At 42.2% G+C, this 944,978-nt stretch overlaps 1 protein-coding gene across 1 annotated transcript; it reads left to right on the top strand.

Moving 5' to 3' along the window:
- Positions 1 to 154,909: 154,909 nt before the first annotated feature.
- On the top strand, positions 154,910 to 720,823 carry LOC126272600 (adhesion G protein-coupled receptor A2-like). The gene is made up of 10 exons (XM_049975543.1): positions 154,910 to 154,994; positions 319,410 to 319,496; positions 436,763 to 436,841; positions 614,611 to 614,823; positions 619,998 to 620,293; positions 635,466 to 635,630; positions 637,939 to 638,121; positions 660,916 to 661,026; positions 672,754 to 673,062; positions 710,614 to 720,823. Exons 3-10 carry the CDS (start codon positions 436,763 to 436,765, stop codon positions 710,911 to 710,913), a joined length of 1,656 nt encoding a protein of 551 aa, XP_049831500.1. The 5' UTR covers positions 154,910 to 154,994; positions 319,410 to 319,496; the 3' UTR covers positions 710,914 to 720,823.
- Positions 720,824 to 944,978: the final 224,155 nt, after the last annotated feature.

The raw sequence follows: 944,978 nt of genomic DNA, 5'->3' as shown, positions 1-944,978 counted from the left end.
ACTCAAGAATTTATTAGCAGAGATTTCTCAAATTTATGATATATTTATAAAAGACAGAACTCATTTAACTAAGCAGAAGTATTACTTTCAAAAGACTGTTGTGCGAGTCTCTGCATTGCAGCCTAAATACATATAAAATTAAACAATAATATTCTGTTGCTCACCTTCAAATAAATCACAGTTATAACCCTGTTTATGTCCTTGATAAATCAAATTTGACAAAAACTGATTTCCTTTTCTTTACGTGAAATACAGTTCACCCATCATCTTGTAGACCAAAAGGCACCAGAGACATACACTATGTGATCAAAAGTATCGAGATACCTGGCTCAAAATGGCTTACAAGTCCATAGCACCCTCCATCAGTAATGCTGGAATTCAATGTGGTGTTGGCCCACCCTTAGCCTTGATGACAGCTTCCATTCTCACAGGCGTACATTCAGTCAGTTACTGGAAGGTTTCTTGGGGAACGGTAACCCATTCTTCACAGAGTGCTGCTCTGAGAAGAGGTACTGATGTCAGTCTCTGAGGCCTGGCATGAAGTCAGCATTCCAAAACATCCCAAAGGTGTTCTATAGGATTCTGTGCAGGCTAGTCCATTAAAGAGATGTTATTGCTGCCACAGGCCGTGCATTATGAAAGGGTGCTTGATTGTGTTGAAAGATGCAATCGCCATCTCCGAATTGCTCTTGAACACTGGGAAGCAAGGAGGTGCTTAAAATGTCGATGTAAGCCTGTGCTGTGATAGTGCCATGCAAAGCAACAAGGGGTGCAAGCCCCCTCCATGAAAAACATGACCACAGAATAAAACCACTGCCTCTGCATTTTACTGCTGTCATTACTAACACTGGCAGATGATGTTCACCGGGCACTCACCATACCCACACCCTACCATCAGATTACCACATTGTGTACTATGATTCGACACTCCACACAACATTTTCCCACTGCTCATTCGTCCATAGTTTCCGCTCCTTACTCCAAGTGAGGTGTCGTTTGGTGTTTACTGGTGTGATGTGTGGCTTATGAGCAGTCGCTTGACTATGAAGTCCAAGTTTTCTCACCTGCCGCCTAACTTTCATAGTACTGGCAGTGGATCCTGATGCAGTTTGGAACTCCTGTGTGATGGTCTGGATAAATGTCTGCCTATTACACATTACGACCCTCTTCAACTTCCGACTGTCTCTGTCAGTCAACAGACGAGGTTTCCTTGTACACTTTTATGATGTACCTGTCCCTTCATGTTTCCACATCACTATCACATCAGAAACAGTGGACCTAGGGGTGTTTAGGAGTGTGGAAATCTCATGTACAGAGGTATGACGCAAGTGACACCCAGTCAACTGACAACGTTCAAAGTCCATGAATTCTGTGGAGCACCCCATTCTGCTCTCTCACAATGTCTAATGAGTACTGAGATCACTGATATGGAGTACTTAGCAGTAGGTGGCAGCAAAATGCACCTAATATGAAAAATGTATGTTTTTGGAGGTGTCCAGATACTTTTGATCACATAGTGTAGTTTCACTAGAGTGAAGGAGGGTGTTTTCAGTTTTGAAAGATATGTTGACATTTAGCACACTATTTAATGAAACAAAGACAGATATTGCAGGAACTCCTTAGAGGATAACAATTCCATAAACCATTTGTGCCAGACTGGTGGGCTGTATGCAGCCCATGCTAAAGATTTTTGTAACCATGCCATGTGCCTAAAAAGTGAACCATACTATTCCATCTCTGCTTCCCTATGTGTAACAGAGAAAAGCATATTGTAACTTTCTGTTTGAAGTTCATTGTCTAGTGCGATTGATAATACCGAAGCTGCTACCAAAAAGGATACCTTATTTGAACTTACTTATTTTCTATGTACTAATGATAAACATTTCACTTTCAGTGGAAGAAAGAAGCCTATTGTCTAGTGTGGCTAACAATATTGGAAGCAGCTGCCAAGGAACAACATATCTTCATTTGAATTGATTTGTCTGATGTACATTAACAGGAAATATTTCACTTTCTCTCTCTCTCTCTCTCTCTCTCTCTCTCTCTCTCTCTCTCTCTCTCTCTGTGTGTGTGTGTGTGTGTGTGTGTGTGTGTGTGTGTGTGACACACTGACACTTTCTTGTGCCATTCAACTTGAGTTGCAATGTACGATGTTGTTATGTTTGCTTACAGTGTATGACAGTCCAAGCAGTAGGTCGTGAATGATGATGGGATTTACCAATACAGAAAAAGTTCACATGCTCATGGTGTAGGGAGAGCATAGGAGAATGCAGTTCACTCTTGTATGGTGTATGGGGCAAGATACCCCAATAGATATCAACCGTCTCCGCAATTATTTACCAATTTCAACCAGTTATGCAAAACTAGTAGTGTAATACCTAGACAGCATAATGGAAGGAAACAAGTGATGACAGAAGTGGGGGAAATTAGTGTTCTCACTGCTGTTGCAGTCGATCCTCATGTTAGCTCCTGTGCAATTGAATGAGCAAGTGGCATGAGTCAGCTTAGTGTCCAACGCATTATTCATCAAGATAGGTTCCATACCCATCACACCTCTCTCCATTAAGAGCTGCAAGGAAATGATTATGAAGATCATGTTAACATTTGTTCATGGTTATTAAGATAGGATACTCCAGATGTATCACGGATCTTGTTTAGTGATGAAGCCACATTTACCAATCATGGTCAGGTAAACTGCCGAAACATGCACTATTGGTCTTTTGACATTCCCTGTTGGCTTCTTCAGGTGGAATGTCAGTGTTCTTGGGGTGTAAATATGTGGTTTGCAATAGTGAACTATCAGATCATAGGTCTGTTTCTCATAGCTGGAACACTGAATGCGCACAAGTATTGCAGTCTCCTAACAGACCTAGCTTCCTCCACAGACGCTAGAAAAGGAGGAACTTATGGTACCAACATGATGGCTGTCCAGCCCATAGTGGACGAATTACTACAGCATGTCTCCACAAACTGTTTCCAAATCATTGTATTGAATGCAGATGATCTGTATGTCGGTTGGCCCCCAATGATATGCAACAATGTTTCATTGCAGCCTGCTCAGATATTCCTGCTGAAATGCAGCATTTGTTCCGTAGCAAACTGGAAGCATCTATTACCACTGCTGGCAGTCATTTTGAACACATCCTGCAATGTCAATTGTCTCATTAATGGTTAGAATTCACATAACTAATGTATGCACTTTTGTTGTTCTTTAGTGTGTACTACCACAGGTATTCTACCAGTGTCAGTGTGGGAACATTTCAAAATATGATAAAATGACTCGCACTAGAATCCTGTAATAGACATCACGGACATTTTAATTTACTCTACTTTTATTCTGTTAGTCCCAATAGGCATTGTTCCATTTAAAAAAGTGTGTGTTTGCACAAAAAATACACTTTCTAAGAATTATTACAATCTGTTGATTCGTTAACAATACGAACCCCTGACTACCAATCCATTTTGTGAAAGCACATACACCAATAGCATTTTCCATTCCCACAATATTTGTGGTGCAAGTTTTAGGTGACTCACCCTATATATAAAGGGTGTTCAGTTTATATGAAGACACTGAAATATCTCAAAAGCAGATCCAAATAATTTATAATTAAAATCTGTTCATCTCTGGGGGAGGGGACATCCAATAATATTAACATTGGCCCCTCCAACCCACGCCAACTTGTGTGTGTGTGTGTGTGTGTGTGTGTGTGTGTGTGTGTGTGTAATGGGGGCAACATTGAAATCTTCAATGAGAATCCCCATTTTTTATTTTAGATTCAGAGTCTACAGCAAAGTACATAAATTTCCTCTGAATCATATGTTTCAAAATTCTGTCCAGAGACTCAAATTAACCCATCCAACCCACCACCACCACCACCACCACCACCACCACCACCACCACTCTGTGCTGCAAAGGTAGGGCAGGTAATAATTTTATTTCATAACTTTTAATGGAAAATGGACAGAGCTGCCATCTGACCTGATCCCAAACGCCATGTTGGGGACAGGTCTGGGGATCTTACTGGCCTTGATAGTACCTCAAGATCATCCAAGTAGTTCATGTGCCATAATTGAATATGAACACTAATGCACTCTGGTGTACATTCCGTCTGTCATAAAGAATCGCTTCTCTAATATTATAAGGGGCAGTCAAATGAAAACAAGACAGATAGAAAAAAGTAAGTAAACTGTTTATCATTTTGAAAGTGTATGCTATAAATGTTAATAAATTTATCCACTGTGAGACAAGACGGTCAAACCTTCATGGAGAAATGTTTATGGGTGCCTATGGAAGCATGGTTGTACACATTGATGACCATGAATGTCTTTCTTCAGAGCTCCAAAAATATGGAAATCACATGGGGAGAGGTCAAGACTATGGAGGATGTGCAAGGGCTCTCACAGAATACTCAAAACAACTGTGGCAACATGTGGGCTGGCATTTTGTTGACTTGTTAGCAGGTTGTTTTGACTATGCTGCAGAAGTTTTGTTGGGAATCCCTTACACATACTCCATACAATCTTGATCTCTTTTCATGCGATTTCATTTCTGTGTCCTGAAGAAAGACATTCTTGGCAGTCAGATTTGCTTCGGACAAAGACATAAATGTCTGGGTACAATCATGGTTTCTTAGAAAACGACAAACATTTTTCCACGAAAGCATTGATCATCTTATCTCATGGTGGGATAAATGTATTAAAAGCTATGGTTAATTTTGTAAACCCTCCTCACCAGCTATTGTAAAGGCCTCATCGCTACTGTCGTTGAGGCCGAGTTTGCCACTGCTGTCATTGTAGGCTGACTTTTGTGAGTTCACGAAATGGCTTCTGGTGCAATACACCCCTAAGACTATTTCTCCCTGCCACTATTACACAGCTATGCTCCAGGGTCAGGTAAAAGAACAGAAGAACGAAAGTTCTACAACACTCCAGCCCTGAACAATGATCTATAATCAAGTGGGTGAGAGCTGCTCTTCTCTTTCCTGAGTAGACTACTGTCCATTGTCATCTGATCGTTGGGGGATTGTACTCGCCTGGCAATTGGCTGAGGCGAAGTCAATATCTTCTTCCTCACTGCCGCCCATGGCGCTGGTGGAACTCACACAAGTGGTGAGTTTCTAAGGCACTGGCACCAGCTTGCATTTTTGTGCCTGTGGTGCCTTTGCCCTGGATGTGTCTTGCTTGAATGACACACAGTTTACTTACCTTTTTTCCATCTGTCTCATTTTCATTTGACTGCCCCTTATATTTACAATCCACTGATGAGGTGTGCATGTAGGAAGTTGCACTGACATCCGACCATGTCTTTTGGAAGTTTCACAGTTTTTGTCAGGCATTGTATTTCATTTGGCAAAATTAGGGTCTTCAGGCTCTCTCTTACATATACAAAGACTTTCTAACTGAGTCAACATCACAATTGTATGCTACATGTTCAACATATAATGCACACATAAAAAGAGTTTTGCATCACCTAGGTTCTGAGAGTTCCAGAACCTGTACAGAAAATTGGAATAGAGATCAACATAAACATCATTTCCGCCACTTTTACTGCTCATGAAAACAACACATTGCATGTTATACCATCACATAGCGAGACCTTCAGAGGAGATGGTCCAGATTGCTTTGCACAACAGTACCTCTAGTACCCAGCAGCATATCCTCTCGCATAGATGCATACCTGTATTTGTTGTGGCATACTATCCGCAAGTTCATCAAGGCACTGTTGGTCTAGATTGTCTCACACCTCAACGGCGATTCGGCGTAGATCCCTCAGAGTGGTTGGTGGGTCACATTATCCATAAACAGCCCTTTTCAATCCATCCCAGCCATGTTCGTTAGGGTTCATGTCTGTAGAACACACTGGCCTCTTTAGTCAAGCAATGTCATTATCCTGAAGGAAGCCATTCACAAGATGTGCATGATGTGGGCTCAAATTGTCATCCATGAAGACAGATGCTTCACCACTATGCTCCCGATGTGGTTACATTATCAGCCAGAGGATGGCATTCACGTATTGTACAGCTGTTAAGCGCCTTCAATGACCACCAGTGGTGTATGTTGGCCCCACATAATGCCACCCTAAAACAGCAGGAAACCTCCACCTTGTTGCACTCACTGGAAAGTGTGTCTAAGGCATTCACTCTGACCGGGTTGCCTCCAACATGTCTCCAATTGGTTGAAGACGTATGTGCTCATCGGTGAAGAGAATGTGATGCCAATCTTGAGCGGTCATTCAGCATGTTGTTGGGCCCATCTCTACTGCACTGCATGGTGTCGTGGTTGCAAAGATGGATCTCGCAATGGACATCAGGATTGAAGTTGTGCTTAGTGCAGCCTAGTGCACACAGTTTGAGCCGTAACAAGACGTCCTGTGGCTGAACAAAAAGCATTCTTCAACATGGTGGTGTTGCTGTCAGAGTTCCTCTGAGCCTTAATCCATACGTGGTGGTCGTACTCAGCAGTAGTAGCCCTTGGGTGGCCTGAGCAAGGCATGTCATCAACAGTTCCTGTCTCTCTGTATCTCGTCCATGTCCAAACAACATTGTTTTGGTTCGCTCTGAGACGCCTGGACACTTCCCTTGTTGAGAGCCCTTCCTGGCACAAAGTAACAATGCGGACATGATCGAACTGTGATATTGACCATCTAAGCATGGTTGAACTACAGACAACACAAGCTGTGTGGCTCCTTCCTGGTCGAATGGCTGGAACTGATCGGCTGTCGGACCCCCTCCAACTAATAGGTGCTACTCATGCAAGGTTGTTTACATCTTTGGACAAATTTAGTGACATCTCCAAACAGTCAAAGGAACTGTGTCTGTGATACAGTATCCACAGACAACATCTATCTTCAGGAGTTCTGGGAACCGGAGTGGTGCAAAACATTTTTTTATGTGTGTAATAGTAATAATAATAAATGACAATATGTATAATAAAGAATATGTGGAACTAGCTGTACTCAGTCATGCTTTGCTGTGGCCTAGGCTGCTGAAATGGAAAAGAAAGAAAAGCGAATGCACACATTTCTAGTTTGGATCACAATTGGATATACGTCCTAATCTCCTTTTCTTCCCATTTTTATGTACATCTGCTCCTCCTTATCTCTCTCTTTGTCCATCACTACCTTCTCCTTTCTCTATTCACCTTCTCCTCCCCCCTTCTCTCTCTCTCCACCTCCTCCTGTTCTCTCTCCTTCTCTCAGTCCGTCATCCCCTCCCCTCATTCTCTCCCTATTTTCTTCTCCCTTCCTCTGTCTCCATCTCCTTCTGCCACATCTCTCTGTCCATCTCCACTTTCCTTTTTTCTGCGCCCATTTCCTCCCATCCTCTGCCCATTACCTCTTACCCCTCTTTCTGACCAAGAACGTTGTTTATTGTCATTGTAAATTCAGATTCTGTAGTAGTATTCTAATCATAAACCAATGAGAGACAAATAAAATTTCCTGTTTGCATGAATCAAACGTTGCGTCAAAATTTCAAAGCAATCGATTAAGAACTTTCAGAGGTAACAATTTTGAACAAACTAAAATTTATATTTTTGTAATGTTCCCCTTTCATTAAATATATATTACGTACATTTCACTTGGTGTTCCAGTAGGTATACAGGGTGGTCCATTGATCGTGACCGGGCCAAATATCTCCCGAAATAAGCGTCAAATGAAAAAACTACAAAGAAAGAAACTTGTCTAGCTTGAAGGGGGAAACCAGATGGCGCTATGATTGGCCCACTAGATGGCGCTGCCATAGGTCAAACGGATATCAACTGCGTTTTTTTTTTTATTAAATAGGAACCCCCATTTTTTATTACATATTCGTGTTGTTCGTAAAGAAATATGAATGTTTTGGTTGGAACACTTTTTTCGCTTTGTGACAGATGGCGCTGCAATAGTCGCAAACGTATAAGTACGTGATGTCACGTAACATTCCGACAGTGCGGACGGTATTTGCTTCGTGATACATTTTCCGTGTTAAAATGGACCGTTTACCAACTGCGGTAAAGGTCGATATCGGGGTTGATGTATGGCTATTGTGATCAAAGTGCCCAACAGGAGTGTGCTTTGTATACTGCTCGGTATCCTCGACGACATCATTCAAGTGTCCGGACCGTTCGCCGGATAGTTACGTTATTTAAGGACACAGGAAGTGTTCAGCCATATGTGAAACGGTCAACCACGACCTGCAACAAATTGTGATGTCCAAGTAGGTGTTTTAGCTGCTGTCGCGCTAATCCGCACATCAGTAGCAGACAAATTGCGCGAGAATCGGGAATCTCAAAAATGTTGGTGTTGAGAATGCTACATCAACATCTATTGCACCCATACCACATTTCTATGCACCGGGAACTGCATGGCGATGACTTTGAACGTCGTGTACAGTTCTTCCACTGGGCACAAGAGAAATATCAGGACAGATGACAGATTTTTTGCACGCGTTCTATTTAGCGACGAAGCGCCATTCACCAACATTGGTAACGTAAACCGGCATAATATACACTATTGGGCAACGGGAAAATCCACGATGGCTACGACAAGTGGAACATCAGCGACCTTCGCGGGTTAATGTATGGTGCGGCATTATGGGAGGAAGGATAATTGGCCCTCATTTTATTGATGGCATTCTAAATGGTGCAATGTACGTTGATATCCTACGTAATGTTCTACCGATGTTACTACAAGATGTTTCACAGCGTGACAGAATGGCGATGTACTTCCAACATGATGGATGTCCGGCACATAGCTCGCGTGCGGTTGAAGCGGTATTGAATAGCATATATCATGACAGGTGGATTGGTCGTCGAAGCATGGCCCGCACGTTCACCGGATCTGACGTCCCCGGATTTCTTCTTGCGGGGAAAGTCGAAGGATATTTGCTATCATGATTCACCGACAACGCCTGACAACATGCATCAGTGCATTTTCAATGCATGTGCGAACATTACGGAAGGCGAACTACTCGCTGTTGAGAGGAATGTCGTTACATATATTGCCAAATGCATTGAGGTTAACGGACATCATTTTGAGCATTTATTGCATTAATGTGGTCTTTACAGATAATCACGCTGTAACAGCATGCGTTCTCAGAAATGATAAGTTCACAAAGGTACATGTATCACATTGGAACAACCGAAATAAAATGCTCAAACGTACCTACTTTCTGTATTTTAATTTTAAAAAACTTACCTGGTAGCAACTGTTCGTCTAAAATTGTGAGCCATATGTTAGTGACTATTACAGCGCCATCTATCACAAAGCGGAAAAAAGTGGTGCAACTAAAACATTCATATTTCTTTATTTACTACACGAATATGTAATAAAAATGGGGGTTCCTATTTTTAAAAAATGCAGTTGACATCCGTTTGACCTACGGCAGCGTCATCTAGCAGGCCAACCATAGCGCCATCTGGTTGCCCCCTTCACGCTACACAAGTTTCGTTCTTTGTAGTTTTTTCATTTGACGCTTATTTCGGGAGATATTTGGCTAGGTCACGATCAATGGACCACCCTGTATAAAAACACGTGAGTATTTGAGTGCAATGTTGTGTTAAAATTTCACAGCAATGCATGAAGAACTTTTGGAGATTTGAGATTTTGAAGAAACGAACATCTACGTTTGTACTTATACAGAGTGATTTTTTCCACTGTGTACAGACTCCAGGTACTGATCGATGAGAGGATACGTATCAAAAAAGGTCTAATGAAATTATGTCCAGAAATGCATGGTTTCCACGTTAGAGACAATTTATTCAATCATACTTTGTTACAGAGTCTGCAGTCTAATACGCGCTGTACCATGCAGCCACTGTTACAGTATGCATTTTTTTTCTCCTATAAGATGGTGATGTTCCTCAAACGTCATGGCCTAGCGCTCTCTCCTGCCACAGTAATTGGAAATGTTGTGTCCGATTCACTTCTCTTCCTGACTCACCGTGTAGTGGATGTGATACAGCGCTGTACACAATGGTTTCATATTCGAATCGAGACCTTGGCGACACTATGTTAGTTACGGAAAAGCAAATAGCTACGGGCAGCGGACAGAAAGGTTGTATCAGGAGACCTATCCCCTACGACGACATCCACAGCATTCAATGTTTGTAACAGTGTTTCGCCATTTATCTGAGACAGAGTCATTTCAGGAACAGCAAATTATGAAGGGCATACCAAAAATGTTCGGACACCAGACTTGGAGGAAAATTTGAGTAACACTGTGGAAGACAACTGCCGTGTCAGTACCAGACAGTTGGCCCGCCAGTACAGGGTAAGCCACACGACCGTGTGGAACATCCTCCATGACAACTGTATCACTCACAGCATGTGCAGGGCTTACTAGCAACAGACCTTCCACATCAGGAGGAGTTTTGTCACTGGTTTCTTCACCAGGTAGCCATGATTCTGGGATTTGTGTCATTCTGTTCATAGATGAGGCCACCTTTACGTGCAGTGGTATCTTCAACTTTCATAACAGTCGTCTTTGGGATAGTATGCAGAAACCCCATGGTATAGTGGCAGCGAATCATCAGAATCAGTGCAGCCAGAATGTGTGGGCCGTATTTTGGGACCAGTCTTCCTTCCACGTTACCTAACAGGCCAGAACTATCGGTTTATTGTGGGTGACTCTGCCTCCCATACTGGAAGAAGTGTCATTGATGATTTGAAGTGTTATATGGCTGCTACATGGTGGTGCTCCAGTCCACTTCGCCATTAACGTCCGGACTCATTTCAATCGTGTCTTCCCTGGTCGATGGATCAGACGAGGGAGTCCACTAGCATGGCCTGCTCGTTCACCAGATCTCAACCCATATCATTTCTAGTTATGGGACAACCTCAAAAGTATCACGTATTCAGAGCCCATTACAGACATGGAGACCACGGAGCAGGGTATTCATGCTGTCTTTGGTACTGTTCAGATGCATCCTGGCCGATGTGATCATGTGAGACAGAACGTGCCACGGCAGGTACATGCATGCATTGAGCACATGGAAACCATTTTCAGTACATTCCGTAACTGTGGCTGCATGCTACAGCGTATATTAGACTGCAGTCTCTGTAACAATGTACTGTATAACTGAATAATTGGTCAATGCATGCACTGAGCACATGGAAACCATTTTCAGTACATTCCGTAACTGTGGCTGCATGCTACAGCGTATATTAGACTGCAGTCTCTGTAACAATGTACTGTATAACTGAATAATTGGTCTCTAGCATGAAAACCATGAATTTCCGGACATGTGTTCATTAGACCGTTTTTGTTCTGTATCCTCTCATAGATCAGTATCTGTATAGAAACTGTAATAATGTTCCAAATTGAAAATTTCTGAAAATTTTTGACCAAATGCTTTGAAATTTTGACACAATGTTGCACTGGAATACGCATGTGGTTTTATATGTCTATTTTTCAAAATATGTGTTACATATAATTTTTTTATAAATTCAGTAATAGGAAAACGTTCTTACAAAAAATTTCAAAAAATTACACACACACACAAACACGAGGGAGAGAGAGAGAGAGAGAGATTAAAGAGACAGGTACCTAAAAATAGATCTATATTAGAATGCAAAATTGTGTTAAAGTTTCAAAGCAATTGGTCAAGAACTTTCGGAGATACGCAATTTTGAACAAATGAACATTTACGTTTTTATTTATATAAATTTAAGAATGTTACTCTTATTAACGTTAAGCAATTTCCTCATTACATCACGAAACTGCAGAAGGAATCAAAATGGAGAAGAAGGTGACTGGTCACAGGAAGAGTAGAAATAATAGGGTGTGATTACGATGAAATTGGAGAAAGAAAACAGAAATAGAAAGGAATGAGAAAATCGTAGATAGTTTGATGCGTGGCAGAGATACTATTTCCCTGTAGGACAGAAAGAAAAGAGCTGGGATATGCTGAGGGAGAAGCTACACCGATGACAAAAGATAGAGCTTAAATTTTCTCTTGGATGCAGAGTGGCTTTGGATAACGCAATACGCATGTTATAGGCCAATATGTTTCACAGTTGAAATGCTGAAGGAGATGAAGAAAGATTTAATACTTCGCAAAGGTACAGCCAAAGGGCTGGATGTATCAGGTGTGATATCGTACTTGAGAAATGATGATAGGTATCTGATATCTGAAGAGAGCTACGGAGGACAGCAGTGACTAAAAAAGCAATGAAGTAAAGAGAGCACAAGAAAATCATTCACCTGGTCGGTCACATCCAACCTACCTGAGTAAAGGATATGACTAAACAACTAGAAGTTGCATATGTGTCTTGCACAATCATTCGTTGGTAGCTCGAGTTGTCAAGAATTTTTAACTATTTGTGCTGTGTTGAACTATGAGAGCTATTCAGAAAGAAAGGAACGATCGGTCGCGAAATGAAAGACATAGTGAAAATCCAATAAAGCTTTGCACAGATGTGTTGGGCAGTGTCTCTAGTATGCCCGTTGACAGCTTCGCTTCACTCTTCTCAGTTCTCAGCATGCAATGAGTGCGTAAATATGCCTAGAAAACAGTGTCTCCCGCCAAGTGCCTGCTGGGAGATTTTCTCTGATTTCATGCAGTCCCACATATTGTAACTGCCTTGACAGTTCTCGGCTGCACGTTGCAGGGGCAATGAGGACACTCCTGCAGCGTTTTCGATGGGAAGTATTTGATCGCCCAACATAAAGCCTGAACTTGGCTCCAACTGTTTTTCATCTCTGCTCAAAGGAACTGCTGGCTATGAAGACAACATTTTCACACAGACAGTGAGCTGCAATCCAGCCCAGAAAATTGTTGGAAAGCACTCGAGGCTGCCTTCTAAGATGAGGGTATTGGAAACTTGGTACAATGCTACGACAGACATCTAAATCGGAGTGGTGACTATGTAAATAAGTAGCTGGAATTTGTAGCTAATTGTTCCCAAAAAAACGGTTGTGATTTTCACAGTGGTTTCCATCTTGCAACTGATCGTTCCTTACTTTCCAAATAGCCCTTCCGCATCACAGAAGTAAGAATTTGGCCAGACTGGAGACTGGACTAATTTTGGTTAAATTTGAAGTGCAAATATTTTTCTAAATTTTTGGATTCTATGTGGGCTGGAGAGAGGTTTCCTGCATGCTGCAACGGTTTGTTCTTCCAGATTGAGATGCCAAGGCGTTTTACTGGTTTCTGAAAAAATAAGTTGATACCAATGAAACGAATTTTCACGAAAATATCCACTGATCTACTTTCGGTGTGAGATGAGGATGGGTTGTCACTTCTTAGGGTTTAATTTAACCCCCAGGTTTTGTGCCATTGTGATACAGCAGCAGCAATGTTTGCAGGACTAGCAATTAGGCACATTTGGTTATTGTCAGCATAGAAATGATATTTACGAGAATGAAGCTCAGATGAAATGTCGTTGATATACAAGCAGAGAAGCAGTGGACGAAGCACATTTTTCCATCATGGCTTCTCCAGCCCACGGATGACCCGTTGACACTTGTTTCCGGGACAGCTGTAGAGTGACATTGTTGGAGAAATTCAGCTGTTTCATTTTAATAAGTAAGTTATTGGAATGACGCAGGGACAGAGACATTGCTTTCAGTCTTTGTAGCAGTTCTGCAAAGCTTGTACTGGAATGCCTTTCAACTCATCGGTTATGCTCTCTAGGATATTATCCAACATAGTGAAGTGACGCCATTTCGAGAGATTTTTGAGATGGAGTAATAAAAAGAGAAGAAGACTGAGATCTGGTAATTAGTTATCTGAGGAAACCCAGGAATGTTATATCTTGTCAAAAATTAACTAATTGTGAATAATATCAGATGCGGCTCATTGCTATGGTGCAGCATCAAAATGCATGCAGTACCAGGTTGGACACAAGCTATTTTTTGAGTGTTTCAAGTACTTCCTGATTAAAAGTTTTATTTACATGTAGTTTTGGAAGACTACATTCAATGTGAACGATCCTCCAGCTACCAGAAAAGAGCAAATAAGCATTGGTTTGATTTTGGATTTGCTTATGCCAGCTTAAGGCTATAGTGGTCTAGTGGCTAGAGCAGTAGACTCCACACCTTAGGGCCCCAGTTCAAACCCAGGGTTGGGGGAAGGGTTTTTTCATTTTAGTTCCTATAAAATGGCTGCAGTTCCACTCAGCCTGCTGTCTAAATGAGTATCCACTCTCTTAGTGCCGTGTCAGATAGAAGGACTGCACTCTACCAGCAGTCGGGGCAATAGATACATACGTGCCCTCGATAGAGGATGAGCTCCATAAACCCATTGTAACTTTTTACATGCCACCGTACTGGTTTCGCCAACATTGACATAAAAAGTGAAGACGCAGCGTTACTCGTTCTTGCGATGGTCCATGTTTAGAACTCACTTGACAAACACAACTTCACTTCAGACGCTCTCAGTACCTGTACAGTGTATAGCAACTGCAACAAGGTCATACTGGTACAGAGCCAGGGGATGGCAACAGCGTTGTCGGTTCATGTACGGCGTCGCCAGTCAGATTGCTTGTCAAACGCACCTCGTATATCTTACAAAATAATGAAACCATTTAAAGTTACTGAAGTCTATTCCAATGTAAAGCATGGTGTCATGTAATATACAGGTGGAAATCAGCACATGTATGAGTGTGTGTGTGTGTGTGTGTGTGTGTGTGTGAATATTCTATGTACTACTACTACTAATAATAATAATGATAATAACGGTTGTAAATAATCTAATTGGCTTTAAAGACATTACGTCCAATTCAGAATCAGTAAAAAACCTTTGAAATGTTTTATTTTTCTGTACAATATCTCTTTTCACACGCCATGGATGATGTTGATGAAGTTCGTTGTTCCACATGAAAAAACTAACTGCTTGCTACCTCTTCAGATAAAAAGAGATACACGTACAAATGTGAACCATAGAAAAAAAATCAGGTAGCTACTATTGTTATAGTAATATTGTTTCGATATCTCGAGCCGTTAATGAAATGTTGGGGTTATCCACGCCACGTTTACCAACCTATACTTCATGCTTAGGACAGGTTGTACGATCTCGGGATGGTAAATCCAGGGCTAGCTAACCGAGCAATAGGGTTAACTATTTACAGTCAGTAAAGGAAATAATATTGAATAGCTTGTGAAGATAAGGTACTAAAGGGTTGTGAATTTCATACAGGGCAGCATTTACATAGACATGATTCCTACATTTCTCTACGAACTTGTTTCTCCGAGAAGCGATGGGAGAATTCATCAGTATAGTAAAGAAACTGTTTCTTTCCACATCAGAGTCAAATGTTGTCTATGTAAAGAGTCGTGACATACAAACATAAAAAAACATTAAATGTTCAGAAGACTTAATTTTTTCTGTGTGTGAGTGTGTAAATCAAATTACAGCAAAAACGAGGAAAAAGAGGAAGACAAACATTCTTTTTTTTAAAGTCTTATTTTATCCCGAAAGTCAACTCGTCGCAGGACATGAGAAAAATGGCGTCGTAGTGGAGATATATAGAGGTTGTTACCGGTGTGTCTCTGAGAAACAGTGAAGTGATTTCGTAGCGGAACTGCTTCCGTTGCTCATGGACATTGGGTCATTGATCAATGCGGAATTACCGTAGCATGTGCTGCAAAGTAACCTTCCGTTAGTCGTCTGCCAAGCTTAAGCCGAAGGAAAACACATCGCCAGGGGCGGAGCACTAACTGCCCGAAACGCTACAGACAACAGATTTTTAGTGCCGTGCCGAGCATTATCAGATCACTGTTGTTGCAGCACAAATTTAGCTTGTTTCGTTGTAAAATGAAATTGATACGTGGCGTAGAAGATTGTTTTGCTCGAATGGTGCATTTCATATACCTGAAACAAGTTTTTAGGTAAGGTGTCTTTAAATAAATACAATATACCTGTATATGTCTTGTTTTACAAACATGTAAGTAAAATTTTTCTCGCTAATAGCTTCTCAGCCTACATGACCATTAGCCAATAGTTGATTATGTCTGCATAGATAATAGCATGTTAGAAAAAAGATTTGAAAAGTTTTGGATGCCTCGCAGAGGCAATCTTTAACAATTCAACCCTAACAACATCTGAAAACATCCTAAATAAGCAGAATTAAATTTACAGAACCGTACAGCTGATACAAATAAAATGAGAAGACACAGAACAGTACTATACCTGAAAAAAGTATAACTAAGAAATTATTTACCCACTGCTGTAAATGATACAAATATTCAACGCAGAAAAAAAGACGAAAACTCCAAAATGGGTTAATAGTGTGTGTTAGGCAATGTGTGATATCAGTTAAGAAGTTTAAGGGATTAGGGGAAGCGCAAGAGAGGAGCTTTCATCTGAATCACTAAAATATGCACATGTGACAGAAAATGAGACCATCAAGAACATCTCGCTAATATCTGTAACAACACTTCTAGCCTCCGTAATGGCCTCAGTTCGTCGAGGAGAAGAATCAGAGAGTCTTTTCAGGTATGCCACATCCACCTGAAGCGACTCATTGAAGATGATATTTCGTACGATGTTAATTGCTAAGTTTCATCTGCTGCTACAAGTAGTTCAACGCTGTATCTATGTATTAAAATAGGGTTATTTAGTGGGACATCAAGTTGCAGTAGGGTACCTATCTGTTCATCAAACAAAGAACGTATGTTTACAGCCCTGTGATTACAACTGTTGTCATTTTGGAAGATGGAAGAGTCCACAGCAATCTCGTCATGAAGAAAAAGATGAAGAAATGGAAACACTTGATCGCCGAGAATGTTAAAATAAATATGCTGCTACATGCACCGGTAATCTGAACGAATCTGGCCAAGTCACAATAGAATAACAACACGAAAACATCACAGAATCACCTCTGGCCTCAACTGCACATTCCACATTCTGCTGAATCCTTTATCGCCCATCAGACTCATCTCTTGATGTAACCTACAACTTCGAGAAAAACTCAGCACACTTATATGTAAGTTCCCCAGTCGTACTGTAATCACTGGTGGAGACTTCAATTATGCAACAACTAATTGGGAAAATTACGGTTTTGTTAGTGGTGGGCGTGACAAGTTATCGTGTGAAACTTTACTAAATGCCTTCTCTCATAACTACCTAGAACAGATAGCTAGGAACCTTACTCATGATGGTGGTATATTGGATCCAATAGCAACAAATAGACCTGACCTCTTTGAGCAGGTCCACATCGAAACTGGTATCAGTGACCATGATGCGGTTGTGCCAACCATGATTACCAAAGCACAAAGGAACAACTAAAGCAAGCAGAAAGATATACAGGGTGAGTCACCTAACGTTACCGCTGGATATATTTCGTAAAGCACATCAAATACTGACGAACCAATTCCACAGACCGAACGTGAGGAGAGGGGCTAGTGTAATTGGTTAATACAAACCATACAAAAATGCACGGAAGTATGTTTTTTAACACAAACCTACGGTTTTTTTTAAAAATGGAACCACGTTAGTTTTGTTAGCACATCTGAACATATAAACAAATACGTAATCAGTGCCGTTTGTTGCATTGCAAAATGTTAATTACATCCGGAGATATTGTAAACTAAAGTTGACACTTGAAACCTCCGACGTTCAGTTGCGTGTTGAAACAAACACGGGCCACGGTCGGAGAGCAGCATCTGCAGGGGCATGTTTACGATGACGACCGTGTTTACGAGTGTGGCTGTAGTGCACTCTTGTGGTCTGGTCTAGCTGTCGCAGTGTCCGCATGTAGCGCTTGCTGCTATTGTTATTTTGCATTCGTCACCGCACGCAGACCAACTGTAGTACACCGTGTTACCAGACGTCTGTGATAGTGTAGTGTTGTAGGAACTGTGGCCATGGTGTATTCGAACCCTGAAAAGGCGGATATGATACTCATCTATGGCGAGTGTCGACGAAATGCAGCTGAACCCTGCAGGGTGTATGCGGAACGGTACCCGGACAGAGAGCATCCAACGTGCCGCACATTGCAAAACATCTACCGCCAACTGTATGCAACAGGTATGTTCGTAGCACGCAAACGGGTCCGTAACAGGCCCGTTACAGGGGAAGCGGGTGCAGTTGGTGTGTTAGCTGCTGTTACCATGAACCCACACATGAGCACACGGGACATTGCGAGAGCCGGTGGACTGAGTCGAAGTAGTGTCATGCGCATACTGCATCGTCACCGCTTTCACCCGTTTCATGTGTTGCTACATCAGCAATTACATGGTGATGACTTTAATCATCGAGTGCAATTCTGTCAATGGGCATTAACAGAGAATGTGTTGCAGTTCTACCTGTTTACCGATGAAGAGGGCTTCACAAACCACGGGGCAGTGAATCTACGGAACATGCATTACTGGTCCGTGGACAATCCTCGCTGGCTCAGACAGGTAGAGCGACAGCGATCGTGGACTGTAAATGTACGGTGCGAAATCATTAGCGACCACCTCATTGGTCCTCACTTCACTGCAGGGGCCCAAACAGCTGCAACATACATCGCTTTTCTACAGAATGATCTGCCATCGTTGCTCGAAAATGTCCTGCTGGAAACGCGTCGACGTATGTGGTATCAGCATGATGGTGCACCTGCACATTCTGCAATTAACACTAGGCTGGCCCTTGACAGGATGTTCGACGGGCGTTTCATAAGACGTGGAGGACGCATAAATTGGCCAGCCCGTTCTCCTGATCTTACACCTCTGGACTTCTTTCTGTGGGGGTACGTTAAAGGAGAATGTGTACCGTGATGTGCCTACAACCCCAGAGGGTATGAAACAACGTATTGTGGCAGCCTGCGGCGACATTACACCAGATGTACTGCGGCGTGTAAGACATTAATTACGCCAGAGATTGCAATTGTGTGCAGCAAATGATGGCCACCACATTGAACATCTATTGGCCTGACATGTCGGGACACACTCTATTCCACTCCGTAATTGAAAACGGAAACCACGTGCGTACGTGTACCTCACCCCTCATGGTAATGTACATGTGCGTGAAAAAGACCAATAAAAAGGTGTTAGCATGTGGACGTAATATGCTGTTCCAGCCTCTTCTGTACCTAAGGTCCATCACCGTTCCCTTTGGATCCCTACGTAATTCGGTGCTCTCCGATACACACGATCGAACAGCGGAGGAGTGGTACTCAAGCGTCAACTTTAGGTTACAATATCTCCGGATCTAATTAACATTTTACAATGCAACAAACGGCACTGATTACGTATTTGTTTATATATTCAGATGTGCTAACAAAACTAGCGGGGTTACATTTAAAAAAAATGTAGGTTTGTGTCAAAAAGCAAACTTCCGCGCATTTTTTTAATGATTTGTATTAACCAATTACACTAGCCCATCTCCTCACGTTCGGTCTGTGGAATCGATTCGTCAGTATTTGATGTGGTTTACGAAATATATCCAGCGGTAATGTTAGGTGACTCACCCTGTATATGTTCAGTAAACTAGATAATAAATCAGTATGTCATATCTAGAGACCGGATTATATGCATCATAAAAACCTTAAAATATGCCTAAAAATGCATGAAAAGTATTGAGATATTCAAGATCAAATAATAAAAAAACATGGTAGTTACTGTATGCATTATATCTCAAAATCGAATTTGTGCATATCAATTACGAGGAAGTGCGCCAGCCACGGGAAAAAAGATACACTTACAACGCCAGTATCGTTATCTTTCTGGTGGAGGTTAGGATGGGGACCTTCCTGGGATTATTTTCTAAAAATTTGCAAAATGGGGACGCATACCGTGTTTCGAGAATTGTGGCGTCTTTGCTATTGTTGTCGGTAACAAGCGGATGCATTACGAGTGAGTCGCAGTAAAACAATCGGCACGCTCAAGAACTCTGAAATATTTTCTTTAAAAAACAACATACAATCATGATTTTATTTGAAAAGCATTAACTTTTAATCAATACTATTGGACAAAGGCATTATTTATGGATCACAGCATCATTTACAAGTTATTTTACATTTTTTAATGTTGTAGACATAAATGAACAAGTACTGTTCCAAATGTTCGGTAGTAAGATTGTGTCTTCGATCACTCAGAACATTTTTGTAAGTAGAAAAGGATCATTCTACATCAGCTGAGGTAACTGGACAGTATTTGAATTTGAATACTACAGTATGTTAGCACTAATTATTTCAGGTAAAAGTTCACCTGTCCCATTAATAAAACTATAAATTTGGCACAAGGGGTCAAAGCGTGGGTTATTGTTTAAAATGTTTTCAAACTTTTCTTTAAGTTTTCTCGGGAATACTTCTGGCAATGAGAAGTTCAATAGCATAATTTTATTCATTAATTGAATAGATGCTTTCAACATCAAACCTTGAGTTTCAAGCTTTTTAATCCTTGCAGGTTTATAGGAAAAATGAGTGCTAATCACAGCAAAGTCTTTTTTTAGTGCCGGAATCATTAAAAGCTTCCTTGCACTCGCAAACTGCCAAAGCCTCTGCATTATCGAAGTTATTTACTACGCTTCTAATGGCCTCGAAATGTTCATTGTAGTCGGCCTGGTGGCCTAGCGGTTCTAGGCGCTACAGTCTGGAACCGCGCGACCGCTACGCTCGCAGGTTCTAATCCTGCCTCTGGCATGATTGTGTGTGATGTCCTTAGGTTAGTTAGGTTTAAGTAGTTCTAAGTTCTAGGGGACTGAAGACCTCAGCAGTTAAGTCCCATTGATCAGAGCCATTTGAACCATTTTTGTTCATTGTAAAACAACATAGCTTTGGCCCACGTACCCCAACGGGTTACCACTGGTTCTTGAGGTAATGTCACAATTAGTAGTTTTTCTTTGTGGGTCTTTGTGAAAGTATTAATGTTTCAATATACATATCGTTCATATTCTTTGAAGGTTGTCTGTCACATATCTCATATATTCTTTGGTTCATTTTGTAGTAGTTGTGATGATCTCTGGCTATGTTTTGAAATGCGCAGTTGACGTTTCGTATCATATTGTCGTACTGTGTGATGCTTAATAAATGATTCGTTTTTAAAAGGGCATTTGATGATTTGTCAACATGGTAGCACATGTGCGCGGTTGATAAAGTTTGTATGAAGTGCGACAGTTGTGCCGATTTCGGAAAAGAATTACTCGACGATACAGAAGTGTAAAGACGAGATAATGGCTGACGAAAGACAATAACTAGATAAACTCACCGGCGCAGATAACTGGGGGAGCTGGAGAATTATTAGGATAACTATTTTAGAGTGTATCAAAATCTTTGATGTCGTAAGTGGTGAAATGATTAGGCCAAAAGGAAGCGGACAGAGTTACGAAACGGAACTTGCAAAATGGACAAAGGCTAATACAAATGCAAGGAAAAAACTAATTTTGTCACTTGATACCAAGCCTTTACTTCGTGTTGGGGAATGCAAGACTGCTAAAGAGGTTTAGGATAAGCTACACAAGATCTAGAATGTGCACTCAGATGAAAACATTAAAACATTGATCTGCTTAGACATAAATTCCATAACATTGTGTGGGAGGCATCTGGAGGTATACAAGGTCATCTAGCCATATTTGATTTACAAACTTAGATTTCGTTGTTGGACAAGCCTATTGACGATGGTGACCTTTGTGCACGATTTTTGCAAACTTTTCCAAAAGAGTTCGATTACATTTATATTACGTGGCATGATCCATCTGCTGAAGATAAGACATGGAATAAATTGCAAAAACGGTGTTTGAATTATGAACTAAGAATAACAAAAAAAAGGTTCAAATGGCTCTGAGCACTATGCGACTTAACTTCTAAGGTCAGCAGTCGCCTAAAACTTAGAATTAATTAAACCTAACTAACCTAAGGACATCACACACATCCATGCCCGAGGCAGGATTCGAACCTGCGACCGTAGCGATCGCTCGGCTCCAGTCTGCTACAGCAATAACGTCGAAAATGAAGATTAACAAACCGCAACAGAAGCACAAACAAACCTCCTCTGAAACAGATTCATTAAAAACGCTGCATTACAAAAGGAATGAAGACAGAAAATGCTTTTCGAATGGTAAAGTAGGTCGCTTATCAAAACAGTGTAAGACTGGTTTGGGGAAGATTGTGCTATGTTATTAACTAATGTAAGATCAGTGGATAATTCAAGAAACTGGAGCTACACAGATACTTCAAAATCGGTGGAAACAGTATCAGTGGTGAGACACAATGGTTTTTCAGTAGATACACTGGACTGTGATGAGTGGTACGTTGACAGTGATGCAACACATCACATAACAAATCGGCCTGATTGATACACTACATATGAACAATTTGAAATTCTGAGGAAGATGGATAGTGCCAAGAATGGTGTACATATTGAAGCATTTGGTATAGGGCAAATTGATGTATAGGTGTTCAATGGACAGACATGGACAGGACGATGTTTTAAAGATGTTTGGTTTTGCAAGGGAATAAAACAAATAATCGAAAATGATGACAAATCAGTGGCATTTTTCAAAAACAATATTGCAATTGCTATTGCCACAGCCTGGTGTGAAAATGAGCTTTATTGTTTGGCTGTGGAGGTTGTTTGTCAAGAAAAGTCTTGTGTTGTTACTGAAACTGATGACACTTTACAGAGCTGGCATTAAAAAATAGGTCATCAGAATAAACGCTGTGCACCAAGTTTTGAAGGACCATGGTGTAGAGACAACAACTGATAACAGTTTTTGTGCAAGGTGTGTCTATGGTAAAAATCACCAGATGCCATTTGGTGAAAGACTGCAGAAACCCACTAAACCTGGAGAGTTAGTGTGTGCAGATGTTTGTGGTGTGATGGAAGAAAATGATCTGCAGGGTCATCGAAACTTTGCTGTTTTTAAGGATGATTTCTCCAGTTTTAGAGTAACATACATTTTGCGACACAAAGATGAAATTAAAGAAAACTTGCCACTGTCCATAAAAATGATAAGGACTCAGGCTGATGTTACTGTGAAAAAATTACATACAGATGGAGGCAAGGAGTCCCACAATAAAGATGTGCAAAAATTAGCTGGCTGAATTTGACTGAAACATTCAATCACAGCACCATATAGACCTCAACAGAATGGAATTTCTGAACGGGAAAAAAGAATCCTGTGTGAGATGGCATGTTCTTGGCTTTTCTCTGCCGAACATCTGCCAAAAGCAGTTTGGGGTAAAGCTGTTCTGGCTGCAACGTACACTTTGTATCGGACGGGTACCACAAAATTTAAAGGTAAAACTCCAATTGAAATATTTATGAAGAAAGAAGGTCATTTAGACAATTAGGTGATATTTGGAACTGAATGCTATGTTTGGATTCCTACACAGATACGGAATTAGTCTGATGCTAAATCTTCAAGAGGATATGTGGTTGGTTATGATGATTGTGGATACCCTGTTTATTTTCCAGAAAAAAGGTGCGTGTGTGTTTGCAGAGATGTAAAGTTCAATTGCAAGCCATTACAGAAACCTTATGTCGGTACTCAAAAGTCTAAAAGGGTTGTTGAGATATCATCTGTAGATAAGAATGCAGATATTTTGGAGACTGAACATGAAAATATTGATTTTGAAGAGGATTGCATGAACCAAGATGTTGCTAAATCTTCAAGAGGATATGTGGTTGGTTATGATGATTGTGGATACCCTGTTTATTTTCCTGAAAAAAGGTGCGTGTGTGTTTGCAGAGATATAAAGTTCAATTGCAAGCCATTACAGAAACCTTATGTCGGTACTCAAAAGTCTAAAAGGGTTGTTGAAATATCATCTGAAAGTGTTAACAACCAGTCATATGACACTGAGGGAGAAGTTGGAAGTAGCTTGGAAGCAAGAAATGAGGAAAGAGGAAGCCATAATTTACGTGAACGGCGAAATTTTAAGAAACCAACTTGTTACTGTGAAGATTCAGTTCATCAACCAAGAATAATGTTTCCTTGTTAGACACCAAGAAGGTATAAAGAAGCATTGTAGTCACAGAATTCGAAGTATGGAAGAATGGAATGGAGGAAGAGATGGATGTTCTAAAGAAAAATGGAACATGGGAATTAGTTTACAAAATTTAACCAAACAACGTAATTGGAAATCAATGGGTCTTTACTACAAAATTAAATGCAAATAATGATGTTGCTCGAATAAGGTTCAACTGGTGACAAGAGGATATACTCAACGGTTTGGAGTAGATTATGTTGACACATTTAGCCCTGTTGCAAGATTTGAGACAATGACATGCCGTTTGAATGTTGCAATTCAACATGCTTGGTGTATAAGGCAATTTAATGTGAGGACAGCATTTCTCAATGGTATTTTGAAGGAAGAAATCTACATGAGTCAGCCAGAGTGATTTGAAGATATTACAGGATGTGTAAGTTACTGAAGAGTCTATATGGTTTGAAGCAAGCCTCAAAATGCTGGTATAAATGTCTTGATGGATTCCTTACTGAATGTAACTTAGAAGAGAGCAGTTCGGATCCATGTATGTTTTATGGTGAAAACCTGGTATTATTGTTTTATGTTGATGATGGATTGGCTTTGGGCTCTACTGATGCCACAGCTAAGTTCACTGAACAATTGGGTAAACATTTTCAAATCAGTCTAGAAAAAGTTGATTACTTGTTGGGTTTACAAATCAAGAGGTTTGGTAACTGTATTCAAATAAATCAGTCTGCATATGTGAAGATGATTTTAGAGGAATACGATATGATGGATCAAAACCATTGTCTTTACCCATTGAACCAGGATGGACATCAGGTGGGTCACCCTTTAATAATACTAGACTGTATCGAGAAATGGTTGGAAGCTTGATATATTTAATACAAGGCACAAGACCAAATTTATCATAAGCTGTTTATGTTGCTTCGGGAGTTCAAGACTCACCAACTCAGACACACTTTGAATTACTCAAACGGATATTTAGGTATCTTAAATCAACAATTACAGATTGCATTAAGTTTACGAAGGATAAAGACTATAGTATTGAAGCCTATAGTGATGCTGACTATGGTGGGGACAGAGGCACTAGACGATTAACAAGTGGCATCCTGCTCAAGTTCCATGGGGGGACAGTTGTGTGGAAAAGTAAATAACAACAGTGTGTTGCTCTTTCTTCAGTGGAGGCAGAACATGTGGCTTGCAAATCACTTGTATGGTTAGACCGACTTCTGAAAGAAACTGGATGAGTCATCAGTTCCTGTTTGACAAATTGATAACCAAAGTGCTATCAGATTTATTAATGGATCAAAGTTTTATGAACGATCAAAACACATAGAGACAAGGTATCATTACATTCATCAACTGGTTAGAGACAGGAAGATTGAAGTAAATTACATACCAACTGGTGGACAGGCAGAAGACATTCTGACAAAAGGGGTACCATTCACAAAGTTACAAATGATGAAGCAACTTGTTGGTGTAGTGTTTATTTCATCATATATATAAAACATTGCGGGACACTGTGAAAGTAATTGTTTGTCACATGTCTCATAAGTTCTTTGGTTCATTTTGGAGTAGTTGTGATGATCTCTGGTTATGTTTTGAAATGTGCAGTTGGTGTTTAGTATCATATTGTAGTACTGTGTGGTGCTTAATAAATGATTCCTCTCTAAAACTGCATTTGATGATTTGTCAACAGTCTTGATGCGAGAAGGAGTGTTTAGAAACACTTTTTTGTGGATGAAATCAGTCTATTTACAGTCACAAACGTGGAATGAACTTCAGCAAGGCAATGTACTCTATCAGCAAAGCACGTCACGTGAATCAAATTGAGATAAAATAGAGCTTACTTGGATGGCTTTTCCTGCTTTGATCATGTAGGGAGCAGCAAGTGAAATAAACACAAACACCGTTTCATTTGCAGAAGAGTCTGGAAATATTTTTCTAATATCCTCACTTACAAATCTGGCGATCGCTGAATGGTTAACTTTTTGAAGTTCTCTGCAGGCCGCTAAATAGGAAAAATAAAACTCTTCTTTTAAAGCACCAACAATTAAATCTGCAATGTAACTGTCACAAGTGTTTGTAGTTTCATCAACTGAAATCCAGATAATGCTGTCCTTGATTCACTGCGTATTTCTTCCAGAACATTTACGTAAATTGTCGGTAGGTAATTTTTAAGGAATTTTGATTCATCTGGTATATTTCGATTTAAGCAATATTGGCGCAGGAAGCCTTTGATGTTAGGGTTTGTAAGTTTGTGAAGAGGAATACTGCTTGCAAACAATGTTTCACATGGATCCATGTTAAACCGACTTTTTTGGTTACCCTTGTGCAAATCCCTGCTACCGCAATTTGCTGTTGTCAGAAGTTGTAGTCTTTTCTCCTGCATTCCTGCTATATGAAGATCTGTCTTGACATGCTGGTCTATTTGAAACTTTCTTTTGCACAAAAGTTTTTCTCGCAAACGTGACAATACATAACAATTCCGTCGTATGTAATCGTTCCAGGATGGTCAGCTATCCACGAAACGACATTTCCTTTTTGGGGAGGCATGCGCACAATACCTTACACACAACACGTCGTAAACAAGTTAAACTGTGTTCAAGTAAATAGAAAGCTAAGCTGAAACAATGGAGGTGTGACTAAATGCTTGTATAGTTTAATTGTTGCCGACGAGGACGGTATGACAGCGGAGAGGATTAACCGGGAGCGCGGGCGCAGAAGCATTGACTTTGTCTGCCTGTTCCTGTTCACTTCTGTAAAGATTTCGCTAGGCAGTGACTTCTCGGTTAGCGACTGCACGCAAATCTAGGTCGCGGTCAATCTTTGAGACATCAAAACTAGATCGAACTAGAGACCGCCCGTCTAAAGTTTGGTTCAGAATGGTTCAAATGGCTCTAAGCACTATGGGACTTAACATCTGAGGTCATCAGTCACCTAGACTTAGAGCTACTTAAGCCTAACTAACCTAAGGACATCACACACACCCATGCCCGAGGCAGGATTCGAACCTGCGACCGTAGCAGCAGCGCGGTTCCGGACTGAAGAGCCTGGAATCGCTCGGCCACAGCGTCCGGCTGTTTCAGCTTTAAAAATGTTGTAAGCATAGAGCGAAAATATGCATCGCCACTAGTTTTTAGTTAAAATATGCAATAACAGGTGAAAAAGGAGTCAAATATGCAAATGCACATAAACCGGTCTCTAGTCATATCTCGATGAGGAACTTGAAACTTTCAGCACAGGTCAGGAGCATGTAGAGGAATCCTAGCTCAATTTAAGAGAATAGTTGACCACGCACTATGTAGACATGCATCCAGTAGAACAGTTCATAATTGGAGGGAACCTTCTTGGTATACACACACTGTAAATATGGGGCGTCAAGTGAAATTTGTGACTGGGTTGAGGACTTTTTGGTAGGGAGATCAAAGTATGTTATCTTGGATGAAGACTCACAAAAAATTTTCAAATGTGTGTGAAATCTTATGGGACTAAACTGCTAAGGTCATCAGTCCCTAAGCTTACACACACTACTTAACATAAATTATCCTAAGGACAAACACACACACCCATGCCCGAGGGAGGACTCGAACCTCAAGCGGGACCAGCCGCACACTCCATGACTGCAGCGCCTTAAACCGCTCGGCTAATCCCGTGCTGCTGAAGAGTCACCATCAGATGTAGACGTAACTTTGGATGTGCCCCAGGGAAGTATGTTGGGACCCTTGCAGTTCATGTTGTATTTTAATGACCTTGCAGACAAAATTAATAGTATAGTCAGGCTTTTTGCAGATGAAGCAGTTATTTATAATGAGAGAATCTGTATAAATTTCATCAGATCTTGATAAGATTTCAACATGGTGCAGAGATTGGCAGCTTGCTCTAAATGTTCAGGAAAGTAAAATTTTTCAGTTCACAAAACGAAAAAACGTAGTACTCTATGACTATTATATCAATGAGCCACTGTTGGAATCAGCTGTCTCATGAAAATATCTGGGTGTAACATTCTGTAGGGGTGTGAAATGGAATGGCTTCAGTTGTGGGTAAAGCAGACGTTAGCTTTCGGTTTATTGGTAGAATACTGCGGAAGTGTAGTCTTTCTGCAAAAGGAATTGATTACAAATCACTCGAGTGACCCATTCTAGACTATTGCTGAAGTGTGTGGGACCCATACCAGATAAGACTAACAGGGCATCTTGAACGTAAACAGAGAAGGGCAGCACGAATGATCACATGTTTCTTTAATCCGTTCGAGAGTGTCACAGAGATACTGAAGGAACTGAAATGGCACACTCTTGAAGAAAAAAGGTTCAAATGGCTCTGAGCACTATGGGACTTAACATCTATGGTCATCAGTCCCCTAGAACTTAGAACTACTTAAACCTAACTAACCTAAGGACATTACACAACACCCAGTCATCACGACACTTGATGACAGACGTAAATTATCACGAGAAAGTCTGTTAACAAAGTTTCAAGAAACGGCTTTAAATAATTACTCTAGGGATGTACTAAAACCCCCTACGTATCGCTCACACAGGAATCGTGAGGATAAGATTGTATTAATTACTGCACGAACAGAGGCATTCAAAGAATCACTCTTCCTACGCTCCATCCGTAAATGGAACAGGAAGAAACCCTAATAAGTGGTACAATGGAACATATCCTGTGCCATGCACCTCACGGTGCTTTACAGAATACAGATGTAGATGTAGATAAACGGCTTATAGTCATCCACTGTCGAGTTTTTGTTCTGTTTGGCTCAGTGAAGAATTGCATCTTCATGCGCACCAGTCAGAAATGGCCTTTTACGAGGTACCCAACTACAAATGTCCACTGCATGCAATTCTCTTCGTAACGCTCTTTCGGGGACTGGTTGAGATGGACCTACAGTCAACAAGCGCAGGAATTCCTGTCAGGCATAAAGGTGATGATCATTTACAAGGTGTGACACTTCTCTCCCGTTGTCCGCCTCCGGTATCTGAGTGGACAGCCAGCACGGTAGCTCAGCGTGTTCGGTCATAGGGCTGCGTGCTCTCTGTAATAAAAAAAACTGAGTGGCGTCAAATCGAAAGACTTGCACCAGGCGAGCGGTCTACCCGACGGGTTGGCCCTCGTCACACGACATTTCATTTTTACTTCTCTCCGGTCCCTTTCGGTTAGAACCTACCTCTCGACCACTTTTCCTATGAGGCATTACAGTGCCGCAAGTGGTACATTACGCCTTGCAGACACGCTGGACCACGCTGAATAATCAGAAAACGTGCAAATCAATTAACGGTATGGTCATGGGCGCGTCCAAACACGACAGCTTCATTCTGTCACGTCTCCACGATTAATAGTTTTAGTGCACTGATTCTATACAATCGATTGCCATACACATAACACGTCACTCGCATGAATTACGTCAGTTGCGGAAAATCACTTGATCGTTTGGTAGCACTTCTAAATCATCTACAGCGCTTCAAAGAGATTACTGAGCTCTTTTAAGCGGGCGACTATCCTTTTATTCACTAAGCTTACTTTTGCGTACAGTCTACCATATCCTGTGCACATACTTGTGTTGTACTTTTCTACTCATGTAATCTAACACCTTCAATGGACTTCTCATTCCTCATAGTATCCACCCCATCTTGTTCTGAGCAGTTATAATTAAAGTGCAGCAAGTCATAGACATCCAGTGTAGACTGTGATTGGCATGTGCCAATAAAACTTGGTCAATATTCTAATGCGTTAATGCGGAACCGATTTAGGCTGCGAAAAAAAATTACTTCCAGTTTTTGTCACCAGGTGCAAATTGGTACTTTGAATGCTAGAGAAAGGTATGTGAATGTTTCCATATGTAATGGATTAGGAAAGGGACATGGGCAGAAAAGGTCAAACAAAAGAGAAAGGCATAATGTTGATTTTATTATTAACAGCTGCTGACAGGTTGCATTATGTTTATAGAAGATTGAATCAAGTAAACAATACTATGGAGGATTATACTACATCAACCCTCCCCCATTTCTCTTCTCCCATAGACACATGCACATATTAGACTCCAGAAGATTAATTTCCTTGTACATCTGAAAATGATTACGGAGAAACAGCAAAAGTATGGACTGGAAAAGTAGGTAACAAGGGCGCGAAAAAGGAAATAGAGATGTGAGTTGGTGTGATGGGAACGATAAATGTCAAGTCGAAATTTCATTATATGACGAGAGAAAGCTGTGGAAATCATGTTGAAAACTGAAATGGTTGTTGTGTAGGTGTAGCGTCGACAGGATGTGCAGTATACTAGGATCTGTAAGAGGACAAACGATGAGGTTGTTGGTCTCGTGTTTCCGGAATAAGCCGGTCGAAGTGGCCGAGCGGTTCTAGGCGCTTCAGTCTGTCATCAAGTGTCGTGATGACTGGGTGTTGTGTGATGTCCTTAGGTTAGTTAGGTTTAAGTAGTTCTAAGTTCTACGGGACTGAAGACCTTAGCAGTTAAGTCCCATAGTGCTCAGAGCCATTCGAACCATTTTTTTCCCGGAATACAATGAGATGTTTGGAACAGCAGGGAAGTAAAACGTTCGAGTAGGGGAATTTAAGCGGATGCAGCTAGCAAAACTAAGAGCATGATTTTAAGCATTTGGAACGACTATTAGAAACTGGATGTAGAGCCTATCCGTGCGGCATTGGCATACGATTGGATCAAGGGTTTGTAGGAGAGGAGAATTGTGTAAGAATACAATCCCCAGCTTTAGTAGATAGTTTTACTTTATTCTAGATTTTCTGCTTCATGGTTAGAAGGTGAGTGTCATTATTAGTGCAAAGTTAAAGGTTAATCTGAGGTATTTTAGTATATTAGTCAACTGGATAAGAGTATCGTAAATGGTGAGGAAAGAATAGTGGCGATAGAAGTTGGGCTTGGTTGCTTCTATAGTTATTATATGGATTTTGTAAGGATATACACTGTGAACAAAAGTATCCGGACACCCTCAAAAACAAACGTTTTTCATATTAGGTGCATTTTGCTGACACCTACTGCTAGGTACTCCACATCAGCGACAGCAGCAGTCATTGGACATCGTGAGACAGCAGAATGGGGCCCCTCTGTGGAACTCATGGACTTCGAACGTGGTCAGATGATTGGGTGTCACTTGTGTCATAAGTCTGAACTCGAGATTTCCACACTCCTAAACATCACTAGGTCCGCTGTTTCTGATGTGATAGGTGGAAACGTGAAGGGACACGTACACTACAAAAGCGTACAGGCCGACCTCGTCTGTTCACTGACAGAGACCACTGACAGTTGAAGAGGGTCATAATGTGTAATAGGCAGACATCTATTCAGACCATCACACAGGAATCCAAACTGCATCAGGATCCACTGCAAGTACTATGGCAGTTAGGCGGCAGATGAGAAAACTTGGATTTCATAGTCGAGCGGCTGCTCATAAGAAACACATCACACCGGTAAACACCAAACGACGCCCAGCTTGGTGTAAGGAGCGAAAACAATGGACGAATGAACAGTGGAAAAACGTTGTGTGGAGTGACGGATCATAGTACACAATGTGGTATCTGATGGCAGGGTGTGGGTAAGGCGAATGCCCGGTGAACATCATCTGCCAGCGTTAGTAGTGCCAACAGTAAAATTCGGAGGCAGTGGTGTTATTCTGTGATCATGTTTTTCATGGTGGGGGCTTGCACCCCTTGTTGTTTTGCATGGCACGATCACATCACAGTCTTACATCGATATTTTAAGCTTCTTCTTGCTTCCCACTGTTGAAGACCAATTCGGGGATGGCGATGGCATCTTTCAACACAATCGAGCACCTGTTCATAATGCACGGCCTGTGGCAGAGTGTTTACATGACAATAACATCTCTTCAATGGACTGACCTGCACAGAGGCCTGATCTGAATCCTACAGAACACCTTTGGGATGTTTTGGAACGCCGACTTCGTTCCAGGCGTCATCGACCGACATCGCTACCTCTCCTCAGTTCAGCACTCCGTGAAGAATGCGCTGCCACTCCCCAAGAAACCTTCCAGCACTTGACTGAACGTATGTCTGCGAAAGTGGAACTGTTATCAAGAGTAAGGGTGGGCCAACACCATACTGAATTCCAGCATTACCGATTGACCACGCCACGAACTTGTAAGTCATTTTTAGCCAGGTGTCTGGATACTTTTGATCACATAGTGTATCTTGAGGAGCTAGAGGTTGCACCACGACAGAAACTGGGTAATAAGGAATTAGAGGGACCGTTGAGATTACTGCAATGCCGGGTGTTAGGGAAATGGTATCGTTAGGATGCTGTGCGAGATGAACAAGAGGAGTTGGTTTGGGTATGCGAGCGATGCAGAGGACTTGCAGAAGAGGACAGACATTACAGAGTCTTGGCGCAAGCAGGCAGCAGAATGAGAAACAAGGAAATTGGTTGTTTTAATGGTGACAAACGATGAGCGTTAGATACGAGTAGACAGGCTGTAGTTACTTGGAAGTGTGTATATCTGGAGATCGGAAAGAAAATCAGATTGCCATATTCTGGCATAGGCTTTCATGTGGTCATAGGAAGCAAAAATGGCAGGTCTTCTAAGGTGATGGGAATTGAGACGGTTGTGATGTAGAAGATGGTTATTATCAGATGGCTGGGAGCTGGACTGGATTCGTGCTGGTTTGCTGGTTAATAGACAGCATACTTATGCGTTTACGGATACGCTCAGAGATGATGCAATCGAAGACCTTGCTGAACACCGAGAGGAGGGTCATGGGTTGGTAGGAGGAGGGGTCACTTGTGTTTATTGGATTTAAGGAAAAGTGAGATTCGGGAGGCATTATCCCAGAACAATAACATACATGAAGAGTGACATTGTAAGGAATGGCAAGGAAGTATAAACCCGTGCACGCAGGGACCGTAGTGGTGGGCAGTAGTCCTAGCCAGTACTGACCGTTTTTATTATCCGTCCATTGTTCCCCTTCACCGTCCAGTTGGCTACTAGCGGCGTGCAAACTCAAGCACATTTGAGTTTAGTGACGTCAAAGGACCAGTAACACGGTTACGTGATCTAGTGGCACCCATTACTGGAGGTGTCTTAAAAGGTGCTAGTCGCCAGTAGAGCACTAAACGCTGTTTAGGGACTACTGTTGTGCGTATTATACTTTCCTTGCGAAATGTCTTCAGTATCAGAAGAAGCTCAATCAAAACCAGTTGCTGTGTAAAATGGAGTGTGGACAATATAGGTATAGGTATAGGTATTTTTATAAACTCACGTAAATTATGAACTGTTATGGAAAGTAATTCGTTCTGATTATGCAAACAAGGGAAGAGGGAAAATTCTATGATGAAATTAAAGAATGAATTTTTTTATTGGGGATTAGGAGTGACAGTTCCCGACATATTAAGTTTTTTGAGAAATGTTATAAAGACGATAAAGGCCATGTATAGATCTATGAACCGAAGCTACCATAGTTCACTGCAACCGACAGTTTCTTGAGAGATGTATCGCCGACCGCGGTGACCGAGCGGTTCTAGGCGCTACAGTCTGAAACCACGTGACCGCTACGGTCGCAGGTTCGATTCCTGCCTCGGGCATGGATGTGTGTGATGTACTCAGGTTAGTTAGGTTGAACTAGTTCTAAGTTCTAGGGGACTGATGACCTCAGATGTTAAGTCCCATAGTAGTCAGAGCCATTTGAACCTTTTTTAAAAGATGTAGCCATCACGAGGAGGTAAAAATCGAATTTGGTACGTTTGGTTTTTAATCGTTGTGTGTGTCACATCAAAACCGTGAGCCCAGATAAATCAGTAAATAGATAATTAATTGTTACCGTCCTTCACGTTAGGACATATCATTTCTATTAGTCACCAAAATAGAAATAAAAGCAACAGACATATTTGTAAACATGAGGAGAAAACGATAATAACAATTACTTCAAAAGAAAGTACTCTTCAGATTATGTGAATTAATGAGATACTAGGCTGTATCAGACGATTACGACTGCCAACCCATTGTGTTTTAAAATATTTGACAATGTTGTTGGCCTTATTAACATCTGAACAAATTTTGTGATTCACTGAACAATAACGTTAGTAAGATGTTCAGAACAATTTGTTTTACAGAGTTCGCAAGTAACTAGGTAGGGCCTAAGTACATCTGCTTTGCTACTGGAGTACCGAGCCACTTTCTTCCTTGTTTCCGAAGCAGTTTTCGAATATGTGTTTGTCGAGCGAGCCCATCTAAATGACGGTATTTTGTCCCAGTGGAACGCCGCTGACCGTACTGAAAAAGTCCGGTGTCAGTGACTTCGTCATCAACCCATAATCTTTCACAGTACGTTGCTGCTGAAATTGTTCGCAACCAGTTGTGGAGAGAACATCTATACTGTACAACAAAAACTACTGTTTCTAAATCAAGTTTGATTTATTTTCCAAAGATGTTAAATATTGCTGCGATTATAAGAAACGCGTTTTCCATCCTAAGCGTTCACACGATAAACAATACAATAGTTGAGTATACGTTCCCCAGTGTCAAATTTCGTTTGGAAAAGGACTTTATTAAGGTCGGTGACAAAGATATCGCGTCATCACTCAAAATAAAGTGGTCATTTGGAGAATTTAGCGTACTATTATCTATGGCTGACTTAAGTGAGGACAACCGGAATACAATTGCATTATTGGCTCTTCATTTGGTTGCCACATATGTGTGTAGAAACTTACAGTCAGTATTTACCAATGCCAAAAGTATAACACTGTAATCTCCTTTGTAGCTGTAAAACTCAGAGCGACTCCCAGACGGAGACTTTATGGTGACCTGTTTTCCATCAATAGCGCCACAACATAAAGGAAAATTCCGTTTTATTTCGAATTTTTTTTTGTACTCACAGCCTTTTCTCCGATTTATATGGAACCTAAAAAAGAAACATCAGTTACAAAGTAAAATTTGCAAGTGCGTACAAACACATAAACACAAACATTGAGAGCTGTGAGAGCGATTAAATATTGGTAGTCTTTCAGTTTCAGATTACACCAACTACTAGTGCAAAAGATGATGGGACAGATGACGAAAACTGGTGCATCCAAACTTCAAACTATTGACATCGTACAGAATATCGTGTGCTCCTCACAAGCCCTACTTCTGCCTGGTCTTCCAACACCCAATAAAATAATTAACAAAACTTAGTAATTAAAAAAGAAAAAGGCCTGTAAGCAAGTTGGCAAAAGTTGCTAGCGACATTGAGAAATTATAGAAAATATGCGAGAGTTGCCCGTCAACTTCAAACAGACCTCAACTGTTTTCCATCAATAGCGCCACAACATAAAGGAAAATTCCGTTTTATTTCGAATTTTTTTTTGTACTCACAGCCTTTTCTCCGATTTATATGGAACCTAAAAAAGAAACATCAGTTACAAAGTAAAATTTGCAAGTGCGTACAAACACATAAACACAAACATTGAGAGCTGTGAGAGCGATTAAATATTGGTAGTCTTTCAGTTTCAGATTACACCAACTACTAGTGCAAAAGATGATGGGACAGATGACGAAAACTGGTGCATCCAAACTTCAAACTATTGACATCGTACAGAATATCGTGTGCTCCTCACAAGCCCTACTTCTGCCTGGTCTTCCAACACCCAATAAAATAATTAACAAAACTTAGTAATTAAAAAAGAAAAAGGCCTGTAAGCAAGTTGGCAAAAGTTGCTAGCGACATTGAGAAATTATAGAAAATATGCGAGAGTTGCCCGTCAACTTCAAACAGACCTCAACTCGACGAGGTACACTTATTTGGGAAATATTTTGTAGCTCATTTGAGAGACCCTCCCTTGAAAAATATACTTACATACCAAAACCATACTCAATCAGTGTTGACACATGAGAGACTCATGTTGTTCGAAGTCCCACAACCATTAGCTACTCCGACAATATCCGGAGCCTCTTCAAACGCCGGTGATTCAAATGACGAATTTATAGCGGGAGGGTACTGTCTTTAGAGACATTTACAGTAAAACATCATTTCCTGACTAGCATTTATTTACTTTTAACGCATCTGTATTGCTAAGAATGTGCTCCTCTTTTCAAAACTGTTTATTGCATGATGCAAAAGGCAGGCCTGCTTTCTATATTTCTTCTACCATATACTATAAATTAACTGGTTAGTAAGCAATAACTAGTGAGATCTTACTTTCATATATTCTTATAACGCTGTACGTTTAGCTGTAAGTACTTCTGGCATGAAACCTGAAATGTTGTAGACTGGTATTCGAAACATGATGGCTAGCGTTTGGTAACTGTCGCCACTAGCTAAAAATCGTTAGACAGCCTCTAGTTTTGGACTGGCAGGAATTGCGTTTCTCATTCGACTATCATTTTTTTACATTTTACACTGAAGCGCCAAAGAAACTGGTATAGGCATACGCATTCAAATACAGAACGAACCATGGGACACAGCATTTCCGAGGTAGCGATGAAATGGGGATTTTCCCGTACGACCATATCACGAGTGTACCGTAAATATCAGGAATCCGGTAAAACATCAAATCTCCGACATCGTTACAGCCGTGTAACCGAAGTTTAACGAATTCCATTTAGCAGCCATGTGGATTAACTCACACTTTTCGTTATTTAGGGCCAACTCCCAATTTTCGCACTATTCTATCTAAATTTGGCATGTTTCTTTCGTTGTTTCTGCAACAGTGTTCTGACCCGTTTTGTTTACCAAGGAGGCTCAGCCCAGACGTTTGTTAATTTGGTACAAATCTCTCAATTGCTGCCGATACTACTTCTTTGAAATCAAGTCACATCTGGTCTACACTTATATTATTAGTTCGGAAGGAGTGCAGAGTGTCTCTCAGGAATGCGTCAAGTGAATTTTGATTGAACAGGTATATTTTTCGTTTGTTTTTGGACCATTTGTGGTTTACAATATTCAATCTCGCTACGACGACCCTGTGTTCACTAATCCCTGTATCCGTTTCGATGCTCGTTATCAACTCAGGATTATTTGTTGCCAAGAGGTCAAGGGTGTTTTCACAACTGTCTCTATTCGCGTGGGCTCATGAACTAACTGCTCGAAATAATTTTCAGAGAATGTTCAAAATGGTTCAATTGGCTGTGAGCACTATGGGACTTAACTTCTGAGGTCATCAGTCCCCTAGAACTAAGAACTACGTAAACCTAACTAACCTAACGACATCACACACATCCATGCCCGAGGCAGGATTCGAACCTGCGGCCGTAGCGGTGGCGCGGTTCCAGACTGAAGCGCCTAGAACCGCTCGGCCACTCTGGTCGGCTCAGAGAATGCGTTTAGCATAATTTCGGATGATGTTTTATGCGTACCTCCGGATTAAACATGTATTTTCACCAAAATATGGAGGGTAAATTAAAGTCACCACCAACTATAATCGTACGAGTCGGGTATGTGTTTGAAATCAAACTCAATTTTTCTTCAGACTTTTCAGTAACATTATCATATGAATTAGGAGGTCGGTAAAAGTATCCAATTATTATTTTATTCCGGTTGCCAACTATGTCCTCTGCCAATATTAACTCACAGGAACTATCTACTTCAATTTCGCGACAAGATAAACTACTTCTACCAGCAACATTTTCTTGTGTTCTAGACGATCCTCCCTGACAAGTTCCCGAGATATTGTTGACGAAGCTGCCAGCTGATCTCTATGACATACACAGTCTTTGACTCAGCACGACTTATTTTTGGTTAATACTTCTTGAAACTCTTCACTTAATCAGTAACAGTTCCACTCACAGCTTTATCAACAGCTTCCTGATACTCGTCAGTCTCCTCACACATCCTCGGAGAATGTTGCACTCACCAGGTCCACACACACTAGCTACTGGCTACAATTAGAACAATATCACTAGAATGCATAACTATCTTCGTGTGTAATAAGCCTGCTGTTCCGGACGGTTCACCGGGCTCCACTACTGTCCTTATGTGCAGGGATTATATGGGAATGGCGATTCCTTAGGTTTGTATTTGTGATGTAGTAGTCGCCAGGAGCAGCGTTGCATTCTTTAATGAAATGTTTGTTAATGTCTTATGCTGTGATTGCCGTGGTAAGGTCTGTCTGTAGCTGTAAGAACGTGTGACTAGGTCAATGTTACTCCATGCTGTCAACGAAAAACTATGAAACGAACTGAAAATGTGGGAATAAATACCACTTGGGTCGTCGTTGTCAAAGAGAGCAATTTCAATATGTGACTGAGTTCAGAGCGATTTGAGTTTTCTCCTCTCTTCTGAATAAGTTTGTGAACCGGAACTGTCCCTTAAAAAAAAAATAATAATAAAAAAATTCCCTTCTGTGAATCCTAAGGTCTCAGCTCTAGCAGGATTCTGAGGATCTATGCTCCACAACGTTGAGTTTCTCTTCCAAAATGAAACTACACTCCTGGAAATTGAAATAAGAACACCGTGAGTTCATTGTCCCAGGAAGGGGAAACTTTATTGACACATTCCTGGGGTCAGATATATCACATGATCACACTGACAGAACCACAGGCACATAGACACAGGCAACAGAGCATGCACAATGTCGGCACTAGTACAGTGTATATCCACCTTTCGCAGCAATGCAGGCTGCTATTCTCCCATAGAGACGATCGTAGAGATGCTGGATGTAGTCCTGTGGAACGTCTTGCCATGCCATTTCCACCTGGCGCCTCAGTTGGACCAGCGTTCGTGCTGGACGTGCAAACCGCGTGAGACGACGCTTCATCCAGTCCCAAACATGCTCAATGGGGGACAGATCCGGAGATCTTGCTGGCCAGGGTAGTTGACTTACACCTTCTAGAGCACGTTGGGTGGCATGGGATACATGCGGACGTGCATTGTCCTGTTGGAACAGCAAGTTCCCTTGCCGGTCTAGGAATGGTAGAACGATGGGTTCTATGACGGTTTGGATGTACCGTGCACTATTCAGTGTCCCCTCGACGATCACCAGAGGTGTACGGCCAGTGTAGGAGATCGCTCCCCACACCATGATGCCGGGTGTTGGCCCTGTGTGCCTCGGTCGTATGCAGTCCTGATTGTGGCGCTCACCTGCACGGCGCCAAACACGCATACGACCATCGTTGGCACCAAGGCAGAAGCGAATCTCATCGCTGAAGACGACACGTCTCCATTTGTCCCTCCATTCACGCCTGTCGTGACACCACTGGAGGCGGGCTACACGATGTTGGGGCGTGAGCGGAAGACGGCCTAACGGTGTGCGGGACCGTAGCCCAGCTTCATGGAGACGGTTGCGAATGGTCCTCGCCGATACCCCAGGAGCAACAGTGCCCCTAATTTGCTGGGAAGTGGCGGTGCGGTCCCCTACGGCACTGCGTAGGATCCTATGGTCTTCGCGTGCATCCGTGCGTCTCTGCGGTCCGGTCCTAGGTCGACGGGCACGTGCACCTTCCGCCGACCACTGGCGACAACATCGATGTACTGTGGCGACCTCACGCCCCACGTGTTGAGCAATTCGGCGGTACGTCCACCCGGCCTCCCGCATGCCCACTATACGCCCTCGCTCAAAGTCCGTCAACTGCACATACGGTTCACGTCCACGCTGTCGCGGCATGCTACCAGTGTTAAAGACTGCGATGGAGCTCCGTATGCCACGGCAAACTGGCTGACACTGACGGCGGCGGTGCACAAATGCTGCGCAGCTAGTGCCATTCGACGGTCCAACAACGCGGTTCCTGGTGTGTCCGCTGTGCCGTGCGTGTGATCATTGCTTGTACAGCCCTCTCGCAGTGTCCGGAGCAAGTATGGTGGGTCTGACACACCGGGTTCAATGTGTTCTTTTTTCCATTTCCAGGAGTGTATTTACATTCAACAAGCCCTGTTGTTTTGCCTTAAAAACTGGTCTAGAGAAAATCTTAACAGCTATTTGAAAAAGCACCAGTCCGATTAATAACAACTTATATTTAACGTTATCATTGGTTTTTTCCCCGAGCTTTTTACTTTCTATTGTAGTTAACTTATGTACCTCTTTTCCACGTTTTCTAATTGTTGACGTTGACCTTGGTATTGCAAATGTTTCGTCAGATTTCAGTGTTACTATTTCTTTATTCTGAACACCACGAAATGCAACGTGAAGTTCTGATTATACTGAAGAGAACTAAAAAAAATTGAAAGAGAGATGACGATGTACTAAACTGATAAACGGGATAAAATAATTGGGAAACTGTAGGGTAAGTTTGCACTTGATGTATGATATAGATGTTTCTGATATCGCCTAGCCTATAGGCGATGTTGGGCTAATGCTGGTGGGTGATATTACAGATCTCATCAGTTGGTACACTCACCTACAAAGCAGAAGTCAGATTTTTTTTGTTGCAAAATATTGTACTGTTGGATTCGGCGCATTGAAAATGTATCACAAAAACGTCAGCCTTATCATTAAATGTCAGTTAATAACGCATCAGCGATATAAGCCTTCAAGAGATAATGGAGACTTAAGACAAAAATCACATGAATAGGCTCTAACATAATGGATAGCATCTCACTGTTTTCTTTGCAAGATGTGGCAACTCTGCAAGCTTCTGTAGACACAATATCTTTGATCTTGGTCGTTAAGCTGCTTCTAGGCACATCGATGCAACTGCTCAATCCTGAGTTGTCCTGTAATAAGTTAACACGTGTTTCTGTCTCTCGTCACGGAAACGGAACCGCATAATATTGCGCAACGGTATGCCATTTCTTTTTGCGTTAAATTGGGTGAAAACTCGAAGCCAACTTACGATAAGCTTCAGAAGGCTTTTGAAGGGGAGGTTATGTCAAGAGCTCAAGTTTTTCGTTGGCATAGAATGTTTAGTGAAGGCAGAACGAATGTTGAAGTTGAAGACCGCAGTGGATGACCATCAACATCATGGACGGATGTCAACTTGGCCAGGGTGAGTGAACTCGTACGATCTGATCAAAGATTATCCATGAAAATGATTGCAGTAGAACTGAACATCAATCGAGAAACGGTTCGTCTAATAATAACTGAAGATCTTGGTATGAGAAAGATTTGTGCAAAAATCATGATAATGCGCCATCCCATACTGCTCTGTCACTACAGCAATTTTTAACCTCAAAACAAATTTCTGTACTACCACAGCCACTTTATTCACCCGATATCACCCCGTGCGACTTTTTTCTATTTCCACCAGTCAAAACGGCGGTCAAGGGACACCATTTTCAAACAACACAAGGTGTCTAAAAACTGTGACGAGGGTCTTGGACGATATTACAAGAGATGAGTTCCAGAAATGTTACCATCAATGGCAGAAGCGCTGCAAAAAGTGTGTGCAATCAGAAGGGAACTACTTTGAAGGAGACAACGCTAAACTTGACTAAAACGGTAAACAAAATTTTTTCACATTAGTGTCATTACTTTATTGTCTCACCTCGGGGTGTTAACACATTATGGAACTTTGTTATGAATGTAATATAAGCACGTGTGTTATTTAAAAGTTCCGTCTGATTCGAGAACGAAAGATTAAATAAATATTTGGCTGTTTATTTCCGGGTAAGTGGCGATTTCCGAGTGTGTGCTTAGACAGGAACCTAAGAGCACAGTTTCAATTGCTGCCAGTAAAACGGTGAGCAGTGACATTCGTATTCTTCCTCGTCACAAATATTTCGCGCTTAACAATCATCTCATAAGTCCACTTGTTATCCACGCGAGAGAGGCCCACATCGAACGTTAACGAAAGTCGATAGCAGTTTCTGCGGCCGCCGATATTGCGTGACGTCAAAATAACGTCACGCTTGCAGGAAATGTGAAGTGAGAGTTAACCTACAAATTCTCAAAAACAAAGACTAAATAGAACGCATAGAAAACGTATAAATGCGCAAAAAACGCTCCCAGCGGCTGGGTGTGGAACTGCTCAGATAGACGCGATTCACTTGTTAAGAACACTGCACTGCACCGTATGCTACGCAACACCGAAATTCGCATTGGCGGGTGGTGGCTGAGCTGTAAGTCACTACAGATATATGTAGTCTGTCAGATATTACGAATTGCAGGAGTTGCGGTGTGGAAGCTTTTACAGAAGCACAGTTACCGACGAGCGCCCTGTTAAATTCGTAATATGCTTAACAGTGTAGCGTGTCTGGTGCATACTGCCATGTACACATTTCCCATGTTGGCTCTAGACTGATTCATTAACAAATCAGGTGATCATATTAGCGCCTTTACAATTCACACTTGTGTTCACAGGGTATAAGCCCTCATAACCTACACTGTTGCGTTTACATAACGTCACGAATATTTCATGGCTTAGCAGTTGAAAAGCGTAGAAGTGTTCCAGAGCGTGAAACAGTCATAGTTCTGCTTGAGGCAATACTCGATGTGCGAGTACAAACAGATGGAATTCAAATATTTTCATGTAACATCGTAAGCCCATGTTTAATTCTAGATCAGTCGAACTACATCTGTGTCTATTTTTGCTGTGAGAATAGCCTTCCCCAAAATTCATATGAAATGACTGATACCACCTTCTTTTTATATGCATCCGGGTAGTTATCGGACAATTCAGTTCTTCCTAAGGCCTTGTATGTATGACTTTATATAGGCCTATATCATTCTGCTCTACTTGATAAAAAACTTGATATTCATTGCGAAGACGTATGGAATGTTCTAGAAGACCGTGCGTTGTCATAATAGTGAAGAGATTGTAGTCATTAACAAAATTACGTACAAATACTGGATTGAATGTATAATAAAGAAATTGAAGGGATAAATATTTGGTGCCTCTAATTACCATAATTACAACCAAGTAACGAGTTAACACAAAGGACCTCATTATCTTGAGAAACGGCGTGAATGTTATTAGCAAGCGACGTATTTTCGTTTGTTATTTATTTTTATGTCTTCTTCCGCAATTAATAGTCCTTGTAATTACATTTCTAATTAACTCTCCAATTGTTTACATCACACAGTTTTGCAATTTCAGAATTTGAGACATTATTTGTAACTTTCTCATATGTAGTCGGATAAAGCACAAGATTTGTAATACCATTAGATGTTAGTAACCAAATCCAAACTAATTAATTACGTAACTAAAATAATATGAGAGACATTATTGTAATTAAAGTTCAGGATGATTTTCTAATGGTAAACAAAAGCTATTACTAGAAAAGATTGTTATTCAAGTATTGTATTTTATACCTCATTCGGCTGTAACACCAGTTTCTTTAGATTTTGTAAATTTTAATTGTAACATTGAAATTATACAAAATTAATAATGGAATATTTTGTGAGGAATTGTTAAAATTTTGTATAAGGGAAAGCAGCGAGGCTGCGAGTGGTTGAGTTGTTGTTGAGTCTGCTTGAGTGTCCATTTGTCAGTGATGTCTGTGAAGTGCTTTGTTTAAACGTGTCGAGAATGCAGTTCTTGTTGTCAATAAATAATGAGAAGTTGCAATTTATGTTCTGTCATCGGAATGAACTCCAGGAAAAGTTAAGTAATTTTAAGTAACGATCAAGAAGAATGTACCATCGTTACAAATGGACTCGTTTACAGGAGGAGTAGAGTTGCAATCCCTGTCAGCCTGTTCAGATTTACATTTATTGTGGTTTTCTTAGATTGATTACGGGAATATTTAATTTTTTTTACTTAGTCAAGGCGCGATTATATCTTAGTAGTTGTTCCTAACGCTGTACTATGCAAAGGTCCATGTTCGTGTGTTGTAATAAAATACAGACTTCTTAAAACGAAATCCGACATTACTCCACTTCCTTGAGGCGACTATTTCTTAATTTCATTCGTCATAATCGATGCCTTTTGAAAGCCTACAACTGCGTCATTAATGATTTAAATTACAAAACACAGCACCAGTCGCGTGCTTTCATGCGTAACACGACGCACTTCAGGAATTTATTTCTTTTCATGTGCTGAAATTTACGTCAGTATCATATGTGATGTCTGCGTATGTGCTCTACATCTACATCTATGCTCCGTAAAACATGATGAAGTGCACAGCAGATGCTACTTCCTATTGTACCAGTTATTATGGCTTCTTCCCTTTCTACGTTCCTGGAAATTGAAATAAGAACACCGTGAATTCATTGTCCCAGGAAGGGGAAACTTTATTGACACATTCCTGGGGTCAGATACATCACATGATCACACTGACAGAACCACAGGCACATAGACACAGGCAACAGAGCATGCACAATGTCGGCACTAGTACAGTGTATATCCACCTTTCGCAGCAATGCAGGCTGCTATTCTCTCATGGAGACGATCGTAGAGATCCTGGATGTAGTCCTGTGGAACGACTTGCCATGCCATTTCCATCTGGCGACTCAGTTGGACCAGCGTTCGTGCTGGACGTGCAAACCGCGTGAGACGACGCTTCATCCAGTCCCAAACATGCTCAATGGGGGACAGATCCGGAGATCTTGCTGGCCAGGGTAGTTGACTTACACCTTCTAGAGCACGTTGGGTGGCACGGGATACATGCGGACGTGCATTGTCCTGTTGGAACAGCAAGTTCCCTTGCCGGTCTAGGAATGGTAGAACGATGGGTTCTATGACTGTTTGGATGTTTCGTGCACTATTCAGTGTCCCCTCAACGATCACCAGAGGTGTACGGCCAGTGTAGGAGATCGCTCCCCACACCATGATGCCGGGTGTTGGCCCTGTGTGCCTCGGTCGTATGCAGTCCTGATTGTGGCGCTCACCTGCACGGCGCCAAACACGCATACGACCATCATTGGCACCAAGGCATCGCTGAAGACGACACGTCTCCATTCGTCCCTCCATTCACGCCTTTCGCGACACCACTGGAGGCGGGCGGCACGATGTTGGGGCGTGAGCGGAAGACGGCCTAACGGTGTGCGGGACCGTAGCCCAGCTTCATGGAGATGGTTGCGAATGGTCCTCGCCGATACCCCAGGAGCAACAGTATCCCTAATTTGCTGGGAAGTGGCGGTGCGGTCCCCTACGGCACTGCGTAGGATCCTATGGTCTTCGCGTGCATCCGTGCGTCGCTGCGGTCCTGTCCCAGGTCGACGGGCACGTGCACCTTCCGCCGACCACTGGCGACAACATCGATGTACTGGGGAGACCTCACGCCCCACGTGTTGAGCAATTCGGCGGTACGTCCACCCGGCCTCCCGCATGCCCACTATACGCCCTCGTTCAAAGTCCGTCAACTGCACATACGGTTCACGTCCACGCTGTCGCGGCATGCTACCAGTGTTAAAGACTGCGATGGAGCTCCGTATGCCACGGCAAACTGGCTGACACTGACGGCGGCGGTGCACAAATGCTGCGCAGCTAGCGCCATTCGACGGCCAACACCGCGGTTCCTGGTGTGTCCGCTGTGCCGTGCGTGCGATCATTGCTTGTACAGCCCTCTCGCAGTGCCCCGAGCAAGTATGGTGGGTCTGACACACCGGTGTCAATGTGTTCTTTTTTCCATTTCCAGGAGTGTATTTACATATGGAGGGATGTTGTTGCTTCTCTTGTCCTACAGCCGTTTCGTTGTTATTTTACTGTAATCAGAATATCACACAAAGATATTTTGATATTTTAGGCGCTAATCTTAGTAAAATGTATTTCTTTTGTATCTGCTACAAGTATTGTGTTTCTCTCATTGTGCATAAAATCACACGGGTGCAAACCGTGACTCTGTTTCTTTACGTAAAAGACATATGTTACAAAGACATTATGACAGTATTGCAATACAAAAGGTTTGCATACGTCAGAGGCGCTTTATTTCAGTACATTACACTTTTTACATTACATTATCACTTATAACTGCTATCAGTAACAATACTGATTATTTAAATTAACAATTGTGCTTTACATACTACTTTTATATTATTTTTTAGGAAATATTGAGAGGAATGTGTGGATGAATAAATGTATGAGGGGCGCTAAGTAAGCAGTGCAACACTTTTCTTCTGGAAGGAGGTTGCTTTTATAGAGGATCCCAATACACCATATCATTCCCTACTCTTTTGGCTACAAAACTATATTTTTCTACATAATCTCAGTTAAACCCGGCAATCTTACGTCACGTTACTGAGAAGGCTTGTGTTGCCCCCATGGTACTGCTCGACTGGTCGACTTCGGAGCCAACGTTTGCTTCGTCAGTAACCCCCCCCCCCCCCCCCCCCTATCATCTCCCCGGTCTCTCTCTCTCTCTCTCTCTCTCTCTCTCTCTCTCTCTCTCTCTCTCTCTCTCCCTCTCTCTCCCCCCCCCCCCCCCCTGGAGTGCATCCTTCACAGGACCAAACACATGGAAGTCGGAAGGCTCGAGATCAGTGCTGTATGATGGATGAACAGTCCAATGAAGTTTCATGAGCTCCTTTGGGTGCGCAGATTTGTGTGAGGCCTTGCGTTGTCGTCGTGGAGGAGGAGTTCATTTGCGACGAACGCTCTGAAATCGTTAGCACAATACGCTTTAGAGCTGATCGTTGCACCATGAGGGAGAACACCAAACAGAACAACCTCTTTTTAGTCCCAGGATACCGTCACCATAACTTTAGTGTTGTAGGGTGCCAATTTGGACTATTTCTTCAGACGAGAGGTGGTATGGTGCCACTTTGTGGATTGCCGTTTTGTATCCGGTCTGAAGTGATGAATGCATGTCCTTTCGCCTTTGACGATGTTCCACAAAAAATTGTCACGATCAGTCACGTAATGTGCAAGTAATTACGCACACATGGTCCTTCGCTGCTTTTATAGTTTTCTGTTAGACAGCGAGGAACGTAGCGGGAACACACTTTTGAGTACCTAAACTGGAGGACGAGTGTACCCGCACTACCAACATACGTCCAGTTGAAAAGTGAGGTGTTTAACTGTGATCCGTTGATCACCTCGGATGGAGAGTGGCCGCACGTTCCAACATTACAGAAGTCACAGCTGTATGTGGCTAACCGGCACGTGGGAGATCGGTGAGATTTGCGCCACCTTGTTGCGATGATGGCAGTCTCTGTTGATATTCTGCAAGCGCCTGTTGATATCTGCGATGCTCTGGTTTTCCGCCAAAAGAAACTCAGTGACAGCTCTCTCCCTGGTACACGCCTCCCTTACAGACACCATTTTGAAGGCTACATATAGCGCCGCCACCTGTCAGAATTTCATGAAACTACAGGAGCCGCAGTGGAAATATTACACGATGTCCCACAACGAATTACGCATTTTTTCATCCGAAACTGTCCGAAAAAAAAAAATTGTGGCATTACTTATTGAATGCCGCTCGTATTGAAGGATGTTCTATACCTGTTACATACAAGAGAAACATTTGAAGAAATCAATCGATCGTTTACTATCTAGCTTGTCATTGAGAATTTGTTCTCCTGACATTTTGTATTGCACAATAGATTGTAATTACCATCCATAACGCCGATTTCCGCACCTTCTACCCCTCTGCAGGTATGCCCCAGGGCTCTGTCTTCTGCCCTCTCCTCTTCGTGGCAGATCTGCCCCAATCCCCCCTCCCCCCCACCTCCAGTACACCTCCTGCAGTATGCCGATGACACCACATTCCTTGCCCTTGCTGCTACCCTCCAACGGTCCCAACGCCTTCCAGAATCACCTTGACCTTTTTGCCACATAGTGTAACCAGTGGCTCCTGAAAATCAATCCTTCCAAGACCCAGGCAATCATCGTAGGTTGTACCACTCGGTCCTTCCAGCTCCTTGATTTCTCCCTTACCATCTGCGCCTGTCCTGTCCATCTCTCCTCCAAACTCACCTACCTTGGCCTCACCATTGACCATCACATTACCTGGATCCCTCACCTCCGCTCTATCCAATCCAAAGCCCACAACTGCATCCAACTCCTCCAACTCCTCTCTGGCCAGACATGGGGGTTGAACCCCTTTCCCATCCTTCACACCTACAAATCCTTAATCCATCCCATCCTCTGTCATGGGAGTCCCACCTGGATATCCACCCCCCCCCCCCCCTCCAAATTCTGTAAGTCCCTCCAGATCCTCGACTGCCATGCACTCCACCTCACCTTCAGTATACACCTCCCATCCCCCATGCAGATCCTCTACGACCTGATTCCTATCCCCCATCTGCTCCTATACCTTGAACATATCCGCATACTCTACACTTTCCGCCGCCTTGTTTCCCCTCATCCCCTGGTTGCTCCTCTCCTCTCCAACTCCTGCCCTCTACCACGCCTTCACTGTTGTGTTCCCCTGCCCTACATTTCTACACCCTTCATCTCTTTTTCCAAAGTGGCTTCCGTCAACTCCCCCTCCCGAATGATGCCCTCTCTCCCTGCATTTATCCCTCCTATCAACTCTGATCCTCATCTCTCCGTCCTTTCCTCTGTCCTTTTCCTGGGCTCACTCTTCTCCCCCCCTTCTATCCTGTTTTTGCCCTGCCTACCATCTCTCTCTGCTTTCCTCCCCCCCCCCTCACCAGTGTCCTTTACCATTCCCCTCCTTTGCCTTTCTCCACGCCCTCTCGTGTCTGCTCAGCCCCCCTCACCCCACTTATGAGTCCTCGTCCTCCATCGGCTCCTTGCCCCCCCCCCCCCCCTCCTGTGTCATGTTTGTGCCAACTTTTTAGTACAGTGTTCAAGTGAGTGTTCAGTGTTGTGCATCTTTTCCAAAGTGTTGCGAACCGAAATCATGCTGTCACTGGGTGTGATTTTTATATCTCTTGTGAACAGAAATCAACTGTCGCCATGTTTTTTAATTGTCTGTTATTTTATCTGTCTGCTTCCTGTGTATTTTATTAGCATCGTCAATCCTTTGTTTTATGTTTTGAGTTCCACAATTTTCCACCGTTTTACCATTTAAGTCACCGATTTTATCGACTGCTTTTATTATTTAATATCTTCATTTTTTTTTTTAAAAAAAAAGAGCGGGGTACTAAGCTACTGCCAGCCCGCCCCCTTCAGGGGGAATCGAATCTCAATAAAGGAGAAAAAAATATCCTAACTCCTCCATGAAATCCATTGTAGGCGAACTACAGAAGTGACAGAATACCTTAAGAAATTCAATGTTTGTGAGAGGTATTTAGTGTGTTTCATGTGTGTTGCTATGGCTGAGATTGTGAATTACTTACGTTTGTAACAGCTGATGTGTTCAGTGCATCTGGTATGGAAATTCCTGCCGGCCTTTCCTATGTAATACCTAGACCAAGTTTTATGTGTTATTGTATATTCCTGAATCTAAGAAATTGTGTGCTTTATTGCTTAATTTCTGCCTGAAGGATGAGAACCTCGTGACGTGTCTCCAACAGGACTGTGTCTCCAACATCTGTCCACAATAACTCATAGATCTTTGTGCAAGAAAATATGGAACTCTTCAGATGATGGAAACGTCCGGACATCGAAAAACGGCGAGTTGGCAGCCAAGTGCAAAATCTCCTTTCAAAACAGTTGTATCTTAGTGAATCGTAGCTGTACAAGGAAACGAATAGCAAACTATAACTGTCGGAGACGTATAGTAGTGCAAATTATAGATGCTACATAATAATTTTTGGTAATCTGGGTAGCCAACTACTGTGAAAATGTAATAGTAGCGGTAAAACTAGTTAACTCTATTGAAAACTGAGGAGCTTAGGTGACGACCAGTTTGGTTTTCGGGAAGGAAAGGGCACGAGAGAGGCAGCTCCAACATAGCGACTGATAAAGGAAGCAAGACTGCAGGAAAATTCAAGATACATTGAATTTGTCGACCTGGAAGAAAGTCGGACAGAGTAAATTATTGTAAAATGTCTGCGTTGTAATGAGACAGTTATTTGTAGTGAAGGGAGGCCGTGTGTAGAATAGTTAATAGTTAAGCCGTTGACGTCAAGGATTTACAGCATTCATAAAATCTTTAGGAGTTCCAGCATGTCTGGTTTCACCAGCTATCGATGGCCCTTAAAATTACATTCTTTCATCGAAAAAGTCTGTAGTTAGTGGAATAACACGGTAGATAATGAAGTTTAGCCAATAACTACATGATAATATACTCTCCTCTTTGCATGCTGTCATTTGCCGAAATCTCATTTCAGTATCTCAAACCGTATGTCTTAACTAAATGTCATATGCAGCAACATATTATGTAATATGGACCAAACGCCGATTTATAGCGAGGGGCGTAGATAATTTTTTTTCAGGTCAATATCCGAATAGATTAGCAACTGAAATGTCATAAACTGTTTCAACGTTTAGAACTGGAACACAGATTATACCTACTGAAATTTTTTGTAGAGATGATTGGTAGTAAAGGGACTGCAGTAGAAAAATTGTGATGTTTATTTTTGTTGACATAAATTGCTCCATAAATCGCTAGTACTTAGCGCCTGTAGGCTGTGCGTTACGCGACGGCCCATTTCAAATGCTTCCTTTCCCAGTATCGTTACCATATATTGTTTAATATTTCAAATCGAACAGCATCGCTTTGAGTTACTTCTGTCAACAAAAAAGTCATTTTTTGTTGGTGGAATTGGAAATGGAGAAACGTTAACAAATACGTCCCTATCTTCTGAATTGACTGCATCAGGCTGACAACAAGAAGTGAAACTAGAAATATTTTCCTGCACTTTTAACATCTTCAGCACTTTCTTTAAGCTCTTCATTGGGTGAGTCCAGTTTTGCTACTTTACGTTGAACAAGCATGTTTCACAACATAGGACAAGGAGGGCTCTAGATGTGTAGTGAAACCAACTTCCCTAAAGGAGTAGACCCAATAAAAACCCTGATCCTCCAAGTAGGGGGTTGGGCAAGTGGCTAACAACCTCTTCCTGTACAAAAAAAAGACAACCCACTTCAGAAACCTCAAAGTAAAAGAAATTGGACCGATAAATGGACAACGACAAAGCACTGTTAAAGGGAAAGAAAAGGGTAAACGAAAAAGGAAAAATGATGCATTTAATGGAATCTGGAATGTAAGATCATTTTACAGGGCTGGGGCCCTGAGGTCATTGCTAGAACAGGTCGATAAAAGCAAGGCAGGCATAGTTGCACTACAGGAAATGAAACGGAATGGACATGGAGTGCTTCATTTGGGAAGCTGGGTAATTTTCTACCTTGGTCCAGAGTGCAACCATGAATTTGGTGCAGGTCTTGCAAAAATTTAAACATATAGTGGGTGGATTTACCGGAATAACATCTAGAATCTCACAAATGAGATTGAAGACCCGATTCGCAAACTATTCATTTATCAATGTACAGGCACCAACAGAAGTAACAGACTACCAGGATAAAGACGCTGTCTATGAGAACTTCGAGGGAGCCTATGACGGATGTCCTGGGCATAATGTTAAAATAATTACTGGAGACCTAAATGCACAGATTGGGAAAGAAGATCATTACCGTCCAGCAACAATAACGCATATCCTCCATGAATACACAAATGATAATGGCCGCAGACCTGTTCAGTTTGCACTATCTATAGCGTCCCCAGCGATATAATAATAATAAAAGACTTAAAAACAGTATTTTTAAAGAAGAGACATTTAAAAATTGAATAATATACAGATATTTTATCACGTACCCGTATTATAATAATGTTTCTGTGTAAGTTCCGAGCGCAAAGAAATATAACAAAATGATCTAAAGAGACAAGATACGCTCTTTTGTTAATTTTTTAGTCGTCTTCACTTCTTCTCTTGTCTTGGTTGCGTGTGCACGGACATCTTGCGAGTGCTGGCAGATGTAAGCATATTTGTACGAATTAAGCAGATAATATATTCATTTAATATTATTGTTCAATTTTAATTTGTAAGAGGTGATCCCGATTTCATGTCCGCCATCCTTGAATTAACTTGCATTCGAGTAATTTACAGTTGAACAATCGCAGCGGCCGATGCAGCCAACGACGCCATTATGTGGCGATATTAACTTATAAAACATTTGCAGAAGCGAAAAACTCGCCCGCTATTAACATAATATACATTTTTCTCCACAGCCGTCCGACGTTGCAGAAAATACGTAGCTTTAAGATCCCCATTTTCAGTACAACAGCCGAGAGCCAGAGCCAGGACTCTGACTACAATGAAATGGTTAACGAAAGTAAGAAAAAATACTCTCGCGCGTGTGTGGGCCGCAATTGTAATTAATAACTAAAGATATTCTTGCTTTAAAGTGAACTGACTAGCAGAGGAAATTAATATGAAAAATTTATTCCATTTTGTTCAAGCATTTAATTGTAAATCAAAATTGAATGAAATACCGTTTTTATTAATGCCCACCACGTAAGTCGGCAATAATAAATAATTATAATAATAATATATTAAACTACGACGGCCGACGGACGCGAGATACAATTGGTTACGAATATAGTCATTACAAAAGAAAAGGACGTAGAATAAAATTTGTTTGACAGTTAGTTATGACCTTTCAATTGGTACATTCAGTTTGGCTATTTCTTTTTGGGGTTGCAGCTTCTGCAGTGTTCAAAAGTATATAACTACGAGTTAGTCAGTCTCCATGAATACTTAAATGATAATGGCCGCAGAGCTGTTCAGTTTGCACATTCACATAACATGGCTGTAGGTAGCACTATGTCCCCACACAAAAGATCCATAAAGTAACATGGTGTAGCCCTGCTCAGCATACCTTCAAACAAAATGACCATGATTCTTGAGTTTCTCCCGGCGTATTTGATAATCAAAATATCTACGGGTGTACTACCGGTCTACAGTGTTCAACGGGCACTCATGCTGCGGTACATCTCCTCCCCGTAAAGGTGTATGATATGATTCTTAGTTTCTCCCGGGGAATTTGATAATCAAAATAATTGGACACTGTAGACCGGAAGTACACCCGTGGATATTTTGATGAAAATGACCATGTAATTATTGATGGCAGGCATTTCTCAAACTTAGTAGATGTAAGTACATAGAGAGGAGTTAATGTGGATTCAGACCACTATCTTGTAATTTGCGAAACTAAGACATCGAATATCCATCACAAGGAAAGTGAAAAGAACACACCAAAGAAAGTATATGGTTGTTGTTGTTATTGTCTTCAGTCCTGAGACTGGTTTGATGCAGCTCTCCATGCTACTCTATCCTGCGCAAGCTGCTTCATCTCCCAGTACCTACTGCAACCTACATCCTTCTGAATCTGCTTAGTGTACTCATCTCTCGGTCTCCCTCTACGATTTTTACCCTCCACGCTGCCCTCCAATGCTAAATTTGTGATCCCTTGATGCCTCAAAACATGTCCTACCAACCGATCCCTTCTTCTAGTCAAGTTGTGCCACAAACTTCTCTTCTCCCCAATCCTATTCAATACCTCCTCATTAGTTACGTGATCTATCCACCTTATCTTCAGTATTCTTCTGTAGCACCACATTTCGAAAGCTTCTATTCTCTTCTTGTCCAAACTAGTTATCGTCCATGTTTCACTTCCATACATGGCTACACTCCAAACAAATACTTTCAGAAACGACTTCCTGATACATAAATCTATATTCGATGTTAACAAATTTCTCTTCTTCAGAAACGCTTTCCTTGCCATTGCCAGTCTACATTTTATATCCTCTCTACTTCGACCATCATCAGTTATTTTACTTCCTATATAGCAAAACTCCTTTACTACTTTAAGTGTCTCATTTCCTAATCTAATTCCCTCAGCATCACCCGATTTAATTTGACTACATTCCATTATCCTCGTTTTGCTTTTGTTAATGTTCATCTTATATCCTCCTTTCAAGACACTGTCCATTCCGTTCAACTGCTCTTCCAAGTCCTTTGCCGTCTCTGACAGAATTACAATGTCATCGGCGAACCTCAAAGTTTTTACTTCGTCTCCATGAATTTTAATACCTACTCCAAATTTTTCTTTTGTTTCCTTTACTGCTTGCTCAATATACAGATTGAATAACATCGGGGAGAGGCTACAACCCTGTCTCACTCCTTTCCCAACCACTGCTTCCCTTTCATGCCCCTCGACTCTTATTACTGCCATCTGGTTTCTGTACAAATTATAAATAGCCTTTCGCTCCCTGTATTTTACCCCTGCCACCTTTAGAATTTGAAAAAGAGTATTCCAGTCAACATTGTCAAAAGCTTTCTCTAAGTCTACAAATGCTAGAAACGTAGGTTTGCCTTTTCTTAATCTTTCTTCTAAGATAAGTCGTAAGGTCAGTATTGCCTCACGTGTTCCAACATTTCGACGGAATCCAAACTGATCCTCCCCGAGGTCTGCATCTACCAGTTTTTCCATTCGTCTGTAAAGAATTCGCGTTAGTATTTTGCAGCCGTGGCTTATTAAACTGATAGTTCGGTAATTTTCACATCTGTCAGCACCTGCTTTCTTTGGGATTGGAATTATTATATTCTTCTTGAAGTCTGAGGGTATTTCGCCTGTCTCATACATCTTGCTCACCAGCTGGTAGAGTCTTGTCATGACTGGCTCTCCCAAGGCCGTCAGTAGTTCTAATGGAATGTTGTCTACTCCGGGGGCCTTGTTTCGACTCAGGTCTTTCAGTGCTCTGTCAAACTCTTCACGCAGTATCGTATCTCCCATTTCGTCTTCATCTACATCCTCTTCTGTTTCCATAATATTGTCCTCAAGTACATCGCCCTTGTATAAGCCTTCTATATACTCCTTCCACCTTTCTGCCTTCCCTTCTTTGCTTAGAACTGGGCTGCCATCTGAGCTCTTGATATTCATACACGTGGTTCTCTTCTCTCCAAAGGTCTCTTTAATTTTCCTGTAGGCAGTATCTATCTTACCCCTAGTGAGATAAGCTTCTACATCCTTACATTTGTCCTCTAGCCATCCCTGTTTAGCCATTTTGCACTTCCTGTCGATCTCATTTTTGAGACGTTTGTATTCCTTTTTGCCTGCTTCATTTACTGCATTTTTATATTTTCTCCTTTCATCAATTAAATTCAATATTTCTTCTGTTACCCAAGGATTTCTAGCAGCCCTCGTCTTTGTACCTACTTTATCCTCTGCTGCCTTCACTACTACATCCCTCAGAGCTACCCATTCTTCTTCTACTGTATTTCTTTCCCCTATTCCTGTCAATTGTTCCCTTATGCTCTCTCTGAAACTCTGTACAACCTCTGGTTCTTTCAGTTTATCCAGGTCCCATCTCCTTAATTTCCCACATTTTTGCAGTTTCTTCAGTTTTAATCTACAGGTCATAACCAATAGATTGTGGTCAGAGTACACATCTGCCCCTGGAAATGTCTTACAACTTAAAACCTGGTTCCTAAATCTCTGTCTTACCATTATATAATCTATCTGATACCTTTTAGTATCTCCAGGGTTCTTCCACGTATACAACCTTCTTTCATGATTCTTAAACCAAGTGTTAGCTATGATTAAGTTGTGCTCTGTGCAAAATTCTACTAGGCGGCTTCCTCTTTCATTTCTTAGCCCCAATCCATATTCACCTACTATGTTTCCTTCTCTCCCTTTTCCTACACTCGAATTCCAGTCACCCATTACTATTAAATTTTCGTCTCCCTTCACTATCTGAATAATTTCTTTTATTTCATCGTACATTTCTTCAATTTCTTCATCATCTGCAGAGCTAGTTGGCATATAAACTTGTACTACTGTAGTAGGTGTGGGCTTCGTATCTATCTTGGCCACAATAATGCGTTCACTATGCTGTTTGTAGTAGCTTACCCGCATTCCTATTTTCCTATTCATTATTAAACCTACTCCTGCATTACCCCTATTTGATTTTGTGTTTATAACCCTGTAGTCACCTGACCAGAAGTCTTGTTCCTCCTGCCACCGAACTTCACTAATTCCCACTATATCTAACTTAAACCTATCCATTTCCCTTTTTAAATTTTCTAACCTACCTGCCCGATTAAGGAATCTGACATTCCACGCTCCGATCCGTAGAACGCCAGTTTTCTTTCTCCTGATAACGACATCCTCCTGAGTAGTCCCCGCCCGGAGATCCGAATGGGGGACTATTTTACCTCCGGAATATTTTACCCAAGAGGATGCCATCATCATTTAATCATACAGTAAAGCTGCATGTCCTCGGGAAAAATTACGGCTGTAGTTTCCCCTTGCTTTCAGCCGTTCGCAGTACCAGCACAGCAAGGCCGTTTTGGTTAATGTTGCAAGGCCAGATCAGTCAATCATCCAGACTGTTGCCCCTGCAACTACTGAAAAGGCTGCTGCCCCTCTTCAGGAACCACACGTTTGTCTGGCCTCTCAACAGATACCCCTCCGTTGTGGTTGTACCTACGGTACGGCCATCTGTATCGCTGAGGCACGCAAGCCTCCCCACCAACGGCAAGGTCCATGGTTCATGGGGGGAGGAAGTATATGGTATCAAAGCTAAAAAACGAATACATTGCTAAAACATACTCTGAGAAGGTTACTGAGAATCTTGCACTATATCACATATTACAACTAAGGACCAAGAGATATTGGAACGTTGGAGAATATTTTGGCGAACTCCTGAGCCCTCTATTCAGGAAATCCTAATCCACCCGGAAGAAGTTGATGAGGCCACAGTCCCTCCCATCTCTCACGGGGAAGTAGACAAAGCAGTAGCCCGACTGAAAACAATAAATTACCAGGAACTGAAAATTTAACATCAGAGCTATTGAAAGCCGGAGGATTTTCAGTTAAATCGGAGGGTATACAAGATTTTCTGCCGTATCTGGGAAAAGGAAAAGTTGTCAGAAGAATGGAATGCAGGGAAAGTGTGTCTGATACACAAGAAAGGACATGTATTTAAATGTCGCAACTACAAAAACGTAACACTCCTAAATGTTGCATATACAGTATTGTCAAATATCTTATTTAGTAGACTCTCGCCCATAGCAGAAAACATTATTGGAAGCTATCAGTGTAGAATCATAATAGGAAAGTCAGCTATGAACCAGATATTTACTCTCCGGCAAATAATACAAAAGACCAACGAATTTAATGTTGGTACGCACTATCTTTTTATTGACTTCAAATCTGCATATGACACAATAAATTAGGCTGTACTTTATGAGGCAGAGTGGCAATTTCAGGTGCCTGAGAAGTTGGTGCCTTTGACAGAGATTACCCTAAGGCACCCCCAGTGTACTGCGCGAGTGCAGTCTAGGCTATCACCCCTGTATCCCACACGAACTGGACTAAGACAAGAGGATGAGCTTTCCTGTCTATTCTTCAATTTGGCACTCGAAAAAGTGGTGCGTGAATCGGGTATCCAGACAAGAGGTACTATCTACATAAGTCTGTACAACTGTTGAGAGCTGCAGATGATTTGGACCTAACGAGCAGAACATTTAGAGATCTACAAAGTGCCTTCTCAGTTGTAAAACTGATGGCAGAGAAGATGGGCCTGAAAATTAATGACCGGAATAGCAAGTATATGGATAATGGTACAAATAAACCTTTACAGTCCACAGTAACCTTTCATGGGATGACTTTTGAGCGAGTTGAATGTTTCACTTATCTGGTCGCAAAGATAAAATCAAATGGCAGGACTTTGACTGAAATTATGGCCCGCCTAAGTGCTTCTAATCGATGTTATTTTGGAATGCTGCGACATTTTAAATCCAAGCTCCTATCACGAGAGACTAAGTGTCGACTCTGTAAAACGCTGATACGCCCAGTCCTTACGTATGCTTCAGAAACACGGACGATTACAAATCAGAATGAAAGTAGACTGAGATCACACAAAAGAAGTATATTGAAAAGAATCTTTGGGCCTGTGTATGAAAATTGGAGTTGGAGAAGGCGAAGGAATGACGAGCTTTATGACTGCTAAAAGGAGGGTGAAGTGGTCAAGCTCATAAAGTTGTGTAGATTGAGATGGGCTGGACATGTAATACGACTCGGTGAGACAGATCCTGAAACGACCTGCTGCAGTGAATCTGCAGGAAGAAGAGCAAGAGAACGACCGACGTTGAGGTGGAGTGATGAGGTTGGAGAAGACGCTGCCCGAGTTGGTTGCCGTAACTGGAGGTCTACAGCAAAGTCCGCAGAGAAATGACGGAAAACTATCTTGGGCTGTAGCGCCAGTGGGAAAAAGTGGAAGAAATTCGTATCTGTCAGTATCGCGAGTTACTTCTGTCGACAAAAAAGTCATTTTATACTGGTGGGATTGGAAGTGGAGAAACATTAACAAAATTGTACCCATCTTCAGAACTGACTGCATCGGACTGAAAACAAGAAGAGAAACTAGAAATATTTTCCTGTATTTTTAACATACTCACAACTTTCTTTAACGTTTTCATTGGTCTATTCCAGTTTTGCTACTTTACGTTGAAAAAAAAAGGAGATTTAATTTGCGCTTGCGAGGTTTCTTTTTGAGCTGTTTGCTCCATGATAGTTCCTGAAGAGAGACAATGAACATGTGAGATGTTCGGTGTTGAGTTTATGAGGAAAAAAAAATGTTATGTAAAACGAATGGATGAAAATCGGGAAGAAATGGCTTTAAATATTTTTGTTATTTACTCTTTCAGTACGAACTTTGTTGTAGAACCCCTTTTTTACGCGTGGCAATAAAAATTTATTTAGACAGAATTAAGCACATTTAAAATTACGCGAACTTTAGCAACCCTCTCATGCTGATAAATTCAAACTAACTGATTAATAACATTTATGACATTGAAAATTATTTAAATTAAATTTTTTACGTATTTCGGCCTTGGCACATATTTTTTAGATGCAGTGGGTTTTTAAATATTTACTGACTTCTTTCCCGGCGTTAGCTATGGAACACAAGACTGTCTCTGTTAGTATAAAATGGTCAAATATTGCCAAGCTGACCTGAACGTTTAATTATCATTGACAAAACACACTTCACTATACGTTTAAGTTATTTGCTTCAACGTTAATTATCCGCCTATGAATGCACAAATGTAAAACCAGTAATAAATTCAGTCAGCCTCAGGATAGCTGTAAAAGAAAAATATTTCGTAATTCACTGCTAATTTTACCTGCTCCCGATTTACGGGTTTGGTTAATTTTATAGCGGAACAGTTTTTTAAATGTGCCACCGCTGCAAATCGTTCGGTCGTGGCACAGCCCAGCAACACCAACGACAATCGCTGAAAGTGCTTAAAATTCTGTAAAGGAATATTATAGATGACATGGGCAACCTAACTTACATTATTAATACACAATTTTGTTAAATTATAATGTATTAGGCCATTACAATAATTAAAATTACACACCTTTATAATTTCTTCTCTAATGGCACGTAAAGATAGATACAGACAAAAGAAGTCTACTCATTCATATAATGCTACGTCACAGGTTCCTGTCTCTCTCTCTCAGCTCTCGAGGAAGACGACAAAGAATGCACATTATGTGGTGCTATTTATACTGTTGCGGATTATGCATATCTCTTTGTAATCTTACAACATTATTTTCCTCTGTGGCTATATTTTACATTTTTTCATCGCAGATATTAACATATTTCGTAATTAAATTATGAATATAGAAATATTACAATCATAAATACATCGAGAATTTTGTTACAGAATATATTACAATAATAACCAACGTCCTTTATCCAAAATTAAATAATTTTTTTGTTAAACAATTACAGTACATACGAATTGTTTCATAGCGGCGTACATAGTACAATTAAACGTCATTTCAGTTGATTAACCGTGTGTGTGCTGCCAGGGAACGTCACATTAGATGTTGTGGCATCGTATGGCTAAAATAATGACTAGTGCTGTGTGTCAAAGAAAAATAATGAAAGTAGTCTGAGTAAAATGATTTTCTGGAACGTGTGTTTTCTAATGCGTAATCTGCAAAGTTAGAATTACATGGAATTAAATATCTGAAACTTCCGCTGACTGACTTTGGTAGTCGTCTGGAACAGGGGTTCCCGGGCTTTTGGCACTGCGTATCACATGACATATTTAGAAATTAGTGTGTATCGGTATAGCTTGTTCACTTTCAACCAATTGTAGGGTGGGGGAAGGTGAGCGACGACTTCCGCAGGGGCTGACGAATGGTGCGGGGGGGGAATAATTTTAGCCATCTTGCTCAGTGCTGGCAAAACAGTGGAGTTTTTGTGTCGTGCGATCAACTACTATTTGTGATAGAAACGTGACACACACATGTTACAACGTTTCGTGGAAATACTTTCTTTACAGAGTCGTTCATGCTACATGCGGTACTTACTTGCTGCAAATAACACGAAATTATATTTCGCCTGTTCTGATACAAATATTCAACGAGAGGAATAACATTTAAAACATAAATTACACTGTTAAATCACAAATGATATAAATCAATTGTGCAAGGGAGTAATAAACTGAACAACGAGTACACTGCAGTAAAGGCTATAGTAAATTAGAGTCCAAAAAAGGAAAAAAACTTCGGAATCAAATCGAACTTCGACGCCAAATCAGACTTTAGGATCAGTAATTAGACAGTTTTGAAATTTAGATTGTGGTGAAAGAACGTCTACATGTATCAGTTGGAAGCATGTTGCTGTGTACCTTTAATCACAGCTTGAAAGTCTGGCTCGATTGAGCTCAACTTCACTCGCATATTTTCAACACTAACGCCGTTTCTGTATTTAATTTGGATGTACAACTCAGGAAACTAGCTCTCACACGTGTAAGCAGTAAGAAATGGCACCAAAAATTGGACTGCTTGTTTCAAAAGACAAGGATACCTATTAGCTTTTTGTTCCCATCCCAAAAGAAAGCAAGAGTTTTCTTTTTGAAATCACCGTCCATTGAACTGCCGCTAGTGATGCCCATGAAAGCTTCTTTCGTGATTACTTCTTCTGGTACTTTTCCTGAAAATGGATTACTTCTGATAATTTTCTTGAAAATGGATATCTTATCCAGTCATATTTTGTGTTAATTTCGCGAAAGTACATTTCGTGGCTTTCTTGAAGGAGCTCTAAATATATAATGATGTCTCGAACTAAGTCTTTCACGAGAGCAAGTTCATTGTCTCCCAAAAATGGTGCAAGAATAGCTAATGCGAAAAAGTTTTTGTTCAGCGCTTGTGAATTAAAAAGAGTCAACTTTCTTTTGAAAGACGACAATTTATTATCTGCTAAGAAAACATTGTACTCCTCACTGTTAACCCATATTCAAAATTGAAGCTTGTCAAAGACATCAGCGAAATAGGCCGAGATTGATAACCAATGATCATTAGCGAACAAATTTTTCATATAATATACCATGGAGGTAAAAAAAAGGAAAGGAGGAGTCATTACGTCGCAAACTTGAAACCGATGTCCGCCATCTTAACTAGCCCAAAACAATATGTCGCGTCCATACGCTTGGCGCTTGCCGCAAACTCCAAGCCTCTACAAACGCTTGGTTACGTTTGGGCAACCATCCACAAGCTCGCGAGAGCGCTTGTTTGTTCTGGAAAAGCAAGCATTACGGACGTAGAGGTTGTGTTGGCCATAACCTTTGGCTTAATCTATCTTTATTATAAAAGTGAAAAAAAAGAGGGAAAAAAACCGAAAAATACTGCAAAGAAGATGGTGGATGTTAAAAATTCATAGAAACCGATCCAGGTAATTGTTAAATTATTACATTATAGCTTCATGTACCTATGATCATTATATAATTTCTTATGAGTATTTCATTTAATATAATTAGGTCTATGAAAAAATTATTGATTTATAATCTGTGATTGCAGAGAATTTATGGAAGAAAAATGTAATGAGCTTCTTCATGAACCACCTGGACAGTTTGATAACTTCTGCAAGATGAGCTACGCTAATTTTGAATATCTGCTGAATGAAATTTCACCTATGATTTCGAAGAAAGATACAGACTTCAGAGAAGCTATACCAGCTAAATATCATCTGGAAATAACACAAAGATATTTAGCATCTGGAGACAGTTCCAGAAGTCTATACTGTTTGCTTAAAGTATCCGCCCCAGCAATATCCAAAATAATACCTGAAGTCTGCAGAGTTATTAATAACGTTCTGAAAGATGAAATAAAGGTAATGTGAAACATGTTTGATATTTTGATGAAGGTTTCTCGTGTCTCCAGCCGGGTGGTAGCGTTGATATCTCGCGACGTTTCGGGAAGTGTCATACTACCCATCTTCTGGCGAAGTCGCTACCACCCGGCTGGAAACCCGACAAACCTTCATCAATAGTTTACGCCGGGAAAGCCTACAGTCACATGTTTGATATTTTGCTTTTAATATTTTTATTAGTTTGAAGAGCTAGGTGTACAAAAACATCAATCAGTGTTCTGTACAATTGCTATTACTTATGCGCTAGTATCATATTGCTCAGAATCTTTGTAAGCTTTCTGGAATGCTTCGTTAATAATGTTTTGTCTCTGAGGCACGATTATTTCATCAGATACCGGTACCTGTATTACTGTAATTGTAGAGGTGGGCTTTGAAAGGTCGGATTCGGTTGAGTAAATAGTTATGTTGTCATCTTTATTTCGTGGATGTGGTGGTGGTAATGGAGTGGAGGATCTTACAAAATTGGAGATGGGATTGGTAGTGAAAGGGTCATGATTTGAGGTAGGAGGTTCAGAAAATAACGTTTGAACAGGTGCTGAGCGGCTTGGTACTATTGTATATACACTTGACACTGATGATGGTCTAGAATATTGAAATGAATTATGAGGGGATGATGCGTTACACGAAAATGACCTCTGTTTAATTTTTTTTTTTGATAAATAAACCATCTATTTCATACATTATTAATTTCCTGTCGTCTTGAAGAAGTTCCCGCATCTTTTTGGCTAATAGCATACAGATCACATACACCATCTTCAGCATTTACACATGATGGACGTTGACTAAATACATTCGTTACTTGACCAAATGCTGTGGCCATTTGCTGTTCCGCTATATTTGAAGCAGTGCGACGACGAGGTTTCTCCTGAGATTTACTTGTAGATGGTGAAGAAACCGTCGATGCAGGAGTCGATAAACCCGCCACGCTGTTATAATTTTCTGTCTCCTCGGCTTCATCCACCACTTCATCGCCAGCTATTTCTGATGATCTTGATTGCTGCAAAAATTATATTTTATTAATAATTCCACAGTACGAAAAAATTATTTCAAATTTTAATTATTTTTAACATTATCTTTTTAGATGCCCTCTACAGCGGAAGATTGAATTAATAAAGAAAAGGGATACATCAGTAAATTCCCCCATTGTGTGGGATCGTTGGATGGCAAACATATAGTTATTACGTGTCCGCCTCATAGTGGAACCGAATATTTCAACTACAAGAAAACTTTCAGTATAGTGCTTTTGGCATTAGTCGATAGCAATTATAACTTTATATTTGTTGACATAGGATGTAAAGGGACGATTAATGAGGGTGGTGTTTTTAGCAGTTCATTATTATGGCAAAGACACTGCAGAAACAAAATGAACTTTCCCACACCATGCCCACTTCCTGGATCGAATAATAACGTAAGCGGGTCATACGTATTTTTAGCAGATGGTGCATTTGCACTCAGTAGCATGTTATGAAGCCTTACCCTGGACATCATGAGATTGGATCGCTAAAAAGAATATTTAATGAACAATTGTGCAGAACCCGGGTTGGAGTGGAGAATACTTTTGGCATTTTAACTTCAGTGTTTAGAATTTTTAGAGGACCTATTAATTTAGATCTCGAAACTGTGACAGAAATTACTGTTACCTGTGTGCTACTAAATAACTTTCTCAGAAAAAGTAGATCTTCTTCAGAAAGATATATTCCCCCTGGAGCTTTGGGTGTACGGGATTAGTAATGGGAATCTGTTAACACCTGGTGCATAGCGGAATATAAAAGAATATAATGAAATACAAAATTTGCCACTTGTACCTCGAAGATCACCGCTAAATGCCGTCAAGATTAGGGACGAATTTACTTCATACTTTTGTAGGAGTACGAATGCTTCATGAGGAGTTCTGAGTTCTTAATTTTAGAGCATGTACTTCATATTATAGAAACAGTAAAAATCAAAATTGATAGGTTCCAAAATACTGAAGTGTTTTTTATTACCATGTACTAGTTCAAACCAATCGTGTTGGTATATATTGGCAGAAGAAATGATTCCATAAGCTGGTATGAAAACCAAACTGGTTCGTAAATATCTTCGACTCCTGTGGGAAAATTATTATTACTTATTATTTACGCCATATACATACTTATTTTGTTAGTAACATAACTATATAACTATTTTAGTAAAAATAAATATAGAACTTTAAAAAATATTTAATTTATTCCAGTCATATATGTACGAAGTGTATTGTATACATCCTGTAAATTATAATAAATAAATAAATTTGTACCTTAGACAGAACGAACAGAATCTTGTTTCTTCTTTAAATGTTAACGAAATGTGACCATAAGAATTTCCTTTTTGTTTTTAATTTCCTTGACAGGTGTCTTGAAAACTTCACTGAGACGACTCCAGGCATAAGACACTTTTTTTATTGTCTTTATGGTCTTTATTCCTCGGGTCCCAAATGCAGGGTTCTGCTTGATAACATTCAATGAATTGTAATATTTCCTTGTTGGACCAGTTGCTGGTAGTCATTTTCCCTACTGTAGTCTACTTCTATACAAAGAGGAACGAACTCCTGTCCGCCGCCAGAGCACAAACAATACTAAGTCCACAACAAATGTGTTGATGCGTCGCAACCGCTTGCCCCAAACCTACTTTGATTTGTGCTAAAAAACAGACACTCAACCGGATCGGCCAGAAGCGATAGCAAGCCTAAGCAAGTCAAGCCAAGCGCCCTATCCCCATTACTGAATTTGTGATGGCTTGTTGAGGTTTGGCAAGCGAGTGGACGCGACACAATACACTCCTGGAAATTGAAATAAGAACACCGTGAATTCATTGTCCCAGGAAAGGGAAACTTTATTGACACATTCCTGGGGTCAGATACATCACATGATCACACTGACAGAACCACAGGCACATAGACACAGGCAACAGAGCATGCACAATGTCGGCACTAGTACAGTGTATATCCACCTTTCGCAGCAATGCAGGCTGCTATTCTCTCATGGAGACGATCGTAGAGATCCTGGATGTAGTCCTGTGGAACGACTTGCCATGCCATTTCCATCTGGCGACTCAGTTGGACCAGCGTTCGTGCTGGACGTGCAAACCGCGTGAGACGACGCTTCATCCAGTCCCAAACATGCTCAATGGGGGACAGATCCGGAGATCTTGCTGGCCAGGGTAGTTGACTTACACCTTCTAGAGCACGTTGGGTGGCACGGGATACATGCGGACGTGCATTGTCCTGTTGGAACAGCAAGTTCCCTTGCCGGTCTAGGAATGGTAGAACGATGGGTTCTATGACTGTTTGGATGTTTCGTGCACTATTCAGTGTCCCCTCAACGATCACCAGAGGTGTACGGCCAGTGTAGGAGATCGCTCCCCACACCATGATGCCGGGTGTTGGCCCTGTGTGCCTCGGTCGTATGCAGTCCTGATTGTGGCGCTCACCTGCACGGCGCCAAACACGCATACGACCATCATTGGCACTAAGGCAGAAGCGACTCTCATCGCTGAAGACGACACGTCTCCATTCGTCCCTCCATTCATGCCTGTCGCGACACCACTGGAGGCGGGCTGCACGATGTTGGGGCGTGAGTGGAAGACGGCCTAACGGTGTGCGGGACCGTAGACCAGCTTCATGGAGACGGTTGCGAATGGTCCTCGCCGATACCCCAGGAGCAACAGTGTCCCTAATTTGCTGGGAAGTGGCGGTGCGGTCCCCTACGGCACTGCGTAGGATCCTACGGTCTTGGCGTGCATCCGTGCGTCGCTGCGGTCCGGTCCCAGGTCGACGGGCACGTGCACCTTCCGCCGACCACTGGCGACAACATCGATGTACTGGGGAGACCTCACGCCCCACGTGTTGAGCAATTCGGCGGTACGTTCACCCGGCCTCCCGCATGCCCACTATACGCCCTCGCTCAAAGTCCGTCAACTGCACATACGGTTCACGTCCACGCTGTCGCGGCATGCTACCAGTGTTAAAGACTGCGATGGAGCTCCGTATGCCACGGCAAACTGGCTGACACTGACGGCGGCGGTGCACAAATGCTGCGCAGCTAGCGCCATTCGACGGCCAACACCGCGGTTCCTGGTGTGTCCGCTGTGCCGTGCGTGTGATCATTGCTTGTACAGCCCTCTCGCAGTGTCCGGAGCAAGTATGGTGGGTCTGACACACCGGTGTCAATGTGTTCTTTTTTCCATTTCCAGGAGTGTACATAAGTAGGACGTACTTCCTAGAGCGTTAACAACATCAGTGTACGTTAGCTAAGGTTTCTGACCAATGAACGCGTTTGTGTTTGTTTATACCAGTTTTATTCTTATGATGAACGGATTACAGTTTCGAAAGTGTTGGTTTCATTGAGTGTGTAGATACGTAGTTGTTTCATAAAAAATGCTAGCGTTGTTTACGGGTGTACTAATCGATCCGATCCTAATCTAAAGTTTAAAGGAATCACATTTCATTGGTAAGTAGAGCCGCCTAAGCAGTATTTTCTTTTGCAGTCATGAATGATTTTTGCACTGCTTACTTTTATTGTTGTGGCTGTATTTGTGTGATTTGACTTTAGATTTGACTTTCTTTACTCAGTGTCCATTATTTCTCTTCATTCCTTTGTTTTTCATTGCCTTGCAAATCGCATACGATCCGACATCCGAACTACATTGTGTCAACGGCCTCGTTTCTGCACAACATACAGGTACGTAACTGCTCTGATTGTTGGGGCAGCGACTCATGCCCTAAATTATCTCGCCGATAATTATTCATGTTTACATGTCCTCCCTCTTTCAAAAAGATTCTATCTAGAATAGCCAGAGACAGCGGTCGTGTGCGTGTCAATGCCAAATTGTAAGTAAGTACATTGTACATGGATTAAGTGTCGTTTTACATTTTTTAAACTGCATTATTGGTGATAGAATGAGCTGCCTGACTTAAAAATCGTTACATGGTTAACTTGAACTTCACATCAGAATTACAATAGTCAAGAATCAGCTCATTGTAATCTGCACACGCCGGTCCCAGACGAAAGCTTTCTTCATATCACGATACCATTTCAACGTAATGCCCACAAAGGGACAATAACAATATGCCGCTCACTGCGTAATGATTTCTGCAGCACTACACATTGGAACACTGCATAAGTTAGCAGCAACTGCAAAGCGACATGACTGTTTAAATAGTCTGTCTCTAGTGGCCTTTTAAATGCACTAAAAATAATGGTAATGCTCCAGAAAACCCATTGGGGAATAAAATTTTAAGAGGAGAAATGTTACTTTTTACGTTCTGTATTGTGTAGATTCTAGAATAATGTTTGTAAACGCACGGAAATGTTTCATTACTCAGTTATAGGGATGTAATACCATGCCCACAAGGTGTATGGGACAAGGGGAAAGAGGGAAGCCCCGGAGAAACCATCCTATAGGTTAGTATACCTAAATACGAGTACGTAACTTTGCTTTTGATTCATATCTTATTTCGGTAATAGTTCTAAAGAGCTGCCGATCCTTCCCTGGTATGCCACACCTACAAGTTATGCCTTAAAATACGCAATTTTGAGAATATTTTCAGATTGTATTCATCCGGAAAACAGCAGAAGTTGATAACATGGTGAAGGAAACTGAAAATTGTTGCATACGCCGAAATCACGTAACTCTAGCTTAGTGGATCCATAAGCCAATAGCTTGTTCAGTGGGACGTTCCGGAGGGAAATCTCCCATGGTTTTGACATTTGCAGCTCGTGTTGCGATGTGACGCCTTCCTGTGATGGAAACCACGCAAGGAAGTAACAACGTTTCGTGAAAGCGCGTTGGGGCTATGTTCACGTTCACATCTTGTTAGTTATTTGTAGCTATGAGTATGAAATGAAACTGAGTTAATGAAGCACCTCAAGATCAAGCAGTTAACTGCATAATGGCTAGTGCAGGACTAGCGTCGGCCAGTGTAGATTGACAAGCACGAAAACCTCCAAATTCTGCCGACGAATTCTTAGCTGTAGTAGGGGGCATTGCCTCAAGAAAAGGTGGATAAGCTATACAGTATAGTCAACATTACGCGAAAGCAGTTACACTTAGCGTACAAAGAAAGAAGCTGCAAGATTACTTAACGCCAACATTTACGTATGATGCGGGTCAATCGCCCAGATTACCGTCACGTGAGCGTGAAAGAGATGGGAATGGTATATGTCCACCACTTTGCCTTAAATAAAAAAAAATCGAGTTACATGTGAATAAAACGTTCTCGGTTTTCCAGCCGCGTCAATTCGAATAAAATTCTCGAGCTCTTCAGTGAACTCATGACGACGATGGTGGAGATGGCCATCGAAAGCTCGAGGATTTTATTCGAAATGACGCAGCTGGAAAACCGAGAACGTTTTATTCATATATGCCGTCGCGGAAGACTCCGAGGTGTCACGTGTGAACAGTGGCATGGCAATCACACTTTTTTCATTTAAAACCAAAAAACATCAAAACAGAAGTGTACATCACTGAAACATAACTCGCCACACCTCAATCACACTCTTCAATTTACTCGACGGAGAAAAATCAGTCACTGAAAAAAATTAATCTACTGACTGTCATAACTCGCACCTTCGACGTTAATAGTTTCATTGTTGTAATGAACAAAATATTGCAGTGACGTGCTTGTTCTGAAAGGGTCCATCTTCTGGAGCAGAGGTTCCCGGACAGTGTCACTGGTGGTACGCAAGGATATTTCAGGTGGTTCAGGTACAAGTAAACAAAACTTGTAATTCTATAAATAAACCTTAATATTGAATGGATGATACAAAAGTTACATTTATTCTCATATAACGTTAGGATGTTTAAATTAACATAATTATATAATAATACTTTACTCTTCTAACATATAAATAAAAAAAAACTTATCGTGAAATATCACCTCAGACGAACTGGACAAACACTACAATATGTCACGCTACGTGCTGGAACTCCCAGCTTGCTATAAATGGGATGAAATGTTTTAAAAGTTCCACAGACTATACTCGTCATTATCGTTTATCCCTCAAATAAACCAATACACGCTCAGTGACTGGTCAGTGAACATAGCACACAGCCTCTGCGCATTGGTATGCCATTGGAAACAGGTCAGACGTATGTATTAGGTACGGTCATGGGCATTCACAGAAATATTTCCAGGGGGGGGGGGGAGTGAAGGGAGGGAGACTTTAGAATTCCCGTTTTTTATCTAAATGAGCTGGGCATTTTCGAGACATCTCAAGCTGTCAGAGCTAAATTGAATAGGCACAAAAACACATTATATCACAGACAATTAACGGTTATCCACTAAATATATGAAAAACAATGTACCGCAGGTTTCAGGAGTGGAGCGAGGCCAAGTGATCCTACTGTCTCTCCTTGTGAACGCCTATGGGTGTACTGTTGTTACATCACTACCCACTCAGCTCTGAGACGCTCTGAAGTCTAAAGTATTGAAAGGGTTGAAGTTTTTGGTAATCACTATCATGTTTAAACCACTTCTTTTTATTTCAAGTTTTAGTGGTCACAGAAGCCACAGTTCCGCTCCGTAGATATCGACAGAAGTCGATATAGGTTGTCCGGGCTAATTTAAGCTCCGGCGTCAGTGGAGATTTAGGTGAGGAGAAAGCAGGAAAGAAGGCGCAAGTGGGACAATGTTGTACGTCTGCAATACAAAGATGCCGTTTGGCATGGTTGTGCGCAGATAAGTAGTGGCTCTAGTATAAATTACACACAAAAGTAATAACGTGATGTGAAAGCATAGCATAGAGTTGTTAGAGTTCAGACACACTCGTTACACTGTTTATTCTTCAGCTGATACACACGAGTTCTCCGGGCTACTACAGTGTTACTGCTATTAGACCACTAGATTTGGCAGCAGTCAAAACAGCAACAGTCTCCAAGAAGTATACCAAGTAGAGAGCCGAAGCTCAACTTACCATTCCAACTTAATAAACATTATTACTCTTCGCTCTGCTTCTAAACTTTGCACTGGCACCTGTTGCCGAGTCATAGTAAGTGTTCAACAGGGGATCAAAATCCTGCATGGCTCGGGGGGGGGGGGGGGGGGAGGGGAAGGGGAGGGGGAAGCGGATGGGGGGGGGGGTAGGGAATCTCGTCCCCCTGCAGCTATGCCCCTGATCATAGCTACCCCTATTATTCACTGCGAACTTTTTCGGCTTTCTTGCAGTGTCGTACTTAAATGGAATTATAATAATAACTATGACCATTAACAAAATGATGGGCACGTCATCATGAAGCTAACATTAAGTTACAAGTATTTTGTTTTTTACTGAATAGTTTTTGTAAAATCGTTTGAGAAAAATTGCAAGCTATGCGCGTCGATTGTGTCGTCGCATCCCGGTCGAAGTGGGCCAAACAATGACGCCCTCCCCTTCCAAACAAACGAATGAACTCGCCCAGCCCTTCGGACCAGAACTGGTCACTGCGAACCGGCCACCGAATGCTGCGTGGACTCTACATACGAGGAGTCCCTCCTGAGAGTCATCAGGGGCATTGTTTTGACGGAAATTTGCAGTTTAGTTTTTTGCAAATTTTAGTTGGGCACATCCGAAACAAACACAGCTCATACCTTTCAGGCGACACCCAGTGTCGATGGAAAACATCCCGTTCGCGTTAAAAACGAAATTATTTTTATAATGGAATTTTGAGTGCCCAGTCGACAGAGTACTCCCAAACCAGCCTAGTACGGTTTTGACTTGATTTTGCTGGGCTAATCTAATCAATTGAGTTGAAATATGACTAGTATTACCATCATAGATTAACGGTACTGTTCTTTCTTTAAGCATATTTATTAAAAACATATCGCGTAACCAAGTGAAGAATAACGTGGTGTCCATCCATGATAGTGAACTTGCTGAAACTGCTGTTTGTGAGGCAAAAGCTTGATCAAACCAACTGTCCATTACATAATTGCCTATGAATACACACAGTGGTGGAAGCATTTGTCCTGCTACAGAATAGCATAACAGTACCGATATGTTTTCAACCCCAGATGCATTCAATTGCGCGTGCTTTTTGCTCCAATGCCCCAACAATACTGGTTTTCGATGGCTCATGGAAAAACGAGGTTTCATCACAACAGAACATCCTTTCTGGTTTCCCATGAAGATTCGGCTCGTTCATAGTTTTGCTAAAACTTGAAAAAAGTTGTACATTACCCGCTGGTTGACTTGATCACACGTTAGATGTTCGATACTTTGTGGTTTCTTGAGTGACTGGCGATGCTTAATTCGAAAACCAGGCCTCTGGTCTATGAATCTAAATGGGATGTTGGTTTCTCTGATATAACGTTGAACGAAAGCTAAAACTTCTCGTCAAGATAAACCAAACCCATTATTGTCCATTACTTTCAAACAGTGCGCCTTCTCTTCTCTTTCAGCAGTAGATAACAACGATGCAACACCATCTTTGCTGTGTCTTGAAGTGACCCTTTACCACGTGTGCCCAGAATACGGTGTTTTAGTGTAGACCAAGGACAATTGTAGAATGTAGCTGCTTCCCTGGTGCTCCTATCGCCGTTCTTGACGTCATGGATGACTTTTTGGCTTTTTCTAAATCCTCTCCAGAGTAGTTTATGCCAGTTCTCCTCTTGAGTTTTTTTGTATGTTCTCACCATCACCATCAAAAAAAAAAAAAAAAAAAAAAAAGGAGATACAGAGAAGTTTGTCGACAAAAGTTTAGTTTGAACTGAATATTAGACAATTTATACAATTCACAAGGAAAAAATAAACAGATTGACTTCAGTAATGAATTAAAAAATAGTAATAATGATAATTAATGTACTGGGGGCAAATGGGTGTCCTTGGGGCAAATGGGTCCTACATGGGCCATATACTGAATTTAATACCCCTTTCTAAAAATAATTTTATGTGCAAAATTTTGAGTAACGATTCCGAACAAGAGAGTCCATAAATTAACACTTACATTATCTGTACAAATAAATGAGGGAGTAGCCTTCAATCTTTACGAGGGTAGCTAGGAAAAGACTGGCTGTTCTCTTTTGCCTTTTATTTATTCTAACTACCCTTGTGTTATCAGTTTAGTTTTTCAGCCTTTTGTGAGAAAGACGCAACATTTCGCATTTCGAGGTGGCCCGATCCGCCGTTGGCGTGGCTTTATTATAAATTTTCGATATCTTTTTTTCGCTTATTGTACAGCTGCAGTCACTCGAAAAAAAAGTCCGAGAATTTTAGCTTTTTACACAGCATAGAGCGATTACCAATATGCAATTTACATTTCAAAAATTCCATCGGTCTACATCTCTAGTTGCGCTGTTCCCAACACCAGTCTGGTACAATTATATCATGCGTTATTAAATAGCTTCGGCACGTATTTAGTGAGCGGAGGTGGAAGCCAACTCATAATAACCCAAGCGCCTAGCTCACGTACCCAATTTTTGAAAAATTTGTTGAGTAATTCGGCCAACCTCTAAAGGAGAACACAAGCTTCGAGTAACATTTTATTTGCTATGCTTCTACTTTATGCAAAATTATTTGTAACATTGATAATAATTACAGTGAACGTGTAGACATTTCGTAAAATCTATAAGGCACCACCTTGCTATGGAAATCCGGAACAAAAAAGTAGTAATAAAATCCACAGGAAAGCCGCAACACTCACAAAGAAAAGACTGTTTGTTCATGGGGGACGACTTTTTTCTATAGTGCTGCCAACCTCTTGAAGTGAAATTACTCTCACAGCTTTTATGGAAAAAAAACCATGGCCCAGCAATCCCATAGGGCCAGACGCCCCAAATGTCCTTTAGCTTTCGTTTACGAGTATGCAACTGCATGGGTTTTATTGCGTTGTACGCATAGAGGAACTGGTTACAGTAAATACTGTCAGTAATACATGTTACAATCAAAGTAATCATGCTAACAGTTGCATTGCAGGCCATCAAAGAAAAGAATGTTTGGAGTATATAGCGACACAGACAGCGTCTTGAAAGGCGGGTATATTGATTTCTAAGGAGGACTTACGGATTTATTCAATGAGCGTAGTACTTTTTTGGTAAAGAGACAGTGGATACATGGGCGCCAGTTAGCAACGGCTGAGATAATATTTTGACTCCAGAATAGGTGCGCTCACGTAATCATAACCTATAGTGACTAACGTGGTGATGAATAACTGCGCGAACTTCGATCCAGAATTAATTGCGAGTTTAATTAAGACGAGCGGAGATTTGGGCACGTGATGAAACACAGCACTGGAGATTATTCTGACGTTAGCTCAAAATGGTTCAAATGGCTCTGAGCACTATGGGACTCAACTGCTGTGGTTATTAGTCCCCTAGAACTTAGAACTACTTAAACCTAACTAACCTAAGGACATCACACACATCCATGCCCGAGGCAGGATTCGAACCTGCGACCGTAGCAGTCGCACGGTGACGTTAGCTGTTTGTAGTACTAACCATAGATAAAGTTAGGTGGAATGTCGTACTAATTTTCACATCGTTAGGAATAGTACTTGTTTCATTAAAGGCAAGCTATTAATTTAACTTACTGAAATAAGAGCTGTTTACAGTTCTGTAAGATGAAAATGAACATTCTTATATAGAGGTAGCAAATCACTGTTATCATCATCATCATCATCATCCATATCATCATAGTTATTGTTATCATGAGTCATTTATCATCCACTGTTGGATACAGGCATCTTCTGTACTTCTCTTTACGATATTCAGTTTTGTGTATCCCAGTATGACTTGGTTGTTTCTTGATGTCGCCAATTCACCTTCCTTTGACCGTTTTCTAGGTTTTTCTGACAACTAACTATCCAGCATAGAATATACTTACTTCATTTTCCGCCTCATTTTACGCGGAGCCCATCTTCATTTCAGTTTCGTAGTAGTCGTTATCTGTTACTCAACTTCTATTTTTTCTCTTATCTATTTGTTTGCCTTTCTGTCCATTCTTAAGCAAACATTCATCTATACAATGCTCGCAGAAAACCGTCAATTATTGGTTTGTATGCGCATTCAACTTCCATGTTACACTCCAGTGTAGACTTTTCGTTTAAGGCACATTGGGAAGTTACTCTCAGTTTTCCTGACGAAATACAAGTTTTATTTACCATCGAGTTTATTTTTTTAGGCGCCCATTCACTGTGGTTATTGGTTGTTCGAAGCATACAAATTTGTCACCTGTATCTCTATAACTTCATCTTTAATTTTTACTATCTTGTTATCGGATACTGACTGTACATTATTTTGCTCTTACTGTCATTAATCCTCAGACTTACTGTCACATACTTCGTCTTTTCAGTTTTTGCATTCTTTACCGAAGTGGTTCTGTATTCAACACAAACGAAACAACGCCAGCTACAAATCGACAGTCGTTTAACTAACAAGGGGACTGCACCTACTCGTTATCACGAATTTCATACAAATTTGTGGTACGCTCTATCCAGAGCTTGGTCAGAAATGAAATTTGCAGAAGTGGGAGTTACAGATGACCAAGCGTTTAGAGTAAATAGCGTTTTTGGCGAGGATCGTGCAAGGAACGATTCATTTACCTTATCGTAATTTCCAGGTAGCGGCTGGAGCAGCGGAAACAGCAAAGAACGGTAATCTGAGAGCCATGGTGTCGAGTCTCTACGTGAAAACTCCTTTCATTTCCAATATTTATGTTACGCGATGAATAAACCGAAATACGAACAAAGTAACCAACTCGTATAAAGTGCAATACGTTATAAACCTTTCTGGAAATTATTACCAACAGTCTACATGTGCCTACAAGAGAGTACCGCCATTTTTTGGTTCGTTGTTGGTATTACCTCGTTAGTATTACCTCGTCAAAGTCTGGGAAACTTACAACAGCCTTATACAATTTTTTTTTGTCTGATGTGCTGAAGTTCTACGCGCAGAAGGCCAAATTTCTTCTGTTAACTGACTCTTGGGGAAGACAAACAAGTACACTACTATACGACAAAATTTTTCAAGACCAAGGATTGCTGTTGTACAGTATTAAAATGCACTCTGCTACTGCGACTCTGAGACATCTATTTTTATCGCTAGGTAAAAAATCTGACCAAAAAGTTCCAAAACCGCTCTTATCGTGAGAGGAAAAGAAATAACATCGCAGAGAGACTGCATCAAAATACATTCCATTATACATCACCAACTGTCCTCGCAGTATTCAGCGACACGATGTGTTACCCGTGGTTTACTGTCAAACTGAGCGATGAGACGGAACTTTTATTATAGTAAATTTAGTTTGATTCCTTGTAGAAACTCTGAAACATCAACGTAACTGTAAAATTGCGGCGTTTACAACCTGATCAAGACGCCGAGAAAATTACTGCGTTCCCTGTTTTTAAGATTAATATTAAGCTAGCACAGGTAAATCACCAGCTGTAGAACAATAAAAGTATCTAATTTTATACACGAAGTTCTCACATTCAAATGGCTCTGAGCACTATGGGACTTAACATCTGAGGTCATCAGTCCCCTAGACTTAGAACTACTTAAACCTAACTAACCTAAGGACATCACACACATCCATGCCCGAGGCAAGATTCAAACCTGCGACGTAGCAGTCGCACGGTTCCGAACTGAAGCGCCTAGAACCGCTCGGCCACTGAGGCCGGCACACGAAGTTCTCACGTACGCATTATCTTTTGTTCCTGAAATTTATTTCAAATTCCAATAATTCGTCTTGTCTTTTCGTCCCTTACTGAACATTATTTCGTTTTTCTACATATCCTAGCTGCGTCGTCTGAGGAAAATATGGCTGATGGCCTTTGCAAGAGCCGCACCTTCTCTTGAGAGTGCTAACTCGTATCGTTGGACCACTGTCACAGAGGATTATATAACAATCAACATCTATCTCTTCTGGACACTGTTTATAATGTATATATTTATCAAATTTTTTGTTGATATCAGGTAATGCAGCACACGTTCTAAACAAATTAGAAGTATTTTGAATATTTTTGAACCTGCTTAGGGTTATTAAAAAAATTACAAAGAAATTGATGCAATTTTTTTTCCAAAATGCTTCCTCAAATTGAGGTACCATTAAATCCACTGTTTGAAGGAGACCAAATTTTTGCCAGATGTGCATGATATGATGGCTAGGGTACTAGACCTATTTAATTTCACCCTGAAATTGCGAATGAAGATATGAGTCCAATTAAACTGTGCCTCAGAACATTTGTAAGTAGGCTGTTTAGGTTTTTTTATTGGTAGTGCCACATAGCGCTCTGTATGAAAAATCACTGGCTGTGCTGTGTGCAGTCAGTGGTTGGTTGGTATTGTTGTAATACTCGCCATTGTAGTGTTGGGCAGTTGGCTGTTAGCGGCGCGTAGCGTTGCGCAGTTGGAGGTGAGCTGCCAGCAGTGGTGGATGTGGGGAGAGAGATGGCGGAGTTTTGAAATTTGTAAGACTGGATGTCATGAACTGCTATATATATTATGACTATTAAGGTAAATACATTGTTTGTTCTCTATTAAAATCTTTCATTTTCTAACTGTGCCTATCAGTAGTTAGTGCCTTCCGTAGTTTGAATCTTTTATTTAGATGGCAGTAGTGGCGCTCGCTGTATTGCAGTAGCTCGAGTCACGATTTTTGGTGAGGTAAGTGATTTGTGAAAGGTATTGGTTAATGTTAGTCAGGGCCATTCTTTTGTAGGGATTATTGAAAGTCAGATTGCGTTGCGCTAAAAATATTGTGTGTCAGTTTAAGCACAGTCTTGTATAAGTTTTTCTAAGGGGACGTTTCATATGTCGACCCTTAGCCGAGGATACCTCACTAGAATCTTCTGATTTTTTTCTTGTAGTTTGTGTAATTAGTGTAGCTTTTGTTTATTGCTAGCGCGTAATTGTAGAGAGAATCTCCTTTGTAGTTGTAGTCTTTCATTGTTGTACAGTAAAACAGTTGTGGCATGCATGTTGATTTGCACCAAGTATTTCGCAGCTGCGCTTGCAATTAACTAGATATTATTTGCTATGTTAATGTGTTCTCTTATTTTTGCTTTTCAAATTGTGTTTTTCTGTGTTGTTGTGTGAAATATTGTGACAATAATGGCGTGTGAAAAACGTAATACTAGGCTCCAAAGTAAACTGAGGAATGACACTGAAGACGACAGCAGTGTGTTAGCGCCACCATGTAATGAATTAACTAATGTTCAAAGTAGTAATCTGGTAATAGTGCATAGGGAAATGGAGCGGGCTGCAAATAATGGTGTAGGCAGTGAAACAATTAGTGAACGGGGAAGCATTATCGATCGATCGGTCGGCAACAGCTCGCGTCAGGAATCCGAAATGACAGGACACAATCTAGGAAACACTGTACATTCAGGTTTTGCGTCCTCACCGTTTTCTCAAATAAGTCATGACACATTTTCTGCTTGTCAAAATGTTAATGTTGCCGGTGCAAATGCACTGCCGAAAAGCATGGAGGAACAGATTCCAGACACTAATACATTATTATTGCAATTAATGCAACAAATGAAACAAAATCAGAGACAAACACAGCAACAGTTAGACACAATGGAACAAAATCAGAGACAAACACAGCATAATCTTCAAAAGTTAGACACAACACTTGAACAAAATCAGAAACAAATGGGACAAAATCTTCAAAAGTTAGACACAATGGAACAAAATCTTCGGAAATTAGACACCACGCTCGAACAAACATGAAGATTTAACTAATGAGTTACATAACATTGAATCGAAATGTCAAAAAGTCTGTATCGACGTAAAAACACAAATTTGTGAGCATTTTCAACCTATTTTTTCTCGGCATGAAAATGCATTACTGAATCACGAAGCAACCATAAAAGAACTGCAAACCATTGTTCATGAAAATCATGAGACCTTGCAAGCTAAAATTGACTCAGTTGCATCTACCGATTCGGTTACGCAACTTGCAAGAACTCAGGAAAACTTAAAGGACACAGTAGATACGATTTCAACACAAATGGACACTCTGAAACTTGGTTCAGAAAAACACACAGAGGAAATAATTTCACTATCGGATAAAGTAGGAGAACTTTCAGATCAGTTCACTAACTTATCTACAAAGGTAGATGATGATCTGAATGACACAAAACCTGTAGCTTTCACTGACACTGAAGAGTATGAACAAATTAGAAAATTCAAACAGAATCAAAATCAAATCAACACACAGTACAAAAGAGAAATGCGGGAAGTACAAGATCAGTTGGCTCAAGTAATACAATAATTACATATTTCAGAGGACACTCGCGCCCCAGTACGGGAAGAGGGTCATAGAAATACAGAACAACCACAAAATAATAACACAGGACATTTCGGAAATCATGAAAGAAATTGGCAAGGTACACGGAATTTTGAGATGGAACCGCCGAAACGATGTAACAATGACCGACATGCGACTCGCCGACATGATGATTTTGACTATAAGCTGCTCATTAATACACGTAAATTCAAAACATTTAAGAATTCTGGCAACGACATTCATCCACAAGCGTGGCTTCATCAATTCTCTCATTGTTTACCTCCCAACTGGTCATTAGAGCACAGATTAGAATTTATGTGTGCCTACTTGGAGAATGAACCAGCTGTAAGAATGCGATCGGTCATTCACGGTTGTCACAGTGAAGGAGAATTTTATCATGCCTTCCTCTCAGCATATTGGTCTCAAGCTACACAAGACCGAGTAAAACATAGCATCATGATGATGAAACACTTTGAACAATCTGAATTTTCCAGTCTTGTCAAATATTTTGAAGACATGTTGCATAAGAATCAATATCTTTCAAACCCATACAGCCCTTCAGAACTCATCCGCATTTGCTTAATGAAATTGCCGAAACATTTAAGGAATATTATTTTGGCAGGGCGTTGCAAAGACGACATTGAAGCTTTTAAGGGACTCTTACAAGAATTAGAAATTGACACAGACAGTCGCGGGATGCGGAAACAGGAAAACAATCACTACAAGTCACATCCGTCGCAATTCCGCCATGAAAGAAACAATAACTGGACACGACAAGGCTATTCTCACAACACAAATCGTGACCAAAACAGACACCCAGTATGACAACCGTTGGCAGAGTAGTAATAAGTACAGAGAAAGATTGCATTTCTGTAGTAATGAATATTACACAGACAATCATAGAAACAGACAATATGGAAACCAAAATAATTATTATCACGGGAGACAGAATAATTTCAGACGCAAGGGTCCACCGCGACGTGATAATTCAGGGAGAAATTCTCCACCACTTAACAGACAAGAAAGAAACTGCAGGAACTACCGACATGACTACAGACGATATAAACATAACGACAGACCGGAATTTCATCAGAACTGGCGGGATTCAAACACAGCTGGGCCCTCTCGTCAAGGTGAATTTGTAGAAGTTAGGTCTCCAAATCCCAATAACGACGCGCGCCAACGAAGAGACAGACAATGACTCGCACCGCAGGCAGCCGCGTGCGCCGGCTGGCTCAGAGAAAAATAACATAGACGCTAACCTTGAGCAAAATTCCACTGTTACTTACCGACGTAACCACATGAGAATTGCGTTGTAACTGAAACTCTGCGTACTAGGAAGAGTAAAAGATTGCACCACACTTCACATGTAAAGCCGTTTATTGAAAGATAATCTGCTTTTTAACTTTGTCTTTGCCATAAAACTTTTCACTTCACGCTACTAGTACAATCTGTCACACTGAGAAACTGTTAACATGCAACAATGTTTTGAAGTTAACTATCCAGTCAAGAACCTAGGGAACTTAGACAAATAATTACGAATGCATTGTTATAGTGAACAGACGACACAGTGTTGTTATTTGTTCATTCTTCCTTGTTAGTTGCACGATTATGTAACGAATATACGGCTTACGTACTTAGAACATATACTGTTAATGAGATTTTAAAGCAACAGTTTGGTTTAGTTGAAAAGACATTCTTTATTTGAAGTACTTTCTGTGAGATTAAAGATGACTTAGCATTTGGTTTCTTTAGGTTTTGAAATTATTGCAGAAAGCTATGACGTTTTTGAGATTTGACTGAGGTGTTGTTGTTGTGGTCTTCAGTCCTGAGACTGATTTGCTGCAGCTCTCCATGCTACTCTATCCTGTGCAAGCCTCTTCATCTCCCAGTACCCACTGCAACCTACATCCTTCTGAATCTGCGTAGTGTAGTCATCTCTTGGTCTCCCTCTACAATTTTTACCCTTCACGCTGCCCTCCAATACTAAATTGGTGATCCCTTGATGCCTCAGAACATGTCCTACCAACCGATCCCTTCTTCTGGTCAAGTTGTGCCACAAACTTCTCTTCTCCCCAAACCTATTCAGTACCTCCTCATTAGTTATGTGATCTACCCATCTAATCTTCAGCATTCTTCTGTAGCACCACATTTCGAAAGCTTCTATTCTCTTCTTGCCCAAACTACTTATCGTCCATGTTTCACTTCCATACATGGCTACACTCCAAACAAATACTTTCAGAAAAGACTTCGATGTTAACAAGTTTCTCTTCTTCAGAAACGCTTTCCTTGCCATTGCCAGTCTACGTTTTATATCCTCTCTACTTCGACCATCATCAGTTATTTTACTTCCTAAATAGCAAAACTCATTTACTACTTTCAGTGTCTCAGTTCCTAAGATAATACCCTCAACATCACCCGACTTAATTCGACTATATTCCATTATCCTCGTTTTGCTTTTGTTGATGTTCTTCTTATATCCTCCTTTCAAGACACTGTCAATTCCGTTCAACTGCTCTTCCAAGTCATTTACTGTCTCTGACAATTACAATGTCATGTGCAAACCTCAAAGTTTTTATTTCTTCTCCATGGATTTTAATACCTACTCCGAACTTTTCTTTTGTTTCCTTCACTGCTTGCTCAATATACAGATTGAATAACATCGGGGAGAGACTGCAACCCTGTCTCACTCCCTTCCCAACCACTGATTTCCTTTCATGTCCCTCGACTCTTATATCTGCCATCTGGTTTCTGTACAAATTGTAAATAGCCTTACGCTCCCTGTATTTTACCCCTGCCACCTTCAGAATTTGAATGAGAGTATTCCATTGTCAAAAGCTTTCTCTAAGTCTACAAATGCTAGAAACGTAGGTTTGCCTTTCCTTAATCTTCCTTCTAAGATAAGTCGTAAGGTCAGTATTGCCTCACGTGTTCCAACATTTCTACGGAATCCAAACTGATCTTCCCCGAGGTCGGATTCTACTAGTTTTTCCATTCGTCTGTAAAGAATTCGCGTTAGTATTTTGCAGCTGTGGCTTATTAAACTGATAGTTCGGTAATTTTCACATCTGTCAACACCTGCTTTCTTTGGGATTGGAATTATTATAATCTTCTTGAAGTCTGAGGGTATTTCACCTGTCTCATAAATCTTGCTCACCAGATGGTAGAGTTTTTTCAGGACTGGGTCTCCCAAGGCCGTCAGTAGTTCCAATGGAATGTTGTCTACTCCGAGGGGCCTTGTTTCGACTCAGGTCTTTCAGTGCTCTGTCAAACTATTCACGCAGTATCGTGTCTCCCATTTCATCTTCATCTACATCCTCTTCCATTTCCATAATATTGCCCTCAAGTATATCGCTCTTGTATAGACAGACCCTCTATATACTCCTTCCACCTTTCTGCTTTCCCTTCTTTGCTTAGAACTGGGTTTCCATCTGAGGTCTTGATGTTCATACAAGTGGTTCTCTTATCTCCAGAGGTCTCTCTGATTTTCCTGTAGGCAGTATCTATCTTACCCCTAGTGAGATAAGCCTCTACATTCTTACATTTGTCCTCTAGCCATCCCTGCTTAGCCATTTTGGACTTCCTGTCGATTTCATTTTTGAGACGTCTGTATTCGTTTTTGCCTGCTTAATTTACTGCATTTTTATATTTTCTCCTTTCATCAATTAAGTTCAGTATTTCTTCTGTTACCCAACGGTTTCTATTAGCCCTCGTCTTTTTACCTACTTGATCCTCTGCTGCCTTCACTACTTCATTCCTCAAAGCTACCCATTCTTCTTCTACTGTATTTCTTTTCCCCATTCCTGTCAATTGCTCCCTTATGCTCTCCCTGAAACTCTGTACAACCTCTGGTTATTTCAGTTTATCCAGGTCCCATCTCCTTAAATTTCCACCTTTTAGCAGTTTCTTCAGTTTTAATCTACAGGTCATAACCAATAGATTGTGGTCCGAGTCCACATCTGCCCCTGGAAATGTCTTACAATTTAAAACCTAATTCCTAAATCTCTGTCTTACCATTATATAATCTATCTGAAACCTGTCAGTATCTCCAGGCTTCTTCCATGTATACAGCCTTCTTTTATGATTCTTGAACCAAGTGTTAGCTATGATTAAGTTGTGCTCCGTGCAGAATTCTACCAGGCGGCTTCCTCTTTCATTTCTTTGCCCCAGTCCATATTCACCTACTATGTTTCCTTCTCTCCCTTTTCCTACTACCGAATTCCAGTCACCCATGACTATTAAATTTTTGTCTCCCTTCACTATCTGAATAATTTCTTTGATTTGATCATACATTTCATCAATTTCTTCGTCATCTGCAGAACTAGTTGGCATATAAACTTGTCCTACTGTAGTAGGTGTGGGCTTCGTATCTATCTTGGCCACAATAATGCGTTCACTATGCTGTTTGTAGTAGCTTACCCGCATTCCTATTTTCCTATTAATTATTAAACCTACTCCTGCATTACCCCTATTTGATTTTGTGTTTATAACCCTGTAGTCACCTGACCAGAAGTCTTGTTCCTCCTGCCACCGAACTTCACTAATTCCCACTATATCTAACTTTAACCTATCCATTTCCCTTTTTAAATTTTCTAACCTACCTGCCCGATTAAGGGATCTGACATTCCACACTTCGATCCATAGAATGCCAGTTTTCTTTCTCCTGATAACGACATCCTCTTGAGTATTCCCCGCCTGGAGATCCGAATGGGGGACTATTTTACCTCCGGAATATTTTACCCAAGAGGGCCCCATCATCATTTGATCATACAGTAAAGCTGCATGCCCTCGGGAAAAATTACGGCTGTAGTTTTCCCTTGCCGTCAGCTGTTCGCAGTACCAAAACAGCAAGGCCGTTTTGGTTAGTGTTACAGGGCCAGATCAGTCAATCATCCAGACTGTTGCCCCTGCAACTACTGAAAAGGCTGCTGCCCCTCTTCAGGATCCACACGTTTGTCTGGCCTCTCAACAGATACCCCTCCATTGTGGTTGAACCTATGGTACTGCTATCTATATCGCTGAGGCACGCAAGCCTCCCCACCAGCGGCAAGGTCCATGGTTCATGGGACGAGGACTGAGGTGTTATGATGTTATTATTACGACGACGATGTTAATTATGCTGCTGAGGTATGTTTAAGCTGATGCTATATGAATTATTTGGTTATGCTACATATCTGTTATGATGAAATATTGAAGAAGTGTCGACGAATATGTGTATGTGCAATAAGGTAAGGAATAATGAGCAGTGGTTAGGTACTCTGGTTTGTGAAAAACGATGTTGGAAACCGAGAATCGTACTTTAAGAATTATGAAATGTGTGTATATGCGTAAATGTATCACTATGCTGTTGAAAATTTTTTGGACACTATTATATTTAAAGGATTTTGTTTCTACAGATTTGTAACGCAAATTCTCAAGCTGTGAAAATATTTTTATATGAGACTGTCACTGTAGTGAAACTGCTGTCGTAAATTTTTCAGTGAAAGGTAAGTGATCACCTGCACGTAATGCGTCGTGGGCACCCAGCTGTGCGACATTTGCCTGGGAAAAAAGCCATTAGTGGGGGGAGGGGGGGGGGGGGGAACCATGGATAACAGAAGAAATACTTCCATCGATCGATGAAATAATCAACAAAAATGTTCAGGAAAATTGAGAAATACAGAAATACAAGTCACTTGGGAATAAAATAAACAAAAAGTGCAGGGAAGCTAAAGCTGGATGAAAACTGAAGAAATCGAAAAAGAAATGTTTGGCGGAAGTAATGACTCAGCATACAGAAAAGTCAAAACAGCCATCGGTGAAATTAAAAGTGAGGTTGGTCACACTGATCATGCAATCGGAATTCCACTGCTCAATGCAGAAAAGAGAGCGGATTGATGGAAAGAGTACATTGAAGGACTCTACGAGGGGGAAGATTTGGCTGATGAGGTGATAGAATAAGAAACAGCTGTAGGTTTAGAAGAGATAGGGCAGCCAGTATTAGAATTCAAAAGAGCTTTGGAAGACTTAAGATCAAATAAGATAGAAGGGATATATAACACTCCGTCGGAATGTCTAATGGGGGAATGTATGAGTCTGGTGATGTTCCACCTTACTTTTGGAAAAACATCATCCACACAGTTCCGAAGATTTCAAGAATCGACATGTGTGAGAATATAGCACAATCATCTTAACAGCTCATGCAGCAAAGTTTCTGACAAGAAAAATATGCATAAGAATGCAAAAGAAAATTGAGGATGTATTACATGACGATCAGTTTGGCTTTAGGAAAGGTAAAGACACCAGAGACGTAATGCTGATGTTGAGGCTGATAATGGATGCAAGACTAAAAAATCAAGTACGTTCATAAGATTTTTCATCCTGGAAAAAGCGTTCGACAATGCCAAATAGTACAAGATGTTCGAAATACTGAGAAAAATAGGGTTAAGGTATAGGGAAAGATGGGTAATATACAAGAGTCAAGTGGGGAAAATAAGATTAGAAGACCAAGAACGAAGGTTGTAAAACAGGGACGTAGTCTTGCGCCCTTACTGTTCCATGTATAAATCGAAGAAGCAATAATGGAAACAAAGGAAAGGTTCAAGGATGGACTTAAAATTCAAGGTGAAAAGATATAAATGTTATGATTGGCTGAAGAAATTGCTATCCTTAGAGAAAGTGAAGAACAATTACAAGATCTTCTGAATGGAATGAATAGTCTAATGAATACAGACTATTTACAGCGAAAAGAGAAGAATGATTAAGTAATAACAGTCTCAACATAATATTTGGAATCACTAAGTAGATGAGGTTAAGGAATTAAGCTGCACAGATAGCAAAATAACTCATGATGGACGAAGCGAGGAGGACATAAAAAGTAGGCAAGCACTGGCAAAAGGTCATTCCTGGCCAAGAGAAGTCTACTAGAGTCAAAGTCTTAATTTGAGGATGAAATTTCGAAGAATGTACGTTTGCAGCACAGCATTGTATGATACTGGAACACGGACTGTGGGAAAACCGGAAATGAAGAGAACCAAAGCTTTTGGTGCTACATAAGAAGGTTGACAAATAGGTGGACTGATAAGGAAAGGAATGAGGAAGTTCTCCAGAGAATCGGATAGGAAAAGAATATATGGAAAGCACTGACAAGAAGAAGGGACAGGATGATAGGACATTTGTTAAGATATCAGGAAATAACTTCGATGGTGCTAGAGGGAGCTCTAGAGGGTAAAAACTGTAGAGGAAAACAGAGATTAGAATTCATTCAGCAAATAACTGAGGACGTAGGTTGCAAGTACTTCTCTCATAAGTCAGGGAGATGGGGCAGCAAATAGTCCGGAAGCTACGAGAGCTCAGCCCATTTGTTCTTGTGTTCGCGGCAGCGCAAGTCAATGTTGGACAGTGGTTTGGTGGGCGACTCAACTACGTTTGCTAGTATCGTCTTTAAAGTTCTTCGACACTTCTAAATTTTTCGGATTTAGTCTCGCGTACGAATTATTTGATCAGTGAATAGCCCGTATGAAATATGGAATTAGTTTGATGATATGAATGTCTGAACTTGACATTTTGTGGTGCAATTCTGTAAGAGGGTTTTGAATATGAATTTTAGTGTTGAGAGGAACTTATCATTGGTACTTTATTGTTACTGCTTGTAGTAAGTCAATGACTCTTGTTTAGTTAAACAAACACTGTTTAAAATTCATGTCTATTCAAGTGTTGCCTGTAGTACCATTGCCACAGATACTACTACAACGCCGCGCCAACGCAAGGTTGGCAGCGCGTCATCTGCCGATCACAGCGCACTCTAGCAGGCTGTGCAGCTCGACGGAACTGGAGTGTGCGTCGCTCATTTCTTAGCTAGATTTCAACCTAGGCAGACGCACTTTCATAATCGGCCCTCAGCCAGTTTTGTTTGCGTTGATTCTCTGAGGAGGGCCCATCAGGCTTAGTTCCTGAAAATATGTTGTGTTAGTTATAGCAGTAGCTGTAGCCCTACAAACTACTGAAGATAAGTAATTTTCATTGTAATATGTGTTTCTTGAATAATAATCCTTCTCTCTAACAGTGTGGCTTACCTCATATTATTGCAACCTGGACTCCTTCAGCTGCTATCAACTTATTTGCATTTACTAATTAGCTGAAAAGACCCACGCGTTTTGTGCCTCTAAACAGTGAGACACAATATTGTCTTCCGCCCGGTCTTGAAGTTTTAACGAGTCAGAACACATGACTACGTAATATTTAGAAACGCAGAAACATTTTTCCAAAGATCTGAAAATATGCGAAAATAAACATTTGTTCAAGAAAAGAAAGGAGTATAAGAAGGGACACAAAAAACGACGCACGACGAAGGAATTAAGCAAACTGCTCACAAATTGATATTCATACAGATATCGACGGAAAATACAAAATCGTATACTTTGGTGGCCTAGGGCTGTATGTGTGACGCTGCAGAGCAGTTTCACCGCGCAGGTGGCAAGGCTAGTAAACAGGGTACATGTCGATACCTGGGCATGAAGTCTTTGCGAATTTCCTTCCTCGTACTCAGCTGAACAGTAACAATGCAGACAGGTGCGTGAACAATGTACGCAGATGTCAGTATTTGAGAGAGGACATGTAGTTGGGTTCAAATAGCCAATTGGAGTAATCGGCGAATCGCCCGACATTTGACTAGGAGCGATGCCACTGTTCGACGATGTTGGTAGGAATGGATGGACTACGGCCGATCACAGCGCCAAGAAGGAAGCGGTCGATCTAGAGAGACGACAGAATGTGAGGGCCGAGCAATAGTCAGAGAGGCACTCAGAGCCCCGGGTTCATCCTTATCATCACTCTGACGTGCAACTGGTGCTTCAGTGACCACAAGGAACGGTAATAGGAGACTCACAGAAAGAGGGCTGGATTCACAGCGCTTCTTGCGTCGACTGCAGTTGACCTCTGTACTTTGTATAGTAACAAGTCCGTTTCCAATGCTATCGAGCATATGCGGCCTGAATCTCGTTGACTAGAGTAGAACTGCCTTCAGTGATGATTTTCGCTTCGAATTCAGTCCCGATGACCATTGAAGACGTGTCAGGAGACTTCGCGGTCAGCGGTGGGATACCAGCCTGGCTGTCGCCGTCCATACTATCCGGCAACCAACACTCATGCTCATAAATTAAGAATAATTGCAGAATGTGGTGCCACACAACGTGACACTACACAAAATTGGAGCTAACAGCATAGGCACATAGGGAACACACACGAGACAGATCTGTAAGTCCACGGTATTAGTGATAAGTTGAGAAAACCGTCCCGAAACACATGTGCTACAAAACGGCATTGTTCCCTGCGCATGTACCCCGACATAAATATGGGATATGATCACCATGCACACGTACACAGGCCGCACAACGGATTGGCATAATCTGGATCAGGTGGTCGAGCAGCTTCTGGGGTATAGCTTCCCATTCTTGCACCAGTGCATGTCGGAGCTCCTGAAGTGTCATAGGGGTTTGAATACATGCAACGATACGCCGACCGAGAGCATCCCAGATGTGCACGATGGGGTTTAGATCTGGAGAACAGGCAGACCACTCCATTCGCCTGATATCTTCTGTTTCAAGGTATTTCTCCACGATGGCAGCTCGGTGGGGCCGTGTGTTATCATCCGTCAGGAGGAAGGTGGGACCCACTGCACTCCTGAAAAGGCGGACATATTGGTGCAAAATTACGTCCCAATACACCTGACCAGTTCCTCTGTCAAAGATATGCAGGGGTGTCACGTGCACCAATCATAATCGCACCCCACACCATCAAACCACGACCTCCATACAGGTCCCTTTCAAGTACGTTAAGGGGTTGCTATCTGGTTCCTGGTTCACGCCAGATGAAAACCTGACGAGAATCATTGGTCAGACTATATCTGAACTCGTCCGTGAACATAACCTGGGGCCACTGTTCCAATGACCATGAACTGTCTTCTTGCACCAGGCATTACGGGCTCTCCTGTGACCAGGGGTCAGTGGAATGCACCTTGCAAGTCTCCGGGGGAATAAATCATGTCTGTTCAGTCGTCTGTAGACTGTGTGTCTGGAGACAACTGTTCCAGTGGCTGCGGTAAGGTCCCGAGCAAGGCTACCTGCAGTACTCCGTGGCCGTCTGCGAGCTGATGGTGAGATATTGGTCTTCTTGTGGTGTTGTACACTTTGAACGTCCCGTACTGCAGCAGCTGGACACGTTTCCTGTCTGCTGGAATCGCTGCCATAATCTTGATATCACACTTTGAGGCACAGGGAGGGCCCGTGCTACGACCTGCTGTGTTTGACCAGCCTCCAGTCGCCCTAGTATTCTGTCCCTCATAACGTTATCAATATGTGTTCTTTGGGCCATTTTCAACACACGGTCACCATTAGCGCGTCTGAAAACGTCTGCACACTTACTCGCTGCACCGTACTCTGACATGCAGCAATACACCTCTGCGTATGTGGACTGCTGTCAGCGTCACCGTGCGACGACCGCAGGTCAAAATGCACCGCATGGTCATACCCCGAGCTGATTTAAACCCGCAAACCGCCCACCAGAGCGTTGTTTCACCACGTATCAGCATTATCCTTAATTTATGAGCATGAGTGTAGAATGATGGTCCGGGGTTCCACACCTTTTCATAGCCAGACGCCTTTGGGTGTCTTCCGCGGCACCCTTACTGCACAGCGGTGCCTCAATGATATGTAAGGCTGTAGGCCACACTAGGTTTACATTTCAGCAAGCTAGTGGACTCCCGCACTCGGCGAGAGTTTCTATTGCCTGTATTCGTGGTTCCCAAACGCTACCTTCCTGCACAGCTGAGAACGTTAGAAGCGTTATGGGCAGGGCCCTCCAACAATCTTTGAAATCTGACGATCTAGCGTGCCAATTGGACAGAATTTGGCACGATGTCCCTCACGATGACATCCAACAACTCTATCAATCAATCAAAGCTGAATTCATGCTTGCTTAAGGACCAGCAGTGCAACAACGTGTTATTCACTTATTCAATTTCTGAACCCCTTTCACTTGAATAAATCATCCAATTTTTCTGAGATTGTAACCAGTTGTTCGTCTGTACACGTAGATCACATCTACCGATTTATATCCCATTCGGATAGTCTCTTCTTGGTGCGTCGATTTTTTTTGTCTTTGAGCGTATAACGCACGTCGTAGTTTCGCAGGAAAAAACGGATCTGAATCAGAACTAGGAAAAAAGCTGAGCGAGTTTCTGCATAAGAAAAGCGAGGATAAGTTTATGAATGAAATGCGAGTGGGAGTCAGAGAAAAATGCAAATATCACATGTCATGTTGCTTATACTTTTGCACAGATTAATGTTGCCGAGGAAGATGCAATAAAATGTTGCTGTGATGAAAGCACTGCGTATGAAAGTTACCATACTTTGGAAATCGAGCCTGCCGAAGTGGCCGAGCGGTTCTAGGCGCTTCAGACTGGAACCGCGCGACCGCTATGGTCGCAGGTTCGAATCCTGCCTCAAGCATAGATGTGTGTGATGTCCTTAGGTAAGTTAGGTTTAAGTACTTTTAAGTTCTAGGGGACTGATGACCTCAGATGTTAAGTCCCAAAGTGCTCAGAGCCTTTTGAACCATTTTTTGGAAATCGACGCAGAGTACATGCTCTAATGGCATTTTTTGACGCATATACTTCACACATACAGTCGTTTGTGAAGTATTTTCCTCGAAAATAGCCACTCTGCTTTAGCATTAGTCTGAATTTATTCTCTCGATAAAATTTCCATATGTCTATCAAAGATGAAAGTAGGGAATAATTCTAAACCGACGAGATTCAACGTAATTAGACCTGGGTGACAATCTGAGCAGTTCTCTTAGATTGTTCGCAGATGATGCTGTAATTTACCGTCTAGTAAGGTCATCCGAAGACCAGTATCAGTTGCAAAGCGATTTAGAAAATGGTGTGTCAGGTGGCAGTTGACGCTAAATAACGAAAAGTGTGAGATGATCCACATGAGTTCCAAAAGAAATCCGTTGGAATTCGATTACTCGATAAATAGTACAATTCTCAAGGCTGTCAATTCAACTAAGTACCTGGGTGTTAAAATTACGAACAACTTCAGTTGGAAGGACCACATAGATAATATTGTGGGGAAGGCGAGCCAAAGGTTGCGTTTCATTGGCAGGACACTTAGAAGATGCAACAAGTCCACTAAAGAGACAGCTTACACTACACTCGTTCGTCCTCTGTTAGAATATTGCTGCGCGGTGTGGGATCCTTACCAGGTGGGATTGATGGAGGACATCGAAAGGGTGCAAAAAAGGGCAGCTCGTTTTGTATTATCACGTTATAGGGGAGAGAGTGTGGCAGATATGATACACGAGTTGGGATGGAAGTCATTACAGCATAGACGTTTTTCGTCGCGGCGAGACCTTTTTACGAAATTTCAGTCACCAACTTTCTCTTCCGAATGCGAAAATATTTTGTTGAGCCCAACCTACGTAGGTAGGAATGATCATCAAAATAAAATAAGAGAAATCAGAGCTCGAGCAGAAAGGTTTAGGTGTTCGTTATTCCCGCTCGCTGTTCGGGAGTGGAATAGTAGAGAGATAGTATGATTGTGGTTCGATGAACCCTCTGCCAAGCACTTAAATGTGAATTGCAGAGTAGTCATGTAGATGTAGATGTAGCATAATATCTGCGTTACCACCCTTTTAAGCGAATACGGATGTGTTGTGGTTTTTGTCGTCTCTCCAGTTTCTCTGGGTCTGTGATAAGACGTCTCGTAGATCAAGTTTTGACGACGAGAGACGACAGTGATGAATGTTGAGAGTAACATGCCAGAAGAAGCCCCGAAAATCCTCGTGGAGCTCTGTAATAGCCTGAAAAGGCTCAGTCGGGATTCCACGACAAATAACTCCCGTAAAACGCCGCATGCAACGCATCGGAAGTTGTATCCGAAGGACATTTTGATACAAACTCTAACACAAAATGTAGCTCTCTTCAAGAATTTTCATTACTCCCAACAAAGGCAGACTTCTCCTCCTTTCTCAGTCTATGCCTACGTAATAGAGATTCCTCGGGTCACGGTAAAATGCTGGTGAAGCCAATGACCGTTGATGTCGTAACTGTAAAAACATAACTTGGGATATTTACTGGCAATAAGCAGTTTTCAGTCACCATATTTTATTGTTAGTTTCACGAGAAGGGCATCTCAAGTTGTAAATAATCTTTCTCTCATGTGTTGTTAGTGTATTATTATACTAGCTGACTTTTTGAATGTCTCTATTGCAACGTTTCCGTATGTGTCTATAGACGGCTTTTGCTTTTGCCTGCAGCTGTTTGCACTTCGGAGTTGAAAACAGTCAGAAGCGTCGCCAGATGTCAATGATTTCTTTAAGTTGACAGGTCTATAGGGGTGTCTTAGTAGTGTTCGATATGTGTATTACAACTTCAGACATGATGCGTCATTTTGTCAGGCGTCTCAGTGTTTATAACGTCGTATCTCTTGAACCATGTGTTGTTCAACTATATATTTGTGTAGCTACATTCAGCTGCATGTGTGGATACTCTCTGCAATGCAAAATACATTGCGAATAGAGTAGTAGCAAAGAAGTAATAAATGTAAATATCATGCATGATGCGGCATTTCTTTACGCATCTAATTGCTTATGATATGGAAGGTGGTTCTTAACCCAACAGCTACTGTTGCGTGACAGTTAAGGGATATGTGTATCAAGTTTGCTTGAAATCAGTCCAATGATTTAGGAGGAGATGTGGAACATACATACACATATATACATACATCCATTTTTAAAATATGTATGGATCAAATTTTGACCGCGCTCGGGTTACTAATGCTTTACTTAGGGAAGTAGGCTAAAGGTTATTCACTCATTTCCGAAACACATAATGATCGGTGCGTACAGAGAAATACATAGTTAGTAGCGTTTTTGTTAGGTCACATAAAGCGGTTGTACATAGTTCTTGCAAGGTAAAACAACGCCAGCCCATTTCGGACATGTGTTTTAGTAAACAACGCAGTTACAATCTTGAATAAATAAATTAATTTTTTCACTAACAGTGTCATCAGAGAACTATTTTTTGATATCACCTCTTCACGACAGTGTTAATTTTAGTCTTTAATATGGCATTCTAAATAGGAAGAAATCATTTCCTTTCGTTAACGATTACAAAAATAATGAGGATGGTTCTGAATAAATCAGCCTGTAACGTTATCATGAAAGTAAACTGCAGACCTTTCTTCACATAGGAAGTCTACACATGAGTACACAAGTACTCATGAATGAACACACTCTTTCTCATATAAGGCAGTGGTAGATAAACAAAATTTAAACATTTATTTTAAATTTGTTGAATAGTAATATCAGATTCAGATAGTTTGAGATTATTGTCTATTTTTAATTATTTCAAATATTACTTTCACATTTTACAATATATCACTCCAGACGCCCCTCGTGGTAGCTGTGCGGTCTACGGCGTCTAGACACGGTTCGCGCGCCTCTCCCCGTCAGAGGTTCGAGTCCTCCCTCGGGCATGGATGTGTGTGTGTTGTCCTTAGTGTAAGTTAGTTTACGTTAGATTAAGTAGTGCGCAGGCCTAGGGACCGATGACCTCAGCAGTTTGGTCCTATAATCCTCACCACAAATTTCCAAAATTTCCGGATCACTCTAAACCTTATTTCGCTGCACTCAATCTGTAGATTAGAGTTTAGGCAATTTCCCTGCTTGTACTATTCTCTATGAGCCCTTGTCTGAATAAATAAGAGGTTGGTGTGATGTGTTGAATATACCTTTCAGACTTCAGCCTCTAGCCAACCCTGCAGTAGACGATTAATGTTGTTGTTGTTCTGGTCTTCAGTCCTGAGACTGGTTTGATGCAGCTCTCCATGCTACTCTATCCTGTGCAAGCTTCTGCATCTCCCAGTACCTACTGCAACCTACATCCTTCTGAATCCGCTTAGTGTATTCATCTCTCGGTCTCCCTCTACGATTTTTACCCTCCACACTGCCCTCCAATGCTAAATTTGTGATCCCTTGATGCCTCAAAACATGTCCTACCAATCGATCCCTTCTTCTAGTCAAGTTGTGCCACAAACTTCTCTTCTCCCCAATCCTATTCAATACCTCCTCATTAGTTACGTGATCTATCCACCTTATCTTCAGTATTCTTCTGTAGCATCACATTTCGAAAGCTTCTGTTCTCTTCTTGTCCAAACTAGTTATCGTCCATGTTTCACTTCCATACATGGCTACACTCCAAACAAATATTTTCAGAAATGGCTTCCTGACACTTAAATCTATATTCGATGTTAACAAATTTCTCTTCTTCAGAAACGCTTTCCTTGCCATTGCCAGTCTACATTTTATATCCTCTCTACTTCGACCATCATCAGTTATTTTACTTCCTAAGTAGCAAAACTCCTTTACTACTTTAAGTGTCTCATTTCCTAATCTAATTCCCTCAGCATCACCCGATTTAATTGGACTACATTCCATTATCCTCGTTTTGCTTTTGTTGATGTTCATCTTATATCCTCCTTTCAAGACACTGTCCATTCCGTTCAACTGCTCTTCCAAGTCCTTTGCCGTCTCTGACAGAATTACAATGTCATCGGCGAACCTCAAAGTTTTTACTTCGTCTCCATGAATTTTAATACCTACTCCAAATTTTTCTTTTGTTTCCTTTACTGCTTGCTCAATATACAGATTGAATAACATCGGGAAGAGGCTACAACCCTGTCTCACTCCTTTCCCAACCACTGCTTCCCTTTCATGCCCCTCGACTCTTATGACTGCCATCTGGTTTCTGTACAAATTGTAAATAGCCTTTCGCTTCCTGTATTTTACCCCTGCCACCTTTAGAATTTGAAAAAGAGTATTCCAGTCAACATTGTCAATAGCTTTCTCTAAGTCTACAAATGCTAGAAACGTAGGTTTGCCTTTTCTTAATCTTTCTTCTAAGATAAGTCGTAAGGTCAGTATTGCCTCACGTGTTCCAACATTTCGACGGAATCCAAACTGATTCTCCCCGAGGTCCGCATCTACCAGTTTTTCCATGCGTCTGTAAAGAATTCGCGTTAGTATTTTGCAGCTGTGACTTATTAAACTGATAGTTCGGTAATTTTCACATCTGTCAGCACCTGCTTTCTTTGGGATTGGAATTATTATAATCTTCTTGAAGTCTGAGGGTATTTCGCCTGTCTCATACATCTTGCTCACCAGCTGGTAGAGTTTTGTCATGACTGGCTCTCCCAAGGCCGTCAGTAGTTCTAATGGAATGTTGTCTACTCCGGGGGCCTTGTTTCGACTTAGGTCTTTCAGTGCTCTGTCAAACTCTTCACGCAGTATCGTATCTCCCATTTCGTCTTCATCTACATCCTCTTCCATTTCCATAATATTGTCCTCAAGTACATCACCCTTGTATAAACCTTCTATATACTCCTTCCACCTTTCTGCCTTCCCTTCTTTGCTTAGAACTGGGTTGCCATCTGAGCTCTTGATATTCATACACGTGGTTCTCTTCTCTCCAAAGGTCTCTTTAATTTTCCTGTAGGCAGTATCTATCTTACCCCTAGTGAGATAAGCTTCTACATCCTTACATTTGTCCTCTAGCCATTCCTGTTTAGCCATTTTGCACTTCCTGTCGATCTCATTTTTGAGACGTTTGTATTCCTTTTTGCCTGCTTCATTTACTGCATTTTTATATTTTCTCCTTTCATCAATTAAATTCAAAATTTCTTCTGTTACCCAAGGATTTCTAGCAGCCCTCGTCCTTTTACCTACTTTATCCTCTGCTGCCTTCACTACTTCATCCCTCAGAGCTACCCATTCTTCTTCTACCGTATTTCTTTCCCCTATTCCTGTCAATTGTTCCCTTATGCTCTCACTGAAACTCTGTACAACCTCTGGTTCTTTCAGTTTATCCAGGTCCCATCTCCTTAATTTCCCACATTTTTGCAGTTTCTTCAGTTTTAATCTACGATTAATATATTTCTTATTTCATTTTTAGAGCATAACATTCATTTGAATGTGCTACATCTTTTTATGAAGTTACGAAAATTGCTCCAGAAAATTAAGGTTCTGCCAAATGTGATAACTTGTGCCGAGATACAACATTGTCATGCACCCAGGAAGAACTATTAAACTGAAATTTAAAAGCGTCGGAGTCGAGAAAATGTTATTGGTACTGTATTTGTCTATAATATTATTACTCTACTACCCACCAGTATTCCGTGAGTGAAATCAAATTAGGTAGAAATATTGTCAAGCTACAGACATACTGAAATAGAAGCTACGGGAAACTAACACAATGTCCATTTCCAAGAAAGATAAAATTGTTAAACTTGCAAGTATTACACGTTCCATTATAAAAGATCTATTTCAAGATACAAGATAGTGCCCGACCAACAACGATTGACTTAACTGTCCGTATGATTTGCAAATAGTTCCAAACTTATATAGCATTTTACTTATTCCACAATTCTCTACCTGAAGAATTAAATTATATTCCAGATAGCTGTAATATGTATAGCTTTAATATGTGTAGAAGGAGAACCAATTACAATTGCTGCGCAAAACGCAAACTCATGTCTAATAATAACAATAACTATGGAAAATTGCGGAAACCTCTTACGGTGGCCTCTAGTGCGCATTTCTTCATGTGATTCTAATATAAATGACTAGACTGAAGGATCTACATCTACATCTACATTTATACTCCGCAAGCCACCCAACAGTGTGTGGCGAAGGGCACTTTACGTGCCACTGTCATTACCTCCCTTTTCTGTTCCAGTCGCGTATGGTTCGCGGGAAGAACGACTGTCTGAAAGCCTCCCTGCGCTCTCGAATCTCTGTAATTTTACAGTCGTGATCTCATCGGGAGGTATAAGTAGGGGGAAGCAATATATTTGATACCTCATCCAGAAACGCACCCTCTCGAAACCTGGCGAGCAAGCTACACCGCGACGCAGAGCGCCTCCCTTGCAGAGTCTGCCACTTGAGTTTGCTAAACATCTCCGTAACGTAATCACGGTTACCAAATAACCTTGTGACGAAACGCGCCGCTCTTCTTTGGATCTTCTCTATCTCCTCCGTCAACCCGATCCGGTACGGATCCCACACTGATGAGCAATACTCAAGTATAGGTCGAACGAGTGTTTTGTAAGCCACCTCCTTTGTTGATGGACTACATTTTCTAAGGACTCTCCCAATGAATCTCAACCTAGTACCCGCCTTACCAACAATTAATTTTATATGATCATTCCACTTCAAATCATTTCGCACGCATACTCCCAGATATTTTACAGAAGTAACTGCTACCAGTGTTTGTTCCGCTATCATCTAATCATACAATAAAGGATCCTTCTTTCTATGTATTCGCAATACATTACATTTGTCTATGTTAAGGTTCAGTTCCCACTCCCTGCAACAAGTGCCTATCCGCTGCAGATCTTCCTGCATTTCGCTACAATTTTTTAGTGCTGCAACTTCTCTGTATACTACAGCATCATCCGCGAAAAGGCGCATGGAGCTTCCGACACTATCTACTAGGTCATTTATATATATTGTGAAAAGCAATGGTCCCATAACACTCCCCTGTGGCACGCCAGAGGTTACTTTAACGTCTGTAGACGTCTCTCCATTGATAACACCATGCTGTGTTCTGTTTGCTAAAAACTCTTCATTCCAGCCACACAGTTGGTCTGATATTCCTTAGGCTCTTACTTTGTTTATCAGGCGACAGTGCGGAACTGTATCGAACGCCTTCCGGAAGTCTACCTGGGATCCTGTATCTAATTCTTTCTGGGTTTCATGAACAAATAAAGCGAGTTGGGTCTCACACGATCGCTGTTTCTGGAATCCATGGTGATTCCTACAGAGTAGATTCTGGGTTTCCAAAAACGACATGATACTCGAGCAAAAAACATGTTCTAAAATTCTACAACAGATCGACGCCAGAGATATAGGTCTATAGTTTTGCGCATGTGCTCGACAACCCTTCTAGAAGACTGGGACTACCTGTGCTCTTTTCCAATCGTTTGGAACCTTCCGTTCCTCTAGAGACTTGCGGTACACAGCTGTTAGAAGGCGGGGGGGGGGGGGGGACAAGTTCTTTCGAGTACTCTGTGTACATTCGAATTGGTATCCCGTCAGGTCCAGTGGACTTTCCTCTGTTGAGTGATTCCAGTTGCTTTTCTATTCCTTGGACATTTATTTCGATGTCAGCCATTTTTTCGTTTGTGCGAGGATTTAGAGATGGAACTGCAGTGCGGTCTTCCTCTGTGAAACAGCTTTGGAAAAAGGTGTTTAGTATTTCAGCTTTACGCGTGTCATCCTCTGTTTCAATGCCATCATCATCCCGAAGTGTCTGGATATGCTGTTTCGAGCCACTTACTGATTTAACGTAAGACCAGAACTTCCTAGGATTTTCTGTCAAGTCGGTACATAGAATTTTACTTTCGAATTCACTGAACGCTTCACGCATAGCCCTCCTTACGCTAACTTTTACATCGTTTAGCTCCTATTTGTCTGAGAGGTTTTGGCTGCGTTTAAACTTGGAGTGAAGCTCTCTTTGCTTTCGCTGTAGTTTCCTAACTTTGTTGTTAAACCACGGTGGGTTTTCCCGTCCCTCACAGATTTACTCGGCACGTACCTGTCTAAAATGCATCTTACGATTGCCTTAACTTTTTCCATACACACTCAACATTGTCAGTGTCGGAAGAGAAATTTTCGTTTTGATCTGTTAGGTAGTCTGAAATTTGCATTCTATTACTCTAGCTAAACAGATAAACCTTCCCCCTTTTTTATATTCCTATTAACTTCCATATTCAGGGATGATGCAACGGCCTTATGCTCACTGATTCCCTGTTCTGCACTTACAGAGTCGAAAATTTCGGGTCTGTTTGTTATCAGTAGGTTCAAGATGTTATCTCCACGAGTAGGTTCTCTGTTTAATTGCTCGAGGTAATTTTCGGATAGTGCACTCAGTATAATGTCACTCGATGCTTTGTCCCTACCACCCGTCCTAAACATCTGAGTGTCCCAGTCTATATCTGGTAAATTGAAATCTCCACCTTAAGACTATAGCATGCTGAGAAAATTTATGTGAAATGTATTCCAAATTTTCTCTCAGTTGTTCTGCCACTAATGCTGCTGAGTCGCGAGGTCGGTAAAAGGAGCCAATTATTAACCTAGCTCGGTTGTTGAGTGTAGCCTCCACCCATAATAACTCACAGGAACTATCCACTTCAACTTCACTACAGGATAAACTACTACTAACAGCGACAAACACGCCACCACTGGTTGCATGCAATCTATCCTTTCTAAACACCGTCTGTGCCTTTGTAAAAATTTCTGCAGAATTTATCCCTGGCTTCAGCCAGCTTTCTGTACCTATAACGATTTCAGCTTCGGTGCTTTCTATCAGCGTTAGAAGTTCCGGTACTTTACCAATGCAGCTTCGACAGTTTACAATTACAATACCAATTGCTGCTTGGTCCCGGCATGTCCTGACTTTGCCACGCCCCCTTTGAGGCTGTTGCCCTTTCTGTACTTGCCCGAGGTCATCTAACCTAAAAAACGGCCCAGTCCACGCCACACAACCCCTGCTACCCGTGTAGCCGCTTGCTGTGTGTAGTGGACTCCTGACCTATCCAGCTGAATCCGAAACCCCACTACCCTATGGCGCAAGTCGAGGAATCTGCAGCCCACATGGTCGCAGAACCGTCTCAGCCTCTGATTCAGACCCTCCACTCGGCTCTGTACCAAAGGTCCGCAGTCAGTCCTGTCGACGATGCTGCAGATGATGAGCTCTGCTTTCATCCCGCTAGCGAGACTGGCAGTCTTCACCAAATCAGATAGCCGCCGGAAGCCAGAGAGGATTTCCTCCGATCCATAGCGACACACTTCATTGGTGCCGACATGAGCGACCACCTGCAGATGGGTGCACCCTGTATCCTTCATGGCATCCGAAAGGACCCCTTCCACATCTGGAATGACTCCCCCCCCTGTATGCACACGGAGTGCACATTGGTTTTCCTCCCTTCTCTTGCTGCCATATCCCTAAGGGGCCCCATTACGCGCCTGACGTTGGAGCTCCCATCTACCAGTAAGCCCACCCTCTGCGACCTCCCGGATCGTGCAGACTGAGGGGCAACCTCTAGAACAGGACAAGCAGCCATGTCCGGCCGAAGATCAGTATCAGCCTAGGTCAGAGCCTGAAATCGGTTCGTCAGACAAACTGGAGAGGCCTTCCGTTCAGCCCTCCGGAATGTCTTTCGCCTCCTGCCACACCTCGAGACGACCTCTCACTCTACCACAGGTGAGGGATCAGCCTCAATGCGGGCAGTATCCCGGGCAGCCACAGTCGTAGTCCGATCGGGGGATGCGTGGGACGAGCTTGCCGTCCCCGACAAACCCCCATCCGGACCCCAACAGTGATGCCAAAAAACATTGTGTGTTCCTAGCTACTCAACCCTGTAGGTGCAACACTATTCCTTACTGATTTTTCGTTACAGATGTAACTTTGAGGCAGAGTTTGTGATTTGGACGAGGATCCTACCATAGCTAACATAATTTGGATAAGTAGTTTGGATACACATGTAAGTTAAATTTTGTCAATACATTCACAGAAACAGACACACAATAAATGCTGGTCCAGTTATTGTTACGCTTCTAATATAAGCAATACTTCATCTTTTTACGACATGCTGCGTCGATGACGGCGAGTACCTCGCAGAAACAGCCGCAGCAGGTTAGCCACGGAGCGTAGTGTTGGCATTCAACATCCTTAAATGCAGAACCAACATTCATCCGAGGCTCACACTTCTGTGAACTGAAGACACCCTAGCCTCACATCCACACCGGGATGTGTACGTGCTGATCGTCAACAACCGGCTCGTACTTTGTACTTACGAGGAGGACACGGCAAGTGCGATAACCAGATCTCTCAGAAAGTTCACTCAGCCGCGCGGGTCAGCCGTCACGGTTCGCGCGGCTCCCCCCGTCGGAGGTTGGAGTCCTTCCTTGGGCATGGGTGTGTGTGTGTGTCTGTGTGTTGTCCTTAGGATAAATTAGTTTAAGTGAAATTAAGTAGTGTGTAAGCCTAGGGACCGATGACCTCAGCAGTTTGGTCCCATAAAACTTATCACAAATTTCCAAAAGTTTTCAAACTTCACTCAGTGGAAGAGGAGTCAAAATAAGAGCACACATATCTTGGCTTATCTGTAGATGCTCTACCGTCTCTGAAAAAAAACGACGGTCAAAGTTATCAAGGTACTTCATGTGTCTTTTAGCGCGCTATAATCTCAGCCGAAATGCTGGCACAGTAGATAGCGCGTGGTTTCTCAGCTTTGCGCCCCGTGTTCTAAATCCAATTATTTTTTTATTTATTTATCTACCCTAGCCCTGAGAAGGTTACTATACAAATATTTTACTATACGAATATTTCGTATCAAGTTAGGCGTACAAGAGCGTTATATTAATAGTAAAATTACAACTGTGTTTGACAACAAGCAGGTATATAACATAATAATAATAAGCACTCCGTCTTGAGGCCACGTGGCCTACCGGGACCATCCGACCGCCGTGTCATCCTCATAGAGGATGCGGATAGGAGGGGCGTGGGGTCAGCACACCGCTCTCCCGCTCGGTACGATGGTATTCTTGACCGAAGCAGTTACTATTTGGTCGAGTAGCTCCTTAATTGGCATCACGAGGCTGAGTGCACCCCGAAAAATGGCAATAGCGCATGGCAGCCAGGATGGTCACCCATCCAAGTGCTGACCACGCCTGACAGCGCTTAACTTCGGTGATCTCGCGGGAACCGGTGTATCCACTGCGGTAACATAATAATAATAATAATAGCATAATTTAATATATAGGATCCACTGAAGTGCGAAAGAAAGTGATATAGGTATGTGTATTCATACAGAGATATGTAATAGGCCTACATAAGACAAGTGTCTGTCTAACGCAGTTATTAAGGTCGGGTACTGCTGCTACAATGGCAGGTTATCAAGATTTAAGTGAGTCTGAACGTGGTGTTACAGTCGGCGCACGAGCGATGGGACACAGCATCTCCTAGGTAGCGATGAAGTGGGGATTTTCCCATACGACCATTTCACGAGTGTACCGTGAATACCAGGAATACAGTAAAACATCATACCTTCGACATAGCTGTGGCCGCAAAAAGATTGTGCAAGACCGCAAATTGCTGTACATTTCAATGGTGCGCTATCTACAAGCGTCAGCATGCGAACCATTTAACGAAACATCATCGAAAAAGGATTAGGAGCCGAAAGTCCACTCGTGTATCCTTGATAACTTCACGATACAAAGCTTTACGCCTCGCCTGGGCCCGTCAACACTGATATTGGACTGTTGATGACTGGAAAAATGTTGCCTGGTCGGACGAGTCTTGTTTCAAGTTGTACCGAGCGGATGGACGAGTACGGGTACGGAGACAACCTCGTGAATCCATGCACCCTGCATGTCAGCAGGGGACTGTTCAAGCTCGTGGATGCTCTGTAATGGTGTGGGGCATGTACATTTGGAGTGATATGTCTAGATACGACTATGACAGGTGACACATACTTAAGCATCCTGTCTGATCACTTGTACACATTCACGTCCAGTGTGCTTTCCGACGGGCTCGGGCAATTCCAGCAGGACAATGCGATACCCCACACGTCCAGAGCTGCTACAGAGTGACTCCAGGAACACTCTTGTGAGTTTAAACACTTCCGTTGGCCACCGAACTCTCCAGACATGAACATTATTGAGCATATCTTGGATGCCTTGCGACGTGTTGTTCAGAAGAGATCTCCACCCCCTCCTTCTCTTGCGGATTTATGGACAGCCCTGCTGGATTTATGGTGTCAGTTCCCTCCAGCACTACTTCAGACATCAGTGGAGTGCATGCCACGTCGTGTTGTTGCACTTCTGCTCGCAGGGGCCCTACACGATATTAGGCAGTTATACCTGTTTCTTTGGCTCTTTAGTGTATTTGTTTGTAGTATCTCTAGGGTCACAATCTCTTTAAATTCTCATATTTTTATGCATCCTTCTTAAATCAATTCTTATATTAATTCATGTATTTTATTTTTATGTTTACTCTTCAATAAGAGTTGTTGCATTTCCTTGGATGATATTAATCGTATACATATTCCGAACACCACGAGTATCACATGAAGGTAGGTTTACCGGATCAATATTTCTTTATATGAATCTCATTCAGGAAAGAAATGTGGTTAACACTGCTGATGATTTTTCGCTGTGACAGTTCCTTCTCGGCAAACCACGCATAACGATTCACTTTACCGAAACCTGTAGTTTGAAACTGATTACGAATCAAGATACTTTACAACAATTTCACCAAAATTAATTCCACTTACTTTTGTCATGCATGTATTTTTTAAATTCATTCATCAGATTTGCAATATTATATGCAATAAGAATAGGAATAACGTTATTTCAATATACATTGGAAAAGTCGTGTAGTAATCTTCTACGAAAATGAATAGACGAATGAAAAAAATAAAAATAATAATTGGGTTTCGAACACGGGGCCCGAAACCATGTAGCCACTTCGGATGAACTATTTACTCGCTAAAAGGGGCGTGCAAAACCTCTAAAGCTTTGACCGTTGTTTTCTCAGAGTGGTCGAGTATCTACGGAAAAGCCGAGACACGCGTTAGTTTATTTTGACACCTCTTCCAATGAGCGAAATTGCTGGGAAATGGGATAATGGCACTTGCTGTGTTCTCGTCGTTAGTTGCACATTCTCGGTATGCCCTCTTGCATTCCCGTTCGCGTGTTTTTGCCTTCCTAACACTGAGGGACTTCCATCCAGTTCTTCCTGTTCTACTATTATATTTCTAACTATTGACGTGGACCAGTGAACTATATAATATTTTAATGATTAAAAATACACATATGTAAAATGTCCATATACAGTAAAAATTACAGTTGTACATTTTTAACAGAATATGGACACAATACAGTAAAGCATTTATAAACCAGTAAAAATTGGTTTTCAAGATGAGACTAACGAACAAATAAAACATTATTAATGGCTGTCTTTATCTGGCCACAAAATGTTCTTCACTGGCGAAAACGTTCCACACCCGAGTTTACCGTTTAAATGATTTAACACGTTTATGACTGCGCATGATTCGAACAACACAGTTTAATATATAATTCACGTATGTATTATAATGGCATAAGTAGCATTATTTTCGTTCGAATTGACGGATAGTGTAAAAGAAAATAAAATTACTCAGGGCAGTGCCAGTTAAAAAATTTTACTTTCTTAAATTCAACGTCCGATATTATTAGTATACTGGGTATTTCAAATTACTCGGCACAACTTGTTAGTAGGAAGTGAAAAGAAAATAGGCAGATTGTGAGTATAGATGGTGTATTACTGGTAAAAATGTCCCGAAGTTAGAAACTGCTGTGACGACACACCGCAATGAAATGTCTATTAACAACGTCATCAAAAGGCTGAATGCCTTTAATGATCTCCATAGCACGTACGTTACACTTCCGTTTTCTATGAGCTATAATGACCTGTTATGATCCACATATCTTGCGTGTGAATTGTTTCGGTCTATCATCAACTTTGTACGGCTGTAATCTGGAGTACGTCGCACAGATGTGACACGAGCGGTTTCCTTAAGACATGGACTGCACTTGACTATAGTGGACCTGTCAGAATGTCTTCTTATATATTTCCTTAATTTCACGTGTCTGTCCCTTTCATATAGATTCATAATGCCATCAATAAGTAATAAAAGATGTGACTGCCTTCTGTCTCTTGGTTACGTCCGTTATCTAACACCGTAATGTACATTATCTTACGCCGTATACTGTAAGAATTCTTATCGATCCTACATGAAGTGAGGTTGAGCCCTTCCGCTGTCCTTATTTCAGGAGAAATATGGTTGTACACAAGGTAAGTGAAATGAAATAATTTTAAAATTGCTATTGATAATTTATTTTCTGAAAAGAAGTATTCATAACGGTTATAAAATCATAGATACATCAAACGATCAGCATCTTGTAGGAGTATGTAGTTCGCTGACGGTTCAATATAATACTGCCATTCTCAGAAGCTCTGTATCTTTGTCAAACAACGCCAACAAATGTCCTTTAATCAGGTCACTAAATCGGTAGAAACTAAATGGCTCGAGTATACAGGCTATACAGAAGAAGAGCCCGCGCAGTGCCAAGAGAAGCTCTCGGTATATCTCATTCCATGATAATGTTGACATAAACATGCATAATCTGGCGAAAAACACACGTGAACGGCTTGGCTAGGAAGCGGCTCAGAATCTTTTATCACACTGACTTACGCTTTCGGTGGTATGAGTTGCGTCACTGGCAGACATTTTCCAGCGATGAAAGTTTGTACCGCTGGATACGACTGGTATTCTGACGGAGAGAAGACGTTTTACTATCTTGTTTCTATGAATTTCTATAAGTTACAGAACTACCACAGAGATAATTTTTTTCGTTTTCTTAAGTTGAACATTTTGTTCTCGTGTTTTCTTGTCCGTTATCTGTTTAACTAATATATTTAATTAACTAGATAATCTTGTAACTGTCTGGTACGGTGTTTTGTCACTGTTTACTTGGAACGACGTGTCTCAGAGTACGGGTTGCCCTCTGTCGGTTGAGTCCCTCTGACAACTTCTCGCCTTTGCGGCATTCTGGCGGTCACACCAACGGAGGACGCTGATTACTTGGTACAGTCTGTTTTCATTCATTTGGTTTCTTTTCGGTCTTGTTTTATCATTTTTTATTATTCAGTGAACTCCCTAAACTTCTTCTTATATATGTCATTACTATATTTTTATCTAAAATTCGCCACAAGATCGTATCAGAATTATTGGCACTTAACTATTCCCTTTTTAACAATCTAACTGGGGTCGTGTTTTAATTTATTTCACTTTATTACTGTAATGGCTTATACACCTGGTAAGCCTACTACAGACTTTATCGAGTGTATTTTTTTTATATTCCATATCGTACAATTACGTGATTGAAGAATGTGTGTGCGCCTACAGTAGCGATTTGACGATGTTGAGCCGATTTTGTGTTTATTTTTCGACGATAACACTATGCCTCTATTATACCAGAATATGTTTTTAAAATAGTTATGCCTTATCACATTTAAAGCACATAATTCTCACATGTATGTCAGTAACCGCCCCCCCCCCCCCTCAGATTTAGCGGTAAGATGGACCAGTGGATAGCCCTTTAAAAACTGAACCCAGATTAATCAGGAAAACAGGTAGAAGGTGTACTGAACCGTGAAAAAAGAAGTAAAGTAGAAACAATGAGCGTTCTAAGTTCGATATGTGCAACATCGAGCGAACTGGGAGAGCCACGGCATTGTGGTTATGTGGTCTGCTGCTGGACTGCAACGTGGGAGTTCTGTGTTCGTATCTCCCTCGTGCCACATTTCTTTCTTTCCCAAAAAATTATAAACTGTCCGTCTGGTCATCAACGTGTCTGTTCTCTTTCTGTAGTCTTGGCAATTGTAATACAACACGTTGGTTGTAGATTATGAGTCATTTGGTAGCAATATATTACCGTTGCAAGTAACTGTGATGAATACTGAGGCAGGAGAAGAACAGGTAATCGGGTATGAATTATGTTGCCACAAAGGAATTCAAGAGCCAAAACTTCGGAGTCATAACACGCGATGCTTGTGTAGAACAAATAGGAGTTTCATACGTCTGGAGGCTTATGGCCTAGAAACCACGGGCTCGCAAGTGTCGAGAACCAGAGAAAACACACAATATCTCGGATATAAACCTGCTAGTGGATCGGACCCCACTGTAAGCAGTAGGTCCGATGTAAGATAACCGCCTTGTGGTATGAGGGCGCTACGCCTAAACAAACAAGCCTCAAAACAAAACTAAATAAACACACGAAGGACGTCAGTTGACTACAATGCACGGTTTAGAGAGCATTCCTGTCGAAGAAGCTACCTGGTTGGCGGTGGACTGTTTATGCCTTTCGCCATAGGTATGTTAAATACTTGAGTGATATTAGATGGGCAATATTAATTCAGCAGATACAGCTCGTGAATTGTGTAACAAGATCCATGAATATTTCCAGAACTTTAAAGAGTTTCGTAAGGGATCGATGAATATGCAACATTTATATGATTATGTGGTTTCACATATCAATACCACCCCACGGGCGTCTGTAAGTTGGTAACGGCAAGTTTCGGCAACACCGACTCAAAGGAAGGCCTCGGCGCTTGTTGGTGACGTCACGTCAGCTAGGCGCGGCGAACGCCACGTCTGTTGCAGGCATACTGATAATGGTGGTGCCTCCCTCTCTGACACAGGTAAATGTGAAACTATTTGCGGTAGTTCACCAACACACATTGTTCTGAGAGATTCCTGCAGTCAATCAATTGTGCAATTCATTACACTTCTTAACAAATTGTGTACTCCTGAACTTAAATTTCCACCTGTTTTAAGGATTGACATACAAAAACAACTTCATGGTCCAGCAGCAACAGAATTCGTGCTGCTTTACCTTATTTGTAAATCTGAGGAAGTTACGTTTGTTCAGGGTTGCTTTTACAAGAAACCGCACATATTGATGCTCTTCTTTTGGTATCTTGTTTGACTATGGGGTGAGAAGCACTGAATGTTAATGAAATATCTTGCGACTATACACGTTGGGGGAGGGGGTGGGGGACAGAAGAAGAGGAAAAAGAGAGATACTTGTTTCATCAAATAAATGTTTTTTTATATTGTAAAGTTTCTCCTTTCAGTTTCAAGAGGGGTATATTTATATTTTCTAATGTGAATGTTTAAAAAAGTTTAAGCTTAGCAGTATTTTCGATGTATGAAGCTATTTTGTTTCCTGTTTAGAATTCCTTTCGTTGAAAACGACTGTAATCTAATGACTGGCAACAGTTGGGCATTTACACATGTAAATTAGTTCACATTTCCAGTGACGATGTCAAACGAAAATAAATAAATGAAAGAAACGAGTTCATTGTAAGGGGGTTGGAGTAAGTTTCGATAACAAAATGGATCAAGTAAATATAGTTACTTGAATGTAAAATTTTCGAAGTTTCAAATGGGGCAAAGCATCTGTTCATATTTATCTACGTTTGTTTCGACAGGATTCAGTAATACACAACTATGATCTTCATTTATAGCTTTACGATAGTAAGAATCCAAAACAATACCGAACAGTTTGTCCAAAAATAAGAGATTTATAGTGATAAGCACGCCCAGGCGTTTCTGCCTGCAACAGACCTGGCGTTCGCCGTGCCTAGCTGACGTGACGTCACCAACAAGCGCCGAGGCCTTCCTTTGAGTCGGTGTTGGTTTCGGTCAGAGGCCGACAACGGTCGTGCATGATCCGGCCCCTAATGGCAACGGTGCAGCCTGCTGGGCCGCGCCTGCAGTAGGTCCATAGCACGGGCGGCCTCTGCCACCGTTACATAGGACAGCCGGTCGCAGCCACACAGCGGGTGCGCTTGGAGCCACTTCGCTACGTGACGCTACCCAGACGTCACCTAGTCGTCGCTCCGACACTATTGTTTGTGCTTTAGTTCAGAGAGCCCCATCCTTTTTGCTATTGTACCAGCTGGACTGTTTCTTGCCGCATTATTTGTAATGGGGCTTTATACGCTTGGAGGAAGCTACTAGTAATGCGAAACTTTTGTTTATTGCATTTTCTTGTTCGCTCATGGTTTCTACTCTTGTCCAGCTTTCCTACGACAGATGCTGCACCACTCTGTAACACACCTCTCCGTGCCATTGTGTACGACGTATTACACAACAGATTGTTGATAAATAGTAAGTGCGGTGAAGACGATACGTTGCTGATTGCTGAGGGGATGTATGCAGCAGATGATGAGAATGTTGATGATACATACGAAGAAGAGGCGCTGCGACGTCAGTCTGACGACATGTCGTTGGATTACACGAAGGAAATTCTCCAATATGGAGTATGGTCCAAACCATTTGAAAGACTGAAAGATGTGCACTTCATTCACCATTCAGTGCTCGCATTTCATATTTCTAATCCACGCTTTCTGGTATTCGGTAAACTAATAATTCAGGTAATATTAATAATTTCTATGGGTTGCCTGATTTATTTGACAATTTTTACAGCTTGTCTCACACAGATGTGTGAGAGGAGCTTGGCGCCAGGAATTTTCTTTATTTATGGGCGAGGGCAGCAGTCCTGCTAGCAGCCATGATGACTCCCCGTTTCCTATCCTTTTTCCGATCGCCAGGGCAGCTCGTCATGGCGTTTGAAAGTTCAGTAGTGGCCAAAGTTTCTCCTGCTCTCAGTTCCCCAACCTGTTCTCCACGGTGTCGGAGCAGACGACCAGGAAGAGCGGCATATCATCGCGCGATTTAGGCGACTTCTTCTTCACGACTGCCCGTATGTAGAAGCCCAGGTCAGCGAGTTCACGATGCAGGTGATCGGCTTTCATGTTGAATGGGAGGTCCCAGATTACAATCTTCAAGATCTTGTCAGGTGCGGAAGCGTGGGTATAGAACGGGGTACCACGCTCAGGCGCCCCCTGAGTGACCCGGCGATAATCGTCAGCAGTGTGGAGTGTGACCCTGTACAGGTCACGTCCGGCAGGCTTCACGGTGTACACGGCCGTTGTCCAGCTGCGCAACAACTTCTGCAGTTCCCCATAGGGCGACCGAAACTGGAGGACCACCGGCGGAAGATGGGAGTCTTTCTTCGGCGCAGGATCGCGCGGCAGCTGGTCCGGCGCGTCGAATGAGTTGGTGACGGCAGTTGGAAGCGTCGTCGATGACTGCATGCGTCTTGCAGTGCGCCGGACTGGGACAAAACCATCAGCGTCAGGGGCGAAATCTTGCTTGGCCCTCTTCTCGATCGGCGAGCTGCGAACAGCGGACGTCGCGGCTGTTGCCCTCCTCTTCTGTTACCCGCTTCGTCCGCGTGGCTGAGGGGCGGTGGAGCTCTCATCTTCAGAATCGGGGAGTGGAGCAGACAGCGCGTGTCCATCAAATCCATAGCCATAGCACTGGTCGTCATATGTGGGGGGCCAGATGGGGCCGCCGACGGCGCAAGTGCCACACCCTTCGTGTCGCTAGCAAGCGCAGGCACGTCCTTCTCCCGGCTGCACATCTCAGCGACTGCAACGAGAGCGCGAGTGAGCGCCGTATATATAAGCCATCCAGAGGGCGCCGCTGTCAATCACGTGACTTCGGCTGTGCTACGATCTCTGATATTGCCAACTTACTCAGCTGAAATTAATCGATTGTCACGGTGTTGCTGCAATGTTGACATCCATATCTTATCCAGCTTAATGTCTCCATTATTCTATTAAAATTATTGCAGTGTTTGGCAATCTCAATGGCCTCTCTGTACATTCGCGCACAATAATGCGATGTCATTGCTATGACGGTCGTCTCATTAAACTTTATTTCATGATAACCTTCCTGAAACACATGTTCCGCTACAGACGGCAGTTCCTCTTATGTTCACCCAGACGGCTGTTGACGCTTTTCAGGCCCACCACGAAAATAAAAGAATGTTTAAGATCCGCAAAAGATAAACGACATCCTCTAGCTACACCAGGTGTCTATAAAATTCCGTGCAGTTGTAGAAAGGTCTACATAGGCACAACAGAAAGAAACGTCAATTGAAATTCATGAAGTTCATTGAAATTCATGGCGTTTCTTTCTTTTATGTTTAATGTCACTTTACTGCAAACTGACCAATTGTAAACTTCATTGAGGGTTTCATTTGCTTCCTCTGCTTCTTTTGTTTTCTCGGTCATGTCGCCAGCAACGATAATTTTTGTCCCTTGACTAATACAATTGGAGAAGTCATTGATGACATCTGGAACAGTATTGATCCTAAAATGAACCCTTTGGAACTCCTATATTAATGTATTCTGTTTCTGATACGTATTTTACTATAAACTTATCTGAGTTATATGTTATATCTCCTCTTTCTACCTCAACTGCTACGTATGATTGGAACAAATCATTAGCTACGCGTCTTATTCCTAATGATTCTAGCTTATTTAGTAGAATCTTACGCTTCAGAAATATCAAACGTTTTAGAAATATCTAGGAATGTGTTTGTGATACACTCGTTCTTGTCATCAGCATCAAATACCGCTTTTGTGCATTCTACTACAGCTGATTCTGTACTCCTACCACTTTTGAACCTAAACTGCGATTTACTTAGAAGGTTGTATTTATTCATGTAATTAGTTAATCTGTCTTTCGTAAGACACAAATCGACTTTGAAGTTAGATTGGGAAATGATAATTTAAAGTATTTGATGTTGTACCCTCATCGAAACTCGAGAAGTACAGTTCACATGAAGTTAGCGATATGCTGCTGTGCGTGTATTACCGCCTGGGTGTGGATACCTACACACTAGTTAGGTGTCTCTTGACATTCTCATATGTTGGTGCTCCATGATGTTGGGATATGGCCTGCAAGCTGCAACCTCAAGAGCTTCGAGAATGCTAAATTAAACACCTACTCTTTCACTCGTAGCCGGCCGTTGTGGCCGAGCGGTTCTAGTCGCTTCAGTCCGAATCCGAGCTGCTGATACGGTCGCAGGTTCGAATCCTGCCTCGGGCATGAATTTGTGTGGTGTCCGTAGGTTAGTTAGGTTTAAGTAGTTCTAAGTCTAGGGGAGTGATGACCGCAAACGTTAAGTCCTATAATGATCGGAGCCATTTGAAGTATGTGATATTTGCACATACAGTGTTGGATTCCGTCAAATTTCCAACCTTATTTGGCAACCAGTTTCGGCGTTTTACTACGCTGTCTTCAGGTCCCCGACCGACGTATAGCCCCGCAGTTTAAGGCGGCATGTCACGTATTGCTGGGCCCGTCCCGCCGGAGTTTCGAGTCCTCCCTCGGGCATGGGTGAGTGAGTGTGAGTGTGTGTGTGTGTGTTGTTCTTAGCATAAGTTAGTTACAGTTAGTTTAATTAGTGTGTAAATATAGGGACCGATGACCTATGACCTCAGCAGTTTGGTCCCTTTGGAATTCACACACTTGAACCGCCGTGTAGGAAGAATCTACTACGGCTGTGATCAAAACAGGGGTCAGCAATACTGGCATTAGTAGATACTTGCTACAGTGATCATTTCAACCATCGACAGGTGATACCAGGTGGGACTGAAGGAAGACATCGAAGCAATTCAGAAGGGTGCTGGTATATTTGGCCGCGCGGGATTAGCCGAGCGGTATTAGGCGCTTCAGTCATGGACTGTGCTGCTGGTCCCGGCGGAGGTTCGAGTCCTACCTCGGCCATGGGTGTCTGTGTTTGTCCTTAGGATAATTTAGGTTAAGTAGTGTGTAAGCTCAGGGACTGATGACCTTATCAGTTAAGTCCCATAAGATTTCACACGTATCCGAACATTTTTTTTGCTATATTTGTTACTGTGTAGGTTTGTACAACACGTAAGTGTTACGGAGATGCATCGGGAGCTCAAATGCGAATCCCTGGAGGGAAGGAGACGTTCTTTTCGAGAAGCGATATTGAGAAAATTTAGAGAATGGGCATTTAAAGCTGACTGCCGGGCGATTTTAGTGCCGCTAACATCCATCAGTTTGGATTCCGTAGAAATGTTGGAACACGTGAGGCAATACTGACCCTACGACTTATCTTAGAAGAAAGACTAAGGAAGGACAAACCTACGTTTCTAGTATTTGTAGACTTAGAGAAAGCTTTTGACAATGTTGACTGGAATACTCTCTTTCAAATTATAAAGGTGGCAGGGGTAAAATACAGTGAGCGAAAGCCTATTTACAATTTGTACAGAAACCAGACGGCTGTTATAAGAGTCGAGGGGCATGAAAGGGAAGCAGTGGTTGGGAAGGGAGTGAGAAAGGGTTATAGCCTCTCCCGGATGCTATTCAATCTGTATACTGATCAAGCAGTAAAGGAAACAAAAGAAAAATTTGGAGTAGGTATTAAAATCCATGGAGAAGAAATAAAAACTTTGAGGTCCGTCGATGACATTATAATTCTATCGGAGACAGCAAAGGACCTGGAAGAGCAGCTGAACGGAATGGACAGTGTCTTGAAAAGAGGATATAAGATGAACATCAACAAAAGCAAACAAGGATAATGGAATGTATTCGAATTAAATCGGATGATGCTGAAAGAATTAGATTAGGGAATGAGACGCTTAAATTAGTAAATAAGTTTTGCTGTTTGGGGAGGAAAATAACTGATGATGGTCGAAGTAGAGAGGATATACACTCCTGGAAATTGAAATAAGAACACCGTGAATTCATTGTCCCAGGAAGGGGAAACTTTATTGACACATTCCTGGGGTCAGATACATCACACTGACAGAACCACAGGCACATAGACACAGGCAACAGAGCATGCACAATGTCGGCACTAGTACAGTGTATATCCACCTTTCGCAGCAATGCAGGCTGCTATTCTCCCATGGAGACGATCGTAGAGATGCTGGATGTAGTCCTGTGGAACGGCTTGCCATGCCATTTCCACCTGGTGCCTCAGTTGGACCACCGTTCGTGCTGGACGTGCAGACCGCGTGAGACGACGCTTCATCCAGTCCCAAACATGCTCAATGGGGGACAGATCCGGAGATCTTGCTGGCCAGGGTAGTTGACTTACACCTTCTAGAGCACGTTGGGTGGCACGGGATACATGCGGACGTGCATTGTCCTGTTGGAACAGCAAGTTTCCTTGCCAGTCTAGGAATGGTAGAACGATGGGTTCGATGACGGTTTGGATGTACCGTGCACTATTCAGTGTCCCCTCGACGATCACCAGAGGTGTACGGCCAGTGTAGGAGATCGCTCCCCACACCATGATGCCGGTTGTTGGCCCTGTGTGCCTCGGTCGTATGCAGTCCTGATTGTGGCACTCGCCTGCACGGCGCCAAACACGCATACGACCATCATTGGCACCAAGGCAGAAGCGACTCTCATCGCTGAAGACGACACGTCTCCATTCGTCCCTCCATTCACGCCTGTCGCGACACCACTGGAGGCGGGCTGCAGGATGTTGGGGCGTGAGCGGAAGACTGCCTAACGGTGTGCGGGACCGTAGCCCAGCTTCATGGAGACGGTTGCGAATGGTCCTCGCCGATACCCCAGGAGCAACAGTGTCCCTAATTTGCTGGGAAGTGGCGGTGCGGTCCACCTACGGCACTGCGTAGGATCCTACGGTCTTGGCGTGCATCCGTGCGTCGCTGCGGTCCTGTCCCAGGTAGACGGGCACGTGCACCTTCCGCCGACCACTGGCGACAACATCGATGTACTGTGGAGACCTCACGCCCCACGTGTTGAGCAATTCGGCGGTACGTCCACCCGGCCTCCCGCATGCCCACTATACGCCCTCACTCAAAGTCCGTCAACTGCACATACGGTTCACGTCCACGCTGTCGCGGCATGCTACCAGTGTTAAAGACTGCGATGGAGCTCCGTATGCCACGGCAAACTGGCTGACACTGACGGAGGCGGTGCACAAATGCTGCGCAGCTAGCGCCATTCGACGGCCAACACCGCGGTTCCTGGTGTGTCCGCTGTGCCGTGCGTGTGATCATTGCTTGTCCAGCCCTCTCGCAGTGTCCGGAGCAAGTATGGTGGGTCTGACACACCGGTGTCAATGTGTTCTTTTTTCCATTTCCAGGAGTGTAAAATGTAAACTGGCAATGGCAAGGAAAGCGTTTCTCAAGAAGAGAAATTTGTTAACATTGAGTATAAATTTAAGTGTCAGGAAGTCGTTTCTGAAAGTATTTGTATGGTGTGTAGTCATGTATGGAAGTGAAACGTGGACGATAAATAGTTTAGACAAGAAGAGAATAGAAGCTTTCGAAATGTGGAGCTACAGAAGAATGCTGAAGATTAGATGGGTAGATGACGTAACTAATTAGGAGATATTGAATAGGATTGGAGAGAAGAGAAATTTGTTGCACAACTTGACTGGAAGAAGGGATCGGTTGGTAGGGCATATTCTGAGACATCAAGAGATGACCAATTTAGTATTGGAGGGCAGCGTGAAGGGTAAAAATCGTAGAGGGAGACCAAGAAATGAATACACTGAACAGATTCAGAAGGATGTAAGTTGCAGTAGGTACTGGGAGATGAAGGAGCTTGCACAGGATAGATTAGCATGGAGAGCTGCATCAAACCAGTCTGAGGACTGAAGACCACAACAACAACAAAAACATACATCACGCGTATGGACCACGCAGATAATATACGACAAATTAGGGCTCTTATATGGCATATAGATAGCCGTTTTCCCCTCGCTGTATTTGTAAGTGAAACTGGAAGGGAAATGACAGGTAGTGGTACAGTGTACCCTCCAGTATGAATCATACGGTGGCTGGATGAGTATCTATGTAGGTGCAGATGTAGATGTAGTAGCACCCGAAAAACCGGACAGTGTGTCAGTATACTTCCGAAATGTTCTACGCTGCAAAGAATCAGTCAACACTGACAGTTTGTAAACCATCAGGAACGTTAACACTTCGTGAATAGTAAAGTGTTATCATTATGTCTAAGGTGTCTACTTTTGGTACGCCGTTACAAAAGGAAGGAAGATTACTTTTTAAGTGTCGACGATGTGGCCATTAGAGATTTTATACAAGTATTGTTAAGCAGCCGTGGGATGCCAGATGCTTTAAATAATTTCCCCAGCGCAATTGTCTCGAATTCTGACAGAAAATCGAAAGAGATTATGGTCGTATGTGAAGAATATTAGGGGCAAAACACAATCAACACGTTCACTGCGTGTTAGCAATTGTACTGCTCCTGGCGGTAGCGCCACAGAAGAGAGGCTACTAAGCACGGTTTCCTGAAATTCTTTCACAAAAGGAGGAGCGTAAATTATTCAGAATTAAAATCAAGAACAGCTGCGAACACAAGTAACCTATAAGTACAGAGGTTGAACGAAGATATGCAAACACCGCGAGAAATGCATTCTTGAACATAGGCGGAGATGTCAGCTGAACGCCGGTCGTTGTGGCCGAGCGGTTCTAGGCGCTTCAGTCCGGAACTGCTCGAGTGATACGGTCGCAGGTTTGAATCCTGCCTCGGGCATGGATGTATGTGATGTCCTTAGGTTAGTTAGGTTTAAGTAGTTCTAAGTTCTCGGGGACTGATGAGCTCGGATGTTAAGTCCCATAGCGCTCAGAGCCATTTTGTCAGCCGAACATGCAGGTTGCGCTGCTGTACTTGGCCGCATTGCAAACGTCAGTAGTGGTCAGAACAGAACAGTGTGTAGTAGTGAATTCGAAGATGGGCAGATTCTTACCGCCCGTATGGAGAAAGGTAGCTGAAGTGCCTGCTGTTTCCAGAGGAATCATATCGAAGATTTTTATCGCATAGAGGGAAGGCGGAAAAGTATCGTCCGCTAAGTCACACTGCAGAGGAATGCGTGTGTTCAGTGATCGTGACAGACAGTCATTGAAGAGGATTGTGACGGAAAGTAAGAGGACAACAGCTCCAGCCTCTCTCTCAGCGAAACTGAATGTCGCACTCGGAAGCCTGACAGCACAAAGATAACATGAAAGGGGCTCCATAAGCTGGGAATAGCAGGGCGAGCGGAATCCCAAGCCATCAGTGATGCAAGTGTCCATAATGCGTAATCTGTTGCCAAAGATATAAAACCTAGTCTATGGAACAATGGAGGAAAGTCGTTTGGTCTGATGTGTCATTTTGCCCTCTTTTTTCAACTTCTGGCCTAGTTTAGGTCCAAGATTGAATCATGGCGGGGGGTAGCCGTATCGTGGTATTCCATAGACCCCATGGTTACTCTACAAGGTCAAATTATTTCCAAGAATTACGTGACCATGGTACAATGTTGGTTCCCCAATGATGATACTTTGTTCAAAAGTTACAGGGCCGATTTTGATACTATTCGCATCATCCAGGACTGGTTTTGTGAGAACGAGAATGAATAGTGACATCTCCCCTGTGCACCACAGTCGCCAAATCTCAGTGTTATTGAGCCATGTGGTCTACTTTTGAGAGAAGTCACATGTTCGCTATCCGTCATCGTTACCTGAACTTGCCGCTATTTCCCAGGAAGAGTGGTATAAGATTCCCTTGAAAACCATAGAGGCCAAGAACTTCCCAGGGCACATAGGATTTCTGAATAGAGGACAAAAAACGGATATCACCTCAGGTATAGGTTCCTTCTCTGCTATAGATCTTTCCATTTGTTCGCCTGTTCATTGGAAATTAGTACCGAACTCCATTAGAGAAACTTCTTCTCAGTCTGGTTACATTTCCCAGAAAGAGCAGTTCCCAAAAGGAAATACAGTCAGCCAATTATATTTGAACACTGAGATATCCTCGTAGACTGGGCAGATCACATCATACTAATTCCACAGAAGCCAGGACAGCAAAAGAGGCAGCTCTTCGCTGGTAGGATGACGAATGCCATTTCGTAATTACGGACAGGTGGTCATGATTGCACAGATTCAATGACAGACCATCAGGAGATACTCTGTAAGGGATAGTTTTAATAACTACCTAGAAAAATAAACTTCTGTAGTTACATGTTTTGTTTCCATGTTCATTTCATACTATTAGCTAGAGAAGCCAACAGAATATGGAGCAGCCCACTGGAAAAAGTTTTTTGCATTTGAAGGAGAACGACGCTGCAAAAGTCCATGCTGAGACGGTAGAAATGCACAGTAACAATATACTATCTTATGTTATACTGCTTCGATGGCGCTGAATGTCGTGAAGGAAATGGTACTCCACTTCTCTGTGAAGAACCGAAAATCACAAGAGATGTGGAAGCCCTGGTGCTGTAATCGCCATGGACGAGTGCTTGGTGTATCATTATGAACCAGAAACAAAGGAAGAAAGCAAGCAGTGGACGCATGTGGATTCACTTTAGCCGAAATAGGGAATCCACCCTCGGCGAATGTGATGCTAAGTATTTTTCGGGGCTATCATAAGCGACAATGAGGCACAGAAGCATACCATGAAAAGCTGCTAATGGAGACTGTAAAGACAAATATCGGGGGAAACGGTTCCCGCAGGAAAGAAAAGTACAATAATAAATAACTATCCGTTTGCTAATGCGAGTGAAGAAACGTACAGTAGGTCAGAGACACAAGGCCAAGAAAACAGCGAATGATTTATTCTTTGTTCTAGGACATAAACTGCGACAGATATGTTTTTTGCTCGAAACAAAACAGTTTGACTGATAGAGATAGAATCAGGAAAATATAGAAGTATGAGTGCAAGTTAAGGAACGATCGTAGAGTTACTACTTTCACGACAGGATGACCAAGACTCAGCGGATCCAGAAGCATGTCTGCAGATTTCCCGCTCAGCGCTGCACTAAATTAGGAATGGTAAAGTTTCGCGGATCACAGCCATACAACACAGAAGACTCACAAGCAATTAAGATATGATACGGTAGTTTCTTAAATATATGTATTTTTTATTTTTTTTTTTACTAGTGGAACAGGAAGTAATAACTAGAAACCAAATTAAAATTATTTTTGATTTCTTACCTTAATTGATCTTTATTTATTGTAATATTTCGAACGAAGGATACATACGCATTTTCGAGAATGCACAAGAACACTTCACTTTCGTTAATTTTTTAACAATAACTAATGAAACAGTTCGAATGATCAAGTGATAAATAGCCGCTGGCTTCGAATTATGGAGCGTTTGCGATGCGGTTTGTCATGACAACCGCCTCGATTTGTCGAATGTACTAAAACATACAGAATTTCTTCGACATATACAGTTTTTTTCAAGGGACTTGTCAAAAAGTCGGATTTATCGAGAGATTCGATTCATTGGGATTCAAATTAGCAATAGTCGTCTGCCTCAGTAAGCTGGGTAACACAAAAAAGCTCGCAAGCGATGCCGGGAGCCTGAAAGCATTTTAGCTGTAACTGTTCTCGCCAGTTCCTTATACAGCATGCTCCCGATTATCCAGCTTAATGCGGACTCGAGACTGCAAGGATAACACGGGTAATCCTAAATACACATGTTTTCGCTGGAGATTGCTGTTTACCGTATTTACAAAGCATACACCGTCCGACCAAAATGTTCCGAGACTAATTTCATTCCTGGCGTATAAGCGGCGTCAGCGCAGTAACTACAGTGACAGCTTGAAATAACAACAGTCAACAGATACGCATTCGACCAGTCAGTTGTGAGCAGGCAGTGTTAAGTAATGGACGTACGGTCACACTGTGTTAGCGTTATTGTGTTAAAAATCGCAGTGGATCAACATTTCTAAAATCAGATTGCAGGTCTTTCTCCAGAATGTTTTGAAGAAGACAAAAGTATGTGCAAAGTTCGTCCCCTGATCCTTGACTTCGAACAAAGGAAACGACGAGTCGATGCCTGCCGTGACTTGACTGAAAAGTAAACCGCCGGCTTTTATTCTATGGAAAAAATCACCACGAGTGACGATACAAGGTGTTGACACCGGAAAACAACAAAGTGCAGAAACACACACGAAAGGTCAACGCTTTGGCAATATAACCGACATTCAAAGTAATACAACGCTCGAGTTCAACAACATCCCAAAGGAAGACTTATCTGACAGTTTCACAAGGCTGTATCAGAGTTCTGTGCGATATAATCAAGTGGGAGGAAACTATGTAGAACACCTGAAGCATGAGTGCCACCATCTTAACCCTATTTTTTATTAATCCAGTCTCAAAACTTTTTGGACTGATACTACATGCCACATTTGGAAATCCACTACCTTACTTAGACTTTACTCGCCAGAAAGTAACAACCTATTAATAAAATTACACTTAAAACATGCTATATCAGGCGATTGCCAACTCACTTTCAAGAAGTAACGGTTAGTTTTATTTTTATTTCTTTAAATTTTGTCGATAATAGATGCAGTTGAACTCCGTGACTGTTGCTTTATAGGGTGTAAAATAATAACCGATACCAGTCGCAAGAGAAGGTGATTTTATTTAACATGCCATCGGTTTCGGGCTTGTTCCCATCATCAGGTGATTTACGTTCATTTACATAGTGTTGTAGGTCAATATAGCTGGAGTATCCGCATAACTTCCACATTAAATGTATCACACTTTTTACAAAAGCATTTCGATGTTTTCAGTGTATCTGTATTTTAACACTTCCGTGTCTTTGATACAGTAGTGGCACTTTAGATGTTAGTAACTTCAGAAGCACACGCACTCACAGTATCTGACGTGTTTACTTTGGAAAATGGAGGTTTTTGTAAAAAATGTGATAAATGTAATGTGGAAGTGACATCGCTATTCCAGCTATATTGATCTGAAACATAGAGTATGGAAACATGTAAATTAATTTAAACCGACTGATGGTGGAACGAGCTCGAAACCTGTCTTTATTTGTTTCTTTTTCTGCTTTTCATAACTTTTCCCTGGTTTCTGGAGAGTCAACATTGATTTAGTAAAAATGAAATTTGTCCATCGTTTTGTTGCCTCTGTGTGCATGATAACGGATTTTCCTCGTTCGCTCCGTATTCGCTCTCTTCCTCTATCGAAGAAACCTGCTTCACTACATCCGCTTCATTTATCTGCCTAATTCCCGGTTCATAGTCATCGCTATTTAATCACTCGCGGATGTTTCCGCCACCCACACTTCACAACTATAACTGTATTCTAAACGAACATTTTTGCCCTAATTATAATAAAAATGTTTCAGTGTTCATTTTTTATTTTTTCAAAAATCACCGAACGACGCACGGATAATCCGTAAGCCGGATAATCGGAAGCTCACTGCAACTGTTAATTACTGGACACTCACACTATGCAGTTCGTTTTGGGAATTCTTCTCCAGTCGTGCCTTTCTTTTCCGTTCTTTTATACTGCGGCTGAAGTCACTGAGATGTAAATATCTGCTCTGCACTCAAGATAAAGCCTCAACGAACTTTTTCTCATTCTACGAGAGACACGTCTTGAAGTTGGCACACATATCTTCGTGAAAAATGTCTCCTTCGCATCATCTGCTGTACCTTCCGCCGTAGTTCTACTTTTCCCATCAGATAGCAAACGGCACGGCTGTCCTATGTTACCCCATCTCTACATTTATATAGTGCACACATCAATATTCTACCATTCACTACATGGTGATATTATGTCACGCTCAAAAGCTTCCGAACGACATGGATTGAGTTCCGCCTGATTTGCAAGCAGACCACATAATGTAGCTGTCTTGCAGGTACTCTAATCTCTTTGAAGCACAGTCATTTGATTACACAAATGGATACCACAAAATATCCCTGGAGAACACTGCTCTATACGGCAATGAATCCAGATGCCAATTAACATAATGATATTGCAAATAACGGGAAACAAGTTATTAGAGATGAGACATTCCTTAGTCCTAATGAACTTAAATTTATTACAATAAGTGACTTCCCGAATATTGATGCCACCCCCACTAGTACTAAGACATCTAATACCCATAAATCTCTCACATAAACCCGTCAGTGTACTTCAGCCAAAACTAAAATTTTTGGTAATATTAGATTTTGCAGGCTATCTGGACTCCCAAAGTCTTGTGATAATTCGAAATGTTGTTTCTACCTAAAATGTTTTCGATCCACGTATTAACCGTTGTTAACTTGGCTACGTTTTTTCCATGAACTAGTTAAAGAACAAACCAGTTCGAAAGATAACAATTCTAAGGGGCTATCAAAACGTTTCATCTTGATGGCGTTGCTGCAATGTATAAGCAACTTAGCGCACACTGATGCGGGTATATAAGCACCGACATGTAGGAAAGGGATTAGTGTGGCTTTCGTGTCTTTCCGAAGAGCGTGCTGTAAATGCGATAGCGTGAACTATGGCGATGTTATTACCAAAAGTTCCGAACTGGACCAACGTACTTATCCTTTTCTTCGCTGCCGAAAGAAAACGGCCAACGAACATGTATTGGAGAGTGAAGAATATACACTGAAGCGCCAAAGAAACTGGTACAGACATGCGTATTCAAATACAGAGATATGTAAACAGAAAGAATACAGCGCTGTGGTCGGCAACCCCTATATAAGACAACAAGTGTCTGGCGCAGTTGTTAGATCGGTTACTGTTGCTAAAATGGCGGGTTAGCAAGATTTAAGTGAATTTGAATGTGGTTGAATGTGGTGTTGAATGCGATGGGACACAAAATGATTCAAATGGCTCTGAGCACTATGGGACTTAACATCTAAGGTCATCAGTCCCCTAGAACTTAAACTACTTAAACCTAACCAACCTAAGGACATCACATACATCCATGCCCGAGGCAGGATTCGAACCTGCGACTGTAGTGATCGCACGGTTCCAGACTGAAGCGCCTAGAACCGCTCGGCCACACCGGCCGGTGGACACAGAATCTCCGAGGTGGCAATGAAGCGGGGATTTTCCCGTACGACTGTTTCATGGGTGTACCGTGAATATCAGGAATCCGGTAAAACATCAAATCTCCTAGATCGCCACCGGAAAAAGATCCTGCAAGAACGAGACCAACGACGACTGAAGAGAACCGTTCAACGTGACAGAAGTGCAACTCTTCCGCAGATTGCTGGAGATTTCAGTGCTGGTCCGTCAACAAGTGTCAGCGTGCGAACCATTCAACGAAACATCATTGATATGGGCTTTCGGAGCTGAGGCCCCACTTGTGTACCCTTTATGACAGCACTACACAAAGCTTTACGTCTCGCATGGGCCCGTCAGCACAGATAATGGACTGTTGATGACTGGAAACATGTTGCCTGGTCGGACGTGTACGTTTCAAATTGTATGGAGCGAATGGGTGTGTACGGGTATGGAGACAATCTCATGAATCCATAGACCCTGCGTGTCAGCAGGTGACTGTTCAATCTGGTGGAGGCTCTGTAACGATGTGGGGTGTGTGCAGTTTGAGTGATGTGGGACTCCTGATACGACTCTGACAAGTGACACGTACGTAGTCATAGTGTCTGATCAGTTGCATCCATTCATGTCCACTGTACATTCCGACGGATTTGGGCAATTCCAACAGGACAATGCGACACCCCTACAGACTGGCTTCAGGAACACTCTTGTGAGTTTAAACACTTCCGCTGGTCAAAAGATCCCCAGGAATGAACGTTATTAAGCATATCTGGGATGCCTTGCACCGCACTGTTCAGAAGAGATCTCCACCCCTTCGTACGCTTACGGATTTATGGATTGCCCTGCATAATTCATGGTGTCAGTTCCCTCCATCACTACTTCAGACATTAGTCGAGTCCATGAAAAGTCATGTTGTGGCACTTTTGCCTTGCCGCGGGGACCTACACATTATTAGGCACATGTACCAGTTTCTTGGGATCTTCACTATACATGGAGCAGCATGGCTGTCGGTAACCACCGATGTGGAGTGGTGCTCTAAGGGGTGCTGCTCCTTCATGATAGCGAATGTTGTAATGTAGAAGTTGCGCCATTTCAAGTGGGAGACAATCAAGCATCCGTACTATAATCCAGATCTCTCCCCATACCATTATTACGTTTTCGTTTCCTTGAATGGTTGACGATTCATGTCGGACAAGGATATGCAGCAGACAGTTACGCACTTTTTCACGCAGCAGAACACGCTGTTTCATCAACCTGGTGCATAGGTGCGATGATTGCTCCAATGCTGATGGCGATTTTTCTAATTGGCATACCGGTTCTAGACTGCACGGCCTTCTAACGGAAACTTTTTGACCATTCCTTATAATAGCGTCAGACGCTCTACGTAAATCTCAAAATCAATAGCGTATCGCCAGTAATATCACAGTCTTTATGATGGCACATGGATCTCTATACAATTCTAAAGTTATTTGTCGCTCTTGCTCTCTAGCACAAATTGACATTAAATGTCTAAGGTACTTTTGAGCAGCTAGTTCTGCACATGTTTGAACTTTAAATGATAAGACGAAAGATCTTGTTCCGGATGTGGATTCAAATCTAACAACTGCAACCAATGCTAACTAACTAAAGTTTTCGTGCGTGAATGAGACTCGAATACAGTAGTGATCGTCATTGGTGACTAGGCAAGAAGGTACGAAGTATCTAGTTTTTGGCCAGTAGCAGCTAACAAGGATACAGGATTTTCCTCTTCGCCAGACACAAAATATGTTAAATATATTTTGATTCACAAGGAACGAAGTGTGGGCACCTTAGGAAATGGTGTGACTTTCGTGTTGGACGATTCGACCAGTTCTAATCGTATTGTTAGCTAAGTACAATCACTTGTTAGATATCGAATTTATACGCTAGTACAGAGATGCAGTCTGCAAAATTCTCGCTACACTTTCTGGACATTTATGGGTGAATGGCGGTGTGTTACAGTTGGTGAAGAAAGGTTTTCTTAGTAACGTGGTCAAGCGGCAGTGAGTGTCAGGTCGCAAACAGGTACCAAGTATACTGAAGCGCTTGTGAGTTGTGGCGTTGTACTGTTGGAAGAATGTCTGTGAAGTCCATGAAGAAAGAGCACTAGTGTTTACTTCAGTAACGTCCCTGTGTTATCACTGCTGCAAAGAAAACTCATGACCCGTCGACGGTGTTCAGCAACGTTCCGTATGGTCTCGTCTGTTACTTGCCTAGTGAAACGCTTTGAAACGCTCAGTGGATCCAACTGTAATACGGAACTACCTGCGAAAACAACACCGAATGTGCCACTTTTGTAGACGTCGTTGGTCGTAGCTTGCCATTTGAAACTGAGGCTTTGATGTCACGAAATTTGTGTAGAAAAAAGTATGTTGCATCGATCTGGATTTCAAAGTTTTCATTGTAACACTGACAATTGTATTTGGAACAAAACTTAAGGTTACGGACATGGCGTTGCGGTCAGAGCTTTTCCTTGCAATCCCCGCGCGATGCGTTGCTATAAAGTTTACTCATGGGGGCGACCTAACTGGTGTCTTACGCGCTACCTATTTTCGTTGCAGGAATGTTTTCTCGCATGAAGTTCTTCTGCTGTGCGTAGGAAGTGAGATAAAGATAGAGGAAGATCTGAGCTTGGGGAATAATATCGTCCCTGTTGGAGATAACGGTTACAATCTACCTAGTTGTACGTAGCATGGCCTATAGGTATTATGCACTGTCGCGATTACTGTATATGCATCTGTGGTTGGACACAATCTTCTCTTGCGACGCGTACCTATAAACAATGCTTCTCTTCGTGTCATAGTATATTTTGCTTTGGGCGCACGAAAGTCAGGACGTTTATGAGACGAGTGTGGTCAAAAATGCTAAATGTTAAAAACTGAACGATGAATCAAAATTTTAAAAAAATCGAAAATAGAAACACTGACTGATCACACACACACACACACACACACACACACACAAGCGCGCGCGTTCCCAAGCGCAAACGCTCACAGAAATACTAAAATCTTATTTGTGAACTGATAATAACATAAAGGGAGGTTCAATGGAATGGTCTAAAATGCTGGAACAGATGAATGTGACTGATTACTGGAGCAAAATAAGATGTGCTGGCCACTCAGTAGCTCACAAGAACCTCCAACCTAAGCCTTGACCTGAAATCCAGACCTGTACACAAAATTTTCAAAATATGCCACATTCGTTTCGGCGTTGGCTAAAATAAAGGGCAGATGATGACTGAGAAGATGAAACTTCTACGTTATTTGATTCTGAAACAGCTGAGTGAAACTGTACGTACTGAGCCTACTTTCTCTTTACTTTTCATTATCATGTCAACACTGACCCACAATATTCTAGCGCAACGCAATCTGACTGCCCAAAAATGTACAACCTGACTTCAAATAATTGATTCAAACGAATGGCCCTGACTAAAAAGAAATCTTAACAATAACCTATACATTTCATTAAGCACTTACCTCGCTAAAATCTTCATAACACAAACTACTGCAATACAGCGAGAGTCAATATTGCCAGCTAAATAAAATATTCTAACTACTAAAGCCACTAACTACTAATAGGCATGTGGTTAGTAAAGGAAAGATAATGTATTTTTTACCTTAATAATGTGACATCCAGTTCCAACAAGAACATAAATCGTCATTGACATCTAGTACAAAGGTATATAGTCATGAATAATATTCAGTCTCCAAGTCGAACATGTACAGATCGTTAGCCTACACAAACACTTCAGACCTCTATCCCCCATCAATGCTAACTTCTCACATCTAACATCCATCACTGCTGGCTGTTCACCTCCAACTGTCCAACAGTACTTCCATTGCTGCTGGCGACTAACTTCCAACTGCCCCACAATACTGGCGATTAACTTGCAACAACGAGCCCAACCAGCCACAGAGTCTCTTACAAAGAAAGCGCAGTCAGAGATTTAATGCAAAGCGCTCCACAGCGCTGCCAACACTTACAGGATTAGTGTGACACAGGAATCGCCAAAGTATGAAGCCATTAATTTTAGAAATGCGTTGAATACGGAGGCGAGTCAGGGTGACCTCCTACCTCATCGCATCCGAGTAAGCAGTAAGAGGTCGGACTTGGCCGGATGGTTGGCTTCTCTGCGTCACCGCCCCCCCTCCCCGCCTCTTCCTTGATTTCTTTACGACTGTCTCCACTGCAGCAAGATGGCGCTTTGCATTATGTTGTTTTCGCTACACGCCTCTTTGGCTTTGTGATCTGCCTGCTCACTCACCCACATTCAAATAGACCCTTTGTTATTAGCACGAACTTTGAAATCTGTACTTCTCACGTTAGGTAATGTTGATGCTGATAGACTAGCCCGAAACCTTATTAAATGATTGTACCAATTCTATCAAGAGGCGTGAAATTTGACATTGACCGAAGACGTCAAGAGCTTAAAGTAACCAAACAACTTACCATGCCGAGATGTACGAACTCCTTTAAGTAAGAAATGCAACAGATTCTTTCTTCAGTCAGTTTCTGTTGAAAAACGCGTAGTTTGTTGTGAGACATCGTGAGTCATTCCCGCTTCAGCCTGTATAGTTTCATGAAGTTCCGATAGGTGGCGGCCTTATACGAAGCCTTCAAAAGGGTGTCCGCAGTGGAGGTGCCTTCCAAGCAAAGAGTTGCCATTAAGTTTATTATTTTTTTTTGGGGGAAACTATAGCATCGCAGATATTCATAGCATAGAAGAAGCAATGACGGAAATAAAAGAAAATTTAAAATCAACATAAACAGTCTCAAAAGAAAGAAACATTTCTTTTTTTGTTTGAGGTTAGCCATAAAAAAAAATTCTTGCAGTTGAGACTGTTCATTTTAAAGTAACAGATAAACAACTGTTCTCCAAAAGAAATGTTTTTAAAAATTAAGGTTCAGGAGAGGAATTAAACAAGGTGAAAGGATGTCAATTGCTAAGATTCACTGATGACATTGCTATCCTCAGTGGAAATCAAACAGAACTACAGGATCTGTTTAATGGAATGAACAGTCTAATGAGTACAAAATATGGTCTGAGAGTAAACGGAAGAAAGACAAAGGAATGAGAAGTAGCATAAATGAAAAACTTAACATCAGAATTGGTGATCACGAAGTAGATGAAGTTAAGGATTATGCTACGTAGGCAGCAAAGTAATCCATTACGAAAGGAGCAAGGAGAACATAAGAAGTGGACTAGCACTGTCTAAAAGGGCATTCGTGACCAAGAGAAGTCTGCTGGTATCAAACGTAGGCCTCAATTTGAGGAAGAAATTTCTAAGAATGTACGTATGGAGGACAGCATTGTGTGGTAGTGAAACGTGGACTGTGAGAAAACCGGAAAAGAAGAGGCTCGAAGCGTTTGAGATGTGGTGCTACAGAAGAATGTTGAAAATTAGGCGGACTGATAAGGTAAGGAATCAGGAGGTTCTGCGCAGCATCGTAAAGGAATATGTGGAAAACACTGATAAGGAGAAGGGACAGGATGGTAGGACATCTCTTAAGACATTAGGGAATGACTTCCATGGTACTAGAGGGAGCTGTAGAGGGTAAAACCTATGGAGGTCGGCAGAGATTGGAATACATCCAGAAGATAATTGAGGACGAAGGTTGCGAGTGCTACTCTGAGGTGGAGAGGTTGGTGACAGGAGAGAAATTTGTGACGGGCTGCATCAAACCAGTCAGATGACTGCTGACTCGAAAAAGAAAGAAAGAATTGAGGCCGTCCAATGGCTTGTAGAGTCCATGTCACGTCCAGCTGCTGCACTGCGCCAGACACAATATTAGGAGGCATCCCCAGACATTTGTCACCTCAGTGTAAAATGGCGTGTAGTTAGCATCCCCTAATCCGGTAGACCAATAAGTTTACAAAATTCTGTGAACAACATGTAGATTCTGTTGTACTGAATCGTAGCTAGTAATTAAGATACTTACAGTGTTAGTCTGTAGCGTCAGATGGGTGCGACACGCTGTGCACAATGCTATTGTTTAAAGTCTAGAGTGCACGCAACATTGTTTTGATGTTGCAAAGAACGAGAAACTAAATTGGGCGTCACTGTGAGGAACATAGTAGGCGAGGAAGTCCCTTGGAACGGAAATTAATCTCCTCTTTATAACAGAACGTCACCTTGAACCCTAAACTAGTATAGTAATACCCGTTATAGTAAATACACTCTTGGAAATTGAAATAAGAACACCGTGAATTCATTGTCCCAGGAAGGGGAACTTTATTGACACATTCCTGGGGTCAGATACATCACATGATCACACTGACGGAACCACAGGCACATAGACACAGGCAACAGAGCATGCACAATGTCGGCACTAGTACAGTGTATATCCACCTTTCGCAGCAATGCAGGCTGCTATTCTCCCATGGAGACGATCGTAGAGACGCTGGATGTAGTCGTGTGGAACGGCTTGCCATGCTATTTCCACCTGCCGCCTCAGTTGGACCAGCGTTCGTGCTGGACGTGCAGACCGCGTGAGACGACGCTTCATCCAGTCCCAAACATGCTCAATGGGGGACAGATCCGGAGATCTTGCTGGCCAGGGTAGTTGACTTACACCTTCTAGAGCACGTTGGGTGGCACGGGATACATGTGGACGTGCATTGTCCTGTTGGAACAGCAAGTTCCCTTGCCGGTCTAGGAATGGTAGAACGATGGGTTCGATGACGGTTTGGATGTACCGTGCACTATTCAGTATCCCCTCGACGATTACCAGAGGTGTACGGCCAGTGTAGGAGATCGCTCCCCACACCATGATGCCGGGTGTTGGCCCTGTGTGCCTCGGTCGTATGCAGTCCTGATTGTGGCGCTCACCTGCACGGCGCCAAACACGCATACGACCATCACTGGCACCAAGGCAGAAGCGACTCTCATCGCTGAAGACGACACGTCTCCATTCGTCCCTCCATTCACGCCTGTCGCGACACCACTGGAGGCGGGCTGCACGATGTTGGGGCGTGAGCGGAAGACGGCCTAACGGTGTGCGGGACCGTAGCCCAGCTTCATGGAGACAGTTGCGAATGGTCCTCGCCGATACCCCAGGAGCAACAGTGTCCCTAATTTGGTGGGAAGTGGCGGTGCGGTCCCCTACGGCACTGCGTAGGATCCTACGGTCTTGGCGTGCATCCGTGCGTTGCTGCGGTCCGGTCCCAGGTCGACGGGCACGTACACCTTCCCCCGACCACTGGCGACAACATCGATGTACTGTGGAGACCTCACGCCCCACGTGTTGAGCAATTCGGCGGTACGTCCACCCGGCCTCCCGCATGCCCACTATACGCCCTCGCTCAAAATCCGGCAACTGCACATACGGTTCACGTCCACGCTGTCGCGGCATGCTACCAGTGTTAAAGACTGCGATGGAGCTCCGTATGCCACGGCAAACTGGCTGACACTGACGGCGGCGGTGCACAAATGCTGCTCAGCTAGCGCCATTCGACGGCCAACACCGCGGTTCCTGGTGTGTCCGCTGTGCCGTGCGTGTGATCATTGCTTGTCCAGCCCTCTCGCAGTGTCCGGAGCAAGTATGGTGGGTCTGACACACCGGTGTCAATGTGTTCTTTTTTCCATTTCCAGGAGTGTAGTTTGGAAGTAACCGTATCTCCAATGTCCGATTTGAAGGCTGTCAGATTCCGTATATTTATCTTCATACACTTTAACTTTGTTTATGTGGTAATTGCGCCTACAAATTATGACTATTGAGTCATATATAATAGGTTCCAAAGCACATTGCATATACCATTTAGTGTAACCTTTCAGCACGCAGAAAACATTAACTAGCGTTTTGTGTGCATTCCTCCGTATTTAAACTAATGCTCCGAAACAAATTGGTAATTGTGAGAAGCGTAAAATTACTTATTTCTGTAATTTCTTTACATGTAATATTTTGTGTAAATATTGTCTTTGGCTTCGAGTTAAATAGTTCGATGGTATATATATGGCGGAAGACACTTGATTTTAAATTTAGTGAAAGACAATAAGTTTCTCTTTATATTTATGTAGAAATGTTGTTAAATGTGAGAAGATTCATTAAATAGTGGTGTGCATAAACTAAAGTAATTATTTTTCTCTAAAATACGAAATACCACATGTTATGATAAATACCAGTTAGTGTCATCCTAACATAAAGAAAAGCACGGGAACCTCTAAGCGGAACCACTCCTACACTCAACGAAGCCAATATATATACCATGAAGACAATAACGAAGCCATCATCGTAAAAGCTAAGTATCAACACTGTTCGTACTTGTTAACAACCTCTGTCTAACTTTAAATTTGAACCTCCTGTAGATCCTAAATTTACCATGTGGACAAAGGAGTAGGACTTGAATACGATCTAACTTATAGACTGTGGAACTTTAGGAAGGAAGAGGTCCGTTAAATCTTCCATTGCAGCAGTGAATAATTGAGAAGATACTTAGTCCTCTTGACACTGTGCATTTTTTCGCTCTGGTACTGATTGAATCTATTTAATTAAAAAAAACGGTAAAAAGTTGTTGCCTACACTTTCGGAACAACCTGCAAGTTTCGTGCGTCTCCTCCCGCTGACAAAACAATTACTGTGTTTTCAGTCCATCCTGTCCTTTGGGGTCTCATGTTTTTATTTCCTCTTTTGTCCTTCTTACTATGCTCCATCCATGCTTACTTAGCAGCCATTTGATGTGTCTGATGCCCTCTGAATTCACTTGCAAAGCATAATTTCGAAACCTCAGAAATTAGATGTTGTTGTTATTGTTGTCTTCAGTCCTGAGACTGGTTTGATGCAGCTCTCCATGCTACTCTATCCTGTGCAAGCTTCTTTATCTCCCAGTACCTACTGCAACCTACATCCTTCTGAATCAGATTAGTGTATTCATCTCTTAGTCTCCCTCTACGATTTTTACCCGCCACGCTGCCCTCCAAGGCTAAATTTGTGATCCCTTGATGTCTCAGAACATGTCCTACCAACCGATCCCTTCGTCTTGTCAAGTTGTGCCACAAACTCCTCTTCTCCCCAATTCTATTCAATACCTCCTCATTAGTTATGTGATCTACATATCTAATCTTCAACATTCTTCTGTAGCACCACATTTCAAAAGCTTCTATTCTCTTCTTGTCCAAACTATTTATCGTCCATGTTTCACTTCCATACATAGCTACACTCCATACAAATACTTTCAGAAACGACTTCCTGACACTTCAATCTATACTCGATGTTAACAAATTTCTCTTCTTGAGAAACGCTTTCCTTCCCATTGCCAGTCTACATTTTATATCCTCTCTGATTCGACCATCATCAGTTACTTTGCTCCCCAAATAGCAAAACTCCTTTACTACTTTAATTGTCTCAATTCCTAATCTAATTCCCTCGGCATCACTAGACTTAATTCGACTACATTGCATTATCCTCATTTTGCTTTTTTTTATGTTCATCTTATATCTTCCTTTCAAGACACTATCCATTCCGTTCAACTGCTCTTCCAAGTCCTTTGCTGTATCTGACAGAATTACAATGTCATCGGCGAACCTCAACATTTTTATTTCTTCTCCATGGATTTTAATACCTACTCCGAATTTTTCTTTTGTTTCCTTCACTGCTTGCTCAATATACAGATTGAATAACATCGGGGAGAGGCTACAACCCTCTCTCACTCCCTTCCCAAGCATTGCTTCTCTTTCATGTCCCTCGACTCTTATAACTGCCATCTGGTTTCTGTACAAATTGTAAATAGCCTTTCGCTCTCTGTATTTTACCCCTGCCACCTTCAGAATTTGAAAGAGAGTATTCCAGTCAACATTGTCAAAAGCTTTCTCTAAATCTACAAATGCTAGAAATGTAGTTTTGCCTTTCCCTAATCTATTTTCTAAGATAAGTCGTAGGGTCAGTATTGCCTCACGTGTTCCAACATTTCTACGGGATCCAGACTGATCTTCCCCGAGGTCGCCTTCTATCAGTTTTTCCATCAAAAATGGTTCAAATGGCTCTGAGCACTATGGGACTCAACATCTTAGGTCATAAGTCCCCTAGAACTTAGAACTACTTAAACCTAACTAACCTAAGGACATCACACACACCCATGCCCGAGGCAGGATTCGAACGTGCGACCGTAGCAGCCCCACGGTTCCGGACTGCAGCGCTAGAACCGCACGGCCACCGCGGCCACCAGTTTTTCCATCCGTCTGTGTAGAATTCGCGTTAGTAGTTTGCAGCAGTGACTTATTAAACTGATAGTTCGGTAATTTTCACATCTGTCAACACCTACTTTATTTGGGATTGGAATTATTATATTCTTCATGAAGTCTGAGGGTATTTCATCTGTCTCATACATCTTGCTCACTAGATGGTAGAGTTTTGTCAGAACTGGCTCTCCCAAGGCCGTCAGTAGTTCCAATGGAATGTTATCTACTCCCGAGGCCTTGTTTCGACTAAGGTCTTTCAGTGCTCTGTCAAACTCTTCACGCAGTATCATATCTCCCATTTCATCTTCATCCACATCCTCCTCAATTTCTATAATATTGTCCTCAAGTACCTCACCCTTGTATAGACCCTGTATATACTCCTTCCACCTTTCTGCTTTCCCTTCTTTGCTTAGAACTGGGTTTCCATCTGAGCTCTTGATATTCATACAAGTGGCTCTCTTTTCTCCAAAGGCCTCTTTAATTTTCCTGTAGGCAGTATCTATCTTACCCCTAGTGAGATAAGCCTCTACATCCTTAATTTGTCCTCTAGCCATCCCTGCTTAACCATTTTGCACTTCCTTTCAATCTCATTTTTGAGACGTTTGTATTTCTTTTTGCCTGCTTCATTTACTTTATTTTTATATTTTCTCCTTTCATCAATTAAATTCAATATTTCTTCTGTTACCCAAGGATTTCTACTAGCCCTTGTCTTTTTACCTACTTGATCCTCTGCTGCCTTCACTACTTCATCCCTCAAAGCTACCCATTCTTCTTCTACTGTATTTATTTCCCCCATTCCTGTCAATTGTTCCCTTATTATCTCCCTGAAACTCTGTACAACCTCTGGTTTAGTCAGTTTATCCAGGTCCCATCTCCATAAATTCCCACCTTTTTGCAGTTTCTTCAGTTTTAAACTACAGTTCATAACCAATAGATTGTGGTCAGAGTCCACATCTGCCCCTGGAAATGTCTTACAGTTTAAAACGTGGTTCCTACATCTCTGTCTTACCATTATATAATCTATCTGAACCTTTTAGTATCTCCGGGATTATTCCATGTATATAACCTTCCTTTATGATTGTTGAACCAAGTGTTAGCTATGATTAAGTTATGCTCTGTGCAAAATGCTACCAGACGGCTTCCTCTTTCATTTCTCTCCCCCAGTCCATATTCACCCACTATGTTCCCTTCTCTCCCTTTTCCTACTCTCGAATTCCAGTCACCCATGACTATTAAATTTTCGTCTCCCTTCACTACCTGAATAATGTCTTTTATCTCATCATACATTTCATCAATTTCTTCATAATCTGGAGACCCAGTTGGCATATAAACTTGTACTACTGTAGTAGGCGTGGGCTTCGTGTCTATCTTGGCCGCAATAAAGCGTTCACTATGGTGTTTGTCGTAGCTTACCCTCACTCCTATTTTTTAATTCATTATTATACCTTCTCCTGCATTACCCGTATTTGATTTTGTATTTATAACCCTGTATTCACCTGACCAAAAGTCTTGTTCCTCCTGCCACCGAACTTCACTAATTCCCACTATATCTAACTATAACCTATCCATTTCCCTTTTTAAATTTTCTAACCTATCTGCCCGATTAAGGGATCTGACATTCCACGCTCCGATCCGTAGAACGCCAGTTTTCTTTCTCCGGATAACGACGTCCTCTTGAGTAGTCCCCGCCCGGAGATCCGAATGTGGGACTATATTACCTCCGAAATATTTTACCCAAGAGGACGCCATCATCATTTAACCATACAGTAAAGCTGCATGCCCTCGGGAAAAATTACGGCTGTAGTTTCCCCTTACTTTCAGCCGTTCGCAGTACCAGCACAGCAAGGCTGTTTTGGTTAGTGTTACAAGGCCAGATCAGTCAATCATCCATACTGTTGCCCCTGCAGCTACTAAAAAGGCTGCTGCCCCTCTTCAGGAACCACACGTTTGTCTGGCCTCTCAACAGATACCCCTCCGTTGTGGTAATAATATATATAAACCACTACCCACCACCCTCTCGTTTTCTTCATCTGTAAAATCTAATTCAGGTATTACACATCGGTATATGAGTGGCGTCCTCTATCACAGAAATCTTCTGATATTTATCGCAACAATCTACCATCTTGATACAATGATTTTACCTACCATTTCACCAGTGGACACTTTATTCCATGTAGCAGCAGGGAAACATATATTCATGTATCCGATGATTAATATCTTTGGGTTGAAGAGTAGAGACCACAACAACGTCCCACACTGAGTTTATATCTGGGTCGCAGATCAAGTTTGAAGATATAGTATCAATAAACCATACTTTTACTAGGCCACTGTCACGAAACACGTTACATCAGACTTCTAAGATAGCTACAAACGAATAGGTGTACTTTACGTCTGTTTGGCAGTTTGAAGTAAATCAGTAGAGAAATCAATCCCGATATTGGCATGGGTCTTAAAAGGTATTCATGCTTTTTTCCCCTTATATTTATAGACAAGTCCTTTCAACCCACTGTACTATTGTGTAATTTGGTTCTGAAATTTAAATTTGTTTTCATGTCACTCGAGTCACATCCACACCCGCCATGGAAGATAGGCACTCCACACCGCTCACTTCTTTAGAACCGTCACGTCAGTAGCTGCTTGTGTGGGGGCGTCACCGTAGACTCGGCGTCGGGATGAGATCGCCAGACTGCCTAACTGGCCGACTTCGAAACCACACCCTCTGTTTTTGGATGCACTATACGAGGTTCGGATAGATGAAATAACTTGGTCTTGTTATTTAATTTAGACTAACTGAAGTTGCGTTGTGGTAACCCGCCGTACTCACATTCAAGTTCACGGTGATTATGTCCCCCTTCGGTCATCAGGATCTAGGTTTTCGGTGATTTCCATAAATAGATTAAAGCAAATTGTTTGATGATTCCTTCGTAAAAACAAATATGCGTGTTCCGTCCCCTATACGTGATAGTGTTCTGCCTGTAAAGACACTTCCGGCGAGGGACATTATAGGAGTAAGATGTAGATTTCAGCAAGTTTTTTTGGTTTATTATATTTGCCTCTAGGTACATCAATAAAACATGCTTGAACACACAGAGCTACCTTTCCAGAATCTGATGAAGAAATTAAAACACAAAATCATTGAAACGTAACGATAACACTTAAAAGTAGAGTGGCGTAAAAGTCCCTGCATCTAAAGTTAAAAAAAACTATTTTTTAAAGAAGCAAACTGATTACTCTCACTCTCTCTCCCTATCTCTCTCTCCCTAACTTTCTCTCTCCCTCTCTCTCTCAGACACACACACACACACACACACACACACACACACACACACACACATAGCGGACACATATGGTAAATGTACGATTATAATGTCTGAGAACGGAACACCAGATCGTTGTACTTGCAATCCTGAAGCAGCCACAATAACAGCCAACCAGATCTAATATAGCCCTAACCTATGCGGGAAATAACCCGTGATCTACATTTGGCATCAACAGCGTACAATGTTCACGGCACTCGGTTAGTTATTTCTCATTATTACTACCTTTACTCGTACATACAAAACTAAATGGGTGTGAAATAACAAGTACGTGAGCCCACTCAACAACTGGTCATAACAGAAGTGTGGCGAGTGTGTTTGCGACTAGGAAAATACATTAAATCACTCTTAGTACAATCAAACTGATAATGAACTTCATCATTCGTGCAAATTACAAATGATTAGCGTGTTGAGACAACCTCAAACAAGTAAATGAAAGAACTGATGCTACGAGCGTACGTTCTGCTTTAAGACCTTCTCAAAATTTAGAGAGCAATCACGACCCTTTTTATGAAGTACCCTTTCCCTTATGATTGCTGATAACAATAAAATTTACTTTGAGGACTACAGTAACGTAAGAGAGAAAATTACTATCATAGGAGCAACATATTATTATCTCTTTCGCTGAAAGTGACAGAAGAGGCAAGTGACAAAATTTGTGGAGACTGCGGTTTGAATAACATTGTGTAACATATGAATCTGGATCATCTTCAGACGAGAATTTTGTGACTACGCATTGTATTCTATACTGTTCATGGATGTACAAGCAACTACAAGGTAAGAAAAATTAACACAGTAATTCAGTCCCAGAAGAAAAAATACTTGAAAATATCAGCAATATTTTTATAGTTTATGTTACGACACCCATTTCGTTAAGAAATAATGACAAATAACGTACTTTGAATCAATCTAAGGCATTTATGTCAAACAATAACGGAAACATCGCTTAAGCAATTGAGGCAGTATAGGCTTGTGACGCACATAGTTAATATATTGCTCTCAGAATACAAAGCAGCTGCTAACAGATAGAAGGAATAAACAGAAAATATAAATTTCGGCGAATAGCTGTCCAGTTACAACCAGAATACGAGAATTAGGCGATATAGTGTTAAAGTATTAGCAATTGAGTTCTATGGTAGGCGTTTTACAGATTCAAGTAGAATTTAAGCTGAAATATTTTCGGAATTATCCAGCACAATATTAGACTCACAGTGTGAACCGCATTACTCCAGCTTCGTAAATATCTTTCAGAATGCAGTGATTTGCTTGCCTATATTCTGGTTCGGAAATGTCACATCGTAATATCTTTCAAAATTGTGGTTCAACATAATTGAAAGGATTCATTTAGTAAATTTCTATAAATGTGTGGTTTAGACGTATTTTATAGACGGTGACACTTATTGACATGTATGAGAAAAATGGAAATTAGTTACGAACCACCGCTTGCGCGAACCTTATTCATCAGGTAAATGTTACTACAGGTATTCGAAATTAGGTTAGGACATGTTCGATATGCCTGCCATGACTGGCGATGTTGTGGTGCAGACGGATATCGAAACTCGCATGACCGGTTGAACTGTTCGAGCGTCGATGCTGTCGATGACCTACTGAACGGCTCATCAGTGGTTTTGGGATTATTACTGTACATCATGTCTGTAATGTAGCTCGACAAAAAGGAGTCTCATACACTCAGATCCGGAGAATATAGCGGGCAGTCGAGGCCCTTGCAAGGGCCTCTGGGTACCCCAGAGTCAGAATGTGGTCCCCAAAGCGCTCCTCTAGGACATCCAACAATTTCCAGTGTTAGGTGGGATCGAGCTCCGTCTCGCATGAACCACATCTTGTCGAAATCAGCGTCACTTTGTATAATGGGGATGAAGTCATTTTCCAAAGCCTTCACGTACAGTTCGGTAGTCACCGAGCCACCAAGGAAGGAATATCGATTGATTATTCCGTGAATGGGCACTGCACACCACACAGTCACCTGTGGAGGGTCAACAGACTTCTCGATCGCAAAATGCGGATTCTTAGTCCCCAAAATGCGCCAATTTTGATTTTTTGGTGAAGCTATCTAAATGAAAATGGGCTAAACTAAACTATGCGCGTACTAATCCCCATCATGTCCCGCAGCCAACCGTGCAGTTTGAACGTCCTAACACAAACCGTTGCAGAAGTTATGACTATTCTTTTTCATATTGTTCAATAATTGTCACCCTGTATCAAAGTTACCACCAGAACAAAAAACTTGTTGAGTTTTGACCAAATCTTTACTCAAAACTGTTAAAATGTAAATCTCGAAACGTGCACGACCCACAAGATTTATGGGCCCCATGTTACTAAAACGTTGCGAACCGCTCTGTTTGTAGACATTAGCGAGGAAGGCACTAACCAATCGGAGTGATTGTCACGTAACTAATTTATTACACCAAACTTCACAACATTGTCTTTATACAGCACACAAAAAGCAAAAATCTGAAAGGCTCTGGATGACCCGTTTGTTCAACGAATGGGCGGGCGTATTCTGAAGAAGTAGGAATTCTTTAAATTTGTGTGCGATTGCTTTATGACAAACGAAGACAGAAGTAAAGAGAAATGACATAATAAAACTGAAGTAGGATCTAATAAAAATTTTAAATACCTAGAGTGAAACTCTGTGTCTGCGGTTTTGAATAACTATTACCAGAACTATAAAAAGTAATGCAAAGTTGTTGTTGTTGTGGTCTTGAGTCCTGAGACTGGTTTGATGCAGCTCTCCATGCTACTGTATCCTGTGCAAGCTTCTTCATCTCCCAGTACCTACTGCAGCCTACATCCATCTGAATCTGCTTAGTGTATTCATCTCTTGGTCTCCCTCTACTATTTTTACCCTCCACGCCACCATCCAGTACTAAATTGGTGATCCCTTGATACCTCAGAACATGTCCTACCAATCGATCCCTTCGTCTAGTCAAGTTGTGCCGCAAACTTCTCTTCTCCCCAATCCTATTCAATACTTCCTCATTAGTTATGTGATCTACCCATCTAATCTTCAGCACTCTTCTGTAGCACCACATTTCAAAAGCTTCTATTCTCTTCTTGTCCAAACTACTTATCGTCCATGTTTCACTTCCATACATGGCTACACTCCAAACAAATACTTTCAGAAAAGACTTCGATGTTAACAAGTTTCTCTTCTTCAGAAACGCTTTCCTTGCCATTGCCAGTCTACATTTTATATCCTCTCTACTTCGACCATCATCAGTTATTTTACTTCCTAAATAGCAAAACTCATTTACTACTTTCAGTGTCTCAGTTCCTAAGCTAATACCCTCAACATCACCTTACTTAATTCGACTACATTCCATTATCCTCGTTTTGCTTTTGTTGATGTTCTTCTTATATCTTCCTTTCAAGACACTATCCATTCCTTTCAACTGCTCTTCCAAGTCCTTTGCTGTCTCTGACAGAATTATAATGTCATCGGCGAACCTCAAAGTTTTTATTTCTTCTTCATGGATTTTAATACTTACTCCGAATTTTTCTTTTGTTTCCTTCACACCTTGCTCAATATACAGATTGAATAACATCGGGGAGAGGCTACAACCCTGTCTCACTCCCTACCCAACCATTGCTTCCCTTTCATGCCCCTTAACTCTTATAACTGCCATCTGGTTTCTATACAAATTGTAAATAGCTTTTCGCTCCCTGTATTTTACCCTTGCCACCTTCAGAATTTGAAAGAGAATATTCCAGTCAACATTGTCAAAAGCTTTCTCTAAGTCTACAAATGATAGAAACATAGGTTCGCGTTTCGTTAATCTATTTTCTAAGATAAGTCGTAGGGTCAGCATTGTCTCACGTGCTCCAATATTTCTACGGAATCCAAACTGATCTTCGCCGAGGTCGGCTTCTACTAGTTTTTCCATTCGTCTGTAAATAATTAGAGGTATTATTTTGGAGCAGTGACTTATTGAAATGATAGTTCGGTAATTTTCACATCTGTCAACACCTGCTTTCTTTGGGATTGGAATTATTATATTCTTCTTGAAGTCTGAGGGTATTTCGCCTGTCTCATACATCTTGCTCACCAGATGGTAGAGTTTTGTCAGGACTGGCTCTCCCAAGGCCGTCAGTAGTGCTAATGGAATGTTGTCTACTCCCGGGGATCTTCAGTGCTTTGTCAAACTCTTCACGCAGTATAATGCAAAGTAGTCGAAATGAAAATAAAGTTGTGCAAATCCCTATAAGTGCCTAGGTGAATCGATAAATCTTACTAATTTCTTTCTAATTTCGGAAAAAAACTTTTGGAAAACTTCAATGCTGATGGAAATGTTAATGTAACGATTGTTTTTCCTTTTGTGGTACCTAAAGTAGAATCGACATAGGGTTGTTAGAAGCTATCTTGTGTTGCTAGTTGTACTTGAGAAATATCCAATGTCGCTTGAGGCTATTGTTTCTGGATTAATGAGTACAAAAGTACTCACAGGGTCACACTGACTGCGTATTCATTTATTTGCATTACTTCATTGATAACTGAGTAGCTCTTCCGCAGCCTGAACTACAGTAGTCTTATATAATATTATACACTCGCAGAAAGGTAATAACCTCTTTCAGGCAAAAAGTTCTCGTTTCCTTAGCAGCAAGTAGACTGCTAGCTGTCCTGCGCTCTAGTGCCGAAGAAAGTGTTTGGAATGCGATTGTTGACCGTGTAATTTCAGAGCAATGGTTAAACCTGGGAAAAAAGTGGAAACTGATTAGATATTGCGGTACTTCATCACATCGCTCCAACATTTACACAGATAACGTCACTTCATTCATCAAGGAAACGGCTTCTGAGACAGAATATCACATTGCAGCTCTTATACAGTGATTAATAGCTGCGCCCGGCCGTGATGTGGTCTGGACAAAGTCCTGCAAATGATAGGACCGACTGGATGGACGGCAGTGTGGCTGATGTAGGGATGGTGAGTTAGTAGGATGAACCGGAGTCTTCGATACAACTCGACCACGTCGATCATTGACATAGTCGCAAGCCCCGAAATACAACACAAACATACACTACTGGCCATTAAAATTGCTACACCAAGAAGATGACGTGCTACAGACGCGAAATTAAACCGACACGAAGAAGATGCTGTGATACGCAAATGATTAGCTTTTCAGAGCATTCACACAACGTTGGCGCCGGTGGCGACACCTACAACGTGCTGACACGAGGAAAGTTTCCGACCGATTTCTCATACACAAACAGCAGGTGACCGGCGTTGCCTGGTGAAACGTTGTTGTGAGACCTCTTGTAAGGAGGAGAAATGCGTACCATCACGTTTCCGACTTTGATAAAGGTCGTATTTTAGCCTATCGGGATTGTGGTTTGTCGTATGGCGACATTGCTGCTCGCGTTGGTCGAGATCCAATGACTGTTAGCAGAATATGGAATCGGTGGGTTCAGGAGGGTAATACGGAACGCCGTGCTGGATCCCAACGGCCTCGTATTACTAGCAGTCGAGATGACAGGCATCTTATCCGCATGGCTGTAACGGATCGTGCAGCCACGTCTCGATCCCTGAGTCAACAGATGGGGACGTTTGCAAGACAACAACCACAGTTCGACGACGATTTCAGCAGCATGGACTATCAGCTCGGAGACCATGGCTGCGGTTACCTTTGACGCTCCATCACAGACAGGAGCGCCTGGGATGGAGTACCTAACGACGAACCTGGGTGCACGAATGGCAAAACATCATTTATTCGGATGAATCCAGGTTCTGTTTACAGCATCATGATGGTCGCATCCGTGTTTGGCGACATCGCGGTGAACGCACATTGGAAGCGTGTATTCGTCATCGCCTTACTGGCGTATCACACGGCGTAATGGTGTGGGGTGCCATTGGTTACACGTCTCGGTCACCTCTTGTTCGCATTGACGGCACTTTGTACAGTGGACGTTACATTTCAGATGTGTTACGACCCGTGGCTCTAGCCTTCATTCGATTCCTGCGAAACGCTACATTTCAGTAGGATAATGCACGAAAGGCCTTGTGCGGGCCTTTCTGGATACAGAAAATGTTAGACTGCTGCCCTGGCCAGCACATTATCCAGATCTCTCACCAACTGAAAACGGCTGGTCAATGGTGGCCGAGCAACTGGCTCGTCACAATACGCCAGACACTACTCTTGATGAACTGTGGTATCGTGTTGAAGGTGCATTGGCAGCTGTACCTGTACACGCCATCCAAGCTCTGTTTGACTCAATGCCCAGGCGTATCAAGGTCGTTATTACGACCAGAGGTGGTTGTTCTTGGTACCGATTTCTCAGGATCTATGCACCCAAACTGCGTGACAATGTAATCGCATGTCAGTTCTAGTATAATATATTTTTCCAATGAATACTCGTTTATCATCTGCATTTCTGCTTGGTCTAGCATTTTTAATGGCCAGTAGTGTAAGCCGGCCGCGGTGGCCGAGCGTTTCTAGGCGCTTCAGTCCGGAACCGCGCGACTGTTCGATACCTGCCTCGGGCAGGTTATTTAAGTAGTGCTAAGTTCTAGGGGACTGACGACCACAGATGTTAAGTCCCATAGTGCTCTGAGCCATTTGAACCATTTTGAACCAGTAGTGTAGTTTTCAAAGGACCACCAGGGCGCCATAATTTCCAGTTCCCAAAGAGAGAAAAAAAAAGAAAAAAAAGACACGATTTACTGAATCTTACAAATACCATAATAATAGATAACGAACTTAAAGCGAAAATTCGATACAATACAGAAAGCCAGAATTCCATTGCTCTAATTGTGTCGTCTGAACCCACGGTAACTATTCCTGGTATACCGTAGTACGTTACCTCTAATTATTAATAAGGCTTCCTTATCCCTTACTTTAAGGGATTCAGTCACCATTTGAAAATATACAGTGAGGCGACAAATGTCATGGGATACTTCCTAATATCGTGGCGGACCTCCTTTTGCCCGTCGTAGCCCAGCAAATCAATGTGGCATGGACTCACCAAGTCGCTGGAAGACCCCTGCAGAAATAGGGGCATTCTGCCTCTACAGCTGTCCATAACTGCGAAAGTGTTGCCGCTTCAGGATTTTCTGCACTAACTGACCTCTAGATTATGTCCCATAAACGTTGGATGGGATTCATGTCGAGCTATATGGATGGCCAAATCATTTGCCCAAATTGTACAAAATCTTCTTCAAACCAATTGCGAACAATTGTGGCGCAGTGACACAGCACGTTCTCGTCCATGAGAATTCCATCGTTGTTACCGAACATTAAGTCCATGAGTGGTTCAAATGGTTCAGATGGCTCTAAGCACTATGAGACTTAACATCTGAGCTCATCAGTCCCCTAGACATAGAACTACTTAAACCTAACTCACCTAAGGACATCACACACATCCATGCCCGAGGCAGGATTCGAACCTGCGACCGTAGCAGCAGTGCGGTTCCGCACTGAAGGGTCTAGAACCGCTCGGCCACAGCGTCCATAAATGGCTGCTGTTAGTCTCCAAGTAGCGAAATCATTACCATTTCCAGTCAATGGTCAATTCAGTTGCTCCAGAGGACCCAGTCCATTCCATGCAAACGCAGCCCACGCCATTATGGAGCCACCACCAGCTTGCACAGTACCTTGTTAACAACTAGGGTCCAACGTTTCGTGGGGTTTGCACCACACTTGAGCTCTACTCTCAGCTCACATCAAGTGAAATCGGGACTGATCTGAGCAGGCTACATTTTCCACTCGTCTAGGGTCCAACTGATATGGTTACGAGACCGGGAGGGACGCTGCAGGCGATGTCGTGCTGTTACCAAAGGCACTCACGTCGGTCGTCTGCTGCCATGATCTATTAACCCCGAATTTCGCCGCTCTGTCCTAACGGTTACGTTCGTCAACAGCACACATTGATTTCTTCGGTTTTGTCACGTCGTGTTGGGCGTCTGTTAGCACTGACAACTCGACGCAAATGCCTTTGCTTTCTGTCGTTAAGTGAAGGCCGTCGGCCTCTGTTTGTTCGTGGTGAGTGATAATGAGTGAAATTTGTTGTTTTCGGCTCACTCAGACAGTGTTTATCTCGAAAAAAATGATTTATCTAACGATTTCCGAAATGGAATTTCCCATGTGTATACCTGAACTACCATTTCGCATTCAAACTTTGTTAACTGCCGTCGTGCAACCGTAATCACGTCGGATACTTTACCACAGGTGTCAACTGAATGCAACTGATAACTCCGCCAATGTACTGCCCTATTATACCTTGTGTACGCGATACTATACATAGGTGCATATCGGTAACTCATAACTTCCCTCATGTCGGTGTATATCTCTAGACTTAGTTACCTTTCAATTGTCGAATCATCAGCTTTCCTCACTTCAGTGACGTTAATATTATTGTTCAGTGTATAGCATAAATTTCATCACACTCTCATTTGTGAGAAAATAAGTATCTGAAGGACGATGGCGTCATTTCAGATTCACGTCAGGTGTAATCACTGTTTACTCTCGTTTCTAGGATAACGAAGGATAATGTTTGAGCTTTGGGAGATTGGAAGTGTATGCTAATTACCTTCTGTGCAAGCAGCCAAACTTGTGGATTTACTAATGTCCCCACACATCTAGTAGATCCACAACATCCTCTAAAAACCAAATGCATACTACAAACATAGCATTAGATGGGAATACTCTCGTCGCCAAGCAAAACAAACCAGAGTTCCATACACGTATGAGGTAACCCACCACACTCCAAGAACGCTGCAGTTCGAAGCCAACGGGCAATATCGAAGGCTGTTGTTGAGCCAGTTACTCAGCTATCATATTGCCGGAATTCTGTATTCTACCCAACAATAGATTTTACTACGATATTGCTGTGCCTGTGTTGTTAAAAAGTACGATGCAATGTTCCGTCAGACATATTTGCATGGCCGAAGGCACAGGTTCAAAATGGTTCAAATGGCTCTGAGCACTATGGGACTTAACATCTGAGGTCATCAGTCCCCTAGAACTTACAACTACTTAAACGTAACTAACCTAAGGACATAACACACATTCATGCCCGAGGCAGGATTCGAACCTGCGACCGTAGCAGTCGCGCGGTTCCGGACCGAAGCGCCTAGAACCGCTTGGCCACCGCGTCCGGCCGAAGGAATAGGTACTACAGCGTCTAAATCCGTTGTGAAATACATGCGATGTACTCGCGGTTGCGAAAGTGGACAGCCATTAGGTGCATAACGGAAAGACGCCAATGAAAATTTGTGCCGGACCGGGACTCGGGTTCAAGTCAAAGTCCCGCACGAATTCCCATTGCTGTCATTCCATTATACGGTTATTGGCTGTCCACATACACAACCGCGAGTGCATTTCATATAGAATTTACACTGAAATCCTGCAGATCTGCGCTGTAATGAGTTTTGACGACAGACTTGTCCAGATGGATCATTGTTTCTGGAAACAACCATAGTTGTTTACAGTTCGTTTAGTTTTCCGCTGCATCCTGCTGGCGGTAGATATCTCTATGTTCTTAAATGTTGGAAGAGTACGGGAGACATCTGATGAGAACGATGTACACCACTGTGACGCATAGGGCAAGACAGGCTATTTTGCCATTTCTGTTCTTGTCACTTTAGTCTGCATGTTAAAGCAAGGGTTTGTTAATATTACCCAGTATGTATTTGTTTCTCCGACTTTTCCTAGTGATACCAAGTTATTATGTGAAGAATGCAAGTAATAGTAACCCAAATTAACTTTTCCAATCTCATGTCAATTCTCATTACAAGCGTCCTTGTCGCTTTAGTATCTTTGATGTGCAGAGGGATGAGAACGTACATACGACAGCTATGGGATATCTTTCCTGCATGCAAATTTCGAATGTTCTAGAGCAGAAGCCACATACAGTCACACTCTCAGGAGACTAATTATGTGCGGCCCGTTGCTCCTCCTCTAACGGTAGTTTATTGCGAATCGCTAGAATAACATAAGGTATTAAGCGATTGGAAAAAAAATGCGTGTCAGTTTCGTGTTCAAGAGGATATGCGCAATTGTACGCCTATATCAGTAACGTCAATCGACTGTAGAATCATGGAACATAGTTTATGATCACGCATGATGGTATTTTTGGAAATCGATAATTTTCGGGTATAAAAATCAAAAAGATCCCAAGAACATAGATATTGCGAAATTCACCTCGCTTCGTTCGTCCATGAGATCCAAAGTGCCATTCGCAACGGCACCATCGCTGATGTGTGATATGACTGTTAGTCCTGAATATTAATGTGTTTTTTTCGGTCATTAGTCTTTACAGCGCATAATTTGCTTGAATCTGTTATATTTCATCGCTGATTGAATTGAGTATACAGTTTTCTATCACACTGTCCGCGTTTATACATAGTCTTCACTCTTTTTGGCATCGGTATTGTAACGCCAAAAACTACGTGCGGTTTACTCAACCCATTGCATTCAATTCGTGGTAGATGGCGCTCTAATCGACAGATATAAAGTGTTCCCGTTTTTGCAAATTAAGAACCAACGCTTTTGATTCTACATTTCATTTATGATGTAAAAGTAAACCATTGTGTTCAAATGGTTGATATTGATCATCAAACGTTACTCGAATGTTGCAAATGTGACTATGCAGTACAATTACTATGGCTAGACACTGGCATTCTCGAAATGTGTCTAGCAATAGTATTTGTAATGTACAATCATGTTTGCAACATTCAAGTAACGTTTGAACACCAATATCAAACACTTGAACACAAAGGTTTACATTTACATTTTAAATGAAATGTAGAATCAAATGCGTCGGACCTTTATTGCAAAAACAGGCATACTTGATATTTGTCGATTACAGCACCATCTAGTACGAATGGGAAACAATGGTTTGAGTAAACTGTATGTATTTTTTGATGAACAATCCGAATATGCAGTAAAAACGGGAAGTTCTCATTTGAAAATACAATGTTGACGCCGCCCACGCATGGGAGGTGGTTAGGAAGTGGTCATTGGTAGATGTTCCCTTTACTAATATTAACTTTTACTTAGTACATTTTTTCGTATGATGTGTCGTTTTCGTTATATTTACATGTCTCAAGTTAAAACAAACATCTTGCATGCAAAGGGTGTCCTATCTAAGTTTACATCTCCTATATTACCGAACTCAAACAAAATGTGAAAAATGCAATTGGTTAGGGGTGCATCGAAGTCAGGGGCTCATGCAATAGGCAGGAATCCACAATCCCTACAGGCAGACACACATCACTTTCAACACAAAGTTACGTTTCTTGAAACGGAACTTGCATGTTTTTTCCACCGAAGTGAGGACTAGAGGTACGATTAATGGTGGTATAGATTTGGTTTCACTGGTCTAAACGTTATACCTTCTAGAACACTTTAAACAATGCAGACTGTGCCACAATTTCTTCATAAATCCCGTAACGCGGGTTGCCTGCACTGCCTGAAATCTGCTGTAGGCAACCCTTGCTCTGCGCATTGCTGCAAAAACTGTAGCGTCTTTGGCATCCTTTAAAGCAGGGCTTCCCAACCTTTTCAGCTGGCGGACCCCTTCTTCAGTCGAAAATCCATGGCGGACCCCTGGTCAATCAAGAGCACAGTAAGTTTGAGTTTCAGAACGAAACCCATGGGAACTGAAAGCTTCTTAATACAAGTGCCATGTTCCCAATGACCCCCCCCCCTCCCCCTCCCCCCCTCGAAGTATCAATAGTCTTTGGTTTAGAGATGAATGGAAACAACTTGAAATTAACGATCCAATTTGAATTCCCACTGTATCCAGACAGTTACTAGTGAATTTACTCACTTTGTTCAAAACACTATAGCCTGATTAAAATTACTTGGTAATTGAAATTTCACACGATGGAGCTCTCTTCCTCCAAGAGCAATCAACGTCACGTCCAAACTGTTTGATGTTGACAAGCTGCCGCTTATGGTCTGTTCAATTCCACTATATGGCTACTGCTGTGTAAGGAGCATTCATATTTCGTAACAGTCGTGCGTGTGTGTGTGGTTGTGTGTGTGTGTGTGGGGGGGGGGGGGGGGGCGTGAAACCCGAAGAAAAATGTTCAAATGTGTGTAAAGTCTTCCTCTGGTCGTCCTCCCTCCTCATTCATTTCAACTGGAAACTTCCCTTGTTGTGAAGGCGATGGAGAAACTGCACCCTTCTTCAGTGATCCTGACTTCAGCCACCGATCCATGTTAGAAGTAATAAACTGGTCAAAAATCGACTTATGAAATAAGTAGTGCACTGACAAAGCAAGTTTAACATTTAATGATGCATGGGACCGCATACGTGCCAGCGAGCGCTGTGATTGGTCGACAAAGCTCGCTCCGCGCATGCGTAAAAGGTTTCAGCGTACTAGCGCCGTGAGCCAGCGCACAAACGACCCCCGTATTGTTGCTAAACAGCCGATCAGAGAAGCCGCATTCTCCGGCACTAAACTGTGTATACGTTCTCACTTAGGAACCGCAAAGGTTGCTAGGGGATCACACGAAAAAAAAAGTGATGAATTTGATTTTCACATTTTTATTCAGTAATTTTACTCATTATTTTAAACGATTTGGTGAAAGGTGGCCGCGGACCCCCTAGAAAGAGCCGGCGGACCCCTAAGGGGTCCGCGGACCACACGTTGGGAAGCCCTGCTTTAAAGTTTACGAATTTTAGAAGGTGTGATGTTCAGAGCATTGAACACAAGTCTGTCGTCACTAGCTCTACCTCTAGTTACATTTCTGTACAAAAAGACACATGTGCACATTAAAAAAACGCAATCTTTTGCTGAAAGTGATGATTTTTTTACACTGTAAATTTCTGCCCAATCAGTTGCATTTTTTACATTTTACTTCGTTTCGAAAGTATGTGGTGTGGTACAGTTAGGTGGGACGCCCTGTATATGCAGGGTGTCTCGACAGAAGCGTTTTCCCTGGTGTTTCGACAAGTATCTGCAATTTCACAATTGAAATGTCTGGTTGGATTCAGGCCGAACAAACACCACTCCCAGTGTGGATGGAAAGCGTCACTTTGTTTCCAGTTACAAACAAAACGATTTTTAAAACAGAATTTTGCATGCTCTTTCGATAGAACGGCCACGTGTTTTACTGTCGAAGTTAATACATACTGATAAAACAATAATTTGGGACCAACTAACGAACAGGCACGTAACATTCCGCTTCAAAAATTAATGTTTTTTATGACGGAAAACAAGGCGACGCGCTCCGTCGCCACTGGGCATTGCATGAAAGACGTGATGAGAAATATTTGCTTAGGTTGACTCCAGCTACAAACAGCAATAGTGACACTGCAGATATCTACACCGGAGAAAATATGCCTGACAACTTTTAGGGGAGACACCTGGTACATATATGCACTCTAAAAGCAAACAAACACCAGAATGAGATTTTCACTCTGCAGCGTGCTTGGGTAACACAGTTGGTAGAGCACTTGCCCGCGAAAGGCAAAGGTACCGAGTTCGAGTCTCGGTCCGGCGCACAGTTTTAATCTGCCAGGAAGTTTCAAACAAACACCGTCCAGATCAGCCCTTGAAGGTCCAACGGTGGCGACCTGTCGCGGTCTCAACCTCAGCCCTGAGGTTCACCGGATGCGGACACGGAGGGCATGTGGTCAGCGCACAGCTCTCCCGGCCGTTGTCAGTTTTCGTGACCGGTGTCGCTACTTCTCAGTCAAGTAGCTTCTCAACTGGCCCATAAGGGCTGAGAGAACCCAGCTTGCCAACACCAGTCGGCAGACCCGGACAGAGACCTACCCGAGTGCTAGCCGACAGCGCTTAACTTCGGTGATCTGACAGGAACCATTGTTACCACTGCGGTAAGGCCGTTGGCATATAGACTCTAAGGAGAAAAAACAGAACAAGTCAAAAATGGGTTGGTCTACCGCTGATCGTTATGCCAACAGTTATGCGGCTTGCCATTGATTGTTAGAGTTGTTGGATATGCTCCTGAGGGATATCGTGCCAAATTCTGTCCAACTGGTGCCCTAGATCGTCAAAATCCCGAGCTGGTTGGAGCATCATGCCCATAATGCTGGAAACGTTCTCAACTGGGGAGAGATCCGACCGCCTCGCTGGACAAGGTAAGATTTGGTAAAAACTAAGGCAAGTCCGTAGGAACTCCCTCCATGTGTGGGCGAGCATTATCTTGCTGAAAATGTAAGCAAAGGATGGCCGCTATAAAGGACAACAGAACGGGCCGTAGAATATCATCGACCTACCTCTGCGCTGTAAGCGTGCTATGGGGCTCCTGCTATGATACGAAATGTCACCTAAGACCATCACTACTGGCTGTCAGTCTGTATGTTGGATGATACTCAGGTTGGCATCCCACCGCTGTCCGCGGCGTCTTCACACATGCCTTCACTGGTTATCACTGGTAATTTTTATATGAGGAATAGCAAATTGGAATATGAAATTTGCTATGTAATATCCCGTCTTTGAAACTGCTTTAGAAAGTTACCGCAGAAAAACCGAGAAAGCAAGCGAAGTAATGAAACAAGATGCAGTAACATCTCGGCATCCTGTTGGTGACGAACTTAAGTGCTCGACAGATCTTGTACAAGTTCTACCTCTGTCTTATCCAGCTTACAGTCAGATGCATTATTCACGTCTGGTTTCCCTCTATAATTTGTGTATCCATGGTGTTAACAAAAACAAAGGTAAGGAAAAAAATGGAAATCGGGCGATTAGGTTCTAAGGACCACGCTATAGTCAACCGAGCGTCATGTCATCCTTAGTCATTCATCACCGGATGCGTTATGAAGGAACATGGTGTTAGCATACCACAATCCCAGCCGTTGTCGACGTTTTAATGACATTCTCCTGAGAAGCTCCGACTTCTTCCTTATTATTCTGGATGTAGGGCTTGAATTTTGAAAGGATGCGGCTCATTTCTCAACAAATTTCTTCTGCAGTTTCGTGATCATGTTGCGAACTGCTTGTTCCACACCACTTATCATGTCAAAAAATGGTTCAAATGGCTCTAAACATAATGGGAGTTAACATCTGAGGTTATCAGTCCACTAGACTTAGAACGTAACTAACCTAAGAACATCACACACATCCATGCCCGGGCAGGATTCGAATTTGCGACAGTAGCAGCAGCGCGGTTCCGGACTGAAGCGCCTAGAACCGCTCGTTCACAGTGGCCGGCTACTTATCATGTCAGCTTGAGAGAATTTTATCAGTACATATCGCCGTCAACCATGCATTCGTATAGCCCATTATTTGTTCTCGCATGGCAGATGCTCATGTGCAGGGTCTACGAAGTACCTGGTACACAATAGGGCGAGTCTCTCTTGTGGTGGTCGGACGTCGTCAACCGGAATTTTGAAGACGAGCATAAATGCGCTCAGTTTCCCATGCTCTCCGACAACTGGCCATTGTCACATCTGGATGCCCCAAAAATCTGGATATTGCACGTTTTGACCAATTGGCCAAATACAGACTCACATAACTCTGTCAAGTACTGATAACGCCATATGACACGTAGACGCAGCATCTACCGGGTGATCAAAAAGTCATTATAAATTTGAAAACTTAATAAACCACGGAGTAATGTAGATAGAGAGGTAAAAATTGACACACATTCGTGGAATTACATGAGGCTTTATTAGAACAAAAAACAAAACAAACAAAGTTCACAAAATGTCCGACAGATGGCGCTGGACAGCAAAACGTCAGTGACTGCGCATGACCATCGTGTATAAAAGGAGCTGTAATGTGAGAGAGAATCAGATGCACCAGCAGTCGCAGCATGTTGACGTTACCTGAAAAGGCGCTTTTAGTGAAGCTGTATTATCAGAATGGGGAATGTGCTAGGTCAGCGTTACGATCCTATCGCCATAGTAAGGGGGTTCGAACGGGTAAAGGTCCGTTGAGAAATGCAGATGTGGCAAGAATGATTTCGAAGTTCGAAGCCACGGGTTGTTTAGACGATAGGCCCCGTAGTGGCCGACCGAGCACAAGGCGTAATGCTGCTGAGACAGTTCAGGAAGAAATGGAGACTGTAGAGGGTTTCCGACGTAATTATGGCCGCACAGCGGGAATTAGCGGACTTTCAACGGGAAATGGCGGTTGGAGCTTGACGCATGAGAAATTACATTTCGGAAATCGTTAGGGAATTCAGTACTGAGAGATCCACTGTGTCAAGACTTTCCGAGAATACCAAATTTCATGCATTACCTCTCATCACGGAAACGCAGCGGCTGACGGCCTTCACTTAACGACCGAGTGCAGCGGCATTTGCGTAGAGTTCTTAATGTTAACAGACAAGCTATATTGTGTGAAATAACCGCAGAAATCAACGTCAGACGTACGACGAACATATCCGTTGGGACAGTGTGGTGAAATTTCGACATTAATGGGCTATGGCAGCAAACGACCGACGCGAGACCCTTTGCTAACAGTACTACATGACCTGCAACGCCTCTCCTGGTCTCGTGACCATAACGGTTGGACTGTAGACGACTGGAAAATCGTGGCCTGGTCAGACGTGTCCCGATTTCAGTTGGTAAGAGCTAATGGTAGGGTTCGAGTGTGGCGCAGACCCTACGAAGTTCGGATTAATCTTGCAGTGGCAACATTTTCGCAATTTTGAACGGTTATAGAGACAGTATGGCTCGATATTTTTGCAGGAGGTTCCCAACAACTTGTTGAGTCCATGTCACGTCGAGCTGCTGCACTATGGTGTGAATCAGGAGATACAACACGATATTAAGATGTATCCTATACCTTTTGTCACATCAGGGTACACTACCAGCTCTGCTGACAACACTAAACAGGAAGAACGAAAATGCACTTTGGTGTAAATTATATCTGTCACACAATTTTTTACATACATGCCAATGCTTTTGTACGTGTACTAAATTATGCTGATATCCGATCATGTCTTCTTGGTTCTTCATTTTTTTGTAAAGCGGTGCATACGATTTTGATGCATGAAATACTGTAGTTTTTTCTTTCAGTGGGGTACCCAACAGGTATATGCAATTTCGAAAGTCTTTCTTTGTGACTACGTTACACCTTATGTAACTGAATCAGTTTTTACTTTTATTTCGAGAACATTCATGTCCTCTACAGTTAACGAATGCTTGGGATGCAAAAATATACACTCGAAGAAGAAGAAGAAGAAGAAGAAGAGAAGAAGGACAGAAAGCGGTAGATGTGATATATAGATAGGAACAAATAAATTATTACAATTTCAGAAAAATGCATGGTTTTTTCAAGAGAAAGAGCGTCACAAAATTAGTAAGTCAATAAAGTGTTGGTCCATTTTTAGCTCTTATGCAAGCAGTTACTCAACTTAGCATTGACTGATAGATTTGTTGGATGTGTTGGTGAACATCGTCCCAAATTCCGTCCAACTTCCGCGCTAGGTCCTCAAAACCCTGTATTATTTGGAGAGTCCTGCCAATAGTGCTTAAAATATACTCAGTTGGGGAGATAGCTGGCGACCGTGCTTGTCAAAGTAGGGCTTGGCAAGCACGAAGACAGGGCGTGGAAACTCTCGCGTTTCGCGGGCCGGCATTATTATGATAAAATGTAATCCAGCGATGCTTTCACATGAAGTGCAATGAAATGGGACATAGAAGATTGTCGATATACTGCTGTGAGGTGAGAGTGCCTCGGATGACAAGCAAAGGGGATCTGCTATGGAATGGCACCCCAGACCATCAATCCTGTCTCTCGGGCCGTATGGTGGAAGACAACCAGGTTGATATCCCACCGCTGTCTGGGGCGTCTCCAGAATCGTCTTCGGCCTTGAACCTCGTTAACTGGAACAGAATTGTCGTGATTGGTGAATCCCGCTTTGAACTGAGCTCCGATGACCAGCGATGTGTCTGGAGACACCCTGCGTGGGCAATCTTATGACACTAACGTGACTGTCGCCCAACATACGGCTCATCGCCTGAGGTGTCACTGCATTTCACACCAGGATCCCTTTAGTTGTCATCCGCAGCACCCTTGTTCACAGTGGTACGTCAATTATAGTATATGGCCCTGGGCTTAGATTTCAATAAGATAATGCCCATCCGCATACGGCGAGGGTCTTCGTGCTCGCCAAACCCTACCTTGGACAGCCAGGTAGCCGGAGCATTATGGGTAGGGCGCTCCAACCATCTCGGAAGTTTGACGGTCGAAGGCGCCAGTAGGGCAGAACTTGGCTCGATATCCCTCAGTTGGGCCCCCAACAGCTCCATCAGTGCCAAATCGAATAACGGCTTTCATAAGGGCCTGGGGTGGATTAGCGCCTTATTGACGTTCTCGATTTCTGAAACTCTTGCTCTTGAATAAATCATCCAATTTTTCTGAAATTGTAATTATTTGTTTGTCTTTTGCTGTACATCACTTCCGTCCCATTCCTTCGTGGTTTATTGTTTCTTTTTTTGTTTCACAGCGTAATAAATACACTAATGGCCATTAAAATTGCTACACCACGAAGATGACGTGCTGCAGAAGCGAAATTTAACCGGCAGGAAGAAGATGCAGTGATATGCAAATGATTAGGTTTTCAGAGCATTCACACAAGGTTGGCGCCGCTGGCGACATCTACAACGTGCTGACATGAGGAAAGTTTCCAACCGATTTCTCATACACAAACAGCAGTTGACCGGCGTTGCCTGGTGAAATGTTGTTGTGATCCCTCGTGTAAGGAGGAGAAATGCGTACCATCACGTTTTCGACTTTGATAAAGGTCGTATTGTAGCCCATTGCGATTGCGGTTTATCGTATCGCGACATTGCTGCTCGCGTTGGTCGAGATCCAATGACTGTTAGCAGAATATGGAATCGGTGGGTTCAGGAGGGTCATCCGCAACGCCGTGCTGGATCCCAACGGCCTCCTATCACTAGCAGTCGGGATGACAAACATCTTATCCGCATGGCTGTAACGGATCGTGCAGCCAAGTCTCGATCCTTGAGTCAACAGATGCAGACGTTTGCAAGACAACAACAATCTTCACGAACAGTTCGACGACGTTTGCAGCAGCATGGACTATCAGCTCAGAGACCGTGGCTGCGGTTACCCTTGACGCTGCATCACGGACAGGAGCGCCTGCGATGTTGTACTCAACGACGAACCTGGGTGCACGAATGGCGAAACGTCATTTTTTCAGATGAATCCAGGTTTTGTTTACAGCATCATGATGGTCGCATCCGTGTTTGGCGACAACGCGGCGAGCGCACATTGGAAGTGTGTATTCGTCATCGCCATACTGGCGTTTCATCCAGCTTGATGGTATGGGGTGCCATTGGTTACACGTCTCAGTCACTTCTTGTTCTCATTGACGGCACTATGAACAGTGGACGTTAAATTTCAGATGTGTTACGACCCGTGGCTCTACCCTTCATTCGATCCCTGCGAAACCCTACATTTCAGCAGGATAATGCACGACCGCATGTTGCAGGTCCTGTACGGGCCTTTCTGGGTGCAGAAAATGTTCGACTGCTGCCCTGGCCAGCAGATTCTCCAGAACTCGCACCAATTGAAAACATCTGGTCGATGGTGACCGAGCAACTGGCTCGTCACAATACACCAGTCACTACTCTTAATGAACTGTGGTATCGTGTTGAAGCTCCATTGGCAGCTGTACCTGTACACGCCATCCAAGCTCTGTTTGACTCATTGCGCAGGTGTATCAAGGCTGTTATTAGGGCCAAAAGTGGTTGTTCTGGGTACTGGTTTCTCAGTATCTATGCACCCAAATTGCATGAAAATGTAATGACATGTTAGTTATAGTATATTTATCCAATGAATACCCGTTTATTATCTGCATTTCTTCTTGGTGTAGCAATTATAACGGCCAGTAGTGTATTTCATACGATACGTCGAAAAATAATTTAAAAAAATATTAAATCTTACGATAGGCTGTCTCGCCACTAGGTGGACTGGTATCTTTCCAAGTGCCTGACAACAGCTTTCACAGCAGTGAGTGGCATGTTTGTAGTATGTTTAGTTACGTTGGAGACACCTTTCGCCGTTGACCTGCATAATGCGAGCTACGAGCCTCGAGACTGCGGCCTCTGCCTCGGGTGGCACGGGGTGCGTTGTGAATGGTCAGACGGCGCGTTCCCGGGGCCCGGTGCGCAGCGTGGGCGGCGGCGGCAGCGGCGGCGGCAGCAGGGGGGCGGAGTGGGCGGCGGGGGCGGCGCGTGCGCGGCTGGACCAGGGCTGCTGCGGCCGGCGCCAGTCCGCCGCCCGCCGCCCCACGGCTCTGACGCGCCGACAGCCACAGGCCGCCACCCGCCAATCACCGCACCGCCAGCTGCAGGTGCGTACACAGCTCACCTGCCGACTCCACACCTCGCACGCTATACCTCGATCGCTCCATTTCTCCTCCGTATGTCTCGTCTGCAGCATGCTTTTACCCTCTCAAAAAATCTAATCTAACATATACTTTTCACGGGGATGTTTCGATTTGTGTAGTACACAGAAGGTGTATTTTCGGCTGTCAAGTATAGCTCCCCTCTGCATCCCTTGTATACAGCCTGCTTTTTACTCTCATACATGAAATTTTAACTAGGGATATTCACGAGGCGTGAAAGGTAGAAAGTGTATTTATAGATTCCAGCAGTGTTGGCGATTCTATTGTCGTTCGCATTTTTCCGAATGATTCGACACTAACCATCTGCCTTAATGCTTGGGATATACAGTTAAGAGCCTGCAGGTCACTCAATTCGGGATGGAGCGCATCTAAAATCCTGACAAAGACAACTATCCCAGTCATAAAACTCTTCCAAGAATGCTGGCAGCTCGGTTTAAGGAAAATCTAGGTAACAGGGCATTGTAACACGTTGAGGAAGAGAGATACAGCAGAGTTTATCAACAGATGACAATCACAGCCGAAAAATTGAGTTATGTAAACTCAGACAAAACCTCACAACTTAAGCACAAAAAACAAAAGTGACAATCGATAACTAAACCCATAGCAAATCGAGTGTCAACACGCAAAATGAAAACTTATCTTTGTAACCAGCTGTGTCCCTGTACCCAATAACAATTGCACATGTGTTGTGCGGAAGGTTTTATTCGAGTGATTCTATAATACCATCTCCTGAAATATTCACTCTTCCTCCCACAACTGCTTATGATTAGCTCTGAATTATCTGGGGTGTTATCCTTCTGTTGTTGCCTTGTGGCCCATTCAGCATATTTTCGTTTTTATTTATGAACATATGTGGAATGCACTTCCTGCATTTCATTTCTACAAACAATTCAATAATAATTATGATATACCGAAACTTTGATAAAACGGAGTATGCTTTTTCTTTTGTCATTTTAGGATAAGATTGCCATGTCTACTTCTATCGCAGTGTAGTAAGGATGTTTTAATTATATGTATAATGGGTACATCACTCTCTAAAGCCCTTACGTGTTCTTTGTATCTGGTATTAAAATTTCTTGTGGTTGTCCCAATGTATTTCTATGTGCAGCTATTACGGTTTAATTCATATACTTCTGAATTATTGAACTGCTTGACGGGACTCGACAACCAGGCTCGATAGCCGAAAATACATTTTCCAGTTTGTTAAAAAGTCACCGGTGCATCGACCAAATCGAAGCCACCATGTACTCTCTTTCTGTCTTATGCTAATCCTTTGAGCTGTTAAAGCTGTCTTCAGTAATTTCACTTTCTTTCCGTTTTGCCTAACGATGCACAATGAGTGATCTGCATGTTCTTCAAATTTCATTCTTATCTTTTTCTCCAACAACATTCCAACTTTTCCTCGCTTCTCTTTTTTTCTGTTTTCATACCACTTAACAGTCGTTCTCTTTCGTTTCTGTCTTCTAATTATTCTATATTTAACACTTTCCTTGTGAGAGTATCTCTTTCTGCTGATTCGCCTGCTCTTATATGGTATATTTGTAAATATTTTAACTACTCGTATCCAGCATGTTGTCTTCTCCCAGAGGTACCTGAATACCCATTTTCGCAGTCTAGTGTTATTTATCTTGCATAAATGTCCAAAAAATATCTCCCTCATTTTACTTCTTTTTTGTTATTTTGTCCTATATTTCACCGCTTCTTATTATTTTCCTGGCTTCTTTGCTTCTTATTACATCTAATATTTCCCTCATGATTCCTCTCTCTAATTTTTCTAGTTTGTCTCATGTATAGCCCAGTAGAACAAATTTTTTTGTGTAGGGCATTCTGGTTTCACTATTGTGTTTTGACGCATTGTTTTTGCATTTATTGACAGGAAATTTTATTGTAAATCTTGTTTTGTTATTTCATATACTTAATCTCTTCATTTGTGATACAATTTTAAAACTCTTTTTTTTGAATTATCTCTAATAGATGCTTGAGCGATTTGAGTCTTCCTGTTTGATCAAGATTTGTCAGCAAAAATTTATCTTATGTTAGCATAGTATTTGGTTTTCTTTGTAAAGATTTTTAAACCTGTTGTACTGGCCATATGGTCCAAGGAATTGACTTGTATTTATGCATCTCCTAGATTTTCAGAGAGTACAGCAAAATCATCTGCAAATGCCAGGCAGTTTGGTTCAGTACCCTGTTTCTTTATTACTAGTTTTATTGCTGATAATTGAATTTATTTTGATTTTGCTTTACCAACTCCTACTATGTTTTGTATTGCACAGTTGAAGAGGACAGTAGATACAACTACATTTATTTTAAAGAGCATAAAAATTTCGCCTATGAAATTTACTTTTGGTGCTGTGTTCGTAAACGTTTCATAAATCTGATCTGTCAATTTAGTTTTAACATCAAATTATCGGATAGTACGTCAAGAGTTTCTCTATCAAAAGAATCAAAAACTCCTTGAAACTCACAGATGTTTCTAATGAAATGTATATTACGAGTAGGCTCTGCCTTTACTAAAACTATCTTAAAATTCATTTGATTGCTGATCGAGAGTTTTTTTAATTTAGATTTGTGTTCAGTAGAATCTTGAAAATACTTTGTAAACATTTTAGGGGTTAAAGCTCTTTTTCCCGTGTTTGCTTTAACAATTCGTATGTTTTTGGATAGGATCCGCCTTTGCTAAGGGCGAACCGTATTCTTCAACATACTTTGTAAACATCTAGTAGGAGAGCTAATTTTTGTTTCACTATCATAATTATATACAATTTTATTTAGTTATTTTACATAATCTGTTCAAAAGATTTGATGTATTTTTTGTTTTACAATGATTAATTTTGCTCGTAAATTTCTGTAAATGTGTTAATTGGAACTATTTTTCTAAAGTCTCCGCTTTACACTACTTACAACGTTTTTGACCCGCTGTTATAGAAATTATCACAACTGTATTCAAACGTAGCTGATGTTCTGAGACTCGGCAACCTGAATGTAGACACAGTGACCAGCATCCACAAGAGAAGAATCGACAATGCCCAGATACTACAAGTATCTTTAAAAATTAATTTTGACTTATTAAATACGCAGCGGAGTACCAAATAGGTTACAAACACCGAGATGTTGTACAAATATTATTGTAGTTAGATAATGATAAACAACTATGAATTCCTCATTACGGAATTTAGTTGTAATTTTATATTTTTAATTTCATAGTAACCCATCTTTCGGCTGTCTCTTTCTGCCTGATGTCAGTTTTCTCTTCATTGCATAGCTACTGCAACCGACGTATTGAATGATCTCTTTTACATATTCTGATCTTTGTCAGCGTCTAAAATACTTATCCTCTATTACTCTCTGTCTAGTCATAACTTAAGTATTTCTGCAGGTCGCAGCAGATGTACTAATTTGTCCTCTCCTTAGGTAAGCGTTTTCCATACTCTTGTTTATATTGTTTCCAGCACCGCTGTGTACTTTATTTGTTGACTTCATTGTTAACATTGTTTTGTAGCATCACATTTCACATGCTTCCAGTTATTCTGTTCCGATTTTTCCACCCAGTGCTGCCCTCCTAGCTGATACTTAATTTATCAGATACACGTCATTCATCGCCATTGTCAGGCACGAATTAAAGATCGATAACAAGTCTCTCCCCCACTCCCACCAACAGTCTATAACGTGATACCCCGCCAGTTTCTGATTACACAGCGATCTCGAGATGACACGCTACTGTCATTTACAACATGACTCGTTAAACAAACTCCTTGCTGATGTATATACTTCGACGCATTCAAGAGTCACAGGGTGTTGGGTAGAAAGATATGCTTCTTCAATATTTCACAATTCCAATCGATGAAGCAGCATTTGGACACGATATCGTCTTCAGGGCCAGGATAAATGATATGCGTGGTGCTTGCAGAGCTGTTCTTCAGTGATGTTTCTGTGTCTTCATCATTTATGCAACGACATGAGTTTACTTGTTCCAGTAAACAATAGCCAGTCGTTTTGTATCGATTTTTATTATTGAATACAACGGTTTAGATAATACAATTGCTCATTTTACGCTAGTGCAAAACAATTATATAAAGATTAAGTGCTTGGCTACATCGCTGTTTTAAGCTAACAGATGGCTAACGAATTTTCGATTGTATGCCGTAAAAATCAGTCTTATCGTAACGAGCATGGGTTTATTAGTATCAAATTCAGAAAAATTGGTATTCGTATGCCACGTTTGTGTAGGGCCAGAGCGCTTTGCGTATGGCATAAGGAACTGCATTTTATATAAGACACCGAATCTAAAATTTTCTAGCCGAGCACAGAATACCGACAAGTATGTAACCAATCTTTATAATTGGATCATTTTAGTTCACTAAATGTAAATGTCCCGTCGGGTAGACCGTTTGCCGGGTTCAAGTCTTTCGGTTTGACGCCACTTCGGCAACATGCGCGTCGATGGGGATGAAATCAAGATGATTAGGACAGCACAACACCCAGTCCCTCAGCGGTGAAAAATCTCCGATCTAGTCGGGAATCGAACCCGGGCCCTTAGGATTGAAATTCTGTCGCACTGACCACTCAGCTACGGGGGGCGGATATTTTAGTTCACTAAGATGATAACTTGTATTCTATTAGAGTTTTTCCAGATCCGACTGCTAAAAATATAACTATATGTTTCCAACTATCGGCCCTGGTTGATAATTCCGTCTTTTGCAACAGAACTTCGCTATCAAGATAGTTCAGGCAGCGAATAGGGCTTAGCTAATCAGTCGTAGCACTTGACTCGTTCAGTCACTGAAATAATGAGGAAGAAAATAAAATTTAAAACCCTGCTGGTATCCAGTAACTATGTTACAATATTAAAAAAAACTTCTACTAACGAACGGGCGGCGAAGTATTGAGAAGTGTCGAAAACACGTAGCATTCCGTACATAAGGTTCGCCTGAGTACACTAACAATATGTGAAAGGGTTGGACAGCAATATGGAAACGCCGCAAGAAATGCAACCTTGAATATAAAGGCAGATGTTAGTCAAGCTTGAAGGCTGCACTGTTGTATTTGATTGCGAACGGGACCCGTGCAATGTTGTAGTGCGTTGAGAGTGTCAGTCATGGAGGAGGAAGAGATTAGTATTTAACGTCCCGTCGACAACGAGGTCATTAGAGACGGAGCGCAAGCTCGGGTGAGGGAAGGATGGGGAAGGAAATCGGCCGTGCCCTTTCAAGGGAACCATCCCCGCATTTGCCTGAAGCGATTTAGGGAAATCACGGAAAACCTAAATTAGGATGGCCGGAGATGGGATTGAACCGTCGTCCTCCCGAATGCTGTCATGATCAGAACAGTATATTGCGTATTGGTGAATGCATTATGTCGGAGCTAAGTGAATTCAAACGTGGGAAAATCGGTAGTGCTCGTATGATGGGTTCTTCCATAACAAAGAAAGCCGAAGTGTTGGTATTTTAAGAGGCGTCGTAAGGAATTATACCGTATACAAGGAAACTGGAAAAACATCGTCCGCTGTCATGACGCGGACGAAAGTGTATGTTGAGTGATGTGGAGTGATCGTGACGGGCGCTCTTTGCAGAGGGCTGTGACGAAAAATAAAGAGTGCGACAGCTGCAAAAGTCACTGCAGAACTGGATGTCGCACACGTGAACCCCTTCAGCACCAAAAACAACGTGACGGGAGCTCAATAAACATGGAATTGCAGGGTGAGTTGGTATTCCGAAGCCACTTATCAGTGATGCAAATGTCTGTAAAAGGAAAACGATGTGTCGAAGTCATAAAATTTGGGCTATGGGGCAATGGAAAGAAGTCATTTGGTCGGATGAGTCTTGTTTCACACTGCTCCCAACTTCCCACCCAGTTTACATCGCAAGAGTGAAACATAACAGGGGTTTGGTGATATTTTGGACAGTCCATGTCGTGGTATTTTTTGGGCGTCGAGGTTGCTCTGCGAGATCGCATAACTGCCCAGGGTTATGTTACCATAATGGGTGATTAGGTCCATCCCATGGTACAGTGTTGGTACCCCATTGGTGATGCTGTCTTCCAACACGACAGGGCCTCTGTTTACATAGCTCGCATCGTCCAGGACTGGTTTTGTGAGCAAGAGAATGAGTTTACAGTTCTCCCTTGTTCACAACAGTCACCATATCTCAATATTACAAGGAAATGAATACCCCTACGAGCATACAGGCGTTGATATAAGTCGACGGGGACAGTTGAAAAATGTGTGCTCCGATCGGGACGCGAAACCGGGAGGTCCTCCTTATCCATTTAAGCCACCGAGGACACAGAAGATAGTGCGACACCATAGACTTATCTCTGGCACGCCTCCCGTGAGACCCCCATTCCCAACTTACTGTCCCGCACTATGTTCATAGTGTCCCTGTCCATTATACTCATTACTCGCGGCTTTTTGCCGATTCCCGTTAGAGTTCGGGCTCTGTGTGTGCATGCGCACAGAAGAAAATGGTCAAATGGTCGGTGAGTCATATGGTGGCTCAGCTCGATAGAGCGCCTGCCACGTAAGCAGGAGATCCCGGGTTCGAGTTCCTGTCGGAGCACACATTTTTCAACTGTCCCCCTTGACTTATACCACCGCCTGTATGCAGCTAGGGGCATTCATTTCACTGAAATTTCATTCTAACGAGCTGCATGGTCACCGATACCATCTTCATATATAAAAATATCAATATTATTTAATCTTTGTAGTTTACACTAAAGAGAAGGGTGCGTAATTGATATTCATTTCCATCGTCATTACCTGCACTTCCCACTATTTCTCAGGAAGAACTGTACAAGTTTCCATTGAAAACCATATAAACTCTATTTATCCATTCTGAGACGACTTGAAGATGTTCTGAATGCCAATGGTTTTCCTGCACCGTATTAGGCTTGCTAACGCCCTTGTTTTCGCTATTTCCTTATTTTTGTCCACCGCTATATCTCATTTTCAAAGCTGCCTTTGACATCTTTCGTTGCAGAGCAATCCTGACGTCTCAGTTCATTTTCTTCCCTACAGGTCACAAACATTTTCTCTAATCTCTGTTTATAAATGCGGACCGTTTCCGTGAATTACCTACACTTAGGATCCGCGCTTAGCTGCAGTATAGCGTAGTTATTGAAAAGTGCAGCCACACGCACCGACTATTGTAGTTTTTACTAGCTACACACGAAGATATCCTGTACTATTTTGATAATATCTTCTTTGGGCCTTGCTTAGGCACTCAGCTTTGCCTTAATTTCGTATCCACCCCCATAGGTGAATGGTAAGCGCAGCTGACTGCCATGCTGGGAACCTGCCTTCGTACTGCCAGGAATCTCTGCTTGGTGGGAGGACTGAAATGGGATGCACTCAGAATCGTGCTACCAGTTGGGAGATACTTGGCGCGGCAGCGTGTGTGGGGCTGTGGTATTGCCCTTATGACGAATTTCTGAAGTTAACTGCTAGATCGCATGTCACACTACTCTGTAGTTCCAGGTAGCTGCTACAAGATGTCAGTAGAGTGGTGCAGATGTGTTTTTATAACTTTAGTTATTCACTGGACTTAGACATGCAACTGAAACAAATCTGAGGTTGCTGGGGTTTGTGAAACCCCAACGCAGCACTCTCGTCCCCCAAGGCGAAAACGTCAAGGTAGCTGTTTCATCGCATTTTTGTTCGTGTTTTGCATAAGACGGATTTGATTCCATAATTAAGAGCAAGTATAGTTATGTTTGGATCCTTAGGGCCTGAAGGGGACCGAGTGCGAGCACTGATTTGTGACGTGCTTGATGAGGGGCCAATTGTTTCTAATAGTGGAGATTAACAATATGCTATTATTGTCAGTAATTAGAACACATCAGAGCAGGAAGGAGAGAGAAGTGATGGAGGTGAGGTCTGTAATAGCTATTATCTGGGAAAAGATGAAACGCGTAAATGCGGAAAAGAACTGTGTCAATAAGGATAAATTAGATGATCAATCATGAAAATGTTTTATGGGTGATATACTGTCAATACATAAAACATTTATTGTCCATACATAAAACATTTATTGATTGTAAGCTCAGTTATTTCAGTACAATAAATTTGGACACAAAAAATTAACTTTAGTATTGTGCATCTCGATACTTACAACTGTTATGTGATTAATAATTGACATTCCGTTTTGTTACTGTCCCTGTATATTAATAATTTACAATAACATTAACGCACGCCAATAACTTAGAGTCGATTAAACCACTAATTTCAGTGATAAAATATTCAAAATATAAAAAACCCATATGGGGTATACTACACCCCACATACCACTGGCGTAATAATTCCAGGCCCCACCACTGCCGAGACAGACGAGAAGTGTCGACATCAAGTCTGCTAACGGGAAAACAGCCGGGAGAGTGGTATGCTAACCCCACGTCCGTCCATATTGCAACTAGATGACACCAGTGGCTCAGGGTGAGACGGCGGCTGGTCGGATCCGACTGACCCATCTGCTGCCAGAATGGCGGTGTTTTCCTTTTTTCCACATTTTTCCACTGTGTACATAACCCTTTCAGCATCCTTTCTGCTTTTATTGTTTGCACTCATGTGAAGTTCTGCTGTGTCATTATTACCAGTTACGTGGTCCACGATACTAAGAATTTATCCGAACGTTTTAACGCCATTCCTTCTAAGAGTAGTTTTTCATGTACCGTACCATCAGATACCATTCCATCGTCGTTCAATTCATCCCACAATATTTCGACTGGACACGTGCCAGCCATTTTCATGTGAGCCGTCGAAGACAGTCTTCTATGGCTCACGTGAAGACGGCTGTCAGGTGCCCAGTCGAAATATTTTGGAATGAATTAAACGACTACCGGTTGCAAGCCCGAAATTTATTTGAACATTCAATTCAGGGAGAAAATTTAAAAATTCGGATACGGTGCTAGTACTTTGAATGGTACCAGCACTGGACATAGACGTTAGATGAGCAATACTTTGTACAGGACAAGAGCACAATAAAAATGTTTTTTCTTCTTTCGTTATTACAGTGGTGAATTTGAGTGTAAAATCGGATCGAAAGCTGAATTCTTTAATATACATAGTACTATGACATTTTTACATTGATAATTCAGTTATAAAATAAGAGATTTGCTGTAATGTTGGCATACTGAATAACATAAACATTGAACATGGGCATTAGATGACCGATGCTCTATATATAATAAAAAAAGTACGTAAGGTACGATATTTGTTACAGTGATAAACTGAGTTTTTGACGTCAAATATAAAGTTGCATTCTACATTATAAATAGTAATATGGCTTATTTCACTAACTGGCCTGTTATAATATAAGAAAACCAGGTCAACTTGATGCACTATGACTGAGCAACTTACACAAACCAGCCTTTGCCACACATTTTGCAGAAAATGATCATATAGCAGATAAAATAGAAAACTGACTGCAGATTTTATACCTTACCGATAAGGGTGGCACAATGAATCTTTTATAAAAGATTGAGATTCATATACATAAGAACACCTTCCCTGATATAATTCCGAATGAGCAAACATAGTCAGTCAACACGACTATCCTAAAGACTTTCCGAGAGCTCCTCTCTTCTAGCCATAGTCCAAGAGGGACCACGTTAGCGGCGTTTCATTCTTTGTTTCGTCCCATTTTGTGCGAATGCAATAGGAAGTTCCCGTATGTTTATTGTAATAAAATGACATTTACGTAATATCTATATTGTGATATATAAAAATGGTACAACTTATTTCTTACATTTTACAGGCCAAGCAATTATATATGCCATATTAATATCTTTAACATAGGATCAAACTTTATATTTGATGTTCAAACTCCGGTTATCACCGTAAAAAACGTGTATCCTTGTACTTTTGTTCTGTACACAGTGCTGATTATCTATTGCCCGTGTTCTGTGTTTATTCTGTTCAATGTACTAATATTAGAGCGTATTTCTTACTTTACAACTGGCTATTCAGTGTAAAAGAAATCACAATTCTGTGTTTAATATAGGATGCAACGTATGATCCGATTTTTATACTGTTTCAACCCAGTAACTACAAAAGAAGGAAACAACATACACTCCTGGAAATTGAAATAAGAACACCGTGAATTCATTGTCCCAGGAAGGGGAAACTTTATTGACACATTCCTGGGGTCAGATACATCACATGATCACACTGACAGAACCACAGGCACATAGACACAGGCAACAGAGCATGCACAATGTCGGCACTAGTACAGTGTATATCGACCTTTCGCAGCAATGCAGGCTGCTATTCTCCCATGGAGACGATCGTAGAGATGCTGGATGTAGTCCTGTGGAACGGCTTGCCATGTCATTTCCACCTGGCGCCTCAGTTGGACCAGCGTTCGTGCTGGACGTGCAGACCGCGTGAGACGACGCTTCATCCAGTCCCAAACATTCTCAATGGGGGACAGATCCGGAGATTTTGCTGGCCAGGGTAGTTGACTTACACCTTCTAGAGCACATTGGGTGGCATGGGATACATGCGGACTTGCATTGTCCTGTTGGAACAGCAAGTTCCCTTGTCGGTCTAGGAATGGTAGAACGATGGGTTCGATGACGGTTTGGATGTACCGTGCACTATTCAGTGTCCCCTCGACGATCACCAGAGGTGTACGGCCAGTGTAGGAGATCGCTCCCCACACCATGATGCCGGGTGTTGGCCCTGTGTGCCTCGGTCGTATGCAGTCCTGATTGTGGCGCTCACCTGCACGGCGCCAAACACGCATACGACCATCATTGGCACCAAGGCAGAAGCGACTCTCATCGCTGAAGACGACACGTCTCCATTTGTCCCTCCATTCACGCCTGTCGCGACACCACTGGAGGCGGGCTGCACGATGTTGGGGCGTGAGCGGAAGACGGCCTAACAGTGTGCGGGACCGTAGCCCAGCTTCATGGAGACGGTTGCGAATGGTCCTCGCCGATACCCCAGGAGCAACAGTGTCCCTAATTTGGTGGGAAGTGGCGGTGCGGTCCCCTACGGCACTGCGTAGGATCCTACGGTCTTGGCGTGCATCCGTGCGTCGCTGCGGTCCGGTTCCAGGTCGACGGGCACGTGCACCTTCCGCCGACCACTGGCGACAACATCGATGTACTGTGGAGACCTCACGCCCCACGTGTTCAGCAATTCGGCGGTACGTCCACCCGGCCTCCGGCATGCCCACTATACGCCCTCGCTCAAAGTCCGCCAATTGCACATACGGTTCACGTCCACGCTGTCGCGGCATGCTACCAGTGTTAAAGACTGCGATGGAGCTCCGTATGCCACGGCAAACTGGCTGACACTGACGGCGGCGGTGCTCAAATGCTGCGCAGCTAGCGCCATTCGACGGCCAACACCGTGGTTCCTGGTGTGTTCGCTGTGCCGTGCGTGTGATCATTGCTTGTACAGCCTTCTCGCAGTGTCCGGAGCAAGTATGGTGGGTCTGACACACCGGTGTCAATGTGTTCTTTTTTCCATTTCCAGGAGTGTATTTTATTGTGCTTTTGTACTTCTCACAAACACAATGTTTACAAGGGGCTTCCAGAATTGAATTTCGTAAATCGCTTTCACAATACCGTTTCTCGTTGGTCTTGTACAGACGTCAAAGTCGATTTTGGAAACTCGTTTCTAGCTGTCGGTTTTCCTCTTCCACAACCGCTCCCATGTAAACACCCAACTGTCTCTGAAACGTGCTTGGACTGTCAGATTAAGTATTGTTTTCAAAATATTTGACTAATATAGTTGGGTGACTTATAGTGCAGTGAACAAGAAACGAACATATTAGACTGAACATGAAACTGTCAATCTAAAATTTAAGTGAACAGAAATAGCGACTGTGTTGACTAAATCAGAAAGTGGAACAGCTGTTTTCTAGACACCACATTTAACTGGGATAGTATATCCACTTCAAACATTAACCGTCTTTCGGAAGATATGCTGCATGTAATTTTTGTGTCCAATGCGGGCGCCATTAGATGTACAGGGTGACAATTATTGAACTATATGAAAGAAAGTAAATTAGTTATAAACTACGGCGTGCACACAATTTATTCAACATATAAATGTTACTACAGGTATTCGGATTTAGGTTATGACATGTTCGATAAGCCTGCCATGATTGGCAATGATGTGGCACAGACGAGTAGCGAAGTTCTGCGTGACCTGCCGAAGTGCGGGAACATCGATGCTGTCGATGACCTCCTGAATGGCAGTTTTCAGCTCAGAAATCGTTTTGGGGCTCATTGCTGCACACATTCTCTTTAATATAGCCTCACAAAAAAGAGTCTCATATGTCAGATCCGGAGAATATGGCTGCCAATCGAGGCCCATGCCAGTGGCCTCTGGGTATCCCAGAGCCAGAATGCGGCCCCCAGAGTGTTCCTCCAGGAACTTAAAACACCGACCTGCTTCGGTGGCATTGAGCTCCGTCTTGCATGAACCACACCTTGCAGAAATCAGGGTCACTTTGGGGATGGGAATGAAATTATCTTCCAAAACCTTCACGTACCCATCAGTAATCACTGTGCCATCAAGGAATATCGCTCCGATTATTCCGTGACTGGAGAGTGTACTCCACACAGTCACCCTTTGAGGGTAGAGAGACTTCTCGATCGAAAATGCATATCCTCAGTCCTCCAAATGCACCAATTTTATTTCATATAGTTTAATATTTGTCACCCTGTACTAATTAATCTGTTCACAACGTAACATGCAATAGATCTAATTATATAGTTCTTACTTATAAACCTTTAATTGTTGACATATAATATTTAGTTTAGTAATCTTAGCTACTCAATACAATACCACATAAGAATTTATTATTAATACTTCTACTTCTCTTTCCGACTTTAAATTAATTCTAACGCTGAATCAAAGACATGCTTTACAGGCTTCATACTCCTTACATATCATCTTTAACTTAGCATATTTACTACTCGAAAATCTTTGAAAGTACTTTCTTTTTTAACTCACGTAAAGGCAGGTTTCGTTTTGTGGAAGCTGAGGTGCGTGTGCTGCCATAAAACATAAAACGGCGTGCGTGCCTTATAGCAGTTTACAGGGAATTAAACAGCACTTACAAAGTCCATGTGCATAAACGTGTAAACTTCAAAATGCATAACAGAAATACATGATATATTCGTCTCACAGAAACATCCACCATGTAAGTTTTCACCACATTTCGAGTTCATTGAAATTTTTTTCTTTATCTTCAGTAACAAATGTAATACGCTGGTGCAGCAAGAAATAAGGAAACTTGTAAGAGCCACCTAAAGATGAATTTGTAATAAATCCGAAACTGGTAATTGTTTGAATTAAATAAACTTGTAAACCATACTTGTGGCTGGTTGCTGCTTAAATTATAAACCTTTTGAGTTAAATTAAACTTTGCATAAATTACCAGTTGCAAAATCTGAACGGTGATCGTCAGCCTGGTTCATACCTTTATACAATCTTTCACATTTTTACTAGTCTTGTCAGTTATCGGACGAATTGCTTTTACTATGTTCAAAGTCAATTTCCAACAGCCTGGAAAATATATACATCAGCGTCTACAGGGTACTGAAACCCGGTTCTTTAAGGTATGTTTACATAGGCCATGGAACCTACATATTGTTGGCAATATGACCCAGTAGTGTTGTCCAGCAATTAGAAGCACATGTTTGGCAACACTACTGGCCACTGTCACTCGGCAATGTTTGCGGCACCACATTTCCGGCCCAGATGTGTTTATACGATCCGCAGTTTTGCTGAAAAATGAACAAAAGCGACACAATGGGATTTGAGTGAGTCGTTGCCCCATTTGTTTTCCACAAGGACAAAAATTAGCGCGAAAAATGTGAATCATACTTTGTGGGCCAGAATCGTATTGCTGCAAAAATTGCCGAATAACATTGGCCAGCAATGTTGCCGAACATGTGCTTGCAGTTGCTGGGCTACGCTACTGAGCCTATTGTCAACAGTATGCAGTTTACACGGTCAGTGTAAATGTACCCTAAAGGATCGTGTTTTAGTGCCCTGTAGATACTTGTTTCCAAGCTTCTAGCTGTGTTTACAGAGCATTCTGCAAACTGAAGGATCCTATTACAGATCATACGTGCATTAGCTGCGTACACAGTCCGTCCCACAGGAAACGTGACTTACATAAATTTCAATAGAAGACGTTCTTCATTTTTAGTTTAAATGAATTTTTATTCAAAATAGGCTTCTTGTGAGTCAATACACACCTGGAAACGTTGGAAAAATGGTTTGAAACAATTCTGATGCTCAACCTTTGAAATTGCATGCCATACCATCATCGTAATCTTCTGAATATCTGAAATCGTGTCGAAAGGCATTGCTTTCATTGCCATTTTCAGTTTTGTAAATAACCAAACGTCGCACGGAGACAAATCAGTTCAATAAGAGGGTATTCAAGCTCCATGATACATTTTTGAACCATGAAATTGCGTAGTATCTTCCTTCAGCGCGATGTTGCATTGTTGCGCAGCAGACATCATTCTCCTCAGTTGCTGCATTCAGGTTGGTCCCGAACAATGCTCATTCATAAACGATTTAATCTGCTTTCATCATATGACCTTCTGTGGGCGAATTATTTATGGGTAATTCCTTCCGAATCAAAGAAAACCATGAGAAGTGTCGTGACACAGCTTTTCTGCATACTCGCAGGCACTTGTTGCGGTCTCGGAGATTCTGGGTCTTTCCATTACCAACTTGGGTTCTTTGAAAGTGGATCGTACTCAAAACAACGCTTTTCATCACCTGTTACGATGCAAGACACGAAGTTCGGGTCCTAGCGGCCGCTCATTTGACGTATGTAGAGCGTTCCATTCTGCCATATTTTTGATCACCAGTGAGTGAAAGGGGCACAAAGCGACAACAGATCCTCTATTTGCCCAAATTTTCAGTTACAATGCAATGCACAGTTGTTTTAAGAATTCCAATGAGCTCCTCAGTCAATGTGGCAGATGCACATCGATCGTTTAAAAGAATTCCACCTTCTTTTGAACGTTTTCTTCTACTCTAACTGGCGACGTTTCTCCTAGACATGAATCATGTTCATTGCTCTCTTAACCATCATGAAATCTGCAATACCACTTAAACCGTTTTTACGACTCGTTATAAACAGTCTGGATCATTTGAACGGCGAATGTTGCACTTTTACCCAATTTAGAACAAAGCTTAACGTTCGCACTTGCTCCATTACTCCTTCCACGACCGAAGTTCAATACACATCGTTAAAGTATCTATCAGAGTTATTAAATTTAAAATAGAAGGTAGTCGAAATACCATGCTAGCTAACTGAAGCACCCGTTCACAGATGGCATTAGTGGTTACGCGAATACAAAAGTCATTCACCTTTTCTGTGACGGACAGTGTAGATGTTAAACACGACTGTATCACGAAAAATAAAAGCACAGATGTAGAAAAATAATTTTTACCAATTTAGATTTACCATGTGCTTTATCGCAAAAGTTTGTTGAGGGAGAGACGGGTGCGTTTCTTTAAATTCCGCTTTAAAGCCACTAGAGCTTCCTTCTCTTGAGAAGGCAAAGGGCGCCCAGCTGAGAGACAACGCACGCAGCCATTCCCTCGTCCCATTCAATCTCGTCGGATCTTCGCGGCCCCGAATTGAATTCAAGATTACATCGCTACAATGCGTAGCGAGGCTGTCTTTGCGCAAATGAGCTGAACTTCGCCCGCATTCAGACGTGTGTTGTTTGGTGCTGATTTGCTTGTCTTCTCCTGATGCTGTACGTATTCCCTTCCATGCAGAGTAATACAAGATAAGTTTTCTGCGTTTCCAAAAGCACGACTTGGGAGCACATACTCTTGTTTCACGGGCTAGAGGCTTGGCATTTGCATAGAAATGTGCACTTCTTAGCATTACAATGGATAGCGTGAGGAATGCGTTATCTCAGATTAATTTACTCCTATTTAGCTTCACGAACAACTATGAGCGAGTTTGTTACATTACGTGATGCCTACCATCTACGCAATTGTTTTTGTAAGCACGAAAATATTACTTAAAGTGTATTACTTAAGCACCTGTTTACAGTTTGTTCTTATATTGTGACTGCAGTAATAAGACATTACATTGTTTAACAGATATTTCGTCATTGTGGGCACTGACTGTTCATTATAGGATAAAATATGTCAGTATTTACATATAGTCACTTTTTTTTTATCTGTTGATCGCCGTCACGCTGCAAAATAAAGAAGGCGTTTAAGATCTTGAGCAATATATCTGCGGCAGCTATAAAATATTTACCATTTGAATTAGCGGAAAATTTTCTCCATTTCACCTTCGCTTAGCGAAATTTAATCTTTTCTTCAATTACCGCTGGATTTAAAAACATACCCACAACTTCTTATTTCTAATTAAACATACATGTATGGATGTTATAAAACAATATTTTTTTAATGTTTTGATTCAAACACATAACCTAAATAAAGTATTCCAGAATAATGCCTGTAAACCTATTGTACATTATGTTTACTGTTCAACTTGCATGTGTCGGAAACTTAAAATATTGTCACATAATTCTAATCATGTCTGCCACATTACTAAGTTACTGCAAACTAATTTTGAATGATAAATGAACAGTGTAAGATGCGGTCGTCAGGTCTAACATTATTCCAGAGTGTTATAAAACGAAAAACAATAGAAATATGTAACGACCACATTTCTATTGTCATTTTCGGTCTTTTACACAAAAAGGTATTTTATAAATCCTCTCTGTAGACAAATTATGTAGGTTTCTTGCTAATACTGTGGGTATAAGGTGTTCACAATTAAAACAACTTAATAATAATAAACTAATGAACAGTTGTTCTAATAGTAAAGGCTATATAGCAAATGCCTGTATTATTCTGAACTACAATGAAATGTTCCTTCGGTCTTGCATGCATATCCGAAAGAACAGGCACTACAGCAATTACAGACTTATGAAATACATTAATTGTATTCTTAGTCACGAATATGAAAACCAGCAGCTGTATAATGGAATGTCGACAACGAAAATTTGTGCCAAACCCGGAGTTCCCGCTTCTCGCGAACGGTCGGCTTTATTATTTGACTTTCTGTGCACGACTCAAAGCTAGATCCTAACTTACATTTGTCTTCAACCATGTCACGCTCGTCCGAAGGAAAATTACATTCTAATTCGAAAAAAACACAGGAAATGTAATATTATATTCATCCGCCGACACCGGCCAAGCGACTTTCAAGTAAAATGTCTGCCTGTATTGGGAATATACGCAATGGATGTACGATTGCAGGTTGTAGACACATGGTTGACGACATATGAAAATTTGTGTGTTGTTGCGATTCTTGCTCGGATAGCCACATGCTAAGGAGACCACTCGCGATAAGCGAGAAATCCGCGCCCGAGGCCCGCTGCGGCTCAAATTTTTATTTTCGTCATTCTGTTGTACAGTAGATTGTTGTCCATATTCGCAACTGCAAATACATTTCGTCTAATAGAGATGGTGTTCAAGCTGTAGCTGACGGATAAATCATAAAAGAAAATCGAGGTTCTTACTTAACTTGGATATTAGTTTTTCTTGATTTCATATCCTTGGAAATATGCAGATATTTAGTGCACTTAAATTTGTTTTACAAATTCTTAAGAACAGCAAAGTGCTACCAAGGAGTTGAACCGGTTAACATCTAAATCTAACCACAAGACCCCTGTTTGTTTAACGGCAACCGGTGCCTTTGTACAATTGGTCCGACTGTATTTTCGACCGGGAGCTGATTCATTAAGACACTAATGATCGGGTACAAAAATGAGAGGAAGGACAGTATAATATCAGAAGAAATTTTCAAACGACAACTAGTGTCTAGTACAATACCACGGTCTGTATTTACGAGCAAAGAGCCGACCGAGTAAAACTCTTGGGGGTCGGGTAGAAACCAGAAAATGATAAAGAAAGGCAGTATAGTACCGGGACAAATTTTTAAACGACATCCAATGTCTTAGTACGATACTACGCCTGTGTGATTGACAGATATGGTTTGAATAGAAACTCATGTTAATAGGAGTCCCATGCTGTGCTACAGGGGTAAAGATATAAGACATTCTATAAAGCTGCTGGTAAATCTTCTGGGTTGTGTGATTGTGGTCTATGAAATTTTCTCGTTCCTGACGTTTCGTCCACAGCTGTCTAGGACATCTTCAGAGGTGTTGTTTCTGCGGATGAGTCTTACGGACTGACGAGTTAGACTTCATTTATTTAAGTTTTATTCTCTTTCCTGAGGGAGAAGACTGAGCTGTTTTGTACATAATTTTTGCCCTTTTCAGTCACAGGTTTTAATAATACCCGTATTTTATTAAAATTTTTATTTCATGTTTTAAAGAAAATGCAATGAGTAATAAAGTTTACATGTTTTCAGTCATTTAGGATTAGAATTGTAAAACTTCAGAAGGCTACTACTGACCATCATAATTAATCTTCGAGTACGGTAGTTTTCCTAGCAGCTTTGGCCAGTTGAGGTACGTTAAGTGTGTTGCAAAGCTATTGGGCGTCATCTCACAACGAGTGCTTTCTTTACATATGCAATCAGTGTCTTACTAGGTTCCCCTAAAAATCGGAGGCGGTGAACTAAACCGTCTAGAAACAGCGTGAGGATATATAAAGGGCCGGGTAACCTACGGAACATTTTCGTTCTACATAGATCTTCTCCTATCTGTTACTTTAAATGGTATTTATAGCAAAATTGAAACTGTCTAAGTTTATTTCAGGTTTTATTCGAAAATTGCTGATTTGTAACGTGAAACAGAGGGATGTTGTAGTAAAAATAAATTTAAAAAATACAGAGAGAAAACGAAAATACTCAACAAAAGGGTAAAATACAAAAAAAGAAACGCGAAACAAAACTGTATCAAACATCGCTTCAATACTTTGACGAACTTATATGAAATATGTTCCTGTTACTCATAAACAAGATTCGCATTTTTTAGTGATAAAACGAATCTGTTGCCTATGATCATGATGAACGTTCTATTGAGTGCAATATATAAGTTTGTGCATGTAAACTGTACTTGCATCATAAGTAATTGCTTTGGTTACATGAAAGCGCTGAAGTTACGTGATAAAATAATTTTCATTGCTAATTAAATGCAATTTATATCACGTTAGGACATAAAATATGCACTGGACTAATCTTGACTGATGTGCTCGTCCTTTCTCAGTTTTCCTCTTACACTTTAATTTATGTTTCTATCCCTAGCAATGCCTTCAACACTAAAGGTAGTCCTACCATTTACTACGTCGTTTATGTAGTGTGACAAAACTACTGAATCTTGGTATTGCATATAAAATACAAACGAATACGTTAAATAAATCCAAATAAAGTTAGACAGTTAGAATAATAGGGCAAATAGAAACAAGTACATCAAGGGTAAACAAAGAATAGAGGTTGATGTTAAAAAATGGATAGCTTTACATCTGAAGTTAATGACTATTTGTTTTTATGGATAATTGAGAAGACTGAGTTTGTGTGTCGATTGCGATTTGTTTGCTCGTATACTAGCTAAGTGAGTGGATATTATACAACAACCTAACATAGTGGAATACTAAATAATACGGATTATTTTGTCAAAGATATAACTTAACTATCGCTTATGTATGTCAAAGGTTACGATACAACAGACCTAGTGTCCATGTAACACTTGGTTTCATCTCTTCTTCTTTTCCGTTAAAGTGTCCATTTGTTTATATAGTTCGAAGGATTCTCTCCATACCCATAAATAATAGATCGTCATTCTAGGTAAAAGTTTTGGTTCCAGAAAACTTCACTTCATGATCTACTGACTGAAGAACGTGCTCTGCCGCAGCTCATTTTCTGCCTTACCTCGTCGGGATGCCTTCTATATTCCTTTAGATGTGTGTTAATATTTTTCTTTATAGTTTCACTATGTACCTTACCACACGTACATAGAATTTTACCCACCCCGCAAGCAGACAAGCGAGGGCGTTTATCCTTCACAGATTTGAGTGCTTAACGTATTATGTTTGTTGGTCTAAAAACTGTCTTTCGGCAGCACGGTGTGGGTGCTCCACTTACAGAAAATGTCAGCTCACCTTTCGGTGATTTATTCTACAGCCTCACACCTGCCCTGTTGTAAAACAGAGCCCAGACTTTTCTGGACTCCACAAAGCAATTCTGTAGGCCCCAAAACACAAGCGAACATACTCTCTTCTGATTGGCGGAGAAACATCATATCCAATTGGAATGCAGTTCTAAACACCAACATTGAACCAACAACATTATCATTGTTTAGAGAAATTTGTCACATGAACGTGTGGCAAATCACCACGGGTACTGGGAGATGTACTAATAACTTGGTCGGCATGATTAAGAGTTGTTGTTGTTGTGGTCTTCACTCCAGAGACTCGTTTCATGTAGCTGTCCACGCTACTCTATCCTGTGAAAACTTCTTCATCTCCCAGTACCTACTGCAACCTATATCCTTCTGAATCTGTTTAGTGTATTCATTTCTTGGTCTCCCTCTACGATTTTTACCCTTCACGCTGCCCTCCAATACTAAATTGGTCATCTCTTGATGTCTCAGAATATTCCCTACCAACCGATCCCTTCTTCCAGTCAAGTTGTGCCACAAATTTCTCTTCTCTCCAATCCTATTCAGTACCTCCTAATTAGTTATGTGATCTACCCATCTAATCTTCAGCATTCTTCTGTAGCTCCACGTTTCGAGAGCTTCTATTCTCTTCTTGTCTAAACTATTTATCGTCCACGTATCACTTCCATACATGACTACACACCATACAAATACTTTCAGAAACGACTTCCTGACACTTAAATCTATACTCGATGTTAACAAATTTCTCTTCTCGAGAAACGCTTTCCTTGCCATTGCCAGTTTACATTTTATATCCTCTCTACTTCGACCATCATCAGTTATTTTCCTCCCCAAACAGAAAAACTCATTTACTACTTTAAGCGTCTCATTCCGTAATCTAATTCTTTCAGCATCATCCGATTTAATTCGAATGCATTCCATTATCCTCGTTTGCTTTTGTCGATGTTCATCTTATATCCTCTTTTCAAGACACTGTCCATTCCGTTCAGCTGCTCTTCCAGGTCCTTTGCTGTCTCCGATAGAATTATAATGTCATCGGCGAACCTCAAAGTTTTTATTTCTTCTCCGTGGATTTTAATTCCTACTCCGAATTTTTCTTTTGTTTCCTATACTGCTTGCTCAGTATACAGATTGAATAACATCGGGGATAGGGTACAACCCTGTCTCACTCCCTTTCCAACCACTGCTACCCTTACATGCCCCTCTACACTAATAACTACCATCTGGTCATTGTACAAATTGTAAATTGCCTTTTGCTCCCTGTATTTTACCCCTGCCACCTTCAGAATTTGAAAGGGAGTATTCCAGTCAACATTGTCAAAAGCTTTTTCGTCTACAAATGGTAGGAACGTAGGTTTGCCTTTCCTTAATCTATTTTGTAAGATAAATCATAGGGTCAGTATTGCCTCGCGTGTTCCAACATTTCTACGGGATCCAGACTGATTTCCCCCGAGGTCGGCTTCTATCAGTTTTTCCATTCGTCTCTAAACAATTTATGATAGTATTTTATAGCTGTGGCTTATTAAACTGATAGTATGATATTATTTTGCAGCCGTGGCTTGATAAACTGATAGTTCGGTAATTTTCACATCTGTCAACACCTGCTTTCTTTGGGATTGGGATTACATTCTTCTTGATGTCTGAGGATATTTCGCCTGTCTCATACATCTTGTTCACCACATGGTAGAGTTTTGTCAGGGCTGGTTCTCCCAAGGCTGTCAGTAGATCTAATGGAATGTTGTCTACTTCCGGGTCCTTACTTTGACTTAGGTCTTTCAGTGCTTTGTCAAACTCTTCACGCATTATTATATCTCCCATTTCATCTTCATCTACATCCTCTTCTATTTCCATAATATTGTTCTCAAGTATATCGCCGTTGTATAGACCCTCTCTATACTCCTTCCACCTTTCCCTTCTTTGCTTAGAACTGGGTTTCCAGCTGAGCACTTGATGTTAATGGAAGTGATTCTCTTTTCTCCAAAGATCTCTTTAATTTTCCTGTAGGCAGTATCTATCTTACCCCTAGTGATATACGCCTCTACATCCTTACATTTGTTCGCTGTCTATCCCTGCTTAGCAATTTTGCACTTACTGTCGATGTCATTTTTGAGATGTTTGTATTCCTTTTTGCCTGCTTCATTTACTGCATTTTTGTATTTTCTCCTTTCATCAATTAAGTTGAATATATCTTCTGTTACCCAAGGATTTTTAGTAGCCCTCGTCTTTTTATCTACTTGATCCTCTGCTGCCTTTGCTGTTTCATCTCTCAAAGCTGCCCATTCTTCTTCTACTGTATTTCTTTCCCCTCTTCTTGTCAGTCGTTCCGTAATGCTCTCCCTGAAACTCTCTACAACCTCTGGTTCTGTCAGTTTATCCAGATACTATCTCCTTAAATTCCCACCTTTTTGCAGTTTCTTCAGTTTTAATCTACAGTTTATAACCAATAGATTGTGGTCAGAGTCCACATCTGCTCCTGGAAATGTCTTACAATTTAAAACCTGGTACCTAAATCTCTACTATTATATAATCTATCTGATACCTTCTAGTATCTCCAGGCTTCTTCCATGTATACGATTTTCGTTTATGATTCTTGAACCAAGTGTTAACTATGTTAAGTGTTAAGACTTATCAGTTCTTTATTCCTTCAATCATACAACGTGTGTAATCGACACTAATCTCTGAGCCGAACCATCCTTGTCTCTCAGTCCCACATATACCACACACCAGAGCTGTGCCTCTTTGGTCAGCGATATCGATACCGCTGTCGTCTCCACTGACAGTTTTAGGAAATCCACAAATAGAGAAATAATCCTTGCTCTGCCCAACTGATTTATCTGGCGAATTATACATCACTACTTTCACCTGAGCCTGTGAATCAGTCACGCCATCCACATAGAAATTCTCATACTGTCACTTACTCATATCGCATTTCGTCTCGTTTACATATTAATTCACCGTAATAATTAAATACATTAAGAAATCAGTAATTAACAGACGATATAATACTAGGAGAGGATCAAATTATTTATGACAATACATTATTTTGACTAATTAGGATACCGTTGCCTATATGGTAACGCCATCTCTAAGCTGGAGCTGCAATTATTAGTACCCGGTAGACAGTATGAGCATATCTTTCACGAAGAAGCCGTGATTCATCCCTACCTGTATGTAGCCATTTGCTACCGTCAGACTTCAGTAGTAGCGATACATGGCATTATGTCACACACTGATGTTTCTGCAAAAGCTTACCGATCTGGTCAGCTGCATCATTTACGAGGTTTAACGAAATTTTCTGAAACTAAAATTAGCGCAACCCTTTGATAAACTGGAAATGGACTGCATCACTGTATTTTGGGATCTTCTTGCGACGTGCTGCGGTACTGTGGCTAGGGTATTTCATAGTTGGCCCTAAATAACGGAATGTCTGAGGTCGTCCACATGAGCACTAAAAGGAACTCGTTAAACTTCAGTTACACGATAAATCAGTCTAATCTAAAAGCCGTAAATTCAACTAAATACCTAGGTATTACAATTACGAACAACTGAAATTGGAAGGAACACATAAAATGTTGTGGGGAAGGCTATCCAAAGACTGTGTTTTATTGGCAGGACACTTAGAAAATGTAACAGACCTACTGACGAGACTACCTACACTACGCTTGTCCGTCCTCTTTTAGAATACTGCTGCGTGGTGTGGGATTCTTACCAGGTAGGACTGACGGAGTACATCGAAAAAGTTAAAAGAAAGGCAGCACCTTTTGTATTATCGTGAAATATGGGAGAGAGCGTCACAGAAAAGATACAGGATGTGGGATGGACATCATTAAAAGAACGGCGTTTTTCGTTGCGACGGAATCTTCTCACGAAATTCCGATCACCAACTTTCTCCTCCGAATGCGATAATATTTTGTTGACACCGAGCTACACAGGGAGGAAGATCACCACGATAAAATAAGGGAAATCAGAGCTCGTACTGAAAGATATAGGTGTTCATTCTTTCCGCGCGCTATACGAGATTGGAATAATAGAGAATCGTGTAGGTAGTTCGATGAACCCTCTGCCAGGCACCTATATGTGATTTACAGAGTATCCATGTAGATGTAAATGTAGAGGGCTTGCAGACATGTGTCTACATACAAACACGATATTAATAATGTAACTTTAAATTACGACGTGATACTCACAACGTTATGACCAACTCTCGTACGAGGGGCGTTCAGTAAGTAACGCAGCACTTTTTTTCGGCCAATTTCCATTGAAAAAAAAGAAACGCGGAATTTATTGTGGGACATCGCGGAATATTCCCGCTTCTGTCCCTGTAGTTTCATGAAGTTCCGATATGTGGCGGCATAATGCGTAGCTTTCAAAATCGGGCACCTAACGGAGGTGCATTCCAAGAAGATAACTGTTACTGAGTTTCTTTTGGCGGGAAAGCAGAGCAGCGCAGATATTCAGAGGTGCACGCAGGATGTCTGCAGAGGTAATGAACAAAAGCATGGCGAGTCGTAGGGCGAGGCGTCTGGCATCATCGCAATGAGGTCGTGCAGACCTGTCTCATCTCCTGCGTGCCGACGGAACGCACACAGCTGTGACTCCTACAGCGGTGGAGCGTGCACTCGTTCTATTCGAGGTGATCGGCGGCTCACAGTCAATTCTCCTTCTCCATGACAACGCAAGGCCTCACACAAGTCTGCGCACCCCAGAGGAGCTCACTAAACTTCACATCTCACAATTTCCCCAATGAAGAATGGACTCGGCGGCAAGCAGTACGTGAATAATGGGGAAGTTATTGATGCAGAAAGACTTTCAGTCCACGTCCACCAGTAGAAGCAGCTGAATGGGTTGAAAATAAATAAATCGCCAGGTCCTGATGGGATTCCAATTAGGTTTTACACAGAGTACTCTACTGCATTGGCTGCTTACTTAGCTTGCATTTATCGCGAATCTCTTGCCCAACGTAAAGCCCCGAGCGACTGGAAAAAAGCGCAGGTGACACCTGTATATAAGAAGGGTAGAAGAACGGATTCTCAAAATTACAGACCAATACCCTTAACATCGGTTTGTTGCAGGATTCTCGAACAAAATGAATTTCCTTGAGACAGAGAAGTTGCTGTCCATGCATCAGCACGGCTTTAGAAAGCATCGCTCCTGCGAAACGCAACTCGCGATTTTTTCACATGATATCTTGCGAACCATGGATGAAGGGTACCAGACGGATGCCATATTCCTTGACTTCCGGAAAGTGTTTGACTCTGTGCCCCCCCCCCCCCCCCCTGCAGACTCCTAACTAACGTACGAGCATATGGGATTGGTTCCCAAGTATGTGAGTGGCTAGAAGACTTGTTACGTAATAGAACCCAGCACGTTGTCCTCGATGGTGAGTGTTCATCGGAGGTGAGGGTATCATCTGGAGTGCCCCAGGGAAGTGTGGTAGGTCCGCAGACGTTTTCTATCTACATAAATGATCTTTTAGATAGGGTGGATAGGAATGTGCAGCTGTTTGCTGATGATACTGTGGTATACGGGAAGGTGTCGTCGTTGAGTGACTGTAGGAGGATACAAGATGCCTTGGACAGGATTTGTGATTGGTGTAAAGAATGGCTGCTGACTCTAAATATAGATAAATGTAAATTAATACAGATGAATAGAAAAAAGAATCCTGTAATGTTTGAATACTCCATCAGTAGTGTAGCGCTTGACACAGTGACGTCGATTAAATATTTGGCGTAACATTGCAGAGCGATATGAAGTGGGACAAACATGTAACAGCAGTTGTGGGGAAGGCGGATAGTCGTCTTCGGTTCATTGGTAGAATTTTGGGAAGATGTGGTTCATCTGTAAAGGAGACCGCTTATATAACACTAATACGACCTATTCTTGAGTACTGCTCGAGCGTTTGGGATCCCTATCAGGTCGGATTGAGGGAGGACATAGAAGCAATTCAGAGGCGGGCTGCTAGATTTGTTACTGGTAGGGTTGATCATCACGCGAGTGTTACGGAAATGCTTCAGGAACTCGGGTGGGAATCTCTAGAGGAAAGGAGGCGTTCTTTTCGTGAATCGCTAGTGAAATTTAGAGAACCAGTGTTTGAGGCTGACTGCAGTACAATTTTACTGCCGCCAACTTACATTTCGCGGAAAGACCACAAAGATAAGATAAGAGAGATTAGGCCTCGTACAGAGGCATATAGGCAGTCATTTTTCCCACGCTCTGTTTGGGAGTGGAACAGGGAGAGAAGATGCTAGTTGTGGTACGAGGTACCCTCCGCCACGCACCGTATGGTGGATTGCGGAGTATGTATGTAGATGCAGATGTGGATGTAGATTGATACCATGCGGGCAAGGAGTTCTAGTTAGGTTGTGCAAATACGTCGCATTGAACTGAAATTATGTTGAGACAGACCTTTTTGTAACCAAAAAGAGTGGGGAATTGTATAGTGTTTTGAAATCCTGAATAAAACCAACCTGCTTTCAGAAAATAAATTTACGTCATTACTTGCTAAAGCCCCTTGTATAGTAAGTATGCCCTCTACATGGCACGCGCCCAATATTTATCGTTCATTGAGAGGCTGACAGCAACTGACAGATAAATATTTGTGTTTCTTTACCCACTGGGTTAAAGGGAAATTGCTAAACAGTCATAAAATTTACGATTGCAATATGGTGTAAAAGAGGACATTTTGTACCTATTTTAACATACGATTGGAGATCTAACAATGCAGAACCTTTAAATTATGACTTCCTTTGAATAAAATGTAGAATAGTAAACTTTACGGTGGTTTAGTAGCAATATAACATTCCCCCCTCCCCCCCAACCCGTTAACGTTCTAGAGTATTAAATACACAGAGTAAAAACTATTGCTCCCTCAAACCTGCAGCATGGTAAAAGAAAGCGCGTAGCCACTCTTTTCCCCTGTGTTCAGTATTTACCGCGCTTTCTCTTCTGCCGCTGTGTTGACCTTTTAGCGCCCGTCTTCCGCACCCGGCCAGACGACACCTCCCTCCATCCATCATCATACTGTTACCGACCCGAAAATATAATATTCGTGCAAATGGCTGACACAGTGAGAAAATGTTTCTAAGAAATATGACTCCCTTTTTCCTCTTTATTTCAGTCGTCCCTGTTTCTATTTTGAAACAGTTGCTCTTATTTTCAACAAGACTACGTGGCATGTTATCTGCCTTGGAGGTTTCTTTTGATTTGAAGTTTATTAATCCTTGAAATTATACAATGTGCTTTTATTACTCGTACATGTAGGACAAGTAACAGACTAAGTTTCTAAACAAATATAAACGATCCGATAAAAATATCTGAGACTGATTTTATTTCTGGCGCGTGAGAGAGATAGCGCGCAGTAACTACAAGGCAGTAGAACTAGCGACTATAAACAACAGATGTGCTTTAGGCCAGTCAGTTGTGAGCAGACAGCGTTAAGTAGTGGACGTTCGACTGTAGTGTGTCAACGGTGTTGTGTTACAGATCACAAAGGAGCAACATTTCCAAATCAAGTGTTCAAGACATTTAGCAAAAGGTTTCGAAGAAGATGACACCCGAACAGAAAACAAAGACATTTGGACAAAAAAAAACATTGCAGATGACGGAGACTAATTTATGTTCTCAATACGAACCTATCAAAAAACACAAAGTGCAGATTGGGACTGATTTTCGCCAAGACCAAAGAAGATTCGAACGTGACGCACGAGTTGAACAATATCACAAAGAAGGATTGTTCTAACTATTTTACATGGTTGTTGGGACCTTGGTGCATTTTGTTCAAGTGGTGGGAGACTTTCTAGAACACCTGAAACAGAAGCATTAAAACCACCACCTTAGCATTTCTCTATATTTTATTAATTCAGTCTGTAAATTTTTTGGATTGATGGCGTACATTTTTGAATTGTTCAACAACGCAGTACGTCATTACTCTGTATATATCTTTTTCTACATGAAGCCATCAGGCATGGCACGTAAAGGATTATAATGCGATACATACTAGTTACACTAGGTTGTAATATTCGTTACAATAAAAAAATCAGCATTTATATATAACAAGCCAAACAAAACGAATCAGGTGAAAGCTAAAAAGTAGCCTGTACACACATAAGGGGTATTAAACTAGAATGAGATTTTCACTCTGCAGCGGAGTGTGCGCTAGTATGAAACTCCCTGGCAGATTAAAACTATGTACCGGACCGAGACTCGAACTCGGGACCCTTGCCTTTTTTGTTTTGTTTTTTATTATTACTGAGGGCAGCTAACCCTCTGACCGAACACGCTGAGCTACCGTGCCGGCGAGATTTAAACCATTAAGCCTAATTGCTTCTTACGTACATAGTCTTACTGCTTACATAAAATTTTATACAAGTATTGTATGTACAACAAAGTGCGGTTTTGTTTTCTTCCTCGCATTCGGTTTTAACAGACAACACAAAATCTGTATTTATGACTAACTTTGTACTCCTACCCATTCAAATATTAGAACTATCCGAAATACTATCACTGAAATTACTATCCTCACAGATCCAAGGGTAGCTGTAAAGATCTCTCTCATGCTCTGTATACCAATAGTCTCAACTGATTTACCTATTCATTTTAAGCGACTTTCGTTTGGAATATGAATAAACAAAGCTGTAGGACAGAGAGAGGGGGGAAAATGATGGACAAAAAAGAGTGGAGGATGTCGACATAGAGAGGGGGAAAGAGGACACGGGTATTGAGAGAGAGGAAGCAAAAGACGGAGAGCGAGAGTTAGGAAAAAGAGAAGGACAGGGAGAGGGGGAGCAAGTGATGGACGGAAATAGGGTGGAGGAGGAGGAATGAAGAAAGAGAGAGGGGAGAAGGAGATGGACAAAGAGAGAGAGAGAGAGAGAGAGAGAGAGAGAGAGAGAGAGAGAGAGAGAGAGAGAGAGAGACGGTGGATGGGAAGGGGATATACACGTCTGGAAAACATATCACATCCCATTATAATTTGGCCAAGATATAAGGTTAGAACCCTTATATCATCTACGCTCTCACACCTGTGGCAATTAAATTCCTTCTATACTATACTGAAACTACATAATACACTGAGGAAAAAAAACAGCAACGCCCAAAATAATTATTCTAATGAAATTTCGGGAATATGTTTGTCTAGGGAAACATATTTAAGTGATTAACATTACAAGGTCGCAGATTAATGTAAGTGCGACACAAGCCATTGCAAATGTCAAATGCTGGTACATTAATAACCGTTATCACTGCCAGAAAGTTGAACGCAAGTATGCAAACGTGCATGCATTGTGTTGTACCAGGTGATGGAAGCCAGTCTGTGCGATGGAGGTCCATGCTTGTTACACTTGGTCGGTCAATACAGGGACGGTTAATGCTGCTTGTGGATGACTCTCGAATTGTTGTCCGACGATGTCCCATATGCGCTCTACTGGTGAATAGTCTGGTGATCGAGCAGGACCAAGGCAACATGTTGACATTCTGTAGAGCATATTGGGGCAGAAGAGTGGTATTTGGTCGAGCTTTAGCTTTTTGGAAAACACCCTATAGAGCGCTGTTCATGAGAGGCAGCACAACAGATCGAATCACCAGACTGACGTACGAATTTACAGTCAGTGTGCGTGGGATAACCATGAGACTGATTCTCTGTCATACGAAATATCACCCTAGACCATAAGTCCTAGTGTAGATCCAGTGTGTGTCTAGCACGCAGACAGATTGGCTGTAGGCCTTCAACTGGCCTTCTCCTAACGAACACATGGCCAGCACTGGAACCGGGGCAGAACCAACTTTCACCAGAATACACAACGGACCTCCTCCCTGCAGTCGAAAGAGCTCTCGCTTGACATCAGCAAAGCAGCAAATGGCGCGGGTTTGGGGTCAGTTGAAAGTACGCTACAGGGCGTCTGGCTCGTAGCTGTTCTTGCAGTAACCGATTTGTAACAGTTGGTTGTGTAACAGTGGTGCCAATTGCTGCTCAAGCTACTGCTGCAGATGCAGTACGAGGTGAAAGAGCCATGCAACGAAGAAGATGTCTTCCCTCTCGGTAGTGTCTCGTTGTCGTTTGGAGCCCGGTCTTCTTGCGACCGCATGTTCTCGTGACCAACGCTTACAGCAGTCATGTACAGTGGCTATATTCCTGCCACGTCTTTCTATGGTATCGTCGAAGGAACATTCTGCTTCTCGTAGCCCTGTTACACAACCTTGTTCAAACTCGGCGAGATTTTGATAATGGCATCTTTGTCGCCTTCAAGGCATTCTTGACTAACATCAACTCACCATGCCCAGTCTGAAAGGAAACTAACGCTCACGATCGTTACAGCAAGTGTTTACTTGCGCCACTCTTATGCGACGCCGGCCACAGTGGCCGAGCGGTTCTAGGCGCTACAGGCCGGAACCGCGATGCTGCTACGGTCGCAGGTTGGAATCCTGCCTCGGGCACGGATGTGTGTGATGCCCTTAGGTTAGTTAGGTTTAAGTAGTTCTAAGTCTCGGAGACTGAAGACCTCAGATGTTAAGTCACATAGTACTTGGAGCCATTTGAATTTTCTTATGCGACTGGCTCATAATTTGGCGATTTTTTCCCGTCAGTGTATTTTAACAACACACTTCCAATTTGGAGGTACAACTTAACAGGCTTGCCAGTGAACAAAATTAAAATAACAGTCATAAAACTGCTAGCAAATCTGGCACAACGTAACTTTGACGTGTGTGAAATCTTATGGGACTTAACTGCTAAGGTCATCAGTCCCTAAGCTTACACAATACTTAACCTAAATTATCCTAAGGACAAACACACACACCCATGGCCGAGGGAGGACTCGAACCTCCTCCGGGACAAGCCGTACAGTTCATGACTGCAGCGCCTTAGACCGCTCGGCTAATCCCGCGCGGCAACGTAACTTATAAGCACACTTTCACAACTCAGAATAAACTTAAACAGGCATGCTAGTCAACCGTTTCCAATAACACTTCATAAAGCAACTACAGTGAGCAGCCCCACATAGCTTTCAATGCCGAGGTAGCAACATATAACGTATACCACATATCTGACTAAGAACAACGAAATAGTTACTTATACTTGCTTACAACCGTTGTATTAACAGTTACTGCCCACTTCCGCCGTCCAAAATTTAAGTAAGTTTAATACAGCAAGGACTAGGATTACCTCTTGACCAATATACAATTTCTCTCAAATGGGCAATGTGCCACTCACGCGCAGCACCTACAGTGGCAATAAGAGCCATCAACAACTGACTCTAACGCATAACTAGCTACATCAGTAACGACTGTAACGAATGCGGAGTGGCTCTGCCTGCAAGCTCTGATATAACCAATATAAGAATAAGCTAGACCCTACCTGATTTTATTACGAGAAATTGTGAAAGTATCGTCCTAAACAATTATTGGGGAAGCAAGAATAAATATCTTTTTTTATTAAGGACTTCTTAAATTTAATAATGGAAATTGCACTTCAAATATATATACCTTATGTAAAGCGAAAATATCGTGACGTTAAGAATTATATGCTACTCTGAGATCATACAAGTATTTTACTGCTACGAAAAATTGTCTCTGTTATGGATATTAAATATTTTTCCCTGTGACTCGAAATACATTGAAAATTCGTTTAATTCTGAAACATTACTTCGTCAGGCTCAAGCAGAAGTTAACGCAAGCTTCTGGCAGTGTGGTTTTACGTAAAGATAAATTTTCAATAGTCAAAGATAATCGTGCTGTGTTAATTGAAAATACGACTTGGTAAATAACTTTAAAATGCAGGTTGTTCAGAATGTAGAGCGTGGGAAATGCAAGAAAACTCATTTTAAGATATTTTTGTGAGTTAAATTAAAATATCACACGAGCTTTCACCCGTACAAGGCACTGGTCACATTTACGTAAATGGTACGGAGAAGAAAAGGTTACCATTCCACAGCAAGAACAACTTTTTCAAAATTCATTACTGATAATTATTATTTAACGGTATTCAACTTATATGAATAGGAATCAAGCCTCTATACATCGAATGGCATACCGCGCCACGACCGCAAGACAAGAGTGACACGTGCGACCGCTACGGTCGCAGGTTCGAATCCTGCCTCGGTCATGGACGTGTGTGATGTCCTTAGGTTAGTTAGGTTTAAGTAGTTCGAAGTTCTAGGGGACTGATGACCACAGATGTTAAGTCCAATAGTGCTCAGAGCCATTTGAACCATTTGAACCAAGAGTGACACAACAAGATCAGAAAGACAAGTGATCGGATAAAGATAACATGGCGTCTTTCTTTTATAAAGTAGTTCATGACATGGTTATATGTCACCGATACATCGAAAGTTTCAATACACTCCAAGTAATAAATATTCTTTTTTAAGCGTATGTCACGGTAATTAATTTTAACACTAATTAGAAACGCCACAACAAGCATATCATAATCTGCTAACAAACATGGAGATCACCATGGCACTTCCTAGACCTAAAACTATGAAGAGGGGAAACGCCGGAAATGCAGTCCGCGAATAAAATGCCACCGGTAGAGAACAATCAGAGCTTCCAGTGTCGTTGAGTGGAGTGTATCTATCCACAATTCCCTCCTGATAATTTTACTATTGTCAGATAGACTTCCGTTGAGAGGCTTGGTTTAGTGCATCCATAGTGTAGCGCGCTAGGCCGAAATCCAGAGTAAATGGAAAAAAAAAACCTGAAGGCGGCAGGTAACGTCGCAAACAATACCACCACCACGCCTCCTCTGTTCGCATACATTAACAGAGGTGTCACAGTGGTTAGCACACGAAACTCCCTTTTGGGGGGACAACGGTTCAAACCAATGTGTGGCCAACCAGATTAATGTTTTTCCTGTTTTCCCTAAATCGCTCCAGGTTAATGCCGGCTGGTGCCCTTGAAAAGGGGCGCGAAGAGTTTCCTTCCCCAACCTCGATAAATTCCGAGCTTTTGCTCCGTCTCTAATGACCTCGATGTCGACGAGACGTTAAACCCGAACCTTCCTTCTTTTTTGCATATAGAAGAATTGCAGAAACTGCACTCGGAACTGACACTCACTAGCCGCCTCCTGAAGTCAGGTTCCTACTGCGCCAGGCCACCCTCCCGTTCGAAGCTCACACCAGACTCCACTCGCGGTCGCTGCGGCTAACCTCCAGGGCTTCCTCAAACAGGGGACGCTGCAGCACTGAGCCAAAGATTACAACGGCAAAGTATCGTGAAGAAGCACAGTATCACAGACTTTACTGAAGCAAGTGCCATTTTCTTTTCTTTGTGCAGTTACACTATGTGATCAAAATTATCTGGACACCCCCCCAGAACATACGTTTCTCATATTAGGTGCATTGTGCTGCTACCTTCTGCCAGGAACTCCATATCAGCGACCTCAGTAGCCATTTTTCATCGTAAGAGAGCAGAAGGGGCGTTCTACAGAATTCACGGTCTTCGAACGTGGTAAGGTGATCGGGTGTCACTTGTGTCATACGTCCGAACGCTAGATTTCCACATTCCTAAACACCCCTAGGACCACTGTTTACGATGTAATAGTGAAGTGGAAACGTGAAGGGACACGCAAGTACAAAAGCTTACAAGCCGACCTCGTCTGTTGATTGACCGACCTCTTCTGTTGATTGACAGAGACTGTCGACACAGTTGAAGAGTGTCGTAATATATAACAGGCAGACACCTATTCAGACCATCAAACAGGAATTCCAAACTGCATCAACATCCACTGCAAGTACTAAGACTGTTAGACGGGAAGTGATAAAACTTGGATTTCATGATCGAACGGCTGCTCATAAGCTACACATCACGCCGGTAAATGCTTAACGACGCCTCGTTTGGTTTAAGAGCATAAACATTAAACAGTGGAAAAACGTTGTGTGGAGTGACGAATCAAAGTACACAATGTGGCAACCCATTGGCAGGGTAGGAGTATGGCGAATGTGCGATGAATGTCATCTGCCAGCGGGTGTAGTGCCAACAGTAAAATTCGGAGGCGGTGGTGTTATGGTGTGGTCGTGTTATTCACGGAAAGGGCTTGCACCCTTTGTTGTTTTGCGTGGCGCTAACACAGCACATGCCTACATTGATGTTTTAAGCACCTTCTTGCTTCCCACTGTTGAAGAGGAAATTCGGGGATGGCGACTGGACCTTTCAACACGATCGAACACCTGTTCATGATGCACGGCCTGTGGCGGAGTGGTTACACGACAATAACATCCCTGTAATTGACTGGCCTGCACAGAGTCCTGACCTGAATCCTATAGAACATCTCTGGGATGTTATGGAACGTCGACTTCGTGCCAGGCCTCACCGACCGACGTCGATACCTCTCCCCAGTGCAGTGTTCCGTGAAGAATGGGCTGCCATTCCCCAAGAAACCTTCCAGCACCTGATTGAACATATGCCTGCGATTTCTGATTCCAGAATTACTGATGGAGGGTGACACAAACCTGTAAGTCATTTTCAGCCAGGTGTCCGGATACTGTTGATCACACAGTATAGCTGCCGAGGTTCCTCCTGGTTATCATAAGGATAGGTGAAACATGTAAATTTACATATGTTGAATGTGTTCATACTGCAATGGTGTAGGATCAGTATCATTGGGGTGCAACTCTTTAACTCTTGCGAAGGGTAAGTACCAAGAACGAACAAAATTATCCCACTCTACGAGGGTAAGTTCATAGACCACAGATGAGACAGACAGCGCATGACGTCATTATATTGAAATCAACATCTTGATCAGCTGAGTGATAGATACTGGCTGTAGGTGGTTTATGAAGTAAACTATAACTTTTTTCGTTGAAGTGTTTCCTGTCAAGATCTTTTCTTTATAATGGTGAAGTTTTAAACAGCTTCCAGCTGCGTATAAAAATGTGAATATTGTTCGACAGGTAACATTGATTTAAAAATAACAAAATTTTGTTATTTCATTTTTTGAGGTCAAGGCAGTATATTATAAGCTGAAGCTAAGAAGTGATACCGTTACTGAGCAATTGACCAAGAGAGGTGGCGCAGTGCTTAGCACACTGGATTCGCATTCGGGAGGAGGACGGTTCCATCCATCATGATTTATGTTTTCCGTGATTTCCCTAAATCGCTTCAGGCAGGGCGCAGCCGACTTCCTTCCCTAGTCCGATGACCTCGCTGTTTGGTCCCTTTCCCCAAAATAACCAAGCAACCAACTGCGCAATTACGTATGGTATTCTAAGTAACTGTATTTATTTGAATATAAATGTTACATATTTATCATTAAATGTCATTATATATCTTCTTTGTAAAAGTACGCATGGAAATTTATTAGAGTTAAATTACATTATATTTATTTTTTCGTCCAAGATATGAACTTTGTAACATTACAGGACATATTGGGACATATTGAAGTATTCGATACTGTAGACTTTTAGGGGATGTCGATACAGATATGCAAAATGTAAAGGGAAACTTTGGTGATGTTTAAATATTGTACTGTGTCAATATTAGGACATTTTGCACAGAAAGAACAAAAATAGAATTAATGTAAATATATATTAGTGTTAGTAACCTATTTTCATTCAATTTTGTAATTATATTTCATTTTGTAAAAGAAAGACTCACTGTTTGCTGTAGCTCTGATTAATTGTATAAATTATCAGTTTTGAGCTAAATTATTTCGTATAATATGGACAAGATACTTTTAAAAACTCACCAGCTAAAGAGAAAGTCTGTAAATAAACATTTAATGCACACTTCTGGAACTTTCTATGGAGAAATTCTATATTATGATCGCAAAAATACGAAAACTTGTGAAAACTGTTTCATTACCTAATTTCGAAAGACGATTTGTATCAAGAAATATTGCTAAAAAGATTTATTTACGTTTTGAAACACGATTTAAATCATTTTACATATAAATAGTTTTTCTAAATCACTCAAGAAATATCCAGAATCAAATGTCAAGATATTTCTGGAAACATCCGTACAAATCTGGTGAAGGTTATCCAGAAGCTGGTAGAAAAATGTTATAAAATCTATTTGGAAATTATGCTTGTAAGAATTTATATGTACTGATCCTTTTACTTACTTTAATCTGTATTAAAATTCTGTAATGTCTAATTTAGTTTTAAGTCGTGAATTGCTATCGTATTGTAAACAAAACATTGTCAAAAACTCTCATTGTTTGGAAAGATATTAATACACCTTGGAGTTGTCAGTTGCCAGTTAGGACATGCAGTGCGGTTAGCTCGGAGAGTCAGTTGTTGAGTCTGTGAAGTCTGTCAGTTCTGTTTGTAAATAAACGTCTGTAATGAAGAATTACTTGTTGTCGTCAATATGAACTCAAGACCTTTTGCACGAAGAAGACACCTCCTAATGCAACGTTTTAATTTGGTGTTGAGGAGCTGAAATGTTATAATTTGGTGCAGAAAGTCCTGGGACGTTATAATTTGGTTGAGGAAGCTGGGATGTTATAACTTGATGACTTCTTTTTACACACTCGTCAAAAGTGATACGGCATGAAGCAATGAGTAGACCATTGCCCTGAAAAAAAAAAAAAAAACCAATTTCATGGGCAAACGGTCGTACAAAGTTATATACTAAACAGTTATTTCTTCTGATTGTTTTCACACAGTGCCCTATGCTGGCGGTAGGAAACTAAAACAAGATGATATGCCTCCAGTTTGTTATCTGTCTCAGCGTTGGTACCTAAGTGAAATACAAAATATGCCATTTGAAGGAAACAGGTAAGAACTGTCTCCAGAGGAAAATAGCCTGAATTATAAGATGCTTTGCTTTTATAAATGAGATTGAAATGGTTCATTATCTTTTGTTAGGAATCACTAAACATATTTTTTCATTCCCTATGGAACTACACTTAGCTGAAAACTGGTTTGGTTTAGTTATAAATCCATAAAAAGCACCACTACTAGATTGTTCAATAACAGTTTATATTGTCAGAGAATTAATAGTCATTAAAGTGATATGAATAGCTCAGTAAGTGAAGTACATAATTACAGCTTTTTTACGAAAATTTTGTTAGGTTACATTGTTAACCAGTGCAGAAAGCTAACTCTCGGATCAACTCATCTTTCTGTACAGTAAAACGCATGCCCATACCCAACATATACACATGAAACATATAAACAAAATTTTAATTTTTGTCTAGGACAATGAATGATATGTCGCTGAAACAAATTAAAATACGAGTCCCCCAATTCCGAGCAAGGTTTTCCTCAATTGTCAGGTAAATATCGGAGCTATTAAGCTCGTCCCACACATCCACAATCGAAAACCCCCTATCTCCACTAAAGGATCATCTGATGTTGGCTGAAAAGAACAACGACTCTTTAATAAACCAGATCTGAAATATGCCGCACTAGTTTTTGCAGTGGAGGGGAAAAAAGACAAGAAAGAAAGAAGTGTAAAAAGCTGGGGTCCTTGTATCCAACCCTCGATGAATAACAAAGATTCTGGGGACACAAAATGTCAATCTTACGTTACTCACTATAAACAACTTCCTAATAAACACTCTTTACTGAACTATCTTCCATCTTGTCTTAATATTATTTCAATATCTCTGCTGCATTTAGCAACGATCATAAAAAATAAACACGCATTTTCTTTGAAAATAATATGTGGTGTGCATACATTTTTTGACAACAGTATAAAGAAAACATTTTACATGTATTTTTCACAATCCATCTCAAAATGATTCCTACCAAACCGATGCGAACCAGGCGATTCACAGTTTAGAAAAAAAACAGGGAACTTACTGCGGAAGAGTTAATTTCGGCATTTAGAGAAAGTATTAAAGAAAGGACAGTAAATATAATATACTAACCTTTGTTACAGTTTCGAAACCCTTCCCCCAACTCTCACACTGTTTAACAATCTTCAAATATTAAGAAAATAAATTTCCAAACTTCACTAGCACTGGGATTACATTGGGATTAATTATCTTTAGCTTCACTTAATCTGAAGACGAGAGAAGGTGACTTACAGTACTAAAATGATTATAGTGATTACAATTATCATGTCTCTTGATGTCCTGCTTTGTTTGCTCTATTATTAGCATAATAGTCTCAGGGAACAATATTTTGCTGCGAGGATGCGAAAAGGATTCCGGATCTACCGATTTCATACATTAAGTTAATAATACGCTGTTGTAGCCAATTGAATTCACATTAAAACTGTTTTATTCCATATGTGAAATACTTCCAGCTACCAACTTCAACTCGTACACACTCCTACACACACTCTCGACAGGTCGAACAAAGATACAACCACACACAGCAAAGGTGTCCTACAAAGCATCGATTCTTTTATGTTCAAAGAGATTTACGTACAACTAATTATTTATTTTCGATTATTTCCTTGATAAATTACGAAACGCAATACTGACAATAAATTCAAATACAATAAAAATTCCAAAATAAGTTGGAAAAATAAAAAAATGGTTCTTTTTCGAAAACTAATTAGAATCATAGTGTTTGATCCAGCATTTGAAAATAAAATTTTTATATTTGAAAAAATATATTACTATTTTATTTATTCAAAAACTCAAAGTTATGTAATTTCAGAAAAATGTTTGTGTGAGACATGGTGAAATTCACATTATGTATTGGTAAGTGCAAAACTTAACTAAAATACGATCATTGATCAGTCCTATTACTACTTTTTGCTGGTCAAGAGTTAGAACCTAGATTATCGCATTAACTTAATATAGATCATCATAACTGATGTGTTTGGAAAGCCTGCGAGTGTGTCTATCGCATTAAATTAATACAGTTCAACATAATTGATGTTTTGGGAAATCCTGTAACTATGATATTCGTAGTTTGAATAATGAAAAACTGCGCCATTTACACATTTTTAAACCCTTAGCACAACTGCTTTCGACAATTCGTTCTCATTTTCAGGTGCGTTTCTTTCCATATATATTTTTTGTGATGTTTGCATGAGCGATTTTCTGCTTCTCTTGCACTGTAGTTGCCTTTTTGAAGTTGTATTGCAATCGGAAAATCGGACACAATACATCTTGGAGTGTTTTTTGTATGCTAATGTTAGAGACAGTATTTATGTTGATTTGAATTAAAAAATTATGCCTCTTCCATTACACAGAATACGACACATGTGTATTCATTACTTACATTGTTTGTTTTTGCAATAAAAACTTGCCATAGAGATGTTACGACAGGATGATTTCACACAGAGTTTTTATACTGTCAGAGATGCTTATTTTCTGTGGATTACATTATAGACCTAAAGTTGTCTATTTAACATTTTTTACCATTATTCACTATTGAATTATGTATTACATTTATATTTTATTGTAGCAGTTGAGTATGAAGATTTTCGGTGATCATTATTTTTAGTCAAAAGTTACACCAGTGACTCTAATAACATGATAAAATTGTTTAATAATGTACACAACAAAATAAATTGCACAGCTAAATACCAAAAAAGTAACGGAATTAATTCCATAAATGTGTGCGTAGAAAATGAAAACAACAGGTCGAATTTCGAGATATACAGAAAAAGTCTGCTTTCAGCAACACATTTCCTGGCATGTCATGTCAGCCAGAGGCACACAAGAAAACTGGATACAAAACCATTGTACATAGAGCAAAGAAAATACCACTGAACAAAGAAGACAGTAAGAAAGGATTTGACACCATTAAGCAAACTGAAGTGGCTAATGACTTCCCCAGGTAAGTGATAGACAAAATGCAAAAACAAGTAATAAAAAAGAAATTCCTGGCTCTTTATAAATACAATCAAATGTATGGACAGCATTCCTTATGTGGGTAATATTTGTCAAAAACAACAAACCTACTTAGGTTACACAAAGTGAAAGTAACTTCCTCCACAAACAACAAACTAAAAGAAATTAGTTCACATCTTAAACCACAAAAATTATACTCTCAGACTCAGAAATATGCAAAATCACACGCCAAACTTGCAGAAGTTACCACAGAAAACAAACTGGCAGAAACTTTTATATTATATAAACTAAACACATCAAGTGTTCCACACATAATCAGTTTACAAAATCAGCAATAGAAACACGCTTAAAACAAACATAAATCATTAGACACCTACTCAAAAACATAGATCTGAAGATGCTACTCCAGATTTTATAAAATCACACACAATGGATTTAAAGGAGGAGATGGAAATTTTTGTAGTCCACAAAAAGCAAGGAGAAAAAAATTCTCTGTGAGAAACTAGCTAGGGAATCAGATAATTGTTTCAAATGTTTCTATTGCTATAGCAATTTTCGTAAATATGTACGTTTCTTCATAGACTGTGCTCAACAGCTACAACAAAACAGAATATCCATCGATAATTTGATAGTCAATAACAGGAAAATAAATCTGTAATAAACAACTTTATGCAAATAATGTAATCAAAAGGAAATGTAACAGCTCTGACTATATACAAACTCTGTTTGGAACCATGCCGTCGTAAAATCTCTTCAGCCTGTTTTGATTACAAAAGCAGGGTAAGTGATGATTCGCTTGTGTGCGATATTCTGTGTGTGGTCGCAGTACAACCTCAAAAAGGCAACTGAAGTGCAAGAGAGGCAGAAAATCACACATGCATACGTCAGAAAAAAATATTTATGTAAACAAATGCACTTGAAAATGAGAATAAGTTGTCGACAGGCGTTGTGCTAGGCACGAAAAGATAAGTAATGGCGCAATTTTTCGTTATTTAAGTCGTATCACATTAATATTGACAATTTCGTAGGAATTACGAAATTGTATTGGTACATATGGAATATTTGTATAAATGGTCGCTAAGCTGTTAAAGTGAGTGTGAGTTTTTGCTATAACTGAGAAGAAACTCTACTACCAGCTGTTGCCATACACTGTGTAATTACAGTCCACGGCCTTATACCTCCCGTCAGGTGGCTTTAATGAGGGTTTCAATGCACATTACTGTAGAGATAGGAGCCTGTGTGGTCTTTAGGTATCTGTGGTCTAAGAATCAATTATTAATAACAAATTTCTACGGGAAAGTGGGAATTTCGTTAAACGGTTTAATGATTTTGTTCAATCATTAAAATAGACGAAGTAGGCAATTAATTATTTATTGTCATCTGTTTATACTGATTTGTGATTGATGTCATATATTTCGTATAAAGTGATAACAATTAGCATCATTTAGTTATGAATCAGCTGAGAATCGTGTGAAAAATGTGTCTAAAACGAATAAATATATCGAGGTACGTTTTTCTGATGTAGGACAGTAATCTTTTATCGACACCGACTTTGATTTTTAAATGGAAATATGTAGTTTTTCTCCGGTATTGCAAACAGCCGTCGATGACGACTTTAACAACGTAAAACGTGTTGAACATGATCAAAAAGTGACAAGATAACAGCGCCTCAAGTTACTGTCCTACTGTTAGGAGAAGAGGCCACACACTTCTCCGCTGCTGCGCCACATGTAAGGACACATATAACTTAGTTTCGTTTGTTTGCTTCTTTGTATGAAGCACAGTAGTCTGTGCTCTCCTGCTGTAGCGATCAGATAACTTCCAAGTGAAGTTATTCTGATTTTCGCAGTGTAACTCCACCACAGTCTAAAAAGTGAATAGTGTTATCGTTTCACGAGAAAATCGCAAGAGCAGCTGTGCAATCGTATGATGAAAGTGTAACTTTCTTTAAAAAATGTGAAATAAAAAGATTTTACGTTTATGTTGAATGAATGTCTGAACCGTGGAATGGATACAGAACTCTAATTGTCGTGTTGTGTGTTGTAACTGCACGTGGTGTGCTTACTCTGTGTTATTGTTAGCAAAACTTTACACGAATAGATTGGTCAATGCAACTCCCAATACCAATAAAGAAATACAGTCACTGCAAAATACATTCAGCCTCTTATGCACTGAATCATTTGGCCCTGTTCGAAACTGTGCACACAGCAAATGAATTAAATTGTCTTACCTCTGAAGCAGCAACGGAGTAACGCGATATATTCTGGTCTCTCATAAAAATATGAATGCTAGATACAGGCTGAACAGTGTGCAATGCTGACCATAATACTTGAAATGCACATGAAATTCATTTGGCTGATAAACGAGAACATTTAGAACAATTCAACTTCTTTAAAAATATGTTGCCTGGACTGGGAGGCGGTATTGATTATGGTGTATTACTAACACTGAGTTTTCTTAGCAAAATTATTCAGCAAGTTAAGTTTGCCTTTTCAAAAACATCTGATAATTGAAGCTATATTACTCACAATTGATTCACAAACAATGTGATTTAAACAGCAAGTATTATCTAACTTCGTAATCCAACATAAATGCAAATCATCAAATTACACATAGCTCTGTTAATAAATCTTAAAAGCATTTCAAAAATGAAATATTCAGCTAGCCTCTTCAACAAAATTGTTTTCGTACATTCTGGGCTTACTCAACAATTATAAATTATCAGCCAACTCATCTATACTTATGCGCTGGAAAAACCAGAAATCATAATTATTTAATATTTTTTATCTTATTTCCATGAAGACTTTTGCTTCCACGCTCAACAATATTGACATAAGCGTCAGTAATTTTGTTTCCAATGGGCCCACAGCTCGATATAAGACGTGTAAAGACATTATGAATTAAGTCCAAAAAGCTGCTTCTTTTATGAGATGTTTATTTAATTACGACAGGCCTGTTTCAGCACTATTGCCATCATCAGGAGATCTGAAAGTAATGGTTTTATTATATGCTATTTTCTAGGGCATACGGTTGCCTACTTGTCATATATGAGATTGACAACTTTACATTTATGGAATTCTTAACTTACCTATAACATCTGATGTAAACTTATAACATCGTTGATTAAACGTCAAACAAAAAATTGTCACACAACAAATAAAATTCAGGCTATAACGTCCAACAGATTGAGCCTATGAAAGCTACGCCATAAAATAACTTGAAAAGACGTAAGAAAAACGATTAAGTGACTAACCAGCTATGTTATAGGTAAGTTAAGAATTCCATGAATGTAAGGTTGTCAGTAGTATAGTAGTATAGTATATAATGAAACCATTACTTCCAGGTCGCCTGATGATGACAATAGTGCTGAAACAGGCCTGTCGTTATTAAATAAACATCTCAAATAAAAGAAGCAACTTTTTGGACGTAATTTATAATAATATCGACATACCTCCATTAATCTAACTCTTGGTGGCTTCACACAACATACCACAGAAACTGCCTACTCCATCGTCTTTCCCTCACAGACAGCTACCTACGACTGAGAGCAAAGCGCTCTCTTACTCCAGCAAAGCAGTACTTATCTTTGGCTCTGGGGTCGCGCACAGTAAGTGATCCACATTATCGAACCTATCAGAGACATTCATTTTTATAGTACATTAGTTTCATTTTAAGCTGCAAAATATGGATACAATTAAATTAATTTATTAATATTCTTATCTTATTCTGGTGCGGCATACAAGTGTGCCCTAGTATACTTCTTTCAAAAGGTACCTTGATAGTGCCAAACCCTCATATTCTAGAAGACACTTCACGAAACTGAAGACACGTTAAAGAACATTAACTGATGAGTGACACGCAGCTAACATTTTAGTATCGATAACACAATCCACATATCATTACGAGGCAGCTTGAACGTATGGTCGGAATCATCCAAAGAAGTGTTCTGTGAATACGTATTCGGGCGCATTTCATCCTTTTCAAATGTCGCTCCATCAACAATTTCACATTTCAAAATACGTTAGAGTTCTCCGAATAGGGTCCATGAAAACCGCTAAGTGATGCGACATTTGTGGGCAAATCAATTTTTGCAATTTGCGCTACAGGTCAGTTGAGAATTCACACTGACTGAGAAATGTGGATACACAACTGTAACACATCGTGTTACGAACCATCCCAAGAACGCCACGTACAGTGAGGAGCGTGTGGGCGGCCGCGCAAGGCCGGAAACAAAGGATGAGTCGACAACTCGTTAACTAATATGAAATCAGGTGTCAGTATCCGGATCTTTTGATGAGGAACAGACAGCCATCTGTAATTTGCATATAAGATTCAAGTGCAAATTAAGGCACCTTAATAACTGCAAAAAAAAAAATCTTCAAAATGTGTGTGAAATCTTATGGGACTTAACCAGCCGCACACTCCATGACTGCAGCGCCCGAGACCGCTCGGCTAATCCCGCGCGGCCAAATAATTGCAGAAACGAAAGAAATCTTGTACTAACAGTTCCCTACATACGGAGGACCTGGAGTCTGTAAACAGATTTCAGCTGCTGTCATTTTAAGACGAATTAATAAATTTTTCAATATGTCGGTGGCCGTTAAAAAGATTCAAGTTGGAACGGAGAGTCTTCTTGGTCTTGAGGGGCCCACAAACAAAGAAAGTCTCGTCGTCCCAACGGCCGAGGTTGCGACAGGTAGGGAAACCTCTGGAGCAAAAAGGAAGCGGCGAGTTTTGAGGCCCAGCAGGCGAAACTAGCCGCTTGAGCACCCAGCAGGTTGGCATGAGAACTACTCTTTTCAGCCTTAGGCACCCCAGTGTGAGTTGTGAAACAGCTAACAAAACCCCTGAGCATCACCTCTCTGGTCCATTCTGCAACGTCTTCCTGGAAGGTTCGCCAGCTGCCTCGTCACCCGCGACCTCTTCTTGTCGGGAGGTACACACAGCCATGATTCGGTAAGATTAACGGCTCGTTACTTCTAGCACAGTCTAGTAATGATGTTCCGATTCGATCGCAGTTTCATTCGTTTGGCGATCGCGGGATTTCACGATATTACGGGAGAGCAGCAGCGTCACCGAAACCTACCACCCCGTTTCTGTTACCGAAACCTAGTTCCCATGGTTCAGTATTCTTTCTCAGAACTGTTCTCGAGTTAAGCTTGGGTAGTTACATCTCAATGCTCTCTCTATATGTCGTTCTGTGAATGTGTCTATGTCAGTGGAGGCATCCCTCGGTTTAGAATACGTTGTTCTGTGATTATTTCAGAATACATCTTATTGTATTAGTTCCTAAATCTTTTATTTCTGTTGCGATATCTACCACCTTTCCCCCAGAGTCCATTCAGATAAGTGGCATACTGCAAGTAGGGTGGTAGTCCTCGCCTTCCCACGGTCTGATAATAACATGAGATCCTGATGGCTCATCAGTATTTACTTCGCCCGCCATCTGGTGCATGTCCTTTTCATTCAGGTCGCCCAAGATACGAAAACTGTGGCAGTCACTTTAGATGAGATAGCGCACAACGGCCTTGGCCTGTTGATGTGTGGCACGGACTTTTCAAGAAACGCCTAATTGGTAGCTGTTTTTATTTATGGGGCTCTGAGGAGCTGTAGGTACCTATGGTCCCTGGTAGGCTTCTGTAGTTATTGGAAGATATCCCACTGGATATAAGGAAAATTCATGTGGTACCAAAGTGATAGATGTCTCGCCCATCGCACACACCTAACTACAGACCATCTTAATACTTGGAGGCCCTTGGCTCGGACATTGCGGAAATATGAAATGGCTTGTACGGTCACCAGGCATAACGGCTGTGGACTTTTACCTTTGACAAAAACTAAATAAAGGAAATACGGACGATTCGTGAGGACGGACATACCCTACGTCCATCTCAAGTTGAAATTGTAATTTTGCCGGTCCGGAATAGCTTGATGCGTGTATAAGTGCTCAAGGTCAGTGTTTTGAGCACTTGATGTGACACTCGCTGGCGACCCGTACCTGTTAGGTGTCTGCTTACATTTGGTACAGTTCACGGATGCTTATGTGACCTCCTCTGAGGGCTCCAAGTAGCTCCTCTTGGGTCTCGACATACGTTGTCGCTTTAATGCCTGTTCCTGTCTGGACTCTCCGAAAATCGGACACTCCCCATCTGTTCAGAAACGCATTGTAAGAATTTTGCTCAGCGGATAACACAGAACGACACTAAAGTGAAGAATGGATACTGGTGTCACACAAATTATTAAATGATACGGGCAGGGATAGTGTACGTACGGTAAAGATTCAACAAGTCCACATTTACCCATACATATGTAAAAGGCAAAAAACATTGATAAACATAATAAACAATTACTTTGATTATACATTAAGCACTTATGAGTGAGCCGCATGCAACTGGTGCAGGAAATTAAAAATTGTCATATCCAAGGATCTCTCTCTAATTTAGATCCAGCGTTGAAGCAGAAAAAATTACATTGATCATGTTGTCAGGTGGAAGATGTAAAAATTTAGCGGTAGGCACTTGTCACTGAGCAATCTTGCGAAAAGGTGTGAACAGTGATTCACTAAGATAAAGTCCACTAGCGAATCAGAGACGAGAAATAATGAAATCATTAATGCGGTTCTGAATAAAACTCCCTTACCTGTAAAATTCCTTAACAATTAGTAATGGACGCTTGACTTAGTAATGGACGCTTGACCGTACGTCCTATCTACTTTCGATCTATATCGAACACAGCAAGAAGTAGTACTTACGAGACGATGAGTTGCCTTGAGAATCTGAAAGCAGACTCTGTGCCTTGTGTCTGATAAAAGAATTGTCTAATAGTGTTATATTTTTTTCTAGATAAATGGACACCATATTGCGAGCGACATACAGTATCAGTAATATTGTTAATTTGTTACTGCTTTATTGCAGATGTCTTCCTTTTGCTACAGAGAAACTGAATTCATTGTTGTCAGCAGATACCGTCAAATATCTTACTTCTCTGAGTGGGGGTTGGTGCCGTAACTTTTGTTACGGACGGCGTTACTTCTCGCCGCTGATCCATTGTTCCGCTTTCCATTCTTTGATTTCAACTGTTTCACTCCTCTCCCGTCTTTCGCTTTGCTCTTATTGTAACCTGAAAATAAAGAGCACCATTTCGGCTCTGAATTCGCATTGTGTGTTACCGAGGTTTTTGTCAAAAGCAGACAACCGTGCTTCCAGAATTGTGCAAATTGTGCCTTTGGCGAGTATTTTGTTCATCAAAGGCAATTTTATTTTCTCTCTCTTTCTCTTAGCGGTTAGTCCATTACAATTTAACATTGATGAAACCAAATGGCAGGAATATCTGTGGAGAGCGAATAGTGTACCACGCGTGTCGTCAACGTCAAACTGGGTGCGTTATGTGACTTTCGTATAACAGTGTTCGTTTATATTTTGTCATAAGCGCGAAACCTTAATATTAAAGGTATTTGTCCTGATTTACACTCTCTTTTGTTAGTCCCCTAGAACTTAGAACTACTTAAACCTAACTAACCTAAGGGCATCACACAACACACAGTCATCACGAGGCAGAGAAAATCCCTGACCCCGCCGGGAATCTAACCCGGGAACCCGGGCGCGGGAAGCGAGAACGCTATTACACGACCACGAGCTGCGGACATTCGCCCAACAACTAGGAGTGATTGTCCGGGTTGTCATTTCTTTTCATAGTATGACTCCTTTGGTTGTGATCCGCTGCGACCAGACAGTACAGTGGAACATCGATGATAATGTACGCCTCATTTTGTTGCCCTTCACCTCAAGTCATCCTGCGCTTTTTTTTTTTTTTTTGTCATCAGTCTTCCTGTGCTAACCTCTTCGTCTCAGAGTAGCACTTGCAACCTATGTCCTCAGTTATTTGCTGGATATATTTCAATCTCTGTCTTCCTCTACAGTTTTTGCCCTCTACTGCTCCCTTAGTAGCATGGAAGAGATGTCCTATCATCTTGTCGCTTCTCCTTACCAGTGTTTTCCACACATTATTTTCCTCTCCTCATTCCTTAGCTTATTAGTCCACCTAATTTTTAACATTCGTCTGTAGCACATCTCAAATGCTTCGATTCTCTTCTGTTTCCGTTTTCCCACAGTCCATGCTTCACTACCATACAATGCTGTACTCCAAACAAATATTCTCAGAAATTTCTTCCTCAAATTAAGGCCTATATTTGATGTCAGTAGACTTCTCTTGGCCATGAATGCCCTTTTTGCTATTTCTAGTCTGCTGCTGATGCCCTCCTTGCTCCGTCCGTCATTGCTTATTTTACTGCCTAGAAAGCAAAATTCCTTAACTTTATCTACTTCGTGACCATCAACCCTGATATTAAGTTTCTCGCTGTTCTCATTTCTACTACTTCTCATTACCTTCGTCTTTCTTCGATTTACTCTTAATCCATACTACGTACTCATTAGACTGTTCATTCCGTTCAGCAGATCATTTAATTCTTCTTCACTTTCACTCAGGATAACAATGTCATCAACGAATCGTATTATTGACATCGTTCCACCTTGAATTTAATTGCACTCCTGAACCTTGCTTTTATTTCCATCATTGCTTCCTTGATGTACAGACTGAACAGCAGAGGCAAAAGGCTACATCCTTGTCTTACACCCTTTTCAATACGAACACTTCGTTCTTGGTCTATTATTCATTCTTAGCTGTTGTACGTATTGTATATTACCCGACACTCACTCTAGATTATCCCTACTTTTCTCAGAATTTCGAACATCTTGCACCATTTTACATTGTCGAACGCTTTTTCCAGGTCGACATATCCTGTGAACGTGTCTCGACTTTTCTTTAGTCTTGCTTCTATTATTAACCGCAACGTCAGAATTTCCTCTATCGTGCCTTTACCCTTCCTAAAGCCAAGCTAATCGTCATCTAGCGCATCTTCAATTTTCTTTTCCATTCTCCTGTATATTATTCTCATAAGCAACTTGGATGCATGAGCTGTTAAGCTGATTGTGAGATAATTCTCGCACTTGTCAGATCTTTCCTTCTTCGGAATTGTGTGGATGATGCTTTTCCGAAAGTCAGATGGTTTGTCGCCAGACTCATACACTCTACACACCATTGTGAATAGTAGTTTTGTTGCCACTTCCCCGAATGATTTTAGAAATCGTGTTATCTATCCCTTCTGCCTTTTGTGATGTTAAGTCCTCCACAACTCTTTTAAATTCTGATTATAATACTGGATCCCCAATCTCTTCTAAATCGACTCCTGTTTCTTCTTCTGTCACATCAGACAAATTTTACCCCTCATAGAGGCCTTCAATGTATTCTTTCCACCTATCCGCTCTCTACTTTGCATTCAACAGTGGAATTCCAGTTGCATTCTTAACGTTATCACCCTTTCTTTTAATGTTACCGAAGGTTGCTTTGACTTTCTTGTATGCCGAGTCTGTCTTTCGGACAATAATTTATTTTTCGATGTCTTCACATTTTTCGGCAGCCACTTCGTCTTAGCTTCCCTGCACTTACTATTTATTTCATTCCTCAGCGACTTGTATTTCTGTATTCCTGAGTTTCCCGGAACATTTTTGTACTTCCTCCTTTCATCGATCAATTGAAATATTTCTTCTGTTACCAATGGTTTCTTCATAGTTACTCTCTTTGTGCTTATGTTTTCTTTCCCAACTTCTGTAATTGCCCTTTTTAGAGATCTCCTTTCTTCTTCAGCTGTACTGACTACTGAGCCATTTCTTATTGCTGTATCTATAGCCTTATAGAACTACGTATCTCGTCATTCCTTAGTACTTCCGTATCCCACCTCTTTGCTTATTGATTCTTCCTCACTAATGTCTTGACCTTCAGCCTACTCTTCTTCACTACTACATTGTGATCTGAGTCTATATCTGCTTCTGTGTACGCCTTACAATCCAGTATCTGATTTCGGAATCTCTTTCTGACCATGATGCAATCTAACTGAAATCTTCCCGTATTACCTAACCTTTTCCAAGTATACCTCCTACTCTTGTGGTTATTGAACAGAGTATTCGCCATTACTATCTGAAACTTGTTACAGAACTAATTAGTCTTTCTCCTCTGTCATTCCTTGTCCCAAGCCCATATTCTCCTCTAACCTTTTCTTCTACTCCTTCCCCTACAACTGCATTCCAGTCCCCCATGACTATTAGAATTTCATCCCCCTTTACATACTGTATTACCCTTTTAGTATTCCCATATACTTTCTCTGTCTCTTCATCTTCAGCTTGCGACGTCGGCATGTATACCCTAACTATCGTTGTCGGTGTTGGTTTTTTGTCACTGAAATGTTCACAGTAACTTACTCTCTATTCATAACGAATCCTACTCCCGTTATCCCATTTTCTGCTTCTGTTGATATTACCCTATACTCATCTTACCAGAAATCCTTGTCTTCTTCCCGCCTGACCGGTACCATATCTAGAATGAGCCTTTGCATTTCCTTTTTCAGATTTTCTAGTTGCCCTACCACGTTCAAGCTCCTGCCATTCCACGCCACGACTCGTCGAACGATATCCTTTGGTTGATTGTTCGATTTTTTTTCTCATGGTAATGTCCCCCTTGGCAGTCCCCTCCCAGAGATCCGAATGGGGGAATATTCCGGAATCTTTTGCCAATGGAGAGATCGTCATGACACTTGTTCAATTATAGGCCACATGTCCTGTGGACACTCGTTATGTGTCTTTAATGTAACGGTTTCCATTGCTTCCGTGCACTTATATTTCAGCAATATAATGCACTCTCGCTTGCCAAAACATACCTTATCTAGCAGGGTCACCGGATCTCTCCCCAGTTAGGAACGTTTGGAGCATTCCTGCTCCCCTCCCCCTTCCCCACCCAGGTCGGGATTTGACGATGTAACGCTGGAATTGGAGACAATTTGGCACGATATCCCTGAGGACGTCATCCAACAACTCTATGAATCTGTGTCAAGCCCAATTCATGCTTGTATGAGGGTCGGTGGCAGACCAGCGAGTTGCTGACTTGCTCAATTTTTGACGCTCTTTCTCCTGAATAAACCATCCAATTTTTCTGAAATTGTAATCATTTGTTTGTCTGTACATGAAGATTACATCTACCGATTTCCGTCCCATAAGGAAAATTCCCTCATTCCTCGTGGGTGTAGTTTTTTTTTTTTTGAGTGTGTTTCAAAGTATGACAGGTTCCTAAATTTCTGTTTGTCATAGCTCTAGATTTCAAAATTTTCGGGACTTTTACTTTTGCGTGCTTGGAAGAGATTTCACAATTCCACAACAACATAATTTGATATGACGGATACACGGCAATACGCTAGCCCAGTGAAGCATCTAAATAGTGCTATGAGTAGCCTTACTTTGCTGTAAAAAAGTAAATAAATGAAAAAATATCGACATCGATAAGCGCCACCAACCGCAAGCAAGTGAAATGTTCTTGCTTTTATTTCTTCAAAGCTTTAAGCCAAGTCGTTTCAAATGTTATACGCGAGTTCTTAAAATGCCTATGAATCGCTTGTACAAAATCAATGAAACTTTTGGATAGGATTTGACTGGACAAGCGATGTAGTGATATCCAACATCTGCAGCTCGCTTATGGGCTTATTTTGTTCCGGATTAGAGTCACGTGACTTAGGGAGCAAAGTACACTGCTCAACACTAAGGGACACTTCTTCGGAATATCGTAATTGTTTCCCGCTGCGACTCAAAAGTTTGAAATTTGGCTCAAAGGTACCTACAACCTTCCTCCGTGACTGTGAAAAACATTGGCGCCCCACGTAACTACCCTCTGGATCGATTATACTTCAAACAGTGACGTATCACACCTGCGAGGAAGAGGCGAGAGGATATAAGTTCATGTGAGATGTAACCTGGGTTAGTCATGTTACACTGACACCGAAATTTGCCACAACCCTGCCCAACGCCATAGCGGACCCGTCACACAGTGGTAAGACCGTCATACTACTCTTATCCTCGTTTCAATGCTTCTTTTGACGTCTTTGCGATGATGGTGAGAACCGCAGCGCCCGGTGTTGAAATCACACCGTTTTATCAAGGGTGGCAGAGGTAAACGTTTCCGACGTTTATTATGGACATATGCTTGGATGTAATTTCAGAAATTAATTCTGCTTACATGGGCCCTCAATCCTCTTGGTGATGAATCCTGAACGTATTATGTACCGTCCTACGTAAACGTGAGAATGTTTGAACGTCGTCTGTTACGTAAGTAATATTTTTCAACGTCATAAAATGTGCACTAGGTTTCATCTCTTATTTTATTTCACATGTTCAGACATACTATCAGCGTACGTGGCTGGCATTGTATCAAATGTTTTACATATTTTTCGGAGTATTGTATCAGTGGTTTTTATGCAAGGTTACACAAAATCGAATATGTTTTTGAAAGAGAAATGTTATAATGCTACAATACTGCATAAATAATTGTTACGGTTTTCCGTAATGTGGTTTACCAAATTTTCTCACTTGCGGCATTTGTGGTTGTATCCGTGCAGCTTCCTTCCCCAGTGATTTTATGTTTGTTGCATATTAAATTCTGTAGCATTACTAACTGTAAATTGTTATCAATGTACAAATATTTACGATCTTGGCTAATAAAGTGCTGATACACGACTTACTCCATGCTTAGTAGTTTACTGCTCTCAGCGTTTCTTCCACGTTTTATAGCAGAGCAGGTACCCATAAAACCTTTAATTACTATACTCACTCACCTCTCGTGGAGATTTCGTCTTTATTGCGCATGCTGGTTACGGGCCCCTCGAAAGATATAAACGTCATGCGAATTTAGAGCTTCGTATCTTTTACAGACTGTCCATGTGTAGTAACTGGAATCAGACTACTACAAATTCCAGTCAAATGTCAATAAATCTTATTGTGCACGAACCTTGTATTTATAAATATGTTTGTATCACTACCGAGACGGGTAGATGGGACTTACATTGAGATGACAAAAGCCATGGGATACCTAATATCGTGTCGGACCTCCTTTTGCCCGTCGAAGTACAGCAATTTGATGTGGCAGGGACTCAACAAGTCGGTGGGAGTCCCCTTTAGGAATATTGAGACATGTTGCCTCTATAACCAAACATTATTGCTAGAGTGTTGCCAGTGCAGAAGCAGCGACCTCTCGACTGTGTCCCGTGAATGTTCGATGGGATTCATGGCGAGCAATCTGGGTGCCAAATCATTCACTCGAATAGTCCAAAATGTTCTTCAAACCAGTCGCGAACAGTTATGGCTCAGTGGCATGGCGTATTGTCATCCATCAAAATTCCATTGTTGTTTGGGAACATGAATGGCTGCAAATGGTCTCCAAGTGGGCGAACTTAACCATTTCCAGTCGAGAACTGGTTCACGCCACACAACACCACTATGGAGCCACCACAGCTCGCACGGTGCCTTGTTGACAACTTGGGTCCATGGCTTGGTCGGGTCTGCTCCACACTCGAACCCTATCATCAGGGTTACCAACTGAAAGCATCGCTCCTGCGAAACGCAACTCGCTCTTTTTTCACATGATATCTTGCGAACCATGGATGAAGGGTATCAGACGGATGCCATATTCGTTGGCTTCAGGAAAGCGTTTGACTCGGTGTCCCACTGCAGACTCCTAACTAAGGTACGAGCTTATGGGATTGGTTCCCAAGTATGTGAGTGGCTAGAAGACTTGTTACGTAATAGAACCCAGTACGTTGTCCTCGATAGTGAGTGTTCATCGGAGGTGAGGGTATCATCTGGAGTGCCCCAGGGAAGTGTGGTAGGTCCGCTGTTGTTTTCTATCTACATAAATGATCTTTTAGATAGGGTGGATAGGAATGTGCAGCTGTTTGCTGATGATACTGTGGTATACGGGAAGGTGTCGTCGTTGAGTGACTGTAGGAGGATACAAGATGACTTGGACAGGATTTGTGATTGGTGTAAAGAATGGCTGCTGACTCTAAATATAGATAAATGTAAATTAATGCAGATGAATAGGAAAAAGAATTCTGTAATGTTTGAATACTCCATTAGTAGTGTAGCGCTTGACACAGTGACGTCGATTAAATATTTGGCGTAACATTGCAGAGCAATATGAAGTGGGACAAGCGTGTAATGGCAGTTGTGGGGAAGGCGGATAGTCGTCTTCGGTTCATTGGTAGAATTTTGGGAAGATGTGGTTCATCTGTAAAAGATACCGCTTATAAAACACTAATACCACCTATTCTTGTGTAGTGCTCGAGTGTTTGGGATCCCTATCAGGCCGGATTGAGGGAGGACATAGAAGCAATTCTAAGGTGGGCCGCTAGATTTGTTACTGGTAGGTTTAATCATCACGCGAGTGTTACGGAAATGCTTCAGGAACTCTGGTGGGAGTATCTAGAGGAAAGGAGGCGATCTTTTCGTGAATCGCTACTGAGGTAATTTAGAGAACCAGCATTTGAGGCTGACTGCAGTACAATTTGACTGCCGCCAACTTATATTTCGCGGGAAGACCACAAAGATAAGATAAGACAGATTAAGGCTCGTACAGATGCATATAGGCAGTCATTTTTTCCTCGTTCAGTTTGGGAGTGGAAAAGGGAGAGAAGATGCTAGTTGTGGTACGAGGTACCCTCCGCTACGCACTGTGTAGTGGATTGCGGAGCATTTATGTAGATGTAGATGTAGATGAAATCGGGACTAACCTAACCCGGTCAAGGTTTTCCAGTCGTATTGGGTCGAACAAGTATTTTCACAAGCCAAGGATGGTCGCTGCTGGCGATGTCGTGCTGTTAGCAAAGGAATTCACGTCGGTAACCTGCTGACATAACCTGTTAACGCCAAATTTCGCCGGATACATTCTTCGTACGTCTCAAATTGATTTCTGCGATTGTTTCATGCAGTGTTTCTTGTCTGTTAGCACTGACAACTCTACACAAACGCCGCTGCTATCGGTTGTTAAGTGGCCATTCACCACTGCGTTGCACACTCTTGACACGAGAATCTCGGAAAATTGAGTGTCCTAACGATTTTCGAAATAGAATGTCCCATATGTCTAATTCAAACTACCATTCCGCAATACGTCTGCTAATTCCAGTCGTGAGGTCATAATCACGTAGGAAACCTTTTCACACGAAGCACTTGAGACAAATGACAGCTCCGTCAATGCACTCCCCTATTATATCTTGTGTACGCGATACAACCACCATCTGCGTATGTGGAGATCGCTATCGCATGACTTTGTCACCTGATTGTACATCGGTTTTGTAATGTCACTATTGACCACGAAAACTATACAGCTATGAACTGCCCTGCCTTCCGTCCGATACTGGTTAAACCTAACAACACTATGACAACTACATAACGTTGGCACCCTTATGAATATGCACACTAATGAAAAAATTGAAATTCCATCTTGATTACTAAAACTGTCACTGAAGGAAATCATTTACAGCAATGTTTGGATCTGAATTATCTGAAAACGTGCCGTGTCTCACGCAGTAGAATATTTTTCTGATTAATTTGCGATATATCGCAGTTTACAGAGAAGGAACGTAGTTTCGTGGTTTTCTGGCCTAAGGGCAATTCCCAGTTTGCGCAAGGGTTTGAATGGTGAGGTCCCCTTTGCTTCATCTCGGCTGATTGAAGAACAAGTACAACCTCTGTAAGGTGAGACAGTTGCTTGCTTTTGGGCGCACGACAGCTCAGCAGCCGTTAAAGTGCGTTCTAGAGATGTGATCCGGTGCGAACACTGGCTCAGAGGAAATACTCGAAAGAAAGTCAACTACTGTGCTGAGTTTTCCGGTCGCTTGTCGCCACAACACTGAGCAATAATTTTCAAACAGGGAATGTCCAATTTGTAATTTCATTCCAATCTCGTTGCATGATTTTGTTACTGTAATTCAATAATAAATTTCGACAAAGGATATAATATTTGTGCTTAATGAACTTCACCTAACCGACCATAAAACGATATTAATAAAGAAACAATCCACCATCGTCGAGCAGAAGAATGATTATCAGCGGAATGAGCAAAGAAGAGGAACCTCAGAAAAGGGACGTCTGCACTATATCTTATCGGTCCATATTTTTTAATGGTACGAAATTATAGATCGCCTATGCTTTCAATAGAACGAAGATCCCAGCACGCTTAATTATTCAGCTGTTTGAATTCATAGTAAAGAATTTGAGGCTGTAGAACTAACACATTTCTCGCACCGAGAAATCAGTTTTTGATACCGTGGCTGAAGAATGTTTGATTTTGTTGACGAAGCCACAGCCTCATCTCTGCTTGCACCGCTTCATCAATGTCAAAGTAAAGTCCTCGAAGGTGTTCTTTAAGTTTTGGAAACAGACGAAAATACGGTGGAGCCAAGTAGGGACTGTATAGAGGATGAGACTTGAGAGTGAACACAGGGCGTCGCAGTGCTCCAGATGGGGTAGTGCTAGTGTGGTGTCTGGCGTTATCATGCTGAAGGAAAGGGTGCTTCATGTGCGGAGATCTCTTCGAATTCAAAACTCGATTCCAACACGCTGTTTCTCAAGCACCGAGATACACTCATGCTCATAAATTAAGTATAATGCTGATACATGGTGAAACAACGCTCTGGTGGGCGGTTTCCGTTTAAATTAATTCGGGGTATGACAATGCGGTGCATTTGACCTGCGGTCTTCGCACGGTGGCGCTGGCAGCAGTCCACATACGCAGAGGTGTGTTGGTGCATGTCAGAGTACGGTGCAGCGAGTAAGTGTGCAGACGTTTCAAGAGGTGCTAATGGAGACTGTGTGTTGAAAATGGCTCAAAGAAGACATATTGATGACGTTATGAGGGGTAGAATAGTTGGGCGACTGGAGGCTGGTCAAACACAGCAGGTCGTAGCATGGGCCCTCCGTGTGCCACAAAGTGTGATCACAAGATTTTGGCAACGATTCCAGCAGACAGGAAATGTGTTCAGGCGCTACAGTACGGGACGTCCACAGTGTACAACGCCACAAGAAGACCGATATCCCACCTTCAGTGCCCGCAGACGGCCACTGAGTACTGCAGGCAGCCTTGCTCGGGACCTTAACGCAGCCACTGGAACACTCTAAAGACGACTGAACACACATGGTTTATTCGCCCGAGGCCTGCAGGGTGCATTCCACTGATCCCTAGTGACAGGAGAGCCCGTAAAGCCTGGTGTCAAGAACAGAGTACGTGGTCATTGGAACAGTGCTCCCAGGTTATGTTCACGGACGAGTCTAGGTATAGTACACAGTGGCAGACCTGTATGGAGGTCGTGGTTTGGTGTCGTGGGGTGGGATTATGATTGGTGCACGTACACCACTACATGTCTTTGACAGAGGAACTGTAACATGTCACGTGTATTGGGACGTCATTTTGCACCAGTATGTCCGCGTTTTCAGGGGTACAGTGGGTCCCCCTCTCCTCTTGATGGAAGATAATGCACGGCCCCATCGAGCTGCCATTGTGGAGGACTACCTTGGAACAGAAGATATCGGGTGAATGGAGTGGCTTGCCTGTTCTCCAGATTTAAACCCCATCGTGCACGTCTGGGATGATCTCGGTCGACGTATCGCTTCACGTCTTTAAACCCTTAAGACAATTCAGGAGCTCTGACAGGCACTGGTGCAAGAATGGGAGGCTATACCCCTAGTAGCTGTTCGACAACCTGATCCAGAGTATGCCAACCAGTTGAGGGGGCCTGTGTACGTGTGCATGGTGATCATATCCCATACTGATGTCGGGGTACATGCGCAGGAAAGAATGGCATTTTGTAGCACATGTGTTTCGGGACTGTTTTCTCAACTTATCACCAATACCGTGGACTTACAGATCTGTGTCGTGTGTGTTGCCTGTGTGCCTGTGCTGTTAGCTCCAGGCCGGCCGTAGTGGCCTAGCGGTTCTAAGCGCTACAGTCTGGAACCGCGCGACCGCTGCGGTCGCAGGTTCGAATCCTGCCTCGGGCATGGGTGTGTGTGATGTCCTTAGGTTAGTTATGTTTAAGTAGTTCTAAGTTCTAGGGGACTGATGACCATAAATGTTAAGTCCCATAGTGCCCGGAGCCATTTTTTTGTTAGCGCCAGTTTTGTGTAGTGCCACGTTGTGTGGCACCACATTCTGCAATTATCCTTAATTTATGAGCATGAGTGTAGTTATGTTACAGACCGCCACGTTGCGCGTGGAGCCCTCTACCGACAGAGGCCTGCAAAAACGTAGAAATAAAGAATAAAAATGTAGAATGTTGGTAACGTTTGTTTTATTTAAAAGCTTTAATAGTTTTTGCATAAAAAATTCGGAGGTGTTACTTTTCAGCACGCCCTCTTACATCTCCAGCACTACTGAAATGGCCACAACGGAGACTAGGCCTTGAATCACTAACGGGAATAATCAAGTCTCACGTGGCCAAACATCCTTACAAAACGAGTGAAGAATTGACAAAAGTGATGAGGACGCCTTTCGAAGTATTATTCCTTGGATGATCCGCACAATATTGAAGAGGATATGGATAAGTGTAGATGTTTATGTAAAGCTCGATGGCGCTCTTAGATCGACTGGGCACTTGGTTGTATATGTAGGTACTGCAATATATAATAGGTGTTTCGACCTAGCGGTGCTGAGACTTCTGGAACACACTATTGACGAATGTGTTGTTCGCGTTGCTGACCAAGAGACAGGACCACGCACACATGGCTGTGGGTTTAGCTGGTACTTCGGTGAGCGAAACCGAAATGCCGGCCCTGCGCTTTACTGCTGCCCAATCGTTTTACAGGGTACTGTACACGTTTAAAAGGGAACGAGAAGTCTTTAGGAACTAGAGAGATTTGTGGGACGGAAGATCGATCAGTCGCGCTGCAGCCAACAGTTACCGCCACCTCCATTCTGCTTCGTTTTAAAGCCCCAACTTCACGTCGAGCGCATAGCAACTTTTCAGTGGCCTCACACAGCGAAGTAAGCGGTGCGCCGAATTAGTTGCTTTAAAGATTTTACTGAAGACTTCGCGGCGTCACCTTGGAACACAGTTTTGTTAATCTAGTTGTGATTTGCATTTTGTACATTAACATGCTTCGTTATATTTGTGTTACTGTGTGTGGTTTACAGAGTGTTTTTATGTTTCATCTGTGCCAGTAGCAAAGCGGTGCAGTATAAGACTGTGTAACACGAGTGGTCACCAGTCTTAACTTTGAGAGGCGCAAACTTTTTGAAGGGATTCAAAGAAATCCACTTCGTTAATAGTTAACATTAATCTTCTTCTTCTGCGCTCCTCGTATCAGGCCGTAATCTATTATCGTGGCCGTCTCATCCTTGGCCTTCAAAGACTTCTTCCGACTACCGGATTTTAATTTCTGAATTTAGGAGTCTGCTTGAGTTCATTCTGCTGAGATCTTCACTCCTTTTTTTCAAACTTAATTTCTTACATTATATATATTTCGTTCCATTCTAATGATCTTTTTCTTAATTTGTCTACTTTGGTACAGGTTTTCACAACCTTAAGAATTCCAATTTCGGCTTGCTTGATTTTACTTTCTTGCCATTTGTAAATAACCCCCGATTCACTTCCGCAAATTAGTATGGCGAAGGTCTGTACTTCACAAAACGTCATTTGTGTTATTTTCTTTCACTTTTTTCTAAACTACCTGTTTATTGTTATACATGTTTTCCCAGTGTATCTTTCTCAAACTCGTATGTGATACAAAATCCTAGGTAACTGAAGTGACTAACCTGTTCTGCTTCTGGACTGCTCACCACTATTTTTGTCCTTTTCTTAGTGGTGCTAAATTAGTTTTTTTAGTTTTAAACCTAATATTATTGGACAGCATTTCATCGCATAGCAAGGAAAAAGTTGGTATTTCCCTGATTTACTTTTTCGAGTGTACAAATTTATGTGAATTGTTTGAAGTCCGGCTGATAACTTGTGAAAATACTTCCCACAAGATCACTTAAATATTGATCAGTTTTCTCAAATAGGTATTTTAACTGGAGAACGTGGTTAAATACACTGATTCACACACACGTAAGTGGTCCCAAAAACTGATATCAATCTCTCGGCACACATTATTGGTTGTGGATATTTCTCTTCTGGAACCTGCTTCTAAAGTTTAATGGTCGAACGACGACTTCGTTTGAGTCCTATTGTTGTTTCAGAAACTTTATGATCCCAGCTGCTCCATCTTTTGTGATTGGTGGGGAAACGGGGCAACCATCTCCTGCAACAACAACAGCGAACGAATTTTCCGAGAAGCAAAATGACGTTTTCAATTTCTTCAAATCACTAAATTCGTCATTTATTTTTTCATTGAGTTCAGATGTGCTACAGGAGTAATCAGTTGTTATACAACTGAACTACAGGGAAGATTTTGGTTGTTTTCTTCGAACAATTGAAATGAACGATTATTTTAGTCTCCAGGTTCTTCCGAAACCGCCCTGATGTCTTGTGAAAGGTACACACAATCTGCAGTAAATCACACAGAAGTATTGCACTTCCATCTGATGATGTTGTGTTGTTGTGGTCTTATGTACAGAGACTGCTTTGATGCAGCTCCTCATATTGCTCTATCCTGTGCAAGCCTCTTGATCTCCGAAAAACTACTGCAACCTACATCCTTCTGAATCTGCTTAGTGTATTCATACCCTGGTCTCCCGCTACGATTTTTACCCTCTATGCTTCCCTCCAATACTAAATTGGTGCTTCCTTGATGCATCAGAACGTGTCCTACCAAACTATCCCTTCTTCTGATCAAGTAATGCCACAAATTCCTCTTCTCCCGAGTTCTATTCAGTACCTCCTGATTAGTTACGTGATCTACACATCTAATCTTCAGCATTGATCTGTAGCGCCACATTTCGAAAGCTAAGCTTCTTGTCTAAACTAGTCATCGTCGATTTTTCACTTCCATACGTGGCTACACTCCATACAAATATTTCAGAAAAGACTTCCTGACACACAGATCTATACTCGATGTTAAGAAATTTCTCTTCTCCATGATAGCTTTTCTTGCCATAGTGCCATAGCCAGTCTACATTTTATATCCTCCCCACTTCTACAGTCACCAGTTATTTTGCTTCCCAAATAGCAAAACTCATTTACTAAGTGTCTCATCTCCTTATCTAAATTCCTCAGCATCACCTGATTTAATTCGACTACATTCCATTATCCTCGTTTTGCTTTATTGCTGTTCATCTTATATCCCCGTTTCAAGACACTGTCCATTCCAGGTCTTTTGCTGTCTCTGACAGATTTACAATGTGCTCGACAAACCTCAAAGTTTTTATTTGTTAATTCCTACTCCAATTTTTTCTTTTGTTTCCTTCACTGCTTGCTCAATATACAGACTGAATAAAGTCGGAGATAAGCTACAACCCTGTCTCACTCCCTTCTCAACCATGTGACGATACAGGGGGGCAATTATTGAACTATATGAAAAAAAATGTAAATCAGTTACAAACTACGGTGTGCATACACTTTATTCAGCATGTAAACGCCACTACAGATATTCGGATTAAGGTTAAGACATGTTCGATATGCCTGCCATCATTGGCGATGATATGGCATACACGGATAATAAAATTCTGCATGACCCGCTGAAGTGTCGAATGATCGATGACCTCCTGAATGGCTGTTTTCAGCTCAGCAATGGTTTGGGGGTTATTATTGCTCACCTTGTCTTTCATATAGCCCCACAAAAAGGATCCTCATGTGTACAGATCTGGAGAATATCACGGCCAATCGAGGCTAATGCGAGGGTCTCTGGGTACCCCTGAGCAAAAATGCGGTCCCCGAAGTGCTCTTCCGGGATATCAAACACTCTTCTGCTTTGATGGGGTCGAGCTCCGTCTTACATGAACGACATCTTGTCGAAATCAGGGTCACTTTGGATCATGGGGGTGAAATAATCTTCCAAAACCTTCACGTACCGTTCGGTAGTCACTGTGACATCAAGGAATATCGCACCGATTATTTCATGACTGGGCATTGCACACCACACAGTCACCCGCTGAGGATGAAGAGACTTCTCGATCGCGAAACGCGGATTCTCAGTATCACAATGCACCAGTTTTGCTTATTGACGAAACCATCCAAATGAAAGTGGGCTTCGTCGTTAAACTAAACCATACATGCGTAGCTTGAACGTTTATGACGATTTTATTTCAAATAGTTCAGTAATTGTCACCTTGTATGTTTAGCGCTTGTAAATACAGGGTAGTGTCTGGTGTCAAAGTGATATGCATCAACTGGTGCAGTTGAGGGAAAGATTTTGCTTTGCGTTGCAGAAATCGTTGATTTGAAACTGTTATTGGAAAAAATCTTCATGTACTATTGTCGACTGATAATTTAAAAAGATCATTCGAACCAGGAAGTTTGCCTTATTCATTTCTGCCATAAACGATTTGAAGAGTGTATGTGCTTTGGCATTTGAATGAACCCTGCTCATAATTTTTAAAAGTATTTGCAAGACATATGGATGTTGACAACATTTTGGTGTTAAATATTATATGTGAATAATACAAAAGACAGGTATGAAATCGGAGTATGAGGTGTCACCATGTAAAAGCAACAGTACCCATTGTTTGTCGCATCTCATAGGCGATGCACCTTTAAGCTACACAATACACGGCTTAGAAATATTGGAGGCTGTGATTATGTTTGATATCTGTAGATTTTCCCAAAGCCCGACTCTTACTTATTTACTTACCATATCGCTGATGATAACAGAAACTCACCCCTCTGTTGCGTGTCTAACAGCGGGAAATTATTATTTTTTTAAATTTTGAGCTCTATACAGTGACAACGTGTGTAATATTCTTCTTAGTAGCCACCCACTGTGTGAGGTTTGCATGCTTCTGCAATACACGAAGCCACTTTCGGTTCTTAAATCTACTTCCTCGGTAAATATGTACGTTACAGTTTTCTTTAAGTTTTTGCTGAAATGTTTCCTATTTAGTTTTTCTTAACTGGCAAGCAAAAGGAAAATATTTTTTGAAACTACTGTGATCTTAGTGCCGTAATGCCGTTTCAGATTATTTGCCTTGAACTTTGGCAATGTCACGTGACCAAAGACTCATTGTTTTATCGCTGTTTTCAACCGAAACCTCTTCCCACTGTTTATTAATTATTCTATTGTCTTATTCAATTTTAGACTCTTTTGAAAAGTATCGTAACTATTAGGACACCAGCAATAATCAATATTACACAACCCTTTCACTACAATATGGACATATGTATCCCACAGAGGTTATAAGAACCAGATGGAATTTGCTTCATGTTGTGACAACTTCTTGTGTTTGGAATGAAAGTCTTTCGCACGTGCAGAGAACAGAAGACGACGGAGATCTTAACCACATCATTTTGACATGTTATAAATTGTGCCTCACCAAACTTAATTGTAGGAAACCTTGAAAAATTGAATATTCCCTTGCCAACAAATATTAACATACTATTGAGTAAGACTAACCTCAAAATTAATTATTTAATAGCACGTCACCTGCAAGAAGCGGCTATAAAACTCTGACATATCAGTTAATGAGTCTGTAATTTTATATAATGGGATGTATAATACAGATAGGTTCTTAAAATTTAATTATTGTCACTAACCTCGTTAAGCTATTGTAGTGCCTGTATTGTTTCCTGCAAAAATCTATAAAATCAATAAATAAATACCGTCCAGTCACATTAATGTGTCCACCTGTGAAAAGCCTAAGTAACCACCTTCTGCAGCGCGGCCAGCTGCGAGATGTGCAGTAAGAGAGTCAGAGACGTTCTGGAAGGTGTCCACTTGAGCGATACCGACTCCAGTGACACGACCATCTGCGCTAGGTTTCGCGGTTGAGGATCCATGGCGCGACCAGTCCGACCCAGGTTGTCCCACTAATTGTCCATTGGATGTAATTCGGGGAAGTTTGTTGGACAGCGTATTATGGTAAACTCACCCTGGGGCTCTTCGAACCATACACATACACAGCGAGATGTGTGACACGTTGCGTTGTCCTGTTGGTAGATTGCATGGTGCCGAGGAAAAACAAACTGCATTTAGGGGAGGACATGGTCAACAAGGACAGATGCCTACCTGTGTTGATCCACTGTGCCTTCAAATGGTTCAAATGGCTCTGAGCACTATGGGACTTAAAATCTGAGGTCATCAGTCCCCTAGACTTTGAACTACGAAACCTAACTAACCCAAGTACACCACACAAATCCAAGCCCGAGGCAGGATTCGAACCTGCGTCCATAGCAGCTGCGTAGTTCTGGACTGAAGCACCTAGAACCGCTCGGCCACCGCGGCCGGCTTGTGCCTTCCAGAATGACGAGATTACCCAGGGAATGCCACAAAAAGCAACCCCCAGGCCGTAACGGAGCACATTGAGAAAGTGCAGCAGGTTTTGTTACCGCGAAATAAGGGAGAGGGTGTCACTGACATGATACAAGATTTGGGGTGGACACCATTAAAACAAAGGCGTTCTTCGTTGCAGTTGAATCTTCTCGCTAAATTTCAAACACAGGCTTTCTCCTCCGAATGCGAAAATATTTTGTTGACGCCGACCTACAATGAGAGAAATGATCATCATAAAAAAATAAGGGAAATCAGAGCTTGCACGGAAAGAAGTAGGTGTTCGTTTTTTCTGCGCGCTGTTCGAGATTGGAATAACAGAAAATTATTGTAAAGATGGTTCGATGAACACACTGGCAGGCATTAAGTGTGATTTGCAGAGTAGGTGAAGATGCAGATAACGCTCCCACCTCGTCTGCTCTCAGAAGAGTCACGCCATACGCGCCAACGGCCATCTATCCGATGAAGCACAAAACGCGAGTCACCTGAAAAGGCCTCCTGTCGCCACTCTTGGACGTTGAGCTGAGGTATCGGCGTGCAGATTACAGCCTTCGTTACCAATGAACAGCTGTCAAGATGAGTGCATGAACCAGGTGCTTGATGTTGACACCCACACGCAGCGAAGTTCACTGAGCACCATTGAGGAGACACTGTTGTTAAATCCTTGGTTCATCTGGGCGGCCAGCTGCTCAGTAGCTGCACGTTTATTCGCCCATACACATCTCCACAGTCGTCTTTCACCCCTGTCATACATGGCCTGTGGTCATCGCATTTGCCGGTTTTTGATAGCACTGTTTTGTCGTGTACTATATGCTTTAACCACGGCGGCAGGCGGTAGGTTTGGAAACTTAGACGTTTCGGAAATGCTTCCACCCGTGGTCCGAAAGACAATGATCATGCCCTTTTTGGACATCAGATAAATCCTTCCATTCCCGCATTACGACAACGATTGCACTGTTTCTTGCGTCGCTCCGACGTTTTACATATCTTCCACTTCTAGTGCTGCCAGTTGCCGACTGTGAGTGGTTATTGTATGTTGACGTCCAATATAAACAGTGATCACATTAATGACACTGGACGGTATAGTTTGCGCTTGCAGATAGAAAATACAATGAATATATTTGCAAAGCGGGCAGCTGGCGTGCCTTCATGGAATATTCGTGTCACTGAACTGTGCGCACGTATTGACGTTTGCCACGGCGCCCGTATTGAACAGCTGTGGTGTGAGTTACAAAGTCAGAGAAATGCCCTATCCACTGAAAAAATGGTTCAAATGGCTCTGAGCACTGTGCGACTTAACTTCTGAGGTCATCAGTCGCCTAGAACTTAGAACTAATTAAACCTAACTAACCTAAGGATATCACACACATCCATGCCCGAGGCAGGAATCGAACCTGCAACCGTAGCTACCCACTGATGCGCGTCTTTTTTTGTATGTCTTGTAGTTTTCGTACTTATAAATAACCCTGTATATCGTACCTCTACCCGCACTGGATTGCGAAACAATGGAAGAAGTTCTTTCATATAGTTACTTCTGCCTATGACATTAATTTCTATAACCATACATTAATGACTCTCACTCCGGAAAAACCATTAACTGTGGCAGAGTTAAACAATTTCAGGAATTACTGCAACCAATCGCCGTTTATTCTTCAATTTTTATTTATTCATGACCGGTTTCGAATCACCTGGCGATTCATCATCAGGTGATACAATTTAGTTTGGAGTATTGTGGGGGTCGTACATCTTTGGCAAATACAGAGACGAAAAAGTGAGCACTGTATGTGGAAAGAATATTACGATTGTAAGAGTAATTTGATGGTATTACTCACTATTTTTATTCCTGTGACAGGCACTGCTCTGGAAAACAATGAGTGCTTACCAGTATCGTTAAATATCAAGTGAAACAGGCACTTTTCCACCGATGGCGACTCCCACATACTTTACAAAATATAAACAAACCAAAGCGTACATATATGGCTCTCAGCTCTATGGGACTTAACTGCTGAGGTCATCAGTCCCCTAGAACTTAGAATTACTTAAACCTAACTAACCTAAGGACATCACACACATCCATGCCCGAGGCAGGATTCAGCCTGCGACCGTTGCGGTCGCGCGGTTCCAGACTGAAGCGCCTAGAACCGCTCGGACACCCCGGCCGGCAAACCAAAGAGTCTAGCTGTTGTTGTCTCCAAAGAGTTCTGTGGAGGCAGTGTGTGGGAGTCACCACCTTATGTTTTCCAGAGCAGTGCCTGCCACAAGAATAAAAATAGTGAGTAATAACATCAAATTACTCTTACAATCGTAATATTCTTTCCACATACAGTGCTCACTTTTTCGTCTCTGTATTTGCCACAGATGTACGACCCCCACAATACTCCAAACTAATTTCTATCATCTGATGATGAATCGCGAGGCGTTTCGGAACCGATCATCAATAAATAAAAATTGAAGATAAAACGGCGATTGGTTGCAGTAATTCCTGAAACCTTTGACAAGACAGTCGCAGTGTTCCAAATTCATAACGGATAAAAGTTTTATAGTTAAAGAATGTTATTTCAAGAAGAATGAAAACCTCATTGTTCGTTACGAGAGTGGCTGGGTGTACGGCCGTGTACAGCATTATCAAGGGTACAAGAAGGTTGAGCGTGTTGATCATTCGTAAGTCGACAGGACACGCAGTAGGTTGAGGCATTAGCTGCATGTGGCACGGATGTGTTGTGGCCTACAAAACATACTTTTTGCCAACAAAAGTTGCAACGAATAACATAAACGGAATCATTTAGACTCAGTAAAAGTCAGAGCGCTTGGTAATGAAGTCACAGGATTAGAAACGGCCTGTATTGCATTATTTTTGGATCTGCACACGAAATTTATATATACGTGCCACATAACATTAATGATAATTCGTGTGCTTCCCTGATAATTCTGACCACACTAGTTAAAGGTGGTTGAGATTATTATTGAATAAAAGCGGTATTGTCCACATAGGCACGGGTGCGTGAGAGATATCTTTGTTACAGCGGGTAAACGTGGTTGATGTTCAGGAACTGGTGAAATTTGTTTCGTAAGAGTATTACGGAGCATCAAAGCCTACATATTAACATTTGCAGTTCCAACGTTCTTCGAACTTCCAGTGGGTTGATTAACCACTGTGGTACTCTGTTCGCCGGCTGGTGTGGCGGAGCGGTTCTAGGCGCTTCAGTCTGGAACCGCGCGACCGCTACGGTCGCAGGTTCGAATCCTGCCTCGGGCATGGATGTGTGTGATATCCTCATGTTATTTAGGTTTAAGTAGTTCTGAGTTCTATGGGATATTAAGTCCCATAGTGCTCAGAGCCATTTTAACCATTTTTTGGTACTCTGTTCCAATTGTATCAGACAACTACGGTGAGGTGGAGAAATAACTTAAATGTTATGTGAAATGTTATTGCTTCACATTTACAAAGTATTGAAAAAAATCCCTCCACACTGTAGGGATATGCTTTCGTCAGAGGCAGTTATTACAGAATTCAGTAAGACACTTTATGTTTACTTGTCCGAATCATTTTATGTTCTTCACCTCAGCATCATCCATGCCAGCTGGCTTATGGCTCTTTCATTATCGAAAGGCTATTTGCAGTTTTTTTTCACGGTGACTGAATCGTATTAATGATGATACTTTTTGCTACAAATTCATGAACAAAGAGCTAAATCTCATTATTTTGTATTGCCATGATATGATTCATCCCAAATCCGGGTGTTTTCAGTGCATTGCTTCACGGAAACCGCGTAAAGTTTCAAAATAGTACTGATTATTAACGTTACTACCTGATGGAAAGTGTCACGCTAAACGCCTGAAGACAAAGAATATAGTGTTCAATACCGTCACATTCGATGATTTTATGTTTGATTTGGACTATTATACCTTAGTTTCAAAGTCATGCTCCATATACCCCTTTTTTTCATTACCAGGTATAAGCCACTAGAGCAGTTTTCGGTACCGTTTTTGGTCGTAGTTCTAGAAATTCCAGAATAAATTTTACTGTAACATGTTTAATGAGCAAAAAATCCGGAAAAATGGTTCATTAAGTACCGAAATCATCAGCAACTCTCTCATTGATAAGGCGATGGTAATTTTCAGTAACAGGTATTACCTCTTTTTCAACTTTTTCATCGTCTATTACGCTGGAGCGTGCAACGTGCTCACCGTCTTCAATGTCTCTGTGTCTCTCCTAATAATGTATTTACTCTTATTTTATTTATAGAACATCAACTAAAGGCAAACGCTTAAGGTTTATAGTGCTGTGTCTGACATCATTCCATAGATAAAATCGATATAAATCTAATTCTATGTTTCGTTTTTTTTCCACAAACTGGCGCAGCGTTTATGAAAAATGTGTAACCATTTAGACAGCGAACAATGAACTAAGATCCAATGTGACCATCAGTGTCAAAATATGTCAGACAAGTGATCTAACACAACAGTGAAATATTGTGGATATGTGCACATACGCAACCGGCTCTAAATAATTTCGCGTGTGTTGTTTTTAATAACCATTACTCGAAAAAACATGTGGGCTACATAACATCGCGAAACAAGGCCTTTAGCGACAGAGGAATTGATATTTCTGTCTGCTGATCCTTCTTCGGGAACTGAGTGCGAGTAAATCAAACAAGCTAACATATTAGCGAAATTTCACAAACAAGCTATTTATAGCAGGAAATGCGTTTATTTCCGTCCCCGCCGATCCAACTTTCACACGAAGATGAAATAATACATAAGGGAAACTTCATTATTTCTCACGAGAGGCATTCATTCTTATGACAACTCGTTTTATACCATCTTAGCTTTACTAACTAAGAATTTCGGCAAATCAGTTCATGAAAGAAAGATTAATAGTAACTTTTCTAAGCTTATGTAAATCTTCCACGATCTGAAATATCATCGTGCTTAAAATAAAACCACGTTATTTGTAACTGAGGGCGGAATATATTTAATCATGTGAACTACCACTATTTCAGACACAATGAATTAGGTTAATCAATTTAGTAAGGGCCCCTTGTTTTTGGTGGACTGTCATATACAGAAAGATACGTTTTTCATCAGTAACAACCGTTTTTCCTTCATTGCTGAATGCTCGTTTCTATCAAACTCACCCACATATTACAGTCTTAAGCTTCAAGTCAGCGTGCATTTTCTAACTTATGTTTCCATAGTAATTGTTTTCATAGTTTCATACACGGAGGAATATTATGGTATAACCAATATAAAAAGTGTGTTTACGAATTTATTTAGTCACGAAAGCTCAAATATGCTTAAATTAATCAAATTACCGCTTTCGACATAATTACCATCGTCAGGTGTGGTTAATCCATTTAAAAAAGTTGCGTACAGATATACATGGAGTTTCAAACTATTTGCAACAAATATCCCAGGGTGATACACCACGTCATGGGGAACAACTTTTGCAACAGAGAAAATGTTCGCTGACTCATCCCGGCGACGCCAACCGCCGCATAGTACTCGCGAGCCTTTAGACAACGAGATTTCACCGAGCTGGCAGGGTCTACTACCAAGGTGTACAGCATATTACTTACCCCAAAACTGATAAAGTGATTTTCAACAAGAAGAAAAGAATAAGTGTCTGTATGGGGGGAAGGTAATTTAGAAGCGAATCTGGAATTCCAATTTTCCTGTGCCTGTTCTACTCATTAGAGGAGCAAATGAAAAGAGGATAGGTAACACTTATTTCGTAGGAACGCCGCAGAGTCCCAACGGCTTGCCACATCTTAGGGGCATACCTAGTCTTCAACTAGACTTGAAGTCGCCAGGAATCGTAAGCGACCATAGCATAAGTTGTTCCTCATGACGGGATCTGTCACATATAGACGTTCGTCACAAACACTGTGAAGCATCCTGTATAAATAAATGTACACTGTTCCATCAGATTAATGCGACCACACCCTATGTTCGACATCAACGTGTGCCACTCACAGGCGGGAGGTGACAGCACTAGCATTGGAGGCTATATAAGGCGTGCGGAGAAGAGGGCTGAGGGGCGACGCAGAAAGCAGTGCAATCATTGTCGTGATGCGGAAACGGAGCTATTTATCTGAACTCCAAAAGCACATGATGATTGGATTTAGTGCCAAGAATGGAAGTGTTTCCGAATCGGCTAAGTCTGTAAACTGTTTGCGTCCCGCCCTTATTAACTGGCGCTATTCAAAATCGGCGTCGAGGTAACTGTTGTGCATCACTTGCCGCAGATGACAGCGGTGAACAATGGCTGTGGAGACGTGTGATGGCGAATAGACGTGCAGCCTACGAGCAACTGACCACCTAGATGGACCAAAGGGCTACCAACGGCTTCACCTCAACGACCGTTCAATGAACGTTGCTTGATTCGAATTGTATTCTCATATTATCAAATCCAGGGATTTAGGTACAAAAGGTTGTTCTATTTTATTTGGCATTTGGAAAAAGTAACATACAGCCAGAATATTACAGAACAATATATTGCAAATGTTAATTGCAAATATTATCTTAATATTTATTTCCGAAACATTTAGGTATTACAGACACCAGCTATACTTTAATTTGAGAGGATGTTAAGGATTTAAGTACTGTCGTATTTGTATGCATGACGTTGTCGTGAAGGATACTACGAAGCACTAGGTTGATGTCCACCAGCTTCTCTCAGATATTCCATAAAACCGACATGCTTTCATCATGTTTGGAATAAGAGAAGGTAACATGAATTAGATCAGTAAGAGACGTCTTATTGCAAAGATAAAAGGAAAATTCAAGACTCACATTCGGTGAAGATGTGCTGGAAAATGTCCTTAATCAAAACACATCCAGATTACACTTTTTATTAATTTCCTTGAGAACGTTTTCTCGTTGAACCAATGTTTAGAGCAAGTAGCCCTTTGCGTCGAAGCATACCATTTTCCCTTACTTGATATAGATAAATTACAATATTCTTTCCAGTTTTCTACTTCACCTACAGATTAAGGTGTGGTTGAGGATCAGGTTAGTGATAGAAAATTCCTGGCATAACTGGTGACTTCTCTGGTTATCCACCTGTTCATTATAAGTGACATCCGGGTGAGTAGGGAGTCAAATTAAAGAAGAAATAATGTCTTTACTAGTGCCTGGCGTATTTCCGTTTTGGACTTTCGATAGACTGAATAACTCTTTTGCAATCTGACAGAACTGTATGTTACGATATCCTGCTTGCCTACCAAACGTTAATTCTTCTTTTATGGCAGTTGCTACTGCTGTGAAGATTGGGGAGAGTGCTCGGAGGATAAACTGAACTGTGATAGTCATGGGGATAAAAAAACACACATAGCTGATCTATTGGGTTTTCATTTTTGAACCTTCGGTCAATATTAATACCACATTAGACGGAACATCAAAGATCCAGTTCACAACAATCATGTACCAATAAAATCTGCTTGTGGTCTTCAGTCCTGGGACTGGTTTGATGCAGCTCTCCATGCTACTCTATCCTGTGCAAGCTTCTTCATCTCCCAGTACCTACTGCAGCCTACATCCTTCTGAATTTGCTTAGTTTATTCATCTCTTGGCCTCCCTCTACGATTTTTACCCTGCACGCTGTCCTCCCGTACTCAATTGGTGATCCCTTGGTGCCTCAGAACATGTACTACCAACCTATCCCTTCTTCTAGTCAAGTTGTGCCACAAACTCCTCTTCTCCCCAATTCTATTCAACATCTCCTCATCAGTTATGTGATCTACCAATCTAATATTCAGCATTCTTCTGTCGCGCCACATTTCGAAAGCTTTTATTCTCTTCTTGTCTAAACTATTTATCGTCCATGTTTCACTTGCATACATGGGTACACACCATACAAACACTTAAATCAATACTTTATGCTAACAAATTTCTCTTCTTCAGAAACACTTTCCTTGCCATTGCCAGTCTACATTTTATATCCTCTCTACTTCGACCATCATCAGTTATTTTGCTCCCTAAATAGCAAAACTTCTTTACTACTTTAAGTGTCTCATTTCCTAATCTAATACCCTCAGCATCACCCGACTTAATTCGACTACATTCCATTATCCTCGTATTGCTTTTATTGATGTTCATCTTATATCCTCCTTTCAAGACACTGTCCATTCCGTTCAACTGCTCTTACAAGTTCTTTGCTGTCTCTGACAAAATTACAATGTCATCGGCGAACCTCATAGTTTTTATTTCTTCTCCATGGATTTTAATACCTACTCCGAATTTTTCTTTAGTTTCCTATACTGGTTGCTCAATATACAGACCGAATAACATCGGGGAGAGGCTACAACCCTTTCTCACTCCCATCCCAACCACTGCTTCCCTTTCATGCCCCTCAACTCTTATAACTGCCATCTGGTTTCTCCACAAATTGTAAATAGGCTTTCGCACCCTGTATTTGACCCCCACCACCTTCAGAATTTGAAAGAGAGTATTCCAGTCAACATTTTCAAAAGCTTTCTCTTAGTCTACAAATTCTAGAAACGTAGGTTTGCCTTTACTTAATCTTTCTTCTAAGATAAGTCGTAGGGTCAGTGTTGCCTCTCGTGTTCCAGCATTTCTACGGAATCCAAACTGATCTTCCCCGAGGTCGGCTTCTACCAGTTTTCCATTCGTCTGTAAAGAATTCACGTTAGTATTTTGCAGCTGTGACTTATTAAACGGATAGTTTGGTAATGTTCACATCTGTCAACACCTGCTTTCTTTGGGATTGGAATTATTATATTGTTCTTGAAGTCCGAGGGAATTTCGCCTGTGTCATACATCTTGCTCACCAGATGGTAGAGTTTTGTTAGGACTGGCTCTCCCAAGGCTGTCAGTAGTTCTATTGGAATTTTGTCTACTCCCAGGGCCCTGTCAAACTCTTCATGCAGTATCATAACTCCCATTTCATCTTCATCTACCTCCTCTTCCATTTCCGTAATATTGTCCTCAAGAACATCGCCCCTGTATAGACCCTCTATATACTCCTTCCATTTTTCTGCTTTCCCTTCTTTGCTTAGAACTGGGTTTACATCTGAGCTCTTGATATTCATGCAAATTGTTCTCTTTTCTCGAAAGGTCTCTTTAATGTTCCTGTAGGCCGTATCTATTTATCCCTAGTGAGATAAGCCTCTACATCCTTACATTTTTCCTCTAGCCATCCCTGTTTAGCCATTTTGCACTTCCTGTCGATCTCATATTTGAGACGTTTGTATTCCTTTTTGCCTGCTTTGTTTACGGCGTTTTTATATTTTCTCCTTTCCTCAATTAAATTCAATATTTCTTCTGTTATCCAAGGATTTCTACTAGCCCTCGTCTTTTTACCTACTTGATCCTCTGCTGCCTTCACTGTTTCATCCCTCAAAGCTACCCATTCCTCTTCTACTGTATTTCTTTCCCCCATTCCTGTCAATTGTTCCCTTATGCTCTCCCATATACAACCAACTTTTATGATTCCTGAACCAAGTGTTAGCTATGATTAAGTTATGCTATGTTGAAAATTCTACCAGGCGGCTTCCTCTTTCATTTCTTACCCCCAATCCATATTCACCTGCTACGTTTCCTTCTCTCCCTTTTCCTGCTATCGAATTCCAGTCACCCATGACTATTAAATTTTCGTCTCCCTTCACTGCCTGAATAATTTCTTTTATCTCATCATACATTTCATCAAATTCTTCATCATCTGCAGAGCTAGCTGGCATATAAACTTGTACTATTGTAGTAGGCGTGGGCTTCGTGTCTATCTTGGCCACAATAAAGCGTTCACTATGCTGTTTGTAGTAGCTTACCCGCATTCCTATTTTGTTATTCATTATTAAACCTACTCCTGCATTACCCATATTTGATTTTGTATTTATAACCCTGCTTGATAGCGAAAATAATAAAAATATAAAACAGAAAGAAGTCAGAGTGGCTGAGGGGTCCAATTGGATAACCAGGAAAAGTCGAGAAACGTAAAATAGGCTGTAGATAACGATTATTCACCGCTGATACCATTTAATTACAAAGCTTTGTATCTGTCATTTTACACTATTTTCAATTTTGTATTGTTGAATGGCGTAATTAAATCTGAACAAAGGAATTATGGATATTATTCGTATTAATTTTCACTTCCTTGTGCCAAGTGTACTACAGAGCCAGCATTTGATTGTGTGTCCATGTATGTCGGAAACTTGCGAAAACTGCACTCAATTTGGCCGATAGAATCGACTCTGTCATCCCAGGAAGAAATTAATACAACCTTCGTCTTCAGAGTTTGTCTCCTTACTGTGCAGCAATTCCGAAGTTGGATGCAGAACGCGTAATTCTTATCAAGGCATTCTGCGCTGTGCACTCCGCATACATTGAGAAGACAGAAATTAATGGAGAGAACATTTTTACTACAATGAAGTTTCACAATTCTTTCGTTATCTCCAGCGCAGATAATGATTTTATGTCGTTTTGACTACTACGCTGTTATTTGGTCCATGTTACTTGGAGTCTACTATAATGTTTACGGTATAAAACTGAGTGTTGTCTCACGTAACTTTAATAGATTTTGTTTCTCCACAGACATAAGATAAACTTCCGTCGTGATTAAGATGTCCAGGGTGGAGAGAGGAATACCTTTTGGTATACGGGGCTAAATGACCATGATGTAAAATACAGTCATGTTTAGGTCCTTTGCGGTTTGCATAAAACCCATTGGTAGGGGCAGCTTAATCACCTTATATATGTGTTCTGATTCTATACTGACTAAAAAGTTTGTATTATGTGAGTGTACAAGTGCCTCTTATTCCCCCTGCCCTCTTCCTCCCAGATCACCTTCCCTTGTGGACACCTGTATATGAACAAAAGGTTTTGATAAAAATAAGATTTTGATAAAAATAAGATTCTGTCAAATGTATTTAGAGAAGCTGAGTTTGAATTGACGGCAACTGATATGTCATTTGGTGACAGTAAAACGAATAAAATAAATAAATTAAAATGAGTCAGCTCAGTTTAAACATACGAAGTTGCATACATGCAAGAAAAGTGTGCGGTGTTAACCTTTGTGGAAAGTTCAAATATTTTTTGTTTGCTTAGCAGATCTCAGGTTTAACATTCTTCAGCTTACATCTTTAGCTCCTTTCAATCAGAATGATAAATCATAAAAGTATCCATCATGTTGGCAGCGTAACTCTGCAGTGTAGTGTGTAGTTCTTCTCTGTTGAAATTACGTAACCTTTTCAGTTAGTAAGAAGTATTTTTTTCAGACATTCACTGGCTACTTGTCAACACACTCACCACAGTTATTAAGACATTTATTGGACTTGTGCACTAAAATTTATATACCCCTGCCATAGAAGTCTACTATCAAAGTTGGGAACCATGAAGCCACTGCCATCTGTACATCAATTTCGTTGTAGAGGAATTATTCTGTCACAGAGTGTGTACGGAGACAAATATATACATGTCACTTAGCAAACCTTTAGTAGGAATGATTGAAGAATTCCTCTCTAAAGACAAGGAACTGATTTTGTGTGATATGGGATATAATTAGTCTTGCATTGCCATGTAAGGCGCGACGCCTCCGCTTACCATATGCACATTTTGCAATGTGTAACAATATCGTTCAGCATTTACACCCTTTCCTGGCGGTGTAAACTCGATCACGAGAACACATGTCGAGACGAAAAGCGACTACACATGAATTTTCTTTGCGATGATTGCTTGAGTGTGATCTTCACAGGTGAGCCACAGTGTCAAGATTATATGGATTGTTTCAGGTGTGCGTATCTGATTTTAAATTTCGTAAAAGCATAACGAGTTCTGCTTTGACTACAGTGATAACTTTTGTTCGGATATAGTATAGGAATATAATTTAGATATTTTTATTGAAAAAGATGGCACAGTTACCGTGCAGTAGAAGAATGTATTTTTGTACAAAATTTGAGTTTACATTGCACCTTTTGTGTTACAACGGCATTCAGATTGCTTTTAAAAACACAGCTGCTTTCTCTCTCGGCGAAAAAACGTTAATTTTATGATTCCTGTTATGAAACAAAACATTAGCAAGTTAATTATATGTAGCAAACAAACGAGTAATTAATTATTCCCAATTACTTCAGTTTTGGCTCATTTAATTTCCAGAACAATTTAAAATATATATATATATATATTTTTTTTTTTTTTTTTTTTACTTTACAGTTTGGAAACTAAAATTTCGTGACTACTTGTCGAAACTGGCAAGCAAAGAGTACCAGGCCTAAAATTGCTCTTTCCTAAAACGCTCATTTTATTTACTGATGGCTTAGAATATAGCAAATTTACAAGAGCAAATTAGAGGAGCGGCGGGCGAAGATTAAAGGACGAAATGGGAGAAATCGGCAGGACTGGGGATGGCGGAGTTGCGGGATAGTGAGAAAAAAGTCTAATTTTGCACCTTGTCTAACTGCTGCAGCTGCGACTCTGCCCATCTTTGGGGGTTCATTGGATTAGAGAAATAAGGCACTGACATTTTGCATACACAGGTAGAAATGCTACTAACGATGTAATTTGTACATACTTCAACTATTTTTCCTGCTTCATGTTGGACTATATAATTCGGAAATCTTCATTCTGTACAGATGTGGAGGTAGCCCGATCGGCATGACCTGGATGTGCGCATTTGAAGGAATTTGTGAAAGAAAAACTTCGATAATCAGATTTATTCAGTGTACAGAGTTGCGTCCAGGTCTGCCTCTGTAGTCATTAGCGAGTCCACATTAATTTTTATCTTGAAGTCCGACGAAATGCTTAAGTAAAGAATCAGGTAATTTATATCTATAAGACGGCTCCATCTATAAGACGGGTCCAGAGACAAAACTTGTGGCTTGGAGCCGATGCTCTTCAACAGCCGGCAGCAATTCACAGGTGATTTATCTCCCATGCTTCCTACTGGCTATCCACAGTGGGTGCACAGTGAGCAAACTGTCAGCAGATTTCATACCACTGAAAGCGACGCTCCTACTTTGCACGTAAACCGTGATAAATTATACTCGAATACTACGACAAAACATCAAAATGAAAAATGCGAAATAGATTTCAGACTGGCTTCGTGTGCTGTACAATTTATTGTGTTAAAAGCGAAAAACAATGCGAATTTTAACTTTCTGATTCACCCAAACTTCCAAACTTACTTTTTCTGTTTTCTCTCTGCAAGGATATCGTCGAGGAACACCTGTTCAGTCCGTGTTGCCGCGGCGCGCCTGGGATGTAGGCTTCCCTGCGTGACAGCAGCCTAGTGCCAGGGTGCGGCCATTGGCGCCTCGTCTGCTCCGCGAGAGACACGGCTCTCTGGGGTGTGGTACGGAGCGTTGGTGCGAGGGCGGGGTTAGGTCAGAGCGCAGCCCGCGTAATTAATATGCGGGGCGCGGGCGCGGGCGCGGGTCAGCGGCTGGGCGCGCCTCGTATCCCAGCCATGCTTCGCTTCGTCTCGCCTCGCCATTTATTGGCTACGGGTCACCGGGAACAACCTACATTCTGACCAGCACGTACTATCTTGACGTCACCTACCGTTAATTGGGCTTGTGGTGCAATGTCTCACGGACCGATTGATCTATATCTACGACGGGCAGTCAATAAGCAATATAACATTTTTTTTCTGAAAGCAGGTTGGTCTCATTCAGGATAGCACACTGCGTTATTCCCCTCTGTTTTGACTACAAAACCTTCTTTTTATCAAGATCATCTCCGTTGAACAACACGGTTTTATGCCAACTTGTCTGGAGGGCCTGTACGCCCGCGTGATACCATTCTACTGGTCGGCGTCGATGCCGTCTTTCTATCCTTCACTGGAGTAAAAATATGGTAGTCGGAAGGTGCGAGGATCAGGCTATAGGGTGGATGAGGAAGAACAGTCCAGCGAAGTTCTGTGAACTACTCTCGGGTGCGCAAACTTGTGTGAGTCCTTGCGTTGTACGTGGAGGACGAGAAGTTAGTTTGCATTTTTGTGGCGACGAACACTCTGAAGTTGTTTCTTATATTTCACAGCCGCGTGCGGCCGGTTGGCACGCGGAAGATCGGAGAGGTAATTTCTACCAAACTCTCTACTGGTATCACTTGCTATCTAGTACAAATTACTATGACAGTAAGGCATCCCTACAAGCCCTAAGCCTGTGGGTGAGGGTGAAGAGCGATGACATAACAGCACAACTCAGGAATGCACTGAGTAATTTCAACCAAATTTGGTACACATGTCTGACGCAATATTCATAGAAAATTGCTGTGGGAGTAAGATAGTCCCCACTACCAATAGGGATAGGGGTGAGTACGAGAAGCGGTAACATGTAATCATGTTCAGAGAGCACCTGTTAAATGAAGGTAAAGAAATGAGACGAAATTCTTTGAGACAAATTCACAAAAAATGTTGGTTCCGTTTACACCTAAAAAGTTGGACGAGTATCTAAGACAGAGGGATCGCATTTAAGAAAATCCCCTTTGCATCTGACTTGGATCAAGCGACAATGTGGTAGTCGTCCGTTCATCAGCAATGCAGCCGGAAGTTAAAAAATTTCTGGAACTAGCCTTTCCAGTTTTAACCAATTTTCTCTTCCCAAATTCGCTCTGTAGTTCCAACGATTGAGCTCTTTTAGTAATTAAAAAATTACCCCAAGACGTAACAAATATTCCGCCCTGAGGTTCGACGAGTTTGCCGTATTCTGGGGAGACAATTCATCCCGAATCAGAGGAGTCCACTGGCAAATTCAAGCTCAAAATTAAAACTTTCTTTATCAAAATTAACATTAATTTGATCCTAAAGCCAGGAAAACTCTACAAATTGAGAGGAAAACTTGTTGTTGCCGTCTTCAATTCAAAGTCTATTATGAAACCCTTCAGACTAGTGAAAGCTGTACAAGCCTCTTCATCTCTGAATAACTATTGAAATCAGTTTGAATTTGCTCACTTCTTCCATCCCTTTGTCACCCTCTCCAAATTTCTATTTTCTCCGCTTCCCTCAAGTACCAAATTGGCAATAGTCTGATGCCACAGGATGTGTCCTGTCATAAAATTCTGTCCTTTAGTCTCTTTCGTGCCACAAATTTCTTTTCTCCCCACTTGTAGCTCATTAGTTACGTGATCTACCCATTTAATTTTCACCATTATTCTGAGGCATCTCATTTCAAAAGCTCCTTTTCTTGTCTGAACGGCTTATCATCTACGTTTCACTTCCTACTACACTCTAAACACTCTAAACAAATATCTACATAAAAGACTTGGTAAAAAATTATCTTAGATGATAGCAAAATTTCTCTTTATCTGAAATGCATTCCTTGTAATCTCCAGTCTGCATTTTATATCATCTCTGCTCTGGCCATGATCAACTATTATGCTGCCCAAATAGCAAACCTCATATATTAGTTTTAGAGTCTCATTTCCTAATCTTATTTCTTCAGCATGACTGATATCAATCGTCTACATTCCGTTGCCCTTGTTTCACATTTGTTGGTGTACATCTTATTACTTCTTTCCAAAACACTATCCATTCCGTTCAACCGCTCTTCGAAGTCCTTTTCTCTTCCTGACGGAATTACAATGTCATCAGAAAAACTCAGAATTTTTGTTTCTTTTCTCCGAACTTTAATTCCCAATTCATGTTTTTTTTTTGATTTCCTTCACTGCATGCTCGTTGTACAGATTGAATAATATCGGGGATGGGCTACAACTTTGTCTCGCTCTCTCCTCAACTGATCATTTCTTTTAATGCACTTCCACTTATAGCTGCCGTCTGGTTTCCTTACAAGTTGTGTATAATGTATCGTTCCATGTATTTTACCCCTTTACCTTCAGAATTTTATAGAGTATATTTTAGTCTATACTGACAAAAGTTTTCTCTGAGTCTAAAACTGCTATAAAAGTATGTTTGTCTTTCTTTAACCTATTATCTAAAAAAAGTCGCAGGTTCAGTATGGCGTAACGTATTCCTAAATTTCTCTGGAACCTAAACTGATCTTCCCCAATGTCGACTTATTCATTTTTTCGTTCTTCTGTAAATAATTCGTGTCAGTATTTTACAGCCTTGATATATCAAACTCATAGTTCGATAATCTGCCAGCAACTGATTTCTTTGGAATTGGAATCATTACATTCTACCAAAAATCTGATGGTATTTCGCATGCTTCATGTATCTTAGACACCAAGTGGAATAGTAGTGCTGTTTCTCCCAAGGATATCAGTAACTCTGAGGAAACATCGTCTACTCCAGGGGCCTCAAATCTAAGTAAAGCCTATGAATAATAGGATAATGAAAATTTCTTTTAAATGATTCAGTAACATGTACTGCGTACGTCAATGGACATATGCCGATAACACAAAACAAAAAATAAACCCAGAAGTAATTACGTCATTGTAGGTAGTAGAAAATACGAGCTCTAAAATTCCATAAAATCATGCGTAAAATTCTAATGTGCGAGTAGATTGTACAGTAAGAGAAAATGCAGGAAAAGGATTGGTTACTTTTCTGCTCACAAATGGTCCAATAAAAATGGAAAGAGATCGCAGACATGTGGAGAAATTTCAACTTCAGAATTATGTCAGTTCATTTCAAGAAAAAAACTCAAATGAAGTCGAAACTGATCATATGGCTGTCTCGCATCCACATAGGATGAGTGTTACTGAATGTTTAAGCACTCATAGGAGCACTGCCTAATCCGAGGGAAGCTAAATTGAAAGCCTCAGGAATTCAGCAAAAGATTGTCAGCAATTCCTAAATTTGATACTAATAAAATCAACCACGGCTATTAGGAAGTAAAAAAAAATTGAGAACAGCTGAAACACAAGATTATGAAAGCTCCTCAAAACTAATGCGGAGAAGGCACCCTTCGTGGAATGATGATTGCGAACAGACTGTAAAATCCTGACACAAGACATTCAAGGAACGAACCAGTAAAAAATCAGAAAATGCACATGAAATATGCCTACGAACTAAAAACAAGCTTGAAAATTTATTAGATAAGTAAAAACACAATATTTGAACAGTCAACTCAGGGAAAAAAACTGATATTTTATAAAACTTTTTAAACAAAGCTCCATGGATACGAGCCTCAAAATCTCTGATTCAGGAAGGTTGCACTAGCCTAGGGGAGAGTATGTAGAACACACGATGCGTTAAGACAACTATCTGAAAGATTCTGTGTTTTTCGTTTATGCATTCTTGAAACATTTTGGGCTGACAGGGTAAGTGCACACGTATTTATGTATGTATGTGTGAATATATGTATGTATGTATGCATATATGTTAAATCAGGTCTCCCACGACCATTTTGCTCCGTTTTCAAGGAATTTTGGAAGACCACCTACTCTTAACGATTTTTCTTTCGAGTTCCATGCCCTGACACGTCCCAGTGTGTAGAATTTACACACATTTTACAAATTTGGAATAAATCATGAAATAATTACATAATCAGCTGTAAACCATACGTATCAAACGTTGCTTACATATAGCATACATTGGAGAAAATGACACACGGGGCGCCTGAATTTTGCTTTCTGAGACCGATGATCGCCGTGACAGGCCGTCCAAATACCGAAAATGTTCTGTACAAGTGCAGAGAACTACCCCACAATAGACTGAAAATAAGAGTAATAATCGTCGGCGTATTTTAGGTCATACTGTCGCTGCTGCGCGATGTTCAGAGGCGAACTTTACATTCATAGCGTAGCCCAGTGAGATGTAACGCGTAACGCTCTGTGCTTTATGAACATCACAGCTCCATAAACTTCGAGGCGGGCGTGAGAGTTGGCGCTGCTGAAGTCTGGATGTTAGCCACTGGCATGCCGCCTGCTGCGCCGCACGGCAGCTGGTGAACTGGAAACTACAGATCCATTTAGCTCTTCCCCAGACACAGCCAGCACTGAACTCCGACCTTCCCTGCGGCTAATGAAGTGAAGCAGGGACTCTAATTAGTAACAGAATTAACAATAACAAACTCATCAGCGATTTGCACCAATACTAATAAATAACAAGTGTGGTACTTTCATGTCTTTATCAGTATTTTTCTCGCAGTCAAGTTACTCCAGTTATAGTCTGACCGTATTGACTTGCATTTTCCGTGATTCTCTTCACGTCACTTCACGGGAATTCTCAAATTCTTGTTTCTCGGTGGTCGCAGTCTATACATTTTGGATGTTCCGTTAAAACCATCGCTGTTGACAAGGAGTGTGTTTCCTTTGCGAGACATGGTTTCCCTAAATTACTTCAGGCAAACGCCGGGATGGTTCCTACTGTAAGCTCACAGCTGACTATCTTATTCATTCTGTAGAACTAGACCCGGAAGTGCCTAAATATGTGTATATATTAATTTTTTTGTTCTTAATATGTATTAACATAGGGGCGCTTATTCATCGGTGTGACCGGACGGTAATTAGATTCTTCGACCTCCCGAATACAAGGCCACTTTGTTCACAAAGCGCAGCCCCGTTCGATTTTTCAACTGACGAGTTGCGGTACTAAATAGAGAAATTAAACTGATTATGTTGGTAGCGTACAATGGGGCTTTATAATAGTTGTCGTTGATGACTGAACTACGCTACGTGATCAAAAGTGTCCGGACACCTGGCTGAAAATAACTTAAAAGTTCGTGGCGCCCTCCGTCGGTAATGCTAGAATTCAATATAGTGTTGGCCCACGCTTAGCCTTGATGAGAGCTTTCTGTCTCCCAGGCATAAGTTCAATCAGGTGCTGGAAAGTTTCTTGGGGACTCGCGCCCCATTCTTTACGGAGTGCTGCACTGAGGAGAAGTATCCATGTCTGTCGGTGAGGCCTGGCTCGAAGTCGGCGTACCAAAACATCCCAGAGGTGTTCTATAGGATTCAGGTCAGGACTCTGTGCAGGCCAGTTCATTACAGGGATGTTATTGTCGTGTAACCACTCCGCCACAGACCTAGAATTACGAACAGGTGCTCGATCGTGTTGAAAGATGCAATCACCATCGCCGAATTGTTCTTCTACAGTGGGAAGCAAGAAGGTGCTTAAAACATTAGTGTATGCCTGTGCTGTGATAGTGCCATGCAAAACAACAAGGGGTGCAAGCCCCCTCCATGAAAAACACGACCACACCATAACACCAGCTCCTCCGAATTTTACTGTTAGCACTACACACGCTGGCAGATGACATTCATCGGGCACTCGTCATACCCCCACCCTGACATCGGATCGCCGCATTGTGTACGGTGATTAGTCACTCCACACAACGATTTCTCACTGTTCAGTTGTCCAATGTTTACGCTTTTTACACTAAGCGAGGTGTCTTTTGGCATTTACCGCGTGATGTGTGGCTTATGAGCAGCTACTCGACCATGAAATCCAAGTTTTCTCACCTGCCACCTAACTGTCGTAGTACTTGAGGTGGATCCTGATGCAGTTTGGAAAAAGTGGCCCTAGATATATTTAGAAGTGTGGAAATCTCACGTACAGACGTATAACACGAGTGACACCCACCTCCGAAGTCCTCGAGTTCCGCGGAGCGCCCCATTCTGCTCTCTCACGATGTCTAATGACTACTGAGGTCGCGGATATGGAGTAGCTGGCAGTAGGTGGCAGCATAATGTGCCTAATATGAAAAACGTATGTTTTTGGGGGTGTCCGGATACTTTTGATCACAAAGTTATAAAGCCGAAGCGCTATCAGTGGTTAATATCTGAGCTGGCTCTTGTTTTGTAAATTTACTGTTTTTGTATCTTACACATATTTCCAACTTTTTATCTGTTACCTCGAATCCATTATCCTATATCCAGTCTTTGTTAGCAATAAATATTAGTGTGAAGTGCTTTTCACCTTACGTATAGTTGTAAGTGTACAGCGAACGATGTACTTTGGAACTATATGTCAATAATATGCTAAGCTCTTCTGATTATACAAAAAACGGAATTGAATGATCGTGTGGCACTGACGGCCGGGAAGCCCCATTCGGGAAAGTTAGGCCACCAGGTTGCAAGTATTATTTCATGTGACGCCACAGTAGGTGACTTGCGCGTCGGTGGTGATGAAATGATGGTGAGGCTAGCACAACAGCCAGTCTACGAGCGGAGAAAAATCTCCAACCCGGTCGGGGATCGAATCCGGGCCCGCTGCATGGTAGGAAAACACGTGATCACTCAGCTAAGCAAGAGGACTCTGATTGTACAGTCTTTGGCATGACAGTTGTACGCTCTTCTATGCTTACGTGTGTAGCACGTGTGTCTGTTTTGTAAACAATTGTGTATGCGTGATTTCTAGGAGTTCACTCCGATGTTGGTGGTGGTAGTACTTTTTTTTATACTGGCTGAGTACCCGGCGTTGCCCTTGTATGCATTAGGATCCTGTTAGTCCATTTTCTCCTTCCCCCTCTCTCTATCTCCTTCTCCCTCTCTCTCCTCCATCTCATTTTCTTCCCTCTCTCTGTCCATTTCTTCCTTCCCCTCTCTGTGTCCACCACCTCCTACCTGGGAACATCTCCTCCTACCCCCTCGAAGTTCATCTCCTCCTGCCCGCATAATTCCTACAATTTATCACCCACACTTCAATAACAGGCCGGTGGTTGTCACCCTCACAGTATTTCTTTCCACATAGTAAGTAATATGTCCACCAAGTTCGGTTGAAATCCATAATGTAGTGTGGGATGAGGTTTTTACATGTAGCTCTGCAATAATACGTACATATGACATATATTTACATACATTTGATATATTTGACATATGTTTATACACATATTTCATCTTATCTGAAGCAAATTTCCCACTGCAGTTTCGTCTTTTCACAGCTCAAATTTTATGACGCCATATCTTCCGAACAACATCTCGTACAAAGATACAATTTTTCAGGTACATTCCGTGGTATATTTAGGTACTGTGTGCGAGATACGTTGCGAATAAAGTTAGAAGCAAAGAAGTAATAAATTTAAACGTCGTGCGTGAAATTGGTAGTTTTTCACATATCTCAGTGTTTATGACGTCATATTTCCTGATCTGTGCGTCAGACTATGGTATAATTTTGTAGGCAAATTCAGCAGCTTATGTGAACGTTGTCTGAAAAATGTGTTGCTAACAGAGTATGTAACAAAGAAGTAAAAAATTTAAACGTATTGCCCAGTACTACAGTTTCTCACGTATTTCACTGTTTATGACAACGTATTTCCTGAACTATGATTGGTACCACGGTATAATTTTGCAGGTTCACTTAGCGCTGTATGTGGATACTGTCAGTGATATTTATTGCGAAAGAGTTAGACATGCAGAACTAATAAATTTAAATATCGTGCCTGATGAGGCAGTTTTTCTCGCATCTCATTGTTTATGACACCATTTCTCCTGAATTATGATAGATTGTTGCCTTCAGTAAAGGGATACGTGCACGAAGTTCAGTTGAAATCGGTCCACTAGTTTAGGAGGAGATGTGGTACATACAGGCACACATTTTTATAGCATGTGTGGATTGCTGCTATTATGCATGTTCTCGTACCTGCTACATACACTCCTGGAAATGGAAAAAAGAACACATTGACACCGGTGTGTCAGACCCACCATACTTGCTCCGGACACTGCGAGAGGGCTGTACAAGCAATGATCACACGCACGGCACAGCGGACACACCAGGAACCGCGGTGTTGGCCGTCGAATGGCGCTAGTTGCGCAGCATTTGTGCACCGCCGCCGTCAGTGTCAGCCAGTTTGCCGTGGCATACGGAGCTCCATCGCAGTCTTTAACACTGGTAGCATGCCGCGACAGCGTGGACGTGAACCGTATGTGCAGTTGACGGACTTTGAGCGAGGGCGTATAGTGGGCATGCGGGAGGCCGGGTGGACGTACCGCCGAATTGCTCAACACGTGGGGCGTGAGGTCTCCACAGTACATCGATGTTGTCGCCAGTGGTCGGCGGTAGGTGCACGCGCCCGTCGACCTGGGACCGGACAGCAGCGACGCACGGATGCACGCCAAGACCGTAGGATCCTACGCAGTGCCGTAGGGGACCGCACCGCCACTTCCCAGCAAATTAGGGACACTGTTGCTCCTGGGGTATCGGCGAGGACCATTCGCAACCGTCTCCATGAAGCTGGGCTACGGTCCCGCACACCGTTAGGCCGTCTTCCGCTCACTCCCCAACATCTTGCAGCCCGCCTCCAGTGGTGTCGCGACAGGCGTGAATGGAGGGACGAATGGAGACGTGTCGTCTTCAGCAATGAGAGTCGCTTCTGCCTTGGTGCCAATGATGGTCGTATGCGTGTTTGGCGCCGTGTAGGTGAGCGTCACAATCAGGACTGCATACGACCAAGGCACACAGGGCCAACACCCGGCATCATGGTGTGGGGAGCGATCTCCTACACTGGTCGTACACCTCTGGTGATCGTCGAGGGGACACTGAATAGCGCACGGTACATCCAAACCGTCATCGAACCCATCGTACTACCATTCCTAGACCGGCAAGGGAACTTGCTGTTCCAACAGGACAATGCACGTCCGCATGTATCCCGTGCCACCCGAAGTGCTCTAGAAGGTGTAAGTCAACTACCCTGGCCAGCAAGATCTCCGGATCTGTCCCCCATTGAGTATGTTTGGGACTGGATGAAGCGTCGTCTCACGCGGTCTGCACGTCCAGCACGAACGCTGGTCCAACTGAGGTGCCAGGTGGAAATGGCATGACAAGCCGTTCCACAGGACTACATCCAGCATCTCTACGATCGTCTCCATGGGAGAATAGCAGCCTGCATTGCTGCGAAAGGTGGATATACACTGTACTAATGCCGACATTGTGCATGCTCTGTTGACTGTGTCTATGTGCCTGTGGTTCTGTCAGTGTGATCATGTGATGTATCTGACCCCAGGAATGTGTCAATAAAGTTTCCCCTTCCTGGGACAATGAATTCACGGTGTTCTTATTTCAATTTCCAGGAGTGTATTTCGTGCCTGTTATATTTTAGTTTGGGCCAGTTGGCGATTATGACATATAATTAAATTTTAATAGTATTTGTCTTTTGATGTATACTAACTAGGAGGATGTGTCCACATCCGTCTGTAAGTAACATTTGTAAATGTTATTACCCCTTCAGTTGTAGAGACTGTTATAGTTTTTATTTTCGTCCTGTTTTCGTCTGTTGTTATGATTTTGTTGCACTTCGGAGGAAATGATGATGTATTTCTATGAAAAACTTTTCGAGTCGTTTGAAATTACGCCACTATAGCGTCGTTCTCAAGTAATCCTGTAGATATTACAGGTGGTGAGTAAGATTTATAAAAGTTGTACACAGAAGTTAACTTACATAAATACTTCTAGCTGGAATACACCCCTTATTGCACCAATGAGTAAACTGTTGGCAGTTAGTAGACTGTAATAAGTCACGTAAGATTTATTTGTGTCAAATTCGTTCGTGAAATACTCTTGTAAGCAAGACTGACAGTTTATTTTCGCTGATGCTTTCTGTTTACTGTATAATCTTTGCTAATGACTAAAGTTAGTTGTGTTTCATTGATAATATAATTTTGTTATGAATTTCACCTTTGATTATATTTTCTTTTACTGTGTGTTTTTATCCGTTCTCGTCTTCCAAAAGTCAATAAAATACTCTAGATAATTATTATGTTTAAAATCTGTTTGTTCACTGTGAATATCATTTGGACGATTTTTCGTGTACGTATATGTCTCTAATTCTTCCAAACTATTCATACCATGCCCCTTTGGTATTCTGTGTAGACCTTGCAGTGAAAGTACAAATGCCATGCAAACAAAGATGACTTGTAGTGTATTATCTATATGTTCTGCTTTAAGGTCCTTGTTTTTTTAAATTATTAAGTAAGAGCTTCATTTATTACTGTCATATTTCTTGTAAGCTATTAAAATATAAGGTTGAAGTTTCGTCCCGTTTGACAGACACAAAAATTATACGAAATTATGTACGGAGGCGCACAGACAGTCGTTTTCAGCTCGCTCCATTTAGAATGGAGCAGGGAGTGGAAAGACTAGTAGTAGTGCAAGGTACCCTTCACCATCCATCGTGTGCTAGATCTAGATGTCGACTCCGGGTACTTGAACTATTTGCAGATTACCTGGAATAAGTCACTATGAAATATCATATTGTGAAGAATTTTATGATGGGAAAATACTTCATAAGCAATACTATCCAGTACGCTATCCTCGACGACTGGTGTTTATCAGAGGCAAGGATATTTATAAGAGTCAACGGTATAGTCTGGTGTGTCCCAGGGAAACGCGATGGCAGTGTAAAAGCACCGCTCTTGTTGTACATAAACGATCTGACGGATAGGGCGCACAGCAATCTGCGACTTATTACTAATGACGCACTGATGTATAGGAAGTGTCGTCGTTTAATGACTGCTCAAGGATGCTGGTTGATTTAGACAGACTTACTATTTAGTGTGATGAATGGCACCTTTTTACTGTACAGCTCGACTCTTTGGGATCCCCACCAGGTTTGATTAAAGGAAGACATCGTAGCAATTCAGGGGATTGTTGCTAAATTTGTTACCGGTGGGTATGATCAACACGCAAGTGTTACGAAAACGCTAAGTGGATTCAAATGGGACTTCCTGGAGGCAAAAAAACGTTTTTGTATATTCCATACATCAAGGACTTAAATTCGTAGGGCGTCATACTCTTTGCTACATTACATTATGACAGCATAATACATGGTATAACCAGTAATGTTTCCTACGCTTGTTATCGCAGGAGCCATTTGTTTTCTGCCCTGCCTTACGCCTTGTATTCGTTAATAGATGACAAGTCTTTTACATTTTTTACACGTTTTTTTAGTGAATCGATTTTTACGTATTTTGGTACCTTCCATTTTTTAAAATAGTTACTGAATGCTAGTTTAGCTGATGCCTTGTTTCTCTTAATAGCTCGTACTTTCACTAGACACTTGTTATATAGTACTTCTACTAGCTGTTACCTAATTTTTCTACCTGTTTACCACACATATTTCTCCGAACAATTTGATGTTTTACCATGTAACTTGTATAATATAAGATGCATATGCACAATCTTGAGAGGAATGTATTGCTGTCTCTGTAAGTAGCGTATTCCGCAATGTATGCTGATTGTGTGTACTCACGGGCATACAGAGAGGTCCAGAAAAATGTAGACATTCTTTGGAACAAAGCGACATAGCGCTGCAAGTTTAGGCTGTAGTGTTGTCTAGCGTTTTCTCAACAAATCTTGGCGCTCGTATTCCAGCAGATAACAGTGCAGTAATAACTGAAGTACAGTTTCATTTGAGCAACGCAGTACTGCAGTAGTACTGGAAGCACGAAAACATGATGGAGGTACATCAACGACGTAATGTGTATGGCAGCATGTCACCAACACATAAATGAATTTATTGTTTTCACGATAAATTTGAAGTCGACGATACTGTACAAGATGTGCATAAGGAAAGGTCTGGCCGACCAAAACATCAAGTTCAGCTTCCAGCGCTGTTGTGTTTCAACATTTTACCAGGCCACCTCAAACATCTGTGAAGAAGTGAGCATGTGAAAGCGTACGACGGATTAAGGCTACAAAGTGGAAAGCGTACAATCGAAGATCGCTGCACTCTATGAACGAAGATGACCCGGATCGAAGGATGGAGTACTGCGAGTGGTTTGAAGGCATGCTTCGTGTGGATGAACTGTTTGAAGGGATGGTTATCTGACCAGACGACGGGCAATTCCAACTAAACGGTACTGCAAACTGCCACAACTGCGTGTAGTGTGCTCCTGAAAATCCTCACGTTCATGTTGACAAACATGTTAATCTACCGGATGTTAATGTGTAGTGTGGTCTGTCACCGTGCGTTTTTATCTGCCCATTCTTCTTTGAAGGTACCGTAACTGGTGTTCTTCATATGCTGCAAACATCGATTTCGTTTGCACTCCGAGAGGTGTTTGGAAGTGAAAGATTTTACCTACGACAAGATGGCGCTTAGCCTGACTACCACAGAGATGTCAGAGCCTACTTGGATTAAAATCTACCTGGACGATGGATAGGTCGATGAGGAGCTTACACCTCTTGACTTCTATCTACGGCAGACCTTGAAAAATGAATTTTATTAACAGTAGCCAGCTACACTGAACGAACTGCGCGAAACCATCGAGGCTATCACATCCGCAACAATGACAATCGTAGTTCGATCAACAGTTCAGCGGGATTGACGTTGCTTGGCTTTTAATGGGGGTAAGTTTGAATACATCAGATAATTCCAACCGCCCTCCCGGCCAGCTACCTGTGCAAGGATTGTAACGGTATTTAATTTTATTCCGTTAATATTGACTATCAAAGAGTGTCTACATTTTTCTGGACCCCTCTACACAACTGTTTTTATTTCTTTTATTATCATCTGATATGGTACTGTGATCGCGTTTTACCTACTTTATCGAAATAAAAGGTAGATATATAGACACATACTTGTCTGCTATACAATGTCCTTTATAATAAGATTCTGCTTGTGCTTCATGTATAATATAATTTTAGGGTTATTATAACTTCAGACATGCACTGAATGTGAAATTATCACTTGTTTCAATGTATAACAGGGTTGTTTCTTAAATAAATTGTAGTGCATATGCTTTTAGTATAATTAATAAATGACGAACAAGGGAGATAATGTCAACAAGTATTGTAATATATGGACTTTTTAACCTTAAAATATGTTATGAAATTTGTTTTTATTTTATGAATTATATTTATTGTAACGTATGAAATTTCAATAAGTTTGTTTGTATGTCCATATGTAATCTTGCATTACTAATTACTTGGCACACAATATCCGACGGTCGCTCAGTAAGTAATGCCACTCATTTTCTTAGAAACCCATTAACGTACATAGACAAACGTCCTTGTTGGTGCTTCACATTTGATGTTTTCTCAGTGCGCCGCTGAAGTTTCTAACCGTTCTGACAGATGGCAGATACGCAGTACAGCGTCAACTTGGCGTCTACATACCATTCACCTTACAACCAGCGTGCTGGTATTGAATTCTTGTGTGCATAAAGAGAAACCATTCAGAACGCCCATAAACGTTTGTGTATGGCGATGCTGCAGCTGACGGGAGTACAGTCGGGCGAGGGGTAAAGAAAGTTACAGCCTCAGGAAATGCAGAAACAGAGCTCCACGATCAGCCACACTCGGAACGTCGTGTCACAGCCACTGCTCCAGACATGCTGAATCGTGCATGTGCCATTATTCGTGCCGACCGGCGCTTAAGGATTCTATACGGGTAACACACTTTGAAGATGACGAGAGTGTCAGTCATGCAGTGAAAACGTGGCTGCGCCTACAGGACAAGAGCTTTTACCAGCAGGGAATACATGCTATTCCACAACGTTGACGTTCGGCCATAGAGCGTGATGCAAACTACGTAGAAAAATAGGACATGGACAAGACATGTTGATGTATATTGTCACCAATTTCTGACTCTTAACAACAAATTCCGTATGTTCTCATTAAAAAAATGTAATGACTTTCTTCAAATATTTCATGAAATTTGTATTTATTTGACGAGTTTCTTTCAATGTATTACAGAAAAATTTTGATACATTTGTTTGTATGTCCAGCCGGCCGGAGTGGCCGTGCGGTTCTAGGCGCTACAGTTTGGAACCGAGTGACCGCTACGGTCGCAGGTTCGAATTCTGCCTCTCGCATGGATGTGCGTGCTGTCCTTAGGTCAGTTAGGTTTAATAAGTTCTAAGTTCTAGGCGACTGATGACCTCAGAAGCTAAGTCACATAGTGCTCAGAGCCATTTGAACCATTTTTTTTACGTCCTTAAGTAGTCTTCTATCACTGGATACTTATTGTACATTACATCTATGAAATCGAGTATGCCAGCGATAGATATAAATGTACCTCCTCATTGTTGCTGTCGGCAGTTCTGCAGTGTTGCATGTTACGTGTATCTTTGACAATAAGATAGCTGTTTGTAGTTGTCAGGCTGCAAAACTCCTAGTTACAACTACTATTGTACAACATGTGAGGGTGTAGCATTATGATTTGGATTTTGTCCACATGTATTTAAGGATTATGATATGTTGCCATAAATGTATGAACCGAATCCGATATTTGCGTAATGTCAAACGTCATGTACACAAGTTGATGTAAGTAGACTTATCACACTGTAATATTATTTTAATGCGATCTGTGGAACGTTTTACATCTATATAACGACATACGGTAATAGTAATATTTTCTTCCACATTGGTATATTTCACTTACAGATACCTGAAAATGGAAATCCGCTAATCACACAAGCTACGTAGGGAACATTAATATATAGCCTACAACGGACCATACTTTCATTTCTGAAGCGAATAATACTAATGCACTCTGGTGGCTATTCTAAATGCCACAGAAAACTGCAACTTTAATCATTTACATAACCATCAATGGCGTGTACGTGTACCAAGTTACACCGATAGGCGACCGTGTCTTCTGAGTGCTTCATTTGTTTTGTCAGGCATTGTATATTGTGAATAGTAATTGTTGAATAACACGCCATTGACGTACTTCTGAAGATATTTTCATGTCGAAATATTTCTCACCATTGATAGGACATGGTCTGTTCTATTTGATAGGAACTCCTCAGTCCAATCATCAAACTAGTCGACTGAGCGGTTCTAGGCGCTTCAGTCTGGAACCGCGCGACCGCTACGGTCGCAGATTCGAATCCTGCCTCGGGCATGGATGTGTGTGATGTCCTGAGGTTAGTTAGGTTTAAGTAGTTCTAAGTTCTAGGGGACTGATGACCTCAGATGTTAAGTGCCATAGTGCTCAGAACCATTTGAACCACTTGAACCAAACTCTACGACTCTTTCGTACGCTCATACTTTGTTCATTAGGCAAACTGTGTTGATCTTTGGAAGTCAAGTAACAGACATCAACCTGCGCGCCGATATTAGCTGCTTTCTGTGTGTCGTGGATAAACGGAGTGAGCTGGATTTTATACGATTGTTGTTTCTGGAATCTATGTTGAAATATACACAGGAGATTATCGGTCCCTAGGAAGGTCGTATTACGCAAGCATTAAACGTATTTTGTGTTGGCGCTCGCGCGTGTATGTGTGTGTGTGTGTGTGTGTGTGTGTGTGTGTTTGAACACCTAAGGGACCAAACTGCTGAGGTCATCGGTCCCTAGACTTACACACTACTTAAAGTAACTTATGCTAAGAATAACAAAAATACCTATGCCCGTGGGAGGACCCGAACCTCCGAGGGAAGGGGCCGCGCAATCAGTGACATGGTGTCTCAAACCACGCGGGCACTCCACGCGGTTTGCAAGCATATAGCTGTATGCGTCTGTTCTACGATCCTTCTTCAAAACGGGAATCTCGTAGACATTTTTCCAATCAGTACCGATGGTTCGCTCCTCTATTGGTTGCTGCTAGAAGAGCAACAAGTTCATTCTCACACACGTTCTAGAATCGTGAAGGTATCTCGTCAGGTCCAATCATCTTACCATTATTCAGCGATTTTAGTTAAGTTTTACCCGCTGTCAGTTATTTCGATGTGATTTTGACGTTCGTGCGATGATTGAAAGGACGATCTACCTCAGCGACACAATTCTGGAAAAAGGAGTTTAAATTTCGGTTTCTGTTATCCTCCTTTTTGATGTCACTACGGTCGCTGAGTGAATATATGGCTTCTATGCGTTCACTGATTTAGCACAATACTAAAACTTCTTATGACTTTCTGCAATACTAGTAGTCAGAATTTTGATTTCAAGTGCTACGATTTCCACATGTAGTTTTTGTTTAGCTAAATATTTGTTTGTCTACGAGGTTCTAGCTACGTTTAATTCTGCGGTAAGGCTTTCTTTGCTTTTAGGTCAGCCTACTAACATGACTTTCAAACCACGACGTGTTTTCCCCATCTCTCGTTATTTTTCTCAGCACGTATCTGTTAAAGGCACATCGTACAATAGTCTTGAAGTTTTAACATTTTCAGTCACAGAAATGAATGTCTGTTGTTGACTACTCAGACTTCTAGTCGCTTTTTCTTTACATTCCTATTTACATCGATAGTCAAGGGCGTTATAAATGCATTACGCCCGATGGTTTCCTCGTCTACGTTAACTGACACACAAAGTTCGAGGAGATATAAGATGTTACCTTCATGAGTCGATTTTCTGATTAAGTGTTGAAAGCAGCTTTCAGATAAGGCATTTAGAACAATTTCAAACGATTTCCTGCCCCCTATAACCCGCCTGAATTAATCAATCTGTAGCTGATATGCTGAAGTCCCACCTCGCACCCTAATAATATAACATGATCAGGAAATGTACGCGCAACCTGTTCCAGATTTTCCCTAAATCGTTGTGCCACAACTGATCCTGACGCAGGCAGTTTGTAAATCCAGTTACCATGTTTGACTCACGATTAACACTTATCTCCTGCAAAATTATTTCGATTTCGGATTATATTCTATCGTATTGTTTGCTGATATATATTCCAATCGGAATTTAGAATTTCACTGCTTTTATGAATTCTATTCAGCCAGCTTTCTTATCCGCGGATATTAATATTTTCCATAAGCGCGAGTTTTGGGCATTACACAGCGTCATACTGGAATTCGCTCTATAATTTCTTATACGTCTAACACAATCATGCGCCTAAAGTGGTGGCAAGTTCTTATGAGACCAAATTGCTGAGGTCATCGGTCCCTAGGCTTACACACTACTTAGTCTTACTTAAACGAACTTACGCTAAGGACAACACACATACCCATGCCCGAGGGAGTTCTCGAACCTCCGACGGGGAGAGCCGCGCGAGCGGTGACAAGGCGCCTTAGACCGCACGGCTACAGCGCATGCGCCTAAAAATCAGAAATGGCAAGAAATGATTTTATTGAAATATTTGACTAGAGTTGTCAGGACTTTAACGAAATTCTACTTTCGTGTGGCCAAAGTGCAATGTTCTATCGCCCCACCTGCCTGCTGCAACATGGGCAAGCATTAATTGAAAAACTGTCCGCATCCAGTCGGTCGCTGAGTGACATCCAGTGCGATTCTGAAATGTTTCTGCTGCAAACAAAATTCCGTTGAGCATAGTCTCTGACATCTGATCGTGATACTGTACACGATGACTGGCATCTTCGCAATGAGTAACTAAATGAGATTCCCACCCTACTATATTTAGCACCATCTATATAAATAAAAATGTAAATGTTCGCTCATACAAGTAAAGTTCTTCACCAATAGCTTTGAAATTTTGATACAACTTTGTATGCGAAAACTCGAGTGTTTTATGTGATTGTATTTTAAATATATTATACATAAAAAGTCTGTAATACACAAAGGGGACAAAAATATAAAATTATCCTGACAGATTTTCTTCAGCTTTATACGGAACACTCTAAAGAACATTCAGACGAACAGTAGGCTATACACTTTTAATAAATATAATGTATATTAATAAATGTAACATATAAAAAGAAAATATTGTTACCAAAAATCTCAAAAAAGTATTTGGCCGATTTACTTCAGATTTACACACGTTTCGTTAATAAACGTCTAGACGAATGTGCGATATAAACATGAAACATTGTTACCAAAATCTGAAGAACACTTGAGCGATGTACTTCAGATTTCAAATGATACTCTAGTAAACATTCAGACGGTTGTAGCCTATATTAAAAAAAAAAAAACAATGTGCAGGTTTAGTATTAAAACCGACTGATAGAAAGCAATAATATGCTGCAAAAAATGTGCTGTTTTGTTTCCTTTGGCGCAACTCGTTTTAATTGCGATAGCGGAGCATTTATACCATTATACAAATTGTTTCTGCCATTTATATTTTTTCTCATTATATGTATTTTTAAATCTAAACTATATAAACAACAACGCGCTGTTTTGTTTTCTTCCTCGCAGACGGTTTCCATAGAAAACGGGAAAGACATATTTATGGCTTATCAGCTTGTGATACTATGTATTCTGAAATTGCCATAGCATTAACAGAGGCACAAGGTCAGAGAGGGGGCGGGAAAGAGGAGGTGGCCAGAGGGATGGGAGGAGATGATAGACAGAGAGAGGAAAGGAGTAGAAGGACAGAGCGTGGGGTCAAGAGGAAATGGAGAGAGACCAATAGGTGAAGGTTGACATGGAGAGGAGGATTTGACGGACAGAGGGAGAAGGAGGGGGAAGTATATAAAGAGAGGGGAGGAGAAGGTAGACATACACAGCAGGGGAAAAGGAGATTAAGATATATATCCAATTCCCTAACATATTAGAAACGTATGCTTTGTCTTTTCTTTCTATTCCATTTAACCAGACTAAGCAACAAGAACGCGTGGCCAGGTACAGCTAGTCATCTTGTATAAAACAGTGCAACTTGGACTTTGGCGTTGACAAGTCTTTCTAGCAAGGATTAATATAATATTTAGCTGATGTGAATGTATCTGTGATTAACGCAGTACAATGAAATAACATTTTTCGTTTTTAGCGTTCCGATCCCAATTGCTAAAAAACGGTATCTTTATAGGAATTCTTTGTCGTTCGCCTGTCTGTCCAAGGCGCGGCAGTCGTAGACTGTGTTGCTGGTCCCGACGGAGGTTCGGGTCCTCCCTCGGGCATGGGTGTGTGTGATTGTCCTTAGGATAATTTGGCTTAAGTAGAGTGTAAGCTTAGGGACTGATGACCTTAGAAGTTAAGTCCCGTAAGATCTCACACACATTTGAACATTTTTGCCTGTCAGTCTGTCCGACTGTTAAAAACCCTTTCTCATGAATGGGTAGTCGTATCAAGTTGTAATTTCTGTCACATAGGCTACTAAAGACTATGATCTCTTGGCTGTGTAAAATATTTAAGTTGTGAAATATTTAATAATATTTAATAAATTTAAAAATATTTAATAATGTACAATATTTAGTTTAAAATATTTTAGTTTTTAAGTCCATGCAGTCAAAGGATAGGGCCATTTATGTCGCTTATTTTGATACTCGCAAACTCACTCATCAAAACTTATAGGGTACTCCCGTTGACGTAGAATCATGAAATTTGGCAAGCAACAAGGATTCATAGTACCAGTAAAGGAAAAACACAAAAACTGTTAATTTGTTATTATATCACACGAAAAAAATATTAAGTCTGTTAAGACTCCTTTTTACACGAATTATATTAGTAAATGCGAAATTACACAAAAAACTTAAACCTAAAATAAAAACATTGTCGAAAGCCTTGGAATTCCTGCGGCCGGTATCTTGGCAGTGTCGATATCGATAACAGGCAAAAATCCTTGGGACTATCGATTCTAGGGATTGATGGACACCTATATACACAATGAAGTTTGTACAGAATGCTCAGAACGCGAGTCGTACTCACAATTGGCCAATTACCTGTTAGGTAATACACTACTGGCCATTAAAATTGCTACACCGCGAAGATGACGTGCAACCGACACGAAATTTAACCGACAGGAAGCAGATGCTGGGATATGCAAATGATCAGCTTTTCAGAGCATTCACACAAGGTTGGCGCCGGTGGAGACACCTAAAACGCGCTGACATGAGGAAAGTTTCCAACCGATTTCTCATACACAGTTGACCGGCGCTGCCTGGTGAAACGTTGTTGTGATGCCTCGTGTAAGGAGAAGAAATGCGTACCATCACGTTTCCGACTTTGATAAAGGTCGGATTGTAGCCTAACGCGATTGCGGTTTATCGTATCGCGACATTGCTGCTCGCGTTGGTCGAGATCCATTGACTGTTAGCAGAATATGTAATCGGTGGGTTCAGGAGGGTAATACGGAACGCCGTGCCTGATCCCAACGGCCTCATATCACTAGCAGTCGAGATGACAGCCATCTTATGCGCATGGTTGTAACGGATCGTGCAGCCACGTCTCGATCCCTGAGTCAACAGACGGGGACGCTTGCAAGACAACAACCAACGATGTTTGGAGCAGCGTGGACTTCCAGCTCGGAGACCATGGCTGCGGTTACCGTTGACGCTGCATCACAGACAGGAGCGCCTGCGATAGTGTGCTCAACGACGAACCTGGGTTCACGAATGGCAAAACGTCATTTTTTCGGATGAAACCAGGTTCTGTTTTAGCATTCATGATGGTCGCATCCGTGTTTGGCGACATCGCGGTGAACGCACATTGGAAGCGTGTATGCGTCATCGCCATACTGGCGTGTCACCCGGCGTGATGGTATGGGGTGCCATTGGTTACACGTCTCGGTCACCTCTTGTTCGCACTGACGGCACTTTGAACAGTCGACGTTACATTTCAGATGTGTTACGACCCTTCATTCGATCCCTACGAAGCCCTACATTTCAGCAGGATAACGCACGACCACATGTTGCAGGTCCTATACGAGGCTTTCTGGATACAGAAAATGCTCGACTGCTGCCCTGGCCAGCCCATTCTCCAGATCTCTCACCAACTGAAAACGTCTGGTCAATGGTGGCCGAGCAACTGGCTCGTCACAATACGCCAGTCACTACTTTTGATGAACTGTGGTATCGTGTTGAAGCTGCATGGGCAGCTGTACCTGTACACGACCTCCAAGCTCTGTTTGACTCAATGTCCAGGCGTATCAAGGTCGTTATTAAGGCCAGAGGTGATTGTTCTTGGTACTGATTTCTTAGGTTTAAATGGTTCTGAGCACTGTGGGACTTAACTTCGGAGGTCATCAGTCACCTAGAGCTTAGAACTACTTAAACCTAACTAACCTAAGGACATCACACACATCCATGCCCCAGGCAGGATTCGAACCTTCGACCGTAGCGATCGCGCGTTTCCCGACAGTAGCGCCTAGAACCGCTCAGCCACTTCGGCTGGCGATTTCTTAGGATCTATGCTCCCAAATTGCGTGAAAATGTAATCACATGTCAGTTCTAGTATAATATATTTGTCCATTGAATACCAATTTATCATCTGCATTTCATCTTGGTGTAACAATTTTAATTGCCAGTAGTGTAAATTCATCTAATTTTTCCTTCTTGTGGCTACCATATCAGAGAGATATTTTCTGCTGTCATGCGCGGTGTTTCCACAATGTGATTTTGTTATAAATTAGGACTTAACAGAACAAGTATGCACTGCCTGTCAGAAAATGTGATGCCCTCGGAGAAACACGGTGGAACGTCAGTATATGTACAGGTACACACCATTACCGGGTATGTGAGTGATTAGAATAGCAGTTCTCTGTGAAAGATAGAACGACAACCAATTTTAATTAGAGTTGTTCTTGTTTAGTATTGTTACCAGACCTGGTAGTGTGTGTAAGGAGGGGGAATAGCGCCAGACGTTAACTGCCCACTTTGAAGGACCCGGTGATGCAGCGTATTTGTGTGAGTTAGAGTTATCAGCATCAGGCAGAGTTTGAAAGGGGTTTCATTGTGGGTCTCCATTTAAGTTGCTGATCGTATCGCGCAATATCCAGATTTGTGGAGCGTTCGGATGTGACAGTAATCCCATCCCCATGTTGGGCTGTAAGGGAACGTGAGAGCAGCCATACTCATCGTCAAGGTTCGGGTGGACCACTTGTGACTACCACAATTGAACATCGTCATGTTGTGCTCCAAACAAGTCGTAGCCCTTTACATTTGCGCCTGCCGTCCGAGAACAAATAATCTATTCCTAGCACCATTCTACCTTTTCCCGCACCGTCGCTCAGTGCCTAGCAGCAGACACACTAGTGCAATACCATCCCATGCGTATTCTACCACTAACACCACAACACAAACGGCTGCGTTTGGAATGGTGCTGTGACCAGGAAGTGTGGATTGCTGATGAAAGGTGTCACATTGCATTCAGCGATCAATCACGGTTTTTCACTCTACACCAGATACCATCATCGGCGAATATGGCTGCGGTATGGGGAGAGGTCCCAGTTGTCAGGTTTCAAATTTATTTCTGGTATTCAAGGAATGTGTCGTGAGCTCTGTATTTTCATTTGACGTGTTATAATTCACATTTGTACATTGGACACTATTGTATCACATTTAATTACGGAAATAACTGTGAGGTTCTGTACTGTACATAGGAACCAAAGACGTTACTCCTTGCATAAAACAGCGAACATTATCACTGCACTGTCTCAGATTTTTTATTATGTCTGTTGTTGAATGTAATGTTAACGACTACGTTCTTTTTCTTGGTTTGATAAAGATGAAGGGAACTTATAATTGTGAATATGACGTGTTACAGCTCGGTAGTAAAAGTTGTATTCAGGGAAGAAATAAAAGAGCTTTCGTCTCAGGTATATAATAAGGTGAGACTAGAACGTAAATATTCGACTTTCTCTTGACCACTCCTACTGGGCAGTCTCCACTGGAGATTCGAAGGCGGATTAATTTACCTCCAGCATTTATTGCAATGGGAGTGGCCACCGCGAAATTATTTTGAAACATTGTATATCCAGTTATTACAGTTTTTATGCCTTTAAAGAAGTGGCTTCCATTGCCTTCTGCATCTTTATTTCACTGATCATTGGGTATTACTCTTCTTTGGGGGTAACTTCTCAACTTAAACATATCATGGTGCCTTTAGCCACTGTAAGCTTTTTATCCTCCTTTTAACAAGGGCGCTGACGGAAATGTCTTCGGTCGCCATAGTCATGAACATTATTCAGAATCAAAGAGTGGCTGAGAACTAACAGGGAATCTTTAGATTCGTAGGGTGACACGCCGACCCTAGACCACTTTAGTTGCCATGTAATTAGTTAAAGTTTATGTTGCACAAATAAGAAAGTTTGAAGTTTACAGATAACATTGTATTTCTGTTAGATACTGAGTGGTACTCGGTAGGACAGTTGACGATATGATTAGTGTCTTGAGAAAATGTTGTAAAATGAACACCAACAAAATTAAAATAAAAGAAATAAAATGCCGAATTAAGTTTCTGTAATGCTGGGGGAATTAGGTTAGAAAATGACACACTGAGAGTAGCAAATGAGTTACGCCATTTGGCAACAAAATAAACAGGAATCATACCAGTAAAGGGTACATAAATGCAGAAGAGCAAATTCTCGTAAAGGAAGTTATCTTTATAGACTTTAAACAGATCTTCTCTTTGTTAAGATACTGAAAGCATTCCCAACTTGAGAAGGAGCAAGTGGTGTGAAAGGCTGGAGGGGAAGACTAACGTAGAAGGTGGGGAGAAGGTGGGGAGCAGAGAGAGGTGGTGAGCAGAGATAGTGGGTAGGAGGAGATGGTGAGAAAGGGGGAAAGGAGAAGATGGGCAGGGAGAGGAGGAGGAGGTGATGGACGAAGAGAAGGCGAAGGAGAAACAGATGGACAGAGAGAAGGAGAGAAGGGCACGAGTAGGTGGACAGATTAGTGAGGGGGAAAGAAGGGGATTGGGAGGTATATTCAGTTGCCAGTACACATTAGAAACGTACACATAGTCGGAAACAGCTAGTAATACATAATTACACTACTGGTCATTAAAATTACTACACCACGAAGTTGACGTGCTACAGACGCGAAATTTAAGCGACAGGAAGAAGATGCTGTGATATGCAAATGATTAGCTTTTCGGAGCATTCACACAGGGTTGGCGCCAGTGGCAACACCTCCAACGAGCTAACATGACGAAAGTTTCCAACCGATTTCTCACACACAAACAGCAGTTGACCGGCGTCACCTGGTAAAACATTGCTGTGATGCCTCGTCTAAGAAGGCGAAATGCGTAACATCAATTTTTCAGTAATCCTTTTATCAAAGTCGGATTTTAGCCTATCGCGATTGCGGTTTATCGTATCGCGACATTGCTGCTCACGTTGGTCGAGGTCCAATGACTGTGGAATCGGTGGTTTCAAGAGGGTAATAAGGAACGCCGTGCTGGATCCCAACGGCCTCCTATCACTAGCAGTCGAGATGACAGGCATCTTATCCGCATGGCTGTAACGGATCGTGCAGCCACGTCTCGATCCCTGAGTCAATAGATGGGTATCTTTGAAAGACAACAACCATCTGCACGAACAGTTTGACCATGTTTGCAGCAGCGTGAACAATCATCTCGGAGACCATGGTTCCGGTTACCTTTGACGCTGCATCACAGACAGGAGCGCCTGCGATGATATACTCAACGACAAACCTGGTTGCACGAGTGGCAAAACGTCATTTTTTTTGGATGAATCCAGATTTCGTGTACAGCATCATGATGGTCGCATCCCTGTTTGGTAACATCGCAGTGAACGCACATTGGAAGCGTGTATTCGTCATCGCCATACTGGCGTATCACCCGGCCGCATTGACGGCACTTTGATCAGTGGACGTTACATGTCAGATGTGTTACCACCCGTGGCTCTACCCTTCATTCGGTCCCTGCGAAACCCTAAATTTCAGCAAGCTAATGCACCACCTCATGTTGCAGGTCCTGTACGAACCTTTCTGGATACAGAAAATGTTCGACTGCTGCCCTGGCCAGCACATTCTCCAGATCTCTGACCAAATGAAAACGTCTGGTCAATAGTGGACGAGCAACTGGCTTGTCACAATACGCCAGTCACTACTCTTGATGAACTGTGGCATCGTTTTGAAGCTGCATGGGCAGCTGTACCTGTACACGCCATCCAAGCTCTGTTTGACTCAATGCCCAGGAGTATCAAGGCTGTTATTACGAATAGAGGTGGTTGTTCTGGGTACTGACTTCTCAGGATCTATGCACCCAAATGGCGTGAAAATGTAATCACATGTCAGTTCTAGTATTATATATTTGTCCAATGAATACCCGTTTATCATCTGCATTTCTTATTGGTGTAGCAGTTTTAATGGCCAGTAGTGTATATCTAATTTCCGTGATAATGGGGGGGGGGGGGGTAGTGCTTTTTTTTCAGGATTCGATAGGAGGACGTGTGGCTGCTGTTCGTGACCGGTTGCGTGTCTATCTTACCTGGATGTGCTGCAGGTCATTCGGAAATTTCGTCAGCCTACTGGGGCACATTTGTATGTGGCACCCGAATATGATAGTAATATTAATGTAAATTAAAATGGAACTAGTATGTTACAACGGATGTGTGTCTCTGATAGGCTTTATTATGCGGATCGCTGACTTTGTACGATAGCAGAGCGAAAGATGCTGCTTCTGATCTGAGATTGTAGTGTTGAGAGAGCGCTTGGCGCATAGCTGTAGGTAGCTGGCTATGTGTAAAAGAGGATGGTGTAGGCAATTTTTGTGGTGTGCTTTGTGAAGCCACCAAATGTTTGATTAATATATGAATTACGAAAATATGTAAGCAGAAGTCTCTTCACAAGCAAGGTAAAGATGTTAAATAACTATGATTCTTGTTTTGCCAGCTCGTTTGTATAGATGAGTTGGCTGATAATTTGTAATTGCTGAGTAAGCCCAGAGTATAGGTAAACTGATTTGATAAAGAGGCTAGTTAGATATTTCACTTTAGTAATGTTTCTATGATTTGTTTACGAAGGCTTTCCCGGCGTAATAATTGATAATATTCTTCTCGGGTATGCAGCCGGATCATAACGTCTTCATGACACAACATTTCCGAGGACCAACTGGCCGCCATCTTCAGGTGAGAGTGCTGGTGCACGATCTCGCCGGAACTGACTTTCCAGCGCAAGCGGCGGCCCCTATATAGGCCGCAGAAGACCCAGAACACGTGCGCGAGAAGGTGCCGTAACAGCCCTCTAGCGCAGTAGACATACCCCGCCGCCAGTGATGGAAACAGGCGAAATCGAGATATCGCTGTCAAAAATTAAAAAGTAAATAAAAATTTTATTCCGACGATAGAACCACAGAACGTTGTTTTTTAATGTCAGATAACACTGGGTCCCAAGTCTTACTTAAAAGAAAACCCTTGTATCTATTAATAAGATTGTCAGATAACCGAATCTCTATGGATTCTTTTAAAATACAGTCCCAATAGCGAGATGCAGGGGCAACCATTTGTGTCTCGTCATATAGTATTCTGTGTCCCTCGGTGAGACAGTGCTCCGCCACTGCAGACTTCTCAGGTTGAAGCAGCCTTGTGTGCCGCTGATGCTCAACACATCGCTCCTGAATGGTCCGGATTGTCTGACCAATATAAGCCTTTCCACAGTGGCAAGGGACCTTGTACACACCGGGCTTCCTCAAACCCAAGTCATCCTTAACAGAGCCAAGGAGCGCTCTAATCTTGGCTGGCGGACGAAAAATACTTTTGATGTGATATCTTTTCAGAATCCTTCCTATCTTCGAGGAAATGCTCCCAGCAAAAGGCAGAAAAGCTACCGATTTGCAGGTATCTTCTGGTGGTTCAGGCGAAGGTCCAAACTGGAAAGCACGACGGATCTGTTTATGTGTATAGCCATTCTGCTTGAACACAATCTTAAGATGGTCCAATTCTTGTGTCAAGTTTTCTCCATCTGAAATGGCATAAGCTCTTCTCGCCAACTTCCGCAGGACCCCCGTACGCTGGAAAGATTGATGACAGCTAGAAGCATGTAAGTAACGGTCCGTGTGCGTAGGCTTTCGATAAACGCTGTGTCCCAGTGTCCGATCATCCTTTCTGTACACCAGAACATCCAGAAACGGAAGCTTTCCATCATTTTCCACCTCCACGGTAAATTTGATGCTAGGATGGAAGGAACTGAAATGATCTAGGAGGCGGTCCAAAGCTTCTCTCCCATGAGGCCACACCGTAAACGTATCGTCAAAGTACCTCCAAAAACAGGTTGATTTTAAGGACGCCGTCTTCAGCACCATGTCCTCAAAATCTTCCATAAAAAGATTGGCGACTATTGGGGACAAAGGGCTCCCCATAGCCACTCCGTCAGTCTGTTCAAAATATTTGTCATTGAATGAAAAGTACGTCGACGTTAACACGTGGCGACAAAGCCTGGTTGTTTCCTCATCCAGTTTCTCACCAATTAATTGCAAGGATGCTTCCAGAGGAACCCGGGTAAAAAGCGACACGACATCAAAGCTCACAAGCAAATCCCAGGGACTAAGAGACAAGGACTTCAATCTCTGAATAAACACCACAGAATTGGAAATGTGATGATCACATTTACCGACGTGAGGGCCAAGAACAGAGGTCTGTGGTTCTATCATCGGAATAAAATTTTTATTTATTTTTTAATTTTTGACAGCGATATCTCGATTTCGCCTGTTTCCATCACTGGCGGCGGGGTATGTCTACTGCGCTGGAGGGCAGTTACGGCACCTTCTCGCGCACGCGTTGTGGGTCTTCTGCGGCCTATATAGGGCCGCCGCTTGCGCTGGGAAGTCAGTTCCGGCGAGATCGTGCACCAGCACGATGGCAGAAGATGGCACCCAGTTGGACCGCGGAAATATTGTGTCATGAAGACGTTATGATCCGGCTGCATACCCGAGAAGAATATTTTCTATGATTTGTTAACAGAGCTGTATGTAATTTGATGATTTGAATTTATGCTGGTTTAATGCAGTTAGATAATACTTGCTTGATAAATCTCATTGTTTGTGAATCAATTAATAAATATAATATATTATTCTAACCAATGTAACTTCAGTTGTAGATATTTTTGAAAAAAAAAACGTAACTTTCAGTATAACATTGCTGAAAAAATGTGTTAGTAATTCACCAAAATCAGTGCCGCCTCCCCATCCAGATCATATGTTTTTTAAACAAGTTGTTTTCTTAAGTTTTCATTTATCAGCCAGAACAACTTCATGTACATTTCAAAGTATTATGGGCAGCATTGTACACTGCTGAGTCTGTAGGTAGCACATTTATGTTTTTTATTGAGAGACCAGATTATATCGCGTTCCACCGTTGCTGCTTTACAGGAAAGACAATTTAATTTATTGTTATGTGCACAGGGACCAAGGTTATCAGTTTTGACCTGGGCCAGAGGATTGAGTGCCTAAGGGGCTGAATGTATTGCACAGTGATTCTATTTCTTTATTGGTGTTGGGAGTTAGAATTACCCAAACGGTTCGTATAAAGTTTTTGCTTACAATAACACAGAGTAAGCACACCACTTGCAGTTACAACAAGCAACACGATAATTCGAGTTTTTTTATTCATTTTACAAGTTCAGACGTTCATTCAACGTGATCATAAATTTTCTTTTTTATGGAACGTTACACTGTCACAAGAACCTGTTCAGTGAATCATAGAAGCAGTTGCTAGAATTACGAATACACCAGCTCATCGTTTAAGCAATAATTTTCAAAGTTTAACACTTTATGTTGGAGGAAGAAGCGCACTACATTCATGTGCTTCACAAATTAGAGCACGAAGATTAGTGGCCTGCCAAGCTCTGTGTAATGATTTGCTACAAGCACGAGACAACAAACACAAAATTAATCACATTTTGTTACTGATGAGGCCACATTCCACACCTGCGGAAAAGTCAACAAACGTAAGTACGTAGAACGTTGTGAGTGAGCCGTATGACGCCAACTCTGAATGGAGAAGAGACACGTCAGAAGTGAATGTGTGACTTGGATTCACAAAGACTGCAGTTTATGGACCCTTCAGTTTTGCATAAGGGACAGTTCTGCATTCAGGCATTTCAAGATAAGCTGGAACAATTCCTGGAACCATAGCGTCAACGAGAACTCACTGCTGACGCTGTTGTGTTCCAATAGGTTGAAGCACCCCGTCTTTCATTGTGGTCTCATAGTCAGTTCGCCAACTGACGAACAGGCAGAGTTTCAGCATGAATGTGGCCAACGGTTCAGCTGATAAGACGCCATTGTATTTCCGCTCTTGGGTATCCATAAAGTGAAGGGTGTAAAAACAAAATTAAGGGATCTAAAGGATCTAACAGCTCAAATCCGGGACTATTTCATATGATTCGTAATTGGGCAATGATTCGAAATAGAAGGAGACCACGTTGAAGTGGGTTTAAATTGCGTGCATAGACTGGCGATAAACATACATGCCTATTAGAGGTTGTGTAAATGATCTCTCAGAAATGGATAGAGAATTCATGACATCCCTGAAAATTAACATGATTCTGGTAAGCCAAATTCTACTATGTTCGCACCGTCGAAGTCATCAATAAGCTATTTATTCTTTTATAAATATAACACTCTTCGTGTTGAGGCACTGCAAAGAAGAAGGATAAATGCTAACCCTTGCAAGTAAAGGAATAGAGCAAATCCACTATCATCCGAAGCACAGTTTACGAATCCCTCTACATCTACATGACTACTCGGCGATTCACAGTTAAGCACATGCCAAAGGGTTCATCCAACCACCTTCAAGCTGTTTCTCTATCGCCCCACTCTTGAACAGAGCGTGGCAGAAACGAACACTTAAATATATCCGTGTGAACTCTGATTCCTCTTATTTTATTATGATAATCATCTCTCTCTATGCCGAGCGGGATTAGCCGAGCGGTCTCAGCCGCTGCAATCATGGACTGTGCGGATGATCCCGGTGGAGGTCCAAGTCCTCCCTCGGGCATGGGTGTGTGTGTTTGTCCGTAAGATAATTTAGGTTAAGTGGTGTGTAAGCTTAGGGACTGATGATCTTAGGAGATAAGTCCCATAAGATTTCACACACATTTGAACATCTCTCCCTATGTAGGTGACACAAAAATGGTTCAAATGGCTCTGAGCACTATGCGGCTTAACATCTATGGTCATCAGTCGCCTAGAACGTAGAACTAATTAAACCTAACCAACCTAAGGACATCACACACATCCATGACCGAGGCAGGATTCAAACCTGTGACCGCAGCAGTCGCGCGGTTCCAGACTGAGCGCCTAGAACCGCGAGACCACCACGGCCGGCTATGTAGGTGAGCGCCAACAAATATTTTCACATTCTGGAGAGAAAGATGGTGATTTAAATTTCACGACAAAATCCTGCCGCAACGAAAAACGCCTTTGATTTAATGATTGTCACCCTCTTTCACGTATCATATCTGCGGCACTCTCTTCCCTATTTCGCGATAGTAAAACTTTCTGCTCTTCTTTGAACTTTCTCGATGTACACAAAAACAAAACGAGGTGCTCTTGTTTAGACTTTTTCGATGTTCTCGATCAATCCCAACATGTGGGTTCTACACCCCAGACTAATACTGCAGAAGAGGGCGGGTAAGCGTTGTCTAAGAGGTCTATTTAGAGGAAGTAGGCAAAGGAGTCTGAACTGTTTGTGCAAGAGACAAGTGATATTTATTGCTGTTGTGTGGGGAATAACTCCGCAGCATAGCAACATACCCCCAGGTGACTACTCCCAGGTGACTCCACTAACTCTTCTCCCCGTGTCACGACAACTATTTTTGATTCGCTGAATCACAGGTGAAACAAAGAAATGAAGATCAATTAAGAAAAAGTACACTATGAAATCCCAGAGTATGAAAAAGTGAAAGGTGCCACAGTGCAGAGGAAATAAGCGGCGACAAAATACGCAGGATTCGTTTCGTAACGATAAGGTCCGATACACGTGCAGAGAAGTCACCAAAGTGTTCGAAAAAATGGGTCAGGTCGCACGAGACCAGATTCCGGTCGCAACAGAGAAACTCTTACCCAGAAACGTGCATAATGTCGCAGCTTTGCAGGTTTTAAATTTCCCGATGCTAGAAGCGAAAAATCAGGCGCGGCGCAGAATAGAGGAGCGGTGTGAGTGGGGCGGGGTCGTTTTGAAATCAAACGGGGACCAAGCTGTGGCGCTCGGGACCCCAGTTTTCCCGGCGCAAGTTTCCAAACAAAGGTGCGCACCTGGGAACGACAGGTCGCATTCTGCGCCGCTAATAATGAATTGCCTCGTCAGCGCCGCGGGGCGGAAACCAGAAAAAGGAACGGCCGGAAGCGCAGCTTGTTACAGCGGCACGGACAGCGAGGCAGCAAGAAAGCTGCAACCGAAAACTTCCGCACTTATATAGCGGCGGGGTGGGGGCAGCACCGGCGTCATAACAAAAGACAAACGGGTGGCGTTCTACTGCAGAGCGACTTCTCGAGAGCTGGCAGCCGGCCACAGCGTGAGAGAGGAAGGGAGGGGGGTTAGAGAAATAACCGGAGCGTCTCTAGCTCGGCTTTCTGTTCTGGACGCTTTTTCCATTTCTTGTACATCTCGTTGATTTAAACATGTCGCGGTACACTGTATTCTTCAGTGCCCAAGTGTTGTATGGGGCCTGTGTTGAACGGAAATTATGTTTTGCAAAAATCTATCCACTGGTTTACAGATTTACCTAAAAAGTAATTGTTCTGGTGAAAAGAACATTCCCGATGCTAAGCAAATCACCTGAAATATATTTTTTTCTTAACGGAAGGTAACACTGAATATATTTCTGCTCCGTAGCCGGCCGCGGTGGCCGAACGCTTCTGGGCGCTTCAGTCCGGAAGCGCGCGACTGCCAAGGTCGCAGGTTCGAATCCTGCCTCGAGCATGGATGTGTGTGATGCCCTTAGGTTAGTTAGGTTTAAGTAGTTCCAAGTTGTAGGGGACTGATGACCTCAGATGTTAAGTCCCATAGTGTTCAGAGCCATTTGAACCATTTTCCCATTTACTGCTCCATATGAAGCCCATAAAATGGTCAACGTTCAAAGCGGCTAGTAAGCAAGCTCTGGTTGTTGAAAATGAAATTTTCTTGTCACACCTCTGTGTCCATTTATTTCGATGTATTGTCATAAATTCCACGTGGAATCTCTAAAATACTTTTCTTTATAGAACATGTATAGATAAATGCTACAAATATGGCCAAAATTATTAAATTCAATAAGTATACAAAGCAAATTACATATGCCTTCAATTACGGATGAATTTCTTCGTAAAAGTAGTTACTTGGTACAAATATTTTTCAAACCCACACGAAATGTAGCTATATACATCAAACACCTAAACCCATCACTACTGTACTGCTTTTCAATATATGCACCACTATATTCACGCCTTGACAATCATCAAATCTACACATTCCCATTTCAGAGTCCTTTTTATAAAAATATTCTTGCAATTACAGTTTACATCTTGAAATTTCAGTTACAGTTATGATGTTACTGATGTTAAAGTGATACGCATTATCATTATGATATGAAATGTTTCATGAAACCCATCAATATTTAGTGGATATTACACCCTGCCTGCCTTTAGCAACTGTTTAAAGTTATAATGAATTAAAGAGAGTCTATTTTCTTGTAAGGCACAATTCTTTGTTTTGTTTAATCCCCAAACAACTCTCACCACTGTTGTAGCATCTCTAGTGGGCTTTAACATATGTTGTTTCCTTTTCTTCACTATGTGTGCTCTGTAAAATAAACAATAAAGGAAAACACAGGAGATGTGATCAAACATGTTCGGAAATTAAAAAAAAGTGTTATTGTAAGGAGACTGTCCTTATGTCTTTGATTTTAATTTAATTAATTAATTTATTTTAGCAAGCACAGAAATAGAGCTTAATATTCAATCACAATAACTATTTAAGATATGAGAAATAATAAAAAATCCTATTAGTTTCATAATGATTACAGGTTATTGCACTGTCTCACATAATTGTTGACACATGGTATAGGTCTGGTTACAATAGGATGCATATGCGTCAGCGCAGCTATTCAAAAGTAGAAATAAGAGAGTTCTTCTGTCAACATGTGTCATCTTCTTCATCCTTCACTGACTCAACTCAAAGTAGAGTGAGCAGCAGACATACTGGTACAAATACACTTTGGAAAAAGACGTATTGTTGAAGGAAAATAATTGTGAAGATGTTGAAACATTACATCACCACTTGTAGCACATGCATTTAGACAGCCTGATGTTGACCACTGGCTGGTATAAATTTCAGTAATAGCATTCTGAACTGCTTTTGTGATAGTCTTCACATGAAAATAACACATAAGAGTATATGCTTCTCTGAGTGACAGGAAAAATGTAATTTAATTAAAAGAAAGGTTATAATAATTACAGGAACTTTGAAATTCGGGGAGTGATTATACAACATTATTTCAAATGCTGTATTGACGTTAAGGGCCGAAAGCTGAGCAGCTGAACTAAGATTTGCAACAATATTAAATCTACAGATCTGGATCTCCTATTATTGCTTGTAGACCGGAATGAAATTGTCTGTCATCCTTTTCCTCCTGGAATGAGGGTAACTCAAAACCACATGATCAACAGAATAATCTTCTGACTTTCACAAGTTAGTATGTTTCCACATATCATTTGATACTGCATTCATTATTTCTTCGTAGTCTACAAAACATGGATCCCACAAATGCCCAATGAAATATTTTAATAAAGTCTTACTAATTTGTAAGAAGCGAATACTTGACTGTGATGGCTCCAGTTCGTGTTGTGTAGGCAGTGGAGACACTTAGATGTATTACAGATGTCGACAGAAATCTTCTTCAAATAAAACTGAACCACCCTTGAAACCATACTTTTATTTTGCAATTGGTCATATCAGAACATTTTAACACTTTATGCCATTTTTTTCCACGAATGTCTTCTTCAGCGTACACAAACTAATACACTTCTCAAGAAACCTGCACAAACCATCTGAGGAATGTCTCGTAAATTCTTCCAAAGAACTCTAAACTGAGAGATACCTCAGTCAGCCCCTTGGCCTGCAGCGAGGGCATGACATGTTGATACATAATCGACAGCAAGCAGTCAAAATATACCACTCAATCCATTACAATTTTTGTAGTATTCCCCGTCATCTGTCTACAGTTGTACTAGACCTCTAGAAGGGTCAGTCAGTACTAGAGAAATTGCTGAACATGTGCTGTTTTCATAAAATCTCAGTCATACTGCCATTTGTGCACTTTCCAGATTCAGTGGCGTTCATTGGGCTCTAAATATATTCGACATCGCGGGTTGTGTTTTTGTCACATTTATTTCTATGCCGCTCGCAAGTAACATACTACGAAATGCAGCGATCATAACGCTAAAAATTCAACAAGAAAAATTATTTTGGTGTTTGTATAGCGATACAATGAGACTTTCTTTATCTAATGAAGAATTTGCATAAATTCATTCACAGACTTTGTGACATTACTCTTAAGCTTCATTTTGAATTAATGTAATGTAAACATACCTTTATGTCGAAAATATTAGTGTTTTCCGTCGACCCTTAGTTGATTCTATATTCTTGGGATGTGGTTCGTCTAATGTAGCTGAATAAAAGGCTGCTTTTTGTGTTGTATGCGTTTCTCTTCTGTTTGCTTGTGAAGCATTTTCAATGGCCTGTGACACAATTTGTTTTTGTAAGTAATATTTCAGTTACATAATAATTATAAATATGTTACATTACAGTTTTTTGTTATTCTTTTGTTACTAGATGAGAAACAACTTTTTGCAGCACAAATTTCATTATATTAAATTAATATTGGCTTGTACTTACGATTTGTGATCTTATCAGTGAATATGTGCCATTATAGAGTTGGATGGTTTGCGTATCCCGGATATCCACTTTTAGGTGTTTTAGGGACACGCTTCACCTTAACACCACCATTCCATGTAACGCTTTGTCTTGGTTAGTTTTATTTACTTTGTGTACACTCCTGGAAATGGAAAAAAGAACACATTGACACCGGTGTGTCAGACCCACCATACTTGCTCCGGACACAGCGAGAGGGCTGTACAAGCAATGATCACACGCACGGCACATCGGACACACCAGGAACCGCGGTGTTGGCCGTCGAATGGCGCTAGCCGCGCAGCATTTGTGCACCGCCGCCGTCAGTGTCAGCCAGTTTGCCGTGGCATACGGAGCTCCATCGCAGTCTTTAACACTGGTAGCATGCCGCGACAGCGTGGACGTGAACCGTATGTGCAGTTGACGGACTTTGAGCGAGGGCGTATAGTGGGCATGCGGGAGGCCGGGTGGACGTACCGCCGAATTGCTCAACACGTGGGGCGTGAGGTCTCCACAGTACATCGATGTTGTCGCCAGTGGTCGGCGGAAGGTGCACGTGCCCGTCGACCTTGGACCGGACCGCAGCGACGCACGGATGCACGCCAAGACCGTAGGATCCGACGCAGTGCCGTAGGGGACCGCACCGCCACTTCCCAGCAAATTAGGGACACTGTTGCTCCTGGGGTATCGGCGAGGACCATTCGCAACCGTCTCCATGAAGCTGGGCTACGGTCCCGCACACCGTTAGGCCGTCTTCCGCTCACGCCCCAACATCGTGCAGCCCGCCTCCAGTGGTGTCGCGACAGGCGTGAATGGAGGGACGAATGGAGACGTGTCGTCTTCAGCGATGAGAGTCGCTTGTGCCTTGGTGCCAATGATGGTCGTATGCGTATTTGGCGCCGTGTAGGTGAGCGCCATAATCAGGATTGCATATGACCGAGGCACACAGGGCCAACACCCGGCGTCATGGTGTGGGGAGCGATCTCCTACACTGGCCGTACACCTCTGGTGATCGTCGAGGGGACACTGAATAGTGCAGGGTACATCCAAACCGTCATCGAACCCATCGTTCTACCATTCCTAGACCGGCAAGGGAACTTGCTGTTCCAACAGGACAATGCACGTCCGCATGTATCCCGTGCCACCCAACGTGCTCTAGAAGGTGTAAGTCAACTACCCTGGCCAGCAAGATCTCCGGATCTGTCCTCCATTGAGCATGTTTGGGACTGGATGAAGCGTCGTCTCACGCGGTCTGCACGTCCAGCACGAACGCTGGTCCAAGTATGGTATGTGACATTAGATGACTACGTTAAGTTTATGTAACACGTGTAAATAAAGGGCAGCTGATTTGCGGACATTGTCATGTCGCTCGATAGCGACGAAGATGGGTTCCTTAGGATATACATCAGGTGAATTTGGTCCCTGAGACTTCAACGTGAGTTAACTATAATGCTCCTTAAACTACGGTAGCACGGTTCTGACTCCAAGACACGAACAATTATACTACTGAAAGGTGACATCGCCATCGGGTAAGGCATCAAGCATGAAAGAATGCAGATGGTTCACAGCTGTCAGCGTGTCTTCGGTTACTACCACTGGTCCCATGCAAGGTCAGGGGAACGTCTCCCATAGCGTAATACTACTCCCACCAGCCTGTGTCCGTGGCGCGCTGGCTGTTTCGAGGCGCAGTTCTCCTCGATGACGGAATTTGTGGAGACGACCATCGACCTAGTGTAGAAAATATGTGATTCAACCGAAGAGACGACACATTTCCATTGACCGACGGTCGAATCCCTATGGTCCTGTGCTCCTTGCAGTCGTAACTGACGATGTCATTGTGTCAACATGTGAACACGTAGGGTTGTCTACTGCGGCGCTCCATGTTCAAGAATGTACGATGAACGGTGTGCTCGAAAACACTTGTGCGTGCTCCATCGTTGAGCTCTTTCGATAGAGATGCCATGTATCACCATCCATCCTGCTTTACAGAGCAGAGAAGCCTTAAACCCCACGTTCTGTCAAGACTCATGGATGTCAAACCATTTAGCACCTAGTGATAGTTTTACTGTCCTTCTACCTCTTTCCGTAGATGCTCACTACAGTAGCACGTGAACATTCGACCAGCTTCGCCATTTTCGAGATACTGCCGCTTCGCAGGCTCTGCGTAATAATAATCTGCCCTTTGTCAAAGTTGCTTATCTCAATGGATTTCCCCATTTGCAGCCCATATCTTCGCTAGGGTGCTCCTCCGTGTGTGTCTACTCCGCTTACATACTTTTTTTACTACGTCATGTGCGAAACAGACGGCATACAACGCCGCCGTGGGAAGTGGTCATACTGTTTTACCTTATCAGTTATGTTCTTTAGTATTCTTATGTTTGTTATGTGTGTGTGTGTGTGTGTGTGTGTGTGTGTGTGTGGTGTTTTCCTTTTTTGTGTATGTTAAACAGAGATGTGTAAAACATGGAGATCAGCCATCTAATATGCAGCAGGCCATAAAAATTTCTAGGATGAACAATCACAACAGAATAATCCTAACATTACAGCAAAACTTTCACATACGAAAAACGCTCGCAATGAACAAAGTGTTATAAATGACCAATCAAAGTCAGTAACAACTCACCGATCATGTTAGTCACTTAAACAATAACAGCCTTTATAATCAGTTTTGTCTTCCATTCTTATTGTTCTTTGTTGGTTCTTGTACATCTCTATATAAAAAAGGCAATGTCCTGAGGGACTGATATGGTCAGAAATAAATATGCGTTTCAGTATTTTTGGTAATTTAACCATATAGGGGTGAAACAGTGGGTGAAAGATTTTTGGAAGTATGTCGTTACTTAGAACTACGAAAGTACTTTTAAAGATACGACTATTAAAACTGGTATTTGACTTTTAGGCTACAAATAAAAAAAAAATTGTTCTAACTTCCAGCTTGTTGGAGTAGCTGTGGGTCAGCAATTTCTGTTAATCAATACAACGAAAAACCAGTCCAGAGCTGCAATTTTTTTTATTCACTCTATGACTAGTTCTGGGCTGAGACCCATTTTGAGACCATCGTAAAATAGGCAAAAAATGTAAAGAATGGTTATCTGTATGCGTTGTGGCTGTGCGTTGCACACTTTTGACACGGTTTTCACATCCTGGGAAATATCATTTTTGACTATTTACAATGATTTGAAAATGAGTCTCGGCCCGAAACTAGTCATCGAGTGAATAAAAAAAAGTTAAACTTCCAACTCCAGGCTGGTTTCTCCCTGTACTAAAACAATATGTGTTTTGGTGTTTTTGGAAATTGAACCGCTGTATGTCTGACATAGGTAATGAGATTTTCCTATGAAAATATTTTATTATGTGAAGACTTTTAAAGCTAAATCTATGAAATTTTAAATATGGTTTGTCAGTTAGAAATAAAAAAATACGTGTTTCACAGATTTTGGAAATTCAGCCACTAAGGGGGTAAATTAGGGTGTGAAACGTTTTATGAAAATATTTCATTGCGAAAGCATTTTAAAGCTAAATCTTTGAAAAAAGGTTTTTGCTTCTCGGCTAGAGACGAAAAATACGCGTTTCACTGTTTTTGAAACTGCAACCCCTGAAGGAGTGAAAAAGGATCAGACAGTCAACTGACACAAAATAGCCCAGTCCAAACCACTGAGGATAGAATCTTGATGTTTGGAGAGGGTATGGATCTTATACTGTAGGCATCGTTTAAGAAGGTGAAATAAGGGAAGAAAGGCTTTTTTTTTTAAAGTATCTGGCTATTAAGCGGATTTTGAAGCTAGAACTACGATGATTAGTATTTGGTTTCTCAGTCAGAAAACGAAAAATACGTGTTTCAGCATTTTTGGTAATCCAGCCACTAAGGTGTAAAATAGTTCGTAAAAATTGTTTGAAAATAAATAATTACTAAAGAACTACTAAAGGATTTTTAAGGCTACGTCTATGACAACTGGTAGTTTTCAGTATTTCTGGAATTTCAGCCCCTAAGGGAGTGCAATGAAAATTTTGTAGAAAATATTTCGTTACATAAAAAGAAATTGAAGCTAAATTTGTGAAAAAAGATATTTCACTTCTGGGTTAGGTATAAAGAAATATTTGTTGGGAAATGAAAATTGCTATGGAAATCAAAAGAACGCAAAAGCCATCATTAACGAAACTTTGAACTCCAGCTACCAGAATCGCCTTTTGGTCAGAAGTACACTCGGGAAAGACCATGTTTATATGGACTTAATTAGGGTAGAAAGCTTAGCTAGAAGGTGTTGCAGTTAGTGAACAACATGAAAATTCGATTAAACCAAAACAAGAAAAAATCTCTGCAGGCCGTACAGTCTAGGGCGAAGTAGCGGGCGCTAAGCTAGTATTGTATATTGCCAATATTTCCCAATAGCTTACTTCTATTTTTCAAAGAACGTCCGACAACTGGCGCCATTGTAGTATGTAGAACGCTTTTTGTAGGTCGACAAATATTATGACTTGCCTTGACTTTGCATGCGCCTTACTTCCATTACCAAGTGCAACATCGGAAATGTCTCCCTGTTATCTTTAGCTATTCTAAGGAGAAGCTAATTGTCACCTAAGAGGTCTACACTCTTCTTGTCCATTCTTCTGTGCACTATTCTTGTCAGAAACTTGGATGGATGCTCATTGTACAATAGCTCTTTCACTTATCTGCTATTGTCATCTCAGAATTGGATGAATAATATTTTTCCAAACTCTGATATTATATCTTCCGTTGCATGGATTCTATACATGAACTTGAATAGTCGTTTCGTTGTCATTTCCTAGTCTGATTTTAGAAATTTGTCTTAGGCAAGTAGAAAAAGAAGGAGACGTTAGTCAATCCATGTATACAGAGATATACAGGGTGATTTTTTCCACTGTGTAAAAGCTCTGGAGATTGATCGATGGGAAGACAGGGATCAAAAAGTCTAATGAACTTATGTACGGAATTGCATGGTTTCCATGCTAGAGACCGTTTACTCAATCATACTTTGTTACAGAGACTGCGGTCTCCATACAGCCGTAGTTCCTCCTAGAGGGTGGTACTTTTCCTCATACGACATGCCCTGGCGCCCTCTCCTACCATAGTAATTGGAAATGTTGTATCCGATTCACTTTTTTTGCTGACATACTTGGTAGTGGATGTGATACAGTGTTCTACACAATGGTTCCGTATCCGAATCGAGAGCTTGCCGACATGTTCTGTACTTACGGAATGGCAAATGGCAATGAGCGGCGGCAGAAGGGTTGTATCGGGAGATGTATGGCTGCCGACAACAACCACAGCATTCAATGTCTACAAGAGTACTTCGCCGTTTGTTTGAGACCGTTCAGGAAGCAGGAAACCATAAAGGACGTACCCGAAACGTTCGAACACCACACTTACAGGAAAATCTGTGGAAGGCGACCGTCCTGTCATTGTCGGGCAGTCGGCGCCCCAATACAAGGTAAGCCAGAAGGACGCGTGGAACATTCTCCATGACAATCGTTACGAACCTTATTACTTACAACGTGTGCATGATCACATAATGCTCAGACCAATGCCCGTCTAGGGTAATGTGGTACAGAAACAGATCAAAACAGACTGTTGATCTTGTCGTGTGGAAGTCAGTCTAACGAATGAGCTTATATCTGCAATCAAATGTCTTCATCCCCTCCAGAATCCATGGTTACTGGACCGGATTTTGTTGTTTCGATGAGTACCACCACCTCTCATAATATTCGATTTGACATTTTCCTTTTAATATCATTTATAGGAAAAATCGTTACAAGAAACCCTGTCGGGTAAATTTAGAGCATCCTTATTTCAAACTTACGGTGATAATTCTAGCGCTACTTTCTTTAGCAACCGCACCAACATATTGTAATGTCTAATATTATAATATGCATTAATACCAGATTTTTCGACAAGTGAACAGTTCATTTCAAGCGATCCATATATCAGTGACATAATAAATGCTTCCAGAATGAGATTTTCACTCTGCAGGGGAGTGTGCGCTAATATGAGTATCGGGCCTGAGTCGTGCTTCGGTAGCTCAGACGGTAGAGCACTTGCCCGCGAAAGGAAAAGGTCCCGAGTTCGAGTCTCTGTCGGGCACACAGTTTTAATCTGCCAGGAAGTTTCGTATCAGCGTACACTCCGCTGCAGAGTGAAAATCTCATTCTAGAAACATCCCCCAGGTTGTGGCTAAGCCATGTCTCCGCAATATCCTTTCTTTCAGGAGTGCTAGTTCTGCAGGTTCGCAGGAGAGCTTCTGTAAAATTTGGAAGGTAGGAAACGAGGTACTGGCAGAAGTAAAGCTGTGAGTAGCGGGCGGGAGTCGTGCTTCGGTAGCTCAGATGGCAGAGCACTAGCCCGCGAAAGGCAGAGGTCCCGAGTTCGAGTCTCGGTCGGGCACACAGTTTTAATTTGCCAGGAAGTTTCATAATAAATGCTTTCCGTTTTGAAAGGTAGGAATAATAGAAATGCGCTCTCCATTGGACAATGAAATAGTAAAAATAGGGATTAATAATCATGAAGATCACTCTCCTATACGAAGTGCGTAGTGGCTTCTTGTGGATTTACAAGACAGTCGCTCCCAAGAAAAAACTGCACCCATAAAATATTGTAACGCAATACCTTGTGCCTGTGCGGGGTTGGACTTAGTTTACTACTGCACGCAAAGAATTTAACTACAGTTAATATCTCGGAACATAAATTTTAACCTAGAAGGGAAGGTTTCTCAACTGTAAAAAACATTCATGAGCGCTGTTGCTAATGACCAGTAATTTCGGTAGAAAATGCCTTCTGGAGACTGCTGTAAAAAACATACTTAGCTCTGCAGCCTCTGTGTATTTGTTTGTCTTCAAGCGTCGTTTGGTACACCCTCCTAAGTGTGGTGCAGTGGTATGTCGTACGGAATGAGCAATATTCCTGTGAGATACACTGGCGGGAAGAAATACGCTCAAGAACGATATTCGATGGCACCAGGGTATGTATGTACATACACCGGGCTTGCAGTGTTGGTGATTTTTTTTTCACTGTCATAGTAGGAATTAAAATCCATGGAGAAGAAATTAAAACTTTGAGGTACGCCGATGACATTGTAATTCTGTCAGAGACAGCAAAGGACTTGGAAGAGCAGCTTAACGGAATGGACAGTGTCTTGAAAGGAGGATATAAGATGAACATCAACAAAAGCAAAACGAGGATAATGGAATGTAGTCGAATTAAGGAGTTTTGCTATTTGGGAGCAAAATAACTGATGATGGTCGAAGTAGAGAGGACATAAAATGTTAACTGGCAGTGGCAAGGAAAGCGTTCTGAAGAAGAGAAATTTGTTAACATCGAGCATTTCTAAAAGTATTTGTATGGAGTGTGTATGGAAGTGAAAGGTGGACGATAAATAGTTTAGACAAAAAGATAATAGAAGCTTTCGAATTGTGGTGCTACAGAAGAATACTGAATGTTAGATGGGTAGATCACATAACTAATGAGTAAGTATTGAATAGAATTGGGGAGAAGAGAAATTCGTGGCACAACTTGACTAGAAGAAGGGATCGCTTGGTAGGACATGTTCTGAGGCATCAGGAGATCACCAATTTAGTATTAGAGGGCAGCGTGGACGGCAAAAATCGTAGAGGGAGACCAAGAGATGAATACACTAAGCAGATTCAGAAGGATGTAGGCTGCAGTAGGTACTGGGAGATGAAGAATCTTGCACAGGATAAAGTAGCATGGAGAGCTGCAACAAACCAGTCTATGGACTGAAGACCACAACAACAGCAACAACAGGCCGTCAGATGATGTACTCTCCATTTTACTCTACAGTCAGTAACTGCTCTGAGTTTAGAGGTGAACAATGTTTGCAACGTGATTCTTCAGTTTCTCCTGGCGTATTTCTTGTTCGAACAGTCTAATTGTGTACTGACGGTCCGCAGTGTCCAGCGGACACAATATTTCGGCGATCAGTCATGTCCCCATCGTCAGGTGCGCTGATGAACTGAGCTCCTGAGGGCGTGCGGCCGTCTTAAATCCCCTCCCCTCACGAGGGGAAGTGATTTAAGAATGCCGCCCCTTTCGCAGGTTACTGGTGGTCCTTAAAAATTACATTTTTTCATGTAAAAAAATCTGAAGTTGCTTGACTGCCGCGGTAGGCATGGAAGTTTCGCATATTAATCATATGGCAACATACCCTTCACTTTGCGCGCTGTCATTTTTCAAAATCTTACGGAACCCGAATAATTTAATATGTTATCTAAATTTAATACGTAGCAACATATGACCTAACACATACCAAACGCAAATTCATAGCGACCCCTACGTTTCACTGCAAACTTTAAAATTTCTTGCAATAGTTTAGCTAATACCGAAATATCACAATAACTAGGACCATTAACGAAATGGGAGGTATTCAACCGTGAAGCTGACCAATGAAGCTGTTTTTTACCGTATAGTTTACTTAAAATCATTTGAGAACGACTGCAGATCGGCCAGCTTACGCGGCTGGCGGGTTACGCGCAGAGCAAGCCCGGCGTAAGGGTCGCCTGCCGACGAGTCCAGCACACACTGGCAACTGGGCTTCCCCCCACTCGCTGCATACCAGACAGTCAAAAGTCGCAACTAATTTTGATCGCACTATAGGTACAATTTTCTCTCAAACTAATGCACATAATTATGTTAATGAAACTGGGTAGAGATATTTATTACATCGCTTACATGAAACTGTACTAGAATTATGGAGTCAAATAAAATGTGTGACAAATATTTAGCTAATATTTTTGAAGTACTAATTTTTAGGTAACTTGTTTTTCTGTGAATTCCTGCTAATGCTATTGTAGCAAACGTGATACACTCTGAAGATGATAGCACTACTTACGTACGTTTCAAATTTGGTTTCACTTGAACAAATAGTTTTTGAGAAATGTGCACCAACGTTAGTACAGTCAACCATTGGAAGTAAGCTCACCACCGGATCCATTTAATGCTGTAGTCTGAGTCATTCTATATTGTAGGTAATGCATTTTATCATTTTTGTTCCAGTTTGAATCGTTATATACTGTAGGCAATGCATTTAGTCATTTGTGTGTCAGTTTGAATGATTCTATCCTGTAAGTAATACGCTTAGTTATTTGTGTACTGCGAGTAATGACCCCTCTTATCTCCATTTCTATCGCATCACACGACTTACCTATATTCACAGACTCTCGTGCACGCCGTTGACGTGTGCTTTACGTCCATTGGAATGATATAAACTACCGGGTGATCAAAAAGTCAGTATATATTTGAAAACTTAATAAACCACGAAATAATGTAGATAGAGAGGTGAAAATTGACACACATGCTTGGAATGACATGGGGTTTTATTAGAACCAAAAAACACCCCATATTGCTAGACGCGTGAAAGATCTCTTGCGCGCGTCGTTTGGTGATGATCGTGTGCTCAGCCGCCACTTTCGTCATGCTTGGCCTCCCAGGTCCCCAGACCTCAGTCCGTGCGATTATTGGCTTTGGGGTTACTTGAAGTCGCAAGTGTATCGTGATCGACCGACATCTCTAGGGATGCTGAAAGAGAACATCCGACGCCAATGCCTCACCATAACTTCGGACATGCTTTATAGTACTCTTCACAACATTATTCCTCAACTACAGCTATTGTTGAGGAATGATGGTGGACATATTGAGCATTTCCTGTAAAGAACATCATCTTTGCTTTGTCTTACTTTGTTATGCTAATTATTGCTATTCTGATCAGATGAAGAGCCACCTGTAGGACATTTTTTGAACGTTTGTATTTTTTTGGTTTAATAAAACCTCATGTCATTCCAAGCATGTGTGTCAATTTGTACTTCTCTATATAATATATATTATTCCGTGATTTATTCAGTTTTCAAATTTATACTGACTTTTTGATCACCCAGTACATCATGGAATGGACTCCACTTTTTAAGCGAAAGGCGAATCCTGCCGGCAGCCTGGTGAGCTGTCACTTGGGCGTTCTGGCACTGCCTGGTCGCATGTTTGCGAAGAGTGTGTTGGCTGGGGGAGGTTGAGGGGGGGAGGTGGAGGGGGCGGAGAGCAGGCTATTGTTTGCGCCCCTTCCTCTGCTGCCCGCTAATTGTTTTTGCAGCTAATTCCGGGGCCCCGCTGCCAACGGTAATTACGTGTTCGCCACGCTCGCAGTCTCCATCAGCGGAAACACTGTGCCCCCACCAAGGCCGGGGAGACTCGCTCTGAAAGAACTGCCGCCGTCATTACATCGACGGGGCTGGGACACATTCCTGCTTGTTCTATGGGATGATTCTAGCACTGTAGTTCACTTTCCACTAACTAAGAAGCTGGTATACAGGGTCAGCAAAAAAGACCTCCTCTATTTGAATGGGTTGTTGCAAACAATATTTGTTTTGAACAGTAGTACTGCTGACAAGATAAGTCTTGTATTTACTATTATTTATATATATTTGACGATGCTGGGGCTCATACTGTGTTAAGCGTTTGATGATGCCACTACGGCTCCAGTATATTAGGACACGTTTTCATAAAACATATCAGAAGGTGATCTTTATAGACCGAAACCGGCAGTCGGATGACAAAAAGATGTGACCCTAGACGTAAAGTTAAGGAAACAGGAAAGATACAGAGAAAATAATTTTATTTTATTTATGAACGGATAATTCTACCCCATATTACATTAGTTGGTTTTAAAAATCATGTCTGGCAAATGGCGTCCTCTATTGTTGAAATATTTACGAAGTTTTTCTGGAAGGTTCTCCGCATTTCTTCGTGTCATTTCCGGAGGAATGGCAGCCACTTCCTGGGTGATAGCCTCCTTACGCCCTTGCAAGGTTGTGGGGCGATGTTTATACACTTGAGCCTTTAAATGTTTCCAAAGAAAAAAAGTCACAGGATGATAAATGGGGCGACCTTGGGGACCAGGCGATGACTCCTCACGAAGAGAGAAGACGTCTAGAAAACAACTCTCTTAAAATTTCTAGAGAACAACGAGAGGAGTGAACTGTGGGTTGGTACTGTTGGAACCAGGTTTCTCCCTCTTCATTGTCCCCGACAACCTAGTTTAATTATATAGCGTGACAGAAACAATTTGCCTATACGAACTTCTTCGAAAATATACCGACTCCACACAACGAACTCAGCAACGGCGGACCAAACTGTCGCACGATGGCTATGAATTGGTCATTGGTTCCTCAGGGTTTCTGATGCCCAGTAGCGGAGATTTTGTTTATTTACAGTATTTCAAAAGTGGAAGCGAGTCTCATCAGAGGGAATGAAAACAGCGCCAGAGGGAATGTGAAACACAACTAGCTCTTTATACTCATGAAGTAATGAGTGCTATCGACTAGGGATGTCAAATTGATTCCATATTTTTAGATTTGCAGAAGGCTTTCGACACCGTTCCTCACAAGCGTCTTATAATGAAACTGGGTGCCTACAGAGTATCGCCTCAGTTGTGCGACTGGGTTCGTGATTTCCTGTTAGAAAGGTCACAGTTAGAAGTAATAGACGGAAAGTCATCGAGTAAAGCAGAAGTAATATCCGGCGTTCCCCAAGGAAGTGTTATAGACCCTCTATTGTTCCTGATCTATATTAACAACATACGAGACAATCTGAGTAGCCGTCTTAGATTGTTTGCAGATGATGCTGTCATTTACCGTTCTTGTAATGCGAAGTTATTCACATGAGTACTAAAAGAAATCAGCTAAATTTCGATTACGCGATAAGTCACACAAATCTGAGGGCTGCAAATTCAACTAAATACATAGGGATTACAATTACAAATAACCTAAATTGGAACGATCACATAGATAATATTGTGCGTAGAGCAAACCAAAGACTGCGATTCATTGGCAGAACACTTAGAAGGTACAACAGGTCTACCAAAGAGACTACTTACACTACGTTTGTCCGCCCTCTTATGGAGTACTGCTGTGTGGTGAGGGATCCGCATCAGGTGGGACTGACGGATGCCATCGAAAAAGTACAAAGAGGGGCAGCTCGTTTTGTATTATCGCCAAATAGGGGAGATAGTGTGACAGATATGATACGGTAATTGGAGTGGCAATCATTAAAACAAAGGCGTTTTTCGTTGCGACGGGATCTTCTCATGAAATTTCAATCACCAGTTTTCTCCTCCTATTACGATGAAACGTCCCCTTTGAAAAATTATACACGACTGTGCTTAAACTGACACACAATATTTTTTAGCGCAACGCAATCTGACTTTCAATAATCCCTACAAGAGAATGGCCCTGACTAACATTAACCTATATGTTTCACTGATCACTTACCTCACAAAAATCTTCGTTACTCGAACTACTGCAATATAGCAAGCGCCACTACTGCCAGCTAACTAAAAGATTCAAACTATGGAAGTCACTAACTACTGATAGGCACAGTTAGCAAATGAAAGATTTTAATAGGGAACAAACAATGTATTTACCTTTATAGTCATAATATATATATAGCAGTTCATGACACCAATTCTTACAAATTTCAAAACTCCGCCATCTCTCTCCCCACGTCCACCACTGCTGGCGGCTCACCTCCAACTGCGCAACGCTACGCGCTGTTAGCATCCAGCTGCCGCTGCTCAACACTACAATGGCAGACAACAATGCAAACTAAACACAGACTGCGCACAGCACAGCCAGTGATTTTTCATACCGAGCGCTAAGCGGCGTTACCAATAAGAAAACCTAAACAGCCTACTTACATAGCCCCCATGCTCCCCACAAAAAATTTTTGCAAATTGTTTTGGGCAGTGGCCAATAATGATTTGATAAAAATTTTCATAATTACTATAACAAAGATATCAAATGCACACACTTATTGATACAATGTTGGTCAGAAGCTAAAATTCTCTCACAGTCCATAAAGACAGTCCTGATCGTTCATCGTAGTAAAATTGCAGTGTTTTTTTCAAAGTCTGAGCAATAAAAGAAATTGCACTTGGAAGTAGTGGATTTCTAAGCAGTCTTGAAGAAGTAGTGTTGTCCTTCCAACGAAAGACAGTGATGACTCTTGACATGCAGACAGGTAATGGGCCACAGCAGAGTCAGTCGACGTTGAAGACTATCGGTAGGTAGGTCATCACAGAGCAGACCCACTGTAGTCCTTGTAGAGATTACTATTGGTGGGCCACCAGAGGTGCAGACCCACTGCCGTCCTTGTAGAAATAATGGTATTGGTGGGTCATCAAAGGTGTAGATCCACTGTAGTCCTTGTAGAGATGGCCAGCAGCAATCTGTTTGACTGTGCAAGCGCACAATCACCATTGAAGAGTCTTGCGGATAATATAGCAAGTCCATAACCACCACTTGTGCACTCACAAAAATTGTTTTTGAAATGTCCTTACAACCAGCAATGCTGTTATCCAGTCCCTTACTGAATTATTAACACACGTGCAAACACTATCAGTCCCTACTTCTCACATATTGTCCATATACTATGACCAACAGAAACGTGTGCAGTGAAATGTAATTTACAAGTTACTTAATTTGATGAACTGGTGTCAAATACAATTTTATAACATAAGAATACAATAACAAAGGTACAAAATATATCATTAAGGAACATAACAGTACAGATAACTTTTGCAGTAATACAGGCTTTACAAAAGAATCGAAATAACAAATACATCAGTGTTACAAAAATTATGACATAAGTACATACATAAAAAATCAGAATAACTTTTGAAACATCAACCTCACACATGAGCATTAGAACAAAACAGAATAAATAATGTGTAAACATCTTTACGAAGTAAATAACATGTTATTAACGCAAATTATATTTGAGGATAACAGTATTTCTCATCATAGTGAATGTAGCTTAGTATTAGAAGAGAAAAAATTCTATGAAACAGTACACAGAGACAAGAAGGAAACAAATACACAAGGGTACACAAACACATAGTGGGATAACACAAGGAAAGGATAGGGTTTGTTTTACTGCAGTATTTTGCAAACAAAACTTTCTTTACTTCTCGAAGATCTCCCTTCATTCTTCATTATTTCCAAAAAGTCAATATCCTGGCAGGGTCGCCATATGAAACGTCCCCTTTGAAAAATTATACACGACTGTGCTTAAACTGACACACAATATTTTTTAGCGCAACGCAATCTGACTTTCAATAATCCCTACAAGAGAATGGCCCTGACTAACATTAACCTATATGTTTCACAAATCACTTACCTCACAAAAATCTTCGTTACTCGAACTACTGCAATACAGCAAGCGCCACTACTGCCAGCTAACTAAAAGATTCAAACTACGGAAGTCACTAACTACTGATAGGCACAGTTAGCAAATGAAAGATTTTAATAGGGAACAAACAATGTATTTACCTTTATAGTCATAATATATATAGCAGTTCATGACACCAATTCTTACAAATTTCAAAACTCCGCCGTCTCTCTCCCCACGTCCACCACTGCTGGCGGCTCACCTCCAACTGCGCAACGCTACGCGCTGTTAGCATCCAGCTGCCGCTGCTCAACACTACAATGGCAGACAACAATACAAACTAAACACAGACTGCGCACAGCACAGCCAGTGATTTTTCATACCGAGCGCTAAGCGACGTTACCGGTAAGAAAACCTAAACAGCCTACTTACAACGAAAACAATCTGTTGGCACCCACCTACATAGGTAGAAATGATCATCACGATAAAATAAGAGAAATGAGGGCTCACAAGCAAAAATCTAAGTGCTCGTTTTTCTCGCGTTTCGTTCGAGAGTGGAACAGTGGAGAGACAGCATGAATGTGGTTCATCGAACCCTCTGCCAGGCACTTTATTGTGAATAGCAGAGTAATCACGTAGATGTAGATGCAGATGTAGTGAAGTATTTTCTCACAAGGAGCTTCGTGACTTTCAGAATCACTTCATTCTTGGGTAATCATAATTTTTAAGGGGTGCGTATGAAGATGTCTGTGCTGGTGGCCCTCTGAGATAATCTCAGGGCAGCTGCATATTTAAGTGCTGAACGCTTTGCTTAGCGGACACTCTCAGACGGGCCACATTTTCGGGCTTGTTAGAGTTCGAGCTCGGCCAGTAGATTTTCTTTTCGGTGCAGAACCTGATGCTCTAAAGTTTGATACCCAAAGTGGAATAGTTTTTCTTTCAGGAAGAGAATCATGTCCGCCTAGGAATACGAAATGTTGGCTGAGTGGTAATCACCATTACGAATATACTCCTCCACAATAAAAAAAAACTATGCTTAAGAAGCTAAGCCTTTGCAAGTGCTGAAAATGGCACGTACATAGCATTCAATCGCACCTCCACCACATCAATAACCCCAGCACAACTCCCACACACAGTGGCCTCTCCAAATACGGGAGATCTTCTTGCCGGACCCTGTGTAAATTACTATGGTTCCTTAAGAGGTCATTGATTCCACTGTAGGTCTGCCATTTCGCTGTCGATTTCCTGTGATTATCTTGTTCGAGATGAATAAATCTTCTTCATGTGCCGATCGGTTCTCGTTCCTTTCTGTGCAAACAGTAAATTCATCTTTGTTTGCCATCTTGTATGCTGTGTACTGTGTTATAAGAATGAGCTATTATCATAAGTAGTTAAACAAAGCCCTGATCCGTTAAGCTATTCTGTACTGAATTAATGTTTACGTTCCTGTGTTAAATTGAACATGCGATCTGATCACGAATGATTAACGAAGTAGTTGCATACGCACACACTTAGTTAATATAAGCGCATCGGTAATGAATATGCATAGTTTTGTATTCCAGCAAGCGATAATAGGTAAAAGGAAAGGGAAGCTCCGCGTTCTGGCCCTGATGGTAAGATCGGCACCGACCGAACGCCGTGCCTTGAGATGGGAGCTGCTACTTCTCACTCAAGACAAGAATTCATTAAAAACCTGTCCAAAAGTTATATAGTGTGTATACTTTCATCTTACAGTCAAAAGCAGTGCACTGAGTCTGTTTCCCCATATCAGTTAGCACCGAATTTAGACTTGGAAGAATAATCTATCTAATGCTTCATTAACTCTTTGAAGGTGAAATTTATTTTGCGCATATTTCAAAACTAAAAGGTCAGAAAGTTTATGGTAAATAATATACTTTCACCACCAACATTTTAAAACGACCGATTTTGAAAATCGGCGAAGCTGACACTTATGTTCCACTTATCTAACTACGTCCATGTTTTCATGGTAACCTAGTATTTTCAGAGTTAAATTATTAACTTTGGAATGATAAGGATGGCTATTACGGGAAAAAGTTTAACAAACCAGCTCCAAAACACATTTATTCTACTGACAATGAAAAACATGAAATATCACACACAAGTTCTCAACATAACATTTGAATATGAGTTTGACTTATCCACACACAAATGCTTCTACATTCTGTGAAGTTTTCTGGGGAATGTACGTCGCACAACATACAAATCATGTACAAACCAGTGTAATTACTGAGATGTGTATTGATGTTTCAAAGTAATGTATATGATGTATAAGAAAACACAATTAGTTACTTCAGGCATTCTAGGAATGTAGAAGATGGTGATTGCATCTCATTTTTGTGAAACAAACGCACTGTGCCACTCACTATCCCATCTGATCACGCTCGCAACCTTTTATAAATCCTCCCCATTGTCCGTTTTTATTCCAAAGTTACGAAGACATCTCACTACATGTTGGCAGTAGACAGACATGAGACACAGAGGCTTCGACACTCAAAAACTGAATATTACTTTAGTGGAGCATATTCGTCCCATCAACCACAGGAGGAGTGGGATCATGGCGTAAGTTAAGAACCAAATTTCCACAAACAACTGAAAATAGAGACCCTCTCACTCTGTTATTTTCCATTAAATACATCAGTATTATACCAAAACGCAACGCAAATCATTAGCATTTCGGCACAGCGCCCATTGAGCTATCTTTATCAACCGGTAATTTTAGTCATGCAGAGATGCGATATTTATTATTAATGGGCTGCAGTAGTAACACAGGACTGAGTCATTTAACTAATCATGCCACGAATATTCATTAACTTGATTATGGCTGAAGTAACAGGTTTTCACAGGATGGTGGCATGGCAGCATGGAGCAAGTCATCATGCAGTACTAAAGAAATGAATTAGGTTGAGCGAAATAATCAAAAAAATGTTACAGAAACTTTTATATTCTTGTCAAAACAATGCAGACAAATCAGAAAGACCAGATGGGCTCTCATTGTAGGTACGGCGATGGGAGATTCTAGAAAAGCCAGGAAATTACACGCCTTCCCGCAAGATTATAACCCATTTATAATGCAAGGGAGGACGATAAATTTGAATTGTTGTGTAACTGATTAAAAAGGTATTACTCGATACTATAAATCAGTTTCCATTTCACGAGAAGTGAGCAGTTTATCAGCCTTTTTGTCGCCATGCTCAATTCACGTTATAGTTCACTGCTTAATTATCACAAGATAACTGAGCGAATATGTAGAAAACACAATTGAAATAAGCTAGACATCTGCTATTAGACACTACGGTCCTTAATTTTAGAGATGTCGCCCATTTATCTTCACCATTTATTTATTTAATCGTATGGCTAGCGCCTCCCGTCGGGCAGGCCGTTCGCCGGTGCCGGTCTTTCAACTTGACACCACTTCGGCGACCTGCAGTCGATGAGGATGATAGGATGGTGATGAGGACAGCACAACACCCAGTCCCTGAGGGGAGAAAATTCCCCGACGCAGCTGGGAATCGAACCCGATCCCAGAGGATTGACAATCCGTTACACTGACCATTCAGCTACCGGGGGCGGATGTCTTCACCATTGAAGGACTCTGAGTGCAGCACACTAAAAGCCAACCAGTCGAGAGGAGAACCAGAAATAGCACGGAAAGAGGAGTTGCCATTGGAACGACACTCTAATTAAAACAAAACAAAAAGGAAAGATTACACACGAAGCACCACGAAAAACCGTTTCGAAATTTTGACAATCTATCGTTCGATTTTGACGGAATCTGGCACGATATGCCTCATAACGACATCCAACAACTTTATCAATTAATGCCAAGCCGAATAACTGCTTGCATAAGGTCCAGAGGTTGACCAACGCGTTATTGACTTGCTCAATTTGTGAAGCTCTTTCTCTTGTATCATTTGTTTGACTGTAAACGTTAATCACATCTACCGATTTCGGCCCCATTCGGATATTTTCTTAGTGGTGCTTCGTCTGCTTTGTCTTAGAGTATATATTGCGTCGTGGGCTTTGAGATCAAGCATATTTCGTTTTTATTGTCTAAGGTCAATAGGTTTAGTCAACTGTCGATTCTGCAGAATAGCCTTATTACATATTTTAATGTAGTTACGACATGTACGTGGTTCAGACGGGTAAAGTTGAAGGCCTAATTGTTGTAAAAGTGTTGGTTTTCAAGATTTTATCACCAACTAAATTTTATTGATAGTTAGTGAAGATTTATTAATGTACACTTACAATCTTCGTAATTTTCTATTTTCGTTTGTTGCGCTTATCTTGTAGTCAGTACCTAATTATGTAAATGATTTATATAGGTCAAATGGCTCTGAGCACTATGGGACTTAACATCTGAGGTCATCAGTCCCCTACAACTTAGAACTACTTAAACCTAACTAACCTAAGTACATCACACACATCCATGCCCGAGGCAGGATTCGAACCTGCGACCGTAGCAGCAGCAGGGTTCCGGACTGAAGCGCCTAGAACCGCTCGGCCACAATGGCCGGCAATGGATTATAATTACAATATATGTGCAAGGGGATACTAATGTGAAAGCATATAATAAATGATATTTACACCTGGTAACAAAGAGAGGATTTAGTTCAATAAAATTTTCCTGGCGTGTGACCGCGTTGTGATGTTTGGTCGACGAACGCGCTGGCTATTGTTGCAAGTGGTCTTTCAGAGTACTAGGAAACGCGTTGGAAATTTTCTGTGCCAAGCGGCCTAGTAGATGCCTCATTCTGCTATTGCTTCAGTTGATTGGCTTGATGTCCACTCGGTACATTTACCGACGATCCGCAAGGCCACTTGCAAGCAACAGCCAACCACAATCACTTACTCCGGAGACTTCTATTGAAGACGATAACTGCCGATGAAACGTATGCTTGCACAGCTCCTTTAAGTCATTGACGAAAAACAGGTAAAAGTATAAATAAACTAATTTTTGTGAAGCTAAATATATACAAGAGTTTCATTATGATAAAGACCAAACTTTATAGAACAATCTTCCCCCATCAGTTTTAGTATTAGAACTTATGGCCTTGTGAGATGACGATCGATAAAGCCTCTCGATATTTTTCTTTGTGCGTTACTACATCTATGTTGTGAGGGTTTACTTCTGCACACTCGTTCATGTTGTGATATCTGACTATACATTAAAATACTACTGCGCAAAATACTGGTGAGCCAAAACACTTGCACCTGTTTAATAGCGCATTGGTCCACTTTTGGAACCCAATTGAGCAGCGTTTCTACTCGGCATGCTTTCGGTAAGTACTTGGTAAATATCAGTATGTGGCTCCAAATGTCTACGCATATGTCATGAAATTCCTGTAAACTACGGGCTGGTGGTTCGTGGGCGTGGAGCTGGCGCTCGATAGTGACCCAGATGTGTTTTATCTGGATCAGGTCAAGCTAATTTGTTGGCCAAGACATGACTGGTAGTTCACTACCATGCTCCTCAAACATATGTAGCACGATTATAGTCTTGTGACGCTTGCCTTCCTGGTGAAAGATACTGTCGGCATCGGGTAAGACATCACGCATGGAGCGATGCAAGTGGTCCGTAATAATGTTCCCGTTATGGTGCCTTCGATTACTACCTCGGGTTCAGTGGAAACCCAGGTAATGGTTCCCCATAGCATGATGCTGCCCCCACTGGACTGCCTGTTAGTGCGGTACATGTTTTAAGCAGCCGTTCGCCTAGGTGTCGGCGTATCTGAACACTACCATCAACCTGGTGCAACAATAAAGGAGATTCAACGGACTAGGTGACACGTTCCATTGATTTCCGGTCCATCCCGATGATCCTTTGACCACATAGTAATTATAAATGACGATCTCGTTGGGTCGACAGGGGAACCAGTAGTAGTCATCTGATCTGCGCTTAACGGTGTGTTCTGAAACGCTTTTGCCTGCACCATCATTGTACGCTGTTGTCAGATCTGCCACGGATCACCCGGTATCCTGCTTTACAGATTTGCCAAGACTGTCACCTCCACTTTCTGTGATATGGCGTGGAGGTTCAGATTCTTTGTCACCTACTTGTTGTTTCTCTGCCCTGCAACCACTTTCGGTAGATGCTGACAAGAGTATCAGGCGAACTGCCGACACGCTTCGCCGTTTCAGGGATGCTAGTTTGTAGGACCCAGGCCATAGCAGTCTTCCTTTAGTCAAAGACGCTCTTGTCAGTTGATTTCCTCATTTGCGACCTGTATCGTCGCTAGAATGATTCCGCATTCGTCTCTGCTCCTCTTATACGCGTTTATTACCGTATGACGCGTAGACAGCGTCACCAAGTGGCATTCAGTTTCGTAATAGCAGTGGGCACGATGTTCACGTTCATCAGTGTCGATTTTATAGGGGAATACGATTATCTTCGGAGTGGATAGTCTTGCGTGACATGCGTAATTTCAGACTCTGATGGTAGCCTCTCGAAAGCAAGCATTTCCATTCCACTTGCTGAGAAATCAAAATGTGTGCTAGATTGCGTGGATCATGTTTACACAGTACGTGTCACGAGTGTTCTCAGTTCACCTCACTAGCCACTAGCTGAGTCCAAGGTAGAATATCTGTCTCAGAATGTCTCGGTACAGAATGTCTCACGATTTTCAGAACGCTCATGGTAACCATCGTGCACGAGCATATGACAAAAATGGCTCTAAGCACTATGGGGCTTAACATCTGAGGTCATCAGTCCCCTAGACTTAGAACTACTTAAACTTAACTAACCGAAGAATATGACACACATCCATGCCCGAGGCAGAATTCGAACCTGCGACCGTAGCAGCAGTGCGGTTCCGGACGGCTTATGACAGGTAGGGTCTTTTCACTGGCTGCGGGGGCGAGCTGAAAAGTAATACCCACGAATTTGTTATGTGAAAACTCTTAAAGCTTTTTAAATAAAACAAAAGTTATAGACTTTCTCCATCTTTATTCATCGTATCTGCATATTTATTTCTCGCTTTAGTCACACTGGCGACGAACGCATTTCTCCAAACGAGAGACGAGTTTGTTGATATCTGTCGCTGTGGAATGTTTGACATTTTTGAAAGGGCTACAACCTCACCTCTGCTTGCACCACTTCATCTCTATCAAACTGAAGTACTCGAAGGTTTGAACACTTCTACTTAATTATTATCTATTCGTCGGTAAGGTAATCCTCAAAACTTCGAAGACAGATGAACTGACTTATCAAAAGTGCATGTGATCTGATGTTGTCTAGAACCATAAGTAGAAGGTTAAAACGAATTTTTTTTCACATAACTGAAATATTCGTAGATTGCCTGGATCTTCATGAAGTGTGTGGTTTACAGTGAAAGTGATCGGTTCCAGTTTTTAAATATTTATTCTTCTGTTCGTAACAGCTACTCAAATCCATCATGACACATTGAAAAGAGGCCGAGTTGTACAGTACGTCTTCGTAAAACAATTGACTGGTTCACAAATCAAGAAACATATTTTTTCACAACTTTAAATCTTAGTGAAATAATATTCAAGCAACTAAGACAGGTTACATTTCGAGATATCAGCTCAAGGTGCCCGTCCCAGCAGCCTCCTATTTATATATTCTAAATAATGGATGGTGACTTGGACCATTATTGCTTAATAATGACAACATATTTTAACCGTATTTACAATTAAAAGTTCCAAATCTAAGATGTTCTGATTACACAGAATAACACGCCTAAAATTACAGAATTGAATAATATCTGAAATTTATGATGTAAAAATGTTTTTAAATGTGAAAATTCTGTCTAAATATGAGTACAATAATGAACTTCACATAATTAATTAATACACGCTAATTACACGACTCACATTCCTAACAATAATTGAAGCTAAGAGGGTAAAACGAAACAGGTTTTGATTGACCGAATTTGTAACAGATGCCTAGAATTTTATAATTAGGCGTATATCTGGTTACAACAATATGAGTTTAATTAATAAAGTCATTGAGACGGAATGTTCTTTACAGCTTTCATCCTAAATTTACGTTTTACACTATGTGCCTTCGTTTGCAAGCGACAGAATAATTTCTTGAATGAGTAAGCTACATTCGTAAAAGTCCAATTATTTGAATAATTACAGTTGGTGATTAATACCATATATTTTATTCCTACCATTTTCACTAATTCAAGTCTTTCCCATTACTACAATGAATGCCACAGTTTGTTAAAATACATCGTCGTTTGCTTTATTTTGTAATAGTGTCTGCTAATTAGTCCCCAATTTAGTGTCATTTTTATGAAATTCCTGAATCACCACAATACCAATCATTTTAAAGTGAGGTATTGTACTACACGATGTGGGGGAATCGAAGTTTTCATTAAGTCTTTGTATATTAGGTATATTACAAGGTGTTCTTTAAGTTTTGAAACAGATACAAAATCGGATATGGCTATGATGGAACTAAATGGAGGATGATCGATGACAGATAACGCAAGGCATCGGGTTGTTGCAGATGTCGTAGCGGTCGCCTCTTTCTGACATTGTTATGCTCAAGGAGAGGGTGCTGCATGCGTGGACGAACTCTTCGAATGTGAAACCCGACTACAGAATGCTGTTTTTCACGCACCGATATAGTTACGTTACCCATCGCTATGTTCAACCCTACAATTCGGAGTCTCTATCGGAAGAGGGCTGCAAATATGTAGAAATGTAGAATAAAGATATAGAAAGTTAATGACATTGGTCTTCCTTAAATAGCTTTAAGAAATTTCAAATAAAAAAGTCTTAGGCGTTATTTTTCAGCACTTCCTCGTACTTTTCTGCAGTGTCTAATCGGCTTTTGTCTATCGACGAGACAAGAGTACGCTGTGACTGTCGTACTAAAGTAACAGTTGTTCTTCCATCCTCTCCAATCTTCTTGGTGATTTGTCTTTAAACCTCCTGCTACCGACATACACCTAAATCGTTCCGCTTCGCACAGGCGTCTGCAGCAGCAACTCTGAGGCTACAAGCCTGTCAGTGAAACTTCCAGGTAGTGTGTTGCTTCCACACTGTGAAGGCTAGTGGGCACATTCAACCAGCCGTTGTTGGCTTGCAGCTAGCAGTCTGCCGCTTCGAAGTTTGCAGGTCCTCATGTCCACTCCGTTGCAAACTTCTGTCGCCTTGGAAGCCACTTCTCAAAACTGCTCCACAGTTCATGAGCAGACCACCTGCGGGGAAGCAAATAAGGTTTTCTCCCCTTCGCCATCCGTTTCCAGAAATACAGGAAACTTCTCCCCAGACAGACAACGCCCACGGGTAAGCAGTGACCTCACAGCCTGCTGTGCAATCATTTTATAGTCGACAAAGGAAGATTGTGCAGTAAATTTAATATTAGCAATCTATGGAGCGTATTAAGAAAACTCCACAGTTGACGAAGAATGGTGCTAGAGATCTACATTTTACCAATAACGTATATTTCCTATACGGTACGTTTTGCATACCTAAAAGTATTTATCATTTCCAGGAAGTTAGTCTACAATAACTGGTTTTCAGTTAGATTAATTACTATGATGAAAAAAAAGAATGTCTTGGTGGGAGCCAAATACGAGTCTGGAATCGTCAAGTCGAAATGGGCGCAAAATGGTTAGTTTATATTGATAGGCGTAGTCCACCTAATGGCAGAGTTACAACCACGTGGAAACGATAAGGTAGTAAATTATGCGACGTGTTTGTGGGAGGATTATTAGATACAGAGAAACAAATAGCGCACTGAAGCGGGCACATATCAATGTACCAATTATCAGTGTCTACACTTATACCCCTATCACTTTGTTTATGATGGCATTTAGTGAGTTCTGTTTTGGGATCTGCTGTGGCACTACGTTCGGATTGGAAAGTCACATACGAAGACAGGTGACCTAGCAGTGCTAGTGCTTGCGGAATTGACCTAGTACCACTATTCGCAATTCATACACCCCAAACGGTCATCGCTGTTCCCTGTTGCACAATGGACACACACACACACACACACACACACACACACACACACACACACACACCATACACTACTCTGTATACAGGGTGTTACAAAAAGGTACGGCCAAACTTTCAGGAAACATTCCTCACACACAAAGAAAGAAAATATGTTATGTGGACATGTGTCCGGAAATGCTTACTTTCCATGTTAGAGGTCATTTTATAACTTCTCTTCAAATCACATTAATCATGGAATGTAAACAGACAGAATCAGAACGTACCAGCGTGACTTCAAACACTTTGTTACAGGAAATGTTCAAAATGTCCTCCGTTAGCGAGGATACATGCATCCACCCTCCGTCGCATGGAATCCCTGATGCGCTGATGCAGCCCTGAAAAATGGCGTATTGTATCACAGCCATCCACAATACGAGCACGAAGAGTCTCTACATTTGGTAACGGGGATGCGTAGACAAGAGCTTTCCAATGCCCCCGTAAATGAAAGTCAAGGGTGTTGAGGTCAGGAGAGCGTGGAGGCCATGGAATTGGTCCGTCTCTACCAATCCATTGGTCACCGAATCTGTTGTTGAGAACCGTACGAACACTTTGACTGAAATGTGCAGGAGCTCCATCGTGCATGAACCACATGTTGTGACGTACTTGTAAAGGCACATGTTCTAGCAGCACAGGCAGAGTATCCCGTATGAAGTCATGATAACGTGCTCCATTGAACGTAGGTAGAAGAACAAACTAAAATGAGCTCTGACATGGAAATTAAGTGTTTCCGGACGCATGTCCAGATAACATGTTATCTTTATTTGTGTGTGAGGAATGTTTCCTGAAAGTTTGACCGTACCATTTGTAACACCCTGTATAGTAGGTGCACAACGTCAGCAAGAATTACTATAACGCCACGGCGCCACTGGATCACAATGTGAAAATGAATACAAGAAGATTATATTATATGTATTTTTATTACCAGAAAAATACAGCAATTGCCTGAGGTAATCACACTTGAAAATTCTGTTGTAATCACAGAAGTTGCACAACTCAACTACTATGCTGAGCGCTAAACACAGTCACACTATTGAACGGCTGACAAGAAGCGCAAGTTCTATCCTATGCTAATCCTTTCCTGTAAGACTAACTATACCACAAATGAATGGTCGAGGGAAAGACACAACACCGAAAGAACAAAGTATTACATCTGCCACACCTCGCCATGAAGCGCATAACTCAGACCTGTCTATCTATCTGCACGTCAGCTCTTCTCGAGTTCCCAATCAAAATTACACAGTGATTGGACCCAAAAAAATTACACAGTTCACAGTACGTAGCCAGTGTCGGCCACAGTCAGAACAGTGTTCTCCATAGTTGTGAGTGCGTTATGTGGGAGTCAACTGAATTCGAACGGGGGCAAATGATTGGTTAGATGAGTCTCGTTTCCATCTTCTGAGCGAATTTAAGTCGCTAGAATGAAACACGGTGGAGGTTTGGTGATGATTTGGGCAGCCATATCATGGCATTTCATGGACTCCATGCTTCCTCTGTAAAGTAGCTTTACTGCCAAAGATTATGTGACCCTTTTGTTGATCAGGTCCATCCAGTGCTTCAACACCTCTTCACCAATGGTGATGCTGTGTCCTAAGACGATAGGGCCCCTGTTTACCCGGCACTGGTTTTGTGAGAAGGAGGATGACTGTCGCATCTCCCCTGGCCACTACAGTTTTTGAATTCTCAGTATTATTGAGCCTCTGTGGCCTGCTTTGGAGAGAGCGCAATGTTATCGCTATCGATCTATATCATCGTTACCTGATCTTGCGGGGAGAATGGTATAAGATTCCCCTGGAAACAATACAGGATCTGTTTATATCCATTCCGAGGTTACTGGAATCTGTTTTGAATGCCAACAGTTTTACAACACCATATTAGTCACCATAATGTGTTGTGTTTTTGCTGTTCTTACACTACTGGCCACTAAAATTGCTACACCACGAAGATGACGTGCTACAGACGCGAAATTTAACCGACAGGAACAAGACGCTGTGATATGCAAATCATCAGCTTTTCAGAGCATTCACACATGGTTGGCGCCGGTGGCGACACATACAACGCGCTGACATGAGGAAAGTTTCCAACCGATTTCTCATACACAAACAGCAGGTGACCGGCGTTGCCTGGTGAAACGTTGTTGTGATGCCTCGTTTAAGGAGGAAAGATGCGTACCATCACGTTTCCGACTTTCATAAAGGTCGGATTGTAGCCTATCGGGATTGTGGTTTATCGTATCGCGACATTGCTGCTCGCGTTCGTCGAGATCAAGTGACTATTAGCAGAATATGGAATCGGTGGGTGGAGGAGGGTAATACGAAACGCCGTGCTGGATCCCTACGGCCTCGTATCTCTGGCAGTCGAGATGACAGGCATCTTATCCGCATGGCTGTAACGGATCATGCAGACACGTCTCGAGCCCTGAATCAACAGATGGGGACGTTTGCAAGACAAGAACCGTCTTCACGAACAGTTCGACGACGTTTGCAGCAGCGTGCACTATCAGCTCGGAGACCATGGCTGCAGTTTCCCTTGATGCTGCATCACAGACAGGAGTACCTTCGATGGTGTACTCAACGACGAACCTGGGTGCACGAATGGCAAAACGTCATTTTTTCGGATGATACCAGGTTCTGTTTACAGCATCATGATGGTCGCATCCGTGTCTGGCGACATCGCGGTGAACGCACATTGGAAGCGTGTATTCGTCATCGCCATAATGGCGTATCACCCGGCGTGATGATATGGGGTGCCATTGGTTACACGTCTCGGTCACATCTTGTTCGCGTTGGCGGCACTTTGAACAGTGGACTTTACATTTCCGATGTGTTACGACCCGTGGCTCTACCCTTCATACGATTCCTGCGAAACCCTATATTTCAGCAGTATAATGCACGACCGCATGTTGCAGGTCCTTACGGACCTTTCTGGATACAGAAAATGTACGACTGCTGCCCTGGCCAGCACATTCTCCAGATCTCTGACCAACTGAAAACGTCTGTTCAATAGTAGCCGAACAACTGTCTCGTCGCAATACACCAGTCACTACTCTTGATGAACTGTGGTATCGTGTTGAAGCTGCATGGACAGCTGTACCTGTACCCGCCATCCAAGCTCTGTTTGACTCAATGCCCAGGCGTATCAAGGCCGTCATTACGAACACAGGTGGTTGTTCTGGGTACTGATTTCTCAGGATCTGAGAAATACGTAATCACATGTCAGTTCTAGTATAATATATTTGTGCAATGAATACCAGTTTATCGTCTGCATTTCTTCTTGGTGTAGCAATTTTAATGGCCAGTAGTGTATATATTTCTCCATTCCGACCCCCTGCCGCAGTGGTAATACCAGTTCTAGTCAGATTACCGAAGTTACGCGCTGTCACACTGGGCTAGCACTTGGATGGCTGACCATCCAGTGTGCCGAGAGATGTTGGCAAGCGGGGTGCATTCAGCCCTTTTGTGGAAAACTGAGGAGCTACTTGATTGAGAAGTAGCGGGTCTGGTCCCGTAAACTGACATATAGTCGGGAGAGCGGTGTGGTGACCACGTGTTCTTCCGTATCTGCATCCAGTGACGCCTGTGGTTAGAGGGTGACACGGCGGCCGGTCGGTAGCGTTAGGCCTTCCTAGGCCTGTTCGGGCGGAGCTTTTTTTTTATATTTTTCTCCACCCCCTATATTATGCTTGTATTCAAAAGGAGATTATGTTGATTGTCTTGAAATTTTTAACATATCGGCAGCAGTTCCATACTATAATCCTACTTAAAAGTCTAAACTTAACTGATTAGTCATCTAATTCCGCTCGTCAAGTGTCCAGGTCACTCCTTAAGTGTAGAGTATAGGCACTGGTAATCAACAATCAGCACATAGTACCAGTGCACAAGCCTTTCTTTTGCAGTGGAGCTTGCAACGCGCGCAAGAATAAAGAAGGAAAAGTGATGGTATCTGTCGGAAAGGAAGAGAGCCAGCGAAGAGAGGAAGAGCAGAAGGAAAAGACACGATATGGATGAAAGGAAACGAGTAGGAGAAAGGATTTGGAAGGAGCGAATCCAAAGATATGCCGTAGATAAGACGGAGCCGAGTCACAATGCGAGGTTCAGACGCACGGCTGTTTTGTGCTGTGCAAGACATTTCAGCCGGCAGGGACATCTCTGAAGACGATCGCGGGCAATTACGGCGCTTCGGTGCTCGCAGACGGCCAGAGAGACGAGCTGCCGTCTGGGAGAGTCCTCTGGCCTCCACTCGGTTGCAGTGGCGCTGAGGTCGAGCCCTGAGGGCCGGCGCTTCACTGGAGGAGGAGTCGCGTTGCTCTGCTCGCTCCTTTGGCCGCCAACCACCGTGCCGCGCTACCTTCCCAGAGGGTCTCTTTGAGCCGCGGACGACGAAGGCCTTTACAGATATAACAAGCGCTGCCTTTTCGTTGTTGTTACGCTCGGCGCCGAGCCCATTAGCGACTGAGGACCTGAGACCGGCGAGGGCAGCGGAAGCAACCGGAAACCGCTGTCTGTGCCCTGAGGGTGTTTTGAGAGCAACCTCGGATAACCTGAAAGAGATAAGTCTCCTTTCCAGCACGGTCCCTAGCGTGCGTTTTCTTGTGTGTGCAATGCAAACGGCTGCTTCAGTTGCGGTACAGAGACTGCAACATATGTACTCGTGAATAAACTACATAAATTTTCGCTAGTCAGTATAATTTTCAATCTTGGCCGCTGCTTATTTTAAATATGGACTTTAACGCTAAATGAGAAGTAATGTTTCTCCGAGGAATACAACAGTAGACTGTATAGACTATGACAAAACGAAGACCTACTACATTTAAAAACACAGGACAGCAAAAAAAAAAAAAAAAAAAAGCATCCAACAGTAGTCAGCAAGCATAGTGACATCCCATCTTCCTTGGTACCGTCTCTCGATATCACGTACATCCTAGTGAAACCGCTCCCCCTGTTCTTCACTGTAAGCTCCCAGGTCTTCAGGAAAACTTTCTATATGGGAGTGTAGAAAATGGACCTTCAAGCTCATCTTGCAGCCTTGAGCTTCGTATGCTGCTAGCATCCGTTACACAAAGGTTTCGTAGTCCACCAGGCTCCTTAATATTTCCCAAAAACTTTCGCACTGCATTGCTGAACGATACTCAAGCTTCTTTTTCCTTCTTATTCGTACTTTACACAAAGAGGGTCTTGGTTAAAAGTTTTCTTATGTCGGGGCCAGTGAAAACTCCCTCTTTCAACTTTGCTTCTGACAGCTCCGAGAATTTTGTACACAGACATTTCAAACCGTCCCCATCCTTTCGCAGCGATATTACAGATTGTTTCATGAACCCCAATTTGATAAGGAGAGGGGGCAACAAAATCTTTTCTGGTGGTACCAAAGCAGTATTGATAACATTATTCTCTCCAGGTTTTAAAGTTTCTCTGGGTGGCCAATCACTTTTAGTCCAGTGCTGTTCTATGGCTCTACTATTCCACAACCAGAAGAAGCATGGGTATTTAGTATAGCCTGCTTGCTGACCCAAAATCATCGTGAGTATTTTGAAGTCCCCACAAACCATCCATTGATGGTCCTGATATTTGATTCACCCTGAGGAGGTAATGTAACTCCGTCCTCCAACTCACTCGGGTATGCATCCAAATTGGAAGGTGGCTGTGGGATAGGTATTTCAGAGCTATGAGGCACTGGACCTATAGCTAAATCAAGGTTAGGATAACTTATACTTCTTTTGTTTTTTGAACTGAATCCCTTTACGTCAACTGAACAGAAGTAGCAATCAGTGGTATGGTTTTACTGCTCACGCCATATCATAGGAATTTCAAATCGAAATGCATTTATCTTAACCTTAAACCTCAAACGAAGATCTTCTTCACATTTTGTACACACCTTATGCGGGGCCCTTGGTTTATCTTGATCACAAAGTTTTAATTTAAACTAAGCAAAAGAAGCTTCTCTCACAAGATCACTTATGTTTCTCTGTTGACAATTCACCATACATATAACAAAAACTGTTTGGAGAAATAACACAACCTCTTGTAGCCATGACTAGACAGAAACAACAGCACTGTTCAGTTGAATAGCAATACGTCTACTGAGAGTTTATCTTCATTTCACGCGAGATGCAAATCGTCATTTGACTTGTCGCAACACGATAAAACTGAACAATGAGATTGTTTGCATTTGCTTCTGGCGTCCAGGAGTTCACGGTAAAACTTGCAAGTGATAACAAAGAATAGTTAACATTGTAAATTGTTTAAACTGAAGTTTATTTTATCAATTTTAATTAATATAATTTTTAATAAGTATTAAATTAAAAAACCGTATAGGTTTATTACTAATGAACATAAATACTGCAATATACACAAAAACCTATGTGACAGGATTTTTTGAATATTTTTCCTGTTTTTGGGTGGTCAAAATCTATAAGAAAATGTTAAAAAATCCTATGCACTTTTTTAGTCGCAGACCTGTGAAATCCGATACACTGTTTCCCGTTAGTTTATGTGTACAGTTGTACCTTAACTAGTGCTCTTTAATGAGGCAACCTACGTTAAATAAACATTTGTGACCATTAGATGGCGTTAAATGCACTAGGAAGTAATTACTAACACTGGCTACTATGCAGTGTCAGCTCTCAACTTAGGGAAAGAAAAAGAAGGTGCAAAACAGCTTTAGTACGCTCTGCCTTTTATAATTTTAAAGCCATATGTTAAACTGTTTTTAACAATACAATTGTTTGTTTTCTTTTTACAGATTACTCTTTATGAAATGAATATATGCTATTTTTATGAAATGACTGTATGTTCAACTTCTAGATGTTACTTTGAATTTTAGTGTGACAGTTCCAGTTCCCTCTGTTAATAGACTACTTTTTAAAATGACTGTTTGCTTAATGTGTAGAAATTACTTTTAATTTTAGTTGACATGTCCAATTGCGTTTAACGCTTCCTCACTGAACAGCACAAGTCATTTCACAAGTGTACATGTGAACGGACGAGATACAGCTATCGAGTTTTCAAATGCCGCATGTCTTCGTTTTGTTCTGTACTATCTATTGCTTTATTTCTCTTAAAAATATTATTTTCACTATTTTTTCTGTTTATCTGAATTGTGTCTCACTGTTTATAGGCACAAAACGCATGGGTGTTTTCAGCTGGTTACTAAATGCAAATAAGTAGGAGGCCGTGTTGATAGGAGCTGAAGGAGTCCAGGTTGCAATAATATGCGGTACGGCACACTGTTAGAGAGAAGGGTTATTATTCAAAAAACTCATAGTACAATGACATTTACGTATCTTCAGTAGGCTGTAGGACTGCAGCTGCGGCTATTAACTGACAATCTCGTAACATGGAATACCATTAACTAATAAAACATACTCTCAGGGACTAAGCCTGATGGGCCCTCCTCAGAGAATCAATGCAAACATTACAGAACTGGCTGAGGACCGATTATAAAAGTGCGTCTGCCTAGGTTGAATGAAATCTAGCTAAGAAGTGAGCGTGGCACACTCCAGTTCCATCGAGCTACACAGCCCGCTAGAGTGCGCTGTGCTCGGCAGACGACCGGCTGCCAACCTTGTGTTGGCGCGGCGTTGTAGTAGCATCTGTGGCAATGATACTACAATCTACGGTTTCTGATGATGGTAGTGGACAAAAAGCGTTAAAATTAATATTAAAAAGTATATAAAGAGCGATCAAAGCGGACTTTCATAATGACATGTATATTGGTTACTGTTGTTCGGAGAGTCACAACTGTGAGCTGAAAATAACTCAAGTAATAAATTAAAATGATTAGAGTTGTTGCTATGTGTTTTCATATAACCTCCAGCGGATCGTATGAAATAATTATTCTTGCCTTTGAGCCTCTTTGCACTGAGGACATCTGAACTCAACATTCTTCAACAACATGATATGAAGTTCGTATTCGAAGGCTGCGGTGGTCAAAGTGTTACTCATATGAGTCAAATTACAAAAGCCCTTTCTTGGGGAAATTTTAGAGATCAGAGAGTTATAACTACTACATTGCTAGTGAAAGAGTGTACAAATACGTTCTAGTGCCTAATATTTTGTTATGAATATTTTAACATATAATCTCAGAGGTACTTTATATTAAAAAATAAACAGATACGTTTTTAAAGACTCACTTTTAATTTTCTACATACATATGTCTTCAGAATATACGGGCAGCCAATGAAATGCTAAAAACTACGAAAATTGGTTTTGTAAACTAGATTTGCTGGAGGTAAAACAATTAATTTATTAAAATAGTGAACAGACTCATGTTTTCCATACTACAGTATAGCACTACGATATAATAAATTGTTGATAACCCAAAACATTTTAGTTTCACTTAAAAAAATCTTCAGTAGAATGGCGATGACTGCCATTACATATTTTACTACAAAATAATTGTAATACTTCAGGAAATGCAAACAACAATACACTCATGCACACAGGTCTACTGAAGATTATTCTTAATTAACTAGTACAACTCTGTACTAATAACGATTTACTGCATTGTAGCAAAAAAAGGTTGTATTATTATAAAAGAGCTGCCCACAAACAATCTCTATATTCTAAACGTCTAAACAGGTCACCTAATGCCCGATACAGATTGATTCCAAGGGAAACAAAAATCTGTGATTTAAATACTGAAAACTGCATCAGTTAGTTATTTTTTGATCCTTATCACAACACGTTTTGAGAATTTATTCTCGTTTAAAATGCACTAGTGCATTTGCTTACATTTAATGTTTGGTGATGTTTGCATGTGTGACTTTCTGCTTCTCTTTGCGATCGAAAAAAGAAACAAGATGGATCTTTGAGTGTTTATAAATGGTAATGTTAGGAATGGTGTTTTTGCTTGTCTACTTGCAGGTATTGTGTCTCCTCCGCTATACAGAATATCACACACACACGCAAATCATCACTTACACCTGTTGGTTAAAAAAACATACTTAAAAAGATATCATCACACTATGGTTTCACAAAGAGTTTGCATTGTCAGAGGTGTTACAATATTTTTGGACTGTTGTCCATTATAAAATGTATTTTTAACATCATTGATTAGTAAATTATCGATTAAATTTTCTTTTTCTTTCTGCTTTTCTCTCCCTCTTAAAAAAGAAATGTACGTAACTGTGAAAATTACTACAGTTATTGCAAGCAGGAAAAACGTTTGAAAAAGTTAACTGATTCATTGTCTAGTTTGTCACTGAGAATTTTTTCTCTTTTTTTTGTGTACAAAACTTTCAAGCTCTTCCATTAAATCCATTGTATGAAATATTTGTAAGTGGTGGACTACCATGAGATCCTCTTCTACGTTTTTGAATGAGTATACATTGTTTTTATGTGTGTTGATGCTGTTGATTTTGTCAACTGGTGTGTAATAGATGATGTGTTCAGTGTAATTAATTTGACAATTCCTTCCAGTTTGTCTTATACAGTAGCATGAGCAAGTTTTGCATGTTGTGTATTACTGAATCCGCAAATTTATCTTTTTTATTTTTTACGATGTGGAGTAATTTCTGTTGTAATTTGTTGTTTGTGGAGAAAGCTACTTTCACTTCAAGTGACCTAAGTACGTTTGCTATTTTTTCGAGAAATGTTACCTACGTAAGGAATGCTACCCTCACTTTTGACTGTATTATTAGTTTCTTGTAAAGAGCTAGGGACTTATTTCTTTTTTGTTATTTCTCTCCGCATACTGTCTATCATTGAGCTTGGTAAGTCATTAGCCACAGCAATTTGCTTAATGATGTCTAATTATTTCTCTCTGTTTTGTTTGTCCATTGGGATTTTGTTTACTCCGTCTATCATCGTTTTGTATGGAGCTTTCTTGTGTAAATCTGTATGACATGATGTGGCAGGGAATGTGTTGCTGTAGGCTATCTTTTTTCTGTACGTCTTCAAATTGTACCTGTTGTTTTTATTTTCTATCCACAAATGTAAAATCGGTGCTATTGTTTTTTTGGTCTTCAGCTGCGTAATTTATTTTTTGTGTACATTATTGAAGAAGTTTACTTTTGCTTTCTACAACCATCTCTAGATCGTCCAAACAGAAAAAAGTCGATGAAAATGCATTAAAAACTATCATCATTATCTGTAATCATGCATTTACAATCATTCATACTGTGGACCAACAAGGCTATGATATTACCATCGTGTGCTAGCCAGATTGTAAACTATACTCTTGTTGACCCCCAATACGAATACAAATGATTGCTTCATTACAGCTTTTTTTTACAGCGCGGATGATCTGAAGACGACTGCAGAAAGCAATCAAACTAACTATCGGTTAAGATGTAAATTGTTTTAAATAATTTTTAAAATTAAAATATTTTTATCTCATAAATTACATTTATGTCTCCATCTCCACCATGACGATTTCAGGCTTTACTAATTTGTGATTTCGACTATAACACAAAAGAAAGTGGATTTCACGATTGAAGAAATGTGTTTTCTTCTTTGTTATGTATGCCATGAGTTGGCTGCTGCTCACAGTGCGAGGTACGTTACTTTTTCCGGCTTTGAGGTTGGCAAGATTCCGCTAAATAAGAGGTGAGGTACGAAATTAGCTTGCCTGGGGTGATAAGTTGGCAGCGAAATTTCAGGAAAGTTCCTCCATTCGAGAAAGGTAGAGCGGAGCTAGCAAATACTTCTCTCAGGGCAGAATTAAGTTTTAACGCGGTCCGGATTCTCTTTTTGAAGACAAAGAAATAATTACTCTTCTAACCTCAAAAGCTCGCCGTAGAGCGGGTGCTCTTTTATCGCGTATCTGTGAAAAAGCTGTGGGCCTGCGAGCGTACACCGCACAGCTCGGGCGTTTACTTTTTCATTGACTGGCGCAAGATAAAATTTTAAAACAGTGTAATCATGCCGAAACACTTTGAGGAGTTAATACAAAAACTGCACCAAGTAACAAAGCAAGTCCGATTCACGGTAGATATCTGGTCTATATAATCGTTAGCAGATTCAATATATAACACTTTTTTCGGTAAGAATCCACTGATTGATACGACATGAAAGCAGAGCTGTATGATATCAATTCATCAACACTGGAAATAATTTAAGCACGTTATCAGGGCCATTTTATGAATGGAAGAATACACTAAAACATATGCCTTTTTGCCAGTCTTAAATACCAGCACGTTCAAGGCCACTGGGCGAGGAATCGAGCAACTCTTTGCTGACGTATTTAATTAGGCAACTATAGTTTGCTCTTTAAATGTCTGCCGACATTGCCTTAAAGGAGACCATTTCTTATTCACGATAGGTTTTGATAAAGGATACGAGAAGATTCAGTGAAGAGCAGCACGTTTCTGCAGTGTTTCGTTTAATAAGCGTACGATTCTCTAAACAAAAACACATTACCCAACAATTCAAAAGAGATTTGGCTATATAACAACAGTCTATTCCAGTTTGAATTGTGTACAAAATACCGTTGACAGATGGATCAATTGTACTGGATAATGAAGACCCTTTTAACGCAGATCTGGCCACATTTAGGTGTGATGACATAAATGGAACCCAAGACACAGAGGAATTAAAGGCATTAGCTGTCAGTGGGCACTGAGTTATATCAGTGGGACAGGATGAAAATTTGTGCCGGACCGAGATTAGAACCCTGCCTAGTAGGCGGAAGACCTGGGTTCGAAACCTGGTCCAGCACAAACTTTCAACTTGCTCCGTTCATATAAATCAATGCTCACTTCAATTTCAGCTTTTGTGCCATTTTCAAACATAAGATTTGATACATTATAGAAATGAAATCGTTCCAAAATAACGTTCTTGTAGGGCAGTGTCATTAAAAATGGTTCAAATGGTTCTGACCACTATGGGACTTAACGTCTACGGTCATCAGTCCCCTAGAACTTAGAACTACTTAAACCTAACTAACCTAAGGACGCCACACAACACCCAGCCATCACGAGGCAGAGAAAATCCCTGACCCCGCCGGAATCGAATCCGGGAACCCGCGCGTGGGAAGCGAGAACGCTACCGCACGACCACGAGATGCGGGCGGCAGTGTCACTCTTAATGGTAATGTAATCAATGGTTGCTATCAGTAACACGAGTAAATTTGTATTCACATGCAAGTCGAAGACACCGGTTACAACTATGGACTATATTACATCAAGAGTGACTCAGTCATACAAGAGCGTTGTTTTTAAGCTAGTTCTAGGCTACAGTATAACATCAAATCTTATCCTTCAAAGTGGCACAAAATCTGAAACTGCAATAGCAAAATGAAACAGTTAGGGCTAAGAGCGAACTTGAGGAAGCTAAAAAAGTTACATACGCTGTGGAACCTCATTAGAAGAAGTAAACGGACAAGAATGAGAGTTCTCTGATTTACTCCCAAACACAATGACACTAGTTTTTACATATGTTGACAAGTTTCAAATGTATCAAACGGACATTTTCATAGAAGAGAAAACGAAACTAAATATAATCCTGTGCATAATTTTATATATGATATATAAAAGTCATTTCATATTATACCAATAGGCCTATGTAACTGTGGTACCAAAAATGTGATTTGGTACATTATAGAGATAAATGTCGGGAGAATTAATACTTTCACTTGCATCACCTGGTAATTGTTATGATGTGATAAACAAAATTACGTCATGTAACGTGCGCAAAATTGCACTATCTAGAAAGTGCAACAAATTAAAAAAATATATGAGCATGTTTTCTTTAAGAAATTTTTATACGTAGGTTGCATGTACGTATGGAAATCAGTTTCATAAAAATATATGCTAAAGTGTCTGAGTAAAGTTTTATGAAAGCATTGAATGAGTGGTTAATGTGTACTCAAACATCAAAAGTACATGTTTTTTTTCTTTAGTACCATAGAATACTTACTGAACTATTAGAGTAGTTCTGTCTGAAGTTCGTTTCGGTCTCCTTACACTGAAGCCTGGTCTATGTCGTGCTCAGTCGATTCTTGTAGGAACCCTACATCATCAGTAGCAAGATCAACGGTTCAACGTTCTCGTATGAAGTGCACAGTTTGTTTGAACAGTAATTTTACCTACAAAATTTCGGAGGCTGTTGAGGGATGGTTTCCGAGTATTTTCGTACTAAGGAACCGTGCTCCTTATAGAATAATAATGTAATTATGGTTGCTTCTGTTTTTTAGCTCAGTTACCTTCATTTCTGTGAAAATATTTACACAAGTGATAAAACATGTAATATTCAATATCAAATCGTACAAAATAAAACGAAGACTAATGCACAACGACTCTCGGACGAATCACTTACACTGTGGTGTGGTTGCCGTCACTATGAGAACAGCGCAGCGTAGCGTAATCGCACTGTTCTGCCTCTACATTCGGTGAACTCATAGACGGGGTGCATATCGGCCAACGCTTCGCCAGTATACCTATCCACACTGCTTTGTATCGGTGTTCAACTAGAATGACTGTGTTTCCTCTGATTTAAGTACTTACCGCCGAACGCAGAAATTTTTGTAGCACAGATGCATTCAATTATTTTCCCCTTTCTTTTCGATCTGATTGTGAGTCAGCGTCTCACGTGTAAGACACTCCCTTAGAGCGGAATGTTAAAGACGCAATAAACTTGCAATGTCTGTATCCTTGGGAAAACGGAATAAATTAATTTTCCCCATTTCTTTCAGCAGTATACACGTCATCGACTTGGAAGCTAGGCAGCTTCATCTTCTGGAGCCTTGATATTACTTATGAATTAACTGGAACCTGCAAAACATATGGTGCCTCACGCAAAGCTAGATCCAACTACGTACCTTCGAAATCGATAGCGTTTAAAACTAAAGCCATGAAACACCGTTGTAGGACAGGAAAAAATTTGTCTTTCATCAGTACTGAGCAGCTTGAAGAAAGAACACACACAGCTTTTGACGTTTACATCGACACTCCTCAAGCCACCTACTGGTATATCGTTCAAGGCACTTTCATGTTCCTATCTTGAATGTGGCTTTGGAAGAGTGACTGCTGCCAAGCCGTTTGTTTTATTGATCTTTCCGCGATATGTATGTATGGAGAACCAAAATGTGAGTGGACTCTTCAAGGAATATACGCTCTCTGAATTTTAATGGTAAACTGTGATGCACGACGTCTCTCTTGTAGCTTCTACGAGCTGGATCAGTACATCTTTGGCACTTTCACGGTTTTCTTCTACACTCATACTCGTAAATTAAGGGTAATGCTGATACGTGGTGAAACAACGCTCTGGTGGGCGGTTTGTGGGTTTAAATCACCTCGGGGTATGACCATGCGGTACATTTGACGAGCGGTCGTCGCACAGTGGCACTGGCAGCAGAGTTGTGTTGGTGCATGTCAGAGTACGGTGCAGCGAGGAAGTGTTCAGACGTTTCCAGATGTGCTAATGGTGACTGTGTGCTGAAAATGGCTCAAAGAACACATATTGATGGCATTATGAGGGGTAGAATACTAGGGCGACTGGAGGCTGGTCAAACACAGCAGGTTGTAGCGTGGGCCCTCCGTGTGCTACAAAGTATGATCTCAAGGTTGTGGCAACGATTCCAGCAGACAGGGAGCGTGTACAGGCGCTACAGTACGGGATGTTAACAGTGTACAACACCGCATGAAGACCGATATCTCACCATCAATGCCCGCAGACGGCCACGGAATACTGCAGGTAGCCTTGCTCGGGACCTTACCGCAGACACTGGAACAATTGTCTCCAGACACACAGTCTACAGACGACTGAACAGACATGGGTTATTCGCCCGGAGACCTGCAAGGTGCATTACACTAACCCCTGGTTACAGGAGATCCCCTAAAGCCTTGTGTCAAGAACACAGTACATGGTCATTGGAACATTGGTCCCAGGTTATGTTCACGGACGAGTTCAGATATAGTCTGACCAATGATTCTCGTCAGGTTTTCATCTGGCGTGAACCAGGAACCAGATACCAACCCCTTAATGTACTTGAAAGGGACCTGTATGGAGGTCGTGGTTTGATGGTGTGGGGTGGGATTATGATTGGTGCACGTGACACCCCTGCATATCTTTGACAGAGGAACTGGTCAGGTGTATTGGGACGTAATTTTGCACCAATATGTCCGACTTTTCAGGGCTGCAGTGGGTCCCACCTTCCTCTGATGGATGATAACGCACGGTCCCACCGAGCTGCCATCGTGGAGGAGTAAATTGAAACAGAAGATATCAGGCCTGCCTGTTCTCTAGACCTAAACCCCATCGAGCACGTCTGGGATGCTCTCGGTCAACGTATCGCCGTACGTCTTCAAACCCCTAGAACACTTCAGGAACTCCGACAGGCACTGATGCAAGAATCGGAGGCTATACCACATGAGCTGCTGGACCACCTGATCCAGAGTATGTCAACCCATTGTGTGGCCTGTATACGTGTGCATGGTGGTCATACCCAATATTGATGTCGGGGCACAAGCACAGGGAACAGTGGCGCACATGTGTTTTGGGACGGTTTTCTCCACTTATCATCACTTCCGTGGGCTTACAGATCTGTGTCGTGAGTGTTCCTTATGTGCCTATGCTATTGGCGCCAGTTTTGAGTAATGCCAAGTTGTATGGCACCACATTCTGTAATTATCCTTAATTTATGGGCATTCGAATAAACCCTTTGGAGGGTACGATATATCAATATTGTTTCTACTTTTTCGTTGTCATCTGCAGTTTATCTTTGGATCAACACTTCTTTCGATCTCCGAGAACGTTTGCCTTTTCTTACGTCCACTTTCTTCCAGTTCGTGATTTTTTTGTCCTGAAAGCCTGCATCTTTTATTGGTTCTTTGAAAACTGATCTGTTTCTGATTGCTTCCATTTCCTCCTGCGTGCATTTTTGGTATCTCTTCCTACCTCTCTCAGTCATGTGATTGTGGATTTGAAACTTTTTAGTTAATCGATTGTTTGGTTAATTATTTTGCCGTTATGTTATTCATCATGAATTTGGGTCCATAAAGTTTTAATCTCCATTTTCTCGTCACATTTGTTGTCTTTTCAGCTTTTGAAAATAGTTCTGTATTAGATCTTAAACGGTGTTTTGGTTCACTGCTGCTCTTGTGTCCTAGTATTATTCTTAGAATTTTTCTTTAAAATTCCATCTAATTTTTCTAGCTCTCCTTTTGCTCTAAGTTGAGGAGTTTCTGCTGCATAAAGTATTTCTGTCTTTACCGTTGTTTCATAGTGCTCCAGTTTCGTGTTCCAGGGTAAAGATATTTTAATATAAATGTTCCTTGTTATTTGAAAGATCTCCATTTTATGTGCTCTATTCTCTACTGCTGTCTTTTCGTTCATATCGCTTGATATCCGTTCCCCTAAAGTAGTCTACTGTAGATAATGCAATTTATTTTAAGTTTTTGAGGTTCATTATTGACGTTTGTTATGAACTGTGGCTTTTTCAAGTGGCAGTTATAATAGAACATTGACTGCTTGACGTTGTAGGTCCACGATTTGTTCTTGTGAATGGTCTGTAACAAGTGGCACTCATTTGCAAATGCTAGACAATTTACAGTGACCTCCTTTGGCTTTCTTACCACTTGAATGCCCTTGGTGTTTATTGCTTCACTCCATTGTCAAACCACTTTCTCTAATGCACAATTAAAAAATAGGGGGGAAACCATCTCCTTGTCTAACTTCTGTATTCCAATGAGAGCGAATTCTCCATTATGTATAAAATATAGTTGTCATGTGGATCACACATGCCTCATGCTGAGCAATGAAGATCCTTTTAACATATATCTGAGCTACATTCAAATATTATGGCATACATAGAATGTTCCGCAGCAAACAACTGTAAATACAAAATATGTGGCTTGTGAAATTGGACAAAGCCCAAAACTAGTCAGCCAATAAATAATTAGGAGCTTTAGTATAAACATGAAAAATGGCTTTTATTTAATATTTGACGGCTACAAGATGCTATTAATAGAAATATTTACACACAATAAAACAGTTACAGCTAAAAGTGAACATGAAGTCATTTGAAAAACTCATTCATACAGTGATTTATACTAAAATACTCTGTCTTTATATTTTTTGTACAATATCAGTCAAAAATATAACGATTTAAGATGAAACGTTCAAATCTATAGAAACATAAAATGTAAAATAATCTAAAACCTATATGCAACTCAAATTTGCCTACAAAATACTTAACAGCATATCTAGATCTTAAAAAACTCATTAGAGCTGAACACTTAAAAACAGCAGGAGCAATGGCGACCATGTACAAATACCTCATAGCTGAGAAGTGGGTGTGACCGAATTTGATGAGATTACTTATGCCAAACTGTTCTATCAAATAAATAAAACAGTAAAAAATGCGTAATTTGGTCTCTTTTACGAAGTGTTTCATTCACCTATTGCGCCATCTTGCTCGATACCACAAATATTACTTGTACATGTGAAATTACTGAGGAATTTTATTTTCATAGTTTCGAAGCACATAAAGGCAGATCCCTGTAGTTATCAGGGTTAAATTCAGGGAGACATCATTAAAAGAAATTGACAGAGAATAACAACAGAGAAAAAAGTGGGACCAATTTGCTTTAACATAATATTAGGGGAGTGGATAAAAATGAAGTAAATGGGATGTTCATTTGTTTTCAGGATCTCAGTGTGAGGATAAATTGATGTTATTCGTCCATCATAACATCATATAACCACAGGCTAGAAAATCTTACTGTAAGTTGTTATAAGTTTGCTGCATATTCATGTAGCTCGAATATGGACAACAGAGGAATTGTCAAATTTATAAAGAGAGATCCAGTACAAGAATGTGGAAACAAGTAAACTTTGTACCAATCAGAATATAGAATTATGCACTTGTTAGTGACTATTGGGAAATGTAATATTTGTGATTGTTACTGTATATGGCGTAATAGCCCGGAATATTTTATTAATTGTGAGTATAAAAATTTCCACTGGGTAACAGGGAAATTTTCAACAAAATGTATTGATTTTAGTGTAAATTCCTCAAAGAAATCTGACACCAGTAAAAAATTTCACTGGCCAACATTTTGCTTAAGGGATGGTCCACAGCATATACAAATTTTCAAAAATGCATAACACACTGCTGTCTGTAATAATGTCATTTTATTGTGCTATCGTTTTCGGTTCTGGACCACATCAGCAGCAGCTGCACTACATCAAAAAGTAGACAATATGACAGTACCAAACGAAATTAGAAAAAACAGGAAAAACGTAAAATCACAGATGTATCACATCTCATACATGCTTTAACATAAGTTTCCAAAGAAAACAATTGTTGAACAGATATTACAAAACCAAAATTGCAGCAAGATAAACATGTGATGCCATATTGACACAAGGACAACAAATGATGTACATTAATACAAGTGAAAGAGCTCCAAGGTCAAAGATGACAATCTTGACTGAATCCAAAAATGTTCATATTAAATACTGATGTGACACTCAGATTACAAAACTGAAGTATTAACAGGTCTACACCTGATTGAGATTACATAAAAACACCAATAAAATAAAATATGAAGTAACAGATATTCAAGATTCATGAAAGTAACAATATAAATTATTTTACAATTCTTTCAAAAAAAGTATGTGAAATGCAATCTATAGATCAGTCCTTGAAATTTAAATCTGTCAAGACACAACAGAAGAAAATACACAATAAATTAAATAAATATAAAGAAAATACATTTTTAGGTTTTGAAAGAGGATATAAACAGGAATGTAGAATACAACATCTAAAAATTTATACATATGAAAAAATCTAGCCAAAAATTTATATGAAGAAACGTAATAAACATATAAACTATTACACATTGGATAGAGTAATATTCCAACAAAATGACTATACAATCACAAACTCAAATTAAAATTCATTTATCACACTGATAAAACTAATAAAAATACCTGGTATGAAGTTATATTTTAATACATTGTTTGAAAAACATTTTATCAACATTAATAAATAGTCACAAGACAAAATCGGAAAAGCCCATTTAGTTTACAGATGTAAATTCATAAAGGTATACAATGCTCAATTATTTTTTTTGTCATCAGTCTACTGACTGGTTTGATGCGGCCCGCCACGAATTCCTTTCCTGTGCTAACCTCTTCATCTCAGAGTAGCACTTGCAACCTAAGTCCTCAAGCTCTGTCTTCCTCTACAGTTTTTGCCCTCTAAAGCTCCCTCTAGTACCATGGAAGTCATTCCCTCATTTCTTAGCCGATGTCCTATAATCCTGCCCCTTCTCCTTATCAGTGTTTTCCACATATTCCTTTCCTCTCCAATTCTGCGTAGAACCTCCTCATTCCTCATCTTATCAGTCCACCTCATTTTCAACATTCGTCTATAGCACCACATCCCAAATGCTTCGATTCTCTTCTGTTCCGGTTTTCCCACAGTCCATGTTTCACTACCATATAATGCTGTACTCCAGACATACATCCTCAGAAATTTCTTCCTCAAATTAAGGCCGGTATTTGATATTAGTAGACTTCACTTGGCCAGAAATGCCTTTTTTGCCATAGTGAGTCTGCTTTTGATGTCCTCCTTGCTCCGTCCGTCATTGGTTATCTTACTGCCTAGGTAGCAGAATTCCTTAACTTCATTGACTTCGTGACCATCAATTCTGATGTTAAGTTTCTCGCTGTTCTCATGTCTACTACTTCTCATTACCTCCGTCTTTCTCCGATTTACTCTCAAACCATACTGTGTACTCATTAGACTGTTCAGCAGATCATTTAATTCGTCTTCACTTTCACTCAGGATAGCAATGTCATCAGCGAATCGTATCATTGATATCCTTTTACCTTGTATTTTAATTCCACTTCTGAACATTTCTTTTATTTCCATCATTGCTTCCTCGATGTACAGATTGAAAAGTAGGGGTGAAAGGCTACAGCCTTGTCTCACTCCCTTCTTAATACAAGCACTTCGTTCTTGATCGTCCACTCTTATTTTTCCCTCTTGGTTGTTGTACATATTGTACATGACCCGTCTCTCCCTATAGCTTACCCCTACTTTTTTCAGAATCTTGAACAGCTTGCACCACTTTATATTGTCAAACGCTTTTTCCAGGTCGACAAATCCTATGAACGTGTCTTGATTTTTCTTTAGCCTTGCTTCCATTATTATCCGTAACGTCAGAATTGCCTCTCTCGTGCCTTTACGTTCCCTAAAGCCAAACTGATCGTCAACTAGCGCATTCTCAATTTTCTTTTCCATTCTTCTGTATATTATTCTTGTAAGCAGCTTCGATGTATGAGCTGTTAGGCAGATTGTGCGATAATTCTCGCACTTGTCAGCTCTAGCCGTCTTCGGAATTGTGTGGATGATGCTCAATTATGATATCAAAATATGGCACTTCTTCTTAATTTTTTGTATATATTGACGAAACCAGGCCACAATGGGAAAAAGTAGCAGAGGCTAATAACCCTTATTATTATAAAAGCAAATAGAACTGTCAAAATAATAAAATATGGCGGTGGTCAGGGGTATTATATAAGAAGAGGGTAAATGTAAGGAATTAAATATATGCTAAAATGTATAAATTCATGATGTCAAAAATTAATACAGTTATAAATAGCTACAAATGTATGGAACTAGAGGACATCACACTTACAACCTACCCAACATACAGAAATGTTAAAGACAGAGACCGTTATAATTTGAACCAGTCTAAAAACAGGGAGTTTCTTATCAACAAGGTAAATAGAAATAGAACACTGAGGCCATTATATAGAGTATGATCAGGTTACTGACCAGATAGGAAAATCATTGATAACCATATTTACATTCTGTCATGATACTTACCATAATTTAGGGATATGGTTAAGAGAGGTCAATTTTGCTGTATGATACGATCATATCTCTGTACTTTGATTTTATAATTGAGCATTGTGTTCCTTTATTAGTTTTTATCTGTATGCTAAATGGTCTTTGTTGATTTTGTCTTGTGACTATGTAGTAATGTTGTTGAAATGTTTTCAAACAATATTTTGAAGTATAGCTTCATAGCAGGTCTTTTTATTAATTTTTATCTCTGTGATAAATAAAGTTTGATTTCTTTTTGTGATTGTTTAGTCATGTGGTTGAAATACTGTTCTGGCCAATGTGTAAAAGTTTAGATGTATATTATATTCCATCATAAAAAATTTTGGACAGATTTTGTCATATGTATAAAATTTTAGATATTGTATTCTACATTCCTATTTTTATACTCCTTCACTTCTAAACATGCATTTTCCTCATATTAATTTATTTTAATGTGTATCTTCATCTGATATATCTTGATTGATTTTAATTTCATGGTCTTATCTGTCACTTGTCACATACTTACATTTTTCGAATGCACTGTAAAATTATTTATACTATTACATTCATAAATCTTATATTGCCTGTTACTTTATATTTTCTTTTATTGGTGTTTTATGTAACCTCATTCAAATGTAGAACTGTTAATACTTCAGTTTTGTAATCTGATAATCAATTAATTATTTAATTGCAACATCTTAGGATTCTGTCAAATCTGTCATTTTTGACTTTCAAGTTCATTCATGTGTATTGCTGTAGATCACTTATTGTCCTTGTATCAATGTGCCAACATATTTTTATCTTGTTAAAATGTTAGATTTTATAGTATAGTGGCAGTTATGGTTTCTTGTGGTAACTTGTATTGAAGCATGTATGACATGTCATAAACCTGTGATAATTTTCGTGAGTATTACATTTTTTCAGTTTTCATTATTTAGTTTGACATTTCCCCACTGTCCACTTTTTTATGTTGTACAGCTGCTGCTGCTGCTCATGGTTCAGACCTGAAACCAATAGCAAAATAATATAATATTATTACAGGCAGCACAGTGTTAGGTAGTTTTTGAAATTCTCTATCCAAGCTGTTCAAGACAGTAAGATTCTTATAATAACGTTTTCATTCAATGAGAAGAAGTGATACATGCCTATCTGCTGGTAAAGAAATTGCCAAATTTCATTTTGCAAGTAGCCACATTACATAAGATAGCTCCATGTATCTCAGAAACACTAAAAAACAGTGAGACTCACAAATGCCAAAACTATTGAAAATTATGAAGAAAACTTGAAAATGTTGACACAGGCAACATTTACAATGAGTCCAATGCTGTCAATTCAAATTAATCCTCAATGAGTTTTTATCCATTTGTGAAAGTGGTTTCCCTATGCAGGTAATTAAATGTACTAACAGCAAGTCTTTAATGAAATCTTTGATCGCTGCAGGTATGAGCCTCTTCATATGGAGTAAGGATGTGTTGAAAATAACCAGAAACAATAATGACACAGAAATACTTTACTATTATCAACAGGGTTGTAACATATTAAGAAAAGTTTTTTTTTAAAAGTCCAATAGTGTCCATAGGTCTTCACAATTTTACAGATCAGATAATAAAATCAATATGGAATATGTTGAAAAATGGACAATGAAGGAAGATGAAATCACCTTTTGTTAAATAGCATTGTAAAAGAAAGTTAATGTGTAGCAGATATTTTTATGAGTAATTTATAAAAATATGTGAGAAATTTGGTGCCAGTAGTGTAGAAGAAAAAGCAAAGCATTGCAATGAAGAAGCAATACAGAGGACATTTAGTTAGTTAAAATTTAATCTCACATTGCTATCTGAAATAAGGAAGAGCATAATGACCCTAAAAAGTAAAAGGTCATATGAGGTGGATAGTATCTCCAACAAGACGCTAATATTTTGTGGACCTATAATATATAACATTGTTAGCCAGATACGTAATACTCATTTAATTTAGGGTGTTTTCTTAGAAAGAGTGCTAAGCCTCTAACAAGGGTGATCGCAGATGAAGTAACTGGGGCCGAACACCACTAATAACATCATTTTCTACAATATGTGAGAAAGTAATTTTAACGTGGCCAACTGACTGGTTGCCTTAGGGGTGGAAGGAGTAGGCAGCTAGGGCTTAAACGCCATTAAACGCCATCGTGACACAAATAAATTTTGGGTATATTTTAATAACCAAGTTCCTTTACAATGTGACATTAATACTGCAAATGAAGAATGCCACCTAATATAGAAGAGAGAAACTAAGCTCCAACGTATCCGGTTAATCGGAACGTTCCGCAAATCTGGCTCATGAAGAACTCTGAAGCACTTTCACTTCAAAACGTGTACATAAAACAACCATGAAGCACATACAAAACAATAGATCAAGTTAACAGGCTATGCTCTGTAATTTGTGAGAAGAGTATCGTTGAGTGCTACCAATGCAAAAAAAATTAACAACGCAATACATTTAAAACATCGAGAGAGATAAATACCTTAACCCAAGTACCAACAGGTACAGAAGGCAAATTAGATATTCACTAAGATTAACAATCCAATGGTTAAAATTCTGCTGAACTCACTTGTGCTCTAACATGAATTAGTACTTGGTGGAGGTACGTTCCATCTGAGAAACTAAGTGAAAAGCAGACTGTTTATTTCCATATGCGTTTCGCTTCTTTTATTTATGAAGTATGTTCAGTGGCCCATGGTGCATGTTTTCTTTATACGTATAATAAATGTTTTATGTAGCATTTACAATGTGTTACTATGTTACATTTTGTCATGTTTTTATATGTATGAAAATAAACGTGTATTACAGACCACTGAATGTACTTCGAAAATAAAAGAAGGGAAACGCATATGGCAAACAAACTGCCTTTCATAATTGCATAGACTGAACATAGCTCCATAAAGCAACTAAGGAACCTCGGAAAACAGAAAAAATGCCGATGAATGAGAAAACTCACTTCCGTTACTTAATAAGTTTGCCAGGCAAATTAAATACATATTTAAAACTGATTTTGCAGTTTTAACGCACACGGCTGCACTCCCACTAGAAGCACAGGATACAGCCTGATTTCGTTTAAAACAATTTTCTAGAGACAGCAATTAAGTAATTCTGGACAGGCTCCCAGTCTACAATTAGAATGAATAACTTAATCCAATAAGATTCAACTTTTTTCCGTGCTGAACCAGCAAATGAGGAATGAAAACACACAGCCGCTTCGTCGTATTAACGACACTTGATGTGTACGGTACAGTGACTTACAGTGCTGAGTAAGGACGGCAGCTCCAGTGAACATACAGAAAGGAAGCATAATTTACTCGCCCAATTTTCACAAGTTCCCCATATTAATTAGTGCATTCAGACGAAGCACAAACGAGGAGTGAATCACAGAGTTCTTTTATGACCACAGAATTTGAAGTGGAACGGTTCTTTAAAAACCCTATTAATTACGCAGGCCAGAAATGCTTTAGGAGAGGTTTTGTTGCAACGCACACATATTTAACAATTTAAAACCTGCTTGTTGGGCCCCGGAAAACTAAATTTGTAACAATCAGTAACGCGAGGAGGAGAACAGATAGCTTCGCCCGATAAAGCCACTGAAAAGATTGAAAGATTTGGTCGCTCAGCAAACTGTCTTCCCCTAAGGCCACAGCCGGCCCCAATCTCATCCGTCAAGTCGCCACGGGCAGCAAACCCCAGCGTACACCAGGGAGGACTTCGGTGACCAACCACGGACCCAGAATGCGAGGCCACTCGAGTCAGCACAAGCCCACTGCCGGCTGTGTTCCTCATTGAACTCTCAGTCCGCCGAATTTGAAGAGACGCGAGCTCCTTTCCAGCAAGGCATGTCAGCTGCCAACCATACCTTCTGGCTAAAGACGACAGACTTCAGAGCGAGACGCGACCTACCGATTAGCTGCACAGCTTAGTAACGTAATGCAGCGTTGTTTTCACCCACCTATGTAGTAACGGATTACTTAGGCAACCACTGTTTGTAATTTTTGAGAACATGTCTCTCTGCAGTACTGCGGTTTATTTCTTATTTAAACTGGAATATAAACAGTCACAACCACAATAATTTTTTTTCTTATATAAGGTTACATCATGGTGTGGGTCTGAAGATGGTCTAGAACAGACCGAAACCATTAGCTATATACACTACTGGCCATTAAAATTGCTACACCACGAAGATGACGTGCTACAGACGCGAAATTTGACCGACAGGAAGAAGTTGCTGTGCTATCCAAATGTTTAGCTTTTCAGAGCATTCACACAAGGTTGGCGCTGGTGGCGACACCTACAACGTGCTGACATGACGAAAGTCTTCCAACCGATTCCTCATACACAAACAGCAGTTGACCGGCGTTGCCTGGTGAAACGTTGTTCTGATGCCTCGTGTAAGGAGGAGAAATGCATACCATCACGTTTCCGACTTTGATAAAGGTCGGATTGTAGCCTATTGCGATTGCGGTTTATCGCATCGCGACATTGCTGTTCGCGTTGGTCGAGATCCAATGACTGTTAGCAGAATATGGAATCGGTGGGTTCAGTAGGGCAATACGGAACGCCGTGCTGGATCACAATGGCTTCGTATCACTAGCAGTCGAGATGAGAGGCATCTTGTCCGCATGGCTATAACGGGTCATGCAGCCACGTCTCGATACCTGAGTCAACAGATGGGCACGTTTGGAAGACAACAACCATCTGCACGAACAGTTCGACGACGTTTGCAGCAGCATGGACTATCAGCTCGGAGACCTTGGCTGCGGTTACCCTTGACACTGCATCACAGACAGGAGCGCCTGCGATGGTGCATTCAACGACGAACCTGGGTCCACGAATGGCAAAACGTAATTTTTTCGGATGGATCCAAGTTCTGTTTACAGCATCATGGTGGTCGCATCCGTGTTTGGCGACATAGCGGTGAACGCACATTGGAAGAGTATATTCGTCATCGCCATACTGGCGTATCACCTGGATTGATGGTATGGGGTGCCATTGGTTACACGTCTCGGTCATCTCTTGTTCGCATTGACGGCATTTTGAACAGTAAACGTTAAATTTCAGATGTGTTACGACCCGTGGCTCTACCCTTCATTCGATCCCTGCGAAACCCTACATTTCAGCAGGATAATGCTCGACCGCATGTTGCAGGTTCTGTACGGGCTTTTCTGGATACAGAAAATGTTCGACTGCTGCCCTGGCCAGCACATTCTCCAAATCTCTCAACAACTGAAAACGTCTGGTCATTGGTTACTGAGCAACTGGCTCGTCACAATACGCCAAGTTACTACTCTTGATGAACTGTGGTATCGTGTTGAAGCTTCATGGGCAGCTGTACCTGTACACGCCATCCAAGTTCTGTTTTACCCAATGCCCAGGCATATCACGGCCATTATTTCGTCCAGAGGTGGTTGTTCTGGGTACTGATTTCTCAGCATCTATGCACCCAAATTGCGTGAAAATGTAATCACATGTCAGTTCTAGTATAATATATTTGTCGAATGAATACTCGTTTATCATCTGCATTTCCTCTCGGTGTAGCAATTTTAATGGCCAGTAGTGTATAAGAAAAAAAATTATTGCGGTTTTGACCTATTATATTCAATTTTAATTCACAGTTTGGATTTCAAAAACGGTCTTTGACTGACTCAGGTATTCATTTGTTTAGTGAACACATAATAAAAAATTTTAATGATGAGATATCAGCAGTTGAGATATTTTGCGACCTATTGAAGGCATTTGATTTCGTGTGATAATATCCTATCAGAGAAATTAAGTTCTTTGGAATACATATTTTAGCAAATACCTGATTTGATTCTTTTTTAAGCAACAGAATGCTGAACATTACCTTAAGCTGTTACAGCAGCACACAGAAGGATGCTACATCATCTGCACGGGGAGAAGTTACAGTGGCCTGCTACTGTTCCTGGTTTATATAAATGGTCTATCGTTTTATTTAAAACACAAAATATAAATAATCGTGTTTCCAGATGATACAAGAATTGTTGTGAAGTCGAGCGAAGAAGCATCAACAGAGGAAATAGTAAATGATGTGTTTGTGAATGTTAATGATGGTTTTGCACAAATGAACTAGCTTTAAACTTTTAAAAAATGTAGTAAACCCAGTTTTTGCATATTTTCATTCATCAACGTCTTATGGGATAATATTCTGGGGCTAACACCTCGCTTAGGCAAAACTGGGAATATTAACCGCAGCCTCACTGTACAATAGTTCACTTGCGAAATTTGTTATAAACAGTTCAAGTTTGACAGTAACAGAGACATTCACTAGAAGGAAAAATGACCTTCATCACCCTTTCGTAAATCGTATTTTGGTAAGGAAAGGAGTGAAATATGCAGCTGTATTAATCGACACTGTACCCATCGAAATAAAATGCCTGACAGATAGCTGAAATGTTTTGAAATATAGATTAAACAGCTTCTTCAGGTATTGGTGCCTCTAGGCATTTCGGTTACATCTCTATACCATAGAGGTATTCTTGGGTAGAAATAATTAGCCATTAAAACTGTAAATGGACAGCATGCAGCCATATAACTATTAATTAATATTTTTTTATTTGGTTGTATAAAATCATTCTACGATTTTTCTGTTGGCACGTTGAACATTATACAGTTCATCGTGAATTTGAACTAAGGAACAAGTAAGTAACCAGTTACGTAAAATGATGTATCATATTTAGCACGTAATCTAATCAGCTTTTACTAATGAATGTCAATGGAAGCGGTAATATAGACGGTACGGCTTCTTCACAATGTACGTAAATGATAGATCCAGGTCTTCGTAAAGACCACACGTATTGGTGTCTGTGGGCATATTGGTTACACCTGCGGTATCCCGTAACAGGTTATTGAGACATTCGCTGTGGGTCGCCTGGAAAGGTTGCTCTTTTGTTATCCTCTTCCGTATGCATATCAAAAGTAGTTACAGAAAATGTTAACCATGACTCAGCTAATAAACATAATTAAGCAACGATAGTTTAGAATCTAGTAATCGCCATTGGTAACAGCAGCACACTATTCACCTTCTTGTAGCAAAGATCATTCGACTTCTGAGTGCATATGTTGATGATGATGGCGTGTCGTCGTTGCAGATGGGGCGACCGCCGCCCACGGCAGCCGCTGGGGGCCCGGGTTCGACGCCCGCCTGACGCCGGCGCGTCGTCGCACCCGCTGCACAGGTCTGTACACCCCTGCTGCGCGAATGTTCAGCGTACACAGTGCTTCAGTACTTTTGAACTCACTCGCTGGGTAGATGAACTTTTGTAGATGAACATGTTTCTTTACTTTTAAGTTATAGTCGTAAAAATTACAGCCGTTCTTGTTGAGTTGCTACAGTACTGGATACCTGGCGGAATAACTATAACTATTAAACATGTTTCTGGCAACGGCCTTGCTGCGTTGGATACACCAGTTCCCGTCAGATCACTGAAGTTGAGCGCTGTCGGGTAAACTGTTGTGAACTGTCGGTACTTGGGTGGGTGACTAACAGGGATGCCATGCACTGTTGCCATTTTTCAGGGTGGACTCAGCCTCGTGATGCCAATCAGTTCCCGTCAGATCACTGAAGTTGAGCGCTGTCGGGTAAACTGTTGTGAACTGTCGGTACTTGGGTGGGTGACTAACAGGGATGCCATGCGCTGTTGCCATTTTTCAGGGTGGACTCAGCCTCGTGATGCCAATTGAGGAGCTACTCCATCGAATAGTAGCGGCTCCAGTCACAGAATACCGTCATAATAACCGGGGGAGCGGTGTGCTGAGCACACGCCCCTCCTATCCGCATCATCCACTGAGGATGACACGACCGTTGGATGGTCCCAATGGGCCATTTGTGGTCTGAAGACGGAGTGCTTAGTGCTTGCTTTTTTATTACATATCTTTTGCAACTGAATTTATATTATTGTTTTTAACCAAATGTGTGTTATCTAATTTTCTTTGGTATCTTCAATGGTGTTTATGTCTGATGTGTTTTATGGCTCTCTGCAGTGCCCTTCTGTAGTCAGACATTCTTAGTAAGTTTCCAACAAGCTGCGTGTGACAAACTTACTATTGACTGGTCTTAATAAACCATGCTGTACGCTAGAACACTGATATACACCGGCCGCAGATGACTGAAAACTTACGGGTTTTGAACAAAATGTGGTAACAGCAAGAAAAATGCTTAACATAAATGTAGATGCTAGGGAAGCCTGCACGTTGCGCTGGTGCATTTGAGGAAGAACGGCACATGTGCAGTGTTTTCAACTCGTCGCAACTGTCAGTCGTTGTCATAACAGTGATCTGTCGGAGCTAAGTGAATGCGAGGTTGGACAAGTTGTTGGTGCTCTTACAGTGCTTGATTTTGTAACCAAGGTAGCGGAAATGATTGTTGTTTCAAGAGGCACCGTAGTGAAGAGTTACAGCACATACAGGAAAAGCGGAAGAACAGAATCCGCTAAATCACAACGCGGACGAAATTATTTGTTGAGTGATAGTGACAGACGTTAACTGAAAAGACTGAAACGAAAAGTAAGAGGATGACACTGCGGCACTGGATGTCACATTCGAGATCCCTGTCAGCACCAAAACAACACGAAGGGAGTTCCATAAGGAGGGAACTGCAGGGTGAGCTGAAATAGCTAAACCAGTCGACAGTGATAAAAATGCTCTTACCAGTAAAACGTCGTGTCGAAGCCATAAAACATGGACTAAGGAGCAATGGAAGTACGACATTTGGTGGGTTGAGTCTTGTTTCACACTGTTTTCAACTTCTCACCGTGTACGTCCCAAGAGCGAAACATGGCGGGGTGTACGTGATGATTTGGGCAGCCATGTCGTGGTATTCCATTGGTCACATGTTTACTCTGCAATGTAGCTTTACTGCAGAGGATTATGTGACCATTTCGGCTAATCAGGCCCAACCAACGGTACAATGTCTGTTCCCCAATGATGATACTGTGTTCCAGGACGACAGGACGCCTGTTCACAGCGCTCGCATTGTCCAGGACTGGTTTAAGAGCTATCTAGATTATCGATAAAAACTTTATTGAACACATCGCTGTGATTTTAATTCCTAATATTGTCTGTATAGCTTCATTAATAACCATTGCATATGGTACTTACTGTAAACAATATAAGAAAAGCTCATAGAATTTTGTTTTTGGATTAACTGTCGCGTCTCCGCTGGACACCACAGTCACCAGATCTCAATATTACCCTGCCTTTGTGCTATACTTTGGAGAGAAGAATGCATGGTACCTAACCACCTCCATCACAGTTACTTTAACCTGTGACTATTTTGCATCAAGAATGGTAAAAGATGGCCTTGATAACTTTACAGTACTTGTATTAATCCGTTAGAGACAACTGGAAGCTATTTTGAATGCCAACTGTTTCCCTGCACTGTATTAGGATTGGTACTGTGTTGTGGTTTTGGAGGCTTCATAGTTTTTTTCCGTCCTGTGTACTAAGGATGTTTTTGTCCAAAAGTGCTTATGCAAGGGCCAATAGCACTCCGTCTTCAGGCCACGAGTGGCCTACCGGGACCATCCGACCGCCGTGTCATCCTCGGGTGAGGATGCAGATAGGAGGGGCGTGGGGTCAGCACACCGCTCTCCCGGCCGTTACGATGGTATTCTTGCCAAATCCGCTACTATTCGGTCGAGTAGCTCCTCAATTGGCACCACGAGGCCGAGTGCACCCCAAAAAATGGCAACAGCGCATGGCGGCCTGGATGGTCACCCATCCAAGTGTCGACCACGCCCGACAGCACTTAACTTCGGTGATCTCACGGGAACAGGTGTATCCACCGTGGCAAAGCTGTTGCCTGCACAGAAGGGCCAATGGATAAGCACAAATCATTGGAATGATGAAAACCTATCAAAACGCCTAAAATATTTAAGTGAAGGTGTTTGGTTAGAAACGATAATATAACTTTATTTACGAAATCCGATTAGTTGTTGTTTTTACAAACAGGCTAAAGAGCATTTTAAGATACTTTGCAACTTCCGAGCTTAGAAGCTCACATTAATGGTAATCGTTATTGTATGGATCGTCTCAATTGAACAAAGTATTTCACAAGCTGTTATTTATTTAAACGCGAAGTCGTATAACTGGCAAAACAGAATTTTTGGCGATAAGTGCACAATATTGTAGTGGATGAACTAATGTATTTCTTCGTAGAGGGATATAGGCGTATCAGGTGATTTAACTGCTCTGTAGCGGTTATCTGAAAAACTACTTAACAAGAGATGTTTCCTCTATGGATGCAAAGAGATGGAAGTGTCCATACATGTTTTTCATTCCAAATGGTTTGTAAACTGTTGTGAACAGGTGATTTGATGCATCAGAATTTGACAGGGAAGAAGCTGTTTTTGCATTCAAAACATTATAACAGAAGAATGGAGGTAGTGACAGGCAGATAATGAAAATGCTAATAGTGATGATATTTTGAGGTATGTACAACAGTTTCCTCTGTCTGTAATGAGCCTCAGTGCCTTAAGTGGCAATGCAGGCGTCAAAACAAGAACAATGACATAATTAAGTTTTGGATTTATACCATAAACTACATTTCGCTGAAGACCATATAACACAAGTTCCTGCTTTCAGGCCACTCTTGTATAGAATGTTTTATAAGACTACCCTCAAAGATGACATGAAGTTTGATTCGACTGACTTAGGACAATGAAACATACGACGTAAGAGTTAAGTAGTAATGCAGTTGAATGTACTGTTGCCACCTGGTACAATAGAAAAACATCTGAACCTGCAGCAGTTACTGCCATCTGTGTCTCCAGTTTACCATTCACTCTGAACGAATCTCAAACATAAATCAAAAACAGTTTCTAAGCCATATAGGAGATCTGTACCAAGGGCCAAGCACACAATCTGGTAATGATCTGATGCCTTCTGATGATGCTATGTGAGACTCAGAATAGGTATTTCCCCTACTAAAAATACATGGGATTATTTGTATGTCTGTGTGGTAAGAGCTTGCTTGCAAATTTATTTTTCTGTATGTGATATTGTTTATTTTACTGAATGCCGAGTGGAGATACTTCTGTGTGAAGTCACAATAGCTGTTGGGAAACTGAAGTGTCTTAGACGCTAGTGAAATATTATAAGAGTTTACTCTCAATGTTTATGAGTCGTCGTTCTTTGACACCAGCCTCAGCTACTGCTCATTCAGCTGTGTGTTGGACTGTAGCTGACTTTTGAGCACTTAGTTCAGTGGCTGAATGCCCAGGAGAAGATATTAGCGACGCTGGTGCTGCAGCGGACTGCCTGCTGGCAGGCACGACTGTTGCCCAGCACAAAGTGATTTTCAAGCTGGTTGCTGGAGCGTCCTATACGTAACGTACCTGGTGTCGGTAGTCGTGTGGTCAGTTGACCTCCTCCCTGCTCCTGGTAGATTTCAACCTAAGTCAGTAGATGGAGTCAGTGAGCAGCATTTATTTCATCTGGTGAAGGCCATTATCTCGAGTGCATCGTCGGCTAGTCCACAGTATGTACCGGAGCATCTACAACATAGATTCACTACAGTAGTGTAATCATGGAATCGAGTGCCATTACTGTGACTGCCATCCATCCCAATGATCTACTCATGACAAGAGGTGGGGAGCTGGGAGGTTTGAAGGGCGCTGCCACGCTGGGTAGCCGCTCGGTCATAGGAGCCTTGTCACAGATCGAGCGACTCCCCCCGTCGGAGGTTCGAGTCCTCCCTCGGGAATGGGTGTTTGTGTGGTCCTTAGGGTAAGTTAGATTAAGTAGTGCGTGTAAGCTTAAGGACCGATGACCTCAGCAGTTTGGTCCCATAGAACTTACCACAAATTTCCAATTTAAAGGGAGCTTGCATGAAGCCATGCCATGTGACTCGGTTCGTAACGACATTTGATTTTATTCTGGTATATTCACTTAACAGGCTGTTAACTGCTGAGTTGATTCCTCGCTACATGCGCTTGTGAGAGAGATAGAGTTGCCTGAAACATGTCTTATGAGCTTATAATATACTTGTCTCGCTTCCTTTGTTTGTCTGTCGAGGTCTCCTTTCTTTTGTATGTGTACCCCATTCAGCAGATGGCGTCACAATGTGTCAGTAATCTGACCCACTTTGAGACATGTTGGCTCGCTTCCGCTTCCTCCTCTCTCTGGGATGACTTGATTTTGTCTGTGGCAATGTTAGTGACTTTTAACAATTTTTGTCAAATTTATATCCTTTACTATCATGTGCTGTAACAGTTCAATTGCCTTATCCACCCAATTGTACGGATAAGCAGTGAAACTTACGTGTATGGATTACTGCAAGAGGTGAAAATGGAGCAAAACATTACAGTAAGTGATGTAAGTGACATATTTTGAGGCAGAGACATGTAAGAGCTACTTAGATTATCGATAAAAACTTTATTGAACACATCGCTGTGATTTTAATTCCTAATATTGTCTGTATACCTTCAGTAATAACCATTGCATATGGTATTTACTGTAAACAATATAAGAAAAGAACATAGAATTTTAAATATTAAATAACCTTTGAGGCTCATCTTCTCAGAATCGTTATTTTGCCACATCCACCACTTTCATTTCGACTGTGTCATATATTACTGAATAAATGCTGGTTACGTTGCAATTTCCTACCCTAGTCCTAATTGAAGAGTAAGTATTTCGCGTAATGACGCATTATAGTCAGTGTGTTTGCAGCCAACTGCCAGGCAATGCGGTAGCGTGGCAGATGACTTCCTAATTATGGATAAATGAGAGGGGATTACTAACTCCAGCATTTGCTTTAATCAAGGGTAACCGCCGAGCCGACAACCCTCGACGGAAAACAGGGATAGGAACTGTTTTTAATTCTGGTACAATATGCCCCAGGCAAACACATGAAAGCTTAGTGTATGTGCGAGTGTGTTGCCCGATGCATTAATGTATTGTCTCACTGGCGAAGACATAGATGTATGCAATGACAGACAGTGGTTGATATTCCCAACTGCTTAATCAAATGCGTGCTAGGCTTATGTGTGGAACTCCATACTTAAATCTATTAACTTTTATTTGCACAATGAGTATTATCCCATAGGACATCGGTGAATGAATCTTCGTAATATATGTTACATTACTGCACTCAGTATCCCGGATGTTAGTAATTAGTCTTTTGACAAAAGTGGCTTAATCTAAACATTGTAGTGGGTCTACTATACGGTTTTCCAGTTTCCTTTTTCATCAGTGTGCTGTCCCACAAACTTTGTAATGAGACACTGGCAAATCAATTGCAAAAAGTAGAGGAATTATCCTTCGAAGTACATATATGTTGATTCACGCTAACACCATAGTGAAACAAGTGTGTCACGTAGTGAGAAGAGAGTACGTGTTCTGGTTTGCTGCGGACACAGTTCTGTTACGATACAGATAACAGGTGTCTCATGACGCGAGAACTGTAAACGTGCTCCAAAGCTGAAATACACGGCGCAGTGTGATTTTTGTGCGCAGAATAACCAGGAAATCCCGGCGGTGTTTGGACCAGGGCAGATGCAATGTCGCGCCCAGTCGTGGTGAAATGGTGTCAACAACTTGGCCAAGGTCGCACAGACGTGGGTGGTGCTGGTCACTGGGGAAGGGCAGTCGACGCCGATCACAGAGGACAATGTGCAGGCGATCGAGTAAGAACACAGAAATTAAGAAGAGAGCTGAGGGCAACGAAATCTAAACGATGAGAGACGAAGAAACTTACAGGGGTTGAATCTCTTGGAGAGTTGTATCAAACCAAAATACTAACTAAAAGACACAGGGCTACACGATGTACTCTTGTTAACAACGAGGGGCATGTTTTCCAAGAAACATTTATGTAGCTTTTTTTGCTTTCTGGCAGTAACACCATGAGGCTCTGAATATACGACGTGGGGCTTCTTTTAATGGCCTATGCATTGTCATGCACCAAATTCGAGGTGTAAATTTGTCGAACAAGCTCTGGAAACAGTGATATCTGTTAAAAATGTAGGGCGTGATTTAAAATCAAGGGAGATGCTAGATAGAGGTTCAGTGGAAGAATTCTCAGCAATTCAGGGCCAACCGTGAAGCAGTTGCTTTCAAAACCCTCGTCAGATCGATACTTGAATACTGCCCTTCAATTTGTGGATTTACAGTATAGCATACAGGTACGAGAAAGAGAGAAGATTCAAAGAAGAGCAACGTGTTTCGTCGGAGGATTGTTTACGTATGTGGAGTCATTTAAAAAGGAAGAACCACATATAATTCTACGAAAGAGAAATTCCAGGCAGATTCATTGGAAGAATACACAGAAGGTGTAGTCAAACCATGTTGGAATAACTTGTTTTCTTTTTTTCTTTTTCTTCTTTTAAATAGACTGATAGAGGAAAGACAGAATGTCAAGAGAAAGAGAAGCTTGTTTCTTCAGAGGATCCAGTGCATTACGGTTTTGTTTACCGTTAAGATTCCGAGAGCGTAACTTACTACGAGAGTAAACTAATATATGGATTTCTCCAAATTTTATCTGGCGAAAAGAGCACTGGGGTAAGATCAGAAAAGTGCGGAATTTGTTGTGGGGCATCCTGGAATATTCCTCCGCCCCTATACTTTCATGGAGTTCCCATAGTTGGCAGTGTTATACGTAGCCTTCAAAATGGAGTCTGTAACAGAGATACGTTCCAAGCAGAAAGCTGTCATTGAGTTTCTTTCGGCGGAAAACCGGAGCACTGCAGATAGACGCCTTATGCGCTTGCAGGCACTCTTCAGAGACTAGGCAAGGAACAAGATTGCAACAAGGACGCCGAAACCTGTGCGATCTGCTGGGTGCCGTCCGGCCGCACACAGCCTTGTCTCCTGCAATGTTGGAACTTGGAGAACTCTCATTCGATGTGACCGACAGATCACAATCAAATACCTCGATGTTCAACTGGACGTCTCTGTTGTCTTCCATCAGCTGGGTTACTGAAAGGTGCGTGCCAACTAGGTTCCTGCCGCCTAAGAGAAAGGCGTAAAGAGCAACGAAGGATCATCTGTCACGAATTGATTGCACGTTACGAGGTTGATAGTAGCAATCACTTGTCAAACATCTTACAGGCGATGAAACGTTAGTTCATCACTTCGAAACGGAAACAAAACTACAATCCATGGTGTGGTGCCACACCACTTCTCCTCCAAAGAAAAAGGTAAAGCCGCACCGTCAGCCGATAAAGTCATGGAGACAGTCTTCTGCAACTCTGAAACGGTTATTCTGTCAAATGCCCTACCTCATAGATCAACGATCAACTCGGAAGTGTACTGTGCTACCCTCAGGGAAACTCACGCCACAAAAACGCAAACGAACTTCTCATTCTCTATGACAACGCAAGGCTTCACACAAGTCTACGCTCCCGAGGGCAGCTCAGAAAACGTCACTGGGCTGGTTTTCCTCATCCACCCTGCAGACCGGATCTCCCACCTACCGACTTCCTATATGGATGATGGGGAGGTTATTGATGTAGCAAGACGTTGGCTCCAATCTCGACCAGTAGCGTAGTACACTGCGGCCATGTAGGCCCTCCCAAGAAGATGGCTCAAGGCTGAAGCACTGAACCGAGATGATGTTCACAAATAGAGCTTTATAACCAAAAGAGTGGGGAATAATATGGTGCATTGAAACCTTGAATGAAACTATACTGCTTTCAGAAAAAAAAGTGTCGCATTACTTATTGAACGACCCTCGTATCAACAATCCATCTTTCCATACAGCACTCGCGACATGAACAGGAAAGGGAGCAACTGAAAATGACTGTGGTACACAAAGTGCCCTCCTACACATGTCATAAGATGGCTTGCGGAGTACACAAGTTTGAGACGCCCTGATAAACCCGCAGGACAGGACAGGTAGTTTAAATTGTGGAAAGGGGCCAAAATAAGCGGCTGTCAGTTGTACTCGAACATACAAATTATTTATTTGACCAAACATTACAAGGGCCAAGAAAATTAAAAATACAGATTTAAATTTTTGAACTTAATTACTGGCTGAATGCGGCGTACAATCTCATGCCTTGAGGGCAAGACCACTTTAATTTAATATCGGCTGAAAGGCAATAACTTAAGACTCAAACCAAAATCAGAAATTTAAAAGGCACAAGGCGTTATCTTGAATCAGTTCTTTCAATTAGGCTGAAGGCCCAAACAATCTCACACCTTAAGATCAAAACAACTATAATTTTAAAAAAATCGGCTGAAGGCCCATCTCTGAAGATTCAAAATAAAATTAAATTTTTAAAAAGCAAAAGGCCTTTTCTTAGTACAGTTATTTCATTAGGCTGAAAGCCCAAACAATCTGACACCTTAATTTAAAAATTGGCTAGAAGCCACACAAATACAAACAACAAGAACAAATAAGAAAAGGCAGTACACCCGACGGTGCTCAGATGTTTCCGAGGGTCGGCCAGGAATTCAAACACTAACGCTCGCTTAGGTGAGACAGGCAGTCAGCCCAACTATGCCCGAGCCGACGACAACTCAACCAACAGACAGTCAACGGAGCCACCGACAAAATAACTTCCACTCCACCCGACCAGCACACAACAGGGAGTTCAATGGAACAACGTAGAAGGTTTTGGCACCCACAACCAATACATTGAGGTGTCAAAATACACACCGTGCTGGACAGCGACAACACGATGAGGAAAATACATTGAATGAATTTACGTCACCGGACAGGCCAGGTGGTGGTGGTGGTGGTGGTTAGTGTTTAACGTCCCGTCGACAACGAGGTCATTAGAGATGGAGCGCAAGCTCGGGGTAGGGAAGGATTGGGAAGGAAATCGGCCGTGCCCTTTCAAGGGAACCATCCCGGCATTTGCCTGAAACGATGTAGGGAAATCACGGAAAACCTAAATCAGGATGGTCGGAGACGGGATTGAACCGTCGTCCTCCCGAATGCGAGTCCAGTGTGCTAACCACTGCGGACAGGCCAGGTAACCGGAACGTTAACGGCCACAAGGCAGAAGATGCCGCTGGTGCACTTCAATTCAAAATAACCAAGTACAGTTAAACTCCACCGGAGGGTGGCTAAAATTTGAAAACACACGTTGTTGCTCGCGGGAATATCCTAACAGCCGACAACGAAATCCAAACTACACAATGTGAACAGTCGTGACTTGCTGGTAGATTAAGTCAAAACTCAACTTTCGTGTCCAGGATCGGTGAGCCACGGACCTCATAGCAATGGGAACAGCACCACACACTCCGACCGCGGGTGGACGCCGCCAGCGGCCTCGCCCAAAAACTCTACGCGCTGCGGAGATGTCTTCGCTGCTCCACGCCACCCGACCAACAGCACATCCGGAAACTATAATCGCCAGGCCAAAGGTAGTACAAGGTGCGAATATCGATACACACCGCTGCTGGCACTCGCGGAGACGGAGGATAACAGCATAATCGCGATAACTGCGGTAGACTAAACACAGAATAGCAATCAAGGGTTAATCCAAAGCATAACATGAGCCAGCCACGGCTCAAAGATGATGTACATATAAATATCAATGACAGGTGTCTTTGTTGGTATTGTAATTATCAGAAAACGTGCTTGGATTCAGTCTGTTGCATATTAAGTAACCAGTGGTATCGACGCGGCTCACAAGTGTACTCTCCTCAGGCTGTATATACTGTTATAGCTGCGCACGTTCTTTCCGCCCGGTGGGTCGGCAGCGCCATTCATTACGGAGCCCAGCCGACTAACAGGCTACACGGCGCCGCCATCACGCAGAGGCGACCCTGCGTGCGCCGACGAGGCTATTCTCGCACCGCCTCTGCCTCTGCGGCAGCAGCTGTCCAACTGTTTTATCCTGGCCTGAAAAATGCTGCGGTTGTGAAAGGTGTTCAAGTCGGCCCGTGCTTGTCGTATCGATGGACCACGAGCAGCGTAGGCCAAGGATACAGATTTTAATTACAATACTGGCCATTAAAATTGCTACACCACGAAGATGACGTGCTACAGACGCGAAATTTAACCGACAGGTATAAGATGCTGTGATATGCAAATGATTAGCTTTTCAGAGCATTCACACAAGGTTGGCGCTGGTGGCGACACCTACAACGTGCTAACATAAGGAAAGTTTCCAACCGATTTCTCATGCACAAACAGCAGTTGACCGGCGTTGCCTGGTGAAACGTTGTTGTGATGCCTCGTGTAAGGAGGAGAAATACGTACCATCACGTTTCCGACTTTGATAAAGGTCGGATTGTAGCCTATTGCGATTGCGGTTTATCGCATCGCGACATTGCTGTTCGCGTTGGTCGAGATCCAATGACTGTTAGCAGAATATGGAATCGGTGGGTTCAGTAGGGCAATACGGAACGCCGTGCTGGATCACAATGGCTTCGTATCACTAGCAGTCGAGATGACAGGCATCTTGTCCGCATGGCTATAACGGGTCATGCAGCCACGTCTCGATACCTGAGTCAACAGATGGGCACGTTTGGAAGACAACAACCATCTGCACGAACAGTTCGACGACGTTTGCAGCAGCATGGACTATCAGCTCGGAGACCTTGGCTGCGGTTACCCTTGACACTGCATCACAGACAGGAGCGCCTGCGATGGTGCATTCAACGACGAACCTGGGTCCACGAATGGCAAAACGTAATTTTTTCGGATGGATCCAAGTTCTGTTTACAGCATCATGGTGGTCGCATCCGTGTTTGGCGACATAGCGGTGAACGCACATTGGAAGAGTATATTCGTCATCGCCATACTGGCGTATCACCTGGATTGATGGTATGGGGTGCCATTGGTTACACGTCTCGGTCATCTCTTGTTCGCATTGACGGCATTTTGAACAGTAAACGTTAAATTTCAGATGTGTTACGACCCGTGGCTCTACCCTTCATTCGATCCCTGCGAAACCCTACATTTCAGCAGGATAATGCTCGACCGCATGTTGCAGGTTCTGTACGGGCTTTTCTGGATACAGAAAATGTTCGACTGCTGCCCTGGCCAGCACATTCTCCACATCTCTCACGAATTGAAAACGTCTGGTCAACAGTGGCCGAGCAACTGGCTCGTCACAATATGCCAGTCACTACTCTTGATGAACTGTGGTATCGTGTTGAAGCTGCATGGGCAGCTGTACCTGTACACGCCATCCAAGCTCTGTTTGGCTCAATGCCCAGGCGTATCAAGGCCGTTATTACGGCCACAGGTGGTTCTGGGTACTGATATCTGAGGAGCTATGCACCCAAATTGCGTGAAAATGTAATCGCATGTCAGTACTAGTATAATATTTTTTTCGATCGAATACTCGTTTATTATCCGTATTTCTTCTTGGTGTAGCAATTTTAATGACAGTAGTGTATTTCGTGTACTTGTCATCGGTGAGTTGCTGCAAAGATGATATTCTATACCTAGTGTCAATATCTAACTGCTTGGTTATCATTAAACGAAACAACAAGCATACTTTATTTTTTCTGAACCCATTGTAAACAATTTTGCTTACAAAGTAAGACGTGTTAGCTGCCTCGGTAGATATCCATATATTCTTCGTAGTCACACCGCGCTCTTAAATTTGATTCATGGATCAAAATGTTATATGTGAGAGGGTATTGTATTCCAGCCACGCCATATTCGAACTTATTTTCGCATGTTATCCAACCTTAAAAACCCAGTAGTAATCTTACAACTCGTGGCAGCTTAGATGATCACAGCTCGTGAATTATGAGTGATTCATTTTTATAAATAAATGCCTCATAAATCCTTCATTGCCCGGGTGATCATTGTACCAATTTTTTGTTCGATTTGAAAACAAACAACTAACTGTGTTTATGGTGAAGATTGGAAAAAATTTCTTTTGCATGTTTTCGTGAAAACACCTTTTAAAATATGAAACACTTGAACAAACAAATTTGCATAATGTGCAAATGCTTAGGAACAGTCCCCAAATTAAGAAATATGATCCATTACAGTTTCTGTAGTGTGTCTACTACGCGATTTTGTAAACTTTTACTCCTGTTCATAGCTCTACAGAAGGCTATCGTTTTCGCCTACAACCATTTGTGCTTCGTAGTTGAAAGCTGTCAAAAGCGCTGCCAGGCGTCGGTGATATCCTTAACTTGACTCGACAGTAGGTGTGTCTCAGTAGTAAGGAATAAATGTATTAAAATTTCAATGATGATGCCTCATTGTTTCATGTAGCTCAGTGTTTATGACTTTATGTCTCTTGAATTATGTGTCGTACAATGTTATATTTGTGCAGATACATTCAGCGGCACATGGGAATACTGCCTGCGACGTATGTTGCGAGTAGAGTTCGTAGCAAAGAAATAATAAAAGTAAAAAAATAAAATAAACGCCAAGCATGATGCTGCAGTTTCTCACACATTTCAGTGTTTATGACGTCATATCTCCTGATCTATGTGTCGTGCAATGATACAATTTTGTAGGTACATTCTGTGACGTATGTGGATATTGTGTATAAAGTGTGTTGCGAATAGTCTTAGTAGAAAAGAACTAATAAATTTAAACATCGTGCATAATGCGGCAGTTTTCACGCATCTCAGTATTTATGACGTCATATGTCCTGAACTATATTCGGCACCATGACATACTTTTGTAGATACATATACGGGCATATGTGGATACTGCCTGCGGAATTTGTCACGATTAGGTTTAGTAGCACAGACGTAATACATTGAAACGTCTGGCATGCCGTGGCAAGTTTTCACGGTTATGACATAATAACTCCTGAACTGTGGTAGGTAGCAGGGTCTTACCCGCTTAGCCTGAGTCTCGCTGGTGCTGGATCATTACTGAGTGCGGGTCTAGTAGAGATGACGATAACGTAGCAGCAAAAGGCGTTTTTCGTTCTCTATTACAACAAGTTCAGCTCAGTTACAACTGTGCTTCGGGAATTCGGTGGAAAGTACGACCTCAACGACTGAACGTCTATGAAGAGCGTTCAGATCTCGCAGAGCACCACTGGCCTCCAATGTCACTTGATCTCACGTAATGACAGTAATTAGTGTCAGTGTTTGTGAAAGACGACTTCTACACTCCTGGAAATTGAAATAAGAACACCGTGAATTCATTGTTCCGGGAAGGGGAAACTTTATTGACACGTTCCTGGGGTCAGACGCATCACATGATTACACTGACAGAACCACAGGCACATAGACACAGGCAACAGAGCATGCACAATGTCAGCACTAGTACAGTGTATATCCACCTTTCGCAGCAATGCAGGCTGCTATTCTCCCATGGAGACGATCGTAGAGATGCTGGATGTAGTCCTGTGGAACGGCTTGCCATGCCATTTCCACCTGGCGCCTCAGTTGGACCAGCGTTCGTGCTGGACGTGCAGACCGCGTGAGACGACGCTTCATCCAGTCCCAAACATGCTCAATGGGGGACAGATTCGGAGATCTTGCTGGCCAGGGTAGTTGACTTACACCTTCTAGAGCACGTTGGGTGGCATGGGATACATGCGGACAAGCATTGTCCTGTTGGAACAGCAAGTTCCCTTGCCGGTCTAGGAATGGTAGAACGATGGGTTCGATGACGGTTTGGATGTACCGTGCACTATTCAGTGTCCCCTCGACGATCACCAGAGGTGTACGACCAGTGTAGGAGATCGCTCCCCACACCATGATGCCGGGTGTTGGCCCTGTGTGCCTCGGTCGTAAGCAGTCCTGATTGTGGCGCTCACCTGCACGGCGCCAAACACGCATATGACCATCATTGGCACCAAGACAGTAGCGACTCTCATCGTTGAAGACGACACGTTTCCATTCGTCCCTCCATTCACGCCTGTCGCGACACCAATGGAGGCGGGCTGCACGATGCTGGGGCGTGAGCGGAAGACGGCCTAACGGTGTGCGGGACCGTAGCCCAGCTTCATGGAGACGGTTGCGAATGGTCCTCGCCGATACCCCAGGAGCAACAGTGTCCCTAATTTGCTGGGAAGTGGCGGTGCGGTCCCCTACGGCACTGCGTTGGATCTTACGGTCTTGGCGTGCATCCGTGCGTCGCTGCGGTCCGGTCCCAGGTCGACGGGCACGTGCACCTTCCGCCGACCGCTGGCGACAACATCGATGTACTGTGGAGACCTCACGCCCCACGTGTTGAGCAATTCGGCGGTACGTCCACCCGGCCTCCCGCATGCCCACTATACGCCCTCGCTCAAAGTCCGTCAACTGCACATACGGTTCACGTCCACGCTGTCGCGGCATGCTACCAGTGTTAAAGACTGCGATGGAGCTCCGTATGCCACGGCAAACTGGCTGACACTGACGGCGGCGGTGCACAAATGCTGCGCAGTTAGCGCCATTCGACGGCCAACACCGCGGTTCCAGGTGTTTCTGCTGTGCCGTGCGTGTGATCATTGCTTGTACAGCCCTCTCGCAGTGTCCGGAGCAAGTATGGTGGGTCTGACACACCGGTGTCAATGTGTTCTTTTTTCCATTTCCAGGAGTGTATTTACCTTCCCTTCCAACAACTTTACATGAACTGCAACGTCACATAGAAACATGCAGTGAATGTAGTAACTCCAATCATCCTCGTAAAAGTGCGGAAAATACTTCGCTATCGTCTGGATATTTGTCATTCGACCGATGAAGGGTACTTTGAAGATTTGTATAAGGTAAATGAAAACCTTTATCCTAAACGTAAGTATAAAAAGATTGCACGTGAATGTATGTAAAAGGAAAACCTTTTTAAAGTCGTGTATCTCCTTGAAAATAAAAATTTCTAAGTCCTATGCATGAAATAAGGTTTATCACATGTTTCTATACTCAGTCCAGCAAAGCGAAATGAATTCTTTTTAAAATCCCGTATTTCTTATGTTAGTTAACAACCAGCCAACATATAATTTTAAATAGCTCCATTATGGTTTGAAATTTACCAACAGGCTTGTCGTCACTGAGCTCAAATGATTTTGTGTCAAGACTCATTGTGAGCGCTATTACAGACGTGTTGCCTCAAGTTAAACAAAAATTACGTTTTCGAACTGTACAAAAATAATGATATAAAAATGCCCCCCAATAGCAGAACTCGTACCAGACTTTATCTCATGGAATATTTCTTCTTTCTGCACTCCTGCTAACAGCATGCCTGGATCTTAACTTTGACTCTCTAAACTTCTTCTTCTAGGCGCAATGGTTGTTAGTAAAACTTTTATGTGCACGCTGGGTTTACTAAAAATCTAGAAACTCATTTGTTCGCATCTCAGTTTCTGATAAACTATATCACTGACATAGGTTGCTCAAAAAAGAAGTTTTCTTCTCTAACTTAGCAGTAACGTATTCTTTTCATCTCAACAACAGCTTAGGCCAAGTGTCGGTATCGTACCATATTTCATGAGCAATTAAATTTGGTTGCATATACAACAAATATGTTAAAACAAGTGATACACTCTGCCAAAAGTCGGTTATGCTAATAGTTGAAAAACAAGCGGTAAAATTTCTGTTCCCGTCATTTTGTATGTTTCAAGACAGCGAAGGCCATAGCTGCTGCAATAAACGAGGAATAAATATCACCGTTCTTCATCCAACAAATGACACTTGAGCAAGAGTTGCGTTATTTTGTACTTTTGAACTGTAAGTTTATCTTTACCAATGCAACTGAAAAGCAATAAAAAATGAGGTTCCCACACAAAATAGTACGGGTTGTAAAATACGTGCGCCAATAGCAACTTTTAACAGAACGAGCTTAAAACAAAGTTTTTGATTTTTTCTCCTTGGCTCAGTAAGTTCTAGAACTGAATTTTAGCACAAGAAACAAGTAACACTATTACGTGAACAAATCTGGGACTTTTTTTGTCATCAGTCTTCTGACTGGTTTGATGTGGCCCGCCACGAATTCCTATCCTATGCCAACCTCTTCATCCCAGAGTAGCACTTGCAACCTACCTCCTGAATTATTTAATTATTTTCTGGATGTCTTCCAATCTCTGTCTTCCTCTACAGTTTTTACCCTCTATAGCTCCCTTTGGTACCATGGAAGTTTTGTTTGTGATTTCTAAACAGGTGTTCTACCACCCTGTCTCTTTTTCGTGTCAGTGTCTTCACGTATTCCTTCCCTCACCGATTGTGCGCAGAACCTCCTCATTCCTTACTTTATTAGCCCACCTAATTTTTAACATTCTTTTGTTGCACTACAGCTCAAATCCATCGGTTCTCTTCTTACGGTTTTCCCACCCTTCATGTTTCCACTACCATATAATGACGTGCTCCAAACGTACATTTTCAGAAATTTCTTCCTCAAATTAATGCCCTCCTTTGATACTAGCAGACTTGTCTTTTCCGGGAATGCCCTTTCGCTAGTGTTGGTCTGCTTTTTATGTTGATATGTGTATTAGCCAGCTAAACTGCTCTTCAAGTGGTTTTATTTTGTAAACCACTCGCTATGAGCCTATTTCGTCATATTACCGTTATCAGATGGTCTTTAAACAAGTAAGTGATGGTCTTAGTATAATGGTCAGTAACTATGATCAGAAAAGTTATAATACAATCGTTTGATGTTTTTATTTTGTATGTAATATTGTCGGTGCCACGTCCTGTCTTTTATTACAATATTAGTTTCTCCTTAGTTGTACGCTGGAGACTTCAGTTGTTTCTTATGTATGGCGTTTTTCTTTTGACAACTTGGATGACAGTGGATCAGCGATATTTCATGTTTACATAGCTAAATTATAGGTAAATGATACGTAGAAATTCGGATTTTATATTTAAAAAAATTTAAGTTATTGCCTGGAATTTGTTTTAGTTGTAGTTGAGGTTTTACTTTATATTTTTATTCTTTTTCGTAATAATTTTGTTATTCTCTATGATTTGTGATGTTGTGTTGGTGTTTTATACTTTTCGTGTTGTTATCGGTGTTAATTTCGATATGTATTGTTTTAGTGTCTGTCATTTATTCCTTTACCTGTCTTCTTGCTTTATAATCCGAATAAAGTTTTCTGTTTACTTTTTGTGGTTTGGGTTGGGTTAGGTTGTTTGGGGGAAGTGACCAAACAGCGAGGACATCGGTCTCGTCGGATTAGGGAAGGAAGTCGGCCGTGCCCTTCCAAAGGAACCATCCAAGCGATTTAGGGAAATCACGGAAAACCTAAATCAGGATGGTGGACGCGGGATTGAAACGTCGTCCTCCCGGATGCGAGTCCAGTGTGCTAACCACTGCGCCACCTTGCTCGGTTTACTTTTTGTGCTGTAGGTTGGTTTGTTCATAAAGTAAATTTGTGTGGTTGCTGCGTGTATGTGAATATATCTTTTTTTCCTCAAGGACGTTCATGATTGCTCGCTTTTTCGTAATATGGAGGAATTCTAGTGTTTAGTTTGTGGGTTTTACGTCGTGTTTTTCTGTTCGCAGTTATTGAAAACGTGGAGTAGTTGTTTCCACTTTTTCCGGTGTGCTCTTTATATCTAATGTTGAATTTTCTATCGATTTGTTCTATGTAGAACTTGTGGCATGACTTATATGAAATTTTTTAAGCGCCGTGGTGGTTGTGTCTGGGAATATTCGAGCTCTCTTTGTGAATTTTGCTTTGAGGCTGTGTATGTTTTGGTATGCAAGTTTTGTTGAATAATTTACTAATTTTGTTTGAGGTGTTTCCTAGATGAGTTGTGGTTGCGTATTTTGTTGTCTTCGTTTTCATTGTGTGTATGTTTAGAGTAATTTCTTTGGGTATACTGGGCCTGCTATGTTGTGTTTTACTGAAGTATAATTGTATTACAATTTATGCCGTCATTGCCCCGTCCGTCACGTGTTACTTTGCTGCCTAGATAGCAGAATTCTTCAACTTCATCTTCTTCGTCATCACCAATTATGATGTTAAGTTTCTCGCTGTTCTCATATCTCCTACTTCGCCTCTAGTCTTTCTTCGATTGACTCTCAGTCCATACTGTTTACTCATTAGACTGTTCACCCCATTCAGCAGAGCCTGTAATTTTTCTTCACTTTCACTGAAGATAACAATGTCATCAGCGAATCCTTAAATTTTTCTAAAGCTCTTTTAAATCCTGATTCTAATACTTGATGCCCTATCTTTTCTTATCGACCTCTGTTTGTTCTTCTGTCACATGATTTGACAAGTCTTCCTCCTAACAGAAGCGTTCAATGTACGCATTCCAATATCCGCACTCACCTCTGGGCTTAACAGTGGAATTACAATTACACTCTTAATGTTACTACCCTTGCTTTCAATTTCACCGAAGGTGGAGTTATGTATATTATGTGTATTATACTAAAAGTACTTTTACACTTGTGTGCCTTACACCTAGTGGCCGTGCGTCTGCGTTTGCCTCAGACGCGGGATGAGGCATACATGCAAACGCACACTACTTTCGCGAGATATGCGCGTGCATGATTCGATTGTCACCCAGAGAGAACCTAGCACGCTTTTTCGGTTATTAACCTACCGCTTTGCTAGCAGCCAGTGTCCTTTCAAACAAATATGAAATAATAGAAGTAAGTGCAATTAATGACGTAATTAATATATTTTGCGTAACTCATGTGTCGTGTGCTGTAAACGTAAAGGTAGCACGGAATATTGTATTAAGTAACTGTAAGCTCTACCCCTCGGAGAAATGGTACCGAAGGAAAATGTAAAATACGGAGACTATACCAGTCGAGACAAGGTTAGCCTTGGTACTTTGAATTGCTGGGAACAATGAACCCAGTTTCAAGTTACAATTCAAGACATTTTTAAAGTTTTCCGGGCTGGTGAAATCCCGGGAAAATTTCATTAAGCTAGGCTGTTAATCACTTTACGCTTCTTCGGTGGAAAACGGTTTACTTATCTCATGTTTAGAGCCAATAGTCCACGAAGATACGAATGTGTTTTTTTGAACATGCAACACTGTACAGAAATATGGAAAGGAAGCCTTTGCGCGTACGTCAGCCATATCCAATCTGCGTTATCGCGCGAGCGAGCGCGCCCACGTATGTGTGTGTGTGTGTGTGTGTGTGTGTGTGTGTGTGTGTGTGGGTGTGTGTGTGTTTTCCGGGGGATAGGGCACGCGGAAGACTCTTATTTTTTATGAAGCGTTTAATTCGATTTTTCAGTTTCTTTTTCCTCTCGCGTGACATCAAAACACATCAGTCCTCATTCTCTGGACTGATGTGTTTTGATGTCACGCGAGATTTTGAATTGAGGTTCAATTTCCCGCACTGTTTGGGACTTATCGATAGCAAACATATGGCTTTCCCATATTCATACAACAGTGAAGTAGCTATTTCAGTTATAAGCATGATTTAATTTTTTTATGAATCAATGCAGCTGGTGAAGGAAACAAGACTGCTTCAGCACATCAAGGACTCCAGAATCATGCCTCTTCTTCAACGGGTATTAGCCGGAAGTGTAACTGAAGGGTTTTTAAATATTTTGTTCTGATTTGCCTTTGTTGTTCTTATTTGTAAAAAACTGTGGACGGTCATTTCGTTTCACTCTGTGTTTGTAATCCGCAGAATTAAATATTTACAAACAAAGAAATAAGTTATTGTGCTCTTCAGATTCCATGTGTTTTTCGTTCGACCAATCGTTAGTAATGCCAAAGCAAAGGCAAACGGGAAACGTCCTGGGACCTCTGCTGTTCCTGATCTATATAAACGACCTGGGTGACAATCTGAGCAGTTCTCTTATGTTGTTCGCAGATGATGCTGTAATTTACCGTCTAGTAAGGTCATCCGAACACCAGTACCAGTTGCAAAGCGATTTAGAAAAGATTTCGGTATGGTGTGGCAGGTGGCATTTGATGCTAAATAACGAAAAGTGTGAGGTGATCCACATGAGTTCCAAAAGAAATCCATTGGAATTCGATTACTCGATAAATAGTACATTTCTCAAGGCTGTCAATTCAACTAAGCGCCTGGGTGTTAAAATTACGAACAACTTCAGTTGGAAAGACCACATAGATAATATTGTGGGGAAGGCGAGCCAAAGGTTGTGTTTCATTGGCAGGACACTTAGAAGATGCAAGTCCACTAAAGAGATAGCTTACACTACACTCGTTCGTCCTCTGTTAGAATATTGCTACGCGGTGTGGGATTCTTACCAGGTGGGATTGACGGAGGACATCGAAAGGGTGCAAAAAAGGCAGCTAGTTTTGTATTATCACGTAATAGGGGAGAGAGTGTGTCAGATATGATACGCGATTTGGTATGGAAGTCATTAAAGCAAAGACGTTTTTCGTCGCGGCGAAATTTCAGTCACCAACTTTCTCTTTCGAATGCGAAAATATTTTGTTGAGCCCAACCTACATAGGTAGGAATGATCATCAAAATAAAATAAGAGAAATCAGAGCTCGAACAGAAAGGTTTAGGTGTTCGTTTTTCCCGCGCGCTGTTTGGGAGTGGAATGGTAGAGAGATAGTATGATTGTGGTTCGATGAAACGTCTGCCAAGCACTTACATGTGAATTGCAGAGTAATCATGTAGATGTAGATGTAGATGTAGTGCAACAGCCACAAGCACCTAGTGTGCACAGAAATTTGCACAGCTGTAACGGCACCTTAACAGTATCATATTGTTTGGCAACAATCTGCTTCTAGTATTCGAGATCCATGATGGCGAATGTTTATTATTTGACAATGTTTACCGGCCTACAGGAGCTTTCTCGTGCTTCAGTTTCTGTGTCAAAGAGAATAACAGTCCTCGAACATCCGCTGTATTCACCTGAAGTGACTTCAAATCGCAGGGAGGAACATATTAAGAATGCTGAACCGATTCTACGGAATGTTATGGTGATTCGGAATGTTATGGTGATTCTGGACAGCACTCCATTTGAAGGTTTCTACAATATATTCCAGGGCCACTACTATTCGTGGATGCAAGTTTTTGGCAAGAGAAGAGATGCGTATTTTTCAACACTGATCCAGTTCCTTACTACAAATGAGGTAAAAAGTTTCCAACTCTGATCCCTTCCCTTCCAAAAAATTTAAAGAAAAAGTTTTTACCGGGTGACTCAAAAGCACGGGAAATTTTCTAATGGGGATTAATGGATGAGTACAATTACTTCATACGTATTTCTTTATGTCATTGTATAGTACAGAGTATGCCATTACTGAATGTCACAAGCGTTTTTATTTATTTACTGTCACCCTCGATAGATGAACTCCTCCTCTGCGCACATATTCCTGCAGCCAGAGGGTAACGTTATGAGTGGTTCCACCTAACATTTCAATAGAAATCTTGGAAATTTCCTCTGGTATTCTCGCTTTAAATTCTTCGGTGGTAGGAGGTCGCGTACGGTAATCACACTCTTTAGGTGACCCAAAAGAAAAAAAAAAATTACATGCTTTCAGGGTAGGGGATTTCTTTGGTGGGGGTGGATGGGTGAGGAGGGGGGGAGGGAGGGGGATCCAGTATCACCGTGCGTTGAAATGACGTGGTTACTAAGCAATCGTCGCGCAGCTCCCGTCGATATCCGTACCGTATGTGCCATTACTCCGTCATGTTGAAACTAAATTTTGGCAGGAAAATGGGGCAGTTGATTCCCAACAAAGCTCTTCATCGTGGTAACATATCGAACAGACATTACAGTGGTTGTTCACCTTTCGTCGTCCTCAAAAAGTAGGGGCCTCTAACGTCACTCGTTGGCATGGCGGACGATACGGTAACCTCGATGCTGTGTGGTGAACGCTCATGTAGTTGACGCGTATTTTGCTGATGCCAAGAGCGTAAATTCTGTCCATTGACAAATGCTCTGAGGTGGAAATGAACTTCGTCCAACATTGACAGAATTTTTAATGAGATTGTCGTCGTCGTGCACTCCTGCTAACATGTGTTCAGCGTGTTGTCCACACATTTGCAGATCGTTTGGCCAAAGTTGCTGAACAATTTGCAGCCTGTGTAGATGGAACTTGAAATCCACTTTCAGTATTCGTTGAACAGTCGTGCGATGTAACTCTGGAATCTCTAAGTGAGATCGAAGAGAGCGATGTGGGCTTCTTACGAAAGCTGTTCGCAAAGCCTCGATATTGTCTCCCGTCTGAGCGGTTAGGGGTCTCCCTGCAGATTGTTCTTCAATGTAGAACCCGTTGCTTTAAAACTGAAAACCCAGTTGTTGACTGCATGGCGAGGGAACACGGCTACGGCGCCTGATGTTGGAATGTCGTTGACATTATCGACTCACGGTCTCCACATTTCCGTTCTTGTAATAGGCTTTTACCGCAAACGCACGCTGCACAACTTCCTATTGCTCCATCTTCACTATTTACAAAACGGCAAGACAGTGCGAGCAACATTCTATTTGTCATTCGACGCCACCTATCTGTCAGCGTTGCCACAACACGTTCCAAAATATCCAATTCTTTTGAGTCACCCTTTCCTTCGTATTAAATTTTTACTATATTCGAGTAAATCCCGGAGTTACTGAATCTACCATGTTTTTACAGATTCGAGAATTATTTCCAGAGCCGTTTTGTATCGTTATTAATGCACTACAGCACTTATTTTCTGCAGCGGTGATGGAAAATGAATTAAGAATCGGTTGATTGACCTTCCCCTTCTTTACTTATGTTTATTGTCAATTAATTTGAGTTGCAGCTGTATCGGTTTTATAACTAAGTACTGACAAAGCTATTTGTGTAATGTTATACATATATTAAATTTAATATTTTTTAGCGGTGTTTCGTGCTGTTTGTGGTGAAATAACGATTTAATACACTTCTGGAAACGTTAGCTCGCTGTGTTTTTTAGAGGTTTCTGTGTGTCGAAGTCGTTTCGTAAACTTTGTGCTTTAGTTTTCAGCTGACGTTTCTTATTGTTTATAGTGAAATATTTCAGTAAAATTTTTATTCAGTGTTTTAACTTTGTTGAGTGTTCCAGTGGCCGTTTGAATTTTTGTTTTTAGCTAATAATTTTATGAAGTTTTGTTGGTATTGGTATTATCAGTGGTGTAGTGGTAGTAATACAAGTAGTTACTTTCTTAATAGACAGAGAATTTCGAGACCGCTATTGTTAGTTCTATAAATAGTTCTACTGGTGTATCTGAACTTAGTTAATGTAAACGTTTAGTTTTTTTTTCAGTAACTGTAAAATTTTACTATGAGTGAGAAGTGTGGGGTCTGTCGTAGGTTTGTGAGTAGTGGGTTGCTGTGTGGGATTTGTTCGAAGTATTTCTATTGGGGGGAATGCAATGGGGGCATCCTAGTGAGATCATCTCCTGGGAATGCAGAATCTGTAGTAGAAATAAATTGATAGAGGAGCAGGAGCGTAAGATCTGTGCCCTTCAGGTTTAGTTACAACGCGCAAAGGAGGGACTAGATAGGTTGAGAAGGGTGAAGGATGGTGGGGAATGAGATATGGCAGTTGGCAAGAAGGCAGCAAGAGGAGGAGGTATTCAGACAGCTATACTATCCGTATGGGCAATAGATTTTACCAACAGTCAGAGTTCAATGGGGAGGAGCCTCTTGTAGCTGTAGATGCAGGGACCATGCAGCAATCCTCAGGAGGCCTAGGTCAGTTGCAAAGTCTAACAGAAAGAAAGAGGTTCTGTTTCTAGGTCCCATGGTAGAGGTGTGGCCCAATAGTTACAGGAAGTGTTGGGGAGTGAGTACCAGGTCACCAGCATTGTCAAGCCTAGTGCAGGGTTGGCTCAGGTGACTGACAGTATAGGGCAGTTATGTAGGAATTTTACGAAGAAGGATCAGGTAGTGACAGTGGGTGGAACAGGGAACAGTCTTGACAGGGACGGGGAATGTGATGTAGGTGGAGACATGGTAAAGATAGCTACTCAAATTGGTGGCACTAATGTGTATTTCGTGCAACTGTTTCACCGTCGTGATCGGCCTCATCTTAATGCAGCTGTTAGGCGCGTTAACATGGGGCTGGAGAGGGCGCTGATGACAGAGGGCCTGGGTCACATTTCAGTGGTGCCAGTTGGGTCTATCAGTAGATCGGGTTTCACTAGGAATGGCCTGCATTTCAATAGGTACGGGAAGGGGAGGCTGGCAAAGTGATAGTGTAGTGGGTGGTGGTCGCATAACTCATGGGAAATTTCCGGTAATAATTGGTGTTACAGCTGCACCTTTTTTAGACTGAAGTCAGCTGATAGGTATATGTGCTTAAAGTAAGTCCCTCTAACTAAGGGCTCACCTTGAGAGGAAGTCATGTTTCCAAGTAGAGAAGGAATTAGCATATTTCATCAAAATATAAGAGGTATTAGAGATAAAGTTAGTGAACTGCTTATAGATGTTGACTCAGAAATTATTGGTACATCAGAGCACCACTTAAATAATTTGACAAATTAAGAGGCTTACTTTGCCAGGATACAGTTTAGCTGGTTGTTATTCAAGGAGTTCCTTGTGGGGTGTGGGAATGGTTATGTACGTAAAAATACAGTATTCCATTTGAGTTCATAGACGTATCACGGCACTGCACTGAACAGATATTGGATTGTTGTGCAGGGGCAGTTGAATTTAGTGAAACTAAACTTCTAAATGTTGTTGTTTATAGGTCCCCTAACTCTGACTATAGAGCATTTCTGCTCAAGATAGAGAGGGTTCTTGATTCAGTTTGTAGTTAAGTACCAGAAATTAGTTATATGTGGTGACTTCAATATAAATTCTGTATATGATGGTGCAAGAAAAAGGATGCTTCTCAATTTGATCCTACGGAACTTCACGTGTAAATAAAATAAAAATAGAATTGCGTACCATATGACTGTGAACATTTCAGTTCTGGCCTATTGCTTTCGGCTGATTTTCCGTTTCTTCCATTTTTTTTGTTCACAGTGGATGAAGGAACTAAGATGGTCAAAGACCGTTTCAACGTATGCATATGAAATGATTAAATGACCACGGGCGTTTTAAGTGAATAATGTGTAAATTACATACAGTCGTAAAAACTATATCCTCATCGTAAACCTCTTCTTTTAGGTACGAATAATACAGTTTTAATGATCATCTTGAAAACGGACAGTAAATAGAGTTGCGATCAACAAAACTGTAGTTCTGTAGTTTTGGAAAGCACAAAAATGACGTAGTATGTGGTAGGATTACCGCTTGTGTTGGTGGCATTGGCAGGGTAAGAAACATAAATGAACGTGTGTGAGAGAAAGTGAGATCTGACGACTTTTCTTTGTTTTGTTTGTTTGTTTTGCACATAATTAGAACTGCATATCGTTCAGTGTTAGTCTATTAAGTAGTTTATATCCACAAGAAACGGAAATTGCATTTAATAGGTAATAAAAATTATTTGATTACTTACCTTCTGCGCTTCATGTAACCAAAGTGATTAATTTTCATGCAAGTATAGTTCACACGCATGAACATAAAAGAATCTATATAATTATTGTTGTTATTTTGTTCTTAATAGAACATGCTTCACCATAATCAAAGGCGAGAGTTTCTTGTTATTATTGACAGGTGCAAAAGTTGTTTATGAATAACAGAAGCATGTATTATATAGGCTCGATAAAATGTCGAAGAAACGATTGACCTGTCTTTGTGTTTTTATTTATTTTATCTTTTTTTAAAGGAAAACACCTTTTCTAACGTTACATGATAAATCCGTATTGTTTTTTTTATTTTTACCACAAAATCGTTCTGTTCCATGATAAAAATCAACAATTTTCGAATAAAACAAGAACGAAGAACTCAGATTTCAATTTTGCACAAGTACTCCAGAATGAGATTTTCACTCTGCAGCGGAGTGTGCCCTGATATGAAACTTCCTGGCAGATTAAAACTGTGTGCCGGACCGAGAGTCGAACGCGGGATCTTTGCCTTTCGCGGGCAAGTGCTCTACCAACTGAGCTACCCAAGCACGACTGACACCCCGTCCTCACAGCTTTACTTCTGCCAGTACCTCGTCTCCTACCTTCCAAACCTAACAGAAGCTTTCCTGCGAGGAAAGGTCCCGAGTTCGAGTCTCCGTCCGGCACACAGTTTTAATCTGCCAGGAAGTTTCTTGCATAAATACGGTTTATTTTTAAGTAACAGACAGGAGTATAACTACGTAGAAGAAAAATGATAAGTTTCATGGCCCTTTATACTCTCTCAATCAGTTTCTAAGCGGTTCACCACTGCCAGTTCATATGGGAACCTACTAAGAGACTGATGGTACGCACAAACAAGGCGATAGAAGTAAGGTAACGCCTGACACGTATGCCACACACTTAACATACAGGTAACGCGGCTATATTCTTAACTGACCAAAGTTACTAGGAAAACTACCGTAGTCTACACTTACTTACGGTTGCCTAGATAGCCTGCGGTAGTTTTACAGTTCTGTTATTAATGTTCTGTTAATGATTTGCACCATCCTTGTTTTGCCTCCTGTTAAGGCGAGCTGTGGTACTATGGCGAGAGGATTTCAGTGTGTATCAAGACTGTAAGTGTGTACCTGCAAATAAACATAAAAAATAAGTTTGTAAATCCTTTCGTGGTAGCTTTGATCCATAAATAGTTTGCGTAGAGGATTATCATATGAAAATGACACTTACTTATAATTTAAACAGCTGCTTCCACTATTGTGGGGATCATGAGAACCACATATTTGCCAGAAAAAGGCGCCAAACAGTGCGAAGAATTGAACCTGAATTCAGAATCTCGCGCGGTATCAAAACATTCCAGAGTATGAAAGTGAAGAAAAAGAATCTAAAAAATCGAATCGAACACTTCTGACAAAATAAGTCCCTCTCCTATACCACGGAAAACACACACACACACGCACACGCACACACAAACGCTGAGGGTTTGGCTGATGAATGTTTTTTAGTTAACGTTTTTCCTTATCTTTAGAGTATAATACGTAAACATCAGATAGTTAACTAGAGCGATTAGCGCAATGAGACAGTTTTTCCAGGGTTTATGGCGTCTTTTGGAACTGTTTTAACTGCGAATGGGGGCGAGCAACTGCAGCTGCAGGTTAGAGAGTTCGCGGCCGTGAAGGTGTTGCGGGCAGCCGACCTCCGAGGCGCTGGGCGCGTGGGAAGCAGCGGCGGCGGCGGCGGCGGCGGCCAGCGTCGGCTCCATTTACACAGCAAACACGCGCCAGGCCGCTACCCGTTACCTGCACCAGCCAGAAACGCGACGCCGCGGCCGGAGTGCCTGAGAGGGAGACAGCGAGAGACAGAGGCGGCTATTCGCTTTCAGTTCGTCCTCCTCTGTTTCTGGTGCCTCCAGGAGATTCAGTTGCCACACAGGCGTCTAGTGACAGTGTTCCCAGTAAGAAGCGAGGTTCCAGCTGTTGTTTGACTTGTCGGTGAATGAAACTAAGAGTGAACGGGAAGAACTTTCAGAAGTGGATTATAAGAACTAGGGAAGCAGGCGCGAAAATTGAGAACAATTACAGAATTTCCAGGCTACTTATCGCAGAATTTAGCTTGAGGAAGAATAATGGTAAGGAAGAGCCCTAAAGAGAGAGTAGCAGTTTGCTAAACAACAAAGTCTTATCAGATACTAGAATAGAAAAGACCCGAAGGAAATTATTTGTACTACCTAGAAAGGATAGTAAATAACGGAAGTGGCACTGGACGGAGATCATATTCGTTTCAGAAAAGGAACATTTACCGGCGTTACAATTTCGACATTTTGTTAGTAACGGTAGGTAGAGAGAAATATTGCGCAATCAGCTTAATGTCTCACGTACCCAAGTTGCTAATAAAAATAATACATAGAAAAATGGGAAGGGAAATTGAGGATATGTTAGATAACGCTCAATTTGGTTTTAGAAAAGGTAAAAGCATCATAGAAGCAGTTCTGTTTTCTCCGGTTAATAACGGAAGTAAGACCGAAGAAAGATCATGACACGTTCATAGGATTTGTTAACGTGGAATAAGCGTTCGACAGTGTAAAATGGTGGCAACATGTTCGAAGTTCTGAGGAAAATAGGAATACGCTATAAGGAAAGACGGGATAATGAGCAGCGTGTACAAGAACTTAGAGGGAACAAATACAGTGGAACACCAAGAAAAAAATGTTCGTATTAAAAAGGGTGTAGGACAGGGATGTAGTATTTCGCTCCTACTGTTCAATCTATATATCCAAGCATCAATGACGGATATAAAAGTAATGTTCAAGAGTACGATTAAAAATCAGGGCGAAATGATATCAATGATAAGGTTCGCTGACGATGTTGCTATCCTCATAGAAACTGAAGACTAGTTACTTGATCTGTTGAATTAGATGGTCTAATGAATAATGAGTATGGACTGAGAATAAATCGAAGAAAGACGAAAGTAATGAGAAGTAGCAGCAATGAGAACAGCGATAAAGTTAAAATCAGATGTGGGGATCACAAAGTAGATGAAGTTAAGGAATTCTGCAACCTAGGAAGCAAAATAACCCATGATGGACGGAGCATCGAGGAAATAAAAAGGAGACTTACACTGGGAAAGAGGGCTTACTTGGCCAAGAGAAGTTACTAGTATCAAACATAGGCCTTAATTTGAGGAAGAAATTTAGGGCAATGTACGTATGAAACACAGCATTGCTTGACAGTGAAATAGGGACTGTGGGAAAATCAAAGCAGAACAGAAATGAAGCGTTTGAGATATAGTGCTACAGAAGAATGTTTAAGTGGACTAATTCGTCAATGCTCCCAACACGCGCTTGATGGTATTTAAGTCAGAGGAACGGGTGGGCGAATCCATTCACCGCATATCCTCTCTTTCCAAGAACTCCTCCACCTTCACTGTTCGATGTGATCGCGCATTTCCACCCATAAAATCGAAGTCACGGCGGAATGACTGAAAAGACGCACCTGGGGAAGGAGTGCAGTGTCACAACAACGTTCTCCGATGATTGTACCGCGTTCAAAGATCTGAAGGTCAGTACGGAGATGAATGATTATGCCTCCGCACAGCATAACACATGTGTTACCAAAGCGATCTCGTTCGACAACGTTCCTGGCTGCATTACGTGTTTCAACCTCTCGTCATATGAGTGTATGAACGAAATTAGAAATCAGACTGAATCAGATCTCATCCGGGAAGAGCACGCGACCCCAGTCCGCATTGATCCAGTGCTCTTCGTACGATCGCAAATACTGCCGCCAATGTGCGGGTGGCAACGGAACACACGGAGCTAGTGGTAGGGCAAGGATATGACCCGAGTGGAGACACCGAGTCGCTGTGGACCGTGAGATTGTGTGCCTTGCGGTCATTTTAAATGTGATTGCCACTGAACCCGCTGTTTGACGTGGTTGCCTTCTTGCCTGTCGCACAGTCTAGCGATCAGCTGCTGCTGTAGATGACAGTGATTGACTATCTCCTCTCCTTCGTGCAGCAATGGTTCGGAACGCTCACTATGCACATGTCACAATGCTGTTAGCAGTACCAAACTCCTGGGCTGCGATCTTCAAAATTCGTCCTTCTTCCCGATGATTCTTTTCCGTGTGAGGCCATCCAAATGTTGTCTCCGGACCATGTTGTTATTAACAACGCCACAGTGCATCGTAACTGCTTGGTTATTGACATACAATGTCTACTCTCGTTTCTTCAATGCCTTTTGTTGCGTGGAAAGCCCCATTTGGCGCTATAGTCATGCTGACGTGACCCCATGTCACGCCAAATTTTGTGAGCACGTTGAGAGACTTCTGACAACATGCTCCCGCAGTCTAATTTATTTCCACCGAATTGTTAATACGTTAAATGTGGTGTAGTTGATAGACGTAGCGCTAGCGCCTACTATCAATACTACGCAGATGCTCCTTGCTGTCGGAGCATCGCTGGCCCCACCGATGACTGTTTTACTCGATGACTTTAACAGCTACTACGAACTGTGACTTTTCTGACAGGAAACCACAAATCCAGTCAAATAGCTCAAACGATATTCCATAAGTACGCAATTTCACTACGAGTCGCTTGTGTGGTACCGTGTCAAAAGCCTTCCGGAAATCCAGAAATGCGGAATCGATCTGAAATTCCTTGTCAATAGCACTCAACATTTTATGCGAATAAAGAGTAGTTGTGTCTCACAAGAACAATGCTTTCTAAACCCATGTTGGCTGTGTGTCAATAGACCGTTTTCTTCGAGCGAATCCATAATTTTCGAACACAATATATGTTCCAAAATCCTGCTGCATACAGACGTTAACGATATGGGCCTGTAATTAAGTGGATTAATCCTCCTAAATTTCTTGAAACTAACAGCAAAACTGGAAATAAAATGCGCCCCTATCAGCATATAATATGTACCTTAGATCGTCATTCCAACAGACTGCCGATGGTGGTTCATATTTGCAACTGTGAATACATTTCCTGGGATAAGATTTGTAGGAAGTGTGTTTTACATGCATTGTACAATTTCTCACCGTGACCTGGTGTATTTGTAGGCTGTTCCGTCCCATTGCGTTGAAACATCTCCTTAGAAAAATTAATGAATTACTATGCTGATAGACCTCTTACGTTATTTGGCTTTCAAACAGCTGAGCAGAACCGAAAGTACTCAGACATTTCTCTCTTTCCTTATTCTGATTAACACTAAACTGACACACAATATTTTTAGCGCAACGCGATCTGACTTTCAATACTCCCTACAAAAGAATGGCCCTGACTAACAATAACCTATACATTTCATGAATCACTTACCTCACAAAAATATTCGTTACTCGTACTACTGCAATACAGCGAGCCCAAAAGTGCCAGCTAAATAAAAGATTCTAACTATTGAAGGCACTAACTACTGATAGGCATAGTTAGCAAATGCAAGATTTTGACAGAGAACAAACATATACAGGGTGAGTCACCTAACGTTACCGCTGGATATATTTCGTAAACCACATCAAATACTGACGAACCGATTCCACAGACCGAACGTGAGGAGAGGAGCTAGTGTAATTGTTTAATACAAACCATACAAAAATGCACGGAAGTATGTTTTTTAACACAAATCTGCGTTCTTTTAAATGGAACCACGTTAGTTTTGTAAGCATATCTGAACATATAAACAAATACGTAATCAGTGCCGTTTGTCGCATTGTAAAGTGTTAATTACATCCGGAGATATTGTAACCTAAAGTTGACACTGGAAACCTCCGACGTTCAGTTGCGTGTTGTAACAAACATCGCGTTTGTACAAGAATGATCTGCCAACGTTGCTCGAAAATGTCCCACTGGAAACGCGTAGACGTATGTGGTATCAGCATGATGGTGCACCTGCACATTCCGCAACCAACACTTGGCTGACCCTTGACAGGATGTTCGACTGGCGTTTCATAGGACGTGGAAGACGCATAAATTGGCCAGCCCGTTCTCCTGATCTTACACCTCTTGAATTCTTTCTGTGGGGTACGTTAAAGGAGAATGTGTACCGTGATGTGCCTACAACCCCAGAGGATATGAAGCAACGTGTTGTGGCAGCCTGCGGCGACATTACTCCAGATGTACGACATTCATTACGCCAGAGATTGCAATTGTGTGCAGCAAATGATGGGCACCACATTGAACATCTATTGGCCTGACATGTCGGGACACACTCCGTAATTGAAAACGGAAACCACGTGTGTACGTGTACCTCAGCCCTCATGGTAATGTACATGTGCATCAGTGAAAAAGACCAATAAAAAGGTGTTAGCATGTGGATGTAATGTGCTGTTCCAGTCTCTTCTGTACCTAAGGTCCATCACTGTTCCCTTTGGATCCCTACATAATTCGGTGCTCACCGATACACACGATCGAACAGCGGAGGAGTGGTACTCAAGCGTGCACTTTAGGTTACAATATCTCCGGATGTAACTAACATTTTACAATGCAACAAACGGCACTGATTACGTATTTGTTTATATGTTCAGATGTGCTAACAAAACTAACGGGGTTCCATTTTTTATGGTTTGTATTAACCAGTTACACTAGCCCCTCTCCTCACGTTCGGTCTGTGGAATCGATTCGTCAGTATTTGATGTGGTTTACGAAATATATCCAGCGGTAATGTTAGGTGACTCACCCTGTATATATATGATATCCAGTATTTACTCTTTCTGATGGACACACGTCCAGATCGTCCGCTCTCAAAATTCTGCCATCTCTCTTCGCACATCCACCACTGCTGGCGACTCACCTCCTACTGGCCTAAGCTACGCGCTGTTCACATCCAACGGCTAAACACAACAATAGCAAATATTCCAACAATGCAAACCAGCCACAGAGTGCACACAGCACAGTCAGTGATTTTCACATAGAGCGCTACGTGGCGTTACCAACATAAAAACCTAAACAGCCTACTTACAGCGTCACCTGTCGAGCACTGAAGCCAAGCACGTTTACGGATTTAGCCTTGCTCCGTGACTCTGCGGCCTCCGCCAAGAGTCGGCGGACATTCTAGAAGAAAGTGTGTCGCAGAGTGAGGCCGCTTTTTGTGGTGGACAAGTACGCAGCGGGCGCAGCGGAGGAGTGGGCCCTTCGACGTGCTCGAGCTGCGCCTGACAGGCCGTTTAGCAGCGAGTGTGCGGGCGCTGCGTGCTGCGTGGCGCGGCCGTGCTGCGGCCGGCAGTGATGGAGGGCCGCCACGAGGGCCGCTGCCGGCCGCTCCACATCTGTCAGCGCCGTTTTTCCCTGTGCAGCGGCCGGAGGGCGTCGCCAGCTGGCCGCACAGCCAATACTTGCCTCTTCTGGCTATACTAGGAATTTAGCTGACGTGTAGGGACGCTTTCGTTACACTGGGTGCTGACCTCAGAACATCATCATATTTCGTTTTACACCGGAGCAAATGACTCAATACATACACTACTCGCCATTAAAATTACTACACCAAGAAGAAACGGAGATGATAAATGGGTATTCATTGGACAAATATATTATACTAGAACTGACATGTGATTACATTTTCATGCAATTTGGGTGCATAGATCCTGAGAAATCACTACCGAGAACAACCACCTCTGTCCGCAGCTCGTGGTCGTGCGGTAGCGTTCTCGCTTCCCGCGTCCGTGTTCCCGGGTACGATTCCCGGCGGGGTCAGGGATTTTCTCTGCCTCGTGATGACTGGGTGTTGTGTGATGTCCTTAGGTTAGTTAGGTTTAAGTCGTTCTAAGTACTAGGGGACTGATGACCATAGATGTTAAGTCCCATAGTGCTCAGAGCCATTTGAACTAGCAATGTCGCGATACGATAAACTGCAATCGCGATAGGCTACAATTCGACCTTTATCAAAGTCGGAAACGTGATGGTACGCATTTCTCCTCCTTACACGAGGCATCACAATAACGTTGCACCAGGCAACGCCGGTCAGCTGCTGTTTGTGTATGAGAAATCGGTTGGAAATTTTCCTCATGTCAGCACGTTGTAGGTGTCGTCACCGGCGCCATCCTTGTGTGAATCCTCTGAAAAGCTAATAATTTGCATATCACAGCATCTTCTTCCTGTCGTTTAATCTTCGTGGTGTAGCAATTTTAATGACCAGTAGTGCAAGTAAATACTGATGTAATTATTTAATATTGTTCAGTTCATTGTCACTAGTCAACAAAAATATTTGCACTTATACCCATAACTGTGTACACACACACACACACACACACACACACACACACACACACACACAACCACTGTATGAATTGAAGCGAAGTGGCGCAGTGACTACCGCACTACGCTCTTGTTCTGGAGGGTGGTGTTTCAAATTCGTGTCTGTTCATCCAGGTTTCCCTGTATCGCTCCAGGAAAATTCCGAGATGGTTTCTCAGCAAGGTCTATTTCCTCCACGATTCTTGAAACATTCCGAGCTTGGGCAGTGTCTCTGACAACCTGGGTGTCGACGTGACGTTAAATCCTAATCTTCTTCCTTCCTAACTGGCTGTACGTTGTAGACTGCTTAGGGGATTAAAGTACTTGTACACGACGGAAATGTGTCTGTATCGCGTTTGGCAGCGACTTGATGGACAACAGTTTGCACTGGCCGAACTGCAAATTTTTACAGCATGAACTCGTTTGACCGAACGTTACCAAACTGATACTCCAGTATTTCCATGTCTGTAGGATACGTTGCCTAAAATTTCATCCTTATATGAGCTCACTTCGAGTTCAAAGGACGCCGTTCCTCAGATATGAAACATGGCGTGAATAAATGATGGCTACTGGATGGGTCAAAAAACGTTACTCGCATTTTTCAAGTGTAGATCCTAACGCAGCGTACCCGAAGAACATTCAGCTTATCACCACTTTTCAGCCTTGGACTGAAGTGGAGTTACTGGCGTGAGGGACATGAGAGCATCGTACTGACAGATCGCACAAATATTGGATGCAGTACAGTGATTGCAGAACGGGTGATAATGTGATGGTTTCAGGGCAACACTGTGGCAAGAGGAGTGTGTACGAATACTGGATTAAGGACAGCACCATTAGAAGATCTACTGGCTCTGAAAAAGAGTCGGATGATAACAAGGAATGAGGATAACCCGTTATTTTCCAAAAAACCCAACCCTGGGGGTAAACTCAGGTTTTAAAGGTTTTGTTTGTTTTTGTAGGATTTTTCGTACTAACAATTAAATAGATCACTTTAAATTCCTTCGATTTATTTATTTAAGACGCCAACCAATTATTAAAACTACTTTTTTCCTGCCCTGTCAGTACTTAATCCATTTAGAGAATCTTCTCCATCTACAGTGTTGTTTGGTCAAAATGATTTAAAAGAAAAAAAGACCCGAGAAATTAGTGATGATTTGTAAATTTCTGTTCTTAAATTAAATTTTACCTGGCAGTCATTACGATTCTACATAAAGGTACGATTTTTTTCTGGGAGTGTAAAAGTAATTTAACTGTCTTTCTTATATCACAAGAGAATTTAAAACGCAATATCAATAAAATACATTCTTATGACAGTATATAGTTGCCTTCGATCAATATAGTGTCTCTTTTTAATTTGTGTAATAGTAACTATGTAATACTCTTTGTTAGAGGCGGGGTTTGAAATTATGTAAGATCGCCAACAGCCTCGGATCGCAAATATTTGTTTATTTAATGACCAGTTTCAATCATAATGATCATCTCCAGATTGGTTTTCCATGTGTGATACAATCTGAAGGTCGCAGTGTCCCACCAAAGTCGGCAGAGCACATTGTTACCACAACATTAGCGACGAATGAGGGAGGCAGAAAAAAGCACGCCCTCTCCCTTAGTACAGCAGCACGCTTGTATGAAAGCGCCCAGCCCAATTCGTGATCGCAGCTGAAGTAGTCAACATCGTCGAGTAGGATTGAAGTGTCAATCACGTCTCGCATGGAAACTATTTTTTTCTAAAATTTCAACATTATACCTAAAGAGAAGAATTTATTAATTAGTGCATCAAGTAACGCTTTAAAAATCAGTTATTGATACTTGTACAAAGGACATTCAGTAAGTGATGCAAAACACAATTTTTTTCTAGGACAATCTTTGTTGAAAAACAGAAAGCCGAATTTGTTGTGGGATATCGTGGAATACTCCCAATCCAGCCCCTATAATTCCATAAAGTTCCGATAGGTCGTGGCGCTATGCGTATCGTTTAAAATGGAGTTGTCATTGAGTTTCTTTTGGTGGAAAACCAGAGAATCGCACTTTTTCACTGGGGCTTGTGGATATGAAGAAATGGTAGTGAACAAAATCACGATGAGTCGTCGGGCGAGACATCTGTCATTGTCCCAACAGAGTCGCAGAAACCTGTCTGGCCTTCTACGTGTTGGCCAGCAGCACACAGTTTTGACTCCTGGTATACTGGAACATGCGAACACTTCCAGTCTCGTACCTTCCGACTGCAATCTTTTTCGCCCAATGAAGGATCCACTCCGATGTCGGCCAGTACAGTGGTACCATGGGGGCATATGGGCCCTCTTGGTCAGGTGGCGTAAGGTCGTCGCATTGAACGGAGATCATGTTGTAAAATAGGTTTTTGTAGCTAAAAAAGTGGGGAATAACATGAGGGTTTGGAATCATGAATAACACAAACCTGCTTTCCAAATAAATAAATAAATAAAATTAAAAAAATTGCATTTATTATAGAACAACACTAGTAATAAAATGAACTGATATTTCATCTGTTGTAGTTCGTATGACCCTTCTTCCAGAGCAATCAAACAACCTACAGTTAAGGCGAGACGACTATAGTTTCGTCTGGTGAAAACATCATTGGTGACAGTTTTACAGGGTACTGTGTAAAAGATTACCACTGCAAATAGGTTCTGGTGACGGACTGCAAACATTATCTTGTGAGATTTATGGCGAAAGAAGAACCTTGACGGCTAAACCCGGAATGGCGCGGCTGCTTCTCTTGTCTAATACAATCAGTTACATAAAGCGATTTTGTAGAGGTATCTGCGACAACGCCTGTGTTGCCGTAGTTCTACGTCGACTATTGTTCGCAGCATGCCACTTTAGCAGTCGAGACCCCTCTTTCGCTGTAAGGACTACAGTGATTTCTCTGTGACCCACAGGATAATGATCGCAATCCGCTATCAGAACTTTTTTTGCAGTGATAATAGTCCACGTGCAACCCTGCACGGCGACTCAAGTGTCATCCATGGCAAGACCAATCTCAAGATGGTCATTGTGATTGAAACCAGTAATTGAATAAACAAATATTTGTCGTCAGAGATTGTTGTTGTTTTTGCATAATTTCATAACTGCACTTTCATAGTGACCATGTCACCCCTCATATAGTTTAGTTTTATTGTTTATTCGAAATTTTTAATTTTTTAAACCTGCAAGGTTTTTTGCGTCGGCTTAAATTACAACCCCCCTGATAATAACAGCTGAAATCCTAATAGAGATCACAGGCAGTGTGTCGCCACGAATCGTCAGTAAGAGATTGCTGGAAGCTGGGTTGAGACTTCGATTGATCATGTGTCATTTTCTGATATAGCGTATCACAGGCAACAGAGACTTGCGTGGTTCAAATGGTTCAAATGGCTCTAAGCACTATGGGACTTCACACGTGAGGTCATCAGTCCCCAAGGCTTAGAACTACTTAAACCTAACTAACCTAAGGACATCACACACATCCATGCCCGAGGCAGGATTTGAACCCGCGACCGTAGCAGTAGCGCAGTTCCGGACTGAAGCGCCTAGAACCGCTCGGCCACTACGGCCGGCGAGACTTGTGTGGTTTAGCGGTGGAATCAACGGAGGTATTGTCGCATTTATAGCGCTTAGCGATCAGTTCCGCTTCTGTTCAGCGGCAGTCAGTTTGACGCGAACGTTTTCGTAGACAACCAAGTCCAAGGTCACGTATAACAGCGATTCTTGAGATCCAACCCGTCCACCTCCTGGAGTTATGATGTGGGCAGCTACTGGATAAGACTGACCTGATAATTCTTGAGGGATCCTGAAAGCTCCCTAGTATGTGAAAAGAATAACAGACCTTGTTGTGTCCTTCAATATCAAGGCACCAACTGGTATACTGTAGCGTAATGCAAGACCCCAAAGAGCATTTCATATCATAAAAGCACGAAGGATTATACGGATCTTTGACTGGCTGTCCGCTTTCCGTATTTTGTCTCCCGCAGAGCAGGTCACGGATGCAACGGGTAGACGTAAAGTTTCGTGTCACCCTCCAGCCAACAGTCTTTAAGAACTGCAACATCATGTGTCTGAGAAGATAACGTTTGGAGTATGTTCGCTCCCATGTCACAAGGAATACAAAAATACTGGCTTATTATAACTGATTGAAGCGATTACATATCTTCTTTGTAGCTACATTAATTGACATATTGTCACGGAACTCAACACTCATACTGAAAAACTCAAAAGTTTAGTATTGTTGCACCTGGAATTCACATTTCTGCTGCGAGAGCGTATGAGTGTGTAGTCAGGCAAGAAGACGAGCTGGCCGCTGTGGCTGAGCGGTTCTAGGCGCTTCAGTCCGGAACCGTGTTGCTGCTGCTACTGTCGCAGGTTCGAATCCTGCCTCGGGCATGGCTGTGTGTGATGTCCTTAGGTTACTTCGGTTTAAGTAGTTCCAATTCCAGGGGACTGATGACCTCAGATGTTAAGTCCCATAGGCCATAGTGCTTGGAACCATACAAACGAAGATGACGATAGGCGACAAGAAAGCGTATGTTGTGCTTGAAATGCATCCACATTAGTCTACCGTAAGAGTCCAGCGACGCATCAGATCGAAGTTTAACAAAGATCTACCAACTGCCAACTCCACTCGGCGACGGTATGCGTAGTTTAAAGCTTCAGAATGCTTCTGCAAGGGGAAATAAATGAGTCGGCCTACAGTCTCTTCTCAAAGTAATCGTTTACGCACACGTGTATATAGACATGCTGTAAAAATGACTCATGCCACAACTGGAGACCGACAGTATGGAATTCATGTAACAACAGGATGGTGCTCCACCCCACTTCCATCATGATGTTCGCGAACTGTTAAACAGGAAACTGAGAAATCAGTGGATCAGTCGTCGTGGTGTTGATGATGAGTAATTCATGTCATGGCTTCCGCACTCTCCCGACCTACGCCCATTTGTATGCGGTTATATGAAAGATTCAGCGTTTGTACCTCCTTCACCAGCGAAACTACGAGATCTGCGAGCTAACATCGACAGAGCTTTTGACACGCCGAACGTGGGAAGAAATTGAGTATCGACTTGATACCTGCAGGACCAGGGAGCACGTGTGGTGCACTTGCAATATGTCATAAAAACTTTTTTGAGTTCCACTATGTGTGCGCAAAGCCCTGTGACAATATGACAAATAATAGGCCTACAGCTACAACAAAATTGTGAAATCGCTTCAGTCGTTTGTAATAATTCTGAATATCGGTACTTACGAGTGCCAAACCTGCTACTCTTTCGTTGATGAAATTAATAAGTTTCGGGGTCCACTGTTCGTGGCGTAGTGATTAGCGTCGCTGCTACTAGACGGCGGGATCCCGGGTTCGATTCCCGACCGTATAGAAGGTTTTCTTCGTTCAGGGATGCCCGTTTGTGTTCTCCCAAACATTTCATCTCATCTTCAGCGACGCAAAAGTCGCCGAAGTGCCGTCAAACAAAAAGACTTTCACTAGGCAGCCGAACAACCCCAAATGGGGTGTTCCGGCCAAAAATACAACGAATTTTGTAAGGAACGAAAGCTTATTCATTTACTAACTGTTATGTGGTGAACATTTTGGTAAGGTTTGTAAATATCGGAGTGGGCTTTCATGTGGGAACATTTTCCACTTTCGTCAGTGTAGGATTCGAAGAGAGAACTGTACAGTTGCGCCGGTAGATGAAGTTTATGATTGACACACGATTGTCAATGTTCCGCGGGCCGGCCGAAATACCGTTGCAAACGGTTCCATTTCGATTCTGGCATGAACAACCAAAAATTTGCCCTTCTTCAGATAGATTCTTGCTTACAAAGAAATAGTTGAGTGGTGGCTGTAAAGTGGCTTCGATGCTGATTTGTCTGTGAGAAAAAACAACACTTCGTGACTCTCTGGGACGTCTTTCTGTCTACGCACGCTGCATTGTCCTGATTTTAAAAGTATGATACGCAAGAGCTGGTATAGCCTCCTTGCGGAATATCCATTTCGTTATTAGTCCCTTTGTCTTCCTTCTGTAACCAACACATGTAAATTATTTGGTCGATAATATTAATTCTTATACTGCATTGATGATTATGAAAACACCACTTACAGAATTGCGGTGTTAATAACATACACTATCCAAGACTTAAAAAGCACTGACATTAACTTTGGACCAAGATAAATGTACATTTCTACATTAATCGGTTGTTTCTTAAATTAATGAATTTCCGTATCGCATCACACAGACAAGCCCATACGACAGCTCGTTCGGCAGGGAAGTTCCGCCTTTTGCTCACAGTAGCGGAAGTTCTAACAACTTGAACAGAGAAGCAAACTTTGTCTTTAATTTGTCCTCCTTATTTAATTCTACTATTTACGTTTCTGAGTGTAAATGTAAATTAACAGAATAATAATGTTCAATATTTACATTTCGTTTATGCAGAACTGATGCTATGTTAAAGCTCGCAAATATCACAAACGATTAAGTTTAATATTTACGTATCTTTATTCAAAATTGACTCTGTGCTAATCTGCACAATACGCTTACGTCCCCACCATTTTAAACCAATTAACTTCGATTTTTAGTATGAGATAAAAGTTCAAGTTAAAATTTCCTATTAAAATTTACGAAACCCAAAGAATTTAAAAATCCCCGTAAAACGGATAGTTTATTTAAGGGCAGTATGAACTTCTTTCACATTGAAAATTACTCCTTAACCATGGTGCGGTAAAGAAAATCTGTGCTTCCCGTGAAATATAAATGAATTAAATACTCATAAAATTGTACCAGTGCTCTTGGGATAGCGTGTTTGATTCGTAATCTAAACGTCTTCGGTCTCGGGTTCGAATTCTGCCGCTGCGTAAACTTTGATTAATAAACAGCATTGGTGGCTGAAAACTTCCGGCTGAAGAAGCCTCTGCGTAAACTTTGATTAATAAACAGCATTGGTGGCTGAAAACTTCCGGCTGAAGAAGCCGGCCGGCCGCGGTGGTCTCGCGGTTCTAGGTGCGCAGTCCGGAACCGTGCGACTGCTACGGTCGCAGGTTCGAATCCTGCCTCGGGCATGGATGTGTGTGATGTCCTTAGGTTAGTTAGGTTTAAGTAGTTCTAAGTTCTCGGGGACTAATGACCACAGCAGTTGAGTCCCATAGTGCTCAGAGCCATTTGAACCATTTTTTGAAGAAGCCGCTGCGTAAACTTTGATTAATAAACAGCATTGGTGGCTGAAAACTTCCGGCTGAAGAAGCCGCTGCGTAAACTTTGATTAATAAACAGCATTGGTGGCTGAAAACTTCCGGCTGAAGAAGCCTCTGCGTAAACTTTGATTAATAAACAGCATTGGTGGCTGAAAACTTCCGGCTGAAGAAGCCGCTGCGTAAACTTTGATTAATAAACAGCATTGGTGGCTGAAAACTTCCGGCTGAAGAAGCCGCTGCGTAAACTTTGATTAATAAACAGCATTGGTAGCTGAAAACTTCCGGCTGAAGAAGCCGCTGCGTAAACTTTGATTAATAAACAGCATTGGTGGCTGAAAACTTCCGGCTGAAGAAGTCGCCCCTCATTTTGCCACCGGCTTTGTCAATGAGGCCGGATGAGCGGACAGAGGTTCAGGGCACTGTCTTGTCCTAGGGTTGGGAAACTGCCCCTAAAGGCGGAAAAATCAGCAATAATCAACGACATGAGGATGCAGAAGGCAATGGAAACCACTCTATTAAAGACAGGGCATGTGGCGTGTAATTGAAGAAGTGTCATGATGATCTCTCCGTTGGAAAAAGATTCCGGAATAGCCCCCATTTGGACCTCCGGGAGGGGACTGCCAAGAGGAAGGTTACCATGAGAAAAAGATTGAATAATCAACGGAAAGATAACGTTCTACGTCTCGGGACGTGGAATATCAGAAGCTTGAACATGCTAGGGAAACTAGAAAATATGACCAAGGAAATGTAAAGGCTAAATATAGATATAGTAGGGGTACGCCTTACAATCCAGTATCTGATTTCGGAATCTCTGTCTGACCATGATGTAATCTAACTGAAATTTTCCCGTATCTCCCAGACTTTTCCAAGTACGCCTACTGCTCTTGTGATTATTGAACAGAGTACTCGCTATTATTAGCTGAAACTTGTTACAGGACTTAGTCTTTCTCCTCTCTCATTTCTGGTCCCAAGCCCATGTTCTCCTGTCCCAGGTATGCAGTTGTAGGGCAAGGAGTAGAAGAAGGGGTTACAGGAGAATATGGGCTTGGGACCATAAATGAGAGAGGAGAAAGACAAATAGATTTCTGTAACAAGTTTCAGCTAGTAATAGAGAGTACTCTGTTCAATAATCACAAGAGCAGTAGGCATACTTGGAAAAGTCTGGGTGATACGGGAAAATTTCAATTACATCATGGTCAGGCAGAAATTCCGAAATCAGATACTGGATTGTAAGGCGTACCCAGATGCAGACAGACTAAGATCACAATATAGTAGTGATGAAGAGTAGGCTGAAGTTTAAGACATTAGCCAGGAAGAACCAATACGCAAAGAAGTGGGATACGGAAGTACTGAGGAATGACGAGATCCGGTTGAAATTCTCTGAGGCAGTAGATACAGCAATAAGGAATAGCCCAGTAGGTAGTACAGTTGAAGAGGGATGGACATCTCTAAAAAGGGCCATCACTCAAGTTGCGAAGAAAAACGTAGGTACAAAGAAGGTAACTGCGAAGAAACCATGGGTAACAGAAGAAACACTTCAATTGATCGATCAAAGGAGGAAGTACAAAAATGCTCCGGGAAACTCAGGAATACAGAAATGGAAGTCTCTGAGGAATGAAATAAATAGGAAGCGCAGGGAAACTAAGACGCAATGGCTGCAGGTAAAATGTGAAGACATCGAATAAGAAATGATTGTCGGTAGGACTGACTAAAGTCAAAACAACCTTCGGTGACATTAAAAGAAAGGGTGATAACATTAAGAGTGCAACGGGAATTCCACTGTTAAATGCAGAGCGGGTTGGTGGAAAGAATACACTGAAAGTCTCTATGAGGGGGAAAATCTGTCTCATGTGACAGAAGAAGAAACAGGAGTTGATTTAGAGGAGATACGGAAATGAGCTTTGGAGGACTTAAGATCAAATAAGGCAGAAGGGATAGATAATATTCCACCAGAATTTCTAAAATCATTAGGGGAAGTGGCAACAATATGGTTATTCACTTAAAGGCAGAAGGGATAGATAATATTCCATCAGAATTTCTAAAATCATTAGGGGAAGTGGCAACAATATGATTATTCACTTTGATGTGTAGAATGTATGAGTCTGGCGACATACCATCTGACTTTCGGAAAAGCAACATCCACACAATTCTGAAGATGGCAGGAGCTGACAAGTGCTTGAATTACCGGACAATCAACTTTAAAGTTCATGTATCTACGTCGCTTACAATAATAATACACTCCTGGAATGGAAAAAAGAACACATTGACACCGGTGTGTCAGACCCACCATACTTGCTCCGGACACTGCGAGAGGACTGTACAAGCAATGATCACACGCACGGCACAGCGGACACACCGGGAACCGCGGTGTTGGCCGTCGAATGGCGCTAGCTGCGCAGCATTTGTGCACCGCCGCCGTCAGTGTCAGCCAGTTTGCCGTGGCATACGGAGCTCCATTGCAGTCTTTAACACTGGTAGCATGCCGCGACAGCGTGGACGTGAACCGTATGTGCAGTTGACGGGCTTTGAGCGAGGGCGTATAGTGGGCATGCGGGAGGCCGGGTGGACGTACCGCCGAATTGCTCAACACGTGGGGCGTGAGGTCTCCACAGCACATCGATGTTGACACCAGTGGTCGGATTCACGCCAAGACCGTAGGATCATACACAGTGCCGTAGGGGACCGCACCGCCACTTTCCAGCAAATTAGGGACACTGTTGCTCCTGGGGTATCGGCGAGGACCATTCGCAACCATCTCCATGAAGCTGGGCTACGGTCCCGAACACCGCCCCAACAAAGTGCAACCCTCCTCCAGTGGTGTCGCGACAGGCGTGAATGGAGGGACGAATGGAGACGTGTCGTCTTCAGCGATGAGAGTCGCTTCTGCCTTGGTGCCAATGATGGTCGTATGCGTGTTTGACGCCGTGCAGGTGAGCGCCACAATCAGGACTGCATACGACCGAGGCACACAGGGCCAACACCCGGCATCATGGTGTGGGGAGCGATCTCCTACACTGGCCGTACACCTCTGGTGATCGTCGAGGGGACACTGAATAATACACGGTACATCCAAACCGTCATCGAACCCATCGTTCTACCATTTCTAGACCGGCAAGGGAACTTGCTGTTCCAACAGGACAATGCACGTCCGCATGTATCCCGTGCCACCGAACGTGCTCTAGAAGGTGTAAGTCAACTACCCTGGCCAGCAAGATCTCCGGATCTGTCCCTCATTGAGCATGTTTGGGACTGGATGAAGCGTCGTCTCACGAGGTCTGCACGTCCACCACGAACGCTGGTCCAACTGAGGCGCCAGGTGGAAATGGCATGGCAAGCCGTTCCACAGGACTACATCCAGCATCTCTACGATCGTCTCCATGGGAGAATAGCAGCCTGCATTGCTGCGAAAGGTGGATATACACTGTACTAGTGCCGACATTGTGAATGCTCTGTTGCCTGTGTCTATGTGCCTGTGGTTCTGTCAGTGTGATCATGTGATGTATCTGACCCCAGGAATGTGTCAATAAAGTTTCCCCTTCCTGGGACAATGAATTCACGGTGTTCTTATTTCAATTTCCAGGAGTGTATATAGAAGAATGGAAAAGAAAATAGAGGATGCGCTAGATGACGATCAGTTTGGCTTTAGGAAAAGTAAAGGCACGGGAGAGGCAATTCTGACGTTGCGGTTAATAATGGAAGCAAGGGTAAAGAAAAATCAAGACACGTTCATAGGATTTGCCGACCTGGAAAAAGCGTTCGACAATGTAAAATGGTGCAAGATGTTCGAAATCTGAGAAAAGTAGGGGTAAGCTATACGGAGAGACGGGTCATATACTATACAACAGCCACGAGGGAATAATAAGAGTGGACGACCGAGAACGAAGTGCTCGTATTAAGAAGGGCGTAAGACAAGGCTGTAGCCTTTCGCCCCTAGTCTTCAATCTGTACATAGAGGAAGCAATGACGGAAATAAAAGAAAGGTTCAGGAGTGGAATTAAAATACAAGATGAAAGAATATCAATGATACGATTCGCTGATGACATTGTTATCCTGAGTGAATGTGAAGAAGAATTACGTGATCTGCTGAACGGAATGAACAGTGTAATGAGTACAGAGTATGGATTGAGAGTAAATCGAAGAAAAACGAAGGTAACGAGAATTAGTGGAAATGAGAACAGCGAGAAACGTAACATTAGGATTGATGGTCACGAAGTAGATGAAGTTAAGGAATTCTGCTTCCTAGGCAGTAAAATAAGCAATGACGAACGGAGCAAGGAGGGCATCAAAAGCAGACTAGAAATGCCAAAAAGGGCATTCATGGCCAAGAGAAGTCAACCAATATCAAATATCGGCCTTAATTTGAGGGAGAAACTTCTGAGAATGTAGTACAGTACGTCTGGATACAGTACTGTATGGTAGTGAAACATGAACTGTGGGGAAACCGAACAGAAGAGAATCGAAGCATTTGAGATGAGGTGCTACTGAGAAATGTTGAAAATTAGATAGACTTATAAGGTAAGGAATGAGTAGGTTCTGCGCAGAATAGGAAACGAAAGGAATATGTGGAAAACACTGATAAGGAGAAGGGACAGAATGAGAGGACATCTGTTAAGACTGGTACTAGAGAGAGATGTAGAGGGCAAAAACTATAGAGGAAGACATAGATTGGGATGCATCCAGCAAATAATTGAAGACGTAGGTTGCAAGTGCTACTCTGAGATGAAGAGGTTAGCACAGCAGAGAAATTAGTGCGGGGCCACATCAAGCCAGTCAGAAGACTGATACAAAAAAAGTGCACAAGTCTAAAAAAGTCTTAGTCGAAATATTTATTCTGGCAGCTCTGCACTGCTTCAACGTATTTAATGAACGGCATCGTTTAACTACCAAAAGTGATTGGAATGAATATTTATTTACAGATAACTAGCTTTCGTCTAGTGACCTCCTTCAAATAATATTAAGTTTAAGGAACCATGATTAAAGATGAGTTTCGTTAATTAGGCATCAAAATAACAAATGTTTACAGATATAAGGATGTTATAAAATGAAGACTGGCAAGACAAAAATTTATCAAAAAGAAATATTCATCAACACCGAGTATAAATTCGTTAGAATGTCGTTTCTTAACACATTGGTCTTCAGTGTAGTCTTTTATGGAAGTGAAGCAGAAACGTCAATTAGTTCAAACCAGAATAGGTTTTCAAATGTGATGCTAGAGATGAATGTTAAAGATATGTGTTTGTGTGTTTGTTTGTGGGTAGGGGAGGAGCTAAAACTCTAGAGACCAAGACTTGAACAAAGTACGAGGATTCAAATCGATGTGCATTGTAGTAGTTATGCAGTTACGCAGGGATGAAGAGGCTTCCACGAGACAGATTAACATGGAGAGCTGTATGAAACCAGTCGGACTTAATATTAATAACACGTTTTGAAACTTCCTTGCAGATTAAAATTGTGTGCCGGACCGAGACTCGGGACCCGAATTCGAGTCTCGGTCCGGCACACAGCTTTAATCTGCCAGTAAGTTTCATATTAGCGCACACTCCGCTGCAGAGTGGAGATCTCATTCTGGAATAACACGTTTTAGTGCCAACTTTATAGGTATTAGATAATCATTCTACTTAATTCGACACCGTTCTGTACAGTGTACTAAATATGCAGTGCGTGGAAAAGTTAAAAACTTTTTTACTAGTGTGAATGATGACACAGGATTCTTACATAGTGTTCCTTGTGACGCGGCTATCTATCGAGTGTAGGGGCTTGCAATCATTTCCATCTGCCGGTAGCTTATGACTTTAGAGAGCGAGAACCTCACGAGAAATGAAGCTCAGAATAACGACAAATAAAAATAAGAAGATTTGCGACCATGGTAGCTTCATATTTCGCAGCCAATAGAGTTAATGAATCCTTTTACGCTAATCTGCTCATAATCTACTAAGATTATATGATTCGGCCACGATTCGCATACTCTTGGCCATTATCCCTTTTACGGTCCCTGCCCCTTCACTTTACGATGTCTAGGGCAGCCAGCTGACTATTTGTGTGTGACATTTCGTGCCTGATTTGTGTCAGTGCACATACCCGTGTCGTTTAATTTTCATTTTTAAAGCTAGTATATTCAACAACCAAATATATAGATATGGGCTAATTTAAAACGTACTGTTTTCTGATTCTCTCGTGTTCACTTTTTAATTATAATACCTGTAGTTTCATGCAGATGTTTGCGATCTCTTACTTCTGATAACACTGTTATACGTTTGAGATACCATATCAACTTCCGACTTCATGTTCTTACCTTACCGAATACATAGTGCAAGGAGATTGAGTCCTATAGAAACGCGAAGATTTAACGTCTGTGTATCGTTCTGAAGTTGCTATTAAAGATACACTACATTTGGTATAAGTCCTATATATACATATTAGAAAATTTTAAACTTTATAATTTTAATAAACTTTCTCCAATTTTTAAAATATTCATTCTTTTGGATTGTAACATTTACTGTGACGGATAACTATGTGAGATTACCGATCTGAAGTTGGTTGAAAACTTGACGAACAATGATGACAGCAAATAAAATGTCTGAAAACCTCCTGGAATATCAGAACCGATTAACGCTTCGGGACTCGAACCCCGCACCTTGCCTTGGGGGCAGTGTTCTGAGCAACTAAGCTAACAAAGCACGAACACTCTTTCAATTTTGCAATCACCTGTCTCCTGCTTTTCAATTGTGATAGTAAATTGTGACTGAATACCAAAAATAGCTGATATATCTGAACAACATGTGTCCCCTAACTTCGTTCTTTTTACATACTGCTTCCTGACGTTCTCTGATTACAGCGACTTTGCTCATACCTTTTACTGCAAGTTAGGTTGACTCCTTAAGTTTTACTGCAGTATACTGAGGAAATCATGACCACTGTGACAGCTTTTGTACATTTACATCGAACAGTCGATCATTGTTATTGTTTTTGTGATCTCGTATGCAGAGAATGGTGTGACGCTCCTACCCAGTTTAGCCTGTTGCGTGCCAGTCTCTTCATCTCTGCATAACTGCTCCAGCCTACATCCATTTGAACTTCTTACTGTAGGCAAGCCCTGCTCTTCCTCTACAATTACACCCCTCTCCCCAAAATCTCACCACTACAAAAATGACGATAAATCAATGCCTGAGAATGAGTTTTATCAGCCTTTTTTTAGTTTAGTTGTGCTATAAATTTTCACCACCTCTTCATTAATACCACGAGCTAACTAGCTTACAATCTCGACTCCACCTTACTGGCCTTATTAAAAAGGGTTTGATAATATTAGATTGAGGGTTTTCAAGATTTTTCCACATTAAGCTGATGTGTGTTCGCCGGCCGCGGTGGACGAGCGGTTCTAAGCGCTTCAGTCCGGAACCGCGCGACTGCTACGCTCGCATGGATGTGTGTGGTGTCCTTAGGTTAGTTAGGTTTAAGTAGTCCTAAGTTCTGGAGGACTGATGACCTCAGATGTAAAGTCCCATAGTGCTCAGAGCCATATGAACCATTTTTTGATATGTCTTCCTAGCTTCGCATTTGAAAATGGGCTATCAGTTCTTTTCAGTAATGTATGCTGAAGTGACAAAAGTCATGGGATAGAGATATGCACGTATACAGACGGCGGTATTATCACGTACGCATGGTATAAAAGGGCAGTGCATCGTGGGGCTGTCATTTGTACTCACGTGATTCATGTGGAATGGTTTCCGACATGGTTAAGGCTGTATGGCGAGAATCAACCGTGTTTGAACTCAGAATGGTAGTTGGAGCTAGAGACATGGGACATTTGATGTCGGAAATCGTTAAGAGTTCAATATTCCGAAATCCACAGTATCAAGGGTGTGCCGAGGAAACCAAATTTCAGGCGTTACCTCTCACGACGGACAACGCAGAGGCCGACGGCCTTCACGTAACAGCCGCGAACAGCAACGGCGTTTGCGTGGAGTTGTTAGTGCCAATTGGGTGTAATAATTCTAGAAATCAATGTGAGACGTGCGACGAACGTATCGTTTAGAATAATGCGGCGAAATTTGGTGTTAGTGGGTCTACGGCAACAGACGATAGATGTGAGTGCTTTTGCTAACACCACGACATTGCCCGCAGCTTCTCTCCTGAGTTCGTGACCATATCGGCTGGACCCTAGACGGCTGTAAAACAGTGGCCTGGTCAGATGAGTCCCGATTTCAGTTGGTAAGACGATGATGTTTGTTTTGAAGGGCGCTCAACTGGGCGGTTATCAGCGCCCATACAAATTCCCAATCGATGCTCACTCCAAACCCGCCACTTTCATGAATGATGATGAAGACAACATCCAGTCATCTCGAGGCAGGTGAAAATCGCTGACCTCACCGGGAATCGAACCCGGGACCCCGGGATCGGGAAGCGAGAACGTGACCGTCAGTTGATAAGAGCTAATTGTGGGGTTCGAGTGTGGCGCATAATCCACGAAGCCATGGACCTAAGCTATAAACAAGGCACTGTGGCAGCTGTAATGGCTCCATAATGATTATGTGTGGTGTGCACCACTGAGTCGAAATGGTTATGTTCAGTTACTTGGAAATAATTTGCAGGCATTCGTGGACTTCGTGTTTCCAAACAAGTAGGATTTTTATGGATGACAATGACGTAATCGAGAGGTCAGTTCGTGCACAAATCTTGCACCGGCAACATTTCCACCCCCCCTCCCCCCCAAAAAAGAAGGCAACGTGGCTCAATATTTCTGCAGGGGCTTTCAATGACTTGTTGAGTCCTTGCCACGTCGAGTTGCTTCACTACGCCGGGCAAAAGGAGGTCCGACACGATATTACGAAGTGTCTCATTGCTTTCGTCACCTCAGTGTAAACGGGAATATAAAATAAATTGGACTCAGTTCAATAACAGTCTACATTGAAAAATGGTATCATTTTAAAATTTGTTCATGGTCTGAACCAAACGCAAATGAATCTACCTATGCACTTCGCTCACTATTATACGCTCCCACACCCCGATACTTGTAATAGAATAAAAGTTCATTAATGCAGAAGAGGCAACTGAAACGAAATCTTTCTCCATGTAGTAACACCCAGTGCGGAAAAAGCAGTGGATCAAAGTTTTACAAAAACACGTTAATGAACATTTTGTGATACTGATGTGATTCGTCGCCTCCCCCCCTCTTTGCTTCCATCTAAAGCAACTGACTAATTTTCACATGTCGCAAGATAAATAAATTGAAATGTTTTGTAAACACGCCTGATAAGAAATCAGTAGTCCCCCAGGAGACATATTAATACCGTGTGCAACTGCCTTAGCCTTGACAAAGGACACAATTCTGGGAGTAAGGGACTTAATAGATTTTCCTAGCTATCATATATCTAACTGAAGACACTGACTGATGTTTAAACTCCTTAAAGCTACCAAATTGCGGGGATGTTGACTGCCACGTTTCATTTGATGTTCCATATAAACCCAATGTGTTTTTAGATACTTTTTAAAATCATGGTTTGTATCATAAGAAAGTCTGTGTATCAATTTCGCTTCACTAAAAAATTAGTTTATTTACACTCTTATCTGTTGTCAAATGGTTCAAATGGCTCTGCGCACTATGGAACTTAAATTCTGAGGTCGTAAGTCCCCTAGAACTTAGGACTACTTAAACCTAACTAACCTAAGGACATTATACCCATCTATGCCCGAGGCAGGAGTTAAACCTGAGACCGTAGCGGTCGCGCGGTTCCAGACTGTAGCACCTAGAACCGCTTGGCCACTTCGGGCAGCCTATCTGTTTTCCCTCAATGATCTACACTGAGGTGAAGAATGTCGTGGAATACATCCTAATATCGTGTCTCACCTCTTTTCGCTTGGCGTAATGAAGGAACTCGACGTGGCATGGACGCCATGGTGCTTCTATGGCTATCCATAGTTGCTGAAGTCTTGGTGGTGCAGGATATGGCGCAGGAACTGACTTCTCGATTACGTCCCATAAATATTCCATGGGATTCTTGTTGGGCAATCTGAACGGTCAAATCATTGGATCGAATTGTCCAAAATGTTCTTCAACAGGATCGCGAATAACTGTGGCCCTGTGACATGGTGCATATTCATCCATAAAAATGCAGTCGTTGTTTGGGAACACGAAGTTTACAGGTTGCCGAACATAGCCATTTTCAGTCAATGATCGTTTCAGTTGGACCACAGGATTGCTTGTGTCTTAGCACTGACAACTTTGCGCAAACAACACTGCTCTCGGTCGTTAAGTGAAGGCCGTTGGCCCTTGCATTGTCCGTGGTGAGACGTAGTGCCTCAATTTTAGTATTCTCGGCATACTCTTGACACTGAATTTCGAAACACTGACTTCCCTAACGATATCAGAAATGGAAAATCCATTGCATCTAGCTCCAACTACCATTCTGAGTTCAATCTGAGTTAATTCCGGTCGTGCGGAGTTAATCAAGTCCGAAACCTTTACATATGAATCTCTTGAGAACAAACGACAGCTCTGCACGCTGTCCCTCAGATCGATTATTTATACACTTCAATGGGGCACTCTCAGTGTTATTATTGTCCCTGAAGATTACTCGACATCCAGGATAATGTACGCGGCTGTATTACGTGAGAAGTGTTCAAGCCTCTCACACATATGGGAACCCACTCCATGTACCTTCGTTAACAATCTGCAGTAGAGAACTGCGCCTGAAACCTATGTGATCTCTGCATGTTGCCCTTCACTCATGGCTTGTAGGATTCCGTGTGAGGAAAGGGCAAGCAGTTTCACATCTGTGCAGATTTTTTGTATGGAAGCTTTCCTGTCCCAAGAAAATTTATTTGATAAATACCTTTCCGCTGTCATGACTTAACGCTTGATATAGTGTGTCTTATGACAATCTGGCACCAGAAAAACTGGAGAGGAACTCCGTCTTATGCAAGACAACATTTTATAATTTTATTTTCACCCATACATTTTTTAGCACTATTTGTGCTATCTTCAGTGGGTTCATTTGTTTTACTTTCATTCTCAAATGAAACTCTTAGATTTTTTATTTGTGTGTGTGTGTGTGTGTGTGTGTGTGTGTGTGTCAGTTTTAAATCTGCTACACAGTATACACGTTATCATGGTTTTTGATGTTGTGGTGTTTCTTCCGTTGCTTGTGTCGCTTTAATACTGTTATTTCTTTCGCTGTTGTCGTTACACAGGAATTTTGTATACTTTGTTAGCCATTTCATGTGAAATGGCGATAGAAACCCTTTGCTTAGCTTACAAATCATGCAAACTGTGTGTGTAACTACAACACTGAAGAAATAAGCATCTTAGGACGACACAAGCAAGAGAAGAAACACCACACACAAGTAATAGTTACATTAACTAAGAAATAAACGAATAAACCCACTAAAGATAGTACAAAAAGAACTGAAGCATGTTTGGTTGAAAACAGAACTACATTTACGGAAAGAACCGTAACACCAAAAATAATTAACGTAGAGTAATAAAATTTCGGAAATACATTTATCTATGAGACACTGGGGCGAAACAATCGCTGTATCGTTGTAACAGGTACAGACTCGAGCGAGTGTGCCGGAGCTTTCCCCAGTTCACTATTAGTACTGACACTTCATCAGAAAGTACCCGTCCTTAACATACACACATCAGAAAAGTTTTGCATCATCTCGGCTCCGAGAGTTCCGGAATCAGTACAGAAAATTGGAATAGAGATCAACATAAACATCATTTCGACCCCTTTAATTGCTCATGAAAACCATACATTGCGTGTTGTACCACCAGTGGTCCAGATTGCTGTACACACCGGTATTTCTAATACCCAGTAGCATGTCCTGTTGCATTGATGCATGCCTGTATTCGTCGTGGCATTCTATCCACAAGTTCATCAAGGCACTGTTGGTCCATATTATCCTCAACCGCGATGCGGTGTAAATCCCTTAGAGTGGTTAGTAGTTCACGTCGTCCTAAAACAGCCCTTTTCAGTCTGTCGCAGGCATGTTCGACAGGGTTCATGTCTGGAGAACATGCTGGCCACTGTAGTAGAGCGATGTCGTTATCCTGAAGGAGGTCATTCACAAGATGTGTACGATTGGGGCGCGAATTGTCGTCCATGAAGACGAATGCGTCGCCAGTATGCTGCCGATATGGTTCCACTATCGGTCGGAGGATGGCATTGACGTATCGTACAGTCGTTATGGCGCCTTCCATGACCACCAGTGGCGTATGTCGGCCCCACATAATGCTACCCCAAAACAGCAGGGAACCTCCACCTTGCTCTACTCGCTGGACAGTGTGTGTAAGGCGTTCAGCCTGACCGGGTCGCCTCCAAACACGGCTCCGACGTGTGCCTGGTTGAAGGCATATGTAACACTCATCGGCGAAGAGAACGAGATGCGAATCCTGAGCGGTCCATTCGGCATGTTGTTCGGTCCATCTGCATGGTGTCACGGTTTCAAAGATGGACCACCCCATCCACGTCGGGAGTGAAGCTCCGCATCATGCGGCCTATTGCGCACAGTTTGAATCGTAACAAGATGCCCTGTGGCTGCGCGGAAAACGTTATTCAACATGGTGGCGTTGCTGTCAGGGTTCCTCCGAGCCATAATCCGCAGGTACTGGTCATACACTGCAGTAGCAGCTCTTGGTGGCCTGAGTGAGGCATAACAGTTCCTGTCCCTCTGTGTGTCCTCCATGGTGGTGGTGCTGGTGGTTAGTGTTTAACGCTCCGTCGACAACGAGGTCATTAGAGACGGAGCGCAAGCTCGGGTTAGGGAAGGATTGGGAAGGAAATCGGCCGTGCCCTTTCAAAGGAACCATCCCGACATTTGCCTGAAGCGATTTAGGGAAATCACGGAAAACCTAAATCGGGATGGCCGGAGACGGGATTGAACCGTCGTCCTCCCGAATGCGAGTCCAGTGTGCTAACCACTGCGCCACCTCGCTCGGTTGTCTCCTCCATGTCCGAATTACGTCGCTTAAGTTCACTCCATGTCGTCTGGATACTCACCTTGTTGAGAACTCTTCTCGGCACAAAGTAACAATGGGGACGCGAACGAACCGCGACATTGACCGTCTAGGCGTGGTTGAACATCAGAGAACACGAGCTGTGTATCTCCTTCCTGGTAGACTGTCTGGAACTGATCGGCTGACGGACCCCCTCTGTCTAACTGGTGCTGCTCATGCATGGTTGTTTATGTCTTTGGGCGGGTTTAGTGGCATCTCTGAATAACCGAAGGGACTGTGTCGGTGATATAATATCCACAGTTAACGTCTATCTTCAGGAGTTCTGGGAACCGGCTTAACGCAAAACTTGTACAAAGGATTGCATCATAATCTAAGACTGAAATTGTGAATTAAATAACTTTTAAAAACCTTGTCAGTGTGTGCTTTAGTATATTGGTGTTAACATTGATAAGTCTCAGAACGATCAGATGAATATGTTTTGCTAATTATATAATTTTAAGGAAAAAATGAGCCGCGCCGAATAAGGAAGTTAGAAAGAAATGAACTGCTCAGAAGGAGCAAATGTATGTCACAATTAAAAGTTACAAGTCTCAACTTGATCGGTGTAATATTTTGGTCAAAAGCAGCGTTTTTACGAAAAATTGAAGACGCTGAATTCGTATGTAGTCTGACCTAAAGACCTTACAACTGTGACACCAAAATTAGTTTTTAAGATATTATTAAAAACCATATTTGCAATGAAAACGTTCTGATTCATAATAGATTAAGTATCATGTGTATTTGTTATAGAAAATTCTAATTACAGCACTCCATTTCATTGATGAATTAATACAGCTGTACCAATTTTCAAGACTTTTTTATAAATAAGAATCATTACAAGGAATCTTAAGGCGTCTGTTCAAAGGTCATTTTATACTGTCATTTCCCTTCCAAAAGATTGTAGCAGTCAAACTAAAACTTTTTCAAGAACTAAAGCCAAATTGAGTCAATTCATATAAAAATGAAGAGGACTATAAATGTAAAACAAAAGAATTATTAATCAATACGTGTCCGAAAAAGGGGCCATTTGGAAACTGCTACCTGTGTCTAGCGTGGTTGGTTGCAGATGTTCCGCTTGGTGGCCCACTGCGGCCACGTACAACTACGGCGAAAGAGGCTGTAGCATCAGACACTTTGCACCGAAATATCAAGCTGTCCACGTCAGCTAAACGCTTGTGTGCGCTGTGCCTAGGATGACGTCAGACCTAGGCACCTACCAAACACTTCTTTGGTAAAAGTAGGAAGTGAGCTCGCGAGGGCGGTACACCATCCTGGATCGCTTACGTTTTACGTAAGAAACTGTTTGTTTGCCGGCTCTAATGTTGACACAACCCGCGTGGAAAGTGGCGAGATTTTTTTCACTTTTGGGGCGAGCTATTATCTTTTGGTAGTTATAAGTCAGGAGCGACAGATCATTTTACCTGCAACTTACCGAAGAGGTCGCCACTAAATCGTTAATAGTCCTGTTTCCGATAGGGACATTATTATTTTTATTAGGAATATTATTATATTTTGTGCGCGTGAACATTTACTTAGTATATCTATCAGTTAAGACTGAGAACTTTTATTTCCAGTCATTGTTCCTGATCGCACTGAGTATGTACCAAGTAGGAACATTTTCTGTCAGTAAACTCAGTGAGAAATGTGGACTTGCAGATTGGAAGTAATGGTCAGTATATTCTTCATCGCTTTCTGGCTGACGGCAAAAATAGTTTTCAGGCTCTTGTAAACGGTGTAGGTAGATGTAAAGTAAGCACAGACAATGTACACTCCTGGAAATTGAAATAAGAACACCGTGAATTCATTGTCCCACGAAGGGGAAACTTTATTGACACATTCCTGGGGTCAGATACATCACATGATCACACTGACAGAACCACAGGCACATAGACACAGGCAACAGAGCATGCACAATGTCGGCAATAGTACAGTGTACATCCACCTTTCGCAGCAATGCAGGCTGCTATTCTCCCATGGAGACGATCGAAGAGATGCTGGATGTAGTCCTGTGGAACGGCTTGCCATGCCATTTCCACCTGGCGCCTCAGCTGGACCAGCGTTCGTGGTGGACGTGCAAACCGCGTGAGACGACGCTTCATCCAGTCCCAAACATGCTCAATGGGGGACAGATCCGGAGATCTTGCTGGCCAGGGTAGTTGACTTACACCTTCTAGAGCACGTTGGGTGGCACGGGATACATGCGGACGTGCATTGTCCTGTTGGAACAGCAAGTTCCCTTGCCGGTCTAGGAATGGTAGAACGATGGGTTCGATGACGGTTTGGAAGTACCGTGCACTATTCAGTGTCCCCTCGACGATCACCAGAGGTGTACGGCCAGTGTAGGAGATCACTCCCCACACCATGATGCCGGGTGTTGGCCCTGTGTGCCTCGGTCGTATGCAGTCCTGATTGTGGCGCTCACCTGCACGGCGCCAAACACGCATACGACCATCATTGGCACCAAGGCAGAAGCGACTCTCATCGCTGAAGACGACACGTCTCCATTCGTCCCTCCATTCACGCCTGTCGCGGCACCACAGGAGGCGGGCTACGCGATGTTGGGGCGTGAGCGGAAGACGGCCTAACGGTGTGCGGGACCATAGCCCAGCTTCATGGAGACGGTTGCGAATGGTCCTCGCCGATACCCAAGGAGCAACAGTGTCCCTAATTTGCTGGGAAGTGGCGGTGCGGTCCCCTACGGCACTGCGTAGGATCCTACGGTCTTGGCGTGCATCCGTGCGTCGCTGCGGTCCGGTCCCAGGTCGACGGGCACGTGCACCTTCCGCCGACCACTGGCGACAACATCGATGTACTGTGGAGACCTCACGCCCCACGTGTTGAGCAATTCGGCGGTACGTCCACCCGGCCTCCCGCATGTCCACTATATGCCCTCGCTCAAAGTCCGTAAACTGCACATACGGTTCACGTCCACGCTGTCGCGGCATACTACCAGTGTTAAAGACTGCGATGGAGCTCCGTATGCCACGGCAAACTGGCTGACACTGACTGCGGCGGTGCACAAATGCTGCGCAGCTAGCGCCATTCGACGGCCAACACCGCGGTTCCTGGTGTGTCCGCTGTGCTGTGCGTGTGATCATTGCTTGTACAGCCCTCTCGCAGTGTCCGGAGCAAGTATGGTGGGTCTGACACACCGGTGTCAATGTGTTCTTTTTTCCATTTCCAGGAGTGTAAGTTTCTTTCACCTAGCGACGGAAGTAACGACCATTTCAGATTATTTATCCACCGCCCCACTACATACTTACGTGATTAATGAAGCATCTGGGCTATCAGAATAGAAATGCGGAAAACACAAGTCCGAAAACAACTTATTGGAGTCACCAAAAGGAAACAATAATACAATCTCCAGAACAACAGATTAGATCCCGACTGAGGATCATCCCAAATAGAAAATAACATATCGTAATAGAAAAGACCCGACTCTTCACGGGGAGAGATCACAATAAAACAATTATACAATGTCAATATGTTCGTCGACTACACCATCTGCAAGAAATCGGCCAGCTAGAAGAGGCATTTGGCCATGGCTGCCGGGGTGGCACCTCTATATACTTCCAAGCTCTGGATCAAAGCCCGCATCTCGTGGTTGTGCGGTAGCGTTCTCGCTTCCCACGCCCGGGTTCCTGGTTCGATTCCCGGCGGGGTCAGAGATTTTCTCTGCCTCGTGATGGCCGGGTGTTGTGGACTGATGACCCTCGATGTTAAGTCCCATAGTGCTCAGAGCCATTTGAACCATTTTTGTGGATCAAACTGCCCTTTACCGGCAGTGCACCGCCCTTTAAAGTCCGTTTGTCGGATGTATCTGGCGGAACTATTTCCGAGCACGTGCCTGGCGTAACAAAGTAGTTCATAGGCTAGCTGCGACCTCTGGTGACAGTAGGGTAGCAGTCCCGGTGGCTGTTGGTGGAGACTTGTTGTTGTGTTATATTGAGGCCGCCGATAAATATTTGTGTTGAAATACAGACGATGTAGGTTTTCCAGGTGAATATACACCTTGTGATCCAGGCATCCCGTGTTGGTGAGACGTGAAGTGGGATGCCGATGCAGTATGCGCTACGATGTATGAAGTGGGCGGCCACAGCAGTTAACATTGCAACATCACAAGATAATGCAAGCGCGCGAGATAATCCATTGCAAATGTGAAATTCTGGCGTATTAATACGCGATGTAACCGCCAGGATGTTGAATAGAAACATACAAACGTGCATGCATTGGATTTTATGAGTGCCAGATGTCAGTTTGTGGGCTGGAGTTCCATATTCCTTGCACTTGGTCGGTCAATACAGGGACTTTTAATGCTGTTTGTCGATGAGGCTGGAGTTGTCGCCTGAAGATATCCGTATGTCCCCAACTGCACAGGGATCTGGCGATCGAAAAGGTCAAGGCAACATGTCGACACTCTGTAGAGCATGATAGAGCGTTAGAGTGTTGGAGAAGACCCACTGAATTTCTGTTCATGAATAGATATAGTCATCAGATTGACATTCAAATTTGCAGTCAGGGTGGGTGGGTAACCACGAGAGTGCCCCTGCTGTCATATGAAATCGCTCCTCAGACCATAACTCCTTGTGTGCCCAGTTTACCCAGCACGCAGACAGGTTGGTTGCAGGCCATCAACTGGCCTCGTTCTAACCAGCACACAGCCATCACTGGCACCGAGGCAGAAACAGCTTTCATCAGAAGACCTCCACTCTGCCCTCTAATGAGCTCTCACTTGACACCACTGAAGTCACAAATGGCGGTGGTTTAGGGTCAGTGGAATGCACGCTACAGTGCGTCTGGCTCGTAACTGTCCTTGAAGTAACCTATTTGTAACAGTTCGATGTGTAAGATGTGGTGCCAACTGCTGCTACATTGCAGCTGCAGGTGCAGCACGACGCACCAGAGACATCAATGTAGACGATGGTCTTCCGTCTGTGTAGTGCCACGGGAACGTTCGGAGCTCAGACTTCTTGCAACCGTATTATCTCGTGACCACCGCTGTCAGCAATCATGTGCAGTGGCTACATTTCTTGTAAGGCTTTCTGCAATATCGCGCTCTCATAGACCTATTTCACGCCGGCCGAGCGGTTCTAGACACTTCAGTCTGGAACCGAGCGACTGCTACGGTCGCAGGTTCGAATCCTGCCTCGGGCATGGATGTGTGTGATGTGCTTAGGTTAGTTAGGTTTAAGTAGTTCTAAGTTCTAGGGCGCTGATGACCTCAGATGTTAAGTGCCATAGTGCTCAGAGCCATTTGAACCCTGTTTCACGACCTCTTTAAAACTCAGTGAGGTGTTTATGATGGCGTCTTTGTCGCCTTAAAGGCATTCTTGACTAACTTCAACTTATAAAGTCCAATCTCAAAGATGCACTGCATTTATAGCGTGTATTTAAAGCAAACCTAATTTTTCCAGAATGAGATTTTCACTCTGCAGTGGAGTGTGCGCTGATATGAAACTTCCTGGTAGATTAAAACAGCCGGACCCAGACTAGAACTCGGGACCTTTGCCTTTGGTGGGCAAGTGCTCTACCAACTGAGCTACCCAAGCACGACTCAAACACGATAAGTTTGGAAGGTAGGAGACGAGGTACTGCCAGAAGTAAAGCTGTGAGGACGGGGCGTGAGTCCTGCTTGGGTAGCTGAGTTGATAGAGGACTTGCCCGCGAAAGACAAAGGTCCCAAGTTCGAGTCTCGGTCCGGTACACAGTTTTAATCTGCCAGGAAGTTTGAAACCTAATTTTTATTTGTAAATTATAGATTGCCACGATCAGTCGTTCTTTTTAAATTTTATTGGCAGATCTAGATTTCAGCTAGAAGCTAGCCATTCTCAATGCACGATTATTTTCGCTGAATGCATGTAATGCCTGTTTGTCGGGCTTCATCCACAGTTTAGTCAATGAACTGTGGATGACGCCCGACCAACAGGCATTAAAAGCATTCAGCGAAAATAATCGTGCATTGAGAATGGCTAGCTCCTAGATGAAATCTAGATCAGCGAATAAAATTTAAAAAGAACGACTGATCGCTGCAATCAATAATTTACAAGTCAATATGAAAGTCGCTGAGTGCAACAGCTTTCTGAATGGAAAGTAACCTGATGGTAATTTTTATTTCCATAGTAGCGATGCCAGTACCACTCTTACGCGACTGGCGCGAAATTTTACTAGAAATTATCTTTCAGATGTAGAAGCGCGCTTACCAACTTTCGTTTACGTCGCACAATTCGTTCTTGGTGTTGCGATTTTTTTCCGATATCTTGCATTAGGCGCAGTTCCTCTAGAGTTTATCTTAACAAGCACGGAAATAAGACGAATTGCAACAACTCCAAGATGATTACTTGCTACCAGTTTTACAGCACCTACAGTACTTCAAAGTGAGTTCTTACAAGGCGGCTACTGACATTATGCCCGACGAGCTTACACTGCATAGACTAACGACCCTGCACGTGACCCCTGTTGGTAAGCAGGAGGCCAGCAAAAGGGAACAGCGTAGCTTCAGTCAGGTAGGCCCCAACGTCGTACCCGCCTATGACATATCGCTGTGGCCTGCGCGCTCACGCAGCTGCCGGCAAAACAAGGCTGGAATGGCGCGGCGCCGCATATTGGCTGCGTGCCGCGGATACTGGGGCGCCCTGCCCCGTCCACGAGGCAGCCGGGGGTGCCACTACCGACCTGCCACGTGAAGCCGAAGCATTAACGGGTTTCTCGGTAATACCCTCAACATAAACACGCCCTGTTTTACACTGATCGTCATTACAATCGCAACACCCCGGAAGTGCCACCGAACAAACGTGAAACTGACAGGAAGTACACTACGAGGGGCTTTCCATATTTAAAGAGACAACCTGACGTAGAAATGAAAGAATTTTTAGGAGGAGTTTTGTACCTTGATGACTTCAGGTTGGTAACACAGGGATGGGGTGAAAATAGTTGACAGATAAAACTGTTATGTTATTAACGTCAACACTGAACAACGTTCAGTGGTCCTTTTTTTGTTTTCTGAAGGTGAAAATCCTGCTACTGTCTAGGATGGTTTCACTGTATGGTGGAAGTTGTCTGAGCCGCAGAAATTTTTATAACTGAGTAGAGCAATTCAGCCGACCTCTGTGGCCGAGCGGTTCTAGGCGCTTCAGTCTAGAACCGCGTGACCGCTACAGTCGCAGGTTCGAATCCTGCCTAGGGCATGGATGTGTGTAATGTCCTTAGGTTAGTCAGGTTTAATTAGTTCTAAGTTCTAGGCGACTGATGACCTCAGAAGTTAAGTCCCATAGTGCTCAGAGCCATTTGAACTATTTTTTTAGAGCAATCCAAACAGTTGAACCTTGGTGTGTGACGAATAACCTCCTGCCTGGCCAGTTGAAGGGTCAGCTCCTTCGCTTGAAAGTCGAACTGATGTCATCATTATTGAAGATCAACATGTCATAGTTGAAGATACATCAAAACCAGCTGCAGTAATTGTTTGCACAGTTCACAGTTTTCTCAGTAACGAGCTCAGGTACAGAAAACATGTCCAAGGTCGCTTCCGAAAGAGTTTACGTGACAACATAAGGAAACAAGACTTCAAAGAACGTTCCCTTTTATAGACAATATTTTTACATGTGATGGAACTTGTATCCACTCTTTTGTACTGCAGGTGCTCGCTGCTCACCGATTTCCTGGAACATGGCACAGAAATTAAGACACAATGCTACGTGGACGCTAAAAGAAGTTCGCCATCAACTCCAAACGCCCAGGAGTGTTGACGGACGGTATTATTCTGTTGCAGGATACTGCCGCCCCCGAGCTCTCAAGGTTGTTTCGGCCACACTGCACAAGTTTCATGGGGTAACGCATAAAACATTCTCCATACAGTCTCGATCTCACCCCACGCGATTTATAGGAGCTCTGAAGGAAGACATTCGTGGTCTTCGATTTTCTTTGGACGTAAGGTTGCACACCTGGATGCAATCATGGGCCCGTAGACAACCGCAAACATTTTTCCATTAATGCATTGAGCGTCTTGTCACGCTGTGAGATAAAGGTATTAACAGACGTGGCGATTTTCTTTGAAATAATAAACACTTTGCTAAGGTTTTTTATTCTCTACTTTTCATTTCAATGCCCCTTATAAAATTTCATAAATTTCCTTTCTATCCAAGGCGGCTATGTTGCAGTTCACGCCTAAGTGTGTGAATTCTTGCATGTCATTACTGCCCATAAAAGAAGATGAGGAATGTACTAGATGCTCAAAATAATGATTATTCTGCTCTGTCCGTGTTAGTCATTGCCGGGGGGTCTCATCCGAGATGTGGAGGAGGCCCTACCGGCGGCGATAGAGAGCACTGGGTGCACCCGACTGCAAATTGTTGCTCATGTCGGCACCAATGACTCTTGCCGTCTGGGTTCAGAGGTCATCCTCAGTTCGTACAGGCGGTTGGCGGAGTTGGTGAAGGTGGAAAGCCTCGCTCGCGGGGTGGAATCAGAGCTAACTATTTGTAGTATCGTTCCGAGAACCGATCGCGGTCCTCTGGTTTGGAGCCGAGTGGAAGGCTTAAACCAGAGGCTCAGACGATTCTGCGGAGAGCTGGGGTGCAAATTTCTCGACCTCCGCTATCGGGTGGAGAAATGTAGGGTCCCCCTGAATAGGTCAGGCGTGCACTACACGCCGGAAGCGGCTACGAGGGTAGCGGAGTACGTGTGGAGTGCACATGGGGTTTTTTTAGGTTAGAGAATTCCCTCCCTAGGCCCGACAAGACGCCTCCTGAGACGCGGCAAGGCAGGAGTAGGCAAAATGCAACAAGGAATAACAATATTAATGTGCTAATAGTAAACTGCAGAAGCGTCTATAGAAAGGTCCCAGAACTGCTCTCATTAATAAACGGTCACAACGCCCATATAGTACTAGGAACAGAAAGTTGGCTGAAACCAGACGTAAACAGTAATGAAATCCTAAACTCTGATTGGAATGTATACCGCAGAGATAGGCTGGACAGTGAAGGGGGAGGCGTGTTTATAGCGATAAGAAGTGCAATAGTATCGAAGGAAATTGACGGAGATTCGAATTGTGAAATGATTTGGGTGAAGGTCACGGTTAAAGCAGGCTCAGACATGGTAATTGGATGTCTCTATAGGCCCCCGGGCTCAGCAGCTGTTGTGGCTCAGCACCTGAAGAATAATTTGGAAAATATTTCGAGTAGATTTCCCCACCATGTTATAGTTCTGGGTGGAGATTTTAATTTGCCGGATATAGACTGGGAGACTCAAACGTTCATAACGGGTGGCAGGGACAAAGAATCCAGTGAAATATTTTTAAGTGCTTTATCTGAAAACTACCTTGAGCAGTTAAACAGAAAACCGACTCGTGGCGATAATATATTAGACCTTCTGGTGACAAACAGACCCGAACTATTTGAATCAGTTAATGCAGAACAGGGAATCAGCGATCATAAAGCGGTTACTGCGTCGATGATTTCAGCCGTAAATAGAAATATTAAAAAAGGTAGGAAGATTTTTCTGTTTAGCAAAAGTGACAAAAAGCAGATTACAGAGTACCTGACGGCTCAACACAAAAGTTTTGTCTCAAGTGCAGATAGTGTTGAGGATCAGTGGACAAAGTTCAAAACCATGGTACAATATGCGTTAGATGAGTATGTGCCAAGCAAGATCGTAAGAGATGGAAAAGAGCCACCGTGGTACAACAACAGAGTTAGAAAACTGCTGCGGAAGCAAAGGGAACTTCACAGCAAACATAAACATAGCCAAAGCCTTGCAGACAAACAAAAATTACGCGAAGCGAAATGTAGTGTGAGGAGGGCTATGCGAGAGGCTTTCAATGAATTCGAAAGTAACGTTCTATGTACTGACTTGGCAGAAAATCCTAAGAAATTTTGGTCCTATGTCAAAGCGGTAGGTGGATCAAAACAAAATGTCCAGACACTCTGTGACCAAAATGGTACTGAAACAGAGGATGACAGACTAAAGGCCGAATTACTAAATGTCTTCTTCCAAAGCTGTTTCACAGAGGAAGACTGCACTGTGCTTCCTTCTCTAGATTGTCGCACAGTTGACAAAATGGTAGATATCGAAGTAGACGACAGAGGGATAGAGAAACAATTAAAATCGCTCAAAAGAGGAAAGGCCGCTGGTCCTGATGGGATACCAGTTCGATTTTACACAGAGTACGCGAAGGAACTTGCCCCCCTTCTTGCAGCGGTGTACCGTAGGTCTCTAGAAGAGCGAAGCGTTCCAAAGGATTGGAAAAGGGCACAGGTCATCCCCGTTCTCAAGAAGGGACGTCGAACAGATGTGCAGAACTATAGACCGATATCTCTAACGTCGATCAGTTGTAGAATTTTGGAACACGTATTATGTTCGAGTATAATGTCTTTTCTGGAGACTAGAAATCTACTCTGTAGGAATCAGCATGGGTTTCGAAAAAGACGATCGTGTGAAACCCAGCTCGCGCTATTCGTCCACGAGACTCAGAGGGCCTTAGACACGGGTTCACAGGTAGATGCCGTGTTTCTTGACTTCCGCAAGGCGTTTGACACAGTTCCCCATTGTCGTTTAATGAACAAAGTAAGAGCATACGGACTATCAGATCAATTGTGTGATTGGATTGAGGAGTTCCTAGATAACAGAACGCAGCACGTCATTCTCAATGGAGAGAAGTCTTCCGAAGTAAGAGTGATTTCAGGTGTGCCGCAGGGGAGTGTCATAGGACCGTTGCTATTCACAATATACATAAATGACCTGGTGGATGACATCGGAAGTTCACTGAGGCTTTTTGCAGATGATGCTGTGGTGTATCGAGAGGTTGCAACAATGGAAAATTGTACTGAAATGCAGGAGGATCTGCAGCGAATTGACGCATGGTGCACGGAATGGCAACTGAATCTCAATGTAGCGAAGTGTAATGTGATGCGAATACATAGAAAGGTAGGTCCCTTATCATTTAGCTACAAAATAGCAGGTCAGCAACTGGAAGCAGTTAATTCCATAAATTATCTGGGAGTACGCATTAGGAGTGATTTAAAATGGAATGATCATATAAAGTTGATCGTCGGTAAAGCAGATGCCAGACTGAGATTCATTGGAAGAATCCTAAGGAACTGCAATCCGACAACAAAGGAAGTAGGTTACAGTACGCTTGTTCGCCCAATGCTTGAATACTGCTCAGCAGTGTGGGATCCGCACCAGGTAGGGTTGATAGAAGAGATAGAGAAGATCCAACGGAGAGCAGCGCGCTTCGTTACAGGATCATTTAGTAATTGCGAAAGCGTTACGGAGATGATAGATAAACTCCAGTGGAAGACTCTGCAGGAGAGACGCTCAGTAGCTCGGTACGGGCTTTTGTTGAAGTTTCGAGAACATACCTTCACCGAAGAGTCAAGCAGTATATTGCTCCCTCCTACGTATATCTCGCGAAGAGACCATGAGGATAAAATCAGAGAGATTAGAGCCCACACAGAAGCATACCGACAATCCTTCTTTCCACGTACAATACGAGACTGGAATAGAAGGGAGAACCGATAGAGGTACTCAGGGTACCCTCCGCCACACACCGTCAGGTGGCTTGCGGAGTACGGATGTAGATGTAGATGTAGATGTAGATGTAGATCGTGTATTTTGTTTGTGCTTGATGACTGCGGACAGTGTTATGGTTTCAGAGTACTTGGTGACGGGTGGAAATAATGTTGATAACATCAGTTCGGTGCAGAGTTTAACAGTCGTAAAAGAAACGCAACCGCAAGAGAAACATTGATTACAGCCCTGATCGCTGGGAAATGGACTTCCGCAAACAGAGGACGACGTTAATCCTTGTCTGGGAGGGGATTGCGGAGCCCGAACTTTCCTCATCCGCTAAATCTCCTCCGTAGTAACAGGGTCTGCTACGGATACCATGTGCTTTAAGAGTCTAACATCGCACAGGGCGCCCAAATTACGTTCATACTTCACGTTAATGCAAGCTGAATTACGATAAGGAAACGTAGGATTAAATACACTGTTATTATTTGTCGGACATAGTTTTACCACTGTAAAATAATGTTTTGGTGCACGTTTTGGTACACGTTGACGTGTAGCAGTAACGAAGCAGGGGAGATTGTAGGCACGTTTTGTTTCGAAACATTGATACTGGAAAAGAAGCACATACGGTTCAAATGGCTCTGAGCACTATGGGACTTAACTTCTGAGGTCATCAGTCGCCTAGAACTTAGAACTAATTAAACCTGACTTACCTAAGGACATTACACACATCCATGCCCTAGGCAGGATTCGAACCTGCGACCGTAGTGGTCGCTCGGTTCCAGACAGTAGTGCCTAGAACAAGAAGGCCTCTCCGGCCGGCTATCTTGCATTCTGCTTATTTAATGAGATAGGTGGTATACATTTTGCAGCACTTAGGAATAATACGTTTACAAGTCATATGAACATTCAGTGGTGTCCCAAACCATTTTTAGGATTCCGTGCATCAGTAGGTAAAAAAGGAACTGTTACAGGATCGCTATTTTCTCCGTCTATCTGTCTGTCCAGACTGTTAAAAATTCTTTTTCTCAGTAATCGATAGACTCATCAAGTTGAAATTAAATGTCCCTTGGCGGTGTAAGAAACTGAAGCTTAAAAGTCAATGAAATCGAAACAGACGGCCATTTATATCACACATTTTAATACTCGTTAACTTATTCATAAAAACGTGTAGGGTACTTCTTCGTTGGTCTAAAATCATGTAATTTGCCAGAAAGGAAGGTTTTACAATACAACCAAAGGAAAAAAATAGGAAAACTGTAAATTTTTAATTATATTACACGAAAAAATATTTCTTTTGTCATTTGTTATCCGACGTCAAACCTGAAATTAAAGAAATCAGCAGTTCTGCAATCAGGCTGACTATGTCACAGTGGTCAAAGTCAAACATCAGGCAACGAATGACTTTATTGCTCACATGACGCTCTTTGAAATTTATCCATCAGTAGATATCCAGTAGTGATTATCGCAAATAGATGTGACACAAACTATGAGCAAAGTAGCAAACATAAATCAAAATGTGGTGTAACAGTACGAAACTAAATTTCTGAGCACAAGTGTGTTTGCGACTGGGCCAAACGCTTTCAGGGCATTAGTGACGAGTTAAAATTACATTCTGGGCAGGATTCCTTGATTTCTGTTGGCAGTTACCTGTCAAATGAGCTCACATCAATGAATCATTAAATAAGAAAAGAGGATAGAAAATTAGTCATTGTCGGGAGAAATCTTACCAATACAATGTAACGCCGCCTTCAGCCACAACAGTTCGGTTCGTCGAGGAAGAAAATACACACGTTTCTCAGGTATACCATGTTCTGCTGAAGCCACTCAATGATTCCGCAGAGCTAACAGATTGTGGAGATGTTGATTTCTGGGTTCCACGCACTGCTTCAATAGTTCCAGACGTTTTAAGATACGGTGATTTAGCGATCCAAACGATGTGCGATGTAGTTTCCTGAGTCTTCGTCGAACCAGGGACACATGCTTGAAGTACTGTGGACACGGCTGTTGTCATCTTAGGAGTGTCTGCAGGCATATTTGTCATGAAGACAGGGCAACACTTGCTTATCGAGAAAGTTGAAATAAATATTCTGGTTCATAAATGAAACTATATGATTCGGAAGACGTTTTGAAGCCTCAAACACCTACGACGTATAATTGCAGACTGATGCGACGAATTAAAATTTGTATCAAGGGCAGGATTCGAACCCGGGTGCCCTGCTCATTAGACAGATGCACAAACCATTAGGCCACTCTGGCACAGCGACGTTGCACAAGTGGAACCATATAGTTTCCTAATCTCCCATTTCCTTCGATGCTGAAGTGTTATTCCAAAAAAGTTGGAAAACCTTTACAATCCTGTTCGAATTTAGGGGGAATACCAAGTGGGTTGAGGAGTGAGTAAGAATCTGGATTGAGAGAGGAGAGTGCTATGGTAGTCCGTGCAGCTATGCTGAACCACTCTGCCGGGGAGCTGCAGTGGTTACGGGTCGGCCTAGTGAGGAAGAGGCCCCGGTCCCAATCCTGGTGCTGGTACAAATTTTCATCTGTCGCTCCAGTCTGCATATATTCATCATAGGAGTTTGAGACTTCAGAAGGTCTCTGGGACCATATAGTTTCATGCCTGTGTTTTAGGCAGAATTCTCCGTTTCGTTCGACGCTGAGGTGCTACTCCAAAACAACTGGACAGCCTCTGCAATGCTGCTCGAGTTAAGGGGGAATACCAAGTAGGCTGAGTTGTGAATGAGGATTTGGATTGAGGAGGGAGACATGCGAGAGTAGCCTATGCAGTTGTGCAAAGCCACTGTGCCAGGTCTGTGTGTGATTAGCGCATCTGCCTGCTGAGGAAGAGACCTGGGATTAAAAACCAGCCATGGTATAAATTTTCATTCGTCGCTTCAGTGTGCATGTACATATCCTGATTCACGTTCACAGTGAATTGAATGAGTGGCCCGAGTCATGGACAAAAAATACCACCAAAATATTGTAAAACCATCGCCTGACTCAAGTAACCCTCCCTACACTGTAGACTAGACTCCAGACTGGGCCATAGATTTTTTCGACGCTCTGCGTCATTTGGAATGAGAGAAAATCAGATTACAGCCTACACCTCCAGTCACATATCGTCCAGTTTCTACAGGGTGTTACAAAAAAGTGCGGCCAAACTTTCAGCAACAGCAACAGAACGTACCAGCGTGACTTCAAACACTTTGTTACACGAAATGTTCAAAATGTCCTCCCTTAGCGAGGATACATGCATCCACCCTCCGTCGCATGAAATCCCTGATTCGCTGATACAGCCCTGGAGAATGGCGTATTGTATTACAACCGTCCACAATACGAGCACGAAGAGTCACTACATTTGGTACCGGGGTTGCGTAGACAAGAGATTTCAAATGCTCCCATAAATGAAAGTCAAGAGCGTTGTGGTCAGGAGAGCGTGGAGGCCATGGAATTGGTCCGCCTCTACCAATCCATCGGTCACCGAATCTGTTGTTGAGAAGCGTGAGAACACTTCGACTGAAATGTGCAGGAGCTCCATCGTGCATGAACCACATGTTGTGTCGTACTTGTAAAGGCACATGTTCTAGCAGCACAGGTAGAGTATCCCGTATGAAATCATGATAACGTGCTCCATTGAGCGTAGGAGGAAGAACATGGGGCCCAATCAAGACATCACCAATAATGCCTGCTCAAATGTTCACAGAAAATCTGTGTTGATGACGTGATTGCACAATTGCGTGCGGATTCTCGTCAGACCACAAATGTTGATAGTGAAAATTTACAATTTGATCATGTTAGAATGAAGCCTCATCCGTAAAGAGAACATTTATACTGAAATGAGGATTGACACATTGTTGGATGAACCATTCGCAGAAGTGTACCCGTGGAGGCCAATCAGCTGCTGAAGACCGAAGATGATGAGCAAAAGACCCGAGACCTATTAGATCCGACAACGTACCGAAAACTAAGCGCAGATACGACGCAACGTATCACACGGAACACGAATCGATTAATCAAGGCGCCTTCTCTGCCGGAGGACATACAGAGAAATGTGCGCAATACAGAAGCCTACCACCTCGGCTGCATGGATTGCCCAAGATCCATAAGAACAACGTTCCACTGAGACCGATCGTTAGCGCTTCTGGCTCATCGACGTATAAACTGGCAAAACACTTGGCCTCTCTGCTCCAGCCACACGTGGGGAAGACCGACACGCACATAAAGGACTCAGGACATTTCACTGAAAAGCTAAAGAAGCTGGAACTTGCACCAAACGACATCCTGGTTGGCTTTGATACTGTTTCGTTATTTACGAAAGTGCCACTCAGTGACCCTCTGGAGCACATCGATTCCATTTTCCCGCAAGACATCAAAAAGCTCTTCCACGCATGTCTCACCACAAGCTATTTCACGTGGAATGGCGATTCCTATGAACAGTTGGAAGGCGTCGCCATGGGTAGTCCTCTTAGTCCAGTGGTGGCCAACTTATTCATGGAACAATTCGAAGCACAGGCACTGGACTTGGCGTCTTGCAAACCTAAGGTGTGGTACAGGTACGTCGATAATACTTTCGTGGTGTGGAGCCATGGAGAGGAACAGCTCGGTGACTTCGTATGACACTTGAACAGCCTCCATGCCAACATAACATTTACCATAGAAGTAGAAAAGGACAAGAAACTGCCATTTCTAGATGTGCTGCTCACAAGGGATGGCGAAACCCTGGGACACAGCGTGTATCGAAAACCGACACACACGGACCGATACCTGAACAAACTGTCAAACCACCACCCAAGCCAGAAAAGAGGCATGATTAGTACGCTCGTAACGAGAGCAGGAAGAATATGTGAGTCGTAACACCTCAAACTAGAAATGCAACACCTGGAAACTGTTCTGAGGAACAATGTGTACTCCACAATTTATAGTAGAAGTGTAACAGAGCCAAACACTCGGCAAAGTAAGGAATCAGAAAAAGAAATGTCGGGTACTGCCTTTTGCCATACATTCCCAGAGTGACGGACAGAATCGGTTGTATATTGCGCAAACACAGCGTAAAGACGATTTTCAAACCGACAAGGAAGATAAAAGAGTGTCTTAGATCGGCGAAGGAGAAAAGAGACCCACTTGCAATGTCAGGAATATACCGTATACCATGCACATGCGGTAAAGTTTATGTCGGAATGACTGGACGATCAATTAACATCGGGATCAAAGAGCATAAGCGACATTGCAGGTTGGGGCAGGTGGAGAAATCGGCCTTGGCAGAGCACGCACTGAATGAGACAGCCCACGTAATAAAATTCGACGGCACGGAAGTTCTGGCTGTAGAGAACCACTATCACACGCGCCTGTTCAGAGAAGCTGTAGAAATACAAAAACATGCAAACAGTTTCAACAAGAAAGAGGAAAGCCTTGAGGTAAACGGATCCTGGCTTCCCGTACTGCAGCGAACGACCGTCGCACGTAGCAAGAGGAGAACCGCACCGGAAATGACCGCGGAGAAGCCCTCGGACGTTGGCGCTCCAGGTACATATAGTCTGCGGCCGCGAGTTCGGCTCCAGTTCACCACCGGCAATGGAGGGTGAAGGTTTGACAATGCCAGCCACTCGTGCTGGTGAAACGTCAGAAAAATCATTAGATGAACGTCGGCCGAAGGACCCGAGACCAAATTGTGAAGAGTCATATCATACTGTAATGGGGCACTGGCTGAGCACAGCGTTTCTAGATGACAGAAATGATTCGCACAAAAGCGAAAGTGGTGCAATTGTATGGATAAACAACTGCGAGGAGAAATGTGTTTACCTCTGGTTCTAAACCTCAGTCTAGCGTCTAAGCGCACTGTCCATGTCAACGTAATTCAGGAAACAAGAAACAAATATGTCAGTTATGCTTTCTGGAGCTAGACATGGAGCTATCCACCATCGGTGAAACGTGGCATATGGAGAACAGACAACTGGTTACCGCATATTTTCCGCTGAGGTAAAACCGGCAGTTAACGTTTCATTGGAGCTTCTTCAGCGTCTCGAGTCCTTGTAAATTTCTGAGGAGTTAATGACGTCACCACCTTTCGTAACAGATCAAGACCCTAATATAGTGGCAACTCTGATATACTCCACTGTACTTCTTCGCTCAAACATACCTTCAAGACGAAACTTTTAGATTCGCATCCAGAAATAACTCCTGTGGCAGAGACAATGGACTCGTGTAAAACACTAGTACCATATTGCAAGAGAATTGCTCTTTCACGTAGTCTCGAAAAAATCACTGAAGCAATAGCTCAAAGCCCGATGGAACACTTTGTTAGACATACTGGTATCAGTAATGATACACTAATAGACGTTAAGAAGTCGCTCCCACGAAAAGACTTACGCAGACCTCAGAATATAGATGAATGAGCTTGTCATGTTTCTCGATGCATTTAGAAAAGCTAGTAATGATTTAGAACTAGACAACAATCAAACTCTCCATTTGTTACTTTACTGGCGGTGTAAACTTCGGGATGGGTGCTTCAGCGCTAATGAATAAGATATGAACGAACGGATTATCAGACCTACTGTGCAATTGGATTGAAGACTTTCTAACTAACAGCATGTCATTGTAAGCGAAAGGAAGTCTTCAGATGCATAAGTGGCTTCAGACGCGACCCACTGGAGTATTACAAGCTCATTACTTTTCACAATATATGTGAACGGTCTTGCAGATAACGTCGGAAGTTACTTGAGAATTTTCGCGGATGCTGGAGTTGTATACAGGAACATCACGACGCTAGAAAATTGTAGCTAAATTCAGGAAGACCTGCAGAGGATCAATGCTTGGTGCAGCCTGTGGCCTTGATACTCAACATACCACAAATGTAATGTATTCCAGATACAGAGACAGATTATACACTGAGGTGCCAAAGAAACTGGTATAGGCATGCGTATTCAAATGCAAAGATATGTAAAGAGGCAGAACACGGCGATGAAGTCGGCAACGCGTATATAATAAAACAAGTGTGTAGCGGAGTTGTTAAATCGGGTATTACTGTTACAATGGCAGGTTATCAAGATTTAAGTGTTTGAACGTGGTGTTACAGTCCGCGCATTAGCGATGGGACACGGCATCTCCAATGTAGCGATGAAGTGGGGATTTTCCCGTACTACCATTGCATGAGTGTACCGTGAATATCAGGAATCCGGTTAAACATCGAATCTCCTATATCGCTACAGCCGGAAAAACATCCTGCATGAACGGGACTAACGACGACTGAAGAGAATCATTCAACGTGATAGAAGTGCAACTCTTTCGCAAATTGTTCCAGATGTCAATGCTGGGCCATCAATAAGTGTTAGCGTGCGAACCATTCAACGCAACATCATCGATATGGGCTTTCGAAGCCGAAGGCCGACTTGTGTACCCTTCATGAGTGCACAACACAAAGCTTTACGCCTCGCGTGGGCCCGTCAACCTGACAATGGACTGTTGATGACTGGAAACATATTGCCTGATCGGATGAGTCTCGCTTCAAATTGTACCGAGCGGATGGACGTATACGGATACGGAGACAACGTCATGGATCCATGAACCCTGTATGTCAGCAGGGAACTGTTCAAGCTGGTGGAGGACCTGTAACGATGTAGGGCGTGTGCAGTTGGAATGATATTGGACTCCTGATACGTCTAGATACGACTCTGACAGGTGACACCTACGAAGGCATCCTGTCTGATCACCTGCTTCCATTCTTGTTCATTGTGCACTCACACGGCTTTGGACAATTCCAGTAGGACAAAGCGACACCCCACACATCCAGAATTGGTGCAGAAGGGATCCAGGAACACTCATCGGAGTTTAAACACTTCCAATGGCCACCAAACTCTGCAGACATGAACATTATTGAGCGTATGTGGGATGCCTTGCAACGTGCTGTTCAGAAGAGCTCTCCACCCTCTCGTATTCTTATGGATTTATGGACAACCCTGCAAGACTCATGGTGTTAGTTCCCTCCAGTACTATTTCAGACGGTAGTCTAGTGCATGAAATGTCGTGTTGCGTCACTTCATGAAACGTCCCCTTAGAAAAATTATAAATGACTGTGCTTAAACTGACACACAATATTTTTAGCGCAACGCAATCTGACTTCCAATAATTCCTACAAAAGAATGGCCCTGACTAACATTAACCTATACCTTTCATGAACCACTTACCTCACAAAAATCTTCGTTACTCGAACTACTGCAATACAGCGAGCACCACTACTGCCAGCTAAATAAAAGATTCAAACTACTGAAGGCACTAACTACTGATAGGCATAGTTAGCAAATGAAAGATTTTGATAGAGAACAAGCAATGTATTTACCTTAATAGTGTTCAAAGGTCATTTTATATATATATATATATATATATATATATATATATATATATATATATATATATATATATATATAAAATCAGTCCATGATATCCAATATTAAAAATTTACTCTTTCTGATGGACACAAGTCCAGATTGTCCGCTCTCAAAATTCCGCCATCTCTCTCCCCACATCCACCACTGCTGGCGGCTCACCTCCAACTGCGCAACGCTATGCGCTGTTAACAGCCAACTGACCAACACTACAATAGCAAATTCCAACAATGCAAACCAGCCACAGACTGCACACAGCACAGCCAGTGATTTTCATACAGAGCGCTACGTGGCGTTACCAATATAAAAACCTAAATAGTCTACTTACAACTTCTGCGTGCTCACGGGGGCCCTACGCGATATTAGGCAGGTGTACCAGTTTCTTTGGCTTTCAGTATACAATTGTCCGTCTCGATAACAGAGTGGTCAGCGCGGCAGAAGGCTGTGCGAGGGACCCGGGTTCGATTTCTGGCTAGGTCGGAGATTTCCTCCTCTCAAGGACTGGTTGTAGTGTTATCTTCATCATCATATCATCCACATCGACATGCAAGTCGCCGACGTGGCGTCAACTAAAAAGACTTGCTCCAGGCGACCGTTCTACCCGACGGGAAACCCTAGGCACACGACATTTTATTTCAGTGTACAATTGCAGAACAATCACTGGGATCAGTTGTTTCCGTTAAATATCTAAGAGCACGGGTGCGGAGCAATCTGAAATGCAACGTCAATATAAAATTAGTTGCTAGTAAGGTTGATGCCCCACAGATTCATTGGAAGAAAGAAACTGTAGTCCATCAAAAAAGGAAGCAGCTTACAAAATACTCGTTCCACCAATACATTAATATTGCTCGCCTGACTTGGATCCTTACCAAACAGGACTTATTGAGGAAGTAGAGGAGATTCAAAGATGAGCAGCGCGTTCCGTCACACGTTCATTTGGTAAGTGGGAAAAATCCACCGATGATCAACCAATTCCAGTGACTTTCTGCATGACGCTATAGTTTATTGTTCAAGTTTCGAGCTCGTCCGCTGGGGACTAAGTATAATAGAGCCTGCACAAGGGTTTCGCGCTATACTTCTGAATGTTATTGGAGGAGGGTGTAACATTACAGGAAATATTGGGACATATTGAAGTATTCGATACTGTAGACTTTTAGGGGATGTCGATACAGATATGCAAAATGTAAAGGGAAACTTTGGTGATGTTTAAATATTGTACTGTGTCAATATTAGGACATTTTGCACAGAAAGAACAAAAATAGAATTAATGTAAATATATATTAGTGTTAGTAACCTATTTTCATTCAATTTTGTAATTATATTTCATTTTGTAAAAGAAAGACTCACTGTTTGCTGTAGCTCTGATTAATTGTATAAATTATCAGTTTTGAGCTAAATTATTTCGTATAATATGGTCAAGATACTTTTAAAAACTCACCAGCTAAAGAGAAAGTCTCTAAATGAACGTTTAATGCACACTTCTGGAACTTTCTATGGAGAAATTCTATATTATGATCGCAAAAATACGAAAACTTGTGAAAACTGTTTCATAACCTAATTTCGAAAAACAATTTGTATCAAGAAATATTGCTAAAAAGATTTATTTACGTTTTGAAACACGATTTAAATCATTTTACATATAAATAGTTGTTCTAAATCACTCAAGAAATATCCAGAATCAAATGTCAAGATATTTCTGGAAACATCGGTACAAATCTGGTGAAGGTTATCCAGAAGCTGGTAGAAAAATGTTATAAAATCTATTTGGAAATTATGCTTGTAGGAATTTATATGTACTGATCCTTTTACTTACTTTAATCTGTCTAAAATTCTGTAATGTCTAATTTAGTTTTAAGTCGTGAATTGCTATCGTATTGTAAACAAAACATTGGCAAAGACTCTCATTGTTTGGAAAGATATTAATACACCTAGGAGTTGTCAGTTGCCAGTTCAGTTGGGATATGCAGTGTGGTTAGCTCGGAGAGTCAGTTGTTGAGTCTGTGAAATCTGTCAGTTCTGTTTGTAAATAAACGTCTGTAATGAAGAATTACTTGTTGTCGTCAATATGAACTCAAGACCTTTTGCACGAAGCAAACACCTCCTAATGCAACGTTTTAATTTGGTGTTGAGGAGCTGAAATGTTATAATTTGGTGCAGAAAGTCCTGGGACGTTATAATTTGGTTGAGAAAGCTGGGATGTTATAAGGGGAAGGGGGAAGTCAACAGTTCAAACTATCTAGAAGCTCTGTAAAGGATGCCGCAGCTCATAGCTTCACTGCCAACAAATGACAGGGTTATCAGTCTGGCACACTATTTTAAATTGCCTCAGGTGTTCCCAAAGCTTTTGAACCTGCTCTGTCCGCGATTAGCGGACAAGAAGGATTCTCAGGACGCTAAGAAAAATTATTTCCTGCCAGTAAATACAAATTCATTTTTGGTGATGGTAACTTTTGCTGAATGCCGAAATCAGAAACAACAACTGGCTGATGGCTGAATTACAACAATAACAAAAAAATTCTGACTAAATGCCCAAACAACAAAATAACTTTTTGCAGAAGGAAAGTTCTAATAGAACTGTTAATATCTCAACTAATTAGCCTGATGAAAGCCTGGTATTGAAAAGTACTTCAGGCATCTTGAATTAGGGTGCCAAGATTATTCATAAAACAAAGATGTCAGTTACGCTTTCTGGAGTTATACATCGATCACTGATAGCCCATGAAAGGTAAGACATATTAGAGTTTGGTGCAACCAAAGTCAACAACTAGTATAATTTACAGATCCAGACTGTTGATGCAGCGTTGTAGGCCACACGTCGACTGGTCCGAGCCCGAAGCGTGGAGGTGACCCGGGAGGACGACTTGGTGGCATAGCGAGGCGTACTGTGGCGCGTCTCCATGCAAGCACCGAAATAAGCTGTTGCTCTCTGCACTTGAGCCGGTGGCCTACTCGGTGAAGAGTGTGCTCCGTACGTAGCCTTAAATGAGTTGTCAGCGGCAGCATACTCAGTGCACCGTTTTCGATGACGTGTCTGTGCACAATAAACTAGTCAGTATACGTCGCAACCTCTAGCGGCGTGTCTGGTATCTCCTAGCGGTTGCCGCTGTGACCTGGCTTCCGCTTGGCGGCCGACAGTCCGACCCCCATTCGGTTCGGGACCCGCCTGACGGATGTGTTGTGCAGGTAGCCGTCACGCATAGGCGCTCAGCCGAGATTTGGAGCCAGAGCTAAACATATTTCCCTTCACAGTTTTTAACGCGCATCGCCGATCTACATAGGAGTTTGGAAAGAGGCTCTTTTACCAGTAATAGAAGCAGTAACTTTTGTAATAGCGTTTGCACTGGAAATTACTCGATTTCTAATCGTAGCCGGTTGAGGTAGTATAGCCTCCACATCAATTTCACAAGCCGTTTCAGCTCGAGATACGAGTGCTTGGGCTGCCTTTTTGAAACCGGAGCCACGAACCATACTGAATGTTCTACGATCTTGGCAACACATGAGTGCCACTGAATCACAACCAGCACGCTCTTAGTTACAGAGATATAACAAAAAAAAAAAAAAATAATGGTTCAAATGGTGCTGAGCACTATGAGACTTAACTTCTGAGGTCATCAGTCCCCTAGAACTTAGAACTACTTAAACCTAAAGAACCTAAGGACATCACACACATCCATGCCCGAGGCAGGATTCGAACCTACAACCGTAGCGGTCGCGCCGTACCAGACTGAAGCGACCAGAACCGCTCGGCCACACCGGCCGGCAGAGACATAACAGCAACTCTGTTGCGTGCCCTGTTTTCGTTGATGAAGAATTTGTATCTTGTGTGTGTTGAATAAAGAAGAACAGAAATTATGTTTGCATAGGACAAACTTTGTCTATTTTCCGTCTGCTGCGTGGACTGCAGCGTCGAAATTTTTCTAGGCGTCGCTCTTTCTCTTCTGGAGCTCATTTGATATTATGTACACTCCATCACTTAATTTTCGTTTTACATCGTCGACATACTCACAAAAGACAGCTTCGTTAGAGGCCATGTGACCACGAGAATCGGTCATTTCCGTCCTGTCAGAGCTGCTTTACAACAGCAAGGTTGTACTTTCCATTTTCGTTTTACGTCACGGCTAGCCTTACCCTCCTGCACCATTCAGCAGGAAACAGCGAATCGAAGAGCAGGAAGTGACTGCAGCACCACTTCTCTCGGACTCTTCATTCTCGCGGAAGTATAGCGGGAAGGAGTGAAGCATTGTGCAGAGTGCATTATGATGCTCCTCCTGTCTGAAAAATCGTTTATGTATATTGAAAGCATTAGAAGTTCCTGGGATCAGGTCGATTTTTTCATTTCGTTTGCCTCAATGGTCTGACTCATATCTTCCAATTGATGCTAATTCGACGAGTTGCGAGTGTCTTACCTACCACTGTTGTCCAGCCACGGCGAGGCGATTAATAGTTTAAAATGAAATCCGAGCCAGGTGTCATTTTTGGAGAATCTTGAGAGGTGAGTGCTAAGTTAAAGAAAGACTGAGATTCCGAGGTTCGGCCAAGATTCAATCCGCATCTATTTCAACATGATTAGTTTACATTTGACTCTTATGTGCCTGACAGAGGGTTCCTAGAACCATATTCAGGCTATTTCTCTACCGTTCCACTCTCTAGCAGCGCTTAGGAAAAGTGAACACTTAAATATTTCTGCACGAACTCCGATTTATCTCATTTCTATGTTGGTTGGCGACGGTAAAATATTTTTACGTTCAGAAGAGAAAGTTGGTGAACGACATTTCGTGAAAAGATCTCGCATAAACGAAAAACGGATGTGTTTTAAGGATTTCTTTCCGAACTGGCTTATCATAGGATAGAGTGGGTCTTTCTGAATGATAGGGTTTTGTGGATATAAATAAGAAAATATTCTCTTACTCAGCCGATTTGCACACCTCGGACGTCATTATGTTACAGGACCGTTGTTAGACTTGTTATTCACAAGTGGCAAGAAGATTTTTCTAAATATATGTAAACCAGAAATTAATCAATGAGAACTAAATAGAAGATCTGAAACAGTATTGCTTATAACAATCCGCCACGCAGTGGTAAATGTGTTTAAAATAAGGTATTTTGTTCAAAATGTTCAAACGTGAGTTCTTAAGGGCCGAAACTGCAGAGGTCATCGGTCCGTAGGCTTACACACTACTTAAACTAACCTATGCTAAGAACGACACGTACAGACACACACCCATGCCCGAGGGAGGACTCGAACCTCCGGCGGGGAGAGCCGCGCAGTCCGTGACGTGGCGCCTCTAGCCGCGCGGCCACTCCGCGCGGCTGTCTTTTGTCAAAATTCATTAACTCAAGTTATAAATATTCCCGTTATTCGCTGTGTAAGATAAGGCAGGTCGCTCAAGAAAACACCTAGCTACATCTGATATAAATTTGAGCAACTACTTAAATCTGAAAAATAATACGGGAACCGATCTAAGTGTATCAGTATTCGTGGGACTTTCCGAATCGGATTATAGTATGTATATTTCTTTTTTTATGAAAGTATCCATGTACACCAATTACAAAAAATAATCCCTCAGCTTCCATTACCAAATCTGTTTTCAGCAGGCATGTAGCCTAGTTACGAAAAATAATCCCTCAGCTTCCATTACAAAATTTGTGTTTGGTAGGCTATTCGATGGAGCTTGGAGACTTGGAGCTTACGTAGGAAATGCTGTGAAGGAACTGGAGTGCACGGGAATTTCCTCCTACAGTCCCAACAAAATACCATAACACAAATTCCTTCCTTCGTCCACATTCCAGAATGATGAGTCCTGTTCTGTTACTACGAATCAGAAGTAAACCCAGGCCCTGCAGCTCCTTCTAATCATCCAATAAAATCGGAAAGTCAGCACTCATCAAAACCACTTCATCATTTTCTTCTGTTTTGCCAACCCCCAATTAAAACGATCAACAGCACACCTCTAGAGAGAGAGAAAAATTCAGCTTCCCATCTGACTTCACCTGTTGATCTCAGTTTTACTAGAGGAAAGAGAAAATAGCATTTTTAAGATACGTAAAGACTTGCAGAAACGCGCTGGATATTCAAGAGAAGGTTTCAAATCGAGAAGAGGATTCATCTTCATCGTCACCTGAAGGTGAGTCGGAGGAAGAAAACGTACGTTTTGGTTTCTGCAGCTTCAAATATTACGACTCTACATCTGTGATAAAACGTGATTACGTGTGATGAGTGTAAAGTGCAGTTTCACGCAATTTATGTAGTGGCTGCTATTCGTAAGCAACTCCTCTGCGGGAAATACACATAACAATTACTCGAAGAGTTAAAAGGTGTAATATTATATAATTGAAGGTGGAGAGAGGAAAGGAAAGATATGTCATTTGCATCGGGACGCTATGCAGTATTAAGGGCGACGAGTGAAAATGTGTTCCAGACCGGGACTCGAACCCTGGATCTTCTGCTTACTAGAGAGTTGTGTAAATCACTACGACACGAGGACTATCACGGTACGCTACGTGGTTGACCCACATTCCCACCTAGCGCCAGCTGTCTGGAGTCTCCTTCCATGTCCTCCACGCTCGTTAATTCTAAATTTCCACTGATGGTCGAACGTATATCTTCACTGAAGTTTGTGGATTAATTGCCCATCGAGGCGAATCAATTACATCAAACAACAGACACCCACATTCATATAACTGATTCGTCACGATTGGCAATGAATCCACAATCTTCAGTGTGAATACACATTTATGGTCGACCTGCCGTGGAAATCTAAAATTAGCCAGCATGGAGGACATGGACGGGGAAATGCGGATAGGTGGCGCAGCCAGGGGAGGTACCGATATAGTCCGAGCGTTTTCAATAAACACTGTGTTTCGATGGAGCAGTGGTTAACGCAACTATCTAGTAAGCAGGAAATCCCAGGTTAGATTCCAAGTCCAGCACATATTTTCACTCGTCGCCACTGATACCGCTGAAGAATACCCCTTTTTCACACAAAACTATCGATGTGCAGTAAAATGTTTGCTACCCCTTTTGGGACCAAAGAGTTGAAAGGATTCATTTAACGCCACATTACCGAATCCGTGACACTCTATCCCTCGTTACGCGATAATACAAAATGAGTTGTACATCTACATCTACATTTATACTCCGCAAGGCATCCTATGCTGTATGGCGGAGGGCACTTTACGTACCACTGTCATTACCTCCCTATCCTGTTCCAGTCGCGTATGGTTCGCGGGAAGAACGACTGCCGAAAAGCCTCCGTGCGCGTTCCAATCTCTTTAATTTTACATTCGTGTTCTGCTCGGGAGGTATAAGTAGGGAGAAGCAATATATTCGATACCTCATCCAGAAACGCACCCTCTCGAAACATGGACATCAAGCTATCCCGTCAGGTCCAGTCGACTTTCCTGTGCTGTGTTGAGCGATTTCAGTTGCTTTTCTATTCCTTGGACACTTATTTCGATGTGCGAGGTTTTAGAGAAGGAACTGCAGTGCGCTCTTCCTCTACGAAACAGCCTTGGAAAAGGTGTTTAGTATTTCAGCTTTAGGCGTGTCATCCCCTGTTTCAGTGGCGTTGTTGTTCTTCGGACTTTTTCGACACCGCGACTTTTCGGTATCCAGACCACCAGGTTCGACTGAGGTGAAAACTACGGCCAGTATTTCGGAGACTCAGGGCGCCACCTCTCTGGCTAATTTTCCGCGCCACTCTACGTGCTACAGGCAGTCCCCCGGTAACAAATCCTCCGATGGGGCTGCCCTGCTGCTCTGGAGCGCTCCCCGGCAGAGTGGCCGGTATGCCGTGTGACCAGATCAAGAGCGGCGGCGGCAGCGGCGCTTGACCCGGGCGCGCTCCTTTTTTGGCGGGCTGGCTGCGCGGCCGATCAAAGCGGCGCCAGCCGCCGCCTCGGCCTGTGCCCGCGCCGCTGCCGACGCCGACGCCGCCGACGCCGCTATCGACCGCCGGCCGCGTCGCCGCGCGTCGCCTGGCCCGCGAGCTCCACCCGCCCGGCTAGCTCAAAAAACCCCCAGCCCCCAGCCAACAGCCCACAGCCACGGCCCCCTGCCCCCAGCCTCTGAAAGGCAGCCGCCTGCCTAATGACGTCGCATTACCGCGCGCTGCGCTAATCCTGCGCCCCCTCTGCTCAGACCGGCTGTCCCACCTGCGTTCCACATTACTCCTCGGGAACTGTGCCAGCCAATGAAAGGGACATTTAACGACTCCTTAGCACGGGCATACATAGGTGGAAAGGCCCGTTAATGTACGATTACACGACTGCCGAGCAATCACTGGCAGCAGTCGCAATATCTGGCTGGATGCGTGTGGAACGATTTAAAGTGCAACGACCAAAGTTAATTAAGAGAACATGAATTCCAATTTCAATCTGTCATTTTGCTGAAGATTTCCCTTGATTAACGTGTTCGAAACGGATACAGCTTTAGGTGCCCATTAGTTACCATGTATTCTTGAACTGCATGGTTAATTCATCTATGTGTGCCACCACCAGCCTACACGATGACAGAACGAGAACTCCTAGTGTTTTTCATTTTCGAGTCTTCGATCACAATATCAATTCTTTAGACGATGACTGGTTTCAGTCCGTAAAGACCATGCTCAGATCTTTTTTACACCATGTCTTAAAGTGATAAGGCCATAAAACCATCGTCAAAACATATAAATATAATCAGCACAGCATTTTCACATATATCTAAAACGATGCTGTGTATTTTCACATATATCTAAAACGATGCTGTGTATTTTCACATATATCTAAAACGATGCTGCGCTGATTATATTTATATGTTTTGACGATGCCATTATGGTCTTATCACTTTAGGACATGGTGTAATAAAGACCTGAAGATGGTCATTACCGACAGAAACATGTCGTCGTCTAATGAATTCATATTGTGATCAAAGACTGGAAAAATAAAAATAAAACATTTGGCCGTATTGGATCACTGTCTGTATACGCGACCATGTCGCAGTTGGTGAGAACTCCTAGGGCTAATCTGAAGGAATGTTACTGCTCACACAAATCTTGGACCACAGATATTGCAGAAGTGGGAAGTGCTACTGATGTGCAGTTTTCACACAATGCCCCGTGTGCGTAGCTGAGTGGTAACGTGCTTTCGCACCAAGCGGCGGGTCCGGCTTCGATTCCCAGCCGGGTTCCACGTTTTCTCCGCTCGTGGACTGGGCGTTGTGTTGTCCTCATCATCATTTCGTCCTCATCACCGGCGTGCAAGTCGCCAAAAGTGGCGTCGACTGAAATCAAACTTGCACAGCCGGCCGAACTTCCCCGGATGGGGCCTCCCCGCCAAAAATACACCACACCCAGTTTATTACATTTCACGCTATGGGTTGATAGTCAGAGAATCGTATTGTTAATCAATTGAAAGAAAAATAGCCCTCGGTCACTATTTTTAACGAATTAACCGGGTTTCGACACTGCCAGGAATTTAAATTAAAGAATTGTCTACATTCTACAACATGGTCCCAAAATTATGACTAAAAACGTATGATAGAGTATAAGTAACGAATTACGTATCATACGTTTTTAGTCATAAATCTGTGACCATGTTACAGAATATAGACCATTCTTTGATTTAAATTCTGAGGAAGACACTCCTAGCAGAGTCCAAACACGGTTAATTCGTTAAAAATAGTGAGCGAGGGCTGTTTTTCTTTCAGATGTAACTATTCACGGTCTCTGAACGTGCAGCCATGTACAAAAAGTATTGTTAATCGATAAACAGATTGTAATAATAGTTAGAAAGAACATTTTTTGTGCAAACACATACTTTTTATATGAAACAATGCCTATTGAAATTAACAGACTAAAAATAGGATAAATTAGGATAGCAATTGTGTGTGTTGCAGGGTTCGTGTCGTTTATGAGCTATCGTATTTTGAAAATCTGGCTCACCGACACTGTTTGTACCGTTCAACGTGCGTCGATGCTGACGTACGATGTCATTATCTTTGCGTACAGTCTGTTTGTGTGTTCCTTCAGTGCATTGCGGCCTGCTAGACTATTAGCGCGTGTGTGTCCAAGCAGTAGGTCGTGAATAGATGATGAGGTTTTCCAGTGCAGAAAAAGACCACACGCATACGGTGTATGGAGAGTGTAGGAAGAATGCATTTATTTCCTGTACGGTGTGTGCGGCAAGATATTCCAATCGAAGTCGAGTATCTCAGCAATTAGTTATCAGCCGCTTCAAACAGTTACGTCGGAGTGGTAGTGTAACACCTAAACAACGTAACAGAAGGGAAAAAATGGTTCAAATGCTTCTGAGCACTATGGCACTTAACATCTCAGGACATCAGTCCCCTAGAACTTAGAACTACAGTAGTATGTGGGTGTATAGGGAGCAAGCCCTCTTCTAAGGTTAAATTCAACCATAATTTTATTTATCTTTTAAGCTTCCATTTAACCTTAAAAAATTATTTTACTTATCTGTTGGATAATCGTGTTTAACCTTAAATCTTACCTTAAACGCATTTTATTTTTAAATCTTATTTAAGATTAAAACCAACCACAACCTATCCAATGAGGTTTCCAAAAGTATATCTTGTTTAAGGTGAAAACTAACCATACAATTAAATCCCAATTTCTTTCACACTTGTGAAATTATTTATGGTTCACCCAATCTTGAAAAGTTAACCTATTTTAAGGTTAAAACTAAACTTAAAAAACGTCATAAGATTTTATTAAAAAATATGGTTCAAAGTCATCATAAAAAACATTCAAAAATGTTGAGAAAGAGTGTGGCTAATCTTAATCTTAAACAAGATTTAAATGTGTGGTGAGAACCATCCATTCTACTTAAATAAAGAGTCTCAATAAAAAGTGTTAAAAGGTGTGGCTAATCTTAACCTTAAAATGTAATCGAAGATTTTTTCAAAACTTATTCCTACACCAAACCAACCACCTTCTAGGCTCCTATTAACCTTAAAAATTATTTTACTTACCTGTAGGATACGCTCCAAGTCAACCTTAATACAATTATTTATCTTATGGTATAAGGGTACCATTAACTTAATTATCAGTCTAGATATATTTTATGGTTAACATCAACCATAATATTATTTCAAAATAATTTTTGACATTATTTCACACATCCTTGTTTTATAGTTAAAATCAACCTTAACTTATATTTACTTTTAAAGTTCTAATTAACCTTAAAAATAATTTCATAGCACACCGGTAGACCAACCTCTTTTACAACTACTACAAACCTCTCCTACCCATGTATTGCTCTCTTTGTCTCCATTACAATTCTCGTTCTTTACTTTTCCATTCTTTTTTTCTTTGGGTGTAACCATCAATTGTTCTGTTTAACGCCGCTATACGAACATCTTTCTCTTGTAGTAACATTTTTTGATATCTACTTTTAATCACAAGTTTTTCATTTTTAGTCATAATTTTATTCATCTTTAGTATCAACTTCTCCACTTGACTTTCTAATTCATGAAAGTCTTTTAAACAACATCGTGGTGATAAATCACTATAAACACATTCTAAGATCTTAAATTCTAATTCCTCTAGGGCTACTTGGACACGGCCTACTAGATCAATACTACTATTATACGAGGGCTCCATATTTATTATTTATTTTAATTTATATTAAAAAATCAGTTCTAAATTTTTGCAAAACACCTAACCACATTAAGTTTTAATGGTTCAAGAAACAATTAAAATTAAAACATCTCAGTAATTAATCTATGCTTAATTAAAAGTTCTCAGTAATTATTCCATGCTTAAGATCATAAGTCAAGTTTCTTTTACCATACATAATTATGTATGCTAAAGTGTTGTCAGGAATAGGCACATTAAATGTCGCCGATAACTTCATTGCTGTTTTCTGTGCAGTAACAACATTCTTGCGTCTACTCATATTGATTACGTAACTAGGGTACGAATTAATGAAATTGTATGCACTAATTTTATGGTCATCTTTCAATTCAGTTATTCTCTTAAAGTCTGCAAATGCATTGTATGCCTTCAAACAAGTACCCGGAGGGTCAATGTTCCACAGTTCTTCAGGAAATATCTCATTTCTGCCATTCTTTAGATAAATGTTTTGGAGATGCACATGATCATACACTGATGAGTCTGCATCTTGGTTTCCTTTCCTGTTGGTCTGAAACACCACAAATACAAAATAAGGCATGTCAAACTCCATAGAATTGTAGTAATTCGTTATGTCTAGCTCAAAGTTCCTGCTATTTCCTGCGTCTGAAGATCAAAAAATGAAATCGGAATCTTAGGATCCTTTAGCATCTTTTCTCTTAGCTCTAATTCATAGTTAGGCTCATATTTAACAACGGGTACTCTAATCTCCATATTTGTAATGGTTACTTTACCCAACTCAGGTCGAGAGCCTTCAATATCTGCACCACTATTATTTTGCGAAAACCATCTAAACAAGGCATCACTAGCATTTGCGCTTCCCACAAATGTTACTGTTAAGTCACCTTCCCACATGATTTCTTTGTAATCCTTAAAAAATCCACCCAACATTTTTAACGGATACAACACCTCGTTTTCCTTTCTTCGTAACTTGCCATTGTTAATGAAATTACCCTCGAATCTAATGTCATCGTCGAGAGAAGAGGTAAGGTGGTATAAAACCGTTGAAGAAATGCTCGGATGCTCTAACCTGTAGATTATGTGACCTCTTTTCTTAACAATTACTGCACTCCATAACTGTGTCGGAAAGTTGTCAACGAGTTTAACATTCGATTTACCTTCGTAAGAAGTGTAATCTGATCCATTTGCGTGAGTAACATTATAGGTCATATACAAGTAAGCATTGTTGTCAAACCAACCATCACCAACTTTGATGTCTATTTCTACATCTTTGTTTGGTAGGTTTAAATTATTCCTAGTCTTCTCATTTACTGGAAAAGACTGCCACTGATAACTTTCTATTTTATTCATTTTATTTACTGCAAGATTTTAATTAAAACATTTCCAAAAGGACTGTTACCGACGCTCCTCCAAAATCTATCGCAGCATCATTTTCATCCGTTACACTTACTTCCAGGTTTTGAACTTTATCGTGCACAGGGAAAAATAATGGATAACACGGTTCGTATATAATTGGACTGCCAAACTGTAAGTGACCACACATTTCCAACTTGGGTTTAAAACAAGCAATAATATTTGTCTCTCGATGAAAGTGGTCAGAATCCTTTACAAACATACCATCAGCTAAGTTAAAATGCACTTTAATTTTTTCAAAAGGGATTATTTTCGGTAGCTCATTTGCTACAACTTTTGTTGCAGGTTCCACAATTTCGTCTCTAAAACCTAGCATCCTCCCAATACTACATTCCTTATTAAAATACAGCTTAAAGTCTAAGCTTTCTATCTCAACTCTATTTAGGATTTCGTTAGCCTTAATCTTTATATTACTAGCATTGAAAGGTTCCTGGCTCTGAATACACCTCTCTAAATTGTCTAGACTGTACTGCCCTGATGGAATATTTAAAGTATTAACCACACCATCTTTCTCATAGTGTAATCTGTTATTATCCTTTGTGACATTTGGAGTTAAGAATGTTGAATAAAATCCGACCAAACCAACCTTTGTATACATGTTTCTTATTGGTACATTTAGCCTCTTTTTTAAGTTTGAGGATGTACCACTAATTTCAAAAATTCTATTCATTTATTAATTAAGTAATAAGTAGTAAATAAAAAAGTAAAATGACTGATTGGGATCCAAAGATCAGAATTCGAGAAAAACGAATCAAAAGCAGACATGGGAAGTTATTACCTAGTTCAATTCGTTGCGCCATCGTTGGACCAAGTGGATGTGGTAAAACAACTTTAATGGTTGATAATTACCTTCTGTGCCCTGGATGGCTTAACTGGAACACCATTAAACACTTGTACATCTACTCGAAAAGCTTAGAACAGTTTAAGTACAAACATCTTATGGAAAAATGTGAAAGAATTGAAAATGAACACAATGAGAAGGTAGCTACATTTGTTAGTAACTGTGATGACATTATACCATTAGATGAGTGTGAAGACCGCTCTGTTGTGGTGTTTGACGACTTTATATCAGAAAATCAAGATATTGTAAGAGAATACTTTACCAGAGGAAGACATAAGAACATTGACTGTTTCTACTTAGCGCAAACGTATTCTAAAATACCGAAGCAGTTGGTGAGAGACAACCTTAACTTTTTGAACATATTTAGACAAGATGACATTAATTTGAAACACATCTACGACGAATTTGTAGGTGGAGACTTTAAATGGAATGACTTTAGAGAGCTTTGCAGTAAGGTGTGGAACGAGGACTTTGGATTCATAACTGTTGACATGACTCGAAAGCTGTATGACGGTAGGTACCGTAATAAAATTAAAACTTTTATCAGATTTTAATGGTTTTTTAACCATTAAAATACCACATTTTTTCTGTTTACCCAACTATTGTGTGAGCTATCAAAATCTAGCCATTTAACAAATACTTTGTCACCCTTTTTTCTTAAAACTTTTTCTACAAGATACACATCTGGATACTTTGTCTTTTGTAACTCCTGTTCGTAAAAACTTCCTTTAATTTCTTCTTCACTTGTATCTTTTAACTTGTATGTAGTCGGACTTGTGTTATTAATCTGAGTCACTTCAAATATTTCTGTCGACCAATTAGCAGTATAGCCTTTCTCGAACAAGCCTTTAAGTTTACTTATCCTAACTTTGTCACCTATCTTGAACTTGGGTGCATCTGTTTTGAGTTCCGCTATAAAAGCGGCCTTCACCCCTTTTTTGCATTCTTTTCATCTACCTCTATAGGTTTCATCCCTATTGTCCTATGTTTTCTGTTGTTGTAGTCATATACCAGTTTAGGTAGTAAGTCAACCCACTTTTGATTGCCCTGAAGAGCAAATTGTTTCCACATTCTTTCCTTTAAAGTCCTATTGAACCTTTCAACTACTGAAGCCTTAAGTTCTGTAAACGTAGAGTAATGATTTACACCTTCAATCTTCATGAGCTCTTTAAAGTGTTTATTGTAGAATTCTTTGCCATTATCTGTTTGTAAGTGTTTCGGCGTCCTTTCTTGTAGTATACCTTTAAAAGCGTTGGTAATACTTTCACCTGATTTATCTTTAACAGGAATAGCCCAAGCATACTTTGAAAATACGTCTATTACAGTCAGTAAATACTTCATACCCTTGTTGAATTTTGATATACCTTTAAGGTGACCAGAATCCATCTCAACCAAGTCAGCCTGCCACAAATCATCTATACCATAGGATGTAACAGGTTTTCTTGGAAAATTCTTTCTCATTGGCTTGTGAAGCTCTTGTATAATTTCTTCACGAATACTTTTACTTGTCGCAGACATTACTTTATTTTTATAAACTTACTTTTCTTGGTATTACACACCCCACAATAGCCCTCAATCCTATGACGACCGTTTTTCGTCACAACTCTCTTGGGATGAAGTGTAGTAGTAACTTTTTTGCAGCTTAGACACCAAATATGTTTATCATCCATCATTTATTTGTTCGGAAATTAAAAAATCAAGATTCTAAGCCCTCGTCAATAGCATCTTTAAATGATGCAAGTTCACCAAATAGTAAGAGTTTTACGTCCACAGGGACTGTCTTCGCCGACTCTTTTAGTCTTACGGTTAGGAAATTTCCTTTATGAATTAATATTGGGTTATGCTTATTCTCAATTACGTGTACTTTGTCATACATACTTACTGCAACATCAAAATCATTAAATGTTAAATCTTTGTTTATATCTTTTCCAATGACAATAACTTTTTTCAGTACAAAATCATACTCGAAGGTGTACGTTTGTTGTTCTAATCCAGTCATAAAAGTGAATTCAACTGTTTGTTTATCACATATTTTGTTCAGGCCTTGTTCAGTTTTGTTGATGTATTGAGATAAATCACCTTTTGTATAATAATCTGAGAAAACTTTTTCTAGGTCCTTTTTACTGTAATAATGGTCGAGGTTGGTTTTACTTACATAATTATTAAGGGTTGTTAGTATACTTGTGTATTTGGCATTAGCAACATCATTAACAGCATCGAGCTGGCTTTTAGTGACTGCATCATATCCACCTATGGCATCTGCTATGTTTACAATGCGCCTTCCTTTCAATGATACCCAGTTCTTTGAAAATGAGAAATACTTCTTAATATTAAGTTTACTGATACTAGATTCTAGTCCGTTTATAACTTCTCTGACATCGTCTAGTTGTTCAATACCCTTCTTTACCTTATTTCCAAAAATATCCATTTATTGTATCAAGAATTTTAATAAAACTCCATCCATCTATAAATAGCTTCAGTACCATCACACACAAATGACCGCATATAAACTGATCGAAATTCTGAATTCTTTCTGAGTTGTAAAACAGATTGTCAGGACCCAGGTATTTCACTAAAGTTTGTGGTATACTGCCACCGAATGAGTCAAAAACGTATTTTTCATCACCCTTCTTGAAGTAGCATATCCAGTGAGTACCTACGTGATCAGATGTATCCAAGTTAACTACCCCTGATTCTACTTCTTTAGGTTCTAACGGTAACTCGTCGGCCATGAATACACCTCTAAAATTTTTGATTTTTAAAGACTTTGCTAACCTCTCGATATCATAGTTGCTCAACGGGTGATCATATTTTTGCACAATTTTTTCGACTTTTTTTCGACTTTTTTCTTTAAAAAAATACCATATCCCGCTTTCTTTTCCATTTCAAGATTATGCCTCTTTTGCTCTGCTAACTCTGCGTCTTCCTTTTGCTTTTTGTGCACAGCACTTGTTATTGCCGCAGCACCACCAGCTAAAGACCCGATTGCTCCCAACGCTGCAAGTATCAGTGGTAGAAATCCACCTTCGTGCTTATTCAATCCAGAACCTGCTTTCAATCTCTTAGAGTTTAGGTACTCGAGTATCTTCTTCACAACAGGTATAGAAAATGTTATCAGTAAGCTACCACCTTTTTTAAGTTTATTAGCTTTCTGTTTCATTTGAGTCTCTGTAAGATAAGCATCTAGAAAGCCATGATTTTTCAGGTCGTCATTGGACAGTTTTATTTTAATAGATTTCGCTCTCGGATTCCCACTGGAGGGAATGTTGTAGTCAATACTAAATCCTTTCATTTATTATCTCAAATAAATTAAATATTTTAGTGCTACACTCATATTAAATTTTAATGGGTTGTGGCCCATTTAAATTACACCTCTTCATTCACATTCACAATACCCATCCATTATCATCTAAGCCTAGACCTAGCTTCCTTTTCCCAAACATTATTCCAGCTACAGCTGTTGAAGCTAATCTTTCTCCTAGGGAAGCATCTTTACTGAAAATCCTTTCCTTTGCCGCTTTCTGCAGTTCTTTATCAGCTTGATGTCTTTGTTCCAAATCTTTATGATCCCTGTATGCGATATCATGCCTTTTGCAAGCTTCATCTAGAGGATTTATTCCAGCATCTCCTCTTTCTAATCGTTCTTCTAGTTTGGTACCAGGGCCGCAGTAATTGTATCCAGGTAAATGCATTTCAACAGGAAGATTATTAATTAACGTGTTCACTAAGCCCTTTCCATAACTTTCTGCCTTCCAGAATGTATGAGGGAGATTGTTTAGAAATCTAATTAGGTAAGGTATCCCCTTTGGATTATTTACTATGAAGTCATTAAATTTACTCGTAAGCATCTTGGTTATTCCAACCTTCTCATTGTGGAAGTTGTTATTTCCCGCATTCTCTTCACCATGAATAACCATTAGCCTATCAATTAAATCTCTGACGTCATTCATCCACATGTACTCGACTGGTTTGTCTGTATACCTCTTTACAAAACCCATACCACCCTTTGTGTTTGGCGAGTTACCACGTTCTTTCTTGAGTGACTGCCATATTGGTTTAATGATGTTGTTGTATTTTTCGCTACTGCTTGACTTGGGTTTATTCCCCTTTGGATCATTGTTCTGATATATCGCATTGGTAACCTTCAGCATAGTTGTATAGGTATCAAGATCGTCAGATGTGTACTCTTCAGGTGATACGGTTTTCTGAGTCAGGAGCTTCATAAACCCATTGGTGGCTTGAAAGAAGTTACCCTTCACCATAATATTATCGTTGTTGAATGTTACTTCGGAGTCACCCATGTAATGCCTTCCATTGTCAAAACGGAGACCAAAAATTGTGTCACCTAGAGCGCCTAAGTATTTTGAAACTTTTGGGCCCAGGTAAGTTGTTGAGTAGTCTGAAACAGCCTTCATCTTCTGCCGTTCCTTGTCTTCAATTTGTTCCAACATAGGCTCCAACCTCTTACGTGTCTTTGGTGTGATGGGGTCATCAACAAATAAGCTTCTCTCAAACGATGTTACCTCAGGAGTAGGTGGTATAGGGAACATATCGTCAAACCCCCCATCGTAAGGTAGTAGCTGCTTTTCAATCTCACGATTTTTTTCTATAGCGTCAATCACTTCTTTCCCTATCGCATCTAATTTGTCAATTACTGGTTGGTCCTCCTTTTTGTATTTTTCGTATTCGCTTATAGGCTTAATTTTCCATTCTTTAAATTGGTCTTTGATTTGTTCAAATTTCTTTCTGTTCTTTTTTGCTTGCTTAACAAGCTTTTCATCATATTTTGCAAACATTTATTTAAGGAAAAATAATAAAATTATTCGGTTGGACGTTGACGTTGGGACGTTTGGACGTTGACGTTGGGACGTTTGGACGTTGACGTTGGGACGTTTGGACGTTGACGTTGGGACGTTGACGTTGGTACGTTTGGACGTTGACGTTGGGACGTTGGGACGTTGACGTTGAGACGTTGACGTTGAGACGTTGACGTTGAGACGTTGACGTTGGGACGTTGACGTTGACGTTGGGACGTTGGGACGTTGACGTTGAGACGTTGACGTTGGGACGTTGGGACGTTGACATTGGGACGTTGGGACGTTGAGACGTTTTACGATGTAGATAGTTAGTATAGATTTTAATCTCTTTAAAGAGATTAAAAACCATTAAAATCAATTTAAAAGAACTCAATATCGTGTATCTTGTTGTCTTTGTTTGTTTCTTTGGTACCATTGTATAACATCTTTAATCCAACCAAAGTATTGCAATCATCCCAGCTTAATAATTTGGTGTATCTATCGGGTAATATAATCTTGTATTCACTGTCGAGTTGTAGACAAAACTTTTGGCCATATTTTGTACTTATATTCTCAGCATTTGTAATGGTATAAGTGTGTCCCTTTTCTAACTCATTCAGCTTTGTAAACGTTTTGTTGGCGCTGTTAAGTTTCAATAGCAGTTGATTTCGTTCCATTTATTTACTGCAATATTTAAAAAAAAAATTCTCGTTAGGGTTTTAATGTTTCTAGCTGAGTCACAGTATCTTTGAAACTCTTCACTAGTACTGTAAAAGAAGATGACTTCTTGGGACAGTTTATGCCAAATAAAGAAAGATCGAATTTACCTGCTCTTACTAGTACGTTTGAGAATTCATTGTATTCATATAATATACCATCTTTGAAGAAGTACAGCAAACCGTTTATGTATCTAAAAACAGAATCAAATGCTGAAGGTACTCCTGGGAAGCTTTTACTAATCACACCATAAGCTTTTGCTTTCAAGCTACATTCATCGATTTCTGCAAAATATATATGGTCATAAAAAATGAAGGTTCTACCAGAGTAAGTGTTCACAGCTCCATGTACAACAGAATTTTGTCGCAACCCTATATCAGATACTCTTTTTGGGTAACCAGGTTGTAACGTTAAACTCGGTATCTGAACCATGTATATCATGTTATTAATGATAAGAACGACTTCACCTGATGGTCTCTGATAAACAGCAGATACATTTTCGAATTGTTGAGGTAGAAACGTTAACCAGTCTGTGATTAGTTGCGGTTTTGAAAGCTTGTCATTACTATTAAGAGCAGTCATCCAAACCCACGTTCCATAAAAAATGTATAGAAACTCATTCACAATTACGGAACTTCCAAACTGCTTCAGTGTGCACAGTTCAGGCTCTTTTTTGGGTACTGCTTCAGGCGAGGGTGAAGCCGGAGTAGAAGTAGGGCGCTGTTCCGTATCGCTAGAAGCACGTTTCCCATATAAACTTTGGATACCGCGTATATCATCTTCAGATAGGGTGGTGATAGTGCTATTGTAAAAGGCGTACATCACCGATTCAGAGAAATCTGAATGCGCCATACCCAACGTGTGACCAATCTCGTGAACTAGAACAACAAACAGGTTTGTCTGTGAAGAAGGTGTGTTACCGTCCATTTCCATGTACCAATATTCATCCTGATCAACGTGAATTTCAATGGGGTCGTTGTACAAGTTAGGAAAGTCGGCATGAGCTAATACGTTTCCTCTACCATCAAAACTTCGTTGACAGAACTGTAGGGCTGAGTTTTGGCGTCGGTGTGCTCCTCTCTTAGTCGAAATGACAATATCAGGACTTTGGTTGCTGTTCTCAAAAGTAAGATCCGTGTGTTCTTCCCACATTTTAAATGCTGATTGTACCACCTGTGACATTTTTCTAGTTGCGAGATAGTAATGCCATTTTATATTCTTCTTATTCCACTTGTAGATGTGTGTAGTAAAGCTTAAAACGTTATCTTCCACGCCACACCTCGGGTTCTTCATTAATTGTAAAGTTTCATCAGTCAGCTCACCATTAGCCACGAGATGATATTTCTGTTGGAATAACGTAAGTGCATCTTTGTACGCTTCTTCACTCAGTTGAGAAAGTTGATCTTCTTGATAGTCCAAGTACCCAAAGCTGTGCAAATATTTTACTGCTGCTTCATCGTGAGCAGATACAAATGATAATATTGAAAGTGGAATTATTCTGTTCATTTATTTGAATAGAAATAATAAAAATGATTTTAAAAAGAAAATAAATAAGTAAATAAATGAAATCAGGGGTAGTATTTAAGTATTTTTGACACTCTACCTATACAAAAGAGATAAACGCATGGTACTTGTGTAACACAGGTATCAAAGACTTGTTTTACGAGAGTTGCGTTTACTCCAGCAATATCTAAAGCTTGCTCAAATCTTTGTTCATCAGTACCGAGATGAGCTGTGTATATCACTTTGTTAGCCCAATCGCGAAATCGATATCCTGTACCTGAATTGGATTTAAAAATAACCTTTAAAAGACCATTATAAGTAAAAAATGTTCGTTTGACTCGTTTTTGTTCTTCTGACCCATCACCGCTAATTTGGCGACTTTGGGGCATTAAAAATTTCAGAAAATCTTCTGTCCCCACTAAAGAAGATATCTTATTTTTAGTCGTTAAAAATCTTTTATAATCTTCTGTCCTATATTCGTATAAATGGCGGTTAATGGTTACTAAAAATCTTTTATAATCTTCTGTCCTATAGTCATATAAATGGCGGTTAATGGTTAGTAAAAATATTTATATATGAAGAATGCTCTTTTCATTTACGCTAGAATGAAGTGACGTGTCTCGCCTCTTGCGACATCTTCACGGCCAAGGCTGCTCCGACTGCGATAGCCAGCTGGGAGGCCAACGGTGAAGGTCGGTCCGCCGATGTCATGAGTGCCTGCATTAGTCACAACAGCGCTGCTCTAGCGTAATATTTTAACTTAAATGTATATTATTCACTTAAACGTAAATTTTCCGCTAATAAATTGTTGTTTTTGGGTGTTGTTGTGTATGTTACACTACGTAATGTAAGTAAAAATATACAGTAAGTCAGATGAAGCGTAATGCTGAGAGAGAGAGTAAGATTAATAGCTTACTCGAATGCATTTGTTTCGCCGGCGCGGTAGCTCAGCGCGTTCGGTCAGGAAGACTGGCCACCTTTCTGAAGAAAAAACTGAGTAAAGTTTTCATCGTGGAATTTTGAGTGACGTCATGAGACGTCCGCACTGATCCGCTCTCCCTCATCTGCTAAGAAGTATGGGACGAGACGTGGTAACAAAGAGGAAAAAATCCCTGTGGGGCAGAAGAACAAGGACGACGAAGAAATGATACAAGCAAAAGACCCCACAGGGTTCCTCGGCGCCGAGGTTTTGCTGTTTTCGGCAAAAATTATTTTTTTAATTAGATAATACATATAATAAATGTCTGTGAGCAATAAACTAATACCTCCTTGTAGCATGACGGCTATAATGAAAGGCGGCGACAAGTCAGCAGTACTTCCTTTTGATATAAATAAGGTGCCAGAAAATCTGTTGTTTCCCGTTTTTAATTATCTGCGCAGCCTTCAGTATTTACAACTGATTATTATGGAACATGTAGAAGACGAGAGAGAACTCGTTAAAATAGGTGAAGGTATGTCACAGCTAGAAAAACAATTTGAAAAGTTGATGGTTGAAATAATACCACAATCTGACTCTGAGCCTGAACAATCTGACTCTGAACCTGAACAATCTGACTCTGAGGCTGAACAATCTGACTCTGAGGCTGAACAATCTGACTCTGAGGATGAACAATCTGACTCTGAGGCTGCACAATCTGACTCTGAGGCTGAACAATCTGACTCTGAGGCTGAACAATCTGACTCTGAAGCTGAACAATCTGACTCTGAGGCTGAACTATCTAGATGTTTAACTGATTTAAATGCTAAGCTTGAACAAGAAATTGAAAAATTAAAAATTAAGAATAAAATAAAAGATAAAGAAATCGAAATATTGCAATTAAAATTAGAAATTATGAAACAACATCTGCAATATCCTGAGGCTGAACAATCTGACTCTGAGGCTGAACAATCTGACTCAGGCTAAATTCAAATATTATTTTTAAGGTCTACGAAACCTTAAAACTATTGGTAGCAAGTAGTAAGAAGATTTTTTCGAAATTAAAAAAATGAATTTTTATTTAATTTTTTTAATAAAATAAATCAGTAAATAAATGAATATGCCGGAAGGAAATAAATATAACTATGCAGATAAATACTGCAACAAGTGTGGAGTGGACATCACTTATAAGAATTGGTCCAGGCACTTGAAATCAAAGGGTCATCTTAAGAATGACCCAAACAATGAAGAGAAGGAGGAGAAGAAGAAGAATAAAATATACCGCGAAGATCTTAAGATCTTGGCTAAGGATTATAATCTTAGTGGTGTTTCGAAAATGAAGAAATCGCAACTATTTAATGCTTTGGAAAAGACTAAGGACATGTTGTACAAGAAGCAGGACTTGGAAAAGCTAAGGGTACCACAGCTGCTAGAGATTGGAAGAAATAATAACATTAAGGCGACTGTTAGGATGAGGAAGGCTGAAATAATTGAATCCATTTTGAAGACGCAAGACATTGTCTTTCGTAATAAGGTAGCTCAAGAGTTAGGCTTTCACGAAGACTTGATAGAACCACCCAAGGAAGAAAGAAAACCACCCTACAAGATCACTGAAACAAACTCACGGTTCATTAAGAAATTTAATGCCACTGAAGTAGACTACACCATTAAAGTTGATAAGTTAATGCAAGTTGAGAATGCCATCAACGCAATGATTAAACTGGCCAAAGAGAAAGGAAACTACAAAAAAGGAGACAAATTAACAGTAGTAGCAAGCAATCCCAATTTCCATAATGATATTTCAACCGTGGTACAATCTAATGTTAACGCCAGATCTTTCATGAGTCATATCGGTAGAATTCTATCTTCTAACGAGAACTTAAATATCACACAGACCAGGTTCAATATTAAGATTCTGAATGTACCTAGAGGTCAGGGGAAAGCACAGAAAATTATAAATCTATCTGAAGATGTGAGAACCAAAAGATGCATCACCCAAATAAAGAACAAAGATAACTTGTGCTGCCCGCGAGCCATTGTAACAGCCCTGACCTACCACACGAATGAAGTTCTCGATAGACCGCTTAGTGAAATGGAAATTAAATTAGTTAGGCAAGGTAGACCTATTCAAACTGAGCTAACCCTAGAGCTGTGCAAGAGACTAGGTAACTACAACGAAGAAGGCTTCACACTAGAGGACATAAAGAACGTAGAAGAATTGTTGGGTATTCAGATAAAGGTTGTGTGTGCTGAAAATTTTAATTCGGTTATATACTCGGGCCAGGAGAAGGATACTAAACTTTATTTATACAAAAACGGGAACCATTTTGATGTTGTAAACAGTATGAAAGCTTTCTTGGGTAGTGTATATTACTGCCAGGTTTGCGACTCACCTTACAACAACAAGGATAAGCACAAGTGTAAGAAGAATGTAAAGGTGTGTATTTTGTGTAAGAAACGGGCGCACTCCCCCGAAGGTAACGATAAAGTTTACTGTAATAAATGTAATAGGTATTGTTACTCTCAGGAATGCTTGAATCATCACTCTGAGGTTTGTAAGGCTGTTTACAAGTGCAGAGGGTGTAACATGATTCTTCAGAGATCTAAGGAACACAAATGTGGATACTCCTTCTGCTTTAACTGCATGGAACTTTGCAAAACAGGCGAACATCAATGCTACATACAGAAGAAGCAACAGAAAGGTGGAAGGTGTGAAAGTCGGTGTATTTGTAAGGCTACCGATAAGGAGAGTTTTTTGGAACACTTTGTAGCTAAAAACAAGGATAAACTTGTCAAAAATGCAAAGCTCATTAGGCTTCAGAAGAAACTGGCGAACGGAGACATTTCAGAACAAGAGTATAAAGTACTCTACACTAACACACTGACGGAAATTGTAACGCTATTCAATGGTTGTAGGTATACAGAGAAGTATATTTGGTTCGATTATGAAGCTATGCAAGATACTGGAGTGCACACCCCTAACCTCGTAGTTGCACAGTACATCGACGGAACCAAATTAAGCTTTAATACGAATGAAGAGTTCTGTAAGTGGCTGATTTCTAAGAACCATCAAGGTTACACCGCCATCGCACACAACGCAAAAGGGTATGACTCACAATTTATCTTGAAATACTGTATAGAGAACACTTTGAAACCATATACTATATACAACGGAACCAAGTTAATGATGCTTGAGGTAAACAATTTGATTAAGGTTATCGATAGCCACAATTTTGTAGCTTCTCCTTTGAGTGACTTCCCTAAAACATTCGGGCTAAAAGAACTTAAGAAGGGTTACTTCCCACATTTCTTCAACACAAGAGACAATCAGACTTATGTAGGACCTATTCCTGAGACCAAATACTATGGCGTAGACACGATGAAGACAAAAGCTAGAAAAGAGTTTCTTGAGTGGTACAACAATAAGGTTAAAGAAAATTACGTGTTTGACTTTCAAAAAGAATTTATGGATTATTGTAACTCTGATGTAGATATTCTGCGTAGAGGTTGTTTGGAGTTAAGGAAACAATTTTTAGAGATTGCTAACATAGATCCATTTCAGTACATAACTATTGCGAGTGTTTGTATGGGTATTTATAGGTCCAAGTACCTCCAGGAAAATACTATGGCTGTGATAAAAAGTGACAAGAAAGAAATGTATAGTAAAGAGTCGATAACCTGGCTCAACACCTTCGGGGGTGTACAACACGCTTTGAATGGTGGAGAAGTAACGATTCGTGGGGCAAAAGTAGATGGATTCAATAAGGACACTAATACAGTATACCAGTTCCACGGTTGCTTTTGGCATGGATGTCCTGATTGTTATCAAGAAGAGACTATTAACAATGTTAACCATGAGACTATGGGAGACTTGTACGAGAAAACAAAGCGAAGAAGTTACCAAATTAGGGAAGCAGGATACAACCTTGTCGAAATGTGGGAATGCAAGTGGGCTAAGAGTAAAGGATACAACAATACTACTCCAATCGTTGAACCCTTGAACCCTAGAGATGCTTTCTATGGAGGAAGAACAAATGCAAGCAAGCTTAAAGTGTGTGGTAAAAAGCTGAGATACATAGATGTATGCAGCCTCTACCCTACAGTTCAGTATTTTGATTACTATCCTGTCGGTCACCCTATAAAATTATACAAACCTAAGAGGTACAACAAAAATTGGTACGGTTTGATTAAGTGCAAAGTATTACCACCGCGCAAGCTGTATCATCCTGTTTTGCCTATTAAAAAGGATAAGTTGATATTTGGGTTGTGTGGAAAGTGTATTGAGGAAAAATGTGGTGCTTGTCAGCACACAGACGATGAAAGGGTGATAATAGGAACGTGGACTACAGATGAAGTGAAGAAAGCTATAGAGAAGGGGTATAAAGTGGTACAAGTATACGAGGTTTGGCATTTTGAAGAAAGAAGTAATGATCTATTTAAAGGATACGTTAAGGACTTTATGAAAATTAAGCTAGAAACGAGTGGGTGGAAAGAAGACTTTGAAACTATTGAAGAGTACACCACAGCGGTTAAGGAACATCTTGATATCGATCTGAATCCCGAAGAAGTGGTTCCGAATCCTGGTAAGCGTGCCGTTTCAAAGATTTGCTTAAACTCATTGTGGGGTAAATTCGGTCAAAGACAGAACTTGACCCAAAGTGAATACGTAGTGGATGTAGAGAGGTGGTACAAAATAATGTTAGATGATAGGGTTGATATAAGCAATATGATTTTTATTAATGATAATATTGTACAAGTCACCTATAAGTACAAAGATAATTTCGTTGAAGACTCCTACTCAACCAATGTGTTTATAGCAGCATTTACAACTTCTAATGCGCGCCTACGGCTTTATGATATGCTAGACAGGCTAGGGTCAAATGTGGTCTACTACGATACTGATAGTATTGTTTATATTGATGATGGTACCAACACTGTTGAAACTGGTTGTATGTTGGGGGAGTGGACTGATGAACTGGGTAAGGATGATCATATCACAGACTGGATTTCTACAGGACCTAAGAGCTATGGGTACGTGACATACAAAGGAAAGGAGACAATGAAGGTAAAAGGTTTCACGTTAAACTATGAAAACTCTAAAGCATTGAACATCAAAACTATGAAAAATATTGTGGATAAGGACATCGATAAGGTTAAATTGAAATATAAAATGATTACAAGAGATACAAAATCTAAGCGCTTGATTAATAAGGATGTTAGTAAAGAATTCAAATTCGATTATGATAAAAGAATGATTGAGTCTGAGGTCAATGGTATTATTGAAACATATCCTTGGGGATATTAAATAACAAAAGAAATAGCAATTTACTTAAATAAATAGGTAGACACAATCTTGAAACAGATTAAGATAAATAGACAAGTTAAGGTTAAAAGAGGCTATAATTGGTAAGATAAGTTAAGGTAAGGTTTCACCTTAAATAAGATTAATGTAGGTAAAATAAGTTAAGGTAGACACAAACCACAATCTTAAATAAGATTAAGATAATTTTTTACGGTTAATAGGACCTTAAAAAAGTGTTGGTTAAGTATAGGAATAAGTTTTGAAAAAATCTTCGATTACATTTTAAGGTTAAGATTAGCCACACCTTTTAACACTTTTTATTGAGACTCTTTATTTAAGTAGAATGGATGGTTCTCACCACACATTTAAATCTTGTTTAAGATTAAGATTAGCCACACTCTTTCTCAACATTTTTGAATGTTTTTTATGATGACTTTGAACCATATTTTTTAATAAAATCTTATGACGTTTTTTAAGTTTAGTTTTAACCTTAAAATAGGTTAACTTTTCAAGATTGGGTGAACCATAAATAATTTCACAAGTGTGAAAGAAATTGGGATTTAATTGTATGGTTAGTTTTCACCTTAAACAAGATATACTTTTGGAAACCTCATTGGATAGGTTGTGGTTGGTTTTAATCTTAAATAAGATTTAAAAATAAAATGCGTTTAAGGTAAGATTTAAGGTTAAACACGATTATCCAACAGATAAGTAAAATAATTTTTTAAGGTTAAATGGAAGCTTAAAAGATAAATAAAATTATGGTTGAATTTAACCTTAGAAGAGGGCTTGCTCCCTATACACCCACATACTACTAACTACTTAAACATAACCACCCTAAGGACATGACACACATCCATGCCCGAGTCAGGATTCGAACCTGCGACCGTAGCGGTCGCGCTGTTCCAGACTGAAGCGCCAAGAACCACTCGCTCACACCGGCCGGCAACAGAAGGAAACAAGTGACGAGAGAAGAGGGGGAATTTATGTTTTTGCTGCTGTTGGTCCGCACGTAAGCTTCCGCGCACGAACAAGTAGCGTGAGTCAGGCAAGAGTCCTACGCATTCTCTATCGACATAGGTTTCATCCCTATCACATACTATCCATCAAGAACTATGCGAAAACGATTATGAGAATCTATACAGGGGCGTTAAGACAGCATATTCCAGTAGTATCGTATATCTTGGTTAGTGATGAAGCCACATTTATCAACAGTGCCCAGTTAAATCGCCGAAACATGCACTATTGATCTGTTGACAATCCCATTGGCTTTCTCAGGTGGAACAACAGTTTCCATGGACTGTAAACTTGTGGTGAGGCATAGTGAACCATCAGCTCATAGGCCTTTGTTTCACAGACGGAAAACTGAATGTGCACAAGTAACGAGCCGCCTATCAGACTATCTTCCACGGATGTTAAGTACCAACATTATGGCTTTTCAGCCCGCAGTGCACGAACCACTGCAACATGTCTTCACCAATTGTTACCAAAATTTTGGATTGCACTCAAAGGACCTGTACCTTGGCCAACCCGTTCCTCGGATCTGAGGACTGTGGAAATACCTTTTGTGAAGAAAGCTGAGAGGCGCTGTCCGCGAGGGCATACCAACTACACCCGATGTTAAGCAACGACGTATTACTGCAGCCTGCTCTGACGTCTCTGCTGAAATGCTACACGCGTGCTGCGGTAGTTACGTACCAGACAGTAATATTGCCACTGCCAGTGGTCATTTTGAATACAAGTTGTGGTGGTCAATTTTCTCGTTACTGGTCAGAATCCACATAACTAGTGTACTTACTTGTGCTGTGCTACCACAGGTATTGTACAAGAGCCAGTGTGGGGACTTTTCAAAATACGATAACTCGTGAACCACTCGCACTGGAATCCTGCAACGAACACCACTGACATTGTAACTGATCATATTCTTAGTTTGTTAATGTCAATAGTCATTGTTCCATTTATAAAAGTGTACGTTTGCACAAAAATGCACTTTATAAATATTATTACAATCTGATGATTGGCTAGTAATACGAGCCCCTGACTACCAATCCATCCGCTAAATAGCACTTTCCATTCGCGCAATATTTGCCGTACAGGTTTTTGGTGGTTCACCCTGTACATATACATGTATGATAACATACACGTCTTCTCCTTTAACATTACAGACGGTCGCTTTCGTAATTATATCTGACACTCCACTTGATCACAGTTTTTACCACCATAATGTTGTCTCGCAATCATTCGGTAAAGGTCACAAATACATTTTAATTCTTTTTGCTAAAAATCGTACAATTTCGGTTTAATGTATGTTATCAATGTCACTAGCAAGACTGTTCAAGTTCTCCACCAACAACAACAACAAACCAAAACATTCCTCGGCTGACCTCCTCCTCTTCCCTAATAGCCGAGAGCGGTTTAGCACTTTCGAGGTAGACACGTGGACACTTCCACTACAGCGCAAGGCTAATCAGTTGCGGCTGTCAAGCCTCCTTATGTACTCCACAGTTCCAAGATGGCACCTTCTAAATGTGCTTGTACTTGCAACTCAGTCTCTTCGATGCATAAAATTCGTGTTATGCATTCAAATTTTTGAATACTGTAAATTTAAAAGGCTGTATGATGCGTGCCAGCTACTGGGAGTGTTGAAAACTAACGAATAACTTACAAAACAGCTGTTAACAGTGTCCTGTAGTTTGTATACTGGTCAGTAAGAATACTTGAATGTTTACTTGTAGGCAGGTAAACCTTTCCTTCTTGCATACTGTTCCTTGCAGTGTATGATCCCTTTTGCAGCTCTTCTCAGGATGTGTTTGCCCTACCTATACCTAGTATTATGTCTATCGAGCGGTTACTTGTCTCCATTTAATTGTTCTTCTAACGGGGTTCTTACAATTTTAATCATTTTTATAGGTCACTCCGTAACTTTATATCACTCATGTTTTACTGCAGCAAGTTTTTGTTTCTGTTTACAGAACGCCTTTGTATGTATTTACACAATCTATGTCTAGTATTATTTTATGACTATGGAACAGTTACATGTCTACATTTAATATGGTCCCCTAAGGGGCTCTTTTACAGTTTTAATCCTTTTCATAAGTCATTCTGTATACTTTTTATATTGCTAGTGTTTTATCACAGGAAGTTTTTGTGTGGTACTTTTAATTTTATCTTAACGGCTCTTAACCTCGCACCTTGTAATTCATCTATGTGTATTTTTATATTACTCGCTGTCTTTCTCCTCTCTAATTTAGTTTGTAACGGTTTCCAGCCTTCCGTTGGTACGTAGTCATATTTTTTCCATCTACAACTTTGCACCCTGTAGCAGCATATTTCCATACGTCTTTCCCCTTCTCTCGGGCGCACTACGCGCCAACAGTCTCAATAACACGACGTAAACTGGGCTGTTTTGTTGCCTGGCCTTCGTACTTCATCCATAGTTACGTCTCTACTACGTGAGTTTCGCTGTCACCTGTTGATTTTTCGTCACTGATGGGTCTTTACATTGTTCCATCCAAGCGCAGGTTAATTTCTTGCAGTTTTTTCCCGGGGTCTTATTTGAACTCCTTTTTAGGTCCATACCAACGGCTCCCAGTGTTCATGTACTCTGCCGCGCCTGCTACCTATTGGAATTTTGGATATTTCGATTTGGAACCATCCATCTTAAGCGGTTCTACCTATTCGAAGGCCATCCGGTAACGTCAAAGTATTGGAGGACTCAACGAGCTTGAATCTCCACTTTCTGGACTTCTGCGTCAATTATTTTCTACAAAAAACTAGGTGCTGTGAGAGAGAAACAGGTAGAAAGGTTCCATCAAGACAGCAAACAAATGGAAAATGGATACCAAGGCCGATGGGACGACAGCATGACAGTGGACTACTGCTGGATGCTACACAGGACTGCCCTCAAACAGTGTACAGAAGGAAATACAATGGAGATTTACGAGGAGAAAGAAGAGACATGATGATTTACGCCTTTTCATTAGACCTGAAGAACGTAATACTTCATTATAATGTTAGTACCACTTACTTTATCATTTCTTAAGCGTATTTTTGTGAATGAATGTGTTTCTTATAAATTTTCTAGATCTTTATCATTACTTTGGGATAAAACTTTGTGTGATAGAAGGAAACTCTTAGCGTTCCTTAACTAAGCGCCATCAAAACATTGTAATTTTCTGAAATGATTGAGAAAAAACTTACAATGTATAAATTTGTAGATCGATATTACAGAATGAGTTACCCTTCGTGGGTGAATACGATGTATCAGATCTAAAATTTTCCACAGCCAAATTTACATAGTCATGCAGAGAGAAATTAAACATTACCAAATTTAAAATAATGATTTTACAAGTGAGAGAAATTGGTTTCATGTCATTTGAAACCGTGGAAGGTTGAACTAGAATCCGATACTGGTTACTATGTCCTCTGGTGAAATTGACTCAATGCAAAGGCGTCAAGATCCCCACAGTAACTGGATTGAAAAATGGAACGTGAGAATTGACCTTGATTTTGTGTCGTTTTAAAATGAATGCAAGCTCCAGCAACACGAACAAGATGTGAATGCACTAAGCAACTTGCAACCTCCCAAATCGTCTGAATCTGTTCATCTCAAAAAACACAAGAAAAGCGAGCCGGCCGGAGCAAGACTAAAAGCTTTCTTTACCAACACAAGCTTGTGCAGGAAACTAATTTCGGCTGCTGGCGCCCTCGAGGTTGCCACAGCTCAAAGGTACACGTGCGACGAAGCTACGCCCCGTCACGCCCATCAAAGATACTCTCCGCCAACAGACTTTCTCGTAATAGGTGATTCACGCTTAGCGCACGGCTGTGCGTAATATGAAGCAGCGGTTGTGCAAAAGCGGCCGTGTTTCAGATTTATTCTCCGCTCTCAGACTTGCACTGCTGTTCGGTTCTATTTTGTGTTTTTTTTTTCGATAGTAATAGTTTTATGTGTGAAAACACAGCAGTATTATTCTTCTTCTTTCTAGTAAATTCCTGTAGATAAATGCACGCCATTTCTTACGGTGTAATGCTTCCTGTGGGTTGGACTTTTTAATCTTAGTCTGCTTTTACAAAAAATGGTTCAAATGGCTCTGAGCACTATGGGACTTAACATCTGTGGTCAACAGTCCCCTAGAACTTAGAACTACTTAAACCTAACTAACCTAAGGACATCACACACATCCATGCCCGAGGCAGGATTCGAACCTGCTTTTACAGCTTCAAGTTATATTAATTTAGGTCTTTCACTTTGTCTCTGGCTCTAGACAATTAGAAGATAAGTTGAGCTGATAAATGAACTGGGCGGTGTCCGTATGATGTGTGTGTACCAACGTAGTCTCCATTCTTTCATCTTCTAGGTGATTGGAGCCATTCTGTCTAGTTGACTGATCATTGCACTGTTGATACGGTCGAGAAGCAATATGTCTGATGATTTTCTCAGTATTTGCACTTCCTTCACGTGTATAGTGGGCGCAATATGCCGTGGCCCCTAGATGTGCCGCCGGGTGGGGAAGTATTGGGAGAGCGGCAGTGGTGGGTCGAGTCTCGCTCAGAGTGCTGTTCAGGAACTGGCAAGCTCTGGAGGGGATGCGCCATTCTAAACTGAAGCCTACGTTTATACTTTTTGTAAATACTAAGTGGGGCCCCTCCACGCGCATACTTGCGTGGTGACCTTTTAAAAAGATCCAATATCACCTCTGCTGTTGTTAGAAATTTTGAGTAAAACCTACACATTTCTCTGGTTGCCATGTCAAAATCTGCTTCTTTTGCCAAAACACAGCGGAGTTTGCACTGTCTCACCTCACTAACGTGTTGAGCAGACACAATTGCTGAAGAATTCTGAAACAGTGGTTTATTAAGTTAGGAACCGAGGAAAAGTAAAGTCAGTAGCTTATGAAAAAGCACACCCTCTGTACTAGAAAACGTGTAATATCTTCACATATGTTGTTCCAAAACCCATTCCATTTCTCGTTTCACCAGCTGTTGATGGCCCTTAAAAAATACATTATTTCACCGCAAAAGCCTGTAGTTATGGGAATAGCACGGTAGTTAAGTAAGTTCTACATAATAAAGATGTGGTAAAATACTCTCCTCTATGATTGCTATAATTGGCCAAAATCTCATTTAGATATCTGAAACTGAGGTATCTTGTGACTATTTCAGTCTGGGTTTATCGCTGGCGCGGCTTGTGCTACATCAGATCAATTTTCTCGAGATTTGCGACCGATAGATACCTCTATCCAAGTCTAAAGAAAAACTTAATATGTTAGCTAGATTTCGTATGCGACAACATATTATGTAATATGCACGAAATGCAAAATCATAGCGCCCTCTATTTTTCATTGCACACTTTTCCGAAATCCGCTCAGTGTCTTAATTTTACGTAAATATCACAATAACTATGACCATTAACGAAATGATGGGCACATCATCATGAACCTGACATATAAATCTATCAGTAAAGCAAAAACGAAATTATTTTACCGCTTAGTTTTTGTAAAATTGTTCGAGAAAGATTGCAGGGCACGTGCCTCGATTCTGTCTTCGCTGATCGGCCGAAAGGTGGAAAACACTTATCGGCCTCCCCTTCCGAGCAAACAAGTGAACTCGCCCAGTGCTGTGGACGACAACTGTTCACTGCACAGAGGCCGTATCCTGCTCGGCACTTCTGGCTGTTAGGCAGCGCTCACTACCATATAATGTAAATGGCCCCAATATTGCTTGGTATGTCTTTGATTTTTGGTCAGAAAAAACACGAGTGACATCTATGAATTGCGTCCCAATATTTCTGATTTTTGCTCGCACATCTTCATTCCCATAACCTTCACCCTGTAGTCGTGAACCTGGATAGCAGAATTTATCTACCTTGGTAAGAGAAGCTCCATTAATTTGTATAGTTTCAGGAAATGAGATCGTTTCTAGGTACTCTGTCTTGTAGATGTTTAAACGGAGAGAAAATATTTGTAGACGATTTGCCATGTTTGGACTTGAGTTCCACGATCGTCCTTGGTCCTCGCGCAAGTATCACATCATCAGCGTATAGCATTGTCCGTGGTACACACATCTATAAGCCGTGGGTTATGGTATCCATCACGTTGACAAAGAGCAGCGAAGACAGAGCTGAGCCATGTTGAACGCGAATTATCACTGTCAGTCAGTCTTGCAGACCACGGCACCCAGCTGCTGGTATTTTTGTACAGCATTTTCACTCATTTTATGTAAATTTCAGTAAATTGACGATCGCGAAGAGCACACTAAATCATCGGATGTGGTATTTGATTAAATGTATTCTCAAGGTCGAGGAAGACAAGATGTGTGCTGTGTTTCCGAACAAGACACAGCCAGGGCAAAAGCACCGCTCGCGTATAGATGCGAGCTGGTGCCAGTGCCATATAGACTCGCCACTTGCACGCGTTCCACGCAACGGGCGGCGCTGAGGATAAAGACATCGACTTCGCCTCGGACAAATGCCGGCCGACTACAATCCGCAAAGACCGGAGACAAGGAACAAAAGCCTACTCTGGCTATAGATCATCGTCCAGGGCTGTCTTAGACAGGGAACGTCGTTTACTGAACTGAAAGAAGTGAACAGAGAGTTGATGTAAATTGCATTTGTTATGTACTGTGAAGTTTACATACGATTATTTGCACTCAGCCATTTAGGGCCTTTTTTGTGTCATACTACAAGCAGTGTTGGAGACTTCATTATTCAACAAGTCATAAACATAAGTAAACCTTGTAACTAATTTGTGTGACTCTGTTACTACTTTGTTGGAGTGTTGTAGAACGCCGGCCAGAGTGGCAGAGCGGTTCTAGGCGCTACGGTCTCGAATCGCAAGACCGCTACGGTCGCAGGTTCGAATCCTGCCTCGGGCATGGATGTGTGTGACGTCCTTAGGTTAGGTTAGGTTTAAGTAGTTCTAAGTTCTAGGGGACTGATGACCTCAGAAGTTAAGTCCCGTAGTGCTCAGAGCCATTTGAACCCCGCGGTTGAAGTGGGACAAAGATCCATGGAAACGATGATGAGGATGATGATGATGATGATGATGATGTAGAACCTCCGTTCTCCTGTCGTGTTTCCTGTCCCTAGGGCATAGCTGTGTAATAACAGCAGAGAAAAATTATCTTAGCGGTGTACTGCACCAGAAACCGTTTCACAAACTCTTTAACTCGGCCTACCGTAACAGCAGTAGGAACTCGGCGTGCACAGCAGTAGCGACGAGGCCATTACAAAAATAGCGACGAGAGTTTACAAAACGGTGACCTACTTTTCTCGCGGAATTTCTCCATCAGCTTGCAGTATGGATCGGTTTACCGGTGAAGAGTTAGCCGATATGCTCCTCGTGTATAGGCTGATTGAATGCCATGGAAGAGCGGCACAGCTTCGCTGTGCTGAGCCGCTCCCGCGTGGTTTACAACCACATCACTGAACTTTTGTATGTGAGGGCTGTTGCATTACTTTGTGTTTTGTCTTGTAACTTCCGGTGATTATAATTACAGGCTTCTTCGCTGTTGTGGACGTATTTTTACAGAAACAAAGGTAATTGTGGTTAAAAAACGTTGATAATGCTTCAAAATATTTTGAGAACGACCACCGTAATGTTATCTGACAAATTCAGACAATGGCAACAACGGTTGCAACGGTAACAATCAGCCCATCAGCAAGATTTGCAGAAATTGCTAGAAGCGACAGGTAGTCGTTTTGTAAGAACGCAGACTCTCGCAGCGGTAACATTCAATAAAAAGTTCTCGGGTTTCAGAAAGCGTCAACTAATTAAAACTGCACGAGCTTACGCCCAAGAACTTCTTGGCCATCGCCAAATGGTATGAATGCAAAAGGGGTGCTGGTACGCCCCTTACATACACCAGCTGCCAGTTGTATGCCTCATACGGGTATATGTTGACCCGGCGTTCGATGCGCCCGCTTCAACCGCGCGATTGTTGGATCCGACGCCGTGCTGAGGTGCAGGCCACCGCCTCTGTTTAGTGTGTAATTGGTGATTTTTATGTCAACGGCCTCTTTAATTACACAGTCCCAGAAGCCATTTGTGGAAGCCACGACTGATATTTCGTGAAATTTTACCCGCTGTCCGTTTTATAAAGATGCTCAGCTGAAGCAGATTTCTCAGGGTAGTGTGGGTGATATTCCACAGAGGGTACTGTTTGTCCGACATACTTGCAAGGTACCTTGTAGACCCCAGGTGCTCTGAGACCTGCTGCGTCTTTAAGCGGTCTTAGTACTTCATGGACTTTCCACGGTGGCCTGAAGATCGATTTGATCTTGTGTCGTTTCAGCAGGAGGCTTATCTTGCCAGACACGGATCCACAAAATGGCAAGAAAGAAAGTTTCTTTTCCTGCTCCTCGTCGAGGGTCATGTGAGTCTTGAACGATATCATATATTTATTGGACGTTATAAAAGCTATAGCCGTTGTTCCTGAAGACCTTGCGTAGGTGGCTCAGCTCACGGGGCAGGTTATCAGCGTCTGATATCATTCTTGCACGATATACCAGCGTATGTAAACCTGTGCCGGGCGATGGCGTGCACGTACAGATCGGTGTGGGGAAAATCCATCAGTTCCTGAGATCGGTTAAAGACACAGCAGATCTTAGAACAACTCTGGTCCACAAGGTGCCTTACGAGTGTAACCAGTCTTATGTCGGACAAACAGTACTCACTGTGAAACAACTCAGGAAGGAGCATGTGAGGTTTTATCGCGTGCGCTACCCTGAGAAATCTGCTTTTCTTGAGCATGCTTCAGAAAACGACACCGAATAAAATTGGACGAAACATCTGTCGCAGCTCGCAGAAACGGCTTCTGGGATTGTGTAATTAAAGAAGCCATTGAAATAAAAATCACCGATTACATCCTACATAGAGACGGTGGCCTGCACCTCAGCACGGCGTAGGATCCAAAGATCGCGTTATTCAAGCGGGCGCATCGTCCTCCGAGTCAACGTATGTCCGCATATGGCGACGCCGCAGGCACCAGTGACGTCACAACCAGCAGCTAGTGTATATAAGGGGCTTATCAGCAGCCCACTGGTAGTTATACCACTTGAAAACGGATAAGGAGTACTTGGCCGGAATTACATGCAATTTTAATGGCTTGACACGGTTGGAAGTCCAAATAATTTTATTGAGGCAGTCGTTTTACCTGCTGTAGGGAGACGCAAAATGTTCGGTCTTTGTAAGGAGGAAAACCATTCATATGCAGAGTGGCTTCCCGTGGCCGTCCTTGTTGTAAGAACGAATACATAAAAGTCCTTTAGCGCGATTTCTTACGTATACAGGGAATCTCAATCCTTTTGGTTGAAGAGTAGTTGGTAGGGGAACTTCGTTTTCACTTCAGGAGTAAAATGTCCTAAGTGAATATCTCAAGCCTTGAGCGACTAATGTGTGTGATGCGCGTTCGTGAATTGCTAAGGTTTTTGCATCGACATTTATGGCGTCGTCTTGAAAAATAATGCTTAATCTTGTATTCACTGTGGATCTTGTCCTCTGGGGTACATGACATCTTTTTAGTACGAAATCCAGGAAGAAATTAAAACGGAATCTAATGGCGTGCTGCGAGTATTCAGAAGAGTACGTCTTTCTGTTTTTGTGTTAAATATTTCGATGACCGGTCCAGACGTCTTCCTCACGTGCTGAGTGTTTTAGCTCATCTGGTATAACTAGGTACCGCAACTGCTTTATCAGTCATAAGCCTTTAATGATGTTACATAATCTGCAAAAATACATAATCTGAAAAAGCCAAAGATAACTTGTATTAAAATTTGCCCGAAGGTCTGAAGTAAGGATATTACTTCCTCGACATAAATACCGGCTGTATTTTCATTATGTCTTCTACACAGTCTGTGTGATGTACCGCATTATTACGCAACATCTGCATTCACACTTCATCACTTACAATTATCACAGGATTCATTCTTCATGTGCTGTCGTCATTCACTCCCCCACACATTCAGATAGCATAAAATCCTTGTATTTTTAATCAAACACAACTTGACATGAAAAAGAATGTTCCGAAACTATGATAGACTGCTGCTGAAAGGACAAAGAAGACTTAAAACGATGTCATAATTACATTAGGTGCCGGACACACTATTACTCCACATAGTTTTATTAGGCGTTGGACCACAGCAACTGACATTTTTGGAACTACGTTTTTGTCACGATTTGTAAACTTACTAACACTTCGTTGGTATAATCAGGTGAGCGACATACGTAAACAGTTACACTGCTAATAAGTGGAAAGGATTTTTGAAGCAATGGACCGGTCCTGAAATTGAGTTACTGGGCCACTTTAATTCGGAACGGTCGATCTTACTTCTAAATATAAACTTTCGAAATATCTTTATACACGCAGATATGCACTAAAACTAGGATATTGTTAGGAACTGCCTAAATTGTATACAGGACAAATGTAGATTGCAACTTATGGTATATGGTATGGTATAGTAAGAAAAATGCATTTTGCATCGTTCAGCGGTTGGAAATAAACAATATGTCGAGACACAGGAAAATCGCGTTTAAATTTTAGGTAAAATGGTAGGAAGTGGATTTCAAACCGAATTTATCTGACAACGTGGTTTTACTTATGCACAAAGCAAACGAATGTGCGAAAGTACGGATTTTGCACATTGTAGTTCGTGGTACGTGGTACGTGCTACACTAGCTTGCTAAAGATAAAACGTATAGCGTCAGTTTATCCCACTAAAACGGCGAAACTCTACATAAGAAGGGTGACAGCACCAGCGTTGTAAGTTGCAATAAATGAACGGGCGGGTATGTTTATGGCTTCATAACACAGAGAACAGCATCCTCATCTGATACAGCGAAGCATGGGGCAATGTTGTTGTTCATGTAGTTTATTTTGATGCAGCTCTCTATTACGTGTCTGTCCCCCCTGCCCCGCTCTCTCTTTCTCTCTCTATAAACAGTCGGCCTGTGTGGCCGAGCGGTTCTAGGCGCCCAGTCTGGAACCACGCGACCGCTACGGTCGCAGGTTCGAATCCTGCCTCGGGCATGAATGTGTGTGTGTTGTACTTAGGTTAGTTAGGTTTAAGTAGTTCTAAGTTCTAAGGGACTGATGACCTCATAAGTTAAGTCCCATAGTGCTCAGAGCCACATGAACCATTTCTCTACACACACACACACATACACACACACTTCATTACCAGGCTGCTTATCAACCGACCCCTTGTTTTAGTCAAGCTAAGGCCACTATATTTGTGTAGAAGGAACTGAACATTCTAACATAAATGTTGTAGGAATGTTTTAGATATGCATAAGACAACTTCAGTAGGTCTTAGTGTAAACCAAAGCTGATAAAAATGTTAATAATTTGTTGTATGGGTACTTCAAGAAAACAGACGGATGTTTAATGTGAGAGTATACGATATACTACGGTTTATTCTCATGATACTCATTAAAGAGTCGTTTCACAGGGAGGAGAGCATCAGTACCACTGATACCGCATCAAAGCAACATGTTGAACGTTATATGTTTATGAGTTTGTTTCGTATAACAGATAACAAGTTTTCTCGCTTACCTTAGTAAACCGGAACTATAGCATTTGAATAATCTCCCCAACACATTCAAGTATCTCAAGAGATTAAAATATTTAATCTGCCACACAGGAGACGTAAGTGTCGAAAAATACTTGTGTAAGAGATTTTTAGTAAAATATCTAATATGGATTGGCCAATAGCAATGTGTTTAACAGAAGAAACTCGCAATAAAAACTTTATAATTCGTTGGACACTTTGAAGAATTTGGTGAAGAGGGGAAAGGACGGAACAGTTGTCGCTGCCCAGACTATTTTTAAGAGTAGGAAACAGAGAAAGAGTCTGCTATATCTGACAAGACGTTTTTCTGATCTGGGGAATGTGAGTGGGATGTCGTTAAAATGGAATAGCTTGTAGAGAGTATGAGTGTAGAACAGGAGATACCTATTGATACAGACTCAAAACGTAGGAGAATTGGAGATTATCTGGACTCGATTGGATATCTACTGGTATTTAAGATGGACCTGAACAACTGGAATTTAAGAAATTAGGCAAGAGTATGCCACCACGTCTGGGGAGAACAAAGGAAATGCGTAAGAATAGGGTATAACGCCCCGTCGCCGACGGGGTCATTAGAAATGTGGAGAAAGTAATCGGCCTTGTCTTATTAAATAGCATCATAATTTATATTTGCTGTAAAGGCTTTAGGGAAACCACAGACTAAATCCTAATGGCTGGACGGGGATGTGAACTGTCTTCCTGCCGAATACAAGTCTTCCCGCCGCGAGAACTCGATCGCATTAGTTTGCGGCGCTCTTCCTGTATCATACATATTAAGTGAGCTTAGTTTCATTCAAATGTACTAAGTACGTTCTTAAAATTTGATGAATTATTCAGCATCGAAATAGCAACTTGTATCAAAAAGGTGCTGATATGCACGCTCATGGAGTGACTTGGCAAGTAGTATGATACGCACTAAACAAATTTGTCTACTCCGGCTAGAGCTACTATCGTACAAGTCAAGATTCGAGATTAAGTCGTATTCTAGAAAAGGTGGCACAAGTGTTCTGTAATTAATTTTGTTTGTAGATATCTTTTCAATGTCCAAGTTTCAAAGCAAAAATGCGTGCTGGAGAAGCTAGTAAACGGCGAATACACTCCTCCTTTTCCGCGTACTGCTTCCACTGTCGCGCCTAGCTCAGTCATTAGCCGGCCGAAATAGGAGAAAAAAACTGAAGCGTGCGGACAAATAGCAAATACACGTCGACACCTGCACGTCGACCTCTGAAATCATGAAACATCATACTGAAGTAGCAGTAAGGACACCATCGTCGAACATGACCAAGCTGTGTAGGCGGCAGTTGTATGAACTAAACTTACTGGACACATTTGACATCTGTTTGGCAGCACTTGTTTTTTTATGTTACTTATTTCGCAAAGTGACACTACAGAAATGGTAATAGTATCAACGATGTGCGTTTACAGTCGGGGCGCAAGGATAACACTGAGGACATAAGGGACCTAACTATCCCTCCCCGTTGAATCTTGAGCCACCGTTCTATAACAGAATACTTTTTTCGATCTGTTTTGCGCCCCCTCTTCCCTGCGCCTTTGGCGGTAGCTTATCTCGCATATGACAGCAAACAGCCTAAAACTACGCCTAGTGCTAGCGGGAAGGGTTGTGGTGTTAGGGGTGAAGGTCTGGCAACCGCAGATGGTTGCTGCAGTTTCAGTTACTGTAAGACTGACTGATTGTATGCTGTGCCTTCTTCGTGAGCCTCAGTCCACTACTTCCTTAGTAGCCGTCAGTGCTAATGTACACTGAGGTGGCAAAACTCATAGAATACCTCCTATTGTCCTGTCGAACTTCCTCTTGCCTGGTGTAGTGCAGCAACTTGACGTGGCAAGGACTCAACAAAGCGTTGGAAGTTGCCTCTATACCCGTCCATAATTGCGAAAATGTTACCGGTGCACGATTTTGTGCACGAAATGACCTCTCGATTATGTCTCATAAATGTTCAATGGCGGCCGTGGTGGCCGTGCGGTTGTAGGCACTTCAGTTCGGAACCGCGAGAATGCTACGGTCACAGGTTCGAATCCTGCCTCGGGCATGGATGTGTGTGATGTCCTTAGGTTAGTTAGGTTTAAGAAGTTCTAAGTTCTAGGGGACTGGTGTCCTCAGATGTTGAGTCCCATAGTGCTCAGAGCCATTTGAACCATTTTGAAATGTTCAATGGGATTCTTGTCGGGCGATCTGGGTGCCCAAATCATTCGCTTGAACTGTCCAGAATGTTCTTTGAACAAATCACAAACATTTGTGGCTCGCTGACGTGGGGCGTCCTCATTCATAAAAATTCAGTCGTTGTTTGGGAACATGGAGTCTGTTAATGGCTGCATATAGGCTCCAAAAAGCCGAACATCCAGAGGACCCAGTCCATTCCATGTAAACAAGGCTCACACAATTATAGAATCATCACCAACTTCCATACTGCCTTGTTGACAACTTGGGTCTATATCTTTGTAGGGTCTCTGCCACACTAGAACCGTGCCATCAGCTCTTACTAAATGAAATCGGGACTCATGTGACCGGGCCACAGCGATGGTCTAGCGGTTCTAGGCGCTCAGTCCGAAACCGCGCGACTGCTACGGTCGCAGGTTCGAATACTGCCTCGGGCATGGATGTGTGTGATGTCCTTAGGTTAGTTAGGTTTAAGTAGTTCTAAGTTCTAGGGGACTGATGACCACAGATGTTAAGTCCCATAATGCTCAGAGTCATTTGAACCATTTTTTGACCAGACCACATTTTGCCAGTGTCTAGCATTCAGCCGATATGGTTACTAGCTTAGGAGTGGCGCTGCCACAGCCCATAACGCGAAATATCACCGAACTGTCCTAACGGACACGTTCGTCGTATGTCCCACGTTGTTTTCTGCGGTTATTTCAGGCAGATTTGCTTGTCTTTGAGCACTGACAACTCTACGCAAACACCGCTGCTCTCAGTTATTAAGTGAAGACCATCAGTCACTTCATTGTCCGTAGTGAGAGGCAGTGTCTGATATTTGGTATTCTCGGCAAACTCTTGACACTGTGGATCTCGGAATATGGAATTCCCTATCGACTTCCGAAATAGAGTGTCTCATGCGTCTAGCTTCATCTATCACTTCGTGTTCGTAGTCCGTTAACTCCCGTCTTGCGGCCATGATTAGGTCGGAAACACTTTCGCACGAATCACCTGAGTACAAATGACAGCTCCTCCATTGCACTGCCCTTTTGTACCTTGTGTACGCAGTACTACCGCTTTCTGTATATGTGCGTATTGGTATCCCATGATTTTTGTCAGCTCAGTGTAGTGCTTGGTGCAGTCAAGCAGTGTACTGTTTCCATCCTGCTGACGGCTGACGCCATGTTGTTCGTGTTCGTTGCAGATGTCGCCGGCGGAGGCGCTGCTGGCAGCCTCGGTGGCCGCAGTGCTGGTGTCGCTGGCGACGGGGTTGGCTGTTACTGGTGAGTTCGTGCAGATGTGTACGTGGTGCCCTCTTCAGCACCACCAGTATCCATTGGATCTGCTATACGTCTCGTTTCTCGCACCTGGTGTAAAAATAAGTTTAGACTGTGAAATATTTGCACTGGTGAGTTAGACTCAATGAGACCCTTTATCTTCGACGGTTAAACTGGGCACAAGAAGCATGGTATAAGGCAAATGACACGGGAAACTACTTAATGCAAAAATAAAATGAGAGTGTGGCATTGATGGTCGGGAGGCACCCATCCAGGGAAGTTCGGACCCCGAGTTCGAACTCCCATTTAAGATGACGCCACATTGGGTGAGTTACGTGTCGGCGATGGTGAAATAATGATGAGGACAACCAACACCCGTCCCACTAGCGGTGAAAATCTCTAACCCGGACGGGAATCGAACCCAGGACCGCTGCATGGTAGGCAATCACGTTATCACTCAGTTAAGCAGGTGGACCCCGTTTACTCATCCCCATTGCGTGAAGAGATTCACAAGTGACAAACTTTGGGCTCAGTACTTGTGGTACACAGCAATGCTGCCACGTTCTATTCACTCATCTTTGTAACTTTAAGATAGAGGATTCAAATCACAATTTATAAGAAACTTTCTTAGCCCATATTTAACCAGCAACAGACCTTTGCACTTGGATTAAATCTCAAACGTCTCTTCAGTGTCTTACGGAACGAGGGCATGTGACAATGTTGGTGGTGACTGGTCCTTCAGCGCGAAAATTAAGCTTCACAGCTAGCATCGTTACATTCAAGTGGAGTGGGCTATGTGCTGGCACTGTGTCTTAACGTCTCTTTCCTGTCACATAGCCTTTAACAATACAAATGGAAACTGAAATAATCAGCAATAGGTAACTCGTCTAGTGAGGGCAGATGGGGCGGGGAATAAGTCGTGGTCTTATACAAGGCACCAGCCTAGCTCTCGTCTGAAGTAATTTAAGAAAATCACAGAAAACATTCGTTCAAAAATCCCGAATACAAGTATAATTTCTTAATAACTGCAACACCTCGCTAGGGGAACGCAGAAGCACCTGGACACTTACTAAAAGTTTTGGCACATTTTTCTGTGTACATAATCTACGAGCATATCGTTGTGCTAACAACAACGAAAAATGCTTTAAAATAATTGTGGCTAAAAGAATTGTGTGGAAAAGTCACTAGCCTTAGATTCTACAGCAAGACTGCTGGAAGTCAGAAACAATCACTGAGGTACCTTTGCATGACAGTTCTGTATCCAGATCTGTGCATCCACACCAACGTCCCTTTCATCTACACTCTTCGTGCGAGCTCACTATTATGATCTTATGTACGTCTTGTTTTCCTTACACACAGCCGTTCTCTGACGTGTCTGTTTTTTATATTAGTTGATCACTTACTCTTCTTTCGGAAACTACAATTCCTTTTCCCACGCTTGCATGAAGAGTTCTTCGAGTTGTTGGTCAGATTCTGTAACTGAAGGAAAAATCTTAACGTGTCATATGAAAATGTTTGAGGGTAATATTCCACCAGACTACGGGTCCTCTGCTTTTGGCATTGTTAAAAGGGTTTCTCCATTCTTTGACGATCTTCTCCAACATGTAGTTGAAGATACAAGGTTCCCTAATCCGCTTCATTTACTCCAGTTTTATGTCGTATTTATTTTATGTCAAATTTTCTATGAGACTTTTAGCTTCAATATCTCTAAAATATGTATTAATCTTTGGCTGTGTTTAGCACATAAACCTTTTTGAAATTTATGAATGTTGTAGCAAAGTTTTCTGTTACGATCCCCACTAGGTCAATTAATAAGTCCATGTTTTCTATCTATTCTTGGCATGTTCTCTCCTTTCAGAATGGACAGGGCTACGTTTTATTTCTTTTCAGTAGATATTATGATATAAAAGATGTAAGATAGTTACATAGTTGTTAAAATCATTTTTCTTTATTACATTAAGTTTTGTAATGTAGCGTAATATGATAAGCTAGACAGGGTGAAAGTCACGTTTACGAAGAAGTTCTCGTTACGGTGAGACTTTTTCTCGAAATTACAGTCACCACCTATTTTCTACAGAATTAGTTTTCGCCCTACAGAGGAGTGTACGCTGATATGAAACTTCCTGACACATTAAATCTGTGTACTTGACCGGCACTCTAACCCAGGTCCTTTGCCTTTCATGGGCAAGTGATACTGACTTATCCGAGCACAACTCACGACCCGTCCTCAAAGTTTTACTACCAATACCTCATCTCCTACCTTCAAAACTTCCACGGGTACTAGTTCTCAACGTTTCGCAGAGGAAGTGAGAAGTCTGGAAGGCAGGAGATGAGATACTGGTGGAAGTAAAGCTCTGGGGACGAGTGGTGAGTCGTGTTCGGGGTAACTAAGTTGGTGGAACATTTGCCCGCAGAAGCCAAAGGTCATGGGTTTAGGTTTTGGTCTGATACAGAGTTTTAATCTACCAAGAAGATTTACGATGTTCTCCTCTGAATACAAAAATATATAGTCCACACTCGCGTTCCTTGGGAGAAATGACCATAGTGATACAGTAAGGGAAATCTTGGTTTGCTTGGAAATATTTAGGTGTTCTTTTTCCCATGAGCTATTAGAGAGTGGAAAGATGGGGAAATTGTCTGAAAGTTTTTCAGTGTGCGCTCTGCGAAACACAAATGTGTGAATTGCAGCTCATTCAGATGAGCGAAAAATAAAAATAAAACAAAAGGTCATTTTGACATAACGTGTGACTGACGTATAAACAGCGAGAACTGTGGCCTTGTCACATTGCACATTCGTTATCGGTAGAGGAAGACAGAGAATACGTACAAGGGTTATTTTTTTCAACCTCCGATCGCTCACGAAATGAAAACCAAAGTGAACATCTAAACTATTTTATTTGCAACATTTAGATATACCTTCAGAGGATCAAGTAGGTAAAAAGACGAGGAGTAACAGAAATCCTTGGGTAACAGAAGAGATATTGAATTTAATTTATGAAAGGAGAAAATACAAAAATGCAGTAAATGAAGCAGGCAAAAAGGAATACAAACGTCTCAAAAATGAGATCGACAGGAAATGCAAAATGGCTAAGCAGGGATGGCTAGAGGAAAAATGTAAGGATGTAGAGGCACATATCATTAACGGTAAGATAGATACTGCCTAAAGGAAAATTAAAGAGACCTTTGGAGAAAAGAGAGCCACTTGTATGAATATCAAGAGCACAGATGGAAACTCAGTACTCTGCAAAGAAGGGAAGAGGGTCTATACAAGGGCGATGTTCTTGAGGACAATATTATAGAAATGGAAGACAATGTAGATGAAGATGAAATGGGAGATATGATACTGCGTGAAGAGTTTGACAGAGCACTGAAAGATCAAAGTCGAAACAAGGCCCCGGGCGTAGACAACATCAAATTAGAACTAATGACAGCCTTGGGAGAGCGAGTTCTAACAAAACTCTAGTGAGCAGTATGTATGAGACAGGCGAAATACCCTTAGACTTCAAGAATAATGTAATAATTCCAATCCCAAAGAAAGCAGGTGTTGACAGATGTGAAAATTACCGAACTATCGGTTTAATAAGCCACGGCTGCAAAATACTAACAAGAATTCTTTACAGACGAATGGAAAAACTGGTAGAAGCCGACTTCGGGGAAGATCAGTTTGGATTCCGCAGAAATGTTGGAACACGTGAGGTAATACTGACTCTACGACTTATCTTAAAAAATAGATTAAGGAAAGGCAAACCTACGTTTCTAGCATTTGTAGACTTAGTGAAAGCTTGTGACAATGTTGGGAGCATAACGCTATTTACAATTTGTGCAGAAACCAGATGGCAGTTAAAAGAGTCGAGGTTAATGAAAGGGAAGAAGTGGTTGGGAAGGGAGTGAGACAGGGTTGTAGCCTGATGTGATTGAATCTGTATATTGAGCAAGCAGTAAAGGAAACAAAAGAAAAATACGGAGTAGGTATTAAAATCCATGGAGAAGAAATAAAAAGTTTGAGGTTCACCGATGGCATTGTAATTCTGTCAGAGACGGCAAAGGACCTGGAGGAGCAGTTGAACCGAATGGACAATGTCTTGAAAGAAGGATATAAGATAAACATCAACAAAAGCAAACGAGGATAATGGAATGTAGTCGAATTAAGTCGGGTGATGCTGAGGGAATTGGATTAGGAAATAAGACACTTAAAGTAGTAAAGGAGTTTTTCTATTTCGGGAGCAAAATAACTGATGATGGTCGAAGTAGAGAGGATATAAAATGTAGACTGGCAATGGCAAGGAAAGAGTTTCTGAAGAAGAGGAATTTGTTAACATTGAGTAGTGATTTAAGTGTCAGGAAGTCGTTCCTGAAAGTATTTGTATGGAATGTAGCCATGTATGGAAGTGAAACGTGGACGATAAATACACTCCTGGAAATTGAAATAAGAACACCGTGAATTCATTGTCATAGGAAGGGGAAACTTTATTGACACATTCTTGTTGTCAGATACATCATATGATCACACTGACAGAACCACAGGCACATAGACACAGGCAACAGAGCATGTACAATGTCGGCACTAGTACAGTGTATATCCACCTTTCGCAGCAATGCAGGCTGCTATTCTCCCATGCAGACGATCGTAGAGATGCTGGATGTAGTCCTGTGGAACGGCTTGCCATGCCATTTCCACCTGGCGCCTCAGTTGGACCAGTGTTCGTGCCGGACGTGCAGACCGCGTGAGACGACGCTTCATCCAGTCCCAAACATGCTCATTGGGGGACAGATCCGAAGATCTTGCTGGCCAGGGTAGTTGACTTACACCTTCTAGAGCACGTTGGGTGGCACGGGATACATGTGGATGTGCATTGTCCTGTTGGAACAGCAAGTTCCCTTGCCGGTCTAGGAATGGTAGAACGATGGGTTCGATGACGGTTTGGATGTACCGTGCACTATTCAGTGTCCCCTCGACGATCACTTGAGGTGTACAGCCAGTGTAGGAGATTGCTCCCCACACCATGATGCTGGGTGTTGGCCCTGTGTGCCTCGGTTGTATGCAGTCCTGATTTTGGCGCTCACCTGCACGGCGCCAAACACGCATACAACCATCATTGGCACCAAGGCAGAAGCAACTCTCATCGCTGAAGACGACACGTCTCCATTCGTCCCCCATTCACGCCTGTCGTGACACCACAGGAGGCGGGATGCACGATGTTGGGGCGTGAGCGGAAGACGGCATAACGGTGTGCGGGACCGTAGCCCAGCTTCATGGAGACGGTTGCGAATGGTCCTCGCCGATACCCCAGGAGCAACAGTGTCCCTAATTTGCCGGGAAGTGGCGGTGCGGTCCCCTACGTCACTGCGTAGGATCCTACAGTCTTGGCGTGCATTCGTGCGTTGCTGCGGTCCGGTCCCAGGTCGACGGGCACGTGCACCTTCCGCCGACCACTGGCGACAACATCGATGTACTGTGGAGACCTCACGCCCCACGTGTTGAGCAATTCGGCGGTACGTCCACCCGGCCTCCCGCATGCCCACTATATGCCCTCGCTCAAAGTCCGTCAACTGCACATACGGTTCACATCCACGCTGTCGCGGCATGCTACCAGTGTTAAAGACTGCGATGGAGCTCCGTACGCCATGGCAAACTGGCTGACACTGACGGCGGCGATGCACAACTGCTGTGCAGCTAGTGCCATTCAACGGCCAACACCGCGGTTCCTGGTGTGTCCGCTGTGCCGTGCGTGTGATCATTGCTTGTACAGCCCTCTCGCAGTGTCCGGAGCAAGTATGGTGGGTCTGACACACCGGTGTCAATGTGTTCTTTTTTCCATTTCCAGGAGTGTAAAATGCCTCTGAGCACTATTCGACTTAACTTCTGAGGTCATCAGTTGTCTAGAATTAGAACTAAACCTAACTAAGGACATAACATACATCCATGCCCGAGGCAGGATTCGAATCTGCGACCGAAACGGTCGCTCGGCACCAGACTGTAGCGCCTAGAACCACACGGCCACTCCGGCCGGCGGACGATAAATAGTTTATACAACAAGAGAGTAGAAGCTTTCTAATTCTGGTGCTACAGAAGAATGCTGAGGATTAGATGGGTAGGTCACATAACTAATGAGGAGGTATTGAATAGAATTGGAGAGCAGAGAAATTTGTAGCACAACTTGACTAGAAGAAGGGATCGGTTGGTAGGGCATATTCTGAGGTATCAAGGGATCACCAGTTTAGTATTGGAGGGCAACGTGGAGGGTAAAAGTCATAGAGGAAGACCAAGGGATGAGTACACTAAACAGATTCAGAAGGATGCAGGTTGCAGTAGGTACTGGGAGATGAAGAAGCTTGCACAGGATAGAGTGGCATGGAGAGCTGCATCAAACCAATCTCTGGACTGAAGACCACAACAACAACAGATATTCCTTTCAGCTCATTTCTGCCTAGCCACCGCTCTGACTCAGACATTTGTCATAGGACGGTGACAACTTTCCTATATTCTCGTCATAGAAGTTAGCCGGCTGTGCTTTTCGCCAATTTCCTACACTGGGGTGCAGTTCATTGTCTGTGGAAAAATGCTGTCTGCATAGCCAGGGCAGCATGTGAACTAAAACATGAAAATCATAGGGAACCATGTCCTGGCTTTATGTGGGTGATCAAACACTTCCCATCGAAAGCGCTGCAGGACGGTCATTGTTGCACCTGCTGTGTACAGCCGAGCATTGTTATGAAGAAGGAAACTCATGTCAGTTCCCTTAGGTGGGCTGCATGAAATCAGGCGGGACATCTGAGCCGGCTGTTGTGGCCGAGCGGTTCTAGGCGTTGCAGATTCGAATTCTGCCTCGGGCATGGACGTTTGTGATGTTCTTAGGTTAGTTAAGTTTAAGTAGTTCTAAGTCTAGGGGACGTATGACCTTAGATGTTAAATCCCATAGTGCTCAGAGCCATTTTAACTATTTTTTGGAACATCTGAGCAGACACTTCACACTTGGCTGTAGCCTGTGTTATTACATGCTGACTGTGGCCTCAGAAACGAAAAGTGCAACGTGATGCGATCTACGGTCGCACTAGAGTCACTGTGCAACACGTCTCCGCAAGGTTTCATCGGATTTTCACTGTTGTTTTAATTTCACGACCGATTGGAGGCTGAAATATAATAGCCCCTGTACCATCAATAGGAGACGATGTTGGGCGTAATCGTGCTCTGAGACTGGCATGGGGGAGAAATGATGGACGTCCATATCAAACTAGTCGGCAGGACGACGAAAAATAAACTTCGTGCATTTTCTCGCTCAAAAAAAGGTTTTTTAGTCGTATGCTACGATACTCGTTCTATATCGAAACGACTGCATTTTATAATTAGAATAAATTTCTCATGCACAGTTTCCATGAATGTGACAAAATGATACACTTTTACTGGTTGGTGTTGCCGTTGTCACGATCGAACACGTTTACGTAGTTTTATTAGGGATGGCATTTTGCTAGTTCTGAGTAAAACTTCATATCTCGCACAGAAGTGAACAGAGTGGTTTCAATTTCACGTCGTTTTTGTGCGAACGCTGTTCGTTACTTTTTTAGCTTTTGATGAAACGAATTTCATATTACGCTATGCTATTTGGAATTGGTTTATGTACATAGTTTAGAAATTTTATTCGAGATCGCCAGCACAGGCTAATGCTGAGATGTCTGCAGTGCAGTTACCTTGTTAGAATCCTGGCAGTGTTTGGCTGACATAAACGGGACAGGCAGTGTCGTAAAAATCATTATTTCTACGCAACGTTTTGCACTGTAGTTAAAATTCAGTTTTTCATCAGACGTTGATTCGTGCGTCTTACGAAGCTACTGAGCTTGGTTGAACCTTGGTCCTGGTTCAGTGAATGTAATATGAGATTCCTACGTGATCCTCGAGGCTCCATGAGCATTCAAGTATATTGGGTTGTGTTCACGTACGACAGTCTTCATTTTACGACGGAAATATTTCATCAGAAGAAGGAAAAATTGAATGGACGGTTACTATTGTCTTCAGGGTAAAATGAAACCATGGGGCTAGGTGGTGTCCGACAACGTTATGGTGTAAAGCAGCCAGATAGCAGAGGATCTTAAACAGAGTACATTGAAAGGCAGAGAAAACTATCGGAAAAAATATTTAATGCTTTTTATTTCCATGACCGTCTTATATCTTGCATCAGACAATGTAAGCTCATTCTCACTGTTCGAAATGACGACCGTCAGCCTTGCACTGCAACAGCGCATACAGTGTCGCCACACTCTTTCAAATATTCGCAACAAATGCAGCAAGAACCAGTCCTCATTCTCTTCCTACTGAGGTTTCTTGCAGCGACAACTTCATGTAACCTTATAGGAAAAAAACCATGGCAGTGAGGTTGTGCGCACCAGCCATTAGACAGTAGGGCTTTCTTTTCCAATCCAGTGACAGTCTTGTCGGTTATTAAGGTGATCATACGTACACTATGTGATCAAAAGTATCCGAACACCCTCAAAAACATACGTTATTCATATTAGGTGCATTTTTCTGACACCTACCGCCAGATACTCCATATCAGCTAACTGGGTTAGTCATTAGTCATGAGAGAGCAGAATGGAGCGCTCCGCTGAACTCATGGACTTCGAACGTGGTCAGGTGATTGGGTGTCATTTGTGTCATACGTCTGTACGCCTGATTTCCACACTACTAAACATCCCTAGGTCCACTGTTTACGATGTGATAGTGAAGTTGAAACGTGAAGGAACACGTACAGCACAAAAGCGTACAGCCCAACCTCGTCTGTTGACTGACAGATACCGCCGATAGTTGGAGAGGGTCGTAATGTGTAATAGGCAGACATCTGTCCAGACCATCACACAGGAATTCCAAACTGCAACAGGATCCACTGAAAGTACTATGACAGTCAGGAGGTGAGAAAACTTGGATTTCATGGTCGAGCGGCTGCTCATAACCGGTAAATGCCAAATGACGCCTTGCTTGGAGTAAGGAGCGTAAACATTGGACGATTGAACAGAAGAAAAAACGTTTTGTAGAGTGACGAATCACGGTAAACAATGTGGCCATCCGATGACAGTGTGTGGATATGGCGAATGCCTGGTAAGCGTCATCTGCCAGCGTGTGTAGTGCCAACAGTAATATTCGGAGGCGGTGGTGTCATGATGTGGTCGTGTTTTTCATGGAGGGGGCTTGCACCCCTTGGCAGTATCCACGGCACAGGTCTACATTGACGTTTTAAGCACCTTCTTGCTTCCCACTGTTGAAGAGAAATTCGGGAATGTCGATTGCATCTTTCATAACGATCTTGCAGCTGTTCATAATGCATGAACTGTGGCGGAGTGGTTACAAGATAATAACATCTCTGTAACGGAGTAGCCGGCGCAGAGTCCTGATCTGAATCCTATAGAACACGTTTGGGATGTTTTGGAACGCCTACTCCGTGCCAGGCCTCGCTGACCGACATCGATACCTCACCTCAGTGCTGCACTCCGTGAACAATGTGTTGCCATTCCCCAGGAGACCTCCCAGCACCTGATTGAACGTATGCCTGCGAGAGCGAAAGATGTCATCAAGGCTAAGGGTGGGCCAGCACCATACTGAATTCCAGCATTAGCGATGGAGTGCGTCACGAACTTGTAAGTCATTTTCAGCCAGGTGTCCGGATACTTTTGATCACATACTGTATTTGTATAAAACTGCACTGCTACCCAAGAACAACAGCCTCTGGAAGACTACAAGAGGGGGTCTCCAACTGTATTTAGAGCCGTGAAGGCTGCTCGTCTACCGAGACATTTTTAAGAGTCTACAGTAACCAGTTGGACATAGTGGTTCCCATAACGGTACAAACGACTGGAAGAGTTACCTAGTTTTGTGTATAGAGATTTGAAGATTGTGCCAAAACTGATGTAAATAAAATTATTAAAAGAAATAACAGCTGTTTATTTCCTTTAAGTCTTCGACCGTCCGCAGTCCAGTTCTATTTAGACAAGCTGTAATAACAGAAACTTTCGAAATGTGTTGCTACAGGAGCTAGTTGAAGATTGATGGATAAACTGGGTAAATATTTAGGAGGTAGTGACTCGAATCGGGAAGAAGAGAGATTTACGGTACAAAACTTAACTGAAACAAGGGAACTGTTGACAGGACACAAGGAAACGTCGGTTTGGCTGTGGAAGGACGTGTGGGGGATGAAGGCTGTGATGAAAGACCAACGCCTGACTACACTAAGCAGGTTCAAACGCGTGTAGGGCGTATTAGGTATTCTGAGGTGAAGAGGCTTGCCCAAGAGAGGCTAACGTGGACTTTCGTAATGACCACAACACAATACAATGACTGTAGAGCCAATATAGTAATATAATAGATTATTGGAAATCTCCACTCTACCGTATTCGACATTATCGAGAGGTTTTTGAATACAGAAACAAGAAACAAAGGGATGCCATTCCCGTATGTGCACGCAAGTGGTTCGGTGTGCAGCGTATCAAAAATAAATGCTGAGAGGTAGCCTCTACAGTAGTTAGAAGAAGAATAAAGTTGTGACTAAGTACAGTCATAAATGTTCACCGGTTGTATTGCGTTTAAGTCTGCATAACTCATTGACAATTACATTGTTTTCTGTGGAGGTACCTATTTCATTTCCTGAATGTTACCGTACACCCACATCTTCCGTACTGACACCAGTCTCGGTTTCACATCGTAAATATATACATCAAGATGTACATCTCAGTCATTCCTTAAGTAAAAAGGCTTTCTCGCAACTAACAATTTCTGCTCACCTTATCAATAGTCGAATATTGACATCTTCATCACTTACATTACCTTTCTGCTGAACATAATCTTCAATTACAAGTAATAACATTTTAATGCTGTTGTATCTTTTGTGGTAATAATCAAAACAGTGCAGATATTCTTTATGTGCGTTGGATACGAAAGCTGCGTGTTCTTCTTCTTCTTTATTGACTTTTCCCACTAGAGGTTAGTCTTTTGCTCCTTCTCATCCATTGCTCGTTCAATACGTAATTCCCTCGACAGAGGTGGCAGTTCCCTTTTAGCTCTTCCCATGGCCACATTAACATGTTCTTAGGCCACCTGCAAGTGCTTATTCGTTCAAACCACTGCAGATTTTCATTCGCCAGTTCGCTAGTTACATACTGTCACTTCCATATTTTAGATGTTTCAATTTTTCTCCACTGGTGACCTGCCAGCATCCTCCCATAAAATATATTTCCACTGTCCTGGTCTTGTATCATCATTTTCGTTAAATGGCCACATTACTGCAGATTATGCAGTAGGAACGTTTTGACTGGGAAACAGAAAAGGAAAATCTGTGCTCTTCAGGCACAGTTGGAAGAAGAAAGGAAGGAACTCATAAGAATCAAAGGAGATAGGGGGGAGGAGGATGGTTGGGAACTGGCAGCAGGTAGGAGGATAGGAAGAAAGAGAACGCGATCTGACAGTTTTATCATCAACACCAAAAACAGGTATCTACCACTGCCAGAGTTATGTGGAAAGAGCCTCAGGTAGAACGAGGAGCAGGGAATGTGCAGCACACTTCAACCGAGGCCAAGAATCCTAAAAATGTACAAAGTCTTAGGAAGAAGGAATTGCTGCTGCTAGGTGCTAGCCATAGGCGAGGTGTAGGCTCTCAGTTACAGGAACGTTTAGGGGGAGCGTACCAGGCCACCAGTATCTTCAAGCCAAATGCAGGGCTAAGTCATGTGATAGACGACCTAGGTCCTTTATGTAAGGACCTTACAAAAGAGGACTATGTAGTGGTAGTGGGTGGGGCGGGAAACAGTTTGGACAGGGATGGGGCATTCGACATAGGTGGTGATCTGGACAGGAAAGCTTCCCTGACTCATGGCACCAACGTATACTTTGTTGAGCTGTTCCGGCGTCATGAGTGACCACACTTTGATGGAGCTGCGAGGCGAATCAACCTGTGGTTAGGGATGGCTCTGAGGACAGCCAACTTCGCTCATGTTTCTCTGGTGCCCGTAAGGACTATCAACAGGTGGGGTTTCTGGTAAGGGAAGGGAAGATTGGTACAGCTGATTTATGAAAGTATAGTGGGTGGATCTCGGACACACATGGTCAAATACCTATTGTCGTAAGTAGAAAAAGTAGGTCTTTTTTTTTAGGATAAATCGAGACAACAGGTTCCTGTGCCTCAAGAGTATCTCCAGCAGTTTAAAAAATACTGAAACAGTCGCTCACAAAACAGATTTTAACGCTTCTTGTATCACATATACCAGATGTCACAAAGAAAAACAAACTATTTGAAAGAGTAACATGAGGTATTTCACAGACTTAACAATCCTCCATCGAAACGTACAATAAATAAAAAATAAAATAAAAGTATCAGAAGTTGTGCTCCAATCTTTGAACTGCACATTAGTTTGTATTACTGAGCCCTGATGCAGAGACACAGAAATCCAACATGTAGTATTATCATTATATGGAAATGCAATCTCTTACTGCAGAACTACTTCAAGGAGTGGAGGATCATGCATTTATATCAGAAATGGAACACAGTTCAAATCAAGATATGACCTCAGTACAGTAAGTGAAGACAAACACTTTGAAATACCCGCTATTGAATTAACAAGGCTTGATATCAGCAAGAAATTAATCATATTGTGTGCGTATAGATTTCCCAGTGGTAGTGTGGACACTTTTTTCAATAAATTGACAAAAGGTCTAGATAAAGTCTCACGTACAAAGATCAACATGATCCTGTGTGGGGACATTAACATCACTACTAATATCATAAATGAATCCAGCAGCACTTTCATAAACATCCTTCAAAGTTTTGGCATGTACCTATTGGTCAACAGTGCAACAAGGGTTACTACAACGACGGCATCAGGAACTGACCATGTGGCCACAAATATAGACAGGGAAAAATGTGATGTAGCTGTAAAAGATCTCGGGCTATCAGACCATCTCTGTCAAACAACAACAGTAAAATCAGGCATCGAATCATTCCCTAAACTACAAGCCTACAAACGACATCTATCAGAAATCAAAATAAAAGATTATTCAAAAGAGCTAGAAAAACTAAGCTGGGACGAAGTGTACGAGGAAACCAATGTGAATACGAAATTCCCTAAATTCTCCACATTGTTTAAATTGAACTTTGAAAAGACATTTCCAAAAGTATGCATGTCTGTATCAGCATCTCATAAAAACAGATGGATAACTGCAGGTATTAAGAAGTCCTCCCAAACACTTAAACACCTCAGTTCCATGAAAAAGATTCGCAATGATCCAAAATTTTAAATTTCTATCATAGATACAAAAAGATATGTAGGAAAGTGCTGATTGCTGCAAAAAAGTAATTTAATGACAAAATAATATATAATACAGAGAATAAAAGCAAAGCAGTCTGGGATGTTATAAAAAAGGAAACGGAGAGAGGCAAACAAATGCAGAATAACATACTGGTAAGGGAGGGGGATAAGGTAATAAATGATCCGCAACTCTCAGCAAACTATGCAAACGAGCATTTCTCGAGTACTGCAGAGAAGTTACAGCAAAAATTCCCCAAAGCAAGTATAACATCTGTAAATAATGTTTGCCGGCCGGGTTGGCCGAGCGGTTCTGGGCGCTACAGTCTGAAACTGCAAGACCGCTACGGTCGCAGGTTCGAATCCTGCCTCGGGCATGGATGTGTGTGATGTCCTTAGGTTAGTTAGGTTTAAGTAGTTCTAAGTTCTAGGGGACTGATGACCTCAGAAGTTTAGTTCCAAAGTACTCCGAGCTATTTGAACCAGTTTTTGAAATAATGTTGCACTAAATACAATGATGTTACTTCCAACCACAGAGAATGAAGTCAATAAAACTGTTCGAAAAGCTAAAAAATAAAAAGTCTGTAGGTTAGATGAAGTACCAATGTGTGTACTGAAACAATGCATAGGGATTATACAAGGCCCCTTAACAAATATAATAAATGAATCCCTCACATCAGGGACATTTCCAGGGCAGTTAAAACAGGCAAGATTTGTACCTTTGCTTCAGAAAGGTAATGCAGAAGACAGAAAATCACCAGTCCATTTCCCTGCTGTCAGTATTCTAAAAAATAATAGAAGCTCTTATGAAAGAGAGATTAATGAATTACCTGAATAAATACAATCCTTTAAGCAAATCACAGTTGGGCTTCCGAAGTGGCAAAAATATGGACTCAGCCATAATAGAACTCACAGAAGTTGTACTTGATGTTCTAGATAAAAATGAGTTTGTCGCAGGCATATATTTTGGATCTTTCTAAGATGTTTGATACAGTCGACCACAAGATTCTATTAAATAAATTAGAAGCACTAGGAATAAGAGGGGTAGCTAATGACTGGTTTAGATCATACCTAACAGATAGGGTACAAAGAGTAGAGCCGGCTGGAGTGGCCAAGCGGTTCCAGGCACTACAGTCTGGAACCGCGCGACCGCTACGGTCGCAGGTTCGAATTCTGCCTCGGGCATGGGTGTGTGTGATGTTCTTAGGTTAGTAAGTTTTAAGTAGTTGTAAGTTCTAGGGGAGTGATGACCTCAGATGCTAAGTCCCAAAGTGCTAAGAGCCATTTGAACCAAAGAGTAGAGATAAAACATACGTCAAATAGATCAAAACATTTAGTAAAACACTTATCAGAATCAGAATACATTAATATAGTTGTTACGCAGGGTAACATATTAGAACCAATACTGTTCCTGATATACGTCAATGACTTTCCCAGTAGTGTTACGCATGGTGAAAAAATTCTCTTCGCTGGTGACAGCAATATTATAGTCACTGAGAAAACAAGAGAATTCCTTGCCGAGAAAGGAAATGAAACTCTGAAGGAATTTTATGATTGATAAAAAAAGCAATAAAGTGATGATTGATTTGTTAATTTAGAGGCGGGAGAAGGGACCAAACTACAAGGTCATCGGTCCCTTGTTCCTAATAAAACAATGCCAGAATTGTGAGAGTAAAATGGAAGAGACGTATCACACAAAACAAAAGGAAAGGAAGAGCCACAAGAACGAAGGGAAGGCAACGAACACTAAAAGGAACAAAAGAGGACAAGCAAACAACAGAGAGAAGCTAGAAACAGAAGAGAGTTAAACATAAAAGCAGATTACAGTGGCTGGCCAAACAAAAATGGAAAGCCAGCCACTCTACAACACATTAAAACCTCCACCCTAAAAGCACTAGGGTGGAGGACATAGAGGGACAAAGGACTTGTGCTAAAACCTACATAGAAGTCTAAAACGCACTCTCACGGATAAAACATAAAACTAAAGCTGCATTGTCGTCCAACACCGAAGGCAGGGTGCTGGGAAAGTTAAAAGTCTACCGCAGAAAGGGTAAAAGTGGGCAGTCCAGCAAGAGATGGGCGACTGTCATTCGACGCCACAGCGACGCTGAGATAGGTCCTTGCGACATACTAGGTAACCATTTGTTAGCCATGTATGGCCAATGCGGAGCCGGCAGAGGACAACTGATTCCCTGCGAGAGGCCTGCATGGAAGACTTCCACACATTCATAGTCTCCTTAATGACATGCAGTTTGTTGTGTGTGCTATTATGCCATTCTATCTCCCAAAGCTGGAAAACCCTGCGGTGTAAGACAGAACGCAGGTCAGCTTCGGAGATGTCAATCTCTAGGAGCGGTTTCCGCGTAGCCTGTTTGGCCAGCATGTCGGCAAGTTCGTTGCCGGGGATTCCGACGTGTCCTGGGGTCCACACAAACACCACGGAACGGCGCGACTGTTCCAGGGCATAGATGGACTCCTGAATAGACGCTACCAGAGGGTGGCAACGGTAGCATTGTTCGATAGCTTGTACGCTGCTCAGTGAGTCAGTAGATAGAAGTAATGATTCGCCAGGGCATGAACAGATGTACTCAAGAGCACGAGATATGGCCGCCAGCTCTGCAGTGAAAACACAGCAGCCAACTGGCAAGGAGTGCTGCTCAGTATGTCCTCCACGAACATATGCGAAGTCCATGTGACTATCAGCCACTGAGTCGTCGGTGTAGACCACTTCAGAGCCTCGGAACACGTCAAGAATCGAGAGGAAGTGACAGCGGAGAGCGGCTGGGTTGACGGAGTTCTCAGGGCCGTGCAAAAGGTCCAGACGAAGCTGTGGCCGAGACGTACACCATGGAGGGGTACGTTAACGGACCTCAAGTAGAGGTGGTAAAGGGAAGGACTTCAGTTCGGAGAAAAGGTACCGAACGCGAACCGCAATCGTTAGCCCCGATATGAGTCGCCAATGATGGAGATGGACTGCCGCGGTCGGGAAAAGGAGACGGTATTTCGGATGCTCAGGGGAACTATGAATGTGTGCTGCATCACTGACGAGCAGTTGCGCACGTCTGATCTGCAGTGGAGAGATACCAGCCTCCAGCAGAACACTGGTCACTGGACTCGTCCTGAAAGCTCCTGTCGCTAATCTAACCCCAGAGTGGTGCACAGGGTCGAGTAAATGCAATGCTGAAGGCGCTGCCGAACCATAAACCACACTCGGGATTGGACAAGGGCTCAGTAGAGCTTCAGCAGCGTACAGCGATCTGCACCCCAATTGGTGTTGCTCAGGCAATGGATGGCACTGAGGTGCTGCCAGCGTTTCTACTTAAGCTGACGAAGATCAGGGAGCCAAGTCAATCGAGCGTCGAAAAGCAGTCCTAGGAAATGATATGTCTCTACTACAGTGAATGGATCGTCATTAAGGTAAAATGCAGGTTCCCGATGAACGGTACGACGCCGACAGAAGTGTATGATACACGACTTTGCGGCTGAAAACTGGATGCCGTGGGCTAGAGACCACGACTGTGCCTTGTCGATGGCTCCCTGGCGGTGCCGATCAGCAACAACAGTACTGGAGCAGCAGTACGAAATGCAGAAGTCGTCTGCATACAGAGCAGGTGTCATCGCCCAAGAGATGGAGAATCGGCAGGACTGCAATATGACGACGAGAAAGTGGGCTAAAAATCTCAATGTACGATGGACATGATGCATCTTGTAAGGCGCCGTTCCCCAATAGGCTCGCTATTCGGGAACATTTTTAAGAACGGAGGTCAAAACCCTGCAGGGGACCGTCACATAAAGGCCGAAACGTATGAAACTCCTTTTAGTCGCCTCGTACGACAGGCAGGAATATCTCAGGCCTATTCTAACCCCCGGACTTGCAGGAGGACAATATTAAGAATGAAGAAAACTAATGCTATGAATTTAATTTTGAAGAGGAAAAAGACAATGTTAAATTAAATGTAGATGTCACCTCTATAGACTGTGTAACAAATGCAAAATTTCTAGGAATGAATATTGATTCTCAGTTGCAGTTGTGTGAACACACAAAGGTACTTGCAAACAGAATGTCATCAGCATGTTATGCCCTTAGAGTCCTATGATCAGTGTGTAACATGCAGTGTCTTTTAGTTACATATTATTCATGTGTATATTCAATTCTTAGCTGTGGCATTCTTTTTTGGGGAACAATAGCACGAAATAGGTAGTCAATTTTCAGACTCCAGAAAAGAGCCATAAGAATAATAACCAAAAATACTAGTCGAGCTCATTGTAAAGATCTGTTCAAAACTCTGGGGATTTTAACTACTCCATGTGAATACATTTACCAGTCAGTTGTACACATCAAAAATAACATTGAGAATTACTGCAAAAACAACTCTGTCCATGACCATGCAACAAGAGATAGACTCAACTTAACATTTACCAAGAAAAAATAAACATAAATCTCAAAACAGCATTTTCTACCAGGAAATGTGTATGTGTGTGTAGTAAGTGAAGTGTTATGAATCAATGTGTGTACAGTGTGTGCAGTGAGTGATAGTGAGATATGAGTGAACAGTGTGGCATTACATTATTTAATAAGTTATTTGTAAAAAAAAGTATTGCTTATTAGGAGTAAATCTAATGATGTCTCTAACTAGAAATCTGTACATAAATATGTATAGGAATTAGCTTATTTTAAATTGATCTAAACTGTAAAGACTTTGACATGTCCTATATCCTTGTAAAAAGAGATCTATGGATGAATAAAGCTACTAGTACCACTACCATAATTGACTACATTGTCGATGGTACTATGAAATATCTTTCTTGGTTTGTTAACTACTACTATTACTCGAAATCGGTCCATGTAGTGAATTCGTCGCTCATTTACGCATATCTACTTTGGTCTCAATATCGTTGCCATTAGTGCCGTCGGTGAGTGTAATCGCACTTAATATTTAAAATCGTCACTTTTTTCCGTCTTCGAGAACTATATCCGTTCCTGGCTCACCAATAAACATGTACTTTGTCTTGTCAAAACTAAATTTCACATCCCATCTTGAGTATTTCATGTGCAATTTGTCCAACCTGTGTTCCATATTGTATTTGTTGTTTGTGGAAATTGTCTGCAAAAAGTAATGAATGCATTCTGTGCTGTCCAAGAACATACCTTTTACCCAAAACTTTTGGTACTATGACTCCAGCTCATGCTCTATGTAGGCTACAATATTAAAAAGTAATAGGGATAGACGGCAAATGTACTCGAGGCAATTGGTAGTTTTAAGGCTTTCTTCCATGCTGTTTCCCATTTTCATTTTTGCTTCTGTCTGCTTTCTCATTGCACTATTAATCCGTTTATCCTGTACTTTTAATCTCTCCGTGGTAGATGCAATTTCAGACAATGGGATGTTGTCGCATGCTTGTTTTTCCAAATTTACAAGTCATTTCCATTTTCTTGTTACTTAAGCTACTTCACTTGTTTGTTTGATTGTAACTGTATTTTATATCTCTTCAGCTTTCGTAGTGCGTCTCTTACATAATGATGTGTTGCCAATCGTTTGTACAGTCACCTCCTTATCTTCAGTTTATAAATTAAATGATTTTAGTAAATGTAAATGATCATAATACAAGAATGTGTTTGTACAATGTTATAAGTCAAATATTTGCCGAAATGCTGCGAATGTTAACATGAACGTGGCCTTGTACTTGTTATCGTAAATCTGAAGTTTCCAAATTAGCTGTTTATATGGATATAATATGCAGCCAGTCGTTCTTTTGAGTTTGATTGATTTTATCATCCGTAGCATTAACTAGTTTCCAAGGCAGTTGATGATATCACTACCATATTAGTCTTGTTTATCCTTTCGTTCAGTGTTTACTTACTGTGATTCAGTGTGGAACCATGTGCAGCTAAAAACAGAGTACGTTTCTGCAAAGCCTGCAAAACGTACATTATCACAATGAATTTATCGTGGATGCTACGAGGCAGTACCACAATGTAAGTACCCTAAAACATAACAGTTTTCTCGTTACTTAAGTTTTTCGTTAGTGGTAATTAAATTTTCGTTATTTCCGCCAGAACCACGATCATAGTCTAGCTGAACATGATCCTGACAATGTTACGTAGAACGTTCAACTGATGATGAGCCCGCAGTGGCTTTAAAACTAATTAATTCACATCTACATACATATTCCGCAAACTGCCGTATGGTGCATTGCGGAGGGTACCTTGGACAACTAATAGCCATTTACTTTCCTATTCCCCTCGAAAATAGAACGTGAGAAGAAAATACTCTTCATTTACCTCCTTACGAGCCTCGATTTCTCTGCCCTTGCCCTTGTGGTCCCTATGCGAAATGCAGTCTGGAGGCAGTAGAATTGTTCTGCAGTCAGCTTCATTGTTATGCAGTCAGCTTCACATGTCGGTTCTCTAAACTTTTTGAGTAGTATTTCTCGAAACGAATGTCGCCTTCGCTACAGGGACTCCCATTCCAGTTCAAGAATAATCTGCGTAATACTTGCGTGCTGCTCGAATCTATCGGTAACAAATCTTGCTGCACGTGTATGAACTGCATTGATATATTCCTTTAATTGAACCTAGTGGAGATCCTAGACACTCAACCAGTACTCACGAGTGGGTCTCACTAGTTTTCTATAAGCGGTCTGCCTTATACACTCCTGGAAATGGAAAAAAGAATACATTGACACCGGTGTGTCAGACCCACCATACTTGCTCCGGACACTGCGAGAGGGCTGTACAAGCAATGATCGCACGCACGGCACAGCGGACACACCAGGAACCGCGGTGTTGGCCGTCGAATGGCGCTAGCTGCGCAGCATTTGTGCACCGCCGCCGTCAGTGTCAGCCAGTTTGCCGTGGCATACGGAGCTCCATCGCAGTCTTTAACACTGGTAGCATGCCGCGACAGCGTGGACGTGAACCGTATGTGCAGTTGACGGACTTTGAGCGAGGGCGTATAGTGGGCATCCGGGAGGCCGGGTGGACGTACCGCCGAATTGCTCAACACGTGGGGCGTGAGGTCTCCACAGTACACCGATGTTGTCGCCAGTGGTCGGCGGAAGGTGCACGTGCCCGTCGACCTGGGACCGGACCGCAGCGACGCACGCATGCACGCCAAGACCGTAGGATCCTACGCAGTGCCGTAGGGGACCGCACCGCCACTTCCCAGCAAATTAGGGACACTGTTGCTCCTGGGGTATCGGCGAGGACCATTCGCAACCGTCTCCATGAAGCTGGGCTAAGGTCCTGCACACCGTTAGGCCGTCTTCCGCTCACGCCCCAACATCGTGCAGCCCGCCTCCAGTGGTGTCGCGACAGGCGTGAATGGAGGGACGAATGGAGACGTGTCGTCTTCAGTGATGAGAGTCGCTTCTGCCTTGGTGCCAATGATGGTCGTATGCGTGTTTGGCGCCGTGCAGGTGAGCGCCACAATCAGGACTGCATACGACCGAGGCACACAGGGCCAACACCCGGCATCATGGTGTGGGGAGCGATCTCCTACACTGGCCGTACACCTCTGGTGATCGTCGAGGGGACACTGAATAGTGCACGGTACATCCAAACCGTCATCGAACCCATCGTTCTACCATTCCTAGACCAGCAAGGGAACTTGCTGTTCCAACAGGACAATGCACGTCCGCATGTATCCCGTGCCACCCAACGTGCTCTAGAAGGTGTAAGTTAACTACCCTGGCCAGCAAGATCTCCGGATCTGTCCCCCATTGAGCATGTTTGTGACTGGATGAAGCGTCGTCTCACGCGGTCTGCACGTCCAGCACGAACGCTGGTCCAACTGAGGCGCCAGGTGGAAATGGCATGGCAAGCCGTTCCACAGGACTACAGCCAGCATCTCTACGATCGTCTCCATGGGAGAATAGCAACTTGCATTGCTGCGAAAGGTGGATATACACTGTACTAGTGCCGACATTGTGCATGCTCTGTTGCCTGTGTCTATGTGCCTGTGGTTCTGTTAGTGTGATCATGTGATGTATCTGACCCCAGGAATGTGTCAATAAAGTTTCCCCTTCCTGGGACAATGAATTCACGGTGTTCTTATTTCAATTTCCAGGAGTGTAGATGAACAAAATTTTCTGAAGTTATCCTAATAAGCTGGAGTCCACTCTTCTTCCTCCCTACTGCCGTCCTTACTCGATCGTTCAGTTTCATGTCGCTTTGCAACATTATTCCAAGATATTTAATCGACGTGATCATGTCAAACAGTACAATAGCAAAGCTATATTCGAGCATTTGGTGACTGTTTTTTCTACTTACAGGGTGTCCAGAAAAGGACTCCCTGATTTCAAAGTTAAATATCTCGAGAACGAAGATCGATAGAGGAATGCCGTAAACGGTATGTTTATTGCGAAAGCTGTAAGACGTTTATAAAGCAGTTTGAAATAATAGTTACAAAAGCTGCTAACAGATGGCACTGTAATCACCATACGTAATGCCTAGTATAAATAGTGATCCGAAGCCCAGAGCGATCAGTTCCGCTATTGAAACGTGAAAGGAGGTTAGCGTAGCGAAGGAAGAGATTACAACCATGTACTCCACTGAACAACGCGTTTTTCTGGTGCTAGAGTACCACAGGTTAGAAGAGAGTCCTACGGCAACAAGGCGAACTTTTCAAGCTCGATTTAATGTTCCAAAAGGACCCTATGCGAAAACCATTCCTACGCTCTTCGCAAAATTTCAACGAACAGGCAGCGTAACTGATGATATAGTGGGACATGTTGGCCGCAAGCAAACCGCAGTTACGCCTGAAAATGTCGCCACAGTTTCTGGAATTATTCAACGAAATCCAATGTCATCTGTCCGTAGAATTGCATCTGAGACTGGTTTGAAGCGTTCCAGCACGCAGAAAATACTGAGAAAGAGCCTACACATGTTTCCATTCAAAATTCAAACGCAGCAGGCCATACCCGTACGAGCTGTGCAACAAAGGGTTGCCTTTGCTAATCAGATGCTCACAATGATTGATAGAGAAGGATTTGATGTTGGTTGCATCTGGTTTACAGATGAAGCACACTTCCACCTGAATGGATACGTGAATAAGCAGAACTGGCGATTTTGGGGTTCCGAAAAGCCATATTGGTGTGAAGCGAAACCCCTGTATTCTCCTAAAGTTACTGTGTGGGCTGCAGTGTGCAGCAGACGCATTATTGGCCTTTTTTTCATTCGAGAAACGGTCACTGGTGCACGTTACGTTGCAATTTTGGAACAATTTGTCGCCACACACCAAACGTTAGAGGATCGACCGGGTGCTGAATGGATTATGCAAGATGAAGCCCGACCACATCGGACCAAACAAGTGTTTCGCTTTCTTGAGGAGTACTTCGGGAATCGAGTGATTGCTTTGGAATATCCCAAATTTACTGGTGCAGGCATGGATTGGCCTCCATATTCGCCGGATTTGACTCCCTGTGCCTTCTTTTGTGGGACATTTTTTCCCTTTATTGTCATTTTAATACCTATACAATCAGGTAGGCTGTCAGCGGCATGCTACGCCGCTCTTCAGCGATAGTGTTGACAATGACAGAACACAGGTTAGAGAAACAGAATGAACATAGTGACGGGCTAAAAAATAGTGGTCACAGATACACAAAAAACACGGAGCCGTTCACACTCGACGATAACGACACAGAAAACACGTTGACACGGCACACAGAACACTGATGAATCTGACGGCACAAGTGAACGTAGAAGCGTGACGGCGGACACTAAAAACACAAAACGACGTCACACACACGAGACACAGATGGCGATGATCTCCGGCGCGCGAAAGTCCACGTAGCGTATGCTTTGTGGGACACAGTGAAAGACATGGTCTACACGAAGCATCCCGCCACACTTGACGAGCTTGAATCGGCGATCTCTGTGGTATGTGAATCCATTTCGGTTGAGACACTACGAAATGTGATGGCGAATTTCGTTCTTCGTTTGCGCCGCCTCTGTAGTGCCAATGGTGAACATTTTGAAAACATTGTGATGTGATTGTTTGCAAAGATTGTTTTCATACGATTATTTCACTTATGTATGCTGATATGAGCTGTACAACGTACATCGCCATCTGTTAGCAGCTTTTGTAACTATTATTTCAAACTGCTGTATAAACTTCTTACAGCTTTCACAATAAACATACCGTTTACTGCATTCCTCTATCGATCTTTGTTTTCGAGATATTTAATTTTGAAATCAGGAAGCCCTTTTCTGGACACCCTGTATCTGTTTCACTTAAGATTTCCTACATTTAGAGTGAACTGCCATTTACCCTGCCAACTAGAAATTTTGTCTAAGTCATTTGCATCATCCTATAATCATTCAACGAAGACACTTTCCCGTACCCAACAGCGTCATCAGCAAATTGCCGCAAATTGCTGCTCATCGTGTCCGTCAGATCATATAGGTACCTAAAGAATAAGAGCTTCCCTGTTGCACTTCCCTGGGGTACTCCTGACGTTTCTGATGAATACTCATCGTCGAGGACAACGTACTGGTTTCTACTACTTAAGAAGTCCTCGAACCACACACATATCTGGGCACCTAATACGAATGCTCGAACCTTATTAACAGTTTGCACTGGGGCACCGTGTCTAATGCTTTCCGGAAACCTATGAATATGGAATGTGCCTGTTTCCCTTCATTCACGGCTCTCAGGACATCACGTGAGAAAATCATATGAAAATTCAGCTAAGCTTGTACCCACATAAAACACTAATTAAAGTCACAGTTCCAGATTACCATCCACAATGGATATAGTGATGTTCACAAATTACTCTAACAAAAATTGTTCTACCCTAACTAATTATCTCATTGTAGAACTGATCCTGTAGCAGCTTTCAGTATACATTATGTGTTATATTCCTTATTCAATTAAGCAGGATCTCAAATACTTTCTTCTTCTTCTTCTTTCGGTGGTGCCTTGTCCCACGGTTTCGCAGGGTCGGCATTGTTAGGAACGGATTTGGCAAGATTAGTGTTAAGGGGTGGCCGGATTCCCTTCCTGCCGCCACCGCGTACCCCCAGCTGTCTGCGTCTAGTGTAATCCATGGAATAGTCCGAACGTGTTCAGATGTCTGCGAGTCGTGTAACTCAGGCGTAACGCGGCGACCAGCACGACAGTGGGATGTGCAAAAACCCCTAAAAACCACACCCAGCCCGGCCGGCACACCGGCCGATGTCGGAAATCCGCCAGGCTGCTTCGATCCGGGGCCGGCGCGCCTACCCGAGTCCAGCAAGCAGCGCTTTAGCACTCTCGGCTAACCTCGCGGGTCAATCAGCACCTCAAATATGCACGATAAATGTCGTAATTATGAAATGGGGAACGGAACAATTCCCAACTAACAGAATCAGATTGACCCCAGAATTTAGCTCAAATGTCATATATTTTAATGATTTATCCTTTTTAAAATTTAGGTTACAGTTAAAGTAAAGGTCCGAAACAATACTCCCAACTTCAGATTTCGTATTGTTGCTAACATTCACGATAAGTAGCATTCTATCCACAGCATGGAGTTGTCCTAATTTAGAAAAACGACACTGCCGCCATCGCACACTGAAGCGCCAAAGAAACTGGTATAGCCATGTCTATTCAAATACAGAGATATATATAAACATGCAGAATACGGCGCTACGGTAGGCAATGCTTTTATAAGACAACAAGTGTCTGGCCCAGTTGTTAGATCGGTTACTGCTGCAACAATGGCAGATCATGAAGATTTACGTGAGATTGAACGTGGTGTTATAGTCAGTTCGCGAGCGATGGCACACAGCATCTCCGAGGTAGCGATGAAGTGGGAAATTTCCCATACTACCATTTCACGGGTGTACATAACTGCGGCCGGGAAAAGATGTTGCAAGAACGGGCCAACGACGACTGAAGAGAAACGTTCAAGTTGACAGAAGTGCAACCCTTCCGCAAATCTGTGCAGATCTCAATGCTGGGGAATCAACAAGTGTCAACGTACGAAACATTCAACGAAACATCATCGACATGGACTTTCGGAGCCGAAGGCCCACTCGTATACCATTCATTACTGTACGACACAAAGCTTAACGCCTCGCCTGAGCCTGTCAACACCGACATAGGAATGTTGCTGGCTGGAAACACGTTCTCTGGTCGGACGAGTCTGGTTTCAAATTGTGTTGAGCTGATGGACGTGTCCGGGCATGGAGACAACCTCATGAATCCATGGACCCTACATGCCAGCAGGGTAATGTTCAAGCTGGTGGGCTATGTAATGGTGTAGGCAGTGCGCAGGTGGAGTGATATGAGACTCCTGATACGTCTAGATACGACTCTGACAGGTGACATGTACGTAAGCATCCTATCTGATCACCTGCATCCATTCATATCCATTGTGCGTTCCGCCGTACTTGGAAAATTCCAGCAGGACAATGCACGCCCCACATGTCCTGATTTGCAACAGAGTGGCTCTAGGAACACTCTTCTGAGTTTAATCACTTACGCTGGCCACCAAACTCCCCAGACATGAACATTATTGAGCATATCTGGCGTGTTTTGCAACGTGCTGTTCAGGATTCTCCACCCCCTCGTACTCTTACGAATTTATGGGAAGCCCTGCAGGATTGATGGTGTCAGTTCTTTCCAGCACTACTTTAGACATTAATTGAGTCCATGCCACGTCTTGTTGCAGCACTTTCGCGTGCTCGTGGGGGCCCTACACGGTATTAGGCAGGTGTACCAGTTTCTTTGGGTCTTTAGTGTATTGCATACTAATGGGACTAAAGGGGCAAAGCTGTTGCCCTTCCACAACTGCACCTGAGGTACTGGAGCAGCTTACTAAGGCAATACAAATGACTCTCGGGCATCATAGTCCTGAGCAGTTTACTTGAGCATTGTCCACGCACTGAACGATGGATGGAGCAGTAGAATAGGACGAGAATAGGGGCAGACAAAGACTAAATCAACAAGTCAGATTGGAGAGGACATTGAATGAAGCAGTTACGTAGAAGATGAAGACGAGAGATATGAGGAAGAGAAGAAAAGGTGAGGAACAGCATCAAAGCAGTCGACGACTGCTGGCTGTAAACAATAAAAAAGAAGTTGATGTTAATACGTTCGTATTCATCTTTGGTTTCCTTCGCTACTATACGTTTCAGTCCCTCTGCTGCGATCTTCCTCAAGCTTCAACTGGTGTCGCTGAGTGGCCGAACGTTATCGAAAGACAGTGTCCTGTTTACTTTTAAAAATTATTTTACAGTGCCTTATCAGAGAACTCGAGTTACTGTGGTAAAAAATGCTCTGGCGGTTGTTTGTGGAGCTGCGTCGTTTGGTAAACACTGAAAGCAAATACTCACAGAGAGGGGAAATCCAAGATGTTGTTTCCTTATAGCTGTTTAGTCCTTATTTCCATGATAGGTTGTAGGGACGAAGATGGAAGCCTGTCGCCGTCATCTCTATTGTAATTATACTCATTCTTCGATATTTTGCCTGTTTCATGGAGTTTCATTGTATGACTATTACATTCTCTGGTTAGCACGCGTATGTTCTTAAAATCATCGTGGTCATATGCGTGTTGGTGTTCTGCTACATTCTGTCTTAAAAGTGTGTGGCGTTCGTGCTCTTTAAAGCTTTCTTTTACTGTGCTACCATTATGAATGAAACACTCACAACGCTCGTATAATATTCAACAGTATGTATTATTTGTTACACGAAACGTTTTGGGCAGTTACGCAATCATCAAGTACAAAATAAATATGTGGTGCAGCGAAATTTTGTTGGAATCTATATTTTAAACTGATGCATCTAAGGAGTATCTCTTCCACATATGAAAAATGTTAATATTAGAATCAGGAATAAATCAATAGGGGTTATTTCAGTGTAAATGCGATGTGAGATTATTTAACTAAAATAAAATATGTGACACAGTACAACAGTTGTTCACAGAAGAATTGAACAATAAACTTTAGTGAGGTATTCCAAAGATGTGGCTGAACAAAATAATATTATCTTTCATAGGTCCTACGTAACAAATGGATAAGATGTAATTGTGTATTAGGCAGATGAGTGGATCAGCTGTGATTATACAAAGTAAAACTTTTTAACACAACAAGAGAAATTGTAGTAACTGAAATAAAGAAACATGGGACATGTGAATAAGAGGGGTACATTACAACAGGGCCTGGGTGGGATTATGAGTAGTTTCTGCAGTTATGAGTGGCGAGTATGGGAACTGTGTCATTCAGCGCTAAGCCTGGGCTGATGGGCACTTGTTTATCAATGTCTATTATTTCAAGACAGTTCACCTTCCATCTGTATGATAATGATGTAATACTTCATATTTCACGTTCTTTAAGCAGGTGGTCTGTTCAAATGGCTCTGTGCGCTATGGGACTTAACTGCTGTGGTCATCAGTCCCCTAGAACTTAGAACTACTTAAACCTAACTAACCTAAGGACATAAAACACATCCATGCCCGAGGCATGATTCGAACGTGCGACCGTAGCGGTCTAGACTGTAGCGCCTAGAACCGCTCGGCCACTCCGGTCGGCAAGCAGATGGTCTGCAAAAGTCCTTCCAGTTCCGACGATATACGGAGTGAAATGTGGTGCTACAGAAGAACGATGAAGATTAGATGGGTGGATCACGTATGACGTAACTAATGAGGAGGTACTGAATGGAACTAGTGAGAAGAGGAATTTGCGGCATAACTTGACTAGAAGACGGGATCAGTTGATAAGACACGTTCTGACGCATCAAGGGATCACCAATGTAGTACTTGAGGGAAGTGTGGAGGGTAAAAGTCGGAGAGGGAGACCAAGAGGTGAATACACTAAGTATATTGAGAAGGATGTAGATTGCAGTAGTTACTCAGAGATGAAGAGGCATGCACAGGATAGAGTAACATGGAGAACCGCATCAAACCAGTCTTTGGACTGAAGACCACAACAACAGCAAAGGAGTGAACCAGAACTACACCGACAAACCTTCAAACGTTGTTCAGAGATATCTTCCAAGTATTTTAGTAGAAGGGACGCATAGTCTCAGCCAGCTCGTTACAGAGTTATTGTACTTCTTTTTTTTTTTTTGCCCGTTAGTTTTGTACCTGTATTGTATTGAAAGTAGCACACAAAAGAGCAGATATCGACGGTATGCGCTGTGTCTTGTGTGTTGTTAACAACAGTAATGCTCTCCGTACCTCGATGCCTTCAAGTCTGCATTCGGTACTAGTCGGTTCTGTCTAGGGTTTTTGTTTTACGGCTACGTTAGTAGTTCAAATGGTTCAAATGGCTCTGTGCACTATGGGAGTTAACTTGTGAGGTCATCAGTTGCCTAGAACTTAGAACTACTTAAACCTAACTAAGCTAAAGACACCACACACATACATGCCCGAGGCAGGATTCGAACCCGCGACGGTAGCGATCGCTCGGCTCCAGACAGTAGCGCCTAGAACCGCACGGCGACTCCGGCCGGCATGTTAGTAGTGATACACCGCCCTACAACGTCTTGGTCTACTGATGAAGAGTTAGCCGATATGACCTCGTGTGTGGGTTCACTGAATGCAATGGAAAAGCGGCACTGTGCTAAGCAGCTCCCGTGCCGGTGTCAACCACATCACATTACCGCACCACAGAACTTCTGCGTCTGGGGGTTTTGCATTACTCTCTTTTGTACGCTGTACGTTTTGGTTGTTGCAGATTCCAGGTTTCTTCTCTGTTGCGAAGGTCTTTTCACAGAAATAAAGGTATTACTACTGAGCAACGAGCCGACAGAAACGTGGGTGCCTCACATTGATCAGCCCGAACCTAAGACCACCTACCTAATAAGCGATATGTCCACCTTTGACACGGATAACAGCGGCGACGCATCGTGGCATGGAAGCAAAGAGGAGCTCGAGGGAGCTGGCACCACATCTGGATACACGGGGGTCTTAATTCCCGAAAATTCCGAGGAGGGTGTGAAGAGCTCTGACGTCATGTTCAGTCACATCCAATGTGTGTTTGATCGACTTCACATCTGGCGAGTTGGGGGTCAGCATATCAATTGGACCTCCCCCCCCCCGAGGATTACTTGGACAGCAATGCCGCCGGTTCTGTTCCCAGTTGAGAACGCTTGGAGCATTATCGTCATTGCCCACCCCAACCATCTTGGGAGTTGGAGGATCTATCGCGCCAGACAGAATTTGGCATGACATCCCACTGGAGGACATCCAACATCTCGAACAATCAATGGAATAACTGGTTGCATAAGAACCAACGATTTATAGGCTTGCTGAAATTGTGAAGATCTTTTTCTTGAATGAATCTTAAAATTCAATTATTTGTTAGCTGATACATTTACATCACATCTACTGATTTTCGTTACATTCGGACATTTCTTTCGTTGTGCGTTGCTTTTTTTCTCTCATGGAGTGTAAGCTGGAAAAGGGCAAATAAAGAATCTTAAGTTTACTAATAAATATCACTCGTGTTAGAATTGAAATCAGCCATTTCATTCAAATAACTGCGTGTAAAAGATCTGTGGGTATATGAAATAGAATTATTACATGCAACCGGCTGCGGTGGCCGAGCGGTTCTAGGCGCGTCAGTCAGGAACCGCGCGACTGCTACGGTCACAGGTTCAAATCCTGCTTCGGGATTGGATGTGTGTGATGCGCTTAGGTTAGTTAGTTCTAGGGGACTGATGACCTCAGATGTTGAGTCCCATAGTGCTCAGAGCCATTTCTTATTACTTGCAGGGTCAGCCGTAGGTAGAACACAAGTCAGAATTCGGCTCATTGTTAGGATATAGTGGGGATGTAAGCATCCTATAAAGGAAACTGCTTGCAAACACCCGTGCGAGTCGCCCTATAATATTGGGCAAGTGTTTGAAACCCGTACGAAACAGAACTAACAGGGGATATTGGACTAAAAAAAGAAGGGTAGCACGAATGGTCACGGGAGAGCGCAAAGGAGATGCACAATTGACAGATGCCTAATTATAAAACTATCGGCGAACCTTCACTTACAAACTATCAACCTGTATCAGGGGAGTAATCTAAGAATATGCTACAGCCCCTATGTACGGCTCCAGTACAAACCGCGATACGAGCACGGAGGCTTTTAAATCATTCTTCCATCGATCCTGACGGAAAGAAAACAAAGAAGTGCTAATAAGTGGTAGGATTGGAAAAGTAGCCTTTGTTATGTACTTCCTTCACACTGATTTTCAGAGTACTGAGGTAGATTTAGATATGAACCTAAGGACAGTCCATCTCCTGTCCTCATGCATTGAATCTGAGAAAGCTTTGAATAAGACATTATCCTGTTATCAATTCCTTACATTCACGTGAAACGACTTTGTTTTCCTACGAATGATTCATTGTCCGATAATCGTACTGCTCCACGACGCGTTATGTAACCGCAATAGGAACTGAACAACTGCACGTATAAAAGCTGAGAAAGCAGTGGCTGGCAGAAATAATTGGAATGAACGACAGATGTCGCGCTTGCCTTTTATGTACTAGACTGGTGGGGGAGAACTCTGACTGACAAGATAAAAGAGCATGATTAACATCAAACAGACTAAAAGGCTGCTGAAAAGTGCGAAATGCCCGCGACTCGAATGCACACAAGGAGCCGGGAACCGGCAGGTGTGGGGCGCGCGACATTCGCTGGCGCGGCGTCGGACTGTTCTGCCGGCGCGGCGGCAGCGCCTGTTGCCGCGGCGCTGTGCGCCGTAATTGCGAGAGGCGCGGGCGTTGGAGGGCGAAGGGGGAGGAAGTGGAGGCAGGGGGGGAATCGTCCCTAATGAAGGCGTCTGTGCCGCGCGCGTCTTTCTGCCGCTGATTGCCGCCCTTTGTGCCTCCGCGAGCCGACGCCGCAATTTACAGCGCCGAGCGCTCCCCGTGGGGAAAAGAAAGAGGGGCGAGCTGCAGCCGGGAAAAAAGGAAAACAAAGGGAAATAATAAAGGCGAGGGAGAGCGCGACAAATAGCCAGGTGAGCCGGCGGCTACGCAGCCGCGCTGCACTGATACCAAGTGCTGCGATAACTCGCTTGCTTTCTGAGCGGCGCCGTGCCGCGGGCTGTGACGTCACTGTGAGACGTCAGTGAGGCCACGCGCAAGCGCAGAGGAGTGGTGCGCCTAGTGTTCATTGGCGTTTGAGTCACGCGTGTGGTGCTTGTCGATGCGAGATGGAGGTGGGGGGGAGGGGGTAGTGTAATTCTCTTGTCCTGCTGCTGTGTACGAACACTATAATTAGTACGAACACAACTGAAGAAATACTGATACAATTTCAAACACAAAAAGTGTTTGGCTTCCAAGCATATGTAGTGCACCAGGCATTAAAACTTTACTTTCAGCTAGAGCATCGGTGAACGTACAATTATACCAGTTCCCACAAAGAAAACGATACTGTGTCTACAGAAAAGAGTAATTAACGTATTATACACTCCCATTTATTTTGGATACAATCACAGCATGATTACACTTATGACCGATTTTAACCATACAGTGGCTTCTTTCTGAATCTGTATGTCAACAGCAGCATTTGGTGAATACAGAATTAACACCATGCATTGTCGTACAAGTATTACAACAAATGTCATGAATGGTCTGTGTGTCAAATGCAGCCTGTAGTGTATATACTCTGAACCTCTGAGGAATAGGGCAAAGGTCATGTCACCCCAGGCTGCATTGTCTTCATATTTACTAATGGTGGCAGACCTAAGAAGGCGGCCATAGATGTGGCAAAGTCGCAGTGATGCCATGGTGGGAATTTCAAATTTTGGTTAGAAAATAGTTCACTTGGGCTACCTCCACTAATCTAAACCCCCCTTCCCCTCCTCTCTACCGCCTTCCCCTCCCCTTCCATCTCCCACCTGGATTTCGGCGGGAAAAGAACTCATTCTGAGTTGGGCTGCTCAATAGGATGGACATAAGTATTTATTTTGTATGCATTGTTTATTTAAACATTTTGAGCTGGCATGGACAATAGCTCCATCCAGTGTGTTCGCCATGAGGTCAGGAATCCAACTGGTCTAGTTCACAGCACCACCACCAGGGGGTGCTGTTGGTTCTTCCCCTGTCCCCACCCACAAAATAATCCATGATGGCGATTTGAGGGAAAGTGGCGGGAAATTCGCTCAGTCTCTGTTTAGCTACTGGATTGGGAGGACAGATGTAATTGTTTACTGTGTGTGCTAAGTGTTCATTGGATGAGATGTCTGGTGGAGAAGGAGAAGTTTAACAGCTGTATTAGCTGTAATCTCACAGCTGGGGACTGTGACCATAGCCACTTCCAAGATGTTTTGAAAGCAATGATATTTGGTGAATGTATGAAGAAGATGAATATGCTTCATCAAATAATGAAGATGCTGCAGGATGAGGCTAAGTTATACTTCGCATAGAGGCATGATGTTCACACACTCTGGTGCAGTCATCTGTGTAGACAACTGATGTAATGCTCGTGATGAGCAGTGATGAATTTTATAAGTGTGCTTCATTCAAGCACACAGTTGAGGACTGTATCCATAGCCCCCTACACAATGAGTGGAAAGAAAAGATTATAGATGAGTTTGTGGTGAATACTTTTCAACAAATAGTGACATACATCACGTAGAGAGATGCTTGTGCTGAAACTGCCTACCTTTTTTGAAATTGCCTAACATCCCACATCAACTTTGCTCTATTCTATAATAAACTGTAGGTAGGTGCTCACCTTGAGGTTTGGAGACCAACTGACCTAGTTCACAACACCACCACCAGAGTGCACTGTTGCCCCTTCCCCATTCACCTCCAGTGATGTAATCCAAGATAATGGTCCAGAAAAAAGAGCAGGAACCAATAGGAACCCTGAATTTGGTCACAGACTTCGGCAAATAGGATGACAGTGTCTTGTGACATTATCGGAGGGGATATAGGGCAGGCTCAGCAGCTCTGTGGCCTCACTCTCGGCCAGTCAGTCAGCAGCAGCAGAAGAAGAAGAACCACGAAGTTTCAGCAGCCACAGTCGAGATCCAGCACAACCCTGCAAAAGAGGAAGAAACAGAAATATAACTATCCTGTAGCACATCCTTGTCTGTAGTTAATATCATTTTATTATTGGTTGTTTTCTTGTCTTGGTCTCTGTATAACGTTTCCTCCCCTTCCTTGCTCAGCAGTAGCCTTTCACATGTCGAGGCCTGCTGGGTCGAGCACCAACATGTCGACCTCTGTCGCATTTGGGCCTGCAGAGTTCTGAGTTCTGGAGCTGTGGCAGCAACAATCATCAGTGTGTCTGAACCTGTATCGACAATGTGGGATCATGTAGTACACATAGCCCACTGTATGGAGCAGGACTAGAAGCTGTTATTGTCTGTCTCACCAATAGATTTGGACGAGGATGCCCCGTCTCTTCCTAACGTTTGGAATGCTGCTGGTGGTCCCAAACAACAGCAATATGGAGGTCAGTACGGGTCACAAACATATCACCCGTACCATCAGAACATCCCCATGGTAGCACAGAGACAGAGTGCAGATGCTGTGGATAAGAAGGTATCAAGTGTGCTCATGCTTTTCAGTTCTACATACAATTTAACTTCTAGGGGAAGAAATGTGTAAATGTGGGTACAGAAGTACATCATGACTGGGAATTGAAAAAGCAGCAAAGGTTGTTAAAGAGCGTGTTTCTAAGTTCAGGTGGGATAAAATATGTTGTGCAGAGCGCTACATCAGTCAGCAGATAACCACAGAATTTTATCCAACTCAGACCCCCCCCAGACATTCGCCTTACTGGTGTGGCACTATCTATTACAGTGTATGATGACTCTGGACTATGTGTAAAACCAGGTGACAAGTGTGTTTATCTATGACACACCACAGTTATGACTTCATACTTGTGGATACAGCATTATGCCTTGCATTGGAGAGACTGAGTCGTTGATTTCCAAGCACAGACCCCCATACAATGATGTTGTAAATTTTCTATTTGTGCATAATGTACAGTTTGATGATTTGGAGCAGTATCTTTGTTTGCAGGTGAACCCAAAAGCCAACAGGGAAACAGGTTAAACGTGCATATGAAAAACCAGAGTATTGTGAGTTACCCGTCGAACTGAAGGAGATATACTCGGGATTTATTGCGTACCAAATAGCTTAATTTGGGAAATATTGTACACGTTGAAAGAAGATGGAGTCTGATGATTTTTTTGAAATACTGCATCTGATGTATTATTTTTAAATAAATAATATGTATATGTAATCTCACACAGTCCTTGTGTTTTATTTCATACCTCTCTCATTATAGTCCAAGTGTTACACTTATTAATATTGTTATTTTCAATCTTTCACACATGTGTAGCCAATATACATCACTTCGTTAAGTGACAGAGCTGTAGTGGCTATACATACTACTATCATCCTTGAAAGCTGTGTGTTTCTAGGTATGCCCATTACTTGTCAGTACCTGACGTAGTCAGCATAAAAGCTCGGTAGGTGAAACATCCTCGCCGCAAGGACTTTGTTGTTGGTGACTGGTCCTGTGGGAACGCAAAAGAGGACCTGAAGAAGAAGAAGAATGGAGTACTCCTTCCTGGTAAAATATGAGCAGTTACTGTAGGTCCATCCAATTGTGAAAAGACTAATGTCATCACGATGTTGCTAACACACCTATGTGGAGTCTGATTTTAGCATGTTTGTGTATTTTCGAAAACACTGTTTTAGCCCAAGTATCAGCTTTTACAGGAGATATTATGCGGTGTAAAAGGCGTTATATACACGATAGTAAGTGAAAGTGGTGATATCCTCCATTTGAAAAATAAAGTCAAACACTGTGTTCAAATTTGATGACGTTTCTGTGAAAAACAGAGACCAAATTCGAAAATATTTCTGTTTCGGTCGTATAAGGGTGCTGATGTATATTATCTAAACCAAACATATTCCAGAATCCCGAAACAGTTGGTTAGGGATCATGAAAACCTCATTAGAGTCTTGAAACAAGACAATTTGAATTTAAGACACATTTACAAAGCACATGTAGGAACTGACAGCTCTTTAATGATTTTGTAAAGATATGTGCCAATTGCTGGAACCATTCACGGTATAGGTTTCTCGTTACTGACAAAACAAGAAGACTGAGTGATGGTAGGCACAGGAGAAACTTCCACGAGTATCCGTATATACAGCCCGATAAGAGAGGTGAGACATCAGTATATGCTGCACCATGGCCAAATTCGCGCGCATGTCTAGCTCTCAACCACAGAGTATGGGTGTACACAGAAAGAACATTCGCTAGTACATGGATGCGAAAATTCAGGCTGTCATACGTAAAGTTGGAGGTATGCGCTGGTATCATGAGACGCATCACCAGACTCTTGTGAGAATGATCAACGCATTAAATGAATTAGGTAATGAAATCGGTAAGAAAGTAACCGACTTAAATGAAAAGGTTGAGGATATTGGGGGAAAATAGGTGTGGATGACCTTGTTTTTGAGAAGGGGAGCAGGCACATAATAAGAGGAATAAGAAGAGTTATATAAAGCCTCACGCTGGAGAGACGTCTGATTAATATACACAGAGGTGTCAACGAAGCCGAAACTCATTCAGGCACGGAAAGCCGCTCGAGAGAAATTATTGTCGCTAAGGTTAGTGCATATGGATCGACAGCAAACACTAAGAAAGACTTGTAACCGATTACTGAATCTCTAAGGCAGCTCTCACCAAAAACAAAACCACACGATGATAAGGGTGTTGCATTGAAGAATTCATTATCCATCACGCTCCTGGCCAAACAGGTAGGACACTTGGCGTCGGCAGAGGAAGACCAAGCATGCTGGGTACACAGTCTTTAAGTGTAACTGATGACACAACACAGATTGGTGATAGTTTGAGAGAAAACCTGGTTTAATGGCTCTTATTTTCCTAAGACCCACGAAAAAACCCATAAATTATTCAGTTAATGATAGCAACATGTGCCATGAAATACTGCGTTTGACTGACGTACATAATATCGAAAAAAGCCATGAGCAACAACATATGTAAAAGCATCATAAAACCAATAATTGATGGTGAAAACAACAACAACAACAACAACAACAACAACAACAACAGTAGCAGCAGCAGTAGTGATGGTATTGACATTGAGCATAAAGCAGAAAAACAATCGAATATATATTAAGACAACCGCAAAGAGCTAATAGATCGACTACGTCTGCTCATGGCCTCAGCTGCTGCAGGTAATACAGCTCATTCGGATGAGGCTGTTTCAGCAATCTCTCGGCTGAGAGAGAGAAGCAACATCGAATAAGTATGGAGACAGTAGCTCGAGAAACGTACAAACCAGCAGCAGTAAGCGTGTTATGATTAAATGTTTGGGTGAATTATGGAAGGCTGATCTTTTAGATATGAGGGATATCTTCACATGAGACTAATGGATTCAAATACACTGAAGAGCCAAATAAACTGGTACATCTGCCTAATATCGTGTAGAACCCCTGCGAGCACGCAGAAGCGCCTCAGTATGACGTGGCATGGACTCGAATAATGTCTGAAGTAGTGCTGGAGGGAGTTGACACCATGAATCCTGCAGGGCTGTCCATAAATCTGTAACACTATGAGGAGGTGGAGATCTCTTCTGAACTGCACGTACAAGGCATCCCAGATATGCTCAGTAATTTCATGTCTGGGGAGTTCTGTCACCAGAAGAACTGTTTAAACTCAGAAGAGTGTTCCTGGAGCATCTCTCTATTAATTCTGGACGTATGGGGTGTCGCATTGTCCTGCTGAAATTGACCAAGTCCGTCGGAATGCACAATGGACATGAATGGATGCAGGAGAACAGACAGAATGCTTACGTACGTGTCACCTGTCAAAGTCGTATCTAGACGTATCAAGAGTCCAATACCACTCCACTCCAACTGCACATGCCCCACTCCATTACAGAGCCTACGCCAGCTTGAACAGTTCCATGGATTCGTGAGGTTGTCTCCATACCCATACACGTCCATCCGCTCGATACAATTTTAAACGAGACTCGTCAAACCAGGCAACATGTATCTAGTCATCAACAATCCAATGTCGGTGTTGACGAGCCCAGGCGAGGGGTAAAGCTTTATCATATAGTTATCAAGGGTGCACAAGTGGGCATTCGGTTCCGAAAGCCTATATCGATGATGTTTCATTGCATGGTAGTGTTGATGGCACAGCACTGAAAACTGCAGCAATTTGCGGAAGGGTTGCACTTTGTCACGTTGAACGATTCTCTTCCATGGTTGTGGGTCCCGTTCTTGCAGGATCTTTCTATGGCCGCAGCGACGTCGGAAATTTGATGTTTTACCAGATTCCTGATATTCAGGGTACACTTGTGAAATGGCCATAAGGGAAAATCCCCACTTCATGGCTGCCTCGCAGATGCTGTGTCTTATCGTTCATGCGCCGACTATAGCACTATGGTCAAACTCACTTTAATCTTGATAACTGCCATTGTAGCAGCAGTAACCGACCTAACAGCTGCGTCAGACACTTGTTGTCTTATATAGGTGTTGCTGGCCGCAGCGCCATATTCTGCCTGTTAACATACCTCTGCATATGAATAAGCATGCCTATACCAGTTTCTTTGACGCTTGAATGTATATTTTAATAGTTATTGATGCATGCTTCAATTTGCTTGGGCATTATCTGTTAAAAGAAAAACGACGAGAAATGTTGCTGGTGTGTTTGAACGTTTGCTGCAGATGGAGATGAATCGATACCCAGACGATCTCCTAATAGATCACAGTGGAGAGTTTTACAATAGATATTTCAAGATCGTGACGCAGCAGTATGGAGTACATCACTGATCAACATTCACCCACCTGAAGGCGAGTATCGTCAAAAGTCTGAACAGAATAATAAAAGGTCAAGTGTGGATGCGTTCAGAACTTATATCTTGAAGGACAGTAAAAGTGAAGAAATTGCAAGTTGCTTCTACAATAAGGAGTTGCAGGAAAGCTCAGAACCGGATGTGTTTCTTATGGAGAGTGTCATAAGACGTCGTGGAAATAGGGCGCTAGTCAAATGGCTTGGTTTTACTGTAGCACTAAACATTTCTATTGGTGCTAACGATTTGCTATATGGGGTGCACAGTCCACGACCCCGCAGTAGTATAACATGCTAGGGACACATTAGAGGAGGTGGTGGTATTCCAGACAAACTGCCAGTGGAATTACACATTCCGGGATATAACTATTATGGAGCTTCAGAAACGACTGGCACCAGGTAAAAGGGGATTAATGTGTTCGGTGAAGTGTGTGTAGAACACGACATTGCGTACGCTAAAAATAAAGATCTCTGAATTCGTCACAGAGCAGACACGATTTTAGCTGATAAGGCTAAGCCGACACGCAGAAGAAAGGATATTGATACAGGTCAATGCACTGCAGCATTTGCTGCTGATACAACAATGTGTAGAAAAATTAAGTTCGGTTTATAACTGATGAATTTCAAGTGACTTATGAATGCTGTACGATGTGAACTAAAGAAGAAGGCTGGGAAGCAAAGGTGTTTGAAGAGCTGTTTCCTCACAGCGATATATGCAGCTAAAAACGCTCTGAAGCAGAAGGGTGCGAGAAGAAGAAGAGAATCGGTTAAAGCATATCGAGTACTACCAATTCCCAAGACGTCTGGTGGTTTTCTTCCATTTCTCATCCCAGCCCTCTCCGCTCTCTCGGCAGCAGGGTCCTCGCTGGTGGTGCTGCAACAGCTCGAACAGCCAAGAACGCGAAAAACTCCAAGGTTCAGTTAGAAGAAGCAAGAAGACATAACATCATGATGAAAGCTGCAGCCATCGGAAAAGCACTATACCTGAAACTGTTCAAGAAAGGGATAGGTCTATTCATAAATAAAAAAAGCCCATTAGCAGTCACACCAAGTCGGCCATTCAGGAAAACTGATCTTTTTAAGGTTGTGAGAATAAAAATTCAACATTCGACGATTTCGTTGTGTGTCTGTGCGGAATACATTGCCAAGGTCTATGTGGAAAACTGCTGAATGTGGTATTGTGAATTTAGATGTTGCTGGAGGTCCCGGCACCCACCGTATGTCAAATGTTATGAAAAATGCAATCATCTCAGTCGGTGACCTGCAAACACCAGGAGAATTACAATATCTCACTCGCAGAAGGCGGGTGTTCTACAATTTTCGGCACTATCAGGTCTTTAATACACACCTCTGAGGACATCTATAAATCACTCTGAGAAAACAAAACGCCTACACCCGTCCTTATGATTCTATTTATTTTGTTGCAACCCGTTTCAGCGCTTCAAGGCTGTAGTTGATGTGGAAGGGGTTGATACCATCCCTATATACAGGGTGATTCAAAAATGCATGTAAATATTTTAAGGGTGTATTTGTGAGGTAAATATAAGACAAAAATGTTCTATACAATTTTTGCTATACTTGGCTTATTACAGAGTTATGAACAAAACATGATAATACATTCAATACAACGTAAAGTATTTACTTCCCAGAGTTCACAGTTTAATTACAGTGCATTTGGACTAAAAACGGAAACTGGTAAATAAACGTGACGTAACTGAAACAATTCTTCGCGAATACTGTATTACTTTAGTTCCTGTTGATTGAACTAAATCAATGCAAAATAACTAAGGAAAATACGTGAAGAATTAACAGACTGTACTGTACTGCATTTGCACAAATCTTAATGCAATGCATGTTCAAAATGCTGTCCCTGAACTTGCAGACAGACCCGTGCTCGCCGCCGCAATGATCTCTGCACATTACACAGTCCGTTCAACTCTCCACGAATAATTTCACAACCACCTTCAATTCTTTGTTGTAGCACTTCTCTGTTCGGTACTGCAGAAGAATACACCAATGTCTTTAGTCGGCCCCATAAATAAAAGTCTAAAGGGTTCAGGTCAGGTGATCTGGCTGGCCAAGCAATTGGTCCTCCGCGACCTATCCATCGATGTGGATACGCATCATTGAGGTACGCCCTTACGTTGCGGCTGTAATGGGCAGGAGCACCATCGTGCATAAACCACAAGGTGGCTCGTGTTGCAAGAGGGACATCCTGTAACAATCCAGGCAATTCCCCCTCCAAAAATTCGCGGTAAGCGTGTCCAGTCAGCCTTGGAGGTAGAACATGAGGTCCGAGTAAGTCATTCCCCACAATACCACACCAAATGTTTATGGAGAATTGATGTTGATATCCACGCACAATTCTCGCGCCAGGATTCTCGACAGCCCACTGGTGCATATTATGCGAATTGATTACACCCGCACGAGTAAACATGGCCTCATCTGTGAATAATATCCGCCGAATGAAAATTGGATCATTCAAATGACGCTCTTGTAACCACTGGCAGAATTGCTGACGGCGAGGATAGTCTGCAGGTGTCAATTCGTGCACTTTGTGCAGGTGAAATGGATGCAACTGTTGTCTCCGAAGCAGCCGCCATACAGTAGATTGTGGGAGTCGTACAGCTGCACTAATTTGTCTCGTACTGATGGCTGGATCTTGGTCTACCAGGTACAAAACATGTTCCTCGACGTTCACTGCATGCTCAAGTGGTCGACCTGAATGTGGCCCAGGACGAATGCCATACTCCCGCATACGTCTGTCCACAGATACAAACGTCTGATGACTTGGTAACCGTCGTCTTGGAAACAGCTCACTGTACCTTCGTCTTGCTGCAAGTGCGTTTCCATCTGCTGCACCATACACAAGGTGCATATCAGCATACTCACTGTTTGAGTACATCATGTGCACGAAACCTGTAGCCTTCCGACGATGAATGAACGACAGGAAGTACGTTTCCGTTACCAACAACATTTGCGCCATCTTCTGTACAGTAGGAGTAAACAGCAATTGCAAACACAAACAAACACTATTCATGCAGTTTCGAATCAACTGTTGGGAGACACGTATGTGCATTACGTACCAGAATATGGCATCCTGCTGCTTGCACTGACGTTTTGATACGGACATGACTTTCGTATTTTAACGATAACTCTGGAATTAAACGTTTATGGAAAAACATTTATAGAACATTTTTGTGTTATATTTACCTCACAAATACACCCTTAAAATATTTACATGCATTTCTGAATCACCCTGTATATCGCATCAGTGGCCAGCGTAACCAGATATGCAAATAATCTGAAAACGTCGGTGTCAGCACTCTAACCATTAAACAATAGTAAATTAGTAAAAGAGTAATAGTAAACGGCCATCGTCCCAAAGACCACCTGCCAAAAGGATGGACATAAAAAAACTATACATCATGTTTCTCTTGACATTTATAAAGAAGAGGAAGAAGAATGTATAAGAAAGACCTTTAAACATTCCTTCACCAGTTGAGATTCAGATGCAATGTGGCACACTTTGACTTCAAAAGAACGATCATCTCTTATTTGCAAATTACTTCCCACCAACTGATTTGAGCATGGAGGATTTCACTATTGGACTATAGATGTACAACAGCATCTCATTTATCACCGAGGTTAACAACAAACTGCATCTGAATATTAACGGTGAAAAAGACATTAAGGAAATAGAAAGCCAGTGCATACGATATCGATGATTTATACGAAGTCTTAAAACAGTCTGGAAAGGAAGCTGAGCTACGTGCTAACAACAGTACACGTAAATAAGAAATAAGGACTGTGACTGCAACGATTAACTTTAACCAAAAAGGTTAAATAGGTCGCCTTCTGGGTTTCAAAAAAGGGAAATTTTGAGGAAGATTTGCAGTAAGTTTTACAAGTTAGATCAAGCTGTGGACATACCGCCTGTCAGCACAATCTGAGTCGAGTCTAACATTGCAAGGAACTCCAACCTTAACGACAGTCTGATTCATCTATTTACGGATTCTTACCATCAGTTGCAACAGGATATAAGATTGTTGAGACTCCTACCAATGCAATATACCTTGCAGTGACAGTTCAGACATTGGACTATTTGGCGTTGCGTGGGCCAGAATAATCAACTTGTTGACTTTCGCGGTGAGGAAATCATTGTAAGATTATATCTAAGGCAGGATGCACGCAGTCCACATTATGTCACTTTGCAAACCACAAAATGATAACACTTGCGAACTACGAGTTTCTTAAATCAGTTGGCTTGAAACTTCCCAATAACGTTCTCACTCAGTATAACCAGTCGACTAGAGTACGGCGAGCGAATTGTACGTCAGACATACTTCTCGTATAAATCTTATGCTTGAACCACATTTGGCAAGAATGATAAAATTAGGATTGTCACCCTGCTCCAAGACGCGCTGACGCTTCCATGCAAGAGTTTCATGTATCTGGAGGGATCATTCAAGAAAACTGACGGCAGCACCACAGTGGGATCTACGTTTACACGTAATGCTTTAGCATTCCTCTTTCAAGAGAAACACTATGAACTCAGTGGGTTTGAGATCAACTGTATATGCAATGTCGGCATAACATCAATCCATAAAACATACATCTCTGCATCACCCACGGATCTGAATGGTTTAGAAAAAGCAGAATGATTCATAGACCATCTGCTGGGTAGAACAGCTGCAGAGTACAAAAGATTTACTGCATGTGTATCTCCAAAACTGGTTATGCGCCACTTTGAGGACATGAAGCAAATTATTATGAATGCTAAACAGGAACTCATTCTGGTGCAGAGCGCGACGGACAGTAGCTCACACATTCCAGGAGAATATGATCACAATCAACAAGATTATATGAAAAATGCCTTACATCAGTGTATCATATGAGGAACGTTTCAAGCTTCTAAAAATTCCAGTACATATCTATCACTAACGTTCCGCTCTCGGGAGGATTTCGAGTATCCAATGCTACCGACTGCAAGCAGGCAAATATGCGATATTAAAACTTCTTCGCAGCTAGATAAGCCTAGATTCATCACATTTGCATTTCGGACTGACAGAAGAGGGAATATATCAAATGATTCCACTGTATCCGACAAGTGCAGGTTAACTACTACTAAAGTCTACCTCAATTCGGAATTCTATCTATATGACAATTTACATCTGCAGTGGGATGAAAATGTATACAGTCTAGGATATGACATGAATGTAAGGTTTTGTGCTTCTTGCTATGAACGTATTCAAGGAGAAGGAGGGGGAGCGGGGTGTCTACTCAGTCCACGGAAATTCAGACAGCTGCCACTGATCAACTACTCGAAACAGAACGAGATAATTAAGTTTGGACCTGTAGATGCACGAACTGAATTTGAATCTTCAGCAGATTTCCCGGAATGAACTGCAGCGTATGCTCTAATTCTGCGTGACTGTGTGATCAACTACTGCCCACTCACCGGTGTTGTGCAACGAGCTGTATAAATGAACAGGCACTGCGTCATACCCAGTGCATTTCACATTGGCATCTCAAGGTCACATTATTGCAGACGCTCAGGCTTTCTACAATGATGAGTGTAGACAGTTCATATTTAAAGATGCTACTTTCATAGTACACTCAGAAGATGCCGGAATAATAGAGACATTCTCAGCAAACCTTGCATCATCGAGCACTTTCAAAGATGTGAAGCGCGCTAAAAGACGGAATAGTGCAAAGTGCTTAACAAATCTTTACCAAGGAATTCACTTGGATGATCCTGGCATACCCTATAAAGATAAGGTAACGTCACTTCGATTACTCGACCACAGGTATACCGTCGTCTATGTGAAGGGAAAGAAGAAGATCTAATGGATGCATCGATCTTCAAGTTTGCTGCTATTCAATACCTGGAATTCTACAGGTGTGCTGGTCTCCATCGGCTCAAGAAGAAGATATGTGAAAATAGTTTTGCTATGTCTACTTAGGAAACTGTAAAATTACTTTTAAGTTGGATGAGAAAGAAATGAATTTTTACCTCATAATATGTGTATGATTTTTCTTCACCCTGTTCGCTTTTTGATAATATACAGTTTGGTCCAAATACTATTTCTGTAGTTTTCTTCAAGCACCGGAGATATAATGTTAGACATGTTTTCTCAATGTCTTTGGATGCGGACGCGGTCCCGTGCCTCCTGCTCCCATAACCGAATACATGCTGCACAATAGGGGTAATTCCATGCAACCACCGTGTATATTTTGTTATTCTATGTCTTAAACTTCACCTCCTTAGCAGCACTCATCTTCAGAAAAACTAATGTCCTTTGTGTCCGGCACAGGCTTTCTACATACATACACAATGCGACAGGGCATAGGTTTTTTGTAAATAACAACAGCAACAAAGACGCATGGTAACGAATTTTTTCGTTTATTCAATTCACACAGATGCATAATAGTTCTTGAGATTACAATTCAGTTCTTGAGACTGCAATTCAATTCTTGAGGTACAATATACATCTTGAGGTAATATTCCAATGTAGAATACCATTAACTTAGGTACCACAACAATAACACACCGCTAATTGTGAAATGTTCAGTTTCGCATTACACTGTATCCATAACAGTAATAGACGCGATGTTTCCACTATCCCATCAATGGAATATGTATGTTCATTCTTCCACACATATTTTGTGTATACATGTATATACAGGTACATCGTACACATAAATAAATAAATATTTACACAACACACACACAAACACATACACAAAATTACTTAAACTATGATAAAAGGGTCATACAGCTACGCTGCAAATGCTCTCTCTCTCTCTCTCTCTCTCTCATTGATCCTCTCATTCTCAATCAGAACCATCACCCCTTCTCTCATTACAAGTGAGTAGTATACAGGGTGTTACAAAAAGGTACAGCCAAATTTTCAGGAAACATTCCTCACACACAAATAAAGAAAAGATGTTATGTGGACATGTGTCCGGAAACGCTTAATGTTAGAGCTCATTTTAGTTTCGTCCACCTACGCTCAATGGAGCAAGTTATGATGATTTCATACGGGATAATCTGCCTGTGCTGCTATAACAGGTGCCCTTACAAGTACGACACATCACGATTGAGCTCCTGCACATTTCAGTCAAAGTGTTCGTACGCTTCTCAACAACAGATTCAGTGACCGATGGATTGGTAGAGGCGTACCAATTCCATGGCCTCCACGCTCTCCTGACTTCAACCCTCTTGACGTTCATTTAAGGGGGCATTTGAAAGCTCTTGTCTACGCAACCCCGGTACCAAAGGTAGAGACTGTTCGTGCTCGTATTGTGAACGGCTTTGATACAATACGTCATTCTCCAGGGCTGCATCAGCGCTTCAGGGATTCCATGCGACGGAGGGTGGATGCATGTACCCTCGCTAACTGAGAACATTTTGAACATTTCCTGTAACAAAGTGTTTGAAGTCACGCTGGTACGTTCTGTTGCTGTGTGTTTCCATTCCATGATTAACGTGATTTGAAGAGAAGTAATAAAATGATCTCTAACATGGAAAGTAAGCGTTTCCGGACACATGTCCACATAACATATTTTCTTTCTTTGTGTGTGAGGAATGTTTCCTGAAAGTTTGGCCGTAGCTTTTTGTAACACTCTGTATGTACAGGAGAGTTTCATTCCCGTTATCACAAATGACCCTATTATCGTCGTGAGGCGACAGGCCGATTTTAGACTGCAACACACAGTGTAGACCTCGTGTCCTCTCGATCGAATACTACACTCTTGGAAATGGAAAAAAGAACACATTGACACCGGTGTGTCAGACCCACCATACTTGCTGCGGACACTGCGAGAGGGCTGTACAAGCAATGATATCATGCACGGCACAGCGGACACACCAGGAACCGCGGTGTTGGCCGTCGAATGGCGCTAGCTGCGCAGCATTTGTGCACCGCCGCCGTCAGTGTCAGCCAGTTTGCCGTGGCATACGGAGCTCCATCGCAGTCTTTAACACTGGTAGCATGCCGCGACAGCGTGGACGTGAACCGTATGTGCAGTTGACGGACTTTGAGCGAGGGCGTATAGTGGGCATGCGGGAGGCCGGGTGGATGTACCGCCGAATTGCTCAACACGTGGGGCGTGAGGTCTCCACAGTACATCGATGTTGTCGCCAGTGGTCGGCGGAAGGTGCACGTGCCCGTCGACCTGGGACCGGACCGCCGCGACGCACGGATGCACGCCAAGACCGTAGGATCCTACGCAGTGCCGTAGGGGACCGCACCGCCACTTCCCAGCAAATTAGGGACACTGTTGCTCCTGGGGTATCGGCGAGGACCATTCGCAACCGTCTCCATGAAGCTGGGCTAAGGTCCTGCACACCGTTAGGCCGTCTTCCGCTCACGCCCCAACATCGTGCAGCCCGCCTCCAGTGGTGTCGCGACAGGCGTGAATGGAGGGACGAATGGAGACGTGTCGTCTTCAGCGATGAGAGTCGCTTCTGCCTTGGTGCCAATTATAGTCGTATGCGTGTTTGGCGCCATGCAGGTGAGCGCCACAATCAGGACTGCATACGACCGAAGCACACAGGGCCAACACCCGGCATCATGGTGTGGGGAGCGATCTCCTACACTGGCTGTACACCTCTGGTGATCGTCGAGAGGACACTGAATAGTGCACGGTACATCCAAACCGTCATCGAACCCATCGTTCTACAATTCCTAGACCGGCAAGGGAACTTGCTGTTCCAACAGGACAATGCACGTCCGCATGTATCCCGTGCCACCCAACGTGCTCTAGAAGGTGTAAGTCAACTACCCTGGCCAGCAAGATCTCCGGTCAGTCCCCCATTGAGCATGTTTGGGACTGGATGAAACGTCGTCTCAAGTGGTCTGCACGTCCAGCACGAACGCCGGTCCAACTGAGGCGCCAGGTGGAAATAGCATGGCAAGCCGTTCCACAGGACTACATCCAGCATCTCTACGATCGTCTCCATGGGAGAATAGCAGCCTGCAATGCTGCGAAAGGTGGATATACACTGTACTAGTGCCGACATTGTGCATGCTCTGTTGCCTGTGTCTATGTGCCTGTGGTTCTGTCAGTGTGATCATGTGATGTATCTGACCCCAGGAATGTGTCAATAAAGTTTCCCCTTCCTGGGACAATGAATTCACCGTGTTCTTATTTCAATTTCCAGGAGTGTAGTTTTCTGTACCATACGCGACAGCTGCCGTGCAGCACCGCAAACACCACTGTGCTGGCACAGCAAATAGTCTTTGATAGAGAGGGCTCTCGATGCCACATGACGCGCAGCCTGAGGCCATCTCTGGGTGGCGCCTTCCAATGTGCTATACGCATTCATTTTTGGTCACAAACCTACAAACTCCACAATCGGCAACCCTTCCACCTCGTCTTTGATAAGGCCAATAACCTTCTTGCTCTGTGGAACAATAACATAAGGATTACCGGCTGTGTATGAGGACACGTGGAATTCATTACTGCGGTAACTAATTACTTCATATGGATCTTCACTCAATAGATGAAGCTCACTGTATCCATATAAAGTAATTTAGGACCTGTGAAGTGACTCTTCGCAAATTCATAATGAAATTATATATGTGGAGTTTGGGTAGGTCTAGTATGCACGTAAATAGGCTCTGTTGCAGTCTTCGCCATCTTCACAGCAACAAACGTCTCATTGAATAAAATTTGGTCTGGCAATGCGTTTTCTTTTGCCATAACGCCCATTCCCTTCTGTTCTAATCAAAATTTCACATCGTTGCCTCAAATTTTCCATTGTTTAGCAGAAAATTAAGTTATTCATTAATTTATAAAAAATTTTCTCTAAGTCACACGTCACAGAAGCTCTGTCTCATATTCAAGTCAATATACTCCATCAGACAGGGGGACTGCTTGGAGAAGATAGCCCATGTGATACTAACCAGTTCTATCCCCAGGCTGAGACAGTGCTGGAGATTACGATAATGAATTATGTATCTCCGTTTATTCCCCATGTTGTCATCAATTTTGGGATGAAACCTCCTCATGGAACTACGTGCTCTGGACACAGCTGTAAATCGGTGTGCTCATCATGCAAACTAATAGGGTATGTGAGTTCGGCCTCCCCAACATACCCTACATCAGAATCAGGTGCCATACCCCCAATGATTGTTGCACCTAATCCCTTGCATTTGTCTTCGGGCACCCATCGAAACTCACCAATCGGCATGACATGCCCGTGTAAGCTATTTACATCCAAATGTATTACGTAACTTAACTCAAGGGATGATAACCCACGGGTTATTTGCCTTCCCATGCCTATGGAAGCATTGGAAGAGTCCCCCAAGGATCCTCCCTCACAGAAAAGAAGCACGTTACCATCGGTCAGTAATTCGATCTACACTTAGTTTTCTTGAGTATTGCATCCCAAGACAATCCTGTGGCGTATAATGAAAGGTGGGATCCAGGGAATATGTGATAATGTATAGACTCTGGAATTTATCGAAAACGTCCACAAGCAAGGGCACGTCTGTGTCCTCTTGTAAAGCTGTGCATAATATCCTAATTTAGAGATGTTGAATTCCCGCCACACATTCGCAGTATGTGCATACAGTGCATTCAGTATGGCATCGCCTATAAGGTTGTTGGGGGAAGCAGTTGTGTCAGGTAGCCTGGTTTCTTTGAATTTTGGCATACTATCCACATACTCGTGTGGGAAAACCCCCTTCTTCGTCACAAGTTGAAACTTTTCTTCGTAGGGGAAACGCAGCTCGAGTGATATGTATATGACGTGTGGCTAGGGCCTCCCGTCGGGTAGACCGTTTTCCTGGTGCAAGTCCTTCGAGGTGACGCCACTGCGGCGACTTGCTTGTCAATGGGGATGAAATGATGATGATACAGACAACACAACACCCAGTCCCTGTGCGGAGAAAATCTCCCACCCAGCCGGGAATCGAACCCAGGCCATTAAGTATGACATTCCGTCGCGCTGACCACTCACCTAACAGGGGCGGACACTAACTTTAATTAAGGACAACACACACACACACACACACACACACACACACATGCCCGAGGGAGGACTCCAACCTCCGACAGGAGGAGCCGCGCGAACCGTGTGAAGGCGCCTCAGAAAGCACGGCGACCCCAAGCGGCTGCCGTAATGTATTTCCATTCAATATATGCACCTGGGAAGACATTGCAGTGTTTTGTGTGCGAGTGTATATCAAACAAATCGCTTAAACTAACATTTACAAATGCATTGAGGCGTTAGACACTTTATGTAATTTGTAAATGCACACAAATATTCCAGAGAAGTTAAGGAAGACTGAGAAGTTCCGCAAATATATGCCACGATCTTTTAGAGTCTGTGTTCAAGTGTGACGGTATACAGCGCAAAATTGAGGCAAACTGCTATGCAGCGATCTCTTTGAGAGTGTGTTTAGAGACATATTCAATTGGATTTAATAAATCCTGAAGCAGCTCGTGCTGAAAGACAAGGGAAGGATGTGGTATTTCCCACAAAAGCACGCGAAGTGACTCAGGGATGGCTTCATAAGTGTTCCGTGATCTTTGTTTGGAGTCCGTGGTCAAGCGTGGTGGTGGTATTCCTCGGAATAGAACGTGGAATTACGTCGCAGATTCTTTTAACTTTTGCATTATCTGCATAGCTCACTCACTCTTTTTGAGCAGTGGTAAATTTATTTCCTGCGACCTCTTCAAGATACGTACGTGACAATAAACACCAGATTCAATAACTCCAGAAGTAGTTCATGTTCAATGACAAAGGGTATCTGCGCGCTGGGGATCGGAAGGAGGAAGGCTGCGGGTATTTCCAACGTGACAGAAAGTACTTAGCACATGGTTGCCCATGTTGCTACCATGGGCCAGCCCCGTGAGGGCCTGGCATGTGGCCTCTCCCACCAGGCTTGGAGTCTGGGGCAGGGACGCGCACGCTGGAGGGGGTAAACATCTTGCCTCTTCCTCTTCGGCAGATTGACTTTTTATTTATCAGCATGAGTTGTAAAGGGTAACTTAGCCTCATCCTACTGTATCTCCATTATATGAGGAAGAGTATTTCTCTTCATACATTTACCAAATATCTGCTACACACAGATTGAGAGAATTTCGCAACATTTTCGCCAGACCGCCATCTTGGATTACGTCACAGAAGGGGAGAGGTGGAGGGCCGACAGTGCCCTCTGCTGGTGGTGTTGTGATCTAGGTCAGTTGGATTCCAGACCTCATTGTGAACACACTGGATAGAACTACTGTCTGTGACAACTCAAACTGTTTAAATAAGCAATGCATATTAAATAAAGACTTATGTCCGTCCTATCCAGCAGTCCAGCACAGACTGAGTCCTTTTCCCAGCGATTTCCAAGTGGGGAAGGGGAGTGCGGATGAGGGGAGGGGAGGCAGGAGTGGGGGGGATGGAGTGGGGTTAGGTTGATGGAGGCAGCCCATTGATCTATTTTCCCCTCCAAAATTTGATATTCCTGTCATGACATCACTGCACCATTGCCACATCTATGGCCGCCATCTTGCATCCGACATCTTGAATAAATTTGGCAACAGTGCAACATGAGGTGGCAAGAGCTTCGTCGTACTATTTTCGTAATGACTGTAATTATATTCTGAGGCTGTCTCGCCATACGCGTTTCGACGATTTGTGCCCATACTTTTAGAAATATCACTGTCTGGGTGCTATTTAGTGGTACAAAAGTCTAATTGTAACAATCCTCTGCGTTATTTTTGTTGGAATATCTTGTAAGTTGCTTTGTTACTGTTTACATTGTGTGATGTCAGTGCCGTATTAATTTACAAATTGCCCGCCTCGTTCACTTGAGTGGTCGTGGTATTCAGTGCGCTGTACATCTAGAGGGTGCGGCGATCGTGTCGCGACCGGAGAAGCGAGGAGTTGCAGCGGGCAGTAGTGAGGTGGAACCGGTGGTGCTCTGGTAGCGACGTCCTCAGCTCTTGGGTCACGTGGCTCAAATTTGTGACGAGGTCTACAGAGTTTGAGCGTTGGGAAGGTTGTGCGTCTACAATGGCTTTCTGGGGTCAGGCCCATTTTTTAGTGTAGAGCTCAGTCAGGTCTTCCTGAATTGATTAATTTGCCATGTGGTAATCTAGTTGCACATGGTGCTGATTCGTGGCAGATAAATTAAGCACCCTTCATGCTTGTTCGGCTAGTGTGAATTTTCGCTCCGAGAAACCCAATTTCTCTGGAAGCATAGATCGAACTTTTTCAAGTGAGCGTGATTGCCTAAAACGTGTAAGTCTCATTGCCCTCCCTTTTTCGTTCCCAATAGCTTTGTAAATCAGAGAAGAGCCGAGTTGAGATAAAAATTCGTGGCTGTTTAGGTCTCTTAGCCCATGCTCGGCAGTACTAAAGAGCGACTGTACTGTAACACGTTTACTCAGCTGTAGCCATGTCGCTGAGCGCTGCAACTGCGGCAGTGTCGAGCGTGCATTGGTGGCCCGGTCGTACACACGCTGTTAGTCTGTTCCAGCGCCACCGTCAGCGTGTTATGTCGCCTTATGGGACTCTTGGACCTTAGTGCCTTTGCAGCTGTGCTTCTACAAGCCACGCCGGCCTGCACCATTTTCCCCGAGCAGATCTCCTCTCGCTAAGTTATGTAATTGTAACCTGTTGGCTATTTCACGTAAGTGCTGTTTTCCTCATTCTAAAGGCTAAGCGATCAGTGGATGTCACCGCTCGATAAATTTTGTTATTGTAATCATGTAACTCTTCCATGTAACTGCTGTTTTTCTCATTCCAAGAACCTAAGTGGTCAGTTATTCTATGCCAGTTTAGTAACCCTTGTTTTAACGGTTTGGCTTGTTTTTAAACTTTTCTAAGTTTATTTATTAGCACGGGAAGATACTCATTTTTTGGTTTAATAATTTATTTAATGCGGAAGTCCCCTCCCTCCTTTCTTTTAATGTCCGGGGGTTCCGGCACCTCGCACTTGGTTCGATCGCAGTTGACTATATTTTCATGGGCGTGGTTGTTAGGTGCAAACAGATTGTTTTTAGTTATTCCTTATTTTGGCAAGCCATCGCCCTGCTGGGTTCTATTTATTGTGTTTGGTGTCATCAATCAAATCTCGTAATGAGAAAAGCATGTAACTAGCATTCCCTGGCTGAAATCTTAAGGGGTTCTTGTGTAAAGCGTTGTTCTGGTTACGATGCCACGTTTTAGTAACCGTGTATATAAGAAGAGGAAGAACGTAGGGATAAGAAAATACCAAGTTGCGATACTACAATTACTGAAACAGTGCGTTCTTCTGCTAAGCAACAAATGGCCGGCCATAGCCCTGTGACATCTTCTAGCAAGAAACTGACTGGTGGAAGTGACAGATTTCGTGAATATGTTAGTGACAGTGATGATATGAACGAAGTACTGAATATTGGATTATTATCTTCTGTGCTGAAAGAAAGTGTTCTGTGCAAAATGTGTTCAAGTTTAGGAGTGGGACTAGAGATAACAAAGCACTTTGGTTTAGCTTGCGAGATGAAGATAATCTGTGCATGTTGCAAGTATCAAGTGACTTTCTACAATTCACATGCCAATCTCTTTGGTGAAAATGGACGATCTAGAGTGTTTGATGTGAATCTTCGACTTGTGTATGGTCTTAGAGTCCATTGGAAAAGGGTCCGCTGCTTGTAAACTGTTTTTTGGTATTATGAACTTGCCATCGCCTCCAAGCAAATTTGGGTACCACTGTGAACTGGTAGAATCCTCTGTTGAAGATGTGGCTTTGAAAACCATGAAGGAAGCAGTGGAGGAATCTGTAGAAATGAACGGTGGTTCTAGGGATTTGGTAGTGGCATTAGATAGTTCCTGGCAAAAGAGGGGTCATAAATCCCTGAATGGGGTTGTAACTGTCACTTGCGGTCATAGTGCAAAAGTGATAGATGTTGCAATATTATCAAAACATTGTAGGTGCAAAAATGAAATCAAAAGAGAGCACAGTGGAACCTGTGAGGCAAATTTTAGTGGATCAAGTGGAGCAATGGAAGTGGATGGAGTGAAACAAATTTTTGAACGTTCAGTTCCCAGATACAACGTTAGGTAGGAAACTACTTTGGGGATGGTGACTCCAAAGGTTTCAAGACTATAGAGGAACTGAAACCATATGGAAATGAATATGTAATTGAAAAGTTGGAATGCACTGGGCATGTGCAAAAGTGTATGGGTGCACGGCTTTGAAGGCTCAAACAAACTTTGGGCTCAAGTAAGCTCAGTTATGGAAAGACAATAGGAGGGAGAGGCAGGCTTACTGATGAGGTGACTGAACGTCTACAGAGATACTGTGGGTTTGCTATAAGGCAAAATACTAGTAATGTTAGTGACATGCGAAAATCAGTGTGGGCATTGTTTCTTGATACTGCCTCTTCCAATGAATACCCTCAACACAGCCTGTGCCCAAAAGATTCCTGGTGCAAATGTGATGCAAAAAAGGACTATGATCACAAACATGGTTTGACAGCAGCTGTGATAAATGCAATAAAACCAATTTTTCATGACATAGCACAGCCAGAATTGTTACACAAATGTCTACACGGAAAGACGCAGAATCCTAATGAGAGCGTAAACAATTTGATTTGGAAAGTGATTCCTAAAAGGGTGTTTGTAAGCATAAAAACACTGCACTTTGGCATTTATGATGGAATACAACCAAGGGAACAGTGTGAAGTGTGAAGTTCTGAAGGCATTAGGATTTACAGCTGGGGTGAACACTGTACAAGCACTAAGAAATATTGACAGAGAAAGGATAAGAGGAGCAGAAAGAAGAGAAAAGCATATGAAGTATGTTGGAACAACAGCCAGAAAAGAAGACAGAAGAGGAAGCTTTTGGAGGATGAAGAAGAAGACCCTGATAATCCATCCTACAGTGCAGGAATGTATTGAGAATCTTTGATAGCCAATTAGAATTTTTCGAATATAAGGAACATTTTCTGAAAATCCACTCAAGCTAGAGGGATGCAATTTTTATACAGCACTCCTAGTGATGAAACGTACATTGTAACACAGCCATTTGGCAACATGTTCAGTAGTTTCATTTCAGTTTAATTATAAAGCAATTATTTGTAAAAACAATTTCGGTCATTAATTTAAAAAAATAATTGGAAGGAAACTAGAAAAGATACTCCAAAATCCCTCTGTCATAACTGCAATACTAAACCACTCTATATGTAAAAAAAATTCAAATTTTTCTATTTAGTAGTTTATTCATAAATGTTCCTCAAACTTAGTGATTTTAACATGGGCAGCATAGGCACCTCCGGCTCCCCTTAAGGGATTTATCTCTGCCGAACAATCTGGCCGATCATTGTTAACTGTTACCAGTCTTGTGCCCGGCAAAGTTCCTTGATAATGAACGTTTATTTTATTTTTTTAAAAAAAGAAATGCGGTGAAGTGTGAGGGGAATAAAAGGCTGCTTTGCCGAATATTAAATTTATTTTTCCACTGATTGAAATCGACGGTCAGCTACGGCGTTGGAATTTGTTTCACGCTGGAGATATAGAGGCAGCGCCAAGTTCAGGCCGTTGTGCCTTAGTTTCATGGTTGTTTATAAATGTTGAGTCAGCCCATGGGGGCAAATTTGTAACATCCTTATCAAAGTTTACGGAAAATTATATTTGACTTATCTGTGCACACTACTGCCCTCCCAAGCTGTGCCCTTTGTTAAAATATGTACAGTCCGCCGTTTAAATGATTGTACCATTTGGTCGTAAATTGACTTTAGAGGTTTTCAGTTTTATGGGCATGTCTACAAAGAGTTATAATTTGATAAAAGACTCTTTTTCATTTTATGACTGATGCTGGTGCCCAAACTGTTGTTCCCTTAATTTTACTAGTTGTTTAATGTATTTGCTACTGATCTCACAATTTTTTTCTCTTAGTATGTACAGTATTTTTAAGTGGTAATAAAGTTTGTCAGATGGTGAATGATGTGTACTTAACTCTCCCCTCCCAGTCCTTTCACGTGTCTGAAAGGCTAGATTACGGTTAGATTAGATTAGATTAGTTTTTAGTTCCATAGATCCGTGCTGAGGAGATCCTCGTGGATGTGGAACATGGCAAGTTCTTTATTTTCTTTTTTCTTTTTTAAGCTGAAATAACAATAGTAATAGTATGAATATATAAAATACATCATTTGTTTCTATAAAAAAAATTCGTCAATGGAGTAGAAGGAGTTGGCCACTAGTAAGTCTTTCAGGCTCGTTTTAAACTGACCTTCATTTGTAACTAAATTTGATGAAATACCAATACTAATATTATGAATATATACAATACATCATTCGTTTCTCTTCAGTGGAGTAGGAGTTGGCCACTAGTAAGTCTTTCAGGCTCCTTTTAAACTAATCTTTATTTGTAACTAAATTTTTTATGTTTGCTGGCAGATTATTGAAGATGAGTGTCCCCGAGTAGTGGACCCCTTTTTGAACTGAAGTAAGTGCTTTTAAGTCCTTGTGCAGATCAATTTTGTTCCTCGTATTGTATGTATGAACTGAGCTGTTTCTTGGAAAAACAGATATATTATTTAGACTACTGATGACCTCAAAAGTTAAGTCGCACAGTGCTCAGAGCCATTTGAGCCATTAAACAGGTCTTCGAAGAAAATGAAACGTACAATGATGAGCCAAAACATTACGACATTACCAACACTGCCCACCGCGTGATTGTACACTGCCTGATGACACGGATGGCACGTAACACGACAAGAGAAGTATATTATAGGACCAGAGATGATTTGAGAATCATTATAGTGATGATAAGTGGCGCACATTCTGAAATCCGACTACTTAAGAGATATTGACAAATGCCAGATTGTTGTGGCCCAGTGGCTGGGAGCGAGCTGGTCGGCTGTTCGCGTGCTACTGTTGTGAGCATCTATCGAAAGTGGTTGAAGAATGCTGAAACCACGATAGACGACAAGAAGTTGGACGTCCATACCTCATCACAGAACGTAGGGATCGGAGTCTTGCCCGTTCTCTAAAGGCGGATAGGCGGCCATCACCGGCCGATTGGAGTATTTCTGAGCACACTTTCAGCACACAGTGTTGAACATGGTATTTCTCAGCAGAGGATCGCTACCTGTTCCCACACTGACCCAGCAACATCGTCAGTTATGGTTACAGTGGACACTGGATCATCGAGAGTGGACCGCGGATCAATGAAATCGTCTCGCCTGGTCCGATGAATCCCGTTTATTGTTAAACCAGGTCGATGCTCGCGTCCAGATACACTGTTTTCGATTTTTCCTCCTCTATTCGTCCCAGCAACTCTTCATTTTCTGCTATATACATTCCCTCGCTAGCAAACCCGCGCAATGGAGATCCTCACCCACATGGAGTTGTTCCATGAAATCAGCTTGACGTGATCGGTTATCGTCAAGGGAAGGGTTAGTCTGTACCAACAAAACCTATGAAAAGAGCTACATCTGGTTGTGGTATCCTTATCGTAAATACTCGCGCGACTAACGAAGAAGTGAATTTATGAATGGACATCCAACATGATGCCAGGCACCTTCCACTATATGCTTGTTATTTTAGAGGCTGCCATTTTGGTGCCAGACGAAAAGGAACGACAATCATTCAAGAAACTGAAGCAGGTTTCCCTCTCTTAATCATCTGTGGTTCAGAATATAAGTGGATGCCTTCACAATTAACAGGAAAACCCACTGTTGCATGTCACTCGTGGATACCAACGGTTCTCAGTGCACACTCGCAGTTTTTTGGGAATCAGCTGTTCAATTCTGACGTAGCGTGCTCTATGTATTGCAGCCTTAGCAGCTCTCCTGTTTGTCTGAACGTTTGGGCTAATCTTCATCATATATGAAGTTAAGTGACAAACTGCTTTCAACAAACTTGAAATACGGATGGGAAAGGAATTTCATCTTAAGAACATAATCTAGATAGTGACTGAGCTGCAGTGGTATGGAACTCTCGTGAACTTCTTCGGAGTTCCATCGTACCAAGGTCTACAACAAAAAGAGTGCTCGACCTCCAAGGGGCAAGAAGGCAACGCACAGTGAGTACTAAATCCTCCTCCCCCCCTCCCTCCCTAAATTTGATGGCATGGGACCACATCCATAACATAAAATAAAGGGAATGGAAGGCATAGAAAGAAGAGAAGGAAGAAACACGATGGAAGAGAGGCCGTACGTACAACATACACCGTCCAGAGCAGCGTTGTGTTCGAACTGCAGCTACTGTCGCTGATAAGGATGCGTCTCTAACACGGAAAATGCCCACTCGTCTCCTCCGGATAGGTGTCAGACATTCCCCAACTTCATCAAAGTGTGATTTAAACCACATTTTCTGTTCGCGTAAGTACCTTTGTGCGAGAGTCTAAGGAACTGAGATCCCAGTTTCGTGCGAATATCACCTTCATCTTCGCTTCAGAGGCAAACTAATGATGGACGTTTCAGAGACTGTGACCTGCACTTACTCTGGGTTCAAGGAATTTTTCCTGAATTTGCAGTTATCGTGCGTTTCATAGCATATCTTTGAATCACGTGACAGTTTCAAGCAAGCAGTCCATAAAGAACAATTACGGGCTTTAAGAGTTTATAATGGCCATTTACACTGATTTCTGACCTTTTATCTTTCTCTTTTCATCTTTCCTCGATTACGCGTAACTTTTGAACGCAAATGTATACGCACCGATTACAGTGAACATCCACTTCCGTTTCATATGGTACTCACCATACGGATGAGTTACTTGACATGTGATAATAAGCGTTGAAGTAAATATTTTTTGACAGCATAACAATGCAAATAATCAACGAAGTTCTTCTAGTTCTGCATATACATTTGTAAAAGATTACCTTTGGCCCTTTAACAATTGTGTGCCGGGTTATATCATAATTCAAAGTTGACAGTGATACTGTCCTAAAAAAAGGGCTAAAATGCGAAATAAATATCAGAATCACAAGGATTAATTTACATTATCCTTTCTTGACGTAGGAAATGAAATGTAACTGAGCTGTCCTTTTCTCGCGGGTTATATACTTCTCGCCGGTTTTTCAACGACTTTATACTACGCAGTTCCAATAAAATGTATGACGAAAATGAAGCTGCAGCCTGTGTATAGCTGAACTGGTAGACGATTTTTCTCAAGATGGTATGCTTCTTTTTATGCACTTCAGGTATCAGGCCTCGGCTTTTTACGGTGCCCATCTCTACCTTGGCCTGCCTGATTATAATTTCTAACTTTATAAAGCAGGCTGCCGTGGTTCACTCTGTATAGATGTTCAGTTTCTTTTGGTGTCTTCCGTTTCATTCTTAAAATTAGTCTTTATTAATCTATTGTCTGTGTTACAGTCTTTCGCAGGTCGATGAAATCTCCTTGAAGTTTCCTTGGTCTCACTTTCTCGTGATCTGTAAATGATCCACGATTCACTTCCGTAGAGTAGAATGGGGACGACTGTTTCTAATTTACTGTTTCCCGTAGCTTTCCAAATTTTTTTCCTGATTTCTTGTCTATATCTTTATCATACTCGGATATGTGGGAATTGAACTCAAGTGGGCAAGACAAGTCTGGGGGCAAGGAGTTGGTAAGCATATTAGATGCCCGCTTTGCATGAATAACAAAAGTCATTATGGGTCGTCAAGAAAAAACGACAAATGTAGAATTTTCGGCGAAGAAAATGAAAGTATTCTCCTTCAAAATGTTATTATTTGTTGAAAATGGATCTACAGTTAGAGTTCCCGTTCCTGAAATTGATAAAGGTCGTGGAGAAGCTCGAAACATTTTGGTTGTCATGGTTGATGTGAGAGATAATGATTTTTATAAACTTGGCACCAAAGAAGGAATTCTAAAGCAACTGTTCACAAGGTCAAGTTGACAGCATACGAGAAATTATGTTTCTTTCATTCTTTGCCTGAAACGTAACAAGTATTATGTTAAATGCCTTGGAGAAGTATTAATGCAGTTCATACCTTATCATTTTTGGTATTCTATATATCACCTAGGCATTCATAAAATGCCGTATTTCGTAGTTTGCCGGTTACACATATACGAGGTGTCTCTGTTCAGAGTCGTCAGGCATATTTCTTCTCATGTTTCGGCAGATATTTGCAAAGTAGTTTTTGTAATGTGTAACTGGAATCAGTTCAAAGAAATTGTGCTCATCACGTCTTTCATGTGACGCCCAGTGTCGCCGGAAAGAGTATGTTTGTTTCCTGTTACAAAAAACTGAATTTTCAAGCGGAATTTTAAGTGCACATTCCACTGAGCTGTCCCATATTAGTAAGTGCGATATTCGTTTTATCAATATGTGTTGTTAAGAGGGACAGAAAAACACGAAAACTCTGGCAGTGACTTAGTCGTGCTGGCGAATGGCTGCAGCAGTCAGCGCACGTGTGGGTGACACACTAGTCAATACTGAAGTACTGGGTAGTCTTCGTGTTTTATTGACCCTATTAATACAAGTCGATAAAACAAGTACCGCGTTAGACTAACCTGGGACCGCTCTGAGGAATGGGCACCCAAAATCCGGCTTCAGAAAGCATTTTGTCTGATCGTGAAACGTAACGTTGTGATGACTGGTACTTGTTTGGGCAGGCTGCGCCTACACACTGCAAAAACGAAATTATGAACATCTTTCTAACACCAGAGAAAATCTGACTGACGACTCTTACGACAGACACCCTGCATGTATACAGGGTGTTCCAAAATTGCACCGACAAACTCTGAGGAGATGTAGAGAGTGTTTTGAGGAGCAAAATGAGGATAGGAACTCGTGTCCGGAAACGTCATCCATGACGCTACAGAGCGTCGGCGTTATAGACGCCGGCAACTGCCGCTAGGTCACCCCTCCGGCAGAAAACGTGACTATCTATGCTGACGGACCTTAGGCGGAACGTCTCGCAGTGCTGTTAATCAGTATCCGTGACTGATTGCCACGATCGCCAGTGGAGAGAATGCTGCGTACACAGAGCTAGTCTCTGAATGCTATAATCTGATGCCTCGGTGGATGACGGTTTCGGACATAGTTTCCCATAACAGTTTATTTTTCTCCTGTATACCAAAAAAACTAGAGGTTTTAGAGGGTTCCAGGGGAGAAATAAACGGCCGATGGAAACCTGTGTCCGAAACAGTCATCCACCGAGACAACGGAGCATCGTATTCATAGGAGACAAGGCTTGTCTACGCTGCAGCTAGATCCTTTTTCTCTACTGCCGATAGTGGAGATCAGTCGCAATCACTAAACAACAAATAACTTTACGAAACGTTCCGTAAATGGTCTGTCAGCGTACAAATTCAAGTTTGCAACCGAAGGGGTGACCTAGCAGAAGACGCTGGCACTTCTACCTTCAACGCTCAGTGACGTGGTTGGATGATGTTTCTGGACACAGGTTTGTATCCTCATTTTGTTCCTCACGACACCTTCCACATTCCCTCGAAGTTCGTTGGTGTAATTTTGAAATACCCAGTATATTCCACACGGAACCGGCTCAACGGTTGCTTCCATTTGCGAGACCATAAAAGAAGATACCATCTGCCATTTCCTGTTTGGGATCATAGGCTTCCATCATGCTGGTAACTGCGAAGACAAAACTACACGCTGCTACGGTCGGAGGTTCGAATCCTACCTCGGGCATGGATGTGTGTGCTGTCCTTAGGTTAGTTAGGTTTAAGTAGTTCTAATTCTAGGGGACTGATGACCTCAGATGTTGAGTCCCACAGTGCTCAGAGCCATTTGAACAAAACTACACTGGAAAAGTTTTTAAAGTTTTCAGAAAACTTATCAAAACACACACTGGTTTCATTAGAACTAAAGTATGTGATGCACCTACACGGAACTGTGAATACTGTCTGCAGTGACAACGCTAACCGATGTTTTCTACTTTCTGTGTCCATGGACAATAAGAAAGGAGTGTGTTTTCATTTGTTTACTCCATTCTGTAGGTAGTTCGTAGTAGCACAGAAATTGCTGTAGGAGAGGCTTATTTCATAGTAGCGAAGACAAACAAGTACTCATAGTTCTTAAGGTATGCATTTTAGAGCCAATGTTTACTGGGCATATATCTCTTGATTTGATCCATAGTGTTATGATGACGATGAACGAGTCATCTCCAATGTTGACTGATGACCAGTGCTAAATAGAAACATACAAATCACAGGAGGTTTGTCAGTGACGTCGATAAGGTGCTGGTTGCATGGTCTGGACCTGCAAAAACTAAAATAATTAGAAATCGTTGGTACTTATCTGGCTGTTCAGGGTTCTTGTTGGCTCCGTACATGAAATTATAAACAGATAGCTGTTGAGGTCTCACTTTGCCCACGCGTGACTAAGCGCCTTGTTAGAGGTTGCTTCCTATCAGCTAAAGTCTATTCTACTTTACAATTTGACGTCCCGAGTGAGAGTGGACGAGAGCTCGCTAGATACTTGCTGCAAGACGCGGAGCGGCGCTAGCGGCGCTGGTCGCGACTTGGGGGGCCAGCGATACTAATACGGATCGCGGTCGATAACTGCAACCCCTAACAAGTGTGGTATCTAACGTTGATACCACACATAGTGCTACCTCTCAACTCGTGGAATGCTTTTATTTCAACTCTCTTACTTAATGAGGTTGGAGTGAAACAAATCGCAGAACTACAAGGAAAATGAATTTACTGTCGGGACGATAAGGTTATTTAATGGAGGTATAAGGGGCAGTCAAATGGAAACGAGACAGATGGGAAAAAATAAGTAAACTGTTCATTATTTCAAAAAAATTGCCACAACTATTTATAGATTTAGTCCGTTGTGAGACAAGACGCTCAGTGCGTTCATGGAAAAACGTGTGCGATTGCCTGTGGAACCATGACTGAGCGGGCTCACATGTCGACAAGGTTGTAGCGAATATGCTGCACAAGTTTCGCTTGGAAGCCCTTACACATCCTCCATACAGTCCCTATCTCTACCAACGCGATTTTCATATTTTTGGAGCACTAAAAATAGACATTCGTGGGTGACGAAGAATGGCATGACTAAGTACTATCATGTTTCCAGAGGCAACCACAAACATTTTTCCATGGAGACATTGGCATGCATGTCTCACAGTGGGATAAATCTATTAACAGTTATCGGAATCACTTTTGAAATAATAAATAATTTATTTACTTTTTTCCTCTGTCTCGTTTTCATTTGAATGTCCTTATATCACGTAAATTTAAGGTATGAAACAAAGACGAAGATCACACAATCACGGAGAGCTGATGGGGTAATGTGGGGAGTGTGTGGACAAGCATTGTCCCTGGCAGAGCACTATCTCCCTGACGTTGTACGGACGGCAATATAATGGGGCGCATTATTCCGTGCTCATTGTTCCAACGGACACCAGAGACGTACCGTCACTGCCAGCTGTTGTTCCGCACACCACGATGCTCGCTCGTGAATTCCACTGCCTTGTGTACCCGATCGCCGCTGCTCTCCTTGCTGTCGGCAAACTCGGACACGCTCTGTGCAAACGCAAAGGCAGAACCTCCGTCGATGAGGTGCAATATGAAATTTCGCGGATGCCATAACCATTGCCGGCAACCCAGTGTGTAGAACATCTTGACGTCCGTGGCTGACAGTGCTCCACACAGCGGGTAGCTGGCCAGTGCCTCAGTTACAGAACCCGTCCAACAGTGTTCGCAGGGTAAGCTCATTAACTGTTGCGTCGTAAGCAACCCGTTTCACATCTGCGAATGGTACGAGCGAGAATTCTGAAGAAGTAACTGGTTCCTGAACTTGTCTGGCCTGGCTACCGTGACAATGGTTTTACAGCAATTATGGCGAGCCACTGCAGCAGTACGTCAGTCACCACCTGAACTTATCTCGTTGAAATGTGCAGTTTCCACGACATTATCCTACGTGACGCCCGTGAACCAATGAAACAGTCATTGCGTAGGAAAAGTCACAAAAGGCACAGCGCAAGTTGTTCTTCGCGAATTGTTGCATATGGAGGGCTACGTTTACCAGTTCTCAATGAAAAAAATATGGCAAATTACATTCATTCCTTGCTCGACGGAAGAGGCGATTTGTTTGCCTCGTGTCTTCTTAAGTTGTACCGACGTTCCCACACACTTTGTGCTCCTCCAAAAAATGGTTAAAATGGCTCTGAGCACTATGCGACTTAACTTCTGAGGTCATCTGCCGCCTAGAACTGAGAACTAATTAAACCTAACTAACCTAAGGGCATCACACACATCCATGCCCGAGGCAGGATTCGAACCTGCGACCGTATCGATCGCTCGACTCCAGACTGTAGCGCCCAGAACCGCTCGGCCACTCCGCCGGCTTGTGCTCCTCCAGGAGCAGATCCTAACATGTGAGTAATGGACAGTAAATATTGGAGTGAGTATATTTGAACGCCGCTACAATGAATGACTCAAAATAAAGGATGCCACTCCATCTAGGCGTCTTAATTTCTCTATCGGTAAAACGAGATCAAAGATGGTGGACTCTTATTCTCGTTTATAGCTCACCACAAAAGTTCAAGAAAGTACATTAAAAAAGATAAAGGGCGAGCAACGAGGGAGTCGTACAAACAATCAGAAATTGATATTCATAGAGGTATTGACGGAAAATGCAAAATTGTAAACTTTGGTAGCCGATGGACGAATATATGACTGGATGAATGAGTGACGCTGTAGCACGATTTCACCGCGTAGCTGACAAGTCTTGGGGAATTTCATTCTGTGTACTCAGTTGGACAGTGACTATGCCTCGCAGACAGGAGCGTCAGCAATATACGACGCGAAATTGAACAGACAGGAATAAGATGCTGTGATATACAAATGACTAGCTTTTCAGAGCATTCACACAAGGTTGGCGCCGGTGGCGACACCTACAACGTGCTGACATGCGGAAAGTTACCAACCGATTTCTCGTACACAAACAGCAGTCGACCGGCGTTGCCTGGTGAAACGTTGTTGTGATGCCTCATGTAAGGAGGAGAAATGCGTACCATCACGTTTCCGACTTTGATAAAGGTCGGATTGTAGCCTATCGCGATTACTGTTTATCGTACCGCGACATTGCTGCTCGCGTTGGTCGGGATCCAATGACTGGAATCGGTGGGTTCAGGAGGGCAATACGGAACGCCGGGACAGGCATCTTATCCGCATGGCTGTAACGGATCGTGCAGCCATGTCTCGATCCCTGAGTCGACAGATGGGGACGTTTTCAAGACAACAACCATCTGCACAAACAGTTCGACGACGTTTGCAGTGGCATGGACTATCAGCTCGGAGACCATGGCTGTGGTTACCGTTGACGCTGCATCACAGACAGGAGCGCATGCAATGGTGTACTCAACGAAGGGTGCACTAATGGCAAAAGGCCATTTTTTTTGGATGAATCCAGGTTCTGTTTACACCATCATGATGGTCGCATCCGTGTTTGGCGACATCACGGTGAACGCATATTGGAAGCGTGTATTCGTCATCGCCATACTGGCGTATTACCCTGCGTGATGGTATGGGGTGCCATTGATTACACGTCTCTGACACCTCTTGTTCGCATTGACGGCACTTTGAACAATGGACGTTATATTTCAAATGTGTTACGACCCGTGGCTCTATCCTTCATTCGATCCCTGTGAAACCCTACATTTCAGCAGGATAATGCACGACCGCATGGTATAGGTGCTGTACAGGCCTTTCTGGATACAGAAAATATTCGAATGCTGCCCTGGCCAGCACATTCTCCAGGTCTCTCACCAACTGAAAACGTCTGGTCAATGGTGGCCGAACAACTGGCCCGTTACAATACGCCAGTCACTACCCTTGATGAACTATCGTATCTTGTTGAAGCGGCATGGGCAGCTGTACCTGTACACGCCATCCAAGCTCTGTTTGATTCAATGCCCAGGCGTATCAAGGCCGCTATTACGGCGACAGCTGGTTGTTCTGGGTACTGTTTTGTCAGGATCTATGCGCCCAAATTGCGTGCAAATGTAATCACATATCAGTTCTACCATAATATATTTGTCCAATGAATACTCGTTTATCATCTGCATTTGTTCTTGGTGCAGTAGTTTTAATGGCCAGTAGTGTAGTTGAAGTAATCGACGAATCGCTGGACATTTGAATAGGAGCAATGCACTATTTGACGACGTTTTCAGGAATTGGTGAACTAGGGCCGAACATGGGGTGCCCCATGCGCCGACTACCATTGTACATCAACATGCCTGTCTCCAGTGGTGTCGGGCTCTTTTGGCCTGAACTCTCAAAGACTGGAGTAGAATTATCTTCAGTGATGAATCTTGCTTCGAAGTAAGTCCCGAGGAGCAGATAAGACATCTCTGGAGACGGCCCAGATAGCGGTGGGATACCAAACTGACTGTCGCCCGCCATAGACCCTACAAGTAGGACTGATGATCTGGAGTGCCATTTGTTTTCTTAGTTGCTGCTTCCACATTCTATCCCTCGTTTAGTTGCCTTTCATCGCAAGCCATCCTGGCGCTACATTCCAACAAGACAATGCTCGTTCGAACACTGCGAGACTTTCTACTGCTAGTCTTCGTGCTTGCCAAACCCTGCCTTGACCACCTAGGTCGCCGGATCTCATCCTGTCTGCAGAAATGTGAGCGGGGCCCTCCGATTGTCTCAGGATTTTGACGATGTAACGCACAGAGCGCGGAGTGTTCTGCGCTTGTTAGTGATTCTCCCGTTTTGTACTTGTCTATAACGGCGCTCGGAGTCGTAGTAAAAAATTATAACACCCGATGGTGTGCATGTAAGAGCCCGAAGCCGGTCGTGTTTAAGTTTCGAAAAATAAAAAGAAACTTAGAACTGGAGTAGTATTTTCTTCATATCACAGTACCTCTTCACTCTGTGCTGTTCACATGTTGCTTCTGCTACATTTGTGGTAACGTAAAAAGCAGTCCTTACATTTTGGAATACCAATGGTTTGGAGGAAGCCCAAAATCATAGGGATGACTGCTATTTTTGTTTTTGCCACGTATGAGGTTTCAATTTGAAAAACTTAAACACTATTTCTTACCCTAACATTCAATCAGCCATTCGCCCTGTTGGTTAGAGGCGTAATTTAGAATAATCCTTTACTAAATTATGCACACAGTAGAAGAAAACACCCTCTCCAAATTCCAACTTATATCGTTATTGGCGTGGGCTGTGCGACGATGTGTCAATTAATCACTCAGGCCCTATTTCACTCCCTTAGGAGCTCAGTTTCCAAAAACACTGAGACACCTTATTGTTTATTTTATAAGTAGGCTGTTTAGGTTTTTGAGTTGGTAACGCCATGTTGCGCTCTACATGAAAATCACTGACTGTGCTGTGTGCAGTCTGTGGCTGGTTTGCTTTGTTGTTTGCTATTTTGGGCAGCTGGATGTTAACAGTGCGTAGCGTTGCGCAGTTGGAGGTGAGCCGCCAGCAGTGGTGGATGTGGGGAGAGAGATGGCGGAGTTTTGAGAGCGGATGATCTGGACGTGTGTCCATCAGAGACAGTAAATTTGTAAGGCTGGATGTCATGAACTGATATATATATATATATATATATATATATATATATATATATATATATATATATATATATATAATGACTTTTGAACACTATTAAGGTAAATACATTGTTTGTTCTTTATCAAAATATTTCATTTGCTAACTATGCCTATCAGTAGTTAGTGACTTCAGTACTTAGAATTTTTTATTTAGCTGGCAGTATTGGCGCTCGCTGTATTGCAGTAGTTTGAGTAACGAAGATTTTTGTGAGGTAATTGATTTATGAAAGGAGTAGGTTATTGTTAGTCGGGGCCATTCTTTTGTAGGGACTATTAAAAGTCAGATTACGTTGCGCTAAAAATATTGTGTGTCAGTTTAGTGTTGATCAGAATAGGTAAAGAGCGAAATGTCTGAGTACATTCAGTTCTGCTCAGCTGTTTGAAAATAGAATAATGTAAGAGGTTTATCAGCACAGTAATTCATTAATTTTTCTAAGGGGACGTTTCAATTTCTAACCATGAAGCCATATACAAATGTTCATAAATTTAGCTTCGAAAATTCTTTCATAATTAAATATTTTCATAAAAATTTCATTCCCTCTTTAACCACATGGAGTTTGAATTTCCGGAAACACTGAAACGCGTATTTTATAACTTTTAACCGAGAAGTGAAATACCAATTTTCATAGATGTAGCTTTAAAATTCTTTAGTAGTTATTTAATTATTTTGTTTTCAAAAGAAATTTCACCAACTATTTCACCCGCCCAGAGCTGCTTACTTTCAAAAAATGCTGAAACATATTTATTTCTGACCGAGAAACTAACTATTGATTTTCGTAGGTCTAGCTTCAAAATTGTATTAATAGCGACATATTTTCAAAAAACCTTTCATCCCCTTTTTCGCCAAATCCCTTCTTAGATGTCGCGTACAGTAGAAGATAATCACTCTCTCCAAATTTCAGGTTTCTGATGTGGCAGGCAGTCAGAACAGTGCCTTATAGTGTATATTACAAAGTGGACCGGGGTGTTTGGGATGCATTAAGAGCCACTGAGCACAGAGGTTGACCATTCTAATAACTACTATCTTTAAAAAAATTATATATGTGGTAGATTCCTTTAAAGGGAGAAATTGTACTGTAAATGCTCCAATTGATTTCCCTTCAAATTTACTCCAATGAACCATCACCTATTCAGTTCAAAGTGGCTCTGAGCGTGGGACTTGACATCTGAGGTCATCAGTCCCCTAGAATTAGAACTACTTAAATCTAACTAGCCTAAGGACATCACACACATCTATGCCCGAGGCAGGATTCGAACCTGCGACCGTAGGAGTCGCGCGGTTCCGGACTGACGCGCCTAGAACCGCTTGGCCAACGCGGCCGGCCCCATTCAGTTCGATGCGACTTTTTACTTATGAGGGGAAGCCGCGACATTGAGATCACAGATTTACTTCAAACTTTGAACACTTTCTTTAGGCCATTGAAACAACATAAGTTGCAAGTAGTTAAATGCACTACTCGGGAAATTCCAAGAGAATCGCAAGAGAAGGTTTACGCGCCTATTACGTCCCTTATGTATCTGTACCTTGGAACTGGACATTAGAGTTCATCGTGGTCAAGTGATTAGCATTGGAGCTTCGAATAGACGAAGAACTACCCAGGCGACGGTTCGACTCACGCTCAGTCTTAATTATTAATCTTTTTCGTCACAGGTTATATTACATGACTGGCCATTAAAATTGCTACACCACGAAGATGACGTGCTACAGACGCGAAATTTAACCGACAGTAAGAAGATGCTGTGATATGCAAATGATTAGCTTTTCAGAGCATTCACACAAGGTTGGCGCCGGTGGCGACACATACAACGTGCTGACATGAGGAAAGTTGGTCGAGATCCAATGACTGTTAGCAGAATAAGGAATTGGTGCGTTCAGGAGGGTAATACGGAACGCCGTGCTGGATCCCAACGACCTTGAATCACATGCAGTCGAGATGACAGGCATCTTATCCGCATGGCTGTAACGGATCGTGCAGCCACATCTCGATCCCCGAGTCAACAGATGGGGACGTTTGCAAGACAACAACCATCTGCACGAACAATTCAATGACGTTTGCAGCAGCATGGACTATCAGCTCGGAGACCGTGGCTGCAGTTATCTTTGGCGCTGCATCACAGACAGGAGCGCCTGCGATGGTGTACCCAACGACGAACCTGGGTGCACGGATGGCAAAACTTCATTTTTTCGGATGAATCCAGATTTTGTTTACACCATCATGATGGTCGCATCCGTGTTTGGCGCCGTCGCGGAGAACGCACATTGGAAGCGTGTATTCGTCATCGCCGTACTGGCGTCACCCGGCATGATGGTATGGGGTGCCACTGGTTACACCTATTGTTCGCACTGACGGCACTTTGAACAGTGGACATTATATTTGAGATGTGTTACGACCCGTGGCTCTACCCTACATTCGATCCCTGCGGAACCCTACATTTCAACAGGATAATGCACGACCACATGTTGCAGGTCCTGTACGGGCCTTTCTGGATACAGAAAATGTTCGACTGCTGCCCTGGCCAGCACATTCTCTAGATCTCTCACCAACTGATAACGTCTGGTCAATGGTGGCCGAGCAACTGGCTCGTCACAATACGCCAGTCACTACTCTTGATGAACTATGGTATCGTGGTGAAGCTGCATGGGCTGCTGTACCTGTACACGCCATCCAAACTCTGTTTGACTCGATGCCCAGGCGTATCAAGGCCGTTATTACGGTGAGGGGTGGTTGTTCTGGGTACTGATTTCTCAGGATCTGTGCACCGAAACTGCGTGAAAATGTAATCACATGTCAATTGTAGTATAATATATTTGTCCAATGAATACCCATTTATCACCTGCATTTCTTGTTAGTGCAGCAATTTTAATTTCCAGTAGTGTATAAAGCAAAAAACAGTGCATTTGCATGAAGTGTTTGCATGGAGTTTCAGTTTATATTTTCCATGTCTGTATGACAAGTACCATCCTGCGACGTCTGATGTCGAGAGCACGTCCGACGAGCAATCGAACATTACTCTTGTGGTCTGGTACATTGCGACGTTACTGACTGAGAGATACGTCATTCGCATTATTATTTACGGGTGTTTGATTCGGGCTTTCCAAGTCTGTCCCTAGTCCTTGACAACTTAATTACAAATAGTAAATAGTCAAATGACATATGAAATTCACAACTTCATGAAAATTTAAATGTTTATTTTCATTATGTGAACTGTCAAATGCCACGTAAATTAAATAAAGTGACCAGGAATGAAAAAAATAGATAAAAAAGTGAGTGTATAGCTGGATTTGAACCGTCTCCTGGTGGACCGTTTTGCTGAACGCTAACGCTAACTACGTCACCAAAATGATTTCTTACCACTAGACCTTTGCACAATGCATCAGTTTCATAATAGATACGTAAAACTTTTCTCACGATTTTCTCGGAAATGGCAGGGCGGTGCTCGTTGCTACTTGCACGCTATGTAATTTTAATAGGCGACTAAAGGTGTACAAAGCTCCGAGTAAGTTCGTGATCCCAACGTCGTAGCCTCCCCTTGTTAGGCAAACGAAGATAGGGCTGGAGCCTATTAATCCCCTCGTGATGGCGTCGGCAAACTTCCGTCTGTTAAAACTTCTACCTCGCATTTACGGTACTGCGCCGGTGGCCGATCGCTGTCTGGCGCTTACACCCCACCCCTCTCCCAGGAAGTGCCCAGTCGTGTCGCGTCATCGATTTGGCACTACATGGCAACTACCGTGGTGTCCCAGTACTACAGTGACGTGCAAGTAAGTGGGCGGGTGGCAGGACGTTGGCAGGGGGTGGTGTACAGAATGAGGGTACAGCCAGTGGCGTTATTCTCCCGCGTACGCCTGTAGCACCTATGAAGCAATGATTTGTCGACAATAACGTTCCTCAAATGGACTGGCTTGCCCACAGTCCCGTCCTGATCCCAATCTGGGACGAGTTAGAACTTCTACTTCGCTCCAGACAGCGGCTTCCCCCATCTTCTCTGGTTTCGGTTCTTCAGGAAGAAGTGTTTGCCAAACGTTTGGCGTAAACGTAAGTCCGTTTTTATAATTTGGCTGGAGTGATTCACCTATTAAGAAACCGTGGGAAACTATGTCAGCCAGTATGAAAATTATAAATTACAATCTGACTGTATCAAAAATAAAATCACTGCAGTTTCATATCGATTCACTCTCCAAAAAAAAAAAAAAAACAAAAAAAAACAAAAAAAAACCATTTGTCACCAAATTAAAGACGTAATATAATCTTTTAGTAATATTACGGCTACTGCGTCTAGTGCAACTAACTTTCCTAGAAGCTTTAATGATAATAACGAACACAACTGACCTAGTCTGGCGCATCCGCAAACCAGTTAGTTCACGACGGATTGAGTACGAAGACTGATTAGATTTTGTTGCCATATTAGTCCCAATTTTGAGAAAACAGCGGGTTGTTGTAGATGTAAAACCTTTTATTCGCACTCTGCTCTCGAAGTCAGGACGACAGCGGTTCAAATTCACGTCCAATCTCCCTTATTCAGATTTTCCTTGATTTCCTAAAATCGCTCCACGCAAATGCTGAGATGGTTTCCTTGAATCTTCAATCCTTCCTTCCTTCCTTCCTTCCTCCTGTTCGTAGACCATCCCTACCTACGCTCCATCAGGCTCCCGGGAACGTTTGCAGACAGGAAGAAATTTTAAAGTAAGCTGTGAAGAACACAATAATAAAGAGACTGGATCATCGGTGGTGGCGAAGGAGCTGAAGAATGAGCAGCGTTCGTTGGGTGACGTCACAGACAGCGCGAGGGTATTATACTCTGAGGATAAAGAGTGGATTTTGTCATATTTAGAGGAAGCGAAGATTTCTGCGCTTTGGAAGGAATGTTAAGAGAGAAGACGGAAGTTTCCAATGCTCATTTCTTGGCCCACTTTCACGATGTTCCCTTTGAGATCAACATTCCGACAAATACATCTGCCTCTTCTCTGTATCGAGAGCTCGCTTCCATGCGCCGCGAAAATTATATACGCTGTCACGGTTGAAGTTCCTATCGCGTGTCCTTATTTCTATAGCCTCTCTAATTACAGACGCCCAGTATGTAGCACTCTAGGACAAAACTCTTGTTTCGCAAATAATATTTTGTGTTTGGTAATGGAGCGGAGCTCAGCAACTGCAGATTTCTCCAGTTCTCTATTTTTAATATGCCGTTGATGTTCCGCACAGCGGGCGGAAACGGTGCGGACGAACTGACCGATGCAATACTTAACGCAGAAAGGAAAATGTCAATATCTCCTTAATCTTCTTGGAAGGTCGGAAAATGGATCTTATACGTCGTCTTACTAGGACTCTGACATTTTTGCTGGATGTAGTGCAACAGAAAAGAAGGAATACAATTGGTAGCTCATCAGGGCAATGTTCGACATCTTCGCGTTACTTTTTCCTAGAGAACGCTTTCATATCACGTGAAAAATAGCCGTTGTTTTGGAACACGTATTTTGGGCGATTAATTTCGGAATTTAAGTGGTCCTTGTCAGAAATAATTTTTGCTCTGTATACCAACATATCTAAAACTGCTCCCTTCTGCACTCTATGATGAAAATAGCGGACGCTACGTGTGGCCAGACCATAAACGTGCTGCCAACGTAACGATAAAATGAAGATGGACGAAGGGGAACCAAGTTTATTACACGTTCCTCAAAATGTTACATAAAAAATTGGCCGTTGCTGGAGACAAAGGAGAATCCATAGCCATTCCATACGGTACGTTATAAAGTTTACCGCTATACAAGTAATACGTGGTCGCCATAACATATCCGAACAACTTTGTCGTTTCAGGAGGAAAATTCTCTGCCAACATTTTTAACGTGTTCTCCACAGTAACTTCTCTAAATAGCGAGACCACATCTTGACTGACTAAAATACCATTTGGACCAATTCTAATCTGGTCAGTTTTGTAGTGAACATCTGAGAGTTTTTGATGTGATTTTCGCAGCGGTCAGCTATCAGCCATCACCTTACGTAAATATTTGGCCAGACTGCAGGTAGGAGAACCCGTGTCGTTAACAACTGGCGTCAATGGAATACCTTACTTGTGAACTTTAGGTAATGCGTGCAGCCTGGGAGGTCTGGGAACTCGTGCTCTAATATTTTTGATGCATCCTCTGGTAGATCAGAATTCTTCAGGACCTCCACAGCTTTTCTGCTGTATGACAGACTTGCATCTCGTTTTGGGCATCTGTACTAGCTATCTTCTAATAACGATAACACTTTGCTTTGACATTCAGTGGTATTAAGAACAACCACAGCGTTTCCCTTCTCAGCTGAAAGTACCACAAGATATGCAATGCACGTAGCCGCTCTCTCTCTGCTCTGCTGTTGTTAGATTTGGACGGTTCGCCTGAGGCTAAAATGCGACTGGAAGTCAGTCTTACCTCGTTGGCGTCGTCTTGTGAGAGATGCTTCACCACCTGTTTCACTTCACTAATGAAATCCACAATAGGTACCGTGCTTGGTTTAGGGGCGAAATTCAGTCCTTTATTAAGGGCTGAGATGGCCCCGTCGCGAAACATATCATTCTCATTTGCTGTAACGTATTGGATCAGTGTTAACTGATCAAACCATTGACTACAACAGGCCACACAGTTATCGTCGACCGAGCGAGGTGGCGCAGTGGTTAGCCCACTGGACTTCCATTCGGGAGGACGACGGTTCAATCCCGTCTCCAGCCATCCTGATTTAGGTTTTCCGTGATTTCCCTAAATCCTTTCAGGCAAATGCCGGGATGATTCCTTTGAAAGGGCACGGCCGATTTCCTTTCCCATCCGTCCCTAACCCGAGCTTGTGCTCCATCTCTAATGACTTCGTTGTCGACGGGATGTTAAAAAAACACTAACCACTAAGTTATCGTCGACAGAAATTAGCGATTCAATCGAAAGATAACTTCCATTAAAAAATACGTGACGGTGATTTCTGCAGAACGAGTAGTGTAAAGGATCTTTCAGAGGCATCTGAAGTCATTATAACTACCTGAGACGGTTTTTAATCAACGACAGAAAACCATATTTCCACAGTCACGTAACATGACTGGAAAATTTATGAAGCCGGTAGCTATAGGGCAGAATGAAGTTCCTCTTTAGATATACGTTAAATCCACCACAACAATTTTAGAGATATATCTAAGCAGTGGATAAGTTCTGCAACTGTGAAGATACGTGCTTCAGGAAAAGTAATAATAACAATAATAGTAGTATAGTGGTAGTATTAGTAGTAAGTATACAACATATGAACATACTCAATTTTACAAATTTTGCTAACGGAGGAAGCAAGACAGTATGTCAGCCATTGCCTATTAGGAGCTTCAATCCATGCATTAACTAGACTGACTACAATCACTTCAGAAAATCATCCGAAATCTGATCAAGGTTTTTGGGCCAGGTATACAAGCTTGTATACTCTGTAAACGAAGAGTTTTTCTAAATACCCGAGACCTTTAGTGACTTTTAGTCGTAATAAAAATTCAGGGAAATCTAAAATAATCTTTATGATCAGTATTACCTAAAATTCGATTCATTTCGACAAGTTACATACCTATAACATAAGTGGACTTAAAGTATTCCTGTAGGTAACAGGAGGAGTTTAACAGATGGAAGGCCTTTCACTTGGGTTTAAAACCCTGTGTTTTATTACGTATGGTCTTTAACCCTCTTGGCACATTATACTGCGGTAACTTCTATTATCAGGTAAAGATTTAACCTTATCCCACCTTTTGAGTCGACAATATGTCAGTATGAAAACCTAGTTAGTTCAGGTTCACTATGAACATTGTAATAGTATATATGTCTACACTCCTGTTTTCATTTTATATGAAAAAAAGGGCGAAATCACTCTCGATTCATTATCGCAGTAGTACCCATACGTCAATGTAAACGCTCCTCTTCGTACTGTAATCTTCCTAAAGTTTTCGATATTTTCAAACTTTCACGAAATATTACGTGGATCCACGTTATTTGATACTCTGTGTGCGTTACGTATCGTTTCTTTCATCCGGGAAAATTTGAAAGTGGGACTGCAAGATCAGACGTCCAAAGACTTTTTACTATAATGGATTCCAAGCGCAAAGCAAGCAACAGTCTTGCATTGTATCTCTTAATTACACTACATTTCTTAACTTCAAATTATCCAGTATGATACAAAATTTATAAATGAGGCAGCATAATGTGCACGGTGAGCCCCCACATTTGAAAACCAGCAATTTCTACTCCTCAGAGAGGTTTTAGGATAGCCTAATGCCTTGCGAAGTGGTAGTACGTGTTTCAAATATTTCAGAAAACTAATGTTGTAGCAGTTATATGGCCGTGGGCACTGGAGACCTGCATCGATCCCTTCCTCCATTACTCGTATCATGTGGTAAGTAATTGTTTTCTCACCTATGATTTGTTAGGCGTGTGTGATTGTGGAGCAGCGCATTTTTAATGAAGAGTTGGCAGGAACGTTAATGTGTAAATTTACTGGATGCAGGAATAAGATTTCTTGAGGAACGTGTTTCATCACGTTGGTAATCTGTTTTCAAAATATACAAACTGCACATCTTGTCCTGGCTGTATGCACTTGGAGTCTACCGTGACAGTTCATCAGATGAACATTTCACTTACTGAATCCAACACGACTCTATAAGCGCGTTATTACATTCTGTGTACCCTCCTAGTATACTATAATCATCTGTAAAATACAAACAGTGAAACTGAACATAATACCAAAGAACGATAATATAAAGAAAGAAGAATCTTACGGTAGTTTGATTTATATTTCGAGAAGAATTTTTAACTAGAAATTATGTAGTGCTGACGAAGGTACGCTTATCTTTTGCAGCAGACAATAGTGCAGAGAAATTATAGAGCATACTGTAATGAAATGAATTGTTTCTTTTAAATATAATACCATAGAGTGCTTTGCTCTTGACTGAATGCGGTAATATCAGTGTGTGTTTCATGAAACTTGTCTGCACTGAATAAAAGTATAAAAATTTTGTGCATACATGGGTAAATACACAAAGCAACTGAAAACTCGTTGTCAGTAACTTTGGAGGTAACTAAGCCAAAAGAAAGTACATGGTATGTTGCATTAAAGGATGTGCTTTTGTGCTGTTTCACGTTCTAGATTTTTATCCTCCACTTTAATATAGTCTGTTTAAACAGCGTAGCCCTTTTTACAAATCTCTCCAACCTCATGCACAGTGTTTAATTAGAGCAGTTTAAACTGGAGAGGAAATAAGAGGCGCAAAGAGTAGATGACTTAACACTATAGCTTTTTTAGGGTTTTTAATGTGTCAGCTTTACGTTTTCGTCACAGTGTTTCGGCTTCATAAAAGTCTTCTTCACGAGGTATTCATCATTTCACTGCGCTATTCACACTGACATGGGTTTGCGTCGTGACCCTACATTTTTCTGTTCTTGTAATTTGTTTGGTATCCTACTGCCTATCACAATGGTCCTTTCTTCCTTCCCACCGGGCGTCTCAGGAGGACAGGAATTGGCAACTGCTGATATCGACATGTAAGGAACAGTAAAATGAAAACGAGACAGATGGGAAAAAGTTGGTAAACTGTTCATTATTTCAAAAGCAATCGCTGTAACTGTTAATATATTTGCCTTTGCCTACGGTACCATGATTGGTACCCAGATGTGCACCTCTTCATCTGAAGAAAATTGACGGCCGCTAATTTCTTTCATCAGGGCTCAAAAAAATAAGGAAATCTTGTGGGTATAGATCGGGACACTTTGCAAAAATTGCAGGGTGCCATTTAGTCCAAACGCCCAGGAATGCTGATTGATGGCATCATTCTGTTAAAGAATGATGGCCGCCCAGATGTTTGCAAAATTTTTTCGAACACGCTGCAGAACTTTCGCTGGAAAGCCTTTACACATCCGCCATACAGTCCCGATCTCTCTCCATGCGATTTCCATGTTATTGCAGCCCTGAAGAAAGATATTCGTGGCCGTCGATTTGCTTCGGACGAACAGGTGCTCGCCTGGATACAATCATGCTTCCTTAGGTAACCGCAAACGTTCTTCGATGAAGGCATTGACCATTGGAAAAATGTATTGTATTAACAATTACGACGTTTACTTACGAAATAATAAACAGTTTCCTTACTTTTTAAGATTCGGTGCCTCAGTCGGTAAAAACGGAACCCTTATAGGATCGTTTTGCTAAAACAGCAATTTTCCTCAGGATGTACCAAGTTGAAATTTATGCCACATACTGAGGTCCACGGTTGCTTGGCAGAGCAACAAACTGAATCTTCTAAGGCAATGCAGTCAAAAGATACGGTCATATATCACATTTATTGATTCTCGCAAATTCCCTCATCTAAATCTGAGATTTGACGGAAAGGAAGCTTTCACAGTACAACCAAAGGGAAAAAAGAGAAAACTGTAAATATGTTATTATATCACAAGAAAAATACTTCTTTTTTCATTTTATACCCCACGTCAAACTTGAAATTAAAACAATGAGCAGTTCTGCATTCAGGTTAACTGGTAAACGGTAAAAGTCAGACATCATCAGAGGGGCAACGGCCTTGCCACAGTGGATACACCGGTTCCCGTGAGATCATCAAAGTTAAGCGCTGTCGGACGTGGCCGGCACTTGGATGGGTGACCATCCAGCCGCCGTGCGCTGTTGCCATTTTTCGGGGTGCACTTAGCCTCGTGATGCCAATTGAGGAGCTACTCGACTGAATAGTAGCGGCTCCGGTCAAAGAAAACTCTCCTATCCGCATCCTCAACTTGAGGATGACACGACGGTCGGATGGTCCCGATGGGCCACTTGTGGCCTGAAAACGAAGTGCTTGCTATCATCAGACATCCAGGAGCGATTATTGCCCTACACAAGTATGTTCTGAGTAACGTTTTAAGGGATGGGAAACATCCACCATGGTTTAATAGCCGTGTTACAATAAGTGCTACGTAAACAAAGAGCACTTCATCTCAGATTCAAGAGAAGTGAAAACCTAACTGACAAACAAAAGCTGAACGAAGCGAAAAGGAGCATGAGGGCAATGACAGAAGCGTTCAACGATGTTGATAGTAAGACGTTGTCAACCGATCTGAGTTAAAATTCTAAGAAATTTAGGTCGTATGTAAAATCAGCAAGTGCGTCAAAATAATCTATTCATTCTCTCAGGGACCACACCTCCACCGAAACGGAACATCACAGAGAGAAGGCCGAGATTCTGAATTCGGTCTTCCGAAGTTGTTTCACCAAGGGAGATCGTAACACTGTCGCTCATTTCAATCATCTTATGATCATCAGAATGGCAGATATCGAGATAACCGATCGCGGAACTGAAAACCAGCTACAATCGCGTAGTAGTGGAAAGGCTTCAGGACCAGATGAGATACCTATAAGATTCTATAAAGATTATGCGAAAGAACTTGCTCCCCTTCTAGCAGTAATTTATCGTAGATCGCTTGAGCAACAAAAGACACCTAACGACCGGAAAAAAGCGCAGGTCATTTCCGTTTTTAAGAAAGGCCATAAGAGAGATCCACACAATTATAGATCTGTATCGTAGGCTTCAATCTGTTGCAGAATTATGGAAAGTGTTTTATGCTGAAGAATTATGACGTTCTTGGAAAATGAACATATCTATAAAGATCAACATGGATTCCTCAAACAGAGATCCTGCGAAACTCAGCTCGCTCTGTTCCTCCATGAGGTCCACAGTGTAGTGGACAACGGCGCTCAGGTTGATGCCATGTTCCTTGATATGAGTAAGGCATTTGACACCGAACCGCATCGCCGTTTAATGAAAAAAATACGAAATTACGGAGTATCGGAGCAGACCTGCGATTGGATTCAAGCCTTTCTTGCAGATAGAACTGAACACGTCGTTCTCAACGGAACTAAATCGACAGATGCAAAGGTAATATCCGGAGTACCACAGGGAAGTGTGATAGGACCTTTGCTGTTTGCAATACATATAAATAATCTAGTAGAAACCATGGGATGCTCTTTAAGGCTATTCGCAGACTATGTAGTTGTCTATACCAACGTAGCAACGTCAGAAAATAGTAAGATTTTGCAGAACGACCTGCGGAGAATTCATGAATGGTGCAGACTCTGATAGTTGACTCTGAATGTAAATAAATGTAACACATTGCGCATACATAGGAAAAGAAATCCACTAAAGTACTGCTACACTATTGATGAGAAACAGCTGGAGACAGCGTCTGCGTAAAATATCTAGGTCTAACTGTAGAGAGTGACCTTAAGTGGAATGACCACATAAAATAGATAGTGGGAAAAGCAAGCACCAGACTCAGATTCATCGGAAGAACATTAAGGAAATGTAGCTTATCCACGAAAGAAGTGGCTTATAAGGCGCTTGTTCGGCCGATTCTTGAGTATTGTTTGTCTATCTGGAATCCCTATTTGGTAGGACTGATACAGGATATAGAGAAGATCCAACGAAGAGTGGCGCGTTTCGTCGCGGGGTTGTTTAGCTGGCGATAGAATGTTACGGAGATGCTAAACAAACTCCACTGGCAGACTTTACAAGAGAGGAGTTGTGCAGCATGAGGGATTTACTACTGAAATTTCGGCACAGCACTTCTCACAAGGGAACCTCCTCATCGCACCCCCCTCAGATTTAGTTATAAGTTGGCACAGTGGATAGGCCTTGAAAAACTGAACACAGATCAATCCAGAAAAGAGGAAGAAGTTGTGTGGAACTATGAAAAAAATAAGCAAAATATACAAACTGAGTTGTCCACAACATAAGCCACATCAAGGATGATCTGAGCTCAGGAGCGCCGTGGTCCCGTGGTTAGCGTGAGTAGCTGCGGAACGAGAGGTCATTGGTTCTAGTATTCCCTCGAGTGAAAAGTTTAATTTTCTATTTTCAGACAATTATCAAAGTTCAGGCACTCACACATAACCAACTTCACTCTCCAAAATTCCAGGACACGTTCATATTTGCTTGGACATATGCACGATTTGACGGTCTACATACGGAAAAATTTGAAAACGTTAAAAACATATGTTTTGACAGAACATAGGGAAAACTGTACGACTGGGTTGCATTCATTTGTTGCAGTTTATGTGACAAACTCTTATGTTTCCATCACTTTTTGGGAGTGATTATCACATCCACAAGAAAAACTTAATCGGGCAAGGTAGAAGAATCTTTTTACCCATTCGCCAAGTGTACAAGTTAGGTGGGTCGACAACGTATTCCTGTCATGTGACGCACATGCCGTCACCATTGTCGTATAGAATATATCAGACGTGTTTTCCTGTGTAGGAATTGGTTGACCTATGACCTTGCGATCAAATGTTTTCGGTTCCCATTGGAGAGGCACGTCCTTTCCTACACTAATCGCACGGTTTTGCGGTGCGGTCGCAAAACACAGACACTAAACTTATTACAGTGAACAGAGACGTCAATGAACAAACAGACCGATCATAACTTTGCGAAAATAAAGAAAGTAAACTTCTTACTCGAGGGAAGACTTGAACCAAGGACCTCTCGTTCCGCAGCTGGTCACGCTAACCACCGGACCACGGCGCTCATAAGCTTACATTACCCTTCATGTTATATATGTTGCGCATGGACTACTCAGTTTGTATATTTTTTATTTTTTCATAGTTCCAACTTATAAACTAAATCTGAGGGGGGTGCGGTGGGGAAATTCCCTTGTCAGGAGGAGTTAGAAAACATATTACTTCCACCCACATACATCTCGCGTGTTGACCACGAGGAGGAAGTTCGAGAAATTAGAGCCAATACAGAGGCTTACCGACAGTCATTCTTCCCACGGATCATTCGCGAGTGGAACACACCATTAAGTAGCTTGCGGAGTATGATGTAGGTGTAGATTACTGCACGGAGATGTGGCGTTTCATGGTGTATGTGAAACAAACATTCGCAGACTGCGTGTATCACCACGACACCAAAAAAGTCGTGACTGCTCGTATTATTTTCTAATTATATGTCGTGGCAACTTTTTTGGTATTGAATATGTCGTTGCGTTGTGACGATTTACAACAAATTTATCATGTTGGTCTCACAGGACGAACAGTTTACTACAAAAATCTTGTAACACTCCCACTAAATGGCAACGTGATTCTGACTGAAATGGTAATGTGAGTTTGAACATAATGTCTTCTCCAATTTCTACCCTATTTTATTCTTCCCCAAATTGTGGAACGTAAGGGACTATTTTGCTTAATAATCCTGGGGAAATTTTATTTAAGGATTGAACAATGACGCAGGAAATGAACGCTGTAAGTTAGACTAGTCGATTATAGGTAACAAAAATTTCATTTACTAACTCGTTTGCTACACGAACGCCAATAATTGAAAATATGTTATGTCTGTAGAGTCTCGTTTTTTATCTCGTTTGGTACACGAACGCCAATAACTGAAAAGATGAAATGTCCGTAGAATGACTGTATGACACGACTTTCGAGAAATTTAACCACATCTCAAAACCTTCGATTATCTTCTGTTCAGGTCTTCCCACAGTCTACGTTTCACTGCCGCGCGTTGTAGGCGAGCGGTTTGAGGCGCGATGTCACGGTTTGCAAGGCCTCTCCCGCCGGAGGTTCGAATTCTGTCTCGGGCACGAGTGTGTGGGTTGTTCTTAGCATGAGTTAGTTTCAGCAGTGTGTAAGTCCAGGGAATAAAATCAGCAGTTTGGTCCCTTACGCATTCACACACATTTGAAAATTTTTTACACATTTTACTACCATACAATGCTGTGCTCCAAACGTACATTATAAGAAATTTCTTCCTCAAATCGAGGCACATGTTTGATATTAGTAGCCTTCTCTTGGCGAGTAATGCCCTTTTTTCCAGTGCTAGTCTGCTTTTTATGACCTCCTTGCTCCGTCCATCATTGGTTTTTTGTTGCCAAGGTAGTAAACTTCCTTAACCTCATCTAATTCGTGGCCGTCAATCCTGATGTTAAATATCCCGCTGTTCTCATTTCTGATACTTCTAATTACTTTCGCCTTACTTCGATTTGCTCTCGATCTATACTCTGCACTCATTAGACTGTTCATTCCATTCAGCAGATTCTGTAATTCTTTTTCACTTTCAGTCTGGATAGCAATATCACCTTCGAGTCGAATCATTGATATTTCACCTTGAATTATAATTCCACCCCTGAACCTTTCTTTTACTTCCAACATTGCCTCTTCGATGTACAAATTGAACTGTAGGAGTGAAAGACTACATCTCTGTCATACACCCTTTTTAATCCTAGCACTTCGTTCTTGGTCGTCCACACTTTTTATTCCCTCTTGGCTCTTGTACATACTGAATATTATCCGTCTCTCCTCAGAGTTCACCCCTGCATTTCTAAGAATTTCGAACAACTAACACTATTTTAAATTGTCAAACTTTTCTTGCATATCGACAAATCCTATGAACGTGTCTTCATTTTTTTTAGTCTTGCTTCGATTATCAACCGCAATGTCAGAATTGCCTTTACCTTTCCTGAAGCCAAAGTGATTGTCATCTAACACATTCCCAGTTTTCATTTCCATTCTTCTGCATATTATTCTTGTCAGCATCTTGCATGAATGAGCTGTTAAGCTGATTGCGCGATAATTCTCGCACTTGGCAGCTTCTGCTGTCTTCGAAATTATGTGGATGATGCTTTACCGAAAGTCATATGGTATGTCGTCTGACTCATACATCCTACACACCAACGTCAATACTCGTTATGTTGCCACTTCCCCCAATGAATTTAGAAATTCTGATGGAACGTTATCTATTCCTTCTGCCTTATTTGATCTTAAGTCCCCCAAAGCTCTTTTAAATTCTGATTCTAATATTGGATCTCTTATTTCATCTAAAGCGACTGATTCTTCTTCTGTCACATCAGGCGAGTCTTTCTCCTTGTAGAGAACTTCAATGCACTCTTTCCACCTATACGTTCTCTCCTCTGCTTTTGGTAGAGGAATTCCCACTGCACTCTTTGTGTTACCGCCGTTGCTTTTTATTTCACCGAAGGTTGCTTTGACTTCCCTTTTCGCTGAGTTAGTTCTTCGAACAATCGTTTTTTTTTTTGTATTTCTTCACGTTATTCGTGCAACCATTTCGTCTTAGCTTACCTGTACTTCCTATTTATTTCATTCCTCAGCGACTTGTGTTTCTGTACTCCTAAATTTCCCTGAACATTCTTCTTTCATCGATCAACTGAAGTGTTTCTTTTGTTACCTATGGATTTTTTCGGCAAATATCTTCTTTGTACCAATGTTTTGCTTTCCAACTTCTGTGATTGTCGTGTTTAGAGATGTTCATTTCTTTTCAACTATGCTGTCTACTGAGCTATTGCTTATAGCTGTGTCTATAGCTTTAGAGAACTTGAAGCGTATCTCGTTGTTCCTTAGGAGTTCCATGTCCCACTTCGTTGCGTAGTGATTCTTGAACTTCAGCCTACTCTTCATCGCTACTACATTGTGATCTTAGTGTATATCTGCTCCTGGGCACGCCTTACAATCCATTATCTGATTTCGGAAACATCTGTGTCACTATGATGTAATCTAAGTGAAATCTTCCAGTATTACCCGGCCTTTTCCAAGTATACTTCCTTCTCTTGTGATTCTTGAACAGAGAATCTGCTATTACTAACTGAAATTTATTGCAGAACTCAATACGTCTTCCTGCTCTCATTCTTTGTCCCTAGCTCATATTCTCCTGTAACCTTTTCTTCTACTCGTTCTCTTTGAACTGCATTCCAGTCCCCCTGACTATTAGATTTTCATCTCCATTTACGTACTGAATTACCCTTTCAATATCCTCGTATACTCTCTTTATCTCTTCATCTGCAGCTTGCCACGTTGGCATGTATGCCTGAACTATCGCTGTCGCTGTTGATCTGCTGTTGATTTTGATGAGAACAATCCGATCACTGAACTGTTTACAGTAACACACACTCTTATCTATCTTCTTATTCATGACGAATCCTACTCCCGTTATAACATGTTCTGTTGCTTTTGATATTACCCTGTACTCATCTGACCAGAAATCCTTGTCTTCTTTGCATTTCACTTCACTGACCCCAACTATATCTAGACTGAACATCCGCAATTCTTTTTCAGATTTTATAGCTTACCTACCAGGTTCAAGCTCTTGACATTCTACGTCCCGACTTGTAGAACATTATCCTTTCGTGGTCTTTCCAGTCTCTTTCTCATGGTCACCTCCTCGTAGACACTCCCCTCCGAATGGGGGACTATTCTGGAATGTTTTTCCAACGAAGAGATCATCAAGACACTTTTTCAATTAGAGGCCACATGTCCTGTGGATGCGCGTTATGCGTCTTTAATTCAGTGGTTTCCATTGCCTTCTGCATGCTGAAACCGTTGTTCACTGACGATTCCTCCGCCATTAGGGGCAGTTTCCCACCCCAACGACAAGAGAATGCCCTGAACATCTGTGAGCTCACCGCCCTTTTTGACAAGGCAGTTGGCAGAATGAGGATGACTATTATGCCAGAAGTCTTAATTACATTTAAAAAAATTGAGAGAAGTAGGTCGCGGATTATCCGGTCGCAGAGAATCAAGAATTTACCGAATACAAATTTTATGTGTTACCAACTGTGATCTAATTTTTTTCCAAATTACAGATAATTATGACGTGTTACCTTTTGTAATTGATCATTTCTTATCTTTTCTCTCTTCATATCTGTTAATTTTATAGGCCTGTGAAAAGAAAATATGAAATAAATGCGTGTGCCATAACTAGTACATAGAATTATATACGGCTATTTGCTATGGTGTCTGATTCTATTTAAGATAAGACTAGTGCGATAACCCAGTAAATAGGGATAAAATAGATTGCTCACTAGACTACATTTAAAATACGAGGCATGACATAAAATCCGGAAAACCCAGTTGTGTGTTTATTGTAGGAAAATAATAGTATGATCTTCTCAGGTTCGTCTGTTTGTGTTCGGAAAGATCATACAGATGTTTTTTTTTTTTTTGGTCGTCAGTCTACTGACTGGTTTGATGCGGCCCGCCACGAATTCCTTTCCTGTGCTAACCTCTTCATCTCAGAGTAGCACTTGCAACCTACGTCCTCAATTATTTGCTTGACGTATTCTAACCTCTGTCTTCCTCTACAGTTTTTGCCCTCTACAGCTCTCTCTAGTACCATGGAAGTCATTCCCTCATGTCTTAGCAGGTCCTATCATCCTGTCCCTTCTCCTCATCAGTGTTTTCCACATATTCCTTTCCTCTCCGATTCTGCGTGGAACCTCCTCATTCCTTACCTTATCAGTCCACCTAATTTTCAACATTCGTCTATAGCACCACATCTCAAATGCTTCGATTCTCTTCTGTTCCGGTTTTCCCACAGTCCATGTTTCACTACCTTACAATGCTGTACTCCAGACGTACATCCTCAGAAATTTCTTCCTCAAATTAAGGTCGGTATTTGATATTAGTAGACTTCTCCTGGCCAGAAATGCCTTTTTTGCCATAGCGAGTCTGCTTTTGATGTCTTCCTTGCTCCGTCCGTCATTGGTTATTTTACTGGCTAGGTAGCAGAATTCCTTAACTTCATTGACTTCGTGACCATCAATCCTGATATTAAGTTTCTCGCTGGTCTCATTTCTACTACTTCTAATTACCTTCGTCTTTCTCCAATTTACTCTCAAACCATACTGTGTACTCATTAGACTGTTCATTCCGTTCAGCAGATCATTTAATTCTTCTTCGCTTTCACTCAGGGTAGCAATGTCATCAGCGAATCGTATCACTGATATCCTTTCACCTTATATTTTAATTCCACTCCTGAACCTTTCTTTTACTTCCATCATTGCTTCCTCGATGTACAGATTGAAGAGTAGGGGCGAAAGGCTACAGCCTTGTCTTACTCCCTTCTTAATACGAGCACTTCGTTCTTGATCGTCCACTGTTATTATTCCCTCTTGGTTGTTGTACATATTGTATATGACCCGTCTCTCCCTATACCTTACCCCTACCTTTTTTCAGAATCTTGAACAGTTTGCACCATTTTATATTGTCGAACGCTTCCTCCAGGTCTACAAATCCTATGAACGTGTCTTGATTTTTCTTTAGCCTTGCTTCCATTATTATCCGTAACGTCAGAATTGCCTCTCTCGTGCCTTTACTTTTCCTAAAGCCAAACTGATCGTCACCTAGCGCATTCTCAATTTTCTTTTCCATTCTTCTGTATATTATCCTTGTAAGCAGCTTCGATACATGAGCTGTTAAGCTGATTGTGCGATAATTCTCGCACTTGTCAGCTCTTGCCGTCTTCGGAATTGTGTGGATGATGCTTTTCCGAAAGTCAGATGGTGTGTCGCCAGACTCATATATTCTACACACCAACGTGAATAGTCGTTTTGTTGCCACTTTCCCTAATGATTTTAGAAATCCTGATGGAATGTTATCTATCCCTTCTGCCTTATTTGACCGTAAGTCCTCCAAAGCTCTTTTAAATTCCGATTCTAATACTGGATCCCCTATCTCTTCTAAATCGAATCCTGTTTCTTCTTCTATCACATCAGACAAATCTTCACCCTCATAGAGGCTTTCAATGTATTCTTTCCACCTATCTGCTCTCTCCTCTGCATTTAAAGTGGAATTCCCGTTGCACTCTTAATCTTACCACCATTACTTTTAATGTCACCAAAGGTTGTTTTGACTTTCCTGTATGCTGAGTCTGTCCTTCCGACAATCATATCTTTTTCGATGTCTTCACATTTTTCCTGCAGCCATTTCGTCTTAGCTTCCCTGCACTTCCTATTTATTTCATTCCTCAGCGACTTGTATTTCTGTATTCCTGATTTTCCCGGATCATGTTTGTACTTCCTCCTTTCATCAATCAACTGAAGTATTTCTTCTGTTACCCATGGTTTCTTCGCAGCTACCTTCTTTGTACCTATGGTTTCCTTCCCAACTTCTGTGATGGCCCTTTTTAGAGACGTCCATTCCTCTTCAACTGAGTTGCCTACTGCGCTATTCCCTATTGCTGTATCTATAGCGTTAGAGAACTTCAAACGTATCTCGTCATTCCTTAGAACTTCCGTATCCCACTTCTTTGCGTATTGATTCTTCCTGACTAATGTCTTGAACTTCAGCCTACTCTTCATCACTATTATATTGTGGTCTATATCTGCTCCTGGGTACGCCTTACAATCCAGTATCTGATTTCGGAATCTCTGTCTGACCATGATGTAATTTAATTGAAATCTTCCCGTATCTCCCGGCCTTTTCCAAGTATACCTCCTCCTCTTGTGATTCTTGAACAGGGTATTCGCTATTACTAACTGAAACTTGTTACAGAACTGAATTAGTCTTTCTCCTCTTTCATTCCTTGTCCCAAGCCCATATTCTCCTGTAAAGTTTTCTGCTACTCCTTCCCCTACAACTGCATTCCAGTCGCCCATGACAATTAGATTTTCGTCCCCCTTTACGTATTGCATTACCCTTTCAGTATCCTCATACACTTTCTGTATCTGTTCATCTTCAGCTTGCGACGTCGGCATGTATACCTGAACTATCGTTGTCGGTGCTGGTCTGCTGTCGATTCTGAATCGAACAACCCGGTCACTGAACTGTTCACAGTAACACACCCTCTGCCCTACCTTCCTATTCATAACGAATCCTACACCTGTTATACCATTTTCTGCTGCTGTTGATATTACCCGATACTCATCTGACCAGAAATCCTTGTCTTCCTTCCACTTTACTTCACTGACCCCTACTATATCTAGATTGAGCCTTTGAATTTCACTCTTCAGATTTTCTAGTTTCCCTACCACGTTCAAGCTTCTGACATTCCACACCCCGGCTCGTAGAACATTATCCTTTCGTTGATTATTCAATCTTTTTCTCATGGTAACCTCCCCCTTGGTAGTCCCCTCCCGGAGATCCGAATGGGGAACTATTCCAGAATCTTTTGCCAATGGAGAGATCATCATGACACTTCTTTAACTACAGTCCACATGTCCTGTGGATACACGTTACGTGTATTTAATGCAGTGGTTTCCATTGCCTTCTGCATCCTCATGTCGTTGATCATTGCTGATTCTTCCGCCTTTAGGGGAAATTTCCCACCCCTAGGACAAGGGAGTGCCCTGAACCTTTATCCGCTCTTCCGCCCTCTTTGACAAGGCCGTTGGCAGAATGAGGCTGACTTTTTATGCCGGAAGTCTTTCGGCCGCCAATGCTGATTATTTATCAAAATGTAGGCAGTGGCGGGGATCGAACCCGGGACCGAAGACGTTTTGATTATGAACCAAAGACGCTACACCGTTTTTTTTTTTAATCTCATTTTGTTCGCTTTTGTTCGTTGCATCTGCTCGGGGCGGACGTCGTAAGACATCCATTTGTGTTCGTTTTGGATCGATTGACTCAGTTTTTTATTACAGAGGGCGCGTAACCCTCTGACCGAACACGCTGAGCTACCGTGCCGACTGACCATAGACCACGGGTTCACTCGTACAGATATTAATCCTTTTCTTGTCTCGTTAGTTACGTTCACATTATATGAGGTCTTAGACGCTTTGTATGTTCTACTGAAGCATAGTTGTTGTAATTTACTGACGTCTTCTTTACAGAATGTAAATCTATGAGGGCGGGTCGCGAATCGTGCCTGGATAGCTTAGTCGATAGGGCACTTTCCTGCAAAAGACAAATGTCCCAGTTTCGATTCCTGTCCTGGCTCACAGATTTAATCTGACAGGAAGTTTTAGTGTCTTTTTTTAATTTGTTGATTGACTACTTGGTGGGCGCCATAGCCTCGATAAATCTGAAGGGTGTCGTAGTTTCCAAGCTGTTATATTTATATGGTCCTCTATTAAACACGGTTAGCTAATTTTGAGCTTTCTCATTCTCAAGTGAATAACAGATGTCGCTGTCTCATCCTTGTACGTGGTAGAAAAGAAAAGTTACTCACCATATACAATTGACGCATGGCATAGAAGCAAATGTACATCATCTCAGAATCCACACACTAGACATAGAGTTTTTTGATGTTCCACCACATGTATAAGCATTTGAAGCATTAATCGTGAATGGCATGTGGCGTTTGTTCTATACCGCTAACGAGGATGATTTATCAGCATATATTAAGCACTTGAAAATGAGGACAGCTCGGAACTACCCAGTAGCACTTAATAAAATGTCATTTTAAAACAACAGTCTGTGGAAAAGATGTAATTTTTCGTTTTTATTGATTTCTTTTTTATTGACATTGTATGGAAACATTTTCCATGTTATACCGCTAAGTAAAATACACTGTCGGAAAAAAATTTGTACACCTCGAGGGACGACGTCGATTTCGATTTGATGGCGGCATATGACACGTGAGGGTTAGTAGATGTTCTGATAATGGTTTCAACGTCGTCTGTTGACAGATAGGGCAGTGGCATAGCTGCCAGAGCGCAGTCTGGTAGGGGAAGCTCACAGAGGGAGGGCTTAAGAGTGGTGTAGACGTCTGAAGCAAGCAGGCAACCATGCCGCGGAGACGCACCCGTGCTTCCTGCAGCCAACTGAGCGAGTTTGAACGTGGTGAAATTGTGGTCTTCCTAGTGGCGGGACAGTCCTTTCGGAAAATTACCAAGCAGGTTGCACGAGTTGCGTCAGTTGTGCAAGGATGCTAGTATCGGTGGTCACGTGAATATTTTCACACCTGTAGACGTAGTTCTGGACGTACAAGCAACACAGACGACAGCCAGGATCGTGGTGTTGTAAGGGCAGCTGTGGCATGTCGTGCAGCTACTACAGCACAGATTAAAGGGCTTTTGAGGCCAGAGGTGTAAACACGAACTGTTGTGAACCGGTTACTAGCAGTGGAAGTGTGGGTACGCTCATCTCTCACTCACGCCGCAGCGTCGACGTTCGTTGCTCGACTGGTGGCCTCAGAGGATCACTCGGAAGATGGAAGGGCGCGCCGTGGTCTTCAATGACGAAAGCAGATTCTGCCTGCACACAAGTGATGTTCGTCTGCCCGTAAGACGTAGACCTTGTAAGAACTGTGCCGTAGAGTGCATTAGTCCAAGACATGTCGACGCCACCCCAGGTCTTACGGTCTGTGGTGCGATAAACTACAACCCTCTTTCACCCTTAGTTTTTATGGAGGTGCAAAATGGTTTTAAAACCTTTCTTTTCCCGTTGTCGCAAAAGGAAGTCGATGTGTTGTTCCAGAAGGATAACTGTCGCCCACACAATGCCCGAGACGCTCAACGCGCTCTGCGAGACGTGCAGCAACTTCCCTGGTCAGTACGATCTCCGGACTTGTCTCCAGTCGAACGCGTGTGGAATACGATCTGATAGGAAGTGACTTTTGTCACTCGCCAAACAACAACTCTTACAGAACTACGTGAAAAGATCGAGAAGGCGTGGAATAGCGTATCCCAGCCATCTTTCGATAGACAGGATGCCAGAGTGAGTGCCTTCGTTGCCGCCCCTAGGGGGGGGGGGGGGGGGTCGTACTAATATCTGTTTTTCACCATGGGTCGATGCATGGTGCCTCAGAATTGTATGTGCTATTGATCTGTAAATGTAATGATTTCATATACTCCATAGGGGCTGTTGCAATACTAAATCTTGAGTAAACTGGAAACATCTAAAAGGTTGTACAAATTTTTAGAGCAGTATATTTCTATGCTTGTGCGACATATGAAACAAATTATGCATATTCCGGCACAAAAATACCGTATTCTTAATAATGGTTTAATAGCCTTCACTGTTTCACATCATTTACAAGATTTCCGAACTGAGTCAAGATGACCATCATCAGACCTGGGAAAATAATTGGAATATCTAAAAAACTATGTCTGTCTTGTCCCTGAATCTCATTGACTCGGGCAGAATTGTCTTAGTGATGAGTCCTGCTTCTAGCTGAGCCCCCGTGATCAGTGAAGACGTGTCTGGACTCCCCGGACAGTGGTTGGATACCAACATGACTGTCACCTACCACATGGCCCGACAGCTCGGAGCTATGGTCTGGGGTGTCATAGAAGGACTCCTTTGGTTGACATCCGCTGCACCTTAGAGCACAGCGGTGTGTTGCACACCCTGTTTTATTGCCCTTCACGCCAAGCCATCCTGGGCTTATGTTTCAGTAAGACAATGCTCGCCCGCACACGGTGAGAGTTTCTTCTGTAGGTCTTCCTGCTTGCCACACTCTACTTCAGCCAGAAAGGTCGAAGTATCTCTCCCAAATTGAGAACGTTTGGACTATTATGGGCAGGGTTGTCCAATTAAATGGGGCTATGACGATCTAACGTGCCATTTTGACAGAATTTGACACGATATTCCTCAGGAGGACATACAGTATGGTTATCAATCAGTGTCAAGCAGAATAACAGCTTGCGTAAGGTCCAGAGGAGGGCCAATGCGTTATTGATTTGCGCAATTCGTGAAGCTCTTTCTTTTGAATAAAACATCAATTTTTTCTGAAATTGTAATCAACTCTTTGTCTGTACAAGTAAACCACACGGATTATCGCTTCGTGGTGCGTCGTTTTTTTTTGTCATAAAGTGAATTTTACATATGTTATAGATTTGTTACATGAGATTTGTTAGATATTGCACGTTTTTTAATCTCTATTTTTTTAATTTTATGTTTGATGATGGTCGTCTTGACTGAATACGGAACTCTTATACATGTCTTGAAACAATGAAGGCTATTAAATTGTTATTAAAAATATCACGGCTCCTGTTTTATTTCTAAAGACCCGCGGGAAACTGTTCGAGCCAAGACGAAATATTCTTCCTATGACAAGCTATGACGATGGCTTGTCATTCATTAGAATACAGGTTAAATCCGATTTCATTGATTCAATTATTAATATCTTTAAGATCTGTGTTTATAGATCATTTCACAACCTTTAGATTTTTCTTACTTGTCGCTTAAATATAGTTTAAGATCGTTTGCTTAAAGATCATCCTTACTTTGATAGAACAGGAAGGTTATGTCTTGTATATATAAAAATCATTATTTTCGGACCTAGTATTGGTTATGAAGGGAATTGTTATTCTCTCTTTTCATTCGTGTCAATGCGTCCTACTCAGTCAAAAAGAATTCGAAATTTTGACGTTGTCTCAGAATAGCGTCAGGAGCTGTTTGCATTAAATGTATCTTATAAAGACGAGCGGTCGTGTGTGCATCGCCCTGACCTCACACTGAGAGCGGCTGGGCCCAGCACCGCCTGTTGCTGCAGCCTTTGACTGCAAAGCTGTTCACAGCCGATTGCTGGGGCTGCAGCCGACTCAGTGTATATATTGATTCAGCAATAGAGACCTGGCGTACCGACGAGAGTCTTATTTTTAGGCCCCTAAGACGAGAATACGACTGGCGTCTATCAGCAGAAAGTAAAAATTTCTTTTGTACATTAAGATTAGCAATTATTAATCAGTGGTAGAAGGGAAACATTCCATTTTTGCTATTAAACTATTTCATAAGTCTACGTTTTTACCAAAAATGAAGAACGTAGAATTAAACAGAGTGATTTTTTTCCATCACGTACAAACTCTGTGGATTGATCGATAAGAGGATTCGGAACAAAAAAGGTCTAATGAATTGGTTGTTGTTGTTGTGGTCTTCAGTCCTGAGACTGGTTTGCTGCAGCTCTCCATGCTACTCTATCCTGTGCAAGCTTCTTCATCTCCCAGTACCTAATGCAACCTACATCCTTCTGAATCTGCTGAGTGTATTCATCTCTTGGTCTCCCTCTACTATTATTACCCTCCAATACTAAATTGGTGATCCCTTGATGCTTCAGAACATGTCCAACCAACCGATCCCTTCTTCTGGTCAAGTTGTGCCACAAACTTCTCTTCTCCCCATTTCTGTTCAATACCTCCTCATTAGTTATGTGATCTACCCATCTAATCTTCAGCATTCTTTTGTAACACCACATTTCGAAAGCTTCTATTCTCTTCTTGTCCAAACTATTTATCGTCCACGTTTCACTTCCATACGAGGCTACACTCCATACAAATACTTTCAGAAACGACTTCCTGACATTTAAATCTATACTCGATGTTAACAAATTTCTCTTCTTCAGAAATACTTTCCTTGCCATTGACAGTCTACATTTGATATCCTCTCTACTTCGACCATCATCAGTTATTTTGCTCCCCAAATAGAAAAACTCCTTTACTACTTTAAGTGTCTCATTTCCTAATCTAATTCCCTCAGCATCACCCGAATTAAATCGACTACATTCCATTATCCTCGTTTTGCTTTTGTTGATGTTCATCTTATATCCTCCTTTCAAGACACTGTCCATTCCATTCAACTGCTCTTCCAAGCCCTTTGCTGCCACTGACAGAATTACAATGTCATCGGCAAACCTCAATGTTTTTATTTCTTCTCCATGGATTTTAATACCTACTCCGAATTTCTCTTTTGTTTCCTTCACACCTTGCTCAATATACAGATTGAATAACATCGGGAAGAGGCTACAACCCTGTCTTATTCCCTTCCCAACCACTGCTTCCCTTTCATGTCTTTCGACTGCCATCTGGTTTCTGTACAACTTGTAAATAGCGTTTCGCTCCCTGTATTTTACCCCTGTGACCTTTAGAATTTGAAAGAGAGTATCCAATCAACATTGTCAAAAGTTTTCTCTAAGTTTACCAATGGTAGAAACATAGGTTTGCCTTTCCTTAATCTTTCTTCTAAGATAAGTCGTAATGTCAGTATTGCCTCACGTGTTCCAACATTTCTGCGGAATCCAAACTGATCTTCGCCAAGGTCGGCTTCTACCAGTTTTTCCATTCGTCTGTAAAGAATACGCGTTAGTATTTTCCAGCCGTGGCTTATTAAGCTGATAGTTTGGTAATTTTCACATCTATCAACACCTGCTTTCTTTGGGATTGGAATTATTATATTCTTCGTGAAGTCTGAGGGTATTCCGTCTGTCTCATACATCTTGCTCACCAGATGGTAGAGTTTTGTCAGGACTGGTTCTCCCAAGGCCGTCAGTAGTTCTAATGGAATGTTGTCTACTTCCGGGGCCTTGTTTCGACTCGGGTCTTTCAGTGCTCTGTCAAACGCTTCACGCAGTATCGTATCTCCCATTTCATCTTCTTCTACATCCTCTTCCATTTCCATAATATTGTCCTCAAGTACATCGCCCTTGTATAGATCCTCTATATACTCCTTCCACCTTTCTGCTTTCCCTTCTTTGCTTAGAACTGGGTTTCCATCTGAGCTCTTGACATTCATACAAGTGGCTCTCTTTTCTCCAAAGGTCTCTTTAATTTTCCTGTAGGCAGTATTTATCTTACCCCTAGTGAGATAAGCCTCTACATCCTTACATTTGTCCTCTAGCCATCCCTGCTTAGCCATTTTGCACTTCCTGTCGATCTCATTTTTGAGACGTTTGTATTCCTTTTTGCCGCTTCATTTACTGCATTTTTATATTTTCTCCTTTCATCAATTAATTTCAATATTTCTTCTGTTACCCAAGAATTTCTACTAGCCCTCGTCTTTTTACCTACTTGATCCTTTGCTGCCTTCACTACTTTATCCCTCAAAGCTACCCATTCTACTTCTACTGTGTTTCTTTCCCCCATTCCTGTCACTTGTTCCCTTATGCTCTCCTTGAAACTCTGTTCAACCTCTGGTTCTTTCAGTTTATCCAGGTCCCATTTCCTTAAATTCCCACCTTTTTGCAGTTTCTTCAGTTTTAATTTACAGGTCATAACCAATAGATTGTGGTCAGAGTCCACATCTGCCCCTGGAAATGTCTGACAATTTAAAACCTGGTTCCTAAATCTCTGTCTTACCATTATTTTTGTATCTCCAGGGTTCTTCCATGTATACAACCTTCTTTCATGATTCTTAAACCACGTGTTAGCTATGATTAAGTTGTGCTCTGTGCAAAATTATACCAGGCGGCTTGCTCTTTCCTTGTCTCCCTTTTCCTACACTCGAATTCCAGTCACCCACTATCTGAATAATTTCTTTTATTTCGTCATACATTTCTTCAATTTCTTCGTCATCTGCAGAGCTATTTGGCATATAAGCTAGTACTACTGTAGTAGGTGTTGGCTTCGTATCTATCTTGGCCACAATAATGCGTTCACTATGCTGTTTGTAGTAGCTTACCCGCATTCCTATTTTCCTATTCATTATTAAACCTACTCCTGCGTTACCCCTATTTGATTTTGTGTTTATAACCCTGTAGTCACCTGACCAGAAATCTTGTTCCTCCTGCCACCGAACTTCACTAATTTCCACTATATCTAACTTTAACCTATCCATTTCCCATTTTAAATTTTCTAACCTACCTGCCCGATTAAGGGATCTGACATTCAACGCTCCGATCCTTAGAACGCTAGTTTTCTTTCTCCTGATAACGACATCCTTTTGAGTAGTCCCCGCTCGGAGATCCGAATGGGGAACTATTTTACCTCCGGAATATTTTACCCAAGAGGACGCCATCATCATTTAATCATACAGTAAAGATGCATTCCCTCGGGAAAAATTACGGCCGTAGTTTCCCCTTGTTTTCAGCCGTTCGCAGTATCAGCACAGCAAGGCCGTTTTGGTTATTGTTACAAGGCCAGATCAGTCAATCATCCAGAGTGTTGCCCTTGCAACTACTGAAAAGGCTGCTGCTCCTCTTCAGGAACCACACGTTTGTCTGGTCTCTCAACAGATACCCCTCCGTTGTGGTTGTACCTACGGTACGGCTATCTGTATCGCTGAGGCACGCAAGCCTCCCCACCAACGGCAAGGTGCATGGTTCATGGTGGTAGGCTAATGAATTTATGTCCTGAAATTTTAAACATTTTTATTGGCTGAGATCCAGCAACCTTACGTTGTTTAATTACAGAATATATATATATAGCCACATCGGCTGCACACTTTTTTTTTGTCAAATTGACCATGATTTCGACTGCACGAGGGCAATCTTCATCAGAATAAAAATTACGTGAATTATATGCAATCACACCATGGGCAGAAAACGTCTGAGCAAAAGTACTCTCGTCAAACAGCAAATGTCACAAAAATAAAAAATAAAATGTAAAAATACAACATGTTTTCCCAACTAGATAAAATATTCCATGGAAGATGCCATTGTATTTTGGAATATTTTATCCAGTTGTGTTTCATCCCGTCAGATCAGGCAGATTTGGTGGCCAAGCATGAAAACGAGTTCACAATCATGCTGCACAAATCGCTGTACACGTCACTGGCCTTGTGAGACAATTACCCTGATAGGAGATGGCACCGCTGTCGGGGAAGACATCATGCATTATGGGATGTAAGTGTTCGCCGTAATGTTCACGTAGTCTACAGCTGTCACGGTACCTTAGGTTACCACCACAGATCCCATGAAAGCAGAAGGGAATGTCCACCATGCCTTAAAATTGCTCCTTCCGGCCTGCATCTGTGATGAAGTTCATGTTTCCAGCAGCCAAACGCCTAGATGACAAAATCGAGATTTGATCCCCCAGGTGACACGTTTCCATTGATCCACGCTCCAATCTCGATGATTCTTTGCCCAATGCAGTCATAATTAATGATAACGTTGGCTCAGCATGGGAAAACGTTTGGGTCATAAGCTTCGAAGGCTCGTGTTCTACAATGTACGCCGGCCGGGCGGCCGAGCGGTTCTAGGTGCTACAGTCTGGAACCGCGCGACCGCTACGGTCGCAGGTTCGAATCCTGCCTCAAGCATGGATGTGTGTGATGTCCTTCAGTTAGGTTTAAGTAGTCCTGAGTTCTAGGGATTGATGGCCTTAGAAGTTAAGTCCCATAGTGATCAGAGCCATTTGGAACATTTTCTACAATGTACACTGAACTGTGTGCTGCAAACAACACACGTGCCTGCACCAGCATTGCACTTTGTCATCAGATCTGCCACAGATCACTGCCTATCCTGCATTCGTCCTCCACGTCCTGTTATGAGCGTGAAAATCCTACAGCTATCTTGTTTCTCAGTCATTCAACTAGTCTCTATGGAAGCTCACTACACTAGCACGCTAACAGCGGACCAGCTACTTCATGTCGGAGTTGATTGTCCGGAGGCTGTCAATATCAGTGTTCTCTTTGTTATAGACAGGATTTCACCATTTATAGCCCATATCGAGGCTAGAATGAGTCCTCATTCGTCTCTGCTCCTCTAGGGTACTGACCTTAGTTAGTTACATGTACCATAGGTCATTTGTACGATTTTTTTTATTGGAATGCCGTGGAATGATTCCCTTTACAGGATATGTGTACATGATTATTGTCACCGTTACTGAAAACATTGTTAGTTTTAGTCCAACTCATGCAGCTGCACTATTTTGAGTAGAAATTAGACAATGGAATAGAGGGAGCTGTCCAAAAGAAATGCTTTTAAATTTAAACTTATTTCAGTACCTGTCAGACACTTAATGTTGTAGGGAAAACGATTAAAAATTATTGTTGCTGCATTTTGGACCCCTTTATGAGACACTGACAGCTTTAACAAAGGATAATAAAGATAATATTTCCCTCTAATGTTGTGGGTATGTACATCACTGTACTTCTCAAACTGCGATGTATTATTTATGAGGAATTACATTAGTGAAATACTGTGACGCCGCAGCTAAAATACCTAGCTCTTTGAAAAGGTACCTACATGACGTCCATGGGTGAAAGCCATGCATTATTTTTACCGCTCGCTTTTGTGCAACCAACACTTTCTACGTGATGAGCCAACCAAAAAACTATTTTGCACAATATTTTTAAGTAGAAATGTGCAAAATATGTTGTATGTTTGTTACGTTTATCTTCAAGATTAGCAATTGTACAAAGAGAAAAAGTAGCTGAATTTAATTGTTTGAGAAGTTTAATAGTGATGCTGAGGGAATTAGATTAGGAAATGAGACACTTAAAGTAGTAAGGGAATTTTGCTATTTCGGGAGCAAACTAACTGATGATGGTCGAAGTAGAGAGGATATAAAATGCAGACTGGCAATGGCAAGGAAAGCGTTTCTGAAGAAGAGAAATTTGTTAACTTCGAGTATAGATTTAAATGTCAGGAAGTCGTTTCTTAAAGTATTTGTATGGAGTGTAGCTACGTATGGAAGTGAAACGTGGACGATAAATAGTTTGGACAAGAAGAGAATAGAAGCTTACGAAATGTGGTGTACAGAAGAATGCTGAAGATTAGATGGGTAAATCATATAGCTAATGAGGAGGTGTTGAACAGAATTGGGGAGAAGAGGAGTTTGTAGCACGACTTGACAAGAAGAATGGATCGGTTGGTAGGACATGTTCTGAGGCATCAAGGGATCACCAATTTAGTATTGGAGGGCAGCCTGGAGGGTAAAAATCGTAGAGGGAGACCAGGAGATGAATACACTAAGCAGATTCAAAAGGGTGTAGGTTGCAGTAGGTACTAGGAGATGAAGAAGCTTGCACAGGATAGAGTAGCCTGGAGAGCTGCATCAAACCAGTCTCGGGACTGAAGACCACAACAACATCAACAATAGTATATTTCTTCCATTTCAAGTTTTCATCAACATGTACACCCAAATATATGGACCATTCCCCCTATTTACTGCCCCTAACTCGTGTTCAGTATCAATTGTTGGTACAGGACTAAATGTAGTTCGCTTTTTACTAATTTTGGGAGAGTCTATTTTCAGAGAACCACTTAATAGTTCTTTGGAAAATACGATTTACTTACTCTTCTGTTGCATGATCTGTGATGGGATTTATTACAACAGTAGTATGGTATGCAAAAAGTACCAGTTTTGCATGTTGAATGTTGAGTCGAAGGTCATTCACAGATTTAAGAAATAGAAGCGGCCCCACAATTGAACCTTGTGGAACTCGTATTGTGATCTTTTTTTTTTCTCCACAATCACATAAGTTTTCTACCTGTCCGACCCGACGCCACGTCCCCTACCCCCCCCCCCCCCCCCCCTCAACACCACGAGGCGGCATTCAACCTCGCAAGAATGTTTTGGCTGAGCAGTATATGTTTTTCTGGCTAGGCTGTTCCTGGGAGACTTAGGTAGGAGCGTCGCCCGGCCTGACCTGAGTCACACACAGTGATTAGCGCCTCGGCTCGCTTGGCCACTGTGCTCCGTCGGCCGCGCCGCCCAGCCAGTGTCCGATCAATAGGCGCTGCCGCTGACGCCGCTGCTGCTGCTTCGGCTGGCCCTCCGCGATGTGCACGGCTGACCTGCGCCTCTGTCCCCTCACCTGGCCACCTGCTCTGTCCTCTGTCCGGCTCTCGCTGCCTCTACATCTCCGTCTATATCTACACCCAGCAAGCCAACGTACAGTGTGCAATGGAGAGTACCACTACTTCTCACTCCTTGCCTGTTCCATTTCGCGAATGGCTCGCGGATCAGTCTCCGTATCAGCTCATATTTCTCTGATATCTGTGTGTGAGTATTCCATAAGAAGGAAGAGGCATGTTTAAAAACGTAACGGGGATTTCTTAATCTCGCGTGTTGTTTTAGCCTGATTTGTGGGATTTTTTCTTTATAGTTGGAACCTGGTAGTCAAGGGAAGGGAGGATTCGCTTACGATTGTGGACGGCGCCGTAATCAGTTACTATTGGTTGCCTTTTACAGTTCCACACAATTTATTTTAAATCAGTAATTGCAGAGACAACAATAAATAAAATAGTACCACACATTGTTAATGAAGGAATAAACAAGTGTAAATAGTGTTTTCAGTGAGTTACAATTTAGCAAATCACCATTAAATACAGATACAACAGTTAATATTTTAAAAGCAAGCCACTGTGATCTGGGCAGAAGGTCTTACACACTAGGAATGGCGATAAATTAAGAATTGTTTAAAACTCGCTGCAACTTACAAATTACAGGTATTGAAATACTAAAGGCAAGTCGCCACAAACACGGAAGACGGCATCAGACGCCAGGCATGACATTAAATAAGGTTTTAAAGGCTTACTGCGTAAATAAAAATACCAGATTAGAATTTCAAGGCAAGCGACCACAATTACGGCTGAAGGCCTTACACGCCGAGAATGGCAGTAAATTAAGAATTGTTTAAGAACTCGCTGCAATTTACAGCCTACAGGTATTGAAGTATGAAGGTAAGTGGCCACAAACACAGCAGAAGCCATCAGACGCCAGAAATGGAACTGAATATCGTTTTAAGGCTTACTGCTAAAATACAAATACCAAATTAGAATTTTTAAGCAACTGACCACAATCACGGCTGAAGGTCTTACACGCTAGGAACTGCAATAATATAAAAAAATTGAAACTTGCTGCAAAAAGCCCATGCAATAGCAAAAGTTAATTAAAAAAAAACAAGCAACTGATCCAGACGGTGTTCCAGGAATCGATCTCTGAGAAGGTCCGGCAACAACTCTTTCAAAAGCGATGACATATGCAGCCAAGAGTTGCATTCACTTCACAAGACGGTAACTCAGACTAGTGGCAGTCTAACGAATGACTAATGATAATCTTGCTGAATCTACCTGACGTCCAATAGACCAAATGCAACGATGGAACAATACGCCAAAGCCGGAACCGGCGGTCTGCACTACGTTCAGAATACAGTGTTTAGAGCTCCCGGAACGAGAAAGGAATCATTACCACCAGAGTGGAAGAATCACCAACCGGCCTACAATCAAGAAGGCTGCCAAAACGACACACCAGCAGCGGCAAGGCGAGGAAATGTACACTGTCGTTACATACACTAGGCCCCAGGGCAGGTGACTGGGGGGTTAGCGGCCACCAGGCAAGGAAAATTACCGCTGGTTGAACTTTACAAAAAGTAACAAGTTGAACGCAGTAAATAATAATAAGAAGTCGAGGAAAGCTAATAAAATCCGCATTCCTCAAGCAGTCCACTCTCTGCTCTTCGCCTCGGCGACACTGCGTGCAGCAGCACGAACCCAAGTCACTGGAGAATCGCGAGATATCACAATGGTGGAGCTTTGGATTGGAATGCCTTCATCTTAAAGCTTGCTGGATCCGGTTTATGACGAAGTCGTGCACCCTCGTGGCCACAGTCCTTCCATCTGGCAGTCCATGCGTGCGCCAGCAGCCCCGGCGTATTTTAGCACTGCACGGACCTGGCTCCTCCTGAGTCCCCAACCGAACTGCCACACTGACACGACCCGGAGATAGGGCTACAGTTACTACTAGACTGCGGATTTTAGGTGAAAACCTATTTTGTTCCTGAGTTCCTATACGCATAAAAAATTGTACTTATGCGTTTCATGACTACTTACACTTAATAGTGCTAATTCTATAGGACCTAAAAATGCCTATTTCGACGTTAGTGCCTATTTTTGCCTATTTCGGCTTTAATATCCTAAAAAAAGTGCCTATTTCATCATATAAGACAGTGGCTCCAAGTTTTTTCACGCTGTACGAAAGATGGAAAAAAATATTTTCTGCCCAGCATGCAGCAAGGTGGCTAGTTGATATGCGCTCATGCTTCGTTTTTGCCTAACACTTCGGTCTTTTTTTATTTTTTATATCGCTATCACTGTTAATACCAAATAATCTTTATAGGTGTTTTATTATTCATATGTAAAAAACAGATCACGGATCTTTAGGTTAAAACCTATTTTTTTTCTTAAGCTCCAATTTGCATATAAGTTGGTACTTATGCGTTACATGACTAACTAAACTGAGTACCGTTAGTTATATAGGACCTAAAATTTATTATTTCTACGTTGACGCCTAATTTTGCCTATTTCGGCATCAAAATCCTAAAAAGTACCTATTTCGTTAATCTGACATAGAGTTCTTGTGTTTTCAAAGATAAGTCAAAAAAAAAAAGAAAGAAAAGGAAGTAAACTTAGGGCTTTACGTCTCGTCGAAGGCGAAGGTCGTTAGAGACTTTACAATTCCTTTGCTTGCCTTACTACCAACAGCACTCGGCACTGTTGAATGGTCATCTATCCAAGTACGCGACGAGCGCGACAGTGTTTGACTTCGGTGATCGAATGGGAACCGGCCAAAGATTTGTGTTACACATTAGATGTGTCACGCACACATGAATGAGTGGCACTTTGGGAACTTGTAGATATAAAAGTACAAGCTGCCAACAGCTACTTTTTCCGTGCGAGTACATCGTTTTAACTTATCTCTGATATCAGTTCACAATCACGCCAGCGGCTATTTCATTATATTGTATAGCTTTGATAGCTTTGTCCGACGACACCGCCATCGTGTCAAACGACATAGTACCCACCGGGATTCCAAGTTAACGTGTCAAAGAAAATCGCCCACCACACAGCTATAAGCTATGTAGTTGACAAAAATCGTCTGATTTAAAAGTTTACAAGGCCTCAGAATGTGATGCTAAAAATATAGTGAATTTGTTATAATGTTATATTTTGGAGGTATATTTTCTGATATTCTGCGAAAGGCACTCCTTTTTGTAGATTCTTCGACCAGACAGAACTGATGACCCAGCAAAACCCCAGATACACTCACAAAATAGCACAAAACGAGAAGCATCTGGGTGAGATCATAAAGTAAAAATAGGTTTCGATAAACAACAATTTGGGAAGGAATACACGAACCAGAGACTATCACACACCACGAAGAATCTACAAAAAGGAGTGCCTTTCGCAGAATATCAGAAAATATACCTCCAAAATATAACATTATAACAAATTCACTATATTTTTAGCATCACATTCTGAGGCCTTGTAAACTTTTAAATCAGACGATTTTTGTCAACTACATAGCTTATTTTTCATTACTAGTACAACCAAGACAAGTTGACACAATGAGGAAAACGCATTCATCTCGCTGTCATTGCGCCCAACCCGATGTATATAGTATTAACAATATTCCAAAAGACATACTGCTGATCATGAAATCCGTCATGCATCGGTTACCTCACTATAAAGCAGTATAATGAACTGCACTGCTTCACAGTTGAGGCAGCTAAATATAAACTTGTAAATCCCTGTAAGAAAATTCTGGAAAATAATATTTATTACCTACATTTCTAGCACTGAAATGTTGATCTGTGTTCCAAGTTTTGCAGTAATTTTTCATATTCAAGATAAATACCCCCGCCTGTTATATGGCTTTAAGAGTCTCAAAACCAAAGGAATGACTTCACAAAGTACCTCCATGACGCTAGGCTCGTTAAGTTCATATGTTAAAAAAGTTGGAATTTTCTCATTTTGAGAGAACTGAAGCCGACCTGCTTAACTGTTAAAAACTATTCTACAGCAAAGATCGAATAAAATTTTAGTTTATTTAAAACAACCAGTTTCAACAGACTACACTGTCATATCCAGGTCTGTAAGAACGTGTATGTACGTTGAATATGTCTCATAAGTTTAGACAACATTTGGTGTAAAGGTTTTAGTTTGGTATTTTAAAAACCCGAAGCGGAGCTGTACATTTATATATCTTAAAATCTTTTTGTTGTAAAACGCGTTCATTTTACGCTTACTTCGCGCACATGATGTCAAGTGGATAAAAATAGCACATTATAACAGGTTTGTCATCGCTAAAATACTTAAAAACAAGAAGCAAAGGGCTATGGCCGTATGACAGTACATATTGCTCACAGTTGCTTGTTGCATCATACAAACACGATACACAACAGCACAACTCTTTACATATACTGGACATATTCTAAACAGTACAGGGAGTATAATTTCAAATTGACAGGTGTTATTGGAAAGGTAACATTTGTACAGTGTGTTGAAATTTACTCTGAAATAGTCTGTTACGTTGTTGTGGTGGTGCTTACCCGCCTCAAACGCAACAGGCGCACAAACACGCAGCCGCAGGCGGGAGGGAGGCACCGGGAAACGAACACCCCGGACAATGAGAAAGCAAAACTCGCCGCCCCCAGACCCAGCAGATCTACAAACCACAAAGCCTGCTCAACCTACCCCAAGCAGGCTACTAAAGCCTTGAGGTACGAGGTCGTTCAATAAGTTATGACCCACATTTTTAAAAAAAGCATTTAATATACATAGACAAATGTCCTTGTTGGTGCTTCACATTTGATGTTTATTCTGTGCCCCGGTGAAGTTTCTAACAGTTCTGGCAGATGGCAGAGATGTAGCACAGGGTCAAAATGGCATCTACAAACGAGTCATGTTACAAGCAGCGTGCTGTTATTGAATTTTTGTGCACAGAAAAAGAAATCGTGGTGATCATCCATAAACGTTTGTATGCAATGTATGGCGATGCTGCAGGTGATAGGAGTACAATTGGGCGATGGGTAAAGAAAGTTACAGCCTCAGAAAATTCAGAAACAGAGCTCCATGATCAGCCACGCTCTGGACGTCCTGACACAGCCTCTGCTACAGACATGCTGAATGGTGCGGAGGACATTATTCGTAACGACCGGCGCATCACAACTCGACAATTGGCTCTACAGTTGTCGGTCAGCATTGGAAGTGCGTCTTCTATGATTGAGACTCTTGGATATTCAAAGAAATGCTCACGATGGGTTCCACTAATGCTCAAAGCGGACCACAAGATTCAAAGAGATGTCATTTTCTCAGAATTTTTAAAGCCTTTTGGGACCGACGGAGAGGCCTTTCTGTCACGGATCGTTACGGGGGACGAAAGCTGGGTGGATCACTTTGCGCTGGAAACAAAAAGGCAGTCCATGAAGTGGCATCATCCTCATTCATCACAAAATAAGAAATTCAAGAAACCCCTTTTTGGAAAAGTTATGGTGACAGTCCTCTGGGATTGCTAAGGTGTCATTCTCGTGGACGTGATGCCACGAGTGTCAACCATCAATTCAGAGGCATACTTGAAGACTTTGAATAAACTCAAGGACCGTTTCTGAGATGTTCGATCGGACAAGAATCCAGTAGAAATCTTGCTCTAACACGATAACGCACGCCCACACAAGTCTGAGAATCGCGGAACACTTCGCTAAATTAGGTTGGACATCATTGCCTCATTCAACCTACCGTCCAGAACCGGCCCCCTCGGACTTCCATCTGTTTGGGCCGCTTCAAGATTCTCTACGGGGCACACATTTTGAAGATGACGAGAGTGTCAATCATGCAGTGAAAGCATGGCTACACGTACTCGACAAGAGTTTTTACCAGCAGGGAATGCATGCTCTTCCACAATGTTGGCGTACGGCCATAGAACGTGATGGAGACTACGTAGAAAAACTGGACAGGGACAAGACATGTTGTCACCAAATTCTCATTTTTAACAATAAATATGTTCTGAAAAAAGTAGGGTATTACTCATTGAAGGTCCCTCGTGTAATTATTCACACACAGCTATCTACAGGGTGTTACAAAAAGGTACGGCCAAACTTTCAGAAAACATTCCCCATACACAAATAAAGAAAAGATGCTATGTGGACATGTGTCCGGAAACGCTTAATATCCATGTTAGAACTCATTTTAGTTTCGTCAGTATGTTATTCCACCTACGCTCTATGGAGCACGTTATCATGATTTCATACGGGATACTCTACCTGTGCTGCTAGAACATGTGCCTTTACAAGTACGACACAACACGTGGTTCATGCACGATGGAGCTCCTGCACATTTCAGTCGAAGTGTTCGTACGCTTCTCAACAACAGATTCAGTGACCGATGGATTGGTAGAGGCGGACCAATTCCATGGCCTCCACGCTCTCCTGACCTCAACCCTCTTGACTTTCATTTATGGGGGCATTTGAAAGCTCTTGTCTACGCAAATGTAGAGTTTTCGTGCTCGTATTATGGACGGCTGTGATACAATACGCCATTCTCCAGGGCTGCATCAGCGCATGAGGGATTCCATGCGACGGAGGGTGGATGCATGTATCCTCGCTAACGGAGGACATTTTGAACATTTCCTGTAACAAAGTGTTTGAAGTCACGCTGGTACGTTCTGTTGCTGTGTGTTTCCATTCCATGATTAATGTGATATGAAGAGAAGTAATAAAATGAGCTCTAACATGGAAAGTAAGCGTTTCTGGACACATGCCGACATAACATATTTTCTTTCTTTGTGTGTGAGGAATGTTTCCTGAAAGTTTGGCCGTACCTTTTTGTAACACCCTGTATAACGGCTTAGAAAGCAAATATTAAGTAGCGAGTATGTTAGGACAAGGAAGAACCGCAACTGAAGCATGACATGCATAGAACAGCCCCTGGTTGGACAGAGCTTTGGTTTTTAGAGAGACAAAAGTAGGTGTTGTTTTCAATATCTTGACATTTTGCACAAATATGATAGGATTTATAGGTTAGACCTTTAGCTACACTCCGTCCGCTACCCACTGTAGAAATAAGATACACTACAAGCTCTCACTGTGTTGAGACGTCAATTCTTAGAAATATTTGTGATCTTGTATGCTCCCACCTTAAAAAAGTAGCAGCCATGTTGCTGCCTGTATACCATAAAGAACATGTGCTACACATTTTTGTTGTGGGTGGTCACATACTCTTATTTACGTAACAGTGTAACATTTATTCTGTGTTACATTTCTACATGTTTTCCTACGTTGTAGTACAACACCTACGTACCATATGATTTGCGTCTATCTATTGTAAGTTTTTGAAAAAATGCTCTGTCCAACCACGCACTGATCTATGCGTGCCATGCTTGGACTGCTGGTCTGTCGTGTCCTATCACGTTCAGTACTAAATATTTGCTTTCTACGCCATTGTAGGTATCTGTTTGTGAATAATTATACCTTAAGGCTTTAGTGGCCTGCTTGGGGTAGGTTGTGCGGGCTTTGTAGTTTTTTGGTGTCTGATGGGCCTAGGGATGACGAGTTTTGCTTTTTCGTAGTCTAGGGGTGCACGTTTCCCGATGCCTCCCTCCCGCCTGCAGCGGTGTACTTAAATGCCTTCCGCGATTGAGGCTGAAAAGCGCCGCAACAACAACGTAACAAAAATTGCAGAAGTCATACCTTAATTTTCCTATGATGCATTCAGTAATAAGAAGGTGTAAATGAAATGAAATACGTATTTCAATTGTTAGTTAAGACAGTTGTGTGATCTTTGCTATTCCTAATGGCCACTCACTAAAGTAGTTAATTTTAAATATGAAAAGAGAATTATTTACGATCTGGTATATGGTTCCAATGTAAGAGCCATATAGTGGTTGCAACAACGTTATCTTTTCAATAACACCTGTTGTACCTCATATGCCATTAAAAATGGATTCCTGCTGTTTAGAATACGTCCAGCTTAGATAAACAGTTGTGCTGTTGTGTACCGTGTTTGTATGAAGCAACAAGCTACTGTGAGCAATATGTATATGGATACAGCCGGTTGCACAAGGTACTTTATGTTTTTAAGTAGTTTAGCGATGACTAGCCTTTTATAATGTGCTGTTTTTATCCGCTTGACGTCTTGTACGTGAGGTCAACGTAAAATGAACATGTTTTACCACAAAAAGACTTCAAGGTATGTAAATAATTCCAGGTTTTATAATACCAAACTAAAAGTTTTATGACAAATGTTACATCTTAAATATGAGCATATTAGATGAATATGCCCTTTCTTACAGACCTGAAGATAACAGCATAGTCTGTTGAAACCAGTTGTCTTAAATAATGAAATATTTTATGTGATCTTCGCTGTTGAATGGTCTGTATAGTAATTCAGTTCTTTCGTTTTGGATGAATTCTTATGGAGTGTTATTTATTTTACCGTGCTGCCTTGTTTTTATGTTGTTTGCTGTTACGTTCTTTTTCACAAAATGTAATCCATTTCTAACTTGCTTTTCAAAATTGTACAGATAACAACTTGAAAATGGCTCTTGTGGCCGAAACAGGAAGTGGTGTTAGAAAGGAAAATTGCAACTGTTGCTTTGAACGTGGAAATCGGTATCCACCATTTTAATCCACATCTAGCACTACAATTAATCTAGACGCTAAATTCGACAATGAATGAATCTTTGTGAAGGCACTGACTTGGTTACAATTGAAGCTGACTGGAATTCATATGTGTACCATAGCGTGTTCCGTTATGCTAGCGTTCAACGTGCTGACTGCACGAAATCTAAAATACAGTAACATTTTGAGCAAGAACTATAAACAGAGAGTGACGTACTTCCAGTTGTCTACTAGTTATCAGGGTCTAAGGAACCACCGACAGGCTTCTAATTTAACTGTATATTGCAATTAGATGACAGAAATTGACGGTCAGGAGCCAGAGGACAATCTTTTATTTATTTATTGGACTTCAAGTTCAGCTGTACACCTAAATCTGCAAACTCACTAGAATAATTATTATACAAACTTAAAAATCACTTTTTAAATTCTTCAATTTTTTAAAGATAGTTTATAGGGAATAACGTAAGATATCAGAAACTAAATGAATTTATGAAATGCAATAGACAAGTTATCGTAAACTACAGCTTTCTGCAAATGAGAAACGGGTACAGTATGTCGATCAGTTTTGATACCAGAAAATAAAGTAATTAAGCAGCTAACACCACAGGTAAGACATAAAAACGAAAGTTCTTTCGCCGTAGTACGTTCGACCTGGAGTTGTCAGTAAAGAAAATTTTATCGTTGTAGTGATTTGTTTATTACTTTCTCTATAAAGCTTAAGGACCAAGCTGGTACAGCTGCACATTTACTGTGTTATCACAGACCGTTTGCTTCTAAATGTATGCACATTTCAACATGAATTATCTTCTTTAGGAGTTGTTTTGCCAACTCAGAGAAAGATTTTCTCTGATACGCAGCAATTAAGACTTACTGATGTAATCTCGTTGATTCTAAATGGGGTTTTATATGCGCTAATACAGAGTAAGAAATGTAAAGAAATTTTTTAAAATAATTATAGCAATATAAAATGTGGAAGCAACTTCAGTCAACCAACCATTACTGTTTCATAGCAAGACAATAGCGTTATCACCGCTATCATAGTGGTTCCTATGGTACACAAAATTCTAGTGAACTTACAGTTTCTACGGCCACAGTCAAACAGTTCGAGCGATAGAAACAGACACGTAGTTATACAAGGACAGGCTTATCTTTCAGCGTATTAATACTTTCTTTGAAAAGTAACAAAAATACCATAGTTGACCTACTACAAACCTCAGGCTACTATTTGACCACAGTGAACGTGTTTGTCACACTATGCTTATGTTAGTGCATTGTTACTCCTATCTTCAGAGCAAAAAGTTTTTTGTCTATGTTCATTCTTTCTCACTCATCTTCTTCAGGACTCTTCCCCAAAGTAAACATCCTTTTCCATAGAAACTAAACTTCCGTGTTGGTTCTTGTTAAACTCCTATTCGCCACAGAATGTAAATCATCGATTGCTACAAAGAGCGAAAGGAATATGTTCTCTGCACACTTCACAGGCGTTGCTCATTCGCGTAGAGAAAATGTTGATCTAAACAGGCATGATATGCAGACATTAAGCACCATACATTTACCGTTTCATGCCTCTACGCCTTGAATTAGTATCTGAAATTTTGTTATACTCAAATCACTCTCTCGTGACTTGATATCAAACGTAACATTTCCAACAAGTGTTTGCCTTGATTCGATTCAGTTTATTTATAGTAGCCTTCAACATCGTCTGTATTTGACTGTCTTTATTCTACGCAGTTTATTCATAGACACCTTCAATGTAATCTTATAAGCAACAACTAAGCCAAAACCGATTTTATACTTTGTCCTATGGTTTCTTTTTGTGTCCTGAGCTGCACGTATTTATAGATAACGCTGACGATACCTCAAAGTTTGATTACTTGAATAGACATAGCGTATTGTCCAGTACGAAAATGTCTGTATTACTTCTGTGATATTACAACAGTCAGATTATATATAATAATTTAGAGTTTCTCGTTATTTATATAGCCTGGTAGATTTATTCTGTAGCTATTAGTGCTATTTATAACTTCATCATCATCGTTCGCATTCATACTTATCATTAAAAGTTACATCTATTCCTTACAGCAGTGCTAAATAATGCATTCTCTTTTCACAAAATCTTATCAGGAAAATTCGGATAGTATCTTTACGTTAAGTCTTTATTGTCTCTATTATCAAGGTTTATTTGCTACAGAATTTCTTGTATTGATTGACCTTTAAGAATTTTCCCTCTTAGTCATATGTATTATCATCTAACTTTAATTCCAATTACTTCTTGTATATCGAAACCTTTTTTATTAAATTACCTTTTCTGTGGTTCTGTTCCAACGCAAATTTGTTATACTTCTCGCTAAGAGTATCTTTTCATCCGTCGACTCAAATGCTGAGTCATGTATCGTCTTATTAGCTGTTTCTCACACATTATTAGCAGGTCCATTCTGAATTATAAATAAGTCGATTGTTGCTCTAAGCTGGTAAAAAATGGGCTTACACTTTTTTGTGGACTTTTCAGTATGTAAGGCAGGAAACAGCTACACATACTCAAACAAGTATGTTTTTTTTCTTTTCCTTTGATGTGAAAAATGAAGTGTACTACAATTAAAACTGTAAAATTTTATTTATATTTATGTTTGCTGTAAACACGATATGTTATACTTCTAACTGTTGCTGTTTTAAGAATAACATAACAACGCTTGTTCGTGTTCAGGGATAAATGAAATCATAATCTAGAATTTGGAATTATCGAGGGAGTACAATCCATTTTGAAAAATGGAATTGAAGACGGAATTGACATTTACATAAGGAAAGCACACGAATCTAAAAAAACATTGATGCTCTTTGATTTCGAGTTAGTAAATATTTTAAAGCTAGTGATGTACAATCAGCATTAATGAGAAGTTCGTAGTGACGGTCACAACACTGGAGATTTTGAGTTATTTAAGGAACAGTGAAACGCATTATAAAATTTTTGAAATCTTAAATACAAGGGGTAATATTAAGTGGACACTTTAAGTGATCAGGTCACCTCTGTTCCAGAGCTATCCATTTACGTCTCTTGTCATTTTATAAAATGTAACTCTCCCACGCAAATTTTTGAACAAAGGGTACTGAAACCAGCAGAACTCTGTTTAAAGAAGCAGATAAATTCTCTTTGCACCTTTCTGAGATTCGGTCTCCACTCATTCTGACTGCGTAAGCGTAAATCGGATGTTTGAATTCAAAGACATAGTACCAACGGCAGTTGAGAGATATAAACCAAATAATTTAATAAAAGATGGCACTGATCCACAATTATACACAAAATAGATCAGAGTACTAGTGGAGAAGCAACGGAAAATGCGTGCTAAAATTAAAATAACGCAAAATCCTCAAGTTTGCCGTAGTTTTACATAAAATTGAAATTTTGAGTAAATGTGAGTGTGAGATACTTGTAACAATTTTTGCAACGAAATTCTGTCTCGAAATCTGGCAGAAAACTCGAAGATTCTGGTCATACGTGAAGCACACACATCGACAAGATTCACTCAATGCATTCACTGTGCTATAGCAATGGTGATGTCACTGATGCCAGTGCCACTAAAGCAGAGTTGCTAAACACAGTTTTCTGAAATTCCATCACCAAAGAAGAAGAAGTAAATATTTCAGAGTTGTAATTTAGAACAACTACCAACACGGGTAACATAGAAGTTATTCTCGGTATCGAAACAGCGTAATCACTTAATAAAGGCAAAGTCTCCTGTCCAGATTGCCTATCAGTCAGGTGCCTTTCAGAGTGCGATGATGGAATGGCTCCACATATAGTAATCATACAGAAGTGCTTGCTTGTTGCAAGATCCGTACCTAAAGATTGAAAAGTCGCATAACTCACATTAATACCCAAGGAAGGAAATATTTGGAACCCACCGTATTGTAGACCCATACCACTAACCTTGGTTTGCAGTAGGATTTGGGAACCTATAACATTTGAGCACCATGAATTACCTAGAAGAAAACGATTTATTGATAAGTTGCCAACATGGATGCAGAAAATATCGTTCTTATGACAACTAGCACTTTACTCTCACGAAGTAAGAGTGCTGTAGGCAGAGGGTGTCAAATTGATCCCGTATTTTTAGACTTCCAGAAGGCTTTTGACACCGTTCCTCAGAAGTGTCTTCTAATCAAACTGCGTGCCTATGGAATATCGCCTTAGTTGTGTGATTGGATTAATGGTTTCATGTCAGAAAGGTCACAGTTCGTAGTCATTGACTGAAAGTCATCGAGTAAAACAGAAGTAATCCATGGCGTCTTCCAAAGAAATGTTATAGGCCCAATTCTGTTCCTAATCCAGTTAAAAGACATAGGAGACAATCTGAGCAATCATCTTAGATTGTTTGCAGATGACTGTGTATGGTGCAAAATGTAACAATTCACTCTAAATAACGAAAAATGTGAAATCATCCATATGAGTACTAATGGAAATACGCTAAATTTCTGTTGTACGATAAATCACACAAATCTAAAGGCTGTTAATTCAACCAAATACTTAGGGATTACAGTTACGAGTAACTAACTAGAGCGATCACATAGGTAATATTGTGGGGAAAGCAAACCAAAGACTACGATTTATTGGCAGGAATCTTAGAAAGTACAACAGGTCTACTAAAGAGACTGAATACACCACTATTTTCCGCCCTCTTGGGGAGTACTGCTGTGCGGTTTGGAATCTGCAGCAGATGGGACTGACGGAGGACATCGAAAAATTTCAAAGAGTGGCAGCTCATTTTGTATTACCACGAAATAGAGGAGAGAGTATCCAGAATATATGGATATGATATGCGAATTTGGGTGGCAGTCATTAAAACAAAGGCGTTTTTCGTTGCGGTAGGATTTTATCAGGAAATCTGTATTACCAACTTTCTCTTCCGGTTGCAAAAATATTTTGTTAGCGCCTGTCTACAAAGGGAGAAATGTCATAATCACGAAGCAAGAGAAATAAGAGCTCGTCCGGAAAGATTTAAATGTTCGATTTTATCGCGCGCCGTTCGAGCCTGGAACAGTAGAGGAGTAGCTGGGATGTGGTTTGATGAACGCTCTGCCAGGGACATAGTTACGAAGTGCAGAGTAACCATGTAGATGCGGATGTAGAAATGCTCTTGATGACATTTCAACTCAAACGTCGAGGTTTCAAAGCCATTGTGTAAATACTTGCAGTTAAAGTACAAGAATGATAAATGAAAAAGGAGAAAATGACTTTAAGATGTGTTTGTGTAATACAGACTGGAAACACTTACACAGCATACTTAGAATCAATGAAAAATGTAGTGTATTGTGTAATATTGCCTACACTTCGCAAGTAATGCGTTTCAAAACGACTTTCCCTAAATCCCAATTTTCATTTCTCTTTCTGTAAATTTTAGTGGGCATAAGGAGTCCGACTGCCAATGCTGCTAAACGTAGCTGTTCATTTCGACAGAAAAACTAAACGGCAATTTTGGCGTTCAAAATACTGGGTGAAGTCGCTTGATAAATAGTTCGTGCGTGGCGGGGTCGAAGCAAGCGAATACTGCATATGATATCACTGGCGATAACACCACCCATTTATTGTTCGGTGTGCGATACTTCTTGGTTCGGGAAGCTAACAGGGCGAGGCGAAACTGTCAGGAATTATTACGACTGTCACACCGAGCAGACGTGGAAGGAATAGCCTCGGATGTAGCTGCGTTATGCCGTCACGTGAAGTCGCTCACCGACGCGAGCCTTCCAGTAAATACTACGGACCGACACCTTCCAGGCATATAATAATTAAAAAACAGTCTTGACCGCAAATTTATTTTAATCGAGGCGACCGGTTTCAATCCTCAAGGATCATCTTCAGACTGCTCAAGTCAGTTCAGCGTCGTGGATCGGCGCAGCATGGTTCATGGAAGTCCACCTGCCGTTCTGGAGTGAAGATGATCCTTAAGGATTGAAACCGGTCATTCAGATTAAAAGAAATTTGCGATCCCCTGTAGCCACCAACCTGGAATCCGCAAACAACGATGGTGTGAAACCCAGCTTACTCTGTTCGTCAACTGGACCCAAAAAGAAGTAGATCCTTGTACCTAGGGAGACGTCGTGTTTCTTGATTACAGGAAGACATTCGATACAGTTCCATACTGCTGCTTAACGAACGAAATTCGAGCGAATGGAGTGTCAGATTGACTGTGTGTCTGGACTGAAGAGTTTCTAGCGCACAGGACACAGCATGTCATTCTTAATGGAGTGATAACATCAGACGTAAAACTAACTTAGGGCGTGCCCCAGGGGTGTGTTACAGGAACATTACCTTCCACAATATATATATGAGGACCTAGTAGATAACGACGCAAGTTCAGTGAGGCTTTTCGCGGATTATGAATACAAAGAAGTAGCGAGGCTAGAAAGATGTATCGAAATTCAGGAAGACCAACAGAGGAAAGTTGCTTGGTGCAGGGAGCAGCAGTTGGCCCTTCCCATAAACAAATGCAACGTATTGCGAATACAAAGACAAGAAGAGCCTTTATTGTACGATTACAAAATTGCAGAACAATCACTGCAGGCAATTACTGCCATAAGAAACGATTTGAAGTGGAATGGCGACATGAAATTAATGACGAGTAAGGCATTCATTCGAAGAATCCTCAGAAAAAGTAGACCATCAAAAAAGGAAGAAGCTTAGAAAACTCTCATTCGACCAGTACTTGAATATTGGTCGTCAATATGGGACCGATGTCAAATACGACTGTAGAGGAACTAGAGAAGATCCAAAGAAGAGCAGAGAATTTCTTAGAGATTTATGTTGTTGTTGTTGTTGTTGTTGTTGTCTTCAGTCCTGAGTCTGGTTTGATGCAGCTCTCCATGCTACTCTATCCTGTGCAAGCTTCTTCATCTCCCAGTACTTACTACAAACTACATCCTTCTGAATCTGCTTAGTGTATTCATCTCTTGGTCTCCCTCTACGATTTTTACTATCCACACGGTCCTCCAGTGGTAAATTTGTGATTCCTTTATGCCTCAGAACATGTCCTACCAACTGGTTTCTTCTCCTTGTCAAGTTGCTCCACAAACTTCTCTTCTCCCCATTTCTGTTAAATACCTCCTCATTAGTTATGTGATCTACCCATCTGATCTTCAGCATTCTTCTGTAGCACCACATTTCGAAAGCTTCTATTTTCTTCTTGTCCAAACTATTTATCGTCGATGTTTCACTTCCATACATGGCTACACTCCATACAAATACTTTCAGAAACGACTTCCTGACATTTAAATCTATACTCGATGTTAACAAATTTCTCTTCTTCAGAAACGCTTTCCTTGCCATTGCCAGTCTACATTTTATATCCTCTCTACTTCGACCATCATCAATTATCTTGCTCCCCAAATAGCAAACCTCCTTTACCACTTTTAGTGTCTCATTTCCTAACCTAATTCTCTCAGCATCACCCGACTTCATTCGACTACATTCCATTATTCTCGTTTTGCTTTTGTTGATGTTCATCTTATATCATCCTTTCAAAACACTGTCCATTCCATTCAACTGCTCTTCCATGTACTTTGCTGTCTCTGACAGAATGACAATGTCATCCGCGAACCTCAACGTTTTTATTTCTTCTCCATGGATTTTAATACCTAGTCCGAATTTTCTTTGGTTTCCTTTACTGCTTGCTCAATATACAGATTGAATAACATCGGGGACAGTCTACAACTCTATCTCACTCCCATCCCAACCGCTGCTTTCCTTTCATGCCCCTCGACTCTTATAACTGCCATCTGGTTTCTGTACAAATTCTAAATAGCCTTTTACTCCCTGTATTTTACCAGTGCCATCTTTAGAATTTGAAAGAGAGTATTCCTGTCAAAATTTTCAACAGCTTTCTCTAAGTCTACAGATGCTAGAAACGTAGGTTTACCTTTCCTTAAACTATTTTCTAAGATAAGTCGTAGGCTCAGTATTGCTTCACGTGTTCCAACATTTCTGCGGAATCCAAACTGCTCTTCCCCAAGGTCGACTTCTACCAGTTTCTCCATTCGTCTATAAAGAATTCGCTTTAGTATTTTGCAGCTCTGACTTATTAAAATGAAAGTTCGGTAATTTTCACATTTGTCAACACCTGCTTTCTTTGGGATTGGTATTATTATATTCTTCTTGAAGTGTGAGGGTATTTCGCCTGTCTCATACATCTTGCTAAACAGATGGTAGACTTTATCAGGACTGGCTATCCGAAGGCTGTCAGTAGTTCTAATGAAATGTTGTCTACTCCTGGGGCCTTGTTTCGAGTCAGGTCTTTCAGTGCTCTGTCAAACTCTTCACGCAGTATCGTATCTCCCATTTCATCTTCATCTGCATCCTCTTCTATTTTCATAATATTGTCCTCAAGTACATTGACCCTGTATAGACTCTCTATATGCTCCGTCCACCTTTCTGCTTTCCCTTCTTTGCTTTGAACTGGGTTTCCATCTGAGCTCTTGATATTCATGCAAGTGGTTCTCTTTTCTCCAAAGTCTCTTTAATTTTCCTGTATGCAGTATCTATCTGACCCATAGTGAGATAAGCCTCTATATCTTTACATTTGCCTTCTACCCATGCCTGCTTAGGCATTTGGCACTTCCTGTCGACCTTATTTTTGAGGCGTTTGCATTCCTTTTTGTCTGCCTCATTTACTGCATTTTTGTATTTTCTTCTTTCATCAATTAAATTCAATATATCTTCTGTCACCCAAGGATTTCGACTAGCCCTCGTCTTTTTACCTACTTCATCCTCTGCTGTCTTCGCTACTTCATCCCTCAAAGCTACCCATTCTTCTTCTACTGTATTTCCTTCCCCCATTCTTGTCAATTGTTCGCTTATGCTCTCCCTGAAACTCAGTACAACGTCTGGTTTCGTCAGATTATCCAGGTCCCGTCTCCTTAAATTGCCACCTTGTTGCAGTTTCTTCAGTTTTAATCTACAGTTCATGTTATGAACTGTGCAAAATTCTACCAGACGGCTTCCTCTTTCATTTCTTTCCCCCAATCCATATTCACCTTCTATGTTTCCTTCTCTCCCTTTTCCTACTCTCGTATTCCAGTCACCTGACCAGAAGTCTTGTTCCTCCTGCCACCGAACTTCACTAGTTCCCACTATATATAACTTTAACCAATCCATTTCCCTTTTTAAATTTTCTAATCCACCTGATCGATTAAGGGATCCGACATTCCACACTCCGATCCGTAGGACGCCAATTTTCTTTCTCCTGATAACGACTTCCTCCTGAGTAGTCCCCGCCCGGAGATCCGAATGGGGGACTATTTTACCTCTTGAATATTTTACCCAAGAGGACGTCATCATCATTTAACGATACAGTAAAGCTGCATGCCCTCGGGAGATATTACGGCTGTAGTTTCCCCTTGCTTTCAGCCATTCGCAGTATCAGCACAGCAAGGCCGTTTTGGTTAGTGTTACAAGGCCAGATCAGACAATCATCCAGACTGTTGCCTCTGCAACTGCTGAAAAGGCTGTTGCCTCTCTTCAGGAACCACACGCTTGTCTGGCCTCTCAACAGATACCCCTCCGTTGTGGTTGCACCTACGGTACGGCCATCTGTATCGCTGAGGCACGCAAGTCTACCCACCAACGGCAAGATCCATGATTCATGGGGGTAGGAGAGATTTATGTAGTAAGCGCGAAAGCGTCACTGAGATGCTGACCCAACTCTAGTGGCAGACGCTGCAATGTAGGTGGTCTACATCACGGTATGGTCTACCATTGAAATGCTGAGAGCGTCCAGTACTGGAAGACCCAATTTATTGCTTCCTCCTATGCATATCTCACGAAAAGACCATCGAGGTAAATTTAGTTTCGAGCCCACATGGACGCTTATCTGAAATCGCTCTTCCCGCAAAGCACCCGCAACTGGAACAGGAAAAAGTGAAAAGTGACAGTGCTACAGAAAGTAGCCTCCGCCACATACCGTCAGCTGGTTTTCGTAGTGTAGATATGGACTGAACAGCAGTGTTTTGACCTTGTCTGTACTAGATTTATGATTTGCAGGAGGAGGAGATTGTTTAACCTCTCGTCGATAAAGAGGTCACCAGAGCCGAAGCACAAGCTCGAATTCTGGAGGGAGGGGGAAGGAAACCGGCCGTGCCCTTTCAAAGGAACCATCACGGCATTTGCCTGAAACGATTTAGGGAAATCACGGAAAACCTTAATCAGGATGGCCGGAGACGGGTTTGAACCGTCGTCTTTCCGAATGCGAGTCGAATGTGCTAACCACTGCGCCACCTCGCTCGGTGTGTGATTTGGATTTCTCCATGGAATGCTGTGTGCCCTTTATATACAACTCTAGTACCCCGCAGATTCGTGAACCGCCTATTGTTCCACGGTCTCTGTGTTACCGTTGGTGCGTGAGATCATAAACTATGCTATTCTTACGCAGAGTAGGATAGAAAACCTACAGCGTCTCTTCATTTTATCAAGGCTACGAGTAGAATAGTATTTGGACGTGGAGCAGACAAATTTTTATGTCAAAATATGCACTAAAAGTGAAATTACAAATACATTATTCACCTGGAATCAACACACCTTTATTTGCATGGTGCACGTCGTCCTAAATTTTACCGATCTCATAACACTAAAGGAACTGAAATACTATATTTCAATTCCATATTTGGTAACAGTGCACGTTGTTATTGTTTTCAAAGACTAAATTCAATTCGTGTTCATTTCGTTATCTATTTAGTTTTGTGATGTTAAGTATTTACAATCGTAAGGTGATATGTTAATGTGCTTATTAGCATGTGTACATGTCTATATCGTTGTCACAAGGTTGCTCTGTTTGTTATTACGTGAGAGTTCCGAAACATTGCTGGATAAAGTTGAAGACAAAGGCTCCCATGGTTCAGAATAATCGTCATTAAAGTGTGTAATACGGTATACATTAGCGTGGGGCCACTATTTGAGTTTCACACGATTGATTTCTGTTCATGAACTAGCTTATTTTGTATAAATAATGGACCTGATTTGAAATTTAAGTCGTTTTAAAGTATATTACAGTGGCGAAAAATTGCTAAATATTTCGGAGATGTTTTCGCATTGCATATCATATTACAGGCTACTACCATTTGTGTAACTGAACAAAATTTATGTTGATAACTTACGAGTTCAAAATAGCGTATGTCCTTAGAGACTGGCTTCAGTTTGTTTTCCATGAAAATTAAAATCATTCCGAGTAAGTGTTTTACATTTCACTCATTCGAAACAATTCATTGAGGCTATAATCCTATAATCAGTATATGGAAACGATTACCTATGAGTGCAAACGAATAAGAGTGTGTAATATTTCAGGACACCCTCTAAAGATTCCATGCACAAAAAAAAAAAAAAAAAAAAAAATGTTAAACGCGTCTTGGTGCACAAGGTAAATGTAAATAAAAAGAAAATGAAAAAGCAGTTTTTCTTTTGAACTACTGTAATTTACATACAGCTGCCTCGAAAACGGTTATCACAAGAAACTGGTTTAGTACAGCAGTGTCCAATCACAGTAATGTGACCGCCTGCCGAAAGCCCGAATTACCTCCTTTTTCAATACGGACATGCAGTGAGAGAGTCGGTGAGGTTATGAAAGATACCGACGGAGATGTGGGACCATGACAACTGCAGTGTAGTGAACAGCTGCGCTAGGTTTCTGGTTGAGGTTCCACAATGAGAACAGCCCGATCGAAGTGGTCCCACAGGTTCTCCATTGGGCTTAAGTCCTGGGAGTTTGGTGGCTAGGGGAGTACTGTAAACTCCCTGATGCCTTTCGAACTACATACACACACTGCGGACTGTATGACACATTACATTGTGCTGCTGGTAGATGCCATCGTGCCGAGGAAACAAAAACTGCATGTACGGGTTGGACATGCTCCCCAAGGACAGGCGTGTACTTTAGTCGACAAATAGTGCCTTCCAGAATTACGAGATGACCCAGGGAATCCTACGAAAACACTCCCCAGATCATAACGCTCCCTCCTTCGGCCTGGACCCTCCCGACGACTGTTGCAGAGTGTTTGCTTTCAGACGTTTCACTCCATACACGCAAACGGAGATCTGTCATCTCAAAAGGCCACCTGTCGGCGGTCAGTGAACGTCCATTTGCGGTATTGACGTGAAAATTCTGGTCTTACGTCGCCGATGAACAGCAGTCAGCAGGAGTGCGTGAACCAGGCGCCTGCTGTAGAGGCCCATACTCAGTAGCGTTGGCGCGGTTCTAGGCGCGCAGTCCGTAACCGTGCGACTGCTACGGTCGCAGGTTCGAATCCTGCCTCGGGCATGGATTTGTGTGATGTCCTTAGGTTAGTTAGGTTTAAGTATTTCTAAGTTCAAGGGGACTGATGACCACAGCAGTTGAGTCCCATAGTGCTCAGAGCCATTTGAACCAGCGGCGTTGGGGAGCTCAGTTGGTACCCTTTGGCCGATTTGCGCGATCAGCTGCTCAACAGGTGCACATCTGTTCGCCTGTAAGTACCTCCGCAGCCTGTCATCTGCGGCTCACGGTGCACCACAGTTGGTTCAGCGCCGTTTTTGGTTAGTGTCATTTTTCCATGCGCACCCACGGCAGCACGTGATTTGTTTACAAACGTTTCCGAAAGGCTTCCATCCTTGTCCCGAAAGCTAAGCATCATGATCTTTTGGACGTCAGATAAATTGTTCCGTTTCCTCATTACGACTGCATTGTTTTCCATGTTCCTCCGACACGCTTTATGTATCTTCCATTGCTAGTTCTCTCACCTGCCGTCTGTGTGTGGTTATTGCACGTTGACGTCGAACATAGGTGGTGGCCATATTGATGTGACTGCACTGTGTTTTATCTTATTATGGTGCGCTTAAAAAAATATTAAATAAGACAACATTGCAGGAATCGCTTTTAATGTGCATGAAAGTAAAAAAGTTAAATATTTTTTTAGGATTGCACTTCACTTTATATGTGTGGACATATTGTTGAAGTGGATGTCATGACTTCAGTGACTGGTATCTTTCACTCTCCCTCCCTCCCCTCCCCCCCCCCCCCATTCTCTCTCTCTCTCTCTCTCTCTCTCTCTCTCTCTCTCTCTCTCTCTCTCTCTCTCTCTCTCTCTCTCTCCTCTCGGGGCATGTCCATAGTCGTTTTGTGATGATAAATACAGGGTGGGGTAAATAAAAGTGGCTCGGACGAGTGGATGCAATTTATGTCAGAAATAACGAAGGAGGAAAAGACCTGCAGTTACTTGCATTGGGATGGGGCAACCGCCCATACAGATGGCCGAACCTTGCAGCACATTTACACAGTGTTCGCGCCTAAAAAAGTGGCCCTACATCGCCACCCAAGTCAGCTGATGAGTAAGTGTGCGATTACTTTGTGTGGGGAGCCCTCAGTATTGCAAGGTGTATCATAAGAACCCTCATAGTCTGCAGGTACTACGGCAGAAACACTTCGGAAGAGATTGCAGCAATTCCAGAAGTTCAGCACCGATACGCCTTCAGCAACGCTCTGACGAGGGTGCTGAAATGCCAAGAGACGATGGTCACAGTCAACATTTGCTATAGAACAGTTTTGTAGTGTGTCTCCTTTCGTCTGATGTGTTTTTTTCTATACTGGAACTTTGTTCTGCAGGCCACTTTTATTCTCCCGCCCACTCACCCATGCACCCACACACCGACCTACCCACCCATTCTCTCTCTCTCTCTCTCTCTCTCTCTCTCTCTCTCTCTCTCTCTCTCTCTCTCTTTCACACACACACACACACACACACACACACACACACACACACTCACAGATTCCAAGCAATAAGTTTTCCTCCGGATTCCACAAGAGCCCAAAGCTGTATTCAAAGCACACTGACTCAGACCGCAATTGTTCGACTCTTTGAACTGAACAGTGTTGTTCCCTTTCAAACATTAACAAAAATGTTTACGTAGTTCACGGTAAACGACAACAGCCAAACAGTTGCAGGATAAAGATTTATTGAAATCCTTGACCACTTTTTCCGTCTATCTAAATATACCTTCATCACAAGCAAAAATACACTAAAATCACATCCTGCGATGGAGATACAATCGTGCCAACGGCGTCGTCAGTAGTTAAAGTTAAAATATCACCTCCATTCGTAGAGCATAATTGTGAAGATGCGAAACGGCACATCATCAGTGCCGTTGGCACGATTGTTTTATGTATCTCCACCGCAGGATGTGATTTTAATGCATTTTGCTTCTCGTGAAGGTATATTAAGATATACCGAAACCGTGGTCAAGGATTTCAATAAATCTTTATCCTGCAACTGTTTGGCTGTTATCATTTACCGTGAAGATTTTCAACAGTTGTTGCTTCAGCCATGTTTAAAATTTTGAAACTACTTTGAATTCATTGTGTCGTTACAATTCTATGATTCTTTGCCCTTTGTCCGTTAATATACTTCCTCCTTATGCTCCTACTATAGCGTCACAACCTTTCATTAGAAGATTGCACCCCAGATTAGAGGAATGGAGCAGTCTCGCTCTTTCTTCCTCCTCCTCCCACCCCCCCACCCCCCTTTCCTTCTGCGGAAACCTATGTGTGCTCCCCATATTAAGTTGTTGCTGTTAAATCTTCTATTGAAATTGGACCACTGAACACCAAACCTCAAAGAAAATTGTTGTTTTCCACCTCCATACCCAGAATGAATTCAAAAAAATGTACACGTTGTCGTTCATCACCGTTTTGAAGGACTCAGAGCTACTGAATGCTGCATGATTCGAAACAAAAACTTCGCCGCGGAACATACCAGACAGACACATGTCTTCAACTAGACTTCTGTGGACTACGTATAATACTCTGCTGAAAGCGTTCTACGTCTTGAATGCGTATATGTAAAAGACTTGTGAATTGCACTTTGTGTCTTGAAACAGTCAAATGCGTTGAGCTAGAGGAACAGTGCTGTATATTGCCGACGAAATCCATTCCGCACAGTTGTGAGTGAACTGCACCTGCTGGAAGAGAGGACGCAAACTGATGTTTTTCTGAAACAGGATGACCCATAACGAAAACTTTGGACAGGTACTTGCAACTGACGCCAAGGTAAACTTCCAAACTCGACAGACAAGAAAATATTTACTGCGACTTTGTACGTAGAAGATATTATCTTCAGAAGCAACATATTTACAACATTTTTTCTTCGCTGTAGAGCAGTGAATACTCAGCATTCAAATACTGTACTCTGCAGCCTGGATATGGTTGGAGTAATTCACTGTGATACCTTTGACAGCAATAACTGTTTAAACAAAATATACCTTATTTCTTCGAAGTAGCGTTGAGCACGTCAGAACGAAAATATTCGATGCAGAACAATTAAAAGGCGTGTACCATGACATTATACCCAAGTAGCAGGGGCAGATACAGCAGTCACTAATCCCGATACAAAGGAAGGCCGGAGTAAAAAAATAAATACACAACTGGTGCACCTTTTTGCGTTGGCCAGAAACATCGAGTTTTTTGAAGCGATGTAGTGTGGGCCCAGCAACAATACATAACAAGTGAATGTGCCTTTCTGAAATAGTGGTCAGCTGTTTTCGACCAGCATGCTGGATAACACTGTAGACGTCCTGCCGCTTCCTCTGGTTTCATCTCTCTACTGAGTTATGAGTTACTGCTTTCCAGATTTTCTCATTAATTTAGGCAGTGGACCTGGATTCGGAATAATTTAGATTTCTTCAAATGGCAACACTGATTCAAGGTTAAGAGGGTTCACTGAATTTCATGCTCATCGTTTATAAATACCGAGGTATTGTAAAACTATGTCGCCTAAGGAAGCTGATATCCTTAATATGCAATAATTATTATACAGCAGCATTATAAATATCTAACTTTAAGGATGAATGTGCTACGTTGGTCTAACGGGAACTTAGGTAAGGGAAATTCTACCACGTTTAGCCATAGCAGGCACTGCTGTTAAAAAGGCCATTATTGGCGTCACAGATATAAATTGGCACACACTATCAACTTATCAATGCTAATTAGCTGAAGTGTCCACTCCATAATAATAAGTATAATAATCTAACTAAATAATATTTATTCACAAAAATTTTAAAGAAGAACAAATACTTTTTTGGGGCAATAAGCGAAGTTTACAATCACTGAAATTTTATGTGTGACTACGTTTGAAACATTCTTATGTATGGACAAGTTATACTCACTAAACGTTGAGTTAAAAAAAAAGAGGCACATACATGACCAACATCGACTTCCTCTTTACTCGTAGGTGACACCAAGTACTGATGTACAGCACAAAGTAAGAGAGCCGTTTCATCCAGAACGTCTTAGGACCATGAGGAAACATTTACTGGAAGCTTGCAAAAGAGCTAAGTTGTCAAGTTCCTTCTCACACATCATCACCATTCTCCTACCATATTGGAGCGGACGAACTGATCGAAACAGTGATTAGTGACGAGAGCAGCTTATCTCTTCTTGTCAGCCATTTATCAGAAAAAGTGACACAAATATCCAATCAGAAATGGTGCAGAGAATTCTTTAAATATTCGTAAAATTGTGTACTTTCAGAAAGAAAGATACCATCTTATGGCTACAATATCAACGAGACACGACTGGAATTAAACTATAAAACTGCCTGCTTGTGACAGTCTGTGGGGACTTGCAATGGACTGATCACATAGACTGTCATGGTAGGACACAAAAAATGTAGTCAGTCTACAAAGACGTTTTCGTAGAAAACACTCGTGAGACCTATCGTAGGTTACTGCTCAAGGCTGTGTGAGCTGTACTAAATAGGACTAGCATCCCAAAACCCATACAAAGAGGAGAAACAGGGGAGAGCGTAGCACAAATGCTGAAAAATCTGGTCAATGGCTTCGAGATAGATTTCAACTATCCCGCGAGAAACTACTTACAAAGTTTCAAGAAGCACTTTTGAGGGATCAAAAAGTGCGTATACACATGCGAGCAGCCTAATCCCGAGTGAGCCGCAACGGAGGAAAATTGGCGCGAAGAACCTTGCCTGAGCTTTCTGTGAGTTCACGAGCGCGTAGGCATGAGCACACAACAGCGTCCTGCTCACCTTGAGAATCGACGACAAGTGGCCCGCATCGAGCCGCTCACAGGAAAGCGAGCAACGTGACACTGACACCCTTTAAGCATCAGTCCCGTGGGAACAGCGAAAATAATATTACAGCGCAAGCAATCCATTTAAACTGTCATTTTTCACGTGGCTCCTACATGAATAATACGGAGACAAACTCTAGTCTGTAGTAGAATGAAAAGTATCCTCCACCATCCACTTCACAATGATTGGCAGAGTGTGGATGCAGATAGCATTCGTTTGTCAATGTGATGCCAAGGAGAGCTACCAGGGTGTATCAAGCAGTAACGTACAGAAACAACGCTGAGATTCATGATTCTGGAAGACATGGCAGAGCGATTGTACACCGCTGGTATTACTTAATGAAACACTCAACATTTTACGGTGCAGCCAAACGTCATCGAAATGCATTTTCTTCTTCTTCTGACCAGGATGATGAATGTACAAGCACTTTTCACACCACCCTGCGCTCTCGTCAAGACGTTCTTTAACTTTCCCGTTCAGAACGTGGGCCAGACGAGCACTTAGTAAGTCTGCATGGAGTAGCATAGAACAGCGTGTGATATTTTCTGCACCAGAGGAATCATAGTTAAGCACTGTAATACGTTTTTTAGCTTCGGAACTGCAACAGCTTGAGAGAAAATCACGCAGAACTTTCGCGAAGTAAGCCCTATGCAGTCATCATCCTAAACCAACTGTTTCCATCACAGAAACGAAGAGGAAACTAAGAGACATTGGGAAACAGCAAGGAAAGAATCTCTGGAATATGAATCAGTATTTTCACGACACATAACTTCATAAAATAACAGTAATAGCATGCATAAATTACTCACTACTAAATATCGCATATCTGGAAGAATCCCTAGATCCAAAGCAGATGCCGGCCGCGGTGGTCTAGCGGTTCTAGGCCCTCAGTCCGGAACCGCGCGACTGCTACGGTCGCAGGTTCGAATCCTGTCTCGGGCATGGATGTGTGTGATGTCCTTAGGTTTGTTAGGTTTAAGTAGTTCTAAGTTCTAAGGGACTGATGACTACAGATGTTAAGTCCCATAGTGCTCAGAGCCATTTGAACCATTTCCAAAGCAGATGCACGACAAAATGAAAATTTGTCGTGGAGATAGTGACTAGCATATTTTATTGTACATTTAATATTTCCTATGACTCGGTCATAGAAAATGTTTCATTTGATTAACCATTATCATCCATTATTGGTCATCATCAGAACATCTGAGAACTGCATCACGTAATACTGCATCAGACTCAAATGACCTGACGTTACAGTTATGAATAAAACTGAGATATCTTATTCTTCAGACGACGCTCTACTCAACACCTATAATCTGCATACTGCCCGCAATGAATTGATAGTCAAATAATGGTATCCGGCCCCTGAGGTGAAAACCATGTGGAAACGGTGTAATGGAAGTCTCTCCACATCGAGCGAGGCGGTAGTATTAGACATTTATTACAAACCAACGGTCTACAGCTACGGGACCAAAACCTAAATCCTTCGCTCTATTGACAACTGCCGAAGACATTTATGTTGAACACCTTTAGAATAGTAGGTCGGGTACTCGGGCAATATTTATCCCATGTAGAAACGAATAAGACAAAGAATAAAAATAAATGGTAAATATGTACTGCAATAGATTCTAGGACGCAAGAATAATTGAATATAGCCGAATTAAATTAAGTAATGCTGAATGAATCAGATTAGGAACGAGGGATTCAAATGTTTCAAATGGCTCTAAGCGCCATTGGACTTAACATCTGAGGTCATCAGTCCCCAAGACTTAGAACTACTTAAGCCTAACCAACCGAAGGACATCGCAGACAAACATGCTCGAGGCAGGATTCGAACCTGCGACCGTAGCAGCAGCGCGGTTCCGGACTGAAGCGCCTAGAACCGCTCCCTAACACCGGCCGGTGAAACGAGAGACTTAAAGCAAAAGATGAGTTCTTTTATTTCGGCAGCAAAAATAACTGATGATGGCCGAAGAGGAGAGGATGTAAAATGTAGACTGGCAAGGAAAACTTTTCTGAAGAAGAGAAATTTATTAACATCGAGTATAGACTTAAATGAAGAAATTGATGAAATCTATGATGAGATAAAAGAAATTATTCAGATAGTCAAGTGAGACGAAAATTTAATAGTCATGGGTGACAGGAATTAGAGAGTAGGAAAAGGGAGAGAAGGAAACATAGTGGGTGAATATGGATTGGGGGAGAGAAATGAAAGAGGAAGCCGTTTGGTAGAATTTTGCACACAGCATAACTTAATTATAGCTAGCACTTGGTTCAAGAATCATAAAAGAAGGTTCTATACGTGCAAGAATCCTGGAGATACTAGAACGTATAAGATAGATTATCTAATGGTAAGACACAGATTTAGGAACCAGGTTTCAAGGTTGTAAGACATTTCCAGGGGCAGATGAGGACTCTGACCACAATCTATTGGTTATGAACTGTAGATTAAAATTGAAGAAACTGCAACCAGGTGAGAATTTAAGGAGATGGGACCTGGATAAACTGACTAAACCAGAGGTTGTACAGAGTTTCAGGGAGAGCATAAGGGAACAATTGACAGGAATGTGGGAAAGAAATACAGTAGAAGAGGAATGGGTAGCTCTGAGGGATGAAGTAATGAAGGCACCAGAGGATCAAATAGGTAAAAAGACGAGGGCTACTAGAAATCCTTGGGTAACAGAAGAAATATTGAATTTAATTGATGAAAGGGGAAAATATAAAAACGCAGTAAATGAAGCAGGCAAAAGGGAATACAAACGTCTCAAAAATGAGATCGACAGGAAGTGCAAAATGGCTAAGCAGGGATGGCTAGAGGACAAATGTAAGGATGTAGAGGCTTATCTTACTAGGGGTAAGATAAATACTGCCTACAGGAAAATTAAAGAGACCTTTGGAGAAAAGAGAGCCACTTGTATGAATGTCAAGAGCTCAGATGGAAACCCAGTTCTAAGCAAAGAAGGGAAAGCAGAAAGGTGGAAGGAGTATATAGAGGATCTATACAAGGGCGATGTACTTGAGGACAATATTATGGAAATGGAAGAGGATGTAGAAGAAGATGAAATGGGAGATACGATACTGCGTGAAGCGTTTGACAGAGCACTGAAAGACCCGAGTCGAAACAAGGCCCCGGAAGTAGACAACATTCCATTAGAACTACTGACGGCCTTGGGAGAACCAGTCCTGACAAAACTCTACCATCTGGTGAGCAAGATGTATGAGATAGACGGAATACCCTCAGACTTCACGAAGAATATAATAATTCCAATCCCAAAGAAAGCAGGTGTTGATAGATGTGAAAATTACCAAACTATCAGCTTAATAAGCCACGGCTGGAAAATACTAACGCGTATTCTTTAGAGACGAATGGAAAAACTGGTAGAAGCCGACCTTGGCGAAGATCAGTTTGGATTCCGCAGAAATGTTGGAACACGTGAGACAATACTGACCCTACGACTTATCTTAGAAAATAGATTAAGGAAAGGCAAACCTACATTTCTAGCATTTGTAGACTTAGAGAAAGCTTTTGACAATGTTGACTGGAATACTCTCTTTCAAATTTTGAAGGTGGCAGGGGTACAATACAGGGAGCGAAAGGCTATTTACAGTTTGCACAGAAACCAGATGGCAGTCATAAGAGTCGAGGGGCATGAAAGGGAAGCAGCGGTTGGGAAGGGAGTGAGATAGGGTTGTAGCCTCTCCCCGATGTTATTCAATCTGTATATTGAGCAAGCAGTAAAGGAAACAAAAGAAAAATTCGGAGTAGGTATTTAAAGTCCATGGAGAAGAAATAAAAACATTGAGGTTTGCCGATGACATTGTAATTCTGTTACAGACAGCAATGGACTTGGAAGAGCAGTTGAACGGAATGGGGGATATAAGATGAGCATCAACAAAAGCAAAACGAGGATAATGGAATGTAGTCGAATTAAGTCGGGTGATGCTGAGGGAATTAGATTAGGAAATAAGACACTTTAAGTGGTAAAGGAGTTTTGCTATTTGGGGAGCAAGATAACTGACGATGGTCGAAGTAGAGAGGGTATAAAATGTAGACTGGCAATGGCAAGGAAAGCGTTTCTGAAGAAGAGAAATTTGTTAACATCGAGTATAGATTTAAGTGTCAGGAAGTCGTTTCTGAAAGTATTTGTATGGAGTGTAGTCATGTATGGAAGTGCACATGGACGCTAAGCAGTTTAAGCCAGAAGGGAATAGAAACTTTTGAAATGTGGTGTTCAATGTTACATGGGTAGATCACATAACTACTGAAGGGCTACTGAACAGAATTGGGGTACAAGAAACTTATGACACAACTTGACTGAAAGAAGGGATCGGTTGATAGAACACATTCTGTGACATGAAGGGATCACCAATTTAGTATTGGAGATATGACTGGTAAAAATCGTCGAAAGGGGGCCAAGATATGAATCCAATAAGTTGATTCAGGACGATGTAAGTTGCAGTAGTTATTGGGAGATGAAGAGGCTTGCACAGGATAGAGTAGCGCAGAAGGCTGCATGAAACCGGTCTTGGGGCCACAACAACAACAACAGATCATAATTAGTGAAGGCAGTAGCTAATAAAATAAAGTGGTGACCATTAAAATTGTACCACGATGAGGATGGCATGTAGCCGGCCGCGGTGGTCTCGGGGTTCTAGGGGCGCAGTCCGGAACCGTGCGATTGCTACGGTCGCAGGTTAGAATCCTGCCTCGGGCATGGATGTGTGTGATGTCCTTAGGTTAGTTAGGTTTAAGTAGTTCTAAGTTCTAGGGGACTGATGACCTCTGAAGTTAAGTCCCATAGTACTCAGAGCCATTTGACCTTTTTTTTTTTTTTTTTTTTTTGAGGATGGCATGTAACAAATGTGATACTGGCATGAAGTGCACTGCGTGCTTCTATATGCAAATAATTAGCATTTCACGACAACCGCACGAAATATGCAGGAATAACGCTGTTTACAATCTGTATACTAGGAAAGATTCTGCAGCGGGTTTTTCATTTAGAAATCACATTTGATTGTTGCTTGTATGTAAGAAAGTCTTGTAAGAAGGGGAAACATCTACCAGAACGTATCGGAATTAGACAGCTGTAGTTGGTGGCCTATGGAGACTGGTTCATCGCTATGTCACACTTCCGTGTCTGTGATCCAGGCATTGTCATGTGGATGTTGTTTCATTGGGTTTAGAGGGCCATTTTGTATTGTGTATTTAAACCGGGGACATAGAAACGACGGAGATGCTTCGTCCCGCCGTAGCCCTCAGTGGTTCTTAACCCCACAACAGGCCACAGCAGTCCACCCACCCCACGGCCGCCCCACACCGAACCCAGGGTTATTGTGCGGTTCGGCCCTCAGTGCACCCCCCCCCCCTACCCCCCCCCCCCCCCCCCCCCACCCTCCTTCCCCGGGAACGTCTCAAACCAGACGAGCCTAACCCCAAATGTTTGCGTGGTAGAGTAATGATGGTATACACGTACGTGGAGACCGTATTCGCGCAGGAAACACCAACATAGTGTAACTGAGGCGGAATAAGGGGAAGTGGGGCCATACTCCATACCCAATTTCCGTGTCCCCTTTGGACTACCGACAGAGGGGCAGAATCGACAGCTGCATCAGAAATCTCGAATCAGGAGAGGGCTTGTTGGCAGTCAGACAAGTAACAACATGGGACGTACGACGACGTGTGGTTCGCCACCCACTGTCAGCATGGATACTGTTCTCTTGATGTCGCAACAGGTTGACTGGAGACAGGAGTGGCACCGAATTGTGTTTTCAAACGGTCAGCGTACAAGATCACGACAGACGTATCAATTTGTGGATGCTCCGACGAGAACATTTCGATACTAGATTCGTCATCTTCTTGTGGTCACAGTACCTGGTGTGATGGTACGTTTTGCCACTGGGTACATAACACGACCGCTTCAGTCTATCAGCCGTTTAGTAACCGTTGAAATTCTTACGTTTTAAGGCTGTGAGTCGTGCAGTGTTGGAGCTCGCGGACACAGTTAAACACCTCGCTGCACAACTGGACGTGTGTGTTCATAGAGCTGATACTCACTTTCACCAGTTGGGTTACTTAAAAGGTGTATGTCGCCAGGTTCCCCTTAACAGATGACCATCTTTGCATAATTGCTTGCGCATTCCAGGGAAGATCGTGACAGTTTCTTGCTGAAGACCGTCAGGGCGTTAAAACATGCGTTCATCACTTCGAACTGGAAAGAATGCCACGTGGAGTGGCCGTGCGGTTTGAGGCAACATGTCACGGATTGCGTGGACCCTCCGGCCGGATGTTCGAGTCCTCCCTCGGGCATGGGTGTCTGTGTTGTTCTTAGCATAAGTTAGCTTAAGTAGTGTGTAAGTCTAGGGAACGATGACCTCAGCAGTTTGGTCTTTTAGGAATCCACAGACATTTGAACATTTGGAAAGAAAACGTCAATCTATGGAATAACGCTGCACCAACTCTCTTCCGACAAAAAATTCAAAGTCACTCCCTCAGCCTCTAAAGCAATGGCGACTGTCTTCTGGGACTTTGCAGAGGTTATTCTGTTTTATGTCCTCCCTCATGAAGAAACGATCAACTTCGACGAGTATTGTGCAGGAAACTGAACGAACGACTTTAGGGTGTTCGTCGTCACAAAAATGCCAACGAACTTCTACTTCTCCATGAGAACGCAAGGCTTCACACAAGTCTGCGCTCCCAAGAGGAGCTCACAAAATTTTACTCGACTGTGTTTCCTCATCCAGCCTACGGACTGGACCTCGCAACTTCCCACTTCCATATGTCTGACCAAACGAAGGATGCACTCCGGGGGAAGCGGTACGTGGATAGTAAGGGGGCGTCGATGCAGCTAGACGTTCGCTCCGGCGTCGACCAGTAGAGTGATATCATGCTGACACACAAGCCGTTCCAACGACGTGGCGTAAGGTCGTCGGATTGAACGGAGATTATGTTGAAATTTAGAGTTTCGCAGCCAAAAAGAGTGTGGAATAATATGGTCTATTGGAAGGTATAGGTTGAAAACAAACCTGCTTTCAGAAAAAAAGTATTGGATTACTGATTGAACGCCTCTTTTATATTCGGAGAACCTTCCATCCGTCTTGCTGAACTATTTCAATGGCTTGCGGTGCAGATAACAGTATCAAAAAATGTGTACTCCCTGTGAAATTTGCAGAACTTTATTGTATATATGTGGCTATATTACACACCGAATTTTTGTCCAACACGATCTGGTCATACAGGAGTTGCCAAACAGAATGGAAACACGGCGAGAAATGCTTGCTCAAATAAAAATGAATATGCTAGCCAAGGCTGTAGGTTGCGCTGCTGTATTTGACCACAGACGGCACCTATACAATATCCTCAACAAATTACAGGTGTATCGCTTGGTCAGTACCGTCTTCTATATAGTTGTGAGTGCATTATATCTGAGCAAAGTTAATTCGAACCTCTACAAATTGGAGATGCTCGTGTGGTAATGATGTATATCACGTTTAGGGAAAGTGGAAAACATCATCATCGAAGTCACAAAGCGAACGGAAGTGTGTGAAGAGTGATGTTGACGGACGGTCAATGAAGAAGATTCTGACAAAAAAATAAGAGGACGACACCCGCAGAAGTCACCACAGAACTGAATGACGCACTCACGAACCGTGTAAGCATCAAAACTACACCAATGAGGCTCCACAACCAGTGAAATGCAGGCGAGATGGAATTCCAAACCCACACATCGGTGATGCAAATGCTCGCAACAGAGAAACGTGGCGCCTGAGCCGCAACACCTGGGCTGTAGGGAGCGATGGAAGAAAGTTATTTGGTCAGATGACATTTGTGTCACGTTGTTTATTACTTATTGCCGATAATATATCCCAAGAGTGAAACATGGTGGCAGTTCGTCGTTGGACAGCAATGCTGTGGTAACCCAAGAGCCCCTTGGTTACTCTGCAAGGCGACATTACTGTCAAGGATTGTGACAATTTTGGCTGATTCGGGCAATCCAGTGGTGAAATGTTTGTCCACCAATATTGATGCTATGCTCCAAGACGACATGGCCTCTGTTTTACAACTCCCATCGTCCAGGACTGGTTTAGCGAGCAGGAAGATGAATTGTCGCATCTCCCCTGGCCACCCACTCACCAAATCTCATTATTATTGAACCTTTGTGGTCTGCTTTGCACAGAAGTGTGCCTAATCGCTCTCCACATCCGTCATCATTACCTGAACTTCCCACTATATTGCAGGAAGATTGGTGTAAGATCCCATGAAAACCATAGAGAACCTGTATTTATTCATTCCAAGACGACTGGAAATTGTTTTCAATGCCACCAGGTATCTTATACCGCAACAGGCGTGCTAACATGTTTTCGTTGTTTTCATACTTTTATCCACCCGAAGTGTGTTTACTGAATGTTTTATTGTAATCATATACAGTTTACATCACGTGTTGTATGCTAACAATATATCTTCCAGTATGAAACATTACTTCAGATTACTTGCTACATCAATATTCAGGAGAAACACTTACACTTCTATAACCTTCTCCGTGGATATCAGCATGGGACATTTAAGAGGAATATCGATGAAGGAGTTACTCTTACACACGAAAACACGTCAGTTACCATTCGATAATCACGTAGCAATTGTCGTAGAAAGTGAACGAGTTGGTGACACGAAGACAGCTGACAAACGAGCGGATTGGAAAACAGCATCGTATCAGCCTTATAGCTGATGACCAAAAAAACAACAAATACAACAACGAATCGAGCGAACTGAGAAAACGACCAGGGCGGAGATCTAAAAACGAAATGCCATGAGGCACCCCGCCTCTCGCGTGGAATTTTTGTTGGCGTCCGGCGAGACACGCACCCGATCACCAAGTAGTGGAATTTTAATAGTGATGCGTCCGATGCAAGAAAGTAATTTTTTAAAATAAAAGGTTTAAATGAACAGAGCGGGTGAGATTATCTAGTTGACAAAGGAAAAAAAAGATTACATTTCTTCGGGCAAGTACTACAGTCGTACCGGTATCAGATTTGTGAAATGTCCACATTTCCCATTTAGATTGTAATTATTTCACTATTAACGAGTTTCGGCTTTTATGCTGTCTTTAAATGGTAGTTGATGTGCATTAGCACAAGCAACCAAAGTATCAAGCAACGAGCATATGGCTGGCTAACATAAAGTAATCAAACACGAGAAATGAGATACGTTTGAGCTACCACTTCCTGTCTTGGGAATGGCAACCCTTTTAATAACAGGATTAAGAACAAAATCTCTACGTGCGATCAGTATGTTATTTACTGTCAGACGATGGCCGGTGCTAGTGTTCTCGTTTCAACTATTATTTTTAAACTGTTTTTCTATCAGTTGCATGCATGAGTACTTGTCGTGCGTTTTATATATGTGCACCATGTGATGGTGGCTGGATAATTTGCTGCCTTGTGCTTATGCACGTCAACTACCTTTTAAAAATAGCATTAAAGGTGAAACTTATTAAAAATGGAACAGTTACAGTCGAAAGCGGAAAATGTTTTCGTTTAATTAAAAACGAAGTATAGAAATTAAGTTTCCCGCTTATCATACTCATTTGAAACTGCTTTTTTTAAAAACTGTTATCTGCAGAATTCGTTTTGCACGATCTTTATTCCTTGTTATGATTTTATCCCACCTATCTGTGAGTGTTTGACTTTGGTGCAAAAGTACGGAACTTTCTACTTCCATTTTAATGAGCTACTGCAGTGACAGCTATAATCAGATGTCAGTATACCTCTCAAGTCTAAAAAAAATATTGCTTTTATTGATATTCTGTTAACACCTGTGATTTACTGGGAAGATGGCCAAATTAATTTCTGCCTAACAAGAAAACCTTCACCTGCATCCAGTAGTACACCCTTAGCAAAGTGTTATCCAGCTTGGCATTCACACAATGCATGATGTAGTGCATATTTGTAATCTTTTATGTAGAGCATGACAGAGGATATTTCCTGTCATTAAGATTGACTTTACGTTATTCCACTTGTGTCTGACTACTTATATGCCTTCATACATGCTCTACGTTCCTGTAGCTCCTTAATCTTATTCTCGTGGACAACACAAACACAAGCCCCTCGAATTTTGCTGTGTGCATTACAGTTTTGCTATCACATTACATATGAAACAAAATAATTTAATATGTGTTTTGTGTTATAGTACTATATACCGACGATGACTTTGAATTTTTACTGTATAAAACTCGAAGAGTTATGGTTGTCTCTTCAAAGGTTAAAACCGGAATACTTATGCAAAACGAATAAAAAAATTTCACCTATGTGTTAACATCAGAATTGATGGTCACGAAGTAGATGAAGTTAAGGAATTCTGCTACCTAGGCAGAAATAGCCAATGACGGCGGAGCAATGATGACATCAAAAGCAGACTAGCACTGGAAAAAGAGCATACCTGGCCAAGAGAAGTCTACTAGTATCAAACTTAAGTCTTAATTTGAGGAAGAATTTTCTGAGAATATACGTTTGGAGCACAGTATTGTATGGCAGTGAAACATGGACTGGGGAAATCGGAACAGAATAGAATCGAAGCGTATGAGATGTGGTGCTACAGACAAGGAGTTCGTTCTAGGGTAGGAGACTGGCTATGTACGTAAAAAGCAGAATTCCATTTGAGTCCGTAGAGGTATCACGGCACTGCACTGAACAGATATTTGAATGTTCTGCAGGGGCAGTTGAATTTAGTGAAAGTAAACCTCTAATTGTTATTGTTTATAGGTCCTCTAACTCTGACTTCAGAGCATTTCTGCTCAAGCTAGAGAGGGTTCTTGTTTCATTTTGTAGGAACTGCAAAAAATTAGTTATGCGTGATGACTTCAATAAAAATTTGGATATTATCATGCAAGGAAAAGGATGTTGTTAGATCTCATAAATTCATAAGATCTGATGCAGACACTGTTTTTTCCAACTAGGTTGCAGGGGAACAGTAGCACAGCCATAGAAAATATTTGTATGCATTCTTCATTTCATGATGGGCATTGTTAGTAAAATGGTGAATGGCCTTCAAATCATGATTCATCAATTTTAACACTAAAAGGCTTTATTAATCAAACAAATGTCACTTTTTATTACAAACTATGTATGAAAGTTAATCCAACAGCAACAGAGAGATTTCAAACCACGTCAAGCAACAAGAGTGGCAGGATGTTTATAGTACCAATAACATACATGATAAAAATAATACTTTCCTTAACACATTTCTCATGCTCTTTGAGAGTTGCTTTACATTAGAACGTTCTAAACGGGGTACTAGTAGTATAGGCAGCCGGGTGGCTGAATAGTGGGACAAGGACACCATGTAGAATAGAATGGGAATTATATCAAAATGTTGGAAGTAGTCACAATCAGAGTACAGTAGCCCATTACAAGCAGTGTTGTAAGGCGCTTAAAATGTTACCAGGAAGGCATTGAGTAAATGGTAAGGGAAGTTAATAGCTAATTCACAGAATAAAATTAAAACCATATGGTCAGTTGTGAGGGAAGTAGCAAAAGGTCGACGACATAAAGTCAGTTCGCAGGAAAAATATTACTAATACTGATAAATCAGATATATGTACAGTATTTAACAATCATTTTCTGAGCATTGTTGGTGAATTAAATAAAAATTTAGTTTCAACAGAGAATCAGATAACTTTCTTAGTAAATGCATATCCGCCGGCCGCGGTGGTCTCGCGGTTCTAGGCGCGCAGTCCGGAACCGTGAGACTGCTGCGGTCGCAGGTTCGAATCCTGCCTCGGGCATGGATGTGTGTGATGTCCTTAGGTTAGTTAGATTTAATTAGTTCTAAGTTCTAGGGGACTGATAACCACAGCAGTTGAGTCCCATAGTGGTCAGAGCCATTTTTTTTAAAAATGCATATCCGAGATTGACGTCTGAAATACTCCTCTGTGATACAGAGAAAAGGGAGGCTGAGTCAATGATTAAATCACTGAAGTCTAAGGACTCTCATGGATATGATGGTGCCTAGCAGGGTATTAAAGTAGTGTGCTGCACATGTTAGCCCTGTATTTATCCATATTTGTAATTTTTCGTTTAGGAATGGTCAGTTTATTGAAAGATAAAAGTATTCAGTAGTAAACCCGGTTTATGAAAAGGGAGAAGGGGACAATGTAGATAATTTTAGATGTAAGCATAATTGATCATATTATAACACACGGTTTGTTATCAAATGTACAGTTCGGCTTTAGAAGTTGTTTAGCAACTGGAAATGATATATTCTCTTTTCTCTGTGAGGTACTGGATGGGTTAAACAAAAGGTTTCGAACGCTATTTTTTGATTTAGCTAAGACTTTTGATTGTGTTGATCACAAAATATTGCTCCAGAAGTTGGACCATTACCGAATATGGGGAGTAGCTCCCAATTGGTTCACCTCTTACGTTAGCAACATACAGCAAAAGGTCATTATTCACAATGTCAAGAATGGCTGTGGTGTGGAGTCTGAGTGGGATGAAGTCAAGTGGTGACGGGGGGGGGGGGGGGGGGGGTGCCCCATGGATCAGTGTTGGGGTCACTCCTGTTCCTTGTTTATATAAATGACATGCCCTCTAGTATTACAGGTAACTCTAAGATATTTCCGTTTGCTGATGACACTACTTCGTAGTAAAGGATGTTGTATGTAACATTGGCTCGGTTCCAAATAGTGCAGTTCATGATATAAGTTCATGTACTGTAAAAAATAAACTAACGCTAAATCACAGTAAGATTCAGTTTTTACTTTTTCTAACACACAATTCAACAAAACCGGTCGTTTTAATTTCACAGAATAGCCATATGATTAATGAAACTGAACAGTTCAAATTTCTAGTTGTTCAGATAGATAGTAAGCTGTCATGGAAAGCCCAAGTTCAGGATCTTGTTCAAAGATGAATGTTGCCATTTTTACTATTCGAACGGTATCTGAAGTGAGCGATCGTTCGACACGAAAATTAGTCTACTTTGCTTATTTTAATTCGCTTATGTCGTATGGTATATTTTGGGGTAACTCTTCCCATTATAAAAGAATAGTTTTGGCTCAGAAACGGGCGGTTCGGGAAATAAATGGTGTAAATTCACGAACCTTTGTCGATCCCTGTTCTCGAGTCTGGGTATTTTGACGTAGGCCTCTCAATATACATGTTCCTTACTGTCGTTTCTTGTTAACAATATTTGTTTATTCACAATAGTAAGCAACTTTCACTCAGTCAATACTGGGCAGAAATCCAACGAGCATTTGGATCGGACTTCTTTAAGTCTTGTCTTGTAAGGTGTGCAGTATACTACTGGATCCATTTTCAATAAGCTACCACTCGAATTACAAGATCTTAGCTTTCAAATCTAAGCTGACGAGTTTCCTCATGGGTCACTCCTTCTATTCGGTCGAGGAGTTCCTTGAGAAATTAAGCTGATTTTTGATGTATTGTTGATTGCGTTTACTTAAACTTATGGACTGACTTTTTTCGGGTTCATAAACAAGTATTTTTATCTGTTATTACTTTTATCTTGTAATTTCAGGTAGTGACGCGTCCCACGACTTTGGAGATTTGCTGCTCAATTTGGTCCTACGGAACTTGACGTGTATAAAGTAAATAAGTAAATAAAATAAGCAAATGTTGAAAATTAGATGGAGTGATAACTTAAGGAATGAGGAGATTAAAGGAATATGTGGAAAACACTGACAAGGAGACGGGACAGGATGATAGGACATCTGTTAAGACTTGAGGGAATGATTTCCATGGCATGGTACTAGAGGAGATGTAGAGGGGAAAAACTGTAGAGGAAGACAGAGATTGGAATACGTCCAGCAGATAATTGAGGACGTAGGTTCCAAGTGTTACTCTAAGACGAAGAGGTTGGCACAGGAGAGAAATTCGTGGCGAACCGCATCAAACCAGCCAGAAGACTGATGAATAAAAAAAAAAAAACATCCGTTACAGAGAGAAAGAGAGAGAGAGAGAGAGAGAGAGAGAGAGAGAGAGAGAGAGAGAGAGAGAGTAACCTTTTTACCCTGGAAGAAGTCCCCGGCAGTTGGAGGTGTTACGCCAGGGAGCAGTTTTATACGTCGACCACGGCCTCTCAGCTTGAAAGTTTTAATAGAAGTATCCCGATTATCTTTTCTCCAGCTTCCCTTGGCTTTTAAATCGACGTATTCGAAAGCCTCATGCAGTGTGTATCCGTGATGAAGCTAGTAATTTTCATTGATGGCGAAAAAGGCACAGTGTATGTTTGAGGCTGAGCTAGAAACGACTCAGTCAAACGTTATCGCCACAAATAAGAATATTTCAATCTTCCTGTTGATGTGCTCACGATGACCACAGAAGAGACATTTTAGTAATAGTATACGATGATATAACTTGCATAAGGAGCTATATTCGCAGGCAATAGTTCATACTTCCAGCTTACATGGAAACACGATCTTGCCGCACATCTCTCGTAAAGCAAAATAATTCCGCTCTGTACATCAGACCGAGTGGACCGAGTTTAGTTTCGGTTAAAGATTATTGATTTAAATTAAATTGTTTCTTGTAATAGCAATGATTGCAACGAAACAGTTTTCATGCGAGGAAAATACAGACGTTGAATATTGAAGATTGACCGTGCGGTGCTGCAGCATCCTCTGGATCCACACGACCCGAGTTCTGTAATTAGGAGGAGTTGCAGCTTGAACTTTCTGTTAGTGATATGGCTGTAGCTCAAGTTTCCACACCACTTCTCGTACAGTGCTATGCGTCACAGCTATTTCACGGGCAAGCGACCGCGTGCTGATTGAAGACTCCTTATCTCGACGATCAAGCACTGTTCCATTCAGTCGCAAATCTTTACAGTTTGTTACCCTCCTCGATGATTACAATGTGGCACGGCTTGCATGCTTCCCTTAACTATTGGGTCATGAAAAAGTTGCATGAATCGAGTATCTACTTATTTCAGAAAGGGGAGGCGCTTCAATCTGGAACGGCACGAACTCTACGGTTGCAGGTTCGAATCCTGCCTCGGGCATGGATGTATGTGATATCCTTAGGTTAGTTAGGTTTAAGTAGTTCTAAGTTCTAAGGGACTGATGACCTTAGATGCTGTCCCATAGTGCTCAGAGCCATTTGAACCATTTTGAAAGGGGAGGGGGGAATTTTATCAGACTTCTGTCTTGTTTGGTGCGGCTTTTCACGACTCATCTCCTGTGTTAACCTTAACACTTGCACCTAACGACCTCAATTATTTAGTGGATGTATTACAATATTTGTCCTTTCCTGCAGTTTTGCACGTCTGCTACTCCCTCTAATATCACAGGACGTGTTCCCCATTCCTAAACACGTTCTGTCCTTCTGTTCCTTCAAGCCTGCATTTTTCAAGTAGCATCTCTCGCTGATTCTGAGATGGCCTTCTCATTTTTTATCAGTCCACTTGATATTCTGCACCCTTCTGAAATATCACATCTGGAATCCTTCGTCTTATTCAATAGTTTTCTCACAGGCCATGACTCACATCTACACAACGTTCCACATGTATGTTTTCAGAACGTTCTTTCTCAAATGACGACCTATGTTTCACACTAGCGGGCTTCTTCTGCCGAGAAACTCTCTCTTTCACAAAACAGGTCTGTTTCTTTTGTACTCCTTGATTCGTCCGTTATGCGTTATTTGGCTCCCAAAATAGCACTCTTCTTCTTTCTTTGATCTATGCGCCAGATTTGTGCACGGTAGACTGTTCATTTCACTCAAGATGTCTTGTAATTCCTCCTCACTTTCATAGAGGATATGTCTCATCAGCGAATCTTCTCATGATGTGTTTTTACACAGAATTTTAATGTCAGTTCTGAACTTTTCTTTTATTTCCATCATTGTTTCTTCTCCCCCCACGAACCAGGGACCTTGCCGTTGGTGGGGAGACTTGCGTGCCTCAGCGATACAGATAGCCGTGCAGTAAATGCAACCACAACGGAGGGGTATCTATTGAGAGGCCAGGCAAACGTGTGGTTCCTGAAGAGGGACAGCAGCCTTTTCAGTAGTTGCAGGGGCAACAGTGTGGATGATTGACTGATCTGGCCTTGTAACACTAACGAAAACGGCCTTGCTGTGCTGGTACTTCGAACGGCTGAAAGCAAGGGAAACTACGGCCGTAATTTTTCCCGAGGGCATGCAGCTTTACTGTATGGCAGTCTCTGGACTGAAGACCACAACAACACCAACATTATTTCTTCGGTGAACGCGTTGAAATTGGCAAAAAGTACTACATCCCCGACTTACGACGTTTTAATCCGGGGACTTATCTCTTGCTCTCCCATTTGTACACATACTGCGTACAACCCCTCTTTCCCAATAGCTATACCTATTTTTCAGAGAATTTAAAACGGTTTACAGTTTACGTCGTTGTATTCATTTTGTAGATCAACATGTACTACAGAAATGTACTTGTGGTTCTGAAGTCTTACTTCCATTACCAAGCGTAACTTCAAAACTTTCTCTCGTATGTTTTTATTTTTCTGAATCCCTGTGTTTCTTACCATTCTTCTCTGCATTATTCTGGTTAGCAAACTTGAATGCATGATTTGTGAAGCTGCTCGTACGACAGCTCTCGCGTTTGTCTGCCGTTGTCACCTTCGGTATTGTGTGGTGATCTATCGACATCCGATGGTATCCCTTTAGTGTAACATTTTTGTATACACTAGCTTTAATAGACGCTTGGTTTCCTCTGTTTCAAATATTTTATAAATTCTCTACGAATTTTATACATCCCTTCTGCCTTGTATGATCGCAAGTCTTTAAAAGCTTTGTAGAATACTGGCTCCAATATTGTAGCCCACATTTTCAAATCGATACCGATTTGTTCTTCCATCGCTCAGCAAGCTTGTGCTTCTCTTCATAAAGGCCCTCAGTGTACTTTTTCCATCTATCCCCTCTCTCCTCTGCGTTTGACAGTGGAATTATTTTAACACTCTTAATGTCGACGATTTTATTTTTAATTTCACAGACTAAGTCCATCCTTATGAGGAATATTTCCTTTCCGAATTCTTCACCGTTTTCCTTCAGACATTTTCTTTTAGCTATCGATTTTCTTCCCCAGGATCAACTGCTGCCTTCTTTTCTTTTCCTGAATGTTTTTCATTGTTTTACTTTGTAGATCAGTTGAAATGTTTTTTCTGTTACCCACAAGGTTTCACATTTACCTTTCTTCTGCTTACATATGTCTATCCAACGTACGTGGTTACTCTCTTTTAGGGATCTTCATTCTCCTTCACTGAACTACCTACTGCGGTATTCATGTGCACTGTATCTACAATCAGTTTACACGCATTCCCTTAAACATTGATCTGCTCTTCATCGTTACTAAATGTACGATATTGCTGTGCCTGTGTTATTGTGATTATGATGCGAAGTCCCTTTTGCATGCATGCATTCCATTCGACACATGATGGTTGTCCTTACTCGCAATTGCGGAGACATGTAACTTATTTCATAACGGCTGTAGCAGTGTATGCCTGTCAAAAGGAACTTTGCATCGCAAGAGGAATAACACAGGCACTGCAGAGTCGTATTTCTCTGCCGATACCGGACAAGCGACCATCAGCTACAACATGTAACCTTATGGGAATGTACATAATGGATGTATGAGTCCAGGTCGTAGGCGCATAGTTGGTGACATACGAAAGTTGGGCCTGGTCGTGATTCATGCACTGGTAGCCAAATGGTAAGGCGCGATAAGTGGGAAATTCGGGTTCGAGTCCCGGTCTGGCACAAATTTTCATTGTCGTCAATTCCATTCTACAGCTAATGATTGTCCTTATTCGTAACTTCGAATGCATTTAATGCACTTACTAAATTGTGATATGAATCTATGTCTGCTTCTCGTTACTTCTTATACAATACGTATTGCCGACCTCTGTATCGCCATTAAGTAAGCCAGTTGGTACCTAATTGAGTCTCCATTCCTTTCCCATTTACCCCACCTCCTCCTGTGTTTGTTAAACAGTGTGGTTTCTGTAAACTCCTGTCAGATTGAAACTGGACACGGGACCGCGATTCGAACCTGGGACCTCTGCCCTATACAAGCACAACGTGCGACTCACCCTCACAACTGTGCTCCCGCCAGTACCTCACCTACTACCGCATAAGCTTAATGCCAGGCTTAATGAGACAGGAAGTTTTAAATCACGGCAGTCTCCGCTGCAGAACGAAAATTCGTTCCAGTGCGTTTTCTATTTGTTGGTGAAATTTACTGCGGTACTTAAGGAGACCTACTTCTCTATTGCGGAATCCGCTTTTTCCTATAATTCTATCCTTTATCGCAACCCCACATAATTATTACAAAATGGTTAAAATGGCTCTGAGCACTATGGGACTTAAAACATCTATGGTCATCAGTCCCCTAGAACTTAGAACTAAAACCTAGCTAACCTAAGGACATCACACAACACCCAGACATCACGAGGCAGAGAAAATCCACAATTATTACATTTTGGTCTCCCTTCAACTACAAAGTTACCCTTTCAGTTTAATTATCTACTCGTTATGATGAGCTTTTGATATTGGCATATACACCTGAACTGTACTTTTCCCTCGGTTTGGTTTCTCTCTCTCTCTCTCTCTCTCTCTCTCTCTCTCGCTCTCTCCTAGTCAAATTCGTTCTTACATGAGCTGAAAGTGCGGAAACTATTTAAAGTGAATCAAATAAATAAAAACATGCGTTGTTAGAATAAGAGTGAAAAGACATAAGCTTCCAAAAATTCACCTTCTTCAGGTTTTACTTACAAAAAACACGTTTTTGTGTGTCTCTTGATGCGCTCCACATCTGTGTTTCAAGATTGTGCGAATCGGCTCACTCTTTATAATTAATTGTCTTCCTGTTGTTTTGTGAAAACATTTCCATGATGTAAGCAATATGATTCGAACGACAATAAAAATCTTTTAGATCAGTCGTCCCCCGAGTCAATAAGAATCTTCACCGTTTGCGGAGCTATGGGGATCTAATGTCAAAATTATGCCAGAGTAACGTTGCAAACCAAAATCAAAAACGCTCCTTTCGTAGAACATTAAAGGCGAATATGTCCAGGGCGGAGTTAGTGATGTGAAAGAAGGGAACTAGCTTTTCGAATTATCTGGCAGCTTCTGAAAACATCTTGACATATTCGCGCTGTTTTACGAGTTAGCCCTTCTTCCAGAGTGCAATGAGCTCTCTTAGCCCCAAAGTGTTGACACTCCTGTATCTTTAAGTTTATAAAGTCCCTCATCCTATTCCCAAATCCAGAATATCCTCCAGACATAGTAAAAATATATCATAGGGCTGAAGAGCAGATATGTAATAGCTGAACAAATTTTTCTTGAGGGGCAAATTTTCTGAGGTGAATTTGTTCCTGTAGGGACGCTAAAACAATTTTTTGATCTCTAGGAGGGGGACGGAAAGGAGGTGTGAGTTTCTTCGGAGGGCACCATTTCTCTCCCAAGCCCAGCCCATGCTACATGTATGGTTGAGGGTTGTAAGAACAAATAGACACAAATTTATCTGCTTATAGAGCGTGGGATACATCTACAATAGGAAGTATCAGAGTGTGGGCCGGCCGCGGTGGCCGTGCGGTTCTAGGCGCTCCAGTCCGGAACCACGCAACTGCTACGGTCGCAGGTTCGAATCGTGCCTCTGGCATGGATGTGTGTGATGTTCTTAGGTTAGTTAGGTTTAAGTAGTTCTAAGTTCCAGGGGACTGTTGACCACAGCAGTTAAGTCCCATAGTGCTCAGAGCCATTTGAACCAATCAGAGTGTGGTGGTGCATTTAGAATAGGCAGTATCCGAGAGTGGGGTGCATGCGTTCTAAACTTTAGTAACACGTTATGTCATCGTGTACGACTCATAAATGATACGTTGACGGCATGATGGCATGTGTCATGTTGTACGACATGACATCATGGATCATGCTAATTTACTTGACACGATGCATTGTGTTACATAAAATGGGTACTAATACTAGGAAGTAAACAAGCGCCAATATGCCAAGATGTTTTGATTTAAATGTCTTTGAAGCTGTCAGATAAGTCAAAAAGCTAGTTCCCTTCTTTTTCATTCCTAACTCTGTTTAGGAGATATTAGCACTTTTGTTCTATGTAGGAGCATTTTTCATTCTGGTAGTCCTACAGTTGAACTGTTCATACCAACTCACTCTTTGTCCTAGATAAAGAAAAATCCTATACTCGGAATACCGTTCTCTGCTACTGTTGATATTACCCTATAGTTGTGTGAGCAGTTATCTGCATTTTCCTGACTTCATCGACCTCAACTACATATAGTTTCTGCCTTTTCTTTTTTTTTAAGATTTTTATAGTTTCTCTACCACGACGACAGGCACTCCGATTCAATTTTTTTTTCTTTTTTTCGTGTGGAAGTGATGCTAAATAGGTCCTAAGTATTTTTTTCAAAAAAAGGCAGTTGCATGAACCACCAAGAAATACCGATGAAATAAACGTTTAGTAGCTATGTCAGCAACTCACATTGTTTTCTTTATGATTTTATTGTAAGCACCGTACCGTAGTAAGACTGATACTGATACTATGTCGGTGATTGCTGCACATAAACTTTCTCCACGTACGCGTACACCGTAACCATAATTACTCTACCACACAAACATTGGGGTTACACCCGTCTCGTGTGAGATGTTCCCGTGCGAGGGGGGGGGGGGGGGGGGGGGCGGCACTGGGGGCCGAACCGCACAATAGCCCAGGGTTCGGTGTGGGTCGTTGGAGGGGTGAGTGGACTGCTGTAGCCTGTTATTGAGGGGTTGAGTAACACTGAGGCTACGGCAGGGACCAAGCGCCTCTCCGTCGTTTATAGGTCATCAATTCACAACGATACAATACAATACAATACAAAACTGATACTGTATGGACTGGAATAATTTCATGTTGCCTGATGATGAACGTTCTGATGGAAACTAGTATCGATTAAAAGTTTATTTGATCAGAAGCTCTGATACATTAATATTTCTTTCGTAGGATTTTACCTCTCATTGTATGTCTTCCATATTTTTAGGTGCAGTACGAAAGTCAGCTTTACTACAGTTTTTTCCCCATGAATATAATGACAGCTAACCCCATAACTAGGCACAACGCCATTTCAGTCGCCTATACACCAACTTGTAAAAGCAAACTGTACTCTTAGTATTAGCGGACATTCCATGTCATTTGGAGTGGATTAGTTGCGCCTCCCGCCTAGAAGGACACCCACGTATTGCTAGATGTGCCTACCATACAATGCTGGCAACTACACACATAGTAAAGCAATTACTAATATCACAAAACCAGAGGTGATCTATCCACACAATACATGCTAGGTGCCCAATGTTTTCACGGAGCACGGAGCCCCACTATCCAGTTTTTCGGAGTGGGGAGCGGTGGGCGGGGATGGGGGGGGGGGGGGGAGGTTAATAGTTAGCAGTTTTATATTGAAATATTTAATTAAATAATAAAACATTGTACCAGGTTCGTTTTCTTCGTGTTTAGCACGATGGGTTTTGAGAATTATCCTCATTATTAAATTAAAATATTTAGATTGGTATTTTGTGCGAGGTTTGCGTGTGTGCTGTTCTGCCTCTCTTACGCTGCAGACGTTTTCCTATGGTTTTATTGCAACTGGAAAATCGCAAAACATAAATCTTGTGATTTTTTACTTGCTAATGTTAGAAAATGGTAATTTTTTTCTGTCTGCCTGCAGATACTGCCTCCTTGATGGAGAGAAAGCTCTACACACACAAACCATCTTTACACTCTTCGTTTATATGAAATCAAAGTATAGAACGAAGGTTTTACGACATTATTACATTATTATATGAAATCAAAGTATAGAACGAAGATTTTACGACATTATTACATTATTACATTATTATTTTGGACACAATCAAAGGTGTTCAAATGTTGGTAGATTACGTGATTTTCATCAATATGTCACATGTAGTTCCTAACCTAGGTGTCAGTCACAAATGGCAAAGTTGCAGGTATTCAAGAAACATCTACTATGATCAATCAAATTATGAAATATTTACATTGTGCAAGAGCATATGTAAATGATAGGGCATCCCTGGAAATACTAGATAACATATAATTAAATGTCTTTTCGAACATTTGAATAATAAATGGGATATTTCTTCTTTATTAAACCACATTTTACGTACAAAAAATTCATGAAATAATTTTATTTAGATATTACTATCTTTTCGCACAATATTGTCGGCAGAGATTCTTTGCTTTACATTTTTAACTCGCCTGCTGAACAGTTCTGTGGAGTGTGTTGCGAAATTTCGTCCTTTCGAGAGGCTTAAGTTTTAGAAACTTATAATACGAAAAATTTTACTTTGTAATGAGAGCTGTAATCAAGCCCGAAACAGTCCTCTACAAATCAATGCCTGAAAAGGCGGTCGACAGTCAGTTCTGCTGGCCAGTAATTGGAGGTATGATTAAATGATGGATTAATGACAACACCACTCTTATCTGTTAGTGTAAACGAGAGCATCGTGGTCACTGGGTGTCGTTCAATGTATTCATGGCCTGAACAGTAAGTAATCATAAGAAATTAAGTCACTTTTATGATGGGGAAAAAAGAAAGCTGATGATTAAGTTAGTGGTAACATTTTTACTAGATATTTTATGTGGAGAATAACACACTTCATAAAAGTAATTGGGCCTGCATATTGGTGAACATCTTCATCAGTGAAACTGGACCCACGAGCAACATTAAACTGTCCGTGAGTGCAACCACGATACGTAGGTTCTCGTATTCCAGTTGCAGTGTTATATGACAGAAAGTTTCGCGTAGTTACTTTCGACTCAGAAGGAAGTAGTCCAATCCGACCTGTCGGAACTCTCCGGATTTTTTTTATATGGGAAGAATACAGCTCAAGAAACATACTGTTCAAAATGTTAGTTGGTAAGAGGCACCGTAGATATTAAAGAAAAGCATTCGACATTACCAAAGTCATAGCCCGCCAGACAGCTGGAGAAATGTTCGTCCCTGCCTACGCTGCGGCACACTGCGCCATGTGCAACACGACAGGCGCACGTACTTGTTTGATGGCGCATCGGTAAATGGATAACAGATGGTTCAAATGACTCTGAGCACTATGGGACTTAACAGCTAAGGTCATCAGTCCCCTAGAACATAGAACTACTTAAACCTAACTAACCTAAGGACATCACACACATCCATGCCCGAGGCGGGATTCGAACCTGCGACCGTAGCGGTCTTGCGGCTCCAGACTGTAGCTCCTAGAACCGCTCGGCCACCCCGGCCGGCTAAACAGATAACATAAAGCAGCGTTATCATATTTCTAAAGCGAATTTCGATAAGTGTTAACAGTTTTGATAGAATTAATATTCATTGTTTTTTTCTTCTTATGTGCCTTCTAATAACATCTATCTGTACAGGTTCCAGAGTTTTACAGTAATGTGGAATCCAATTAACGTTCTCAGTCTTGCAGAGATGAAATATGAAGAACGTGGGGTGCAGTCCAAATCACCTACTCCTTCTGAAGGCTTACATATATGTTATTTGTTAATTAATGTCTTGAACATTGATTCGTATGATGTCCGCCTTGCGTTAAAAACTGTGAAAATGTCAGAAAAAGCAGAAAATAATTCTGGCGATTCCGTCAACTGTGATTCGAACGATAATTGTTGTTCCGATAAGAACCCAGAACAAGAATTCCTTCAAAATCCAAAAGAAAGCATGCACAGTAATGGCTTTCAGTGACAATAACAGGCTATGAACCTCTGGTAAATGAATGAGGGAGATAATGCGTAAAGTTAAGCAGTGTGCAAAGTCAATTTCGTTTTGTATAATCTGATAGTAAATTCTGTAAATAGAAGAAAAGCCGATATGAAGTAAAACATATTCATCAAAATTCCATTCGCGGAAGTGTGAGAAAACTATAGGAAAGATTCAAAATCACTCGTGAGAGATACTGCACCATTGCCGACGGAGATATGGGAGACCGCGTCCTACGAATTCCATCCCTCGTCGCCACGAGTTTGGTTACGGAATCGCATGTTCCCGTTCGACGTTGTTAGCGGTCGCACGGGATTAGGAGGGCCCAATGGTGCTTGCTCGCTAAGCCATACCTCCAGCGGCTCTGTACCACTAACGCCCTCTTCCACCGCTGTAAAGGACGGCTGGCGCTGTCGCTCAACCCACTTGTGTTTGCAGCCTCTTCACAGCGGCGCCTTTGTTAGTGTATAATGCTTGTTGACATTGTGATAGCTAGATACTGTTTCGTGTTGCACTGTCTGGAATAGGTCTTTTTATGTTTGTAGAAAGACAAATTAAGTAAAGCTGCAAATGATTCTGAGCACTATGGGACTTAACATCTATGGTCATCAGTTCCCTAGAACTTAGAACTACTAAAACCTAACTAACCTAAGGACAGCACACAACACCCAGCCATCACGATGCAGAGAAAATTCCTGACCCCGCCGGGAATAGAACCCGAGAACCCGAGGTAAAGCGCGAACGCTACCGCACGAACACGAGTAAAGCTTCCTTTACTGTGTTAACTTCGTCACTAATCATCTTCGTCACTAATCATTTCTGTACCTGTCCAGATTTCCTACTGCATTACTTTGTAGCCCACTTCCTCTTACCATTGTGTACGAAGTAATTCAGAACAAAGTGAAATAAAAGTAAGTGATTTACTAGCTTCTTCGACCTGATTAAGCAGATTCAAGAAATCACACAGAACAGAAAGTCGCGAAATTACGAAGATCAACGTATAGAGGATATGTCTTTAATAGCCAGTATTGTAGAGAAATTGGTAGCTGACGTAAAGACGATGTTTACTTTTATTCCCCACATTTGCTGGATATAGAGCCGGTCAGTCGAATTTCGTGAAAGAATGCATGCAAGTCGCGCTTTACCATTTCGGGACGAGAAAAAGACATAGTTGGTTGTGCAATCGACGAATGCTATGACACATTCGTATACAGTAATGTCACTGATTACTGTTTCTGCAAACCTCCAGGCAAATTAGGACCATAAACAAAACGAAAAGAGTTGCAAAAATCTTCTGATGGACATATCAATAGCGAGAATATGGGAAGAAGTAGTTGTAAACATTTTATTCAAAACATCTTACAACCAGATGCTCAAAATAATTCATCACTTTCGTTAGACGTTTCGCCTGGAAATAGTGGTACCTCTGGCTTTTAGAAGAACGACGAAAAGACTGTTGACATAATTCGGATTCCAACCGCAACAACTAATGTGATTGAACTTCTCGATAAGTAATTTTTTCGGTAGCGCAAAATATTTTTCACGATATTGTTGGGTAACATAATATCCAACCGCTCGGTATGATTTCAGGTTTATCGTCGTAACAGTATTCTTAAACTTCAGTCATTTGTTCATAATTCATAACGAATTTGATCAGCTACGTCTGGTATGCTGCGCAATATCCAGAACAACGACATCTATCCCCAATCTGTCTAAATAAAAGAAGTAATGACTGTGAAGTGCTTGAATGCATCAATTTTTCTGTTATCGGATGTACCTGGTGTCAGAAAAATGGCTGTTTCCATTATGCAATAGACACTTCATATTTTTGTGACAGGTATTGTAAAATTATCATCAGAATTGTGCTACAGGAATTTTTATAAAATTTTGCATGTTTAACAGATATTTCATTTCCACAATTAAAGTCATCTGTAATGCAAAATCAAACGCGGTCTTGATTTTTTTCCTCTAATAGTCATCTTTCTAAGCATTACATCTGAAACAGTTTAGATGCTGATACGACCTTCAAGTTATTCAAGAAATTTATGATACGTGATACTTTTTGGAATCGTTTAGGACTTTAGGTGTTTAAAATTCACAAGTGTGCACACTGGATTTTTGCGGTACGCTACGCTCTCTTGTCAAGGTTGCTTCGGGTCTTCTCAGAGTCGTACGCTAGACAGGCAGGCTGTACAAACCGGTCTCCTTGTCGCGTAAAAAATCAGTAGCGCGAAAAAAATTAGCACAGTATAACGAAAACGAGACAAAGTTGCAAATTTCACTTTTTTATTGACTCGTTGACCGTATTTTCGAAATGCGAAAATCCTGTCAAAATTTTTTACGGATTATGAAGTGAAAACGATCAACTACAGCGCGTACACGTACGTCATTATACGTATACATTTTTGACATAGTATTAGCATTTCCGGAAATACCACTTTGAGTATGTTACTTCGATTTGAAAATGGCTCCCGCAGTTAATCAGCGAGTGAATAAAAAAGCGAAATTTGCAACTTTGGCTGCTTTGTCGTAGCACTGATTAACCTGATCTACAATTATTGCAACATGCTGGAAGTACCATCGACATTTTTAAAATACTTGCAGTGCATCTTAGCAGCTAAAAATATTACATTGCATTTTTTTCGATATATTCTTCCTTTGTATAGAATTCCAGGCTATGATTTGACATGTCAGACTGGACCATTCCCTCGTCAGTCGTCAGTTATTTCCAGATCATGGTACCTCATCTCAAACTGACAACTTTGCTTCTCGCCAGAATTCGTACAGCTTTGTGTAATTACAACGGATGTTGATGTCTTATCGTCAGCGTATTTATTTAATGATGTGACATTTTACTCCAAAATACAAAAAAAGGTCATAAACGTTAGCTGTACGAGTCTTTCGTGGCACGAACTGTAGGTTGCAATGGTTCAAATGGCTCTGAGCACTACGGGACTTAACTTCTGAGGTCATCAGTCCTCTAGAACTTAGAACTACTTAAACCTAACTAACCTAAGGACATCACACATATCCATGCCCGAAGAAGGATTCGAACCGTAGCGGTCGCGCGGTTCCAGGCTGTAGCGCCTAGAACTGCTCGGCCACCCAGGCCAGCAGAACTGTAGGCATCGACTGTCATGAGAAATGTGAGACATTGCAACAGTTTCCCCGTTCCTCTCGCACAATTTTCAATAGCCTCAACTTGCAGCTCATGTCTGATGGTATACGCTTAGTGATAGAAACCACTTCTGCAGAAAAACTTAAGATTAAATAAAAAAGGCCATTGGAGATCTGTGTCCAAGCTTTGACACGTAAACAAATGTACAAATGCTGCCCATCATTCCTCCAATTATCAGTGGAGGAGTGACAGCACATTGTTTCTCAAGGAGGAAAATCAGAGAAGATGGTGATGGCGAACGCTGGCGCTTGGACCGAAGTCACATTCCAACTCGTCCCAGACATGTTTCAGGTCTGCACTCTGGACAAGCCTATCCATCTCAGAAATGTTACTGTTAACAAACCATTGCGTCACACATGGTGGTTTTTGACAGCGTACATTCTCATGCCGTTACAATAATCAAAACTGATACTCCACTGTACAATGTCTTATCATTCCGCATTTAGAATTTTCTTAGGCGTAATAAGGGGGCCACATTCTAAGAAAAAGGTACCACCGCGTTTAACTGTTGACATTACGTATGATGACAGGTAGCGTTCTTCTCCAGGCACTCATGAAATCCAAAACCTTCCAGCGGATTGTGGCTGGCTATTGCATCATGCATCACACCAGATGACGTATTTTCAGTCTTTCATGTCTAGTGGCGTCTCTCTTTACATCACCTCAAGTGTCATATAGCATTGACTGCAGAAGTGTGTGGCTTATGGGGAGCTGTTCACCATTCTGCCCATTCTTTTAATCTCCTTGCGCGCACTAATTGCGCTCGCCGGGATGCTTGTAGCTCTCACGAGTGATTCCTTCTGCTTGTTTTATGCAATTTTCTTCAACCATCCCCCGCAATGCTCGATGTTCTCTCTTCGTAAGTAAGGGACGTCTATTTCGTCTTGGTCTAGCTGTCGTTGTCCCTTCGCGATTCCACCTCACAACCAAATCAACGACAGTCGACTTGGGCAGCTTTAGAAGGCTAAAAATGTCCCTGACGGATCTGTTACTTAGGTGACAACCAGTGATTAGTTCCTAAACTCTCCTGACCGACTCATGGTTTGCTTCTCTACTGACAGCACAGTACTCCCCGCCTATTTTTATACTGGCGGATCGTCCTCTCGTTACATCTAGTGGTCAATTTCGCATTACGTTGAGGTATCCGGATACCGTTGATCAGATAGCGTGTCAATGTAGCCTATAAATGCTAGTGTGAAATAGTATACTATATATCTCAAACCCAAATATTTGTCCAGACAAACACTGTTTCTTGCTTTGTTTCACAATTTTATTATTAATGTTACTGCACAACCTGTGTTTCGGGTTATAAGCCCATTTTGAAGTACATTACTAATTTCCAAAGATAAACATGATGACAAGCGAAACATAGTCACCTCAACTTCTTAAGTTGGAGAAATTTTTGAGCAAACAATTATTTATTTTATTTCTATGTAGGCCATTCTTTACAACATGCCTTCCCCCGGCTGTGATATAACCCATTCCGTTTAGCTCCGTGATTTTTTCTTGTTGAAACGCAGGGTGTTCGCAAATTCCGTTACAGACTTCTAGAAATTGTAGAGGGGAATGAGTATATAACATTTTGAATAGAAAATCGTGTCCGTAAACGTCATACTACTACGCTACAGTGTGTCAAAGAAGCGCCGGCGCCTGTGAATGTATGTATACAGGGTGTTACAAAAAGGTACGGCCAAACTTTCAGGAAACATTCCTCACACACAAATAAAGAAAAGATGTTATGTGGACATGTGTCCGGAAACGCTTAATTTCCATTTTAGAGCTCATTTTAGTTTCGTCAGTATGTACTGTACTTCCTCGATTCACCGCCAGTTGGCTCAATTGAAGGAAGGTAATGTTGACTTCGGTGCTTGTGTTGACATGCGACTCAGTGCTCTACAGTACTAGCATCAAGCACATCAGTACGTAGCATCAACAGGTTAGTGTTCATCACGAAGGTGATTTTGCAGTCAGTGCAATATTTACAAATGCGGAGTTAGCAGATGCCCGTTTGATGTATGGATTAGCACGGGGCAAGAGCCGTGGCACGGTACGTTTGTATCGAGACAGATTTCCAGAACGAAGTGTCCCGACAGGAAGACGTTCGAAGCAATTGATCGGCGTCTTAGGGAGCACGGAACAATCCAGCCTATGACTCGCGACTGGGGAAGATCTAGAACGACGAGGACACCTGCAATGGACGAGGCAATTCTTCGTGCAGTTGACGATAACCCTAATGTCAGCGTCAGAGAAGTTGCTGCTGTACAAGGTAACGTTGACCACGTCACTGTATGGAGAGTGATACGGGAGAATCAGCTGTTTCCGTACCATGTACAGCGTGTGCAGGCACTATCAGCAGCTGATTGGCCTCCAGGGGTACACTTCTGAGAATGGTTCATCCAACAATGTGTCAATCCTCATTTCGTGCAAATGTTCTCTTTACGGATGAGGCTTCATTCCAAACGTGATCAAAATTTAAATTTTCACAATCAATATGTGTGGGTTGACGAGAACCCGAACGCAATTGTGCAATCACGTCATCAACACAGATTTTCTGTGAACGTTTGGGCAGGCATTGTTGGTGATGTAATGATTGGGCCTCATGTTCTTCCACCTACGCTCAATGGAGCACGTTATCATGATTTCATAAGGGATACTCCACCTGTGCTGCTAGAACACGTGCCCTTACAAGTACGACACAACATGTGGTTATGCACAATGGAGCTTTTGCACATTTCAGCCGAAGTGTTCGTACGCTTCTCAACAACAGATTCGGTGACCGATGGATTGGTAGAGGCGGACCAATTCCATGACCTCCACGCTCTCCTGACCTCAACCCTCTTGACTTACATTTATGGGGGCAATTGAAAGCTCTTGTCTACGCAACCTCGGTACCAAATGTAGAGACTCTTCGTGCCCGAATTGTAGACGGCTGTGATACAATACACCATTTTTCATGGCTGCATCAGCGCATTTGGGATTCCATGCGACGGAGGGTGGATGCATGTATCCTCGCTAACGGAGGACAGTTTGAACAATTCCTGTAACAAAGTGTTTGAAGTCACGCTGGTACGTTCTGTTTCTGTGTATTTCCATTCCATGATTAATGCGATTTGAAGAGAAGTAATAAAATGAGCTCTAACATGGAAAGTAAGCGTTTCCGGACATATGTCCACATAACATATTTTCTTTCTTTGTGTGTGAGGAATGCTTCTTGAAAGTTTGGCCGTACCTTTTTGTAACACCCTGTATACAGGGTGATTCCGTGATTTACAGACTTCCATATACTCTGGTTCCGAAATGAACGAGTCGAAAGTTATAAGCAAAAACGGTTCTGATACCTTCGATGGTGGAATACGTGTTCCGGTACTGCTGCTGCTAAGATTGTAGGGTAGGCAAATTTCAGAGGTGGCAATCTGGACCAAACACAATAATTTCTAGTAAATATGGGCTCTAAACTGCATACCAGAGGAGCTAAGCACTTGTTCACCTCTGCTAGTCTGAGATACACTTCCTCTATTGAACATTTGACTCGTTCGTTTCGGAACGAGGGACCCTTACCTTAAGTTGATACATTTATCTATTCCATCATTCTTGAAAGTCTGTAACATCACGGAATCACCCTGTATATTCATACATTTACAGGCGTCGGAGCTTCTAACTTTGACGCTCTGTAGCGTAGTTGGATGACGTTTCTGGACAAGGTTTCCTATTCAAAATATTCTGTACTCGCTCCCCTCTGCATGTTTGTAACACGAATTTCCATACACCCTGTACTTTGCAGTCTATTAGGCACTATCTTGAGCAAATTATATGTTTACTGCCGAGGCATTATCAATTGTTATCGACGAATGGTGAAAAATAAAGAAAAATAAGATTACACTGTCACTTCTTCTGGGAGAATCATAGCTAAGGAACGAAAATAGAGAAGTGCGCTCCTATTTGAAGCTGACTAAAGCACAAAATAAATGCATATCACTTCAAATCATACTTATCATAACTCTGCTATATCCGGTCCCACGCCCGGTTGCGGAAGGACGAGAAGAAGAAGACCTGTATTTCAATGCTATTGCGTTTGCAAGCAAATTAACAGTGGCCTCAGCAGCACGTGAGGAAGGGCAGCTATACTATATTACACAGTGAAGATGCTTGAAACAATCAGAATAAACATGTACGGTTAAACAGCAATAATAATAAATTCAGTTGAAAATGACGAATCGAATAATAGCTGTTCTATCTACAAGATAAAAAGTATTGAATAAGCAACTGGGGAAGAATGGCTGCAAATGATAACGCTACAAAATGCACAGATAATTCTGTTTTGCAACTAAAGAACTGCACCGAAATGTTTTACAGACTACACTGGGGTCACAAAAGTCGTGGGATAGCGACATATATACATACACAGCTGGCGGTAGTTCCGCATACACAAGCTACCAAATGGCGGTGAACTGGCGGTAGTGTCGTCAGTAGTCAGGTGGTTCATGTGAAAAGAATTACGACGTGATTATCGCTGCACGACGTGAATTAACAGACTTTGAACGCGGAATGTTAGTGGAAGCCAGGCGCAAAGGACATTCCGTTTCGGAAATCGTTAGGGAATTCAATATTCCGAGATACACAGAGTCAAGAGCGTGCCGAGAATACCGAATTTCAGGCATTACTCTCACCACCGACGACGCAGTGGCCGACGCCCTTCACTTGAAGACCGAAAGCAGCGCCGTTTGTATAGAATTCTCAGTGCTAAAAGACAAGCAACACTGCGTGAAATAGCCGCGTAAATAAATGTGGGACGTACGACCAACGCATCCGTTAGGACAGTGCTGTGAAATATGGCGCTAATAGGATACAGCAACAGACAATCGACGCGAGTGCCTTTGCTAACACCACGACATCGCTCCGAGTGCTTATCCTGAGCTTATCACCATATCTGGTGGACACCAGACAACTGAAAAACCGTGGCCTGATCGGAGGCGTCCCGATTTCAGTTGGCAAGAGCTGATAGTAGGGTTAGAATGTGGTGCAGATCCACGAAGCCATGGAACCAACTTGTCACCAAGGCACTTCGCAAGCTGTTCGTGTCTCCGTAATGTTTTGATCTGTGTTTACACGGAACTGAAGCAACCACTGACTAGAAATTGTTATGTTAGTCTACTTGGTGATCATTTCCAGCAATTTATGGACTTCATGTTCCCGAACAACTATAGAATTTTTATGGATGACAATCCGCAGTTTTAGTGGACCACAATTGGTAGCCTTTGGAACATTCTGGACAGGCGAATGACATGGTAACCCAAATCGCTCAACATAAATCCTACCAGACGTTTACAGTACATAATCGATAGGTCAGTTCGTGCACAAAAATCTGCACCGGCAACACTTTCACAATTATGGACGGCTACAGTGGTAGCATAGGTCAATATTTCTCCAGTGGACTTCCAAGGACTGTAGAGTCCTTGCAGCGTCGAGTTTCCGCACTACGCCGGGAAAAAGGAGATTCGACACAAGATAAGGAGGTATTCCACTACTTTTTTCACCTCAGTGCACTACTGTGTTGTGTCCTGGGACAACCGCCTAGCCAGTGGTCCTACCACACATAGAACATTGTCAATCAATCAATGACCTTGTATATCGCAGCAGGCAGTATCAAACTTTACTGGACTATTATAGTGATTGTACTGACACCAATCTCTCAGCCAGCCGAACAGTTTGTGACTATTTTTCTTGTATATAATTCAAGTGCATCCGAGCGTTTTATGTTTTTATCGATGAATGTATTTTTATCTCTCTTTTTTGGTGTAAGTTTTTGCATATACAGGGTGATTTTTTCTACTGTATACAAACTCTAGGGATTGATCGAGGCCTGCCGGGGTGGCCGAGTGGTTCTGGAACCGTGAGACCGCTACGTTCGTAGATTCCAATCCTGCCTCGGGTACGGATGTGTGTGATGTCCTTAGGTCAGGTAGGTTTAAGTAGTTCTAAGTTCTAGGGGACTGATGACCTTAGACGTTAAATCCCATAGTGCTGAGAGCCATTTGAACCATCTGAAACACTATTGTAAACATTGAATGGTGTGTTGGTCGTCGGCGAGAATAGGTCTCCTAAAACCACATTGCTGCCCGTCGCCCGTTGCAATTTGCATTTCCGTAAGTAAACACCATGTCGACAAGCTCTCGATTCGAATACGGAACCATAGTGTACAACGCTGTATCACACCCACTACAAGGTGAGTCAGCAAGAGAAGTGAATCGGACAGAACATTACCAGTTACTACTGTAGGAGGGGCGCTAGGGCATGACGTGTGGGAACATTACCATCTTCTAGGGGGAAAAAATGCGTACTGCAACTGTGGCTGCATGTTACAGCCCGTATTAGACCGCAGTCTCTGTAACAAAGTATGACTGAATACTTACTTTACTTTTTCGTGTCCGGAAATTACAATTTGTTTGGCCAATATTGGGCAATGTCCAGTGCTTCTTCTTTAGTCAGCCATAGATCGTCGAGGGTGCATCTGTGCGGGCAGGCAGGGCATTGTAGGAGATGTTCCATGTCCTGTCGAGTGCCCCAGTTTCATTTGTCGTCATTTTCGTCCAACAAACCCCATTTGATCAGATTAGATTTCACAGGAGCCACCCCAGTTCTGATGCGCTTAAGCATTCTCCAGGTTTTCCAATCACCAGAAACGCCGCTTGGTGGGTCCTCTCTTAGTGGATAGTAGATGGGGGCTCATCTAAGGCGCGTCTCGATTTGAGTCTGCTGGGGCCAGTGACGAGCATCAAAGGTTTGTTTTAGCTTCTCGGTATGTTCATGGACATTCCTACGTGACTCAGGGTTTGTGAAACCTGCGGCCCTGATGGTCTCTAGCATGGAAACCATGCATTTCCGTACATAAATTCATTAGAACTTTTTTGTTCCATATCCTCTCATCGATCAATCCCTTGCGTTTGGACATGGTGGAAAAAATCACCCTGTAGAGCTCAGTATATCCAGCTAATGTCTCACAAAATGACGACTAGAAAGTCTAAGGAACCAGAACTTACGTGAAGGTTCGTCGACGTCGTTCTTCCCACTTACCATTCCGGAATGGTGCAGAAAAAGAGAAATGCGACAGTGCTACCAGAATTACACTCCACCGAACACATAACATGTAAACATGTAACGGAGATATAGATTTGGATACACTTCAGCGGCGAAACGATAACCACTGCTGGTCTCTGCACCCAACTCCCTGACACGGGACAAGTCCAGAACTCGTATTACGCCTACGGGCACCGGAAGAGACGAGCAAATGAATCAGCAGGGCAGTACGGATGGTGGGGCGCCAATATTGCAGACACGGCGTTCCAATTTCCACTCAGTTTGCCGATAAAACGATAACTGCCGGACTGATTTCCGAGCCCGGACGGCCGTGTTAGCGGGGCCGCCCCGCACGCAAACTGTGTTTCTGACCCGCCTCTCTCACATGCCGCGACTGAGAGCCACTATTTCACTTGTTATGACACGAGCTCTTTTTCAACGAATGCGGATTTTCAGAGTAATTGCGGCTCATGCAGTCACATGATCCTTTGCTTAAAGCCAGTCGTTATTTTTCAGTACAGACTAGCAGTGACACACACACACACACACACACACACACACACACACACACGCACACACACGCACAAAGGCACATATCAAAAGCTGTTTTCGCCGAAAACAGAATTCAATTTAGCGCCACGCAAAGAGGCTAAATCAAACGATAATTAATTTTTCGATGTCGCCTTCCTTCGCTGGCTATTCATGTTGCAGAGACGTTTCATTGCATTAATACAATCATCCTTTGCAATTTAAGCACTGTGGTTTACATATTTAGTCATTCGTTGCCTGAAATCACTAGAGTGTACATTTACTGGAAACCACTGACGAGTTAGTACACAGAAACGATTAATGATTGCTACGCGTAATGTTTGGATGTTTTGAATATTGCTCTGATCGGGTGCGTATTAAGTGTAATAGTTTCAGCATCATTTATGTGTTTACTGGTTGTCAGGCTGTACAGGTTGAGGTAAAAACGCAGCACAGCCATATGAAATGAAATAGTAATATGAATGCAATGTTAATTATTTTACAGATTAGTATTCGTCCCATGACTTATTTACTAATGTCGTGGTCGTAATCATTTAGAATTTAAGATGATGGTTTTAACGATTCAGGTGTCCTACGACCACGCGACACTGTGAGGAAATTCCATCTCGAGGATTCTGTTCAACTCGCACATTGCATACGCACCTTCGTTCAAAAATGTGTGTAAAATCTTGTGGGACTTAACTGCTAAGGTCATCAGTCCCTAAGCTTGCACACTACTTACCCTAATTATCCTAAGGACAGACACACACACCCATGCCCGAGGGGGGGGGGGGGGGGGGGGGACTCGAACCTCCACCGGGGCCAGCCGCACAGTCCACGACTGCAGCGCCTAAGACCGCGCGGCTAATCCCTCCCGGCACGCACCTTCATCTTGGCGAACCATCAGAGATCCATTCTGCACTTTATCGTTTTGTGGCAGTTTCGTATTGACAACATCAGGTCTCGTCACTATTAATTATTTCTTCGGGAACGGGTCAGCATTTTCCATTTTAGTCAAATTTCAGCAGGCGTCCACACGCCGTTATTTCTGTTCGGAAGTCGAGCTTTGTGTGACAAACCTTGCACACGATTTTCTTATCTCTGAACCATCCTGGAGAATATCTTAAACACTTGATTTACAGATGTTCTGATCATAGCTCTATTACAATTTGTGACATAACAACGTTGACACACTACGGTAACACGGCCGCTGAATAACACTGCCTGCTCACAGCTGACAGGTCCAATCGACATCTGTTGTTTATGTTCACTAGTTCAAGATAAATGTTCAAATGTCTGTGAAATCTTATGGGACTTAGCTGCTAAGGTCATAAGTCCCTCAGCTTACACACTATTTAACCTAAATTATCCTAAGGACAAAAACACACACCCATGCCCTAGGGAGGACTCGAACCTCCGCCGGGACCAGCCGCAGCTCAAGATATCACCGCAGTTACTGCGCTGATATCGCTTATACTCCAGGAATAAAATCAGTCTCGTTACTTTTTGGGCCGACGACGTATTCAGTTTATAACTAAAGAAAACAATCTTATTACCTTTTTGGGATTAATTTTCCACCTCTGGCGTTCGCACAAAAAAAATGGTTCAAATAGCTTTCAGCGCTATGGGACTTAACTTCTGAGGTCATCAGTCCCCTAGAACTTAGAACTACTTAAACCTAACTAACCTAAGGACAGCACACACATCCATGCCCGAGGCAGGATTCGAATCTGCGACCGTAGTGGTCTCGCGGTTCGAGACTGCAGCGCCTAGAACCGCTCGGCCACCCCGGCCGACACGTTCCTCCACGTTTACTAAAACCACTAGTATATGGTATGTCCGCTGTAAATGCTGTACAAGTGGTAAATCTTGGCAGTGATGTGGTAAATGTGCGAGCTAAGAATTAGCAAGGGAAGATGGATTGGCTGTGAGACCTGACAGAATGGCACAAAGGAACTATCTGTTTTTATGTGTACACGATCTCACTGCAAATGAAGTTGCCCAGTTTCATGTTGCTTCAAAGAGGACTCTGAAACTTATCTAGTACGTCACACGGCGTAAGAACAGTCGTTGTAAGAATATAAGCGACAGTGATTCCAATTCGAATGGCATTTCTGCTGCTGGTGAAAGCAGGCTCACCTCAAACAGTTTTCAAGCGAACATAAAATGGACATTTGAAGTTGAATGTCTCGAAAAAGGCCTTAACTCTCACTTGCACAGACAGCTGCTCGTCCTGAATGCTCCAAACAACATAGAAACTATGTATATGCAGGTTGAAGTGACGAATGAAAGTTTGTACCAAGGGCGGGATTCGAACCTAGGTGTCTTTTTCTGCTCACCAGGCAGATGAGCTGACCACTAGGCTACACTGGTACAGTGACTTTGTACAATTGCACGGACAACCGGCACGCCTCCCTCCTCAGCACAGTTGGTATTCCCCCTAAACTCGAACAGCATTGGAAAGGCTCCCCGCCGGCCGGGGTGACCGACCGGTTCTAGGCTCTACATTCTGGAACCTACGATTGCGGGTTCGAATCCTGCCTCGGTCATGGATGTGTGTGATGTCCTTAGGTTAGTTAGGTTTAAGTAGTTCTAAGTTCTAGGCGACTGATGACCTCAGAAGTTAAGTCCCATAGTGCTCAGAGCCATTTGAACCATTTTCGAAAGGCTCCCCAACTGCATTGGAATAGCATTTCTTCAAAGTCACTGTGCCAGTATGGCATACTTATTAACACATCTGTTTAGTGAGCAGAAGAGCCCGCTTACGAATCCCAGCCTTGGTACAGATTTTCAAATGGCTCTGAGCACTATGGGACAACATCTATGGACATCAGTCCCCTAGAACGTAGAAATACTTAAACCTAACTAACCTAAGGACATCACACAACACCCAGTCATCACGAGGCAGTGCAGATTTTCATTCGTCACTTCAACATGCGTATATACATCGTAGACGTTTGAGGTTTGAAGAGGTCTCTGGAACCATATAGTTTCATTTGATTGAACGTAGGAACTGGTTGGTAGATGAATGGAGGCGTGCATTGTGAACCGCCAAATCGTGATTTTGTTTTCAAATGACGTAAGGTGGCGGCCCAATGAGATATGTAGCCCGTAGTGTACAGAAGGTGCAGATCAGAGCCAAGATGGTCCTGTGATGTTTTGTGTTTTTTTTCGTACAATGCCTTGTGCTCATTCATTCACTGTGAACTCGAACAAATATGTCATTTCTTCTACGTTTATTCACACTTTTATTGCTCATGAAAACCACACACTGCATGTTGTATCACCATACAGTGAGACTTTCAGAGCTGGTGGTCCAGATTTCTGTACACACCGGTACCTCTAATACCCAGTAGCACGTTCTCTTGCATTGATGCCTGCCTATATTCGTCGTGGCAGACTATCCGCAAGTTTATCAAGGCACTGTTGGTCCAGACAGTCCCACTCCTCAACTGCGATTTTGCGTACATCCCTCAAAGTGGTTGTTGAGTCACGTCGTCTACAAACATCCCTTTTCAATCTATCCCAGGCATGTTCCATCGGGTTCATGTTTGGAGAACATGCTGGCCACTCTAGTCGAGCGATGTCGTTATCCTGAAGGACGTCATTCACAAGATGTGCACGATGGGAGTGCGAATTGTCATCCATGAAGACGAATGCCTCACCAATATGTTGCCGATATGGTTGAACTATCGGTCGGAGGATGGCATTCACGTATCGTACAACCGTTACGGCGCCTTCCATGACCACCAGCAGGGTACGTCGGCCCCACATAATGCCACCCCAAAACAGCGGGGAACTTCCACTCGCTGGACAGTGTGTCTAAGGATTTCAGCCTGACTGGGTTGCCTCCAAGCATGTCTTCGACGATTGTCTGGTTGAAGGCATATGTGACACTCATCGGTAAAGAGCGGTCCATTCGGCATGTTGTTGAGCCCATCTGTACCGCACTGCACGGTGTCGTGGCTGGAAAGATGGGCATCAGGAGTGAAGCTGCGCATCATACAGCCCATTGCGTACGTAACACGACGTCCTGAGGCTGCAGGAAAAGCATTATTCAACATTGTGGCCTTCCTTTCAGGGTTCCTCCGAGCCATAATTCGTAGGTAGCGCTCATCCACTGCACTAAGTAGCCTTTGGGTGGCCTGAGTGAGGCATGTCATCAACAGTTCCTGTCTCTCTTTATCTCCTCCAAGTCCGAACAACATCGCTTTGGTTCACTCCAAGACGCCCGAAGAGTTCCCTTGTTGAGAGCCCTTCCTGGAACGAAGTAACAATGCGGATGCGATCGAACCACGGTAGTGACCTTCTAGGCATGGTTGAACTACAGGCAACACGAGACGTGTACCTCCTTCCCGTTGGAATAACTGAAACTGGTCGGCTGTGGGACCCTCTCCGCCTAGTAGGCGCTGTTCATACATGGTTGTTTACATGTGTTGGCGGGTTTAGTGACATCTCTGAACAGTCAAAGCGACTGTGTCTGCGATACAATATCCATAGTCAACGTCTGTCTTCAGGAGTTCTGGTAACCGGGCTGATGCAAAACTTTTTTGATGTGTGTGTTATGACAATGCTGTGAACACTCCTGTCTTTCAAAACGACAACAGCAGTGTTCAAAATGCTGCACATTCCTGCTTTGACGAATATTCAAACATCCGATAGCACCTCGTGCCAACAGCCTTGCCGCAACGATGATACCAGTTGATGATACCAGTTCCCGTCAGATTTCCGAAGGTAAACTCAATAGTGCTTCGCTCTCACTTGGATGAGTGACCATCCGGGTCTGTCGAGTGCTGTTCGCAAGTGGAGTGCACTCAGCACTTGCGAGGCCTATTGAGGAGTTACTTGATTAATATACAATGACACTGGTCATGAACTTGACAATGGGTGAGGGAGCTGACCATATTCCTGACGATATTTGCAAACAATGGTGCCTGTCTTCTGAGGATGACACGCCAGTGGTTCGGTACCGTTGGGACTTCTGAGGCCTGTTAACATAGAGTTTCTATAACTCTCAAATGGCCCACTAAATCGTTGAAAGTATAGCAGGTCACCGGTTTTTGAGGCCATCTGTCACAACTTTTCCCAAGTTTGCCTGTTCGTCTCCGTGCAGTGCCCGACTACTCCAATAGATTCATGACCCGCCCAGCGTAGTGACATTTTGGTCACTGTGGCAAACTGACCCCTGGGGATGTGCTGCAGGCTTGTCCACTGCCTCCACATTGACGACAGCAGTTGCTCTGGAAGACGTGACTGGTTCCCCTTCCTACAGCAGACTGTTTTCACTCTGACACCTTCACTATCAACACACTGTTAGTGACACCTCAGCCACCACATCAGTTCAGCCCCTGGCGGCACGTCATATTCTTGCCCATAGCTACTACTGTGGCCATAGCGCAGATTTCCAGGAGTTGCTGTTAGTTTCAATTACCACAGATGACTGATCACCTCTATCTATGATTGCAACCCGCTGGATACAGCGGCGTTCACGGCAGCCATGTTCCCGCGCTGTCTGCCCTATTAAAGCTCCAGTGTGACATTGCACTGAAAAAGATTTTCTGGAGGAGAGGAAAAGAACCGGCCTTTCAGCACATTACAGTCTGTCCCTTTCCCCTCCTCCTGCAATTCTTACATTTTCACCTCACAGCAGACAAAGGCAACACACACAAAGTCTGCAATAAAACGACATGAAAATAGTAAGACAATCGCAGTCACGCATTATAGAACATTATCCAATCAGGCACCTTCAAAACAGACTCATTGTACAATTAGGATCATTTAAAACAGAACCACGCAGAAAGGCCAAATCAACCCGGTGACATACACACTCAGCAAATACTTTAAAAAGTTTAGCCTTTGGTCCTGTTTTGTTAACTAGTCAAATGACTGGGCAGCACACTGAACCACGTCAACAACAATGAAAACCCAACCAGAATCCTGACAAACTAGCCCAGGAAACTGTGCAATAACTGCACGAAAGGAGTCCTGTGCAAAGTGACACCTGGTAAGATTGCTCTGGCTATCCTACACAGAAGACGCATTAACTCCAGCCAGGCAAAACCTAGAATGATTGTTCACCAACAAGGCACAAACCTGAACTCCCCAAATACAAGAAACACGTCATCATAGCAAAACTTACACTGCTTGTCCCAGGCCAGTGAGCCACGCACCTGGCCTCTCGAAGATGACACAACTTCCAGAAAACATAAATAGCAATACAACTACCACATATGATTGATTAAAGAAAAATACTACTAATCCTGCTCTTACACTCGCCTGCCACGAGCTGCACTTAATCACCCATGACCCTCGCAGCTGCAGGGATAACTCCACCACTGTACTTGCTGCACCACGACTGCACATTGTCCTCTCATAAGTGAGCTCCTTCTTTGTAAGCCGGTGGATCCCTTACACTTGAAACGTCCCCTTAGAAAAATTATAGATGACTGTGCTTAAACTGACACACAATATTTTTTAGCGCAACGCAATCTGACTTCAATAAGCCCTAAAAGAGAATGGCCCTGACTAACATTTACCTATACCTTTCACAAATCACTTACCTCACAAAAATCTTCGTTACTCGAACTATTGCAATACAGCGAGCGGCACTACTGCCAGCTAAATAAAAGATTCAAACTACTGAAGGCACTAACTACTGATAGGCATAGTTAGCAAATGAATAGGGAACAATGTATTTACCTTATTAGTGTTCAAATGTCATATTATATATATATAGCAGTTCATGACATACATTCTTACAAATGTACTGTTTCTGATGGACACACGTCCAGATCATCCGCTCTCAAAAATCCGCCATCTCACTTCCCCACATCCACCACTGCTGGCGGCTCACCTCCAACTGCGCAATGCTACGCGCTGTTAATAGGCAACTGCCCAACACTACAATGGCGAATATTACTCCAACAATGCAAACCAACCACAGCCTTCGCACAGCACTGTCAGTGATTTTCATACAGAGCGCTAAATGGCGGTGGCGTTACCAATATAAGAACCTAAACAGTCTACGTACACACTAATGACTGAAACAGCACACAGAAAAGCAAGACAGATTGTCTTATTTATATTCTAATACCGCAATGTTTTGCCCATCCTGGCATAATGTGCAACCACACCCTGTTTCCAGTTGTTTAGGTGGAGTGAAGTTCGGGCCGGGGGTTGTGCAGATATGAGGTTCAGTTACATCAAAATACTTCTGATAACATAATAGAGATACACTTTCAATAAAACAAAGTATTCGTGTAACTCGTAAAGATCCTTAACTAGGACTCCATGCAATCAAAACAAAAATGTCTTCCAACTTTTGCACTTATACACATAACCAGCCAACAACATTAACAATTTACAGCACCTGACTCTTTTCATAACTAGTCATTATATCTGAGGCAATATGTGTAGTACAACGTAAGATGGCAAAACAACTTTCAGATTTAATTATGACCATGGAATGAAATGCTGTATGGTTAGGGCCTCCCATAGGGTAAACTAGTTGCCTGGTTCAAGTCTTTTTAGGTGACGCCACTTTAGCGGCTTGCATATCGATGAGGATGATTTGATGTTGAAGAAAACGTAATGCTCAGTCCCCAAGCGGAGAAAATCTCTGATCCATTTGGGAACCAAATCCGGGACCCTCGCATGGCCGACTGCCTTGCTGACCACTCAGTTATGGAGGCAGAGAATTGTGATCATAACTCATAACAGCATACTGTGTCACCAGATACCTTCCTCAATAGCTTACATACAACGTGGTACGAGACTAACTACACATGTATATTAATAAATTCTTATACAATAACACCATTCATTAATTATTCACTCAGGACGAGTAACAGGATTAATTTGCAGCAGTCACACTCACGGCTTAGTTAAACAAAACACTTTAGCATTAATACAATTAATCACGCGCACAACAAGTACGTAACAACTGAATTGCTCTCACTCACGGCACAAACATCCACGCTCCTGAGTGTCATCAGTAAACACGCAACTTGCTACACGACAACTACGGACTTCAGTAGTCAAGTCTTCTGACTTCTTTGTTGCGGCCAGTCACGAATTGCTATCCCGTACCAACCTCTTCATCTAAGAGTAGCACGTGCAACATACGTCCTCAGTTATTTGCCAGTTGTATTGCAATCTATGTCTTCCCCTACAGTTTTTACAATCTACAGCTCATTCTAGTACAATGTAAATTATTCCATGACGTCTTAACAGATGTCCAATCATCCTGTTCCTTCTTCTTGTCAGAGTTTCACATATATTGCTTTCTTCTCCGATTCTCCGCAGAACCGCCTCATTCCGTATCTTATCAGTCCACCTAGTTTTCGACATTCCTCTGAAGCAATATATCTCAAATGCTTCGATTCTCTTATGTTCCGGATTTCCCACCTTGCATGTTGCTTTACCATGTAACGCATTTTCAGAAATTACTTCCTCAAGTTAACATCCATTTTCGATAGTAGTAGATTCCTCTTCTCCAGGAATTTCATTTTTGACAGTGCTAGTCAGCTCTTTAAACCATCCTCGGTCCGTCCGTTATTGGTGTTTCGCTGCCTACGTAGCAGAAGTGTTTAACTTCATCTAACTCGAGACTATTAATCCTGATGTTAAGTTTCTCACTGTTGTCATTTCTGCTGATTGTCATTACTTTTCGTCTTTCTTTATTTTACTCCCAATCCATAATCTGTATTAATTAGACTGATTATTCCATTCAGTAGATCATGAAATTATTCTTCTTCACTTTCACTGAGGATAGCAATGCGATCAGCGAATCTTATCATTGATACTCTTGCACCCCGAATTTTCATTCCACTCTTGAACCTTTCTTTTATTTTCATCACTGCTTCTTCCATGTATAGATTGAACAGTGAGGACGACAGACTACATTCCTGCCTAATACCATTTTTGATCCGAGCACTTCGTTATTGGTCTTCCACTGTTATTATTCACTCTTGTTCCATAATACGCATCTCTTCCTATAGGTTACCCTTCTTTCTCGCTGAATTTCGAACGTGTTGCACCATTCTACATTGTCGAACGCTTTTTTCCAAGTCGACAAATTCTATGAATGTATCTTGATTCTTCTTTAGTCTCGCTTCCATTATCAACCATAACGTCAGAACTGCCTCTCTGGTGTCTTTACCTTTCTTATAAGCAAACTAATCGTCATCTTACACATTCTCATTTTTCTTTTCCGTTCTTCTATATTCTAGTCTTGTCGGCAACTTGGATGCATGAGTTGTTAAGCTGATTGTGCGATAATTTTCACACCTGTCAGCTCTTGCAATCATCGGAAGTGTGTGGATGATATTTTCCAGGAAGTCAGATGGTGCACCGCTAGACTCAAGCGTTCTATAGGCCAACATGGGTAATAGTTTTGTTGCAACATCTCCCAATGAATTTAGAAATTATGATGGACTTTTATCTATCCCTTCTGCATTATTTGATCTTAAATCTTCCAAAGTTCGTCCAAATTCTGATTCTAATACTGGTTCCCTTATCTGTTCTATCTCGACTCCTTTATCTACTCTCACACCAGACAAATATTCCCCTTCATGGTCCCGGCGGAGGTTCGAGTCCTCCCTCGGGCGTGAGTGTGTGTGTTTGTCCTTAAGATAATTTAGCTAAAGTAGTGTGTAAGCTTAGGGACTGATGACCTTAGCAAATAAGTCCCATAAGATTTCACACACATTTGAACATTTCCCTTTATACAGATCTTCAATCTACCGCTCTCTCCTCTCCATGTAACAGTGGAATTCTCATTGCACTCTTATTGTTACACCCCTGCTTTGAATTTCAGAGGAGGTTGTTTGGAATTAACCATATGTTGAGTCAGTCCTTCCGACAATCATCTCTTTTCCGATTTCATCACATTTTTCATGCAGCCATTTCGTCTTAGGTTCCCTGCATTTCCTATTTCCGATTTCATCACATTTTTCATGCAGCCATTTCGTCTTAGGTTCCCTGCATTTCCTATTCGTTTCTTTCCTGAGCAACTTGTATTTCTGTATTCCTGAATTTCCCTGGACGTTTTTGCACTTCCCTCTTTCATCGATCAACTGAATTATTTCCTCTATTATTCATGGTTTCTCCGCAGTTACTTTCTTTGTACATATGTTTTTTCCAACATCTGTGATTACCCTTTTTAGAGTGGTTCATTCCTGTTCAGCTGAACTGCTCACTGATCTATTTCTTGTCACAGTACCTATAGCCTTAGAAAACTTCAAGCTCATCTCTTCGTTCCTTAGCACTTTCCTATCTTACTTCCTTGCGTATTGGTTCTTCCTGACTAGTCTCTTAAACTTCAGCCTACTCTTCATCACTGCTATATTGTTATTTGAGTCTTAAAATGCAGTATCTAATATCAGAATCTCCATCTGAGCATGATGTAATCTAACTGAAGTCTTCTCGTATCTCACGGTCTTTTCCAAGTTTACTTCCTCCTCTTATGATACCGAACAGAATATTCGCTGTTACTAGACGAAATGCATTGCAGAACCCTGCTAGTCTTTCTCCTCTCTCATTTGTACTACCAAGCCCATATTCTCCCGTGACCCTTTCTTTTACTCCTTCTCATAAAACTGCATTCCAGTCCCCCATGATTTTAAGATTTTCGTCTCCCTTTACATACTGAATATCCTCAATTTTCTCTATCTCTTCATCCTCGGTTTTCGACGTCGGCATGTATACCTGAACTATCGTTGTTCTGCTGGTTTCCTATCAATTCTGATTAGAACAACCATACTACTGAACAATTCACAGCAGCTTCACCTTCCTGTTCATTACGAATCCGACTTCCATTATACCGTTTTCTATTGTTGTTGTTATTACCTCCTACTCATATGACCATAAATCCTTTATTTCTTTCCATTTTACTTCACTGATCCCCACTATACACTGATCAGTCAAAAAATCATGACGGTTTACAGCAGAAGACAAAGGAGATGACAAGGTCTGGTGACAGGTGAATGCCTGCAATCTTATGTATCAAATAATAAGGCGTGGGAACGTGAAGATCAACAGTAATGTCGTTGTTTATGCTAGGCTGGCTCAATAACAGAATGCTCGTAATTACGAAGTTGTAGTCTGACGACGTTTTGTATTTGGACCCTCAACTTTAAGTGATGTAGAGAAGTCAGGAGCGCTGCGGTAGTCTCCTTCTGTACCTCTGGCGTGCCTGCTTAAATTGCTGAGGGTCCGGCTGAAATTGCATGCCTTTGGTAGCGAAATGTAAGGCTTCGCGGTCTTGTGGCGCACAATGCTTTTCCGCGCAGCTGCGGCTCTCCCGACAACAACTGCAAATTGTAGCTTGAATGAAATCCGGAATTTTTCGATAACAGGGCCGCCTGAAGAGGTAAGATGGTTTCAGTGTCCATCTGCTAGTGTGCAGTTAAAGGCTGTCCTCGTCCAGTCTATCATGGAATCAAAGATAGCTCATACAAGTTGTACAAAAATACACAGTCAAATTTAAGTGTTAGATCGTCACAAAGAAACTAGACAAGATTATTCTGTAAATATACAGTCAGTCCCACAAGAAAGTGTACGCCTCTATCTGAATGAAATTAAAGACACTATTATAGATATACACTACGTGATCAAAAGTATCAGTACACCTGGCTGAAAATGAGTTACAAGTTCGTGGCACCTTCCATCGGTAATGCTGGAACTCAGTATAGTGTTGGCCCACCCCTTTTTCTTAAATTCCTTTATTCATCAACAACACGATACATGTGTAACCCACCACCTAATACATTAGTGGGTCCTAATTTATACTTATCTTACAAATATTGCAGCTTATCTTATTTTGTTGCTTCAGGAGTGTTAGTGCTATTTCTAATTCCACTATGCGCACTGCTAATTCTATTGGTATCTTATTCTAAATGTCTCTTTTTATTGCTATGTTACTAGAGTTACATCACTGCTGGTATTTTCCTATATCTGGTACTTTCGCTACTATTTAATCTACACTACAATGTCGGTCGGGGTGGCCGAGCAGTTCAGGCGCTTCAGTCTGGAACCGCACGACCGCTACGGTCGCAGGTTCGAATCCTGCCTCGGGCATGGATGTGTGGATGTCCTTAGGTTAGTTAGGTTTAAGTAATTCTAAGTTCAAGGGGACTGATGGCCTCAGATGTTAAATCCCATAGTGCTCAGAGCCATTTGTACACTACACTAATCTACACTTCCTGCAGCGTTACAAGTGTGCCAGCGTATTATAAAGCTACGTTATCGGCCGCACCCACCGAGCTAATCAAACTGGGTCTGCCCCTGTCACCAGGCTGGCCCATAATATTTGAATCACTGCAGTTCTAAGCTAGTAAGGTATTCCAGTGGTCTCCTGCATCTAATTCTAATTCCTACTGTCATTTCCTGTGCATACCGTGATCTGTGGGAATGTGCACCCTCCCTCTAGTCCGAGATGTGGCGGATTCCATCCGCGAAGCGGCTGCCCAAGCTCAAGCCTTGCCGTAACGGGACAGGTGCACGGTGTCTAAATCGGGTTTTATTTATCGTTGGTTGTTCCTTAGAAAGTCTTTTAAAATTTTGCCCCATATTTCATTACCAAGTTTATTTAATAGTTGAAAATGGTCATCTTGCCTGAGCAGGTGGTATGTGTCGTTATTTGGTAGTTGTTGTCTTACCTGATCTTCTATGTGCTCGAAGAGGGGGCACTCATACTCCACATGGTCTGGTGTACCCTGTTCGGCCCCACAGTCACACGCTGGTGTAGCCCGCTTCCCAAACCGGTATTGTTATGCCGGATAGGGTCCACGTCCATTAAGGAAGTGCAGCAGTCCTCTTGATGGCTTGAAGTATCTGCGATGTTGGGCAGCAGCTCGTGTGTCCTACGATCTCTATCGTCGTTATCCCACTGTTCCTGCCGTAACTCCTCCCCCATGAGTTTAATTCATGTTTGGCCCCTATGTGAATACCCATTATTTCAATTATTTTGTGCCTTTTACCCTCTTTGACCCAGTACCATCCCGCTTGTTCTCTGATTTTTGTGTCAAGAGGACAAAGTCCCATTAGTACTAGCAGTGTTCCCCCAGGAGTTGTCCTGTATGCCCTGACAGAACGCAGGAGCATATTTCGCTGCACTCTTCTTACGGCGTTGGCAGGCATGAACCTCGTGAGCCTGTGTGCCCTGACTCCTGACCAGTAACCTACGATTGATGTTAGAATACTATTATGGTATAATTTTATTGTTTGGTGGCGAGTGGCAACGCTTATGTCCAATCCCAATCAAGTTATTAAGTGTTTCCAGGGATCTTTGTGTCAATGTGTGATGTATAGTTCCACATCTTATCGACGAGTACCCCTAAATATCGGGCCTTGCGGCGCAGAAGAACTGGTGAGCCGTCTATTCTTACTGTTGGGTTCCTTAAGAGTTGTCCCTTAAGTAGTAAGTGCATGGACTTGCTAGGTGATATTGTCGTTTTTGTAGCGCGGCACCACGTAGTCAAGATGGATGTAGCCCTTTCGACTTCCGGCTCTATGTCCTCGCGGCTATGACCGCGAACCAACAGGACGACGTCGTCTGCGTAGGCTGTGACCTCCTGTACATCATTACTCTCCTGAAAGTTATTCAAAAGAGGTTCAATATTTATGTCCCAAAAGAGTGGCCCCAGGACAGAGTCCTGTGGACACCCCTTTGTTATCGTTTTGCTGATTTTCCCGCTAGGGGGCGATAGCCAGACCTTCTCCTCACAATAGCTTCTAAGACAGCCATATAGCGGCCCTGGGCACTCCTTCCCCGCAAGCAGGAGAAGAGCGAAGGCCAACACAGGTTGTCGAACGTGCCACTGATATTCACCATGATGCCAACAAGGTACTTGTGCGGGGCAGAGTCACAGACCTGTCAGGACGATGGAGTCAGACGTGGATCTCCCCGACCCAAAACCGAACTGTCTGTCACTCATCGCACACAATACGCCATGTGCTGCCAGTCTGTCTGTAACAGCCTCTCAAGAAATTTCCCCAGCAGGGTCAGTAAGCAGATAGGCCAATATGACTTTGCTTCTTTTGGGTCTTTATCTGGACCTTTCTGGATTATTACAACATTTGCCTTTTTCCGACAGAGGGGAATTTTTTGAGTCGTAGACATTGTATAATTTAGTGAGAGGCGCCACCAGCTGGGGAGCAAGGAATTTTACCACCTCCTCTGTGATTCCGTCTGGACCAGGAGCTTTGCTCTTCTTTAGGACCTTTATTTGGGCACCGACCTCCTCTTCATAGAAGGGATAAACCATTCAATTATTTCCATAATCCTGTTGATCTTCTCTTATGATTCGTCGTTGTACTTCTGAATCATCTTCTTCTCTATCATTAGGCAACAGGACATAGAGGAGGACCTCAGCAGTTTCCTGCCAGGTTTCTGTCATCCGGCCCCCGTCCCTGACGGTAGACAACACCATAGGTGATCTGATCGTTTCCTGTATCAGCTTGTACTGGATGCCCCATGGGCCCATAGCCAATTGGCTTTGTAAATATTTTTCCAAATTCTCAAGCTAACTGCCCTTAGCTCCTGCTGAAACTGTTCTTTCCCTCCCTGTATATATGCAGCCAACCAGACGACACTACGCTGGTAGTACCTCCTTGCCCTCCTTACAGACTGGCGCATCTGTCCCAGTTTGGCCGACCATGGTGACGAGGAAGCCGCAAGGGCTCTCCTCCTGGTTGGTACAGCTGCCATCACCGCCCTGATAATTCCTTTCACCAGCTCCTCGGCGTATTTCTCCAAATTCTCGTCACTTTCCACCATTGTCAGTATGTCGCACTCCCTCACCAAGCGATCCAAATCAGTCCTGTTGCAGTTGAACTGTATTTCCCACCGCACGTCCCAGTGGCACACCCTATCTCCCAATGCGAATGTTACTGGATTGTAGTTGCTTGTGGTGATTTGATCCCAAACCGTCCAGTCTGCTACCTTCGTTATGAGATTTAGCGTCATCAAGGTAACGTCAACATTTGTGCCCTCGCCTCCACCACCTGTGTAGATAGCGGGGTGACCTTGTTTATTGGCGACCATTAGTTGCAAAGCCATGATAGTCTCTTCAGGTTTTCCTCCTCTGTCATATCGGGTGCCACTGAAGCACAGGGGGGACTCCGATTTTATATCTGCTGTGACAATAAATTTGCGCTCCCGCAACGACGTGGCAACGAGGATTAATTTTTCCAGGAATTCGTCAATTCCTCTCCCATACTGAAAGTACATATCAATAACGTACAGCACTCCATCAGGTGACTGTTTTTCCACAACGTTGCATGGTCATCAGAAAACTGTGCAAGAACCGTATCTCTCAGCGCCATGTTTGTGATCACAACTGCAGCGCTTAGTTCCACTTCCCTGTGGATTACCTGCCAGCTGGCTGTTGCGAAGGGGATTCGCCCACCTTGGGAGTTTGGCTCCTGGGAATTCGCCGAGCTCCGGAGTATGGCTCCTGGAGATTTGGCCAGTTTGGGAATATCCAGACTCCTTTCCTCCAACACCCTTCGGAGTTCCTGCGTTACTGGCTTACTATTATGTGCATTTATTTGTCCTATGTTTATTGTGCTCGTGCTCATGGAAAGTATGTTCGTATGAGAGATTCCAGCCAGTTCTTATTCCAGTCATGCGCAATCCTCCCATTTGTCATAACTGATTGATTGCACAATTCATCCAAATAACATTTTTCATTTGGTCTTTCAAAAACTTTTTTGACTAAGTCTCGCAGGGCCCCGAAGTCTGTGGGAGACTCATCGTCTTAAGCTGTATTCTATCCACAGCCTCCAACACCGATAAGGTGATGTTCCTACCATACCCATGACCAACACGCACCACAAGTCTGAGACCTGTAGTGAGGACAGCCGGCTCCTCCAGATGTGTTAATTGTAAGGCGTGTTCTGGGTTTCGGTATACCGGTACCTTTATGGGGTTCATTCCCAAACCTCTCTGGAAAGATGGATCTTTAGACGAATTAGTACTCCTCACTATATTAACCTGCACTTGTTCTTCGGTGACCATATCATTGTGTTTTGTCATCGGAATGCTCCCTACCACATGATCTGCAGGCGACCTTAGTCTTGATGACTACTTCCACTCTCGCAGGCATACGTTCAATCAGGCGCGGGAAGGTTTCATGGGGAAAGGCAGCCCGTCCTTCGAAGAGTGCTGCACTGAGTAGAGTTATCGATGTCGGTCGGAGATGCGTGGCACGAAGCCGGCGTTCCAAAATGTCCCAAAGGTGTTCTGTAGGATTCCGGTCAGGACTCTGTGCAGGTCAATCCATTACAGGGATGTTATTGCCGTGTAACCACTCCGCCACAGGCCGTTTATGACAGGTCGTCGATCGTGCTGAAAGATGCAATCGCCATCCCAAAATTGCTCTTCAACAGTGAGAACCAAGAACGTCCTTAAAACATGAATGTAGGCCTGTGCTGTGATAGTGCCACTCAAAGTAACAAGGGGTGCAAGCTCCCTCCATGGAAATACGACCACACCTTAACACAACCGCCTCCGAATTTTACTGTCAACACTATACACTGTCAGATGACGTTCACCGGACATTCGCCATACCCACACTCTGCCATCGGATAACCTCCAGGCAACGTTTTTGCACTGTTCAGTCGTCTAACGTTTACGCACCTTACACCAAGCGAGGCGTCGTTTGGCATTTACCGGCGTGATGTTTGGCTTATGAACAGCCGCTCGACCATGAAATCCAAGCTTTGTCACCTCCCATCTAACTGTCATAGCACTTGCAGTGGATCCTGATGCAGTTTGGAATTCCTGTGTGATGGTCTGGATAGATGCCTGCCTATTACAAATTACGAGCCTCTTCAACTGTCAGCGATCTCTGTCAGTCAACAGACGGGATCGGCCTTACGCTTTTGTGCTGCACGTGTCCTTTCTCCTTTCCACTTCACTATCACATCGGAAACAGTGATCCTAGAGATGTTGAGGAGTGTGGAAATCTCGCGTACAGACAAATGACACAAGTGACACCCAATCACCTGACCACGTTCGAAGTCCCTGAGTTCCGAGGAGCCCCACAACTCTGTTATCTCACGATGTCTAACGACTACGGAGGTCGCTGATATGGAGTACCTGGCATTAGGTGGCAACACAATGCATCTAATACGAAAAACCCATCTTTTTGGGGGTGTCCATATACTTTTGATTACGTAGTGTATGTTTACATGAAAATACATCTTATTATTAGTACTAATTGGACTAAAGCCTCTGTCAGTACCCTTGCCTCACTGCCGTAGATAAGAACTGGTTTGATGATTGTTTTGTAAAGTGTCAGCTTTAATTTCCTACTTAGGTTCTTACTATTGAGCATGGAGAGTAGTGCTTTATATGATGTGTTAGCAGCCTTAAGTCGGTTTTCTGTACCTTCCTCCACTTTGTTTTCTAATATTATTATTGAGCCAAGATATTTAAAACTGTCAACTTTTTCGAAGCTGTACCATTCCAACTGGAGATCATCTATGTTTCTTCTAACTCCCTCAGTTACCATGTGCGTAGATTTTGTCTCACTGATTTCTAGACCAACGTTCTTGGCAGCGTCTTCAAACTCTTTGAAAGCTGATCTGAGCGCCTCTGTACTTGCACTTATTACCACATCATCTGCTTAGGCTAATATTTGAAGAAGTCTATTGTAAATATTACCTCCTGGGTTTGAGGTTATTGATGCTACTGCATTATCTAATATCAGGTTGAATAGTAGTGGGGATAATGGGTCTCCTTATCTTAGGACTTATTGCGTTGGAAACGATCTCGAAAGACATCCCTGAACTTTAACCTGGCGTCTGCTGCTTGTAAACGATGCTCAGCAGAGATATTCCTCGGCAGTTCTTACACTGCATGCGTGATCCATTCTTGCGTAATACGCGTATGGAATACGCATTGCAACAATTAATTCCTTTAAGTGTTCTAACAGGTAATTGTCAAACGACATATCGGACGAACGTGCTGGCGACGAAACTACCCTCCCTTAGATTTCTGAGTTGGTAGACATCAACCACTGAATCTAATACGGCGTGAATTAAATATGCTAGGACCGCACTGTGCGTAATATAGGTCATTATAGTCATTAACAGCGGATCATTCTATGCAAAATTTGTAAGAATAGGTAAAAACCGCAAACGTCACACGAAATCGCCGTTCGAAGTAAGTGAAAATAACATTTGTAGACACACAATTGGAAAACTAACTCCTGGCCCGGTCGTTAAGGCCGCCTTGTAGTTCTGCGTCTTGAGGCGTCATGTGGATTCGGTATGGAGGGGCATGTGGTCAGCACGCCGCTCTCCCGCCCGTTTCTCACACTTTTCATACCATTAGTGTCGCTGCAGTCTGGAGTTATTTAAGAGTGACCTTTTTGCACGTAAATTCGATCGAGTGTGATTGCTTTTACAGATAAAATCCGAACGATGCATATGCAAATGGTGCCATTAGCTGATATTAATTTCAGATAAATTAAAATATTTTTTCAAAAGAAATTAGCCGATTCGCACAATTAGCTTCGGTGCTAGCCGTGGTTTGACGTTCAAAACTTGTTCAATATACTCTAACATAGCTACAATTAGACAGACGTTAAAATGGCTCTACAAATGGCCCCTGGTCCTGGCTAAACCAACAACTTTTTGTCCCATGCTCCTAGCTGAATAAGAACCGAGCTCCGAGGCTCCCCAAAACAGTGATTCTGTGAGCAGCCTTTTCGTACGTATTTGTTACTGGCGAGATACTGATCAATCAACACATACCAGCCTATTAACGAAGCCTGCACTCTTTGGTGTGATTACCTGTAGTACAGTGTTGGGGAGTGTGACGGGGTGTTTCTGTGTCAACAGCAGAGGCGCAAACGGAGAGAGCCAACCTGACGGTGACGGCCTCGCCGGAAGTGCTGACAGCCCTGACGACGCCGACACCGACGCCGACTCCTGGCGACAGCGCCGGCCACGGCCCCGGCAACGGCAGCAGCACTGCAGACTCGGAGGACCCCGACTCCGTGGATTACTACTCTGGCTACGACTACCCCGACCTAGCCAACTACTCGCAGGACGGTAAGGATGTTCTACCTCCAGCGCCGCTTTATCAGACAGAATACCTAGTATTAATTTTAACAATTAACAGCCTCAGTTGCACCGTTTACCTAGAATTTAGCAAGGTTTCAACCTTGCCCAACCTTCTTCAGAATAACAGTAACTACCATTTTTCCATAGTGGCCATCGTCAAGCTAAAACTACAAATCCAAAAATCATCGTCACACTGTGAACTTATCTCGAACTGCCTCGGCCCCACTTCGCGATTGCGATGTGGAAGCCACGAGTGCTGTACTGTTCCAGTACACTGTGGACAAACGGTAGTTACTGTTATTCTGAAGAAGGTTGGGTTATCCTGACTAAAACCTAGGTAAGTTCTAGGTAAACGCTGCAAATGAGGATGTTAATTATTAAAATTTACAGAATGAGATTTTCACTCTGCAGCGGAGTGTGCGCTGATATGAAACTTCCTGGCAGATTAAAACTGTGTGCCCGATCGAGATCGAACTCGGGACCTCCTGCAAGGTTCGCAGGAGAGCTTCTGTTAAGTTAGGAAGGTAGGAGACGAGAGACTGGCAGAAGTAAAGCTGTGAGTACCGGGCGTGAGTCGTGCTTCGGTAGCTCTGTTGGTAGAGCACTTGCCCGCGAAAGGCAAAGGTCCCGAGTTCGGGTCTCGGTCGGGCACACAGTTTTAATCTGCCAGGAAGTTTCATATCAGCGAACACTCCGCTGCAGAGTGAAAATCTCATTCTGGAAACCTCCCCCAGGCTGTGGCTAAGTCATGTCTCCGCAATATCCTTTCTTTGAGGAGTGCTAGTCCTGCAAGGTTCGCAGGAGAGCCTCTGTAAAGTTAGGAAGGTAGGAGACGAGAGACTGGCAGAAGTAAAGCTGTGAGTACCGGGCGTGAGTCGTGCTTCGGTAGCTCTGTTGGTAGAGCACTTGCCCGCGAAAGGCAAAGGTCCCGAGTTCGAGTCTCGGTCGGGCACACAGTTTTAATCTGCCAGGAAGTTTCGTTATTAAAATTTAAATTAATATTTACACAGTTTCTGACAGGGCCGCGAAATGCTGAAGATATTTAAGAATAGCTAGTGACTGCACTGCCCATCGCCATTAAACTAGGCTTTTTGTAGGGTCATGTGATCGCCACGAAGGAACTAACGATCAAGTCTGAACTCGTTTTATTGTAACTAAAGCCCCTCCTTGGCATTCAATAATTTCCATAACCAAAAACAACAAGAAGCACAACAAGTTTTGTGGAGGCAAAACCAGATAAGAGTACAAGACATTGCAAAGAAAATAATAACTAAAATACTACTCTACATAATTACGGCGAGTGTCTATTATGCTAGAGCTGGCATAGGTATTGGCTGGAGCTGTCCTAGCTGTAGGTACACACTGCCAGTCTGCTGGAGTGCTTATAACGCCAAATCGGCCGAGAGCTACATGTAGTCACATTATTTCCAACTGGTGAATATCTGTCCCATGACTTTCCACGAAGTAGTTCCGTGCCTATGCGAAAAATGTGTTGTTGTTTACGTCCACTGCCGATGTTTCGATCTGAGCTCTTGAAGGGAGGTGGGCAGCCCACCTTGCTTGTCTGTTGTGCGGGCCCTCTAACAGAGTAGGGGCAGCTACGACACTTCTCTTAACATTTTACAAGCAAAAAATGGCTTATACAGCTCCGTTGTTGTATCTCAGATACAGATGATAGACAATAATGTGGGTATTGAGGATGAACTCGGAAACTGCGATTATGGTTCCGCATCAGCTGTAGAATATTTCGACTCTCTATTTGGCACAGTTTTTCATTTGTTCTGAAATATTTTCCATCTGATGCGGAACCATAATCGCAGTTTGCGAGTTCATTCTTAATTGAATGTAGCTGTTGATCGTCAGTGTACTGTCTCTGACATTGTACTGCCGGCATTGTTTTGCCTTAGTGTAGCACGACATCTGAATTTTGGAGCCATAGGGAACCTGGGAGCATGACAATGCGAAGCGATGGCTTCGCTCTGGTGGCGTCGGAGTCGTGCTTGTCCGATGATTCCCAGTTGTGATGGTATGTAGTGGGTTGGACTGAATGGAAAGTACCTTCTCCACAGAACTGAAGAAGGAGATGCGTAATGATTTCTCCTATGTGCTGTGTTTAGCTAATGGTGTTGCTGGCGAGAAAGGCCGACTTTCATCTTCTTGTCATTACCAGACACATTTGGGAGGCATCGAAATAGTTCTTGGGGTTGAGAATAAGGCCAAGATGACAGAAGGTTAAATAGCTGCTCCATCGAATTCCTGTAGACCTTCAAGAGTTGCTCAAACATAAGGAAAATATTTAGAAAAATCAGCTGTGTTTCGTCATTTCAGAAGGAAACCTATTTAAGATGCAGGTCATTCGGCTACTCTTCAACGTGATAATGCATCTGCATTTGAAAGTTGATACTGACATAAAACTTACTGGTGATGAAATCAAAAATGAACACTAAATTCAAGGGTTAGACCGCCGGAAAAAGATTTCAGCACTCTTACAGCCTCCTTATTTATCTGATTGAACAGTCCACGGGTGTTCTGCGGTTCATAGGGTCTAACACTCGTGGACTATTCAATCTCGAAATATTCCAGGAGAAACTGAAGAATCGCATCCTGATTTATTTATTATTGCTCACAGTTTCGATACCCACCACATGGAATCCAATGAGGGTCTTGTTTTCACATAGCTACAGAAAGTTTAATGAAGCTGTATTAACATTCACTCCAAGATTTGTTATTTAATCGTGTTTAATAGTTAACGAAATTAATGATAAGGGAAATAGAAAATTTTAAAAATGTTGAATGAAAAGGAAAAACACTGAAAACCCTCAATTCACGATGCTAAATTTGTTAATCATTGACACTGCAATCTAGCAGGTGGCCTACTGGCAGCTCCTGATCTCAGCTACTGAGAAACATCAGTATTAGGGAAGTCGTATTCCTAAGAAGCTGTTGATGCAGATTGCTGCATCCTTGACTCATGCTACTATTACTTACCTCTATGTGAGTCCACTATTGCCAGTGGCAGCATGCCAAATCTCTAGAGCTCCAGAAGTCATAAAACTTCACCAAGCAGTCGTGAGCCAACCCCGTGCCAACCCTGACATGGATCATCAGGTGAGCTAGCGCCATCGTCAACAATCCCAGTGGAGTCAAGCACTGGAATCTGGCGGATTCACCACACTAATCCCGTGCAGCCTGGATTTTCTGGGAAACGCACATACACGGTGTCTTATCGAACTGTATGAAATAAAATCGTCAAAATTCTATACGGTTCGCGTTAGGACGTTCAAACTGCACGTTTGCCATGGGACATGATGGGAATTACTATACATGAGTTTTGTTTAGTGACGAAGCCCACTTTCATTTGGATGGGTTCGTCAATAAGTAAAATTTGCACATTTTTTGGAGTGAGAATCAGCATTTCGCGATCGTGAAGTCTCTTCACCCTCACCAGGTGACTCTGTGGTACGCAGTGTCCAGTCGCGGAATAATTGGTGCGATATTCCTCGATGGCATGGTGACGACCAAATGGTACGTGTGGGTTTTCGAAGATGACTTCATCCCATTATCCAAAGTGACCCTGTTTTCGACAAGATGTGGTTCGTGCAAGACTGAGCTCGATCCCATCGAAGTAGGAGAGAGGCTGATGTCCTGGAGGAGCACTTTGGGGACCACTCTCTGGCTCTGGGGTAACCAGAGGCCACTGGCATGGGCCTCTATTGGCCGCCATATTCTCCGGATCTGATCACATATACCTCAATAATTGTCACACTGTAAGTCGCCTATACGTTTCCATTCATTCTGCCGGTTCTGCCATAAGTGCCACGTCGTTGTTCACATATCCACTGGTTCTGTCCGTCCTCACTATAGAAACTAATTCTGGCGTTGCTGACTTTCAATGATATTCATCCATTCACTCACAGTTTTCGTTTCAACATTATCACTTACAAATGGCTTTATCTTAGTCTCTAAATATTTTCGAAGTTTCCTTCCACATGTCTTATATGCTACCCTGTTCACCAGATACTGTTTGACTTTTTCTCTAACAATGTCACGTAGTGGCCCAATGCCATCATTTGAATCTAAGAATCTTCGTTGTTTTAACACTCTAGTGCAAAATGATCTGGTATAACAACGTTGCTGCAAGCACCTATATCTGTCGGATGTTTCTTTATCTCTATATGTAACAGGAAATATTCCAACAGACTCACACACTGACTCATCATCGCCCAACCCATACCGCTACGGATACAAACCTCAATTTTGGAGAGATTATTCGAAATCCTACCAGTAAGGAGGTGAAATAAGGAATGAGATGCTTTTTGAATACATGTCGCTATTGAATCAATTTTAAAGCTAGGCATACGAAACCTGGCATTTGGTTCCTCAGTCAGAAAAAAATACGTGTTTCAGCATTTTTGGAAATTCAAACATCAAGGGAGTAAAATAGTAGATTAAAGAATTTTTGAAAATAAATCATTATTAAATAAATTAGTAAAGCATTTTTGAAGCTACGTCTTTAAAAATTGGTGTTTATCTTCTCAGTTGGAAATAAAAAAATACGAGTTTCAATATTTTTGGAAATTCAACCGTCTGATTATGGGAAACAATTTTACGAAAGTATTCCATTAAGGAAGTACTTTAGAAGCCAAATATATGAAAATTTGTGTTTCTCTTCTCTGTTGGAAACAAAACTATGGGTTTCACTGCTTTTGGAAATTCAATCCCTAAGGAGGAGAAATAAGGCATGAAAACTTTTAATAAAATATTTTTTTATTTAAATAAAGTCTTAAAAGTAAAGCTATGAAAACTAGTACTTCACTTCTCGGTTAGATGTAAGGAAATATGTTTTAGGGGAGACAATTTTTCATGGAAATATATCCACAAGAACGCGAAAGTCATGTGAACAAAAATTTTAAAGTCCAGGTACTAGAATCACATTCTGGTCAGAAGTACATTCGGAAAAGTCTATGCTTCTATTGCCTTAATTACCATGAAAAATTGAGAGGGTATTGCAGTTTGTGAACAACATAAAAATTACATTAATGAGAAACAAAATACTCTGTGCAGGCAATACAATTTACGTAAGAGAGTCAGTGGGTACTAAGATAGTCCGTGGACTGTCAGTCAGATGTTGCTACAGAAGTGACTGCCTGGTGTTCCTGCAGACCTATCGAGCGTGGAGCCGGGCGTGATCCCAGTGCCGAGCACTCTGGACGACGATGACGACGACGTCGACAACGAGGTGCCGGGCGTCAGGGGGCAGGCGTCGCGGCCGTCGCTGGCAGCCGGTGGCGGCGCGGGGGCGGCAGCGGCGGGGGCGACGCGCAGGGAGTGGCGTCCCGGTGCGCCGGACCCCGACCTGCACGACCACGACGTCATCGACAGCGTCATGTACATCTACTTCGGCCAGCAGCGCCAGCTGCAGCTGGAGCGCGAGCAGCGCACCAGGACCTCCTGGCGGGTGCGTCACGACTATGGCCTTCCTTCCAGTTACTCTGTAGGGGGGAAAAATGCAACACCCTCAACAACAAGGTCATTTTATTGATAGCTGAGGTGAGAAGTAATTCATCATTGTTTGAATATATGATAAGAAATTCAGACCAAATGAACCATAGATGTCAGTAAAGGGTGCCCAAAGACATGCATCAAAACTCAATGTCATCCCCAGCCCCCCCCCCCCCCCTTTCCAGTGGTGACAATACATGAAACGCTTGTAAAGGTGCCGAATGGCATCCTGCGATAGTGTGGCCAAAGCATAGTGCGCCTTTAGTTGCAATTAGGCAATGTTTTTTTGTAGGTATCAGAAAAGAGGTAAGTTCCTGCCCTAACGTGCCCCATTCGCGTTCAGTTGGCGTCACATCTCGTGATCTTTCTCGCTGAGGCAGTTATTCTACATAACGAAAAGAACGTTGCGGCGGAGCAGCTTTATGTGGACATGCATTGTCCTGCTGAAGAAGCACATAGCCTTCCTATCGAGGAAACGCAGCAGCACTAGCATAACAGCCTTTGTAATGTAGGGGCACTGGTTCCTCTACCAGCAGATATACCAGATGTGATCGCGAATTGCAACTGATGGCCCTCGTCTTCAGTGATGAGAGTATGGTCTGGCTGTATACGAGTGATGGACGTACACGCGTATGGCATAGATTTTGTGAGGTGCCTATTCCAGAGTTACTGCAAAAGCAGACTGTTCAAAATGGTTCAAATGGCTCTGAGCACTATGGGACTAACATCTGAGGTCATCAGTCCCCTAGACTTAGAACTACTTAAACCTAACTAACCTAAGGACATCACACACATCCATGCCCGAGGCAGGATTCGAACCTGCGACCGTAGCAGTGGCGCGTTTCCGGAGTGAAGCGCCTAGAACCGCTCGGTCACAGCGGCCGGCGCAGACGGTTCCTAATGGTCCTTGATGACGCAGCAGGTGCAACATGTGCCCATATTTCTACCCTAGATGATGTTTGGTAGAAGACCACTGTTCGCAAAATGCAATGTTGACGTGCATCTGTACTACACAGTTGTACAATGCCTGGTGCGCAGGTGCGGGAATTTTCAACGGACCGCTGCTGAAAGCCGCGCGGGATTAACCGAGAGGTCTACGACGCTGCAGTGGTGGTCTGTGAGGCTGGTCCGGGCGGTGATTCGAGTCCTCCCTCGGACATGGGTGTGTGTGTTTGTCCCTAGGATAATTTAGGCTAGTGTGTAACCTTAGGGATTGATGACCTTAGCAGTTAAGTCCCATAAGATTTCACACACATTTGAACATTTTGAACCACTGCTGAAAGCAGCCATACACCACATTGTGCCCAGCACGTGCAAGTGTCCTTCGTCATGTCCATCCAGCTTTCTGCAGGCCCACAATGTGACCTCATTCAGAGTTCTGAAGCTGTTCAACAGGAGTACATACTCGTTAGTGGGGTATGGTTGAAACCCAGATTGAATATTGTAAACACTGTTCACCTCTAAACTCAGCATAACAACTATCTGCAGAGTCACAGTCTATGGAACACTACCACATTTGTAGGACACTGGACGTCCGTGTAGTACAGAAGAACGTCAAGATCGATGCATTTCCTGAGCAGCGGGGGCAGACATCATCCAATGACGAAATTTGCGAACAAGTTGCACCTACGGCGCAGAAGCTGCACAGACAGGTCTCTTGAGTGCCATCTGATCGTCGGTGATCGTGTCAAATGAACCACTACAGCCCCTCTGTATGCTGATATTATATCCTGGTACGCTGGTGCCACTGAACACAATTCTTGTGGGTGTTGCATTTGTTTTACAATAGTGTATGATATTGGCTGTAATATGCGAGCCAGGCTCACTTCACTTAGGTAAATGAGTACTCACTTGTACGTCAATTACTGTTCGTTAACAAGTAATGGTTAATGAGAAAACAAGAAATAGTTTTTTTTTGAGTCATCAGTCATCTGACTGCTTTGATGTGGCCTGCCACGAAGTCCTCTCCTGTGCAAGAGTAGCACTTGCAAACTTACCTCCTCAATTATTTGTTGGATGCATCCAAACCTCCTTCTTTCTCTACAGCTTTTGCATTCTGCAGCTCCCTCTGGTGCCAAGGACATTATTCCCCGATATCTTAAGAGATGTCCTGTCATCATGTCCCTTCTTCTTGTCAGGCTTTTCCATCTATTTCTTTCCTCGTCTATTCTTTGGAGAACCGCCTCATTCCTTACCTAACCAGTACAGCTAATTTGCTACATTATTCTGCGTCACCACATCTCAAACGCTTCTATTCTCTTCCATTCCGGTATCTCACTGCCATAGCTGGGTTCCAAAGGTCCGCAGCTCGTGGTCGTGCGGTAGCGTTCTCGCTTCCCACGCACGGGTTCCCGGGTTCGATTCCCGGCGGGGTTAGGGATTTTCTCTGCCTCCTGATGACTGGGTGTTGTGTGCTGTCCTTAGGTTAGTTAGGTTTAAGTAGTTCAAAGTTCTAGGGGACTAATGACCATAGATGTTAAGTCCCATAGTTCTCAGAGCCATTTGGACCATTTTTGTGTTCCAAACGAATGTTCTCAGAGACTTCTTCCTCTAATTAAGACGTATCTTTAATACTAATAGACTTCTCTTGGTCAGGAATGTGCACTTTTTGTCAGTAATAGTCTACTTTTGATGTCCTCTTTGCTCCGTCCGCTATGGATTATTTTGCTGCCTTGGTAGCAGAATTCCTTCATATCGTCTACTTTGTGTTCACCAATTATAATGTATATTTTCGCTGATCTCATTCCTGCTACTTCTCATTATTTTTGTCTTTTTTCTTTACTCTAAACCTACTCATCTACTCTAAATCTACTCATTACTCTAAATGTACGCATTAGACTGTTCATTCCATTCAACAGCTCCTGTAATTCTTCTTTACTTTCACTGGGGATAGCAGTATCATTAGTGTATCGTAACGTTTACATCATTTCGCCTTGAATTTTAATCCCACTCTCGAGCTTTTCTTTTACTTCAATCACTGCTTCTTTGACCTATAGATTGAAGAGTAGGGCCAGAAGAATACATCACACTTTTACAACGTTTTTAGTCCATGCATTTCGTTCTTGATCTTCCATTCTTATTGTTCCCTTTTTGTTCCTGCACATATTGTATATTAAAGGTCTTTCCCTTTTTATTCTTCTCAAAAACTTTGATGAGCTGTTTAGCTGTTTGTGCGATAATTCCCATACATGTCGACTCTTACAATCTTGGGAATTGCGTGAATGATGTTTTGCCGAAAGTCTGATGGTATATCGCCGGTCTTACACATTCTACACACCAACGTGAATAGCTGTTTTGTTGCCACTTAACCCAATGATTTTAGAAATTCCGATGTTATTCAGTCCTTGCATCTTCTTTTAAGCCTTAAGCTCTTACACGTTCTGACTCTCATACTGGATCCTCTATCTCTACCCTATCGACTCATGTTCTATCACGTCATCAGACGATTCTTCCCCTAACAGAGGCAGTGAATGTACTCTTTCCATCTATCCGATCTCTCCTCTGTATTTAACAGTAGAATTCCAATTGCACTTTTACTGTTACCACTTTAGCAATTGAATTTCACCTTAGGTTGTTTTGACTTTTTGGATGCTGAGTCAGTCATTCCGACAATCATTTCTTTTGCGATTTCTTCACATTTTCATGTAAACATTTCGCAATAGCTTTCTAGCATTTCAATTCATTCCATTTCTAAGTGACTTGTATTTCTGTGTACCTGAATTTCAATGAACATTTTTCTAGTTCCATCTTTCATTGATCAGCTGAAGTATTTCTCCTGTTTCTATGAGTGCTCTGTTAAGAGATGTCCATTCCTCTTCAACTGAACTGCCTAACAAGTTATTCCCTATCGTAGTATCTATAACCTTAGATAACTTCAAGCGTATCTGTTCATTCCTCTGTACTTCCGCATTCATCTTCTTTTCGCATTGGTTCTTCCTGACTAGTCTCTTAAATTTCAGCCTATTCTTCATCACTATTAAATTTTGATCTGAGTCTATATCTGTCCCTGGGACCGCCATACAGTCCAGTACCCGATTTCGGAATCCTTGCTTGTCATACGTTTTTCATATTAGGTGGATTGTGTTGCCACCTACTGCCAGATACGCCGTATCAACTACCGCAGTAGTAATTATACATCGTGAGGGAGCAGAATGGGGCGTTCTGAGGAACTCAAGGACTTTGAACGCAGTCAGGTGATGGGTGTCACTTGTGTCATACGTCTGTACACGAGATTTCTACACTCCTAAACATCCCTAGGTCCGTTTCTGATGTGATAGTGAAGTGTAAACGTGAAGGGACACGTACAGCACAAAAGCGTACAGGCCGACCTCGTCTGTTGACTGACAGAGCCCGCCGACATTTGAAGAGGGTCGTAATGTGTAATAAGCAGACGTCTATCTCCACCATTACACAGGAATTCCAAACTGCATCAGGATCCACTCCAAGTACTGTGACAGACGGGAGGTGAGAAAACTTGGATTTCATGGTCGAGTGGCTGCTCATAAGCCACACATCACGCCGGTAAATGCGAAATAACGCCTCGCCTGGTGTAAGGAGCGTAAACATTGGACGATTGAACAGTGCAAAACGTTGTGTGGAATGACGAATCACGGTACACAATGTGGTTATCCGATGGAAGGGTGTGGGTATGGCGAATGCCGGTGAACCTCATCTGTCAGCTTGTGTAGTGCCAACAGTAAAACTGAGAGGCGATGGCGTTATTGTGTGGTCGTGTTTTTCATGGAGGGGTCTTGCACCCCTCGTTGTTTTGCGTGGCACAGCACAGACCTACATTGATGTCTTAAGCACCTTCTTGCTTCCCACTGTTGAAGAGCAATTCAGGAAATGCGATTGTATGTTTCAAAACGATCGAGCACCTGTTCATAATGCACGGCTTTTGGTGGAGTGGTTACACGACAATATCATCCCTGTCACGCACTGGCCTACATGGAGTCCTGACCTGAATCCTATAGAACACCTTTGAGACGCTTTGGAACGCCTACTTCATGCCAGGCCTCACCGACATCGATACACATCCATTGTGCAGCACTTCGTGAAGAATAGGCTGCCATTCCCCAATAGACCTTCCAGCACCTAACTGAACATATGTTTGCGAGAGTGGAAGCTGTGATCAAGACTAACACCATACAGAATTCCAGCATTACCGATGGAGGGCACCACGAACTTGTAAATCAATTTCAGCCAGTTATCCGGATACGTTTGATCACTTAGTGTATAAAACGTGAAGGCGTTTATTCGCTCCTCAGTAATGTTCACCTAGTCTAAAGCTGCCATAGGGCCTTCGATTATTACCACAGGTCCACGGAAGTCTATGTGAGAGTCCCCACGGCGACCGTTCACATTGATAAGGGCATATGGATGTGACCATCGTTCTGGTGTAACAAGAATCGTAATTTACCCGACCAGTTGACACATCACCATTCATCCACTTTCCAGTTTCGATGATGCCGTTCCAAGTACAGTCGCCATGGACGATATTGTTGGGTCAAAATGGTAACACGTAGGTGTCACCTGTCAGTGTTCAACAGTGTGCTCCGAAAAACGTATGGCTGCACTAGTGTTGTCGCAGATTGCCGTCTGTATTGCTGTACAGAACGGGCAACCTTCTGACCTCAAAGTTATGTTACTCGAGGTGGACTTCCATCTGCTTGTCGCTTATTTTTGTTTCACCGTCCTTCAACGACTTTCCATAGTCGCTCACGACAGTAACACGTTAATAGCCGATCATCTGCAAGATACGCGTTTCCAGAAGACAGACAATAACAATCCATCCTTTGCCAAAAGTGGGGATCTCAGTTTTCGACCCGCATCATTCCCTATTCGATTCTGCTTTGCTTGTATCCTTTCATTAATGGCTCACAAGCCTGCAACGATACCACGCAGCATGCAGTCTCGCGATGAGCAGTTTATGTAAGGATATGGCTCATCTGCTAGAGCTTAGAAACAGGAACGACAAGTTCACAGATTTCTTGATTTCCGCCTCTTCAAAGCATCGATTTGTCAAAACTTGCTGAAATTCTCTTTATGGTACATAACGATGTGTTCGCCGCTGGCGGACACAAGTCAACCCGTGAAGTTCGGCTACAGCACTGTTAGTGCCTTGCTTGACACAGTTACGGCGTTCAAATATCTGGGCTTAACATTGCCAAGCAATAGGGTATGGAACGAGCATGTGACGATTGTGGTAGGGAAGGGAAGTTGTCGGCTTCTATTTATTGGGAGAATTTTAGGAAAGTCTGGTTCATCTGTAAATGAGAATGCATATAGGACGCTAGTATGATCTATTCTTGAGTACTGCTCGAGTGTTTGAGATCTGCGCCAGATTGAATTAAAGGAAGACATCGAAGCAATTAAGAGCCTGGCTGCCAAATTTGTTAACGGTAGGTACAAACAACACACAAGCGTTTCGGGGATGCTTTTGGAACTCAAATAGAATTGCATGGAGCGAAGTTCTCTTCGAGTGACACTTATGAGAAAATTTTGAGAAACGGCTTTTGAAGACGACGGCAGAACGATCCTACTGCACTGACATACATTTCGCGTAAGGACCACGAAGATACGATGCGAGCAAATCAAGGCTCATACGGAGGCGTATAGATAGTCGTTTTTCCCTCGCGCTGACTGTGAGTGGAACAGTAAGGGAAACGACTAATAGTGATAGAGGGTACCCTCCGCCACGCACTTTACGGTGGCTTGCGGAGTATGTTCACTAACAGCCGGTATGTCCACCTTTGGCACGGACAACAGAAGCGTGGAAAAAATGAACCTTTGGTAGGTCGCCGGAGGCAGTTGGAACCACATCTGCACACAGCAGTCACCTAATCCCCGTTAATTCCGGGGACATGCAGGAACGACAAGTTCACATCTTTCTTGATTTCCCCCCCTTCAAAGCATCGATTTGCCAAAACAAGCTGAAATTCACTTTATGGTACATAATGATGAGTTCTGACGCCACTTCAGTCACATCCCAGATGTGTTCGATCGGTTTCAGATCTGGCGAGTTGGGGGGCCAGCACAGCAATTGCAACTCTCCACTGTGTTCCTCGAACCACTCCAACACACTATTCGCCTTGTGACAGGGAGAATTATATTGTTGAAAAATGTCACTGACATCGGGAAACATGATGGTCATGAAGGGATGTATTTGGCCTGCAACCAGAGTGCGATACTCCTTGACCTACATGGTGCCTCACAGAGCTCCAATGGACACATGATGCCCACTTGAATGTTCCACAGAGCACAATAGGACTACCACCAGCCTATCCCCATCCCGCTGTGCAGGTGCCAATGAGTTGTTCCCCTGGAAGACGCCGGATTCGCGCCATCCCATCGGCATGATGAAGGAGGTATGCCACTGCGCCAACGTCCAGCACCGATGGGCGAGTGCCCATTTCAGTTGCATTTCCTGGTGCCATAGCGATACATTGGCACATACATTGGTCGTCGGTTGCAGAGGCCCATTGATAAGAGTGTTCGGTGCACTGTGTGCTCATACACACTTGTACTCTACCCAGCATTAAAGTCTACTGTTAGTTCCACCACTGTTCGCCGACTGTTCTGGTTTGCCAGTCTGCCCAGCCTACGACGTAAGACATCTGTAATGAGGGGTTGGCGTCCAACGACGTCTGGTCGTAGTTTTATATTTGTTTCGCCACTTGATGGACACACATCAGCAGTCTTCGAACGCCCGAAAAGTCACACAGTCTCCGAAATCCTCTTTCCGAGCATCCGGGCCATCACAATCTAACCTGGTCAAACTCAGATGCATGGCGCGTCTTCCACATCCTACACACGGACAGCACGCTCACTGATATTACATGCAACGCGTGTGTGTCTGACTAGCAGTCATCCCTCACCAGGTGACGCTGCTATCGCCTGGAGGGGCTTACATCGATATATTCGAGGTATAGGAAACAAACAACAGTGTACTGAACTCAGTTTCGACAAAAATAGTCCCCACAATAAAACCAAGGAAAGGATGTTTCTTCAGTACGTGAAACAAACTGGATGCTAGCCCTTCACTTAGTGAAACAAATTAAACGATGGTTCGTAAATGACGGAGCCAATTACACTTCCTGAATCAGAAAGTAAATAAAAAGGTTCTAAGAAACTTCAAAGAGTTGAACATGCTTCTGTGACCACGTCTTAAGGTCCTAAGAGTTCTACGCTAAAAATCAGTGAATTAAGGTTCTGCAGTCACACTTTCTTCAACGAACAGCATCTTAAAATCCAAATAAGTTGAAGACAAAAGTGAAAAATAAGTGCCTCACCGTTAGGTTCGAAACCAAAGTTGAAATACAACTTTAGTCAAGAAAAATAAATACTTAACAATCTTATGGTGTACTTTGCTGAAGAAGTACTGAAACTCAACAGTAATGAAATATTTAAGTCCAACAAGAACAGAAATTTCCAGCCTGACACTATGTTGTCGACTAGAAGAACAGCAGTGCAGTTACACCAAGTCTCCACTAGCACATCGTCGATCATTTAGAGGAGGTCATGTGCTGTCCGCAGGTCGATGGCACACTTCATGGCGCAGCACAGTTGAAATATAGTGGTTTGAGGCTGCTACGAAACTACTCTCCGGAGCTCGTGCGCTGTCATAAATAGCCGCCTCGTGTACAAATACGGGTGGGTTATATTCGGCACATGGCATAGTGAATGGTTGAAGACGTTCAACCTCTACCTTCGGCGTATACGGAGCCTTGTGATCGGGGCCGGAATGCTGCTGACACCCCCTGCTGCCCTGCTGGTCACGCCGGAAAGTTCCGGGTTTGTGAAGTTGTGTGTGATGTGCACTGTAGGAGCCAGGCTTGCTGCAACCCGCATGACGAATATAAGCTCTGCGTTATGTCGCCAGCGCCTGAAGTCTAAGATGCCACGGCACATGATTTGCTGCCTGGATTTAAGTTCAGTTATTTTTGAACTAGAAATACAGAGTGAACCAGAAGAAAACATCGGAGATAGTTCAGGGCATATTATGAGTACTTTGGCTCAAGTTTCCCTTGGCCTCAGGTGGCTCGATCCACGGACCGGGTGTAATTATGTTTTTGTTCCATCTAGTTATCTTTGTTTTTTGAAAATACCTTCGCAACAGAGGAAAAAAATCTACATCATATAGTAACCAAAACGTACAACACAAAACACGCAGTAAATCAACCATCTGATGAAACACGTACATTTTTATCACTATTTTCTCTATCAGATAAGTTTGTGTACAGTGCAACATATGCTGTTTCCTTACACATATTGATGAAAACGTTGACCATCATGATCCGGTTTTTCGTAAGTGTCTGTGTACAAGTGCAAAAGTACTGCGAGAAAGTTGCCGTCGCTCTAGGAGAAGTCCAACATAGCGTCGTTGCGTCGCTCTTTCTTTCGATTCACTGAACCCGTACACGAAGCGCATACCGGCCAACTCTTCATTAGTAAACCTACACTGCTGTGTATCACAGGTAACGAACAACTAATCGTGCGAGAAAATAGACCCGGAAGAGAAGCGAACAGGACTGAACGCAAGCGTCAGAGCGACGAGTAAAGTGGACGTTACTCTTGTCAACATGAAGCACCCTGACTGACAGAACAAGTTTGTTCTCATACACGTGACAGCGCATACTATCGAAATTTGCCCTGTAACCGAGATATTTCCAGTACAATCCAAATACAAAGATAAATATGGGTAATAAACCAGTTTTAAAAAATGGCTCTGAGCACTACGGGACTTAACATCTGAGGTCATCAGTCCACTAGAAATTAGAACTACTTAAACCTAACTAACCTAAGAACATCACACACATCCATGCCCGAGGCAGGATTCGAACATGCGACCGTAGCGGTCGCACGGTTCCATAATGAAGCGCCTAGAACCGCACGGCCACAGCGGCCGGCAAAAACCAGTTTTAATTACTGTGTAATGGTTCACCACATGTCACGAGTCCCTTATACCAAAATACCCGGAAAATATCCCCGAATATTTACTGCAATATTTTTGGTAATTTTGGGTACGCCTTCTTTACAGGATCAACACATTCACAGTCATTTTCGTTCCACATTCCTCGAGGCCTCCACTTTGAAAACAGCACTCTCGATATTCTTCAACATCCTTGACAGAATCCGAGCGTGTGCTCCGCCTCCAACTACCTCGATGTCTACGGGACGTTAAACCTAATCTTCCTTCCGTCCTTCCTTCGAAATAACCAGTTCCTCCTGGAAACGTAGCAATTCATTTTATGATACACAATTTTATGTCGGTCCTTACATCTACAGGATGGTTATAATTAAACTTTCACTACTTGATAGGGTCCCTACGAGAAACAAGTGATCGTAGAACAACGAAACTTTGTGGAAACGTTTGTAGCGACTTGGGGAATAGAAACATCGAATGAACCATTTTAATTTTCATATGACAGGGTTACATTGTTAATGAAATGCTACGGTCCTCTTATAAGCGGTGCTCAATACGACTACTATCTGCAGCAACCGCACCACACATACAATTTCACAACTGTTCGCACCACTTTTCCAACGGTAGTCCTTGGAATGTTCAGGTGTACACTGCTTGAAGGTCACAAATTGCATCCAGCATTCTCAGCCACGCCAACAGTAGCTTCTACAACAACCTGTGCCGCAATTGGCCGTCAGCCTTTCCCATGATCAGTTCCCAAATCGCCATTTAATACGTATTTCCGAATCGTGTTCTTCACCTCCGGTGTGGAAAGAGGACCTCTCCGTATTCCTTCAAGGTGTCAGCACTCGCGAAGGACATCACTTCCAGTGCTGTTGTTTTGATAAAAAATGGATTTATGAGGAAAGCCCTGCTCATCTTGTCTAGACCCATTTTCACTCTCTCTAAATGTAATGCACACTTAACTATCCACCGTACCAATACCGGCGTCTAAAAGCAATTTATGACACTAACGCTACTAAGAACTAATGTCCTGCAGCACACAGTCTGAACACCATTCCTATGTAGTTGAGTGCCCAGTGACAAACTAGATAGTGAATCAGTTAAATTTTTCAAACGTTTTTCTTGTATATAATAAGTGTGGTAAATTCCATAAATATGGTCATTTCTTCATAGAAGCTAACCAACAGTTACAACAAAATAAAATATAAAACATAGTTGATAAGTTAAATGTCTTTTATAGTAACGGTAAAATAAATTTATAATTCACAACTACATGTAATCTACAGTAAAATAACACCTCTTACAATATCCAAACCTTCTGTGAAAACGTACTGTGTTGATATACCTGTAACACACTTTTCTGTAAACATACTTGTATTTTCATTTCAAAAGACATTGCAAGTGATGGTTTGCGTGTGTGTTATGTTCTGCTTAATGGAGGAGGTACAGAACCCGTAAGTAGATAGACAAAGATACTACTTTTAACATTAGCATAGAGAAAACATCAAAATTCATTTCCTCCGATGTTACGTTTACAGTATAGTCTCAGAAATATGACTATAAAGCAATAGCGGCAGAGACATAAACAAGCAAACTTCGCACAAGATACTGCTGTAATAAAATGCACTTGACAATAAAAATAAATTCTCGAAACGCGATCGTGCTATGCAGGAAGAAATACGTAGCTGGCGCAGTGTTTTATTATTGAAATCATGACTCTCACAGCTGCAAGCGTTCCACAAACATCGAATGTAGTGAATGAATTTAAATTTATGCATGGCCCCAGTAAGTGACAGAATCTGCTTAAAAAAGTTGTTTATCACAGTTTCAGCATGATTTCGAGATATAATGGAATATCTCTTTGTTGTTAGTAATTCTGAACTGGCGTATGTGTAACACGTGCTACAACATGCTAACATGACATACACTAACGAATAACTCGTTCTTTATTTCATGACAACAAAGCAGCCATATGTATTTTCGACGCAACACTAAATTTGTAAACGACTTTCAGCTTTTAAAATTGAGGTTTCGGAACATTGACATATATCAGCTCTGTTCTAATAGTATTCACTCGTCCTAAAATTTCAAACCCTGAAACTGTGTGTCCTTGGTGTCCCAAATGAAATACTTTTGGTTAGCTTCGAAACAACGCCATGCAGCCGTGTGTGTTCTCTGCAGTTTACAGCATAAAGAGAGAACTCCCCGTTTTTCCTGCGTAGCGCAAGCTATGCTCTTACCAAGTGATTTTATGCACCCCACTTTCATTCGTGTTTGACTGCATGTAGCTGTAGTTTAAAAGGTTCTTGTCTATTATTTCCGTGATTTCTGGAAGAATTTTTTGCTTTCGAGGGGTTACATACTGCGTTTGCCAAAGATTGGTACCTGATATGTTTCCTTAACAGTAGCTAGAGAAACTATTAGGGGGTACACTTTTGCCCTTACTTGTTTTAATTTCTTTCTCCGCAGCATTATCCTGAATATAGTAGGCTGGTAACCATTATACACAGCTACTCTTTGTGTTATACAGTAATCGTTTAAAGACTTTTGTATAGGCTGGTTATATGAACTTAAACTTGCTACCTGAGTCTACCGACACTATCTACTAGGTCATTTATATATATTGTGAAAAGCAATGGTCCCATAACACTCACCTGTGGCACACCAGACGTTACTTTAACGTGTGTGTTCTGTTTGCTAAAAACTCTTCAATCCAGCCACACAGCTGGTCTGATATTCCGTAGGCTCTTACTTTGTTTACCAGGCGACAGTGCGGAACTGTATCGAACGCCTTCCGGAAGTCAAGGAAAATAGCATCTACCTGGGAGCCTGTATCTAATATTTTCTGGGTCTCATGAATAAATAAAGCGAGTTGGGTCTCACACGATCGCTGTTTCCGGAATCCATGTTGATTCCTTTCATGAAGACTGGGACTACCTGTGCTCTTTTCCAATCATTTGTAACCTTCCGTTCCTCTAGAGACTTGCGGTACACGGCTGTTAGAAGGGGGGCCAAGTTCTTTCGCGTACTCTGTGTAGAATCGAAGTGGTATCCCGTCAGGTCCAGTGGACTTTCCTCTGTTGAGTGATTCCAGTTGCTTTTCTATTACTTGGACACTTATTTCGATGTCAGCCATTTTTTCGTTTGTTCGAGGATTTATAGAAGGAACTGCAGTGGGGTCTTCCTCTGTGAAACAGCTTTGGAAAAATGTGTTTAGTATTTCAGCTTTACGCGTGTCATCCTCTGTTTCAATGCCATCATCATCCCTGAGTGTCTGGATATGCTGTTTCGAGCCACTTACTAAATTAACGTAAGACCAGAACTTCCTAGGATTTTCTGTCAAGTCTGTACATAGAATGTTACTTTCGAATTCACTGAACGCTTCACGCATAGCCCTCCTTACGCTAACTTCGACATCGTTTAGGTTCTGTTTGTCTGTGAGGTTTTGGCTGCGTTTATACTTGGAGTGAACCTCTCTTTGCTTATAGGTCGGATTGTAGACTATCGCGATTGCGGTTTATCGTATCGCGACATCTCTGCTCGCGTTGGTCGAGATCCAATGACTGTTAGCAGAATATGGAATCGGTGGGTTCAGGACGGTAATACGGAACGCCGTGCTGGATCCCAACGGCCTCGTATTACTAGCAGTCGAGATGACTGGCATCTTATCCGCATGGCTGTAACGGATCGTGAAGCCGCGTCTCGATCCCTGAGTCAACAGATGGGGACATTTGGAAGACAACAAATATCTGCATGAACAGTTCGACGACGTTTGCAGTAGCATGTACTATCAGCTCGGAGACCATGGCTGCGGTTACCCATGACGCTACATCACAGGCAGGTGCGCCTGCGATGGTGTATTCAACGACGAACCTGGGTGCACGAATGGCAAAACGTCATTTTTTCGGATGAATCTAGGTTCTGTTTACAGCATCATGATGGTCGCATCCTTGTTTGGCGACTTCGCGACGAACACACATTGGAAGCGTGTATTCGTCATCGCCATACTGGCGTATCACCCGGCCTGATGATATGGGGTGCCATTGGTTACACGTCTTGTTCGCATTGACGGCACTCTGAACAGTGGACGTTACATTTCAGATGTGTTTCGACCCGTGGCTCTACCCTTCAATTGACCCCTGCGAAACCCTAGATTTCAGCAGGATAATGCACGATTGCATGTTGCAGGTCCTGCACGGGCCTTTATGGATACAGAAAATGTTCGAGTGCTGCCCTCTCCAGACCTCTCACCAATTGATAACGTCTGGTCAATGGTGGTCGAGCAACTGGCTCATCACAAGACGCCAGTCACTACTCTTGATGAACTGTGGTATCGTGTTGAAGCTGCATCGACAGCTTTACCTGTACACGCCATCCAAGCTTTGTTTGACTCAATGCCCAGGCGTATCAAGGCCGCTATTACGATACTGATTCCTCAGGATCTATGCACCCAAGTTGCGTGAAAATATAATCATATGTCAGTTCTAGTATAATATATTTGAATACCCTTTTACCATCTGCATTTCTTCTTGGTGTAGCAATTTTAATGGCCAGTAGTGTATATGATACATACGATCTGCAGATCTTAATGGCAATTTTTTGACAGGAATTAGAACTTTGTAGTGCCTGGCTTTAGACGCTGAAATCAGACGCTTTATTGTAAACACGTTTCCACATCAGTGAGTGGCATCATCTAGATATCACACAAACACAAACTCACACACACACACACACACACACACACACACACACACACACACACACACACACACACACACAATATGGAATTTCTGTTTTGCCGAAATGAGGTTCTTCATCAAGTCATTCAGTGTTTGTTTAATGGCTCTTGGATGTGACAGAGTTTTTGGCTGGAGTGCTTAACATGTGCCAGTAATATTACATTTAGCATGAAGTGGTAATTATGCCATCACTTAGAATGTAGTCATTAGATGTTCTGCCTCTATACCTGCATCAAAGCCGATTCTACTGGCAACTACCAACAGTCGGAAGCAGTCTACAGACCCAGTTGCTATCGACTCTGAACTGAACTCATCTAGCCAGTGATTTTTACACTGAGCTCATGCTCCATGTGTAATGAACTCGCTGCTGCCGGTCTTTTGACCCCAGTCACCCCTGACTTTGGCACTGCTTCGCCGTGGTCCCCCCTGACGCCGCGACTGTTGAGGGTGTGGCATTGCAGGTGCTGGTGGCGGGCACGGTGGCCGCCATGGTGGCGCAGCTGCTGACGCTGCTGGCGGCGGCGCGGAGGCTGCGCGAGCGGCCCAGGGACTGCTCGGCCGCCATACTGCTCAACACAGAGGCCGCCCTCGCCACTGCCAGCCTCGTCTTCCTGTCCGGCGTACAGGTCAGTCCCCACTCCTCCTGCAGCACTGTTGCTCACTAATAGTAAGCACCTATGCAGTTGGAAAAACTATCTCCAACCATAAACACATCAATATGTATCAGATCATCGGAGCTTAGACACACAACTCTGCCGACGTCTCACAGGCAGAAATGGGTCAGTCATTGCATATGTTTAGCCGCACGCACCATACGACTGAAGAACATCCGAGTAGCCTTCTCAACGCCACAATGAAGCCCTGGGCCATGCTCCTCGACAGTCATCTCCAAACTTATCCTGTGACTACCCAGTCTCATATTTCAGGAATGATCGTTAGTTGGTAGTCTAGTTAATCCTGACCTGCCACTGAATCTTATTAACATAGAGGGCGGGGAAGGGAGCTGCACTTGTAGCTATTTGCCAAGGCTATCTTCCCCCTCCTTCTTCCCCCTCGCCCCCTGTCCCCCCTCTGATGGAAGTATGTCCATCTAATTCTGTATCGCTAGGGGGAGGTTCGTAGACGTCTAGTGTATGTGAGTGAGATGTATGCTACGTTACAATCAGAACGGCGGAGGGGTGCTATTTCTGCTGGTCTTTCATGTGATTTTTGTCATTCAGTTTGTTACAGTACTAGGACTTACTCCACACACTTGTGTCTGAGCCCAGTTCTAATCTCCATCTGGCTAAATGGACTAAGGTCTATGTTTAGAAAGCTGCAATGCATTAGCCCAGTCCTACATGGGTACTGTAGATGTCTTTGGATGACAATCTTCAACTACAGATCCATGAAGGCTGTGATGGTAAATGCAGCACTACGTCAAAATTGCTGCAGTATTGTTGGCTTTTCAGAGAACCGATCGGTTTGATACTATCTGAGTAACAGTGATATAACTAAATGCTGTAATTTCAGACCAATGTGTCCAAGTCAGCATCAAGAAACATGTAGTTTGTTATGCCACTGTGGATAAAATGTAAAGTGTTTCAACGTACCTGAAGTCCAATAAGAGAGATACTTTTGCCACTTTTATCCTCTCAAAGTCCTCAATTTGCTGTTACTAACTTCCAGAAAACACTGCTGGCTAGTTACGAAAAAGACATTGGTGAAAAATCATCCAATTCTGTCAGTAATACCAGCCACACAACTAAAACTCTGCCGTTATATTCCTCGATAATCTGCAAAGCTTTTCTACACTGAATATTCACACTGTTAGTATAATTATCCAAAACAGAACACTTTCTGAGTGTGTTACAACGCTTCCTGATCTAAGAAAGCCATGAACTGCTCTGCTTACGAAATATGCTGTAAATGTGTCAATCAGTTCTTTATAAATTGTTTCGCCGTAATATTTGTAGATTCTGTAGACAAAATTAACCTCAAGCGTAAGCATCGGGAACTAGGATTGTGTCACGAAAGTATATTAGTTACTATTTAAAGATAGTGCCCGAATATCTTAACTAGTTGTGATGATTGCTTGAAAACATTAATCTTGCTTGTAGACTTATTTCTGGAGCAAGTAGCTGTCTTGAAATTGCTATATAGGTGTGTATTCTCATGTAAAGGAGACTCTGATAACAGATATTTCAACCCCATATTATAGTGGGATGATTGATAGTAGCTGATACACATTATGTACTGATGACTTTCTTAAAAGTCTAGAGTTGATATTATTTGAATAAACTGACGCTGTGAAATATTATAAATATTTTTGAATTACACTTTGTTTATCGAGATAGTAGTAGTGGCCCAACAAATAACGACGAAGGGCACCTAATGGTACATTATATCATAGTAAGTCTGGTACTTTATCAATGACAATTTAAATATTAAATTAGCTTTTTTGCTATTTGGCTTGTTTGGTGGACTCTGTTGCAGAGTACATACCATGAGCTGAGTATGCTGTTACATAGACATTGAGTTAGGACGATCGTGTGAGGTGCACCACTGGGTGTACCTGATGGGCACACTAACTCTTTACCAACAATGAAGTGATGTGCAGGTTGGCAGAGAGTGTCGATATTATTTCTTTTGCAGGTGACACGTTAATAGCAGCTGTGCAAGACAATATCACTGATGCTGCACAATGACTAGCGACTGAGTATTGACTCTTCATCATCAGTATGTTGAAGTCCCGTATGGCAGAGAATACTCACTTGCTTCTCTGTGAAAATGACACTATCTGGAGAGCTGTGTTAGGCAATTTTACTGTGATACATTCACTGGCAGTATCGCTGGTGCTTCACTACGTGCACCTGGCTGCCACATGCTGACTCTACACCATCAGCATGCTGACATTCCATGTGATGAAGCATGCTGACATGTTTTGCTGCACAGGCGACGCGATCCCGGCAGCTGTGTGAGGCCGTGTCGCTGGTGCTGCACTACGCGCACCTGGCAGCAGCGTGCTGGCTCTTCACCATCAGTGTGCACGTGCTCCATCGCCTGCGAAGCCGCTGCCGGCAGCTGCTGTCGCTCGCCTGCCCACTCGCTTGGCTGCTGCCCGCCCTCGTTGTATTGGTGAGTCATTTTGCACTGGCGCACAACCAACCACTGCTGTGTTCAGTTACATTTGATAGTATATGCAATCACTTCTCACAAGAGCTTCTGTGAAATTTAGAAGGTAGGAGGCGAGGTACTAGCGGAATTAAAGCTGTGAGGACGGGGCGTGAGTCGTGCTTGGGTAGCTCAGTTGGTAGAGCACTTGCCCACTAAAGGCAAAGGTCCTAAGTTCGAGTCTCGGTCCGGCACACAGTTTTAATCCGCCAGGAAGTTTCATATCAACGCACACTCCGCTGTAGAGTGAAAATTTCATTCTAGTAACTACAATTCCATGTCCTATATTGGCACTACAGCTTCTTCCCAAGGTATGTGAGTAATGGGCCTTGTTTCTTTTCTAATAGAAGTTCCAGGACTATAAATAATTTTTGTTTCATTTAATTAAATTATGTTTTATTTTAATTATTGTTTATTTGCCACTATTGGCAAATTTCGGCTATTAGGGGCATGTGGGTGAATTGGGCACATCTAAGGGGATTTTACTGTAGATCACAGAGTTATAATCTTACGGAATTTGTCCTCAATTTTTTATTCATATGTCAACAACTGAATATTAAGGTAATATAACATTCGAGTGATTAATTTTTGTGTGACGCCATACCTATCATAATTTCTGCATTGCATTATTTGACCGAATATGTCATGGAAAAGAAGAGTCAAATAATGGCTTGTCAAATTTTATGCAGTTCCTTCTACGATTTAATTCTCAGCTAACTTGGTAAACGATACAAATTAGATTTAATCTGAAAACAGAACACGCCGGTATACACCATAGGAGTAAAGTATGAAGTCCAGTGTTGAAGAGTAATCAAAAGTTGGTAAATTTACTGTTTGCATAAATATATTGCAAAAAAATAATTATCTGGACTGGCTCATTCACTGGAGTCTGAATGGATCCAATACAAGTAGGATATGTACCTGAGCCAAATTTTTCTTTCTTTTTCAAATTCATCGCACACTAAACAAACTTCTTGTTTTGAATGTGCTTCATTTCCGTCATACAAGCTGGTCAAGGCTATCTCTCAACGCGATTCAGATGATAAAAGTTGAAGTTTTCTCTCATAAATCTGTCGTTTTGTCTTAGCATGACCTGCTTTCATCCCGGTAATTTTTGTTTTTTGTGACCTTCGCATTGTCTTTCATATCCCGTTCCTCTTCTTTAATTTTCAACACCTCTTTCTACTGCATAGCCGTCAAACTAACGGAATATTACTTTTTTCTGAGTTTCTACATCTGTTATAACATTTGCAGCCGTAAATTTTTAATTAAAAATAACAGGTAATACTTTTGGGGTACCCAGCCATTGCGTGCTATAAAATACGTCAGAATAATTGGTTTACTAAGTACGTTGCAAAAAATAGCTATCAAACGTAGTGTGTTAAATATTCTATCTGTGGACGCAGAAACATAAGAGAATTATTCCTACTATATGAGTATTAAATAACACATTAGACAGTTGTTCCTAACTCATAAAATTCACAGTAGAAAAATTACAGCAAATTATGACGAATCATATATCATGTCACTGCATAAACTTAGCGGCAACTAATGGTTTCTTCATCCAACCATGTGAACTGTATCAACAACCAGTACAGCGCAGCACACAACAGGTGCATAATAGCTTGGAAACCGATGTGTGAGATTCCCCGCAGTGTCTAATTGCCCTCACCCTTTGCTAGACACAGCAGACAAAAAAAAAAAAAAAAAAAAAAAAAAAAAAAAAAACCAGATGAATGGACAATTAAGCGTTTTAGTTCTTTGCGTTAACACAAGGTCTACACATGATTGAAGTATATTGATGGATGTATCGACTTGTTCTACAGTTGTCCTGGGATTTGAGAGTGGCATGAGGAACTATATTTTACAGAATTGGAAGTACCTTTGTTGACAGAGAATAGGAAAGATACACTTTCACACAGACTTGAGGATTAGGATGAGGAAGTCTGCTAAACGTATCTTGAGACTGTATCTGGCTTGTGTGGAAGTGAAAAGATGAAGGTATGTACTGGCAGTAGCAATAGTGGTGGAATGATAATTAGAAACACGATATTGCTCCTTTTGATGTAATGCATGGGATTTACAGAATTTTCTAGAAGGTTGGACAAAAATGTTGGAATGTAAGTACCATACGTTGCTTTTATGTAATAGGGTGTAAGTCAGAGTGGTGTAATCCCTGGAGAGTTCATTGTGTATCTATTGTCTGGGTTTTGGCAACATTGTTTATAATATATTTGAAATTAGTCCACGAGATGAAACTGTCAAGGTGAAGCTGAGGCACCTTTTGGTAGTGTGATTGTCTAGATAGGCAGAGGCAGCAGGGTCGTGGTTATATTGGGGCGTGAAGGGCCGGCAGCTAAAGGGTTGGAAGGATCCTTGGTACTCTCTTTTAGGGGCAGGAAATTGTGATATTCAGAATGGTTAACAGTCTGAAGAAATGGGAATCGATATGGAAGACGTATGGAATCCAGAATCTAACGGAGCTTAGGAAGACTTGTGGTAAGGCAGAAGCGATAGATAATGTTCCTTCGCAATTTCTAAAATTACTGGAGTTCGTTTGGAGAATCTATTAGCCTGGAGACATATCATGAAGCTTCTGTAACAGTATCATGCATGCAAGCATGAAGGTCAGTTAACTGCGAGAACTATAGCACAATCGGTTTAACAGCTCAGTCATCGAAGTTGCCGACATGAAAAGTATACCTAAGGATGGAAATGAAAAATTGGTAATCTGTCAGATGACAGTAAATTTGACTTCAGTAAAGGGAAAGCCATTATCGGCAGTTCAGACGCTGCTCTTGGAAATGGGTGAAAGACTTAAGAAAAAACAAGACATGTCCACTGGATTTGTCCACATATAGAAAAACGTTCGACAGTCAAATGGTGCAAGAGGAAAATGGGTGCAACGTATCGAGAAAGGCGGGTAATGTACAACATATACAAGAGCCTAGAGGTAACAATAAGAGGTGACGACGAAGAACGTAATTTTCGGATTAAGAAAGGTGTTGGACAGGGATATAGTCTTTCACCTCTACTGTTCAATCTATATTTCGAAGAAGCAATGACGGAAATAAAAGAAAGGTTGAAGAGTGGGAGTAAAATTATGTCTGTGACATTGCTATCCTGGGTGAAAGTAAAGAAGATTTACAGGATCTGTTGAATGGAATGAGCAGTCTAATGAGGACGGAATGTGAACTAAGAATAAATCGAAGAAAGATGAGAGTAATGAAAAGTAACGGGGATGAGAAGATCAATAAATATAACATCTAAATTGGGGTCAAGAAGTAGGTGAAGTTAAGGAATTATCGTACCTTCTAAGCAAAATATACACAAGACTGAGTGAGCAGGAAGGGCATAACAGGGTGAGTAGCACAGGCAAAGGGCATTCCTGGCTAAGAGAAGTCTACTAGTATCAACCATCAGCCTTAAACTGAGCAAGAAATTTCTTGACATGTACGCCTGGAGCACACTATGTACGGAAGTAAATATTGTACTGTGGGAAAGAAGAGAATCAAGTGGTTTGAGATACGATGCTATGGAAGGGTTTTTGAAAATTAAGTGGATTACATAAAACGAAGGAGACATTCCGCAGAATTGGCGAGGAGAAAACATTGAGGAGAAAGAGAGCCCCAATGACAGCAAGGAATAACTTGAGAGAGATGTAGAGGGTAAAATTTGTAGAGCAAGACCGAATTTGGAGTATTCAGCAAATAATTGGAAACGACGGAGCAAGTACTATCACGAGATGAAGAGGGTGACACTGGAAAAGAATTAGTGGGCGGTCGTATCAACCATTCAGAAGACTAATGAGTCAGAGAAACAAATAACGTAGAAGAGGTGAGGACTCGGGAGAGAACCACGCAAGCAGAGGTCGGAAAAGTTTTTGGATTGTGTTTATGTTTAACAGCTTGTGTATGAACGTGGTGGAGAGTAGCAGAGAACCAATGTATAGATGCCTGCAGTACTGAAAAAGTATTTTTGGACTAAGTGGATTCGCACAGCTACTAAGCAGCAAAAGAGGCTGTGGATTGAGTGGAATCTCTGTCACGGTGAAAACAAAATTAGTCTCCAGGGACAGTGGGAGCAGTAGGAGGGGATTGCTGGTAAAGAGTGCAGCGGCAGATGGGGGCGGCTCATACAGAAGCCCTGGCCTGGGCCGCGTAATTGCCCGTCTGCCGGCCGCTGCCGGCTAGCGGCTGATGGCTGCTCCAGACGGGCTGAACCGACCGCTCGTCGCAGTAACAGCTTTACGCGCGCGCTAATTGCACCGTGCCTTTGCGCGCTCGTTAGGCCGGGGCTTGCACTGGCTCTGGAAAAATGAGCCGCTGTTGTTGTGTGGAGGGCTCCAGCTGGCGTAATGCGAGCCCCGGGCAGGGCCGGGCCTCGCCAGTGACGAGTGCAGCACAAACAGCGCCGCTGCTAATGATGGCGCCAGCAAACACAGCGAGCCTCCGTACTGTCCTTGTTAGGCCGCGACCCGCTGTGCCGACTGCGGAACCTAGCAGTGAGCGACCCACGCTAACGTCGCACCAGGTAGCTCTCATCCACGCGGCGGTGCTGGGGTGCCAAACAGCTGATGTAACGACCGATACTCTACAGTTGCAAATCACTCTCGTGTACGAGAGGCGACACATTTTCTCTGAACGCATGTTGGTTTTATTCAGGATTCCAGTTAACCATATTATTCCCCGCTCTTTTGGCTACAAACAGTAATGTGACGGCTTTACGTTACCTTACTGGGTGGGCCTATATGACGGCATGGTACCACTTCACTGGTCGACGTTGGAGCCAAACTCTTGCTGCATCAATGACCTCCATCCACGTTCAGCTTCCTACGGAGTGCATCCTTCTGTGGACCAAACTAATGCTCTTTATGGATGGATATGGTGTTACGGGCGCTCAACAGTGTAGTCTTTAGCGCCCGTGATGCTCTTTACAGTAGCGAAGAATCCAGTGGGAACAAACCTTTCGGTAAGCCAACTAGTGAACGGGTGTATCAGCGCTACCAACAGAGTCGTGCAATTGAGCAGTGAGGTGTCTGATTGTGATTCGTCGATCGCCTTCCGCAGTGCTGCACGTTGAAACACTGCAGGGGTCACAACTGTGTGCTGTCAGCCGGCACTCAGGGGACTGGAGACGTTTGTGCGACCTTGTTGCGACGATGACAGACGCCTTGTCCAACTTTTGTTCACTTTCAGGTCTCCGTAGGCAGTATGCGAGCGCCTATGAATATCTGCGATAACCTGATTTAGTGCCAAAAGTAAGTCAATGAGAGCTCTCTGCTTGGAAAACATCTCCGGCTGCAGCGAGAATATTTCACGATTTTCCACAGCAAATCCCACATCTTTTAAACCGACAGAGAAAAAAATGAGTTGCGGTACTTACTGAACGCCCCTCGCACAGGTGTGCCTGTGTGTATCAGAAAGAATGGTCAATATTCAGGATTATGAATCGAACGCTCATTTGAGACAAAAAACGCCATACAAACATATGTCCTATACCGAATGGTTTTCAAAATAGAACACATTTAGCAGACTGATGGCTTTATGCACAGCTGGTTTGAGTCATATTTACAAAACAGAGTGCAAAATGCTGTGCCGAATAATTCAACCAGAAACGGAGTCTCAGAGGATTCAATTTTGGGTCCACTCCAATTCCTATGGCTGAAGGGTATCCCAAGCAAAGAGACTGAAAGTAGCGAGACAAGCTGCACTATAATAAAACGTTCGAGAGTTTGGCTGGGTAAGAGGGGAAGTATGCGAAGTTGCAGTATATTTAAAAAAGAAAAACTTTATAAAATCCAAAGTTTTCAAGACAATGTAATACATTTGGCACAGTTATATAGATATTTAAATACGTTTTAATGCTTATTGACGTTATATGTTTTAATTATAGCAACAGAATTTTTTTCAACGCGGTGAGTACAAATGTTCCTTTTTTTAAAAATCCGCCAGAACGAAATTAAAGTATATTTGCATAATGTTTGATACGGCATTATTACAAATATTTGTGTAATAGAATAACGATGCCTTATTTTGCTAGATTTTTACAGCTCTCCAAATCTCTGTGAAAAATCCTCTTAGATAAATGCCTTACTATTGCAGTAAATGAAAATTCCTTTCGAAGAATGTTTCACTATTCTAATGAGTAACTGTATGCCAAATTTGAATATTATAGTATCAGTGGTTTATGAGGAACAAGTATATAAAAATGCCAAACTGTAATTTACAGGAAACCTGACTCAAAAGTTTGATAGTGCTTGTATTAGGCCTACCCTTACCTGGGTGAACTAGTGCAAACTGTATGTATTCTCCTCTTCATCCTCAAACAGTCTTTTCTTTGCGTGTGCTACTAGGTTAACCTGATTTTCAACCTGAATAACAATTACGTCACCTGCATAAATTCTCCTGTTATCGATTTCCTTCACTGTCGACCATGTAAAAGCTCCTGGATCAAATCCTAGCCTCTGTAGAGTCCATGGTCTGCCACGATTAGCACAATTAAAACTAAAGAAGCATCATACGCTGCAACTTCATCAGCAGTTTTGGAAACAAATAATGTGAAGAAACAACAAATGGGCGTAGCCCTGTGTAAGCTTTTGTTAATTATTATTTTTTCCACACTTAGAAAAGGAATTGGAATGTAATATTCAGGAACTGAAATTACATTATCATGTAGTAAATGAAGAACCAATAAAATATTTTTTGCTTTTGAGTACATCCACCTTTTTCCAATCCAACCTCTTTGATGTTTTATTCAGTCCCAGTGACCTCCCTTCTTTCAGTCTCTTTGCTTGGCATGTCTTTCTGCCATAGGAATAGTAGTGGACCTCTAACTGAACCATGTCAGAGGCTATCTCTGACTGAATTATTCAGTACTGTATTTTGAATTTTGTTGTCTAAGTATGATTCAAACTAACTGTCTGTAAAACCATTATTTTCATAATCCAGTTCCATATTTGGTTCCAGAAAAACATTCCAAGAGAAGAGATTGAAAGCTGCGAGGTAGGTTGGCCTAGAATGAAACTGCCGCCACTAGCACAAAACTAACGACTGTTCCTGTCATATCACCGAATATTACGACTGCTCCTGGGAAACCCTGTAAGATATTCAATCACCATCGCGAGTATCTGTTGTTGTTGTGGTCTTCAGTCCTGAGACAGGTTTGATGCAGCTCTCCATGGTACTCTATCCTGTGCGAGCTTCTTCATCTCCCAGTACCTACTGCTATCTATATCCTTCTGAATCTGCTTAGTGTAGTCATCTCTTGGTCTCCCTCTACGATTTTTACCCTCCACGCCGCCCTCCAATACTACATTCGTGATCCCTTGATGCCTCAGAACACGTCCTACCAACCGATCCCTTCTTCTGGTCAAGTTGTGCCACAAACTTCTCTTCTCCCCAATCCTATTCAATACCTCATCATTAGTTATGTGATCTACCCATCTAATCTTCAGCATTATTCTGTAGCACCACATTTTGAAAGCTTCTATTCTCTTCTTGTCCAAACTATTTATCGTCCATGTTTCACTTCCATACATGGATACACTCCACACAAATACTTTCAGAAATGTCTTCCTGACACTTAAACCTATACTCGATGTTAACAAATTTGTCTTCTTCAGAAACGCTTTCCTTGCCATTGCCAGTCTACATTTTATATCCTCTCTACTTCGACTACCATCAGTTATTTTGCTCCCCAAATAGCAAAACTCCTTTACCACTTTAAGTGTCTCATTTCCTAAACTAATTCCCTCAGCATCACCTGACTTAATTCGACTACATTCCATTATCCTCGCTTTGCTTTTGTTGATGTTCATCTTATATCCTCCTTTCAAGACACTATCCATTCCGTTCAACTGCTCTTCCAAGTCCTTTGCTGTCTCTGACAGAGAATTACGATGTCGTCGGAGAACCTCAATGTTTTTATTTCTTCCCCATGGATTTTAATTCCTACTCCGAATGTTTCTTTTGTTTCCTTTACTGCTTGCTCAATATACAGTTTGAATAACATCGGGGATAGACTACAACACTGTCTCACTCCCTTCCCGACCACTGCTTCCCTTTCGTGTCCCTCGACTCTTATAACTGCCATCTGGTTTCGGTGCAAATTGTAAATAGCCTTTCGCTCCCTGTATTTTACCCCTGCCACCTTCAGAATTTGAAAGAGAGTATTCCAGTCAACATTGTCAAAAGCTTTCTCTAAGTCTACAAATGCTAGAAACGTAGGTTTGCCCTTCCTTAATCTAGCTTCTAAGATAAGTCGTAGGGTTAGTATTGCCCCACGTGTTCCAACATTTCTACGGAATCCAAACTGATCTTCCCCGAGGTCGGCTTCTACTAGCTTTTCCATTCGTCTGTAAAGAATTCGCGTTAGTATTTTGCAGCTGTGATTTATTAAACTGATTGTTCGGTAATTTTCACATCTGTCAACACCTGCTTTCTGTGGGATTGGAATTATTATATTCTTCTTGAAGTCTGAGGGTATTTCGCCTGTCTCATACATCTTGCTCACCAGATGGTAGAGTTTTGTCAGGACTGGCTCTCCCAAGTGCGACAGTAGTTCGAATGGAATGTTGTCCATTCCGGGGGCCTTGTTTCGACTCAGGTCTTTCAGTGCTCTGTCATATTCTTCACGCAGTATCGTATCTCCCATTTCATCTTCATCTACACCCTCTTCCATTTGTATAATATTGTCCTCAAGTACATCGCCCTTATATAGACCCTCTATATACTCCTTCCACCTTTCTGCTTTCCCTTCTTTGCTTAGAACCAGGTTTCCATCTGAGCTCTTGATGTTCATACAAGTGGTTCTATTAATTCCAAAGGTCTCTTTAATTTTCCTGTAGGCAGTATCCACCTTACCCCTAGTGAGATAAGCCTTTACATCCTTACATTTGTCCTCTAGCCATCCCTGCTTAGCCATTTTGCACTTCTTGTCGATCTCATTTTTGAGACGTCTGTATTCCTTTTTGCCTGCTTCATTTACTGCATTTTTATATTTTCTCCTTTCATCAATTAAATTCAATATTTCTTCTGTTACCCAAGGATTTCTACTAGCCCTCGTCTTTTTACCTACTTGATCCTCTGCTGCCTTCAGTACTTTATCCCTCAAAGCTACCCATTCTTCTTCTACTGTATTTCTTTCCCCAATTCCTGTCAATTGCTCCCTTATGCTCTCCCTGAAGCTCTGTACAATCTCTGGTTCTTTCAGTTTATCCATGTCCCATCTCCTTAAATTCCCACCTTTTTGCAGTTTCTTCAGTTTTAATCTACAGGTCATAACCAAGAGATTGTGGTCAGAATCCACATCTGCCCCTGGAAATGTCTTACAATTTAAAACCTGGTTCCTAAATCTCTGTTTTACCATTATATAAGCTATCTGAAACCTGTCAATATCTCCAGGCTTCTTCCATGTATACAGCCTTCTTTTATCATTCTTGAACCAAGTGTTAGCTATGATTAAGTTGTGCTCTGTGCAAAATTCTTTCATTTCTTTGCCCCAGTCCATATTCACCTACTACGTTTCTTTCTCTCCCTTTTCCTACTGCCGAATTCCAGTCACTATTAAATTTTCATCTCCCGTCACTATCTGAATAATTTCTTTTATTTGATCATACATTTCTTCAATTTCTTCGTCATCTGCAGAGCTACTTGGCATATAAACTTGTACTACTGTAATAGGTGTGGGCTTCGTATCTATCTTGGCCATAATAATGCGTTCAGTATGCTGTTTGTAGTAGCTTACCCGCATTCCTATTTTCCTATTCATTATTAAACCTACTCCTGCATTACCCCTATTTGCTTTTGTGTTTATAACCTTGTAGTCACCTGACCAGAAGTCTTGTTCCTCCTGCCACCGAACTTCACTAATTCCCACTATATCTAACTTTAACCTATCAATTTCCGTTTTTAAATTTTCTAACCTACCTGCCCGATTAAGGGATCTGACATTCCACGCTCCGATCCGTAGAACGCCAGTTTTCTTTCTCCTGATAACGACATCCTCTTGAGTAGTCCCCGCCCGGAGATCCGAATGTGGGACTATTTTACCTCCGGAATATTTTACCCAAGAGGATGCCATCATCATTTAATTATACAGTAAAGCTGCATGCCCTCGGGAAAAATTACGGCCGTAGTTTCCCCTTGCTTTCAGCCGTTCGCAGTACCAGCACAGCAAGGTCGTTTTGGTTAATGTTACAAGGCCAGATCAGTCAATCATCCAGACTGTAGCCCCTGCAACTACTGAAAAGGCTGCTGCCCCTCTTCAGGAACCACATGTTTGTCTGGCCTCAACAGATACCCCTCCGTTGTGGTTGTACCTACGGTACGGCTATCTGTATCGCTGAGGCACGCAAGCCTCTCCATCAACGGCAATGTCCATGATTCATGGGGGGGGGGGGGGGGGGGGGGAGTATGTACGTGGTGGTAATGGTTACTAACGTGAAAGGATCGATTGACTAAGTTTCCAATAAATTTGTTACGTTTATTAAATCAATACTTACACAAAAAAAATCACTTTTCCGCATTGAGAATCAGAACAAATACGCTTCACTTTATCTCAACTGAGACAAGATTAACAGAATGAATAATTGAAAAAGGAGAACGTCAAACGCAAAATTAGTCTACAGCTTTAGAGCTTAAAGACTTTAACAACAATCTACACACCATGTTTATCACAGGCGTTTTGAAAATACAGCTTAATGGCAGCATAATGAAACCATGAAAAACTTCACTATTTTCAAAATCAAACATTTCAAACCTTCCCTTTTAATGAACTTGACAGGTTTTGATTTGGTGACACTGCTCAAAACCTGGCTGCTACTTCCACCAGGTTCGACTACGATGTAGACAGGTAAACAATAAATCGTGACAAGGGTATTTTTTTGGTCATCAGTCTTCTGACTGGTTTGATACGGCCCAACACGAATTCCATCTCAGAGTAGCACTTGCAAGCTACGTCCTCAATTATTTGCTGGATGTATTCCAATCTCTGTCTTCCTCTACGGGTTTTGCCCTCTACAGCTCCCTATAGTATCATTGAATTCATCCTTCATGTCTTAAAAGATGTCCTATCGTAGTGTCCCTTCTCCTTATCAGTGCTTTCTACATTTTTCTTCCAATTCTGCGTAGAACGTCATCATTCCTTACCTTATCACTCCACCTAATTTTCGACACATCTCAAATGCTTCGATTGTCTTCTGTTCCAGTTTTCCCACAGTCCATGTTTCACTACAATACAATGCTTCACTCCAGACGTACATTCTCAGAAATTTCATCCTCAAATTAAGGTCAATATTTAATACTAGTAGACTTCTCTTGGCCAGGAATGCCTTTTTTTGCCATAGCTAGTCTACTTTTGATATCCTTCTTGCTCCGTCCGTCATTGGTTATTTTACTGCCTAGGAAGCAGAATTCCGTAACTTCATCGACTTCGTGACCATCAGTCTTGATGTTAAATTTCTCGTTGTTCTCATTTCTACTACTTCTCATTACCTTTGTCTTTCTTCGATTTACTCTCAGTCCACACTGTGTATTCATTAGACTGTTCATTCTGTTCAGCAGATCTTGTTATTATTCTTCATTTTCACTCAGGACAGCAATGTCATCAGCAAATCGTATCATCGATATCTTTTCGCCTTGAATTTTAATTCCACTCATGAACCTTTCTTTTATTTCCATCATTGCTTCCTCGATGTGCATATTGAACAGTACGGGCGAAAGGCTACATCCTTGCCTTACGGCCTTTTTAATACGAACACTTCGCTCTTGGTCGTTCACTCTTATTTTTCCCTCTTGGCAGTTGTACATCTTGTATATGATCCGTGTCTCCCTATAGCTTACCCCAACTTTTTTTCAGAATTTCTAACATCTTGCCCCATTTTACATTGTCGAATGCTTTTTCCAGGTCGACAAATCCTATGATTGTTCTTTAGTCTCGCTTCCATTACTAACCGCTACGTCAGAATTGCCTCTCTCGTGCCTTTACGTTTCCTAAAGCCAAACCGACCGTCATCTAGCGCATTCTCAATTTCCTTTTCCACTCTCCGGTGTATTATTCTCGTAAGTAAATTGGATGCATGAGCTGTTATGCTGATTGTGTGATAATTCTCGCATTTGTCAGCTCCTTCCGTCTTCGGAATTGTATGGATGATGCTTTTCCGAAAGTCAGATGGCATGTCACCAGACTCATATATTCTACACGCCAACGTGAATCGTCCTTTTTTTGCCACTTCCTCCTACGATTTTAGAAATTCTGATGGAATGTTCCCTTCTGACTTATTTCACCTTATTGTATTGTATTGTATTGTATGTTAACCGGGGACCTAGAACCGACGGAGAGGAATTTGACCTTAAGTCCTCCAAAGCTCTTTTAATTTCTGATTCTAATACTGGATCGCCTATCTCTTCTAAATCGACTCCTGTTCCTTCTTCTATCACATCCCCCTCATAGAGGCTTTCAATGTATTCTTTCCACCAATCCGCTCTCCCCACTGCATTTAACAGTGGAATTCCCGTTCGTTTCACTACCCCCCCCCCCCCACCCTTTGCTTTTAATGTCACCGAAGGTTGTTTTGACTTACCTGTATGCTGTGTCTTTTCTTCCAACAATCATTTATTTTTCGATGTCTTCACATTTTTCCTGATGTCTACATCTACATCTACATGACTATTGTGCAGTTCACATTTACGTGCTTGGCAGAGGGTTCATCGAACCACAATCATACTATCTCTCTACCATTCCACTCCCGAACAGCGCGCGGGAAAAATGAACACCTAAACCTTTCTGTTCGAGATCTGATTTCTCTTATTTTATTTTGATGATCATTCCTACCTATGTAGGTTGGGCTCAACAAAATATTTTCGCATTCGGAAGAGAAAGTTGGTGACTGAAATTTCGTAAATAGATCTCGCCGTGGCGAAAAGCGTCTTTGCTTTAATGACTTACATCCCAATTCGCGAATCGTATCTGCCACACTCTCTCCTCTATTACGTACTAATACAAAACGAGCTGCCCTTTTTTGCACCCTTTAGACGTCCTCCGTCAATCCCACCTGGTAACGATCCCACACCGCGCAGCAATATTCTAACAGAGGACGAACAGGTGTAGTGTAAGCTGTCTCTTTATTGGACTTGTTGCATCTTCTAAGTGACATGCCAATGACACGCAACCTTTGGCTCGCCTTCCCCACAGTATTATCTATGTGGTCTTTTCAACTGAAGTTGTTCGTAATTTTAACACACAGGTACTTAGTTGAATTGACAACCTTGAGAATTGTACTATTTATCGAGTAATCGAATTCCAACGGATTTCTTTTGGAACTCATGTGGATCACCTCACACTTTTAGTTATTTAGCGTCAACTGCCACCTGCCACACCATACAGCAATTTTTTCTAAATCGCTTTGCAACTGATACTGGTCTTAGGATGACCTTACTAGACGGTAAATTACAGCATCATCTACGAACAACCTAAGAGAACTGCTCAGATTGTCACCCAGGTCATTTATATAGATCAGGAACAGCAGAGGTCCCAGGACACTTCCCTGGGGAACACCTGTTATCACTTCAGTTTTACTCGATGATTTGCCGTCTATTACTACGAACTGCGACCTTCCAGACAGGAAATTACGAATCCAGTCGCACAACTGAGACGATACCCCATAGGCCCGCAGCTTGATTAGAAGTCGCTTGTGAGGAACAGTGTCAAAAGCTTTCCGGAAATCTAGAAATACGGAATCAACTTGAGATTCCCTGTCGATAGCGGCCATTACGTCGTGCGAATAAAGAGCTAGCTGCATTGCACAAGAACGATGTTTTCTGAAACGATGCTGATTACGTATCAATAGATAGTTCCCTTCGAGGTGATTCATGATGTTTGAATACAGTATATGCTCCAAACCCCTACTGCAAACCGACGTCAATGATATAGGTCTGTAGTTCGATGGATTACTCCTACTACCCTTCTTAAACACTGGTGCGACCTGCGAAATTTTCCAATCTGTAGGTACAGATCTATCGGTGAGGGAGCGGTTGTATATGATTGCTAAGTAGGGAGCTATTGTATCAGCGTAATCTGAAAGGAACCTAATCGATATACAATCTGGAACTGAAGACTTGCCCGTATCTAGCGATTTGAGTTACTTCGGAACCCCTAAGGTGTCTACTTCTAAGAAACTCATGCTAGCAGCTGTTCGTGTTCAAATTCTGGAATATTCCATTCGTCTTCCCTGGTGAAGGAATTTCGGAAAACTGCGTTCAATAACTCCGCTTTAGCGGACAGTCGTCGGTAACAGTACCATCGGCACTGCGCAGCGAATGTATTGACTGCGTCTTCCCGCTTGTGTACTTTACATACGATCACAATTTCTTCGGATTTTCTACCAAATTTCGAGACAATGTTTCGTTGTGGAACCTATTAAAGGCATCTCCCATTGCAGCCATTTCGTCTTAGGTTCCCTGAATTTCTTATTTATTTCATTCCTCAGTGAATTATATTTCTCTATTCCTTAGTTTCCTGGAACAGTTTTGCACTTCCTCCATTCATCAATGAATTGAAGTATTTCTTCTGTTATCCATGGTTTCTTCGAAGTTACCTTCTTTGTACCTACGTTTTCCTTCCCAACTTCTGTGATGGCCCTTTTTGGAGATGTCCATTCCTCTTCAGTTGTAGTCCGCACTGAGCTATTCCTTTTTGCTGTATCTATAGCCATAGAGAATTTCAACCTTCCCTCCTCATTCCATAGTACTTCCGTATACCACTTCCTTGCGTATTGATTCTTCCTGACTAATGCCTTCAGCCTACTTTTCATTAATACTATATTGTGAGCTGAGTCTATATCTGCTCCTGGGTACGTCTTACAATCCAGTATCTGATTTCGGAATCTCAGTCTGACTATGATGTAATCTAAGTGAAATCTTCCCGTATCACCTGGCCTTTTCCAAGTATACTTCCTCCTCTTGTGATTCTTGAACAGGGTATTCGCTATTACGAGCTGAAACTTGTTACAGAACTCAGTTAGTCTTTCTCCTCTCTCATTCCTTGTCCCAATCCCATATTCTCCTGCAACCTTTCCTTCTACTTCTTCCTCTACATCTGCATTCCAGTTTCCCATGACTATTACATTTTATCTCCCTTTACATACTTTATTACTCTTTCAGTATCCTCATACACTTTCTTTATCTCTTCATCTTCAACTTGCTACGTCGGCTTGTATACCTGAACTATCGTTGTCGGTGTTGGTTTGCTGTCGATTCTGATAAGAACGAACCTGTCACAGATCTGTTCACAGAAACACACTCTCTGTCGTACACTCCTATTCATAACGAATCCTGCTCCTGTTACACCATTTTCTGCTGCTGTTATTATTACCCCATACTCATCTGATGATAAATCCTTGTCTTCTTTCCACTTCACTTCACTGACCCCTACTACATCTAGATTGAGCCTTTGAATATCTCTTTTCAGATTTTCTAGTTTCCGTACGACGTTGAAGCTCCTGACATTCCGCGCCCCGACTCGTAGAACATTACCCTTCCGTCGATTATTCAATATTTTTCTCATGGTAAAATCTTCCTTCGCAGTCCCCACCCGCAGATACGAATGGGGGCTACTCAGGTACCGTTTCCCAATCGAGAGATCATTATGACTCGTCTTCAATTACAGTCCACATGTCCTTTGGATACACGTTACTTGTGTTTAATGTAGTGGTTTCCATTACCTTCTGCATCCTCACGCCGTCTTTAGTGGCAGTTCCCCACCCATAGGACAAGAGAGTGGCCTGAACCTCTGTCCGCTCCTCCGCCCTCTTCGACAAGGCCGTTGAGAGAATGAGGGTGACTTCTTACGCCGGAAATCTTTGGCCGCCAATGCTGATTATTAATCAAATTTTAAGCAGCGGCGGGATTCGAACCCGAGACCGAAGACATTTTGATTATGAATCAAGGACGCTACCCCTACACCACGGTTATCTACCTTTAGATCATTATTACCCACTAAAATGATCTCCAGAATTCAGTATTACAAACACAGGTTACAACACCAGTTTAAACGGACGGAAATATGTAATAACTGAATCTGGGATGTTGCACCTATTGAACATGAAACGCATCCTGCGATATGTACCCTGACCAGTAGATCAAAAAACAAGTCACACCATTTTCCGTGGAATAAAATGTGCAGTCACTCCACCTAAGCGTGGCTGTCTAGAATCGGGGTTCAGTTACTTTCGGTACTCGCAGAAAAGTAGCTTGTCTATTATATCAGAAATAACAGCCTCACCTTCCCGCACCACATCAGAGAGCCACACATTCCAAACGTCAGGCCTGCACTTCGACTGATAGGACGTGGGGCTGCCTGCACTGCGGCCAACTGTTGCCACTCGCATTCCCTAGTCAACAAGTCCTCTCGTCTCACAATGAAGTCTACACTACCATCGAGCCATGAGGGAGAAACGCCATGTCTGTCCAGCGACTCAGTGAACCAGAGTGGTGCCAATCTAGTTACCAAAAACAAATTCATGCCACCCTTGGCACCCTTGAAATTAAAATTTTTTTCTTACAGCTGTTGAGGAGGTATGAAGTATTAAGAGCTGTGGCAGCACAATGTAGAACATGCATCTTCAGGGTGTATGCTATTTGACTTTGTCGCTTATTTCACAAATCATTGAGTGGGTAGTGATACGGATTTCTGAATATTTTCTGTAACTCTACAATCGATCTTCTTCTTCATCTGCTGTCTCTTTTCTTTTTCTTTTTTCTTCTTCTTATTTGCTTTATCCTTTGTCTCCATTGGGTCTGCCCCTTATTTCGAATGTAGCTATGTGATTAATCCTTCCTGACGCCACCATTCCCGTCCTCCCCCCCCCTCCCCCCCATCCCGGACCGAAATTCTGTACACCATTTGCTTGCATATAATATTATCTCATGTACAATCCTGAGAATGTTTTCTAAATGTGCGGGAATCGAAACTTGGGTTGCAGTCTGGCATGGACCTAGTCGATGTAGGAAACTAAAACTGTCTAAGAACCGCATGCAGGCTGGCCACCACACCGGCTCTCGTCGTTTACCCGCCACATAGTTTCGAACCAGGAACAGCCCGTCTCCGCATGCCGTAAAAGCGCTTTAAGGTAATCGACTATATTGCCGGGTCTTGTATTCTACTTCGATATTATACAAATAGCAAGTAAAAAAATACAGCTGATTGGAGTATGCCAAACATATAATACACAGATGACCTCTCAAGAATTCCGTTTGGTGAAATGGATCATGCAAAGATAGACTGAAAACAAATAATGGACAATGGAGTAATGCTGTTAAGGGTCTAGCATTTGATACCTGACAGGGAAGAATATTAATAATTGCCTGTAAAGAGCCCAATGGTTGCTAAAAAGCGCTGTGGGTGGCAGTCATGGGATCCTCCACCACTGCTGACATGGTAGAGAAGTCTACGTAACAGTCGCTTGTATAGAGTCAATGCATTAAGATGTATCGACGTGGAGACGTGACAGAATGGAAGAAAGGAGTTTGGATAACACCCTGAATCAAGTTGGAGAATTTGTTGTTGTTTCAATGCGGCCTGTCCAGCGTGCCTACAAGGAACGTGTATCCTTCGCAGCCATATAAAATGTCGTAATAACTGCGAATTGTGGGCGCTTCTTATATCCTGCTGCAATGGGTCGCTTAAAAACAATAGAGCCATGGTTAAAAATTGTTTTTCGACGCCTTTCGGGCGTAGAAGAACAAACAAAGTACTTTTATACTTGGTACAGCGTCACATGAGTATACGGTAAACATCAGTGCCCAACTGTTTGGATTACATTTATACATTTCTCACCACTTTCACGAAAGAGGGGTTAGCTGTCTCAAATTGTTGGCCGGTAAATGTAGTAAATACTTTGACACATTTTGATAAAATATGGCCGTGGCTTAAAAATTAGTAACTAGCTCTAAACAATGATAAATGTCCAGTTGTGCTCTCATAAAATACACTCCTGGAAATGGAAAAAAAAACACATTGACACCGGTGTGTCAGACCCACCATACTTGCTCCGGACACTGCGAGAGGGCTGTTCAAGCAATGATCACACTCACGGCACAGCGGACACAGCAGGAACCGCGGTGTTGGCCGTCGAATGGCGCTAGCTGCGCAGCATTTGTGCACCGCCGCCGTCAGTGTCAGCCAGTTTGCCGTGGCATACGGAGCTCCATCGCAGTCTTTAACACTGGTAGCATGCCGCGACAGCGTGGACGTGAACCGTATGTGCAGTTGACGGACTTTGAGCGAGGGCGTATAGTGGGCATGCGGGAGGCCGGGTGGACGTACCGCCGAATTGCTCAACACGTGGGGCGTGAGGTCTCCACAGTACATCGATGTTGTCACCAGTGGTCGGCGGAAGGTGCACGTGCCCGTCGACCTGGGACCGGACCGCAGCGACGCACGGATGCACGCCAAGACCGTAGGATCCTACGCAGTGCCATAGGGGACCGCACCGTCACTTCCCAGCAAATTAGGGACACTGTTGCTCCTGGGGTATCGGCGAGGACCATTCGCAACCGTCTCCATGAAGCTGGGTTACGGTCCCGCACACCGTTAGGCCGTCTTCCGCCCACGCCCCAACATCGTGCAGCCCGCCTCCAGTGGTGTCACGACAGGCGTGAATGGAGGGACGAATGGAGACGTGTCGTCCTCAGCGATGAGAGTCGCTTCTGCCTTGGTGCCAATGATGATCGTATGCGTGCATGGCAAGCCGTTCCACAGGACTACATCCAGCATCTCTACGATCGTCTCCATGGGAGAATAGCAGCCTGCATTGCTGCGAAAGGTGGACATACACTGTACTAGTGCCGACATTGTGCATGCTCTGTTGCCTGTGTCTATGTGCCTGTGGTTCTGTCAGTGTGATCATGTGATGTATCTGACCCCAGGAATGTGTCAATAAAGTTTCCCCTTCCTGGGACAATGAATTCACGGTGTTCTTATTTCAATTTCCAGGAGTGTACAAAAATGAAGCAGAATTTGCGAGCGGTTCTAGGCGCTTCAGTCTGGAACAGCGCCACCACTACGGTCACAGGTTCGAATCCTGCCTCTGGCATGGATGTGTGTGATGTCCTTAGGTTAGTTAGGTTTAACTAGTTCTAAGTTCTAGGCCACTGAAGACCTCAGAAGTTAAGTCGCATAGTGCTCAGAGCCATTTGAAGCAGAATTTGTTTACATGATTAATGACTCACAACTGTAATCAGTAATGTCATATTACTATCAATGCCTGGGAGAGAGAATGTAAAGTAGCTGTTGGCCAGTGATAGAACGCTGCTCAATGCTGTAGCTTTAGTATTTTATTGGGTTACTAGAGGCTTGAGAGCATTACAGTGCGACTGGCAATAAGCTTATTTGACAGACACGAAAACGTAACACAAGTATTTGCAACACTTGTTGGTAGATATCGGGAATATGGCGCCTGATATGCAACGAAAACATGCTTAGATAATTCCAAGATCCTTTTCAGGCCGGAATTTGCGAACATATTTCAACTTCCAACACAGATAATGTGAAAAAATAGTTTGATAGTAGTTCTAACAGAGGCATACAAATAAACATTGTTAACATGTTCAAACCGTGAACGAGTCGAATTACATATCATTGTGCAATAATGTGAAAATCACCCTCTGCCACTCTCTTTTTATTTATTTGTGGAGTGTAGATATAGGCCTTCCGATATGTTGACCATCGATTAATGGCTTATAGCTACTAGTACAGTGGACTGGTGAAAAACGAGTGTGACCAAACCGAGACAATAAAGGTAGCTGAATTATAAATATATAATGTATTAGGTGTTAGCTCATGTCATACCTGTGCACGACACTCTGGTCCAACCGGAATAAATCATATGATTTGATGGAGCGATGTCATTCTTCGATTAGTGCGACTGGCAATATCTCCAATAACATTAACTGGATTCCAGTATGACAATAATTCACTCCGATGACTCGGTCACAGACGTTAAAGATGCCTATCTATTCAACACGCAAACGAACAACATATGACGGCGTCTACGTGATGCAATGATGTCATAAACGATACCACCTTATATGTTAGGCAACCGAGCGACACAGGCTGATGCACTAGTGTAACTTAAATTTCAATGTCACGCTACTCACTGTGGAAGAGCGGACGTATTATAGAAAACAAATTCCCCAAAACAGTAGTCTTTGCTGTTTATTTTGAACAGTCCGACATTCTTTAGTACCATCTTACTATAGAAACGTTATGAAGAAGCTAATTACGCGTACACTTCGATCTAAACTTAACCCTTATAAGCACAGTAGTTTCGTAGTATATCTACATGATTGCCTTGCAGTTTACACTTAAGTGCCTGGCAAAGGGTTCTTCGAACAACCTTCAGACTATTTCTGTATACAGCACGTGGGAAAAAGGAACACTTAAATCTACATCTAAAAGAAGACCAAACAAACAATGTTAATTTTATGCTGTAAAAACTCAAGATATTTTCATGTAATATAACACTTTTGAGTGCAAAAATCCGAAACTCCAGATGTATTATAGCTTAGGTGGATTTCGTAGACAAATTTGAGGTTGTAAACAGTTATCTTTCACACCCCGTATATATCGTTATTTTAAATTAAATAAATTTGATTGTGAAAGAAGGACAAAAATGAAAAGCGAATGTGTCTACGAGCTTTGATCGTTTCTACAGACTGTTATTTTTCCCCCCACAAAGTATATTGTTCTTTTCTAGAGAACTTTAAGGAGAGAAGACGGTAAAAAGTGGTAAACGGTAATTTGATGCCCTCATACTCTCCAGTTTTCGCAGATCATGCAAAACGTAATTGCAACAGAGTAGACAGATGCATAACTTTATCGGAGTTCGATCGCCGACCAATAACAGATAAAGACACCGTAAGTATTAACACAAATTAACTAAAATAAGCAAAACTATCTCGAAACCGTTAGAGAAGTAAGTAAACGAGATGGTGATATAAAGATCCGTCGCCTTGCGCGGCAGTCTTCAGAATTTCACACGATATTGCCGTATGTATGGTACGAATCGAAATCAACCTCAAGCAAAAGTGCCTTCACCAAAGTAAACCAAGTCAGTTTTCCATTGAATATTGGGTCGGAATGTGTGCATAGAGGATACGGCTTTCACTGATTGTGCTTGGTACAGAGGACCACCTATGTAGGAAGCGGTGCGGATTATGCTGTTTACGTTCTCGCCGCGGAGTGTGCCTCGTGGTTTTTTACTTTTACAACGGTATTAGCGTGTTTACGATCATCGATAGAATGGCACCCTCCTACCGTAAAATCACATAGAAATTCACCTTCTCGAACGAATATACGCGACCGAGAGCACTCGTCACCGAACAATTCCTATGTGACGAAATGAAGATCCCGTTGGGGAGGACATGATTGGCGTACGCCTGTCCACCATTAGTTGCGTGGTTTACACCAAACTGACAATCTGACAAGCTCTTAGCATGGACGAAACAAGTAGAATCTTCTTCATAGATACTAAAAGAAAGGGTTTCCTGTCGTTAATAATAAATGTGAAACTTGTTTACGAAGAACAGAATCATATTTTATGTAAGGTCGATGAAATATTGAAGCGATGTTTGGTATGTTTTTGTTTTGCTTTTTTTTAAATTTTACCTCTTTTTGAAGAAATTTCAAGTGCCAGATCACTGCAGGTTGTGCTACATTTTTAAAAAAATGGTTCAAATGGCTCTGAGCACTATGGGTCTTAACATGTGAGGTCATCAGTCCACTAGAACTTAGAACTACTTAAACCTAACTAACCAAAGGACATCACACACATCCATGCCCGAGGTAGGATTGGAACCTGCGACCGTAGCGGTCTAGCGGTTCCACACTGAAGCGCCTAGAGCCGCTCGGCCACAGCAGCCGGTCATTTTTTTTGTCCAAGTGCTAGATGATAAATCTTTATATCTTTTATTTTTAGCACAACACCCCTTTGTTTCATGTTACAAATCAGCAGTTTTCGAATTAAAGTTGAATTACACACAGAAAATTGCTACAAATACGGTATTGCTTATTTTTAAGTAACAGACAGGAGGATAACTAGTCAGAATAACAGTGTTCCGTATGTTACGCGTCCCTTTGTATATCCTCAGTCATTTTCGAGACGGTCCACCGCTACGAATTTCAAGGGGAAATTAAGACACTGATCGCATGCTCGAAAAATACGATCGAAATGAGATAACCCCGGATAGGTACACAACACACCTAATGTACAGTTAACGATATTAACTGATCAGTGCTTTTAGGAAAATTACCATAGGGTATGTTATGATAGTCTATGGTAGCCCACGATAGCTTTATAACTCTCGACAAGTCGCAGGCTGATGTTGGGATTCGTCTTGTATTCACTGGTAGGTTCAGTGGTTCTGTGGTAGACTTTGTGTCCCATTTTGCCGTTGACAGTTCTGCAGACCTCAACGTCCACAAATTTATTTCCTCTTTTACGTTCTTGTGCTAATATAGACTGAATGTTCTCATACGGAATGGTCGCTGAAGTATCACATGTACTTTATTCTAAAGCCTTTCGGAAATCCAATTTATTTTTCATCATTTCAGGATTATTTATTAAGTTTCAACGAGGCATTTCATTATGCAGTTTCTTGCTGTTTTTCTTTGATGTACGCCTTTTATGTGTCTTTTTCCTTTAACTACCATCTTACGTGGGCCGAATGCTGAGCGAGGTTGTGTGTGTGGCTGTTGCAGGGCTGCTACCTGTTCAACCCGCACAGCTACGAGACGCGCCGCTTCTGCTGGATGTCTGTGGAGCGCGGCATGATGTTCTCCTACCTGGTGCCCGTCGCCTCGCTCATCTTTGTAAGCTGCACACACACACACAAACACACACACACACACACACACACACACACACACACATGCGCGCGCGCGCACGCACACACACACACACACACACACACACACACACACACACACACACACACACACATATGCGCGCGCGCGCACGCACACACACACACACACACAAGGGCGCACGTTCATTGACTCAGTCCTCTGTGTATACACGCCAGACAAGCTTAACCTACCCAATGCGTTATCCTGTGTTATATTCACCAAATTTTCTTGATGTAAATATAACAAGGTCGACAGGAAAAAAGTCCGATACTACTGATAGTAGTTGTAGTAGAACCTACAACATCGCGTCGTTGGTTAATATATTAAAAAATATATAAATAAATATGTTAATATAATAATATTAATAAATTAATAATATTAATAATTAATAATAATTAAATTATTAATAATAATTAAATTAACAATTAATAATAATTAATATTAATATAATAATATTAATAATATATATTAAAAAACCAGAAATCCGCCTCGATTGCGAAAAAAGCACCTACTGTTAACCTAGGTTTCGGCGTAGATAACTACACCTTCTTCAGAACAATAAAACCCACAAGTGCCTAAGAAGACCTATGTCAATGCTTAAAAGAACACCATAGCTATACATTTATAAACGAAAAAACGGAAAACACAAACAGTACATATGCACAAAGTCAAAACCACTACTTAAGTTAATGGTGTACGCTCCACCTCACACCGGCCTATGTGCGATGGGCCATGACCCGCCATAAACTGCAGCTACAAATGGTCGCTCACTTACAAACCCGACCCGCTACCTATGCACATGCCCATTCAAGTAATTCTCCTTGTTCGAGATAAGAGATTACAAATGTGAAAAGTTGGTACAGTAATAACCAATGCAACTACCAGAATATTGAATGCAAACTTGCAGACGTGCACGTATTGTGTTGTACAGGTGTGGGATAGAGTTCCATACTTGTTGCACTTGGTCGGTCGGTCAGTGAAGGGACGGTTAACGATGCTTATGCTTGAGTCTGGAGTTGTCATCCAATGATGTCCGACACGTACTCCTTTGGAGACAAATCTGAGGATAGTGCAGGCCAAGGCAACACGTCGACACTCTGCAACAGCGGAATGTGGGCGAGCGTTATTCTGCTGGAAAACCCTCCTCGGAACGTTGTTGATGAGTGACAACACAGTAGAGGTAGAATCACCAGACTGACGTACAAATGTGCAGTCAGGATGCGTGGGGTAGCCACGAGATTCCTCCTGCTGTCGTACAGCATCGGAGCCCAGGCCGTAACTACTGGTGAACGTCGTGTGTGTAGTACACAGACATGTTGGTTGCAGGCCTACTTCTAACCAGCACACTGCCGTCAGTGGCACTGAGGTAGAACCAGCATTCATCAGAGAACGTAACGAACCTCCAATCTGCTCTCCAATCAGCTCTCGGTTCACACCACTGAAACTGCGAATGGCCATTGTCTGGGGTCAGTAGTCTGCACACTACAGAGCGTCTGGTTCGGAGCTGTCCTTGAAGTAACCGGTTTGTAAGAATTCGTTGTGTCACTGTAGTGCCAACTGCGGCTCAAATTACGTAACTTTGGTAGGAAGCTGGTGCCTAGCAATAGTTTGACATTCACTTGCGCAGAGTTGTCCTTACCTCTGGTGAAGTCCTGAATTCAGTGAATGATAACTACGATTAGTTTGGCTCATCTCGGCAGTACTTTTAGACTCAGTTCTGATGCTGCCTTGAGGTGCTGCTCATAGTGCGATGATGCTGACATGAGGGACGCCGTGTGTCCGGATAAACCCGCGCCTGGTGGACTGATGCCCTCTTGCGAACTATTTGGGTGGCGCCCTCTGAAGACAATTCTGCCTGAGCTTCAGGTGGCACGGAACTCTGCTGTGAATGTCTTTTGTCTCGTATCTAAGGAAGACGCAGCCCCTAACTAAACAAATTCTCTTCAGAAACAACATATATCTGAAAGTGTGAGTGGCAAAGTCAGAAAAAAAGATGGTTGCCTGGGTGTCTGCAAGGGAAACCAAGTTGATTTAGAAAGTAGAAGTGGTTAATGAATGACAGAATGCCTATATGTAACATAACGTTCACGAATATGATATAAAAATATCGTGGCTTTTGAATGCTGTTTTCTTGGACGTGCTGCCGGACTAAATTACGGCGGTTAAACACTTGAGTAATGTTCTAAGATGTAAAGATGAAGAATATACTCCACCGGCCATTAAAATTGCAAAACAATGAAAGATCACAAACAACGGACTTTTACTTACTGTGAATGTATGTAGTAGTACGAACGAAACATGATTCAATGTGATATGGCCGCAAATGGCCCGTTCCCCTCTTAAAAACACAGTAAAATAGACTGACCTTTGTAATTACAAATTACACTTTTGCATTTTGAGAATAAAAACTGCTCGATAAGTTCATTGAATTATGTTTTCGAAATCAATTCTGGTACACTTGGACCATAACAGTACTTATACACTGAAGTAGTTCTGCCGCTTCCGTAAACGGTGTAATCTGTTCACTTTCTCCGAATATTGCGTCGTTACGACCACGGATAGAAAATGAATGTGCCACTTATTTCAATGTGATGGTCTATCGTCACGATACAATAACTGGAATCACATTTCTTTACGACTGGCCACTAGCAAATCTTTCAACAAATCTTCCAAGTATTCTACCTGTGCTTCTTGCAAGAAAATCACGTACTTCTAACTCCTTAGTTGGCGGGAAATGATGTTGGTCCAACAAACCAACATTTTTGATGTTATCCCTTTCACTGATACTGAAGGTGTAGCAGAACAAGTGAAATTGATACCACGATGGTTTACATCATCCTATATACGGGTTTTTCGATGCTGAAAACAACATTCTTCCTGAAAGGTGGTTGATCGGGAAGTGTCTTCACTATTGTAGCTGTAAAACATCTGTGTAAGAAGAAAGATCACAAATATAAACGAGGCTGAAACTCTGGGAGTCTGTTACTGTATGCCGTCTAGTTGTAATAATCTGCAGTGACTCAACTTGATGGTGCCCCCACGTCTGAGGTCGACACTTCACCGACTCCTTGAAGCACGGCAGCTTCTATTTTGGTTGTGAACTTCCCTGTTTACCCCGGCCATTGTTTATCTTTGCAGAGCTGTATGAGGTGGTACAGAACAAGGCTGAAAACACTGACGATACAGGCACTGAGCATCTCACCCTTTACATTAGGTATCGCTGTAAATTAATTGACTGAAGGTACACTAAAAGCAGGACTGAACGACCTAATTAGAGACAGAATAGAACACTGAGATGAGCTGCACCCTAATATCTTGTCGGACCCTCTTTACCTGTGGAGTGGAGCAAGTCGACGTGGCATGGACTCAACAAAGCGTTGGAAATCCCCTGCAGAAATATTGGGCCCAAGCTGCCTCTATTGCAAAAGTGTTACCGGTGCAAGTTTTGTGCACGAACTGAACTCTTTATTAAATGTTCGCTGGGATTCATGCCGGCCATCTGGGTCGCTAAATCATTCCCTCAAATTGTCCAGAATGTTCTTCAAACCTAGCGCGAACAAGTGTGGCCTGATGACATGGTACATCGTCATCCTTAGAAATTTCTTCTTTGTTTAGGAACATGATGTCTATGCGTAGTTGGAAATGGTCTCAAAGAGTAACTGAACATCCAGAGGACCCAGTCCATTCCATATAAACATAGGCCACATCATTATTGAGCCACCACTAGCTTGCACAGTATATTGTTGAGAACTTGGGTTCATGGCTTCGTTGAATCTGCGCCACGCCTGAACCCTACTATCAGCTCTTACCAACTGAAATCGCGACTCATCTGACATGACCGAGGTCTTACAGTCGTCTAGTACCCAATCGATGTGGTCGCGAGCGCAGGAGAAGCGCTGGGGGCGATGTCGTGCCGTTAGCAAAGGCACTCACATGCTACTATGGCCCATTAACGCCAGATTTCCCCATACTGTTCTAACGAATACGATCGTCGTATGTCCCGCATTTATTTCTACGGCTACTCCACGCAGGTTTGATTGTCTGTCAGTACTGACAACTCTACGCAAACTCCTTTATTCTCGGACGTTAACTGAAAGCTTTCGGATATTGCGTTGTGCTGGGTGATGCCCGAAATTTGGTATTTTCGTCACACTCTTGACATTGTGGGTCTTGGAATATTGAATTCCGTAACGATTTCCGAAATAGAATGTCCTACACGTCTAGCTCGAACTACCACTCCGCGTTCAAAGTACGTGTTGCCATAATCACTACGGAAACCGTTCCACATGAATCGCGTCTGCCAATGCACTGACCTTCTATTCTCTATGTTCGCGATACCACCACCATTTGTAAATGTGCATATCGCTATCCCATGACTTTTGTCACCTCGCTGTAATAGATGATTGAATCGGGTACCCAATTTCTAGCGACAGGGGATAAAATCTGAAGGCTGAAGTCTATGATGTAACATCTCCTCTAGGACGAGAAAATTGCAGGGGAAAAATAGCTTGGCTTGGGACAGGGTGGCTAAATAAATTGATCGTATTCATTTAGAAGCAGCTCTCACAGTATTTGACTTGAAACACAAAGGGAAACCCGGAAACGTAAATGTGGACGACCGGGCGAGGATTTCAACCATCTTGTCTACCCACTACGCCACCGCGCTCGTTCACCCAATATGAGTAGTCTTCTAAAGAAGAGCATGAAAAATCTTAATTAGCGAGAGAGTATAAACCACTCACTTATAACCAAGGTTGTTTCAAGTATGCCACAGGAGTTTCACTGGGAAGCTTTTACACTTCCTCCACGTAATCCCGATCTCTGCCCATTCTAAGTTAATGAACAAAGTAAGAGCATATGGACTATCAGATCAAGTGTGTGATTGGATTGAAGAGTTCCTAGATAACAGAAAGAGCGTGTCATTGTCAATGGAGAGAAGTCTTCCGAAGTAAGAGTGATTTCAGGTGTGCAGGAGGGGTTTGTCGTAGGGCCTTTGCTATTCACGATATACATAAATGACCTGGTGGATAACATCAGAAGTTCACTGAGGCTTTTTGCGGATGATGCTGTAGTATATCGAGAGGTTGTAACAATAGAAATGGAGAAGGATCTGCAACTATTTGACGCATGGTGCAGGAAATGGCAATTGAATCTGAATGTAGACAAGTGTAATGTGCTGCGAATACATAGAAAGAAATATCCTTTATCATTTAGTTACAATATATCAGGTCAGCAATTGGATGCAGTTAATTCCATAAATTATCTGGGAGTAGGCATTAGGAGTGACTTAAAATGAAATGATCATATAAAGTTGATCGTCGGTAAAGCAGATGCCAGACTGAGATTCATTGGAAGAATCCTAAGGAAATGCAATCCGAAAGTAGGTTACAGTACGCTTGTTCGCCCACTGCTTGAATACTGCTCAGAAGTGTGGGATCCGTACCAGATAGGGTTGATAAAAGAGATAGAGAAGATCCAACGGAGAGCAGCGCGCTTCGTTACAGGATCATTTAGTAATCGCGAAAGCATTACGAAAATGATAGATAAACTCCAGTGGAAGACTCTGCAGGAGAGACGCTCAGTAGCTCGGTACGGGCTTTTGTTGAAGTTTCGAGAACATACCTTCACCGAGGAGTCAAGCAGTATATTGCTCCCTCCTACATATATCTCGCGAAGAGACCATGAGGATAAAACAGAGAGATTAGAGCCCACACAGAGGCATACCGATAATCTTCTTTCCACGAACAATACGAGACTGCAATAGAAAGGTGAACCGATAAAGGTACTCAAAGTACCCTCCGCCACACACCGTCATGTGGCTTGCGGAGTATGGATGTAGATGTAGATTTTGATAGTTTGGGAGCCCTCGAGAAAGACATTCGCGACAGCTGATTGCTCCGGACGAAGATGGGCACGCCCGGATACTATCATGTTTTCATAGGCAACCGGAGACATTTTTCCACGAAGGCATTGTTTCACAGTGGGATCAATGTATTAAGAGTTATGGCGATTGTCTTCTAAATATCAGACTGCTTACTCTTTCCCATCTGTCTCGTTTTTATTTGACTGCCCGTTACAATTTTGGCTAAGTGATTGCGACTTCGTGTATTTTTGCTGTCTAAAGGTCAATTCACTCTGGACGTCGTGGAACGGAATGTCAACGTCAAGGAATCTCGAAAAGAATATTTTGAAGTTGATGATGGGAGGTGGGAGGTGGGAGGGGGAAGAGGGAGGTAGAGGTGGCAGTGGTGTCACCTGCTTACATTGGAAGTTAACTTATTATTTCTTTTATTGTCTGTTTTGTTATGAAGATTGTGAAGATTTCATAAGGTTTTGGATATTTATCTGATGAGTTGTTTCCCACAAATGAGGCAAAAGATATGAAAGCGAAAAGTGATTTAAGCTTTATAGTACCAACACAAAAACAAGCTTGCTTTGTACATAAGCAAGAACATAAATAGATGTAACAATACTCATTAAATTTTTGACAGCGAAAAAGTATATTTTGATGGCATTTGTGTCGAGGGCGAAAACAAGACACCAAGTAAAAGAACGATACGTATCTTGTTCTAAATATTTTGTGTCCTGTAAATGGCGATATTAGGAAGACATTTCTATTTTTTTCAGGTATCCATATGGGAAATTTACCATACGACCCTCGTCAATAACCTTCGTTGTGATTTTTTCTTTTGCCATTAATGAAGAAATTCTACTACAGTTATTAGTTCCTTAATTGTGATACTATATTACGATATTTTCTACCACGGATGTCATCATATTATGTGTGGTAAGAATAGGCTGAGCGACGTTTTGTTGACGTTATGTCTGCTACGAAGAGACTCCCTGACCGGCTTCATACTACCGCATCAAAGCTACGTTTAATTTCAAAAGAAATGTAAGTGCCATAATAATTTTACATGCTAGTAACAAAGTAAAGCCACTTCACACAAAACTGTAGTGATTATACCACTGTTATGCTCTTGATTGTAAGAGCTCTGAAAATCATGTAAATAAGTTGAATCAAGTTAAAACTAGAAAGAAATGTATTTATATCAAATTAACTTTGAATTTAGTTTTCCTGGAGTATAAGGGTTATGTGAAGTATATGGTTGGAGTATAAGGATTCTGTTAAGGTATTTCAACGTCGTTGGGAACTGAAATGTTGACTTCAGTACAGTTGTCTTGGATACTAATAACCGCTTCAGTTGTTTTAGTCCCCCCTCGCTCTGTCGTGTATCTTGTTATGTACTCGTGGTTTCGCCGTCCTTCAGTCACATTCGATAGCTGCTCAGTACACTAACGCGCGAACAGCCGACCAACTTTGTCCTGTCCGGGATGCTCTTTCACAGGGGCTGCGGCATAACAATCCACCCTTTATCGTTCAGGATAGTTGCTTTCCCCATTTCCCATCTTTATCTTCGCTAGAATGATTCCCCATCCATCTATACTTCGCTTATATACTTTTGTTATTTATATTAGGGGCTGAAGAATCATGAAGTCTACGTCGCACATGAAATCTTCTTTATTTGGATTTGTTACTAGTTTAGGCTAACAATCTAGCCATTTTCAGGTCATAAAACATTCTCGATTAATGCCATTATGGCTTCACACATCGTTAAACTGTTTCTTAAAATGACAACATGCATACATAATTAAAAACAGCTTTTCATGGTTTGTAGCCAGTGCAATTGAACGATGCCATTGCAACTAAATAATTGACACACTCGGTATTTACATCATTTCGTAATAGAAATAAAGAAGATTGTTTCATAATCTGAAGATGGCCAGATTGTTAGCCAGCATCAACCAAAATAAAGAAGACTCCATATACGACCTTGACTTCATGAGTTTTCAATCCGTAACATATTCAAAAAAATTACAACGGATCGTGTACTTCTCGGTTGACAATGTCAACAAACATGCTTATGTACATTACTTACTGTATAATGTGTTCGCAACGCCACCGGACAGCATAAGTCTCATTTTCGGCACTGGTCATAATGTTTTGGTTCTTTGTATGAAACGTTGCAACAGTGCGTAAAGAACGAGTTTCATTGAAATATACGAGATGAAAAATATGTCAGTATTATTTTGATCCTAGACTAGTAATTTGTAATACAGTAATCTTTCGTAAAAATCGAGAATAATATGTGCCACTGTGCTCTGAAATTACAGTTCTATAACATCCATGAAAATAATAAGTTTGTCAAACGTTATGACTTTACCATAGTGTAGATATCTGCTTTGAATAGGCAGTGCATGATTCCCAGTTCCATTATAACCTCTTTGTGTAGGGTCCCTTCCGTTACATTTGCCTCTGTTTCATCTCACTTCATTTCGTTCTATTACGTTCTATTTTATTCTGTTTCATTTCGTTACATTACATTTCCTTCCGTTTCGTTCCAGTACATTTTCTACCGTCCCGTTCCGTTACGTTTCAGGTATTGTTACTTTTCCTTCCATTTAGTTACAGTAAGTTACATGTTAAGTTACGTTTCCTTCCGTTCTGTTCCGTTATGTTACGATTCCTTCCATTCCGTTTTATTACGTTACATATTGTTTCCTTTCGGTTCGTTCTATTACGCCATGTTACGTGTACGTTATATTACGTTTCCTTCCTTTTCGGTCCATTATGTTGTAACGTCGTGATAGGTGCCATTCCATGATTAAAATTAGTGCTCCAATATATGTTCATACTATCAGATACACAAAAACCAACATACATTTATATTTTACGTAATTAATTAACTGTGGAGTAATCTCCACTGTAACTACCACATGCCTGTGGAATAATTATGGGTCGACGTATTTTCTTTTGATTCCAATGTGCACGTCCTGTGTCCTTCTTAGACATTTTCACCCCTCCTTAAAGTGTCTGTATAAATGTGGTAGCAGACGAACCAGAGAAGTTGTGGGTTTCTGAAGCTTCCGCCAACTTAAATGCTGTCAGTAGAGGTCAAAGAGCAAGAACAGGAGGGCTTGGCAAAAGATGTGTAAAAGTTTAAAAAAATTCCTACCAGAGGTTGGTCATGGGCTTCCCCCACCATCTTGGACTGCTATGAGAGGGCTCTGCGCGGCCGTTGGTTGCGGAGAGTATTTGAAGACAAGTAAGCGACCGGACGTTCCCTCAGAACGACTGTGTCGAATACGGGACAGAGATACTGTATTTGAATTTTACTTATTTGTTCAAAAAATGGTTCAAATGGCTCTGGGACTATGGGACAACTTCTGAGGTTATCAGTCCCCTAGAAAGAACTACTTAAACCTAACTAATTTAAGGACATCATACACATCCATGCCCGAGGCAGGATTCGAACCTGCGACCGTAGCAGTCGCACGATTCCAGACTGTAGCGCCCAGAAGCGATCGCTCACCCCGGCCGGCACTTATTTGTTAAACTCAATAATTTAGTTTTGATAGATGTTTCAGTGACGATTATTTAGGGACCAGTTATGATTTTTAGTTGAATTAATCGGATATAGAGTAATCTGAGAATGTGATTTCGGTCATGTGCGACCACGCAGTCTATAAATTCAAATGTAAATCTCTGTAAAATTTAGTAAGAAATGTTACAGCTTGCCTTTTATTATTGATGAACATTTTCAAATTATCTTGTGTCGATGACGGAATGTTTTCTTCAAAATTTGTACCGTGTGCGCGTTTTGTGAGACTAGTCCTTTTCTTTAGATGCGTTTCACGCTAGCAATACGCCGCCACAAATTCCTGCTTGATGTTAGCCATGACGTATTAAAAATCTTTTCTCCAAAATGCTGTTGATATCTTCCTGGCCAAACCCTCCTGTTCTTGCTCTTTGCCTATTACAGAGAGCATTCACGTTGGTAGAAGATTGAGAAACCCACCACCTCTCTGGTTGACTATTTAGTGCATGTGAATGTCTGTCGTTGTAATACAACAGTGACCACGTGCTCTCCAGAACTTTACTTCTCCACAGAACTATGCAAACTGAAACCAACAAGGCGGGTAATTCTCAGGTGAAATATTGTGATATAGAATTTCGAAAGGTATCTGATCCCCTGTAAATAATATTATGAATGTTAGTCAAAAGGATGCAAAAGGATTAATCAAAAATAAAAACAACTTGTAATTTGAAAGCAACTTCCATTTATCTCTACCTAATTTTTATCCATATCTGAAAAGAGAGTCACGTTAATAGCATTTACGATTAGGCTACCCCAGTCTTAAGTTCTTGGGAAAAGATTAGTTCAGACCAGCACGTAATTTTTTCTGTGTGCCCCCATATTCTTATTGCGTTATCTGTTGCGACCTTATAAAAATATCCGTACGTGCAAAAGATCACCTGGGAGTAAAGTTCAATCGGTGATAGATTGTTCTCAAAATTTAGGTGGGCCAAAACCTTAATCTATTTAGCGGCTTGATAGTCTGAGAAGGTTACGTCGGTGATAATAAATGTTCAAGATATTTTATCACAGCAGGGCATATAAAAAGAATGAAAGGAATTCCTGCTGTCATAAGTAAGCGTCTCCCTTCTTAGCCTGCCATTATAAATTCGATACAATTGAATGAAAACAGCCATCGGTCACTAATTTTTAACCAATTAACCGTGTTTGACACTGCTAGGAGTGTCTTCCTCAGAATTTACACCAAAGAATGGTCTATAACATGGTCACAAAATTATGACTAAAAAGGTATGATACAAATTATAAGTACGGAATTATCGTGAAAGACTGTCAGTAATTAAATGACATATAAGTACTGTCAGTCTTTCACGATAATTTCGTACTTATAATTTGTATCATACAATTTTAGTCATAATTCTGTGACCATGTTATAGACCATTCTGACGACTGGGTGTTGTGTGATGTCCTTAGGTTAGTTAGGTTTAAGTAGTTCTAAGTTCTGGGGGACTACCATAGATGTTAAGTCCCATAGTGCTCAGAGCTATTTGAACCATTTGAACCATAGACCATTCTTTGGTGTAAATTCTGAGGAGACTATTCACAGTCTCTGAACCCGCAGCCATGTACAAAATTTTGATAAATTCAATAATAACCAGCATGTATAGAACAGACAAGCAGAGTTAAAGAAATGCAAACGAAACCAGTAGTGTCGTCCATTCGTTACGTTATGTTACATTACATTACATTTCCTTCTGATTCTTTCTTGTCCTTGCATTTCCTCCCACTACCTTCCAGTACATTACATTTTCTTCATTTTGTTTCGTTTATTTACAATATGTTTTGTTATATTTCCCTCCATTCCGTTTCATGATGTTATCTTTCCCTCCATTTCGCTTTATTACATTATGTAACGTTTGCTTCCGTTCGTTGCGTTTCGTCATGTTACGTTAGATTTCTTTCCACTTCGTTCCATTAGGTAACGATTCATTTAATTTTGTTGCGTTATGCTACATGTTACATTACGTTTCTTTCCGATGTCTTCCATTCTTTATATTTGCTCCCTTTCCTTCCGCTATTTTTTTTCATTTCTTTACAATATGTTTCATGTTACATTACGTTTCCTTCCGTTCGGTTCCGTTATGTTATGTTCCCTTCCGTTTTGTTTTGTTACATCACATTTCCTCCCGTTCCTTTCGTGTCCCCCTGTTACGTTACGTGAAGTTAACTTGACACGCAGCGTAAAGCGACCTTAACCCATAGCTGGAGTGTTGGTGGAAGTTGTGTGTCGCGACAGTGGTGTGCCGTGCTGCAGGCGAACACGGTGGTGACGGTGGCGTGCGTGCGCGAGCTGGCGCGCCGTGAGCTGCTGGAGAAGGCGGCGCCGTGCGCGGACGAGTGCTGGTGCGGTGAGGGCGGCGAGCCGGCCGACTCGGCGCTGTGCCTGGCCGGCGGCGCCGACGAGCCGGAGGGCGGCGGCCCGCAGCTGGGCCAGCGCGTGCTGCGCCGCTGCGCCTGGCTGCTGCCGCTGTTCGCCGTCGCCTGGTTCCTCAGCGTCGTCGCGCTCGAGAACCCGCACGCGCTCACGCTCTCCTTCCTGCACGGACTCACCACCGGCATACTCGTGAGTCCGACCAGCAGACGCCCAATACGTCTCTATGTACCAGTATGCGTTGTCCTTCTCTGTTTACATTTAAGTCTACACGCAAACCCCTAAACTACCATAACGTGCATAGGGGAGGGTAGCTCATACTACTGCTAGTCATACTCTTCCCCCTTCTACACGAAAATTGACGGAGGAAAAAACAACTACCTGTATGCTTCTGTACGAACCCTGTTTACCTTCATTTTGGGTTTACATTATACACGGTGTCCATTGATAGTGACCGGGCCAAATATCTCACGAAATAAGCATTAAACGAAAAAACTACAAAGAACGAATCTCGTCTAGCTTGAAGGGGGAAACCAGATGGCGCTGTGGTTGGCCCGCTAGATGGCGCTGCCATAGGCCAAACGGATATCAACTCCCTTTTTGAAATAGGACCCCCCATTTTTATTATATATTCGTGTAGTACGAAAAGAAATATGAATGTTTTAGTTGCACCACTTTTTTCGCTTTGTGACAGATGGCGCTGTAATAGTCACAAACGTTTAAGTACGTGGTATCACGTAACATTCCGCCAGTGCGGACGGTGCTAAAATGGACCGTTTACCAACTGCGGAAAAGGTGGATATCGCGTTGATGTATGGCTATTGTGATCAAAATACCAAACGGGCGTGTGCTATGTATGCTACTCGGTATCCTGGACGACATCATTCAAGTGTCCGGACCGTTCGCCGGATAGTTGCGTTATTTAAGGAAACAGGAAGTGTTTAGCCACATGTGAAACGTCAACCACTACCTGCAACAAATCATGGTGGCCAAGTAGGTGTTTCAGCTGCTGTCCCGGGTAATCTCCACATCCGTAGCAGACAAATTGCGCGAGAATCGGGAATCTCAAAACGTCGGTGTTGAGAATGCTACATCAACATCGATTGCACCCGTACCATATTTCTATGCACCAGAAATTGCATGGCGACAACTTTGAACGTCGTGTACAGTTCTGCCTTTGGGCACAAGAGAAATGACGGGACGATGACTGATTTTTTGCACGCGCTTTATTTAGCGACGAAGCGTCATTCACCAACAGCGGTGACATAAGCCGGCATATTATGCACTATTGGGCAAGGGAAAATCCACGATGACTGCGACAAGTGGAACATCAGCGACCTTGGCGGGTTAATGTATGGTGCGGCATTATGGGTCCATTTTAACACGGGTAATGTATCACGAAGCAAATACCGTCCGCACTGGTGGAATGTTACGTGATACCACGTACTTATACGTTTGTGACTATTACAGCGCCATCTATCACAAAGCGAAAAAAGTGGTTCAATTTAAAACATTCATATTTCTTTACGTACTACACGAATATGTAATAAAAATGGGGGTTCCTATTAAAAAAAACCACATTTGATATCCGTTTGACCTATGGCAGCGCCATCTAGGGGGCCAACCATAGCGCCATTTAGTTTGCCCCTTCAATCTAGACAACTTCGTTCGTGGTCGTTTTTTCGTTTGACGCTTATTTCGTGAGATATTTGTCCCGCTCACGATCAATGGACTACCCTGTATATGCAAGATGTATGTTGGTGGCACTAGACACGTAATGTTGTATATGACGAATAGCAGTGCCTCAAACTTTCCCAATAATATATTGTTAAAAGATCGTCTTTTTCGCTCCAAGGATTCCCGTTTGAGTTCATGAAGCGTCTTCGTATTACTCAGATGTTGTTCAAACCTGGCGGTAATAAATGTAACGGCACGCCTCTGAATTGTGTCAACATCTTCTTTTAAAGCGACCTAGTGGGATCCCAAATGTTCGAACATTGCTCGAGAACGTGTTACGAGCTAGTAGTTTCATAATCATCAGGATGGATTTCTTGGGATGGTTCAGCAGGGTAGTGAATTCGAGGATCCTTGATGGCTTTGCAGTCTGAAATGAAGGAAAGTTAGCATCATACTTTTATACTTCAAGAGAACATTTCTTTTCTGAGTCATCAGTCCTGTCACAGGTTTGATGCAGCCCGCCACGTATTCCTCTCCGTACCAAACTCCTTAGCTCAGAGCAGCATTTGCAATATACACTCCTGGAAATGGAAAAAAGAACACATTGACACCGGTGTGTCAGACCCACCATACTTGCTCCGGACACTGCGAGAGGGCTGTACAAGCAATGATCACACGCACGGCACAGCGGACACACCAGGAACCGCGGTGTTGGCCGTCGAATGGCGCAAGCTGCGCAGCATTTGTGCACCGCCACCGTCAGTGTCAGCTAGTTTGCCGTGGCATACGGAGCTCCATCGCAGTCTTTAACACTGGTAGCATGCCGCGACAGCGTGGACGTGAACCGTATGTGCAGTTGACGGACTTTGAGCGAGGGCGTATAGTGGGCATGCGGGAGGCCGGGTGGACGTACCGCCGAATTGCTCAACACGTGGGGCGTGAGGTCTCCACAGTACATCGATGTTGTCACCAGTGGTCGGCGGAAGGTGCACGTGCCCGTCGACCTGGGACCGGACCGCAGCGACGCACGGATGCACGCCAAGACCGTAGGATCCTACGCAGTGCCGTAGGGGACCGCACCGCCACTTCCCAGCAAATTAGGGACACTGTTGCTCCTGGGGTATCGGCGAGGAACATTCGCAACCGTCTCCATGAAGCTGGGCTACGGTCCCGCACACCGTTAGGCCGTCTTCCGCTCACGCCCCAACATCGTGCAGCCCGCCTCCAGTGGTGTCGCGACAAGTGTGAATGGAGGGACGAATGGAGACGTGTCGTCTTCAGCGATGAGAGTCGCTTCTGCCTTGGTGCCAATGATGGTCGTATGCGTGTTTGGCGCCGTGCAGGTGAGCGCCACAATCAGGACTGCATACGACCGAGGCACACAGGGCCAACACCCGGCATCATGGTGTGGGGAGCGATCTCCTACACTGGCCGTACACCTCTGGTGATCGTCGAGGGGACACTGAATAGTGCACGGTACATCCAAACCGTCATCGAACCCATCGTTCTACCATTCCTAGACCGGCAAGGGAACTTGCTGTTCCAACAGGACAATGCACGTCTGCCACCCAACGTGCTCTAGAAGGTGTAAGTCAACTACCCAGGCCAGCAAGATCTCCGGATCTGTCCCCCATTGAGCACGTTTGGGACTGGATGAAGCGTCGTCTCACGCGATCTGCATGTCCAGCACGAACGCTGGTCCAACTGAGGCGCCAGATGGAAATGGCATGGCAAGCCGTTCCACAGGACTACATCCAGCATCTCTACGATCGTCTCCATGGGAGAATAGCAGCCTGCATTGCTGCGAAAGGTGGACATACACTGTACTAGTGCCGACATTGTGCATGCTCTGTTGCCTGTGTCTATGTGCCTGTGGTTCTGTCAGTGTGATCATGTGATGTATCTGACCCCAGGAATGTGTCAATAAAGTTTCCCCTTCCTGGGACAATAAATTCACGGTGTTCTTATTTCAATTTCCAGGAGTGTACATACTCAACTATTCGCTGGATGTATTCCAATCTCTGTCTTTCTGTACAGTTTTCTCCCTCTACAGCCTCCCTCTTGTACCATGCAAGTCATTCCCTGATGTCTTAACATATGCCCTATTTTATTGTACCTCCTCCTTGTCAGTGTTTTCCACATATTCCTTTCCTCTACGTTTCTGCACAGAACCTCCTCATTCCTTACATCATCAGTCCATCTTATTTTTAACATCCGCCTGTAGCACCACATTCCAGATGCTTCGATTCTGTTCTGTTCCGGTTTACCCGCAGTCCATGTTTCACTACCATATTATTTGTGTTCCAAACGTACATTCTCAGACATTTCTTCCTCAAATTAAGGCCTATGTTTGATATTAGTAGACATCTCTTCGACAGGAATGCCTTTTTTTGCACAGTTAGTCTGCTTTTGATGTCCTCCATGCTCCGTCCGTCATTAGTTACTTTGCTGCCTATGTTGCAAAATTCCTTAACTGCCTCTACTTCGTGACTATTAATACTGAGTTATTGATTTCTCATTTCTGCTACTTCTCATTACCTTCCTCTTTCTTTGATTTACTCTCAATCCATATTCTGTACTCATCAGACTATTCATTCCATCCAGCAGATCATGTAATACTTTTTCACTTTCACTAAGGATAGCAATGTCGTCATGGAATCGTATCATTGATTTCCTTTCACCTCGAAATTTAATCCCATTCGTGAACCTTTCTTTATTTTTCATCATGCTTCCACGATGTACAGATAGAACAGTAGGTGTGAAATACTACATCCTTGTCTTACACCCTTGTTAATCTGAGCACGTTGTTCTTGGACGTCCCACTCTTGTTATTCCCTCTTGGCTCTTGTCAAATTGTATATTACATGTCTCGTCCCATAACCTACCCCTATCGTTCTTAGAATTTCGAACATCTTACACCATTTTACACTGACGTACACTTGTTCCAGGTCGACAAGTCCTATGAGACGTGTCTTGATTTTTCTTTAGTCTTGCTTCCATTATCAACGGTAACGTGAGAATTGCCTGTCTGGGGCCTTTACCTTTCCTAAATCAAAACTGATAGTCATCTAACACATCGTCATACAACAGCAAAGACGACGTCACAAGTGCCGTGCGGTGGCCTTAAGTGGCAGCGTCTGTGTCAGCATAACACCGGTAGTGTGCTAGCAGTGCTCGTACTCTGGCAGGCAGAGTAACCTGGTCAGCCACCTTTTGGCGTGTGGCCGCATCAGCGGGGTGTGGAAGCGCTGAATGCCAGGAGACAGCAGCAGCAGGATAGGAACGAGATGCCCTCGTGTGCAGAGTGTGAATCCAGAAATTCTTGGAGCCTGGATGTCAGCTCGCAGGAGAACCAAGTGGATGGTGTGCGTTCAAGCTCGAGCAGTATGAGGCCGAGCAGTTGCCGTAGAACAGCACCTGGCGGTGGCAACAGCTAGCTATAGGAGAGGCTGGGTGATTCATATCAGATCGACGACTGATGTGGAGAAGTTCTCGGTGCGAGTAACTGATACAGACACGTATTGCTAGGCTGGAACGACCAGGATCTGTAATCACTCACCCCATATCTATTATTCCGACGCGTCGCTTTTGGGACCCAGGGGATGCAGAAACAGGACCTGACATGTGGCAATCCAGTTCACCAGTGCAGCGACATAGCCCTTGGACCTTGCAACGTATATGGTATTCCCGCCTAGGCAGTATGCAAACAGCTTGCTGGCCTGCCTTGCCACAGGTTGACAAAGCTGGTGGAAATGTGCTGACGCTACAAATGAGTCGCACACTTAGTCTTCCCTATAATTCTCCGAATATGTCGTGGTCAACTATTCACCTTCCGTATAACTACACTACTGGCCATTAAAATTGCTACACCAAGAAGAAATGCAGATGATAAACGGGTATTCATTGGAAAAATATATTATACTAGAAATGACATTTGATTACATTTTCACGTGATTTGGGTGGATAGATCCGGAGAAATCAGTGCCCAGAACCACCTCTGCCCGTAATAACGGCCTTGATATGCCTGGGCATTAAGCCAAACAGAGCTTGGATGGCGTCTACAGGTGCAGCTGCCCATGCGCTTCAACACGATGCCACAGTTTATCGAGAGTAGTGACTGGGGTATTGTGACGAACCAATTCCTAGGCCACCATTGACCAGACGTTTTCAATTGGTGAGAGATCTGGAGAATGTACAGTCGAACGTTTTCTGTATCCAGAAAGGCCCGTATAGGACCTGCAACATGTGGTCGTGCATTATCCTCCTGAAATGTATGGTTTTGCAGGGATCGAATGAAGAGTAGATCCACGGGTCGTAACACATCTGAAATGTAATGTCCATTGTTCAAAGTGCCGTCAATGTGAACAAGAGGTGACCGAGACGTGTAACCAATGGCACCCCAAACCATCACACCGGGTGATACGCCAGTATGGCTTTGACGAATACACGCTCCCAATGTGCGTTCACCGTAATGTCGCCAAACACGAATGAGACCGTCTTGATGCTGTAAACAGAACCTGCATTCATCCGAAAAAAATGACGTTTTGCCATTCGTGCACCCAGGTTCGTCGTTGAGTACACCATCGCAGGCGCTCCTGTCTGTGATGCAGCGTCAATGGTAACCGCAGCCATGGTCTCCGAGCTGATAGTCCATGCAGCTGCAAATGTCGTCGAACTGTTCGTGCAGATGGTTGTTGTCTTCCAAACGTCCCCATGTGTTGACTCAGGGATCGAGACGTGGCTGCACGATCCGTTACAGCCATGCGGATAAGATGCCTGTCATCTCGACTGCTGGTGATACGAGGCCGCTGGAATCCGTCACGGCGATCCGTATTACTCTCCTGAACCCACACATTGCATGTTCTGCTAACAGTCATTGGATCTCGACCAACGCGAGCAGCAATGTCGCGATACGATAAACCGCAATCACGATAGGATACAATCCGACGTTTATCAAAGTGTGAAACGTGATGGTACGCATTTCTCCTCCGTACACGAGGCATCACAACAACGTTTCCCAGGCAACGCCGGTCAACAGCTGTTTGTGTATGAGAAATCGGTTGGAAACTTTTCTCATGTAAGCACGTTGTAGGTGTCGCCACCGGCGCCAAACTTGTGTGAATGCTCTGAAAAGCTAATCATTCGCATATCACAGCATCTTTTTCCTGTCGGCTAAATTTCGCGTCTGTAATAAGTCGTCTTCGTGGTGTAGCAATTTTAATGGCCAGCAGTGTACATTAACCAATTATTTTATTTCATGTCGCTTTGCAAAGTAATGCCGACGTATTTGAAGGACGTGATTGTGTGAAGCAGGACACCACTATTACTGTATTCATACATTACGGCATTGGATTTCCTACTCATCTTCATCAACTTAGATTGTTCCGCATTTAGAGTAATCTTCCATTGATCACACCTGAGACTTATTCCATTTAAGTCAACATGTATCCTCCTACCGTCGGCGACACTTTCCTGTCACTGCAGAGTTATCAATAAACAGTATCAAAAAAAATGGCTCTGAGCACTATGGGACTTAACATCTGTGGTCATCAGCCCCCTAGAACTTAGAACTACTTAAACCTAACCAATCTAAGGACATCACGCAGATCCATGCCCGAGGCAGGATTCGAACCTGCGACCGTAGCAGTCGCGCGGTTCCGGACTGAGCGCCTTAACCGCGAGACCACCGCGGCCGGCTAAACAGTATCAGATTGTTGCTCACCCTAACCAACAGATCGCTAATGTATACACCGTGTTCTGAAACTATTCGTTCAAATTAATACAGGAAAAACATATCAAAACAAACATGGTCTCTGAAGTCAACTTGTAATGTTAGGGAACATCATGTAAGCGGTTCTGACGGAAGACCTTGTGTTGGCGTCGCTTACTGGGTATCTGTGCTGACATCCAAAACTGTGGAACTTCCTGTATGTTGCCAGAAGAGCTCGAGGATGTACACTATGTGATCAAAAATATCCTAACACCTGGCTGAAAATGACTTACAAGTTCTTGGCGCCCTGCATCGCTAATGCAGGAATTGAGTATGGTATAGGCCCACCCTTTGCCTGATGACAGCTTCTACTCCCGCAGGCATACATTCAGTCAGGTGCTGGAAGGTTTATTGGGGAATGGCAGCCCATGCTTCACAGAGTGATGCACGGAGGAGAGGTATGGATGTCGGTCGGTGAGACCTGACACGAGGTCGGCGTTCCGAAACATCCCAAAGGTGTTCTAGAGGATTAAGGCCAGGATTCTGCGCAGGCCAGTCCATTACAGCGATGTCATTATCGTGTAACTACTACGACACAGGCCGTGCATTATGAACAGGTGCTCGAGCCTGTTGAAAGATGCAATCGCCATCCCGAATTGCTCTTCAACAATGGGAAGCAAGAAGATGCTTAAAACATCAATGTAGGCCTGTGCTGTGATAGTCCCACGCAAAACTACAAGAGGTTCAAGCACCCTAAATGAAAACACGACCACACCATAACACCACCGCCTCCGTATTTTACAGTTGGCACTACACACGCTGGCAGATGACGTTCACCGAGCTTTCACCAAGCCCACACCCTGCCATCGTATCGCCACATAGTGTCCGTGATTCGTCACTCCACACAACGTGTTTGCACGGTTCAATCGTCAAATTTTTACGCTCCTTACACGAAGCGAGGCGTCGTTTGGCATTTACCGGGGTGATGTGAGGCTTATCAGCAGCCGCTCGACAAATAAGTCGAAGTTTTTTAATTTTGGTTAGAGAACACTGCAGCTGATACCGTAAAGTATTCCGTATAATTATATAAGTATATATGTTTTGACTTTCTCTGTTATTAACTTGAACGAATACTCTCTGAACAGTCTGTACGGAGAACAAGGCTGTCCTCTTTCACTTCCCTGGGACATTCCTGACGGTGACTTTGTCTCTGTTGCACCATCGAGAACACGCATGGTGTAATTAAACAACTATGTGGAAGAAATAGGGTGTGGGCTCAAAGAAGCTACCCTATCATTCACCTAAATTATATTATTACATATAATTAAATTATCCACAGCGAAGCTAGTTCTGGATGACATTTTGGGGATTTAATGCACTCGAATACGGCTTCACAACAAGAATAATCATCACATCTGAAGTTGCCAGATGATTCATCTCAATCTGAAAATATCAGTGGTTCCGAATGCTGCATAGCTACTTGGACAATATTCTCAAAGACACACGCGGAAACTGTTAAGAAGGAAGTAATGACTCGCCTATCGACAGACGTAATGGAAACGACAACGTACCGCCAAACCCACTCTGAAGCAATTCACGGCGACTAGGATTTCGCCGCAGATGTGAAACTCGTAGCAGTTGTGAAACTGGACATCGCCGTAATGAACAAACTTTACTGGTAGGGAGATGAGCCTCTGTTGACAGTGGGAGAATTATGAGAGGCATTTTAGGAGATTCATTCAAACTCTCCGCTGTGACACGCAGCGGATGGTGATAGCAGAAACGGCGTGAGCGTCACTCGCACCGGGCACACCCATTACCTCGGGGTGATTACGCTGCAGCGCCAGTGTTTGCACAGTGAATGCCGAGTACATTGACTGGCAATCCCATGTCATAGCTCAGCTGCTGCTTACTGCTCAAGTCCAATTTCAGCCACAAACACACCAGCTCGTCGCTAATGGACGATTTCCCACCGGCTGGGAAAGTGCACTAGTCTCACACGATGTTCGTGAATTTACGACTGATAGATAAGCTGCACGTTCGGCGGTAAACAATACCACCTATTGCAGTCGCACTAAACGTACGAGGCGAGTAGAGAGGCTTATCTAGTAGGCAGTGTAATTGCCCTCCTATTCTGCTACTGCAACCGGTGAGTTAAGCGTTTCATGCAGATGTTAAAACAAAACTCGATCACAAAACTTAACTTTATAGTTTTTCATTCAAGAACAATCAGCCACTACAATGTTGCGTGCCAACATCGTTTTCGAAATGTGTTGTTTGAGGATTTCATGCTATAATAACTCCTTTTAAGCTTCTCGAGTCAAACATATGATGTTTTGGTACAATCTGCGTAACGTTTATACGAGGTAATACCAACATGCTGTCCATGGAAAGTGACGAGCAATCCAGAATATCCCGTAAAGAGTTTGATGCTGAGTGAATAAAAACAAAAACAAAAAATACAGTAAAGTGAAGATAGATGTTTTAATGCTTCAAGTGTTCTATAGACCACCACCCCTCCACACACACACACACACAACGATAGAACAACCACGTGAAATTCTCAGAAAAGTTCCTTTTTGGAAGCTGTTCAACTCGTGTCTCAGAATGCTTGAAAGTCACACATGTCGTCAAAGCATTGACCCTTCAAGTGAATTTGTGAACTGTGTTATTTTATTGTAAATTCATGTTGATGACACCAAGTCTCGTCACCCGTGATGATTTTTTCCCAGAAAAGAATTATCCGCGTTTTGTTTCTCAGTCAAGTCGTGCCAGGCGTCCGTTATTTTTGTTCGGAAGCACACACTTTTCTCTAGTTCAAAACATTCTGGAGAATGTCATGAACACGTGATTTTTAGATGTGGCTCCATTGCGATTTGTGACTCAACAGCATTGACCTATTCATAACTGACAGTCGATGTACATCTGTTTTTTACAATTGTTAGTTCAGGTTGCCTTGGTTATTTCGACGTTGTTTATACACCAAGAATAATACCAGTTCAGAGCTTTTTGGACGGATAGTACAACTTGTCGTTTTTACATGTATACCGGACGAATTGCCTTTGAACATTACAAGCAACGTTTTGCAAGTATCAAAAATTAAAAAGGTAAAAGTGTGTAGATAAACAGAGGAAATGCCAAACCATAAAGCTGTAGTCTGTACCACACAGACTTGACGGATGCAAGAAGCTGGTGTCATGGCAGTTGTTTAGTCAGTTCGTGCAAGCTCATTAAATGCAATGACCAAAACAGTCGTGCGATATATGAATACGAGGACAGAATTTTTATAAAATGGTACCTACGTTTAGATTTCACCAGCTGCCAACACAGGCCAGTTGACTCAGAATTCAAATCCTGCTGGTGGATAGAGATGTTCAAATAAGGACGTTAGCTTAGTTTGGAACAAGTAATATGAAGTCTCGGATCACGCTGCATATTGTTACAACCCACTGAGATAAAATAATACCACTACCAACAGGTGAGCCAGATACTTGTGGGCGCCGCGCGGGACTTAGCCGAGCGGTCTAGGGCGCTGCAGTCATGGACTGTGTGGCTGTTCCCGGCGGAGGTTCGAGTCCTCCCTCGGGCATGGGTGTGTGTTTGTTTGTCCTTAGGATAATTTAGGGTAAGTAGTGTGTAAGCTTAGGGACTGATGACCTAAGCACTTAAGTCCCATAAGATATAAAAAAAAAAAAAAATACTTCTGGGATACCGTCGTGTTCAGTCTGTCTCAAAACATTAGACTCAAAATCACACAGAAGTCTCACGACCTTAAAGGGAGTATTTTGAGATCAGGAACCAATGGTCGAAGATGAATGTTTTCAGCAGTAATGGATGTTGAATGAGCAACGAATAAGACGCACTTGTTTCTAAACTACCATTGTTTGTGCATCGAAGATGGTGGAAAAGAAAGTTTGTGATGTATCTGTGACTGTTCGTAGAAAATGGAGTATTACTCATAACATGGACCAGCAGATATACCTTTAATATTTGCTACAGCAGAATGTAATGTACAGAAAGGAGAACAAATATGCTGGAAAAAGTTTCACAACAGGCGCCAAGCTAATTGGAAGCAGTTCTTTGGTTGACAGACTTACGAGAAACTGGCTTATTCGAATCACATAGAACTGGCTAAAGTTCTCTACATAAGGGTTGTTCGCATTTTAAGGAGGTGGTGCTGAATTGCGTGAGTGGAGATTTATCAAGATATAGCTTTGCACACGATAAATGTAAAAGAGTAGCGATGGAGAAGCAATTAGCCCGTCGGTGTGGTACTCTCTTAGTGACACTGGCTTGAGAAGCTCTGCCATCAGCTCTAACTCTGGATTGTATACCGTCCGCTACTGGACCGTCCAGCTAGGCATAGTCAAAGCTCACAACTAGTCACGGGAAGCGATCGGGGACGCGTGACCCAAGGAGGCGCCCGGTGGTTGCAACGACGCGTCCACTGCGGGCGTCGCCGGCGGGAGAAAAGCCGGCGGCGGCGGTGGCGGCGGCGCGTCGCCATGGGGCAAAATGGAAGGCAGCGTCGGTAACACCTGGGGCTGAGGCGAGCCAGTAGATGGGTCCCCGGGGCGCTGACGGCACCGTCGCTGAAAGCAGACAGGGAGCGGCAGATCCCGTGAAACGACAGAGGCGCAGCTGATTGAGATGCCGACGCACCTCACCAGAGGCCCCCAAAACCAGATACATAGCGCTGCCGAGGCAGCGAAGAATGCGCCCTTCGGGCCAACGCCGTGAGCCTCGATAGTGGCGATAGTAGACAACGTCGATGGAACAAAAGCAGGTGTCTGCCGCCGCACAGGAACCTGATGCGGCGGATATAGCAAAGAGAGCAAGGTTCATTGATGACGACCGTGGAGCAACTCAGCCGGCGAGCGACCATCTCGGGGCTGAAAGCGATACGAGGACAAAAAGAGCAATTACGCGTCCTCTCGAGAATGCGACTCATTCAACTTCAACATCTGTGACTTGAAAGTCCTGACCAATCGTTCAGCGGCACCGTTTGACTGTGGTGAAAACGGCGCCGACGTCAGATGTTGAATACCATTGGCCTTGCAGAATGACTGAAATTCTGCGGACATGAATTGTGGAATATTGTCGGAAACAATAGTCTGTGGAAGACCTTCAATGCAAAAGACAGCGGATAACGCTTGGATGGTGGCAGATGACGTCGTGGAAGACATCTGGACAACAAAAGGAAAATTATTGAATGAATCTACCACAACCAAACATCGAGCATTACAGAATGGACCAGCAAAATCGATGTGTAAGCGTTTCCAAGGGGAATTGGCTTTTGGCCATGCAAAGAATTTCCGCGGTGGTGCTGATTGTTGTTCGGCACACACCGTGCAAGAAGAGCACATATTTTTAATCGCGGTATCGATTCCGAACAAAGTACAGTGCTGATGAGCAAGTTGTTTCGTTCTCACTATACCCCAATGTCCTTGGTGGAGAAGCTGTAAGACAGAGGACGGTAACGAACGTGGTACCACGACTCTGGACTGATCATTATCAGAACGCAACAGCAAAACACCACGTCGTACAAATAGTCACTCCTTGTGAGCAAAAAATCGGCGAACCAACGGGTCCCCAATCCGTGACTTTGACAAAGGCCATTGCGTAGCAACAAAACGCAGAACTGGAGCAAGGACAGGGTCGGCAACTGTGGCTGTAGGTACACGACGAAAATCAATCAGAACATGAAAGCAAGTTCGGAGGAATCGAATGCCCTATCCTCAGCAAGAGGCAAGCGGGACAACGCATCGGTGTTTCCGTGCTTAGCAGTGGACCGATACAAGATATCGTAGAGGTACTGCAAGAGGAAAATAGACCAGCGAATGAATTTCTGCGCTGTACGTGGAGGTAAAGGCTTCGTCGGATGAAAAAGCGATGTCAAAGGTTTGTGGTCTGTGATTATGGTAAAGTGACGACCATACAAGAAATCATCAAACTTTGTAACACCAAATAAGAGAGCCAATGCTTTTTTCTCGATCTGTGAATAATTTCTTTGCGCAGACGAGAGCAATTTGGACGCAAAATCAATAGGGCGATCGTGCGATCCATCTTTGTGCGCAAGCACAGCACCGATCCCGAAATCCGATGCATCCACCATCAACAAAAGGGGTTCTGGGGATGGAATGGCGTAAGGCAAGTATTGGAAAGCAACGCCGATTTCAACTGGCGAAAGGCGCGTTCGCATTCCGTCGTCCAGACGAACAGAACACCCTTACGGAGTAAGCGATGAAGCGGAGCTGAAATGGAAGAGGCATGCGGCACATATTTATGATAATACGTAAGTTTTACCAGCACACCCTGTAGCTGCTTCAAATTCTGCGGCGACGGCAAGTCTCGTATGGCACGAAGGTGCGTGGGACTGGGATGTATGCCTTGGGCATTGAGTACATGGCCCAAGTATGGCACGTCACGAGCAAAAAACACACATTTGTCCTTCCGCAAGCGAAGACCATTTTGTCGCAAGACCAGAAATAATTTTCTGAGATAGGCCAAATGTTCTTCTTCCGTCTTTCCAGAGATCACAATATCGTCCAGATAATTTGCTGCAGTAGGAACCGACGCACAAACAGTTTGTAGATATTGCCGAAACAATGCAGGGGCGGATGCACACCCGAATGGCAGTCGTTTGAATCGATACAACCCAAGACGCGTGTGAACCACCAAAACGCGCTGGGAATCTTCGTCCACCGGTATTCGCAAGTACGCATCTGCTAGGTCCAACTTCGAAAAATATTTAGCCGGGCACAGTTTGTCAAAACGATCTTCCGGGCGGGGTAAAGGAAAAGTTGCAATCACTAGTTGTGGATTCACTGTTGCCTTGAAGTCCACACAAAGTCTCAACTTTCCGGAAGGTTTTGGCAAAATTACTAAGGGTGATGCCCAGAGAGAAGCCTGCACACGTTCAATTACACCTTGTGATTCCAAATCGTGTAATGTTTTTTACGACCTCCTCACACAATGCGTGGGGAACATTGCGCGCTCTGAAAAATTTGGGTTGCGCGTTTACTTTCAGCTCCAAATGTGCTTTATAGTTCTTAGCGCAACCGAGGCCCGGTGCAAAAATGTCTGCAAATTCTTCACATAGACGAGAAACACTGTCTGAAGGCACCGTCTGGTTCACTGATAGGACCTGAGTTACTATAGTTAAGTTAAACAACTGAAATAAATCGAAACCAAACAAGTTCACTGCAGAAGAAGAACGAAGGACGTAAAATGACACAAGTTTTGTTTGTCCTTTGTATGTTGCAAGAAGGCTGCACTGTCCTAACACAGGGATATCTTGACCTGAATAGCTAGTTAACTTAACATTTGCGGCACGCAACGGAGGTGTGCCCAGCAGTTGATGAGTTATCAGAAGATGAAAACTAATTACATAACGACTTAGACATTGTATTTGTATGGTGCGAAAAATTGCAGTTGACGTAAAATAAGGAAAATGTGAAGTGATCCACATGAGTACTAAAGGAAATCCGTCAAATTTCGGTGACACAATAAATCACACAAATCTAAAGGCTGCCAATTCAACTAAATACCTAAGAATTACAATTACGAACAAGTTAAATTGGAACGATCATACTGGTATGCTGTAAGGAAGCAAATGATAGACTATGTTTTACTGGCAGAACACTTGAGAGATGCAAGAGGTCTACTGAATTGACTGCCTACACAATGCTTGTCCGCCCCCTGCTAGACTATTGTTGTGTAGTAAGGGATCCTTACCAGATACGATTGGTGGAAGACATCGAAGAAGCCCAGGGAAGGGCACCTCGTTTTGTATAATCGCGAAATAGGGGAGAGAGTGTCACATATATGATAAGCGAGATGAGGTGGCAAAAATTAATAGAAAGGCCTATTTCATTGCGACAAGATCTTTTCACTAAAGTTAAATCCTCTGAAGGCGAAATTATTTTATTGACGCCAACCATGTATGAAGAAATGATCGTGGTAATGATGTGAGTGAAATCAGAGTTCATACGGAAAGGTGAATATGGATTGGCGCTAAGTAATGAAAGAGCAAGCCGCCTGGTAGAATTTTGCACAGAACACAACTTAATCATAGCTAACACTTGGTTTAAGAATCGTGAAAGAAGTTTGTATACACGGAAGAACCCTGGAGATACCAAAAGATATCAGATAGATTTAGGAACCAGGTTTTAAACTGTAAGACATTTCCAGTGGCAGATGCGGACTCTGATCACAATCTATTGGTTATGACCTGTAGATTAAAACTGAAGAAACTGCAAAAAGGTGGGAATTTAAGGAGATCGGACCTGGATAAACTAAAAGAACCAGAGGTTGTACAGAGTTTCAAGGAGAGCATAAGGAAGCAATTGACAGGAATGGGGGAAAGAAATACAATAGACGAAGAATGGGTAGTTTTGAGGGATGAACTAGTGAAGGCAGCAGTGAATCAAGTAGGAAAATAGATGAGGGCTAGTAGAAATAGCTTTGAGGGATGAACTAGTAAAGGCAGCAGTGGATGAAGTAGGTAAAAAGATGGGGGCTACTAGAAATCCTTGGAGAACAGAAGAAATATTGAATTTAATTGATGAAAGGAGAAAATATAAAAATGCAGTAAATGAAGCAGGCAAAAAGGAATACAAACGTGTCAAAAATGAGATCGACAAGAAGTGCAAAATGGCTAAGCAGGGATGGCTAGAGGAGAAATGTAAGGATGTAGAGGCTTATCTCACTAGGGGTAAGAAGGATACTGCCTACAGGAAAATTAAAGAGACATTTGGAGATAATAGAACCACTTGTATGAACATCAAGATTTCAGATGGAAACCCAGTTCTAAGCAAAGAAGGGAAAGCAGAAAGGTGGAAGGAGTATATAGAGGGTCTATACAAGGGCGATGTACTTGAGGACAATATTATGTAAATGGAAGAGGATGTAGATGAAGATGAAATGGGAGATATGATACTGCGTGAAGAGTTTGACAGAGCACTGAAAGACCTGAGTCGAAACAAGGCCCCTGGAGTGGACAACATTCCATTGGAACTACTGACGGCCTTGGGAGAGCCAGTCCTGACAAAACTGTACCATCTGGTGAGCAAGACGAAACAGGCGCAATACACTCAGACTTCAAAAAGAATATAATAATTCCAATCCCAAAGAAAGCAGGTGTTGACAGTTGTGAAAATCACCGAACAATCAGTTTAATAAGCCACAGCTGCAAAATACTAACACGAATTCTTTACAGACGAATGGAAAAATTAGTAGAAACCGACCTCGGGGAAGATCAGTTTGGATTCCGTAGAAATGCTGGAACACGTGAGGCAATACTGACCTTACGACTTATCTTAGGAGAAAGATTAAGGAAAGGAAAACCTACGTTTCTAGCCTTTGTAGACTTAGAGAAAGCTTTTGACAATGTTGGCTGAAATACTCTCTTTCAGATTCTAAAGGTGGCAGGGGTGAAATACAGGGAGCGAAAGGCTATTTACAATTTGTACAGAAACCAGATGGCAGTTATAAGAGTCGAGGGACATGAAAGGGAAGCAGTGGTTGGGTAGGGAGTGAGACAGGGTTGTAGCCTCTCCTCGATGTTATTAAATCTGTATATTGAGCAAGCAGTAAAGGAAACAAAATAAAATTTCGGAGTAGGTATTAAAATCCATGGAGAAGAAATAAAAACTTTGAGGTTCGCGGATGACATTGTAATTTTGTCAGAGACAGCAAAGGACTTGGAAGAGCAGTTGAATGGAATGGACAGTGTCTTGAAAGGAGGATATAAGATGGACATCAACAAAAGCAAAACGAAGATAATGGAATGTAGTCGAATTAAGTCGGGTGATGCTCAGGGAATTAGATTAGGAAATGAGACACTTAAAGCAGTAAAGCAGTTTTGCTATTTGGGGAGCAAAATAACTGATGATGGTCGAAGTAGAGAGGATATACAATGTAGACTGGCAATGGCAAGGAAAGCGTTTCTGAAGAAGAGAAGTTTGTTAACATCGAGTATAGATTTAAGTGTCAGGAAGTCATTTCTGAAAGTATTTGTATGGAGTGTAGCCATGCATGGAAGTGAAACATGGACGATAAATAGTTTGGACGAGAAATAAATAGAAGCTTTCGAAATGTGGTGCTACAGAAGAATGCTGAAGATTAGATGGGTAGATCACATAACTAATGAGGAGGTGTTGAATAGGATTGGGGAGAAGAGAAGTTTGTGGCACCACTTGACCAGAAGAAGGGATCGGTTGGTAGGACATGTTCTGAGTCATCAAGAGATCACCAGTTTAGTATTGGAGGGCAGCGTGGAGAGTAAAAATCGTAGAGGGAGACCAAGAGATGCATACACTAAGCAGATTCAGATGGATGTAGGCTGCAGTAGGTACTGGGAGATGAAGAAGCTTGCACAGGATAGAGTAGCATGGAGAGCTGCATCAAACCAGTCTCAGGACTCAAGACCACAACAACAAGAACAACGGAAAGGTTTCTACGTTCGTTTTCCCCATGCGTTGATCGATAGTGGAATGGTAGAGAAATACTTTGAACGTGGTTCGATGACCCCTGTGCTAGACACCTTATTATGAATTGGAGAGTAATTATGTAGATGCGGATGTACAGTTAATAACATTTAGAAAATTCCGTCAGTGATCTGCTGATTATGAAAAGCTGCTTTTCTTAGTCTATACAGCCCTACAGAACGAACTCAAGGATTTCTTAGGACTCCGTTACGTCGTGTCATTGTGGTAATTTCGAAGCACTTTAGAGGAGGGAAAACAGCTGACTCCAAACGTATATGTCCATTCTGTTGTGAATTTATGGCTGCAGTTGGAATAGCATGCAACTAGTTGCTGAAGTAGTGGCTAAGGCGAAAGAGATAGGTTTCTCCAGAGTAAAAGATGAAAAATAATCCTATTTACTCTTAAAATAGCATAACTGGAGTAGCACACAACTTATTGCTGTGGTAGTGGCTAAGGGAGAAAGAGACAGATTTCTCACAAAATAAAGGGTGAAAGAAATTGTAATATATTCGTAAAAAAATCTTCTTTCAGTCGAAAAATTAAATTTTCGACCTCATTGTCACTTAATCCATAAGAAATGTTCAGAATGTTTCATCACAATTATAAGAAAATATCGGATTAACTAACTAGGATAATTCAGCTCCAGACGGGGAAGTAAGACGACTATCATAAAATTTTTCCGTTATATTGCCAAATCTCAACTATTCCATCAGACTTATCACATTTTAAAGGCTCTCAACGTCTCTCAATAGAACTTTCAGCATCTGCTTCCTCCAGCAGACGCTATGCTGACTTGAGGGCAAGTCTCATTCCACGCACCTACAGACTACACCGACTCAACTTGATAACGCTATCTAGATATGTAGAATACTTTAGAAACTTTGGAAATACGTACAGCCAAATTCGATTTATGGGATTACATTACTGTATGTGTATGTGTATAATTCTGTAATGAATATACAGGGTGACAGTTATTGAACTATATGTAATAAAATAGCCATAATTTCTGAACGGTTTCCTTTAGGACGTTCAAACTGCACGGTTGGCCGCGTGACATGATGTGAATTAGTATCCTCACGTGCACGTGCCTTGTTGTTGTCGGCGCTTTGCACGTGAAAATGTCACGGTACTCAGCGGATTTGGGGGGACTGATAATACGCATTTCGCGTTCGAGAAGTCTCTTCACCCTCATCGGGTGAGTCTGTGGTGTGCAATGTCCAGTCACGGAATAATCTGTGCGATATTCCTTGATGGCACAGTACGTGAAGGTTTTGGAAGATGATTTCAAAAATGGTTCAAATGGCTCTGAGCGCTATGGGACTTAACATCTCAGGTCATCAGTCCCCTAGGACTTATAACTACTTAAACCTAACTAACGTAAGGACATGACACACATCGGTGCCCGAGGCGGGATTTGAACCTGCGACCGTAGCGGTCGCGCGGTTCCAGACTGTAGCGCCTAGAACTGCTCGGTCACAACGGCCGGCGAAGATGATTTCATCCCAATTATCCAAAGCGACCCTAATTTGGACACGATGTGCTTCATGCCATATGGAGTTCGACCCCATGGAAGCAGGAGTGTGCTTGATGTCCTGGAGGAGCACTTCGGGGACCTTATTCTGGCTCTGGGGTGCCCAGAGGCCACGGGACTGGCCCTCGATTGGCTGCCACAGTCTCCGGATGTCAACACGTGCGGCTTCATTTTGTGGGGCTGCATTGAAGACAAGGTGTGCAGCAATAACCCAAAAACCATTGCTGAGGTGAAAACAGTCATTCAGGAGATCATCGACACCATCGATATTACAACAACCCATCGGGTCATGCAGTATTTCGCTATTAGCCTGCGCCACATCATCGCCAATGATGGCAGGCTTATCGAACATGTCATAACCTAAATCCGAATATCTGCAGTGTCGTTTACATCTTGAATAAAGTGTGTGCACGCCGTAGTTTGTAACTAATTTAGTATTTTTTATACAGTTCAATAATTGTTACCCCGTATATTTGTATCACAAAGATTGACGAAAATGACAGCTCTTGTATAAAAGTTTTATAATGGGCTATTCAAACTCGACTGACAGCTTTGGCTTTTGAATACTATTATAAAATATCGATGGTATCCAAAATATCAACTTTTCTCAGTTGTTTTTAGATTTCGCTAAGAAGCGCGTTGTGTGAGGTGTAGGTAATGATTCACACTGGAGCTACAAACGAGATAAAGTGTAAAAAATCATATTATACTGTTAGAAAAGTTCATGGACAAATAAAACCTACTAGTTCGGAGTTAAAGACATCGTCAAGCCAGATTTGAATTGCATTTTCGTCAAATAAAGGATTTTCTTGTCGTCTATTCGACAAGGAATGGTAAGGGTAAACATGTGAGGGCGAAAGTCAATAGCAATATGTGTGTGAGGGATGGAAACTGACTTTTGCATAGCTTTTTTTTCGGCAGAACGCAGACGGGCGTTATCGTGCAGAAGCAACACTTGAAGAGATCTTGTAGGTCCTTTTTCTTACACTACGACCAAAAGATGTCTCACGAATTGGCAACAAATGCCTCCTTCGATAGACACTGCACTATGGAGCAGTTAGAAACGCACAAAATCCTTTTTGTGCCACCAGATGCGAAATATTATCTTTTCACACTGGTCTTTGCTCGAGAAGATTTCTTTTATTAGGCGCAGCCGTTAATGTCTTCTCATGAAGGTAGCATTATAGTATCATAAATTGACACCAGTCAACAGTACTGGACAGAAAAGTTCAATGAGAAAACTGATCATGTTCAAGCAGAAATGAAGTAATAGTCACCACTTTCATTTTTCTCGTTTGATTTACGGCAAGCAGTACACCTAAAACTGACTTCTCGACCTTTGCTATCGATCGAAAATGTTGCACGAAGGTAATACGGTTGCAGTTCATCACACATGTAAATAATCGAGAGTTCCTGAATGTAGAGAATAATTTACGCGAGAACGATTTTTGTTGAACAAGAATATTCTTCTCTCTTGTGAATTTTGCAATAGTACTCGTCAAACACACGATATAGATGTTTTGAGTTAGTTCCTCTGCGTTAACACTTCCACTAAAGGGAAAGCGAACAATGTCACATTTTTCTACTTGCGACTTTATTTTATAAAACAGAAACAACATTCGTAAGATTAAGATGTGCAAAATCTAATACATAACTGCAATACGGAGTACTAGAACTTAAAATTAAAAGTTTTTCAGTTGATAAATACACTCATAATAATATAAGCACAGGGGTAGATCCTAGACGCACATATTTTGTTTGATGTGAAAAATGTAATGCGGAGTCAAACAGTATGCTTCATGATTTGTGTACCAAAGTTTCTTACGTAGAAAATTAATCTACAATAATAAAAAAATTCAGCGTAGGCAGTGCGAGAGCAGAACCGTGTGCAAGGGTTGCCACGTAGCAATTGTCTAGGTAGATGCCATCTGGCTGTATGACCAGGAAACCCTTGAGCATAAAACATGAGCTAACCCGCAGACATTTTTTCTGGATGTTTAGAAAATTAAGCAACTTAACTTTGGAGTTCCAGTAGGAAGAAACATATAGCAGACAGACTGAATATATTTTTAAAAATAAATGAAGCAGTGGACTCACTCACTTCTTTGTATCTACATTGTGTGATGTTTAGCCATTAGACTAAGAGAAAATACAGTACTGTATCAGCTCGTGCAGAACAGTGTGCAAGGGATGCCACGTCACAACCAGCTAGGAAGATGCCATCTGGCCCTTGAGCACAAAACATGAGCTATTCCGCAGACATTTTTTCAGGATGTTTAGAAAGTGAAGCAAATCATCTTTGGAATTCCAGTAGGAAGAAAAACATAGCAGCCAGACTGAATTGTTTTAAAAAATAAATGAAGCAGTGAACTCACTCACTTCTTTGTGTCTACATTGTCCGATGTTTAGCCATTAGACTAAGAGCAAATAAGTACTGTATCAGCTCGTGAGGAAGGCTACGCTTCTTCCAGAAACTTTTGCATTATATAGTCTTGCCGGATCATACAGCTCGCTGGACTTAGGATTTTCAGGGTGGCCAGTTTTATTGGCACATTAAATTAACGACTGATCTATCTGCGACAGCTGATTCCGGCCAGGATTTATGTTGAAGAGTGTACACAGTCCCCCCTGCAATCTTCAGCACTTACGATACTCTTGCATTACTGTACGGATTCTCGGAGCACGATTTCACTAGCTGCATTTATTCTCGCAATTTTCCGAAACGCTACTGTGTAAGCATGCTCGGTGTTTGTATATCCTCCTGGCTGCGCCTCGGAGGAATCGCAGAGTGGTTTCACCCGATACCACTAGCGGCAGCTGTGCTCTCAGCCCCCATCTCGCACCGAATCCATTCCATCCGACTTATCGTCAAATAGTAGTGGCGGGGCAGGGCAAAGCAAATTCCGGAGCACAAAGGCGGAGCGCGCGCTTAATTACTCGTCGGTAATTACGTCTGCCTGCCTGGCAGGCTGCCCGCCGCCCTGCGTCTAACCAGCCACGCCGCGCCTCGCGACTTTCTCTAAAGCTGAGAGCTGTTTCCTACCAGCACACACACTTCCCAGACTCATGGAATGTCTGGTAGTGCGGAAGCAAAATTTCAGAGCTTTTTAACCGCTGTCTCAGCAGTGAAGCCGATTCAAGACTCTTTATTTAAAGGTTGCTTTTCGCGTATAGATACATGCTGATGTTTGTATAGGCTTCTGTCACGTGTTTGGAATACTAAAAAAAAAAAAATTTGCGACCCACAAAATTATTTTATTGTTTCTCCTCGTTTCTCTTTCCTTACATTGTCCTACATCTACATCTACATCTATACCTACACATGTACTCCGCAAGCCAGTGTACAGTTTATACCAAAAATATCGTTCTTCATCTCCTGTTAATTTCGCGTACTAAACGAGGGAGAAATGTGTGTCTATGTGTTGCATGTGGCCTAATTTGTTATTTACAGTCGCGATCGCTGAGAGTGGTGTGCAAAACTAAAGGGTGAAAGTAAATTTCGCATTGCGTCTGACTTAAAACACAGCTCGGAGAAATTAGGATTATACGTAAAAATAACTGCTACAGTAAAGAAAAGAAGTTAACTGGAAGAAATGCATAATGAGACGAACAGAAACGACGCTTTTATTCAAACTCAATAAATACACTGACGTATTCATGTCTCATGACAGTCGCCTGGACCTTAAAAAAGGCGGAACATGCTTCTTAATAAGACTGTGTTCAGCATGTACGGCAGTGAATGCTGGCCAACGTTGGTAAGGAGATCTTGTCGTGGGGCGTTCCATTCCTCTACCTCCGTGGTTGCAACTCCTTGATGGACATTCATGCATGTGGACAGTCTACAACACGTCTCCCAATCGTATTGACCACGTGCTCTGAGGGATTTAAGTTAGGGAAACGGGCAGTTAAGTCCATTCTCCGACCATCGCCTCATTCCAGAAGCCTCCACCTGAGCTGTTTGATGTGGTCACGCACAGTCAGCCATAAAGATGAACTCAGAGTTCAATGCACGCATGAAAAGTTGAACACGGTGAAGGACCACAGTGTCACAATAACCTTGACTTGTGAGCGTACCGTGTTCAAAGATACGCCCATGCAGCATATGTCTCCCCCACCATAAACCACCGAAACGACCATATTCATCTACATCTACGTACTTACTCTTGTATTCACAATAAAGTGCCTGGAAGAGGGTTCAATGAACCACCTTCAAGCTTTCTGTCTACCGTTCCACTCTCGAACGGTACGCGGGAAAAACGAGCACTTAAATTGTTCTGTGCGAGCCCTCATTTCTCTTATTTTATCGCGATGATCATTTCTCCCTATGTAGGTGGGTTGCCAACAGAATATTTTCACATTACGAGGAGAAAACTGATGATTGAAATTTCATGAGAAGATCCCGTCGCAACGAAAAACGCTTTTGTTTTATTGATTGCCACCCCAGTTCATTTATCAGGTCTGTGACACTATCTCCCCTATTTCGCGATAATACAAGACGAGCTGCCCTTCTTTGAACTTTTTCGTGTCATCCGTCAGTTCCACCTGATGCGGATCCCACACCGCACAGCAATACTCCAGAATAGGGCGGACAAGTGTAGTGTAAGCACTCTCTTTGGTAGACCTGTTGCACCTTCTAAGTGTTCTGCCAATATCACAGTCTTTGGTTTGCTCTACGCACAATATTATCTATGTGATCGTTCCAATTTATGTTATTTGCAATTGTAATTCCTAAGTTTTTAGTTGAATTTACTGCCCTAAGATTTTTGTGACTTATTGCGTAATCGAAATATAGCTGGCTTCTGGTGTGAATAACTTCATACTTTTCTTTATTCAGGGTCAATTGCCACTTTTCGCACCATACAGATATCTTATCTAAATCATTTTGCAAGTCCTTTTGATCATCTGATGACTTTACAAGACGGTAAATGACAGCATGGTCCGCAAACAATCTAAGACGGCTACTCAGATTTGTCTCCTATGTCGTTAGTATAGATCAGGAACAATAGAGGGCCTAGAACACTTCCTTGGGGAACGCCGGATACTACTTCTGTTTTACTCGATGACTTTCCATCTATTACTACGAACTGTGACCTTTCTGACAGGAAATCACGATCCAGTCGCACAACTGAGGCGATACTCAGTAGGCACGCAGTTTGGTTAGAAGACGCTTGTGAGGAACGGTGTCGGAAGCCTTCTGGAAATCTAAAAAAATGGATTCAATCTGACAATCCCTGTCGATAGCACTTATAACTTCATGAGTACAGAGAGCTAGTTGTGTTTCACAAGAACGATATTTTCTAAATCCGTGCTGACTATATGCTAATAAATCGTTTTCTTCGAGATACTTCATAATGTTCGAATACAGTGTATGTTCTAAAACCCTACTGCAAATCGACGTTAATGATATATGCCTGTAATGCAGCGGATGACTCCTACTTCCCTTTTTGAGTATTGGTGTGACTTGAGCAGTTTTCCAGTCTTTAGGTACTGATCTTTCTGTGAGCGACTGGTTGTATATAATTGCAAAATATGGAGCTATTTTATCAGCATACTCTGAGAGGAACCTGACTGGTATACAATCGGGACCGGAGGCCTTGCCTTTATTAAGTGATTTAAGCTGCTTCGTTACATCAAGGACATCTACTTCTATGTTTCTCATCTTGGCAGTTGTTCTTGATTGGAATTCAGGAATATTTAGTCTTCTTTGGTGAAGGAGTTTCGGAAAACCGATTTTAATAACTCTGATTTAGTGGCACTGTCATCACTGTTATCACGTAGTGAAGGTATTGATTGTATCTTTCCAATGGTGTGCTTTATGTATGATCAGAATCTCTTTGGGTTTTCTGCCGGATTTCGAGACAGAATTTCGTTGTGGAAATTATTAAAAGCATCACGCACTGAATTACGCGCTATATTTAGAACTTCTGTCCAACTTTGCCAATCAACGTGTCTAAGTGCATTACGTGTTCCTATCTCTCACTATATGATGGTGTTTCCAGCATTGTTGAACACGATCATTTCGGTGGTCCAGTTGTTATGGTGTTGAGGGCATAATGTTTCATCGGCCTGCTGACCGTCAGAACTTGAACACGATACACTCGGCGCTCAACGTTAGTCTGATACTGCTGTTGCGCAGCAGAGTAATTTTATTGTTCATGTTTAAATTTTTTGAAGTTCTGCAAGGTGAACTCAGAACAAAGATGGTTAGCTTTGGGCCAATTGGAATGTCAATAAGGCGTAATGCCAATGTAACACACGGCAGGGCCAGAGGCGAGCGATTCCAAACAACCTCAGAGCGAGGTGTGCAGAAACGCAAACGTTGCCATGCTACATAACAAAATACTGTGGAATCAAAGGTAGGTTCAGCGACACAGGATAACTGTTGAATTATCACAGTGAGGACCGGAACATTGACGAGGCCCATAAACGAGGACAAACGAGCTCATACACAAAGAGCCAATGCGTCATAGGGACGTGCTAGGCACTTTAAGTAATGAAGCTCCAAGACACATTCAGTCAATCTGCCATTTAGTCCGTGTTGCTAAACCATAAGGATGTTTTTTTATTCCAGTCTTTGATCACAATATCAATTATAATGACGATGACTGGTTTCAGTCCGTGATGACCATACTCAGATCTTTTCTAAACCATGTCCTAAAGTGATAAGGCCATAATGGCATCGTCAAATCATATAAATGTAATCAGCACAGCATTGTCACATAGATCTAAAATAATATGTAGAACAGACCACATCGTCCACACAGGCATTGTTGAGTTTCAATAATGACTGTGTGGACGATATGGCCTATTCTACACCTTATTTTAGATCTGCTGATTATATTTATATGTTTTGACGTTGCCATTATGGCCTCATCACTTTAGGACATGGTGTAGAAGTGATCTAAGGATGGTTATTACGGACTGAAACCGCTCGTCGTCAAAAGAATTGATATTGTGATCAAATACTGGAATAAAAAACATTTGACAGTATTAGATCACTTTCCGTGCAGCTGGTGAAACCATCAGGAATGACTGTTTAGTTTCAGTAAAACCACGACAAGCTGATGGACGATGGTCTGCTTGCTATCTGCATGCCAACCTCATCACTCCACAGCCATGGTCTGCCGCTACCACCTGCTGGGTCATCGCGGATAAGAAGACAGGTGTAAGGCCAACCCTCGTCCACTACAGGCCATCGCAGATGATCTGCAGCTGTCATCTCCACACGGACCATTTGTGGCTAGTTCACGCAGCCTTGTGGCTGACTCTTGGGCACCTGCTGTAGTCCTAGTCGATTCGTGAAGGATAGCCAGAGCCTGTCTTCACAACAACCGATATCTTGGACCACGCTCGGGTGTCGCTACCTGAGATGTCGACGGCTATCTTTGTGAGCTCTGAGGTGGGAGTCGCACTGTTCTCTACGCCGCTGTCAGCTCAGCACGTAGCCGTGGCACTGACCAGCGGGGCGACTTCACAAGTCGCTGACAAGTCACCAGGACCCTTCGCAACACGGACATTTTCGCCCTCCCAGTCACCCACACTCTGTGCTCTGACGCATGTTCACAGTGCGACCTCAGCTCCTCATGTTGCAAACACTGTCTTCTTTGTTCATGACCGCCTACTGACAGATGCAATCAGCCGTGAGTTTATTTTTATGGATGACGAGGAGCGACGTCATCGAATAGTGCAGGTGGAGGAGCTGTTGGAACCAAAGGGTATTCGGCGAATAGCCTGCCCATTCGTCCTACTTAAATCTCGGGTAATACTTACGGATTGCGTTAGGAAGACGCACTGCACCACGTCCACATGCACAGTCGTGACGTTATTAATCGCGCTGGTGGAAGAATGGGAAGTTCTCCGACAGAAACTCCTTACCATCCTTTTCGCACGCTGCAGAGCACGCATTGCCGTCCTTAGTGGTGAGGCAACGTATTACGAACCATGTCCCGCATTTTGTCGTGTCCAGGTGACCATCATGAATCGCGGTGACTTAGTGCAATTAATGTCTTCGTATAAAATTGTAATTTCTGCTTGTCTCGTAGCGTATTTCTTCCAGTTACCTTCTATGGAATATTGTAGCATTTCCTATTGTGTGTAGTCAAAGTTTCACTGAGCTGTGTTATTTGACAGTGAAACATGAGGCGGAAGTTTCTTTCGTCCTTACATTTCAAACACCAGAGCATTCCCGCCATTTCGTATATATTTCTGACATCAATAGTCACCAGTTCACCTCAGCGTCATCGGCGAATTTTATAGTGGTGCTGTTTCTATCTGATAAGTCGTTTACGTATAATGATAACGTTAAAGGAGGTATTACGCATCTTTGAGGCACACCCTTCTTAACTAGCGTACGTGGTACTTTCGCCTTCCACGAAAATGTACTTAACATGATTTATATTCTGATTGTAAGTTATTCTTATATGATCTTTTGTAACAACAGAAGTAAGGCTCAGGCCATTAGTTACACTTTTCTACGTCTTTCAGTAATAATTCAAGTATATACTAATTTGTACACAACAAAAGTCACTCATTTGGAGAAAATTCCGGTATGAGTCTGTGTTGGCCAGTTGTATAATTTGGACGTGCCTTCAATGGTGCATACTCTGGCTGCCGTTTCCTTGGGGGCATAGTTAATCATTTTATTCATTTAGTTACTAAACCTGATATGTGCAAAATGATAAAAATGTGGAAGGACAAAATAAAAGTGGAAGGAGAAGGGGAAACAGGAAAGAAGAACTAATTATTTAAAGACAATAAATTTTTAATGTAAAACGATTTTAAATTGGACTAAAAAGTACAAAATAATTTCCCTTAGCCCCATACAGATTCCTAACTCCGTATATGGAGTCCTTAAAATTTCTGCTTGAGAACTTCAATAATTGAGATAACACATTTTAAATTTATAAATAAAAAACGTTAGACACATGCACTACTTAATAGATGCATGGATAGTTCACCTACTAACAACTCAATGTTGTATGTGCCTGGCGTTTTTCGTTACATATCTTACAACTATTGTCATAGCTATTAAAATCGGCAACCAAAACTTTTCAGGTCTATTTATATGGAAACAGGAATGTGTGTAGGGCTAGAAGAAATTATATTACACTTCTTACTCTCATTTAAAAAAAATATTTACATAAATAATTTTCTCATTTTTAGTCTTGTTTGTGTGAAATTTGTCAATGGAATTCAGACATTTTGATGAGACTACTTTTTTTAAAGTAATTATTTTTAAAAAACTGCAGCATTGCCCATGTATGTGTATTTCACATGCACTGAACCCATTTCCTCCTCCCAGGTCTCTGGCCATCTCCTCTTACCCCTGTCTGCTCAGCTGTGCCCATCCGCTCACATACAACCTGCAGAACGAGCTGACCCTGCAGGACAGCCGAGATGTCAGGTGTTATCGAAATTTATCACCTCAATCCCCACCCCTTCCGTACCAGCCAACAAGAAAGCGAGTTAACATTGCACTGTCATATGGTTCTGAGCTATTTAAAAAGTCTTTAGCTCGTCAGAATGTTAGTTTAAAATCAACTACAAAATTTGTACCAAACAGACAGACAGTCGAGGAACAGACTTAATAAATCGAGTTAAAAATGGGTTGATTGGAGGGCGGCAAAATAGGAAAGAGATGGAGATCATGAGCAGATTCGTATTTAACTATGTTCACTTTCATAAGATCACCTCTTCCTAACACGGAGAAGCATGTTTCTTGTTCCGGCGACTAAGAGAAATCATTCCTCTGCTGCCCAGACGACCAACGAAACAATGTAAAAAGTATTTTTTACGTCTACTATTCTATTTGTAACCACTTTGTATTAACTGGCAATGGAAAACTGAAAATTTAATAGTATCGCTGGTGTAGTTATTGTGATTTTTGAGTCTCTGTTGTTCCATGTTTTATACTGTATCATAAAAAAGAAATTACTGAAATGTGTACCCTTTTGCATTACAGAGTCGTTTTCATTGCACGATAAGAGTTATTAGGCAAATAAGCGATGAGAATTAAAAAGACAACCGGATGGCGTTTTGAACAGGAAGTGGCGGGGTGAGGGGAAAGCGCCTACACAAAGTTTGCCCAGGGCACTCGTTAACTCAGTTAAGCCTCCAGTGTCACCTCTTAATTAATTTATTCCATGCATTTACCCCTTCTTCCTACCAGTCTTACTAGTACCTTTAGCCGTTTAACAAGAGAGTGAATACCGGCGAAATGAGAGGTGAACTGTCAAAAGCCGACACTCATCTTCCAGTGAAACTACTAGCTGTAATCATCTTTTCCTTTACATTTACTTGTATTTCGATAGATTCCGTCGTATTCTGTATTATTCTTTTCGTATCTACACATCCACAACGTCTAACGTCTTATACAACCAGTTTTAACTCTTCTAATCTTCATTTACCTTGCAATTTTTCCTTTTACTCTTAGGTATCCAGTGTGTTTTTAGAATATTTTCAAGTCCCTTAACCCTTGTTTCACTAATCAGACGCACAAATTTTGCTTAACATCATTAAAGTGCTGGTGAGTCATACAAACCGCTTCGTTGTCGTTTGGAGATCCTCAAACAATTTAGACCTAATTTAGGAGCTGAGGAGTGCTGAACTGACTTGCTGGATATACATATCTGTACCACAGTGTTTAGCTCAGACGATGACTTCATATGTAGTAGACTACAGTCTCACTTGCACATTCCAGTTAACTGACGTGTGACGACCTGTTTCAGATGACATGTATTTACTACCAAGTTTCTTACAAGCTAAAATCACAGGCTACGGAAATAATAAATGTTCCGGTTATATAGAAAACTACCTAAATAATGAAAGTGGTTAAGTACAGTGACGGAAAAAAATCGCGTAACCAAGAAGGGGTTTTACGACATAAAAAAAGTTGGAAGGCGGGATTCTACATATGAAACATGACGTCTTTTCAAATTTCGCGCCAGTCACTTAGGAGTGGCACTATTAAACTGTGACGATGGAAATCAGATTTACTTTAAATACACGCTGTAAGGTCGCTATCGTTAGTTACCTTTGTGATTGGACGTATTGAGGTGATGATACTCAATAATGCCTTAAAAGGCGACAAAGATGCCATTATCATCAATTCACTGACAAGGAAACCCTTGAATGCGAGGTAGTAACTTCAATGTTTAGTAATTCTCATCTGAAGTTGTTGTGTTTACAGTTATTACAGGAAAAATATTAGCTGCTACTGACTCACCATGTGTATGAGGGGGCGACAGAAAATGAGTGTCCTGGAGGTATATAAATCAACTTTCTATAGGATGTATGTATTCCACTTCATAAAATGGACATCGTTGACATTCAAGAGGTGTTCAAAACAAACTGGTAACTTCTAACGCGAACATTAAATGACAAATGGCGCACCATAGAGATCACAAAGGTTCACACCAACAAGACAGTTACAAACCGTGGAGGACGTCCAGCTAGGTATCCACTCTAAAAGAATGCATGTAACGGAGTGATGGGAACAGACTGAATGTGATGGCGTGCAACCGAATGCGTAACAGTTTATCATGGAGCATACCGTGAAACTGGCTATGCTTTAACGCGTTGCTGCAGATCGGGTGATAATAGGTTCTATAGGCACAGAAAAATAAACATCCAGAGGCTGAAATTGTCCAGTGGTTCCAGGTGGTATGAATTACAATGTCACACACTTTTCAGGACGGATGGCTTGCTCTGAAGGAGTATAATTTTTATACTCATCCCAGGAATCAAGCATAAGCAAGTTATTTTGACCAGATATTGTCCAAAAACAGGGTAGGGTTCACATCCTTGCGCCCATTTTCTCATTCTTGTTTGCTGTGACGTAAATATTCTCAACTGTCCTTGCAAGATCACGCACACGAGAAAAAATCATAGCAGAGCACCTGCAACTTGGCGCAGCAAAGTAAATAACTTTCCGGCCAATTTACCATCCAGAATGATAGTCGGCATAATTGTATATGAATGCTTTAAGCCATTGATGTGTGCAACGAAATATATCACTATCATGTCCATGCTGTAAACTGTACCGAGCATCCTTGAAGGGCACAAACATCAGTTTTTGTAACAAGCACACTTTGTCCTCTCTTGAATACCCATAGTTTTTCTTATGCACTACACGGTCTTATTGCTCCATACTTATTCGAAATCTGTTCGTAATTGCATTTTTACTATGCTGCGAATGATCTTCCACGTACGTACTTATGTTTAGTACCCGCTCCTTGGACAACAATTATTCTTTACTCCGTTTCGCTGAACACGGTATTTGTGTCTCCCTGTCTGACAAGGTTGATGAGCTACCTGGATCGACATCTGTTTCAATATAACTTTTACTAACAAAGTGATAGAGGGGCTGGCCAGTACTTCCCTCAGCTCAGTACAGCCGATAGATACACAAAAAACGACCGAAAATATACGTTCCTAGCTTTCGGAATAAATGTTCCTTCATCGGGGAGGAGAGACGGGAAAGAAAGGGAAGAAGGGAAAGTGGAATTAGTTACTCAAACCCAGGTTATGAAGCAACAGGGAAAGGAAAACAGGGAGGGTAGCAAGGATGGAGGCATGGTTGACAGAGGGAAGCCAAAGATATTCTACTGTAAGTACTGTGCCAGCTTCAAACCATAGAGGATAAATACAGAAGTAAAGAGGTATATAGTATAAAGATAAACACAACTATGTAGCATGGAAAGATGCATGAATGGCTACAGAGGAAAGGGAAAGAGGAGAAGATTGAAGAGTAAATGGGAATGAGGTTGTTTAACGTAGGTTCAGTCCAGGGGGATGGTGGAATGAAAGGATGTGTTGGAGTGCAAGTTCCCATCTCCGCATTTCAGAGGGACTGTTGTTGGGTGGGAGAAGCCAAATGGCACATAAAGTGTAGCAGGTTCCTAGGTCCCTAGAATTATGCTGGAGGGCATGCTTCGCTACTGGGTATTGGACATCTCCTAGGCGGACAGTTCGTCTGTGTCCGTTCATGCGCTCAGCCAGTTTAGTTGTTATCATACAGATGTAAAAGGCGGTGCAGTGCAGGCATGTCAGCTGATAAATGACATGTGTAGTTTCACACGTGGCCCTGCCTTGAATTGTGTATGTTTTACTAGTAGCGGGGGTGGAGTAGGTGGCTGTGGGGGGAAGCATGGGGCAGGTTTTGCAGCGGGGTCGGTTACACGGGTAGGAACCGCTGGGTAGAGGAGGTAGTCTGGGAATATTGTAGGGTTTAACAAGGATGTTATAGAGGTTAGGGGGGCGACGAAAGGCAACTCTGGGTGGTGTGGGGAGAATTTTGTCAAGGAGTGATCTCATTTCAGGGATTGACTTGAGAAAGTCATATCCCTGGCGGAGTAATTTGTTGATGTATTCGAGGCCAGGATAATATTGGGTGACACGGGGGATGCTTCTGTGTGGTCTGGGTGTAGGAACATTGTTGTTGGACGGGGGGGAATGTATTGCTAGGGAGATCTGCTTGTGGACAAGGTCTGCAGGATAGTTGAGGGAGAGGAAAGCACTGGTCAGGTTATTGGTGTAATTATTGGGAGATTCGTCACTGGAGCAGATACGTTTGCCACGAATACCTAGGCTGTAGGGACTGGAGCGTTTGATGTGGAATGGATGGCAGCTATCAAAGTGAAGGTACTGTTGTTTGTTTGTGGGTTTGATATGGACAGAGGTGTGGATATGAGCTTCAACAAGATGAAGGTCAACATCCACGAAGGTGGCTTGGGTTTTGGAGAAGGACCAGGTGAAAATCAGATTCGAAAAGGAGGTGAGGTTATGGAGGAAATTAAGAAGTGTTTCTTCACCATGAGTCCAGACCACAAAGATGTCATCTATAAACCTATACCAGGCCAGGGGCGGCGCTCGGTCTGCAATCACTGATAGTGGAGACACGCGGTTCCGACGTATACTAACGGACCGCGGCCGATTTAAATGTTACCACCTAGCAAGTGTGGTGTCTGGCGGTGACACCACACTCACCATTGGATGCCTCCAGCCTACATCTACATCTATATCCATACTCCGCAAGCTACCTGACGGTGTGTGGCGGAGGGTACCCTGAGTACCTCTATCGGTTCTCCCTTCTATTCCAGTGTCGTATTGTACGTGGAAAGAAGGATTGTCGGTATGCTTCTGTGTGGGCTCTCATTTCTCTGATTTTATCCTCATGGTCTCTTCGCGAGATATGCGTAGGAGGGAGCAATATACTGCTTGACTCGTGAGCGCAATCCTGTTGCTGGAGGCAGCCAATATTGTGGGGGTATTCGCCTTTTGCAGCCTCGAATGCAAGATATTCCTTGTGAGTTTGAATAAGGTCCTGTAATAGGGCTACGAGGATATAGACATTCCTTCTACGGTATTGCAGAAAGACTTGGCAGAAATGTATCCACTGCACATGACTGTTAACAGCGGTAGCCACGAGAATGTGTTGTCGCAAGAAGCCTGGAATCCGGACAGGGTAATGGCACTACTGAGAGGGACGCCATCGTGTTGGTGGATGGCTCTGGGACGTCGTACTGCATCTGAAGTAGCCATCTGAGCAGCGGAAGGCACCACATTGATCGAACGAACTGCTACAAATCGGTTACTTCAATGCCAGCTCCGAGCCAGACGCCCTGTAGCGTGCTTTCCCCTGACCCCAAACTACTGCCATTTGCGATTTCAGAGGTGTCTAGCGAGACAGGGCAGGGAGGAGGTCTGTTGGGTATTTTGATGAATGGTGCTTCTGCCTCAGTGCCAGTGATGTTTCTATGTTGGTTAGAGGCCGGACGGAGTGGCCCAGCGGTTCTAGGAGCCACAGTCTGGAACCGCACGACCGCTACGGTCGCAGGTTCGAATCCCGCCTCGGGCATGGATGTGTGTGATGTCCTTAGGTTAGTTACGTTTGAGTAGTTCTAAGTTCTATGACACTGATGACCTCAGAAGTTAAGTCTCATAGTGTTCAGAGCCATTTGAACCATTTTTTGTTGTTTAGAAGGAGACTAGTTAACGTCCTTCAACCAGTCTTTCTGCATGCTAGATGCATGATGTGGAAGGTGAAATATGGTGGTACTTGGGGTCTTCAGGAGCGAGCCCTACATGGTTCTTTGTAATGTACTCCAACATAAGGCTCGGTAAAATCCTTTAAGGAATCTTTGCTAAGACGTCTTTTATGTAGACATGGAAACCTACTTTCTGCCTTCAGTAGGTTAGTAGAATATAAAATAATATTTTGTTTCTTAGGAAACGAACGACTCTTCGATGATCCTGCACAAGATAAGATGCCTGAAATTCTTAAAGGAGGACATTCTTTACCGCATCGCGTGTAGTTATGCCAGTAGTATCTAGATCCCAGAATCGTCTCAATTGGTCCTCTGTGGGGATTTGAATACGAAGAACAAAGTTAACAACAGCTAAAGTCGCAGAGGCGACAGATCTGAAGCCACTGAGGATCCAACCGAATATTGTGGGAAACAGTACATTGGAATTAGAAATATGAATCGGTAATTGATCGTTGATAATCTTCCACTAATGATCACTATCAATTAAAAGCTTGATGGACGTATCTTCTTGGGAACCTGCATGTGTATCAGCTAACTGCAGTCTGCACACATGTTTCACGTTCTTAATATCTTGTGGAACTCTGAACTGAGGCGTTACGTAGTGGTTACTTTCATTTGTGTTGATGTTAGTTACAGAATTAATCCACATTCCGATAGTTTCGAAATTGACAAGAGTACACCACTGTGAGGAGCTAGTGCGAAATTCTAATATGCAAACACTAAGTGGTCGTTGATCTATGGCAGGCAATGTCAGATCTTCTTGTGTTGTCTAGCACACATCGAGTGAGTTTACTTAGTTCTGTTGATCCAACGATGCACACGTGAGCAATCTGCAAGACGGTAAAGGTGCGAGGAGTTGCATCTGTTTTACGAACAGAAGTGACGTTGCTCTATGCTGCTTTCTTACACGTCCTGTCTTCGAAGTATAATCGACTTGTGATTTTCTTACAGTTAGCACAAAATGCTCTATCCTTCTTCCCACAATCTGACATTTTATGTCCTCTGTAGAGGCATAGAAAACACAGGTTAATACTTTTCAGTTTCTGTTTTTTTTTCTCTGATGTTTAATATCTTCTTGGGCCGAGTGGCCACGTTCTTCGAAAAAGACACAAAGTGGACAGTAGTTTTTTTTCCCCTTTGCGTTTGTTCCTGATTAGCGCGAACATGAAGGAATGCAGCTGTGGGAATGTAAGTCAACGTTTTACTGTCACAGCGCATCTTCTACGAAGCAAGCGCTGCGTGTATTTCAGTTCCTGTAAATTCCATTATCTGAAGTATGTCCCCTTCTGAAAGACTGGGTTGCTTGAAATGATGGTTCAAATGGCTCTGAGCACTATGGGACTTAACATCTTAGGTCATCAGTCCCCTAGAACGTAGAACTACTTAAACCTAATCAACCAAAGGACATCACACACATCCATGCCCGAGGCAGGATTCGAACCTGCGACCGAAGCAGTCGCGCGATTCCAGACTGAAGTGCCTAGAACCGCTCGGCCACTTCGGCCGGCGATGTGGGCACGTACGTTATCATGAAGCAGCAGCAGCTCTTGTCACAGAACGGTGGATTTGGACATGATAAACAATTTCACATTACGACTCGAAACAAGTGACAGACACGCTCATAGTCTTCACCTATAAGTTGGTGGTAAAAAGGCTGGAGTGTAAGGTACTTTATTTCCTTTTATTGGCAGGCATACATTCAACAGAGGAGATGCTGGTGTTGGACAGAGAGGAGATTAATAAGTGTATTACTTGTAAGAAGACTGCTGAGGACTGTTTCTATCGCTGTTGGAGCTCAGAGTTCGCTATAGAAGCCTACTTGACGATCATCCTGCAGCCCAGGTAATAGAACGCGACAGTTGGGAAAATGCATTACTGTTCTAATTACACATAAAAATTGTTGTGGGAAAACAAGCAGTCTTAATGAATGGGTCATCATGCAACACATGTACTGGGGAAAACCGTTGTCATAAAATACTGCAGTGGGGGCAGTAGTTGAAGCGTTCTTCTCTATGTAAGATCACAAACTGCCGAAAATTAGAGGCCTTCTTAGCCCTCTCACGCCCCACTCCCTCCATCCCTCCCTCCACCTACTGGGGGGACTCAGGCTTTTTCCAACGGCCCGTTGCTACCATGGAGCGCATCGCGGTTTTTCAGTAGCCTACCACCGCTCTGCCAGAGGACGAATGGGCATGCCACGAGCTTGTGGTGAGGTGACGGTCCTTCTCCAACACAAAAGCATGTAAATGCAACTAAACTAAAGGATAATATATATATATATATATATTTGCGCGAATCGAACCAGCAGCTTTGAGCTCACAGTTAAATTGCGTTACGGTCTTTTCCTTTAACTGCATCATATGGAAAATGATATCTGCTCACTGACGCTTCATATTGTATAAGTATAAAGAAACTCTGAGGGGTCCCCTCGTTAAGCCTGGAATTAACCCATATTTTCCATAGCGCCTGTTCCTGGGGGTGGGGGGTGGCGGTGGTACTTAATGAGCACAATAAAATAAATTTAAAAAAATTCGTGAATTGTTGTCCGCTAATAATAAAAACATACTTTTTGAAGAGAAACTGATGTGTAACTAGGGCCCAGAACCTGAAAATATGTTTTATCAGACTCTTAGCGGTACTTTATGTCCACCGGAATAAAATCTAAAAATGCAATTTTTGGGTAAAATTTAAATGACAAATTTAAAACGTTTCTAGTTCAAATGGCTCTGAGCACTATGGCACTTAACATCTGAGGTCATCAGTCCCCTAGAACTTAGAACTACTTAAACGTAACTAACCTAAGGACAGCACACACATCCATGCCCGAGGCAGGATTCGAACTTGCCACCGTAGCGGTCGCGCTGTTCCAGACTGAAGCGCCTAGAACCGCTAGGCCACACCGGCCACCAAAACAGCTCTGGAATCTGGGTGAAAAATCGAGTGTAAACAATGCATTTTCTCAAAATTTTAAAACATAAAGTAACTGATTACAGTATTTTCGGAAGGTCGGCACAAAGTACGTCCCCCCCCCCCCCCCCCCCCTTGGGAATGCGAGGACTAAACGAAACATAGTTAAAATTGCTATAGAATGTCAGGTCAAAATGTCCCCTGTTATTGTATGTCGTCGTCTACCACAAGACGTTGTCTTTCACATTCTAGAATCACGCGATATGCATAATTTTGCGTTTGGCACTTATTTATTTATTCTTGTCCCTTCGTATAAGTTTCAGACTGTTGGCTGCCTGCGAAGTTTGTGTATTAGGGCTGGGGTGGTGTCCCGTGTTGCAGAACTGGTACATGTTCATGAGTGTGTCGGCGGTGATGACGCCGTGCGAAGACCCGCCAGCGGCCGTGACTGCCCCCGCCACCGTCATCTCCGCCCCCGAGGCGCCGGCAGCCGGGCTGCAGCTGAGCCGGGAGTCCCTGGACTGCCAGCCGCTGCTGGGGGCGGAGCTGCCGCCTCCGGGGGCGTGGCCGGCGGGGCCCAGCGCCGGCGCCGCCGCCGCCGCCCACAGGCCAAGCATCGCGCAGCAGCGGGGCGAGCTGCTCGAGATGAGTCTCGACTGCATCAGCACCATCAGCGCGTAGAGGCAGACGCTGTCCGCCGCCGAAACCGCCGGCCGACCGCTGACGACTGCGCACATCGCCGTGCCGACGACTCAACTGACCAAGTTCAAATTCTGACAAACTTTACAGGAGTGAACCAGGCACAACGTTTATTGTAGAAGTGGCTGTGCTTGACTGGAAGTACGGCGATGCCCTTTAGGTGTCGTTTACTAACTAGGCGTACTGCTATCTTTCTTCTTTGGGGTATATCAAAATGAAATATGCAGATTGTAGGCATTGCTGCAGATCGAAAAACGAAGCTATTGTTTCGGTTATGTATGCAAGGAGAAAGCTCTCCGGCAATTTTTTAAATGAACGTAAGTTCGGTTATGAGGAACTAATACACCAATCTGCGCAGCGTGTGTATGTGCGAGCTTTCATGTACAATAACGATGGGCGATGCGCTATAGTCCATTTCACAGGGTATGTGAAACATCTGCCAAATAATGACGCACATGAAGTATCCGTGGAACGTAAACCAATACTGTGCCTCTTCTCGTTCCCGCAGTTGAGTCTGCACTTTTCAGTGGTAGTAATTGAGGCAATTTTTCCATGCGGAAGCTCTTATACTAATTTAAAATTTCTTCAATGTCAACATGTCGTCGCGATATCTAGGCGATATTAATCAGATAAAACAAAAACTCTATTAGCAAAACCACTGAATCATAAATTCTCTTTACTTTATTGAACGTTAGACCTAAGGATTTTTGTAACCTATTTACAGATACCGTGCGTAAAGCAACAAAATAACTCAATCTTCGCAAGTGCAACTTTGTTTTGTCTTAATGTTGGTACTGCCAGAAAACAACTTCCACTTGTGCTGAAACGCAGATTTAAAGAATTCACATCAACTCACAATTCACCAGGGCACAGAAAAGCTAATTGTTGGAGACCTATTGTTTCTAAGATCGTTTTGTATTTAGGGTAGGAAGTCAAGAGACAGTAAATTGCAACTGTGTTCCTCTTTGCTCGGCGTGTAGGTGTAGAATGCTACTATTTCGCGACCATCTCACTGCCACTGACATCATACTACAGGGTGTTTATTTTCCAAAGTGATAAACATCCTAAACGTTTCAATATCAGACCGTGAGGGCTACAAGAGAGTCAACTATAAAGACAATAAATATGAGATGTATTTAAATCATTTTGAAAAGGGCTTTGTCACCTACAATACCTTACGCTGTCATATCTCGATTCAGTTTGCTCACCCGCTTTGTGATACTATGACAAAGCTCTTATGCATTGAGATTTCAGTAATTATTGACTTCAGTTCTATCTTGTGACCACTTAACGAAAGAATACGACAGTTAGACAAATTCCGAGGCGAATTTCTCAGTTCATTTGCATTTATTAGTTTCATCATTTTAGTGAGGTGATGAGATAGATGTAGGTAGAAATTGGTCTTTCTGCAAGAATACATGAGGGATGTTCTGAAACAACAGCCACCCATGAAGTCGCATACAAGGCTAGCTGAATTTTTCGCTGGTGTTAAGAACAACATGATGATTATATTTCCTACAGCAGTGTTCCATTTTCGAATATGTAAGCCATGACCAGATCACTGTTTGTCGACATCACAGGTCAACAGGGCGTAGGAAATGGGGACAGGAGAAGGAACGACACTTCCTAACGATTATATATAAAAACAAGTTAACAGATAAAAGACTTGATTACACTCTTTCTACTGTTTTACCTCGCGTGCGAATCAGTTACTGTTGAACCTAAATTTAACAGAGGGAGAAATGAAATTATTTTTGCTTCATTTACACAATTTTTCTGCTTTTTTTCTTCACATAAAGCGATCTTTGTTTGTACAAAATCAGCATAGTTCAAATTACTACTTGAAAGCGGTATAATTTCTTTTCTTATTCAATCCGTGATGTTAATAAAGAATTGTCTCCTAATGACTGAGGCGGCTAAAGACGGTTTCGTCGTTTTGTTTTACTTTCATCCATTATTCATCGATTATTTATTATCCTTCCACAGGTATTAAGAAAAGCACACTATTCACAGAGCAGATTCATTGTTATGACGAATTTGAGTGGAAACTGACATCTTCATCCAGAAAACTACAATTGAAACGAACTTATGATCTCATTTCAAAATCACAGATTGGAAAAAAAACTGTATGACCTTGTGCACCTGGCATAGTGGCAGCGATGACTGCAAGAATTAATTGACTATAGTCTAAAGGCTGCAAAAATCAGTACATAACAATCGTCTACTACACAGCATCACCTAGCAAATTGGATCCTTTGTAATCAAGTTAGAGCCATCTTTAGAAAACAAATGCCTCAGGGTACCGACTTCCGTGTTCTTCAAAGTCTCCGATTCATTTCTGGGGAGTCTTATTGGTCCAGGTCAAGATAGGTCCTTTTTTGAGTCCAGTGGGAGTCAGCGAATGTGATGTCATGTCCATGTTCGAAAGTCTCTAACTGCTACTTTGTCATTTTCTTTGCTAAGGGTGACTTAGCGAACAATTAAATGAGAACTCCATTTGATCAATTGGCATGAGCTATTCATATCAGTCATGAAACTACCTGCTGATTAAAACAATGTACCTGTCGAGGACAAGAGACACGGCTTTTATCTGTTAGGTAGCTTCACAGCAATTAACAGGCAGCTGCCGACTGAACGATGTATTGTGGAATCATGATTCACTTTGGTGCTGTCTTTTCTTCGTTTTTCTGCAGTTCGAGCTTGTTCGGTGCTACCGCTCCATGAGAAATATTACGAATGTAATAGTATTACAGAATAAAATTCGTTGAAAAACCACTGGTAGAGTGAAAATGGGCGATACGCTTTAATCCACGAAGCATCTAATAGTCATTCCCCACGCTCGTCTACCTTGTACCACTCATTTCCTAAGATTGTTGTTATCCTGAAAAGCGACTTTTTAAAGACAATACTGGGACGTTACTCATGCATGTGCTGCCAATGATGCTTCTAAGTTATACAACAGGTGTATACATTCTGTCAGAATGCTACGGTAATTCACTGAATCAAAATGCCGGTCAGGAATTTAAACGAAGAAAAAAGAAGCAAAAATTCCTGTTTGCAAAATGAACCTATAGTTCAAGATTAATCATCGTTATCTACTACAAAAATCAGTCCATGTTGCGAACTTCAGATGTCCTTCCTTCTGTTTATCGACCTACCATTTCTGCTTAGGCACGGAGACTATTTGTTTCGGAAGTAGTGCGTAACTGCTTCAGTTTCCATTTCTGGCGATATATCATGACTTCATGAATTTGGCTGTAGACGTTGAGTAATTGGAGTTCCTCTTCGTTTGGTATTCCATCTCTCCTTGTTGAACCAAAGACGTTCGGTGGTATCCCATTTTCTGGACCAGAATCCTACGTTATTTCGGCACCAGCAACGAATCAACATTCATCACCATATGCGGTAACATATTCAGAGGTTTGTGCTGCTGACTTCAACTCTGAATGTACGATTTGCATCTGAGGTTTATCGAACCAAGGTTATCTGACCACATACATTTTAAAAGACGCTGCTTTTATCAGTCAAAAGAAACAAAAAAGAGTTATAATTTAGCGAGTCTCGACGTCACCCACGAGAACAAGTGAAAAGTGAGTAGACTCTCTGCCTAGATAATAATATTTTAACTCGTATTTGCAAATTAGTTTAGACATGTTACCAATCCTCAAATCAACAATGAATCCACTCTTGTTGAATTCTCTTCTAAATATGCGAGAGCTTCTCTTGTGATCTTTGTCGCAAATCTTTTGCTACCTATGCTTATCTTCCGATGCTTGCTGCAATGATTATCACTATTGGAAGATAAATATTCTTTTGATGTTGCGATTTCTGGACTCCAGATTCGCTGACAATATCTACGATTTCACATTCAAAACGTAGGTAACATAAGCGTTTGAGTGACTGAGAGAGATGGAAAAATGCTTACCCATTACAGGATGAAAGGAAAATAAACGAAGCACGTGGGAGATGTGGAACATTGAAGTTCATGTACTGATCACGTATCTGTTACCTTTTTTATCTTTTCAACATAGAGCTGTGTATTATTCGCAGTCTAGATACAAATAATGTTATTGATTCTTCTGATTTTCTGTCTAATACATGAGGCATATTAGTCTCCAAAAATATTTCTGTACTACGAACTTTTCTTCGATACGCATATTTGTAGGAGGTCTCGTTCTGCAAGCCGATAAGTGATTACCAAATAGCAACATTACTTCGTATGTATCGTTTCGGCGTTTCAAGTATTCCAGAGACTGTTGACTCCATCGACACGACAGAAACGTTAGACCTTATGGTGATTTAAACCGTGTGTATCTAACCATGTTTCTAGAACTGTAGAAATAAATGGAATGTTGTAAAAGAACGTTTGGAATGGTAAATATCCGTTTCTCTAGACAATACCGTAATCTGGCGGCATTTGCACTTCCGACTAATTACTCTTCGGTGCTTCCCTTTCCTTTAGCGTGACACTCTGTAGATTACAATTTTGTCATTGCAAAAGACGTACGTCTCTTTAAAGTCTGGGAAATTAATTGTTGTTAGAATAACAATAAGAACTTCACCTGAAATTTAGATCAGCACCATCTCCTAGAGCTACTGGTACGCCGCTCATTTCAGATACCCTCGTCGCCAAGTACTTTAGTCCGAGCGGTTTTGAGAAGGAGCCCTCCATTCCTTTTGCACGTCTCTAAAAGGATTTGGAAGTCAGGTTTATGCCATCAGTACAACATGGTCACTGAGACGAACATGAGTCACTCCTCTATATTGTCATGGATGCTCGGCCACATGAACCGCTTCGCGCTAGGGACATCGCTCAAGTGATGAAAGAGAGCACAGTGACGATGCCCGATTTAAAACCATGTGTTTTCATTTAAGAAGACCAGTATATAGAGTAACAGACAACGTTTGTTTCACAGTTGTGGGGGAAAAAGTCACCAAAACCCGTTCACTGCTGCTAAGACTTTGCTCTTCATTCAGGAATGCATAGAAATTTGGAACAGTACAAAGCTTCCTGCGGTAGTCGACGAGCTACCACGAACAGCATCGATTTTCTGTTGTCTACGGTCGCTACGCTTTGTCCAAGGACAACTGAAAATTGCTTGATGTATTCGCCTGCTGTAATCGTAATAATCGCGGTGGTGCTAGAGTGTTGTGACTTTATCCGGTAAAATGAAAGGAGATAAACAATGGTCAAAGAAATAAGGGAATGCAAAGATGAATTACGTGATAATGATTCTTTCTATAACTCATCAGTAACAAAAAGCTAGGAGCCAGCCTCGAATTTCTAACCAGATAGTCGTTAATTCTCTTCAACGTAGTTACATGGAGATGTTCAAACTAGTACAAAGCTGAAATTGTATCCTCCCTGCGACCACAATGTGAATGCTCAAAACCGATAAATGCCTACAACGTTTTAACTAACAGTTTTATGTAGCAAAATAATAATTCATTCCTGAAATGTGCAATGCGAGGATGGCGGTGGTTGGGCACAGATTCCGCTGCGACACTGTTACTGTTTTAATATACGTTGGTGCCACTATAATGAGTAAGACTCTAAAGCACGTCATATAATGAGGCTAAGCGTTTCTCCGTACTATCCGTTAAGCAAACTGACACGGAATCTCTTAGGAAGGTAAGACGAACATTTCAAATTAACATTGGATTGCTTCGTCTCTATTGAGAAATAAGCTGAATGGCAATTACGACATTTTAATGAATGATTACTGTACAGGGAATGCTGCGAAGTGAATGGGAAGTAGACGTGTTTAGGATATTTAGACCTGCTGAAGTGTCCTTCCGTAGATAGAGAGAAAAGTTGTGCCGTCGAAAATAGATGCTTTGTAGATGTAAAAGCAATAGTAAATGGCAACATTTTGCACCACGAGACGACTCATCTGAATAAAAAAAGACATTTGTACCGAAGATTTACGTACAGTGTAGGACTATTCCGAACAATAGCGTACCATTACACGGGTTTGACAGTGAATGTTGGTAGCCGTTGTGACAGTAATAAATTCGCAGACCAGAAAGTACTTGTCTTTATTCTGCCGGTGTGGTGGCAGAAACCCACCCACGTGTCCTGGGATACAATCCCGCTGCTCACTGGGAGCACTCTTTGTACCTTTTCCAGTCTTCCTGTACTCGCAGCTTCACCGCGTATGTACCGTGACAATCGCAGATTTTTTTCCTTCCGCCTGTAGTTTGAGCCCTCGTGTAGGAAAGTGGTAGCTGTGGATATCTGAGTTTTACGACTAGTACTTTGGCTTCAGGGAACTAGCATACTTGTAATAGTCTAATTAAAGTTACATGGTAAGATACCAATACATGAGACATGTGGTCTGATCCGTCATTTCTTTCTGAGCTCGAATGAATTTGTTCAGATCCACAGTGCACACTCTTAACGTGTTGATTAAAGTAAGGTAGTTTACTGCGTTTTATATAACAAACAGGGTCCCGTAATATCCATGGCTTATTTCTCCATTGTTAATCGTGCTTATAGCTCTGATAAACGAGGATGTTAGATAATAAAAGCTTTGCTAATTGGTTAAAAAGGAATGTATTTCCTTGTAGAAATGTTTCACTATTGGCATTGCACGAGGACCCCTGGTTTTACTAACTGTTGATGCGCCGTAGGTAAACTAAATCGATAGTAACCTCTTTACTGGCGCATTATCAGCATTAGCAGATTTTATACTGAATTTTACCCGAAGTGTGTGTGCATGTGTTGTCTGTTTCCTATTCCACATGAAAACTGCAAGGATCATTATTAAGAACAGCATTTTTATTGATCTTGTTTGCTAATATTCCGTCCTTGATTTGTTAATATGTTTCTTTTTCTTCACCTTCTTCTCTTGAATGTGCAGTTAGAATTGCAGTTACTTTATATTTCCATTAATAATTCCTTGGATTCAAACAGAATTTTCTAATATTGTTCCCATGCGATTATTGTTAGACGATTCTAAACTTTTCTAAATTTTATCTGTCATTTAACCGACACTGGTATGCGCTCTGTATTGGTTTCGCTCGTTGTTGGGCAGTACGATGTTTCACATTGACATCGCCTGTCTGAATGACACTGCTGTGTCAAATGTGCGTGGGAGTGACTTCATCCGATACTGCACATTGGTGGCATTGTGCACTCTTCTGAAACAGTCGTCATTGGGATGCACTCTTGATATCGCTTGGGACACCCTAAGAAAGTGTTACGAGTTTGTGAGTCACATATGCCAGAAATGGCTCGTCTATGTCCGAACCCCTAACATAATAATAGAGTAAAATATCTTTCAAAACACGCTGTACGTGAGGTAATAGCTTAGGAACACAAACATCCCTTTACTGTAATACCTCGTTTTCTTTTATGTGTAAAAATGTACCTGTGAAGGACAGCTGGTTTCTTACTGCTTGTTCATTTTATGAGCAGTTACTATCCGCACACATTATGGAAACACCTAACTTTCACACCATCAATGATTTACTCTCTCGTCACTGTTTACTTGACATATGACGAAGATGTAGCTTTCATTTGGTGTTTTTCTGTTCGTTTAATCGCTATTTACAAAGGCGCTTGCTGGTGCGAATGTATCAGTAGTAACAGGGATTCTCTAATGTAGACAAGCAAAATGAAACACTGATGACATTCACTTGTAAGAATTAAAAAACGTCACTGCTTGAGGATGAACACACAAGTTTTTAAAATGCGTTCTGACAGATAAAGTAATAAACTGTGACTGTTAACAGTCTTACTGTGATGCAACAAGAAATGCCTATATAAAGCCATGGGTTCTCGTAGACTAGTTCCTTGTACCCACCCCTGAATTCTGTTTGCAGTCAGGAGCCAGTTTCTGGGATTCGTTTCATTTGTCCAGGATAATATTACAGCAGGTGTGTGGTTGAGGCCTGAAACCTGATCCGGGAAACGAATGTGAGGGATATAGTATTACACGCTCGTATCAAAAAGAATAGTTCCTGTACAACCAAACAACAAATTTCGTTTTTAAGAACAGTTGTATTTTAGTATGAGTAAGATAATCAACAGCTGTTGATTTTTGAGCGCAATACTGAGACATATTTTGCAGGTATTGGTTCGAAATCTGTATAAAAAGCAGAAACGAAAAACTTTTAATGTGTAGGAATAACAAAGTGCGTAGATACAATTTTATTTTTCCAGAATTTGGCTACTTCATGGCGCAGTCGTTACACAAATCTTTCAGTCACCTTCTAGTGGATGACATCCAGTGCCGTTAGTTGATGACTACATAATTTTCTACTTGAAGAGTGCATCCTGTCATTCCTCACAACACTTAGCAAGTTTTACGTGACAAGAAACTGGAATTTTTCATGAAGAAACCACCTTTGGAAAAGGCGTGGTTTGGATGTAGTGGAACGTCGAAAACTGAGAGAGGTTCAGGTACTGTGAAGGCTACGCATTCCATATTTGATCGAAAATAGCAACGTGAACAGCAAACGGACCAAATTTTTTATCTTCAACTTGATTTTAAAGTTTAGGGATAAAGACATAAAAGGACTGTCTGCTCAATATTTCGATTGCTGTGTGGATTCGTGTGATCAGATGTTGCCCCGAAGCTACAGAAACAACAAACAAAGATTCTTCTTACTACTGCACATGGAATACTAGTAAGTCAAAGAGCTCCCTCCATCAATCTCATCAATTTGGACAGGTAGCAACGGAAACTGACATCAAAGAGAGCTGAAACTACGTTATGTTATATCAAAAACACTTGAAGAATTATGGTAGGACTATATAAGAACCTGTCAAGAAAATACTTATTACAAAAGTATAATAGTGTTATCTTGTAAAGACATTGACCACTGAACCTGCTCATTTGCTTATCATCAATTAATCCAGCCCGTAACGCAAGTATTCCTTTGTGGCTTCAGTTTACATTCGCATACGGACGACATTACTAGTTAGGCGAGCAAAGGATAGCTAAAGAGCATTTGACGTCACCTCTGTTGAACCCCTGCGCTACACAACGTAAACGTCATCCAGTTCCGAGATGGACTTTTCTCATGTAAGATCTGATTTGTGTGCTGTATTCCGTACCACACTAAGCAGTGTCGATGTTGTTCCGATACCCCCTGCACACGGCTTATCGAAAGTCAGAAGAAGCGAGTCTGACCAGTAGAGAATTTTTAATGCACGTAACTAAAAAAAACTTGTTTATAAAACGCAGTAAACTACATTCTGTGACCTCGCCGTGTTTTGTGCACGCTGCCACGCATCAGCAGAGATCGGCGTCGTCTGCGGTTTACGAAGTACCTGTTCCCTTTAGAATGCATGGTTTCGTTTCAACTTATTTCTATGGCATACAGCGCCGAGCTGTGGGCCTTACAAATCCGGAAAGCCTTGTCGAAATTGCTACATTCTCCCAAATAAGAAATTTCTCGTTGTCTGCATCTTAATGCTTAGCAGCAGATGTTTAAAGAATATACTGTACTTAGTTTTTTTGGAAAACTAAAATACGTTCCAAAAATTATGAACAACCTTTTGGAGATACGTATTTCTGGAGATTTATTCTGCTACGTTAGCAAGTAAAGTGATTTCTTAATTTCGTATAGCAGTGTATGTATATACTGTGAAATAGAGTACTACTAGACGAACAATATTGAATCTGTTATAGAAATGTTCGTTTTCTTAAGACTCAGGCATTACTGTATTCGTCTACTACTGTTTGGGAAAATAATGAAACTATATATACATATATATTTCTGTCTGAGCCAGTTTTCATTATTATAATATAGCAAACTCTATCTTTTTTGCTGCTGAAATTGTAATAAATATTGTTCTCTTAAACGAAAAGAAGCAAAATTATGATCTCCCTCCTTGAAAGTCGAAAAAGAGATATAAATGTGTTTGCTTACGTACCACTCATCCACTCTACTTATTCCTTTTACCTTTTCTTGCAAACTCAAATGTTGGAGTGACAGACCACGTCTTGGGGAACACTTTTGTTAGAGATAATATGTCCGTTGATGCTTCCTCGCGACACTGGTTAAGTATTTGATAGCCATGGGACAATGAAACTTCACGATGCGGAATCCACTAACCAGGTGTCCTGCATGTTAATTACCGCAATAAATTGGCAGGATGATGTTTTACAACAAAGAAAGCTTAAGAATGAGTATCCTTAAGTGAGGAAAGATATTTAGAACCAAATCGGCATCTTTAATTTTGGTGGGTCCACTCCATTTCGTAGAGAGCACATGACTGGAGACAGGTAACACTCAAGGCGTAAACACACTGCAGAGTAGTTGTACCTTGTCACCTCGCAGGGGCCTAACCAATAAAACAGGATGACTAGTGTCGCCGGGAAGCATAAGCAACACTTTGATCTATCACCCTCAGACGTCTGATGCAAAGACTTAGAAACACCCAGTGTGTGTGTGTGTGTGTGTGTGTGTGTGTGTGTGTGTGTGTGTGAATAAGTGTGTGCACATGTGAGCATTTACCAATTAAAAACTACTCCATTCCTACAACAAAACTCGAATGGAGAATGAAATGGGCTGTTGCTTGATATCCACTCACTCATCTCTTCCACATTACTCTCACATCTCTCCTAATCCTTACAATTGGTCTCCATCCTTGACTATGTTATCCCACTTCAAGCCTAAGGTATCTAACAGAGCTTCTCAGTCTTCTTCCCCCATTTTCGTTACAGGTCTCCCTCCGTCTAATACAGTCCAACAAAGAAGTCACTGGATCTAAAAGATAGTACAGATCGTCTTTTACTTTTATTTCTCTGTCAACTTTGGTGACTCTCGTGTTTTACCTCTTCAATTTCGTATATCTGATAGACCAATCTATAGTCAAATACTCGATAAGCGTTGATGGTATATTCACAAAAATGTATTGATATTATATAATAATGAAGAGCATTATTGACAAGAAAGCTTTTCTGGTGGATGTGTATGCAGTTGAACCAGTAGCCAGTACTACATGCAAATATTATAATATCGTACAATCAGCAGCTGTGTAAGCTTTCATTTTTGTCAAGTTAAAACTGCACTTTTCTTATCTGAAGTACGTCTCACAGTCTGGAGTTTTTTATTCCTGTGAATCACAGCCAGGACTACTGAATTACAGAGAGGCAGCAGTTCCGAAACAGTTTCAGTGCTAAAAGTGTATTAAAAAGTCACTAACTCAAGAAATAGATTTTATTCTTTAAAAATTTCCTCAAGTCTCTGCAAATTTCTGTGGAACATTCTGAAAAGTGAATTGCTCAATTTTTCCTGTATTTATGCAAAGTCCACACCGCATGCACAAGCAAAATGCAGTGTTGTAAGTAGATAGACAAATCAAGAGTGGCTCTATGGAGTGACATCTCTGCAAAACTTACTACATGGAACATATTCATAATATTTAATATACTATTCTAAATCTAAGCGACACAGAAAGAATTGTAATGCACGCTCAGTACCTCATTAACCAGTGTGGTCGAAAATGTCGCTTTGCTTGGCACAGCCTGACTATAGGTCCTACCATATCTAACGTGAAACACGCTACACTCATCAGTAACGTCTATGATTTATATCTGGACCAGGATCTGACGTAAAACGCTATTTTAGGATTGACACTTTGGGGGGGGGGGGCTGAGGATCAGAGGCGATTCAACATTCTGCATGCTACTTTTTCAGCCTTTAAACTATTCAGTTTGCAGAAGCAGAACTGATGTAACTGTGTCCTGGAAGTTCTGCACTAAGATTTTAATTTTTTCATAGCAACTAATTTTAAGCCAAAAGACAAAGTTTACGAAAATGAATTTCCTGATGATATCTAATTTTCACCACGATGGAAACATTCCTGTTACTGAATTTCGCTTAACACATTATGTGTACATAAAGTTAATAATGATCGCTGATGTGAGACAATCTGAGTGTACTATGGTCATAATACTCTGCTCCTGCAGCAATGGCTGAGAAGTAGCCAGTTTGGTTTCACTATGATAACCAGATCGTTACTTTTACACTAACGAAATATTATGTTTTCTGGTGAACGTACTTATTTATAACAAAATAATTAAGATTTACAGATGGTAATAGAGATAAGAAAACTTATCTTTAATGAGCCTTCTGTCAGTGGAAGAAAGGACCTTAGCACTAGAACAAAACACTAAAAGTTTCAAAAGCAATCGCTAACAGCCTTTGTAAGTTTATTGAAAGACATTCTAGACAAATAGCATGGACTATATGCATAACGTTATTTCATTGGAGCACAGACAGTTTCGGTCTTCTTGATCATAGTCAGGTGCTGGTTAACAGACAGTTACATTACAACAACCAAGTGCATTCCATGAAGTCACATATTTTAACAAATGACATTATTAAACTACTTCAATCAGTGTCCCATAAAATACTGGATACCAGTCGTATTCCTGGCCACTGATCCTTGAGTTTGGACATTTATCAAACCTATTTCATTTTATTTTTATGTATATTTATTATAAATCAGGTTTTGTGGGAGGCGCCATCCAATAAAATATAGCAGATTATATAAATTATCACTATTTATGTTAAGTTTGAATTTCAGTTTAACTGAATCGATCCAGCTACAGGTCTGACACTAAGCATAATTCTACAGATATATGAGGATAAAAATATACAGTACCTCTAATATACCTTTTTCACAACATTATAAATCGTATGTAGGATCCACAATAAGATATTCTGCTGTTATAGAAGCTGTAACACAGAGTTTCATTATGACCAAAGGCTGATCTAATGTGCGCTACAAATTAGTAAAAACGGATTATGAATTAACTTAGATTTCTCCAAAATTATTCATCTTAGTTGAATAGTACATGATTCGACCTCTGAGTCAGCAGTCCAACCATTAACATACGTATTAAGTGTATGATTGTGGGAACACCCAAACTTGAGTGCTGCTCGCTAGCACATCGTGACAGGAATGCCACCAATTGAAGAGAGATGAAATCGAATGTTATAAAACAAGCAATGGGAGACACTTTCGTACCAATGGTTTAATGTCTCCTTTGAAAAGGACTATAGTTATCATAAGGCAGATAAATTAATCAAGCAAAAATTATATAAATTTATGTGGAAATACATTGCCCCTAATGGCGACAGGAATCAACAAAAGGTTATTTATGCAGTCACTTTAGTTACGAAAACTTAAATCTCAAAATAAGTCTTGCCGTCTTGATTGAATTACAGCAGTAAGGAGGAGAATCGAAAACGAATATCTATGTGTTTACTACATTGAAGCTACCTAATTATTCCAAGGACAAAGGATAAAATAGAATGAACAGTAAAAACATAGACTCTGAATGACTGTCTTCATATTACGTAAGTTGTTCTACTGGTGGGTCTATGACTTTGCACAATATGTAAACAATGTTGGTGCAAGTGTGTGTGGAATGTATAATGAGCTTCAGTGAAATGGTAAAATCCTTATCAATATTGTCATATATGGGCTGGACTACCACTGCACCTTTCAGAGACCCAAGTACAAATTTTACAACCAAACTTCGTTTGATTGTCATTTGGCATTTCATTTCAATGTCACTGTTTTTCAATTGGTGGCCTTCTACTTACACTGGTTTGGCTCACATCTTGCCATTTACCCATGACCAACAGGAAACCAGTACAAAATCTGTGAACAGAATGATCCAATCTGGGATGTCGTTTACCGTCTTATTACTTTGGTATTTGGCCAAAGAACTGAGAAGACAAGACAGGAAGCGTATCAAGACAACAGCATCAAAGTTACTCAACCGTGTGTTGCAAGGCAATGTTTGAGCAATACACTACATAGAAAAAGAAAACTATACTATGAGGATTAGATTTATTAAATATACCGTTCTTCCTGAAAGGAAATTCATTATTAGCCCAGGAAAACCATATAAATGTCTCAATTACATATGTGGGAGGATAGGTATAAAATAAAAAGATAGCAACATAGTTCTCTTATGTACATATATTCCAATGAGTACAATTTAAATACACAATATTCAGAGAAGTAATATATTGTTCACTAAAGGCATCTACATTTAAGTAATCTTTAGCATGCATCTGTCACACAAGACATAGTCAAAGTTCACGGTATTTGTTTTTCATCATAGCATTCATAAATTGATGGTCCATTGTGACCAGAATGACAGCACCATCTATTTTCTACAAACAACGTTATTAGTTCCCACAATATTCGTTTGTCAACACAGCGCTGTCAGTGAGCTGAATTCAAATCTTGTCAATATGTGAGTATATGAACTGTTAGCGTTTTCCATCATTTCAAATGATGAACTGTTCTTTATCCAAGTGAAACTTGTATGAGACCTCACATAAAGTGCTCATTTTGGATAACTGTACTGATATGCACTTCACACAGCCCGATTTTCACTGTATAGATTTGAAAGGGGTAAGTATTGTCTATTGTTTTCTAGCTTGCACACCAATCCATGGTGTTGCAATAGATTGTATCAGTTCAAAATTACTTTAACCCCATTTTACAATATGTTCATTTTGCATACAATTTTCCACCAGATATCATAAGTGAAGAAATTGAATTCCCAACTAACAACTTACCTTACTTAAAACAAAGTGAACAAACAAGAAACAAACCCGAAACTTATTAAATTGCCTGTTATGAAATGAGCATATCTGTTTAATAAAAGACTATTCAGTGGACTCAATCATGCTACACTGCAGGTGAATGAAAATATGTGTACATTGAATATGGATGGTGAATAACTTATTAAGCACTCATTTTTTCCTCTCATAAATACATTGTAATTTCTGCAGATATCTGGACTACATCTGTCAGAACGTATACATATTGTTACACGAATAGTTTCTTGACTTTTGGAACTGGAGTGATTGGTGTACGCTCATTTCATAACATGACCTCTTAAAAGAAAAGTAATGAAATTCTGGAAAACATTATCTATTTATCTATCAACCTCTACTGAACCATATGTGAAATATCATCAAGGAGCATAGTGACAAGAATTAACATCCTTCATCTATTTGCACTAAACTGTAACTGCAATATTTGTCATGAAAGTCACTGAATCACATAGAAGAAAATATCCTTACAACAAGCGTGCAAACACACACACACATACGCGAGCGCGCGCGCGCTCTCGCCCGCTTTTATTTATTTATTTATTAGGACTGTACATCCTGACAAAATAATGTATACTAAACTAAAAAAATTAAAATGGTTTTTACACTATTTTGTGAAATATATGCAGTGGTATAGGTACACACACTGTCCACCGCACTCATTTTAGCCTGATAAGTTTGTAATTCTGTATTCTTGCCAGGTGTTTGGCTTTATTAATAAATAGAATGCAGGATTAAGTATTCTACAATAAATGGTCCAGAACACACCAGGTACCACTTGTTATACATTTACTTAGCAATAATGACCTTGGGTGCCAGCAGCATTTAAGTATTTTGTCACCTACATGCCACCTCTAATGCCTTGCTGCCAAAATAATGATTATGATGGATTCTCTTGTCTATGCATAATTACTGCTTGCCTAATTTTCTCCTCCCATGTTGGTTCGGTACAGTCATTTAGGAATTGGTGAACACCACTCATTTCCTTGTGATTAGTCTCCCATTACTTCTCTTGGTGTGCAGTTTGCCCATGTATGAAGTAAATCATGCATTATTTCTTTGAACTGATCTACATACTGGTACCATGCATTGTTTTTATGGTGATAGTAAGTTCTGATGAAACAGTTTAATTCGCTAAATACTCTTACTGCACAGTTCGCTTCAGGATGATCTTTGATTAATCTCCTTTTCTTGAAGAAATTCCTTCCACTGATTACTACCATTGTCTAAAAGAACTGATCTGCGCTGACCAAACCTAGGTATACAATCGGTTTGAACGTTTGTCATTAATGGTTTACTGGTAGCAGTATATGTCATATATTTAGAAAAAAATATCACACAAAAGTACCAAAAACCTCACTCGTGTCTTATTTCTAGATAATTGTGCACGGATTTGTAGGTAGGAAAGGATAAGTTCACATAATGTACATATGTTACAAGATTTTTCCTTCTGTCAAGGCAGACAAGTTTTTAGTAACTGGTGCACTTTCTGTCTTGAGTTATTGAAACAACATTATTCATGAAGCTTTTTTGCACCCTTAAGTACTCCTGAATGATGCCATGCATGACACGCATATCCAGATGAGTTTATTTTCTGCCTCAGCAGGTACACAAACACACCAGGCATCCAGTTGAGGTTGTCTCCTGTAAAACATCACTCCATTATGGATTTTATAGTGAGAGCTTAGTTTTTCAGATGGATTATTATGAAATTGCTTGTACACGACTTCCTAATGAGATAAGTATCTTCCACCTGAGAAATATTTTTACATAGATCCAAGATGTACTTCCTACTGGTCTCATCTTTCATTAAGTACATTTTAATATCACACCGCTGATCATTAAAAATTGGTGTATTTCTCATCTCACAGCTAAGCTCGATAAGGCGTATTCCCCTACATTTGTCTATGATCTGAACTCGCAAATCCATTATGTGTATTCCCGTGTAAATCATATTTATCTGCCGATACTGGGCATGTGACTCTCAAGCACAACGTCTGATCTGTACGGGAACACACATAACGGATGTGCGAGTACAGATCATAGACACATGGTTGACAAAATACGGAAGTTTGGGCCTAGCCGTGACTCATGCACGGATATGCAGATGGAAGGCTGACAATAAGCGGGAAATCCGGGTTGGGGATCCCGGTCCGGTACAGATTTTTATTGTCGTCTTTCCATTCTACAGCTGATGGTGGTCAGTATTCGCAATTGCGAATTCATCTGATTTATAACCATTTCGAGTCAGAGATCTGTTCAGTTGGACCAAAAGACACAGTCCATTCCCTGTAAATACAGACCACACCATTATGGAGCTATCGACAGCTTGCAAAGTGCCTTGCTGGCAACTTTCTTCGATGACTCAGTGGTGTCTTTGGCACACACGAAACCTGTCATCAGCTCTTAGCAACTGAAATCGGAACTCAAAGCTCGCGATTTAGAAAAGATTGCTGTATGGTGTGTCAGGTGGCAGTTGACGCTAAATAACGAAAAGTGTGAGATGATCCACATGAGTTCCAAAAGAAATCCGTTGGAATTCGATTACTCGATAAATAGTACAATTCTCAAGGCTGTCAATTCAACTAAGTACCTGGGTGTTAAAATTACGAACAACTTCAGTTGGAAGGACCACATAGATAATACGGTCGGGAAGGCGAGCCAAAGGTTGCGTTTCATTGGCAGGACACTTAGAAGATGCAACAAGTCCACTAAAGAGACAGCTTACACTACACTCGTTCGTCCTCTGTTAGAATATTGCTGCGCGGTGTGGGGTCCTTACCAGGTGGGATTGACGGAGGACATCGAAAGGCTGGGAAAAAGGGCAGCTCGTTTTGTATTATCACGTTATAGGGGAGAGAGTGTGGCAGATATGATACACGAGTTGGGATGGAAGTCATTACAGCATAGACGTTTTTCGTCGCGGCGAGACCTTTTTACGAAATTTCAGTCACCAACTTTCTCTTCCGAATGCGAAAATATTTTGTTGAGCCCAACCTACATAGGTAGGAATGATCATCAAAATAAAATAAGAGAAATCAGAGCTCGAACAGAAAGGTTTAGGTGTTCGTTTTTTCCCGCTCGCTGTTCGGGAGTGGAATAGTAGAGAGATAGTATGATTGCGGTTCGATGAACCCTCTGCCAAGCACTTAAATGTGAATTGCAGAGTAGTCATGTAGATGTAGATGCAGATGTAGATGTAGATGTAGATGTCTTACAGTCGTCTAGGGTCCAACCGATGAGCTCGTGAGCCCAGGAGAGGCGGAGCATGCGATGCGAGTTTTGCGAAGGCACTCGAATCGGTCGTCTGCTCCCATAGCCCAATAACACCAGATTTCACCTCGCCGTCCTAAAGGTTGCGTTCGTCGTACATCCCACATCGTTTTCTGCGTTTATTTCACGCAGTGTTGCTCGTGTGTTAGCACAGACAACACTACGAAAACGCCGCTGCCCTCGGTCGTTAAATGAGGACCGTCGTCCTTGGCATTGCCCGTGGTGAGAGGTAATGCCTGACATTTGGTACGCTCGGTATACTCTTGACACGGTCGATCTCGGAATACTGAAGTCCCTAACAATTTCCTAAACGGACTGACCCATGCATCTGGTTCCCACTACCATTTCGCGTTCGAAGTCTGTTAATCCGAGTCGTGCGGCCATAGTTACGTCGGAAGCCTTTTTACATGAATCATCTGAGTACAAATAACAGCTCCGCCAATGCAATGCCTTCTTATACCTTGCGTACGCGATGCTACCGCCATCTGTACATGTGCATATCTCTATCACTTTTGTCACCTCAGTGTAATTCCGTAACAATTTCTCTTACAATTTCGCCGGCCGCAGTGGTATAGCGGTTCTAGGCGCTCAGTCCGGAACCGCGCGACTGCTACGGTCGCAGGTTCGAATCCTGCCTCGGGCATGGATGTGTGTGATGTCCGTAGGTTAGTTAGGTTTAAGTAGTTCTAAGTTCTAGGGGACTGATGACCACTTATGTTAAGTCCCATAGTGCTCAGAGCCATTTGAAACATCTCTTACAATTTCAAGATACTTTCAGGCAGCCGGCAGTCGAGGAAATGTTTCTATCTGTTCTTTGCTGCATATACCAGCCCCCTCCGTCCCTCCACGAACCCAACTCCTCCTCTGTAACATAAGACCAGTACACTCTGTTGTGTTTGTTAATTCTTTCATTTAACTCATAACCTGGTTTACCAGACAGCACACTGAACTACCCACAGAACTCGCCTCTTCGACTAGGATTATTCTCGCTCAGGGAGTGTAGTAATGTAGGCTCACAGGGCTCCAAAGTAATGTTTCAGCATATTCCTTCTATTGTAGTTCCTTAGAAGCTATTTTTGCAGATTACGTGGGTGATTGCACGAATGCCTGTACAACGAGCTGCAGACTGCTAATTATGGACCGCTGTGTGGTAAGATATCTACAGAACACGTTACCTGGAACCTCGATATAATTTATAGATAGCTTGTCCTCACGGTAGCTGTGTATGCCGGAACTTTTCAGCAAAAATACCTTCATAACATCGATAAAATTTCCACCACGTCCGTGAAGCAACACATTATTTTCTATAGACAATTGTATGTTCATAATGTATAATTTTCACGATTACAGTGAAACGAATCCGCAAATGACACCACGACCGGGAATGTCACTTGTTAAGAACAATTTTTAAACAAATCTCTCGCTTTTTCAGCGTGTAGGATATTCACTACTTAGCTAAAATCTGGATAGAAATAAGCAGCGATTAAATGCTTTATGCTGCAGCCAGTATATTTTAATGTGTGCGATTATGTCATCAGCTGAACTTGCGTACTGCACCCAAACTTATCCGCACATGACAGCGACCGCAGGAAGAGAGGGAACAATGAGTACAAAACAAATTCTGGGAAAGAGATTTGCAAGAGCGATTTAGCGTCATTTTATTACAGTTATGATACGATTGGTCCGCCCCATGTTGCTGAGTGGTCATCGTGAGAGAATATCAATCCTAAGGCCCGGGTTCGATTCCCGGCTGGGTCGGAGGTTTTCTCAGCTCAGAGACTGGGTGTTGTGTTGTCCTGATCATTATAACTTCATCCCCATCCGGCGCGCAAGTCGCCGAAGTGGCGTCAAATCGAAAGACTTGCACCCGGTGAACTGTCTACCTGACGGGAGGCCCTAGTCACGCGTCATTTACATTTATTTATTATAAGAGAGATAAATTAATGAAGGAAAAATATATACATTTACGTCCAAATAGTTACTGGTATCCTCGGAAAGTCAGCAATGACTTAACTATTCCACCTGGTGTGCAAGATAGACAGGCGAAATACGCTCAGACGCCAAGAATAATGTAATTTCCAATTCCAAAGACACAGGTACAGTATTGCAGTGTGTGTGTTATTCCAAACTACAATGCAGGCATTGCGGCGACTACAGCTGTTGTGAAGTACACTAACTGTGTTTGCAAACCATATGGACAAAAATCATATGTACAATAGAATGACGACAGTAAAAATTTGTGCTGCACCGGGACTCGAACCCGGATTTCCCACTTATCGTGAGCGGTCACCTTTACCATTTGGCTATCCGTGCACATCTCAGGACCAAACCCAAAGTCCCATATGTCGTCAACCATGTCATGCATGTCCAAAGAAATATTATATCGTAAATAATAACACAGGCACTGCAATATCTTATTTATCCGCCGACACCGGGCAAGCGACTTTCAAGTAAAGTGTCTCGCCTGTACGGGAATATATATAATAGAAGTACGAGTACATGTTGTAGACACGTGGTTGAGGACATATGGAAGTTTGGGTGCGTGGATAATCAAATGGTTTAAGCGGCCGCTCGTGATGAGCAGGAAATCTGTTTTCGGGTCGCATTCCGTCACAAATTTTCATTGTCGTCATTCCATTATACAGCTGATGGCTGTCTATCTTCGCAACTGCGAATAGAATTAATGTAAATGAAACAGGTGGCGGCAGATTTATTACCTAACTTCGAGTTTAATAAGTCATGGCCGGCCGCGGTGGTCTAGCGGTTCTAGGCGCTCAGTCCGGAACCGCGCGACTGCAGGTTCGAATCCTGCCTCGGGCATGGATGTGCGTGATGTCCTTAGGTTAGTTAGGTTTAAGTAGTTCTAAGTTATAGGGGACTGATGACCTCAGATGTTAAGTCCCATAGTGCTCAGAGCCATTTGAACCATTTTGAATACAGTTGAATTAAATGAGGCGATGCTAAGGAAATTACATTAAGAAACGAGAAACTACAAACAGTAGATGAATTTCGCTACCTGAGCAGTTACGTATCTTGGGGGAGGGGGCGGAAGTAGAAATGATACAAAAAGTAGAATGGCATTTGTTAAAATTTAATGTAAATTTAAGTGTTAGGAAGCAGTTTCTGAAGGCATTTGTCTAGAACCAACCTTGTGCGGAAGTAAAACGTTGACATAAGCAGTCCAGAGAAGAAGTGAATAGAAGTTTTTGAAATGTGGTGTTACAGAAGAATGTTGAAGATTCGGTACGTAACCGTGTGACTAAAGAGGAGGTACTGAATAGAATTGGGGAGGCAAATTATTTATGGTTTAACTTGATAAGAAAATAAGAAACATTCTGATACATCTATTAATGGTTAATTTAGTGTTGGGAGGAAGTGGGGCGGTGTGGGGGGGGGGGGGGGGGGGTGGTAGGAGGTATGAACTGGAGTGGTAAAAATTGCAGAGGTAAATCAAGAGACGAATACAGCAAGTAGATTCCAATGGATGAGAGTTGCAGTACTTATTCGGAGATGAAGAGGCTTTCTTTTGGTACAGCAGCATGGAGAGCTGTATCAGACAAGACATCCGATTAAGTACCGCAACAAAAACATACTACAGGGACCATTAGAGCCAAAATTACTTAGTCAAGCAACATGTCAGTACATAGATTTCACGACAAAATAGGGAGTATACGAGTAAATAACACATTATGGACAAAAATTTATCATTTACTGCGAGGAATTCCTGTACCTTACAGGGATCGTGTGCCACACGGAAACCTTCCAACTGGGATTTGAGTACCCTGGGTTTATCACCCACTTGTTTCAGTTATGCTGGAAGCTTATTCAAAATGAAACGTTATGGATAGTGCACACATTTCCGGAGTGTTTCATTGTTTATCCGTCTAGTGTTAACTGAACGAATGTTGCAGTTTCTTCTGAATTGGTCAGTGTTGTGAACAATAAACCCAAAATCGAATGTTCAGGATGTTCGGAAATTCCCGTTACAAACTTCTAGGGCTTGTACTGGAAAGTGAGAAGATAACGTTCTGGATTGGAACACAAGTACTGAAACTTGCCATTTCCGTGCTACAACTATCTGAAAACATGTTAGTAAAGTGACCACGTGTACAAATAATAGATCAGACGTGACCCCGTACATTACTAGTTTTACAGTTCCTCTCATTAATAACCAAAGAAATTGCTCGTGTACTCGTTGACGGGTTCTCTTCAACGTGATGCAGTACAGCCTCTTCCAATTCGGTTGTGCAGTTTCTCCTTGGAGCTTCGCAGTTACGTCCACCCCCGTCAATCCTAAAGGCCCGGGTTCGATTCCTGGCTTGGTTGGAGATTTTCTCCGGTGAAGGACTGGGTGTTGTGTTTCCACAATAGTCATCATTTCTTGCCCATCAAAGCGCAAGTCGCCGAAGTGGCGTCAAATCGAAAGACTTGCACCCGGCAACCGGTCTGCCGGACGGGAGGCCCGTCACACGACATCACATTCACCACTGCTGACAGTGTAGGTATCCTTCCTCGAAGCCGTTGCATAATTGTGGCGAAAAGGTTATGTGGTGGAATCGGAGGCTTTGGAGAATGGCCTTAATAAAGTCGATGAGCAGCTCTTCCAATACCGTTCAGGAAGACCATGGCTATGCATTCCATAAAAACGTGGTCAACCATGTCGCTGTAACACTTACAGACGCGTGAATGAGTCTCGAACCAGATCAGGGAGGTATGACAAACATCAAATGACATCAGCCGATCCGATGTAACCAACGCCCATTGTGATTACATTGCTGCATAGCTGCCTAGCAAACATTTTTTCAAACGGCTTTAGAGCGGGCTCCTATTCAAAATATTAAGTGTCTCAATCCAGAAGTTTGCCCCTATTCAAAATATTAAGTGACTCATTCCCGAAGTTTGTGACGGGAATTTACGCACCCTGTATGTACAAGGAAAGCAGAGTTAGAATTTCTAGACACCAGAAAAACGGTGTGTACAGAGTTCGCGGACTGATGCTGCAGGTCGGTGTGGCCGCCGTTTCCACACTAAAAATATTCGTGGTGAGTGCATTGAACTACCTCAGAGTGCAACACTTTGCGAGATAATGGACTAAAACTAAGCAAAGGAAATAGATCATCGCGTTTCAATGTCAGGGACAGTGGAGATAATTTTTCTATCGAAGATAGAAGGATTATGATTGTGCAAAATGTTTAGACCGAGTTACTTTCAAGAAAACCTCCAACTTACCTGCAGGCCTAAGAATATAAAATGCTCCACATCACTGACGTTTTGGCCACCTTCTCAATCGAATTTCCTTTTTGCGAGAATTCTGTGTCAGAAACTGAATAGATAGTGTTTTGTTACAGTTAAGCGTGAATCTGAGCTCTGAAAGCCACGCACATGTGCTATTTTCTACCTTATTAGCTACATCATTTATATTACATTCTTACGACTTAGTATACCTGTTAGTGGCAGAACATTGATACGTAAATATCAAGAAGGGAACTGGACCTAGAACAGAACCCTTTGGTATCCCACACTACATGAACCCAGTCGCATTCGAACCTCTTGCCTGTTCGACCTGTTCATTTACACTGGACGATAACCTTCTCCTTCCTACTTTCCAGACACGAAGAGAAACATTGTTGAGCTTTTTCCGCAATCCCTCAACGTTCCAACTTATGCAAACGTGTAATATGTTCCACATAATCAAATACCTTTGTTTAGTCAATGAACACACCTGCAGCCCTCAACATATCGTTTAGTTCCATTAGTACCTCTCCCGACATCCTACAAAGATTCTGACAGCAAATTATGTGCACTGGTATGTGACGCTATTCTGCTATACAATACTTTTTCGAAAACACTTCTTGCAAAATAACTGGCTTCTGTTGCCTTCCTTAAGGCTTGCACTCTTTGTATAAAGTGGTTTCACTAACGAGTAGCCGGCCGCGGTGGTCTTGCGGTTCTAGGCGCGCAGTCCGGAACCGTGCGACTGCTACGGTCGCAGGTTCGAATCCTGCCTCGGGCATGGATGTGTGTGATGTCCTTAGGTTAGTTAGGTTTAAGTAGGTCTAAGTTCTAGGGGACTAATGACCACAGCAGTTGAGTCCCATGGTGCTCAGAACTATTTGAATCCTTTGAACCACTTACGAGTACATCTTTATATGAGGAAATTGACCACACCTAAAAGACACGCTGCATAGGTGATACAGGACCATAAAAGGAGCAGTTTATTTCATTATAAATCCAGTCAGACACTACAAATATTTTTCGATCTGATCTGACTAAACTAACATTTGTGGTCTATGACTTGATTTATAAGAAGATAAATATTTGAAGACTCACTGGAGAACCTTTCTGTAATTATTTCCCAGTATGGATAGGGAGAGAGTTTTGCACCTAGAGGACAGGAACACGAGATATATCCTGTTCAGTGTTTCAGACTAGTGATTGATTTTAGAATCACATAAAAGAGTGAACATTGGAAACCACCGTAAGCAGTTTCCGGTTTTTTTGACAGTTTTTTTGTTTGAGACATGAGGTCGCTTTTGTGCAGCGTTTTTAAGTATTATGAGTTCCACATATTTAAGTGCTGTATAATATATTGTTGCACGTTGCAAATTCTTCAGGGACAGAGTTTTATAGTGACTAAAATTAATATATTTCTGAAACAAGTTATATAATGTATGGACAGGTTTTTTAAGTCCTAACAATTTTCCCTCTTGGAAATAAAAATTTGTGTTAGTTGCCAATAGCGTATTTCAAAATACTTTTAACGTGTAACTGGTTTTTGGTAATACTACTTCCTCCTAATTTGATTTCGCTTAATGTTTATTGATGTGCACTAGATTAACACGTAGTCTATTAAACACAGTATTGATATTTTTTTTGATTAGAACACTTTTATATGCGAACGGGATTAATTCTTAGGTACAAGATCATGTAGTACTTGGAACAGTTTTTTTCATTTGGAAAACTTGACTTGCCCGGAGCATATTTCGTAATTTCAGAAGCTTAGGGCACACGTAAAAATGGAGTGAGACATATATTAGACTTCAATTACAGGGCTCGCTATCCATACTTGAGTATATGTTCATTTTCACAGACAGAGCCCTTAGAGCCTGCACTAGCCGAAATACAGTACCCAACTGATTCATGGAGTCCTTCCCAGGTATGCAGATTTCACAGAGATAAAAACAGTTACTAAGTTTCTCTATGAACCGACAGTAACAATAGATTAGCAGGGAAAAATCCAGAAATAAACGCTCGAAAATCCTATGACAGTGCTCCACATCCACAAACTCAGATCGTTCACTTCTCCATAACGTTATGTACCTTGAAAGTCAGATATTCTCCCGAAAGTTATATACTCAGAAGGAATCGAAATATCTGTTGGACACCAGGTGCGTCGATAGTAAAAGACTAAATTAATACAAGCCGTGATGACGGCTATTAATAGTACACGTATTTAACAAAATTGCTGTTAACCACCGTATGAGTCAGTGCTAATTGAGTTTCCAAACCAACTTAAAAGTTAGAATCGTTAAATAACTTTGTTGCTAGCTTTCCAAGAAGAGGAGCTACAGTCACAGAGCATCTAATGAGCATTCACAGCCAGTGAAACTTTTCACCATATACATGATAAATTCATTTAAACGACTGAAAAGTCCATTCACCTTACGTTTAAAGATGCGAGGATTCAGAATCACTTGTCTTAATAAAGGATTTACCGAAATACATACCAAGCTATATTATAGCACGTATGCAGAAAATATTTTTCTCGATAGACCTCGTATGCCAATTGCTTTCAAGATATGACGCCTAACATTTCCACTCATGGTAGTTGACAAACTTGTTTCTGACATCATTAGATACAATACTACAACAATAACAAGAACGTATAAAATATTAACTTGCTTAACTTATTGGCGCCATGATGGAGGACATCAAATAGAATAACCACTTCAGAGTCCCATAAGACCGTTACTACTGATTTATCAGCTGCGGGTGCGGCTTAGAACTTTGTACACGGAGGAGAAGTGATGTGGCACCGCTCCATGGATCGCCGAATTGTTTCCCATTAAGTGATGAACCCATGTTTCATCGACAGTGATGACGCTCGACAAAATGCTGTCACAGTCAGTATCGCAAGGGGCAAGCAATTCCGCACAGATGGTCCTTTGTTGCTCTTCATGGCCTTGTATTGGGCGTCGAGGGACCGAGCGGGCAGGTACTTTTGAGTATCCAACTGGTGGACGAGTGTGTCAGCATTACCAACAGAGACGTACAGTTGCGGAGCGAGGCGTTGGATTGTGATCGATCGATCATCTAGAATAAGAGTGTCCACACGTTCCAACGTTGCAGGAACGACAGCTGCGTGCGGCCGGCCGGCACTGGGAAGATCAGATGCTTTCACGCAACGTTGTTGCAATGGTGACAGACGCCTCGCTCAACGACTCATCGCGCTTTTGTCTACTCCATGGTGTCTCCGTAGACATTCTGTAAGCGCCTATAAATGTCAGCGATGCTCTGATTTTCCAGTAAAAGAAACTCAATGACAGCACTCCGTTTAGAACACATCTCCGTTACAGACGCAATTTTGAACGCTATGTATAGCGCCGTCGCCCATCAAAACCTGATTAAACTGAAGGGGTTGAAGCCAGGATATTTCACGATGTCTCACAACAAACTCCGCATTTTTCCAACCAAAATTTTTGAGAAAAAATTGTTGCATTATTTACTGAACGCCCCTCGTATAACATAGAATGAAGGAAGTCAAACCTACATTTATAGCATCTGTAAACTCAGAGATAGCTTTGGGAAATGTTGACTGTAATACACTCTTCGAAATTTTGAAGATAGCAGAGATAAAATAGTGGGAGCAGATGGTTATATACAAATTGTATAGGAAGCAGACTAGAGTTGTAAGAGTTGAAGTACGTAACACAGAAACAGTAGTTGAGAACGGAGTCAGACAGCGTTGTAGCATTTCCGCGAAGTTATTCTGTACACTGAGCGAACAGAATAGAAAACAAAGGACATGTCTGAGGGAAACTAAAGTTCATAGGAAAGAAGTAAGAGGTTTGAGGTTTGCCGATGGCACTGTAATTCTGTCAGAGACAGCAAAGGACTTCAAAGATCAGTCAAACAGAAAGGATCGTGTTCGGAAAAGATGTCATAAAATGGGAATAAAGTAAAACAGTGGTAATGGAATGTAGTCGAATTAAACCAGAAGATGCTGAGGGAGTTAGATTTGGAAATGAGACATAAAAAGTGGTAGATGACTTTCGCTAGTTGTGCAGCAAAATAACTAATAATGTCCTAAGAAGAAATGATATAAATTGCAAACTGGCAGTAGCAAGAGAAGAAGTTCTAAAAACCAGAAATTTGTTAACATCTAAAATAAATTTAAGTGTTATTAACACTTTTTCTGGAGGTGTTTGAATGAAATGGAGTGAAACGTAGACGATGAAAAGTTCGTATAAGAAGAGAATAATAGCTAATGGAATACTGTGCTACAAGACACTGCCGAAGGTGAGATGGATAGACCGAATAACTAACGTGGAACTGTTCAATCGAACAGGGATGAAAATAAATTTATAGTACAACCTAATTAAGTGTAGGGACACCTTCTGAGGCACCAAGCAGTAATTAACTTGATAATGAAAGTCTCGGGTCAAGAACTGTTGGCCGGCCGCGGTGATCTCGCGGTTCTAGGCGCGCAGTCCGGAACCGTGCGACTGCTACGGTCGCAGGTTCGAATCCTGCCTCGGGCATGGATGTGAGTGATGTCCTTAGGTTAGTTAGGTTTAAGTAGTTCTAAGTTCTAGGGGACTAATGACCACAGCAGTTGAGTCCCATAGTGCTCAGAGCCATTTTTTTGAGAACTGTTGAGGAAGAGCAAGGCTGGTCTATAATAGGCACGTTCAAATGAATTTAGGTTGCAGCAGCTATGCAGAGATGAAGACGCTTGCTCAGGGAGGACTACTGTGGCGAACTGTGTCTTTAGTCTGAAGTCCCCAACAACAGCAACAACAACAAATCAACAGCTCTTTACATGTATACCTGATAGCTGCCGTGACCAGGCAAAACTACAGCAACAATAACAAAAACAAAACTTTACTTGTACATTTTATAGCTGTTGTAACCACTGCTTTCGTGTGGTCGCAACAGTGGATTTTTTGATTGCTCTGAAAGACGACTCATAGTACTAGAAGACAGAAAATATTAGTTCACTTTATTACATAAATGAATAAAAGGTTTGGTTCAAATCGCTCTAAGCACAATGGGACTTAACATCTGAGGTCATCAGCCCCCTAGACTTATAACTACTTAAACCTAACTGACCTACGGACATCACACACATCCACGCCCGAGGCTGGATTAGAACCTACGATCCTAGCAGCAGTGCGGTTCCGGGCTGAAGCACCTAGAACCTCTCGGTGACAGCTGCCGGCAATAAGGAGTACTGGATCAGTTAAAGTGTCATGGAATAGTAAGGCATCACTAGATAACCTAAATAACGAACCCTTCTTTTCAAGTACAATGTTAAAACTGGTAAGAGTACAGGTCCATCTGAAACTTTAACTGTCACTGTCCTACGTGATGAGGTTGACTGCTGTAGCGCCGGTCTCGAACTGGTCCACAGGTCTCACTAGCTTGACACTATAGTGACCTAAGGGTGAGGTCGCTGCTATGCTGAGACTGGAATGAGTGCCTACCATACGTCGCTGGTGACTGCAGTGAGCCCTCGCTAACGTCTGTGGAATCAATTCGCGTTGCTAACTTTGGTGTGGTAACGTGATCTCTGTGTAATGTAGATGCATTACTTTGTTCTGAAAGCGGTGCTGACATTCAAGACAATAAAAGCGGGTTAAAAGCTGTGAGCTATCTGGGGAAGTTAACCTTGCATTACTGAGCAATTGTTTCACCAGGTATCCAGTCTAGCTAACCAAATTCCCAACCAGACTAACATTAATTATAATCTTTTAGTAGTCATCTTACGATAACCAGCGATATACATATAAATAAAGAGAATTTAAATAAAAAGAAATAAATCAGTTTGTATTTGAACATTTATTTTAACATTGATCATTGTTCCACTAAAATTTTAGCATATAAAACTTGATTTATAACTAAACTGGTGCCTTATTTAGCATTGTGAAAATGTAAGTTTGTAATCTTACGGAACACATCAAGTAAGGAACCAAGATTGGGAGACTTCATACAACACTGCATACATAAAATAACTCATGAAGAACGTTGAAACATATGCAAGAGGAAATTAACCACAACCAACCGATTCAATTTTCATCCAAAGAAGTTACGTTCGTAGCGCAATCCTGTCCGTCATCAAATTACCACACACTGGTATACTAAATTCATACTAACTCTCTGTGAAATCATCCCGAAAAGAATAGCTGAGGGCTACATTGGTGATTACACCACATGCTTCACGTGTCAACTTGGTTTACACAAAGAAACTCCACAATAATTTTGATAATTAAAATAATTACATCGAAACGCAAATTACAAAAGAAATACCTCAAACTGGTTACTATCGTCTTACTATTAACCTGACGGGTCAAATAATTCTATAAGCACATGGTACTGGTCTCACAAAGTACACCCCACGTGGGTTGAACATAAAGAAAAGTTGCTATACTGAACAATATTGTCAAGACGAGACGTTATAATCCTACGCACATTCGCATTTAAGATTGATGATCTTAGAGTTACGGATCATCCGCACGTGGTTCCACTTTACTCACAATGTAGCGACAAAGCAACTACTGGAAGACATTCTGAACTTCACACTGGAATGACACTGCGTTTCAATTTAAGATAACATTAGATATTTTAGATCTTTTTGTGTACACAATTCCGCGTAGTCAGCACGTACACTACTTTCCCACTAGAGGGCGCCCCACTAAGCACAACAGCGCAGGCGCAGCGCTCGTCCGTCTCCGCACTACGAGATCGCGCTGCATTAGAGACGGACCAAATTCTGCTTCCGCCGATCCGCGTATTAATATGTAACGCAGCCAACGAGATTGCTGATAACGTAGAACCTTTTCTGCTCATGGATCACACTCTCGGAGTGATACGTGAACGCGCGAGGTATTATAGCGAGTGTACAGACCTCCGAGTGAGTCTGCATTTATCTGTACCAGTCTTTAGTTAAGTTTCAGTCTGCGCCTAATAAGATTATCATATTCCTGTACATAGCCATGAAGATAAATGTATAGACACTTTGTCAAGTATCAGAGATATGTGAGAATAAGATTAACATACCAAGACCAAAGGAGCTTCAGATTGTCAATTGTAAATAGCATCCGGAATCAAGTTAAGTAATTTTATGCTTGTTATTATTTTAATAAATGTGTGTGAAAATTAATCAAGTTCTGTTTAAAGTTGGTTACCGTCAATCTGCTACTCTAATCGTGCAAGTGGCATTTCTATCGTCTGACCTAACAGCAGAAGATAAACACGCCACAATAAGACCACGAGACATATTGCTGACACTCGCCTACTTCGTTAGAGCGACAAGTCAAATAATCTGATGGTGTGTGTACCGAAGGTCTTACAGTACACACACCACAGATCTAAACCTGAAATAAAGGTGATTATATTTTCAGTTAGGCTCAACTTAAGAAATCCATTGTCCTTCGGACTTAGCAGAGACGCGCTTAGCCGGAGATCTTACCACTTCAGACACTCGCCGTGGACAGACTGCCGTGGGCCCCTACCGAGGGTGCTTCACAGATACAAACGGAAGTGACCAGAGAGGAAGCTTCCTATACCAACATGACAAGGGACGGACAGGACCAAACTAAGAATAGAAATCTCTTTGCTTTTAGAAAGCGTAGCTACCTGTTCCGACGTTGGTCCTACTGTTCTCTAGCACACAGGGTTGTTTGCTACCATCAAGCATGGAACTGGACATATATTTGCTCATTCATCCTTTCACACAGAAAGGAAGGGGGATGACAGTATCTTATCATATACAGTATATAAAAAAAAAAGCAGATGTAGATTCCGTATGAGACTGTGTGACATGAATTACATATAAACTGTGTTTTAAAGTGTAGTAGTGTGACAGATCGTGCTTGATTATGTGTAAAAGCAACGCGTTCCACTGCTCGGTCTCCTCCCAGATAGTCAGAAACACCACAGTAAATTTAGAAGTGGAATGTATGCCTAAAAGACAACATTAAAAAAAAAAATTAACATGAAAGGAATCCAACAGAGATCTTTCATCTGTACTACAACACAATAGTACTACAGACTCTAATGCGAGTCTGGTGTCCAACAAACAACATTATCACACTAAAAATAATACATCTACTACATTATAAATCCATTCATGACTAAACTGGAAGGCTGTAGGAAGTTCTCAAACACTTCCTTTACGAACTCAGACACATTCCAAATGTAAGACTGAAACTGCTTCACGGCATCGCATGCTCAACAAGAGATTTTATGTGGTTAGAAGCAATTACGGCAGCGTTTCAACAGGATTTCAACAGAAACGGCTCTCAAAAACAGAAAGTGCAAAGGAACAAAGAAATGTGATTTAATTACAGAATAATTTGAGGCAAATTGGTTTTTCCCGCTAGCGGCGGAGACTGGAAAAGAACTTTTGTTTAAATCAGCTGCGATGTTGGCAAGTAGTTCCGGCGCTGGCGGAGAGCTGCTTAGAGCACTTCCAGTGGCCACCATGGTCGGCGCACTGCAACCCAGCGGAGCACAGCGTTGCAGTTCGTCGTTCCGATCCTCCCTGAGACTACGTACGTTCACAGAAATTTATATATGTTAGATTTTAGGAATTCTTCTCTGATGAAAATACGTTAAAATGTAAAAAGTCTTTAGTGAAAAATATTGTAATTGCCTAACTCTCCTACGTATACAAAAATCGAAATATGTCTAGACTAGTTTCAGTTGCCAATGTAGCCATCCTCAGTTCATACGTTGAGCAAAACCTAGATGTACCAATAATAATATTATCAAGCAATAGCTCGAACATAACATGAGTTGAGAGGGTTTATAAAGGGCGATGTATTTGACGGCATCATTATAGAAATGTATGAGGACGTAGATGAAGATGAAATGGGAGATATGATAATGGGTGAAGAGTTTGACAGAGCACTGAAAGATCTAAGTTTAAACAAAATTCCATTAGAACTACTAATACTCTTGGGAGAGCCAGCCAATCCCCGATGTTATTCAATCTATATATTGAGCAAGCAGTAAAGGAACCAAAAGAAGAATCTGGAGTAGGAGTTAAAATCCACGGAGAAGAGATAAATACCTTGAGGTCTGAGGGTATTTCGCCTGTCTCATACATTTTGCTTTTCCATCAGGATAAGGTGCCTGTCATCTCGACTGCTAGTGATACGGGGCCGTTGTGATCCAGTACGACGTTCCGTATTACCCTCCTGAACCCACCGATTCCATATTCTGCTAACAGTCATCTCGACGAACACGAGCAGCAATGTCGCCATACGATAAACCGCAATCGCGATCGGCTACAATCCGAACTGTATCAACGTCGGAAAAGTGATGTTACGCACTTCTCCTCCTTACACGAGGCATCACAACGTTTCACCAGGTAACGCTGGTCAATTGCTGTTTGTGAATGAGAAATCGGTTGGAAACTCTCCTTGTGTCAGCACGTTGTAGGTGTCGCAACCGGCGCCAAGCTTGTGTGAATCCTCTGAAAAGCTAATCATTTGCATATCATAGCATCTTCTTCCTGTTGGTTAAATTTCGCATCTGTAGCACGTCATCTTCGTGGTGTAGCAATTTTAATGGCCAGTAATGTACAATCCTCAAAAGTATGAATGCGCGGTTGTAAACATTGCTGCATGTTGGTGGACCCAAAATAAAATCGCCTGCATTTTCTTATCAAAATAATTTAAAGTGATAAGCGGTTAAAGCAAAAATTAGTAACCTCCATATGGAATTGTCCGTTTATAGGCAATTACAGATCCAGAATTCAGTTGCTCGATCAAATGACTTCACATAACAACTGTACACACGGTTTAAGGCTCAATGATAAATGCCCAACACGGCGAAGTCCTTTCGAGAAATTAAATTTGACATACAGATATCATAAAGAAACACGATGCCTCGTGCTTAAAGATCAGCTTACGGCGACGCTGACTAGTCAAAATATCAGTACTCAAAAAACTTCAAAACTTTTATACTGGCCTGCGGCCATGCAGACAACTTTTACAATGGGTGAATATTTTTACGATTTTCACGAAATTTGTTTACGAATACAAGACGTCCACTAATTATTATTTTAAGGGACCTTGAACTAACATCCAACCACGCATCCACAGGCAGGGAGGTTATCAGGCTAATAAAGGTAGTGACCTTTATGGTGCAATGGCCGATCAAAATCACCAGATGAAATTCGTGAGATTGTCACTGCCAATTGCTAGAACATGTAAACCATAAGGGAAACTAATAAGATAACGGTCCGTTGGCTGGCATCATATACAACTGAACTGTAGAATGTCAAAGTAAGGCAAACACGTAATATCCAAGGATTACAGCCAAGCGAAAAACAACAGTGGTCTATCAAATACACAGAAAGAATTAGCTAAGCTCAGTGGGCGACAATGGTAAACAAACAAATGACAGTTTATTTACTAGACAACTGGCTATTTCGGCAAACAGCTAATAAGTAATGCGTGTTTAATGGAATCAGCTTCTCAGTTGTCTTACAGAAATAGATACCTTCTACACAGATGCACGATGGTATTTACGTTACTGTAATTGATCTGATGAAAATCAGAAGACCAACTGAAGCATACAGTAAGTTCTCTTTCCAGGTGCGCTTTTTAATTCAATAATCTAAGCATTACGTAATGGGTAATTTCTCCTGTAACACATAAATATGAAAAATTAAACGTAACTTTAATGAAATTTAGAGTACCAATAAATAAAACAAGGCTGAAAATCTCTGAGTAGGTACCGTTCCAGTCAAGTAGCTTACAGAAAAAGTTTAACAGTAAGTGTTGGGTTGAATACACAATTACCTAAGCCACGCTACTCAGTTATGTGGTAAGGAGAAATCATAATCCAAGTTATATTCTAGGTTCACCACAAATCGTGAGTATATGTCCAGAAAACCGGCTAAGCACAGCGTGGTAAAAAAATACAAACGAGTGCCTCCGTTCACAACAGAATATCGGAGAAATAGTAGCGAGAACAAATAGGAGCGAGACCCGAAAGGAACCAAGGTGCAATGGATCACACATCAGTTAACATCAAAATTACTGCCGGTTACGGAAAAGGGCTTACTTTTTTTTGTCATTGGTACTCTGACTGGTTTGACGCGGCCCGCCACCAATTACTCTCCTGTGCTAGCCTCTTCATCTCAGAATAGCACTTGCAAACCTAGGTTCTCAATTATTTGCTGGATGTATTCTGATCTCTGTCTTCCTCTAGAGTATTTGGCCTCAATAGCTCCCTCTAGTACCATGCAAGTCATTCCCTCATGCCCTAACGGAAGTCCTATCATCCTGTCCCTTCTCCTTATCAGTATATTTCACATATTCCTTTCCTATCCGATTCTGCGTAGAACCTCCTCATTCCTTACGTTTTCAGTCGAACCAATTTTCAACATTCGTCTGTAGCACCACATCTCAAATTCTTCGATTCCCTTCTGTTCCGATTTTCCCACAGTCCATGTTTCACTACCGTACAATGCTGTACTCCAGATGTACATTCTCAGAAATTTCTTCCTCCAATTAAGGCCGATTTTCGATATTAGTAGACTTCTCTTGGCCAGGAATGACTTTTTTTGCCACAGCTAGTCTGCTTTTGATGTCCTCCTTGCTCCGTCCGTCATTGATTATTTTACTGCCTAAGTAGCAGAATTCCTTAAATTCATCGACTTCCTGACCATCAATCCTGATCTTCAGTTTCTCGCTGTTCTCATTTTTACTACTTCTCATTATCTTCGTCTTTCTTCGATTTACTATCAGTCCATACTCTGTACTCATTAGACTGTTTATTCCGTTCAGCAGATCATGTAATTGCTCTTCACTTTCACTAAAGATAGCAATGTCATCAGCGAATCCTATCATTCATATTCTTTCACCTTGAATTGTAATTTCACTCCTGAACCTTTCTTTTATTTACATCATTGCTTCCTCAAGGTACAGATTGAACAGTAGGGGCGAAAGGCTACATCCTTGTCTTACACCCTTTTAAATACAAGCACTTCGTTCTTAGTCGTCTACTCTTAGTATTTCCTCTTGGTTGTTGAACATATTGTGTATGACCCGTCTCTCCCTATAGCTTGCCCCTACTTTTTTCAGAATTTCGAACATCTTGCACAATTTAATATTGTAGAACACTTTTTCCAGGTCGACAAATCCTACGAACCTGTCTTGATTTTTGTTTACTCTAGCTTCCATTATTAACCGCAACGTCAGAATTGCCTCTCTCGTGCCTTTGCTTTTCCTAAAGGCAAATTAACCGTTATCTAGCATCCTCAATTTTCTTTTTCATTCGTTTGTATATTATTCTTGAAATCGACTTAGATGCACGAGGTGTTGAGCTGATTGTGCGACAATTCTCGCACATGTTACCTCTTACTGTCTTCGGAATTGTGTGTATTATGCTTTTCCAAAAGCATTTGTTTTTCGAAGTCTTCGCATTTTTCCTGCAGCCATTTCGTCTTAGTTTCCCAGCACTTCCTATTTATTTCATTCCTCAGCTACTTGCATTTCTGTATTCCTGAGTTTCCTGGAACATTTTTGTACTTCCTCCTTTCACCAATCAACTGAAGTATTTCTTCTGTTATCCATGGTTTCTTCGCAGTTACCGTCTTTGTACCTTTGTTTTTCTTCACAATTTCTGTGATGGCCCTTTTTAGAGATGTCCATTCCTCTTCAACTACTGCTACTGAGCTATTCCTTATTTCTGTATCGGTAGCCTTAGAGAACTTCAAAGCATATCTCGTCATTCCTTAGTACTTCCGTATCCCACTTCTTTGCGTATTGATTCCTCCTGACTAGCATCTTAAACTTCAGCCTATTCTTTATCAACACTATATTGTAATCTGAGTCTATATATGCTTCTGGGTACGCCTTAATAAACAGTATCTGATTTCGAAATCTCTGTCTGACCATGATGTAATCTAACTGAAATCTTCCTGTATCTCCCGACCTTTTCCAAGTATACGTCCTCTTCTTGTGATTCTTGAACAGAGTATTCGCAATTACTAGCTGACACTTGTTACAGAACTCAATTAGTCTTTCTCCTCTTTCATTCCTTGTCCCAAGCCCATATTCTCCTGTAACCTTTTCTTCTACTCCTTCCCCTACAACTGCATTCCAGTCGCCCATGACTATTGGATTTTCATCCCCCTTTACAAACTGTATTACTCTTTCAGTATCCTCATACACTCATCTTCAGCTTGCAACGTCGGCATGTATACCTGAACTATCGTTGACGGTGTTGGCTTGCTGTCGAGTCTAATAAGAACAATGCTGTTCACAGTAACACACTCTCTGCCCTAACTTACTGTTCATAACGAATCCTACTCCTGTTCTACGATTTTCCGCTGCTGTTGATATATCCCATAATCATGTCACTAGTAATCCTTGTCTTCCTTCCACTTCACTTCACTGACCCCTACTATATCTAGATTGAGCCTTTGCATTTCCATTTTCAGATTTTCTAGTTTCCCTACCACGTTCAAGCTTGTGATATTCCACGCCCCGATTCGTAGAACGTTATACTTCCGTTGATTATTCAATCTTTTTCTCATGGTAACGTCCCCCTTGGCAGTCCCCTCCTGGAGATCCAAATGGGGGAATATTCCTGAATCTTTTGCCAATGGAGAGATCATCATGACACTTCTTCAGCTGCAGGCCACATGTCCTGCGGATACACGTTACGTGACTTTAATGCAGTGGTTTCCATTGCCTTCTGCATTCTCATGCCGTTGATCACTGCTGATTCTTCCACCTTTATGGGCAGTTTCTCACCTCTGTGAACTCGTCCGCCCTCTTTGACAAGGTCGATGGCAGATTGAGGGTTATGTCTTATGCCAGAAGTTTTTCAGCCGCCAATGCTGATTAATTGTCAAAATTTAAGCAGTGGCGGGATTCTAACTCGGGACTGAAGACGTTTTTGAGTATGCATCAAAGATGCTACCCCCAGACCATAGATGCAAAAGGGCTTACTGTAAAGTCCATAATACATGAACGCAAAGGGTTCACCGAGCAGGCTTCTTTCCTCCAACAGCCGTGTAGCTGATACTTAAATTGCAACAGGCGTGATGACGCCAATAGCACTCCATAGCCTACGCCGTTACCATCCACCTATGTTGAGCCCAATGGAACACTCACACATCCCAGGTAAAACCGTACCTCCAACGTTTCACATGGCTGCCAGCAAATCACTTCCTTTCTGTTTCTTCCACATGTCCCTGTATCACCACACACTTCTGCTCACGTGATCTCAGTAGTATGGTGAAGGGGTCTTGAGGAGGCTTTCGATATCAAATTGATATCCAAAATAATTAACTGTCTAATTAATTCCCCCCTCCCCCCACACTGCCAACCCCAGATGGCGTCATGTGCTTTCCCTACCCGGCACATGGGCCCCTGGCGTCCTTCCCCTTTCCCCTCCCCTTCCCCCTCTTCCATCTGCCCTATTGGTAGGATTTAGAATTTCTAATTTTGGTGGGCAATTCAAAAGTGATGAAAATTTAAAAATGGTGTTAATTTCCTTGTTCCAAGACTTTGCTGACGTCCCTTCACACTCTCCACCTGGGATTAGTAAGAAATTCAAAATGGAGCATGCCCTTTCCAGAACTCAAACCTCGGTCCTCCTGGGCGGAAATCCCAAGCACATGGAATATGTCCGAATGCAGGAGGGAAAGGTTAGGTTACTGCACTTTATTTGTTTTGGTTTGGAAGCTGAAGCAAAGATGGGTCCTAATTATGTTATCAATCGTTAAGATCGGTCCTAATTACGTATCTATTTGCATAACGATACACAAGGAGAGCCTAAACCTGCAATACAGTTCAAAAATTGAAGATGTCATGCAACTGGTGTTACCCTACTGGCAAAAAAATGTAACAGTACCACTCGAACTTAGTTGCAGATGTACTCAAACTCTACATTGGATGGTCTCGCCACCTAAAAGCTGGTGTGAAAATTGGAGTGGATGGAACTATCTTTATTTTTGGCAGGAATTGTAATTCAACTGACGACATGCTGCTCAGGAACATCCAAAATCATTTTGCGAATACATGAATGTTTTTTTAAGTCAGCTACATGCCAACATTCTTCATTTCGTTGACTAATGTCCTTCGTTTCCTTGTGTGGGTTATAATTTTTTAATAGTGACGATGACGATAGCCTTGTGGCGTGACGACAACCCACAAGGAAATTCGTTTTCGGAAATAGCTTGCCCTGATAAGCAAACTGTGAGAGAAAGTAAGTATCAATACACGATAACTGTTCCTCAGGCGGCCTAAGAAACATAAACGTTAACGCAATAGAGCGACCACATTTTTCGACATACGATCAGCTGCCATCTAGCAGCCTAAGCGTGATTTCTGCCGAGCTATCGCAGTAGTTGTTGAAGCAGCCGTTGATGTGCATTTACAGCCAAAGTTAGTGGTATTTTCACGACTGCCGACAGAGCACAAGCAGTACAATTGAATCACGCCTAGAGGAATATTTCTGCGTCGAGTTCAAAATATTCTGAGATCGTACGACTTGCCAACGTAGTATGACTGCCCAAAAAGTTATACCTTAAATGGAAACGGAACTACTTACTGTTCAATAATTCGTGATAAAAGTTTAGCGACGAAGTAAGCTGAATCAGACGAAAACCAAAGCAGTTATTTACGGATATTAGGATTTCACGCCCCTTCAACAAAGATGTAGTCACAGAGCACAAGCTCAAAATATTTAAAGGATGGGGAAAGAAATCGGTCGAGCCCTTTAACTGGGAGATTCAGAGAAATTACGGAAAACCTAAATATGGAAAATTTGAAGCATGCATGTTGTATGTGATGCCAACCAGAAAACAGAAACAAAATCTTATTGATGACTGTGTATGTTCGACTGTACCGCAGTACTGAATACAGTTATTTATTTACGTCACACAGCAGGTATTCTGCCATCAGGCTCTAAGAAGTTCTTTACTGTCCCATTGCAGTGCTCATCTTTTTGTTCTAGAGATGTTGTATTTCCGTCACTGGCGTTATTGGAATATATTTGCGTAAATGTGTCAGTTGATACGTGTCAGCCGGAGTGGATGTTGTGGCCGGGAGAGGAGATAAGGGGGGGGGGGGGGGGCAGGGGAGCCGGTGAGTTACCAGGTTCTGCGTATCATTTACTTCTATTTTATTTTAGTTACAAATTAGGTGTCACCTACAGACAAAATTTAATTACAATTAACAAAATTTTGTGCTCGTTCGGCCATATAGAAACGAAAGCGTTTTTATGAGATCGGGCGTGTGCTTATTCGTTTGAAACGGTTTGCACTCCAAAGAAACCATTCTGCAAAAATAACTGCAGCGTAGTAAAAGCGCTGTCTGCCACGTATTATCTGAATTTCAATAAAGTTGGAAGTTTTCAAGTCATTGCATTCGCTAGCGACACTGTAACATGAATGGGCACGCTTTATTTGTGTTCCACAGTATTTTCATACAAACTCTCTTCATTTCCTAGTTTCCGTGAATCGCTCACAAAAATATAACTGATCCTTGCGTTATTATTAAATGCTGACGTATACGTTAGTGTGACTATATCGGTAACTTTATTAAGTGCTACACATCGTGTTTGTCAGCAATTTTGTCAGATATTTATGAAAAATATGATATGAATTCACTGTCAGCACACATAGGTCTCGTTGATGTCGTCACGGATCAATGTCTTAAAACTGTAAAGGAAATTCTTATAAGACTAAGCGTGACAAAACTCATCACACAAAGGATATCTACACAAAAGAGTCATTTCCAGCAAAAACTAAGATGAAGTAGATGAGACAGCAGCTAAATTCGTAGCCTATTCAGAAGCAGCTCACTTAACCTAATCACCGTGGACCATAATGTCTCACAAAGCCTACCAGTTTCTACTTCAGAAATCAATATTTTCGCTACCATCATGCTCCGACATTCAGTTTAGTAACAGTAATAACGGTAGTGGTAGTAGTTATTATGCGTGCTTGGAATATGGTACAAATGGGTACTTATCAACTTGACCACACCAGCATTTGTACACGGCTGCGACGGTACGGTGTGTCGTGGAGGCTAGTCAGCGCACCGGTAACCTTGTTATTCTTCCTGTTTAGCTTGCAGATTTTACACGGAACATCTTTGGACAAGCCAATTTTTTCTTTTAATTTCTGCATCATGGCCATTTTTCTATGTGTATCTTCTATTTCTTTTTCCTGGCCTGTATCCTGTAGATTCACGGGGTTGGCAATTTAGTGTCAGTAGCCTGACCTAATGCCCTTTGCTATCGCCACTCCTCCTCCCCCGCCCCCTCACCCTCCACCCCCCCCCCCCCCCCCCCACCGCCTAGGACGGAATGTGTGTAACCCACCCATCAGCGTCTTGTATTATGGCATGTGAAAGTATGTCAACAGTTTCGAAACGTTTGGAAATCGTGTAACTGACGCCGGACGCATGTACCAAGCAGGTGTTTTTGGCGTGAAAAAGTTGCGTGATTGGTGTTACAAGGAAATTAGTAGCACAACATTAGCCACAGATCAGCGATAAAGGGCTAATGTTGCGGTCTCTCAGACCGCGCGAAGATTTTCGAAGTCGCTCCCCAAGGGCAGTTGTGGTAGAATACTTCTATACTCCCCGTACCCTTCTTAAACTGCCAAGCCTACGATGTTTTGCTGTCGGTTGCGTTATCGCCTTCTGTGTTTATTGACTTCACATGTTATTGATAGGTGCTGGAGTATCCTAGAACGCGCATCGTGAACTACATGCCGATTTTCTACAGTTCGGTACTCTATAGCTCAAAATGTGTTCGCACGAATGAGTCAGTTTTAACTTTCCGAGTTTGATGGAATTGTTAATTGTTCTATGGAGGAAGGTGTCAGTGATATGGATGAAGAAATAAACGAAAAAGACGACGATTTTACGTTAGTCAATGATCACAGTTCTGCTATTGAACAAAAGTATCATTCAGAGGAAGAACTTCAGGAAAGGGGCCATTCTGTTTCTTCAATGAAATACTTAAAGTGTCTGTTAAAATCGAATGTGTTGAGAGTGGTGATAAACGTAGTTCCCAGCAATGAAAGTCAATTTGACAGACTTTCTTTTTGTACCTATCGGATGGAACTTCTATTGTCAAATATAAATCATCGAATTTAAATTCATTTCCTAAATAGACTATATAATTTTGCTGACTGTAAAATTAAGTACTGTAACAGTCCATTTATGTGTACCATTTAAAATAACCACACAAAATTATGTGCTTCTGTGTGATAAATAGTAAACCGCTGCAGGCTTTGGTTATTGCAATAAAATAAACTAGAAGCATTTAAACAACAAGTAATTGTAAAAATAAATATTATATAGCGGAAATTAAAAATTTCATATGATTTTTGCCTTATATCTCTGTTTAAACATAGGGATCCCAGAGACCCCACCTCGTGGTATAAGTTACAGAAAAGTCACCTCGCGAGATAAGGGTTAAAGCCAAGTTAGTATTGCGTCTACACTGTTACTCGATTATAGCCCATGTGCTGAACTAGAGAGACATAAAATTAAACCTACCTCACAGAAGTGGAAAATAAAAGTTCTGAACTTTTATTTATTTGATCTGACCATAACGTAAGAAGTTCTGGTATTATAACTTGTAATCGCCTACTAAGTATAGTAATGAGTATACCTCTTTAATAACAATTAACAGAACAGTTGTTTTAAGTGTAGAATATTACGGATGGAACCCAACAGGTTAAAGAGAGATTTTAATTCAATAAACAAAAGTGTACAGAGTCAGATTTGACTTTTAGACGTAATTATTGAAAGAAAAAAAATCAAAAATCATTTATTTCTCACAATATCAGATGAACATAGTTATAAATTGACCTTCCTTCTATCACTAGTATCACTATTATATCTGACTAGCGAGCTACACTGAGGCGAAAACAGTCATGGGATACCTCTCAGTATCGTGTCGGGTCTTCGTGCACCCTGTGTAATACAGCAACTCGATGTGGCATGGACTCAAATCGTTGGATGTTCCTTGCACAAAAAATGAGCAATGCTCCCTGTATAGCAGTCCATAATAGCAAAAGCGTTGCCAGTGCAGGAGTTGGGTACGAACTGATCTCTAGAACATGTTCCATAAATGTTCAGTGGGTGGTCAAATAATTCACTCAAATGTTCTTCAAACCAGTTGCGAACTATTGTGGCTCGGTGACATGGTGCATTGTCATTCATAAAGTTCCTTCATATTTTTAGAACATGAAGACCATGAATGGCTGCAGATGGTCTCCAAGTAGCCTAACGTAACCATTTCCAGCCAATGATCGGTTCAGTTGGATCAGAGAGCCAGTCCACTCCATGTAAACACAGCTCATACCATTACAGAGCCACCAACAACTTGCATAATACCTTGCTGACAACCTGGGTTCATGGCTTCGTGTGTTCTGGGCCACGCACGAACCCTATCATTACCATCTACCACCTGACCAGGCCAAACTTCTTCCACTCATCTGTGGTCCGACACGTACGGTCACGAGGCCACGACATCGCTGCAGGCGATGTCGTGGTGTTAGCAAGAGCGCTTGAGTAGGTTGTCCGCTGCATAGCCAATTAACACCAAATTTCGCCTCACTGCTCTAACTGATACACTGGTCGTATATCCCACATTGAGTTCTGTGGTTATTTCACGCAGTTTTTCTTGTCTGTTATCACTGACAAATCTACGCACTCGCCGGTTCTATCGGTCGTTAAGTGGAGGCCATCGGCCACGGCGTAGTTCCTGGCGCTAGGTATGCCTGAAATTTGATATTATCGGCACACTCTTGACGCTGTGGTTCTCGGAATATTGAATTCCTTTACGATTTCTGAAACAGAATGTCCCATGCGTCTAGCTCCCATTCGGAGTTCAAAGTCTGTTTAATGCCCCTTCGCTCAACCACGCTGGAATCCTTTTCCCATGAATCGTTTGAGCCACATATGAGAGTCATATCAATGTTCTGCCGTTTAATACCTTGTGTATGCGGTACTGCCGCCATCTATGTGTGTGCATACAGCTATCCAATGACTTTTTTCACTTCAGTGCATTAATTGCTAACTTGCTACCTGTGGAAAAAAAGAGTATTACAAAATATACTAAAGAACCAAAGAAAGTGGTACATCTGCCTAATATCCTGTAGTGCCTCCGGCAGCACGTAGAAAAGCCGCAACACGAAGTAGCATGCACTCGACTAATGTCTGAAGTAATGCTGGAGGGAAATGACGCAACGAATGTTGCAGGACTGTCCATAAATCCGTAAGAGTACGAGGGCTGCAGGTCTCTTCTGATCGGCACGTTGTAAGGTATCCAAGATATGCTCAATAGCGTTCATGTTTGGGGAGTCTGGTGGCCAGAGGAAGTTTTAAAGTCAGAAGAGCATTCCTGGAGCCACTCTGCAGCAATTCTGGTCGTTTGGCGTGCCCACTGTCCTGCTGGAATTGCCCAAGTCCGTCGGATTGCACAATGGACACGGATAGATGCAAGTGATCAGACAGAGACACCATTACAGAACCTCCACCAGCTTGAACAGTCCCATGCTGACATTCATGAGGTTGTATCCATCCTTCGAAACAATTTTAAACGAGATTCGTCAGACCAGGCAACATGTTTCCCGTCATCAACAGTCCATTTTCGACGTTGACGCCCCAGACGACACGTAAACCTTTGTGTAGCGCATTCATCAAGGGTACACGAGTGAGCCTTAGGCTCAGAAAGCACTTATTGTTGATGTTTTGTTGAATGGTTCGCACGCTGATACTTGTTGATGGCCTAGAACTGAAAGCTGCAGCAGTTTGTGGAAGGTTTGTGATGCATCCGCTAAACCCTCTGGGCAGAGCAGGTAATAGAATTTTGGAGAGGCGCCATAGGTTGAGGTCAGTTTCTCCTTCTAATTTTCATTTATTGTAATTAAATAACCTTTCAACCTAAGCGGCACATAGTTGAATCTTTACCGAATGCAACTCTTTCACGGCTGAAGAACTCCAACAAGAAATCGAAACGAGATAAAAATCCAATTAAGATAGCAATAAAATAATTCAAAAAACAACAAACGCAGGGTGCAATACAAATGGCTGAGGGCCAAAAATTAAATTCTAAAATTTTAGAATGTATTACATAGATCATTAAAGGCAGAAGGCCAACAAGAAATCTTAAAAAATCAAAAATTCAATTAAGATAGCAATAAAATATTTTTAAATAAAAAAGTGAGATATGCAAGGTGCAACACCAATGGCTGAGGGCCACAATTAAACTTCAGAATTTTAAAATATATTAGCATAATCTTAAAGGCAGAAGGCCGCAGAGTTTAAGCTTGAAAGATAAATTTAAAAATTAACTTTGCAAAATTTTAAGAAAACAAAACATTAACCATAGGCCTAAAATTTAAAATAGCTGACAACAGACAATTAAACACTGGTGGCACTCGGAAAGCCTCCAGCGAGGTCGATCTGCCCTCGTTCACTTAGGTGAGACAGGTGGTGAGCCCAATTATACTTGGTCCGTCGGCACCCAACCTGGGGACAGCCACGCACCGACCGACACAACGACTTGCTTCCCATCAATCAGTACATGAGAACTCAAACTGAAAAGTTACAAACGTGTTAACCCACAATGGAGTATGTATTAGATTTGAAAACTACACTCGACTTCGACGTCCTGGGTCGGTGAACCACGAAGCTCGTGGCGATCGGACAGCTCCACACACGCCGCGACACTACGCAGGGCCCAGCAGCTAACCCAGGACTGCACCGCACGGAGATGTCATCCTATGTCAGCAGCAACCGACCGATTGCCTGCTAATCCGTCTGCGACTTCTACTTCGTCGCGAGTGCACTGCTGGTACGTCCCCGACTCATTTAAAGACACACGACGGAGGAAATACTGGCTCGGACCCAACCATGGAGAGGAAACACACCCACTGGTTAAACAACATCGCTGCACCAGGAAAGGACCGATCCAAGTTCCACAAGATGGTAACTGAAGGGGGTCAGAAGCGCTCAGAGAACCAGTTACACGTCGCCCGATGAGACGACCGACCTCTGAGAGTCAGTAAGCCGATAACATTTAAAATAACTTGTCAAAAGAAATCACGCCAACTACACACACAATCTGACAAACACTTGCGGGAGTCGATGCACACACACAGCCAACCTATGAACGATGGGAGAGCCAAAACGCATCGTCCGGTAGGACGACCAACCGACGATCCACCAAGACCGTGGCCCGGCGCAACTGATGAGTGGCGGAAAAGGTCGGGCGAGCCATGTCGACGCAGACCTCACTGCTGCTCCAACCCGACTGCACCAGTACCGCACTGCAACTCCCCGACTGGCAGGTCCGGACTGCGCTCCAGACGCGATGCAACTGACTGGAAGACCAGAACTCGCAACCGGAACTCCCGACCAACTCACTTACAACAGAAAACGAGCGGGAAGTAATAGCAGTCGAGCAAAGATACTACGAGAGGGGATATATCGATATGCGCTGCTAACGCCGCTCACGGTCAGGCAAAGTAGTAACTCAGTGACAGTAATAATTTAAATTAACGTAGCGAGGTGGAAATACGTTAAAAACAGGGAGTAAAATACATGATGGGAGGTACACGAGCTTAACCTCCACTCCTCAAACGAAACCCAGAGGTGATATGCTGAAACAAACTAACTAGCAGCATCTAAAAGGCACAAGACAGTGGCCGAGAAAGGCTGCAAGCGAAACACTCGGTCAGACTCCGCCCCCCCCCCCCCTCTCTGCAGAGGAAACACGCCCACTGGCTACCCGACATCCCTACCCCGGGAAGAGATCGATCTAAATGCAGAATGATGACTAATTCACAGCCACTGCTAAGCCACCAAAGAAAAGAGCGAGATACCCGCTCGGACTTCAACAATACAAAGGAAACATGCCCCAGGCAACCCGACATCCCCACACAGAATAAGGCACCAAGCTAAGCCTCAAAACATGACCAACGTTGAAGAGACTATTTGAAGCTGACAACCAAGAAGGTACCAGAACTTGTAAGACCAGAAGGTAATGTCTGAACTTAACGGATTATCTGTGCCCGCACTCAATCCAGCTGGTTGTCACCAGGTTGGGTTCCCTCTACAAGACAAATAGTGTCTTCAAAGCCTTCAGTAGTCTTCAAAGAAACCGATTTTCCGTTCCTGTCTCTGCGAGCACCACCGATGTGACGTCAACCGGCTGCAACATGGCAGCGCGTGAACGCGCTACCAATTCTGGAGCACTGCCCTCAGTCGGTTGGCGTCTTGTTGCCAACGCGTAAGCAAGGTCGGTTTCTTAGCAGGTCCATCCCCGGACTCTGTCTGACTGCTATCATCGTAACACCTGAAACAATAACAAGGCAAAAAATACAATGCCACATACACAACAGAAACAAGAGTGAACCTGATCGCAATTAGGTTGGTAAGCTCGAGCGTAACCACTCTCTGCTACCCGTAATACGCCCGCTAAACCCGCTGGGTATAACAGGTAATAGGATTGTGGAAAGGTTGAGGTCAGTTTCTGCTTCTAATTGTCATTTATTGTAATTTAACAATCTTTACAACCAAAGCTGCACATATCCGAATCTTTACCGAATCCAACTCTTTCATGGCTGAAGGCCTTCAACAAGAAATCTTAACAAAATAAAAATCCAATTAAGATAGCCATAAAATAATTCTAAAAACCAACATATGAAAGGTGCAATACAAATGGCTGAGGGCCAAAATAAGATACAAGATTTGGTACATCAGATCTAGTACATGATTCAAGTGAAAACACTACTGTAAACAAAAAAAAAAAAAAAGGACCGATCGTACATAGAAGAGACAGACATCATTGGTTCTATAGCGAGGCTTGCTTTAAAAGTAAACAAAAGGTACTCCACGGCATCAGTGGAGTTAATGCTGTAACATGTTTACACTCTGATCAAGAACTCGAAAACACCGATAAAGCTCTACAGAAAGTGGTAGATGATAATTGTGTATCTTAATGTAAAAATAGTAGAACGAAACAATCATTATTCAGCAGAAATTCTGGACCAGAGACAGAGAGATACGTTAGCAGAATTTGCTGAGAATATCAACACGTTTATCCTTAACACATTCCAGAAGGACAAAGGTGTTTAAAAGGAACAATTGGAACTTTAAATTGACCACATTTTTTCTATAATAAAATTTTTGTGGAAATATTGGTGAAATAAAAAAAAAGTTCTATACAATATAAAATTAGTAGATTAAATAACTACCGACTTCAGAGTTTTGGAAATTGGAGATTTGACTCTTATACACGAAAGGGTCAGTTCTTTATCAACTGCAGAAGAACTGTCACCCTTGTATACAGCCTCCAAATTATAAACTATTTAAAATGAGGCAGAAGATTCATTGCGAATTTCACCATATTATTAATACCCAATACCAATAAATGATTTAAAATGTTTTGTGCTTTGTCATATAGGGAACAAAAAGATTTCATCTGTTTGAGTTGAATGGATATTGAAGAGTGAATGTACCCACTCAACATCGGTAGTAAATCTAATAAAAGGAAATCAACAGCACACCGGCATAAAAACAGACATGGCAGACGTATGGCAAAATAAGCAACAGTAGAAGCACCATTTTCTCACTGACTCATAACATATCATAAAAAAACGAGAAAAATAGAAAACAAGCTTACATAAACAGTACCCTATCACCTGCCCTCCCTCTATATCTACCCCAATACCCACTCTGTTATCAACCTTTAGAGTTCCCATGATCCGTCAGTCTGTTCTACATTATGTGGGCAAGACCATGTGCAGTGTGCAACACGATAGGTTATGACCAGTGAAATGTTAACAGTGTGGGTAACCTGTACTACGGACATTTAGTATATACACGAGAACACTTGGGTACAATGAAAAGTACATAATATGAATGTAAGTGTAAAAAATAGAACCATATCCACTCTAAGACAAAAAAAAACGACTCACTACGAAGGAATTATCCAAATGGGACGGAAATCGATAGAAGTGATATGCATGTACAGGAAAAAGAAATGATAGCAACTTCAAAAAAACGACTTGGCATTGATTAGTAGAGTTCTTGGATTTCCAGAGTGATTTCACGCCAGATTCTGTCCAATTGACGTGTTACATCGTCAAAATCCAGAGATGGTGGGAGGACCCTGCCCATAATCCACAATACGTTACCAGTTTGGAACTGATCTGGCGACGTTGCTAGCCAAGGTAGGGTTCGGCAAACTCGAAGACACAAACTCTCGCCTTGTGCGAGCGGGCATTATCTTGCGGAAAAGTAAGCCCAGGATGGTTTGCCATAAAAGGCAATAAAACCGGTCATAGAATATCTTCGATGTACGGCTGACAACGACAGGAATCCTACAATGAAATGAAATTCCACACCAGACTATCACTCCTGGGTGTCGGAGGGTATGGTGGGCGACAGGACGGTATCCCACCACTGTCTGGGGCGTCTTCAGGCTTTGAATCTCATTGACTGGAGTAGAATTGTCCCATTTATAACTGACGCCGATGACCAGCTCGGTATTTTGACGATCTAGCACGCTAATTGGACAGAATTTGGTACGATACCCTTCAGCACGACATCGAACAACTGTGTCAGTCAACGCCAAGACGAATAACTGCTTGCGTAAGGGTCAGACGTGGTCCAGCGCATTTTAAACTTGCTGCATTTGTGAAGATCTCTCTATCGAGTAGTTCATCCTATTTTTCTGAAACTACTATCATTTGTGTATCGGCACATTTGGATCACATTTACCGATTTACCGTCGGATTCGGATAATTCTTTCTTGGCGCGTTGTTTTTTTCTGTCTTATAGTGTATTTATAAACAGAGAATTAGGTGAGCTGCCAGAATCACTACAAATCTCCTACAAAAACTCGTGTAATTAAATAATTTCATTTACATTACAGTCCACTGATGGTGCGTAGCAAGAATAGATATATGTTTGGTAATCCCAAATAAAACACTTCCTTATAAAAGATGTAATTTTTTCTTATCTATTTAATAAAGCATAAATGAAGTAGCAACTGAGGGAAAATGGCCACAAATGTTATCAACATTAATTTAAACGAATATCACACCGAAATCCAGTGTACCCTTTTGTACGATGGTTTCTACATGACTGCCTCAGAAATCCTTCGACAAAATTGACAATTGGACATACTGAGATGTATCTAAAGTTTATTTTAGTCAGGTCTGAGGTCATTTTGTCCAGACGTGTATGTTTACGGCCTCTTTTGACATCTGAGGATTATTTTCATGTTAAACAGCTAGTTTAACTTTACTCTACGTTCACCTGCCGCTCAGGTAGCAACATACGGGTGAAGCGAACACGTTGGTGGCTTGGTGTCTGGTAGGGCTGGCGTAAGTGTTACCACAATAAAATTACTTCACACTAAAATATTGTTCCAGCTTGAGCTACACCTTTTGACTCTCTCAGACAGACAATGAGCAGTTCCAAATGAGATAGCTTCTTTGGAAATGGTAGTTTATGACAACATTGTCTTTTGGTTGTAATTAAAGTTTACATAACTTTAAATTTAGCTGACGTCCAATTTCCTACATGATTCAGCACATCGTAACTAAATGGCATTGCCTCACAGAGGTTCTGCTTGCATGAAAATCGTGTATATATGTTGATTGAATCGGTTGCAACTGAGGATAGAAGATCTAAAGCGTTCGAAAAGAAAAATTACTGTAAAACTGGCAAATTAGAAACTAAACGTTTTCATGAAATCTACGAAACAATCATTAATGATTTGGGAAGTACGAATCGGAAATCGGACTCTGCCAAGGCAACTTGTTTTCAAAGTATCCAGTGTATTCTTCTTGCTCTATTAATTAATTAACATTAATTGAAACATATTACATAAAACTAGCATGAACTGAGGAGTTTTGACATGCTGAGATATCTCAGCAGTTTACGTTTACTTTTAAAAAGATGTCATAAAATATGTGAGCGGTGATTTTATGTCAGACTTGATAGGATTGCCTCATGAAAGCTTCCCGCCACGAAACCGATTATCTATCTACGATTAAGAAGTGGTTTTGACTGTCAATAAATGTTAGCAGGTTTACACATCGTTTAAAGAAAGGGAACCAAAAGCGAAAACCTATGTCACACGATAACAACAAATAGACTAGATGTAAGTAAAATGACTGGTGCGACAAGAAACGGATTATTTCGGGTAATATTCTGTGTAGCCGAAAGCATCTGATATGTTTCGTTAGACCAAGCCATTACTACATGAAAACAATGTTAAAGAAACATCTGAGTCATAAATACCGATGGAGAAGTTATAGCCTATCTCAGAAGAAAAAGAGCGGTGCATTCATCAAATTATATGGCGTTACTTTATAACGAAACTCTTAGCAACATAGCAAACCCATACGATAATAGACATTAACGACAGCTCTGTATGAAACAAATTTCGTCTTTCGATCGTGTGTGTGTGTGTGTGTAGGCTGCATGTTATTAGTTTTTGTTTCCAGACATAAACTGTGAGGTTGATTGCGTAATTTCAATGCTGGGAAGAGCGGCATTACAGGCGCTGTCTAGGTCGCGACCTCGTGGCAACGTATTTCGGCCAATAAATGGACATATTTGCTAAGCGGCGGTTAATTATCGTTCATCAACTCCAGTTGTGTTTGATGTTAAACACGCCACTCGTCCAAATATTCCACCGTTAGCGTGAATGTGAAACGAGGCAAATTTTGGCACACCAAATGCCACTTTTTTGGCAAACAATTGAAACTCAAAGAACAATAAGGATTTGTACACAATTTTAACGTACATCTGACCACGGACTGTTTACTGAGTGATTCTGGTATCGTCATTCGCACTCGTTATATTCTACAGTGAATGCAGACAGTACAATTAACAGACGAGCCTGTTCTGCAATATGTCACTTTTTCTGTTAGCCTAACGCAGTTAACTCCAGTCATTGACTCCTCTACCCACTGCTCTACACACGTTGACACACACCCACACGCACACACACACACACACACACACACACACACACACACACACACACACACAAACACACACACCACCGATCAGAATCATAAAATGTGAGATTTAAAAGCAAGGCCGGACGGAGTGTCCGAGCGCTTCTAGGCGCTCCAGTCTGGAACCGCGCGACCGCGGGCATGGATGTTTGTGTTGTCTTTAGGTTAGCTAGGTAAAAGTAGTTCTAAGATCTAGGGGACTGATGACCTCAGAAGTTACGTCCCATAGATCTCAGAGCCATTTAAAAGCAAAAAGATGTGTTTGCGAAGATATTAAGAAGTACACAAGGCAATATAAGTCGGAAAAAAGTGTGGAAATATATGGCGAGAATTGTGGTGTTATTTACTTTAGGCAGCAGGAACTGTGTATGGAAATCTTGACCACCAAAAATGGAAAATAACTCGAACCTAATGATATATGTACAGAGACCATATTCTCAAATGTACCTTATTCGATTGTGCTCTTTGATGAGCTACCATTGGTAGTAAGAATACCTTTCATCTGAAAAAAACATAATCGGATATCAGTCAAAAGATGAATACTATGAACCAATCAGCTAAGGGTAACTGACAAGGACGCCAGCTAAATATACTGCCCGAAAAATTAGTACACCTTTTTAGTTGCTTCCAATTCACCGAAGATTTTTTGTTACAACAGTACTTATGGAATACAAAAAAAAAAAAAAAAAACATTAAATTTGCAGATCAACAGCAAAATCGGTTGTGAGGTAGCACATATCGACCCGTGCTGAAACATTCATATTAGTACGTGGTGTAGCCTCCATGATCGGCAATTCCGGCACTGACTCTGGCATTCAGTCGACCTTACGGATGGTGAGTATTGTCGTGGGATACGTTATGCTACGCTTACTCGACCTCTTCATGTACTTCTGTAAGAATTGTTCTCTGACTAGCCGCACGAGTCACTTGCCATTCCATCGTAACCAATACATGCTCGATTGAAGATAGGTCCAGAGATCGTGCTGGCCAGAGAAGTTGCTGCACGTCTTGTAGATCACGTTTTCACAGGCAGTGAGGGGACAGGCATTATTTTGTTGGAACAACACATCACCTTCCTATTGGAAGAACGGATCTAACAACATTCTGCACTTACTGTGCACTGGTTAGCGACCACTCCAAAATCACCAAAAATTGAACGAGAGTTGTAGCTTATCGCGCCCCACTTCATAAGGCCTGGGCTGTGGCCAATGTGTCTTGGACGAATGGACTCTACGAAATAGCGCTCAGCAGTTCTACATCGAACCGCAAACGACCATTACTTGAGTGCAAGCAGAAAATGCTTTCATCGCTGATGATCACGGGGCACCATTTTCTTTTCCAAGTGATAATCTGGCGGCACCGATAGGTCGTTTCAAGTCGACGGTGTAGTGTGAGTGAAAGATGGACTAGATGTGAGCGTGCCAATAGTCCCATAGTCCCGGTGCTAATAACCGAATGACAACAGTTCACTAGCCCTCTGAATTGCGCTGTGATAGCTGTACGATCTTCACTGCCGCCCTTACAATACGATGATCCTGCCGGATTTCTGTGCTGCGTGGATGTCCAGACCACCGTCTAAAGTGTGAAAATGTTCTCATTACCTCTGATACCGGCATCCTTGCACAACTGACACTGCGCGTCCAGCTTGTGCGGCAATTCTCCAAAAGGATGCTCCCCCCACTCGGAAGGCTGAATTGGGTACAGGAAGCACGAGTGTATCTCCAAGGCATGGTTGTCTGCTTGCTTTAAACGTTTGCGCCACACTGAGTCTCCTTGCTGTGAGCAATCAATATTAAAGAGTAGACACAGTTGGTGCTCTGGTAAGAATGCCAGAACGCTATCTGTTGGCGCACGACGTTGAAACCATTATCAGTAAATCTACTATCCCCAAAGTGGCTTTAACTGCATTGGACCAAAATATGGGAAAAGAAGAGGCAACAGAGGATCCAGATTAACAAAGTGAAAAGACTCGTAACTAATTCAAAGACACTATGCTCGACAGGGCTTATGACATACATAAGAAAGTACACTTGAGTACCACAAGCGACCGTTACCCTTGAAGACATGCGAATCCTAGGTTGACGAAAAAAATAGCTCAAAGATTAAGAAGGCATCTTTGTTGTGAAACACTTTGCTCCACCTGCACTAATCTTGTTACAACAGCTGCTGCTATTGCACTCGATATGGTTTACTCCTCTCAGTTACAGCCACCAGGCCTATATTGCCAATACGTGGCAATGACACTGACGCAATAGACGTTGCTCCTTCATATTACTTATTTGCTAGTCATAACCTCAAATGAACCAGAAGATGTTTGGTGTTAATTGCAGTAATGCACCAAACCTCGCCTGAGGCGTTTGCCGAGGTGAAAATTGAAAATACACTCCTGGAAATTGAAATAAGAACACCGTGAATTCATTGTCCCAGGAAGGGGAAACTTTGTTGACACATTCCTAGGGTCAGATACATCACATAATCACACTGACAGAACCACAGGCACATAGACACAGGCAACAGAGCATGCACAATGTCGGCACCAGTACAGTGTATATCCACCTTTCGCAGCAATGCAGGCTGCTATTCTCCCATGGAGACGATCGTAGAGATGCTGGATGTAGTCCTGTGGAACGGCTTGCCATGCCATTTCCACCTGGCGCCTCAGTTGGACCAGCGTTCGTGCTAGACGTGCAGACCGCGTGAGACGACGCTTCATCCAGTCCCAAACATGCTCAATGGGGGACAGATCCGGAGATCTTGCTGGCCACGGTAGTTGACTTACACCTTCTAGAGCACGTTGGGTGGCACGGGATACATGCGTACGTGCATTGTTCTGTTGGAACAGCAAGTTCCCTTGCTGGTCTAGGAATGGTAGAACGATGGGTTCGAAGACGCTTTGGATGTACCATGCACTATTCAGTGTCCCCTCGACGATCACCAGAGGTGTACGGCCAGTGTAGGAGATCGCTCCCCACACCATGATGCCGGGTGTTGGCCCTGTGTGCCTCGGTCGTATGCAATCCTGATTGTGGCGCTCACCTGCACGGCGCCAAACACGCATACGACCATCATTGGCACCAAGGCAGAAGAGACTCTCATCGCTGAAGACGACACGTCTCCATTCGTCCCTTCATTCACGCCTGTCGCGACACCACTGGAGGCGGGCTGCACAATGTTGGGGCGTGAGCGGAAGACGGCCTAACGGTGTGCCGGACCGTAGCCCAGCTTCATGGAGACGGTTGCGAATGGTCCTCGCCGATACCCCAGGAGCAACAGTGTCCCTAATTTGCTGGGAAGTGGCGGTGCAGTCCCCTACGGCACTGCGTAGGATCCTACGGTCTTGGCGTGCATCCGTGCATCGCTGCGGTCCGGTCCCAGTGAAACGTCCCCTTAGAAAAATTTTACAAGACTGTGCTTATGTGAAACGTCCTCTTTGAACAATTATACACGACTGTGCTTAAACTGACACACAATAGATTTTAGCGCAACGCAATCTGACTTCCAAAAATCCCTACGAAAGAATGGCCCTGACTAACATTAACCTATACGTTTCACAAATCACTTACCTCACAAAAATCTTCGTTACTCAAGCTACTGCAATACAGCGAGCACCACTACTGCCATCTAAATAAAATATTCTAACTACTGAAGGCACTAACTACTGATGGGCATAGTTAGCAAGTGAAAGATTTTAATAGAGAAAAAACAATGTATTTACCTCACTAGTCATAATATATATAGCAGTTCATGACACCAATTCTTACAAATTTCAAAACTCCGCCATCTCTCTCCCCACGTCCACCACTGGTGGCGGCTCACCTCCAACTGAGCAACGCTATGCGCTGTAAGCATCCAGCTGCCTCTGCTCAACACTACAATGGCAGACAACAATGCAAACTAAACACACACTGCGCACAGCACAGCCAGTGATTTTTCATACCGAGCGCTAAGCGGCGTTACCAATAAGAAAACCTAAACAGCCTACTTACATAGCCCCCATGCTCCCCACAAAAAAAATTTACAAATTGTTTTGGGCAGTGGCCAATACAGATTTGAAAATTTTTTCATAATTACAATGACAAAGAAATGAAATGCCCACACTTATCGATACAATGTTGGTCAAAAGCTAAAATATTCTCACAGTCCATAAAGGCAGTCCTGATCATTCATCAAAGTAAAATTTCAGTGTTTTTCTCGAAGTCTGAGTAGTAAAAAAAAAAAAAATTCACACGGAAGTAGTGGATTTCCATGCAGCCTTGAAGAAGTAGTGTTGTCCTTCCAACAGAAAGACAGTGCTGACTCTTGACATGCAGACAGGTAATGGGCCACAACAGAGCAAACCCACAGCAGAGTCCGTCGAAGTTTTGAAGAATATTGGTAGGTAGGTCATCACAGAGTAGACCCTTTGTGGTCCTGGTAGAGATTACGGTATTGGTGGGCCACTAGAGATGCAGACCCACTGTAGACCTTGTAGGAATAATGGTATTGGTGGGTCATCAAAGGTGTAGACCCACTGTAGTCCTTGTAGAAATAATGGTATTGCTGGGTCATCAAAGGTGTAGACCCACTGTAGTCCTTGTAGAAATAATGGTATTGGTGGTTCATCAGAGGTGTAGACCCACTGTAGTCCTTGTAGAGATGGCCAGCAGCCATCTGCTTGACTGTGCAGGCGCACAATCACCATTGAAGAGTCTTGCGGATAATATAGCAAGTCCATAACCACCACTTGTGCACTCACAAAAACTGTTTTTGAAATGTCCTTACAACCAGCAATCCTGTTATCCAGTCCCTTACTGAATTATTAACACATGTGCAAACACTATCAGTCCCTACTTTTCACATATTGTCCATATACTATGACCAACAGAAACGTATGCAGTGAAATGTAATTTACAAGTTACTTAATTTGATGAACTGGTGTCAATTACAATTTTATAACATAAGAATACAATAACAAAGGTACAAAATACATCTTTAAAGAACATAACAATACAGATAACATTTGTAGTAGTACAGGCTTTACAAAAGAATCGCAATAGCAAATACATCAGTGTAACAAAAATTACGACATAAGTACATACATAAAAGATCAGAATAACTTTTGAAACATCAACTTCACACATGAGCATTAAAACAAAACACAATAAATAATGTCTGAACATATTTACAAAGAAAATAACATAGTATTTGAAAAATTCTACAACATAAATCTTATTAGCTAAACACATAAAGACAGGAAAAAGACAAATACACAAGGGTACATAAACACATAGTGGGATAATACGAAAGGAAAGGACAGGGTTTGTTTTACTGCAGTATTTTGCATAGAGATCTCCCTTAGTTCATCATTATTCCCAAAAAGTCCTATCTAAACCTGCTTTCTGTATTCTGTTCACATCCTCTTTCAAAAATAGTTTTTCTCCACTGTACACTACTTTTTTTGGCCAGACCATTTTCTTAAATCTTCTCAATGCTTTTCTTCCAATTCATCATAGTTAGTTTCTTATATAGTCTACCCCCTCTTAAGCTAACTTAAATCTACTGAGCTCAGATGCTAAACTAAGGGACGAGGCAATGCAGCAGCACAAAACAATTAACACAAACAGCAATGATAAAAAAATGGAAATTGGCAAAAAAAGGTAGCAATATTACAACTAATATAAGGCAATGCGCAGCAAACAAGAAAAATAAATCAGTAATAAAATTGGCTTAATCTAGTAATACAAAGTGACATTCAGTAGCACTATGAATGGCAAACAGCCGCAGCAAATGCTATAACTTATACCTAAACATGACAAAGCTCAAGCAGAAAAAATGTTACACTAAAGACAACAATGCAGATAAGGACAATGTCTATTCACATCTTAATGTCTTTAACAGATCTGTTGACTGAAAGTTTTCACATTAGCAAATGCATTTACTTTTATTTTATAAAACCAATGCTGCAACACAGCTGGAAAACAGATATCAAGTGAAATAAGCATTTATGTAAAAAGCATAAAAATATCATTCAATAGTGATGTGGCATTTCATAAGTTAGTAGAAATTCTCTCAATTTTCGTAGAAAGACGCTTGTCATTATCAGGTGTGCAGATGTAAGAAAGTATCTTTCCAAGTAATGAGCGTGTCGTTTTTGCGATGCTTTGTACAAAGGAATGTCAATAGCGAGGATAATGGCCTCTTTTTTTTTGCCTCTGAAAGGCACACACTAATGGCTTGTTTCCAGGTGGCTGTCGCGCAGCTGGGTGCCCACGACGCATTACGCGCAGGTGGTCAATTAACTTTCTTACCGAAATATTTACGACACCAGTTTCCGCTACAGTGGCAGTCTCATATAAAAAATTTCAAAGGGCAAGAATTTGCGTTTCAAATCTGTAGAAACAAAATCCTATAAATATATAAGAGTGTCCAAAAAATTTTCGCCAGCATAGTGATACATTCACTCATATACACACATTTCATAACTCTTAAAGTACGACTCTCGGTTTCCAACATCCTTTTTCACAAACCAGAGTCCCTAACCACTACTCATTATTCCTTACCTTATTACACATATACATATTCGTCGACACTTCTTCAATCTTTCATCATAACAAATAAGTAGCATAATCAAATTCCTCATATAGCATCAGCTTATTGATCATAAACATACCTCAGGAGCATAATACACATAGTCATCGTAATAATAACATCATAACACCTCAGTCAACTCTCAAAATCGTCGTAGCTTCCTCCAATAATTTCAAAACCTAAAAAAATTCCCTGCTCATGTCAAAAGTGTCATCTGCCTCAAACGTACTTTAAAAATCATGATCCCATACCAAATACATCAATCAAAGCTCTCATAGTATCACAATGGTTCCGAAAAAATATGAACATTTCACAAAGTACAGACAAATTCAATTTCGTAACTGTGAAGTTATCCAACTGTATAAATACGTGAACATCTGTCACTGATGTAGGAAAATGAATGTTTGTCTCTCCCAGTTAAATGATCAGATAGCTGTGTAATTCTGTGTTAGAGAAATATGGTACCAATGTGTAAAATTGTATAAGCAAATACCATATTAGCTAGGGCTCCTTGTGCTTGCCAAACACATGGTACACAAAGTAGGCGTGTACCCCCTTAGGATTAATGTAATTTTACCCTCAGGTGTTACAGATTACAGCAATGGAATGAAATGTATCACAAAAAACTTTCTTTTTAATTCAACAATATTAATAAATAAATGGTTTAAGTACCAAATTAATCACTCAAATGCGTGCCCTGTGTTGCTAAATGTGCGTTTTGCTGTAAGATAATTCTGTGGAACTGTCGTAGTTATCGTCCTCTGAAAGCAAAGTTCTGCTGAAGTCAATGTACTTACCTCATCATAAACGAAGGTGAAATGCTTTCCGTATAGATATCGTAGTTATTACGTACCTTACCGTGACCAAGAAAGTACTATAATGTAACGTATTGTTGTGCTACGATAAAGGCTGTCTCACTGTAGCTATACCACAAAAGTTACTACTAAAACATGTTTTACTTTCCAGAATAATACAGAAAAACTGTGCAGATATAAAACAGATACACCGCAAAAGCAACAATGTAAATCGTGTCACATATTAGTAGCGTCGTGATATAATCGTGTAGCTATTATAGAAACCAAATGCTAAGTCATCTTTAATCTCACCGAATGAACTTCAAATAAAGAATGTGTTTTCAAGTAAACCAAAATGTTGCATTAAAATCTCATTAGCAGTACTGGTAAATGTTCTAAGTATGTGAGCCTTACAGTCGTTACGTAATCGTGCAACTAACAAGCAAGAATGTACACACGCAATAACACAGTGATGTCTGTTCACTATAACAAAGCACTCGTAAATACTGTCTAAATACGTTCCGCAGGTTCTAGACTGGATAGTAAACTTCAAACATTGTTGCATGTTAACAGTTTCTCAGTGTGACAAAGCATACTAGAAATGTGAAGTGAAATGTTTTATGGCAAAGACAAAGTTAAAAAGCAGATTATCTTTCAATAAACGGTTTTACATGTGAAATGTGGTGTAAACCTTTACTCTTCCTAGTACGCAGAGTTTCTACTTCAACGCAATTATCATGCGGTATACGTCGGTAAAGAATACTGGAATTTCTCCCAAGGTTAGCGTCTATGTTATTTTTCTTTGAGCCAGCCGGCGCACGCGACTGCCTGCGGTGCGATTGTCTGTTTCTTTGTTGGCGCGCGTCATTAATGGGATTTGGAGACCTAACTTCTACAAAGTCTCCTTGTCGAGAGTACCCTGCTCTGTTTGAATCCCGCCAGCTCTGATGAAATTCTGGTCTGTCGTTATGATTATATCGTCTGTCGTCATGTCGGTAGTTCCTGTAGTTTCTTTCTTGCCGGTTACGTGGTGAATTTCTCCCTGAATTATCACTGCGCGGTGGACCCTTGCGTCTGAAGTTATTCTGTCTCCCGTGATAATAATAACTGGTTGCCATATTGTCTGTTTCTATGATTGTCTCTGTCATGTTCATTACTACGGAAATACTATCTTTCTCTGTAACTATTACTCTGCCAGTGGTTGTCATACGGGTGGTGTCTGTTTTGGTCACGATTTGTATTGTGAGAATAGCCTTGTCGTGTCCAGTTATTATTTCTTTCATCGCGGAATTGCGACGGATGTGACCTGTAATTGTTGTGTTCCTGTTTTCGCGTTCCGCGATTGTCAGTGTCAATTTCTAATTCTTGTAAGAGTCCCTGAAAAGCTTCAATGTCGTCTTTGCAACGGCCTGCCAAAATAATATGCCGTAAATGTTCAGGCAATTTGATTAAGCAAATGCGGATGAGTTCTGACGGGCTGTATGAGTTTGACAGGTACTGATTCTTGTGGAACATGTCTTCAAAATATTTCACAAGACTGGAAAATTCAGATTGTTCGAAATGTTTCATCATCATGATGCAATGTTTTACTCGGTCTTGTGTGGCTTGGGACCAATATGCTGAAAGGAAGGCATGATAAAATTCTCCTTCACTATGACAATCGTGAATGACCGATCGCATTCTTACAGCTGGTTCATTCTCCAAGTAGCCACACATAAATTCTAATCTGTGCTCTAATGACCAGTTGGGAGGAAAACAATGAGAGAATTGATTGAGCCGCGCTTGTGGATGAATGTCGTTTCCAGAATTCTTAAATGTTTTAAATTTACGTTCAGTAATGAACAGCTTATAGTCAAAATCATCGTGTCGGCGGGTAGCATATCGTTCATTATTATGTCGTGTCGGCAGTTCCATCTCAAAATTCGGTGCACCTTGCCAATTTCTTTCATAATCTCCAAAGTGCCTTGTGTTGTTATTTTGTGGCAGTTCCGTATTTTTATGTTCCTCTTCCCGTATTGGAGTGCGAGTGTCCTCTGAAATACGTAATTCTTGTATTACCTGTGTCAACTGATCTTGTACTTCCCGGATTTCTGTTTGGTGTTGCGTATTAATTTGATTCTGATTTTGTTTGAATTTCCTAATTTGTTCGAACTCTTCTGTGTCATTAAAGACTACCGGTTTTGTGTCATTCAGATTATCATCTACCTTCGTAGATAAATTAGTGAACTGATCCGAAAGTTCGGCTACTTTCTCCTCAGTGTGTTTTTCTGAACCAAGTTTCAGAGTGTCCATTTGTGTTGAAATCGAATCTACTGTGTCCTTTAAGTTTTCCTGAGTTCTTGCAAGTTGCGTAACCGAATCGGTGGATGCAACTGAGTCCATTTTAGCTTGCAAGGTGTCGTGATTTTCACGAACAACAGTTTGCAATTCTTTTATGGCTGCTTCGTGATTCTGTAATGAGTTTTCATGCCGCGAAAAAATAGGTTGAAAATGCTCACAAATTTGTGTTTTTACGTCATTACAGATTTTTTGACATTTCGATTCAATTTTATGTAACTCAGTAGTTAAATCTTCACGTGTTTGTTCAAGTGTGGTGTCTAACTTCCGAAGATTATGTTCCATTGTGTCCAACTGTTGCTGTGTTTGTCTCTGATTTTGTTCCATTGTGTCTAACTTTTGAAGATTCTGTCCCATTTGTTTCTGATTTTGTTCAAGCGTTGTATCTAACTTTTGAAGATTTTGTTCCATTGTGTCTAACTTTTGAAGATTTTGTTCCATTGTGTCTAACTTTTGAAGCTTTTGTCCCATTTGTTGCATTAATTGTAATAACAATGCACTGGTGTCTGAAACATGTTCCTTAGTCCTATTCGGCAATGCATTTGCACCGGCAATATTCGCAGTTTGAAAAACAGAAAATGTGTCTTGACTTATTTGAGAAAACGGTGAGGACGCAAAACCTGAATCTACAGTATTTGCAATATTGTGTCCTGTCATTTCGGAATCCTGAGGCGAGCTGTTGCCGACCGATCGATCGATAACGCTTCCCTGTTCACTAATTGTTTCACTGCCTACACCATTATTTGCAACCCGCTCCATTTCCCTATACACAATTACCAAATTACTACTTTGAACATCAGTTAAATCATTACATGGTGGCGCTAACACACTGCTTTCGTCTTCACTGTCATTTCTCAGTTTACTTTGGAGCCTAGTATTACGTTTTTCACACGCCATTATTGTCACAATTTTTCACACGACAACACAGAAAAACATAATTTGAAGAACAAAAATAAGAGAACACATTAACATAGCACTGAAAATAATATCTAGTTAATTGCAAGCGCAGCTGCGAAATACTTGGTGCAACTCTACATGCATGCCACAACTGTTGTACTGTACAACAATGAAAGACTACAACTACAAAGGAAATTCTCTCTATGATTACGCGCTAGCAATAAAAAAAATCTACATTAATTACACAAACTACAGGAAAAAATCAGAAGATTCCAGTGAGGTATCCTCGGCTAAGGGTCGACATATGAAACGTCCCCTTAGAAAAACTTTACAAGACTGTGCTTATGTGAAACGTCCTCTTTGAACAATTATACACGACTGTGCTTAAACTGACACACAGTAGTTTTTAGCGCAACGCAATCTGACGTCCAAAAATCCCTACGAAAGAATGGCCCTGACTAACATTAACCTATACGTTTCACAAATCACTTACCTCACAAAAATCTTCGTTACTCAAGCTACTGCAATACAGCGAGCACCACTACTGCCATCTAAATAAAATATTCAAACTACTGAAGGCACTAACTACTGATAGGCATAGTTAGCAAATGAAAGATTTTAATAGAGAAAAAACAATGTATTTACCTCACTAGTTATAATATATATAGCAGTTCATGACATCAATTCTTACAAATTTCAAAACTAAGCCAACTCTCTCCCCACGTCCACCACTGCTGGCGGCTCACCTCCAACTGAGCAACGCTACGCGCTGTAAGCATCCAGCTGCCTCTGCTCAACACCACAATGGCAGACAACAATGCAAACTAAACACACACTGCGCACAGCACAGCCAGTGATTTTTCATACCGAGCGCTAAGCGGCGTTACCAATAAGAAAACCTAAACAGCCTACTTACACCAGGTCGACGGGCACGTGCACCTTCCGCCGACCACTGGCGACAACATCGATGAACTGTGGAGACCTCACGCCCCACGTGTTGAGCAATTCGGCGGTACGTCCACCCGGCCTCCCGCATGCCCACTATACGCCCTCGCTCAAAGTCCGTCAACTGCACATACGATTCACGTCCACGCTGTCGCGGCATGCTACCAGTGTTAAAGACTGCGATGGAGCTCCGTATGCCACGGCAAACTGGCTGACACTGACGGCGGCGGTGCACAAATGCTGCGCATCTAGCGCCATTCGACGGCCAACACCGCGGTTCCTGGTGTGTCCGCTGTGCCGTGCGTGTGATCATTGCTTGTACAGCCCTCTCGCAGTGTCCGGAGCAAGTATGGTGGGTCTGACACACCGGTGTCAATGTGTTCTTTTTTCCATTTCCAAGAGTGTAGTTTCAGTACGACCACATACTTTATCTTTTGTTGAGCAGAAACCGATCGAGGGTACGAAATCTAAAAAAAAATACTCGTCTATGAGGCCACGTGGACTGCATGGTGGTGACTGGCCCCCTTTTTATCCTCTGCCTACGGCGTCATTTGGATACGATGTTGAAGAGCATGGAGTCAGCTCTAGACATCATAAACGAACTCTATATTCGATTTAAAGTCGCTAAGGGATCCTATGCAACCAATGCTGTACAATTGCAATTAAGTCATTAGAAGTTAAATTGACTCTTTTATTAGAACATGTTTCGCATTTGGGGATTAGACCCATCTTCAGACATCAAAAACTTCAACTTCTTCCTAACCAACTAGGCATACAGCCTTGACAACTCAAAGAAAGCAAACTGCGACCCAAGCAGTTTTGAAGCTGTAGGCCGGCCTGAGTGGCCGAGCGGTTCTAGGCTCTACAGTCGGGAACCACGCGACCGCTACGGTCGCAGGTTCGATTCCTGCCTCGGGCATGAAAGTGTGTGATGTCCATAGGTTGGTTAGGTTTAAGTAGTTCTAAGTTCTAGGGGACTGATGACCTCAGAAGTCAAGTCCCATAGTGCTCAGAGCAATTTGAAGCTCTAGCTTCAAAACTGCAAAGAAATTGTCCAGTAACATATGCCTATACCAGCGACACAAGCAGTTTTGTAGCACCAAAACACATTGTCCTACCCTCTGGCGGCAACGCAGACGTGTATTCTCGCAAACAAATGTTCAATAAAGGTGGTGAATGGCATCCTGCGATGGACTGTCCCAAGCGTCTTGAGCCTTTTGTTCCAATTCTCCATGGTTCTTGCCGACTCAGGAGAAAGAGAAAGTTTCTGCTTCACCAAGTAAATTACGTGTTCAGCTGGCGGGAGATCTGATTCTCTTGCTACCACGGAAAATTGTCACACACCACAAAGAGCGTGTAGCACACGGGGGGAGGGGTTTATTAGTTATTGGGAGCTCCAACGTTAGGCGGGTGATGGAGCCCCTTAGGGAAATAGCGGAAAGGTCGGGGAAGAAGGCCAGTGTTCACTCTGTCTGCTTGCCGGGGGGTCTCATCCGAGATGTGGAGGAGGCCCTACCGGCGGCGATAGAGAGCACTGGGTGCACCCGACTGCAAATTGTTGCTCATGTCGGCACCAATGACTCTTGCCGTCTGGGTTCAGAGGTAATCCTCAGTTCGTACAGGCGGTTGGCGGAGTTGGTGAAGGTGGAAAGCCTCGCTCGCGGGGTGGAATCAGAGCTAACTATTTGTAGTATCGTTCCGAGAACCGATCGCGGTCCTCTGGTTTGGAGCCGAGTGGAAGGCTTAAACCAGAGGCTCAGACGATTCTGCGGAGAGCTGGGGTGCAAATTTCTCGACCTCCGCTATCGGGTGGAGAAATGTAGGGTCCCCCTGAATAGGTCAGGCGTGCACTACACGCCGGAAGCGGCTACGAGGGTAGCGGAGTACGTGTGGAGTGCACATGGGGTTTTTTTAGGTTAGAGAATTCCCTCCCTAGGCCCGACAAGACGCCTCCTGAGACGCGGCAAGGCAGGAGTAGGCAAAATGCAACAAGGAATAACAATATTAATGTGCTAATAGTAAACTGCAGGAGCGTCTATAGAAAGGTCCCAGAACTGCTCTCATTAATAAACGGTCACAACGCCCATATAGTACTAGGAACAGAAAGTTGGCTGAAACCAGACGTAAACAGTAATGAAATCCTAAACTCTGATTGGAATGTATACCGCAGAGATAGGCTGGACAGTGAAGGGGGAGGCGTGTTTATAGCGATAAGAAGTGCAATAGTATCGAAGGAAATTGAGGGAGATTCGAATTGTGAAATGATTTGGGTGAAGGTCACGGTTAAAGCAGGCTCAGACATGGTAATTGGATGTCTATATAGGCCCCCGGGCTCAGCAGCTGTTGTGGCTCAGCACCTGAAGAATAATTTGGAAAATATTTCGAGTAGATTTCCCCACCATGTTATAGTTCTGGGTGGAGATTTTAATTTGCCGGATATAGACTGGGAGACTCAAACGTTCATAACGGGTGGCAGGGACAAAGAATCCAGTGAAATATTTTTAAGTGCTTTATCTGAAAACTACCTTGAGCAGTTAAACAGAAAACCGACTCGTGGCGATAATATATTAGACCTTCTGGTGACAAACAGACCCGAACTATTTGAATCAGTTAATGCAGAACAGGGAATCAGCGATCATAAAGCGGTTACTGCGTCGATGATTTCAGCCGTAAATAGAAATATTAAAAAAGGTAGGAAGATTTTTCTGTTTAGCAAAAGTGACAAAAAGCAGATTACAGAGTACCTGACGGCTCAACACAAAAGTTTTGTCTCAAGTGCAGATAGTGTTGAGGATCAGTGGACAAAGTTCAAAACCATGGTACAATATGCGTTAGATGAGTATGTGCCAAGCAAGATCATAAGAGATGGAAAAGAGCCACCGTGGTACAACAACCGAGTTAGAAAACTGCTGCGGAAGCAAAGGGAACTTCACAGCAAACATAAACATAGCCAAAGCCTTGCAGACAAACAAAAATTACGCGAAGCGAAATGTAGTGTGAGGAGGGCTATGCGAGAGGCTTTCAATGAATTCGAAAGTAAAGTTCTATGTACTGACTTGGCAGAAAATCCTAAGAAATTTTGGTCCTATGTCAAAGAGGTAGGTGGATCAAAACACAATGTCCAGACACTCTGTGACCAAAATGGTACTGAAACAGAGGATGACAGACTAAAGGCCGAATTACTAAATGTCTTCTTCCAAAGCTGTTTCACAGAGGAAGACTGCACTGTGCTTCCTTCTCTAGATTGTCGCACAGTTGACAAAATGGTAGATATCGAAGTAGACGACAGAGGGATAGAGAAACAATTAAAATCGCTCAAAAGAGGAAAGGCCGCTGGTCCTGATGGGATACCAGTTCGATTTTACACAGAGTACGCGAAGGAACTTGCCCCCCTTCTTGCAGCGGTGTACCGTAGGTCTCTAGAAGAGCGAAGCGTTCCAAAGGATTGGAAAAGGGCACAGGTCATCCCCGTTCTCAAGAAGGGACGTCGAACAGATGTGCAGAACTATAGACCTATATCTCTAACGTCGATCAGTTGTAGAATTTTGGAACACGTATTATGTTCGAGTATAATGTCTTTTCTGGAGACTAGAAATCTACTCTGTAGGAATCAGCATGGGTTTCGAAAAAGACGATCGTGTGAAACCCAGCTCGCGCTATTCGTCCACGAGACTCAGAGGGCCTTAGACACGGGTTCACAGGTGGATGCCGTGTTTCTTGACTTCCGCAAGGCGTTTGACACAGTTCCCCACAGTCGTTTAATGAACAAAGTAAGAGCATACGGACTATCAGATCAATTGTGTGATTGGATTGAGGAGTTCCTAGATAACAGAACGCTGCACGTCATTCTCAATGGAGAGAAGTCTTCCGAAGTAAGAGTGATTTCAGGTGTGCCGCAGGGGAGTGTCATAGGACCGTTGCTGTTCACAATATACATAAATGACCTGGTGGATGACATCGGAAGTTCACTGAGGCTTTTTGCAGATGATGCTGTGGTGTATCGAGAGGTTGCAACAATGGAAAATTGTACTGAAATGCAGGAGGATCTGCAGCGAATTGACGCATGGTGCACGGAATGGCAATTGAATCTCAATGTAGCGAAGTGTAATGTGATGCGAATACATAGAAAGATAGGTCCCTTATCATTTAGCTACAAAATAGCAGGTCAGCAACTGGAAGCAGTTAATTCCATAAATTATCTGGTAGTACGCATTAGGAGTGATTTAAAATGGAATGATCATATAAAGTTGATCGTCGGTAAAGCAGATGCCAGACTGAGATTCATTGGAAGAATCCTAAGGAAATGCAATCCGACAACGAAGGAAGTAGGTTACAGTACACTTGTTCGCCCAATGCTTGAATACTGCTCAGCAGTGTGGGATCCGCACCAGGTAGGATTGATAGAAGAGATAGAGAAGATCCAACGGAGAGCAGCGCGCTTCGTTACAGGATCATTTAGTAATTGCGAAAGCGTTACGGAGATGATAGATAAACTCCAGTGGAAGACTCTGCAGGAGAGACGCTCAGTAGCTCGGTACGGGCTTTTGTTAAAGTTTCGAGAACATACCTTCACCGAAGAGTCAAGCAGTATATTGCTCCCTCCTACGTATATCTCGCGAAGAGACCATGAGGATAAAATCAGAGAGATTAGAGCCCACACAGAAGCATACCGACAATCCTTCTTTCCACGTACAATACGAGACTGGAATAGAAGGGAGAACCGATAGAGGTACTCAGGGTACCCTCCGCCACACACCGTCAGGTGGCTTGCGGAGTACGGATGTAGATGTAGATGTAGATGTAGCATCGCAGTAGTCGTATGCGGACGATCAGTGTCCGACTGAAGAAGAACATCACCTTCCTGTGGTATAAATGACAGTAGTACAGGGATAACAGTCTATACAACGTAGCGGGCACTAATGAGCACGCAGAAACACAAAATGTGATTACGAGTTGTTACTGAGGACCCCCACATAGTGAAGACTGCGATGGGACCTGTGCGTCGTAGGTATACGCACTCTGGAATAAGCAGCTTACCAGGTATACTCCGTACATTTGTGGGTCCATCACTCTCATACAGACAGAACGTACTCTAATCAATGAAGACAACAGAGAGCCGTTCCACATTCCAGTCGACTCTTTCACAACACCGGAGAAGCCGTGCTTGGTAGTGTAGCTGTGTCAGTTGTAGTGTGACCAGAGGTACAAGTGGTCGTAATCCTGCTGCAGGCAGACGGTTCCTAGTGGCCCTTAACACACCAGATGCAACATGTGTCCGGATTTCGTCCCTGAATGATGTTCGATCGGCCACAGCTACTCACACCAAGCATAGATCTTGACGAGCGTCAGTGTAACTGGACGTCCAGAACCTGGTCTATAGGTATGGCAATGCTCCACAACCCGCTGTTGAAAGCCGTGACACCCGACTGATTGATGTGCCTAACATATGCAGCTATCTGTCAATACGTCCACTCAGCTTTCTGCAGGGCAACAATGCGACCATGACCAAATGGCTGTAGGTGTTCAACAGAAGTATGTGCTTGTCAGTGGGGCGTCGTTCTGTCCTATAATTAAAGTTGCAAACACTAGTCACCTCTAAACTCAGCACAGTTACTGTCTCCAGAGTTGAAACAGAGGGTGTGCTGACAGGATTCCTGAACGTCATCTGATCGCCGATGACTGGGAAAAAAGAATCACTAACGATATTACCCCACAGTATGCACATATTACGTGCACACCGAATTCGAAAACGTAACTCACTTTGTTCGACCATACCACGTTTTTTCGCCACATCAGTATTTACGTAGTAGCCCATTTGGCATATACACCATTCAAGAGTTTTAAACTTTTTCGTTTACTGTCACAATATAGAATTATTTCTATGTCATGTAGCTACATCAAATATATGATATTCAAGTGAATGTAGTTAACATGATGAAAGGATATTTCTAATTACCTGTGTTTTGTTTAACACCTTGGAATGACTCTGGAGGTACAGCCACAGCTGGCGTCTCTGTACACATAGTTGGAGGTGGTAACTCTGTGGGAGAGAGAGAGATGGGTGTTGAGCTGACCTTTCTTCTAGCTAGTAGAAATCTGTTAGTATGACTTCAGCGCCCTGCGTAAAAACAACAGTGTTATAAAATGAATCGAATATGTAAGAACCATCTTGACAGATTTTGCTAAATTTGCGAAAAGCCATCATGCCACTAAGGAAGTTAAAAACCACACCTTTTATGAGGAAAATGTATAGTGCATACCTTGGACTAAAATTGGTGATCAAGACAAACTTCCCGCTCCACAAGTATGCTGCAAAGCGTGTGTTGAAAGTCTGTTCCGCTGGAGCAAACAGCAACAGAACTGTCTCGGTTTTCGTGTACCTATGGTTTGGGCGGAAGTAAGAGACAATACTACCAACTGTTAGTTCTGCATAACAAATTTACAGTTTTTTTTTACTTTGTGTTCAGCCTTACGGCAGGTTTTGACATGGGGCAAACTTCGTCAGAGAGGTCCACCGCATGAGCGTCTAGGGAAGTGATTCCAGTGGTGGTTTCCCGTTGTCTTCCGGTGATGAAGATGAAATGATAATAAGGACAATACAACATCCAGTCCCTGGGCGGCGAAAATCTCCGACACAGCAGGGAATCGAACCTTGGCCCCTTGACTTGACAGACCACCGCGCTGACCGCTCAGCTATTGGGGCGGACAGATTTACAGTGGAAGGTAAAGATTTTGATTCTGACAAACTTAATGTCTATTTATTAGTGTCTTTTAACACAATTAGGAAAAGTATTGTAATTAAATTAATATAATAAATATATCTCTCTTTACTTTTAGGTACAAACCAAAAGAACAAAAGGAGCGTAAAGTATACAGACATGACTCACTGCCTGACGGACCAGGAATTCCGATTCCAACATCCCGTGATAAGCAGAGTGAATTTTCTATACCAGGTGAAAAAATTGCATGAAGAGGACGTCGGGGATATTGTCGATATTCATCAACCCCGCTCAGTTTTATGCCATCCAGAGCCCTTAACTCAAGTTGAACTGAATGATTTGACACGTGAATTGTGCTTCTCCAGGAACTCTGACAAGTTGCTAGTATCGCGTCTTTTCGAAAATAGATTGTTAGCTCTTGGAACAACCTCCAACTGGTACCGCAGTTGTGAAGAAGAGTTTCGGCAGTATTTCACAGCAAATGAATAGCTTCTCTGATTTACTGACATGACACTGGTGATCTTATTGAAGCTTTGGGTATATCCCTACTGAATGATAACTTTCCATAGATTCATGAAGTAGAAGTCTGGAAGCGGTATTGCTCCACATTCATTACGGGATTGCCCCTGTTCCAGTGGGTAATTCAGAGCAAATGAGTGAAACCTGCGGTAATATGGAATATACATTAACTTCTCTAAAACACAGGCATCGTAACCGGAAGATATGCGGACACTTACAGATAAATTTTAGTATAATACACTGTATGCTTAATGTGTTAATTTTGTAAGTATGTCATACCCTATACAGGCACATACCAACACTATTCGTTGCAGGTTGTGGCCATACTGCTGGGTCTACAAGGTGACTACGCCAAATTTCCATGCTTTCTTTGCCTATGTAACAGTCTGACAGCTGAGAATCACTATGTACAATGCGTCAGGGTATCACGACCTAACGTGACACCAGGTCCGCACAACGTTAAGTCACAAGCTCTCGCGGATCCTCAGAAATTTCTATTTCCCTTGCTGCACATGTAGCTTTGTTTGATGAGCTCCTTTATAAAGGCAGTGAAGAAAACAAAGTAGGCTTTTACTTTCTTAAACTAGAAATTTCGTCGTGTCAGTGGGGCCAATATTAATATAGGAATCTATTATAGTCCTCAGGGCAGGGAGCTCATGGAAAGATTCAAAATTCAATGAGACTATGGAGGATAGAGAGAGGAGTGCCTGGTAAGCATCGAAATCAATGATAAAAACGTTTGTGTCAACTATTTGAGCCAAGAGTGTGAAAATTCTTTCGAGGAACTCCTTTCAAACTTCCTGTTTTCTTGCGCTCGCATATCGATGAAGATTCACTTTCTCATCTCATATTTTGATTATTTCCCTGACAAGTGTGAAGACTATAGCGATGAGCATGGTGAGTGTTTTCACATATATATCACAGTGATGAAGGAGAGGTAGCAGGGTCGCTGGGACGTGGACATGCTAGCTTTTTGGTGCCCCAAGAAAGACATTCCAGATGCAAAACACATACGACAATCCTTGAAAAGGCCCTTTCCTCTCAAAAAATGATGTTAATGTGTGACCCCTTATATCAATAATTTTGACTTCATCCAAATGCATTACTTTTCATAGCATAAACAGCATATATACGACATTAAAAATTTCTTAAATGTCATTTTTAAAAATTGGAGGACCAATAAAGCCTGACATGATTAAAAAAAATTATTACATTTCTGAATTCTGCCTGCACGAAATCGTGTGAAATACTTCGACATAAAAATGAAGCAGACCAATGTTATACTTGGTTCCCCTGAACACAGTCCTTTAGGGTGTTACTTTTTTTCGGGCTATGTTTATACATTCTATTAGTAGCAGTGTGACGAGTACTTATACTTTTCGGAGAAAGCGATGACGGCAACTATGTAATGACGGTGGCGTCTCTGAGTGTGCACTATATATTGCAAGCTACTGCGGCAATAATTCCACGTCATCGTGTTGGTTCAGCAGCAAAAGATTTTATTTCTAAGAATTAATCAGTAAGTACTGTCTTGTTGTTAACGAAGACATCATATTACTGGTTTTTGACATTCACAAGGAACACTATTCAAGCTCCAAGATACCCACACAATCAAACACATTCAGTCTCTGCAACATGGAACAGATAAGAGGGCCTCGCACGTCTGTGTCGCAATTTTGAGTTACAATAAATTGTGGTAAATTATTTGTTTCAGTCTTTAATGTGTGCGTAGCAGTAATCTGGATGCATCTTACATACCATAACACAGCGCCGAGCAAGACGTTATCTCAAGATGCTGTCCTCCGTTACGCATCCAGTTACGTGAACTGTCTCCTCGAGTTTTGTGGGCATTTATTTCAACTGATGAAATGTTCCCACATGCAACTACAACTGCTACTTTTGCTTTATTTTTGACTGCCAAGTAAATTTCAAGTATTAATCGATGTGTTACAAAGCCAACGCCTCTAAACATTCAACAAGGGTTACATAGAAACGATCGAGCACTCTACCAGTGTTCACTACCACTCACTTGTACAAGTGCGTACATCAGAGGGAACGGAAGAGAACACGAGCTTAACTTATGAACCCTGAACTTTTTTTAACTTAAACAATCGGCAACAAAATGTAGGTGGATGCACAATGCAAAACCTTGAATTATTCCAATCGCATGGTTAGAGACAAGCCTTGATTCATACATTGACACGACCCCCCCCCCCCCCCTTAAACTGCAACAACCTGCTTCTGCAAAAAATTGCAAGTTTAGACATTAATGTGGGATGTGCTTGAACAATGCTGCGAAGACTTACACTGAACCAATTGAATGTCGTCGAATGAATGACAGCCCATTTAGCCTCGATGGCTGAAACAAGGGAAAGTAATGACATTGGAAGCTGAGGTCTGGAGCGAAGCTGACATTGTAACTCATCCCAAAGTCTTTCACTGTGTTCAGGTGGGACATCGGGGCAGTACGGTCCACTTCAGGAATGTTATTGTCTACAAACCATTGTCTCACAGATATTGCTTTATGGCAGGACACATTGTCGTGTCGATGCAATCATCGACTCCGGACCGCTTCTCTACTGCACGCAGTACACAATAACCATGAAAATCACCCAATACAATAACACCGTCATCTTTGTACGTCACTCTTTACACCACCTCATAGTGTGACGTAGCGCTGACCACAGAAATTGATGAAGCTACTCGACGATTGCACCCCGTTTTTTTAAACTCCGTAATCATAGCCATTTTGCTAACTGCACTGTCAGCAGCAATTGCTTGGTAATAATGAAATTTTAGCTATTGAAAGGAAACTTTCAGAACCATCCACTATTGCTTGAAGTTGCAGAAAATAAAGTGAAAGATTCAATAGTAAGTTACTAACGAGAACATTGTGTCTTACGCAGAGAAATGAAGAGCCTTGATGAATAACGGTAACTTACGTTGTGTAGCCATATCTTTGCCAATTGAACCAAGAGTAGGTAGGATGACGAAGGAAGCAGCTCCACCTGCCCAGAGGTTTGCTGTCAACAATAAGCATTTTCATTCTATTCATACGAAGTTTACTATGGTGCATAAATCATAAAAATGCTGAGGCAAATGTGGAAATATTCTGTGCACAAATGTGAGATGAAATTTAATGATAGGGTAGTGTTGTATTTTTAGAGATGGAACACTATGCAGTATGTGTGCGTGTGTGCGTGTGTGTGTGTGTGTGTGTGTGTGTGTGTGTGTGTGTGTGTGTGTGTGTGTATGTGTGTGTGCATCTATGTATGTGTACAATGGAGAGCCGCACATCTTACGCCATTTTACATAAATATCTTTGACCTTCAAGAAAGGTTACGGAAATAACATTTAGCTTTGATAAACGTTAACATGGTCCGCTCCCCCAAGAACCATGGACCTTGCCGTTGGTGGGGAGGCTTGCGTGCCTCAGCGATACAGATGGCTGTACCGTAGGTGCAACCACAACGGAGGGGTATCTGTCGAGAGGCCAGACAAACATGTGGTTCCTGAAGAGGGGCAGCAGCCTTTTCAGTAGTTGCAGGGGCAACAGTCTGGATGATTGACTGATCTGGCCTTGCAACATTAACCAAAACGGCCTTGGTGTGCTGGTACTGCGAACGGGTGAAAGCAAGCGGAAACTACAGCTGTAATTTTTCCCAAGGACATGCAGCTTTACTGTATGATTAAATGATGATGACATCCTCTTGGGTAAAATATTCCGGAGGTAAAATAGTCCCACATTCGGATCTCTGGGCGGGGACTACTCAGTAGGACGTCGTTATCAGGGAAAGAAAACTGGCGTACTAAGGATCGGACTGTGGAATGTCAGATCCCTTAATCGGGCAGGTAGGTTAGAAAATTTAAAAAGGGAAACGGATAGGTTAAAGTTAGATATAGTGGGAATTAGTGAAGTTAGGTGGCAGGAGGAACAAGACTTTTGGTCAGGTGAATACAGGGTTATAAATACAAAAACAAATAGGGGTAATGCAGGAGTAGGTTTAATAATGAATAAAAAATAGGAGTGCGGGTAAGCTACTACAAACAGCATAGTGAACGCATTATTGTGGCCAAGATAGACACAAAGCCAATGCCTACTACAGTAGTACAAGTTTATATGCCAACTAGCTCTGCAGATGATGAAGAAATTGAAGAAATGTATGATGAGATAAAAGAAATTATTCAGGTAGTGAAGGGAGACGAAAATTTAATAGTCATGGGTGACTGGAATTCGTCAGTAGGAAAAGGGAGAGAAGGAAACATAGTAGGTGATTATGGATTGGGGCTAAGAAATGAAAGAGGAAGCCGTCTGGTAGAATTTTGCACAGAGCATAACTTAATCATAGCTAACACTTGGTTCAAGAATGATAAAAGAAGGTTGTATACATGGAAGAATCCTGGAGATACTAAAAGGTATCAGATAGATTATATAATGGTAAGACAGAGATTTAGGAATCAGGTTTTAAATTGTAGGACATTTCCAGGGGCAGATGTGGACTCTGAGCACAATCTATTGGTTATGATCTGTAGGTTAAAACTGAAGAAACTGCAAAAAGGTGGGAATTTAAGGACATGGGATCTGGATAAGCTGAAAGATCCAGAGGTTGTACAGAGTTTCAAGGAGAGCATAAGGGAACAATTGACAGCAATGGGGGAAAGAAACACAGTAGAAGAAGAATGGGTAGCTCTGAGGGATGAAGTAGTGAAGGCAGCAGAGGATCAAGTAGGTAAAAAGACGAGGGCTGCTAGAAATCCTTGGGTAACAGAAGAAATATTGAATTTAATTGATGAAAGGAGAAAATATAAAAATGCAGTAAATGAAGCAGGCAAAAAGGAATACAAACGTCTCAAAAATGAGATCGACAGGAAGTGCAAAATAGCTAAGCAGGGATGGCTAGAGGACAAATGTAAGGATTTAGAAGCTTATCTCACTAGGGGTAAGATAGAAACTGCCTACAGGAAAATTAAAGAGACCTTTGGAGAGAAGAGAACCACGTGTATGAATATCAAGAGCTCAGATGGCAACCCAGTTCTAAGCACAGAAGGGAAGGCAGAAAGGTGATGTACTTGAGGACAATATTATGGAAATGGAAGAGGATGTAGATGGAGACGAAATGGGAGGTAAGATACTGCGTGAAGAGTTTGACAGAGCACTGAATGACCTGAGTTGAAACAAGGCCCCCGGAGTAGAAAAGATTCCATTAGAACTACTGACGGCCTTGGGAGAGCCAGTCATGACAAAACTCTACCAGCTGGTGAGCAAGATGTATGAGACAGGTGAAATACCCTCAGACTTCAAGAAGAGTATAATAATTCCAATCCCAAAGAAAGCAGGTGCTGACAGATGTGAAAGTTACCGAACTATCAGTTTAATAAGTCACAGCTGCAAAATACTAACGCGAATTCTTTACAGACGAATGGAAAAACTGGCAGATGCGGACCGCGGGGAGGATCAGTTTGGATTCCGTAGAAATGTTGGAACACGTGAGGCAATACTGACCTTACGACTTATCTTAGAAGAAAGATTAAGAAAAGGCAAACCTACGTTTCTAGCATTTGTAGACTTAGAGAAAGCTTTTGACAATATTGACTGGAATACTCTCTTTCCAATTCTAAAGTTGGCATGGGTAAAATACAGGGAACGAAAGGCTATTTACAATTTGTACAGAAACCAGATGGCAGTTATTAGAGTCGAGGGACATGAAAGGGAAGCAGTGGTTGGGAAAGGAGTGAGACAGGGTTGTAGCCTCTCCCCGATGTTATTCAATGTGTATACTGAGCAAGCAGTAAAGGAAACAAAAGAAAAATTTGGAGTAGGTATTAAAATTCATGGAGACGAAGTAAAAACTTTTAGGTTCGCCGATGACATTGTAATTCTGTCAGAGACGGCAAAGGACTTGGAAGAGCAGTTGAACGGAATGGACAGTGTCTTGAAAAGAGGATATAAGATGAACATCAACAAAAGCAAAACGAGGATAATGGAATGTAGTCAAATTAAATCGGGTGATGCTGAGGGAATTAGATTAGGAAATGAGTCACTTAAAGTAGTAAAGGAGTTTTGCTATTTAGGAAGTAAAATAACTGATGATGGTCGAAGTAGAGAGGATATAAAATGTAGACTGGCAATGGCAAGGAAAGCGTTTCTGAAGAAGAGAAATTTGTTAACATCGAATACAGATTTATGTATCAGGAAGTCGTTTCTGAAAGTATTTGTTTGGAGTGTAGCCATGTATGGAAGTGAAACATGGACGATAACTAGTTTGGACAAGAAGAGAATAGAAGCTTTCGAAATGTGGTGCTACAGAAGAATGCTGATGATTAGATGGGTAGATCACGTAACTAATGAGGAGGTATTGAATAGGATTGGGGAGAAGAGAAGTTTGTGGCACAACTTGACTAGAAGAAGGGATCGGTTGGTAGGACATGTTTTGAGGCATCAAGGGATCACAAATTTAGCATTGGAGGGCAGCGTGGAGGGTAAAAATCGTAGAGGGAAACCAAGAGATGAATACACTAAGCAGATTCAGAAGGATGTAGGTTGCAGTAGGTACTGGGAGATGAAGCAGCTTGCACAGGATAGAGTAGCATGGAGAGCTGTATCAAACCAGTCTCAGGACTGAAGAGAACAACAACAACATGGTCCGCAGTAGGCTATAACGTGATCTTCATTTAATCGTGAGATAAGTTAATTTCGACTACTTCTCATTGTGAAACACCTGTAAAACCAAAGTGGAAAAGCACTACATTGTCTACATGCAGCGCCATGTATAAATAACACTTTACATACCTCACATTAAGATAAGACATTACTGCACAATTTTTTTTACAGCCACGATGTAACTGACAGCGGCTGGTAATTTGTTGTCACAGATTCATGATACAAAGACTTTCAGATTCTCTATAGCACATATCATAGGAATGTTACATATACTGTTGGTGTGCCAGACTTCGTTGAGGTCTTGTTTAAAACCAGCGACCAACCAAAGAACACATTAAGAGCATACAAATGGACATAAAATGTTATATTCAGACCATGGGATGTAACTGGGCAAACTACATTATTTTAAACATCATATTAACAAAAATATATATCAGGTATGTAAAAAATTCCGCAAATAATCGAAACAGAAATAGAATACCGCTGCTGTCAGTTACTATGTGGTTGTAGGAAATTTGTGCAATAATGTTTTATCTTAATATGAGGTATGTAAGGTTTTATTTATACATGGGATATAAATGGGCAAACTACATTAACTTAAATACCATTTAACAAAAATATACATGAGGTATATACAAAATTCCACAAATAATAGAAACAGAAGTAGAATACAGCTACAGTCAGTTACCATGTCGTGGTAAGAAATTTGTAAAGTAATGTTTTATCTTAATGTGAGGTATGTAAAGTATTTTTTATACATGGCGATGTATGCAGACATTGTAGTGCTTTTCCATGTTGGTTTTACAGGAGCTTGACAGTGACAAGTGGTCGAAATTAGCTAACTGTACGATTAATTAAAAATCGCATTACAGCCTACTATGCATAATGTTTATGCTTTATTAAACATCTGGAGGATGTGGATCCACATAAATAAAAAACGTTGATCTTTGAACTTGGGATCAGATTTATGCAATTCAGATAAGTGACTGCCTCATTTTAACAGTAAGCTAATGAAATATAAATGGATCTGTGAGTGTCTGCAATCCAAAGACAAATTACTTACACCATTTTATAGAAATATCATTGGCTTTCATGTGAAGATTATGGAAATAATCCATGTCTTTAAACCTGACAATTTTTACATAACTGGCCGCACAATTTTAACATTGCACTGTTTAAATACAGCGATATGTTTGTGTACGCAATTGAGGGGTAAATATTTGTGAAGCTCAAGAGAAGTTTAAGAAATAATGCATATCTTTAAATATGGCACTATTTTATGCTGCTGTAATGAAGCTTGCTCCTATATTCTGATTGACTGACTCATTATAGTACTACGCTATGGGCCTGGTTGGAGAGGAAAGGGGTTGGGGTAGAAAGCACAACTAGGCTACTTCCACGATATTTGATTTTTTCTCAGTAGCACAACTGGGTTAAATCCTCCACTATGTATTTTGACTGGATGTTTCATTTCAATAGCTCCTGAAATTAGTCTAGGAATGGCTGGAGAGGGGAAGGGTGAAGGGTTGGTGAGGGGGAGAGGGAGCATTGCTTGTCATGTGATGATGCTGTCATTGATAAGGAGGTGCAGGGCTCATCAACCTGTTGGATTGTGATGTCATTGGTGCTGCATGTTGGTGACTAGTACAAGAGATTGCACTTGAAGTTAATTATATGCAAGATTCAGTGCCACACGTAACTGCACAGCGCGCTAAAAGGCTAATAGATACACTACTGGTCATCAAAAAACTCTAGAAATAATTTCGCTATCATCCATCAATAAAGCCCATTTAAAGGGTTTTACATGTATTTAGCTTGTAAATTGTAACGTTCAAAGATGTGAAAATAAAATGAGGAACCTAAAAGGAGATCATGGTATGTGTTGGTGTGAAGGACATGTCGGTAATACTGTGTCATCGTAGAGACATCTCGTTGTCACATCAAAGTTGGCAACGTGAATCGATATCACAGACATTAGCGAGAGCTCGTTGCAGTCCGCAACGACGTACGGGAGGAGCTCTGGAAAAGCAGTAAAAGCAGTGTTGTTGAACTGAGATTAGTATAATGTTGAGAATGCAAGATCTCAGCCCAGTTCGTATCCTCATTTGAAGAAGTACTACATTGATAGTGATAGTTAAAGTGTCTGGTGGACTTGTTCATTTAAATGTGGAACATTGTCCAGATAGTGACATTTTGTTTGTCTGTGACAGTTTTACAATTTCCAGTACCCTTGTGGCAAAGAAGCGTGATAATGTTAAGTACATCTTTTATTTACTTATGTAATAGGGTGAACTAGTATCTCATACGTTCTAGTTTAATGTGCCATCTCACCGAGCATAAATGAACCCGCAGTTGTCGTTGGGCGATTGTAGATTCGTCTGCTCATAACAAATACGACTGGTCAAGCATATCAATATAATCTGTTATACACAATTTGTTTATCTTGTTGCAGTACACGTATGATGATTTGCCAGCAAGAAAAAAGTATGTCGTGTAACGTTTGGAGCTACTTTTGCTGACTGTTAAGAAAATTTCCAATGCTGTGTAATATCACAATGCCACCACACAGACGGAGAACAAATATGTGGTGGTATAGTAGTTCACAAACGTTTCAGGCACCTTGTTGCTTCCTTTGCTCGTCTGGCCTTAAGGCTTCAGAATATAGCTTCCGACATATTCAAGAAATGTTGTCGCACTGGATCTTTCTGTACCTTCACTCATTATCGGATTTTTATGTAGACCGGAATGTTTTCTACTAAATTTAGTTACCAGAGAGAAACGAATGACGTAGCATGGGATGCGATTGTAGGGAAGGGCTAGCAATGCCTCTATGGCCCCGCTAAAGCGGAGTGTTCGCTTGTTCGTCTACGCTACACGAATATTTGCTCACTTTAATTCTGCTGCTCGGAATAACAGGTTTAGATTTTTTTCAATTCTGTCAAGAAGTGTGTTGAGAAAAATGGTGTTTTGCAGAAATTCTCTTCAGCTTGTGCCGATAGCGGACCAGTTATTGTCGCTAGCAGTAATGATTTTGTAGGTCAATTAATAGGACATGTAATGAACTGTTTAAATTTTGATTGATTTATGTGGGAAAAAGTATCAGAATGATCCCGCAATCAAAAATGTAACAAAACTTACCATTCTTACTCACAGAAGAACTCTCTCAGCATTTAATCGAAAATTTAAACGGTTTTTGCTAGGAACTGACGAGGAATATTGACGCGTTCGTCTTTATTCAGAAATTAGTTGGAAGAGTGCAGGCAAACGGTTTATCGTTTAGTTAGACGAGAACTTTTTAAGTTTTTGGATAAAGACGTAAGATTAGATACTATAGAAACTGAAAACAAAGTGAAGACATCAATTTTTTATGAGATTCACTATTTCTAACAGTTTTTACAAAATACTTAAATAATTTGAATATACGTTGGCAAGGAAAGGAACGCACTATTTCTGATATGTTTGCGGATATTAATGGATTCACTTCTAAACTTACGTTGCTTAAATTGCAAATAAACCATGAAAATGTTTTCCGTTTCCGAAGTTGGTATGAAATGAAACAGGAATGCAAGGTAGTAAAATTTTCAAAATTTGCTTGAGGAAGTCTTCAAGAATTTCATGGCCTGACAAAATATTCTCGGGCTTCCAGCCGCGACCAGTGGTTTAAAATGTCAAGTAGTGACTGTCGAATGAATGCCCCTGCCGTCCTTATATAGATACCCTGTCTTCAGTGACGTCACTGATGCTCGCTCCAGCGCCATATATAGTAATGTTTCCATAGAGCGCTAGCCGCGCCCGCTTCAACTCTCCGATGGCCGGGTTCCAAGCTATGCTTGGCTGCAGGCCACCTTCTTTACTGAGGGTGTTGTCAGAAATTTTTATTCGATCGTTCCTTTTATAACACTGGCCCAAAAACTAGTAGTCCGCGTAGTAACAGATGTGTCGGCAAATGCAATATGGTGTCCGTTTTCTAAAGCATGTTCCGCCACCGCTGATTTCTCAGGATAAGGTAGGCGAAAACATTTCTCCATGGCGCTGTTCAGTAGTACGTACAGTTCACTGTGGATTTATTGAAGTACACTCTGACATCATCGTATTATTTGTATGATGGAGATGACTTTAACCAGAAGGGCGCCGCCGCAATGGGAAGCCCATTAGGTCCAGTTACAGCCAACCTCTTCATGCATTACCCCCCACATCGCCCTGGGCACGGCTCCTGCAAAGCCTAGTTGCTTTTATCGTTACTTCGGCGACACTTTCGCTGTCTGGCCTCATGGGCGTGAAAAGCTGAGAGAGTTTTTCAACCACATCAACAGCATCCATGATAATGGAAGTAGAGACAGATGGTGCCTTGCTTTTTCTAGACGTTCTCGTCCGCCGGAAAGAAAATAGGTATCTCAGCCACAGTGTTTATAGGATACCCACCCAAACAGACCAACATCTGCATCCTACCAGCTACCATCACCCATCGCAGAAAAGCTCTGTTCTGAGGAAATCGGTGTATCGAGCGGAAGCCGTTTCAGACGCAGAAAGCCTTCCGCAGGAAGTGAGCCACTTACAGAAAGTCTTCAATGAAAACGGCTACAACACCGCCGGATTTCGCAAGCCATCTTGCTGAAGAAACATAAGCAGAAGACCTCCGAGGACGGCACAAAGAAGCTTGCGTTCTTGCCGTTCTGTGGCTCAATAATAGGAAAGATCAGCTGGCTTCTAAAGAAGCATAAAATCGATACAGGTTTTAGGGCACCAGCTAAAATTAGACAGCTAATGCTAAGACGATGTTGGGACTCAGAAAGCGAGGAATATATAAAATGCCGTGTGGGTGTGGACATTTCTACATAGGACAGACTATACGTACTACTGAACAGCGCCGTGAGACGTATGAGAGACGTTTTCGCCTACGGTGTCCTCAGAAATCAGAGGTGGCGGAACATGCTTTAGAAAACGGACACCGTATTGCATTCGCCGAGATGTCTGTTATTACGAGGACTACTAGTTTTTGGGACAGTGGTATAAAAGAAGCGACCGAGTTAAAAAAATTCTGACAACACCCTCTGCAAAGAGGGCGGCCTGGAGCTAAGCACAGCTTGGAACCTGGCCATCGGAAAGCTGAAGCGGGCTCGTCAAGCGCGCAATGAGAACATTACCGTATATGGCGCTGGAGCAAGGATCACTGACGTCACTGAAGACAACGGGGCTATATAAGGATGGCAGGAGCAACCATTCGACAGTTCCACTCCTTCCAGCACGCCCACACCCTCCAGCAGACTTCCTTCGCTGCCCGCTCTGTTTTCCATTTAAATACCTACGCCACCTACTCCCACAACCAGGCCCACTTTACCTTTATCCGCCTAGACACCCTCGTTTAAGCCCCTCTCTCCTCTCCCCACTTCCTTCCCCCCTCCCAACTCCTGGCGCCTCTCCAGTATCGTCTCCTCTACCTCAACATTCGCTCTCTCCATGCCAAAAAATAGCTCTTTATGACGTCATTTCCCATGTTGACTGTACCTCCATCACCTATGTGACTGCCGACGACCTCAACATCTGCAGCCATGACCCCGCCACCTTTCGGCGGTGGCATTCATTCCTTGCTACTCTCTATCGTGACTTTGTTCCTCTCCCATAACACAGCCAACCTGAAAGTAACTCCACCCTCATGTTATCCTCGCTTCCCCAACCTCATTCGTCGTATTACCATGGACATCCTTGATCCTATTGGAAGTGATCAACTCCCTGTCCTTCTCACTGTATCCTCTGCCTGTAGCCCCCCCAGCAGCCCCAACCCAGCTGCCCCTCTAAACTCCATCCACAACTACTGCCATGCAGACTGGGATTCTTACTGGGAATTCATTGCCTCACAGGCTGAAAGCCACCCCTTCACCTTCCACCATCCTGCTTACATCGGCCATGCCTCTTCCTTCCTTCAGAAGACCATCACTAACTCTGTGGAGGCCCAGGTCCCAACCAAACTCATCCACCCTCATTGCCCTACGCTTCCTCTGCAGGCTGTGCATCTTCTTCATGAATCTGCAGACTCTACTGCTCCTTCCTCCACACCCGTGACTGGGATACACTCATCCTCCACAGCAATTACACTGAAACATCTGGAAACTTCTTACTGCAAAGAAGCGCTGGGACTGGCGCCAGACATGCACATGCCTCAGCTCCATCTTCCCTGTCAACTCCTCTAAGCACTGGTCAGCTTCCATCACCTTACTGGTAGCCATCCCACCCCACATTACCCTTTCCTCCATAACAATCGACCCTTCCATGACAACCACAGTAGGGCTGACCATTTTGCTTCCCACCCCTCCAAAGTCTTCTCTATTCGTAATGATCCCCATTTTGATTATTCCCTTTTGCCCATCATCCTTGACTGCACTAATACCTCTGTCCCACTGCTTGTCCCTAGATTCCAGTACTTGGATCAGTTACCCCCCTCAGACATCAACAGTCCCATCACCACACACAACATTACTCTCGTCCTCCACTCGAAACGGAACACTGCCCCTGGTGATGATGACATAATCTACTGCCACCTCGAGGAATCCTCCCCCCCCCCCCCCCCGTCCTTCCTGGCTTTCCTTGCTACACGGTACAAAGTCCTCCTTTCCATTGTGTTTTACCCTGACTTGTGGACGACTTCCCATGTCCTGCTGTTCCCTAAACCCAACACCCCCCCCCCCCCCTCTGATACCTCTTCCTCTTGTCCCATCTGCCTCACCTCCATGTTCAGCTTCAAGACCATTCTCTCCTGCCATAATCACAGCCACCTTAGCCAGAACCACCTCCTTCCCCTTACCCAGTGTGGCTTCTGGCCTTCCTTCTCAGCTCACGACCAGCTCATTTAACATTACCAATCTTCTTTCCCTCCAACTTAACTCCCGTCGCTCCACTTTGTTGCTCTTGAACTCGAGAAAACCTATGATTGGGTCTGGCATCCCAGGCTCCTCTTTCGAACTCCAGACCTACAGTCTTCCTATTAATTTCGTTCATCTCGTTGCTTCCTTCCTCTGCCATCGTAGCTCCTATGTCACTATCCACAATTCTAGCTCCCATACCTTCTATCACCCTGACAGCGTGCCCCAAGGATGTATCCTTTCCCCTCTCCTCTGTCTATACTGCTGATATGCCCAAACCTCCCCTTCCTGTTCATCTCCTCCAATTTACTGATGATACCGCCTTCCTAGCCCTTTATCCTATCCTTCAACGGTCCCAACGTACCCTCCAAACCCACCTGGACCAGCTCAACACACTACATTTCATCGAATTTCATCCTCTTTACATTTCGAGGCATTCACAGCTTCATTGCAATAGCTTCCAAAATCGGTTACAGTTCTCGGAATGCTGTCTATGAAAAGTGCAAAGTGATTCGACATATCTATACAAAATTTTGTTTAAGGAAGAAGCATAGTTTACAAAACAGGGAAAAGCCAATTTTCGCAACGCCCACTAATCATCAGCTGAAAATCCGCGCTCACTCAAAGAAGTGGATAAAAACTATGCTCTTGATCTATCAACGCTTGGTGCTTGTAGTTTAAGACCTGTATCATTGATTCCTGTTTTATTGACGGGAATCTAAATGCACTCAGCTGTCTCGAATTCCTAAGGTACATTGCTGCCGCAGTTATTGGAAGACATACCAATGGACACAAGGAAATCAGTGTGGTACCAACATGACGGGTGGCCCTCCCATTCGGCATATTTAGTGACAAACTCTCTTAAGAGAACATTTTAAGAGTTTTGGAGTGGTCGTTCGGCAAACACAAAGAAGTAGCACTCTCACCAAACTTAATACTTCTGTATTTTTTATCTGTGGCAAAGATTAAAACAAGATCTCTATTGGGAAACATTCCACAAGGCATGAAAAGCCTTACAATACGGACATGAACTGCCCTTAGCTCCAGATGTAATTAAACGAGGAGTATTGTTTCTCCAGAATCATTTTATCGCATGTATCAGCACTCATAAATACACATTTTGAGCACTTGGTACATCAGTGGTAAACACACGAATCGTACAAGAGCTATGTAATAGCTTGCATTTAGGATAAAAGGGCAGGCGTTTGTGCAACATCTTCTCCTGACCACCATGGTTTACAGCGACGTGTTACTATTTGATCAAGTCTCAAGTATGCTATGTCGCTGAAGTTATCTGAGAATGTCTTGACCTTTACGTGTAGGGGATGGGTTGGGCTCACGATCTAGGAAGGATGACAACCGTATTTGGAATTGGGCGTGACGACGCCGTAGAGTTGAGCTTCTGTGGGAAGCACTCTCAGGTATGGGGGCTGAATGGCTAGCAAGTTACGCTTTGCCACGCCTGTCCTAGGGAGACACAAATTAAGGCATTACGATCTAAAATGGTTCCGTGCTCTTAAACCTTAGTCGAATTTTTTTTCATAAACCTACCATTTCTTCACCGTATGTCGGAGACATATTGAGGAGTGTTTGGCTTCAGTTAATTGCAAACATAGGCTCTCACAGATTGAAGTGAGCTACTGGATGCAAAAGTACAACCATCACTGAAGTTGCATTAAGCAAGAAATTTCATTCAACAATTGCAACATTTAACAACTGCAATATTTCCAGCAGTGTAATCTTTTTTTTATTATTCGAGAGTACTTTCAAAGAGATTTTTTGATATGAGGGTAATCCAAAAAGTAAGGTCTCCTATGTTTTTATAAGTACATAGACCTGTTTATTTCTACAATGGTATACATAAGTTTACAGCTTGAACATTTAGCTATTTTTCGACATAATCACCATTCTGCCGATTCATTTTTGTAGACGCTATGACACTTTTTGTATGCCCATGTCATACTATCTCGCCGCCACGCTGTTCAGAAAGTTATGAACCTCTTCTTTCACCTCGTTGTCGGAGGTGAATCGGTGGGACCACAATTAACCCTGACAGGTACTGTGAGAATCTGAAAAAATTTAAACGGGCATTTCAGAATCGGAGAAGAGGAATGTTGAGCACGGGCGTACACATTCTCCATGACAACGCTAGCCTACACATCGCTCGGTAAACCGTTGCTCTCCTGCAACAGTTTCAGTGGAACATAGTCACCCACCCACCCTATAGTCCTGATTTGCACCCAGTGAATATCACTTGTTCGAAAGTTAAAAGAACATTTGGCCGAAAAGCGATTCAGCTCCGACGACGAGGTGAAAGAAGAGGTTCATAACTTTTGGACAAAATGGCGGCGAGTTGTATGACATGGTCATACAAAAACTGCCACAGCGTCTACAAAAGTGCATCGACAGAAATGGTGATTATGTTGAAAATTAGCTAAGTGTTCAACCTGTAAACTGATGTAAACCATTGTAGAAATAAACAGGTCTATGTACTTATAAAAAATTGGAGACCTTACTTTTGGGATTACCCCCGTAGTTACTGCTTCCCGGATCCAATGTTAACGATATTATTGTGAATTGTTAAAGTCAATGAACCGTTATGCGCAGTGACTGCTAAGGAAAACCTAAAAAAAAGAATGATAGGCAACGCCAACTGTTGATGCTTACTGTAGTTAGGAGACATAAGGTATCTCTGTCAAATACAACAGAATTTTCGTTACAGCTCACTAACGTGTTCAGAGAGAGAAGAATCCATTAGCGTGAGAGTAAGGCTCGGGTTACATGATCGTGTTGCTTACTAGATTCCATTAGTCGCACAAACGAGCGCATTGTGTCACATAGTGGTACAACGAGACCTACGAGAAAGACATGCCGCGGCGCGTACGTCATGAAGTACGTGAGCCTGCTCTCACTCGCTCACTCAGCTCAGCAGACAAACTACGTTTCTGCACCTGTTAACAAGTAATTACGTATGTAAGTACATACGAGAATTGCAACTTCTACTGGGATCCGCTATTATAGTCTCGCTCTTAGTAGTGCTACAATGGTAGGAACTCCATAGGGCTACTTATAATTTGTTACGGCTGTACTGGGGTGCAACAAAATTAAAATCATGCCAAAATGATTATCAGTTGGATAAGGCACCGCTTCTTGTATGAAATGAAGACTGTTAAGCAGAAGAAACTAAATGCTATGAACAAGCCGTAATACCATTTATATGGAGTGTTGATCTTAAATTAAATTTTGTTGCAGCACCGTTAATCAGTAAGACTTCATAATAGCAGATTCCAGTAGACGATACAATTCTCGTTAGTATGTACACTGCGAGCTACAAGTTAGCAGGTTCAGAAACGCACTTTGTTTGAGAGCTGAGAGAGCAAACGAGTTCAGGCTTACCTTCGTGACGTTCGCGCCACGGCCTGTTTTCTCGTGGGCCTCGGTGGTATAAGAAATGTCGTCATGAGGTTGGCGTTAATTTTCGCATTAATTTTAAGCAAACGATCGAAATGGAGCTAACGGGATACGATGTTACTATGTTTTAAAAACTCATTTTAAATTATTATTATTAAATAGTTTTAAATTACTATTATGACTCGGGTTATTTGCCACTTACTTCGTTCCTAACGATCTTCTGCACACTGGTGTGATTAGTTCGCTGAAGTTCACTGACACGGAATATATTTTCATTTTCATGTCGTGCAAGTCAGCTTCGTGTACCTTTTTTCGTGCTGCTTATTTTCGTTGTCTCTTTCTTAATTTTTTGAGGCTGTGGCAGCATCTGATTTTGACCTGTGTACGCGCTGAACACTATCGCCAGCGCGCTCGCGTCGTTGTGTGTGTAACTAGTGTGTGCGAATGAGTGTGTGTTATTTTTGTAGTGTAAAAAATCACGCACTCACACAAATTATGAAGTTATAATAGTCACCACTGAAGATGATTTAAAAATATAGTACAGCGCATCTGATCTCAATAAAACTATTGTTATAGTCTGAGAAGGTGTCTGCCGAAGAGAGGACTACACTACTGGAAATTGAAATTAGAACACCGTGAATTCATTGTCCCAGGAAGGGGAAACTTTATTGACACATTCCTGGGGTCAGATACATCACATGATCACACTGACAGAACCACAGGCACATAGACACAGGCAACAGAGCATGCACAACGTCGGCACTAGTACAGTGTATATCCACCTTTCGCAGCAATGCAGGCTGCTATTCTCCCATGGAGACGATCGTAGAGATGCTGGATGTAGTCCTGTGGAACGGCTTGCCATGCCATTTCCACCTGGCGCCTCAGTTGGACCAGCGTTCGTGTTGGACGTGCAGACCGCGTGAGACGACGCTTCATCCAGTCCCAAACATGCTCAATGGGGGACAGATCCGGAGATCTTGCTGGCCAGGGTAGTTGACTTACACCTTCTAGAGCACGTTGGGTGGCACGGGATACATGCGGACGTGCATTGTCCTGTTGAAACGGCAAGTTCCCTTGCCGGTCTAGGAATGGTAGAACGATGGGTTCGATGACGGTTTGGATGTACCGTGCACTATTCAGTGTCCCCTCGACGATCACCAGAGGTGTACAGCCAGTGTAGGAGATCGCTCCCCACACCATGATGCCGGGTGTTGGCCCTGTGTGCCTCGGTCGTATGCAGTCCTGATTGTGGCGCTCACGTGCACGGCGCCAAACACGCATACGACCATCATTGGCACCAAGGCAGAAGCGACTCTCATCGCTGAAGACGACACGTCTCCATTCGTCCCTCCATTCACGCCTGTCGCGCCACCACTGGAGGCGGGCTGCACGGTGTTGGGGTGTGAGCGGAAGACGGCCTAACGGTGTGCGGGACCGTAGCCCAGCTTCATGGAGACGGTTGCGAATGGTCCTCGCCGATACCCCAGGAGCAACAGTGTCCCTAATTTGCTGGGAAGTGGCGGTGCGGTCCCCTACGGCACTGCGTAGGATCCTACGGTCTTGGCGTGCATCCGTGCGTCGCTGCGGTCCGGTCCCAGGTCGACGGGCACGTGCCCCTTCCGCCGACCACTGGCGACAACATCGATGTACTGTGGAGACCTCACGCCCCACGTGTTGAGCAATTCGGCGGTACGTCCACCCGGCCTCCCGCATGCCCACTATATGCCCTCGTTCAAAGTCCGTCAACTGCATATACGGTTCACGTCCACGCTGTCGCGGCATGCTACCAGTGTTAAAGACTGCGATGGAGCTCCGTATGCCACGGCAAACTGGCTGTTTCTCGGATGTTGCGTAACCGTATCTCAGAAACCAGGACAGGGCCGACCAAGTGTGACATCAGAAAGTGTGGACCGTTATTTGGTTGTAAAGGCACCACCTTAATACCACACTGAAATTGGCTTCTGACCTTGAAGCATGCCCTGGACGTGCTGTATCAAGACAAATGGTGTACATAGGGCTTCAGAAGGGTGAACTTTATTGTTGGAGACCTGCTGTCTGTTTACCTCTGGCATGTCTTCACAGAATGAAATGAATAGAATGAAGCTGTCAACATGCCACCTAAACAGTCGAAAGATGGGCCAATGTCCTTTTCACCAATGAGTCGCGAGTTGGTCTCGAGAGTAATTCTCGACGGATTGGCATCAGGATGGCGACCGAAAAATTGAGGAAAGAGATCGATATCGAGGAGAATACCTAATGGTGTGTGCAGGGATTACGTTGACCGCTCGAACATCTCTTCATGAAGTTGTACGGCTCAATCAGCAACATTTAACTGCTGTCAGGTATCGTGAGGAGATCCTGGAACCTCATGCATGGTTATTGGGAGGTGCTGTGGGTCAGACTACCTATTCATGGACGTTAATGCTCGACCTCATAGAGCACAGGTGGTTGATGGTTTTTTAGAAACGGAAGATACTGCACGCCTGGCGTGGCCTGCTCACTCTCCCGATTCGAATCCCATAGAGCATGTCTGGGATGCACTGGGGATAAGGGTTGCATCACATCAGCATCCACCAACCACTCTCCAAGACGTCTGAGCAGCTCTGTAGGAAGAAATGGCGTTCTTGCCTCAAAATGAGATTCACGACATTATTTACAGTATGTTCCATCGTTGTCAGGCCTGTACTGTACTCGCCACATAGTGAGCACTTAAAGCAGTTGTCAGAATGTGTGTGCAAATCTGTTAGGTTGGGGAAAAACAAAGAAAGTTTTTGTCAATCGTTATGAATGTTATCATTGATTACGTTCTATATTCTTTATATTGTTTCTACTTTACTACCAGTTCCAAAATTTCCGTTTGTTGCTTTAGTTTTGGGTACCAGTGTTTTTAGTACTGGTATTACCCATTTTTCCCTACATTGTGTACGGTATCTCTTTGTTAAGCAACTATCGAATGTTCCGGCCGATGTGGCCGACCGGTCTCGGGCATGGATGTGTGTGATGTCCTTAGGTTAGTTAGGTGTAATTAGTTCTAAGTTTTAGGGGCTGTTGACCTTAGAAGTTAAGTCCCATAGTGCTCAGAGCCATTTGAACTATCGAATGTCTTCCTCTGCTTTTCGTTGTCGAGCCGTTTTCTAGGTCAGTAACTCCTAGGAAAGTGTCTCCATTATTTGCGAGCCTTGCTTCTGTTTCAATAGCAAAGACAGAACTGCCTCTCCAGTATCTTTAAGTCTTTTAAGGCCAGTTCAATAGTGGTTAGCGGATCCGTAATTTTCTTTCACATTCATTTGCATATTATCATGGTCAGCAGCCTTGATGTATGATCTGTCAAAATGACTGAGATAACTTCTTCCTTGCTATTCGTTTGTAAGGGATTGTGCGAAGGATATTATTCGGAAAGGCCGAAGCCGGACGGAGAACCATTGAGTGAAGAGAGCAGTCGCTCTCGAAGCCGACAGTGCCGCAGGTGGCAGAATTCCGTGATTTGCTGAGTTCAGTTGCCGAGGATGACGGCAGGTCCCAACAACAGCCGCGCAGGGTGCTGTACAGTTGATATCGATGCACGCGGTTATGGCGTCTGCCCCGCATTACGGCAGCGCGGGGAGCAATAACAGCTGCGTGCTACGAGGCCGGGGAACCCCCTGGGTGCGGCTGCAGGCAGCGGGCTATGCGTCGCATCTGCCGCCAGTTCCACAGTTCTGCGGCTGCAGGGCTGCCACCGGGGGTGGACGTGAAAGCCTACCTACCGCTGAGGCACCGCATGGGCACAGCGCCACACTCAACACTGTTCCGTAGACTATCGCCAAGAGGACAGTACGTCGAGTTTTAATGGCTTTCTCTCTCTTGATTACAATTAACCGTAAATTTCATGAAAGTTTCACATATGTACACCGGCACTGTAAATTGTAAGTCCTGCAATAGACGAGTCAGAATCCGAACTTTTGGACGCTGTCTATGTAGCTCAGCGTGCCCGACAGCAGTATCCCTTCGATTGCAGCAGTTTTAAGTTTTTGTTGTTGTGGTCTCCAGTCCAGAGATTGTTTTGATGCAGCTCTCCATGCTACTCTATCCTGTGCAAGTTTCTTCATCTCCCAGTACCTGGTGCAAAATACATCCATCTGAATCTGTATAGTGTATTCATCTCTTGGTCTCCCTCTACGATTTTTACACCATGCTGCCCTCCAATACTATGTTGATGATCCGTTGATGCCTCAGAATATGTCCTACCAAGCGATCCATTCTTCTATTCTAGTTGTGCCTCAAATTTCTCTTCTCCCCAATTCCATTCAGTACCTCCTCATTAGTTATGTGATCTACCCGTCTAATCTTCAGCATCCTTATGTAGCACCACATTTCGAAAGATTCTATTCTCTTCTTGGCTAAAGTATTTATGGTCCACGTTTCTCTTCCATACATGGCTACACTCCATACAAATACTTTCAGAAACGATTTTCTGACACTTAAATCTATACTCGATGTTAACAAATTTCTCTTCTGCAGAAACGCTTTCCTTCTCATTGCCAGTCTACATTCTATATCCTCTCTACTTCGACCATCATCAGTTATTTTGCTCCCGAAATAGCAAAACCCACTACCACTTTAAGATGCTCGTTTCGTAATCTAATTCCCTCAGTATCACCCGATTTAATTCGACTACATTCCATTACCCTTGTTTTGCTATTGTTGATGATCATCCTGTATCCTCCTTTCAAGACACTGTCCATTCCGTTCAGCTGCTCTTCCAGGTCCTTTGCTGTCTCTGACAGAATTACAATGTCATCTTCTCCATGGATTTTAATTCCTACTCTGAATTTTTCTTTTGTTTCCTTTATTACTTGCTCAATATACAGATTGACGGGGATAGGGTACGGATACGGTACAACGCTGTGTCACTCCCTTCCCAACCACTGCTTCCCTTTCATGCCCATCGATTCTTATAACTGCCATCTGGTTTCTGTACAACACAAATTGTATGTAGCCTTTTGCTCCCTGTATTTTACCCCTGCCATCTTCAGAATTTTAAAAAGAGTATTCCAGTCAATATTGTCAAAAGCTTTCTCTAAGTCTACAAACACTAAAAACGTAGGTTTACCTTTCCTTAATCTATTTTCTAAGATAAGTCGTAGGGTCAGTATTGCTCACGTATTCCAACATTTCTACGGAATCCAAACTGATCTTCCCCGAGGTCGGCTTCTACCAGTTTTTCCATTCATCTGTAGAGAATTCGTGTTAGCAGCATGCACCTGTGGCTTATTAAACTGATAGTTCGATAATTTTCACATCTGTCAACACCCACTTTCTTTGGGTTTGGAATTATTATATTCTTCTTGAAGTTTTAAGTGCTATGGCATATTCGGTTCGCAATGCTTTGAAGCAAGAATGGCTGCTCCATTCTCCATCTGCTCTTTGTTCCTGAAGATGTGCCAGGAGCAGAAACACACAAATCAGTATCAATGTAATACGAGGCCAATGTTTTACCACGGTGAAGTGTTTACCAGTAGATAGAAGAAATCAGAAGCGGTCGAATAAGGATAAAGAACAAGGAGATACCAGGATGTCCGTCGAGATCCACTTCTCATGTATTAAGAAATTTTGTGTGCAGAGCTGTAATAACTCAATGTGCTTATTGATGGAATGGTTGGCAATTAAAACCGGTTCTGATGGGTCCAGAAGCAGCTTAACTTTTCCGAGACGTATTATCACCGGTCACTGATGACTTTGAACCAAAGGAAACACGTCAGAGCATTCGAATTGAAACGCTCAGCGTCTACATTCTAAAGGAAATTACAGAACCAGTCCTGTGAAATAACCGGTGTATGTTTTAGTGGTACACTTTACAACAAGATTAAATCACAAAATCTGGTTAACCGAGTAGGGAGACTGTCGAATGGCGTACTTATCCTGATTGACATCCCACTCCGTTGAAACTATTTAGATTTTTCCTGTTGGAGTACTTGAACGTTCTACATAAAAAATTCTTCCCCGTCGGATTAATATTCGTCTCATTTATAAAAAGATACATTAAGAAGCCACTGATTATTTAAGAAGCCCTTGACTCTCCTCTAGAGGAGAGACAGAGCAAGCAGTGCATTGGTAGATTGTTGCTCAGTTGAGAATCTTTTTTCTCAGTTTTTCGGAAACTTGTTCAGCGATGGACCAAGTACGCCGGAAGTCGGGATGACTATATTTAAAATTGAGATAATGCTGAATTTTATACCGTTTATGGAATAAGTTATAAACAACTGATTGTGGGTAGTTACTGACTTACACTTGGGATTACAAACCGCGAAGCACAGTTCGTATTTTACGATATGTCTGTGTTGATATTGAAGCTTCGAGAGTGATCGAGAAATATCTAACTATTGATTCGCTTTCCTATAGGCTTGAAATATTTCCCTTGCTGACTGATTTATGGATACAAAGCGGGATTCTGGAGTAACATCCACGGAGAGATCTCAATGGAAATGATTTCTAATTGCGTTTCATCGAGGCATTATGAAGTGCCCTGAGCGTAGTTTCACCGTATGGATTCCTGATCGCTTCTTATGCAGTGTGATGTTGCATTTATTTTGTTGTTCATGGGTTGCAAGTGAAAAAATGGTGACGGCAATACCTGTTGCCAGTACATTGTATTTCCCTCTCGATAGTGCGAATGGGAGCACCAGAGTTCAAGCATTCTGTACAGATAAAAGGTAACAAAGCCATCTCCAGTTTGTGTTGTGATATTTAGCTCACAGCAGCTCCATGAGCTTGTACATATTCATGGAGTTCGCTGTCCAGTGGGCGTGTATCTACCCCCGTCTCACAATGTTATAATTGTTTGCGATACGGGCATGGCGGCAAACAGTGCAGACGTAACACAAGAGATGTGTACTGTGCAGGGCCACATACACGTGATACCTGTGAGAAGAGCAATCAACGAACCTCTATTCACCGTACGGGTGCTCACAGTGACCCACTTCAAACCTGCACCATGTATCTAAAACATAAGGAAAGTAGCAAAATTATGTCTGTCAATAATTTTACCTTCCGAGAAGCAGCAGCTATGTTCGAAAACAAGCCTTATGCGAATGCATTTACTTCTTCCCCAAACATTGCAAGACGGGGTCCAAAATTCCCGTCCCTCTCGACTCAAGAGAGGCTGAATGCAACTATTATCACCACCACCTACGATCCGCAGCAACCAACCCACGTGATGACGACAATGCTGCAGACTCAGGAGTGGTGGCTCCAGTGGATTCCAACGCCCATGCCAACGCCCCACCTGTACTACAGAATGTGTGAATTCTGTAGAATGTAGGAGACCCCCTCCCCCTCCCAGCCCGAAAACATGGTTGCTAGGAACCAATTTACCAACCAGAACTCTGCATTCCTCTTGCTCCTACTCACCACAATTTCACAGACTCAATCAATAGACTGACGCTGGAAACTACCTCGTTAACAACATTGGAATCTGGATTCGCAGGACAGAGCGGGTTAGGTTGTGGAAAGGAGCCAAGATCAATTATTGTCAGTTATACCAAAACACACAACTTTATTCCTCAAACCAACGCACAGTTTTCTCTTTAAAACAACAAAGATCAGTTCACTGCTGAGGGCCCATGTAACTTCTACAGAATAAGTTTAAATGATTGATTTTAAAACACCACGATTTAGAGTAACGGCTGAAGGCCTTACTTAAGTCAAATTACAATATCTTCTCGGGTAAAGGCCGAAATACTATTTCATATCGGCTAAGGAAATTCTTTACGAGCCAAGCATTTACAGCTTCCGGCTAAAGGCTATATTAAGGCAAATTCAAGTTAATTTTTCGGCTGAAAATCGAATAAAAATTTTTCTTTACATAATAAAAGAGAGAGACTTTAAAGATAAGCTTTTATACAGTACAACAGAAAAACATCTTAAGAAAACTTGAAGTATCTTGTCGGCTGAAAGTCCAAACAATTACTCAAGAATAATTAAAGACAACCTTAAGATAAAAATTTACAGAATACAGCTGAAGGTCGTTTCAAGATTTCAAGATAATTAAAGAGAAACCATATAGACAAGCATTTACATATTAAAGCCACAGATACTGAAACAAACGCCGCTGAAGACCTAAATACATAGCCACAAGAATTTTAAACGAAACACGGCTGAAGGCCTAATCTTAAAGTTGTTATAAAGTTCGGCTGAAGGCCATATACTAAATACAATATTAATAAACAGCTGAAGCCTGGCGCAGTACCTGCGACCAAATAAAATGACAATCACAAACAACATACAGTGGTGCTCAGAAGTTTTCCAAGGGTCGGTCCGGTGAGGAAACTGTGACAACAGTTTAGGTGCTACAGGTAGCCAAGCGTAACACTAAACAATAGAGTGGCGCCAACACAACCTAGGGATGGCTGAAGAAGCAACCAACAGCCTAACCAATTCCCTACCACCCGACAGACTGTGGAAACCACAGAAGCTACACACGGTTCCATGTAAACACACTTGCACAAGAACTCGAACAATAATAAAAGAAATCACTGTGGAACAACAAGGACGAATGAATTTGGCACACAGAGAGTTTCCACAAGCGGTCGGCGACTAAACACACGTCGTCCGATGAAACGACCGACCGAACAACCAACCCAGGTCATTCCCACTGAAGTTAAGTGTGTCGGCAACGGTCTGGCGAGTGTTGGCTGCCCGAAACTGACTGCAGCTCCAACCCGACTCAACTGGATGTCCATTCGGAATTCGGAGACACGGCGACCCGGGCACACTGGCTCGGAACCATCCATGCAGAGGTAGCTCTCACCCATTGAAGACGACATCTCTGCGCAAGGCAGGAACCGACCAACGTCCGGCAAGCTGACCTACTGACGAGGCTCAGAAACGGTCAAAAGGCGAAAATACACGTCGCCCGACAAGACGACCAACCGAACGACCAACCAACGGTCGTCCCGCTTCAATCTCTTTCCCTCGGACGGTTCATGTGGGTCGCCAGCGGTCGGCGAGAACTGGCTGTCCGCATCTCACTGGCGCTCCGTCCCCAAATGCACTGGTGGTCCGTCCTCCGACTGACTCCACTGCTGGTTCATCCGCAACTCCCATATCCGACTGAATTTCAGTGCTGCTGCGTCCCAGAATTCACTGCAGCTGCGCCCCGACTCAACCCTTACAGACGACGACCCGGAAATACTAGCGGTCGCCCCAGAGGTGGTACGACAGTGCTCATATCGATAAACACTGCTGCTGCCACTCATCGGCAACCAAACCAGCAACCTAGTGACGCCAGTAAATGGAATTAAAAGAAAAAACGAGGTGACAGAACCACAAAAACAAGATGACGAGCAATAAACGGCATGTCTGGGACCCGCGCACGGCTCAAACATTTTAAGTACAATTAGGGCTGTGGTGAATGATGTAACGTACCAACAGGCTACTGATGGGCTCACTCCAGTAGTACAAACAGATTTGATCTGGATGTCAATCCAAAATATGTTGACCCCACTCCTTACACCGCCAAATGGCTTATAAAATCATCCAATAGATGGCAAGAACGCTCAAGGCAAACAAAGGTAGACTTAGACATATTTTGCTCAAAACTCAAATAGACATTTGTGCCATTACCGAAACATTATTAAAACCAAGCGAACCGTTCGGACACTCGAGCATCTCCGTCATTAGTCAAGAGAGATATGATGGCTACTGCAACGCACCGCTGTTGGAAAAACAAGACATCCACTTTTCTGTTGTCAACGCTGGCACTCAACATGACCCCTACAAATGGTGGGTATCCGTCTGCAGATCAAGGAGCCCCGTTTGATCTCCGCATACAAAGCACCTAACGAAAGGCTCTCCAAACAACAGTTAAGAACAATCATTGTCTCCCTCGGAAAACCCCTTCAGCTCCGAGGTGACTTTAATGGCGACTTTGCACTGTGGCGCTGAAGAAATTCCAGCGCAATGAGAAAAATGCTAATGGATGTACTAGTTCCGCAAAACTTTACGTACTGAATGATGGATCGCCTACATGAATAGTTGGACCAAATGAAGCCGCGACGATAGTGGATTTGAGCGTAGCGTCCCCTGCATGAGAAGTGATACCGGATACTTTAGGATCGGATCACCTGTTAATTCAAATTATAATAAATGCACAGCATGCGGAGACTGGCAAACACACAGTCAGCTGGAAACGAAACACTGCTGGAAGAGGAACTGAAATCGATCACTGAAACATGGAATCTAAATCTACATTTATACTCCGCAAGTCACCCAACGGTGTGTGGCGTAGGGCACTTACCTGTTCCAGTCGTGTATGGTTCGCGGGAAGAACGATTGCCGAAAAGCCTCCGTGCGCGCTCGAATTTCTCTGATTTTACATTCGTGATCTCCTCGGGAGGTATAAGTAGGGGGAAGCAATATATTCGATACCTCATCCTCGAAACATGGACAGGAAGCTACCCCGCGATGCAGAAGGCCGCTCTTGAAGAGTCTGCCACTTGAGTTTACTAAACATCTCCGTAACGCTAACGAGCTTACCAAATAACCCTGCGACGAAACGCGCCGCTCTACTTTGAATCTTCTCTATCTCGTCTATCAACCCGACCTGGCACGGATCCCACACTGATGAGCAATACTCAAGTATAGGTCGAACGGGTGTTTTTTAAGCCACCTCCTTCGTTGATGGACTACATTTTCTAAGGACTCTCCCATGAATCTCAACCTGGCACCCGCCTTACCAACAATTAATTTTATATGACCATTCCTCTTCAAATCGTTCCGTACGCATACTATCAGATATTTTGCGGAAGTAACTGCTATCATTGTTTGCTCCGCTATCATATAATCATAAAATAAAGGATCCTTCTTTCTACGTATTCGCCATACATTACATTTGTCCATGTAAAGGGTCAGTTGCCATTCCCTGGACCAAGTGCCTATCCGCTGCAGATCTTCCTGCATTTCGCTACAATTTTATAATGCTGCAACTTCTCTCTATACTACAACATCATCCGCGAAAAGCCGCATGGAACTTCCGACACTATCTACTAGGTCATTTATATATATTGTCAATAGCAATTGTCCCATAACACTCACCTACGGCACGCCAGAGGTTACTTTAACTTCTGTAGACGTCTCTCCATTGAGAACAACATGCTGTGTTCTGTTTGCTAAAAACTCTTCAATCCAGCCACACAGCTGTTACGATATTCCGTAAGCTCTTACTTTCTCCCTAAAGAGACTATTAGGTCTTGGCATCGCTTGGCAACGAAGCAGCGGAAGTCTCAGTACCACAAGAATGACATAAGGCCATTACCCTGTTGGTGGGGCCGGCCAGCTTGGCCGAGCGGTTCTAGGCGCTACAGTCTGGAACCGCGCGACCGCTACGGTCGCAGGTTCGAATCCTGCTTCGGGCATGGATGTGTGTGATGTCCTTAGGTTAGTTAGTTCAAGTAGTTCTAATTTCTAGGGGACTGATGACCACAGCAGTTAAGTCCCATAGTGCTCAGAGCCATTTTTTAAAAAAAAATCTGTTGGTGGGGTTCAGAATGAAACGCGGTCCTCAAGGAACGAAGGGAGGCACTAAAAAAATACTAATATCTGTCTAAAGATGCAATCTTTCTTGCCCTTAAGGAAGCGCAAGCTACAGTCAAGAAAAACGTAGCACAATTTCTCCACTGCGTCTGCAAAGAAACTTCATTAACAAGGATATGGAATGTAATAGGGAACGTTAAAACCGGACTGACGATGGATATGTCCACACCTCCAGCGTCTATTGAACTTGTAGAATGGTTCTTGTGTATGATGGCTCTACCTGACGTAATGGACAAAGAAGACGAGGCGGAATATGAAAAGGACAGCAGTTTCATTACACAGCCATTTTCGCTGGAAGAATTCCAGAATGCACTCTTCCAAGAGAAGAGTATCGGTTACCAATGCTACGACACATCCCACACATAGAGAAACAGCTGCAGCTCAGAATTTTGATAGTGTGTGGTCATAAAAGATTCAAATCGACTCGCTAAAAGTGTATCGTATCGTCCACATCAAAAATGGTTCAAATGGCTCTGAGCACTATGGGACTTAACATCTGAGGTCAGCAGTCCCCTAGAACTTTTTTTTTTTTTTGAGCAGCACTTGCAACCTAAGTCCTCAATTATTTCCTTGACGTATGCCAATCTCTGTCTTCCTCTACAGTTTTTGCCCTCTACGGCTCCCTCTAGTACCATGGAAGTCATTCCCTCATGTCTTAGCAGATGTCCTATCATCCTGTTCCTTCTCCTTATCAGTGTTTTCCACATATTCCTTTCCTCTCCGATTCTGCGTAGAACCTCCTCATTCCTTACCTTACCAGTCCACCTAATTTTCAACATTCGCCTATAGCACCACATCTCAAATTCTTCGATTCTCTTCTGTTCCGGTTTTCCCACAGTCCATGTTTCACTACCACACAATGCTGTACTCCAGACGTACATCCTCAGAAATTTCTTCCTCAAATTAAGGCCGGTATTTGATATTAGTAGAATTCTCTTGGCCAGAAATGCCTTTTTTGCCATACCGAGTATGCTTTTGATGTCCTCCTTGCTCCGTCCGTCATTGGTTATTTTACTGCCTAGGTAGCAGAATTCCTTAACTTCATTGACTTCGTGACCATCAATCCTGATGTTAAGTTTCTCGCTCTTCTCATTTCCACTACTTCTCATTACCTTCGTCTTTCTCCGATTTACTCTCAAACCATACTGTGTACTCATTAGACTGTTCATTCCGTTCAGCAGATCATTTAATTCTTCTTCACTTTCACTCAGGATAGCAATGTCATCAGCGAATCGTATCATTGATATCCTTTCACCTTGTATTTTAACTCCACTCCTGAACCTTTCTTTTATTTCCATCATTGCTTCCTCGATGTACAGATTGAAGAGTAGGGGCGAAAGGCTACAGCCTTGTCTTACTCCCTTCTTAATACGAGCACTTCGTTCTTGATCGTTCACTCTTATTATTCCCTCTTTGTTGTTGTACATATTGTATATGACCCGTCTCTCCCTATAGCTTACCCCTACTTTTTTCAGAAACTTGAACAGCTTGCACCATTTTATATTGTCGAACGCTTTTTCCAGGTCGACAAATCCTATGAAGGTGTCTTGATTTTTCTTTAGCCTTGCTTCCATTATTAGCCGTAACGTCAGAATTGCCTCTCTCGTGCCTTTACTTTTCCTAAAGCCAAACTGATCGTCACCTAGCGCATTCTCAATTTTCTTTTCCATTCTTCTGTATATTATTCTTGTAAGCATCTTCGATGCATGAGCTGTTAAGCTGATTGTGCGATAATTCTCGCACTTGTCAGCTCTTGCCGTCTTCGGAATTGTGTGGATGATGCTTTTCCGAAAGTCAGATGGTATGTCGCCAGACTCATATATTCTACACACCAACGTGAATAGTCGTTTTGTTGCCACTTCCCTAATGATTTTAGAAATGCTGATGGAATGTTCTCTATCCCTTCTGCCTTATTTGACCGTAAGTCCACCTATCTGCTCTCTCGTCTGCATTTAACAGTTGAATTCCCGTTGCACTCTTAATGTTACCACCGTTGCTTTTAATGTCACCAAAGGTTGTTTTGACTTTCCTGTATGCTGAGTCTGTCCTTCCGACAATCACATCCTTTTCGATGTCTTCACATTTTCCCTGCAGTCATTCCGTCTCAGCTTCTCTGCACTTCCTATTTGTTTCATTCCCCAGCGACTTGTATTTCTGTATTCCTGATTTTCCCGGAACATGTTTGTACTTCCTCCTTTCATCAATCAACTGAAGTATTTCCTCTGTTACCCATGGTTTCTTCGCAGCTACCTTCTTTGTACCTATGTTTTCCTTCCCAACTTCTGTGATGGCCCTTTTTAGAGACGTCTATTCCTCTTTAACTGTGCTGCCTACTGCGCTATTCCTTATTGCTGTATCTATAGCGTTAGAGAACTTCAAACGTATTTCGTCATTACTTAGAACTTCCGTATCCCATTTCTTAGCGTATTGATTCTTCCTGACTAATGTCTTGAACTTCAGCCTACTCTTCATCACTACTGTATTGTGATCTGAGTCTATATCTGCTCCTGGGTACGCCTTACAATCCAGTATCTGATTTCGGAATCTCTGTCTGACCATGATGTAATCTAATTGAAATCTTCCCGTATCTCCCGGCCTTTTTCCAAGTATACCTCCTCCTCTTGTGATTCTGGAACAGGGTATTCGCTATTACTAGCTGAAACTTGTTACAGAACTCAATTAGTCTTTCTCCTCTTTCATTCCTTGTCCCAAGCCCATATTCTCCTGTAACCTTTTCTTCTACTCCTTCCCCTACAACTGCATGCCAGTCGCCCATGACTATTAGATTTTCGCCCCACTTTACATACTGCATTACCCTTTCAATATCCTCACACACTTTCTCTATCTGTTCATCTTCAGCTTGCGACGTCGGCATGTATACGTGAACTATCGTTTTCGGTGTTGGTCTGCTGTCGATTCTGATTAGAACAACCCGGTCACTGAACTGTTCACAGTAACACACCCTCTGCCCTACCTTCCTATTCATAACGAATCCTACAACTGTTATACCATTTTCTGCTGCTGTTGATATTACCCGATACTCATCTGACCAGAAATCCTTGTCTTCCTTCCACTTCACTTCACTGACACCTACTATATGTAGATTGAGCCTTTGCATTTCCCTTTTCAGATTTTCTAGTTTCCCTACCACGTTCAAGCTTTTGACATTCCACGCCCCGGCTCGTAGAACATTATCCTTTGGTTGATTATTCAATCTTTTTCTCATGGTAACCTCCCCCTTGGCCGTCCCCTCCCGGAGATCCGAACGGGGGACTATTCCGGAATTTTTTGCCAATGGAGAGATCATCATGACACTTCTTCAACTACAGGCCACATGTCCTGTGGATAAACGTTACGTGTCTGTAATGCAGTGGTTTCCATTGCCTTCTGCATTCTCATGTCGTTGATTATTGCTGATTCTTCCGGCTTTAGGAGCAATTTCCCACCCCTAGGACAAGAGAGTGCCCTGAACCTCTATCCGCTCCTCCGCTCTCTTTGACAAGGCCGTTGGCAGAATGAGGCTGACTTCTTATGCCGGAAGTCTTCGGCCGCCAATGCTGATTATTTATCAAAATTTAGGCAGTGGCGGGGATCGAACCCGGGACCGAAGACGTTTTGATTATGGATCAAAGACGCTACCCCCTCTTTTTTTTTAATCTCATTTTGTTCGTTGCACCTGCTCGGGGCGGACGTCATAAGACCCGTTTAAAGTCGTTGTTGATCGATTAGCTCAGTTTTTTTTATTACAGAGGGAGCTAACCCTCTGACCGAAAACGCTGAGCTACCGTGCCGGCTACTGAAGCGCCTAGAACTGCACGGCCACTCCGCCCGACTTGTCCACATCGACAAATCGCGAAAGGATGTGATAAATCGGAATAACATTGCGCTATCACCTTACTGCTGTCTTCGGCGAAGGTAATGGAAACTACTGTTAAGCGGTGCTTAGAATGGTGACGTGAAGACAAGAGACTATACCCGGAAAAACAATTCAAACAATTCAGACTTCGAAAAGTAAAGGTACAACTGAAACCCTACGGTTAGTTACTGACATGCAGTTAAATTTCGCTCGGAATAATTGATGATAATTGCGTTCGGTAAAGCATACAACAACGTCGTCTTGTCAGTCTTAGAGAAAAATTGGGATCTCCCTATTACAAAACCACTCTTGCATAATGTCGGTAACTTTCTGAACAGTAGAAAGACTGTTTACAACATGAAACTACACTGGAACCCAGGAAAACTAGCTGAAGACTCCCTCAGCGATCAATCTTTGCTACCTTATTATTCAATCTCTATACTTCAGACTTTCTTGAGCTCTTTGCCGATGACATCCAAATATGACAATAAGCAGACGACGACGACGTAAGCATACATTCCGATGCCAGTGCTCTTCAATTGCGTCATCTAAAAATGATCATCGCACTCATATGTTTGCGTGAATGGAGTACAGAAAGTACTCTCTGATAGGAAGTCCACTCTAATGATCTTTACTCGTCCACTTCCCCAATCAATACAACTGGGACAACATACTTTCGCAGTTGCGAAAACAACTCAGTATCTTCGGTAGATTATCGATGATAAGCTCAGGCGGGCTCCTCATATCCGGGGCCTATGATCGGCGGACAGAAATGTCTTCATAACAGTCCCCACTAAGGACACACTTTGATTACGGGTCGGAATCAGACAGCAACTTCCAAAGACTCGACACTATGCAGTACAAAGCCGTGCGTTTAGTTACTGACACATTCATGTCATCCCCGACGAACGCATTTCTGGTTGAAGCAAATGAACCACAGATAAAGTTGCAACGAGTATTACTCTGCAACAAATTCCTCCTGTGAGTGTATTTTGACGAAAATGGGTCCCATAACGACAACATCCTGGAATTAACGTCCTACTGTACGCGCGGAAGATATTGGATAAATAAGCAATTTCCACCAGTTGCAGCTGAATGTATGGAGATGCAAGCATTAAGGCACCAGGTGTGCCGCACTACAACAGACCAAGCGAAACGTCGACTCGTATGCGTAGAGTATACAGACGGGTCCAAGTCTGTGCGTATAGGGTACACAGAAGTGAACGACAGGGCCTATACAAGCTACATCCAGACTACACTATTATGACGGCCTTTCTGAATGTCAATTTGGAAGCAGTTGCAATAGTCATGGTGCAGAGGAACTGTAGCAATATTGTGATGATATGCATGAAAGGCCGCTCTGGTATACTTGGAAATCAATAAGTAGCTGCCCTAGCAAAGCAAGTATCTCTGCAAGGAACTATTAATTGTGGCAAACTCCTTCTCACAGGTGCGATACCCACGCTCAGAAACGGTAGTCCTCGGACTGGCAAGAGCAATGATCGCAAACATCTAAAATCAAAGACAGTCACCATGTTCTAGTTCGTCCAACGATCCCAAGAGTACCATGGTATAACAAGGTATAAACACCAAGGAACTTCATGACAGTTATTGCGCGGCTGAAGTTTAGTCACTGGAACTTCAACAAACACCTCTACTGGCTCAACCTAAGCGTCATACTCTATATATTTTCGGTGAGGGAAAATATCCAAACCATATACTTCTACAGTGTCCTCGGAACACGTGTCACATAAACGTCCTTGCAAATAATCTTTGTTCTCTTGGTCATCAGTTCGCAACCAGCCTCCAAACCTTTTTAGTATCCCGTGACGTAGCTGTAAACTACTGTCTGAGTTTGTCAATAGTGCCAACATCAAGATCCCTACGTTGCTAATCTAATGCTCTTGGTACCTAGAATGCCAGCGGAAAACCGAAACTCAGTTAACTGACTATATCTCCATGTGCTGCTCTGCGGAATATGGAAAGCTCAACCTCTAAATGTGTGTCACTATGTACCTCAGATGCACACATGCCTGGTGTCTTTATACGTGTGACTATAATGCACCACTCAGGTTCTTGTAAACTATTATCCTGTTCTGTCTAGATCGTACTTATAGATCTGCAAAAATATTCAATCCTTTATCCACAGCTTTTGAAACTGTTCTCACAGGGTATACAAAGACATGTTATTGTTAAGCTAGACGTACAGTTACTGACGTGGACTGAATTGGGAATATCCAAAATGTGTACCAACGGCGATTTAACATTTATTCTTGTGCGAGCAGTAAGTTTTTTATCGTATACTACCACTGTGCATCCTGTGTTCCATCTTCGTCTTGTTTACCCCCTTTGCGTATACTCTGATTGTAAATCTTGTTTCATGTCGAATTAGTCCTTTGTTAATTCTATGTTACATCATACCTGGATGTGACTTAAAATAACGTCTGTCATGAATTATTAAAACCGACTGTAATATAACATTTTCTTTGCTTGGATGGCTGAATGGCACGTTCCTAAAGCCACCAGTCGAACCGTGCACGTCGATGCTGTGGCGCGAGTGGAAGATGGGCCAGGGATTTGTGTGCGCTTAGCCTCACTGCTAATAACAGGTTTGCAGCAATTAGTGTCGATAAGTGTGGACCCCAAAGCTCTCTTATCTGTGCCGTGGTAGCTGTACGAACTATCACTGCTACCCTTAGAATGTGACGATCCTAGTGGGCGTCTGTGTTGTTTGGTCGTCCAGAATCTTGTCCGCTGGTGTGAAGACGTTCACGTTGCACAACTGACGTAGTACGTCCAGCTGTGTGGCGACTGTGCGGAAGGACCGTCCAGCGACTCGGAAGGTCACAATTTGACCCTTTTGAAACTAGCTCAGTTTGCAGTGGGAAGTACGAGTGTGTCTCCGAGGCGTGATTGCCTGCTTGCTTCACATTTTTGATATACACTGATCCTTCTGCCTGTGAGCATTCGCTATTAAAGGGCCTCTGGCAGCTAAATCAGTACTTAATATGTTACGGACGACGCTGAAATCATTATCAGTACATCCACTATCTCCCCCGTGGTAAATATTGTCTGTGGTGTCGCCGCCAGACACCACACTTGCTAGGTGGTAGCCTTTAAATCGGCCACTGTCCGTTAATATACGTCGGACCCGCGTGTCGCCACTATCAGTGATTGCAGACCGAGCGCCGCCACACGGCAGGTCTAGTCTAGAGAGACTCACTAGCACTCGCCCCTGTTGTACAGCCGACTTTGCTAGTGAGGGTTCACTGTCTACATACGCTCTCATTTGCAGAGACGGCACTTTAACATAGCCTTCAGCTACGTCATTTGCTACGACCTAGCAAGGCGCCATATTCCGTTACTATAATGTATTCTGAACAGATAATATTGTGACTCATGAACCGCCAAGAGCGAAGTTCGACATAATGGATTAAAGTTAAGTACCAAACTAATTACGTCCGCTTTCTGAATTCTAATTCCTTGTCTTGTTCCAGACCTCACGTCAGTATAGTCCTTCGCTCCTCACGCCAGCCTGCGTGAGCTAAAACGCGTGCATTTCGGCCTGCCCAAGTAACACGGTGTTGGCTCTTCTGCCAACACAACATTCTCATCGGATCAAAATCGACGTTGTATTTCTTGGTGTGTTAATTTTCTGGCAATGTATTTTACGATATGAAACCTTGCACCCTCAGTGACGGCCCATGCACACAGCCCATGCACACAGCTTTATTACCATGTGTGGGTTTGTGATGTTGGCTGGAACCCCAGATTTCATTGTTGGTAGTATTGGACGACAAAAGTTTTGCAGTCGCAACCGTAAATAGTCAGAAATCTAAATCAGGTGCACATACATCGAGACATAGCGTCCTACATGCAGAAAACCTTGTAGTACTAAATGATGGCTTGCCCACACTAATAGTCTGACTAAATGAAGTCCCAACAGTAGTGGATTCGAACATAGCATCCCCTGCACTATCTACCAGAACAACATGGGAAGTTGGACACCCCTCACAGACAAATGAAGCCCCGACAGTAGTTGATCTGAGCGTAGCATTGCGTGCACTAACTAGCAGAACAACATTTGAAGTGATACCAGATACTTCTCGCACTGAACGTAGATTCACACAGCTGCACCCAGTATAAGTCCACCTGCCGGCCACCACTGCAGCCTCGACCATCATTTTAGGCGCCCTCAGGTGGTTGACAATAATCACCGATTAGAACCAATTGTGATGAAACCATTTTAATGCATTAAGCCACTTCTGGCTCCTGCCAGTGCCAGAAACCACGTCACCATGAAAATGGTGAAGGCTCACTCACCAGTTCTCATCTGGATCATGACTGGCATCCATTCCCCTGCCGCCAGGACCATGCAGCACACCAGAAAACGTAGATCGGATCGCAATCCTGCAAACCCACTGACATCCGACTCAGGTGACCACGACTAGGGCAAGAAGCAGAAGACTTTGTTCATGATTTCAGCATCACTAACATCCCTTCTTTGATAAAACCGGTACACGAAGGGACATTTCTGCCCTGCCTACTAATTCAATGGAGGGGAGGGGGTGAGGGTTGTATGGGATTAGTTTCGTATCTGACAGTGATTTAGGTTCCCAGCCCAGCCTGATTATAGACTTGAACGAAAAGTCAGAGATACTCAGGTTTTGTTGTACAGTCGCAGCTCAGTCCCAAAGAAAACAATGGAATCATCATAGGAATGTCATATGAGCTAGTCCACTGCCTAGTAAATACCGTGATATTGTACAAGTTCAACAGTGTCTCGCTCTTCTCTGAAGCCTTTGGTACAGGCCACAGGTAAGTAGAGCTATTGATCCCATCTGTATTAACACTTTCGATTCAGACTGCTCCCTGGACTGTTTTGAGTGTGCTTGCGACTACTTTCTCTACAATTTGGACTTTGCCTATGGCTTGTTGTTCACTTCGTGAACTCTGCTGCTATCAACAACAGGGAGCAGTTGTTTGCCCCCACGCCACTACCAGTCTGAGTGGTCGTTAACAGTGTTCTGTTTATGCGGAGAAATATGAAAGGTGCTGAATTAAAACAGTTCAGTTCTTTAACTGCAAGAGATTATGAGGAGGGAAATCACCCGCATGGAAGACAATGGAAGCCCAGGCAGAGCACTTCAAACAACTGCTCTGGTATCATCTTAAGTAGTGCCCAGTCTACAGTGTATGGAATGTATTAGCAGCATAACTATGAATGAATGTGAACTCAGAGATGAATTTTACTATCTGCAACCTCATGAGTAGAATAGTCCATGGCGACAAAGGGTGCACAAGGCATACTTGCCAATGCTAAGACGGTGATTCACCATCATAACAGCTCAACTCGATCAACTATTTATAACTGGGTGATAATGGCACCTCTCGTCACTTTTGTGGCTGGAAGCCTTAACACAATAAACTTCTGCCAACAAGAAGAGGGCCATACAACCAATCTTAACAGTGTTGTGGCTATGTTAGCTCCCATGCACTGTGATCGGTGACCAACGGCCCAGAGGTTGGGATAGCTGAGGAGACAGCAACTCCTACAAAATCGGCGGGCACTATTGCGTCCTTCCATGTCAAATACATGTGAGTTGTGGGATGACGTTCCTCCTACACCACTCTATATTGTTGCCAAATATATTCAAGATGGCAGTCCCTCCCCCACTTCATCTCCTTGGGCAACGTCGCACTGATGATGTCACAACACCCACTACTCCCCTCTTCCCCACTTCTCATCCCCTTCCCCCTTTCCCCCTTGCCTCCCCTCACCCAGTTGTGAATTGGTGGGCAAAAGAGCAGGAGAGGAAGGACATAAGGTACTTATTTATTTATTTTGGCAGGATTTGTATTCTTGGTTCTGTTATCCTGCTGTGGATGGTCCTCCATGCTCTGCAACCTACTACCCCCAATTTTCCAATCATTCTTGTGTTTGTTTGCCTCGAAGTTTGAGGCCTGTCTGCCCTAATTGGCCCGTATCGTACCCTACAAATGTGCCAAAGTGGTCGTTGCACCTTTATAAACTATTATATCGTGATTTCCAGTACAAACACGAGTATAATTCATCAGAAATGAGAGGTATAAGGCGCAGTTTCTGGTGTGTGTGGTGTTACAGACTTTGACACCGTCTTGTTCAAATATACTTTCAATGGGTAGTAAGCCTGCATTCAAAGGATTGTGGAGAATGTCTTATATGACTGCTACTCAGTACTTTCCCTGATTCCACTTGCATATTGTAACTTTAAGCATTCAATTGAGATAAATATGTGGGTATTGTTCTACAAATACGAATTGCTATGGAAGGACTATCTATGGAGGACATATCTTAACTGCTCCTCATTTATGTTGGCATAGCACACTTTCCTGTACAGTGCCAGTATCAGAGAACCTTCGATAAGATTTCGGGATTGCAGCCGGATCATGTTGACTTCTTGCCACGATATTTCGGCTGGTAATCGTCCAGCCATCTTCAGGTGAGTGTCCGTAGCTGGAGACTGATAGTTTCCGGAGTTAACTTTATAGCAAAAAATTGGCGCGAAAACTCATGCGCATTGGCCTCCGTCGCAGGAGCGTCCCATATCGAAATCCGCGCCTTCTGGAGCTACTGTCCTATCTGTGGAGCGCAGGCGCATGAGTAAAGATGAAAACTACATGTCCGCCCTCTGTCGGAATGCGCGCCCGCGTCGCTAAAAACAGACGTCAGATGTCGCCAGACGTGCCGTGCCATTATGAATAAAATGTCTTCTCTCAGAGGAAATTAAAGAGATCATCAAGTCCCAAGCCTTCCAGTTGAAAACCGCCATCACGATTCATAAGATTTTGTCATTATCGAAAGTTATTAAAACTGTAATTTGTTTTATAGTGTCGGAGTCAGCAGGTGTGAAGTTCTAGAGCTGCTAGGTGTGGTATCACGTATTGATATCAATCCAAAGTCATCAAATATGGCAATGGAATGCAAATTTCCTTCAGACAACGATAGCGGTCGAGCGCGATCCATCGGATCCAATGGAGCGTGGCTACCGAGCCACGCCTGCAGTGGCTCCGTGGTCTGGACTACGAGTGCCCTCTTCGCCGCAAGAAAGGGCAGCCGGCTGCTTCCAGACTGCTCACTCACACTCGGAGCCTCTTCGTTACATGACGCTAGTCGCGGCTCCAACACCATCGATTGTTATTTAGTACAGAGAGCCTCATCCTTGTTGCTATTGCATGAGTTGGACTTCATTTCTTGCTGCATCATTTGTAACGAGTCTTCGTACATTTGGAGAAATTCAAGTTAAGTCAATCTTCCGTTTATTATGTGAACTTTTCGCCAATCATTTCTACTCCTGTCCAACTTTCCTGCGACGACAGTTGCCGCATCAATCAGTAGCCAACCTCTCCTTACAGTCGTGTACGACGTTGCACGCAGCACTAGCAATATATTCTGGTTTTAATATGAGACAACCACTGTCGGCAGTTGAGCCCATGTGAGTGGCCGACGTTGACTAAGTGGTCCCATGAAGCAACTAAAGGTGCAAGAAAACGAAGAGAGAAGATCAGGAACATGTAAACCAAGAAGATTATTCTGCTGGAAAATATTTCGAATAAGAGAAGTGACTCAAAGATAGTCATTTGAAGAATGTTTATTTTATGCACAAAAAATCTATTTGAGCTAGATATCCAAAATTTTGCGGAGCTTTTCAGAGTGCTATTTGAGGAAAAGTAGACTGCAGACACAAACGTACTATCAAGGGGAAGCAAAATACATAGAAATTATAAAAGCACCCTCAATAGGTGATTATCAGATGCAGGTATTCCTAGAATACTAGGTTATGGCTAACATGATATGATTTTAGTGTACTTTTTCGATATAAAAGTGGTTAATGTGTACTTGTGGTTCAAGCATCTAAATATGACAGACAGTGCATACATTCCAAATATGGACAGACATATAAAAATAATTTATTGATCTTCACAAAAAAAGAAATGAAATGTCCATCAAAATATTCAAATACTATTGTCCTACAATTTTAATACTAATAAGAGTTCATATTATTTAGTTCCTTGTAAACTTCATGAAAACTGTAGTATTTTTCAAGGTGTTCAAAGGCAACTTACCTTAAACACTCTAGTTACCAGCTGTGACGTCAGTGGTTCCCACAGTATCTAGCATAGCTGGTAGCTTCCCAGTTGAAATACCCTAGAGTGTAGTTGATAATGACTGGTTGAAAGCCCAAAATTTCTTTGAACAGTAAATCTAAGTTAGCAGAATAATCAGGCAGCAGAGAAAAAATAAAGAAAGGGAATGTTCTTTAGAACTTCTATAGGAACCAGACTGCAGTTATAAAAGTCGAAGAATATGGAAGGAAAGCAATGGTTGCGCGTGTAGTGAGACAGCGTTGTAGCCTATCCACTATGTTATTCAATCCGTTTATTGATCAAACTAAAGAGAAATTTGGAGAGGTTGTTAATGTTCGGGGAAGAGAAATAAAAATTTTAAATTTTTCTGATGACATTGTAATTCTTTCAGGGACAGCAAAGGATTTGGAAAAGCTTTGAATGGAACGGCTAGTGCGTGGAAAACATGGACATGAATAAAAGTAAAATCCTGTAACGTAATTTAGTTGAAGTAAATCAGGTAATGCTGAAGGAACTTCATTATGAAATGTGTCTTTTAAGGTAGTGGATGACCTGTTATCTGGGCAGCGAAATAACTGATAATGGCTGAAGTAGGGGAGATATAGATTTCGGACTCGAGTTAGTAAGGAAATCATTTCTAAAAAAAAAGGGGAACTTGGCATACATTTAAGGGCTAGGAAATCTCTTCTGAAGGCATTTTTCCGGAGTGTAGCCTTTTATGTATGTGAAATCCACATGATAGTTCAGACAAGAAAATAATTGAGGCTTTTGAAAAGCGGAGCTGTAGAAGAAACCTAATTATTACATAGATAGATCGAATAATAGATAAGGAAGTACTGCATAGAATTTGAGAAAAAAATAAATCTATATTGAAACTTGGCTACAACAAGGAATCTGTCGATTGAGCACATGTCTTAGACATCAAGGAATTGTCACATGGGTAGTGGATGGAAGTGTAGGAGGTAAAAATTGGAAAGGGGAGGTCAAAACATGACCACAGAAAGCAGGTTTAAATGAATGTGAGTTTCAGAAGTGGTGACTAGATGAAGAAACTTGCACAGGGTAGATTCGTCTTCGAACTGAAGAATATAAAAGCAACATCAATTTTCTCTTGAAATTTCCCAGTTTTCTTTCAACATTCTAATTCTATAAATACACGTTTCAGTTCATTTACTGTTATCTTACTTACCCTTTCCATGATTATTCTATTTGGAACAATCAGTAATTTACATTTCTTATGTGCTGGTTCATACTTAGAATCTATAAAATTAGCTAGTGCCTTGTAGAGGCGCTTCTTGTGTTTTTAATGTAGTGAGTTTGGTTGATTTTTATGATGTTATTTCCGTCCAGAAAGAAACGTATATCACGATGTGATATTGCTAGCTCGTTCTCTGTCTCTCTTCGTCTTCTTCTTACATTAAATCCTGCATCAGACCTTGCTCACTAGTCGCAATCTTCGCTATTTGCTGCTAACGGTAACACAGTGTCTACTATGCATCACCTATTTGAAAAATAAATAAATAAAGATGCACACAGAATACCAAAGGCATACTGCAATAAAACTATTGCTAGATGTTCAACACACAACTTAGATGCACAGATATGGCAGCATCGTACAACTTACGTCTCTTTTCCTCCACGCTTGTTAACTACACAGATGTCGTCTTGTGAGAAGACTATTATTCAGTGTGTCTCAGTGTAATTTTTCAAAAGAAAGTTAGTATTTTTACATCTCAGTGAAACTTTTAGACCTTAAAGCTAATGTAACTTTGTGCTTACAAGTGACTATATGTAACCATCAGTTAATTGCATGTGAAGCTCCTGTGTTTGATGTACCTACAGACATTATTAAGAACATTACATGTAATAATCATTAACAAAACAAATCTGACCTGTCACATTTGAATTATCTCAATATTTTGATCTCTAATGCAGAACACTTATACCACCATTCAACTACATAATATCAGAATGTGAAAGTAATCTCAGACGATAATCTCCGTTTCCTAAATGCGCAAGGCATTGTTCAATTCCGGCCTAAATAGCCGCTTTGGCTTACCTGTTCTGATAAAAAGTTGTGCCTTGCAATGCTTGCCTAAAATAAATCACGCTGGTTTGACATCATTTAAATAATCTTGCCATTTGCAATGCAGGTTATTGCTCCAGCGTAACATGCAGTTAACAGTCGGATTTTGCAAGCCGCAGTTCGAGTCCAGAATACTTTTCTCTTAAAACCTTTGGAACAACAAGTGGGATGTGAAAGCTTAAAGTCGAATCAGCTGAAAAGCTAATTACGTTTCAATTTTGTATTGCTTATCAGAGACCACATATGAAGACATCTACACCACTGGACACTGTTGTTAATAGCTGACATTTGGAAACAAACAATAAATTAACGAAGTTAGCTCTTCGAAAAGACTTTTATGATACTTAGTCCATTGAAAAAATTTATATTCAGCATTTAAAACTGAAGAGGGGTTAACAGTGATGTATCTCTTTCATGAGTTCATGCATTTACGAGATAATGAAAGAACATTACTGTAGTAGGCAAACAATACAAGTTACGAAATTTTACAAAACAAAACTAAAAATGTTGCCTAAATGAGACAGTCCACTGTCTGCAAAGGTAGCATATGTAGCTGAATATGACCTTCTTTAGTAAATTCCAAGTTACAGCAACAGAATTCCGAAATTACACCTTCGCACCAATAGACACGTCTGCTTCCAACAACGCTCGACAAGAAAGTCTTTCACTCTGATGGGGACTGGCTGCTTGACAACGACATAAAATTTGGAATTGAAAGAGCCTCCTTTACATATGTACACATGAAACGTTCTTACCGTGGCTTGTACCGCATACAAAACTGCCACTTCTCATACTGTAACAGTACTACTGATATCAGCAACATGTAATGAGTGAGTGAATAGCATACGAAAAATACACACAGTGGCACAAATACTCGTTCCGAAACTGTTACAATAAGCATTGTCTCCAGGAGAGAAGTGTGCGAGATGTGAAACGTTTATCCCATTTATAACAGATTCTCCTTTGAGTTTCAGGGAATATTACTAAAAACACTTTTACAAAAGTCAGTCCGAAACCAAAATTGAGTCAGTGTTGAAGATTAAAGCACAGAGAAAATCTATATGTTAAGCTAGTTAAAAGATTGGAGAATATATAGTACCGTAACATTATAAAGTACAGCACATTTATCAAAATGGAGTGTTGTCGACTTAGATCAGGCTGAGGGAATCAAATTAAAAAATTGAGACACTAATAGTAGTTTTGGTATTATGGAAGCGAAATAAGTGCAGATGAACAGAAGAGATAGTAAAACATGCAGACTGTCTATAACAAGAAAGGCGTTCTTGAAGATTGTTAGTACCTTAACACCCAACATACATTTAGGTGTCAGGGAGTCTTTTCTAAAAGTATTTGTGTGGGGTGTAGCCTTGTAAGAAACTGTAACGTGGGCGACAAATAGTACAGTCAAGAAGATAACAGAAGCGTTTGAAATGTGGAGATACAGAAGAATACTCAAGATTGGATGGATAGCTCAGATGATTCATGAACAGACACTGAATCCAAATCTCGAGGAAAAATATTTATGGCACAATTTCATTGACAGAATTGACCCATTGATAATACACAGTCTAAGAATCAAAGAAATAGTTTCGTAAGGAGGGAAAGAGCAAGGATGGAATGGTTTGTAGAGAGATAGCAAATCCTGGACACAGTAAGCAGGTTTAAGGTGATGTAGGCTGCAGTAGTTATGCAGAGTTTAAGAGGCTTCGACAGGAGGCACTAGCCTGAAGAGCTGCAGCAAACTAGTCTTCAGGCTTAAGACCACAGCAACAGTACATTTAGTCAGCGCACTAACAGATGAACTACCTATGTTGTGGCACTGACCAACATTAATTTTTCGACAGACTTTCGATGAGTGATCACAAAATTCACATCTTTGGGAGACATCAAGTGCAAACAGGAAACGAATGAACAGTTCTAAAACCGTTTCAGACACAGTATTGGCTTGAACCAGTTGCCTTTCCGTTGACAATAAAAACGCCAATAAAGTGGTTTCATGTCCTGGTAGATACCAACTTCTAAATGCGGAACGCATCTTAGCGGTTTATTAACACAAGAAATATTCTGTTAATAGGTTGTGTAAAAGCCACTGCCAGACATTTCTTTCCCTTCCTTTTCTTTTTGACCTGCTGACGAAAAGGTGAAGGATAGAACATAGTGGCAGGTCTACAGAAAGAGAGCTGTCCGTCTCAGAAAAGAAAAGAAAAAGAAAAAGAAGAGGTCGATGAAAGCCATTCACAGGACACAGAGAGACACGAGTCTTTTCCAGATTATTGCATCTCCGTTCACCTTATGGAACAGTCAGTGAAAGAGAAGAAATCTGGTGGCCTTAGAGTGGATTCAGCAGTGGAGAACAAGATGGGGAATGGGTGATTGCGGCTGGCGTTTGGATGGGAGACGGCAGCGAAGCCGCGGCTAATGAAATGGAAGGGTGGCGCGAGGCCGGGTGTGGGAGGGTGGGCGCACAGCTGCAGCCAGGTCTCACCCCCACCAGGTCAGAAGCTGTTAGACGAGTCGCTCCTGCGGTTTCTCCTGTCCCATTTCCTCGGCTCTGGCCCATCACGAAGAGGCGCAGCAGTGTCAATTGGTGGTGTTGGTACCACGCACATCGCTGCACTGTGTGCTGCGCAGCGACAATCTGGAATTGTATGTTTTAATAAACAGGGTGTTAGGGCTGTAAGTGCCAATATTGTGATCATTGTTGCCTTACTTCGTACGCACTTCAGTGCTTTAGTTGTTTTTCTCTGTGTCTTACAGTCTCTCAACAAACACGTCACATTTTACTAGCTGATGTTTCCTGCACTGTTGTAATTGTACCACTAAGCGGACTACAACTTTTAGCATAGACTAACCATTATGCGTCTACACGTCCACGCTTCAACACCTGACCTAATATCTAGTGGAAATGAGCATTAATTAGCCACATGTACTAACCAGTATAAAAATGTACTACTCCTGGTAGCTATAATTATCAGTTTGCAAAGGAAATAAATACCGATGTAGTGTTGTTCCCAAACGCCAACAGAAATATCTGCATTTGTATCACTAACAATCTGTACTTGAGTGGGGGTGGTGTCAGTGCGCGTTTAAATATTTCTAAGCTCAATGTCTATTATGTGTTGTCCTGTGCACAATCTGAAAAAAACTGCACAAATATTCAGTCAGATCTTCAAAAGATTTCAAAGTGGTGCAAAGATTGACAATTTGCTTTAAAAGTTCAGAAATGTAAAACTGTGAACCGCTCATAGGTTCAGTCGTGGCTAAAGTAGGTGACAGACTTCGGTTTATTGGTAGAATACTGGGGAAATGCAATGAGTCTGCACAGGAGATGGCTCACAAATCACTCATGTCATCCATCCTAGAATACTGCTCAAGTTTGTGAAACGCTCACCAGATAGGAATGACAGAGATATTGAACATGTACAAAGAAGGTCAGCACGAACGGTCACAGGTTTGATCTGCGGACAGTGTCACAGAGGAGTTGAAAAACTGAATTGGTAGATTCTTGAAGGTGAAAGTTAACTATTCTGAGAAATCCAGCTTACAAAGTTTAATAAACCGCGTCTGAATCATTTTATATGGAAACATCTCAAGTTTTAATTAAAGATGCACTTCATTGGCTGTTCATAAAGATGTATGAAAATGATGCCCTAATTAAGTGTTGTGGCCATTGTTACGGAAGCCACAAATATTTCCACTTACTTACATTTATTAGGCTGACTCCAGCAACCCTGTTTGTTTGCATATATAATTTTTCTTAAGCCGTCATCGCCTGGAAACATTAATTCCGTAAACGAGCTTCCTATATCAGCGCTAATGCTCTGCATTCACTCTAGGCAACATAACAGACGGTACTTCTCATTGTAGTTCTGATTCCCGTTCCGTTCGCGAGTAGAGTACGTGAACGATGTTTGCTTAAATGCATCTGGATGTCTCGTAATTAGTGTGATATGGTGTAAGCAGCCTCTACACAGGAGATGGCTCACGAATCACTCATATCATCCATCCTAGAATACTGCTCAAGTTTGTGAGACGCTCACCAGATAGGAATGACAGAGATATTGAACAAGTACAAAGAAGGGCAGCACGAACGGTCACAGCCGTGTACCGCAAGTCTCTGGAGGAACGGAAGATTCGAAATGATTGGAAAAGAGCATAGGTAGTCCCAGTCTTCAAGAAGGGTCGTCGAGCAGATGCGCAAAACTATAGACCTATATCTCTGACGTCGATCTGTTGTAGAATTTTAGAACATGTTTTTTGCTCGAGTATCATGTCGTTTTTGGAAACCCAGAATCTACTCTGTAGGAATCAACATGGATTCCAGAAACAGCGGTCGTGTGAGACCCAACTCGCTTTATTTGTTCATGAGACCCAGAAAATATTAGATACAGGCTCCAAGGTAGATGCTATTTTTCTTGACTTCCGGAAGGCGTTCGATACAGTTCCACACTGTCGCCTGATAAGCAAAGTAAGAGCCTACGGAATATCAGACCAGCTGTGTGGCTGGATTGAAGAGTTTTCAGCAAACAGAACACAGCATGTTGTTATCAATGGAGAGACGTCTACAGACGTTAAAGTAACCTCTGGTGTGCCACAGGGGTGTGTTATGGGACCATTGCTTTTCATAATATATATATAAATGAACCTAGTAGATAGTGTCGGAAGTTCCATGCGGCTTTTCGCGGATGATGCTATAGTATACAGAGAAGTTGCAGCATTAGAAAATTGTAGCGAAATGCAGGAAGATCTGCAGCGGATAGGCACTTGGCGCAGGGATTGGCAACTGACCCTTAACATAGACAAATGTAATGTATTGGGAATACATAGAAAGAAGAATCCTTTATTGTATGATTATATGGTAGCGGAACAAACACTGGTAGCAGTTACTTCTGTAAAATATCTGGGAGTATGCGTGCGGAACGATTTGAAGTGGAATGATCATATAAAATTATTTGTTGGTAAGGCGGGTACCAGGTTGAAATTTATTGGGAGAGTCCTTAGAAAATGTAGTCCGTCAACAAAGGAGTTGGCTTACAAAACACTCGTTCGACCTATACTTGAGTATTGCTCATCAGTGTGGGATCCGTACCAGGTCGGGTTGACGGAGGAAATAGAGATCAAAAGAAGAGTGGCGCGCTTCGAGACAGGGTTATTTGGTAACCGTGATAGCGTTACGGAGATGTTTAGCAAACTCAAGTGGCAGACTCTGCAAGAGAGGCGCTCTGCATCGCGGTGTAGCTTGCTGTCCAGGTTTCGAGAGGGTGCGTTTCTGGATGAGGTACTGAATATATTGCTTCCCCCTACTTATACCTCCCGAGGAGATCACGAATGTAAAATTAGAGAGATTCGAGCGCGCACGGAGGCTTTCAGACAGTCGTTCTTCCCGCGAACCATACGCGACTGGAACAGGATAGGGAGTTAATGACAGTGGCACGTAAAGTGCCCTCCACCATACACCGTTGGGTGGCTTGCAGAGTATAAATATAGATGTAGATGTTCGGGAACGATACATAGATGTCTGTAGTACATTCCTACATTATTCGCATAACATATCTTAAAATTTTGTAAGTAGGCTTTAAAAGGATAGCTTGCATCTATTCGTAAGTTCCCACCACCTTTTTTCAGTGTGCCGTGACGTTCTACTGTGGGGAAAGCAACACTCTGACCATTTCTGTTTCCGTTAGTTGCATAAGTACAATAGAGTTGTACCTGGTAAAGGACCCACAAACTTGAGCAACAGCCTGTGATGAATAGTCATAATGTTGTAGAAGGAATTTCCATTGTAGACTGATTGTGTTTTCGCACCCAATAAACCGAAGTCTGCTGTTTGTTTTACCCATTACGTAATCATTCCGCCTCGTATCTCAATAAATTTGAGACTCTAGTATGCGGTATCCATGCCTCAGACTGTAGCCATCGTCCCTGTGAAAACTGCAATTCGTAAATGAACCCGAACAGCAAACCAGAAGTAGTCAAAGTTATCGAGATGTTGTTTTCAGACTGATTTCATTATTCATTTTGTGAACAGTTCCCTAGGTTTAGGCTAAGACGCACTGTCCTTGCTTCCACTAGTGCTCTTCCAGGAGAGCTTCTCAGAAGTGTGGATGCAGGAGAAGAGGTATAGGAGGAAGTAGGGATGCGAAAACTGACCAGTTAAAATCGATACCGGTATTTTAATTCTGAATAATCGATATTTTTCGGTATTTGGTTGGTCTTGGTTATAATAGTTGTCTTTTCCTCGAATAATAACTGTAAAAAAACGGGTATAACAATTTGCCGTAATAGGGGCGCTAATTTTTTTTAAGCGGGTAATGAATATTAGTAAATTTTCTATTGTTTTGAAATATGGAGTAATTACATAAAATGGGAAAAGCGATTAGTGCTGTTTCAGTAACGACGCCAACAGTGAGAAACGATCATCAATCTCATGGCATTAGAATTGGTACAGTGTTACTCAGACAATAATGTACCCTGTTGCCTTGTGCCGTCGCCTACCAGATGGTATGCGTGTGGATGCAGTCGAAAAGTTTTGCCCCATCTGTCTGTACGGTAGGTTCTCGTAACTACAGAATGGCATCATCTGTAGACCGGAAGTATTTTACGAAGTTCCGTACAAATAAAGTACAATGCACCATTATCTTTAAAAGATTAATAGCTGGGGAGGCACAACAAAGTTGCGGCAACATAGAAGTAGAAAACCTGAGAGTAAACTATTCATTATCAGTTTACAATTAAAATAGAAAGTTACTGATGTGATGCCTCTGTTTACGATAATATTCCCTTCTCTGCTTAGAGCTCTTGGAAATGAAGAAGTGAACACGACAAAGAGTTCTTCCTCCTCAGTTTTCATCGTTTAACACCGACTACTCGTAATGTGCACAAAGAGTGATATGATACTCTATTACAACATGATTTTTGAGCGGGGTTTCAAACATTAGAATCTGTAGGTGAATACTGGTGGCTATTTGCAGTATCTGTGAGGTGTCAGTTGAACATTCAGCATACCCCAGACATGATATGAGATGTGAGCTCAGTGACCTACACAGTGAAGAGATTCTCCACAACAGATCAGGCTAAAAGAAAAACGGAAGTCGCTCAAGGGATAACTAATTACACAGCTGAATTAAATAGGAGTGAGCCAATAAAACACGAAATATGGGTGCTAGAACTCACATAGATATATCGATAAAGGTTTCCATCAACCTACTAAGTGAAACTAAATGTCACTATAACAATCTGCTTTATTGATAGATACATGATGTGATGCTAGTCACTGAATAAGCAATGCAAATAATTACAAAATGGTACAAGGATGCAAAAAGAAGACCTAAAAAAAGGTGGTGGATCTGAGACAGAAATGATACAAAAACTGTGTCCACAAAAATCGCCAATGATTGCTGAATAAGTTGATAGCCCAAAGGAAAGATCGAGAAAATTACGTACGAGCACCAGGTCTGTCGCCAGAGCACATATGGAGTGGACCTAGCTGGCTGTTCGGATTAATTCAGAAAAACGAAACTTTGACGTGAAATAAATTTGCGGTCCCCTCGCCACAATGTATGCAAATGCAGTCAATGGTTACCACTCTGCTGATACTCAGGTACAGAGATCAGCACTGCCGTCTCCGATCATTTCAAATCAAAGACATCTCCCTCTTCAGTACTAAGGTGTAGTCACCTCTCCCTGAAGATCTAGGACGAAGTGGTGTAGTGTATCAGATGTTGAGCTGGAGTGCTCTCTTCTCCGCTCCACAAAATCTAACTATTTCTACCAGCGCCAGGATTTTGGTGGCAAGCAGCAGTGTGTTTTTCGAGTTCCGACCCATGAAAAGCTAATAACAACTACAACAATTTCGATTCTCCTAATGAAACTGCTGTGGTTAACAAATACTGCTCAGTTTTCTCTCGGAGTGGGGCAGGAGACAGACATTGTCTCCCACTATATGTATATTCGGCATTTTGTCCAACAGAAATGGCTGCACACTCACACTCATGAATCTCCGATACCCCTGCAAAATTAATTGTCATGACGCAAGCATGGGTCTCGTTACAAAATATACAAAAATTACACCTGTGTCCTCCTGTGGCCCCTCCCACTATTCCTCATTCTAAGTGCATCGCGTTTTTCTCTTGCCTTCACGTATCTCATCTCGTCTAAAATGAATTCCTTATGCTCGTCGCACTCTGAAAGCTTCCAACCTGCTGGGCTCTCTTAGTCTGCTGCCCTTTGGCAACTGTCCGCGGTAGTAGCATCTGCCGAAAAACAGCACTCGGTTCCCAGCACGTACCACAGTGAATCCTGACTTTCGCTAGAAACATTTTTCGGTCGGTGCTCTGTGCTTCCCTTGGAGATGTGCATTCTCACAGCTGGCTAGCTGTCCCGCGTTGCAGAAGGGCGTTACAATGACCCATCATAGTACAGAATTAAAGGAAACAGAACTACTCAGATTTTTATTCACTAGTGTTAGATTCAGTTAATAATTTAAATGGATTTGCATATCCTAATCTGGATGATTGTTTGTTAACAAGGTAATGAAGCAGCTCCGGAAAAACTGTCCTGTAACATATGCAATCACTTATCACTTTCCAAGAGAAGCAGTGAACAGTGGTTGGACAAAGTTTTATTTTATTTGCCTATTTTGTTTCATATTTTGATTTTATATATCTCGAAACTTATAATGCAAGAGACTGAGAGAGTTTTATAATTTTTCAACCTCTCTTCGATGTCTATTTTTATTACAGGAAATAACATCAATAAAAACCGAAAGTCGGTTACTTCAGATGCCTGTTATTTTGAGCAATTTTAACAATCAAATTAAAGTGGAGTTGGAAAAAACTGATACAATCGCAAACTGATTGCTTCAACGATAGTTGCCATCGCTAGGCGGAAGTATAGCTATGATGGCGGGTTGTGATTTTTGCCTGTTTAGCTCAGTCGGAGCAACACTGTCTGCAAATAGTGAAGACCTGGGTTAGAGTCTCGGCTACATAAAATATTTAAATCCAGTAGAAAGTGTTACATTGAGTAATATCGCCAAATATTACAAAAATGTTCATATACTAGCAGGTGAAAATAATGCAGGAAACTGTAGTGGTAACAGAAGATTCCAGTAGTTCTATAGTACCTGATTTCAACCACAGACAACTTCAGTCCGATATTTTCAACCATTACACATTTTCATAAGCTGGAATATCCACATTTTCCTACAAATTTTACTTATTTTATGGTTACAATGTATATTATTTCACAGCTGTAGTAAAGAGTTTGGAAACAAGTATTGGTTTCACAGTCATGTCATATATTCCAATTTGCGAACTAACGATGGGAAGGAGATTTAGTTATTTTTTCAGTCACTCGATTTGTTAATTCATTTGAATTAATGTTTCCGACTTCCAGTGGTTCGCTTTATTTTTCTGAAGCATGTACACATTAAAATTCAGGGAGGGGGGTGGGGATTTGCAGGAAATTGCCACATATGACATTGTCAGGGTAAGATATCGAGGCAAACTATTGGAACTAATTGACAGAGAGCTTGGAACGAAGGAGAGCAAGGAAGATGTAGCATTAACATCCCATCGACGGTCAGGTAATTAAAGACGGAGTACTAACTCGAATGGATAGGGGAAGCATAGAGAGGGAAATTGACCGTTTCCTTTCATGGATATGCCGGCCGCTGAGGCGGAGAGCCTCTTGGCACTTCAGTCCGGAACAGCTCTGCTACTGCGGTCCCAGGTTTGAGTCCCGCCTCAGGCATGGATGTGTGTGATGTTCTTACGTTACTTAGGATTAAGTAATGCTATGTCGAGGGGCTGATAACCTCAGATATTAAGTCCAATAGTGCTCAGAGTCATTTGAATCATTTTTTGAACTTCCATGGATACTAGTCCGCTATATTCGTCAAATGATTCATTGAAGAAAAGGATTATGTTTTCTGAAACCAATTACGTTGGAAGTAAAATGTGGGATAATATCTCAAATGAATCACAGGAAATCAAAAACAAAAATATAGAAAATTAATAAGCATTTTTCGGTGAAAGAGGGGAATTTTTCCAAATACCATATTTCGAAAGGAATAAGGGCTTACTTAATACAGAATTTCAGCAAAGGACGAAAAACTGTTACGAAATAAATGCAATGTAGAGCTTACGAAGCCCAATTATTTGAAAACCACAGTGCGAAAAAATGTCATCACGTTGCGGGGTAACACATAGTAGCCAAACAGGTTCTGGCGACTTACTGGCTCAGATTAAGCTGAAATATTTCTTAACTTTGTATCCTCAAACACCCGTGCAAAGGCCACAATCGAGTCGATATCCCAGGTAGGAAATTTCCGAACAGACTCCTTATAACACTGCTCTTGAAGCCAGTAATTAGCACTGTGACATTATGAAAGCCATGCCCACAAAGCATTGTATATATACTGAAGCGTCAAAGAAACTGGTATACGCATGCGTATTCAAATACAGAAATATGAAAACAGGCAGATTACGGCGCTCAAGTCGGCAACGCCTATGTAAGACAAGTGTCTGGCATAGTTATTACATCGATTACTGCTCCTACAATAGCATGTTATCAAGTTTTAAGTGTGTTTGAACGTGGTGTTATAGTCAGCGCACGAGCGATGTGACACATCTCCTAGATAGCGATGACGTAGGGATCCTCTCGTCCGGCTACTTCACGAGTGTACCGTGAATATCAGGAATCCGGTAAATCATCAAATTTCCGACATTGCTGCGGCCAGAAAAAGATCCTTCAAGAACGAGACCAACGACGACTGAATAGAATCGTTCAACGTGACAGAAGTGCAACCCTTCCGCAAATTTCTGCAGATTTAAATGCTGGGCAATCAACAAGTGTCAGTGTGCGAACCATTCAACGAAACCTCATCGGTATGGGCTTTCTCAGCTGAAGGCCACTCGTGTCCCCTTGATGACTGCACGGCAGAAAGCTTTACCCCCACCTGGGCCCGTCAGTACTGAGAGTGGGCTGTTGATGACTAGAAACATGTTGCCTGGTCGGACGAGTCTCGTTTCAAATTGTATCGAGCGGATGGACGTGTAGGGGTAAGGAGAGAACCTCACGCATATATGGACCCTGGAGTCACCAGGGGACCATTCATGATGGTGGAGGCTCTGTAATGGTGTGAGGCGTGTGCAGTTGGAGTGATATGGGACCCCTGATACGTCTAGATACGACTCTGACAGGTGATACGTACGTAAGCATCCTGTCTGATCACATGAATCCATTCATGTCCATTGTGCATTCCGACGGACTTCAGCAATTCCAGCAGGACAATGCGACACCCCACAGTCCCGAATTGCTGCAGAGTGGCTCCACGAACACTCTTCTGAGCTTAAACACTTCCGCTGGTTACTAAACTTCCCAGCCACGAATATTATTGGGTATACCTGGGATTTCTTGCAACGTGCTGCTCAGAGGAGATTTCCAGTCTCCCCCCCCCTAATCCTTTCCCCCGGTACTCTTACGTATTTGTGGGCCCCCCTGTAGGGTTCATGGTGTCAATTTCTTCCAGCACTACTTCAGACATTAGTCAAGTCCATGCCACGTCGTGTTGCGGTACTTCTTCGTGCTCGGTCTCCTACACGATATTGGCAGATATACCAGTTTCTTTGGCTCTTCAGTGTACAAGATGTGTATTTGGTTGAGCGGCGCGTGGCTAGCAACTTGCCATGAAGTGGCTGGGGCAAGTAAGACAGACCGGCGGTGGGCTACTGCAGCGATCTGTTAATGGATTTGGCTGTGCTGCTCGGTATGTTATAGCGACACTGCAACTTGGAAAGCCCAAAGAGGTATTACGGAGTATGTGCTACAGCGTGTTGAAGGCAGACAAGATGGCCCAGCAACTGACTAAGTTAAAACTGAAACCTAAAAATTTCACTGAAAGCAATGAAATTGCTTTCGGACATTCCACGACAAATCTAAAGCAAGTATCGAATTCTCGGTAGTGAGACGACGTCACTAAAATTATTATCATGTTTACAGGATTATTATCGACGAAGTTATTAAAATTTACACTAAAATGTCTTATAAAGTTAATAACAAATGACACGGATACGTAATATATGCATATGACACATTGTTATGTAGGCCTTGATGTCGGTTAGTGAATAACCATGTTTCTATTATTGTTAAACAAATAAATGAGTGGGTTATTCCAATACCCTACCAATCCTTACATTTATTTTACAAGAGTTTGGTAACTTAATTTACGTAAAACTGTCATTTGACTAACATAGGGTTGCAGTGCCAAGGTGAATAAAGAAACCAAATTGACGAGGTTACTGCAGTTCCATTTGCGACGTATAAAACTGAGTAATTTTGCTGTGTTTACAAGTTAATAATTGAATATGAAGTTGATAATCAACCAAAAGTATTTGTTAGGTATACACTTAAATACGCAGTCGGGGCAGAGTTCATGGTCTTTCGGTCTTCGTCTCTTAGTCTATGAGGCTTGTTTTTGTAATGTTTGTGTGGACAAAAACCTGCTTTGCCTTAAATGATATTTGGGACTTGTAAATATTTCAGTGTTCACCAGTTCGGGGCTTAAATGTTTCGATGTGGGCCAGATCGAGAGTTAGAAATGGTTTGGAACTTTCCGTGCTAGTGGAAATAGAGTCAGGCTAAGAGTGACTGAATATTTCAACCGTAGTGAATTTGTTTCTGTACACAGCCTTGTAAGTACCGGATGAACTTTGTAACTTCATTGTAGTTTTAGTGATTTGATGTACATTCGTTACCGATTATAGACGCTCTCCTCGAATTGCAAAATTAATCATTTTTGTTTCTTGCATGTATTTCTCGTTTAGTAACAACCTACGTGAGACTACCATTCGAACGAACTTTTATGTGAGTTGAACAAAAGAATAATCGAAGATTAACCGTTCAGTTATCGCGCACAATATTGCTTATCTTCTTCCTTATTCTTTAGGATATCTCTATTATGAGAGATTTTACTGGAGGCTGTCCATTGTGTCCTCATCTGAGCATCTTCATAGGTCTGTTTGTGTGTTCGTCTATTTCTATTCCAGTTCTCTTCCTATCTCTTCCTCTCATCCCATCCTCCCTTCCCTCAATAATTCTCCGTTACAGAGAAATCCTACGCAGTATGTGCCCCTGTCAATATTTTTTATCTTTCTGATCACTTCCAGTAACCTTTGTTTTCTCCGAATTTTTTTCAATGCTTCTTCATTCTCCAGTCCGCCAGTTCACTTGCCCTTACGCATTCTTCTACATTGTCAAATTCGAAAACTTTATAATTTTTTCTCTCTTTTTAGCTGTTCATAATTCACTGTTCTATAGCACTACTCTCCCACTTACATGCCTCTTGTGCCTTGTATGGTTTTAACTATCAGTTCCTGTCCACATACGAGGTGTGTAAGAAAAGCAGTGGGACCGATGTTTAGCTACTAAAATACAACCACGCTGTCCCCCTCAGAGCAAGTCCCTTCGACAGCTATACACTGTCGAAGTCGTTGTCGCCAGCCTTGGTGGCAGTACTGACAAGCTTCAACTGGTAGGGCCTTCAACATGTCGGTCACCTTCTTTTGAATGTTCTCCAGTCTCAAAATGACGTTCTCTTAGACTTTTTCAATTTCGAGAAAACAAAAAAGACGCACGGACTCAGACCAGGTGAATAGGGAGGCTGTGGAACATCAGGAATGCCTTTCGAGGCCAAAATTTTATGATGTAAGTGGCCGTGTGACATGGGACGTTGTCATGATGCAGATTCACTTGCCTGCAATGTCTGCTCACTAGGTTCACATTTTTCTCCCAATGACGTCTTTTTAAAACACTTGGTTGACAGTCTGTTGGAGGAACAGTCTCACATGAGCTATGTTCATCTTCGACGTGTTCTTGGCCTTCCAAAAATGATTGGTGACAGCGAAAAACTTATACTCCTTATAAGGACTGTTCTCCAGAGGCCTGTTTGAACTTTTCAAAAGACACACTTGCGAATTACCAAAGTTTAAAATAAAATTTGATGGCTTGGCTTTGCTCTAAATTGCAGTATTCTATTATCGTAATACACAACAAAAACACAGTTTCTGTGATGGCGATCTCTATAACGACATGATTTTTTTTTTTTTTTTTTTTTTTTTTTTTGAGCCATCAGTCTTTTGACTGGCCTGATGCAGCTCACTGCGCATTCCTCTCCGGTGCCAACCTCCTCATCTCAGAGTAGCACAATCCCCCTGCTTCTTTTTCCGTAGCAATCACAAACATGACTGCTGATTAAGATTGGGCAACAGAGGGATCTGGAAGAAGGGAAATAATCAGTTAGGCTAAGTGAGAGGAAGTGTTGACCTGACTATGTTGAAAATTCACTCATTACAAAAGGCGACAGCGAAAAGTACTGAAATGACAAACTCTGCGAGTGTTTTATAACTTTTGATTTGATTCAGAAAACACTAACAACTCACGATATACTTGCTAAAGGAACTGTATCCATGAAAACCCCTGATTTCCTTTATCTAAAGAATTGTACCCACGAAAAGGCCAAGTCATTACACAGAGACGCTGACTATCACCGTTTCTTCTAATTAAAATGAAACTGGTTCAAAAGGCTCTGAGCACTATGGGACCTAGCTTCTGAGGTCATCAGTTCCCTAGAACTAATAACTACTTAAACCTAACCATCCTAAGGACATCAGACACATCCATACCCGAGGCAGGTTTCGAACCTGCGACCGTAGCGGTCGCACGGCGCCAGACTGTAGCGCCTAGAACCACTCTGCCACTAAAATGAAACTGTCCGTCACCAATGACACAACACACAGAAGTCCCCAGCTGAATGACTAGGATTCCATCAGCTGTGCTCTGACTACTGCAGATAACTCCGCCTAGCCCTGCCTGGTTACTGTCTTTGGCTCTGCTGATACAAGTACCAACTTCCTACTCTGACCGCAGCAGACCTCTCATAAAGTCCTGCTTGCGACTTTTATTCAGTTTTCCCCTTCACCCCACCAGTTACTGACGTGGCGTGTTGTCGAATGGCCCTCACTACCTCACTGGCTCGAATTGTCCACTATTCTTCGGAGGCTGAGTGGAGCAGGGAGCGATCTGTTGTTAAAACATACCACAAGCCCCTTCCAAAGACGCTGTCCCTTTATCCCTCTCTTACCCTCGATTCCTGTCTGCACTTATATCACTCTTGTTTTTACGGTGTTACCGCTATACGCACCCATCGCCACACTGGTGCCTCTAGTCAGTATTTTCACCGGTGCATGTAGAATCGTCTGACAGTTTTTGTAACTTCCCTCTAAGGCCTGGCTGCTGTCTCACCTAGGCGAGAAGCATCTCTTAACGTTTCCTTTGCTACGTTTCAAATTCAAAAAACTTCGTTATTTCCTATGGCTACTACATAAACCATTTCAGAGTAGCGCCAAGTATAAAATATTCTTACACAGCACAGGACCGGACAGCATATTGCTGACACATGTATTGCCATAGGCAAAAAATTTAAATATTTGGAGATAAACACTATAGCCAATAACTGATAAAATAAATATTCTTAACGACCACGAAGCTCAACAATATCCGTCATGGAGAAAAGAAAACAAATACAATATATCTAGTACAGAATTCTTCACCTTAGAAACTGGCCATAGTTTCAAGTACAATGACACTATAGTGGGATCAGGATGGTGGGATTATTTGTGTCCTCAATCTAAATCACGAATTTGGTGCAGGATGTTTGGCACGTTGGCAGGTACGTCGAACCAGATAGTTGGCCATCGTCGAGTCATAAAAGCAGAGAGAAAACAATAGCAGGTACTGCATCTCAATGAATACATCAGCCAAGGGTGGTGGCATGTACTGGCTACTGTGGCGTTTCTGCATGGCTGCATACGATGAGAGGAGGTGGCCAACACACAGAGTTGCCAACAAGTCAGACAGTGGCAGAAGAAATTATATCAGCACTTCTGCCACTGTGGAGCTGTGTCAGGGCCTGGAGGTTAGGGAAGCACACAGTGATATCAGGCTTCATACCAAACCCGTCTCACTGGCTAGCACAGATGCATGATCAGCTAACAGCCTGGGGCAGACATAGTGCTGGCAGCACCAAGGGCGAAGGCGAACCAAGGACCCCACTACAAGATACAGCGTCAGTGGTCCGAGGATACAATTCGGCGATAGCAGAGTGCATACAGGCTGGGCAAGCAGCACCAGAGGATGGACCCCAGCACAGGATACAAAATCAGTAGCCTAAGACTGTAAGTCTCGATAGCAAATTGAATACAGGCAGGGCAGGCGACAGTGCAGCAGCAAGTCAAGTCAAATGTAGGTCAGAACGATGGACTCCAGGTAGGCGCCCAGAAGTTAGTTGAAGCCAGCCAACACACGGCCCGCGGCTGCAGCCCCGGCAGCAATAGGACGCGCATCCGACACGCACACAGGAAGCGTAGATGACGTCAGTTACGAGTACGTAGCAGTAGGCTTACCGATTACAGGACGACGACTGTTGTGGAGTGTCTCCTGGAGCTGGCTGCAGACAATGGCAGATGCTGCATTGCTGGACAGTACGGTATTTAGGGTCACTCACCGCAGCTCTGCATAATTTCTGATCACGTAGGTCCCAGAAGGGGTGCAGTACCAGGATCGGACGTTGTGTAATCCGGGTCACCGATACAGCGGTGTGGCCCACGTAGCACGTGCTGCGCCACCCTTGTCAGCAGTAACGGAGGACGGGGGCTGGACGTGTGGTAGCACGTCTCGTTTTAGTTCAATAGTGGGGCCTTGCATCGTGCCAGCTGGGCTGCTCTATAGCTTTTTGCATCAGATTATGGAGAAAACTTTCCGTTCGCTTGGACACAGGTTACGATGCCGATTTCAAAGGCAGTGGCGCAGTAACGCCATTCAGTTATTCTGCTGGTTATTAAAAGAGAGGCGATAGACATCGGCCGGCTAGGGTAGCCGAGCGGTTGTAGGCGCTGCAGGCTGGAACCGCGCGACCGCTTCGGTCGCAGGTTCGAATCCTGTCTTGGGCCTGGATGTGTGTGATGTCCTTAGGTTAGTTAGGTTTAATTAGTTCTAAGTTCTAGGGGACTGATGATCTCGGAAGCTAAGTCCCATAGTGCTCAGAGCCATTTGATAGACATCGAAGAGTAACCAACTTTTAAGAAATACGTCTAAAAACAGCAAGATGAACAGTTGAGAAAGAATTAAAGGTATAAATGTTTTTCAGCAATTTCATCCAAGTTTTCGCATAATAATTACTCCTTGGCATTGACATACATGTGACATGCTGATGATTACGTCAGTAAGCGTAACATTGCGTGTGCAGACTGTCTCTCATAAGAGTCGTCAGGTGCAGTTTCTCTCGTGTTCCAGCAGATATTTGCAATTTTGTTTTTAGACTGTGTAGCTGTAGTTAGCCTGAACAATTACTGCTCGTCACGTCTTTCATGCGGTGCCCAGTGCACTCAGAAAGCATCTGTTTCTTTCCAATTGCAAACAAAATTACTTTTAAAGCGAATTTCGTGTGCCGATTCGATAGAATGGTCCCAGATTGGGCTAGCCTGCTATTCGTTTCATCGATATGTATTGAGAAGGACAGTAAGACACGAAGAATAGCCACTGTTCCAGCAGCAACAGCACTGCTGTGGCTCGCGTTAACTGCTGCCGCCATGCATGCAGCCCTGCTGAGTCGCTGCTGGACTGCTGTTTAGTCTTCGAGTGTTGCCGTCCTCCTTAACACATATCGATAAAACGAATAGCTGACTAGCCTAATCTGGGAGCATTCTACGTAAAATTTCGATTTAAAAATAATTTTGTTTGTAACGGAAAGCCAACCGAAGCTTTCTGTTCTCACTGGATGTAACATGAAGACGTGATTAGCTGCAACATATTGAAGCTCTAGCGTACCTTCTGAGGTGCCATGTTTTACTTAAGACGCCAGTTTTTCGACTGGTTGTGACCCTACACGCCTCGCTACATCCCAATACTCGTATGAGTTGCCGTGCGAGGTCATATAACAAAGAAGAGGCCTCAGTTAATTGAAATCCTCCGCGGAGGGATCAGATGATGAGAGTCTCACAACGTTCCATCTTCCTAAATCGAGTCTTGATGTTTCTTTTCCTTGATTTGTCAGGCTGGCAGAGATTGGAGTCCAGGGGAGGCGGTCAACTTAAGGAATGGCAACCTGAAACATTACTGGGTTCTCCAAGGAGCGCGCTGAATCTTTGGGCCAGCCCTCAAGCATTTTCAAAAACTATTTTTCTGCTAGAGACCTCAGTCAAAAGCCTCAGAAAATAATGTGAGTGGATCATCACGGAGACAATAATGGCTACGGAAAAGGACTCTGTTTATAGCAGCGTGGAATATACAGCGTTTGGGTACAAACAAAAGAGAAATTTCAGGAACTGGCTAGTTTGAAGGAGATTTGTGTTTGTGTCTCCTCAGTGAAATGAAGGTCAAGAAGAAGGGAAATGGAAATATAGCAGGTTACATTCATTTTTACGTGGCGCTAAAAAGAAGAAAAGGGCCAATACAGGGATTTCAGTAGCTATCCTTAAGGAGGGATATCAAATGCTAGAAGGAAATTTATGAGAGAAAAACGACTAGATATCTCAAAATGTTGCCACAAACTGATCATTGTCGAGACTTAAGCATCTACAAATGACGCTGACTTTAATGGAAAAGTAGGGGTGGCCACTGATAGTGTAATAGTGGGAAGATATGGAGATGAGACAGTAAATGACAATGGAGAAAGGTTACTGGATATGTGTGAGAACTTCCGTTGAAGATTTAAATGGTTTTCTTTCCTCGCAAGCAGATCCACAAGTATCCATGGTATCCATGGGAGGGTCCTTCCTGAAATATCAGGTAAATAATAGTCTATATTATTGAAAATCAATATTACAACATAAGAACGAATGATTTAAGAGTCTACAGGGGTGCAGAATGTGTCTAAGACTACTTCCTGTTAGGTGTAAAGATGATAGCAACATCCAAGGGCCAGACACAAATTAAAGAGGCATGTATTCCAACGAGGACAGTGGATACTATAAAATACAACTTGGATAGCTTGAAACATGGGTCTGAACAATTTCTTTATAAATCACAGTTGTCAAACACACTAAGGTACCTAAAAGCAGAGCATATGTATCAAGGAATTACAAAATGCATACATAAAACAGTTTTTGAAGCGCTGTGGCAGCAATAGGAAGAAAGAAACCAACGACTCAAAGCGTTGAAGAAAAGGTGTACCTAAATGAGATGTTCTATAAAAATTGTTCGAGAACATGATAGAGCCTTGTTTGCTAGAGTGAATGGACACTTGAAAAAGGACGTCTGCAAAAGGGAAAATGAAACCTGAAAGGATAAATTCGAAGAAGTCGATCGATGCATGGAGGGCACGAAAGTGGTGGCAGCATGGAGAATGACTGCAGGGCTGAGGAAAGGAGGAAAAGAAAGAGGTAACCTACCGATTGTCAGTCTGCTACAGTAGGAGAAGACTTTTAAACGCCTGCAAAAGAAGAAAGGACAGAACGCAAGGAAATCAAGTGGGAGATACGAGGAAAACCAAGAGGGTGAACAAGTAGATAATGAAACTGTCAAGTAGGTACGGAAGGAGACTACGTAAATGGAAACTGGGAAACCACAAGGGCCTGGAAATGTACTAGTAGAATTAGTGAGCTATGCCCCAGCATTTGGTATGAATATCAAAGCAATTTATCTAAGAAATGTATGTGGAATGGGGAGGAAGTACCAGCAGAGATGATCTTAGCGTATCTAAGCACTATACATAAAAAAGGAAGGAAGAAAATTTGTAGCACTTATCGTGGCGTAAATGTCACAAGTACAATTAGCTGACTATTCGGGCGGATCTTAAACTCAAGAAAGGAGATGTTCGTAAATGAATTGGAAGAACAAAGTGGTTTTAGAAGAGGCAGGTAACGTATAATAACATCTTTACCGTAAGACAGATCATGCAGAAAAGTTTGAAAACGGATCTAAGCAGTCTTTTGGTTTTCACAGAACTTGAGGAAACATACGACACAGACCCACTAGAGCTATCTTTCGATTAGCTGTGGTCGGGGAAATTGCCAGAACCTTATGTAAGAAGCATCGTGAACCTTTACAAGTCAGCCGAATGTGTCATAAAATTGGGGAAAGACTTTTCTAGTGAGACCTTCAGAATAACTAAAGGGGTGCTATATTTCACCCACACTCTTTAAGATGTATATACGGAATGAACTGAGTCTGTGGTGTAGAAAGTGTTTGGGCATGGGAACTGCAGTTGGAAACTAGTGTGTGTACACACTTTTCTATGCTGATGATCAGGGAGTTGCTGCGACCGCCAAAAAGTAAATTTATACACCCTCAGGAAGTTGGAGGAGTGTAAAAGTGGGCTTTGGAAATTAATTTTGAGAAGACGGAATATCTGTCTGACGGAGAAGAGGAAAGTAACATCGACACGGACGGAAATCTTAGTAAAGTGTGTCACGTGATGGAAGTTTTGACAGAGATGTTCAACAACGGATCAGGCAGGGAAGTGCGGCCACTCAAAACTTATGGAACCAATAACACCTATAGGATTAACTGCTGAGAACTCACAGAAAGAAATAGATAGCGACTTAGAGCTTTAGAAATGGATGACTTGAGAAGAGAGTGTAGAATTTCCCGATTTGACCACATAAGAAATGAAGAAATAAGAGAAAGGATACAGACTCACTATAGTATTACGGATAAAATAGAAGAAAGACAGGGAGGTTTGGGCATGCCAAAAGAATGGATGAAAACAGAGGGCCCAAGAGAATAATTTCATGGCACCCTCTTGGAAGGAGAAGAAGAAGAAGACCACAGAAAGTGTGGCTAAGTGGTATCCAAGATGCCCATACAGGATGGAAAACCTATGAGTAACGAGGACATTATCAGCTTTCAATGGCCCGGCACGTAAAACTTGTCAGCTATCTTTCTCAGCATTTGACAGGAAACTTATTTTTTGAATCTGGAGGTTTACTGATGACCGGACACTTTGACGCCGTAAAATTTCGAGACACGGCCGCCCCATTCTTCTTATTCGAACGTTAGGGGTTGCCGTTAGATGGAAAGTTCGGAAGACGCCAACTGTTGTCGCACTCGGCTGCAGGCACTTTGCCTCCTTGCGTCTCACCACAGTTTTGATGTTCGTTGCCCAGGACGGAAAAGCACAAAGACAGCCACGACTTAGTGCCACCGTTTTAACTAACACGAGTAGGAGCCTCGTAACAGACTTTTGGCCGCTACAAGCTTTCACCGATATCGAAATGTGCTAAGAGGACACCTCAACCATTACGCTTCGACCAAACACTCATGGATGCAACCTATACTCAAAATGTATCTACAGCGCCAATGTTACATTTAGCGTCTAGAATAACAGAACCTTGTCAACCATTCTGTAACCTACACTCGTTTGGAAAATTAATAATAGTCCCTGTTCTCCTTTTTTATTTAACCAGTCAGGCAGAAGCGACCGGACGAGACTCACCCAGCAACAGGGAAGTAACGAATTTTGTGACTTTTACGAATTCCCTAACAGGAGCGAAGTGTATAATTTCATCTGTCTGCTTTGATAGCTTAGTTTCGTGAGTTTGTGCGTGTTAATATTAAACAGACACTGTTCTTGCGTTTTGGTTCGAAAAGTAACTGAATTTGTGATAATTACAAGTTCCTAATCAGAGGCGAAATATTTAGCCTCACCTGAGTGCTTCGATAGTTCGGTTTTTGAATATCTGCGTATTAATCTAATTTATTAGACACACTTCCTGTGTGTTCGTCAGCGTCTACAGTAGACTTCCGCAGCACGTGTCGATAATCCGTTTATTTGGGTAGTGTAGTTTTCCACGGTCTTCAGTGTAGATAGGGACTGTGATGGTTGTGTGCGGTTGCGATCCGAGTTGGTGACACTTCGCTCGCAGCTCCATTCTGTGATGGCTTCGGTTACACAGCTTGAAGCTGCAGTGGATGGGCACCACTTTTGTGGGTCGGTCGTGGGAAGTCAACGGACGTAGAGCACGTCCGAGTCCTCCGATAGATCCTCATGGGTGGCCAGCTGTTACTGCCCGCACTGAGGTTGACCCTCACCTGTGGTCGAGTGGTAGGTTGCTTCTGTGCATGGCAGGTGCTGTCTGTGGCTGACACTGTCGCTCAGCCAGGTGCAGTCGCCTGTCCTGTTTCACAGGAAACCTCTCAGCCTGCACGATCCGGGCAATCACAGAGGGTAGGCTTATTGATAGTTGGGAGCTCCAAAGCTAGACGCGTTATGGGGCTCCTTAGGGACTTGCTCCCAAGAAGGGGAAGAAAGCCAAAAGTACATTCCGTGTGTGTAATGTCTAGAAATCCAGCATACACAGTTCACTAGACAAACAATCAAACTAGTCGTAGTAATGAGTTTTATTACAACAAGAAAATTACAGATTCTTCTAATCTTGAAGCTGCTATTGAACTGGGCCGTCACCAGTCGGTCGCGGCGGCTATGTTCTCTTCACACAGAGGCCGCTGCTGTCGCGTTTTCGTCCTGGAGGGAAATCCGGTCAGCGTGCGATTGGCGACCTCTGCACACCGCCGTCTCTTCTCTTTCGTTCCCGACTGGCGTGCTGATGCTTCACTTTACGCCGTAACAGTATGCATACCGGGTGGAGTCATTCCAGACGTGTAACGGGTCCCTCCGGATGCCATGAAGAGCACCGGGTGCAGCCAGCTGCAGGCGGTGGCTCAAGTCGGAACCAAAGACTTGTTTCACTTTGCATCAAAAGATATTCTCTCTGGTTTCGAGCGGCTGAGAGATGTGGTGAAGGCTGCCAGTCTTGCTTGTGAGATGAGAGCAGAGCTGACCATTTACTTCGCAGTCGATAGGACCGTTTTGCAGACCTCTGGCCGAGTGAAAGGTCTGAAGGAGAGGCTCAGACAATTCTGCGACCGTATAGGCTCCAGGTTCCTCGACTTGCGGCACAGGGTGGTTAAGTTTCGGTTTCTGCTGAATAGGTCAGGAGTCCACTACCACGTAGGAGGCAGCTACACGGGTAGCAGGAGCTGTGTGGCGTGGAGTGGGCAGTCTTTTTAGGTTAAAGGGTCTCGGGGAAACAGAAAAGGGGCATCAGTTACAAAGGGTGCTGGCCGAAGAACTTAGATACAGGAACCGTAGGCATAACAGTTGTAAATTGTGGTAACTGAGCTGAGAAATTACCAGAGCTCCAAGCACTAATAGAAAGCACACATTGTCAAATCCTTATACGAACTGAAAGCTGGCTAAAGCCGGAGGTAAGTTCAGCCGAAATTTTTGCGAAGAACCTAACAGTGTTCCGAAAGTATAGGCTAAACACAATTGGTTGTGGCATGTTTGTTACTGATAGAAGTAGTTTATCTTGTAGTGAAATTGAAGCAGAGAGTTCCTGTGATTTAGTATGGGCAGAGATCATTTTTGACAACCGGAATAAAATAATAATTGGATGCTTTTAATAAACTTCCAGTTCATATGACACAATTGCTGAAAGGTTGAAAGAAAATTAGAGTCTGATTTCAAACACGTACCAGACTCATACAATTATAGCTGGTGGTGACTTTAATTTACTCTCGCTATGTTGGCGAAAATAAACGTTTAATTCCAAACGTACGCATAAAGCATTATCCGAAATTGTGCTAAACACATTATCTGAAAATTATTTCGAGCAGTTACTTCAACAGCCCACGCGAATAGTAAACGTTTGTGAAAACGCACTTGAGCCCTTAGCAAGAAGCCACGCACATACGTTTAGGGATCGATGACCTCAGCAGTTTGGTCCCGTAGGAACTTACTTCAAATTTCCAAAATTTCTTAACAACAAATAATCGTGAGCTAATAATGAGCACAAAACGGATACAGGAATGGGAGAACACAGGGTTGTCGTTGTGAGATTCAATACTGTAATCCCCAAATGCTCCAAAAATAAACGAAAAATATACCTATTCAAAAAAGCAGATAAAAATTCGCTTGACACCTTTCTGAGACAGACGCCACTCCTTACAAATTAACAGTATAAGTGTAGACCAGGTATGACTTGAATTCAAAGAAATAGTATCGGCAGCAGTTGAGAGATACAAACCAAATAAATTAACAAACGACGGATCTGATCCTCCTGAAACAATATATATATATATATATCTCCAAGATTGACGATCTTTTACAGGAGCTCGAAATTTAGCGCAGACTTCAATGCGAGATACTTATAATACACTCCTGGAAATGGAAAAAAGAACACATTGACACCGGTGTGTCAGACCCACCATACATGCTCCGGACACTGAGAGAGGGCTGTACAAGCAATGATCACACGCACGGCACAGCGGACACACCAGGAACCGTGGTGTTGGCCGTCGAATGGCACTAGCTGCGCAGCATTTGTGCACCACCGCCGTCAGTGTCAGCCAGTTTGCCGTGGCATACGGAGCTCCATCGCAGTCTTTAACACTGGTAGCATGCCGCGACAGCGTGGACGTAAACCGTATGTGCAGTTGACAGACTTTGAGCGAGGACGTAAACCGTATGTGCAGTTGACGGACTTTGAGCGAGGGCGTATAGTGGGCATGCGGGAGGCCGGGTGGACGTACCGCCGAATTGCTCAACACGTGGGGCGTGAGGTCTCCACAGTACACCGATGTTGTCGCCAGTGGTCGGCGGAAGGTGCACGTGCCCGTCGTCCTGGGACCGGACCGTAGCGACGCACGGATGCACGCCAAGACCGTAGGATCCTACGGAGTGCCGTAGGGGACCGCACCGCCACTTCCCAGCAAATTAGGGACACTGTTACTCCTGGGGTATCGGCGAGGACCATTCGCAACCGTCTCCATGAAGCTGGGCTACGGTCCCGCACACCGTTAGGCCGTCTTCCGCTCACGCCCCAACATCGTGCAGCCCGCCTCCAGTGGTGTCGCGACAGGCGTGAATGGAGGGACGAATGGAGACGTGTCGTCTTCAGCGATGAGAGTCGCTTCTGCCTTGGTGCCAATGATGGTCGTATGCGTGTTTGGCGCCGTGCAGGTGAGCGCCACAATCAGGGCTGCATACGACCGAGGCACACAGGGCCAACACCCGGCATCATGGTGTGGGGAGCGATCTCCTACACTGGCCGTACACCTCTGGTGATCGTCGAGGGGACACTGAATAGTGCACGGTACATCCAAACCGTTATCGAACCCATCGTTCTACCATTCCTAGACCGGCAAGGGAACTTTCTGTTCCAACAGGACAATGCACGTCCGCATGTATCCCGTGCCACCCAACGTGCTCTAGAAGGTGTAAGTCAACTACCCTGGCCAGCAAGATCTCCGGATCTGTCCCCAATTGAGTATGTTTGGGACTGGATGAAGCGTCGTCTCACGCGTTCTGAACGTCCAGCACGAACGCTGGTCCAACTGAGGCGCCAGGTGGAAATGGCATGGCAAGCCGTTCCACAGGACTACATCCAGGATCTCTACGATCGTCTCCATTGGAGAATAGCAGCCTGCATTGCTGCGAAAGGTGGATATACGCTGTACTAGTGACGACATTGTGCTTGCTCTGTTACCTGTGTCTATGTGCCTGTGGTTCTGTCAGTGTGATCATGTGATGTATCTGACCCCAGGAATGTGTCAATAAAGTTTCCCCTTCCTCGGACAATGAATTCACGGTGTTCTTATTTCAATTTCCAGGAGTGTAGTTTCCACAACGAAACTTTGTCTTGAAACCTAGCAGAAAATCCAAAGATATTCCAATCGTATGTGGAGTATGCTAGCGACAAACACAACCAATGCCTTCTCTGCGCGATAGCAACGGAGATACTATCGAAGACAGTGTTGGCAAAGCAGAGTTGCTAAACACAGCTTTCAGAAATTCTTTCGTCGGGGAAGAGGAAGTAAATTTTCCAGAATTTGATCAAAAACAGCAGCCAACATGAGTAAGGGGAGAAGTAGATATGCTCGGAGTAGAGAAGCAACTTAAAGCACGTAACAAAAGCAAGTCCTCCGGTCGAGATTGTATCCCACTTAGGTTCCCTTCAGGGTATGCTGTTACAATAGCTACATACTTTACAATCATATAAAACCGTTCGCTCGACGAAAGATTCGTACCCAAAGACTGGAAAGTTCCACAGCTCAAGAAAGATAGTAGGAGCAATTCACTAAATTACAAGCCCATATCATTAACGTCGATGTGCAGTAGAATTTTGGAACATGTATTGTGTTCGAACATTATCAATCACCTCGAACAAAACGGTCTATTGGCACACAGTCGACACGGATTTAGAAAACATCGTTATTGTGAGACACAATTAGCTCTTTACTCATACGAAGCGTTGGGTGCTTTTTACAATTTGATTTCACATTGATTCCGTATTTCTAGATTTCCGGAAGGTTTTTGGGACTGTCACACAAGCGACTTGTGGTAAAATTGCGTCCTTATGGAATATCGTCTCAATTATGTGACTGGATTCGTGATTTCGTGCCAGAGGGGTCACAGTTCGTTGTAATTGACGGAAAGTCGTGGAAACAGAAGCGATTTCAGGCATTCCCCAAGGTAGTGTTATAGGCCCTTTGCTGTTCCTCATGTTACAGGGTGTTACAAAAAGGTACGGCTAAACTTTCAGGAAACATTCCTCGCACACAAAGAATGAAAATATGTTATGTAGACGTGTGTCCGGAAACGCTTACTTTCCATGTTAGAGCTCATTTTATTACTTCTCTTCAAATCACATTAATCATGGAATGGAAACACACAGCAACAGAACGTACCAGCGTGACTTCAAACACTTTGTTACAGGAAATGTTCAAAATGTCCTCCGTTAGCGAGGATACATGCATCCACCCTTCGTCGGATGGAATCCCTGATGCGCTGATGCAGCCCTGGAGAATGGTGTATTGTATCACAGACGCCCACAATACGAGCACGAAGAGTCTCTACATTTGGTACCGGGGTTGCGTAGACGAGAGCTTTCCAATGCCCCCATAAATGAAGGTCAAGAGGGTTGAGGTCAGGAAAGCGTGGAGGCCATGGAATTGGTCTGCCTCTACTAATCCATAGGTCACCGAATCCGTTGTTGAGAAGCGTACGAACACTTCGACTGAAACCTGCAGGAGCTCCATCGTGCATGAACCACATGTTGTGTCGTACTTGTAAAGGCACATGTTCTAGCAGCACAGGTAGAGTATCCCGTATGAAATCATGATAACGTGCCCCATTGAGCGTAGATGGAAGAACATACTGACGAAATTAAATGAACTCTAACATGGGAATTAAGCATTTCCGGACACATGTCCATATAATACCTTTTCTTTATTTGTGTGTGAGGAATGTTTCCTGAAAGTTTGGCCGCACCTTTTTGTAACACCCTGTATAAATGATTTAGGACACTACCTGAGTAGCCATGTTGGGTTGTTTGCAGATTACACTGTCGTTTATCGACTAGTAACGTCGATCGAAGCAAATTGAAAAACGATTTAAAAAAGACGTATGAATGGTACAAAACTTGGCAATTGACCGTAAATAATTAAAATTGCGAAGTCATCCACATGAGTGCTAAAAGGAATTCGTTAAACTTCGGTTACGCGATAAATCAGTCAAATCTAAAGGCCGTAATTTCAACAACAATAAATATCTAGGAATTACAGTTACGAACAACTTAAATTAGAAGGAACACATAGACCAAAAACTGCGTTTTATTGGCAGGACGGTTAGAAAATGGAACAACCTACTAAAGAGACTGACTATGCTACAGTTGTCCGTCATCTTTTAGAATACTTCTGCGCGGTGTGGGATCCTCACCACATAAGATTAACGGAGTACATATAGAAAGTTCAGAGAAGGGCAGCACGTTTTGTATTATCGCGAAATAGGGGAGAATGTGTCAATGAAATGGTACAGGATTTGGCGTTTTTCGTTGCGGAGCGGCGGAATCTTCTCACGAAATTTTAATCACCAACACTCTCCTTCGAAAGCGAAAATATTTTTTTGACGCCGAGTTATACTGGGGGAAACATTCACCATAATTACAGAAGGGAAACCAGAGGTCCCACGGAAAGCTGTAGGTGTTCGGTTTTTCCGACCGGTATACAAGATTGAAATAATAGAGAATTATGAATGTGTTTCGACGAACCCTTTGCCAGGCACTTAAATGTGATTTTCAGAGCATCCATGTAGATGTAAGAGGGAAAGTTTTTACTAATGGGTGTCTGGCTGTGTTTTCTGGGCTGCGGGAGTACTTTTGTGAAGATTGTTCTCGGTAATGTGAACGTTCCTGGTTCTAACATATGAATATCTTAATGATAAACTTTTCCTTTGTGTTCAGTAATCCCTGTCTTCTAAATCTCTTTAGGACCTCCTGCTAGTAGCGGCGAATTTGATTCCCTTTGTCATTCAAGGTTGAATCGAAAATTATAATAACTTTTCCTATGGGCGGGGCACAAGATGAAGACATTCCTCTCCCTCACTTACCTGAAAGTAACCAAAATGGTGAAAAATTTTTCATTGGCTGTTTATTTACCACAAGGTACTGAAATTTCAGTTTCTGAATATTACGTTCCAATTCCAACGTAAGTGTGCTAAAAAACTTCTTTTTCTGTATTTCCTACTGTTACTCATTCCTGCGGCGTTTTATGACAGTTTTATGCAGTACCAAAGCGGAGTATGTTTGCATGATTCATCAAAAAGGCTGTGGAATAGCATCACTTCCACTGGTATTGTATTCTTTGGAGTATGGTGTTTGTTCACAAGTGGTTGCAAAGGAATAATTTTCATGAACGTTGTGTGTAGTTCTCTTATTACAGTCTGTAGCAGCCTGGTTCCAATAAAGTATTTAAAAATATTAGGTAGTGTCGCTGTCCTGGATGCCATAAAGAGAACTTGAGGATTAGTTTAATAATAATGACTGAAGATGTCTCTTTAATCAGTACAAAAAAGTGCTTCGAAGATAGAGTTTGATGCAGCTGACATTATTGCCGCTTAATCTGGAAACCAGTGAACCGTGTGGTTCCCGTGCCATATTTGCATGAGGACATCCTGTGCTATCTTTCGAGCGCGCCCTTGTTTGAGCCACAGCGCAGTCTGCAGGTCGCCTCGCGCAGCTGGAAGGAGAGGCTCCGGTCGGAAGAATGAGGAACGGACACCGGTGAGACGTGGACACTCCTTCTTCTCGACTGCGTTCATTCCGCGGCGGTTGATGTTTGAAGTGTTCACTGTAGCAATTAGATATCTACTAATACCAGTATTCCTACAAGTCAGTCAGGGGCCTCCAGATGGCGTAATAACGCGCCGAAACTGGTTGCCTAATAAAGTAAGGTTGAAAATTGACGGCTGAAAGGTGTTTAATTTGACATCCATATATGGATATGGCCTTAACGTTTCAAAACAACTGTGCCAAACTTAGTCACATTCTCTTGAAAACGTTGGACTTCTTCAAAATATTGAAATTTGGCATAGCCTCTCCCATTCCACCCCCCACCCCCTCCCCCTCTCTCTCGTCGCCTGGTAGCTTGAGGCGGCCGTTCATACACTGACCCCAGGGGCGCAGGCGCCAACCTGCCATTCAATAGTTTTGGACCGGGTCGTTTCTAGAGTTCTAAGAACTGTCCATTCCCCCTAGAGTAGGTCCACTCAATGCAGTATTTTGACAGTCTTCCTGCCAACGGACGAAGACATAGAGATGCTTCCAGCGGCACACCACCCACTGTGGCGAGTGCAGGGCTGCCTTCTCGCACACAGTGCTCCAGTATACTCACAAGATAACTACGAATAGGTGCAGAAAAGTGAAATATCATATAGCCATGTGTGATAGGAACATCACATTATGACAGTAACATCTCATCAACCCTTACCCTTCACAAAATGAATAACAATATTTCAACACAAAACTCGTTTGAATTAGTGTTAATTTATACATCAATGACTCTCGTTTCGCTTACTTCAAGGCATCTTTAGACTGGCCGCTAAATGTTGATAAGCAAGGTATTTATATCGGTAGCAAAAGTAGGAATCTTTGTTCCTTACGTGTGTTTACAAAGTTAATCCTTGGCCTGAGTTATAGTGTAGGCCCAAATTAATGAATAACTCTCTTGGCACACGTAAAAATTAAGCGAAGTTTTATCGTACATAAGGTAAAGTCCGTGCATGTACAACGCGAAAAATTTTCAAAAGAATTTGACTCACTTTCAACTTTACTTTATTAATTTACTAGGAAAAAGGACTTTATCTGAATGAATTAGTCTAAATGAATCTAGTGACTGCGACTTAGTGAGTGATGGGTTGCGTTATGAAATAGTGGTGACTGGCACATTTTCATGCAAAAAATGTGTGTCTGAAGGTTCCTTGTGGTTATCTAAATGAAATTAAATTGGTAAATTCATGTATCTGTTTATAAAAATTTGTTGCCTCTTCTTGTTCGTAGTGTATGCAATTAAAATGGAAACATTTAAGGTGTCGTACTTAGCAACTCTTTCAGTAAATTGATTGCCACCTCAGTGTTTCTGACACCCAGACCTCCAAATGTCAGACACTCAGATCGATACCAAACTTTGTATGTCGGTAGAGTGTCAACCAAACTCCGGTTTACTTTGCACTACGTGCTGCTGTGCAGCAGAACGGTAGTAAACGTTAATTAAAAGTACCGCCAGAACTACGGAGCACATCAAAAGCATAACTGTAAGTGACATGTTGCTTCCTTCGGGAAGCCGGTAGATCGTTACATCCTCGTATCAAGGGCCCCGGGTTTAAACCACAATAACAAGAAATTTGATTACTATGCTATGACATGTAAAAGAGCTGTTGAAGTTTATAGTAATATTCTCTTGGCAGTATGCTTTCGCTTCGTTTCTTAGAAAGTAGTAAACCTATAGAGGGCATTTGTAGTTTCACAGAATAGCCGTGAGAACAGAAAAAATACAGAAACAATTGCATCGCACGTGTGGAAGTTATAGTAATAATAATAATTAATAATAAACAAAATAAAAAGATCAGTAACAAGCACATAACGTTCATTTAACGAAGCGAAAGCAAACTGTCAAAGAACATTGCTACACGCTGCGAAAAGTTCTTTTGGATGTCAGGAAAATTTTCTCCCAAATAACAGTTTCACGCGTAAACAATTAAAAGAAATTTTCATCAGTGGGACTTGAACGCGCTACCACATCACCCACGCGATATCTGCAATTCAGTTACTCACTGATACGATTTTTCTGTGCTCCGTAGCTCTGATGGTACTTGCAATTACCGTTTAAGCATATTCTAATGCACGACAGCACACATCACGAACTAAATCAGTGTTTTGATTCATACTCTATCAACATACAACGTTTGGTACCGATCTCAGTGTCTGACATATGGAGGTCTGGGTGCGAGTTCATCAACTTTGGCACCTTCCGACACCGAGAGATTGTCGAGCTAGCTCCAGGGTAGAAAGACGCACGCTGGCCGCCCTCGGGTACATGAGTGTTCTAGGACCAAAGATCGGATCATTGCAAGGAAAGAATGCATTCAAACAACGAAGAAGTGTTTAAGGTATCATAACATCTCTGTGATCCACATGATGAAGCAGGTCTGAAAGTGAAGAAGCAATTGGAGGAGGGCTCGAGAAGAAACTAAACAGTTATCCGAGATGTACGTGACTGGAATAGGATACATTTACAATAACGTTTATGACACTGTTATTTGATGCCTACTCAGAACCTACGAAGAATTTCTCGCATCGTTAGCGGAGCCAAGATAAAAGAACAAACAAGAGTTCAAGAACTCTTATGAAATTGATCTTCATTAATATCTCTTAAAAATGCTAGAAATCAGTACTTTTCTACTAGAATACGATAGATTAGAGGAGAGGATAAATATTTTTAATGGAAACAAAGGTAAAGAACGCTAAAAAGTCTTCTCTTTTATGGATGGAACATTTACGAGCTGCAGCAAATACTGGGTGATCAAAAAGTCAGTATAAATTTGAAAACTGAATAAATCACGGATTAATGTAGATGGAGAGGTACAAATTGACACACATGCTTGGAATGACATGGGGTATTATTAGAACCAAAAAAATACAAAAGTTCAAAAAATGTCCGACAGATGGAGCTTTATCTGATCAGAATAGCAATAATTAGCAAAACAAAGTAAGACAAAGCAAAGATGATGTTCTTTACAGGAAATGCTTAATATGTCCACCATCATTCCTCAACAATAGCTGTAGTCACGGAATAATGTTGTGAACAGCGCTGTAAAGCATGTGCGGAGTTATGCTGAGGATTTGGCGTCGGATGTTGTCTTTTAGCATCCCTAGAGATGTCGGTCGATCACGATACACTTGCGACTTCAGGTAACCCCAAAGCCAATAATCGCACGGACTGAGGTCTGGGGACCTGGGAGGACGAGCATGACGAAAGTGGCGGCTGAGCACACGATTATCACCAAACGACGCGCGCAAGAGATCTTTCACGCGTCTAGCAATATGGGGTGGAGCACAATCCTGAATAAACATCGTACGTTCCAGCAGGTGTTTATCAGCCAGGCTGGAGATGATGTGATTCTGTAACATATCGGCGTACCTCTCACCCGTCACGGTAGCCGTCACTGACGTTTTGCTGTCCAGTGCCATCTGTCGGACATTAGGTGAACTTTTTTTTGTTTCTAATAAACCCTATGTCATTCCAAGTATGTGTGTAAAGTTTTACCTCTCTATCTACATTATTCAGTGGTTTATTAAGTTTTCAAATTTATACTGAATTTTTGATCACCCGGTACTTGGCACGAATCTAAACCATTCGCGACGAGTTAGGAGACGAGAGTGACGAGATAAATATTCTTCCTGCTGTATTTGCACTATTCCCTAATATGAAGAAAGGTACATAAGCTCTCTTGTTTCCTCTGGTTAAACAATCTAGCCACAGCGGTTTTCTAGAAAAGTGAACGTCCATTTTGAGACATCTGCCGTACACGTTCCTCGTCAAGTTTTCCCATGAAGTGAAATAAATGGATATTATTTCCATACGACGAAGAGTTTATGGAGGAGACATTGAAGTCTCGGTCTACCTGAGGATTAACGTCGGAACAAAGATTTAAGGCTTCACGTCAGTATGTGCAACGCTGGCATTTGCACAACTGAAGGACGTGAGTAACAGATGCATTGGGGTTTACGCACAAGCTCCGATAACGAAAGGCTATCTCAGTTTTTTGAATACTTCGTGGGCATCTGGCTATGGAATGAGGATATCCCCATAGCAACGTGGAATCTCTACGGAAAAAGGCATCGAACGACGAATGCTGTTTAGGGTTGGCACAAAATATAAATAGTATTATCGGAAATCCTCACCCTAAAATCATCTATTTGGTGGAGTCTTTGAAGAAGGAAGCGGTGCTCACGCACTGCACGTACAAGAAGTTGGAGATGAATCTTGAAGGGAAGAAAAGGAAGAAGAAATACTTGAAGCTTGATGACAAATACAGAAAACACAAAAAATTGTGAAGGGACTGGCAGCATTAGGTCTAGCCTGAAAGCCATTGCCTATATTCAGAAATTGGACTAAGATATGTTGAAAAATAATGCATCAAAAGGCTATGAAAACGAGTCAGTTTAGCTTATTTAGTTAAAACTGTTAACTATATGAATCCACATTTGTACTAGATTGGTATCTGTTCTTTCGGATATGTCCGAAAGAACAGATACCATCGGTGAGCATGCAGCTCGTTAGAATGAAATTACAAGCATGTTAGCAGCTAAGGGTGTTCATTTCATTGTTATTGAATCCATATTTTCGGACTTAATGTTAAGTTATAGTTATAAATGAAGTGTACTGAATTTCATGCATAAAGATGATGAAGCCTATTTAGGTTGAATTTAAACACGCTAAAATGGTAGATGGTCATTTGTCATGTTGACAGACGAAAGACTGTGCAAAATATGATGGGAATCAGCCTTTATCAGTTATAAAAATTAGAGTGTTTCAGGCCTTACAACAGTATCTCCAAATACCATAATGACGAAACTCGCGTTTAGTTAATAAACAGTGGGATTGAGCTTAATGAAGCTACCATTAACCATTACTCAGATGGCCCTCCTGTGATCAGAATTACAGTTACATCTAATTTTTTTTGGTGACCGCATTTTGTTTCTCTGTTTTGAACGTTGTCCCATTTCATATACTTAATGAATTTTTGGCCTCAAGGGATATCAGATTTTGCGAATAAATTAGCATGCGGTAAGTCGTCGTTCGCATACCCACTTCATCTTTGCTTACTGTTTTTTGGTTTGTCAGTCGTAATAATTAAAATATCTAAAAACGCATCGCTCAAGATTATTAACAAACATTCTGATTCTTTTTACATCGATCCTTTCCTGTTCCTCGCATAGCGATGGCCTGTTTCTATCGCAGTCAGTAAGTGTTAACAGAAACTATTGTGCAGCCGGAGGGAATATGGAGCTATATTTATGCTTGAGAGCACTAATAACAGATGCACATAGCCGCTGATACTGCGTTCGTTTCTCAAACGTTTTAAATATTTCCAAGTCCATGATATTGAAAAGAAGCTCTATATTTTGATATAATGGAACGGTAGTCAGAAATATGTTGGTATTAGATGCAACTACTTTATATAAAATCCATTTATGTTGTGGTGTACCACCAACAATTATATCAATACTAGCTGAAAAAGTATAATTATCCTGAGATTTATTTTACCACTTTGCTATTAGAAACGAAAACAAAAAATTAATTGTGTTTGCAGAGTGATATCCCAGATAGTTTCTATATACCGTGCGAGCTGCATCGTGTGTCTAAAACGTGATTTTGTTAACATCTCTATGGGAAAGTCTCTTCATATCTGTATTGTCTGTTATTGTTTTCGCCCACAGCTATGGGTGCTTCCCAGTCAAAAGCTCTCAAAAGTGATGCCACGTGTCGGAGATTACCTTACTTTACTCGACTGTAGGAGGGTCTTAGCAGTAAAGAATAACTGTATCACAACTTCATGTATCAGGCGGCAGTTTGTCGGGCACTTCAGTATTTATGATTTGATATCTCTTAATTTATGTGTCTTACCAAGATATATTTGTGCAGGTACAATCAGCAGCATAAGTGAATACTGTATGCAAAAAAGCCTGGTATAAAATTGGTAGGAAAGAAGTAATAAATTTAAAAGTCGTTCATAATGCGGCAGGTTTAACGCAGCTCAGTGGTTTTGACGTCATATCTTCTGAACTATGTGTGGTATTATAATATAATTTTGTATCTGCACTTATCAGCAAATGTGGATACCACCTGTGAAATTAATTGTGAATGAAATTAGTGGCACAGATGTAGTAAATTTAAACGTCATGCACGATGCGGCAATTTCTCACTAATCTCGTTGTTTATGACGTCAAAAAATGGTTCAAATAGCTCTGACCACTATGGGACTTAACGTCTGAGGTCATCAGTCCCCTAGAACTTAAAACTACTTAAACCTAACTAACGTAAGGACATCACACACATCCATGCCCGAGGCAGGATTCGAACATGCCACCGTAGCGGTCGCGCGTTTCTAGACTGAATTTATGACGTCATATCTCCTGGTGTATGATAAGTAAATTGGTCTTATCCTGACAGTGACAGTTGGCTGACAGTAACGTACATTTGTACCAAATTCGGATAAATCTCTTCCTATGTGTGTGTTTTCCCACATCTCCCACTAAACAACAGAACTGATTTCAACAAAATGTGGTACAAATTTACGTCACTGTCAGGCAATTATAGTTCTCAGGGTAAGAACCACATACCTATCATAGTTCAAGAGATATGACATAATAAACAATGAGAGGCGTGAGAAACTGCCGCATCATGCATGAAGTTTAAATTTATTACTTCTGTGCTCCTAATTCCATTCGCAATAAATTTCACAGGCGGTTTTATCAAATACGTACTTAGTATACATGGATTTTCAGTTGAAGAAGCCAAGATGTCAAAGGAGGAGGGCCCTTTCACACTGCCTGCATCGGGTAAGATGTGAAGACGGCGATTGAAAGCGGACGCAACAAGTACGTAAAAGGGCCTTGGTTTTCCTGAGGGAACGCTGGTCGAACTGCCTGGCGAAGCGGCTGACCACGAATGTCTGGCGAACCTTGCCCACCGGAAATCTCAGCGACTGCAACTGTCCAGCATTGCTTAGGCAAAGTAAAATTACTTGTGGCGTTTGGTGGATCCCAGAGTATCTGGCAGCTGACCCTGCTAGCAACTCGCCTATCTCTGAAACTGCCAAACCTTAGTTGATCAGAATGTGCCCACTTCATTCAGCCTGAGCACAGAACATTACAATACAGTAGTTATATTTATATTTTTCAAGAATGAAAGGGCGCAGCCATGTAGACATTACTCCATCACATATTACTTCAAAACAAGTCATGGTGGTTGGAGCGTAGCTGATTTTGAAACCTGTCGTCACTTCTGTCTCTAAGCTCATCGTAGGTTGTGTTCCAAAAATGAACAGCATAGAGACAGAAGTGATGACACTTTCTGCAGGACCTGACCATCATTTTGCAGTGCAAGCTGTTACTGATTTCCTGAATGAAATTTCCACTCTACAGTGGAGTGTGCGCTGATATGAAACTTCCTGGCAGATTAAAACTGTGTGCCGGACCGAGACTCGAACTCGGGACCTTTGCCTAAGGCAAAGGCAAAGAACCCGAGTTCGAGTCTCGGTCCGGCACACAGTTTTAATCTGCCAGGAAGTTTGTTACTGATTTGTTTGACTGATGGGGCTGCTAAGTGTTACACCACCTACTGCAGTTTCCTGACTTAGTGCCTCGTGAATTCAACTCAGTTTCTAAGCTGAAGGGAACACTTCACGGCATTCACTTCAGAACTGATACAAATTTTTCGGGCAATAGACCGCGCCGCTTGAACTGTCAACACAACTGGCACTGTTAAGAGTTCGACATCGCTGGAAACGGGTTATACACAATGCTTGTGACAACTATGAAGGTTAGTAAAACTTTGAAACAAATAACTATTTTGTACGAGCTATGAATAAATAGTTGCCACTATTATAGTTACAACCCTCGTATATTAAAGCAATACAAGAAACTAGCTCTTCGATTATTTCGAAAAGTAGTAAATTGTGAAAGATAATCTTCCCTCTTCAAATAAAGTTACACGAAGAAGTAATTATTCTATTATTTTAGGAAATTAGGCTAAAAAACTAGGAAAAACATCCCAGAGTTAAGCATTTTGTATGTCAAATTAGCTTATGTTTCTAAATAATGTGAAATGAGACACGTAAAACAAATAATGTAAAATAAAAATGTATCATGGATGTAGAGGGTGTTCCAAAAAAGAACGACCAGATTACAAAACTCCATATTTATTAACAGAAACAAACTACAAATATGGGATCAATTGTAAAATAACCAAAAAATCTTAATGTTTTAGCTATGCTATTACAAATGCTCTGCGATCAGCATCAGCATGAACAACATCTAGATGATGGCTAAATTCGTGTTAAACTTTACACATTGTATCTGCTTAACCAGAAGTTATGGCGGCTGTTATACTGTCCTCCAGTTCTTCTATGTCACGAGGTAAAGGGGTGATGAACGCAATTTTCTCCACACATCACAGGAAAAAATCACCTAGTGTGACGTTTGGCAATCTTGCAGGTCAAGAATGCAATACTGTGTCTTGGAGTCCCAAATATCCTACTCAGCGTTTAGTTAGACTGACATTGAGAAACTCACGTGCTAGTGGGGTGGAGGTTCCATCCTGTTGGAAAATAAAGTCATCAGAGTCGTCCTGAAGGTGTGGATAAATCAGTTCTGCAGCATCTGAAAATAGCTCATTCCAGTTACTGCGCTTCGCTAAAAAAAAAAAAAAAAAAAAAAAAAAAAAAAAAAAAAAAAAAAAAAAAAAAGCTGTACACTTTTTCACAAGAAATGTCACAAAAAACATTCACTTTAGGTGATGATTCTGGAGTCCCCATATGCGCACATTATGTCAGTTTACTTTACCACAAACATGAAATGTTGCTTCATCACTGAAAATAAGCTGTGGAAAAAGTGTATCGTCTTTCATGTCCTCAGGCAGATCACTGATGAGGTCAACCCATTTCCTTTTACCGACAACCCGAAGAGGTCGCACTAACGGTAGTCTGTATGGTTTATAGACCAAACAACACCTCAACACTCACAAGACAACCCTAAGAGGCATTGCCAGTTCTCTGGTTGCACTATGGGTAGACGTTCCTGGCCTCTGCTCTAACGTTAATGAAATTATTTCCACCACATCACCAGAAGTGCCAGGTCGACCTAGAATCTTACGTTTGCTCAAACATCAAATTCGCAAACCAGCAACGAATGTTTTAAGGTGCAGGTGGATCAGTGCCAAAAGGCTGACGAAAAGGAAACTGCACAGCAATCACTGATTTACTCTTTGCAAATTGCAGCACACGAAATGCCTTCTGTTGAGCGGACGCCATCTTACACTGACTACAAACCATGAAGATGCAGTGACTGATAACTAATGGCAATTTTCTGAAACTATAGACCAAGTCCAGTCAAACACACATTTCCTTGCTAGCATGTACCATGTTTAGTAATTAATACTGTTCAAAACTGTGTGTTGTTGTTGTTGTGGTCTTCAGTCCTGAGACTGGTTTGATGCAGCTCTCCATGCTACTCTATCCTGTGCTATCTGCTTCATCTCCCAGTACCTACTACAACCTACATCCTTCTGAATCTGCTTAGTGTATTCATCTCTTGGTCTCCCTCTACGATTTTTACCCTCCACGCTGCCCTCCAATATTAAATTAGTGACCCCTTGATGCCTCAGAACATGTCCTACCAACCGATCCCTTCTTCTTGTCAAGCTGTGCCACAAACTTCTCTTCTTCCCAATCCTATTCAATACTTCCTCATTAGTTACATGCTCTACCCATCTAATCTTCAGCATTCTTCTGTAACACCACATTTCGAATGTTTCTATTCTCTTCTTGTCCAAACTATTTATCGTCCATGTTTCACTTCCATACATGGCTACACTCTATACAAATACTTTCAGAAAAGACTTCCTGACACTTAAATCTATACTCGATGTTAACAAATTTCTCTTCTTCAGAAACGCTTTCCATGCCATTGCCAGTCTACATTTTATATCCTCTCTACTTCGACCATCATCAGTTATTTTGCTCCCCAAATAGCAAAACTCCTTTACTGCTTTAAGTGTCTCATTTCCTAATCTAATTCCCTCAGCATTACCCGTCTTAATTCGACTACATTCCATTATCCTCGTTTTGCTTTTGTTGATGTTCATCTTATATCCTCCTTGTCCATTCCATTCAACTGCTCTTCCACGTCCTTTGCTGTCTCTGACAGAGTTACAATGTCACCGGCGAACCTCAAAGTTTGTATTTCTTCTCCATGGATTTTAATACCTACTCCGAATTTTTCTTTTGTTTCCTTTGCTGCTTGCTCAATATACAGATTGAATAACATCGGAGAGAGGCTAAAACCCTGTCTTACTCCCTTCCCAACCACTGCATCCCTTTTATGTCCCTCGATTCTTATAACTGCCATATGGTTTCTGTACAAATTGTAAATAACCTTTCGCTCCCAGTATTTTACCCCTGACACTTTTCGAATTTGAAAGAGAATATTCCAGTCAACATTGTCAAGAGCTTTCTCTAAGTCTACAAATGCTAGAAACGTAGGTTTGACTTTCCTTAATCTTTCTTCTAAGATAAGTCGTAAGGTCAGTATTGCCTCACGTGTTCCAGTATTTCTACGGAATCCAAACTGATCTTCACCGAGGTCGGCTTCTACTAGTTTTTCCATTCGTCTGTAAAGAATTCGTGTTAGTATTTTGTAGCTATGGATTATTAACTGATTGTTCGGTAATTTTCACATTTGTCTACACTTGCTTTGTTTGGGAGTGGAATTATTATATTCTTCTTGAAGTCTGAGGGTATTTCGCCTGTCTCATACATCTTGCTCACCAGATGGTAGAGTTTTGTCAGGACTGGCTCTCCCAAGGCTGTCAGTAGCTCTAATGGAATGTTGTCTACATCTGGAGCTTTGTTGCGACTCCGGTCTTTCAGTGCTCTGTCAAACTCTTCACGCAGTATCGTATCTCCCATTTCATCTTCATCTACATCCTCTTCCATTTCCATAATATTGTCTTCAAGTACATCGCCCTTGTATAGACCCTCTATATACTCATTCCACCTTTCTGCTTTCCCTTCTTTGCTTAGAACTGGGTTTCCCTCTGAGCTCTTGATGTTCATACAAGTGGTCCTCTTATCTCCAAACGTCTCTTTAATTTTCCTGTAAGCAGTAACTATCTTACCCCTAGTGAGATAAGTCTCTACATCCTTACATTTGTCCTCTAGCCATCCCTGCTTAGCCATTTTGCACTTCCTGTCGATCTCATTTTTGAGACGTTTGTATTCCTTTTTGCCTGCTTCATTAACTACATTTTTATATTTTCCCCTTTCATCAATTAAATTCAATAATTCTTCTGTTACCCAAGGATTTCTACTAGCCCTCGTCTTTTTACCTACTTGATCCTCTGCTGCCTTCACTACTTCATCCCTCAGAGCTACCCATTCTTCTTCTACAGTATTTATTTCCCCCATTCTTAACAATTGTTCCCTTATGTTCTCCCTGAAAGTCTGTACAACCTCTGGTTCTTTCAGTTTATCCAGGTCCCATCTCCTTAAATTCCAACTTTTTTGCAGTTTCTTCAGTTTTAATCTACAGGTCATAACCAATAGATTGTGGTCAGAGACCACATCTGTCCCTGGAAATGTCTTACAATTTAAACCCTGGTTCCTAAATCTCTGTCTTACCATTATATAATCTATCTGATATCTATTAGTATCTCCAGGGCTCTTCCATGTATACAACCTTCTTTCATGATTCTTAAACCAAGTGTTAGCTATGACTAAGTTGTGCTCTGTGCAAAATTCTACCAGGCGGCTTTCTCTTTCATTTCTTAACCCCAATCTACACTCCTGGAAATTGAAATAAGAACACCGTGAATTCATTGTCCCAGGAAGGGGAAACTTTATTGACACATTCCTGCGGTCAGATACATCACATGATCACACTGACAGAACCACAGGCACATAGACACAGCCAACAGACCATGCACAATGTCGGCACTAGTACAGTGTATATCCACCTTTCGCAGCAATGCAGGCTGCTATTCTCCCACGGAGACGATCGTAGAGATGCTGGATGTAGTCCTGTGGAACGGCTTGCCATGCCATTTCCACCTGGCGCCTCAGTTGGACCAGCGTTCGTGCTGGACGTGCAGACCGCGTGAGACGACGCTTCATCCAGTCCCAAACATGCTCAATGGGGGACAGATCCGGAGATCTTGCTGGCCAGGGTAGTTGACTTACACCTTCTAGAGCACGTTGGGTGGCACGGGATACATGCGGACGTGCGTTGTCCTGTTGGAACAGCAAGTTCCCTTGCCGGTCTAGGAATGGTAGAACGATGGGTTCGATGACGGTTTGGATGTACCGTGTACTATTCAGTGTCCCCTCGACGATCACCAGAAGTGTACGGCCAGTGTAGGAGATCGCTCCCCACACCATGATGCCGGGTGTTGGCCCTGTGTGCCTCGGTCGTATGCAGTCCTGATTGTGGCGCTCACCTGCACGGCGCCAAACACGCATACGACCATCATTGGCACCAAGGCAGAAGCGACTCTCATCGCTGAAGACGACACGTCTCAATTCGTCCCTCCATTCACGCCTGTCGCGACACCACTGGAGGCGGGCTGCACGATGTTGGGGTGTGAGTGGAAGACGGCCTAACGGTGTGCGAGACCGTAGCCCAACTTCATGGAGACGGTTGCGAATGGTCCTCGCCGATACCCCAGGAGCAACAGTGTCCCTAATTTGCTGGGAAGTGGCGGTGCGGTCCCCTACGGCACTGTGTAGGATCCTACGGTCTTGGCGTGCATTCGTGCGTCGCTACTGTCCGGTCTCAGGTCGACGGGCACGTGCACCTTCCGCCGACCACTGGCGACAACATCGTTGTACTGTGGAGACCTCACGCCCCATGTGTTGAGCAATTCGGCGGTACGTCCACCCGGCCTCCCGCATGCCCACTATACGCCCTCGGTCAAAGTCCGTCAACTGCACATACGGTTCACGTACACGCTGTCGCGGCATGCTACCAGTGTTAAAGACTGCGATGGAGCTCCGTATGCCACGGCAAACTGGCTGACACTGACGGCGGCGGTGCACAAATGCTGCGCAGCTAGCGCCATTCGACGGCCGACACACCGCGGTTCCTGGTTTGTCCGCTGTGCCGTGCGTGTGATCATTGCTTATACAGCCCTCTCTCAGTGTCCGGAGCAAGTATGGTGGGTCTGACACACCGGTGTCAATGTGTTCTTTTTTCCATTTCCAGGAGTGTATATCCACCTACTACGTTTCCTTCTCTCCCTTTTCATACACTCGAATTCGAGTCCCCCCTGACTATTAAATTTTCATCTCCCTTCACTATCTGAATAATTTCTTTTATTTGATTATACATTTCTTCAATTTCTTCGTCATCTGCAGAACTAGTTGGCATATAAACTTGTACTACTGTAGTAGGTGTGGGCTTCGTGTCTATCTTGGCCACAATAATGCGTTCACTATGCTGTTTGTAGTAGCTTACCCGCACTCCTATTTTTTTTATTCATTATTAAACCTACTCCTGCATTACCCCTATTTGATTTTGTATTTATAACCCTGTATTCACCTGACCAGACGTCTTTTTCCTCCTGACACTGAACTTCACTAATTCCCACTATATCGAACTTAAACCTATCCTTTTCCCTTTTTAAATTTTCTAACCTACCTGCGCGATTAAGGGATCTGACATTCCACCATCCCATCCGTAAATGCCAATTTTCTTTCTCCTGATATCGACGTCCTCCTGAGTAGTCCCCGCCCAGAGATCTGAATGGGGGACTATTTTACCTCCGGAATATTTTACCCATGATGACGCCATCATCATTTAATCATACAGTAAAGCTGCATGTCCTCGGGAAAAATTACGGCTGTAGTTTCTCCTTGCTTTCAGCCGTTCGCAGTACCAGCACAGCAAGACGTTTTGGTTATTGTTACAAGGCTAGATCAGTCAATCATCCAGACTGTTGCCCTTGCAACTACTGAAAAGGCTGCTGCCCCTCTTCAGGAACCACACGTTTGTCTGGCCTCTCAACAGATACCCCTCCGTTGTGGTTGTACCTACGGTACGGCTGTCTGTATCGCTGAGGCACGCAAGCCTCCCCACCAATGGAAAGGGAGGGGACTGTGTGTATGTGTATTTAATAAACATGTGTATCCATATATAGAACGTAGTTGCTAAAAAAAACCATTGTTCCGTTTAGGGTGGTAATGTATGACAAGTTGTACAGGGGATCAGCGTAGGGTATTTCTCAGGATGCTGAAAGATGTCCATTAGAAAAGAAGAGTGTATAACAATTTAAAGGAGATGAAGTGGAAGTGGCTGAGGGTGAGGAACGAGGGGAGGTGGGATAGAAATTCACAAGAGATAAGGAAAGGAAACAGCAAGTTGGCGGGAAATTAGGCTGGTGGGATGGAGAAGAAGGAAATTTAATGCAAGTTGTGAAAATACTACCATAACTATAATCACTCATATCTACGAAACTTGGTTTAGGTATGGCCAACTTACCGACTGAAGAACAAAATGAACTGACTAGTAAAATAATTAGAACTATCAAGTAACACTTAGACAGTGGACATAGTAATTAAAATGATGAATACAATGAAACAGTTAAAAGCATTCATGAAAAACTAAATACAGATGAGACAATTAACATAAAATCAGACAAATGCAGTACCACAATTATCATAAAAGCAGTAGGTTATGTAACTAAAACGAAATATTTATTTGAAAAAATAATAATATCAAGAAGATAAACAAAGATCCCATTCCCAACTTAACGAATTCTTAAAAAAGAAACTTAACGACTAATTTTAATTTACTGACAGTGAAATTAAGGAAAGCATGAAAGAAATATTCCTGTTAGTTGTTAACTGCAGAAATAGACCAGATTATAAAACAAGCAAAAAGTGTGATAGGTTGCTCAATGAATTGTACACACATGAGAAACATTGCACGGTTTGTAATTCACAAGAAGTAGCAAATGAAATTAAAGACCTCATAACTCCAGATAATGGCAAACTTGTTTCAACTGACATACAAAATATGAACACTAATATTTCCATAGCAGATACTATTGGTCTAATATCAAGAAACTTGATTAAACATAAGAAACTGTCATTAGCCAAAAATCACTGAAATTATAGAAGAAAAGCTAACAACTGCACCTGTCAGAGTACCCAGCAAGGTGGACTAGCCATGGTCAGTATTCTAGAAGCGACTGCAGCTCCCATTTTATAAATAGTTTTGGAAGAATATAAACAGTAAATTAGCAAAATTTGTTACTGCAAAATATCTATAGATGATTCACCTCTCATATTTCCTGGCATCCGTAATGAAGTAAACATATTTGATAAAAATTCTATTTACAAAAGAGGCTGAAGAATAAAAACCATAAATTCAATAGATTTGAAAATTACAAATACTCTAATAACAACAAATGCACCTTCAATATCTGAAGGAAGCCAACAACCACAGATTGTCTAATTAATAATAATTTCAGTCATCCAAGCAATCACAAAAAGGCTTATTTAATTCTATGGTTCATTCACAAGTGAATCTTCCTTTGTAGAATGTTTAACATGAGAAAGAGTTGCATGTCCTACAACTCATTGCAGTTACAAATGGATATAGGCCAGATAAAGCAACAAAAATTTATGATAAGAAAACTAATGATCATGGACAGACAGCACATGCCATATAAAGATCATATTAGAATAGAAAGCAACAGTAAGACATTTAACAAGCAGTTGAGAGATAGTAATCACTGAGGAAAGGAATTTAATCAGGGTTTAAAGATTCTACATGCAGTCCCGAAAAGTAATAAAATGAATATACTTGAAGAAGTTGAAAGATACAGTGAAGTAATACAGCCCCTTCAGAAATTACTGAATGTCACTAGAACTAAAAAATAAAAAATAGCTATTTTCAGATCAATGTTTTTAGAAACTTATTTCATCATTTTTCTTCTGACCACACATAGTTTTAATAAGTTTACTTAGAGTATTCATTCATTAAAATGCTGTAATTTACTTAATAATTTAAGTCCTATACCATGAGAATGTAATAATTTTAAATTAGTATGCAGCTCATTGCTTTAAGAATCAAGTTAGAGTCTTATGTTTCCTGCCCTGGGCTTATACCATTTTTGTATAATAATTTTTTCAGTGACATACTAGAATGTATGTACTCATACCCTGTATACTTATGTGGTAACTCATACCATGACCTGAAGTGATAGCTGTTCATATAATTCACCCCATTATTTACAAACCACAGAAATAGTGATGATTACTCCTTTTGTTCAGCATATCTCGTGAGTTAGTTCTTCAAATATGAATCCAAGATGTAGGCATTTCTAGCCATTGAAATACATGTATATGAGAAATCTCTTGCCTCACAAGTTTCATATTTTGGTCTTCAAAATCCCAGTTAATACACACGTCCAGCTTGATCGCACAGATCACCCATTGTTTTATTATTAATATCCATCGTACTTAATTCTATGTAACTTTATTGTGTTTGTTAATGTACCTCCAACTTTTCTTGCTACCTTCTACTAGCAAGCATTTGATTCAAATTAGAGTGCAATGATCAAGACGAATCGAGATGATCAGTTTCAATCTAATTATCGTAACAGTCGAATTTTCTGCTGCAACAGGAACTGTGGAATGTATAGTTGTCATTGGTAATAAATGACGTCTCCACAAAAGTGAGGTTCTTCCTCGCCACTAAAGATATTTTTGGATTCCTTACACTCGCTCTTGTTTCCTTCTTTTTTTGTTGGAGATACCACACGTTTAGTTTAAACTGTATTAACAGCAGCAAGTAGGCCCAAAATGACAACTGCCTTAAGTTTGCCATACCTTCCCTACACAGGGCTTGGACTGTATCGCTGTGGTACGCTTCCATTCAGCTGGGTTCCGGTGTGCCTATTATCCCTGCCGCTTGAGGCGGGGTAAGCAATTCTACGCTAGCGTGAACCTCTCTCTAACTGTGCGACTGATTGAAACAACGTTGTTTTACACTCTACAGACCACTGCTAAAGGTAAAAGACTTTATGTGGCAACTTTTTCGGTAATTGAATTTAGATTTCTTTGTTCCTTTGTACTTTATGCTTTTGAGAGCAATGTTGTTGAAACGTTGCTGTAATTGTTTTTAACAGCATAAAAGTATTCACTGAACACTCGATACCGCAATTAGAGTAAAGGTAGGTGAGGTGCCTGAGACAGCTTTTATTCAGCGGTCAAAGTGGACATGTGTATCTTTAATTAGGATTGTTTGCAATGGATGTGTTTCAACACTTACAGTAACGTATCACTGGACTTACTGGTTACTGTAACAAGAACTGGGATTTGGAAGAAGTGGTGCAGGGTTGAGATACGTGCACACAATTTAGAACCATTTATTTCTCCAAACAATATAAAACCCACTCACACAGTGTGTGCATCCAGTTCCCAATTGTGAACATACAATTACCCCACAAAATATTAAAAAATTCCCTTAACCAAATTAAACATTAGCACAAATCGTAAAAGTTAAGTATGAAAATGGGAAAGTAGCCTTACTAATTTTCAAATTTATTACTTCCCCAGCAGATACTTTTCTACCAATGTAATGTCCATCGCTTTTCTCTAGACACCATACTTCAAAAGATTCTTTCCTAGTTTTGTCTCTACTGTTTGTGAGTTGCTTTTCATTTTCGTATAAAGCTGCAGTTCAGATAGATACTTTCAAGACAGACTTCTTAATACATTTACGTTCACTGTTAACAAATTTCCCGTTTCCAAAAAGGAATTTATTGTAGTGTCAGTCTGCATTTAACTTCGAAAATGATCTACTACTCTTAAAGTCTCATTACCTAATCTAATTTTCAAACATCGCCTGACTGGAGTTTTTAAATGCTACTCCGACACTGCTTAAGTTTTCATGGTTTATAAAGCAACTCCACTATATGAAGACTTGGCCATCACTATTCGGTCGTCCACAAGCCTTTGCTCTCTTGTTTCTGTCATAGACGTCAACAACAGTGTAACCAATTCCCTCAAGGTGGCTTTCTGAATTTCTCATTTATAGCATATTAAACACAATTGCCAATGTTTAACAGATTCGCATCATGTACAGGTGAAATAAAGTTTATGAAAAAAAAACACGTGACACGATGAACTAATTAAACATAGGTTTCTGCTATTTCTGATAAAAAATATTTGATGAATAGCAATTTTCTTTCAAAACGCTTCCAAGTTCTTGACTAGAGCCAGCTCCTAGAGCGCCTTTAATGGTATCTTATGTTTGCAGGGGCAGAATCGACTTCACTAGCTCTCCCAGTGATACGAAAGCACGCTTACAACACATTACATTAACACAGATTGGTCTCTTGTAAACAATGTTTTATTTACAACAAAATTCCCGGACGTTACGAAGACGGGAATAAATATTACGAAAGAAATTGAAGAGAGGATGGCTGATTGGGATATTTCGCCCGACATGTTGCACAGTTCTGTTTTTGTCTCCGACCAGGGTGCCAAGGTCATAAAGGCTTTGGAAGGTCACGAAATGATTCCTTGTGCTGCTCATTGTATAAACACAGCACTTTGTCATACTTTCGATGAAAACGTCTTGTTAAATCATGCCCCATACACCTCATCAATAATAAATACCGCAAACTGAATTTTAAGGTACATTAAGAAAAGTGGCCTTCGCTCGTCTTTGAAATCATCGTTGAAACAAGAGGTCTGCCCACGCTGGAACAGCTTGTACACTATGCTGGAATCCTTACACACTCAGTATAACCAAGTTGGTGCTTTGCTGACAGAAAACGACTCGGCTTACTGATTGAAAGGATATGAAAATGAGCTTACAAGAAAAATTGCCCCGTTTCTGAGAGCATTTAAAGAGGCCACAGATGAGTTACAAGGCGAAAAAAAAACGACAATCCAGTTAGTTCTTCTTTGGTTTCACAAACTGCAACAAATTTGCAGTGTCAATGACACTGACTATAAATTTATAATTAACTAGCTTAATTGATGAGTACTAACAGATATGTACTTTATAACACGAGGTACAAAGGAATAAAAATCGAGCCTTGAATTTCGTTTGTGAGAAGATTGTGACCACTTCCAGACATAAAATTGCTACGTTTCTTTGTCCGTCTTTCCGTGATCTTAATATGCTTGAAATTAATGAAAAGCAGGAAAGTCTTAGCAATGTGCTACAAATGTGTGCTACTTACGCAGGAACCACATGCAATCATTAACACAATCGTTGTTGCATAGTTAGTGGATAGTGTATTATAGAGAAATGGAAATGTTATAATTCGTAAAATATTTCATTCACGTAAAACACAGGAGGCTGTGAAACTTAGCGATATATGGACAGTGGCTCTACAAAAAATGCTAACAAATTTTATCTTTGACAAGGTGCTAATCGATAGTCAACCTTAACTTTCCTATGGATTATCACTGCTCATCACGTGTCTCCTGAACCACGCCCCCCTTCTCACAATATATGAGTCGCTCTCAGACACCCGATCAGTCAGTCGGCAAGACTCAGCGGAGCAGCGCCTCTGAGGAAGTCCAGCGCAGTCCTGGACGAAACGTAAGGAGCAGAAAAGTTCTTGGACCACGACCTCACATCCCGAAAAGTATGTCAACAGCCATGTCACCCGGTCGTGAAAGCCTTCATTCTACAATCAGAAGACTCTACGGGGAGGATTTCTCAAAATCAGTTAGGCGCCTGGAATTTTTACGTAAGAAGAGAGCACATTTAATTTGCACTCTAACTTTTTTGTTACGTTGTAGAGACTCGTGTTCTATACCAAACTTTTTAAAGCTGAAGAGAATGTTCCGGACAGCTCGTGTACATCGTATTTATGACTATACAGAAAGAGCATTACTTCGAGAAAGGATACATTACACAAGACGAGAAATGGATTCTGTTGACTGTGAGTTACTAAAGCTTCATTTATTCTTAGCTTGTAAGATACAGATAGACCTGTGGAATAAAATTGATTGTCTTACGTTTACAACTATGGAAGCTACGATAGAAATGACTACTAGTAGACATAAGAAAAAGTTTGGAAAATTACAAGCTAATGTAACAACTACAAGTAATACGACGATGATTGATACTGTTATAAACAAGTCAAAGAAAGTGTTATCTCAAGACGAGATTTCGGTCCTTGCAAAAGGAGGAAAGTACCACTTGAAGATATTATCGCGAATATAGAAGCAGGTATACGAAATATCCCTAAGACAACCGCGAATGCAATTCGAATTGAAACCACTAGAGTTTTAAGCCACAGCAGACCTCTACAAAGTAATTTAACAAAAGGTGAGAGGAAGGCTCTTATGGATTTGAATGCAGATGAAGAAATAGTGGTTCTTCCTGCAGATAAAGGGAACGCTACTGTTGTTATGAATACAGAAGATTACGAAGAAAAATTTAGACCCTTTTAACGTCAGGACAGTATAAAAAACTTGCGAGGGATCCTACAGCCAGTGTACTTAGGAAAACAAATAATTTTATTAAGTCATCTACCTTTATCCGAAAAGAAGACAAAAGAACCTTGTTGAAAAGTGAAGCTATGTGTCCCCCATTGTATAGTGTACCTAAAATTCATAAAATAGATTTTCCTTTAAGACCCATAGTCAGTGCCATAAACTCTCTCACTTATGAAATAGCATGATATTTAACAACTTGTTTACAACCATTTATTAGAAAAACTGACTCATATATAAAAGACTCCCATCACTTTATTGAAAAACTAGAGGGACTAACTCTGGCCCCTGAAGATATTCTTGTAAGTTTTGACATTGTGTCCTTATTCACAATGATTCCTGTTAACAAATTTATGATTTTCATAGCGGATATTTTTCCAGAAGATTTGACTGTTCTTTTCAGACATTATCTAACATCAAGTCAGTTCCAGTGGGATAATGAATTTTATGAACAACTTGATGGAGTAGCAATGGGTAATCCATTAGGCCCTGCGATAGCCAATCTTGACATGGAGAAATTTGAACAATCAGCCCTAGACAAAGCTAATAATAAACCATCTCGTTGGTATCGATACGTAGATGACACATTTGTGGTTTGGTCTCATGGCAGAAAGGCCTTGGACGATTTCTTTGATTATCTAAAATAAATTCACCTAAAAATACAGTTTACCATGGAAATAGAAAAGGATAACAGAGTATCTTTCTTGGGTGTCTTAGTTATGAGACGGTCCGATAGAACCTTGGAATATAAAGTTTTTCGGAAGGCAACTCATACGGGCACATATTTACATAAAAATTCTAATCATCATCCACAACAAAAAAGGGGTGCCATAAAAAGTCTTGTCGATCGAGCGGAACGGATATGTACATCTGAACATTTGGATGCTGAAGTGAAACATCTGAAGCAGGCTTGTGAAAAAAAACGGCTACTCAAGAAAAGAGATAAACAGAATTTTGCGTCCAAGGAACAGAAGACCAAAAGATTAGAATAAACCACAACGACAGAAAAATACAGTAGTTCTCCCTTTTATTAAAAAAGTAACAGATCGGATCGGTAAGATTTTACGAAAACATGACATAAAACCGGTCTTTAAACCAACAAAGAAAATAAGTCAAGTACTACGATCTGTGAAGGATAAACGCCCTCCCCTGTCGACATGTGGTGTGTATAAAATTCCATATACCTGTGGTAATGTTTATATTGGTACTACCAAAAGAAGCGTAAATACGCGACTGAAAGAGCACAAAAATCTTTGTCGACTTGGAAAAATAGAAAAATCTGCTGTAGCGGAATATGCTCTTCAACCAGGCAACCACGAAGTGAAGTTTTCTGATACTGAAGTTTTATCTACAGCGTTAAATTCCTATCCAGGGTTATATAGAGAAGCTATTGAAATTTATAAACATCATGATAATTTTAATAGGAAAGAGGAGGCTATGAAACTTAGCGATATATGGACAGTGGCTCTACAAAAATGCTAACAAGTTTTATCTTTGACAAGGTGGTAATCTATAGTCAACCTGAACTTTCCTATGGATTATCACTACTCATCACGTGTCTCCTGAACCACGCCCCCCTTCTCACAATATATAAGTCGCTCTCAGACACCCGACCAGTCAGTCGGCAAGACTCAGCGGAGCAGCGCCTCTGAGGAAGTCCAGCGCAGTCCTGGACGAAATGTAAGGAGCAGAAAAATTCTTGGACCACGACCTCACATCCCGAAAAGTATATCAACAGCCATCATGAGGAATTTCTTTGCGTGCCTAAAACACATGCTCTCATATCATGAAGATTGTTACCTGGAGACTGGTATGAAAATACACTATACATCGTCCCGTGATTTGCCATACAATCTCTTTGGGTGGCAAATCAGCGGATCGGGTAAGACAGTCAAGTATACATAGATATCTCGAGGCAGTTTGGTGTTAAACGTAGGATGGGGTGTAGCATTATCCTGTTGGAGTATGTCATTTGGCACCCTGGTAGTTAGAGATGTGACAGCAAATAAATTACGGGAGGCAGCCTGGTGACGTCTTCGACAACCGCGGATATTTCTACACGTGAACACCTCGCGATTTTCAAGGCACAAATGAGCGCCGTGCAAGGAAATTGCAGGGTAGGCAGGATCACAGCAACGAAGAGCCACGTATAATACGGGTTAAGCAAAAAGTTAATGACCCACAAAATCGCGCGAGCGCACACACACACACACACACACACACACACACACACACACACACACACAGCCGGCCGCTGTGGCCGAGCGTCTCTAGGCTCTTCAGTCCGGAACCGCGCTGCTGCTACGCTCGCAGGTTAGAATCCTGCCTCAGGCACAGATGTGTGTGATGTCCTTAGATTAGTTACGTTTAAGTAGTTCTAAGTGTAGGGGCCGATGACCTCAGATGTTAAGTCCAATAGTGCTTAGAGAATTTTATTTTTGAACACACACACACTCACTCACACACACACACACACACACACACACACACACACACACACACACAGTAAGGTAAACACCACCCGCACGTCATTCATTGGTTAGACCATCAGGACCGTGAAGGAGTGGTGTACAGAGCATAATCGTCGCACATGCTTAAGCAGCATGGGCACCGACCGACTGTGTCTTCAGTGGAAACTGTCACGGCAATGAAAAATTAGAACGATTCTGGTAATTGAAGCGTCATATGTTAGTGTTTGTTTTTAGTCGTTCCTGAAGTTACTTCACAGTAATAATTACAGCTCAGCTCTGTACAAATTTATGTAAAGTACGTTTCATGACAATAGAGTTATTACACGAACTGATTTATTACAAAATAACCTTTTGTTTACTAAAAGTGATGAACTTGAGCAGAATGCATGTTTTAAATTAGAGTAACCAAACGTCCATCGACAGATGTGAGTTGGAGGAAAGTATATTTTATTATGTTCACAAAACATTGTATTACAAAAACCTTTACAGCACAGATATCGGTATTAATTTTGCACCACAAAGTATCAGAGTGTAAAAGAATTCATTTACCAAAAATCTTGTAGGTGCCTCTAATAAAATGCTGAAGAAGACCCTGGCAATATCAGTTACATAGTTCTGAAACTTATGCAAGTGAAGCAGCACATAAGTATACTAGTACAAACTTATTTCAACGAATCTGCATTGGTAATATCTCAGAATTTTAGAAACTCTCAGAAAAATTTACCATACTCTGAGGTTTCTATAAGAAGCAAGATTGAAGGGACATGTTTAATTCTCTACAATGATAACATATTAATGTTACATTAACTGAATACATCGATAGCTGAAAAACTACCTGGTTGTGACGCACATGAAACGGTGTCGTAGTCTTGTGAGATGGAAGCATCAATGAATTAAAAAAGCCGACTGCTGCAGCAAGACAGAGCCGATACTTCTATAGACTGTGGAAATCGAAACATTACACTGGCAAAGCGTGCGTATAGCAACTCATTGAAGCATTAGAAATGGCCGGTTGTTCAGCTGTCGAAATATCGGCAGTTAACTAAGAAGTTCCCGCAAAGTTTCTGAAATGTTTTGCACACCTTGAGGAACCCAAATTTCTTACGACGTATTGACGACCATTCAGTCACCATTCAACAGTCACCAATTCAGCCTTATTGCCACATTCAGTAGCCTCCCACACTATGATTCCGTTAGTTGGAGACGTATTACGGGTGTCGTGATTATTAGCTCCTTTGACCTTGCACGGGTCATTTACAGACTCGTGGCATCTATCTGACTGCCACAAACAGAAGCGAGACTCATCACTAAACACCACCAAAACATGTCACTGAATGTGTCAGCTGACTGGTTTTAAACCATGCGAGTCTCTGCTGGCTACGGTAAGGTGTCAGTGGTAAATGCCTCATGACGTATCAAGATCCGAACCCAACCTCTAATAATCTGTTACCGGCAGCTCTTGTGGCACTCTGCCTATACCCTCTGTTCAAGTTTTAGTCGTTGTCATTCGACTGTTCGCCAGAGCCAATAGAGCAGTCCTAAGGTTATCTTTCTTATCGGTGATGTGTCTAGTCTTCTTACCAAACTGTTGTTCTGAATCCATTTCATCACCTCTCGTTCTGCGGTCATTCTACAAAAGCCAATCGTCTGTGCGACCTGTTGCTATGATACTTTCTTGTGATTCATGCAAATGATACGACTTTTTTTGAAGTCCCATAGATGGCGACAAATTCCATGTGCGCGCTGTCCAAGCATAATGTACTGCGATACACTCTGTAGTTTTCAAATAATGACATTATTTTGCATGTATAGGAATGATTTTCTACATTGAAAATACTGAATGTAAGCCCGCATAAGGATAAAATTTTAATCAACATAACCTATTGGCATGGAGACACTGGAGTATTAGTTTTGTAACGATCGGCCAAGGTTTTCATGTTGTAACACTTCAGTGTACAATACCACGCAATAGAGAAGGGCCTTCTAATTAGTTCTTTATCTGTGTCTTCCCTCTCCTTGGTCGTTTCCTCAGGAAGAGACAGAACTGCTCAGTAATAAAACAGAACTCTTTGGTGTCACGTCACATGTGCTGGACTGGTGTTCAAATAGATCAACAATATTTTATAAAGTTTTAGATTTCAGATACTTATTTTAACGATTATTGGTGTAAAGATTAGCTGTAAAAGTGATTTATTGGCGGATTTTCATTCATCTCAGTCTTTCTGTTTGTGTTATTGATTCGAGCGGTTTGTTATTCGTTATTATGCTTACGTCATTCATCGAAGTCTCAGCATTGTGTTTACGTTTAGCGGCGTGAAGTTTCCGCTGTGACATATTTGTTTTGCACTGTATTCGAATATTAAATTTAGTAGTTTTCAATCCTTCATTCAAATATTAGCTGTGTGTTTACATTTCGTGGCGTACAGTTGTAGCTGTAGCTTTTCTTAAGTACTGACAAAATTATTTGTGCACTGTTATTCGATTATAAAATTTAGGAGTTCAGCGGCGTCACGTGCTCTTCCTGGCGAAATAACCGTTTAATAAACTTTCACAAACTTCCACTCACTGTGTTTTATACTGTTATTTGTGCGTTGTAGTCTTTTATTAAATTTAAATACGTTATTTTTCAGCGGCCGTTTCTTACTGTTTGTAGTGAAATATTCTAGTGAAAACTTTCATCACTGTGTTTAATTTCATCAGCGTTCCAGTGGACGCTTGAATTTTTGGTTTTAGATAAGAAATGGTTTGAAGCTTTTCCGGTATTGATATTACTTGTAGCTTAGCAGTATTAATAGAAGTAATTGCTTTCTTAGTAGAGGGCGAAATTCGAGATCCCTATTGTGAGTTCTTTAAATCATTCTACTGTAGTGACTGAGCTTAGGCAACAAGACATTTAGCTTTTTCAGTAATTGACAACGTTTTAACATGAGTGAGAAGTGTGAGCTCTGTCGTAGATTTGTGAGTGGTGGGTTGCGGTGTGGGATTTGTTCAAAGTACTTTCATTGGGAGTAATGCAGTGGGGAAGCCTGTGGGCATTCTAGCGAGATGCCATCCTGGAAATGCAGAATTTGTACCAGAAATAAACTGATAGAGGAGCAGGAGCGTAAGATCTGTGGCGTATAGCTGCAGTTGCAAAATGTAAAGGAGAAAAAGAAGGATATAGACAGGATGAGGAGAGAGAAGAGTGATGGAGAATGGGAACTGCCAGTTGGTAAGAAGGCTTTCTAGGAGGAGGAGATACTTAGACAGCTTTACTTTGCGTATAACCAATAGATTTGATTAACTGACAGTGTTTAGAGGAGAGGAGCCTCTCACAGCTTTAGGCGTGGGAAATATGCAGCAGATGTCAGCAGTTAGAGAGTCTAAGTCTGTTGAAAATTCTGATAGAATGAAGAAGGTTCTGCTGCTAGGTAGTCCTCGTGGGAGAGGCGTAGGTCAGCAGTTATACGAAGTGTTGGGCTGTGAGTACCGGCTTAGCAGCATTGTGATATCTGCTGCAGGGTTGGCTCAGGTAACTGTCAACATAAGAGAGTTATGTAGTGGATCTGGTAGTGATTGTGAGTGGAGCTGGGAATAGTCTTAATAGGGACGAGGAGTATGATGTAGGTGGTGACGTGGAAAAGATAGCTGCTCAAACTGCTGGCACGAATGTGCACTTCGTGCAACTGTTTCAGCGGCGTGATCGGCCTCATTTTAATGCTGCTGTTAGGTGTGTGAACAACAGGCTTCAGAAGGCATTGATGGCAGAAGGCATGACTCACATTGCAGTGGTGCTAGTTGAGTCCATCAGAAGATCGGGTTTCACAAGGAATGGCCTGCACCTCAATAGATATAGAAAGGGGAGATTGGCAAAAGTTGTAGGTGACAGTGTAATGGGAGGTGGTGAGATCATTAATGGCAAAATTCATTTATTACTGGGTGTTATAGCTGCCCTTTTTCAGACTGAAGTCAGCTTATAGGTATTATTGCTTAAAAGAAGTCTCTTCTAGAGAGCCTGTAGGTCTCATAAAAGGTTCTTCAGAAAAGGTTAAGTACCCAAGTAGGGAAGTAATTAACATATTTCATCAAAATATAAGAGGTATCAGAGATAAATTTAGTGAACTAGTTATATGTGCTGACTCTGATGTTATTGGTATATCAGAGCACCACTTAAATAATTTGACAATTCAGAGACTTTCTCTACTAGGATATAGATTAGCTGCCTGTTTTTCAAGCACTTCTTTGGAGAGTGGGGTAGTAGCCATGTACGTAAGAAACTGTTTTCTACACTCCTGGAAATTGAAATAAGAACACCGTGAATTCATTGTCCCAGGAAGGGGAAACTTTATTGACACATTCCTGGGGTCAGATACATCACATGATCACACTGGCAGAACCACAGGCACATAGACACAGGCAACAGAGCATGCACAATATCGGCACTAGTACAGTGTATATCCACCTTTCGCAGCATTGCGGGCTTCTATTCTCCCATGGAGACGATCGTAGAGATGCTGGATGTAGTCCTGTGGAACGGCTTGCCATGCCATTTCCACCTGGCGCCTCAGTTGGACCAGCGTTCGTGCTGGACGTGCAGTGCGCGTGAGGCGACGCTTCATCCAGTCCCAAACATGCTCAATGGGGAACAGATACGGAGATCTTGCTGGCCAGGGTAGTTGACTTACACCTTCTAGAGCACGTTGGGTGGCAAGGGATACATGCGGACGTGCATTGTCCTGTTGGAACAGCACGTTCCCTTGCCGGTCTAGGAATGGGAGAACGATGGGTTCGATGACGGTTTGGATGTACCGTGCACTATTCACTGTCCCCTCGACGATCACCAGAGGTGTACGGCCAGTGTAGGAGATCGCTCCCCATACCATGATGCCGGGTGTTGGCCCTGTGTGCCTCGGTCGTATGCAGTCCTGATTGTGGCGCTCACCGGCACGGCGCCAAACACGCATACGACCATCATTGGCACCATGGCAGAAGCGACTCTCATCGCTGAAGACGACACGTCTCCATTCGTCCCTCCATTCACGCCTGTCGCGACACCACTGCACGATGTTGGGGCGTGAGCGGAAGACGGCCCAACGGTGTGCGAGACCGGAAGCGGGCTGCACGACGTTGGGGCGTGAGCGGAAGACGGCCCAACGGTGTGCGGGACCGTAGCCCAGCTTCATGGAGACGGTTGCGAATGGTCCTCGCCGATACCCCAGGAGCAACAGTGTCCCTAATTTGCTGGGAAGTGGCGGTGCGGTCCCCTACGGCACTGCGTAGGATCCTGCGGTCTTGGCGTGCATCCGTGCGTCGATGCGGTCCGGTCCCAGGTCGACGGGCATGTGCACCTTCCGCCGACCACTGGCGACAACGTCGATGTACTGTGGAGGCCTCGCGCCCCACGTGTTGAGCAATTCGGCGGTACGTCCACCCAGCCTCCCGCATGCCCACTATACGCCCTCGCTCAAAGTCCGTCAACTGCACATACGGTTCACGCACACGCTGTCGCGGCATGCTACCAGTGTTAAAGACTGCGATGGAGCTGCGTATGCCACGGCAAACTGGCTGACACTGACGGTGGCGGTGCACAAATGCTGCGCAGCTAGCGCCATTCGACGGCCAACACCGCGGTTCCTGGTGTGTCCGCTTGTACAGCCCTCTCGCAGTGTCCGGAGCAAGTATGGTGGGTCTGACACACCGGTGTCAATGTGTTCTCTTTTCCATTTCCAGGAGTGTATTTGAGTTCGTATATGTATCAAAATACTGCACTGAAAAGGTATTTGAATATCGTACAGGGACAATTGAACTTCTAATTGTTGTTATTTATAGGTCCCCTAACTCTGACTTCAGAGCGTTTCTGCTAGAGCTAGAGATGGTTCTTGGTTCACCTTATATCTCAGTCAGACTTTATTTTTTCCAACCAGGGTGCAGGAGAACAGTAGCATAGACATAGACAACGTTTTATTCATTCTTCATTACTAGATGGGCATTCTGTTAGTAAAAGGGTGAATGGCATGTCGGACCAAGACCTACAAATTTCAACACTGAAAGGTTTTTACTCTCAAACAAGTGTTATACATAATTATGTACTATGCAGAAAAAGTAATCCAAGGCAATGGACAATTTTTTAAAACTCGTTAAGGAACAAGAGTGGCAGAACGTTTATAGAGTCGATAACATAGTTAATAAATACAGTACTTTCCTTAACACATTTCTCAGGCTATTTGAGTTACTTTCCATTAGAAAGTTCTAAACTGGGTACTAGCAGTAAAAAGTAACCTTGGTGTCTGACTAGTGGGATAAGGATATCATGTAGAACAAAGTGGGAACTATATCAGAATGTTAGAAGCAGGCAAAATCGAGCTACAGTAGCCCTTTACAAAAAATACTTTAAGACGCTTAAATGTTCTTAGGAATGCAAAGAGTATATGTTACGTAAATAGAATAGGTAATTCACAGGATGAAACCATATCGCCAGTCGTGAAGGAAGTTTCTGGTCGGTAGCACAAGGTTGAGGATATAAAGTCAGTATGGAGTAAAACTGTTTCTGTTACTAATAAGTCAGATATGTGTACAGTAATTAACTATCACATTCTGAACATTGCTGGGGAATTAAATAACTACTTAGTTTCTACAGGGAATCATATAACTCTCTTGGAAAAAGCATTTCAGAGAGTAGTACCTGAACTACTCCTCTATGATACTGACAGGGGGTGATCGAGTCAATAAGTAAATCACTGGAAACTACGAAATCTCATGGATACGATGAAGTATCAAGCAGAATATTAAAGAACTGTGTTGCACATGTTAACCCAGTAATTTTGTAATTTTTCCATTACGAATAGTCAGCTTTCTGAACAACTAGAGTACTCAGTAGTTTAGCCACTTCATAAAAAGGGTAAAAGGGATCATGTAGACAATTTAGACTTATTTCTATCCATCAGTGTTTGCTAAAGTTATTGAAAAGTCTGTGTATGTTAGAATAACTGATGATTTTACTTCACATAATTTGCTATCAAATGTACAGTTTGGTTTTAGAAGTGGTTTAACAACTGGAAATGCTGTATTCTCTTTCCTCTGTAGGGTGCAGCGTGGATTAAACAACAGATTCCGAACGATAGGCACCTTTTTGGATTTAACTAAGGCGTGTGATTATGTTGATCACAAAATACTGCTACCAAAAGTTGGATCATTATGGAAAACAGGGAGTGGTTCACAACCAGTCCACTTATTACTTTAAAAACAGACAGAGGAAGGTCATTCTCCACAGTACTGAGAATACTTAAGATACGAGGTCTGACTGGGGCATATTTTAATGAGGGGTGCCTCAGGGGTCAGTACTTGGGCCATTCATGTTCCTTAAATATATAAATGATATGCCCTCTAGTATTACAGGTCATTATATTTCTGTTTACTGCGATATTAATGAGGGGTGCCCCAGGGGTCAGTTTCTTACTTATATAAATGATATTCCCTCTGGCATTACAGGTCATTATAAGATATATCTGTTTGCTGATGCCACTCTTGTTTCTTACTTATATAAATGATATTCCCTCTAGCATTACAGGTCATTATAAGATATATCTGTTTGCTGATGACACTAGCTTGGTAGTGAAGGATGTTGTGTGCAACGTTGGCTCCATTTCAGATGGTGCAGTTCTAAGACTCAGTTTTTACAGTGCTAACACACAATTCAACAAAAGATTACTTTTTTGTTTCACAGAATGAGCACATGATTAGTGAAACGGAGCAGTTGAAATTTCTGGGTGTTTAGGTAGATAGTAAACTGTCATGGAAAAACCATGTTCAGGAACGTCATCAAAGACTTAATGCTGCAATTTTTACTATTAGAACAATACCTGAAGTAAGTGATAGTTCCATACGAAAAGTAGTCTACTTTGATTACTATCATTCGCTCATGTCATACGGTATTATATTTTAGGGTAACTCTTCTCATTCTCAAATGGGATTTTTGGTTCAGAAACGGGCGGTTCGCGCAATAAGGGCGTAATTTCGCGAACCTTTTGTTGACCCCTGTACATTAGTCTGCGTATTCTGCCATTGGTCTCTCAATATATATACATTCTTTACTGTCATTTCTTGTTAACACTGTCAGCTTATTCCCAAGAAGCAGCAGCTTTCATTTAGTTAATACTATGCAAAAATCCAATCTGCATTTGGATCGCACATCGTTGACTCCTGTGCAGAAATGAGTGATTATTCTGCTGCACCCATTTTCAATAAGCTACCACATGAATTCAAAATTCTTAGCAGTAATCCAGGATCTTTCAAATCCAAATTGAAGAGTTTCCTCATGGGCACTCCTGTCGGTGAGTTCCTTAAAAGATTAAGCCGATTCCTGTGTTTATTGTTGATTGCCTTTATATAAACTTACAGCTTGACGTTTTTTAGGATCCATAAACATTTTATATTGTCTATTATTAATTTTCTGTTCTAATTTCATGTAGCCTGCTGACACGTTCCATGACCATGGAGATTTGCTTCTCAATTTGGTCCTATGGAACTATACATGTAAAATAAAGTAAAATAACAGAAGACTTAATAACGAACGTGACATTTGAAACCAAACCCATCTTAGACACACTAGGCGTCTGCGAATCGTAGTGTAAGTCTGGAAAGTTTATGTCCACATATACACTTGAAAGAAGCCTTCAACTAGATCGTTCCGCACCTTTTATCTGCTACAGTATTTCTCCACGGGTTCTAGTCAACGAGGAGTCCTAGGAGAGCCTCTGTAGAAGAACAAGCGTAGTGGCAACGAACTGCCACATAAAAGTTAATGAACAGTCCAGTTACATGGCTCATATGGTAGAACATGTTTCCCATCATGATCTTTGTTGGAATACGTACAGTTTCAATTTGCAAGGAAGGTTACCATTTTCGTGCACTACATTGTAGAGTGGAATATGCGTTGTAAAAGACTAGGAACTTAATCCAACAAATCGTATCTCTCAGAAGCTTTTTACAATAAAAAAGAGGTTGTCTGACATAAATGAATATATATTTCTGTAATTACTGTTGCTACCGTGTTTGCCTTTCAGTCTTCTGTGCTTTTGGCTTGAAACCATGAAGAAACTGCACTTTGTTTTCTGCATCAGTCTTTCTTTCACCGTAAGCAGCTTTCCTATGGCGAATATAAATTGAAGACTGTTTGCCAGACGGTAGACCGGTCCTATAGTGTTTGGTTTCAACCATTCAATAGTCTTGCAGCGTCGATGACGGAAAGTGAAGTTGTGAGAACTGGACTCCAAAACCTTCTGTAAATTTAAAAACGTTTATGGTAACAAACACGCTTAGAAGAAACGAAGAAGAATCATCTTTGTTTCTGTTGAGAGAAGCAAAGAAGCAAGGAGAAATCTTCCTCTGTACCCGTAACACCCAGAGCCCAGCAGCAGAGAAAAACTACTAAAGGCAGAAAACTGTGCAATGGAAGTTTCCTAGTGACGGATGAAGATCATTGGTCATTCCACATCTCTTAATGTTTCAAGAACAATGATTAATTGCTCACAAATACATTTACTATTGTCTAAAGATAACCACTATTTGCCACCATTTTCTAACTTGTGTAGCTTTCACTGCTACTGTTAAACCACATTAGGCCCGAAGAGAAACTTCTCTCTCGTCATCCGTATAATTCGGTGATATGTTAAGCATTAAACATTTGCCACCATTTTCTAGCTTGTGTAGCTTTCACTGCTACTTTTAAACCACATTAGGCCCGAAGACAAACTTCTCTCTCGTCATTCGTATAATTCGGTGATATGTTAAGCATTAAACGTGATAAAAATGGATATTACATAACAGCTGATACAGCTACCATAACAGTTCACTGAAATCCTGCCATGACGTGCTTAAAAAAGAAATTGTTATGGTAAGAGTAAGTGTCTAAAATTCAGCAAAGATGCTGTTACAAAAGCTTCATTGAGCTGACTGCAGTATGTAGTGAAATATCAGACAGCGTATTACATGCAGATTGCAGTGAGGGGAGCTTCGTGTTCTGATTATTGCGAACTATAGAGCTTCCATCACGACCTGGCCCATATAGTTACAGTGCCTTCAATTAAGCAGCAATCTGAGCCCCTATAAAGCGGATTTTATTACTTCTCGATGAAACATGTGGGAGCAGATTAATTGCTTCCACGTGATATGACATGCCTCGCGCTCCACACCGACTGTTCCCACCTGCAGCTGCACGTGGTACAAAGCTAGCACTGCAGTAAACGCTTATTAATGCTCTATAGGGGATGCATAGAGCAGATTAATGCAAAACTATGGCATGTGAGTTTACGGAATGGCCGTGCTTCAGCAGAAATCGACGAAACACGCTGCAAGTTTGTTAGAACTCTCCTAAGTGATTAAGCTGTTTGGCGTTACCGCAAGTTAGTTTCTAAGGTTACAATGTTATTAATGTTCATTAGTAATACAGAAAGGGCACTATACTGAACCCTGGCGGTACGCCTTGTATGATTACTTCACATTCAGAGCACTTACTGTCATTTGATGTACATGGAGGTAATACACATTTTTTACGTCATGCAAATAATATAAACGTCTTTAACGTGCTGTGTATACTGTTCCATAATATTCTGACTTTTTATCTTGCAAGGAAAGTCCAACTGCCACAAAATTGAAAATGTTTTTCTATGTTGAGTATTTTAGTTTTATGCCAAATGACTGTTGGAAAAACTTTTTTCTTGTGTTTTAATAATCTTAGTAATTTCTTCTTTAGAAACTCGCATACATCAGTTGCAGCTGAATAGAAGGTCGTAAACGTACGTTGCTCGTTTCCTGGGAAGTGATGAGTGATAGAAAGTAACGACAGCGAATGTGAAGTTGTATTGCATCTCTGCTGAAGTCACATAATTAGTTACACTTAAACCAATGCAATAAATACTGCAGCTGTTGGCGTTGATGTCTGGCCATATCGCTCGGAGCGACGTCGAATACCGTCCCCTTAAATCAACTAAGTCACAAAAAACGTGGTACTGTAAACACGTCGATTGCATAGGAGAACATTTTGGAATACCTTTCGTATACCGTAAAGTTTAGTCAACATAACACCCTACTTGTACCACTGCTCGTAATGATATTCAGTTATTACAACAGTAGACTAATCTCGAAACAAGGCATTTATCGATTATGCTTTGTGTTTGTACCGTTCTGAACTAAGAATTCACAATTTTATTGGTACTTGTTTCTCTACAGTAGATTTTGCAGTTCGAAATTTTGGGCATTCCATACTGTAAACTACGCCAAGAAATTGAACTGACTCGGCTCATCAGGTATATTTCATCGGAGCGGCGAATCTATCGAGAGAGTTATGAGAAACAACTACATTTGAAATTTTCTAACTGTACACGAATACATCCATTGCTTCCTTTTATAATACACTTTGCTGTACTTTGAGAAACGGTAAGTGCCAACAAAATTCTCTTCCACGCGAGCTAATGGTCACTACTGTGGCAAGATATATACTGTTGAGTCAAAACATTACAACCAACAGCCTCATATCGTATTGGTCCACCTTTGGAGCGCATACAGAAGCGATTCTGCACAGCACGATTTTGACAAGTCCTTCGTAGCTTCTCGGAGGTGTGTAGTAATAGATATCTAAGCAAAGGTCACGCAATTCCTGTAGATAACGAGCCAATGGCTTATGGGTGTGGAGTTTGCACCTGATAGCGTTCCACACATGTACTATCGAGTTCAGCTCAGGAATATTTGGTGGGCAAGGCAGATTTTTTTTCAGATTTATTGAGATATACATAACCCAGTTTCTAACACTTTTGAGTGGCTGTATTAACAGTAAACTCTGCTACCGGTTTTACAAAAGTGGTTTATTAATATGAACACACTTCCAAGCAAATAAACTAAACAGTAACATGTATTAAATGAACGGCCTCTTAGTATCTCTGGAATCTTCCCAGAGAGTTGCCCGTCCCTAGCCACGGGGAGGCGGGCTGCTACTACCAGGAAACCCCTACATTTACAACATTCCTGTGGTCCCTCCACCACCATACTGAGCTAACTACAACTGCAATCTACTACCAGTCAGAGACTTAAACCAATAATATACACTCCTGGAAATTGAAATAAGAACACCGTGAATTCATTGTCCCAGGAAGGGGAAACTTTATTGACACATTCCTGGGGTCAGATACATCACATGATCACACTGACAGAACCAGAGGCACATAGACACAGGCAACAGACCATGCACAATGTCGGCACTAGTACAGTGTATATCCACCTTTCGCAGCAATGCAGGCTGCTATTCTCCCATGGAGACGATCGTAGAGATGCTGGCTGTAGTCCTGTGGAACGGCTTGCCATGGCATTTCCACCTGGCACCTCAGTTGGACCAGCGTTCGTGCTGGACGTGCAGACCGCGTGAGACGTCGCTTCATCCAGTCCCAAACAGCTCAATGGGGGACAGATCCGGAGATCTTGCTGGCCAGGGTAGTTGACTTACACCTTCTAGAGCACGTTGGGTGGCACGGGATACATGCGGACGTGCGTTGTCCTGTTGGAACAGCAACTTCCCTTGCCGGTCTAGGAATGGTAGAACGATGGGTTCGATGACGGTTTGGATGTACTGTGCACTATTCAGTGTCCCCTCGACGATCACCAGAGGTGTACGGCCAGTGTAGGAGATCGCTCCCCACACCATGATGCCGGGTGTTGGCCCTGTGTGCCTCGGTCGTATGCAGTCCTGATTGTGGCGCTCACCGGCACGGCGCCAAACACGCATACGACCATCATTGGCACCAAGGCAGAAGCGACTCTCATCGCTGAACACGACACGTCTCCATTCGTCCCTCCATTCACGCCTGTCGCGACATCACTGGAGGCAAGCTGCACGATGTTGGGGCATGCGCGGAAGACGGGCCAACGGTGTGCGTGACCGTAGCCCAGCTTCATGGAGACGGTTGCGAATGGTCCTCGCCGATACCCGAGGAGCAACAGTGTCCCTAATTTGCTGGGAAGCGGAGGTGCGGTCTCCTACGGCACTGCGTAGGATCCTGCGGTCTTGGCGTGCATTCGTGCGTCGATGCGGTCCGGTCCCAGGTCGACGGGCATGTGCACCTTCCGCCGACCACTGGCGACAACATCGATGTACTGTGGCGACCTCACGCCCCACGCGTTGAGCAATTCGGCGGTACGTCCACCCGGCCTCCCGCATGCCCACTATACGCCCTCGCTCAAAGTCCGTCAACTGCACATACGGTTCACGTCCACGCTGTCGCGGCATGCTACCAGTGTTAAAGACTGCGATGGAGCTCCGTATCCCACGGCAAACTGGCTGACACTGACGGCGGCGGTGCACAAATGCTGCGCAGCTAGCGCCATTCGACGGCCAACACCGCGGTTCCTGGTGTGTCCGCTGTGCCGTGCGTGTGATCATTGCTTGTACAGCCCTCTCGCAATGTCCGGAGCAAGTATGGTGGGTCTGACACACCGGTATCAATGTGTTCTTTTTTCCATTTCCAGGAGTGTATTTAAATGTTTACATTTTGCGCTGTAGATCTCGAGCGCGCAGACGCCATTTATCCTCTCGCTCGCTGAGGCTCGCTGAGCCTCCTTTGAGATTTCGTTTATCAATTTTGCGAAACTGTCGAACAATTCACCGTTTCTTAAAATTTCCTCAATATTTCTCGTTTGTAGAAGCTGCCTCTCAACTGAGGCAGATTCTTCGTATATTGGACAGTCAAACACTGTATGTTCAGGCGAGCCCTGGTGGGCACCACAGTTGCACTCTGGTGTTGGCCTTTTCCCTCTTCGATGTAGGTACGTCGGATAGGGACCATTACCTGTAAAGAAATGAACGAGGCCCTGCGAGGGCTTCATTACCTTGTTCTTTAGTATATCCGTTACGGTAGGTAGAAACATATGGACTCTACGGCCCGTGTTAGACCTCTTCCATTCTTCCAGCCAAATTTCAAGCAAGACGACTTGAGTTCACTATCATGCTCCATAAACCATTGTAAGGCGATTCTGGCCGTGTGACACGGACAGTTGACCTGCATGATAGATCGCCGTCGGGAAAGACATCATGCGTGAATGGAAGCAGGTCCGCAGTAACGTTCACGAACTTTACAACTGTCAAAGTGCTTCAGTTACTGCCACAGACCAAATGCCGCCCCCACCGACCTGCGCCCGTGGTGCGGTGCATGTTTCGAGCAGTTGTTTGGCGGGATTACAGCATATACGGACACGACCATCGCCCTAGTGAAACAAAAAACGTAATTCATACTACTCGTGCTCTAGTCTCAAAGCTCCCGTAGTCGTAGTGGACAACATCCTTGGATCAATATGATACAACATTTGCTTCTAAGCCCAAGGTGCCACAGTGTGCGCTATGTGTTGGGATCCCAAACACGTCTGGCCGCATGAGTACTGTCTTTTGTCGTCAAATGTGCCGCAGACTGCCGCCTGTCCTCCTTTCCAGAGCGGATAATCCTCTGACTCCGCGCTCTGTGATGAGGCATGGACATCCAACGCCTTGTGTCTTAATTGTTGTTACATCGTTTTCCTACCACTTTTTATAGTCATATTCACGACAGTAGCTCGCGAACAGCCGAATGACTTCGCAGTGTCCGAGATACTCATTCCTAGGTGCCAGGCCACCACTGACTCTTGTCGCTTGTAACAGTCCATTTTCCCATTTGGGCCAGTGTTGTCCGCTAGAATGACAACGCACTCGTCTCTGCTCCGCTTACCTACATTCCTCACTGCAACACATTGCAACGACACAAGCAATAGCTACTTTAATCCCGGATGAGAACAAACAACTATAAATTCAATGGGGTTTAAGGTATCAAATATTTTTCAGGTCAGTCGTCAATAGACATCAATTTCTTGGTGCATAATCACTACAGGACGAGCACACAACCTCAAATTTATCTTTGGCTCGTTTGATGACTTATGGGTTCGGCTACGCACTGTTGCATACTGCCTTTGAGTAAATTAATCATACAGCCAGTTTAATGAAAATGATTGAACAGTATAAAAAGCACATAAGTAAATGAAAATTATTAAATAAAGAAGAAAAATGTAGCATAACCACAGGTTCAAAATTCGCTGTCGATGTATTCAAATCATTCACGAGTTTCTTTGAATGGTGGCTAATACTACACACAGTGATACAAAACATGGAATAACTGGGCTAGCAGAGCAAGCAGAGTGTTTTCAGGCAATGATCAATGTAAGACAAAGGCATTGTACAGTGCACCAAAAATACGAAATGCTCAGCAAGTTCACGCAATTGCAGATGCGGCAGCAAGTCGTGCAGGAAAAGGACCATATTATATAATTGGAACAGTGCTGACTGGTGAATGAATGACTTTAATATTACGCGTTTTGCGATAACCCAGCATTATATATCTGTCAAACAGGGAATGCATAATCATGTAATGAAAGCAACAGTAAGACTTTTTTTGTTTTGTGTCATTAGTCCTCTGAAAGGTTTGACGCGGCCTGCCATGAATTCGTCTCCTATGACAACCTCTTCATCTCAGAGTAGCCCTAGCTACCTACGTCCTGGATATATTCCAATTTCTGTCTTCCTCTACAGTTTCAACCCTCTACACCTGCCACTAGTACCATGGAAGTAATTGGTACAAATGGCTCTGAGCATCCATGCCCGAGGCAGGATTCGAACCTACGACCGTAGCGGTCGCGCGGCTCCAGACTGTAGCGCCTAGAACCACTCGGCCACTTCGGCCGGCATGGAAGTAATTCCCTGATGTCTTAAGACATGTCCTACCATTATGTCCCTTCTCCTTGTCAGTATTTCCCATAAATTTCTTTCCCCTACGATTCTGCGCACAACTTCCTCATTCCGCACCTTATCAGTCTACCTAATTTTCAACATTCCTTCTGTAGCACCAAATATCAAATGCTTCGATTCTCTTCTGTTCCGGTTTTCCCACAGTCCAAACAGTGCCCTAGAGTGCTGTGTTACAAACAAATTTTCTCAGAAATTTCTTCCTCAATTTAAGGCCTGTATGGGCAGTTTTGTATCCCAAGGACAAGAAAGTGCTATGAACCTCCACCCTCTTTGAGAAGGCCATTGGCAGAATGAGGGTGACTTCCTACGCCGGAAGTCTTCGGTCGCTGATGCAGATTATTAATCAAAATCTAAGCGATGGCTGTCATCATCAGATTTTCTGTAGCTTGTGTGGGTTAGATTTTAGAAATTTTGGTGAAAATTTGAAACTTTATGTAAAACATTTTCGGTTTTCTTTCCTCGTCAGCTGTGGATAAGTAATCGAGCTTCCGACGATAGCCTATATCGACTTCGTCAGGAGCAACCGACTGCCTTCACTGCTGCTGTCGTGGCATTATACAGCCCATTGGCTGCTCCTGATTGGTCGGCGATTACGTACTGCTGTCGCATACGGTGTCAGTGTCGGCGCTGGTAGCGCTAACGCTTCCGTAGGAACGTAAACACAGCGAGGATTGTCTCTGCGCCTTCTCTGCATCGAGCTCTCGTTTCCATGCACCGCTCAGATAATATCCGCTATCGCGGTTAAAGTTCTTCTCGCTCATTATTATTTCAGCAGCCTGCTTAATAGCAGAATCCCAGTATGTGGAGGCACGGGACAAAACTTTTGTTTCATCAAACAGTTTTTTATGTTTGCTAGTTAGGCTGTGCTCTGGAATTGCCGATTTCTCTAGTTCTCTATTTTTAATATGCCGTTGGTGTTCTGCACAGCGGTACGAATGGTCTGACCTATATAATTGCTTCTACACTCACAGGGGATATTATAAATTCCAGGGGGTCTGAGGGAGACCGTCCTTAACAGGGCTCATCATCTCCTTAATTTTCTCAAGAGGCTGAAAAATCGCTCTTATATACCGTCTGTCCAGGACTCTTCCTATTTACCGGATATAGTGCCACAAAAAGAAAGAGCCGCAATCTGTGGTTCATCCTGTGAGTGTGCCGCATTTTCACTTTGCTCTTTCTTGGAGAACGCTGGCTTTATTCACGTGCACCATAGCCATTCTATAGGAAAACGTATACTCATCGTGGAATGCAGTTGTAGGGGAAGGAGTAGAAGAAAAGGTTACAGGAGAATATGGGCTTGGGACAAGGAATGAAAGAGGAGAAAGACTAATTGAGTTCTGTAACAAGTTTCAGCTAGTAATAGCGAATACCCTGTTCCAGAATCACAAGAGGAGGAGGTATACTTGGAAAAGGCCGGGAGATACGGGAAGATTTCAATTAGATTACATCATGGTCAGACAGAGATTCCGAAATCAGATACTGGATTGTAAGGTATACCCAGGAGCAGATATAGAATCAGATCACAATATAGTAGTGATGAAGAGTAGGCTGAAGTTCAAGACATTAGTCAGGAAGAATCAATACGCAAAGAAGTGGGATACGGAAGTTCTAAGGAATGACGAGATACGTTTGAAGTTCTCTAACGCTATACATACAGCAATAAGGAATAGCGCAGTAAGCAACACAGTTGAAAAGGAATGGACGTCTCTAAAAAGGGCCATCTCAGAAGTTCGGAAGGAAAACATAGGTACAAAGAAGGTAGCTGCGAAGAAACCATGGGTAACAGAAGAAATACTTCAGTTGATTGATGAAAGGAGGAAGTACAAACATGTTGCGGGAAAGTCAGGAATACAGAAATACAAGTCGCTGAGGAATGAAATAAATAGGAAGTGCAGGGAAGCTAAGACGAAATGGCTGCAGGAAAAATGTGAAGACATCGAAAAAGATATGATTGTCGGAAGGACAGACTCAGCATACAGGAAAGTCAAAACAACCTTTGGTGACATCAAAAACAACGGTGGTAACATTAAGAGTGCAACGGGAATTCCACTGTTAAATGCAGAGGAGAGAGCAGATAGGTGGAAAGAATACATTGAAAGCCTCTATGAGGGTGAAGATTTGTCTGATGTGATAGAAGAAGAAACAGGAGTCGATTTAGAAGAGATAGGGGATCCAGTATTAGAATCGGAATTTAAAAGAGCTTTGGAGGACTTACGGTCAAATAAGGCAGAAGGGATAGATAACATTCCATCAGAATTTCTAAAATCATTAGGGGAAGTGGCAACAAAACGACTATTCACGTTGGTGTGTAGAATATATGAGTCTGGCGACATACCATCTGACTTTCGGAAAAGCATCATCCACACAATTCCGAAGACGGCAAGAGCTGACAAGTGCGAGAATTATCGCACAATCAGCTTAACAGCTCATGCATCGAAGCTGCTTACAAGAATAATATACAGAAGAATGGAAAAGAAAATTGAGACTGCGCTAGGTGACGATCAGTTTGGCTTTAGGAAAAGTAAAGGCACGAGAGAGGAAATTCTGACGTTACGGCTAATAATGGAAGCAAGGCTAAAGAAAAATCAAGACACGTTCATAGGATTTGTCGACCTGGAAAAAGAGTTCGACAATATAAAATGGTGCAAGCTGTTCGAGATACTGAAAAAAGTAGGGGTAAGTTATAGGGAGAGACGGGGCATATACAATATGTACAACAACCAAGAGGGAATAATAAGAGTGGACGATCAAGAACGAAGTGTTCGTATTAAGAAGGGAGTAAGACAAGGCTGTAGCCTTTCACCCCTGCTCTTCAATCTGTACATCGAGGAAGCAATGATGGAAATAAAAGAAAGGTTCAGGAGTGGAATTAAAATACAAGGTGAAAGGATAGCAATGATACGATTCGCTGATGCCATTGCTATCCTGAGTGAAAGTGAAGAAGAATTAAATGATCTGCTGAACGGAATGAACAGTCTAATGAGTGCACAGTATGGTTTGAGAGTAAATCGGAGAAAGACGAAGGTAATGAGAAGTAGTGGAAATGAGAAGGGCGAGAAACTTAACATCAGGATTGATGGTCACGAAGTCAATGAAGTTAAGGAATTCTGCTACCTAGGCAGTAAAATAACCAATGACGGACGGAGCAAGGAAGACATCAAAAGCAGACTCGCTATGGCAAGAAAGGCATTTCTGGCCAAGAGAAGTCTACTAATATCAAATACCGGCCTTAATTTGAGGAAGAAATTTCTGAGGATGTACGTCTGGAGTACAGCATTGTATGGTAGTGAAACATGGACTGTGGGAAAACCGGAACAGAAGAGAATCGAAGCATTTGAGATGTGGTGCTATAGAAGAATGTTGAAAATTAGGTGGACTGATAAGGTAAGGAATGAGGAGGTTCTACGCAGAATCGGAGAGGAAAGGAATATGTGGAAAACACTGATAAGGAGAAGGGACAGGATGATAGGACATCTGCTAAGACATGAGGGAATGACTTCCATGGCACTAGAGGGAGTTGTAGAGGGCAAAAACTGTAGAGGAAGACAGAGATTGACATCACTATTGGAGGACGGTACGGTCTAATGTCTTAAACGGGACCCAAATTTGACGCACAACAGAGAAACTACGGAGCTACTGAAGGATTCAGGTCTACCAGATGATGTTACGAAAAAGCTCAGAGTCTGATCTCCTAGACCTCCCAGGTTGTGCGGACTATGGAAGATCCACAAGGACGATGTTCTCTTGAGATCTATTGTAAGTGGAATTGGGTCTCCTACCTACAAGCTGGCCAAATATTTAACAAAGTTGATGACTCCTTTAGTCGGCCGTTGTGAACATCACATCAAAAACACCCAAAGGTTCATAGAGAAAATGAAACATTAGAGTTGGTCCAAATGAGATTTTAGTCAGCTTCGATGTGGTATCGCTGTTCACAGCAGTTCTTGTGGAGGACATTTTGAAAATGCTGGCTGGTCTTTTCCCTCCTGAAACTGTAAAGTTGTTTCGGCATGTCATGACGACCACCTACTTTTGGGATGGTGTGGCGATGGGCTCTCCTATGTCTCCATCATTGGCTAACATTTTTATGGAGAATTTTGAGGAACGTGCATTAAACTTCGACTCCCCTCCGTCTGTCCTTATTTTGTCGTTATGTTGACTATACATTTATCGTCTGGCTTCAAGACGCAGAAGCTTTCTAACAATTCATGGACCACATGAACAGCAAGGATACTGCCTAACATCCGGTTCACTGTCGAGATGGAGAAATAAGGAAGGTTGCCATTCTTGGACGTTTTAGTACAACGACAGGCGGACGGGCGTCTCGGCCACACTGTACACCTTAAGCCGACGCATATCGGTTTATAACTTAATGCACAGAGTTTCCATCAACCTGTTCAGAAGAGTCCTTTGGAACACGCTGGTACATAGAACGAAACCTATTTCTGATGAGGATCACCTAAAGTCCGAAATTTACCATCTGAATTACGTGTTCCGAAATAATGGCTATGGTGCACACGATATAAAAACAGCATTCTCCAAGAAAAGGGAACACGAAGATGCGACACCTTCACAGGATGAATCACCGGTTACAGTTCTTTCCTTTTGTGGCGCTATATCCAATAAAATAGGAGGAGTCCTGGATGGACAGATTTTTCGGCCTCCTAAGGAAATGAAGGTGATGATGCGGCCTCTTCAGGACAGTCTCGGCCTCAGGGCCTCTGGAATTTATAATATTTCCTGTGAGTGTGGAAGCCATTATATAGGTCAGACTATTCGTATAGCTGTGCAGAACACCAACGGCATATTAAAAATAGAGAACTAGAGAAATCGACAATTGCTGAGCACAGCCTCACTGACAAACATAAAATACTCTTTGATGAAACAAAAGTTTTGTCCCATGCCTCCACATACCGGGATTCTGCTATTAAGCAGGACGTTGAAATTAGAATGAGCGAGAAGAACTTTAACCGTGATAGCGGATATTATCTGCGCGGTGCATGGAAACGGGCGCTAGATGCAGAAAAGCAGCACAGACATTCCATCCAAGGTTTACATTCTAACGGAGGCGTTAGCGCCGCCAGCGCAGACATTGACATCGTCTGCGACAGCAGTAGGTAGTCACTGACCAGTCACAAGCCGACCAATCAGGAGCCGTCAGCGGGCTATATAAGGTCACCGCAGAAGCAGTGAAGACAGTTGGTTGCTTCTGACGAAGTCGATATAGGCTATCGTCGAGAGCTCGAGATCTTATCCCGAATTGACGCCGCAAGAATGTTCTACGAGTGAGTGCCGTCGCGATAGACTTGGTTGTCATTTTTGAAATTTTAGTTTAATAAGCGACTGTCGTTATATATTATTTCATAAAAAGCTTCAGTTTTAACACAGTTATAAACTTGATATACTGTATAGCATTCATAACTACTCGCTGACAGAGTTTAGCCTCAAGGCCGCGGGAATTTCGGTGGCTTCCGCCTATCGCCTCACCTCCTCTTAAGCCTGCTGCAGTGACCTGGAGCTCTCCCCAGCGTTTGCGTACCTACTTCATCTGGCCGCCTCGCTGTAACTTGCCATCTACGTGATATTCAACCAAATCTTTCGTTTTTTGATTATTTCGTACACAGGAGACACATCACTTGTAATTTTGCAACTTATCAAGAATGCCTTCTGGCGGGATTCAATCTTTCAGTGTTTCTCTAAGGCTGTTAAATGAATATTACACGTCCCTATCTGTATATTACTTTGTCTTGCAAGGTAATGCTGAAACCATTGCCTGACAACCTCCTAGAACGACGTGTTTCACAACCCACGTACGAGCTAAATGTTTTAGATCACAGGTGGGCATCAGGCGACCTGTAGTGACCTAGAACGGGATAGACAGTGGCTTTGAGGCCAGTCTGCAGTTTCCGAGCGCTGAGGAGAAGAAACACAAGACAAATTGCCAGTAAAGGCAGGTGGATGACTTGGGTCAGTGAGAAGCACTGTCACAGGGCACCTATAAGGCGCGCGGATTGTGGAACTCGACAGGATGCTTATAGCAAGAGACTCAAGAATTCAGGGGTCTTATTAACACTGTTTACTAGCGATCAGACTACCTACTATACTGAAGCCTAACTGTGAACATTAGAAAAACAAAGAGGGCAATTGGTTGCACAACAGAAATCAGCGCTTGAACCCACAGGAGTAAGCGCTCACAGAAGTAGTAAAAAATAGTTCGATGTTAAGTACAAACTTGAGAGCAGCACTCCAAACAAGAAAAACCGACATGTCAGAGATTACCGAGGCTGGCCAGGAATAACACCGCGTCGGCGCCCCAACGATACGACTGAGAACTCTCTCTGAATTCAAGGAAATAGGTTTTTAAAGAATCCTGACAGAGCGCTATTTCTTCTGTACTATAGTCGACCCACCAGTCCATTGGCACTTAACAAACTTCAGCCACTCTGACGATTCACTCTGCCCCTCCAGGGGGCCTCTGTCCAATCACATTCAGATTCCTCCATTTCCCCCACTCAGCAGTCAGGGATGCTTCTGGTCTATACATTACCAAACTCCAAGTTTGGTAGCAACAACCTTCAGCTGAAAGCTAAACGTCACTCCCACTGCTATTACGGCCAGAACGACAGTGCTTTACGTTACCTGGTCCCGTACTCAGTCCCTCTGCGTTGGGGCTGCCGTAGTAGTACTCTAACCCGTGTAAACCAACTGACGTTTCAGTTCTCAAGAGAAACTATCAGGCTTGCTGCCTCTTCTAAGACATGCCTTTTCGTGGATTCTTCTGTGACGCCTCACAATAGCGTCTAGGCGGCGGATTGAGTTAGCAGTTAATTCTCCGAAGTGAAACCTTTCCCTAGAACAGATTCTCAGAGCTTCTGCAATTTGCAGGGCTCTAGTTTTACTATTTAGCTCCGGTAACCTGAACGCTATCACTTTTGCCTACTCTCTAAAATGGCTTCAAATGGCTCTGAGCACTATAGGACTCAACTGCTGAGGTCATTAGACCCCTAGAACTTAGAACTACTTAAACCTAACTAGCCTAAGGACATCACACACATCCATACCCGAGGCAGGATTCGAACCTGCGAACGTAGCGGTCTCGCGGTTCCAGGCTGCAGTGCCTAGAACCGCACGGCCACTTCGGCCTGCCTACTCTCTACATCGCGCCTCTAATTTCCTATCTTGGAGTACCTTTGATGGCTCCCAACTGCATTAAGCATAACAACATAATAGTCACTACGTCGTCAACGTATGACTTGCCCATATACAATATCCGGACCGTGTTTGGTTTCAATCCGGTCAGCAAGTGGAAATACGTTACAAACTGCGGTCTGGAGAAGAAAAGTAATAAATGGCCTACCCTGGCTTAATGGCATTATTTGTATAACGTTACGAAATGTTAGAGAAAGAACATGATAGTACCCGAGTAGAAGACTAGTGATGAATATCTTGACTGTGTCACATCGTGTAAGACTAATGAGTAGTATGAAATGGACAATAATTTTAAATCGTTATCAGGAAAGGCGGGAAGATTCAGTTTGTTGGAAGTGTTCTGGAAAAGTTAAGTGCATTTTTAGAGGAAATTCCATATAAGATGCTAGTGTCGCCTCTTCCAGGTAACTGTTCCAGTTTTTGGAGTACTTATGAAATAGGAATGACAACAAACATCGAACGGTTTCAGGGAGGCGGTGCTAGTATCATAAAAGACAATATAGTCTACACGGAAACTTAACGGAAATTTTGAGGTGCCTGAATGTGTACCCATGGAAAAAAAGACGAAGTAGCTCAGGAATTTCTGTTGGTTAGGCATACATATAGAGAACCTACGACTGAAGACACCAACCTATATCTCGTGTAGGTAATGTTGTGTAGTAGATTGACTGTGTGCGCTGCCAGTTGGATTTCTTCGCCCTGCGGGTTTGCCTACCCACCATTCAAAGGGGTGTCCCCTCCGGAGAATTTTTACTAATATACCACGTGTACTCAGGTCCTGGACACTATACTGTATATGAACAGAAAGTTGGTGCACTGTCCGCTATAGGCGCTACTAGAGGGCAGCACGTGCATCGGGAAACCGGTAACGCTTCTATCGATGAAACGAGCGTTCGATGAAACGAGTGTCGTTCACTCAGCACGTGGTCGCGGACATACGCACATCAAAAAAGATTTTCCATCACCTCGGTTCCCAGCATTCCGAAATCTGTAGAGAAAATTGGAATAGATGTCAACATAAACATTATTTCCGTCCTTCTTATTGCTCAGGAAATCCAAACATTGAATGTTGTACAAACATACAGCGAGACCTTCAGAGGTGGTGGTCCAGATTGTTGTAACACCGGGACCTCTAATACCCAGTAGCACGTCCTCTTGCATTGATGCATGAATGTATTCGCCGTGGCATACTATCCACAAGTTCATCAAGGCAGTGTTGGTCCAGATTGTCCCACTCCTCAACGGCGGTTCAGCGTAGATCCCTCAGAGTGGTTGGTGGGACACATCGTCCACAAACAACCCGTTTCAATCTATCCCAGGCGTGTTCGATAGGGTTCGTGTCTGGAGAACATGTTGGCCACTCTAGTAGAGCGATGTAGTTATTCTGAAGGAAGTCATTCACTAGATGTGCACAATGGGGGCGCGAATTGTCGTCCATGAAGACGAATGCCTCGCCAATATTCTGCCGATATGGTTGCACTATCGGTCGGAAGATGGCATTCACGTATCGTACAGCCGTTACGGCGCCTTTCTTGACCACCAGCGACGTACGTTGACCTCACGTAATACCACCCCAAAACAGCAGGGAACCTCCACCTTGCTGCACTCGATGGACAGTGTGTTCAAGGCGTTCAGGCTGACCGGGTGGCCTCCAAACACGTCTCCGACAATTGTCTGGTTGAGAGCATATGAAACATTCATCGGTGAAGAGAACGTGATGCCAATCCTGAGTGCTCCATTCGGCATGTTGTTAGGGCCATCTGTACCACGCTGCATGGTGTCGTGGTTGCAAAGATGGACCTCATCACGGACGTCCGATGTGAAATTGCGCATCATGCAGCCCAATGCGCACAGTTTGAGTCGTAACACGACGTCCTGTAGCTGCACGAAAAGCATTATTCAACGTGGTGGCTTTGCTGTCAGGGTTCCCACGAGCCATAATCCGTAGAGACGCGATCATCTACTGCAGTAGTAGCACTTGGGTGGTCTCAGCGAGGCATGTCATCCACAGTTCCTGTCTCTCTGTATCTCCGCTCATCAATCGCGGCCCGCAGAGACCAGCCAGGACACTCCGCTCTGCAGCTCCCCCGTACAGTTCCACGTCACGTCGCACGGCCTGCCTTCAATGGACGCCACCTTACAGCCACTCGGGATGGTGTTTCCCGCGGATCTGATGCCACGCCAGAGAACTTCGATTCTGTTACTGCCAACTTCTTGTAACTAACTTGTTTGTAGACTTGTGCTATGAGTAAAGTGTTGTTTGTCCAACTTGTTAATCATTGTTTACTACGAAGTGCATAACGAAGAAGTAGGATACTAAATTTAACAATACAATAGAAGGTGACAGTGCGTACAGAGATATGTCGACAGGCTTTTCCCTTGCTCAGTTCATGAATGGAACAGGGGAGAAAACTGATAGTATTAGTACCACGTAACCTCCGTCTCGCACTGCACACTGACTTGCGGGTTCTACACGTAGATGTAGGCGATAGGCGTACATTTACAGATTACAGTCTTCAGTGTTAAACCTGCAGTTGCATGATACTTTGGGATTGTGTGTGGGCATATCTAACGCACACTTGAAAAAAAAAAAAAGGGCCGATTGAGGTACGAGTGCATAACATACCAGGAAATACAGATTGTTGGATGAGGCATCACCAAAAAACGCGTATTTAAGTGGTACTTAAGCCCTATGTGAATCAGTACCTCTGGAACTTTTGACATCCATCGTGTGAGTATGAAGGAAATACGATCGTCTTGGGAAAGAGTCTCTCTTTGTTACGTGATCGACAGTTGAAAGTCGCAATTTTGTACGATCAGTTACGAACCGTTTCGTGAGCGTGTACACCTTTGAGTGTCATTTGGTCCACGTGGTATGTACATCTCTGCAGGAAGTGATATCGTTTATTTACACTAAGTTTGAAAACACAGCCGAATATCTGTAATTAGAAACATTAATGTCAGTTATCCAGAAATACCTCTCTACATCGATTTACGGTCGAATTAACACATGTATATATAGCCACGAGGAACCCAAATGCCAGACATAATTATCGGAAAAATCTGGACGTTTAACAACCCCCCTCCCCCTCTGAAGGAGAGAACTTACAAAGATATTTATTTCCACAATTGTTAAGTTCTGTACTGAGGGGGTGGAGGTAAGAGTGGCTACAGCCCTCCCCTGACCCTCTTTCGGAACACCCTCGCGCACAATACAAAAATATTATAAATAAAATTTCTGAAATGTGCCAGAAATGAGTGGTTCATACTTCAGTACTGCAGAAATAGCACTTCATTATTGAAGTTTTTTCATACTGAAGATATATCGTTGCTACTGAATCAGGTCTTTCAAAGAAAGTTATTTTACAGAATTTACGAAAATAGCGAATATAACTGGTTGGTGGATGTGTTAATTACTTTCACTACAGTCTTTGGGTGACTATCCGGAACATAAGGAAACAAGACTTCATTCCATGTAACAAGAAATTAGGAAAATGTCAAGGCTACCACAGGCTACAATTATATCAACTGCATTAAAATCGAATAAATCAGTCTTATCACGAAGATGATGTGGGAGATGTTATACAGGGGCATCGAGTAGCCAAATATTGCAATATTTCTTCACGTCTCCTGGAGAAACGTTGTTGGCTTTGGAATATCTGAATTCTGAATGTACAGTCGGTGTTTTATTGAGCAACGTGTTTCGGCGATATATTACGCCATCTTCAGGCACCCTGAGCGACGTGTAGGACGATCCATACCTCTGGTCCAGTCAAAATGGGGGCCAGCATTCAGTGAATGGTATCTGGATATTGACACAGCGATCCCTTCGATCATCACTTGTGAGTCAGTAAGCTATGATCTAAGGGGTCGCTGTGTCGAAAACCTCCTGATACTAGTCATTGGATGCTGGCCCCCATTGTTACTGGACGAGAGGCATGAATCATCTTACAGAAGGTCAGCGTAATATATCGCCGAAACTCGTTGCTCAGTAAAACAACAATTGTAAATTTAGGCAGCTGAAAGGTGTTTTGATTCGACATTCTGTAGTGAACAGCCGTGGTTCCGTAATCATGCGTATAAAGATCGACGTACAGAGACTTGTCGTCTTCTGTTCACCGACACTCACTTTCACGGCGGTGATGTATAGTAATTGTCATGAGTGCATCGAAAATAACATATGCCTTGTTGCAGCTCACGGCTGCCTAGGTTCTGAGTACACCCAAATTCAGCGAATTACCGATTGCAACCACTTGCATCACAGGCAATAGTTAAGAGGCGTGTCAGCAGGCCCCATCTTACATTTCCAAAGCAGTTTCGAAGAAATTGTACATCTGGTATTACAGTGTATCATACATGTCCCAGTGATATATTTCATGACAAATAGTGAAAAATTCTACCTAGTTGGCACGTTAGATTGTCAAAATCACGATATGATTGAAAGGCCCTGCTCGTGACCAAACGGCCTCAATTTGGGAGAGATCAGGCGACTTTGCTGGCCATAGTAGGGTTTGCTAAGCACGAAGAGAAGCGGTAGAGCTCTGACAGTACGCGGGCGGGCATTACCATGCTGAAGTGTAAGTCCAGCATGGCTTGCCACGAGGGCAACAAAATGACACGTAGAATATCGTCACCGTACCACTTTGCTGTAAGGATGTCGTGGATGATAACCAAACGGGCCCTGATATGAAAAGAAATCGCACTCCAAACCATCACTCCTGGTTAGCAGACCGTATGGTGGGCGATAGTCGGGTTCGTATCCCATCAGTGTCCGGTGCGTCTCAAGACATGTCTTTTCTGGTCATCGAGGCTCACTTCGAAGCGAGATTCATCACTGAAGACAGTTCTACTTCAGTCAGTGAGATTATCATAAAAAAAACTTTTTCCTTAGAAAATTTCTTTAATGGTTTATTTAGTCATTGAATGTTTACATAGTTCTAAATAAACCTAATAGATGAGTTATGGATACACTGGCGTATAGTTCATTAACAAAGGATCCTAATTTTGTCAGCTGATTTATTTTTATTAATTCATACGCGGCTCTTACTTTGTTTTCGCCATGCAAAAAAATGGCTGAAATGGCTCTAAGCACTGTGGGACTTTACATTTGAGGTCACCAGTCCCCTAGAATTAGAACTACTTAAACCTAACTGACCTAAGGACATCACACACATACATCCATGCCCGAGGCAGGATTCGAACCTGCGATCGTCGCAGCAGGGCGGTTCCGGACTGAATCGCCTAGAACCGCCCGGCCACAGCGGCCGACTTTTCGGCCTTGCTCCTACGTTCAGATGTGTCTCAGTAGGCGGCGGTCATAGGAAGTTTCGTAACTTGTTGCGTTAAGTACTGTCAATCAGAACGTAGGATGAGTTCACTTATGTCGCGGACTGCACAAGAACATTATTGAAACAGCTAACACAGCAATAATTTTATTCGACGATTGTCATGCAGTATATGACGTGCGGTGCGTAAAAGCCCACAGGTTGAGTCTATTCTTCGCGGGGGTTCTCTTCACTAATTCTACGACATTCGTTAAAAGCGTTAGTGAATTTTCATCGTCACTTTTACTAAAGAATTTGTAACGTTACAATCAGCACTGTATCAGTACAGATGATTGAATCAGAAATATTTTTTCAGGTTTTGAAAAATAATATATCGGTCTGATATGTCTGATAAGAGGATAATAGAAGACGAGTGCAAGGTCTTCAATGAGCCAGAGAGATACTTTTTCTACAACATAAGAATAACTCATTATCTTTTTTGTGTATTTGAATTACGAAGTATTTGTCTCTATTTTGAAGTAATATGAATGGTACCGACCCATAGGGTTTACAGGTTTTGACAATGCTGCCTACGAGTGTCCAAACGTTGCCGGCCCCTGACGTTTAACGTTCTGGCCATGTGTCTTCATATGCAGCTGTAGATTTTATAATCCCGATCACATTTACAAGGAAATGCCTGAAGACACCATTTGAATCCTGTTCATAGGGTTAAACACCAGGTGACTTGGACCAACTTGCCACAAAACACCGTTTCAGTCTATGACGATGATTCCTACACAGAGGAAGAATGCTTCGTAGATCAGTACTTCTACAAAACGAACAAAGTTACCTAATGCACACCATAAAAGAACTGCGTCTTTTACTGTGAGACCATACGATGCGATACGTGTAAGACAACCGTCTGTATGACTTACAAATTCAGGCATCGTGGGCTTCTCTGAATCGTGTTTATGTATCTTTTGGCCTGATATATTTGTCTGTGTGTGTTCCACTCACGACAATGCGGAGACAGAGCCATTTATGGTAGACTCAACAGTCTCAAGATAGGACCATGATTGCACTAACGTAGGACTGTGACCTTCAATCTCTCTCCAGCTTGCAAAAAGTCTACCGTATTTTTTTCGTATGGAAAGAGTTAAGCAATACATGCTGCAGGAAAATCGTGCTACGACTTCGGTTTGGTATTGGTGGTCCGTGGTAAAGGTACATATAATGTTAGATAGGTCTGTGAGACCTCACATCTTCGTTGATAGTTGTATAATACAATACTCGCTCACAGGTGCAGGTATAAAGTACACTCCTGGAAATGGAAAAAAGAACACATTGACACCGGTGTGTCAGACCCACTGTACTTGCTCCGGACACTGCGAGAGGGCTGTACAAGCGATGATCACACGCACGGCACAGCGGACACACCAGGAACCGCGGTGTTGGCGGTCGAATGGCGCTAGCTGCGCAACATTTGTGTACCGCCGCCGTCAGTGTCAGCCAGTTTGCCGTGGCATACGGAGCTCCATCGCAGTCTTTAACACTAGTAGCATGCCGCGACAGCGTGGACGTGAACCGTATGTGCAGTTGACGGACTTTGAGCGAAGGCGTATAGTGGGCATGCGGGAGGCCGTGTGGACGTACCGCCGAATTGCTCAACACGTGGGGCGTGAGGTCTCCACAGTACATCGATGTTGTCGCCAGTGGTCGGCGGAAGGTGCACGTGCCCGTCGACCTGGGACCGGACCGCAGCGACGCACGGATGCACGCCAAGACCGTAGGACCCTACGCAGTGCCGTAGGGGACTGCACCGCCACTTCCCAGCAAATTAGGGACACTGTTGCTCCTGGGGTATCGGCGAGGACCATTCGCAACCGTCTCCATGAAGCTGGGCTACGGTTCTGCACACCGTTAGGCCGTCTTCCGCTCACGCCCCAACATCGTGCAGCCCGCCTCCAGTGGTGTCGCGACAGGCGTGAATGGAGGGACGAATGGAGACGTGTCATCTTCAGCGATGAGAGTTGCTTCTGCCTTGGTGCCAATGATGGTCGTATGCGTGTTTGGCGCCGTGCACGTGAGCGCCACAATCAGGACTGCATACGACCGAGGCACACAGGGCCAACACCCGGCGTCATGGTGTTGGGAGCGACCTCCTACACTGGCCGTACACTTCTGGTGATCGTCGAGGGGACACTGAATAGTGCACGGTACATCCAAACCGTCATCGAACCCATCGTTCTACCATTCCTAGACCGGCAAGGGAACTTGCTGTTCCAACAGGACAATGCACGTCCGCATGTATCCCGTGCCACCCAACGTGCTCTAGAAGGTGTAAGTCAACTACCCTGGCCAGCAAGGTCTCCGGATCTGTCCCCCATTGAGCATGTTTGGGACTGGATGTAGCGTCGTCTCACGCGGTCTGCACGTCCAGCATGAACGCTGGTCCAACTGAGGCGCCAGGTGGAAATGGCATGGTAAGCCGTTCCACAGGACTACATCCAGCATCTCTCCATGGGAGAATAGCAGCCTGCATTGCTGCGAAAGGTGGATATCAACTGTACTAGTGCTGACATTATGCATGCTCTGTTGCCTGTGTCTATGTTATGTGCCTGTGGTTCTGTCAGTGTGATCATGTGATGTATCTGACCCCAGGAATGTGTCAATAAAGTTTCCCCTTCCTGGGACAATGAATTCACGGTGTTCTTATTTCAATTTCCAGGAGTGTATTATAGACACATGTGCGACTTTTCAAGTGGTGTTGCACGATAATGACCGTCTGCATTGACCAATTGTGTAGGACGGCTTTCTCGTGAAGACGTCTATCGCATTGAACATCGCAACGATATTTCCTGTTACGACTGACACCAAAAGGTACACTGAAAAATACGTAAAGCAGGTAACTGAATAATAATTTAATACGTGACGATAGTTTAGATATGCAATAAAATACCACATAACCGGTTTCGGTAAGTAGCTGCCGTGTTCAGATGTGTCCACTAAACATCTTCGTACAGATGTATAAATAAAAGTTCTGGGTAGTCGTTTATCATGTGGCGACGTTACGTACATTCATTGAATCAGTAAATGACTTCAATAGTTTCAAACCGCAGAACGAAACTGTATATATATCTGAACAAAGCTCTTTAGTGGATTAAGCGCATCTGAAGTTGGCAACTATTTGCAAAAACCGGCAATGTATCACACACACACACACACACACACACACACACACACACACACACACACACACACACACATATATATATATATATATATATATATATATATATATATATATATATAAGCAATCGTGACGTCACAGAAACTTTAACAAAGATTGCAAGTGGCAATAAATCTATTTTTGTAAAGTGAGTCATTTAAAATATTCTTTTACACACACTTACACATAGTATGGTTTCCAAAGCTGAGACAGAAATATCGGAAAAACGAGTTAAAAGTAATGGTCCTTAAATTGTGTCTATCAAATGTATCTTATTATGCCTTCCACTTCCTTAGTCACACGTTTAATTGGTTTCAGTGTCCACCTTACAGTTGAAAATGCCTCTGCACCCGAAATCGTGATAGTGGCACAAATAAATAATAAAGGTTACAGCCAAATCGTGGCAATGGTTCTACTTAAAAAGAATTTTGAGGGAGGTTTTCTAGCATCCTTGAGCAGATGCAATATGTCCTGCAGTTGTTTCTTTCCATTGTGGGGTAAAAATTAATGCCATATTTTCTATGTATGAACATACAGCTTCGTCAGAGCCAAACCGAATAACTGCTTGTAAAAGGGGCAGAGGTGGGCCAACTTGTTACTGACTTGTTCAATTTATGAAGCTCTTTATTTTGAATAAATTATCCAATTTTTTGAAGCTGTCTGTACTTGTAAATCATATCTACCGACTGCCGTCATATTTGTATGTTTCTTTCGTGGTGCGTCGTTTTTTCTTCTTGAAATGTATAATAAGAAGGGTAATGGACTCAATGCTGAACCTTGTGGGACCCCTGGTACTACATCCCTTCATTGAGACCTTTTTGTTCCTAACATTACGTACTGTTGACGAGATGTAAGGTATAAGTGGTACCACTGCACAGCACTTGAAGAAAAATTTCGACTTAAAATTAGCAAGTAGAACGTCAAAGTCGACATTGTCGATAGCTTTGCTAATATCGTATCAGATGATTAAATTTTAGTTCTGATCTTGACTGACAGTGACAGCTTACCTTTTCTCTTTACATTTTCTGTTTCGCCCGATTACGCTCAAGTTACAAGCTATGAAGCATGTTCTTCGCCATAACACCTTGTAGCTCCCAGCTCAGTGCAAGTTTGTTTTGACGCCGCGCCGGCACATTGCGTCTGAGGTTTGCAACCAGTCTTATGAAACAGTATCTCCAGAATTTACAGGCATTTTTCTATGAACGTTGGGATTTTTTACTAACCTGACGCTTCTGAACTGAAACAAACTTCGAAAGCTTATTCATGTCTAAGAAATTCAAAATTATGTCCTACAATTACAGGTTATTAGTTTTATTCCTTAAAATATTGAAACGCGATGGATCTAAAAAAGTTTCAGTTAACCACGGACGTATGTGAAGTTGCGCTGCTTTGGAAAAAATCTCAAGCTTTGAAGGCAATGTAAATAAATCCGCCACACTTATTAAGGAATGTTATCTGGATACACACAGAAGTTATACGTTTTTAATTACAAACAACTTAAATTTATTCAGAAAGGAGAGTACAGATGTTCCATTTTTGAAAAATCTGTCAGGACGAATTAATATATTTTTGTATAAAGTTTGATATATCGTTATTAAAAATGTCTGTGGGACTGAATATTTATATCTTCTTTTGCTAGCTTTTTACAGCTCTTCAAATTTCTGTGAAAAAAATGTACCAAGGCTTAGGCCTTTTCTATTGCATAAATGCCTTTCTATTGCAGTAAAGTAAAATTCTTTCCACAGAATGTTTCACTGTGTTATTGACTAACTGCATGCCAAATTTAAATACTATAGTTTCAGTTGTTTGTGAGGAAAAGGTACATAACTTACAAAAATGTAAGTTACGAGAAACCTAAATCAAAAACTTGACAGTGTTTGTATTAGGCCTTGCCTGCTCTGGGTAAACTAGTACAAACCATATGCATTCTCCTCTTCATCCTCAAGGAGTCTTCTCTTTGCTTTTTCTCTTAGGTTAACTTGATTTTCAAACTGAGTCATGATAATGTCAGCTGCATCAGTTCTCCTGTTCTAGATTTCCTACAGTATCGACAGTGTGAATGTTCCCAGATCAAATCCTTCCCTCTGTAGAGTCCGTAGTCTGCCAAAAGCGCAACACAGTTAAAAACTAAACAATCGTCATACGCTGCTACTTCATCAGCAGTTGTGAAAATGAAAGTTGTCTTGGGACATGGTTTTCCTATCAGAGAGTTGTAACTCGCATTAGAATTATGAATTTTTCGGTGCACACTTCTGTAGAGGTTCAGGATCTGCTAAACACCGAAATATTTATGACTGCACAAAACCGGAAGGAAACACCGCAGCAGTAAATAATATGAGTAAATACATAACAATAAAGAGGCTTCGCCCCGTGGAAGATTTTGATAGTTATTTTTTTTAATTTCGAAATATTCAGGAATTAAAATTTTAATACCATGCAGTAGATGAAGATCCATGAAAATTGTTTTTCACAATTTTGGTCGCGTTCGCGTACGCCCACCTTTAAAGGGAAGCAGTTTTCTTTTTTCGTAGTACCGCTCGCTTTTCAGTCTCGTTTGTAGAATGTAATCTTCCAAGTTCTGTAGTATTTTCGTGATTTTTTTTTAACATCACGTTCGCCTGAGTTGAGACCCACTGAAATGTGAGGGCTACACGCTACAGTGGGCATTAAAATCATTTTTACCTTCTTACGGCGTGAGTGAATCTTACAACTTGCATTATTTAGGTTGGTTTTAAATTTCAGCTTTTATCTTGATTTTGGCATTGGTACTTCCTTTTTGTGCTCCCTGACAACGAATCTATTTGTTGTAATGTAATGTGACAACAACCAATTGCTTTGTACAACTTTTGACTCATTGTTGCACGTGGGGAAGTTCGATACAACGGCTGTTGGGTGCAGCTTTGCAGTTTAGCTCTCTTCGGACTATAAGCTGAATTTTCAATAGCAGTTACGCTTAAAAGACTGCCTCCTAGTTTAAACACTTGCAATAATGAACACACTATATTATTTCAAATATTATCTGTTTTGGCGTAATCAGGATGCTCAGGTACTGCTACAAGGTTTAACCGGGAGTCTGATTTTTAACATGAAACTGGAAAATCTTGCTTAAATCGGGATACCGGCAAGTCTCATCATCTCTCGAAACTGAATGGACTCCTTTGCAGAACGTCACACCACGGAAAAATCTGAGGTGGCCACCTCCACGGTACCTCTATACAACTAACCAGCATCACTAACTGTTGTACTAAGGAGAGTACCACGTCATGAACTTTTGGTACCTCTGAGGCGTTATGACGCGACTAACGCAAATATGCAGAAGATTTTACCTGCCTTGGTTTCCATCTAGTGGACAGAATGTTGGTACCTGTCACTGTTAACGTCAGGGGCTTGGACAGTTCGTACTTGGCTGTCAGAATTCAACGAAGATGGGAAGAGAGATCACAAGGAATTAGAGGAAAGTCTGAAGGTAGAAGGAAGTTGGCTTGTTCGGAATTCTGGGATGAGTTTAGCGGGTATTAATTGTGTATTTATGTACAAAACATAATATTTACTGAATCTAAAATCACAGAGATGGGAGACGTGCAGGTTTTACCTACTGTTCTAATCATCGGAGACAAATTCAGCCAACTGCAATTTATTTCAACTACCATACAGAATAATACATTTTCACTTTTTAAGGCACAAAACCCTACAAGACATAGTATTGAAACTCAGAAAGTACCTACCACATTTGACCGCTTCTACTGAAGCCCATCGATCAACGACAGTTACCCTAGCTGTCACGCTTGCGTACGGAATAGACTGATGTCTATGCGTGCTCCATAATCTCCTTAGGTCCATGGGATAAGACCTTCTTCCACCTCTAACTGTGATCGAATATCCAAAATAATACTACAAGTCACTAAAGATCGCAGTGACTACAATCGAATGTGAGAGCATCCTCTCCCTTTAAATTCAAGCTACGTCTTTTGTACCCCTCGGATGCTGTAGAACCTCATCTTCTTCCTTTAAGTGTGATCATTCGAATTATTTGCTAAGGTCTGGAAAATTTCTTTATAGTCCATCTCTTAAGTAATTCTATGAGGTCTGTGGGTGGTCAATATTCCATCGTTGCGCTTTGCATTACGTATTAACTTTTATTCAACAACTCGATTCGTAATTTTTGCGGTGTCACATCCTCAACTGTTGTATATAATGTTCATGATTAAAAAATCCGCTACAGTTGTACAGTTATTTAGTGTCTGAATCCTTCCAATACCAGGCTTCAGGGGTTCATCCCATAATCAGGTGTATCTACACTACTGGCCATTGAAATTGCTACACCACGAAGATGACATGCTACAGACGCGAAATTTAACCGGCAGGAAGAAGCTGCTGTGATATGCAAATGATTAGTTTTTCAGAGCATTCACACAAGACTAGCGCCGGTGGAGACACCTACAACGTGCTGACATGAGGAAAATTTCCAACCGATGTCTCATACACAAACAGCAGCTGACCGGCATTGCCTGGTGCAACGTTATTGTGATGCCTCGTGTAAGGAGGAGAAATGCGTACCATCACGTTTCCGTCTTTGATAAAAGTCGGATTGTAGCCTATCGCGATTGCAGTTTATCGTATCGCGACATTGCTGCTCGCGTTGGTCGAGATCCAATGACTCTTAGCAGAATATGGAATCGGTGGGTTCAGGAGGCTTACGGCACGCTGGATCTCAACGGCCTCGTATCACTAGCAGTCGAGATGACATGCATCTTATCCGCATGGCTGTAACGGATCGTGCAGCCACGTCTCGATCCCTGATTCAACAGATGGGGACGTTTGCAAGACAACAACCATCGGAGACCATGGCTGCGGTTACCCTTGACACTGCATCACAGACAGGAGTGCCTGCGATGGTGTACTCAACGACGAACCTTGGTGCACGAATGGCAAAACGTCACTTTTTCGGATGAATCCAGGTTCTGTTTACAGCATAATGATAGTCGCATCCGTGTTTGGCGACATCGCGGTGAACGCACATTGGAAGCGTGTATTCGTCATGGCCATATTGGCGTATCTACCGGAGTAATGGTATGGGGTGCCATTGGTTACACGTCTCGGTCACCTCTTGTTCGCATTGACGTCACTTTGAACAGTGGACGTTACGTTTCAGATGTGTTACTACCTGTGGCTCTAACCTTCATTCGATCCCTGAGAAACCCTACATTCAGCAGGATAATGCACGACCGCATGTTGCAGGTACTGTACGGGCCTTTCTGGATACAGAAAATATTCGTCTGTTGGCCTGGCCAGCACATTCTCCTGATCTCTCACCAATTGAAAACGTCTGGTCAATGGTGGCTGAGCAACTGGCCAGTCACTGCTCTTGATGAACTGTGGTATCGTGTTGAGGCTGCATGGGCAGCTGTACCTGTACACGCCATCCAAGGGAGATGCGTTTAACTCAGGCGTATCAAGGCCGTTATTACGGCCAGAGGTGGTTGTTCTGGGTACAGGTTTCTCAGGATCTATGCACCCAAATTGCGTGAAAATGTAATCACATGTCAGTTCTAGTACAATATATTTGTCCAATGAATACCCGTTTATCATCTGCATTTCTTCTTGGTCTGACAGTGTTAATGTCCAGCAGTGTAATATCAGTTTATCTGTATACTGCAAACTACGAACTGGAGACGCGGTTTTTGCAGCGATAGTAGGATAACCTGGGCTCCGCGAAGCACGTTTCTTTCTTGACTACGTGGCAGTCTTGTACGTCAGTCTTGAGAAAAGTGGGGGGAGCCTGAAGGTGCGAGGCGGACTATGAAATTACCTGACGGCAAAGAAGCGGCCGAGCAAAGCCAAGGCGGCCGGCGGCGGTTTTAACGAGGTCGCCGGAATAGCTTTGCTCAGCAAACAGCGTTAAGTGCGGCCCCCACACCTCGGGCCCGCTCTTAATTATCGCCTGTCGCCCGTCGCACCCACCCTCCACCACGCGCCGCGTAGAAAGCGCTGCTAATGACGGCCGCGCCAAAACAATTTAGCCCCGCTCGTCGCCGGGACACGGGGCAAACACTTTGTACGGGGGCGCTCGCAGCCAGTTTGCCGTCGCCCAATCCCTGCTGCCCTTATATCGTGCTAACCCGGTGACCTTTTTGTGCGGGAATGTCTCCGAGGGGCCTGGCGGGGTGACGCTTATATTGTTAGCTCGCCGCTTCGGCAGCGGGTTGTAAGCAGGGAAGAAAGGCTATGCGGTCCGTCATTATCAGCATGTATTGCACGGGTGGTCACTAACGTTACCCTGTGGGTGCTACAAATTTAGGGAAATCAAGGGAAAAGGTCCAAACTGTTTGGTTGTCAATAGCTAGCTTTAATGAAAACACTACGCCCACTTCAAACAACTGCAATTCAGTTGACACACGCGGTACAAATATGGCAAGTTATCATAGCTGAGAACAAAAGTTCACCTCTATATAGTGTGTCTAGAAGTGCCATTTATTTAATAATTTTTTTGCAGTTTCTTGTTTTTGCAAGGTAAACTGTAAACAGTTTGTGCTATATCCTTCTTTATATCAACGTTTTTCAGTAAGGCAAGACGAAGCCTAGTTGGCTCTTAAATCTGTTTTCTCGTGCAGCTCCTCATAGGTTACACATTTCTATAGTCAATGCTAAGCGATGCTTGTGGTGGTGTAAAGCGCGAAGCACTTGACAGTGGATGACTGGGAACGAATGGTATGGAATGATGAATTATGCTGTACGCTTTGGGAATAAGACAGAAGAGTTTGGGTTTTGCGAAGTCCTGGAGAAAGTTAGCCTCCATCATGTGTAGTGACAACAATGAAGTATAGAAGAGGTGGTGTTACGATATAGGGGTGTTTCTCATGATTAGGGTGAGGCTCCGTTATTGTGCTTAAGAAAACGCTGAATGTGGAAGGATATGAACACATTTTACGGTACTGCGTACAGCAGAGGAACAGTTCTGAGACGATAACTTAAGTGTATCAATGTGGCAATGCACCCTGTCATAAAGCAGTGTTGTGTACATAGTTACGCGTAGGAAGCGCGTACACAACTTTCCCACTAGAGCGCGTCCCGCTAAGCACAACAGCGCAGGCGCAGCGCTCGTCAATCTCCGCACTACAAGATGGCGCTGCCATAGAGACGGACCAAATTCTGCTTCCGCCGATGCGCGTATTAATATGTAACGGAGCCAATGAGATTGCTGCTAACGTAGAACCTTTTCTCCTCGCGGATCACACTCGCGTAGTGATACATGAACACACGAGGTATTATAACGAGTGTACAAACCTGAGTGAGTCTGCATTTGTTTGCACCAGTCAGTACCAATCTATAGTCAATGTTCAGTCTGCGCCTAAGATGATTACCATATTCCTGTACATAGCCATGAAGATAAATGTATAGACACTATTGTCAAGTATCAGAGATATATATGAGAATAAGATTAATGTACCAATACCAAAGGAACTTCACATTGTCAATTGTAAATAGCATCCAGAACCAAGTTAAGTAATTTTATGCTTGTTATTATTTTAATGAATGTGTGTGAAAATTAATCAAGATCTGTTTAAAGTTGGTTACCGTCAATCTGCTACTCTAAGCGTGCAAGTGGCATTTCTATCGTCAGACCTAACGGCAGAAGATAAACACGCCACGATAAGACCACGAGACATATTGCTGACACTCGCCTACTTCGTTAGAGCGACAAGTCAAATAATCTGATGGTGTGTGTACTGAAGGTCTTAAAGTACACACACCACAAGCAACACCCAAGAGGCGATAGTGTGAGTGCAATAACATTCCTGAAACGATCTAACGTGCCCAGAGTCCCTACCTGAACCTAATGGAACACGTTTGCGATGTGTTACATAGTCGACTTCACTCCAGATGCCAACGTTCAACTTTATCATCTTTTCTGGTTTCGTCCCTTGAGGAAAAATGGGCTATCATTCCTCCTCCACAGACGTTCAGACAGCTGACTGAAAGCGTTCCCAGCAGAATTCGACCCATCATAAAGGCGAAGGGCGAATACACCTCATATCAATGTATACTGATAGGTGTCTAGGTACTTTTGATAAGATATTTTAGTTGAACGTATAGTCATTAGTATCTCAGGTTGTGCAAACTATTGAAACCCCAAAGAAATTGCTGTCAAAGCACACAATTCTTTCCTAAAGGGAATTTCTATAGCCGATTCTCGCTTTCCAGCTTCCACCGCCTCTTACCTTTCCAGGCTGTTTCTTACAGATCTCATGAGGTCATCAGAAAACGAACGTATTCACATCATATTTGATGATAACATGATCAATTTCACAATCTTTTCGATCATCTGATTTCGTTTTTCTTCTCGAGGAGTCCATAAGATGCCAGACACTTCAGTTCAGAAATCCCAATTATTATGGCCTCTACAGCCATGCAATATCTTATGATACCACTTCGCATAAGTTCCGCCTCCAAAAGTCGATTTGCAGCCAGGTGTCCGCTGCTGCTTAACTTCACAATGCTCACGGCGAATGTGTAGCTGACACATGTTTTTGCTTCCTAGTTGCAGCTGTGCTTCGGGCAGGAAGTTCAGTTCACATATTATGCCTTCAGCCTGTCTGATTTTGGTTTTTACATCACCGCTACTATTTCCGGTAAAGAACAGCCCGACTCCAAAATGCTTAAATGCTTCGTAATCGTAAATTCTCACTGTCTCAAAAACCAGGTCATATGAACTCATTGTGTTTTAGTTGCAGTTCGTACCCTGTTTTCCATACTCTTCTTTCCGCTGTTGTACCTTCCCTAGCCCCGACTAAAATTACCCAGTCGTCTCTACAAGATAACTCTACAGGAAGCCATCTCATAGTTGCGTTCCTGTATTATCACACTTATTTTTGCGTGCCTTGAAAACATTTTCTAAGTATCACTATTATATCCATTTCTCCGGGATATGGATAAATACATCTTCTCTCTACCCCCTCCGCTCCCCTTTCTAGATTTCTCCCTCTCTAAAGCTAGAACTTCGTTTATAGATCTATATGTCTGGACGAAAATAATTAACTGGAGTTACTTATCCTTATCTCATTCTGATGTAATAATAATGTGTTGTGAATTATTTCGCTCGTGCAATAACTGTCTGCTATATACTGAAATTTGAAGACGGGTGCAAATCTGTGGAAACGCTTTATAGAGTTTGTGACACTTGCACGGAGTGACGCTTGTATGGAGAGGGAGTGTGTTAACATTTGCAAAAAGTTTAGGCCACTGTAGGTTGTGACCAGTGTTCTCTAGAACTGGGATGTACCGGCCTGTCCGCAGCTAGCTACGACGTCTTGTGGAGAAAGCCAAAGCCCATTTCCTGTAAAAGGTCCCTGTCCCCGCACAAGCTCGTAGTCTGCGTGGCTTTCTCCCAGAGTTCAGTACTGCAGTTGACCTTTGACTGGCAAATGGTGTTTCGCGCCTTAGCGCTGAGATAACTGAGATCACCGAGACCAGTGTAGGGAAGCCTTTATTGATTTACGAAGGGCATTAGTATAGAGTGAGCTGTATAAACAATCAAGAAGTGATCTAATGGCTTTGTTCAAAGTTTAAAAAGAATAAATGCAAAGGAAGACTATTCATAAAAACAAACACAGATTTAGGGGAAGGTATCCACGTTTGTATTCCAGATGAAACTTCACATGAAATGTGAAAACATTTTGTCAGTACGGGCAAAAGAAAAAGGCGCTACAGTTACATCATTTTACTTTGAAGAAGTAGGGCAGCTCTTCAATCGAGACTGCAATTTTGTAACATCATTACTATCACACAGAAATGCAAAATAATTGGTTACATTGCATTAGGCGAAAATATACGGGAACTACACAAGATCTCATTGATTCTGGAGGAATAATCTCCCAAGAAAATTATTTGCTGATGAATAATAGTAGTAATTTCTTACTTGCAGATGATAACGGGACCGAATGACAGAATACTTGGTTTTCCTGCGAAAAGGGAAAAACATATTTATCAAATTGCGTATCATTCTTTCTGGACGGAACGTTCAAGAGTTCGAGAAAGCAGTGTGGACAGTTCTTTATACTCCTCGCCGACCTTAATAGTTCTTGGAAGGAAACAAACACCATTCCAGTTGTTTACGCTTTGCTGTCAAATAAAATGCGAGAAACATATGAATACATTTTTTGAAGCTATTGAATTTAACGTGCCTGGATGGAACCTTGCATCTCTGTTGATGGACTTCAGAACTGCCATCGTGCATGCAGCCAACAGTTTATTTCCTGGAGCAAAGATTAGTGATAGCAATTATCATTTTAATCAATGTTTGCCGGCCGTTGTGGCCGAGCTGTTCTAGGCGCTTCAGTCCGGAACCGCGCTGCTGCTAAGGTCACAGGTTCGAATCCTGCCTCAGGCATGGATGTGTGTGATGTGCTTAGGGTAGTTAGGTTTAAGTAGTTCTAAGTCTTGGGGACTGATGACGTCAGACGTTAAGTCTCATAGTGCTCAGAGCCACCTGAACCATTTTTTAATCAATGTTTGTGGAAGCAAGCTCGGTGTTGCGGCCTCGTCCCAGTCTATAAGGAAAACGAGGAAGTACGCTGACATGTAAGAATGTGTGCTGCTCTAGCACATCTTCCTGTATTCAGGAAAGCACACCTGCAAACCGAAAGCTTCAGGACTTTAATGACTATTTTTGGACCAGTGGGATTAAAAATCTTTATAGGCACATGCCGAAAAAAAAATCTTTGTAGCGTAAACTAAGGAAAATGACACGCAGTCCGTATTTTTCCCTTCTTTAGAAGGTGATCAGATCAGCATGAAACTGGTAAAGAGAAAATAAATTATCATAAAAAGGTACTGATTGCAGTTTTGCAACCTTTCAGCATATATTAAAACTAATTCCTGGTGACACATATCGTGGACTTGGGCACGCCAGTTGCGATACTGCTAGACGAGCAAGAGCGGTCGTGATCGCTCACCTCTTGGGTTGTGTGCACTCTCTGAAAAATGGGAGGTCGGACGACTTACGTAGCGCTGCACGGCCGCCTGGTAGCGCAGGACGAATGCAAACAATGAGCTGCCTTCAGGGGAATGAACATAAATATTAAGATCGCATCTGTTCTTTCGAACATGTCCGAAAGAACAGATGACATCTTCATATCGTTAAGGCTAACCGGCTGATGCCCTTCTTCAGTGCGGATGCACACGAATTGCCTGAACTCTTACGGTACTCGGTTGATTGTCTGCCGAAAGTAATGGGAATAATGGCAGGGGCACTAAGAATTTAGTGTGCGGACTATAATTTAAGAATGTGGGTCTCACGGAGAGCGTGCCAGCGGTGAGTCCCTGCAGTCACACTATACTCTGTGCTCTTGGTGTCTCAGATGGTTGCCAGCATGGTAGCTCAGCGTGTTCGGTCAGAGGGTTATCTGTCCTCTGTAATAAAATAATGAGTCAACGGCTCCCACTGAACTTGAACGGGTATCATGGGACATCCGCACCGAACAAATGCAACGAACAATATGGAAAAAAAGATAGATACAGCGTCTGCCACGTAAGCAGGAGATCCTGGGGTCTAGTCCTACTTGGGGCATACATTTCCAACTGTCCCCGTTGATGTACATCAACGCCTGTCAGCAGCTAATGGTGTTGATTTAAGGGGGGGTCTCCATCATAGATCAACTGTTCCGTGGATTCATTTTATCAGAAATATTAATAAATCATTTGTTTTCAGTATTTATTCAAAATTTCTGTCTTATGTTTCTTTAGTTATCGGTACATAAATATTATAATAAAATAAAAAATACATTTTTATAATATTTATGCATAGAAAAATGCAAACACATTAAGATTGTATCATGCAAAAATTTCATTCAGACTGGCTAGCATTTACGACAAAAAAGTTGACACTGAGCTTGGAGAAACAAAGTTATAATCTAAAAATGAATATTAGTACAAGATACATACCCACTGAAATTCATCGGTGTTATATTGTTTTCCTTCATGCTTATATAGGCTTCTTCTTGTAATTTTTCTTGAATTTTCTAAATAAAAATATCCTCTCAGTGTTCTTAAGGAGGTGCAGAGGTAAGGATATCTGATTGTAAGCCTAAGCCTGTTTCGTTGGAGCTTGTTGATTATACTGAATAGCACTTCAGTGTGTTCGCTAAATTTGTACTTATACAGTCAACAGGCAAAGCAATTGATTTCCAAGGACTACCTGCCAAACGTTTCGCTTCAGTTTCCCTGGAAATCTTGTAGCTTGTTTTTCCCAGGTTGAGTTTATGCGAAGTTCGGAGTAAAGATGATTCTGCTTGATGGTGATAGAAATCAAAAATTATCTTTGGCGTCTTTCGGTGTGCCACAGCCCCTTACGCAATCCGTATTTCCAACATTTCTTACACGTACTTGTAATTCGGACACGGCAAACTCGTTTTGGGATCTAAAGGAAAACACTCTAAAGATATGAACTAACCATCAATTTATTTTTGAAAAAATTGAACTTTTCGGGTGGAGTCTTCCCTTGAACTGGAAAGCAGGTGTTTTGAAAGGGATGAAAAGTAGCACGATGGGTTAGGAAGTCCAAAGCGGTCAGACACATCAACGTCAACGCATCAGTTCAGGATCCCTAGTCTATATGTATGTGTATTGTGTGTGAAGGTGTCTTGATAGGCTTTAGTGTTTTTATTAACATGCTTAAAAAATTTGAAAACAACATAAAAAATCAGTTTACAACAGCATTGCAGTAGAATCCATGTGAAATATTATGGTCATTTGGAAGATGAACAGTGAGAAGCCGATGTAGAAAAAAAAGAGAAAAAAACTTTTAAGTGATAAGACTGAAGAAAGTATTCGTCATAACGGAGCAGTGCAGTAGACGTCCCAACAATTTTCCCAACTTTTTCACTATGTAAATACATTTTTGTGCCCGGCATTAACAGTCAACGAATGAATCTGCAGCTACATCAAGTTGTGTTACTGCTTTTCCGATCGCAAAGTGTTGGGCACTTAAACTGATTTACAGGTTATCTTGACAGTGTGGAAACTCGGGTACAGTTAGAACTTACACACGTACTGTGTGACGTTCGCGTGATTAGTTTCATAGCAAAATTAGTCTCGTAGACTTCTGTTTCCTCAACTCAAATTTTCACGACTTTACAAGTCTGCAGTTACGATTATGTCTATGATTAGACGTACATGTACATGCTGCTTTTTTCGCAATGATTAGTACCAGCCGGACGGAGTGGCCGAGCGGTTCTAGGCGCTTAAGTCTGGAACCACGCGGCCGTTACGGTCGCAGGTGCGAATCCAGCCTCGGGCACGGATGTGTGTGATGTCCTTAGGTTTAGTTAGGTTTAAGTAGTTCTAAGTTCTAGGGGACTGATGACCCCAGATGTTAAGTCCCTTAGCGCTCAGAGTCATTCGAACCATTTTGATAAGTACCAGATCCACTCACAGAAGCTCATTGGCTAATTTCAACTAAGCAGTTTGTCTTACAATTAGCATTAATAGAAAAGAGGTGCCAGACATTGATCCCATAGTGAAAATCAAAACTAATGTCCATTAACATTCTGTGTTTTCCTGTTTAATGTTTAAATATGGTGGTAACGAATAATAAATTTGTCAATTTAAATTTCATTCTAAAACGGCACTCATCATGAGGCTGCAACAGCCGTAAGAAATATGTTTCTTACTTAGCTTCCCTCCGTTTCTTGCAACATCAAAATATTGAAAGAGATATTTAATTTGATTGTCAGTTCTTATTACGATGAGTTTTTCATCGTCAGCTTTCATTAATACAACAGATTTTAAAATAAATTTGCCATGAAACGCATTACTGAGCCACCATAGAGTGATACGTTGTTGCTCACTGCCGTGGTGTGAGCGGGAGCCAGCTCGCACGAGCAGCTGTGCTGAAGTGCCGAACGTCTTGGTGTGGCTGTGGAAATCCGGTCAGCCCCTTAACAGCCCCGCGCTCCGTTCCGTGCAGGTGTCACACTGTGCATCTGATCCAACCTCCACTTTCTCTGATTCTTTATGACATATATGTGACGAATGACTGACTTAACAATCCTAATTAAAATTTTGCTACCACCTGCATGATTGAAATATTACAATCCAGCGTCATACACAAAGTTTTCGGAAATTCCCATGACAAACTTCTAGGACTTGTAGAGGGATGTGTGTACATAAGAGTTTGAATAGGTACCCATGTTCGTAAACGTAACGTTTCCGTTCCACGACAGTGTCAGTTCAGATTTATATCGTATCCACGTCTGCTGAGGAAAAAAGAAAAGCCGCAGAGTTGCTTGTCCTGGATTTAACTCCTATGGACCACTTCTTCTGAGGTTGTACGCAAACCTAAATTTACGAGGCTCCTGTAGAGACAAAGGAAAATCTTCTGGCATGAGTTCTGGATGCTGCACTAGAAGCTGAAGAGACACCAGTTGGAATGGAGAGTGTGTATCAGAACATGCTTCATAATTACAAAGTCTGCAACAACGTTGGTGGTTGCCACATCGAGCCACTAGACTAATGCATCAGTACTGTTCTGTACGTACAGTATTTTGGGTTCTTTTTTGTTTGGAAGAATGTAAACACGTAATGTTCAAGTGTTAATATAAACAAATGTTCTTAAGTGATAAATAGATGTTTCGATATGTTTCCTTTCGAATTAGTGCCTAATAACTGTACTCTGTCGCGCCTAATTCAGTCCCTCGCTGAATTGAAACTGTCGTAGAATGGAACAGTACGTTTCCGAACATGGGTTCGTAATTCAAAATGTTACGTTCTCACTCCCGCCTACCACTCCTAAAAGTTCGTAACGGGAATTTCCGAATATCTTGTATATTTCATTGATACCAGATCACAAAACGCAAGCATCCAAATTTGTCCCAAGATTAAGTCACAGTGGGGAATATACAGGCTGTTAGGGGACCCTGGCACGGAAACTTACGGGTCGAAAGTGATAAACGAAGGAAGTTCTACTTCTGACAGTAGAATACATGTTTCGGGACTGTAGTTACTAAGATTGCAGGGAAGGAAACTCTAAGAGTGATAGCATCGACAAAAATAAGTAAGAAGTGTCTAATAAAGGTGGATTGTAAAGTGCATACCTTAAGAGCTATGAGCACTTGTTCGTCTCCTCCACTGTACCAGTGCCCATAGCTCTTATAATATGCCATTTTTGACCTTGTTTACTGAACTTTTTTTGTACTCATCCATTCTACTACCTCCGAAAGTTACCTACCCTACACTCTTAGCAACAACAGTACCGGTACATGTAATCCTCTTTCAGAGGTATTAGATTGATTTTCACTTATAATTTTAGACAGTACCGCTCCCGCACCAGGGTCCGTTACCTGCAACTTATACTGTGACCCTTCTCCGTCATACCTGGAAATCGGCAACATCATCGTGGAATAACCCTGTAGACCATGACGCTGCCGAAGAGTGGAACATGGCCGTCGTCAGCTACTGGTGCTTTAAAGAGCTTCACTGACTGACAAAGTACTTGAAATACGGTTACCGAAAACTGATCAGTCATATTATTTGAAGAAAAATAAAATCAGGCACATATGAGTGCTTTAGTTCAGTAAATTTATTTCCAGTACGCTAGGTCAATAATGTGACATTAAACAATTAACGGGATTAATGGTGTAGTACCTGCATTAACAAAAATTAAAGGTATATTAAGAAGAAATTAAAGTATGCATTAGAGAGATCCTTCCTTAAAAAAACTTACAGACTTTTAGTGATTTTTTTTCGATGTAGTGATATACACTGATGAGCCAAAACATTATGACCACCTACTTAAAGGCGCGTTGGTCCATTTCCGAAACGCAATTCAGTAATGATTCTGCTTCCCATGAATTCGACAAGTACGTCGGAGGTTTCCAGAAGTTTGTGGCACCAGATGCCTACACACAGTTGACACACTTCATAATTTACGGACTGTTGGTTTGTAGGCGTGACTCCGGTACCCGATTCAGATAAGCTGAATTTGATGGCCAAGACATCTACATGAGTTAGCTATCATGCTCTTCAAACCATTTCAGCTTGTGACACCGGCAGCTTTTCTGCTGCAAGATGCCATCGCTGTTGAGGAAGACACCAAGCTTGAGGGGTTACAGATGGTCTCTAATAAAGTTCACGTAGTCCACAGCTGTTCAAAAAATGGCTCTGAGCACTATGGGACTTAACATCTGAAGTCATCAGTCCCCTAGAACTTAGAAGTACTGAAACCTAACTAAACTAAGGACATCACGCACGTCCATGCCCGAGGCAGGATTCAAACCTTTGTCCGTAGCGGTCGGGCTGTTCCAGTCCAGATGTCATGGTGCCTTCCATTGCTACCACAGACCCATGCAAGCCCAGGTAAATGTCCCCCTAACATTATACTGCTCCAACCGGCCTGCGTCCGTGGCACTCTGCATGTTCGAGCAGTCTTTCGCCTGGATGACATCGTATCTGGACACGACTATCGACCTGGTTTAACAGTAAACTGGATTCATCGGACCAGGCGACACGACTTCATTGATCTGCGCTCCAACTTCGATGATCCCGTGCCCCTGTAAACATTATTGACAGTGCTGCTGGGTCAGTATGGGAACACGGAGGGGTCCTCTGACGCGCAACACCATGTTCAACACTGTCCGCTGAACGGGATGCTCCACGTTTGCGCATGCGCCAGCACTGTATACTGTCGTCAGTTCTGACACTTCTCATACAGCGTCACGAGCCCTCAGCGCCACGAAACAGCATACAAACGCAGTGGTCTTAATGCTTTGGCTAACCAGCCTAAACGAATGAGTGTATCTGACAAAAACATGTTACGAAATATTTCGATAGTGGAGTAAAGTTTTATTTATTTCTATATTTATCTGCGTCGCAAATTATAGTGTAAGAGAGAAAAAAGGAACATAATCTGTAATTTGGGATATTAAAAAGGCAAACATTTTTTTCCGTTGCGTCACATACGTTTGAACTTAACATTGTGTCACTAAACGCTTTTGTTTTGGTTATCCAATATCAAATTGCGACCGCGTGGTCATTTTTGCATTTTTTAAGGGAAGCAAATTTCTATCATATAATTCTAGAAATCTGTTGCTTTTTCGGTTGCACTCGGCACTACTATGCGAAAAAAACTAAAATAAATTGACTTACGTTTGTGTTTTTCCTAACGTATTTGTTGTTTGCCGCTCTTTGCGGTTGTACTGCTGGTTTTTTGTGGATACTGTGCAGCCGATGGTCCGATTTAACATATTAAAGTGCGGTTCCAGTTTCAGTATTGTAAAAGTGACCTGTCTAAAACGTTTGAATAATACTCTAAAAAAGTTGGAACAGTTTTTATCTAAAATACGAGGATGAAAGCTAGAAACCCAGCAGCAACGGCTAGGGGGAGTTTTATTTCGTAGCTAGCTTCACTCTGCTTCTACATACATACTCCACCAGTCAGCATACGGTGCATGACGGAGAGTACCTTGTACGACTACACCCTTGCCTGCTTCACTAGCGATTGGAGCGATTGGAGCGAGCGGAAGATGACGGTGTATGTGCATCCGTAAGAGCCCTAATTTTCGTCGTATTCTCTTTGTGCTCCTTACGAGAAATATACGATGGGGGCAGTGGAATATTTTTGCAGTCATCAGGAAATACGTGTTATTTACATTTTCTCAACAGTGGTTTGCGAAAAGAACCTTTTTCCCCCCAGGGATTCTAATTTGGTTTCGCGGACCATGTACGTAATACATGATGGGCAAACCTACCGGGAACAAATCTAACAGCAAGCCTTTGAATTGGTTCGATGTCTTCCTTTTATCCGACCTGGTGGGGATCTCAAACACTCGAGCAGTAATCAAATATGGGTCAGACTAGTGTTCTATACGCAGTTTCGTTTACAGATAAGCTGCACTGCCCTAAAATTTTCCCAATAGTCCTAAATCGACTATTCACGTTTCCTAATACCGCTCTTACGAATCCCTTCTTTTTCATACGCTTTGCAACATTGAGCCTCCACGGCAGGCGCCATGTACCCAGTGCAACACAAAGGATCACTTTTTCGAAACGCAGTAATTGTCTCCCATTGCGACTCAGGAGTTTGAAATTTTCCTCAGAGGTGCCTACAACTTTTCTCTGTAATGGTGAAAATCTGTGGAGCCCAGCAACGCAACCCTCAGGCTAGGTAACGCTTCAAAGAGCGAGGTATCTGTCTACACATGCGGACAAAAGGCCACAGCTCAGAAGTTCGTGTGAACCGTAAGACGAATTAACGATGTTACATTGGTACCAATTCCAGCACAATGCTGCCGAACACCATCACGTACGTGTCACACTATGGTAACGTCTTCACACACCCTCTTTCCAACATTTCACCCCTTCTTTTGAGGCCTCCGGGGTTGAAGGCAGCAACACAACACCCAGCCTCGGAATGACGCTGTTTCCTTAAGGGTTGTGAGAGAAACAGTTCAGACATACCGTCTCTCAGAGCCGACACGACAACGCCTCAGGGGCTGGAATAAAGGGCATCAATGGAACCATTCCCTCTTTCGGTCGTTAATTCCCACTTATTTCGCGGTTCAAAACGACAGTTCGCAGTGCAATGAGCAACAGAACAACGTTCGACACTGTTGCGACCCCCTGGGCGTTTCAACCGTACCACAAAGGCATTCTGGGGTTGTGGCCCCGTTGAATGTGATGTGAGCCTTTGGAGTGTAGTGAGACCGCAATTTTTACTCTGGTGTAGACGGTGGAACCATTAGGGATCATTGAAAACCATTAGACAGAATTTGAACTGCATCTGAAGCAACAAAGGGTGGTTCTGCTTTTCCAGCACTTCCGTTTTGCGTCCTCCACTGACGTGATTATGGGACTCGCTGGGGCTGCAACATTGACACGTGTTAGGATAGAACGGAAAAGGGTCTGTCTAAGACTTCCCAGTGTGGCAACACACCCGATGACACCCACGCACCTTTGTTGAGCACTTCAAAAAGAGTACCTGTCAGAAACTTCGCCACAAGTTCAGCGTCGAGGCTGCTCAAGCGCCTGGAGGTAGGCAAATGTTAGCTAAATGGTTTCAAAAGGGTTTGCATAACCCTCAGGCGCTAGAGAAGCTGCGAGACTGAATTGGTGTCGAAATTTCTGGCACGTAGATTAGTAGTGTGCTCAACAGAGTGCATGGGTGGTACCGAGAGTGTTGCCGAACTGAGGGGGATCTTAGAGGAACCCTTCCGTTTTATGCACACACATTCAATGTTGCAGTCCCTTCTGATCATGCCACAGGAGAGATCAAAACAAGAGGCCTGAGAAAGCAGAAACAGCCTTTGCTCCTTTCGATCACAGTCGACTTTCGCCGAATGGTTTCCAATGGTCCCTAATGATTCCACCCTGCATACCAGAGCAAAATTGCGCCCGCACGACACCCTATAGGGCTCAGATATGTTTATTGTGGCTGCAGCCCCACGATGCCCTTATGGTAGGATTAAATCTTGCATTAACATTGTAAGGTGCTGGACTTTATGGACATCTTACATGAAGCAATTAGAACAGCGCTTGTATTTTAATTGTGGTAAGAAATCGAGTACAAGTTATTTAGAACATTGGCATATGCGGGCAATGAGGATGATATTACTAACAGCCTCTATTGCACGCTCAAGGGATAGTTGGCTATCAGAATATGACATAATATTTTTTCTGAGAAACCACCTGAAACGAGGACAGGCATTGTGAACTAGCGGGCCGCTCTGCGATGAGTGGCAGGGACGGAGCAACGTTTCTGCACTTGCTGGGTTAGTGCGGTGTCGTTGCGGGCGGGCGCTTTCCGGAGTCGGTGGCAGAGCAGGGAATGCAGGCATGCCGGTCGAAAGCCATCTCTTAGTAGTACAAATTTACACGGGCTCGTGCCGTGAGTCTGCTGAAGCGAAGCGAAGCCTTTTGTAGCGAAACGGCTCCAGCAGCTCAGCCGTAGTCCAACGTCACAGCGTAAACTTTTCTTAACTTTTTTTTTAAAAAAAAAAAAAGGAATCATCTATTCGCTCTTCCGGGAAAGTTGGTAGAAGTGGAGGTTTTCCTGGAAATTTCCACTCTGCTGGTACGGGGACTAGTAAAGGTTGGTGGAAGGCTGTGTGACTCGAAGTAGGAAGTGGGACTCGTTTAGGGACGAGCCTGTGATTGGACAGGAAAGTGCGGTCCTGCTGCTTTTCCTTTCCAATGAAGGAGCTGTGAGTTTTGTGAAAAGAGCAATTAGGGTCTGTGTGTGCCATCTTGTGAGCAACAGAGAGGCACCTAGATTCCGACTGTATCAGCGCGTCTCTGTGAGCAGAGTGGAGAAATTAAGAAGCTCTAAAGGCGCTTGGACATAAGAAGTGCTTTTTTTTTTACTATCGTGGGCTTGTAGTGAGATTCTGGCTTCATCTGGTCAGTGGGTAAGTAGCTGGTCTCACTCGTGCACAGTACGATTACAGAGAAGTTCACAGAAAGGACCGTTATGGACAATATTAGTCCAAGTGAGTAGGCAGGTTCGGGTTTCAGAGGTGCAGCGAACGTCCAACGACGGTGCGGGAGCGACAATCAGTTAACAGCAGTCGCTTTCACTGTCGTTTTGGATATGGTGGTACCTCAGCTTGGCAGAATACAGACCCTTATTTCAAAAAATGTCTTGAGTACCATGCTATTGCACTGTGTACATTCATATGTAAGTTGGTTGCTTTAGCTTGCTATTACTATACGACAGCCTTTTTGTCAATCTAACATCGAAACTTTTAACTGAATAAAAAATGAGTTTGACAATAAATTTTGTACATATTTATATTATAAATTCTTTTTTTACTTGTTTTGTAATTCTCTCCCTTCCTTTCTACCCCCCCCCTCCCCACCGCTCCACCTCCACAGAATCCATAATATGGATTTTTCCGATGGTTGTGGTGACTTTAATTGGACATCCAGAGCGTGCTTCGGTGCTTATCCAACTACATTAAACGTTAATCAAAAAGTAAAAGATCTTCAATGATGGTGCAGAGGCTGCGTGAACTTTATCCAGTGATGGCAGTCTAACCCTTCAATTGAAAGTGTCTCATAACAGAATGTAATTGTTTTTTTTTTTCATTTGTGGCAGTAGACACACTCACTAATTCATACATCTGTCAACAATGAACTGTACGCTGTATATTGTTGATATTCTTTATTCGATCCTTGGAATAATCAAGCTCACCAACCATGGAGGAACAACAAAGATGTTGCACCCTATCTTGGAGATTTACCAGACTATCAAACGACCCTATGATAAATCATACGATGATAATACATAATAAACAGACAAATTAGACGATGTTTCACTACTCGGTATATCTGTTTTGATGAAACCGATTGCTGTATTATGTGGAAGTTCGTGTCGCGTCAGACTGATGGGTTCCAGCTTGACGCAGCTGAGTGAGAATATTTACGAAAGCAGAGCAGTGTGGAGATTTTAATTTGAAACTTGTAGTAATCACACACGGCTAAATGAGGCTAGGCCAAAATACCAGCTAGAAGGCAACGAACAGGGCATTTGAGAATAAATCACCAATTAAGTCAGTGAGCGTTCTCCTCTTGCTTCTGCCAGAGCCACGAAAGAAAGATCCATCCACGTAAAATATTTAACGTGTTCTTAAAACAGGGAACTTAGGTATAAAGACTGTTAAATGATAACTTGACATCATGAGTTTAATCTTAAGATACACATTTAAACTGGAAAATCATAAACGTATGTGACTAGGAACACTTTCTTAAAATTGCATTTACGTCATCAAGTGTTATAAATGGCCTCCATCCACTGACATACACATTTACAATCGCTGATGCAGTGACTTATGAACAGATGATGAAATTGCTTCGCGGTCATTATACGTTCGGTATCAATGCGATGCTCTTATTATTCTTGGGGTGTCGTAACTTGTACATAAACTTCTTCTTTGAATTTACCTCGAGAAGATTTCCCAGCGGCGTGAAACCAAGTGAGGGTGCAGGCCCACTGGTGACATCTTCATGCCCAGTTCAGGAACCAGGAAAGTGACCAGTGGGCGTTTTCCTAGGCAGGTAGGGTCGGACACCCATAACGTTCGCATCAGATACGTGTGCGTATTCCACGTGCTGCTTGATCTAGCAGTGCCGGTAGCACCTCTGTAAGAAATTGCTATTATATTTTATCTGTTAAGGTTTCTTCAATAAAGTAAGGACCAGTCACGTAGTCTCCAATAATCTCGAACGGTATTCGGCGTGTCTCAGCCACAGTTGATTCTCAGATATACAATAATGGATTTTCTTAGATTAAGCTTCCAATGTTTTCAATGCTACCGCCATCAGTGAAGAAAACTCTTTGAAGATATAACCTGTTGTCGAGATGTCACGTGAGAATCGAGTGTTAGAATTTTATGCGTCTTCTGCAATACAGCTGGTTATCTCCTGGCAAAGTGTCAAATGATACAGGGTTTGAAGCTTTCTTATGCACAAAATGCTAACCATGTTGGGCCGACTTATTCCAAAAGCAATTGTAATTTCTGTGGCACTAATATGTAGATCACGAGGAACACCTGTCGAAACATCTATTCTGTTGGCTCAATTCGTTGCAGGAATCTGCCGAGTATTCCAGGGCCCATCCAATAACAATTTTTTGCACATAAATTGAATTTTCATTCCTGTTAGACACCGTTTGTCGGAATACCTTTCTGTGTACAAGTCAACTGTTTTTTGAATCCCCGTAAAGGTGCAACATATTCAGTATGTCTAGGTTTGCGAAAGACAGATATTTGTCAAATTAATCAGCAGTCGACAGACGCGAATACATAAACAGAATGAAAGCTACATTTAACAAAACTCCATTTATTCTGTGTCTCTTTTATACTGGTGACGTATTTACTTACTTTTCTACGAAATGAAGATTGGTTCAAATGGCTCTGAGCACTAAGGGACTTAACATCTACGGTCATCAGTCCCCTAAAACTTACAACTACTTAAACCTAACTAACCTAAGGACAACACACAACACCCAGCCATCACGAAGCAGAGAAAATCCCTGACCCCGCCGGGAACCGAACCCGGGAACCCGGGCGCGGGAAGCGAGAACGCTACCGCATGACCACGAGATGCAGGCGAAATGAAGAACTTCCTCAGAAGACAATTGTCGGTTTCATGTGCAAAGCACATAAACCCTACGTTCTAAGTATACATATCAATAAAACAAAACAAAAAATGCATCACCCCAGTTCCCAGATTTCTTGAAGATTGTCGTTGACTGTATAGAAGGCCGTGTTACGACTAAAACTGTGCGCAATAGGATGCATGATGTGCAACTTCACTCCCGCCGTCCGTGGCGAGATCCTTCTTTACAACCACGACACCATTCAGCGTGATATAGATGGGCCCAACAACATGCCGAATGGACCGATCAGGACTGGCATCACGTTCTTTTCGCCGATCAGTGTCGCTTATGTCTTCAACCAGACAATCACCGTAGGCGTGTTTCGAGCATCCCGGTCAAGCTGAACGCCTTAGACACTGTGTCCAGCGAGTGCAGCAAGGTGGAGGATCCCTTCGCTTTTGGGGTGGTATTATGTGGGGCCGAAGTACGCCGCTGGTGGTCATGGAAGGCGCCATAACGGCTGTACGATACGTGAATGCCAACCTCTGACCGATAGTGCAACCATATCGGCAGCCTATTGGCGAGGTATTCGTCTTCATGGAGGACAATTCGAGCCCCCATCGAGCACATCTTGTGAATGACTTCCTTCACGATAACGACATCGCTCGACTAGAGTGGCCGGCATGTTCTCTAGACATGAACGCTATCGAACATGCCTGTGACAGATTGAAAAAGGCTGTTTATGGACATCATGACCCACCAACTACTCTAAGGGATATAAGTCGAATCGCTGTTAAAGAGTGAGACACTCTGGACCAACAATGCCTTGACGAACTTGTGGATAGTATGCCAGGACGAATACAGGCATGCAACAATGCAAGAGTACGTGCTACTGGGTATTAGAGGTACCGGTGTTACAACAATCTGGACGACCACCTCTGAAGGTCTCGCTGTATGGTTGTACAACATGCAATGTGTGGTTTTCATGAGCCTTAAAAAGGGCGGAAATGATGTTTATGTTGCTCTCTATTCCAATTTTCCGTACAGGTTCCGGAAATCTCGGAACCGAGGTGATACAAACAGTTTTTGATGTGTGTATATTAATTACTCTTAAACTAGTAATCGGTTTCTCAACAGCGAAAACTCGCTTACTTTGTCTCTCTTGGTCTACGTTAGTAGCAGCAGAAATTACTAGGCCAACGGCCTTGCCGCAGTGGTAGCACCGGTTAAGCGCTGTAAGGGTGGGCTAGCACTTGGATGGGCGACCATCCGGTCTGCCGAGCGATGTTGGCAAGCGGGGTGCGAACAGCCCGTGTGAGGCAAATTGAGATGCTATTTGACTGAGAAGTAGCGGCTCTGGTTCCGTAAACTGACATAAGGCGGGGAGAGCGGTGAGCTGACCACATGACCCTCCATATCCGCATCCAGTGAGGATGGCACGGAGGCCGGTCGGTATCGTTGGGCCTTCAACGGCCTGTTCGGACGGAGTTAAGTTTAGAGTTAGAAATTACTGTAGTTGCATTTGAAAAAAAAATAAGTTATTACTGATACCTCCATTATTAGAAGAGCTATGAAAAGAAACTACACATCGTTCACTGAATGCTTTCTTACAAGTCATCTTGTAACACCATAGCTCTAATACTCCAATGATTTATTTTGGTTTTTGTTTCATTTAATATTACATCGTTAAGCTTCTGTAAATGTTTTTGATTGAATAGATGTCACAAAATTGTATACTCTTTTCTTTATTTAAAACTTTGATGTCATGATTTGATTCGATGCAATGTAGTGTATCTGTCATTTGAATTCTTTGTCTCATTTGGAGGGAACAAAACTTACTGTATATGATTGTAATTTTGTGTGAAAATTTTTGGTAGGAATGTCAATATGTGCAAATGTTTTGTTTTATTTAATGTATTTGATTATTGTTATGTGAACTGCTGATCCTTACTTAGGGTTCTTAGTTCTTTAGTATATAAAAGGTGTAGTGGTTACCCTCGGGAACGGAACTATGTAGCGCGCGCAAATTGTGGTTGGCATAGGTAGAAAAAGTGGAACAAGAGTCAGTCGGGGGCGAGCCACCAGTCGTGGACGAGCTACCAAACTGTGCACTGCCATGTAAAAGATGCATATTGAGCTGGTTCCGAGAGAGGATATTTTCTGCTACTTTCCAATGCCTCGGATGGATGGAATAATAGCTGGAACGACTCTGGAATTGGTATTCATCATCGCCACCACGAAAGGCCAGAATCCAGCAATTCTGTCTGCAAATCCGCCTACCGACTTGCAGTTGCCTTCACATTGCGCAATTACTGTAAAGGAGCAGTATAATAATGTACAGTGAAGGATCAGCTAAATGGATGTGTTAGTGTGCTCAAATATAAGGTAACTTATAACTGAATTTGTGTACCTACCTTGATTTTTTCCTTATCATAACACCTCTCAGGTTCCTCTCCGTTTGAACTAAAGTGATTACCGAGTGTCCCTACTGAAATAACATTAAAGACCAGTGTTTTTGCTAATTAATGCCTCTTGAACATAGTAAAAAGAAAATTAAAGTTAATAATACTTGCTGAAAGTAATTTTCCTAATAAAACTGCTTATTAATGTATTGTTGCCAACTTCAAATTAAGAGTTCGTAAGACTGAGGCTTATAAAGTTTTGCTTAGTAAATGATCACGTTACTGCCTGTTGTAAATCGCAGAAGGTCAGTCAGTATTTTACATATATGTTAATTTTGTCTTTCAATGTTGTAAAAGTGGAAAACTGCAGTGTGTAACGTTATATACTCATGTTTGCTAAGTGTTTGTCTCTCTTGTGTATTGGAAGTGCATATTAATAATATAACAGGATCCACAGTTTGCCGATTGTGTTAATGCTAGGTAACAAGTAATGGGAAGACCACTAATTATGAAAAACATTATTTCTTTATTCAAATGATAGTGAGAAGCAACCTGTTAGTGGATTCCAATCAACTTTCATTTTAAATAGTAAAGTACTTAACTGAGAGAAACTTAACCTATATCTACACTCCTGGAAATGGAAAAAAGAACACATTGACACCGGTGTGTCAGACCCACCATACTTGCTCCGGACACTGCGAGAGGGCTGTACAAGCAATGATCACACGCACGGCACAGCGCACACACCAGGAACCGCGGTGTTGGCCGTCGAATGGCGCTAGCTGCGCAGCATTTGTGCACCGCCGCCGTCAGTGTCAGCCAGTTTGCCGTGGCATACGGAGCTCCATCGTAGTCTCTAACACTGGTAGCATGCCGCGACAGCGTGGACGTGAACCGTATGTGCAGTTGACGGACTTTGAGCGAAGGCGTATAGTGGGCATGCGGGAGGCCGGGTGGACGTACCGCCGAATTGCTCAACACGTGGGGCGTGAGGTCTCCACAGTACATCGATGTTGTCGCCAGTGGTCGGCGGAAGGTGCACGTGCCCGTCGACCTGGGACCGGACCGCAGCGACGCACGGATGCATGCCAAGACCGTAGGATCCTACGCAGTGCCGTAGGGGACCGCACCGCCACTTCCCAGCAAATTAGGGACACTGTTGCTCCTGGGGTATCGGCGAGGACCATTCGCAACCGTCTCCATGAAGCTGGGCTACGGTGCCGCACACCGTTAGCCCGTCTTCCGTTCACGCCCCAACATCGTGCAGCCCACCTCCAGTGGTGTCGCGACAGGCGTGAATGGAGGGACGAATGGAGACGTGTCGTCTTCAGCGATGAGAGTCGCTTCTGCCTTGGTGCCAATGATGGTCGTATGCGTGTTTGGCGCCGTGCAGGTGAGCGCCACAATCAGGACTGCATACGACCGAGGCACACAGGGCCAACACCAGGCATCATGGTGTGGGGAGCGATCTCCTACACTGGCCGTACACCTCTGGTGATCGTCGAGGGGACACTGAATAGTGCACGGTACATCCAAACCGTCATCGAACCCATCGTTCTACCATTCCTAGACCGGCAAGGGAACTTGCTGTTCCAACAGGACAATGCACGTCCGCATGTATCCCGTGCCACCCAACGTGCTCTAGAAGGTGTAAGTCAACTACCCTGGCCAGCAAGATCTCCGGATCTGTCCCCCATTGAGCATGTTTGGGACTGGATGAAGCGTCGTCTCACGCGGTCTGCAGGTCCAGCACGAACGCTGGTCCAACTGAGGCGCCAGGTGGAAATGGCACGGAAAGCCATTCCACAGGACTACATCCAGCATCTCTACGATCGTCTCCATGGGAGAATAGCAGCCTGCATTGCTGCGAAAGGTGGATATACACTGTACTAGTGCCGACATTGTGCATGCTCTGTTGCCTGTGTCTATGTGCCTGTGGTTCTGTCAGTGTGATCATGTGATGTATCTGACCCCAGGAATGTGTCAATAAAGTTTCCCCTTCCTGGGGCAATGAATTCACGGTGTTCTTATTTCAATTTCCAGGAGTGTAGTTAATGATTCTGTAGTGAACAGTAATAATAACGTTATAAAGACTAAGCCCTGAAAGTAATAGTGTGTTTCGATATCCGTTATAATTTTACAAATAGTTTGTGCTGCTCTAACTGTTAGTTTCAATCTTACAGTAAATATATGTATGTGTCAAGAGTTCACTGCACTTGCGTGTGACAAAGTATAGGTTGTGTTTATCCATTAACGTTATTAATAACTATATTCTGAAACGAGAATGTTAATCATGCTCTCGCCTAGTTAGGCTGGCGACCGTTTTCTTTATCCGTTGAACAGTGCAGATAGGCAAAATTTTGTTTGTCACTGTTCAAATATTTACGTAATTCTGACTTTCATTTCCCATAAGCCACCTCCGTTAGGTACAACACGGTCAACATAACAGAATTCCTCTCAGAGGGTAACACTGCTCTGTTGCTTTATACCATAATTGCTTTGACAAGATAGTTTTATTTTGTAACCTGCTTCAAGCTTTAAGGTTATGGTACAGCAGTAGCGGACGGTAGTGTCATAATCTGAATGAAAACAGAATTTCGATATCTGAAAGGTTCTGGAATTATTAGAGCTGACCAGCTTAGTGGTTAATCCTGTATACAGAAGGATTCTCACGCAGAGAAATAAGATTTGTTTTAAGAATAAACATAACATGTCCCAGAAATCATTAATCTTTATGCATCTTCATAATCCAGTGAAGAAGAATAAGACCTCTATGAAAACTTGCAATGATTGTTAGATCACAGAAAATCTCACTACATTGTTACAAATGGAATTTTTAGTGCACATGTAATATAAAAATTAAGGAACTATTGTTTCCTGGATAATCTAGAAAGATACTTTGAATGACATGTTTCTTCTTATTAGTGAGTTTTCTTTCACAAGAAAATATATAGATATTTTATTTCACAAGTGTAAAAGAGAACTACAAATGAAATTGACTGTATTTTGACAAACAATAGAAACTTTGTGACGATCTTAATCTGTTTCAAAATCAAGTGACCGTGCACTTATAAAATCCGGCGTACAGACACACACACACATAGAAAAAAACCCTAAAGCAAGAAATCATTAATTTCATTATGAGAAATTATTTGAGAACAGAGAGGTAGACAAGGTAAGAAGAAATTAAGTATCTGAGATATGGATCAGGTATATGAAATGTTGATCATATTTTAGTACACGAGAAGCACTTATTTAACAAAGGCAGTCACGCAAATAGCAAAGAATGCTGCTTGCAGTAACACAGCAAAAGGAAACAATATCTGAAACGGAACTAGGCAACTATAAAGAATAAGGCGATTGTTTCCGTTAAACGGTGGTACGAATATACTTGAATGCGCAAAGTAAAGGAAACTATTCATTCATGTTTCGGAGAGGGTGCGAGGAAGTGCAATGAAAGTTTGGTAAGAGGAACTACTGAAACAAATGTGTAATAGACGGCTAACACATTTAGCAGCTAATGTGGGAGGTGGACAAGTAGGTGACAAAAGAGAGCAAATTTTACAAGGAATTCAACATTTGTTTAAATATTTGAAAGTTCAAGAGCTATCTCATAAACATAGATAGTTAAGAACAAACATAATGGCCCTACGGAAGAAGTGCCGGATAAACTGTATATACAAAGCAATTTAAGATACGAAGAAAGGAAGGGTACCGTGAGATGATGTTTCTTAGAAATCTACAAAGCACGGGGGAAACGTTAGACAAAAGAAATTTAAAAAATTATTTGGAAAATATGTGCACAAATGGGCAGTTCCCCAACACACGGAAAACTCATATGAAGTGAAAGAGGCAAGGTAAAAAAGAGAAAGATAAGCACTACCGACTTAACAGCTTCGTCTACATAATAATAACAGAGAATATTCTCTAAGACCATTACAAGCTTCTTGGTAAAAACTTAACAGCTTCGTCTACATAATAATAACAGAGAATATTCTCTAAGGCCATTACAAACTTCTTAGTAAAAACTTTGCATGATATTGAATCAAAGAGTTAATCATCGCTAAGACGAGAATCAATGATATTTGAAATACTCAACACAAATAACACAACAATGGAAGTATAGAGCTACCAGAACTAATGACACTCACATTTTATTTCAAGCGAGAGGAGAACCAACCGTTGACGGGATCCTGGCCAGACTAACAGTATCACAATGAACCCATAAATTTAGGAATAAAATTTCACTGAATCTTTTGCTTCACGAGGAGAGGAAGAAGTGAAAAACTAACACGACATTTTTCGTTCAGCATAATTCCCTTCATTTCGACAGAATCGTGGACTCAGCGCTGTTTCCCTTCGTCATATGTATGTGGCATGAAGGACATTCACAGGTCGAGTGGCTGTCTGCATAAAAAGAAACAGTCTAACAATCTATCGTGACAAGCTTTTAAAACTGAACGGGAATGGAAGAAGAGATGAGAATTTATGAAGGAAACAGCAGTGCAGGAACGACAAATCAGAATATCTGGAATTGATTGCAGACGTCACATTTTAAGTGGACTTGACTGCACATTGCCTACAGTGAGACATTGCCGGCCGGAGTGGCCGAGCGGTTCTAGGCGCTACAGTCTGGAACCGCACGACCGCTACGGTCGCAGGTTCGAATCCTTCCTCCGGCATGGATGTGTGTGATGTCCTTAGGTTAGTTAGGTTTAAGTAGTTCTTAGTTCTAGGGGACTGATGACCTCAGAAGTTAAGTCCCATAGTGCTCAGAGCCATTTGAACCATTTTTTGAGACATCGCAAGGTGAGAAACAGCTTACCTCTGACTTGATGGGGAAGCATTTAAAAAGAAAATCGTATTATAGAAGGGATAAATTCTGGCGAGTAGAGTTCAGTTCCCAAAGCGCACTGGCGTTAAAAAAAACGCATGGTTTGAAGAATCCATTATGACCCTGAGAGACCTAAAATAATAGTTTTCGAAATGTTTTGAGGACAATGGCGATTTTGCATTTGTTTTCTAGCTTTTTTCGAGACCGTTTGCAGTGAAGATGTAACTGCAAGTGCATATGAACCAGGAGTGTAATTCCCACTTTAAAGATAAATCCTTTTATGTTAAAATTGTCTGGGATATTTACATTGTTTTCCTAAGGTAGCATTTCCACGTCTCCATGATGAAGTTGCAAAAGTGTTACGATATTTCCATTAACATACGTATGTGAAACACCTTTTTTCGATTACAAAACTAAAGAAATCCCGATTATGCGGCACCTTGAGTTCAAAAATTTGTGATTTTGTCTGCGACTGCCTGTAAGCCAACAGAATAATGCCACTTCATCAGCACAGGAAAAATAAATAATACTGAAAATATGTTGAGTTTGTTATCTACGCTAGCGAGAAGTGAAAAATTTAATACGAAGTCACATGCTGTGCGACTGCATAGCCATTTAAATGCAGTGTGTTCACAGTTCTCCTTAATCTCCCTCCTCAGGGTCAGACAGTGTGCCATGGTGGTGGGAGACGTGTCAGGCTGGGTGTTGTGAGGCCCGTGTCAGGGAAAACTTCATGAGTCGAATTTTTAGTCATCCCTGGTCTCTAGCAGCAGGGGAGTGAGCACAGCAATCTCGTAGAAGCTGTCATTGACGAGACAGTAGAGAGGTACTCGACAGTGCTGCCCCCAGAGACAACACTCGACTTAAGAGTAGCAACAGATCTTATCAGAAGAGTCTCACGACATAAATATATCCTATGCGAATGAACGTTGCAAGATTGCTTTAGACATTGTCATAAGGGGCCAAAACCTAGCATGTGCTTATGGGCGCCATTGCAAATGTAACACAGTCACCTGTGGTTCACGTAACTAGTAATTTCGACAGAAGCCATTACATTTCTGACCTGTTACGGGCAATGACTGTGACATACGTCCAGAGTCTCTGATATGTTATCCTTCAACAAGATAATCTAAAACTGCATTACACCTGTGCTACTTCCATCGTTTTAATGCCACTATTCTACATTACAGGCTAAAAGACTGCAAATTACACACTTCCTCCTGCTTAGGAAAATAGGGCAAATCGGTTAGTTCTTTTTGCATTTAATGTGGTCCATGGTGTAAAGTGTCTCCGTTACCATTTGGGAACTCCTTGCTGTCGTGCTGAACCACATGCAAAACACTTGCACGTAAAACCCTGTCAGGGTATAAAAGTAGTTATGCACTGTTTCAGGGTCGTATAAGTAAAGTATCTAACTTTTACTGAACAATACATTTCATTTCATATGTGTTTCATGCCCTGATGCAGCAGGGAAAAAAGGGAACCAGCAGAAAAATGCTCCTATCAAAGTATAAAAAATTCTAGTATGTTCCTGTTTATTTAAAGGACTGTAACTGAAAAGTGGTGTAGCACCTGCCTCATGTCATGTTCCTCAGCATCTTTAAAATTTTCCCGAATGTTCTGTGAACGTATCTGCACTTTTGTGTGCTTATAAAGAATAAGACGGTGACAGTGGCAAAGAGATGGAAAAGTTATAAATACTGGAAAGTAGTAGACATGGATTATGCTTCAGAAAGAGGGAAAGAGGCAACGGAAGTGTGATTAGAGGAGAAGGACACAGTAGTAGTGCAACATAGCTGACAGTGACAGAATAGTGTTACGAAAAGCGTGAAGGAGACAAAAAGAAACAGGAAGTGTGCTCCCTGCCGCCGTTGGATAAGTAGCTGCAGCAGCAAGTCGTATACTCCTAGCTCACTCATTTGTTACATATTTTAATTCTTAATTTCTTTGAGTGTTTTTGGTACTTGCATTGTTTAATTCATAAATTTCGGGCGTATTATAGTATTTGAGAGTTGTAGCATCGCGGAATAGTGTAAAATCGCGTAGTCTCCCTCCGCCGCCGAGCAGTGTTAGCAGTGCGCAAGTAGCAGCCTTACTGCATTTACTAGGACATCTTGTATTTTAATAACCGTTTAAATTTTGTGTTGATTTGTTTGCGCTCTCTGTAGATTAGCTCAGACGTTCTTTGCACAACAGTGTTTAGCATGGATAGGGACTGCAACTGCTGTGTTCGGATGCAGGCTGAGTTGGCATCCCTTCGCTCCCAGCTTCAGGCTGTGTTGGCTTCGGTCACATAGCTTGAGGCTGTTGCCAATGGGCATCACTGTGGGGGTCCGGATGGGGGTTTGTCGGGGACGGCCAGCTCGTCCCACGCATCCCCCAATCGGACTAAGACTGTGGCTGCCCGGGATACTGCCCGCATTGAGGCTGATCCCTCACCTGTGGTAGAGTGGGAGGTCGTCTCAAGGTGTGGCAGGGGGCGAAAGACATTCCGGAAGGCTGAACGGAAGGCCTCTCCAGTTTGTCTGACGAACCGGTTTCAGGCTCTGTCTCAGACTGATACTGATCATCGGCCTGACATGGCTGCTTGTCCTATTCCAGAGGTTGCCCCTCAGTCTGCAAGATCCGGGCGGTCGCAGAGTGTGGGCTTACTGGTAGTTGGGAGCTCCATTGTCAGGCGCGTAATGGGGCCCCTTAGGGATATGGCAGCAAGAGAGGGGAAGAAAACCAATGTGCACTCCGTGTGCATACTGGGGGGAGTCATTCCAGATGTGGAAAGGATCCTTCCGGATGCCATGAAGGGTACAGGGTGCACCCATCTGCAGGTGGTCGCTCATGTCGGCACCAATGACGTGTGTCGCTATGGATCGGAGGAAATCCTCTCTGGCTTCCGGCGGCTATCTGATTTAGTGAATACTGCCAGTTTCGCTAGCGGGATGAAAGCAGAGCTTACCATCAGCAGCATCGTCGACAGGACTGTCTGCGGACCTTTGGTACAGAGCCGAGTGGAGGGTCTGAATCAGAGGCTGAGACGGTTCTGCGACCATGTGGGCTGCAGATTCCTCGACTTGCACCATAGGCTGGTGGGGTTTCGGATTCCGCTGGATAGGTCAGGAGTCCACTACACACAGCAAGCGGCTACACGGTTAGCAGGGGTTGTGTGGCGTGGTCTGAGCGGTTTTTTAGGATAGATGGCCTTGGGCAAGTACAGAAAGGGCAACAGCCTCAACGGGTGCGGGGCAAAGTCAGGACATGCGGGGACCAAGCAGCAATCGGTATTGTAATTGTAAACTGTCGAAGCTGCGTTGGTAAAGTACCGGAACTTCAAGCGCTGATAGAAAGCACCGAAGCTGAAATCGTTATAGGTACAGAAAGCTGGCTGAAGCCAGAGATAAATTCTGCCGAAATTTTTACAAAGGTACAGACGGTGTTTAGAAAGGATAGATTGCATGCAACCGGTGGTGGAGTGTTCGTCGCTGTTAGTAGTAGTTTATCCTGTAGTGAAGTAGAAGTGGATAGTTCCTGTGAATTACTATGGGTGGAGGTTACACTCAACAAACGAACTAGGTTAATAATTGGCTCCTTTTACCGATCACCCGACTCAGCAGCATTAGTGGCAGAACAACTGAGAGAAAATTTGGAATACATTTCACATAAATTTTCTCAGCATGTTATAGTCTTAGGTGGAGATTTCAATTTACCAGATGTAGACTGGGACACTCAGATGTTTAGGACGGGCGGTAGGGATAGAGCATCGAGTGACAGTATACTGAGTGCACTATCCGAAAATTACCTCGAGCAATTAGACAGAGAACCGACTCGTGGAGATAACATCTTGGACCTACTGATAACAAACAGACCCGAACTTTTCGACTCTGTATGTGCAGAACAGGGAATCAGTGATCATAAGGCCGTTGCAGCATCCCTGAATATGGAAGTTAATAGGAATATAAAAAAAGGGAGGAAGGTTTATCTGTTTAGCAAGAGTAATAGAAGGCAGATTTCAGACTACCTAACAAATCAAAACGAAAATTTCTGTTCCGACACTGACAATGTTGAGTGTTTATGGAAAAAGTTGAAGGCAATCGTAAAATGCGTTTAAGACAGGTACGTACCAAGTAAAACTGTGAGGGACGGGAAAAACCCACCGTAGTACAACAACAAAGTTAGGAAACTACTGCGAAAGCAAAGAGAGCTTCACTCCAAGTTTAAAAGCACCCAAAACCTTTCAGGCAAACAGAAGGTAAACGACTTCAAAGTTAGCGTAAGGATGGCTATGGGTGAAGCGTTCAGTGAATTCGAAAGTAAAATTCTATGTACCGACTTGCCAGAAAATCCTAGGATGTTATGGTCTTACGTTAAATCAGTAAGTGGCTCGAAACAGCATATCCAGACACTCCGGGTTGATGATGGCATTGAAACAGAAGATGACACGCATAAAGCTGAAATACTAAACTCCTTTTTCCAAAGCTGTTTCACAGAAGATGACCGCACTGCAGTTCCTTCTCTAAATCCTCGCACAAACGAAAAAATGGCTGACATCGAAGTGTCCAAGGAATAGAAAAGCAACTCGAATCACTCAACAGAGGAAAGTCCACTGGACCTGACGGGATACCAATTCGATTCTACACAGAGTACGCGAAAGAACTTGCTCCCTTTCTAACAGCCGTGTACCGCAAGTCTCTAGAGAAACGGAAGATTCCAAATGATTGGAAAATAGTACAGGTAGTCCCAGTCTTTAAGATGGATCGTCGAGCAGATGCGTAAAACTATAGACCTATATCCCTGACGTTGATCTGTTGTAGAATTTTAGAACATGTTTTTTGCTGGAATATCATGTCGTTTTTGGAAACCCAGAATCTACTCTGTAGGAATCAACATGGATTCCGGAAACAGCGATCGTGTGAAACCCAACTCGTTTTATTTGTTTATGAGACCCAGAAAATATTAGATACAGGCTCCAAGGTAGATGCTGTTTTTCTTGACTTCCGGAAGGCGTTCTATACAGTTCTGCACTGTCGCCTGATAAACAAAGTAAGAGCTTACGGAATATCAAACCAGCTGTGTGGCTGGATTGAAGAGTTTTTAGCAAACAGAACACAGCATGTTGTTATCAATGGAGAGACGTCTACAGATGTTAAAGTAACCTCTGGTGTGCCACAGGGGAGTGTTATGGGACCATTGCTTTTCACAATATATATAAATGATCTAGTAGATAGTGTCGGAAGTTCCATGCGGCTTTTCGCGGATGATGCTGTAGTATACAGAGAAGTTTCAGCATTAGAAAATTGTAGCGAAATGCGGGAAGATCTGCAGCGGATAAGCACTTGGTGCAGGGAGTGGCAACTATCCTTTAACACAGACAAACGTAATGTATTGCGAATACATAGAAAGAAGGATCCTTTATTGTATGATTATATGATAGCGGAACAAACACTGGTAGCAGTTACTTGTGTAAAATATCTGGGAGTATGCGTGAAGAACGACTTGAAGTGGAATGATCATATAAAATTAATTGTTGGTAAGGCAGGTACCAGGTTGAGATTCATTGGGAGAGTCCTTAGAAAGTGTAGTCCCTCAACAAAGGAGGTTGCTTACAAAACACTCGTTCGACCTATACTTGAGTATTGCTCATCAGTGTGGGATCCGTACCAGATCGGGTCGACGGAGGAGATAGAGAAGATCCAAAGAAGAGCGGCGCGTTTTGTCACAGGGTTATTTGGTAACCGTGATAGCGTTACGGAGATGTTTAACGAACTCAAGTGGCAAACTCTGCAAGAGAGGCGCTCTGCATCGCGGTGTAGCTTGCTGGCCAGGTTTCGAGAGGGTGCGTTTCTGGATGAGATATCGAATATATTGCTTCCCCCTACTTATACCTCCCGAGGAGATCACGAATGTAAAATTAGAGAGATTAGAGCGCGCACGGAGGCTTTCAGACAGTCGTTCCTCCCGCGAACCATACGAGACTGGAACAGGAAAGAGAGGCAATGACAGTGGCACGTAAAGTGCCCTCAGCCATACACCGTTGGGTGGCTTCGGAGTATAAATGTAGATGTAGATGTAGAAGTGGAAGTGAGTGAAAGCCAGTGACAATGAGAGACAGAGGGTTTGACAGTGACAATGAGGAAGAGAGAGACAGGACAGTTTGAAGAGACAGCGGCAGTAGGAAGGAACGAATGAGAGATTAGCAGTAAGAGAGAGCAAGAAGAAGACAGTGACAGTGATAGGAGGCTGCATTTGCAGGACAGGACAGAGTGGACTGTTGTAGTGACACAGGAGAAAATGACAGAGGGACATGAAGAGTTGCTGACAGTGGGAAAGGACAACTGGAAGGGATGAGTATGAAGGACTTACATCGATGGACTAGTGGGTGTTAGTAAGTTACATGTAGGGGGAGCTCGCGGGAGTTTTCGGTGAGTTACATGTTAAAAAAGCGCGAATAATTTGCATGTGAAGACTTTTGGGGAAATTTTTAAGGGTACTGAGGAAGATAGAAGGAGCCACTTGGTACCCCACTGTTCAGTCAGTTTTTCAAATAGACAGGAACGTATTCCCATTTTTTGTACCCCAATAGGAACATTTTTCTATTGGTCAATATTTGATAAACTTTCGAATTTAATGCTCAGCAATGTACGTGGATTCATTTAATCAAATCAGTTCGTTAAAATTCCAGGTTGTCGATGGAGTTTGCAACCGGTCTGCAGTGACCGCGGTGAGCCAGGGGCAGCAGTGTATTTGTGTGCACGGCACCTCGCCAGCCAGCCAGTGGTCCCACGGGAGCACTTACGCAGGCGGCCCCTTACTCTACCTACTGCAGTTCGCCCCACACCTGTGGCCCTACCCCGCCGTACGCTCCACTGACGCCACCGAGTCTGTCAAAAGAGGTGTCACGTAGCTCACAGCTGTCGCAATGACAGACTCATTTAGAACTTGATTAGAGGCGAGAAAATGTGGTAACAATACTTTTTTCCCTGCTACTTTACTCATTCGACGGGCTGTGCTCCATCTGTCACTTCATCTGATGCTTTCATATTTGCATAGCTGCTACACCCAATGGATGGTGTATAATAACTAATGGCATAATCGAATAGAGTCGAATGTACTCGATACTAGAAGAAAGAAAATCTCAGTAAACAAGTCTGCAAACGGAGCTTTTGCTAGAGAACTGCGACTTTGTCGTTGCCAGCTCCCTGTGACTTGAGTCTTTGTAAATGTCGTCCCAGTTGGGATAAGGTCACACTATCGTACAATATTAAGAAAAGTTATTATAGGTGATTTGGTATATGTGCAGGTGTTTTGAATGAACATAGCATAAGGTTGTGTTAAAAGAGTCGTCCTTTTACCCAGCTGCAGGCATGTATCTGTCACTACAGTCAGTTTCTAATCCTTTCAAATACGTTTGGATCATTTCGAAATTCTTAACGAGTGCCACGCGCGATTAGCCGACCGCTCTAAGGCGCTGCAGTCTTGGACTGTGCTGCTAGTCCCGGCAGAGGTTCGAGTACTCCCTTGTGCTTGGGTGTGTGTGTTTGGCCTTAGGATAATTTAAGTTAAGTAGTGTGTAAGCTTAGGGACTGATGATGTTAGCGGTTAAGTCCCATAAGATTTCACACACATTTGAACATCTTTTTCGTGAC

This window comes from Schistocerca gregaria, chromosome 5 (genome assembly GCF_023897955.1).
Source record: "Schistocerca gregaria isolate iqSchGreg1 chromosome 5, iqSchGreg1.2, whole genome shotgun sequence".
In the NCBI taxonomy this organism is placed as follows: domain Eukaryota; kingdom Metazoa; phylum Arthropoda; class Insecta; order Orthoptera; family Acrididae; genus Schistocerca; species Schistocerca gregaria.
The sequence above is the reverse complement of the archived record's forward strand: the minus strand, read 5'-3'. Positions and strand labels throughout refer to the sequence as shown.

Bases quoted from the DNA above. Each gene is read 5' to 3' on its own strand.
- LOC126272600 (XM_049975543.1), top strand. From the start codon at position 436,763: ATGTCGCCGGCGGAGGCGCTGCTGGCAGCCTCGGTGGCCGCAGTGCTG. The intron at 638,122-660,915 runs GTGAGTCATTTT...TGGCTGTTGCAG, and splicing joins TGCCCGCCCTCGTTGTATTG to GGCTGCTACCTGTTCAACCC. The intron at 661,027-672,753 runs GTAAGCTGCACA...GCCGTGCTGCAG, and splicing joins CCGTCGCCTCGCTCATCTTT to GCGAACACGGTGGTGACGGT.